This window comes from Myiozetetes cayanensis, unplaced genomic scaffold (assembly GCF_022539395.1).
Source record: "Myiozetetes cayanensis isolate MyiCay16 unplaced genomic scaffold, myiCay2020 scf12, whole genome shotgun sequence".
NCBI lineage: Eukaryota > Metazoa > Chordata > Aves > Passeriformes > Tyrannidae > Myiozetetes > Myiozetetes cayanensis.
The window spans coordinates 13,044,036-14,182,752 of NW_026086826.1; the positions used below are offsets into that span (position 1 = coordinate 13,044,036).

General features: G+C 44.5%; 19 protein-coding genes, 2 long non-coding RNA genes and 2 other non-coding genes across 40 annotated transcripts; 13 read left to right on the plus strand and 10 right to left on the minus strand.

Moving 5' to 3' along the window:
- The first annotated feature begins 2,198 nt into the window (after positions 1-2,198).
- LRRC7 (leucine rich repeat containing 7) lies at positions 2,199-197,959 on the plus strand. Of its 7 annotated transcripts, XM_050306385.1 has the most exons (26): positions 81,041-82,667; positions 133,930-134,132; positions 137,846-137,963; positions 138,799-138,877; positions 139,638-139,727; positions 141,137-141,193; positions 151,987-152,050; positions 154,882-154,956; positions 155,635-155,779; positions 156,718-156,790; positions 159,340-159,469; positions 159,841-159,956; positions 166,205-166,274; positions 167,882-167,981; positions 168,647-168,771; positions 170,861-171,061; positions 174,472-174,594; positions 176,442-176,553; positions 176,786-176,966; positions 178,485-180,162; positions 181,751-181,900; positions 185,530-185,649; positions 188,573-188,791; positions 189,752-189,844; positions 192,313-192,387; positions 193,461-197,959. In XM_050306385.1, exons 1-26 carry the CDS (start codon positions 82,505-82,507, stop codon positions 193,566-193,568), a joined length of 4,668 nt encoding a protein of 1,555 aa, XP_050162342.1. In that variant the 5' UTR covers positions 81,041-82,504; the 3' UTR covers positions 193,569-197,959. The 7 variants fall into 7 exon arrangements, 6 of the variants coding, with proteins under 6 accessions (XP_050162340.1, XP_050162341.1, XP_050162338.1 ...); XM_050306383.1 differs by lacking the exons at positions 81,041-82,667; positions 174,472-174,594; positions 181,751-181,900 and adding an exon at positions 2,199-2,220; XM_050306384.1 differs by lacking the exons at positions 81,041-82,667; positions 174,472-174,594; positions 181,751-181,900 and adding an exon at positions 19,690-19,711.
- A 1,373-nt stretch (positions 197,960-199,332) lies between these two features.
- LRRC40 (leucine rich repeat containing 40) lies at positions 199,333-210,773 on the minus strand. Its single transcript, XM_050306386.1, has 15 exons — positions 210,620-210,773; positions 209,900-210,081; positions 208,909-208,982; positions 208,363-208,492; positions 207,866-207,989; positions 207,461-207,603; positions 206,270-206,442; positions 205,430-205,520; positions 205,062-205,107; positions 204,190-204,298; positions 203,114-203,221; positions 201,826-201,936; positions 200,951-201,028; positions 200,572-200,757; positions 199,333-199,915 (listed from the first exon to the last, which is right to left on the minus strand). The coding sequence occupies exons 1-15, from the start codon at positions 210,771-210,773 to the stop codon at positions 199,810-199,812; spliced, it is 1,815 nt and encodes a 604-aa protein (XP_050162343.1). The 3' UTR covers positions 199,333-199,809.
- A 1,912-nt stretch (positions 210,774-212,685) lies between these two features.
- SRSF11 (serine and arginine rich splicing factor 11) lies at positions 212,686-230,308 on the plus strand. Of its 5 annotated transcripts, XM_050306390.1 has the most exons (13): positions 212,686-212,742; positions 212,873-213,025; positions 217,600-217,733; positions 221,595-221,704; positions 223,136-223,228; positions 224,411-224,460; positions 225,046-225,173; positions 226,122-226,203; positions 226,532-226,663; positions 227,624-227,713; positions 228,241-228,336; positions 228,962-229,100; positions 229,203-230,308. In XM_050306390.1, exons 2-13 carry the CDS (start codon positions 212,898-212,900, stop codon positions 229,398-229,400), a joined length of 1,380 nt encoding a protein of 459 aa, XP_050162347.1. In that variant the 5' UTR covers positions 212,686-212,742; positions 212,873-212,897; the 3' UTR covers positions 229,401-230,308. The 5 variants fall into 5 exon arrangements, with proteins under 5 accessions (XP_050162347.1, XP_050162346.1, XP_050162349.1 ...); XM_050306389.1 differs by lacking the exon at positions 212,686-212,742 and having other exon boundaries at positions 212,857-213,025; XM_050306392.1 differs by lacking the exon at positions 212,686-212,742 and having other exon boundaries at positions 212,858-213,025; positions 229,206-230,308.
- A 1,187-nt stretch (positions 230,309-231,495) lies between these two features.
- ANKRD13C (ankyrin repeat domain 13C) lies at positions 231,496-252,863 on the minus strand. The gene is given in 14 exon segments (XM_050306388.1): positions 231,496-235,684; positions 236,521-236,621; positions 237,227-237,325; positions 238,889-238,968; positions 239,658-239,819; positions 240,570-240,701; positions 241,358-241,502; positions 242,736-242,802; positions 244,030-244,075; positions 245,098-245,183; positions 246,228-246,332; positions 248,340-248,381; positions 252,476-252,641; positions 252,644-252,863. Coding segments are annotated over 14 exon segments (1,500 nt in total). The 5' UTR covers positions 252,782-252,863; the 3' UTR covers positions 231,496-235,553.
- A 5,314-nt stretch (positions 252,864-258,177) lies between these two features.
- Positions 258,178-270,875, plus strand: CTH (cystathionine gamma-lyase). Its single transcript, XM_050306395.1, has 12 exons — positions 258,178-258,385; positions 260,057-260,138; positions 260,661-260,756; positions 262,433-262,542; positions 263,119-263,250; positions 265,019-265,076; positions 265,725-265,802; positions 266,461-266,613; positions 266,800-266,921; positions 268,332-268,384; positions 269,486-269,624; positions 270,276-270,875. The coding sequence occupies exons 1-12, from the start codon at positions 258,236-258,238 to the stop codon at positions 270,282-270,284; spliced, it is 1,182 nt and encodes a 393-aa protein (XP_050162352.1). The 5' UTR covers positions 258,178-258,235; the 3' UTR covers positions 270,285-270,875.
- A 9,617-nt stretch (positions 270,876-280,492) lies between these two features.
- Positions 280,493-280,574, plus strand: TRNAL-AAG (transfer RNA leucine (anticodon AAG)). Its single transcript has one exon. It is a non-coding gene; the product is annotated as a tRNA-Leu (tRNA).
- A 26,553-nt stretch (positions 280,575-307,127) lies between these two features.
- PTGER3 (prostaglandin E receptor 3) lies at positions 307,128-315,362 on the minus strand. Its single transcript, XM_050306396.1, has 2 exons — positions 314,529-315,362; positions 307,128-309,961 (listed from the first exon to the last, which is right to left on the minus strand). The coding sequence occupies exons 1-2, from the start codon at positions 315,360-315,362 to the stop codon at positions 309,677-309,679; spliced, it is 1,119 nt and encodes a 372-aa protein (XP_050162353.1). The 3' UTR covers positions 307,128-309,676.
- Positions 315,363-316,606: 1,244 nt separating this feature from the next.
- On the minus strand, positions 316,607-327,529 carry ZRANB2 (zinc finger RANBP2-type containing 2). Its single transcript, XM_050306398.1, has 10 exons — positions 327,416-327,529; positions 326,686-326,738; positions 326,480-326,588; positions 325,026-325,108; positions 323,594-323,670; positions 323,125-323,262; positions 322,482-322,654; positions 320,577-320,663; positions 318,801-318,965; positions 316,607-318,283 (listed from the first exon to the last, which is right to left on the minus strand). The coding sequence occupies exons 1-10, from the start codon at positions 327,469-327,471 to the stop codon at positions 318,220-318,222; spliced, it is 1,005 nt and encodes a 334-aa protein (XP_050162355.1). The 5' UTR covers positions 327,472-327,529; the 3' UTR covers positions 316,607-318,219.
- A 26,068-nt stretch (positions 327,530-353,597) lies between these two features.
- On the minus strand, positions 353,598-586,159 carry NEGR1 (neuronal growth regulator 1). The gene is made up of 7 exons (XM_050306397.1): positions 585,854-586,159; positions 487,153-487,385; positions 463,730-463,855; positions 449,244-449,375; positions 427,456-427,576; positions 422,189-422,340; positions 353,598-376,453 (listed from the first exon to the last, which is right to left on the minus strand). Exons 1-7 carry the CDS (start codon positions 586,021-586,023, stop codon positions 376,329-376,331), a joined length of 1,059 nt encoding a protein of 352 aa, XP_050162354.1. The 5' UTR covers positions 586,024-586,159; the 3' UTR covers positions 353,598-376,328.
- On the minus strand, positions 353,598-848,260 carry LOC126635329 (uncharacterized). The gene is made up of 2 exons (XR_007627670.1): positions 848,227-848,260; positions 353,598-366,223 (listed from the first exon to the last, which is right to left on the minus strand). It is a non-coding gene; the product is annotated as an uncharacterized LOC126635329 (long non-coding RNA).
- On the minus strand, positions 697,812-709,233 carry LOC126635330 (uncharacterized). The gene is made up of 3 exons (XR_007627671.1): positions 708,791-709,233; positions 705,154-705,231; positions 697,812-703,470 (listed from the first exon to the last, which is right to left on the minus strand). It is a non-coding gene; the product is annotated as an uncharacterized LOC126635330 (long non-coding RNA).
- On the plus strand, positions 841,707-845,788 carry FPGT (fucose-1-phosphate guanylyltransferase). The gene is given in 5 exon segments (XM_050306387.1): positions 841,707-841,810; positions 841,973-842,140; positions 843,220-843,312; positions 844,132-844,523; positions 844,526-845,788. Coding segments are annotated over 5 exon segments (1,779 nt in total). The 5' UTR covers positions 841,707-841,740; the 3' UTR covers positions 845,582-845,788.
- A 760-nt stretch (positions 848,261-849,020) lies between the features above and the next one.
- On the plus strand, positions 849,021-884,861 carry TNNI3K (TNNI3 interacting kinase). Its single transcript, XM_050307083.1, has 25 exons — positions 849,021-849,069; positions 852,092-852,230; positions 854,214-854,299; positions 855,776-855,873; positions 856,370-856,480; positions 862,196-862,294; positions 863,752-863,890; positions 868,110-868,254; positions 868,343-868,447; positions 869,088-869,182; positions 869,797-869,946; positions 870,612-870,698; positions 871,698-871,754; positions 872,749-872,841; positions 872,932-872,989; positions 873,114-873,308; positions 873,654-873,758; positions 878,327-878,379; positions 878,547-878,599; positions 879,927-880,059; positions 880,768-880,877; positions 882,320-882,379; positions 882,595-882,764; positions 883,336-883,415; positions 883,544-884,861. The coding sequence occupies exons 1-25, from the start codon at positions 849,021-849,023 to the stop codon at positions 883,618-883,620; spliced, it is 2,547 nt and encodes an 848-aa protein (XP_050163040.1). The 3' UTR covers positions 883,621-884,861.
- A 2,792-nt stretch (positions 884,862-887,653) lies between these two features.
- Positions 887,654-909,735, minus strand: ERICH3 (glutamate rich 3). Its single transcript, XM_050307139.1, is given in 17 exon segments — positions 887,654-889,030; positions 889,487-891,360; positions 891,363-891,626; positions 892,451-892,597; positions 892,883-893,344; positions 894,586-894,807; positions 896,440-896,735; positions 898,260-898,446; positions 899,204-899,378; positions 899,989-900,207; positions 901,527-901,676; positions 902,513-902,596; positions 903,193-903,321; positions 905,056-905,127; positions 905,736-905,861; positions 906,482-906,575; positions 909,643-909,735. Coding segments are annotated over 17 exon segments (4,593 nt in total). The 5' UTR covers positions 909,663-909,735; the 3' UTR covers positions 887,654-888,958.
- Positions 909,736-913,088: 3,353 nt separating this feature from the next.
- On the minus strand, positions 913,089-918,979 carry CRYZ (crystallin zeta). Its single transcript, XM_050307011.1, has 9 exons — positions 918,867-918,979; positions 918,152-918,276; positions 917,660-917,812; positions 916,646-916,809; positions 915,933-915,984; positions 914,581-914,730; positions 914,098-914,199; positions 913,859-913,954; positions 913,089-913,597 (listed from the first exon to the last, which is right to left on the minus strand). The coding sequence occupies exons 2-9, from the start codon at positions 918,260-918,262 to the stop codon at positions 913,436-913,438; spliced, it is 990 nt and encodes a 329-aa protein (XP_050162968.1). The 5' UTR covers positions 918,263-918,276; positions 918,867-918,979; the 3' UTR covers positions 913,089-913,435.
- An 11-nt stretch (positions 918,980-918,990) lies between these two features.
- Positions 918,991-926,489, plus strand: TYW3 (tRNA-yW synthesizing protein 3 homolog). 4 transcript variants are annotated; one of them, XM_050307012.1, is made up of 6 exons: positions 918,991-919,151; positions 920,284-920,364; positions 921,374-921,472; positions 922,248-922,319; positions 922,586-922,719; positions 922,903-926,489. In XM_050307012.1, exons 1-6 carry the CDS (start codon positions 918,993-918,995, stop codon positions 923,105-923,107), a joined length of 750 nt encoding a protein of 249 aa, XP_050162969.1. In that variant the 5' UTR covers positions 918,991-918,992; the 3' UTR covers positions 923,108-926,489. The 4 variants fall into 4 exon arrangements, with proteins under 4 accessions (XP_050162969.1, XP_050162970.1, XP_050162972.1 ...); XM_050307015.1 differs by lacking the exon at positions 918,991-919,151 and adding an exon at positions 919,831-919,857; XM_050307014.1 differs by lacking the exon at positions 918,991-919,151 and adding an exon at positions 919,867-919,943.
- Positions 926,490-985,067: 58,578 nt separating this feature from the next.
- On the plus strand, positions 985,068-997,596 carry LHX8 (LIM homeobox 8). Its single transcript, XM_050307523.1, has 9 exons — positions 985,068-985,423; positions 987,248-987,409; positions 987,575-987,733; positions 990,491-990,612; positions 992,002-992,222; positions 992,678-992,781; positions 995,278-995,373; positions 996,057-996,240; positions 996,995-997,596. Exons 2-9 carry the CDS (start codon positions 987,329-987,331, stop codon positions 997,069-997,071), a joined length of 1,044 nt encoding a protein of 347 aa, XP_050163480.1. The 5' UTR covers positions 985,068-985,423; positions 987,248-987,328; the 3' UTR covers positions 997,072-997,596.
- Positions 997,597-1,003,937: 6,341 nt separating this feature from the next.
- SLC44A5 (solute carrier family 44 member 5) lies at positions 1,003,938-1,074,628 on the minus strand. Of its 2 annotated transcripts, none has more exons than XM_050307522.1 (22): positions 1,074,595-1,074,628; positions 1,041,957-1,042,005; positions 1,037,470-1,037,543; positions 1,037,206-1,037,290; positions 1,034,436-1,034,520; positions 1,031,594-1,031,722; positions 1,030,775-1,030,835; positions 1,029,047-1,029,170; positions 1,028,095-1,028,178; positions 1,025,435-1,025,547; positions 1,024,909-1,025,040; positions 1,022,015-1,022,114; positions 1,019,866-1,019,958; positions 1,018,851-1,018,938; positions 1,016,970-1,017,232; positions 1,015,799-1,015,893; positions 1,015,313-1,015,416; positions 1,014,019-1,014,092; positions 1,012,660-1,012,730; positions 1,011,499-1,011,587; positions 1,010,761-1,010,845; positions 1,003,938-1,008,845 (listed from the first exon to the last, which is right to left on the minus strand). In XM_050307522.1, exons 1-22 carry the CDS (start codon positions 1,074,611-1,074,613, stop codon positions 1,008,733-1,008,735), a joined length of 2,130 nt encoding a protein of 709 aa, XP_050163479.1. In that variant the 5' UTR covers positions 1,074,614-1,074,628; the 3' UTR covers positions 1,003,938-1,008,732. The 2 variants fall into 2 exon arrangements, with proteins under 2 accessions (XP_050163479.1, XP_050163478.1); XM_050307521.1 differs by lacking the exon at positions 1,074,595-1,074,628 and adding an exon at positions 1,074,199-1,074,385.
- Positions 1,074,629-1,079,774: 5,146 nt separating this feature from the next.
- On the plus strand, positions 1,079,775-1,092,386 carry ACADM (acyl-CoA dehydrogenase medium chain). Its single transcript, XM_050307524.1, has 12 exons — positions 1,079,775-1,080,017; positions 1,082,146-1,082,245; positions 1,083,032-1,083,129; positions 1,083,248-1,083,317; positions 1,085,259-1,085,359; positions 1,085,447-1,085,527; positions 1,086,341-1,086,471; positions 1,087,531-1,087,639; positions 1,088,490-1,088,630; positions 1,088,721-1,088,816; positions 1,089,506-1,089,754; positions 1,091,967-1,092,386. Exons 1-12 carry the CDS (start codon positions 1,079,994-1,079,996, stop codon positions 1,092,036-1,092,038), a joined length of 1,272 nt encoding a protein of 423 aa, XP_050163481.1. The 5' UTR covers positions 1,079,775-1,079,993; the 3' UTR covers positions 1,092,039-1,092,386.
- A 361-nt stretch (positions 1,092,387-1,092,747) lies between these two features.
- On the plus strand, positions 1,092,748-1,107,191 carry RABGGTB (Rab geranylgeranyltransferase subunit beta). 3 transcript variants are annotated; one of them, XR_007627814.1, is made up of 11 exons: positions 1,092,748-1,092,799; positions 1,093,294-1,093,401; positions 1,094,481-1,094,678; positions 1,095,262-1,095,367; positions 1,096,706-1,096,758; positions 1,096,877-1,096,987; positions 1,098,854-1,098,979; positions 1,099,584-1,099,733; positions 1,101,586-1,101,744; positions 1,103,159-1,103,224; positions 1,107,110-1,107,191. XR_007627814.1 is itself a non-coding variant. In XM_050307526.1 (10 exons), exons 1-9 carry the CDS (start codon positions 1,092,797-1,092,799, stop codon positions 1,101,724-1,101,726), a joined length of 996 nt encoding a protein of 331 aa, XP_050163483.1. In that variant the 5' UTR covers positions 1,092,748-1,092,796; the 3' UTR covers positions 1,101,727-1,101,744; positions 1,103,159-1,103,309. The 3 variants fall into 3 exon arrangements, 2 of the variants coding, with proteins under 2 accessions (XP_050163483.1, XP_050163482.1); XM_050307526.1 differs by lacking the exon at positions 1,107,110-1,107,191 and having other exon boundaries at positions 1,103,159-1,103,309; XM_050307525.1 differs by lacking the exons at positions 1,103,159-1,103,224; positions 1,107,110-1,107,191 and having other exon boundaries at positions 1,101,586-1,102,579.
- On the plus strand, positions 1,093,564-1,093,646 carry LOC126635905 (small nucleolar RNA SNORD45). The gene has a single exon (XR_007627834.1). It is a non-coding gene; the product is annotated as a small nucleolar RNA SNORD45 (small nucleolar RNA).
- Positions 1,104,411-1,127,557, plus strand: MSH4 (mutS homolog 4). The gene is made up of 20 exons (XM_050307527.1): positions 1,104,411-1,104,992; positions 1,107,110-1,107,274; positions 1,108,065-1,108,228; positions 1,109,448-1,109,558; positions 1,110,311-1,110,426; positions 1,111,051-1,111,224; positions 1,112,627-1,112,799; positions 1,113,553-1,113,620; positions 1,115,755-1,115,829; positions 1,116,256-1,116,320; positions 1,117,365-1,117,534; positions 1,118,360-1,118,496; positions 1,118,943-1,119,046; positions 1,119,875-1,119,999; positions 1,121,253-1,121,453; positions 1,122,656-1,122,774; positions 1,123,288-1,123,416; positions 1,124,850-1,125,024; positions 1,126,305-1,126,393; positions 1,126,738-1,127,557. The coding sequence occupies exons 1-20, from the start codon at positions 1,104,728-1,104,730 to the stop codon at positions 1,126,921-1,126,923; spliced, it is 2,811 nt and encodes a 936-aa protein (XP_050163484.1). The 5' UTR covers positions 1,104,411-1,104,727; the 3' UTR covers positions 1,126,924-1,127,557.
- Positions 1,127,558-1,128,294: 737 nt separating this feature from the next.
- On the plus strand, positions 1,128,295-1,132,795 carry NAA20 (N-alpha-acetyltransferase 20, NatB catalytic subunit). Of its 2 annotated transcripts, XM_050307044.1 has the most exons (6): positions 1,128,295-1,128,422; positions 1,128,566-1,128,590; positions 1,128,679-1,128,769; positions 1,129,942-1,130,077; positions 1,131,057-1,131,202; positions 1,132,469-1,132,795. In XM_050307044.1, exons 1-6 carry the CDS (start codon positions 1,128,370-1,128,372, stop codon positions 1,132,552-1,132,554), a joined length of 537 nt encoding a protein of 178 aa, XP_050163001.1. In that variant the 5' UTR covers positions 1,128,295-1,128,369; the 3' UTR covers positions 1,132,555-1,132,795. The 2 variants fall into 2 exon arrangements, with proteins under 2 accessions (XP_050163001.1, XP_050163002.1); XM_050307045.1 differs by lacking the exons at positions 1,128,295-1,128,422; positions 1,128,566-1,128,590; positions 1,128,679-1,128,769 and adding an exon at positions 1,128,798-1,129,074.
- The last annotated feature ends 5,922 nt before the right edge of the window (positions 1,132,796-1,138,717 follow it).

Sequence of the window (1,138,717 nt, forward strand, 5' to 3'; positions counted from 1 at the left end):
GCTGCATTGGATTTTACTGTAAGTAGGCTCTGAATTCATTGTGTGGAGTTAAACTTTCTCCAGGTTTTGTACTTAATTTTTTTGTAGGCTATGGACAAAAATGTCAGTAACTTTAATACTTTTCTAGGTCACCATACACTATTATCAGCTGATCTCCTTTCTATCAGATTACAACAATTCAGTTTCTAGCCAACAGTTTTTAAAAATAAATATTCACCGAGTGAGAAAGGGATGATATTCTAAAATTGTTAGAGTTTGTTGCTAAAAATGATCTTTGTGCAGTAGTAGGTTATTTTATTTAAATAGAAGGCTTAAAAATAAGTTCTTCATTTCAGCAGAACAGATTTTGAGAGACTTGAGAAAATTTTTTGACCACTAACTGAGCTGCTGAGCTTGGGAACAGGAAGGAATTCCAGGACTGCTCCCAGGTTTGGTGCCAGTTGTTGGGGCAAGCCAAGAAGGAGGCAAAGGGCTTGGTCCTTTCTGTATGAATAATTGGGTTGGGGAGAATCTTGTGAATAACCAGAGAGCCAGGGAAGGATGGAAGAAGGAGAGATCAAAGTGACCAAAATGATGGAACTGGGAACTGTTCCAAAGAACAAGAGAACTCGTAGTCTTGTGTTGGACCACATTTGATGGTGTTTCCTAATACCAACCTTTGTGTCCATCTCTGAAGTCTGACTCCTCTTACCTTAGACATGTGCCATGAGTGCATCTTTTCCCTTCACAGTTCTGTTGTTCAACCTCTGTGTTCATCCAGGCTGAGAGATTCATGCCCTGGCTTCTTTTCAGCTTCTGTTTCTGGCCTGATGAATATTTATGAGCAGTAAAACATCCTGTCCAGAATAGTTAGTAGCAGAGGGATCATGGTAGAGGGAGGTCGTGTCCTCGCTCCACCCAGGAGCTCTCAGCCATCTCATCCAAGTGCCTGAACTCCAGGTTAAATGCTGCTTCAAGAAAGTGAAGCTTTTTTTCCCCTCTGGGCTTGTATTTAAGAGTTATAGGCAATCTCTTTTCTACCTGTAGTAGAAAGGGAACAGTAATGAAATACCAAAGGTTTTCTCCTGAGAGACTCCTCCAAAAGTGCCAGTGCTGAGCAATCTCACCAGCAGGAAATCCAACCAGCCCTATCTGTAATTAGCTTGGCATCCATTCTTTTCAGCCAGCTTCCCTCCCTCTCCCCTCAATACCACACTTCCAACACCTCTAATTTTAGTCTGGGTCTGTGTATGCAGATTGAGGAGTGCCAAGAGTGTAGTAATGTGCTGAGGACTGATTTGATGGGAACGTGACTGATGCTGATGGAAACATGCCCAACTACCCACACTTGGAGAGCCACAGAGAAATCTGGGGGAGTGGTGGGTTGGCATTGCCAGTTAGGTGGATTTTCATCCCTGATGTCTGTCACACGTGTCCAGGGGCTGTTCACCACACTGAGCTCTGCTTTCACCCAAAGGGACCAGTTCTCAATTTGCACGGCAGTTTGGTCACGTTTTGGGTGGGAATGTTGGTCTGCTAGAGGGCAGAAAGCTCTGCAGGCTGGATCCATGGGCTGAGACCAACAGAGTGAGGGTCAGCAAGGCCTGGGTCTTGCACCTTGGTCACAACGACCCCATGGGATGCTCCAGGCTAGAGTGGAGGGGCTGGAAAAGGCCCTGGGAATGCTGGTGACAGTGGCTGAATGTGAGCCCCGGGGGGCAAGAAGCCAATGGCACTTGGCTTGAATCAGCCATAGTGTGGGCACAGGCCCAGGGCAGTGCCTGTCCCTGTGCTGGGCACTGGTGAGGCCACACCTTGAATGCTGGTGGCAGCTCCGGGCCCCTCATGACAAAGAACACATTGAGGGGCTGGAGTGTGTCCAGAGAAGGAGCAGAGCTGGGGAAGGGTCTGGAGCACCAAGAGAGGCTGAAGGAGCCTGGGGGGGCTCGGCCTGGAGAAAAGGAGGCTCAGGGGGGACCTTCTCCCTCTTTGCAACTCTCTGATGGGAGGGTGGAGCCAGGTGGGGGTCGGGCTCTGCTCCCAGGAAACGAGGGACTGGATGAGAGGAAATGGCCTCAAGCTGTGCCAGGGGAGGTTTGAATTTGATATTGGGGAAAATTCCTTTCTGGAGGAGGTGCTCAGGCATTGGAAGGGGCTGTCCAGGAAGGTGGTGGAGACACCCCTGGAGGTGTCCAAGGAACAACTGGACGTGGCACTCAGTGCTCTGGGCTGGGTGACAAGGTGGGGATCGGGCATAGGTTGGACTTGATGGGCTGGGAGTGAATTTCCAACATCAATGCTTCTGGAATTCGGTGATTAAGGTGCTTGTTTGCAGGACAGTAACTTTGCTGTGAATGGGGGCTGTGTGAAGCAGCTGCCAAAAATGCTCCTTAAATCCATAATCTGAATTCAGGCTGGAGAGAAGCTCTGTGGAGTGTTAAGCACTTCCTGACTTGAGATCAGACAAAGCCACCCAGAATTTACAGTAATCCTGCACTCTCAGAGCACGTGCAGGGCTTTGGCTTCAGTTCCTCTTGATCTCAGTGCGAGTTAAACTCTGGGCAACACTTCAAAGTTTTCTTCTTAGAAATTTGGGTGCTTCAGCTTCTAAAACCTTCAGATCATACAGATGAAATATATAGCCCAAGGTGGACTCCCCATCCCTGCAAGTCTCCAAGGCTGGGTTGGACAGGGTTTGGAGCAACCTGGTCTAGTGGAAGGTGTTCGTGCCCATGGCAGGGGGTAGGATGAGATGAGCTTTAAGGTTCTTCGCATCTGAAACCAGTCTGGGATTCTATAATTTTTTTAAAAATGGAAGCTATTCCATAAAGGCTTCCCCCCAGTGGAGTGGCAGTTCCTAAATAGGTGTTACCTACAATCCTGTAAACTCTGGATAAATGAGTATAGTTTAATGTTGGAACTTGCTTCTTTGGCTGATAAAAAGCTTTTCTGGTTGGTCTATTTATGAAAAAATCCCTCTTCCCTTGGCAGGTGAGCACTTTAAAGGTAGTTCATTGTGGTTTAAAATAGAGGTAACGATAGTCTGCTTTTCCTGAAGGCTTTGTTTAGATCCTGTCCCTCTGTGGCAGCAGGGGAGTCCAGCTCAAACCTGAGTTTTGAACACTGGAAACCTGAGCTCCTGAGTAGATCCAGGTTTTACTGCTGCCTATTTAAAAATGGGCACAGAGACAAAATTGAGTCTAAACTCAAATACTGTCTTGGAATTTTACAGGATTTCAGAAATGCCTCAGTTCCAACTTGGTATTAGGCTTAAATCCACCTCATTTAAAAAAAAATGAACCCAAAAAGTTTCACTGGAAGTTTCAGATGATGATAATCATAAATGGAATTAATGTAACTCGGTTTCTTGTATAAGGACTCCTTGAGAATTCTGGCAGAGACTGAAGCAAGTGGGTTCATGACCAAATGATCTCCCAGCTCTCCAACCTGCTTCTTTATCATCTGTGCTATTTCTCTTCTCTGGGCAGGGTGAATAAGAAAAATCTGTGGATCCCTGCCAGACTTACCTGTCTGTCAGCTATAGACAGAGTTCAGTTTCTCCATATGTTCTCTAATTAAAATCAGGGAACTATTTTGACAGTATTTTAGTGATGTTTAAAGTGCCCAGAAAACTTTAGAGGAGCTGTAGGTACAGATTAGATTCAGAGTATGGATTTAAGCTGGTGTTTAATCTGGGGCTAAGACTCAGCTACAGCTTTGGGTATCTAACACTTAATTCTCTACTCTTACAAAATGGGAAAAAACTTTGTGCAGTTCAGTGAAATTTGTGACATGATTTCTGATTTCTCGAGGAACAGGTATAATCTGCATCCCATAATCACTTAGAGTAGGGTGAATCATGCAGCACAAACCTGGCTTAAAAAAAGGCATTCTGCAAACCTGCTTCATTATCTAATAATGCTCAGGGATTTCTAGGGCCCTGTCCTACAAGATATTGAACAATTTTAACTTGATAAATACAGAAAGATGATTTATAATGAGCAGCCTGTATTTGCTGACAGCTTAGGATAACAGTGCTCAAACACTCTTTACTTGACAATTCTAAAGCCAAGGGGTGGTTATTTAGAGAATTAAACTTGCCATAAAAGTACAAATTAAATTAAAAGAAACACTTCATTTGACTTTTGATCACTCAAGTGTTGTTTTTTTTTTATTTATTTTCTTTCTTGAGTCCCTAGATTCTCCCTAGGTTTAAAGGGTTCCTCTTGTGAATTGTAGTTGTGGTAATTTATACTACCTGTCACACAGATACATTACCTCCTGACATTAAAACCATCTGAAATTAAAATGGACAAGGGCAGATGTTGCCAGGTTTAAAAATAAAATTAAAACAACAGCAGCAGTGCAGCAGCTCATCCGAATTCCTCAGGACTCAGGGCTTAATTCCATGGTACTGTACTGGTATCTGTCAACCATTCATGCAATTAAGAGAAAATATCTCCCAAGGTTTCCATGGTGCTGAAGCACTCCAGGAGAACAGCCAGCCCACACGGGCCCCAGGAGCCATGAAATATTAATTCAGTACAAGCACATGTTCAATAATCTCAACATTTAATACAGGCTCTAGTAACTCAGTCCCAGCAAATTATTCAGTTAAACAGAGCAGAGCCAGATAGGATCTTACTTGGCAATGACTTTATTTGCAAAAAAGGGCCTATTTATTGGGGAATTAGGGTGGAGATGTGAAAGTAGAGGTTTTATGTGAGCAGTGCAGATACTGTGGATGCCGTGGCATGACCCAGGCTGAGCAGCTTCAGCCCAGGTGAGCATGGAAAGCTCAGGTTTCAAGGTTAGTTAGGGTTGGAAGGGACCGCTGGAGATCATCTGCCCACATGGCAGTAGCTGACAGTTCCCCAAACCCCACAGGAATGTTAAGTCCATATTAGAAAACATTACTACCAAGCCTAACTTGGAGATGAAGCCCAGAAGGAAAGGGAGTTTGAAATGCTGCATCAAACAGGGAATGATGAATTTACTCCATGGCTCTGAGATGATGGAATGGTAGAAATTGTGGAAGGGTTTGGGTTGGAAGGGACCTCAAAGCCCATCCAGTTCCACCCTCTGCCATGGGCAGGGACACCTTCCACTGTCCCAGGTTGCTCCAAGTCCCATTCAACCTGACCTTTGAACGCTTCTGGAGTGGGGCAGCTTCAACTTCTCTGGGAATTCCATCCCAGTCCCACACCACCCTCACAGGGAGGAATTCCTCCCCAGTATCCCATCTAATGCTGTCCTCTGGCAGTGGGGAGCCATTGCCACTTATCCTGGCACTGAAGCTGGAAGGAGGGCAGGTAGATCTCGAGTGGAAATGGTCTCTGTGCCTGTTGCAAGGAACTGTGTGTTGCAGAATGGATTGTGGGGGAAGCTGTGCCTCCTCCATCAGCACCAGTGCTAGTCCCATGCAGCACAATCCTCTCCACTTGCCTGAGTGCTGGACTTGTGCTTAAAGTTAAAAGAAACATCTCCTGATGCTTGGGAATGCCAATGGACTTTACTAAGGGCACAGAGAGAGGTTATGTTTGGTAGCAGTGTCTTCTACGTATGGACTTGACGCTCCTATGTAGGGTTTGGGGGCCTGCCAGCTGTTCCCATGTGGACAGATGATTTCCAAACCTAACTGCTCCATGATTCTGTGATGCAAAGTTGTTGTGAAATAATGGTTTCAGATTTCTGTGGGATACAGCCAGGGATGAGCCCTGGAGAGCTGAGTCCAGAGCTAGGGGATGGGGTGGGCTCCAGCCAGGCTTTTGCTTTCTCATTTCTGGGTGGGTCCTGCCTGCCCAGTTGTCACTTTGCCATTTCCTTCCTGCAGGCAGCACGATGTGCAGGAATAGCTGGGATAAACCTGGATTAGCTGGAGTTAGTTACACCAGAGCAGCATCTTCTCTCTCAAAGTAAATCCCGTCCTGACTTAAGCTTTTCAGAAGAAAACTTTCTCTGAAGATCTTCAAGGGTGATGCAACTTCTTCCTAACTCCAGCCTAAAGTATGTCCAGGTCTCTGCTGCTTGCACTTGTTTCCAGCCTGGAGCTGCTATGGAGGCTTTGGGAGGAATCAGTATTTTTTGTCCTAGAGATATTTTTAAGACCTGAAGATGAAAGGGCTGTGCCAGCCCCTCTGTCTTCCTTTCATCTCTTTATAACACGATGCTGGGTTTTGTTGTTCATGATGTTATTGGGAAGGGAGAAGGGCTGGAAGTTGTGAAGGGACAGTCGCATAATGAGTTTTTAGGATCCAGTTGTCCAATTAGCTGAATAACTTGTTATCAGTTGCCTTGCACTAGAAAGGACAGATCACAGCCTGAAATGCTGTCAGTCCAAGGTGGTTTTCCAAGAGCTGATGAGATGCTTCCAACACAAGCAAAGGGTTGTGGGATGGATGTTTATCCTGACAAATCATAGGAAAATTGAGAATTATAGTCTCTTACTCAATTTCCATATATCCTAAATAGGGCTCTGTTTGCCCCCTTAAGTTAGACCAGGTAATGGATTAGATATTGGCAACTGGAAAAAGGCTTTAAGGGGCTGATCTGTATTTATTTTAAACTTCTTAGGTGTCTGATCTACAAAAACCTGAGAAAATACGTGCAGATAAAGTTTCAAGAAGAAAGGGAGAGAAAACTCTGCTTGAAAGGGAAAAGTTGAGAGGGAAATATCAAGGTTTTCTGCTTTTTGCTTTTTTTCCTAATTTTTCCACTTTAGATGCTAATTAACATTTCAGAGAAAGGAAGTCTTTGCTAAAAATCCAACATCTTTTCTTAAGGCTTACCTTAAAAGGAATTCAAGAATAGTCTCAAAAAACAGGCTAATATTGGCATTCCAAATATTTTAAGACAAACCAAAGAACAAATCAAACAAAGCCATTCTAGACAGCCTTTCAACCCCACATAAAGAAATTCAGGCAAAAGTGTTTTTAAAATACTTGGCAGCTCATCTTTAATTTCAGTCCTTTTCCCTTATTTTTCTGAATGATGTGTCCTGGGTAGTTGGTCCATTCAGATATTTGTGGAGTCAGTTCCCCCACTGCTGATCACACAAGTTACTGCACACAGCAGTGGCAGCTCAAAATCGTGAATTTTTTAACATACTAACTATATATGTTGAATTCCAGTGTATTGCCTCTGAACCCCCAGTTTGTCCCTTTGCAATGAGCTGGTGACTATGAAAACCAGGAACTGGTGGGTGCAGGTCTGGAGGCAGAAGAGGAAATTAAATTGGTCAGGCTCAGAGCAGAACCTGGGTCTTGGATCTGGGAATGGCTGAGGACAATCCCCCATCTCCAGGTCTGGCTTAGGAAAAGAAACCTTTCAAGCTTTCTGGTGCTTGAGCCTGTCCAACCTGGCCTTGTGACACTTCCAGGGATGGGGCAGTCACAGCTTCTCTGGGCAAGCTGTGCCAGGGCCTCATCCCTCTCACAGCCAGCAATTCCCTCCCAATATCCCAATGACCCTGCCCTCTGGCAGTGGGAAGCCATTCCCTGTACCTTGTCTCTCCAGGCCCTTGTCCCAAGTCCCTCTCCAGCCTCTCCTGGAGCCCCTTTAGGCACTGGAAAGGGGTTCTAAGATCTCTTCTTGAGGTGACAACCCCAGCTCTCAGAACGTGTCTCCAGAGCAGAGGGGCTGCAGCCCTTGGAGCATTTTCATGGACCTAAAATGCTTTTCAGCTGAAAAATCAGCTACTCTGTTGTTGTCCAGATCACTTTTGCTAGATTTAATAATCAGTAAAAATCTCACCAGACAGTTTATCAGCCTTTATTTCATTCTGGTATGACACAGAAATAGAAGTAGTTATGTTGTTTAATGACTAAAGGAATTGTCTTGAACAAGATTAACTAATGGTGTTCCCATTTTCCTTGTTTTAGTGAGAACATTTATTTTTTGTTCTGTTGGGCACTTTAATCTTCCCAAGAGTTATTTTTTGCATCGCGTCTCGCTGCTAAAACAAAACAAATCTCCAATGAAAATCCTGCAGAAGACAAATCCCACATCCATTGGCATCCTCTGATGTGAGACCGACAGCACTGCTGAAAAATTACCACTTGAACCTTATTTATGTGAAACTTTTCAGAAACCATTTATCACCACTTATCTGCAGAATGTTTTTCCCTTTGTAGCCAATAAGATATTTCACCCTTAAGACCTTTCAAACCTTCAGTCATATGTTAATGTGGCAGCTGAGAGTGAACTTCTAACGTGACACTAAATTAATTTTGCTTGTGACAGCACAGAGATCCATGAGCGTGTTCTGGATTTCCATCTTCTGGGCATGTTTTTTTGCCTCTTATTTTATCTCCTGATGTTTTTCCAGATGGGGTTTGAAAAGTATTTTGCTGCTGAAACAAAATGGATTTTTCCATTTATTGAGGGAAAAATTCGGTTTGCTAGTTGTCTGAATATGATTTTTAGCCCTCTATTTGTGGCTTCCAGCTTTCTTTACAGACACTTTCATTTTGCCCTCTCTTTCTGCCAAGGGCAAACCTGTTTTTGGCTCCTGCCTAGCTCTGTGCTGCTTGGCTGGGGTCTGGGAGTGCACAGAGGAAAACCTGGCTCTGGAGGAGCCTCTGTCTTGGCCAAGTTCTTGGAGGCCATGGTAGAGCTGGAATACCAAGATGAGGATTACTTGTGGCTGTGATGCTGAAATCACTGACTGATAAAGGACTTTAAATATAAAGCTAAGTATGCTGGCTTAGCCACAGGAACTCACCCATGGCTTTGAGTTTTGTTTTCCTCACCAATCCACTCCTAAGGAAAGAGCAGAATTGAGCATCTGTTTTTGTGGAGTTCAAGTGAACTCCTGAAAGCAGTGCTGAGTCTGGGATCACTCCCGATATCCTGACCCCACTTAACCCAAATACTCCCTGGATTTCAACCATTCAGCCCTTTCTGTGCTACTTTTCTGCTTTGCTTCTCTCTCCTCGCTCCATCTGTCTCCTTTTGCTGCCTCATCAGGGAGAAACCAGGGGTCACATCCAAAGGCCACCTGCTTGTGTGAGGCTCCCACAGTGTCTCTCAGTTAACAGGGTTGGTATAGGAAGCCTGTATTTAACATTTATATGTTGCTTCTTGTTATCTGTGGAGCCTCTCCTGCTCATTGCATTGAAGTTAGGGTGAACCTCACCTGCTTATATTGTGGGGGTGGGAGTGTTTTGTCTCCATGCATTTGTACTGAGCAGAATCTGTTTTAAACGTCCTCCCCAGCAGCTTTTAGCACAAATCTGCCCCTGACTTCTTTTCTGTTAATAAATAATTTCTGATTGATCACACCAGTGCTCCCTGCAATGGGGTGTGTGTGAAGGAAAGGAGCTCCTGCAGGACAGAGTCTGGCTGTGCCCACCAGCCCTTGCCCTGGAAGAGGTGGCTGCTCTCTGGGATTTTCACATTTGTAGCTATGGTTTTCCTTCCCTCTATGCTTCTTGTCAGGCATGGAATGGAGCTATAACTCTTGAACAAGAGCTGGAAGCCTTCAAACCCATCATGAGCTCTTAGGGAGAGTTTTAAAGACAATTTTGGAGTACGTTGATGCATCAGGATAAGAGAAACTGACCTCAAGCTGTGCCAGGTTGGACATCAGGAAGAATTTCTTCCTGGAAAGGGTGGTCAGGCATTGGAAGGGGGTGCCAGGGGTTGGGGGGTGGAGTCCCCATCCCTGAAGGTGTCCAAGGAATGACTGGATGTGGCACTCAGTGCTATGGGCTGGGTGACAAGGTGGGGATTGGGCACAGGTTGGACTTGATGGTCTGGGAGGGCTTTTCTAATCTCAGTGATTCTGTGATCTTTAAAGATGTTTGTAATATGTGGAATCAGATTATATAAAGTATCCTCCTCTTGTTCTTGCTGCCCACTGACAGTCCTGACCTGGGAGCGTCTCCAGCCCATGGGTTCCTTCCCTGAATTTCTCAAGTGCTGAGGGGTGGTGGGAATGAGCAGCCACATCCTGTGTCCTTTGCAATTCCCACCAGACCTCTTGCATCTTGTATTTTTCTGGGTTTATTTTCACTGTTTCTGTTGTGCCCAGGCTCATCCATTAACATACTATCCTGACTTCTAGTTAGGTATGTTAATCCTGTATTTACAGAATTACTTACTCAAATGTTTAAGTTCAATTCATAGTCCTTAACAGAATTTGAATAAAGAAAAGGCTGTTTAAAGAGTAGGTATTCCTTTTTCCTGCTGACCTAGGGTGTATTTTTGCCTGTATATGCAGGGCAGTGTAATATGATATTGAATAGAACATAAAAGAGGTTAGGGAAACAATCTGAATTGCCATGTATTGTGATGTAAATACAACACAGGTGATACTTTACAGATGAAACGGAGCAGAGACTGCCCTGCTGGCTGAGGGGCCCAGCCCACCTCACTGATTAATTGAGGAAAATGGGCTATTAAGCCCTTTCTTCTCCCATCCCTCCCAGTTTGGACCTAAATCTGTCATACTTTTTATCCCTCTAGGGTTAGACCTCCATCCTCTGTGGGTTTGGATGCTCTTCCCCTGAATCCTTGCATCCAAACCTCCACCCTCCTAGCAAACCAGCCCTATAAAAAATTAACTCTTTAAACTCTTTTGCTTCAGCAAAATCCAACCCTTCATTCTCTTTGACCTTAGCTCTGTGGGGATTTCCAGTGGGAATGTGGCAAATGGCCCAGACAGAGGGTCTCCTGTGGGAAGAGCCCCACCACAGCCTTGGTGCTCCCTGCCCACCTTTGTCCTGCCCCTGGCCATCCTTTTCTGTAGCTCCTGAATGTGTTGGAGGAACTCCTGCAGCTTCTCCCTGTGCACAAACAGAGGAAAAGTGGGACCAAGTTATATTTCTCCCGAATTTGAGGACTTTAGATTCCAAACTGTGTAACCCTGAGACAGGAGCAAAACTTAAACTGTTCTCTGTGTGGCTCTTGCATCTGCTGGGTCAGAAGGGGTGGGTTTGGTAGTTCGGTAGGAATCCCCTCACCTAATCTGTGCCTTATGTTCTAGTTTGAAAAGCTCAAACTGTGAGAAGAGAAAACAAACTGGGCTTGAGTTCCCCCCAGTTTTACAGGCAGAATGTCAATGTTGTGTTTCAGGCAGTGCCTGTGCCATGAAGGTACTGAGAGAAGCACAAACTCTGATTTCCCTGCCTGGCAACTCTGATGCTCTTGGTTTCTATAAATCTCTTTGTTCTCCAATCTGTGGTTGGGAAAGGCCACCTTGCTAATGAGAAAAGCCCCAGTAGGAGACACCAATAATGGGTGCTTAGTGTCCAGCTTTATCTAAAGCTCTTTTGTGTGTGGATTTAAAAAAACAAGCTGCTTTTATTATTTTTGTGAGTTTTATCTCTTTAGCTGGCCTGGAGACAGTGTATTAGTCAGATGTGGGGGTTGTGAATTCCCCATGATGTCAAACTCTGTGTTTTAATTAAAAATCCATGCTTTTGACATATTAAGCATCCATTAAAAGCCCCGTGGTTTGTCTGGGGAGGCACGGAGAGCTGGCTTGGAGAGAGCAAGACTGGGCAGATTAAATGGAAAGAATTGAATTGTTGCTTTGGATTATCATTATTTTGTTTATCTTTCATGGAATAGATCTGGAAGGCTTGGCTGGCTGGAGGAGAACAACCAGGTGAAATAAGACCATTTTTCACTGGTAAAATGATGTGTGTTTATTTGATTAACATGGTTGGGTGTTGGTCAGTGTCTCCTAAAGGCTGCTGGGCTTTCAGGGAGATTATAAATTGTATTTTTTAAACTTTGTGACACTGCTAAAAGGAGCCAGATTTGTTTCCTCCAAGATGTATTGGCAGGTGTTTGGATGTGTTTGCAGGGCTGTGGTGTTTACTTAGAACTGAAAGGCTTCATTTATTTAAGAAGTAGGTATTAAGCACACCTGAATCACGCAAAATACGTCAAGATGTTGTTTATCAGCACAAAAAGAAAAGATCTTGGTCCAGAAGCACTGTGTGCACCTGAAAGTCTGTCTTGGGTGGCTGGTTCCTGAACCAGAGGAATTTGCATCCTGGAGGCATGTCTCTCTGCTTTACTCCTGGATTTCAAGATACTTAGTTTCTTTCCTCGATGGAAGTGCTACAGCTGTGGTTCAGGGCCCCCTGAACACCCCAGGGTTTGTGTGCTGGGTCCCCACTCCTCCTCTCCCCAGCAGGTATGGTGTGTGCAGCGTGTGCTCTTGGAGGCTGGATTGACCAGGACATCTGGGCTTCTATAACGGAGGTGTGGGTTTATTTACTTATTTTTCAGAGAAAAATCATGGAGTAAAAGGAAATCTTTAAAATAAAACCCAGAACAAAAAGAGACACTGAATTGTAATTGCCCAGGAAAGGGTTGTCTTGTTCTCCATCAATCAAACCCCAGCACTAACCACCTCTGTTCAAAGCAGGTTTCCCAGAGAAGCTGTGACTGCCCCATCCCTGGAAGTTCAGAGTTCACAGAATATTCTGAATTGGAAGGGACCAAGACCAGGTTGGATGGGGCTTGGAGCAACCTGGTCTTGTGGAAGGTGTCCCTGCCCACGGCAGAGGGTGGAATGGGATGAACTTTAAGGTCCTTCCCAAGCCAAACCATTCTAGGACGCTCAGTTATACCAAGGAAAATAGTAATGCTGGGAAAGCAGATAAGCTACAAAGGGGCTGTTACTCTGCTGTATGGCTGCATTTTCCTTGGGATCACTGTGGGCAACTATAGATTTCTTTAATTTTGAAGCCAAATAGAAAGCAGGCAAAAAATTGTGTGAATATGGGTAAATCTGAGTGGTCTGTGACTTTTCCTTTAAACCTGATTTTAGTTTTGATGGGAAGTTGAGTCCTGAGTGTTTCCCCAGCTCTGAGGAAGAGCACAGAGCTGTACATTGGTATGCAGGAGCTGCAGGGCTGCATTCCTGCCAGGCTATTTAAAACCTGCAGAAGGAGCCTCCTGAAACAAGGTTATGCTCTTCATTTGCCATTCAGGTACTGACAAACTGGATCTGCCACCCCCTGAAAGGAAACAAACCTTACCACACTTGGAGTTTGTTCATAATGATTCTGAAGCAAGATTGTTTAATTTGGATGCTGCCTTTCAATGGATGTGTTGATAAAATATCAAGACTTAAGGTGTAACTGATTTAATTCAAAATGGACTGTGATTATCCACTGAAATGCAGTGTTGTATAGATGAGGCTGTGTTTTATAGTTAATATATCTAGAGTGAATTTGAGGAAGAGATGCTTTTTGAATTGCAAAACTTTGTATCACTTGAATTGGCATATTTGTATGTGGGAGCTCTGGAAATTTAGTTTCATCTCTGGCTGAATATATTAAAATTAGATGGCTTTTTGTAGTTTTAAAAGCAAGAATACCAGCACAGTTAAGGGGCCAGTAACGCTCTAGTAGTATGTTGGATGTGGGGGGGGAGCCTGATGTGCCATGTTGTAGTCTTGGATTTTACAGAAAGCTCTCAAAAATAGCATTAAAGTAGTGTAACTTGTTGCCTTCCCTGCTCCATCCTGCTCTTCCCAGATTTCTTCCCTCCCATACAGGCAGGTGCTGCTGGCTGTGGTGCACGTGACAGGCAGCTTTGTGTCTGAACAGGCTCTGGGAGGGATTTGGGAGGCTGCATGTGCTGGGCAGGGGAGCCTGGCTTTGGGAGCCACAGGGATGCTCTGAAGGCCAAAGACAGGGACAGCCAAGTCCTGTTGTCTCCTCCCTGTAACCAGATCAGATAATGAGTTTTTGCAGAATTTCCAATAACTTTTAGTAACACCCACCTGGCTGAGGAATCCCTGGAGGAACAGTCTTGGGAAGGGAGGTTTCCTTGCTGGCTGTGGAAGAACATGAGGTTCTCTGTAGCCTTTCAGATTTCTCTGTATTTTTAAGGCTCAGGTTTCTTTCAGCTCTGAGTCATTTACTCACAGAATGATGTAGTATCCTGAACTGGGAGGGACCCACAAGAATCATCAAGTCCAACTCCTTGCCCTGCACAGGACACCCCAACAATCCCACCCTGTCCCTGAGAGTGTTGTCTGAACGCTTCTTGAGCTCAGACTTTGTACTGCGGCCACTTCCCTGGAAAGACTTGGGTAACTGGACCCTCAAGACTTGGATCTCAAGCATTTTCACCAGGTCCTCAGCATCTGGAAGCTCCCCATGAAGGTGAAGCCAGAGGTGGTGACCCCTTCTTCTATGTCAGCAAAATATTTCCTGTTGTGTTTGTGCAGAAAGGCTGCACCTGTCTGTGCTTGACCCTGAGTTTTGTGTAACCTAGCCTACTATTAATGCTGTAAATGCATAAACCTCTTGATAGTGTGAATCAGAGCAGTCTCTGAAGTTTGTAATTGGGAAAGTTATTTTTTTGTCTTACACCCCACATTATTACATTGGTCTTATTTTGGATGCTTTGCAAACTATTTTGGCATTATGATTGTAATGAGGACTAGATGAAAATGAAAGACAATTGAGAAGGTAAGAATATGTAAGAAGATAAAAATAATTGGGAGGACCAAAAAGGAAAGTCTCAAGAAGAAACACTCGCTGGTATAAGATTTAGGGCAGTGCCATAAAAAAAGGCATCGTACCATAAATAGTCATGATTTTGTCTTAAAGACAAACCGTGAGAAGAAAAAGTATGGAATGGTCAATAATGTGTACTTTTACCTAATTACCTCATGTATCTTATAATTCTGAAATGAATAACCTTTGAAGTGCAGAGTGAGCTAGTTCTGGGTTAGGGGAATGTTGGGAATTCACTGTGTGTAAGTTGTATTTTTTAAATGGAGTGGGGCTTGAGGTGATGTGTCGGTGTCTTTCAGCAGGAATGTTTTCCTTACTGCTATCCCTGGGAATACCCCCTGAGCTCTGGGAGCAAACTCCAGCTCAAGCCATTAATAAAACCTGTGACACTGTTTCATGTCAGCAGCAGTGGCTTTGTGGTGACCTCTAGGCAGAGCAGACCTTTCAGCCTTGACTCTGTGAAAACCACAGAGTTTGAGGAAATAAAACTCAGTGGAACTTATTTTTGTCACTGGTGTCAGCAGAGAGCACTTTGAAGGTGTGCAGGGAGCAGACCTGCTGAGTCAGGTATAGCCTTTTGTATAAAATCACTTCTCAGAGGAAAAAGTGTGTTTTGAGAAGATATAAGAGTTCATGAACATCCAAAACTTCAGGGTGAAATTCAACCAGAAGAAAATAAGCAGTAGAAAGACAGAAGTGAAATGTGAAGGAACTCCTAGCATGAGAAGAGGCAAAAATGCAAGAGCCAGAATGACCTTGGAAGCTGTTTGAGTGCATGGGAGAGCTGCTGCCTCCTAAACTGCTGCACTCCTTGCGAAAGGTCCCTGTGGTGTGAGGAGGTGCACACCACTGGAAGGTTTGGTGTTGGAGAAGAGAAGCTTTGGGGTGACCTAATTGTGGCCTTCCAAGGGCCTGAAGGGACAGGACAAGGGGGAATGGCTTCCCACTGCCAGAGGGCAGGGTTGGATGGGATATTTGGGGAGGAACTGTTGGCTGTGAGGGTGGTGAGGCCCTGGCACAGGTTGCCCAGAGAAGCTGTGGCTGCCCCTGGATCCCTGCAAGTGCCCAAGGCCAGATTGGACAGGGCTTTGAGCAACCAGGGATAGTGGAAGGTGTCCCTGCCCATGGTAGGAGATGGGACAGGATGGGCTTTTAGGTCCCTCCCAACCCAAACCATTCTGGGATTCCGTGATCCCTTTTCCTACAGTTGAATTTAGAGTGTAATGAGTGAGGAGGACAGACACTGATGAGGAAATGAAGTGTTGGAAGTCTGACTCAAGCACTGCAGACACTTTTGCCAGCACAGGAAAATGAGGCTGTGAAGCACTTGGGTGAGTGGACTGTGGGTCATCTGGACTGAAATGGTTCTAGGTTCAGCATCAAAAGAGAATTTGAGAGCAGATTCAGATAAAAAGCAGTGAAGGGGAGCAGCATCAAAGGGCTTTCCACATCCAATCTGTCAACAGCTCTGCAGGAATGTGGAAGCTCTCTGGAAGGGCACAGGGCATTGAGGGGGCCTGGCTGGTGTTTGACATGGCAGGTGATGCTGTGTGTCATCCTTGGGGTTTTCTTGAGTCTAGGGCTGTTGCTGCAGAGTGCTGGGCTTGGGGCACTCCTGGCCCTTCCCTGCTTGTTCCTGTGCTTCCCTGGTCCCAAACCAGTGGACACAACGGATGGATTTGGCTAAACAAACAACCATCCACCCCTACCCCTAAAGAATCCAAACAATGCCATGAGGATTTCAGCTCCAGGGGGTCCCCTGAGAGGAACTCCACAGTGAGGTGGTGGGTCAGGAAATAGTGGAAGAAGAAAAACAGGGAGCTGGATCTGCAGGAGTAAACGTGCACCCTTTCAAGGAGGCAGCCCAGGGAATGGAGAAGGGAAGTGCTGCCAGCACTTGTAGCATCATTGTGGCTGTGAGAGACAGGGTTGCTTAGCAATGAGCAGCAGAATAAATAACGTTCTCATAGCGACAACCTTCACCGCTTCCCTTCTCAGAGGTTTTAGCTCCATCTGAAGGCACCACATTGCTCTGGGAATTGAAGGGCCATCCTGAAGGACTCGGTGCTGTTGGATACAGCAGAGCTCAGGAAGCACCTGAGGGGACCCTGCCTGTGGCACCTTCTCAGACCCCTGTGCTCACCCCCACAGCCATCAAGTGGGGTCTGGTGGGAGCTTCTCCTGCCCAGAGAAGCTGTGGCTGCCCCATCCCTGGAAGTGTTCAAGGCCAGGTTGGATGGTGCTTGGAGCAACCTGGGATAGTGGAAGGTGTCCCTGCTTATTGCAGTGAGGCTGGACTAGATGAACCTTAAAAGGTCCCTTCAAACTCAGACTGTTCTATGATTCCCTTGAGGCACCCATGGGCACCAGAGCACCCTGGAAGGGCCCATTTCCATCTCTTCCAGGTGTTTGGTGTTTTGTTTCCCTGGTGTCTGCAGGAAGAATTTCTCCATGGGAAGGGAGTCCCCTTCCCTGGAGGTGTCCAAGGAACAACTTGACGTGGCACTCAGTGCTCTGGGCTGGGTGACACGGTGGGGATCAGGCACAGGCTGGACTCAATGGTCTGGGAGGGCTTTTCCAGCCTCAAGGATTCTGTGATGCCTGTTTTTTTCACTGAATAAATCTCAGACATCAGCAGCACCCATTTGAAATGTCCTTTAAATACCTGTGTAATGAAAAGCCAGTGCCTGTGTGCTCGTACAGTCTGGCACTTCCATGAAGTTTTGGAGCATCTGGAGTTGGGGCAATTTAGGATTGCCAATATCCCTTCCTGCTTAACGGCCCATTTCTCCAGTGTATCACACAGACTGTGGATGGTGTTTGGGTGAATTGCTGTTTGTAAGCTGTTACACTTACATTATTGAGAGGTAAGTATGAAACTGCAACCTTTGTTTTTCTTGTGTTGTAGCAGAGATAGTAATGGCCCCCCAGTGTCCTTGGAGCTGTAGAAAATCTAATTAAAGGAAAAATACTCTGCTGTGCCTGTTCAAGGATCTCAGCTTAATGTCTCACTGTTTGGATTTTGCTTTTCTGGTGCTTGGCAGAGCCTGAGCCCCTGGAGAGACCCTTTTCCACCCCAGGGCAGGGTGAGCTGCAAGAGCCCCTTTATCAAAGAGCTGTTGCTGCTGCTTTCATACCTAATCCTGATGAACTTCCTTGGGAGTGGTTCTTTGTGTGCTGCAGCAGAATATTTAGAAAGATCTAATTAAAAACCTCTGGACTGATGATATGCTTAAACCGAAGCGTATCATCCCCGGCACCACCTTCTCCTGGAGATGATGGGAGGATTGGGGGTTATCAGAGGCTGCCTGGGCTTGGAGGAGGAACTTAGGGGTGGCAGAAAATCATTTAAATCCCCCAAACCTGGAGGTTATGAGAAAATATAAAGGGAAGCCCAGAGATGGTGGAGTAGGGGCAGAGAGTAAGCTGGGAGAAGAGTTTTTGGCTGAATGTGAGTTGAGCCTGAGAAATGATGTGTCCAGGGGAAACATTTGGGAATTGATGATGCCATCAGAGCTGGGTCTGGACAGGGAAGCACTTTCCTGTCTTACAGTGAGGACTGAAACAAGCAGATTTTGGTGTACAAATGTATCTTGAGGATGTTGTTCAGATGTAATCAGCATCTTGACAGAATATATTGAATGCACATCAGGTACACTGATGGTGTGCTGGGTGTGCTGTCACCTTGACTGAGATTGTGTGATGTGACCAGATCATCTTCCTCTCGGGTATCCAGGAGAAGGGCCAAGTTTTCTGCAGGGACAGCTGTGCAAAGCCAGTGGCTCCCAAATCCCAGGGAAACAGATGGTTGGTCTTGGAAAGAGGTCTGGTAGTGTCCAAGGAGTGTTACTGGTGTCAGTGGGAAGATGTGGAGGAGAACACCTGAACATTGGCCACTCCTGATGAGGGAAGCTCAGAAAAAGAGAAAAGGATAAACATTCCCTGATCCTAAAAATTGAATGCTGTTTGTTTGAATGAACTATTAAATCCTTATCTTTTCTTCTTGGAAATGCCCATGGAATTTTTCCCCTGTTTTAGGGTTGTTTAGTAAAAAGATAAGCAAAATTTGGATCTGTGAAGTTTGTACTTGTGGTTTAACCTGCTGGATTGCATAGCTAATTAAGGTTATTAATATTGACAAATGAGCAGTGGGGAAGCTGGATCCAATCCCAGTCCCAGACTTTGTCAGTGATTTATATGTAAAGGATGATACAGGTATGATTTAACCTTTTATACAGCTTTGTCCTGCAAGATTAAGGATAGCAAACCAGATATACCTAAAGAAATACATGATTTATTGTGATCATGATTAGACAAAAAGATCTAAGTCATTTATTACACAGTATAAGAGCTATAACAACTATTATAATATAGTGCACTAGGAAGCAATTTTGAAGCAACTGTATTAAAGTAATTGTATTAAAGCAATTGTATTAAAGCAAAACCAATTATTAAGTAGAGATTGATGTCACTTACCCAGACCAATGACTGTGGGCAAATCCCTTTGGCTCAGCCTTGAGGACTGACCTTGAGGGGTGCCCCTGCTCCAGGGACAAATCTCTGAATCTCCCCCCTACCCCAAGAAGAGATCTCTCAGAAGATCCTGCTCTTAAAATTTGGCACTGGTCTTTTATGGTAGAAAGTGCTGGACTGTCACTCAGGGGTGTCCAGGCTATGCCAGCTCAGCAGCTTTGGAGAAGTTCTCAGTGGTGCCGCTTGTCTGTTCCTTTATTGAGTCTTTTCCCAGGTCTGCCCCATCTTCTTTTCCCTCTTGGGATGTTTCACTTTGGGATTGATGAGTCAGGCTGGTTCCAACTTTGTTCAAATCCAAAAGCAACAGGACCCCCCTTTATTTACCACTGATAACTTTGTGAATAGGGCATTGTTGGAGTTGTTTTCCACATTCCAGGCAGAGCATCCTGTGGCAAGAGCCCACACTACCACTCTGAGACTGGGGACATCATCCCAGGGACACCCCTGGCATCAGCCCTGGTGTTTCAGGCTCACTTTGGGACTCAGTGTCAGTAAAACAACTGAATGTTCCCAGTGACTCTCAATTAACAGATTGGAAGAAGGAAACCTTTGTTTCATCTTCACATATCATAGAATATGAAGAATTTCTTCCTGGAAAGGGTGTTCAGGCATTGGAAGGGGCTGCCCACGGAGGTGGTGGAATCCCCATCCCTGGAGGTGTCCAAGGAATGAATGGACATGACACTCAGTGCTCTGGGCTGGGTGACAAGGTGGGGATCGGGCACAGGTTGGACTAACTGGGCTGGGAGGGCTTTTCCAACCTCAGTGATTCTGGGATTCTGTAATCTTTAAAACACACACAATGGATGATTGCAGGGAAACAAAGAACTGGAGTGAGGGTGGCTCTGGGAAGAGCTGTGCCACACACAGGGTTGGGAAAGGAGCTAAATTTAAGAATGAAGTGTGAAGCTGAACTTCTGCTTGTGTGGTGCCTTGAGGAGCTGTCAAGCCCTGAGTAGTACAATGGCTCTGGAAAATGGATTTGGCCATTTCCTTGCTGTAAGTAGAATTCTTGCTGCAATTCAGTTTTTTGCTGTACAGAATATATCTTCCCTAATTCCTTTCCTTCCAAGATGGCACTATTTTTAAATGAGGCTTTTAATTTCCTAATTAACCATGTAATCATTGCCTTTCTGTTTCTCAGTTGTGTTGGTACATTTGAAGGCATCTCATTTACGTTTTGTTTCTCCTCTGGCTTTCCTGCAGCTTCCAGAATTCCAGCCAACATTTCACAGCTGATGTAGCTTTACTGCTGAAGTTTTCTCCTTGAAAAATAAGTCAGTTAAAATTTACCTGTGCATTTGTATGGAATACAACTGGCATGTCTGATGGCTCCTGGGTTGGCTGATCAGGGCTTGGAGCAATCTGCTCTAGTGGAAGGTGGATGGAATGAGATGGCCTTTAAGGTTGTTCCCCCCTGCCCTGGCCCAAACCACTCTGAGATCCTATGATGGAAAAATAGAACCAGGAGGAATGGTGGTGTGGGGGTCCTTGCTGGTGGTACTGGATAGAATTAACTGTGGGCAGCTTTTCCCCACCTTGGCTTGCTTGTGGGGGCCACTTGGGGTTGTCCTGTCCTCTGGACCTGGGACTTTGGGAAGTGACATCAAGCAGGAACACAGTGCTGTTATGTCTGATGGGCTGGTCTCCCTAGTGGTGTAAAGTGGCTGTTTATCTCCTTGTTGTCAGATGGCTTGGCATTTTGAGAAGAAATTGCACTTCCCTTTGGCAGGAAGGGGTGTATATCTGGAGGAGAAGTCTATGAAAGCTTCAGTATTTTAAATTTGAAGTACCAAACACAAGAAACCCCTCACAGACACTGTGGTGCTGCTGTTCAGACATGGTGAGATCAGCCCCCGCACAAGGATGAGTAAAGTGGTGGGATACATCATCTGTGGGATGGAATTGCTCCTTGGATCTTGGGGGAACAACCTTGGACAGCACAGTGAGAGATGTGACAACATGGAAACAGGAGGTCATGACACTTGTTGAACAAGGTGATCTCCAGGATCTGGTCCTTGGTGTGCTTTGCCAGTGCACTGAGGAGGAGCTGGGACTACCAAAAGTAACCTGAATCCAGAAAGGTGTTTTAAGTTTCCAGAGCAGCTGGGCAACAAGAAGTACCCAGTCCAGCCCAGGCTTCAGCTGTTTGTTTGGTGCTCCAACCAGAACTGGCTTCGTTAGTCCAAGTGAGCTCCTGTAGGCGTTTAATACCAAAGCCACCAGGGATCCTGAGCAAAATGGCAGCACGAGGCAGACACAGCAGTGTGGGAGCTGCTGTTGCCATGCCAACCCCTTAATTTAAAGCTACTTCAGAGCAGATGCCATTACATCATAAATAGAGGTTTACCTTGTAGTAATGATACTGTTCTAGACGTTGAGTTTGTGTGGAGGAATGTTTGGGACCCGAATAAACCAGAGGACTGTGATTAGCTGTGTTTATCTTCCGTGATCTAGCAATGAGGCTTCCTCAGACTTGTTGATTTGCTTGGGAAATAGCAGATTTTAGGGTTTTATCAAGAACATACCTTTGCCTGTTGCTCAGCAGTGCAGCCCCTCCTGCAGCAGCGTGGTCTGTGCCACCCACCGCTGCCCGTCACTCACTCGGCTCCTTGGTGGCATCACTTGCATGTTTTTTGTTGTTTGACAGGTTTTCTGTAAGTCAGGCTGACAGCCTGTGTATGAGGTGTGTTTGTGAGGCAGAGCTGCAAATAGACACCCTGACTGTGAGAGGGAGAGCGTGGGACAAGCTCAGAGCTCCTGCTGCCAGGGCCTGGGGAGCTCCAGACAAGCCCTGGGAAAATTGCTTATTATTCTGACTTCACTTTAATTGTTTCTTGGCCTGAGATGGCGTTTTGGATGTGAAAAGGCACTTGAGATTTTAAAGAAGTGAATCAAATTCTCTGTTCTGAGAGGAATGGCCGTGACTGGGAGGTCTGAGAAGGACATCATATTCCTTTTATTCCTTTTGGAGTTGCTTTTGCAGTTCACAGATGGAGTTATGCATAAAAACATTGTGGAAAAAAGTTGCCCAACTGCAAAAAAAAAAATAAATTTTGGAGGAGGTCCAAAAGGTCTTTTTTAGGAAAAAGTGATGAAAGTGTCAATTTGTACATTTAATGTGTAAGCAGCAGCAGGGATCAGGGGATGGGATGTGCTCTGGGAATGCTCTGTCACAATCCAGCCCTTCAGAAGTTCTTTATTAGTAATTCATTGTTTCTTAATAATTTGCAAACTCTACGCACCCTGGAAGCCCAGAGCCCTCCTCTGGGACCCTTTCTCACTAATGACTGTTGGAAATCAGCTATTTTATCCAGAAATATTCAGTTTTGTCAGGAAATTTGTCTCTCACTGTGAGATACTCCAGATTCTTGGCATTGCTGGTATTTATAAGCTGTAGTTGAAAAATTATGGGGAATATTAAAGTACCAAAAGGTATTTAAGAAAATGATTCTGCTTCCCAGTTGTGTTGAGGTACCAGCTCATTTACAGCAGCTCCAACCACTACTCATCCCAAACCAGGCCAAATGTGGTTTGTTTCCAACACTATTGCAAAAGTATATATTTATCGTGCTGCCTCATTTAATTTTGCCAGCTTTTAAAAAAATACATGATTAAAAAGTCCTCTCAGCCAGCACAGATAAGGGAGGGAGGAGTGCTGAAAAATTCAGCTTGTTTGGAGTAATTCTTAATTTCTCTCCCTAATTATTTAATCACTGAAAGAGTGCTGAGGATGTGTCATAAATAATGCTCCGTTTCTCCTTCCCTGGTGAGCTGCTTTCTTGGCTGAGGCACAATACAGGGAGGCAGAGCTCCTTCATCTTTTATTCTGATTGATCTGAGTTCACATTACCCAGTAACACCAAAGCAACGTGGAAGGCAAACCAAAGGTACCGTTATAATTTCACTTGCTTTAACAAACAACGTTCTAGTGAGTCACGGCCACGTGGGCTTTCACCTGGCTGTGTACAAATGCCTTGGATCCCCTTGTTATCGTAGAATTCATGCTGTAAATGAAGAATTTGTCAATAAATGAAGCAGAGTCACACCGGGGTGTGATGAATGAGGTGGAAATGTGCTGTTTGTTGAGCAGCACATGGGTAGGTGGGGGCGAGATGCTCCCTTATAGCACTTTTGTTATTGCCTGGGTTCCTCCCCGTGCCCTTGGAAGAGGGATGAGCTGTGTCTTCCAAGTTGAGCCAGATGTGGTTATAGGGAATAGTAAATATGGGCAGTTCTGGAGAATGAGCCCAAGTGAGGAATTCTCCAGCTCTGGGATCACTCTCACAACACAGAGCAGTGTCTGCATCCCTGGGAGATGCCAAAACCCCTCCTAAGCTGGTCTCCAGGGGAGCTGGTGGGAGGTCACAGGAACTTCGAGCAGGAATGGGGTCCAGTGGCTCCCTGGTGCATCCCAGGTGGGTCTTGTGTTGCAAATCCTCTGGCTGGGGCTGAGCCTGAACCCATACTTGGTGCAAGTGGGCTTGAACAAACCAAGCTGAACCCAAGAGCCCAAGGCTGGGATTTGCTCAGGGCTTGAGGACAAAAATAAAAAGGAAAAGGAAATTTGGGCATATGGTAACTTTCAGGATCCTCCCATGGGTGTCCTGCAGAGATCCAGGCTGCGTGTGTGAGCTGTGCTGTCCCACTGCCCCTTCACTATAGGTGGACTCCTGCCCGGCATTGCTCTTTACTCTGAGGCCCTTCTGCAACCACTGGGGCACTGTCAGACTTTTATTTATGTATCTTATATATTTATTTTCTGTCTCCATATATATCTTTATGTGCTTTGTATGGAGCATGTGAAAAGCACTGACGACATTAATTCCAGGACCATAAGTAATTGCCTGATGCAATTCTCTCAGGGATATCTGGGGAGAGGTGGGTAGAAAGCCAAATTCTTTTACAGGATCAATGCTCTAACACTGGGTTTGTGACCTTCTCTGCCAGTGAATTCAACAGCAAAGATGATCCATGGAAAGGGAACGAGGGCACAGAGTTGGGATCTGTCTGTTGAACCCAGAAGGATATAAGCTGTATCTCTAGTTATTCCAGAGACATTTTTGGTGCAGAAAACCTAATTTCCCCCCTTTTAAACTTTGTATGGTGTGTGTTTGCAGTGTTGGCACAAGGCAGACATGGTTACAGTGGGAGCTCTGGGCAAAGATAAAGCGACAACACGTGCAGTTGCACTGCCAGGATTTAATCTTTCTCAGAGCTATTCATGAACACTTTAAATTTTACATGAAGGGCTCAGGCATCAATAGAATCTTCATCCAATTTTTTCTCTGCATTTCTCTGTGAGATGTACAGGCTCTGGATGCTGAAATCCAGGTTAAATTTGTGTCCAGCATCATAACCTGGAGTAGGAGAAAACTGCCAGAGAAACAGAGGGTGTGGGGAGTGTTGTCCAACATCTCAGTGCAGGGTCAAGGGAAGGAGCTGCAAAGTATTGGGATTTAGAAGTACTTCCTCATTCTGGGTAGCAGGCTGCTGGAAAGGGCAGCTCCCAAGAACCCATGTGCAGGTGCCCCATGGCCATGTCCCAGTGCAGGATCAGGGATGGATGGCAGGAAAAGGGTGCATGCTTTCCCCTGCCTGGCTCCTGGCGAGGAACCAGACAACAATAATTTTCTCTCAGAGCTGCTTTGCCACCCAGGTCTGTGCTTTCCAGGAATGCAATTGAAACCAGGGCAAGGCAAGTGTGTCAGATTAATGGGAAGAGTGCATGGCACAGGTCCAATCTTTTTTTATAGGAGCCATAATTCCCTTATCAAACGCAGTGGCCATCCTGTGTTAAGGATGCTCATCATTTTGTCACTGCAAGCTGGGCTGGACTTTGGGTGTATAGGGGTGGGATTTATGGCATAGCTTGGATTTGCCTCTGGAGACCAGGGAGAGAGGAAAAAGAAAAGGCTGCTGTGAGGAACTGCCCTGCCAAAGAGGGAAACTCTGTTGTTCTTTATTAATCATTCCTGAAAATCAATTAGCTGGCACAGGCAGCCCAGCAAGTCCCTGTAGCTATGGAGACAGACCAGGGAGAAAAGTACAGTTTATTCAGGAAAAGTCCAAAATTCGTGCTCTGGTATTTTTAACCTTTCAGAGACAATTATAAATATTTTAATTAGCAATGTTTATGACCTGCTGGAGAACACTGCTGGCTGGACAGAAGGAATTGTTGATACCTTTCTTGACCCCCTCCCTAGACTCTCACTCATTCTACTTGGAGTTGCATATGGAATGTGCTGAGCTACTTTCAGTTGCTATTAAAATAATAAGTTTTTACAGGAAGCCAAATGAGCAAAGCTGATTATTTAAGCAAGGAGTGCAATAATTAATGCCAAGCTTGTATGGTGTTTGGTGAGGACCCTTTGCATTCCCAGAGTCTGGCACCAGCTCCAGGTGTTTGCTAGGCAGGGTTTGCAGGCAGCACTGCCTTTGCTTCAGGTTAACTGATTCTTCCCATTTTCCAGCTGCTGGGCTGGGAATAAAGGTCTGCACTGTGCTGGTGCCTTGACCTAGGGGATGGTTTGTTCAGGCTGTCTAGAAGAAACGTGGATGTAACATTCCCCAGTGTGGTGCTGGGCTGTTTTTGGAGTGGAGAAGTGGCACAAAGACAGAATTGTACCTCAGTTATACCCCAAATGTACCCCTGCTGTGGGCACACAATTGGCAATATTAAAGAGGGTGTGGAATGTGCTTCTTGAGGTGGGACATGGAGGATTCCTCAGGGTGCCTTGCCTGGCATCAACCCCAGCACTAAAGGGTCCATGTCTGCTGTCTCCACAACTTTCCTGTAACCTCCTGGCCAGAAGAGATCACAGCTCCTTCAGCCAGGGCCTGCATCTCATTTTTTCTAGCACTTCCCAAAAGGAGGAAATCTGGGACATTTTGTTTCAACATGGCAAAAGAGTCTTTACAAAATCTTCCATGCAAAAGGAATTTGAAAGGAAGCTGCTTCACTTTGAAAACTCTCCTGTAGGGAACTTCAGAATTTTGCCTTTAAAGGTCTGGATTTTATTCTCTTTGATACTTTGGTTGGAATGCAGTGCATGGCAATAGAGCTGGGATCCATCTGAACCATGTGAACCTCATTCCCAGCATCCATGGGGACAGAGGGATGTGTGGAATGCTTGGGAGAAGATGGGGAGGGGTGGTTGGCCCTGGTCCAGGGGACCAGAAGGTGTCATTTTTTGGAAGGTATCAATGGGTTTGTTCTTGAAAATACCCTTGGAATGAGTGATTGTGGACCTGGCTGCTGGAAGGGATGTTTGGATTGCAGGCTCTGCTGGGTGTTGGGGTGTAAATCCATATGGGAGGATGCCCTGGACTGTCCCCATGGCTCAAAGCCCAACTGCAGCAGAGCCCAAACCAGCAGCAGATCCACATGTAAAGATGTGTGTTTGAATTCTCCCCACTCCCCTGTGCAATCATCACCCTCTGTGCAGTGGTGGGGATGGAGTGGAGGTGACCCCCCCTCCAGGGTCCTGGTCCCTGTGTGGGTGGGGTGGCACATCAGATGGAGCCCCTGCCTGCAAGAGTAAAAAACTCAGTTTACATCCAGAAACATCATGGCATTCAAACTGAAGCCAGAGCAGAGTGGTGGTAGAGGTGACATCTTGGAGTCCTGGAATTATTCATCCCGTGATTTCCACATCCCATCCCACTGATTTGAAAGGCAGAGCATGTTTTTCTAGCAGCTCTCTCTCTGTTTGAACCTGGCCATAAAAAAACAAGATATCACACTTCCACCTCTTCACCAGCCGCATCCCTGGTAGGAGCTGGAGCACGTGACAGTTTTGTTGCAAATGTAGGGAAGCCCCAGCATGGAGTTCACTGTGCAGATCCAGGTCCTGGAGCTATTTGTGGCTGCAGAGCAGTGTCAATCAGGAATAACAGCCTCAGGCAGTGAGTGCAGCCCCCAGGGAGTTTTTTCACAGTGAGCAAGGTCAAAGCTTAAACCCATATTTGTTTCTGTGGAGCTGAAAGTTTTCCCCTTGTGTAAAGGACTGATCCAGCTCCCTGGGAAGCAGCTACATGTGTGTGTCTGAGAGCCTGGTTTTCATCAGGTAATTGCCCAAATTGACTCCTGAAGACCTCCTTAAAAATTATCTGAACTAGCACGTGCTGCAATGGGTTGTCATAGGGAATGGTCACTTTAATCAGGATGAAATAAAAAAAGGGGGAAAAACCCACTTCCCTCCCAGTTTGTAGAGTGCCCCTGTCCCAGCTGCCCCATGAGAGCTTTGGGCTGTTTGGAGGAAAACTTGGATTGCTTGGCTCCAGAATATCACAGGTACATGGTGTTCAGAGAAAATTCTGATTGTGTTTATTTCCCCACCCAGTTTTGATCAGTTTGTTTTGCTATTTCTGTAGTGCCTGCTGCCAAATCTGGGACAAGGGCCTGGAGTGACAGGACAAGGGGGAATGGCTTCCCAGTATTCCATCTAACCCAGCCCTCTGGCAGTCATTCCCCTTGGGAATGACTGCCAGAGGGCTGGGTTAGATGGAATACTGGGAAGGAATCCTTCCCTGTGAGAGTGGAATGAGATGGTCTTTGAGGTCCCTTCCAACCCAAACCATTCCAGGATTCTATGATGAAAAGACCTTACAGCAAGTCTGGTTTGCCAGTTTAAAACCATTGTCCCTTGTCCTATGGCTACAAAATTCTCTCTAGATACTTTGTGGGTTGCCCTTAGGACTAGAAGTTCCCCTGTACTGTGATGGGCAGGAGATGCTCATCTGGCCCAAAACACAAACCCTGCTCTGCTTGGAGAGTGCTCAGAGCTGCAGTAAAGCACAACTTACCGCTTTTCCAGGCTATCAGCCACAGGGACGTTGGTTTACAACACTAAAAACTGGGTTATTTTGTAACTGGAGTTGGAACTCAATAAAAATATCTCTAGAAAGCAGCTCAACAGTAGCAAAGCAAGGACTAATCAAAATGAGCCTTTCTCCATTCCTTCCTAAGAGGATCTGATGACTTTTTTTAATCTGAAGTGACGAGGCCACTCTGTCTCTGTCAGCACATTCTGTATCACACCACACTCTGGGTGTGATGCCAAAGGGGAGTGGTGGCTGATGCTGGGATATGTCCAGGATTCCATGAATGCTGTGGTCTGTTTCCCAAAATATTTTGAGTGGAGGTAGTCTGGACAGTTATTCCTCCTCACATCTCCACCTGCAGAGAGCAGGTGCCTAAGAAACCCTGAAGATGAGTATAGTGGATAATTAAGCGCCTTTTATACAGCATTAGGCTCTGGAAGGTGGAAAAAAAGGAACCACTACCTCTTGATCCATCATCCCACAGCTTTTTTTTGCCTTCAGCCCCATTTGTAGCTGCTGTTCCATCATATGGTGTTTAATTTGCAGGGCCCACCCAGTATTTAGGTGCTCAGGGACTTATCTGAGTGTGAAGATTTGGACCTGAATTCATGGCAGAAGAACCCCCCCAGCTCATCCCAGAGCCCTGCTAATAGTCCTCATTTTGCCTGGGCTTGCTGGAAAATATGGGTAGGATTTTCATAAAAGGCAATCAAAGATTTAGGATAAAGTTATTTCCTTTTAAAAGCAGACTTTGAGTCTTGGAGAAGTACAGAGGAGAAAGGAGCATCCCAGGAGAGTGACTTTGGGCACATCCCTGAGGCAAGTCTGACCCACTGCTGGGTTAGTGAGATCATCTCTCCCAAAATCCCTGAAATTCCTGCCCATGCTTCACAGTTCTGGGAGTAAACTGCAGTGGGCTCACAGCAGCCTCAGGGAGGGAGAAAGAATAGAAGGGAAAAAAAAAAACCCAAAACTTCTCAGGTGTAATTACTTTCCACTAAAAGCAATTAAATGCTGATTTTGTCCCAGAAAACTGAATCCTTGTGGGACAAATGCTTCACATTTCAGTCTGGCAGCTCCTGCCTGGTCTCACTCCACATCCCAGCCTTGTTCTGCCTGACAGATCTCTCCAAGTTAAATACAGGTCATGCATGAGACCATTTATTAAGTGAAAAGAGGGTGAGTTGGAACCATCTTCCTACCTTTGTAAAGAATAGGATTTTCTACAAAGCCCTGAATTGTCAGACTGTGGTTTTGCTCATATATCCACTATTGTGTGAGCCTTTCTAGCCTTGCTATCTTATTTCTTTTTCTTCCAGCTCAAGGAAAATTCCATTTTTCTCTACCTGTCTATTAATGTTCTCTTGCAGTATGGCAGCAAAGGGCTGTTGGGCAGGTACAGGGCTGATGATTGCTTAAAACCCAAAAAACCCACAAAAACCAAAACACAAAACAAAACAAAAAACCAAACAAAAAAACAAAACAAAAAAAGCCTTTTTCCCATCTTTGGAGCAAGCTGGGGATGCAGTTTGTTGTGGGGAAGAAAGAGGGGGCTTAGACAAATAAAGATGAAAATCTTCATCTCAGTGGCAAAATTGGTCTTGTTCTTGCCAAGATGAAAAGTTGGTAAGAAAAGAAACTGAAGGTGTTGTTTATGTTCTCTGATTGGTGATAAATATTGGAGTCAGGGCACATGTGTTTTGTATCTGCAGTTTCCCCCCTTGCACCTGATCCTCCATCTCTTATCCTTTCCAGGCTTCAACTTGAGCTCTTTTTTGGGATCTTTCTTCCAGCTGTGTTATTTTATATTTATCTACATTGGATTTCATCTCATGTTTTGCTTGTAACAGTCTGGGCACAAGAGACTCCAAATAAGATGCCTATAAAACTGTTTGGAACCACAAGGTGTTTTCCCAGCTGTTTCAGTGGCTTTCCTTGGAACAAAAAGCTGTGGAGCTGAACTTCTCGGGTTTTCACACACAGCCACTGATCTCAGAATGAGCTTTTCCTTTTCCCCTCTATCAAGCAATGTCATCTCTGCAGCATTTCCAGTGCTCCATAGAAACCCCATGTCTGCACATGGCAGCTGGAGAAGGTGCTCTCCAACATGTGCTTCATTCTAATGCTTTCCAGATCTCCAAACTGTTCTGTCTGCCCTCAGCGTAATAGTCCTTGTGTCGCAAGTGAATCCTGAGAGCTGGTTTTTCAAGGCTGCAGATAATAAGCAGAAATTGCTTGATCATTCCCTTCAGAGATGGTGCTCAGTCTGCAAAGCATCTCAGAACTGCCTGCATGGTGAATCCCTGGAAACACTCAGGCATGGGTTTTAATCCCAAGGGAGAGCATTTGATTGTAGCTTTGGGCTGAAGGGAAGCATCACCTGGATTTAAAATTTCTTCCAGCTGTCCCAAGGCTTTCATTTCCCCTCCAGGTATATAAAATAAAAAGGATGTGGGGTTCTGTCTCACTGGCAGTAATTATCCACTCCTGGTCCTTTTCCACAGCAGGTCCATGCAGGAAGCACCACCTTCCCTTCCAGTGGCTCATGGTGGTGGAGGCAGAGCACATTTGTGTGCATGGGGTGGTTTCACTTGAATGTGAAAATTCTATTTTCTCTGTTTGCTTTTAATCCCATGAGTCAAAGTAATTCCTATGCAAATTTAGGATCAGGCTCTGACCTTGTAGAAAATGGCATAATCTCTTGTGTTTGACTTCCACGTTAACTTAATGCTCAGCAAGATGTTTCATGAGAAATATGTATGTATGCATATCTATAGCCTGTCTGTGTCTCACCACTGAGGGAAATTAAAAGGCAAGGAGTGAGGATGAGGATTTCTGACTCCATGCTCAGACTTCATCCAGGGCTTTCCTGGGACACTGTACTCAGACTCTGCTCCACCAGGGCTTTTCTGGGATGCCATACCCAAACCCGCATCTCCATGCAAGCACAGTGCTGTGTTGTATTCCCATCTCTTCCCAGGATGGTGAAGGAACACCGTGAACCAGTGGAGTTCATCCACTCGGTTTCGTTTCAGAGGCAGGAGAAGTTGGGGAGCATCTTCAAACCTTCTGGCTGACCTATTTTGTAACTCCATCACATCATACATTTATGAGCAACTAGGATTTTACTTTCAGGACCTCCAAGCAGAGAGGATGTGACAGTATCACAGACAATACTTGCCCTAACCCCTGTAGTCCTGCAATGTTAATGCTGAGGGAATACCAAGGAGAGCTCCCTGTTATACTATGGACAGCACTGGTAATCTCAGCCCACATGGAACCCCTCGTGGGTGTTGCTGGAGAATTTGGAAAATTTTGGGGAAATTTCCTTCCTCGAGCAGCCCCTGTAGTGTTGCCCTTGAAGCAGAGCCAGGTGTGGCCTGTGCCACTGCAAGGGAGAGTGGTGGGATGAGATTTTATCCCATTGGGTCAATGTCTCTCCCTTCCAGTTCCTGCTAGTGTTTTGCAGAACAGAACTGGCCCTGTCTGCTCTTCTGCTTGGGTTATCCTCAGCAGATTCACCATGGGCACCCAGCAGGAAAAATGAGTGGATCTGATCCTACCTCTAAGAACCTTCTTGTTGCCAAACAGACAGGGAAAAACAAACAGAAATGTTTCAGTCTTAGCTCTACCAAAGTTGGGGTTGTTTTCAGTTTTGGTTTTGTTTTGTTTTGTTTTGGTTTTTGTTTGTTTTTTGGTTTTTGTTTGTTTGTGGTTTTTGGGGGGCAGGAAATGTTTTTATTTACACTCTGTGACTGTGGTGCTGTTTTCTTGTCTTCATCCCACACCTTGTTCTTGCTTAGCTCTAATGATGACTGGTGCTGTTTACTTGTGTCCTTCACCTTGAGCTCTGAGGATGGTGCTGGATTGGTATCAGACTCCTGTGGCAGACAGAGGTGGAAATGCTGCTCATCTGGGTTTAGCCTTTGACTGGGGTACGAAATTCCTGGGCAGTAGGTGTGTGGGAGCCTTGTGTACCCCCAGGACACTGCTTAGGGCAGGAACTCTGCTCACCCCATCCCTTGCATTCATGGAACTCGCCACTGGTAGCTGAGTTGGGCTGTACTTGGAGCTCCTGAGTGGAAATCCAGGGGAAAAGTGGAGGAAGCATTATTTGTATCCAGGGGGTCTGTCCTTTATCCAGATGCAGATAAATCTGCTCTTTACCAAGGACCCAGATTTGCAGAGAGGCTGGGAGTCCCTCCATGCCTTAAGCCGAGCTGCTGCGGCGGCTTTTGTGGCCTCCTCCTCTACCAACAGCTCTGCACCAAAGAGGCTTCGAGGTACTTGGAGAGATTAAAAGGATGATTAAAAAGGAAGAAAAAAAAAACAGATCTAGCAGTCTTTTAAAAGGGGATTTATTTGTAATCACAGAGAGAGGAAAATGAGGTCCTGACCTGCTGCATCCAAAGTGGGAGAGTCGTGTTAAGGTCTTGAGCTGGATCCTGTTTCACTTATGATTTTCTGTAGCTGTAATTAAATATAAGTTTATCTGGACAGGATGTATCTGCTTATTCCACTCGGAAAAATAAAACTGAAGGATCTTTGCTTGATTCTTTCTGGGGTTTGTGTAACTTCCCAACTGTATGAGGCGCTGCAGGAACACAGCACAGCAGGAGATTCCTGGGGCTGTTCCAGCGTCACTGAACTCCCTGGATAAGGTCATGTTTTGGGATAAGCCCTGTGCAATGGCAATCATGTGAAAGATTTGCTTTTTTTAAAAAAAAAAAGTTTTCCATCAAAAATTTGACCTACCTTAGTAAAAATGGTAGAAAAGAAAGGAAATCTTCTGTTAGGAACATGGAAATATCCTTGTCCCTCTACCATGACTGTCTCATATTTGTCCTTCTTGCCTTTGAACACAAGGAACACATTTTAATTCTGTTTTTGGTGTTTTGGTAGAAAAAAAATGTCTAAAGGGAATCATAATCATGTAACACATCTCCTGTTTTCCTCACAAACCTTTGAAGCAAATGAAGGCAGAATATTTTTTGCTTCTGAAGGTGGTGTGGTCCTGATTGAAGCCTGCCCAGTCCCTGCCCCTCAGGGGAGTGCTGGAGGCCTCTACTTGCAATTAATTTTATTTAGAAGATTTCTTTAAACAGGTGTAATTACTGTGCACAGGTCAATACTTCGGTCTGTAGTGCCCAAATTATGAGGAGGTTCTTGCAGCCCTTCATGAGCTCAGATGTTGTCCCAAATTTTGACGTGTGCTGCTGCAATAAGGGGCCCATGCAGCCATAGCCCTCCAGGAGCTCTTGGCAGGGTCTGGGCTCGGATTTACCAGGCCTGGTTTTATCTGCAGCAGTTGACAGTCATAAATTCTGTTCAGTCTATTAAATAATTTCTCATTAGGAATAATTTATTGATGGTATTGGGGAGGATCGTCAGGCGTGAAGGAGAGGTGCAGCACAGCAAGGCAGAGCCACAGAGTATTTGTGTGTGCTGCTGCAGGAGGGATGTGGCTCCTGCCCCCTCCTTGTGCTGCCTCTCCATAACCACACGAATCACTGCTAATGGAGGCCTGGAAGGACAGTCGAGTATGTAATTCCCAATTATTGCAACTGCTGAGAAAATATAAACTTGTGTTGATGTCAGAGGTGCACAAAAGTGAGGTGTAGCATCATGTTCAGGTGGTGAGAGAGCCAAGGGTGTCCTGGCTTGGACCAGCCATGGTGTGACCACAGGCCCAGGGCAGTGCCTGTTCCCTGTGCTGGGCACCACCAGTCCTGGGGTCAGTTCTGGGCACCTCAGGACAAGGAAGACATTGAGGGGCTGGAGCGTGTCCAGAGAAGGGAACAGAGCTGGGAAAGGGTCTGGAGCACCAGGAGTGGCTGTGGGAGATAAGGGGCACAGCCTGGAGAAAAGGAGGCTCGGGGGGACCTTCTGGCTCTCTGCAACTCCCTGACAGGAGAGTAGTTTGTGGCCTCCCCAGGAGGTGTCCAACTCACTTTGGACTTTCCAGACCCTTCTGACACATGTGAGGATAGAAGGAAACTTCCTGAAAACACAAATAGGGGATACAGGATTGAAGAGAAGCCAGTGGGTGCTGGCAGTCCCCAGAGTGCCCATCTGTGGATCATGTGGAGCTTGGAGCTATGTGAGAGTCATTACTGCTTCCCAAGCTTGTGGGGGGTTATTTTTTCTGTCAAATCTATTTCTGGATGATCTCTCGTATCTCTGAGAGAGGAAGACATTTCTATGCTGGGCAGAGTACAAATGTCTTCTCAGAGCAACACCTGCCTGAGGTGGGGCTGGGGTTGGACCAGGGGATGGATGCCAGGACAGGACAGGCTGTGGAAAACAAAACTCCCAAAATCAGCAAAGCGCAAAGAACCTGGCACAAGTTTTTCCCACCCAACTTAATTAAACATCTTTGAGCTGGGACTTTGTCAAACTTGCTGTGTTTTCAAGGCAGTTTTGGTCTCTAATTGGAGTATTTGGGGAATAGCATTTGGAATATCCAAACCCCTCTCTGTTTCATGATGGTGTCACACCGTCCTCTACTCTTTCTCACTCGCATTTCTGCACAAATATGTTCCAGGTCCAGAATGTTACTTTTGGTTTTATTTCTTTTGTTTTGGGGGATGCTGGAATTGGACTTTCATCCTTGTGGATCCCTTCCAGCTTAGGATATTCTATGATTCTGTGCTCTGGGGTCAATCCACAGGATGGAGAGAGCAGCCTTTTCCCTGGAAAACAGATCATTGGGTCTGCAGAGATCAGCTGTGAGTGGCAGGTTGGATGAGAGTAAATCACTTAACAGACCCTTGCTAATATTCATAAATCATGTGGAGAGTCCAGGAATTTCACTGAGCTCATCTATTGGAGCTTGTCACAGATGCTGTAATACATCATTGCAATGTCTGAACAGCATAAAATAACTCAATGAGGAACCAAAGGCCACATCTGGCATGTCTAGACTCGGAAAATAGGTTATGTTTGGAAATGTGAGCTCTTCCCCAGAGTCACTCACCACCAGTTAACATATTTTTGACAGTATTTAATTGCATTTGCACCAGGAGCAAGATCATGTTTAAATTGCTATTAACTAAGACATTTTCAAGTGTGGCCTATTTTTGCTCCTCGAGAAGTGGCTGTTTTGAGCAGAGCTGTCACTAACGTGAGAGGGTACATGTGATGTGTGAGGATGTAGGAAAAGTTAAGGGAGAATTTTTTATTATCCCCAATATTTGATTTGAGTTTATTTCAGCTTTTGGCTGCAGTTTTCTGTAACTGATTTTCTGCAACTAGTTTGTGCCTCTGGGAAAGGAAGGGGGGAGTGGGTTGGGGAATGGGGGGTTCCTGGGTAGGTGCATCTCTTACTCATCTCACAGAGCTGTTAAGCTGAGGAAGTCTCTGGTGTTGAGTCTCTCTGTCCTCCTCTGTTCTTATGAGAAGCTTTTTGTATTGTTTTGCTGGAAAACATGCAAGGTGGGAATTACTAAGCCTCTTTTCCTATCTGTCCATTGTCTCAATGTCTTTGAGATGTTCATCCTCATTGTGCCCAGCTGGGGTCTTTTTTTCTGTTGTTTTCCACAAGAATTACTTTTCCAATAATCACTTCTCTGTTAATTACTCACATCAGACTAACAATTTCTATGTCTAAGGTGGTCAGAGGTTCAGTGCAGAGCCCATCAACACATGCTCCTGCACTACTGCTCACGTGCAGCCACTGCCCTCAGAGCAGACTATCCACAATCTGCTGAGGGAATGTGAGCTCCACAAGGAGCCTCCAAGTCAGAAATCAAAGGGCAGAGATTCTCCAGACAAGGGCTCGGTCACACGTGCTGGCACACATGTTATTCTCTGCTGAGAGTGGAAAGTCCAGGCAGGGTAGGCAGCAGTGCCTACCTCCCAGCAGGGATGTCCTTGGGAATCATCCAAGGAATGAATGGACCAGTGCTCTGGTGTGGTTGACAAGGTGGGGATTGGTCACAGGTTGGATTTGATGATCTTGGAGATCTTTTCCAATCTAAACAATTCTGTGATTCTGTTGTATGATTCTATGATCAGCCTTGTAGTGTCATGGATGTGATTTCCTTTCCAGTGTCTCTCTTTTCAACCTGCATATCATGCTCAGGAGTTGTCCAAGGCATTAATTTTGCTGTAGAAAGTAGAGGTGGGAAATCTTAGAAGAGCCCAACCTGAACTGGCAGTGAAGAGTTCAGCAGCTCAATTTGACCTCATCAGACAAAGGATAAAAACCCTTTCAGTCACCTTAACAGGAACTGAGAGCTGTCAGAGGATGAAGGATTGCAGGCCTGGTGTGCTGTCCATGGCTCAAATCAACTGAGCAAACTCATCCCATCCAGGGGCTGAAGCTGCCCTGGCCCCTGCAGAGGATGTACATGTCCTGCAGAGCAACCACAGGGCACCACAGCTCTGCTGCCTGGGGGACCCTGCATGTTAAATAACCCTATTCTCATTCCTCTGTTTCAAAATCAGGGTGAAAATTAGTTAGGAATGGATCCTCGAGCTTTAGTTAATCTTGGTCTATCCAGTTCTCTTTAAGCAACACCTATTTTTAGCTGCTGCTCATGGTGATAATTTGGTGTGTTTATTAATAGTTGGAGGGAATTTTTGTGCTTCATCATTTGGGACTGGAAAATTAAATGTGGGGAAATTTGGGAACAAGGGTGTGCAGCAGAGCTGGGGATCCCTCCTTGGCAGGAGTTTGACCAAAGCTGTCCCCAGGAGAGCTGTGGGACTTCTGTGGTTTGATGTTGGTGGGGTCAGTGCTTGGTGCCATTGTCAGACCAGGGCCTTCTGGAATGTCTGTGCTAATGGTGCTGAGGGCAGTGTGGCTCAAGACTCCAGACATTGGTTGGATTATTTTAATTGTGATTTTTCCTTTTACAAGCAAAGGGTTTGAGCAGCCTTGGACAAGAGGGGGTTGTGCCCCAAAAGCAGGGGGTGACCTGCTTCCCCATGCTTTGCCTCTGGAAGAGGCTCAGTGCTGCTTCTGCTGCTCTGCTCAAACCCTGCAGCTGGTTTTGTACTTCAAAATCCACTGCACGGGGATATTGGCAGCCAGAGACATCCATGCCCTAGTTAAGGAAGGATTTAGATAGTGTTGAAAATCTTGAGGAGATCAATAGATGTGTTTAACGATCTCCTGATGAAGGATGGCTGGAGCTACAACAACTATTGACCGGGCTGGAGCACCAATAAAGAAATGAGAACTGACATCCCGGGCACCTCCTGCAGCTCTGCTTGGAGGTGTCATGGGAACAACTCGCTGTTACTCACAGGTTCCTACACATCCACTACCCTGAGCTGGGTGCAGGCACCTGGATGTGGTTGCTGGCCTCCAGCAAGGCTTTGAGGAATTTTATCTCCAGCTCTGGTCATGGCTAGGGTGGTGGTTGCCGGGCTGATGTGTGGGATCATGCAGGATACAGCTCCTGGGCACACCAAGGAAAGTCTGTGCTCTGTGTTTTGCACAAACATCAGCAAATTCGGTTGGACTTGATGGTTTTACAGGTCTTTCCCAGCCTTGAGGATGCTGTGATTCTATGAAACCTCAGCCTGGGATGTACCTGTGGAATGCTGCAGTCGGTGGGACAGGGTGGAGGTAGTGTCCTGGTGGAGGAGCGATTGATCTGGCCGTCCCAAAGTTCCCCTGTCCTCTCATTGTGAGGGAAATCACACAGAAGCACAATTCTCCAGGGAAATCTCACAGAAACATCTCTGTGTGTCCAGATTTGCAAACCTCTGGCTGCAGTAGGATGTCAAGTTTGCAAAATCCAATGACTATGGATTTCATCCCTCCTCTCTGAAATACCACTTTCCCAGATTCCAGATAGTCGATTAAGTTTAATTTTATTTGATTATTTTTGTTATTGATTCAATTCTTTTGAATCGATAGTCCAAGAAAGAAATAAATATTTTTGCAAGATTAATATGAACTCGTTAAGCAAACTGGGAGTGAAGTCATCCACAGCTCCTTTTTTAGCTCTTTTATTCCCTGCTCCATGTTGTGACAGAGCTGTTCCTTCCGCTCAGCTAAGAATAGCCAAAGTCTCTCAGGAGCAGGCTCAGCCATGTGCTTCCTGGGGCTTCATAGGAAGAGTCAACTTTGCAGGAGTGTGTGAGGGAAAAACCACCCCCAGCACGTTGGCTTTGTGTCTTTACTGGTCAGGACTGTTTTTTGTCTGCTGTAGGGGATAGCTGGAATAGAACAGTAGAATCCAGCTGCAGTTAGGGGAGGAATTAAATTGAATAAATGAATTAAATGCAGCTGCAGTTGGGCAATGAATTAAGGCTGAATCCAAACCTTTCTGTACCTGATGTAGAGACCTGCTGTATCAGTCTGGGTGGCTTTTAATACAGGAGAGATTTTCCTTGCATTCCCTTCTCTGTGCAGACTCCCTGGGAGCAGAGGGGCAGGGGAAGGCAGGTTCCTGTGCCTGGCTGAGACCCCCTTTCCCACAGGGCTGGGGCTGGGATTGCCTGCAGGCTCCAACCGTGTAGGAAGCAGTTGTTGTATCAAGGAATAGTCATGGATTCATGGCAAAGTCTGTAGCTGATGGTAGGGAAAGCAGTGGCACAGAGAGAATAGATGGGAATGTTTGTGCAAAATCACAGTGTCACAGATTCATTATGATTGGAAAAGCCCTCCCAGACCATCGAGTCCAACCTGTGCCCAATCCTCACCGTGTCACCCAGCCCAGAGCACTGAGTGCCATGTCCAGTCCTTTCTTGGACACCTCCAGGGATGGGGATTCCACCACCTCCCTGGGCAGCCCCTTCCAATGCCTGAACACCCTTTCCATGGAGAAATGAGTCCTGAGACACGTCCCAGACATGAAGATTACCTCTGCACTTTGTCCCATCCAGGAGCTGAGTCCCACTAACTCATCACATCCCAGGGGAGGTGTCCTGACCAAGCAAACTGTCTTGGCCACCATGTCTTTGTAAGCATCTGGAGCTCATACAGGGGTTTGGAACCCCTTGAGCTGTTCACTATCACCATCACACCACATAACCCCAGACTGCCTTGATCAGAAAATTGCTCTTATCTATTCTTTTATTTGCATTCAACCCGCATTTGCTGCAGTAGGACAAGGAGTGGGCTGTTTGTCAGAGCTCCTCGTGAGGACTTCACCACAATCAGCAATGTTTCCACCCCACACGTTCCAGAGAGATTGGAAAAGCAGCAATTTCATTACAGGAAATTCAACTCATTCTTGACACAGCCATTATATTGATTAGCTGAAATCATTTTGCGTAAGTGTGGTGGCAGCAAATGGCAACTTATGCAAGAGAGGTTAAAATAACAGAATAGGCTTTTTCCCACCAGTATATATTTGACTGAATTTACAAAGATGGCACCTTTGTGACCAAGCTGCTTGGTGCCTGTGCTTATGGGATGCCACCATTTGGGAATTAATTAACCCTGAGTGCACAGCCAAGGGAAACAATAGATAACGGCAGCTCCAAAACTGCTTTTACGCCTTCGTGAGTATTTGTGAAGCAAAGAGGGGAAAAATCATTAATACCTATTTTCTGCCAGCTTTTAGAGCTTAGAATTATCTCATTTAGTGCTGAAGAAGAGATGAGCTCACAGTAAGAAATCTCGTCTCTAAACCTGCAAATAATTGCTGCAACCAAGGTGAATATTCCTGATGTTTTCTAAGGGCAGGATGCGGTTCCAAAGAAATGTTTCCCCTGAACTGTTTCTATTGTAACTTGCCCTGTCTCAGGTTTTTGTTCTTTTTTTTTTTTTTAGAATATCAGGTTTTGTTGGTGGTGGAGGTGGGCTGGGACTCAGTGTTGCCAAGTTAGCATCTACCAGAGGAGGTTCAGGTTGTATATTAGGTACAATTTCTTCACTGAAAGAGTGATTAAGCTTGAAGGGGCTGCCCCAGGGATGTGGTGGAGTCACCTCTCCTGGGGGTGTTCAAAAAAACAACTAGATGTGGCACTTCATGTTATGGTTTAGTGGGTATGGGGGTGTGCAATCAATGGCTGGACTTGATGATCTTGAAGATCTTTTCCGACCTTAATGATTCCACAATTCTCTGAAAGTAAACCATCCAAATTGGAAAGAAACTTGCAATGTGTTAATTGTTAATGAGCAGTCGGTCTGGAAAGCTCATGTTTTGGAAATGCTGTTTCCTTGTATTAATCCTGACACAGCTGCTTGAAGGTTATCTTGGAAAGGGGATCAGTGATTTTCCTGAGCTCAGGCTTTGTGGTTCATCATTTCTTTAGAGCATGTTATTGCAATTACCATTTACCTAATGAACTCTTCAAATTTAATTAGCATAATGGGGGCCAATTTTGTGAAGGAACATTCATCCTGCTGTAATAAAAGTTTAGCTAAAATTCGCCCATCCCCTGAAAATGCCTCCTGGGGATGCTCCCAGCAGGACCAAGGGCTGGTGCTGGACAGTTTTTTTCCTTCCCATCACCAGTGGTTTGCTGGGACAGCAGCCCGGGCCTGGTGGTGCTTGAGCCGCCCCAGACAAGCAGTCCAGCCGAGCTGAGCCCAGCCTTAAGCATCACATTGTGCTGATGTGGCCACTGGCCCTGAAAATATGAATGAGTTTGAAACATAACTATCTGTGTGGAGAGGGGCCTGTTCTGGTGACACAGTGGTTGTCTGAGGGCACATGTCCATCTCTGTTTGACAGTTGTGGAGAGGGGACGGGTTCTGGTGCTGCTCTGAGTCAGTCTATGCTGGAGTCAAGCACGAAATGCAAAACTCTTGCCTCCATCCATGTCCTGACCACAGGATTCCTCTTCCATTCAGCCACCTGGAGAATTTACAGTAATTTGAGTTCTGAGTCCTTTCCTCCCCAAAAGGTGATGTGATATCATAGAATCATTGAGATTTGAAAAGATCTCCAAGATTATCAAGTCCAACCTTCAAACACCCTCACACCCACTAAACCATATCACAAAGTGCCATGCCCAAGTTGTTTTTTAAACACTTCCAGGAATGCTGACTCCAGCACATCCCTGGGCAGCCCCTTCCAGTGCTTAACCACACTCTCAGTGAAGGAATTTTTCCTGATGTCCAACCAATATCTACTCATAAAAATAAGTCTTGGAGGTTCTGGCCAACATACAGAGAGAGAAATTAAATGTATGACAAACATCCTTTACATCTGGTGTATAAGAGCTGACAAGTATTTCCAGCTGGATTTGACATAAAAGATGTAAAAGCTGCTGGGTGAGGGGTTGCTCAGCAGGATCAGTGACAGCAACAAATCAGGTTTTCATAGAATCCCAGACTGGTCTTGGGTTGGGAGGGACCTCAAAGCTCATTCCACCCTCTGCCATAGGCAGAGACACCTTCCACTAGACCAGGTTGCTGGGCTTTTCCAGCAGGAGATTGGGATGCAGAGGCTGCCCCATTGCAGTCCTGCCCTGCTCCTCACAGCTGATCTGGAGGACCCAAAATAGATTTACCAACTTTTTTTTCCCTTCAGAAGTCTCCCATAGCTGAAGGACAGTTTTGCTGGAGCAGATGCCCAAACACAGCCACTTTCTGTGATCCTGCTTTAATAAGAAAAGCTGTTCTACAGCCAGAGCCTCACGTCAAAGCACCACAATTCTGAATATTTTTCTTAACTGATTTTGACTTTTTAAATTCACTAATACAATACAAAGCAGGGGAACATATGTTGCAGCAAAACAAGCTGTGTCCCCGAGGGCCCCTGTTGGGGCTCATTCCACGTGCGTTCCTCACAGTGCAGGAGCCTCCTTCTCCTTTGAATAATTCCTCCTTGGAATTTGCTTCAGCTGTCACAAATATGACACCGCTTGCTGAAGGAGTCATTCATTTAAAAGAAATGTTGAGGGCTTGGCTTTGGCATCTCAGGAGAAATGTGGGAGATGATGCAGAGTCAGATCATACTCATTTACACCCAGGGAACAGTGATGCTCAGTGGATGTGGGCCAGGGCTGTTTGTCCTCTCTCTTCCTAACTAGAGGGATGGCTGGAGTCTGTTTTAAAATTGGAATTAAATTTAAAAATTAGGCTTTACTAGTCATAGCTTTCACATCTGCTGTTATTCAAGAAGTCAGTCCTGAGCTGTTTTATCTCTTCTCAGCCTCTTTGCACAAGTGGCAAATTTATATGAAACAAAGCAGAAAAATGTGAGATTTCAGATTGGTTAATCCAGCATGAGGAGGGTGGTGGGTCCATGGGTGACACCTTCACAGCTGTTCCAGCAGCTGGGAATGCATCAGCACGTTCCTCTCTTCCTAAGTCCTGCAGGGTTCAAACATGCCCTGAAGGAGCGTCATTGTCCTTGTCCCAAGGTGCTCCAGCCAGTGGTTTGTTAAAATTAGTTTTCTGTGGCCTCTCTGCATGGAATTAAAAACAAACAAGCCCTTTGTGCTGTAGGGTATAAACCAGAGGCTTGTAGCTTCCAAAATTGTTAGTAAAACTTAGTATTCCAGGAATGTAGAAGATCTGTGGATGGAAATCAATATTCCATGATCTTCCCTCAGGGTACACGTGTGCAGTGATGCTGTTCAGGGCAGGAGCCTGGTCCTGTTCCTGCCTTTTCCTCTGCCGTGTTCCCACCCCAGCACCAGGACTCTCTTGCTGGATTTTGAGGAGAGCCTTCTCTCCCCCTCCCCTCTGTTCATCTTTCCTTAGACAAATTGGAAATAAGAGAAATGAAACCCACTTAAAAATAAAATATGGTGACAAGTGTGGCCAGAGCAGAGCGTGGAAAAAGAGATTGTCTCCACTCTGTACTAAATTAAATTCGTAGTGGAAGTGATTAGCAATACTGCTAACCATTTACTGAATTTCAATACAGCAGGAGGCTCCAGAAGTATTTCCTGAATAAATTAAAGCCCAAGGGCTCATTCTCCTGTCTCTGAAAGGATTTCACTCTGTCCCTCCCCAGCAGTGCCATCCCTTTCTCATTGCCAGGGTCCTGTGGGACTCTGTCCCTTCTCCTTGGTGACCATAGGGTGTTTTTCCAGGGAGAAGAGCTCCTTTGTTGCCAGCACATGTGGTTTTCCCAAATTCTTTGGCATCCTGGGATGCTGCAACTCTGTGTGGATCGAGGGGAAATATCCAAATCTCCTTGGAGTTGCATATCTTGGTCTGTGTGGTCCCAGCACAGGAGCTGCTACTGCTCATCTTCATGGGGTTGATACATATGTGTGGAAATAAAAGTGAAACAAGAGAGCTGAAGTGTTAAAATTGGAATTAGTGAGATGCTGACACCAGCTGCAGCCCACAGGTATCAGCCTTTTTTAGCCCAGAGATGTTAGAAGCTGCAATCTCTGCATTTAAGCACACAGGAAGAACATTTAAGTCTTTTTTTATAGTGTAGGTAACATTTAATTCCACCCTCTTCACCTCCCTGTTTTGATTGATATGAATCTCTTTGTGTTTATTGATACAAAAGGGAAGGTAGGTTGCTTTTGGGCCAGCTCAAGTCTCTCAGCAGAGCTACCTGAGGTCGTGCCTGGGCTTGGGAGAATCCCACCTCCAGCCCCTGCCAGCACTTTCAGTTTCTGTGGAAACAGCATGTCTCCACGGCTTCCTCTTCAGTATGCAAAACCAGTTATTAATAACACTGGAATTTCTTCCATGTGAGTCCTCATTGGAGGTTTGGAGTTAAACTGGCCGTGTGGTTTTTCTTGCCCTGAATCCAAGCTGGTGTCAGTGTTGGATGAAGTTGGTGATGAGGAACTGGGATCCAGGGGCAGCTCCTGGGCTTTGTGACCAGGTCAAGGGGACCTTCCCTTCCTCTGATTCCTGATATTAGGAATTGCATCAGTGAATCACCTGGCCCGTGCAGGTCTGCTGCTCTTCATGCAGATACTTGTGGGGTTTTGGGGTTCTACTTTGTGTACTGTCTGCAGAGTCCAGTTCTGCCAGTGCCAACCTCGGGATCCTGCTCTCCATGGTCCCAAGTTTGAACCAATATTACAGAAAAGCAATAAAAGTGGTTCATCTGTCCCAATACCCCTTTACTGTGCTGGTTGGATTCAACCAGAAAAGCTGCATTTTCTTCTGTGATCCGATTTTTCTGTTATTTGTTTTATTTCTGCTGTAAGTGGTTTATAATTGGTAATGGGCAGCTTTGCTTTGCCCAACATGTGTGGAGGGGGAGTTTCTTTGCAGCCCCTGGGGTGCATTTGCTGTCCAAGTCGCTTCACTGCTCTCATTTTAAAGAGAAAATCCATCTCTGGAGCAAGGAATTCTGCAGGCAGGGGCCAGCTGGAAAGGACATCCATGGGAACATACCCAGTGTGTCAGCTGGGCCTCCCCCAGCTCTGCACAGCCACTCCAGGAGGGTGAAGATATTTATTGGTCCTTGAGGACAAACTCTGAGAAGCTTCACTGCTCAAGCAGGGTGAGGCTGACAGGGTGTTTGGGCATGGGGAGGAGGAGGAGGATGGAGCTGCCACTGCCCAACTGGGAGATGGGCTGAATTAAGTTATGGGGGAAGGGAGGGAGGGTTTTTTTTCCTGAGCAATAATTTCTTTAAGGTTCCCTTAGTGTTTCCTTGCAGCAGTGACACAGAATGTGTCTCTGTGTCCCCTGGCTATGGATCTGCTCCTTTACTCTTGGTCTCAGGGCTGCAAAAGGCCCAAGAGGTTCAGTGACCTTGAATACACCCTGTACATCAGGTGGGTTCAGGCTGGACCTGGGTTCTTTGCTTCCAGCAAGAATTCCAGATTTTAGAGATGATGCTGGTTTTTGCATCCACAGCAGGATGAGGTTTTCTATCAACTTGTTCAGTTTAGGTCAGTACTGAATTTCAAGATATCCCAGTATAATTTTTAAGGAATAAAGTAATTTTCAGGATGACTCTGTAATGGCTTAAACTTGTATGGATTAATCCAGTGGATTTCAAGTGAAACCCACATAATTTCATTTCTGCTTAATGAAGTTAAAAAGTGTTATTGCAAATTAGTAACAAATCTGTTTATTCTGCTTTGGAGGTTGCTATAAGGAAGCATCTGCAGTGGAAGGGGAAAGCAGGGTAGATTTTAGGTTATCAGGCAGAACTGTCAGGGTATCTGGGGGGGGCCAGTGGGGAGCTGTGATCCTGCCCCAGAAGGATCCATGTGGGAGCAAAGAAGGGAGGAAGAACATTTCCATGGTATGTTGTGCTGGGAACCACCAGCTCCAACAGCACTGGGACTTCTCTGTCCCGGCATAAAGCAAAAGAAACCCACCCTGAGGGATGTTTATAAATACAGGTATAATTAGTATACAATACATATGCAAGAAATCCATGGAAATGCAGTGAGTCTATGCCTTATCCACCAGCTCAGGGAGGTGGAAAACCCGTGTACATCAATAAATGAGTTGAGTGTTATCTGTGATACTCTAAATATATCCCCTAACATCAAATGCTCCTTTAAACCCTCCTCAGCAGCGCAGCCACAGGTGCCTCTGGTGCTCCCTGTATTTCTGTGCACTTTGGGGTCCCTTTTGGCCACAGGGACCCATCAAATGTGGCCCTGGGGCCCTTCCCTGTGCACTGTTTCACCCTGAATATTCAGGATTTCTCTCAGGACAAAGCGCTGAGGAGGAGCCATGGGTGGGGGTGGGTGTCCAGGAGGACAATTCCCATCCCAGCAGGGAGTATCTGAGGAGCCTTAATGGCTTAACTGGAAAAGCCTCTGGTATGGTGATAACAACAGCCCAGACAACCCAAAAAATGCAGTGCAGGGGTTTGTCTGTGCTGCTGGTGCAAGGTCAGACCAGGCTGGGGATATTCACCTTGTTCTGGGCATCCCACACCAGGACACTGCCTCCCACAGCAGAGGTGATCTGTTTTAAAGTGAAAATTACTTGAATTCTATTGTCTCAGCCTTACAGGTTGAAAAATCTACTTTGAAATGCAACAGGTGTATTCTCATCCTTTTTCTTTTTAAGAAAAATATTGTTTGATAGCTCAAAGTTCATGTATTCTACTGTTAAAAAATCTGTCTAAAATAAGGAGTAGACCTGGCTGCTGCACAGCAGTGGCCTTTAGAAGATGCCAAATTTGCTGAGGAGAGAAAGGCAGCATTATTTACCCCCTGAAGTTATATACTGGCTTCTTGGGACACTCATATATCCCGATTAAGGGAGAGAGGCTGAAGTCTGTCTATATAAATGTCATCCAAAGGCTGCTTAATGGAATTAGCAGGAGTAAGGCAGTGGAACTTCACTGAATTCAATTGAGTTGCTCCCACTTAATTGGTGAATTTGTCATCAAATTCTTAATTTGCTTGATGAGGGATGGAAAGATGCCATATATTCTGTATGCTGAAACAGCCACCATGTTGGTCTTTCATCCTTAATAAAACTCAAACAAGGAATTGTGTGCAGCCTGCAAATAGCAAAGATAGTTAATAAGTATTATTAATAAAGATAGTTAATAATTAATTGGTGATGAAATTTTGTTTTGGTGGAGGCTGGAGACCCAGTGGTCATTCATTCCTTCTGCTTGCTTGGGTTTCTTCCTTTATTTATTTGGATTTGTACTTTTACTCTTGTAAACAACAGTATTGTGAACAAACTGGAGAGCCAATTTAGTGCCTTAATGCTGAGGTTGCTCTTTCTTATTGCAGATTCAGTTCTGAAGAACGGAGGGATCAGCAACATGGACGTCAGGCTGAGGTGGTGGAGGGGCCCACATGAACACCTGTGGAAAGCAGCAGGTGTGAGAGACCTTCTGATGTTTCGTGTAAAAAGCACCTTTTACTGATACAGCCAGGAAAGAAAATAGAGTTTGAGACAGAGAGGCCAAGGGATAACAAAGCTGGAGGATCTGAGGAGCGTTCCCATCGCAATGTCGGTCATGGGAGAACTGCTGCCCTGTGCCCCTCTGTGAGCCCCACACTGCTGAGAGCACCCAAACACTCCCAGTGAAGAGGCTCTTTGGGGCAGAGAAAATCAGGGTAAAAAAACGGAGACATAATTAAAAATTAGAAGCTGGTCTTCAGAAAAGAAGATTAAGGTATTAGACTGAGGCAAAAGCTGCAGAGGCTACATGACAGCACTTAATTTTCCTCCCCAGGACAGACTGAATGCCTGAGTTCCAGCCATTTGGTGATGGTTTGGAGGTTACTGTGTGGGTACAAAGCTTTGCCCACTTCCCCCTGCTCATCTTGGTACCGTCATCCCTCAGTAAACACATTTCATCAACTAGGACAGAATAAATATGTGCCTTTTTTTTATTTTTTTCCTGTAAGCATCAATATTTCCACAGGGTTAAATTGGCATTGCCCTTATTCTGTAGCATGAACGTGGATGTTTCCAAGCCTGACTTGTCACCCTTCCCCTTGGCTGGGTAATAAGAGACTTATTGATTATTCTTTAGAAAAGTGGAGTGAAAGAACTTTGTCTTTCTATGGAAAGCTGGAATTTGACCTGTTGGGTTGTGAGAAGAAGACTCTGCTTAGCAAATACATGTGAGGCATCCAATGGATGGGCTGAGCCTGGAGGGCACAGTGCTTCTCTAGGCTGGATGCTGGAGGTCTCCATCCAGGAGGGACTTGAGCAGCCTCTCACCTCCCAGACAAACATCTCGACTGCTGAGCAACTGCTGGTGAGTCATTGCTCTTAGTAGATCCCTGCAGTAGTTTTCAAGTGGTTTGAATTCTTTATAGTAAGAAACAACAAAAGAAATTCAGAATTCTGGTTTGTGGAGTTGTTTCTCAATGTGTTTTGAGTACCAGAGTGGGCTTTGCAGGGCAGCACTGGAGGACCACGTTCGTCCCCAAGAGCTGCTGCACATATTTGTTGTTTCATCAGTGAGGAAGGCATTTATTTTGAGCTGCCAGCTATGGAAACTCTTACTCCCTGGAAGAGGCTGGTGTGACTCATGCACTATGACAAGTGCAGAGGCACTGGAGCTGTGTCTTTCCTCTGTTTCCATGTCCTCACCACCAGCTCTGCTGGGGCTCTGCTGGCTGGGTAATTGGGGACAGCACGTGGAGCCCCTTGGAAAGGTGTGAACCACAACAGCTTTCCACCAACCCCAAAGCCAGTGCCAAGCACCATGTCCTCACACTGTGCACCAGGCAGTGATGTGGTTGGATGTTGGTTGATGGTTGGACTTGATAACCTTAAAGGTCTTTTCCAACCTTAGTGATTCTGTGATTCCCTGATTCTGTGTGTTCAGTGCAAAGCTATCACTTGTGCATTGTTTTTTCACCTGTGTTATAAGATACCAAGGCTACACAGTCAGGTGTGGTGACATGAGCAAGGGGAGCTGGATGGTTCTTGGGAGAACCCCTGGTGACCCCAGCACTTCTGGAAGTTCCAGCAGCTTATTTGCTACTTCTGCTCAGCAGGCCAAGAGCAGAAAGTGGGAAGAAACTTGTGCTGCTTTATCCTTTTTCTTTGTGTTCCTACTACTGAGATAAACACTGGCACTCTGAACATTTTCTGGTGTGTTTAGATCCTCTGTTAGATGGAATCGAGTCCTCTGCTAATGGGTTGTGTTCTAAATTGTATTAGAGGTTACTCACCACAAGCCAGTTCTACTGAGCAAACTGTGGGTTTGTTTGGTTTAGTTTGTTTATGGAATTGGGAAGAGGGTGTGACTTGGGCATCTGATGAGGAGCAGCTGGGGGGGCTCAGGCTGGAGAAAAGGAGGCTCAGGGGGAACCTTCTCCCTCTCTGCAAGTCCCCGATTGGAGGGTGGAGCCAGGTGGGGGTCGGGCTCTGCTCCAAGGGAACAAGGGACAAGATGAGAGGAAATGGCCTCAAGTTGTGCCAGGGCAGATATAGGTTGGATACTGGGAAAATTTCTTCTTGGAAAGGGCTGTCCAGCACTGACACAACCGCCCAGGGCAGTGGTAGAGTCCCCATCATTGGAGGGATTTCAAAGGCATGTGGATGTGGCACTTGGGGACATGGCAGTGCTGGGGAATGGTTGGAATCAATCCTTGAGCTGTTTCCCTCCAATTTTGAATGGTTTCCAACAGCAGAGATCTGTGATTTGGTGACCAGCAGTACTAAGGGGCAATAACAACTTTGGTTTGCAGCATCTGCCACTTCCCATTTGTTGAAACCTCTGCTTTCCACCAAATTAGCTACAAAGATTTCCAGGCAGATTTTCAGCCAGTGTGAATTGCTGCAACTTCTCTGAAGTCCGTGGAGGTTTGTGATCCCATGTCAGCCAATAATTTGGCCCCTACTCATCAAAAAAGAGTCAAGGCTTATGTCCATGATGGGGGAAAGTTATTAGTGAGTGAAAATTGCTTCTTTTGCTTTTTCTGCTTCTCCTCGTGACAGTAAATAACAGGAGAGCACTCACAGAGCTGTGAGAGCAGGAGCTGATAAAAGCAGAAAATAAACAGATAAAAATACAGCTGCAAGAAGGGAGAACCAGGGGGGATCAATATTTGACTTCTCACTGTCAGGGCACATGGCCCTGTGTGCTGAGGCTCGAGGGGCTGCAGAGGGGGGACTGACTCCTTGGGAAGGAATGTGATGGAAAAGGCCTAATGTTAAGGAAAGCACACCACCAGTGAATCCCCAAGATTTAGAGTTGTCCAAGATTTAGGTTCTCTATGTCCAGGTGCATGTCTATGTGTATCTCCCACACCCAAGGTCTGGGCGTGTCTGTGCAGGATTGTAGTCTGAAAGTGTGTAGGAGAGGCTGAATCGGCACTGGGACCAGAGATTTAACCCTGGAGGTTCTGTCTGAATATGAGAAAAAACTTCTTTACTATGAGGGTGGCAGAGCATTGGAACAGGCTGTAGAGAGACGGTGTGGAGAATCCTTCTCTATATACATTTAAAACCCATTTGGACACGATCCTGGACCACCTGCTCTGGGTGACCCTGCTTGAGTAGGATTGGATTGGACTGGATGATCTCTCTCAACCTCTTAAATTGACTGAAGGCAAGTTTAGATTAGATACTGGGAAGGAATTGTTCCCTGTGAGGGTGGGGAGACCCTGGCACAGGTTGCCCAGAGAAGCTGTGGTTACCCCATCCCTGGAAGTGTCCAAGGCCAGGTTGGACAGGGCTTGGAACAACCTGGGATAGTGGAAGGTGTCCCTGCCCATGGCAGGGAGTGGAATGAGATGAGCTTTAAGGTCCCTTCTGACCAAAACCATTCCATGATTCTATACCTAAAGCTGTGATTCTACAGGAAACCAAGGAAAACCTCTCCAGGTAGGTCTGATATAGTCAAAATGGATTGTTCCCAGGAAACATCAGGACAAAGAGCAGTGGTGTGGAGGGTGCCCTGACACCATCCCCCTGTCCCACCAGGCTCCAGGTTTGGTTCCAGGGACCAAACCAAGTACAGTTCTTCACAATTCCTGAGCTGAGGGGGAGTCAGAGCCGGCTCTCGCTGAAGGAGAGGAAAGGCTCTGTTTGACGTCAGTGAGAATTAAATCGAATCCCTGGAAAAGCTCCAGCATGAAAGGGAGGGAATATTTCACAACCAATAATCTATGCTTGAAATGTGGTTTCTTCTCCTGCTCGAGGCTTGCCTGTGAGATGGGAGAGATGACTTCAGCTGTGTTGTTGTTTGAGTTTGTTCAATTAAGCTGAGTGAGGCTTTGCAGCTCAGGTTTATTTTATGGAGTTTATGTATCTGATACTTAATTCTCAGACAGCCTCTCCTGCTTTGGTGAGGGATGAATTAGCTCAACTGTGCCACACTGCTGATCTTTGTGCTCTGATTGAATGAGTGTAATACTGGCAGGGCTTGACCCAAATCTCTTCTTCATCTCTTGCTTTGGGATTAAGCCCATGATGGAGAAGAGACTCAAAGAAATTCTTGTTATAGGTGCTTAAGTGGCTCAAGAAAAGGATGAGACAAAAACAACTGGGAGGTTTTAGTAAACAGTGAGCATTTTTTGCATCACTTCAGAGTCATGTGAAGCATCTGAGGTTTCTTTGGAATGAGGCTGCTATGACAGGTCCTGTAAAAATAGAGAAAGGGTCTTCTGGGGGTGGGGGGAGAGGATGTCCAGCCCTTTCTTGACTCAAGCATCCTTTCATAAAAGAAAGAAAACCAACCAACAAGAACCTCCAGGATTTAAAGCCAGCCTTGCACCTATGCTACAGTCTCATTAATTTGGGTAGGTAATAAGCAAAGGGTTGAGGCAGCTCAGCATCCTCAAACCGGGGCATGTGACACCCCCAAGGAACGATGAGTTGGTTTAAGCAGGCCACAAATAATTAGAGTTGGAAGACTTGAAACGACTTTAAAGAAATTATAATTATTCTTTATAAATTTTAATAAATGTTTTCTTTTTTAAAAAAGAGAGAACTCACTTGTAGTAATAAAAAAATTGCTTGTTTAGGGAGCAGCCTCGTTGCAAAAGGGCAGGGGAGAAGGAGGGAGCTTGGTCTGCTCGTGGTGACTCTCACCCTGAGTGGGGGCACCTACTGCTCCAACCAGAGCCATTGCAGTTGGTTTCATCTTCCCAGCCTCAAGGTTCGGAGTTGTTGTTAGTTTTAAATGATGAGTTTAAACGTTAAGTGATGAATTTAACCCCGAAGTACTTTTTCTAAGCAGGTCCACTAAATTAAAAACTAAAACTGCCTATCTCACACTAATGAATGGATGGAGAAGAGTGTTCCACTGATAGGAGTCACTTTTACAGAAATCTAAAAGTACATGCAACTCCCTGCCTACTCCAGCTGTTTAGGAACAGTTTCTGGCAACTTTAGAGCAAAGTTACTCCAGTAGAGAGGAAAGAAAGAGCTCAACTCTTCACATTAACCAGGTTTGTGAAGTAAACCCTGAAAAAGTGAATTTCAGTCCTTTTTCTGCCTTAACAAAAGCTCACTGGTAAAACAGTGAAAGTCAGCTAAGCAGAAACACAGTGGAGACTTCGTGGGATTTTAAAGGTGGGCAGGAGCCCCTGGTGGTCTAGTGGTAAAGGCGCGGCGCTATCACCGCCGGGTTCGATTCCCGGTCAGGGCCACTCCTGGGCAGGTGGAGCTCGTCAGCCCTTAAAGGCAAACCCACCTACGTCCTAAGGACCTCACTGCCACCGTCCAAGCTCGCTTGGCCCCGGCAGATGAACCTTAGGATTAAAGGGTGGGCTCAGTTCCGCGCACACTGTGTCTCACCTAAAAAATCCAATGCGCAGGCTGGAAGGTGTAAAGACCTTCCCTGGATCTTCGCTCGCGAAGACTGGCCATTATTATAAAGGTGGGCAAGGTTTCTGGGAGCTTTTCCTTCTTTTCCTTGTTCCTGAAGTTGCCCATCCCAGTACTGGTAACTGGGGCCTTACTGCCTGACCCCAACAAAGGCTGGCTGGAAGCAGCAGTTCCCAGTCTCGGAGTGCAGGGCATGGCAGAACAGGGAGGATCTCTCCTGTCTTTCCAAATACAGCATTCAGTGCTGCTTAAAGCAGGATTGCTTGATTTTTGTTTCTTATTTTAATCCTGAAGTGCATGATTTACCCTTAAAGGCATCTCAGTTCTCCCACCCTTGTGTTGATGCATCCTTCCCATGTTCAGCCATCCACTTGTGGCTGTGGAGACCATAAATGCCAGTGCTGAGTGAAAAGGGAGCCAAGACCTGAGCTCTTGGAGGAGCTCCTTTAGTGATCCCTCTGCCACCACTGTGGCTCTGCTACGGCGCTGCTTGTTGTGTCCTTGAAGTCCACATCCACCCACCAACCCTGGGTGAACAGTGGTGACTGTGGGGCTTGATTACATGTCATGGTTGTCCATTCTCTGCTCCAGCCTTGGACCTTTTCAGGCAATTCAGGGAGTGTTCATGCACCTTTATTTTTAGTGTGGTAGGTGATGTGAGATCTCACAGTGGGGCTGTTTATGCCGAGAGCTTACAGATGGGGCAGCAATCACTGGTGTTTCAGGAGGGGCTTCCCAATCCTGCCCCTGCAAATTGCCTCCTTATGCTCAGCTCTGAATCTTCAAAGTACTTTATCTTTCCCTTTTGTCAGGAAAATAAGTGTAATCACCAAGGTGCTGTTCTAAACTGTGCTGCTCCTTTTACGTAACGTCTTGCTTTAATTAACATTCATCCAGCAGGCAAAGGTGTGGTGGGGAGAATAATGGAGTTTTTATAATCAGCCCTCTGGGAAAAAGATATCATAATTCTGGCATGTGAATGCTGTTTTATCCATTGAAAAATATTCCCTTGTTCCCTCATCAAGCACAGAGTGAAAAGAGAAGAAGAAGGATGGTCAGATTACAGTTGTTTCTGATTCAAATGCAAAGACTCTTCACAGCACTGAGGGTTTTGAACAGAAAGTGGCTTCACCAGGATCTTCTTGTCTCCAGGGAATTTATCCCTTTGGTTTCGAATAGCTGGTGTTTCAGTGGCAGATTTAAAAACTCTCCACTGACAACATCTGTGGGTCCCTGACAAGTGATTCCCAGAAAAAGGAGAGTTTCATTAGGACATGCACATTTTTATGCTGAGTTATCAGTTTTGGTCCGTCCTGAAATGAATAAGGAGTTGATGTTTGGGGCACTGCTTGTAATTATACACCACTGAAAATTCTGCTGGAGTGGGAATGGACAGGAATAGACATCTAGACAGAAATAAACAACACTATACAAACCCACTGCTGATGCTCTCCATCCTCTGACACAGGACTTGTCCTGTAAATGCCTCACATCCCAGGAAAAGGCAATTTGAGGGAGATGTTGTGCAGCCTGGAAAGGACCAGACCTGCAGTTTGGGCTGCTGGGACCCTCCCTGCAGTCCCTGAGTCCTGGTGCATTACTGTGCAAGGAACAACAGGAGCAGGAGGAAAAGCCTCCAGTAGAAGGAGGTAGGAGCAGGAATAGAAGGGAAATCCTGGTGGGTGCTGAAGCAGTGCTTCTCCAGGGTCAGCAGGGAGCCAAGGGCAGCTGTGCAAGGGTTCTGGTGGAATCCACACTGGATGGAGCTGTCACATCCAGTTGGATGTGAGACCTGAGGACACCTGGTCCTGGGGCTCCTGGGACTGGAACAGAAACAATCTGAAGGACAAAGTGGCTCCCACTGTTATTTTTTCAACCTAGGTTTTTGTCTGCAAATTCAAAGTGAAAAAGGGAAAAATTTGTATCAGAGAGTGTTCCCTGGTAGTTTTTAAAATGCTAATGTTTGTGGAAGGTTCAATATTTCACAGAAATTAAAGAAAATACATCTTGTTCCCGAAATGCTCTGTAGCATCCTAAGAAGGGAAGTGGAGAAAAATATTGCCTAGTAAATGATAATATATCAAGGTTTCTCTGCTCATTATGAGCTTAAGAGACATAATATACATAAAATGTAGGTCAGAGCATCCCATTTAACACCGTATTTATCCATGGTGTGAGAGGCAACTGCAAAACAACACACGCTCTGATAAATTCCAATGGCAAAAAGTCTCCTATCTTTGAGATAAGCAAATGTGCTTCCTTACTCCACGTGTGCTTTTTGCAACCTGTCAGCTCCTCCTGCTCCATGCCTGGCTCCTGCAGCTGCAGGGAGAGTAAGAGGGAGTGAAATGTCCTGTTTGAAGAGTTTGGCCACCGGGGAGTGGAGGAGCTGAGGGAAACAAGGGTCATCTTCAGTGGCATGTGGGCAGGAGGAGGTGTCGGCCTTGGTGGGGGCAGAGCAGGGAGGAGAAGCAGGGACAGGAGACAGGAGTGTCCTCCCTGTGCTGGTGTGTGGGGCAGAGCAGAGCAATCACAGAGTCATCATGGGATCACAGAACAACTTGAGTTGGGAGGGACATTAAAGCTTGTTCAGTTTCCTCGCTGCCATGGACAGGGACACCTTCCACTATCCCAGGTTGCTCCAAGCCCCGTCCAATCTGGCCTTGAACACTGCCAGGGGTGGGGCAGCCACTGCTTCTCTGGGCAACCTGTGCCAGGGTCTCACCACCCTCACAGACAACAATTCCTTCCCAATATCCCATCTAACCCTGCCCTCTGGCAGTGGGAAGCCATTCCCCCTTGTCCTGTCACTCCAGGCCCTTATCCCAAGTCCCTCTCCAGCTCTCCTGGAGCCCCTTTAGGCACTGGAAGGGGCTCTAAGGTCTCCCTAGAGCCTTCTCTTCTCCAAGCTGAACACCCCCAGCTCTCCCAGCCTGTCTCCAGAGCAGAGGGGCTCCAGCTCTTGGAGCATCTCTGTGGCCTCCTCTGGACTCGCTCCAGCAGCCCCATGTCCTTCTGCTGTTGTTCCCCAGAGCTGGAGGCAGCACTGCAGGTGGGGTGTCACCTGAGGGGGGCAGAAGGGGACAATCCCCCCCTCACCTGCTGTGGGGTCAGCCTGGAGCACGGGGGGTTCTGAGGTGGGTCATGTCCAGCTTCTCACCCATCAACATCCCCAGTCCTTCTCCCCAGGGCTGTTCCCATCCATTCCCATGTGTTTGTGCGGGGATTGCCCCAGTCCATGTGCAGAACCTGCACTTGGCCCTGTTGGACTTATGAGGTTCACATGAACTCACCTCTCCAGCCTGTCTAGGTCTCCCTGCATGCCATCTCCCCCTTCCAGCCAGTCCTGGGCTTTTGGGAAACATTAATGGGAGAGAGAAACCCACCCAAAATGGCACATTCCGAAACGCCGGCTCAGCCCCAGCCGCTTCCAACTCAGGAATGCGAAAAGACCCAAAAATACAACTTATTGAGATGGGAGCAGCTCTGAGCTGGAGAAAAATGAGGACACTGAGTGTGTGTAGCCAATTTTCAGACATCTACGCACCAACTCCCCGTCCCTGCGTGGATCACAGAGATGTTTTTAGGCACAAGCTCATACAGGAAATATTCCTGTGGAAACTCGCTGGACTGCTCGTAAAATTAGAAATATATTCTCAGTTTTGCAACATAAAAGCTTCAGCCTCATGTTTTCACCTCTAGTTTCTGCATAATTATAGAAGCTGTTTTCCTCCAATTTTTTTCAGCTTAATTTAAGTTTTCTTGAATAGAGTAAAGAACGAGGCTCATTCCCTCTAATAGGGAATGTAGATCATGGAATGAGTTTGAAAGGGCTTTCCAGATGGAAAAGGGAGTATATATATATACACACACACATATATATAATAAAAATGCAAGTTATTATAAAAAGTTTGTTATGTGGGTGCCACAGTTTTAAAAATAAAGCCTGGAAAATAATTTAGTGTAAAAAAAATGGAGGAAAAAGTCAGAATATGTCAGTAAAAATTATCTCTGAAAGGGGGGGACTAAGGGGTGAGATATTATGTTTTCACAGTGACTCCATCCTGCTGGGGAACCCTTTCCCAATTGATGTTTGGGAATGATCCTGAGTAAAGACTTCTCTCCTTGCCAGTGGCATCTTCATTATTTCCAGCTCATTTTCCTCTGAAAATCTTGAAATCTTGCTATTCCAGTCAATTTTGTGGGGGAAGAAAGAGCCTGCAAGGCACTCTGAAAGCTCTGCAGTTCCAGAGTAACATACTCCTTCTGCCTAATAAAACCCTGGCTAACCATGGCTTATGCAGTTTGCTGCATTTTAGCTGATTTTTGACTACTTGACTGAATTTTCTTAGGTTTTTTTGCTCCTTTTCTCCAGCAGCCTGGGGGTCTGGGGAGGGCAGGGTCATGGTTCACCCTGCTTCCCTGGGCATTTCCTTATTTGATGTCTTAACCTACTTCCAAGAACTTCTAAAGTTCAGCCAAACCATCTGAAACATTCCTGACTCCTCTGGCCCATTTGCTCTCAGAGGCTGCAGGAACACCCTGAACTCAGCCCTGGGAGGGTCAGTGGCACCATGGCCTTTGCTCTCTTGCCTCATTCACAGGTTTTTATTCCTTTGTGTAGCTTTATGAGGGTATTTTTTAGCTCTACAGTCTCTATTTCTGTCCATAGCATCATGTTTTGATCCAGGGCACCCACTTTCCATTTCATACCATTAATATTTTTTGACTCCTGCCATTACTGCTGCTCCTTCCAAGGACGGATTTTTTTCATCAGCTCATCTTGCATATTAGGAATAATGCAGATTAGCTTCTTTGGAATGCCTGAAATTACCTTTATGTTCATTTTACACATTGATTCAAAGCAATGACTTGTGGTTTCCCAGTTTCCAGCCATGCCCCAGCCACAAGCATTCCAGTTGGGATGCTGAGGGAGGGATGCTGAGGCACTGGAACAGGTTGCCTAGAGAAGCTGGAAGGTGTCCTGCCCATAGCATGGGGGTTGGAACAAGATGAGCTTAAAGGTTCCTTCCAACCCAAACCATTCCATGGTTTTATGATGCTGTGGATGTGACTCCCCCACAGGGTGCCTGGCCTCGGCACCACCAGCAGTCAGGACACCAGTAAGCCCAGTTCTGACAGGCTCAGGCCATCACCCCATGGCCTGATGCTCCCCTTGCTTTTAAGCTTCTTGTTGTTTGTTACTGGGATGTGTGAGGGGGTGTTACGCAAGTCCAATCCTCCCTGCCTGCTACAGCCAGTATTTTAGGCTATTCCTGGCTTCTGATGTAATATTAATCTTCATCCATATTGTACCAACTCCTCCCACCTCGTGTCTCCTCTATGGGCTCCAGCCCAGCACTTGGTCTCTCACTCATCATCATGATTTAGACACATTTCAGCTGCTCCATGATCCATGTCTGTGCTCCTGACATCCCATGGGGCTGAGGAGGATGAGCAGCACCTTCTCTTCTTATTATTCAGTCTTTCCTACTCTGTTTCCTCCTCCTTCCCCACCCTCCCATTTACCAATTTATCATTTCTGGTCAGGCTTCACCTGCAGCACTTTCTGATTATCGATCAACATCTCCTGCCCCCTCCTGTGCTGCTCTTCATTGCTTAATTATTTTGGAGACGCTTAAGTGGCAGCTCTTGGTTCTAATTTTCTCATTCCTATGCAGAAGGCCCTGCAGTTGATCCCAGAAATGCTAAGGGAACAGGCTGGACACTAATTGATTCTTTTTGCTTGTGCTCCTGATTGCTCTGTTCTTCAGTAAGTCATTCACAATATCCACTCCCAAAAGGTCTCAAATCATGGGTGTTTCTTCAGCTCTCTGACAGGAGGGTGGAGCCAGGTGGGGCTCTGCTCACAGGGAACTAGGGACAGGATGAGAGGGAGTGGCCCAAGTTGCACCAGGGGAGGTTTAGACTGAATCTTTGGGAAAAGATAAAGTTTCCTTTATCAACATCCCGTTCTTTTATCAACTGTGTCAACAGTTCTTTTTCCCCAATTGCAGTCCCTAGCATGGTGCCTGGAGTCTTGAATGTCCCTGGCTGTCTCCTGTGTCTCCTTCCATCACTAAAATTGCTGTAACTGCAGCTGTTTGGGTTTTGCTGGTGGGAAAAGCAGGCTCCAGGGAGAGCTTAGAGTCCCTTGCAGTACCTAAAGGGGCTCCAAAAGAGCTGGACAAGGCCTGGAGTGACAGGACAAGGGGCAATGGCTTCCCACTGCCAGAGGGCAGGGTAAGATGGGATATTAGGAAGAAATTCTTCCCTGTGAATTCAATCTGGTCTAGAGGAAGGTGTCCCTGCCCATGGCAGGGCATGGAACACGGTGGTCTTCAAGGTCTCTTTCAAACCAAACCATTCCAGAACTCTCTGATAACAGCATCATTTGTCCCTGCAGCCCCACTGGAGCAGGGATTTACAGGAGCTGTACATGAGGGAACACAGCTCTGTAGCAAGTCCGTAGTGAACTCTGTTCACTGATGGCTTGATTTCCATGCTTTTTTCCTAATAGGCTGCAGGAAAGTAAACAAATGTGCTAATATGAAAAATCAAGTTTGCTTTTAATGAAATGTTTATTCATAGTAAGTTTAATATTAATGTTAAATTGATCTATGGCATTTTTTTCCATCAAGAACTAATGGGTTGCAGTCTTTGCTTCTGTGCACCGAATGCATCTTCCAATTAATTGGGAGATAACCACTGTAAATCCAACACCACCACTCAGACAGGCCCAGGCCATTAGTTTTTTTAAGTGCACAGCCACTGAATGAATAATTAATAATGATTTATAGTGGTATTAAGCTATTACTGGTGTATCAGTATTGCAGAGCAGGTGACAATTTGGTATTTATAGCTGGGAAACAATGAAAATTAGGAATGAATATATAGACTAGTTACTGCACATCTTGTGGCTGCATTAAAATCTGACTTCACACCTACATGGTGAGATACAGGAGCTACATTGTGCTTTGTAGGAGCCCCAAACCTTGGCAGAGATCTGAACAAACTCTTCCCAACTTGGTCTAAAAATGAACCCAGGGGCTTCTCTGCACAAGCTCAGGGGCTGATGAAGGGCTGTCCCTGGTCCTTGCAGTGTGTGAGAAAAATTAATTTGGGGTTTAGAATTGACTTACTCTGCAACTGAGGGAAAAAAGGAGCTCTTCCCATGGCAACTAAGGCAAGGAAAAGCCCCACACATCTTCCAGCCCACGGCAGGTTCCAAGCGGAGCTGCCTTCCCTGGAGAACAGGTCCATGCTCTGCTGCTTTGCACAAGGCAGGAACGTGCATGGGTTGCCAACATTTATATTGATTAAAGAGGTTTATGACTAAGCATGAGGAGGAAGCAAAATCCTATGCAGAGCTCCGAATAATTTCCAGGGCTTATTTTTAGGCCAGCGTGAGATAATTGATTTACGCTGAGCCCTCTAAGGGTGACAGAGCCAAGGGCTGGGCACTTCTTCCTATTCCTGGCCTTTAACAGCTTCAGGGTGCAAAGCAGACCTGGACCACACTCCCTGGAGCTTCACCTTTCCTGTTATAGGAAGAAACAAGGAGACCTTGTATCCACTCCAGTGCTCCTTTCTCAAGGCTTTCTGCCTCATCAGCACCTTTTGAAACTGTAATGAAACTAGATAGGCTGAAAAGTAAAACTAGTAAATGCAATTTAACAGGAAAAACCTCTCCAAAACCTTCTTTCCATATGTTTGTTTGCTAAGCCATGGCTTTTTTTTAGATGTTCACACAGAACGAACCAGCTGAAATTAAAGAATCCTTCAAGTATTCAATGTGGAATATGTGAAACATTCCAACCTTCAAAATAATTACCTTGGGAAGTTGCAAGAAACTTGAAATGAGGCTTAGAGTGAAAGTGTAATAATAATAATGGTAATAACAAAACAACAACAATAATAGTAATAATAATAATAATGTCTAAGCCAGAAAAGCAACAAGGATGCAAGGCAAGGCAAGCAGGAAGATGTCCAGGAGGGCTCGAGTTTGCACAGTTGGGATCACAGACCAGACTGATTTGGGTTGGGAGGGACCTTAAAGCTCATCCAGTCCCACTCCCTGATGTGGGAAGGTGCACCTTCCACTAGACCAAGTTGTTCCAAGCCCTATCCAACCTGGCCTTGGACACTCCCAGGGATGTGGAGTTGGAGGCCCCTGTGCCAGAGCCAACCCACGTAACCAAGGTCAGGGACACGTCTTTATCCCTGTTTTTCTGTGCATTGTGGTCCTTTCCACCGTGGACCATCCCATCCATCTCATCCATGGTCTCTTGAAGGAAATTAGTGCTGCAGTTCATTCCGTGGGTTTGGAGCCCAACCTGTGCACTTGGCCTCTCCTCACACTGAGCACCTTCCAGAAGGGAAGGAATTCCCTCAGCCATCTACCTTTAATGGGACCTATAAAGGGAACATACAGGAATTCACACCTTACTCCTGTTGCTGTGATATTTATTGTGAGGGATGTTTGGGATTTGTCCTGTCCCTGTCCTGCCCTGTTAAAGGGCAGCAGTCTCTCCTGCAGGAGAGCCCCCTCTGTGCTGCTGGGAGCCGTTTGATTCAGCGGCAGGGAGGTTTTCCAGACCAAATTGTCTCCCTCAGTTGTCAGGGAGGATGGGCTGAGCTGAATTTTAACAAACCCACTTTCCTGCCAGCTCCTTCAGCACCAGTGGCAAAAAATAAACAGAGAGTTTCAGTCTGAAAACGAATCACACTCCACTGCCCAGAGTCATGACAGTGCGGCTGGTGCTGTGGATCTCCAGCTCTTCAACTACCCACAGAGATCATCTGGGGGTCAAACGAGGGGACAACTCCTGCTCTCTCAATGCAAAAAAAAAAAAAAAAGGGGTATAAAAGGCATTTTTTGCACTTTCATGTGTTTGGAAACACTCCCCCTCCCATCCAAATGTGTCCTGGATCCCTTTGCTTTGGGGGTTTTTTGTTCTTTGGGAACCTTGAAGGTCTAACTGCTTTGGGAAGGCAGTGGCTACCATCCAGCAACCTAAGAGGGAACCAAGTAAGATTTAACAAAAAAAAACCCAATTAGAGAGGTTCAAATGCAATTAGAAGTCAGCCCCTGTGGTTTCCCGAGGTAGGGAGCAAGTTTTGGAAGATACTGTTATCTCTCTAGCTGTGGGGTTTCTGAGGAATACATTCACCTGAGCTCACATCTCTCATTTTTCAGCAATGACAAAGTGAAGAGCTGGTTTTTGAGGCAGAAGCCACATTTGTGGTGAATAGGTTGACTTGTCCCCATAGGCCATGAATTCTGCTCTTGGACCTCATTAAAGCTCCAAATGCAAGTCAGTCAGCACATCCTGGCAGTTCTGTCTCTGCTCAGAGATGCTGTTGGGTGCTGGTTCATGTTTCCAGCCTTGGTTTGTCATGTTTGTCATGTCTGTCATGTCCAGTTGCTTTCCTCCCTGCCAGTCTTTCCCATTCCCTTGGGGACTTCAGGGCATTGCCTCTCTGCCAGCCAAAAGCTGGGAGGGTGTAGGATCCCAGGAAGTTCAGAAGGTGACTACAGAGGATTTAGGCTTTGCATGTCCATCCCTCTGTGCCTCCCTGTCCATCCTGTTGTATCCATGTGTCCATCCCACTATGCAGGACTATGGTATCTTCCCACCTGGTATTTTGCTGAGAGAGTGATGAGCCTTTGGAGCAGGGAAGGGCAGTTCCTGGAGTGTCAGCAGAGGACTGGGCAGCAGTAAAACAAAGCCTGGCATCAAAACCCGCTGTGTTCCCATGGTCACGTTCTCTGGAGCAACTGGGACAGCATAACCCACCACCACCCAGTCTGTGGCACAGGGATCCCCCAAGCCCCCACCCCAGCCATCCCACTGGCCCCGTCATTCCCAGGGTGTGCCTCCTTGGTGTGAGCCCAGGTGATGGGCACCTGGTGTGGGGCACTGGGGTAGGTGAGAGGGGCAAAACACCCTTTGAGTCCTGGGGGTTATGTCCATTTGGCAATCCTGTAGGAGCAGGAATGTGTCACCACTGGCACAGAGGCAAAGCAACCACGGGAGTGTGTGAAGGCTGTCAATAGAGGGATAAACGCAGTAAATGGAGAGAGCGCTTCCCTTTGTTCTGCACTTTTGATGTTGTGTTTAAATCAAGCATGAGCTCGATGTCTGCTCGATTTTACTTTTGAACTGTAATTAAGGGAGACCAGAGATCTCTGGAGTGTTGTCAGCTGCTTACTTTTGTATGCTGGCTCATGTCGAGATCTGTCGTGTGTTCCCGGTGGAGGGCAGGGGATACAGAGCTGGGTTCTCACAGCCCCATCGAAGCTGTTTGTGAACCACAACCATTTCCAGGCAGCTCTTTCAAGCTGTGCTCAGTTCTGGGCATCTGGAGGAGTTTGTCTGTCCCAGGGGCTCCTTGCAAAGCTCTCCTGTTAGGAGAGCAGGTGTTTGGGGCTTCTCCTCAGGGAGGAAGAGATACTCTTTCTGCCCATGGTAAGCCAGACAGTGTCAGCGTGCCTTGAAGGATACAAGGGGTTTGGGGAGCCCTGGTTTTGCTGCAGCACTTGGTGGGACGTGTGAGGGGACAGAGGTGTGATTGCTGACACCAGCCTTAGGGAATGGGGTGAGGGAGCAGCTCCTCACCCTGGTTTGGTACTTCAGGTGCAGGACTGGGGGGGGCGGCTGTGTGTTTTTTGTACCCCCAAAAGGGGGGCAACAGGTCATGAGAGATGCTGGCAGGAGCTCTGTCTGCAAACCCTGCAAAGCCCTCCTGTCTGGGGTGTATGTAGGGCCTTTACTGTGTGAGTTTTTGGGGTTTGGGTTTTGGGTTGTCTTGTTTTGTTGGGACATTGTGCTTTTCACATGATCTGAGGCTGTTGGGAGCTGCCCAGGGAGCCTGGGATGGCATGTCAATGACATGGCACACTGAGCTGGGAAGAGGCACTGCACCTGCTCCCCCTGAAATTGGGATTTGCTTTAATTTCAGTTCAGGAGTTGCAGCTCGGAACAGCATTGGACTCCCCAGAGGCCAGAATGCAAAGCCAGGAACAGACAGATTGAGGTCCCTGATATGTATAAGCAGAGAATTTTCAAGGTCTCCTTTCCTTGATCAGAAATATAAGGAGTTGGTGGGAGCTCAGCTTTTAAAACAGCCCAAAGATTAGTCCAGGTGCTCCAGGACCCTTGTGTCGGTGGATGAGAGGAACAGTTCCTGAGCCCCCTCAGTTGAGAGCAGAGGTTCCCCAGGGCAGTGGTCACAGCACCAAGGCTGCCAGAGCTCAAGGAGTGTTTGGATGATCCTCTGGGGCACCTGGTGTGACTCTTGGGGATGGGCCTGTGCAGGGCTGAGGGTTGGAATGGATGATCCTTGTCAGTCCCTTCCAACTCAGCATATTCTGGGATTCTGTGATAACTCCAGTCATGTCTGTATGGAATTGCCTTCAGGCTGTTTCAGTGTGAAACAAGACTGGTGTTGCTTCCTCGTACTCTGGCTGTACTTTGCATTTTTTGATTAATTGAATGCTTTTGCTTAAAGGACTGAACTCCCTATTCAGCCCCTGGCTATCTGAGGTTCAGGAGCTGTGGAACCCCCTGGGATGCTGGGGCTGGTCACAGGTGGGCTGCAGCTCAGCTCCATTCCTGTCTTCATCATGAACTTCCCCATCCTGTGACTTGCTTTGTTATTTCACTGCTGCCAACCTGGCTATTTTGCAATATTAACTACACCAAATACCAAATACCACAAGTCCAGTCCTATACGATCCAGGATGATTTTGCTGCTGTTATTCTACATTGGTTATGGCTTTAACTTCAATTTTCATATTCTCATCTTATTGCTTCTGCCCTGCCACAGAATGCACAGTTTATCACTCACCTTTTGCTGAAAACCAGTACTAACTGGGATGGGCTTTAAGGTCCCTTCCAATATGAAATGTTCTATGACTTGGTGATAGATACTCACAGTGTGGTGAGTCCACAATGGCTTCACATTAGTTGTACAAAGAGGCTGCAGAGGTGACACTGATGTGTAGTGGCACTGTACAAACTAAGGACAAGTCCTGCACAGCTGGTGTGAGAGGGGAACTGATGCTGTGGTGCTTCAGCAAGAACAAAAACATATTTTAATGTGTTTAATGGGCATTGCTTTTCATAGTCTGGCCTCCTTGGCTGAGGTTTCTGTCCTGGTTGTGGTGAGGGGCAGCCCCCATAATCATCCCCCTCTCTGAGGGAGCCTCCTCTGATCCCTGGACACCAAAGTTTGCCTTTGCAGGAGCTTGGCTTAGCAAAGCTGTTTCAAGTCTGAGTATCAGAAAACATCTGGTTGTTCACTGCCATTCAAAGATTATGGAAAACACAAAACTCCCCTTGCCAGGCCACCAAAAGCTGTTCTCTGGGAAAAGAAAGGGGAGGAAAGGAGCCTGTCTGCTCTTGGTGATCCCTGGGGTTGGGAGTTCATCTCTGAAACCCAGTATGGGTTTTCCTCTCCAAGTATTCATGTGATGCCAAAACAAGTTGGGAATAGTTGAGTGGTCCTTCTGCTGTGTTTGATGCTGGCACAGGCACCTGCAGATCTGGGGATGTCCCAGTCTCACAGCCACAAGTGCACACACACCATGAAGATGGAGATAAAGAACAAGTGTCTTTGTCAAAAATGAAGGGGGAAAATTGAACTGGAAGATATCCAGGAATGGTTTTGGAGCTACAGATGTTACTTCTCTTGTCAAGGCTGACCAGAAGCAAAATCACCAAATCCAGTGTAATCAGGAGAGGTTCTAGAGATATTCCTTGTCCAAACTGCCCTGAACGTTCCTCCCACCTGAAGCGAAGGTGGCAGAGCATGTTCCCAGGAGCACCAAACACACTGTCTGCAGCCTGTCCTAACCTCCCTCCCAATCATCATGAAAGAGGGGGACAAGGCACAAGATTTTCCTCAAAAATGCTCCTTTTCTGACATTTATCTAACTGGCCTTCACCATCTGACTGGCAGAGAATGGGTATGGAGAAGAAAAATTCAGAAGGAAGGGAAATAAGCACAGGGAGAGCAGTTGTGCCCTCAAACAGACCTCAGACCTCTGCCAAGGACAGAACAGCGAAGGGATGCTCAGCACGAACATTAAGAGGACATGTGGCTTCTCACCTGCAGATGACACAGGATCTTACATCTGGAGGCACTGCTGATACCTCCCAGGCAGGACACGTGTCCGATGCACTGCCGAGCTGGGATCTCACGGCTCCAAAACACACCACAAAGCTCCCACCAGCTGCCTGGCCTGGGGGGACAGCGTGTGCTAGTTCTGCCTCCTGACATGGAGCTGTGTCTGGGAAAGCTGCAGAAGGGAGGAGGGACTGCAGCACCTGCACACCAACGATGCTGCACATTGCCCAGAGCAGCTGTGGCTGCCCCATCCCTGGAAGTGTCCAAGGCCAGGGGCCTGGAGCAACTGGGATAGTGGAAGGTGGCCCTGCCCATGGCAGTGGGTGGAATGCAATGAGCTTTAAGACCCCTCCAACCAAAACCATTCCATGATTCTATGATTCTACCTGTCACATCTAGGGTGGGAATGAAATTTTGAGAGCCCACCCTCACTGTTGTGAAGGTTATGCTCCACTCAGTGATGGAGTGGGAGGGCAGGAGAGCACAGGAGAAGTTGGGGGCAGGAAGGAGATGGAAAACTCAGTGCCTTTCAACTGAAAACTGTCGGTAGTGAGCACTGAAAACACTCTCGGTTACCCCAAGGTAACCGAGATCCTCCCTCCTTCCCAAGGCAGGATGGGGAGAGCCTTGCTGGGGTACCAGAGGATTTGGTCCCTTATTTAACAGAGGTTGCAGGATGGAACTATGTAAAGAAGGCTGTATAAACATCAAAGGAGATGAAAAGTGAGGCTTCACACTCTTTGCACTCCCCATCCACGTCCCTGCCTGGTCTTGGGTATGTGCACAGTGTGTCCCCTGTGGCAGGTTGGGAACACAGAGCAGCTAATGCAAGGCAAGATCTCTTCCCATACTCACTCGCTATTTTTTTCCTGAAGAAAATAAATTTTTTAAGTTTTTTTTGCAGTGTCTGTCCTAGAGCATAGACAAGAAAGGTTAGTTGTAAATAATGTAGGGTTGTGTCCTCTGTTGAGGGGAAGGAAAATACAGGGAGCCTGAGGAAGAGAAACAGAACAGCACCCTCAGTGGATGGGGATGAGCCAAGGGAGATGGGGATCCCACCAGGCCATGAAAGCCCTTCTCCTGACCATGGTGAGAGCTGCCTGTGGGTCTCTGGGCAGGCAGTGAACAGCCACATCTCCACAAGCCAACCCTAACCATCACAGCAGCTCTGAGGCTTTTCAGGGCAATGAAAAATTCAGCAAAGGCAGAATTACAGAACCACAGAATTATTTAGGTTGGAAAAGAACTCCAAGATCATGGAGTCCAACCATTAAAGCAGCATCTGAGCACAGAAACACTTGATTGGGCTGTGCTCTGGAAACTGCTGAGAGATGAGTCTGGAATATTGGGGCAGTTTGGGGCACCACAGTATAAGGAAGAGATGAAGCCATTAGAGAGTGTCCAAAGGAGGGCAGTGGAGATGGGGAAGGGCCCTGAGGGGAAGAAGCGGCTGTTCAGCTGGAGAAGAGGAGGCTGAGGGGAGACCTCATTGCAGTTACAGCTTCCTGGGGAGGGGAAGAAGAGGGGCAGGCACTGATCTCTGCTCTGTGGGGACCAGGGACAGGACCCCAGGGAATGGCCTGAAATTCTGCCAGGGCAGGGTTAGGTTGGATCTCAGGAAAAGGTTCTTCTCCCAGAGGGTGGTTGGGCACTGAACAGGCTCCCCAGGGCAGTGGTCACAGCACCAAGGCTGAAAGAGCTCAAGGAGTGTTTGGATGATCCTCTGGGGCACCTGGTGAGACTGTTGGGGATGGTCCTGTGCAGGGCTGAGGGTTGGACTGGATGATCCTTGTGAGTCCCTTCCAGCTCAGTATATCCTGTGATTTAGTGAGATCCCAATACCTCAATTTTCCAGAGTGCCAGAAATCCTACTGCTAAAAAAGAAAGGAGACCGAGGACTTATCAACTGCCAAAGAGCCACTGGGATGGCTGGAGCCACAATTCCACGCCACTGTGGCTGCATGTCAGGGAAAGCAAAGCTGTGACTTTCTGCTGCTGCATTTCTGATTATTTTGACACAAAAGAGCCCCAAGTACAGACAAATCTCTAATTCCTTTTGATAATCTGAATGTTATGACTGTCATTTTTAATATCTGGGCTTCTCCAGCTGCATCTTCCAATTTTTTATTACCATGAGCTGTACTTTCACACACCCCCCCTTTTCTCTGGCAGACCTATCAATTCTAAGCGGCTTTCTTCCTCTTGGTTAATTGAAAATGTCAGTTATTGTATTGATGATAATTTCTCCCCATTCTAACCCTGGCTGTGATAGTGATTGTTGTAAGAAGAGACTTTATCCTAAATCTAGTCATAAAGACACTGCAAAAATCTCTGCTGCCACAAATCAGTAAGGGATTCAGGAGAGCTACTCGGGCTAACAAGGATTTAAACCCCAGTTCTCACAGACCTAATACTTTGTCAGAAAAATACCTGTATTTTCCCAATTTCTTACTCTTGTTTTTAGTTTGATGTATTTTACATGTCTGCCAGAGCTGCTCTTGGTTTCTTACAGAGATATTGAGCCCCAGGAAGTTAAAGGAGCCTGAGGTAGCAGTACTTTCTCTTCTTGTAGCTGCTACATCAGAGCATTGAGTGCTGTGAGTCCACACTCAAATCGCTGATATGGAGCAGGTTTGGCTCCACTGTTTGCAGGAGCTGGAGTCAGGTAGGCTGCCCAAGCCCCCCCAGTCTGCCCTGTAAGGGAACAGGACCCCGGGAGACAAGACACACTTTGATTAGGTTGGGATGTGTTCCTTGGAGGTATTTGCTTCTCTATTGGAGGGGCAGTTTATTAAACATCTGCGTTCTAGATGGTGGAAGTTTGGGATGGTGAGTCACTTCCCAGCTTCCTAAAAAATCCAAATACAAGTCAAAGATGAAAAAACAGGTTTTGGGTTTTTTTTCATGTTACCTGCAAATTTTAGGAAAATGAGTTGAAGAGTGGATGAGGAAGCGAGAGAAAAAGAGGCTCAGGAGAGACCTTCTCACTTTCTGCAACTCCCTGAGAGGAGGGTGGAACAAGGGAGGGTCAGGCTCTGCTCCCAGGGAACAAGGGACAGGACAAGAGGAAACAGCCTCAAACCATGCCTGGGAGGTTCAGATTGGACATCAGGAGGAATTTCTTGCTGGAAAGGGTTGTGAAGCTCTGGTAGGGACAGCCTAGGGCAGTGCTGGAGTCCCCATCCCTGGAGGGATTTAAAAGCCCCATAGATGTGGCACTTGGGGACTTGGGTCAGTGGTGGCCTTGGCAGTGCTCCTACAGCAGAAGAAAATTAAGGCAGCAGGAAATGTGTGATTGGATTTGAGCAGGGACCTTCCTGGTCAGGTCCTCCTCAGAACCTTCAGGTCCTTCTCCTTCCTGGAAGAACCATGACCTTCCCATCATGATAGAAAGAAAAGTCCACCCATGATATTGGTTTTATTCTCCATCTGCAGAAATAACTCACTCTGCATCCTGTCCAAAACCCCCTCCCAATCATCATGAAAAAGGGTGACAAGGCACAAGATTATCCTCAAATATACTCTTTCTTGTGCATTTTTCTGAGTGGCCTTTGCCATCTGACTGGATGAGAATGCGTATGGAGATGCAAAATGAAGAAGCAAGGGAAATGAGCACAGGGAGAGCAATTCTGCCCTCCAACAGAAATTGTTATTCCCCTTTGGTTGTGGAATGGGAATCCTTCGTGTCTGAGCCCCTTTCAGTGCTGACCTGGGATATTTAATATTCTCTGAAGTACATTCCCACTGACATCCTTTTGGAGCTGATGCTTCTCTTTACTGACTGTACCACGAGTTTCCAAAAACACTTCAGTGCCTTAAACCCAGCCACTTCCCAGGAAATTTATGTGCTTATGGTGCATCAAAAATGCCACCCACTGTAGTGCCATGTCTCTCCCACGCAGAGCTGCCTGTCTGGGGGTGCCAGGGGACCATGGGGCAGATGTGGGTGGCACGTGGCAGCTGTGGGAGTTTGCAGCAAGTGCAGTGGTTTATGGCTTATAAAAACTGACACTATTAAATGGAGTGAGACCGTGATTTTATGGGGTATGAAAGGCTGCTGACATACTGCAGCCTTCAGTGGAGATGATCATTAAGCAGTCGTTTGCACAAGGAGCTTGGTGGCCACTGAATATTTACCCCAGTCTGGGGAAATTCCAGACCTGTGAAGAGAGAACTGCTGAAACAGCAAAGGGATCCAACTCCTATGTGTCACTGGAGAAGAAAGGTATCCTCATGTCTGCCCAGGCTTCTCCAGCAGATTTGCACGGGCTTGGAGAAGCTCTGTGATTATATTCAATACATAATTTCAGACTGCTTGGGCTGGGAGGAACCTTAAAGCCCACCCAGTCCCACGCCCTACCCTGGGCAGGGATACCTTCCACTATTCCAGGTAGCTCCAAACCCTATTCAAGCTGGCCTTGGACACTTCCAGGGATGGGGCAGCCACATCTGGGCAACCTGTGCCAGGGCCTCCCCACCCTCACAGGGAAGAATTTCTTCGCAATATCCCATCCAAACTCTGTCCCAGCAGGATTCTTCCTTGGCTCTGCCAAAGGGTTGATTCGGGCCAAGCACACTGATCCCGAGATTTTGCAGGGCAAAGGCTGGTTTTCTCTCCATCAATTTTCACTTGAGTTGTTTAGAAATTCACAGTCATGTGAAATATATGATTAAATCCCAACAGTGACCAGGTCACCACACCAGTGTGAAAGAATCACAGGATATGCTGAGCTGGAAGGGACTCACAAGGATCATCCAGTCCAACCCTCAGCCCTGCACAGGCCCATCCCCAACAGTCTCACCAGGTGCCCCAGAGGATCATCCAAACACTCCCTGGAGCTCTTTCAGCCTTGGTGCTGTGACCACTGCCTTGGGGAGCCTGTTCAGTGCCCAACCACCCTCTGGGGGAAGAACCTTTTCTGAGATCCAACCTAACCCTGCCCTGACAGAACTTCAGGTCATTCCCTGGGGTCCTGTCCCTGGTCCCCACAGAGCAGAGATCAGTGCCTGTCCCTCCTCTTCCCCTCATGAGGATGTTGTAGACTAAAAACTTTATTTTACTATAAAAATAACCCCTGGGCAGGTGTCCAAGGATCCAGCATGTCCTGGTCACACCCAGCCTGAGGCAGCTCCAGGTGCACTCCTGAGCACTGGGTGTCTTTGTCATACTAATCCATACATGGCACCTCACAGTGACAGGATCCACAGAGCCAATAACAGTTTTTGGTAACAATAATGCAATTGCTGAGCCTGAGTCTTTTACCAGCACAGCTCAGTGGGGAAACATTGACTGCAGATGTGTTGTGCTGCTTCAGCTCCTAATAGTCAAAATACTGAATATTGATTTCTTCTTGTTTAAAAAAAAGAAAAAAAAAAAAAAGAATTAGTCATGGCATACTGCTTCCTGACAATTAATGTCTTTAATATATGAAAACACAGCATTGCATTGTTCAGGTTTGACACTTAACCAAAGTAATTAGTGGATGTAATAATGAATCTTATAATTTTTCCCTGCTGGAAGAAATAAAATAACTGTAAATCATTTGTTAAAATTGGACATCTCACCAAGGTGCTGATGCTTTGTTCAGTATGGAATGAAATCCAGTTCTGCCCTGTCCTGCTGCTGGTCCCAGCCCTGCATCCCAGCTGGAGCCTTCCTGCCCTCCAAAACTGGCTAACATCACTGTGCAGGTGACACAGGATCTAAAGGACATGTAGATGTGGCATTTGGGGACATGGATTAGTGGTGGCCTTGGCAGTGCTGGGGAGAAGTTGAACTCGATGGTCTGTGAAGGCTTTTCCAACCTGCATGTTTCCATGATATCAGACTTCCCTTCACCTGAGCCCAACAAAAACATCTGCCAAGGGTGAGGAATCTCCAACACATTGGGAAACTTCAGCCCCGAAGAACTGCCCTGAGTTAGAGTGTCCAACTGAAGGAGCCCTGCTGAGAGCAGTAAGGAGAATTTTGGTCTCCATAAATAAAGCTGAGAACAGAATCTGTCCTCAGAAAACACATCCCAACCACATCCCACCAGGGCAGAGCATCTCTGTGCCCACTTTTGGCTCCAGCACACACTGTGGTGCCCATGGCCACCTGCCATGTCCAAGAGTGGACCCAGGGTCACCAACCTTCTCATGGAAACAATTCTGAAACAAATACAATCCCTTGAGACAAATAATACGAGGTGATGATGTAAATAATCTTATGGAGGAAAAAGAGCAGATCAGACAGGGCTCGGAGCAACCTGGTCTATGGAACGTGTCCTTGCCCATGGCAGGTGGTAGAACAAGACAATCTTTAGGGTCTCTCCCAACCCAAACCATTCCAGGATTCTGTGATTCTGGGAAAATGCAGTTTTCACTCTAAGGTTACTTTGGGATCTATGTGGGACAGTAAGTGCTGCAAAGGCGCAGCCTGAGCACTGCTCAGCATCTTTTCCACCCTCTCCTGGATATCCCCACCCATCTCATATCCTCAAAGCAGGAACAGCACAGGCAGCTCAACAAAGAGATGAAAGAGCAATGGGAAGTGCTAAGCTGAGCCTGTGAACTCTTGGAATAGTGGACTCATGACCTGACTTCTCTCCCTGCCCTTCTGCTGTCACTGGGTTTGTCATCAGCCCATGTCCTCTGCCCCTGGTGAGCTCATCCTGGGAACTGGGATGCTCCCTCTTCTCCTCAACCCTTAACCTCAATGCAGACTCTAAAATTCCTGTACAATGCCAAATCTAGCTGCAGTCACTTCCCCGCTCCTCCCTGCCTCCATCTAAGAGGGTTTCCATCCCAGAGAATGAGGTGGGGCTGCACATGCACACTGGGACAGACAGCACAGAGGGTTCAAACCTGAGGTCCATGGATGCTTCTCCAGCTCTTGCCCCCCATGGTTACACCACTACCTGGTGATATCATCCTACTTTTTTCCAAGATGTTAAAATGTGTGGAAAAGCTTAAAATCTGACCCACAAACCATGATGTTCAAAGCCATAGTGAAAATAAACAGCTCCTGATGTTGCTACTGTTGTTCTCAGGGAAAATGGGAGAGTGGAGCTTGGGAAGGGGGAGGGCTCTGATTCATAATTTCTCAGCCCACAATGTTTACAGCACTTGGGCTGGGAAAAATACCTGTTCACAAAATGATCCTCAATAGGCTTCGTTTTCTCCTTACTGCCATTGCTTAGTAACAGCTCTATTTTTAAATGCTAAGAGGGTAATAGACCAAAAAAACCAGGAGTTTACTCAGTCTCTGATCTAAGAGGCATTAAACTCAATGGAATGTGGTCCTTGGGATGGGGGGCTGGGATGGGTGTGGGAGAACTCTGGGCATGGTGAGCCCTGGGCTGGTGCACCAGAGGCTGTTGGTAGCAGGAGCTGCCTCCACCAACCTTCAACTTTTCCAGTTGGTTTGAAAAAAAAAATCAATAAAATCTGTGCAGTCCTGAGTGCTGTCAGTCTGTGGTGACCTACTGGAGTAGGCAGGTAAAACCTGTCCATGTGAGTGATGGGGCTTCCCTGGAGCAGCTACAGGTGGGCTGGTCAAGAAGGAGAGTGTGGGTGCAGGAAGCTGAACTTGGAAAGCAGGAGCAGGAAGGACATCACCCTCCTTCCTTGGGTGATCTGCCTCCACTCCAGTTGGTGTGACTCTTGGGGATGGGCCTGGCAGGCCTGAGCATTGGACTTCATGGTCCTTGTGGGTCCCTTCCAACTCACATGTTCTGTGATTCTGTGAAGTATTTGCTCTTGCATGTTTCTGTACCTCATGGCCACCTCACCATTGAACTCTCCTTTGTAGCATTTTTTTCAGTGCAGCTTTTCTGGCTCCTCCTTAAACACATGTGCTGTTTCACACACCAGCATGTGGCTGAGCATCATAGAATCCCAGAATGGGTTGAGCTGGGAGGGACCTTAAAGCTGCTCTAGTTCCTTAAAGACCCGTCTAATCCATCACCAGGTCCTGGCTTGTGCGTGGCACAAACCCCCAACATTCTCGGGAAGAGCACGGCCCTGTCTCCCCTGCCATGGCCACATCAGTCCGTACCTGGCACAGGATTATCATTTATCTCTAGTTTTCCCTGCACCTTTGGGTTGGCAGCACTCCATGACAGGGAGCCTGTCTATGGTGGGGCAGCAGCTGCCGGAGGTCTCAGCCCTCCCCCCCTCATCTCCACGGCCTGTATTTTAATTTTAGAGGTAGAAAGAATTCAAGTATCTTAAATGTCAGAGAGATATGAAACAGGGAACAAACACAGCCTGTTTCTGGGAGGATATAATGGAGCACATGGAGAGTATTTGTTCGTGCTGCAGTGCCTGCAATGTATTTTTGACACACGTTGCTGCAGAGTGCAGCCCACTGCAGCAAAGGAGGGAAGGCGAATTTCCTTCCCTCTGCGCTCGGTGGAGAGCGCCGTGTGTGTGCTTTGATGAGAGGGACTGCAAAAATGTAATAGCCAACAACTTTGCCAGCACTGACAGAAAACACTGGTGGGGAGCCTCTGTATCAAAGCAATTCTAATTTCCCCACGCCAGCAGCGGAGTTAGGAATGACCTTCATCTGCTCTTCATCCGGGCGGCTCTGACAGGGAAAGTCATGCATGAATTGTGGTGAATTCAGATGAAATTATGTGTTTGAGAGACAGCTGGGATTGGGTTCGAAGCAGATATTTAAATACTTCTTTTGCTGGATAGACCTAGAGAGCTCAGCTTCTCCAGGGAGGAATTTAAATAGGAGAGGAGGCTTTTGTGCACCACCTGAACATCAGATTTTGTGAGCGGGAAACATGGCTGGGAGGAAATAAAATGGAAGGCAGAGGATTAGGGATTCATCTGTCAATGGTCCTGACCTCTGGGGCCAGCACTGAACATCCCAGTGGCCTTCACATATTACATGTGGTATTCATAGAATCATGGAATCCCAGACTGGTTTGGGTTGGAAAGGACATTAAAGCCCATCCCATTCCACCCCCTGCCATGGGCAGTGACACCTTCTGCTATCCCAGCTTGCTCCAAGTGCTGTGCAACCTGGCCTTGGACACTTCCAGGGATGGGGCAGCCACAGCCTCTCTGTGGCTGGGCCTCACCGCCTTCACAGGGAAGGATTTATTCCCAAGATCTCGTTTAAACCAGCATATGGAATCCTGGAATGGTTTGGGTTTAAAATGACCTCAAAGCTCATCTTGTTCCACCCCCTTGCCATGGGCAGGGACACGTTCCACTAGACCAGGCTACATCCTGGAAGAGGAGATCAGGCTTGTCCCAGCTCCTCTCCTGGCTTCATTTGTCTTTCTGATGAGCAAGGCAAGAGTGAGCAGTTTAAGGTCCCTGGTGGTTATATTTTATAACAGGTTTTTAAAGTGCTTGCAGATGATATAGATTAAATAATTTCACTATTAAGTAGCAGAAATGAGTTGTTCCGTTTTGAAGAAGGGTTATAACTTTTGATGCCCATGTCAGACATTCCAGAAAAATTAACTTTTTCCCAACTTACTTTCCATTCTTTGACCCACTACAGGCCCCAAGGATGCAAATATCCCAAGTTATTCCAGTGAGTTCTCCAGCCCCTCAGTGCTGATCATCCTGTGTTCCTTCTCCATTTTTAACATCAGCCCTTGCCAAAGTCTCCTGTAAACCATGAGCTTCTGCAACTCTCAGAGCTCACTGTGAGGAAAGAAAGGTGTGGGCACATCCTCTGATGGAAGAGCCCTTCATGTCTTCTGATGGAAGAGCTCCAGCAGTACCTCATCGATAATGACAATTATCAATCAGCCACACATTGGAGATGAGGAGGGAAGGTGGTACTAAGGACTTTTTGGGTTTTCATGAAGATTTTTCTTCCTTCCAATCCTAGTTTTTCACCTCTCTTCATGGTCTCCTAAATTCTGCCACAATCAGGAGGGTGGAAAGGACAATTCAGGGTGAAATGACTGGCTGCTTCTCCTGACTATCACTGCACTATTGCTGCACTATCACAGTTTTTTCATGGACAGAGACCTCAGAGCCTTTTCCTTCAAAATGCTGAACATTGGGAAGGCCAGGAGCAGGGGTGGCAGTGGTGATGGCAGTGGCAGGGCAGTGATGTGCTGACTCTTGACTTGGGCAGGGATGTTCCTACCCTTTCCATTCCATAGAGTCCTTGAAGAGTTTGTGTAGGAAGGGACCTTAAAGATCATCTAGTTACAATCTGGGGCCCATCCCTACCCTCCCAGTTTTGCTTTTTGCCCCCAACACTCCCAAGAAGAAGGCCCATTATTGGTTGTTCACGTTGTTTCCAAAGTCATTGACCTTCTTGCCCTGGACTGACAGGTTCCCTCATGCCCCACATGGAGCCACCATCACCCTCTCCCAGCACCCAACTGGACGCTCAGTTACCATCCCCTGTGCCCTATTTAGAGGATGACCTAAAAATCAGCCTCTGTCTATAACACCACAGCCATGACTCATCTGCTCTTCTCAATCTTACAATTAAAACCTCCAGAAATGGGGATCGTCATTGTCTGGGAATATATCAAGTGGCACTTGAGAAGACTTAGTAAAACCAGAGGGAAAAAAAAATATATTGGGAATCCTACAGGGAACATTTTCAAAGATGTGTAGCTTCACCATTTATTAAATAGAAGGAGCTGTGTCCTTAAAACTGTTCCCTCTCTCTATATTCCAGTCTTTTAAAATAAAAATAACTTTTTTCAGGGTTATCAGTCTGAAGCATGTGATGCTTGGATTTACCCCATGATCTTCCCAGCTGGTGTGAGTCCCACAGGCACTTTTGAGCCCAAATCTGCAGAACTCCCTTAGGGAACACGTTCAGCTTTTCTATGAAATTTGCTGAGGGAATTTCATGATTTTGAAACTTTCCTTAGCCAGGCCTACAAATGGATAGAACGGTGAAGCCCAGGTTAAGGACTTGTTCAACTGGTCAGCTTGAGTTTTGCATTGAGCAGCTTTCAGGGATGTGCCTGGGATCCACATTTATTCAGGGAGTGAGTATTCTGGCCTGCCCTTTGTTTGCCTTGATTTTCCTGTCTCCACTGGAGCCAGTGAAACCACTATGAAACTGGTGTAAGACAAAGGGAACTGGGGTTTTAAGTTCTCTGTGTCTCAGCCTTCCCCTTCCCAGGCCCGAGCCTGGGGGTTTTTGTCCCACAAGAAGGTTCCCACCTACCCCGTCTTTCTGCAGCTCCCCCATGGCACAGGTCTGGTTTTTTCCCACTCCACACTTTCCCATGGAGAAAGGTCTGCCTGTATTTTGTATGTAAGGATTTGACTCATCCAGGGTTTTTCAAGTTGCAAGTCTTAGTGCCCTGCAAAATCTTGCAGATGTTTATCTGGAACATACAGGAGGGGAGAAGAACTCCCTGTGACAAAAAATGCATACTTTGTGTTACAGTGGATCTCCTGGGAGGCAAATTTCCATCTACTGCCTCCCAGAAGCTGTCCCTGCCATGCCAGTGCTCCTCTGCCAGTGGAATTTCCCATCTCCAATGGGCACAGCCCCCGACACGAACTTTCCTTGGGCAGCACCAGTTCTATGTGCAACTGGCTGCAACAGCAAAGACTTCTCCTTGCTTTTGATGTTTCTACTGAAAGAATATTTGATGTCCTGGTCACTCCCTGCTGGAGGCCCTAAGGGTGCCACAGGTGGGTGCTGTGCTGGGAGCAGGGGGCTGTGAGTGCTGCTGGTCACAGTGCTGGACAGGGAGAGGCTGACATTGGACATCCCTCCATGTCATGCCTGGAATTACAGAATCCCAGACTGGTTTGGGTTGGGAGAGACCTTAAAGCTCATCCAGTCCCACCCCCTGCTATGGGCAGGGACACCTTCCACTAGATCAGGTTGCGTCAAACCCTGTCCAACCTGACCTTGGACACTTCCAGGCATGGGGCAGACACAGCTTCTCTGGGCAACATCAAAATATAGATCTTCAACCACTTCAAGCACAACAGAAATGTTGGTAAAACAAAACTTGCCTGGGCCAAATTTCCGTTCCCACTTGGAGATGGTGAGAGTGTGAGAGTCTAGGAGCATCCCCAGCACTGGTGTTCCTGCACCAATGATGGGGAGAGGTCACATCTTTGCTCAGGGATTAGCCATGTGGAACAGGGCTGGAGAACTCACTGCTGGCATAAACCCGCCTGTGATCCTCTTCCAGCTCCTACTAAATGCTTTTTGTCTCTGCTGCCAGGCAGATTCCACAGTGCTGGAAGAGTGAGGTGATGACCTTACTCAGCACAGAGCTGTAAAGCCACCGTGTCACAGAGGAAATCACATGGCATTGGCACGGTCTGCCCAGGGCTGCGTGTGGCAGCAGCTCCCCCAGCCAGCCCAGCTCTGCACGGGGCAGGGGTGAACAGTGAACGGGACACGGAGGGGCTGTGGCTCAGGGATTGCTGTGTTTGGAGACAAAGAGTGGGAACCGAGGAACTGAGCAGCACCAGCACCTGCTGCTGCTGCAGCAGCTGCTCTGTACAACACCAGAAGAAGCTGCAGGAACCCGGCATTGTGGGAAGTGATCTAGTGGAAGGTGTCCCTGCCCATGGCAGGGGGTAGAACGAGATGAGCTTTAAGGTCCCTTTCCAAACCATTGTGTGTTTCTGTGAAGCCCCAGCAGGTCATCAGCATTACCTCTAGGTCACACACCAGCGCCGAGTGGGGCCGGACAGCCCCGCATGTGTCCTGCTCTCTCCCGCAGTGGGTGATGGAGGGAGGCAGGACAGCCTCACCCACGAGCAGGATGCCCTGCGAGGTGTTCCTCATCGCCCACGCGGTTTTAGCCTGTGGTCTGCGACACCTCAGGCCCTCGGGGGGACGCTGAGCTGTCACCGTCGCTTTCCCGCTCCCGGGAGGCTGCGAGCCCTTTCCCGCTGCCCGGCTCCGCACTTCGACCAAAGTGCGGGCAATGGCTCTTGCCTGGGGAAAAAGGGGAGACACGGCGTGCGGGGGCTGTCAGACAGCGGGGCTTCGGGGGGCTCCCCCTCCTCGCAACGCGGGGATGCCGCGGCCCCGCCGAGGATGCTCCGGCCGCGGGGCGCCCCGTCGCGGGGGAACGGGCGGGGCTGGGCGGCACCGCGTGCGCGCATCGCCCCGCACCGCTCCGCACCGCTCCGCACGGCATCGCCCCGCACCGCTCCGCACAGCACCGCACAGCACCGCTCCGCACGGCATCGCCCCGCACCGCCCGCGGGGGGGTCGCGTCCGCGTCCCGCCCCCCGCACCGCCCCTGCGCCGCCGCGGAGCGCAGCGCGGGCGCGCAGCGGGACCGGACCCGCCCCGCCGCCGCCGCCGCCGCTTTGTGTCTGGGCGCCGCCCGCGGAGGCGGAGGCGGGCCCGGCCCTGGGCTCCGCGGCGCGGCGGGGCGGGCGCGGCGGACGGCCGCGGGCAGCCCCCGGCGGCGCCCCCGCAGCGCCCGCGCCCCGCGCACCGCGGCTCGGCCGCGCATGGACGCGCGCTCCCGCCTGCACCGTGAGTACCGCGGGGCTGGGGGGGCCCGGGGTCCCCCCCCAGGGATGCCCGTGGCAGGGATGCCCGTGGCAAGGATGCCCGTGCCGCACACCCACCGGGGCGCGGGGCTGGCGGGGAGCGAGGGGCGCGGGGCGGGAGCGCCGGGCGCGGCGGAGCCAGCGCCGAGGACAAAGGAGCGGCAGGAGCGGGAGCGGGGGCGGTGCGGGGCTCCCGGGGCTCCCCCGGCGCGCTCTGGGCACGGACCGCGCTGTGCCGCCGCCTCCGCGCAGCCCCCGCACCCCGGGGATGTTTCGGGCGCGTCTCCGCGGGCGTTCCCGTTAATCTGCCTGGAACGGGGATCGGGCTCAGCACAGCTCCTGGAAAATTCTGCGCCCGTTCCAGCGCCGGTGCCACCCTCCCGAGGCACCGGCGGTGCTGGAGGTGCCTCCGAGCAGGGACAGCGCTGCCTTCCGCGGTCCCGCGTGGCTTCGGTGCCGTGTCCTTCTGCCAGCACCATCCCACAGCCTGGCCGCTTCGGAGAAGGCCAGCGGATGCTGAAGTTGGTCGGCACTGGGGCCATGGGGACCAGCGCATCCCTGTTCTGGGGGATTTGGGATAACCTGGGCAGGGGGCTGGGCCGTGGGGGCTCAGGGCCTGCATCCCCCCCGGACTTATCTCCTTGTCTCTGCCGAGGGGACCGAGGAACCAGCTGGGTTTCCTCGTTATTACTGTGGGGCTGTACCAGGAACGGTCATGGCTATGAGAGCCCTGGTGAAAGTTCCTTGATTTTTGGAAAACAGAAACGATCCATATGGATCTTTTTGCTGTTTCTGCCACTCCAGTGAAATCCCTTCATTTTGCTCTCGTACATCTGTGATTTTCAGCCAGAAACTCCAGCCACGTGTCATTCATGGTTTTAACCTGGGGTGTTCTGAGTGATCATAATTCTTAGGAACAGGTGAAATACAAAGCGTTTTCCTTATCATTCCATGACAAGAGAAGTGACTTAATGTGTTGGATTTTGCTGTTCCGCATCTGCTCACTCAGCTCCTCTTGGAGGATGGATCCTTGCCATGGCAACCTCCACGGCACAGATTGCAGCCACTTTGGGAAGTAGTAGGACTTGGTAAAGAAATAGGAACAGCTGATCTCAGAACCCAGAGAATTAGGGATAAATTGTGCATCTTGGAAAGTGTGGCCTCTTTTTGGGAATATTCACATTGCTTCAGTTCATAGGTGTGGGGGAAGGGAATCGGCCTTCGAGGAGGTCATGGATCTTTCTTTTCATGCAGCTGCAGGGAAAGGAGGGTTCTTCATTTTCCAAACATTATTAATGACTGTGGTTTGTGTCAAAGCCATATTAATCTAATGATCTTATAATGAAATAGCTTGATGTGTCGTGTCAGCTTGGTGTCCCTGTGAACTTCATCCTTTGCCTGGATTTGATCTGTAAAACTTTTCCTTTGATAAACCCGCATTTTTTAATTTTTTAATTATCTCACAGAGGAGGGGCTTTCCTGTGTCTTCAGTTACACAAATCCTGTGAAATGCTTAAAAAACCGGTTTTACATTACACCAGTTTTGGCAGTCGCTGGAGTGACAGGAGCCATTCCTGAGTGCCTGGTAGATTGGAGTAGGCTCAGGGAGCTGCAGCTCGGAAGCAAACACTGGGCTGGAGGCAGCTGGTCGGCCACGGCTCCACTGGTGGGAGTCCCTGGGAAGGAGGAGCAGTGCCTGGCCAGCAGCAAATTCCCCATCTTTGGGCCTGCAGTAATTTGTAAATGCTTCTTAAAAATTCATTAAAAATTTCTAGAAGTTGTAGCTGCTTACAAATAGGATTTTAAAAGGGAGGTTGCCCATTGTCTCTGGAATATTTCAAGGAAACAGCATGTGCACTGTTAAAGCCACCAAACTTCATATTAAAGAGGAATTAATTGTCCCTGAGGTACTTGCAGCTGTACAAGGCTTTACTGTTAGCATTGATTTTAAAGCAGAGATGCCAGGGATGCAAAATACAGCAGAGCTTTGGGATTCATCTCAGAGCCAGGGAACAGGGATTGACCCACCTCAGAGCTGCTGCCGAGGCAGGGCAGGCTGTGACTGTGTGGTGGCAGCTTCAGAGCTCCCCAAAGTCCCCTTGAGCACCCCAGAGCCCCATGGCCACTGAGTCACCTCTGGCACCATCCCCTGTGCCATCACCCAGCCACCATGGTGCTATCGGGGTCTCAGCACATGCCAGGAGAGGCCAGGGGTCAGGGGTAGGAAAGGGGATTGATGTGCAGCAAGGATTTCCTAATGCTTCAGAAAAGGTGAATTTTACCCTCCTGGACATTCAGCTCCCACCCCCCCTCCCCTGACCTGCTGCAGGGTGATGGGGAGTGAAGGCTTCATCTCTGGAGCTGCAGGAGCTCCATCTGTGTCTGGGACAGCCAGTCCTGGGTGCCTCCCTTGGGCAGGGTTGGTGACCTGGGAGTGAAACCTTCTGGAAGTGGGTGTAGGAGAAACCTCTCCCCTTTGGCAAAGGGGTGTGAATCCATCAGACTGATCACCAACACTTTGAGAATCTGCTGGGACATCAGCTCGGTGTGTGGGAACCCACACCCACCACCCTGCAAAGAGTCCCAGAAACAGCCAATGCCTCTCTCTAATCCAAATTAATGATCTTGGTGGATCTAAGCCGAGCACCTCGATGCTGTACCAAACCCTATGTAAAGATTTGTAAGAGCCACCATGTGTCCTTGGTTTTCATCTCAGCTCTCTCTAATTTTAGCGTGGTTTCTGGAGGCTTTAATTTACCGGCACGGCAGATTGCATCAAATCCTGGGACAAGCCTTGCAGAACTGAGCTTTTTCTCAGAGCTTTTTTTTTTTTTTTCCTTGGGAATGCAGCAATTTGTTGATGGCAGAGAAATCCTTCATGTGTTACTGGGCAGAGCCACCCCTTTTGGTGTGACCTACGGAGAAGTTATAGAAGAGCGGAAGGTGGAGGGATGTGATGGACAGGAGGAGGGATGGCTGGAAGGAGCTGAGAATCAGGCTGGAGAGGTCTGACAGCCCAGGGGAGAGGCTGCTGCTGGCAGGACTGTGGCTAAGTGAGAAATTAGGGAAGTAAAGGAGTGTTAAATCCCAGTGCTCTGGGAAGGGGGAGCAAATACCATGTTAATGGATCAAGTTATGGTGAATAAAGAAGAAAGGAAGCTGTAAGCTCAAGAAGGCTTTTTTTCTTATAAGGAGGAGAACACTCTTCATCCTTTAGTTCACTTGTATCCAGAGTGAATGACTTTATAGCTACAGGAGTTTAAGCTTATTGGAGGAAAATGCCTTTTTTTGCCTTTTTTTTTCCCAACTATTTTGCTGGGGAAAGGATTTGCAAATGAGAGTTGGAGCAAAGAAAATCTGCGGAGAGCAAGTTTAACCTTTTCTGAGCATAGGAGCTGGTGGCCAGTGGGCAGAACTGCTTTGAATCTGTCCAGGAGAGCAGCACCTTTTGTCCAGATGCAGCAGTCGGGATGCGGGAACAAACCGGTGGGACTGTGAGTGCGGTGCATGTTCCCATGGATGGGAAACCAGTACTTGGCTTTGTGGGATGTCAGTTGTCAGTCACTGCTCTGCTTTCAAGGGTGTTTGAGATGTAAAGACATCCTTGTGAGATCTTTGCTGCTTGGTGTGTCGATGGAGTTGGGTGCCTGGGAGCTCTGGCACGGACTATAAATAGAGCAATGGATGGAGCAATGTGGCAGGTATAAAATACGGAATTAAGGAGCATTGTGACAAACACGCACCCGGGTGAGCTCGGGAGCTGACGCTGTGTGAGGGGCCGGGCAGAGCATCCCATCTGCTCCCTGCCACCGGAGTCACGGAGCTGCTGCTCTGCATCCTGCAGAGAGCTGCCCTGGAGTGGAATTTAAAGCTTTGCTTGCCTTGGATTGGTTTGGACTTGGATTGGTTTTCACTTGCCAACTTTAAAGTCCCATTTCGTCGGTGACATTTTTTTGCACTTTTTCAATTTTTGCTGCGGTCGCCGCAGGGAAGCTCGTGGAAGGAAAGGATGGCTGTGTGGTACCACAAAGGTGGCATTCCAGAGGCTGCTCTGAGAGGACCCCGCTGCCGAAATGGATTTACCCCCACGCTGGGTTACGGCAGGAGCTCTGTGCCGGGCCGGCGGCGGCGCTGCCTGGCCCTGCTGCGGCGCGTGACCCGCATCTGCAGAGGTGCTGGACTGGGCTGGGTGGGAGGGGAACAAACCTGGTGGGAGCTGAGCTGTGGGGCTGAGGAGCTGTTGGCAGGGAGACCTTGGTGGCTTTGGTGGCTGAGGAGCCAAGCTGTGGCTGGCAGAGCTCCTCTCTGGCAGGCTCAGGAGCTCTGTCTCCATCTCTTCTCCGGTCAAACCCCACCAGTCCCTCCCACTCTCTGCTTCTTTTGCATCACTTTATTCTCCAATATGTAAAAATCAACTCCATTCAGATACCATATGTTCTGTTTTTAATGTCACATTCCATGTTCTCTTTGCTGTTGCCCTTCTCAGTGTTGACCTTTGAAGAGTTTTTGGGGCAGAGGCAGTTTGATGGGCTGGACAGGAGGGAATGGTTACGGAGCGATGGCTGGAGGCTGTGGGTGGAAGGGATGAGGCTGAGGAGGGGGACGCGTCGCCCCAGTGGAAGGTGCTCTGGGTACCTGGTGGGCAGCTTGGCTTCATAATTATCATAAAATCCACTAATAGAGGTGTTGGGATGGGGTTGGAATCTCATTGCCCCTTGTGTTTGGCTCTGCCCCAGGTATCTGATCCCCTGCTCACACCAGTGTATGTGTGCGGCGTCCCCACCTCGAGGCAACGCTGAAGCTCTTGCTGTTGTTACAATAAATATTCTTACATTTTCAAGCCTGAGCACTAAATTGGTGGCTTTCAGCAGTTCTCTAATTATGTGAGACATTTTTTGTACTTAACAAATGGTTCTTATTCTTGCCAGCACTTCAGCCCGGTGTTCTAGGACTGTGGGTGTCAGGGAACAGAACATATTTCTGTGTCTGTGAATATGATCCCACACGTTGTCTTAAGTGGGAAAATGTTCACAGCCCTTATATGGCGAGGGATTTTTTTCCCCTAAATCCATCAGAGCTCTGTCCTGCAGTAATATCACAGTTTGATCTTCCTGGTGCTCTGTGGGATGAGGATGGATTAGGAACCAGAAATATGAAATGGGCTTTCTTCTTTCCCTGGCAAAAGTATCCTGTGGTATGACCTGCTCTGCCTCATAAACCATTCAGGAACTGGTTCTAAAAATGGTTGATGATTTTCAACATCTAGTCAGTGTAGAGCTGCCAAGCTGACAGGTTCCTGAGAGCAGCCAGGGTGCTGTTTCTCCTGGTGTTGAGCATCTTTTCTTCATCTTCCCTGTGAGTTCCCACACTCCTTGTTGTGCTCAGCTGTGTCGGCAGCAGCGTTGCAGTCTCCTGGCCCTGCAGGCAGCCAAGGACTGCAGAAGAAGCTGAGATGTCTGTGTGTCATGGCACAGTGACGTGTGCCACAGTGATGTGCTGTGCTCTCCTGTGCCAGAGGTATCTTGGTGTGTCACACAGTGAGATTTGGGGAATACATGATTTAGAGGATGTCCAAAGGAGGGACATGAAGATGGTGAAGGGCCTTGAGGGAAAGCCGTGTGAGGAACAGCTGAGGGCACTTGGACTGTTCAGCTGGAGAAGGGGAGACTGAGGGGAGACCTCATTACAGTTACAACTTCCTTGGGAGGGGAAGAAGAGGGGCAGGCACTGATCTCTGCTCTGTGGGGACCATGGACAGGACCACAGGGAAGTTGTGTCAGGGCAGGTTTAGGTTGGATCTCAGGAAAAGGTTTTTCTCCCAGAGGGTGGTTGGGCACTGAACAGGCTCCCCAAGGCAGTGGTCACAGCACCAAGGCTGCCAGAGCTCAAGGAGCATTGGGATGATCTCCTGGGGCACTTGGTGTGACTTTTGGGGATGATCCAGTGCAGGGCTGAAGGTTTGACTCCATGATCCATGTGGGTCCCTTCCACCTCAGCAGATTCTGTGATTCTATCATGGCACAGTGACATGTCCCCCAGTACTGTGCTGTGCTCTCCAGTCCTGTGCCAGAAGTATCTTTCCATGTCATGCAGTGAAATTTGGGGAATACATGAGTTACCCGAGCACCTTGTGATGTCCTGAAGGAATGTTGGTGAGAGACTCGTTAGAGACTCATGAACATTTGAAGCAAAGGGTGAAGAGCTCTTTTTACCCTCCAGTGGGTTTTGTTTCATACTCATTTTTGCATTAGATACTCTTGTGCAGTGGCATAACACCCCCAAACCCTCTTGGTTTGTAACTTCCAAACCTCCTTGGATTGGAAGGCTTTGGTCATATATGAGAGGAGGAGGAGGAGGAGGTGTGAGGCTCTGTCCATGGTGGTTGCTGGGAAAGCTGGAGGCAGAGGGGAGGATGGACAGACTGGAGGGGAGGATGGACAGGCTGCAGTGGGGCTGCTGTGGTCACCCAGTACGTGCCCTGGTGCAGTCAGCATTGGGAGGCCCCTGGGTGGAGGGACATGTCAGTGCCTAGCCTGTGGGGTCACCCGGCCTGGAGAGCCACCACCTCATGGGAAAGGCACTCAGCTGAGGGGACAGTAATGACCATGGATGCTGTTATCCATGGGTGACCAGAGTGACAGAAGTACAGAATGGTTGGGGTTGGAAGGGACCTCTGGAGATCATCCAGTCTACTCTCCCCTGCTAAAGGAAGTTCACCCAGAGCAGGTTGCACAGGAACTCACCCAAGTGGGATTTGAATATCTCCGGAGAAGGAGACTCCATGGCCTCCCTGGGCAGCCTGTTCAGTGCTCTGCCACCCTCACACTAAAGAAGTTCTTCCTTATATTCATGTAGAACTTCCTGTGTTCCAGTTTGTACCCGTTGTCTCTTGTCCCATTGCTGGGCACCCCCAAGCAGAGCCTTGTCATCCTCTGACCCCTCCCTGCAGACACTGACAGAGGTTGGAGAGTGTCTCCTCTTGAGGCTGAACAGCCCCAGCTCCCTCAGCCTTTCCTCGTAAGGGAGATGCTCCAGTCCCTTCATCATCTCCGCAGCCTCCTCTGGATCTGCTCCAGGAGCTCCATGTTCCCCCTGTCCTGAGGAGCCCAGAACTGGACACAGCACTCCAGATGTGCCTCACAGGGCTGAGCAGCGGGGCAGGATCCCCTCCCTGACCAGCTGGCAATGCTCTTCCTAATGCACTCCCGGATCCCATTGTCCTCCTTGCCCCCCAGGATACACTGCTGGTCATGGATAGCTTGTTGTCTTCCCAGGTCTTCCTCCACTAGGGATTCCTTCCTAATGTGCCATTTTGGGGAGCAATGGTCTGCATGAATCTTGAGAACAAACCCCATTACTACACATGTATTTGTAGGAATTTTTATTGGGGCCATAAAATGCAGTTTTCTTTATTTGTTATTCCATGGTTGCAGATGCTGCAGTGTTTTTCTAAGGTTTTTATTTTTCCTACTAAAGCCATTTTTCAGGATTCCAGCAGAAGTATCCATGAAAGAGGCCGCACTAAAAACTGTCACTGAGATGTTTGCCTGTGTGAGCACATCAGCTCTCCAACCTGGACATGGAAACTCCTTAAAGCCAGGATTTCTGGGCATTTTCCAAGGCTGTCTGTGCCTTCATCCTGCCAGGGAAAGACACTCTTTTAATGGGATGTCATTACCACTGCTCACTGATCATTTCCATTCTTAACAGCAACAATATGGTAACTTGGACAAGCTAAAAATTGAGCTCCAGGACCTGCCAGTCAGAGGTCTTTAATCAGAGCTGCTATTTTTGGGGAGACAGATTTAGCATAAATAGGTGTGATGCGATGTGTCGGACTCTATTTAGTCCTCGTCCAAGACATCTTCCTTTTGGAATGGTGACTTTATATAAAATTCATCACCAAGGTCACTCTGTATCCATGGGGAGGGCTGGGAAAAAACCAGACACAGCTGAATAATTTGTTTCCTTCCTCAGTTTTTCTTTAATATAAGTCATTTTGTGTGAAATACAACAAAGAAAATATTTTCCAGGATGGTGAAGTGCTGAACCTGCTTGTGGGAGGTATTTTTGGTGCAGTAACTTAAAGAGTTGTTAATTGGTGGCAGATTCCAGCACGCGGAATTCAGTAGGATTCCCTGGGCTGTTGATGGGTTTGGAGCTCGTCCACCATTGTCTGTAGAAACACTGAGCTCCACAGCCCTATTCTGAGTACGGTACTTTAACTCACTCCCGAGGTTTCTTCATTCCCTCACACAGTGTTTGGGTTTGCTGGTGGTTTTCCCACCTTCCAACGTGACATATTGTGTCTCCGCAGAAAGACTCCTCTGTTGTCGTCTTTGTTCTCCACCCTGATGTCCCTCAGCCCCTCCACCTCCTCAGGCACTGCCAGGAACCAAACTAAGACAGGGATAAGGAGAGTGGTATTCCAGGCAGGTGGAGGAGTCCCTATCCCTGGAGGTGCCCAAGGAACAACTGGACGTAGCACTCAGTGCTCTGGGCTGGGTGACAAGGTGGGGATTGGGTGCAGGTTGGACTTGATGGTCTGGGAGGGCTTTTCTAACCTCAAGGATTCTGTGGTTCTGTGATTCTGTTTCTCAAGACTTGCATCTCCTCTCTGCAGCTCCTACAGCTGGGAAATCATGCACAGAGTTGGTGAAAGCAGAAGGAACTCCATCAGTGTGAGCTGTCAGATTAGCCTGGGATTGGGTAAATCTTAATTACTCCTGCTAGATTTGACTCTGACTGGTCATCCTAAACTCCTTGTAAGTTATGCGGTCAATTAGAGAAACGCAGAGGTGGGATTGGTGCCTGGTGCCATCAGGAGCCGCTCTCTGATCCCAGCTCCATTTGGAGCTCTTGTTTTTGCCCCAGAGGTGGTAACAAGCAGCTCCCAATCCATCTTTTCCATGCCACCTAGGGATGGGTAGATATCAGTTCTGTTTCCCATAGCTCATCCCTTTTATAAACTGACCTACTTAGTGACTTTCACAGAGAAGTCCATCCCTTTGCCTGTCCTTTCATCCTATTTTGAGCATTTTCCATACCCAGTGTGTCCTTCCCTTTTATTTCAATGAGGGAATGGGGTTCTATAGCTTTAGAATAGCTCTGAGAAACCTTATAGCAAAGAAATGGTGTCCTTTCTGCAATAGTTGGCATTTTTCTAGTCTATTAGTCACTGACTTTGGCAGCATGGAGTGAACAGCATGAAAAACATACCTGCTTTTAACAGGAATATAAGATTAACAGAATACAATGAGTTTGTTCTTAATAAATGCACACCTAAAATTCAACAGCTTTTTAAAGGAATGTTCATAGTTGACAGCAGAGAAAAACGAGTGATCATTTTGTCTCTAATGAACTGATATGTCTGAATATTAAATCATCTACAGAAAGGACCTCTTAATTTTTTCCATCCTCTTCCTCCTTTACAACACAGCACTTGGCTGTTTCTTTCCTTGGGGTTTAGAAAAAGCTCTTTAGGATTAAGTATAAAATGTATTATTGACCCTAAACACACAGTTTGTGTTGTCATGTACAAATAAATATCTATAATATGTGCATGTATATATATATATAAATATAGATTTATAAGAATATATGCATAAAATTTTGAATTGATCCTAAAGATTGTTCCATCCTCACAAGAGGAGATAACCTGGAAACCTTCAGCAAGTAAAACACAAACCATTAAGGAGTTTGATGACTTTTCCAAACCTTCAGCATGTGGAACTCTGGGGCTTTGCTTTTACCTCCTGGGGCTTCTCAGTTCCCTCTGAAGGGTGAGAAGCAGGATAATTCCTGCTGAAATGAGTTGGACTGGAAGTGGGACAAGCAGGGAGGGTGTCAGGGGATGTGTGTGTGTTTAGTAATGGTCAGGATACTCAGCTGTTCTCTAAGATGAGCTGCAGAGGTGGATCTTGGCTCTTTGGGAAGCTCAGGGCTGGGCATTTTTCTTTTCAAGTTTACCCAGAATTTCTGAAACAACTACATAAAAAAGTAGGCTTTTTCATGCACGCAAGGATTTTTCCAGACCTGCTCTGTGCTTCTTCAGTCTCAATGAAAAGCTGGCACATCAGATTTTAGGTCTTGAACTGACTTTTTCCAGTTTATAATTGCTTGCCTGATAAGTATTTTCATAGAATAGTTTGAGTTGGAAGGGACCTTTAGGATCATCTTATTCCACCCTTGTCTTGGGCAGGGACACCTTCCACTATCCCAGGTTGCCCCAAGCCACTGTCCAACCTGGCCTTGGACACTTCCAGGGATGGGGCAGCCACAGCTTCTCTGGGCAACCTGTGCCAGGGCCTCACCACACTCATTGTCAAAAACTTCATTAGATCTATTTTCTTCCCAAGACTGTTAAATCTAAAGTGGGAAACCCCAAATACTCCTCCTGGGATGATAACTTTGGATATCTTTCACTCTGAAATGTTCTCAGCCTTTTAGAAGAGCCCCCTTGGGTTTGGGGTGGGGTGGCCCCAAAGTGTGGACCTTTTTTACACCATCTGGGAATCCCAGCCTTTGGAAGATGCAGCGCATCCTGTAGTGGGGAGTGCCCATGGATTTCAGGAGCCACATCACTCTGGAAGAGTGGGCTGCTCAGCATGAGCTGCTCTGTGTATGAGTTGGAAGGGACCCACAAGGATCATCAGGTCCAACCTTCAGCCCTGCACAGGACCATCCCCAAGAGTCACACCAGGTGCCCCAGAGGATCATCCAAACACTCCCTGAGCTCTGCCAGCCTTGGTGCTGTGACCACTGCCCTGGGGAGCCTGTTGAGTGCCCAACCACCCTCTGGGGGAAGAACCTTTTCTGAGACCTAACCCTGCCCTGGCACAACTTCAGGTCATTCCCTGGGGTCCTGTCTGTGGTCCCCACAGAGCAGAGATCAGTGCCTGCCCCTCTTCTTTCCCTCACGAGGAGTTGTAAGGAACGTTTTTGGGAGGGGAACAAGGGCTGGCACAGCAGCTCCCGAGGAGGGTTTGTGGCAGCTGTGCCAAGACACCCGGAGTCAGAGGGAGAGTCCTTCTGGTTCTGAGGCTTTAAATAGTGTTCAGTACATGAAACTGCTCTTGGAGGAAGGATGAGGGAAGCAGGATAAGAATAGCTATGCACAAGGTGCCTCCCTGTGAGCACCGAACAGCTGGCGGGGAGGAATTAGCGCAGAGGGCTGGTTAAAGGTGATGTCAGGAGGACTCACAGCAGAGCTGCCCTGGTGCAGAGGAGCCTTCATTCCACGCTGCTGGAAAGCTCAGCTTGCCATTTTCATCCTGTAACACAGGCTTGTCAGTGTGGAAATGGGGAATGTGAGCATTGTTTTTTTCGTATATAGAGTCTGTTGCTGTCTTTTGAAACACATATTGCATTTCTGTAACACATTTAATGCCTCATGTATTTCCTTTTAGTTTAATCTGCTAATTGGGTATTAATGAGCAAATCAGGCTTGTTGTAAGGTCTTTTCATCATAAAATCCTGGATTGGTTTGGGTTGGAAGGGATCTCAAAGCTCATCCAGTCCCACACCCTGGCATGGGCAGGGACACCTTCCACTATCCCAGGTTGCTCTAAGCCCCATCCAACCTGGCCTTGGACACTTGCAGAGATGGGGCATCCACAGCTTCTCTGGGCAACCTGTGCCAGGGCCTCACCATCCTCCCAGGGAAGAATTCCTTCCCAATATCCCACCTAACCCTGCCCTCTGGCAGTGGGAAGCCATTCTCCCTTTTCCTGTCACTCCACTCTTTGTCCAAAGCCTCTCTCCAGCTTTCAAGTTCTTGCCAGGCCACAGAGAAAGGGACCAACTCCCAACTCTGTTACCATCCCAGGTAGAGGACTGTGTTGCAGAAGGTTTTGTGGGTGAACTGAATACCAGAATGTGCTGAGGTTCCCCTAAGTGTCCAGAGGTTGAGCAGTTTTCCATGTGCTGCTGTGGGAAGGGGGTTGTTTTAACACACCGTGATCCAGAGAGGAACACAGAGAGTGCTAGGAAATTGTGTGCTGGAAAAAGTGATTAATATTAAGGCACTTTCTCTTGTTTTCAGCTGTGAACTGTAATTAACTATGATTATTTGTTTCCTAATAAATATTGTGGAGCTCATCTCAACATCAAAACATATTAAGCGTTTTGCTCTGATGTCTCGTACTCAGGCTAATTTAATTCATCTCTGGGAAGGAATTTGTGACCAGGTGCATGAGATTTGACTCTGAGATATCACACAGCTTGTTTTGTCTCTTTAGATATACCCAGGAGGTCAAATTTCACTCCCTTATATCTTTATAATTTAATTGGAGTCAAGAGAGCTACCTGGGTAGAAATGAGTGCACTCATTGCACCCCATTGTGGGATGGGAGGTGCTAAACTTCAGGTAAAGGTGGGAGCATTTGAGTGAGTCAAATTCTCTGTGAGAAAGTCATCAGTGTTTGTCTTTAAAAAGCTTCCAACATTTCAGCTGGAGCAGCTACAACTCAACTAATGGAATTAAAACTGGAGTTTTAAATTGAAATAGAAATCAAATACAAAGTAGTGACTACTGCTGCCATTTAATTGCAGATATAACATGAATGCTTATTATTAATTAGGGAGCGAAAAAAGCTAATTAGCAAGTTACATTGTGGCTTTGTTCTGGAGATGAGTGGTTTGTTATTAAAATTGCTTTGAAAGCAAAGATAGTCAGTCCACAGCTAAACATGATTTAGGGTCATTCTCCCACATTTCGTGTCTCTAGTTTTCTGCTCTGTTTGTTTATCTTTCCAAATTGTGGTGGGACAAATTCTGCTCTGAATTAAAGTTTATGTGTGCAGAGGGAGGCTGGTCCTGTGCCAGGGCCCAGCTCTTTATGGGGGCCCTGGATGCACCTTATCCAGCCTCCTGTGCCAAACCCTCCGTGCTCGTGTCACTGCTGCTTTACCAGGAAAACCAGACCTGTTCTGAATCTACTTTCCTTTTACAAGTTGTTCTTGTGTGTTTTGTGTGGATATTTCAGTCTTTCTTATTCAGCATAATGGAGTAGATTAGGTTGGAAAAGCCCTCTGAGTCCATCAAGTCCAACCATTCCCCCAGCACTGCCAAGGCCACCACTTACCCATGTCCTCAAGTACCACATCCAAATGCCTTTGAAATCCCTCCAGGGATGGGGACTCCACCACTGCCCTGGGCAGCTGTGCCAGTGACTGACCACTCCTTCCAGAAAGGAATTTTTCCCATATCCAACCTAACCCTCCTCTGGCACAACTTTAGGCTGTTTCCTCTCATCCTGTCCCTTGTTCCCTGGGAGCAGAGCCTGATCCTCACCTGGCTCCACCCTCCTGTCAGGGAGTTGCAGAGAGCAAGAAGCTCCCCCTGAGCCTCCTTTTCTCCAGGCTGAGCCCTCCCATCTCCCTCAGCTGCTCCTGGTGCTCCAGACCCTTCCTCAGCTCCATTCCCTTCCCTGGACATGCTCCAGTCCCTCAGTGTCTTTTCTGTCATGAGGGGCCAGAGCTGGACTCAGGACCTGAGGTGCCTTGGCAGTGCCAGCACAGGGGGACATCACTGCCCTGGTCCTGTGGCCCCACCAGGACTGGTACAGGCCAGGTGCCCTTGGCCACCTGGGCACAATCCTTTGACTTGTTGTCATTGGAAATGTCTGTTATCCCCTAGTTTTCGCTGCCTTCTGCCTGCCCTGGCCCAGCAGCACTCGAGGAGTCATTTTGGATGGTTTAACACCAACCCTCCAGAAACACCCCATGTCAGAATTTGTGTCTACTCTGCTCAGGGAAGAAAACAGACCCAAAGGGTCTGTGCTGCCTCCTCAGAGGTTCTCTTCCACATGCTCAGGGCGGAGCAGGCATCAGTGGTTACAATATTATTAAATCATTTGTAAACATCAATCCTGAAAGAAAAGCATTCCAGGAAAAATCCAGGTCTTCTGCAGCATCTGTAGTGATTTGGTCATTGATTTTCTGGAGCAGAACTTTTAATTTGATGATATTTCAATATCCTGTATATTTTTGATTTATTTGACAACAAGATGAGCAAAAGGCAGATTTATTTGTAATAGTTCTAAGGAATCTGTAACGATGTTTATTTGATGAAGTGAAATGGATATAAAGGAACTTCAGCCATGGTTTACAATGCACAGAATTAATGGAATTATGGATAGAAGTAGATGAGCTTTGAGGCCCATGAATGAGCTGTGGGTTGGAACTAGATGGAACTCATAGAACCATAAAATATGCTGAGCTGGAAGGGACCCATCAGGATCGTTGAGTTCAACTTCTGGCCCTGTGCAGAACAACCCAAGAAATCTACATGGGAATCCAGGTGTAGAAAAAAAGGGGACCCCCCGCCCTCAAAAGCTCTGGAGTCCAAGTCAAACCCTTCTGTGATTCTGTGCTTCTGAGAAAATGTCTGGCAAAGATGTAAAAGACCCTATTTTTAAACATTCATACTCATACAATTTAGTTATAATCTCATAATTTTAGTGTATGGCATCTATAGAAGCTGGAAGTTAAAAGCATCCTTTTACATAGAAATCCTTGGATTAGACAGCATTCATAAGATCAGGGATCAGCTGTGATAGTCCTTGTTTGGAGCAGTCTCTGACAATAAGACCGTGCCCCCTCTTCCTCTGGAGTGACAAATGTAGATCCTGGGTATGAGGTGGCAAATGTTTATGGCCTGTCTGCATGAGGGACCTGTCTCCTCCTTTTGACTGCCCTTTTAATACTGATTAGGAGACAGATTGTTCACAGGCTACTCGAGCCAGGTCCCTCTTGGGGTGAGAGGATGGCTCAGACCCAACCAAGGTTCCTGCTGCTTGAATTTGCAGCTTCATTTCACCTGGGACAGTGCCTGGATGAGCCCAGAGGGGTTCCTGGAGCAGCAGAGCGTTATGGATGAGATAATAAGCAACTTCTGAAAGTGATTAAATAAAGGTGGCATAGCTAGGCCAGGCAAGCCAGCATCATGATGTGATCGTTCTTTACCCTTTGCCAGTCTTTGATAGATTATTTTAGTGGTTTTAGAAGGCTTTCCATACTGGAAACAGCAGGCAGATCGTAAAGCCCAGGAATTCCAGAACCTGTGGAAGGTCAGCACTGCCTTTGCCAGCTGCAGGGTGTGATACTCTCAGGCACATGGTGGGACTCTTGGGGATGGTCCTGTGGAGGGCCCTTGTGGGTCCCTTCCAGCTCACCACATTCTGTGACTGTGACAGTTGTCACCGTGCCCACTCCAAGCGCATTCATATCCATTCCCTGACCTTTTATCTCCAGCAGGGAAGTGCTGTGAGCCATGAGGAACCTGGCAGCCGTGGAAAACCCTTGAAGCTTTGCCAATAAATTTTAATAGATGGGAGTTAAAGCTTTTCAGTGTTTCAAATGTTGTTTTCACTCCTTGATTAGCAATTCAGCCCTGCTCCTCATCCTGGTGCGTGCTCGTTTGCATAACCCGGCCTAGGCTGGCACTTCTGTCTGTCTCGGCTGAGGTGCTGGAGCAGCACTAAGACACACATTTCCAAAGCTCATCTTAAGCTCTCACAGAAGTCAGAGCTTATTTCAGATCTGGGAGTGGAAGCACTGAATATTTTAGAAATGGGAGCCCGTGTGCCTTCAGCAGCTGGTTTTTGGGTTTGGAGTTTGGTGGGGTTTTTTTAAATGTTCATTGGCATCATCAGGCTTTTTCCTATAAAATTATTTTGGATTCTGCCCACTGATTGAAGCCTTTCCAGTTTGGTCAGAATGACCTTTGTTTGTTGTAAGTTGAATATAAGTTGCTTTGTGCTTGGTAGTTGAGTGAGAGTTTTATTAGTCCTGTGAAGTGGATGATGCAGTAGGGTTAAGATTAAACCTAAGGCTGGTTATTTTGTATATTCTGAGACCTTTCACCCTACAATGGTGGCTGTACCTTCTGTCTTCTAGTTTTAGCCTGGAGAAAAGGAGGTTCAGAGGGGACCTTCTGGCTCTCTGCAACTCCCTGATAGGATGGTGGAGCCAGGTGAGGGGATCAGGCTCTGCTCCCAGGGGACAAGGGACAGAATGAGAAGGAACTGTCTCAAGTTGTGCCAGAGGAGGATTAGGCTGAATATTAGGAAATATTTCTTCATGGAAAGGGTTGTTTGGATTGGAAGGGGCAGCCCAGGGCAGTGTTGGAGTCCCCATCCCTGGAGGGATTTCAAGGGTATGTGGATGTGGCACTTGAGGACATGGGTCAGTGGTGGCCTTGGCAGTGCTCAGGGAATGGCTGGACTCACTGATCTGAGAGGACTTTTCCAACCTAAACCGTTCTATGATTCTCTCCTGCAACTCAGCAATCAGGAGAGAGGGGGGAGGAGTGATCCAAAATTATCAATGTGATATTTAAGCCCCCTGAAAATGCCAATTTGTGGACTGATACAATTCACCAATGGAATAAAGGTATCTGTAACATTCTTCATAGTGGACTTGTGATGAACTCAAACATTTGTTAATGTAAGAATTTAAATGACCTCAAAACTAATCCTCAGCCTTTAACAGTTCCCAAAAGCCTTTGTTCATTGTGATGATTTCAAACATTGCTTCCAGTTTCACAGGTTTTAAAAATACACTTCCCAGTTTTGGAAGGAGGAAGTTTTCTTGTAGGACAAGTGAAATCACCATAAAAGGCTTGTTATCAAGTCTTATGGGTTCAGTGTTTTTAATTTAACTTGTTACATCACAGGAGTGTGAATTAATTAAACTTCCTATTCATATATATAGGATCTATTTTAGCTGATGAATCTCTGAGACAAAGGTTGGAGATGCGTCAGCATCTCCTCTGCCTCTCTGAGAGGAAAATAAATGCAGTTAAAAAGAGCTGCATGGAAGGGAAGACATCAATGACTCTGCCCTTCATCCTCCTGGACAAAGAGCTCCCTGAAAGGAGACTCTTCATCAGGGGATGCACTGTGATCATCAGCCTGGGGGGACACTGAAGCTCCTTTGAATATTCTAATTCCCTCTCCAGCTCAGTGAATGTGTCTTATCCTCCGTAGAGTCACAATTAATGAGAAACCTGCAGCCCTGGTCAGCACTTCTGAGCATCTTGCAGTGCTTTTAATTGACTTATCCAGCATCTGGTGGGACTTGATGGCCCTGGCTCGCTGTCCTTTTGTCTCTGCCCTCTGATTGCTTTTTTTCCTGCTAACAGCTCACATTTGAGGTTCAATCTCTTGCAGATTCATTAGGAAGAAATTAACTTCTGCAGGAACTGAGTGGTGGAAAATGTATCTTTGGATCTTCTCCTGGTGCAGGAGGACCTTCTGTCAAGGCTGGTGCTTCCAAGTGCTGGTCTCATTAATCCCCTGCACAGCAGGTCAGGAGAGGAGCTGCTTCCTGCAGATGTGTCACTGCAGTGACTGCACACAGAGCAGCTTCTGGCTTGGCTCTTCATTTCATATTCTATTTTTATTCCAAACTTTGTAATACCCCAAACAAATATTGCTGCCTGCTCTCCAGAATCCCTCTGCAGCACAGTGGTCCAGGTAGCAGCTGGACCACTCCAGGGACTCCTGCCTAATGTTCTTAACTTAACTTTAAATTTTGTCTTGGTTGGGAGGGACCTCAAAGCCCATCCAGTCCCACCCTCTGTCCTGGGCAGGGACACCTTCCACTATCCCAGGTTGCTCCAAGCCCCATCCAACCTGGCCTTGGACACTCCCAGGGATGGCTCATCCACAGCTTCTCTGGGCAACCTGTGCCAGGGCCTCACCACCCTCACAACCAAGAATTCCTTCCCAATATCCCATCCAACCCTGCCCTCTCACAGTGGGAAGTCATTCTCCATTGTCCTGTCCCTCCAGGCCCGTGTCCAACTCTCCAGCTCTCTTGGAGCCCCTTTAGGCACTGAAGGTTTTATAAGGACCTTTGCCTGTGCTATGAGGTCTCCCTGGCTCTGTATCAGCCCTTCCCACTGCTTCCCACCCTGGAGTCCCTTACTGGACCAGGTCAAGGTGGATACTGGGATTCTTTGCCCTCCAGGCGGACACTTTGGCCATGCAGGGATTTCAAGCACCCTCAGCTCTCAGTCAGAGCTGGGCAGTGGTAAATCCAGTGCCTGCTGAATGTGTTGCTGTCCCAGTGATTCTGTTCCCCGCAATCCCACTAATCCCATCAGAAGGAATGTGTCAGCCCAGTTTGACGCTGCAGTTTTTGAGACACACATGTGCTGGCATTAATTTGATTAAGCTGCTGTAATTCTCTCTCAATAATGTTGTGTTTTGCTGATTCCATTGCCCTGTGCAGGATCAGTGTCAAGCTGACAGGCCTGGAACTATTCTGATTATCCCATTTACTCCAATTAATTTGGAGCAGCAGCTGCCTGGTCCCCTCTAATTCCCGTTACCAAGAATGTGCAACATGTCACAAAAGTGTTGTTGTGGTTCTACCTGTGGCCAACTTACTGATGGCCTTAGAACACAAGGCCAAGCTCAAGATAGATCCAAATAAAATCTTGAAGACTGTTTTTTTTGGAAAAGAAGGCAGGATAGAAAGTGGAGATGTGGAGGGAAGGTTGGCCTGGTGGTTCTTGCTGAAATAAACCCCCATAAATCCCTATAAGTTCTCATTAATCCAATGCTAGAACCATCTACAGGGCATCAATATATTCGCTGCTCCAAGAAGTGATCAGTTAATTTTACTTCTTGATTTCTTCCTAATATACTGGCAGTGAGCAGCCAAACGACCATTTGGCCTAAGCTCTTCTGAATCCTATGCGGAAAGCAAGGTAATTCCTGCAGAATGGGGAAAACTCTGCTTATCTGGAGTATAATCAGAGCTAGAATGGCTTTTTTGTGCTGGAGACCACCCCAGGCTCCCCTGTCTGCTCACCTGCTGCACAGCCTGGAACTCACTTTTCCTGGGATGATTTAACACACCACAAATCTCTTTCAGGATTCACCCAGGAGTAATGAAAGGGACAATATTTCATGGGAACATGTAAAAAAAAGTAACATTATTTACAAATTTTGACAGGCAGTGTTTGCTTATTTACAGAGTCCTATTTACTTATTTACAGAAATAATTCCTCAAAACTCAGCAGTAAAAGAAGGGGCAGCAGCTCCTGAGCTGCCATTTGAATCTAGAATTTTTTGGTTGGTAATTTAGTTGTCAGGGAAATTTTACTGTAAAATATAATTTTTCTGTATATGAGGGACTATGAAATAAAGTGGCTTTTGGGGCCGATTGTCTACGCTGGCCTTGCACTGTGGGGAATTCATATTTCCTCAGCTGTTGGTGGCTCTTTCTTATCTCCTGAGCCACTGCCAGATCTGCAAAGCAAGGAAATCTATTTTAAGAAAGGAAGAGAAATCCCCAGTGCTGTTCAGACTATGGAAATATCTCCCAGTGAACATGGACTGTGCTGAGGTGTTCCTGCTAAATTTGTATTTAATAATGTAATGTGGAAATGAATTTCCTCACTCTGGAGATCCTGGGAGGTCGCACCAGGCAGAGGGTGATTTGGAGCTGCAGAACTGTCCCTGTGCCAGCTGCCCCAGGCCACTGGCAGTCCCTCTGTGCCAGCTCAGTGCTGGCAGGACACAGGCAGTGTGTTCTCCCGGGCTTGAGTGGGAACCTGAGTTGAGCTCTTTCGAGGAAATCCTGGTTCTTGGATTGACTGAGAACAACCAGCCCCGAGCTGGGCACCCATCCCTTCCTCCAGCTCTGTTTCATGCCCCCACCTCCACTTCCAGAACCAGAAACACCTTTTACATACCCACTGAGTGTTTCACCAGTGCTGTGAGGGGGAAATGGCATTAGGAGAGAGTAAAGTAATTCTCCTTTTGCATCTGACATGGTGCCTGTGATCTACGTAAGGACTATGTCAGTAGGTTGGAGTGAAATCTCTTGTGACAGGTCCACGTGCACATCCACAGCCTTGGCCTGTTTCCAGTCACAGAGGGCTCTAAAGCAGCCTTGAGCTGCTGCCTCTCCACTGCCTGTAATGGAAGCAAAATGGACCATTAATATTTAACATGGAGCTCCATCTTTTCTTGACTGGCTGTTGGAATTGAAAAGGAAAGTTTTGTTGGGTTCTTTTTGTTGGCGAATATTGGCCAGTGCATTTGGAACAAACAGTTTCTCGGGTTTGTGATCTGTTGCTGGGATGGAAGGAAAAGGAGAAGCCAAAGATGAGCACGTAGAGAAGGAACTGCCATTATTCCGTGTCGGAGGAGCTGCTGAATGGAGCTGCTGAGCGGATGTGGGGATGCAGACACACAGAGCCTTAGGCAGGGACTAATGTTCAGTTGGTGTTTCGCATCAGTGACTAGAAATGGGCTGTGCAGGATTGATATAATAGTCAGTAATTTCCCTTAGAAATTGGAAGTCTTTCAGGGTACACTGGGAATGTGTGATGGATGTATTGGGGGTTGGACAACCAGGGACATGGTGGGATTTTGGGATGTCCTGTCCAGGGTGGGAGTTGCACTCAATGATCCTGTCGGTCCTTCCAACTCAGGACATTCTGTGGTTCTGCGATTCTCTGACCCAAGGGAATGGCCTGAAGTTGTGTCAGGTTTAAGGTGAATATCAGGCAAACGGTTCTTCCCCCAGAGGGTGGTTGGGCACTGAACAGGCTCCCCAGGGCAGTGGTCACAGCACCAAGGCTGGCAGAGCTCAAGGAGTGTTTGGATGATCCTCTGGGGCACCTGGTGTGACTCTTGGGGATGGTTCTGTGCAGGGCTGAGGGTTGGACTGGATGATCCTTGTGGGTCCCTGCCAGGTCAACAAATCATTTTGATTTGTTCCGTTGGGTGACTTGATCCCACTGGACACCCCACTCCTAAAGCAGCTCCCTGGGATCAGCCAGCCTGGAGCAGAGGCAGTGAGACCTGATGGGGAGCTGAGGCTGTGCTGCCACATCTCTGAGATCAAATCCCTCCTGGTGCCTGTTGGTCCTGACATCCATTTTTAGTACAATTTCAATAGATGACAAGCAAATTTCATCTTGAATTGGCCTCGTTTTTATCCCGTTAAAATATCCTTGACTACCATAACAACCAGAAGGTTGTCAGTTTGTCTTACCAGAATGTTCCCAACATTTCTATGGGCTAATAAGATTCTCAGTACTGTGAAAGTAGACAGGAAAAAAGACAGTTGTTTTTGGGACAGCTTTTCTGTCCCTGCATGATATGAGAGCCGTTACCTTCAGGTATCACCAGGGGCTAAAAACACCAAATAAACCAAAAGGTTTGACAGCTAAAAGGTTTTTTCTGTTCTTTAAAAAGGGTTCATATAATTCCCACTACTATTAGTATGGAGTAAAGTATGGAGGATGAACAGGAAAGAAATTGCAGAGCTTCAAAATAACATCTTTAATATGAAAATTAATATAAAGTTATCCATGTCTTTTAATTCTTAAGGGATGTAGTTATAAAATTATTTTTTGTTCTTTCCAATTTTTCTCTGGTTACAGTGTGAATTTCTTTAAATATTTGTACCTAAATAAGTAAATATAATTATGTAATATATAGGTATATAAATATAAAGAGACATTTGTAAGTACCTCATATACAAGTATATAAATACAAATATAGAAATTCATAAATATAAATATAGAAATATAAATATAGAAACATGCAAACATGCAAAAATTGATAAATTTAAATATGTAAACATGCAAGCACATGCAAATATATAAAAATATAAACTGAGATATTTAAATATGTAAACAAGCAGCTATCTAAAAGGATTGCTGTTGTGTCATTGTGCCACAGATGTAAAGGGCCAGAAGAGAATTCTGTAAATTAAAAATACATAAAAAAAGGAACAAGAAATCAGGCTGGCTGTATGACTAGGAGGCTTATTCTGCTACAAAGTGATGTACTGGTGATGAAAATGAAAGTGTGGACAGATCAATGAAGTAATTTTATAGCAGAAGTTTAATCAGACAGCTGTGGACTACGAAGTAACTATCTTTTCCTTATCTGGGATATCTGACATGATCATTCCAGCTCTGAGGGATTCAGGGTGACCTCCCTGGCATTTGGAAGGTGGAACTGGAAGGCAGATGGGATGCTCTGTTGTAGAAGGTCCTCTGTTGCTGTTCCCAGCTGCTGGAGAGGCTCTTCTGGTCCCACCAAGGTTGTGAGGGAAGTGTGTGGTCAGATTCTGTGGAATCTCAGCCAGTCTGGTACCAGAGAGCCCATAAACACAAGGCTGCTGTTGTTGACACTTGGGGGGTTGTTGCATTTACTGGGGATGCAATGTAGGGACAGGGCATTGGTGGCCAAGAAAATAATGGAATCAAAGTCAAATGGGCAAACCTGGAAGAATAAATCTGTCCTTGGTTTGCTTCCAGCACAGATACTCCCTGGGATTTTTGAATGTGTAATGACTCCTGGAGTGTGTCTGTGTTTCTTCTAAGTTTCTGCTGTATTTTGAGGAGAGAAGGAGCATCAGAAGGACAGTGGAGCTGTAGAGCTGGAGGCTGAGTGAAGTCCCTGGATGTGTCACTGGATTGTTCCTCCTTTGGTTGGGAACCCTGATCTGGACCCAGACAGGGCTGAAGGACAGCCCTGGAATAAAAGCACAAACAGATTCCAGAGCTTTTCACTGGGAAGTCACAAGAAATAGCTTCCCCAGGGACAGGATGGTTTATTCTTTGAGTTTTTTTCCTGGTCATTAGCAGTGATATTTAGGGTTAAAATGGGGCTCCAGTGATTTCATGCACCCAAAGCATGGTCAGTTTGTAATTTGCATTCAGGTTAATTCCCCTCGTTTTTGGAGTGCATGAGAAAGGCAGATTTTATTTAATATAGTTTTCTCGGGCTTTTTCTCTCTATGCTTTTTTAACAACTGTAAGTTTTAGCTCCATAAACAAAGTGCCACCACGCTTCATTAGCCCATGGGAGGGTTTGGTGGCAGAAACAAGGGAGCACTGTCAGACTTGGAGTGAGGATTCCATGATATATCTCCTGTGTCAGTGGGAACATCTGTACAGTGGGGAAAAAAATGCCTGTGCTTTGGAAATGGGAGCAATGAAGTGGAATTACCGAGATGGAACAGTGATTCCAGGGGAAGCCACATCCATCTCTGCAGTGACAAATGTCTCCCTTAACCACAGGTTGGACACACTCACTGGACAGCTGCACTGGGATGATGAACAAAAGGAGCTGGTCAGAGTAGAGGGGTTTTTCTTGCTTTCTAGGAAGAAAGAAGAAAAAAAAAATTAAAAAGAGAGCAGAAAAAAAAGAGAAAAGGACTGTCTAGTAATGGCTCGAGGTCTGTATTTTCCCCTTTCCTTCAGTGAGATTTGGTTTTCCACAGACAGTTGTACTTTGCAGGTTTTTAATTAGGTTACTTAACACAGAATAAGCCCCTGAGAGTATCTTGAGGTGAAGACAGAGAGAAATGTAACTGGTGGTGATGCACCATTAGAAAATGTTCAGTGAAATAGATGAAATACAGATCCTACAATGACTGGGATTCCTCCCCAAAGCAGTGAGCATGGGCACTTGAGTTCAGCCTTGGATTTCTAAGTTGATCATGAAAGGTAAATATTGTTAGTGCAGCAGAATTCCCTGAGAATTCCTTTGGACCTCTTTCCTGCTAATCCGTGGTAGACAGAATTCCTGCCCTGGAAGTGTCCAAGACCAGGTTGGACGGTGCTTGGAGCAACCTTGGATAGTGGAAGGTGTCCTGCTCTTGGCATGGATGGGCTTTAAGGTCCCTTCCAACCCAAACCATTCCATGATTCCATTATATCACTTCATGTTGCAGCAGCATCCTCTGACAGTAAATTCTGTGGAATGAACTAACACTAAAATGCCTTTTTAAAATTCCTTTTAGAGCGACGCCTCAATTTCATTAGAATTTTATAGAGAACAATTGCATTTGCACTTGCTGCAATGGGACATTAAAGCTGGTTTAATTTTGATTTGCACAGTGCACAGAAAGGTGCCTCTCCCAGTAGCAGAGACCCTGGTTTTCCCCACGGCTGAGCCTGTGAAGGCTGTGGAATTCTGCACTCTGACTGTGCTGGGTTTACTGGCAAATCCAGAGGCCTGATGCACCTCACTGAGTATCCAGAGGGAATCCCTGATGTTATTTAAGTGTGTATATGCACTTTCTCCAGTTTTTAGCAGCTTGGCAGCTACTGAATAGACACCAAGGGACGTATTTTCAACCTGGTCTTTAACCTCTATCTATAAAACCCACAGTTACTTCTCCTGAAAGACATTTTTACATGCAAGTTGGGTAATTAGGAATTTAATCACCCTTTCTCCAGTGAAAAGAATGTTTTCTGCACAGAAAAATAGCAAGTTGAAAGGGTTCATCCTAGAGAACAATTTGCAAGGCTTCGTTCTAGAGAGCAATTTGCAAGATTGATAGAGAGTCTGAAAAGACTTGTTTGCCTTAAAAATAACTGGATGGGAAATCCATTGAAAGGAATTTTTGCCAGGTGTTCAGGAGAAAGGAGCCAAGCCAGGGCAAGGCAGTGAACTGCAGAAATGCCCCTGTTTCACCCACATCACACACATCTGTCTCAGATTTCATAGGCCTGTCCCAGCTAACCCAGAGCTGTGCAAAAAGCTTTCAGAATTAGAATTGAATTATGTTAGTTGCTGGAACTCTCACTGACATAAAGTCTGTATTTTCTGATCTTTTAAATGAAAGATACTCAGAGATTTGGAGTGAAAGATATTGATTGCAGCACTTATTTCCAGATAGAGAAGATCCAGAATCCTTGATTCCAGGATAATGGACTTGTGTGTTTTCTGGGAGCACCTGAGTTTCTCATGGCAATATTAATGAGCTGGACATGCAGATGAATTGTGTTAGAGAGGAGCTGGGTTAACTCCTTGTTGTAGTGCTTCAAAGCAACTGTGGGACTTTCAAAGATGTTGAAAGTTTTGCCTAAATGTGGCAGCGTTGTTTTGTTTATGGGACTGTGCACAAAATTCATACTGACCTGATATTTGAACAAGATTATTCTAAGTAAAAGCAACTTCACCTTAGTTATTTCAGAAATATGGCCAATGCATAAATCCAGATTTACTAACTTCAGAATGGGAGGTTCCCACATTGAACTGTCCCTCACATTCCCTTCCCACAGAGATATCTGTGGCAAGATAAAACAGTGAGAAAAGCTTCATTTCATTCTTGAATATATTTCAACCCTTGCACATAATCTATATATTTATAATCTCTGGTTAATCTATATATTTATAGTCTGGTTTCTGTGCTGTTGGCAGTTTCCTGTCCTTAAATGTATCACTGCATTCAATCAAATGGTGGTTTTATGTTGAGCTGCCCTTAAAGCCAGTGACTGGTGTTTAGGGAAATCTTTATTCCTTTCTGTACCACCATGAGAGTGCTGGGAGCCAGCTGGAAAAAAAACAGAATGTGGACTGTGAAGGGTGAATTGTGGCATGTTTTCCTACTGAAGAGATTTGGGATTGTTCAGTCTGGAGAAGAGAAACTTAGGGGTGATGTAATTGTGGTCTTCCAGGACCTGAAGGAACAGGAAAGACAGAAAGAGACTATTTACAAGGTGGTGAGGCCCTGGCACAGGTTGCCCAGAGCAGCTGTGGCTGCCCCATCCCTGGGAGTGTTCAAGGCCAGGTTGGACAGGGCTTGGAGCAACCTGGGATAGTGGAAGATGTCCCTGCCCATGGCAGAGGGTGGAACTGGCTGATCCTAAAGGTCCCTTTCAACCCAAACCAGTCTGGGATTGTATGAAACAATTCTATTGCATGATAAAATCTACTGAAAACGTGACATGGGTCAGGTGTGTAACTGCTGGAAAGTAACTCTTGCTGCTTCAGTGAGACACTGAGAGAACTTTACAGAAGGTCCCATCCCAGTTCCCTTCTCATGGAACTTAAACCTCTCCTAAGAGTGCATGAGAGTGGCTGGAATTGCTGCCTCCCAGCCCTTTTTTAGGGATGTACAAGCCTTGCTTACATTTGCTGGAAATAAACCCACAGTATGATTCATATGGAATATGAATAATCTATATTTAGGTTACTTACCATGATTCTCATTTCCCAGTGTGAACCTGGTAGGGCCATAAAGAAGTTTTAGGAAGATGATCTCGGGAACATCCAGATTGTGGTAAAAATACCTGAGGTTTTTGAAATGCACTTCCAGACATGGAACTTGTGCTTGTGTGAGTTTTCAAATGGTTTCTGGTTTTGCAAACTTTTCTGAACTTTTAAGTACCTTGAATTAATATATCAGTCAAAAGAGCCTGGAGCCCCAAAGCAAACAGGCTTTGGAAATATCCCAAATATCTCCACTGCAGAATAAGCCTCAGTTGGCCAGAAGGAAATGTAACAAAAAGCAAATACCCAAAGGAAATCGGGCTTTGCTATTACTAAGAATTGTGGAATTAGTTATTTTTCCAAGTCTGAACCCTGTGAAGAATGGGGCTCATTGACAGGAAACTCAGTTTCACTCAATCGTGTTAAACTTTGTCTTTTCTTTAGTTACATCTTCCATTTGAAATTTTAGGTAATAATCACCACTAAGTCTTTCTTTAAAAATTATTATTATTTAATGTGGCAAAGCAAGCTGTTCATGTGAAACAGTGGAATTGGTTCTGCTGCTGTGGCGCATTGATTGTTTGCAGATAAATTCCATTTCTGCATCTGACATAATGAGTCTCCAAACTCATTGTGTGGAAATGGCAGTGAAACTTCTGGTAATGGAGGAAATTTGGGAATCACTTTCTGATTTTCAGGGATAAACTAAGTATTGTTCCACAGGCTGGAATCCTCTCTCAAATACTCTTTATAGATGCATCTGTTTTTCATCTTTGAGAATAAATGATATATGAAACAAATATCACCTCTTGGGTACAGGATGGTGTTGGGTTCACTCTGTATTTGTTGTTTCCAGCAACATCTGAGATTGCAGTGCCTTGCTATGGTTTGAATCATGGAATTGTTTAAATTGAAAAAGTACTCCCAAGACCATCAAATCCAACCTTTCCCTCTGCACTGCCAAGGCCACCACTAACACAAATCCCCACGTGCCCTAAATTCTTCACATTTCCTCCAAATTTTGAGTGTTCCTGTTGGAACTGAAGTGTGACATATCCACTTTGAGAATGGCTTTCCAGCAGTTTGTGTTTGATTTGCTGGGAAATCCATTTTGTTACATTATACAGAGTTTTCTGTCTCCTTTTGGAAAGTCACGATACCTAAAATAGAACATTCATCCCATTGATGCTTAGAGGAAATAATATCCTGTTCCAATAATGAGATTGACTCTCTTGGATACAAAGTTTCTTGCCTAAAATAGCAGTGAAATAATGAAATATGGGTTTATACTTTGTAAACATTCAACCTGGCAATTGCTGGAGTGCTTTGATAAATGTTACCCATTGGTTCTACAGGGAAGTTGTCAGAAAGTTGGTTTTCTAGGATGGGGGGCAGCATGGGGAAAAAGAGAAGGACTGAGAGCTAAGAGAAAAAACCTTCAGGAATAAGGAATGGGAACATTCCAAACTGGATATGTGGCAGTCAGACCCTCACCTGGTGTAAGAAAGACAATATGTGAGTGGTGAGCTGCAGTATCTAGAGCAGAAATGCAAATCCAGACTCTTCTCCAGTTTGGAATGTTTTGACAGTTTTATTGATAATTAGAAATAATCACTCTACTTCACAGTGTAGGTGTGAGTTCCTGGCAGGGCTGTTCTGTGGGAATTTAGGCAGCAATATCCTTTTTCCTGAAGCTGCTTGTCCATTCCATGCATGTTCACTCCAAAAGGTGGTTTTAGCTGGAGGTTTTGCAGTTGGGCTGTTCAGTGGTGAGAGCCATTCGTGGAACCATCCCAGGAGGGTCAGATCCACAGCACTGGGGGCTGTCCTTGGATTCCTTCCTGCACTCCAGCTCTGGGGGAGAAATGATTTGTAAGGTGTGAGTAAGACTATGAAGAAGTGAGAGAAAAGGAGTTTCACTATTATTAGTCCTGCAGTTATGTAAGAAGTGCTTGGTTACGAAAGAACGAGACCCTGCCACGCTTCTAAATCTGCAGCAATTCCTGATGCTCTCGAGTGAACCCCATTTGTACTTCTCACTTCATCCATAGGAGACGGGTTTGCAAGGAAAAAAAAACATTTTGGAAGTGTTTTGGAAGTCACCAGGAAGGGGCACCCAGAGCCAGCCCTGCCACAGCCTGCAAGGGAAGGGCTTGGCATCGTGGGGAAACGATTCCTGTCCTGCTCAGTCTGGCATGTCTGACTGAGGCTCTAAGTCAAACTTAGACCTTAAAAAGCAAACAGTTTATTCTGGAGGAGAAATGTTTGCAAGTGGCTGAAGACTTCAGCCCTTTGGAATATCTTTTCTAACAAAATTCATTTTCCCTGTTAGTAACTAGTGGTGCCGTGCCATGTTTTCAGATTGTACATCCCTCCAGGTGTTTTATGTTCTGAGGAAGAGACTTGTTTATGATGCCACTGGAATTATTTTCTCCAAATATGCATTTGTGATATCCAGAGGGTGGATTTTACCTAAATAATGGTGGCCTTAATGAGTTTTCAAGTGGAAACAAGTGAAGCCCTCATGGGTTGGCGAGGTACAGGCTGAACTGGGTAAGAGGGGTAGAAACTCTGTCTTTGGGAAGCAATATCAATATCTTAGACCATGTTCAGACATTTTTAGAGCTAAAAATAGCTAGAAATCAGGTTTTTATATTTAAATACAGCTGCTACTTGGAGAAAGAGGCCCTATATCATTTATCCCACTATCCCAGTTTTAGCAGACAAAATGATTGGACTGGTTTCTTGTTCCTTGTTTTATCCCTTCCTAAAACCTTAAAGAAAAGCTAAATTCCAAAGAGATCTGCTTTGCTGTCACACTGAACTGGTGGTTACTTGTCTGGGGCTGAATTTCTAATGCTGCATCTGTTCCTCCCTGCTTTATAGACAGAGCAGCATCAATATCCATAATTAAGCTGAATAATTTCCAGGACATCCACACACTTTGAGTTGTTTATAAATTGTCTGGGTGAAGCAATTGATTGATTTATTTTTTTTCCAGGCTTCTGGATAATTTGTTTTGCTCTTGATTTGTGTGTTTGGTTTTTTGTTTTTGTTTTTGTTTTTTATTTCAAGTTTTAATACATCCCAGAGCATCTCTTGAAGACCAAAGACAAAATCACTTTTGTTCTCACGTGTTGTTGGAGGAGTTTTGAACATTGTGGTGCAGAACGGGGAGGTTTGGCAGTGAGTAATTCTGATGTTGAATTGTTCCTCTTCCCACATTTCTGAGGAAGAATTCTTAATTGTGTGATGCACAGATCTCTGTGTACTTGGTGGACTTTATTACTCTTTCACCTTGAGTTTCAGAGCGCTCCTGACTCAGAGAGACCACACCAAAGTGGTAATTAAAGACTGGGTCACACCATGGTCATAAAAATGGGTAAAATTGAGGTTGTGAGGTTCGCTTATTTTAGGCAGTTCTTAACTTTGAAGTGCTTGATTTTTCAGCTCCTTTTGTGGCAGTTTTTGGGGGGATGTTGTGGGAGCACAATATGTGCTGTGCTCAGTGGGAACAGAGCGAAGGGGAGCAGCCCAGGGCTCTGAGGCTGATTTTCAAATGCTTTCAGATATTATTGTTCCTGGCCCTAGAACTGTTATTTAAAAGTCTTTATGAAAGCAGTTTTTCCCTGGGGGTGCTGTCCAAAGCAATGGTGTTCTCTGGAGTATAATGTAGACAGCCCTAATACAAGGCTTTTAGATAACATTGCTTTCCTTGCTGTCTTTATTCTAAAAATACTGAATAAACGCATTTCTGACGTGCTTTTTGCCCCTTTCTGAGAGGTTTCCTTGTCCTGGGTCACATCTGACTGGGGCTCTGGGTGGCTGGTACTGACTTGTGTCTCGTGCAGCTGCCAAGTGATGAGATGCAATCATGCAAGACAATAAATGAACAGGACTTGTTGTTTAGTGCAAAGCTTCGTTTGGGGAGATTTCTATCTCTTTCTTTCAGTTCCATCTTTTTCAGAGTCACAGTTGTCCCCACTGTGTTTGTGGCAGCACAAGACACCTTGTTGTTCCCATATCCTTCTTTTTCCTCCAAAAGATTGTGGGTATTCCTCAGGGGTACAGCTAAATATTCTGTATTTAATAAAATATTTAATAATAAATGTAATATTGAATAGAAATGCAATATTTAATAATAAAATATTTAGCAACATAGCTAAATACTCTGCATTTCTCTGGGGAAGGTGCATTCAAGCCACAGCCTTCCATCCAGTTGGAGGACAGATTTGGTTGCCTGGAAACTATGTCTGGGCAAATGGGAATTTCAGATCCGAAGGAAATTCTGGGGTTTCTTTCTTTTTCTCCTTCTTTTCGATTGGAGCAAAACTGCAGAATTTCTTACAAACTGACTCAAAAAGTGCTCAATTGAGACATTTCACTGCTGTCTAATGCAGGTGCTTAATTCAGAGTCTGGTGGAGGATGCAGAACATTTGCATGAAGAGGTTTTTTTGGTATTTTGTTCTTGAAAGGTTAAAATGCCTTTTCTTGAGTTTATTGAAAACTTTCACACCTCCAGGTTAGGAAACAGAGCTCTTGCAGGAGAATGTTTGTATGGCAAGTTGCATTTTTGGCAAAATATTGTTCTCAATGGATAAAATGTTTAGCTGAGATTTTTTAGGGAGTTCTATTTGTTTCTCTAAGCCCAGCTTTTGGCTTTCTGTTCACGCTTAAGCCGGTCCAGTGACTGTTTTTAATCCTTTCCTGTTATTTTTTCAGCTGGTGAGCATTGCCTCTTTCTTCCCTTGTTTTTAGTGTCTAAAATTTGAGATCTGCTCTGTCCTGACAGCTGCCATGTAGAGAACAGGAGAACAAGTATTTAAGCTGCAGTGGCTGGGAGGGCTTCTCTCCCTCTGCCTTCATTGGAGTGCTCCAGGGTATGTGGGACACTTGGAGGTGCTGGGCTATGGCAGGGAGCTTCCAGGGCTGTCACCACCCAGGGACACCAATAATGTGTTGTGGCAGGAAGCAGATTTCCCACTTGGCTCAGGAAATCTTGCAGTGGTGTTGTGGATATGCTTCCCCTACTCTCAGGGCTGCTGCAGAGGGGATGTTCTCATCAGGGCTGGGGCTGGTACAGCCATGGATGGGTGTATTTGGTAGGAATTACAGAATCATAGAATCACAGGATATGCTGGGTTGGAAGGGACTCACATGGATCATCGGAGTCCAACCCTCAGCCCTGCACAGGACCATCCCCAAGAGTCACATCAGGTGCCCCAGAGGATCATCCAAACACTCCTGAGCTCTGGCAGCCTTGGTGCTGTGACCACTGCCCTGGGGAGCCTGTTCAGTGCCCAACCACCCTCTGGGGGACGAACCTTTCCTGAGATCCAACCTAACCCTCCCTGACACAACTTGAGGCCATTCCCTGGGGTCCTGTCCCTGGTCCCCACAGAGCAGAGATCAGTGCCTGCCCCTCTTCTTCCCCTCCCCAGGAAGTTTGCAATGAGGTCTCCCCTCAGTCTCCTCTTCTCCAGCTGAACAGCCCAAGTGCTCTCAGCTGCTCCTCACACGGCTTCCCCTCAAGGCCCTTCACCATCTTCATGTCCCTCCTTTGGACACTCTCTAATAACTTCATATCCTTCCTATATTGTGGTGCCCCAAACTGCCCCAATATTCCAGGTGAGGTCACCCCAGTGCAGAGCAGAGTGGGACAATCCCCTCCCTGGCCCAGCTGGTGATGCTTTGCCTGATGCCCCCAGGACACGGTTGGTCCTCCTGGCTGCCAGGGCACTGCTGACTCATGGCCAGCTGGCTACTGACCAGGACCCCCAGGGCTCTTTCCTATCACTGCTTTCCAGCATCACATTCCCAGTCTGTCCATACATCCCGTGTTTCCCCATCTCAGGTGCAGAAACTGGCACTTTCCCATGTTGAACTTTGATGGATGATTGCCCAGTGCTCTGATCTGTCGAGGTCAAACCCCCACAAGTTGGGCTCTGTTTGCCTCATGGACCTGAGGCAAAGGATTTTTTTTTTATATCTTGAGCTTCATGATGTGCTTTTTCATACCTGCTCACAAGCTGAGTGAAGGGGATGGAGATTGATGCTTGGCATTGCTTTGACATTGTGCTGTGCTAATATTAAATTGTGATGGAGAGTATATAGAGAGTTTCTAAATATAAATTACTGGAGAACTTCTCCTAAGATGCAGAATGACTCCTTCCCCCTCTCTCTCTGGCATTTTGTTTCACCCTAGTTAGTTGTATTGACAAATTTATGTATGGCAGGTTTTTTCTTTCTATATTTCTGTTACTCCACTAAAAGGAAATCAATGAAATTTATCTTTCGGTCTCAAGTGGACAAGGGGGAATGGCTTCTAAATGGGAGAGAGCAGGGTTAGATGGGATACTGGGGACAAATTGTTCCCTGTGAGGGTGGTGAGGATTGCCCAGAGATTGCCCACAGGTTGCCCAGAGAAGCTGTGCCTGTCCCATCCCTGGAGGTGTCCAAGGCCAAAGCTGGATGGGGCTTGGAGCAACCTGGGATAGTAGAATGTGTTCCTGCCCTTGGCAAGGGGTGGAATTAGATGATCTTTAAGGTCCCTCTGAACTCAAACCAAAGTGGGATTCTGTGATACAATTGTATAAAATATTTGTTTTAATAACTTCTCCCTGTTGTGTTTGTGGTGCCAAGACAGCAGAACTGGCCTGCTGGAAAGATAAACTTTATTTTTTTTTTCAATTTTAAGTTATTTTCTTTGGCTTCTTGCATTTTCAAATGAACTGCTTAGGCTGGGCCTGTGCTGAGGGTAGAAAGTGCAATGAAAAGTTCCCCAGCTCCAAGCTCAAGCATTGCTGCAGTGACTTCATTCAAAGCAGGCTTTTCAAAGCAGGTGCTGACCTACTTGCTTTAAATTGGGTCCTTTTTAACTGTAGTTAATTAAAATTTATTCCTTTTTTTTTTTTTTTTTTTTTTAAGTAACCCACTACATGAAAGACCTTTGTGAATGAGAAGGGTCACTACCTGCAAATCTGAGCTACAGGAATAACGGCCAAGTCCATGCTCCACTTTTTCCTCAATAAATTTTTATATTCTTGTATTCAGAGCTGTTTAGTACTTGTGATCCTGAAAGGGTGCTCAGCAGCATTCACTGATTTTCATTCCGAACAAAAAGGAACAAAAAGGAGGAAACCTTTGAGAATGATTTGAATGAATTAACTGCCAGTGCAGCCCTTAGTACTGAACAGAACACCTGGAAAGTGCTAAATTCCAAGTATTTTTAAGACTTCCACATTCAAAACAAATGTCACTCTCAGTTATGTCAAATGAGATGAGCTAGAATAAATTCTTACAGATTTACACGAGTGCAGCTGAGAGAAGGGCCCAGCCACCCAATAATTCCCATTTAATAGCTCAGCGATCCTGAGGCACCCTCAGGTGATGAGAGGGAAATCCCAAGGTCTCTGAGGTCATCCAAGTCCTGGATCAGCTAATGAAAACTTGCTGTTCATTGAATTATTCCATCTCAAAATGGAAGGGTTTGTCTTGTTTAATAGGCTTTAAATCTCCTTGAAAAGGTTGTATTGCAGTTAATTAAAATGCAGGCAAACAATGAGCAGCATCTGCATCTGTCGCAGGGCTGTTATTGTTGTGGCATTTGGAAGGGAAGCAGATGAGTTTGTTTGCAAAGCAGGCGTTCAAAAGCAAATTAGGAAGGTACAAAATGAGCACTCAGCAGCAGGTAGCAGTGCTGGAACAACCTTTCAAGAGCCTCAGGTGCTTGGAAGAAACTTTGTTCTTTAAAAATATAATCTATCTGCTGGTGGGGTTGTAACAGTAGGAAGTCAGTGTTTTCTTTGAGCTTTTTTGAGCTTTGTTTTGAAAGATTTTGTTTTTCCTCATCACAGATTTATGGAATGGTTTGGGTTGGAAGGGACCTTAAAGATTATGCGGTTCCACCCCCTGCCATTGGCAGAGAAACTCTTCCACTATCCAGGTTGCTCCAAGCCCCGTCCAACCTGGCCTTGGACACTTCCAGGGATGGGGCAGCCACAGCTTCTCTGGGCAACCTGTGCCAGGGCCTCACCACCACACTCTCAGGGAACAATTTCTTCTCAATATCCCATCTAACCCTACTGTCTGGCATTTTGAAGCCATTCCCCCTTGTCCTGTGACTCCAGACCCTTGGAAATAGTCTCTCTTCCTGTTTCTTGACAACTCCTTCAGGTATTGGAAGGCCATGGTTAGGTCACTCCAAAGTTTCTCCAGGCTGAACAATCCCAGTTCCCTCAGCCTTTCCTCACAGCAGAGGGGCTCCATCTCTCTGATCACCTTGGTGGCTCCATGTTTAAGATTTGTGAAACAGCCCAGATGATTTTGGTGAATGTCTGTGGGGCAGGTCCGTGAATTGCTTGGCATAGGGAGCGATGTGAGAAAATCCACTTGGATTTTGGTTTAAACACTTGATAAAGGGAAAGAACCAGCAACAGATGTCAAAATGTGCCATGGGGAGTACAGAGGGAGGAGCACTTGGAACACCCTGAACTTGTGTCTGTGCTTTGCCATGTGGGCAATGGATGGATGGAAATACCAGAGCAAAATGTGGGCTGGGAATCACTGGTTTACCTCACTTTGCTCATTGGGAGGATATAATTTTCTTTTTTAACTGTTCTTCAAGATTCAAAATCTGTTTTCTGCTGATCATTTACTATTTTTCACTGTTTGGGGGTTTAGCATAGGCTTCTAACCATATATATATGAAAGAACAGAGTAGATTCTCTCAAGGTGGAAACTGTTACCTCACCTTCGGTTAAGAAATTTTTGCTGTGGCAGAAAAGAGAAAACTCATGTTATGCTCAAAAACTTGAGCTAAACTGTGTAATCCTTGCAGAATGAGGCATTTGCTGGAATATTTGAGAGTAAAACAGTTCTTAGACTGCTCTATGGCAGGATTTTTTTTTTCTTGGATCATGCTGAGGAAGCAGATTTTTGCACTAAAGAGGATGGAATATAAAAACCTCCTTTTCAGAGAGAGCATCTGTTGCATTAATGCAGTTTTCCCTGTGTCCTGCTTCCAGGACAGTGAGGGGGTTTCCCATCTGTTCCACCTTGAGGTCTCCATGACCCTCATCCTTGGGCAATGCAGTGATGAAACAGGTTGAGAGTTGTCTGTGGTGAGGCAGAGGGGATGTAAAACCCTTCCAGCTCTTGTGCTTCCTCTGTGTCGTTTTCTCACAGGGAAAAAGTGAATAACACAAAAAATTCAAAGCTGTTCAAACCAACATAATATCCCTTTGTTTCACAGCCACAGAGCCTGGTACAATAATCTACCTGTATGTGCTTTATCCAGTGATGTAATTAAGTTTGGATATCTGTCACATGGATCTTGTCAGAGTTTAGGTATGAACTTATTCTCTGATTTATATAGTCAATTAGAATTATGTGTTGTAATTGAAAACAAAATCATATTGCAATAATACATCCAATACTGAACTATATATCTGTGACTACTTTTAACAGTACAGAATAAATTTAATTTGATGGCTTGAGTCTATAATTTGGAGAACAGAAAGGGCCTCACCACCCTTGCAGGGAGGAATTCCTTCCCAGTATCCCATCTAACCCTGCCCTCTTCGATCAGCAACTCATCTTCTGCTCTCTTGTGTTTAATTTCATGACACCACCTTGCAAAGTAGATGCTGCTTTGGCTTCCAACTCCTTTATTCCTGATACTGTAGAGATGCAAAATATATCTTCCTAGAACAAGAAAGTTTTGACAGGACAGAAATGGATGTGCAGATGCTCAGGATTACGAAAGCTGTCAGTCAGGGCTGCTTAGAAATGCTCATCCCTGTTTCTGGGAAGTGTTATGTGATTTCAGATCTGTGTCTTTACATCAAGAGTCACAAAATCCATTAAAAAGAGCATTTCCACCATAGGAAAGGGACCTAATCAAACCCACCTTTAATGTCTCACAGTCAGTAGGATTTGGGTCCCTTCCTGACCATAGTCTCTTTGTTTTAGAGAGGTAGAATTGCCTCAAACTTCTGAGGAAAATGCTGAAGTTCTCCGAATTCAAGGTTCACACCTAATTCTGAAAGGAAGATTTAGTATTAGGAAATATCACGATTTAATTTATTTTTCTGTAAATATATTGATTTTTGTCTCAATTAGTTCATTACTTGTCACTGGAAGTTCATAATAACATCTGATGTCAGATGAGAGTATCTGACATGACATATGGATGTCATTGATAGGAAAGTCAAAATATTATCTTTATTTCAAACCATTTCATTTTTAAACAGCACAAATTACTACATTTTGCCTTATTTTTCCCCATCAACATTTCTGCTATTTTGTTATAATGAAACATCTTGACAGTTTGAATTGGAAAATATGAGACACCTTGGGAGTCAATGGGAGGAAGAGCTGTTTTCATTAGGCCAGAAATGTTATCTCAGTCTCACACATGGGTGTTAAAAACATCTGCTGCTCTAATTAGTTCACTGAGTATTTCATTTTTCTACATGACTTGGGCCGATCAGACACATCGCGCTGGGCTCTTTTACAACTGAAACACTGGCAATCACAGAAAATGCTTTTAGACAAAGCCTGGATGCTGACACTGCTCTGGAAACTGCTTTGAAACAGGAATTGTGAGTTTCAGCAGCCTCAAACAATGTGCTCACAGCGTTCAAACAAGGAGGTTTGAAAGGGGAGAAGTTTAATGTTCTGTGTGGTGACTTGCATGGAACTTGAAGGCATCTGAGGTATAATTAATGCTTAATATGGGTTTATTTTTGTGCACAGTGTTATGTTCCTGACATTTAATTATTTATTATAATTATATTATGTATTTTTATATTACACATGTGTATATAATATTTTAATCAGTGGATATATAACCATATGTGATAAATATAGAAAATTAATATATAAATAAATACATAAACGGTATGTAATTAATGTATATTATATAATTATGTAATATAAAAATATGATATATATGTTATAAATATATACTATAGTTAATATTTTATATAAAATAATACATATTCTAGAATAGACATTATAGATTAAAATATATAGAGATATTCCATTGTTGGAATATTAGTTCAGAGTAGATGATGGGAAGTTTTACTTCCCTTTTTCCCTGATAATAAATGACCAATTGCCTGTCACCTGACACTGAACCTTCAGTGATGAGTGGCTTTGTCTTAGATCCTTCTTTCCTTTTAGTCATGACAAAAAGTTTTGGGTAACTTCTCACTTCTGCTTCTTTGAAGATGAGAGAGCGGCTGCTTCTCTAGATGTTGGACATTCCCTGTATAACACGTTTGAAAGAGAAAAAAATGCTAGGATTGTGAAATTCCCAACAAATTGGGGTTGGCAGGACCTCTTGAGGTCATGGAGTCCAACCCCTTCTGAAGCAGAGTCACCTGGTTGTGCAGGACCATCTCCAGTTGGGTCAGAGTTTCTCCAGGGATTGAGTCTCCTGGTTCTCCTGGTTGTGGAGACAAAGTCCAACTAACAGAGTGTTTTCCAGGGTTCAGGTGACGTTTCGTCTGTGGTGAGGATCCAATCCCTTGGTCACCTCGCTGGCTCTGCACTGAGTCGGCTCCAGTAAATCCATGTCTGTCTTGTACTGGGAACCTGGAACTGGGCCCAGCACTCCAGATGTGCCTCCCTGGTCCTGAGGGGAGACACCACCTCCTGTGTCACGGGAAAAAGCTGTGATGTACCAATTACACAAATAAGGAGATCGAATCAAACATGACCAAATATGAGGGGGGAGATTATTTGGAAAGCTTGTATTTGGGTATTTATGGTTACATATGACTAGGTTAAACTGTTGGAAGTATGTGTTTATGTGCTTCTGGAAGGAAATGTTTACCTGCCAAACGCCAGCCTTGGTTTCATTGGAGTATTCAGAACTAGGGTTTTGGTTGTGAGTCATCTTTAGTCAGAGCAGAGCCTGACATTTCTATCTGAAAGGGCAAACACTGTGCACTGAGGTGGGGGATTTGGACCCATTTAGATTTTTTATCGACTGATGGAGTGTCTCAGAAGTGGAGGAGAGCAGGGAGTGAATATATTCTGTTTGCCTCCTCCCTGAGCTCTGTTTGATAGCCCAGTCTCATGAGGTAACGTGTGCCAGGTTGGTGTGGTTGTTCTAGAAATAAAAGCCAGGCTGGACTTTTTCAGAGGTGCATCAACATCCCTTAGAAAGCGTTGGAGCAGCTCCTCGTGGCTTGAAAATTATAAAGCTGTGGGTTACAATTTGGCTGCTGCCCATGTACATGAACCAGGGAAAATATTTGGTGCCCTTTACTTTGTGAAAATGCAAGGGAGCCACAGTAGAATTGTAAAATCATGGAATCCCAGACTGATTTGGGTTGGGAGGGACCTTAAAGCTCATCTCATTCCACACCCTGCCAAGGGCAGAGAACGCTCCTCTAGACCAGGTTGCTCCAAGCCCTGTCCAACCTGGCTTTAAGTACATTTTTAAGCCTCACTGCAGACTTTGTTTCCAGGTTTCAGACCTGTGTCTGTAAACTGACGGTTTTTCTTAAGAAAAATTCCCTGAAAGAGAAGTAACTCAAGAAAATGCCAAGAACAAACTTGTTCTAAACCAGGAGGAACTTCTTTCTCCAGAAGACTGACATCTGTTATAATCATCTCCTAATTCCAGAAGACAGGTTCTTTGTCATCTAAATAATACCCTTTTTTTTTCTATCACAGAAAGTGACAAAGTGAAATCCTTTCCTTATAATTCTGTGTTCCAAACTGATGCTCACGAATCTCCCAGCACTGGCTCAGCAGCTTCCACCCTCATCTCTAGACACTGTCAAACTTAACAAGCTTCTCTCTCGGTGCATGTTGATGTTCCTGACTCAGCTTGCTGCTCAACTGAACCCTAAGTAAAGATTTAATAGCCCTGATTTGCCCCTGGGTAGCTCCAGTTCCAATACTAAGAAACTTTGATCTGCTCTGTTGATCTGAGGTGGCACTGAAGGAAAGGTTGAAGTTCAAGTAGGTTGAATGGGTCTTGGAGCAACCTGGTCTAGTGGAAGGTGTCTGCCCATGGCAAGGGTGGGGGGGAACAAGATGAGCTTTAAGGTCCTTCCATCCCAAACCATTCCATGATTCTATGAGAGCTGTCAGGTTCCTCTCACTCCCGAGCACAAGGTTTCCTTCAGCCTGGTGAATAAATAGGGACAAACGCTGCTTAAAATACTTTGGGCAAGGAACTTGTGTGGGATTTCATTTTCCAGGGTCCATTCCTCACTTTTCACTTAAATATTTCCCTCCATCCTTCCAGACCAACTCTTTCCACAGGGTAATTGCTGCACATGGTTTTTAAAATGGTTGTTTTTTCCCAAATCCCTTCCCATCTACTGTATTCCCAGTGAGCGGCCAACTTGTCCAGTTTAAATAATTAAGGCAGGTTTTTTCAGGCCTTTAAAGTGTTTGTTAAAGCCAGGAAGGGGTCAGAGTTGGAGCTGCTGAACGTTTTTGCCAGTGGAAACGTATCCCAGTGTGTTCCTGGGATATCTTATTCCTACCAAGTTTTGCCTCTCTGTGTCTGGGCTATGAAATGGGGTTACAGAACTTTGGGAATGGAATTTGATGGAGACCTCTTGAGGGTTACCAGGAGCACAGGGCAGTCCTAACAGGGAAGCCTTGCTGGAATGCTTGTCTGGTTCCTGAATTTTTAAACATCAGGATATAGAGTTAGGGAAGAAAACAACTTGTCTCCATGTTTATCAGGAACTGCTGGCACAGCTGTGAGGTTTCTCGTGTTATTTTTATATAACACGAGGTTTTTCACGTTATTTTATTTACTGCTTTTCTGCAGCAAACAAATAAGGGGAAAAAAACTTAAATTATTTTTTATTCTAAGTAAAATTTTACAAGCAGAAATGTCTGTTTTGTAGAACATGGCAAAGGTTTTCAGAATATTAGAATTAACATCCTTATATTTGCTTTTTCCATAATGCCAGTGTGAGCCTGAGGAGCTTCATTGGCATCATTCCTGGTTTATAGGGAACATTCAGAGCTGGATTAGGGCAGAGAGGTGATAAAGGGACAGATATGTTGAGTTTCACTGTCGTTTCATCCCAGTAGAGAATTTCAACCTGAAGAAGGACCAATACATGGGTGATGTCTGATTTGAGGGGCTTGAGCCAGGAGAGATGTGCTGGAGATCGTGTTGAACAAAAAGAATTGAAGTAAAACATTGTCTCATTTTGAATTTTATTTGACTTTTGTTTAATAGTTTTCATCAAAATATGATGGAGAGATGGTTTTACTGAGAACAGCGCTGGAAGTACAATTGAAGGCATTATTATATTTAGGATAAATGATATTTGCTTAAAGCATTTCATGAAATGAAACATCCTTGAATATATTGAAGATTCAGAGTCACTTATAAATACATAATGAAATTTTTTTGACTGTATGGTATCATCATCATTCTTACAAGATATTTCCATTTTTTATAAGTTTTCTCAAATTTTAGAAGTTTTAAAGTAAAAGTAGTTCCAGCCTGATTTTGACAGCTGTCTGTAATCAACAGTTTGAACCTCAAAGTGTTTTCTTTAAAAAATTTAACTGTCAGATGAGCAGAATGAATCTTGAGAGCATCAACCACAGAGCAGGTCCAATTTTGTAAGCAGTGGAATTAAATTTCATAACCATAGGACTAAATTTCACAGCTAGGGAGGAAATAATTGTAAAATGGGTGCAGAGTTGTGATTTTTTTTTTCTTTCTTTGTTTCAAACTTTAATTTGGTGACTAAAGAGAGTAACTACAGAATGTGTTGTAAATATCTATCTACAAATAGGGTTTAAACCAACCAAACATTCAAGATCTGAAGGAAAAAGTTGTCAGGTTTCTGACAGCGAGTAGGGAACAAGCTCGTTAAAATACTGTTTATATACATATATTTAATATATACAAAGAAATATATATTTAATGTTCTAAAAGACACCATAACATGGTTGCTAATGGCTTTCTATTCTCGTTCTGCTGAGCACAGTGATGTAGATATTGTTTACACCTTTTGGAAAAGGTGGAATATGTTTTTACTCCAAGAACACTTTTCCTGTGCTGTGGTACAAGTGACATCTGATGGAAAGAAGAGCTTAACATGAGCTTTTCTGGTCTTAGATCACATTTCAGTGTATGAACTGAACTTCTAAGAGAAAATCTGTGAATAAATAAAATCCTAGGACTTTATGGAAGTTGGGAAGTAGGGGGTTGTGGCCAAGCTCTTGCTCAAAACCAGCTTTGATGTTCCCTCAGCTGCTCGTCTCCCCAAGTATCTCCGGGTGAAGCTTCCTCAGACTCTCTGGTTCTGTTCTAGTGGTTGAGTCACTGTGGAGACTTTTTTTCTTCTATTTAGTCAGAATTCCCTGTGCTAGTGATTTTCTTGTTTCCTTGGCCCTTTCCTGTGCACTGCTGAGAAGGGGTGAGGTCTGGCCTCTCCACAACCCCTCATACGGAGTTGAGCAGTTAAATCACTTTGTGCCTTTTCTGACCCTACCCTGTCTGGCTTGGGGGAACCCAACAGTGCTTCATGTGATCACATTTTGCTGATGGAGAAACCATTTCATGCATCACTTCATTGCTGTATTTCCCTTTTAATTAGAGTGAAAGAAACAAAATTTAAAATATCAGTATTTTAGAACATTTGTTTTGCTTGTACCTTATGTAGCCAGACAAGGTCAGGAAAGATTCTACAAGGATAAACCTGGTTTTGATGACTTTGTAACAGTTTTTGGTGCTTCTTCTTAGTTTCCATGTTCTGTTGGACTTGTCTCTGTTCCCTCCAGTTCATACCTATAAATGTTGGCAGAGGAGTAAGGAGGTATAAATAGCCTCTGAATTAATTTAGGCCAGTTATTAATAGTAGCCTGAAACTCCAAAAAAAAAGTGAAGTCCTGCAAGAACATTCCAGGAGGAGCAGCCAGGAGCAGGAAACCATCTGCCTGGAGATGGGGTAGGGAGGGTTTGGCAAGAGGTGACGTGGTTGAAGTCGTTATAGGGCGTCATAACTCACCAGAAAAGTTCCTCCCCATCCTCTTCTCCTCTGCCTCTGCTTTTATCCTCTCAGAACAGTAGCATTAGGATGTTGTTCATCTCTCTGATACCATCTGTTTTCCTTGGTGGGAGGGAGAAATGGGATTCACTCCAAGCCGTTCCAAATGTTTTTCCCTTGTTGGGGCTGAGATTCAGATGTTCATGTTCAGCTCCTCGTGCGGTTCAGTGGCACTTGGAGTCCTGCACCCGGGGCATCCTGATCCAGATGGCACCTGACCCAGGGAAGCTGGGGCAAGCTTTTCTGAAAAGGGTCAAGCTTTTCACTTTTTCTAAAAGGTGAAAAATCTCTACATTATTATGCTCATATATTTAAATTATATATGCTTACATAATAATGTCATATCTACATTGTAATGTTCCCAGAAATGGAACAGAAAGACTTTAACAACCAGAGTTAGGGTGTCTTTTAGAATATTAAATATATTAAATGTATATAATCACCTCTTTAAAAAGGGCTGAGGGGGTCACTGTGATATCAGAGGGCACTGGTTCATCGTGGAGCTGTCATTGCCTCCCTCTACTGCATTTACACTTTCTTCTCTCTTGGGTATTGACTAAATGCTTCCCCCTAAGCTTCTGTCCAGCTTTTATTCCATCCCTGTCCTACCTCCATCTACTCTTACATGTCTCTGTGATCATCTTGAAAACTGCTGATTTTTCATGTGTTTCTGGATTCTTTCATGTTCCACTCCACATTCTCTTTGTTTTCTCTCCATTCCAATAGTGGCCAGTTGTCCTGCTCTCCTCTTGGCTGTCCTCAATTTTTAGCCCTGCATTTTTATTCAACAGGCAGCTGACATGCTGAGCACAATGCTGTTCTTTTTTTATTTGCTTTTTTCAGTTTGTATTTAGATGCCTTTAAACCAGTGAATCTCACCAAAAAGCTGAGGCTGAGAAACTGGGAAGAGCTTCTTGGGACTTTTTCCTGGCTTTTGCAGCATCTCCTGCAGAAGAGTTTTCTGCAAGTGCCTCTTTTGCCTGACAACACTGTGGAAAGCTGTCAAAACCAACTGGAAATTCTGGGGATTGAAATCCTGTCAGATCAGTCCCCAAATCCGAGAAAGTTCTGGGTTGGAAAGGACCTTAAAGCCCATCTCATCCCACCCCCTGCCATGGGCAGGGACACCTTCCACAGGCCAGGTTAGAGCAACCTGGCCGTGAACACTTCCAGAACTGATGCATCCACAACTTCTCTCATTGGTTCCTATTTCCCAGGCAATAGATAGCATTATTATATTTTTTAATGTAAATTCCTTTCTTTCCTTTAAATTAAGTCCTGGTAGGGTGGGGTTTATCTTTTTTAGGCCACGGAGGGGTTGAATTTTTATTTTACCTTCATGAAACTCGAAGGAATGATGTGTGTATTGAGATATTGGCAGATGCATCTCCAAGTTACAAGAGCTGTGGTAAATTAATAAATGCAGTGTTGTTTGATAGTCATCCAAACTGAAAACTTTAATGTGTATCATTCAGTGTATTTTTTATGTGGGGTTTTTAATTGGGTTTTTTTTGAGGGGAACATCCATATTCCTACAGGAACCCTTTAATTGCCTTCTCTGGGTCTCACAAAGAGAATCCACATAGGCTGAAAAGTGACAAAGGACCTTTCACCTGTTAAATTACAAATCTGTTGTAAATATTTCAATATAAATGAGCATAAAAGCGTTTTGATGAGTCAGAGAAAATTGTCAAATACCAAAGAGCACTGGAATATTGGGGACCATGTGGGAACATTTATCAACTAGTGGTTTTCAGCGTTATCAGTAGAAATGGTGCTGGAATAATTAGAATGGAAATAAACTGATGAAATCATAAACTATCTGGATAAAATGGTAAAAGCATAAGGAAAACCCTTGATTCTTTTGCTTACACTGAAAAACAGGGATTATTAAGTTTGGTTGTGGAAAAAGGTGTATGAAATACTGGATTGATGCAGTTCAGAAAAATGAGCATAAAATGCACCTGCTTGGGTGTTGTACTCTGAAACAGGTGGAATTATAATATTGGCAATTAACTTGAGCATTTTAAATTGGGATTTGGAGTATATTAGAACACCTTTCCAAGCATAGGTACAAATATTGTGGCCTAGTTATAATCCAGGGAGATCTGGGTGTAATTTCTCGGTTTTACTTCTGTTAGTGTAGTACCTCCTGCAGTGGTGGGTCTGGTTTGTTTTGTAGTTGTCTAAATAATTTGATATGTTCAAACATTTGATACCTGGTATGGAAAGTGGGTCCATTTAAATACCATTGTTTTGCTAATTCAGTCCAGGACTGGAAATTCCGTATTTCTCTTCCCTAAGCTCATAACTCTGTGTGGGCCCGGTATGGGCTCCTTTTCACATTTCTGGTCACCAGAGAAGATTGTACAATGGAAATCTTGTGTTTATTTATAAGTTGCTGCCAGAAAAATCAAAGCCAGAGGGCTCCTCCTGCCCATGTCCAGGTAGGACTTAATTCAGCAGGTGGGTGGATGCTCAAATTTTGTCTACTTCTATGTCCATGGTTTTTAATCTTGCTCCAGGCTGTGACACTGGACATTTAGCTTTCCTTGTGCTTGCTCTGGGGATGTTTTAGCCCTTGGAGTGTCTGCTAAACTAAATGAGCTGGGACAAGGCAAGTCCTTATGTTTTATAAGAGTGAATGTTTAGGATAAACAAGGGAAATACTAAAAAAAAACCCCAAAGCAAATAGTTGTTGCTGAATGAAAAGAATGTGGCAAAATGTTTGAATCTTCTAGAACTGTTGTACCCACACCTGCAATTCCCAATTATCTGCTAAACCCTTCCATTAAGAATCAAGCCCTTGTATTTCTGGAGAGGAACAATTTGGTGCAGTTCTGGCTGATGAGCCCCGTTTACAATGAAAGTGATAAAATTCTCTTCAGAAAGTCATTGCTAAGATTGCATAATTGGGCATTAAAGTTCTGATTATACTTTACAAACTCTGGGACTTTGTTAAAAACCTGCCATTCCAATATACCGAATTTCAGTGTTTGACAGCTCAGCTGTGAGAGGGTTTTTAGAGAACATTTGTACCATAAGAACAGCATGTTAATTGACTAAAAAAAACTGGGACAGATTAATCATGGGAGAGAACAGGATACTTAAGAGAATGGAGTTATAGAGCCCTCTGCTGATGAATTCCTTCCTGGAAAGGGTGGTCAGGCACTGGAAGGGGCTGCCCGGGGAGGTGGTGGAGTCCCCATCCCTGGAGGTGTCCAAGGAATGACTGGATGTGGCACTCAGTGCTCTGGGCTGGGTGACAAGGTGGGGATCGGGCACAGGTTGGACTCGATGGTCTGGGAGGGCTTTTCCAACCTCAGTGGTTCTGGGATTCTGTGAGTTAGAAAATTAACCTACAGAGAATATTTACTAACCATCAAGCCTCCTCTCTTGGTTTGGTTTCCGACATTGTTGATCGAACGTGAGCCCCTTCCAGCGCATGTCAGTGCCAGGACTGATGTCAGAGGCTTTGGAGGAGGATGGAGCAAACTAAGCAGAAACCTTTATTTTCTATGATGCCCTTAAACATACTTGTTCTTATACCTACTGTGTAATAAACCTGAGTTTTGAGGTGTTCCAGTCGCTAAAACGTAGAGTGATGTTGTCTGCAGCACTCTGAGAGTGACTGACCTAAGACGATAATCTGGACCTTGATAATGAGTTTACATCCTCAAACTGGTGAATATTTATTTATTCATTTTTAATGTATTAAAGGGAAGCAGGGTTTGTGTCAGCCAATCCTGGAATCAGAGAATATCCTGAGTTGGAAGGGACCCACAAGGATCATTGCAGTCCAACTCCTGCCCCTGTGCAGAGCTTGTTTGTTGTTCTTTGAGGACAGAGCTCTGGTAGGGCTTTCGATTTTTTCCCGGATTTAGAAAGCCAAGGCTTCCTGGCACAGTCATTTCCTTGGAAGAGAGAGGAGCTGTCCTGAAGGTGCCCTTAAATCTGCTGTTTTCTTGTACAAGGGCTGACACTGATGGCACTGTGGGCTGGGCTGGTGGCACTGGTGCTGCTGCAGATTGGGAGCTTGGTGTTTGCAGGGAAAGGCCCCCCCTCCGCCCCCGTTCCCCAAGGAAGGAGATGATTTAATTTCAGACAGCGAGGCTGCTCTGAATTCATCTTGAGATGATTGGGGGAACCAGCACTGGCAAAACATGTTTAAACCACAAACAGAGAATGCATTTAAGTGTTAAAAACTGGGCTTCTGAGAGAAAGTGAGAATGTGCCGCCCACAGATTTCCTTAGGGAAAAGAAATCAAATTTTAAGAAATCACTTGCCAGTACTACATTATATCATTCTTGTGATCTCTGATGGCTGTGTAGGCAATCAGAATCATGGAATCATGGAATAATTCCATAATTCTATGATATACATTGAAATTCTCAGGTATTCATGGGCAATGAGGTATTTATAGAGATCAATGTCTGCTTTAATATCGAATTGTGTTCTCATATTCAGCAACCAATTTTCATGGCTACTTTTGGGAATTAAGCCTTTGAGATTTCACTTGTGCTGACATTTTGCTCTCCAGACATAGAATAGGCTTTTGCATTCCCATAATCCGATTAATGGACAGATATGGAAGCATCTTCCAGCACAGCATTAATGGGGACAGTGGAAAAATGGGGAACCCTGGAAAAATCTTGTAGCCACAGCCAGGAAGGGGCACAGAATAACAGAAGAAAGAGGAACTCATGGACACAAAAGAGTTTTGTTTTGTTGGTTTTTTTTTTTTTTTTTGTCAAAATATAGAATATGGAATAAAGGGAGGTAAGTTTTTAGTAGCGATGAACAGTGGTAAGAACGAAATTACGTGTTTGTGCAGTTCAGAGGGAAAACTTGGATGTTTATGTAAGGACTCAGAGAAGATGGGGATGGTTATATAGTAAAGAGAGGCAGCCTGACTTTTGGAAACAACTGTAGTGGTGCATAACTTAAAAACCAGATGTGGATGTGTTGGGGAGCTGAAGGGTGGAGGGGTTTGGATGGAAAACCTGTGCTTGGGGTGTGAAGGGGTGGAATCAACAAGTGTTAGGACGGGGAAGGAAGGAGAGGATGGGGCAGATGAGAAGTTATTGCTGGTGAATATCTGGAAAACCAGAAAAGACTAAAGAATAAGATACCCACCCAGATAACTGCTGGGAAATACGAGGGATATACACAGGAGTGGTGACTTATGGGATAGAAGCTACTGGTAGAGTTGGAGTGGTGGAGAAGGTTGGCAGAAATCCTGGCATGGCATCAGAACTGCATGTTGTAATGATTAAAAAAAATATCCCATTTTTTTCAGAGAGGAAAAGATTTTTCAGAAAGTTTTGTTGTTGGATGTGAACATTTCCATGGGGGAGCAAGCAACTCACATTTTCTAGGCAGTTTGTTGTATGATTTCAGATGTTTCAGAATTACAGATGACTAAGCAAGTAAGTGTTATGTGTTGAAAATGGACTTAATCTTCTGGTTTGGACTTCAGTCATATAGTGCCTGTCCCATCCACACCTGAGCGAGGCAGCAGTAACAGGGAGGAGGAGAAAGGTCCTTTGTCCCTCGTGATGAGACGCTGAGGGGCTGGAGCGTGTCCAGGGAAGGGAAAAATGCTGAGGAAGGGTCTGGAGCACCAGGAGTGGCTGAGGGAGCTGGGAGGGCTCAGCCTGGAGAAAAGGAGGCTCAGGGGGGACCTTCTGGCTCTCTGCAGCTCCCTGACAGGAGGGTGGAGCCAGGTGGGGGTCGGGCTCTGCTCCCAGGGAACAAGGACAGGATGAGAGGAAATGGCCTCCAGCTGTGCCAGGGGAGGGTCAGGTTGGATATTGGGAAAATTCCTTCCTGGGAAGGGCTGTCCTGCCCTGTCACAGGAGCGGAGTCTTCATACCTGGAGTTCAGAAAATCTGTGGATGTGGCTCTTGATGACATGGTGTAATGGTTGGTGCTGGTTGACAGTTGATGATTTTAAGATCTTTTCCAACCTTAACGATTCCATGATTCCACATCTGTGCCTGGCTTCTGCCAGAGAATCAACTTTCATTGGGAGTTACAGTTGTCACTTTTAATTAAAACTTTCTTTTTCAGCAGCAGTTTGTAGCTGCACATCATCATCCCTGGAACTCTTGTTCTGCCAGCTCAGCACAATAACCCCAGTTTTCCTGCAATAAGCTGCTGCTAAGCTGATTAATATGTCAGGAATAATGCAGATGGATTGGGATGTAAAGTGCTGAAAAGTAATTGGGTGTTCTGTAGGATCCTGGCCCTCTCTGAGGAAGAAACCCAGACTTAATGAAAGTTGTATTGCTCCTATTTAAATACCAGTTTGTTTAGTTGATGCATTTAGCAGGTAAATGATGTTTTCTCTGCTATTCCTTTGCAGAGCAGTTCCAGCCATTGCACCATAAAACAAGAAATAAAGCATATTTCAGTCTAAATTTCATACCAGCTAATCTTTTAAACTAAAGGATTACTTCAAATCAAAGCTGAAACACATCAAAGATCCAAGTTGAGATTTAAATTCCCTGCTTTCCAGACAGCACACTCTCCAAAGAAATTTCTCACATTTATTGGGATTCTCTCCTGCTTAAAATGTCTGCAGGGTGAGCTGTCAAACTGGTTGTAATTTCTAGCAATTAAGAGCATAATGATTAATTTTCAACATGTGCCACTAATATGCAACAAATTACTGAAACTCTGCTGGTTCAATTAAAAATCTGCACAAAACTGGGGTTTTCCTTGAGGTTATGCAAAAACTGTCTTTAGGGAGAACAGGATACAGGTTTTTAATAATAAAACCAACCATAGCAACTGTTTTTACTGTCATTAAAATGTCTTTGTTCTTGGTATTATCATCTATGATTAAGATTGTCTGAAAATCATTTAGTCAGAAAATTTCTGTCTAGAAATTTCAAGGCAAGGCCAGTAGTAAAGCTTGGAATTAATGGATATCTTATCAGAAAAGATAAAGATTTGGTCTTACATCGCAAAGAGGGGTGTAAGGTTTGGTAATTCTGGTAAGAACTGATACTTTGTAGAAATATTTCTGTCTTAAATTTTACTCTTTTTGCAAAAGTCCCAGATCTCAAGGTGCTTGTAGCAAAGAGAGTGAAACTTTCCATCATTAATATTCTTGGGAGACAAAAGGTAAAGCTGAAATCTGATTATTCATGCTTCGTTATTTTATTTTATTTTAGGATTAGCAAAATCTGAAGATGAACCTGAATGCAGACTATTGTAATGGGAATATAATGAAGGGAATTCAATTATCCTGCATTAAATGGCATTTCTGGGTGAGATATGCTGGTTATCTGTGCAAGAAAACAATTCAGAGAATATTTCACACTCCTCTTTTTGATAAGCCCAATTCCCTTTTGGAAGCTTCCTAATGATTCTCTTATTGTGACTTCAGAACCATAGTTTCTTAATCTTTTCAGGAAGATTAATGAAAACTATTACAAATGGCTTATACATGTGGAATATCTAAATTCCTGATTTTGGAACGTGACAGTGAACTGCCTGATTCCCTCATCTGGCTCTGGGGGGAGGGGGGAGTTTTGGGCAAATACCCTTTCTTCTAAGCAGAGTATGGAAAATTATAAATTAAAGAAAATATATATTGGTTTCTAGTGGAGAATCACAGAATCTTGTCTACCCTAAGGAAGGCACTGGGAGTTTTCCAGTTTGTTCCATAGGCCAGAATTTATGTTATATTTTCTTTGAAAAGAGAGTTAATAACAAGGACTACACATATGAAATGGAGCAAAGCTGAGAAATGGAGCAAAGCTGGAATTAAAGAAAGAAACATGAAACAACCCTTACATTTCCTTCAGCCCAAAGTCTTTTCCTCACTGATACTCTCCTGGCATTGGCCAGACATCCACTTTTCTTCCCTTCTAATTAATTATGTGTGCTGCTTAGATGATTTACATAGTGTCCATTTCCAGTCTGGGTCACTGAAATAATGAGAGAACTTCAAAGCTCTCAGAGTCATCTTAATTTCCAGCCCCACATTTCAATTAGCAACACAGCCCTATTAATAATTTAGAGATTTAAAAAAAAAACAGAGGAAGATTCTCTCTGCAGATCTGAGCAGAGGGAATCTTTCTCCATCTCTTCTACCTCTTCATCCACCTTTTAGTTTTTAAATGTGGTGCTCACCCTTCTGTGATCTGCACCTTTGTGGGCACCATCTTAGGGCTGTTTTGTGTGAAACTCTGAGTTTGTACTAATTTGTTTCTTTGCTCAGTCAGCTGTGTAACTTTAACACCTCTACTTTGTATTCTTTATTCTAGCCAAGGCTTTTGTCTATAGCCATAACACTGTCCTTGTGACAGGAGAGCTGCGCTTATATAACTCTTACATCAGTCCTCCCTGCTAGTTTGCATTTTATTACCATTTTCCCATTCAAAATGTTCTGATGACATGTAATCTGCTTATTCTTTGTCTGAAAAGCAGCAGCCCTTCCTTCAAGATTTTCTTTTTTTCCACTGAAGATATCTGGGTGGGAAGGTGCATTGATGCAGCAGAGATTGCAATCCTGCTTTCTGCCCCTCTGCCAGCTCAGGTGACACCCCACCTGCAGTGCTGCTTCCAGCTCTGGGGTCCCCAGCACAGGAAGGATGTGGAGCTGCTGGAGTGAGTCCAGAGGAGGCCTCGGAGCTGCTCCAAGGGCTGGAGCCCCTCTGCTCTGGAGCCAGGCTGGGAGAGCTGGGGGTGTTCACCTGGAGAAGAGAAGGCTCCAGGGACAACTTAGAGCCCTTCCAGTGCCTAAAGGGGCTCCAAGAGAGCTGGAGAGGGACTTTGGACAAGAGCCTGGAGGGACAGGACACAGCAGAATGACTTCCCACTGTCAGAGGTCAGGGTTAGATGGGATATTGGGAAGGAATTGTCTGTGAGGGTGGTGAGATCCTGGCACAGGTTGCCCAGAGAGGCTGTGGCTGCCCCATCCCTGAAAGAGTTCAAGGCCAGGTTGGATGGGGCTTGGAGCAACCTGGGATAGCAGAAGGTGTCCCTGCCCAGGGCAGGGGGTGGAAGTGGATGACCTTTAAGGTCTCTTCCAACCCAAACCATTCCATGGTTCTGTGATATCAGGAAACGAAAGAGCTCAGGAGTTTGGGTTTCAGCCTCCTCTCGTGTCAGTAACTGGTGCTGTGTCCATGTCCAGTCTGGCTCTGAGCTCTGGGAGTGCCGAATCCACTGGGAGTTGTCAGGGATGAGTGGCCTTGGCTGGGATCAGTTGGGGGTCTCCACTTTGGAGACTTCAAGTGGGATGGGTTTTGGGAGTGCTCTGGCTCTAAAGAAGCCACTATGCACTTCTACCTCTTCTTGAATGGTAAAACACCTCTGGGAGAACCATAAGGAGATGATGGAAAGTGGTATTAATTCAGTGATTGATATATTTGTGATTTCCAAGCTGGATCATGTAACTTGCTGCAAAGAGCCAACTTACTTGCATACAAATTTTGTTGATTGTGCTGATAATAAGAGAAAGAAAGAAGGAACAGAAAAATCATCACTTATCTGTGATGTAGCACAAAGGAACCACTGAAACGACTTCTCTGCTGCTTTGAATATAATTAATATTTTCTGAACCCTCTGGCAAATTTGCCATTATGGCTCAGTTCAGCCTTGCAATGCTCCCATTCTCACTTCCAAGTTCTTTATTTTCTCAGTAATTCTCAATTCTTTAATTTCTCAGGTTTTCTCAGTAACTTTCTAGCACTACCAGCTCACTGAAATGGTGATTTCTTGGAATTTTCTGAAGGGAATTTCAAGAGCATGAAGGATTTTATGTTTGATACCCTGTCACATAGCACAGGCTGGTCCCACAGTAGCTGCTGGGTTTTGTCCTCTTTGAATTTTTGTTCAGGTTATTCAGTGCAACAGGAAGCCAAGACCTCCCTGACATGAGAACAATTAAATGAAGTGTTACATGGAAAACTTGTTTGGTAGAAAAATTAAATCCATAATTAATCTTTCCTGAAAAACAGAAAATTAACAATTGATTTATCCTACCAATTATATATTGGCAAATTCTGTGGGTTTTTTGCAGTAGCATTTTAACTTCCTCTGTTTTTCAGATCCCTGCTGACTCTTTAGAAGAACGTCATGGAATTCCAAGGTGGTTTGGGTTGGAAGGGACCTTAAAGTCCATCCAGTCCCACACCCTTTCATGAGCAGGGACACCTTCCACTATCCCAGGTTGCTCCAAGCCCTGTCCAACCTGGCCTTGGACACTTCCAGGGATGGGGCAGCCACAGCTTCTTTGGGCAACCTGTGCCAGGGCCTCACCACCCTCACAGCCAACAATTCCTTCCCAATATCCCAGTCTAACCCTGCCCTCTGGGTACCTCTCATCATGTGTAGGCCCCATTGCAGAGGAAAAAACTTCTGAGATGAAAAAAGAAATTCTTCTATCTTGTGTTCTGAAAAAAACCTGCTGCTTTCCTGTTCTTGCAAGATTTCTTGGAGGTTTGGAGTTTGTCAGGCTGTTTCATCCCATCTTTAAATCAGTTTTGTGAACATGCTGTCTTTGCAGCAGGGAAGGAATGTCTTCTCTTGTGCTTCCTTAGAAACAGGGATTAGTGGCTTTGCCTCACAAAAGATCCATTAATTCAGAAGAGATGATATTTTGTTGTAATTAATTTACATAAAACTCCTGTTTTGCTTAGATTAAGGATTTTCTTTAGAAGAGAACAAACTGCAGATGCTGATAATGAGATACTTGCTTGAAGCTGATAAGTAACAGGTTATATTTGTGCTTCTTTCATAGTTTCTTTATCTCATTCAAGAAATAATATGATTTTTGAGTTCTCTTGGAGTGAATAATCTCAGTGTGTCGTGTGTGACGTGTTGAGCAATGACCTCTAATCCCCACCAGGAAGAATTACAGTTCTTTCACTGGTTTAAGTGGGGAAAAGCACTGAGCACTGGTGTTTCCATGAGGAGGTGGGAAGCCTTGCAGGAATTAAGGAATTTGATGAAGCATTGATGTGACTCAGCTCCGGCAGTCGGGGGGTGGCTCTTTGCTGACTCTGTTGGGCTGATCCCTTTCCTCAGGAAAGAAAAGCTCTGAAAATTAGGATAGAACAAAATGTAGGTAAGAAAAGTGTAATTACGAAGGCTGAAATTAGTTCAGGGTGAGAATTAATAATACTGAAATTATTAAAAGTTTTAATTACCCCAAGTCCACAGGGCATGAAATGTTACTCTTTTCAAGCACGGGCTCTTCAATTCCATTGTGGTACAAAGAACAACAGAACTCCGAGGGGATTTTTTAATAGATTTTTCAGCATTTCTGTGTGTTTTCTTTTTATTTACCAAGGGTAAATAATGAAGCAAATTACAGACATGTGCAAACCCACTTCTTATCAAAATATATTGAAGTGCAGCCTTTCCTGTAGCCATTCCTGCAGCAAATAGTCCCTCAGGAGCACTTTCTGTAGGGGAGTCACCTCACACTCATTTTCTCACAGGACCTTAGCAATGCACCACAATTCAGGTTCAAGTTCCTTTGCTATTCAAGTATTAATCTCTTTTTATATCCAGCTTGTTCATCTCTTTGACTCACATCTGGAATTGGGTTGGTTTGTGTCTCCTGAAGAGGACATTTCCAGTAGATAATCCAAATAATCCACAAACCTATTTTATCATCACAGTCAGGCCTTACCAAAGCTTTCGAGGAAGGCAGAGTAATTAACTCACTTTTGTTTATCTGCTTCATTTTTTCCCTCTAACTTTTAAAACAACTTTCTCTTAAAGAAGAAATTACGGTTATTTTTATGAACTGCAATAATAGAAATGCTTTTGTTTGCATAAGCAAAAGAAAAAAAAAACCTTTAAAAATTGGTTTGGCTGCTGTAATTGCTATTTTTAGTGTGGTTCTAACACTTGGCTATTTGTAAACTTTCTGGCTGTTTTTTTATCCTGGTTTTGTTGTGGGGTTTTATTATACTGGTGTGTTTGATGCCTGTGCCCACAGCAGAGGAGAATAAAGCCCAGCAAAGTGCTTTGTAATTCCTGTGGGAAGAAGGGTTTGCCAGGGAGTTTTTGAAGTCTGTGTCACTGTTCAGTTGTTCATTATCTTCCAATGGTTTGAAAAGCTACAAATAATTTGTTATGCCAAGGGCATTTATTTTTACTGTGTCAGGGTTTGAATTATATTGCTTCCTGGTGTGAATCCCAAGAGGTTGGGCAGCTCCAGAGGTGGCTCTGGTTGGGAATTACGTGTTGTGGGACAAGTGCTCTGTCAGTTTTCATCTGTTTTGGTCTTGCGCAGTTGACTGAATGATTTGTGAAGATTTCTGGAACTAAAGATGCAGTGCAGGTATCAGTGGGGACAGACTGGGGTTGAGGGAATGGCGAGCCTTATTTTGCTTTACTCGGACTAATTCAATGCATTTTTTTCCCTAAACATAACTCAAAGCCTTGTAAGTGGTTTAGAAAATGGCAGTTGAATGTTTAGCCCTTCTTGCCTTTGTGATAACATGTTCCAGGACAGACTGATTTATCTATAATGTTAAAATGACTTCTCAAGAGGACAATATCTATTCCAGATTTAGGGACTGCCTGACATTATAAAATCTACTTATTGACTACTCTCTCCATTCCGCAGTGGTGAGTTAAAATGTTTTGTTCCAGTGACAAGTAATAAGACCCAGTTTTGTAAACTCGCTTGAGGGAGTTAGAGGTACTCACAGAAACTGAGGGAGGGTCTGCAGCACTTGGCATTGAGGATGGGAGAAGTTTGGGAACGGGGAATCTTCCCAGACGTCTATTTTACTGCAGAAAAAGGCCCTTCTGTGAGTTTTCAGCAGCCCAAGGTGGTACAAGAGGAGCAGGAATGGCTGGCGACCCAACCACCTGCTCTGGGGTTGTGTTTGTTCTGGCTCTGTAAGCAGGGAAATTTGTGTTCTTTATTCCTCTGGTTGAGGACTCAGTGGAAATGCCTCAGCAGTGACTGTGGGAAGCTGAGGAACTCTGCTGGTGTCAGAGGAACCACGTATAACACTAATTTCTGAGAGAGAATCAGAACCTGTGCCTGATTCACCACCATGACTCACGATCCAGGGACTGACACATCCCTCTGTGCTTTGATGAACATGATTGTACTTCTAACTCTACACAGTTATTTTCACTGTTAAACCAAGCAATGGTTGTGGCTGGGCTTGGAGTGTGTCCTTCTGTCCTGGTGTAGGGAAAAGCTGTTGGGTTGAGGTTGTGTTTTGTGATTCCACTGGCAAGTCACACTTCTCCATGTTCTGGAGAAAGGTAGAACAAGAACTGCAAAATACAGAGATTCTCAGGAAAACTGTATTCATGGACTGCAGACTTGATGATAAATCTAAAGAAAGGGTCCCCAAAATGCTGTTGGTTTCAGTAACCTGTGTTTTCTCCCCTTTTCCTTCAGTATGCTGCTTGGAGATGACAACCAAAAGGAAGATCATCGGCCGCCTGGTGCCGTGCCGGTGTTTCCGAGGGGAGGAAGAGATTGTGTCCGTGTTGGATTACTCTCACTGTGGCCTGCAGCAGGTGCCAAAGGAGGTTTTCAATTTTGAGAGGACCTTGGAGGAGCTTTATCTTGATGCCAACCAGATTGAAGAGCTACCCAAGGTAATCCATGTTCTGCTGGAAGACAAAGTTGAGTCCTTAAATGTGTGTTGAACAGGGTTGGCTCCTTCAGCTTGGAGAAGAGGAGACTGAAGGGAGACCTCATTGCAGTTACAACTTCCTGGGGAGGGGAAGAGGAGGGGCGGGCACTGATCTCTGCTCTGTGGGGACCAGGGACAGGACCCAAGGGAATGGCCTCAAGTTGTGTCAGGGCAGGGTTAGGTTGGATCTCAGGAAAAGGTTCTTCCCCCAGAGGGTGGTTGGGCACTGAACAGGCTCCCCAGGGCAGTGGTCACAGCACCAAGGCTGCCAGAGCTCAAGGAGTGTTTGGATGATCCTCTGGGGCACCTGGTGAGGCTCTTGAGGATGGGCCTGTGCAGGGCTGAGGGTGGGACTCAATGATCCTTGTGAGTCCCTTCCAGCTCAGCATATTCTGCAATTCTGGGTCCTGCTGCTGGCAGAGGAAGGGCTGGTAGTTCGGGGGGTTCAAGGACAACTTTGCACAGTTTCCTTCTTGAAAAACAGGAGAAACTGTGCCAAAGCAGCCAAACCCTTGTTCTTGCACTCCATGCTGAATGGGGTGGAGCAGGACACAGAGGACTCCTTCCCAGCACAGGAACATGGCCAGTGGAACCTTACACTGGGAAATGAACAACTGTCCAAAAGAAATGGTTCTGCATGAGTAATTCCTGTGGCATTTGGTACCTTGATGAGGAGCCACTATATTTGGATCCTCTTTATCCCTGCTTTTCAAAGCAAAGTCTCTGTCAGGATGAGCCTTTTATCCTTCTGGGATACCAGTGGGACCCTTCCGACTCAGAATATTCTGTGATTCTGTTGGGAAGTGCCAGTGCTGAGTAGGAGTTTCACAACTGCAATGAGATCACCTAAGTTATCCTTCCTGAGCAAAACTCCTCTTACAGAATCTTTCAATCTGTTCTTCCTGCTGATTAATATTTACTAGGAGGAATTAGAAGTTACTGTAACTTAAGTATTCTGGAAAGAAAAGAGAGCAAGGTGGTGGAAAAACCAATTAATGGCAGGTGCTGGCTACATAATGAAGCATGAAGGGATGTAATCCAGCCCTTAATTGAATTTCTCTCCACAATAATGAAAGATGCTTACAAGTCTTTAATTAAACACTGTCCCCTGTAATCCACTCTCCATCATCTCACAGCACATTTCTCAGTTAGGCTGCACAGAGACTTCCTAGAAATTCTATTTCCAAATGTAGAAAACGTGCTTTTCCTGTTCCATGGAGTTGCTTTACTGGGATGTGATGGGTCACTGCTTGAGGTTATTCACTCCATCCCTAGTTCTGCACAGATGGGAAGGCAGGGAAGCTCCAGGAGCTTTAGTTCATGGAAAAAATGGCTGTGAATTTTTTTGAAATTCCTTATCATCTTCAACTTGATCATGTTTAAAAATGTAATGATAAAATTATAAAAAATATAAAATTGTTATAAAACCACTGCTAAAAACTCGAAGTCCTGATTTACCCTGATTGCTTTCACTGATACTTCACTCTAGAACCCAATAAATTATTTTGCATTAAGCTGATGCATTCAACTCATTCTGCCTGCTTTTATTTTTTTTTACTTTTACCTTACATTTGATGCATCTTAATTATGATTTTTCTGTTACTTCATTAGAAATTAGTTTTTAGTTTGTAATTTTTATATTTCTTTTTTCTTTGAGGAATTTGCAGGATTGTTATATAATTCTTACCCTATTTTCCCCTAAATCTTGCCAAGTCTTTATTTTCTTTGCCTTTGACTTCATCATCGTAAACTGCTGCTGCACAAATGACCCTTATTTGGGTGAGTCAAATGAATGGATGACTAATAAAAAATAATATTGATCTCGATGAAGGTGGAGTGACTGGAAATCAGCATCCAGAAAAACAGGAGTGGGATGAAAATTCTCCCCAGGAGCCTTTGGAGCAGCCAAAGCCTCTCTGACTTGAGATATTCAGAATAAAAACCCGTAGTTATAATTAAATCTCAGTGAGCACCACTTGGGTTTTACTCTGAAAGGAATTAAAGTCATATATGAATATCCAGAGTAATGGTTCCAACAAAATCAGGATGGCAAAACCAGGAAGCTCCAGAAACTCAGAAAAACACCTTTGGAACATCCAGTGGGGGGAAAAAGTGGGCAATTTTAAGCCTACGTTCCTGCATCCCCACCCTTATCTTCTTTCTGATACAACAGTACATCGTTCAAATCACTCCAGAGGTCTCTTCCTTCAGCAGTTCCAAAGCCTTGGATGTGTTCAGACAGTGTCAGAACTTTGAGTTCCAAACCTTCCTTGGCTTCTAAAATAAGAATTCTCCAGGGAATGGCTGGGAATGTGCACTGGGCATTTCATTTTCCGTACAGTATTTTGTTTGTGGAGTTTAACTCATGAAATTTTCTGCCCAAACCTTGACCTGGTTTGCATTTGTATCAAAATCCTGCAGGTTCCTCTTGCTGAACATCCCCAGGGTCTGGAGCTGCTTTTGTGTAGAACAAGGGGCACCTCCAGAGCCTCTTACTTATGGTGCTTTCCAGACTCGTCCCAAATGATGTGCTTGCTTAAAAGAGGAAAAGCAGGTGTTGTTGGAAAGAATTCCTTGTTCTCGAGAGAGAGATTTCCTGTGGATGGGGTGGGAAGTGCCTGCATGGAATGGGTTCTCCTGTCCCTCTTGGATTGTGCTTCTCATCCTGAGCATTCATTATTCACATGATTGCCTCCCTTTTTCTGAGAATTGGTCATTTTGAAGGAAAAGCAGAATTTTTCTACAGGATTATCATGGAAAGTTGCCTCAGAAATGTTTAAAGTTGTTCTAAAATTTACTTGAAGTGAAGCAACAAGTTGGCATTTCACACCTTCTTGGTGTTAGTTTTCTCCTCCCTGGATACTTGGCTGAGTTCTCTATTTAGGAAATTAAATTATTTTGCATTCCCAAATAGGCTGTGGGTGAGTTTATGGACTTTATTCTCACAGATAAGTCTGTGAGAAAGACTAAATCTGGCGAGAGCTGCACTGATACTGGAAGGACCCTTGTGATGTGCTTGCAAAGAGCAGTTGTTTTCCAGAACTCAGTGAATTTTCTGGTGAAAACTGGGGACCTGCTTTTGTAAAATTAGAATTTGAATGAAAAGTAAGAATCAAGTCCTGAATTTTGAGAGGGAATAGAAAGAATGTATCATTGTGTTAATGCCAGAGCATTTTCATAACTTGAAGATGATTAATTTAATCTGCGTGCAGTCAAAATATAATTAAAATATGTAATGAAATTATAAAATAAAATATTTTTTTCCACAAGACACAAAATTTTTTCAATTGATATGACATATGTGAAGCATATCAATAATATATAATTATTATATAAGATGTAATAATATAAATACTTACAGAACATTGATTGCAATAAATATGCAGTTTTGGACAGAAAGCTCTCCTTGACCATTGCTGCTGCTAATTTCAGTTATTCCTATCAACTGTAAGAATGTACTCTTGAAAAAATATGTTTTGAGGATTGAATTCTTCTGGAGCAAGTGGAGTTTTGTGGTATTTCACAGAATCAGAGTTGGAAGTGACCCACAAAGATCATTGAGTCAAACTCCTAGTCCTGCCCAGGACCATTCTGTATATAAATAATGATCCCAAACTGTTTTTTTTTTTTTCCCATGACACTCTGTAAATTGTCTTTTTGTTGTTGTTGTTGCAGCAACTGTTCAACTGTCAGGCTTTACGGAAGCTGAGCATCCCTGACAACGACCTGTCCAGCCTCCCCACCACCATCGCCAGCCTCGTGAACCTCAGAGAGCTTGACATCAGTAAAAATGGTGAGAGACCCAAAGTATCTTAAGGAAGTGTGGTGAATATGAGCAATAATGAAGTTTTAATTCCTAATGGTTAAGAACCTTGTGGTCTGGGTCTAGATTATGGTTTCCTGCCTGGCACTTGGGAGAAGGTTCCATAAAGATCTACATTGTTTATTTTTCTTTTAAAAATTAGACTTTGGCTTAGAATCACATGACTTGTGCCCAAAAAAATTGGAAAGAGGAGTGTGAGGCCACTTTTCGGTGCACTTATGAACTGTTCCACTTCCCAAAGTGGCTTAGAACTCATGGGGCTCTTGTGTGAAGGATTTAAGCAGGTGAGGCTGTGGGTAAACAATTCCAAGGACTTATATAGATCAGTTTGGTGATGTGCATCCCCAGTTATGCATTTACACATTTAGGTACCTAAAAACCTTTGCAAACCTGAACTCAAGTGTCTTTGTTTTAAAAATGAGGCTTTGGCAGTCCTGGAAATGTTGGGAAATTTCTTATCAGTGGAGGCCTTGAGACTCTCAGGCTTCTGTGTGTTCTCCAAAGAGACAAAGAGAAGCAGTTTGGGAAGAAGTGAAAGGCACAAATATCAGTACAGATGATGTCACTATTTGGCTCTAGAAGATTATATAAATCAAGCATTAGCATAATAGTTGTAGTACAAGGCATAGGATCTGTTCTGATGTGTTTATTTAGGGCTTAAGTACTTTTAGACTGTAATACTGAATATGTGTATCCTTCCTGTTGGAGCTGAAGTCTGATCTGAAAATACCAAATGAACTCACTTATGAACAAAACAAATAAACAGGTTTTTGTGTAAATAATAATTATTTCCTTGGTTTTTTAGGAATTCAAGATTTTCCAGAAAATATCAAGTGTTGTAAATGTTTAACAATTATCGAAGCCAGTGTGAACCCCGTGTCCAAGTGAGTATCAGCAGCTGGGTTTGCATTCTGTAGGTGCAGAAAATGAGCTCAAAGTTAAATGAATTGTGTCAAGGTTATTTGCAGGATCAATCTAAATTTCTTTCTAGTTGTTTCAAATGCAGAGGGGATGAATCTGTTTTAAGATCCGAGTCCTCTGTTAATGAATGTGGGGTCTTTCCACTTAGCAGAGAAAGGGTTGGCAAAGCACAGGGGCTGAGGTTTCGTGTGTTTGGCCACTGAAAACCTCTTGGTTGGGGCTTTGGCAACACTTTTTCCTTCCAAAAAGTTGCAGTAAAAAAATCTGGGTTGTAAAGCAGGATTTATAAAATGGAGTGAAGGAGGTGAAAGGATGAATTTTTACTACTTCAGTTTTTTTAAACAGAGAGAAAGAGAGAGAGAAAGAATGAGAGAAAAAGAGGGGGAGAGAGACAGAGACACAAGAAGAAAGAGAAAGGGAGAGAGAAAGAAAGGTAAAGAAAAAGAAACAAACAAACAAAGAAAGAAAGAAAAAGAAAGAGAAAGAAAAAGACATTTTGGCTTAAACCCTCACCTAGGAAGGAGGAAAAGGCTATTTCATGTGGTTATTGCAATGTAGAGAAGATGAGAATGAGCAAAAACGTCTGTAATGAGTAAGTTCTTCTGGAGAATTTGGATAGAAAATGAAGGTGAGAGGGAAAGTCACCTTTCTCCTTCTAAATATACATTGTTTTATTTCCATGGCAACGCTGAGGTGAGCATTAAGGGTTTCACTGTTTTTTAGGCTGCCAGATGGCTTCACACAACTTCTAAATCTGACCCAGCTCTATCTAAATGATGCCTTTTTGGAGTTTCTTCCAGCTAACTTTGGAAGGTAAGGATGAGTCATCAAAGCACAGTGATGGTGCATTTGAACCCGGCTTAGGCTCTAAGGAACTGGTTTAAATCTGCCTTCTCTTGAAAAACTAAACAAAAACCAGAGATTTTGGCTTTTCAGCAGAATTTGTTGAATGATTGTTGTAGAGGAAATGTTGTGTCAGCAGTAATTTGGTGATGAAGTGCTGCAGTTTGGCAGTTGAGGGAAAAAGTGAGAAGAAATAGAACTTGAAGGTACCTGTCCTTCATCAAATGTGTGGCTCAGCTGTGGCAAGGGCAGAAAACAGCAGTGTGGGCTCTGCCATTGAAAAATGGGCTGAGAGATAAAGGTTGTGAGTCAGAAAGGAAGAAAGAAAGGACTAAAAGACAACATGTGAAACCAGAACAAGAGAGAAGATTCAAAAGACGGTGGAGCAGAAGGGCTGGAGAATGAGGGTAAAAATAAATGCAGCAGAAACAGAGCCAAAAAATGTTAAATAAGGACAAAGCAGAGGTGGTGGAATTCAAAGTTGACCCAATTTGCCATAAAAGGGTGCAGGAGGACCTGGTGGATCCCTATCCTGCTCAACTCTGGCAGAAATGGGGAGTTTATTCCACTTGATGAAGGTGATGGTTGACCTTTCTGCCCCTGGACTGTCCACCTGTGCAAAGACCTCAGAAGACAAAATATGAACAGAAAAAATATTTAGCATTGTTACAGAATTCACCTAATACCAGTTTTATACTGGTCCATCCTGTATGTTTCATGGTTCAAGTGGGAACACCAACCCAGCACTCTAAAACTAATCCTGAGGTGAGCCGGTTGTGTTGGCAGTGACATTGGTCTGCTCAGGCCTGGGGAAATCAAGTGCTGCTTGGCCCTGACCCAGAGCTGAGCCTGGCTGGAATATATCAGCTTTTCACAGTAATTCTAAACTATTTTATTAATGACTTGAGCAAAGTAAATGGAGTAAAATTTCATTTCTCTCAAGTATTTCCAGATTTGCTGAAGGATAAAAAGCAATTGCTCTTCAGTTCACAACTTCCTTTGAAATTTTCTGTAAATTCTACTACCCCTCGCAGGTCTCCTTTTAATTTACAGTAATTTTAGCAGAAGTAGGACACGTGCTGAGTGTTGGTGTGAATTAGAACCTACACACAACATCCCTTCCAAACTCCATTGTGTATTAGGTGAATTCTGTCAAAGCTTTTCAGAAGGGTTCTGCTGAGGACACACATGTCCTGTCTGAGTGTGTCTGCCCTTACAGGAAATCATTTGGTTCTGAACACATTTGGTACCTGAGAAGAACTGGACATTGGACTGTAGGGCATGAAACAGACCCTTAGAAATAAGTAATTTTAAATGATTCTTGTGGATACCTGAGCTAATTCACTGAATGAACTCATTATTTTCATTGCTATTTCTAGACTTGTCAAATTGCGAATTTTGGAGTTAAGAGAAAACCACTTGAAAACTCTACCAAAGTAAGTGATGGAATATTTACATTTATTCACGTGGAATTGCCGAAAGTGCAAAATATTTGTATTTACAGGGATGCAGTGGTGTAATTTCTGTTAAGAGTGTAATTTTTTTGCATGATTTAAAGAAATTTTACTTAAGGGTTTTAGCAAAAGGAAAGATCTGTGTTTCTGTGACATGGTGGAAGACGAATCCTGGTACATTAACTGAGTGGCCAAAATCTACAATGTGACACTTTAAGATAAGTAACCAAAATTGAAAAGTAGCAGATGAGAGGACCCTGGTCAGTGGTGATGTGACAGTTTGTTTTCCTCACCAAGAATTAATCTGTTGAAAACACCGTCTGTGTAACCTAATGGAACACTGGTTTGAACAGAATTTAAATGTTTTTGGTGCTTTTCAGAACAATTAAAAAGTCTGTATCAGCAGAATACGGAGGAAGTATCAATTTGCTGGTGTTTTTTGGTGCTGTTTACAAAAAAAAAAAAAAGGAAGTTTCTATAATTTGTTGCTGGAATTTGACCAGGATTTCAATGGTTTTGAAAAGGAAATGGTAAAGAACTGAACAATAAATCTCTACCCCTCCCATGCTGCACTGCATAAAACAGGGAATTTGCTTTTCTATCCAGACTAGAATTATGTAATTGTTTTCTGGAAGAGGGATCCTCACCAATGGAAAAATATCCACGGATTGGGGCTTGTTAGAAAGGAGTTTAATGCCTCAGTTTGGAACTCCAATGCACTTCTGGATGTTCCTATTTTCTACCAGCACCACTTTCTCTGCTTAAAATACTTTTGGGTGTGCGGTTTTAACCCACTGAAAATATTTATATGTTCAGCCTCTAGATCTTCCCAATACTCTTCTATAAAAACAGTAATTTATTTCCCCTCTATGTGGTTTGACCAAAGATTATCCTGATGCCAGTTTCCAGGATCTTCTGAACAGTTAGAAATGCTTGGAAACCTCTGGGCAATATTGCAAATAATTGATAGTATTTTAGTAAAGCTTTAATTTGTGCAACAGAATTAGAATTAATTTTTTCCCTCTTGAAATCTCCAGAGCATTTGGGAGATTCTGACCAAGTTATTTGCTTGATGACTCTCACTCTGCTGGTAGCAGAGCCTGTCCTTGGAGAAGTGCACTCTGGTTTTCTGCTCCTAAAACCCAACCTAGTCCAGAATTAACCCAACCCCAGACTAAAATTACCAGTTTTCCCAATTTTTGTGGACAAACATTCCTGAACACTCCATACCCAAAGCTCAGAGCTGTTCCCTCCTAACGAGCATTGTTGTCCCTGTTGGCATGACGAGGGTCTGTGGTTTTGTCAATGGTTACAGTAATTTGAACTAAATTCCTAATTATTCAACAAAATCTAGGAGCTAAATTTACATCTTAGTTGGAAAAAGAAAGTTCTAAGAACTTTTCCGACAGAAGTTTTTAATTTATCCAACTGTTGTGTTTAAGCCTGGCCTGGTTCCAGGCTTAATTTGCTTGAATTTTGTATTTTCTGAGAACAGACTCTGTCATAAATATTCATTACTCTTCACATCAGGAGGTGTCAGCAGACCTGCCACTCCCAAACTGAATGTTTTGGGACATTGTTGAACTCCTGAGAGCAATCAAGAGTGTTTCATATCTCAGGAAAAACCCAGAAACTCCCGGTGCAGTTGGTTGTTCCAGGTCTAGAGTGTTTCAAAGATCTTTGAGCATATCACAGCACTTGGATATTGGCTCTGAGAGCTGTTTGGGCAGAGGAAAACACCTTTGCAGGGTTCTGGGGAGTTTCTTTCAGTAGACATCTGGAAAATTGAAAAATTGTAGGGACCTCATTTGTTGCCGGTGAGTCACCAGTGTCTTAGAGCCTGAAGGGGCTGTAATAGTGAGAAAATACCTGTATTTGCTGGGTGAGTCACTGGTGCCCAACTGGAGTTGTGGCTTCTCAGCTCCTCTCTGGTTTGGACAGTAGGAATTTCAGCTCTGTTTTTTTCTGCATGTTAGGAAATGATGTCCAATGGAGACATTACCAAAGGTGTGAGTCCCTGGCACCTGATGTCAGGGAAAATCAAGATTTGTCTTGGTCTTCAGCTATTGGTCAGAATTAATTTGCTTTGTGAGGAGTAAAAATTGAATATCTCAAGGACAGCCTCTAAAATTGGCAGAATTAAGTAATTTTGAAGGTGAAAGCATTTAAAAAGTGGGTGAAATTTAATAGCACAGTTAGAAGGTCATGTCCTGAGAGATTAGCAGAGATTTTTGATACATGAGGAGTTCTTCAGTCAGGAATCAGACTGGGCAGAAAAGATGTGGATGTAAAATGTCTGAGTCATTGATCTGAGAGAGCCCCTATAAAGCCAAATGCTCTTTATCAGAGTGTTTTCACTGGAGACAAAGAAACCTTTGGGACGTGGGAGGAAAAAAAGGGAGATGTCATTTGGGAAAGATCCAGATGGAATAGAGATGGGGAATAGTTAAACAGGTCCTAATCTGATAGGAAAAATAATGGATGTGCAGTATTATATGGAATATATTAATATATATATTTAATAAATTTTATTTAAAACAGTGTGTTACTTAAGCTGAAGTCAAGGGGAGATATGTCAGTGTTTATCTCTGAACACACTGACCATGAATCAGATTATGGAGTAAACTGGGGTTTGGGTAAAATGGTTAGTGGATAAACTGGTTATTGGGGAAAAGGATTAGTTGGAAAACTGGTTTTTGGATAAAAGGGTTATTGGATGAACAAGTTATCAGGTAAATTGATTATCAGGTAAATGGGCTGAAATAATTCAGAAATGTTTTTATCAGAAATTATATAATTACATTGTGAGGTTCTTTGTGTGGCTCAGCACTTTGACATTCCTTTGCAGACATTTGCATGTGTCATTCTGTTCTTGTTGGTTTAAACAAGCATTTTCCTGAAATATTCTGATTTTGCAGTTATCTGGGTCCCCTCAGTTTGCTTTGTCTTGGTGCAATCTTCCTGCACTCCAAAATATTTCATAGCTGTTGTTTTACCCCTAGTTTGAGTCAGGAAGAAAAGGACTTTATGAATAAGATTATGATAATAATGATGATGATGATAAAGGTGGAGGGTTTTGTTCCTTTTGTTAAAATTAGCCATTTTATCTTGATCTGGTTTCAGACGTAAAATATAAACCAAAGTTTTTAATTCTTGATCGCACATTTTTAGGTTCTGATTGTAACAAAACCGTGTGGAAACAGAGGTTCCGTTTTAGCCACACGGTTTTATTTCTGAGACTTTCTGCTTATTATTTTTGCTGTCCAAATGCAGACTCTACTTGGACAATCATTATTTGGTCTTACCTGTTGCAGGCAATAAAATATCACATCAGTGTTTTCTACTTTGCCTTTTTCTCCAAACACCTCCAGTTGTGAGGAATCTCTGAGCTTTTGCTGCCACTGTTTATGTTACAACAGGATTTCTGTGCGTTCAAGTGCCACAAAGTCTGTGAAAAATAAATGTTCCTATTTTCTATAATATTTTATTGTCAGTGCTCAAATATCTTCCTTGAGAAAGGACATTAGATGAGTTTTCTTCTAATAATTCCAAAGCACAGAAGGTCAGTCTCATTTAAAGTTTGCCATTAAAATTGTTTGAAAGAGAGATGGACACAAGAAGGATCCCCTTCATTAAGTTTTTCCTTCTGGATAATGAATTAAAGTATGAAAACAATATTTCTGTGCAGATAAAGTATCTGTTTTGGCTTCACAATTCTATATTGCAAAAAAAGCTTGGGGGGAAACCACATTTTTCACCCAGAAGAATTTACTCTTACTAAATGTCATGAAATGGGACTTTTTCTATCCTTTGAATTCCAAGTGCACCTTTATTTTTTTCTGTAACTATAATGTGAAAAAAATGACATTTTTCTCTGACATTCTTCCATTTCTTTTTTCCATGTCTTCCCACTTCTCTCAATTTCTTTTAGTCCCCCAAAATTTACAAATATAAATGTAGAAAGTAAATGCTGGTGGAGAGGATACAGGTTCCTTTCTTTCCTCTGGATAATTTCTTTATTTCTTTACTTATTATTTTCTAAACTGGTTAAATCAAAATTTTTATGAGTTATGGGTTGTTGTTTCTTTTATTCCCTGTTCAATCCCCCAGCAATGCTGTAACTCTTTCACACCTGAAATTAAATGCTGCTCTGGGAATACCAGACTTTTCATTATCCCACTACCAGATTTGCACCAAATTAATGTGCCAGGTACCCACTAGCACAGAACATTTAGCAAAGCAATAAGATGGGAACAAGGCAAAGTGGGAGTAGTTTCCTGTTCTTGATGTAATGATCATAAATCTAGATTTATTGAAATTATTTGTAACTCTTAGTTATGTGGATTATTTTTTAAAAGTGGTGAGAATGTGGATGAGACTCAATGTATGAAGATTTCTAAGCAGTAGCATAAAACCTGTATAAAAAGGACATAGTGATTTGGTTTTAAAACAATATAAAGTGAAGTAGACCAGATTCTTCCTTGGTAGAATAAATCTCAAATAATAGTGGGTGTTTTGCAGAGGTTAAATTTGTGAATTGGAAGGTTAAATTTGCAAATTGGAGGTATTTAAACCTATAGAGTTACAATTCTTATGCCATTTTGTGGCTTAGACTTTACTCCAAAGTGACAAAATAAACAGAATCATACAGAAATTCCAAAAAGATATTCAGAGATCAAACATATCCAAACCCATTACCTTCCTCCAGATGGGAAATTTGCTGGAGAAAAGTGATTATTATTTCCACTAACCTCAAAATCGAGTGGTAAAAAGCTTTCTTGTGACTTACAAACATTAGTGCCATAACATTTCTATCCTCACATCCTTCCCACTCCCCAAATCCCATTTTAGGAAGTAGATTTGCAAAAATCACAGGTTGTCTGAAGTGTGTTGAAGTCAGTGGAACAGGGAATTTAGATCAGCTCAGAACATGTCCAGGGGATCTAAATGTGGGGGAAAGCTTCACTTTCTCCTGCTATTTTTTGAGCTGCTGTTCCACTTTCTTCCAAGTTTATGATCACAATGGAAACTGTTTGCCACACTTTGACTTTACAAATGTTTGTGTCATTCCCGGTGACCTGTTTTCTTCAAATAGCAGCTCTGGCTGAGTTTAATAACTCCTACTCCAGGAGGCTTTACTACCTTGGCATGACGTTATTAAAATATTGGCAATATTCTAGTAACTGACTACTACTATGAATTTTCCCTTTAGGCTTTTTAAAATAAATATATTTGCTGCATAGAGAAGAGGCTGAAAGATGTGTTATATTGCTTTCCTATTGTAAAAGTGCTTTTCCAACTTATATAAGGGTGTCTGAAAGATTACCTTAATTATTCTTCATGGAATCACAGATTGGTTTAGGTTGGAAGAAACCTTAAAGCTCATCTTCCTCAGAGCAACCTGGTGTAGTAGAAGGTGTCCCTACCCTTGGCAGGGGGTGGAACAAGATGAACTTTAAGGTCCCTTCCAACCCAAACTAGTCTGGGATTCTGGGATTCTATGATTTCTTTTTTCGGAAGAGTCTAGATCTGATCAGTGGCACTAAATTTCAGATAAACACTTCGTGTCACAAAGGGGTGGGAGGGGAGAACATTTATAACCGTGGAGAATCATCATAGCCCACCTTCCACTCATTTTGTTCTTAATTATCCCAGAACCTTGAGTTCCTCCCAGAACAACCGGGAGCTAAAAACACAGAGAGTTCCCTCTTCCTGTTACTAATGAGATTGGATTTGGTCATGCTTAGACTCTGTGCTCTGCTTTCTCGGCAATGTTTGGTTTATGGTGTGCAAGGAAATGGCTTGTTATACTCAAAACACCTTAAGTGTATAATTTCCATTGTATTTGAGTAAACCCAAATCTACAGAGTAAAAGCACCTTCACACAATTCCAGCTGCAGGAGGAGTCAATAGAGAGAAGGTGGCTGAGGGGAGCCATTTGGAACAGGGTGGATTTACCTATGGATTTACCTTCTTTTTGTCCCGGCTGGTGTCTGTGTGCCCTGTGTCCCTCTGTGGTGGGAGATTGAGGGGAGACCTCATTGCAGTCACAACTTCCTGGGGAGGGGGAGAGGAGGGGCAGGCACTGATCTCTGCTCTGTGGGGACCAGGGACAGGACTCCGGGGAATGGCCTCAAGTTGTGTCAGGGCAGGTTTAGGTTGGATCTTAGAAAAAGGCTCTTCCCCACAGGGTGGTTGGGCACTGAACAGGCTCCCCAGGGCAGTGGTCACAGCACCAAGGCTGGCAGAGCTCAAGGAGTGTTTGGATGATCCTCTGGGGCACCTGGTGAGACTCTTGGTCCTGTGCAGGACTAAGGGTTGGACTCGATGATCCATGTGACTCCCTTCCAACTCAGCAGATCCTGTGACTGTGATGCTGTGAAGTTCTTGCAGGGTGCCCCTCAGAAGGTCCCTAAAGTCAGCGAGCAGAGAGCCCTAAACCGGTGATGGGCTCCGTGGGGTGCAGCAGGTCACCTTGTTCTGCCCTTTCCCTTGAGCCATGAAAAATTGCCTACTACACTGGAAGGCTTTTATTGATGTCGTCAGGAAAATAAAAACAATCATGCAAAACTTGATGACTCTCAACTGCCTTTATTCTTCCACATCCAAACCCTGCTGGATGATTGCTTCTGAAAAACTGAGTGTTACGTGTGTCTGAGTAAATGCCAGTGATCATTAGTTCCTCATCACAATTGCATTTTCCTACTCAGTGAGTTCTTTTATGAACCAGTAATCTTTGCTTTTCCTATTGAAATACATGGGTAGATTATATTCACTAGTTATTTTCAGCATTTATGCTTTGTTGCCATATTTTAGACCTTTACCATGTTTGTCCCATTTCCGTCCCATTAAAGCTCACAAGCTCCATGTTGATGTTCCTTCCTGGTGTTGGGTTGTGAAACAAGTCTTGCCCGTATTTGTGATATTTCCTAATTCATCATCATCCCCCTGCCTGCCTGGAACAGGTCTCTGATCAGAAGATCACACTGTGGCCCTGCAGTTGTTTGTTTTTTCTCTTCCCAAGCCACGTCTCCAATAGAAGTCATGGAATCCTTGTTGATGGTGTGGTAGAGCAGTTCTCCTGGATAACCTGTCCCTGATGATCCTCCACATCTTGTAATCTGAACTTCTCCTGAAGAAGAAATCAGCCATCCTTGTGCAGATATTTCTGCTCTGTCACTCTGAAGTGCTCTTTGCCATCTCCGACCACTCCCATCGCACTTCCTCAATTAAGATGCAGATAGTTACTGAGTCAGGACATTTTTCATCTCAGATTCCTCCTTGTCTTTTCTAACACATCCCCATTTATCTCTCTGGCTTTTTCTTTAGAAATAACCCTGGGTGTGATGTATGTTCACACTGCCTTCAGGCCATGTTTCAGCAGAAAGAGGAATCAAAAGGACTGTGAAATAAGGAACCTGTGCTGAGAGGAGAATTCTTTAACTCTTGTTTTTTTGGCTTGGCTGTTTCAGTCAACTTTTAATCATCAGATATTCCTTAACACTGTTTCAGCTTGGCTTATCCCTGTTAATTATTCAGCACCTTAAATTAGATCTTCTTCCTGCTCTCTGGCAAAGAAAATGGGAAAACAGGGCTAAAACTGCATTTTCAGTCTCCCTTTATGTTTGTTCATTCCATGCAAGACGAGCCCATAAGAGCGTAAAGCATGTGTGGAATTCCTTAGAAATATTAATTATATATTGTATATCCTGATGAAACATCAATTATTTTTAGTCTGCTTTTAGAATGGGCACCTTGGGCTGCTTTTTCTCAGTCTTCAGGACAGTGGGGACACAGATACCAAGTCCTGTAAAATGACCCAAGTCGTTTTATATTGATTTAATAACCTGATGGAGTCCCCGTCCCTGGAAGGATTCAAAACATGGATGGATGTGGCACTTGAGGACATGGTTAGTGATGAACATGGTAGTGGGGCTGCTTGATGGTTAGACTTGATGATCTTAAAGGTCTTTTCCAACTTTAACTATTTCATGATTTTATTATTTTAGATATTTTCTCTCTTGGGTATTTTAGTCTATGCTCTTGTATCCTCAAAATCAGCTTTTAAATTCACTCTGTTATTTTGAAGGCTGGATAATAGATTCAATACTTCATGACAGATTAATTTATACCCTTGGTCCTTAGCTTTATACCATACTTGCTTTATATTCTATAAATTATATAAATTGAGATTCACTGAAAACTGAGAGTTTTTTTGATCTGTTGCATGATGTATAAACAGCTCTTTGTGATCATGTGATGCTTTAGCCCTAGCTAAGATTTAACTCCTCTGCAACAGGTAAATTATTAATTTTACAAAGTATTTCCAAACCAATTCATTGATGAATTTAAAGTTACATTGCAAGGTTTAAAATACTACAACTAAGAGGCTCTTCTATTCCAGCCACTTGGGAATAAAGGTTTTTGTGGACAACAAAAATGTGATAAAATATTATTTCAGGTGAGCACAGCAGTTAATCCAGCACTGGCAATGGATTTGCCTCGTTTACTTTTTATTTCTTCAGAAAATAATGTCATAAACTGGAATAGAAAAGGAATTCTGTGAGTTGCTGCCCAAGGAAATAATCTGTGTGACCCTTAGAACCTCCTCAGTCCCAGCTCTGTAGCAGAAACTCCTGCTTGATGTTGCCTCTTCCATTGTATAAATGACATTTTTTGCTGTGTAAATCCAATCATGTCTCTGACTCATGAAGTTTTACCTATTAGGAGTCCTTTGGTCGGTTTTGAATACTTTTCTTCACACATGGAAGTAACTTGAATGTGATCAGAAATTTGTAGTTTAAGGTTTCCAGTGAGGAATGACCAGGATTTTGAGGAGAATCCCACGATTCCATTAAAATAAGTTCTTTGTTTTGCCAGAAAGTCTAAACTGAGACATTTTCCTGAATATTTAAAGTGTTTAAAATGTGTAAATAAGTATTTTCTAAATGAGGCAGCAAAACCAAACATGCAAGAAAGTTAAATTAGGCAATTTAGGTGATTACCGAGAATTGTAATTAATACCCCTGAATTGTATCATAGGAGTTATAGTTTATGGTTTAGAACTATTGTGAGCAATGATAATTTTTCACTAAGTATACTTAGTTTCTGTGCTGGTTTTCCATGCCTTTGTGGTTTTTTAACACACTCCAATATTGTGTTTAAAAATAATTTAAATATTCACCTTATTCTGAACCTAATGGGACTTCCATCCTAAGAGCCAGAAATAAGATCTTCTCTATATGAGTCCTGAGTGGAGCTACTTATGAATGGAAAAATAGCTACAAATGTGATACCGGTAAAGATTTATGGGAAATCTTTGGTCAGTTTTATCAGCACATTAATTCCATTCCATTACATCATTTAAATCATGAATATTTAACTGAGCATTACTCATAATTGCTCCTTTCCTTATCCACCTTTATAAAATGACCCCACATAAAAAATATAATGAAGCTTTCCCTAAGAAAAATAAAAGTAATTACATGGAAGACCTAAAAATAGCAGCAGCTGACGGAAAATCTCAGCTAATAGTCCATTGGAGACCTTGGCAGTGCTTCATCTTTTGATGGAACCCCAACTAATGGAAATTAATCTGCCCCCACATCAATGTTAGTTTATGCATTGATCAAACAGGTTGGGAAATACATTGGAAAAGAGTGGGAGAGGAAAAAGAAAAATTAAACCATCAGTGAACTGAGTGTGGAACAGGGGAAGTATCAGCATTAAGCAGCAAATTAATGTGTGTCAGGGTGGGTGTTGGGGCAGAAAGATGAAAGGGTGCTGAAATAAAACTGGGCCTGTTTCTGGATGTTTCCAAACCACCCAGTGATCAGCAAAAATTCCATATTTGTTGTGTTTCAAAGACTTGCTTCCCTCTCCTCCTGCAGACTGGCCTTTCCATTTCTGTGGAGTTTATTTCCCTGTTTTAACATACTAAAAATGAAGCTTCCTTGCCATAGATATGCAGCAGAGCTCCTGTGCAGCCCCAGCACAGCCTCATTTTGCCATCATTTAAATGCTAAAACCGGGCTCTGGTTTCCAGTCCCAGCATCTTTGATCATCATTTTTACCTCTGGTGCAAATTGCAGAGATGAAATGGTTGATATTTTAGAGCACAGCAATTCAGACTATGCTAATTTTTTGATTAGGAGCTGATTACCTTAGAAGGCCCCTGAACTGCCTGTTGCAGTTAATGCTAAATGACTTAATTAATTATTTTTATCCTCTATTTTTACCAAACCCAGTGTGAGGTTTAGACCACTTTGGTCCACCAGGGCTTAAAAGAGAAATTCTGCTCTAGTGGTAAAACCCTGTCCCAGTTTTGTCCATGGAAACAAAGGCAGTGATTGATTTATTTTCTTTGAACTCCATTAAATTTGAACCTCAGAGCAGTTGAGGGCCTAGCTTAGGCCATGAAGAGCCAAACCACTCTTTAGTTATAAAGAAGTTGATCACAGATGTATACATCTGCCTCAAAAAGCCACTTTTTATATTGTAGTTCATTTAAATCAGTTATAAATTTAACATGGGTCATTTTCCTTGAAAAGCTATATAAAATTCTACCAAGATTCTATTTATTTTTGCACTGAAATAACTGTTGCTTTTTAGTTCAATGATGGAAATATTATTCAAATTTTCATCAGCAGCATCACATTGGTGTAATTCTTTTTACCAGAACAGTATCATTGCAGCTTTATTTTTATCCAAACAAGATTTGACTGACCTTTTGCAAGTTAAAATCTTTATTTTAGGTGTTTCCTAATCTCTTACAGGTCAATGCACAAACTGACTCAGCTGGAGAGACTTGATCTGGGCAATAATGAATTCTCTGAACTGGTAAGAAACAGCATTTTTGAAGAGAAAACCTGTGGGGTTTGGATGCTCTGTGGGTGGGGCATTGAACTTTCACTGGAAAGGCTTTGATGGATTGTGGCCACGGGCAAGGGACACGTTTCCTTGTGGAACAGAAGGTTCCTGAGGTGAATGTTGATGTCAGAATATGCTTCATTTCCATCAGGCTTCTGCAGTTCAGGTCAAGGTCACAGAGGATTCTCCCTCCGAGCAGATTGTTACTCCTGGGAAACTTCACTGGGGCATGAATTGAAGATCTCTACACAAATTATTGCATCAATTATGTATTAATTTCTTAATATCTATCATTGTATCTTATTGATATCTTATATCAAACAATAGAAATAGCTGTTACCAATTATTAGAAATTGCTATTAGCAGTTTTTAGAGAAGCTGTGGCTGCCCCATCCCTGGAAGTGTCCAAGGCCAGGTTGGACAGGGCTTGGAGCAACCTGAGGTGGTGGAAGGTGTCCCTGCCCATGGCAGGGGGTGGGACAGGATGATCATTAAGGTCCCTCCCTGCACAAACCACTCTGTAGTTCTGTGATCTCACCGTGGCAGGAATGCCATAGGAAAAGTCATACTACTTTAAATCAAACCTGTGAACAAAAGGATAAAAAGGTCCTGTTTTCATGGATTCTGAAAATCTGATTTGGGTTTCAATAGAAACTTCAATTTTTTTCGAGAAAAGTGTTCCCTGGAGCTGTGGTGGTGTGGGAGAGATTAGTTTATTTGGCATCTTGGGACTGTTTTGCCCTGGAAGAACCTGAGCAGCCAAACTGTAGCCACAGGCACAGGGTTAACTTCAAAACTGAAGTAATTCTGTTCATTCATTTTGCTGGAAACAAGATGACACAAATCATGGGGTTCCTGGAATAGAAACTGTCACTTCCTAAAGAGCAGCTGTATCCAGGTGACTTCATGTAATCAAGGGAGGAAGAGGCAACTCATGTCCTGGGGCTCTGGGAGCTGTAAATCCCAAGGAATGGGACATGGGTTTGACATCTCAGGGGGGTTTTGACCCTTTTTTTGACATTTGAAGGGTCAAAAACTGGCACCAGGCAGATGATGAGCAGCAATGACAGCTGGAAAGGAAACAGGGAAAGGTAGGGAGAAAAGGAAAATGTAAGAGGGAAAAATGTAATATATTTTTAATTGAAGATTAATGTCAGTCTTTAATTCAGACTTGATCCTGGGAAGCATTTCTCTACCAAGAGAGTGGTCAGAGCGTGTAACAGGATTCCTGGAGAGGGGGTTGAGTGCCCCAAGCCTGGCAGGGATTAAGGGGCATTTGGAGGATTTCCTTATTAAAGTTTTGGTCAGACTGAATTGGTCAGGACTGGATGGTCATTCCAGCTGATTTTATTAAGGCCCTTCCATTCCATTCCTATTCCCACTCTCCTCTACTCTATTCCAGTTGTGGCAATCTATATTGAAAATGAAAATATTCTGCAAAAAGACATCAACTGAAGCATTTCTAACAGAGACAAATAAGTTTTTAATATCCAAACATCAGTGAGATCTCATCTGGGTCCTGGTGAACCATAAAGTGCCATAATCCAGGGCATACCATAAATTCCATAATAATGGTAAATTATAATCCATACTCAAGGAATTTCACCTCAAACTGTGCTGTGTCCAGCACAGGAATAGGCTGTTCCCTCTGAGAAAGGTGTCTGTTAATGAGAGGAATTTAAAAGCAAATATAAGTTGAGAGGGGAAATTATGATTATCCATAATGACCTGAGTTAGTGAACACTCAGGAGGAATAAAGAAACATTAATCAGCACAGGAACAAATAGTATAAAAAAACCATTAATCAGTTTAGCCTGGAAATGAGAAATGGGTTTAATCATAGAAGCACAACAGAATTTCAATAGAATTAGCAGAGGCAAAATAAATAATCTTTAAGGTGTTAACTAATAGTTTTTTAATGGAAACACATCATGTGGCAACATGGAAAACCAAGGGATTGAGCTCTGCTGCTGAGCAGGTTTATTGTTACCTGATGAGGCATCAGGCACTTGTCCTGCCTGGAAAAGTGAAAAATCACATTTCTTATGGGAATGACAACACTCCAAAACACTCAGACCACGTGGGATAATTAGAGGTCTCTCTTAAGGTCTGGTGTGCTGGGCAGAGGTATTTGTTCTGGCTGTGTTGGGTTAATTCCAGGGCAGTTGTACCACAGGCCTTTAAAATGCTTGAACCTGCTTTAGTCAGGACAAAATGGAATATTTAATACCAGTTTCTGGTCTTAAAAAAATCTCTACACCTTAACAAGGGAAAGCAAGTTGCAAGTCCTGCTTTGCTGTGATAAGTGTTTCATTGGAAAGGAAGACACTGCTTAGGCTGAAAGCTGGGAGTATTTGGGAACTGGTAATTCCTGATTTTCCCAGCTCTAAAGAGTCAGAAATGATCTTGGGAATTGCCTGTTTCAGCTTCTCTCACTAAGATCTTGTAGTTTTGAAAAGAGTAAAACAGATTAAATTTAATATTGCGATTTTAAGGCACACCATGACTGTAACTCCTGAGTGTGACAGCTGCAGACATCAACTCTTCCAGCAAGTTCCCCTTGGATTCAGTTCTTTTCCAAAGCATTCTTGTATTTTACAAGTTTTGCAAAAGAGCACCAGTGGTTAAATTAAATGGAGTGAGCTGTTCCTGTCATTAAATATCTGAAAGGCTGATATGGGTTATAAAAAATAAAGGAAGGTGAAGAGAGAATCTTTTTTTTTTACACCAAATATTGATTTATTTTTAACTAAAAGCCACTGCTATATGTAACTGTCCTTAATTATATATTTTTCCCTCAGCCTGAGGTTCTTGAACAAATTCAGAATCTAAAGGAACTGTGGATGGACAATAATTCTTTGCAAGTGCTACCTGGGGTATGGACATCTATTCTTTGTAATTGAATTATTGTGTTATGTAGTGACTTATTTACCTGGCAGTAAATGTGCATTTTCTTGCATGGGGGCACAGTCTTCCTTCACAGAGTCATTAATTATAACCCAGAAATAAAAGTTACCTGATACTGTGTAAATATTGAACACAGAAAATCTTCATCTCTTTGGGGGGGGCTGCAAATGAGATGAGCATTTTGAGTGAATATCCTTTGGTGCCCAAATGGAGAAATAATACAACTGTATCACCAGGAACTCCGTTTTTCAGCAGATCTAATGAATCTGAAGCACATTAATTAGAAATAAAAGTTATGTGATTATGTCTAAATGTTCAACATGGAAAAGCTTGACTTCCTTGGTGGGGCTTCCATCAGATGGGAATTTTGAGTGAATATCCCTTGGATCCGTGTCCAGATGGAGAAATAATACAACTGTATGATCAGGAACTCAAATATGCATCATATTTAATGAATCTGGAGCACCTTCATTAGTTTGGGGTGTTTAGTTTGGTGCAGCTCCCGAAGGGGAGGCTGAGCCCACCTTGGTCCTGCCTTGTAAAAGCTGAGATGATTAAACAGAACCTGTATCACTCTCGTTTGTCTCTAATTAAATTAGCAACTGGTGTGTGTCTGCCCAAGTAACTCTTTCTCACATGCTATTAAGTCTATAGGGAAGTTAAAACAGCTCGTGTACCTGGATGTGTCCAAAAACAGGATAGAAACGGTGGATTTGGACATCTCGGGATGTGAAGGGCTTGAGGATCTCCTGTTGTCATCCAACATGCTGCAGCAGCTGCCAGACTCCATCGGTGAGAAAAGCTCAGGGATTCTTGGAACCTTTTCCAGCTGAAAATTTGATTTGATATGTATTTTTTTTGGTAATTATAAGACTTCATAATCATGGCCCAAGAACTGACATTAAATCCCAAAGGAGGCACAAGCATCTGTGTGGGGAGAGTCCCTAAAGACCATTTGGTAAAGTCAGGAATAAAAATCCCTGGCTAGAAAGTATTGATTATTCTGGTTTGCTATTTTAAGGAAAATAAGCGAAGAAGGCTGTAAGTGATCTGAATTTGAAAGTAAGTATGAGAGTGATGGGGGGGAAATTGCTGCTCTGAGTTACAGCAGTAAAAAGGAAATAAAAAGGAAATAGTTCAAACTACTAATTTTCTTTTTTTGACTATTTTTAATGCATAGAACTTCAGATTTTTTTAGGATATATAGAAATTCTGGAAGCTGAGTGCTTGTAGGCACATCTGGATCTTTCATTTCAGTCTTGATCCCTCATATTTTCTTTTCAGCTTCCCTTTGAACTGTTAAACAGTTCAATCAGCATTTGATTAAGTAATAAAGAAAAAAATCATTAATAAAGAAAATTATCTGTTAATACATTAATAGATAATTAGAAATCTACTCTTACTGCATAGATAAGACACTATCATTTTTATTGCTTTTTATTTTTATGAAGATATTATTCTTTATTAATATTAATATTTATATTATTATCTATTTTTACAGTATTTTTCAAGGCCACAGAAATACACTTAATATTTCTCTTGCAGTTCAGTCAACATTTAATCAGGACTTTATTTTGATTAAAAGAACATATCCTATACACAGATATTCTCTAAAATCCAGACCTGAGTTACTCAGTGTTAGAAATCCTTGGATTTTTAGCACACGGGAGATTATAGAAAATATTAATGTCAAATATTTTTCTATTATTTCTTCCCCATCTGCTCTCTAGGGCTGTTGAAGAGACTGACAACTCTGAAAGTAGATGACAACCAGCTCACAATTCTGCCCAATGCCATTGGAAAGTGAGTATGAGATTATTGTGATTTTCAACATTATGTAAAATGTGTTTTTCCCTTCTGCTTTTTTCCCTTCTTTTTTTTTTAATATAAAATAAGACAAAGATATCCTTAATTATAAAATAATTCAAATTTTATAAATAAATTATCAAATAATTTTAAAATGCTGCCTAACACCCAGTTTAAAACATTGAAATTTGGAGTACCACTATTACTTCTGTGAGTTTATACTAGTGTGAGAGATAAAAAAGCAAAATATATTGAATTTTCCAAGAAAAAAGCTACTTTTTTGTGTGAATCGCTCACAATTTAGATGATTAGAGCAGCAAAAGTAGAAAAAATGGGAATATTTGGGGGAAAATATGTCTGTTCCCATGGCAACGGCCTGAGCCTGGTGTGGGAAGGAGACGCTGCAACCCTTGTTCATGTGGAGATTTCTTAAAATATTCCAGTGGTCCCAATGGAACAGCCATGAAAATTTCATGGGAATGGGGCAGGATCCAAGTATTTCCTGGGAATGGGGCAGGATCCCATCGTTAATTGATTAGGAGAAGCACTAATGGTTCCCTTTGGCTCTCGTGGGGTTGGGTAGGACACGATCCCTGGCTTATTCTGCTGAGGGTCTGGAGCTCTTTGCCCACCAAAATCTGCCATTTATTGTCAAATTTGGGGTGATGCCTGTGTTCCTAAGGATGGAATCAGGGGATCCTTTGTATAGGTTCCCACTGCATGTTCCTTCCAGCAGAACATATCTTTAGCATTGGCATTTTTGTAGGGTGCCTCCTCCTCTACATATTTTACTTCTGAAATTCTATATAAACTGGCATTTGGAAAAAAAATCAGAGTTCCTTGTCCATGGCTGCCTTCTGCAGGTGTGGCACCAGAGTCTCCATCCTCCCCAGGGCACCAGTGTTGATGCAGCAGAGACAGAGCTGTGCTGAGGGAGGTTCAGGTTGGACATCAGGAGGCCAACTGTGCTGCACACCTTCTGTAGGAGCCAGTTCATAGAATCCCAGGCTGGTTTGGGTTGGAGGGACCTTAAAGCTCATCCAGTTCCACCCTCTGTCATGGGCAGGGACACCTTCCACCAGACCAGTTTTCTCGAAGCCCCATCCAACCTGGCTATTTCAGTAATAACTGTTGTGCCATTTGGGAAAAATAATCCAAATTTGTGAACTATTTCAGCTGCAGCCACTGACAGCCCAGGTTGGCTCACTCTTCTGTAGTTTTTGTAATGTCTCCAGATTTATGGGATAATGAAGAGTATTAAAAATTGGTGATGTGAATCACTAAAGGACAAATCTTTGCTGCTCAAGTCATTGTGTGGCAGTAAATTCTGATGAGCAGTGAAAGCTCATAAGGCTCAAAGCTCTACTGGATGCTGCAGAAAGGTTGATCTACTATTCAGCTTTAGCAGTTTTGGGGGTCAGTTTCTGAAACCTTCTAAAACTTTTCTTTTTGCTGAATTGCTCAAATTGAAGGAACCCCCATTTTTTAACCTAATGTCTGTTCAGTATTGTTTGTCTTGGAACCTTAATTATTTTTTTAAATAATAAGCAGCAACTGCTGCTCTGAGGTGGGAATGCAGAGCAGAGGCTGATCATCGGATATTATGTGTTATTTTAGAGTGACTGGTTATGCTTTTTCAATGAAGTGCTCCCTCTCTAACGAGGACGGTGTCTCCCACATCAAAATGAACTTGGCTTTCTGTGACTCATCCCTTTGGATAGTTTTCTACTGAGTCTCTTTCTCCTAAATACTGGTGGCAGTACCTACCACAGAGCCTGTTACTGTCACACAGGGATTAACAATGTGGAGGAGGGAATGATCCCTCAAGGGACCAATTTCTCCATGAGACAGAGAACATTTCACCTTTGGTGCTGGTGGGGAACCACCACCCTCATCTTTGGAGCTCTTGTTCAAAGGACAAGTCTGTGGTGGCATTCAGAGTGTGGCCCTGCACAGTAGATCCATCTTAATAAAACAATCCACACAAAATCAGTGATTCCCACTGATTAAATCACTAAATTAGAGCCAAAGGCTGGAGATGTTCTCTGCAGCACCTGAGGGAATGACCTATGTGGGTGGGAAGGTGCCAGGAGGGAAGTCAGCACGGAGGGGTGCAATGTGTTCTGTTAGAGGAGAGTTTTGTGTCCAGTCTGTGCCACATCTGTCTGTACCAGATGCTGCAAATGACAAATTAAAACTTGTATTCCCAGCATTTACAAGGGAATGGAGTGGTAGAACATGGCAGAATGGCTTCCCACTGGCAGAGGGCAGGGTTAGATGGGATAATGGGGAGAAATTCTTCCCTGTGAGGGTGGTGAGGCCCTGGCACAGGTTGCCCAGAGAAGCTGTGGCTGCCCCATCCCTGGAAGTGTCCAAGGCCAGGTTGGATGGGGTTTGGAGCAACCTGGGATAGTGGAGGAAATCGGCTCTAAAATTTCTTCCCAAGGCTGTGTCTGTAGTTATGTAGAACTCCCAGAGGTTGTAGGTTGTTAACTGTGGTTCTCCACCCCTTGCATGGCTGCTAACGAGTGTATTTACAATTCCAGTTTGTCTTTGTTAGAAGAATTTGACTGCAGCTGCAATGAGTTGGAGTCCCTGCCCTCCACCATCGGGTACCTCCACAACCTGAGGACCTTGGCTGTGGATGAGAATTTCCTCCCGGAGCTGCCCAGAGAAGTGAGAGGCTTTGGAATTATAGACTGAAATGTTTTGTGGGAGCCCAAGATTTCATCCTTGCCCAGAAAAATTATCTGTTAAAGCAATTGTTTGTGGGATGAAGTGGGAGACCAAACCTTTCTTATGTACTCAGTAGTAAAACTGAGCAGTAAATTAATAAATTCCTGTTAAATTTGGAATATCCATGTGAAGAGCAGAGTGAGTAACCCCAGGAACCCTGAGGGTGTTACTTTCTGATTAAATTCTGTATTTTCTGCTCTTTGTCACTTCCAGCAAAAACCCAATTCAGCCACCTCCTGCCATGAAAAGTGAGTGATAATAAATGTTACCAGAGGCAGGATTCCATCACCTTTGGCTTTTTCATTCCCCAGATTGGAAGCTGTAAAAACGTTACGGTGATGTCTCTGCGCTCCAACAAGCTGGAATTTCTTCCCGATGAAATTGGGCAGATGCAGAAGCTGAGAGTGTTAAACCTGAGCGATAACAGGTACGGTTCACATCATTTCCTTAACCAATTTAAGCATTTATAAAAAAAAAAAAATTAAACTCCAATTTTCAAGTATTTTTAAAAAATACATTTATATAAAAGATATATTATAAAACAATCTATTTAGAATTATATTAAAAATAATATGGTTATTATTTATTTTATTTAAAATATAAGGAAAGACTCTTGTTGGTTTTTTTTTTTTATCTTTATGGTTTGGTCTTACTTCTACTGATACCAAAGAAGACGTTGATTGGGGCCAAGATCTGGGTCTTGGTGTGTTTTAATAGGTTAAAACCCATTTGCTTCCTTTATGCCCTGCTGTTTCCATGCACAAAATGGGATATTTGGCTTATATAGGTTTGTAATATTTAATGATGAAAAAGCTGATCTATAGGGAACGTGAAGTGCAAGCACAGGAGTTTGTTATCCTGCCTTCACTGAAATCCAAGGAACATTTTTCATTTCCTTCAGTAGACTTTTTTTTTTGTCAATAAACCCAGATTCTTGTGTTCTTATGCACATGACTGTGCTTAGATGAGAAACAAAATGCTTAAACTGAGCCTTTCTTGATACCTGTGCTGTCAAAGACTGAATTTCCTTGAGCTTTATCCATGTGGGTGTGCCAAGAATGTGGTAATTTTCAGGTTTGCTGGATAGTGCCACCTATGGGGGGGTGAATTCCATTTTCTCTCCAATAATTACCCTCCACACTCAGTAAAAATTAGGAGAAGGACTTCCCACCCCTGTGTCTGATTTGCTGTCAGCAGTTTCATTGTTGAGATTAAAGCTGAACATAAAATATAAACCATAAAATGAAGTAATGTAGAACCCCTTTAATATGTTTGTTTAAAAGTACTTGTTTAATTCAGTTTGATTCTTTTCTGCATTGCAATTTAGGTCATAAAATCTATCATGGCTGGACCAGAATGGGAAGTTAAACTTGAGCCTAGTTTATGTTGTGACTGTCCAAATCCCAGAATCAGGAAATGCTTTCAGGTGGCACCAGGGGAGGTTTAGGTTGGATATTAGGGAAAATTCCTTGTGGAGGAGGTTGTTGGGCCCTGGCACTGGTGGAGTCCCCATCCATGGAGGAATTTAAAAGCTGTGTGGATGTGGCACTTGGGGACGTGAGTTAGTGGTGGCCTTGACAGTGCTGGGGAATGGTTGGACTTGATGGTCTCAGAGGGCTTTTCCAACTTAAACAGTTCCATGAATCTATAACTCTATGATCAAATGGTGGGTCTCTTGATTTTGAGTTCCAGACTCCAGTGCTTTCCTGGGGACAGGGGTGCTCCCCCATCAGTATATTGGTGGCAGCAGTGTGTGTTTGTGCCTTTATCTGTACAGACAGAGTCTGAAACAACATTTCCAAACCACTCCAGCTGCCATTCCTGCCACAAAGGCAGGCTGGCTTCCCATCCTGTCCCTGCACCCACGTGCCCTGTCCTGTCCTGCTGTGGTTTTGTCCAAATATCTGTGATCCTGGATCCATAAGTGATACAGGTGAATGCAGCCCATCTCAAATACAGGGAATTTTCAGATGGACCTTTCCATGTCTGGTTCCTGCCCAGCAGCTGTGGTGGCACCTGGGAGGGGGCATAGGTGGACACAGGAGTGGGGAGACAAGAGGACAACCCTAGTCCAGGGCACTTGGGAATTCAGGGTACAGAAGCCTTCCGTGGCACATGAAACCATTCTGAGCTGGGTCACTGCCCCTTTTCCAACCTGTGACTGTGCCGTGAGTCTGAGGTGAGGGGCAGGAAACCAGTGGGGTTTATTTGGGTTTTGTTTTCCATTTTTTTCCCCAGTGACTTTTCAGCCAAGTCATCTGCTGGTTTCAGTCCCACCACTTCAGTGTGGTGAGGGACTGTGAGTGCTGAGGTGAGACAGGGAAGGGCAGTTCATGGCTGGGAGGGGGTGGGAGCAGACAGGGCTTCCCAGCTAGGCTGACCCAGCAGCTGGATCCCACCAAACAGCTGTCCTGACCCAATTCCTTTTCCCCAGCTGCCCAGCTGGGAGACTATTGGGATTTCCACTGGGAAGGAAGGTAATTATGGGACCAGCATCCCAGTGATGGGATGTCCCTTGGGATGGGACGTGCTGCTGTCCTTCCCACTCTCCTGCAGGGGGATGTGGTGGTGGTAAGCTATTTTCTCCAGTCCTCCTGGAAAGCTGTGCAGTGAGCTGTGAGCATTGTGGGACCACTGGGAGAGTGGGGTCTGGACTGGGAGAGGTGGGAACTGACCCTAACCAGAGACCTTCAACCTTTAAACTCAGCTGAATTTTCTTTAAACCTGGTTGAATTGTCTCATGTAATTTTCTGGAGTGGTTTGGGCAGTAAATCTTTCCTCCTTCCTTGCTGTAAGCTCTGGCTGAGGTTCAGTGTTGCTCTGCTGAGATGTGATAATTCTTGTGCCATGGAACTTTCCACTGCAATGAAACTTTTTTAAAAACTTTCCACATTTTGGCACCAAAGAGCTTGGACAAAGTTCAGATTCCTTCTTAATGCTGGAGTTTTTAATGATATATTTAACTTTCCTGTTGTCCCATTTTCATTAACATCCATGGAATGTCTGTTCTTTCTTTGAATGGGTCCACATGTACCTGCTTAAGAGAAGGGTGCCTAGGCTCTGCTTCCTTCTGGGAGCCTTCCCATGTTCCCACAGCAGTTTTGCCTCTCTGCTCTTCCCAGATCTCACAGGAGGTAGAGCACACCAGCTCTTTTCCTGGGTACCCCTTCAAGCCATTGGAAGAAGAGACAGAGACACACACAGGCAGAGCAGATGGGTGATTCTGGAGCCTCCTGAGCTTCATCCTGTTGCGATGGGCTCCTGGATCCTGGGATGTGCATCAGCCTCTTCCCTCTCAGCCTGTTATGGGGCCTTCTGAACCCTGGGCCCCTCTAAGAGGGACCCTTCACCCAACCACTGCTGATGCATAAATCTTGTGAGGAGAAGCTGTCACTCCCTGTGGTTTATAACAAGCAAGGATAGATTGTACATATTCCATGAGAATTAACTGGTCAGCCCTTTGTGACTTTCTCTCCTGACACCAGAGGTGTTCCACGTCCATCCTGGCAATGTCCCGTTGCTCGTGCATCCTAGCACGTTGCTTCCTTGCTAAGGGAACAGACTGTCCCTGTGACTGTTAGTTCATATGATGGATCCATCACCATGGAGGTGGAGTTTTACAGATGGAACAGCAACTTCCACTGGGGATCTGCCTACTGCAAGTTCATCCCAGGGAGTGATATGTCAGGGCCATCTCCTTGTCCTTTGCCACATGCCAAATTTCACGTTTGGTGCTTACAGTGGTGACTGTAAATGGGGCACTTATGTATCCATTAACCTCTGACATCACTGCCTTTATCCCATTGACTCTGGTGGGAACTGGGCTACTCACATGCTTATAGAGATGCCCTTTTGCCATGAAAAATGTTCCTTCTGGCCACCATATTCCTCATGGCATGGGGGTGCAGTCTGCCTTGAGGGGTGTAGATACAGGATGCCAGAGTGCATGGAAGATCTGCAGTCTGCTCCTGGAATGGCCATGCACACATGGAGCCATGGATAGAGGAGCTTTCCCTCCCTTGTGTCCCTGGAGCTTGTCTGGGTGTGATAGTCCGGAACATTTTAGATCTGGTCTAAAATCCTGATTGGATGTCTTTGAGGAAGGAGGCAAACCTGAAACAGATCTTTTTGCCCCCCAGGCTAATGGGAACCTCACATTTCTTGCAAGGTGACACATTTTGCACACAGAAGGGTCAGTGTTTGGTTCTGTGGTTTCAGGTACTGCAGACTTTCACTCTGTTTTGTGTCTTCTCCTCAGCGCTGTAAGATGGACCTTGCTCATCTTAAGTGACCAGAAGCTGTTTTAGTTTCAGAACTTCCTTCAAATATGCATATTAGAATTCCCCTTTCACTAGGGAAATAGGCTCCAGCTTTCCTTTCCCATGCCAGTGATATCCAAACTTCTCATCTCCATAGCTGGGAGTCCTCTCTCCTTTTATCTTTACAGGTCCAAACCTTTCCAACCTCCCACAGGCTCTGGAAAGTGCAGGATTCGGTTGGCTCTGATGGGCCATGATGGGTTGGACCCTGATTGCTGAGGTGGAGTCTCAGGAGGGCTGGAGTACAGCTGGCCAGCTCAGATGGCTTCACACTCTGTGGTCAGTCAGGACAGGTTTGAGTCCAGACTCTTTGGGATCCATCCTTGCCTTTGCCAGGCACACTCTAGTCCAGGAGAACTGAGAAGTTTGACGAAGTGGTTGTGCAGGTGCTGCTGGTGTGAAAGCTCCAGCAGTGCTGAGTCCCTGGGAGGCTCAGGGTACCCGTGGGATTCATGCAGAGAAAAGAGCTGTGTGACTTACCAGTAACCGGTGTTCTCACCATGTGTAGTCCACATACACACCTGTCTTCCATCTGCTTCTCCTCTCTCCTCAGAGTCCTTCCAGGTCTGAGCCCTGTGATTGAGAGGTAGAATTGTTAGAATGTACATTTGGGCTACACTTCTCAAAGACATCGGTTACTGGTAAGTAACCTTTCTTTTAGTTCTAGATTGTTCTTGAAAGAGCTGAAAGAACCCTCCCCTTTCTGTGTGTGCACTGCTTCTGTCCTGGGCTCAGAACTCACCCACACAAGTTAGAAAAGCTCCTCAGATTAAACAGTCCATTTATTTTATGATAAGACAGCAATGAAAACTAAGGTTCAGGTAGGTCAGGCTCTCCTTACTTTCTCCTGTGGTGTTAATTCCAGGTTTAAACGTGTGCACACATGGAAATCTGCTCTAATCTCCAGAGGTATTTAACTGGAGTTTTAACTGCGTGTGCAAACATTCATTTTTATAGAAAACTGATTTCTAGTCTAATATATCCTTATGAAAACAATTCCAGTGCCTTACGGACATGCTGCTGTCTCAAAAAGCCCCAGTATTAATGGGAATGAGCTTGTGGCAAAAACACATCCAAATTCCATAAGGGAGATGCTTCCAAAGCTTTGCTGCATGGTGACAATGGTACAAATGCTTGTTAAGGGGCTCATCTCCCAGAAATATAAATTTTTTGTGTGAAGGAGACTGTAGGAATGTTGCTGGTACAGGGACAGAGGGTTTTCCCACTGATGCAGCACCTGACAGTGGCTTACCTGGTTTTACTGAGCTTGGAGCCAATATGTCTGTGAGAGCCTTTGTTTCCCCAGAGTGGGTTGTCTGACTCTCAGAAAACGGCTTTTCCACTTTTCTTTTTGCCAAATCACATTTAGGTTTTGTCTTTGTCAAAGGTCCTTTGGTCGATACATCCCTTCCCACTGTCCTCCAGCTCCTTAAACTCTGGACAAAAGCTGAGAGAACATCAGTCCATGGCTGGAACAGGCCATGTGTTGGTACAGAGCAGGTTTAGGTGGGATACTGGGAGAAAATTCTTGGCTGTGAGGGTGGTGAGGCCCTGGCAGAGGTTGCCCAGAGCAGCTGTGGCTGCCCCACCCCTGGGGATGTCCAAGGCCAGGTTGGACGGGGCTTGGAGCAACCTGGGCTAGTGGAAGGTGACCCTGCCCATGGCAGGGGGTGGAACTGGCTCATCGTTAAAGTCCCTCCCAGCCAAAACCAGTCTGGGACTCCATGATGACTGAGGAGTGAAAATTCATGTTCATAATGAGTTAGTGGGAAAAACATGAATGAATTTCTGCAAACATCGTGTCATCATTTCCCATTCCCTCATGCAGATCACTTTTAGGAGATGTGTTTAAATGTCTAATTAAAATGCTAATTTTTTGCTGCTTCGTTTAATTTTGTCATTTAGGTTCACTATGAATATTTATATTATTTTAATCCTTTGTCTGACATTTCAACAAAAATGAGTTTTCCATGATCTCAGTGATTCTGTTACGAAACTCCAATGTCCAATAAAAAGAGCTCTGGAAGGTACAGTGAGGTCTTTCCTGTAAGTCTTCCTGGGATGAAGATTTTTCTGTTTTCTGTGTTATGAGCGTAATTTTGGTTACATTTTGCCAAGGCAAAATATCAGTAACTCCTCAGTACCTTAGGGTGTGATGCCAGCATTTTAGATTTCAATCTCTCTCTTAACATGGAATGCCCTTAATAAAATATTGTATTTTAGTAAAAAATGAGGAAAAAAGCTATGAAATTACCGCTGTTTCAGTATGATCAAGACAAACATCTTGCAGACAAATCTTTAAACAAACTGTTGTGGAAATGAAGGATTCACGTTGTTCCAATATTATCATTTACAGACTGAAGAATTTACCCTTCACTTTTACTAAACTCAAAGAACTTGCAGCTTTGTGGCTTTCTGACAACCAGGTAATGCCTTTCAATATTCGTATTTTTCTTATTTAAGGGGTCATTGGAAGGGCTGTAAATGAAACCTGTCATTTAATCTATGGTTGTATCAAAATTTTGGAAGTGTTTTCTCCCAGCACAGCTTTATACTTTGATATCGAGGTGTAGATCCTTCTGGCTGTCCTTTAGAAACTTGGAAAAAAGCTGCTTTGCAGGATTTATTTCACCTGGACAAGCTTCTCTGTCCTTACAAAAGTAGTAAATAAAGGGCAAAAGTAGCAAGAGAGTAGTTTTTAAAAATAAATTCAATATATAAGACTTTGCTACCAACCTTGTTAGTGGTTTGTCCCATCATTTGCTCCATCTACACCTCTATTTTTGTCTTTCTTTTCCCTTTTCCTGTCCATTCTTCCCTTCCTGCATATTTTAAATTTCATTGTACTCAGGGGCAGTCTAACCGTGTCAAAGATGCACAAGAACTCTGAGTCTTGGTTTGGAGAAAACTCATTTATGTTCCTCTTAAATCTGAGTGTGCCCTTCTTTGTCTGAGGGCTTTGGTTTGGGGTTCTATTTTAAAGCAAATTATGTAACACGAACACTAAGAAATGCAACAGTTCAACCAGCAGCTGAGCACTAAAATGTCTTAAATGTACATTTACTTTTATAGCTGAGCCAAAAATGGGAAAGCTGAAGGGAGGGGTAATAGAAAATTATGATTAAATTTTAATGTGTTAAATTGGGATTCTTGGGTTTTTTCACTCTAATTTCCATTTAAAAAATTAACGTTGCATGGCTGAGCAGCCCAGGCACAGAACAGCCTCTTCCTTTTAAAATATATGTGGTTTTCCAGCATTTTGACTTTCCTTTGGTGTAGGATGAAATAGTTTCCATTCTGTGGACTATGACAGTCACTCCTGGTGTTACATTAGAATAAATCAATAATAAAATTGCATCAGTTGAAGTGATACACAACATCTGAACACTCAGAGTGGCTCCATGTAAGTTCTCCAGTATGTTGCAGCAGGTTTACTCTCAGAACAGGCAACTACTGTGAATCTACTCCTCCATCATTCATTAACTCCTTATTAGCTCTGGCTTAAACTAGATCACAGCCCTGGTAGGAGTGTTTTACATAAAATGTTTAAAAAAAAAAAAAAAAAAAAAGAAAAATATATAAAGTCATCTGAGGAGATTTAAATCATATTTTAAATTTAAAATTAACAGTACTCTCTATTTAACATTCCATTTAAATCTTCCTGAAAATTCTTGATTTTTCTTTTCAATATTTTTCCCAACTGGGAATTTTTCTCTGGCTCCTGTAACTGGAGACATTGGGTTCTGCTGTGGATTAACCGTGCAGTGACAGCTCTGTGCTCTGACCTTTTTCCTTCCTCAGCCCAGAACACCTGCAGTATTCCTGATGTTCTGCCCATCCTGGTGGGAATTGCAGGAATTGCAGAAGGGAGGAGTGGGAGAGGAGGTATTGCCACCAGCTTAACACTTGTTTTAGTCCACAGGGAGTTTCTTTTCACATGGAATTGTAGATTCCTTTGTATTCCCTATTTATCAGAAGCTGAATCCCATCTCAGCTCACACTCTGAGGTAACTGCTCTGGTTTTCCTCTCCAGTCCAAGGCTCTCATCCCGCTGCAGACGGAGGCACATCCTGAAACCAAGCAGCGAGTGCTTACCAACTACATGTTCCCCCAACAGCCCCGCAGTGATGAAGGTAAAACAGCAGCAAAGCAGAAATGGGGTTTGTTTAGAGTCTGGAGGAAATCCAGAGGGATGAGGAGATCCAGAGAGAGGAGAAAATCCAGAGGGAGGGTTCCAACGTGGCTCCGTATGTGTCTCCTCATGCCAAGCCAATGGGACACACAGGCATCACTATTTTGGCACACGCAGAGGAATCCTGTCATTCTCAGGCCAGTCAGATTTACATTTTGTAAAGCACTTTAACTTCCAGAATGGCTTTGTAAAAGCAGTTTGGATCTGGATCTGAGTGTGCATGGGAAGGAATTGTGGCCTCTGCCTGTTGGCCAGAGACTGGCCCCGTCTGTAGCTGGGGGTGTCCAGCACACAGGGAGGCGAGTTCAGGGGTCCCAGCCTGCCTAATTCAGGGTTTGGCTCCTTACACAGCAGCATTAAATTAGAGTTTTCATACTCCCCCTGTGCTCCAGGTGTGCCCCAAAACCCTGTTGCTTCCCATCCCCCTCACCACAGTTTTTATAAGAACTCTGTCATGGTTTCTCAGTTCCCACTGTCATTGCCCCCTCATGTTTTCAAACCATATCCCAAGATTGTGCGATCAACCAAGAAAAGCCTTTTTAGGCCCTTTCCATCCTCTGGGTGCACCAACTGCTGGTTCCTGTGCTCTTTTCCCTTTCTCTGCAGATTTCCAGTCGGACAGTGACAGTTTTAACCCCACGCTGTGGGAGGAGCAGAGGCAGCAGCGCATGACTGTGGCCTTTGAGTTTGAAGACAAAAAGGAAGAGGAAGAAAACCCAGGGAAAGTTAAAGTACGTTCCGTTTGGTTTATTCTGGTATTAACATATTATGGACAGGGTCCAGTATACAGGTCTTGAATTTAACTATTTTTGTGTTCTAAATACCCATAAACCCATTCCTGTTCAGGTTCCTGCTGTGCCGGGGGTCTTGTCACAAAACCAGAATTAACACAAAGTGTTGGGAGGCTTTGAATTATTGTCCTAGTTCTGTAGAAGATTAGGAAGCAGCAGAGCATGACGAAGAGTTTGACACTAAAATATATCCAGGTCCAGGTTGAACAGGGCTTGGAGAAACCTGAGCTAGTGGAGGGGGTCCCTGCCCATGGCAGAGGGTGGGATGAGATGGGATTTGTTTAGATGCCCACACAGGAGCTAAAAGCTCATTGCTACAACCTTTTAAGAACTTCAGGTGAGTCCCTCCAGCCATGGGTTGCAATAGTTCATGGGGAGGTTTCAACTTGTACATTTTTATCAGTTTCACCAGACCTTTAAGGGAGAAATTTGCAGGTTAATTTAAATTCTCAACAGGCAGTAACCACCAACACTGCAGCATTTATAGCAGCATAGATTATACAGAGATTTCACTTTTTATCTTTCAGAGTTAAAACTGAACTCTCAGCCAAACATATGTTAAGATAGATTTGGTAATTGGAATTGTTCAATAACTTTTTCCATTGAGAATTTTGAACTTTGAGAATTCTCTCTTCGGGGTTAGGCTACTTTTGATGTATCATTAAACCCACAGGAATAGTACTGTCAGGGAATACAGATTTCCTCTCTGATGATAACTCTGGATCAGTGAGGAAAATATCTGCATTCTAGTGCTCTCACCCTCCACAGCTGCCAGGAGTTCTGCTGTTTAATATTAATACTCACAGTGATGGCAAACTCTGATGAAATCCCTGTCTAGGATTTGTCTCTCTCATCCAAGTCTTCCATTTAATTTTCCCTGACTAGTTTTTACTGAGGATTTGCTGGCTCTTGGCCGTGTCTGTCTCAGACCTTCCCCTTAAACCATGGTCTGAGTTCTAGGAGAAACCAACTGCCTAATTAGGCCAGCTCTAAATATGATTTCTTTCAACTGTAAATCACCCAGGACTTTATTGCTGCTTTCCAGCCTCAATTTATCTTTTCTGTTGGAATTCTTTATTAACATATGACATCCCAGTCATACATTTGGACGTTTTCTGTTCAAGTCATGTCAGAACCTACTCCCTGTAGTGTTTATTCCCTTGTGGTTCAGAACTCTATGCCAGAATTTCATACAGGGTTTTTTTTCTGAACCAATCATTCTTTTGCCTCTGAAATATTCGTATTGACAGACCATTTTCATTGGAATCCAGAATTACATTTTTCCCACTGTAACAGCGAGCTGTTAAAACATGCTCCTTTTCTTACGTCACTTCCACGATGAGGTAAAATCTGCTTTGTGGTAAATGATTCCAAATACTTGTGGTAAATGTGTTTCACAGTTATCCTGACACGCACAGATCTCTCTGGAAAACTTAGAAATTCAAAATATGGGGTCTTCTAGAAAATCTGTGGGTCTGTCAGTCAGTTAAAGCACCATTCAGGCCTTGTGGGGAACCTGTCTGTGGTGGTTTGAGTCTGTTCTCCTGTGTGAGAGAAGACTAGGATGCACTTCAGTGCCAGTAGGAACATTATCCATCTCCAGGAGCAAATGGCTCCCAGGGGACCAGCTCCTGCTCTCAGCTGCCATCCATAATTCAGATTAATTGAGTACATAGAAAGTAGCTAAATTAATTCTGCATTTACACCAGCATCGTTTGGGAAAGTGGGATGGAATATGTCAGCACTCTCAAGCAAAGTGCAGGATTAACATACAACAGTCTCCCAGGGTAATAGATTGTAGGGAGCCATTCCCATCCGTTATTTTATGTCCCTGGAATTCCATTAAAGGTTGACATAGAGTAACTGAGCACATTTCAGTCCCAAACCTCGTGCAGATATCTCTGTGTAACACCTCAAGTGATCCCAAATGCGAGGGATGTGCCCTGAGCCCCAGTACTGTAACCACGGGTTAGTTTGCATGCTGTTTGCATTTTGTGTTTGTGCTTTAATTCTTTTTGTGAATGTTCAGGTTGAAATAAATCTAAAACGTTACCCCACTCCCTACCCGGAGGATTTAAAGAATATGGTCAAATCAGTCCAAAACCTGGTGGGCAAACCCAGCCATGGAGTGCGGCCCGAGAACTCTGCACCCGCTGCCAACAGTGACCAAGGGGTGAAAGACAAGTATGAGCACAAATGGCCCATGGCACCCAAGGAGATTTCAGTGGAGGTAATGTAAAGGCTCCTTGTTCCTCTCCAGAGTCCCAGGTTTGAACACTACTCCTCCAAATGATAATTCTGCATCTGCTGTGACCTCATACCTGAGAGTTTCTATTTTCACCTCTAAAGTTCATTCGGGTGTATATTGAGTTGCTGTTTTTCCCAATACTGCTGAATTTTTGAGTTGAAGTCTACCTAGATCTGAATTTTGCTGTTGATTTAGACAATTTTAATGATATGAGACTTGCACAGGAGCAGGAGGAAGGACCCAGCTTGTTTCCATCTCAGCCTTCAGTGCGTGCATTCCTGCCTCTGATTCGTCAATGACCAACCATTTGGTTGTGTCTGACCCTACTGTGCCATGAAGTTCTTCTCCCTCAGTTCCTGTTCCTAGGAGATACCCAATTAACCTTGTCCAAAGTTAATGAAGGCAGCAGGAGAACTTTTCCCACTGCAGGGAGCTTTGGATCAGGAATCCCTGAACAGAGACTTGCAGTGAGTTGCAGAATCCAGCTCTGCAGTGGATCAGCAAAAACAGGGACAAAGTTCTATTCCAAGGCAAATATAGTCATTTAGGAAGCAAAATTCTTAAATCCTACTGTTCCAAATAGCAGGAACTTGATCTCATCTACCCATGGACACCCTGACTGTGTGCAGGCACTGTTCAGAAATAGGGAATTCTCTTCCCCTGATGGTTTATAACCTTGGATAGGTCTACAGGAATACCAGCATTCCTGAAAATCTTTACAAAGCCTTAATGTTGAAAAGAAATAAGTGAGGAAAAATATTCTCACATTCTTTTTTTACTCCTTTGTTGTCTAAACATTAGGAGAAACTCATTGTCCTTGAAATATCATTGTCTCTGGCTTGTTGTGTGTGCAGGAATTGTTCTTCCTAAATTTTCCATATCTGTAATGCAAACGGGCTGTTTTTACAATGCTCAGCTGTAGCTGCTCTGTCAGGGCTATTTGCAGTTAATCATTTTCATTTCTTACCAAAATAACCAACGAAAGTTTTCCCTTTAAGATGCTTCAGAAGACTTCCTTCGAATCTAGGCACAGTTTCAATTAGCACTAAAATATTTCAGTTAAATATTTCAGTTAAACTAAGATATTTAAGTTAAATCACTCATGTTTTCATCTAAATCTGAAATCATAAATTCCACCATTATTCTTTTTTGTTTATTAAGTTCTTACTGTGTAAATCTGAGCTTTAAACAACTTGGGCCAGGAGTCTTTACATGTTCTTCTCTTGATGCTGAAGATATAGAATTTATTTTGTATTATCTATCTTTTGAACTTGAATATTCCTAACAACTTTCTGTGGGTTTTAATTATCCCTAAGAATTGTCTATCAGGAACTTGATCCATAGGGCCTGACAGAGACTTTAGGTAGTTGGTCCCATGGCTGTGGTTGGTGATGCAGCCTCCAGAAGTCATTGCTGGTTTGTTAACACTTGTTCAATTAAATGTGAAGTTTTTAAATGAAAATCCCAGTGAGCTGAACCCCACAGGGTCCTGTGAGCAGGCAGAGCCCAGGGATCCTACATTAGGGAGGTGTAAGGAAGGAGTAAGTGGCAGTGACACCATAAAATATGAGTTGCTCTGGTTTTGTGTGGAGCTACACGAGTGTCAGTGGCACAAGTCTCACAAAAAGCATTCTGCAAAACCAGCTGAATTGCTGCAGACAGACCCCGTGGTATTCCTGAAGTGCAATTAAATAATGGGAGTGCAATTTCCTCCTTAATTGTCTCCCACAAGCAACTGCTGCGAGTGCACCGCTGTTCCCATGGATCACTGGAGAGGGGTTTTCATCTTCTGTTATTACAATAGTGAGGAGAGAGGACTTTTTCACATTTTAATTTCCTTGGTACATAGTCAAGACTAGTAACCCAACCATTTCATCAGGTAAGGAAAAGAAAAGGAGTGTTCTTGTCCCTCCACCCAGTGCTGACACTGGGAAGTTGTTTTGGCTCCAAGCAGGGAGTTGTAAATACATTTTTCTCTCTTTGGCTTCCTGCAGGAGGATAAAGACATGGGGGAAACTGTAGAAAAAGTGTGAATGATTTTGTGAACAATATTGGCCTGATTTCAGTTGTAACACATTAAATAAAACATAATTAAGCTCCGTTTGCTTTTCAGATAATTAGGAGACACGATCTCGAGCCTCAAGTTAAAAGACAGTTTGAAATTGCAGGTGTGTTCTCATAGAGCTAAAGACTGAAGGCAGTTTCTAATACCAAGGTAATTTAATTTCAGGTGCAATGCTCACTTCTCATCCTCAGAGACCAGATAAGATGGTTTCTGTTCTGATCTCGTTTGGGTTTTCTTGCAATTAATTTACACGTCTCTTCACAAAGTGTTTCTAAATAATTAAAGGGATCATCTGAAATGAGTAAGAAGCTGCATTTCAAATCCCCTGCACCATCCTCCACCTTCACTTACAATAAGCAAACAATGTCTTGATTAGTCAGCAATTATAGCAAACCTCTTCATTGTTCTAGGTCATTTTGAAACCTGTGAGTTTTGGGCAAATAGGAGGCTGGGATAATTTTGTGTCACCTTTTCATGAGAAACAGTGAAGAATCCCACAAATGAGCAATTCAGGTCTTTATAGTCCATATCAAGAATATTCTAAGAATATCCAACTTCTCAAGTGTCCCAGAGAAGCTGTGGCTGCTCCATCCCTGGAAGTGACCAAGGCCAGGTTGGATGGGGCTTGGAGCAAGCTGGGATAGTGGAAGGTCCCTGCCCATGTCAGGGGTGGAACTGGATGGGCTTTAAGGTCTCTCCCAACCCAAACCATTCTGGGATTCTATGGAAGGGGAAATTGCATCTCTCCAGATTATAATTTAATGTTCTTGTGTTCTCAGCCTGAATTCTCATTGATATTTCTCTTCCTCAGTTGTTTTAATGGTCTTTCCCATGTGTTTTCTCTTGGGAAACAGCTTACTACAGTTGTCTGTCCTTTCCCTGTATCCTTCTCCAGTTAGTCCTGAGGAATAAGTTGACCCAACACAATTTGATTTATCTCTTCCCTTTCTTCTTACAATTGCTCCTATTCACTATACTTTTTTTCCCTATTAGTGACCTTTTTGTTCTTGAGCTTGTAAGAAAAGGTCCTCTTAAAGAGAGTGGAATTAAATGGAATATGATTAGGGGTTTTACCACATCTTTCACGTTCATGGCATGTTCACAAATGCCAGACTGGTTCTTTCAAACGTGCATCAATTTTTGTTGGAATAACTGGGTTAGGGCTTAAAAGAAAATGCTATAAGGTAGAAAAGTTCCTAAAATCATGCATCTGAAATAAAACCCTGTGTTCATCATCGTGTCAAAAATGGAACTGCTGGTTCTTACAGCAAGGGGGGTTATAACTTATAACTCTTGAAAGGTTCATGGCATAATGTTGGGATTCCAGGTTCAAGATAAAGAAAGTAAAGAATTTCCAAAGAATCCCCTGTCTGAGACAGAGAACACTCAGGAATCACCTCTGGAAGCCTCAGACAGGGAGGAGAAAGCCGAGGGCACCAAGAGTTCAGAGGTACAACCAGACCCCTGACAGGCACCATGGGTGTCATAAGGGGAGAATTTCACACTCTGCAGCACTGGGCACTCTTTATTTCTCAAAAAAATAACTGGTTTTGCACAGGTTGGTCACACTTACACTGGCAACCGGTTGTGCTGCACTGGGGAAAGGCTTTTGCACTGTTGTTGAGTTGTGTGGATATCACTGTGTCACCTACAGAACACCACAGACATCCTGGGATCTCTGCATGGGGAAGGAAAGTCTTGGCTGTATCACACCATGTAACTATTCCCTTAAATGTTAGTCCTGAGGGGTTTAATTAAGTTGGGGATGCCTGTTTTTTGCTGTTTTAGGAAGGTCTTGCCTCCAGTAGAACACCTAGTACAGAAGGATTAAAATAACTGTTGTGTAAATATAATTATATTCTTCGAGGATAAATTGCATGGCAAAGGGTTCTACAAATCTCTGTTTCCACTGTTACTACAAAAATCAGGGAATGGAGAGGAAACCTATGAAAGTTTGCTCCTGATGAGTAAAAGCAAAAAAAATTTATATTGGAGCATTTTACATTTTAACAATGGCTCAAATCCTCATCTTCTCCCACACCTCCTTCCACACAAATACATTAATAACTCAGTGAGTGTGTTTGGTTTGGGTACTCCACTTTAAATTGTTTAATTATTACATCTCTCCTTATTAACTTCACTCTTCGAACTCACTGGAGAACCTTTCCCAGCAATGTGTCAGGGCACGGAGACCCTCATGGTGTCCCATTAGTGTAAGCTCCCTCCTAAATACATTTCTCCTGTTTCTCTCCTCATTTATACTATTAATTATGGATTTTACCCTAATATCCCTCCAAAATTTCCTCTATTTTAGTACATACTCTCCTTCTCCAGCCTCCATCCTCCTTACAGAATGACAGCTCCTCCTCTCACAAGGATCCTGGTGGCATTGGCTCAGCTTTCCATCTCCACCAGTTCCCTTTCCATGATATTTTCCTGAGTTGGGCACCACCCATAAAGTGGGTTTCCCAGATTGCCCATCCTTCAGGCTCCCTTTCCTCCAGTCTCCTCCTGAGGGCAGGGTACCAGTGGCATCCCTGTAGTACATGTCACACCCCTCCCTGTCTCCCCAGGACACCCACCCTCAGCTCTGAACATTCTCTCCAAAATTCCTCCTTCTGACTTCACTGCCTTCTAACTATACTGTGAGCCTAAATGTCCTAATGTAAAATACCTCTTTCTAAGAGTACATCCCACTTCCCTTCAACATTTTTCCATTTTATTTTCTGTATATATCCTTTGAAGGTCAAGATGTGCTGAACTCTCAGTGAGAAGTTTATTAAATCTGAATAATTTTAATTTAACCACAAACCCTTTATAGACAAAGCCATTTTAATTAAATATAGCTACAGGGAGAGCTGAATCTATAGAGGGACTTGTGCCATGAATAACTGAACGAGGAACGTTTCCTCCTGAAATAACAATTGTTTACTCCCAATTTGTGGTTTTTTCTGCTGGCAGCTTGTTTTTGTGACCTTGACTTCATCCAAAATGTTTACATGGCCTTGATATATCTCACAAGTTCCATCTGTTTTGTCCACATTTCCAGAACGAGCACATCACCACTAATTTTTAGGAGTATTTCTGGAGGACTAATTAGAACTTTCAGCTGACAAATCAGCATGATTAGACGCTGCCCGTATGGTGGGGTTGGTGTGTTGTGAGGAGAAGGCCGGGAAATGTTTGTGCCTTGCAGTTTGAAGTGGATTCTGTCTCCTGTGTTTACTCTTTGTTATTATGTTCGCCAGGATGCCTGGGGACATCCATGTGTTTATTCTTCGTTTTTATATTCCTCAGGATGCCTATGGACATCCTGCCAGTGAGATGAGGATAGGGGAGCTCCGTCCTTCCATTCCTGAGACTCCGTTGTACCCCCCCAAACTCGTTCTGCTGGGTAAAGACAAGAAAGGTACTGATTTGGTTTAGAACAACCTTTGAGATGAAAACGTGTGTGATATGCAAGGAGAGACGTTCCTTGAGATGTTCTACCCTTCACTGTGATTTTAAAACAAATCCTATGCGTATTTGTACACGCACACACACATATATATATGTTCATAGTTCCAGTTTAGAAATGTATTTTTCTGGAGTTTAATTCTCAAATGCCACACTCTGAAAGCGTTTGCTGTGTTTTGTTTCAGAGTCGACAGATGAGTCTGAAGCAGATAAGATCCATTGTCTGAATAACAGCGTTTCCTCAGGCACTTACTCAGACTATTCCCCTTCCCAGGCTTCCTCAGGGTCCTCCAATGCGCATGTTAAAATGGGCTCCTTGCAGACAACGGCTAAAGAAGCAGTGAATAACTCTCTGTGGGGGAACAGGTGTGACAATCTTTCTTAGCACCTCTTCTGGTGGCATTTTGTCTTTTCATATGCACTCAAAGTGACTGTATCTTCCCCCAGAGGGTGGTTGGGCACTGAACAGGCTCTCCAGGGCGGTGGTCACAGCACCAAGGCTACCAGAGCTTTGGATGATATTCTGGGGCACCTGGTGAGGCTCTTGGGGATGGGCCTGTGCAGGGCTGAGGGTTGGATTTGATGATCCTGGTGGGTCCCTTCCAACTCAGCATATTCTGTAATTCTTTGTTGATCTGTTTAGGCATTTTGTTTAAAAATTCCACATTTTTTCCCATTTGTGTGTGGCCAATCACAGCCCAGGCTGTGCAGAGCTGGCCATATATCCATACTCCATAAACACCAGTAATTCCATAGCTGGTGGATCAACTCTGGGCTATAACCAGGCATTAAAGCTCCTGGAATCTGGCTGCAGTCTGCGTCCCATTATTGCGTCCTGGCCTCCCTCTGCCCTGGATTCCAAGAACATGGAAAGTTCTTGGAAAGCTCTAATGAGCCATCAGCAGCCTGAGAACACCCTTGTACCACACCAGGAACACCCTGCCCTGTCTGTCCCTGCCATAAATCACCTCACGTGGTTCCATCCACAGGCTCTATCCTGTTAAAGAGAGGCTGGAGCCTTCTCAGTGGAGATGCATAAAATCTTGGTGGTGAGAACACACACAAACTGCATCTGGTATCTTTGTTTAAAAATAAAGTAATGTAAGTGTGAAAAACCTTCTGTTGCACTCACAGATTATTTTTACAGCAGGTAAATATGTTCAGCTGGATTTCTGTGAACACAGCATGGAGCCAGCCAGGCCTGTCACTGACTTCTTAGTTTCTCCATGTGTGTACTGACACAGTCTGTGCTCCAGGGCAAAAACCTGCTGCCACCTTTGTGCCAAGCCAGTGGCATGAGGTTCATGTCTCATAGCACAATCTCAAAGCCAGAGCATAGATGGGAGAGTGCTAAATTGCTTTAAGCTCATAGAGAGTGTCCAAACAAGTGCAATGGAGATGGGGAAGGTCCTTCAGGGAAAGCCGTGTGAGGAGAGGCTGAGGGCTGGAGAAGAGGGGAGACCCCATTGAAGTTGCAACTTCCTCGTGAGGAGAAGAAGGGCAGGCATTGATCCCTGCTCTGTGGGCATGAGGTGCAGGACCCAAGGGAATGACCTGAAGTTGTGTCAGGGCAGGGTTAGTTTGGATCTTAGAAAAAGGTTCTTCCCCAGAGGGTGGTTGGGCACTGAACAGGCTCCCCAGGGCAGTGGTCACAGCACCAAGGCTGGCAGAGCTCAGGGAGCATTTGGATGATCCTCTGGGGCACCTGGTGAGACTCTTGGGGATGGGCCTGTGCAGGGCTAAGGGATGGACTTGATGATCCTGATGAATCCCTTCCAGCTCAGCAGATTCTGTGACTCTGTGATTCTGCTGTCGTTCTGGTGATGGTTTATGTGCTGGGATAGAGGGCATTTTATCTTGCTCCCTTCTCTCTTGTCTTTGCAGGCTGGCACAGTCATTCCCACAGCCCCTGGAGACCAAGCCATTGCTGAGCCAGCGGGAATCAGCTCCAGCTGGGAACCTGCCGGCACGGCCGGAACGGCGCCCGCTGAGCGACACGTTCGCCGAGGGCTGGACCGATGGCTCCCACTACGACAACACGGGGTTCGTGGCCGAGGAGAGCGCGGTGGAGAACCCAAACGCCAACCCCCTGCTCACCACCAAATCGAGGAGCTCATCCGCACATGGGCGCAGGCCGCTGATCCGACAGGACAGGATAGTTGGCATCCCCTTGGAGCTGGAGCAGCCGACGCTCAGAAACACACACGAATCTGAAGTGCCTCCTCCCAATCCTTGGCAAAATTGGACCAGAACCCCCAGTCCCTTTGAAGACAGGACAGCTTTTCCTTCCAAACTGGAAAGCACCCCCACCACCAGCCCTTTGCCTGAGAGGAAAGATCATGTCAAAGAGTCTCCTGAAATGACAAGTACTTTCCCTCCAGGAATAGCATGGGAATATCACGACTCAAACGCTAACAGAAGCCTCACAAATGTCTTTTCCCATATCCACTGTCGCCCAGATCCTTCCAAAAACGTCATTTCCATCAGCAAGAGCACGGAGCGGCTTTCCCCAATGATGAGGGATTTAAAAACGAACAAGTTTAAGAAGTCTCAGAGTATTGATGAGATAGACATTGGTACATACAAGGTGTACAACATCCCCCTAGAAAACTATGCATCCGGGAATGATACTGTAGGGCCTCACGAGAGGGTGGACAAGCTGCTGGGCCCAGAGCACGGCATGCTGAGCATGTCCCGCAGCCAGTCCGTGCCCATGCTGGACGACGAGCTGCTGACCTACGGCAGTGTCAAGGTGCAGCCGCAGCAGAAATCGTCCGTCACCAAGAAAGTCTACCAGTTCGACCAAAGCTTCAACCCCCAGGGTGCCGTGGAGGTCACGGCCGACAAGAGGCTCCTGCCGCCCTTCCAGCTCAACCCCGAGTACATCCCCCAGCCACCCAAAAACCTGCCCCAGGAGCTGGTGAGCCCGCGGGGGTACCGCGGGTATGCGCCCGTGGATCCCGTGTTCTCCTTCTCGCAGCCCTCGGTGAGCGAGGAGCCCATGGGGCCCCCCTTCGGCAGCCAGAGCGCACGGCCGGGCTTCCTGCGCAGGGCGGATTCCCTGGTCAGCTCCACCGAGATGTCCATGTTCCGCAGGGTCAGTGAGCCCCAGGAGCTGCCCCCGGGCGACAGGTACGGCCGGGCCCCGTTCCGCGGGGCGGCCGATCGCCAGAGCGGCATGGCCGTGCCCGAGGCACAGTTCCTCAAGCGCAACGGGCGCTACGAAGACGAGCTCCCTTCCTACCAGGAGGTGAAAGCCCAGACTGGGAGCTTCCCAGTTAAAAACCTCACGCAAAGGAGGCCCTTGTCTGCACGAAGCTACAGTACAGAGAGCTACGGCACATCCCAAACCCGGCCCGTCTCAGCGAGGCCGACAATGGCAGCGCTGCTGGAAAAGATTCCGTCAGACTATAACTTGGGTAACTATGGCGACAAGCCTTCCGATAACAGTGATATAAAGCCAAGGCCTCCCCCTGGGAAGGGAAATGAGAGCTGTGCTAAAATGCCCGCTGACTGGAGACAACAGCTACTTAGACATATAGAAGCTAGAAGGTTAGACAGGGTATGTTTGGCATTTCTCTGCAATTAATGCCTTTAGTTGTGTGTTTCGGTATGTCAAACTATTTGCACGTGCAGTGGTGACCACCAGAATTCCCAGTAATGCAATTCCTGCCTCGTTGTCAGAGGAGCTGGCCCACAAAGGGCCCTAGGGGTGCTCAGCTGGAGTGAAGGGTCCCAGATAAACTCAGAGGCTCCACTCTGGTCACTGAGGTGGTGGCTCCTGCAGCAGTACCCAAAATGATGAAAGCCCATGAGATTCTGTCCTGCTCATAGATGTGGATGTGCTGCTGGAGCCCACCACGTCAGGCACAACTGGGAGCTCTGGGCACATCTTGGCAGTAAAAGTGAACAAAGAAAACCACCACCGAGAATAAGTAAAATAATGTATTTTAGCTTTCGTATCACTGTTAGAGGGGGTTTAAAGGTGTCTCTTGACTGAGAAATAGCACTGGGTACCCACTGCCACTGTTTTGATCGAGGAATGTGATCATTATTCCTTTTAGCTGTAGGAAGTTGTGCTGATTTGCCTTCTATCCGAAGAATACAAGTCCTTTAGTGCATGATTTCAGTCATTACCTATTTAATGACCTACTTCATGAATTGCATTTACTTCATGATCTGAAGTGGTTGTGGAAAATTACTGTCATGAAATGCATAAGAAGGTAGTTGCCAAACGTGTCCATTTACGTACTTTATGCCAGAGCCTCCTGAGTTTGGTGTTACTGCACTCCTCACCTCCCAGTTGCTCGGATGTGATACTTATTAAAATATCATTAGAGCCCAATGGGTTAAGTTTAAAAATGGGCTCAAAGGCTGAAGTGTTTCCTCCCTTCAGCTCTTTTCCTTGTGCTGTGTAAAACCAATTGGAAAATTCTCCCCAGGGAAACCAGTGCACCCTGAGCAGAGCCATTTCTGGTGGAAATAAACACTTCCCAGATGCTGTTTGTTTAAGAAATATCTTCATGCTTAGCTTACAGTGTGTATCAAGGAATACCTGAACTCATGAAAACTGACACTGGTGGTTCTGCTGAGTTGGCAGCAATCCCTGTGAGCTGGTTACTGCTGGTTGCAAATCTCTCAGGAGTTGAGCTGCCTGGTGGAGGCTTTGCTGGTGTGAAGCCCTGGGCATTCCCATGGAGCAGCTGCTCCAGGAAAAGCCGCTGCCGGTCGGGCCTGTGCAGGACCGTGGCGGTGGGCAAGGAGCAGGTGCTCCTGGGATGGAGCAGAGCCTTCTCCCCCAGGGTTTGCTCCTTGGTGCCAGACACATCCCAGGCCTATCTGTGGTTGCGCAGCCAAGCCTAAATTTGGCCATATTTGCAAAATAAAGACTTGTACCATGTGATACAACTCCAGATACCAACACACCTCATCTGCTGTCAGCGTGGAAGTCGTTTCTGGTATCCATTTTATGTACAACGAGCAATGTACTTGCTTTGTGTGACCCAGTGCATGCCCCGGGGAGCTATTGATCTCTTGGGACTGTTTGTTTGCTTAAACTAAAACTTTGTGAACTTAACCATATATGTGTGATACTTAATTCGATGAGCATGTGTGTTCATATCTGTCACGTGGTTGTTTCCTCTACTCAGACCGCTGCTTACAAACACCACACAGTTAGCCTTGGCATGCTGCACTCTGGAGGGGTTTCAGCAATGCATGCCGGCCGAAGCATGACTTTAAACTTGCAGACTAAATCTAAATTTGAAAACCAAATGCTTCAAGAGCTACCTCTACCGAAAGTAAGTATGGGCTAGCCAGCACCACCAGCATTCCCAATAAATTAACTTCTTGCTTCCTCCTGGTTTAGCTTTTGCCTACTACTCATGCTTATACAGACCCAATGCAAAAAGCAAGGATGGCAGTGGTACAGTTTTCCTCCCTTGCTTTTTGGATTCTGGGTTTCCCGTGGCTGTCATTCCTGCTTCCTGCTCTCCTCCTCCAGACCGGTGCCATCATTTTCTCAATCTGTGCAGAGAAATGGGGAACGTGCTTTGCTCTGAGACTGAGCTTAAAAAAAGGACTGTAGAAATGTTGAATATGCATTTAAATAGGCCCCAGGAGACAGGGATTTTAATATTTGAGCATTAACTGGCTCTGCTGTAGTAGCTGATGAGCTTTGAGCACACTTACCACACCCAAACCCATTTTAAACTTTGGTTGAGTAACACATGTAGAAAGAGAATAACCTCATTTTTTACTATTTTACATCTGTTCTTGGTATATTGCTGACAAGTACAGACATACAAGATCATCCTAAACAAATGTTTGAAGGGAAAAGCACACAGGACAAGCCAGAGAGGGACATTGCTGCAGGATTTGCAGTGTCAAAGAGGAGATCCTGAGACCACCTGTGCATCCATGTGGCCACACTCACATGCCCAGGGTGAGGGCGATGTAGGAGGGACAAGCCTCACTTGGCCTCTCCCTGCTTTGGCAGCAGGAGCTGTTGGGACACATTAGCAGCATCTCTAATTAAAGGGCAGCAGAGCACAGATCCAGGCGCTGCCATGGGATCAGCTGTGCTGGTAATTGCCAGGCTGGCCTCCAGCACCGCTGGCACCTGCCCAGGCAGGACCAGCCCTGGCCAGAGATTCCCACAGGAGGCTTCCAAGGCCCTGTTTCAGAGCTTACATCCAAGGCTGGTGAGAAGAATAGGGTGATTTCATGGCAGCAGCATGAGCAGGTTGTGTGGGTTGGACAGACCTCGGCCCTGCTCAGCTCCCTGATGCAGCACGAATTCCGTGCTGGAGTTCTGGGCAGAGCTGGGACAAGATAGCAGCACACATAGATCAGTGTCAGGCTTTTCCTGCTGGGACTGACTCTCCATACACTGTCACCTCCATCCCACCTGCCGTCAGCTGTCCCTGGGTTCCCTCCCTCGCTCTCTGTGCTTCTCTGTTGTTGGGTGGGTGGCACCGAGAAGCCCCCCAGGGGTGTGTGTTGGCCACGGGTGACATTCCAGTGTTGTCTCTGCTTCCAAAGAACCTGTTTGTCTCCTCGGGTACATGCCAGGTCTTGTCACGAGTCCTTGAAAAAATCCATTTGCCATCAACCCCAAATAACAGTGCTGGTTTGCTACACACATCAGGAACACGGTGTTTTATAGCACTTCCAGGATTTGAGGCTGTAAATGAATATGGATATTAATGGATGGATGTCTGAGGAATTAATGAATCTGTTCAGAGTGATATATTTTGGGGTGTGCTCTGATGTGGATTATTCTGCTTTCTCTTCCACCAGCATTTCACTGCTCCATACCCATATAAACTGTGATGCTGAAGTGCATTAAGGGGGTTATTCTATTATTGTACTGTTTGGGAAGCAGGGGAAAATTACTGTTGAATGAATGTCGTGTATATTTGGTATTGTTTTATTCTATTCCTTCATATGTTCTAAAGGATTTGCATTTCTTGATGAATCCAGGCCACAGCAGTTTAATTTTTGTCTCCTTCTCCTCCCTCCTTCCTGTGGCCTGGATTCAAGAGAGTAATGAGTGAGGTCTGGTTGTCCAGTGGATGGTCAGGAAATCAAGTTTACCAATAACTTATTTTCAGAATGTTTATTGCATTGATTCTGCTCACTGTAGAAAATGCTTGAACTGCTGCTTTTCATTGTTTACCCAGATTTAATGGATGTGGGTTTGCTTTCAGTCTGTCCGAGCTCAGAAAATGAGCAATATTACAAGGGGTCAAATTCATTTTGCTGCAGAAAATGAAACCACAGAATTTACCTGTTTATTGAGAAAGCAGAAAACACCCTCTGTATTTTTTCTTTTGCCCTCTCGAGTGCAAACTCCCTCCTGCAGATCAGTCAGTGGGGAAAACAACCCAGAACTTTTCCATTTTTGGGATCCATCTCCTAGGTGGTTTAAAAGATTGTGGTTTGGTGGAATCCATTCCCAGAAGTGTCTGTTGCCACCTCCCTTGGGAATAATAGTCAGTCAGGAGGAAAGGAGAGGTTCCCTTTGGAATGAGCCTCTCTACCCCCTCTCTGCATGGGGAGGGCATCCAGAGAGGCCCAGAAGCTGATCCCTCAGGATGTGAGAGGATTCTCAGGACAGCTCTGGAAGGGATGGCTTTATTTTCCATTTTAATGGTGTAAAGAAAGCTCCACAAGGAGGTCTTTCAACAGTGGAAATGTTTTTCTAGTGGTTTTTAATAGAAGGAAAATAGCAACTTCCATGATTTTTCTGGAAGACTTGAATGATGAAAGAATTATAATGAAAATCTTCTTTCATTTGAAATAATCGGAGTTGAAATATTGTTTATTTATAAATCACTGAGATGTGTGATTTAATCACAATTTACTTCTTACTTTTAAACTTCTGTTAAAAAATAGTTTTTAATTGACAAGTTCCCAGCTTTCATGTTTCAAAGCAAATGCAATTCTTCAGCCATCTAAATAAGTGTATCCTGATTTTCTGTAATCTAAACTGGAGAAGTATTTGCTTGAATGACAGAGGGGAAAAATAGATATTTTTGTTTCTTTGTAGATTTTCATTAATCAGAACTCAGTAAGCACCACATCATTCAGGTACTGTCAGTGGTAGCACAATGCTGGAATTTTGGAAAGTCTGACCTCCATGTTATTAAAATTTCCAGTGATGGTAGAGAAACAGAGGGACAGATAACAGAAGATCAAGATGGGACAGAAGAAGCACAAAGACCCTCCAAAGTCCTGAAAACAGGAGTAAAATAACCAGGGGGAAAAAGGACAAGGAAGAAATATTTATAACAGGAGAGAAAAGGGAAAGATAATAATATTTAGGAAACTTTAAATGTGTGTTATGGCCATTTAAATTCAGAAAAAAAATTTAATTACAAGTTAATATTGTACATGTAATAATCTGTTGGTTTAACACAAGACAGGCCTAGCCTAGAGAGGTCTGGGAGCCTCAGATGGAGCTGAGTGAGGGGGACAAGGAGTCACAACTTCACCTTTGCCATCAGGGAATGTTTTCTGCAGAAAATAAAAGCATCAAATTTGTCTTTGTGGCAAATACTTCATTAAAAAAGTCTTTGCTGCTTGAACGAGCAGCAAGAAAGTTCTAACTCACTGTTAAGGGCAGACTGCACATTGAAATGTGGGATTTCAACCAAATTTGTTTCTCTGAGTCATGTAAAATGAATTTTCTCTTTTCTCTCATCATTCATTATTCTCATTATTTCTCTCCTATGCCTTTCAAGCCTTCCTGCTTGCAGAGGGTCCCTGAGCAATGTGGTCACGTGTTAATGAAATACTGGGGGAATTAGGAGGATTTCTGTTGTAGCAATAGCACGGTGTGGTTTATTTAACTGGGTTGGTGACTGAAGTGAAGCTGAGGAGGGGTTGTTTGGTGACTAAAAGCTGCCCTACATTTGTGCAACAGACCCCGTCGCAGCAGAGCAGCATCCTGGACAACGGGCAGGACGAGGTGTCCGTGGGCAGCCAGTGGAACCCGTACCCGCTGGGGCGGCGGGACGTGCCCCCCGACACCGTCACCAAGAAGGTAAGGAAGGGATCCCAGAGTGGATCCTGCTCCCAGCACCTCTCCAAGGAGGAGAGAGAGTGTATGAGGACACACCTGGTTTTGTTTCAAGGCTTAAAGCAATAATTGTTGGGAATTCAAGGCATGTTTTGCCAGTGTTTGTGTGGTTTGTGTGGTTCCATCTCTGGTGTATGCAGTGGGCACAGGGGGTTGGGCAGGTGTCTTCCTGTCCCTTGGCCTGCAGAGTCTCATCAGATGTTTCATTTCAATGACAATTATAACAAATGAAACGTTGGGATGGTGCCAACCCAGCTCTGAACAGGCAAAGCTGTTTCATTGATAAACTCACCAGAAATGGGTCTAATTTCTGGTACCTTGTGGCGGATGTTGAATTCCAGTGCTTGGAGCTGGGCTGCTCATCTGCAAATATTGGCTGTTCCCTCCCAGCCCCAGCTTGGCTCATCCACTCAGGAACTGCTGGGTTTGGCTGCTCTAATCGCAAAGCTGGAGAATGGAGGGTCCTGACAAACTCAGCTGTGTTTGGAGTCGATGCTGGGAGGTGGAGCTGCACATTTGAGCTGGGATAATTACAGTGGTCATTGCCTACATGGAGATCCAACCAGCTCATCCCTGGAGTAAAGTCCTAGGGGTGAATAACACCAGTGAAAGTCATGGTGTGCACACTGATAACTGCTGTGTGAATAACCCTCAGCTGATGAGGAAGGACCTCCCTGATGCCTTCACAGCTTTTATCCAAGGCAGTGGCAGAAGCAGCAACCCTTGGCTTCACAGAGAGGTGCATCCGCAGGTCCATGAGTACAGGAGGATTGCTGGAAGATGGGAGATGGAAATTGCACCTCCCTCTGGAAATTGCCCAGAGGGAGGAGGAAGAAGGAGGAGGAGGAGGAGGAGGAGGAGGAGGAGGGTGCCGTGACAGGGTGTGGTGGAGTTGGCTCTGACAGTCAAGTTATTTATCATCTGATATGCAAGAAATGAGGATGAGAAATGTAAGAAAAGTAATTTCTTGCCTTCACTGGCATTTTGGGATAAAACCTGTGTTGGTCCATTCCCTGTTGGACACTGTTGCTGTCTTGCATTTGTGGACCATCAGTGCACAGTCAGTGCTGTAACAGTTCACCATCAACAGAGCACCATCAGGATTGTAATAAATTCAACTGCAGACTTTCTCTTGTTCTGAATATTTCCGTATCTGGCTGCTCCCATGGGATAAGTACAAACATTGCTTCACTCAGCAAATCTATCATTACACCCACTGCCAGCTACTCCAACTGTACTGTAAATATTGGACACCGAGCTGAAAATAATTAACTTTTGTACTGGATGATAAGTAAAGAATACAGATGAAATTGGGGAAGCAGTCTGCATAATAGAGATTTTTTCTGCAGAAGAAATAATTCCCATTTCCATGAGAAGCAGCTTATCCCCCTCCAGAAGAGCCACGGTGTGAATCCACAAGCAGGAGTGATACAATCTCCTCAAAGTCTATTAACAGCAGAGAGAAAATGAATTCTGAGAGATGTTTACTCACCTTCCTCAGGGGTTTGTAATGTGCTGGTGTGACAACACTCATCTCTCCAAGCAAAGTCACCTCCAATGTCTTGGTTTTCCAGAATCTGGGGATTAAAATCCAGCAACTATTTGAAGTCATTCAGAAACTCTTCTGTAGAACTGAAGTTCAACATAGCAAACAATTAAATGTGTGAATATAAATTGTAATATGTTTTGGTTTTCCACTAACTGGGCTCCTGCAGAGCGGAGTCACTGTGGGGTAGAGACTTGGGAAATCATGGTAAGAAGAGTTGAGAGTTGTTTTTCCAAGGGGAGGGGTGTTTATGGCAGAGGGATGGACTGTGTATTCAGGCTGATATAGAATCGTGGGATCATTTAGCTTGGAAAAGATCTCCAAGATCATCGAGTCCAGCCATTAACTGATATCTGTCTAACTGTATATAGACATTAATACACATTCCCAAATTTCCCACACACAGAACTACTCTGTGTATAGTGATGGCTCGCACTGTCAGTGAGCTGAGAATGCTGCACAGGCATCACTACTTCATTATCTGGGTTGGAGGATGGTTGAAGGATGGTTGTTTCCATCCTTCTTGCTGTTCATAATGCAGATTAAATGCTCATTTTACCTCAAGTCCATAATTTATGGGCTATTTCCCCTATGGCAAAATTGGATATTTTAATCTCCCAATTGAATAATCCACTGATTTATTAAAAGACTATTAAAAGCCTGCAGTATTTAGGCTTCCTGGAAAATGACTTTTACTGTTGTGTCCACAAGACAGAAACACAAGACAGGAGCCATCCTTCCTTGGCTGGTATTAGCAAAAGACCAGGTTGATATAAATGCAGTATTTAACTTGTATTTACCAAATATTGGAGCTTCAAACCAGCAGATGTTGTGACAGAAATATTATCACAGAAATTTGGTTGGTTACGTTTGGTAAAAGCCACGTTTGGTCACAGGACAAGGCATAGGATTTAACTGTTGGTGCTTTCCATACCCAGAGCATAATCCTGGTCAGTTTCTGTCTGTGTTATAGATCTTACTCCAAATTATCCTCAGAAAAAACAAACATTCCAGTATCTTCATAGTGGATGTGATAAATTATTCACCCTCCTTTGATTTATTAAATGTTTTCAGTTCACAAAACGCCCTGAGCGGAAGTGTAGACGTGACATGAGGAGAAAAATACCTAATGTTTATCAAATGGCTGATTCTCCCCAAACTTCCCAGGTCCCCAATGCCATGGGCGTGTCCCTACTGGTTTTAATCCTGTTTTTTTCAGCTGTGCTCCAAAAGCAAACCTCTGCTGGCTCTCAGGTTTTCTTGGGCCCGACTCTGTGAGTTTAATAATCACTTCTTTTCAGCCTCCTGCCTTTGTGGTCTAACAGATTGCGTTGCCCACAGGCAGGTAGCCACATCCAGACCCTCATGGGATCCCAGAGCCTGCAGCACCGGAGCCGGGAGCAGCCCTACGAGGGGAGCATGAACAAGGTCACCATCCAGCAGTACCAGCCGCCGCTGCCCATCCAGATCCCAGCGGCCCAGAGCTCCCGAGCCCCCCAGACCGGGCGGTGCCTCATCCAGACCAAGGGCCAGCGGAGCACCGACGCCTACCAGGAGCAGGTGAGAGGGTCTGCATTGCAACTTCGGGGCAGAGATGTCCCTGTGTTTTCCAAAGTGTCCATGGTACAAGGGAGCCTCGGGCAGGAATGGGGCAGCTGAGCTGGGCAGCCCAAGGAGCTCTGGATGGACTAGGGGCAGGCTGGTCCATCCCATTTCCCAGCACCAGCCATCAATACCCATTTTCTCTTGGACTGATCAAGTGACACCATTTGCCCTTGAAGTCCCTGAGCAGAACTGGCATCACAGGGTCACACCGAATTAATTTGCACCTTCTGCCTCTTCCCCAGCAACCCAGTTAAGTGTCAACAGGGCAGGTTATTTTATAACACACTAATCTGCTCAGATCTGCCCAGTGAAAGGCCATCTGCAGCCCCAGTGCCCCCAGCACTGGGGAGTTCCTTCATTAATGGTTCTGTCCTCATTATATTTGGCCTTAATGACTGAAATACCTGTTTGGGGCCCCTGACTTTGCTGAATGAGGTGCTCAGTGCAGGTTGTGGGCCTGTGCCCTGACCTGGCAATGCTCTGAAGATCCCTGAGCTTTGAGTATTTATCCCTTGCTTTGTCCCAGGGATGCTGCACATGTGACTCCTTCTGGAAAAATAAAATTTCACAGATTAAGCCTCACTGACAGGTTTATCCTAACGTTTATGAGAAAAAATTTGGCCAATGTGAACATCTCATGAGTCTAACGGGTTTTTTTCCTCCTTGAAAACGAAACTTTAAAATCCGTGCAAAAAATCTGTGAATGACAGGGAATATTATGGTATCACTGTGTGCTAAAATCATGCCAGTACTTCCAGTTTATAGCAATATTCCACTGACTTTCTCCACACTGTGCAGTGCAGGGCTCAGCTCGTCCCCCTGATGGTGAACGGGATGTGTGGGAAGAAGGATGCTGTGGTTTAGGAAGGGTTTAATGTTGGCATCCACTTACCCCGCCCTGTCTTTCTAATCTAGTTTTGTGTGAGGATAGAGAAGAATCCTGGCCTGGGGTTTAGTATCAGTGGTGGAATAAGTGGACAAGGAAATCCATTCAAACCTTCCGATAAGGTACGTTGGGAATTTCTCTCTACCTGGTCCTTATTTTAGAGTGGAGACGTGGAGAACATGAGCGAGATGTTTATGGAGATGTGGAGAACATGAGCGAGATGTTTATGCCCTTCTGTTGTGATTATTGAAATACTTTTCCCCATACTTGTCTTTTTTGTTTGGTTGGTTGGTTTGGGGGTTTTTTTGGTGGTGTTTGCTTTCTTTTCCCAGTTAATGAAAATGAGAGAATCAAACATCAATCCCATGGGTGTCTGCCCCATATTCCACGTCTAAGATAATTTGTGAGGCTGTTTTCTGGAGAATTTTCTCTCTCACTTTTAAGAGTCACTTTTAGCCCTGATTTAAGCTTTAAGTAAATTAATTAGAGGGGACACTAAACCAGCAGTACTGGTAGATGGAATGCCAGGGTTTGTAGCTGCTGTGTCACATAGAACCAGCCTGGCCTGTAAACTGGAGATCACTGGATCCTTACAGACCCCATGGCACCAGTTACCTTCTGTGCTGGAAATTAAGAATGTCCCCATGAGATACACAGTGGTCAGGGAGACTCAGGATTCATTCTGGGAATTGCAAGTCTAAGATAAATCTCTATGTGATAAAAGGAAGCCTAGAAAAACTCCACCATCTGGTGATTCCCAGCTCCCGGGGCTGTAGGATTAGGAAATGCACTCTTAGACCTTTAAATTTGTCTGTTTGATGCAATAAAACTGAGTGGAGTTTGTTGGAAAATGAGCACTTTGGGCACCTCTCTGTTGAACACATTCCTAGAGCTGATGTCCTTTGCTAATCCAGGATTCAGTTTGCAGAGACTGTCAGAACTTCCGTTAAGTATGGAGAAAGTTTGGCAAGTGATGAAATTTTTTTAAAATTCTTTTTTCATCTCTTTTCAAAACTTTGAGATCTACCTGCAAATTAAAGAAATCAATTCCCCACCTCCCTAAATTACAACAGAAAACTGACTGGGAATGTAAAATAGGCTTGGAAATACCAACCTGACACAGTCTGAATTCCTGGTCTAAGGAAGGTGTCCTTGCCCATTGCAGGGGGTGGAACAAGATGGGCTTTAAGGTCCTTCCCAATCCAAACCAGTCTGGGATTCTGGGATTCAGTTTTCTTATTGATAATCCCTGTTTTGACCTTCCAGAGTAGTTCCATGTAATGTACATAAACCCCAGGAATTTTAACTATTATCCTTCAAAATGTTCTCATTTTTGGTGTCCTTGGAGACTTCACACTGGAATTATACTTTATAACATCGGGGCCTGGTTTTGCCCAGTTGAAGGTGGGATGATAGAATTAAGCTGGACTTTTCCTGGCTGTCACTTGGCTGAAGTGACTGAAGGAGAGTCCCTGTTCCACTCTGAATGTGTCTGGAGCAAGGCAGGAACAGCTGGAGATAGAACTGGTTTTCCCACTCACAGGAACACAACTCAGGGAGTGATGGGAGGGGAATTAATAGTTAAAGGGTTTTTCTATATTGTTACTCTGAACCATCACTTCCCACACAGTGACACCAGATTTGCCATATTTTAAATGAAATGCTGATATCAGTGGAATGAGAGGACAGGAGAAGCCATGGAGAAGCCACCATTCCTTTGGAACAGCAGACCCCTGCCACAAGTTCATGGCACAGGGATGAGCCTTCAGCAGCCCATGTACAGCTCTGTCCCAGTTTTATGCTGGGTTTTACACTGGCAATACTGGGCAGGGCCTTGCTCACAAGACTGTCAAATCCCTCAAGGATGCACATGATGGTGATGCCAAGCAGGGATTTCCCTGGTGTGCCTGGGAGCAATGGGAATGTTCACATTTAGCCTTGGATTCCCCTTGGAGCAGGGAGAGCACAGCACAGACACTGAGGGGCCAGAACTGATGAGCTGTGTGGGAGTTTAATGTGCTCATCAGCTGGAACCAACCTTTGATTTGTGAGTTTATTAACATATTTTACTGAAATTCTGAAAACAAATCTATAACTATCCTTTACTCTTAATAGCTTTCCTCTTTCAAAGCCTTTCACTGCTCAGACACTGGATTTAAGGTCTGTCCCACAGCACTGAAGATCTCAAGGGCTGAATAATCAACTGCTTTCTAGACGTCTTTTAAACTTTTTTGTTTCCTAGAGGAATCAAACAAAGATTACTGTGTAGATTATGGTAGAGATTATTCTAATAAATTAATGCTTCCTCCATTTTACTTACCCTCCTGATAAGCCCTTTCACTCTATTCATATTGGACAGTATTTTGTGAGGTGGAAGCTTAGTTAAAAATGACCCACAATTATATTTATTGGGTGAAGCAGCTGAAGCTGCTACAAACCCAACCTAGTGTTTGATTACAAACAGATTAAAATGGAGTTTGGTGTTCAGCCCAAGTCTATAAAGTCCCCAGACCCCAGTTAGGGACTCACCTGTATTTTGGGCTGTAGGTCTCGGAGATGGCATCCTAACCTGTGTTACTTTGACTTATAGGGTATCTTTGTTACTAGGGTTCAGCCTGACGGCCCCGCGTCCAGCCTGCTCCAGCCTGGGGACAAGATCCTGCAGGTACAGGGGGAGGGACTGCTGGGGGGCTGAGGGCAGCTCAGAAATGAAGTGGTGGTGATGCAGGCCTGAAGTTGTGTCAGGGCAGGGTTAGGTTGGATCTCAGGAAAAGGTTCTTCCCCAGAGGGTGGTTGGGCACTGAACAGGCTCCCCAGGGCAGTGGTCACAGCACCGAGGCTGGCAGAGCTTAAGGAATGTTTGGATGATCCTCTGGGGCACCTGGTGTGACTCTTGGGGATGGTCCTGTGCAGGGCTAAGGGTTGGACTCGATGATCCTCATGGTACCTGGTTTGTATCAAAAATAGTGTGGCCACAGCCCCAAGGCAGTGATGTGCCCCTGTGCTGGGCACTGCTGAGATACCTACAGTGCTGGGGTCGGTTCGGGGCCCCTCAGACAAGAGAGACATTGAGGGATGGGGGCATGTCCAGAGAAGGGAATGGAGATGGGGAAGGGTCTGGAGCACCAGGAGCAGCTGAGGGAGCTGGCAGGGCTCAGCTTGGAGAAGAGGAGGTTCAGGGGGGACCTGGAGCAGGTGTGGCCATGGAGCCTGATTCCCTTCCTGGGCTGTGTCCATTTTCCTGGAGAATGGTGGATCTTCTACTTGGGCCTATTGAGCACAGTCAGTGAACTGTGGGTAATGATGTTTATTAACATTTGATTTTTGAAATAGTGTTGAAACAGACAAGAGAGAGATTATTATAGAGAGATTTAATTGACAGAACAGCTTATAAATACTTCCCTCTTTATTTCTGTATCCAAATGGAGCCCATTCTGCCCATACATGCAGCACAGCACCTGGAATATGGAAACCTTCCATCCCAGAGTTATGCTTCCTCAGAAAACACACAAACTATCCCAGAGTCACAGGATCTTTTCAGTGGGAATGAAGTATTCCCTGGAGACTCCAGTTCAGCCCCTGCTCGAAGCCAATGGAGGGCGAGAATAACGTGTGCTCAGTGTTTGTGGGATCCTTATGTGTCCATTATTTATTTTAGCTTTTTATTTCCATCCACCCCTTTGTTCCACCAAAATGAAGCCACTATAGAGCTTTCTCCTGTGTTTGTCCCTGTTGCAGGCCAATGGACACAGCTTTGTACATATGGAACACGAGAAGGCTGTGCTTCTACTGAAGAGTTTCCAGAACACAGTAGACCTTGTTATTCAACGTGAGCTTACTGTCTAAATATTTTTTTATAAATAGTAAATATGTCTAGCCAGATCTAATGTTCAAACAGATTTATACATAGGAAACCAATTTTTTGCCAATTGCTGGACCAATGGCAAACAGTAGTGCCAAATGTATAATACTCTATGTTAGTACCAATCATCGGGAAAAAATATATTAACTATATAAATATATTGTTCATGTGGCTCCGTATTAGTTTTACTTGTCAGCCTCTGGCTGTGCATTGGTGCGTTTTTTTAATCAAGTTACTTCTTAAAGTCGATTTCATATGATTTCAGAACACAGAAGCACATACAAATCCTTTAGGAATTCTGCTGTCCATCAGAAACACTGCCTCAGAGTTGTATATGCCTTTATAAAGATGAACTATATTAACCTGTACTTCCCATGAAATATTTCTATCATGTCGCATACAAAAGTATAGAGAAAAAAATATTTTCATAAACACCTCAAAGAAAGTATATATTAAATTAAATTTAATAATGTTCATTTATTTTCAATGCAAAGATATTCTATGCCTTATGAAAATACCTGTACATATGCCGTGTGTATAGTTGGCTCCGTAGGGATCAGGAACAATTCATATACAGGGTGAGAGACTTCTGAAATTGGAACTCTGGGACCTCGGTACAAAAACCCACATGGAAATGGGTGAACTTCCTTTGGAATGGGCCAGGTTGGATGGGCCTTGGAGCAACCTGGTCTAGTGGAAGGTATCCCTGCCCATGGCAGGGGATGGAATGGGATGAGCTCTAAGGTCCCTTCCAACCCAAACCATTCTATGGTTCTGTGATTCTGAATTCCTTTGGAATGGGTTAACTCCCTCTGGAATGGGTTAACACCTTTGGTTTGGCACTTCCCATGGATTCCATGTGCACACTCTACAGGAGAACTCCGAGGACAGGCAGGTTTGGCTCACGGATGGAGGAAGGTTGTGATGGTGGCAGTAAAACTTCTTTTGTTGCTGCTAATTTTATTATTTCACTTTTTTAATTTCCAATTCGAGGCCCTTTACTCACATCCCCCATTCCCATGGACATTGTTGTGTATCTTCACTGGCTCCAGGCCGGGCCGGGCCCAGCTTGGGATATTCCCATCGGGGAGGCTTTATGTGATCCTTGATTTGATCAGGAGTCCTTTACAGGGAATGGGAGCAGGTTTAGAGCTGCCACACCCCAGGGAGCAGCAGGTGACACTGAGTGACATCAAGCCAGCCTGGAAGGAGCATTCCCAGCTCAGGGCACAGTGTGACAACCCCTCAGGTCCAAGTCCTGGTGCTGCTCCCAACAGAGTCCTGACAGCTGCTGGTGGTTCAGGGCTCCAGCGTGGTTATACCTGGCAGCAAGATGGAAAAAGACAGGGAAACCTCCCACCAGGTGTTTTCAGAGGATCCCATTTCCCTGAGGAAGGGATGAGGGAGAGCTGGCACCAGGCTCGTCTGTGCCCAGGCTCATTCCCACCCAAAAATCCCACATCCAAGGGTGCAGCCACAGCCCACAGACACAGCTGGGGATATTCCACTTCGCTGCCTCCAAGAGCCACTAGGAATTCCTAACCCTTCCCTCCCTGGCTGTGGGACCTTTTGGAGATTTGCCAGGAGCGGAGGGACAGAGCTGAGCCCCGGAGAGCTGAGGGGTCCCCCCTACACAGGGGGTCCTGCACAGGGCGATGGTGGGGGAGGAAAAAGAAAGCAAAAAAGCTGCTTTCAAAATGCTTTTTTAAAATTTTTTGAGGAAAAAGCTCAGCCCAGACCGCAGGAAGCCTCCAGGACCCCCTTTTCCCAGTGCCAGCTCACAGTTCGTATCCAGGTGATGACAAACTAGGGGAGTTATCAGCCAGGTGTTCCAACAGCAACAATTTAACATCTTCAAATCTTGCTTTCTGAGATATTTTATAACACATCGACATCTGCATCTGTGTTTGGTAGCAGTGCCAGCCCCTGTGAGGGGACAGGAGATGCCAGCCAGGGTGGCCATGCCCAGCCAGTGGCTCCAAGCAGGGCCCAGGCAGGACAATACTGGGGGTGAATGGGGCAGCTGAGAGCAGAGTCAAGGAAATCCAAGGAAAATCCAAGGAAAAAAGGAGTATGGAATGTCTGGGTGTTGGTTTGCTGCTGTTAGTGAGCACTTGGAGTGTAAAGATGTTGGTTAAAGCCCCTTCCAGTGCCTAAAGGGGCTCCAAGAGAGCTGGAAAGGGACTTCGGACAAGAGCCTGGAGGGACAGGACAAGGGGGAATGGCTTCCCACTGCCAAAGGGCAGAGTTAGATGAGATACTGGGGAGAAATTTCTGGCTGTGAGGGTGGGGAGGCCCTGGCACAGGTTGCCCAGAGAAGCTGTGGCTGCCCCATCCCTGGGGGTGTCCAAGGCCAGGTTGGACAGGGCTTGGAATAACCTGGGATAGTGGAAGGTGTCCCTGCCCATGGCAGGGGGTGGAACTGGATGAGCTTTAAGGTCTCTTCCAACTCAAACCAATCTGGGATTCTATGAAACCTCTCTGCTGTAATATAGCATTAATTACCTTATGCAATCAAAAATGCTTATTTATAGATGTGTATATATCTGAAAGGGAGATTTGCAACAGGAAATGCAAACCCTATATTAAATTACAAAGGCACATTTGGATCAGCTGAGACAGGCCACGGTGTCAGACCCAGGTCTGTACAGGGTCAGTGGGGATCAGGGTGGTTATTCCTGGGAATTGTCTGTGGCAGGAGAAGGGTCGAAGCCAGGGCTGTGCTGCCCAGTCCAGCTCAGGACACGGCGGGGTGTATTTCCCCCCAGCCAGGCAGACCCTGTCCAACAGGATCAGGGTTGGACATGGGGCACACACAGGCACAGGAGGTGACAAAGCTGTGGAGTCACCACCCACCTTGGCAGAATTTGGCCATAAACTAAAACACAAGAACTTCCACCTCAACATGAGGTAGAACTTCTTTCCATGGAGGGTGGTAGAGCCTGGAATAGCTGCCCAGGAAGGGCATGGAGTCAGTCTCCTTAGCTGGAGACATCCCAAATCCACCTGGACAAATTCCTTTGTCACCTGTTCCAGGTGACCCTGCATGGGCAGGGAGTTGGACTGGGTGATCTCCAGAGGTCCCTTCCAACGCCAGCTATCCTGTGATCCTGTGAACTGGTTGGATTTCACAGTTAGAAATCCCACACTGGGGAAGTTGGGAATTCTCTCTGCAGTCTGAGCTCCCTGCCCATGGCTGGCATGGCCCCTCCCTTCTCTCCCTTTCAGATTCCATAATTCCCTCTTGAAGCGCACAAAGCCGTCTGGCCTCATCCCCTTATTCCCAGGCACTCAGGTCCTGGGTCATTCCCTATGGCCGTGCCAATACAACTTTCCGGGCAGTAGTTTGATGGGATACGGATCCACTGGGGGTTTGGGTGCTGTGGGAACGAGGCTGTTGGCGCTGTGGGCCACTCCGGGAGCCTGCAGGGCCACTGCTGACCCAATCCCAAAAGGGACCGTTTGCAAATCGTGGAATTGAAAAAAAAAAAAAAACAAACCTAAAAAAACTTTTTGCCAATCCCCTTCCTGGATGATTCCAGCCGATTTTGTGGAAGTGACTGAATGACACCATTGCATTGTGTGAGGACCCCTGGCCCTGGCACTCAGGGCCTTTGTCTCTGGGCTGCCTCGGTGGCTCATGTCCCTCCCTCGTGTCCCCCCTTCGTGTCCCCTCCCCGGGCAGGGCACTCGCTCATCACTTCGGTTTTCTACCTGTGAGTACTGTATCCGGTTCAGAACCAACAGCTTCCTTTATTAAAGATTTTACCATTTTATAAAAGACATGTTTAATTATGATGGAGATGGCTGTATTGTAATTAATATTTTGAGATAATTGTGATTTTGAGCTTAAATTATATACAGAAATGGTCATTTTTGTATGTGTTCAAAGATTGCTATATTCCAGATGACTGTACTTTTCAGTTGAATTCCAGTATTCCTGTAAATAAAGCTGAATGAGGAAATATTTACTACTTTATTAACATAGATTGTGAATGTACTTCATGTTTTTTGCAGTATAAAGACTTAACTGAACTTGAAAGCTGCTTCATTTTCTGTGCAAAAAGGTACTTCAAAAATTCTATTTTAAATCTATTGATTGAGTGCAATCAACTCTCGTCCCTTGGCACATGCAGGTTGTCCCCTCCCCGTGCCCTGTGGGGCCCCGGCCCGTGCGTGTGGTGTTGATGCATTTTGCAGATGCTTCTGTCCATAGGGAGCCCAGGGACTGAACCGCCGCTGTGCAGTATTAGCAGAGCCATTTTCGGCTTTGGTGTACCCGAATTTTTCAGTATTTCAAAAAAAAAAAAATGTTTTGAATAACATAAAAAAGTCTCTTTATTGTATAAATAATAAAAATGTCACCTTATTGTAATTCTTTTGGGTCATTTCTTTGCTGTCAGGAAGGATGGAAGGTTTGGGAGGGAGAGGAAGGGGTGGTTGTTCCCCACATCCCTCCAGAAGTGGGCCTGGAAAACTGGGCAATTCTCCTTGCTACTGTGGGACATCAGATAAGGAATGGGAGCGATGCAGCTGGTGAAGAAAACTCTCTGTTTACTGCTTTTTGGGTTCAAATGGTGTATGAAAGGACAAATGTATGGAAACGAGAGGGCTGGGGTTGAGAGCAGCAGCAACTCCATCATCCAGGGAACTGGATCCACCATCCATCATCCAGAGCTGCCCATGGACATGCTGGAGCTCTACCAAGACCTCTTGGAGCTTAGAACTACACACAGATACCATCAGGTATTTCCCACAGGAAACATCCTGTCCTTTCCTTTTCTGCTCCCCTCCCAGTCCATCTTTCCACACAGGTTAATACTCTGAATTTCCCCACCAGCCTGGGCAGTTCTGGTCCCTTCCACCAGGACCATGGGGAAGTGCAGCTGGGGCTGAGGTCCCTCAGCCATCCCTGCTCTGGCTGAAAGGCACTTCCTAAACCTGGAGACCTGAGCAGTTTAGTGTATTTTATGTTCATTCTGGACACATTCAGAACCTGGAAAGTTTAGTGTTGAACTGTATTAAATTTTGCTGTGATCCAGAACCTCGAGTGCTGTGTCCTGTTCTGGGCCCTCATGACCAGGACATCGAGGGGCTGGAGCATGTCCAGGGAAGGGAACAGAGCTGGGGAAGGGTCTGGAGCACCAGGAGCAGCTGAGGGAGCTGGGGGGGGCTCAACCTGGAGAAAAGGAGGCTCAGAGGGGACCTTCTGGCTCTCTGCAACTCCCTGACAGGACAGTGGAGCCAGGTGGGGGTCAGGCTCTGGTCCCAGGGAACAAGGGATGGGACAAGAGGAATGGGAACAAGCCCATACTCCCAGGGAACAAGGAGATGGGACACGCCTCAAGCTGTGCTAGGGGAGATTCAGGTTGGACCTCAGGAGAAATTCCTTCCTGGAAAGGGTGTTCAGGCATTGGAAGGGGCTGCCCAGGGAGGCAGTGGAGTCCTTATCCGTGGAGGTGTCCAAGGAACAACTGGATGTGGCACTCAGTGCTCTGGGCTGGGTGACAAGGTGGGGATTACGCTCAGGTTGGACTTGATGGGCTGGGAGGGCTTTTCCAATGGAAGTGAATCTGTGATTCTGTGGTTCTGTATATTATTAATACCCACACTGCAGCACCATGATCATTAAAGGCATCACCTTCAGGACATGGAAGTGTGATACAACTGAGATACAAGAAAAGTATCTCAGTGTTACTGTCTAGAAAACTTAATTACAGCACATGCTTAAAGAACCCAAAACAGACATCCAAGGGGACAGATTTATTGTCTTAGTGCAGCTGCCAACAACGGCCACTTTCTTGCCCTCAGGTGAGCCATGCACAAAGCGGGGGGTACCTCTCACTCCTGGTCACCCCCTCACAGCTCCAGCATTTACCACACAGACCAGGAATCAATTTTGGGGGAGCAGTGAAAAGAGACCAAAAAAGGGATACAAAAATCAAGTGTTCCCTTTTGCCCAAAGGCTTTGATTTGACAACTGTCTTGAAAGCTCAGCTGGCCTGCAGAGAGCACCATGGCTCCTTTATCACAAACAGTGTAAACAGAGCGTGGGATGCTGAGATCCCCATTGGAACATGCATCCAGGGAATGTTTTACAGGTCAGTTCTTTCTTAACACACAAACAGCCTCATGGATGCTTTGGACCGGGCAGGAGGAGGAGGAGGAGAGAGGCAGTGGAGCCCCCTGTCGTGTGATCCCTGCTGGCCCAGGGCAGGAGCTGGCTCAGGTGGGAATGCGGCTCCGCAGGTATTCCAGCACTGCAGCCGTTCCCTTGGCCAGGATCGCAGCCCGGGGGGTGCGGAATGGGTTCCCTTCCAACAGCAGGGTCCTGGAAAACAGGGATCTGCACTTAGATAAAGACTTCTTGTACCCACACACTCATCCACTGCATACAGACTGCTGAATCTTTTGGAATTTGTAAGTAATCCCTCTTCTGTTCTAAAAGTTTTAATTCCTGCTTTCCTGCTTCACACCAGCTTGGCTTTAGAGACATGTGAATTTTAATTTATGCTAATAAATCAGTGGGGGTGTATGACTGCAGCACATACCCCAATTCTGCAGCAAGCCTCTGCCAGCAGGAGTGAGAAAAGAACTCCTGGAATACAGAAACATAATTCCAGGATGGTTCAGGCTGGAAGGGACCACAGTGGGCTCACCTGGTCCAACCTCCCTGCTAAGCCTGGCCTGTCTGTGCTGCATCACAGTGTGACTGGACAGGCAACATAACCAAGGCTGTGCCAGAAGCTTCATACAAATGAACAGACCCTGAAATGATGAAACAACTCCTCCAACTCTTTACAATAGTGAGAAAATATGGAAGAAACTGCCTTGTTTTACAGATAATCAGGACGATCCTTTTGGGGCACTGCGACTCCACAAACAATATCCTGCCAAGGAGCACTTCTTCCTCTGACAGTCAAACACTGCCTGAAGAACTCAGACAGAATACAATTGTATAAACAGATCCCCAGTGAAACCACACACCTCAGGTTTTCACAGTTCCCCAGTTCTGGGGGCACGTGGAGGAGGTCATTGTTCTGCAGGTCCAGCGTTCCCAGCATGTCCATCCCCTTCAGCTGCAGCGGGTCAATGGACCCCACCTGGTTGTTGCTGAGCAGGATGGTCTCCAGGGCTGGGAGGTGATAGAGGACACTGGGAAAGGCCTTAAATCTTCAGGAAGAGAAAGGAGGCAAAGCAGGGAAAGTCAGAAACAGGGCAATACAAACACAAGCACTTCATGGGTTTCAAGCCCACAACTTGTCGGCCCAGTGTCTCCTCGTTCTTATATCACAGGAAAATCATAGAAAATTCAGCCCAGTTCTTTTGATTATTATTTTATTAAAAAATCTAGAGAGTTGCTCACCTGTTAAAAGCAAGATTGATTATCTGCAGTCTTGTCAGTGCCTCCATTTCCTTGGGTAAAGATGTCAAAACGTTGTTTCTGTGTACCAAAGGAAGACAAACAATAATCATTCACTTGCTCAAGGTTTTAGTTGAGAATCCCCAGGACAGAACATACTGATCACATCCACACTGTCTGTGGCCAGTTCATTGCCTCAGAAATTGGGCAAGACCATGCCCAGGTACAGCTGCTGGCTTGGATTGACCTGCCAGCCACGCTGGATTCCCATTTCTACCAGGAGGAGACTCAAAGCCTGTCCTCTAAAGATTCCCAAGTATTCCCAAGCATCCAAAAACTCCATAATGAATTTCCTGCCAGGAAATTCAGCTCCTTGGATTCCAGAGGATAGTTTAGGAAACTGCCCAGATCCTGGAGCCAAAGTAAATCAGTCAGGTAGCTACACCTCTCCAAAATCCATGGTTTGAGCTAATCCTGATGCTGAACAATGCAAGGAGCATTTCTCAGGAGTCAGGGGAGGTAAGATAACATAAGTAACATCTTTTGCCATTTAATGCTTCTGTTTCCAGCAACATCACAAGATCTGAACTTTCACTGTCCTAATTCCCAAGACTTTTTGGTGTGTGTGTCTTTTGGAGGGTGATGGAAGTGTTTTTAAATAGCAACATGTCTCTCCTCACAGCAAGTCTCAGAGCTGGTCCACTTGTTTTTTGGGTTTTCTTTTACCAAGACCCAAATTTAGGCTATTTCAGCTCTGCCATGGAGGCATTTGGGAATGAAAACTGATCCCAGTGCTGCAATCCCACTGGAACAGATGGCTGGTTTAGGGAGGCAGGAAAATAAGTTCCCAGGGAAGGAACCCAACACACGTCACCAACCTGAGATCCAAATGTGTCAATTTATGGAGCCTGCACAGCTCCAGGGAAATGGAGGAGATTTTGTTGAAGCCGAGGTTGACATCACAAACTGAGTCTTTCAGCTCCACAATCCTGAAACCCGAAAAGGAAATACTGTAATTATGGAAGCTCATGCTTGCATTCTAAGTTATTTAAAAACTGCTTTCTTCTACAAATCAAGGACACATTTTGTTTCTTGACAATCCAGAAGAAATTTTGTGAAGATAATGAGATGTCACCTGTGAGAGCTGCTGCTCCTCAAACCTTACACTTGGGTGAAGGCAAAGCTCAAATTACTGATCTACAGTGATTAGATCACATTTTCTCTCTCTGATTAGGAGAGTAAATTTTACTACAAAAACCTCCTCAGTAAATGCAGCCAAGAGCTACGTCAGAGACCAGAGCACAGGTGACCATCACTGCCATCTCCTGACCTGGAGACATTTTAATACTGACTCTTATCCACCTTCTTCTGCAGCCAAACAAACTGAAAGAAATTCCTATTTTTTCCCATCTTTTGTTTCTGCTCCATTGTTACAAATTCCTGCTGCTGCTTGTAAAAGGCTGTTACATTGAGATGCTCTGGTGTAAATTATTTAGCCGCTCAAGAAGTTCACTGTAAAACCCCCCAAATAGAACCTCTGGTTTAGCCCTAAAACCAAAATGCTATTAAATGAGAAAACACTTTTCTCTCCTGTCTGGATTGGCATGGAATTCTGAGGCAGCTGCACACCCACCCACACCTATCCCAGGGAATGCAACAGCCTCTGATACAGTGACAAAGCACAGGAGGCACAAACACCAGCTCACAAAATCCAGTCTCTAGAGATTGTACCTGAAAATGGACTTTTTTTTTCCCCTGAGATTGCACCTCTTCAAGCTCTATGTTCTAAAGGTGAAACATTCAGCACACTTGGGTCTGAGAATGGGCATAGATCAATTCCACAATGTGGTAGTGTCCTTAAAAATCAGTGTTGGTGGTTTTCTTGGGCTCCCAGAGATCCAGCAAACCTTCCTTGTAACACAAAAAGACTAATCAGTGCCATCAGTGCCAGAGATTTTCCATGACTGTGGATGACACAAGTGACTCCAGGTCCCATGTGCACGCTCCTGTACAAGACACACAAGTTGTGTCACTGTATCTCACTGTACTTTGATTTGTGTGCACAGACACAGCAACAAAGTGCAAACGGCTTCAGGGAGGACACAAGATGCTGAGAACAAAGGCAGAAAAGCAAGTCACAGATGAGGAATGACCTTCACAAAGTACCTTGGGGGCACCTCTCTCAGCTGGTTCTTGCTGAAGTTGACAGTGGCCACAGGGTTGGTGCCCACGGCATCGAACATCTCCTCAGGGATCTCTGCTGCCTGCTTCTCACTGAGGGGAGAAAGAGGGGCTGAGCAATACCAGTTCATCCTTTCTGGTGATTAACAAGGCATTTTCACCTTCTTTTAGAGAAGATGAGCAGGTACAATTTGAAATGCATGGGTCTGTTGATCAAAAAGCTCCAACCACTGCCCTGTCACCAAGTATCAGAGAATCCTGGAATCCTGGAATAGTTAGGGATGGGAGGGACCTTAAAGCTCATCTGTTCCATTCCCTGCCATGGGCAGGGACACCTTCCACTATCCCAGGTTGCTCCAAGACCCCGTCGAACCTGGACTTGGACACTGCCAGGGATGGGGCAGCCACAGCTTCTCTGGGCAACCTGTGCCAGGGCCTGACCACCCTCACAGCCAAGAATTCCTTCCCAATATCCCATCTAACCCAGTCCTCTGGCAGTGGGAAGCCATTCTCCCTTGTCCTGTCTCTCCATGTCCTTGTCCAAAGTCCCTCTCCAGCATCGCTTGGAGTCCCTTTAGGCACAAGAAGGGGCTCCAAGTTGCCCCTGAAGCCTCCTCTTCTCCAGGATGAACATTCCCAGTTCTCCCAGCCTGTCTCAGCTTCTCATCCATCAACACCCCCAAGTCCTTCATGGTTTTCTTTCCCATTCCCAGCTTAACAAGGTACAGTTAAAAAATAATTGAGGAGACACTCACCTACTACAAGATGTTCTGAGACTTACTGAAAACTGTAAAGAGCTTAAAAGGTACCAAAAGCACCTGAAGGTTTTCAGCACTTCAGTTGAGTTACTGTGAAATATTTGATATTACAAATGAATAATTAAACCCCTGCAATCCAAATCTGCCTATTCCTGAGTACAGGAATTAAAGGGGAAAATGCCCAAATACAGTAGGATTTGTGGACAGCTTGGTATGTAATAAAGGCAGGAGGGGGAAACACAACCAAAAAATAGGGGAGTGTTTTTGCAGCTTTAGGAACAGGTAGTATTTCCAAGCACATACCTGTACTCCAGTAATTTCAGTGAGGTTATGGCATGCATGTTCACCCTTGCCTGGCTGGGAAGGGTCATGGCTGTCACAGGAGGCTCTTCACTGGGGCCAGGTCCATCATCTACAGACAACAGAGGGGTCCAGTCACAGTTCTGAGGGATCCAGGAGTGCATCCCAGGCACCTCCACCACCCCCTTTACTCCTGGTTCAACTGAAGGTCACCTAATTCAGATTATTCCAATAATTTTCTGGCAAAAGGGTCAGAAATAAGCTAAAAAAGGAGGCTTTTCCCAATTTAAACCTCTACAGAAACAGGACTGCCACTGGTTTAGCTCCATAAGAGGTAGAGTAAAACCGTAAGTACTGCTGTACATGCAAGACATGAGCTAATTGTGTTATCACAATTATATTATCTGTTAGACTGAGCTTGTACTCCAGCATTCCATTAAGTTTTGTGGAGTTAACATGTCAGATTTGCATGGAAGCTGACATTTGGAAGGAATTTTTTCTGCTGCAGAAGCCTAATTAATGCTGCCATCCTCTGGCAAGTGGGGACAACCACTGGAAAAGGAACAGTCATACAGCACTGGTAAGAAAAGCTGATGCATCTATAATCAAGGTCCCTTTTAAGAACAAAGATTAGGCATATTGAGATTATTTTAGAAATTATAATCCTCAATAAGAGCATGTTTGTTATTCAGTATTATCTAACAGAATAAGGAAAAGAAACAGAAATATCAGAGCAAACTGTTGAGTAAAGAAATCTCTATTATTGCAGGATAACTGGAAAGGTCCGGATTTAAACAACCACCCTCCCTAGGTTCTGATTTATTTTCATTTCTTAGAATCTCTTTAAATGCAATAAATGGAATAAAGCAACACACCTTGGATTTTGCTTCTCAGATATTTCAGAAGTTCCTGGGTGCCTTTCTTTTAAAAAGAAACAAAAAAACAGTCACTAAGTGGGGTTTATGCAGTTGGTGAAACAATGCAGAGGGACAATTCCAGTCACAGAGGTGGAGCCAACAACACTGCTGAATAAAAATTTCACCTGAAATCCCACAGGGAAGCCCTCCTCACAGCATCTTAGGAACTTGTTTAGTTATAATTTCATCTATTCCAATTGAAAATTTCTGATCCTGAATCACAACCTCGGGCTCCGCATTTTTAGCTTTTCATGTTTCTCCTGTTGCCCACACTGTGGGGACACAGCAAATGTTCACCTGCAACATAACCAAACTCCAGTGCTTACTTCCAGCAGGTCTCTCCGGATGGTTCTCAAAGGATTTCCCTCCAGTGCCAGGAATTTCAGCTGAGGAAGGTTCCCCAATGTATAAGGCAACCTGCAGATGGAAACAACTCATTTCAAAGCAGCTCCAAACCAATTGCTAAGGAATCTGCAATGGTTTGTCAGATGGGATTCTGAAGCTCAGGTTCAAAGAAAAAGATGCAGAATCCCACCATCATTTACGTTGGAAAAGCCCTCCCAGCCCATCGAGTCCAGCCCGAGCCTGATCCCCACCTTGTCACCCAGCCCAGAGCACTGAGTGCCACATCCAGTCCTTCCTTGGACACCTCCAGGGATAAGGACTCCACCACCTCCCTGGGCAGCCCCTTCCAATGCCTGAACACCCTTTCCGTGAGGAAATTCCTCCTGATGTCCAACCAGACCCTCCCCTGGCACAACTTGAGGCCGTTTCTTCTTGTCCTGTCCCTATTCCCTGGGAGCAGAGCCTGACCCTCACCTGGCTGCACCCTCCTGTCAGGGAGCTGCAAAGAGTGAGAAGGTCCCCCTGACCCTCTTCTTCTCAGGCTGAGCCCCTACAGCTCTCTCAACCACTCCTGGTGCTCCAGCCCCTTCCCCAGCTCCCTCAGACCCTCCCCAAAGCACTTACAATCAAACATAAGTCACAAGCAGAACACAGAATGTTTAAGAAAGGCCCAGTTTGATCAGAGCAATCACACAATACAGAGGGTTCCCTCATTTTATGATTAAGTCCTTTCTTAATTGCACCTCCCTAGTGTGATCCACCAGGAATGAGCTGCCACCAGCCATGTCCCCCCCCAGACCCAGCCCAGCTTTCTCTATTACCTACTGATGTCATTGTTGGCCAGGTCGAGCCGCTCCAGCTTCTGCAGCAGAGTGATCTCCTCAGGGACTGATTTGATCTTGTTGTCTCTGAGTTCCAGCACAGACAGGGAATTCAGGTGTTTCAGATTCTCTGCATTGAGGATTTCAATCTGATTCTCACCAGCATGTAATTCCTATGGGAACAAAGAGCACCTACCACTATGGTAGTCTGGTAAAATTGCTTTATAACTCATCCCCTAAATCGTGACATCAGCAGAAACATATGATGATGTGGAGAAAAAAATAGATCTTGACTCCCTTTCTTCTGCCTATGAAATATCAAAGCCTCCAAAGATCCAGAGATATAGGACTGACTCAGCTTTTTTGAACCCACCACAGAACCCTCAGCTCCAAGTCCCATTTCCCAGCCAGGAATAAACTTGTTCCACTTTTGCCAAGAACTTGTCAATGACTCCTTTGCTCAAGAAGCTTCTGAAATTCAAAGTCAGAGGAAGTTGAGAGGCAGCTTTCATCTCCCTGATGGAAATGTTTAATTTATAAAGGAAAAAATGAATGATTCCTTAGCCTAAGAGCATGTGCTAGATTCACTACGACACTGAACTCCACAAACCAATAGGAATTTTGATAGAAAATGAGGAAATAGCTTGGAATTTACACTGCTGACTTCAGAGCTGGTCAATGGAAACACTACAGCAATAGCGACATTCCCTTGGCCCAACCATTTCCCTATCAGTTGAGTAACAAATTTCTGATGTTCTGAGACAGGTGATTGTCAACTTTAAATATATCAGAAATTAATGCTACAAAATACCAGGAATCCCTGATTATGCCAAAAGGAAAACCAGTATATTTTTTCTGTAATTACAAAGAAAATATTATAATGAATAATGTTAGTTTAACCAGAAAATGTTCCCACTGAGAAAAAATAGGCAACACTAGATCCAGTTTTAAGTCATTCCTCTTCTAAATATTTATTTTGCAAATCTGAAAGTTCTGCTGCGCATTTGTCTTCCAAATGACCTTAAGGTTGAATACTGAGGACAGCAAGAGAAATTGCAAAGGGGGGTGTACTAAATAAGAGTTCTAAACACACAACCATTAATTTTTGATCACAGCACCTCACAAAAACTTGTGTTTAAAGTAACTGTCATTATTTAACAGTTTACCGCATTGCAGCCATTTCAAGCTCACCTTCAGTAATTTGCAGGAGGGAAACTCTGGCAAGGAACGCAGTTTATTTTTCCTCAGGTAAAGCTGCTCCAGCGATGCCATAGTTGCTAATTTAGAAGGTACAGTTTCCAGGTAGTTTTTGGTACAATCCAGCTGTCTCAAGCCTGTGAAAGTAAATGTGCAATGACAAACAGAAACAGGAGAAAATAAAAATAGCTTTCCACAGAAGCATAATTATCCTGGGTTTTAAAATAAATGCAACGACATTTTGCCAAACAGAATTTAGAACTAATAATTCTGACCTGATTCTCTTGGGAGTGCATTAACTTTAGGGATATATTTTAAAACCTGACTAACATGCACTAATATGAACATAAACACAGAACTAGCTGTTTGGCATTTAATGGTGTGAGGAAAGTGAGTTACTTTTCATGGCACTGAGATCTTCAGGCAGGTCCTTGAGCTGATTACAGGCCAAATTGAGCCGCACCAAGTTAACGAGCAAAGCAAAACTTGTTGGAATGTCTGTGAGGTGGTTGTTGGACACATCCTGCGGATTGAAAAAAAAGTGAGAGAGATTAAGACAGAGATGTTTAAACTATCCCATGGGTGCTGCTAGTGCAAAGTTAATTACTGGTAGAACATTAAAATTAGCTAGCTGACATATTTAGGATCTCCCTGGCAGAAGTGTGACAGAAGAAACAAGTCTCCCATGACTGACAGATCACAAGGGATTTGAGTTTTCCTAAAATATTTGTCAAACCAAGAACAACCAAAAAACCCACCATGTAATAACTGACTTTAGAATGCTCACTGGAATATGTGAGTATTCTGCCATCGAAGCCAGCAATTTTTAATTAGCTGTAGCAAAACATGGATAAATCTTTCTGCACAAAGAAATATGGTTGGAAAAGCTGATTTACCAATTCCTCCAAGCTGAGGAGCTGCCCCAGACCCTCGGGGAGGTGGCTCAGCTCGTTGTGCTGCAGCAGGAGGCTCCTCAGCCGGGGCAGCTGCAGCAGCTCCTCAGGGAGGCTCTGCAGCTTGTTGTGGCTGGTGGGAAAACATGGGACACAAAGAGAAAAACAATCACTAAGGAGTTTTCAGGAATAGGATGCACACAGAACACTCGTGTCCACAGCCTATACACATCTTGCTGGTCAGGACACGGCCACCTGTAAGGAAACCTGTCTCAGGCCTCTACAACAGATTCGTTTCCTGAGAAAAATTAATTCTCTTCATTTATTTGTTCAAGAATAGTTTTAATCCTAATCTGAATTTACAGTATTCCATCTGGATATGAATTGTTTTGTTTATGCAGTTCACACAGTGGCAGCATAACCTCTCCTGGAGCACAAATTTACAAAATTACCCCAGTGAACACAAGATTCTGAACTTTCCAGCATCTCTCATTCACACATGAAAGTCAGTGCAATATTCCTCTTGTTTGTTGTGTAACACATCCTTACCTGACATCAAGTTTCTGGAGATTTTCTAGTTGTCCTAAAGCAGAAGGAAGTGATGTCAGTTGATTATCATGCACCTAGAAAACAGAGGTTTTAGAATACAGTTACTAATTTGTGCCTTGTAGGGTTTTTTCCCAGAAAAAAGCCAATCTGATCCACACAGAAATTCTGTACACATGGAACTGCAAAATTCTCCTTAACTGCCATCAATGCCCGGAGACTAGAGATGAAGGGGAGTGCAGTAAAGGGGGTTGCACCCCCAGTAACAGCTCTTCCTAAAGTGTCCATAACAGAAGTTCCCAGATCTTTCCACAGGACCCTGGAGCTGGACTTGATCCGTGTGGGTCCCTTCCAGCTCAGGACATTCATGATTCTATGATTACACTCTACAAGTGTATGAACTGAGACATTATCAGAGTGACCTGTAACAGTTTTTTCTTTATCCTGAGAATCAAAGAATTACAAAATAATATATAATATAAGCAATAAATAAATGTATTTTTTAAAGGCAGTGGGTTCATGGACACCCAGTCAGAGGCAGCTCTGCTAGCACTGTGCTGGTTCAGGAGCTGGTACTGTGCTCACCTGTATTCCAAACATCATGGAGCCCAAAATTGGTTTGGGTTGGAAAGGATCGTAAAGCCCATCCCGTTCCACCCCCTGCCCTGGCAGGGACACCTTCCACTAGCCCAGGTTGCTCCAAGCCCCGTCCAACTTGGCCTTGGACACTTCCAGGGATGGGACAGCCACAGCTTCTCTGGGCAACCTGTGCCAGAGCCACTCCACCATCACAGGGAAGGATTTCTTCCCAATATCTCATCTAACCCTGCCCTCATTCAGCATAAGGCCATTCCCCTTTGTCCTATCCCTACCTGCCTGTGAAAAGAACACACCAGCTCCACTCCTGCAGGGAAATGGAAACCAAAAGTCTAAGACAACATTTTCCCACTTCCTCCATGGAAGTAGTGTCTGACCAAGGCCTCCTTGTACTCACATCCAGCACGGTGAGGGCAGGCAGCAGCTGCACATCCTCCGAGAGGCTCTGCAGCTTGTTGGAGGCAAGGATGAGCTTGGTGAGGTCGGTCTGCTCCCACCAGCGATCTGCAGCTCCAAAGGACAGGTTCTGCTGGGCCTCCTCCGGAGTGTCCACGTTGATCCGCCACACATGTGGAGGCACTGCCACACAAACATACGCAAGTCAGCTGGATTGTTCAGGGAATTATTCTCAAAATCCTCCTATATAGAATCATAGAGTGGTTTGGGTTGGAAGGGACCTTAATGGTCATCCAGTTCCAATCCTCCTATCATAGGGTACGATATATATAGAGACGGATATGTTTGTATGTATATACACAACTAGATACAGAGACAGATACATGTATACATAGAAATACATACACATAGATATACAGATGTACATGTGTGGATATATACACACACATAGATGGATGGATAGTTAGACAGATAGCGATGTATATACACATCTGTATAGTCAGTGGTGTTCTAGAGACATGTTCCCAGAGGAGACAACAACATGCTGATGGAAATGTGCCAGAAAGAGACAAAAGTGAGTTCCTTGCAGACAGATGGCAGAACACCGGTCGCTGCCGTTCCCCGTGTGCCGCCCCCGCCCTGCCGCTCTCGGCGGTGCTGGGGCTCCCCGGCAGCCCCTCCGGTGGTGCGGGGGTCGGACGGCGCGGCCCGGCTCACACACCGTCGCGGAGGCCGCGTCCCGCCAGGTTGAGCTGCCCGCTTCGCCGCGCCGCCCGCAGCAGCCCCTGCGGCACCGGGGGCTCCGGCTCGGCCGCCCGCCCGAACCCCGGCCCCGCGCGGGGCCCTCCGGGCCGCGCCCGCCGCGCCGCCGCCATCGCCCAGAGCCCCGCGCGGGGCCAGAGCGGGGCTGGGTCCGCCCGCCGCGCAGGCGGGGCCGAGCGGGCCCCTCGGGCGGGCCCGGCCCAGCCCCAGCCCAGCCCCAGCTCCGCCGCCATTTCCCGCCCCGCGGAGCTGAAATGGAGCCCCGGCACGGCCGCGGGAGGGCACGGCTGTGAACCGGACCGGTAACCCGGGGCGATCGACACGGACACATGGGAACAGCAGAGGCGCTTTGACACCCAAACGCGATAGAATCCCAGCATGGATTGGGTTCGAAAGGATCTCGAAGCCCATCCCGTTCCACCCCCTGCCGTAGGCTGGGACACCTTCCACCAGCCCACGTTGCTCCAAGCCCTGTCCAACTGTGATACATAAAAATGTTCCAGATGACAAACACTGAGCACCAGTACATGAGATTAACACTCCCTGTGTTATGTGTGACTCCCTGTGTCATGTAAACATGAGAACAAACACTCCCCTCTTTGAAAAATGCTGCCATGAGTGGTTCCATTGAAATTAAAAGTAATTAGTTAGGGTTTAAATGCGTTTGTTAAGTATGTGAATCAGGAAACTCACACTTCAGGCATTTGCTCTCAACCAAGGATCTCGGCCTCATTAATTTTTACCAATGTTCTTTAATTCCCCCCCTTTTTTTTTTTCTGCTCTTTCAGTGGAGCAACTGAGTATTGAAAAAAAAAAGCGGTGGTGCTTAAAAATGGCTTTTGTACGTATATACACAACTAGATACAGACAGATACATGTATATATAGAAATATATACACATAGATATACAGATGTACATGTGTGGATATATACACTTCAGAGGGCCATAGCTCTGTCCCTCAGGGCCCCTGATAAAAAGTGTGGGTTGGTCTCCTCTCATTTAAGTTTCATTGTGCTCTTGGAAATTAGTGTAAATTCAACATAGGATATTGCTGACAAATTAAAATTTGAAGTACATTTGTGGCAATTCAGTACGGGATATTGCATCTGTGGTATTTCATAAGTGGAAATGTAGTTATCTGGTAAGGGAGGACAGTGAATGTCTTCTGTGTTATGAATCAGATGTGGTAGAATTTCAGCTTCATTAATAAATAAGGCTTGTTTTAAGTTGTTTACATGCAGTAACTTTATGGGGAAACACATTTACAGAAAAGCAGCAAAGTCATCAGGAAATAGCATGCTTTGTACTGTACTACCTGCAAGTAGTTTTTTTCCTAATATTAAAGAAAAATTCCCACCCCAACCTCACACTGCTTTGACAGTAAATTTTGTGAGTTTAGTTTATGAAATGAGAAGGAGGAAATAACGACCCCCCATAATCCCTCGGAGCCCCTCATGGTCCGGCATGGTCCTTCAGAACCCTCACAGTCCCACCGACGCTGGACAGCCCCTCAGACCCTTCACGGCTGCCTCATGTCTCTTCAGGGCTCCTCAGAGCCCTCACAGGCCCTGATGGCTCCTCATGATCCCTTCAACCCCTCACAGTCCCTTAGGGCCCTCATGGCTCCCTCACATCCCTCACGGGCCCCTCAGCTGCTTCACAGCCCCCCAGACCCCTCGCAACCCACCAGAACCCTCACGGTTCCCCACAACCCCTGACAGCCTCTCAGATCCCTCACAGCCCCCTCAGTACCCCCAGAGCCCTCACGGTTCCCCCTAAGCCCTCACCGCCCCCTCACGGCCCTTCCCACGCGGTTTCCCGCGCGCGGGGCCGCTGGTGCCCCTCCCCCACGCCCTCCCCACGCCACCGCGCGCACGCGCAGCTCGTTCCCCACGCGCGCGCTCGGGGCGGGCGGCAGCCTGTGGGGGGGGGAGCGCCAATTCTGCGCACGCGCCGCCCCCGCGCGCGCGGGTGTGTGCGCGCGTCGGTGTCGGCGCGGCGCAGGCGCGGGGCCGCGTGCGGTGTGGTGGCGCGCAGGCGCGGCGCGGTGCACTGTGGGACACTGCGGGCCGGGCAGGCTGGTGAGGGAGCGGGGCCGGGCCGGGCCGGCAGCGGGAGCGGGGGGAGCGGGACGGGCCGCGGGCTGAGGGGGCCGCGCCGGGGGAACGGGAGTCTGCGCCGCGCCTCACCCGCCCCGCCGTGTCCCCGCAGCACCGGCGGAGCGGGCGGCGGCGCGATGGCCTCCAGCAGCGGCACCGACGTGATCCAGGTCACCAACGTCTCGCCCAGCGCCAGCTCGGAGCAGATGCGGACCCTCTTCGGCTTCCTGGGCAAGATCGAGGAGCTGCGCCTCTTTCCCCCCGAGTGAGTGCGGCCCGGGCCCTCTGTCCCCCCCCCCGCGCCCTCCCCGCGGCCCAGCGCCGCCTCCGCCCGCCTGCGCCGCCCAGCCCGGCCCGGGCCGCCCCCGCTCCCGGCGGATCCCGGGGAAGCTCGGGCCGGGTCGCCACCGCTCCCGCCTCTGGGCATCCCGGGGGATCCCTGCTCGGGCCGTCGCCGCTCCCGAGGGATCCCGGCGGATCCCCGCCCGCCTCCCCCGCGGATCCCGGCCCAGGCCGCCCCCACGGCCTCCGGGGGTCCCGCCCAGCCGCGTGCGGGAGCGCTCGGGGGGCTCTGTGACCCCACCCCGGGGTTCTCAGGCGCACCCCAAAGAGTTTGAGTTCTTAGCAGGAATTGCGGGGAGTCGGTGGTAATTTTGGGCGTGTGGTTACACGTGTGATCCTCCCGGGAAATGCCCATTTGTCCCGGGGTTGTGCCTAAGGAACGTCTCCTGTCTAGATCACCTTGAGAACTGTGGCAGTTTGTGGATTATGGCCATAAAACTCGAATTTATATACACATTTATGCATTCCTTGCAGAGATTTCTGTGCAAAATGGCCAGGTAACCACTGATATACAAATAATACACATTAATCACGTGTATATAATCTGAAGACTAAGTTTCAGCAATGTGAAGTATCCACAAACAAAAAAACTAGGTTAGTTTTTATGTCTTTGCTTGCAATTAAATTCTGCTGAGCCTAAGGCTTTCGGGATCCTTTCTGATGCAATACAGAGCTTGAGTGTTAACATTGGTGATGGTTGTGTCAGTTTGATTGGATTTATAGACCCGATGTCATTGTTGTTGCTGTTTTGTATGTTCATTATGTAACATAATGAGTTTGGTTTTGCCATGATGAAAAAGGATTGGAGAATAATCAAACAAGAACTCAGTCAATTATTTGTGATGCCCAAAGGTACTTGGAATTTTTATTTAGAGGGGAAAAAAGCTATCACATTATTTTGTTTGTTTGTTTGTTGTTTTTGTTGGGTTTTTGTCTCGCTGAGTCTTCAATCCTTGCTAGGGCAAACCAAGGGAAACCCAGCCATCCTGACGGCTGGATGTGCACATTCAGAAAGAGGATTATTGGTGTTCTCGCAGTGTCTTTGGGTGGGATTTTGGCTGTTTCAGGTTGGAATTGGAATGTAACTGTACCCAAAATCCTGGGGCAGTTCCAGCTGTGAGTTTTTCTCGTTCCCAGCTGGGATAACTTTAGTGGGATGGGAGAGAAACTCTGGGCTTTAACACTTTGCCTCGTTTTTCAGGAAGATTGTTAGAGATAAATGGTGAAACTTTGTGGCTTTAGATACTCATTAACTAATCTGTTAAGAGATTCCTTGTATGGTTTGGTGTCCTTCCCTTTGTGTACCAAGGGCTCTGGCACCTCTGGACCCCCTGGGGTGCTCCCGCAGATCCCCCAGGGATCTGCTCTTGAGGTGCTTCAGAGACCCCAATTCCATTTCACCCATTTTCTAATAGTGACAGGTTCTTTTGCTGTTCCTTTTCCTTTTTTTGTCCCTTCTCCTTTAAATTCCAGGTCCTGACTTTTCCCTGCTCATGGTGTTCATCCATTTTTGGGGGGGGGGACAGGATACAAGTTATAGTCTGAGAGTTCTCTCCCTGAGAACTCCCTCATCTGAATCCCTTTGTGTCCTGGATCCTGCTGGGATTCTTTCTTGCCTGTAGCATTTCTGAGTAACCAATCCCACTTCCCTTGCTCCACCTCCTTGTTTGATCTGTGTCACTCCGACTCTGCTGTCTTCTCTAGAACTTCCTTATTCTCCTGGGCTACCAGATCAGACATAACTTCCCAAGCTTCACTACATTTCTCTTTCTCTCCCCTATCCATCCTCTTATTCCAGTTTATTAATCATCTATTTCACATTTATCTTTAATCCACAACCAGCTTTGTGACTTCTATTCTTCCTCTCCAAACTCTACTTCCCTCCTCCTCCTGCTTTCCCCCAGCTCTACTGCATGGTTCTCTTCTTTACTGTATTCCATAAAGCTTCATCCAAACTGGAAAGTGGAGGGGATGGATTCCTGAGTCTCCTGTACTCCAGGCCCATTGTTCAGCCCCAGGAAATCCTCGTGTATCCAGGCTGAGAGACAATTACTGAGTGTTTCAATCTCTGCTGAATTACAATAATGATGGATGGTGGCTTTTTTTGGAACTGTTGAGAACATTCAGTTCTTGATGGATTTCATTCATCTTGGATTTGAGAGTGAGTGGAAATGCCATTTTTAAAAGTGCAGCACACAGATGTATAGGAAATGTCAGGCTGCAGAGGCATTGCCCAACACTGTCAGCTACATTAGATTCATTATTTTAGGAAAAACTCAGCTATCCCAAAGCATTCCTTGTGGTGCTCCTGGCTGTAAACAGGATCTACTAAAGACTCAGTAGAGTCTACCCTGTATCCTTGATAACGTTCCCTTGTTATCACAGACATTTTAAGAATGCCTGAAAATGTTGTACTGCTTTTATGTAATGAGTTGTGTAATTTTTTTACAACTTAGAGGAGTAAATCCTTCAACTGTGCCGTCACTCCTTGATTTACTTTTCTTTACAATTTTACTGCTGAGATTTTGTTAAACACCTGCTTCTTTGGTTTTACATTTTTATTAATTATTTGGAGGGGGTTATTATTAATTATGTTTATTTTTATTTCCTAGTTATTTGTTCTTATTATTAATTATTAATAATAATTATGTTTTTACTTATTATTATGGGTTAAAAAGGCACAATTTCAGCTGTGGATTCCTGGGTCCAAAAGGGCTCAGAGTTCCAATATTTCTATCTCTGGGCCGCTTATCACTGCAGTTCCTTCCCAATTTATTCAATCTGCAAGCTGTTTGAGCAAGTGGCTGTTTCTAATTTTAATGCTTTAAAAGCTGCAGTGTGCTGGCTCCTGTCTAGTCTCTCAACTGAGGTTAAATTTAAAGTTATTAAAGTGTGATCTGAGGGACATTGTGGGCAGTAGTTGAGCTGTGCACATTGGGCTGAGGTGGGGGTGAAGGTGAGAGAGGGTTTGGCATTTGCGGAGACCAAAATAGATCCTGGATTTCTGTCTGGGTGTGCCGGAGTCGCTCCCCTGAATTTTGACAACTCCCAGTGCTGAAAGGCTTGATCAGCCTCCAGCAACCCAGATAAAGCTGTGCTGGTGGGGGGATGCACTGGAAAAGCTTGTCTTTGAATTGTCTGGGAATTCAGTAAGGAAAGGTAGATCCTTGTCAGCTATTCGTGAATGTTTTCTGAGCTCTTCAGGCTGATCTGTGCCCCTGATAGTTGAGGGCAGAACAAACAGCAACTGTGCCCTGGCCTGGGGTAGGAACACGGGCTTCAGGACATGCTGCTGCTTCCTGTGCCTTCTGGAGGAAGCTTTTAACTCATCTGTTGCACAGCTCTGTCTGCAGAATAATTTTACTTTCTGTCCTTTACTTTTACATGCAATTAAAGAAAAATCTGCACCACTTTCAGGACATAGGGACTTTTTTAATCCATTCTGGACTTAGATTACTGAGTTGACTCTGCATCTGGTTTTTGGGAGTTTGGTTTTGTTTTATTTTAGGGAAGGCACACTTGTAGTTGTACAATTCTTTCTGGTTGTTGTAGGAAGTAGATGTTTCTGTGGTTTGTTTGTTTGTTTTTCAAGTGACTCAGTGTCTAGATTCTTGTTTGGATTTTCTATGTCTGGGATTTTTTTTTTTAGGTAGGCTAGTTCTGAGCTGAGGAGTAGGTACAGACCTCCCTTGTAGAGAGGTCTGTGTTTTGGAGCTTTTTACTCAATAGAGTGAACTGTAGCAGTCTGGCTGAGTTTCTTGAACTTGTGTTTTATTGTTCACTACTGAAGGACAGACACAAGCTCAGCACTGTGCATCCCTCAGGATGAACATGGCATTGCTGTGTGTGGGAGAAGCAGGATGGTGAAGTTTGGTCTAGAAGCTTGTATGAAATTGGGTTGATGAATAAAACAGAATCACTGAATGGTGGCCCATCCAGTTGCATCCCTTGCCATGGGCAGGGACACCTTCCATTATTCCAGGTTGCTCCAAGTCCTGTCCAACCCAGCCTTGGACACTTCCAGGGATGGGTCATCCACAGCTTCTCTGGGCAACCTGTGCCAGGGCCTCACTACCCTCACAGGCAAGGACTCCTTCCCAGTATCCCCTCTGACCCTGCTCTCTGGCAGCTTAAAGCCGTCACCCCGTGTCCTGTCCCCACATTACCCTTGTCACAAGTCACAGTGATCTTTTAATCATCACCCTCTTCATGTCATAATTTACCTTAATAAGCAATTTGGGGCCTAGGTTGGAAAGTGTAAAACCCCATGGTTTAACTGATACAGGGTTGGTAACTTTTTATCTTCCTCAGAAACATTTTCCTTCACCTCCTTCCTTTCTCCCAGACAAAAATTAAATTGCATTTAGGCGCCTGCTCATGGATATATTGAGCCTGACAACTATTGCCCAGTTCAAGTGAGGCAATAAAGGCTATTTGTGCAATTTTGGCTGGGTGTGGTGTAACCCCTGGTGACTGTTCCCCGTCTCTCTCCCGCAGTGACTCCCCCTTGCCGGTGTCGTCGCGCGTGTGCTTTGTGAAGTTCCACGACCCCGACTCGGCGGTGGTGGCGCAGCACCTGACAAACACTGTGTTCGTGGACAGAGCCCTCATAGTCGTGCCCTATGCAGAAGGTTTGTGACTTGTTTAATGGCCCACGGAGCCACCTTTGGTGGGGTTTCATTCCTGCCTAGTGCACAAAACCCAGCATTAGTCCAAGCACTCAGATATCTCCATCCTGAAACCCTTGGTATGTTGCATTTGGCCCCTGGGCTCAATGATTTAATTCACCTCATGAAAGTGGGAAGTTTTGTGTGTCTTGAAGTTTAGAATAATAACATTTTAGGCAGAATTGTTTGCAAATTTTGCTCTATATCTGTCTCAATGAGACATTTCCCAAACATACTTAAATGCAAACAGGTCAATATTTTAAGCAACTTTTGCCTTAATAATTAAGCATTTACTACTTTCACTCTCTTCATGAGAATGGTTTGTCCCTCCCTAGAGTGCATGGGAGAGGAACTAGCATTCCTCTGGGATATGCTGCCACTGCATTTATTTGGGAACCCCCCAGAAAGGCCCTCACTCTCCTTGTGGAGTCCAATATACCAAGGGTTTGAATAATTATGCTTTAATTCAAAAGTGAGATCTTCCAAGAGGTGCCACATGGGCACTGGTCCTAGTTTTTTAATCCAAGTTTTCTTGTTCATCCTTGATATATTTAATAGAATTTCGCTAAATAATAAACTCTTCTCTCTGTTATTTGTGTGTGTGATTTTTGTAGTGGAGAAGGCAAATGCAAAACCCTTCCAGATGACTGAAAAACAGTGGGTCCTCTGCAGCTACAGGGGATTCTAGCCATTAACTAAAGGCCAGCAAGCACTCAAGTCCCCAAGTGTTTTCCTGGTGTAACCACTTGTTAACTACATTTTCTCTTCTTCTTTTTATTTTTACATTTTAGGGTGTTACAGTAATTTGAAAGGCAATGAGCAGGGTTTTTGGAACTTACCTTAAAAGCAAAGTGCTGAGAAGACACCTCTTCTTACAGAAGTCTTATTAAACTCTTCTAGACTTGCTTTAGAAGTAACTGATTTCCATTGTACTTGTACTTTTCTTGATTTACTTCTGGGAAAGCTTGAATTTAATAAAATCTTGCAGATTAAGTTTGGTACGTGGCCTGGGGTCAGACCTATAATCAAGACACTGTAATGCTGTAGCTGTCTCTTGAGGCCTGGGGATCTGTCTTATCTTATCTTTGTATTCCTGACGCTTAAAAGATACGAAACTTAACAGATGAAACTTAATCCCTGGAGTGTAGGAATGTGCAGTGTGGCCTTTGAGCTGTGCTGCTCTCTGAGGGTACAGACCCCCCCTGCAATGGAGTTACTGCTCCTGCTGCCACTAGTTGAGGTGTAATAGCAGAGCTGAAAGGCATCTTGTCCTTGTCTGTGTGTTAAATACAGCACCAGTCCAGCTGAGTTGGTGCTGGAATATTCTCCAAGGCCCATGTGAATAATGTCAGTGTTTAACTCTTCCTACAAGGATAAAACCGCTTTTCTCTTTGTCAGTCTCAGTTTGTCCACTGTGGATAAATCTGGCACACAGAGAAACCTGCCCAGTAGTTTTGCTTGAGATTGTGTAAAGAAAATCAAATTATTAAAGCAGAATATTGTAATGGGCCTGTTAAATCAAGGAGTTCCTCGTGGGCCGTACCTTGTGGTGTTTGAGCAGTTCAGAATTTGATGATTTTGGCATATCACAAGAGATATGTTCAGCCAATAACATATTGCCCCTGATTTGGTAATCCCATGGTTCTGTCCCTGTACTGGAGAACAGTTTTCCCTTAAAATTCAGACTGCAGGGGTCCCAATTGAACAAACTGAGCACCAAACAGCAAGTTTAAAAACCCCAGTGACACTGCTCATGTGCTTAAAGCCAGGCATGTGCTGAACTACTGTGAACGGGGCCCTCCTCTCTCTGGTTTCTACTGTGCTGATTAATTCTGTGTCAATATTGCCTGTCACTAAAGCAAATGTTTATTATCTGTTCAGTGCAATAATTCCCCCCCTATCCCAAGTTTTAGCTCACACAGACACTTTGGTGGTGGCTGTTGCTTTGTGTTATAGAACTATACACAAAGGCTACGGTAAGGTTTAGTATTTGTCATTTTCTCTGGGCTATTCCTGGATTTGGAAGGAACTCTTAAGGTTAAAGATGGCTGGGGGGGGTGTTTAGGTTCTTTGGTTAATGTTTGTTTCTTTTGTCTGTTTCTTTTTCTTTCATTTCTACACATTCATGCAGTATTTCATGGTTCTAACAAAGCAGCAGTAAAAAAAGCTCTTGAAGCATGAAAATTAACTGGTGAGGGGCCTCATTGCTTTTTTTCAATTGTAGTTTATTTAAATACTTTTAAAAGAAACGATTAGAGGATCAGATGCATGATTTTTTTTTAATGGATGCAGATCTTCTATGAGGTGTCTCGAGCTAAGTCTGAGGATTTGTATTTAGATGCCAGAAATGTTGTAGTTGCGCTAATTTGAAATGTTTAACTATAATTGATAAATATCCTCTGAGACATAATTTTGCATGCAAAATGACCCCATAATCTCTCTGTAGGTATGTTGATATATTTATGCATTACTGCCCTTTGCCTCCATGACCTTTTTCCCCCTGTCCCTCCATAACTTTGGGTATCTAAATTGCTGCCAGCTCAGTGCCACGGGCCAGATAACAGTGCTGTGTATTGTACGTTTGTGTAGATTATCGGCACTTCTCAGTATAGGTGGGAGGAACCATTACCTTTATTTAACAGTGGTTTTTCTTTTTTGTTGTTGTGTTTTACAGTTCTTTTCCCTGGTTCAGCCTGAACTATATACCAGGCCCTGCTGAAAATACCACCCAACAGTTTTCTTCTGCAGCTTATCCAGTTTCTCTTAAGTGCCCTGTACATATTGTATGTTTTATGATGAGATGCAGTTTCTTAATGTGTATTACAGAAACACTACTGGTATTTGCAAATATATAGTAAAATTGTTTTATTGAACTCTCATTTTGGGGGCTTGGGCACATTAACAAATTAATCCATCTGTATAGGGCTTTTGCTGTTGGATAGAGTAAAAATACCTACACCATTGTTTCCTAGTAGGGCCCTTAAAATTCCCTGTGCAGAGCAGGCAGAGAAATAAGACACTTGTCTTAGTTGGCTGCAAGATTTTGGGCCAGAAGTCCCCTCTGCCATGGCAGTTTGTAGCAGCATTCTTGGTACACTAAGCGTGGCACATATTGGAACAAATGCATTTTACTGCACAGGTAAGGAATGTGCCACCATTCCCTGTATCCACCAGCCACCCCCAGACACACACACAGCCTTCTTGGAGACCTGCAGGGACTTGCATTTCCATATAACACGTCAGCAAAAGCCCTACGCTTGATTCAACCCCAAATATCCATCCCTTCTCTTTAAGTTTGACAAAATTTGTATGGTAGGTGTAAAAGAAAACAATAGTGAACTGTACCATATTATTAACCCCTAAATCAAACTTTTTTTGTCTTGTGTATCTTGATTTTTCTGTGTGCTTTGTAGTGAAGCAGCCGACACGAGTCGTTGTTCATAAAACAGCTTTTGAAAGTTGAGAGCACACCCCTGGAGAACCGACTGTGCTTGCTTACGTTTGGTTCATGACTTAAAAATCGAGTACAGGTGATGAAACCTTGGCAGTGTTAACAAAAAAGTAGTGTGTATTGTGCTATTTTTTTGCTCTAGAAACTTAACCTTTTGTAGAGAAAAAGGAACAGTCAAATTTTCACCCATTGAAGTTGCATTCTGACAAAAAAGTTAATGCTAAATATTAATAGCCATCAAGCTTTGTATTTTAGCCAACATAAGTACTTTCAACAAACTCAGGTGGTGTATCAGGGAGACTTTGCTGGGTGTATTTGTGTATTTTCTGCCTCTGGGATGGGATGTACTCTAATGCCAGGCTGTTTCTCTGCAGGAGTCATTCCTGATGAGACTAAGGCTTTGTCTCTCTTGGCACCAGCTAATGCAGTGGCTGGGCTGCTGCCCGGAGGTGGACTGCTGCCCACTCCCAACCCACTCTCTCAGGTAGGATCCCACCTGGGCTGGGCCAGGGGAGACCATTGGGTGTGTTCTGCTGTGTTCTCACTTCATTCCTGCTCTTTTTTTCAGGCCTGAGGTGCTAATTGCAATTCCTAGAATAGTTCCAAACCCTGATGGTTTGTTACAGCTCTGATAGAACTGGGGCAAAACAGTGATTAGTTGCTACATGGGACATTCTTATTTCCCTGAAACGATGCTTCTGGTGTCTCAGGGCCCTGTTTGTTTCTGTCTCCCATCCTTTTTTATCCGTTGTACTTACAGATTTGCCAGCAGTAGAGATCTCATAGGTTTTAAATTCATGGAGTCCAAGGAGCTGCCATGCTGGGAGATTCCTTTCATTAATGCTCCAGCTGAGGGGAAAATTGGAGCCTCGTTATCTGAACCCACAAGAATTCGTGTGGAAGATGAACAGTGAGAGTAATACATTGTGGGAACACACATCTCTTACCAGGGAACAGAGAATCAAAGTCAAGAGGCAAATGAATAATAATAGAGCTTCATTAATTCTGCAGTTCTCAAACCCACTTCAGCTTAGCTGAAGGGTCCCCTTGCCTTGGAACTGCTTGGAAGATATTTAACCCAATGTAGAGGGAAAAGCCTAAATTTAAACGAGGAAAGGATTGGAAAAATCAAATACAGCCTGAAAGATTCCATTCACTAAGAACTGTGTATATAAATTCCTGAAAATGGTGATTGAGCCACCTTAATTTTAGCTGTCACTGAATCCCAACCTGGTCCCAGTTCACTTAATGGTGGAATGAATTTGACACATCCATGTGATGGGAATTCAGTGAGGTCAGTTTTCAAACACATCTTCAAAGTGTGTTTGGTTTCAGTGTCTGTTGATCATCTCACTTCAAATGGCCAAACATGAGCTGCTTTAATGAGGCTTCTGGAAGAATTTAAGGAATTCAGACCTATGTCATTATCCTACTTCCTCTTCCAGTAACTTTTTTAACCCATTTGCCAGTTTTAACTAGATCTGAGAAATCTGCAAAGATGTGATACTGTTACATTGCCTTTTAACATTTCAGTCCTAGATTGATTTAGAAATGAGGTGGTTACCTGAGAAACTTATAAGGAATTTTCATTTTAGCACTGGGAATATCATTTCATTTTAAACTATTCCTTGAAATTTGTGGAATTCTATGCTTTTTTGTCTTTTTTTCCCCCCCTACCTGTCAGGATGCAGAGGAAGCACGATTCCATCCACTTTCATACATAGTAAGCCTTGGAATCCCTGAATAAGGAATCCTGGAACACTCTCTCTGACCTTTGTATAATGTTTCCTGTAGCTGGAAGCTGAAGTAAAGCCCAGCTCAGGTTTCCACGTCTCATGTGTGGGAATGTTGATTTTCTCCTTGCTAACCCAGGTTTTTATTAATGACTGTTCTCTAATTGCTGTCTCTGTCCCAGATTGGTGCTGTCCCTTTAGCTGCTTTAGGAGCTCCTGCTCTTGATCCTGCCCTTGCTGCGCTCGGGCTTCCTGGAGCAAACCTAAACTCTCAGGTATGGCCCAAAATACCCTTCATTGTTCCCTCTCTTTTCTATTTTAAAAGTAATTTTCGTATATTTACTGTCTGGAAACTCCAGTGATTGGTTTCTGTGAGAACCTGCTTGGAATAAAGAGTATCTGCTTCAATATCAAATTAAATGCTGGAAAGGCCTGATAAATAATTTGGGAATAGTAATGAAATATTTTAAATGTATCATTATCAGGCCATGAACCTGTCTTGTAATTAGAGTAAAAAAATTAGTTTGACTTTTTAATCTTTTAGGTGTAGAAAACAGATAGGAGAGTTTGTTAGGCTGTTAAAGCTAGATAACAAGATATTAAGTACTAAGTAATAGTAGAATATTGAATATATTTTTATAAATATACAAACTATATTAACATACTGAGCATATTTATATATTTACAAATAGAATTTTTAAGATATAAGAACCAAATACTGTACAGTAGCAATAATTAAATGCACTGCTGACAAACCCAGCAGTTAGCATTGTCTTTATGCATTCAGTGTGGAAGAAAAGCAAATCATGGTGAAAATGAAATGACAAATGGAAAAAATAAATATTTTAAAATAGAAAAATCTAAAGTTGGTGTGATGGGGAATCGTCTCCTGTGCATTAAACCAGCTGAATGTAACAAACTGTTACATACATGTAAAAGAAAATGAGTGAGGACTAAACATTTTGTTGTTCCTGTTGGTACAGGAAGTGACTAATCCTAATAACACCTGGATTTTCCTAAGAGCTTTAGAATACATTTTTCCATGGAATTTTTAGATGTTTACTGTTCATAAATAGGCATTGAGGCCTTTAGTGGACAGGAAGCTTTGTTCTCTGAGGACTCTGTTCTCCTGAATTAATAGAGAAATAACCTAGGCACCAGGTTATTATTTATTATTTATTATTTATTATTTATTTACTTACTTACCAGCAGTGTATTTTTATATATTTCTGTTTTCATGCCCTGATTCTGTCCAAGGCAGGGCCTGTGTTTGGCTGCTGTGGAAAATAAAGCCCCTGAGCACCACTGCAGTGTGATGTTCACACCCTCCCACCATCCCCCAGACAAACGAGATCAGTGTGCCTTTTCCTCTTTGTCTGGGGGTGTTCTGGTCTGGTGTTTCCATCTGTGAAGAATTCCTGCCCTGACTTGTTGTTTTTTTTTTTTTTCCCCCTCAGTCTCTTGCAGCAGATCAGCTCCTAAAACTGATGAGCACAGTGGATCCAAAGTAAGCATCAGCGTTCATTAATACTTGCATTACACTGCATGGGATCTGGGGAATATCTGTGGGAATTCAGTGTTCAATCCTTGTCCTGTGGGAGGCAACTGGCAGTTTGGGTAGCTTTTGGGGCACCCTGATCTGGTAGAAGGTGTCCCTGCCCATGGCAAGGGGGGAATGAGAATCAGAATCAGCTGGGCTGGAAAAGACCTCTGAGATCATCAAGTCCAACCCTTGATCCAACACTGCTGTGGTTACTAGACTGGCACTCAGTGCCACATCCAGTGTCATCTTAAAAACCTCCATGGATGGAGAATCCACCACCTCCCTGAGCAACCTATTCCAATGCCTGATTACCCTCTCTGTAAAGAATTTCTTCCTAATATCTAATCTAGACCTCCCCTGGCAGAGCTTAAGATCATGCCCTCTTGACTTACTGATGGTTGCCTGGGAGGTTTAAACCTGAGATGAGGTTTAAGTTCCCTCCCAACCCAAACCATTCCAGGATTCCCTGATTCTAAGAACAGGCTCAAACAGTGGAGACCTGTATCTCTTGGATTCATCCATATGAATTTCTGGAACTCTGTTCCCCAGGTTGAACCATGTGGCTGCAGGTCTTGTCTCCCCGAGTCTGAAATCAGATACCTCCAGTAAAGAAATCGAGGAAGCGATGAAGAGGGTCCGAGAAGCACAGTCCTTAATCTCTGCTGCTATAGAGCCAGGTAATTCCAGACCCTGGGATGAGCCATTCCCTTCAGCATGCACTTTGATGTAGTACATGATAAAAGCTGGGCTGCAGAATATTGGTTTAATGCCTTGGCTTTGTACTGGCTGCATTTACAGGTGGCAGGGTTTGAATTGACCTGCAGTGGATGCTCCATGTGTGCTGCAGGATGGGGCAGGGATTAAGCTCTTGTTTTTTCCAAAATTCACTTATTTGAAGATCGCAAAATGCCCAGTTCATGTTGCCGTCTCTGAGATTTTATGGGAACAGCAGTGGCCTCACCACCTGACATGCCAGTGATGCTTGTTCTCAGGGATGGTTTCTTTTATCTCAGATCCTAATCTGTGGAGGTTTGTAAATAATTCTCTCTTTTGTAGCTTTTTTTGCAGCAGATTTTATTTTAGAACAAGCTGCAGCCGTTCTCCCACAAATGTCAGAAACACCAAATCTGAGAGGCAGTGGTTTGAAACACTGAAAATACAATTTTGCAGCTTCTTGATGATTTTCAGGAAAGAACAGAAGTCTTGTTCTTGTCTTATATCAGAAAAAAATGCACTGGTTGCTTTTGCTTTTTTGTGGGAAATTCAAAACAATCACTTGAGAGATTCTTTAGCCTCTCACAAAATGGCAGATTGTGGAATTGCACAAGACTTTCCATAGCTCTGCAGCTACCAGCTTTTAACTGACTTTAATTAAGTCTTTTCTAAATTTTTACTTCTTCAGTTTTGCATAAAACTCTATTATTTTATGTCACTTAGATGTCTCTGTCTTGTGTTCATTCTTTCTGTCCTCTTGTGAAGAAAATGGTAAAATAAGCCCTAATTTCAGATGTCAAAATGAGATTTTCTTTATCTATTTATATGTACTACATGAAGCTCCAGGTACTTTCCTTTATAAAATCCTTTTAAATACTAAAATAGTGCTTGGTTTTGTTTTCCTTTTTCAGACAAAAAAGATGAAAAACGAAGACATTCGAGGTCGAGGTCACGCTCGAGGAGGAGGAGGACACCTTCTTCATCTAGACACAGGTAAAGGTACCTCATGGGCTTTAAAAAATTCTCCCAGAGCTGAAAGAATTCCTTCAAAAATACTTCTTGAAAGGGCCTCTTTCATTTGGTTTACTGTTCTGAAGATTGATTTCCATTTGAACATGACTTCCCAGAGTTCCTCTGCAATAGGACTGATAATTCCTTACAGTGGGTTAGTAAGGGCTGATTGATTGAGTCTTTTTGTTGTGTTCTGTATAATTCTCTGCATTTCTATCCGGTTGTGCCTCGCTCTTACCACTGATTCCCTGATGGTGACAGATCTCTCAGAATGTTGTGTGTCTGACCCTGTGTTGTGTGTTCCTGACAGACGGTCCAGAAGCAGATCAAGGAGAAGGTCCCATTCCAAATCCAGAAGCAGGAGGCGATCCAAAAGCCCCAGGCGAAGGAGATCTCATTCCAGAGAGAGAAGCAGGAGGTCCAGGAGCACATCCAAAACCAGGTAATGGCTTCAGGAAATCACCCTGACCAGGGCAGTGCCCATCTCTGTGTGCTGGGCACGGCTGAGGCGACTCCAGTGTGGGGGCAGTTCCGGGCCTTTCAGTTCAGCCCTTCGGCTCAGCCTTCTCTGGGCTGGAGCGTGTCCAGAGAAGGGAGCAGAGCTGGGGAAGGGTCTGGAGCACCAGGAGCAGCTGAGGGAGCTGGGGGGACTCAGCCTGGAGAAAAGGAGGCTCAGGGGAGACCTCACTCTGCAACTCCCTGACAGGAGGGTGCAGCCAGGTGAGGGTCGGGCTCTACTCCCACGGAACAAGGGACAGGACAAGAAGAAACAGCCTCAAGTTGTGCCGGGGAGGGTCAGGTTGGACATCAGGAGGAATTTCCTCATGGAAAGGGTGTTCAGGCATTGGAAGGGGCTGCCCAGGGAGGTGCTGGAGTCCTTATCCCTGGAGGTGTCCAAGGAACGACTGGACTCAGTGCTCTGGGCTGGGTGACAAGGTGGGGATCAGGCTCGGGCTGGACTTGATGGTCTGGGAGGGCTTTTCCAATCTAAATGATTCTATGACTCTGTGATAGACTATTTGCTAGAAATTAAATTACCACATTTTGGTGCTTGATTTAAACAAAAAAATGAACCCAGGACACAATGAAGTAGTGGCTCTTTTTAAAGTAACTGTTTCTTGTAACATCACTCAGTAGTTGCCTTGGAAAGCAGAAAATGTGAGCACCTGGAGTTGCAGATTTGGGGCTGTTGGTACAGAGAAACTGTAACAGTTGTGCTTTTATTTTTTCTTCAGATAGTTTATTTCCATTATTATAATGTGCCTGGCCTCAGAAATCCTGACCAGATTGTGCCACCCTGTCATTACCAGCTCTGCTTTCTTTTCCCTATATAGAAAATCAGGAACTACTGCTTAAATGGTTTGAAAATTACTTAATCTGGCAATCTCTCTTTTACTAAAAGGGATAAAAAGAAGGAAGAGAAAGAAAAGAAACGTTCTAAAACTCCCCCCAAAAGCTACAGCACAACCAGACGATCCAGAAGCACAAGCAGGTATGTGAACAGGGGATTTTCCTTGGTCTCTGTTTCCAGCATGATTTTGATCCACTTTAATATTAAATAGGAAGAATGTTTTTGTAGTTGAGCAACAGGTCTAGTGGAAGGTGTCCCTGCCCATGGCAGAGGGTGGAATGAGATGGGCTTTGAGGTCCTTCCCAAGCCAAAGTACTCCAGGATTCCATTGAGTGATGATTCTTCTATGGATATAACTGGTACAGGCACAAAAGCACCTGGACTCTATTCTTCCCCTGAAACTGTTATTTTTGAGGTAAATGCTTTGGGCTTTAACAGTTTCTCCTTGCTTTTTATCAGAGGGTGACACTGAGGTCACTGCCAAACTCCTCCTGATTTAGGGAATAAATATATGCAAAAGGTGTGTTACTGTTTCAAAAATCCTCCAAGTTTAACTTGCAATTTCAGCAACTATTTAATACCCTTTGAGCTCAGCTGGGTTTGGACAAGGACATGTATTTGTAGCTTTAATAATAAATTATTAAAAAGCATCTGTGTCTTTGCTACAGAGAAAGACGGCGCAGGAGGAGCCGGAGTGGAACACGGTCACCCAAAAAGCCCAGGTCTCCCAAACGGAAAATGTCCCGGTCCCCATCTCCAAGAAGGTCAGGGAGTAGCTAAAAAAAATGACTCTAGATGGAAAATTCCCAAAATGTGACCTATAGGGAAAATCCTGGTGTGTCTTGTTGAGGATGGAGTGTGTTTGGGTGGATCTCTGCTGCCTCTTACCCCTTTTAGCATCATTTGACCAGCTCCAAGCTGGAGCTGCTGTTTTGTTGCCTGGGAATGCCAAGGGTGAGCTGTTCCAGGGGTGGTGGGAGTAGGAGACGGAAAAAATCCCATTCCCTTTGACTCATTACAGTAGGAATCAACTGATTTGGGGTGGCCCTGGGTGTTTGTGACCCTCTCCCAGAATGGGGAACTCACGATGCTCCTTTGTAAAATGCTGGCACATTGCTATTCTTACTCTCCAGGAGTTGGACTCCATGATCCTTGTGGGTCCTTTCCAACTCGGGATGTTCCATGTTCTTAGCCTTAGCTTTGTGGTTGTTGTGCTGCATCTGGAGCTAAGAAGTTGGGATTCTGGGGAGTTTTCTGAATGTGCAGGGTGTTCCCGAAGTTGCTTGCTGCCATTTTCCCTTGGGTTTGTAGCGAGCTGTTGGTGACACTCTGGATGTGTTCCAGTCCTGGGGTGAGAGTGGGTTTCATCCTTCTGCTGTGTCATCACAGGCATAAAAAGGAAAAGAAGAAGGATAAGGACAAGGAGAGGAGCAGAGATGAGAGGGAGCGGTCAACAAGCAAGAAAAAGAAAAGCAAAGACAAGGAGAAGGATCGAGACCGGAAATCCGAGAGCGACAAGGATGTGAAAGTATGTTTAATAAACCCCTGGAGCTCCCCCTGCCCACACCCCTCATGTGCCCCCACTCCGGCACCCCAGGGCTGTGCTAACGTGTCCCTTTCCCTGGCAAAGCAGGTCACAAGGGACTACGATGAGGAGGAGCAGGGCTATGACAGCGAGAAGGACAAGAAGGAGGAGAAGAAACTGGCAGAGGCCTCTTCCCCTAAGGGGAAGGAGCCCGGGGCCGAGAAGGGCAGTGGGGACCTGGGCAGGGAATCCAAAGTGAACGGGGACGACCACCACGAGGAGGACATGGACATGAGCGACTGAGCCCCCTGGCCACCCGTGTGATTCTTTTATCTGTACTTGTTAATCCTCAATCCTAGATGTATCCAGCTCCGAGCTCTCCATGGTCTGTCCATCCTGTACTAACTCACACCCAAAGCTTGATAGAGGGACCCCCGTGCTCCGGGCGGGGGGGACTCGCTGGGGCCGAGGCTGCATGACCCCCCCGCAGCATGGGCTGTGTGTGACCCCCCTGTAGTGTCCCGGGAGCAGGGCAGGGATGCTCCGGCTGCTTGGGGAGTGTGGCACCAACACACACCTGGGGCAGCCCCTGAGCCTGACACCTGACCTCACACCAGGGTCAGCCTTTGATCCCACCAGCTTTTTGTCCTCTTGGGTTTAGTTTTATTTTTAAGCCACGTGCTGGGGTTGGTTTGGTTTTCCTGGTGGGGTTTGTTGGCTTGGCCAGAGTTAAAATGCACTGACCTTCCTGAGGGCTCCCAGTCTGTTCAGTTCCATCTGGGGCGAGCTGGGATGGATCTCCCCTCAGGAAGGGAATCCCTGCCCCATGCCCAGTGATGGAGGGTTGGTGGAAGTTCATCCCAGGTGTGGTTGCTCAGGAGCTCACCCTCTGCAGCAGGGAGTGCATTTTAAACTGACCTTGGTTTGCTTTTAAAGCAAGTCCACCTGATAATGTACTTTTTACTTGATCTCAAGTTGTATAAACTAATGAGTTTGTGTTCCTGTCCCGCAGTGTCCCGTCCCTCCCGCACACAATGACCCCATGGAATATGCAGAGTAGTTAGCCAAGCTGTTCCTTAGTTCCAGCAGCTCCAGAGCTTTTACTTTTGTGCAGGTAAAGAGACAAAAGTAGGCGACAGTCTGTGCCATGTCGATGTACAGTTTCGGAAATTGTTTTACAAAACTTTGATAATAAAACCCTGAAACTTAAACTCCTGTTCTTAGAAAACTCCTGGTATTTATTTCTGCCACCAAACTTTACCTCATTTCTTAGAGGGGACTTTTATTCCATCTACCTCTTTTAAAAGGACCTGACAATTTATTCTCTTTAAAACCTGGTTGAATATGTTACACTGAAGAATGAGTTTTTATTCTTTGGGGGAAATGGCTTTAAATAAGGATCCGGAGGTTTTATGGGACTGCAGAGAAGGACATGGTGGGGGAGGGGGCTGTGGGGGAGAGGCTGGATGTGACCCAGCCCCAAACTCCCCGTGCCCTGGGCAGATGCCACAGCCTGGGCAGCAGGAGAGGGGGGGGATTCTGCCCCCTCAGGTGAGACCCCCCACGCAGAGCTGCCTGAAGCCCCGGGGAACAACAGCAGAAGGATGTGGAACTGCTGGAGCGAGTCCAGAGGAGGCCAGGGAGATGCTCCCACAGCTGGAGCCCCCCTACCATGGAGTCAGGCTGGGATAGCTGGGGGGGTTCACCTGGAGAAGGCTCCAGGGAGACCTTAGTGCCCTTCCAGTGCCAAAAGGGGCTCCAAGAGAGTTGGAGAGGGACTTGGGGCAAGGGCCTGCAAGGACAGGACAATGGGGGATGGCTTCCCACTGCCAGAAGGCAGGGTTAGGTTTAGGGTAGGGAATTGTGGAAGTTTGGGATTCTGTAAGTATTTTTAAAAGAAAAGTATTTGCAAAACTGGTTTATATTTCCATGCAACCATGACCACTCACCTCTGAGGAAGGTTGGAAGCCACAAGTGCTTTGTGCAGGTAATGGCAACCCAAAATTTAGTAGCCTCAAGTTCCAGCTGTCACTCAGATCACCAATGATTCCAGCAAACCCCCCAAAAAAACCAAATAAACCCTCCCAAAACAACCAAAAAAACCCACCCCAAAACCACACAACCTTCTGGAAGATAAAAACCTCTATAGACACTCCAGGTTTTGCTCTCCAAGTCAGAGCAGAGCCCAGCTTGTGATCGAAGTGAGCCCATTGCTGGATTTGGGAGGTAAAACCTCTGTACTTACTGAACACAGTTCAGCAAACTCGGGTCTCCTTCCCCCCCTTTCCAGGCAGCTGCTCCCAACCTTGGATCTGTCAGCTCCAGGCAAGTGCCAGAAGCTGCTCTTTGTTTCCTTCTCCCCCCAAAACTTAGGATTCACAGAGGGCCAAGCACAGGCTGTAATGAAAATGCAGGATTTTATTTAAAAAATGACCAAGAAAATGCCCTTGCAGGACTCAGCAGCGTGAGCTTGTCCCTCCCCTCCAATCCTGCTCCCAGACACAGCCACAGCAGAGCTGTCCCGGAGAGAGAAGCCTGGATTGCACAGGTGGAGCAGTTTCAGAATCAAACAGCATATTTTGGTCTTTATTCTAACAAATGATACAACCAAAACTGACTATTAGTGAAGGGAAGATAAAAACAGGGACCAGACGACAGTAAAACGCAAGAGAAGTGACTTGTTTCCATGGGAGTTACAAACTGTCAGGAAAATAAAGAGTGAAACTGCAGCATTACAGGAATTGGTTAATCCGGATTAAATAACGCAGTTCTCTTGGCGGGAATTACAACTCAGAAATAGACATGAAAAGAACAGAGGGTGGGTGGGAATATCAACATAACATGGTGGGATTCCAGCACAAACACGCCTGGAGGTTTGTGTAACAATGGAATCGCAGGGAGGTGAGTGCAGTGGCTGGACAGCAGCTCCTGGAGGGAAAAACCAACACCTTCCCTGTGCCACAGGTGAGAGCAGGAGGTTGGAAGACCAGTGGAATAGTTGGGTTCAGAAACAACCCATGGGATTCTCCCGCAACCATTTCTGAATTTGGTTTAGCAAAATTTGTTGTTGTCTTTTAGTAACCATGAAAACCTCAGGAAAGCTGTGGTGGGATGGGAGCACAGCCCCGGGCAGGCTCCAGGCTGTTTGTCCTCCCCACCTGCCCCTGCAGTGTCCGAGTGCAGCAGGACACAGCCATTCCCACCCAGGCCGTGCCCACTCCCTTTTCCATCCCACCTGGACACCCACCGCCAGCTGGCAGGTCCAGGGGGTGTTCCTGGTCCCCCAGCCATATCCAAGCCATGGGGGCTCTGCAGGGAGGTCCCTCCTGCCCCAGGGATGAGCTTGAGCTGCCACAGACACAACTCTGTACAAGGATGGTGAATCTGTGCTCGCTCCACAGAGCACAGCATTGGTCCCAGGGACCAAACCTTCCCAACACCTGGCCTGGCCTCGAGGAAAAGGGGAAAAGCCAAGCTGAAGGATCAATCCTGCCAGAAAAATGAATTTCCCAGAGACATGGGACCAGGAAATAGGAAGGGGGAGGGACCCTATGCCCACCCCCGCCTGGGGCTGAGGTTCCCTCTGGACGGGAAACACCTCCCCAGGCACTGCTGGAGCTCCTGGGAGACATTCCCAGCCCACAAACACACCGAGTGTCTGTGCAACATAATCCCAGTGAGAAAAACCAACTTCAGGGAAGAAAACAGGTATCAGGGTGGATAATTCCTGGGGAACCACAGTGGCACAGCCACTGCCTGTCCCCAGGAGGGGCTCAGCCCAATGTCCCTCTCACTGAGGATTCCTGCAGTGTATCCATTGGGAAATTGTGCCCCAGGTGTCCCTAAGTGTGAGAACTCATCCCTAGGAATGTTTCAGACAGCAAACACAGCCCCAAGGGCCAGGGGAAAATGTACCAAGAGCAGCTCTGGGAGCCCCCAGAACTGGAGCTGAAGGGCCAACCCAGGGGGAGTCCCATCCCTCAGCTCCACAGGGAGGGAGGGGAGGGAGGAGGAGCAGCCAAGTGTGTTCATTGGGATAATACAGAACAAGGGCAGCCACTCAAAGCTGTTCCCACAATCCAACTCAGAACAAGCCTCAACAGCAACTCGCTGCAAAACCTTCCTGCAAACCCCACCGGTGTCCAGGGGAGCAGCTGTGTCCCCAGGGGGTTCAATCCCGCAAACCTGCAGCCAGAGCCCACAGGAACCATAGGAAACACCCCCAGACCTGCCGGGGGCTTTGAGCAGAGACCTGGTGGCCAGTCATCACCAGGGGCTGTTCCAGGGGCAGATGGAGCCACAGGACCCTCAGTCTCACATTAGGCCACATAAACCCCTTTTTCTGTTTTTCTCCCAGCCCAGCCCCCATCCCTGGCAGTGGCTGCAATGCCCAAGACCCACAGCCCCAGTGATGCACCTTCCATGGAGCCATGGAAGAATTTGGGATAACCAGAAAAGCAAAGTAATACAAACCTGTGGATCCCTCCCTCTAATGCTGAGGAAAGGGACTTCTAACATTCACCTTCAGGGAAACTTCCTGCCTGTGCTGGAATTCCCAAGGGGACTGTTTGGCACCTGCTTCAGCTCCTGGCACAGGTCCTGCAGCTGCACAAAACATTCTGCCCTGAACGGGCACTGCGAGGGGCCAGGGCAGCCAGGCCCCACCAACACTCATCCCAGGATCCTGGCTGGCCCTGAGGAGCAGCAGGAGGTGGGTGAGGTGTGAAACACTTCAGGAATTCATCATTACTTTGGAGATCAAGTTCCATCATTCCCAGTGGATGTTCCACACCTGCCCTACACAGCACTGCAGGAGCCATGTCCCTTTGCTTGTTTCCCTACAGTTTTATTTGGGATTTGAATCTGAATTAACAACTCCAGTGTATCTATGCCAGGCTGCAAAGCTGCACTTCTCCCCTGCCCCAGTGCTCCCTGTTCCCTGCAGGTCTACAGCAGAGCTGGGAGAGGACCAACCCCACCCTCCCACTCCAGTGCACATGGGCTTTGCTGACAGTGATTCCCTGGGACTCCTCCCTGTTCTTCCCCAGAGCAGCCTCTTTGGGATGGATCAGATTCCAACAGTTTGGAATCACAGGTGTGCCTGACACCTTGCCTCGTGCTGAGCCCCTCCCTTGATCCCTCGTGGGCAGCACAGCTGTTCACTCCACTAAGCATCGATGATCCTCTTCATTATAAACTTTGATCCTTAACTCTATGGAATTCCAGAAAAAGTTTTACCTACAGTGCACAAAGAATATAATTTGGAAAATATTTACATTTTTGTACAATGACACCACAGCACTTGAATCTAAGTTTCTTCATACAAACAAATAGCACCATCAGCCTTTTGCACAAATCCTGCCTAACAAACCCCAAGAAGCTGGATTATTGTCAGATGAGGAGACTGGAACCACTGGGAATGGGAATAAGCTTGAGGAGCTGGAGTACTGAAACACCCACGATGAGGGTTGGACAAGATGAGCTTTAAGATCCCTCCCAACACAAACCAGTCTGGGAATCTCTGTGATTAAAATACGAAGAGGCAGGAAATTAATATGGAAATGCCCCAAACCAAAGCTCCCCATGAGCACCACGATAACCCCACTGCAGGGAACCTCCTCCTGCAGGAAGGTTTTAATGCCTGAGCTTGTCCTGGTGCCTCTGTGCTTCCCAGGCTTCCAGGGGCTGCTCAGGGCACACCCAAGCTGACCTGGTGATGCTTGGCCATTCTGGGGCAACTCTCCCAAGTGAAGGGCAAAATAAGGATTAAAAGGTGCCAATCCTGGCCAGTCAAGCCTGGAGTGCTCCCACACCCTCAGGGACCCCCTGCCAGAAAGCACAGCAGTGAGAGAAGGGACAGCTGGGAGCAGGAACAAAGGGATCAGACAGGGATAGCACCAGGCTGGGCCTCCCTCCCTGCAGGGCACAGCTGGCTCTGCCCTGGATTGCAGGAAATCCAAGTGTCCAGTGGTGCCCTTTGGTTCATTCATCTACAGCCAAGGCATTCCTTGAGGATACCTCCCACAACATTCCATGGCTGAGCTGTGCAGCTCAGGGAGCAGGGCTGGGAAGGGCTCCTGGGATGGACAGGTGGGTCAGGGCTCACATCCTGCCACGGCCCAGCTCCGGTGCCGACGGTCCAGCAGGGCCTTGTGTGTCACCAACAGCGTAAAAAATTTAAAAAGGAGCGCAGGTCCTCCTGTCAGGGCTGGAGCTGCCCCTGCCAGGGCTGGCTGTGCCACAGGGAACAGCAGCAGGACACGGCTGGGATCGGGAGTGGAGGAGATGCCCACTGTAGTGTCAGTACATCAGCCATTGATGCCCGTTCCCTTTTCTCCGGGGTTATGGAGTTTATCCCTTCCTGTGTGCCCCACGTTTTTATCCCTAGTGTGGGTGCATCCATTCCCTTTCCCTGGGGATGCCGGTGTGGATATTCACCAGGAGCCTTCCAGTTTACTAGAGGTCCGGGAAGCGGCTGGGGTCCTCCTTGTAGTCATCAGGAATCGTGAAGATGGAGTCGTCAAACTCGTCGTAACGGAACTCCTGGAACGTCACAGTGGCTGTGATGGTGGGAAACACAGGGATATCTGGAGAGGGAGGAAAAGAGGACAATGAAGGGCAAAGAAATGCCAATAGCGATACCAATCCCCATCCCTGGAAGTGTCCAAGGCCAGGTTGGGCGAGGCTTGGAGCAACCTGGTCCAGTGAAAGGTGTCCCTGCCCATGGCAGGAGGTGGAGTGGGATGACCTGGAGGTCCCTCCCAACCCAAACCAGTGTGGGATTCCATGACCAGAGCTGTGCACAGCCTGTCCTGGACTGTCAGGCTCACACACCTCACCACAATGCCAGACATCCTTAGGATGTCTATCCCTTAGGAAAGGTGTTATTCCTTATGGGCAGCCTTATCCCGTAAGTTGATTTATCCATTTCCATCTGTTACAGATGCAACAGCTTTCTATGTATTTGTAAATGGAACACGTCACCAGTAATCCTCGAGGAAAAGGAAATCGAAGATTTCTACAAAATACTTCACTCCTGACTGAGATCATCCTCTAATGCAAGAATAATCTGGCATATTCCACTGCTCTTGGAGCAAGGCTCCAGTATTTATGTTCTCCTGAAACTACAGCAACACACTTCAAGGTGAGTTCTATTGCAGGAATAAGTGTACATGTTTAGATCTGGAGAGAATATAAGGGAAAATTTCTTCCCTGGAAGGTTTGTCCAGCCCTGGCACAGCTGCCCAGGGCAATGGTGGAGTCCCCATCCCTGGAGGGATTTAAAAGCCATGTAGATGTGGCACTTGGGGACATGGGTGGTGGCCCTGGCAGTGCTGGGGAATGGCTGGACTCAGTATTTTCCAACCCAAATGGTTCTGTGGTTTTTGGATACACAAAGCCACAGGAGTTGCTATGTTCTTACCTAATTTGACAGGAAAGCCTGGTGGAAGCTTCATTTGAACAAATTCTCTAAGTTTGTTAAAGTGCTTGAAGGGTGCAATTACTTCTAAGACATTCAACAATCTGCAAAGGAAAGCAAAGCTCATTACAAATTCTTGTTCCACAGGCTGTCCCTCTAGAACAGGAGAAAAATGACCCAAAAGGCAAGTGAAGAAAAGAGGAGGTGAACAGTGACATCATCCTTCTCCATCCATCTCCTCAGAGCTTGTGTCACCCTCACATCCAGCTCTCAGTGATCCATAATTACCACAAGCAACAAAACAATATCAGGATATTCATTTCTTGTCCTCATTTTCCACAGGAGACTGAGGGATGTGGTTACCACCCCCCTTCTCCACGGACACAAGGAACTGGCCTGGGTTTGCATTGGTTTCCAAGACACAATTTTGTGCTATAACTTGTTATGGGTAAAAACATTTCAGAATTCTGCAGGATCAGGTGCATCAGGGAACAAAACTCTGCTCTTACCAAGTCAGAGCCTCACTCCTCCAACATCAACCACACCAGCTCCCACATTCCCAGTTTTGTTGCTTTACTGCCTGACTTCACCCCCAGGTTTTACACTGCCACCTCCCACCCCTGAGGATATGGAGGATTCTGCAGTTCATAAACAGAGTAAAACATTCCCTACACACAAATAATATCCATGGGCAGTAACTTGGACTCACGATTCAATTCCTAAGGGGAATTCCTGGCTCATGGCTATCGTGGCTTTGAAGGTTTTCTTGCTCTCCTTGCAGACCAGTTCCCTGCCCAGGTGAGGAGCTCTGTGAGGGAGAGGGGAGAGGTAAAGTCAGCGTTTCCCAGGGAAACCCTGGTTATAAAGGAAGGAAACCAGACTTGAGTCTGAAAACACCAGTAAAGAATCCCTACTTTCAAAGTATTTGCTTTAGTGCAAAAACTGTGCACAGTAAATGTGAAAAAAACATCTTAGTTTAAGATTGATCTCAGTTCTGCTAAACCAGGAGACAAGACAAAAACAGGGAAAATACTTCAGAGAAAATCTTCAAACAATTCCCCATAACCACTGTATTAGTAAGCACTACAGGAAGTGTTTATTAACAACTCCCCAGAATATGTCCATCTGATTTCAGATGTTAATTAAAAAAGTCTGTATGTGAATGGAGTATTAAGTTAAACTAGAAAAAGGTTCATTTTTTTCAGTTCCTCAGCTATCCCTGGAAGGTAACACTGGAAAGCCCAGGTTAGCAAATTCTGTTACAGGGAAGGAATGGGCAGGTAACAAATAATGTAAAGTTTCTTCCTCTTCTACTTTTATTTTTGCTGGAAACCTGGATTTCCCATTGAACTCCCTTCAGTGAATCAGATTATTAAACAAAGCAAAACCTTATATACACACATATTTCTGTCCTACTTATTCTGCTTGAACAGACAAAACTATTTACTCTGCTTGAATATTCATTCTCTCTCAAATACATTAAAAATTAAATGGGTTAAAAGAACCCAGAGAGATCCACGCGCCCTTTTAATAACCTTGTGCTGTAGTATTTTCATATCACCTGGTGCCTCATTGCATCACACACTTTTATTTTAAACATAGTGAATGGGAATGCTTATTACTATCATCAGTTAAATGAATTACAGGAATGAATTTGTTAGAAAACCTTCCCTAAAAATAAAAAGCACTACTCTAAATGTGTATATTTTAAAAATATTTCTATTTCAAGCCAAGGAGTCAGGCAGATGCTCATCCAGTATTTTATCACTACAATTTTCTCTTCTCTCAGCCTGGAGAAGGCTCCACAGACAACTTAGAGCCCCTTCCAGTGCCTAAAGGGGCTCCAGGAGAGCTGGAGAGGGACTTGGGACAAGGGCCTGGAGGGACAGGACAAGGGGAAATGGCTTCCCACTGTGTGGGGGCAGGGTTAGATGGGATATTGGGAAGGAATCCTTGGCTGTGAGGGTGGTGAGGCCCTGGCACAGGTTGCCCGGAGAAACTGTGGCTGCCCCATTCCAGAGAGCGTTGAAGGCCAGGTTGGACAGGGCTTGGAGCAACCTGGGATAGTGGAAGGTGTCCCTGCCCATGGCAGAGGGTGGAATGAGATGACCTTCAAGGTCCTTTCCAACCCAAACCATTCCAAGATTCTGGAATTCTACTTAAACGCACTAATACTGTTCCCACACACAGGTATCACCTTCCCAGCCCACTGAAGAACATCAAACACCTGAGACACCAAACCCAACCTTCCTATGCCCCCCCCAAAAAAAACATAAACAAGAAGCACCAACTACAGAATACAAAAAAACCCAACCAAAGGCCTCACACTCCCAACCCAACCACGTAAAGGTGTCCGTGAGGCAGCACTTACTTCCCACTCTCAGCAGAGATGTACTCCTCCCACGTGATGGTGTTCGGGGACGGCGGGGTCAGGGACTGCCGGCGCACGGGCTGTGCAGGGAAACACATCTCCTTATCCATCCTCACATTCCCTTACATTTGCCACTCAAATCCTACACTGTCCTTCAGCTCTGAGAACACCAACAGTCTTCCCTGGGCTTTTCCATCTCCTGCTCTCAGTCTCCTCTGAGGTATTTGGCCTCCAAGTGCACTTTCTATAGAATTAGGCTGTTTTACTCCATCAGTAATCAGTTAATTCAAGTGTCTGACTGCCAAGTCACAAGCACCAGCTAACACAGAAATCAATTAATCACTTTAAATGCTCTATGTGTGTTTCCAGCTGATGTCTGGCTCCTTCTGAAGAGCTCTTGATTTCCTGTGCTAATAACAGGCTTTGCTCCATGGTAATGAAACTGAAGAGAAACACGATTGCCTTTCTAGTTTTCCTTTCATTCCAGACAATAAAGATTTTGTCTGAAAGAAGTCAAAGTGATTTGCCACAGCCAAACCCATCATCTCTTTTAAGAGACAAATTAAGCCTGAAATACCCGAAATAACCACAGAAATCCCTCAGTGTTGCACTAATCAGGATAATTCACCGCCATTATACTTGTAGGTTGTGTTTATCATTTTAAAATTAAGACAAAATAAAGACATTATAGATTTTGCACAATGACTGGTGTGAAAGATTATTCTCCTATGCAAAAATTCACACACTGTGAAGGGTTTATCAATTATACCTCAAAATTTTGCTCCATTAAGTTGCCCCCTTTGCTCAGGCTCTCCATGATCGCTTTATTCCGAAGGATGTCCTCCTCACTAAGGTGTTCCCTTCTTTTCCTTGATTCCAATACAAGTCCATTCACCAGGTAGAAATCTGCCAGAAAGTTTCCTACTCTTTCCTGTGTGAAAGGAATAAGATAAAATATTATATTATACATTTTGATTCTTGTGTATCCAAATAATTGCAATAAGGGCAACTGGGGATTGAAATGGAATTCACCCAACCACCCACATGAGCTGTCAGGGGGCAATCCCAGAACTCCACCTGGAACAGGTACTTCTATGAATGGAAACTTTAAGAATTTAGGAGTGGTCAAGGGAAATCTGGTTGAATTTCCCTTCCACAGCACTCCCATCCCTGCATTTCTCCAACAGGATCGCACACTTTGGAATCAGTCTGCAGAAACCACAGACTCCAACAATAAAGTATTCTTCAGTACAATGTGTTCTCCCCCTGCCCAACAGCTACAGTTTTGTCATGTTTCTTCCTATTTTTTCCTTATGAAGGCAGCCCAGCAGATTCCACATGGTCCAACCAATTGTCACATGGTGACAATTGTGGGGATATGGGGAGACACATTTCACCTTCACTCTGAACACCTTACTCTTTTAGAATCCCAGACTGGTTTGGGACCTTAGAGCTCATCCAGTCCCCCCCCTGCCATGGGCAGGGACACCTTCCACTCTCCCAGGTTGCTCCAAGCCGCGTCCAACCTGGCCTTGGACACTTCCAGGGATGGGGCAGCCACAGCTGCTCTGGGCAAGCTGTTCCAATGCTTTTCCCAGTGTTTTTTCATCCTCCTTCCTCCCCTGCCACAGCACCACCAGGCTCTGAACTGTTTTCCCTGTGCAGTTCCCTCTTCACTCACAGTTTTGTCCTCCCGGAAGAGCCACCCGGTCTGGGCCCGTGTGAAGGTGATGGATTTGGTGGATAACGTTGCAGAGTAAATGTCACTACTCATCAAAATGTCAACTTCCTCTTCTGTTTCCATCTCAGATTCCTGGGAGAAAAATCCCAAAATACTTAACAGAACTTAAAAAATAATGATCACTTCTTCTAAAAATAAACAAATAAATACAAATCCATAAGCCTTTGGAACTTTTCCCAGAATCAGCATTTCCTGAATTTTCAAACTGTTTATAAAACCTCTGGCCAAATGGTTTCCAAATAGTTTAATCTTTAATATTAATGTGAATAAAGCATCCCAATAGGATTTATCCAGCAACTCAGCTGCCACACCCTTTCCACAGGCAATAATCCATCTGCTTAAGTGATTGGGGGATAAAGCTGTAATTAAAGACTTGACTAATTACAAGGGGTCCAGTGAGTCAGACCTTCACACTGTTATCAACCAAACGGCCATAGAGTGACTAAAAGAGAGAGGCAACAAGTCTCAAAACTCACCTGAGGATGCTTAAATTAAGGTCACTGGAAAGACTAGAAGCACATGTTATAATTTAACCATATTTTTTCAAAATATTCCCAAGCACTGGTTTTCATCACAAAACTTGATGTTCCCTACACGCCTCAAGTTGTACCCAACTGAGCAAAAAAATTCTTTGCTTTGCAGTTCTTTGGGTGTTTTTGAGGCACATTTTGTTTAACACAGTAAGTGAGACTTCCAAAAACAATCCCACCCCTCTCCCCCAGCTTTACCTCGTGGTGTATTCGCTGGTAAACTTTTTGCTCATTGTCTAAAACTACAAAAGATTCAGAGGGTGCGGCGTCACCGTTAAAAATGAAGCTCAAATCCCCTCGTTGGCACTTCATGTCAGTAAAGTCTATCAGAGTTGTGTCCAGCCTGTGAAAACACATCCACTCTTAAAAAACACTCAAACACACAAGTAAAATGAGTTTTCAAGCAGAAATTTTTTAATCGTAGCCAAACACGTAAAGGGCTGAGGGTTCAGTGAATATTTCAGAGTGACGCCTGGATGCAGAAACGACCACAAAAATTGCTATAAAGTTTTCTTCAGAAAATTGTATTGAAAAGTGCCAGCATGAGGAGGTGCAGAATTTACACAGTTAGGATGTGCTGCACACTGAGAACTCCTCAGCACATTATTCCACACGTGGCAGCCTCTGATTTGAGCAACAGTACTAGGACATGACCCAAATTCTGAACAGGACTAAGAAACAGACTTTTTTTTTTTTTTTTTTTGGACTTATTTTCATTGCTATTTCTATTTTTCCCCCTCACCAACACAAAGGAAGTGCTTCTGCTGCTCTGGATAACTGGAAGAAGATGGAGCCGAGGACAATTCATATCCATCATTGCTGGAACATTTATTCCTTAAACAAAAGTGCTTAAAGGACCTCAACTGGGTACCCTTCCAGCACTAAATGGTGAAGGCTTAAATACTCCTTCATATATTGGCCTCTGATTTCAAGAAAGAATCTGGATTTATCTATTTCCCCTCAGTTCAAGTCTCATACAGGCAGAGCTCTTAGAAATGAGAAGGAAAATAATGGCCCCAGACTCAAATTTCACCTAAAAAGTCACCTTACACACCTAAGCTACACTTTTATTAGAACAAAACTTCCTACAGATTGAATCTTAGGAACCATATTCATGCCTTTTTGTTTGTTTCAAACTTTGGAACCTACAGAAAAAGAAAAGAATTCAAACCATCAAACTAACCCAGTTAAAGAGCTGAGCTTGGAAAGACTACTGAAAACACTGAGTTTGTGAATCTGTCACAATAAACACCTTAAAAAGAGAAGATACATGACTTTTTTTCAAACTACAGACTGGAGCAGCAACACTTCTCCACAAAACCCTGGAATTTAATAAAATTATTTGAAACTGTGTTAAAAATATCCAACCCCTGTTTTTCACTGGCTTGTCAGGTAGATAAAGCCTTATCAGCTGAACTGCTTTTGCTTTATATTTACTTTAGACTCAGAAGAGAGAAAACCAGCCAGCTTGAAGTCCCCAGCACATGCACAGCCACACTGTGTGTCACAGACACGTGCAGACTCCTCAGGGAATTCTGTGGACATACAGCTATTTGGGTGCAAACCCAGCACTCACCTGATATTTATACCTTGTTTGTGTATTTTACATGCATCAGAAGGCAGAATTCGGGAAAGTAAAGGCACTAAAGAGGGGAGAGAGAAGGAAATTAGGATCTTGAGGTCCCTCTGCAAACTATTTCTATTAAAACCAGACCATTAGTTTGAGTATATTTTAATGTAATTACTGCATTTTCCATCATCTCAATCAAATACAACTGACTAATACCAGAGTTATTTCTATTTGGTAATTGGAAAATTGATTTGTAATTGTAAAATTGATTTGTAATTGCACCCACTGCTTTCAACATCAGGACATCATTTATATCTCGGTCACAGTTAAATCATTTATAGTTCTCCTAAGTTGTCTTCAAGCTGCTCACAATTTTAATTCTGACTTCTTTGCGTTGGAAGGCACCTCAAAGCCCATCCAGTCCCATCCTCTGCCACAGGCAGGGACACCTTCCACTCTCCCAGGTTGCTCCAAGCCCCATCCATCCTGGCCTTGGACACTTCCAGGGATGGGGCAGCCACAGCTTCTCTGGGCAACCTGTGCCAGGGCCTTACCACCCTCACAGAAAGGATTTCTTCCTTATATATTAGTATAAAGTATTATAAATTACTAACCTCAACGTCAACCAGTAGCAGAAGGTATAGAATGAATGCAGGAAGGATTGGAGGGACTTTAGAGCTCATCCATTTCTAACACCCTGCCATGGGCAGTATCACTCCCAATATTTTGATATGATTCAGACATCTTGATCATTGTTAATGCATTTTTTCTCATTTATTTACATTTTTCTTCTTCAGGTAAGAGAAGTGGAAATGGAGGCACCACTGGAGGTGACACAAGCACAGCAGAGCAGCTCTGAGGTGCAGCCAGGTATGAAGCACCTCCCAAAGAGCTGCACTGAATTCACAAGTCACCACTCAGCACGGGCTGAAACTGGGGAAATTATGTGCCCTGAGTCCAGTTGCTCAACTAAATTGTTCAAATCACTGCTCTACAGTAACAGCAATGGGCCAATAGGGTCCTCTTAATATTTTACTTTTCTAATCATCAGGTTCTTGAAGCAAACAGCTTGTTCCCCCCTTATTGTGTCACTGGATTAAAACAGAATTCAGCTCGAAAAACGAATATGCAAAAATAATTCTGGAAAAGCTGTCTGTCCTTTCTTTATGACTCAGATCTTGAGAACTGGACTGTGATCTTCCCAACACACACAGCAGGAGAGAACTGAAGCTTGAGAGCACGAGTGTGCTGAAGGCTGATTCCATTATCTCCCTGTGGAAGGAATATGCAAGCCACTCACCCCAACTTTGAAAATCCCAGTGAAGCTCTAGATAGAAGTCACCTAGCTGAGAAGAAAACACGAATATATTACCAAGCTTTTAATGCTAAATAACCATAAAATTTGCAGAAAGACAGGTAGAAGTCTGTCTTTCAAGCAAGAAAACTTTCTCTAATATTGTATTGAATTTATACTGAACTTAAAACATTCCTGAGGCTTTAACTGTAGTAGAGTCAATGCTAATAAAATCAAGTATTTCATCTGACTCTCATTTTAAATTACTTTCAAAAAATTAAAGTTCACACAGCAATTAAGCCGCAGATTGCAAAAGATTTATTGTAAATATGTGTTTAAAAAAGCAAACCTTTGGAATTCTATGATTGCTTTGATTGATCACATGCAACCGCATGGAATTATAATTAATTATATAATAATTAATGAGTCAGGTTTCAGCTCAGAGTATTGCAGACACAAAATTCAGCTGGCCTTCTGGCCTCTGCCTCCACCAACACGTGTCAGGCAACTCCACCATGAGGGTGTCCAGGGTGGATCACCTCTACTTCCAGAAGGATAACTTAATTAACTTTAGCTAAATAGCTGATTTGCCATGAACTGCTTTCCCTAAACTGAGGATTACTTCACTGTGCCCAAGAGGAATTCATTCTGCATGGAGATGGAGAATTAAACCAAAAATCTCTTTCATTACTAAGCAAGAAAAGCAAGTGTCATTTGTGACTGGTGACTCAACAAACTAGTAAATTATTCATCAAAACAAAAGATTCAAGAAAGCCTTAAAAATGTAATGAAATAAATACAGATTCTTTAACTTTTAGATTGCAAAGATGACAAGCAGGGTTGTCTTACATAAACCTTTTATTAGAATTTCTAGAAGTGGAGAAGGAAGTAGTGTCTTAAAATAAACATAATTCTGTGACCCCTCAAAATGGAACTTGTCAGCCAAGATTGCTCTTCAGAGCAGAAGAGATTTGTAAAGACATGTAAAAAACTTTATTACAGTTTACTAGATTGTCTATTCTTAGAAAATCAGTCACTACTTTCCATCCCATTGGTTTTGACAGCACAACTTACCTCTTTCAGGGCTTTTAATAATCGAGGTCGCTTTTCTTCAACACTTTCCCTGGACTGCTGCTTGAGCTTCCTAAGGAGTGCTGAAACTGAAAAGGAATGAACTCTAAGGTCAATCTATTTGTTTGGTAATATATCTGTTTGTTAATTACAGGTGTCTTATTTAACATCTTAAAAAAAACAACAATGCAATGTAATATTTCATCAGACTACAGAGAAATTAATTTTGAGTTACAGTAATTAAACATCAGCCTGCTCTGATCACACCAGCAAGAAAAGCCCAATAATTTTATTAACTTACTGCTTATAAAATTATTGTTTATAAAACAAAGCATATAGTCAAGAGGGTTTTTTACACAGTTAATAGTAAATATGTGGGTACAAATGTATGTTATTGAACATGGTCTACAGACTGTGTGACATCTACTCCCTCTGAGAAAAGTAGTAGTGAGGAGCTGTCATAAAAATATTGTTGGAATATTATAAATCAGAGCATTAATATATTAATAATACATTTATATATAATACATAGTGAGTTTTCTGCTATAGGAATGCACCACTACACATGGCAATACCCAATATTATTGACAACCACTAGTGAGTGGCAGTAGAATGACTTCCCCTTTACTACTCCACATCTCAGGAGAATAAACAATATTTGGATAATATATATTATAATATATAAATAAAATACTTAAATATACAAACAAAAAAATAACATTTCCCCACTGACCTGTTAAGATGCAAACTAAAAGCCGTACCCCAATGCCAACTGATGTATCAAACATCCCTGTGACCACAGGGAGCAGCTCCAATTAGATGATCCCACGCAGCTAAAATCCATCCTGCCCCTGTCACTCCCATTCCAAACACAGAAGGCTCATGGAGAGCTTTCACAATCATTAAATGCTGAGCAGGGGGAAGATTTTGCTTATGTAACCTAATGTAATTTCTTATCAAGGAAATGGACGTGCCTGATCACGTTGAGATACAAAAAAGTTCAGCTGATGAAGAGAAACTAAAAGAGGGGGAAGATAAAATAACAGAGCTTGAAGAGCTTTGTTTTCCTGTTCTGAATGAGGCCCTGATTTTGGATTAATGGGGCAAATTTGGGTTAATGAAGAGGTGCTTACTCATCTGTCTGTCTCCATAGCTGATGGCTTCGGCCAGAGGGCTCCATCCCTGAGCGTTTTTCACCTTTACTGGAGCATTATGGGCTAAAAGCAGGTGGGCACATTCTGGAACGAAATATTCATGTTATTAACAGTAAACAGCCAGGACACAGCAGTGTCAGTCATAATAAAGGAAATTATAATAAAGCCAAAGTTGTAGATATTAATATCAGATAATTAACAGATTATCAAAATACATATCTGGATTCTGACTCACTTTAACAAACAAGCCCATTTATGTAAGTACTTACAGCACTTCCTTCTTCAATATTAGCACTAAAAATAATTGGTGATCAACCACCAATTACATAACACTAAAGACATGGCCCTTCTGCTTCTTAGAATTTGCTTTTTATAAAGCTGCATTTCTGCATGTTCTGTAAACACACAACTACATAGGAAATATTTTTAATGTATTACATCAGCTCTCTGTTTCGCACCCAAACTCCTGTACAAAGAGACATCTCATGGCCTTCCCCTCTCTCTTCATCTCCCTTTGCCCAAGGGTCCAACTGATCATGAGGACACAGATTTTGGGCTGTAACATCCATTTAAACATGGAATTTAAGGAGGGCAAACAGGCACCTCCGACCAAGGAAAGCCTGTACACCTCAGCTCCACTTGCATTCTCTGTCCATGGGTAAAAGGTGATGGGGGATGAAAAAAGAGTCCTTAAAATCAAGGGGAGAAGGAAGTTCTCAGCGTTTCCATGCGGTCTTTGGAAATGGTTCTTCAGTTTCCAACCACAGAAAGTTTCCCGACCAGATATCACTAAAACCATCTGATCCGTCTGCAGGGGATAGAGCAGGACCCAGCTGGAGCTGAGGCTCAGGGAATGTCTCATCACGAAGGATGGGCCTAAGAGAGGGACTTCCTGGGTTATTTTCCTACCACAGGTGTTACAGGAAACTGCACTAGTCATTCCAGATGCAACACCCCTGAGTCACTACAAGCACGGGGACTGGGGAGGAAGAGATACTTCCCTGGTGAATAAACCGTCTCCTGTGGTACAAAAACAAAAGCCCTGACTAATCCAGCAAAGACACTGAAGTATTTTTATGGTTCCTTAAATACAGTGCCCAAGACAAGAACATCACTCCGCAGTGGGCAGGAAAATAAGCCTGGAATTACCAGCCAGATTCCATTTCCACTTAAACAGGCCAGGAGAGCTGGGGTGTTCATCTGGAGGAAAAACGGGAGATCTTAGAGACACTTCCAGGGCCTAAAGGGGCTCCAAGAGAGCTGGAGAGGGACTTGGGACAAGGGCCTGGAGAGACAGGACAAGGGGAAATGGCTTCCCACTGCCAGAGGGCAGAGTTAGGTGGGATATTGGAAAGAACTGTTCCTTGGGAGTGTGGTGAGGCCCTGGCACAGGCTGCCCAGAGAAGTTGTGGCTGCCCCATCCCTGGAAGTGTCCAAGGCCAGGTTGGACAGGGCTTGGAGCAACCTGGGATAGTGGAAGGGGTGCCTGTCCATGGCAGGGGTGGATTGGGATGAGCTTTAAGGTCCCTTCCAATCCAGGCCATTCTATGACATAACTCTGTCTTGCACAAATAACCTTTCTCTAGGCAAGCTGGACAAAGGCTCACCAGGAGCATCCCAAAGGATTTAGGGCTTTACACCTGACACATGACTGAGTGGAAAGAAGGCTAAAGGTGAACTGCGAACTGAAATCTAAACCAGTGCCATCCAACCTGGTCTTGGACACTTCCAGGGATGGGGCAGCCACAGCTTCTCTGAGCAACCTGTGTCAGGGCCTCTCTCCTGGTTTCCTTCTACCTCTACAAAAAGAGGGGAGCTGAGTCCTCCCTCTGCTCTTGTTCTGGCATCACAGAGTCCAACTGCTACAACTCTCCCACCCCCAGCTCCCTGGTTTTGGTCTGGAGAACAGCTCGGATTTCTTTTCTCACTTTTCTCTTCAAAATCTGTATGGTATCCTCTTTCCAGGAAACCTCAACTTGGAACTAGCTTAGAACACAAGATCATCTTCAGGAAAATGGAAAAATCTTTTTCCTCTTGCCTCCAAATCTTCAGGATCATTTAAGAGGTAACAAAACAGGTGGATTTACCTACCTTTATGTCCCAACATCACAGCAAGATGTAAAGGAGTGTTTCCTAAAATAAACCACAGAAATAAAAGATATTTTATTTATTTATTTTATTGAGATTCAAGGTACCAAAATCCATGGCAATTTCTCCTCAGGAAACTTCAGTTTCTGGTCTAACCAAGGAACACTCCAAACCCCACCAGAACAGAGATATTTTTCCAAGTAACCACTTACATTATACCTGTCAAAATAAATATATCTGAGATACATTTCATGGGCCAAGAGAGGTTCTTTTAATGATATCTTCAAACCTACCCCAGTCAAAGACGTCCAGTTGTGTCTTCAAGAAAGACACAACCCAAACCTCTCTGCTCCACATGGTCTGAAGTGTCTGATCCCTTCCCAGACTGACAGATCTGGGTTAAAAGCTACTCAGAGATATGATACTGATTAAAAATTTAAGAGCTTACTTTATGAATTTTTCAAAGATTGAGTACACATTTTTTACTACTCCAGCACTGGATAGATTGAGAAGCAACAGCAACTTCTCTACAAAGCTGCCTTTTGGTTATTTTAATGCCTTGTTTCCAAAGAAAGCTGTGGAGATTATCAACAGACACTCAAGCCTGATCCCATTTTCTTGGTGATGCTCACGATACAGGTGGGATTTCTGTTGTCAAATATTCCTTGTGAGGCCCCCAGAGCTGTTTTTCTGGATTAATGCTGCTACCAGGCTCATACTATATTTTATTTATGGAGCTTAGGGATGCAAAGTTCTCCAATTTAACTCTATTTTACATGTTTAAACATTTTCGTAGTGGAGTTAAGAGAACAAAATGCAGGAAACCAAATTTCTTTGGCAATTATAATGAACACACTTGGTTTAGCGTTATTTTACAGGGCCGTGTCAGCAGGAAGAACCTGCTCTGTGCAGAGGATGTGCTGCACATGTGAGAGAGGCAACCACAGAAATGCCAGCACGTGGAATCTTGCATGGACAAGGAAACTCTGCCCTGTATGTCCAAGTAAGCTGCTCTCCATGTCCTGCAAATCATCCTTCAGGTCACTGGCAGCATCCAGGCAGGCACATCCCAGCTCATTATGCTCATTAGGACTTGCTAACCTCCCTGTTTCTATTAATAGCTGCTCCAACATCTGTGAGCCAATGCATCCCCGGGAATCCTGGATGCAGCCAGCCTTTGTGAGGTGCTGCAAATAACGTTCCTGAGGATCTGAGGATGAGCCACAGTGTGTGCTCAGGGAATGCAAATTATGAGAGCCAGGGGTAAACACTTTCATAAGATCACAGAATCACTGAGGCTGGAAAAGCCCTCCCAGACCATCGAGACCAACCTGTGTCTGATCTCCACCTTGTCACCCAGCCCAGAGCACTGAGTGCCACGGCCAGTCGTTCCTTGGACACCTCCAGGGATGGGGACTCCACCACCTCCCTGGGCAGCCCCTTCCAATGCCTGAACACCCTTTCCATGAGGAAATTCCTCCTGATGTCCAACCTGACCCTCCCTGGCACAACTTGAGGCTGTTTCCTCTTGTCCTGTCCTTATTCCCTGGGAGCAGAGCCTGACCCCCACCTGGCTCCACCCTCCTGTCAGGGAGTTGCAGAGAAGAGAGAAGGTCCCCCCGAGCCTTCTTTTCTCCAGGCTGAGTCCCCCCCCAGCTCCCTCAGCCACTTCTGGTGCTCCAGACCCTTCCCCAGCTCCATTCCCTTCTCTGGACACGCTCCAGCCCCTCAATTTCTTCCTTGTCATGAAGGGCCAGAACTGGACACTCTCAAGGTGAGGCTTCACCAGTGCCCAGCACAGACACTTTTATTCCAAGAAATCAGGGCTCCACCAGCTCCTGGGATCCTGCACTGCACATCCAGGCAGGCAAACAAGGACTGTTTGCACAAAAACACACACAAAACACAGCACTTGCCCTCAAACATGCACAGCCTTTAACCTCTGGTGAAGCACCTGCAACACCCATGAAGGAGCCAGGGCAGTTTTCCAGCAGTAATTCAGCAAGAGGATTTATCCACTCCACAATTTAAGCTCTTAAATGCATGTTATAACAGACATATAAGTAATTCAATAGGTGTATATATAGGTTTCTCCCAAGAAACTCATTGTTTTGGGAATGAGGGCACTGTCCTTCCACTGGGTAATGACTTGGAGGTTGATTTAGGGAGCCCAACAGGTTGCACTCAATAAACATTCAAATTGCTTTAGTAGAACACCAGGAGTATTCCACTGTATGGGATTTGGCTTTCCTGCACTGATCCACCACCAAAACTGGGCCTGGACTATAGACAATAACTGTTCCTAGTTCTCTCTCCCCTCTGTCCCTTCCTTATCACATCCTAGGATTCCTCTGAACAAACCACAAGCTCAGTTTCTCTCCCACAAATAATTCCCAATACAACTATGCAAACGAATGACAGATGGATTCAGGCAGGAAGAAAACAATAACACAGAAATCTTAGTCAGACCTTTGGAATGTCAAGACATCAAGAGGTTTGTTGTGGGGTTTTTTGAACAGTCCAAGTAAAAACTTGGAGGAAGATGATGAGCCAGAGATCCCCAAAGTATCCAAACTGTAAACAGAGCTGAGAAAGCAGAGGGACTTTAATGGGAAATTTGTGTAAAATATATATGGATTAAAAAAGGATGAATCAATGACATGCATCTGGATGGTCAGGAAGGGCCTCAAAGTAAAGATTTTGAGCTGCTACTGAGTTACGTAAAGAGGAACTAGAGAAGGAGCAGAGGAAAAGCAGCAGGAATACACTGAGTGGGAAAAATCCTCCCCGAGTCTGCTGCTTTCATCCCACCAGGATTTGCTGCAGGGTTTGGAATGAAGGTGGCAGGACAAACATATCTGCAGCTCTATTTGTAACAACGTCCTGAGGAAAATGTGGAGCCAGTTGTAAGGAACACTCCTGCCCTCCTGGCTGGGAGCTGGGCCCTGGGTTACTCTGCACCTCCAGCTGTGTTTCCATGTCCAGTGTTACCAAGGACGTGTCTTTAATTCCCAATTCCATTATTCCTGTCATTGTGCCAGTCCCAAGACTGCTCTACCTTCATGTTCCTTTTGATTTCACAGCCACAATTGAGCAAAAGCAAGGGAATATTTCTCTCTTGATCAGAAACAGAACACAAGTGTCCCCTTTGCCATGACAGCTCCAACACCACACGCGTGTAACTTGGAATTCTCCAGCAGAAAGGGACTATGTTACTCTTAAGTAGGTAAAATAGAGATTAAAATAACCATGAAGCTTAAGCTGACCTGCCAGGCTGATTTCTTTTTTAACAACATAAAATATAAAATATTCCCCAAATTAAACACTTTTTAAAACGTCCTGGCAAGACATTAAATATTTAGGCATTACAGAGCAGCATGAGTATCAGATTCCCACCTCTGCCACTGTCACTTCTGTGGACAGAACAAGTTTGCAGAAGAGCAGGGAACATGATTTTGGATCTCCCAAACCGCAGAATTAAAGCATTTAAAAAGAAAGGGGAAAAAAGGGTTTGTTTTTGTAGCCTGGGGAAATATCAAAGATTGCTCTGCCAACACCCAAAGGAACCGCTCATCATCTCCCAGAGCAAACAGGTGACAGCTCGGACACTTTAAAAAAGAATGTATTTTTTAAATGTTATGGTGGTTTGGACATAGAGCAACACATAGGTCAAGAGGCAGCTCTGCCAGCACTGGGAGGCGCAGGAGCTGACACTGTGCTCAGTCAAATTACAAATATCATGGAATCATGGAATACTTCGGGTTGAAGGGACCTCAAAGCTCATCTGATTCCACCCTGGTGTCCACAGACAGGGACACCTTTCACTATCCCAGGTTGCTCCAAGCCCTGTCCAATCTGGCCTTGGACACTTCCAGGGATGGGGCAGCCACTGCTTCTCTGGGCAACCTGTGCCAGGGCCTCGCCACCCTCACAGCCAAGGATTCCTTCCCAATATCACATCTAACCCTGCCCTCTGGCAGGGGAAGCCATTCCTCTTGCCCTGTCCCTCCAGGCCATTATCAGAAGTCCCTTCTAAAAGGGACTTACACACCTCTGAAAAGCTCCCCGGGGTTCCCCATCCCCATCCCCTCTCCCCCCCGCGGTGCCCCGGCCGCGCAGCCCCGGCGGGTCCCGCTCACCGTGACTGTCCTTCTGGGCGATGCCCTGGGTGCGGATGAGCGCCGAGAGCCGCCGCACGTCCCCCTTGAACACGCACTCGTGCACGGGGAAGGGGCCGCGCTCGGGCCCGGCGGGCGCGGCGCGGGCGGGCGGGCGGTGCCGGTGATTGCCGGGCCCGCGGTGTCCCCAGCCCGCCCGCCCTTCCCGCCCGTGAACGCGCCGCCGGGCGCCGCGGCCGCCTCGTCCTCGCCGGCCGCCAGCAGGTCCCCGTCCTCCTTGCTGGGCTTGTGGTCCCTGCGCAGCGAGCGGAGCTTCTCGCCGGTCATGGCCGGCGGTACCGCCCGAGCCGCCGGGGCCGGCACCGCCCGGAGCCCCCGGAGCGGCCGCAGCTCCGCCCGCGCCTCACGGGCCGCGGCTCCGCGCCGCCATCTTGGGCCGCCGCTCTCGCGAGACTGCGCGGGGGGGCGCGAGCGCGGGACGGAGTCAGGGAATGGGGCGGGAGGGGCGGGACGAGGCGGGAGCGGGGAACGCCCACAGGAGGAAACCAACAGCCCGGGATGGGGGGACCGCCCACAGGAGGAAACCAACAGCCCGGGATGGGGGGACCGCCCACAGGAGGAAACCGACAGCCCGGGATGGGGGGACCGCCCACAGCCGGGAACCGACAGCCCGGGATGGGGGGACCGCCCACAGCCGGGAACCGACAGCCCGGGATGGGGGGACCGCCCACAGCCGGGAACCGACAGCCCGGGATGGGGGGACCGCCCACAGGAGGAAACCGACAGCCCGGGATGGGGGGGAACGCCCACAGGAGGAAACCGACAGCCCGGGATGGGGGAACCGCCCACAGGAGGAAACCGACAGCCCGGGATGGGGGGACCGCCCACAGGAGGAAACCAACAGCCCGGGATGGGGGGACCGCCCACAGGAGGAAACCGACAGCCCGGCATGGGGGGACCGCCCACAGCCGGGAACCGACAGCCCGGGATGGGGGGACCGCCCACAGGAGGAACCGACAGCCCGGGATGGGGGACCGCCCACAGCCGGGAACCGACAGCCCTGTGCGGACAGCCCAGGGTGGGGGACTCGCCCACAGCCTCTTACAGACACCTCCGATCAGAAAGGCCGGGATGGGGACTCTCCCCTGACAGCCCTGTGTACAGACACCCCTGTACAGACCCGCCGGGATCGGAGATCCTCCCGAGGCCCGCCCACAGTCCCTCCATGAGCCTCACGGCCCTGTCCAAACGCTCCTGGAGCTCTGTCAGCCTCGGTGCTGTGACCACTGCCTTGGTGTAGCCTGTTCAGTGCCCAACCACCCTCTGGGGGAAGAACCTTTTTCTAAGATCCAGCATAAACCTGCCCTGACACAGCTCCAGCCATTCCTTTGGGTCCTGTCAGTGGTCTGGGGAGCAGAGAAAGGATCTGCCCCTCGGGAGGAAACTGCAGACCCCTGGGGTCTTCCCCAGTCTCCTCCAGGCTGAAACAAACCAAGTGTCTTCAGCCCCTCCTCATGTGGCCCCTCCAGACCCTTCACCGTCCCCGTGTCCCTCCTTCGGACATTCTCCAACAGCTTTAGATCTTTTTTTATGTTGAGGTGCCCAATTGCATCCCCAGGACTCAAGGTGAGGCCATCCCCAGCCCAGAGCAGAGCAGGACAATCCCCTCCATCAGTGCTGTTTTCCAGCCTGGCATCCCTCAGTCTGCCTCTACGTCCAGGGCTGCCCCGTCCCAGGGGCAGAATCCAGCACTTGCCTGTGTTAAACAAAGCTGGAGATGTATCAGGCATTTCTAAATGGGAACAACAGCTCCTGACACTGCACTGATACAGCTGCTGTCTCGTGGGTACCAGGAGACACCGTGGGCCAGGCAACTCTCCCTGCTTCCTGAGGGACTGCCCTTCCCAGAGGGATGTGCCTGCCTGTGTCCATCTCCTTGGAGCAGCGCTACTGCTCCAGCACAGCCTCTGGCCCTCAGGAACTGCTCCCACCCATCTCAGAGAGGAAGAAGCACCGTCCCTGATGCTTCATGAGGGAAGAGCCCAGGTCCTCAGCCCACTGCCAAAATCTGCTGTGATGACTCCTCCGGATTCCTCTGGGATGTGTAAAGTGCCAGGGTGGATCAGGAGCGTGTTGGTCTGAAGTGTAGTGATGCAATGGAGAGATGATCCCATGTATCTACGCACTGCATTTACATAGAGGTGTAAACAAACCACACACAAATGAGCCAAATCCCAGAAAGAACAGGACCTCAGGGATATTTCCTGGGTCATGGAGGGCTCTCCTTCCATGAATCCCTTTGGGAGCAAAGGAAAAGCAATAGGCTCCTGATGCTCCTCTGAACAAAACATCACCCAGACCCCTCATTTTGGTGCCTGTTTCCTTCCCTGAGGGACAGGGGAATAGAAGGAAAAGCCCCAGTGTGATACATGTCTGTGAAACAAGTTCCCTGGGGAACAACGGGACCTGGACAAGTTGTCTTCCTCAAAACGATGTGCAGGGAAAGGGAAAGATGGGACAGTCACCCTGTCCTGGTGTCAGTCCTTGAAGGTGCATTGTCAGCTTAGAAAGTACCTGTTCAGGTCAGAGCTTCCTGATTTCTTATAGCAGCTCCTGCTCCAGTGCCACTTCTGCAAGGTTCTGATTCCAGTAGTGGCATGAATAATTAAAAAAGCGATGATGTGTCAAATTCCAGGTACACTGGATATTTTACTAATGCTTCCAGGGGAAAATACCTCCAGGTTGTCAGGAAGATCAGACCTGCTGTGGTACAGAACTGCCTGCCAGGGTGATCTCTGTCTTTCCCCAGTTGGCATCATCTCCACTCAGGATAAGTGGCCAAGAACAGTTGTAGGGAGATTTAGGAACTATGAAATACGATTTCTGTGACAGACCAGCCTCTTCCCACACAGCTTTTTGCAGTCCTAATACAGAATTTTAAATAATTCCAGGGAAAACAAAATCCCAAAGTTGCTTTTGTTCTGTATTCCATTGGTCTTTCCAACAAGACTTTCTGTCTCTTCTTGTTTTTAGGGAAAATTAAAACCCATTTATAAGGAGGATGTGAGAGGTTGGCACTGTCAGCAGGTCTGATATCTCCTCTCCGTTCTCTGGTGCTGTGCTGGAAACACACATGGAGCACAGCTGGTCTTGTGGAATAGGTGGATTAGCTCAGGCTTTAGCTGATGTTGGAAGCTTCATGTTACATTTTTAATTACTGACAGCCTGAAGTCACTGTTTACCAGCTTATTATGGAGTCCTTTTTCAATGTAACTAAGACATTACTCATGGGAAGGGCTCTGGGAAAAACTGGTGTTTGTAGTGAATCCCAACTGTGTAATTATTATGGATCTAAAAATTCTTGAGAACTGGCGTTATTTTGACCATTTAACAACAGAACTTTGCATTGTTTATATTCTCCGTTTTCTTAAATGACTGAAATTTCTCCCTCCCAAGAGTAATTGGGATAAAAGTAGCAGGAATGCGCCAGAACTCCATTTCCTACAGTTCCTGGGCTGTGGCTCTGTGGAAACTTCACTTAAGGAATTCCTCCAGCAGGAAATAAATGATCTCTCATGGGTGCATTCCTCCAGGAAGGATTTAAGGAAATAAAACCTAACAAGAAAAAGCTGGTAAGGAACTTCAAGACATCAGGTGGAAGTGTTGATTCTCTTTGCAGTTCATGCTGTCCCAAAACACTTCAGGAATTTTTATATCTCCTTATTACACTGGAAAAACCACAAGCTCTTCACTTGGGCTGATCCATGGGACTAAAATAATTTTTGTCCTGGCTCAGTGAAGTGGTTCAGCAGGAGGTTTTGGGGATATTTGGGTGAGATCTGTGTCCATGAAAGGAGCAGGAACATCAAGGGACAGGCCCAGCCTCCTCCAGGAACCTGCAGAGATGACCAATGGGAAAAAGGAGGAAGGAATTTTGTATGTCAAGGAAATAATTCCATTTTCCTTTTGCCTCTGCTTGACTATCCTGGATTTCCTAATAAAAATTGCTATAAAAAGGAGACAGACCGGTTATCGGATTTGGTGGTACCTGAAACGCTGTAACCCGGCAGGACGGTGGGTCCACAGCAAAGCTTCGCCCCTGAGCTTTGTGTGGACATTTTCCACAGGATCCGTTTCCCACGGGAAGCTGATTTGTCACCACAGGATGAAATACCTCCCTCATAAATCTCAGGTTCCTGCTGTGTGCCCAGGCTGAGACCCTGCCCTGTGCACACCCAGGGGTTTTGCTCTGCTTAGATCCAGTTTTGCTCATATTTTATTTGTATTTTTGTTGTAAAGAAAATGTTTCTTTTAAAAATATAATATAAACCCTCTTTGTACGTATCCTTCAGCACACTGAACCCACCCCTGTGTGCCCTTTACCCTCAGAATGCAAACTGGTGTTCCGTGGATGTCAATCCATGTGGAATAACCTTGGCAGGGAGACACAATGAATTAATTTTTAATCCCAGAATGTGTCAGGCTGAAAGGAACCACAGTGGCTCACTTGGTCCCACCTCCCTGCTCCAGCAGGGTCATCCCAGAGCATACAGGACAGGATTGTGTCCAGAGGGTTCTGAAATATCTCCAGTGAGGAGACTCCATCCACTCTGGGCAATCTGTCCCAGTGCTCGGTCGCTACACAGGAAGGAAGTTCTTCCTCATGTTCAGGTGGAACTTCCTGGACATCAGTTCCTGCCTGTTCCTCTTGTCCCAGTGCTGGGCATCCTGGAGCAGAGGCTGGTCCATCCTCTGTCACCCCTCCTTTAGATATTTATACACATTAATAAGATATTTCACGGAATCCCAGAATTGCTGGGGTTGGAAGGGACCTCTGGAGATCATCCAGTTCAACCTTCCTTGTCAGAGCAGGCTCACCTGGAGCAAGTGGGTTTGGAATGTCTCCAGAGAGGGAGACTCTATACCTTCCCTGGGCAACTGTTCCAGTGCTCTGCCACCTCCATGGAAAGAAGTTCTTCCTCATGTTGAGGAGGAGTTCCTCATGAGTTTTTCCGCATTCTTGTGTTTTAGTTTATTGTCATTGCTTCTTGTCCTGTTGCTGGGCACCACTGCACAGAGTCTGGGACCATCCTCTGACACCCCTTGGAAATATTTGTATGGACTGAGGGGATCCCCTCTCAGTGTCCCTTCCCAAGGCTGACCAGGCCCAGCTCCCACAGTTCTCCTCAGAGATGCTCCAGGCTCCAAATCATCTTTGCGGCCTCTGCTGGTCCCTCTCCAGGAGCTCCACATCCCTCGTGTCCTGAGGAGCCCAGAACTGGACACAGCACTCCAGATGTGACTCCTCAGGGCTGAGCAGAGGGGCAGGATCCCCTCCCTGACCTGCTGGCAATGCTCTTCCTGATGCACCCCCGGATCCCATTGTCCCTCCCGGCTCCAGGACACACGGCTGGCTCAGGGACAGCTCGGACTCCCAGATCCTTCTCCGCAGCGCTGCTTTCGCAGATCACTCCAGGGTGTGCTGGTGCTGGGGTTACCTCTTTCCCGGATGCTGAGGTGATCCAGGCAGCGCTGCTCCCTTTTCCCTTCCCAGGGAAGGCGCTCTCTTTCTGGGCAATCCCGCAGGATCGGGACGATCCCGGCTCGCGGGCTCCCCCCGGCGGGCGGGCGCTGCCGCTGCGGGGCTGGCCCCGCCCCCGCGGCGCCGCAGCCAATGAGGGGCCGCGCCGAGGCCCCGCCCCCGTCGCGCCCCCGGTGCGGCGGCGGCCCCGGCAGTTCCCGGGACACGCGGGACGGGCGGCACAGGCGGCACAGGCAGACATGGAGCGCGGCTTCCTGCCGCCCTTCCCGCACTTCGCCACCCGCGCCATCCACGCCGGCCAGGACCCCGAGCAGTGGCGCTCCGGGGCCGTGGTGCCGCCCATCTCTCTCTCCACCACCTTCAAGCAGCGGGCGCCCGGCGAGCATGCGGTGAGTGTGGCCGCCACCGCGGCATCGGGTCACCCCCGGGGCACCGAGACCCCCACGGGGGTACCGAGCCATCCTCGGGGGTACCGAGACACCCAGGTGGTACCGAGACACCCACGGGGGCACCGAGCCACTGGGCACACGGGGGGAGACCCCCGAAGGCCCCGCTTTGGGAGGTCCGGGAAGCGGCTGCCCCTGGGAATGGGAGGGAGCTCCCGGTGGAAATGTTTTCCCACGTGGCAGCTTCTGCACAAACCGAGCATCTTTTCCCCGCTGGTAGCGGTGGTTTTGCCCAGGGAGGATGTGGAGTCTCCGTCACTGGAGATATTCTAGACCTGTGTGGACACAATCCTGTGCCATGTGTTCCGGGATGACTCTGCTGAAGCAGGGAGGTGGGACCAGGTGAGCTACTGTGGTCCCTTCCAGCCTGATCCAGACTGTGATTGTGTTTTTCTGGGAACTGAGAGAGATTGGGATGATTTCCACGTGAAACGGAGAGGAAGAGATGCTGCTTCCCAGCTCCATGGGCTGCACAGAGCCAGGACTCTGGGAAGCTTTACCTGCCCATTTTCCAGATGCAGGGCCCAGGCAGAATCTGTGTTCTCCTTCGCACACATTGTGTGAGAGGCTGCTTTAGTTTTCCTTCCAAACAGAAGGAAATATTTCATAAGGATTTTGTGGCTGCCCCACAGAAAGTACTAGGAAGGTTTCAGTGATCTGTCCTGAAGTTTCTGATGGGCCATGGCACAAACCTGCCCCTCCTAAACCAGGGTCTGCTCCAAAGCCACAGGCTGAACTGGGCCGGCTGGGCAGAAGGGATGTGCCTTGGGATCCCTGATTCCACACAGAATTCATCTGGGAATGCCTGGGAGCAGGAGAAGCCCTCAGAAGGAGTCAGCTGCTGTATCCACAATCCTGATGTCAGGCTGTTCGTGTTCCTGCTAGGAGCTTTGCCGGAGCAATCCTCAGGATTCCAGAACACGAGGAAGTTGTCATTAAACAAGAATTCTTAAAGAATGCAAATACCAGGGTGCTCAGCAGGTTTTCTGTAACAACTACATCCAGCATGCATGAGTGGTTTTCCCCATTAAATCTTCTCAGAATTCCCATAAAAGCTGGAGCAGTGAGTTGTGGAAGTTGCCAGGGACACGTCTGGGTTTTCAGGAAGTGACAGGCACAGTTGGCCCTGTGCCATCTCTGAGGCTGAGTGTGGTGGAGATGGGAAAATTTTCCCTGATAATTCCCTCCAGAGAGGTTGTGGAGTCTCCTTCCCCGGAAATATTCAGGAACCCTCTGGACACAGTCCTGTGCCATGTGCTCTGGGATGGCCCTGCTTGAGCAGGGAGGTTGGAGCAAATGTCTCACTGTGATCCCTTCCAACCTGACCCATTTTGAGATCTGAGAGTGAGTGGACTGTGTCAGCCCAAGACCTTTTCTCCAACACTGACCACAGACGGATGTTTAGGAAAAAGTAGGAGAATGTGGGTGCTTCCCCAGTGTACCCCTAGACAGCTTTTGCCGATGGGAATGCCCTGTTGTTGTGCCAGGAAGCCCTCCTGCCATTCTGGGAGGAGCTGGATGCCCCCAGCAAGGGCTCTTGGAGGCATCTGGAAGTAGTATTGTCTAAAGCTTTCCCAGTGCTCTCTCTTACATTGTCTCTCCCTCCTATTCCAGGGATATGAGTACAGCCGGTCTGGGAACCCGACCCGAGATTGCCTGGAAAAGGCTGCGGCTGCCCTCGATGGAGCCAAATACGGTGAGTAATTCATGGCTTGGGGAGGGCTCAGGGCAACCTGGACTAGTGGGAGGTGTCCCATGGCAGGGGGTGGGACGGGGTGAGCTTTAAGTCCCTTCCAACCCAAACCATGCCATGACTCCACGATCACAGCTCTGACTGCAAGAGCGGCTTCAGGGTGTCAGAGTCCAGCAGTTATTGTTGGAAAGTCCAGCTCAGTCCCTGGGCTTTCTGTCGTGCTTCTTTCACTGTGTTTGATGCCTGAGATAAGCTGAATCCATCCCTGTGCAGCAGCACTGGATGCAGTGGGAGGGGGAGCAGGCAGCCCCTGGTCCCAATATGTTTCCAGTCTGGCACCAGTGTCCATCCTGGTCCTAAGCTGTGTAAATCAAACTGCTGCTTTAACTGGCTGCACTCACCAAGTGAGGGAGAGTGAGAGTGACAGTTCCTTTGAGAGGCAAAGTGAGGGAGGTGAAGGCAGGTCTGACCAAGTTGTATCACATCAAACACAGCCTGTCTGCCACTTACTCTGTTCTGTTCCAGGTTTAGCTTATTCTTCGGGCTTAGCAGCTCTTCTGAACATCTGTCACCTGTTGAAGACAGGGGACACAGTTATCTGCATGGATGATGTCTATGGAGGTATGTACAGCACCACGGGGGCTTTGATCTTCACCGTGCAAAGGATCAAATGGACCTGAACTCTCTGAAATTCCCCTTTTCTCTGAAGCTTTTTCACCTTGTGAGAACACACATCACTCCTGTCTGATTCAGGTGTTAGAATTTCAGGCACTGAAATATTCCATTGGCACAACGTGGAGGTTTAAAAATATGTAACAACAAATGTGTGTTTGAGTGAGGGGAAACACCAACATCTTAGTGCTGCACTTACCTTTGTTTGCAGGGCAGAACCCTCTTTTCAGTGGCTGGTATTTCTCTGATCCCTTCCCTAGGTTTAACCCTTTACCAACAGGGACTATCTGGACTGTTCCAGACAACTATTCCATCATCTCCCCCCAAAGCACAGCTTCCCTCTGTTGTCCCCGTGCTTTCTGAACACTTCAGAGATGCCACAGCCCACTCTTAGGTATTGATCTTGCATCATATTTATCAACAACTCCCAGTCCCAGAGGGCATCTACCAAGCCAAGTCCTTCAGAAGGTCACCCAGAATTCCTGAGGAGGAACATGCTGGCAGGACGTGGTATGACAGTTCCTCGGTGTGTGACTTCTGTTCCATTGGTCAGCAGGGCTGGTGTCTCCAAGGCCTTGGCACAGAGAGATCCAACCTGCTTTGTTATCAAGGGAAGGTTAGAGGCAGGTTTCCCAATCAGTAGCTGGAAAACCTGGAAATCAACTTTCCTTTTCCTTAGACGTGCTGAGTGTTTGCCAGTCAGTTCTCTGTGCTTGTGCACATCAAATCTAAACACACACATACTTGCTTTGCACACTGAAGTGCTGTCATGCCAGAGAGTATTCTCCAACTGCAGCTGGAGACAGCAGGAATCTCTGCTCCTTTAACTCACAGCTCTCTCACCACAACTCAAATCAATCATTTAACCAGAGCACATGGGCAGTTCCTCACTTCTGAAGGGCTCAGGGGGTATTTTTCAAGCAAAACTTGCTCACCTGCTCATTAAAGCCTCGACCTGGGGTGGCTTTTGCAAAGATAATTTAATTGTTTTTCCCCTGATTTTTTTTTCCATACTTTTGTTATAAAAAAAGCATTTCCTTAAACCCCCAAACCACTGAGCTGTGCCTTCAGTGCACAGAGTCTCCATGTTCCATCCCTTCATGCTTTGATGGCAAACTGCTGTTGGACAGAAGGGAGTCCATGTGGGAGAACCTTGGCAGAGACACCCAATAAGTTAATTTTTAATCCAGGTGGTGTTTCCAGGTAGTGTGTTGCTCATCTATTGATCAACTGTTTGCTGCTGGATTCTTCTTTTAATTTTCTCAATGAAAGGTTCCAAAGACAGACAGGAAGGAAAGAATCACTTTTAATGGAATGATAATAAACACAGTACTGGAGTCTTCCCCTTGATGCTTCTCTGTTTAATTTTCTGATCAAAAAACCCCACTGATATCAAATACTTCATAAATCACTCTGATCTCATATTCCCATTACTACATTTTCATGATAATTAAAACTACAACAATTTTTAAACATTTTTAGAAATAAAACAATACTGATTTGTCATTTACATGCAGCACAAAGCAGTGCCCTCCTGACTTTCCCTGGATGATACAAAAGACTGGACAGCAATGAAGGGAAGTCCAAGGAACTTGTTTCATTATGTGATTTTGGGTTTTTTTTAGGCACAAACAGATACTTCAGGAAAATCGCCTCAGAAATTGGTTTGAAGGTAGTTTTTGTTGACTGCACAAAACCAAAATGCCTGGAAGCTGCAATTACACCACAGACCAAGGTAGGGGAGAGGGAAATGAATGTTGTTAAATAGTTTTATTCTTGCCTGCGTTGAATTTGGTGTCTGTGTCGATCTGAGGGGCTGCAGGGGTTGGGGCACAGCTGGTCCTACCAGGGCATGTGGTCATGTTTGTGCTGCCTCATGGAAAATGTTTTAAGAAGATAAAAAAAACACCCTGGAGAGAGAGAGGAGGAGGGAAAAGGTAAGAAAGAGCAGAGGGAACACTGACCTCAGAGTTGGAGGTGCTCCATGGCACTGGAATGGATAATCCCCTGATCCAGGGAAGTGATTCAGACCTTTGGGTGTAAACACTTTGTTCTTGCTCCATCAGGCCTTCTCCAGGTGGGATGAACCTGGATTTGCAAAAGCTTTGCTGGCTTCCCATGTTGAGTTTGTGGGGAATCACCTCAATCACCTCTCCTAAGCAATCTTCCCTTGCTCCAGCAGGGAAGCCTTGTTTCCCCTCTGGGAAGCTGGCACTCAATAAATTAGCACTGAAAGCACTTCTCACTTACCCAAGGGGCATCAGCAGCACTGCAAATCTCTGACCTGGTGGTTTCTGTTGGATTTGTGCAGCTGGTTTGGATCGAGACCCCCACCAACCCCATGCTGAAGGTCATCGACATCCGTGCCTGTGCTGATGTGGTACATAAACATGGGGATGTTCTCCTGGCAGTGGACAACAGCTTCATGTCTTCCTATTTCCAGGTGTGTTCACCATTATCCCATTATTCAGTGTAGTTGAAGGGACATTTTTGAAAAGGGAAGCACCAAGGAACTGTAGTTTTGATCTTTGCATTGTAAAATCACCTGCTCTGTTTCTACCTGCAGGTTAATGCTGCTGGTTGCATCCGTGGAGGTGTATCTGTCATTCAAAAATCATGGATTTTGGTTCTTACTGATGAATATCACAGCAGGCCTGTTAAAAAGTGTCCTGTTTCCTGACTTTGGCGTTTTTATAGCAATTCTTTTGTATGTGCTGTTTAAGCACTGCTCTGAACCACTTGGTAGTCTAGAAAAAGTAGTGAAAGAAAAAGTTAAAACGAGCAAACTTTGTTCAATCTTCCTTTGAGACATTCAATATTTCTTCAATATTTTGGTATGTGGCTTAGAAGTTCAAAACTTTGTCTATAACAACTGACATAACTTTTTTATATGGATAACACGAAGTGAAGAGATTTTCTTAAGTTCTGAAAGTGTTTCAGAATAATAAACTTCCAAGTTTTGTTGATCTTCATATGGAATGGAAATATGCATATAAATTTCCCAGGAGACCAAGCCAATCCCTTGTGTTTTAGATCTAAAGTCACCCTTTTTGCAAAGTGCAAAGGGAAAGTGTCTGGTTTTGTTCAGGGTACTGAGATCTTCATGAATTTAGGGAGTTCTGCACAAAGTGTTAATGCTTAGCTCCAGCAGCACTGCAGTTGGTCTGGGAGATTCCAGAACCTTGGTGATTCCCCCCCTGCAATGTGTTACTCAGTTCAAAATTCACAATTTACTTCAGAAATGGGGGTGTGAAAGGCACAAAGTGAACTGGGCTGGTTAATGAGTCTGGGTCAGCCTGGTGCCAGTGCTAATGATTAATTTTGGTGAGGGGAGTAGGTAGTGTTGTTAAACCCCTCCAGACGTCAGCTGGTGCTAAGCAAATGAGAATTTCAGAGTGATTTGTATGTAAATATTGAGCGTAAAAGGCATTTTTCCATGGTGGTTCTGGCTGTGCATGGGGAGTGAGTGTTATCCATGTTCCTTGGATGGATGTCCATGTTCAGTCTGGCTCAGCAGCCTTTAGACCTGCTTGCTTTGTTACCTTTTAACACCCTGATGCTCTTGGCTCTTTGGAATATGTTTATATTACGTGCAACATCACTCAGTGATTAATTAAAAGGATCACATTGTTCACGACCTCTTGCCCATCAACCTCTTGCTTCATCTCACCTTCAAAAGGCTTCTGGGAACAAAGCTGGGAGGTGAGGGAAAACAGCTGGCAAAGAAAACCTCCTTTCCTCCTGTTTTCAGTTCTTTCAGTGCAGTATCACCAATACCTGGAAAGCAATTTTTTTGCTTTTCAGACTGTGTTGAAGTCTTAATTTTCTAAGGAAATCCACTTTGGAGAGTAAATACCATTATTTTTCTTGCCTCAACTAAGCAATAGAACTATTTTTTCCAAATATGAACTATATGTTAGATGGATTCAACCACTTCTCTCCCTGAAGCCAGTGGGAATTGGACCAGTGCTGTTAAATCACATTCGACTGTGCTTATCTTGAATTCAGTGTCTCCCTGTGCTTTTGGTTTTATCACATATTCAGTCATCATTCTCAGGTTTTTGTGTTTAAGGTGTTAAATTTTTGTGGGTTTTTCATTAGTTTCTCCACTTATTTTTTGCTGTGTAAGCTCCCAGCCTTTTTGGATAGCTGAAAGTGAACCTGGCTGCACACAGGCTTTAATCAGAACTGTGAATTTAATTTTGTTTCAGCGTCCTCTGTCCCTGGGGGCTGATATTTGTATGAGTTCTGCGACCAAATACATGAACGGTGAGTGTGGGAGTTCAACACCTACTTATTGCAGGATTGGATGGAATTTTGGGAAGAAATCCTTCCTGTGAGGGTGGTGAGGTCCTGGCACAGGTTGCCCAGAGAAGCTGTGGCTGCCTCATACTTGGAAGTGTCCAAGGCCGGGTTGGATGGGGCTTGGAGTAACCTGGGGTAGTGGAAGGTGTCCCTGCCCATGGCAGGGGGTGGGATGAGATATTTAAGGTTCCTTCCAACTCAAACCAGTCTGGAATTCTTTGATAGTATGAATTATTATTATTATAAAGCCATGCTGGTTTTAATTTGGCTACAACAAAGCAGGTGCCTTCAGGAGGAGGTGGGTTGGGAGCTACTCTCCCTGAACCAGGAGTTGCTCACGAGGACATTCCTGGTTCCTGCAGTGTCCTGGCAGGTGGCAGAGGTGTCCTGGGAAGTGCCAGTGCAGGAGACAGTGCTGAGCAGAGCTTTAGAAACAGCCCAAATCTGCCTTATGATTTCTGCCTGCACGGGAAGAAGGGCTAGAGCTTCAGGAACAACCCAAGGCCTTGCAGAACTGGGGTTTTAGTAACACCAGAATGGAGAAACTGGGAGGTTGAGGCAGAACTCTGGAGCAGATGGAATGGCTGATCCTCTTCTTGTCTTCATTTGTAGGGCACAGTGATGTGGTAATGGGGCTGGTCTCAGTGAACCGGGATGATCTCTATGAGAGGCTCAAATTCCTGCAGAACTGTGAGTACTGATACAGGAAATACCTGGAAATGAATCCTGGTCACAAACCAGCTCCTACTGGGGAGCGTGGGAATGCACACAAGTGGGAATTCTGCCTAGCTCAAATGGGCAGAAATGGGAATAATAAAATAAATTTTTATTTTAATAAATTTCAATACAATTAAAATAATGTTTAAATTAATAAAATAAACTTAATAAAATTAATGACACTGGTCTTCACTTCCTAACTGCTCCTAGAGAGCTGATGAGGCACATCCTGGAAGCATCAAGGTCTGTCTGCCTCATGCACACCTGCAGTTAAAGGGGTTTTTTAAACTCACGCATCAGAATTTTCTTATATATGTTGATTTCAAGCATTTTACTGCCTCTTAATTGTCAGCAATAAATTTCTGTATGGGATTGTGCCTGCCCTCTGCCTACAGCAGAGACAATAAAGGTATATTATGTCTAATAAATAGAACCCTTGAGGCTTCAGCTTGTTAATTCACCTCATTAATTGGCTCCCCACATGTGTGAGATGAGGAGGGCAGATTGCAGCAGGTGTCTTCCCACTTTGTCTCGTTCCAGCTTTAGAAATGTTGGAGATTAGGTCTATATCAATTGTACTAAAACCCAGACCCACCCCTTTTTTCTGAGGAATTTTGTCTCCCTTCCCCAGCTCTCGGGGCCGTCCCGTCTGCCTTTGACTGCTACCTGTGCAACCGGGGGCTGAAGACGCTGCACATCCGCATGAAGCAGCACTTCCACAACGCCATGGCCGTCGCCCGGTTCCTCGAGTCACATTCCTGCGTGGAGAAGGTCATTTTCCCAGGTGGGTTGGCAGGACCTCTGAGCAGGAAGTGTCCCAGAGGGTGGGTTTGGGTGCTGTGATGCTCCGTGTCACAGTCACCTTCGTGTGGTGACTCAGGCTGGGTGTCCACCTTGGCAGAGGCTGAGGGGGAAGCTGCTCCTCCTTGGAAGAAGGGTCATTCACTCCAAGTGACTCCCTAAATTCCAGGGCTGCCTTCCCACCCTCAGCATGAGCTGACGAAGCGCCAGTGCACGGGCTGTCCTGGCATGATCACCTTCTACATCAAAGGGAACCTCAAACATGCTACTGCCTTCCTCAAGAGCCTAAAGGTAAATGGCAATAAAACACCTCCTCGGAGGGACGAGGGACTGTCCTGCTGAGGGGGATGGTAGAAGTGGCTTTTCTTGGTGAGGGGAGAGTCTTTGTCTGTACTTGCAAAGCTCCTCAAGTCTTTTGGGTGTGACCCTCTCTAAATAATAGATAATTTGTAACTGTAAGGCTGATGAGGGGAAACAAAAGATGCCTGAGCTCCTTGGAAGGGTTTGTTTGCACAGCAGGTGAGGTGTGTCCAGGTTAGCCCAGGAAATGCTGCTGACAAAGGGCCTTTTGCCAAAATACGTGCAGGAGCTGGAAGCAGAGGAGATGTGGCTGGTGTAATACTGCTGGAATATTTCAAAGTGCTCATCAGGAAAATGAAACATTGAGGAGATCTGAATCATGAAGCACAGAGGGAGTCCCTCAGTTTAGGGAATGGTTAGTTGTTTAGTTGACCCAAATAACAGGTTTTTGCTGTTTTGCCATGTGTTCATTCTGCCTGTGCCCTTTGATGTGTTTCTAGTCTTGATCTCTGGTTAATTTGCATCCTGCTCTGGTGGTTTTGCTGGTTTGTTCTTGGAAAAAACAGTAAGAACTGGCAGAGGTGAATTAGAACTTCCTGCTGCCCCCTCTCTAACTTGCCAGCTGATGTCACCCACTGAAAATGAATTTACTAAAAATATGATTTGCCCACAAAATATCCTTTAACCTGAGAGAAAGGACTGAATCCTGGCACAGGAGATCTGCCAGCTTTGACTAGAAATATCAGGGAATGTGTCCCAGGAGAAGTAGTTCCTTACAGTTATCCAAGGCCTTTGACTTGGATGACCATCAGTTTGTCACTAGGCTTGTCCGAAAGTAAAGTCATTCCAGAGAATCATAGAATCCCACACTGGTTTGGGTTGGAAGGGACCTTAAAGCCCATCTTCTTTCACCCCCTGCCACGGTCAGGGACACCTTCCACTATACTAGGTTGCTCCAAGTCCCATCCAACCTGGCCTTGGACACTTCCAAGAATGGGGCAGAATGAGTCTGTTTTAAATCTTAGTAGCTCTTACTTGCTAAATGTACACTTTATTCCTGAATTACACTAATACCATTTATAAAATAAAAGTTATTATAGAAAAACAGAGGGAAAAAAAACCCTAATCATTCTTTTTCCTTAATGTCCTTGAAGTGGTCACTGCCCCAAGGCTGCCAGAGCTCAAGGAGCATATGGACAACGCTCTCAGGGACAGGGTGGGATTGTTGGGGTGTCTGCAGGGCCAGGAGTTGGACTCATGATTCTTGTGGGTCCCTTCCAGCTCAGGATATTCCATGATTCTTTGACATCTCTTTCCATGCATCCATGGAAACTTGGATTAACTTCTGTCTTTCACACTTCCCTTTCACCCTTGTTAACTTGTGTTCCATCTTTCTCGTAGGTGTTCGCCCTGGCTGAGAGTCTGGGGGGCTACGAGAGCCTGGCAGAGCACCCGTAAGTCATTCTTCTATCTTCAATAAGTCCAAAAAGGCTGCAGAGTCCCCAAAATATTAGTGGGAGTTCTACAGTTTTCCAGTCCCCAAGGCCAAGCTGTTTTCCATGTAATGAAAAGAATGGTGTGTTGTGTAGCACAAACCTAGCGGAGCGAGTGAATTCTGTGAATGTGAGAGTGCAGCGATGGAGGAATTTTGACTGGAAGACTGGGATTTAGGAATTTGTTGCTCTGAAAACAATACAAGGACTCAGTGCTTGTTGAAATTGTGGAGCAGATGGGATGGAGGGAAGAGCTGTGCCATGCTCCCTGCTCACACAAGAGGGCGTGGTCAGTACGTGCACCCAACTGCCTTGTTCTCCCTGTCAGGATTTTTTGCGGGAATCTTAGTAACACTTGGCCACTCCTGTTAAGGTTAAAAGGCTAAAAAGAGGATTTATATGGAATTAGATTCTTTTACTCAAAGCCAATTTGCTTTTCAAAAAGATACGTGGGAATTTATGGCTTTTTGTGTGCTAAAGCATTTCAGGTATTCATTTTAGAGTAACAGCAGATCTTAAACCACTCCAGCAGCTGGAAGAAATTGTGAGTTGGTTGGTGGACCACAGGGGGAAATACCCTCTTGCCCATATCCTCCAAACCTGCAGAGAGTAAACCCTTCAGTGCAATTTGGTACGGTTTGACAAGAAGAAACCAGAAGTTAATAGAAAACAGAAGATTTTATACTGGAGGTTATTCACTGCAGCTGCTTCTCCACATGCAGAGCACAGCTTTTAGAGCAAAAAAAAAACCCTAAAAAACTCTGGAAGGAAGAGGAATGGGATTTTCTCCTTTTTTAGCCCCAGATTTTTAAGTATCCACTTCTTATTAATAATTTGTAGCTTGGAAATGCTTTCCTGAAACTCTAAAGTCCCTGACTTCACATCATTTACAGTCACTGCCACCCACGAGCTCTTTCCATCTGTGGGTTCAGCAGCGAGTGGCACAAGAAAGGTGTAAAACCTCATGAAACTTTGGGGGTGCTGGCAGAAAACCAACTGATTTGGGCTTTACTGAAGAAAGTGCAAAGTTCTTAGGAAACAGGCTGGTTTTTGTCCCTGCAGGGCCATCATGACCCATGCCTCAGTGCCCCAGGAGGACAGGGAAGCTCTTGGCATCACTGACACGTTGATTCGCCTCTCTGTGGGTTTGGAGGATGAGGAGGATTTACTGGCTGACCTGGACCAGGCCCTGAAGGCTGCGGTGAGTGTGTTCTTACCCCCTAAAAATCATTCCATGTCTCCCTGACTGACACCTGGGAATTCTTACCTCATTTACATTTTAAGCCTCTCTTAATCAGACCTTGGATTTAAAGCTCTCCCTGTCAGGATTCCCTGTACAAGGTTTGTGTCCTGGTCAATCACAGTCTCAACTGACACGGATTCAGGTACAACAGATGTTGGAGTCATGGGAATATCCCTGCTAAAGTCAGGCTCAGGGAGACTCTCACATGGGCCTAGAAAGGCTCAGTGTTTGTTTCAGATTTTTCCTGGCACGGTTGAAATATATTAAGGAGCTTTAAGAGCTTCTCTCAAACAGTAAGTCCAACATTCAAGTACTGCTGTTTCAGTCCTGATGCTCCTCTCCCACGGGTCTGGATTTCAGACAATGGATTTTTTGTGTGTGTAGGGTTGGTTTTTAATGGTTTTTGTCTGGTTTTTTTTCAGGTTTTTTTGTTTGCTTTTTTTAATGATAGGAAAAGTTATCATCATTAACTACACATATTTCTATTTGCCAGCACAGCATGAAAATAATCTAATACCAAAATGTGTCTTATTTATGAAAAGACGAAGAAAAGTTTGTGGTTAATGAGGGGCAGAACATAATTATCTCTCTTCTCCCTTCTCCTTGCAGTTTGCATAAGCCTTGAGACTTAAAGAAGGAACTTGGAATTGGATGTTGCAAAGACTATGGAAGAGAACATGGAAAACCAAATTGCTCCTTTGATTTGCCTTTAGAATTTCAGTCTGGATTCCTGGGGAGTCTCCCAGGTGCTGTTAGGTTGGTTCTGCTGCTGCCTGGCTGTGCATGGACCGTGTGTGGCACAGCCTGGGCTCTCTTGTGGGTCAAGGTCTGTTGTCGGGAAATCCGTTGGGATTTCTGGAGTCAGTAATTGTGTGTGAGAGCAGCCATGGGCTCACTCAGGAATGTTATCCCAGAGGTCAGTGTTTACTCTGGTGGTTTGAGGTCACAGGGGGGTGGTTCCTGATGCTGCTGGTGGGATGCACAGTTCATTCTTTTCTACTCTTTCAACCCAACAGCCCAGCTTAAAAACCTGATTGGCCTTAGATTTATTTTAATTAGGTTGGAAATGTGCTTTAAAGCTTTTGTCCTCTGGATTTTTTAATGCAGAATTGAAAATGAAGCTTCGGAAATGGTAAATAATAGCTTTCTAATAGCTGTTAGCTATGGGAATGATTGGGACAATTTTAATTAAAATATGCTTTGAATTTCCTTGATGTCTTCCTTATTCTTCCATTTCCATGTGCTACTTGTGTTCAAAATCAAGTGATGGAATTACCCTCACACTGTTTAAATTTTCCTATGGGAAGAATATGTCATTGATGGTGTTACTTCTGTCAAGAAAAAGAGATGTAAATTTGGATATAGAACAACTTCTCCTGCAAATTGCAGTGTTCGGGCAGGGAATGCTCAGAGGGGCTGGGTGGGACAAGGCGTCCCTTCCCACGTCCCCCCAGGTGACTCTGCTGAGGAGCCACCAAAGAGGCACAAGTGCTGCAGGTTTTTGTTACAAGACTGACTGCACAGATCCTTCTTGGGGAGAACGTTTGGCTTTCCTAAACTAAGTAGAAATTGGACTTTCTGGGGTGTCTTTTTGCTTTGTGTCTCAGATTGAGAGCTGACACGGAATGGGAGTTGGGTGATGGTCACTCACCAGCTGATTCCAGGCTGCCTTAGATGTGGTCTGGGACAGCCCAGCTCATGAGCAGGAGAGGAAAGAGGGCTGGAGCTGAGGCAGGAAGGGTGTTTGTGTATCACCACACAAACAGAAATAGCCTTCACTATCTACAGTGATGATAGCCTGAGAAAACTGAGGTGAAAGTATTCACACACCTAACCACCTCATTTCACACTGATTTGGGTTGGAAGGGACCTTAAAGCTCATCCAGTCCCACCCCCTGCCATGGGCAGGGAACCTTCCACTATCCCAGGTTGCTCCAAACCCTGTCCAACCTGGCCTTGGGCACTTCCAGGGATGGAACAGCCACAGCTTCTCTGGGCAACCTGTGCCAGGGCCTGACCACCCTCACAGGGCAGAATTTCTTCCCAATATCCCATCTAATCCTGTCATCTGGCAGTGGGAAGCCATTCCCCCTTTTCCCTTGCCCCCTCCCAAGGGTGGGTCACTGGTTATACCAGGTCAGCAGCTCATAAAGCCCATCCACAGGAAGTCCTTATTCAGATCCATGTGTTTTTCTGGGAAGTGCAGCCCCTGTGCAGTGCCATGAGCCTGCTGGTTGGTCTTTGGCTGCTCCTGAAGGGCAGCAGTGTCTGGTTTCTGTCAGGAGAATCTCTCATCTCCCATGAAATGAAAAGCTTGTCCTGCTGCTGACGGGAATTTCCCTTATCCCATTTGTTTGGGGAAAGATAAAACTGCCAGCAGTGAAATTCTCAATGAATTGTCCCATGATTTTCTTGACACATAGAATATTGACCTGAAGCTGCCTCTGAGGTTGGACCTGCTGGGAACTGGTCCCTTCATGGGGAGGTTACAGTGGTAGGAGATGCACCCAGCTGATCATACACTGATTATTCACATTTTATATCATGGCCCCAACCTGTCAGAGCTCAAGAAGCATTTGGACAACACTTTCAGGGATAGGGTGGGATTTTGGGGTGTCCTATGCAGGGCCAGGAGTTGGACTTGATGATTGCTCCCTTCCAACTCAGGAGACTGTAGGATTCTATACATCTGAGCAGGAGATAATTCTTTGGGATCTCTCTCTGTATCTCTGTTCATGACTTTCCTGGATCCATTCCCTCTGACCCCAGCTTTGGGTTGTATTTCCCATATTCCATCTTTGTGAAGATAAAAGGGCACATTTCATCCTCGGGGTGATGTTGCAGCTGTGGATTCTGCGCTTGCAGGGGAATTTCTTTTTATGTTGAGGCCCAGATCGCTTGTATTGGCTAAAGATACATTTTTTCCTGGAAAATAGTGGAGCAGCACTAAGCCTGGAGATAAGACCAGTTAAAACAGAGGCAGAGCTGGCTTCCAGCCCCACCGTTAGAGTGGCAGCAGTGCTGGGGTCAACTTGCACTCCCAGCCTCAGATTCCCTGGATTTGAGCTTTTTTTGGCATTTCTCGCAGTCACAGCCTTTTGATGAAGGGCTCTGTGTTTTCCAGCCAAGAGCTGAACCACATTAGTCAGAAGAGTTCTTAGAAACTTCAGCTTTCACTTACAGGAAAGTTGCTGTAATTGAGGTCCTCTCTTTGTCAGCAGTGGATAAACTTGTCTACCCAAAAACTGTTGGGTGATCCCGCACAAAATTCCTGTTCCTGGAGCCAGCCACACACTTTGGCAGCTTTGCTGCTGCCCCTCGATGGACACATCATGAAGATGCTCCATCTCACTCTGCTTCTGCAAGGTCCGTGTCCGAGCACAAGCTGGGAATGACAGCTCATATCCTGCATATTTATGGATTTAGTGGGCTCAAAGGCATTAACTCCAGCCAGCAGATGCCCTTTGGTACTGGAACAGCTTCCCAAGCCCTGCACTCGCGTCTCCATGAATCACCAAAATGAGCTTGAGCCTCATAAGTGCTCTGTAATTCTTTTATCTCTGTTATGTGCAGGAGCTGACTTACAAATGCAATTTTTATTCCTCCCTTTTATCATCTCCCATCAGGAAAATATTGACTCTCTCGTGTCTTGCTGAAGAGCCGGATGTTGGGAAATGGAGTTGGAGATGCAGCTCTCACTCTGCCAATCTCAGAGAATCACGGAAGGGACGGACCCACAGGGATCATCCAGTCCAGCTCCTGGCCCTGCACAGGACACCCCAACAATCCCACCCTGTCCCTGAGAGTGCTGTCCAAACACTCCCTGAGCTCTGTTGGGCTCAGGGATATGACTTCACCATGGCCAAACCCAGCTCTGGGCCCACAGAGCTTCCCTTCCCTGGCACCCACAAAGGTGAAGGCATCTCAGTCTCTGAACACCCCCCAGGTCACTGCAGGCAGTCCCCATCCCACCAACTGGGCCCTGGAATGTCAGAGCAGGGTGGGAGGTTGGAAATGTTTTCCTCCCCAGGTTTTCAGCCATCATTTCTAGCTCTTTAGCGTGACTGAGAATTTATTTCCCCCCTCTTGCAAATCACATTTTTCACCTCTTTTGTCATATTCCTGCTTTATTAAACCCAAACTCTGAGTCTTCAACCAATCTGTGGGTCAACACCTGCCACCGGAGCAGGGCCAGTCCACATCTACACACACCTCTCACCCTGACAGACCTTTATCAAGACCAGCTGCAGAATTTGGGTAGGAAAATTTAACAGTTAAGGTTATTTTTTTCCAATATATCCACGTCTGCCTGTGTTTCCAAGATGCTTGTTGAGTTCTCACCATGGCGCAATTATTGACACTGTAATTAATGACTTTAAAAGGCTTCATGTGTTTCACAAGAGCAGTGTGAGATCTGCAGGAACGGAGCAGAATTCCATTTCAGTTGGGAATATTTCCCAAGAGAATGTGTCACAAAGGCTGTAAGAATGAAGAAATTATATTTAGATTATGTTAATAATTTATCTCTTCTCCTCTTCGAGGCTTTCATGAGGACAGATGAACGTAAAAGGAATTCTCTCACTTGGACACATGGGGAAGAGCAGAAACAGAGCAGTTCCAGCCCCAAGTCGCGTTTTCTGTTCCCAGGCTCTGTGTCAAATCAGTGCTGCTGCTTTTGGGGAGGGATTCCATCCAAACAGCCAGTTCTCAACTTGTTTCTACAGCATTTTGGATGAGGAGATGGGAAGTTTGGGTTTAAAATTTAGGAACAAGACATAATACAGCAAATATTTGTCTGAAGAGAGAAGCATCCCAGGACATCATATTTAGATGCTTCTGCCTGTGGCCAGAGCAGAAAAGAGAATGAACATGGAAGGAAGCAAAAGCAGAGAAAAAGTAAAAGCAAAAGCAATCAGATAACACAAAAAAGAAAAAAGTCCCCATTCATTGAACTTGATTTGATCTTGTTGCTTTTCAGATGGGATGTGGTCTCCTAGGTCTCATTTTGTGTTTCCCACAGGGGCGTGTCCTGCCCGGCAGCCCGAGGTCTGTGGTGGCTGTGGTTGGTGAGAACACGCTCTGTCCTTCACCACTTCCCTGGAATAACAGTAATAACAGGGAACCTCAAAACCCATCCAGTTCTATCCCGTGCCATGGGCAGGGACACCTTCCACTATCCCAGGTTCCTCCAAGCCCTGTCCAGCCTGCCCTTGGACACTTCCAGGAATGGGACAGCCACAGCTTCTCCCCTTCCCTCTGTGCCTTTCTCCCAGGAATGTCTGAACTCGGAGCAGGCCTCCTTCCCAAGCAGGCTTTTGTCACTGCTCTTGCTGTTTTCAAAGACTTATTTTGGAATCACTTTAGTTCCCAACACCAAATCTTTTGTGAGGGCTTTGACACGGACAGTAACTCACAGAAGCTTTAGCTGAAGTGCTGCCTTTGCCAACAGCCACAGATCTGTTCCCAGAACTGCTGACCATGTCCAACAGCTCCTCCTGAAACTCTTCCCAGGAGTTCTAGGCACGTTTCTGGCAGGAGCCCTTGTGTTTCCCATCATACTGGTGCCCTGCCCTCACACCTCCAGTCCTTGCTGGAGCAAACCAGAAGGTGAACATGGAGCACTCGGTGGGACTCAGTTTGACCTCAGTACTGCTTGGGAGAAAAGAGAAATCTGGGAAAGGGGCTCTTCTTCCCCAGGCTCTGGGCTGAGCTGGAGGGGAGCTCCAGGACATCTGGCAGGAGGAAGGCTTCTGCACCTTGTTGGGTTTTGGGGACTTGGAGGACCATGAGCAGGAGTGGATTGAGTCTGGTCCATGCAGGAACAGCCCGTCCCTATCTGAGCTTGGTCCCACCTCAGGTCTCTGCAGGAGCTTTCTAAGTTACCTAAAATTTTCGGAGACCCCTTCAGGTGACAAAACCCATTGTGATCCCTAATCCTGAAGTAAGTTACTTTTTTCTATTGTACATGAAGCTCCCCTGCTTCTTTTCCCTTGGAAACAAATTTCTTTCCAACTTGGCCATCGGGCCCAGAATAATTAATGAAAACTCCCCTGAGACTCCAAGAAACAAATGCCTCCATTTACAGCAAAGGTTAAACTCAATTTACTCTGTATTAAACCCATTCTTCAAAGAAAAATCCAAACAAATGCCCTGCAGGACTTTCAGCACAGGCAGCTGGTGCTGTGCATGTCACCTGTCCCCATCCACAGGGTCAGGACAGGGACATCTGCTGCCATCCCAGCTGAGGTGGGTGTTTGTCCAGCTTGTATCTAATAATCTAATCTCAGTCTGTGCCAGGGGAGGTTCAGGTTGGACATCTGGAGGAATTTCCTCATGGAAAGAGTGTTCAGGCATTGGAAGGGGCTGTGCAGGGAGGTGGTGGAATCCCCATCCCTGAAGGTGTCCAAGGAAGGACTGGAAGTGGCACTCAGTGCTCTGGGCTGGGTGACAAGGTGGGGATTGGGCACAGGTTGGACTCGATGGTCTGGGAGGGCTTTTCCAACCTCAGTGGTTCTGGGATTTTGTGATTCCGTGATCCTATGGCAGGGAATGTTTCCTGGCTGCTGGGAGCAGAACCATCCACTCTGTTCTGTGGATGTGCCTGTGATGGGAGACCCATAATGAGCTCGGAGGGGACGTGCAGGAGGACAAGAGCTGATCCCAACAATTCCCTGCACTGCTGTAAGTAGATAGAAACCTTCAGTTCATTACCTGGTGAGAAATGAGCCTATTATCCCGGGAATAAAGGAGATAGGGTTCCTATTCAGTGGCAGATAACGAGGCATCAGCTCTCCACTCTCGGCTATTCACAGTTACATCGCTTTTTACCTCCTCATTCCTTTCTGACACCAAATTTGCCCCTTCAGAAAAGACACAAATTCCATTTGCTCCAGCCTCAGCTCCTGCACACTCTGTGCTCTCCTTTCCCTCACCACTGCAGAGGCTTTCTGCCTTTGAGGCTTCAACCAGAGCCCCTTAATTTGACGATCACTGTGGGAGTTGATGAGGCTAGAGCCAAGATTTAGTCTTCCAGGGCTCTGGCAGCAGCTGAGCTCGTGTGGAAGTGAGGGTCCTTTGGCAGCAGTGTTTTGGAGCTGCTGAAAGTGCAGGGTGGGCAGCCAGGCAGGGGGTGAAAGGGTTTCATGTCTGCTGTGATCCCTCAGCTGTTCTTCTCCTGAAAGTTGAATTTCTGGGATGCAGCCCTTGCAGATCCCCTGTGCCTGCTCCAGTTTTCCTGGTGGTGTTTCCATCCAGCAATAGTAGCTCCTGCTTAAGGGACCCCTGATCCTTAGACCACCTTCCTGCTGTCAGCAGTGGCCAGGCCATCCGTGGGGTGGCCCTGTGGGATGACATAGGCTGCAGGGGTTACCCTGACCCAAGCAGAGACACCTCTACTTGATCGTATTCTGCTCATCCTGGGTCTGCAGGAGCAGGTGGCTCTTGACTGCTGACGGAGGATGGATGAGGGATGCTGGATGCTAGATGATGGATGATGCATGATGGATGGTGGAGGATGCATGGGCTGTGCTCCCAGTGATGGCTCAGGACAGCAACAGCAAGGGCCTCTCCAACATTAAACTGCTAATGAGGAGGAGTGCAAAGTTCCTCCCAAATGTGGAAGGACTTTTTGCAAACAGGATCCCAAGCATTCCCCCTTGGCTCATGGATTCCTTGTGGAACTTCTGTATGTATCCATGGAGTGCATCCATAAGGCTCCATGAGGTGGATGAGGCTTTGCTGGAAGTGATGCCTCTGCACATCCCTCTGCAGCTGGAAAATCCCAGCCTGACAAACACACTGTTGATGCTCTGGATCAAGCGTGTTTTCCAGGGAAATGTAGGAAAGCTGGTGGCTGATGGCAGAGCCTTGTTTGGGATCCTGTTTGCAAACAGTCCCTCCACATTTGGGAAGGTATGTGCAGCCCTGGCTCAAACCAGGGCTGTTAAAAAGAGAAGTAGCTGCTAAAAGATGAATATTTAATATTTTGTTATGTTCATATGCTTTTTATTGAACATGGTTTTTATTATTTCTTTATCAAACACGCATTTTGGGAAGCTTTGCTCAGCTGATGGGTGAAAAGTTCTTCAGCCCCTGGGTGCCACAGAGCCCCCTGCAAACCAGCTCCTGTGCCAGGAGAGAGACTTTTACTTGAGAATGGTTTTGAACTGAAAGAGGAGAGATTTAGATTAGAGGTTAGGAAGAAATCTTTCCCTGTGAGGGTGATGAAGCCCTGGCACAGGTTTCCCAGAGAAGCTGTGGCTGCCCCATCCCTGAAGTGTTCAAGGCCAGGTTGGATGGGACTTGGAACAACCTAGGAATGAGATGGTCTTTAATGTGCCTGCAAACCCAAACCAGTCTGGGATTCTGTGACTCCTCTGAGGTGCCCTGATGCTCCTCTGAACCCCAAAGGACCTTCCATGCTCACAAACCAGCCCAGAAAACTTGATCCAATCCTGATGCTCATGGGGACCCAGCTTTTCCCAGTGCCTGCAGCATCCCTACCCGGGGTGTATAAATATTCATGAGATGGGGAGAAATCCTTATCCCAGCATCTTTTACATAAAACCTCTCACTTGTACTTGCCCAGCTCCCCCCTGTTTGAGTGAGAGCACTGAGAGTGAGGCACAGGCTCACAGGAACCCGACTTATCTTCCTCCCTCACTGCCACTTTCCAACTTGGAGATATGATTCTCAGTCCTCCCATTTCCTTTGTTCTGAATCCCAGTTTATGTTTTCTCTAAGAGGTTATGCTAACACCAATCAAAAGCCCCACAAGTCAGTTTGCAAATTTTGCTGCCAGCCTTTAATGACCTGCTAAAAATAACAGGAATGATTCATCTGCTAATCTATGGAAACGGTGGTTATTTGCTCTTGGCAGCTCTCTTGGGCTTGGGCTTGGCTGCTGGAGATGACAAGTGTGAGCAGATGAAGGAATATTGAAGGGATTTTTCTTCTTTGTGCTACAGGGGAATGAAAACATTTTCTACAAACCCAGGTAGGGTTTTTTTTTGGCCGTGGGGAATCCCTTGGGGGAGGTCTCAGGGCTTTTCAAACCTGTGGTCCCAAATTTGGGCACAGATATCTAATGTTACTAATGTAATTTTTAGACAGAAGTATTTAAACAGAAATCATTTTAACCAGAGATACTCCAAACAGTGTGTTTGGGAAGCCCTACAAAGGCTCAATATTTTCTAATCTTTTAATAGGGGCTATTTAAATGCCCTAATAAGAAAATAAGCGCTGTTGTAATCACTTCTTTTTAATTGAAATAATCTCATTGGATTTGTTAAAATAATTTAATTTTTAATTCCAAACCTCCTCAGCCCTGCAGCACATTTACTGTGGAGGTTTCCCAACTCCAGCCCTTTCCTGACCCCTGCCACACAACAAGATACAAAATGCCTTAAATCCTGTTCCTTTCCAGCTCTCCTAGGCTGGATTAATATTAGATTTGATCAGAGCAGCTCCCAGTGCCACTGGATACATATGATCCCACCTGACCCAAATGGAGCTTCAAAACCTATATGGGCTGAAATTTGTTTGCAAATTATTTGGCAGCTGCTGGTTAAAAATAAATAGACTTTCAGAAATCTGTGGCGGCTTGTGAATGTCCCCTTAATGAAAAAACAGTCTATTTCCTCAAATAACCAATTTACTCTCTGTAATTCAATCACCTCTGTTGATGTCAAGGCTCTTTGCCCAAGGCAGGACATGCTGCAGCAGGCGGTCTGGGGGATCCTTGGGATCTGTCCTAGGATTTGGGTCTAGGCACTCCTAGGATTTGAGCAATGTGGACCAAAAAGCCATGGAACAAGAAATTAATCTTTTTGCTTTTTTATCAATGGTTATTTTTATGGTTTGAATCACAAAGTGACTCAGAATGGAAGGGTTTGAAAGCACATGTCATGTTTCCTGATGTAGCTCAGGGAGCTGGGGGGTCTCACTGCAGTTCTTATGGCCAGGATCTATTCCAATGAATGAAAAAGGTGCAAAACATGCCAAATCCAAACATCCCTTTGAAACCCTGTTTATTTAAATGTGCTTTTATCGCCATGCTGAGGAAGGAGAAAGTGCTTGTGTTTAGCTGTGGAAGAAAAATATTTACGTAACTCCAAAACTTCCACCGCTTCCCTGTGTCTGGCTCCCAAAGCTTGTCAGGAGGTTTCCTTCAGATTTTGGCATCTTCCCTGAGCCCAAAGTGGGCATGAGCTGCTGCTGGCTGCACACCCCCTGCAAGGCCACTTCCCTTGTCACCTCGACCAAGAGATCCGTGACCTCATCCCCTTGGATCTCCCACTCCAAGCATCTCTCTGAGTCACTGGGGGCATAGGGACAGGGGGCATAGGGACAGAGGGCAAAGGGACAAATCAGGAAAATTGGGTCCTGGGTCTTAATTCCCATCAGGATGGCAGGGTTGCCCTCAGTCATTGAGAAAACAGTCACAGGGATGGGTGTGAAGTGGGTGTGGAAAGATCTGGTGGATCTGGTGGTCTCCCTGTTGGAGTTCAGAGACTCCCTGTGGATTTAATCGAGGCTGCCATGGGAAGGGAATGAGAGCAGAGGACATGTCAGAACAGGTACATTCAGCAGTGGGAAGGGCAGCAGAGTGTGTGTGTGTGTGTGTGTGTGTGTGTGTGTGTGTGTGTGTGCACGCTGCGGGCAGGGCTTGTTTCTCCTCTGGGCTTTCATGAAGAAAATGAGAATAAAAGAGGATTTGCATGAGGTGAGGACAGTCAGGATGGTCCAGTGGTCCAAGGCACTGTGCCCAGGTCAGTGTTTCCCTGGATCCCAGGTTCCAATACCACTCCTGGTGTTCCCTTTCCCAGGGTAGCGTGGCCGAGCGGTCTAAGGCGCTGGATTAAGGCTCCAGTCTCTGCGGGGGCGTGGGTTCGAATCCCACCGCTGCCAGTACTGTTTTAACACCTGGAGGCCATCCAGAGGGATCTGGACAATCTCCAGGAGTGAGTTTTAACCAGACTAAGCGCAGGTGCTGCAGCTGGGTGGAGGCAACTCCTGGGATCAATCCAGGCTGGGGATGAACAGGTTGAGAGCAGCCCTGGGGGGTGCTGGTGGGTGAGAGGCTGGACATGATCCAGCCCAGAACCCGCTGCGTGCTGTGCTGATCCCACAGCCTGGACAGCACAGGAGGGGGGGATTCTGCCCCACTCAGCTGTGATCCCAACAGCAGACCTGCCGTCCCGCTGTAGGGTCCAACATCCAAAGGATGTGGAGCTGCTGGAGCGAGTCCAGAGGAGGCCATGGAGATGTTCCAAAGGCTGAAACCTCTCTGCTCTGGAGCTAGGCTGGGAAAGTTGGGGATGTTCACCTGGAGAAGAGGAGGCTGCACGGAGACCTCCCAGTGCCTAGAGCGGCTCTAAGAGAGATAGAGAGGGACTTTGGACAAAGGCCTGATGGGACAGAACAAGGGAGATTACCTTCCCACTGCCAGAGGGAAAGTATTGGGAAGGAATTCTCCCCTGTGAGGTTTTGCAGAGCTGAGCTGGGGGCAGGGCAGGGATGAGGTGAGAGCTGCTCCTGCTTCTGCAAGAGCTGCCACTGCTGATAGAGCTGCTTCCAGAGAACAAACTGTGCTGTCCCTGGGCACCAACCAGGATGTGGTTGGGTACCCACAGGGGTCAGAGGAGTCTGGCCTAAAACCATGAAATCATGTCCAGAAAAGATTAATTCTGTGATGTGGGAGGAAGAATACACCTTACATTGAGTGCTGGGGGCTGGTAACAGTGTAGTTCCATTGCATCATCTCTACAGGCTCTGGACAGGACATGAGATTATTTATAGAATCACAGAATGGTTTGACTTGGAAAGAACCTTAAAGCTCCTCATGATCTTAGAGATCACGATGAGCTTTAAGGTCCCCTCCAACCCAAACCACTCTATGATTGGGTCCACATTATTTGCTGCTGGGTCCAAAACAAAAAGAGAATTATGTTCTGGATAACATGGATCCTGTATCCCTTGCTACAATTTCTACAGCCAAAATCTGGTGTGATTCTCCTCTAAACACTTTCCCTGACCAGAACATAATCTCTAATTTGAGATTCTGCTCTAAAGAGCTTTCCCTAACCTCTGGCAGCTGCTCCTCCACATAACAAGGGAGTGATTCCTCCTGCCCAGCTAAGCTGGGGTGTCAGAGCTCAGTGGGTTTATCCCTCTTAAGTCCAGTTTGATGTGTGGACCGTGGCTCTGTGGCAGCAATCAAGGGTGAAACTCCTTTTATAGCTCCTGCTGAGCCATTTGTGATCCCCATGACAGCTGCCTGGAGAAATCCTGGATTTATTTTATTTACTTCTACATGACCTCTGTGCAGGAATTCATGTGGACCCTGCAGTCCAGCAACCAGCTGACACTAACAAAGCTAAATCCCATGGATTTGGGGTTGTTATTGAGCCATCCTGTCTGGATCTGGAGGAGGGACATGTTGGGTTTCCTCATCGGTCTCTCCAGTTGGCTTTTCCTGTCGTGTTCCTTGATGTCTGGGAATGCCACGAGGAGGAGGAGGAGGAGGTACTTTATCAAGATAGTTCCTTGTAGAGGTTCCTTGGCTGAGGGAGCTGGGGGAGCTCAGCCTGGAGAAAGAAAGTCCCCCAGGGGGACTTTCTGTCTCTCTGCAATTCCCTGACAGGAGGGTGGAGCCACATGGGGGTCAGGCTCTGCTCCCAGGGAACAAGGGACAGGACAAGAGGAAATGGCCTTGAGCTGTGCCAGGGAAGGTTCAGGTTTGATACTGGGCAAATTTCTTCCTGCAAAGGGCTGTCCAGCCCTGGCACAGCTGCCCAGGGCAGTGGAGTCCCCATCTCTGGAGGGATTTAAAAGTCGTGTGGATGTGGCACTGGGGACGTGGGTCAGTGGTGGTCTTGGCAGTGATGGGGGATGGTTGGATTGGTTTGAGAGGGCTTTTCCAACCTAAACCATTCTACATTTGTATGATTCTATTTGTGTGTGTGGAGCTGGGGGTGTCGCCTCCCCTCCACCCCCAGCCTTTCCAAGAACACGCTCCTGTCCTGCCTGGGCAGCCAATCCCTCCCAGCTCCTGGAGCACTGGGACACAGAGGAGCCACTACAGCCAGCACTTACCACCCCAGGCCGTTTCTTATTCCCATTCCAAATGGGTTCTCGAACTGGAAGAAAATGCTGTTTCTTCTTTCCGGACTCAATGAAAAGCAAGAAGCTCATTTTCAGCACAACTTGCAGAAAATATATTAAATATCAACACTAATGAGATCAGCCTGGCTCAGGGCAATATTAATATTAATTGGATTAGGTCGAGTTTAAGAGGAAACCATGTTTAACTTAATGCCTGTAATAAATGAGGAGGAAGGTAGTGAAGCTTTTCCTCCTCCATTAAAGCAAGCCAGATCAGAACATAAATAACTATTACTTTTATTTTAGGCTCTGAAGGGAGAGATGCCATTGCAGGGGGATGTGACTTCAGGTGCAGGGCACATGACCTGTTGTTGATTCTGAAGGGACTCAGAGCGCAGAGCAGAGCCACCCACCCACAGTGCTCCCAGAGGGATTAAGGAAGATAAAAAGGAACATCAGGGGAGAATGGGAGTAAGGCCAGTGGCTCCATGCACAGCCCAACCCTACCTGGCCCCAAGCCCTGTGGCTGCACATCCATCAGCCCTGTCCAGCTCTGGGGCCAGGGTGAGCTCAGGCTGAGGGCACTGTCAGACCTTCTGGCGTCTTGATTTATCCTCCCTGACAGTTGTTTTTCTCCTCCTTTTGGCTCCAATCCTTCCTCCTGGTGCAGGTCCAGCAGACAGAGCAGGCGGGTTCGGGGAAGCCTGGGGAGCACCCGCCTGGCAGGATGTGAGCAGGGGGTGATGGCACCTCTGCCAGGAACAGCCCAGCATCCCACACAAACCCTTCTGCGTGGGGCCAAGGAAGGTTTGGGGAATGCTCAGAGTGTTTCTTTTGGGGATACACCACTGGTGGGACCTCCTTCACGAGGGGATCTATCTCCAGATGCTCCTGATATTCATCCACCAGTCCTGGTCCTGTGGAAGCTGTCCCTGCCCATGGCAGGGGTTTGGACTAGATGACCTTTAAAAGGTCCTTTCCAACCCAAACCATTCCATGATTGTACAATAATCCTCCCCATATCTGGCCAGGAACAAAGTGCCATTATGTTCCAGACATCTCCACTGTGCTACACCTGAGATCCTGGCAGGAATTGGGCTTATTTGGTTATCAGTGGATTTTATTGACTCTTTGGCACTTAGAAGGCAAACTTCTTAATTTTGGTGGAGAAAACTGTCCTTTGGGTTTTTGAGACTCACTCAAGTCTGTGGTTTGAATAGAGATATTTAATCCCACAAATGTGTAGGACCATAACTAATGAGGCCATAATTGCATCCTGTTTAATAACATTATTATCTCATAATAGTGAAAGCAGGATATTCCTGCTGCCCTGGGCAGATTTTCTACATGAGTATAATTTAACTCCACTTTTCTGCATCTTTGCTTCATCAAAAAACTCCAGGGTAATTAATACAGATACTATTGGAGCAACCTGGTCTGTGAAGTCTCCCTGCCCATGGCAGGGGGTGGGACTGGATGGGCTTTAAGGTCCTTCCAACCCAAACCATTCCATGATTCCATGATTAATCTTCTCCTTCAGGTCAAATACAACAGAGTTTGTTCTTTGCTTTGTGCGTGAGTAAAGTTTTTAGTGCACCAAGAGTGGGGCTTTTCCTTTGCTCCTCCAGCTTTTTAAAATTGACTCCTATGGATATGAAGGAAAATACCAAGATCATCCCTGGATTCCAGCAGCAATACTGGTCTTGTAGTGCCCAATACTCCTGTTCTCTCTGCTTTTATAAGCAGAGATAAAGGCTGATTAATTAGCTGCTCATTAAGATGGTGGGACACTGCCATGGCTCAATAAATTAGCATGTCCTGTAAACATCCCTGTCTTGCAGACAGACAATGAACTAGTTAATTTATTACTAATTCTTTATGGATTTGCTGATTGATCTGAGTACTGAAGACTAGCAATGATTTTTAACAGACAAGGCTCAGAGTCAAATCCTTATTTTGCTGACATTTTCCTGGGGTTTTCACTGCTGAATGGAGCAGGGAGTTACAGCTGTGATGCCATAACCTGCTCCATGTGAGTGCCAAACCACGCGGTGCCTGCTCTGCTGCACGTCCCAGAGGCAGCTGAGGGTCCCCTCAGGGCAAGTTGGGGGTTTCAGTATCTCAGTGTTGCTTTGCAGCTGGAGAACCCTCCTGTGTGAGGTCAGGGTGGGAATCAGCTCTTGTGCCATCACTGGATGTTCCTGCACTTGTGTGACACGGTGCCACCTCACCGTCACCTGGGGGGATGCCCTGAGCTGGGACAGGGGGGTTTTGTAACCCCTCTCCCAGGATTCCTTAGCTGAAAAGTCTAAATATGATGAGGTTATGGATACCACAATCTGCTTGTGCCAGACTTTGTTTGGAAACAAGATCTTGGCACGATGGCCCCGATAGCTGGAATCCATAGGAATTCAACTGTCTGGACAGTCCTACATGTTCAATTTCCACGGAGCAGCATGTTTATCCTATACCTTTTCTTGTTGCTGTGTTGGAAATTCTTTTTGTTTCTAACACAAGCTCCTATTTCCAAAGGATATTAGAGAACAGAAGGAAAAAAATACATGGAACGAAGGGAGAGACATTCTGGACATGCACAAAAGAATTCCTTCAGGCCTCAGATGGGTGGTGCTGCCTCCTGCTAAAGGCCACGTGTGTATTCCTCCATAAATGTATCTGTTCCATGGAGCAATAACGGATATTTACTGCCTGCCTCCTTGTTTTCACGTATTCCAGCTAAAATGACGTCATTAAACGTGGGACAGAATGTGCACCAAAACTGGTGGGAAATGCTGAAGAATTCAGGGCTCCTGTGGTTGGTGAAGCAAAACAATTCATTAAAACACACATTTGAAAGGCCTGGTTTGAGTGGAAATGATCAGAAAATGAGATTTTCAGCTATTATCCTGCTCTGGATCTTCCAGATCTAGGCCTCATCATGTAATTACATTATAATGCAAGAGTTTCCCTGCTACAGTCCTTCTGAAATCCTAGGAATCACCCTCTGTACCCTAATCATGCAGCAGTGAGTCCCTGGCACCCCAGGGCACCCCAGGTGGGAGGTACATGGGGCTGGGTTTGGTGCTGAGCAGTTTGGAGGGTGGGGTTGCACTGATGGGTGCTGTGGCTTGGGCTGTATTTTGTTACAAAATCACAGAATCTTCTGAGCTGGGAGGGAGCCACAGGGATCCTTGAGTGCAACTCCTGCCTCTGCACAGGATACCCCAACCATCCTACCCAGTCCCTGAGAGTGTTTTCTGTTGTGTTTTTCCCTGCCTGTGTTACAGCCCTGACTGCACCTCCCCTTCACAGGAATTTGCCCTGCTATTAATTCCTGCTGTTCCGCTCCTCCGAGGGGCTGTTACTCATCAAATTCCCTGCGTTTGAAGAGCTGTTTCACTCTTTAATTTATATAATTTCCATTCCCCTGCAAACTACTCCCTTACAGCTCATCCAGTCTCACTCCCTGCCATGGGCAGGGACACCTTCCACTATCCCAGGTTGCTCCAAGCCCTGTCCAACCTGGCCTTGGACACTTCCAGGGATGGGGCAGCCACAGCTGCTCTGGGCAACCTGTGCCAGGGCCTCACCACCCTCACAGGCAAGGATTCCTTCCCAATATCCCATCTAACCCTGACCTCTGGCAGTGGGAAGCCATTCTCCTTTGTCTTGTCCCTCCAGGCCCTTGTCCAAAGTCCCTCTCCAGCTCTCTTGGAGTCCCTATAGGCACTGGAAGTGTCTCTAAGGTCTCCCTGGAGCCTTCTCTTCTCCAGGCTGAACACCCTCATCTCTCCCAGCCTGTTTCCAGAGCAGAGAGGCTCCAGCCTCCTCTGGACTGGCTTTTATTTTTTTTTCATTAAAACATGCCCATATAACAATTGCATTAATGGACTTTTCGCTTTAGAGCATTTATTTTATCAATATTGAGCAAATATTGGCACTCCCTCAGCTGGATTTGTTTAACAACCTGAATGAGCCTTGTTGGCCGTGACTCATGATCCTCATTAAAGGTAGTACTTGATTGTCCTAATGAGGAACACATGGGAATGGGGTTTGGTGGTGCTGGGGCAGAGGGGAAGTGGTTTCCTGAGCCCACAGCCCAGGGCTGAGGAGAGGTTCTGAGAGTCTTGGGGAGTGTGGTCTGTGCAGGGCTGCCCCTGTCTCTCCTGTGGCCATCGACCGAGAGAGTCAGGAATGTCTGCTGATCCATCACTCTCTTCCCTCTAACAGCTCCCTCTCTGCCAAACCAAAGCAAGGCCCTGCAATTTGTCTTCTCCTCTGGTTTGGTCTTTAAAACAAAAAAAAAATCCAGACTTAGTCATTACAGATGCAATTTAATAACCTGCACTTTCAGGCCATGGCTCGTGGTGAGAGGCACAGATGTTTTTCCAGGCTTTGGAGGAGCAGAAGCTGCTGGGCTGCACTGGGACTGGGGCTGAACTGGGCACAGGGTCACAGCTCCTGTGGGTGCCCAGAGCAGGACAAACCCTCCTGTGCCAGACCATCCCTCAATCCTATGGTGGGACTTTTGGAGTGTCCTGTGCAGGGCCAGGAGTTGGACTCAGTGATCCTGATGAATCCCTTCCAACTCAGCATATCCTATGATTCCAAGTTTCCAGGGAAATCCAAGCAGACACAATAAATCAGAGCTCCACTGTGTTTTCAGAGCTGTTTTTCAGTAAGTCCCTTTGTGCTCCTTGGTTTGTGGGCCAGGTTGGCCCAGGCAGCCCTGCTCAGCTCTGAGCGATAAACTGGAAATAATTTGGCCTTTGTGGGCTGGGAACAGCAGGGCACACTGCCAGGGAAAACCCACTCCCATCCCACCCAGTGTGCCAGGACAGTGTGATGTTTGGGGTGAGCACAGGGGATGCTGTGGGGTGCCAGGGTGCCCAGCTGGGCATGGCCAAAGTTTTGGGAAGCCAGGGATGTGGCAGAGCTGGGAGGTGGGTAATGGGCACAGAGAACCTGGGCTGGAGACAGGGTGGGAGGACAACCTGAGGGTCTCTGTGACACCCCAGGTCACTCCCTCAGGTGGGTGTAGGTGGCTGACAGTGGACTGGGGGCTATGGGACAGACTGGGGGGACCCTGTGACACCCTGGGTCACTTCCTCAGGTGGGTTTTGGGGGACTGACAGGAGGCAGGAGGCCAGAGCTGGCTGTGGGGCTCTGCTCCTGCTGCATCCCAGTGTTCCAGCCATGGGAGCTTTGCCTCCAGCTGGGGCCAGCTCAGGTTCTCCTGCATGTTAAAAGGTACAGGGGGGCAGGGACACAGCTCCTTGTTTACCCACTGTGCCAGCTGCTTGCTCCCTCCCAGGCTGGCACATTCCCTTCCTCCTCCTGTTTGCTGCTAAAGAACATTTTCCTTCCATTGTTATTATGGATGGAATTGCTTTTCTCCCAAACCTGGCAGGGATCTGATGTGACTGGAAATAATTTTGCATAGGTGACAGTAAAAATGCTCCTCATTTGTAACAAAATGGGCTTGTTGCTGCTAATGGGCAGAAATGAAATTTGGAATTCCCAAAAGATATCCAGTTTGTAGAGTCATGAGGAATTTACTCACTGATGGTGGTCTGGGGGGACCCAAGAAAATGGAATTGCTGCTAGAAATAAATGTATATAACAACAACAAAATTTATATATATATAAAAGAAATATGGATATAATGAAAACAGAGACTCTGATTGTAACTTAAAAAGGAGAGAATAACATTGTCCTGAAATGTATTTACTTACTGTACATCTGACACACAGCTGAATCCAGAAAAAACAGGTTTGGGAGGAGGGACACAAACACTGACAGCAGCAGGAGCCCTGTGCCCCAGCCCTGTGCTGGGGATTTTTGTTCCTGGTGCCCTTTGAAGGGCAAAAATAATTCACCTTAAGAATGGGGTGCGGAAGGATGTGGCACAGAGCTGTTTGGATGGACCAGAGCAGCAGAGCTGGAGCTTCCTCCTGGGTTTGGCACGAAATGAGAAAGGACTGGCTGTGGGCTTGGTTAATGTGCTGTTTAAGTGAAATAAATGAGTACTTTTGTAGCCCTGTGCAGAGACTTTCCTGATGCCCAGCAGGATGTTTTTTCTTTGGGAAGGAGCCAGGTCCCCACTCCAAATTGGAGAATACATTTCCCACTGCGGGAATCGAGCTTGGGATCTGGGTGGTGGAAGACAGAGTGCCTGGGAAAAGGGCTGGAGCTCTGGGAACACCTCTGCTTTTAAAAGTCAACCCCAAAGCCACTGTCTGAAGCACCCCTGGGATTACAGAGTGAGCAGGAGAAAGAGCTCGTGCAAAACTGATGGGAAGAAGAATTTTTGAAAGTACAGCAGAGAAGCAATGGCAGGGAATTCTCTGATATCCCAGCTCGAGGCTGCAGCCCAGCTCCACGCTCCATCACCACAGGGAATGTTTTCTCCAAGCAGAGCTGTTGGAGGAAACAGGATCAGCACAGGCTGTGGGATTTATGGGATTTTCCAGGGACCAGGTCTCAGCCTGGAGTTCACACTGTTTGACACTGGAGCTGATGCTGAAACCTCTTGGAGATGTTACAACACCAGCAAGGCTTCGGTGGCTCGAGTGGGGCTGGAACAGGGCTGCAGCACTCCCTGCATCCTGAAGGGATGAGAACATGGGATTTGTGCCTTTGGGGCCCCTCAGTAGCCTGCTGGAGAGGGTGGGGTGTTCACAGCCATGTGTGGGGAAATGGCAGCACATGGGCAGGGGTCAGATGGTGTAAGAGAGTTCCAGGCTGGACATAAGGAAAACCTTGTTCCTTGGGCAGTAGCACAGATTGCCCAGAGATGATGTGCGGTGTCCATCCTTGGAGGCTGTCAAGACCAGACCAGGAAAGTCCTGAGCATCAAAGAGCTCCCAACTCTGAGTGGGTGGTTGGACTGCAGACCCCCTGAGGTCCTTTCCAACATGAAATGGCCTAAACACCCAGAATTTTAATTTTCCCTGAGTGTATAAAACAATTGTTTCAAATCAATCCTCAGTTTTTGGATCCCAAAGTCATCTTCTGAAGGATTTATACTTCTGAGGATGTGGACTCAGACTGGAGGTTGGAACAGCTGATTCATTTAAAAAAACTTATTTAAAAAAAAGTTCTTTACATGTGTTCTCTAATAAAAGTCAAAGTTGTTTTGAAAATTTTCCTCTGTGAAATACAACCACAGAGAGAAGTGACACATGTTAGCAAATCCTGGGCTTTTTTATCTGGAAAACTTGTGCACATGGAAATTTTTTCTCCAAATGGGGAGGTGTTTTTTCCTTACTGCTCCATTGTAAAGCAAGGGAATTAATCTCTGGGATTGTCCAGCTTGTAGAGCTGTGGAGAGGGGTGTGGATGAGCTCACTGTTGGCTGATAATGTCACCTCAGCTGGGGAGCACTGGGGGGATGCTGGGGCATGTCCATCCCTGTCCACCTGGCCTTGGACACTTCCAGGGACGGGGCAGCTTCTCTGGGCACGCTGTGCCAGGGCTGTTCCAGTGCTCTCCAGGTTCTCCAGGTCCCATAAAACAGCTCCACAGAGACCTGCTCTGCTGCAGGAACTGTGTGTATGTCCATCACTACTGGGGACCTTTTTTTTTGCTGATAATGAATTTTCCAAGCAGATTCAGCTTCCCCTTCCTGCTGTGCCTCAGGAAAGCCTCTGGCAAGGGCGAGCCAGGACTACTGGCACCAGTGCTTGGTGGCCCTGGGCAGCATCACCCCCTCAGCAAACCTCTTGACTGGTTCAGGTAAACAAGCTCAGCAAAACACATCTTTCTTCAGTCAAATTACTTTGGAGGCCTTTTCCAACCTTATTCTATAATTCTATATTCTATAAAACCTCCTGTTCAGAGCAGTTTGTTTGGGAGAGCTTTGCATTATCTTTCTAACATATTCAACTTTAACCTCTTGGGTCTGATGTACTGAACCCTCAGTAAAGAGCTGGGAATGGAAAATTTCCTGGAAAATCTGAGCCTTACAGAGGAAAATTGGCATGCAGACTCCAGAATATTGAATGCTAAATAAACTGAATAATTTAAATAAACTGAAATCAACCAGGAGGGCTTAACTGGCTCTGCTACTGCTTCTGGCAAGTAAACACTTGGTGAATCTTCAACTCCTCTCTGTCCTCTTCCTGGGGGAGCAAGGGCTTGAACTTGGAGTCAGAGAGGAGCAGAGCTGGTTTGCACAAGGATGTCTCAGGAACAGGGGGTGGCTTCCCTTCCAAACACGCTGTGCTGGTGCTGCTCCAGCTCTGCTGCTCCTTCTGGGTGAGGACCAGACCTGTGTGGGGACATTGGCTCTCCTGACCTCCCCTCTTGTGCCGCTGGAATGTGCAGGAGCCCCAGGTCCTGGCAGACACTTCTCCTGCTGGGCCCAGTTCCCCCATGGCTGTCCCAGTCCCAGCCAGTGCTCAGCTGGGGAGAAGCAGGAGCAGAACAGCCCCTTCTGCACAGGGCAGTGGCCCTGGGACTGCCCTTTCAGGACCCTCAGCTGCACCTGGGGCTTTTCTGGCATCTGAGCTTCCAATGTGCCAGGGAGACCCATCAGATCTCAGGGGCTGAGACCCATCACAACACCCACATCAGTCCTCGTGATTCTGCACTGCTGGGTCTTCTGAATTTCTGCAAGCTGAGACTGTCACATATTGTGTATCTTGGCAGGATATTTAGGAGAACATAACCTGGCTTTCTACCAGTGTGAAAAACCTGTATTTTCTTTTTTTTTTTTATTTATTTTAAACAACTTTCTTCACTGCTTTCCATCCCCAGTACTGTACACAGATCCTCCTGAACCAAATAGTCTATTGTTGATTTATAAGGACAAAAACAATCTCCTAGTGCTTAAAAAATACTTGAATCTCCCCAGAACCAGCTCTGGAATATCTTTTAAACTATTCCCATGTCAACAGACTCTCCACATCGCCTCCTCCATCCTGCATCTTGTAAAATTAGAAGCACCGACCTTTCAGCCTGTAGAGAAATAAACTACAGGATATCTCAAGTTACTGAGTCTAAATTAGACCTTTCTTAGAGGTTTGAGGTGAAAAGGCATAAGGGATTCTTCCAGGAGACACTGTTGTTGGAGACCACTGTTGATGTAATTACTCACTGATGGTTTTCAGGCTCTGGTGTTGGGGAAGGAAGGAAAGCAAGATATCTGCCATCTCAGCATCTTCCTGTGGCTGACAGTTCTTGAAAGATAATCTTACACTGAAAAAATGCCCTGTGCCAACCCCAGGGACATGATGATGGAGTCACATCTGAGAAATGGTTTCAGTGTCATGAGGAAGTGGAAAGGAATTGGGAGTAAAGGAAACACTGGCACAGGTTGCCCAGAGAAGCTGTGGCTGCCCCATCCCTGGAAGTGTCCAAGGCCAAGTTGGATGGGGCTTGGAGCAACCTGGGATAGTGAAAGGTTTCCCTGCCCATGGCAGGGAGTGGGACTGGATGAGTTTTAAGGTCTCTCCCAGCCCAAAGCATTCTGCGATTCCATGATTCCAAGTTAAGTTGGGAACAACAGCACAGCTGCATCCATTGGTAGCAATTTATTTTTTGATCTATTAATCTATTTATTGAGTTTCCAGCCCCCTTCTCTGTGATCCAGACCCTGCTCAGGTTCATCAGACATTCTGCTTTGAGCAGCAGCCGAGGCAAACACAGGCTGAGCTCAGTGGCTGGAGCTGTGGAGCTGCCTTGATCCTCACCAGACACTGTCATTAGTGTCTCAGCTGATGAACTCTGAGCTCTGGATGTGCTCAAAGCTCTGGATGCATGTGCTGATGGGCACTGGGCATTCATGTCCCAAATTCACCTTCTGCCCTCCTCCCTCCAGCTCCTATGCCTCTGGTGGTGTTCTCAAATGCTTGGTCTTCTGCTCCTGGGACTCTAGAGATGGTCTTCCACCTGTTTTCTTCTTTGTCTTGACCTCCCTGATCACCAGGACATGGCACTGCACCGGCCAGCTCCTTCAGCCCAGTTTGGCCTCACACACTGGGTGGGGCTTTGAGATTTCAGAAGAAAAACATGTGCTGTGATACATCTTTCTGACTTGAACCAGAGGCATAATGTTTCACGTCCTCATTTTTGGGGAACTTTCCATTCTGTGACCCTTCCCCACCAGCAGCCCTGGCTCTCCCTGGCTCCTCAGGATGGGCTGGGCTGTGCAAAGTCCAGTGGATGGAGCACCAGGCAGATCACTCATGCTCTAATTAATGCTTTTAGTCCCTTTTATTGCTTTATTAGTTTTAAATTAGAAGCAGTCTCCTTCCATCTTGACACCACAGGGTGCAGCACCTCAGTTCAGCTGGCAGTGTTTTAACCTGTGGAACACCATTTTCCCCACCCCTAGAAGTGTCCAAGGCCAGGTTGCACAGGGCTTGGAGCAACCTGGTCTATGGAAGGTGTCCCTGCCTATGGCAGGGGGTGGAATGAGATAAGCATGAAGGTCTCTCCAACCCAAACAAGTCTGGGATTCTATGATTCCACAATTTCTGGGTAATTTACTCTTTTTGAAAGTAATGCTGCTTCAGCTCCACTTCCCACACCCATTCCCTTGCCTTCCCTCCCAAATCCCTTGCTGTTCTTAGCGGGATCAGGGGCTTGGCTGGAAGCTTGAAGGGATCTCCTGGCTCTGCGTCCTGTCACAGCCAGAGGTGCCAGGGATACAGCCCATGGGATGGCCACACATCTGTCCATGGACCAGCAGGAGCCAAATGGAAATAAAGGTGGCTTAAAAAGGTAAATTTTGAATAGAAAGCAAAGAATGTCCTCTGGAGAGAAGATGGAGGAGAAACTGGCTGAGATTATCTGGATGGAAAATCTTGATCTCCTCCACCATAATTGGTATTTATGAACCACGGGAGAGGGCCCTGGCTTGCCCATGGCTCAGGGATGTTTGGTGCCATGGCAACTGCTGGCTGCAAATAATCAATATCATGCATGTAAATAGAGGCAGAGACACGGTAGAGGGGGACTAGAGCCTGCTCTCTCTAGGTTAAAGTGCTGTTGTGCAAAGAGGAAAATAAACTGCTTTAAACCAAACATGCAGTGTAGTTGTGGCAGAGAATTGGTTAAATCTGCTCTTATTTTCATGCCTGTGGAAGCTGCAAGGGTGGATGTTTGGCTGATACAGCCCCACAACTGCTCTTGACAGCTGATTTTGAGAGTCTTTGATATTTTAAATTCTGAGTGCACACTCCAAGTGCCTGGAGCTTCAGGTGTGACCACAAATGCTGGTGTTTTGGGAGAAGTGGGGGGAATGCACTGGGATAACTCATCACAGTCATGAGAATCATTTTAAACAGTGATGGTCGGGGTCTGCAGCAATAACACAGGGCTAAAGCAGCTGAGCTCTTGGGGGAAAAAAATCATAGCTACTTCCTAGAAGTTCTTTAAAATGTATCATAAAATGGTGTTAAATTCTATTAATCACTTTGGATATTGGAATGAAAAGTGAGAAGATGGTTGTCCCAGTCCTGGAAGTGTCCAAGGCCAGGTTGTATGGGGCTTGGAGCAACCTGGGATAGTGGCAGATGTCCCTGCCCATGGCAGGGGATGGGACTGAATAAGCTTTGAGATCCCTCCCACCCCAAAGCAGTCTGGAATTCTATGAAATCAGAGTCCAAGTAACACTGCCCCCTCCCTCCCCAGTGCCCGGACCATCCCTGGCTGCTCCAGGTTTTTTTTCAGCAGCTGCAGCTCAGGCTCTGCCTGGTAGTGGAGTGACCTCTCTCCTCTTTTATTTGGCTGATTTAACAGGAATGTTGACAGGAATGTTCCAACCTTCTGTGAAGCTCTTTCCAGAGGAGCTGTGGGCTCCCTGCCTGAGCAGGCCATGGAATCCTATGAGGGTTTGGATTGGAAATGTGCCACTGCAGGGGGACCACAGCCTGGGGCCGGGGGGATCACTGGGGCTGGCGGGGGAGGTGGGAGGGCACCAGACCCTGCCCTGGCAGCCCTCCGGGTTTCCCAGGATCCAGCACCCCCTGCCAGGTGTCCAGGGACAGCCAGGGGTTTTGAGGGTCACAGGCAGAAGCAGGAGCAGGGGCAGGATTCCAGAACATTCCTGTAAGCAACACAAGTGCTGCCTGACACAACTGTTCCAACAGGGAAAGGAAGTGGTTTGGCAATTGGTTTTTTTCAAAGAACAGTGGCTATTTTGAACAGAGGAAGTTTTCAAGGTACTTCCTGTTCAAGAACACTGTGAATCAGTGCTTTTTCATAGGAAGAAAAGTAGTTTAAAGAATAAGTGTCCATTTCTGTCAATGACAAGTCACGTGTATCTGCTGGAGAAATGAAACCAATCTGCAACCTATTTTGACTGATTTTGAGGATTGGATCAGATGACCCTCAAAGGTCCCTTTCAACCCAAACTGTTCTATGATTCTGTGATCCTATAGAAGTTTGAAGGAAAAGATTAAATTATTTTAAGGATGCTTTTGTTTAATAATCCAACATAGAAGAAAACAGCACAACTGGAACAAAGGAAAATCATAGAATCTCAGAATCTCCTGAGCTGAGAGGGACCCCCAAGTGTCATTGAGTCCATCTCTGATATTTCACTGGTAGGTGTGTAAATGTTCATAGATGTGGGTACAAGTAAAGTCTAAAAATCAAATAGAACAAGAATGGGTCACTGGATGTGGCACTCAGTGCTCTGGGCTGGTTGACAAGGTGGGGATCTGTCACATCACAAGACTTGATGGTCTTGGAGGGCTTTTCCAGCCTTAGTGATTCTGTGAATTAGCAGGTTCTTTCTTTCTTATTGCTTCCTCTAAAAATGATTTCTCCCCTATTCCTCACACACCCACCGCACTGGAGTTTGGGAGGATGCATTACACCTTCAGGCAGCCACAGGAGTTGAATTTCTCCTGAGAGTTCCAAAAGTCATCCCAAAGGTTCAAGGCCAGGCTCATTTCCTCTTTTACTACTTGCACAGCTTTAGCTGAGGAACCAAATGCAGAAGCAGCAACAGGCTTGGCCCAGTGTGGCTCTGGGTTACAGAGAACAAGCCTGACTGTGCTGAGATCATCTGGTAGCTCTTCCTGTGTGAAGTGTGTGGGCTCCCACCAGCCCAGCTCCTGCCCTGTGCTGGCCGTGTGACAATGCAGTTCTTAGAGCAGTGATGGATCCAGACACCTCACCTTGGAATTTAGCTAATTTTCCTGCAGTCTGAGGGATCCTGCTGGAGCAAACATGGTGTTTGCAAACAGCAGCAGCTCTGCTGAGGCCGTGGCTGAGGCCCAGCAGCCCTTGGGGAGCCCCTCAGCCACCAGCAGGGGCTCATGGCCAGGGTGGGAACAAAAGGAGCTTTGAGGTCCCTCCCAACCCAAACCATTTGTGATTCTGTGGTTCTGTGACATGGTGGTTGTTGAAGCTGATGGTGCTTGTGGGGTTGGTTGCCCACATGGGACTGAGCCCAAGGAGCAAGGGGAGCAGCTCAGGGCCCCTTCATGTCTAGAGAGACTTAGAACACAGGTCCCAGCCCCTCAGCCCCTAATGTCAGGTGCGAGTCAGCCAGGGAATGAGGTTTTGAGAAAGGCAGGAGAGAAACTCTGGGGCAATGCCAAGTGCTGATGGGGTTAGTGTGGACCTGGTGGCTTCTGAGCTCATATGAGGCCCCACACGGTGCTGCTCAACTGCTCTTAGTTCAGTGTTCCATTAAGGGCATTAAAAGCTCTTTTAAAGGCCCTTCCTTTCTGCCCTCATAGGAAATGAATAGATGTGTTTGGTAAAATACACTCCAGTTAATATTTAATGCAATGTTTGAAAGTGAAAACCAAAAGAAAACTATTAATTTATCTTTCCTTGGTGCTTATAACAGCGATTTAATTTCACTCTGCAAACACTTAGAATAAAAGAAACACCTTTCAGATTCCTGCCTTTGGAATTATTAATGGCTTTATAGGGCTCAATGTACTATTTGTGTTCTCCCAGGCTGTAAAAATCAGCCCAATGGAATAATTCAGCTGAGCAGTGGCTGGATTTCCCTGCCCTTCCTGACTGGAAGCATGGAAGTGTAACAGCTGACCTCTTTCCCTCCCATGGGTCAGCCTGCCCTCTCTCTACCAAGGGCTGTGAGGTTGCGAGGAGCAGGGCAGGGTCCCACTGGATCATCCCAGTGTCCATCCCACCACAGGTGGTCCCGGGGGGGTGACCCTGGGATGGAGGGCCAGAGGCTCTGCCCACTCTGAGCACTGCCCTTAGGGAGAAGCCAGCAGCTTTTCCCAGGCCCTCCAGTTCAGCTCTCCCTGGAGAAAAGTCTTTGAAGAAAGATCAGAAAAACAATAGACAGCCATAAAATGTCAGCAACTGCAGAATCCGGGGGCGCTCAGATGAGGGGCACGGAACCAAACTCAACCCAGGTGTGTGGGAAGAAGTGCCTGAGGTGGAACCCACATTCCATGTGGACTGGTGGTGAAGGCAAAGGATGGAGTGGCCTTTCTCAGAAATCCTTATGACACCTAGAGGGTGGTTGGGCACTGAACAGGCTCCCCAGGGCAGTGGTCACAGCACCAAGGCTGGCAGAGCTCAAGGAGTGTTTGGATGATCCTCTGGGGCACCTGGTGTGACTCTTGGGGATGGGCCTGTGCAGGGCTGAGGGTTGGACTCGATGATCCTTGTGGGTCCCTTCATCATATTTTGTGATTCTGTGATTGTGAATCACCATCTGTCATGGAATGGCTGGTTCCTCGCTCGTGTTTCCTGGAAAACATCCCACCAAGGCTCACCATTTCTTCTTCTCTGATGACTTGGTGGATGTAAACCAAAAGTAGTCTAGGAAGTTAGACAATGCTGCAAAATAAGTGGACTTTCTGCTTTTTTATATCTTATTTTCAGGTTTTTTCTCCTTTTTTAGTTTGTGCTCATCCTTCCTCTTCCCAAACCAGTCCCAGCTGGATTCTGCAGCCTCTCAAGGTATTCTGACACGAGGAGCAAGTGCTGAACGATTTAGTGCCTCTGAGCTGCAGCCAGATAATGCTGTTCCCAGGTACTTAAACTTCCCTAATCAGCCTCTTGAGTTGTTTTATTTCCTGAGTGTGAGTTCGTATAACACTGTGGAAGGGAGAAACCTTCTGCTGCTCCTCTCCACCACCAGCAGCTTTCAGCTTCCAGCAATGACATGGGTAAGGAGCTCACACAGCCCTTAACAGACATGTGAGTCTGACAAAGAAAAAAGGAAAAAAGAAGGTGCGACTGGGGAAAAAATTACTTTCTTCACATGTTTTTTCAGCACAGCCACACGATGTCAGACAACAGCGATTTGTGACCATGAATTGCACTGGGAACTACTGGCCTGCTCTGCCTTGGAGATCTTAAGAAAATTAAATGTACTTGATTATCAAGTGACATTAGAAAACTTAATTAACCCCCCGCATAAATAGTGAACAATGTACAAAAAAAATCTCTGCTGACCTGGGCTCAGCCTTGGCGGGTTGGGTTCCCCTCTGCCTTTTGGAGGGGGAGGATTTGAAGTGGAGATGTTTTGAAGGAGACAAAAAAGCTTCCCAAAAAAGGAATAAATTGTTGCACTCTTGCTTAATTTACGGTGCTCAGTGATCCTTCTGGGAAATCCAAGGTGCAGCCCCTGCTCAGCTTCTCCCAGGCTGCGACAGCCCCATCCATGTCAGTGCCAAACGAAGCAAGAGGAGCTTCCAAGACATCCAGCGTGTTGCAATACAGTGAATGGCACTGGATTTTAGAGCAGAAAATGGGAATTGCTGTTTCAGTTGTACATTAGAGACAAAATGCAATAGGGACAGGTTAAGTCCCTTGTTAAGTCCCACCCAGCAAATTCCCACATGCCATTTCTGGGGTGTCAGGTGTCTCTGGAGCTCTGGGTGGGGGTCAGGGCCAAGTGAGACCATGCAGGGGAGGCTCCTGGGTGTCTGATGGCCAAGTCTTGCCCTACTGAACCTGTGCATGAACCTGCACCACCCTTGGTGATCCCGAGAGATCCTTAATGTCCTCAATACTCAAAGAACATCATAAACCTCAAGCTCAGTAGCCAGCAGAGCCCTGCACACAGCCTGTGTCCACCCAGAGGACACTATCTGTGGTGGGGATGTGTGTAACCTTAGGAATGAGCTATTAAATTAAAAGGTGGAAGATCATGGAATCACCAAATATTTTGGACTGGAAGGGACCTTAAAACTCAGCCCATCCCATTCCGTGCCATGGGCAGGGACACCTTCCATTAGACCAGGTTGCTCCAAACCCTGTCCAACCTGGCCTTGAACACTTCCAGGGATATGGCAGCCACAGTTTCTCTTCCGTGGGTCTGTGGATGAGTGAGGGGCTCTGTAGCTGAGTGACTGAGAGCTGGTGTGTGCATGGACAAAGCCAAACCCTGTCTTTTACCATTCCTGCTGTTCCCTGTCTTCCCAGTGCCTGCTGAGCAGGGCCAGGAGCCTGCAGCAGTGCTGGGGTGGGAAGGGTCTGCATCACCCCACAATGAGAGCTCAGCTCTGCCGCTCCAGCTCCATCCCCTCCGGCTCAGCCCTCCCTTATCCACCAGGAAAAGTTGGCAAGAGCCAGTTCTTGCTCTAGGGTTGTGGCCATCATCATTGCTTGCTGTTTGCCTGTCAAGAGTGCTCCCTTTACACTCAGCTTTGATTTTTGCCTCTCCGGCTCTTCCCGCTGCTCCTGCAGCCCTGGCTCCCTTTGGTTCTTATCCATGGACCCAACAGGTGGGGTCCTGCCCTGGTCACAGCCATGCAGGGCTGTATCCCTGCAGGAAGGGCAGGAAACGCCTTTTGAACCCTGGCCAGGGGCTCTGCTTCTGCTCAAGCTCTCTGTGTTTGCAGGCAAAGGCACTGCCCCGCCATCCACACAGTACTCCATCAGGACGGAGCCGGCAGCTGGCCGTCCTCACCGGGGAGAGCCAGGACAGGCTGCTTGGGGTTTAGTTTGAGCCCTGGAAGAACAGAACCTCTGGAGCTGGCTCAACAACAAGCTGAACCGGTTCCTCCTAATTGCAAAATCTATTGCCAAAAGGGAAAAAAGCCCCTCAAATCCTGCAAACACAATGCTGAGCTCTCACAGAGGGAGTAAGAAAGGAGCAGGGATGGAAAGTGGGAGCAGTGCTGCCCTGGGAAGTGCCTGTGCTGATGCCTTTGCTGTGGTCTTTGGGTCACAGCACCAAGGCTGCCAGAGCTCAAGGAGCATTTGGATGATCCTCTGGGGCACATGGTGTGACTCTTGGGGACAGGCCCGTGGAGGGCTGAGAGTTGGACTCAGTGATCCTTGCGGGTCCCTTCCAACTCAGCAGATTCCATGATTTTGTGATCCTGTGATTCTGTTATTTTGTGACTCTGACAAGGGTGGTGGGTTTTGGTGGGAAGCAGTGGCAGGTGGAGGGCGTGGTCCAGCAGCTCCCTCAGCTCAGCACAGTGAGCTCAGCCACAACCCCCTGGGGTTCTCAGCATCTTTTATCTGACCTCAGGACAGGCTGGGAAGAGAGGGGAGGAAAATTAATTAGACCTTCAGGAACTTCGAATCCTGGAATCTCAGACTGGTTTGGGTTCAAAGGGACCTTAAAGCTCATCCTGTTCCAACCCCTATGGGCAGGGACATCTCCCCAGACAAGGTGGTGTCTGGAGGAGCTAAGCTGTGCCCTCCCCTCTGACGGAGGAGGTAATTAATGCTCACCCTTGTGGAGGTAATTAGTGCTCACCCTCGTCATTGCACAACCCGAGGCTGCCAGAGCCTGCCAGGCTCTTGGGAAACGTCTCCAGTATTTCAGCACAGATCCCTCTGCCAAAGTAACACTGTGTCCTGAAGGAAGGGGACTGCTGACAAACAGCTGAAATCAAACCCAAGCTATGCCAGTGCCCAGCAAACATCAATGAAAGCTCCACAGGGTTATTCCTCCAGCTGGGCTTTGCCCAGCCCTGCTGACATGCCCAAATCTCCTCTCCTGTGTCACCTCCAGCAGGTAAATCACCACCAAACTCCTGCTGGCAGCAAACAGCAGGACAAATGAAGTTGACTCCCAAAGCAGTGAATTACAATGCTTGAAGCACATCCTGAATGGATTCAGGAGGGATCAGACGGTGCTATGGGGCTTTGGCTGAAGGCCTGTGACTGCCAGACACAGAAAGAGGAGAAAATTGGTGGGAAGGCAACACCTGCCATTGCAACACTGACATTTCCAGGGGGCTGGTTGTCTGGAACAGAGTCACAACCAGGTTCAGCTTCTGCTGGATAAACCAAAGTGCTTTGGGAATAAAACTCCTGGTGGCTGTCCTACAGCAGGGCAGTTACAGTGACAGCCACGAGGTCCAGCGTGGGAACTCCTGTGCTGGGGGCTTGGGAAACCCACTATTGGCCATGGCACACCAGCCTTTGGGAACACCATTCCTTGGGCACACCAGCCCTTGGCACACCAGCCCTTGCACTCTACCCACTCTTTCCCAACTGTGGCAGCTCCCAGTCTGGGAAAGGTCATGCCTGATGTGAATCCAGAGTGAGTCTCCAGAGATGCAGTGCCGGGAAGCAGACTGGGAATATCCAATGGGGAGCCTGAGCAGCTTCACCCCGTGTCTGTCACCGCTGTGAAATCTCAAGGTTGCACTTGCACAAACCCCTCTGATGTGGGACAACAGCTTTTATTTCCTGGGCTATTGCTCGCCCCAGTTATTTTGGGAAGGAAAAGGACATCAGGGTGCCGGGGTATTGCTAAATGTTTATTTTGTTAGTGGGGAGCAGTTGTTTTTCCAAAGGCTGTGTAGCTCCCACTGTGTTTTTACACAAAACCCACCAGAGCTCTGAGTTTATAGCAGGACACCAGAGCTGAGGAACTTCTCTGGCTGTAACGCTCAGATCTGCTGGCAGGAAAGAAGTCTGGATGCAGGTAGGGAATTGTCCACAGTGTGCAGTGCTTGCCTGGACACTCCTGGATGCAGGGAGGGGGGAGAGGAACCAGGAGGTCTCCTGGGTTTATCTTACCCTACCTTCACGGGAGATGCCGGGCTGAGGAATGGTGAAAAGGCATTGCAAATGCAGGCAGAGCCAGATGACAAGGTGATACTAAGATGTTTATTTTAATATGCTAATTGAAATGATTTGTTACTGTACTGTGTAAAAATGAGGGGAATTTGGCCCCTGGATGTTTATAAATAGGACTGGAGAAGATCATAGAATCCCAGACTGGTTTGAGTTGGAAGGGACCTTAAAGCCCATCTCATTCCACCCCTGCCATGGGCAGGCACATCTTCCACTATCCCAGGTTGCTCCAAGCCCTGTCCAACATGGCCTTGGCCACTTCCAGGGATGGGACAGCCACAGCTTCTCTGGGCAACCTGTGCCAGGGCCTCCCAACCCTCACAGGGAAGGATTTCTTCCCTAAGAAGTGTCACCTGAAGCCCCTCAATGACCCACTCACAGCCCAAAGTGCATCACAACTCCTTGGGGGCTCATTCAAAACCTCTTATAGTCACTAAATCACTAAAAATCTTCATTATTCTCAGGGGCATCAGAGCTGCCTTTCCTTATTTTTTTATCAGGTTTGCTGGGAGCTCCTGTGCTTTCCCCACCCTTCTGCTGTGGGGTGTGAGGCCACTTGCGCAAATGGCTTTTAATTCTAGGAGCTGAGGATCAGCTGGCATGAGCCACGTCAGTGATTTCATTTCAGAACTGCACTGCAAAGTGGCACAAATCAAGGATAACCGATGCCCAGGTGGGTCAGGAGCCTTTGGATCAAGTGGGAGACTCGAATTAAAAAGCCCTCATGGCAAAGGAAACCTGTTTGGGTGAGCCCAGTGCCCCTGGTGAAGCCCAGATCAGGGCCCAGTGCAGTACAGAGGGAACACGTGGGGACACAGACCCTTCCCAGGGTGACACCTTCCACCCAGCTCCAGACAGGGCCACTCGGAAACTTCTGTCAATCATTAACCAGCATTTCCCAAGGCACTGCACAGGTCTCTGTGATCACATGTACCTTGCCTTGGCCTTGCTCTCCAGAGCATTTCAAAACATCAGATCAACCACACTGGGTGGTTGTAGTTACTATAAAGTTACTATAAAGTGCCAGTGCTGGAGCCAAGAGAGGCTTTACAGTCATCTACTATTTTTTTTTCTCATTTGGCATGAAAAATGCAAAGAAAAAGACATCTTAGTGTCCCACATCAGCCACTCTGCACCTGCCCTTGGGGAACAGCCCTGTATCCGCTCCCATCCCAGCAGGATGGCTGGGGACACTGGGGTCACTGGGGACACTGTGGCCAGGCCTGCCCAACCACAGTGACCCTAACACTGTGTCCTTTGTTTTGGGATGTTTGGTGTAAATGGGTCATGGAGTGACTAAAACAAACCCCCTCACCAGGGGCAGTGCCCGTGTGGTCGGGTGAAACATTGGCTGAATGATTAACTCTGCTATTGTTACTGTAATCACACGATTTATTGATAGAGCTGCTCCAACCCCTCATTTCCCACAACTTGGACAATTCTGCTGTGTCAACATGTCTGGGAGAGAGGGGAAAGGGGCCAAATCCAGAAGAGGGGGTGTATCTGTGTTTTCAAAGTGAGGGAGGGGATGGGGAGAAGACAAACAGTGACGTTGGGCACTTGGCACCCAGGGCCTGTTTGGTTTGGGTTTTCCACATGTGGATAAACTGATAGGAGCCGTTGGGTGTCTGAGTGTCTGATAGAGGGGTTGCACAGGACTCAGCCATGAATTCAGGCTGGGAGGTGTTGGAGTTCTCAGGGTGGCAGGGACAGGCTCCAACCTTCCCCCAAGGTCAGGATGGGACAAAACCTTGCCCAAATGTGGGCAAAGGGTTTCCAGGCATGTTTTTGGTCTTTGTCCTTTGAGGTCTGTTCACATTCAGAGCCAGCAAATTGCAAACACATCAGGCAAAATCCAACTGACTCCAACCTGTCACATAAACCACAAAGTGTTGGGAACTGCATCTTCCCACTGTAAAGTCACTCCAAATTGGGATGTGCACTTCCTTTCATCTCCAAGCCCCAGAGCCTTTAGAAATGCTGAATGTATTCTCCCTAATGGATGCATGTAAGAACTGTGGCTCCTCAGAGCAAACAGTCTGTGTGGGGAGGGGGGGCAAGGTCTGTCAAACCAGCATGTTTACAAAAAGTCATAATAACTGGGGCTTCTATCCCTGGCCACAATGTGTTATTAAAACAAAGCAGCCCAACATGTAAATACATTGTCTTTAAAAAAATGCATTTGGGCATATTTGACATATTTCATATTCAGAGCAGCTCTTTCATGTTGTGCTGTGGAGTGAAGGGGGGGTTCAGTTCCTGCATCCCCTGTCAGTGTTGAGGCCACTCAGGCTGCTCTGTGCTTTATGACAAGCCCGGCTGAGCACAGGATTAATTCTCCTTTTGACATCATCCCTGAAACATCTGAACTGCTCCGAGGGAAGGCAGAGCTGGTGGGAGCCGGCCTGAGGATGCCAGGGGCTGGGTCAGCCAGGGCTTGGAGCCACAGGGAGCTGCACGTGGCCAGCCCAAAGTCCTGCTCCGTGGCTACTCAGACATGCCCAGGACAGGATGCCAGTGCTCCATACTTTCAGAAGTAATGCTTGGGCTCGTTCTCTCCACTGTGTTGGCCTGAGGCCCTGGCACCCAGAGGGGACATGCCTAAAGCCCCACAAGCAGCTGAATGGAAAACTTCTCCTGTACTTTCCAGGAGGATGGAAATGCAGAGACAAATGGAGCATGGGGTCGTGGCAAAGGACACCCAGTGTGAGTTCAGCAGCTGGATGAGCACCCAGCACAGGCTCCATGGGGATGGCAGTGGGGATGGGAAGGGCCGAGCTGGCCCCTGAGGAAGCACCCACAGTGCTTGGGATGCAGTTGCTGGGATGCTGCTGCAGCCAGGACCAGCTGAGACTCTTTCCAGCACACCCTGGCCAGTGCCCACCACAGTGCCCATGCTTCCAGCCAGGAACACTGGGACCATAAGAGCAGCAGCCAGTTAATTTATAACCTCTGTTCTCCACTGAAGTGTGGATTAATGATGCACAGGAAGGAGCTGGGGGTCAGCTGCCATTTCGGAGCAGGAATCTCTGGAGCATTAATGCCAGGCAGCTGCTTGGTGATTCCTGCCCCCCTAAACTGGTGGGGGATCTGGCCCCATTGTCCTTACCAGCAGTTTTTGGAAAAGACCTCCCAGTCCCAAGGGTGCTGGACCCCAGCAACCAGGGGAGTAATTGAAGGGTAGGTAAAAACTGCCCTGAGCAGGGTGTGAGCCTGTAAAATACACTTTGTATAACACAGGGTTAGATGGGATATTGGGAAGGAATTCTCGGCTGTGAGGGTGGTGATGCCCTGGCACAGATTGTCCAAAGAAGCTATGGCTGCCCCATCCCTGGAAGTGTTCAAGGACAGGTTGGATGGGGCTTGGAGCAACCTGGAAGGTGTCCCTGCCCATGGCAGGGGGAAAACTGGATGAACTTTAAGGTCTCTTCCAACCTAAACCAGTCTGGGATTCTGTGATATCCCACCAAAGCTCCAGAAACTCTGGGCAGAGACTTGTGCAGCTTGAAGGAGCTGTTTATCGTGACAGAGAACAATTCTGGGGAGCTTTCTGCTGTCTCTGGGCAACCAGACCTATCAGTTTTTGCTCTTCCTGCTGCTGTTCAAGATCAGAAAGATCTGCTGTTTGTGGTTCCATCTCTGTTTCACAGCCTTCACCACTCTCTTGCAATCTGCTTTTTTGAAACATAGTTTCTGTATTGCCTTTTTTTTTTTTTTTAACTGAGATCAAATTAGTTGATAAAGGGAAGCTCAAATCCAGACTCCAAACCTCACTAGGGATTTTGTCTTTTTCTTTTGGGTAGGTGGCCTTTTAAATTCCAAACATCTTTCAAGACAGGAAAACCATTTCCCTTTCACTTTAAGAAGAAACCCTGAGATTAACCCAGCTGGTTGGAGCCTGGTGCTGAAAACACCAAGGTTGTGGGTTTGATCCCTGTATAGGCCATTCACTTAAGAGCTGGACTTGATGACCCTTGTGGGTTGCTTCTAACCCAGAATATTCTGTGAATTCCTGCTGTACCTCTGAGCACTGTTCACCTCCCTTATCCTCCCCCTGCAGCAAACACAGCCAGTCCTCACTTACGTGCAAGATTTGGCCTCCTTTACAGGCTTGTTTGGCAAATAAACATCTTGGGCCAAGCCTTTAGTGCAGCAGGTGCTTGGTGTGGAGGTGAAGGGTGGCCCCTGAAAGGAGGAAGCTGAAGACAAGGGACAAGGGCAGCAGACACCCCAGGGGACATCCCAGGGGACCCCCCAGTTCCAGCTCTGGTGGTGGCAGGACCCACCTTGGCAGGGCTCGGGGAGCACTGGGGCAGCTGGGCCAGTGCTGGGCACCGACTGCTGGGCATTGAAATGAGGGGAAACTGCATCCAGTCACCTGCTGTTCTTCCTCCCAAGGTCATTTAAGAAAGGGCAATGTAAGAAAGATATGAAGCGATTAGAGAATGTCCAAAGGAGGGCAATGGAGATGGGGAAAGGCCCTGAGGGGAAGCCGTGTGAGGAACAGCTGAGGGCACTTGGTGCTGTTCAGCTGGAGGAGACTGAGGGGAGACCTCACTGCAGTTGCAGCTTCCTTGGGAGGGGAAGAGGAGGGGCAGGCACTGATCTCTGCTCTGTGGGGACCAGGGACAGGACCCCAGGGAAAGGCCTCAAGTTGTGTCAGGGGAGATTTAGGTTGGATATCAGGAAAAGGTTCTTCCCCCAGAGGGTGGTTGGGCACTGAACAGGCTCCCCAGGGCAGTGGTCACAGCACCAAGGCTGGCAGAGCTCAAGGAGTGTTTGGATGATCCTCTGGGGCATCTGGTGTGACTCTTGGGGATGGGCCTGTGCAGGGCTGAGGGTTGGACTTGATGATCCTCATGGGTCCAACTCAGCATATTCTATGACTGTAATTTAACTGGGAGAAATACCCAGTGACCTTTCCCTGGCTGGACCAGCCCCAGTTCTGCTGGGCTGGGCTGGGTTTGCCCATCCCAACGATGCTACAGAGTCACTGCTCTCCTGTGTAAATCTGCTCAAAAAGTTTGTGTTAAAGCTACAAAATGTAAAAGAAAAAAAAGGAAAATAACATGAATAATGCAATAATAATGTGGGAACAGCCCTGGCCAGAGAGGCTGCAGAGGGACTGTGGGTCTGGGTTTGGGATTTGCAGATGCAGGGTCCCGATCCCGAGTCTACTCCCAGCATTTGGGATACCTGAGCTGGGAACTGCCTTCAGCAGTATCAGCCTTCCCTGGCAGCACAGCGGGTTCCACCAGGCACTGCCTGGAAGAGTGGGCAGATAAAATCTGTTCCGGGCACACTCCATCAGCAGGTGCTGCTCCTGCAGAAACCCAGGAAACCAGGAGATTATTCAGATTTTTTATTCTGACTGATACAACACACACAGATTTGGTACACAAACAAGTGGGTTGAAGGCAAACCATGACCTCCAAGTGGCTTTTCCGTGCCCTCCAGGTCTCATAACACCTTTGACAGAGGTACAACACATCAACACCAGGTGGGAAAGGCATTGCTAGAGAAATGAGACACAAACACCTTCCCACTCCAAGCACATGGGAATAAAAGCTTCCACTTACAATCTGGCTCTTCAAATCCATTTTTGAAAGTGCATTTCTCCTGCCACATCCCATCAGGCAGCTGTGGCTGGAGAAAGAGTGCTCCCACTCCTCCCCCTCTGTAAACGAATGGAAAGCAGACATTCCTTCCCATTTTGATATTTAAAGTAGCTTCTTCATATGACTGCACTCACAGATGGACAGAAAGGCCTTTCTCCAAATGTATTGTGAATATTTTACTAAAAAAAGCATAATTTTAAGTGACCTGAAGTGAAACCACCCCTGACTTTAGGAACCAGCAGCTGTAAAACTGGTGGAGGGCCCTTCTCAGTGTCACATTAGAGCTGCTCTCCCAGTGCCCCATACAGGATCAACGGTGTTCAGGAGACACATCACCTCGTGGTCTTAAAAGGAGCTGAGAAATGGGGATGGATTCCCTCATCCTTGCAGCACTTCTCCCTCTGTATCCCACACGTGATCCCAGATAATCTGTACGCTCTGGAAGTGCTGCTGTTCTGAGCCAGCCCAGCCTGATCCAGGCAGTTGAGGTCATCCCGACATACCTCCCAAGTGACCGGCTGTGTTTATTTCTTTCCCAAAGCTAATGTACACAGAGGGAACAATACAGATCCTCTGCACAGAGCAGGCTTTTTACAGTCCCAAGTAATTAAAAACCCAAAGGCTCTGAAAAGGCACTTCTTCAAGGAGAATTTTATCCACCATGTTCCCCAAAGCACCAACCAAGGTGGAGGTATCTGTAGTTGTTACACTCAGGAATAGCTCAGCACAGAGCAGGGTCCCATGGGTCAACTCATACTGAAAAAGGCATTTATTCCATTCAGTTTAGGCTGGTTCTTGAATTAAAGCTAGACCTTAGCTTTTAGCTGCACTCAGATGTCACCTGGATAAAAGGAGATTTGTGTGGACAAGGAATCAGACCATGTGGCAGCAGAACAAAAATGAGTGGACAGATTCTTTTTTGAGGAGTTGCATTTCTAAACAAAGGAGGAAAAGTAAAAATAAAGTTTCTGTGCAAGAAATCCTCCCAGATGCAGTACTACATCTGCCTGGAAGGCCCCTGAATTCCATAGTACCTGGCACATGATATAACATATTTTATTGTATTTGCATTTAATATCATCCAAAGACCAGGAGACAGGAGACATTAGAGACTGTAAGCTACAAAAGGGTGAAGAAAATAAGTTAAAAATCTAGCTTATTTAAAAACAAGCATCAGATGTGATCCCAAATGGACTAGAGCTGAGTTTTTAAATAAAACCTGAAAAGTTACTTTGGGGACAGACCTGACTAATTCACACACTCCTAGTGTGCTTGTGTTTAAAAATTCCCAAAGCTGCCACAGCTCTCAAATTTATCTCTTTGGGGGAAAGAAGAAATAAACCATTTGAGGTGCTGGTTTGGCCCCTTTGAAGTACATTTCAGGAATGAAGGAGCTTTTCAGCAGCATCCCTGTTACTTCCAAACCATTTGCTGCTCATTTTACTCCTGACCGTGTGCATTCCCCAATAAAGCAGCTCATATGGAAACAGTGGTTTTGGCTCTGAGAACCTTTGCCATTAATCTACCGGGAGAAGGGCATGGACTGTTTTTACAGCCTGTTTATCACCCTCTCCCATCTGCTCCCAGCAGCTTAACGTTGTGCTGTGCAAACAGCAATTCCCACTGGCCCTGGGTATTTACAGGCTGCTAATAAAAAAAAATCAGGGATTTCTCCCTACATCCTCCTCGGCAGATGAGCTCCCTTCAGCTTCCACATGGGTGAGTATTTATCAGGACGAATCCATGTGTCAGAAGACTCGTGTTACCTTCAGTTCTCAGAAGAGATGGATGTACCATCACTGGCATAACACAACCTGCTCAGTTCTAAGCCACTGAAATCCAATCAAGTCTCCTAATTTTGTTTTCCTTTATTTCCCATGTTTTTGGCCTTTTTCCCTTGTCCCTCCAGAAAAAAAGGAGGAAGAAGGACTCTCTGAAGTAGATAATTTCAGTATTAAAATATACACAGGAGTGTGTCCCTTCAGTAATTCCATCTGTTGAATCTGTTCTCTGACAGAAAATACATTTTTTCTACCTTAATGACAGAAAATTCCCTTCAGGCTCTGTTTTAGGCACACAAAACACCATGTTCTGCAGCTCAGCTGTGAGTGGCAATAAGGACAGGCTGTCCTGCTGTGTCTGAGCAGTTTTGGCACACTGGATAAATAATTTGGCACTGAAGTCCACCAGTAACACCAATTTCAGCCATTCAGGGGATGAGAACATGGAACAGATGCTCCGATTCACAGTAAGGTTTCCAAGTACCCACTGGAACAACAGTTCCCAAGTGCTTCCTCAGGCTGTTGTCCGTCGGATCTCCTCCGACAAGGTGATTGACCTCTCCTTGCACTCGGTGTTGGAGCACTTGGATACGGCGTTGGCTGCCTGGCAGAACTTCTGGAGGAGGATCTTCCTGAGCAGCAGGTACACCCAGGGGTCCAGGATCTGGTTGAGCGAGGCCAGGCGTACGGCCGTCAGGAAGAAATTGCATTCCCGGTGCAGTTCAGAGCCCGGGGCCTCCCCGGGGACGCCCTTGCAGTGCTCAAATGTGCGGCCCCAGATCATCTTCAGCATTGTGATCTGAGGGAAGTGAGGAGGGAAAAGGGATAGATGGTGAGGGAATGTTGTCTGTGTACCACCAAATCTTATGGTGCCCAGAGAGGTTGTGGACTCTCCATACCTGGAAGTGTTCAAGACCAGGCTGGGTGGGACTGGGAGCAACCTGGTCTAGTGGAAGGTGTCCCTGCCCATGGCAAGGGGTGGGATGCGCTTTAAGGTCCCTCCCAACCCAAACCAGTCTCTGATTCTATGATAGGGATACTGAACACTCCACTTTTCCTGGCAGATCCTTTTGTTGGTTGCAAGTCTTTCCTGGGTATGGCTTGGAGACCTGAACCCTGAGTGTGCTGCCTGAAACCCTGTGGATGGACAGGCAGCAGCTCTGCCCATGGTGCTGTGTCTGCTTGGCATTCCAAGCAGATGGACACTCCCAGCATGGCCCTGAGACACTGTCTGGGCAGAGCTCAGCACTCCCATCCTCTGAATGAACTGGCCAGTCCTGAAAAACCCCGGAACAGCCCGGGGACAGACTCACAGGCCATCACTCACAGCCCTGTCCAACTCCTTGGCTTCAGTCTTTGGAAAGAACCAAGACAATCTGAAGCAGTGGCAACACAAGGGGAGTGATCCCACCATGTCTTTCCCACAGAAAGCCTCTTGGGAGCAGTGTCAGCACAAAGGTCACATCTGGGCTGCTGCTGTCCCCACAAACTGGGACAGCCATAGCCAGAGTGACCAGGAACAAAGGCTACAGGGGAGGATTTTTCCATTCAGCAGGATATTCTGGGTGCCAGATCAATAACCATGTGTTGACCTTGGAAAGACTTGGATGAGTCCGGAAGGCAGGGCAGCATGGACAGCAAAGGAGAACTGTTTCTCTTTCTTTAAATAGAAGCGGTTGAGGATTCCATTCACTACATTTCATTTACTTAAGAAACCACGGATAGAGCTTTGCAAAAACTTGGATAGATCCAGACCCAGACCACATCAAGCAGCCACTTGTGCACCACACCTATACAGCCACAACTCCACCACTTCCTCGGCCACCTCCAGATATTCAGGACACTGTCCCTGTTCCTGTCACAGCATCTGCCTCCCGTGCCCACCCATCCAGCACATCCCAGCTCCTGCAGCATTCCCATGCTGTAATGAGCAGCAGTGTGATGGAAACATGCTGTGCCCACGTCACAGCCAAAGGGAACCACCCCACACTTGGCATTCCCAGGATTCACATTACTTTCTCTCAGATCAGCTCGTCCTCTGGGAACCCTGCAAGGACCCTTGTTCTGCAGACCATGTTGTCTTTTCTTTGGTTGGTGAACCCAAGGAGCTACAAAAACATCAGGCTATAAAATACATTTCCCAAGCAGACAACCACTGCTTATTTTTGGGGCTATTACATAATATTCCTTTACTGGAATATTTGTTGGACCAACAATTGCTCCTCTGGAAATTTTATTTGTTTGATATCATTAGAGGTTGTTTATTTTATCAGGGCCTGTATTAGTCTTCCAAATGAATTAAAAGAAGGACTGCACAAGGCAGAGGAACAACACCAGGTGGAATAAAGGGAGTGGAACTATGTAATTTATGCCAATAAAAAAATTGGTTCAAAATGCATATAGTAATATAGTTGATAATTGTACTTATTCAACTAGAGTACCTCAACTTTACTGTTACCATGACTGTGGTTTTATATGTCTTTAATTTCTGTCTGCCAGGAAGCTTAAGGAGTAGAAGTATTTTGACAGGAAATGCAGCAGAATTCCTGAGCATTTTGGCTTTAAATGACCTTGAAACAATTCTGGGAGTGAACAATTTTGTAGCCTGGAGCTCCAAAAGAGTTATGAGAATTGCAGTTTGTGCTGCACAGGCGTTTCTGTGTAATCATGGAACAGCTTCCTCTGCTTCCCCTTAAGAGTTATTTGCCTGCTGCCAATCCAGCTCAGCAGTTATCCCAGAATCCCAGACCGGGATGGGTTGGGAGGCACCGCAAAGCTCCTCTTGTTCTACCCCCTACCATGGGCAGGGACACCTTCTGCTATCCCAGGATGCTCCAAGCCCCGTCCAACCTGGCCTTGGACACTTCCAGGGATGGGGCAGCCACAGCTTCTCTGGGCAACCTGTGCCAGGACCTCACCAACCTCACAGGGAAGGATTTCTTCCCAATATCCCATCTAACCCTGCCCTTTGGCAGTGGGAAGCTATTCCCTTGTCCTGACAGTACATGCTCCAAAATAAGCAGAAGATCAGTGTGAACTGGAAACCATTTAGGATAAAAGCAAGATCTTAGTCGAGTGGGGTGTTTTTCCAGGTTCTCGATGCTGAATTCACCCAGCTCGTGTGAGTGCACAGAAAAAGGAGGCAATGCCTGCACTGTCTGTCTCCTCCCTTCTGCCCAAGCCAGCACAGAGCCAGAATGGGCTCCATGGAGCCCTTCAGAGCACAGCCACGACTGCCATAATTTTCACTCTGCAGCTAAATCACATTTGAGTTTGTTGTTTACACCAACAGATCAAGTCTAAAAATACTGTCTGTGTATAAGGGCATTGTTTTCCTAACAGCAACAGCTGTCAGAATCTGTTAGTTCTCAGTTACAAAACTCAGATGTCTTAAAAAAAAAAAAATCACAGAGAACTCTGTAAATCCCTGGTTTTCTATTTCAACTCAATTTCTTACAACTGCTGAGTGATGCAGCTACATGGTAAATGATTTCTATAATCTGGCTTTCACTGAAAATGCACTTGTATTCTCCATGGTCAGTTCTCCAAAAATGTGGCATCTAATTCCTAACTCTTACTCTCTGATTGTACAGAACAGTCGAGGTGTATGTATAAAAATGGAGGAGTATGTACAAACATGGAGGTGTATGTACAAACATGCTCCTGCACTCATGACTCTGGATATTGAGAATATGAACACCTGAGAACACACTGACCAGGCAGAGAAGTTTGCAGAACTCCACAGAACAAGTTTCGCGCTTCCAAGTGTTGCTTCCCCGGAGGGAAGGGAACTGCTGACGAATTCCCTCAGGGTTCTGGGTTGACTTCTGCTGTTAAACCCACAGAAATGCCCTGGGAACCAAACCACCAAGAGGAATCCCTGCCTCCTCGCTGATTTATCTGAGAACTCTGCTTATGAAGGAGGAGAAAGAGTTCCTTCATCTCGGACCTTCTCTTGATGCTGCAAGGCTGGTTAAACCCTCAGGAGCAACAGCTCCGTGCCCCGGGCTGGCTGAGGGCGCAGGATGGGTCCCACTGCCTCAGAGGGCAGGGCAGGACCTGTCCCAAAAGCAAGGGTTGAGGGGGAAACAGGCTTCTTCCATCAGGGCAACACTTCTGGAAAATGAAGAAATCCCAGTGTCTCCCTCGGGACGAAACACCAGCAAGATGGACCCCAGGGAGGTCAGGGTGTGCAGGACTGCAGATAACCACCTCATGGACACAGAGCCAGAGACAGGCTCCTGCCTTCATTGACCAAATCTGCCATTCCATGGGGTTTGAGGAACAGAACATTATCCTCTGCTTCCAAGTTCTCACTAACCTTCAGGGTGGTTTCATGTTTTACTTCCGTCACTGTTAATGATCTCTAGAAAGTTAACTTAAACTCCTGACTAATTTTGGGGCGGTGTTATTTTGAGGATTTGATGGAATTTTAATTCATTTACAAGGATAAAATTACTAAATTGAATTGTTTTCTCTTGTCACCTTATCACCACCGGCCGTCAGCTTTGTCAGCCATTCCTCTTGTCACAGCCCTGCTCACGAGGGCTCAAGGACAAGAAGGAAGAAAAATCCTTCTCCAGCCATAAAGAACCTTTCACGTAACCTCAGCGATTCCACAGCCAGTTTCATCCTGGTCCCGCTCAGAGATACCAAGTACAAACTTTCTATTCTCTGACAGCAGAGTAAACCAGCCTTTGGGGATGGGTTCTGGACCCCCGGGTGTGCCCTTGTTCTGCATGGCAGAGAAACGTGGATTCTGCCTCCTCCCCTCCTACATTATCAGCAGGGGTTCATAAGTAAGGAATAACAAAGCAGTGGAAAGAAATGCAAAGGTCCTTAAAAAACAGAGATGAAAAGCCAAGGAGGCTGCTGTAAATCAGGCACAGGGAACAGATGGCTGCAAGCCCAAAAGTGCTTGCAGAGCTGAGGGCACATTTTCTTATAAAACACTAAGTTTTGCTACAAGGTGGAAGGAAATAAAAAATCCTACATGACAGCCAACTGCAGTATCCTGCTCCCCGGTCCACTCCTCACGTCCTGCTTGCCTCCTCTGTACAAGACCCTCGTTTTCCTTCTTTTGACTCTAGTTCCTTCATCTTTTTTTTCCCAACAGGCTGCATTTTTGCTGTCCTCTTGGACCCCTCCCAGCTTCTCTCCTACTAGCTTCCCACCGCAATACCCCCTGGGCTCTGTCCCTGTCCCTGCTTTCCTTCCAAGAGGCTGTTCATGGACACACTGTCCACAAGGAACAGGAATTCCAAGTGCCTCCCACCCTGCCCAAGCTGGCGGCCATGCATTGCCCTTCCCAAAGGAAGGAGGGAGGAGGACTGGGGTCACCACACGGCAGTGGCACAGGGACCTACCAGCAGCGGTGACCAGCAGGCCGAGAGGACACACATGATGCCAAGGAGCTGGATCAGCGTCTCCATGGTGATCCGTCCCCACTGCTTGCTGGAGTGCGCCTCGGTGGCCTTGGTGCGGCAGCGGGACACCAGTGCCTCGATGGTGGCCAGGTTACAGGCCACGGTCACCACGAGGGACAGCAGCCCCAGCACGGCAAAGGTGGCGGCGAAGACGGTGCTGCCCCCGGGGCGGCCATCGCCGGTGCTGATGAAGCACCATGTGCCGGGCCACTGCAGCGTGTACTGTCCGAGCCCGGCCACGGGCAGCAGGGCAAAGGCAACCACAGCAGCCCAGATGGCGAGCAGGCCGCCCTTGGTGAGCCGCGGGTTCATGTGGCTGGCGTACCAGTGCGGCGCCCGGATGGCCAGTGCCCGCTCCACGGCCATGGCGCTGGCGATGAGCAGCGGGCAGAGCCCGAACACCGTCATGCTGAAGCCGAAGAAGACGCAAAGGTGCCCCGAGGGGTCCACGGCCTCCCAGGTGCGGTTGGCCAGGTAGACGGAGATGACGATGGGGCTGGTGAGCAGCTGGCCCAGCATGTCGGTAAGCGCCAGGGAGCCGATGCACAGCAGGAACGATCTCTTCCTGCGGCTGCCCTTGGCGCGGTAGCTGCGGGACACGAGCAGCATGGCCAGGGCATTGCCCACCATGCCCGTGATCATCATGGTCAGCGGGATGGCCACGGACACGGTGCCGCAGCCCTCAGCCGCCCGCCCCATCCCGCTGCCTCGCTGCCCCACGGCGCCGGGCTCGGTGGCGTTGGGAACGGGCTCGCACTGCTGCCAGGGGCTCATCCCGGCGCCGAGGAGCCGAAGCACCGGGCATAGAGCCTGGCAGGGAGCCGGGGAGAAAAGCGGGCGGACACGATATAAGCGGAGGCGGCTCGACCCGCCCTGAGGCGGCTCCGCTCGGTCCCGACCCGCCCCTCCGAGCGAGCCGTCTCAGCCCCGGGCGGGAAGGAGTCACACCACAAACCGCTCACTGACGGGCTGGAGCGTGTCCAGAGAAGGGAACAGAGCTAGGGAACGGTCTGGAGCACCAGGAGCTGCTGAGGAAGCTGGAAAGGCTCAGCCTGGAGAGAAGGAGGCTCGGGGAGACCTTCTCTCTTCTCTGCAACTCCCTGACAGGAGGGTGCAGCCAGTTGTGGGTCAGGCTCTGCTCCCAGGGAACAAGGGACTAGGACAAGGGGAAACGGCCTCGACCTGTGCCAGGGGAAGTTCAGGTTGGATAGTGGGGAAGCTGAAGCAAGACGCTTAGGGAGAATGGGACTTCCATCCCCTCCCCTGACAGCCCAGAGAGTCCAGGCAATGCCGGAGTCCATCAAACAGTGCTTGGATTTTCAACATTTACTTTTTAAGAAGGCTTTACTGATACCTGAACGAAAGACACCAGGTATCCAAGAATCCCAGACTGGTTAGGGTTGGGAAGGACCTTAACACACAGCCTGTTCTGCTCCCTGCCATGGGCAGGGACACCTTCCACTAGGCCAGGTTGCTCCAAGCCCCATCCAACTTGGCCTTGAACACTTTCAGGGATGGGGTAGCAGTGACTTGGAGGATTCTTACAGGCAAGGGACAGACTGAACCTTACTCTGGCATTTTATCCATTTAGGCTGGATATCAGGAAAAGGTTCTTCCCCCAGCAGGGGGTCAGACACTGAACAGGCTCCCCAGAGCAGTGGTCACAGCACCAAGGCTACCAGAGCACAAGGAGTGTTCGGACAACGCTCTCAGGGACAGGGTAGGATTGCTAGGGTGTCTGAAGCAGGGCCAGAAGTTGGACTGGATGATCCTTGTGGGTCCCTCCCAACTCAAGATATTCCATGTTTCTACGGAAACACCTTGAAGCTTTGTAAAATCTCAGTTTGAACACGCTGCTGTTGAAATCCAAAGGTATTTTCAGTACTTAAAAGAACCGAACCGATCTGAAAACATGCAATCCATTGGCCAGCTAAGTGGGACTCCAGCCATGGAGTCCCTGCCAGTGCAGGTGACAAGCAGTGTGTGTGTGTCTCCAAGACAAAGCACTCGCCGCACAGTTGACTCACAGGTTTTATTTACACTTGTCTACAGCATCATTTTGCCTTACACATTCTCTAACCCAAGTGAACCCATTGTTCTCCTTTGCCTGTGGCCTATGAGTTGCTAACTTTAAAACCCCTCATCTGTTAAGTACAGCAACAATTGGAATACAAAGCACAAGAAAACCCCAATGCTAACAACAGAGCGTCTACTTGATCTGGGTTGTACACTTTAGTAGTTGGACGTTGAAGTCAGAGGCACAGTTACAGACTAATCTGCTCTTGTGCAACCTACGCACATTTAGCATCAAAATTAGAGAGAAAAGAAAGCATTAAAGAAACTGCATTTTTTTTCTGCAAAAAGATTATCAAAATACTTCTACACCAAAAACATTTTGCTTCTACACCAGTCCAAAAACATGTCTCCAAAAAAAAAAAGGAAAAAAAGGAGCAGAATGGAGTTTTTAAATGTTGCTCCGTTTGTTTCTGTGGAGTTTACTGAAAAAAGCAGTAAATCTGGGTTTGGAAGTTTTACTACTGAAATAAATGCAGATATATAGCTCTTTGTTTGCTTTATAAGAATTTTCCTCACCATACTTACCTTGTGATGGCACTGAAGACTTAAACCTTTCTTAACCAAACGGAGCCCAAGAGAGAGCAAGTTTTATACTAAAATGGATTCCACAAAGCATTTTAAGCCATAAATTATGTTGCAGGAAAAAAGAATGATTGATGAAGAACACATTTAAGATGCCAGAACTTTCTACACAGTTTATTCATTCTCATTTTTTGAAAGAAAAATAAAATTGAGATACCTTGAAAATTTTAGTCAGCCCCAAAGGGAATTTTACAGGCGGCCTGCGGAAGCTTCCCTTGATTCCAAGGAGCTAGTTCCAAACTCCTCCATGGCAGGAGCAGATCCTAAATGATCCGTTTGTAAAAGGATCATGGAGTCCAGGGTCAGGAAACCACCACAGCCAACAGGCCCTTTGCTGGCTGCAGCAAAAAAACATCTATCTCCAACATCCTCGCTTCCCAGGAATGAAGGCTAATTCCCTCTATGGAATCATGATGGACTGGGGGGGTCTAAGAGCTGCTTTGCACTGAGCATTGCTAGAGAGGGGTGTCCATCTACACTGGTACTTTAACATGGAACAAGAACAAATCTTAGCCCTAAGCCCTCATACTGACCCCAGGTGACTCCAGCCCTACCCTATGCTGTGGTCCCATGGGAGCTCCATCACACGCTCCGGAGGCGGCTGCACAAAGCTCAGGGTGTCCTCCTCACACGGCTTTAGTCCAGGAGCAGAGCGGGACCAGGACATTCCCAACCTGCTCCTACATCTGAGGGAGCCAGAAATGGAGGAACTGATCTTTAAAAATAATAACCTCCCCCCACTCACACCACAGAACCTCCCGCCTCCGCCGGGGAAGTTTATGGCTTAAAATGCTACCTCACATTTTGGGTCATGGATGAACAAAGCTGCAGTTTGCCAGAAAGCAAGGACAGACATGCACCTCTACTAGCAGATTTAGCACTTCTGACCAAGTAAGACACCAACTTCTTAAAAATGTCTCATGCACTGACTGGAATTTTGGTGGGTTTTTTTGTAAATGTGAGCTTTAATACATTATTTCTTTTTAGAACTTGTACGGGAACCAGAATGGGAGGATCCGGAGGATGATCTGCGGCGTCTGCAAGATACAAATGGAGAAAGCATGCAAAGAAATAAGTGGAAATGAATTTTGGCATCTACTCTGAGCAGTCTGTATCCTACAATAGCTGGAAGCCAAGTATATCTGATAGGGGCCTTATCAAGTAACTTTAAGCCACTAATTTAATACTAGAAGTCTAAGTTTAATACTGAGAGTAGAATACAATTTCTAAATGCAGTATTTACTTATGAAAATAATTCAATAATATACACAGTAACACTTTCACACACTGAAAGAAGGGTGAGCCAAGTCTTTCTATGGCACATGCTCCTACCAGGAGGAATTTCATTGGAGGAGGGGGAATAATAATAATAAAAAAACCAATTACAGAGGGTTTAACAGGAAGTAAGAGTAGGGGAAGTGAGAAAACTACTTTTACTATCAGAGTAACTGATCAGATTCAATTCCTTCCCAGTGAATCTCAGTCCTTCAGAATAAATAAAATAAAAAATCACACATTTCAATACACCCATTCTTATTCTACATAAACCCAAACCTTTCGGGTGACCGTGATCTCGATCGTCTTTTTTTGCGATCACCAGATGAAGAGGATCTAGAGCGGCTTCTCTTCTTGCCTCTCTCGGGGGAGGATGAGGAGCGAGAGCTTGAGTAAGATCTTTTCCTTGGGGTGGAAGACCCCCTGTAGGACCTGGAGCTGGATCTTTATTGATTAAGAAATAAATCAGATTTAATTCTGGTATCACAGAGAAAGCACAAAGAAAGAACAGACAGAGACAGTTTTCGTGAACATTCACTACTCTACATCAGTGCTCTGTAAAGCAAGTGGGTGGGGTTTCCATACTTACTCCTGAGTTCTGCCAATAAAACTTCTTCTGCCAGGTGGTTTTCTGAATAAATTTTGCTAAAGAGTGTTTCTTGATAAATGGGCCACCAATGATTTGGAAAGCTTTTCTCAGCATTCACCAAAATGACCCATTTTGACAAAAAAGCATTGGGAGGCTGGGCCAGGAAATTGCCTCTGTGAGGACCCTCCTCAGCAGTTAAATTCACAAAGCAAAAAGAAACCTCCAGAGATCTAAAGCTCATTTAATCCCATTTAATTTCATATCTTAATGGATATTTCACACTGGAGATTTGACTAAAGCAGTAAAAAAATCAGAAAGTATATTTACAAATCTCAGAATAAATCTGTGTAGAGATTCAAATCTTCCTCCACCAAAATAATGTAAAAAGCCTTTTAAAATATAGTCAAAATATTTAAAAAAATCTCTCAGAATACAGTAATTTTGACATAAAAAAAAATAAAATGAACCATCTTCACTTACTGCACTCAAAAATCACTTTGGTTTTCTAAAAAAAGAAAAAAACAAGAAAAAAACACTTGTGGAGAAAAGAAGAGCTAAAGAGTCCAGAACTGTCCTTTCAAAATGACATAAAATGCCTACAATGCCAAGCTAATGTGCTGGGGACACTCTATAAATGACCATGTGGCACCTCAAACAATCCAGCTCAGCTGGGGAGCCCCTTCAGCCTCTAGTCAGGGCACAAGGACCCTTTTCCTCTTCCCGTAAGAATGGATTCCATCCTGTGCTGGCCCTCATGTGACAATCCACAGCACGGTCCTGCCACCAAAGGGTGGAGGTACCATTTGTGATCCTTCTTCCCAACTCAAGCTTCCTTATTTATAGTGTTTTAGGATTCTCTGCATGCATGGAAAAGGGACAGCTCTTCATCCATCACACAGAGAACGTTCTGCCAATGTGCAAGGACACCTCCAGTGTGCTGTTGTTACTCTGCCCTGCACAGCTCAGTGACAGCTCTACAGAACTCAGCTCTAACTGCTCTCAGGTCTTCACAGCATTTGCCATCAACCCTTTTACACATCCCCCAAGTTTATAAGGATAACAGCTGCAGTGCCTTGTGGAAGGTATGGAATTAGAACTAAACAACACCACAAGTACAGTGCAATTTCTAACTGTCTTCCACACCAAGCAGCCAAAGTGGAAACAATAAAAGCACCCAAAATGCCTGGAGCAGGACCAGACACTCAAATCCTTCTTCCTCCACACTGCAGATCTGTGGCATCCGCTCGGCTGGCTTAGGCTAGACTTAAACTCTTCCACCAAAACCTCGCCTTCTCCACAAACACATCTGTGGTGGCAACAGCCTCGTGCAGAGACCCCAGGGATTCTGACTTCCAAGATAAAAACAAGTTAATGTTTCTCTGACCAGCACAACTTTACGATGAACTCAACAAGGTTGGTCCTTCTGCCCTTTTCTCTCTGCAAGGACAGAGTGGTACCTCATTCACCTGGATTTTGACCCACGAGATCTAGACTGTTCTCTGGAACTGGAACGAGATCTTGATCTGGAACTGGAAGAACTCCTTGAATGGGACCTGCAACAACATGGAAGATTTTTTTCCAGTGTCTGACTTGCATTTAGCAGAGTAACTGCTCTGTGAGCAGAGATATGATGCAGCAACACAGTTTGAGTCACTAAGGTGACAATTTCCTTCAGCCCCCCCATACCACCCACAGCACATTTTAAACCAGACACCTTAACATAGTAAGATGATGCATTAAATATTTATAAAGTCAGCTTTAGATTGTGTTTCCTAAAACAAAGCACAACAATTAGACAGGATCCCAGTTACTTGGAAAGAAGAAATAACTGCTTATCTATTCATTATTTCATTACGTCAATGCCTTAAATTGTGCTTTAACTGGAAAACCATCAGTTTCTTTGAAAAGCAGAGCAGATAAGAGCATTAGGAAAGGCCAGCTCAATTTTTCCCCCCCATCAGCTCTCACAAGCATTTTGTAATCAGCTTCTAATTTACATAAAGATTTTCCCCTGCATTAAAAACTAAGTAGTTAATTTGGGGTTAAAACACAGACAGATCTAACATGACTTGTAACTGACCAAAACTACGTTCCAATCTTTCACTGATGGATTTTTGTTAAAGCACAAACCACAAGAGATATGCAACAATGGCAGAGGACTCACAGCAATCATTGTAAAAGGAGGCTTTGCAATCAAATTCTAATAGCATTTGCAGCAAAAACATATTCTACTTGTTGTTAATCTCTCAGTTTATACTGTTACCATGACTTTCTCACTTTACTGGGCAGGACACCAGCAGTGTGAACACATGCTAACTAGAAAATACATTAAAACCCTTTTAAAATCACAGAGAAGTATCCACACATGGCCACTGATATTTCCATTATCTGCAGCCAAAAGCAGAATATTCAACAGGAAGTTGAAATCTTAGGACAAGCTACTTTTTACTTCACTTTTGCAGTGAGAGCAGAGAGGGGCAGTTAAAAAACTGGGAAGATTAGAAGAAACTTGAACTTTTATATATATATATATATGAATTTTATGTATAACCCTGTGAGCTAGTACATATTTTAGGCCTTAAACCTATCAATTTCTCCTTGTATTAGTTATAGGGCAGCTCAAAAGCTACACCATGATTTCCATCATAAGTTTACAGAGCACTGATCAAACTGTTCATTTATTACTGAATTGAAAGAGTAATGACAGAACTTAAGTCTGCCTGAAGCAGATCTTTGTGTGATTCCAATAAACCTTCAGTGTTATCAGAGAATCCTGGACTGGTTTGGGTTGGGAGGGAACTCAGAGCTCATCCCATCCCACTCCCTGCCATAGGCAAGGACACCTTCTATTGAACCAGGGTGCTCCACGCCCTGTCCAACCTGGCCTGGAACAATTCCAGGATGGGGAGGTTCTGACATTGCCACTGTACTTCAAGCTTTGTCACTTGCCATCAAACTAAGTTCAAGTTTCTTGTCTTTATTCCCAGGAATTCTGTCCTTTCACTGAATCTGCCTGGACTGCACCGTCACTGCCTCTTCTGCCACCTCCTCCCACTCCAGCAGTGCCACCCTCTGTTCAACAAATGAACCACACACGGCCAACAAGCCTGAAAAACTTGAAAATAAGTTCTATTTTTAAACTTATTTGGAGGATTTCATCAAACATCAACTTAAATTCACTAAAACAAGCACCAAGACCCACAAAGCCTCCCCACAGGACAGAGAGAGCATTTTCGCCCCTCTGTAAATCCCATACACAGAATCATTCACATCATTAACTACAACTGTAAGGCAATGAAGAAAAACAAGTAAAGAAGGAAGTTAGATACTGACATTTTGCCTGGCGTTACCCTGGACCTGTACCCGTTTACCTGGACCTGGACCTTGAGCTCGAGTGAGAGGATGAGCGCGAGGAGGAGCGGGAGTGGGACGAGCGGGACTTGGAGCGGCTGCGCCGGGCGGGCTTCTTCTTCTTGTTGTTGTCCTCCTCCTCACTGGCATCCAGGTTGTACTTGGACAGGTCAGCATCGTCCTCATCCTCATCCTGGGAAAGGTACAGACAAGAAACACCTCAGGAATGGCTTTATTTTTCCTTCACTTATTGGTTTGTACTTATTCTATGGTTTATTCGTGTTTTTTCCAACCTCTGAAAATCAAATTGAATTTAATAAGATCGCCAAATCATAAGGAGGGACTGAAAATTTGTGTTTCAAAGCAAAAAAACCCTGCAAAACCCTCACATGAAATCACGTTTTTTGTTATTTAATGAAGTTAATGAAAAAACCTTTTTACCACTTTAAGTGAGTGCCTGGAAGAGTTTTCAGACTCAAAATCCATAACCAAAGATTTATATATATACTTTTATTTCTGTATCTATATCTATGTGCATATTTTATATGTATATATTCCTATTTTATATTTATACATGCTCTAAAGGCAGCTAAAACTACAGACCAGACTTTCCCCACTATAATAATGATTAAAAAGTAATTAATTAAAAAACAACCATCCTACCTCATCCAATTTATATTTGGAGAGATCTTCATCCTCATCCTCCTCATCCTCCCCTTCAGATTCCTTATCTTCCACTTCCTTCAGGATGGACGCAGGACCCACTGGTTTCCCTCGGTACTTTTTCTTTTTGCGTCCAAACTATAACATTTTAATGCCATAAGAATATGATTTAGTAAAAAAATAATCACCAACTGCATTTTATGATAAAACTTTGATGAGAAAAAAAATGCATAAATTTAAAATAACATCTTGAACAAAGGGAAAGGGGAGGATCATGAAACATCAATTAGCAACAAGAAACTTTTTAGAAAGAGAGATGCTTGTCTTGGGGACAATTAGAATCCACAGAGAAGATGAATGGAAATCTGAACATTTTATATATTAATTTTATGGAATATCCTTAGAAAACAATGCTGAACATCTGGCACAACACATGTCTCTCCAGAGTAATCCCTGCACCTTCTCTTACCTCATCATACTCCCCATCGGATTCTTCCCGTTCTATATATTCCACATTCTCCCGTTCATTAAATCCTCCTCCGTAGCCTTTAAAAAGGTATAAAACAGGACAATCTCTTGAGCTGCACCAAATTCAGCTGCATCAAATCCATAAACTTCCACAGAGGCCCTTGAAGCCTTCATGGAATTATAAATATGCCACAAGGACGTAATAGGATCTCAGGAGGAACATGAATTGTTCCCACACACATTTATTAAATACAGTTCCTCGGAAACCTAATTGACAAAATGGGTTAAGACACACAACCAGCACAGCAGTAACAACGTTTAAAGGAATGGAAAAAGAATAAAAACTATTTCAGGATAACAACTGTGATGAGCAACCAGCTTCCCAAAGGGCTCTGCAGTGTCTCCAAGGGCTGGGAATAAAGGGCACCATCCTCAAAAACCAAAATCCCACCTCAAAGCAGCCAACTTGGGAAAGCAGTGAGGGGAACACAAGGGGTGTGTGTGTACATATATATATATGTATATATATGTATATGTAGCTGCTCAGAGTTGTACAGCTGCCAAAATTTGCCTTAAGAATATTTCTATTCCTTTCCTGTTCCTTTTCACAATGGAATGGAAAATTCCAAGGGCTCATTGTCATTTCAGCTGACTTTGTAATTTACTGCTAGAGTGTGTAACGTGCTGGATGTCCTGCATGTGTCTGCAAATGTCCTCTGCAGGACAGCAGAACTCCAATAATTCATTAAATACTAAGTATCAGGGAATCCCAGACTAGTTTGGGCTGGGAGGGACCAAAGCCCTTCTCATTCCTTCCCCCTGCCCTGGGCAGGGACAACTTCCACTGGAAATATTTTATTAACTTAATTAAGTATTAAACACTTCAATAAATTATTTAATAAATACTTTAATAAATTGCACATCACAATAATTATATGAAATACGATTAAATTATATTTTTTAATATTTACCCTTTTAACAAAAATAAATAAGAATATTCAAACATTGTTTTTCCTTTTGAATAATATGCTTTGTGCTCTTCTCCAGGCTTCTATTTTTTTCTATGCATTTGTGTTCCACTCTGTGCATTGAATCCCCTGCCTGATTCCACATACAGAAGGAACAGCATCAGAGAGCTGTAAGGAGATCCTGTTCGTTACCTCTGGGCTCATGTTCGTGCAGAAGGAGCTGTAACTGAGTCCTGGTGTGACCAGCCCTCCTGGGGAGATAACAGCCTTATCTGCAGAGCCTCAAACCTGCCCTGGGACAGCCCAGCCCTCTGCACGTGGACACCATACACACCCCAGGCCTTTGGGACTGGAATAAAACTTACCATGGCAAAGAACCTAGCTGTGGAATTACTTAATTTCTGTTCTGATTTACAAAGCTATTTTCTGACAGTAATTTCAGGATTTAAGCCACACAGATCTCACCTGTCCTCTCCTCTAGCTTGGCGTACTTTGGGGTGTTGCACATGTTACACTCTGATCTCCTGGCCCAGTTCACATTGCCACACCTTCAGGGGAAAAAGCACAAAAACAGGAGTAAGAAACATTTTGTTTCAGATTGGAAATAAAAAGGTGAAGTGATGAGACACTTTGGAAGGTGACTGTACTGGACAAACCAGGGGAAAGATGTGCAATCACCAGGCAGGAGGGCAGCCACATGAACAGAGGCAAGACTACACAAAAAGCATTAATATTCCTCATTATTTCTTAACTAATGCATCCACACTTCAGGTGAGTTAACAAAAATGCTACCATAGGAATAACAGTCATAGAATGACAGAACAGTTCGGGTTAGAAAATCCCTCCAAGCCCATTGTGTCCAACCATTCCCCAGCACTGCCAAGGCCACCACTGACCCATGTCCCCAAGTGCCACATCCACATGGCTTTTAAATCCCTCCAGAGATGGGGACTCCACTGCCCTGGGTAGCTGTGCCAGGGCTGGAGAGCCCTTTCCAGGAAGAAAGTTTCCCAATATCCAACCTGAACCTCCCCTGGCACAGCTTGAAGCCATTTCCTCTCATCCTGTCCCTTGTTCTCTGGGAGCAGAGCCTGACCCCCACCTGGCTCCACCCTCCTGTCAGGGAGTTGCAGAGAGCGAGAAGGTCCCCCTGAGCCTCCTTTTCTCTGAATGCCCCCCAGCTCCCTCAGCTGCTCCTGGTGCTCCAGACCCTTCCCTAGCTCTGTTCCCTTCTCTGGACACACTCCATGGTCATGGCCCAGTGCATAGCTGCAGTTCTCTGCTTCCACCTCTGCATTTCCATCTTGTAGCACCCAGAAAGCACCTTTCAAATAACCACAATGTTTGACTGTCATTCTCTAACACAGACCTTAATTTTTTTTTATTGATGACTTAGAGAAACACCCAGGCCTTTACCTGTGTGATAAACTCTGCTCATCAGATATTTAGGGAACTTCAGGGAATCGCAGACTGGGTTGGGTTGGAGGGGACATTAAAGCTCATCCAGACCCAACCCCTGCCATGGGCAGTGACACCTTCCACTACCTCAGTTTGCTCCAAGCCCTGTCCAACCCAGCCTTGGACACTTCCAGGGACAGGGCAGCCACAGCTTCTCTGGTGTACCAGGGCCTCCCCACTCTCATGGGGAAGGCAGCTCCTTGCCCTGCAATGGGGGTGTTACTCCGATCTCCACGTTCCCTCCAAACCTGGGAAGTGCCTCAGCTTATCAAGGTCAAACTTGCCGTGTTACCTGTGCAGTCCCGACATTTACACCCTTTTGCTCCCACGTTACTGCAGTGCTGGGCAGCCAGCGAGAGGCACCCCCACAGCTCCCCCCGCCGTGGGTCTGCTCTCTGCTGTCAGCAGCACCAGGACTCGCAGCCCCCCGGGGGTATTTGGTGCCTGGCTCTGGGCCGTACGTTTTGCACTGCCAGTCGTTGGCACTGAACAGCCCCCGGCTCTTCTCCGCCAGCGTCTTCCCGATCTCCGTCCCCCCCGCCTTCATCATCTTTGCCTCTGTCGTCTTCTCTGGGGAGGGAAGGGAACAAAGGGTTAAAGGGGCAGGTGTAGCGCTGTTCTGGGGGGCAGCAGTGCAGGGGGAGAAGGGCTCTGTCCCGGCACTCACCCCTCCCGCATCTGTTACAGCTGGTCCTCCTGGCGAAGTTCACGTTCCCGCACCTGGGACGGGACAGACCACGAGGGAGAGGATTAGTAACGCTGGGAACGGCTCACGGGGAGCTCGGACCCCTGGGACCGAACCCGAATGGGGTCCAACTTAACCCACTTTGTCCCGAGCCCAACGCGACACTGCTCAGTCCGTACTGGGCCGGGGCTGGGACACCCCCGAGCCGACGGCTCCCCCTGCCCCGATCCCGTCCTCTGCCCCATTCCCGGTGGGTCGGTCGGTCCCGTTTCCGTCCCGGTTGCCGGTCCTGTTTCCGTTCCCCGTCCCCCTCACTTCTTGTCGGTACAGAGCCAGTCCCCATTACCCTCTCCCATCCCCGTTCCCGTTCCCATTCTCATTCACATTCCCGTTCCCTCACTTTTTGTCGGGACAGATCCGGTCCCCGTTCCCATTCTCCATTCCCCGTTCCCTCACTTCTTGTCGGGACAGGTCCAGTCCCCGTTCCCATTCCCATTCCCCGTTCCCATTCCCCATTCCCCGTTCCCATTCCCCATTCCCCGTTCCCATTCCCCATTCTCCGTTCCCTCACTTCTTGTCGGGACAGATCCAGTCCCCGCTCCCATTCCCCGTTCCTCGTTCCCGTTCCCCGTTCCCGCTCCCCGTTCCCGCTCCCCGCTCCCGTTCCCGTTCCCCGCTTCCCGCTCCCCGTTCCCGTTCCCCGCTCCCTCACTTCTTGTCGGGACAGATCCAGTCCCCGTCGCTCACGCGGAAGTTTTTCGCCGCCATCTCGGGCCGAGCGGGGCCGGGCCGAGCGAAGGACCCGGGCCCTGCACCGCCGGGCTGCCCTCGGCGCGCCTGCACCCGCGCCGCGCCCACACCGCGCGCGTTTTCGTCAGGCAGCGCGGAGGACGCCTCGGCCCCGGGAGGAGGGAGGTGGGAGCGCGAGCGCCCCCTGGCGGAGGGAGAAAGGGGGGAAGCAAAGGGACTCCAAGGGAGAGTTGGGAACAGGGATCGGGAACACCGGGAAGGGCTCCCACTGCCCGGGGATTAGATGGGATACCGGCGAGAAGAGGGTGGCGAGGCCCTGGCACAGGTTACCCAGAGAAGCTGTGGCTGCCCCATCCCTGGAAGTGTCCAAGGGCAGGTTGGACGGGGCTTGGAGGGGAGACCTCACTGCAGTTACAGCTTCCTGGGGGGGGGAGAGGAGGGGCAGGCACTGATCTCTGCTCTGTGGGGACCAGGGACAGGACCCCAGGGAATGGCCTGATGTTGTGTCAGGGCAGGGTTAGGCTGGATTTTAGAAAAAAGTTCTTCCCCCAGAGAACACATGAGGTTGGGGCTGATTTCCCTCTGTGGTGGCCCCAGTGAAATCCCCATGGGAACAGACAGAGCATTCCAAATATCACAGAATCATGGAACATCCTGAGGTGAAAGGGACCCACAAGGATCAATGACTCCCACCCTCAGCCCTGCACAGGCCCATCCCCAAGAGTCACACCAGGTGCCCCAGAGGATCATCCAAACACTCCCTGAGCTCTGGCAGCCTTGGTGCTGTGACCACTGCCCTGGGGAGCCTGTTCAGTGCCCAACCACCCTCTGGGGAAGAAGCTTTCCCAATATTTGTATGACACACTGGGATGACTATTGATGATAGAGTGTCCAAGGAAATTCATTATTTAAATAAATATTATTTTATTTTGACCCATCCCATGGTTTGGTGGTGGGTTTGTGTCAGTGGTGGGACACCATTCCTTGTTCCCTGTGTGTGCCTGGAGTGGGCACTGTGCTCTCTTGGCAGCTCCTTCCAAATCACCTCTGATCCCTCTTCCCTGCTTTTTTTTGGACTGGGAATGACCTGCTAAAATCTGCTGTGTTCCGGTGGACCAACATTACCTAATTACATCCATGCAAAATGTTCATTTATAGCAAATGCTACTTTCCTGGCAGTTTTTATTCTCTCTCCTTCTTGTAGCCACATCCTATGGAAAAATTACCTGGATTCTGGGTATGGAGCTGGTTTTTATCACATCATGAGGCAAGGTGACAGTGTTATTGCTGGTTATTTATAGAAGTATAAACCAGTGTGGAAAAATGTGCTGGGGCATCTGCTGTGCCACAGGGGCTGTGAACAAATTCCCACTTAGGGAATGTCCATAATAGTCAGGAAGGACAGAACCTGTGCTTCCCTGCTGCCGGAGAAGTGCTGGAGTTTGGAACAAGGCTATGAAATCCTGGAAGAGTTCACTGCTGCCATGTCCTGCTTCAGTCAGTACAGCAGGTGGCACTTGAGGAATGTGCATTTTCCATGCTTTTCCATGGAATTCAGGGGAGATGTTTTAAATCCATGTATTGGTAAGTCTAATAAAAAATATCCTCAGTGTGCCCATGTGTGGCTGGCACTGGGAACTGAGCACAAGATTGTTTTGGGCTGTAGATGGCACAGGACATGGAGCTGTTGGGATGCACCAGGACCATGCAGGACGTGTCTCTGATCAGGATTTTCCCAGTATTCCCAGCCCGTTCCTGACAAACAGGCACCACCCAGCTGCTCCTGTGGTTTCCTGGGGGAGGCTCTGCTGATGTCAGGAGGACTGGAGGGAGGGAACAGTTCTGACATTGGCCCTGAGAGTTAATTCATTCTTTTGTGCCTTCAGGGAAGAGCCTGTCACAAAAACGGGAATATCTGTCATAAAGTGTAATATCAGGGACACATAACTGTCTGGTCTTAGAGAGTCAATTAATGAGTGATGGAAGGGCTGCTTCTGTGATGTTCTTCTGTATAGCAAAAAAGCTGAAATGTTGGAGGAAAAACTGGGACCTGCTGACTTTTACTGAGAGTTGAATTGAACTTTGGTGTGCTTGAAATCATGGAATCATAGAATCATAGACTTGTGGAATGACAGAATCCTGGAATTATAGAATTGTGGAATCATAGAATCAAGGAATCATAGAATCATGGAGTCATAGAATTTTTAAGGTTGGAAAAGACCTTGAAGACCATCAAGTCTGAGAAATGAACCAGAACAGACCTTGTTTAAAACCAAGCACAGCCAAAGCTGCCTTTCACCCAGCAATAATTTCAGGTTTAAATATTATAAAAGTTACCACAATATAATAAGAAGAATATTTAGTGGTGTTTGTTTTCTGCTGGGGGAGTTGCCCAGGAGGGCTCTGGCCGGGCATACTTGGTGATTTTGATGTGTTTCCCCATGTGTGCCGAGAGAGTGGTTCTGTAATCTCTATTTGTTCAATTTATTTCCAAACCAGAAATATTCATAGAATCTTGGAATAGTTTGGGTTGAGAGGGACCTTAATCTTGCCCCACCCCTTGCCTTGGGCAGGGACACCTTCTACTAGACCAGGTTGCTCCAAGCCCTGTCCAACCTGGCCTTGGACACTTCCAGAGATGAGGCAGCCACAGCTTCTATTGAAAGCTGAAAAGCCAACAAGGAACTGAAAAAATAACCAAAACCTTGTAATTTATGACTAAAGCAAGGCCTAAGTGGACAAGGTGGGGACCTGGAGTCCCTCAGTGTGGAGGGACACTGTGGCCAGACACAGTCTGCTGTTCAAGCTTTACCCTAGATTTTTGTTGTGCTGCTCTTCTTTTTCCACATTTCTTATCCAAAGCTCTGTTTCAGTGTCTGCTCCCCTGTTTCCCAATAGCTTGTGAACACTTTTATTGGATTCCTGTTTCTATCACAGTACATTTGGCCTTCAAACGAGGGTAAGGAATTGATAATAACCCAGTAAATGAGAAATACATCAGCCATCATTTTAACGTAATGAAACTGAGCAGCTGAGAATGAATCAATGTGCAGAAAACTGGTTAATTGGCCCAGCTCTAGACAGCCAATTCCTCCCAACAAGCCCTGAAAATCAGTTTCCTGAAGAAAAACTAAACGGTACAAAGGGCAGGAAGATCAAAGCCAGGTAATTAAACAGAGTTTCTGCTCCTCCATCCCTTCCCATCCCTTCCTGTGTGCTGTGTTCATACCACGCTCTTTACTCGGCAGCTCGGGGCTCCCAGGTTTTTAAGCATCACTTTAAAGCACTTAATACATTGTTGATGCTTTCCAAGACACACTAATAATAATAATTCGAGCTCTCGGAGCTAAAGGAGTGCATTGTGTTTCCATCAGGTGCAGTGTGACTATTGTGAGACCCCGTTTGTGTTGCTGTAATTTCACAGGCACTGAACAACATGGAACAGGTGGGGCTCGCCTGGATTTCAACATCACAACATGACAGGTCCTTGGTTAAATAAGGAATGTGGAAGATGTGGTGCCAGTGTTGGGAAGTGCAGGTGTATAAATCACCCAGGACACTCCTGGCCTTGGGGTTTTCCATGAAATCCAAGGAATGCTGTGCTGGAAAGTTTTAGGATGCACCAGGGCAGCTGGAGAGTTGGTCTTCCACGGTTTGTTTCACTTTTCAGGTGTGACAGATGTTTGATCATCGAGTTTTTGAAGCAAGTGATGAGGTTTAGAGTTAGATCAGATATTGGGAAGAAATTCTTGGCTGTGAGGGTGGTGAGGCCCTGGCACAGGTTGTCCAGAGAAGCTGTGGCTGCCCCATCCCTGGAAGTGTCCAAGGGCAGGTTGGACTGGGCTTGGAGCATCCTGGGATAGTGGAAGGTGCCCCTGCCCATGGCAGGGTATGGAACTAGATGGGCTTTTAGGCCTTTCCCAACCCCAACCAGCCTGGGATTCTGTGATGTTTCCATGTCACTCAAGCTGATTGTGGTTTTGGAGGAAAGATTTCCTTCAACATGTGACCTTTCCAAAAGTTAGACACTACATGTCATTTGGTGATTTAATAATTAAAGGATGATTCAAGCTTGCTGAGAGGACATAATGTCACAAAATAAATGTTAAAAATAATCACTGAAATATTTATTTAGAGTAGAGTTGGCAAATAGCCACTAAATCCCTTAAGCCTGGGGCTAGAAGGGCCTTGTGGAGGTGTTTAAATCTCTGCTTGTGTTCGGGGTAGGCTCAGGTGAAGGAACCAGCCACAACAACCACTGGTTTAACCCCCACCAGGCCCTCCCTGTGAGCCCTGACTCAGCCTGGGTTGAATTCCCTCTAACTCCTGTCACATATGTGTCACACAGCCCAGGCCACAGGCATTTCCAAAGTGGAGGTGGATCATTCCTGGCTGTTTCCCTCCTCCTGCTGAAGATGCTGAAAGGAGTGAAAGGAGGTTGAACAGAATCATAGAACCCGTTACCTTGGATCTGCAAGTCTTGATTTTACATAAACCTTCTATTTTTGGCTACTAACTATGTTATTTTCTGTTCTGCCAGATATTCAATATTTTGCATGTCATTGGTAAGGCAGTAACAGGAAATACTTTGCCTGAGCAGTGTGTGAAACCACCTCAGCTTTGAGAAGGAGAAGCCTTGACACCTTGCCCACGTGCTCTGCTCTGAGCCTTCACATCCACCAGCAGCCTGTGATAGAGGGATAACAGGAAATTTCAGTAGTCAAATGTGCAGGGATGATGGGAATGGATCAAATTTCATCATTAAATGTTTACTCCCAAACAATACAACACGTTCTCCAACGATTGTTGACAACAGCCTTTCCTGCAATCACAATTTGATACAGATGTGTTATTGTCTCCAGCAAATTTTACCTGTCAGGCAGTTTTTTAGTACTCCTCCTCAGGAATAAATCAGGCCTCATGATACACTTCACTCCTCTGACAGGAAGATCCAAACACATATTTGCCCATGATTTACTTGACATTGGCAGCTCAGGGGAGGAATTTCTTTTAGAGCCACAGGAGGTCTGGTTTCTATTTTAAAACTTAGTCTTCGGAGCAGATGTGGAATAAAGTCTTGTTTTCTTCATTGTTCAGGAGAAGTAACCAAGCTTTGAGGGCCCTCCCAACCCAACCCAGTCTGATCCCATGGTTATCTGAGGAACTGCTCTGTGGTTGCTCGTTGCTGTTTTTCTTTCAGTTTTTCCTCCGTTACCTCCTCTTTTTTCTGACCCACCGGGACGTCTTTCAGGAAAGGACTGCAGGGTTCCTCTCTGGAATCACAGTAGTCTGTCAGACAAATAAAAAGCCCCTAAGACTTGTTATTTGTTCTTTTTCCAGCAAGTTTCTGGTGCACCATGATCTCTGCAGGTCATTGTGTGAGCACACGGAACCTCCTTCCTCTGGTACCTTTGGAAAACACAAAAGGCATTTGCAGTGTTCCCACCTGACAGCGCAGGGGAGCAGGGACTGCTTCAAAAGATGACACGTGTGTGATGTTGGAGAGGGAGGAGCATCATCCCTTTCCCTGTGCTCTCCTGGCACTGAAGGAATGAGACTCTCATCAGGAAAAGTAGGAAATGCTCTCCAAACCTGCTGCCCAAAGGATGGTGATGTGTTTGAGAAAAACATACATAAATAAGCCAATATTTATCATTTTCAAAGCTGTATTTGGACACTGTGTAGGTGAGATGCAGAATAAATCATGCCCCCATTGACATTAATTACTGTGGTTCAGAGAAGCTTCTTTTGAATACAAATTTCTGGGAGCAAAAGCATTTAATGGGCATTCATATTTAATGTAGGAATAAGGGTGAGGAATGTAAAATTATCTAACATATATATATATTTAAAGCCATGTTGGAAAAGATTCATCATTTCAGGCTTTGCAGATCAGGTTACTCTTACAGATTTCAAGTTTACTCCTTGAAATTTGGTGTTAAGTAAGTGTAACTTGGTCCCAGAAATATTTAACCCCTTCATATCAGTCAATTTTAATTTTGTACTCTGTACACGTAAATGAAATGTATTTGCCAAAGTATCTTTTCCTTTGGCAATCTGCCTCTTTGAACAAGTGATATGGTCTGTTCACACAGATCCCAATCGATGGAAATGTGCCAGCTGTACATTTAAAGGATAAGGAACAATTCCAAAAGAAACTGTACTGACACATTTTTGTACTAATTTTAACTAGAGTATTACTCTTCTGAGCCATGTTCTTGTTAAAGGCCATGGAATTGCACCTGTTTAGGACTCTGAAGTCAGCGTTTGGCTCCTCTGGTTGCTGAACTGTCTCCTTCCCCCTGGAGTTCACTTTTGCATCTCACTGATATGGAATATTTTGCTTCTTCTCCAATTGTTTTTTTAACAAAATGAAACAAAAAAATAAATTTAAGATGTTGGTTTAGGTAAGGAGCTGAACAACCACAAAGAGTGAACAGTCTGGAGGGTCCTCCGTGGTTTGGTGGGTCACTTCCTAAAGGTGCATCCCTGTGTCCTTAACCTCAGGATGTCCAAGGAGAACCAGGAGTTTTCTCACCAACCAGGATGCAAAAGAAATTTCCTGTCCTCATTTTTACAGACAATTCTCCTCCAGATCTGCCCATTTCAGTGCAGTCTCTCTTTTTCCAGGATGCCCTTGTGAGGGTGCCCTATTTCCAGGGAAATGAATGGCCAGTGAGGAGAAGAATCTGCTTTTTTTCCCCTTTGCTTTCTTTTAGTGTAGAAGAAAACTCCCGAGTAAACTTTGTTTTCCTTAAGTTAGAATTATAAATAGAAGAAGGAGTTCCAAATGCAATTTCAGTTCACATCAGGCTCAAATCAAATTAAAGGGAGTCAAATTAATCCAGTCTTGGAGCTCACTCCAGAGAGGGATTAAGTCTCCTGCTCAGGAGGTGGAGGGATTTTGGTGAGCTCACAGCTCGGCACCTCCACAAGACAGAACTTTTTTCCCCAAAAACCTTCTGAGGCGTATTAATCACACTTTTCCATGAGATTGGATCAGATCTTGAGCTCAACACAAACTCCTGGCAGTGTACAGTGCAGACACTGATTGAAGCAGAGGTGTGAATTTATATCTGTGGGCAGGAGGGGTTTCTGGAAGGTCTCCACCCGAAGCAGGTCTATGAAATCAGACCAGCTGTGGCTTTTCTGACTCCAAACCCTACAGTAGAGTCCAGTACATCTCCATCCCCACAGAAATAGAACCTCGCTGGTCTCCAAGGTCCCTCCCAACCAAACAAGTCTGTGATTCTGATTCCTTATTGTGTTACAGCTCTGCTTTTTGTTAACAACAGGAATTCTGAGTGCTGTGCAAACTCTCCACGTTGCTATGGTTACAGCACAGCCATTCCGAGAGTCTCCCTCGAAATGCCAGAAATCCAAGGGACACTATGGAAGCAATCCCAGCAGCATGGGGGTTTCAGATGTTCCTCTTGCTGTCAGTGGGATTGGAGGTGGCAAAGCAAGGGAGTGTCATTGCTGGGATCTGGGGAATTAAAATCCACTGACAGCTGGAAACTTTTCAATTTAAATTACTTCCCAGGAGGTGTCCAACTCAACACTTGAGGGCTCATTTCTACAACCTTGTGCAGCTTTCTGCCATCAAAGTGAAAGGTATCCATGTGTCATGGAATCACAGAATCACAGAATGGTTTGAGATGGAAGGCATCTTAAAGCCCTTCCAGTTTGACCCCCTGCCATGGGCAGGGATACTTTCCACTAGACCAGGTTGCTCTAAGCTATGTCCAGCCTGGCCTGTGTATTCTCTTACCTCCCCTATCTCCTTCACCTCTGTGTTCACGCTCTCCTCTCTCTCTGCTGAACCCCAGCAAAAGAAATGATCCCCATGTTGAAAATAATATAACTTTCCTGATTTTTTAATGGGTTTAATTAACCTTTTAATTAATTATTTTAATTCATCATAAGTGTTGTGTTGGGCCTTAAATCACTTTTAGCCAGTGTTTAGCAAAAGGTTGTCATAAGCTACTCCTGTGAGAACACAGTTTGGGAAAAATACTGAAACCGTAAGTACACTCAAGGAGCTTTTGGATGATACTCCGGGGCACATGGTGAGACTCTTGGGCATGGTCCTGGGCAGGGCTATGGGTTGGACTCGATGATCCTTGGGGGTCCCTTCTAACTCAGCATATTCTCTGACTCTGTGATATCTAATACTGAAAAGGAGATGTTGGAGAGTTTTATTTATCCCGATTTTGGAGTATTTGGCAACACTAACCCTGTGAGCTGGGCTGGGAAGTGGCTCCCGTGGTCCATCGGGCTGCACCCACACCCCCCATGCTCCTTCTCCCCGTGGGGCACCCAAGGGTGCCCAGTCCAGGCCCTGTGCTGGGTAATTGCTGTGCCAGGTAATGGAGACTGACAGTTTCATCTTTAAGCCGTTTATCAGCTGTGCTCGGCACATCAGGTGTCACAGGAACATGACAACTCTTGTCAGGGAAACAAGGGAGGCCTGTGACAGGCTCTCAATTGAATCCCTTCACCCAGCACTTCCAGCATTAACACTCCCTTAAAACAACTCCATTCATTATTCAAAAAAGGAAAAAAACCCAGTGAAATCCTGACAAAATATATAACTTTGTTTGAATCCTAGAAATCCACCTGATTTTGCTTCTTCAGCGCCTTCAGAATAACCTGTCTGGGTTCATTAAGAGCTGTTTTATTTGTTGCCAGTGAAGAAGCCAAGTGTGGGTCATTCTGCCAACGAGTGGGAGTCACTTGGTGGCCATGAATGATTCATAACTCTGGCTGCTTTTTAATAAAATGCTCATGTTAAAATTCTACATATGCTGAGAAGGAAGACATAAAAATTCCTCTCTCTATTTTCATTAGAATTTGTAATAAATTACAACCCGGAGATTTATTCTCGTGTCTGAGTGGCTTTTCAGCAGCTGCACCATGTGTGTAGAGAGGCTTCACTTGGCTGCCCACCATCCCTAAAACCACTCTGCTCCCATACAAACATTGCAGGGAGACAGTTAACTCAGATTTTATCTCATATTAAAAGAAAAGAGAAATAGAAGAAGAAAAACCAAAAGCTGCAGGAAGTGGCATTCATAGAATCATCAAATCACAGACCAGTTTGGGTTGGCAGGGACCTCAAAGCTCATCTTGTTTCATGGTCAGGGACACCTTCCACTATCCCAGGTTGCTCCAAGCCCCATCCAACCTGGCCTTGGACACTTGCAGGGATGGGGCAGCCACAGCTGCTCTGGGCAACCTGTGCCAGGGCCTCCCCACCCTCACAACCAACAATTCCTTCCCCTACCCCATCTAGCCCTGCCTTCTGGCAGTGGGAAGCCATTTCCCTGGTCTCCTGTCTGACCAGGTCTTGTCCCAAGCCATTTCAATGTTATATTTTTATTTAGCAGTGCATGCTGTCAGATATATTTTTTAATTACTGTGTCTTTATTCTGCTTGTTGGATCCAAACATCTCAGAAAACCAATTTCTGTTCCCCAAGACCCTGTGGGTCCCTTTGATTTATGTGGAAAGGTGCAGCAATGTCAGTAAAATTAGACTCAAGAGTGCTTTTGAGATTTAATACCCAGCCTAAGGACTCGTCTGTCTCCCCATCTCCAATAGCCTTGCGGAGGAGAAGGGACTGCAAGGGGAAGGTCAAGATGGTGGAGTTGGGCTGTTTATCAGGGAAATAAATAGGATGTGGGCAGGTGGGTGTGGGGTCAGTCAAACTCATCTGGATAACTCAATGGAGTGAATTGGAGGGAGGTTTTGTGCTGCCTCTCCAAGTTGCACAGCAACAAACTCCAGATAAAAATAAACTGCCCAGATGGCTTTGAAAATCTGATTTATTTCTGAGGTAAAATGCAGGGTTTTTTTCTTTCTTGAAGGTTCAAGTCTCCTGATTAAAATGAGTAAGTCCAGTGATAGCGGTAAAAATGGCCAGATTTTGAATTTTTCAAGGATTCCTCTGTGTATATTCACTCCCATTCCCACTGCTCTTGGCTAGTTCCTTCTCAGTTTCAACCGATCTTGACCATTCCCTAGAGATGTTCAAAGAATGAGAGATGTGCACTTTGTGTTATGGTTTAGTGGGCATGGTGGTACTCAGTCCAAGGTTGGACTTGGTGACCTTGGAGATCTTTTCCAACCTTAATGATTCCATGACTCTCTTTCCTTTTTTAAGCTGTTCTTCCAACTCCTGGGTTTTTTTTAAACTTGTTTTTGAAATCCTGAATTGTTTTGATTGATGAAGAACAATTCCCCAAGTCATTCCTGTGGAGTGGGAGTCTCAGGGCACTGTTTGTGCCTTGCAGACTCTGCTGATCTCACACTCCCCAGACAAAGCCAGGTTTGTTCCTGCAGCCTCCAAAGGGATGGAGGGGTGCCTCTGGTGTCTCCCTGGGCATGGAAATGCCTTCTTATTGCAAACAAGAGGCTTTAAGCTATTAAATTGAGGGTTTGCACTTCTGTCCTCAGCTTCCAGCCTTGGAAGAGCAGGGAAAAGCACAGGGTTTGAGTGGATCTGTGGGAGGACCTTGTGTGTCCTTTGTACAATGTCAGTGTGGCTCTAATTACTTGGGATGTGAGTACAGAAAGACCTATTGAAATGGTTATAAGGACCTGCATCACATCTTGATGGTATCATGGAATCCTGGAATGGTTTGGGTTGGACAGAAACTCAAAACTCTCATTCCATCCCTGCCATGGGCAGGGACACCTTCCACTAGCCCAGGTTGCTCCAAGCCCTGTCCAACCTGGCCTTGAGCACTTCCAGGGATGGGGCAGCCACAGCTTCTCTGGGCAACCTGTGCCAGGGCCTCACAGAGAGGAATTCCCTCCTGGTGCTGCTATCCCGTGTACCTGTGCAGGTGGGATGCAGTTGTTGCTGGCAGGATGTGGTGGGGCCTGGGGGCTGGCGACCCCTTCCAGAAGGTTGCATTCCTGTACTGTGATGGTCCCATCCAGCCCTGCCTGTGCTGCCTTGGGGATGGACCATAAATATTCAGACATGTAAAACAGCAGGTGCACCAAGTCTCTGGTGAGGATGTGCTTAGTGGGTGAAGGACTCAAACAACTGCATACAAAACCTCCATCTGTAGCTTTTTATGTGATGTTGAGGGTTTTTAAATTTAAAAGCACAGTTTATTTTAAAAAGTACAGATACTCTTGTAAAAGATGGTTTTATACAATTAAAAGGCAAAATGTATTAAAGCCATTGATAAAAATGTAAAGATTTGAGTAGTTTTAGGTTTCATGTGAGTACGTTCAGAACAAAAAAATCTTGTCCTGTGCAGTTCTTCATGTTCCATTTCCAATGAGAAAATTCTTGCCTGCAATTACTCTCCTTCTTTGGGCCTATTCTTCCTTTGTTTCAATTTCCCCTCTTCTTCTCCCCTGGCTCCTACAGCTCTTTCTGCTTCAACAGCAGCTCTTCATGTTACAGGGATGTGCTGTCAAACCTCAACATGAGCCAAGTACCTCACCAGCTCCCAGGTTAGAGACTGAGCTTCCAGCAGTAGAGTTTACGGAAAGCAATGCCTGGTATTTCCATTTATCTCCCTGTAATGCCTTTAGAACAGTCCCTGTCCCCACCTCACCCCCATCCTTCATGCTCATCTTATCTCTCACTGGTTACTGTTCATAGGAATGTTGACATTTATATTCCAATATTCAGATTAGGAGACAAGAGACAGGAGAGAGGGAATGGTGGCCTCAGGCTGTGTCAGGTTGGATATTGGGAAAATTTCTTCCTGGAAAGGGCTGTCCAGCCCTGGCACAGCTGCCCAGGGCAGTGGTGGAGTCCCCATCCCTGGAGGGATTTAAAAGCCGTGTGGATGTGGCATTTGGGGATGTGGGTCAGCCTTTGCAGTGCTGGGGAACGGTTGGACTCAGTGGTCTGAGAGGGCTTTTCCAACCTAAATGATTCCATGATTCCATGATTCTGTAAAGACCACCTGACTGTAATAGCCAAGTGCTGTGTGGCCGAAGTGTCTCCCAGAACTGAAGTTTTACCCCATATACACGATAATTTCCTGTTATAATGTGCACTAACACTGATAATTACTCTCTGAAATGAGCTGATCATCAAGGCCTTGATTTAAAACCACATCTATTTCTCTGTATGTTCTCTATGACCTCTGATATCCCAAAGCATGAAAATGTTGCTGTTCCAGTAATTAGCTGTTCCTGCATTGCTAATCCATTAACTCCTCGATTCTGGTCAGGACCATGATGGGCTGAGTCAGGGCTGAGAACAGGAAAATATATCCAATGTGCTAAAACAGAAGGGTTGGACTCTGGCTGCTCCCCAGCATTTGCAGTTGCTACTGGTGCTGTGAACATTGGGAAATGTTATATTGCTGAGAAATTATTGAAAAATGAAAATAAATGTTGTTTCCGGAAGATCCAAAGCATCACTGGTGGGAATTGATAAATAAATTTTGGAGTTTATGAGCTGTTAGGCTGATAAAGGCTGTGTGGGATGAGCTTCAGCACCGTGTGTGTGTGGGAATGCACAGGGCAGGAGGGACCTGCTCTGCTCCTGCACGGTCAAGGCTTCCTCATTTCCCAAAGCATGGCAAACTCATAATTTCCAGCCCTACCTCAAACACAGCAGCAGAGAATCCACTTCCTTTGTGGCAGCTGCTTCCACCAAGCCGCTCTGACTTGATTGTGTTCTGGGTTAGCCTCAAATACAGGCAAATTGCAGTTGTACAGGGAAAGGGGTTTAGTGATTAATTAAAAACAGTCCCAGGATGTGTTGAAAGGAGGCAAAATGAATAATGAATCTTTTTTTAATTCATGCGTTGAAATTTATCATAAACTGCGTGCATTCAAATACAGGAGTGAGAAATACGTGAAGAAACTTCTTAGGAAGGAATTCATCCCTGTGAGGGTGGCAAGGCCCTGGCACAGAGCACCTGTGGCTTCCCCATAGCTGGAGATGTCCAAGGCCAGGTTGGAAAGGGCTTGGAACAACCTGACCTAGTGAAAGGTGTCCCTGCCCATGGAATGAGATGAGCTTTGAGGTCCCTCCCTACCCAAACCGGTCTGGGATTCTGTGATCTCACCGGATAAAACACCTCTGAAGCAAATAATCAGCCCTAAATACACTTCTCAGACTAAACCTGCTGCTTTGGACTTCTGAAAATGTTGATTAATTCTCATTGCACGTATTATATTCTTGTTGTTTCATTTGATCTGTATTTTCCCATTAAAATGTACATCATCTGCATCCCTTTATTCCAGGATTAGCTCTTTTTGTTTCATTTGCCCACAGGATGAACTGTCAGTTCTGTTTGAACGGCTTCAACCACGGCTGGATTTTCCACACAGCTGCCTGGGCATCTGTGGGGGAGAAATATGAATGTTTTCCATCAAAACCCAAAGATTTCTGCTAGGGGTGGCAGTTATCTGTAAGAATAGTTTTTTGGGAAGTGTTTCATGTTTTCAAATGTAGCCAGACAAAGTATTGAAGTTCAAAATCATTTATCCTCAAGAAACTGTAGATATTTTTCTTTGGGTCTTAGTTAAAATAATATAAATCCTGCCTTTAAGGCATCTTTGGATTTCAAGCTTCATTCTCACCAACATCAGGAGATATGAATCTGAAAATTGGAGATCTTTAGGAAACAAAATTCCTGCTCAAAGGCAGGACACCTAACACCTTACATGGCTCTGAGCTGGGGAGAAAAGGGATGGAGGAGGAGGGAAAAAGGATTATTTTCAGTGTGTTTTGATTTTAGCCACTTATGATTCACTGCTCTGTGTATTAAAGGCAGATACCTGGAGGTGATAAACTCTGTGTGGAGACTCCTGGAGATTAATATCCACATTTGACTAGTGTAGGCAAAGTGAAGTGATTTCTTTTTACCTGGCAGAGATGGAGATTGGGTATAAATCTCGTGGAAAACAGCACATAATCCTTTTCTAAAAGACACACTAATGGGGATTAAAAGTCCTGCAGACCCAGGGGAGTTGAGTGACAAACGGTGTCTCTGGAGGTGCAGCATCACCCAGGCCCCAGGCAAGGACCCCAGTGTCCTCAGGCTGTGCCAGGGCAGGTTTAGCTTGGATATTGGGAAAATCTCTTCCTGGGAAGTGCAGTCCAGTCCTGGCACAGCTGCCCAGGTCAGTAGTGGAGTCCCCATGCCTGGGGGGATTTAAAGGCCTGTGGATGTGGCACCTGGGGACATGGGTTAGTGGTGGCCTTGGCAGTGCTGGGGAACAGTTGGATTTGATAATCTTAGATGGCTTTTCCAAACCAAACCATTCTGGGATTGTGTGTTTCTATGATTCAGTGTGATGATTTACAACAGAAAAAAATTGAAAACGTTTACAGCGTTGTACTTCACCACCCTGACACTCACACAGCCTTTCTGAAGTCATTCTGTGCACGGCACAACAGAGATGCCTCCGTCCCTGGGGCTGGATCCAGAGCAGGATGTGTTTGAAGATCCCAGGTAGACAATTCCAAATAAGAACATGTGAGGTTTAATGCCAAATGGGTTCAGTGATGTGCTAATCCTGCATCCTTGCATTGTTCCTACTGGGAGCCTCTGGATCTGCTGATCTTCTGCATCATAGGATGGTTTGGGTCACAACAAACTGGGATCTGGCAACTCTGAATTCAAATAGATTTTAACCTATGAAACATATTTTCAACCAGGCAAGATCTTTGGAAAAGAGTTGGAATAAACGCAGTGTTTGTGTGTTGCCAAGGCTTCAAATCTGAGCATGGAAAAGAAAAGTAATTTTGAGCTCAGCAGCTCCCAAAATATTCCCAGCCAAGTGGGAAGGCACATGTTTCTCATAGATACAAGGACAAATACCTCAGTTTAATAAGCATTCCTACCCACCCCAAGACAGGCAGAACCATCTCTCCCCTTCTCTGGCTGAGTGAGGGCTGGTCTTTGCCCTGCCTCTCCTGGCATCCTCTTCCACCTGCATGCCTTGGAGCCCATGGAGCTACAGACCTGGGAGCATCAGACTTGGCATTTAAAATAAAAATACCACTCTCCCTCTTTTTTTTTTTTCTTTTTTTTTCTCTTCTCTCCAAGGAGAGCCTCCACTCCATCACAGCAGCAACAGTCACTAAACATGTTCAGAATTTAATTGATCATGTTTAAATCAACATGGTACTGGTGGCTGGGTGAAGGACGTGACAGAGGTCCTTAACAATGCCCAGTGAAGAGAGAAGGCATTTCCCAGGTGTGTCCCTCATTCTGGGGCTGGCAGTGCTGCCCAGTCCCTGTCCCAGTCACTTGCTCCCTCATGGAAGCAGAGCTTGATCTGCACTCAGGCTGCAGTGTCAGAGCTGGTGCAGAAGGACAGGGGACACAGAGCCCCCCCAGGCTCGGGTCTGACCCTGCAGGGAGGCCATGCCTGGGCACAGCTGGGCACGAGGGGCCCTGTGCAGCCCCATCCGGTCAGACACTGCAGGCACTACATGCTCATTACACAGCACTTCACAGGGGCTTTATCTCCTGCAGGGAAGGGAACACAAGACTCAGAGAAACGGTTTGTTACAATCAGCAGAGAATTATTATTCTAGTGCTGTGCCAATACATTGTCATAGAGGAGCCAAGGCTGCCTGATAAGGTTCCTCTGTTCAAGGCTCCTCTTCTGTCTTGAGATATTTGGGCTGCATTGTTATTCTTAAATAATTTCTTTCATAATACATAGAGTGAGTCGAAATTGAAGACAATCTCATGCCATTTCCCCCTGGCCCCCCTTCTGTTCAGTTCTAACTATTCAAGGCCATTTCCAAATATTTTATTAATTAATTTAGCCTGAAGAGTTGGTATTTTTCAGCAACCAAATCCAATTGTTTGGTGGATTTCAGTAAATCATCCCTGAAAGCTTTTTTTTCTACTTAGATGCTGGTTTTGCACAGCATCAATCATTCTGCTCGTTGACAGGAAAAAATGTTTTCTAAATCTGGCTTGCTTTATTGTTCTCCATTACATAAACCAAATGATTTATGGAGGGAGAGAAGGAAAGGAAGAGAAGGAAACATTGTCTGATCTTTTTAGCACTATTTTTTCTTCATCTTGAGTTTTATGGTTTTTTTTTCTCCCAGGCTCGTGTTGGTGTTGGAAAAGAATTTCAACTTCTCGGTGACCTCTGCAGTGTCTCTTTTGCACTGTGCCCTGGATATGAGGAGACTCTCAGACTGCTCCTCAGTTTGGGTAAGATCACGGAGGTGTGAAGAGCTCCATGAGCCTGACTGTGCTGTGCTTCTCTGGAACCAGCTGGGCTGGTTCTGAGCCATCAGCCACACTGATGGCTCTGTGTCAGGTCAGCTGGTGCTGTGGGGCTGCAGGAACTCTTCTTTAGGCTTTGCCTCAGCTCTTTGCAGCAACAGCTGAGTCAAAGGTACTCAGAGAAGAAAACTAATGCCTGTAGACAACTCCAGGTGTAAATCTTTGCTCCTGTGAAGAGAGTATGAGAGCTGAGCCCTCCGGGGCTGCTCCAGGAGATGTTGATGTAGTTTAACTGTGTTCTGGCCCCTCACAATAAGACACTGAGGGACCAGAGTGTGTCCAGAGAAGGGAACAGAGCTAGGGAAAGGTCTGGAGCACCAGGAGCAGCTGAGGCAGGTGAGGGGCACTCAGAGAAAAGGAGGCTCAGGGGGGACCTTCTCACGCTCTGCAACTCCCTGACAGGAGGGTGGAGCCAGTGGGGGTCAGGCTCTGCTCCCAGGGAACAAGGGACAGGATGAGAGGAAATGGCTTCAAGCTGTGCCAGGGGAGGGTCAGGTTGGATATTGGGAAACTTTCTTCCTGGAAAGGGCTGTCCAGCCCTGGCACAGCTGCCCAGGGCAGTGGAGTCCCCATCTCTGGAGGGATTTAAAAGCTGTGTGGATGTGGCACTTGGGGACATGGATCAGTGGTGGCCTTGGCAGTGCTGGGGAATGGTTGGACACAATGGGCTCAGAGGGCTTTTCCAACCTAAACAATTTTGTGATTCCATGTTCACTATTGGATTTAATGGATTGCTGAATACCCCTGAGCTGTAACAATTGTGCTGGACAGGTGTGAGTGTCTTCCTCCTGTGAAATTCCTCACATCTCGTCCGTCACATGTCAGTGCCTGGCACCAACACTGGGCCTGAGGGCAGAGATGTCACCCAAGTGTAGCAACCACAGCTATGCTGCATTTCCATCCTGCATTTTGATTGAAGAACCTTAAAATAGGGGCACCACCTTAGCACAGATACCTTGCAGTGCACACAGCACGTGGAGCAACTTGACCAGCCATGTCTTCGTGGAGCTCTGCTTTAGAGCAAGATCTGGGTAAGAAAAATCTTAGATGTAACTTAACAGCCTTTGGTACATTTTTCTGGGGCAGACAATACCAGGGAAGGATCATTTGTCATAAATACATTCTTCTAATATTCAGAGAAACAATTTTTCAGCTCTCTGTTATCTGGTATTGCTCCTTTTATGCTCTTGTACCTTACTAGGAGTTTCTGTTTGAGAGAAAAAAATAAGTCTATTTGAGAGTGACTGGAGTCCTACACACAGTTCTTGTGTGATATATTCAATATTTTATGATTCCTTTCTTCTTAAGCATTTCTAAGCAGCAGAACGTCGCAGGCAGGCGAAGAGAAATCGGATTTGTTTGTACTGAACATAAGTATCCTTAGAAAAGGAGATGGAGCTATACAGGTGTGGGATAAGCTTAAAGGTTGCACTGTTCCATCTCCAAAGGAGCACAGAAGGCTGCTGGAAATAAGAGCTGTGGCTTCTGACCTTTATGTCATCCCAGTTTTGAAACAGAATCCAGGATTAGAAGCCAGAGGTAAATTTTTGTTCAAACCGCGTCATTGCCCTGAGGTGACCTGTGTTCCCTGGCAGCAGCTTAAGTGTTCTCCCCTCCAAGGGGAGCAGCCATGGTGAGAGGATGGACCCCTAGTCCCTGTCTGTCTGTCACAGAGAGAATCCCAGAGTCACTGAGGTTGGAAAAGCCCTCCCAGACGATCGAGTCCACCCTGTGACCAATCCCCACCTTGTCACCCAGCCCAGAGCACTGAGTGTCACATCCAGTCATTCCTTGGACAGCTCCAGGGATGGGGATTCCACCACCTCCCTGGGCAGCCCCTTCCAACGCCTGACCACCCTTTCCAGGAAGAAATTCCTTCTGGTGTCCAACCTGGTGCAGCTTGAGGCTGTTTCCTCTCATCCTGTCTGTCCCTCGCTCCCTAGGAGCAGAGCCCGACCTCCCCCCAGCTCCACCCTCCTGTCAGGGAGTTGCAGAGCTTGAGAAGTTCCCCCTGGAGCCTCCTTTTCTCCAGGCTGATCCCTCCCAGCTCCCTCAGCTGCTCCTGGTGCTCCAGGCCCTTTCCCAGCATTGTTCCTTTCTTTGGACACTCTCCATCCCCTCAGCATATTTCTGTAGTTAGTGAATGACAGTAGGTGACACCATGGCACATCTCCCCTGCCTGAGGCACCCCCAGGTGGTTCTTCTCACCCCTCCTGAATCAGAGGATGTGGTTTGAAGACCAAGGTTATGGCTTCCACTTCACCTGTAACCCTCTGACACATGGAATCTCCAGTAAACAATCACTAATGGAAATCCCCAGATGGGTGACTGAAATCAAATGAGATACAGAACAAAAAAAAAAAATCAGAAATTTTATTAGCTCTGAACATGGACAATAATAAGGGGGAAAAAGTGCCAGCTGGGAACTGGGCACTTGAGATAAATGTCACACAGCCAGTATGGGAATTAATTTGCTGCATAGATTGTCCTGACATGTCACATTCTGGATGAAATGTGCCTTCCGTGGCATTTCCGAGCTTGAGCCTGAGCCTGGGAATCCTCGTAGCGTGTTCTGGCTCTTAAGAGATTTTTGACTTGAAGCTGCATTTGTTTGGCTTTAAGCACTGTGCAGGTCTCTGCAATTTACATTTCAAACTTGGCAGGGGGAGAAGAATAAAAATACATAAGGCAAATTTTACCATTATCTCTGATTTTCTGTGGGTTTATCAGTTTCACTCAGAATCCTGCACAGTCTCAGAAAGGCTGTTTTTGAAAGATAAAAATAGGAATTTCAGATTGCTAAAGCAAAAGATATTGATAAAAGAAGAAAGAAAAAAAATCATTTGAGGAAGGGCATATACCCATGGATTGAAAGGATGCTCCAAAGTGAAGAACGAGGTGAAACATATGCATTCTTAATTGTGGGAGACATTTCCTGAGGAGATTCAGTCACAGCCTTGATCAGCCAAGGCTTTGCTCTCCCCCTGGGCTGGGGGTGAGCGTCCTCCTGATCACAGGAATCTCTGCTCTTCCCACAAACAGCTTGAAGATGGTTTTAATCACTGGCAGTGGCTTACAGATGTGTGTGAGCTCTGAATCCAGCTTTTGTCTCCTGAAATTCTCTCCAGTGACAATGAACTTCCTTTTTGACTCCACAGACAACCTTTAACCATGTAACTGCCAGAGTGCAGGGTTAGATGGGATATTGGGAAGAAATTGTTCCCTGTGAGGGTGGGGAGGCCCTAGCACAGGTTGCCCAGAGAAGCTGTGGCTGCCCCATCCCTGGAAGTGTCCAAGGCCAGGTTGGACAGTCCCCAGTGGTGGAAACAGTTGTCCTGTTATTCTGATTTTGACAGTTTGAAGAGTTTCCAGATTTGAATGCTGCATTTTTGAGCTCCTGAACTGCTTGGAGTTTGGGGCAGGTCCTGCAGACCCTGCCCAGTCTGGCCCAGCCCCGTGCTCTCACATGTTGTGAGCACAAAATCTGCTTCTAGAAATCCTAAATTTTGCGTGCAATGAACAGTTCCCTAAAACATTTTCTGAAATGTGATGGTTTCCTGAAAATACATACCAGTATCATGTATACCAGCACATGATACACTATATTCTAGATCATATTTAGTCTTAGACTAGCAAAGCAGGATTGAGGGGAGTAAACACAAGGATGTGATCTCTGTGATGATCAGGAGGTGTTACTGCATTTGTCCCAAGTTAATGCAGAGACATTCCCAGGCCTGTGCTTCACTGGGTAGCCCATTTAACTGGAGAAGGGTTTGTTTGAGGGAGGCACAGCTCGGTGCAGCAGGGGGAACTGTTCACCTACACATTGCATAGCCTGCAATGGCAGGTTTGGAAGGCTTTTCCAGGGTGCTGATCCTCGTGGATCCCTTCCAACTCAGGATATTCCATGATTCAGCTACCATTCAGGAAAAAGTCAGTGGCTGCTAAGGATTCCTCAGCTGGTCAGCAATGCCCAGAGGGGTTTGATTTTATCTGGTTTAGGCAACAGCAGTTGTGTCCCTCCTTTGCTCCTGTGTGATGCAGAACAATCCTGGGACGGGAGCTCTGGGTTTTGCTCTTCCCATCCTGCAGCAGGTTCAGGCACTGAGGGAGCACTTGGGCTATGGAAAACCTGAGTAAAGGGCACAGGGGTTGGAGCAGTTGGTACTGACTGACCTGGGACCTGGATTAGGCTGAAATCGGAAGAGTCCTAATTCTACTGGTCTGAACTGGCCAGGGGTGGCTTCACTCGCATGAAGGAGAGCAGAAGAAAATTTTCCCAAATTATTACCAAATAAATTGACTTAATGCTTTAAAAAGGGTAACTGTGAAGGCTGCCCTTAGGAAGTTCCTGCATTAGGGGAATCATACTATCCTAGAAGGGTTTGGGTTGGAAGGGACCTCAAAACTTATCCAGTTCCACCTCCTGCCATGGGCAGGGACACCTTCCATTAGACCAGGATGCTCCAAGCCCTGTCCAACCTGGCCTTGGACACTGCCAGGGATGGGGCAGCCACAGCTTCTCTGGGCAACCTGTGCCAGGGCCTCCCCACCCTCACTGCACACACACTGACATTCACAGAAACAGCAGAATCATTCCCATTCTCTTTGCTGCTCCTGTGGATTAATTGCTTTTATATTATTTCCCAGAGATACATCCTGTATTATTTATTGTTGTAATCAGTAAGATCCCAGTGCTGTAAATAACTTTGCCTGCACAATGCACGACTTTGTTTTATGGATCCCCATTAATGGATTAAATTAGATTTTCCTGGAGATGGGTTTTACTGCGGCGTGTCCAGAGAACACCCTCATAAAGAGGGAGTTGCTTGGGTGACCTTGGCCTTGAACTTTGGGGTTTTGGCAAAAAGGTTTTATAAAAAGCAAGAAAGAGCATAAAGTAAGTTCAGGGAGAATACAAGATAATTGAAGTCAGCATGAGGATGCATTTTCTTCTTCCATATGTTGATAGAGTCATGGAATGGTTGAGGTTGGAAGAGACCCTAAAGCTCATCTCAGTCCAAACTCCTGCCATGGGCAGTCCTACCAGGACTGTCTGCCCTGCAGGATGGGCTCACCACTTTCCTCCAGAGTTTTATTCCTCCCTTGTGTTCTCAGGAATGTTGTAAATGAACTAAAAAAAAATTCACAATCTTTGCAAAAGAGCCCAGAAGCCCATTTTGCAGTGAATAAAAACTTTCATCCTTCTCATCTTTGTCCTATAAACCTGCTCTGGGAGCTCACGTTGTTCAGAACACTCCTGTGACAGGAAGGGGAAGAGGCAGGTTGTTGTTGTTGGGGTGGAAGTGGTTCAGAGATGTGGATTTGCCCTCTGGAGCTTTCCTGGAGTGTGTCAGTCCATAAAACCACGGAGCACTAGAGAAAGAAATCTGCTTTCAAGAGGTGATCTCTGACGTTGGGAGGGAGACAGGAGCCATCAGTAACTTCCACCCTGCAGCATGTGAGGAGCTTTAATGATCCACGGGCACCACAAAGCAGCATTTTGTGCCTATTGTGCTGATAGCAGGTTCTGGGCCACACCACCATTACAAACTGTTACTGTCATTAGGGTGTCTTAAGAAAAGAGTCAGCAAATAAAAACAAAGGGGGTTTTGTGTTGTTTTTTGTTCCTTTTTTAAAAGCATAGAAAATAATATCCGTTCAGCTCCCATATCTTGGAAAAAATGAGCCTTTCTGACAACAAAGGGAAGATGGGGGGAGCATAAGCCATCAGCAGCTCTTTCTTTTTTGGAAGAAAGAACAAGCAAACAGCGTAGCAGCAAGATTTGTGCTTATTAAAGACAGCACCAGGGCTCTAGGCAACATTTATTAGACACAGTCACAAAAGTCTAGTGTGGGATTTACCACTGCCTATCACTGGGAAAAAATAACAACTAATGAACCCTGCATTTGTTCAAGCAAGTCAAATATCCCATTAAAATTCCTGGTTGGCATTTGCAGGTAGGAAAAGCAAGACAATACATTTTCCACAGGGGTTGTTTCTTAGAAAAAAAGGTGTGAGCAACAGGTCTCTGTCTGTCCCCAGCTGGTCCAGGAGGACCAGGGGTCTGGTCCCTGCCCATCCCACATGATCTCTCTCCCTGTTCTGTTCCATGACAACAATCAGTGAGGTGGAGCACTATTCCTGACTGCTAGCAGGTACCCAGACCAGCATTCCCAGTGTGGGAAGCAGCAGGAAGAGCTGCTGACTCCAGGCCATGTGCTCATTGGAATTGCCACATGCAAGAAGCAAAAATACCTAAAAGTATCTTGCAGCAAAATTCTTCGTATATTTTGGGGCATGTTATCCACATTTAACTCACTGCAGACCAAACTACTTGAGCTGCTCTATTTTAGTTATCACCACTAACACTTCAGAGCATCCAAACCCATCTGCCTACAATTTTAATCCATTTTCAAATACCTTTGGTGAGAGAAATTGAATAATAAATTTAATTTTTAGTAAGGAGAATCATTACAGAGGATCCTCTAGTAAAAGATGATGATTAAAGTATTCTTGTGCATTTTTCACTCTGCAGAATTTAATGTGCGAGTTTTCTTTTTCTCAGGGTTCTCGAGCTCAGAGGTAAAGCATCTGTGAGGGACACAGAGAGCTAAATGTGTGTGGGATACAAAAATGAACAAACAAATAAGTAATTGCAAGGTATTCTTTAATCTGATGGTAACCTCTTTTTAAGGCAGCATTCTTTGCTCTCCATGTATTAATTAAAGCATAACCCAGCTGCTGAGCTTATCTTTACAGAGTCAGAACTATTAATATTCTTCTTTTTTGTGCTCCTTTTATTGGCTTTTCAGCCAAGGCACAGAAGCGACGGCTGAACCAATTAGGTGGCCAAGTACAAGGTTTATTACACATGCTCTGAAATTAAATTCTTGAACATCCAGTAATGAGGCCCCTTAAAATGCAAGAGGGTGGGCAGGTGCAATCAATCATAATGAATCCATCGGTGATCGTCTCTTTAAGGTTTTATTGGTAACTATAAAGCCAAAGGAGACCAGCAGTGATCAGAATAGAAACCTTCTGATTAAAATTCAGTTTGTTTCCCCTTTCTGTAGTGGAGAAGGCTCCACTCAGCAGGTAAGGGTGACTCTGGGAAAACCAAAGGGATTTAAATGAAGCCATCATCCCAATTGAGCCTGGAAAAACTCTTTCCTCTCCCTGAAATAAGCAGCCTGACTTTACCCATTGGCATTATAAAGAGTTAAATAAACCTAACAATTGGAAAGATCGTGTGCTTTAGATAAATATTGTTGTTGTTGCTGCCTGAGATTATATTTTTCTTTGTTTTCAACTCATTAACTTGCAGACAGGAAGAAATGACTCCCTGGGAAGGCTGTAATGTTACTGAGTGTTTCAGGTTGGGTACTCCATGAAATCCATCTCCCCGAGACTGAGGAGCAGCACTCACACATCTGTGTGTAGGACTCACAAATTCAGGGTGGTGCTGTGGTGCCCAGGAGGGTTTTGTCCTGTGGGACACTGTCCTTTGCAGAGTGTCCCACTCAGACCCCCTGGCACCGGGACGGGCCCTTGGTCCCTGGGAGCAGCATGGCCAAGGGGTTTGGAGATGTTCCAGGTTGCAGGCTCTGAAGTGCCAGCAGCAGCTCAGCCCTTCAGGGGCTTTCTCCTGTGCCTTGAATGTGTGTCCTGGCTTTTTTTTTTTTTTTTTTTCCAATCCTTTTCTAAACTTATTTCTCCTTGTGGAAGTGGCCATGCTCAGCAGGGGTGGAATGACCTCTTGCTTCTCCAGTAGGAATTCCAAGAAGGTCAGTAGGAGGCCAGTGGGTACCTGAATTGTAGGGTAATACCAATCCTTGGATGTTGCACATGACCTAAACTCAGACACCTCTAACCTTGTCACTTTGGGCAGAAACCAGGTCGTTTGTTACCTCTTTGATAAAGAGAAGATTCTTTTGGCAGATGAAGAAAATTATAAGGAAACCCCCACTGACATCTCCTTGATTAGTATCTCACCCATCTTTGTTTTTTGGTAAGACGGTAGGAGAGGCATCTGCTGCTGCAGATGATGCAGGAACCCCCCAGCTCCACTGGGCAGAGACCACAGGGAGTGATGCTCTCAGGTTTTGTGTAGCACTGCCTGGGCATAATTAATGCTGTGATATATTGTGAGGGCTATCAAAGGGGCAGCTGCTCAGGAATGTGTGGCATCAGGCTGTGGTGCTCATTCCTCAGATTTTTTATCCTCAGCCTGCCTCAACTCCCTCTGAACTATCAATTTATCCAGGCAGGCTCATTTAGGATGCAGCTGCTCCACATCTCCTGGGGTCTTACAGATCTCAGCATGCAGCCATGTTCCCCCATCCCTGCCACTAGCTCTGCTCCAGCAGCACACAATCATGGGGATATTCTTCATCCCACCTCCCGAGCTGCCTCCGTGTGTTCCTCCCTGCTCCCAGTGTTCCACCCCACAGGAGCTGCAGTTCAGCGTCAGGTGAAGTGATTCTGGAGTGTGTAAATGTTTCTGAGATGTTTTTAGACCCTTTGGAAATGGAAGTGGCTTTATGAGACCCATTATTATATTATTATTCTCCTTGCACAGAAACATTTAAAGCGGGAGCATTGTCTTGGCAGGGTTGCCTTGGAAACGTGGTTGATGTAGTTGATGCTTTAAAAAGGTATCTTTGTGTTGGGTGATTGCAGTTCTGTGTTTGGTGGGTACAGAGGAGACACTTCATCAGCTCGATTTCCTTTAGAAAAAGCAGCTGCTTTTTCCTGGGGTGCTGCCTCTGTCCCTCCTCCGCCTCCTAGAGCTGTCTTGTGCTGATTTATGGATCAGGAAACCTCCAGGGAAATGGTTTTCTTCTGAGATTTTATTAGTCATGTTTGCCATCTGACCAGCCTGTACCAGCAAAATGCTTGGCTTGGGAGTGTCACAGGATCCCAGACTGGGTTGGGTTGAAAGGGACCTTATATTTCATCTCATTCCACTCCGTCCCATGCACAGGGACACCTTCCACTATCCCAGGATGGTCCAAGTCCTGTTCAGCCTGACCTTGGACACTCCCAGGGATGGGGCATCCACAGCTTCTCTGGGCAACCTGTGCCAGGGCCTCACCATCCTCATAGGGAAGAATTCCTTCCCAATATCCCGTCTAACCCTGCCCTCTGGCAGTGGGAAGCCATTCCTCCTTGTCCTGTCCCTCCAGGCCCTTGTCCCAAGTCCCTCTCCAGCTCTCTTGGAGCCCCTTTAGGCCCTGGAAGGGGCTCTAAGGTCTCTCTGGAGCCTTCTCTTCCCCAAGCTGAACACCCCCAGCTCTCCCAGCCTGTCTCCAGAGCAGAGGGGCTCCAGCCCTTGGAGCATCTCCATAGCCCTATGTACTAATACTATATATATACAAATATAAATCTCTTCACACCATACACACTAAAAAGATAATAATACTAACGAGATAATGGTACTATGTCTATTTTTTACTTCTTTTCCCTGGCATAGCCATTTTCACAGCTTTAGCTTTGGATGCAGCTACCTTGTGCTGCCTGGACTTCTAGTTGAGTCTTTTTCATTTATATTTTCCCTTAAAGAATAAAAAGTAATAGAAAAAGGCACAAATGCCACCATCCCCCAAGATATCACAGCTCAGCCAAGCCCTCTCTCTGCAGGGTTTCCCTCATGGAGCCCTCAAGGACTCTCATCAATAGCTCTGCCTGAGCTGAAGAATTGTTTCTTCCTTACCAATAAACAGCAAGGGGCGGAAAAATCAATTTAGAAATTCATTTTAGGGGTTGCAATACAAGAGGGACATTCACTCGGGGCAACTATGGAAAATTTGGTCATTCCTTTTTTTTTTTTTCCCTGAATAAAGTAAATTATTGTGGAATAAATACACTTTCCCCTTTAGAAAGAAAAGGTAAGAGTTAGGAACAATACAGCCAAAATGTTTTATTTGGGCAATACAAATACAATCAAATCAAAAATATCACAGATTTTCATACATTAGTAAGAAGTTACTGTACACTTGAACAGTTGCCATTTTTTACAGCTAAACAAAGCTTTACCTTTATTAAAATGTATTTTCCTCTCACATAAAATATACACTTTGCACTGACGTATTTTACATCGTACACCTCTCTGGGATAAGAAACAGCTCACGAACAACGCACGACAGAGGCCATCTTCTCTAACCCATACAAGAGTACATCGAAGCGAGGGACACGGGGACATCCTACTGGGCTGCAGCCCCCAAATGGCAGATCTGTGGCTACTAAAGATACTACATGCATCCTAAAATGCTGTACATTGGAGAAAGTTGGTATTGAATCCTGGTTCCAGAGGGTACTTTGTGGTGAGTGTTAAACATGATGACACACCAACCCTTCCTTGGGTTCACATCTCCAATGAAACCCCTTTCAAGGATGTTCCCAATGCCAGAGCAGAGGGTTTGGGAATATAACACCACAGTGGGTGGTTTGGGAGTTTGTCCCCGGAGCCACAAGGTCTGCTCTGTCTGACAGCGTAACAAACAGCTCACGGAATTCTGGATCCACTGGAGTCAATGGAAGTCTTGCCATGGACTCCTGCAGAACAGATTTGAACCCTGCAGTGGTGTTATATTCCCCTTGCAATTAGTAGAACATAAAAGGAGAGGAAACAGTTGTGTGAGGAATGATCCTGGCAGATCGCTGGGATGGAATGTTCCAGAAGAGCTTCCCCGGGCACTACCAAGAACCCTTCGTTCATAATAATTTTCTGAGTTAATTTGGGGAACAGATGCGGAAATAAATACACTCGTCCCTACAGGCTGTAGCTGAGATCTGGGAAGAATTAGGGACTCTGTCAACTTTAGGTTAAGCTAATCAAACAAATGTAAAAAAAGGAAGTGTCGCTGTGTTTTAATCCTGGGAAAAGTTCTGCTGTTACCCTAGGGAATGAATTCTGGAAAAGTGGGCTTGTCCCTGCCTATTGTACAGCAGTGAGGGGATAGGGAAGTCAATGAGTGACTTTGGAAAAAATATCCATGTGTTTCAAAGAGGTTTTATATTTAATTGCAAGTAGGACGATCTGTGTGGGCATGGAGGCAGATATTCCATGTACTGTAGAATTCTGCTTGGAATTGTCTTTCTTGGCTTGAGACCCCCCGAAAAGGCACCAGCCACTTCCTGAGGGTTAGGAGGGGTCAGGCTAACACTCAGGTCTGGGAATGCCAACCCAAGCCTGGGATCTCAAGGCTCCTTTCAAACATCAACTTCTTTTGCAGAGATTGGTCCTGTCCCAGTGCCATGTTGGCTTTACACAGAAACACCCTCCCCACCTCAGCTCATCTCCTGCTGGGATTCCTGCAGGGACCTTGCGATAGGGGCTTGTTTCTTTTCAAAAAAATCCTGCAATCCTCAGAAATAAGGCATCTGTTTAATTTAGTTACTGTAAACCACTTTTTAAAACCTAAAATCCTCACCATACCCTGGCATCTGAGATGATTTATTTAGAAATGAATAAAACCCAGTAAAATATATATAGATAGATATATAAATAAGTATCCTTTGCTACTTGTGACACAATGTACAATCTGCAACCTGATTCTGTAATCAAATACAATCCTCAAGAGGAGCAATGGGAACGTAGGGAAAAGTGACTCAACCATTGTGCATTTACTGTGTTAAATGGCTTTGTCCTCTCGGTGGCTCTGGGTCCCGCAAGGAGGGGTTCTGCACACCCCACCTCCCCCTGTGGAGCCACACCACTGCCACGGGACCAGATCCTTCCTGGCAGTGAGGATCAGATCCCTCCTGGCAGTAAGGATCAGATCCTCCCTGGGAGAGAGCACCACATGGTGGATTGTCAGGCTAAGAGAAGAATGGCTGCACAAGGAATGCGCCCTCAGCCTTGGCTGGATAGGTGAGGAATGCCCAGCCCTGGCTGCCCCTGGAGCCAAGGTGGGGACCTGGCTATGCTCCATCACCCCCCGAGGAGCTTTGGAAATGTGCTTTCTGCACGGCTGCTGCTGATTGATGGAGTTTAAGTGGAATTTGATGCAGTTGGAGTTGCACCAGTCACGGGAATAGATTCCTGCAGCAGTGCAAGGGTGACCAGGGACTGCCACGGGTTTGATTTCCTTGGATTCGCTTGGCTTGTTCTGTTCTCAGTTCTAAACAAGCCAGAAAACAAACACATACAATATGTGATCTTTCCACACAGGTACTGAACGTTGGGCTGGAGGCAGGAATTTTGGCAGAGAAAGGGGGGACGGGTATTGCCCAGAAAGGAGTGAAATTATGGCTCCAAAATTGTGTGAATTGCACATTCTACAGAAACACTTCCAAGTTGGCTGCCCAGAGAAGCTGTGGCTGCTCCATTCCTGGAAGTGTCCAAGGCCAGGCTGGACGGGGCTTGGAGCAACCTGGAATAGTGGAAAGTGTCCCTGCCCATGGCAGGGGTGGAACTGGGTGGGCTTTAAGGCCCCTTCCAACCCAAACCTGGGATTATTCTTGGATTTACTATGAATTCAGGAAACAATTCACCTGTGAGAAAATTGCCCATGCTCAAACAGGAGCAGGAGTTGGCTTTGCTTTTATCTGGATGCTACATAATTTGTCCTGGAATAAAATACAACATTATTTGGGATATTTGCCAATACCTCAAGCTAAATGTTTACAGTCCTGAAATTCATTATAAGTCAGATGTTAAGTTTCCTCTCGTGGTTGAGTTTTTTTCAGTCTGACAATTAATAAAATTAGAATAAATTTACTTAACTAAACTGAGGGAAATTATATAAAAATTATATATATACTTTGGGAAGGTATATAAAAATTATTTCTTTTACATTTAAGGTGTGTGTATGGGATATTCTTCATACAAATGAGCATATTTGTAGTTGTTTATATTCATGCCATGCCTCCCTCCTTGCTTTGGTTCGCCAGTGTGTCACAGTAAGCACAACTGGTGGAAACACTTTGTAATTACTCAGTATTAACTTGCCTATTTTACTGTGCCCTTGGACACCAGTCAAATACCTCCATTTGTAGGTTGATTTTTATTCTTTCACATATTTTAATGTAACTGTTCCAGCTCACTTTCCATATGAAATGAGAAGGGAAGTCCAATATTTACTGTGAATGAATATGGAGATTCATAAGCAAACACCCTGGGCCAACCCTCTCTTTCTGTGGTACAAATCCTGGCAGGGATTGCTTTGTTTAAGCCACTGAGGGCACTTGGCTGTGTTTCATTAAACCTCTCTGATTTTGTATTTATTTTAATAAGACCATTTTATTATTGTGGGTTGTTAGTTCTTACATCACACATATCAAACCTGGCAGGTGCCATTTAGAACATTCTTTTGGAAAAAACTGTTTTATACTTGAGGATTCACCTCAGTCATTTACTCTGCAACAAAAAGAAGACTGGTCTTCTGCAAAAGGTTTATTTTTTAACATTTAAGAGATTAAAATGAATGGAAAATATTTATTTTCATTCATCAACCTTATGTAAAATGAGCCCCCTTTTAGAATTTCCAAGGCAGTATGATGGAATGGTTGGACTTGATCTTGGATGCCTTTTCCAATCGTAATGATTCTGTTATTCTTAATGATTCTGTGATTCTTAATGATTCTATGAATGGGGTCCCAGGAAAAAAAAGGGGGTCAGATTCCTGCTGAGTCCTTCCTGTTTGGTTTTTCTCTCTTTTGAGGCTCATTTTAATAAACAGTTTCAATTTACTCAGGCTCTTCCTCCTGGGAATCTCACTGGTTGTGCTGCACTAACTGGGAAGTGACTCTTCCCTCCGTCAGTGTGCTGGGGACCGGCACCATGGGCTGTCAAATGGTATCTCCAGGACACTCTGGGATTTGCCTGCAGGGGATCAGAGGGGCACAGGGGACCCCAGAGCCTGCACAGCACTGAGCAGGGAAGCAGTGAGACCACTGGAACACAAAGGAAGTGCTGCTCGGGCAGGTGCTCATCCCATGCATCCCAGCCATCCCCTCATCCCTCGTTACACCCCAGCACTAATTCCCCAGCGCTGATTGGATTTCCATGGGTGAAGGGCTGTACAAATGTTTGCTTTCAGCACCAGCCCTGCCATGGAAGCTTTGTGTTCCGAGCGGGTGGGTATTGCCAGGCTCCCCTTCGTGCCTCTTTAATGCCTCCCTGACCCTGTTTGCCCGTAAGTAGCTTTGCCATCAGCACTGTAATTCTGCTGAGTGATTTCGAAAGGGCCCTGCTGGGTGATCCCTGCCCGGCTCCCAGCAGGCAGCCCCTGTTACAGGGAGCGCTGGCTACGGAGCGATTCCATTGCACAGCCCAGCTCCCCCAGCTTGTAATTAAACAGCAAACCCCTGCCGAGGAAAGGTCACCCGCATCAAACCTGCCAAAACGAAGGGACTGGGGAGATGGAACACCAAGCCCACTGTACATTCAATATCCATTCATTACCTTAGGAATTAGCACTTGCCACAGAAGAAAACAGTTTGCAGTGATGCGCTGTGTGGGAGCTCCTGGAGCTTACACGGGCTCTGCCTCTGTGACCTGTGTCGGTGCCACGCTCAGGTGCATTTTTTGAAAGGGAGGCATTAACAGTGCAGTGACTTCGCTCATACACGTGCTTTGATCGGGTGTTTTGAGCCGTGTAATCGGGAGCTGCTGCGTGATTGCTCAGATTGGGGTTTATCTCTCAAGCTTTTCAAGCTTTCAGAGGCTGACAGGGAGATTAAGTCGGGAATATCAGCTCCATATCCTCACCCCTCATGCAAATAAGTTTAACAGATGCAAGAATGCTCCTCTTCCTGGGTGTAGTACAAAATATACCACATTCTTATGTGTCCAAAGCAGCTGTGGCTGCCTGATCCTTGGAAGTGTCCAAGGCTAGGTTAGATGGGGCTTGAAGCAACCTGGGATAGTGGAAGATTGTTCCTGCCCATAGCAAGGGGTGGGACTGGATGGGCTTTAAGGTCCCTTCCAATCCAAAACAATCTGGAATTATATGATTCTATATTAGACCTGATTGGTAGAAAAATATAATCAGAGGGTTGTAGCTGCTTTACTGTGTTCATACACATTCATAATAAATTTTTCCTGTCCTAGAAATGAGCTTTACTCTGCCTCTCACAGAACTCATCCTGTCATCTACTGTTTCTTTTGCATGGGTAGCAATAATTAAGACCTTTTTGAATAATTTGCTCCTTCAGTTTTAACTGGAAACATCTGGGCTGGTCCTTGTCCTGTCCCCTTCTGATGCCATTTGACTGTGGTTCACAGAGGGCAGATGGAGCTGCAGCACCTGCAGTGACACATTTAAATCTGTTTTTTCACAGAATGAATGGGCTGCCCAGGGAGGTGGTGGAGTCCCCAGCTCTGGAGATGTCCAAGGAACGACTGGCCATGGCACTCACTGAGCTGGGTGACAAGGTGGGGATTGGTCACAGGTTGGACTCAAATGATCCTGGAGGGTTTTTCCAACTTTAACAATTCTCTGATTCTGTGATTCTGTGCTTGAGATGCTGGAGATCCTCAAAAATACTGGATTTTGTTATTGAAAAAATTGAGGAACAACTATTTGGCAAAACCCTCTTTGATGATGCTTTGACATAGTTTTTCATGATCTGCACAGGACTGAATTAACCAAAATACCCTTCCTGGTCCCTCTGCAGCATAACTGTGAGCTTTGGTGCTGAATGCTATCCATATTTATCACAGAAATTATATAGGAGTGGAGCAACAACGTTATTGGAATCACTGGCATTATGAAGAAATCTAAACCTGATAACTGCTGAGTAACTGTTAATATTCAACATTGTCTGTTGGTGATGGGAAGAGAGCAGGGCTCATTAGGAAGAAAAAAAGAAATCAAATCCCTGGGAAAGCTGTTTTCCCTCTTGCAGTAATGGCAAACACTGTTAACAGGATTTCTAATGCATGCTTTATTCTCTTTCCTAAAAGTCTGCTGCTTATAAAAGTCCCTTGTCATAGTTGATGTATTTATTGGTAGCTGTGTGTGCTCCCACATGTCACTGAGCGCTGGGACCTGGGGAGCTGCCGCACAAAGAACACTGATGGGAATTGGCAAACCAGACAATGAGGATTCAAAAGTTTTGGGCTCAGAGCAGAGAAAAGGCAAGGAAAGGGAATTTTGGAACAGAGGTGCAATTCAGAGCCAGCCTGGTGACATGGCTCTCTCAGTGTATGTGCCCCACAGAGCCTTGGGGTGGGGACAGGATCTCTGAACCAGGCTCTCCGCTTCCAAATTCACCCTGAAACCCTCAGAGCTGGAGACTGGCATTTCCTTCATTTTCCTGGCCAAGAGGTACTGGAAAGACTATCACTGAGCGTGGCATGGTCAGCAAGTGAAGCAAAAGCTGTTCAAGATTGGGTGGAGCTTGGAGCAACCTGATCTAGTGGAAGGTGTCCCTGTCCATGGCAGGGGATGGGACTGGATGAACTTTGAGGTCCCTCCCAACTCAAACCTTTCTGTGACTCTGATTCTAAAATGAGAGTGAGCACTTTTGAAATATCGAATGGCCATTGGCCATGTGATGTGTGGAATTCCACCAGCACATTGAAATGGATCTTGGGCAGAGAGGGGGTTTTGTTTGTTTAATTTAATGTAATTGAATTTAATGTAATTGTAGATTTTTATTTTATATATGATTTCATTTAATTTCCTGTATTCTGTTTTATTTCAAACCCACAAGCCAGGCCCTGCCATTGCCCCCTGTGAGCTCCATGGAGAGCTGCTGAAGCTCCAGGTCGCCAATGTTCCCCTTGGCTCTCTGTGGTGTTCCAGGCAGGGATCAGCTCGAATGGGCAAGGTGGAACTGGCTCTTAATTCCCCTCATTGTGGAAACCGTGTCTATTTTCCCTGGCAGAACATTCTGAGAATACCTTCCAAAGGTGTCTTCCCCAGCACTGCCATGGTACCCCCAGCAATGCCATGGCCTCGTTTATCCCTCTCCAACCCAGAGCGGCTAAGTCCTGCCCTGGAGGAGTGGAATTACCTCCTGGAGCAGACCCTGGCACTTTCCTCCCCATTCCCATGAGCAGGGTCAGTGTCTCTACCTTCACTCATTTCTCTTTCTAGTTAGATAAAGATTTTACACAGAATCTCTCCTTTAAGTCATGGTCCTCACTTGGCAACCAGGAAGAGTGTGATACATATGGGGAGTTTAGAGCAAGTTATTAACACAGCAAGATTATTTTGTTTATTCCAATTTCACTGTTCACAGCTCAGCACAAAGCCAGGACTGCTTCATAATTCCTAATAAATCACCTTGAAAACACACTTTTATTACTTGTCTGCAAGTATTTTTGGTGTTCTAAGCTATTTTTAGCTCTAATCTCTGCTGCATCACTCAGGTGTTATTGTCATGTTGGCTGCTTAATGCTGAGCTTATTTATTCTTTTAAATTGTCTTATCATATGCAAATGTGCTAAGCCTTGTGGTCTGCATCACCAACGAAAGATATTTTGTGGAATGAAGAACATATGGCTCCAAACCAAGGTGTTATTCAGGGCACTGCTTTGCAAAATCCTCCCTGTATTAGTGGAGTAATTAAAATATAAGCAAGATGCACCAGAACCTGAGGTGTTTTTGCTCAGGGCTCAATATGCTGTTGTATCCTCAGCTTCCTGATTGCTGCTGTGTAAAACAGGAGAGAAAAATCCAAAGTCCATCAGGGCAGAGGAATAATCAATAGTTACAATCTCTCAAAGACAGGCAGTGCTTGTTAAACCTAAGGGGAATGCTCTGTCCTGCGCTACAGGAGCCCAGACCTGGCCTTTAGCTGAAGGAGGGGAGATTTAGATGGGATATTGGGAAGGAATTGTTCACTGGGAGGGTGCCCTGGCACAGGTTGCCCAGAGAAGCTGTGGCTGCCCCATTCCTGGAAGTGTCCAAGGCCAGGTTGGACAGGGCTTGGAGCAACCTGGGATAGTGGAAGGTGTCCCTGCCCATGGCAGGGGTGGAAAGGGATGGTCTTTGAGGTCCCTTCCAATCCAACCCAATCTGGTATTCTGAGATGATTTTATGTTTTGTCTTTCACATAATTTTTCAGCAGAAGCCAGGCTGTAATGTGTCCCGTGGTTCTGGCTCCAACAGCAAAGCCCATTTATAAGAGAACATCCTGTTCACAAATGAGGGTTGATGCCACTGTACCATTTTTGGGCAGCAGTGGTGAGACCCTGGATGTTTCTTTCATTCAGATCATTTCATGCCAATAGGAAGACAGACTCTCCAGAAAAAACCCAGTCCTAACCTCACACCCACCAGATTATTTCAATATATCATTAATATCACCTTTTTATTCTACTGCCTTTTAAAAATTTGTTTATGGCAAAGTGCTCCTGGAATATATTAGCATTTGCCTGGAATAGGATATTTAATTTCACATGCAGGAACTGACAATGCAGCATGGATGGTGCCTCCCACACAGCATTTACTGTCATTACAGTCGCCTACATCTATTAACTTATTTTGTTGATGACTGGGGATGAATATTAGAGAAAGAACTTGGTGCAAAATAAAACCACAGCTGCCCACCACCTGAGAATGAAGGAAAAATGGTATAAACATGGCCTGCAAACTCTAAACTCACTGTTTTGAAACTATCATAGGAAAATTAAGGATTAAATTCAGTTACTTGTTGCAGTGTGGCATGAACCTGGTGTCCAGGAGTTGGACTTTGATGATCCTTGTGGGTTCCTTCCAACTCAGGATATTCTGTGATTCTATTCTATGATGCCTTCAAGGTTTTTCTCTGCTCTGTTTTCTGCCCCTGACCCTTTCCAAAGGCAGCACTGTGAGCACTGAGCAGGGCTGAGGAGGGAAGGAAGACAGAGGCTGCATTTTCCAGTCTGGCAAAAGATCTCAGAATTCTTTAGTGCCGCTGCCTTTATCAGGCAAACTGATTTATTGCTGCCATGGTAAGTCCTGCGTGAACGATGAATTAATTCCCCTTGAGATATAAATCAGAGTCACTGCTGTCCCTCGTGCTGTGCTGTCCCTGCCAGGGCCCTGCCCTGTTCTGTAACACTCCCACAATATCACTGCACTGGAGCCAAGGCTCCCATGATGGCACTGGGGACAAACAGGAATGACCCTGCTGGGACCCTGGTTTATTCTGTCTTCTGATAATGGCTTTTAGCTGAGGGAGGGCAGGGTTAGATATTGGCATATTAGGAAGAAATCCTTCCCTGTGAGGGGGGTGGGACCCTGGCACAGGTTGCCCAGGGAAGCTGTGGTTGCCCCATCGCCTGAAAGTGTCCAAGGCCAGGTTGGACAGGGCTTGGACCAGCCTGGGACACTGGAATGTGTCCCTGCCCATGGCAGGGGGTGGAACTGGACGGGTTTTAAGGTGCCTCACAAACCAACCCATTCCATGATTCCATGCTTTCCTAAGGAAGTCACAAGACATTTTATGAGAAAAGTGCATTAGAGAAGGTTCTGGAGAAATAACTAAAATTGTCTCACGTCCTCAAGGTACTGTTGGAGCAGTGGCCCCACGGTGGGCAGAGGTGTTCCCCTGTTCCCAGGCGTCCCCTGAGCTGATCTCCTCCACAGATGGCTTCAAGCCCCAGTAGCCTGCTTTGTAACTTCTGAAGGTTGGTAATTATTTTGTATCACCACTGACTAAGTTCACTAAGTTCTTTCCCTTTTCCACAATAATTCAATGACTTCGACATGTTCCTATGAAAGGGTGTGTTTACTTTGATTAGATGAACTGTGAATATTAAATTACAGTCTGTACCATTGAATCTGCTCTTTATCTTTTGCCCATTGTCATAGACCAATATTCTCCTTTGGGAAGGCATTTAAGCCTCTTCACAGTGTTTGAAGGCAATGACTTACTTCTCATATTCTATTTACACTGATCTCTACTAGATTTCCACAGGTATAAGAACTTTCAATAGCAGGATCCCCCTTATCTGCAAACGTGGGCAGAGCAGAGGCAGCAAATGGTGCTGGTGATCCCAGGAACTGGCTTCTTTGAGAGTATTGCTAATTATGTATGGTTAATTATGCAGTTTTAAACAGTAGCTCAGGCTTAGTCCACAGCCTTAACATGCACAGACTGTCAGCTGGCTACCTAGGACAGCACCCAGGGCCTTCTGGTTTGGTACAAGCTGTGCTGTACATCACTGGCTTTATTTGCTGCACTCACATTCTCCAAGAGAGGTAAAAATTTGGCACAGCATTGGTTTATAGCAACTTTCCTTTTACAAAAAGGCACATGGGTTGGAGCCTTTAGAGTAACAAATTTAATTCTTATATAATGAATTCAAAGAAGTGCATTATAAACAGGGTTGTTTCACAGCCCCAAGAACTCGGGTGAAGGGAGGAAGAGATGCCCTTACGCTGCTGCTGCTGCTGCGTTGATTTAGAGCTGGTTACTATCTTTTTGCATCTTCTCAGACCATTTTAATATGCATTAATTTCCCAAGCTCAGACAGACACCCACATTGAAATTGTTATATTATCTGTTGGGGTATTTTTAGCTGCTTTCCCATGCTGACACTGAAATATTGGGCCAGCTCTCTCCCAAAGCTTTCTGTGCAGACAGGAGCAGATGTTATCAGTGCTAGCTGTAAACAATCTGATGCTGGTGGGAAACTGAGAGTGGTCCAGCTGGAAGATCTTTGGAGGACACTAATGGGCAATTGCTCCTTGGATGTCAGCCTGTCCTTCTGAATAATGGAAGAAATCCTGCTTACAGAGGCTACAAACCCTGTCCTGATTTGAGTTGTTTTGCTCCTCCTCCTTAGTAAATCTAGGAGTTTTTCACAGGACATTCAAAGTTAAAGGAGCCATAAATAACATCTCCTTGTTGTCTCATTAAATCTGAAGTTGGTGAACTGCTCTGGTGAGTCCTGGCCCCTTTGGTTCCACACACAAGTCTGTTTATTGCATGAGGGATGGGACACTTGGGATGCTCTGGGGGTTTTCCAGCCTGGAGAAGACAAAGGGCTGGCAAGGCTTCCTTGGGAAGCCATAGAGATGTCACAGAGCCCAAGAAACATAAATTCTTCAGTGGATGGAGAGCAGCCCTCTGGAAGGTCGCTGGGATGGTCACATTTTACTAGGTAGCTCCTCACTTTCTTCATATGAGAGATTTCTGAAGTAAGTTAATTACAAAATCTTTACCATGAAATATTCAGGGACACTTATTTTTGAATACCTCAGGTTTAATTTAGGTTCCTTGAAATTTTAATATCTGGCTTTAATATTTAATGCTGCCCTGACAGGAGTATAGAAATTTAAAGTCTATCCTTTGAATGAAACGAATCCTGGATTTCTTTGTGGAAAAGGCTGAGATGGAGAGTTGAGGAAAGGGTCTGTCTTAAAAGGGTCCAGCTCTTTCTTCATTTATCCTACATATATCTATTATATGTATATGAATATACTGAACTTGCTCTGCTCTAATTAAAGCCTCTCATTTATTAAAGTATCTTTAACATGTTTACAACATGGTACCTAAAAATGAGAAGCATTATGATATTTTTTGGGTTGTTTTTTAATTTTTTTTTCTGGGAGAGGGATTAGCAGCCCAATTAACAGACACCATTAATTCATGAACTGCATTTGAGGTGAAATGGGTAACACAGGCTTTGTGAAATTTGCTCAGAATCTCCATTAGAGTCAAGATGTATAAAAGCATTTGGAAAAATATCATGAGCTGATGGGGTTTAGTGTTTAAGAGATGCAGGTAAACCTGTAGCTGGGTGAAAACTGGGTGAAGAAAGGGTTCTTGTTAAAGACAGTGTGAGACTTGCCTGGAGGATTTTGCCACTGCCTCATTCGGAAGGCACAGAAGAAATATCCACTACAGGTTATGGAGCCAAGCTGCTAGGTGGTGAGTGTCAAAGAGCAGGAAAATATACATGAACATGTAAAACAGCCCCAAAGAACTGTGCTCACAAAGGCTCTTTGTGAGAGAGACCAGGGGATGGATAATGGAGCTGATTGGAAAAAGCAGTTTAGGCCAGTTCTACGCCTGCAATTTCCTGAGCTCATAATGCCAGAGTGCCTTTATGGCCACGTTTTATGCACTTAGATGATCACCTTCCCAGCTTTTACTGCCAATCAGTCAGATTTCCATGGGGCTGCTCTCATGTGCCATTATTCTCACAGGATAAGAGCCTGCACAGTCTCTCCCCAAGTCAGCCAAGCTTTCTGTGCAGGTACAGCAGGAGCACGATGTCCCCAGGGATCCCTAAACCTCTGCCTGAGCTGAGTAATTATTTGAGACAACAAGATCAGATACGAGAACAGAAAATCCCTAAAGTCATTTAAAATCCCTGGTAAATGTCTGCACACACCACTCAGTGGGTGCTTGTGGCTCCTTGGAGGGTGGAGCCAGGTGGGGGTCAGGCTCTGCTCCCAGGGAACCAGGGGCAGCAGAAGAGGAGATGGCCTCAAGCCATGCCAGGGAAGGTTTAGTTTGGAGGAGGGAAAATTTCATCATGGAAAGGGTGTTCAGGCATTGGAAGGGGCTGCCCAGGGCAGGGGTGGAATCCCCATCCCTGGAGGGATTTAAAAGCTGTGTGGATGTGGCACCTGGGGACATGGGTTAGTGGTGGCCTTGGCAGTGGTGGAGAACAGTTGGACTCGATGGTCTGAGAGGGCTTTTCCAACCTAAACAATTCCACAATTCTGTCTGACCTAGCTTATTCATCACAATGGAGATAAGGGGCCACGGATCAGCTCTAAGGGCAGTGTTGGCTTTTAACATCCTGTACTTGGAGTAAATTGTTGTAGGGTCCCTTCCAACTGCAATATTCTATTCTATTCTATTCTATTCTATTCTATTCTATTCTATTCTATTCTATTCTATTCTATTCTATTCTATTCTATTCTATTCTATTCTATTCTATTCTATTCTATTCTATTCTATTCCATGGTTTCCAGGGGCTGTGGTGCAGCAGGATGTTCTTGTACAGACAGGTCTGAGGTGGGACAAGGGTGAGCTTGGCTTTTAAAGTATGATGGAACAGGAGACAAACTCTGTCCTTACTCCTGTGGCAAATTTGCTAAAGTGATCTTGAGTGGGGATTTGTCCCTATGAGAAGATACAGAAAGGGAAGTCAGGGGAGTGAGGAGCAATTCAAGGCTTGAAGAAGTTGAAAAAAATGAAAGAGTGCTGAGGCCTGATGAAGGAAATTCATTAGCTCCCGGCTGAATAAGGAACTGTGAATCTCTTTTAATGGAAGAGCTCTGCCAGCTTGCAAAGGAGCAGATGTGCACACAAGATGGATAGTTGTAAATAGTCAAAATACTGTTTTTTGGGGGTTTTCTGCTTTAGTGATTATCTTTTTTCATCTAAAATAAATCCAGATTGTGCATAGTCTGGAAAACAAAATAACAATATTTGGAGAGTGGGAGTGTTTATTTAACAGGTGGCTTATTTAGAAAATGGTTTACTCTTACAAAAATAATATTCCTGGAGTATCCTGCAGCGGTGGTTCAGAACATATGAGAGCAGGGAGGCATTTTGGGGTTATTGCTTCATGTGGGCTCGGGCTGGGCTGGTTTAATTAAGAACATCTGCGGGAGCGCTTTGCTAAGTGCATTTGCATAAATTATTGATAAGAGTTGGGTGCTGTGTCTTTGAGAGCATCACCCTCCTCTGGGGGAGGTGGGACACGGCAGGGGCTGTTTGCAGAGACATCAGGATGGGTTTGCAGGGACACTGGGACGTGTTTACAAGGACACTGGGATGGGTTTGCAGGGACACTGGGATGGGTTTTCTCTGCTGCCACAGAGCCCTGCATGGGCAAGAAGGTGGGTGGGCTCCACCATCACTGAGGGACACTTCAGCAGGTCTATTTCCAGCCTCCAGTGGCATGGGATATACATCCTTGAATGTGAATTTGACATTTGGATGTTATTTCCTGCTCCAGATGTTATGCCTTTACAGGATGTTCCCTCCAACAGGATGCTATTTCTGTTATTTCCCAGGAATTTATCCTGGAGCAGGGAAAAAAGGGGAAGATGCCCCCATGGAAAAGGTGGAGGACAGGAGCTGAGGGCAATCCTAATGCTTCCCAGCATATTCCCTAAGTCTCATTTTTGATGCGAGTTGCTCTTTGTCCCTTAGTCACCAAGTCAAACCTTGGGGTTTGAGGTTTGTAGGCAGTTTAGAGAGATTTTAAGGGTTTGAGGGATTTGGGATTGCAGGATGCCTGGTGCTAGGAGAGCAGCCATTACCATACTGGGAGTGCAAACACATCCTGCTATAGAGTAAATGTATATTCTTTACATGTCTCTACACTGGGTGTGATCACTGCACTAGAATTGGAGCTGAGAGTTGTTTTAATAACAATATTTTGAATTTTCAAGGGATAATTGCACACAGACTTGGCTCGCTCCCTCCAAGCCTTGGCTTTTGTCTTCAGACGGTGTCTCTCGACATTTAACAAATGACAAATGTGTTTTTTTTTCCCAATATGCGTTTTATTAACCCTTCGAAGGGCACTGGTGCCATCATCACTAGGATGATCTTTGAGGTCCCTTCCCACCCAAACCAGTCTATAATTCCATGATGAAGTCGCTGGCCTGGTACTGAGCTGTACCTGCATCACGACCCACTGGGTTAAGTTTTGATTTTGCTTTTCTGCCTCAGCCTGTAGAAAGGATTTCTTCACACAATATTTGTAATCTATTGATGTATTAAAGCACTTGTCACAACTCCCAGGTTTTGCTAAAAGCATGAGCATTAAATACAGGTAAAACACCTCTGATGACACAGATTATGAACACAATAAGTGATTATTAAATTATAGTGGCCTTAATTCTTGCCATTCCTGTGAGGACTCACCCAAGTATTTACCATTATGATTTGTCATTTACAGCAGTGGTGCCATGATTTTTGGGTGGGAGAAGAATTAGAAATTGAGAAAGTTTGCAGATGGGGGAGGAAGGTTGGGTTGTTTTTTGTCTGAATTGGCCAAATCAACACTCATAAAGCAGATCCTTGCTAAAGGGGTTGAGATGCCAAGTCTGAGAGGAAGAGCCCATCAGCAATTATTGCACCTTTCACCATATGGCAAAATAATTACTTTGCACGAGCATCAGCTTCATGAGGAAGCAAAGAAATGAATTGTAATTCAAGATCAGTTTGTCAGGAAAATGAAGATATTCTGAATGCCCAGAACAAGGTCTCGTGTTCTCCGTGGGGGTCTCAGCTGAGAACCAAGACAAGTCTCCCATGGGCAAGACCTGCAGTGAAACCCTGTCCCTTCCCATCCTCTGGAAGGAAATCCTCCTCCTCCTTTTCCCTTTCCCCTCTCTGAGAAGGCTGCCTCTCTGGTGGCCATGGGGGACAAGGGGAGCAGTTCCTTCAGCCACAGACCTGCCCAGAGACCTGCACGTGTTTAAACCCATTTCAGGAGTATTTCAGTGCAAATTTCCCTACTCCCTTCTGTTCATTAACCTTTCCCGGAGTGCTAATTCTGCATTCAAACAGAAGGTCAAAGCCCTTAGCTGATTTTTTTCAGGAGAATTAAGTGTCTTATCTGCAATCTTCTGGAGAGAAATACCACGCCAGGAGACTCCTCAGAGCCTCTTGACTGCACTGCCGCCGTCGCGCTTCCTGAGGAGCCACAGCTGCCAGGGGAGCGGCTGTGCCGGAGCCGAGTCGCTGAGCATGATTAACTTTGGGAAATTAATTTCTTAAATGTACCCTCTTATATCGTAGCCTTTTGCAAAAAGGTGCTTAAGGCATTGAAACAGAGACCGAGACACTTATTGAAGCTCCCACGACAAAAATGGATAGACTGGAAAAACTCAGGTGTCTTTTCCACACCGTGTCTCTTCAGCCATCCCTGCCCTGTTGCAGCTGAGGGAAGGGCACTGTCCCCACACCCCACCCTCGAGGGTGGCAGAGTGCATGTGTCCAGCTTGGGTAGGGAAGTTTGGCTAAGTCAGAAGGACGCCACAGAACTTTTGGGTTTGTTTGAGTTGAACTCAGAGCACTTCTTGTTAGAGACGGTGGGAGCTCAGATCTCAGTGCACAAGGAAGGACACCCTGTTGTCTTTGGTGGATGTTTGCCTGATGCCTGGTCCTGGCTTTAAGGTCCATGTTATGGGTTGGGAGCTCAGTCTGAGAACTGCAGCCTCCTCCTCCCACTCCCCTGCCTTCCCCTTCTCTGTGGCTGGGGAGAGAAGGGCACCAGGTGATGGAGACCAAGAGACAGGGATCAAGATATGAGGACCAAAAGATGGAGACCAAGAGACATGAACCATGAGATGAGCATCAAGACAAGCACCAAGACACAGGGACCAAAAAATGGGGACCAAGAAAGGGGGGCTAAGAGAAGGGAAACAAGAGATGAGGATCAAGACACAGGGACCAAGGCTTTGGGAGCAGCACAGGGGAAGGCGTCTTGCCCCATCACACCATTTGTCTTTCTGCTACTCATAACACAAATGTGGGGAGCATTTGTGCACCTGTCTTGCTAAAAGCCATGTAGAAATGAGTCACAGGGATTTATGATCTGTAATTTTTGGCAAGCAGACATTAAATCCTCTTTATATAGAATATAGTGGCAAATTAGACCCATTGCTCCCCTGGCCCAGCCTCCCAGGCTCTCTGTTTTTAAAAGGTTGGGGGGAGGTGAATTTGCAGTAGTTTCCTCCAAAGTTAACTTGGTTTTTCTTACGGTAATACATGTAAAAAGGTCAAGGATAATGAAGGAAACAGTGAATTCGAAGTTCTGTGGAAGAACAACTCAGTGCTTTCAGCAATTCACTTAAATGGGAGAGGAGAACCAGTTCCTTGAAGGTTTTAAAGCTTTCACAGCCTAATGAACTGATCTGCCTCCCACAGTTTCTGCTGAGCCCAAATTCCTGCCAGGAACTGTCTCATTAGGCTCAAGTGGTACAGCCAGCCTGTCCTGCAGCTCCCACTGCCTTTCGCTCTCCCGCCTGTGCCACGGCTCCACCTGGACTGACATATCCAAAATATCAAACACATCTGAACGGCTGCACCTCCCAGCCAGAATTAACCACCCCGAAGGAGAGGAAAGCCTGTTTTATATAAAAAACCTGGATACATATATACAGAATGGAGGGAGGGAAGTCTGGCCCTGCCATCTCACCCTCAGCCACCCACCAGAAAACAAGGCTGCTGCTGTTCCAGCTCATCTTGGAGGGTTATTCTCACTTGTGGTTCACATTTAAGTCGCTGTCGTGGAGGTTAATGGGAGTGATGTGCTTCTGACTCTAATGGGGATGAGAAGTGGGAAAATGATGTTATTGCACATAAATCGTGGTGTGTAATGTGCGAATTGTGTTTTGGTTTGGGCTGAAAAATAATAAAGAGAGGGATGAATGAGCATTAGGAGAGAACAGATTTCCCCCTCTAGATACTGAGGAGAATATTCATCATCATTACAGGCAGTTTGTTATCTGGCAGCATAGAAGAAGAGGGTAGGAATAATGAGGACTCTAATATTTGGCTGATAAGAGGGGAAAGTCCTGTGGCTGTCGGGGCTGGAGCAGCACTCTGCTGTCCCCTCCTCCCTGTCCTTAAATTCTGGCTGCTGAAGAAGTGTAATTTATTCTGCTACTGGGGACCAAGGTGTACCTGCCTCCCACTGCCTGGGGCTGAGGCGCTGAGGGATTGCAAGGAAATCCCTGTTAACTGTGCTGGTTTTCACGGGTGTTTGTGGGTGCTTCAAAGTTCACTGTGTGGAAGAACCCAGTGCTGTGCAGGGAGGGAGCCAAGGAGAAAGTCCTTCCTGCATTTCTCCCATCACCGGGATGGCTCTCGGCATAAATTGACTCCAAACCTCGGATAACTCTGGCAGTCAGGAGTTGTGGAGCCAGCACTGTGCCATGGCTGCAGAGTGGCTGGGGACTAAAGTGCACCCATTGTAGCTCCCCCTCAGAGACCCCACAGCCTCGCTGAGCTCCTTCCCAGACAAAGACAGAGCAGCCAGAGTGGGTGGGAATCACCCCCTAATCCCCATCCTGTAATGCAGATTTTCATCCTACCCAGTGATGGGGAAGCTTAATACACCCTGAAATATGAATGACTGAAAACTAAGCTTATGAGAAGTGGCAAATGTGCTGATCTCCGCATTTTTTAACATGAGAATTTTCTAATAAAAAGGAACCTTGGAGCTCTTCATGAATTAGGCATAAGGGGATAGGAACAAACAGGTACGTGCTCAGCGCTGAAGGTGCCCCTGTAAAACCTCCTGTGCCCTTGCTCAGACAGAACTCTTGGAGCAGGATTTACTGAGAATCCCTCACAAACCATCCCCAGACTCTGTGCCAGTGCCTTGGCCTGGCTGTTTCCAGTTAGATTATGGACTTTGCCAATTACAGCATAAATCCCCTCCCTTGCCCTCAAAGCTCAACAGAGGAATACAAATAAGGAGCAAACACAGGCCTGCCCCTGCCATGGTCGTGCTCATGGCTGGTCAAATTCAAAGCAAATTCTTCCCTCCCACACCAATACTGACTTCTCTGCTCTCCATATTAAGGCTGAGTGGAGAATTTTTAATTCCTGGTTTTTTTTTTTTTTTAAATTCTATTTTTTTGTAACATATTCTTGTTTTAAAGGATTTTGTGTTGCCAGCAGTAGCATGGAGTGGGGAGGTGGCCCCATCCCTGCAGGATTGGGGGGGCACCCAGGCCCCTCACTCTGCCCCAGCTCAGGGCCACCTGAGGGAGTTGAGTGTACAAGGGGACATCAAAGGGGATGTGCCAGGTTTTGGGTGGCACCACAGCCCCCACAGCAAACCCTGCATTGCCAGTGCTGAAGTGTCAGGCTAAACTCCATACTTTTTCTAAACTTCCTCACATATATCAGTTTATGCAAGAATTTAAAAGTTATTTAAGATTCTTATAAAAGAAATGCTTTTTCTCCCCCCTTTTTTCTCCAAAGAAACAAAGCCTTCCATGGCAGCTGTGAAATATGGATTATTTACCTCCAGACTGGGCACAAATCTGACCCAGTCTTAGAAGTAAATGCATATTTAGTCTTTAAGGCATATTGTTTATCCATGTAAATACATATTTTGGTATACACATTCTTCATAACACAGTTCTGTGGACTCAGTGGAGGTTTTGGTAACAGAACATTTGCCATTGTCTATCTAGAACACTTTCTCAGAAAATGTGCAAAAAAGCAGCTGTCACTGCGATGGGTTTTAACACTCCTGTGTCTTAAAAACAGCAACGATTCGGAAAAAAAAATAAATCTATTGAACAGTTTAAAAAAAAGCTATCTAGCTCTGATGGATCCTGCCAAGTTCTAAACCCTTGAGGAACAAACTGCATTTGTTGCAGAAGTTGTTGAGACATCCTTTCATTGAGTATTAGGATCACATTCCCGACCAGCAACGCCACTGCTCTGCCCCGGAGCCTTGGGGGTGGCAGCCCCGAGTTACTGCACAAGAAGGAACTTCCAGACTTTGGGGGTTCCAATGTGGACAACAACCTCGATATAAACATTCAGCTAAGCCATTTATTTTTTGCATTTGAAAGGTGGGAATAAATATAATAAGATTTCCCCGACAGATATGAACATTATGGGTCAGAATTTTGAAGAACATACACTCAAACAGTTGGCTAAAGTGCACCCCACAAATTACAGGGTTGGAACGAGATGGGCTTTAAGGCTCCTTCCAACCCAGAACATTCTCTCATTCTACAGTTCCTAAAATGTGGAATGTTGTGTTCAATTTGCATCCCAGCCCATTTTGAGAGAACACTCTGGTAAGTCCCAGCCTGTACAATCACCAGGTATTCACCAAGCATCCAGCACGGACGGATTCAACAAGAACCAAGCGTCTTTATTTGATCCACTCTGCCTCCAGCTCCAATCCAGCCATAATTGAGGTTGCAGAGTCTCAGAGCACCTTCAGGAGACTAAACTCTACAGACCCTAAGGACACCCATCCCAGCAGCCTCATCCACCCACCCCCTCAGCTCCCTCAGACAGCAACCCCTGTGTCACCTAAGGAATGCCATTGGCACCTAAAGATATTTGGGAATTTGGCTGGATTTTTTTTTTCTTCTTTTTGACCTGACAATAATTATGTCCCCCCCAAAGTGAAAATTCAAACATAGGACTAAAAACCTTGTACCTGTCATCCAGTGGTTCTACCTGGGCCGAATGCAAACAGTCAACACTTAACTATGTATTATGTTTCCATATTTAATAAAGCTGCTGTTCATTCTGTTCTGTTGCTGGAAAGATCAGGTTCCAGATATCAGGGATCCCTGGAATGCAATATATCACCAAAATGCAGGATCTGATCCAGCCACAGCATAGAACCACCTCTCAATTCCACAAGAGATGAGGCATATGGGTTGAGTTATCCCTATCCTTGTTTTTTTCTTTATCAAACTGTACTGCCACGAATCTTCCTGCAGCACCACTGTTTCTAGTGAATGGATTCTAAAATAGAGCACTTTAAAGCTGCAATACAATAGAGATCAGAGTATCAGGGTTGTGTACAATATAATTTGAGTTGAATTTGTACTCTTTCCTTACAGAATGGATTTTGTCATGTTATTCCAGGTTTTAAAAAATGCCACATTTCTGAAAATAGTGACTGCTTAGCACACAGCTGCAAATAATGCGAGACATAGTTTGGTCTGTCACTGAACCTGCAAAGTGACCCAGGACATCTCTTTGGAGTCAACACACCTCTGTTTATGCCCTTTACCAGCAACTACAACAGATTCACTGCATATTCTGGCTGCACATTGGGACAGCAGATATTGAGTGTAGCAAAACTCAGAGTCCTCCTTGATGAAAAAATGGGATATCTGTGCTGAATTTGGGACTGTTGAGTACACCCAGGGCTCAGCTGGTGCTGCTCTCTGCCAAAACCTGCTGTGAGGAGAATTAATGTTGTACTGTAATGTTTGTGTCTGCTACTGGAGCTCATACACAGAACATGGGAATGATCATGGTGAGAAGTGGGGGCTGCCCCACCCCTGGTAGTGTCCAAGGCCATGTTGGACAGGGCTTAGAACAACCTGGTCTAGTGGAAAGTGTCTCTGCCCATGGTAGGGGGTGGGACTGGATGAGCTTTAAGGTCCCTCCCAGCCCAACCCAGTCTGGGATTCTGGGATAATGGTTTTGTTATTCGTGTCATGAACAGTTGTTTGAGAGCAAGTCAAGACCTCTTGGGGTCACCAGGGCATCTGGGACTCAAGGACTGTTGGCCACAGTCATGCCCCAGCAAGCCCCACAGATGGCAGTTTGAAATCAGATGTAAACTGTGAGCACATTTCATGTTAACACTGTCCAGGGGTTTTAAAAAATAAAAGCAATGTTATGCACTGTTTTGAAACTTGATCTTCATGGGCTGCAGGACTAGGAAATGGTGTGGGGGGACTGCCCTGCTGGGGGAGGGACCTGCACAGTGTGAGCACAAGTCCTGCCTGGAAGGATGATCCTACCGTGGACGGCAACATGCACTTCAGTACCATTACTGGAGCAACCTCCTTTTAATAGATATATGTATATATATATAAAATTCTGTTTGATACTTTGTGTATTTTCAGATATCTAAGATTTAAAAGCATCCTTTATCATTGCTAAATTAGCCAAACCAGTACAAAATTAAGTGCAAGAAAAATACCAATTCCCATCAGTTTTGCCAGTAATACAAAAGGGGACAATTCAGCTTCTGCTGTTTACAGTCATGTAGGAATTTGGATTTAGGATGAGTACAGGAAACCTTCCTACATTCAAAAGATGCCTCAAAATAATTTGTGTTCTGTTTTGTAATGAGAAAACTAATTTTTACAGAGATCACCTACTGGTTAGTGGTGGTGGAGGTAAAAACAAAAAGGACTTGGTGCTACCCTTGACCTAAACCCTGCGTCTGGAGCAGCTCGTGGACCTCCTGGAGATGGGAGAGGAGGTTTTCCTTGTAGCCTGTAGCACCTTCATCCTCAGCTAGAGATTTCTTATGCTCAAAAGGATGCTTTAGCATTTCCCAAAACACATTCCAGATTTGTTGGAGAGGAAGAGGAAAGTCGTGTTTCATGAAGGCACAACCATGCTGAATTTGCAGGAAAAAGGGAAGAGAACAAAAGCAGTACTGCACAATGCAGTTATAATACAAGGCTCATTCTTGAAACCTGAATATCATGCTAGAAGAAAATCTAGATATGTGTAATATTTTGAAGAAGTACTTTGAAGGCAATATTATTTGATTTTTTTTTTTTTACTCAAAAAAGAACAAATGCTTCTGTGTAAATGTGGAGAGAATGGTGGTCAAGAAGGGAACTGAATGTTTGTATTGCAGCCTTAAAGAAGCACATTTTTACTGCAATATCCTTTTTTCTTTTGTAAACTACAGTCTGCAACTCAGCAGACCATGACTGAATGCTTTTGAAAACTTGTCGATTACAAACATGAAATCACAATTAATATCCTCTAAAAGTAATTTCAGAGTTCTCACGTCTTAAAAAAGGACAATGTGTACTGCTTCACAAGGTAATGCAGCTAATCAAAAAAAAAGGAGGGGAATTAAAGTATTTACATAATGAGCAATTCTACAGAAGGCGATCATCCCCATGTAAGCACGGCTGATTATATCCCACGCTGCTTTTAACAAACTCTACCAGATTGGAGCCAGTCATCAGCACTCTCAGGGAATCCTTAAAAGCCTTTTATGGGTCTTTACATTTAGTGCAGAATGATGTTCTTCAGGTAGAATATGCTACTGAGGGAGGACAGTGTCAAGACAAGGTACCAGCAGGAGAAGAGGACTTCGGCATCACCGGTGATCCCATACTGGGCTGTACTGGGAGCTGCAGAGAGAAGGAAAAGGGGTTCAGTGAAAATTCCCACCAAATTCTTAGCTTTCATTAATTCTTCTAAGATAATACTTAGGGCAACAGAAATATTCTCCTGAAAACAGAGAAAACACTGGAAAAGCAGCCCAACCCTCCTGTCACCCTGCTCAGGGAATATTCCTGTTTGTTTAAAGAGGATAAATTGTTTTTAAGGCAAGCATTTAAAACTGGCAGTACTTAGTGTCAGATGAGTGTTTCATTTTTAACCATCAGAATAACTGATCTGTTTCGAAGTTACTGAGCATTAAGATCTACAGTGAAAGCAATGAGAGGGGACTAGATTTAATTCTGCTGGAAAGCAACTCATTTCCTGCCTAAGTCTAAAAGCCAAAGTTTGACAATTTTGCTCAACCAAAGACATTCCTATGTATTTCCAGTCTCTTTGATGAAATTTTACTTATTTGTTTACCACAAAGTCTTTCTCAAATTCCTGAGTAAATAAAAACTAACATGCAAAGAAAGGGAAAATACAAGAAAAATATAATCCTGAATTTCAAGTCTTGTTAAGTCCAAACACTGGAACAGAAACGTCCCTTTTCTGTCTGTACAGAGCTCAGTGCTATGAGCTCTGTTTTTAATGTATGACATTAATGTAAGTGATACAACCAAAACCCATTTGGTTTCCCCCCATGCAGAAAGGTTCAGGTAATAAAACCAAAACAAAACAAGATTAAACCTGATTTTGCAGCTTAGTTTAGTGACTGATAACCATGACTAACTGCAGGACAGGGCACTCTCCTCCTCACATTAAAAAGGGGCTTTCTGGGCGAAGTCAGTGTGACAAATCAACCTTTAATTTATTACCAGACCCAGGCGAGGCTGCTGGAGCAAAGCACAGGTGCTGTTTCATTTTATGGTATTAAAAGAGTTTCCTCAACTTAAAGATAATTTGAACTATGGTAGCTATAAAAGCCAGCGGAAAATTATGTAAATCTGATTTCCTGCATATGAACCAGCACTGTCTTTCTAAGGCTTATTAAATCATACCTGGATTGTTTCAGCACAAAGGTACGAGGTGAGTTAATGAGGGAAAAAGACACTGACTTGGGCAGATAATAGAGAAGAGTTATGGTTCCCAGAGCTGCCTAACCCGGGGAATTTGATGGGAGAGAAACCTGAAGGAGAAGCAAATCTGGAGAAGTTTAATTATCAATTATGATGTCACAGTAAGCCTACTGCATGACATACAGCTTAAAATATTGTGCTTGGCTCTTAAAAGGTCTTAAAAATTAATAAGCTTCTGCAGTCCTTTTCCACCTCAGAGTATTGAATCACTTTTCCTATGGCTCCCTGAATTCTTTGCTGTTCCTAACTTAACAAAATTCCAGAGATTTTTTTTTGGTGGTGTTTCACAAACTTGAAAAAGTAAACAAGCTTTTACAATTTACGAATTTAAAGGTTCTTAGCGTGGTCTGCTCAGCCCTTCATCTACAAGGAGTAATTATTTTGGTAAGTAATAAGCAGCCCTTGCTTCCATGAGCATTTGCATGTGCAAGGGCACTTTGTTCTTGGATTGCTAATTTTCATGGTGTTTTTGATGGTTCCCTGTGTCAGACTAAGCCCTTATTTTAGGAATAAATGAAAAGGTTTAAACATTTGAAAATAGCATAAAACAGCTGCTTTCCCCCCCTTTGAAATCTTACCATGTCATTGTTTCACATACACACACAGTCACAGTCTTAATATTCATGGAGGAAGATAATGGTGCAGGTATGTGTGATTAGGCATTAAATAAAGCTGGAATTATTTGAGTCTGTGATTACATCTGCAGCTATCCTGGGTTTTTACATAATCCCTGTCACCACCATTACAACGGAGCATGACATTTAAAACTGATTTTACAGCCTGTGAAGCTTTTGGTGCACAGAGAGGGGAAGGAGCAGTGGTTGGGCTCCAGAGAGTTAAAGATCCTCCTCCAGAACAACATCTTGGTGACTGTAATAGAAACCAAGGTCAAACGGTCTGGTTCCCCTCGTGCTAACCCTTGTGAAGGGTCTGGAGCACCACAAGTGGCTGAGGGAGCTCAGCCTGGAGAAAAGGAGGCTCAGGGGGACCTTCTGGCTCTCTGCAACTCCCTGACAGGAGGGTGGAGCCAGGTGGGGGTCGGGCTCTGCTTCCAGGGAACAAGGGACAGGGAGATTGGAAATTGACCTCAAGCTGTGCCAGGGAGGCTCAGGTTTGACATCAGGTGGAATTTCTTCCTGGAAAGGTCCATGCAGCCCTGGCACAGCTGCCCAGGGCAGTGGTGGAGTCCCCATTCCTGGAGGGATTTAGAAGCCATGTGGATGTGGCACTTGGGGACATGGGGCAGTGGTGGCCTCAGCAGTGCTGGGGAATGGTTGGACTCGATGATCTGGAAGGGCTTTTCCAACCTCAGTGATTCTGTGATTTTATGAGCTGGTGATGCAAATTCAGCTGAGTCCTGGTAGTGATACTTTAAAACACCTTAAAAGACAGTGAATTTCCACCTAGAAGAAGATTAAAATGAGCTTGATGAAAAGTCTGATGTCTGAAATATAAAATGACCCAGGATTTAGAAGACCTAGTAAGTTTAAAATGTCAGCTTCAGTCATGGAGGGGCAGTAATTTTCTTTCCTGCTAATGGGTAAGTCATTAAATGTTCCTCAGAGCCTGAGCAGCTGCATCCCTTTGGGTGAGGGAGTAACATCCAGCTGAGCCACACACACAGCAGCACCACTGAAGAGCTGGGAAGAGATCATGGATTCACAGGCTGGTTTGGGTTAGAAGGGACCTGAAATGCCATCTCATCATTTACATGCAGGGTCAGCCCTGTGGAAGGAAAAATCCTATGACCGATCCCAAAGTCCCAGGTGCACATCTAGGATGGCCACGTGCTCTTATCAAGCTCTCTTTTCTTCTAATTTAGTGATTATTCTACATAATCCTAATGTTTTATACCAGCTAGCAGTTGTGAAAATATTTAAGACACCCTTAGCACAGATAGGATTATATTCAGACATCTCTCCTGGTGCTGAATAGAAAGGAACAAAGTACTATTATATCAGTATCTCTAATTAATACAAGAGATTAGGAGAAGTGCTGTGCTGGAACACACAAACCAGCATTTCCTAACACCAAGGGCTGCATTAACCAGAAATAATTATAAGCTTTAATGCTGATGCCGTGTAGACAAAAGCACGGACCCCTTTAGGTTGTCTGAATAAGCAAGACTAATTCTGTTAAATGGATTATGCAGGGAGATGTTAATAAGCATTTCATTTAACTATATTCAGGTTAATCATTTACTATAGGAAAAGCTTAATAAATTGGATTTTTTCATGCAACATTTAAAATATCCAGCAAAGGAAGGAATAAACTAACTCAAGGTCAAAGCAGGAAGAAAAAAAAAGATGAAAACGACTGGGCTGTCAAAAATGTTCTTTTAAAAGAGAAGATTGTGAGATAATGGGCCTCGGAAGGCTCAGCCGAGTCCTGGGATAACATCTCTACATATTGTTACACTTGAAGTTAGTTGAGGATTTATGGCTGTGCAGGAGAAGGTCGACAGTCTCTAAAAGATCTGTTGGAAGGGAGTGGGTGATAGAGGAGATAATCAGCATGGAGAGCTCCAGAACAGGCTTCAGAGGGCTCCAACCAAAGGGGAGCTTGTCAAGATGAGAAACATCCCCCTGTGCCTCAGAGGCCAAGGAGGGTTGGAGAAAGCTTGACCTTGGGAGAACAAAACCTTAAAGTCTTGTCTAAAAATGACTCAGTGAAGACACCGATTTGTTTAGTCTTATGCAAATGCAATCATCCTCCAGGCTGAGAGACAGGAAATTCACTGTGATGGAAAATTCACTAGTGAAGTTAAAGAGATAAATCTGAAGGAGGAGGCCCTTTTGAAGTGTGTGCCAGATGGAGGCTGTGATTAAACAGGGCTTTGACCATGATAATAACACTGGAAAACGCTGAGGATTTTAGTAATGTTGAAATGCAGTTGGACCGTGGCTGTGGTGGCTGTGGTGGCTGACAGGTGCATGTGGAGACTGAGAAGGTCCTCTCCAGTCTCATGTCCCTTTGTTACTGGCATGGGTTTTTTTTCAACAAAAAATTCCCCCTTTTGAGGTCACACCTTGAATCCTGGGGTCAAATTTCAGCTGCTCAGGACAAGAAAGACATTGAGGGGATGGAATGTGTCCAGAGAAGGGAACGAAGCTGGGGAAGGGTCTGGTGCACCAGGAGTAGTTGAGGGAGCTGGGGGGGCTCAGCCTGGAGAAAAGGAGGCTCAGGGGGGACCTTCTTACTCTCTACAACTCCCTGACAGGAGAGTGGAGCCAGGTGGGGTCAGGCTCTGCTCCCAGGGAACAAGGGACAAGATGAGAGGAAATGGCCTCAAGTTGTGCCAGGGGAGGTTCAGGTTGGACATCAGGAAGAATTTCTTCCTGGAAAGGGCTGTCCAGCCTTGGCACAGCTGCCCAGGGCAGTGTTGGACTCCCCATCCCTGGAGGGATCGAAAAGCCATGTGGATGTGGCACCTGGGGACGTGGGTTAGCAGTGTTCTTGGCAGTACTGGGGGAATTTACTGGTCGCACTTGATCTCAGAGAGCTTTTCCAACCTGAACAATTCTGTGATTCTGTGAATCCCTGAAATTGTGCAGGGATCCCTGAAAGTGTGCAGCACTGCCCAGGCCAACCTCCCCAGAGCACCTGTGAAATGCACAATGATTCTATATTTTAAATAAATGTATAGGTTTGTCAGAGATTATTTTATAAGGGATCTACAGTCAAACTGTTTCTGTATCACAGCAGAGAAAGTCGATTGAGGAAACCAGTGCTTCCCAAAAAGTGAAACATGTATGTGATGGTTCATGGGGCACTGGAAAACTTTCTCACTGAGTATAAGGAACTGCTGGATGAGGATGCTCAACACACTGGGCATGAGCCACAGCATGAGCTACATCAAATATTTCAGTCCAGGGAACATCCAAATTTGGCTCAGTTATTGCCTGGGTAGCCATCCCCTGTGTTGCGTGGATGTAATTTTGGGTAGAATCTTGCTTTGGTTTATTTTCCATCCGGAAGAGCTCATCAGTCCTGAGAAAAATCCATCTGAAAATCCTTGAAAAAGGACACAGGAAATATTGCAGAAGTTGTCCAAAAACAACTCTGCCTCATGGATAAGCCAGAGCTGGAGAGGATAAAACTGAGAAGTGCCAGGTTCTTAACAGAGTGGCTTTATCCTTTTCTGAGATGTGAGTGCTGGCAGGAAGAGCCCCAGGAGACTGATGTTACTGATAAGAGAAGGGTATTGTCAGGCCCTGCTCTTTGGTGTCCACACAGGGCTGCTCTCAGAGGCAGGAATTGTAAAATGAGATGCTGATTTGTCCTTATTTCTAATTTAAAGGAATAAAATGGCATTTTATGACTCTTAACATAGGAAAACAGAGAATAAAAAATTATTGCTAGAACTGCAGAAGCAAAAATCTACAATTTGTTATGCTAAAATACTAAAGCTTAGTAGTTTAAACACTTGAGACATGTCACCAGCAATGTTTTAAAGTGAAATATTATCCCAGTGTGTGTAGTTCTGTATACACACAGAAAATAAGACAGAAGCATTTCTCATGAAGACCTGAGTTGGGACATGCCCTGTATCTAATTTAAAACTGGTTCTTGATACTGATTTTGACTGAGTTAAAACAAAAAGTAAGGTATTTACAGGATGAAATCAAAAGTCAAGTAATTAAACCATGGTGACCATAGCCACCAGCTCTGTAATTTCCTAATTGTGGGGATCTCTGCCTGGGAATTGGGGTTCCCTGGCTGTGGAAATACTTGAGTGAGGAGGCAGCAGGAGACACACATTTCCCTCCCTGCCTTCCACAATAGTTGGAGTCACCCTTCCCATTCCTCCCACCGGCAGAAAACTCCAGTTAAATATTGTAAACAGCAACAAACTCATTTAAAATCAGCTTAAAATACACCCAGCAATGTAAATTACAAAGTCAGATGATTTTTGTTGGGTTCTGGGTGTGATGGGACCTGCCAGACGCATCCTGCAGTTGTTCCAGCCAGACCTACTTAATGAACATTTAACAGCTGTGTTTCCTTAGGCTTGGAGAGACAGTGGAGCCGAAACTGATGGCACTGAGAACTACAGGGAAAAGAGTTTAAGTGTCTTAATTCCTGTTCTCAAATAACTCTCTGGAACAAAGCATTTCCAAAGTCATCAACCTCTCAAAATGTAAGTGGGGGCACCTCAGTATCTACAGATGGAAACGAAGCAGCTCCGACCCCCTTGGGCAGAGTCACCAGCAACATGTTTCTCGCAGCTGGAATTCTCCCTGTTCCAAGGGGACCATCCCTTGCTCAGGACGGAGAGGGAAGCAGTTCCAGATCTAGACAACACTTTGGAAACATGATCCTGGGGGCTGGGAGGACATTGGAGGGCAGCAGCAAGCAGCAGCCCCGGTCCAAGGGTGGTGGTGGTGCCAAGAGGACATTGGGTCAGGTCACCTGTTGGATTTTACTGCCTCCTGTTTCCTTTTCACACATTTCACTGCCTTGAGACCTGCCTGGGACAACCAACCCTCAGCAGCCTCTCCCTTACTTTCAAAAACTACGCTAATAAATGGAACCCTGAAATTGTAGGGATTTTTTTTCCCCAGAAGTTCATTCCTCCTTTCTGCCAGCTTCCAAAGTCTCATTTATTTTCCATATAAATTTGACTTTTGTAATACAAATCCAGGTTTAAATCTGGTTGTTATTGTTCACAGCCAAACATTTAATTGGAAAAAACTAGGTGTGTCATTTTAGAGAAGCAAACATGTCTAATCCTTCAAACTTATAAATGGTTGAGTAAAAAAACCTTACAAATGGTGAATAAATTTTGCATCTAATTTATACTTTAAAAAATCATGATAATGTGATGATATGTAAAGTTACAGACTGATTGGCAAAATCTGGGTAGAAATTGAAAAAGGGCAATATAACCTTTTAATTCTAATTAAAGGGATGCTCTTGTTGAAGAGTATTTAAGATACTGGAAAAAAAGGAGGCACATGGGATAGTTTATAATGAGGCACAAGATGTGACAACTCACAAACACTGACTGTTCTGTTCAAACAGAACAGTCTCACAAACATTTTCTGTTCACATGGCAAAGGAATTGCTGTGTTTCTCAGCATCAGTGTGTGCTTTTTCAAGGAGTTCGGCATGGAATTATTAGTGATCCCATAGTTACAGACCTACAGGAGTTATTCCCATTTGCTATTCAGTGTAGTGCACCCTTGAGCTGTTACAAACCTGCTGCTGCTGCACTGGAATACATTCCAAAATGCACTTTATATTGCCACTGTTTTCACAATGAAGGGGGATTAGTGTAACTTTATTATCCAACTGTGATTTGTTTCTGAACTCACATTTTGAATTTTAATGTATAGCTACCTAAAAAAAAGTCCCCATTTATGGGGAATTATTCATTCAGTGGTACCTAAAACTCCCTGCAGGTTCTGGTCCCTCTGACTGTACGGCCTCGCTGTTGTACCTGCTCAGTGATGGAGAAAAGAAACCTTCAAGGAGACCTCGGAGCTCCTTCCAGAGCCTAAAAGCAGCTCCAAGAGAGCTGGAGAGGGACTTGGGACAAGGGATGGAGGGACACGACAAGGAGGAATGACTTCCTATTGCCAGAGGGCAGGGTTAGATGGGATATTGGGAAAGAATTCCTCTCTGTGAGGGGAGGCCCTGGCACAGGTTGCCTGGAGAAGCTGTGGCTGCCCCATCCCTGGAAGTGTCCAAGGCCAGGATGGGGCTTGGAGCAACCTGGGACAGTGGAAAGTATCCCTGCCCATGACAGGGGTTGGAACAAGATGACCTTTAGGGTCCCTTCCAATCCAACTGAGTCCAGGATTCTATGAAATGTCTCTGGGTACCACTGACTCAGAGCTCTGGGGTTGCTCAGAAAAAACTGCCTCACTCCAGTCAATTCCACACCGTATGACATTAGTCACAGCCCCAAAACCAAACCTAATTTTAAACCCTTACACATTACTCTATGGTGTATCTTTAATAGAATTTCATTCAGACAGAGATAAACTCTATCATAGCAAATAAAAACCCCTTCCATGAAATACTGCAAAGGAAAAGAATCCTTCTCAGGCACTGATGGGATAAATGAAGCAGGTACTGAACACAAGGTGTCTCGGTGTTTAAGAGGATGAAATAGTACAGCCTTGATGGACTTGGTTCCTGCTGCAAGGAATATTTCATAATCCAGAGAAGTATTTATGAGGAAAAGTACTGTGAGGGAACAGAATAAAATCTGACTTTATATATCATCCTTTTTACTCAAGTTATGTTCCATTTCTTTGTGTGGTTGACACTCTCAGTTACGCTGGGAAAACGAAACATGTTTTGGGAACTCTGGAGTGATGGGTGTGAACCAGCCTTGGAGGAATGGGATGACTTTTAACAGACAGACAAGATGCCAGCCCCAGTCCTGGGATGAACCTGTGCTTAACTGGATCATGACCTGATCCAGTTTAACCGAAGGTGACAGGAGAAATCAGCCAAGCTGGAATCACTGGCTCTGAGCAGCCTGAACACAGCTCTCTGGAGCAGACACAGCCTGCACCTGGTCACCCACAGCCCCAGATCATCTCCCCAAGTCCTCTACCACTGACCAACAACACAGGGACTGTCCCAAGGTGACCTGAGCTGGGATTTAATGAAGAACCTCAAAGCTGAATGTGCCACAATGGGAAGGAGCTGCATGAATTCCAGGGGACGGAGGAAAATTCAAACTGAACTTAGTGGCTAAGGAAAAAGAAAAGAAAGTTCTGGCTGGAAAAGAAATAATTCAATTCAATAAGGCATAGGTTGCCCAGAAAAGCTGTGGCTAACCCATCCCTAGAAGTGTCCAAGGCCAGGTCAGATGTGGCTTGAAGCAACCTGGGATAGTGGAAGGTGTCCCTGCCCATGGCAGGGGGTGGGACAAGATGGACTTTAAGGTGCTACCCAAACAAAATCAGTCTGGGATTCTGTGATATTTCCCAAGATATCAGTATAAAGGTGTCCTAGTTCTGAGAAATACATGGACTCAGAGACAAGTTTTGAATAAATACAGACTTTGAGCTATTAATTTGGAGATATTTTAAGCTGTAATTCACAAGAGAAATGTACAACTCCCAAACTGCTTTTCTTGCCCCAGATTTGGTGAGAAAACCATTTTTTTCTGAGTTTATGTATGGAAAAACTCAAAATTTGTCACAAGGAGGAAAGAAACTCTTTCTTTAGAATGAACCCTGAAATCAATTTTAGAGACTTTTCTAAACGATGTAGCAATTGAAACTTCCATTTCTTTAAAATGCTGCTTTATAACTGATATCAAACCTAATTGCTATTATTCATGGGAAATCTCAGCCTAGCAGGCAGTTAGGCTGCCTCACCCTGGGGCTACACTATGGTGACTAAATATGGGCATCACAATCATTTTCCAAGCTTTGCTTCAGAAAGGTGACTTTTGGAGTATCTGCAGAGTGATGAACACACTGATTCTGGAGCACACATATGGACTCTTTTGTTGATGTGGTTGACAGGCTTTCTGTTTGAAGGTTTCAATTTCTTTAACCTAATTTAGATTTGAAAACCTGTGTTAAGATGTTGTAAATACATAGTTTTCATTAGTCAAAGGTAAAAAGATTCTTGCTTATTTTGCAGAAGTTCTTGGCAGGCAGATGTGCTTGTTAATGTGACGAGTACCACATTCCTATGCCCTAGGAGACACACCAGAGCTTCCTACAACAGGTCTTACCAGCATATCTGAGAACCATGGAATATCCTGAGTTGGAGGAGCCCACAGGGATCACCCAGTCCAACTCCTGGCCCTGCACAGACACCCCAACAATACCACCCTGTTTCTGAGAGCATTCTCCAAACGCTCCTTGAGCTCTGGCAGCCTTGGGGTCATGACCACTGCCCTGGAGAGCCTGTTCAGTGTCCAACTACACTCTGCAGGAAGAACCTTTTCCTGATATCCAGCCTAAATGGATGGGATGCCAGAGTAAGGTTCAACCTGTCCCTCACCCTGTAAGAATCCTCCAAGTCACTGCTTTTGGAACAGTCAGGACAAAGGAAATCACAAATCCAGCTTGGGTTTATGAGTCTAAACCCTTTTGTCTGGAAGATGTGGAATAGCAACAACTGTTGAGGTGGATAACAATTAGAAGGGACCATTTGAAAGGAAACTTGTACGCTCATCACAAATAAATAATATATTATTTCCTGCTACTGTGCAGTTTTCTGATCACGTGACTGGTTTTGGATGTGATTTGTTCAAAGCTGGGACCACCTCTTTATCCACATATCTATGATACTCCTCTGGCCCCAATTTTGTGGTCATCTGCAGCAATCAGCAAATCCAACCTTGATTAGCTGAAAATGAAACAGAAAACAAGCCTGACGCTGGTTCTGCATGGAAGTCCAAAATTAAACAGGAGAAAGGATCATGATCTGGACGTGGTAAACACAGATTTGGTTATGAGGACACTGAGAATAAGACTAGAAAAGTACCAGAAAAAGCACTGGGAGAAGCAAGAGCTGCCCATTCCCACTCCCATATCCCTGGGCTGTGGTGTGTAGCCCAGTTCTCAAGTGTATTCCAGACCAGGGGGGCTGGAAAAGTTCTTCAGTGAAGGAGAACCAAGAAGAGCCAAGGCCTAAGGCTCTCCATGAGAGATATTCCCACACCAAGTGGTACAGAAACTTCTGAGTCACCTGAAAAGGTCCAAGCTGGATAAATTTCTCCACTTCAGAAGTTTGATGCTGCAGCAAAACTATGGAGTGATAAAATCTCTTGCTGAGAATCACAGGTTGTTTTGAAAGTGAAGTGTTCTCAGGCCCTTACGCACCTAATTTTGGCAGCCTACAATAACTGCTTCCCTGACAATGTGGCCCTCATTTGTAAGTGTCACATTGGAGAAAATGAAAAGCATTTAAATGTGACAGAAAAATTCAACTTGGGAGCTAATTACTTTCATTTGAGAGAATTTTTGGCTCATCTGCAGAGTTGACAATTATTTACAACTTCCATTGATAATTAGAGGTTGGGTCTCATGCAGAAATATTGCAAATGGCTTTGAAGACATTTGCTGATCCTTCTAACTTTTAGAGGAAATGAATTTATTAGTAGTTAATATGTAAAATATTTGTACTTCTGACCTTTTGTTAAACATTCTTCCTATATTTTAAATGATTGGTTGTCAGAACCATTTTTCTCCAAGTGACGTGTGACATTGTAAATAAGCTCTAGAATTAAGCAGCACATTAAATCTCTGTGTTCAGTGGCAACCTTTGATAGTTCTCATATATCATGAGGACTCTGTTGGTTCTGCTACGTTGAGGCAATGTCATATGCACTGTGAATGATAATTTTTTATACTGAACTTTCCAGTTTCTGTATGGTTTCAACATCATTCTTCTGCTCTTGACAAAGGATGTTGAGTTAAGCAAGTTAGGACATGATTTCTCACAGTTTCTGGTGACTGTGTATGAGGAAGGAACTTTTTTGCTGAAGGAGCTGACACCTTTAAACAAATCTTCCACTGCCTGTCACATGATTTCTATGACGTGGGGTTTATTCAGCTCTTCTGCTGATTTTCTTAAGCATTTCTTAGAGGTTTCTCTTGGTCATATTTCTGCATAGTGTATATATTGTTCTTGTTTTATAGATAAATTAAAAACCCCATAATCCATGCAAGTTTACTGCTGAACCTTGCTAAGAGCCAAGGAATTAATCATCAATAGTGCTTTGATTACAATAAGGTGATGGATGAAATAAATAACAAAAAGTCCAACTGTTTACTGATTTCAAAAGGTTTAGTGGCACCTTGAATCATAACACCCCTCAAGCTGTGCCAGGGAAGATTCAGGTTGGACATCAGGAGCAATTTCTTCCTGGAAAGGGTGATCAGGGAGGTGGTGGAATCCCCATCCCTGGAGCTGTCCAAGGAATGACTGGACGTGGCACTCAGTGCTCTGGGCTGGGTGACAAGGTGGGGATCAGTCACAGGTTGGACTCGATGATCCTGGAGGGCTTTTTCAACCTCAGTACCACTGTGATTCAGTGATTTTGTGATTGATTCTGTGATCCTGTGAGCTGACAAGGCTGGTGTTATCTCTTGGGTTTGTCTTGTCTGTCAATAATGCTCAATCCTGTCCTTTTTCATGGGGTGCATCTTACATTGAAGGACACAGGGTGAGTCATCTACATGAAAGCAATGCACATCTTGCTGGCACGTGAAATCCCTCTAAAACACATTTTTACAGAACTACCAGCACATTTTGTGCTCAACAGCATCAATAAAAGAGCAGGTTGCCTGGCAGTTTTACATTTCCTACATTAGTTAGTAAATCCAGTGGCCACCCTTCCTCTCCTATAGTAAAACTTGCTGAGCCTTTTCATGAAGGATTATTGCAATTTCCACCGGGCTGTGTATGCAAGGAAAAAACATAAGTCATCAAAAGCTGAGTTATTTGCTCTTAAGATACAAGAGCGTTTTTCTTGAACACTTGACGTGACATTAACTATTCATGAAACTCAAGAGTGTTCAAACACTGCCTAAGTAAAATTGTTACTACTTTTCAACTTGATTGAGATCTTCTCTGAGCTACCCTCTCCAGCAGCCAGCAATGTGCTCCCCACACATGAGGAATGCAGAGAGTGTGCAGGTAGTGCAGCTGTGAACTATCGATTCGCTGAGAGTTGAGTTCCTCCTCCCACACTGATTCATGATCATGGCCTCCATTTGGGTCACACAGTATTTAACCACTTGTAAATTTTAATTAAATGATTTGTCACTTTGAGCATATAGTTTGTCATCCTGAAGCCAAGTGATGTGTCTCTCTTGGGGACTGACTCAAGGGACGGCATCCATCTCTCCTGTCACCTGCCTGCCATTAGGGGGATGTAACTATGGCACAGCAGGAGGGTCTGTGTGACAGGAGCCACTTCCATGAGTGAGTCCAGCCCGCTAATTATAAAAGCACAATTTCCTCTTTCATCATTAACATGCATTTAACTTTTTGCTGGAAAGCAGTGCCAGGAAAAGGCCCTGGAGGTCCTGTTGGTGGCCAGTTGGCCATGAGTCAGCAGTGCCCTGGCAGCCAGGAGGGCCAACCGTGTCCTGGGGGCATCAGGCCCATCACTGCTGGATGGGCCAGAGAGGGGATTGTCCCACTCTGCTCTGCACTGGAGTGGCCTCACCTGGAATACTGGGGCAGTTTGGGACACCACAATATAGGAAAGATATGAAGCAATTAGAGAATGTCCAAAGGAGGGTAACAGAGATGGGGAAGGGCCTTGAGGGAAAGCCATGTGAGGAACAGCTGAGGGCACTTGGGCTGTTCAGCTGAGAAGAGGAGACTGAGGGGAGACCTCATTGCAGTTCCAGCTTCCTTGGGAGGGGGAGAGGAGGGGCAGGCACTGATCTCTGCTCTGTGGGGACCAGGGACAGGACCCCAGGGAATGGCCTGAAGGTGTGTCAGGGCAGGGTTAGGTTGGATCTCAGAAAAAGATTCTTCCCCAGAGGGTGGTTGGGCACTGAACAGGCTCCCCAGGGCAGTGGTCACAGCACCAAGGCTGCCAGAGCTCAAGGAGTGTTTGGATGATCCTCTGGGGCACCTGGTGTGACTGTTGGGGATGGGCCTGTGCAGGGCTAAGGGTTGGACTCAATGATTCCAAGGGATTGTGAGTCCCTTCCAACTCACATATTCTGTGATTCTGAGTGCACCAACCCCTTTTCCCTGCAGCACTTGGCCAAATATTGTTTTCCTTTCAATAACTTACTTTCTCTTCTTCCTGTGCAAATCCCACCTATAGCTGCCCAAGTGTCTTATCCCTGCCAGCCTTGAGACAGTTGTAGCTTTGGGAACTGCTAAGCCAGAAGTGGTATCTCACAGAATTTCTTTTTTTTTTTTTTAAAGTCACTTCTGGAACTCATTTAGCTTTGGGAATCCACAACAACCTACATTTCTTTGTTTCATTTAAAGTACTCTTCGTCTGATTGGAAGAGATAATGAATAATGATTTCCTTAACCAGTTTGTACTGCCCAAGGTTCTCTTTCTCTGCCTAAAGTTGTCCTTCTATGCAAGATGTTGATTCTGGGAGAAAGTGAAGCTTATAAACCATATATAGCTGTTGTCTGACTCTACTTTCTTTTAATTGTTTTTTGTGACTGTGTAGCTCTTTCCCTTCTCTGTGCCAGCTCTGGAGTCCTCATTTCAATGAATTTAAATAGCTGCATGTTATACAGCACCGAGGTGAGCACATGGATTCCAGAGACATCCTCCTCTGGCTGCAACAAGGGTTAATCCTTCGAGGCAAAGGGCCTCTTGCTTGTGTAGGGACAGGAGCTGCTGCTTTAAAAGTGTTGCTTCAGTTGTGGGGTGTCACCATTTGTGAGCTCAAGGAGCTTAACAAACATCATAGAAAGTCCAGCTGCAAAATACACAGAAAACGTGTATAATGGAGTCAAGTATTCTGTATTTTTCATGACCGTGCAGATTTTCTTTTTCCCAAAGTACTTTCAGATTTCCACACTTTAACCAGGGCTATAACGTCAAAGAGTTGAGGCCCTGGCACAGGATGTCCAGAGAAGCTGTGGCTGCCCCATCCTTGGAAGTGTCCAAGGCCAGGTTGGATGGGGCTTGGAGCAACCTGGGATAGTGGAAGGTGTCCCTGCCCATGGCAGGGGGTGGGACTGGATGAGCTTTAAGGTCCCTTCCAACCCAACCCAGCCTATGATTCTGTGATTCTGTGATTCCATGATTCCATTTATCCTTATTCACTGTTCCCTCTGATGAATGACTTGGGATTGCAGCAGGAGCTGACATGTCCATTGGGAGGATTCTGAGTTTTTGGAGCTGCTTGTGAGAGGGGGGATGAAACCCCTCACCTCTGGAGCCACTTTGGGTTGTCTTTCTTCTGGATGTCCCTGAGCTGTGGGAGTCCCTTTCCAGAGCCCCTCACCCCTCCTGGCCGATGCTGCTTCTCCTCTGCAGCTTTTACTGCCACTGAAGGATTTTGCATTGGAGGCCTTTCGTGCACCAGCCTTTCCCCACCTGCTTTTCAGCTTAATCCAGAGGATTTTGGAGACATTATGGCTCAGCTTTGCATATGTTATTACATAGAGGAGAGGAAAAAAAAACCCAATAGTTGAGATTTTTCAAAGCTGACTGGGAGCTTTAGGCATGAAGATTCTGTGTCATGGCTTTGAAAATCTCTATCAGTTAGTACAATATTTTGGTGGAAAGGAAAAAAAAACCCAGCATTGGTGCCCCTGTGGGAGGCTCCTTCCTAATTAATCATAGAACCACAGAATTGTTTAAGTTGGAAAAGACCTTTAAGTTCATCAAGTCGAACAGTCAGCCCACAACTAGCTCCATGTTAACACTAAACCATGTCCCCAGGTGCCATCTACGGATTTTTTGATACTTCCAGGGATGGAGACTCCACCACTGCTCTGGGCAGCCGGTGCCAGGGCTCGACAACCCTTTCCATGAAGAACTTTTTCCTAATATCCAATTTAACCCTCCCCTAATGGAAGTGCCCTTTGAAAGGGAAAACAAAAAGCACCAAAAAAGGTTCTTTTGTATTATCAGCGATCACCTTGTAGGTGATCTGTGTCTCAGCTCTTCTTGGGGTGCAGTCAGATGAACCTGACATGGTGCATGTCCCTCTGCTCCGGAGGGACACACGGACTCCCAGGAAGGTTTCCCAGCCAGGCAGTGGGCAATTTCTTTCTGCCGTTGATTTTGGCTCAAAATAAGGATTTAGAAAGACAAGACAGAAAACAGCACGTGGTGCTTGGCAGGAATGTGAGCAGCTCTTGGAGTAGTTATGGATGGCGTATTCTTGAAAAAATACAAACAGAAGGGGAAATGAGATATATTCTATAATAAAGTAGGTAGATCTCACACTTGATGCTGAAAGCCGTTCACCTTTCCTTTTTTCCATCCTCTCTGGGAATTAAGGGAGCTTTCTTTTGAGTCTGTATCCCAGGCCACACCTGCCTTAAGTGCTCTTGGGAAGACAGGGATGGACTTTTGGATGCCTTCAAACCAACTCTGATAGTCTTGGTGACACAGCAGAGAAAGACACATTTTGCCTCAAAAACAATTAACTTTTTTCCTAGTTTGTACCATGTATAACCCTTAAGTACTAAAATCTTTCAAGTTTCTATGAAAGGAACTTTTTGCATGACTGATTTGGACTTGGATAGTGAAAACCTGCATTTAGCAAGTGGGATTTCCACCTCTTTGTAAAACACAGATCCTCATTCATTTAGGAGTTGGACATGATGATCCTTGTGGGTCCCTTCCAACTCAGGATATTCCATATGAGAACTGAACACTAAATGTGACTCTGCAATGTGGGAGGGTAAGACATAGTATGCTCTGGTCTGGAATCCTTACAAACAGCGATGCAGACATTGCTTACTCCTGACACATCTCGATAACCAGAGTACTTTGCTTTGACAATTTACTGCAGATTATTCAAACGACTCCCTGTTTTCCCATCACAAAATCCATACCCTGTTTGTTCAAGTGAACATGCTCTTGAGATTTCAAGACCGAGTTGTTTCCTGAATTGCCTCGGTTTGGCAGCAAACTCATTCAGAGTGGTTTGATACACAACGCTGTTGAATGAGGAGCTGAATGGTTGGCAATCATTCGTCTGCAATCAGGGGTATTAAGGAGGGTAAATTCTATCAATCCTTTGAGATGCAGCCCTGCCATTGTGGAAGATGATAGAGGGAGAAATGCAAAGCTGAGTCATGTACCTTGACAGTGAGAGGGATGTACAAAAGACGTCAAGGTCAATCACTCTGTCATCACTGAATGTCACAGTGTCATCCAACATCACTATACGGAGGTGGGTGGGTAGGAGGGGACAGGTTGCCACTCATCCATTGAGTTAAACTTCCTCTCCTTGATGCCAACATCTTTTTCTTACGGAAATGTCTGACTAAGCAGTTGAAAATGGTCATATATTTTGCAAAACTTCCATCTTGATGAAAAATGCCTTTAAAATTTTAACCAGATGGCCCCACAGTGTTTTGTGGATTCAGAAGCTCAGTTAAACTGTGGACTTGATGAAAATGATGCCCAGGAACAGGTGCCAAAGCACAAGAACAAAGTGAATTTTCCTTGTCAACCTTACTGGACTGATGGAGCAACACACACTAAACTGAGCCTGAGCCCTCAACATGTTTCCTTCCACCTCCACAGTGTGCCCTGGGTGGGTGTGAGGTTCCTATGAACACCTGCTGATCAGAGGAACAAACCTCTGGGCCTGCCACACCCACTTTGGGGATCACCTGCATCCTTGTTTATTTTTGAATTTTGGTACTCAGGTCATAATTCCTCATCAGCAGCTGGACCTAGAGGAAAGCAAAGGTCATGGTGTAACAGGAAGTTACACACACACAAGGTAGGCTCAAGCCTGTAACACAAAGTGCATGGCCTAGACTTGAGCTCTTCTCCAGTTCACTGCAAACCATCTCTGTTTTACTCAGCACTCTCAGCTCCACCAGCAAACAACCTCAGTCTGCTCATAGTCCAAGTCCATTTGAGCCCTGTTGGATGTTCAGGGACTTCTGCACTGCCCTCACCAGAGTATTTGTGCCTTCACAAGCACTTCCCATTCTGAGGAAGGTCTGTCTCTCATAACTGCAGAGTCCTAAACAAAAGCAGGTAAAACCAAGACAGCACCACTCCTGGGATTGGTGACAACTCATGACAAAGAAATGTTTAATTGTTCAGAGTTGGTGTTATTCCTACACACTTGGAAGGATGCTGGCTTGGTTCAACCATCATGTTTTTACTTACAAATTTTGGTGCTGTTTTCTTTAACCCAGAAGAGATTATTGGAAAATAATCCACATCCTACGGTGTTTCTTGGGTTGCCTGAGAGCTCATCTGAAAAGTTTAAGAAGGGCCAAAACCAGCTTAAAAGCCAGTTTGGTAGACTGAGCCTTACAACTAGTTTGCAGTAAGGAGAAGGTAAAGATGGAGCGATACAGCTTTAAAGATTCAGGGTAAGGAAATGGATTCTGGATCATCTCAGGATGTTGTTTTTCATCCCTGGCTGGAAATATTGTTGGCAACTGCATCAAAGTGTCCATGTTGCATAGATACTCTAAATGCAGCTGGCATGGAATGGAGATTTCCATGTGGTGCGAAATTCAGACAGGGAAAAGACAAAAAAAGCAGAAGTGTTGCCTGCAATGAGATGGGTAGCCTGGCAAGAAGCCAATTTTTTTTCCCCTCAAAACTCAACAGGCCTTTATTTGAATTTCTTTAAAACTGACATATTCAGGGAGATTTCAAATAGGCTTTTTCTGACAAGTCTCCTAATCCCCCAAGCCTTCCCTCCCTCAACAACCCAAGTTTGTCAGCTCCTTCCCAGCCAGCTGTAGCTGGAGGCTCTTTTATATTCCACACAGAGTTGAGACCCTCCCTGAAGTTACAGATACCCAGTTCTATATACATTGTAAATCTCTGCACATGGCCACACATCTCATCGAGATGGATATATGCATATTTATTCCTGTACGAATTACTGTAGTCAGCCAATTCTGGCTGATAAAACACTCATATAAAACATTCCCTTCTGTGATAAATAAAAACAAGGACTGCTCTCTTCCTGCTGCTGAATCACATTCTGGAATCTCCTGCTTCTCCTTTTTCAATCAGAACGGAAGGTGTCTCAATCTAGTGGAAGGTGTCCCTGCCCATGGAGGGGGGTGTGTGGAACAAGATGGGCTTTAAGGTCACTTCCAACTGAATTATTCTGGGATTTTATGTGCTGGTTTAGATGGGATATTGGGAAAGAAATCTTTCCTGTGAGGGTGGTGAGGCCCTGACACAGGTTGCCCAGAGAGGCTGTGGCTGCCCCATCCCTGGAAGTGTCCAAGGCCAGGCTAGACAGAGCTTGGAGCAACCTGGGCTAGTGGAAGATGTCCCTGCCCATGGCAGGGTATGGAATGAGATGAAATTTAAGGTCCCTTCCAACCCAAACCATTGTAGGATTCAATACTCTATGATTTCATGATTCTATGGTTCTACGAACATGGCCCTCTAGGGACAGTCTTTCAGAGTTCCTGTGCCATGTCTTGCAGTGTTGCAGGCTAGAAGATTTTTCTTCCTTTGTGGAACTGTTGCAGGACCATGGACAAAGCATAGGAACAAATGACTTTGGACCACCCAGCTCAGCCTCTGCAGATTCACTGTGTCATGACCTAAATGTGCAAACACCCAACTTTCCGGCATAGTTTGGGAGCATGGGCCTAAATTATGGCTGTGGATGAAAACCAAAATTTAATTATATGGATCTCTGCCCCCAGCCTGCCTTCAGAGTAGATGTTTCCAGCCCATCTGAGGGAGTCCATGCCCTGCCAAGCTTCCCCCACAGCCTGAACAGCAGAGGGTACCACTGTCTCACTGAGATGGGGAGATGTCTCGAGGGTGTGGACTGAGGAGGTCATGGTTATATCTATAGTAAGAATAAATAAACTGATGTCACACCTATAAAGAAAGAGTGAATGGTATGAAGTTGTGTCAGGGGAGGTTTAGGCTGAATCTCAGGAAAAGGTTCTTCCCCCAGAGGGTGGCTGGGCACTGAACAGGCTCCCCAGGGCAGTGGTCACAGCACCAAGGCTGCCAGAGCTCAAGGAGTGTTTGGATAATGCTCTCAGGGACAGCGTGGGATTGCTGGGGTGTCCTGGGCAGGGCCAGGAATTGGACTCACAATCCTTGTGGGTCCCTTCCAGCTCAGGATATTCTATGATTCTGTGATATCGATGTTTTAAAAACCCATTAAATGTGTGAAGTGAGTGCTGTGCTGGAAAGAGACTCCCCTGTGCCCTCAGCGTGTGCTGGTTCCCATGCTGGGGCTCCTACACTGAGTGCACTTATATATGCAAATGCTGATCCCATTTACAATAACATAAATGAATTTGCATAATGACAAACAACTAACACCAAGGACACTGATCTCTGGGAGCTGAGAACTTCCATAGAGGGGTGAGCATCGCTCAGAGATGTGGAGGAACATGGGGCTCATGAGATGTGGCTCATCCCTCAGCACTGAAAACACAGACAGGAGAAAGGGCCAACACTGAAGCAGCAACAGTAAGTTGAGCACCTCCCCACGTTCCACATCCTGTGCCCTTCTCCCAGACTACAGAAGCCATTTCACACGTGTCCCTCCTCTGCTCTCCTGGCATTTCTCAAAAGCACTTCTTGGTTAAAATGTGACATTTCAGCAAACTGGTCAATGTGTTATATTCTAAAATATTCAGCAGCTTCTTCTCCTAAGTGGGCTTCTCATATTTGTGGGAAAACTCATTAACATTGAAATCCCCCATGACAGAAGGCTTGTAGGCAACACAGTATCAGGAAAAAACATTCTTGTATTTTACATTCTGGTTTAGAGAGTAGGAATCAATGGACTAAAAATGACCTAGTTCTAATCCCATTTTTCAGCTGATAGAAAGTAGCTCTTTTGATATTAAATAATGTATCTCTTCAGCAAGCAGTGAATAATATGATTTACTATGTTCAAACAGGTTGGTGAAATGATGCAGTCTCTAACCACTGCAGAATGTCACTGAGCACACCCTGTGAGCTGTCTGAGACGCGCATTCTGCTTAAACAGAAACATTTATCTGATTCCATAGATTCTGCTTTGAGGATGGAGCCTTCACAGAGTGATTTAAAAACACGAAGTTCACCTGTTTGTAACAGCAGATGTATGTAATGCTTTAAAGACAGCTATTTCCCAGAGCACAGGCAGTGTATAATTCCCAGTGTTCTTGGGTTAAGCGCCGTACTCCCACAGGAAAACGTTACCACTGAATTCACTGGGCAGGTGCACTGAGCTGGGGGAATACAAAACAATTTCTTTCTGGCAGAGACAACTATGCTGGAATTTCACACCTGCCTGGAGTTCTGAAGTGCAACAGCAATGCCCATGAATGTAAAGCTTTCATCTAATTAACAAGTTTAATATATTGGTATTTGTTCTTTAGAGACTCTTCTCCTGTTTGATACTTGGTATCTCTATATCTGCTTTTATATTCATTATATTTGACAAAAAAACCTCTGGTGTGGTTCTCTGGGGTGCTGGAGGATGATTCACCCATCAGCTGCATACACAGAGACATGGGACAGCCTGGGAGACTCTTCTTCCCTTCCCAGGGTGGGATCATTTGGGAGGCAGTGAAGTGGCCACCAAGCTATCAAAAGCTCTTTGAACAAACAGACATCTGCTCCTAACATGATTTAGAAGTTAAATTTACAACGATCCAGGATCTGTTACCCTAAATGTGGATCATCTATTCATACTTGTTTAGTATTTTGGAAGGAATTCCACAAACTGGGAAAGAAAGAACAGTTTGAGTGTTGGCTGCCGAAGCACAACCGGCTGTGACTCACAGCTGGTCACCCTCTCCTGCCTCAGGGCTTGTCCCCAGTCCAGGGTTTGCTGCACCAATGGCTCTCCTGCCCATGTGCAAAGATCTCCATTTGAAGGTAGAAAGACAAAATTAATGGCAGCCAAGAACACCACAAATTCTGAGAGTCCAGCCCTGTAGATTTTCCGTGCACAAATCATTTATTGATTAAAATGGGATTTGCAACTGCATAAGAAGAGAAAAAAGAGAGGGTTTGAAAGCTTCCCATGAGACAAACAGAGCCTGCTTGAAATTAGGTGTGATTTGGTATTCTGGCCTATTAAATATATTAGATATGCAGAAAGGCAGATCAGGGACAAGCCACTGAAGTTCAAGGAGTTGTCCAACCTGCCCGAGTGCTCATTTAAAGACACGCTTTTGTTCCTGAGAAAATTAAATAACTTAAGGTCGGTCCTTCTCTCTCCAACTCCAATTTTTATAAAAGGGCCTCATCAGATGTGAAATCATTAATTAAAGAAGATTCCTCAATTATTCTCTCTGACCTGTCACAGTTACTTGTTTAGTCAGCATTAAGAATTCAGCAGCATCTTCAAAGGCTTTTCAAGACACCACCTGTGAACTAATTACACTGAAGGAGGAGAGGTTTGTAAGTACCTCCAGCTCCTGGTGCTGCCTGACAAAAGAGATACCAAACCTGGTCTCAATTTTTTTAAATTTTTGCAGCTAATTCTACATGTTTTACAAGTTGTCACTTCAAATTAGGAAACTAAATCCCCAAATGTAAAAAAAGGGCTCCAGCAGAGAAATGCACAAGTGTATCAACGGGCCCTCAAACACTGGGTGGGTTTGCAAATTATGTCTGAGATGGTTTGGGTCCTATTTGGAACTGTGAGGGATCCTTAAAGATCTTCGGGATTCCTACAGATTCCTCAGTTTGTACTAAAAGTAACTTCCCAGTTTGGGCTTTGAGAAAGATACTGGAAAACTCAACCAGTGATGTTGAACAGCCTGTCAGTTGTTTACTTTGATTTCTGGAAGATCCTTGACCTGCAACTCTCCATCCTCTACCTGCAGTTAAATGTTGACTCAGGTTTGGGTGTTTTCAAAACCTTTGGGTCCATATTGAAACCCTACAAAGGATCTGTATCTTTCCAGCAGCAAAACCTTCTCCAGGAAAAACATCCAGTGGAGCTGCACTGAAGTGGTAAAAGGATGGTGGTAATTAAACAATTAGCAGCAAAGCCTTGATTAAGCAGGAGGGAGGCTGATGCTCTGTGTTCTGACTAATGCAAGACACAAGACAAAAATGATTTTCTACAGTTTAGTCATATTTTGTGTTCCTGCAGGAGGGAAGCAGGACAGATACACATTGATCCAATGAGCTCTGTGGCTAAAACCTCCTGGGATGACTCAAACAAAGCCAGAAATTTTGTTGGAACAAGATGATCTTTAAGGTCCCTTCTAACACAAACCAGTCTAGGACTCTAAGATAAATCTTGTTTTACTGTCAATAAAATATTACTGTTGAAAGCAGCAACAGATGAACAACTGGGATTTTCTGCCCCCATCTCCCACCCCAACCTCCTGCCTGATGCTGCAGCACACAAGGGACTCTGTTTCTGACACTCTGGGAACTTCTGAGTTGCCTCTGCAGCTGTAGAACTTGGTAGCAATACTGATGGTATTACCCAGCTATTTACCAGCTAAAAGTTAGACAAGTAGAAGGACTATGACAGAGTCATTTAATTATGTAATGCCAACAAAACAGTTCAGTGGTAATGTCACTGCTGATACCAGGGCTAAGTTTCAGGAAGAAGAACTCAATCCTAAATTTTCAACCATTTGGAGAACTTTCTTTGAAAAATCCCACCCTCTCTGTTGTCTTTCAGTGGAACAGACGTCTTTCAACTGCAAACTGACCTCAGAGTCCTTTCCTTGGTCAGTTAAAGCTGGACTAGCTCGTGTAACTTCAGAACTATTACAACTTTAACAGCTTCCAAATTTTCCCTCTGTTGCATTCAAACATTTTCATATTTTCAATTTTATACTGCATTTGGCACAAGGCCTCTGTATTTAGCACTGTGTTTCAGAATTGACAGGGATCATTATAAAAGGATGTTATTAATTTCCATTCCCCCATGTCTACCCTGCTCCCAAAAATACATATGATTTTGCTCATTCATCAAAAATTTCTGCAGTAGCAAGAATTCAAACACATCTCAAAGCTGTGTTACTTTAGCGTCATTTTTTTTAAGTGAGAAACACTGTGCTCTTTGTTGCAGTGCTCACTTATGGAGATGAAACCCCAAAATGTTACTAGAGGCCATTCCCCCCACAGCCATACAGCATAAACCATCACTCTCTGAACAAAGCCTGGAATAAGATCAGGCTAAGGGGACTTTTTAAGGAATTACAAACCCCAGTGTTAACGCACAGACTGAGGTCTCCTATCACCACTTTGCACGATCGACATATCAGTGACTCTTTTCTTGTTCTCAGCTTCTGTTAACTCTAAAAATAATTCCTTAGCTTATTTTCAACTGCACGGGAGTCCAAAGCAAACCGTGGAAAATCACAAGGAAAGGGGCTTTTATTGCAAGCACTATCAGCTTTTTGCAGTGAAGTCCATCCCTCCCCTCCTGCTGCTGGGTTAGCAATGGGGGTGGTCCTACATTGCTCAGGATTCCGCTGCTGTTTGTACTCAGTCACAGGAGATTCCCTGCACATAAAGGACACGGGGCTTTGGGGAGCTCAGTGCTGTTCAGGGCACCAGGGAAGGCAGAGAGGAAGCACCTCTGTGCCCTGAGCATCCCCACTAAGGACACCAGGGGTTGCCCTTCCTAAGCCTTTAATTAAAAGCTCCAAAGATTTATTCAGTTGTCTTGCTACTCCTGTAAGTCTGAAGCTATTGGAACCTCCTGCTGCCTGCAACTCTTGGTTTAATCTGCATTTTATAACTGGGGAGTGGATCACCTCAGTTGTTGTGGCTTTCTGGTGCAATCTCAATTTAGAAATAAAATTACACTTCAGGTGAAAGTTTTGCCAGAGGAAAATTCTCATGTTTCTCCCAGATAATCCTGATCTTGTTTCCCAGACTCCTACTTGGAGGAGACCTGAGCACTGCACATCTTACTACATCATGCACATGGAAATAATATCAGCCTGCTGGGTCTGACACTGTAACTGCACCATGGGGTGCAGTTACACCACGGTATGTAAGACTCCTGCCTTTCCCTTCCAAACCCTTTTGGGAAGCATGTGGGAATCTTGTTACAGGCTGACCTGACCTGACAATATCTTTTAACCAGCTCTGGGCAGGGCAGCTCCTGTTCAACAGCCTGAGTGAGGCTGACTGAGTCCAGAAGAGGCCACAAAGATGATCTGAGGGTTGGAGCCTCCCTGCTCTGGAGACAGGCTGAGAGAGCTGGGGATGTTCACCTGGAGAAGGCTCCAGGGAGACCTTAGCACCTCTTCCAGTGCCTAAAGGGGCTCCAAGAGAGCTGGAGAGAGACTTTGGATAAGGGCCAAGAAAGACAGGACAACGGGGAATGGCTTCCCACTGTCAGAGGTCAGGGTTAGATGGGATATTGGGAAGAAATTCTTCCCTGTGAGGGTGGTGAGGCCCTGGCACAGGTTGCCCAGAGAAGCTGTGGCTGCCCCATCCCTGGAAGTGTCCAAGGCCAGGTTGGACAGGGCTTGGAGCAACCTGGGCTAGTGGAAGGTGTCCCTGCCCATGGCAGGGGGTGGGACTGGATGGGCTTTGAGGCCCCTCCCAGTCCAAACCGGTCTGTGATTCTGTGACAAGCTCCACTGAGGGTGCCCTGTTGGGGAGCAGCAACAGGAAATCCCCAAGGAAATGGGGACGTACCACGAACAGTCAAAACTTCTCACCACCTGCCAAGCACAAAGGCAGGTGTTTCAGCTCTCCACTAACACCTTCTGGCACTGTAAATGGGAAGGAGCTCACAAGAGGCCCTTGGATCCATCCTACAAATCACTCAGTGATGAGACAGCAAGAAATTTGTCAGCCTCAACCCAACATTTATGTTTACAGCATCACCAGGGGAGAGTCAGGAGGAGCCAGGTCATCACAAGAGCACAGAATCGCCCGCGCGGCGTTAGCCAGGAGAGACCGAATGGCAGGAACAGAGATGCGGGAGAGGTCTGCTCAGAACGGGAGAGAAGAGGACAAGACATGAAGCCTGGAGGGAAGACACACCAATGACAGCACAAAGACAGAAGGAGACAGTCCAACACTACCACAACAAGCTGCCCGTAACCAGCTCCGGTCACTGACACGGCAATGCATTGGGATGAGTCCCTCAGGAGTACCCAACATCCTGTGGGAATGTGTGTGGATACTGACCTGGGCTTGAGACAGCACTAGAGGTAGTAGGCTCAATAATTTCTACAAAAAGGGAAAAGGAAAAAAAAAAAAAGAGAACATTTGGGAGTTAATCACACATGGAAGACAAATACAGAATGAGACAGCAAACAGTCATGCAACAGACAGCACAGTTTTATTTCCAGGTTGGGCTGGGCACCACTGGCCCCTGACAAACCTGCAGGCGACCAGACTCCTGTGCCTATGAACTACAGCAGGGCTGCTCTTTGCCCAGCTATCTTGTGTGAACAGCACCAGGACCATCACACTCCCAATATGCAAATATTTTTGCCCTTGGAGTTCTCGAGTTCCAAACCATTTCTCCTGGGAGGTCCTAAAACCCGGCTGGAAAAAAACGGTTTGCTCACTTCATCAAAGGCAATTTCCTCCCATGAATATAAGTCAAGGTAACAATTTTGAACAAAGAATGTTTTAAAGTAATAGTTTTGTGCTTCAGTGAACTTTTAAGAAGGCACATCTTTTTAATTATTGAAGTCTTTCCAGAAGAAAACATTTCTCAGAAACATCAAACCCATTTAGAAGTTGTTTACTTCCCCTGGGGCAACCAATGCAAACAACAGACAAAGTTAAGAGAAGACACAGTTCTCCTGCATCCAGCCTAATGAAACAATCACCTGTGGCTTTTCATTATAATTTGACTTTAGAATTCATTATTCTGGGCCTTTTTATTAGCTTTGAATAGTGCTATGCAAAATGAAATACCAGTCCCAATTAATCTTGCACAGAAGCAAACTCCCATCTCAATGCAGCAATTCAATACTCTTCATAAAAAAGGTTTAACAAAATTACCAAGCTCAAAAGATCATTGACCATATCTTGGCTATAACAAGAAACTAATGAAAAAAAATGTGAACAAGTTGACTCCAGGGCTGTGCAGGGAATAGCTGAGCACACACACCGCTCTTGGCCAAATGTGAGGGTTTTGTTCCCTCCCCTTACAATTACTTTTCAGGTTAATATGATGCAAAAATGAGTCCAAGTGAAATAACAGATAAATATTTTCCCAAATCAAAAGTTGTGACTATGACTTTTTATAAAGGCAAAAGTTCTCTGGTTGCAGAATAACACCATTCTTTCCAACAATCAAGTAAATTAACATATTCACTAAGTACAGTATTTCATTAAAAAGCAAAATACCATCCCCAAACCAGCAGGGATTGTACTATGATCGTGCCTCTTTGGATCTAGACTTAATTATAGGTGCTTAAGGTGGCATAAAGTCACAGATTCATGGCATTGAGGCTGGAAGTGAAGGTGGTAATATCCATGTATTATTCTTGCAAAAAAATCTCATTTTTAAATACATTATTAGATCAAGGAATTGGTGAGACGGATCTATTTCTAGTTTCAAGTTCTAAAACTCTTTGCAAATCTTTATTCATGAAAATGTTCAGGTCTGTAGAGAGAAAACAAAACCAGCTGGTTTTCTATAAGCACGGTCGGCTGGTTCATTAAAATGAAAATATATTAATGACTTCTTAGCAACACTGGGAGGCAGGGATGTGTGGGGAAGAGTGGGACTGGCTGTGTACTTCATTTTCCTGGGACCCCAGTCCTACAGTATCAGCACTGCTCAGATTTCCAAGGGTGCTTGTGGAAAAAAAATCTGCAAGTATAATGGAATACCATGATATTCTGTGCCACTTTTGTGACTCCAGTGGAGAATTCTCCTTGAGCTGAACTTCTGGGATTTGTTTTATAAAGCAGAGGAACAGCAGTGTGTTCACAGCAGCTCCTGGTTTGTCCTTGACAGACTTGGGGCTGTCTGTGTGCAGGACCTTTGTTATCTCCAGAGCTGTCTATTCTGGGGAGGCAGGTGTGAGCCAAAATCATCTTCTCAGTTTAAAGCAGAGCTTTAATTCAGGCTGGGACCAAAGAGATAGCAACAAGAACGTCCTGGGCATAGGGATACTGGTATAGCATTCCTGGCTGCTACACATACAAGGAAAACTGGGGATTTCTGTCCATATCTGACCTGAATTTTTTCCAGTGAAGAAATTTAGTGAAGAAATTTTCCCTAGTATCTAATGTAAACCTGCCCTGGTGCAACAGAGAAATGCACTGACAGACCCTGGTATAATCCCGTTCCCAGGAGAAATGTGTGCAGGAATCTCCACCCCACTGTCATGGGAAAAAGCAAAACATCATGTTCTCTTTAAATTCAGTTTTGGTCGGTGGTGGTGAGTGTGTGCTGGATCTGAGTGCTGGAAATGAGCTGAGAATCAGCGGCTGAGTGAGTTTAAATGAAGTGGAAGAATAACCCCCCTAGATTTGTAACTGCAGCTCTAATCTTCAAAAGGGAAACCTTTGGAGAATATAAGCTCCTAAAGACACCTGGGCAGGGGAGGTGAGGTTTGATGTCAAGGACATTTAATGCTGTCTTTCACCAAAGGGAAGAGATGGTATCTAGAAATTCCTTTCTGATCCCAGACAGAAAATAGCTGTCAGAGAAAGGCTCTTAACAAAATGGGAAACCACCCCATAAAAGGCTCCACAGCACAAGCAGGTAAATTGTAGGGAGTGAAAGGACTTGGCTGGAAAGAAGCAATGCCTGGGAAAACCAGAACAGCACCTTCGAAAGGAAACCACAGCATACATTCCCTGACCCCAGAGATCATGGAATATTTGAGGCTGGAAAGGACCTCCAAGATCATCCTGAATGCCACCATTCCCACTAAACCGTAATATGAAGGGATGAGATACCTCAGAGAAACAGGAGCCCCTCCGCTCACAAAGAAATTACGCAGGACCTAAAAATATTTTTGTCTCAGTTCTAGCACAAGCTTAAAGGCTGAAGTTCTGCATAACAACATGGAAATGGAAAATGCCAGGGCAGAGTTAAAGCAAAATTCAATCAGCTCAGGAGGCTGAGGTCAGAGGGATTTAAATATGTTTGCACATAAAATTGTCAAAACAACAGTAAATTCACGGGGAGGGGAGGACAGCAGGGGCAGCAGGAATGAGAATTACAGACGTGTTCCAGGAGGGCAAGACCCACAGCTATAGCTTCATGGCATCCAGGGCCTCAGAAAATACGAGCTATTAAAGGATATAGGCAGGTAAAAATAAACAGGTAAATAAAACTGGCTATCAGTTTACTAGAGGCCAATTACCTGTAATTATTTGCCTAGAAAATGTCCCTGTATATGATTAAGGAACAGAGAAATTCATGAGCCCGTCTGCATGAACAGAGGGTACAAACTGAGGGTGGATGAGTTCAGAAATGCAGTGTGGGGCTGCAGCTTTCCAGCCTTGCTGTCCTCACACTGCTCCTCACTAGACCTCAGGAAAGGAAAACCAACTCCTTCAGGAGAAAATCCACCAACTGAGGGAAGGGATTCCACAGGGAGCAGCCTGCAGTGTGACAGGATTAGATCCAATGCCCAGGTGTCCTCCCAGGTCCAGCCTCTTCAGAGCAAAATGAGCCTTTTTATCCCCAAGAGACTACAGAAAACTCAGCAACAGTAAACAACCCTTTATTTCAGGCTAAGATTGAACAAACCAGCCAGAAGAGCATCTGACTCCCAGATAAAAACCATCCAACCCCCAGCTCCCTCCTCTCCCAGCTCCCAGCCCACAGCACCCAGCACAGACACAGAGCTGCCCCTGGCATGCACACTGGAGAGTTCTCATGCCTTTTAATTTCAAAGCCCAATGGAGACGATGATCTTTTTCAGTTCTCTGGAGCCCCACCCAGCAAGAGCTCAGTGCCAGCCCCTTGCTGGGACCCTGACAGAACAAGGCAGGAGTTAAAGCCACGAACACAATTTTTTGTTACAATGGTACCTTATTTTATCACCCTGCAGCTGGTCCAAAATGAAACTGTTGTGTTTGGTGCAATTAATACTGTTAGGGGGACAGAGGTTTTTAAAAATGAAAAAGTATGCTTTATTGTGAGTAAAGCCATGTGCCACACTCCAGTTCTGGTCTGGGGAATAAAAAGCAATGCCATACACAGTTGAGATTTAATGTAATACTGAATTTCTTCACTATTTTGGTGACAGAAAGTCCAACCTGTTTTACAATAAGGATGAGAATACAGAAACTCTGAAATGATTTAACTGTTTTTTGCAGCCCTTGTGCCATTAGTTCCTGTCATTCTTCAGAGATGTGTCAGGGTAGATTTTGGTTGGATGTCAGGAAAGGGTTCTTCCCCCAGAGGGTGGTTGGGCACTGAAGAGGCTCCCAAGGGCAGTCAGTGGTCGCAGCACCAAGGCTGCCAGAGCTCAGGGAGCATTTGGACAACAAGGAGCACTGGTGGGATTGTTGAGACTGTCAAAAGGAGAATATTTCCCAACAGGAGAATACAAAAAGCTTCTTTCATTCCAGCCTGGACCAGTAAAATTGTTTAACTTTGATATTTTGCCTTCTCATGTATTGGAGGAATCAATAACTCGTCCAACACACAACTGGCAGTTAAATACCAACTCATTAGTTAATTAAAAAAACTCTTTCCATGTATGACCTTTGATAATTAACAGGGCTTATTTAAGCTTATCTCCCCCAGGCTTCATCAGCTTTGTTAAAGATTAATGATTTATTGTGAAATACAGGTCTTTAAGCCCAGTGAAGCCAGAGCCTGTTTGAGAACCATGGCAAATGGAAAAACATATTTAATAAAAAATCTTTAGGGTGCAAACTAAGTGGATTGGCCAGAGACGTGACCTTAATTTATTCTGTGTCTTTCCCTCACCCTTAATATTTTGCAATTACAATTAGGGCTTTTCTACAGGTTTATTACACCTTAATTGCCTGGTAATGGTTTATTTTATTTAAATGGTTTATTTTTTTACTACAGGATGATAAATATTTAATAGCTCAATGCCTGTGAGATATTAAAAAACAGTAATTCCTAGCTTGAAGTTTGAGGTCTGAAATTGCCAGGGAGTTTCCTCCCTGCTTGGGCAATCCTCCCTCTCCACCTGCAGCTGTTTTCTTTTGCTTGACAGCAGTTTTTCAATCAATATTCAAATATATTTTTAGCCTGTAGAAAACCACATTATTGACACCTTTTTTGTCCTCTTGTGAAAGAAGTCCAATGGAATTTTTAAGAGCCCTCACTAAAAGTTAGTTCTGTGGAGTCCAGACCTGAGCATGTACTTAAATTCTAGCGAAATTTGATTTTCCTATGAAAAAGCAAAGAAATATGAAACATATTGTTCCAACTCCGCAGTCTATTAAAGACTGATTTAATTATTTATTTTTAATAAGTTCCAGGATAAACCATCATGTTTTATGTAGGATGAACTATTTTATAGTGTGAAAAAAACTGGCTTTAATTTAATTTAATTTAAATATGGGGGTTGGTGGTGGTCTGTGTGTGTGTGAACCACCAACAGGCAAATCTATATTTCCATTTAAAATATTCAAAATAATATTTAATTAAAGGTCACACATTTGATTTTCTTGGCAGGAAGAGTTTGCAGTTTCCATCCCCACTCTCCCAACAATTTCCCATCTCTAAGACATTGATATATGCTCAAGGCTTTACCTTTCACAGGACTGCCTGTATTTTGAATAAATCAGGGAATTTTTTCCTCATCAAAGGGATTTTGGCAAAAGTACCCATTCATTTGCAGGCTACTTTTTGAGTACCACAAAAACATCCACTAATTTAAGATCTCATCTTTGCACTTGTATTTACAAACACTCCACTATTAAAAAATGAGACAGTGCAACAAATTCCAGAAAACATTTAATAAATTAATAATGAATTTTTCCAGATTTGAAAAATAAACATGACCAGTGAAATCTTTACAGTTTTCAGATAGACCCTCAGCACTTGCAGCCTCCTGCCACCCCACACAACATGTGCTTGAAGAAACTCCTGCCAAGCAATTACAGGAGGAGAATGTAAATCCAGCCATGTGAAGGGTCACTTGTGTCAGGAGAGCAAAAAGAATTAATTCATCAATTGCAAAGAAACAATGAGCTCAGGTAGTTTGGACACATGAAGGTGACATGTGGTAGCAGTGAGCAGCTCTGCATTTCCTCCAGAGCACCACACACATCCAAAGGGTCCAGGGACACAGCTTCACAGAATATCCCGAGTTGGGAGGGATCCACAAGGATCAAGTCCAATCCTTGTCCCTGCATGGACACCCCAAAAGTCCCACCCTCTCCCTGAGAGTATCATCCAAATGCTCCTCAAGCTCTGTCAGCCCTGGTGCTGTGACCACTGCCCTGGGGAGCCTGTTCAGTGCCCAACCACCCTCTGAGGGAAGAACCTTTTTCCTGAGATCCAACCTAACCCTGCCCTGACACAGCTCCAGCCCTTCCCTTGGTTCGTCACTGCTCACAGCGAGCAGAGGTCAGAGCTGCCCCTCATGAAGAACCTGCTTATTCTACATAAAGCCACATAAGAATTATTTTTACCAAAGAAATTGAGGCCCTTTCAGATGCAGATTTCTAATATCCTCAGTTTCCTTCTTAGGGACACTTGTTGCGGTTTAGGAAATGTAACAATATAACAATAACTTCCACAAACAAAGACAACCTCAACACTTTTGCATTCTGAGAAGAAACATCAAATGGGCTTGTTTGAAGTCAAATCCAAAAGCATTTGTCCCCATGCTGTGTTTCCAGTTACAAGACACTGTCAAGTATTATCAAAAATAAAAGATAATAAAAGGCACAACCAATTTGCAGCCTCTGTCAGGACCTGTGTCTATGAAACATTCCACCTGGTTTACAATATTTTTCCTATAATGAGCATCAGAGAAGTCAGAAAAAAGTCAGAAAAATTGAGGATGTGATTTATGACATTCTCTTCCTCTGCATACCTGAAGCATCTCAATTCCTCAATGACTGGCTGCAGCCAGATCCTGGGTGGACTGTCTGCCCAAAACCAAAGGCAATCCATTGTTTTAACCACCATCAGTTCAGGGAAATCTTTTGAGAGCTTCCTGTTGTCCCCTAAGCTGTCCCTGTGTTACCTGACCACCCACTGCAGCTTGTGTGTCCCCTCTACCTAACTCCCAAGCTCTCTGCAGAGCAAAGAGCACCCCAATGTCCAGGGATGATCCAGCTACACAGAGGAACCAACGATGGAGACTCTTGAAAAAGAAAAAGCCTGTAGTTGCAGCTGCTCCATCCCTGGAAGTCTCCAAGGGCAGGTTAGACAGGGCTTGGAGCAACCTGATCTAGTGGAAGGTGTCCCTGCCCATGGCAGGGGGTGGAACTGGATGAGCTTTGAGGTCCCTCCCAACACAAACCACTCTGAGATTAAAATAAATTGCATGTTTTAAATTAAAATGCATATAGAGAAGAAATGTTTCATGGAAGAGAAAAAAGAAAATTTTAGGGGTTTTCTGAAAGTCACCTCTAAAGGCTTGATCAACCCTTCCCAGCCTGCTGCTCTTCTACACCAAGTTTACACATCAGAGCTGCATAACCAAATAGCATAATGGACAAAGGAACAGCTAGGACAGACCACCAGCTCCCAGGGCTGGACACAACCTTCCTTGGGCAAAGGTCTGAGCAGGCTGGTCCTGACTCTGCCCCTTTCCTGGTACCATGTCACCCATGGGCTCTCTGCCTTGGGCAACAAAACCATGGGAAGCAAGTTGAGAAACTCATTGAATTTCTGTTTTCAATCAACATTTGAAGTATGTCTACATCTTCTAAGCTCCTACATCTTTCAATCAAAGTGACATGAAAGACAATGTTTTCACTTAGTTCAAGTTATTATAGTATATATATATATATAGTATTATAAAGCATATACAATATTTGCTCACTGGTCCTTATTCCCTATTTCAGATTTTTTCAGAGAAAACTGCTGCTTTAATGATTTTTACAGCTGTTGAGACCATAACACAATGAAGAAAAGTGACAAAGTCGTCTGTGTCTTTTGAGCTTGGTCTTTCATTCATATGTATAAATAGGAAGCTCATGAATAATGCAGCTCTGGAAATCTCTGAGCATTTCTGCTGCTCAGGAACATATGATTAGCATTGCTCTGACTCCCAGTAATTATATTCTTGTTCTCAGAGGTCACTCTTTAAATCTGCACAACTGTCGCTGTATTTCTGGAAGTAAATAAGGCAGAATATCCTTTAGAGATGCAATATGGAGACGGTGCAAGTCCTGTAAAGGTGCAAGTCCTGGTACACAAGAGACAAGTTTCTGCCTGGCCCCCTCACAACTCAGAGAAGGGACGTGGGGTTAGGAGTCTCACATCCCATGGGATACAGGAAAAGTCACAACAGAAGCAGGGACAGGCAACTCAGAGAATCCCAGACTGATTTGGGCTGGGAGGGACCTTAAAGATCATCCAGTCCCACCCCTTGCCATGGGCAGGGACACCTTCCACTATCCCAGGTTGTTCCCTGTCCCACCTGGCCTTGAACACTTACAGGTATGGGGCAGCCACAGCTTCTCTGAGTAACCTGTGCCAAGGCCTCCCCACCCTCACAGCCAAGAATTCCTTCCAATATCCCAACTAACCCTCCTCTCTAACCACTGATAGGTGGGAAGCCATCACCTCACTTATCAGAAAACAGTGGAGTCTGCCTGAGTTTCAAAGGAGGAAGAAACTGAACACAGGGAGAGGTCCGGGAATAGTTCAGACTATCTCCAGGTACCAAACTGGTAACATCTGTAGTGGATTTATAGCCCAACAGATGGTACCTGTGCTGCTGGGTCCATTACACCTTGGGCAGCTCATGAAGATGCTTCCCCTGACTTAGAGAACCTGGGTTCCTGACCCAACCTTAACCAGGTTAAGCTCCTATAGGGTGAAAGCCTTCTCCTGCTGCTTGCAGCTCTGGGAATACAGGCATAGGATAAAAGTGTCATTCTCATTTACAGACTTTAGTACCTGATCTATGCATTACCACCATTTTTAGGGAAAGCAGTCCATCCCTGCATCCTTGTACCTATAGAACATATTCCCAGAGGAACTGGATGCTCTTCAACTGCTCTGATATTTGCTTTCACTGACACAGCAATTTGTGAGTAAGTTATTTAATAATTACTGTGTAATTACAGCTCTGCTGATCCCTGACGAACCAAAATCCACAGACAATACCTATCAAATGAATCATTACAAGCCTCTAGAAATTACATGGTGAGATGTGCCCATGTCACAGTGAAGTGCATAAAATGTCTACAATTCCTGTAAAAGGAGATTAATTAAAATGGAGTTAGAGTTTAAGAAGGACCACATTATCCCACCCTCTGCTCAGCCCTGTGAGGCACATCCAGAGTGCTGTGTCCGATTCTGGGCTCCTCAGGACAGGAGGGACATGGAGCTCCTGGAGCTCCAGCTTTGCAGTAAGGTGTTCTCTGCAACAGCAGAAAGTAAATTTTACATGAGAGCTACTTCTTCTTTTGAAACCTTTTTTTTCGTATGGAGCAGACCTGTGACTTTTGGTCCACCTCTGTAACACTGAAGACAAATCTCTTCAATAAACTCACCAAGTTTAATTGCCAAAATAATTTTGACTGGTTGTCCCTGTGCCAAGGTCTCAACAGCCTCACAGGAAGAATTCCTTCCCACTATCCCATCTAACCTGCCTTCTGGCAGTGGGAAGCCATTCGTCCTTGTCCTGTCCCTCCATCCCTAGTCCAAAGTCCCTCTCCAGCTCCCTTGGAGCCCCTTTAGGCAACAGAAGGGCCTCTGAGATCTTCCCAGAGCCTTCTGTTCTCCAGGTTGAATACCTCAAACTCTCCCAGCCTGTCACCATAACAGAGGTGCAGATGTGCTAAGAGGAAGTATTTGTATGTCCAAGAAAAGTCCCTGGCAAAAATTTCATGTTAATTGGGCAGCGATAGTTTCAGTCCCTGACCCGAGAATTGTATTTAAAGCAGTGCAAGCTTTCAGGGTATTTTTTATAGCAGTTGTTGACAAAGACTATGAGGAGCTGAACCACCTTCTCACTCACAGTGACACGGTGTGTTCTGACCACAGTGATCTGCTCAGGCTGCAGAGCCAGCGAGGGAACAATATTTACAGAGCCCAGGAGCAGCTTCAGCAAGTGCTGGTTGAGAGTAAACACTGAAAGGTCAAGAATCAGCCTTTAATTTACGAACAGAAATGGTCTGGCTGCCAAATTTCTTGAGCAGGAGAACCAATGCATGCTGGATGTGTGACACACTGCAGTTCTGACAGGACTGGGACAAGCAGTGCAGGGCAACTTTCATCCTTCTTTTCACATGGCATCCTAATTTAGAAATCTGCATCCAGGGAAAGCATTTTGTTATTTTATGAAACCATAGTTGGATCCTGACTCCAGACCTGGTTTTTCCCTTCTGACAGACCTTTTCCCATGTTCTTGCAGCACTCTGGACAGCTCAGCAACAGCATCAGCAAAAAAAAGGGGTTGGTACCGATGGACATTTTATTGACTGAATTAAAGCTCCTACATAAGGATGTGCCTTGGCCTATGCTGCAGTTACTCCATGAGATTTGCTCCTTTTATTCTCCTCACATCCTCAGTAATTTAAATATTTTCTTCTTGGAATCTAATTTTAAGTGAATAAATTAACGGGATTTAAATGACCCAGTTCTCAGGTTTGTGTTTTATTCTTGAATAAAATTAGTAAATCTAAATGTACAATATTAATACCTTTTTACAGGTCAATCTATAAGAAAAGATCTACACACTAACAGCCCCACAGTAAAATTTAGGGTATTGCTGTAGGTGCTTCACAGCAGAAAGTTTAAAAGTCAAGAAATCAGATTTGATACTTGTGATAAAATTTCCTGAGTGAGGGAAAAAGTAAGTTTCTGAAAAATTCATCATAGGCCTTTCTCTCTGAATAGTTCTGATATCACGAGAAATATTTGATGGTAACTCTTTTCACTGAAGGTTTCGAAGAGCCCACAGAAGAAGAAGATTTTATCCTCAATTTATTATTACAAATCCAGCCAAAATCTCAACATATAAACCTGGAGGTGGAATTAAGGATAACGTTAAATGAGCTCTTGATTTTAGAGGCTTGTTGAGATACCTCAGCATTATGTTACTCATGTGGTTCAGTACAGAGGTTAATTAGTGCTTATGGTGTAGGCTCACTGGAAAAGCTCTTGTTTTTAAACCTCTGAGGGTATTTTTAGCTTTCTTGCAGCCAAAAAGGAGTTATTCTTTTCCCTTCCTCTTTTTCTTCAGCTCACAGACCGTCCAGACCTCATACTGTCCAGACTAGGAACACGTAGCAGCTCTGAGGAAAATGCAATGGGAGCTGTGGGGACCACCTGCATCGTTTTTTTGTGTATCTCTATATTAGAAGGCACTTGACTCAACAGGAGCACACAGACTTTACAGATAAAGGTTTGGCTTCAAACAAGTGCTTTTGCTAACTAATCTAGAATTTCTCTGATAAATTCTCGCAGTTGTGGCATTTTCCAACCTGCTGGAATATTTGCTTAAATGCTGAAGTCTTGGGTGTAAAACCTATTCTCTGATCTTGCTGGAAACTCTGAATGTCCTTGATCAATAGCTCACTCCTTTGTAAAGCCCCGTGAGCTTTTGTCTAACAACTTGTTATGAAAAAAGTTCTACACTTAATAATCTTTCAATGAAGAAGTGCTTTGCATTAACTTTAAAACTTGCCACTGACTAGTGTAAGTGAATCTCTCCTGGGTTTGTTTTATGAGAAAACTTTCTAATACACCTTCTCTAGACTCGACAGTATTTCAATAACCTCTTTTCCTACAGAAGATAGACAGTAATCATCTTTAATCTTTTGACTTGGGAATTTCTTCATCCTTTGTTTCTAAACACACCTTTAGGAACCTCTGCCCTCCATTCTGCAAAAGTTTTGAAGCCAAGGCAGAAGTCTGTGTTCTAGCCTGAGCTGTAAAATATATTTGTATTGTTATTTATAGTGCTATTTATAGCACTTCTGGTTTCCCTCCCATTTGTTACAAATGGTATTCTTTGCATTTTCAGTTTTGCTAAGAAGTTAACTTACTTCAAAGTTTTCTCCCCTGTGAAAAGAAAGTCAAGTTCAAGAGAGCTCTGACCACTGGTGCTCCTCCTCCTTCTGGGGACAGGGGCAGGGAATTAAATTTCATGGATGACCTTGAAAGTTTTAATCATTGTCTGGACAGTGCTCTGAGGGACAGGGTGGGATTGTTGGGGTGTCCTGTGTAGGGGCAGCAGAGGGATGATACAGGGTCCCTTCCAACTCAGGATGTTCTATGATCATATGATGACTGACTGATACTTGAGATGAAACTTTGGACATGCTTCAACCTCTCTGATTTATCCAGTTTAGTAAGAATATGTGCCTAAACCTTGTTGGCTGTTGTTATAATCGCAAAATTCGAGAGTAAAACCACAAACATAACAAAATAGAATATTAGGCAACTTCAGTAAGTATCCAGAGCAAAGATCCCAGGGGTTTTTGTTTGATTTTCCAGCCCCCAAACACAGATACCCTCTCAGATCTTTAAATGTTCTGCTAAATGTCAAGGAGAAGCAGGTTACTGGCCTCACTCAAATGGGTTATTTCTACCTCATCCCATCTCAGTCACTTATTGTCATATAATTCATAATAAAGCTCAAGCTGCAAAATGGATTTAGAGAAAATTCCTTCATAACTCTCCATAATTGTTACCTGGAGCAGCCATTGGCATCCATATGGAAGGATCTCAAACCCAGCATTTAACAGAATTATTACGACTTACATGAATGGAGGATTTGACCATTTATCTTATTCTGTGTGAAAATATGAATTTAAGGTGCTGCGTTTTTAACTCTGTTGGGCTCCTTGTCTCAGCAATATGTTATGAAATTAGTCCCTCAGGTGCACTTGTGATGTGAGGAAAGCTCCCTGCTTTGGCTGAGCTGCTCAGCTGCATCGTATGCCTTTGTTCCACTGTGTGAGAACAGAGAGAGAAAAAAGGTTTTCACTCTGTCTGTGAATCCTACTGGGGACAGTTGAAAGTTTTCAGAGTTGTTTTCCATTGGGAACATGATCATCCAATTAAAATGCCCTGGATGAATACACCTTGATTTTTGAGAAGGGTCCCCAAAGAACCAACTCCCAGATTTATAACCCAGCTCTTCTAATGCCCTGGATTTCAACACACTGCTCAGGAGCTGGGTGTCCACCTCCAGGACAGGTCCTTTCCATGATGGATCACCTATCCTGCAGCAGCTGGTCCTATTAGTCCAACTTGGATGTGGAAAGCAAAGCTAAGGACTAAGACCAGAAACACCACCAGTGAAGACAGAGCCCACAAAGAGGGAAGGAAGCAGAAAATCCCCTTCAAATTGTAAGGGAAGAGGTAAACCAGGGATCTCCTGAGCTTCCAGATGCGACAATGCACCAGGCAAAGATTTGGCTTGGCTTTATGAAGGGTGTACAAGGAACCCCGCAGGTGTGTCCTGGGTGTCCCATGACACTGATCAGAATCCAGAAGAAAGCACGACGGCTCTGATGTGTGACCACCCCTTCACAAAGCACTTGGAATTTCCTAGAATGGATTTCACATCCATTCCCTGTCCATCATCCCTCCTGAGATGTGAGCTCACCAGGAGCTGAATGAGATCAGGACAATGACTTCACCTCTGAGGGCAGGAATGAAAGGGATACAAAGACAAATTAGGTCCATGGCCCCAGTTCTCTGCAGTGATGTCTATGGGAGACTTTGGGCTTGATCCAGACCTTATTAAATCAATAACTGTCTTTTGGGTGATTGCAGTAGGCTTTGAATGGGCTCCTAATAAGCATAGGAATTTTCATTTAAATGTTTATGTGTGTATATATATTTTTTTTTTTAAAGTAATTTTTTTGATGCAGACCAGCCTGCCTGGCTGAGACAGAACTATGCAAACTGAAGTTTGATTTGCTTTGCAGGCTGGTACTTGAGAGACAAAATAGCAAAATCTTTCTTAGGTAATTGGACAACAGCTGAAACTGTGGACACAAAAGGAATTCCCCTGGAGAGAATATTTCTTCTAGAAATGTCAGATTTGGTGGGTGAAGCAAAGTTATTGAGCTAAACCTGAGCAGAAACCTGTCATGTATCCAAATACACTAAAACCTGATTTCTCAGTCAATAAGATGAAACTGCTGATGCTGAGTTTAATGATGATACTGAAATATATGAACAGAGACAACTCAAGCACTGTAATTAAATCTATACAAATTACTGATAAACCTGCCCACACACACAGCCTGGATAACACTGAAAAACTCCCACAGGAGTCCAGAGGTCAGTGCTGGGAGAGGGCAGCATGGACAGGGATGGAGTCCAAACCCAGTCTGCATCAGGAGACTTATTCCAGGTAGAATCAAAGAATCACAGAATTTGCCGAGTTGGAAGGGACCCATGAGGATCGAGTCGGAAAATGTTTGGTTTAAATATAAAGAAAAAGATACCAAAGGAGGGAAAAAGCTTGTTTATAATATGACTGCAATAGTGGAGGGTCGCTATGGATCATAGGAAGAAAGTCCAGCAACTGCCAGGAGTGAGGAGCAGCATCATGACTGTGCCCTTTTTCAGACAGAATCATTAAGGCTGGAAAAGACCTCTAAGATAATTGTGTCCATGACTGAGGAGATCTCTGAAGTCCCCTTAAGTCCAGTCTGTCACTGATTGTCAGGACCGGGCACAGCAGGAGCCACTGCTGGAAATCACCCATGGGAAATGGTTTTCTGTCCCCTTATTTAGGACATGTGTCATTGCAAGGCCATGACACCCCTTTGCAGAGCCCCTCAATCCCTCTGCATCGCTGATGTAGACAGAAGACACAGCCAATGCCATACCAACTGTTCACAGCGCCACGGAGGAACGTGCATACTATTACAAGTCGTGTGCAATTCCTAATGAGTTCATTTAAATTTCTGGAAGAATATTAATTTTATTTACATTTCCAGTACAAAAACCGATGTATTAAAAATACGAATCCAGCAGTTTAATTAGGAATCTCCGTGTAGGAACCAGTACACAAGGCAACCAGCAGGTAAACTGAGGGTATGGTCTGGTGCTCCCGGCATGTAGGAATGTTGGAAACAAGATTACAAGTGCGTTGCACCAACCATGAGCTCACAGTTGGATGCTTCCTCAGTAAAGCAGTTGTGTTCAGCTGCAGTGATTAAATTGGTACAGGAGACACCACCACATCTCTTGCATACCTTGCCAGGTTCCTTCTCCTTCCAAATGTCCCTCCTGACCTTTTGGGCAGCTATTCCCCATTATTTAAATTTTTTGCATAATTACTAGCAATATTTCTCAGATTCCTGTATAAACCTGGACATCAGTAACACCTTCACATTTTACAACTAGCCACGGAAAGAAGTAATTCCTTTGCAGTTATTAGTAGTGGACACAGATGTTTCCTCTGGATTGCAAGTTTTCTTGGGAAATGTGCCCCTTAGCAGTCAAATTATTTCTAGGATTTCTAAAAATATTAGGGAAGGTGCTCTTTAGAACATAAAAATAATACCTTTACTTAAGAATATACACACACACATCTAATAGAGGAGTGATGATTATTTTAATCTACTGCAAGGTGAACCCAGACTTGTGGGTAATGTGTCTTCAGGGGACACACAGAGATCACACATCGCAGTGAATTTAAGGCCCCCATGAAGTCTCCAAAGTAGGTTTATGGTTTCTATAGATATAAAGATTGAATCTACAGATTCAATGCCCTCCATCCACCAGGCCTGCAGAGGTGTGGGGGGGGCACTGCACCCTTGACAGAACCAGGATACCAATCTGCTGTACCCTAGAACCTCGAACAGACTGGAGCTCCAGTGCCGTAGAGCTGAGCTGAACCCTGTGCCATGCCTGGTCTGGCATCTCCACCATTCACCAAGTCCTGCTTGTGGTGGCAGCATCTCACCCCACATCCCACTGTGGGGAGCAGGGGCTGAGCTCCACCTTCATCCTCATCAAAGAAAGGGAGGAAATACCTTCTGCCACAACTCAGCTGTGGTAAGAGAAAGGAAATCCACTACCAGCTGTGGCCTCCAGTCAGGAGAGCACGAGGACAGGAGATGCCTGGGGAAGGACGTGGCTGCTTTAGCACAAATAGACCCATCTCAGTTTTGGCTGCTTGGGAAAAATGCCTGAATAAACCTCCTTTGGTTGCCAATGTTTAATGACAATTCCTCTCCTCACAACGGCCTTACAAATCTGTCTGTAGGAAAATGCCTTTTGTCTCGAGTTAAGATTGCACTAATTTAAAAGGCAAATGCACTTAATTAAACAGGGCTATTCCATCACTCCCCACTGCCTCCTCGCCCCCGGAGAGGGAACCTCTTGCCCCGGGTCTGCGTCGTAAAGCCTCATCTCCTGGGTTTAATGAATCAGCAAATTCAAACTTTATTTACAGGAAAGGACTATATTTTTCTTCTTCTTAAGTACCAGAAATTCTGGGAACAGCCAGCATAGGCAGTGCTAAATATCTGATCAATTAGGCCCAGAGATGCCAGTGTGGGACTGTCCAAACATGCCTCCTGTGGCTGTTCCAGGGGGATCATGAACTTCAAACGCTTCCTCACAAAACCCAGTGCAGTTGGATGATCCAGAGGACTCAGCCATGAATAATTAGCAAATTGCCATTCATTATTCACTTTTTGGAACCACTGCTTCTCTGCATTTTTCCCGCAAGGCTCCAACTTTCTCTTTTACAGCTGCTGCATTTATTATTAATAGCTGGATCTTAGACATGGCCAACAACTCCTCAGTTAGGGAGACGATAAATTCCAGTATGTTCTTGGGATCTGGGATATTCATAACTCCCCAGACACGAGAGTGTCTTCTGCAAACTGATCTGGCTGCCTGTCCCCAGGACAGAAACAGCTCTAAGTGTCCCTGCTGTGTGTCTTCTGGCCCTGGGGACCAGCCAAATTCCAGATACATTCTCCTACTGCCTCATCACCCCACGGGCATCTTCTGGGACAGCTCCATTAATGTCCCATCTCCTTGGCTCAGTTCATGTCCCAGCCACACAAAGTCAGCTTGTACCTTGTCCTGACACCCCCTGACCTCCTTCATGACTTTCTGGTAGCTCAAGGTTGCCTTGATGGATCACAGAAACCTAGAGCCTCTCCATAACAGATGAAATAATCCTCATTCTGGTATCCTGGAGTTTTATATCTGCATTGAATTCAGACACCAGTAATGGAGAAGGGGCTTAGCCCTGTCCCTGAGAAAGGTTCCCAGCTGTGCACAGTTTCTGTGTTATTTATGTATTATAGGGGGATGTGCAAAGAAAAATACACAGCTTTTCTAATTCTGTGCTACACACATTATTATTAAAAACCTCAACCTAAGAGCAGAAAGAAGCAGCCAAATGGCAACTTCCCAGCGATGCTGGACAAGGTGATGACACCAGACCTTGCTGATACCCTGATACCAGGGGGCTGCTCTGTGCTCAGGGTCAAAGCTCAGGTATCCAGACTCAAGGGTTCAAGTGCTCCAGCTGTAGGGTTGTGACAACCTCTCCCATGTCTTTGCACACTTGTAGTGGTTTCCCATGGGATGGCAGTGAGATGTGTGGTGGGGGTCCCAAATCACTGCACCACTGATGTTATTCCAACCATTTCACATAAAATCACAGAACCACAGAATATGTGAGGTGAAAGGGACTCACAAGGATCATGAAGTCCAACCCTCAGCCCTGCACAGGACCATCCCCAAGAGTCACACCAGGTGCCCCAGAGGATCATTCAAACACTGCTTGAGCTCTGCCAGCCTTGGTGCTGTGACCACTGCCCTGGGGAGCCTGTTCAGTGCCCAACCACCCTCTGAGGGAAGAACCTTTTCTGAGATTCAATCTAACCCTGCCCTGACACAACTTCAGGCCATTCTCTTGGGCTCTGCCACTGGTCCCCACAGAGCAGAGATCAGTGCCTGCCCCTCCTCTTCCCCCCCCAAGGAAGTTGTAACTGCAATGAGGTCTCCCCTCAGTCTCCTCCAGCTGAACAGCCCAAGTGCCCTCAGCTGTTCCTCACACGGCTTCCCCTCAGGGCCCTTCCCTATCTTTGTTGCCTTCCTTTGGACACTCTCTAATGGCTTCCTTATATTGTGGTGCCCAAAACTGCACCTCAAACTATATCTTTCCAATGCAATTACAGACGAAAACACACACTGAAATAAGTCATAAACTCTAATTTTTAACGCTTCTTTCAAGTAACATGATGATCAAATTACACTTAACCCTACATTTGACCACTGAATGTTGCAACCAGCCAGGAACTGCTCCCAGTTCCCTCACACATACCTGAACCAGAACATATGTTCTGCTATCATTGCCAAAAAAATTAAATGTAAGTAGAGCTTCACAAGACAAAATCCTCTCTGAAGGATTAAGGAATCCACATTTAACAAGTTGCCACCCTGTGATTTTTTTTTGTAGTTAAAATATTCCTAGATATGTTTAATGCAAATTATCAGCAACAAAAAAACTCCACCAAATGATTTTCATGTCCAACCAAAATCTAGATCACCACCTTTAGAAATCTCTCTGTTTTTTGACTATAATAAAAAAAATCATAGTATAAAATAAGACATTTCATCTTGGTCTTTCAGTCAAACCTCTGAGCCAACATCATCCCCCATTTCCTTCTTGAGGTCAGGATCAGACCCAGATTTCAGCATTTTCTCTCAGACCATTCTGCTTCACATGTCCCATCTCTTTCATGATGGAGAACATCTATTTTTTTGATTTGTAAGAAGGTACTTGGTACTTACATGACATTTTCAACCTCTGCATCCCAGAGTGCTTTTTAAGGATGGCCCCTCACAATACAAGACTGACAATATCCTGGTAGCAGCTCAGAGACAGATTCAGCTCTGCTTTGTTCAGATGAAGCCAGACCTTCATTTTCCCTTCTCTGAATTGCAAATTTACCAAATTCCATCTCCTTCTGGCATAATATTCCTTTGTTTTCACTTGCATTTTCTATTTAAAATAAGTGCAATATCGTTCCCCCTTTGTTAACGATTCCTCAAATATTAAATATATGGCAGCCAAGGTTCTGTGCTGTTTTCTGCCTATTACAGCTCTTCTGCAGAACTTTGGAATAACCTGACAATACACATCATACAGGGAATATGTTTAGAAGGAAGTTTCATGGCTAGAAGGCAATAACTGTAGGATTTAAGCAACTGAAAATGTACATTTTTGCTCAGTAAGGAGTATCTTTATGTAGAGAAAACCATGTAGGATATATTCTGAATTTTGTCTTTCATTTTATTCACTATCAGAACAGACAGTTCAGCACCAGAGTTCAACTCTGAACATCTTTGCATGCCATTAGCAGAAGGCTAAATATTCAACAAAGGTGAAATGCTACCAATTCACAGATAAAAATACCTACCAAACAGGACATCTGAGACCCATTTTAGGCAACCTCCACGCTGAAAATCCTGATGCTTTGCCTCTTACAATGCTTACTGTCTTTTCCAAAGGATTTCACCTCAAGTCTTCTCTTCTACCAGAGGCCCACGACCAACAAACCGAGGTGTGAGCAGAGCTCCAGCACACCCCAGTTCTTCAGCTCAGGATATTCCTTGTTGGAATACCTTGTGGAAAGTTCTAATCTTTGTTTACAGTGGTCCCTTAGGGATCTGTCATTGCTCTTCTGAGCAGAAAGATGTTGCTGTGACAATTCTGCCTCTACCCCACAACGGCGGGTTAGGTTTAGCTGTGAGTTCTTTGACAGACCCGTAACTCATCCATACCCCCAAAACGTGCCAACACCTTCAGAGCAGAAACCCTCCTGCAGCATGGGATAATCAACCAGGTGCATCATTTCCAGTACTGAGGAACGCAATGGTATTTAGAGGGGAGAAAAGCACACGACTACTTTTTGGCTTTTGAATCCATGTCTGTGTAACAAACACCCATGAACATCGGCCACATGTCCACATTACTTACGGTTGAGAGGCAGGCTGGCATTGGTCGTCCCTAGCTTGTTGGTAGCGACACAAGTATAGTTGCCAAAGTGCTCTTCTGTCACATTGGTAACAGTAAGAAGTGATCTTGTACTATAATTTTTAATAGTGATTCCTTGTTGACCATTGATCAGTCTAGAAGGCAAAAAGAAAATGTCTATAACTCATATACCATAACCAAGATTTTCTTTTTTTTTAATATCTCTTTATTTTTCTTGTTTTACAGACACCACCGGCAGCACCACCAGCTCTTTGCAAGCTGCCAGTGTCATCTGCTGAGCAAAACTCCCACAGCGGAGAGGTCACATGCAATGCTAGAGCTGGGAGTATTGAGGGGAAGAGTTGCCACTCCCTGTGTGTCCTATAGTTGAAAGAAAATAAAGACCCACATCCCCTCCTGCCTTGCCAGAGTGTGGGATAGAAGCTCTCAGATGGAGAGCTTAGGTTGTGAATGGGGCAAATCCAACTGAAAATGTAATACCCTCTTTAGGGCAGAGAAGTATTATGGTAAGTCTTTCAAAGAGTGTTTTTCAGACTCGGGAGTTTGTTGTCTCCTTTCCCACCACCAGCTGATGGAAGGTGAGGATTAGAAGCCAGAAATATGACTGTGGGATTCCAACCACGGTTTGTTTTACAGGGCTGCAAATTAGACTTGCAATTAGGAACATGTGCTGAGTCAGCAACCTGGGTAGGAATGAGGGAACCAAGTGCAGGAAGAAGCCAAATCAGGGCTCTTTTCACTCGGCTTTGAGCTCCCTACCCCAAATTTCACAGGAACTGTGCAGGTGTTTTGGTATTGCTCCCAAAGCCATGTCAGAATCATTGCTGGTGCACCGGGATGACCAACTTAAATGGTGTTGCTGCAGGCAAACCACGTCTGATCAAACAAGGAGATGAAAAGGGTAACCATGTTATTAAAAAACTCACTATGGTTATTACTCTTAATTCCTTATATTTCCCATCAGGAGCAGAGTTTCAGATTAAGAATACAATTTTTGCCTGCTATATTGGCAGATATAATGGTATATCCTGGGAATTAATACAGTCTTCTACATTTCTGTCTAAAAATCTTCAAAAATCTGTCATTAATTGCAATTCTGCATGTTGTGAACTGAACACTCCTCATCGTTACGTGAGTGCCTCTCTTCCCACTGGATCACTACAGGCTGCTCACTCATGGGGACTTCTCTTCCCTTTGCTGCTTGTGTTGGTGTAGAGGACTCTGCTCCTTCAGCCCATGGTTGGGGAGAGGACACGGCAAATCCCATGGACACACAAGATTTTGCATGAAATGTAAAAGAAATGGGATTGAAGTGCCTGGTTTGGGGTGAGTACTGCAGCTGGAAGATTCATCTCTTCCTGTGCAAGGCAGAGGTTTGTCCATTCAGCCTATGCACGAGGATGTTCCTCTAAACCCACCAATGTCCCTTCGCTTCCTCCCTCTCGTGCAGACAATCCTAAGAGCCTCCTTCACTCCCAGACCCACCCATCACACTGTGGTTCACACCCACTGACACTGGGAGGGCAGGAGCTGCAGTCATGGCCACCATCCCTTCTCACTGCCTTCCAGGGTTTGATCCCTGCCCCTCTCCCAGGGAAACTTGGGGTACTGGAATCACAGCTCCTTGTCCACCTATGGCTTGTTCTTTTTTGGGAGGGTGGTGAGGCCCTGGCACAGGCTGCCCAGAGAAGCTGTGGCTGCCCCACTTCTGGAAGTGTCCAAGGCCAGGTTGGACAGAGCTTGGAGCAACCTGGGACAGTGGAATGTGTCCCTGCCCATGGCAGAGGGTAAGATGAAATGAGTTTTGAGGTCCCTTCCAACCCAAGCCAGTCCGGGATTCCATGGTTCCTGCCTGCTCTTTCCAAGCCACCTCCACCCCTTTGGCCCATAACCACAATTTGAACTACAGCATCTCTATTTTACAGTTGTAAGGTTTAACTCATTTTTTTTGGTCTGGAAGACATTGTGGGGGGTGGAAATTTTGCTGTCCCCATGCCCTGTAAGGGGTGACATTTGCCTCAAAAATAACTGTCTGCTTATTGTGACCTGCTGCCTTCCCAGGCTGCTGAGAGGATGAGGTCTGTGGATGCCAGCTCACAGCCCTTTTCCTCTTAGTCCTGCCCCTCCTTCCTCTCCCACTTCTCCCACATCACCATCCCTCCATGTCCCTGCTGGAAGTGGCTGATGCTGGCGGCCAGGACTGGAGGTTCTGGAGTAAATGGAACTGGGTAGATGTGCATATCAATAAGCCAGGCAATTAATGGAGTGAGGAGCTGGCATTAGTTTGCATAAACTCAGCAGTTCCAAGGGTTTCCATTTGCAGTTGTGAGAAGCAGATGCTTTTACTTTTAAATTAATTGCTCCCGTGAGCTGCTCGGCTTCGTTTATTGACTGAACACACATTTATCACTTGTCTGGGTTTCACTGAGCTCTTTCCCAGCCTGGAACAGCATTTTAAGTTGTGCGCAGCTGCCCCACGTGTTCCTTCACCTTTCTGCTTTGCGCCAGTTAGAAAGGGAAGAGCGATCTCCTTTTTATTCTAGAGATTACTCCTACACATCCAGAGCTCATGCATCAGTGCCAGCCCCCGGGGGGAGCCTGCCTTTGGTATCAAATTTGAATACCTTCACCTTATTATAATATATTAAGCCATTATAATGAGTTTTGTTATTTCAAATGTGTGTCTTGTTTGCTTTGAGAAGAAAAAGGGAATTAATATTTTAATATTTTATTTAGGTGACTTTTGGGCTTCTTCCCTGTGGCTGTTTAATGTCTGAGATCTAATTTCTGTGTAACCCTAAACATAACACACTGAACAGACGTGGATTTTGGAGATGGCACAGTGAAGTCATTCTCCTCTCCACCGGGAATCCTGCTACAATTTTAGAAGCCGCACACATTTATAAAGCCCCATCCCTGGAGGTGCCCCATTCCTGGAAGTGTTCAAGGCCAGGCTGGACAGGGCTTGGAGCAACCTGGGATAGTGGAAAGCGTCCCTGCCCATGGCAGGGGTGGGACTAAATGGGTTTAAGATCCCTTCCAGCCCAAACCATTTGATGTTTCTGTGATAATTTTAAGAGGCTTTTACTAACTTCTCCCCCAAATTTTCTGTCTCTTCCCAGCTCACCCCACCCTGGGCACCAGCATCTGTAGAGAGTTATCGAATAGCAGCCCTCGGAAACTCAGTGATTAGGCAGAATTAGCCTCTCTGCCTCAAAGACTAATATTTTTAACTTAATGCAGTCTGTTACAGCCTTTATGCTTAGCTTTAATGACTATTTTGTGATAAGATGATCCCTTGAGTCTGGAAATGGTGGGTTTGGATTTCCATTAATCTAAGTAACAACAATACAGTTTACAGGCCCAAAAGGCTTGTTTCAGACACTGAACATACATTTAGGGTTTCAGATGTCCAAAAATACAAGTCCCAGTCCAAGAATATCTGAAGCAAATGGGATTCTCTCTATTCTGTTAACAGAAAATACAGCAGGGTGTGCACTCCCAGGGATAAATGTAGTCCTGAAGTACAGCTGCAAATTATCTGCCTGATAATGTAGATGCTACTCTGAGCTACCTCTGAGAACTTTGCATTAAACCAATGACTGAGCTGCCCAAGGCTCATCTTGTGCTGGCTGCCCATTATCCAGAGGGAAAGGGGATATACTGAAGGAAAAAACAGAGAGTATGGATTTCCTTCCTTCCTGCAAGTGAAGGGGTTTCAGAGATCCCCAGCACATTTGTAGTCATCTGCCAACAACAGTTCATAAAATATCCTGAGTTGGAAGGGACCCACTAGAATCATCAAAGTCCAACTCCTAAAAAGGATGGAGCGTTAGATTTAACACAACATTTGAGCAGCAAGACCCAAAAGGACAGTACAGTTCTTGCTGAGGTGAAACACCAACTGAAACTGAGACAGAAGCACAACTCTGGTGTCCTGAAATGCTCTGCTTCGTCTTTCCTGCTGCTGCCTTGGCAGTGAGTGCACTCACGGGAAAGGAATTTGGTCAGTGTTATAAATAGAAAGGTGATTAGCACGCTGGAAAGGGCTGATTGAATCTGGAGTGCTAAAAATGCGCTGAAATATTTCCTACACAAAATATATTCCTGCTGCAACTCTCCCCAGGATGGGCACAACACAACGGGCATCTGTGCAAACAGGATGCAGCTGAATTTTGCCAACAGAGGAAAACCAGTTACTGTCACATAAAGGTCAGGGTTTAGAGAATGTTTTAGGATAGGGTGAAGTGCAAAGCTGCGACTGCTCAGCAAAGTGAAGGGGGAGGAGGAGCGGCTCCTGCTGAGGGAGGGGAGCAGCTGAGACATGAGCTGACAGATGGCTCTCCGTGAAAAAGGGTCATTAATATTCTCCTGTCAGCATCCCAGGTTTAGAGGGATGTTTGAGCTGAGAAACCCAACACTTGGAAGCTGGGAAGTTCCAAAAGCTTGACACTCAGTTACAAGGGACAACATCCACTTGCTTTTGCACAGATATGAGAACCTACCAGAAATAAGCTCTTAGACAACCCAAGAGCTGAAAAACCCAATGTCCTACTAAAAATGGAAACTATCTACCTGTTTAATGAGCCGGTTTTAAAATAAAGCTGACTCTACAGAGATGCCTGTTACCATTCCGTAACACTAATGACCTGGAAGTGAAGCTGGCTGCAAACAACCCCAAAGCACAGAATCAATTTTTAGGGCTTAAGCAAGGAGCACTCCCTGGACCCACTCTTGAATGCAGTGACCTGCAGAGCTCTGTGGAATACAGACCCACGGTCTAGACCACCAGTGGCACAACTGGTTGAAAATCCATACACAGGAAGATTTGGTTGAAAGTCTTGCTCATGAAACAACCTTTCCACCCCAAAACCCACAGCAGGAAACCTGGGAAGATGAATTTAAAAAAAAAAAAATCCTTTTAGTAGCTTTTTCAGTGCCTTTTTTTTTTTAATTATACTTAAGAGGCTGTAATTACTAAAGCACATTTGAATGTTAGGCTTGTTATGGCAATTACCACTCTCAGAGCCCAGCACAGCCTGTGTCCAGAGCAGGAAATACAACCACGAGGATACTGAGCTGCTCCCCCAGTACTGCACAGCCAATGCCTCCAGGTACCCACTGCTGGAGCTCGGCATTGATTGCACGCCAGGCTGCTGGACTTGTCACCATGGGGACAACCCCAGCCTGGTGGCTCCTCTCTCTTCCACCCTGGTCCCCGCGGGCAGGCAGCAGCACCGGCTACTTACTTCCTCTCTCCTTTGTACCACTCAAAGATCGGGGCAGGAACTCCTGCACCTTCGCACCGTATCAGGCCGTTCCCTCCAAGCACCACACCGCTGGATTTAAGTTCCTGAATTGTGGGGGCAACTGAAAGAAAAGAATTGTAAAATGGATGTTGGCATCTGGACACGCAGATCATTCAGCGCCACTGCTCCTCGGTGCGCTCGGCCTGGCGTGAGTGGTCTCCAGCTTGGTTCACATTCAACCAAATTTGCTTCCAGCAAAGTCAAAATTACCCCACACCACAGGTTCTGAGATCTGTCCTATGTGTTTGGTGTAAAAACACAGCTGAGACGTGGAGAGAGATTAATCCAATTCTGAAAAAAAGCTGGTTGTCCAACAGTTACTCAGTGTAAGCCACAATTATAAGCATTAGTGTCATACAAGATGTATGTAAATCCTGGGAACTGGAAAGAAGCACATGGAACCCCAAGAATGGTGCACTCAGAGGCTCCCACTGGGCTCAGCTGAGGAATCCCTGGCATTGGGAGGGTACAGCAGTGCCCAGGCCATAAGGTCCCCAGTTTCAGCACCTCTTACCTCCTGCATCATGGCACCTGTAAACAGCACACAAACCCCGGAGCTCAGGTGGCCTCTGAGTCCCTGTTTTGCATATTTAAAAAATAAACCTTCAGGATGGTGAGCCACCCATCAATCTCACAGAACGGTGACTCTCCCAGCATTGCACTGGATATAACGTTGCTTTAGTAAATGTATTTTGTATTTTTAAATAGTAAACATTGTAAACAGTAATGAACATTTTGAGCTTAGAACCACAGATACAAATAAAGATAAAAAGCCATTGTCAGGTTTTCCAGTTGCCAGCAAAAGGCAACAGTGAGCTGAAAATAAAACACAGCAAATTCCTCAGGAAAGAGATTATCAAAGGGAACAACTGCCTCCCCCCTGGAATTTCTTTTATGTTTTCTAGTTTGATACAATAATTTATGTGCATCATCAAAACACTATAAAAACCAAACCACAGAACTTATAAATAAAAATCTGTTTACTTTTTCCCAAGCAGTTTTCCAGATGTTGCTTCAAGGTGTTTATGTTCATGTAGAGCTCTGACTGCCTCACGTCTGCTTCCTGCACCATCTCACCCACTGTTTATCGTCTATGTGGTCGTGGTGCATCCCCACCCCATCTTCAGACCTGATCTCAGAAGTTCCTGATAAACCTTGACCAAACCATCTGAGTGCTGAAACCTGCCTTGACTGTCCCAGTGGAGCCTGAGACACTCCCTGATCCCACCAGGAGCTCGTGCATGGTACGGGTGGGAACATTCAGAATCAAGAGGGGAATTTTCAATAGGTGCCTTTACACACCTGGAAACAGGAGCACACAGGGCTTTACCCCCATGCATGGGAACTGATTCTGGGATGAATGTTCCTGTCCCAAATCCAGAGTTAAGGCATTTTTATAACTACAGCAAACCTATTGAATCGCTTTGTAAATGTTAAAGTGCTCAGTGATTCAGTGCTGTTAAACCCTTTGGCAGCGTTATCTTTGCAGCCATACCCTTTGCACTCCCGTTTGCATTCCCAGCTTCTGTGTAAGTCATTCCAAATGGCTTCTGATCTGATCTTCCTGTGTGTGCTTTAACCTGGGCAGTAACAGAGCAACTCCTGACACCCAACTCTGTAAAGTCCCGTTTTCACAAATTCAAATTAAACCTACTTTTGCCAATACCTTTGATGGTGTTTCTTTAAAAAGCCAAACCCTTTATTTCTGACACAATTTATGAGATCTGAATATTTTACACAAACCTGCCACTAAAGAAGCATCAGGTCTATGACAAAACAGGTTCCCTCATCACACACCTGATGATTACAACAAACCAACCCAGAAACTCATTAATTTTCAACTGTTAACATTCAAATTTCCAGGAGATAGTAAGTGTCCCAGCAATTTGCAGGACTACTTCTGCATAATGTGCATAGGAAAAAATACAGATTTGTTTTGTTACTCCATAAAAATAACAGAGACATGTAATGCATTCCCACTCCTTCACTCAAGTTGTATGAGAGATGTGACCACTGAAAGAGCAAATAAGAGATAAGCAAAGGCCTGAGTCACATACAAAGGACTTTTTTCTAAAATGTACCACCTTCATGCTACCTCTGGATCTACTCACCTTTTGCTTGTTTGTTCTGTGTGTTTCTTAGTTTTTTGGTTTTTTTTTGCTTTGGATGGTCGGATGTTTTTTACATAATGAAGAACATCACTGACAATATGTTTTAAAATGAAATGATGCATAAAAATGTACAGCTTGCTGCTCCTTCTTCAGGCAGGAGCCCCAGGCCCCGTGCTCCCAGTGCAGCTGGGAAGGGATTCCAGCTGCATCCCAGCTACAAGCAATGATTCCAGGCTTTGCTATCTGGTGAGGATTCTGCTTGGAAACTACTGGAAAATTTCTAAAGAGGGAGTTTTCTTACATCTTGCTTTCAGAAAGATTTTGGATTCTGTTTCTTCAGAATAAGAATTAAAACCAATGTTCCCTGCCCCAGGAAATCCCTGGTTAATACGGGTATGGAAACATAATCGGGGATTGCTTGGAGCCACCCTCCTCTTGGATTTATCACTGTCAGGTTATTTTATTGTTCTGAGCCTGATACAGGTGTGTTCCTGCAGCACCGATTAGAAATGAGCTGAGCCAAAAATCCACCAGACGCACCTGCTGCCATGAGGGTGGAAGGCTGAGATACTCCAACTGAAATCACACAACCAAAACCTGCTGCTCTCACTGCCAAGGTCTGCTTTGGAAAAGGAAGAGACAAACTCCTGGGAGAGATTCTTAGGTCATCGCTATTATATATTTATATATTTTAATGTATTTTTTTATGCAATCAAAAAGACTCATATTTGAGGAGATATTTGGGAGCTGATTTTATTGCTGTCAGTCAAGTTGCAGCTGTTGGCATCCCCTGAGGTGTGGAACAGGTGAAGCTCCAGCTCCAGCCTCCCCTCAAACACCTACACCTAAAGCCTTCACTGGGTTTCCGCTCCACAAGTTCTGTGGGAAGAGATTCCCGCTGTGTTGCAGACACAGCCTTGTGTCTGAGTACTTCAGTATTAATACTAACAAACAAGCCAGCAAGAAAGTAACACCTTGTCTCAAAGGTACAGAGCATCAGGAGAGAGGAAAACCTCCTTCTGGTAGAGGCCGCAGGAGGAGGGAAGGGGGTGAAGCCCCCCTCGAGTTCCCAAGGTGGGGATTATCCCAGACAAGTCAGGGGGCTGACAGAGACCCTGCAGTCAAATCTAACAGTGATGTTACGAAGAAAACCTTGTGCAAGACTAATAATTTTAAACATATTTGTCATTTTTATATCTCCTAAATAATGGTTATATAAAATAATGGAGAAAAGAATACGATTACTATAAATCTGTCAGCAGCACTGGGCTTCTGTGGCTCATGTTTGAAGGTTTAGCCTCCCTGAGTGGATCCTCGTTTAATCCTCTCCCATGGTTCAACCCTGCAGAGAAAGGTTCTTAAAACAAATGCCTAATTTCTGAGTTGGAAATACATCACTGGAATTTATTTAATATCAATTTCTCAAATCTCTGTGAGTGCTTTGCTGGGAAAGGTTCTTTGGAGAGGGTGTCAGAGTCGTGGCTGCACTGGAGCTTCACCAACACCCTTCACGTCTGTCCCTGTGTGAGATGGCTCAGGAGGGAAGGCTGGGCTTGAGCCAAAATACATATTTATTATTCCCTAGAAATGCATATTTATGTATCCTCACATGAGGGATCTGTCAGGAGAAGTGTATGAGTGAGAAGAGTTGGACCCAACAGGCACTGGAGGCGATGCCAGATGTCACCAGGCTCACCAGGGGTTTGGTGTCATCGCGTGGGGCCCACGCAGGTCACCCTACAAAGCCCTGTGTGCAAGACCAGGCTGGACAGGGCTTGGAGCAACCTAGTCTAGTGGAAGGTGTCCCTGCCCATGGCAGGGGGTGAAACAAGATGAGTTTAAAGGTCCCTCCCAACCCAAACCTTTCTATGATTCTGATTCTGCACATCTTTGTTCCCCAACACCTTTGTGTGACTCAGGAGTTTGTGCTAGAAAACCAAATTTTACAACTTAAGTTCCATCCAAAAATTACTCAAAGTCCTGCTGAATCTGGTCCCCTCCCAGGTAGTTTCATTTTGCTTTTAAATGCCTAAGGCAACATTTAAAACAATCCCTGTCATTCACAGGCACAGGGAACACGCTAAAACTCCAGCTAGAGCAGGTTTCCCCTTTTTACATTTTAATGAGCATTGGGACTTTTATGCACATTAGTTATGTTGCCCTAATTACTCATTATAATTCTAATGTGCATTTTATATTTAATTACAATGCTTATAAAGATTTGGTATGGACAGTAAATTATTATAACTAGCATGTGCATAATGATTACGAGCTGAATTTATTAACTTTTACGTGAGCATTCAGGGCTGGCAACTTCCAATTTCACCTTTGTAAGCACCCATATTGTCTGATTAAACTAACATTTTTGTGGCATTAATTGTAAATGTCAAAAAAAAAAAGAAAGTCTTTTATTTTCCTAGTTTTCATCAGCTTTTAATTTGGTATCCTAATGTCAGCTTTTGTTAGTGAAATTGCTTTCCAGGATGTTAAGATAAAAACTTAGGTAAGAAAATGGGTTTTGAGATCTGTTTTGCTGCTCAGAAAACCAGATATCAGCAATATTCAAATATATTCATTTAGATATATGTACACATACAGTGTTTTACCAATACAGTAACAAGTCTTTACAAGTGAAACAGTATTAGTTGTGCTTTAGATAATTAAGATGGGCTTTTGACAATCTAGATTGTTTAATTTTGCTAATTTATTCTGAGCATCAGTCCTACCTATTCCCAAAATAATGGAATGGTTTAATAAATGGTTCTTCACATAAAAAACTTCTGTGCTGTGCAGAAACATTTGAGAGACATGCCTGTAACAACCACTGGGCTCAGCAACTAACAAGCTTATTTATTCCATCTTTTCTTGACGACTTATCAAAACACACAGATTCAGTGGGATCTTGACTTGTACATGCACATAAATTTTATATGCCAATGTACGAGATATTGGTAAGAATGTGGTTCTGTATGTAACCCAGCATCTCTATGTGCTTTTCCTGGAATGGTTTGGGTTGGAAGGGACCTTAAAGCTCATCCAGTTCCACCTCTTGCCATGGGCAGGGACACCTTCCACTATCCCAAGTTGCTCCAAGCCCTGTCCAACCTGGCCTTGGACACTTCCAGGAATCGGGCAGCAACAGCTTCACTGGGCAACCTGTGCCAGGGCCCCACCACCCTCACAGGGAAGAATTTCTTCCCAATCCGAGATCCAAATCTCTCTCTTTCTTCAGCTTTCCCTTTCCCATTTAGGATTTACCTTTACAAACACTATACTTTAGATGTTGGTTAAACAATTGTGTAAATACCTTGCACTGTTGGGAGTCAAGTGGATTCTCCAGCACTCTCTGTGTGGGATCTGCCTTGTCACATTGCACATGAATTTCCCCAAACACATCCCTCCCTCACCTCCATCTAATGGATTGCATTATAACCATCCAAATCCCTGGCTGCTGTGCAATTTATGGGTTGGAATATAAAACCTCCTGGTGTTGAGAGAAAACTTAAAATCCACAAGTAATTGTTATGTGGGAGGAAAACATAAAAATCAGCAACACAAAATAATACTTAATAAATAGTAGTCTGGCAGACAGGAAATCTTAACAACATGTTTTACAGGTATTTAAGGGATAAAAAAAGAAGAGGAAGAAACCTAATGAAACCTCCCAAAACCAGCAAAGCAAACAAAGACCTCGAGGGAGCTGGGAAAGAAAGGCGAGCTAGAAGAACTGCTTTGTTTCTCTGTCCATTGGGTTTTATCTCACTGCTTCATCTACTTAATCCTTCTGTTTTCCAACAAAGCATTTTTCTCCTTATATTCCCTTGAATGCAGCTCTGTAAATGTATTTTTATCCCCTATTAAAGGAGTTGCTCTAGCGTGGGAACACAAACCCTTCCCTTGAGCAGCATCCAAGGATGGGTGAGCAGCTCCAGCCATGACCTGGCACATTCCTCAGGTGACCTGGGATCCCTGTGTGCACTACATGGACAAATATTTGTGTGTGAGCATTGACCCACTGAACCCTTTGGCTACACACCTGTCTGGAAGCAGCCCTGGCCCCTGTGGGGGGGATGCTCCCCTGCTCCCTTCAGCTGTGTCAGGGGAGGGTGAGTGGTAATGCCAGCGTGTGTGTGGGGACTAAAGGGGAAAAATGAGAATCCGCATCCTGGAGCGGTACTGAGGAGCGAGGAGGAGGGAGGGGGATGCTGTCATACAGCTGGTGTCAATCCAGAAGGAAGAGCTGGCCGGGAGCCTGGGTGTGAACAAATACGAGCGCTTTTGCTTTGCTGTTTCTCTCCCTCTAAGGAAGATAAAAGCAATGGACTTCAACAAATTCCAGGAATTACTAAGTAGATCTTTTGGCAGTAAAGCTGAGGGGAAAATGAATTAAAGGAAGCTGGTAGTTTTCCAAGGAAAGAAAGTTTGGAACAAAAATGCAAAATCTCTCACAGTAGCTCAGAAATGCAGGCAGGGACCCGCTCTGGTCCCAGCAGACCACGGACAGGAGCCAAAGCACAAGAGTAGGTGAGGCAGGATGGAGACACCAAAGGGAGGGAGAAATCACTCCATAGACACCTTCCCAGAATGAAGGAAAAGTGGCCCTGTGCTCGGTTCCGCCTGACTGGTGCTCAGACCCCTAAATGTGCACAGTGGTGCCTTTTCTGTGCCACCAACTTGCAGCTTGGCCCCGCCAGGTCACCAGTCACTCACCTGAGCACTGGACCCAGCTCTGGGGACCCACGGCTCTGACAAGAAGGCTTTGGGGGACAACTTTCTAACTAATTTAACATCTTCCCCTTGGACATTTTTTCTCATCCATGTTTCTCCAACTCGCACCTGTAAGCACCACACCCCAAAAACTTGTGACATGTGACATCTTCTGCCTTCCCCTGTGATAAATGGGAATTAGTGAGACAACGTGAAGTGCTGTTGATGAACCCACGATGGCTGTTACCTTCCTCAGGGTCTCCCCCAGGTACAACCACATCTTGCTAGAGCTCTCACACATGTCTGGGGACGTGTGAGCAGACTGCCAGTCAGTCCCCTCTGAGCTTCAGACACCAGGGGCTCAGCGTTAGGACCCTGCCCAGCCTTTCTAAGGTTTCAAAAATAACAGCTTCCTCTTCATTTGCTTCATGTAGATATTTGATGAAGTTTATTGTCCTCACCTGATGACTTCAGATGACAATTAGCCCAGAAATGCACAAGAGATGTGTTATCTAGAACAAACCACTGCTTTATGGCCAGGCACTACTGTGGGTTCAACTGGAGTGCCAAAAGTTCAGGAAAACAGAAGGAACTGGGATTAGTAGAGCTGGAAAAGGTGATTTACTAGGGATATATTGCAGCACTAAGTGTGCAAGACAGGAGGAAAAAGGGATCAGCTCTTCTTTTCTCCTTATGGGCCAGGCAAGCACTGAAGCAAGATTTAAGGCTGGTAAGATACAGCAGGAAGAAGTTGCTTAAGGAGACTGTCAAGGTGCTCTTTCCCTTTTTATTTTAGAAGAAAAGGTTGACAACTTGCATACTGGATCTGGATGGACAGCAGCACTAGCCTGACTCCTCAGTTCCTTCTCTAGGTGGAATTTTTGTAGGTTCTGAGATCCTGGAATAATTAAGCATCAGAACCAATTCCTTTCCTCATTTCTGTGGATCCTGGTGTTGTCTTTAAGGTTATAAGCCAGTTTTCAACACAAGAGGGAAAATAATAAATGTTAATCTTCTTATGTTACAACAGTAATGAAATCTCCAGGTTGATGCTTAACTACAAAAATTGAGGTAAGGACTGGAAATGGAATTAAAAAAATAACTGAAAAGACAGAAGTGGAACTTTTTTGCAGCGAACTTATCCCATCCACCTGGGCTCTGATTTGCTATATCCACATCCATACCAGAGGAGCCAGGTGAGCTCCCCAAAATGCTGTTTCCAAGGCCAGAACTCATTACTGCTGTATAATAAATGGAAGCATAAGTCAGAGTTAGCACTGAACAGATTGTTTGGGGTTGCAAAGACAGCAGCTGTCACAGCTTGACAGCTTTCTTGTTAGTGAATCAGCTTTCCTGACAGGCTTTTTGATTGAAAACCCCTGTTCGCTGACAGTGTGTTGGAGCTCATGTACATATGTAGCTCATGAAGAATGAGAACGAGCCATGAAAGGTCTCCAAGCTATTGCTACGGATTAAAAAGAAGTGAAGTTTACATAAAGGGAGGGTTTGGTTCCCCCCTCCTCAGCAATAGTGGCAGATGTGAGCTGATGGAAACAGGACCACGGACACCGCGAGGTGACAAAGACTAGTCACGTCCACAGGGGGTTCTGACTAAAAGCAATAAGGCCCCAGAAATCCTGACTGCTTTCAAATGCTCTCAGAAAAGTTCATGTCATTGAAAACAAGTTTTAGAATTAAAATCATAAAACTCCAACTCAGTATAACTCTGACAGGGGCTTCCCAGACCTCCTGAAAGCCCAAAGGGAAGAGTAGATACAGCCATATTAATTTAAAAAGGAACTTGTTTACTCTGAGTGACATTTACTTTTCTCTTAAAGGCTCCATCTGTGTCCATAGTTTTAGTTGGCAGCTCCATGGGACAGGGAGAGGTGCCTTCTGCATCCTGCAGCACACCCAAAATACCTGTGCAAACCCTCCATCACTGCATGACCAAGGACCACATGGGACTTCCTTGGGCATCTTCACTCAAACAAAGCCACCTGCTTTGGACTTCTCCCTAAACACACAACCTGCACCCTTGTGGCACCAAAAAGCCAGCTGGCTGTGGGAAAAGCATTTTATTGACACAAATGCATCTCCAGGGTCTATCCTTCTCCCCCTCTCTCCAATCTGTATTCATTTATAAAATTATCCATATAAAGTAATTTCTTGCTCCTGTTTTGTGGTATTGAAACAGGTAAAAGCCAATGGATGGTGTACAATGGAGGCACTGAGGTCACCTTCTATTCTGAGATTAGGGCTTAAAACAAAGCATGCACATGATGCTGAGCTGGGAGAAAGCAGAGCCAAAATTTGAGAGCCACTGTTGAACACCAGCAACATCCAGGACTTCCCAGTTTGTCCCAGTAGATTGTTTAATGTTCTTATGACAACTGATTTCCAAAGAATATCACGCATTCCTCAGAAAGGGACAATAGATCCCAAGTCAACATTCAGATGCAGATGCTTTACATGGGAAACCTGGAATACTGGGAGTTCCTCATTTAAGGAAACTGTTGCTTTGAAAAGTAATTCCTAATTTGTCCTCTTTCTCCAGACTTTTTTTTTGCCATCAGTCCCACCAGGTGCAGAAGCAGCTGAGCACCTGGATTTTGACACATCCGATATTACACAGAATCTTTTCCAAACACGTTGGAGGTAGTGCATTTTAAGGGAGTTTTTCCAACTTTGTGAACTGAATTCTTTAGTCTAGCACTATTGTGATCTTTGTGCAACAGGTGCCAAACCAACACAGTTCATGATGTTCCCTGTATCTGGAAGTGTCTCAGAGTCTGGCTGTGCCTGCGAGGCATGAACTTCCATCACAAAACCTTGTGTTTGCTCTGCAGCTCTAAGGTCCAGAAAAGGTCACTTCAGCCTCAAAACAGTTTGTTTTTGTTTGAGAAGAGGCAGAAAACATGAAGAGAACCAGCTTTATGAATTATAAAGCCTGAAAAGGGATGTTGGTAATTTTTCCTTTCTTTGTGTCAACAGCACTGCTTTGTTTGAAACTAGAAAAGCAAAGCAGAGCTTCTCAAGCTGCCTTAGCTCCGACCTGCTGCCTCTGCCACACACTTGCTAACACCAGCCAATGGTCCCTGGAGATATCAAATCTCATTTAGCCATGTCAGCAGGGAAAACCAGGTTGCACCAACACCCTTACAGCCTTAGCAGGGTCTGAGTGTCCTGCTGGATGCCAAATGTAGCTGGGGTAGGAGCCAGCAGGGACCGTCCCACGTGGGGTCACACTGTGCCCACACGCTCACAAGTTGTGCAAAGCACATTCCTTTTGCACAACCATTTCAAACTGCAATTACTGGTCAAAAAAATATTAAAAAATAATCAAGGGATGGAGAGCTTCACAAGACTGACCCACTGTTCAGACTTGTCTTCCCATGATCCCACTTGGTGTCACCAGCACTCTCAAAATCCCTTTGACTGTCACCTCAAAGATACTGCAAGGGACAAGGAAGACTCAGTCTTGGCCCAAGCGATAAGGAATAATATAATTACTAGGAGAAATATTGCTTTACAGTGTGTTGACTATTAGGAGAAATACTTTAAGTAATTGTTTTTGCTGAAGAGTGATCTGGGCAAGTGAACACTCATGGAAGCTGGAGAGCTCTCCATTAATTTTGGCTTCTACCTGCAGTCTCACACAGCCTGCAGTCTCACACAGCCTGCTGAACACTCCAAATTGCTCCTTGAAACACAGGAGCTCTTTAGAGATGACTCATCTTCTATTAAAGCTTCAATTTTCCCAAACTGTATTTTAGCTGGTATTCAGAGTGGGATCACCTGGAGAAGCTGGCAGTGGGAGAAAGCATCCACCCCAGGCAGGATCAGCTTCCCAGGAGGGCTTTTCCTCAGCCACTCCCTGGCTTAGCATTCCATCAGGTTGGGGGGTTAACACCCACCTGCAGGTGTGAAATTCCAGCACCTCTGAAGATGACAGGACCTGCATGTTGACCCTTTGGGGAGCCATACCCAAGGAGAGGAGCATGTTCCTGCTCCTGCTGGCGCCAGGAGAAGGAGCTGCAAGAAAGGCAGCTTCACCAGACATGGATACACAGGGGTGTCCACAATCTTACTGTAATCTTATTTTGGCCTTAACGTGACATCAAGAGTAGAAAAGTAGATTAAAACTATTAAAAAAACATTTCATTAATTTTTTTGTCCACTTATTCATGAGCTGGTCCCACCCTTTCACCAACAATGGTCTGAAAGCTTCACACCAGTGTCTTCATAAAAACCATCAATATATTTGATCACAATATTTTTCACTGATTTTAGAAAGCGTGTCATGAGTGCTTCATTATTTCACAGAATCACAGAATCTGTGAGATTGAAAAAGACCTCCAGGATCATCAAGTCCAACCTGTGCCCGATCCCCACCTTGTCACCCAGCCCAGAGCACTGAGTGCCACGTCCAGTCGTTCCTTGGACACCTCCAGGGATGGGGACTCCACCACCTCCCTGGGCAGCCCCTTCCAATGCCTGACCACCCTTTCCAGGAAGAAATTGCTTCCTGATGTCCAACCTGAACCTCCTCTGGCACAGTTTGAGCTCTTCTTACTGTGGTTCAGAGGTCAGTTGTGGAGACACTCTAACATAGCAAAGGGAGAAACTGAGGTGTTTTTTGTGGCTTAAACTCTTAATTTGCCTTTGCAGCAGCAATGCTAGTGTACACTAGAGTACCATCTCCTGTCCCTCAGAAGGACTGAAGCTGCCTCCCTGTCCTGCAGCTTCAGCTGCCCTTGGCCAACCTGAGGTGCTGCTGGAGAGCAGAAGCCACTCCCTTGCCTGGCTGCAGTCCCAGCAACCTGCCCTGCACCACGGCAAGCACGGGATGTGCAGCCCCACCACCCCCTCACAATTCAAATCACTTGGCAGAGCTAAGCAGAGAATTTCTCTGAGAAGTTGAAAAACATCCTCCTTATCTGTTGGAGAGAGATCTTGAGTACTAATGCTCCAACTCCTTCAAACACCAGCCCTCGTTCTGTGCTGCCAAAGCCCCTGATGATCTGCTGTGTTGGCACAAATGCCACCGATGTGGAGGAGCAGTATAATCAATTCTGTCATGCTTCAATATGAGCAGCATTTTTCAGAAATATGCGGTAACCACACAGCAGTTTTCGGAACCTCAGCATAAACCATCAACCCCCCAAAGAAATCAATATTAATTTAGGAGCCCAATTGCACTCGAGTCACAAACTTTAACTATATTGTTTTAATCTGACTTCTGAAACGTTAATAAAAAATACACGAAGGATATAGCATGACAAACATCACAATTTACAAGAAGCTTCTCTCCCCACCAGCAAAGGGAAATATTTTCTTCAAACCAACTACATCCTTTCCCCACCCAACCAACTAAGGTGGCTTTAATTATAAGACCAGTTTTTATTGAATTTCTGTAAGTTGTTTTTCATTAAGTGTTACCATGAGATAGCACATCATGACTCCTTCAAGTGGTCTCAGTGATGAGAATGCCCTGCAAATTAAGTAAATAAGAATTCAATCCTAATGTTGACCAAAAATAATAACACCCTCCAAAGTAAACCCTGATTAATTACTTTGTGCATGAGCAATAACTCTATTTTACAGGATAGCAGAAATTCTACAAAAGTTCTTTATCTCATGCAAAACCTCTGTTGTTATTTGTTTGCTTTTACCTCAAATATTTGTTTGGCAGCCCCTGGACTGGATGACTGGACCCAAACCCAGCTCTGCTGTTACTGGCTTAAATCATGATCAAAGTTCTCATACAGGGTGTGCAAACACCTCATTTCCTTCAGCTGAGTAAGTTCTGTGTTCTCATACACTCAACCCACCAACACAGAAACTAACTCCAGTGTTATTTCTTCCCTCCCAGCTGTGTGATGTGCTGCAGGAAAAATGGCCCCTCCATCATTCCCTGGCAGCCTTCCTACAAGATTTTAATTGCAGTAGTATCTCAAATGGAAAACTGCTGAGCCTGAACATCTGTACAACAGAGAATCCCATTGTTAGAATTAGGTTAATATTGAACAATAACAGGAAAAACCACTCAAGAGATGGTCTTGCTGGGCTGATACAGAAACCTCCACACCCCCCTCCTTCCTGATCTGCCTGTGTTGCAGGCTGTCAGTGCATCCTTCGAGAAGTCAGGCCAGAGTTCCCCAACAGCACACTGGGGAACAGGGCTATTCCCCCTTTCAAAATCACAGAATATTCTGAGTTGGAAGGGACCCACACAACTCTGAGTTTGATCTTTTGCAACAGGTTTCAGATCAAAAGGAGTAAAGGCAGGACACTATCCCTTCCCCAGGTTTGCAGCAGCTAGACCTGGGGAATGGAAACCCAAACTGAAAGGGGACCAATCCTCATAGCACCTTCCCACAGAAAACCAGGAAATTTGTAGCAAACAGAGCAGGCTGAAGTCATGTCTTGGGTACAGCTTAGACAGGCCAGGTCACCTCTTGCACCTGAAGCTTCTGCCCCAGGATGCAAGTCCTTGGTGTGCACCAGCATCTCCTCACCCACATGTCCCAGACCAAGGCAGCTCACACAGAGCAGGACCACATTCTGGAGAGCTCACACTGCAGTAAACCCCACTGACCCAGTAACAGAACCAAATAGGAACCAGGACTCAGATTTATAGGAGTCCCTAATGTGACTTGGAAGCCAAAAATTCCATTTTTGAAAGGTAACCTGAGAAAAACATAACCTTTAGGAAAACATATTTCCCCAAAGGCAGTGAAACCAGATGCAGGAGGACTTTTAGCTTTTCAAAGGGTGATTTTGGCACTTCAAAAGGCCACTGCCAAGTTCAGTCTTCCTGTACTCCACATGGACCTCTTCAAACAGCCAGTGGGAATTGTGGCTGCTCAGTCAGTACCTGCAAATTGCCCTCTGTACTTACAATATTGGGAAATATGTCTTGATTAAAGAGAGACCAACCTACATGATGCTGTTTTCCCACCAAGATAAAATATTTGGGATTAAATTTCAGGTCCTCTGAGGTTGTGAGATGCATGCCAGCCACAGTCATGACTGGGAACTTCTGGTGGAGCAGCCAACGTGGTCCATGTTCTTCCCAGACCGGTTAACAATCAACATGGCAAAAACAAGGAGCCACAGAAACACCTACAACTGTTCCATACATTGTCCATGTTGTTTTTAGAAAAAAAGGTGTTGCACTTATGAACAAAAATAAATTTATGTAGATTCACTGATTTCTTAATAAAAATTACTCCTGGGCTCCCAAAGCCAATGCTGACCATAACCCCCCAGTCCCAAATTTAGTCAGGAATATAAATATGGAGCTGCACATCTGTGGCTATTAAAAATTGAAAGAATCAGAGTTATTGATTTAGGCTTCAAGAGAAGCTTCCTCCCCTCTTTATATTAGAAGAAAGTGGAAATTAAATCTAAATTGCTCTGAGCAATTTTAGACTTGGTGCCAAAGCAGAGGAGGACAGAGACTTTCAGAAAATATGTGGGCATCGCCTTTATATGTAATAGTTTAATAATTTAACAGAGGCAATTTTCTTTCTTGAATCCAAACCCAAAACCTTGCCAAGAAAATGTTTTTCCTAGGTCAGGAACAGTTCATAGCAAGACACTTACTGGGAAAACAAAGTCACAGCAACGTGTCCAGATCTGAGGAGCCCCAACAAACACTGAAATCCAAGAATGGTTCTCCCTAGTAGGTTTAAAGTTACAGATCTAACGAGGACAGAGGGGCTTGTAGAGTATGTGTGATTTCAAAGTAAAATCAGAGCATTACACATAATGTTATGCCAAGTGCCATAGCAACAGGAAGGCGACTTCTAAGAAATGTTAATGAGCTGAGCTGTTCTGCACAGCCCCAACCTGGCCAAGTGAAAACAAACACAGCACTTCAAATTCACTACAAGAAACTCACACATTCCTGCTAGAAAAATTCCCCAGTATAAAATACCTAATCAAACCATCACAGCAGGAAGGGGCTCAGGATCTGTACAGGAGACACCTCCGGAACAGCTTCACTGCTCCCTAAAAACCCAGTCCCACAGGACTGACACTGCCCTGGCTGAAAACCAGTGGCAGAACAGGGATGTTCAGGGTCCCTGTGCTCTGGACTTGAGCAGAACCCACAACAACCCAGGGGATGAGGGACCCTCTCTAAGCACACAGACACAAGGTCCAGAGGCAAACTTGATGAAATAAGGAAAAAAGCCCCCAGACCCCAAATTTAGATGACTTACTAAAGAACACAAAACACATGACACAAAAAGGAAAGGGTAAATGAGACAGAATCGTTCCAAACACAAAATGTGACCAATCAAATGACCACAATTCACAGGTTTATATTTCAGGTTAAGACAAGGAAAGAATAATGCAGCAAGTACTTGAATAAATCAAACTGATACACACCCAATTGGCTTAATGAGGTTCAGAAACTTATCCAAAAGCTCGATTAAGCAAATGCAGGGCTGCAATGTCATTCCTGAGGCGTGGGGTGAGCACCTAACACCGCCTCGGTGAACCTTTATGAGGCAAGGAGAGCACACCAGGAGCCAGAGACTTGCACTCCAGCCCATTTCTCTCCAATGCCCATAAAAATGCTCGTCAAGCAATCGAAGGTGTGAGAGCACCTGGAAGATAACAAGGAGATGAGCAATTGCCAACTGGCTGGTTAAGAATAGATTGTGTCAGGTCAGCAGATCCTGCCTGGAGCAGGGAACGGAAGCAGATGCTGTTTGACCACATCTCCCACGCACAAACAAGCTGGGCTTGGCTGAAAGCTGCCTTAGGTGAGGACCCTTTGTCTGTAAAACTGTGCTCAGGGCCCTGCTGCCCCATCTGCTCAGCTGGGCACCAGTCCTGGGCCTGCTGCTGGAGGAGGCGGTGGGTTTGTTAACATCATCATTAACAGAGATGAGAACCCTGAAATAATCCAGATAAATTGAACAAGTGGACAAAAACTCTGAAAACTCGACAAAACCAAACAGGAACGAGTTAAACACCCGTGAATCCAGTGAGGTGGTGAGATGGACATTCTGCAGGGGGTGACTGGTGCTGCTGGGGGTAAACCCCTTCCCCCCCCAAGGGTCCTGCTGTCACAGGGAAGACAAGTGCCTAGGGCCAAGTGTATGGAATCACAGAATCACTGAGGTTGGAAAAGCCCTCCCAGACCATCGAGTCCAACCTATGCCCAATCCCCACTTTGTCACCCAGCCCAGAACACTGACTGCCACATCCAGTCATTCCTTGGACACCTGCAGGGATGGGGACACTCCCACCTCCCCAGGCAGCCCCTTCCAACTCCTGACCAGCCCTTCCAGGAAGAAATTCCTCCTGAGGTCCAACCTGAACCTCCCCTGGCACAGCTTGAGGCCATGCAAACAGGCAGCAAAAATAATTCTTCCCCATCCTTGGCAACACAACACCTTACCTGGTGTGTTAGTTCAAGATTTAAAGACGTGGTGAACACAGGAAGGTGAACAAGGGGGGTACAGATTCACTGTCTGAGAATAGACTGAAGGAGAGACTGATCTCCGTTCCCCAGGGGACAGGTAAGGAATGGGGCTGTGATTCTGCGAGACAGAGTCACATTAGATAGTGTGACAAATGTCCAGTTAAGGACTGTGATTGAGGAGAGTTTGCTGCCATTGCTGGAGGTGTCTTATGGAGGGACTGGGCAAATACCTACTGGGACTGTGGATTCAGCAGCACAGCTCACAAGGTTAATACAGGCTATCATACCATATATCCACTTCCAATTCCTTTTCTCAATATTTTCAAGGCCTAATGGAAAATACCCATGCAAAGAGATGCTGCTGCAAGCAGACAAAGCTCAGTATCTGGAACATTTTGAGTTTTCTTTGTATTCTTTGTACTTACTGCCTGCAAAATGTTTCACATGAGTGTTCTCTTCATGGCACACTGGAGGCAGGAGAACTGCTGCATGTTGAACCCAGGCTGCAGGAGACTTTATTTCCTTCAAAGCAACTCATGGCAAAAAACTGCTTGGGAATTCTGCCCCCAAAATGAAGACCTGCCAGGAACACCCCAAGGGATCCAAACCAACAGACCCAACAGGTCCAGAGCTCTCAGGTGTTCCCAGCACCAGCTGGGCTCCCTCAACACAAGAACTCTAATGAAAGATGCAGCTCTAACAGAGCTGTCTAAAGAAGAACTACAGGAAAGTCAACCCTTAGCATAAATTATCTTAAAAGAAAGGGAATCCTGCAATACCACTCCACTTTAAAACCCACATTTGCTATTTATTTAGATAGCTGAGAGTTTTAAATGGATTAAAATAAATGCCAGTTTCCTGATGCACACATTCCATCCTTCAGTCTCTCAGCATGGCCTCAGTTCTTCTGGAAATTCCAGGATTTAGCAGCTGCCTTCAATATTTTTAAGCATGACACTAATAGAGCAGAAGAGAATCAGTGGAGTGACAGTAGCACATGGAGAATTTCAGACCAGTTTTCAGATGACATATTAAATCCAGGCACTGGTTCATTCAAAGCAGGGTTCAATATTATAATCTATAAATCAGTATTTGCCTTACAAAATGTAATGGAAAATGCTAATAGGATTTACTGGAGCAATGAAATTGGATCACATCTTATCTATTTGAACTTGATTTGGTACCATATTCCTTCGTCATCAGCCAGCAGCTTCAATGGCTTTTCTCCTCTCCTTCCCGCCCCGTCCTCTCAGAATTCAGGCATAACCTCAGGCCACCGTTTCTCAAAGGGAAATTAGGGGGGACAGACATAAATCAAGTAGAGAATGTAGATTATGCAATATGAAGCAGTATAATGAAAAACTCCTGTAAAGTCATTAGAGCTATAACATGTGTGCCTGAGCTCGTTGTTTATGTAGGGTGGGAAGCTGCCCAGCCAAGGAACTTGAATTTCAGAGAGTAATTTAAACCTGGTAATTTTCTTGTCCACGCTCGGGTGACTGAACACCCGCTGTATCGATGAATATCCGTGTTCGGAATTACGCTTCTATCCACGGGAACCACTCTGTGCTCATTGATACATTCTATTAACTGGGCACAATAAAGTCTTGATTTATTCCCAGTTATCAGGTCTACGGGAGAGAATCTTCCCTTTATCAACAGGGAGATGTATGGAAAGTTGTCAGAGGCATTTAAGTGACAATGTTCACACAAACCTGGCTCTGTGTGCTGGGGGGTAGGAGGGAGGTGTAGCAGGACATGGCACGAGACACGGTGGGGGAACACAGAGATGGAACAGGGATCACCCACACTCTGAGATGAAGTGATGCTTCTGCAGAACACGACTGTCCAGACCCCATCACGTCATTCAGGTTGCAAAAGCAGGAATCATGGAATCCCAGACTGGTTTGGGTTGGAATGGACCATCCTGTCCCACACTGTGCCTTGGGCAGGGACACTTCCACTAGACCAGGCTGCTCCAGCCTGTTCTGATTTGGAGCATAAGCCACACATGTTACTTCCAAGAGTATTTTCTATCATAAGCACTCCAGGTGGGGACTTTTGTGAAATTCCAGGATCCCTGCGAGACTAAAGGAGGAGAGTTCGGTGTGTTGGTCACAGTTTAAGTGTTGCCCACCAAGGAACTGAGTCATGAGTAAATGGAATTCAAAGCACATGGACCTGGAAGATGGGCAGAACATCCCTGCACCAGGAACACAATCATGGAATGACACTGGAGTGGGTAAGAGCAGCAGCAGAGAAAAATCAGAGTAGTTTAGATTGGAAAAGCTCTCTAAGAGCATCGAGTCGAACCGTCCCTCAGCAGTGCCAAGGCCACCATTAATCCATGTCCCCCAATTTCTCAAGGAAAAGAATGGAATTTTTGGGGGGATGTGGAGGGAGAAAGTAGTGCTCTTCTCAGTTTGTCAGAGAAATGAACAGTTGCCTTTAAAGAAGAAACAGGATGGAAGGACACTTGACAAAGGAAACTGCCCAGCCAGGACAATCAGAGGTGCTAAAGGCTTCCTCTCTTTTATATTTCTTTTTTTAAGAACTTTGCAGATTTAAACCTGAAAATAAATTTGATATAAATTTCTTACAAATAGTTACCAGTAGGCAAAGCACAACTCTCCTAAACAAAACATCTGGCTTTCATAGATGTCCTGCCAGGCCAGCTCAGTAGCAAAAGAGCGTCATTCCACTGGTTTGGTGGCAGGCACAGCATTCCCACTGAACAGGGCTGCCCACCCAGGCTGTCCTGGGCAGAGAAAGTCATCCCCTCATGTCCCACCTGCCTGGAACAATGTGCCCATGGGGCTGATCATGGCACATGAGCTCTGACAGCACCCCTATGCCTGGTGCAACCCTTTCCCAGCTGCAAAAAGCTGTTTTTCTGCCTGGTCGGGATGGATGAGAATCAGCAGCAAGGAGCACATGTTGGAAGAGCTCCTGCACTGGGCTCAGCTGGCTGGGGGAAACTAAAACCCAGCCAGGGTTATGTCAGCAATCAGCTGATCACTCAGGTGTACAAACTGCTTCATGCTGTAGCCACATCCTATTTCTACATGTCTTCCACTTTATCCCTGTTTCTTCCTTCCCTAGTGTAATGGGTTGACCCTGGCTGGATGCCAGGTACCCACTAAAGCCACTTTCTCACTCTCCTCTGCAACTGGACAGAGGAGAGAAAAAAAACAGCAAAGGATTCATGAGTTGAGATAAGAGCTGGGAGAGGTCAGTTACTGATTACCTTCATGGGCAAAACAGACTCAAAGTGGGGATATTCCTTAAATTTATTACTAACAGGATAAGAGCCAAAGAGTGAGAAATAAAAAAAGTCTTAAAAACACCTTCCCCCCCACCCCTCCTTCCTTCCATGTTCTCCCCTCCCTCCCTGCAGTGGTGCAGGGGGATGGGGAATGGGGTTATGGTCAGTTGTTGTTTCTGCTGCTGCTCAGGGAGAGGAGTCCTTCCCCTGCTACCTGGGGTTCCTCCAGGAGACAGTCCTTGATGGACCTCTCCAGTGTGAGTTCAGGGAGAGCAAATCACATCCCATCTGCACCCCTGGACACAGTCATCGCTCCCCAGAGAGACCTTGGGTGGCTGGTGCAGGAATGAGCCACCACTGCTCAGCTTTACTTTCGTGGCACTGTCAGAATGAATTTTTCTCATCACAAAGCCAACTGGAAGACTCAAAGCCCCTGTTAAGGAAACAGTGATGTCAGGTCAGGAATAGTTCCAGCTCTGGCACGATTTGGGGCACAGGGCACACACCAACCAGGGCATTGGTTGTGTGTTGCACTGAAACAGCAGTTTTGGCTTTGGTCAGCTAAGCTGATGCTTTCATCCAAACTAGGACTCATGTATGTCTAGATCTTGACTTGGAATGTAAGAAAAATTCAGGAGTTTATCACATCCACTGTGATCTTCTTACTTAAAAAACCCCAAATACCAAAGCAAGCAGGTTTAGCAGCTTCTCCCGTTCTCTGAACAGGAGACAGTTGGTCTCACCTTAATTGAAATCCCCATGATATGAAATAACACAGATGCAATATTTGTTTTGCTAAAACCAGGCTGAGCTCACCATCTTTTTGCTCCCTACTGTGAGTTATGGCCAAAAGCCATTTTGGGGAGCAGTTTGTTGGAGGTGTCACCCATAACACCCAGGGCGAGCCTGAGCAAATGTTTGCACAGGTTCTCTTATTGAGAGTCTTCCAGTAGTAACTCACTGCACAGAATGTAAAGGCCATTTGTTCCATCAGACACTATCCATTGGTGGTTTACCCTCCCACAGAGCCCATTCTTTAGAGCACTGCCTGTTTTTGGAAATGCAGCAAAGCTGAGAGAGGTGGAAACACATCAGTGAGGGCAAAGAAACAAACAGTGACAACACCGATGGACTCTGAGAGAGACTCCTCAAGCTGCTCTGCAGTTCAAGTCTGTCCTTGTGACTGATGATCACATCCCTACACCTGAGCCTCAGGACCTGCAGGCAGTGTCACCAGCCAGCACAGAACTCAGGGCAGTGTCACCCAGCATCCTAGTACACCATCAAGCTCTTCTGTAAGTGCCTTGATCCACCATGTCCCTGGACAGCATGAACTACAAGAGCGCTGGTCATGAATGAACACCCCCTGAATTCCCTGATGTCACAACTGGCCCCAGCAGTGACCAGAGGACAAGGGGCTTTGCTGCCCGTATCAACAAGGACAGTGTCTGTGGGGGAGACACAATGCTGACATTTGTGACCAATAAAGCTGCCACAGCAATTCTAAAGCCAGAAACTGTTACAAATGACAAGCTGGATAACTGAACTTAATCAAACAATATTAACTGTTAGAATGAACAAGAGAAATTATGCACACTTTCTTTCCTCTATTTTTTTTATATGTTGGAGGGAAAAAGAACGTTTCACATCATACCAAGTGCTAAACCAAATTCAGCTCCAAGCTGAGAACACCTTGGTGGGGAAGTCCCAGGTGGTCCAACCTGACAGGCTGCAGGGACAGGTACCAGGTGGCCTTGGGGGTTCCTGGTGTCCCCCACCACCCCCAGGATTCCCCCAGCAGAGCCACGCACCAGTAAACTTCTTCCTTCAGAAGGCAACCACATGAACAGCCTGCTGTCTCTACTGAGAATGTTTCAAATTTCCTTAGAGACCGATCCTCATCCAATCACCCAAACAGAGTTTCTCATCTCCTTGCATTGTACTGCACATCACGGCAAGTTAAACCAGGAAATTTCAGCCCAACAACATCATCAGCCACCAGAACCTACTCAGATAATGACTCAAAACGGAGGGTTTGCACCTCAACCTCCTTAGTGACACCAACCCAGCCATGACACAGCATAGCTCCCTTTGCCACCGTGACACAAAGCCCAACACTACAGTTGCACCACTTGCACCAGACTTTCCTTTGCCGCCGCTTCTCCACCAGATTTATGGAATAAGAAGCAACATGACTTACAGCTTACTGTGACTTTTACTTTTTTCACATCTGGGACTGAGACGTCATTTTCTGCGCTGCATTCGTATTCCCCCGCCTGGTCTCTTGTAATTCCATAGATGTCCAAGTACTGCCCGCTCTCAAAGGGCTTTGCTGAAATGAAACAATCAGAGAAAGAAATTACTGGAAGCTGAGCACAAAACACAGGAAGCTTCAACACCTGACCAGCATTCAGAGGATTTAACACACATGCAAGGGGAGCCGGGAGCTGCTGCAGCCTTCACCCAGAAACGCCACTCCAGGAGCTTGAGGTGAACTGAAAACCCCCTCAGGCTCCTGCAGTTGAACAAAGGTTCTCTCCCATCCCTGCCCCACAGTGATGCTCAGACACATTTATATACACGTGAGTAATTTGCACCTGATGGGCTTCACAGAACAGAGAAGCTGTGGCTGCCTTGCCCCAGGAAGTGTTCAAGACCAGGTTGGGCAGGGCCACCTTCCACCTGACCAGGTTGCTCCAGGCCCTGCCCATGGGAGTTCATGGAATTAGGTGTGCTTTAAATCCCTGTCTTAAAAGCTTCAGCATCCATTAGGGTTGATGGTTTGCACCTGTGCAGAGCCCAACCCCTGAAGGGACCATGGGCAATTCCTGGAGCAGCTAATCTGTCCTTGCTGCCCATTACAGCTGCCTTCACTGGCCAGGGACCATTTGTCCTTGTTACATCACCCAGCAGAGCATGAAGCTGGATGGTGAACCCCCTAGGGCTGCCAGAGCCAGGCATGTCCCGGAGGGAACCAGTGGTTGATCCCCTCTGATGGGGGGCAGTAGGTGTAAAATGGGTCATCACACCTCCTACCTCCAGAGAAAAAGCTCTTCCAGGCTTGCTCACCACCCACTCAGTGCTTACGTGTTGTGCCCTAATAAAAATCTCATCATATTAGTAAAAAACTAATGAAGAGCTCTCCTTTCCCAAAGGAGCCAAATCCAGGAAAGGGGATCCTCAGTGTTTGCCTTGTTACACAGAAATAAGGACAGTGTGAGTGAGCATTTCTGAGCACAGGCCAAGGTCTGTCTGCTGGGAAACAACAGGAAATCAAAGGGAATGTTTGTGTCTGTAAAACCTCAGTGCCCTGCAACGCACACATAGATTGTTTCAGAGACCAGTGCCAATGACACCACTCAAGAGCTCCTTTAACTCCACTTGACACAGCAGATACAGGCATTTCTGGAGCTCCAGAAATCCCAGTACCTCCCAGTGTTTCCCTGCTGTGGTTCCCACGTTGCAGGGAATGCTCAGATATCCCTCAGATGAAAACTGCTCCCTGCTTTCAAGTTCATCTCTCCATGTCTTTTAAGCAGAGCTCCCGATGTGATGGCCAAGTAATTGGTTTAGATTCCTCACAAGGCACCCACCACATAATAAATAAAAAAACGTTAAATATAATTATTATTTTAACACAGTATATCACAGCAGCCACGACCACAGACGCTGGAGATTATAGGTCTAAAGGTTTAAAAGACTTGCTGGAAGTGTTTTCCCACCCAGACAAGCCTTTAATTGACTGTTAATAACTGTGTGGCTTGTGGAGCACTGAAAAAAACCCAGAGTGGGCAGTGAGGACCAAGCAGGAGCTTGGTTATGTCATGTCCATCATGGTGGTGAATTAATTTGCTTATCTGCTCATGAATTAATGTTTTAAAGTGTGCAAGGTTCAGAACATCAATTATCACATCGTTCAGCACGGCAGCTCATTAACACGCACATGACACTGTGTCTGTCACGGGGAGGAGCCCAAGTGAGCACTGGTGGTGGGAAGTAGAAAGATAAGACTGAAATAGGAAAATTATTGTGAATTGAAGTGAATATTCATAACAGGTAGTGAAACAGTTTGTGGGACATGAGGAATTGCATAAGGATTTTTAATTGCATGATTTTTTTTTTCTCCTCCATGTTCATAGGAATAAATGATAAAAAAACCCTTCCCCAAACAAAGCAGGTGTTGCTGTTCCCAGTGTGGTCCCATCCTGCTCTGCTTCAGCCAGTTGAAGCAATTCCCAGGAAAACTGTATTTCCTCTTGCTTTGAACAGCAGAGAAGGATGCAAAGGCCCCCCTGAACAGGAGCATTGGCCCACAGAGAGGATAAAGACCTTCCAGCAATTCTGCTTTGGTTCAAACGCCAAGAAAATTATATAAAATGCAAAATTCTCTCTTGTGTCAGGTTAAAAATAACTAAAAATGATGCGATTGTAATGCTCTCCAATGTCAGTGCTTCCCTGGATATATGTTAGGCATCAAAACATTGTACAGCATCCCAGAATCACGGAGATTGGAAAAGCCCTCCCAGACCATTGAGTCCAACCTGTGCCCAATCCCCACATTATCACCCAGCCCAGAGCACTGAGGGCCACGTCCAGTTGTTCCCTGGACACCTCCAGGGAATGGGACTCTACTACCTGCTTGGGCAGCCCAGTGCACTGAATCCTGAGATAAACTTATGATGCATCCCATCCCAATTCTCAATATAAATTTGGAGAAAAAGAATACAAAATACATCTCCAACTACTTGGAATTTTATTAGAAGTTCATAGTGTTTTGGGGGTGAGGTAAAACCAAACATTCTCTGCTCTAAACTTCTGGTTAAATGTCAACACACCACAGAATGGCCTGAGTTGGAAGGGACCTTAAAGATCATCCAGTTCCAATCCCCCATGGGCAGGGACACCTTCCACTAGACCAGGTTGCCCAGAGCTCCAGCCAACCTGGCCCTGGACACTTCCAGGGATGGGGCAGCCACAGCTTCTCTGGGCAACCTGTGCCAGGGCCTCCCCACTCTCACAGGGAGGAATCCCATCTAATCCTGCCCTCCGGCAGTTTAAAGCCTTTCTCCCTGTTCTGCCACTCCAGGCCCTTGTAAATAGTCTCTCTCCATCTTTGTTGTAACTCCTTCAGGTCCTGGAAGGCCCCACTTAGGTCACCCTGAAGCCTTCTGTTCTCCAGACTGAACAATCCCAATTCTCTCAACCTTCACTCACAGCAGAGCTGCTCCATCCCTCTGATCATCTTGATACCTCCTCTGGACCCGTTCCAACAGCTCAGTGTCCCTCCTGTGCTGGGACCCCTGAGTTGGAGGCAGCTCTGCAAGTGGGTCCCACCTGAGTGGGCAGAGGGGCAGAATCCCCTCCCTGCATCTGCCAGCCAGTTCATTGGTTTAGATTCCTCACAAGCCACTCACCACTTAAATCATCATTCCTGTTAGAATGATTCCCAAAACTGCACATCAGCCCTTTCCATGACCCTTGTATTTATACAGATTTATGCTGAGCTCTGACTGTCATTTATGCTGCAAATGCTCCTGTGTTTTGATAGTGCTGGGCAGATCTGGGATTTTATGCAACTCACACACACATTCCAGATCTTCAAATTAAGGCAATTTAAAACCCTCATGTCCCCCAAAATGTTATATCCAGCTCACCTAAGTAAACTCTTAGTAAATATGAGAGATGAAACTCTTAGGAATACACTGATACCCCATTTAATTTCCCCAATTCGCCTGCCCTGCGATGTCCCTTCCTCAGCCTGTTCTTAGTTCCAGAGATCTCCCATGGCTGTGTGGGAGCACGTGGATCATGTGAGAGCACGTGCATTGAGCTGTGGGAGGGATCTGTGCATCAGTATATGTAAGTGTGTTTATGCTGCATCATGTGAGCATCCAGCTGAGGCAAGGAGATCCATAAGCAGCAGGAGAATAAACTGTGGATGAAGACACTGGGGAAAGAAGATGAGTTTCAGGAGATAACTCAGTTTTCTCACTGTTTTTTCCTATGATCTCTCACAGTCCTGGATAACCAACCCTTACTCTGTTCTTCTGCAGCCCACAAGCATTTTATAGACTCATCAAGAGACTGGAAATATTTCTGGCTGCCTTTTCTGGCCATCAAGCCAAAATACTCCTCAGGCTTTGTATCTGAGAAAAGGAAATCTGAAGGTTCATTAGCAGCAGTCCCTCAGCCTGAGGTCGTGTCAGCCAAGAACTTTGATCAAAGATAAGAAAAAAACATTGGTTGAAGTAAAAGGAACATAAACATGAGGGTGCCTCACATCCAAGGCCATTCCTGATGGGATTTTCAGAAGATCTCTTAACTAGATTATTGATGCATATACAGATACCTAAGTAAACAGGTCTGGACAGCACAGGTGAGGAGACCAGACTTCTCCAGGAAGGGAAACGGCTGTGAAACTAAGCTTGAATGTCTATTTTCTGCCACTGACGTGTGATCTGACGTCTGATAAATCCTCAACGCTTTTATTCCTCAGGAGAGCACACGATTTTCTCACCACACCTGTGGGTTCTGGCACAGGTGCAGCACACACACGCATGGCCATATGGACCCATTCTCACAGGCTTGGATGGAGGAGTTCTGCAAGGGCAGCACTTGCCTCCCCTGTGTTAAATATGAGTCAGCCCAAAGAAAAATCTGGTGCAAGTCCAGAGAAGCTCCAAAAATGGCTGAGGACTTCAGCTGAACCAAGGGGAATTTATTTTTATTTTTTCCTTATTCACTAGGATATTATATAACTACAATATAGTTCCAGTTTATGAACTGTAAAACAGGTGGAGCAATTTTGTAAGGAGATAAAAGACAAGACATGGGCACACAGAATGACAAAGTTGAAAGTTCCAGGGGTTGAAGGGGGTTCAGAGGCTGCTGTTTGGAGAGCAGTGTGTTCTCCCAGTGTGGGCAATGTAAATCTCAGCCAGTTATCCAGAGATGTGGTGTGGAAAAGGTAGAACTGCTCCTACAAGAGGAATCATCTCAGTTTTCCCCATTCTCTACAGTTACACCAGATTCTGTCCCTGTACAGAGCCACTGCCAGGCTGCCCTGGAGTCTGAAATCATGGACTTAGTATGGCTTGGAGCAAGTTTAATTCCTTTCTTTGCTGACTTCATGCCAAGGAACACATGGTTGGCTCATACTCCACAACATGGACTGACCTTTCCCTCTCAGCAGCTGAGAATTAATGTAAAGGAGAACCAGCTCCATTTTAATACCTGATGCTGCCCAGAGAGGCTGTGGCTGTGCCATGCCTGGAAGAGTTCAAGGCCAGGTAGGACAGGGTTTGGAGCCCTGGGATAGTGGAAGGTGTCCCTTCCCATGGCAAGGGGTGGAACTGGATGGGCTTTGAGGTCCCTTCCAACCCAAAGCAGCCTGGGATTCTGTGAATTTAAGATCCAGTAAACCAGATGTTACTTTGGAAGAAAAAAGTAACCCCTCCTGAGATAGGTTTGACCTGCATGTCATATATGGATATTGATGTTCCTGTATATCAGACCTCACTCTGATCTTTGCAGATCTGTTCAAAACCCTGTGATGACCACAGAAAATTAAAAAAGAGTAAATTAAAACTGTGTAAGGAAGAACTGGGCAATGATCTTTTTAATAAGAAAGCTACATGATTAAATCTCACCTGAGCTATTTATAATTCATAGGAGTTAATATGGGTATTTGGCTCTTGGGAAGGGGCTAATTATTCCCAATAAAGGCAATGCCTACAGTGGCTTTTGGAAGAGCCTTGGTCTGTCAGTCAGCTGGAGGCTAAGGGCACTCTGGGAATGGGGAGCAGGAGGGATGGGGCAGGAGGGAGTCTTGATAGGACCACATGGATGTTCATCCTGGGGTAAAGGACTGTGGTCTCAGGTGGTCTGACAGTTTTATAACATACCTTCCTCCTCTTTCTATATCAAAATTATATTCTGCAAATGATGACCTACTATTTAGGTACTGATTATCTGGCTCAAATACATTTGTTGACCCCTCCCATTTGACACAACTCTTCTGTTGGCAGTTTGCTGAAACTGAAAGCATAACTAAAGCTAAATGAATCACTAATAACTTTTTTTCCCATATTGTTTCGTATCCCTCAAAAGCTACACCATTTTTTTTTTGTAAAATGTACATTTAAAAAAGCATTATTAGTATGTTTAAAATATATTTTATTAATAAAAATGCCCAGAAGAAATTATTATGGGAATTAAAGCAGGAGGAACTGCAGGTATGGTTGGGATGACCACGGCAAACACTTGTGGTACCAAGTGATAGCACAAGAAGCAACGGGCAGAAACTGATGCCCAGAAAATTCCAGTTGAACACAAAGGAGGAGGTGATGTTCCCAGAGTGAAAACAGGAGCATCTTGATGCGTTTTAAAGATTATCTGTTACGTTTCTCTAAAAGCTTTATGCAAGCCCCAGATTTGGCACACTTGGTTCAAAAGACCAGGATCTCCCAAAAACAAGGGATGTTGTACAAAGGAAGTAAAAAGCGGGTGAAAAGTTGGTTTGGTTCTGAACACTAAAGACTTTGTTTCACTGAAATATCTCCTGAGAGTCACACACTACTCACTCAAAAGCGAAGTGTTTCTCACATAAAAATGAACTAATATCTGTGGGAATAAGCTCGGCCTGTATTAAAATTCTCATTCTCACTGCATTTTATGAGTTATTAATGAGTTCATCTACTTTTATTGAAAAGTAAAAAATACTTTCCATTTGTTATAAAATTGTCAAGAAAATAATCATACTTTTTTCTGTGCAATGATTTTTGACAGTTTTAGTTTGTATTTCAACAAATTGTGATCTTGCTCTTCTTTCTCAGTTCCTTCACAAATCCCTAATTATTTGACCATCTAAAATTGAGTATTCTTCTAACAACTGCATTTTATCGAGAATATTTTTTTAAAGATTTTAAGAAGATCTGAGGATTCCTGGGAATACCCTTAATTGTTCTTGCAGGGATGCTCAAACTTCTGAAACAGTCCTGATTAAAATGACATTTTTCTGAGTCTTCCTCAGAAACGCCCTGACCACAGTGCAATGCCACCTCACCCCAGAGTAATGGCTTGTGGTACTAAATGTCACTTAACTGGATCCTAATGCTAAATCTCCCAAGAATGGTACTTACAAGTCTCGTTAAAAAGAAAAGGCCAAAATTCCCATAACCTAAAACCAGAAGACACTGTCTTTTTTAAGGGAGACCTGTGATTTTGGAAGTCACTACTGCTTGTCCAAAGGCAAAGGGAAGAAACCCACCCAGCAGTTTATCCTGGGTGCTGTATTTGCTGTGCTGTCTTTAAACTGTTAATTAATCCCTCATTACTCTGTGCAGAGCTCCACACTGTTCCGCTGCAGCTCTTGGGAAGCTGCCAGCCCTGTGTTTGATATGAGGGAACCATCGATTTACTGACATGCCAAGCCTTTATCAACTGAGAAATGGCCCTCCAGGATCATGAGCCAGGCCATTAAATGCCTATAAAATATTAATCACAAATCTTTAAGTCCCTGAGGGGTTGTAGGATGGCCCGAGCCCCCCTGCAACTCCCATGTGCCCATCACTGGCATGTTCAGCTGCCCCATGCACATCATGCTCCTCTTGTAAGGCCTGATAGAACACCCTGAGTGCCCCCTGAGCATGAGTCCCAGGGGACACAGGTTTTAGGTGTTTTCCAGGATTATGCTCATCCATGCCCAGGATGAAACCAAGAAAGCACTTGGGCAAGGGAGAGTGGTGGGAGGTGCTGCCCCAGCCCAGGCCCTGGTGCTGTGCCTTTGGTGTTAACAGGGCACTGTGCCAAGTCTCCAGGCTGGGGATTCCCTGACACCTGGGGGTCCTGTGCAGCACTGATGGCTGGGAGAGGCAGGAATCCCTGTTCATAGTAAAAATCCAAAGCTATGGTTTTGTGTAAAGCACCCATCATGGAGTAGTAAATCTCAAGCTACTTCCACAAAGGGCACGGAATGAGGAGTTTACAACAAGGCAGGAAAAGGAGGGATATTCCCTATAAAGTCATCCAGGGGCAGACACAAAGGCTTGGTAAAGCCCCAAGGAATCTGAGCTCTAAATTAACCTGATCTTTGTCAGGGGAATGTGCTGGCATTGAGGCATTCCTGTGAAACCAGTGATACCATTGAGGCATTCCTGCAGGAACCTGGGACAGGACAAGCGGGAATGGCTTCCCACTGCCAGAGGGCAGTGTTAGATGGGATATTGGGACGGAATTCTTGGCTGTGAGGGTGGTGAGGCCCTGGCACAGGTTGTAGCAGAGAAGCTGTGGCTGGAATGAGATGGGCTTTCAGGCTTCTCCCAACCCAGGCTGGAAGGTCCAGGTTGTCTGAAACTACCTGGTGCCAACATATACAACACACAGCCAAGAGGCCACATACAGGTTTCTCTGGAGAGCACATCCCTGTCCTTCCTCCCTCCCAAAGTCGTCCTGGAGAACGCTGGCAGATTCCAGGGGTGCGTGAGTGGCAGCAGAGCTGACGGCTCTGGGCAGGCTTCTCCTGCCTGGCCCCTCTCCCATGGCACAGGTAAACCCTCCCTGGTCTGGGACAGTCTTAAGCCCTTTGCTGATCCTCCCTGCCTTGGTCTGTCACTGAAGATTCCCTGGCTCATCTCCAAACACTTACAGCTCAGTTGCGGGAACAGATGTTTCTGCTCAGGCCGGTAATGCTTCACCTGACCTGGGAGCACTGCGCCAGCGCCGGGATGGAGCTGTTCCCTGCGAGATGAGTAATGATGGCACGAGGGAGGCGTAGCTCTGTCAGTGCTCATCAGGTCAAATCACTGAATCATTTCACATTCTGCTGTTCAGGCACCTAAAGGGAACCAGCTTTGCTTTGGACTTAATGCAGCAATAAATCTCCTCCCTTTAGGAAGGTGACTGGGTGGCACTTTCTCCAGTGGGGCAGGATCCCACTTTATCCCCCGGCCTGGGAGCCCTTCAGCTCCAGCCCCAAAGGATCATCTCCCGCAGGATGTCACCTCGATGAAAGGAAAGTTCCATGTTAGAAAGCCCCTCACAGCCTTTAGGCTGTTCCCAAGCAGCTGACACAGTGACTGGGAACAGCAGGGTTGGAATAAGATAATCTTTCAGGTCCTTTTCAACTTGAACCATTCTATTTACAAGAGCCTGGAGTGACAGGACAAGGAATGGCTTCAAACTGGCAGAGACTAGGTTTAGATTGGATATGAGGAAGAAATTCTTCCCACTGAAGGTGGGGCCCTGGCACAGGTTGCCCAGAGAAGCTGTGGTTGCCCCATCCCTGGAAGTGTCCAAGGCCAGGTTGGACAGGGCTTGGAGCAACCTGGGATAGTGGAAGGTGACCCTGCCCATGGCATGGGGGTTTGGAAGGAGATGAGCTTTAAGGTTCCCTCCAACCCAAATCATTCCAGGATTTGGTGAACCAGGAGAAAATAATCACTAGGTTTGAGCTATCTGGGACAAAGCAGCTTGAGGAAAGAGGTCCTTCCAGCCAGCAGGATTGCCAGGCTGTTTGACACACTGCTACTTGAACTTGGAATTGCAAAATTGGGAAATGCGGTTTGACAGCAAAATCCTTCACATGACATGGTTGGTGCTGAGAGCAGCTTCAGTGTGCACAAACCCTCCTTTTCTAAGTGGTGAGCACCAAGGGGGAGCACTGGAACATGGCACTCAGTGCTCTGCTCTGGGTGACAAAGTGGGGATTGGTCAAGCAGCCAAGGGGACGCTGGAGGAGACCAGCTTCTCATTGATCACAAATTACACAATGCACAGTTACACTGGCATGAGAGGAAACTGGTGTGAAATGACCTCACCAGCAATATCTGCTCCATGTTTAGAATTTAGTAAGAAAAAAGAAACAAGAAAAAAAGAAAAAGAAAAGAAACAAGATAGAAACTCACATTTCTAAAACTTTCACTTTTAAACCTATTTTTAAGTGAGAGATGGAGCATTTTAAAAGATTTCACCATTTGTACACACACAAAGCCCTTGGAATCTGATCATAATCCATGTCAGTTAAGTATTTTCAGGCTGAAAATCCAAGTTTGAAGTACTTGCACTTGAACAAAGCACTTCTCATTTCTATCACGTGTGGACACATCTGAGAGGTGGCGGCTCTGCAGCAGAAGGGCAAGTGGAGCAGAATCTTTGACATTGGCTGGCTCAGGTCAAGCTTTGTTTGTTTCCCAGCATTTAGGGAGAGTTTTTAAAAACCCTCTTTGCCTCTCCCTCAGAGAAGGACCTGAGTGTTGTTCAGCAGTGTTATTGGGGAAGGGTCCTGCTGCCCAGGGACTGGCAGTGCCTTTTGTCCACAATGGAATTGGCTCCCAGGCTCCTTCCCCACCAGCCCAACGTGGTAATTGCAGAGCTCTGAAGATGAATTGCACTAATACATGGTCAGGCTCTGATGATACATTAATGCAATATATCTCCACAGCTTTAGGGCTGTCCAGGAGCAGCGGGAGAGGCATTAGAGTACCTTCAGTCCTATCACATCCTGCACACGCAGCAAATGGAAGAGGGAGGAGAGGGAGAGGACGGAGAGGAGCCATCATGTGAATGTGTTCAAATCTAAACTCAGCCTAATTTCTGTGAGCACTACCACTGTCTTCCTCAGTGCTGGTGAAAAATCTGTTATTTTGCTCATGCTAAACTATTCTTACAGGGTTTTGGGGGTTTGTTGGGTTATATTGGAAATGTTTCTGTGTCATGATTCCCTGGAACCAGGACGGAATGAACAATGGGTGTCCTTCTGCTGGGATCTGCCTTCCACTCAACATGGGAAGATCTCTGTTTATTCAGCTAAATTCACAATTTCTGAGAATCTGTTCTTCCAAATGCATCCCGGCATCCAGTTCATCATCCTGTTTGGGAAAATAACTGAAAGGTGGACTGGGAACAATGGAGATATAAGTGTGAGAAAAGAAGCAAGAGAGCAGGGAAGAACTGGAAAATATGGAACTGAGAGTAACCAGGGATCATAGAATCCCAGACTGGTTTGGGTTGGAAGGGACCCTACAGCCCACCTTGTTCCACGCCCTGCCATGGGCAGGGACACCTTCCACTATCCCAGGTTGCTCCAAGACCCATCCAACACGGCTACGGACACTTCCAGGGATGGGGCAGCTACAGCTTCTCTGGGCAACCTGTGCCAGGGCCTCACCACCCTCACAACCAAGAATTTCTTCCCAATATCCCCTCCAAACCTCCCCTCCTTCAGCCTAAAGCTGTTCCCCTTGTCCTTTCACTGCACTCTCTAAGCATCTCAATCCCTCTGTGGCTGGGGAAACTTTTGTCATAACCAAAGTGGAAAAGAATTTTGACATAACAGCACCTGAATTTTGGAATGCAGAAGCATTTTATCAAAAGTCTTCCAAATGCCTTTTGCTGGTTTTGCTGCCGACAGCTTTGCCAAACCCTCAGTGTAAACCCCCCACACACATTGGACATACAAGTGCTAAAGCTGGAGTAGTGTCAGACCTGAATTCTTTAACATTCTGGTTTCATTCTTAAACTATCGATGATGCACTTTGCTCTGAAATGTCAGAACAAAATAAGTAATACCTGCAATTTATTCGGGTGACATTTCAACAATACAGATTTCCAGATTACAAACTGCAGCCTGAGCGTTCCGCTGAGTGTGGAGATTTGCTGCATTTACATAATGGGGCTGTGTAATGAATATTTATATAATGAAAGCATTTACATAATGACTGCAAGTTAAACATGCACAATAAAGATTCCAGGCCAGTGATTTACAGACTGAGCTTAAAAATCACCTCAAAATGTATTTTATTTTTATTCCTACGAAAGGTTCAATTTATCTCGTGTTCCAAAAAATTGAATCCGACCTCCTGCAAGTCAAGGCTGCGTTGATGTAAATCATGATCATGCCCTGGAATTAGTCTACATTGAGTCATTTGTATTCAGAGATTTCAGTTCCTTATCTTTTAGCAGCAGCTTTGACAAACAATTTGAGAATATTCTAAATATGCTTGGTTAATATAATTTAGTGCTGGATTTGAGATACAACGCTTCCCTGTGAGCCTCATTAGTGCCACTGGGAATTACAGGGGAAAACTGGGAGAAATTAGAAAGTGCAGATGAAGCTGATGTTTAGAGAGAGGTGAGGAGCTGCAGACAGAATATAAACCATTACAGAGATCTGGTGTTTGCAACTCTCCTGCATTTTCTTTTCTAATAAATCCAGGCTTTATATTTGCCAGGCTGATGTTCCCTGGGCTGTGAGAGCCATTTGTAACTGTCTGCACATGGAACATGCACCTGAGCACAGGAGTGTTACTGGAATGGAAAAAGTCTTCTTTATTTGTTGCACTAGCAGAACATGTGCTGGAAATTGTACCTTTGCTTCCATCATGTTTTACAAGATTTTTGAGCAAGAAGTAATTTGGATCCTGTGTTCTCCCATTCCAGACCAAGCTGTGTCCGTTAATCAAGCAGGGGACACCCAAGGCACGTCCCAAGGCACAGATTCCCAGAATCCCAGAGGCTGGAAAAGAGCTCCAAGGCCATCAAGTCCAACATGTGGCCAATCCCCACTTTGTCACCCAGAGCAGAGCACTGAGTGCCATGTCCCAGTGCTCTCCCTTGGTGCCCACCACTTGGAAAAGGAGGGTTTGTGGGGATGCAGGTCTGTGACATGGCATCTGCAATGAATTTGCCAGACCTCAGCACTGAGGCTCATCAGGGCATCCCTGCCTGGCCTGTCCTGCCATGCTGTGTCAACCCAGGAGCTCTCCCTCCCATCAGAGACGTCCATGCCTAGTCTGTGGTAATTTTGCCTCTTTTTTTATCTCCCATGGGCACTATAAACTAAGAGGAGGGATTTAGATTAGAGATTGGGAATAATTTCTTGGCTGTGAGGGTGGGGAGGCCCTGGTACAGGTTGCCCAGAGAAGGTGTGGCTGCTCCATCCCTGGAAGTGTCCAAGGCCAGGTTGGATGGGGCTTGGAGCAACCTGGGATAGTGGAAGGTGTTCCTGCCCATGGCAAGGGTGGGACTGGATGAGCTTTAAGGTCCCTTTCAACCCAAATCAGTCTGAGATTCTGGGATTCTATTCATATCCACTTCCAAGAAGGGGTGAGAAGGCAAAGTGAAGCAAGAATTTGACACCTAAAAGGGAAACCAAAGAGAGGTTATACCTGCCTGCCCTTGGACCTTAAGTGGTGGGAACAGCTCCAGTTTGCTCTACTGGGCACTTGGTAGGAGCACTCTGAGCACCCCTGTTGTCTCTTCTCATTCCACAAGATCTTCCAAGAATGTCTGCCTCAAATTCCATTTTCAGTTTTCACTGTGGTAATGGATGAGCACACCTTTCATCATTCCCAGTCCTTTGGTTAAGGTACAGAGCCAGGGGCTCACTGGAAGCTCTTTGATTATCTGCATTAATTTTCATGGAGTCACTGAGGTTGAAAAACCCTGTCAGCTCATTGAGTCCAACCATTTCCCCAGCACTGCCAAGGCCACCACTCACCCATGTCCCCAGGTACCACATCTTTTTTTTCCCTGAATTCAAGATGAGGAAACTCTGCCTATTCCTCAGCCCCTTCTGCAGCCCGAGTGCACTAATTCTTCTTTTCTGCTTTATCCCTCTCCAGGAACATTATAAGAGCTCCTTTCTGCAGCCACTCAATGCTTTAAGCTATTACTCTAAAGTATCACCACGGTTTCTAATAAAATTTTATTTGACATTTAGTTAAAATCCATTTTCTGCTACAACTGAATTTTTCCTCGGGTCCCTTGATGGACACTTCAAGCCAAATTCATTGTCATTGTCTTAAAGGTCAAAAGTGAGGGTTTTTTTTCCAGATCTTGCTTTGTAAAGCAAACTGTTCCTCAGGATTATGAGAGGCTGTGACAGTCCATGAAAGCCTCCTTCCCTGCAATTACATGGATTTTATAAAAGTTGTGGGAGCAAAGAAAGCCTTTCATTGTAAAATCAATCATGACTGTAGAGTCCCTGTAAAAGAACCAGTGCAATGCCAGTCAAGCCAGCTGGGAGTAGGGAGCAGCTCCTCCCAGGAACACCAAATCCATCCTAATTTCCAGAGACAGGAAAAAGTATAAATCTGATATTTCCATTTATACTTTTAATTCCTCATAACATATTTTGTTTGCAATTATTCCTAAGTATAATTTACTTCATTCATTAAAACCATTCTAATAAGCTGTGCTGCATCAAGGAGTAATGACTCAATGGTATAGAATCCTAGAATATCCTGAATTGGAAGGGACCACTGAGTCCAACTCCAGGCTCTGCACAGGACACCCCAAAAAGCCCACCCTGCATCTGTAGTTATAGTAAAATAAATGACAGTAAATTAAACCTATTGTATGATGTGTTCATGTGTTTAACTTTCATGCCCATTTCTAGAGAGTCCTGTGTCTTCCTGATTATGTCCTTGCTTGGATTTTAATTGGAATTGTATGATCCATGTCTGCAGCCTGTTAAAACATACTTACTCATATTTAAGGTGCCCTGATGTCTTCATTTGTGTGTTAAAGTAGTATCCCAGTTTTCCCTGATCTCACCCAAAATCTGAAGAAGCTTATTTTCTAAAGGTCCCATTAGACACGCACTTTTCAAGGCAAAAATGCTGCCACTCGTCCCACTTCTGACCCCCCAAAATGCCAACCCTGTTGGGGTGGTAGCTCCACACTCACCAGACGGGGAGATGTGCCTCCAGGAGATGGAAGGCTCTGGTTTCCCTGTGGCCAGACACACCAGGGTCACGTTGCTGCCCTCGTTCACATTGATGTCACTGGAGATGCGGAATATCTTGGGAGACACTGGAATGAAACAAGGAGAAAGGAGTCATGGAAAGCTGCTGACTTGGTACAATCCCAGCAGAGCACGGAAAGCTGGGAGAGCTGGGATACCTGGATTTGCTGGGAGAGCTGGGATAGCTGGATTGCCTTTGGGATAAAATTACAGGTAGGTGTTGAAATGCAACTGTGCAAACCCTCAGTGAGGTGTGAGCACAACTATTTCCATCAGGTTTGCAGAGCTCAGCCCTGGATCCCAAATGCTACAACTGAGAAAGCAGCACTTCCCTGTGTTTTGTGCAAAGCAGGGGTTGCCCTCGATTTCCCAGGAAACATGGATGCTCTTGTTGAAAGGCTGAGCTTGCTCGTGACAGTGTGTAAAGAAGAGAAAATGAAATTGTTCTTGTACTTTTAAAAATTCAGATGCCTGTTACATCCTGCCTGTGTGTTCTTGGAGAGTTGTATCTCCTCCTGCAGAAGACTAAAATACATTTATTTCTGTTGCCTCATATTGCTCTGAGGCCCCAGCAGCACCAGGGCTAGGAAAAAAAATAAGCTGGATGTTTTTTTTCTTTGATTTCATCAGCAGAATTCTTCACTAACCTCATTTTCTGTACTACTTATACACCTGGGCATCAGAGAACAGAGTTCCACAGGGATGGAAAGTGACGGAAAGCATTAAATGGCCTGTCCTTAAGGGAATACTTTACTTGTAATGTTACAAAGGGAGAAAGGGAACTCAGGGTACCAGCAATGAAGGCAAGAATTCTGGCTTTCAGTGTGAATCTCTCTAAAGAAAAAACCCTCTCCAGACTTTCCTGAAGCCAGGAAGGTCTGATCCAGCAGAAATGTGCAGGCTTTTGTTTGGGTTTGAGGCTTATCCTCAGGAATTTTACAGTCTTTCTAAGCGAAGATTGGACCCATGACATGGTGGAAGGTGGAGAGTTTTCCAGACTTACAGAATGCAGATTAAGTGATTTTCTCTTAAGCATGTGCTTTGTTCTTTCCCTAATTGACTGGGCTCCTCTTTAATCTTGGTTTTACAGCAAGGAAATGAAATAAAACCTAGTAGTGTCATTACAATGACACTGAGCAGGTCACATCATTCATTCATTTCCAAAATAGAATTAGAAAAGAAATGAATAAGAGATGTACATCAATTAAAATAACACACAAATAAGCACAAACATGTAGTCCTGCTGTATAATGCAATTCTGTAAATTATATAAATGACACAATATGATCCAGTACTCATGGAGAATTGTTGATGTTATTATTATCAATTATTTCCCAGGAAGATCTTTTTTCCCATGATAGAAATTGGCTTTCACAGTATTTCTGGAACCGCACAGTGTGAGACAAATCAGGATTTCTGGTATATCAGTATGCTGCTAATTTTTCTGCTATTTACTGACTGATAGGGATCATTACATTCAGATCACTCAAATCTGTGGAATTTAGTAATTATGACTTAAATATATATGCATAAACACAATGGAATGTTAATATTTATTAAGAATTAAAAATGTTTATTTTGCATACATATTTCTTCTGATAACTCTAAAGAGACTGATATATGAGCAGATTTAGCATTTCATATCTGCTCTGCTGAGCTCGAGTGCAGATTAAACCCATCACAGAGCTCCTCTACATTTCAACAACTACAGCCTTCCACCCATCTCACGTGGCAGCTTGAGAAGGTCAGAAAAAATTAAATATAGCAGCGAATAAACATTTATTCAGTAAATGGATTAACGAGAGGCAGAAGAAATGAGATAATAAACAAGGTTGAAAAGAGGAATTAAACTCCTGAGTAAATTTTGTGCAGGGGTCCAATATGAAAAGTACTTTGCAGTAACCTGACTTCTCTTTTTAATGCTTTTAAATGAGAACCTCTCAATTTCAGACAAGGTGTGTGACCAAAGGCCTGGGAAGCTGCTGTGGGAGGGAAGGCTGAGAGGTCATTTAACCATAAGAAAAGAAGGTTTAAGAGAGACCTTGTCACCTTGTCATAGTATTGCAATGGTGGCTGAGGGAAATGTGGAGACTCCCTTCTTACAGGAGTCACATGGAAAAGGTGAGAGGTAACAAGAACACAAGAGGAAAACGTGTCACAGTAGAAACCATCAGCCACAGAATCATTAGGGTGGGAAAAGCCCTCCAGGATCATCACCTCCAATCTTTGGCCAAATATCCCCATGCCCACTAAGCCACATAAGCCCCTTCCAACCTGGCCTTGGACACTTCCAGGGATGGGGCAGCCACAGCTTCTCTAACCTGTGCCAGGGCCTCAGTACCCCCCCAGTAACAACTACAGGAGCTGAACATAAAGGCAACGTGGGCAGGGTGCCCTCAGTGAAAAGTGGTGGAGACACCACAGTTCTCCTCTCACCACACACAAAGCCCACCCCTGGGTGCTCTGTTTTAAGGACTCGTGACCATCTCCTGATCTCTGAAGACCTTCTCCAGATAGTCTTTGGATGTATGATTTTTTTCCACGTATACACAGGTTTTGTAATATTTTCTATACATCTGCCTTTTCAAATTTCAAAACCAAATCTCATTTAAATACATCTAAATATAGCTGTGAAAATGCAAAATATGCTGTTGGCGGGGCTTTTTTGAGATGTTTATCAGAGCTGTGACTCATCAGGTCTCGACCTGGGCTAACAATCTCCAGTAATTCATCCCACAAGCAGACGGAACAGGTCCCTGCTCAGTCCCCACTCTCTCCTGGGTGTGGCAGTGATGGGGGCATGGGACAGACATGCTGGTACAAGAAATGGTTTCTCTGAGGTGGCCAAGGTAGTCAGGGCCAGTGGTACAGCCCTAAAAGTCTTCTCACGCCCTGGCAATGGACAGCCTGCCCACAGCACACAGGGAAGCTGCATTTCCCAGGGTGAGATCACCACCTGCATCTTGACCCCACCTTGCTGTAATGACACATTAGGGACCTTCATGGCCTGAGCCCTCTGCTGCAAAGACTGAAAAAATCAGGTGAAACATTGATTTCTCTCTGCAGACACAATAATGCATCATTTTGCTTTTCTAATATGCAGATTGATTTCACTAACTTGTGGAATATCTTGAAATCACTGACATGACACAGGAAATAGAATCCTATTCTTCTTTTTATGGCTTGGACATAATAATTAGTTTTTATGACAAATACATAGAAAAATTAGAATGTGCTTATGAGGGTTATTAAAAGCAGGTCTGAACTCCATTTGCCACTAATTGAGAATCTCTATGACTCCTCAGTTTGCAATCACCACATCCCCTGGCCTCTGGGGAACCTTCCTGTTACAAATGAGCCTGTTTTCCCAAAGTTTTCATGAATTTTAGTGCTGCACTGGCATGAAGATTTCTTGTAAGACACCCTTAAATTCCGGTTCTTTCCTTCTCCTATTCTTCACATTTTAGTCAGGACGACGAAACAACTTGTGGCTGAATAACCAGACACAGCCAGAACACTCAAATCATAGAATTATGGAATCGTTAAGGTTGGAAAAGACCTCTAAGATCATCAACTCCAACCATCAATATGGGGGGAAAAGAGAAAAACAAGACAGTTAACCAAAGGAAAGATTTAAAGAAAAAAACCAACCCAAGCCAGGTTGAAATGTGATTATTAGGAATAATTATTATGCCTGAATCGTTTGGGAATGAGAAGAGAAGGAAGCATTGACAGCTACAGGGTCTGCAAGGGGCCACAGGACCATCTGCAGAGCTCATCAAGAACCATCTCCAAGCCCCACCGAGGTGTGAACGCTGCCAAACACAGCACTCGAGTTGTGTTCATCCCCAAAAACAGATGTCACTTATTTCCAGGAGATTTCACTGGCTGCTGTCCCACACAGCAGTGAGAGCTGCTAATCCAGCCCCCCACTAATGAGCCAGGGAGGTGTGTCTGCATGGGCAGCTCCACCACCTGCTCCTGACCCAGCCCAGCTGCAGATCCAGTCCTAGTCTTGCTTCCGTGTGGTTTGGGAGAAGATTCCATCCAGCCTGCGGCTTTATGTAGGGCATGCCAAATCTTGCTCACCCCAAACTAAAAATGGCAGGATTGCAGACCCCCCAAAAGCCTGGAATCTGCAGGGATTGCCATCAGTGCAGAGGTTAGCGACACGAAGTCACAGTGCAGACAGCAAATTCATAAGTTGTCATAAATCAGCTCCTTTGAATACTCTCAGAAACAAGGAACTGTTTGAAAACAGTATCAATTCTGTCAAGATTTTAAAATTATTTATATCATAGAATCTTAGAATCAGGGAATAGTTTGTGTTGGAATGGACACCAAAGCTCATTCAGCCTCACCCCTGCCATGGACAGGGGACACCTTCCACTATCCCAGGTTGCTCCAAGCCCTGCCCAACCTGGCCTTGGACACTTCCAGGGATGGGGCAGCCACAGCTTCTCTGGGCAACCTGTGCCAGGGCCTCCCAACCCTCACAGGACGATTCCTTCCAAATATTTCATCTAACCCTGTCCTCTGGCAGTGGGAAGCCATTCCTTCTTGTCCTATTACTCCAGGCCCTCATAAAATAAATCCTCCACCTCCTTGGCAAAGATGTGCACTGTTTTCCTCCTCAGCCCTGTAAGCAATATGAATCCCTTAAACACCGCATACCATGACTAAAATCCCTTATTTTAAAATAAACCAACTCTCAACATCACCAAAAATAATTTCCAACAAAATCATTAGTTGAACATAGCACACCATTGATCATAAAAAAGATAACTGTGCTTTTTAGAGCAGTAAGAACATTTATCAACTTTTTTATTTTAAAAAAATGCTTAATTTTTATACTTTTTATAGTATTATTTTGTTTCATAACTGAACATTTACTGAGTTGTAAAATACCCCCAAATCACACATGATTTTTACAGTATAGTTAATACAGGTTTTAAATCAGGGGAGCAAATAAAATAAAGTAGAACCACCAGCCTGTGCAAGCGTGGCACAAATCTTCATTTACGTGACAATCAGTCTCCAACTGCGAAAACCAAGAATCTTTTGTATTTTGCATTTTCCTGATTAGTTCCTTGGTGCAGTTTGATTGAGGAGCGTTGCCTAAAGGTCCCACCCCCTCCTTATTAAACATACTTTGTCAGCTTTGGCAAAGTGGGGCTGAAAAAATAAATTATGGGTGGGCTGGGAAGATAAATGGTTGGGCCTTGAGTCTTCATTTATTTCCAATTCCTGTCAACACTAAAGCCTGACAAAAACCTCATAAAAGCAGTGTTCATGTAAGGGTTTTGATTAATCTCTTCCTCTTCCTTCTTTCATATGAGTAGCAGTATAACCATAATCTGTATAAATTAAAGTAATATAATTTATGTTTTCACTAGAACTTTATTTTCACCTGTTATCTGTGATCAGGGATCAGTTTATTTTAGACCAACTTGAATATTAAATTTTAGAAAAAAGACCCACATTGCCACAGGAATGTGATAATACAAAACTGGAATTAAAAATTGAATTAAAAATGTGTAAGCAAGTATTTTACCTGTTGCAACTACTGAATTTGTATCACCAGTGTCCTAAAGTCACAGGAGAGGAAGGTTTTCTGCAAGTGGACACTGGCTGGATAAAGGCTCACACACCTGGAATCCCTTCTAGAAGATTTTTCCTAAGTCATTCACCATTCCTAAATCAATCCTAAACCATTCTAACCTTCCTAAATCATTATCATTTCTAAATCTTCCTTATTTAATCTTTCTAAATCTTCCTAAATCACTGTCATTCCTGAATCAAATCCTGAAGGACATCAAAACCAACCTGAAGTGAGCCTGAATATGGGAATTGAATAAAAAGTTTCTTTATACTTGAGACAATCAGAATCCCTGGGAATGACTTTCCACTTAAGGAAAAAAGATGGAAAGCCTTAAAAACAATGTTGCTTGATTTTTGGTTCAGTGAGGCTGTTCTGATTTGCAGCTCCATCTTTGCAAATCAATTAACAGACATGGCAATTTTATTTTCGACATTTCTTCTGCCTTCCAAAGCATCAGGGAGATGCTGAGAACAAACCCACCACGAGACTAAGAATTCAGCTTTGCTATGGCTGTGTTTCCTCAGTGACAAATTGAGTATACTAATATAAAAATGCAGGAGAGTGATGAAAGTGCTGCAGAGAGAGCAAGGGCTTGTCCTTCCCCTTCTCCCTGCATTTAGCAAGTGAACAGTAGGAGGCACAGAAAAGAGGGAGAATCTATGGCATCAGGAACTGAGCAGTGATTATGTGCAGAGTCTGTTGCTGCCTGACAAAATAACTGGGGGTAAGAGATGCAGATCTTTGGAATTTCCTGGGGAAAGACAAATGTCCTCCCAGAGAACTTCGAGCATCCCAAGGAATATGCCCATCAGTCTTCACTTGAAGCCCCCCCCTTCTGCCCCATAGAGCAGGAGTTGTAGGGAGGTGAAGCTTTTGGCTCCGTCCTCCTCCCTCCCAACATAACTTTGGGCTTCAGGCCAACCACAAAACCCCATCCTGCTCTTGGACCTGAGGGATGAGCCCTGTCTGAGCTGGGGGAGATGAGCAGAGGTACCAGCTCCATCCCCCAGCATTACAGAAGCAGCAGCTTCTCCTCTTCTCCCAAGGACTGGTGGAATGGCACAGCCCATGTGAGGCTGATTTTGGCTGACTACACTTTCCAGTAACACGACTACATTTGTGCTTTTTAACCCCAGTTTGAGCTGTACTCAGCATGTTTGGGGTAAGTCAGTGCTTTTCATATTAGCTGTCTAATTATTCTTTTTAACATTTTAAAGCACCATTGAATTTGGTTAAAATGAAAAGCAAATGTGCTTTTTCAAGGCCACGTTGGACAGGTCTTGGAGCAGGACTGGTCTAGTGGAAGGTGTCCCTGCCCATGGCAGAGGGTGGAACTGGGTGGGCTTTAAGGTCCCTTCCAACCCAAACCATGCTGGGATTCTGTGAAAACACATAATTTACAAAAAAGCCCCTTCCTGATTCCTGATATTAATAGCACTGTAACGGGATGATGGGATGTGGTGTCTTTTTGGTATGAAAAACTGAAATAAGAGGAAATAAGAAGAAGTTTCTATAAACCACAAATTCCTCAAAGCCATCATGTCCCCTAAACCCAGGTCCAGGTGTTCCCCTATGCAGGTGGGAATGGGACAATTCACAGCTTCAGGGAGAATGCCCCATCCAAAATAAAGATTATCAGGATATGGATAGAAAAAGAAAGATTCTATTTGGAAATTATTCCTGTGCAATTAGGGGTGAGATCTGTGGGCTCTCAGACATTCCATGAGCCACTTTCAGTGAGCAGAGCTCTGCAATCAACCTGCTGCTAATGGTTTAATCATGGAAATGGAGACAAAAAGTTATAATGGGAAAAAATACTAAAGAAGAACAATAACCTGCTGGCTAAACCCAAAGCTGTCCCAGCTGGGCTCTGATTGCTGGCTGAGCATGAGGCCTGAGCCCAGACAAGCTCTGCTTTAGTCACCTTGTTCAACTAATTAACACACACTGATAGGGAAGGGCTCACGAAAATCAGGCATTCTTTTCCATGTATCTGTCAGATCATTAAATATCTGATTTATTTAATTATTTCCTAGGCCCTGGCACAGGCTACCCAGAACATCTGTGGCTGCCCCATCCCTGGAAGTGTCCAGGGCCAGGCTGGATGGGGCTTGGAGCAATCTGGCCTTTTGGAAGGTGTCCCTGCCCATGGTAGGGGTGGGACAAGATGGACTTTAATATCCCTTTCAACCCAAACCATTCTTTGATTCTGTCACTCTATGGAATTATATCAAATTTACTTTTCATTGTGATTCTACAAGGGATTCTTCTCTGCCTCAGATCTCAACAACCTCAACCCTCAGTCTGACACTGGAGACTTGTGTCATGGTTATGAACTGCTTCTGTGCAAGAGCTAAATATAATCTGAGGAGGGATTCTGGGAAGCATTAGCTCAGATAATCAATGCCAAAGTCTTACATGCAGCAGCAGTGATATTGTTTGATTAAGGAAGTCATTCTAATTCATTAAAATTATAAATATAAAAAATACACAGAGGTTATTCTTGAAAAATCCTTTTCAGTTTAGTGAATTTAAACATTTAGTATATCCCTAACTGGAACATAATGTGGTTTTAATGGTATGTTGTTATGGAAAATAGGTACTCCCAGAAAGGTGATTGATTAAGAATATGAAAATAGCCAAAGGTTAAAATAATACATTTTATATAATTAAAAAAATATTCCCCCCTGCATTAATTTTTATGCCAGCAGAGTGATCGCTAAGAAAAGACAAGATGAAAATAGTTTACACAGGGTAAGAAAGGAGCACCTGGGTGGAACAGGATAAACATTCGTCAGTTAAAACACAGCCTGAATAAATCTACATAAACCAGTCAGAACATCTCAAAACCCTCGTGGTCCCCAGGAAATGTCTGCAGATCTCGGTGATTAAGCAGACACAGACTGGAAGAGGACAATAAAATCCAAGCAAAACTGTATAAATAACCCTGCAGACAAATCTCTTCCATCTGTGAGGCACTAGCAAACACCCCCACCTTCCCCAATCTGCCAGAAATATCCCAAACTCCTTCTTTCCTCCTGTACCGTCAGCCCTGGGCTACACCGTCCCTGTTCCTCCAGAAGATGTCAATAAGCTGCTGGTTATTATATAAGGACACACAGATATTATTCCTTCAAACCCCACTCTTCCTTTTTCCAGACCACAAGTTCAATCGTACAAGGTTTGATTTAAACCAACAGAGAGAAAACCATTGTTTGCTCCAGCCAGAGAAGCAATATAATGTAATAATTCAAAGTAAACTTCGATATCCCTTTCTATATCCTTCCAAGAGCCCACCCTGGGTGTGGATGCTTCTGAAGGAGCTGGAGACACTTAGAATAATAAAATCACAGAATCATGGAATATCCTGATCTGGGAGGGACCCACAAGGATCATCAGTCCAACTCCTGACCCTGCCCAGGACACCCTAACGATCCCACACTATCCCTGAGAGCATTGTCCAAACACTTCTTGAGCCCTGGCAGCCTTTGGGCTATGACCACTGCCCTGGGGAGCCTGTTCAGTGCCCAACCAGGAGAAGAACCTTTTGCTGAGATCCAACCTAAACCTCCCCTGACACAGCTCCAGCCATTCCCTCAGGTCACGTCCCTGCTCACAGGGAGCAGAGATCAGAGCTGCCCCTCAGGAGGAGGTTGTACACACATATATGTGTGGACACTTTCTCAAGACAAATTCAAACTTAGGTGGCCAAGGGCTTTTTACTGCAGTATTTATGCAACTCAGAAGTACCAAGAAAAAAAAATCTAGATGAGAAAATTAGAGGTAAAACCTCATCACTGGTTCTTCCAGGCAAAATGAGAATATTAAAGGGTTCTGACAGATAAACACTAATATTCCTGTTGCTACTCTTGCTGTCACAGGAGCTAAATAAAAGATCTGTAATGATTCAAGGTGCTTTCTTGTAACTCTGCATTTTTCCTTTTGGAGAATTCTACAGGTTCAGTCTCTCTCCAGTGAGGATGAATGACAGATTTACATCGTATTCCCAATATAGTTATTAAAATCATTTCCCTTGACAGTTCTCTGGCTGCATCACTCCCCCTTCTCTGTATCCCAACCATATGTCTCTGCTTACTTTGCATTTTAAGCATCTTGCTCTGATCTGAAAAGCAATTCCTCATCCTTTATTCCTCAGGACATGTCTGGTCCCACCCGTTACAACCTAAACACCACTGAACTGATCCCAGGCCTGGAGCCCACCTGCCATGAAGGTGGGCTGGAAGAGCTGAGAATGTCTGGCCCGGAGAAGAGAAGGCTCCAGAGAGACCTTAGAATCCCTTCCAGTGCTTAAACGGACTCTAAGAGAGCTGGAGATGGACGTGGGACAAGAGCCTGGAGTGACAGGATAAGGGGGAATGGCTTCCCCCTTAGATGGGATATTGGGAAGGAATTCTTCCCTGTGAAAGTAGTGAGGCCCTGGCATAGGTTGCCCAAAGAAGCTGTGGCTGCCCCATCCCTGGGAGTGTCCAAGGCCAGGCTGGACAGGGCTGGGAGCAACCTGGGCTAGTGGAAGGTGTCCCTGCCCATGGCAGGGGGTGGAACTGGATGGGCTTTAAGGCCCATTCCAACCCAAACCAGTCTGGGATTTTATGATCACGTGGTTCAATTGTATCCACAACTACCTCCTTGGATCTCATCATGTTCCCTATTCCTTCATCCCCACCTCCCTCCACACCGGAGAGTCCCCAGGGAAAGGACCCTTCCCATGACTCCTGGGCTCCTGATGTAATTTCCATACTGTAGCAGTTGCTTTACCTATGAGAATTCCCTGTCTACGTGGATGAAACCTTCCACTGTCTTGTTGGGCAGGACGGGAGAGGGCAGAAAGGTACAAATCGTTTCCAAACTGGGCATTGCATTACCAGATGCCAGCTGTCCTTTTCCTGCAGGATTTGTTCTGGTGTCCTGGATTTAATCCCTGGCCACTCTTCCTCTCCTGAAGTGCTGCTGCCTGGGTAGTTTTCACTCATTTGTGTATTTGATTTCTCCCTGAGACTCGTGTCTTGTTCTGTCCTTATTGAATTTCATCTTATTGATTCCACAGTGCTTCTGAAATCCATCATTCGGAGTTCGAAGCCTGTTGTCACAAGCACTTGCATTTTGATGTCACTGGCAAATTATATAGATGTATTCTCTAGTTTATCACCTCATTCATCTATTGAAATCCCTCTGAAATCCTTTTGGAATCACGACAGACCCATCCAACACCTCCTTCCCTCTGGACAGCGAATCACTGACAGTCACTCCTTCAGTAATATTTTGAACAAGCTATGGACCCCCCTCACAGCAATTTGGTCTAGGCTGCCTGTCCTTGATTTTTGGAAAAGAGATCCAGGACAGAAGTGTGAGCATCAGTCTAACATTCTCTTGTTAATCCCATCCTATACTATTTTACTCAAGAAAATTGTTCTCTTGTTACACTGAACACAAATATATACTGAGCAAATTTCAAATGAATTGACTCAATCCAAAGGCTCATTCCCTGAATTAAGTCAGTTGGTAGGAATTTATTCACTATTTATTCAGTATTTATTTCTGTTCTCACTACGTAGCCCAGAAATTAGTAATGATTATCTAACATTTAAACTTGGAATTGCTTTCCACATAATTAATTTCTTCTCTCAAGCTCCTGCAGAACTGCCCCCATCGCCCGGAAATGTGATTTAATCTTCATGAGGTTCCAATGACATGAGAAGTGTTTGTATTAATGGGGATTAATGGGGTTATTAATATTCATATTTTACAGACAGTTAACACCAAATTAAAATCAAACTTCTACCTGCCCAACAGTTTTAGATACCTGAGCAGAGACAGTGCAACATCTTCTGCCAGAATCCAGTTCTACCCTTTGCTGCATCGTCACCCAACCAGGGGATTTCTTAGGAGAAAAATGCAGAGGGTTTTTAGCTTTTTCAGCCTTGAGACACTGCCGGGATCACTCTGTGCCTTTTTATTAACAGAAACAGCACTTTGAACAGAGCATTGTCCTAATAATGGGATTTCTAACGTGTTAAAGCCCTTCAGTGATGCCTCAAGCACAGTCTCCAGGCCAGTGAGGGTTTGAGCACTGACTGAGCACCAATTCCCTCTTAGGGCACTTCATTTGACTAAGAAAGGTCCAAGAGAAAATTTTACCATAATTTCAGCCTTGGAATCACAGGAATAAATTCAATTTGTGCTCCCGCTGTTACAGTGACAGATACACTCTGTTACAAGGCACGATTCCCACCTGGAATGGCTCTGTGGCTCTGCTCACAGAAATCAATGGGAATGAGAAATGGATACAGGTTCTATGCACTTGTCCCTATAAATTACACTGATTATTAAAGACTGCCATAACAAGGAATAAATCAAATCTGTGGTGCTGTGCAGAAAGATCACATCCAGCCAGAGCAGGCCCTCTCTGCAATGCAATAGGCTGGAGCTGAGAGCTCACACCCTGCTTAATTAGCATTTAAACGCCCAGCTGATGACTCTGCTTTGATACTGCAGAGCATCCCTTGCCATCTGAGGGGAGAATTACAGCACTGGCTCCTCTGTGCTGGGTAACAACGGGCCTCACCATCATAAATAAATACCTAGTTCTCAGTGGAAATGAGCATCTGAATTAATATATAGGACTTGAAGTTAAAAAAGACTGAGCATGTTCTGTTGGTGCAGCCAGTGATGAGGGCAAGGATTACCTTTGGGACAAGGCACAGGGGCAGAATGGTAGAAGCATCAGCAGACATTGTGAAATTCCATGGATGTCCTTTGTTACCCTATTTGGTCTGTAATTCCATCAAGGCATCAGTGTGTTTCCACAAGGAGAGAGACAAAAAATAGCCCTGAGAGCCATCTGGGATGGGAATACTCATCTGCTGCATCACACATCTCCCTAGAAGTCCCAGAGTCATGGAATCTCACACTGGTTTGGGTTGGGAGGGACCTTTAAGACCATCTCATTCCATGTCTTGCCATGGACAGGAACACCTTCCACTACACCAGGTTGCTTCAAGCCCTGTCCAGCCTGGCCTTGGACACTTCCAGAGATGGGGCAACTGCAGCTTCTCTGGGCAACCTGTGCCAGGGCCTCACCACCCTCACAGGGAATTCATGTCACATCACATTATTCACAAAAGATCCCCCCAAACAATAAAGCAAATCAAAGTACATCTATGAAGAAACTAATATCTTGCAGCACATAAATAATCCTTTCCACAAGATCTCATGGAGTACAGGATGACTATTGCTGGATGTTTCCCATCATAAAGTAACAGCTCTTTTACATAAATTATTGGAAACTTTGAACAAGAAAAGACTTCTTGTCCCTGACAGACTCTGCCTGTTCTAAGTAGAGTTCTGAAGGAAATAATTCCCCACAGCTCATGAACTATGGGCTGGGATTGAAAGGAGCCTGGAAAATGAAGCACTAAAGCTCAGCGTGTTCCTGGGGTTGCTCCAGGAGTGTTCAAACACAGGTGAAATGCAGCATGTGCAGGGCACAGACCTCCTGGGGCACCTGCATTGCTGTAAGAGATGGAAATTAAACAGGAAGAGCGGGACGAGAGGAACTGAACAGATGCATTTCAGGGAGATGATCAGAAATGGGGCAACTCCTCTGGCAAAGAGGCCAAACCCCCACCAAGCACAAAGCAGAGGCCTTTAATACCTGCACACCTGGAAACGCCTTGGGAAGAATGATCCCAGAAATTCTGGTACAAAATTAAAGAATTTTGCATCTGCTTGCTAGAAACCAGAGGGGAGTCCAAAGGCAGAGCCATCATTTAATGGGAAGTCTATATTTTAGTGGCCCAGAAGTGTCTGTGCAGCGAATGCTGTGATTAAAGAGAGGTTGTCATCTGAGGGGAGATGCAGGAGGAAACTCAGGGCAAAGACTTTGAAATTCCCAAACCTGGGGCGAGGAATGCTACACTGAGAGATTGCTGTTATCACAGAAAGAGATTTGGGAATATTTATGGGCAAAATATTTCAGCATGTTAACTACATCTAATTCACTGTGAAAACACAACAGTGTCTTTGCTTTGAAGTGTTTCTAACAGAAAGATTTTTTTTTTATTAAACAACCCTTTTATTGTGTAATGGAACGGTTGCGTTAATTATAATTTCTTTTGCCAAGGATCTATTTTACATAACAAAGCTAATCTGCCAACTATTAAGGAAATTTTCCTATTTTCTCCTAAAGATGGTAGAAAGGGAAATAATATCATATTTTAAATGCAAAGTGGAGGATGATTAAAATTTCAGTCTAAATAAAATAAGAACATTTCTGAATCCTAAAGACAACAAAACGAGTAATCCACTGGGGTCAATAGAATAACTCTCACACTTCTATACTTGAGCTTTCAGTATTATAAAGCTTTAAAAGTAAGCAGAAATTCAGCTATTTATTTTGTCTGGAATGTCTTCAGTTCCTCTGGCCTTGAGGCAGCTCTGATAGGCTTAGGAAGGTGCTGGTTTTATCCAGCTCCTGAAGTGCCTTTTTATCCATTCAAATCTGGGCACTCACATTCAAGTTCACGTCTCTCTTGTGAGAGTTTTATTTAATCTTTACCTTATAAATGAACATATTCACCTGAAGGGATAAATATTTAAAACACCATGTAAAAAAAAAAAAAAAAAAAAAAAAAAAAGTCAAAAACTGCAGTAAAAGAACAGATTTTGTGTGTGCATCTCCTTGAGCACAGCAATCAAAATTTACCCATGGGGCTGTGCTGTTCTGTTTGCAAAAACTCCTGAGCTTTTATCTGAATAGCTGGGATAAAAGACCTGTGATAAGTAGGTATAATAGAAGTTAGAGTCATATTACAGGATTGCATTAAGAATCCGTACTATAAGGTTTCATTTTGCTGTAGTTTTCTCGTATGGAGCTAAAGATCTTGTACCATTTATTATCCTTGTTACTGCTTCGTAAGTTATAATATGCCAGAACTACAGCCCCAGTAATTTCAGTCACAGAGTTTTCATTGTGTGGTTCCTGCAAGGAAACTCCTCAGAACATTTCTGTGCAAGATCTGCTCCTATAAATGAACAGTAAGTGTTACATGACTTGGGCTTTAAAGGAAACAACATCTCCCCTAGTTAGAAGAGAAAATCATGAAATCACAGAACAGCTGAGGTTGGAAAAGCCCACTTAGACTATTGAGTCCAACTATTCTGAGCACTGCCAAGGCCACCACTGAGCCATGTCACCAAGTGACACATCCACATGGCTTTTAAATCCTTCCAGGAATGGGGACTCCAGCACTGCCCTGGGCAGCTGTGCCAGGGCTGAACAGCCCTTTTCAGGAAGAAATTTTCCCCGTGTCCAACCTGAACCTTCCCTGGCACAACTGGAGGCTGTTCCCTCTTATTGGGTCCCTTGTTCCCTGAGAGCAGAGCCCGACCCCCATCTGGCTCCACCCTCCTGTCAGGGAGCTGCAGAGAGCCAGAAGGTCCCCCCTGAGCCTCCTTTTCTCCAGGCTGAGCCCCCTCAGCTCCTTCAGCTGCTCCTGGTGCTCCAGCATATTGAGTCTTGAGCACTGTCTGATACAAACATAAATGTGAAGACCAGCTTTTAAAAATCAGTGAATTCTACTGAAGTGCTGATGGACAGACACATGACCATAATTAAGGAAAAGACACAGAATTTTTGCTTTGCAACCAGGAATTCTGCTGGATACTTTATTGTAAGTAAGTACCACAAATATACTTCTGATCTGAATGAAATCCCTGGTTTTATCCTTCTGCCTTTCCCCCCTTATTCCCTTCAGGCACTTCCTCCCCACATCCCAGGGTAACTTCCACTTGTCATCATCACTGTCCACTGGAGCAAGCTGGAATTCTAAAAGCTGCAAATATGACTCCCCCAGAACTGGGGGTGATCTTAATAATTCCCATTCATCACTGCTGTTACTGAAAATATTCTAGAAGAGGTGGGATGAACATTCCCAGAAAAACCCACAGCACCACCACCTCCAAGAACTCATTGTTGATATTCAACTCTGCTGCCTTTTGAACAAACTGGAAGACACAGAACAAAGTTGTCAAATGAAGCATTTGAAAACCTGTTGCTGAATGCTGTTTTCATGCCTTCAAAAGAGAGCTCTGCTTTGCTAATTGCCTCAAGGAGGGCCTTGATTTGCTGTTTGCTACAAACATGGCTCTAATTTAGTTTCTTTGTGAGTCTGCAGCTGTGTTCCAGTGTGAGGATGTTTGGGGCTCATGGAGTTGCTCTCAAATTTGTTCATTCATTTCCTTTGTAAGGTGGGGTATGTTTTTGTAGACTGGACTCCATACCTGGCACCAGGTGAAGGTTTAGATATACTGACCTTTGGCATAACCACGCCTCCTGATGGAAAACCCACATATATTGTCGTAGTTAAAGTACCTAAAATCTGAATCATCGCTGCAGTCATCACATAGAAAAAAGAGGTTTAGGTTGGACACCAGGAAGATGTCCTCATGGAAACTTCCTCATGGAAAGGGTGGTCAGGCATTGGAAGGGGCTTCCCAGGGAGGTGGTGCAGTCCCCATCCCTGGATGTGGCATTCAGTGCCCTGGGCTGGGTGACAAGATGGGGATCAGGCACAGGTTGGACTCGGTGCTCTGGGAGTGCTTTCCCAACCTCAGGGGTTGTGGGATTCTGTGAAGGTACTTGAGATGCCAAAAGAGGGATCAGCAGCATTGTTTCCCAATAGATGATGTGCCCCTGCATCCCTACCAGATGTCTAAGGTTTGGGAACCTCAGTATTTGCTGCCCTGGAATCTTTCGATAGACAACTGAAAATTTTCCGTTACATCTTTAGAAAAGCTGTAAAATCAAAGATGAACTTCTTCAAATGGAGATTTTCCAGGCAGGAAACATTCAATCCATACCCTTTAGAGCTTCCTTTCAAATTCCTTACAATTCAATGCTACCGTAAAAATCTGCTCTTTACTTCTCACTTGTTTTTTCAGTCCTTTCCAGAAATTTTCCTAAATTAGCTCCACAAGTTCTTTTTAAAGACAGGCATTTGGTTTTGCTCTTTCCAACTGGTGGATTTGGCTGCTTGCAAATATCAGATATTGTCATCATCCTCTCTTTACCCTTTCTTAAGCTATAAAATCAAAATTAAACTGTAGAGTTTTAAAAATAAAGAAGGAGCTGCACAACATGTGAGTATATGCAGAGCATGAGAATGTACTACATGTACTATTTACATGTAGTACAGGAGAAGGAGCTGCTTTAACAGCTCCATTCCCCTCCTTGTTCACTCTTGGTGTTTCTCCCATAACCATGAACCCAACACAGCTCATAATACAAAATATTTTTCTTTTGCACGTTCCCAGCTCATAAAGACAAGACAAGATGTACCACCAAGTAAATTCCAACAGGAGAATCCCACCTCCATACACTGGAGGTGGGGATTAAAGAGATAACACACTGTTATTATTTTAAATTTAATTAAATCACCTTTGCAATGCCGATGAAGTTTGCCATAGCTCAACAGTAGATATACCAACAGGAGACAGTCCTCAGCCACAGAAAAATCCTTAAGGAATCATGGAATCATTAAGATGGGAAAAGACCTTTAAGAACATCAACTCCAACCATCAAGCCTGGACCTCCACCATGTTCATCACTAACTCATGTTCTTAAGTGCAACATCCATACACCTTTTCAACACTTCCAAGAATTGTGACTCCACCACCTCCCTTGGCAGACGTGCCAGGGCTGGACAACACTTTCCAGGAAGAAATTTTCCCAGTATTCAACCTGAACCTCCCCAGGCACAGCTTGAGGCTGTTTTCTCTTGTCCTGTCCCTTGTTCCCTGAGAGCAGAGCCCTGGCTCCACCCTCCTGTCAGGGAGTTGCAGAGAGCCAGAAGGTCCCTCCTGAGCCTCCTTTTCTCCAGGCTGATACCCCCAGATCCCTCAGCCACTCCTGGTGCTGCAGACCTTTCCCCAGCTCTGTTCCCTTCCCTGGACATGCTCCAGCCCCTGTTTATTAATTGATAAACTATAGAAGAGACTGGACTGGGAGCCCTGTACATTTCCAGAACACTGCTGTATGTTTTCCAGTACAACCTCTGGCTGCTTCCAAGTCATATGGAAGAGATCAAATATTCAGTTTCTCTAACAAACTCTCCAATTGTTGAAGTCCTTCGGGTTTGTGCATTTTTCCTCTTTGATCGGCTTTTCCTAATAAGATCTTTCCACCCCAATCCTGTTTGGGATTTTATTGATGGGTTGCTCACTGGAGGTGGATATTCCTGCCTATGTACAATTCAGTTCTAGGAAGGGCTCTGGCCTGCCAGGAGGTCGTGCAGCAGCTTTTGCTAAAGTAGAGTTGGCTACAAAGGCTATAAAGCACTGCTCTGGGTGATGGTTCCATCTCTCAGGGCTGACAGGAATTTAAAAGCAGGCATGCACAAGCTCCCTTCACAATCCCCTCAGAGCAGCCTGCATGGGGAAGCACAGCAGCAATGCACATTGTAGATCCCAGGGTTCTGCATCACAGAAGGAAATAAAAGACAAAACAAACTCTCTGTGCAATCAGCTTCTCCAGCATTAAATATGGAAATGGAGCATGAAGCGTGGAGCTCCTTTTATTGCAAATATTCTATCAAAGTCCTCCCAAGTTTTTACTACTTACTCTGCTTGGAACTCAAACTTCCTTCCTACGTGTGCTTGGCCTACTTTCACTCCTACCACTGGTGCTTCTTCAAAGAGAAAAAGAAGCGTGGGAAGAGACTGACACAGAAAAATTAATAGCAAAGCATTAAAACCAAATCCCCCCAAAATACTGCTCTGTATTGTTGTCATTTTGTATTTCATTATTATGGAATCATAGACTCATGGAATGGTTAGAGTTGGGAGGGACCTGAAAAATCAACCAGTTCCACCCCCTGCCATGGGCAGGGACACCTTCCACTAGACCAGGTTGCTCCAAGGCCCATCCATGTAACCGAAGAAGTTGCTGAAAGACACTTTGGACTGTGCTGAAGGCACCTTTCGCAAGATTCTCACAGGTCACAGAACATCTCATTCCACTTAATTCAAATGTAACAGAACTAATACACTTGAGAGCTGAGAGGAAACGATCATTTTGTGTAGATTATCCTTTGCCTGCAGATTTCAGAATATGGAAATTTCAGGCTCATAATGGAAATTCAGTTGCAGCCATGACTAAAGCACCTCCAACATGGCAGAAATATGAGTTTCAGATGAGTACAGCCCTGCTGTAGTTCAGATAAAATATCCCTGATTTACATCCCTGGAAATGAGCTCACCTACTAACGCAAACATTTCCCATGGTTTGAGCTGTTACGGAGGGGGAAAAGCCATTCATCCATATTTCAGAGCCAGAGATCCCCCGCAGCTCATCTGAATGCCACAAGAGGTACAGATGTGGGAGGAATTTAATGAATGGATAAAAACTACAAATCCTGGAGCAAACACTGGAATCAGTCATTAATGACGTGTTAATGACTGTGGGTGCAGCCCTGGGGAATGGCAGCTCCAAGGATGCTCCTTGCTGGAGAGGGTGGTTCTTTGGGGGCCTCTCCCAGGGAGCAAACCTCCCATGGCTGCCTCTCTCTCTCGAACTATTTTTTCAAGTGTTTTTCTTCCCGTGCTGCGCAGGGACAAGATGATAACAGTGGCTGGCACCAGTAAGTTAATTTTATAAAGAACTGACACCCTACTCGAGTGCCAACGATTTAAAAGAGTAATGGATTGTCACTTTTAGCTGGAAAGTGGTTGTTAGATGATTTTAGAAGTCTTTTGCATATTTATTTTGTCCCACTTTAAATAAATTTGGGGAAGATTTATCTCGTTAGCTCCAAACGCAAGTCCCTCCTGGCCTGGCTGAGGAAACAAATTAGACTTCGCAAACATTGCAAAGACTAAATCAATACATTAATATTTAGGGGACATTAAGGGGGTTTATTAAACAGAAAGAGGGCCTTGAGTATTACTTTGGGAACGTGTTTAAATAAAATCCCGAGGTTGTGGTTTCTGACTGAATCTATAAATGGCATTTCCACAGATAACCGAACTCTTTACAGGCACGAGTCGAGCACTGATCTTGTACAGAAACAAGACAATGCAGGGAGGGAGGACACACACACACAGGGTCTGTCCCCAACAGTGTCCCATGTGAACAGCATGGGCTGGATTAAAATAAAAACTAAGATGGTAAGTAACTGATGGAAGAAAGGTTTTGTCTCGCTGATACAGTTTGCCTATGGCAGCAGGTGGAACAGGATGATTTTTAAGGTCCCTTCCATCCCAAACCAGTCTGGGATTCTGTGACAGTCTTGTAGAAGTGCTCTTTTAGCTGGTGTTTGTTCTTCCTCCCTGGGATACACACAAGTGCACTATTAAAGCAGAACAAAATCCTCCCCGAGCCCTTATTTCACTGCGTTCAAGAGAACAATCTCTTTCAGAGGGGTTCTTTACTTTCCTAATCACCCTGGCAACCCTCCCTTGGTGACTGAGGTACCTTTGACACCCTACTGTGGTATCTGTGTCCCTGGAGTCCCAAACACAACTCCTGACCTGCCCTTTGCCCCCACAGTCCAAGAGCATCCTCACCATGTCCTGCCTCAGGGAAAAAGGGGCCCTGGGGCTGGGACCACTTGCTCTGCCCCAGGGATCAATTCATTCTCAAGGACAGTGGTAAACATGTCTTAATATTTTTGCCAATTGAAAGAAAAACGCAGCTTGGAGGATGCAATTTAGACTTTGGTAGAATAAATGTCAGATTAGAAATGGCAGAAATTGCAACCTTTTGGAGAAAAATTATGAGCAATTGAGCGTGGAAAGAGGGATTTCATTTTTCTCTTTTACTGTGACAAACAGCTGATGTTTAAATCATCTGAAGCTCATGACTTTGCAGATCAAGCATCTGCCACTGAGGTAGACTGAGTTGATTACAAGCTCCTATCATCTAAACTTTTAATTAATTACTTAATAATTCTCACTTCTTTTTAATAAGGTCACTGAAATGAAGTTAACTGGATTTTGTTGCTCTCTTTCATGTGGTTTTTCTTTCACAGACGAAAATGTGGCCTAAAGACACATTTTCTGTTTTCTTTGTTATTAACTATCTTCATTGATTTCCTTGGTACAAAAAGGAGTAACTGTAACAAGAAACAGTGATCAAGACTTGACCTGGTGGTCTCCTTAAGGTATTTGAGCAGGGATTTGGGAGACTGAAACTCAACCTCCATCTCTGCCAGATGTTCCTGATGGGAATGGAGAGGCTGCTTCTTCCATTGTTCATTGACCATGGTGCTTGTCTGTGTCTTACTCACAGAAATTAAGGCATCTTTAACCTATTAAAATGTATTTATTTACTTCCATGAACATGAAATTGTCAGCCCAAAAAGCAGAGAAGAGGATATTCAACATGACAGGTTCTGGCTCTCTGTGTGTAGAAAGACTGACACACACACCCCAAGACAAAGGAAAACAAGAGGGAGTCAGGTTTGCACAGCTTGTAACATGGAGCTTCACAGCAAATAATTTTTATGTCTGGAGTCTGAAGCTATTTGGGAGCTTATAATCCAACATAAGCCTTTCCTCATCTCATTTGTGACACAAATGTGTGACACACGTACCCCTGGCTCCTCCAGCTCCACTGTTTCCAGCAGGAGAGAATCTTCTTCCACTGTTCCTCCACAGAACACAGCCTGGAGGGTACAGGGGTGTGAAGGGACTGAGACTCTGCTCTCAAACGGTTCTTTTCTGCTGTGATTTCCTGTGCTGCTCTGGGTCTGTGCTGAGCTTTATTGACAATGCTAAAGGAGGCCCAGCCCTTTGACAGAACAGTTTTGCTTTGGCATTTCTCCCCAATAGCAGAAATTGTTTCTAATCTCAAAATAAAAAGTCATGAAGGATATTACAGGGAAACACAAAGGTGTTCCCATGAAATCTGATTATATCATCCCCACAAACCCTATAGGGCAGGAAAGGCTGTTTCAGCTCCTCACATCAATCAGCACTTTGCAGTTTTCTTTACAATTTCAGGTATTTTCAGACAAGTCAGTCTGCATCTCAAAGGAGGTCTGAATGTGGTGTCCTCACCTACAGTCTGAGCACACGGAAGATGAAGAGATGAGCATGAGTCCAGGTGTGCCCAGGTGGCCAGAAAGGCCAATGGCACCTGGCTTGTGTCAAAAATAGTGTGACCAGAAGGATTTAGGGAAGTGATTTTCCCTCTGTACTGGGCACTGCTGAGGCCTCACCTCAACTCCCATGTACAGTTCTGGATCCCTCACGACAAGAAAGATACTGAGGTGCTGGAGCATGTCCAGGGAAGGGAACGGAGCTGGGGAAGGGTGAGGGTGAAGGTGACCTAAGATCAAGCAAAGCCCTTCCAGACCATCAAGTCCAACCTGTGCCCGATCCCCACCTTGCCACCCAGCCCAGAGCACTGAGTGCCACGTCCAGTCCTGCATTGGACACCTCCAGGGATGGGGACTCCACCACCTCCCTGGGCAGCCCCTTCCAGTGCCTGAGCACCCTTTCCATGAGGAAATTCCTCCTGATGTCCAACTTGAACCTCCCCTGGCACAGCCTGAGGCCATTTCCTCTTTTCCTGTCCCTTGTTCCCTGGGAGCAGAGCCTGATCCCGACCTGGCTCCACCCTCCTGACAAGGTGGAGTGAGAAGATTCCCCCTGAGCCTCCTTTTCTTCAGGCTGAGCCCCCCCCGCTACTTCAGCTGCTCCTGGTGTTCCAGGCCCTTCCCCAGCTCTGTTCCCTTCTCCAGACATGGAAAATACAAACACTTTTGCAATCCCTGAACATCCCCTGCATAAATCACATGGTGACACATCTTGACACCTCCATGGAAGGTCATAGAAATGACTCAGTGGTGGTTTTTTGACCATACTGATAAAATAATGTTCTTTAAGCAATAACTACACTTCGCTCGGAGCTCGAGCCCAACATTCCTACAAACCATTGGGTTCTAAAGGTCCCATGGATAGGGATAATTAGTTTGGGAAGTGTTTCACACTCATTCTTTGTAAGGGACTTCTGTGTGCCATATGGATTAATAGGGATTGCCATTTCAATCCTTCTCTTTTATATTCACTGCCTTATTACTCATAAAAATGCAAAAGAAAATGTTAATGATGATTGCACCAAAGACTAATAAGTTAAAGCCTTAGGTTATACTTTGCATTTCTGAAGATATAAATGCAATTGCTTAATAATTATGCATATTTTTAACTATTGAGTTATTATTTCTCTATATGCTTGTAGTTAGCCTAATTAATTTTAAGCTCCTGTTGATATATTTTATACATGCAATTAATTTCCGACTTGGTTTTTTAGCCCTTGCATGAGGGCATTAATTATTACGAAGACAATCAAAGCCAAAAATTGTTCACCCTGGAACAACACAATAAATACTAAACCCATGTGTGTAAAACTGACACTGCTGTTCTGAAGTCCTTCTAGCAGAGAACTGCCACTGAAATAAATAGACTGTTCTTATCAGGAATACTGGGATCTGAGTGTTTATGTGGGAAAAGTGCTCTGGAAGAAACAAGAAGAAAGAATGGGAGAGGGAGAGAGAGGAAGAAAGAAAGAGAGAGCAGGGAAAAAAAGAAAGAAAAAGAGAAAAAGAAAGAAAAAGAGAAAAAGAAAGAGAAAGGGAGAGGGGAAGGGGAGAAAAAAAAAAAGAAAAGATGATGGTTCCCATCCATAAACCAGACCTTTTTCTCCTCCACCTCCCACAAGGATGTGGAATTGGCTCACACACATACCTTGCACAGTTAGGTGCACCTGCATGGTCCTGGGAGTGTGCTGGGTCTGCACAGAGCAAGTGTAGGGCCCATCGTCGGTCACATCCACGTCCTGGATCTGCAGGCTGTACTCCCTCCTGTTGGCTGTGGCGATGGAAACCCGGGGATCCACTGACCACTTGTCACTGCCAGCAAAGATAATGCTTGACCGGTTCAGCCAGGCACCTTTGGAGGCTCCATCTTCCAAGTAACACCTGGGAAAAAAGTGAAACCATCAGGATGAAAATATAGGAGCTGTTAAGTCACATGCTCTGCTGATGATTTTTAGACTGAACACAACTATAATATATCAGAGTTGAACCTCAAACCATGGGTTATTTGTAAATTCAAAATCATCCTTAACCCAAAAGCCCACATTACAACACAACATACACACATGTATTTTTTCTGTTCTCTTCTTTCTTTCTGGTTTTCCTACTGGGAAAGGCTGGTGGAGCAGTAGGAAGGAAGTCTCAGTTATTTCTGACTGGGCTGGATCAGCCCTTTCTCCTCCAGCCCTGGCCTGTGAAGATCAGGAGCACCATGTGCTCCCATGAAAAATTACTGAGCTGTTCCTAAGGCACAGACACCTCCTGCTTGCTTAGTGAAGGAACAAAGAGACTTCTTCCATCAAAATATATAAGGACACTGTAGAATCCAAACCAAATTTTTTTATCTTTTCAGAGAGTTTATGAAATCACAGAATCAGGGAATGGTTTGGGTTGAAGGAATCTTAAAGCTCATCCAGTTCCCTCCCTGCCATGGGCAGGGACACCTTCCACTACACCAGGTTGCTCCAAGCCCAGTCCAACCTGGCCTTGAACATTCCAGGGATGTGGAACTGTTGTCCCTCCCAACCCAAACCAGTCTGGGATATGATTCTCTGAAAACCAGTAAAGGCCAGCAGTGGCTGGAAAGGGAGGGGATAAAAGGACAGGGAGAACATGCAGAAAGAGCTTTATTTCCTGAGCTGATGGAGAGACTGAGCTAGTTTGCAGTGAGGCTAAGGATATTTAATGGGAGATCAACACCCACTACACACTCCAGCTTTCCATGAAGAAGGTGACATCCAGCATATGAGAAAAGGCAGAGATGGAGTAATGGCAGAGCAAAACTTTGATGTACTCAGGTTTGAGAGCAGGAAACTGCAAATCCAGGAGTAATCTGAGAGTGATGCTGTAGGACTGGGAAATCTGCATTTCTTTCCATAAATTTAAGGAACTGTGGAGAATGAATGAGGCAGATTTTAGGCTCACCACCATGCCCACCTTGGGAATGCAGGCTTTAAAATTACTTTAAAGGCTGAAGGAATAAGGAAGGTAATACAAAGTGCAACAGACTAATGGGACATTTTTATTTGATAAAGAGGTTTTCACATAAAGGAAATCCAGCAGAAGAAGGGAATGCAATGGAGCTCATCTCTTTGATGAAACATTAAAATAGCACAACTATAGAAACTAGGAGGGAGAAAATGGTGATTTTGTGGCTTAAGCATCTGGCAGTATTGTTTAAGGGGAAAATGACATTCCTTTTAGGAATAAGAAACTAGAAACATGAGGCTGAAATTCTTCAGAAATGAATCATAAGAATAACCATTCATTTAATTAATGATCTCAACATTAAATCTGAAAGAGTTCTGAGAGAAGATACAACATGGAATAAAAAAGTCCCCATTTGTATAGCAGAGAATTGGGATGTCACTGGTGAGTGTCACTTTGAGGCTGAAGAGCACAGCAGACACCAGTGAATCTCTGCAGGAGGAGTTTTGTAGGGTCTGGTCCCACCCAGAGAAGGCAAGGAGCCACTTTCAAAGTCTTATGAACATTTTCTATTCTATTCTAATGAACAGCCGAGTGGGGAGAAGCAGAGAAAGCTCTAATTCTCTGATGTTTTTCTACACCATATTTCTTTTCTGCTGCTGTCTCTGCAGAGCTGGATCCAGTCAATTATAGCAAATCTGAGAACCTGGGCTGGTGGAAGGTGTCCCTGCCCATGGCAGGGGGTGGAATGGGATGACCTGTAAGGTCCTTTCCAATCCAGGCCTTTTTATGATTCTGTGATTGTCCAGACCCTGACGAAGCACATTGTGGTATGTGAGAACACCTGTTTCAAACTAAACATTAGCTCCAAATAAGGTGCTTTGCAAACAGATTAAATATTTCACCTCAGACAGGCTCTTTCAACAGCCCAAAGCTCTCCTCTCTCCACTTACTCAAGACCCATTCGTGTTCCCTCAGGCTGTGGGAGTGAAGTGATTTGGAAATGCTGCAGAATTTGGCTGGAATGCTTTGCACAGGATGGCTTTCAGAGCCAGCAGCAGCCAATGTACTGTATTTTCCCATCATGCACGTGGGATGTGATGGATAAAGTGCATATTTACTCCATGGAAGCAGCAATCAAATGATTCATCTCGGAAATGTTTTCTAATCTAACGAATTTAATCCCTTGCTGTTTGCAAATCACTTTTCAGTTCTGAAAACACAGTTATTCCCTAAAACTCTTCCACAGGCAACTCGGAGCCCACATTCCCCCAAGTGAATCCCTGGCCAGCAGAGGCCACGCTGTAGTTACTGTAGGGGAACAGAAACAAGAACAATTAAGGATTTGCCCCTTTTAAATGATGGCTTGGCTCTTCCCCACATCCGTTTACAATCTTCTATGAAAGAGCAGCCATTCATATATGGTTGGTGTGACATAACCAAATGATTGCACGTGGATGAACATTATAACACTGAGATCAATAAAAACACCAACCCCAGGCAATCCCATGATATCTGAGCAGCACACATGGACTCTGTGACACCCAAGCCACCCTCATACGTAGGCTCTGACAATCTCTGTGCTCCTCATTGCTCAGAGGGTTCCCCACTGGATGAACGGCTTCATTTTAACAAAGAACACCGGGTTTTACACTATTTTTTAAGCTGCAGATAAGAAATGACAACTATGTATTATTTTCTGTGTACCAACATGAATATGGCATGGAGCTGTGTCAGGAGAGGTCTAGGCTGGATATCAGGAAGAGGTTCTTCCCCCAGAGGGTGGTTGGGCACTGAACAGGCTCCCCAGGGAGCCAGTGGTCACAGCCCAAAGGCTGTCAGAGCTCAAAGAGTGTTTGGACAGTGCTCTCAGGGACAGGGTAGGATTGTTGGGGTGTCCTAGGCAGGATCAGGAGCTGGACTGGATGATCCCTGTGGGTCCCTTCCAAGTCAGGATGTTCCATAATTCTATGATATCTGGAAACACATTGGCTATTTTGACTGAAACCATGCAATGATGCAGCTCCTTCAAGAAGATGGGGCTTGGAGCAACCTGGTCTGGTGGAATGTGTCCCTGCCCATGGAGATGAGATTTAAGGTCCCTTCTGACCCAAACCATTATGGGATTCTATGAACTTCCCGCTATACACATACATCATCCCGGACTGGAGGATCGGAGCACACTTGGTGACAACCTCCTCATGAGTGAGGACTGGGGAGGAAAGACAGCTGTGAAGAGGCAAGTACCCTTCAGAGCAACCCAGTGAGCAGTTCAGGGCCCCTAGCTGTGCAGATCCTGACTACACCTTGCTGTGCAGCCTGGGCAGTGAGATGCCCACACTCAGTGCCTGGAGTGCAGGTCACAGGGCTGCCCAAAGTCCTCCCTGAGAACCTCTAGTTCCTTAAGGAAGCAGCAGGAAAGCTGAGCAAAATGTGTTAAAAACCCTAAAACAGGAATGGCCAAGTGAATATTTAATAAAACCCTCAAATTTGAGCTTACGTTCTGGAACGATTTGCCTGTTTGATTTTCCAAACCCCTCAGGGAGCTCAAACACGAGTTTTCAGCCAACAGGAGACATGAGGCTGAGCAGCGCTTCGATTTCATGGGAAGCTCCGAGGAGCTGGCAGCCTTCCAACGCAATCCTCCGGGATGAGGCTGAGCCTCAAGCCAAGAGTCCAACTCCTCTTCACCTCCTGGTTGTGAGTGCCATAAATACATTAATAATGACCCAGACCAAGGCACACACAAAGCCTGTGGGATCCCAACACTGAAGGCCCACAGTGACAGGACCAAGACTGTGGGACCTGGGGTCCATCACTGCCTGTCACTGGGGGACAACTCAAGCCAAAGAATGCTGAGGTTTAATAAAGTCCAAGATTAAAACATTTCCTACAGTAATCTATGGGAACTCATTTATTGAAAAGCAAATATCAGCGGCCTTCCCTCTTTTTTCCCTTTCTCTCTCTTCTCCCTTTCCCTCTCTTCCCCCTTTCCTCTCTTTCCTTGAATTGTTGGTTTTTAAACTCATGACAGCATTTCCTGCAAAGCAATTTCTAAAATCTATGCATAAGACTAATTATTTTTAGAAGTTAATAATTACACTGTAGCACAATTAAAGTAAGCATAACAATCATAAAATGAAAGTAACTTTTACTCTTTTTACCTTTACATGGCTTGGAAAACTATTGATGAAACCAGAGCTGAACTCAGAAGAGAATTCTTCTATTTTTAAACTTGGAAGATTGGAAAAAAATACAATTTATTTTTTAACTGATGATTGTAATCAGAAATTCCTTACTCAACAAGCATAAAAAATAGATTTTAATGTTAACTGTCATACATGGCTGAGGGTACTTTATTATTTTTCCAATCATTATTAATGGGGATGATCTTCTGTAATTTGTAAGTACAGAAAAATTGTGTCTCACCCAGCTTCCCTCAAGTTTTTAATCCTCTTTTTTTTACACCTCCCCCTTTCCCAGCTCTGTAGTCTATTATTTCCCCATAATTAAAACAGAGACCTATTAATCTTTGTAAAAAACAGTTCTTCGCAGTTGCTTAATTAAAGCAGCACACAGACTCTGTCTCTAGGAGCCCACGCAGTGCACCAGGGCTGGGGCTCCCTGCTGGCTGCCCCTGAAGGACAATGCATGGGAATGCACGTGGAGCCTTCCCACATTCCATAGAACACAGGAATGTGGGACACTTGTCCATCTCCAAATAGCCTTTGATTCCCTCTGGTTTAAGGACAATACTTCTGGATAGTGCTTGGGCAGTGTTTAACAAGAAAATAATCTAAGAATCACAGATTGGTTTGGGTTGGGAAAGACCTTAAAGCTCATCCAGTCCCACCCCCTTCCACTAGACCAGGTTGCTCCAAGACCCATCCAACCTGGCCTTGGACACTTCCAGGGATGGGGCAGCCACAACTTCTCTGGGCAACCTGTGCCAGGGCCTCCCCACCCTCACAGGGAAGGACTTCTCCCCAGTATCTCACTTAACCTTGCCCTCTAGCAATGGGAAGCCATTCCCCCTTGTCCTGTCCCTCCAGGTCCTTGTAAATCCTTCACTCAGTTGGACCAAACGCTGCCATTATCCTCACCCATTATCCTCACCCATTTTATTCACTCCTTGTGCAATTCCTTACTTGACCTGGATTGCCAAGCTAAAAGGATAAGTAAGTTAAAAACTGTCTCATAAATCTGCAGGTAAATTCAACTCACACAACCCTCTCATTGCACCCACCAGCCCCTGGGGCCTCCATTTGGTGGTCCCTTCCCAGGTGGGACGTGGGAGCACCAGGAGCTGTGGGAAATGGCCAGGAAATGCCACTCAGGAGCCACTGCACTGCCCAGCTGCAGAATCCTTCAAAATACCTCTCTGGCTTAAAGGACACACCAGTGACATTCTGTGAGATGCCTCCTCCATAAATCACATCCCCTCAATGGCAGGACACATATTCCAGGTGGGAACACGACTCATTTCTGTGCAGGCTGCATCTCTAAAACCAGCAGTGCTGTTGCAGTTCAGGTTAAAAGTTCCATCTCATTTACACAAATCCAAGAATTCTTTCTTCTCCCTGGAAGCCTGGAAGAAATTGACTTGAAAACGCGTCTGTTTTTATGTAATGGGTGTTCTGGGTGCTGGAGGAGCTGCCTGACGCCCACGAGGGATGGCAGCTGCCCCTTTCATCACCCTGTGGTGGGCGAGTGTTCACCAAAGCAGATGTGAAGCGTTTTTATTGCTTACTACAGCAGCTTTTTTTTTTTTCCCCAGCAAAATTGGATTTGGCATTGACTTATAGCTGCTTCCCTCAGAACATGGAAAACCTCTGTGAAAAATAGTGTTGCTGAATTTCTTCTGCTTTAAAGGAGACTGGCTTTGAGCTGAGCAGTGAGAGGGAAACACGAGGGTCGGGGCCAGCCTAGAAAAACATCTCCAAGCTCAGAACACAAAATGAGACATCCAAGCTCCAGAACCAGAAAATCACACCAGAAATCTGCTAAGAACCTTTGCAAAGTCCTTTTACAGATCATCCATTTTAGAAGTTTGTTTTGTCAAAGAAATTTCTCTAAATTTTAAAAATAACTCAGGTGTGATTATAGTTGATCACAGAATCCTGGAATGGTTTGGGTTGGGAAAGACCTTAAAGCTCATCTGGTCCCTCTGCCATGGGCAGGGACACCTTCCACTAGACCAGGTTTTTCCAAGCCCTGTCCAACCTGGCCTTGAACACTTCCAGGAATGAGGCAGCCACAGCTTCTCTGGGCAACCTGTGCCAGGGCCTCACCACTCTCACAGGGAAGGATTTGTCCCTAATCTCCAATCTTACCCTGCCCTCCTTCAGCTTAAAGACGCTTGTCTTTTGGACCCTTTTACTTTTGTGATCAAAACCAGCTTTTCTGTGTCTGCTGTAGCTGTAGCTCAAAGCCTGGCATTCTTCAAACCTGCACAGCTGCTCATTATCAACACAGTTTTTAACTTTATTTACAGAGTCCATCAGGGAGCTGATACATCAATGGCCGAGGTCGGGACTGGTGCCCTTTGAGCCTCAGCTGCATCAGCACCCCAAGCTCGAGGAGCCCCCAGCACAGCTACACCCCCAGCTCAGGGTATCCAGAGTGTAAAGATACTGCAGCTCCAATCTCACATTTTCCTCAGGTAACTTAACTCTTCACTGCCAGGCCTGAAGGAGTAGACACATGGACTGGAAGATCGCTTGGGGAGGAGACCTGCTGGGCTGCAGCCGCTGGCACAAAGTGATCCCCTGAAGTGAGGAAGTATTGAACATGGCAGAGGAGTCACTCCAGGAAGGAGGAAAGGTGAGAGACTGGGTACTAAAGAGTTTAAAAATCTTGGTCTTAGGAAGATGGGTTTTTTCCTCCCCAAGAAGTAACACTATTTATTGCTGAAATGCAAATATCACATTTTCCTGCAGAGGGACAGAGGGAGACCATAGGGAGTCCTGAGTCAGACTGAAATCCAAATCCACACAGGCACCCTCTGGAAAGGCTGGAAAAAGGAGTTATGTAAAATGGGTAATACAAGCTGATGTTCTAAAGCAGAGTTTAAAAGCAGAACCCCAAGCTCTGTCTCATAGCAGCCAAAACAGACCAAAAGTCAACAATTAACTTTGCTTTGCCTGAAATTCCCACTGTATGCCCAGGTCCTCAGATCTCCCTTTAAAATGTCTTCTGCTCAGAGGACGGTGGCAGCACTTGACTGGGATGGGGAGAGGTTTCTTTACATGAGTATGCACTTTTCCAGCTCCACATGCTCTCTGCCACTCCCAGAAAAACCAAACCCATTGGGAATTCTGCTCTTCTGCATGTCTGAAATGGCACCAGGCAAGTGGGGATTAGGAGGAGGCACTAATGGATCCAATATGGATTTCAGACCTGTCTGTTCGTGCAGCCACTGGCTGACAACAAATATCCCTAAACTTTGAAGCATTTCCTGTAGGTCCTGCAAACACCACAGGCTCTGCTTTGGCCCCCTCTGAGCCCCCCTGTCCTGCCACCTCTGCGCCTGTCCTAGTCCCACCACCTCACCATGTCCACCCCAGTACCTGCTCCCACCACCCCTTCACCTGCCTGGCACCAAAACCTTTCTCCTTCCTCCCACCCTGGTCCCAGTTTTCCTTCTTGCAAGATCCAATGTCTCTGTTATTCTCTGTCTTTCCCTGTCAGTGGTGGGCAGAGCTCTGATCAAACACTGAGGTGTTCCTAGCACAGATGAGCCTGGTTCCTTTGTTCTCTGCTCCATGTCCTTCTGCTTTTTAAGCACCAAGAACCATAATTGGTACCAAATCTCTTTTTAGAGTAAGTTTTCTCATCAGGTTCAAAAAATGCAGCATCTCCCCTATGGAGGATGGCAAGGCTTCAAAGCCTGTCTCCTGCCAAGCATCAGGACAAAGATCATAGAAACATGCAATCATTAAGGTTGGAGAACATTTCCAAGGTCATCAAGATGCCACAGTTCCCTGTGCTTCTGTTGTGGCATTGGAAAGCCACCCAGGGAGGATTCCTCCAGGAGAACCTTCTTTGCTCTTACCAACACCTTGTGAGAGCACGACCAGGCTTCCAGCCTTGCCTTGTCCCTTGGAGCCTCTGCTCCAAGGCATCTTCAGGAAAAGAGCAATCTATTCACAGAATCATTACATCTGGAAAAAACCTCAAGGATCATCAAGTACAACCATCAATCCAGCACCACAACTATGTTCACCACTAACCCATGTTCTCAAGTGCCACAGACACACGTTTTTTTTGAACATTTCCAGGGATGGTGACTCCACCACTGCCCTGGGCAGCCTGTGCCAGGGCTGGAGAACCCTTTCTGGGGAGAAATTTTCCTTAATATCCAACCTAAACCTTCCCTGGCTCTGAGAGCCAAGGGGCTAAGGATGCAACAGGACCTCCTTCCCTTCCAAACTGAACAGACAGGACGTGCTTGGAACATCTTGTTCAGTGTTTCCATCAAAGAACTCATTTAACACCATAACTCATTTAATACCATATCAATGCACTTATTCGTAATTCCCTCCTCTAAATAAAGACATTCCTCCACACTCACTACCCTCGATTCCCTGAAACCCTCAGCTGCCCATTACACTCCTTTGTGAAACAGCAGCTCAGAATTGGAGAACTGCAAGTTTAGGGAAAACCCAGGCTAATTTTACAAATATTTGCTGATCCATGGACTTTTCCAAAAGGAGCAGACAACAGGCTGAGCTTTTTATCTGGCAAACTGCCTGAAACAAATGGGGCAACGTGCTACCTGAGTTTCCATGAGTAATTAGCATAATTAACCTCCCTGCTATGCTCCTCTACCACCTCTACCCCTCTGGAGAATTGGTGTAGAGTTCATTAACCAGCAGAACTCCTCAGATTTCCTGCTCCGTAGCTGCCAGGGACCCACCCGGCTGTGGATGAGACACAGGACATGGTGGAAAGAAACCAGGACAAAACACTGGGAGAGAAAGCACCTTCACCTCCCCCTTCTCCAGGCAGAGCAGTGACAGAAGCTGCTGATGCCTGGCCTCCAGGGATTTCTCAGTATTCCTGCTCTTTCACATTTTTTCCCTGAAAAGGCTTTTTTCCCCTAACAAAGCTTAATGAAAAAAAAACCTTTCCAAGGGAAAACAGGTTGTGGTTTACAATTTCCTCATAATAATATCTACACTGTGAGCGGGGAGGACACAGGGTGGGAGATAACTGCATGCTGCGCCATGTCCTTTATGGGATCAGCACTGACCTGGGACTCTTCCCCAAGCAGGTAATACCAACCCTGCCCCCCAGGTTGGTTTAAGTAAAATAATAGAGTTAATGACAGAAGCAGAACTACCTGGAGAGGTGTAATTCATCACCGAGTGTTCCATGCCATTATCTTAAAAACATACAGTGTAGTAATCACTTGAAGTAGTGATAACACATAATTGTATGCTTCTCATAAATTATAGGTGAATGGGAGTTGCAGCTAATGAGAGCCAAATAGCAGCTCAGGAGCTGCAGTGATTACAGCAGATGTGGTGATGAATGCATTTATTATTGGGCTATTGCAAAGCTTTTTATAGCAGAGACAGCTCGTTTATAAATAAATAATGGGCCACAGAGGTACCCACATGTCTGACCAACACAACCCCATCCTAAGCCTGCAGCTTCACCAGTCTCTGGTGCAGAAGGGCTTCAAAGCTGGGAAAAACAAACCAAAAGAGTCAAAACCCACCAAAACTCCTGCATCCATGGGTCACACACTGGTGTGCCACAACTTGCAAAGGATGTGCTGCTGGAGACTTCTCAACAGAAATCCAAACTTCTGCATGGTTTCTCATGGAAAAGCACCCCAGCAGGTCTAGCCCAGGCTGTCCAGCCCTGCCATGACCCTGCCATTGGCAGTGCTGGGCAAGGGCTATGCTCGATTTGGGGCAAACCCAGCAAAACTCTGTTCAAATTGTAATTTTAAATCCTGTCATTCTCTGCAACACCCACCATCAGAAAATGCTTTTATTTGCCAACAAAACCCAGCAATATCCCCCTGGGACTTCTCCTTCCTCCCCAGGGTGGGAGGACTGATGGCAGAGGAGTGAAGGTGGCACTGTCAGCACTGCGGGAGCTCCATGATCCCCTTTTTGGGGGGGCTCCTCTCCTCCCACAGCCACCCAGCACAAATCAGTAACCACTGGGAATGACAGCACCGATGGAGAAAGGCCAGACCTGCCCTTGCTGGTGTGATGAGTGTTCTCAGTGATGGCACCAGAGGCCATGCAGGTGTAGCCTCCTGCTCCCTGTAGAAGAGTTCCATGAAAAGCGATTGCTCTGAGCCCCAGATGTTGAACAAGTGAAAATGAAACAAAAATGATTCTTGACTGGGGAGCACAAAGCACACACTGCCCAGTCAAGGGGCAGCAAGGGCAGGCTCAGCCTCCCCTGGACCCCCTCTGCCCTGGGACACTTTTGTCACCGGGGTCACTGAGAGCTCTGCACAGGCTGATGTCAGTGTGATTTGCCTTCAGTCACAGAATCATGGGATATCCTGACTTGGAAGGGACCCACAAGGATTATCCAGTCCAACTCCTGGCCCTGCCCAGGAAACCCCAACAATCCCACCCTATTCCTGAGAGCATTGTCCAAACACTCCTTGAGCTCTGGCAGCCTTGGTGCTGTGACCACTGCCCTGGGGAGCCTGTTCAGTGCCCAACCACCCTCTGGGGGAATATCTAGTCCTGGAGCTGCTCACTTGGACCCACCAGGGCAGCAGGTCAGTGCCATGGGTTGCAGTGCCACTGCTGAATTTGAAAGCATTTGAGTACTCTCTTGCTTTTTTAAACTGAGAAAATGTGTTAAAACTTATAAAAAAAAGCCAAATGAAAACATTCTGGAATCCTTTTACCCATGTTGGTGTTTTTACAAATAACGCATTTCCTTGCAGCAGTTCCTCAGCCCAGCAGTGTGAGGTGTGTGACCAGCTCTGCTGTTTTTCCAACACAATGAAAACGAGCCAAAAGGCAGATCAGGAGAAGCATCCCATTTCCATGAAGTTTCTGCCATTACCTCAGACCCAGACTTAGTTCCCGCTCAAAACCCAGAATGATCTATGACAGATCTTTGCTCTTTGTCAGGCAGAACAGATTCCACAGAAGTGTCCCCCAAAGCAGGTAGTATATTATAATGTATTTCAGAAAGTGCTGCTGGCAGATAAGGCCATTTCAACAATTCCATTTTTGTCAAAATATTTCAGAAACAATTTTCATCCCTCTGTGGAATGAAAACAAAATTTCAACATACCACAGGCTTCTAGGAAATAGAATTCTCCGCCCAACCTAGTGACTAAATGACTCAATTTGTCTCACTTCTACCAGGGCTGATTCATTTATCATGTGTTTATCTCCTGGAACATTTACTTTGTTGATACACCACTATTTGGAATATTAGGGATAAATAATAAAAGAAGGCAAATTTAATTGTGCTGCAGTCCTTTGCTATAATGAATCTTTCAGCAGAATCACAATGATCTCTTGATTTACAGGATGAAGAGCTGGTTGTGGATGGATGATGTAAATACAGGGACTTGGCACAGATGGCTCAGGTTGTGTTCGCCAGCACCAGCCAGATTTTTGGATGAACCCCACAGCTGTTTGCTCCATACTAATACATTATTAATAATACTATTGCACATCTCCCTGGGGGGAGATCTCGGTGTGAAGCAGCCCCTTGGGGCACTCCACCAGTGCAGCACTGCAGAGGGGTCACGGGAGGCTGGTGCCATCCTTCCCCTGCCAGAACTTCCCCTCATGCTGCTTTGACAGGGCTGGTGCAGCCAGAAAACGAGCAGTGCCTTAGGAGAAGAGTGCACAGCTCAGGGAATACTTCAGCAAGACAGAATCTCACCCCAGATAACCCACAATAACCTTGGCTACAGAGAGTGAAACCTCATCTGAGCATTCAGTGCCCACTGCTGACATGCAGGGTCAGGTCCTGGGGTCAGTGGTGCCTGTGGCTTACAGCACAGTCCTGGACCAGCTTAAATCATTTCATAAACCACCCAACAGCCCACGCTGGCAGGAACCTCTAGAGGTCACCTGGTCCAGTCTTTTGTGGAAAAGGGAACTTAGATGGGGAATTTCAGTTCCCTCTGGAATTAAATGTATCTATTGCTGGGTGACAAAAATGGTATTTCTCAGCACAGGGTCTTTGGGAGAAACCAGCTGAGAGGAAGGACAAACAACCCACCCAAACAAACATTCCCTGACTATCCAAACAAACACTGACTGGTTGCTTTCCTATGCTTCCCTGACTGCCTAAACAAACTTTCACTGATTGACCAAACTTTCACTGATTGCCTTCACAGTCAGTCAGTGACTGACCACATACACAAACTCTCACTGAGCACCTACACAAATCCTCTCTGACCTCCCAACAAACACCCACTGACTGCTCAATAAGCACTCACTGACTGCCCAACACTCACTGACTGCCCAAACAAACTTCCATTGAACTGCCTGTGTGTAACTATTTTTATAATTCCTGGGAAATCCATCTGAGCCTCTTGAGTCTCCTCCCAGAGATTTCCCTTCCTCGACTGCTCCAAGGCACAGTTTGATGTAACCTGACAACATTTGCATAAGCCATGTGCACCAGGGAACTGCTCTGCAGACATTTCCTTTAACACATTACCTATAAACAGCATTTTAATAGTAATAACTAGTGGGAATTCTTTTTTCTTTTCCCTTTATGTTTTCCCTTTGAAGGAAACGTACCAATCCTCCTTATTTGTGTTCAAAATATGTTGGCTGTTCATTTTACTTGTAAAAGAAAACAGAAGATGGAAGCACACCTTTGAAAGTTAACGATTTCCCATCAGAACAAATAGACTTTTATAAACTCTATCAATTATTGATTACCTCTGTATGAGGTGTATTAAGAAGCTGAGTGTGATAACAGGTGGAAATAATGCACTGGAATCACACTGGAAAACACACAACATACATTAAAATTCATACTTAGGGAGAACATCTGCAACTTTGTATGATTTTAGATTAAATCACAGAATGGTTTGGATTGGGAGGGACCTTAAAGCTCATCTCATTTCATCCCCTGCCATGGACAGGGACACCTTCCACTATCCCAGGTTGCTCCAAGCCCTGCCCAGCTTGGCCTTGGCCACTTCCAGGGATGGGGCATCCACAGCTTCTCTGGGCAACCTGTGCCAGTAACAATGTTTCATTCTGCAGTTTTGACAAACAAAATAATTGTTGGCCAGAGAACGAATGAGCACATATTTATTGTATAAATAGCTAAATGAATAGTATTGGAAGTATTTATAATCCCACTGGGAATTTTTCTCCCATGGAGAATGAGAGCTGGTCCCTCCCAGGTGACAGCATTTGTATTCCCCAGTACTGGGAGGTGCTTGGATTGTACAGGGAAAATCCACAATAAATAATCTGAATGGATGGATGGATAATTGCACCTCTGGTTCTACCCACTCCACTCCAGGCAGCGTGATGCCAAACACCACAAAATGATCTGCTGTACTTTGCTGTGTCACTGCTTTATAAACCCCAATCATTATGGGGGGGGGGTGGTGGTGTATAAAGTGATAACTAACCCTGCAACTCTGTCACTGTGTGTTCTGTACATCCATCACTATAAAATCATTATATAGAAACAGGGTGACTCATACCCCTGCCCAGAAAGGTGTTTAAATTAAGGCTAAAATCAAGTACAGCCGAGCACAGGAATATCTTGTGGAAGCTGGGGAAGCACCTTCTGAACACTCACAAGGGTAGTGACTGGATGTGTTTGATGCCCTGGGCTGTGCCTTCCCTGCCCACCACCAGCATCACTCACTGCTTCCCCTAGGGAAATCCCATGGGGAATTATCGCCCTGCTCCAGCCTTGCAGCCCTGAGCGGCTCAGCAGCCACACGCTGTGGAGTGCACACCGACTGTCAGCGAGGGAGCAGCCCACAAAACCAGGTCAGGCTGCAAGGCAAGGCAAGGGAAGGGAAGGCAGCTGGTAATCGGGATTTTGTGTTTGCAAAGCCTGCTGGCCTCTAACCCCCCACCCTGCTCTGTCCCTGCTGTTCTCTGACCCCTGTTCTTGCTGGCCTCTCACCCCCTCCTCCTTCTGGCCTCTAATTCCCCACCATGCTCTATGCCTGCTCTCCTCTTACCCCCTGTTCCTGCTGTACTCCAGCCCCCAACCTGCTCTGTTCCTGCTGAGCTGGAACATCTCGGAGGAGAAATGGGAATACTGCTCTGAAAAGAACTGTACAGCAACACCATCTTGTTTAATTATTCATCCCACAAGTCCAGACCCAGCTATTTATCAGTGTTTATTTAAATTAATGGAAAAATATGCTTCCCTCTCCAATTCCCTTAGCAGGCAGAGCTGGGCTTCACCCTCAGTTTTGCTCAGTGCCAGGGTGTTCCAGCCCTGCCAAGCACAGAACCAGCTCCTGTTCCCTTTAGTAAATGGAACTGGAAGAATTCCACTGATTCGCAGAGGGAGGCTGAATCCAGGGTGCTGGGAGAGAGGAGAAATCAAACAAACCAACCCCAAACCTGACCATGTTTTAAGCAGAAATAATTGAAACTGCAGGTGGAACCTCGCCGTGACATTTGCAAAGAGTGACTTCATTAAAACCTACTCCGTTCCCCACGATTGCTAATCCACCTTTCCTGCTCCCTCCCAGACAAATACTCCAAATGCTCTTGCCAGGAGCTTAGCGATGTTCCAGCTGCTCACCCGCTTTGAGCCGTTTTTAGATTTCTGGGTCTCCTTCTTTTTCTTGGTTTCATTCAGGCAGACCCGGGAGAGATGAGACAGGAGCACTGAGACAGAGCCATTGAGGAATTTGTGTCCTGGGGCACACATGGTTGTGGAAGAAGCACCAACATTATTCCCACATCACAATTCGACCTCTACCAGCCTTGGATAAGCTCATGATTTTGCTTTGACTGGAAATGAATAGGAACAAAGATTTAACCTTATTATAAGCAATATATTATCACAGAATCATGGGATGGTTTGGGCTGAGCTTAAAGCTCCTTCCATTCCCCTGTCATGGGCAGTGATACCTTCCACTTGAACAGGTTGCTCCAAGAACTATTCAACCTGGCCTTGGACACTTCCAGGGATGGGGCAGCCACAGCTTCTTTGGGCAAGCTGTGCCAGTAACAATGCTTTACTTTTCTATAAGAAGGAGGTCAAAGACCTTACACTGACCATGGAATAAAAAAACAGGGAAAACAGATGGATCTCTGCCGGCAATAGCACATCTCCCTGTGCCCTTGCACTGTGAGTGGAACTGCTGCTGAGAGCACCAGCAATCAATAACCGGTTTTAAGCAATTATTCCAAGAACAGGTGGAATATAGTCAATCCAGGAGCTGGGCTGGGCTAACTAGGAAACATTTGCTCTACATCTTTCAGTATTTAAAAAACCCCAAACATTTGAACCTCCTCGTAAATAGCACGAATCAGAGTGAGGTTATTAATCTGTGAGAGCCACTGAGATTAATCAGCTTGTCCTCCTAAGCAGTGTCTGCAATTCCAGAATAAAAACCATTCCCAGAGAGAACACACACAATCAGTAACTGCTTTTCCCTATCTTTAATCTCCTCTTCATCACACATTGCAAAATACAGCTTCCTTTTCAAGCCAAAGAGGCAAGATCAGTCATTTACTCTAATTTATAGCATGGGAGGGATAATTAGCTGGAATTTACTGGCTTAGCAGGAGTGAAGGATCAGAGTAGTGAGTGGGGAGAGGTCTCTGTCACTGCCTCAGAGCTGAGGGGTGTCAGGACATCCCGGAAGGTGTAAACCAGGACAGAGGCTGTGCTCCCCATTCCCTGGGGAAAATCATCCCTTTTTTTCACAAACAGGGTGAGTTTGCCTGTGCTGAGCTCCAAGCTCCCCCAGCCCACCTGCCAACTCTGTTTAAAAAGCTGAAGCTTTAAAAGTGCCACAGTTATGTTCAAACTCCTGCAGGACTGACAAATCCAGGCAGTCAAACCCAAAATGTGGAACATTTCATTCCTAAAAGGATAAGAAAATACCAAGGATAAGAAAATGGACCAAACCCACTTATTTCTACCATATACAAAATCTATTTTCCCACTGTCCCTATTGGCCCAACAACTCCTCCAAACCCATGTGCTGGAAGGGAGGGAGCTGTGAGTGTTGGTGGGACACTGACACTAAACTGACACATTGTTGGACGTCAGTGGCCAGGGCTGATCAGGCAGAGTTCCATTCTCAATTTCAAGGGATGGAATCACTCGTGGAAAGAGAGAGCATTGGATCCACATCATTTTTAACAGTAAGAGTGTCTGCCCTTTGTTGGTTTTGATCATAGAAGATCCAGAATTTATGCACATAATTGCCCATAAATTACATATTTGCAGAGCACGGTAAAAAATGATGGCCCAGCTTTTCAGTGCTGCACACACTCAGCTCCAATTAACTCCTGTGATGGCTCTGAGTTTGTGTGCAGAGAAAAATCTGACTAATATAATGTGTATCTTTAACACAGATTCTGTTGGGGTGTTGATGGCCATCCATGCACTGCAGAGTGATGGAAACACAACTTCCTGTACCGCCACAGATGCCTGATTGCACATTTATCCAGAATGGACATCTCAGGGAAATGACCTGATAATTTTGCTGCACGGACTTACTGCAATATCACATGTTAATTGCCGGAGAGAGCTGAAAATAGATCTTAAAACAGGATGTAGGTAGAGAGCCCTGGGGAGAAGAGCAATGAAAGATTCAGTCCGTGATCTGGCTGTGTTCAAGGGAAAAAAGCAGCAGATGAGTTGGAGGTACAAGTAGCAGACGGGAAAGAAGAAAGCTGGAGTTACATGGGAGTACATCTCCCATCCATCTGATCAGTGCTGGCTGCTGCTTAAGGGCTGAGTACCATTCCACCTGTGTCCACCTGGGAACACCTGCATGGAGGGGTGGGGAATGCCCACACCCAGCATGGCTGCTGAGGGGACTAATGCAGAAAATGATAGTTAATAAAGAACATATTGCAGTGCTGAGAGAGTGTCACGAGGAACAGAGACTAGAATGGCTGCAGCTGGAGAACCTTATCCCACCACAGTCCCTCAGGGCCCTGCAGGGCTGCAGTGCCAGGGGGAGGGACAACGGGCACTGGGACATGGCCTGACACACACAGAGCTGCCAGACCTGCCAGAGAGGTGGGCAGCCCCAAACAGCTGCAGGATTTACAACAGTCATGTTTATAGGAGTTGTATTTTTGACCAAAAAATGTTCTTTCTCATTGAAAGCAGCCAATAAAAAAATCCAGCCCTTCCACAACCCACTCACAAGCACTTGTCTCTCTGCTCTCCCATCCCAGTTAACACCAGCTGCATTATTGCCACTACTGGAATCTGCACTGGGGGCTCTGAACCAGCACAACAAAGACCCCTCCAAAATAACTGGAGAAGAAAAGCTTTGGAGTGACCTAATTGTGGCCTTCTAGGACCTGAAGGGAGCCTATAGGAAAGGTGGAGAGGTACTTTGGACAAGTGTCTGGAGGGACAGGACAAGGGGGAATGGCTTCCCACTGCCAGGGCAGGTTTAGATGGGATACTGGGAAAAAACTTCTTCTTGTGAGGGTGGTGAGGCCCTGGCACAGGTTGCCCAGAGAAGCTGTGGCTGCCCCATCCCTGGAAGTGACCAAGTTGGATGGGGCTTGGAGCAACCTGGAATAGTGGAATGTGTTCCTGCTCATGGCAGAGTGTGGGACTGGATAAGCTTTAAGGTCCCTTCCAACCCAAACCAGTCTGTGACTCTGTGAAAATGGCACAAAATCAGCTGTTGAGCTCCCAGCCCAAGTATTCCATCACTAATATTCCCTACATTTGCTCAAGTAACCTTGGCTTAATTATGTTCATATTTTCTGTCCAGAAATTTAATTTCTTGCAGTTCTTTAGTCATGTGTCAACATCTCTAAAATTCCTACAGTATTTATTCTCCTTCTCTGGATAACCTTGTCAATCTTAATTATAGCTTAGGGTAGGCAAACAGAATTGGCTGCGTGGCTCCAGATGAGCTGTCCCATTGTTCAATATATTGCTGGAATATATTCCATCCTTCCAATGCTCCAAAGCACTTTAAGTGCTGTTGCACACTGTGCAGAGTCATTTCAGCTCTCAGCCCCATTTATTTATTTCAGTTGCAACCTATAAAACATAAGATAACACATTTCCAAGATTCTGGCTGCCCTTGACAAATAATTAAAAATGCAATTCCCCAAATTCTCAAGGAGCACCAGCACATCAAAAACTTTCCTCTGCATAAAACCTCACAAATGTCAAAGTCCTTCACCTGAGCTGTCACACAACTTTACTCCCTCCTGTCTCTCATTTCCACTAAAGCAACTCTTACTGCCTTGCTCACAAATTAAATGCCCTATCAAGGCAAAGGGGGTAATGGATTCTCCACTTCCAGGAGTTTTCTGTGGAGAGCTCTGCCAGTTCACAATTTAAACTGGTTTTGAAAGCAAGTCCCTGGGCCCACCAGGTTTGGCAGGTCCTTGGCTGAGACCCACCCAACCCCTCAGGCAGCTGCTCCCAGTGCTCCAAACAAAACCCCCTGTGCTGAGTGGGAGTTCATCCCACTCTGGCCTTTCACACCCTGGCATTTACAGATGGAGTTGGTGGTTCCTGCAGCACTTCCAAGCTCACCAGACCCTGCTGTCACCACTTCCTTTTGGAAGTCTGGCTAAGGAAAGCACAAATCTTGCTTTGAAGCACCAAACCCGCTGCTCCTTGACAGCAACCTTGCCCTGCTGAGTGCACCCCTCGGGTACAGAAAAATTAATCAGAATGTAGACATCCAAGGTCCTTCAGGGTTTAAAAATCCCAGTTGTGGAGGCTCCCTAGGGAATACGGAAGCACACACTAGTGAATATTTAACAGGTGTTGAAGTGCTTTGAGTTTGCAGCAAGTATTTTACAGCCGCAAACAAATTTCATAGAGACTAATCAAGGGAATTAGGAGAATATCTGAGAGGCTCCTGCACTGACAAGATCCAACCACCAGGTGATGGTGTGGCTGGAAAAGCCAAGTGCTAAAAAAGTTTCTATTACTTTAAAGACTTGAAAGACTTGATTCCTAAGGGAATGGTTCTATATAAATCATATTTGCATAATGCAGGCTGGGAAGTGTGGCTGGAGCACTTTCATCTCATTTTCATGAAGTAACTCAGATGAGCAAGAAGCTCCTATCCCTGAATAGAGATATTTCACAAAAATTAAGGAAAAAATGATGTCTTAGTTCAAGCTTCCCTAAGGCAGCTTCAAGCGCAGAAATACGGACTTATTTAGCAAAATTATGAAGGTTGAATTTTACACATACTGTGGTACTCGTAATTATTGAGGATTTGCTCAGAGCCCAGGCTCTCGCTCCCCCTTTAAATTCTAGGATATGAATGGGGAAAAAAGCCTGTTTCCCCAGTAATTAATCTTTTCCCATAGTGATGAAAAATTGATGAATCGTTGTCCACGTAAATTCTCAGCTCCTGTCCTAAAGCCTTTTGTTAAAACACAGTGGAGAAATCCCCATCTCTGCAGTCAGGAACAGGTTTATAGAACTCCTGCTGCTGGGACTCTGAGCTCACCCACTGCTGGTGTCCTGTGTGAACACCAGACATCTGATATCCCAGAATCACAAAATCCCAGAATGGTTTGGGCTGGGAAGGACCTTAAAAGTCCATCTCATTCCATGGGCAGGGACACCTTCCATGGACTTCCATTCCACTGCTCCAAGACCCAGAGTCCCTCTTCATTGTCCTGGAGGCCCTCTGAGCACCGGAAGGCTGCAATAAGGTCAGCTCAGAGCCTTCTCTTCTCCAGGTTGAACAATCCCAATTCTCTCAGCCTTCCTGTGATTTCAAAGGAATATACACTGGGGAATTTGAACGGAAGGTACCGTTCTCCCATGCTCACTCATGAGCCTGAAATGATGCTGACAGACTGGGTTATTTTCATAATAAATGTATCTTTTCACAAGCAACACAAGAAATGGCATCGTTCTACCCCAGTGCTCTCAGACCAAACTCGTAACCACTTCTCCCAGTTTCCTGGAGCCCTCTCCGTGGTGGAGTCTGACAGGACCGGATCACACACAGCAGCTGTTCTGCTCTGCCTCCTGTAATATCGATTTTTACAACAAGCTATCTGTAAATATCAATATTTTTGTACTTGGAGGAGACGAGAAGCAGCCAGTGAAATGTACCCTGCCAGCCAAACATGGGTCAGGCTGCAGAGAGCCAAGACAAGCTTAATGAGAAAGTAGAACAGACAAGAAAAAAAAAGGGCTTGGGAAGAGAAAATCAGACATGAAGGAGAGGGGAGCTTGAGTGAAATGGAGGAAAGGTGGGCAGAGAAGCTGCAAACACACGCTGGGGACATGCCAAGCCTGGGAGAGAAATAGATAGGGAAAGCAGAGAATGGCAGGGAGAGCCACTAGGACTGGAGCAGACTGTTGAGTTTTCTCACTTTTTGGTTATTTTCACTAAATTTGCCTGTCCACGACAAAGTGCCTACGTTGGTCTCACTAAGTAACATTTTGTGATTCTGTAGGGTTAAAAATTCCCACAGAATTGAAGAAATTGGTGTCGTGTGGGATTTATTTAGTGGTTGCCCTTTATTCCACTGGACATGGAGGAGTCATCTTCATAGACCCATAGAATCTCCTGAGTTGGGAGGGACCCACAAGGATCATCCAAGTCTATCCAAACCTGGCCCAGATGTGGCTCAAGTGCAAGTCAACTGGCCAATGTCTCACTGTACAAAGTGAGAATTAATGAGGAGGGGTCAGGACAAGGAGCCCACAGTGACCCTGCCCTGCAGTGGAGGGGGTTGGCCAAGTACTTCTCAGGGAGGTTCCAGAAGTCCCAGGACCTCCTGAACCCCTGATAGGCAGGAAGGTGCTGCACCATCCCCACTCCAGTCTTGAAATGTGTCCCTACAGCCCACACTGGTCATACACATGGATGACTTCTCCCTTGATCAGGGATCAGGAAACTAGAGAACAATCCTCCTGGTTCAGGAGAGGTAGCTCAGGTAAGGAGGCAAAGTTCAGATCTATAAATATTATTAGTATTTCCTTTCACGTTTCTTCTTAGCTGTATTTTCAATAATTCCTTTCCAAAATGGCTATAACAGAGAGCTATAGGCAAAACTACATTTTATTATTATTTTCTCATGCCAAACATCATCAAAATTAGCAACTATTGTACAGCTGATGGGAGGGAGGTTTGAGGCACAATTATTCCCTGCGTGCTTTTAATTTGGTCTGTGTTTTTAGGTATGTTGTTCATTAAACTTTTCATGAACTGGCAATTCAGATGGAAAAAGCTGTGGAATGCCAAATTCTGAAGATTTCCTGTAATTTTTATTCAACCACAGAATTAAACAGATTTGATCCGAGGAACTATTCTTTCCTCAGAGAAACTAAGTCCAAGAACAGAAAAAAACCTGCCTGTTGAAGCCCTACAGCCTTTCTGAGACTCCAGTTTTACAACTTGTAGGAAGAAAGCTGCCAAAAATGGGAATTCTCCTGTTTTCCAAAGTATCACAAGTTGCTGAAATCCAACCCATGAAACAGAGTTTATTAAAGAAAGACTAAGAGTGTTGCAGTTAAACTCTTCTTTATGTGTTCTTGGCACAACAGTCCACATCAACCTGCTCCAGACTCACTCTTTGAGCATTCTTTCACCTGACTCTGTATCTTTCCTAGTTTTCTTTAAGAATAATTTTTACATGCCAAAAATTATGTGACTTAAGAGCTCTTAAATAAAAATACAATAGTATTCCAAAGTGAACTGATAAAAGCTCCTTTTTTAGAAGAAAGCATACCTCAACCAGGTGTGCCATTATTAGATCTGCCATTAATTATGCCATTTTTAGAATTTAAAACTTTTTCCAGCTACCTCACACATATTTGAAATAAAATATTCAAATACATTCAGTGTCTAATAAAAGGGTAAATTCAGCTGTGGAACAGATTTCCATTTTCCTAATGCTTTTTGGCACTTGCTGCTGTCCAGTTACATTAATCTGTAAAAATGTTTCTACACTTATCAGCCCCCAAGTCTATGCCAAACCAAATGTGAATTTATAATTCTGAGTAAATAAGTCCTATACATAAACCCCCTCAAGAACTAATAATATGTAATAGAAAGTTTATACATTTTAAATGCTTATTATCACAACACTGTGCTCAAAATGTGATATATCAGGAAAAAAAGGAGTTTTTAAGGTAAATTCTTGACAAGACTAATAGCTTATGTTTTTTTCCTGTGCTACACATGATTTTGACACAGAAAAGTCGAGGACATTTCAGACACATTATGCATTTTGACACTAAGTAACTAGCAATTAGCTGAAGTGCATAATTGCATCTTAATGCAGCAAAGCAGAAAATAACAAAAAAGGCTGGGGGAAAGGGTGATAGAGCTGGGGCTTGATGAGAGTGAAATCCACTAAAACAACCCACCAAGTGCCACTTCTACTTGTCCTTTGAACACTTCCAGGGATGGCGACTCCACCACTGCCCTGGCAGCCCCTTCCAATGCCTGACCACGCTTTCAGGGAAGAAATTTTCCCTGATGTCCAACCTGAACCTCCCTTGGCACAACTTGTTCCATTTCCCTTGGTCCTATCCAGCCAGTGCAGGAGTAAAATTCTTCCTCTGCTTGTGAACAAAGGAAAAACATGGAAACGTGACCTGTCTTAGAAAAGGATTCTCCAGTGTGGTTCACTTTGGCAGCAAAGGTGAGATTTGGCCATACCCAGTGTGTTGGTTTGATGAGTCTGAGTACAACCGGTCTGGTCGTACCCAGTCTGCTCTGCAGTGGCCAGGCCACCCATCACTGCTGGCCAGGTAACACCTCAGCTGGCTGGGACACATCCCCAGGGAGGAATAAGAATAAATATGGAAATGCTTATGTATGACTAGTCTGGTCTAGTGGAACGTGTCCCTGCCCATGGCAGGGAGTGGAATGGGATGAGCTCTGAGGTTCTTTCCAACTAAAACCATTGTGGGGTTCTATGATTCTAAGAAATTATGTACTAAAGTGCAGTGATGAAAGTGTTACTAAGATAGACCCATGGAATAAAACATCTTGTAAAGTTGTTGTGGCTTTGAGAAATGAAAGATTCAGTGGAAATGTAAGAAAACAAGAAACATCCTCAGTAGTGTAAATCCTTCAGTGGAGTCAGTGCTGCTCCTCCATGCTCAGCTGGGACCTGTAGAACATTTCCAGCTGGGCTTTGTGGGCACTGATAGCCAAAATCGGTACAAACCAATCCTTTACAAACCCTACAAGGTTGGTATTAACATGAGAAAAGCTCTGCCCTTTAGGCTGCAAATATGATGCAAATATGTGCCAGCATCTCGCCTCTAATTTCTGGCATAATTATTCCATATTAGGAAAGATGCTAATTTGAATGTCCATTTCGAGCACTGATCAGATTGATGCCACTGTTGGAATTCAATTATCTTCTTAGGCTTTCAGCAACCCAAGGCAGTGTGTGCGTCTAACGCGGCATCAACATTTGTTTGGATGCCGAGATCATCAGAGGAGACAATAAAATTAATCTTTTTCAAAAAAGCACTGCCTTAAAACAGTTCTGCTTGCTCTGTTTTACCAGGGACATTGGAGAACCATGCACCCCTTTGCCTCAGTTTCCCATCACCAAGGTACCATCCACTGAGCCCTCATCCTGGGCTCTGCAGCCAGACACAGTCCAGGGAGAGCCATTGCTGGCCCAGCAATGCCCAGATTGGTGCCTTCAGCACAGCCAGCAGTGGAGTGAGGATCGGGAGGTTTTACACATCATGAGAGACATTGAGATTACTCAGGTTTACTCCCAACCTGTCCATACAGAAGCTCAACCCAGACTATCAAAAACACATCAGTGGTAGAGGAAAGGGCAAGGGAAGATCTGCCAGGGGACAGGTCATGCTGGCTGGGTGGAGTGGGGGGAGTTATATCCCCAGGCAGGGATTGGGGTCCCTGTTCCACACGGAATCCTGGGGGGATGAGGAACCCACTGGAGAGGCTCTCCTGTGGAGCTGCCAGAACCCTAGAGAGCGGGATCTGCCAGGGAAGGGGCACAGCCCAGACCCAGATGAGAAACTCATCTTCCTTGTCTCTCCAATACAGGGACACAAGTGCCCAAGCCTTGATTGTGCTTCTAATGGCAAGTCCAAGCAGCAATGCCTCAAATCTTGCGCTCTCCATGCCAGTCCTCCCCAGCAGTGAGAACCCTCCCATGGCACTGACCATGACCTGCTCTTTCACTTGGAAGCTCCCACTCCACACCCCCTCCATAGAACTGGCACACAGAGGCAGTCCCAAATAGAATTTGGGGGCATAAATTGTGTTCTGGAGTTCGTATTTCCTTTATTTTCCAAAGACATCAACCAGTCTTTCTGTCTTGGCATAAATGATCCACTGGGAGCACATTTTGCACGTGTACAAAGATTTTATACACCCTCCAGACAAACTAAATAACTGGGTTGTTTTCCTTGTTTCTTTGAACCTGAAATTCTGAATTAAACCCAGAATATTTTCATCTGGCCTCAAGGCCTTCTGTGTTTAAATTTACCTATAAATTCTGGGATTTGTTTCTTACAGCATAAGACTTGCATGTCTTTCCTTTCTTTTCTACTTAATTTTCCAAATTCTGGTTGCTGCACAGATTTGCCTTGGTGGGAGGCCGTTAGTTGGCCACTGGCAATACCACCAGATGCTGAAATATTATAACTCTCATTTCAGTGGTAATTGTGCTTAATACTCACAGCTTGCTCCTTACACATCATTTGTTAAAAACACATTAATAATGCAAATAGAGTTGCAGTCAGGACTTGAGCAGCTGTAGAGCCACCCCAAAGAGGGCAGAGCTTCCTGGGAATGTACCCAGTTCAAGGATAGTCTGGAAAAAAGCAGATTTTTAAAATAATCCTCTAAATAATTTATTTGCTTGAAAAATCTGCAACCCTCCCTTTGTGCCCCATGTGCCCACTGACAGCTTTGTTACTGTACCACGGCTTGTGGGAAGAGGAGAATTGGGAAGGTCAGGGATGCTGCCTGCCAGAAAGAGACTCTTCTGCTGGGTCACTGACAACTCTGGAAGCAGGAATTAGGGTGCAAGGAGGAAAAAGAAATGTTGAGATAGGGTTTTTCTGTGCCTTTTTAGTGTTTCTTGGAGAGGCAGCTGCTGTTTGTTATTGAGATACAAACTACAGTAACATTTTTAATTGTAAAAGTGATAAAGACAATGAATTATAAACGCTTTTAAAGGAATATATTAATGAATGTGGTGTAAGATATGAAATTTAATTAGAATTTTAAGCCTTTAAGGATAAAGTGAATTAACTAAAAGGCTTTATAATGAACTAGTATAATACATGAGCTGGAACTGAAATAGATTTTGAAGGTATTTCAGGTAGTTCTTGAATGGAAAAACAGCCATACGTTTAACCAAATTTTAATTGGTTTTGAACATTGGGAACGAACAGTTGCTGGCTTCATTTTATCTGAACATTATTTGTTATTTATGTGTATTTGTAGTGCAATCAGAATAACAGAAATTAGGTAGTTATCCAAACAACTTGATTAGATTAGGTGAGCTGGAAGGGACTGCCAAGGAACATGGAATGCAATTCCTGGCCCTGCACAGGACACCTCAACAGTCTCAGCACATGGTAACCAAATTCATCTCCTCCAGTGGTGGGAGTTTTGTCCCAAGAGTACTCGGTGTCCTCAAGTCTCTGCTTCCAGCTCTGCAGGAAACTTCTCTGGGAATAGAAGTGACCTCCATGGAACCATCAACTCTGAATGAAGCCCAACACACACAGACTCCCTGCCTGCTCTCTGTGCTCCCCTCACCCTCTACATTGTACAGCCCCCTCCGTTACAGATTCTGTCCCTCAGGGAGCCCAAAACAACTTTGGGAAGAGCTCACCCAACACATCCACAAAAGACCCACTGGGTTTTCATAGAATGATGGAATGGTTTGGACTGAGAGAGACCTTAAAGCTCATCTTGTCCCATCCCCTGCCATGGGCAGGGACATCTTCCACTAGACTTGGTTGCTCCAAGCCCCGTCCAGCATGGCCTTGAACACTTCTAGGGATGGGGCAGCCACAGCTTCTGGACAGCTGGACACAGCTGGACAGGCTGTGCCAGTCAGGCATTCAGCGGTCCAAGACTCCCACTCAGGACTGTCAACACACCAGGATAGGTACTTTTAATTTTGTTTTGTTTCAGGCTAAATATGAAGTCAAAGAACTTTAGATCTTCCAGCTTATTATTAATAAAGTTTTGTTCTAGCTAAACTTTTCTTCATTAATCCCTGTTTTTTCTTTCTTTTCAAGTGCACAGGTAAGAATATCTTGACAGCACACAGAGTTATTGGGTGTATTTGGATAGACTACTAAGCTGAGGTAACATCACACTGATAAGAGCGCTCCTACCATCCCCCATCTCAAAGGGAGATGTCAGATTCTACCCAATCTGACATGAGAATGAGTTGATACAACTTGACCTACTCATTTGAGGAAAATATTTCTGAAAGGAGATGACTCTTCAAAGTACCCAAACAGATAGAGATCCAGTGCCTGACATTTCAAAACAGATCCAGTTTAAATTAACACTGCAAGAGGTCATCCTGGGTTTCCTGTGGCACCTGTGGGTCTTCAGATAAAGACGGGTTTCTTTTCTAAGAGGTGTGTTTTAGCTGAGAAAGAAACTGTGACTCGATACAATAATTACACAGTCAGAGCACATCAGAAATGACGATCATTACTGCCTTCTTCAAGGCTGAAAATCTATAAATCAATTCCATGACAATAGTTTGTGGTACATTTTACATTAGATGTCTAGCTTGGATCAGGTGTGAACTCCAGAGAATCTCCTGGAAACTGCCTCTTTATCACCTCTTGGTTCACACCAAAAGAGGTCACGGAGCATCACGGCTGCTTCCAGAAGACACTAAGCTGGGCCAGGTAGGACTTGATGATTTTGGAGGTTGGACTTGATGGTCTTGGAGGTTGGACTTGATGGTCTTGGAGGTCTTTTCCAAACTCAATGATTTGAAGATGCTTGAAGACGGCCTGCACCTCCCTGCACCAGCCAGTGGGCACGAGCATGTGGGACTGACCACAGCCACCCAAAGCAGCAGCTGGAAGATGTGCTATGGATACCAGGTCCTTTGGACAAGCTTCTCTGCTCCCAGCCCCTCTCTTACATGTCCCAGGATTTGCTAAGGCAGCCAAGGACCTCAATAACCCCAGTGAGCCCCAAGAGCAGGATGGGGTGGGGTGGCACAAGCTCTAGCAGCTGATGTGGGCAGGAGAGCAGCAGGGCCCAGAAAGACAAGAACACAGAGAATATCCTGAAATGCACCAGGGAGCTACTGCAATAATTATGTCAGAAATGCAGTCTTAATGTTTGGCTGACATGTCAGCTATGAAAAATTCATTAATGAAGACTACAGGATCTGACAGCTCTGGCCAGAGCCACCATGTTCTCCTGCTCTAACACACGCTTCAGGATTGGGAAGGTGTCAGATACAGGATGATCAGTCTTTGTTAAACATTCTCATCTTCAGAAAATGTCTACATGTACCTCGTTCAGAATCTGTTGTTGTTCCTAAATTATGCTGCACTGCAAAGAAATAAACACTTCATGTGTAGAGCCACGAGCCAACAGGAGTTGGGAGCCCAGAAATCTCCAGGGAGATTACTCCTTAACAGCTTTTAAGTGCAGTTGCTGGAGACTAAAAGCCATTTTAAAAGTCTTCTACAGAGAAACAATAATCTGAGTGAAGTGAGGCCACAGTAGGACAACAGCCTGGGTAAGAAAGGGGACTGCAGCTAAGCCAAAGGGAATTTTGTTTCCTAGAGAAAAATAAAAGATGAAATGAGAGAAGTAGAGAAAATTAGAGAATGCACACATAAAGCTTTTTAAGCTTCCCAGGGTACTAAGCATCACCCTGTGAGCTCTGAGGGTAACAAGGGGCAAAACATTGAGGCCTCCTGACATTTCCTCTGAGAGACAAATCTCCAACAAGGGGCCACGGCAGTGCCTGCAGAACCACAGCCACAGGTCTCCATCTACAGGAAATTTGGTGTTTCCTTCAGCAAGAGGGAAAGAAAACATGCTCCACTGAGATGACTGTGGTCAGCCTGAGGAAGGGCAGCGGTGTGGTGGCTGATGAAGGTCACAGCTTGGGTGACCTTTTGCTTGTCCCAGCACTGCAGGAGTTGCCGCTCAGTGATGTGTTCACTGTGCTGTGAAGAGTCCAAACATAAGATTTTGGCAAATGTGCTCTCCTGGCCCTTAGCAAGCTGAGCTGAGCTGCTACAAACCCATGGCAGGCTCTGCTTGTCTTACAGAATCTGATGGGATGAAGTTCCTCTGCCTGTATAGAAAATAATGGCTCACCTGTCTCCTCGGTGCTTTTAAACCTTCTCCTGAATGGTTGAAAAGGCTTATTCAGTTTGTTTGTCTAAATTCTGCCAGACAAATGTGTACTGTGTTCCTCCTCCCACTCCCCAGCCCATACCATAAACAGGCTTTCCTGGGATATGATTGTATGTAAACAGCTGAGGACAACATAAAAGACAATTTTACTGTGACTTGATCTTAAATATAGGAGGGAAGAGGCTGCAATGGTTTTCTTCTCTGCGATAGCAAAGCTAAATAAAGTTATTCTCAAACAACCAGAAGAGCTTTTCTGGTTGTAAAAATACTCATTAAATGGGAAAATGGCAATTCCGTGAGCACAGAGGAATGTAAGATGAAGAGCAGATACCATTCCTATGAAAGCTGTGATGGCATTGATGCCCAGGAGTGTGGAACTGCACAGGCACCTGGAGCTGATCTGCACCCAGAGCACAAGGCTTGCTGCTTGTTCTGCCCTGACAGAGAGAATTTTCAGGCACTGATGCCTAAAAATGTACCATTTAAATCAATGGGACTTTTTGAAAATGGTGTTCTTCCCTTCTGGGTGCTTCTGCTCACCTTTCAGTCCTGGGTCAAACCCACCTACTTGAATTTTAAGCCACTTTAATCACTGAAGAGCAGTTTTTGACCATCACCCTGTCCAAGCCACACTCCTGCCCTCCCTTGTCTTTGGTACTCAAGGCTTGCAACTAGTTGTGCAACATTACTGAAGGTCACCACACCTCCACACACCATCTCATTGTCCTGAAAAATTACACTGGACCTCTAAATACCCCAGTGAGGGTGGAAATCCATTTTGGTAACAACCTCTGAAAATGCTGCTCCGCCTCCGTCACAGACCAAACAGCTCTTGGAGTGACACTGGGCTACAAAAGGTCTGTGGGGTTTGTTAATGGGTTTATGTTGGGTTTACACTGATGTAAACAAGATGATATCCAGGCATTATCCGAATCTCCTGGCAAATATATTTATCCCTGTTGAAAAGGAAGCTCCTCCTCTTGTGAAATGGCACGAGAATGAAACCATGGTTACAGAACTTGCCTTGTGTGTTAAACAGTGCAATACTGCAACATTTAAATCTCTAATCTCATTAGGATCAAAGTGGAGCAAAGGATCAAAGCAGAGATTAAGAACAGTGCAGAAGGAAACCTTATCCCTCTGCAGGTATAGAGTGGAAAGGTCTTAATATTGATTAGGATATAGAATAATAATTATTTTTTACTGTGTGAGCCTTAACAATCTCAATGTCCTTCTGAAACTGCAGATTTCAAGGCAAAGACTTGGAAATGACCTGTACATCTGCCACCTGCTCTGTACCAGCGTGAGGAGAGAGAATGGGAAGAAAGGATGGGAAGCACTATCACCTTGTTCTGCCTCCTTTTCTCTTTCAAATTCTGCTATATCAGGTTTGACTCCAATGAAAAGAACTATGAAAAAATGAAAAAAGAGAGCAAATGAAACCAAAGTAGGTTTTGGCAGGGGTGCAAGGTCAGAAATGACTCAGAGGCTCCAGCCATCAGCACTCACCATGTGCTGTATGTCCTGAGACTAGCTGGGTAACTACTAGTTACCAAAGGACAGCTGAAGGATGAACAGGTAAAACCAAGATTTCAGCTGTACCATCTCCCTGAGCCCCACAGGCTGTATCCACCCTGACACTAAAACTTTATCACATTTGGATGCAAAACACAATTATCCTCTAACTCAGCCTCTAATCTTTCCAAGGTAAGCCCACGTACTGCTGCCTGCCTGGGAACACTTAATGAGAGATTTGCATTATTTACAGTCAGTTTTAATAAACTTTTTATTTACAGTTGCCTAGTCAGGAACAAGAGTGAGTCCAGTTAACTCTTTGCCCTCCAGAACTGGGTCACCTGTGGTTATGCTGTGAAACTGAGACACTCTCCAGCTCAGGAAATAATTAAAAAATGGGATAAAGGGAGCTGTGCACAACCCTCACACCTCGAGGAGCTCCTGGGTGCAGCATTGAGTTGATGCTCAAAGGACCAGGAGGAAAAAGGCAGGTGGAGGACTTGCACCCAGGGACAGACACTGTCCCCTTCTACCCCACTTCTCTTTCCATTCAAAGCAAAACCAGGAAACCTAAAGATCTGCATGGTTTCTTTCCACTTCAGTGGAACCTGTAAAAGATATAATAGATCATAAAATCATAGAATCATCCAAGCTGGAAAAGTCCTCCCAGCCCATCGAGTGCAGCCTGTGCCTGATCCCCACCTTGTCACCCAGCCCAGAGCACTGAGTGCCATGTCCAGTCATTCCTCGGACACCTCCAGGGATGAGGACTCCACCACCTCCCTGGGCAGCCCCTTCCAGTGCCTGACCACCCTTTCCAGGAAGAAATTCCTCCTGATGTCCAATCTGAACCTCCCCTGGCACAGCTTGAGGCCATTTCTTCTTGTCCTATCCCTTGTTCCCTGGGAGCAGAGCCTGACCCCCACCTGGCTCCACCCTCCTGTCAGGGAGTTGCAGAGAGTGAGAAGGTCCCCCCTGAGCCTCCTTTTCTCCAGATTAAACAATCCCACTACTCAGCTGGGTAAGAGAAAACAGGGATAGAGGAAAACCAGCTTGAGTTAAACAGCACTTTCTATGGTTTTCTGGGATGATCACATCCCTCTTGCTGAGTAATTAAACTGGTGAGACTTTTCAACCAAATTCACCATAATCATTATGAGGAAGTCCATAATATTAAAAAGGGAATTTGTTTCCAGCATATAAGGAAATGTTGACATTTCCTGAAAAATATAAAGAAATACTCTAAAGTCTGCTGTGCTGAAGCATTTTAACTGGATGCAGAGTGTCAAAGCCCACACTTTGAGACTCCAGGGTTCCTTCCCCATCCTTTAGACCTATGAACCAGGATGTACAAAGCACTTTTTGCCTCAGCAGTGACAGGAAAGAATAAAACTGCCAATTATTTCATTATGAATTTCATTACAATAATTTCAATACTTATCAGCTGTAAGAGGCATCTCTTACCTCTGAGCACTCACTGCCTAAGAGCCCCAAGCTGACCCTGTCTCTGAACAAGGACAATCCCCTGCAAGTAAAGGGCTTTGGTAGGAATCCCATTGATTTAGGTGACCTGAGCCTAATTTCTTAGTCATCTGAAAGGATTAATTCCTGTTACAGCTTTCACATGACTTCTGTTTCTTACAGTAGACAGCTATTATTTCATCTGTCTGGGCATCTCTGTGTGTACAGATACGACAGAGCCAGGGTTTGTTCTGTGATCACTCTCATCATCTGTTTCCCTGGGATACAAGGTGATGCTTTCTGCAAACAAACATGAGAGTTTCCCTTCCCTGCTGAAGAGCCCTGTAACTGAAGGGTTGGGATCTCATCCAGCAGAGGTGGCTTTTGGAGTCAAGAGTTTGCATATCTGGCATCCTGTCTCAAAACAGGTCTGAGAGACCTACAAAAGGTATGAAAAATGTGACAAGAATGATGGATAGAATCCTGGAATCCCTGACTGGTTTGGGTTCGGAAGGACCTTAAAGCTCACCCAGTTCCACCCCTGCCATGGGCAGGGACACCTTCCACTAGATCAGGTTGCTCCAAGCCCTGTTCCAACCTGGCCTTGGACACTTCCAGGGATGGGGCAGCCACAGTTTCTCTGGGCAACCTGTGCCAGGGCCTCACCACCCTCACAGGGCAGAAGGCTGAGGTTCTATTCCAATGAAGATTAAACCCAGCACTACCCAGTTTAGGGAAGAGCCAGTGGAGCAGACCCAAGAAAATCCAAATGGCAGCAAAAGCACAAAATGGCAAACAATTATTTGTTGTTACTCAAAATGTAAGAACAAAAGACTGTCAGGAAATAATGAGAGAGTAGGTGCAAAATAATGAAAATAAAGTAATTTTTCACATAGTGCATAATTAAAGTGTGGAACTCATTACCACAGAATGCCGTGGGAGCCAGACACATAAATGGATTTAAAAAGCAATTAGACAAATTAATGAAAGAAAAGTCCATCAAAGCCTATTAAACACAAAGACATGGATAGGACTATTGACACAACCCACAGCATCAGCCAGGCAGCACTTCTTTCTTACTGTGGTTACATTTAAAATGGCATTTCCCAGCACCTCCTCTGCTCCTGCAGCCCAGCATGGGGAATGGGGGTCCCCTTCCAAACTACTACAAAGACACCTGGAGCTGGTGGATAGTCAGGTTTTACCACAAGAAACCCTCTCTGAAGCACAAAGTACTTCTAAATTAATGAGGCACATTCATAAAAAATACTGGAAGTACCTGCTTGGAAAACATCAATACTGGGAAAAAAATGAAAACTTTGATGACTGTTAAGAACTTCAGTTGAGTGACAGAATCATAGAGTACTTCAGGTTGGAAAAGCCCTCTCAGACCATTGAGTCCAACAGTCCCCCAGCACTGCCAAGGCCACCACTAACCCATGTTCCCAAATGCCACATCCACATGGCTTTTAAATCCATGACAGGGCTGGACAGCCCTTTTGATGAATAAATTTTCCACAGTATCCAACCTGAACCTCCCCTAGATCAACTTGAGGCTGCTTCCTCTTCTCCTGTAGCTTGTTCCTTGGGAGAAGAAGCCAACATCCACCTGGCTCCAATTTCCTTTCAGGCAGGTGTAGAACTGCTTATAGTTCAGGCTGGCTCCCAGGAAAGTCTATCCCAGCAGCTGGAGGCTGCCAAGGAGATATATCCATCTGTATTACACTGGGAGGTATAACCCGAGGGCTGCTGATTGGTATTTTAACGTGGTAACAATAAATGCTTTTTCTATTTCATATTGAACAAGGGAATTTCTGCATGGCATCATAATGGGAAGACAATGTAGAATTAGTACTTTCAGCAGCCATAAGATCTTCTGGGTTTATAGAAAACACAAATGCAAAACCAAGCCAAACAACTTTATCCTCTAAGACTTACTGACAATTTCAACTGAACAAAAGTTTATGTTGCTGATTAGGTTTTTTGTTCTCACTATTCTGTATCTGATTTTCTAAAGAGTTACATTGATTTTTTATTACATACAAATATAATTTAATGTTGGAAAGTGAAAATTAATTTTTATAGATCTAGAATGTAAAAATTTTTGATAGATTTTTTTTTTTTACCTAACATCAATGCAGTGTTGATTAGAGATAAATAAAAAGTACGCTCACTACATTCCATGTACATGGGGCTATGCCACCCTTCCCTAGCAAGGTCAAACACTTCCTAAGCTGAGAGGGAATTCATTTAATCAGTTTGTTGGTCTTAAGTAATATCTATTCTACTAAAAAGTTGCCTAATTATGGACACTGTCTGTTTGAATTGAAAATATTACTGATTTGAAAACATAAAAGGTACAAACCACAAACTGCATAAGACCCAGATCTGAGTAACTTCTGCACAGTTTGGATAAACCTAGTTAAAATCAAGTGATTTGCAAAGAGATCACTGAAAAAAACACAGGAAGGAGGAATGGCCTCCTCTCAGGAGGAACCAGGGCAGCCAGAACCAGAGGTTCCTTATGGTAATACTTGGGAAAACTGGGACCCAGCATCAAATTATTCAGGGTCTGGGGCTGCAGAGAGAACTGCAGCTTTCCATGCTTCATGAAGAATTGATGAAGATGATTCAGGAGGAATTTCTTCCTGGAAAGGGTATTCAGGTATTGAAAGGGGCTGCTCAGGGAGGTGCTGGGGTCCCTATCCCTGGAGGTGTCCAAGGAATGACTGGACATGGCACTCAGTGCTCTGGGCTGGGTGACAAGGTAGGGATTGGGCACAGGTTGGACTCGATGGTCTGGGAGGGCTTTTCCAGTCTTAATGATTCTGTGATACAAAGGCCTCAAAATCAAAGCCAGCCCTTCCTGCTTTTTTTCAAGATATGCTCTCCACCTTCAGCCTGTGGTATGGTGAGAATTCACCTTTGTGTCATTACAAAACAGACATAAAACCTGGTCAACCTTATTAGTTTGGCTTAGATGGCCTTTAAAGGTCCCTTCCAACCCAAACCACCCCATGATGTCCAAAGGGGAGATCCTCCCACTCTTCTGGACTGACCTCCGCCACCCTCCTGGATGTGTCCCACACTCCCCCCAAAAACCACTTTACTCAAACACAAAGAAGCTGCTAAGTTTGCTCAAGGACCACTTTGGGATTTATAGCCTGAAGAGGAATGTGAGAAGAACGTGCAGCATTAAAGCTACAGAGCTTCTGTCCACAGACTTCAAAACTTTCCATCTTCGCTCCTCTAATTAGGAGAGTCTCTGAAAGGCTGTACAGAAAAAACTCTGACAGAAAACTAACACACACTGACTGCTCACTGTGCAGCTGAGCAACAGTGGGTTTAATTCTTGGCTTCAACAGCCCATTTGATTTTTTTTTTTTTTATTAATCTGCAGTTGGGTCATCTCCTGGTTAGAAGCAGAGGAACTTGGGTGCATAACACATAAAAATGCAAGTTTTGTAGAATTTTAACTTCTGGGATGGATATGAGAAAATTATAATTACATCCAGCATTCAAAATAGGTACAATCCAGATTTGTGCCCCCCCGAAATGCACTGTAACATTTGCTGCCTGGCTGATGGAAGGAAAGCTACATTAATTAAATTGAATTGGAGCCTCGTGGAGTTTTCCAATAACTTTTTAATTATAGCTTAATGCTGCTTTCCAGCCCTGACAAAATTGAAATTTCTTCTGTAATGGCTGTATTTCAAATTCCACCTTTCCTTTTTTCCCAAGACACCCACAGAAGGCCATGAAGCTGCAGCCCATCAGCTGTGACTCAAGCAGAAAAGGTTTGGGGCAATACAACATTTTCCTGATTTCTTTCCAAAGTGGTGCTCTGCTAAGAAAATGTTCTTGTAACCTCTTAGACACCTGCAGTTGTGTGCCCAAGCTGGAGGCCAGTCTTTGTTAATCAGTGGAAAAGGGAATTTTCTGGAGAGCCAAAGCAGTTTCCCAGGCTCCTGCTTTTCCTGCAGAGGTGGCTGTACTCATTTCACTGTCTGTGCCCTCTCCCTTGGGGCCAGAAACAGTTCTGGGAGCTCGGAATAGCTGGAAGAGTTAGTGAGGTCCAAACTGCTCTAATAAACAACAGAGGGTGGGAGGAGGAGGATGGATGCTGTGCTGGGAAATGGCACTGGAACTGAGCATTGGGACCTGCCCTGAGAGGACAAGGAGGAGTGGCATTAAACTAAACAAGGATTGATTTAGATTAAAGATTAAGAAGAAATTCTTCCCTGTGAGGGTGGAGAGGCATTGGAATGGATTTCCCAGAGAAGCTGTGGCTGCCCCACCCCTGGAAGTGTCCAAGGCCAGGTGGACAGGGCTTGGAGCAACCTGATCTAGTGGAAGGTGTCCCTGCCCATGGCAGAGAGCAGAATGGGATTTCTAAGGTCCCTCCCAATCCAAACCATTCTGGGGTTCTGTGGTTCTATGACTTCCTCATCCTGGCACTGTAGATGTCCTTCCTCCTTCTACGTCCCTCCCGGACTCTCCTGGAGCAGATTGGCACTGCTGTGTCCATTCTACCACTCCCAAATCAATAATTTAGAATTCCCACAAGGCACAGTATCTGCTCTCAGACTGAATGAATTAATCTTGGTTATAATTACCATGAACATCAAATGAAATATTAATATGCTGGCGTTTTCAGGCCCATTTCCATTCGACTCCAATCCAGCCAGAGTGCACAAAGGGTGACATTTAGGGAAGACAATATACAATATTCCATGGCACAATTCTGAGGTGCAGAAACTTTCTTGGTCTGAAGGGTTGTACTGGCTGTAAGACGACCTCACAAAATAGGGCTTTAAGAGATATAAAAGATGACATTTCATTTTTGTTCTCTGGAACATTTCTGTTTGAATGGAATTCTTTCCTAAAGAAAGTATCAAAAAAAGAGTTCAGAATGACATTTCTAGCACTGTGAAGCTTTGATTTCAAATGCACAGATTCCAGCCCATGAGCTTTAGAGCCTGGGCCTGACAGGACAATTCCCTGTCAGACCTGGGAGAGACTAGGTAAATTATCACCACCTTTGGAAATTATCTTGGTGCAATTTAATCTGGTCATGCCATCAGCAACCAGTAGGTGGGGAGAAATTATCAAAGCATTTTAAAAGACAGGCAAAAGTCTTTCCAAATTATTAGCAGAAGTTTCAGAAAATCAAGAAAAGGTGACATACTTCTCAGAGGCAGAAATGTGACACCTAAACCTGAATCCTTGTTCCAAGAGAGTCCCTGAAAGAAACCCTGTGAGTTCTGCTCTGAAGCAGAGCATGAATGCAATGACAGAATTCCATGCCTGACTGTGGCAGGAATGACGACAGCCTGGATTGATCCTGCCGTTCTGAAACAAGGTAGTTTGTATTTCCAATGCTCCTGGTGGATTGTTCAGTGTCATGGTGAGTTTAACCAAGGGTTTAGGAAGCAGTTCTCCCCCAGAGGGTGGCTGGGCACTGAACAGGCTCCCCAAGGCAGTGGTCCAGCACCAAGGCTGCCAGAGCTCAAGGAACATTTGGACAACGCTCTCAGAAATAGGGTGGGATTGTTGGGGTGTCCCGAGCAGGGCCAGGAGCTGGACCAATAATCCTTGTGGGTCCCTTCCAACTAAGGAGATTCCATGATTCTGTGATTAACAAGACTCAGTAGTGGCCATGTGACGATCTGGTCGATGTCAACCAAGTTGGTTCTCAGGGCAGGGGAGTGGAAGAAGCTGATGCAGCCTGTGGAGCCCAATTAGATACAATGAGACACAATGGTCTTCCTTCTTCAGCAGACTCCATAATTCAAGGTGTCTGAGGACTAAGTTCTAAGCACGCTTTAACAATGGGCTCTGTAAGGCGGTGCTGCATTCTCACATGGTCCATCAGGCACTTCATGGAATAGGATAGAATTACAGAGGCTGCTGGAACGGGGAACCCAGCCCTGAGCTATTTCTCTCTGGCTGATGGTCTGAAGTAATTGGTCCATTGTCTGTGCATTTCTGCAATTACAATTATTAGCAAAAAAAATATATAATCCTAATAACCCAAACAATGCAGCAGGGGTGTACTTTGTGTTCATCAGCCTGGAACTAACAAAGCGCCAGTCCGGGGAGGATAGCACTGACATTCCTGCCCACTAACTGGCTGTTCCTCACTCCCGAGATCAAAAATAAAGCCTAATTTATTATCTTTATCTAAAATACTACCCAAATTTACCAGCTGTAATGTTGCTAAGAGCTGTTGGTGTGCAGACCCTGCAGCACGAGTGAGGGGTAAGCACTGCACACAGCACACACACATTTTAATTCCCCAATTCCCAAAAACTGAGGAACGCACCACTGTTTTTCCAAACTTTTCACTCTGCACAGTGGACACTAAACTTTCCTGTCATGGCAGAGTAAAGCCCCTCATGTGCCTTCTCACATTGTGCTGCAGGGCCAGAGCAGCAAATTAATCATCTCATTTACAGCAGGGAATCGATAGGAATGAATAAATGCTGACTGGGGAAGGAACATTAATTTTGTATCATGAGGCAACTCACAGAAAACACCGAAATACAACCCAATAAACATCTTTATACACAACACGACCACAGTGGGGGTGTGTGCATGTACCTTATCCTCTCCCAGTTAATTAGAAAGACAATTCCTACACCGAAAAGACACATTCTGCTTGGTCTAGAGCAAACTGTTTCCAGTTGCCAGATGCTGAGCACAGGGGTCCTGCTCATTTCTGGTACTGCTTTAATGCTCCTCAGCTAAAGAAAGGTGGGAACTTGACTTTGGCAGCAAGAGGAAAAGAAAAGAAAGCAGAATATCTCCTGGTTAGGCAAAGGCCAGGCTGCAAGTGACTGAGCCTCTGGGAATGAACAAACTCCTTACAAGGCTCTCAGGTAACTTAAATCTACAAACTCCATGCTCTGACCCCAAGACCTTGTGTTCTCAAAACTCTGGATACTGGATCCATTCTAACTTTGCAGTCCACGGTCATCCCCAGTTTCACCTGCCACAGCCTTGGGGGCCCAGACTCGGAGCATGGGGGTTCAGGGCTGGGTTTCACAGAACCCAGGTCAGAAGTACCCACTTCACTATGGAAGTGTGGACACACCACTGCCCAGCTGGAGCTCAGCAGCTCTGCAGTTACTCACAGAACCCGATCTACTTCAGCACTGAGAGCAGAGGCAGGGCAAGGCATTTGTGCAAAATTTTATGTCCCTCCAATTATCCTAGAGTTCATGGGAAGGTGGCACTGACTCATTCCTGACAGAATCCAGGATCCCAAAGGGACCCAAATGAATCCTCCCACAAGGCTAATTTGCCTTGGCAGCAAAACGATGAAGACAGAATCAAATCTAAGCTTGAGTGTAATCTTATGGTCAATAATACATTATTTATGTTTTAAATTAGTTTCTCACGTATGTCATTAGCATAATTGCCCTGCTTTGGGCCAGGTCCAAGCATGTTTGATTATGGAAATGAAACCAAAGCAATCACACTAAATTTACCTGGCTGGTGATGAATTATACCCCGGTGTTCCCAGGATTTGGGGGTTTGAAACAGCACATTGCAGGGCTGGAAAAAATAATGGCACAGGCCCCACAAAAACATATACAAATCTGGGGGACCAGGTCTCTTATTGCACCTATTCCTAGTCCTCTCACTGGTTTGGGGTTGATTTTCTCTTTGGTTTTGTGTTTTTCTGGTTTTTGTTTTTTTGGTTTTGTGTTTGTTTTTTTGTTTGTTTTTTTTTTGGGTTTTTTGGTTTGGTTTGGTTTGTGTGGGGGTTTTTGTTTGTTTGGTTTGTTTTGGTGTTGTTTTTTTTTCCCCTGGAAAGAACAAGTCACCTAATAATATTTAACCTCTCTTTTCCAGCTGGCTTGCCTCTAAGCCTCTTCCAGTCTCTCATAGGATTCCTCTGCCAGGAGCTGAGCTATTGCATGTCCATTACTTTTCATTTAAATCTTGGACTCTCACCATCCCATGGATTTCTGCCCATCTACCAACAATCCCTCTGCGTGTTTCCACCTTTGAGACTAAAGACATGTTTGGTGCAAAATCACACCAGGCATCTGCTTTTGCAAAGGGACCTGTGCAAGTCCATGATAAACTCATTTTTTCATCTCCCTTCTCCTTTTTTTGAGGATTACTTCCCAAATTGAGACATGTATGCCATTGGCTACACCTCTGCAAGGTGGGAATGACAGTTCTAAAGGATCAGCTGAGGACATAAAAACCTAAAAGCCTTGTGCCTTTGGAAGAAAGAAATTTCAGCTATTTTTGAACCATCAGATCTCTCTAAATGCAGTTCAAAGACAAGAGGAAAGAATTTGGACACACTTTGAGAAGGACATAAAGATGAATTTCTTAAGCATCTGTTGTCTCTCTGAAGGGCTGACATAGAGTGATCTACCCCCAGCATCAGTAACTCTCCTCATCAAAGGCAGCCACCGTTTAATTGCCAGGCTGGTTGGACACTAGGATGCTTTTGTTCTCTGGGGGATAACAGAATACCAGAACCAAGAATTCCAGAAGGAAGGGCTTTGATGACTCTAAACTTTGCTCCCCATTAGCCAGACTCACACAGTTTCTTGTTGTTTTAGCGCAACACACAGAAAAGGCACATTTTCAATCAAGAGTAAGTAATTTAAAAATGAGGATTTTGAAGCACTTAACGCAGCATTTGACCCCATGAAATGCCATGAAAAGCCATTTAGCCAATTATACTGAAAACTAGCCTGCAAAATAAATGTCAGTTTTCATATTTGGATTAGATCTTTAATTCTTCCATGTGATTTAATCTGAAATACCAAACTGGAGTCTCTCTGTGGCTATCCAGGAAATGTTTCACAGCAGAGAATGGTTCCACAATTATTCTGTGGTTATGAATGATCCAGAAGCAGGTTGTAATGTTTAAAAGGCTGCAATCTTCTCAGGTCTTTGGCACAGTGATTTAACCCCATGGACTGCAGATGGACTTTTCCATGTGAAGTATTAATCACTAGTCATATGTGTCCAAGGAATGACTGGACATGGCACTCAGTGCTCTGGGCTGGGTAACAAGGTGGAATAAGTCACGGGTTGGACTTGCTGGTTCTGGGAGATCTTTTCCAACCTCAACAATTCTGTGATTTCACATCAGGTTTTACTTGGCCAGGCCTGGGTGGTCTAATGCAAACACATCACCAAAATATCTATGGAAATCATGCTATGATTTATAGAAGGATGTTTTTGCACTCATACAATACTTTTCTTCCAGTTTAGAAACAACGACAAAAGTACTGACAATGTTTTGGTCCTACTCCCAAACACTCAGTTACCCAGAAAAGCAGAGTGAGACCAAATTCCCACTGGTCCTTTCCATGTCCTCATTCCAGCCTCAATAATCACTTGTGCCTTAATTAGTTCCTGAAATTCCTGCTGCTCCAGACCCCTCCTGCTCACGGTGTCACCCAGCTCCATGCCACAGGGCTGGGCCAGGAGCTGAGCACGGGAAGGTGCTGCGCCAGGCCATGCCAGAGGCTGTGCCAGAGGCTGTGCCAGGCTGTGCTGGGATGTGCCAGGCTGTGCCAGAGGCTGTGCCAGGTTGTGCCATGGGCTGTGCCAGGCTGAGCCAGGCCATGCCAGAGGCTGTGCCAGAGGCTGTGCCAGGCTGTGCTGGGATGTGCCAGGCTGTGCCAGCCCAGTGCCCGCTGTCTCCAGGCTGATGGTCCCACTGGCACCAGCTCGAGGTGGCTGAGATGCTTCTTTCTCCACTTAATAAATCCCATCTCCTTCTCTAGGCCGTGACACGGTTTTATGGTTGATGCAGAAACTTGGGAGAGAGGTCAGTGAAAGCCATCTACCTCCTCTGCGGGGAGCAGTGGGAGCAGCAGGAGTAGCTGACACAGTGAGAACAGAACTGCTCCTCCCAGGAGCACACAGGAGCCACAGACCTGTGCTGCAGCAGGACATGATGGATTTTGTGGCCATGGTGGCCTCTGTGGAAGGGCATGGACCCAAACCAGCCAACAGTCATTTCCATGGGAATTAAAATATCCCTGACAGCAGTCCTTTGCCTGCATCTCTGAGAGTACACCCTGTTCCCATCAATCCACGTCCAGGTCCATCACATCCAGGTCCATCATGTCCAGGTCCATCACAGCCAGTACACCCTATGCTTGTGTTACAGAAGTGTCACTTGCAGTGGTGGTGTCCCAGACCTTTCAGCATCCACTTTTTATTTCATGGCTGCCCTCACCTAAATGAATCAAATACTTCACTCCTTTATAAGGACACTGCTTGGCTTCCTTCCAGAACCTTTAAATGTTTTTTCGATACAAGATGAACTGCCTTTTTTATTATAAACACTGTCAAACGTTTGAATTGCTGCTCTGCATCCTATCATTTATCATCTCCCCAAATCCACACTGATCACTGAGCTTGCAGCACTGCTGTCGTGTTCATTCTCTTCCTACACAACAACTTCATCCTATAACAACTTCTCTTTGTAATGGAATAATTCAAAAGAAAAATTCCAGCAACACACATTTCTCATTACTAACAAATCAGCAACTTGCCAAAACGGTCCCAAACAGATACTCCAGTAATTTCAATTCACTGGATAAATATAATTAGTAACCTCACATCGTTTTCAAAAGGCGTTGGCATCACTTTGCAATTCATTCCAGGGACCAAAGACAATCTGTCTGAGAAATCCTCTATCAGTAAACGAATCTGAAGAGCAGTAATTACAGCAATTGGTGTAGGTTAACAGAACATCTAGGCTTCTGAGAGTGTCACTGCTTCTTATTCAGGTGAGAATCCTATTTTTCCTTGTTTTAAGGAATAAAAGTGGAAGGCCCTATGGCTTGGCTTTGGACAGAAGCCAAGTCTACTGTGACCTGGCACAAATTCCACTGAGTACAAAGGTGGACCAAGGAAGAGCATGATCCTGCAGTAGAAGAGTTTGCAACACAAGAGCTTTCTGAATCCTGAAGGAGAAATGCTGCAACTATCCCAGCTTCCACGGAAACTGATTTATTTTCAGTGTTGACATAAACTGTACCAATCCTTTCACCTCCCTTCCTGCCAACCCAGGCGCAGGTCACTGCTGTACCCTCCTGCCTGGCCCTCTTGGCTACCTGTGAGCCCACTGGCCCATTTGCATCAAATCCACCAGAAGGATGGGAAGTGCAATGAATAAAACTCCATGGAAAGGAGAAAAGAGACCGTTTCAATGCTTCCGAACTGCAAAAGACAGGAGCCACTCAGCCTTTGGCATCTCCTGCAGACAGAGGGTGTCCAGCTGCCAACACAGTCAGGTGTTCTGAAAACACAGAGCAGGTGGGCAGCTCCAGCTTGGTCCCAGCACCTCCTGGTCCCAGCAGCTCCAGATCCTGCATCTCCGGATCCCATCGCCTTCTGGTTCCAGCTTCTCTTGACCCCAGCACCTTCTGAGGCCAGTATCTTATGGTTCCAGCATCTCCTGGTCCCAGCACTCCTGACCCCAGCATCTCCTCACCTCAGCATCTCCCCACAGTGGGAAAGTTTCATGGAAATGGGGGTGAGGACAACCACAAAGAAACTGAGAGAGTGTTTCAATGGGTGGGAAAAAGAGGAGCAGAGGACACAGGACCCACTTTGCATGAAATCAGCTCCAGGTGGTAAAATGTATCCCTGAAATGCGTAAGAGGTGGGAAAGTCCCATTTGCTGCTGACTACAAATTTAGTATCAGAAAATGAGCTCCTCACACATCCACTGTCAGCTCAAACCCAGTGATGTCAATCACAGCAGAAACACAGCTCTGCAGTGGAGAGGCGCCCCACGTGTTGGAAGGATGACTCTCCAAGCTCTGAAGGCTTCCAGCAAAATTCCCAGAAAGGTGTCAAGCTCCATGTAGCCAATTTACACCACGAGCCAGCTACGATGGATCCTGCAAGGTTTGCACCTGTTTGTTGTTTTCTAAAATGCCACGAAAATTGGCAACAACATCCAGTGAATGTGCTGAAATTTTTCCTTAATAGGAGTGAAGTGAGAATTAAAACAAAAATAACACAAATATTGTGTTTGCAGCTGAGAGAACAAAGTGTGCATGCTTCCAAGTTGATATTTGCATGTTCCTGTTTATCCAGTGGTAGTTTAATACCTATTCCAAAGGGAAAAAACCCAGCAATGGAGGCAGCATGGTTTGATTTAATAGAAAACAGGTTAAGACGACCAAAGATAAAAGAGAAAAAGAAAATCCTCTCTGAAGGAACCCTTCAGTGTGAGGGTGACCTTGAGTGTAACCCACCTCCAAGATATAAAACTCAAAAAACAAGGTGCAAAGGTAGTGTATCAGTCACTTTTAGAACAAAACAACCCTGGAAAACACTAGAAGTGGATCAGACCTGGCTGTGGGATCTGTGAGTCCCTGACATGAGAGAGCTCCAGACCCCAGCCAGAGCAGGGATGTAATTACTGTTTACATCCCAGGTTCAACCCACAGTGCAGGGGAAGATAAATCACAGCCTGACATTCAGAGCAAAATCTCCATGACCTTGGCAGGAACAGCCTCGTTACTAACCCGAGCTCCAGCCCTGCAATTGGATGTGCACTTTGTGGAAGGGAAGACTCCAGCAGGGACCCAGTGCTTTACCTCATTATGTCCTTCTGTGGTTTATGGTGATCCCTTATTTCTACCCTCTGCTTTTTCAAAACTCATTATACTTCTCTTAACACTATTATTCAGAGCACTTACACTGATTTTACTGTTTCCTTCTTTAAAAAACCTATTGTTGCTGATCAAAAGCTTAGAAGTGAATTGAGTATTTCAAAGAAAAAAATTAAAACTGCTGAGGTTAATGGGGTCCAACCACACGAATCATGGGACAATCTAGTGCTAGACACCTGTGTCCCCTTCCTAACTTTTCTCTCAGATTTCATATAAAATTTTAGCCCTTTGGGTAAGTTCTGCTTTTATCCATAACCTGAATATATCACAAGAAATAGCAAAACCAGAAGTCATTTTAATAATTTTGCTGATCAATTCCATCATTACACAGACCCTCCTCTAACATCAAAGTCCCTGGTAACACTTGACCGTTACCTCGTGTTCCTCTCTTCCTACTGGTGCAAGATATTGGTTTCCTCCTTCTCTTCCATCAACCCTACGAGTTGCTCATCTCTAAAATGGAATCACAGAACCACAGAAAGGTTTGGGTTGGGAAGGACCTTAAAGCTCACCCAGTTCCACTCTCTGCCATGGGCAGGGACACCTTCCACTATCCCAGGTTGCTCCAAGCCCTGTTCAGCCTGGCCTTGGACACTTCCAGGGATGGGGCAGCCACAGCTTCTCTGGGCAACCTGTGCCAGGGCCTCAGCCCCTCACAGGGAAGAAATTTTTTCTAATATCCCATCTAACCCTTTCCTCTAGCAGTGGGAAGCCATTCCCCTTGTTCTGGCACTCTGGGCCCTTGTCCAAAGTCCCTCTCCAGCTCTCTTGAAACACCTTTAGATATCAGAAGGCTGCAGTTAGGTCACCTCAAAGCTTCTCTTCTCCAAGATGAACAATCCCAACTCTCTCAGCCTTTCCTCGCAGCAGAGCTGCTCCACCTCTCTGATCATCTTGGTGCCTCCTCTGGACTTGCTCCAACAACTCCATGTCCTTCCTGTGCTGGGGATCCTAGACAGTCTCTACAAAGCACAGTGCTCAGAAGGGTCACCTGAGGTTGAGTTTATTTCAAGTCCTTCCCTCCCCAACACAGCCTACTTTTAATACAAATTTTCTTCTTTTTCTGCCATAAACATTTGTGACATAACACTTATTCTGGGACAGCACCTTCAGCACTGGGCCATCACTCCACTCCCAACTGCTCCTGTGGCCAGTTCAGAACAGAGCCAAGGCTGTTCCTCAGTAAATATCCACACCCAGATAGCTCAGCTCCAATAACGTTTGATGAGAGAAAGCCAGAGAGGATTACATGGAACAGCCGACTGGACATATGGCATTTCATCAGAACTGACAGTCATCCAAACTGTTCCTGCGTCTTTATTGGGGACTGTTTTATCTACATTTGTTTGGCACTTTGAAAAAAAAATTCTATAAAAACAGAGAATGAATAAACCACCACTATCCACTGTTAGAAAAACCCTTGTTCAATACTTAATTAGTTCCAACTATTAAAATATTTCACTGTGCTTTACAACCAAATGCCACATATTCATAGAGCTTCACAGAGCTCTACAGAAACACCAGACGGGAAATTTATAGGCTAAAATCAGTGTCTAAATCACAATGCAAAACAACAGAGACAGACTATACAAGAAAGGATGAAAATACAATTTGTGTATCTATTATATATGTACATACACATGCACAATTTCCACAACCTATTGATGGAGTTTATAATCAAATCCTTTTATGAAAACCTTATGAGAAAATATGTAATTTAGATTGACTCTAGTTCTAAACCTTCTCTCTGACTCTCCTCACCATTGGCTTCTACACTGAACTCACTGGGCTCCAACCATTGATTTGTCTGAAGACCTTTAAAAATTGACATTTTATCAAATATTTTATCTTTTTTTCCTTTTGTCTCCTGTAAAAATAATTGTTTTAACATTTGATGTAAAGCCTTTTGTTGTGGATTAGGCTTTTTCTGGATGTTTTCTGAAGCTGGGATGAGATGTGACATTTGAGCTCATTCTTTGTTGAGTAGCCCATGTTCTTCTTTACAAGATCCTGTAGTGACAGGACAAGGGGGAATGACTTCAAACTGAAGGAGATCAGGGTTAGATGGGATACTAGAAAAAAATTCTCCCTGTGAAGGTGGGGAGGCCATGACACAGGTTGCACAGAGAAGTTGTGGCTGCCCCATCCCTGGAAGTGTCCAAGGCCAGGATGGATGGGGCTTGAAACAACCTGGTCTAGTAGAAGGTGTCCCTGCCCATGGCAGGGGGTGGAATAAGAGGAGCTGTGAGGTTCTTCCAACCCAAACCAGTCTGGGATCCTATAATTCTTCTATTACAATATTTCACCAATTTATATCTTTAATAAAAACTTTTCAAATCATTATTAGGCAGTGGTTGCCAGTTCAATTCTCTTTGCTTTCAGGTTTCATGAGGATTCAAATCAGTCATAAAACTTGATTTCTCTCTCCCATGGCCAAATCTACATAACCCTTGAGATTTAAGAGTTGCTTTGCACGCAGAAGCTGTTGGCAATGCCCAGGTTGTAGTGCAAGGATGGTCATTCACGTTCCTCTGCACACAAACAATGAGCCAAGGCAGCAGATGACCTGACAGGACATGTCAACCTAAAGGACTTCCCAACCTGCCCCCAGAAGGACTGGGACTGTCTCCAACAGCACTTTGATAAGTGAAGTAGCTCAGAGGGGAAGAGTCCCCATGACATTGCAATTATGCAAAGGTGACATATAAATAAAACTTCAAGGCAAGAGGAGCTGCCTTTTCATATTAAGATTGAAATAATTCTATGATCAGGACTGTATTTCTGTGAGCACTGTCACAGCAATTAGAGGGTTTAAGGAAACCCAAGTCATAGATAATGTATTGAACATAATAAAGTGACATTTTGATATGCAAGCAGCGGACATTAAGGAAATGACAACTGACTCAAAAATGTCCAGAAAGATATTTAAATCAGTAATGCTGAATAAATTAAATGAGCAATTACTGGTATGTTTGACAAAGCATGATACAACAATACATTAAGCGTATATTAGCTCAGCCTTTACTCACTGATCTTTATCTGCTTTTAATTAATGAATTTAATTGACTAGAAGGGAGATTTAAGAATGGTTTGTTACAAGTCAAGAAGGAAAATCATTTGATATTTGGGAGAGGAGAAGCAAAGAGAGTCTGGAGTGAGAAACCCTGGGGTGGAGCCACTATTGGTCTGTATCTGGTGTTGATGTAGGAGAGCCATTAATAATTGTGATTTTCACAGAGAACCCAATTCCTGCTGTCTAGAAAATAAACCCAGCCCTGGCTGAGCTCCACCTGCAGCCTCTGGGCTGGATCAGCCTTGGCCCAGGGGAGTCTCTGCTGCATCTTCCCAAGAGACAACCTGCACACAGGTATGATGGAAAACACTCCTCTGTGCTTAAATAGGCTCAGATTATTTCCTTTTAAAACCTGTATTTTATATATATTCATATATGTGTGTGTGTTTCTATATGCTCTCCTATGTACTTACCTGTTCATTGTGCATGGCTATGTTATACCAAGACATGTCTGTATTATCCCCTAAAACCCAATAATATTAGGTCAGAAGATAAGAGCAAACATTCTAAAAATGGAAATTTATTTTGCTACTATGCACATAATCCCTACAAAGAGTGAACATTATTATTATTCTTTCATCTTTATTTTCAATTGCATTTTAAATAACAGCTGTTTGTAGTTTTTTTCTCTTTTCCACACCTGGGGAATTAAACTGGATGCTTAAACTACTTGAAATTGTTTCTATTTTCCATATCTGGGTAACAAAATGTAGGCTTAAACTGTTTGGAATTAGTTAAGCCTGGGAATGTCAGATGGAGATGAGTCCTGGAGTTTCTCATAGTAAATGATATTTAAATGGCTCATAGCTTTGCTAATTCCAGGCTGTAGCAGCATGAGGATCAACAGCACTTGAGAGAACAAATCCCACCAGCTCTAAATTAATGGGGCAAAATAACACTGCTGAGAAAGACTGGGAGAGATCCATGACAGTCTTGGCATGGGTGAGAAATGTATCTTTTATACAATGATAGCAAGTCTGAAGCCTTTGATATCCCATTTTTCCCAAAGTTGTGCTCTGTCACTGCAAATAGCAGAATGTGCTCAGCCACTCCAACTGGAGTGAGCAGTGATGCAGCCACATCCAATGCCTTTGATAAAAAAGAACAGAATATTCCCATCTTTATTTACAACAACAGCTAAACACCTCTTGTCAAAAGGCCAAACTTTTCAAAGAATGGCTGAGGATGGAACTTTGGGAAGCAGGAACTTCACGCACCTGGTTGTGTCCACCCGGCTTTGCTCACAGACAGCTCCATCAGTAACCAGCCAAACAACAACATATCAAGCATTTTAATAATGCCATTAGCTGGGCAGCTCCTTAGCAGCACACCAGAGGGGCCAGCACAACAAGCTGATATAAAAACTCTGGTTATATTAAATATTAAAATAGTCTTAAATATTAAAACAAAACTTCTAAAAGATAAAAGCCAAGCAAAAGTCACCACCCATTCTAATATTTCACTTGGTTCTGCCTCAAAGTATTTTGTAACAGAAATGGCCTGGGCACTTGGGAAAAATCAAAGGATAAGAACAGCACTTAATTAGAGCATTAACCATTGAGTTCCTGGTGACTGAGGAGAACACAGAACCCAATAATTCATATTTGCTTGACAAATTCATCTTCCTTTTCTCCGTTGGCTGACTATAACATGCTCAGGACAATCAAGAAAGTTCACCAAAGAGAGCAGCTCCTTTGAAATCCTGCCACTAACCTGCTCCATACAATGAATTCTTTTTTTTCTCTTTCAGGGGAAAAAGCTCTATTTATTTCTGTACGTGTAGTGACCCTGATCAAAGCCATGTCTACTAAACGAGGGTGCAAGACAAGAGAAGGTTAAATTTCTTTGAAGCCTTTGCCCAAAATGAAGGCTCTTCGTTCAATGGCAACAAATACGTAGGTCACCCAGGAGAGCTTTTATGGATTATTGAATCCTACAAACCTCTTTCATTACAGCCAGGAGCACCCAGGAGCTGGGAGTCTGCTCTCCACAAGGAGCACTGGGCAGGTGGCTGCAGACTGTAACAGTACAGGGAAGGGGCAGGAGAAGGGAGAGAGAACAGGAAGGGAGAGGCAGACAAAAGAGAGGAGAAATACCAGGCTGCCAGTTATCACTGAGCTGGAGGTGTGAGGAGCAGAAATGCCACTTGTTCCAGCAGAAGACAATGTAAGTCTATATGGAAGAGCTGGACACAAAAAAGGAGACCTGAAAACATACAAGAACTGGTGCTGAGGGCCGAGAAACCTCAGAATAATTTGAGAAAGTGTTCAAGAAAAAAAACCAGAATGACAAAATTGTATATGTTGGAAAAGCTCGCTCAGATCACAGAGTCCAACCGTTCCCCCAGCACTGCCAAGCCCACCACTAACCCCTGTTCCTATTTTTCTGTGTATTAAGGTATGCATACGTTTTTCCTCTCAAGCAGCCATTATTCACCCATTCATCTCCCAGCCAAACCCTCTAAAAGTTCCCCTACCACTGAAATACCCAATGTTTTTGGGGAACCAAGAGACCAATAAGAGAATAAAGACTGTGACACCAGATCAGAACCTGTGTCCTCCTGGGTTTGGTAGAACACACGGGATGAAAGCAGAAGAGCTTTCCCTCAGACCTGGAGCAAGGAGCACATGGGTTTCCCCTGGGACACCGCATCAGCCACCAACACCCCCTCCCACTCTGCCCAGGCCAGCCGTGAGCTCTGTAATTACAGACACTGAGCTCTAAAATTGGATAAATACACCTAATTGGTTCTTTGTTTGTTTGCAAAGATGGGGAGAAAGCACATTTGAAGGATGGCGAGACTGAAGAGCAAACAGGATCTCCAGCACCTCTCAGAATAATTGTCCCTTCATTCATGGCCCGGGGTAACCATGGCAAAGAGCTGCTCTGTGCTCAGCACGAGGTGCCCATGTTCGTCATCCCTGGTGCTGAATTACCTCTTCACAGACAACCCGTTTGTGAACAATTAAACTATCGTGAAAATGAGATTTTTTTTTTCTCCCCTGAAAGCTCAGGGATGTGCACTGATGACATTTTTTAAAGTTTCCCAGGAATTTTTGCTTGTGCAGCAAAAACCAGCAGGCATCGCTATTCACACGAACTTGTATTTTATTAAAATTACATCCATTAAGAGTAGGAAAAACAATGCCAGATACAAGAAGGGGTGATTTTCAAACTGGCAGAAAGTAGGTTTAGATTAGATATTAGAAAGAAATTCTTTCCTGGGAGGAAGGTGAGGCACCAGCTCAGGTTGCCCAGAGAAGCTGCATAGCAGCGCCATGTGGGCCTGCTCAGGGTCATCTGCAAATCCAGGGGATTAACAGAGAGGAATCATTTTACCTCAAATATTGGAATTTAATTCATTTATTTTACAGATGTAAGTACTGTTTTTAACTGGAATGATTTGGGAAGCTTGTCCTTTTTTGGAGGTTTATTGGCATGAAGGTACTGCTGCTCCTCTGAGCTTTCTCTCTCAGCCCTTGCTCATCTTGGCTGCACAACAACTGAATATTAACCTGAATATTCAAATATTTATGGACAACAACATCTGCAAGACATGTATTTCTGGTAATTTCTTTTCTTTCCCTTCATGTCTCACCCATTTTAACCTCTCTCAGTGCAGACCAGTTGTAACCTGATCATTTACTGGCCAGTCCACTGAGGTTTGGTAAATTTGGTTATAAACTGGGCATGATAACCATTATAAAGATGGATATAAATTGCACTGCACATTTTGGTGTGAGCTGGAGACAGTTCCTCTCCTCCTTTGCCAGCGGGGAGCAGCTGTCCCACCCCACGGGGCTCGGCAGTGCTGGACCATGCCCCATTCCTGTTATTTTGCAGAGTCCTGACCTGAATTCCAATGGGAAAGGGAAGCGCTGGCTCCCAGTGCTTCCCGGCATTGCCCTTCAGCTCAGTGCCAGTGCCTGCTGGGCTCAGCTGTCCCAGGAAATACCTATTCAGGTCACACATGTCTCACAGAACCCCACATCCCTATTTTACAGTCTTACTGTGTCTTTTGAAAATCAAGGATACATTGAATTCAACAGTGTTTATTTCTTAAGCCTGAAAATATGAATTTACCTGGAATTTCCCCGTACAAGTAATATTTCATTCATTCACTGCAGCTCCTTTCCCTGCTGCACATGGAGCCCTTTGCCTCCCAAACTGCCACAAGCCCAAGAGATCCACCCCCGAGACAACAGTTCACCTACAGTTCAATCCAATTTTGCTTCCCAATTCCCCATGGTATCCTCTAAATGATGTACCATGTGCTGTTTGAGAGACTTCTCAGAACACTATAATACTGTGAAATAAGGATTCAGCTGATCCTAATTTAAATTAACACGGCCCATCCCATGGCAGAGCCTTGGTGGAGAGAAGCCATAGGAAGGCAGAATCGCTGGCAGAAGGGGACTGCATCCCCCTCCCCCTGACAACACACCAGGAAGCCTTTTTCTCTCTCTCTCTCTCTCTCTCCCTCCCTTTATTTTTTCTTTGTTTGGTTTGATATTGTTTGGGGTTTTTTTCCTCTGTTTGTTGATTTTTGCTGAGTTTTTTTTCTGTGTTTGTGTTCTTTGTTGTATTTGGTTTTTTTGTAATAACAATAACATGTTTTTTCTCACTGTGAACTACTCATGTTCTATAGACCTACATTTTTGGAGACACTGCCACCTCCAAACAGTCCTAGCATGGGGAAGTGGAGAATGTTATAATTACAGAAATTTAATGTCATCTCTCCCAAAATAGCGAGTGGCTGCTTGTTGTGCTCACAGGTGCAGTTCCTTTGGGGACTTCCTGCAGCTGCTTCACACCCCCGGAAAAGCCTTTCAAAATTCAACTTTGATGAGTTCCTGCAAAGCAAGAACACATTTACTGAGCTCTCTTCAGAATCCCAAGAACGGGTAAGGCTGGAAGGGATCGCAGTGGGTCACCTGGTCCCACCTCCCTGCTCCAGCAGGGTCAACCCAGAGCATACGGCACAGGATTGTGTCCAGAGGGTTCTGGAATATCTCTAGCGAGGAGGCTCCACACCCTCTCTGGGCAGCCTGTTCAGTGCTCAGTCACTGCACAGCAAAGAAGTTCTTCCTCATGTCCAGGTGGAACTTCCTGGGCATCAGCTCCTGCCCATTCCTCTTGTCCCAGTGCTGGGCACCCCCAAGCACAGCCTGGTCCATCCTCTGACTCATCCCTGCAGACACTGACAGACATAGATAAGATCCCCTCTCAGAGTCTCCTCTTGAGGCTGAACAGCCCCAGCTCCCTCAGCCTTTCCTCATAGGGGAGATGCTCCAGTCCCTTCATCATCTCCGCAGCCTCCTCTGGATCTGCTCCAGGAGCTCCATGTTCCCCCTGTCCTGAGGAGCCCAGGACTGGACACAGCACTCCAGATGTGCCTCACAGGGCTGAGCAGCGGGGCAGGATCCCCTCCCTGACCAGCTGCTAATCCTCTTCCTAATGCACTCCAGGATCCCTCTGACCTTCTTGGCCCCCAGGATACACTGCTGGCTCAGGGACAGTTTGTCATCCACCAGGACCACCTGGTCCTTCTCTACAGAGCTGCTCCAGCAGGTCACCCCCAGTGTGTGCTGGTTGTTCCTCCCCAGGTGCAGGACTCTGCATTTGCCTTGGCTGAACTTTTTTTTTCCCAGACAATTCTCCTCTTCAACCTCAGGAAGAAAGGGGTAACTAAAGCAGGATTCCTCCCTGCACATATTTGCCACCCACCCTCTGAGAACATGTTGAGTTCAGCTGTTCCCAGACAAGAGGAACCCCCAGCTCTGGGCTGTTCTCATCCATAACACAGTGCTCTCATAGCACTGGAAAATAGGACTTCCCAGTGCTGGAGAACGTACAGATCCCTCGCTCTCCAGGTAAGCACCCCTAGGAACCCTGTTTTTAAGGACTGGCCTTTGCATGCACACACAGAACCCATGGCTTGAGCAGAGGCTGTGGATCCCAGGCCCAGCCCTCGGAGCAAACTTCATGCTTATTCACAAAAAAAGCCTTTGTAGAGCTGGTTTAACAAAGGGAATGGCTGTGTTTCCACTGCCAGGGATAATCCCTGCTCAATTACTTCCGATTTACTGGAATAGCAATCCAGTCCCTGCACCCAACACAAAGTGACAGCACTGCGGCCGCACCGGCTTTGTGAAATTAAAGCCCCAAAACGGCTCCTCTTATAAGTTTAATACACGAGTCAGTTCCAATCTGGTACAACAAGATTGTTTCCACATGATATTTTTCTCTTCTCCTTTGAGACAAAGAAAAAATCTCCATCTTAGGAAATTTTGGGCAGTACCCTGAGCTGTTATTAAGTATTGCATGACCAAAGTAATTAATTAAATCAGAATTAAATTTGGCTCACCTGAGGCCAAACTTAAATTGACCAAAGTAATACATTACTATTTTATTTACAGAATATTATTTACGTTACTGTATTACAACTTTAAAATATATTTATATATACACTATATATAAAATAATAAATAATATTTCAGTAATATAATTTCTATTACTAAGAGATAAGGAGAGGTATGAAGAAATCACAGATAAGGAAGGGGACTGTCCTCTATTTTTTTCAAATTTACTGGAAATCTTAGTATATATTGGAAGCCTTCACACTTACATCACGTTCCAACTACCCCATGCATCCTGGTTTCTCCCTGCTATTGCTATTCTTCAGAGTTTCTGTCTTTAAAAGAGATACAGATCTAAACATATTCCACCGGGAACGCCTTTGCATGCTAATACGAATGTAATTAACGCCATCCCTAATTGCCTGCAAGCAGAGGGAGCTCTGACTCTTCCTAGAGCAGCCTCGGTGGCTCAGATCCTCAGGCAGTGCCAGATGAGATTCATCCGTGTTTTCCCCCAAAATCCACCCCAGCAGGGCAGCACTCACCCCGCTTGCTCCCCCCGCGCTGGCCTTACCGGGAATTCCTTTTCACACTCGTTGTAGAAATAAAACCTGGTGATAGTAACAATTCTGAAGAAAACATCTGAAAAGAACGATAGAACTTCACCCAACTCCTGCAGGAGACGCCTTTGTTAAACAAAAAGTACTCTGTGTGACACACAAAAAGGGACCTGATCGCATTTACTGCCAGGTGGAAAATGTAATTTTTTATGTGCAAATTTTGAGCAGAAATGGGCATAAAATTTGCATTTGAGCCCATTTCCCAAATGTAAGTGAAGCCACTATAGCTGCCTGAAGGTTAACTGAGAAGGGCTTAGGCTCAGCTCATCTCGTATCTCTCTTCACCAAGCCCATGTCCAGGGTAGGATCCCAAAAAATATGAGCCCTCAAAGCTGCAGCAGCTCCTGCCTGGTCAGGCACTGCTGCAGCCCCACTGCTGCACAACAGGATACGAAACCTTCTGGGAAACCTCTCTTTGTTTGTTTAAAAATTGTGTGGTTGAAAATAATTAACATCACTGTTATGAAATTGTGACGATGAAGAGAGAACTTTGCATAAATCACAGATAGAAAGAAGGAAGGAATTGGAAGGAAGGATGGAATTGGAAGGGAACCTAAAGACCATCTTGTTCCAATCCTTTAATTCTCCAGGCACTCATGTAACCCAAATACTAAAATCATTACAGCTACTGCAACTTCGGATGTTCAAGAATCCTCATTGCAAAAGATTCTTTTGTTGCATAAAGTCACCCCCCTGTCCTGAATACACCCCACCACAACTTCATACGGACAAATAACAGAAAGCCCCTGGAGAAAACTAAATCAGCTCTTTGGCAGAAAACCTGACATGTGCCATTAGTTTGATGCAATGTTTTCACTGAAGGCACAAATTAGGTAGGGTTTGGCTGTATATGAAATAATGTAATCAAAATTATGAAACACTTTGAGAGGGGGAAAATACCCTTCCTCTTACAGGAAAACTTCCTTAACCCTATCACAGGTTGAATTAGGATGAACAACTAAATATACAATCCAGTTTTAAAATTATACCCCAAATTAAGTCAATGTACTTAAATAAACATATCGTGCTTGTAGCTGTCAACATGTCTTTAAACAGCTGCTGTTAACCCTCTATAGGCATCAGTGCTCTGTATAACGTCATCCTCCCATGATGGATGTAATGTTATGGCTGCCCCATCCCTGGAAGTGTCCAAGGCCAGGTTGGATGGGGCTTGGAGCAAACTGGTCTAGTGGAAGATGTCCCTGCCCATGGCAGGGGATGGAACAAGATGAGCTTTAAAGTCCCTCCCAACCCAAACCATCCTATGATTCTATAACGCCACTGCTCACTGTTTACTACCCACTTAAGTACTGATTGTTTTGACCTCTGAGCTACCTGTACTTAAATTAGAGCTTTCTTTGATGTTCCAACTAAGTAGAGGAAGAAACATTTACATTTTGCTGGAGGTTACACACACATCCAGAACATAAGAGAAGAGCAAAGAGATTACCAGTAATGATTACAGTGCACCACATAATCGCCTGGGATTACGGAGATGAATTGCATTAGAGCTTTTACAGCACAGCTAAAACCTTCAGAAAGTAAGACACATGCTAAAATAACAGCTGGGGAACAGGTGGATGCTCGAGACAAAAAGTATGGAAGCACAGTAATAAATCATGAAACCTGCCCGTCTGACACCCTGACTCGATCAGGCAAAATGAATTGCTGAGCACAAGGTGTAATAAAGAGAGATGCCAAGAAATAGTCATGTCTGCCAGTAATAATTTGAAGTTGAAATATAATCACACACAATATATATGATAAATAACACCAGACAAGGTCTCCAGCGACAAAGGTAAATAATAAATTTCTGTGGAAGTAAGGATTTACACTGAAGCTGTGAAATGAAACTAGAGAGATACTGTAAATATTGTCCTTTTCAGCTGATGACTAATTTCTCGGACAAATAACTTCTAAGGTTTCCCATGGATTTTCTGGACCTGGAACCAACAAATTTTCTATCTCTGAAGTTTAAAAACAATATCTGTGGTTCCAGCCAGTGGCCATCACTCTTTTGAAGGGAACAGTGCATTTACAATGAAATGTTGAGTTAAAATTTAATTATGAAAACTATTTAAAATAGGACAGCTTATTCCCATGGCAGACCTTGGATAAGAAAACAAGGGGAAAGGGGAAGCCCTGCATACAAGCAGCTTTAGGGAGGAACCCCAGGCTGACATACTTAAAACTAAACTGCTACACATCAAATTTCACCCAGGATTTCAACCACTGCCAACAGAGAATTGCACAGACAGAAAGTATCACTCTGATAAATCTTACTTTTCAAGTTTAGTTCAAGACAGGTAAATTTATCTCTGCCACAGGGCTATGATTTTTTCCAGCTTAATTATTATTATTCACACTTGAGTTTTATTGGTTCCATTACAAATATTTAAAGGAGGTTTTGTTAAATGTGGAAAAGTGTCTCTGTACAGAGCATGGATGTGCCTGCACTGAAACTGCTGCACTTGTCAAACATTCAGCTCTGACACTCGCTCTGCTGCCAGAAATAATCAGGGTTGTTTTGGTCCTTAAAAGTCAAGACAAAATTAAATATAACATGAAAACGTGGACTGAGCCATGAGCCAGAGCACCAAAAATGACACACAGGGAGGGGAAAGGGTGTGCTTTGGGCAGGAGGTGATGTGCCCGGGGAGGCAGCCAGTACTCCCTGGGGCACCACAGCAGTGCCAGGTGCACTCTGGGGGCTGGGATGTGGCACCAGCCTGGGTGTAGGTGACCCACAGTGACGGAAAAATAAACTAAGAGGTCAGTGAGGTACAGCACAAGAGGTAAAGCCCTTTCCATGCTGATGCAGGGGTCTTACCAGCAGTGGTTGGTCAGGTGTCCCCTTTGCTGCAGGGGCAGAGGCAGTTAATGGAGATAATCCCTCGAGCTGGGCAGATTATCCGTCTCAATATTACATTAAGGGTTTTACACTGGGCCCAAACCAAATGACCTTACTCAGGAGCCCGAGACAATCCAGGCATGGTTGGGCCCAGGAACTGGAGCAGAGATAGGCATGGCTGGGCCCAGAAACTGCAGCTCTGCTCCAACCCCCAGCCAGGGATGTGGAGCTGCAGAAGGGGAACACCATGTCCCTTGAAATTGGTTTTGTCAGCTTGGTCACCTCCTGCACAGCCAGAGTCATCCCACAGTTCCTGCTGCAGAAGCCCATGTGGCCTGAGGTGCTACAGATCTCCATCACCAGCCAAGGTGCCTCTCAGAGCTCACCACAGGCTCTTGTAGAGCCAGGGCTCACACTGGGAGCTGCAGCTCTGGGAGTGCTCTGGGTATCCAGAGGCCAAATAAGTATCTGTCATGGACAATCTCCATCTAATAACCACCTTCCCCTTGCTTCGAATGCCACTGGAGGGTCTGACCTCCCATGCCAAGACTCCCCTGCCTTGGACAAGAAGCAGGACCCTTTGGATGGCAAATAAAGCCCAACAGAGAACAAAGAGTGGTACAAAGCATTGGAGCAGCTCTCCCAAGGAGGGAACAGACCATCTGTGTCTGAGCCACTGCAGCTCTGAAGCCCTTATTAAACCTGGGGGCTGGAGCTCGGCTGATTGAGATCTGACTAATTGGGTCTATGGGTAAACAGGGAGAGGCGAGAGAGAGAAAATATTTAGGGTAAGCAAGTGGCCTAGATAAAGCATAGCTCTAGTGAAAAATGAACTGTGGTACAAGTGCCAGAAAATGTTCTTTTGTCCACATTTGGAAAGGAACCGGACAGTTTGGGGTTGATGTGATGTTGCACAAGCATCTGGGGAGCCCAGAGAGTGGACATCCTACTGGTGCAGGAGAAACTTCTGGGGGTATTTGCATTTCAATTTGTTTGTTGTGCAGACTCACACACCTTTAAATATTTGATAGCATTTTGCTGTAATGCAATAGAATATAACCCAAAATATGTGGGTTTTATTCTCCTATGCAGACAGGCTGAGAGAGCTGAGGGTGTTCAGGTTGGAGAAGAGAAGGCTCCAGTGCCTAAAAGGGCTCCAAGAGAGATGGAGAGGGACTTTGGACAAGGGCCTTGAGGGACAGGACAAGGGGGAATGTCCAGTGCCACAGGATAGGGTTAGGTGGGATACTGGGGAGAAATTCTTCCCTGTGAGGGTGGTGAGGCCCTGGCACAGGTTGCCCAGAGAAGCTGTGGCTGGCCCATCCCTGGAAGTGTCCAAGGCCAAGTTGGACAGGGCTTGGGGCAACCTGGTCTAGTGGAAGGTGTCCCTGCCCATAGCAGGGGGTGGGACTGGATGAGCTGTAAGGTCCCTTCCAATCCAAACATTCCATGATTCTATGAAATATAACCCCCAGCAGTCAGGGAGCTCTGCTGGTCCTCCCACTCACTGAATGGGGTTTCTTGGCATGTTTGATGGTGGGACTAAAGGTCTTGGCCATGATCAAGGGGCCAGAATCCATCAGCTGCTGAGCTGCAGCTCTGCCTTCAGAAAGGAAATCGTGACTAATCCTGGTATTTAAAATAAAGGGTTGTTCTCCAACACTGGGGAGGGAACAAAGTCAGGAGGAGCTTTGCAGGGATCTGAATGACAGCGCTGGCCTGGGGGGTGGGGAGAGTGACCCCATACTGGCAGATTAGACCTTTACTCTTTCCTTTTATCCAATCAATTTTTTCCTTCCTTTTTATTTTTTATACTAAGTAGGAGTAAAAGGGAAGATCTCTTTTGAACAAAAATTGCTGGTACACACATGGCAAATAATTTCTGCTCCTCAGGAATTTAGAAACCAGGAGCATCAATGGCTGGTGATCCATTCTTCCTACATCGTTCCTAAAAGACAGAACTTTCCCCTCCCCATGCTACTGTTTATACTTCATTATATTGAAGGGACTTATTATATTTAACGGATTATCTCTGCTTGCCTTGCACGGTTCAAAGCAAAAAATGGCTGCCAAGTTTGTTTAATGGCCAAGAGGAACCTTAGGCATTTAATCAATTTCAAAGCTTTTTTTATTGCAAATATTCTACCAAGAGCTTATTCCTATTTTAAAAGAAACTATGGAGCGAAAATAAAGAGAACTCTTCTTCCCTCCCACGGGAAATTGCAATCTAACACAGCCCTGGACTTCCAATGGATGGAATTTTTCTCTCCTCTCAAGGCACACACAGATTTGTAAGGGAAAAAATGTATTAAAATAAATGACTGAGAGGCGTGTGTGGAAAAACATGAACATTTAACACCTGAGGTACATTTGCAGGATTACCCGTGCAAAAATGTGCTGCAATGGCACACTACCAAATAATGACCTGATCTGCATATGTAATGAAGTCTGAGGTCGTCCCTTTCCCGAAAGATTTCAGCGGAAGGGAATGACCGCCAGGCTCTCAGCTTCTCAAGGTTTATCAGGAATCCAGCGCTCAGGAAAGGGCCCAAGAGAAAGGGAGACTAGACATTTTTGGAAGCCTGGACAGGACTGTGATGGGCTCACTGTCCTGCTTGGGATTATGGGATAAAAACCAGTTCACTGCTGAAGAAACATGGCTTATAAAATAAAATACCCCAATCTCTCACCTGTCACGATCCAGATCTCAAGATTTTTAAACTGGGTGTGTTTAATACATAAGGATGAGAGGACAATTCATTTGTGTGCCAGGAGGTATCATAAAGAGGCAGAGCAAAGATGTTTAGTGGGGATGGGTCTACCTGATCAAAGGTTGGGCTTGATGATCTTGGAGGTCTTTTCCAGCCTTAATGATTCTGTGCCTTTTGGAAAATTCCTGAGCCATATCTCTGCTTGCATCAAATACACATTTCAGACCACACTTCCACACACCTGGAAGTACTCTGAACACATCCCAAACATAACCCACACCAACCCAAGCAGAAAAATGAACCACAGAATCATGGAATCACTAAGGCTGGAAAAGACCTTAATCCAATCAAGTCCGACCTTCAACTGAATACCACCATGGCCACTAAACCAGATAATGAACTGCCACATCCACACATCTTTTGAATACTTCCAGGGATAGTGACTACCCCACTGCCCTGAGCAGCCCGTTCCAACAGATGTAGCAATAATTGTTACTTTTATTTATATCTTAACACTAGGGATTACCCATGCACATATTTCTATTGAACTTCCAAGGAAACAAAGCACTCCCCTCGGGGAGGTCTGATTTTGCTTTCTATTAGATTTCACTTTATTTAATTTTGTTCCCACTAAACAGATAAGTTTGACAAACACATGCAGAAACTGTATTCCGGCAGATTGTTTTTTCTCTGTTATAATTTGTTATAATGAAAGATCATCAGCAATGAGAAGGGGTTGTTGACCAGAAACAATTCCAAAGTTACACCACTAAAAACATATCAGGAAAAACTAAACAGAACACTACTGGAATCCTGTGGAAAACTGACTTCTTGAAAATTGATCATTTTTTGAGAATAGAAGGAGAAATTTATGCCCTAATCTAATAACCTGCTTGCCAGTCCCACAGGGCTGCACTGTGACAGGGGCTCATGTGTGGGAAGAGTATGAGAATAGCCCTGGGCAGGGACCTTTCCCATTATTTATTATTTAATATTTCTTGGTCTCTCCCACATAGTGTGAGTTAAATGAAACACCTCAGGTGTGCTAACTATGCATCTGTGGATTTGCCAGGTGCCCAGGGCTGTCAATTACATAAATCTCTCCACTGTTTCAGGTTTCCATCCACAACATTTCCTTGTTAAAAGACAGGAAAATGCCTGCCCAAGGAAGATCTGTGCTTTAATCGATCCAGACTAAGATGTCAATAAATTTATTTGCTGTAAGCAAGAGCAGTGCTGTCCCCACAATGCAAGCTGAGATGACAAAGCTCTGTATCTCGGACTGATTCCAGTATAAATGATGGATGAGGTCCGTAAACCTTCAGCCCCATCTGCAGCTGCACTCACGTGTGCATTTATTGATTCCCAAAAATTACTCAATCTACATTTTCCTGTGCTGTTCTACAATCCTGAATTTTATAGCAGTAAAGCACCACAGAAGTAAATCTTTATAACCAATACTCAGACAACTGCAGCTTTTCCCAGTGACACTGGGGTAATAATTAAACATTCACAACAGAAAAAAAAAGAAGGGTGAATGGGACCATAAAAAAGCTGATGTCTCATAAAGAAAAGATGAATTGACATAAAGACTCTGCAACAACTGCGTCTGTGAGTGGGTTTGGACAGACATCTTTGTAAGAGGCACAGAGCCCTCTTTTAGAGCACCTCTGCATTTAAGGAGCCACAGAACCAGACTTTACTTGAGGCTGAGCAGGCCCAGCTCCCACAGCATGTCTGCTCCTGGATCAGAGGGAGATCTTGAATCACTTCCCTTATTTCCCTGCATGACACCCCATACAGAAACCTGGAGCCCTATGGTTCTGCTCCCCTGATCCAGGTACACAGGTACCACATACACAGGGATGGCTCCTGCTCTCACACACCTTGGAAAGATATTTCAGAAAATATAAACAAGAGCTCAGCAATTCAGGGTGTGCCATAACAGCCAGCAACGATACAAAGGAGAGCTTTCCTCTGTCTCACACCTATTCTCACACACAGAATCCCAGAATCACTGAGGTTGGAAAAGCTCTCCCAGACCATCGAGTCCAACCTGTGCCCAATCCCCACCTTGTCTCCCAGCCCAGAGCACTGAGTGCCACGTCCAGTCATTCCTCGGACACCTCCAGGGATGGGGACTGGGCAGCCCCTTCCAGTGCCTGACCACTTTTTCCAGGAGGAAATTCTTCCGGAAAGTCCAACCTGAACCTCCCCCCTGGTGCTTGAGGCTGCATCCTCTCCTCAAACAGGAGAGGTCCATGTTTGTAAAATAATTTAGCTGTGGAGAGTAACAAGTAATAACTGAATAATAATGACTGAAATTTTACTTCTTACACTGATCTACCCAAGTCCCACTTGTGTCTGGAAGCTGTTTGTTTGTCCAGGTGGCACCTAAAATGCTTTGCTCTGTCTTCTCTGAGCCTGTCAGCTGCATCTGCTCGTTCCCTTCACATATCAACACTCTGAATCCTCCAGTAATTTGCCTACTTGCAATTCATATTTTGTAGGCATTAAAAGTCTGAAACTGAGTGTCTTAGGCTGAGAAGATTTTCAAGATTTCCTCTGTCATTCATTTGTTGTCCTTTAATATTAATTTGCATCACCAGTGAACCTGACAGCTGTCAGGAAGAACAAGCCTTTCAACCTGGAAAGATCCCATGAATTTGGAACTGACACACTTGGACTTGGGAAGAAAAAGCTATTTAGCTGTGGGTTTGGGTTTTTTTTTTTTTTAAGGAATGCATAATGAATAAACATTTCCGGCTGAGCTTTCTCCGTTAATGCTGCTGGGTAAGTGATTGGAATAGGAAATCTTTACACTAACCATGTTTATGGTAATTGCAGACAAAAGGAGCTTGAGTAAAAGGACAGAATTTCCGGAGACCATACGAGGCAAATTTTAGGTCACATTTGAGTGAGTTTCTTGGTCACTGCAAATTTCCCAGTCCAGAATTTCTTTTTCTGATGTCAAGCGTAATACTTCAAAGAATATACACTGTATTTTAGTCTTCCATGAGAAGTTCAGTGCACTTTTGGGAAGTACCTAAGTACTGAGCAGTTCCAAATTTTTTCTAGGTTGTTTTGTTGCTGTTGGGTTTTTTTTGTTTGGTTGGGGTTTTTTGTTTGTTTTGGTTTGGTATTTTTGTTGTTGTTGGTTTTGTTTTTGTTTTTGTTTGGGGTTTTTTGTTTGTTTGTTTTTTGTTTTTTCAGAGCAGCTGTAAATAAGAACAGCAAACAACTTTGGTCAAGACGTAAAGTAAAAATTGGCTTTGAGACAACCTGGTTCCATTCAGCCCATGTCCTGCAAGGTGTCTGAAGTGTCATTAAGCACTGACATACAATCAACATCAGAATTCAACTTCCTCAGGAAGCTGAGGTTTTAAAAAATACAGTCTGGAAACATTAAAAAGTTACTTTGCATGAAACATATGGCCTAGCAAGAAACTCATTGCTGTTTTAAAAATCCTTTAAATCTTCTACATTAAAGGACTAGACCATATTTTAACTGTTATAATCTTAGTGCCATAATCAAACTTATACAGGGCCAAACCCTCAAATGCAGCACATCAGCAACTCCACTAAAAATAGTTACAGACCATGAAGAGCCAATAAAGTGATTCCCCTCAACACAGCACAATAGTTTTAACTCTCTGCATGCCGGCACTGTGACCCGTGTTGTGGCACTGCGACATCATTTCTGAATTGCAGTCTGTCTCTGAGTGAGCAGCTCCATGTCTTTTTCCCAGGTAAAACACAGGGAGCTGGAGCAGGTTACTCACGTTTTGCAGAGCCAAGGACAGTATCGAGTGTAGCAAGAACAGACAAAGCTCAAGTGCCTTAGACAAGCAGAGGATATAAACTGAAAGGGGATAACATTCTATATTAAGACAAATCTAAGCCCTGAATGCAGTTTGAAGAGGATCCAGAAGCCACCTTGTAGCTCTCCAGGTTTAGCACCACATTCTGTTTCCACTTTCATACAGGCAATATCTTAATTCAATCTCCAGTGCTTGGCACATTGAGTCGTTGCACCTGATGATCTCTTCCACACCTCAGGCACCTCCCTGTGCCAAAGAGCATTTCTTCATTCCTTTTATTATCAGCCTAAGAAATCTTACTCCTCCCTGTCAAACTTCTCTTTCCCTTCCACAGATTCCTAAAGGAAGATGCTCTCAAGGGCTCATTTTCTCTGTATGTTCTCTGTTTCTCTCAAATTTCTAACAACTTAATTCTTAATGACCTTAATTGCAAAATACCAATGACCAAAATTCAAAATGACTGGAATTCCAAAATACCAAGTCTAGGATTTGTGGAGGATACCTGAAGGACATGCAGCAATGAGCTTTTTCGTTTTTTTCTTCAATGCCACGTACTACTAAAATATTGATTAATACATACATTGGGTATTCACAGCAGAAAATCCTGCTCTCAGATTTAATTCAGTGAACAATATCTTAAATACCAAGAATGGTTCATTGCAAATTCTGCTGTTTAAATGATGACGGAAGATTAAAAATACCTTTCAATAAAGGACAATATTTTATTGAGTACACCCAACCCATCATTTATTTAAAGGACATTGCTTCAAGAGCAACAAGATCAGTACTTGGTGGCTCAGCCAATAATCCAAAGACAGTTATATTACATTTTTAATACTTAACACTTGATAAATACTCTAGCTTTTAAAATGTGTATTTTATTCTGAATTAGGCAAACCGCCAAGACTGTCTCATCCAGAAATACACCTTTCTGAATGACCCCCACTGCTGATCCCCACCACTAACCCCTCTGGCCAACCCTGCCATTGGCCCCCACTGCTGACACCCCCACCACCCCCAAACTTACTCTTCCCCTGTCCCTCAGTCCCTGGAAAGCAGAGCCCAACCCCACTCCCCGTGGCTCCAGGCTCCTGTCAGGGAGTTGCGGAGAGCCAGAAGGTTCCCCCTGAGCCTCCTTTTCTCCAGGCTGAGCCCCCCCAGCTCCCTCAGCTGCTCCTGGTGCTCCAGCACCCTTCCCCAGCTCCATTCCCTTCTCTGGACACGCTCCAGCCCCTCCAAGTCTTTCTGGTCCCGAGGGGCCCAGAACTGGACACAGGACTTGAGGTGCCTCAGCAGTGCAAAAAGCTTTGTCACAACAACAACAAAAAAATAATCACAGCCTTTGTCAGCAAGCTACATTTGATTCCTTGCTATACACAGGAAATTATGACACTCTACCAAATACCACCACTTATTTTGTTCATCCCCCCATCCCAGTACTGGAGAATAAGTGAGCAAATGCAGAAACAAAGGAAAATCCGTAACGGGGCTGTGGCAGGAGCCACTAACTCAACCCCATGTCTCATTCACTAAACTCGTCTGTAAAAACAGCTCAGACGGTCTCAACTCTAAGTAGAGTTCCCTGATCAATAGAGCCTCCAAGGAATACTAAACACTTTTCAGAGAGAGAGGAGAATTTAGATTAAGATTAAAAATCAGACACTGCCAGCAATGGGCGGTGTAATCCCAGTTCCTCTGCAGCATTTCAACAAATATTTTCCCTTTTGCTATAGGTACTTAGATTGCTCTAATAAGACCAACTTGCTCCTTACAGCAGAACTCATCCATACTTATTATTTTTCCAATAAAATAGGAAGTTTTTTCAACAGTGTGCAATCACAGACAATTCCTCACACCTTATTTTTCAAAATAACATTTAGCTTGCAACAGTGTTTTATTTTTTAATGGAGTAGGAATAAAACAACTGATTCTTCTCAAAGCAAGCTATAAAAACTGGGATGAAAAGCAACAGAGAAGGAATGAGCCATCACCCTAATGAGGAAAAATCACTTTGGTTACATTTGTGTATATCAAACTCTTTCAGAATAAATTTGAGGGGTTTTAGGAGAGAAAACAAAGCTACAGAGCCGTTCAGGGGAGTGTTTAACTGCACTTTGGTGGCAACAACTGCACTCGGTTAAGTACAGGGATGGAATGGGTTTGGAATGGCATTGCAGCTCAGGGATCTGAGCACATAATACATCTCATGTGGAGCAGGAAGGCAAAACTCCCAGCTGCCTGTGCAGCCCCCATGTGGGTCCTCTGTGACAGTCACAGAATGAGGGAATCCCAGGCTGGTTTGGGAGGGATCTTAAAGCTCATCCAGTTCCACCTTGTGCCATGGGCAGGGACACCTTCCACTAGCCCAGGTTGCTCCAAGCCCTGTCCAACCTGGCCTTGGACACTGCCAGGGGTGGGGCAGCCACAGCTTCTCTAGGAAACCTGTGCCAGGGCCTCACCACCCTCTCAGGGAAGAATTCCTTCCAAATATTCCATCTAAACCCACCCTCTGACAGTGGAAAGCCATTCTCCTTTTCTTGTCCCTCCAGCCCTTGTCCAAAATCCCTTTGCAGCTCTCTTGGAGCCCCTTTAGGCCCTGGAAGGGGCTCTAAGGTCCCCTGGAGCCTTCTCTCTCCAGGTGAATACCCCCAGCTCTCCCAGCCTGTCTCCAGAGCAGAGGGGCTCCAGCTCTTGGAGCAGTTCTGTGGCCTCCTCTGGACTCGCTTCAGCAGCTCCACATCCTTCCTATGCTGGGGACCCCAGAGCTGGAGGCAGCACTGCAGGTGGGTTCTCACCAGAGGGGAGCAGAGGGCAACAATCCCATTCCTGGTCCTTCTCTCCATGCTGTGGGATGAACCCAGGACACAAGATCATCTCACTGCAGCTTCACAGTTCATTCCTTTCAGAGAACTTTTACACTGAATTATTTACACAAAAATCAGCTTTCTTTTCTCTTTCTAAGCAAAAGCAGCTCACAGCCCTCCTAAAGACTCTCCATCCCATCTCTGGAAGGTCCCCAGCACTTGGAGCTGCCCTCGGGGCCGAGGAGCCGACGTTGGCTGTGCTGGGGCAACGCGCAACCATACGGGGTGTGAAATCATCAGGGTTTCATTTCTGTGCTCAACTCAAACAGCTGCTCCCACGGCTGCAAGGGCAGGTGCTTGATGCAGGAATGAGATTGCTTCTAAAAGAACAGGCCATTTGCTGATAACTTTGCTCACTATAAAGCCATATCAAAAATACTTTTAAATTTCCAAAAGTGTTCAGCTGGGAAAGGAAGTTAAACAAAAAAAACCTGTATTTTGAGAAGAAGAGGAGGGAAAGAAATCTTTTTCTTGCTTGCCTTCCCTCCATGATGGTGTTTGGAGAGCTGTAATTAATCTGAGGGGTGTGTAGAGCAAGGTAACCGTGTGACTTGAGGCCAAGGCTGGATGGCAGCAGCACAGCCCTTCCCCTGTGCGGGTTAGGACTGAGAAACCATGTCCCCAAGGTGTAAAGCACAAGTGGTAGTAGTTGCAGCATTCTCATGGGCTTCGGTCCCCAGGGCACAATGGATATGTTTGGAACTGGGCTCTGTAACATCAGCACGTCCAAGAGCAAATTGGGCTCGATGGTTCTTCACTGTGTTTTTGTAAGAGATTTGTAAATACTTTTGGAACTGAGATGGAGAGTGGTGAGGACTTAAAAATGAGGCTGGGACAGCAGCAGTGCAGCACCTCTTGGTCACAGTCAAATACTGGATTTGTGGAAGAAAACAATCATATGGAAAAGCTCAGGGACATATTTAGCTTCCAGACAACTGGGAGTTCATTTACCGGATATCTCTGATCTTGCTTGTACAGCCTTTATCCGATAAAGGCCTCCCTGCTGTGTGTATCTAAGGGCAAATACACCAACCAAACACCTCCTGCTCATCCCCAGAGTGGCCCTGGCTGTCAATGGCTCAGCAGCTGTGCCAGTATCTCTGCTCTGGTGCCCAAGGGATTTACACAGACACTTCTCACTGGTGGTTTTAGACCATTATTCAGACTCCATCAAATCTGGCTCCCAAAGCAGAACCCAGTCCTAAGCACTGAAACACACCTGACCTTACCCAGGTTAACTGCAAACCCCAGCTGCCCTGGTAGGTCTCCAGTCTGGCTGGGGAGGTTCAACCTTGACTGAAGTTTTTCACTGGGTAAAGCTGGTAACCAGACCAAATCCAACTGCACCAGGAGTGGTAGGAGCAGGTTTTGCCTAGAAATGATAATGTCTAGTGATGAACAGCAAACACAGGATGGTGAAGGCAATGAGCATCCACTTGGGAGCTTCTCTTTGTGGGCAGCAAGACAAGAGGGGAGGGAGGGAAGGATCCAGAAAGCCCTAAAGAAACACATTGGCCTTTCCCAACTGTCCTGTGGCTGTTCCCCGTCTTCCCTCACACATCCAGGACAAAACCATAATTCCTGCTATTAGAAACAGAACAGGTCATTTTATCCCCAACATCAGCACTGCATGTGGGATAACTTGATTTTTAACAACTGCAATAGGAAAGAGAATGACAAACTCTCTTTCCCTGGTCCATTTCTGAAGCCTGACATCCACCCCAGGTATCAAACACCCTAAGAGCCCTACAGAGACCAAAGATTTGTGTAGCACTGGGATAGTCATAGGATTTCAGCTCCTACAGTTCCTCCATAAAATACTGCATGGGATTTGTTTTGTTTCTTCCTTGATTTCTTTCTTTTATTTATAGTGGAACAGTTAGAGAAAGTTGCTCACATTCCTTATGAAGGAGGATACCGGTTAAATATGCACAAAAATGAGGAGCTTTGCTTTCCCAGATAATAAAAGCTCAAATACATCTTTTTTATATGCCTTTAAAAAAGAAAAAAGAAAAAAGACAGGAAAATTACTTTCCTTTTTTAAAAAACCATGCTTCAAGCAAAGGAGAAAATAAAAAAATACAGAGAAAAAATAAGTTTCAGTTTAGTTGAGGAAAAAAGGTCCTGAACACTGATCTATCAGTGTTTTGTAATCCCAAATTTCAATGCATTAAAACTCATCAAATACAACAAATCCCTGCAGCCAGGGAGCTGCAGACCTCCTTGCCGGGCCAGTAACTTTGAAGAATAAGGTTTATTTAAGAGTGTGCTGGAAACAAAACAACAGCTACTAATGCTGGAACCCTTGTGGTGTTTTGGATCTACTGACAGGAAAACAGCTGATCCCAGGGTAACTATGGAAAGGGTCAAAGAAACTGCTGGGTACATATTCCCTTTCCCACCGCGGATCTGGTGCAGCACCATCCCAGAGCAATGTGGGTTGTCTTTATTCACCAGATGTTCCTCACTCAGTTGTGTCAGGGCAGGTTCAGGTTGGATACTAGAAAAAGGCTCTTCTCACAGAAGGCATTTAGGCACTGAACAGGCTCCCCAGGGCAGTGGTCACAGCACCAAGGCTACCAGAGCTCAAGGAGCATTTGGATGATCATCTGGGGCACCTGGTGTTACTTTTGGGGATGGTCCTGTGCAGGGCTGAGGGTGGGACTCGATGACCCTTGTGGGTCCCTTCCAACTCACATATTCCATAACTCTGTGATCTCCTTAGAGCAAGAGGGATCTCTGGGGAATGTTTATGTGCCTCTAAGAGCTCCCACCTGAAATAACAGCCAGGCACCGTCCCAAGGTAAGGGGGTCCCCACGAGCTCGCCGTGGGTGGCCAGAGGTGCCCCCGGGCTGGAGTTAATGGAGCTGCCGCCCGCTACCCAAACACCATTAATATGTCTCAGCTCAAGTTCTCGGGATCAGAAGTCACCGTCTCCCATGGAAACAGGAGCTGGCAGGAGTGAGAGGAGCCGAGGCATCTCCGAGGCAATTAGAGGCGATCCAGCAGCATGCAGGATGTGAGCGCTGCTGAAGTGCAACGCACATACAAACTTTCCCCCGCTGCCCCCAACACAAGAGAGATTTATTTACGCTGTGGAGAGCAAATAATGTCCTTGCTCCTGCCTTCCCCACTGATCCCACTCCTGGAAGCAGATGGAAATTGCAGCTAAATACACAGATTTGTACATAACCAGTGTCCCTGTGCCACGGCTACCGGTGTTGGGAGAGGAGGTTTTTGCTGCATCCGAACCCTGGGGAGGCAAATTCCCAGGAATTTGCCCACTGTGCTCTCATTGAATGAGCAGCTCAGGAGCTCTGCATCGCGCCAACCGAGCAGCGTGACAACCACAGAGCAGGGAATCCAAGCCCTGAGACAACCATCTGCAGTCCAACTCAGCCCCTTGGAAATGTTCTCTCCCCACTGCTGCTGTGGGCAGCACACACCCCCCACCCACCCCCAGTGCTGCTCCCCCACACCCATGGCCATGTGCAGGATTGCTCAGGGCTTCTCCTTCCCATTGCTGATCACAGTGAACAATGACTTCACCCCCGGGGCCACCCCTTCCCCCCCTCCCCTCTGCTCTATCCCTGTTTTCTCTTTCACTGAATCACAGATTCACTTCCATTGGAAAAGCCCTCCCAGCCCATCGAGTCCAACCTGTGCCCGATCCCCACCTTGTCACCCAGCCCAGAGCACTGAGTGCAACATCCACTTGCTTCTCGGACACCTTCAGGGATGGGGACTCCACCACCTCCCTGGGCAGTCCCTTCCAATGCCTGACTACCCCTTCCAGGAAGAAATTCCTCCTGATGTCCAACCTAAACCTCTTAAAATGCTGTCCTCTCATCCTGTCCCCTGTCACCTGGGAGCAGAATTTGACCCCCCACCTGGCTCACCCCTCCCATCAGGGAGTGTACAGAGAGTGAGAAGCTCCTCCCTGAGCTTCCTTTTCTCCAGCTTGAGGCCCCCCAGCTCCCTCAGCCTCTCCGGGTGCTCCAGACCCACTCCCAGCTCTGTTCCCTTTTCTGGACACGCTCCAGCCCCTCTAAGTTCTTCTTTGTGCTGAAAACCTTCTAGAACAGGGACTCTGTCTTAGATTCATTTAGATTTCTTCTGGGACAAGGAGCCCACTTCTCAGTGGTTATTCTGCCTGCTCTTAGGTCACCACCATCTGCATCCCTCACCCCATCCAGCAGCCTTAGTTCCACCATTCCTTATGGAAGGTCACAGTCCCAGAGCAGTACTGGATGTTGATAGAAGAGGATTCAACTTCAGGGGATTTTAAAGCATGCTAGCAATATTGACATATTCTGAGATCTTGAATTTCTGCCTTTCACCTGGATTCCAGAAGTGATGCCATAGAATCACAGAATATCCTGAGCTGGAAGGGCCTCACAGGGACCATGGAGTCCAACTCCTGGCCCTACACAGGATGCCCCAGCAATCCCATCATATGCCTGAGAGCATTGTCCCAGGAGGAAGCAGCCAGCTTTGGTATCCAAAGGTTCCTAACAGAAAACATCACCAGTTCAACTGGGACACATCTAGAAATGCCCAGTAACTGCTGAGTAAATGTTGTTAAAGGAAGAAAAGTTCTCACATAAAGGAAAGATTCCCAATTACAAACTTATCTTACGTTTTATATAATGCTTCAAAGCTAAAGAGAGTTCACGCTGAGAGCAGAAAGATAACACCTGATATTTTTGTTGTCATCCCTTAATCTTGATTAGGCAATGAGGGAAAACCTGGATCAAAGTAAGAGGTAGGAAAAATAATACTGACAATCAGAAACGGAAAAACAATCCAAACCATGTTGATAATCTGAAAGGCTCTGGGAAATCTCCTAATCATGCTCACAAAGAAAAGAAAAAGGTGTAATGATACAGTGGAAAAAGCACTGTGCCAGCCAGAAACCTGATGCCAGGGTGCCCGTCCTGCCTGCCCACGCACAATGCTCCCACTGGCACTCCCTGCTAATAGGCATCCCTACAAATCCATAGGAATCAGATGGGGGAAGGTCTGCAAGCACAAAAAGGAGCTGAAACGCTTGCTCTGAAGCTAAATAAATCGCTGTGGAGCACGTTCCTGTTCCAGCCAGCTGCAAAAGACAAGGACTGGGGCTGGCTCACAGCATGTTCCACCGCCTGAACTCACACCCCCTGCAAACATTGTGTGAAGGGAAAACACGGAAGTTGCAAGAAGCAGAGAGCAAAGATGGAGAAAAAACAGGATTTCCTACAATCAGAAACACCATTCAGAGAATCACAGAATGGCCTGGGCTGGAAAGGACCTTAAAGGTCATTTCATTTCAGCCCCCTGAAATGGCAGGGATTCATTAATGCTCCGAGATTCCCACTGCACACCTTCTACATGGATATTTCTCACTGCATTTATTTCTTTTGAATTCTGATATGGATGTATTTGGTGCAGACTCTCAGATTTCCACACAGGTGAAGGATGCTTTGCCCTGGTGTAACACAGAATCCATGTCTTTGTGCTTTGGATAAACAAAGTCCAGCTACATAAGCAAAATTGTGTCTTCTAACCTCCTGTAGCTTCACTGGCTGCAATGTAAGTGAAGACAGACATTTTTGGGGCTCTTTTGTTTTCCTCATTGGAGATGATGCTCCAGCCCCTTCAGCATCTTGGTGCCTTTCACTGGGCTCTCTCCAGTATGACTCTTTTGCACTGGGTAGCCCAGCACTGACCCAGCACTCCCAGTGTGGCTTTGCCAATGCTGGGTGGAGGGGAAGAATCTCCATGGTGGCAACAACCACATCCCTGTGTTCCCAGTGAAGCCACAACCCTGCACCTACACAGACTTCCAGCTGCTCCTGTGCTGTGTAGGGGAGGGACACCCAATGTGCCAACCCTCCAGACAGGCCAAGGGACCCTCCCCAGGGCCTCCCACCACCCTTCCTCAGGCAGGTGTGAGGTGGCTCCCCCTCAGCCCTGCCTTGTTGGCACCCACGACCCCTCTGCTCTGTTTCCATACTTTCCTGACAGAGTTACAGAAACAAATCTGTTTCCTCATTAACAGTCTCGTTGTCACCTGCTCTCCCCCCTTTCCTCATCATAAGTGTTTGTGATTGAGGGGGGAAAAACTGAAGAAGAAAAAAAAAAAAGCAAAATCTCCCAAAATCCTTGGAGGAAGCCTCCACTACAGAAAATCCAGTGCTCAGGCACTCACTGAGGGATTTGTTTCCCTGGTGTGTTCACGAGGCCGTACGAGTGCAGCTCCTCACCCAAAATTAACAGTTACTCCTCAGTTCTGAGCTGTTTTGTAAATGCCAGTCAATGCAGCCTTTGTGCTGCAGCAAAACATGACATTTTCCTTTCCTGATCAGATTCTATCCAGGAAGGAGTTGAATTTGACTGCAGGAATGCTCCATGTGAGTCATGATAGAGAGTCCTTGCAGCATCTACCCCAGGAGATGTGCCCATGGGAGAGGCTGCTCCAAGAGGGAGGGTGGGCAGGACCTCAAGAGAATTTGGGCATTTTCACGTGGTTTAGAGTTACAGGAAAAGGCCCACAGTTCCTCAGTGCTTTGTGTTAGCTGATAAATTTAGAAGAACCTAAACTATTAAAAGCAAAAGTTCTTCTCTAGATTCAGCTGAGAAGCAGATAAAGATGATAAAAACACCTGGCGGTGCTTGACTGATAAATTTCACAATTATGCACAAAAGGAAGAAATTCTTCCCTGTGAGGGTGGTGAGGCCCTGGTACAGGTTGCCCAGAAAACCTGTGGCTGCCCCATCCCTGGAAGTGTCCAAGGCCAGGTTGGATGGGGCTTGGAACAACCTGACCTAGTGGAAGGTGTCCCTGCCCATGGCAGGGGGTGGAACTGGACAGGCTTTAAGGCCCCTCCCAACCCAAACCAGTCTGTATTATTAACTGGCAATAATAAAATTGTCTTTCCTCAGACTCGAGAACACCTCTGAGGACTCTTCATCTCAGCCACAACCCAGGCATTTATATGCAGATAACACAGTTTAAAATGTGACAAATTCAAACGGTAGTATTAAAAAACACATTATACAAAAATAAAATGAGTGTGTAGGTGGTGAATTTGGGATGCCAGACCCCCGAGCTGCAATGCACATCTATCTCTTCCTCCAGCTTGTCCCACGCTGACAGCAGAGCCTGAGTGATGAGCATCTCTGCTCTGCACACCAAATTCCCTCACTCCATCTCAGGCACCTTCTCCTCCCATCCACTCACTGAAAGGCCAAGGACCTGATTATTTCTGGTTGAGTTGCTCAGGAACTGGCACACACAAGTTTTACCTTGCAATGCTCAACACGTGGGCATCTGACTGAGCTGTGGTTCCACAACGAGGCAGGATCTTCCTGAATGGAAATTATATTGACTGACTTTTGCGGGTGCCTCCATATCACTATTTTACATTTTGGATTTATGGTCCCCTCTAAACCACTGAAACTGCCCTTGTTTCATTGACATAGGTGAAGCTTTAGTAAGCTCCCTCAGAGTCTTTCTCTTCATATTTATTCACTCACTGTTCCTCACTCAGTGCAATCACCAGACTGAGCAAGGGCTTTGCTGAGTGTTTATGGGCATGTCAGAAGCTCCTACCTTAAATAAAACCCATTAGACTTCCAAATGTTGCTTGTGAAATTAATCCAAGCAAATGTAAGTCAGATGTGCTGATTCACTGATGCCAGGCAATACAGGGTCTGCTTTTGGGCTCAGATGACAAGAATCAGCTGAATCTGCTCTCTTTAATTCTGATACAAGTCAAAACTTCCACTTAAATTACCAAAATTCACTCTCATTTGTATGGTGGAAATGGAAAACTCAGGTGGCAAAGAAAACAAGGACAAATGTCAGTGAGAGCCAGGGCTTAAACAAATGTAGCTCAAGAGCTGTAAAATCACTCTAAATTTATAGAAGGCCACTCATAACACAGGGTGTTCACCATGTCTTGTTTTCCTATTAGTGCATAGAATGAGTGAGAACTCATCAGAAAAATGCAAAAGGGAAAACTCAGATCTGTTTTCCCATTCAAGATCAAATCCACCCATAAAGCATCCTGGAAAGGTGGGCTAGCTCTCTGCAGTCCTCCATGACTGAACTTCCACAGTCTCCTCAATAATTTATTGCATTGTTTTGACCGTGGTTATAAAACAAGTTTTCCTTCCTGCTCTTGACACGATTCATATTTCCACTGACAGTAACTGAGAGAAGTGACCCTGGCTCTGCCGGCACCAGCTGGAGCAATCCCACTGCCCAGGGCAAGGTCTGGCCCTTTCCAGGGAGGCAGAGCACACACAACACTTCTGGACATTTCTTGGAAAAAAGCACAATGAGTTTTAACACTTAACCAAGGGCAGCAACAACATTCAGTCTCAACTGATAAAACATGGTGCAGCTGCTGTGACTGGCCCTGAGCAGGCCTGGACATCACACTCTAGTGGAAGGTGTCCCTGCCCATAGCAGGGGTGGAACGAGATGAGATTTAAGGCCCCTTCCAACCCAAACCAGCCCAGGATTCTGTGACATCAGCATGAAAACAGGCAATGAATTCACACCTCTTACACCTTGATAAGTATCTGCTGCATGAAAAAGAAATTCAATAGTTTGCTGGAAAAGAAAGCCATATGGATTAGGATCACTGAATAATTCAGGTTGGAAGGGACCTCAGAAAGCCATGGAGTCCATCCTCCCCTTGACATCGACTAAATCAAAGCCCAGAACAATTAGAATCACAGAACTGTTCAGGTTGGAAAAGCTCTCTGAGTTCATCAACTCCAACCATTCCCCAGCACTGCCAAGGCCACCACTAACCCATGTCCCGTAGTGCCACATCCACATGGCTTTTAAATCTGATGGGGACTCCACCCTTGCCCTGGGCAGCTGTGCCAGGGCTGGACTGCCCTTTCCAGGAAGAACTCTTCCCAGTATCCAAGCTAAACCTCCTCTGGCATAACTTGAGGCTGTTTCCTCTTGTCCTTTTTTGGTGTGAAAGTGAAGGTAGGAAGGAGGATGGAGGACACTACTGGGCATCCGCCACCACCTGTGAAGGACAGAGGAGTTGAAGAGCCCTAAAAAGCCAGAGTTATGTCTCAGGCCCTGGTTACAGACACATGAGGAGACACCTGAGCATGTCCTGCCCACCATGGAGGCAAGAGGAGTGCCACCAAACTCCTAGAGAGCTGTCCTAGAACTGCAGCCATCACCTGGCACGACACAGTGTCATCACTGCCCATGTTCCTGTCCTGAGCATTAGAGCAGGGAAAGCTGCTGAGGCAGGAATTTCAGGTGGCCAAAACAAACATACTGTTCTCTCATTTGTAAGGAAAATTATGACTCTGCATTAATGTTGTATCCCTTTATTTTTATTTTTTCTTGGAGAAAGCAGGAAGAGGTTTGATGATTCTTGTGGGTCCTGTCCAACTCAGGAGTTTCTGTGATTCTGTGATTCTAAATTTGGTATTTTTTGTTGTATACTGCACATACATTATATACAGCTCCTGGGCATTCATGGATGACATGCAGGAGGGAAAAGCTTCCATTTTTCTTTTTCTTTGAAGACTGAAAGCCCATGAGTTTCTAATCTGAGTAAAAAAGACTTCTACAGCTTATAAAATCTGAAAACAGAATCCTGTGCCCTCTGATTTCTATGGCATCAAGATTTCACTATCTCAAACTTCAGAAAAGGAGAAGACTTTGATTATGAAACACTGATTTTATATCACTGTCATAAGCCTGTGATAGAAATTAATTCATGAATACAAACATGTATCCGATTTAAACAAGAGAATCATTTAAGGATAACTAAAAGAAGCATCTTCCAATGGCTCAGTTACCTATAAAATTTTAAATTCTGAATGGAAAAAATAAGTTTCCTTAATATGTAAAATACAAATATTGTAAAAGCAAAAGCATCATAGTGGCATTTCCTCCTTTGGAAGTGAAAGTCAAAACTCTCTACATTTTCAAAGTCCTATTTGATTAAAAATACATGACAGTTTTTGGACTATAATGAGCAAACAGCCTTGCAGCCACAGTACCAGCTCCTGCCCTGGATTGCTCCCAGATTTTTCAGCCTTAGTTCCTTTTCCTTGGGTTGGAAACAGGGATTTCTGCAGCAGCACCATCATGTTCACTTGCCCACATACAGGATATGCCTGCTGTGTCCTGGGGAGAAGAGACAGCTCAAAAGAGCTGAAAATTCCCTTTTTTGCAGTGATGGAAGTTCAGTGCCTCGGCTCTGGGACATCTAGAACACCACCTACACTCACTTTTCTTTCTAACAACAACTAGGGAAGATATTTTTTTACAATGACAAAAGTTCTGCCACCAAGTGGATTTCTCCCGCTGTCAAGAAGCCCAGGTATCTCCCAGAGCTTTATGATTAAGGTTAGGAAATTATTTTCCAATTCACTAAACAGGAAAATATCTCAGTTACTCAGAATCCTTAGAGGAACAACCTCAAACAAGCAAGAAAGGCTTTCAAAATAGGCAAGAAAAGACAAATTACGCAGGGATGCTTTGAAGATGAATTATATTTAGTGTGTCTTTAATTACTCACACCCATCATCTCTTTTAATCAAGGGTCAGATGCTTTGTCAAGAATTGTGGTTTAAATAGTTTTCAATGCAAGATGCAATAATTGCATTTTCTGCTAATGAGTCCTTGTGCATATTATTTGTCATTGGGTTTAATGAGGAAGCTCTAAATACAAATTTTTGTTAAAATGTTGCAAAAACTAAACGAGCTGCTGTAGTAGGATGGTTTCCACCAGCTCTCCTGGCACAATGCCACACACAGGGAGCCCAGGGAGGGATGGGGGGAAATCTAGGCCAGGTTTGTACCCAGGCAGGTGGGGCCAGCCTGCTCCAGAGTGGCATCACAGACATGTGTGTGACCTCCAGACTAAAGCTGGGAATGACAAAGGATGGGATTGTGCCACAACTGGTCACCCAGGGGAATCTCCCAGTGACATCCCAGCAGGGGTGGGTGACTCAGGACCAAAGGAGTTGGTTTTATCTTTTAAATTAGCTTTGCTTAGTAAGGGGAGAGGTTTAGGTTCAAGGAGTTACCTTTTTTCCTGGTTATACAACTAGGAATTGTAGGAAGCTTTAAATTTCACCTTTGATCACAGAATGGCCTGGGTTGGGAGGGACTTAAAGTTCATCTCCTTCCACCCCTGCCATGGGCAGGGAAACCTTCCACTATCCCAGGTTGCTCCAAGCCCCTTCCAAATTGGCCTTGAACACTTCCAGGGATGGGGCCGCCACAGTTTCTCTGGGCAACCTGTGCCAGTGCCTTGCCACCATCACAGGGAAAAATTTCTTCGTCTAACCCTGCCCTCTGGCAGTGGGAAGCCATTGCCCCTTATCTTGTCACTCCAGGCCCTTGTAAATAGTCTCTCTCCATCTTTCCCATTGGCTCCTTCAAGTACTGGAAGGGACAGTAAGGTCACCCTGAAGCTTCTTCTCCAGGCCGAACATTCCCAGCTCTCTCAGCTTTTCCCCGTAGGAGAGGAGTTCTATCCCTCTGGTCACCTTGGTGGTCTCCTCCGGAACTTAATGACAGCAGTGGCTGCTACAAAGTAATATGCATTTTTCGGTATATGCACCAGTGTTCCAGCTCTGTTTGCCCCCGGAGCATCCACATGATGCAGAGCAGCTTTGGACCTGGCTCTGGCTCCAGTTCGTTTTCTAGAACTATCAGAGCGCACCATAACTTTCCCTCCGGACTCCAGAACATGTCAGTCAGTACAAGGAACACTGAGTAATTTCTGTGTGCAGTTTAAAGCTTGGTCCCTGAATAAACAGAAAATCCCAACTGCCTGTGTGCATTCTCAATGTTCATCTGGCTGGATGAGCAAACAACTCTCAGTTCTAATTGTTGTGCTTTGGGTAATTCTTGGTTTTCACCGTTTGCTGGAAATGATCAGAACAGAGAACAAAAATTCTTCCCAACCCACTTCCAAGTCTAGAGCAAAATAGTTGATTAATGCTTTAAAAGGAACAACTAAAGAATTTGGCTTCAAGGAGCCACAGCAAACCCTTCGAATGCGGATTTACACTTCAGACACATCCATTCTCTTAGGAAGTACAGAAGACACCATTTATATTCATTCTGTGGCACTGGCAGTGCTGATTGATGTAAACCTATTCATATTTAGATAACCTATGAATCAACAAAATTAAAATCCTAGGATTAGGAAGAAGAATAGACGAAAGAGGAGACGGTACTGACTTGATCTTTTCAAAGCCATCAGCAGCACCTACAGACGGGAAGCTGTTTCCCAGCCTTCCTTTCGCACGGACACTGCACCCTGTGTGTCCCTGCCCATGTCACCTCCTTGGCAGAAGGAGCACAGCCCCAAGTGCTCAGTCCAGGAGAGGGGTCTCAGTGTCACCCTCAGCATGGGGGTGACTTGCTCTGAGGAGCAGGATGTTCTGCAGCCCCTGGACCAGGTGCTGGTGCCATGGAGCATCCTGCCCCTCACAGGCAAAACCAGACAGAATCTACCACATCCATGCACTGACCTAGAGAAAAAAGCAAAATTCCCAGAATCAGGAGGCAGGGTCAGCACAGGGCTCGATGGAGCTCACAGTAACAGGGAAGTAACAAAATCCAGAAGGGTGTGACTGAATAAGAATGTGATATAAAATATTTACCAAGGGTTGAGTTTTGTACAGGTACTGGATAGAGACATGTTTTGCATTGTAGGTTGGATTTAGTCCCTCCTTCCGGGGCAGTGGATTTCAGAGCCCTGAGGAGAGGTTTCAGTTCAGATCAACCCCAAGTAAAGTTGCCATCATAGATTGTTGCTGAAAACACCTTGTGTAGCTCTGGAGACATAAAACCAAACGTGCTCTGGCAGCTGCTCCACAGCCCGTCTGGTCCCTCTGGCAGAGCTGCCACCTGGCCCCCCCTGGATACCACTGTCTCCCTGGATACCACTCCCTCCCTCTGCTCTGCCCCATCCCAGCCGAGGCTGCCACCTGAGGAGCTTGCTCTTCTCCTGCCCTGGACTGCCCTCCCATTGACAGCTCCAACTATTGACTTTTTTATTCTTTAATACACTGCTGGGAAGCTGCAGCAGCCGAGAATGGATCACCGAGGTCAGGAGAGGCTGAAAGCTGTGGGGGAGGCAGAGCTGGAAGTCCAGCCCGCCCACAACCAGATGGATCTGCTGAGCATGCTGCTGGAGCATAGTCACTGCTGGGCTGAGCCCTGGAAAACCCTCATCCCCAAACTGGAATTGAGAGCAAAGGCAAAGCATGGGGTTTGCTTTGGCTTTCCTGGTCTTAAGGCTTTTTCAAAGCTGTACTTGGTTCAAATTGGTAGCATTATCTCCCACTCATGGATTTAACCAGAGTGCCATAAACATTACTGCAGACACCACCAGGCTGTGACTGGCAGAGGTCAGTGTGTCACGACTGGAGGAATTTTCCTCCCAGGATTAATTTGCATTATCATTTTGAAACCTTTTTATAGACCTTGTATTGATTTGCTGCGTTGAGCTGCTTGCATTTTAAATCACAACTGTGTGTGTTTCATTTCCATCTCAATATACTTTATTATAAAGTTACAGTGTTAATATTTCCCCATTTTCACAGGAAATCAGCTATGATCTTAGAGTTTGTCGCCTCAAGCCCTGTCTGCAGGGAGACAAGCAGGGTTTGAACTAGTGAGTTAGAACTGCAAAAGCACAGGATGGTTTGAGTTGGAAGAGACCTTGAAGCCCATCTGGTCTCATACCCTGACATGAGTAGGGACACCTTCCACTATCCCAGGTTGCTCCAAGCCCTGTTCAACTTGGCCTTGGACGCTCCCAGGGATGGGGCAGCCACAGCTGCTCTTGGCAACCTGTGCCAGGGCCTCACCACCCTTACAGGGAAGAATTTCTCCCTAATATCTAACCTAGCCCTGCCTTCTGGCAGTTTAAGGCTATTCCCCCCTGCCAGGCTCTTTCTAAACTGGTTGTTTCTCTAATTCCCTGTTCAGCCCTCCAGCAGTGACGGGCTCACAGTGGAGCAAGAGTGCAAGTTGAAGCCAGGGAGTTTGTGCAAAGGCAGGATCGTGTTCAGGTGCTGCCATGGCTGAGGCTGGATTTCCAAACACCATGTCCATTTATAAGGATCAAAGAGTAAAATGCTGGGAGAGCAGTGCAGAAAGTGTTTGCTGGTCCTCCCAAACCAGCAGCTCCCAGTTCACACCACCACAGGCTGTACAAGCAGTAGAAGGGACCGGGGTCACCTCTGGTAGGTTTTGCTGTCAGAGACATTGTCTCATAGGGTTAAAATCCAGGTGCCACCCAGTACCAGGCTCTGCAGTGCCTAAAACCAGCTGGTGCAGAGGGTCCCCGACCCCCTGCCCCAGAGCCACTGCTCTGCCCAGACAACAACCAAGATCAGGAACCAAGTCTAACTCACCATATTCATTTTCCCATTACACCAGACCCTCCACACACCCACTTTTCCCATGTTCAGTGAAGATCTGCTGTGCAGGTTTCCCTACAAGACATTTGCCTTAATAAGATAAAATGCTTTAACTTGTCTGATTTTGTCTGAGTAGCATGTTGCAATTTGTACACTGAAAATAATCATTAAAAGTGTATTTTTATCCTCCTCCATATCCCCATCCAGATCTCAACCCATCTCATTCCTCAGCAGCAGAAAACATATTTAAATGTGTGGCAACATCAAACATTTCTGTAGTGAATAAGCCAGGCCATGAACCCCACAAACAACACAGAGGCAACAACTCTGCAACAACATTCATTTGCTAAATTTCACACTGAAGAAGAAAACACAAGAAATATTCATTTCTACCATCCAAAACTGTATCTATAGTTTTCATTCTGTAAAATGAAAATCACTAGCCTGGTCCACCTGACAGCATGGCACACCCAGATCATCACATGGGTAAGAAGACTGTGCTAGGACCTACAAGATATGACCTGCAACATAGGGCATACTTTAGCAATATATTTATCCATAAAACTGTCTGATAAAATCCACATAGATTTATTATTTATCTTTTTTAGTATATTTAAGGTAAATGTGAAATATTGATTAATTTTTCATCTCAGAATGTCAGATAATCCCTAAGGACCCATCTTGGTGCTGCAGGTACCTCCTGTGCAAAGAATACCAGAATCCTTGAGGTTGGAAAAGCCCTCCCAGACCACTGAGTCCAGCCTGTGCCCAATCCCCACCTTGTCACCCAGCCCAAGATACTGAGTGCCATGTCCAGTCATTCTTGGACATCTCCAGGGATGAGGACTCCACCACCTCCCTGGGCAGCCCCTTCCAACACCTGACCACCCTTTCCAGGAAGAAATTTCTCCTGATGTCCAACCTGAACCTCCCCCAGCACAGCTTGAGGCCGTTTCCTCTTGTCCTGTCCCTTGTTCCCTGGAAGCAGAGTGAACCTGTCAGGGAGTCCTAGAGCAGGAGAAGATCCATCACCCAACCTGGCATCCACAGTCCTACCACCTCTAATCACTGGCTGTAACAAGTGTAAATTCCTCAGCATTTCCTTACCGTCGTGTAAAAACCAACAATAAAACTTAATGTGCCAACAACTACCTCTGTATTGTTGGAGGACTTGTCTCACATCTCATTAGTAGCTTCCCTTCATCTTGCAACTTTAATTAGCAGCTCCAGTGTGGGATTTACCTACGACTGCCATGGGTGAGGAGTGCAAGCTAATGAATTATTCAAAGTAAATTAAGAGACTGAGGGAGTTCTCTACCTGTCTCACACTAACACACACTTCATTAGCAAATATTTTCACCTGTGACAGTCACAGGTACCTCACAGGCTGAGTTTTTGTGCTTACCTGAAATGGATTCTGTCTGTGTCCATGGGAATGTCAAATGTGGAGTTTTACTTCTAGAGATTTCATTACCAGTGACAGTCAGTAAATTGGATCCCTGAGATTATGGGAGTCTTCATTAAACCTGGGCCATGCTAGGAATGGTTACACAGGCAGATTCCCATCACCCCAGAAATACCCCAGTGGGGCCTGTCAGGACCCCACACTGTTCTGTCACTCCCCCAGATCTCCTCATGTATTGCCTGAAACTTTCTGAAGACTTTTAGCAACATTTTTAACTCTGAAAATATGGAGAAATCTTCAAGCCTATTTTCCCTGACTTGAACCATGATGAGCAGGGTGAGAATGTGCTCTCCAGCACTTCATCGTCCTAGCAGCCAGTCAGGAAACCCTTCTCCACCAGCATGTTCACTCAACAGGAATTGTAGTGATAGGACAAAGAGGAATGGCTTCCACTGCCAGAAGGCAAGGTGAGAGGGGATACTGGGGAGAAATCCTTCCCTGTAAAGGTGGTGACCCCCTGGCACAGGTTGCCCAGAGAAGCTGTGGCTGCTCCATCCCTGGATGTGTCCAAGGCCAGGCTGGATGGGGTTTGGAGCAACCGGGTCTAGTGGAAGGTGTCCCTCCCTGCCTGTGGCAGAGGGTGGAATGAGATGGGCTTTAATGTTCCTTCCAAGCCAAACCATTCCATGATTCTATGATTTTATTGTAACACCAGCAGATCAGTAAAAGCAGAATTTCATACACCTCTGCCAGTCCCAGGGGTTGTGACTCCAGCACAGTGGAGTCAGCAGAGCCCTGTGTTCCTGCAGTCTCTGTCTGAGGACACCTTCCACTTTTCCAGATTGCTCCAGGCCCCATCCAGCCTGGCCTTGGATACTTTTAGGGATGGGGCACCCACAGCTTCTCTGGGACTCTTGATACTTGAATCTTTAATGAAGTTTATTGCATGAACTGTACCTGTTTTCTATTCAGATATTTCTACTTCTAGTATTTATTGTATGAGCTGACACTCAAGAGTTATATAAGTTAAAGCAAATTAATTCCCACTAGCAGTGGCTGCATCCCAATCTCTGTGAGACACAGCCCTGCTCTGGCACGGATTCCCAAAGGACAGTAAGTCGGCTCTCAAGGATATCGATCTGCTCCACTGTTCTCCCTCCTAATTGCCACCAGTGCAGTCCCCTCCAATTAGCAGGGACCTGGTCACGCTGCTAGGTTTGCTGGAATGAGGCAGGAACCATCATCTGGGAGTAGAAAGGTATCATTTTTTTGTTGTTGACAGAAATCACTGGTTCTCAGAAGCACTGACTTTCACAATGCACAGATAAAACTGACTATTAAATTGAACTGTTTACTTATAGCACAGATTTATGGGTTTATAAGCAGAGGACACAGGAGTAAATTGTTTGCTAAATAATTGGGGAGGGGAAAGGCACGGAAATGCTTTGAGTTAGCTAGTTTGGCTCCACAAGTAGCTCAAGTCAGCACCACTGCCCTTTGTGATCACAACAAGGCAAAGGTGAAGCATTTCTTAAACATGTTTTGTACTTTTTTTCAAACCTCCATCCTACATTAAAAATTCTCAGTGACATTCCTACACACAACTGATTTCATTTAGGTCATTAAAAGAATCACGATTTTTGACATTAAAATTAAAAAATAATTTAATATAACTTAAAGAACAGAGTTAATTTCACAGAAACACTCAGTAATACACTGAAAAAAGGTTTAGATACAGGAGACCTTCAAATGAGCAAATGGTCGTTCTCTGCTCTGACACCGTGGTGCTGGGTGGGGGGAGCTGGGGCTCAGTAGAGCCCTGCACACCCTTTGGCCTGGGTAAAAGGAAATTTCTGCCAGAACTGTGTCAAAGAACCACCTTCCTGACATTATTCTGCTCAACAAAGGGCCTAAATGTATCTTGTGGAGAGGCGACCAGCCACAGGAGATAACCAGTCCTGCACTTCTTTGATAGCTGATTCCAGCAGTTAATTGCCTCTAAAACACTCGCTTCACATTTATGTTGAAATTGCTCACTTTCAGCTTTTAGTCATTAGTTTGCATTATGGGTTTTTTGCCAAGATTGGATTTTCTGAGTTTTTTGACATTAAAACGTTCTCCAGCACAATGAGGTTGCCTGTTGCTATTCTGCTAAACTAATTAGCCAGAGTTCCTCAAGCTTCCCCCTGTAAATATTTTTATTTCCCAGACAATATTTTTCTCTCCTCTGCCCCTTCCTGCTCTGTCAGCAGCTTTGAGAAAACATGCCCCAGAACTACCCATCATGTTTCCTTGCTCGTATCAGCAAAGCATTTGTATTCCTGTTCATACCCAGCTGTACACACCTCTGGATCCTGGCCCTGGGGGCTTTGCCACAGTGCTATATTAGGGTCCAACTTAAACTATTTTTAGAATGGATCCAGGCCCCTTTGAGCAGCTTTTCCCCCTTCATTATCTCCTATTCCACTCATCCCTATGTCAGGAAGAATTTCTTCCTGGAAAGGGTGCTCAGGCATTGGAAGGGGCTGCCCAGAGAGGTGGTGGAGTCCCCATCCCTGGAGGTGTCCAAGGAATAACTGGGCGTGGCACTCAGTGCTCTGGGCTGGGTCACAAGGTGGGGATCGGGCACAGGTTGGACTCGATGGGCTGAGAGGGCTTTTCCCACCTCAGTGATTCTGCAATTTTCAAGTGTCATCCATAATTTTACATCCAATTTCAACATATTCTTGCAAACGCCAGAGTTGCCCTCCCCCCTTGCTCTGTGCTGAAGAACCCTCCTGAAATACTCTTTTCACCCACACTCGGTGTTGATTCCACATTGTTGATATTTCTTAGGTCTGTCAGAATCATAGACTCACAGATTGGTTCTGCTACATAAAGATCAAATGAGAAACCTTATTACATACGCCAGGAAAATGAGCTTTCCAGTGGCATGTGACATGACCTTCACCTGCCAGGACTCCTGGCAGAGCCTGCACTCAGCCAGTCATACATATATTCATACATTTGGAAATCATAAATTACATTACGGGATGGATTCAGCCCTATTGAATGCTGCATCCTTTCACTTATGCACATCTATCAAAAATAAATATTTACCAGCACACACAGAGTGCATTCTTCAACACTCACTCACCTCCTGATGAAATGCAGGCAAGGTTCATCCATTAACTACTATTTAAATTCAAAAATAAAGTGATTTGGGAAATAGATTATGATTTAGAAATATATTCAGAGTCACATTTCTTGGTCCTCTCAGTCAAATGTAAAACCTTCTCCTCTCTGTCTTCATTGTTTTCCATCCCATGATGCCAAACTTTGCAGCTGGAGCTGCAAACAAGGAGCTGGAGTGTTCCAGCCCAGCCCAGACAATGAGCTGCCTTTGTCACTGTCACATCAGGGCAGTGGCCAAATTAAAGACATTCATTTTCATGGCTGGTTATTACTACCTGATAACCTGCATGGTAAGACAAATGCATTATTCCTAATGAGCTGGAGAAGCTGGAAGCAGAGGATACTCTGAAGTAGGACAAAAAAGAGGATGGGCTGAAAAAACATTTGTCACCAAGGTCCAAAGAAATGTCACAAAGCAAGGTGGTGTTTTTTGAAATCAGAAGAAAAAAAAGTTCATTGATCAAGATTAAAAAGCCTAATTAGGAATTTTCATAGAATCACAGAATCACTTATGTTGAAAAAGCCTCTGAGCCCATCGAGTCCAACTGATCCCCAGCACTGCCAAGGCCACCACTGTTCCAAGTCCCCAGGTGCCACATCCACATGGCTTTTAAATCCCTCCAGGGATGAGGACTCCACCACTGCCCTTGGAAGCCTGTGCCACAGCTGGACAGCCCTTTCCAAGAAGGAATTTTCATTTCACAGGGATATTAAACGGGAAGAATCAGCAAGGTTTGGAATGAGGATGGACAGAAGAACCAGGAGAGGAGACCAGGCTGCCAGGTGACAGCAGGATGGTGAGTGGAAAAGGCATTTACTGGAGACAGGCAGAACTGAGAGATATGAGGGGTTTTTTAATTTTTTTTTAATAGTGTAATATAATTTAAATTTAATTTTAAATGCTCCTTGGTAGGTACCTACAAGGAGATTTAAGAAGATAAAATGGTTTCAGTTTGCAAATCCAGGATGAAAATCTGAAATGGAAACACGTCTGTGCGTCACCTTCACGAAGCTCCCAAGTTAAATGTGCAAGAGCAGAGAGATAAGAAATGACTGAGTAACTGAGGGGATCCAGAGCCTGCTTTCACAGCAAAAGTGTGGAATAATAGGACTTTTCAAAAGGAAAAAAAAAAATAATTTTTAAAAGACAGAAATTCTATAAGCTTTACCTAAGAAATGCATTCACAGCCATATTCATGAAGCTATCCTTTGGGAACAGATGGTCAATAACCTAAATAAATTATTAGGTCCAGCTTTCCAAGAAATCTGAAATATTCTGTTAACTGCTGAAAAAGTCTTGCCCTCGAAAGAGAAGCTGATTAAATGAGCGTAGAAATAAATTTTAAAAGATCTTGCCTGGCCCCTTTTCTGCAGGACTTGGCACAAATATGGTTCATTCCAGCTCCAGCATCATGGAAAGAAAAGAGCTGTGGCTCAGTTCCCTAGCAGATTCACTGCCAAAGGGAAGTACCTCTGAAAGAGCATCTGAGACCCTATTTTGCTAAAGAGATCACTTCCTGTTGGAAAATGGAGCACCTGTGTAAAATCACCCTTAAATATTACCTTTCTAGGTTCATTTCTCCCCAAATCCACATACTCGGGAATTTATCTTGCAATGTGGAGCCAAATTTACAGCCCAACAGCTGCTGAAGTAAAAAATGATCATTAAACCACCTAATTCTTCATTTCCTTCTGCATCACACCACCAGGTCCAACAGATCTTGATGTGGTGCAAACCCTTTTGTTATTTATAACCACTTTCAGAGGATTTTACAGTATGGATTTGAGCTTACACAAATGAAGATGATGAAATTACCTCACTTCTTAAATAATCAAGCTAGTCTACTAATTTAGAATTAATGGGATGGAATGAAAATGTTGGGCAGTTTCAAAATAAATTAAGTGTGGAAACAGGTTACATTTAATCAAGCTGTCATGCAAATTAGCAGCTACACTCGGTGAGTGCTATTTAAAGAACTCTTTGCTAGTGAAAATGGTTTTGGAACCATTACAGGAACAGTCTCTGTTTTGTTAAGGCTGAGGAATTCTAAAAAGCACAGCTCCCCCAAACCAGGGTCAGAATGTCAATACTGCAAAGCTTTGCCAGAGAAGGAAAGGCCACATGGGGCTGAAGGGGCAGGGGAGACTGAGTCAATATTCTCAACACTCACTGTTAATCTGTGATGTTACAAACAGCTGCCAGAACAAAACAAACAGCCAAAAAAAGAGAAAAAGAATGAAAGAAAGGAAAAAGCAAAGAAACAAACAAACAAACAAAAAACCGCCAACAAACCCCAAAGCAAACAAAAAAATTATATAAACACAGGTTTCTTACAGGAAAAGTATCACAGGATCATTTAGGTTGGAAGGGACCTTTAAGCCCATCTCATTTCACACTCCGTGCCACGGGCACGTTGGACACCTTCTACTAGACCAGGCTGCTCCAAGCCCCATCTAACCTGGCCTTGGACACTTCCAGGGATGGGGCAGACACAGCTTCTCTGAGCAACCTGTGCCAGGGCCCCACCGTCCTCACAGCCAAGAATTTCTCTTCCTCACTCGCACTCTTTAGTAGAAGATGTGCTTTAGGTCTTGTAATATATCTGCTTCTAATTTATGACTAATATGTCAAGTGCTCTCCAAACACAAAAAAATTTTGCACAGAAACTGCATTCCAGGTGACACAATCTTTGATCAAGAGCAAACACTGCACAGTGTTTGCTACTACAGAAATAATGTGACTTTGTCCCATTACAGTGTCTGATCTTCCATCTGAGAATTCAAAAGGTTTGCAAACAATGGTAAGACTTTAAGCTTATTCTGCTTCCCCACAAAAGTCACAGGAATTGAGAGCCTTTGGACAAGGTCTGGAGTGCCAGGACAAGGGGGATGGCTTCCCACTGCCAGAGGGCACGGTTAGATGGAATTTTGGGAAGGAATTGTTCCCTGTGAGGGTGGTGAGGCCCTGGCACAGGTTGCCCAGAGCAACTGTGGCTGCCCCATCCCTGGAAGTATCCAAGGCCAGGTTGGACAGGGCTTGGAACAACCTAGGATAGTGGAAGGTGTCTGTGTCCACAATAGGGGATGGAACGAGATGGATTTTAAAGTTCCCTCCCAACTCAAACCAGTCTGGGACTCTGTGATTCCAGGAAGAGGAGGTGAGGCATCACAAGCACCCTGGAGTCCTTACCTGAGTGTGAAATGCCAAAAAATGTTCAAAATTTAAAAATATAATTGGAGAACAGGTGTGGAGTGATGATCCAGGAGTCTTTAGCACAGATATACTAGTTGAATTTTGAGATTTCTTTCATTTAGAGCTGCATGTTCTCATCAGGAGATTAGAGAATGTGCAGCTTTCCTGAGAGCGTGGCCAGAGTTGGGCTTGGAAGGACCGAGTGGGGCAACGTGGCACAGCCCAGCCCTGTGTGAGTGATGTCCAGTGACCTGGGGTACCCCCTGGTGCTGCAGCATTCCCTACAGACTGGAAACATGTCTTGGTTTGGGTGGTGTAAAAGCTCTTCCTGTGCTGTTCACCCCACTGACTGCAGTAGTTTTGCATGAATGTTCCCAGTTCCTGCGTGTGCTTTGATAACACCAATACTCCTTAAGTGGTAATATAAATAATTGATATCTCAGGATGCCTGGTCTCTCTAAATATAGGTCCAAGGGATGCTGGAGGAGCTTCACTACCTGCAGGTTGTTTTTCCCCGTACCTCTGGCTTTCTCTCCCCAGCAGTTCACCTTTCCGCCCTCACATCTCTCTCAGCATTAACATTTACTGCAGTGAAGCAATTCCTGCCCAGGGAACACATCATTCTGCTGGGGAAAACAGCAATAACCCTGAACACTGTGTGTGTGCTTGGGACTTTAATTTAAACAACTCTTGAAACATCCCATTTCCAATGGACTGTGCTGCTTCCTGCTCTCTTTTATACTACCCAGGCAAAGGGAACAGGGAAGGAAAAGATTTGCTGTAACAAAAATCATTTTTAATTCCAGGGTAATACTTCTGGGCTGACTTGAAAAGCTTGATTTCTGTGAATTTCATTAATTCTTTGACTCTGTGATTTTTCATATTTTATACACATCCAAATCTATTTTCCTTTTACAAGATTAACCAAGTGAAGGATCAGAAGGAATTTGTTTTGAAGTATTAGTAAAAATAAAAAAAATGGAAGAGAATGTTAAGGATGAGTCAGTGCATTTATCTCTGTGCTTGAGGTTGTGGTAACTCATGAAAGAGCCAGGTCAGTCCAGGAGCCAAGACTCCAGTACTGACTGTGGGGAGGAGTCACTCACACAGCTGTCCATGGAGCCCTAACAGTATTTTGATGGCAAATGTATAATTAGTTGATCCTCTCAGTACAGCTAAAATAAATCAAGAGGAGAATCCACCACCACAGTAAGTTATAGCTCAGGATAAATATTTTGGAGATGCGATGCTTAAGAATTGTTAAGTGCAGAATCCCAACCCAACCACGAAACAAAACACCTGTATAAAGTGCAGAAGGTCACTAAATGCAAGTACATTTGAAATCCAGAGAATCACACAACGCTTTGGTTTGAAGAATTTCTTCCTAAATATCTCATCTACATCCACCATCCTTCAGATTAAAGCCATTCCCCCTATTCCTGTAGGACACAGGATGTCCTATGATCCCATCTTCCTCCACCCCTGTCCCTTCATGCCCTCACACCCACTGCAGGCAGCACTGATCATTCTGCCTTTTACTGGGGAGAACAGACCAAACTTCTCCCCCTTTTGCCTTGTGCTAATCCACCATCTCCTCTTGTAGCTGGGCTGGAAGAGGCATTTTCAGCGACAGCTCCTTGCAATGTCCCAGGAAGGCTCAGCCCAACATGTTCCCCCAGCCCAGGGCTGCCACGAGCTGCAGTCACCTGAGATGACCCTGGGATTCACACTGAATTTGCAGGCTGTGGTTTATCTTTAGCCCATGCACCTGTACACTACCAGAAACGTAACATGAAGAAGGTTTATACAGATTAAAAAAAAAAGTCACAAATTAAATAAAATTAATTAATTTTAAACTGATTTCAGGCAATGTGCAGGACTCAATACTAAAATAAAATAAAAATAAAGAGCTGTGACAAAAGCTATATTTGTTCTCTCTTCTCTTGCTCTTTAATAGTCTCTGAATGAAAAGTCTAGTACAATTTTCTAGTCCACTTGTTCCAGCCAGGGGAAAAACTGCTCGTCGTAATTAGGCCACTTTCATAACAGATTTCCTCCTCCCCCAACCTCCTGTGGTTGTGATCAAGGCTCCACACCTGGGAACTGGTGATCTATTCCCTGCCCACTGGTGGTTTCCCTATCATCTTCCCTCCTCTCCAGATTTTGATCCCCTGTGCTCATGGTCACAGGTCAGGGACGGAGCAGCAAAAGTTAATAAACTGCAAGGAAAATCTATCAGAAGATATTTGGGTTCATGACCATGGAACCTGTAAATTTTCTGGAGGAGCTTCCCTGGGTGACCAGGGATGGTGCCCTGTGTCCAGGTGGGAAGCCCCAGGACACACCCATGCTTCAGGGTGGGGCAAAGCTTGGTGAGGAGAAGAAATAAAACCATAAATATCCAGACCAAAGTGTCTCCTCATGAACACTGCAGAGAGTAAACAGAACACTCCAATCCCAGGGAGTCTCTCAGATGATCCTTTTGTGATTCCCTGTGAGGGTGGGGAGGCCCTGGCACAGGTTGCCCAGAGAAGCAGTGGCTGCCCCATCCCTGGAAGTGTCCAAGGCCAGGTTGGACGGGGCTGGGAGCAGCCTGGAATAGTAGAAGGTGACCCTGCCCATGGCACGGAGTGGAACTGGATGGGCTTTAAGGTCCTTTCCAACCCAAACCATTCCATGGTTCTATAAGATTGGAAACAACCCAGCAGTTCTTTAGCCACAAGGTTTTATGCATCACAAAAACACCTGAAAGAGAATCTCAGACTTGTCAGTTTTTTCCCCCACTGTTTATATTAGCACTTCAATGACATTTTCAATATTTAATTTGAGATTTACTTAATAACTGTCTGACCAAGAATTGTAAGAGAACTCCACTGTTTGAGTGGGAGTGTGATCAGGAATTAGGAGGGGCCTGGTGAGTCCAATCACCAAAGCCGTGTCTGAAGTGCTGAGATGCAATTTAACTTATATCCACATGACCTAAAGCAGCAGCTGGACAGTGAAACACTTTAACACTTCTCTGTGTACAACACATTTAAGGGACATGATTTCGCCAGTTTCCTGATTTAATACCTATCATTAATTCAAGATAATTATGACATAACATATCGAGAAAAATGCATTCTTATTTTAATGACTTAACAGAAAACTGTAAATATTATATTACATCACCATATTGAATTTATAAACAAAAGTATTTAGCATGATTATACAGATAAATGTTTTAATTATTGAATTATTATGTATTATTTTATTCCCTAAGCAACATAATACCTCCAGAACTCCTGTATCTGTAACTCCCACTGGTATGAGATTTTTCATCACATCTGTTAGAATACACAACCAACTCAGTACTTCATAAGCACAGATCCCAAAATACGCCAATTTAATAATGTAAGTCCTTTCTGAGACCTTCATATCCAGTTGTGCTCATTTTTTAACTAATTTAGTTTGTCTGATCCAAATCCCCCATTAAAACCTCCTGTGTTATGATGGGTAGGAAAAGAGTAGCAGAAATGTTGCTGAGTTACATATTGAAACCCGCTCAATAACAGTGGGTTCATCTATTTACTCGTTGCTACCAAGAGCTTTCGGAAGAGCAAGAGATGAACAAAACTCATTTCAGCATCATTTTAGCATTCAGCAAACGTTCTAGTGGAAGGTGCCCATGGCAGGGGATTGGAATAAGATGATCTTTAAGGTTCCCTGCAACCCAAAGCAGTCTGGGATTCTATGATCAGAAGATGTACAGACCAGAGCTGCCCAGCAGGGTCCAAGTGGGACCTTCCTGCCCTCACAGTCAGCCCCCCGAGGCATCGGCTACGCTCAGCTCTTGCACATGGTGAAAAGAAGAAAGTCATTTAAGTCTCTGTTTTCTCCTCAGCAGAACAGCCCTTTGGAACAAATCCGGGTTTTCATTCCTTACTGACTCCTTGTTTTGTTAGCTCCTCTACATAACAGCTGAAACATGCACCATCACTTAAAATGATAAATTATTTTAATTTACGCTGAATTTATTTATTATTGTTGCACAGACAAGAGGCAAGTACCATAATGTGCTGTTTAATAATTGGCAAGGAGTGGGAAAGGGAAAGCCTTAAGCAAACAACTTCATTTTCCAGGGGGTGTGCACACAAATCTGCACATACCAGATCACGTTTCAGGAATGAAACTTCACATAGACAAAGAATTTGTGACCTTAAATTGCACCACAGTACCAAGAGTATGGGCCTTAGGAACCGAACCTTTTAAAACCATAAAGGAAAGAAGAAAACATTTATATTTATTACACTCTCCATAAACACATCTGCAGGTATTCACAGCTGCACCCAGCACTCGACATGCACTGGTGGGACTGGGATTCTGGGATGCATACAGTATCTCAAAATTACAGTATGTTGTATAAACTTGTTATCCACCTGCTCTTCCTACTGCAAAACTTCCTTTCCAAATGTCCACTTCTCAGTAACAGGGATGGCAATGGATGGGGAGTATTTGGCAGGTGTGCCACCAGTTTTCCATGACACTGTCACTTCCTGGGCAAAGACTCTTCAGAAATAAAGGGTAGCTCTTTTCAATGAGAAGGCAAAACTGGTAAGTCCCAATCCCCAAAAGTCACTGTCACCCCAGCAATTTAAATATTAATTAGGCACCACAGGGCACCCCCACCATCACAGTCGGGAAGTTCTGTCCCTCCCGAGGGGGGCAGAATTCCCACTCACTGCATTTGGGGCAATAGCACTCCCAGACACCAACAAGCACAGAGAGCTTCTCCTCCCATTCCCTAGATGGTAACTGCTTCCACCAGCAGAAAACCTTATGGAAAAGAACAAGTTGAGAAGCTCTAAGAGTAGCCAGCAAAAGAGACAAATAGTTTCAGATCAGCTGCTAATAACATGCCCAAACCTTTCAACACCAGTGAAAAAACCGCAATGAAACACATCCCTGGGCAGAGCTCATCTGCAGGCACAGCCCATCCTGCCTTGCCAGGGGCTTACCCAGAGTGTTTGGGGACTGCCACAGGTCCTCTCAGCAAGGGAGAGTGCAACTGCACACAACACAGACCTAAAACTCTCCAAGGTGTGGTGAGAATCAGCCAGGCTGCACACAAAGAATTTCCAATTCAGCAAACAAACTAAAAAGCCCCAAACCTCCTGAGCTGTGACCAAAAAAAGACATTCTCTATAATCACCCTCCTCAGGTGACCATCAACTGCCCAAATCTTTGACAACATTCACGGGATGGCTAAAAGGGACAACTGTGGGCAAACATGTGGATCAGTTCATTGACCTGCTCACATGGCTGGCGTAGAAGTGATCCCTGGATTTCCCAGCCAGGTTTGACAAGAACACACGTCTGCTCTGTGATCACAGCTGGACACAGATGCTTTCCAGCTCCTCCTGCCAGCCTTTGGGAACATCAGTCCCACAGATCCCAGCTCAAAGTTTAACTCTTTGAAGTGAATAATTCACAATACTCTACAGACTGCAGAGCCCATGTTACCCTAAATTCCTCTATAATCATATACCAGTAAAAAGATCTTTTGCTTTTTTAAAAACCATGACAACTTCTGAAGCTCAATTTGCTGCGATGACAGAATGTAAAGGTACTATAAAGATGCTACCAGGTAGAGTTGCCTTCATTATCCATGAGATTTGAGAAAAACAAAATGCAGGAAAAAAACATTTGCTTGCTAGAAAAAGCCCTTTTGATCATCTTCAGCACATTTTGCACATTCTGATATCCAAGAGGACTCGGGCTCCAAATGGCAGATGAGGTACATGGGGACTGCTAAGACAACATCCCCGCTTCCTGGGTTATCTAAAGCCACGGGGCCATACACACACATTGGCCATAAACAGGATCAGCATCACTACAGGAAGGCAGAGAGGAATTCTTTTATTTCCCACAGAAGCAAAAATACCTCTTGCTGCCATCCCGACATGAGCTCTCCACTGTCCTCCCCACATCACCAGGAAGGGGATGAAGTCCTTCTCAAGTGGAAGTGTCTCATACCCCCTGGGCATCCAGCCCTGGAATGCCAGCCCTGCCCCCAACTCTGCCTGTGCCTGCTTCCTGTCAAGTCCTCTGCATTTGTCACCTCTCCTAAAACACTCCCCTCCTGAAATCTCCACTTCTATTGTCAGTGAGATGGATATGCTGGAACACACAGCGATCCCACTCCTTACGGGAGGTCTTGGAAAGGGTCACGGGAGAAACCCAGCTCTGAATATACAGCTTGTTCCCTGCATTTCTAGCAGTCCACAGTGGAGCAATTTATTCTTTTAATAAAATCATAGGTTTGTAAGTTGCTCCCTCCTTCCTCATGTGTTCTCATGAAATCTTTAGGGGCTGCCTGGGAAGAACACAGGATGGAATAATACTGCTGAAAATGGGCGGCTTCCCAACATTATTCTGCCGTGCAAAACAACCGCATTACTGACATGATTTCTTATAACTTAAATAAACACAAACAATGTTGGGACTGCAGGGATCAATCACGAATTGAAACCAAACAAAAGGGACCTGGATTTAATTACTGAGGCTACAGAAATAACTGATCACAGACAGAACTCCTCGACTAATAAGGGCTTTTCTGTAAAATCCCCTTGCTGAGGGTGTTTCTGTACCAAAGCAGGTGTCCAGTGACATTCTTGGCAAACCTTCTCTTCTGTCAGTCCTCCATGAAAGGCCACGTGGGTAATGTGTCTCTGCCAGAATTGGGAACTGCTGGCCAGGGAGGCCATGGGAGAATCCCAGCATCCCAGTGCCACCTGGGCACAGCAAAGCAGGACCCAGCCCCACAATGGTCCTGGCAATGGGGCTGGAGAGGGCACCCACGCCAGGAGTGCTGTGAGGGTGAGGAGGGTCTGGATGAGCAAGAGTAGCAGACAGGAGCGATGTTCCCAGAGCACCAGGCGGGGAGAGGTGATGCACTGGGCAGAGAGGGATGCTCCAAGAGCACCAGGACAGGGGGTGATACTCACAGTGCTGCTTCTGCAGCACTAAATAAATGCTGTGTGTGTTTGATGCTAAATTGACTAATTACACTGTTACATGAATTAACTATTTAAAAATGAGGGAGCCAAACTTATTTATTTTACTCAGTGTTAAGACACAAAGGCTTTTGCTGGAAAACCTCAGCAGTTCCAGGAGCCTTTACTGCTCAGCCTCAGCAAAGACAGTGAAAACTTCATGTGAGAACTGGGTCTGGCACCTGGCCCACCCACCCCATACTCATTGAAACAGGCTACGTGCTTCCCTCTCTCATATATCAGCTCAAAATGAGACTTGTGAGTAAAAGTTTCTCCTCAGTTCAACATGGGTAGCCCCATTTATTCACTCTCCTGGGAAGCTCAGAACATGGGGTGATGTGTAATCCAGCTGTCCAAGGTCCTCAGCCCCACGCAGGGTGTGCGCCCGAGCAAGGGCACCCGCAACGTCCCTTGCTGGGGGCTGGCTCCACCTCAACACGCATCCCATAAATCACCCTCATCTTCTGACAGCCATGAAAATGCTGACTCAAAGCCATGGGAGTGCCGCCCATACTCCAGCTTTAATTATTAAAGCAGGATGCTCTCGGCATGGTGCTGCCTCGGTACCAAGGGGAGGAGGCAACGCTTGAAGCCCTCTCAAGACTGCTTAAGCAGAGAACGTGGTGCTGAGGGGGGAATCAACACGTGCTGGCCACAGGGAGCCCATGGCCATCTTGCTACAAGAGGCTGGGAACTCCAGAGTGCAGCCAATTTTGGACGCTGCGAGGCACAGTCACTGAGGAGGGCTGAATTCAGATGGCTACAGAGCTGGCAGGAACAAACTCCTTTTCCAGCACCCAAATGGCTTTATCCAGCTTGCTGGAATTTGTATTTAAGTAAAGAGCCAGTTTCCAATACTTAGGATATCAATAGCAATTATTTTACTGTGTAGTGAAATACGTTTACAATACACATATCCAGTGAGGAACATTCCCAGAGGAGCTGAGACACTGGGCAGTGGGAGACTCGGGATAACGGGCTCTGCCTGGCTGCTGCACATTCTTCTCAAAGTGTTTGCTCGCACAGTGATCCTGCATCCAATCGCCTTCCAAGTTACAACACTAGCCTAAAACAAAATAAGCCCTGGTTTAAAGCAAGCCTGCTGAAGGCACAGGAAATGAGAGAAGTTAATCACAGGGCATAAAGAACGAAATCCAGATGTAACACTCAAAACTCCAGCACCTCATCCCTGTGTGCCAGAGCTCAGCAGCGAGGTGAACGTTTCCTGTGGCAGCATCTCTGTACAAAACACACACTCACCCTCCCTAGTGAGACCAAAGTGATGTTTGCAGCCTAAAGCTTCCATTTCATTTATGTAACCTATCCAGCTGCACCAAACCGTGTTCCAAACACAACCTTAGGCCTGGAAAGCTGGACGTGTTTCAGCAGAACCCCACCAGTAGGTAACATTGGGAGCAATCACACCTGTATTTGATGCTGTAGTTTTAAACACATTTATGTCCTACTAGCATTTAGGACTGGCTGAGTATCTGTCTTAACTGCTTGTGAACCCACCAAGTTACCTTCTCTGCAACCTGTGAGCCTGAAGCAGTATAAATAAACCACTTTTAAAAATTGTTATTTCCTTTGATCCTCCAATTGCGCTGACAGAAAGCACAAGGACCTGAGCACGTCTCAAAATAGAGAGTATAATTGAGGTACACATAAAAACCACTTGTCAGCTGCCCTACATAGACATCTACTGTATTTTCAGGAGCTACTACACCAGGAGCAGCCTGAAAACGCTTCCAAATCTCTACTGAAAATGCCTCATGCAGCATTTTACAGCAGACTGTAGGATCATTGAAAATGCTTATGGATAAAATATGTTGTAACCTGGAGATTTCAGTGACAGCCCAACAAAAATAATACAGCCAGACTTCATAGCTGAGAAGTGCTGCTAATTAAATCAGAGATTTATCACCAGGGAGGAGATTCAACCCACTGCAACCATACTCCAGAGAAGGAGAAAATGTGGGGTTTTGGAACTACAGAAAGATCACAGCAAAAGTATAACGCATGAATAAAAAGTTAGAGTCTGGAGGGTTGGGGGAATGATCAAGTCAAGCAGAGGATTAATGAGCACAAACCAATACGACAGACTCGAGTAGATTAACTATGGTGTCCGACTGCTGGTAAACAAATTTTGCTCCAGTCAACTAACAAGGAGATACGGGAGCATAAGGTCCATTAGGAGAAGCAGAAACACAACCTCCTCATGGCATAAAGCATGGCATTTCTTGTTGAGAAATACAGAAACATATCTCAAAATAAATAATAATACCAATGCTAATGCTTCTAGCAGGGTATAATCGTACTCTCCCTGCCACAGTCCAGAGCTGCTCACTCTGCAGAGCCTCTAAACTGCCGCCAGAAGCCAAACCCGCATCATTTCACCTCAACAACCCGTTTCCAAACTTCTAGCAACAGACTGCGCTTCCTAAACAGAGTTAAAAAAGGAGAAGTGGCGGAACGAAACCACCCCAGGACCGAGCGAGCAGCCCGGAGCTGTGGGGATGTGGGTACCCGGTGGTGGCGGGGATAACTTCCCGCAACACCGGGGCACCACATCAGCATCCCTGGGGGAAATCCGCGCCGCCGCATCGTCCCCGAGAGGGGTCGGAGGCTCCCGCCGGAGCCTTGGGCATCTCAGGGACGCGGCGGCGGCGGCGGGGATGCTCCGTCCCCGCATCCCTCCCGCCCGCGATCGCCTCCTACCTAAGCACCGCCGTGTCCCCTTTCCTGACCACCAGATTGTCCACGGCAGCCCCGGGGAAGTCTCCGCCCGGCGCAGCGAGTCTCCCGGAAGCAAGGAACCAGGAAAGGCCGAGGAAAGCGATCGCCAGCCACTGGTGGGAGCCCCCGGCGCTCCGCACCAGCGGCACCATCTCCGCGCCGCGCTGGTCCCGGCAGCAGAGACCGAGGGCTGCTGCTCCCGGCGAGCTCGGCCCCTGGTCGGCACCGGCGGTGGGGGACCGGGAGCGGAGCGCGGCTGCTCCCGGGCGGCCGCCGCAGCATCCAGCGAGGAGGGCAGCGCGCCCGCTCTGCGCGGCGGCTCCGCGGCGGCGGCGGGCGGTCCCCGCTGCCAGCCCGTTGCCACGCAGCCGTCGCCTTGGCAACCGGCCCGGCGGCGGAGGGATGCTCGGCCCCCTTATCCTGGGCTTCCCGCTCCGCCCTCCTCGGCATCCCGGCTCGTGGGCCCCCGCTCCCCGCCTCTTCCCACGGGCACCACGGACCCCCCCACCCCCGCTTTCCCAGCCTACTGCTGTGCCACATCCCACCCGGCCCGCTCCTCCGGCCCTCTCCACACAGAACATTTCAGAAAAATTGGCCACTTTGCCAAAAGACAGCGAGTCACAGCCTGTGCTGAGACGGCAGTGCTGGAAACGGCACCCGCGGCTCCGCCGTGAGAGTCCCCCGGGACCTGCTGGAATTTCCAAACAAACAATCCAGACCTTTCTGGAAAAAGGGTAGGTCACTGATACTTCCCAAATTTCCTATAATTCTATCTAGAAAAATTATTTCATATAGAGACCTTCTCCAGATAGCACAAAACCACTGACAAACTAGTTCCCAGAATTCTACCTACCAGGATATCTAGAGATCTTCAGCCAAAAGCAAAAATCCACTCACAGATTATATCCTAAAATTCTACCAGGACATTTAAAGATCATCTCCAAGGGACAAAATCTCCTGACAGATTATTTCCCAAAATTCTACCAGGAAAGCTGAAAACCTTCACCAAGGAGAAAAAAAAAATCACCATCGGATGATTTCCTAAAATTCTACCAGGACATACATTTAGAGATCTTCACTGAGGAGCTAAAAACCACTGACTTATTATTTCTCAAAATTCTACCAGGGCATCTGGAGACGCTTCACTAACAAGCAAAAATTCACTGACAGATTATTTCCCTGAATTCTGCCAGGATATCTAGAGGCCTTCACCAAGGATTTCCTGGAATTCTACTGGAAACCCTTAATAAGGAGCAAAAAAATTCCCTACAGAGTGATTCCCTGTAGACACCCAGGAACGAGGAACTTCTTTCCTCCTGTGGTCTTCTCCAACACACACACGTACATATGTCATTCCCAGCCTCTGGCAAACACACTGAGCAGGGAGTTGTGGTTGCTCCATTTGTTTACCAAACACCCACTTTCCAGGTTTATTCAGCACCAGAGCCCAGGCTGCACCTCGCTGGAATCAGCCTAATCCCTACAGGAATGACTCCCCTCTGCTGATCGAGAGAAGTTGCGTAAGCACCACGCTGCTCTGGCACAGGAATTGCATGAGTGCTCAGTTCGGGCCGTTCTGAGCATTCCCACACTAATTCATGCACATCTGGCCCACACAATATCAGGACTGTTCCTCACACCAGCTCTGCCACCCCACGTGTGCCATTTCCCCACGGTTCTCTCCCTTTCATCTGCTGCCAGGGTACAGATTTTTCTGGTGCACCATTTTCCCCTACCCACAATTTGCATCAGAAGGATTTGGGAGTAGAATGCTCCAAGTAAAAAAAAAAATCTTTAATAGTCACGATGCTTCCACTGCGTGCTCTGTCGGTAAAGCCGGATCCCCATTCCTTTAAGCTCTACCCTTCGTTACTGCATTCCATTAGATCTACCCAGCTGCCAGAAGAAATTCTAGTGTACACAAAAGGGAATTCTTCCTCTTCTTCTGCGGCACACGATACTACAGAGTTTCCTTGAAAAGGAAAGAGAGAAGGGAAGAGAGGGATTGGCTCTCACATGGTGGCTGGGGAGGCCTTGCCAGCGTCATTATCGCCGGAACACAGTGATGCCTTTTTCATGTTAAACACAACTGCACAGTGACACAATTCCTGTGTCACACACACGCAGCTGCTGCAGCCCATAGTGCCCAGCCAGCGACCATGGCAGCAGGAGCCTCCTGCATGCACAGCTGGAACACGCAGTATCCAACACATTGTTAGGAATGCTTCTGAGGCAGGACCGTGCCCTTGGGAATGGGCTGGGTACAGGCACAACAACTAACAGGGTGTTGTTAGTGGCAGGTGGAGCTGTCCCACACGCATGCTGCCACCTCCCCATGTTCACAGATGTGCAATAACCTCCCACAGGGCCTTTCCAGCTCCTTGAGTCAGCAACCAAAGCACAGCCCACACCAAACACCTGGAAATGTAAATGTCCAGTCCCTAAAAAAGACTGGAGAGGGTCTCTTGTCTTGGCATCAAGAGGAAGGCAACACAGAACCACATGCAAGTCAGTTTTCACATGCGAAAAACTTCACAGGGCTGTTGTGGGTCAGAGGCCCTTTGAATGTTCTGGTACATTCAGTGCTCAGATCATCCACAGAGGGATGAGATATAATAGTCAAGATCTAATTTTAGGGAGAGCTCTATAACCTTTAATGAGTTGCATGATGTTGCTTTTCCTTGACCTTAACAAACAATCAAATAATTTGCTCCTCTTTGAACAAGAAGAACACAAGATATGTCCCCAGCACCATTTTATTCATTTTGCAAAAGATCATATAAATCTCAATCAACAAGAGCTAAGATGAAGCTTTTTATTTTGTTTTGTTCATTTTTAGATTCATATCCCTGCCTTTCATGCTATTTGCAGATCAATGGAAAAACAAGCAGGTCAAAAGTCAATAGCAGTTATGGCAGTCAAGGTTGCTCCAGGGACTTAATCCTTTCATCTGGATCTCCCCTACCTGCCAAGTCCAGTAAGCTCTCAAGGAGACAATGAGTTGAGCACCCCCAGCTCCCCTCAGTCACTCATGCTGCTCCAGACCCTTCCCTAGACATTCTCCAGCCCCCTCAATATCTTTCTCGTTGTGAGGGGCCCAAAACTGGACACAGGACTTGAGGTGTGGCCTCACCAGTGCCCGGTACAGGGGGACAGTCACTACCTTGGTCCTGCTACAGGCCACGATGTCATTGCCCTTCTTGGCCACCTGGGCACACACTAGTGAGTGCACACTTTCCATGGAGAGAAGACAAATTTTCTTGTCTTGACAAGAATTTGACAGAAATCTTCTTGAAATCCTTGTGATTCAGCTGCATATTTTTGTTTAGAACCATTTCAAAAAGCTAAATTTAGTTGTTGTTTGCAAGTATTCCTTCAACAGTTTGCACAAATACTCAAGACTGATTCCCAGACTTCACACTTGGCTTTTTGCTTCGTTTCCTTCTGTGCATTTAACTCTCCTGCACCCGTTCCTTCCCTCTAGTGACAAAAGATGGAAACTGAATGACTAAAATAATCTCCAAGGGAATTGATGCTTTTGGTCTGCATCACAGAATCAGAATTCCACATGGAAAGAGGTCACAGGCAATGGAAGCAGGGTATCCATGGGTTGGTAGACACCTGCAGGCAGAGCACTGGGGCAGAGTGCCCTTCCTGCCTGTATCCAGGCACAGGATGCCAGTGGAATAATCTGCTCAAGGAAACCCCTCTCCGTAACATAGTGGTTGGTGTCAATTGCTGGTTTTCACTGAACCCTTCAGTTTTTGCCACATTCCTTTTAATTCCTTGTCCCATTGATTTCCAGTAGCTTCTTTCAGGTTTTTTTTATGGTTGGACTCAGTGACTTTAGAGGTCTTTTCCAACCTAGATGATTCCTTAGATTTTTCTGCGTACTCTGGACAGCCACCTCGTCCTTACATCAGAGTTGGTCAAGGAATGGGCTCCATTTCTACATGTTTTAACATCTGCAGCCATTGTGCATGTCCTAGTTTGCATTCCCAAAATCCAGGACAGTCACATTCTCAAGGTATATTGGAGCAAGTCCAGAGGAGATGCTTCAAGGGCTGGCACTCCTCTGCTCTGGAGGCAGGCTGGGAGAGCTGGGGGTGTTCACCTGGAGAAGAGAAGGCTCCAGGGAGACCTTAGAGCCCCTTCCAGTGCCTAAAGGGGCTCCAAGAGAGCTGGAGAGGGACTTGGGACAAGGGCCTGGAGGGACAGGACAAGAGGGAATGACTTCCCACTACTAGAAGATAGGGTTACATGGGATTTTGGGAAGAAATTTTTCCCTCTGAGGGTGGTGAGGCACTGGCACAGGTTGCCCAGAGAAGCTGTGGCAGCCCCATCCCTCGGAGTGTCCAAGGTCAGGGTGGACAGGGTTTGGAGCAACCTGGGCTAGTGGAAGGTGTCCCTGCCCATGGTAGGGGGTGGAAGGAGATGAGTTTTAAGGTTCCTCCCAACCCAAACATTTCTGGGATTCTATGTCTCATCCTTGAACTCAATTCCACTGTGGGGACAGACAACATCCTGCCCTGGTGTTTTGGTAATGGCTCTAATTAAAATCTTTTCTCAGAGCTCTGAGAATGAAACAGGCAATTTCCACAGATGTAATAGTTTGCTTATGAGATACATATTTCTGAAAGTGTTCCAGAATTTCCATCTAGTTGCCAAATCACTTTGGTTGGCATCACCCATGGGATCTGAAGGGCAATCTGAGGTTTGGCATGAGACTGTCCCTGAGAATAAGACTGGGGGAAACAACACACATGACACATAAGACAACAGGACAAGGATAGGACACAACAATAAAAGAACAAAAAAAACCCCACCACAACACACAGAATGTTTTCACACAGTCATGTTTTATGTTCAAAATCATAAAAAGTGCTATTTTTAAGCACTTTTACTCTGGCCAAAAAATGGTAGAATCATAGATGTAATGAATACAGTACTCCCAGAGATAAAACTAGATTTTAGATTTTAATACCTTTAAGAAGGAAAAAATAATAATTCCTCTTAGCTTAGGAATTCTCAGGTAATAATCTCTCTTATGGAAGAAAAAAAAAATCACAAAAACAATGGCAACACTTTTTTCCTGTGCTGTAGCACAAACCCTTCCAAGGAGCATCCAGCCATTGCTCAGTGTTCTTAAACAGTGTCTCAAGTTGCCTAAAATTTGAACAAATAACCCAATGCACCCAAATCATTTGTCAGCTTTAGTTTTCAAAGAGCAATTTCTGATGGTTCTGCAGAAATTATGTAAATGAGCTCATCCAGATCAAAATCCCACTGGATCATCAGTTACAGAGTGAAAAGGCTTTGTAAAAGGCATTCCCTGAAAATTTCACTTGGAAAAGGGGTTGAGGTGCAGAGAAGTCAAGGGATAAATCTCAGGAAACACAGACCCAGCACTCTGACATTTTAGAACAGATGTTTTTCTCAGTCTCCTTTCCAACACCTGCTTTTTATTATTTAAATCTCTCACACATGAAAAATGAAAATAGTGATTTTGTCGAGCATCAGAATGAACAGAAATTTCCTTTTAACTGAGTGTCTCTGTCCCAGATGACTCCAGAATTCCTGACATGAAGGTGGAGTTTCTTTTTGTTAATAGGTTTAAAAACAAATGCCAGAATCTCCATAAAACACATTTTCCTCTTTCTGCATAGTCTATGGCATGACTATGTAGAGAATTGTGCAGTAAAATACGAAATCATTTCCCATACTTCAAAACCTGGGAGAATCCTGGTGCAATACCATTTAAGCTAGCACCTACCACCTGCAAGCCAGAAATTCTCTTAGCACACGGATGAAATCCTGATTTCCACAGGTTTGAGTTGTCATTGGATTTGAGGTTTTGAATTGACAGAACAAGGTTGCAGAACACGCTCAGCCCATATCAGAGAGTGGAAAACACAGATAACAAGGAATCCTCAAAGGAGGAGCAAATCCAGAGGTGCCTATTTATAAAACACAGGCTCTAATTATACCATTCCCAGACATGAGACACTCAGGACATCACTGCACTGGATTCTCTCCTGTTCGAGAAGACTTGATTTAACATCTCCACCACAGTGGGAACAGGGACGTGCTGCAGGAGCAGTGGTGCACGCTGAAAACCCTGAGGCAGGAGACATTTCCATCGTATGCCACTCATTCACAAAACCATTCTAGTTGGAAAAGCCCTCTCAGACCATCAAGTCCACCCGTTCCCAGCACTGCCAAGGCCACCACTGACCCATGTTCCCAAGAGCCACATCCACATGGCTTTTAAATCCCTCCAGGGATAGGGACTCCACCACTGCCCTGGTAGCCAGTTCCATTTGAGCAGTGCAGAAAAAAAAATAAATCACAGAATCACTGAAGTTGGGAAAGACCTCCAAGACCATCAAACCCAACCTGTGAGCAATCCCCACCTTGTCACCCAGCCCAGAGCACTGAGTGCCACATCCAATTGTCCCTTGAACACCTCCAGGGATGGGGACTCCACCACCTCCTTGGACAGCCTGTTCTAACGTTTAACAATCCCTTCCATGAAGAAATAACAAAGTAGTGGAACAATTCCTTCTTTATCATCTACAAAGGCATGAGGGAGAGCAATGCTGTCCCAACCTTTCATAAACAAGCCTTTTTAACCCAGGAGCAGTATGGAAATGCTGTGCTTATACAATATTTTTTTTCTAAAATCCAACCCTTCTGCCCAACAGAAGTGCTTGCATGTCTTTGGGGTCATGGTGTGCTTAACCAGCCCTCAGAGGGAGAGAACTGCACACAGCATGAGGTTCTCAGTAAAACTTGAGTTGTATGTGGGTGAATGAAAACATTTTCTTCACCATATGGCACACGATGAAAATAATTGCCAAGCGGCAGCAGTTCGCTAATATTGGTGCCAAATCCACAGACAATGCTGTCAGCCCAGCCCACTGCACCCTATTTTAGGACGTGAGTGAGTGCAGTTTGAAAACATCCACCAGAAGCTTCAGGCTGAAGAGCTCTACAGACACAGATTCCCCACATGCACGGAAAGTGTTGAGGTTTTCAATTGTTCACAACTCTCTGATTCACAAAAGGGTAGAATTTGCTGTACAAAGAATCACAGAGTCATTTAGGTTGGAAAAGCCCTTCTGGACTGTAGAGTCCTACCTGTGCCAAATCCCCACCTTGTCACTCAGCCCGGAGCACTGAGTGCCATGTCCAGTTGCCTCACCAGGGCCCAGCACAGAGGGACAACTGCTGCTCTGGTCAAGAGTTGGCTTTAAACAAATCCCAGGGCAAAAAAGGAATAGGTGACAACACACAGGCATCTAGAAATAACATCATCTTGTCACTACTGTTCTGTAATGAAGAAACATCCTCCTTGTTGGGTCTGAGAGAAGAGCAGAGGAAGGAAATCTGGAATTCACAGTCCAACAATTTACAACTTTCCACACTCAAGCCAAGTCAAAACACTTCCTTTGATAGCGTGGTGTAACACTTATAAACAAAATGCTTTTTGAGCATTAAGGAAATGCACAAACACCTCTCCAAGGATTCTTGCAGCACATATAAGGCCATTCCAGAGCCTAGGGATTAAAGACGTAGGGTATCTCCAACTTACAAAACAAACCACAGTTGTTCCTTTGGTATTTTTCAGCCTGGAGATATGCAGAAAAGTCACTACAAAAGTGATGGATTTGAAATTGTTTCCTGACAGACATTCCTGCTTTACACTGGCTTGGATGGGGTCCCTCACTGCAGTCGGAGTTTACAACTCAGACCAGACAGAATGCATTGTGTCAAAACTTAACAAGTGTAGACAATGTGTGACTGCACTCAGCGGCCCTGATCATTCCTCTGCTCCAGGATTTCATTTATCCATCAGGGAGCAATTTGTCTCAACAAACTCCGACATCTCATGCAAACATTCCGGCCTTGGGAGAAAAGCCCCATGTGCTCCTGTGCCTGGAGGATGGAAGGGCCCAGAATGCCCATGCGAAGGGTGAGGGATCAGAAAAGCCAGGACAAGCTTCTGCCATGTCTTAATGTGGAACTGATAACTGTGGAAAAAAGCCTCCCTTGCTATCACAAAAATAAACCTTACCCTTATTATTGCCATGAGGGGACCCAACCTGCTATTTTATGACCAACAAAACAAATGAAGGAGGGAAAGAAAGAAAAGGTGTTTTGTGTCCCAGGGTGAGTCACACATGTTCCTTTGGGACAGTCATCTCCAGTATAACCTTATGGGATCTCTGGTTTTTTTTCTTTTTAAAGCTCTCTAAAGAGTACATGAGTTGTCTGGAAATTGGAGACCTTGTCACATTCAAGTCACAGAATCCCAGAATGGGTGAAGCTGGAAGAGATCACGATGGCTTATCCAGTCCCACCTCCCTGCTCATGCAAGATCATCCCAGAGCACAGGATCACATCCAGACAGTTCTGGAATATCCCCAGTGAGGAATATCAGTACCCTCTCTGGGCAGCCTGTTCAGTGCTCAGTCACTGCACAGCAAAAGTTCTTCCTCATGTTCACGTGGAACTTCCTGGGTATCAGTTTCTGTCCCTTTCCTTTTGTCCCATTGCTGGGCAACCCCGAGCAGAGCCTGGTCCATCCCCTGATCATTCCCTGCAGACACTGTCAGACATGGATGAGGTCCCCTCTCAGAGTCTTTGAGCCTGAACAGCCCCAGCTCCCTCAGCTTGTAGAAACTGCTCATCTAAGAGCTTTCTTCTTTAGGCCAATCAAAACAAATTCCTCATCTATACTCACCACACCAATCACCCTTGTTGATGTCTTCTGGACCATCTCTGGCTCTTGGCAGAGCTCATTGTCCCTGAGAGCCTGGGCTCCCTGGGTATGTCTTACTGTACCATTGATGCCACTCCAAGCCTTGAGTAACCTGGTCCAACTCCAGATCCATCTAGTGGTACCAGATACCCTGGAAAGGGTCCTGTGAGTCAAGGGAGGTTTAGGTTGGATATTACAGAAAATACCTTCATAGAAAGTGTTGTCCAGTCCTGGCATGACTACCTAGGTGGAGTCCCCATCCCTGGAGGAGTTTAAAAGATGATACAACATAAAATGAGTTTTTAAAGGGGGAAAGAAGGTTTTTTACTCTTCATTTTTGGTATGCAGAGCAGGATGGAGGATGTGAAGATCGCTGATCACAGCACATCAAATAAACCAACCTGATAAATTGATTAATGTGCTGACTTCATGTTATCCTACTCTGTTTTCTGTTTGATTTACATGTATAATTTACTTACTCATTTAATCTCATTAATAAAATATCAGATTGGGAGGCTGTGTGGACTGCATGTTTTCTCCTAGGGTGTTAAGATTAAAAACCTGAGGAATCTCTAGATAGTGCCTTTGTAAATCTCTGAGCAATGGTACAAAGCCATGCCTTATAGCGCTTCCATAATTGATGCTGGAATCACAGCACCACTGGAGTCTATGGAAAACAGTATTTGCATATCAGTCATTTCTTTTGACTAACAACAGGGGTTCGGAAGCTGCAAGGGGTGGATAGAAAGCAACCATCAGAAATGTTGATCACTGTTCCTAAAAATCAATCTCTGCTTCACACAGGGCTGGGAAGGGAAAAGGCACCTGCTCCACTTGAACTCAATAACAAGAATGGAGTTAGAACCACAGAATCCCAGAATCACTGAGGTTGGAAAATCCCACCCAGACCACTGAGTCCAACCTGTGACCAATCCCCACCTTGTCACCCAGCCCAGAGCACTGAGTGCCACGGCCAGTTGTTCCTTGGACACCTCCAGGGATGGGGAGTCCGCCACCTCCCTGGGCAGCCCCTTCCAATGCCTGAACACCCTTTCTGTAAAGAAATTATTGTTGACCTAGGACATTATTAGTGAAAACACATGAATAAATGAAAATAAAGTCAACTTTGGCGATGCTAGTGGTCAAGAACAGAAATGGACTTTTGTGGTCACATCAGAGACCAATTATCCTTCTAAATACAGAAGAGTTTGTGTGAGAGGAGGTGTAAGAGCAGAACAAACAGCCTCAAACTAACCACCAGGAAACACACTTTATCTCCCCAATCTCAGGCCAGCATTACAGCTCAGGGTTTGAATATTTGCACTCCATCCTCAGAGTGGCATTTGAAAAAGAGACTGTATCTGTCAGAGAAATTGAATAACAGCAAGAAACAAACCACAATCTGCTGGGAGATGATAGACTTACAAAATAAGCTTAATTCATCAAAAAAGTACACCTTGCCCTGCACACACTCCTGATTTCTCAGACATGAATTATCTGCACACACAGGCCTGCAAATACATTCCACTGCACACAGGGAGATTCAAAAGACACAATCTTAACAAATTTCCTTCCAATTCAACAGAGACCATGACTGAAGGTGGCAGAGATGAAGTGATCTGCTTCAAAGGCTACATTTTGAAGAGAAACTTTTCAACATCAATTTAAAATAATTTTTAGGTATTCCAAAGCCCCATCAAAGATCAGCTCTGTAACACCCATCAATAAAACAACTAATTTGCACATTTTTAAATAGTAAATCTAAATTCCAAACCAGAGGAACTTTAAATGAGTCAGTCAGATATTACTGGCCCAGAAGTGAATGTCTGTTGAATTATTTAAAATTTTTTAAATTACTAATATTTCAAACTGAATATCAATAAAATAACCTGATTGCAGCACCACATAACGTTTTACATCAAGCATAAACCTATTTATTAGGTTTCAGCATATTTTTATCCCTTTTTTTTTTCCTTTAAGCAAAGGAGGCTGATGTCCCCAGACCCATTTGTATTTGTGTGCCCACCCACCGTGACGAGCTTTGCAACTGGTTGAGTGATTTCAATCATGTTTGTCACAAAGACAAAGGTCTAAACAATATAACGCTCCTACCAACATTATAAAATTAAGTAACCAGAGATGCTCTATTAGTGCCCCACTGGGGAGAAATCTTGCAACACGAGCTTGTCGTTTTATTAGCCCCAAGAACTCCATCCTATAATGCTGAGTCACAGGACAGGGGACTTGCCAACACAGAAATTAAATCTGGATTTAAAATAGATTTAAAACCTGTTATGTCTGAGAACCTTCAATGTCCCTGGGTAGGTCACTTATATAGGAAAAGTCAAACATTTCCAGAATTTTCTGAGATGTCTTTACTGCTGCTGGCTGTCTCCTGGCAGGCCTTTCCATAAGGAATCATGATGCCTGCAGAAATCTTGCCAGGTAGGTCCTGGTGGGCAATAATCAGCTCTTCACCTCTAACCTTGTTTTTTGCAAAGGCATGGTTTTCAGACCTTGAACCACATAACCCCATCCCATGGCCTAGCACTCAGAACTGTTCCAACCATCACAGCACTGCTGCATCACCTCTGGGTGCTTCATGTTTCCCACCTGGACATTCAAAGAATGGCTGCCTTCATGTACCAAAACAGCAACAACCTGCTTTTCTTTCAGAGATTTATGGATTTAAATTAGAAAGGATGTTCAAACTCAGCATTCACTTCACCTGTTTGGTTCTAAGGAAAAGTTATTAGCCTTCACAGCGAGTGTTTTTGGGAAGCATCACAATAGGATCTTATAGCACAAAGAGTAAATTCTAATATGCAGATGAATTAAGTCAAGAATCTAGTATAAATTAAGTCTAGTCAAGAATCTAGTATAAATTAAGTCTAGTCAAGAATAAAACACAAGCAATTATGATAATGGTAAACTCTAAGCAGAAATGTAATTTTTGGGTCTATAGGCAAAGACATTCTACTTGTGTGTACGTGCACAAAGTTGAAATGTTTGTGTCTGACGTCAGCAAGGAAAGAACCATTTTAAAGAATGCAAAAAATATTATTTTAAATAATCTGGGACATGATTTCCATCCTCAATTGGAACCCCAGGACTGATTGTGGAAAGGTAGAAGAATGAGCAACTACAACAATTGCCAGTGGCATCTGACCCCCTCCAGGAAACAAACCACAGAAGAGTGATGAAAAGTGGGTTTGCCTAGAGCAAAGACTGGGAATTGATGTTCAAATTCTCATCATTTGTTGGTAATTAGTCATAGCTGTTTGAAACAACACGTCTTGTACAAGAGTAATGATGTGTCACTCATACACTTCCCAGAGGTTCCACAAGTACAGGAATCCTGATGTGCTGGTAGGAAATTAGGGATATTTATTAGTGAAATTGCAATAGACAGCACCATATTACTGAGAAAAAACAAACTGTTGTGCTGATGGAGAAATTAAGGCACATGGCAAGGAAAACCACGGAAGCCAGAGGAGATGATTGGTCCAGACCTGGCTCCTACATGGCTGAAGGCTTTACTAACACTCTGAAGCTCAGCAGGGACAGCCAGAGAAACAGTCCCAAATTACTCTATCTTCCATCAGAGCACTCATTTCCACTTAATAAAATGCTAGATCAAATGAAGTCAGTGCAACAAAACCAAACCCAGGACTGCAGAAAATTTGCAGATTGAAAGAGTGCAGCCATGTTAATGAAATAATTGACTCAGCAGCTAGAAAAAAAAATTACTCCTCTTACAGATGAAAACTTTCATAGTAATGCATAATCAGAACATCCAGAGGTAAAATACTTGGGTGCACCAGCTAGAGGACAGAGGACATGAAGGAAATGAGGTACAAAACCTTGGGGGACATTGAAGAATATTCAAATAGGAGTGTTAGATACTAGAATAAATATGCCATGTTACTAAATAATGCTACCAAAAAGATTTAATTCACAAAACCCAGGAAATAACTACTTTCAGCAATGGAAATGCCCAAAGAAGTTCACGGATCCTGTCGATAAAACCCAGAGATTGCAATCCCCAGCCTCAACACACAGCAATGCAAAATAGGGACACAAAAGATTTCCCTTCATCAAAGAACCACAATAATGCACAAACTGTTGCATGTTACAAGCTCTCACAAACACACCAGGTTTGAACGTGAGTGCAGCCAAAGAACCCGTGCCTGGAATTTCCCACCACACCTATGTTTCAATTAAAACACGGAAACCTTCCTGCAAATTCAAAAGAAAAAAACCCTAACCATAAAAATCTCATTCATTCCTACTATGAAAGTACACCAGTTCTCTGCATATTTGGACTTTTTTAAAAGCTGAGTGAAGTTTTCCCTCAGTTTTTAAAAGATTAAAAAAGAATAAATTTTGTGATTGTCTTAAAAGATAAATTTCATTTTTCTATACAAAAGGCCTCTCATGTAACCACACCATCACCCTTCCAGTCGTGTAAAGGGACTGTTTATTTTGCATGACACGTTATCCAAGTGCTCCATTCCATGTGACTATCAAGGAGCAATACGACCTCTCCACAGGGTGTATTTTCAGTAGACTAGCAAAGGGTGGAGCAGCTCCTGACCATCCCGGGAGAGCAGTGCATGGAACACAGCACTGGTCTGCACCAGGGGTCAGTGTGAAACCACTGCACCACAGCCTGGGCTGGGCTGGAGCTCCCCAGAGCTGTGGCTTCAGCAGAGCCCAGAGAGGCTCAATGACACATGGATGCTTTACAGCAGCCACACAGCCCTGAGAGGTTTTCCCATGAGTAGAACACAGACAGAAAAGCGTTTCCTGAAAGCACCAGCAGTGCCAAACTCAACAAGGCTCCTGCTGTGTGTGGTCAAGCATTTCTAAAATATTGAGTCAATAAGAAAGTAAATCAGGTTCCTTACCTCAAGGCCAGGCACAGCGATCATGGTCTCCTCTCAGATGGTGGGAGAAGCAAAGCAGAGGATAGCAGCCTTCCTGGAGACAGGAACTGATCCTTCCCTCTTTGCTGGAAGATTGGTTGTTTTTTGACATTATACATCCCATTCAGCAGCCTTCCCAATACAGCTGTGGCCAGTCTAGAATGGTCCCGGGCAGCAGATTTGGTATTTCCATATAATCAGCCAGAGCAGCACCATCACACACCACATGGGCCAGGAGGCACCAGCTCCCTCCTCGTTTTCCTCCTCATTGTCTGTGCAAGAAACACCAATGCACTCCAGGGCACTCTCCAGCCTTGTGTCAGACTGTCAGAGAGACAGGATGGGAAGTCTTGGTCCATTGGCTCCTTCCATGATGATGCACAGGCACAGAGCACCAGGCCTTTCCAGGAACAGAACCTCGCAGTTGCACAAGTTTGCTTCTGCCCAGAGCTGCTTTCCATCAATAACCTCTCCAACTACGGGTCACGAGGAGCACCCCACGTGCCCTGAGAATGAGGGTCCCTCTTTGGAGCCAGGTGTTGAAAGACATCGCTTGAACACTTCCTGGAATCTGAACACGGTTTGGGTTGGGAGGGACCCTCAAAGTCCATCTTGTTCTGCACCCCCTGCCACAGGCAGGAACACCTTCCACTAGATCAGGTTGCTCCAAGCCCCATCCAACCTAGCCTTGGACACTTCCAGGAACGGGATAGCCACAGCTTTTCTGGGCAACCTGTTTCTTTGCTCAATAGTAGGGTCACATTTATATCCCCCACTGTCCATTATCCTCAAGGGCAGGCAGACAAACCAGGAAAGGAATATAGAAGCACTTTCCAATTTAAAATACGGTGGGACACCTAGGAAAGGAAATAAAGCCTGTTAGCTTATGCATGATATGTGGATTCCTGTATGACTGTATCTTTAGTGTTTAATGACATGAAAATTCAAAAGAAAAAAAACCCTGCATTTTCATAGAAAATCAGCTTGAGAAAATTAATTCAGACACACATAGTCACTAATATAGAGAAGTTTCACTATACAGCAGTTTTCAGCATATATTTATGGTTTTTCTTTCAGCTGTTAAGGAAGTTTTATTGCCTGATTACATTTTTCTTTCCTCCTCTGTGGCATGCATTTACCTTGGCTTCTGTTTTCATATGTATTTCAAGAAGACAACACTCCTTTAATTTCTACTGTCTTAGTTAGATAAGTAATATTGAGTGGGAAACATTCACAGTGTGTGTGGAAATCAGGAAGAGATCAAGGAAGCTCTAATCCAGAGCTCCTTCCAAAGCCTTTGCCACTAGAGCTGGGTCTACGAAGGCACATCTCAGGAGAAGAGAACAGACTCAAACAGCCCCAAGTCCAAAATACACGTTTGCAGTAATTTAATTGTATGCTGCTTCAAGAAAAAATTATTTTTACCCCCTCAAACTCAATTCCAATTACTTCTGAAACCTAAAATAGAATTAATTTGGGAAAACAAACAAACCAGAGAGAGGAATGTCCCTGTAGTTGCACAGTCAGTGTATTTTCTTAAATCAAACTGCTAAGACTTTGCCCAGTCAGTGCTTTAAACCTCCCAGTGAGTAAACACATGGAAGGGGTGTTTCATCTTCACAGAGAGTTTAAACAGCACAGGTAAAAATAGCTCTGGTTTGGCATATAGCTGAGAGCTGAGCAGGGAGACGAATCCAGGTTAATATTCCAGCATTCTCCAACTAGTCAGCAGCCATCAGTCAAGCAAGGACTGAAAACCAATCCAATAGAAATTTCTGCTCACTTAGTCCTAGAACAAATTCACGTTTGGATCTAAGGGAGAGTCTCAGTTCTGCTTGTTGAGGGACAGGGGATGCCAAGAGAAAAGCTCCTCCCTCGCTGGCACTAATCCCACTGCGAGTAAGGACACTGGGAGCCGGGCTGTGTAAGGAACACAGAGGAATCAGGCAAGTGAAGCACACGCCCCCCAAATGAAGCTGACATCAGTCAGTACAAAGAACACACAGAGTGTTAACTCCAGAAGCAGCATCCTGCCTGCACATGGTTCTCCAGGGCTGGGAATCACTATACTGTTACTGATTTCAGTTATAAAGACATGGAATTGTTAAGGCTGGAAAAGACAAATGACATGAACAAGTCCAACATTCAACCCAGCACAACCATGTTCACCACTAAACCACGTCCTCAAGTGCCACATCTACATGTTTTTTTGAAACGCTTCCAGGGATGGAGACTCCACCACTGCCCTGGGCAGCTATGCCAGGGTGGGACAGCCCTTTTTGGGAAGAAAATCTCCCTAGTACCCAACCTAAATCTGTCTTGGCACAGCCTGAGTCTATTTTCTTTCATCCTGTCACTCATTACCTCAGAGAAGAGAGTCCAAACAGTCTGAAGCAGAGAAGTCCTGACTTTATACACACTAGTGTTTATGTTCTTGTTAAAGAAATCCAAGGCATCACTTACTAACTGAGCAGTTTTGGTCAAGGAGTTATTTCTTCTTGCCAAGTGCTTGAGTTGCTTTTGTTGGAAGAGACACATTATTCAAAAAACTCTTTAGTGCAAAAAACATTTCATAAGAAATTTTAAACCAGATTTAAGCCCTATCACCTATAGTGACAGCTTTCAGCATCCTGGTTTTTTTTCCTGGAAACACAACCCCTTTGGTCTTGGAAGCTGCATGACCCTTCCCACTGCAGCAGCTCCGCACCTCAGTGTACATCTTCGGTGAGAAACAATCATCCTGCCCTGAATTATTGAGAAAGGCACATGTTTCATTCTTGTGTTTGTGACAGTAGAAGAAAGATCAAACAGAGCTCCAAAATTTCTTCCAAGGCTTTTGAAAGCCTCTGACAACACAAAAAGTCTTGACAGTTTAGTTACTTAATTTTTTATGAACTAGTTCATTTATTAGAAGAAACGATGCCTAAAACTTCAGTGTTAGCTGCCCTGCTCCCAGGAGAGGACAAAGCCGATGTCACAAACATTATCTTACATGTGGAATCAGATGGATAAGGAGTGACATTCCATTGGAGTGAACTGAGCATTCAAATCAACCTCAAAACCAAAGCTCATCCTTGTGACTCTGCCACACAACCACTACACGCATTTCATGCAGAATTTTAAAGTAGATATGAGCAAAGCTTAAAAAAAAAAAAAAAAACAAACAAGGTTCAGTCCTTCTCCTGACTGTTCAACATTTTGAAAAAGAACATGAAGAGAAGCTCTAGGGATGTGGCACAGCTGGGCACAGAATTACATTGCAATTCTTCTCTGAAGGGTCGTTTCTCCTTCTGCCAAAGCACTGTCCTTGTCCTCAGTGATCACGTTCCTCTACAGGGGGCCGCTCTGCTGATAAACCCCATCCAACAAACTTAGGAGCTTCTGAGCCAATTTGGGCAGGCAGTATGAATTTCGAGAAAGGCAGGAGTTAAACACATTTGAGTGACACTCAGACAGCTGAAACTGGGAGACAGTCACTGACCATTTTTGTGGCTTTAGCTGTTTGGGGCTGTTGGCCCTTGCTGTGTAGCTCCTCTGGGGGTACAGGACTCCAGACTAGGTTAAGCTTATGATTCAGAAAGCAGCAAGATGCTTCCAGATCCTGCCAGAGGACCAATGTGACCAACACTCCAGGTGGTCCTTCCCTCTGGTTTGCATCTTCCAGTGTTTTTAGGAAAGCAACAAATTCCCACCGCCCAATTTCCATAGCAGTATCTATGAGGCCAGCTGAATTCCGCTCCTAAGAACCGGAATGCTCAGAAACTCTCCAGGATGAGGAGGTTTCTAGGAACACCACCTCTGTACTGGGCACTGGTGAGACACCTCAAGTCCTGGTTCCAGTTCTGGAACTGCAAGGAGGACATTGAGGGGCCGGAGTGAGTCCAGAGAAGAGAACAGAGCTGGGGAAGGGTCTGGAGCACCAGGAGCAGCTGAGGGAGCTGGTTGGGGGGGCCTCAGCCTGGAGAAAAGGAGGTTCAGGGGCGACCTTCTGGCTCTCTACAACTCCCTGACAGCAGGGGAGAGCCAGGTGGGGGTCAGGCTCTGCTCCCAGGGACCAAGGGACAAGAAAAGGGGAAATGGCCTCAAGCTGTGCCAGGGGAGGGTCAGGTTGGACATTAGGAGGAATTTCTTCCTGGAAGGGGTGGTTAGATGTTGGAAAGGGTTGCCCACGAAGGTGGTAGAGTGTCCATCCCTGGAAGTGTCCAAGGAACAACTGGACATGGCACTCAGTGCTCTGGGCTGGGTGACAAGGTGGGGATCAGGTACAGGTTGGACTCGATGGTCTGGGAGGGCTTTTCCCACCTCAAGCATTCTCTGATTCTCACCAGTGATATTTTTGGCATTGCTGCAGGACAACCCCATCTTGGTTTTCCCCTGCAGGAACCTGTTGGATGCTCCAGAAATGGAGCATCTCCCTTCCCTGACTCTACTCACAACTGGTAAATACAAAGCAAGAATAATATTTTTTGCCTTTTACATTCTGGTAACGACTCACTCAAAATAAGCAGATCAATCACATATAATTAAGTTGTCAACCCTTAATATAGGGTGTTGAACTACTTTAAAAAAAGCAAATATAAATACCAAAGCAAAGCAACAGGAAACAAAAAGAGAGGTCAAACTGATTTTTATAGCCAGCAAAAACCCAGGCCTCTGATTTTTCCCATTATTCCAGTTAAAAGCTGAAATTTAGATGTTTAATATTTCAACTGGATAAATCTCAACCATATTTAAGACATATAAATCTGCCATTTGTGGATATGTAGCTGACCCTTAGCACAGTATAATCCCTACAATATATTTATGAAATATAAAACCACCCATGACAACCAGCATCCATGGTCACAGATATCCAGGAAATAAAATCTCTCTTCCAAGAAGCAAAGAGGTAAATCAATAGGAATTATTTACATGAGCAAAAGGCAGCTCCAACATAAAATAGAGGTGCCTTGCCCTTTTATGGAAAATGACTTAACAAAAATTGACATTTTGATGAAGATTGTTCCAAATTTTAGTGGCACGTACAGAAAAATTATTACAATTCTGTAAAAAACCATCTTGAGCAGTTGCTCTAAAGGCTGATTGTGCCCTGTATGGGCAAGACCACCTTGTCCATGTGTCACACTCCGGGGACATGGCCCCAGCTGTGGATGGAACTTCACCTTGTTTAATGCATTGTGATTTCTGTTGACCAATTTAATTTGCTGCAGGTTAGCAGGTTCCAGCATAAATGCTGGTTATTTATTTAATTTTATTCAGGTCCTGAATGGTATTTCTTGGGTTGCAATCTCATTTATTATGAACCTGTGAATGGGGTTTTCTTCCATACAGCAACATTAGCTTCTTGGCTTTACACTCCCTCAGCTGTATTTCTGCTTGTGCATGAGGTGTCTAAACAGAAAAAAACCACACTATTTTTTATTTTTTAAAATGTCTTGCTCAAATTGTCTTCTCACTTTGATTAGTTTGGCATTGACAGCAAGAAAACATTTTACTGTTCCAGGACAGGTGAAATGTGTTTCCTATCTGAAGCATAACAATAATCCTTTGGAATATCCCTTTGGGCATCAAGATTGTGATACAGTATACCTAGAAGAAATTCCACAGCTCAAAATCCAGAAGGATTGATCCCCCACTGTCTCTGGGAGTCAGCAGAGGTTGTTCCTGCCTCTCCCAGGTGCCATTTAGGTTAAAATCAAATTAAAATTCATAAGTCTGAGATCCCACAAGGTAGGAATGTCTGACAGGTGAATTTCAAAATGGATTTCCCTCCCCCTCAAATTCCAGAAAGATTTTGATCTTTGGCATCAATATCTATTTCAAACTTATTCTAAAAACCCATCATTTATTAAGCTAAGTGACAAGTTATTTCCTTTCTTTTGATGGAAAACCATTCTACAAAAAAGACAGAAAATCTGATTCAGTAATTTTGGTTATTTCTAGAAAAGCCATGAAAGATCTAGAGTGACTTTTCAGTATAGCAATGAACCACCTCATTTAGGAAGTATCCCAGTGAGAGAAAATTGAAACCAGGGGAATTAAGCCAAATACTATATTCAGTTCAGCACTTTGATGATATTTTCACTGCAGGACATCCGAGAAATAAAGCGAAAGGAGTTAGAATTATATCACTTTTTTGTAATTGCAGCTGAATTATGGACCTGTAATTATATCTTTATTTTTTGTTTTGAAAGAATCACTTTTGTGAAGATGAGTATGCCTTTGCAGGTGGCCACATCCTCTGCTCAGCACCAGGTACACATTACATCCCTCCTGGAACAGGTGGAAGCCAGGCCAAAATTCCCAAAGTCTCCTCACAACTGTGGGAATGTAACCATGGCCAAGAGTGTCTGATTGGGATGGATTAGGTCCTGCCTGCTGCGTCCTCTTCCAGGCTGGTCTGCTAGAAAAGCAGCAGAACCAATCCTGGGATGAAGCACAGGATGGACAGGAGGCATTTGAGCATCTTGTCCTATCAGGCAGCTCTGGCACAGCCCCAAACAGTCCCAGAAGGAAAAGGCAACCCCTGGATTCCCAGTACAAGGTACTGCACTTCTAACTGCAGAAATAAATACTATGGGTTAGAGATCCCTCAGTGGTTACATTCCAACACTAGTCTTGGCTGCCTTGAGCAAATCACCTTGTTGTGTTTTGACATTTTCAGGGATTAAAGGAGAGCCCTTCCAAAGAACACTGCAGTGATCACAATTGAGGACTATAGAAAGAATCTTTGAAGAATCCATGCAAAGCAATAAATTCTGCAGCTGCACCAGGGAAAACAATGTAGAAAAGAGAGTAAAAAGAACCATTAATAACATATAGATAAGTAAGATAAGATCAGAACACTGTCACAAGACTGTTTTCCACAGAAGCAGCTTGGATGGAGTTGAACAGTCAAGCTGGGACCTGATCTGGTAGCACAGTTAATAGCAGCTGTTGGAAATTATTTCCATAAAATTCAAGTCTGGTTTGTTGGCTTTCATTGATCAACAAGTTTGTGTCAGGTGGAGCATTTCACAACACACTTCCTTGTCAGCAATACCATCTTTCAGAAGGCAACAAGGCAAAAAACATCTCATCTGTACTGGAGGCACTGGGGGAAAGAGATGATCTCTTGGCAAGGGACTGCCTACACATAAACAGCCAGATTTGTACAGGCAGAAGTGTCTGTAAATTGTAACTAATGATGGTTTAACTGTTTTGTTTACTGGGAAGAAAGGTTGTTAGTAAAGGATCATAGAAACATACCTGGTGACACTACATCATGTCAGTATTTCAACATTCAGATCAGAGAACCATGGAATGGTTTGGGCTGGAAGGAATCTTAAAGCTCACCTTGTTCCACTCCCTGCCATGGGCAGGTCCCTTCCAACCCAAACCATTCAGAGTCTGGGACAGGCTCAGCCCTCAGGCACAGGTATATTTATTAAAGATTTTTCTATGAAAATCTTCCAGCCCTCAACAGGAGCAGCATTTTTCCCAAGCCCATTCTGCAAGTGGCAAAATGAGGCAAAATGCAACAAAATGCTTACCTGGACTAAATTCCCATGCAGATACTGGGTAAGCTGAAACTAAAACTCTTTACAAACCGTAGCTCTGAGTCATCAAATCTGTCACCTTATTAAAAATATATTCAATTGGGGTATTTCTATGCAAGCAGGTGCATGGACTGGAATTCTTTTTAGCAAGCAGGTTTGATTTTTTTTTTATTAGAGATCACACTGTAAGCCTCTTATTTTTGCTATAGGCATCACTTCTTTAATTTGTCTGCATGCCTGTTAATGACTGGCAGGTGACTTTTACTTTAAATTATTTTGCTACAAGTCTGCTGTGAATAATTGATTAGTTGTAGCCAGATTGACTTGCAGCCTCATTCTGCAGTACCTGCTTAAAGTGTTACATACCCTAGAAACATTTACCTGCCAGAGGCAAGGCAATATGTGCAGATTCCACTTTGCCTACAGCCACAACACTGGATCTAGACAGTTAAAAGACATAGTTTAGGGGGAAAAAAACCTCCTAACAAAGAGCTGTGTTTCTATGTTCAACATTTGAATGATTTTGCTTGTATCACCAAAAATCATCCCTGTTTTGTTTTTCCTTTAGCATTGACAAAAAGTTGTGATGCAACATCAAGAGTTGACAACAGGTTTTTCAAAAGAGCCTTTGATCATTTAAAGCCCTGAGTGTCATCACACTTCTGTGACACTGATCTTTTAACTGTTTCTTGTTGGGTGAACTCTGACCACTAAGAGACTTTTGGGACTAAAACATGTCCTTTTGCAAGCAGCCTTTACCCATTATTCATCTCAAATAGTTTTGTAAAATTTGATTTACTTATTCCCATGTGTGTAAGTTGCCCAGAGAAGCTGTGGTTGCCCCACCCTGGAAGTACTCAAGGCCTGGCTGGACAGGGCTTGGAGCAACCTGGTCTAAGCAGAAGGTGTGGGGTGGGACTGGATGAGCTTTAAGGACCCTTCAAACCCAAATGACTTCAAGATTCTCTAATTCATAAGTGAAGAGGTGGGGGAAATCAAATACTGACTCCTTTTCTCAACCAAACACTGGCAAAGGTCATCAGAGCTCCACCAATAACGCTTTAAATTCATCTTGGATAAAGGTGCTCAAAGCACAACAGAAAGTTGCAGGAGAGGTGCAGGATGTATGTGAAATAACCGTCCAAAAACTTGAGTTTCTGGGTTCTGGGAAGCAAACAAGCCACAGTAACACCATGCCAGAGTTTTATCCAGGAGGAACAGCCAATCAACCAGGGAGGTTAAAACCTAAAATTGTCTATTTTGAGGCTTCCTGCAAAGAACTTGGACAGAGTACATGGAAAATTTTCTCTGTCTCTAACCCTGACTCCATCATTTAAGCTATTCTTAATCTTGGTAGGCTTGCTGTGAGTCCTCAATTCCTTCTGAACCTTCAGCAGGCACTTCAGATTCATCTCAAAACACAATGTGAGTCCTGAAAAATCCCTGCTCCAGGAGACAAAAAAGCCCCATGCCTGCATTTATGTCCATAGTTCTTTCTCCTTTATCCCCAATTTCCATCCTGAAAGGCAGTCATGCATACAGGGAGATGATGATACATCTCAAAGGATGAGCTGGCTCTCAGCACTGCTCACAGCACAGGAGGGGAACTCTGAAGGAAAACAGTCAGGAAGCTCAGAAGGAGACACTGACAAAAACTGATGGGGGCAAGGAAGCTTTGAAGAACAAATCAGCCTTAGAAAAAATGAGCACTTAGAGACTTCTGGGCTGGCATGCTCATATATTTAGAATCACACGATGATTAAGGTTAGAAAAACCCTCTAAGACCATTCTGTCCAACCATTAACCCAATACCATGTTCACCCTAAAACCATATCCCTAAGTGCCACATCCACATGTTTTTTGAATGTTTCCAGGGATAGGGACTTCACCAGTGCCCTGGACAGACACCTCCAGTGTCTGACCACAATTTTCAGCAAAAAAATTTGCCTAATATCCCATCTAAACCTTGCATTTACCTATGAACCTCTCAGACTCAGACAGTGGCAAGGTCTTGATTTTCTACAGAAGGAAAATTTGTAGTAGTGTGGAAACTGTGTGAGCACACGGAGACCAAGCCTCTAAGGAGAGAAAATAGACACTATTCCTTGGCACACAGCTGGAGTTGAAAACATCTGTATGCTCAAAAACATTTGAATGTAAAACTTAAAATGACATTTATAACTACATTTATGAATTACTGAATATAGCTCAGACACAAATGGAAAAGGTAAGAAGTACATGGGTTCTACACATGGGGCAGGCGTTATATGGTGAGCACTGAAAATATCACCTATATCTGCATTTACTATCATGGCACTCCTTTTGCTCAGCAGCTTCTTGGTGTGCACAACCAGACACCACACACTGAAATTCAGGAGCCAGGTCTGCTCATGCTGCGCAAGGTGGAAATAAATGTGATAATCCCAATAAATCAGGTAATGAGATGTAACAAAGACTCAGATGAAGTCTTGTAATTAAATACCATTTAATTACTTTAATTAGGGGAAAAAGAAAACCAAATCTCTTTGAAAAGAAATTGCTCTGTCCCTTCCTTGTGCCTGAAGCACCTGCAGAGCTGCTGCTGAGCTCAGCAGGTTTGGTCACACTGTGGCTGCTGCAGCAGCTCTGCCTTGATGGGAGCCTTTGGGGGTGGCTTCACATAAATCCTAATGTTTAATACTTTAACAAATAATCACAAAGGCCACCAGGGAGCCCTGGCACAGATATGACAACCCACCTTACAGTATATATTTAAAAAAAACCCAAAGAGGTCAGTACTGACAGACCCCAAGAGCAGTTACTGAACCAAAATGGGCAAGGAATAGCCCAAAGATTCATCATAAACTTGTCTTTGGCCACAGAAAATTAACATGCTAGATAAACAAAAACATTTAAATATATGTAAGTTTGAATATTATTCAGTTGAGGACAGTCTGCTTTCCTCCAATGCCTGAGTACAACTGTGCTCTGTAATTCACATCATCCACCTATTCATATTTGAGGTCTAAATGCTGCCCTACAAAATCTTTGGGAGAGGAGAGGTTAAAATAGATAAGCATGATTTTATACAAAACCTTTAGAAGAAAGAGACCAAGAATGACTCAATGACTTGCAGGAGAAAACAGAGTGAGTTTTTCACAGGTGTGCTTTCAGGGGTTAAAATAAAGCCCAGTAAGTGATATAGAGCAGAGAAACTTGCATTTTTAAACAGCAGGAAGGGAAATCTTGGACTTAAAATACAAGCCTACAAATGACTTTCCTCTGTGGTCCCCTCCCCCCCCAAGTCTGGATTTTGAGCAGCAGACATCGTATACTGCTACCATTACTTTTGCTCATCAAAAGCAAAGATTAAAAACCATTTTTAATAAAACCTATTTTAAGAGGAGTAAATGAAGGATTTACTCCCTGATTTATTGTTCAGCGTTCCTGTTGTCTTATTTTTTCCCACATGGATGAAGAACAACACATTTGTAATGACCTACATTCATCTGGGCAGGTACAAACCTGCTTTTGTTTTCTCCTGATCCTACAGAGGCTTGCTCAATGACTAATACACATCTTTAAAAGGAATCACACGCTCCCTCTGATTTCCTACACCCAGGATTCTTCCACAGCAGGGTTTGGAAACACCCCTCAAGGCTATTTTTGGACAGGACTTGTAGAAAGGCACAAGCAGAGTGTGGGAGACAGGTGATGTCCCCACTTCATACAGACCTTTGTCTGTTTAGCCAGGAGACAAGACTGAGGGGAGACCTCATTGCAGTTACCACTTCCTCAGGAGGGGAAGAGGGGCAGGCACTGATCTCTGCTCTGTGGGGACCAGAGACAGGACCCCAGGGAATGGCCTGAAGTTGTGTCAGGGCAGGGTTAGGTTGGATCTCAGAAGTTGTTTCTTCCCCCAGAGGGTGGTTGGGCACTGAACAGGCTCCCCAGGGCAGTGGTCACAGCACCAAGACTGACAGAGCTCAAGGAGCATTTGGATGATCCTCTGGGGCACCTGGTGGGACTCTTGGGAATTGGCTTGTGCAGTGTTAAGGGCTGGACTCAATGATCCTTTTGGGTCCCTGGTCCCCACAGAGCCTGACCCTCCTCTTCCCCTCCCAAGGAAGTTGTAACTGCAACAAGGTCTCCCCTCAGTCTTCTGTGGACTGGATTGAGCTGTGGCAAAAAGCAATACAAGTGCCCAGAAAACCCAATTTAAATCCGATGTGTTTTACATCGCCCCCAAACCATGGACAATACACACCCAGAGAACACAGCCCTGGCTGCCACCAAGCACCTAAAGAACAGCTCGAGGCAGCACAGGGATGTGGAGCAAGAGGTGCCCTCAGAACACACTAAACCAGTGATGGACACAGCACTGCTCAGAGCCCTGGAAACGTGGATGGAGCTGGATGTATTTTACCAAATGCAGAACAGATTTAGTGCTGTGACAGCTCTGCCAGATTTACCATCACCTCATCCTCTGATAAACGAGGCTGTACCCACAGAGCTGAGCACAAACTGTGCTACACCCAGACCATGAGCACTGCATCAGGCCTGGATCTGCTCCACTAATCGGCAGTACCCCCATCACAGATGTGGAGAAAGGAGGCACTTCAGTGCCAGTTGTGGTTTGTTTACACAGAGTGCAGGAACAGTTTGTACCTGCTCAGTTCAGCTTCAGGGGAAATTATACATTTGGGTTTCAGTTTGCAGAGCAGGGCTGGCAGAGGGCAACCCAGAATGGGACACCTGCACCCTCATCCTCCAGGAACCTGCTCAAGGCTTTTAGCAGGGTAGGGGGGAAACCCCCAGCACATTGGAGCACCTCGTGCTAAAGGGATAACCCAGATCCTCCAGGTTTAACCTCATGGTTTGGAATCAAAGCAGTTGAAAAGAACCAATTCTTCAAACACAAGCAGTTATTTCTTCTACTGTTTTGGGGAGTTGCATATTATATTTCAGTAAAATACAACATAATCTCATAAACAGGGTAATGGCAAATAGAGGTAACTTCATTTTCACTTCTGTAACACTAAGTGAGCTTTTAAAACGAGTGTTTAACATCAGCAGAATCAGCTGAGCATCCTCCAGAATTTTCAGGGAAATACATCTAAAAGCAGCAAACTGGCAAGTTTCCATAAAAAAAAAAATACCTCACAATAAATATTATTTCTCAAAATTGGTTTAAAGAGAAAAAAAGACTTAAACTGGTTCACCAAGTGCAATTTAGCTTTAGACAGCTAAATTAGGCTTTTAGTTCACATCAGCTTTGGAGGGAAAAAACTTTTCCTCCAGCATCCTGAAATAGATTTGAGGAAGAAACACATGAATGATGAACACAGGAAAAAGTGATAGCAATTATCATTCAAGAGATCAAACGAAGATACTCCAGAAGATACAGAATAACATGCAATCAGGGAAATACAGTAAAATTATCCTGCCACTGTAAGGAAACAATTTCAATCCTGGCACATTTCCATAAATTGTTAGAACAAGATGATGTAACAGCCATCAGTGCAGAGGAGAATCTACAGATTAAAGAACAAATTTAGGGAAAACTGTAACACTTTCCACTACACTTTTGTTTTTCCTTAAAGTCAGAAATGCCTTTTTTTTTTTCAATGTGTGAAGGCACACGATTAGCATAGGTAGGGGTTACCCCATGGGAAAAACAACTGGAATTTTATTAGCTGGGAAGATGAAATGAAGATCACTGATACAAATCCTTTCACCCACTGTAGGCAAACCCAGCACTTCAGTAAACACTGGAGAGCAGCATCCTGGCCTGGGAATGTTTATTTCCATGTAGGAAGAGGACTCCAGGGTTGAAATCCAGTGGGATTTTTGAGAATTTCTGATTAACTGAGGAAATCCAGACAGGTACTGTCCAGCCCAGGTGCGTTCGCAACAGAGGGAGGACCAGAGGGAACACATTATCCCTGTACTCTCTCCTGCTGCAGACATGTAAGGAGCTTTTTTAAGACATTGATATTTGTCGGTTCCTGTTTCAGACTCAAAGGATTTTTGCTGTAAGTTGGGAGCACAAACTGAGCTGCCTGAATTACACAACTGCAGGTGAGAATGCAAAGCGCAGTTCAAGCTCTCAAGGGACTTCAAAGAAACGAGGCCTTTCGGGATTCTTGCTGAATTCGTGATCTAAATTCCATAAACTATCTATTAAAGAGTCCTGTTCAAATAATAGATGATGTTGTCACACCTTCATGTAAATGTGGCATGGGAAAATTGCTCAGGACATTCCTATTGCTACAGCTCAGTCCTCCTGCTCCAATGTTACTCCTAAAGCTGTAAGACAACATCTCATCATGGAGTAAATGCACCCACTCAGACTGTAACACTTGTTTGAGTCTTGCTTGTCAATCCCATTCCAATAAGCTTCAGAATCCACAGCCCACTCTGGCAGGATTTAAAGGCCAGAAATACAAAGTCATCACACAATTTCATAATCAAAAAAAGAATTATTTATCAAAGCATCACAGAACACGAAAGAGCCGTTTAAAAGCACTCTGTGAGCAGAGTTATCCTTCATGCAGTGACTTCTCATCAGAGCAGGGCAACCCAGGCAAGTTTCTGTGTGTTGTGTTATCAGCTGCAGGAAAGCTTGGGCAGCTCTGTAGTAGCATCCAAGATATTCCAGGCTGATTTCCCCAACTGGCTTTGTCCCATCACCATGAGGGTCCTCCCCAAGGAGGGAGGAAGGCAGCACACAAGTCATGCTCATGTGATTTTCCCCATCCAGGTTTATGAGTTTTAGCCCCGTTGCACAAGCTCAGACCATGAGCCCAAAATTGCACCTTACCAAGCAACTGGTGTCCCCTGTGAGTGCAGGAGTCAAGGCCACTCTGCTCTCTCCTGACTTTTATTTCCAGGTAACTCTTTGAATTAAAAGTAAAAACATAACCAGTATTTTCCCATAATGAAGCCAACTCTTTACCTGCCACAAGCACAGTCACTTGTAAGAAGAGTTTGAATAACTTTCATCAGTTCAAAGGGGTGTTTAAGTTCCACTACTATCACTTATTCGTCTGGAAGTGAGTAAATAATTAACCGTTAAATACTTGCTCATTAATTGCTTAATACAAAGCCACTTGGACCTCTTGGCTGAGCTGGATGGGGGTTCTTTTTATGAAAACACAAAGTAGTTTTGCTAGTGAAGATACAAAGCATTTGATCAATCAGCCCACACAAGTTCTAGAGGTTTTTATATAGTTCTTTCACTAAGCTCCCAACGTGCCTCTGTTAACATCATTAACAGAGATACATTCCTATAATATTTCAAGTTACTGACTATATATATTAAGATGTGTATATCTACTTCTAACCACCAGCTTCTGCTCTGGAGCCCAGCAGAAGTCCAAACCTCCTGCCTCAAAATACTCGCTGGGAATAGGCCTATGTAAACAAATCTCAATTTGAAAGCCTTCTATAAAATAAACACATCAGTTTTCTCCTCAAAGCTCTTATTTGTGTCCCATCTTCATAAAATCTTTAATGCTTCAAATTTGTAGGTGTCACACGAGGAAGTCAATCATTGCCAAGACTTAGGTACTACTGTGTATTTTCTACCCCAGGATATTTTTCCAGTAAAATAACCACGTTAGTGCTACTTGATGCCTCTTCACAACAGCAGGGTATGTAAGCAGCACCACCCCCTGAGGGGGTGCCTGCAAAGGGAAGCACATTACCTCCTACTGAGCTCCAGGTAATTGAAGCTGGTTTGTTTCTGGTGTCTAAAATCACTTACTTTGGAACTGTGAACATCTTAGAAAAGCAAAATGTAGGTCTACTCCTTCCTGCAATATGGCTCAGAGAGGGTTAAAGCAACCTGTACTTTTTAAACATAATTCTTCATAAAAGAATTATGGACCATGACCAGGTGCATAATGCAAATCATTTACTCGCAGAGGTCCAGCCTAGATTTGGGAAATGAAGTTTGAAACACACTTAGCATGCCTGGGAGTCTGAAGACATTCACTCAGGTTCACAAAGTAGACAAACAACTGCAGAGGACAAGGAAGGTCACAAAGGACTGAAAGACAAAAATATCTGTGATTGAGGGGTGGAGAAAGGGGACCCTGGAAAGCTGGAGACAGGTCAGAGCAGCACTCAGCACTGAAAGGAGGCCCGGAGTTAATCAGCTGGTTTGGAAACCCCCCGCTGATTCCTGATGAACACCACCAGGGAGTCCTCACAAAATGAGTCAATACTGCTGCGCTTGTCTCTAAACCCAGCCCTCCCATGGAAACGGGGATGGGAAGTCAAGAAGGGCTTGTTACTGCCTATTTCTCCAAGGTTTGTCAGATTGGGTCAGACTAAACTCATTTAAATGTAACTTTTCATTTCATTAAGGTATTGTTTCACAGAAAAGAAACCTGTATCTCCTACATCCAAGTTCATTGAGTAGCCTTGACCAGCCAGTGTGGAACCACCATCCCTGAAAGTGTTCAAAAATCTTATAGACAGGGCACTTGGGGACAGGGGTTAGCAGTGGCCTTAGCAGCGCTTGGGGAGCAGTTGGACTCCAGGGTCTGAGAGGGCTTTTCCAACCTTAATAACTCTGTGATTCTATTGGATCCTCTCATATCTGTTTTGGGGGCAACATTGTCCTCATGATGCTCAAGACAGGTCGATAAAAAAACAGAAGAACCTGGAAACAAGGCTCAAAACTTAAATTTGTTTGGGTTGTTGATTTAATCCAATGAAGTATTAAAAAATGCAAAATGGAAAGCACATTTCAGGCTTTCTTCTCTCCCATTCCCTAGGTTTTTTTTTTGTTGTTGTTGTTATTATGGGGTTTTTTTTTGTCTAATGGTTATGTCCACAGCCAACAAAGCTGCACAGTCAAAGATCCTGAAAATTAGAGTTGTGCCTGACAGAGCCTTGCACCCCAACAGCGACTGGAAAGGATGAAACCAGCAACAGTGTTTCGATCACAGATGCTGTGGAATATTTTTACAATTACAGCTGATTTAATGCAAGATAAATAAGGCTTTAGAGACACATCTATAGGTTCATATGAAAAGGAGCGAACATAAAAAGATTTATTTAATTGCCTTTGCATTTTAAAAGTGTAGGTTAGAGCAATTAATCACCAAGTGCAGACATGAAAGTGTCCCAGTGACACAGAGTGTGTCAGCACCATCCTCACATTGGGACAGCTCAAAGCAAGGTCAGCGTGGAGTCTCACGTTCACACTTAAACATTGGAAATTAGGTACCATGTCATTGTCATGGGAGGGTTAAGTGCCATCCTTGAGGAGCACAAGACACACACACACACCAGTGAGGAAAACCAGCCACTGCCAGAGGTCAAGCTCAGCATCTACCACACACCACAACTGTCCCACCATCCCCCTGCAGACAAATCCCCACCCAGACCTCAAAGCCTCAGAGCCTTCCAGCAAATTCAGCAGGTGTTTGAGATAAACCAATTCCATGAGCAGCTTCCTCCTTGAGAGCTTCCCCAACAAGGTCTAACACCCACCTGGCACCTCTGGTCCCCTCCATTTTTTATTTCTACTTTTTAATCATCCATCATTACTAAATGCACAAACCACACTGAAGCCCTGTCCCACCTGGGGTTGAGTCACTCACCTGTTCTGGTGCAGCCCTTTGTACAATGGGGGTGGTGCTCAAGGCCAGGTTGGACAGGGCTTGGAGCAACCTGGTCTAGTGGAAGGTGTCCCAGACCATGGCAGGGGGTGGGATGAGATGAGCTTTAAAGGCCTTTCCCACCCCAACCTTTCTTGGATTTTATGAAAGCAGAGTTTCATAAGTTAGAACACTCTGATTCAAGAGAGAGGAGTCCTGCAGCATTTGTTTTTATTATCCCATTTTTCATTATGATTTCCAACTGAACAGTAAACTAACCCACAGAAAAGGTTTCTTTTTTGTAAACCCCTCCTGTTTTGCCACCAGTGAAAAGGCAAGGCAGCAGTCCCTCCAAACACGTTCCAAGTACTCAAATGGGTAACAAAGAGTGACCCCACCCTGCGCTCATTCTCAGACAACGCTGCTCTTGCATGCACAGAAAGACACCCCACAAAACACCACCATCTCCTGCCAACACTGCAGGGAATCTTCTCCAGCCCTTCAGGGGAGGTGGGGTCCACACCACCTGCACCAGAGCCCTGTCCCACCCAGCACATGCTGCCTCCTGATGCCATGTGGCTGCAGCTCATCTGACCTCACTCCAATGGAAACAACTCCCTGGGTACTGTTTCAAAGGGTTGGCAAGTACTGATAACTATAACTAATTGCAAAAGTACACTCCTTGCAGTTCATTAATAAGCATGAGTAATTGCAGGGCATTTTTAAGTGTCATAACAATGTCACATTTATGCAATTTATTGCTTCACGGCCCCATTTTAACACACGGTGTTGGTTACAACAAACATTTTATCTTGCCAGAGGATAGATAACCCATTCCTGAAACCATCCCAAATTACAGGTCTGCTCTGGCAGAAAGTTAGTCTCAGGAAACCACAGAAGGTGCAATAGCAGTGAGGATTTTATCCCCCAGGGAAATTCAGCACACCACAAGTTACCCCAGACAAAGCCCTGCTTTAGGGAAGTCTCTGAGCTAGCCCCATGGAATGGCTGAGAGAGTTGGGCTTGTTCAGGCTGGAGAAGAGAAAGCTTGGGGTGACCTAACTGTGGTCTTCCAGTACCTGAAGGGATCAGACAAGAAAGATGAAGAGAGACTATTTAAAAGGACCAGAAGTGACAGGACAAGGGGAAATAATTGCTTCCCACTGCCAGGGGGTAAGCTTAGATGGAATACTGGGGAGAAATTCTTGGCTGTGAGGGTGATGGAGCCCTGGCATGTGTTGCCCAGAGAAGCTGTGGCTGCCCAATCCCTGACAGTGTCCAAGGCCAGGTTGGACAGGGCTTGAAGCAATCCGGGGTAGTGGAAGGTATCCCTGCCCAAGGCAGGGGGTGAAACCAGATGAACTTTAAAGCTCTCTTCCAAACCAAACCAGTCCAGGATTCTACCAAATTTGGTCCCTGACAAGTGTGATCCTGCCAAACGCAGACAATATCTGGCTCATTGAAATCACAACCCAACCTGCAGCTGGAGGACCAGAAGACAGGTTCTGCCTGCAGCAGAAAGGGGGCCCACAGACACTTCAAGTACACAACTTTTAATATATCCTGTCTTTAAAAATAAAGTTCTCCGGTTTCACTTCTCTATGCCAAATATGCAAATTATCCTGATTACTACTAAGTCATTAAATCTAAGATATGTAAAACATTGCTACATCAATTAAATGATAACAAGAAGATGGATGAACAAGCTAATACTCTCCAAGTTACACAGATTTACCACACAGAGCAGCGGCTGTTTCCGAAAACACGAGGGGCACACTGTGAAATGCATCCAGCTGCTATTTCTGTTTTTGCAGTACTGTACAAAACCTTAATTATTATTTTAGGTCTCAGCTGCTATGCTTGACCTTCAGGAGCAAGCACAGCCTTATCATTTAACAAATTAGATTTAAAATAAACATATAACAAAAGATGTGGAACTGCAGGTATTTTGCACAACTTCTACCTGTAAATTGAATGTTAACCTGAGCACAGATTTCAGCTGCTTGCTGTGCTCGACCTCACACCATTCTCCCAACAGGTGGAAAAGAGTTAGATTTAAGTCAAAGTCAGTGCATGAGTGCAAAAGTGAGGATGTAACAAGAGAAATGAGGGGTTTGCCTATTTAATGATTTGATGGATTTTTGTCATACTCAAATTTCAGATGAAGCAGCTCCACCATTGAAAAATAAATCAAAAACCAAACTATGGTTCTTTTCCCCACCTTTGGCATCACTTTTCAGCTCAGAAGAGAGTTGAGTCTTTCATATGTGTTTTTTTTCAGACATCTAGAACAGCTTTAATGAAGGAAGCAAATGCCTTCCCATCAATAATGTTCAGATAACAAAAAACTATTCCCCCTTTCCCCAATTAATTTTTTAAAAACACTTTGTTTCATCTCCCCTCCACTGAGCAAACCCTTCAGATACAGGATGAAGGAGGGGGCAAGACCACTAAAGTTCTTTTTACATGTATTCAAGTACTATGCAGAGTAAAAAGCTTTCCCACAGAAATTGTACTAAAATGCTGACAAGAACAGAAGTGCTTTTATCACATAAGTGTTGTAATCACAGAGGTGTTTTGTTCCTTTTCCCATTTTTTTCCCAGTCTAGTAGAAGTGAACTAAAATTAGCATCACTGCCATCCCTGGTTGCTGCTGGGAGCAGCCCTGGGGGCACTGTGCTTCAGGGGTCCAAGTTCATCAGGCACAGCTCCTGCTGAGCCAGAGAGGGGATTGACTCCTACAAATTAGAAGTTTGTTTTCATGTTCCACCTCATCTGCTCCATCAATAAAAATAGACCAAACCTTTCTGGCACAATTCATTCCTCACTCTCAAGTGGGCTCCAAACACAAGCAGCAACACCTGCCCGATTAATCACAGTGCTGAGGATCCCCAGTACCTGGGGAGATGCAAACCCACCACTACAGCAAAGTTTAATTTAAACACTTGAGATAAATTAAGGAGTACTTGAAAAACCAGTGGCAGTTGTCCAGTGACAGGTAACAACTCATCTCCTGGCTTTTCCTTTGTTTTTCTTTACAGTTTCTGATAAGAGAAGTCTGTCAGCTCCTGTAAGGCTTTGAGTTCTGCTGATGCTCCCCCTTATTGAGGAGGAAAATGAAAGGAGAATAAAACCCACTGGTAAACATTCAAGTCCCAAATTATTTTGATTTACACCCCAGTGACACAACCAGGTTTTCACATATGGTGTCAACATGTTCCCTGAGTTCTCTCCACCTTCTCCTGTTCAAGCACAATGCCAACTCAGCAGTCCTACGGCAAAACAGCTGAATGTGACACACCACGTTCATGCTGCACTTTGGGAATTGTCATATTGCATCTGTGGGATTCAATTTTTTAAGGAGTTGTCAGGTTTAATTGGAGAGTTCACACAGTCCCAGCTCTGGTGCTATGATTTATCCAGCAAGTGTTTCTCTTTTATCACTTTGCACTAAGTCATGGAGCTAAATAAAGCCATCTGTGAACAGAGACAGAGGAATTCGGCAAACAGCTCTGAGTGCATCGGTTTTCCCAAGGTTTTGGTCCATATGTTTTGTTGTTTGATAGGTGTTTAGTTGTGTTTTAACCTTTACTGCAGGGTCAGTGTTTGGTGATCCAGATGGAGGTTGCTCCAGCCAAGGGGAACCTACCAACCACAGCTGGGGTGCTCCAGAGTGCCACCACACATCAGGCTCTTTTTGGGCCGCATTCCCAAATTTTCTGCAGTCCTGGACATTAGAAACATGTCCTAATGCAGGAGTGATGCACCTGAAGGAAGAGCAGCATTGTCCACCCACATCCTTCTTCCCAGGCTGCACAAGCTCTCTGGGGAATGCGCAGTATTGTTCTCCCTCTCTCCCAGCACTGCCCTCTCCCTCCCCAGCTGCTGCAGTCACAGCCCTTGTCTGCCCCTGGAGCCCTTCACAGCCTGAAAAGATTGTGTAAAAGCATATACACACACTAATTTGTATATAAAGTTTCTGCTTAGAGTAACATTTGATTAATTTCAAGCTTGGGAGCTGAGGAACAGGTGTGCAAGCTGAGATCCGTACCAGGAGTTTTAGTTAAAAGGCTAAAAAGTACTTTAACACCTCTCAGGAAAAGGAGCTGATATTACATTAGTTCTCTGTCCAGTGGTTGAAGATTACTGCAGCCTAAACTAACCAAAAGTGGGGTTTTATGAAGTTAAATAGGCCATGGCAAAAGTGACAGGGCACATCAGGGCTGAAAAGGTAGATGCACAGTGTACCACCATAAACTCACCTCTTATTCCTTGTTATGGGGCAGGACACAGGGTATTAGTAAGTTTGATGGACTTTGCATCCCCCACGCTGAGCATCCTGCTCAGTGGCACTGCTGGAGATTAAGGATGGGGGTCATGGAGCACCAGCCCCAGATAACCAGTCCCTCTTTGGAGGAGTGGGCGCTGTTTATTCAGTACCCCTTTGACTGGTATGTGCAAGAGCCTTTTCTGCCTGGCTAAAGACCAAGAGAACTAAAACTAAGTATCTGTACGTGCCAAAGCTCCACCTTACAACATAAGAAATTATTACTGATGCAATTATTCCCTGGAACTGATTTGAATAAGTTTCTGTTATCACCAGATGCAACAAAACTGATAGAAAATATCTTTTCATAGAACACCCTTAGTTGAAGGGACCCAAAAGGATCATCAGTTCAACTCAGCCCTTCCCAGGATACCACAACCATCCCACTCTGTCCCTGAAAGCATTGTCCAAATGCTCCTTGAGCTGCCAGCCTTGGTGCTGTGACCACTGCCCTGGGGAGGCTGTTCAGTGCCCAACCACCCTCTGGGGGAAGAACCTTTTCCTAATATCCAACCTAATCCTCCTCTGTCACAGCTCCAGCCGTTCCCTCAGGTCCTGTCAATGCTCACACAGAGCAGAGATCAGATCTGCCACCCCAAAGAGCTCTGCCCTCAGTCTCTGCTCCAGCTGAACAAGCCAAGTGCCCTCAGCTGCTCTTTGTACAGCTCCTCCAGACCCTTCCCCATTTTAAATTCACCTAGAAGAGGGGAATTACTCAGAAATATCCCTCATTTCATCCCTCAGGAGCAGATGAGCTCCCAGGGTCGGGGTGTGGGGCTGTGCTGGGTTCAGGGCAGTGCTTAGGGGCTTTCAAGTTCAGAGAGTGGTTTGGGATCTGCTCCCTCTCACCTGCCCTAATGCAGCTCCTGTTTGTTTTGCCTCCAGCACTTACTACCTGGAGCCTGTAAACTAATATAAAGTGCACGATGAGGTTGCTGAACCAGGGATTGAGTCATAAAAGCCTTTTGCAGCACTTTACCTTGGAAAAAACCCCAAATGTATCCTAAGTGAGCTCCCAGACACATTATGCAGCAGCATCCAGGGGTGTTAACCCTTGTCTTCCTCTGCCACGAAGAGAGTCAGGAAGTAGGATGATACAGCCTCAAAATGCATTTACAGAGAGAAACTACTCTTAGAGAGCAAAGTCAGATATTTCAGCCTTTCAAGCATTTAGAACTTTCATCTGTACATATTTATTCTACTTCCATAAAAACATATGGGTGGAAAGCCATATACCAATCCATAAACATAAAAATGGGAATTGAAAGCCTCCACTTTCTGCAGCACTGGTGGGAATTACCCCAGCAGAGATGAATAGCATATATAGATTTATAGAAAATACTGATAATGGGTACAAGTTAAGTGTTTTATACCAAAGAAATATTTACAAAAACAGCCCTGGAAGTACATAAAAATGTCTAATCTTATACTTGCCTCTGCAAAGTCCCCTTAAAAAGCATAAACTGCAAGGATCAGGAGAACTGAAGGATTTTGTACAGTGTCTGGAGACTTTTAAAGAGACATCACTCCACAACAGCTTCATTATATCTGATCATGCCTTAGGGCAAAACTAGATGACTCCAGGCTCATTTTTAGTGCTTATTATGTAAAGCTTATGCAATCCAATAATATTGTCTCATTAACATGAGCAGAAATTTAGAGGACCTGACCCACTCATGGTCAAGTGCTCAGTTTGCAAGGAGACACACACACATTTTATAAAGAGAATAAACTCCATTACAGCTTAAGACAACTGGCAAACTTCCATCTGAAATCACAAGTTTTAGCCTAGAGAAGCAGAGATTACTCAGCCCAGCTTCACCTTCCCAGTTTTCCCTTACTGCTCAGTGTAGTGCCTCAGACAGGGATCAGAGCCCATGGGAAATAAAGTCCTTGTTCTCAGAAGTCCACGGTCCAGCTAAGAATGTACAAACAGCTTGGGCATCACAGCACTTAGCAGGTACAAAGCTAAACCACGTCCTGTTCTCATGGTGGAATTGCCTGAATTGGAGGAAGCTCTCCCAGTCAGAGCTCCCAGGCAATCCTGCTCCTTTCCCTGGATGCTGTCCTTTAGCACAGACAGTATTTGCAAAGGCACAACAGGTTCTCCTAGCAGTTTCTGCGGTTTGGGTGTAGAACAGCAGCACAAACAAAAGAATTTCAGGTGTGTCCTGCCTGAGCAGGCAAATCAAGTTCCCAGAGTCCCACTCAAAGCTGCACCTCCTTCTCCAGGCCAAGGCAGAGGCTCAGCCAGTCCTACAGGATCAATATACAGGTGAGCTGGTGCTGCTTTCCCCAACCTCCCTCCTGCCTCTCAGCTTCCAGCTTTGCTCCAAAGGGTACCACCTCTGTTATGGACTGAGTGGATGCAGGCTGGCACAGGTTGCCCGAGGCCAGGTTGGACAGGGCTTGGAGCAACCTGGTCTAATGGAAGGTGTCCTTGCCCACAGCAGAGGGGTGGAGCTGGATACACTTTAAAGCCCCTTCCAGCCCAAGCCATTCTATGAACTTCCACTCGACCAGCACACCAATCACCCAAATGTGACATCCCCATGTAGATGCTTTCCCATGGCACAGACTCAAGTGTAGGATGAGGAGCTGGTCACCACCCAGGCACAAACACAGCTGTCCCGGTACCTGCCGTGGGCCAACACGTGCTCCCTGCCAGGACAGCCGCCAGCCAGAAGCACAAGTGGTCACTGACACACCAAAGATGAGCAACTCTAAACTTCTCAGTCAATTCATACAATGGTTTGAGTTAGGAGGGACCACAAAACTCATTCCACCACCCCCCCACCATGGGCAGGGTCACCTTCCATAAGACTTTCTCCTTTCTGTGCTTCACAGCAGTGTCCAAACACTTTAAAAAAAAGTTAAAGCTCCTCTGAAGATAAATTCTCTCAATTTTAAGAAACTCTTCCCTAGATTCCCTTCTAATTTAAAAACCAATTGACTAGACAGGAAGAAAACAATCATCGTACCAAGGAATAAAAATCTCATCATCCAGGAACCATCAAACTCCCTTGACCTCAATAATTATGACCATATGGAACCAAGAGAAGAATCCACAGCTGACCACAGGCTCAGCTTGAGCCATTTAACTCCTAACACAATGCTTTCATGCCTTCCTTCCTGCAGCAGGGAATTGCACTGGATGAAACCAGCATCCCAGCCTCACATCCAGGTTTTTGTTATCAGCTTCAACCTTAAACCTTCTCCTTTTTTTCCTTATGGTAAGGCTTTAAGGAATCATTTTCTTAGCCTAAATGATGACTTAGAAGATACACACTTTATTTAAAACATGTACAAGAGCTCTTTTCCTGTGACACATTCTCATTTCTCAACATAATTGACACTTTTATTCCTGAGTGTAACAGTCTGAAAACGTAGATGTGAAGCAGAGCTATAGTTAGCACATAATTTGCTCTAAACTTCCTGTTCTAAAATAATGAGATACAGAGAAGAGAAAAACTGCTGGACTGAGAGAGGGGATAGCAAAGAGCTCCTGAATAACCTTGGTCAGGCTACTGGCTGTAGAGCAAGTCTCCTCCAGCACTTGTGGACTAGGAATTTGGGAGGCTCACAGCATCGGTTTCCACCACAGGGGCCTGGAATGGCATGGTTTAAACCTGCATCGACCAGCAGCCCACAGCAGACTCCTGGGCTGTTCCAAAGTGGAGAGATGGAAGTGGAGCTGCTCATGCATTACCAGTCAATATAATCTCCTTAAAGATAGGGGGGATCCACAGCTCTAGCAGCCCATTACATTTGTTTCGTCAGGAATTATTATACCTTTATATATTCCACATTAGTTATGCTAATGACAGTGGCCTCTGAAGTTAACCAGGTGACAGCCCAGAGAGCAGAGGGCATGGGGTCCTCTGCAGAGGCTAAGCTCCACCTCCCTGTGCTGAGGCACACACAGCCTAAAGCAGATCAGTTTGGGCACTTTGGGAGCTGCTGTAAAGCCTTCTTACAGCTTGGCCGCGTTTAAAAGCACTCTGTGCTGGATAATGGCCTGTTGAAATCCCCAGGTTTTTGACTCAGACCAATTGTTTACATCTAAATTACTTTTCCTCACTAAGCTCAAACTTTAATTCCCAATATATTAAATTTATGTTGTTGAAAACAATGACAAGTTCTTCTTCATTGGCTTTGCTCTGCAATTGTTAGATTAAGGATGTCATTACAAACTTGTCAGTACTTTCTGTAGCTATATTTTGGTAGTTATAAGCCAACCAGATTTTCATATCAATTTGGAGAGCAAAAAAACCCACTCTGCATTTGATGGCCCTGTAGCAGCCCATTGCATCTTATTAAAAATGCTGTTATAGGGATGGAGGGGACTCAGGGGAAAAGCAGCACTGAGTCTGGTGACTCACTGGGGTTTGGGCTCTGTTCTCCCTCCCCATTCCTTAGCACAGGGTGTAGAGCAGCAAATTCAAGGGAAAAGCCTTGCTGTCTCCTCTGCTCACAGCCAGATTGCTATTGCTTTTGCTTCTGCTGAGCATTAAGGTGAACACGGGACCTGTTTGCCATCAAATGAGCAATCCCATCTTCTCCAAAAGGGTTTTCCTTGTATAGAATCCTAGACTGGGTTATGTTGGAAGGGGCCTTAGAGCTCATCTCATTCCACCCCTCCCATGGGCAGGGACACCCTTCCACTATCCCAGGTTGCTCCAAACCCCATCCAACCTGGCTTTGGACACTTCCAGGGATGGGGAAGCCACAGCTTCTCCTGGGCAACCTGTACCAGGCCTCACTACGCTCACAGTCAAGAATTTCTTCCCAATATCCTATTTTATCCTGCCCTCTGGCAATTTGAAGCTATTTCCCCTTGTCCAATCACTCAGTACTCTTGTAAATAGCCTCTCTCCATCTTTCAAAACGGTTTTCCAGAGCTATATATGCAAAACAATACTCAATAGCTCATATAAAATAAAATAACAGTGCATGTAAGGCAGGATGCAGCAGGAACCATCTTATGTTTTATTTTTAAGTGGAGAAATTCCTGATAAATATTTATATTGAAATTCCCAAGTGCCTGAAAAGCTTCAGGGCCATGATTTTAATCCACACAACACATGAGATGTATATTATATATACACAGTTGCAGATTTTTTCAAGTCAAGTGCTGCAGAGATAACATCTGTAAAAGAAATCTTTAGGTGCTATATTAGATCCACCCCTCAGAACCTCTCCCAGGCATGGCAGGAAAAAAACACGAACAGGAGAGGAAAACATACACCCCAAATCCAGGGGCCAGAGAAGTTCCCTTCCTCTCAAAGTGCTCCTTAAGGTTTTCCAACATCTCTCGCACATCGGAACAGACACCGCAGCAGGTTCTTTCCGGCAAGTGAAAGTTTATAGACAAACTCACCTGAAAGCAACACATTGAGCCAACAATTCCCTTTCCCCTCTCCATGGATTCAGCAGCTCAGAGGTCAGCTACTGCCCGGAGCTTAGGGAATGGCTGGTGTGGCCCCTCCCGAGAGCCGGGGCGGGGGAATCCAATGACACCCCTTCAAGCCACAAGGAAACCTTTTCCCTGAAACAGCCAGCTGCAAGAGGCAGGTACCGCCCAGAACCGGCCAATAGGCCGGGAATTGTCAGTGCATCGCTCCCAGCCCAAGTGAAAGCACTTTAGGGAGAAGAATGAGCTAATTAGAGCGTTCAACAGACCGCTGGGAGCCTCCTGAGATGCAGATCCTATCTCCCAGGTGGAAACGCATCCCTCATTTGAGGAGCCACTGTCTGAGGAACAGGATTCTGACTGGTTTTCCTCATAATTTTTATAGGCATGGGGTTTATTTTAAACTTTAGATTTTATATTTTCAGGTGGAGGGTTGCTGCCTCCCCCTGCAGTGCCCTTCCAAATGCTTGGCAGAGCAGGATGCGATCGCAGCCCTGCCCTGTCCCGCTCATCTGAGCCACGGCAGCTCTTCCCGCACCTCCCGAGTCTCCCAGCACGAAGCTCTGACCCATTTGAAGAGTCAAGCAGGGAGGATTTGAGAAAAGCCTCTTTGCAGCAGAGGCTGCAAAGCCCAAGTTGGATGGAAAGTGCGGGGCAGAGCCGGAGCCGCGCTCCCTCCGTTCCCTTGGTGGAATATCGACCCATCCATCCCAACGGGATGGCAGTCGGAGGCTGCAAATGCTACTGCCAGCAGACCGCCCCAGGCACCAATAACTCGTTAATAGCCAAAAGATTGTTCCCTGGCTTCACCCACGGCTTAATGGGACAGTTCCCTGCCCCTGGTGGGGGTTGCAGCTGCCCCGGGGTGTGAGAGCACCCCAGCACCACCTCACTATCACGTGGCAATCCTTCAGGAGAGTCGCCTGCATTTTACTTGTATCCATAAACATTTAAATTTTTATTTTTATTAAAGAACATAAAACATAATTTGTAGCAATGGAGGCATAAGCACAAGATCGCCCCTTGGCCGCAGTTTTAATTCCAACCCCGCGGTCCCGCCCTGTTTTGCCCTGAGATCCATTAGCAACTGCAAATAAAAGGTCGGAGGATCATTTCTGCACTCACCGCCCAGGGCATCTGCTCGGTGCTGGTTATTCATTCTTTGGGACAGGTTCCTAGTAAGGACTAAACTGAGATTATAGCACACATGTATGCGATTCCCTGGCTATGCATCACCTAAATTCCAACCAACACATCTCTCACCCGGTTAAAGCAGAAGGGGGCACAGCAAGTGTTTTATAAACTTCCCAGCCGAGGCGAACGACGTCTCAGCTAGCACACACCTCCCCCACACATTCCTGTAATACAGCTATATTCTAAAACAGCCTCAGACCTACTCTTCTTTATAAAAGATGATAGTTTCTCTTTACTGACATCTCTCATGCATGCACAGCGACAAAGGCTTCTTTTTTAGGCAAGGAAAAGGCAATTTGAACATTATTCATTAGTTAGAATCCATCCGAGACCCCAGACTAATCCAGCAAAAATAAATTAAAAAAAAACAAAACAACCAACTAAAAACCAAACAACAAAAAACCACACAGCACTCACCCTTCAGAAGTCCAGAACAAGCCCCACACTCTTCACTTCTACCGTAACCATTCACTCTAGCCCCCTACCCCCAATTTATTGCACTTTTAATCAGTGTTAATGACCCGCAGCTGATTCCCACTGAGGGTAAAGAGCTGAAGGAACAGAACAAAGCTCTAGGGAGGGGCTGACCTCCTGCTGATGCACAGCAGCTGGGGGTGGGGTGAGGGCTTTCATCGGGAGTGTGGGGCTTCACCTGAACCTGCAGGGCTTCCCCTGGGTTGGCTCTTAGCCCTGGGGCAGTCCCTCCTGCTCGCTGAACTGGGCCTAAAAGCAGAGCGTGGGGCAGGGTGGCCTGACTGCCTGCTGGCTGTGGTCAGGAGAGGACATGTCACAGCCCATGTCCACATTCTGCTGGCCATGGCCAGGACAGGGCATGTGACAGCCCATGTCCACGTTGTACTGCCCTTTCCAGCCATTCCTGGGCCAGCCCCCGCAGGGGGCCACAGAGAGAACCCAGGAGTGATGGTGAGGTGAAGCCATGACCAAGTGCAGGAGCCAGAGCATGGTGTGGGGGCTCCGGGTCAGCAGCTTTGCTGTTGGGAAGAGGAGGAGGAGGAAGAGGAGGAAGGGCAAAGATCTGTCCAGGCACCAGCTCAGCACATCTTTGGAGAGCAGGGTGGGAACAGGAGTCAATCTGGACGAGAGTAATGCTGGAAGAGTTAATCAGCAGCTGCTAGTCCAATATGTACCCTGGGAAAATAATTGTTATTTTGGTACTGAAGGTGCAGGGTGGTGACATAACACTTCTGTCTTATCCCTCGTTAGCTGATGGAAATGTTACACAGGTGTATATCTGGAATTAATTGGACTGATCCCGTTCTTTCAGCTGCTTGTGCAGTTTAAATAAGTCTCACGGTAACTCAGCTGCTTCCTTATCCTGGTATTGGAGTTGTAAATGCTGTTACTCCTACACAGCATGGACTGCACTGCGAGTGGCTCCCTGGCCACATCAATACCAATATTAATTATCAATAATGCGATTTAAGCCCTCACGTGTGCAGCTCCCATACCCTGACAGTCAATTTGAAAGGCTTAGGTTACTTGAAAAATAATTCAGTCAACAGAGGAAGAGGAATCATTTCCAACAGCGAAATGCAGCTTCGGAGCAGTTGGAGTCCCCTCTGTGGGATGCTGGTGCTGTCCCCTTCCTGAAGTACCCGCTCATCTACTGTGAGTTCCAGCAGCAAGGGCCCATCAAAGGGTGTGAATATCCCATTAAATAGAGATGGCAGGTAAATAAAATGCTTAATCTGCTGCCAACCCCCCTGTTTATTCCAAAAGGCTGTAATTTAAACTGGACCCTAACAGCTGGATAATGAAAGGAGCAAATAGCAGGTCTGAAAAACTGATGACTTGTACGGAATTGAGCTCTGCATGGTACAAGGTATAAAATACATTGTTGTTGTGTGTCTACCAGGAAAAGAAAATACTAATTTAAAAACCTTCCATGGGCCAGTGACTTCCCAGGCAATGGAAAATGATGATGCCTGGTGTCTCTCCCAAGGATGTCCATGTTCCTCAGGCACAAGGGGGATGTAGGTGTGGAAGAAGTAGATGATGACCTACAGATCTGATGATCTACAGAAGAAGTAGATGAATAAAAGCTGCTGTTCCTTGCGTGAAATGTAGCAGGAGGTTTTCCAGGCTTTTCACCCGCTTACACACCTTTTCCATCTGCTCAGTGGCAGCAGATGAGCGCTTGTTGTGGAATGAGCGCTTGTTCCATTCAGCTCTCTGGCACAGTTCAATTCCCAGGAGGGCAGTGCCCACCACCAGGACCCCGTGTGTGCCCCAGGCAGGTGTCCCTGTGGCAGGGAGCAGCCCCAGTTTAGGGCAGGCAGGCGCTTCAGGGATGCTTGCACGGCATCGCCCCCCCCCAGTTCCTCTTTGACAGTTTTCTTGGGAGCACTTTCCAGCCAAATCAAGAGATTGTTCTCCAAAGACAGGCAGCTGGGTAAATGTCAAGAGCTCAAAAAGTAAATTATAGTGCAAACAGGTTTGATATTTCTATGAAATGAAAGTTAAGCACATTTCTTTTTAAAATACAGAATTTTATTTAAAGCAAGAGAAAACCTTCCATTGTGACCTTTATGAGATCCCAAACAGTGACAAATTTGGTCATTACAAATAACCTTTTCCTAGCAAGTGCCTCACCAATGGGGACTTCTTTGCAGTAATAGATGTAAATTAATTTCCAACTTACAAAACAATAAATAAGAATCTTTTAAGATACCAATTCTACAGTAAAGTATAAATCACAAAAAATGAAGCCAAAGGCACCTCGATGGTAGGTTTTATTTTGTACGCAGCATTCTGGGAAGACGACTCTGTCTCTCCTCCGCTACTCCGGCAGTGAATAAATATTCCAGGATTTGCCTTGCCATTTGTCTGTATGATTAACCCAACAGTGAGAATGAGATCATTAACCTGCGATTACTTGTGTACTTAGAGCTCTCATCACACCCGTGGTGCCTTGTTAGCCAAACTAAAAATACCCCCAATTTTTCATTTTTCTTTTAACTTTACACTGACAAACATTATTCTATAGATGTAAATGAGAAAGAAAAATCAATGGTCACTGAATGAAACCTGAGATGCTAAGTAATTAACCCACAGAGCACTAAACCGTATCCCATGATGCACTATCAAACTAATGAGGGGCTTTTGGAGACAAAATGTTCTTTTAGCAATGGGCACTTAAATTTGTTGGTGTTTTTCAAAGCATGAGCCTCACAGTCCCATTCTTCTGTGAACATATAGAGACAGTGAAGCAGAGGCAGCTTTGCCGCTGGATCTGAGGCCACATCGTCTGTTCCTTATCAGGCACACGGCCTGCACAGCAGGGAAGGGTTATTTTCCTTATCGGAGTGGCCGTGGCAGCCCCTGCACTTCAGAGGAGAGCTCGGTGTAAGCCAGGGCTGAGCTGCTGCTCGCAGGTGGTAAATACACAGGATTTACTCTGTTGGCTTTATCCCATAAGAAATGTGCCACAACCCTGTGCTCCCACAAAAAAGGTACCACAACCCCCTGTTCCCACTCTGAAACTGCTTCTTTCAAGCAGTCACACAGAAGCAAAAGTCACTTTGGAATAAGCAGCGTGGGGAGGAAAATTGAGCCAAGGGTGAGCACTGGCCACCCCCCATCTCCCACTGCCCCATCCATGGGGATGCCCCTCTGTGCAGCATCCTCGGTGTGCCCAGTCCAGAGCTGTCCTGTGCCCTGGGGATGTCACATGAAAATATGGCTGGAGATGACGGATGCAGACCCTAGGTGTTCCTGAGCCTCAGGAAGCTGGGAGCCCCGTCAACCCTGGCATGTGTGGGAAGTGCCACAGCGTGCAGGAGGAGCTGGGCCTTTGCTTGAATGGGACTCCGGACCCCTCAGCATGTCTCAGCCATGAGGGAATGGGCAGAGGAGAAAAGAGGGAAAACAAACTGATTCTTCTTTGTTGGGGTCCCTATAGTTCGAGTATCGTGTTGTCTCTGTTGCCTTTTTGCCGGAACTTGAAACTATTTTCAATATTTAGGATTGAAAAAATTGTCTAAATGTGACAGTGCATTTAAAAATATTGATAATAAATTATTTCATCTTTCACACTGTGTCATAAGTCCAGCCTCTGCTTCATGTTCCCTAACAAGGTGTAGCATTTGCTATTTATTTAATTATATCTAAAATAGAAAATGCAATATCTGCTCCACTATTGACAAACCCAGGATATAACAAGGAGTAACGTGTTAAAACATTTCTGTGATAATTACAGGGAAGGTCCCCCTCTCCATTCCCACCCTGGACCCAAGGAGGTGTCCTGTGGCACTGGGAGGACACTGTGGGACAGAAGCAGGGGCATGTGGTGGCTGCTGGAGATAAAAGCCCTGCACAGTTTGCCAGCCCTGCAGCTCCCTCCTGTAAACAAGAGCTCCTTAAACAAACAAGATGAAAGTACTAATCAGCATATAAATCTCCTCACACCAAGACATTAGAGGCAAAATATTTATTGAAGAGTCATATAGTTTTCTAGTTGGAGATGATGCATGAAGCACAGAGACACCGCTGGAATAAACACCACGGCGGCATCTGTGAGAGCCACACCATCATCATCCGTCTGCATTTCAGGGCATGAGTGATGACTCTGGCCAGGTGCTCTTGCTAATCACAAACCCCTCTGGGGAACACTGAGCTTAAAAATAAACATTGGGACATTTACATCCATGTGTTTCCATCAGAAAGAATCCCAGAATCCCAGAATAGTTTGGGTTGGAAGGGACCTTAAAGCTCATCTCATTCCACCCCTCCCATGGGCAGGGTTACATTTCCACTATCCCAGGTTGCTCCAAGCCCCATCCAACCTGACCTTGGAACACTCCCAGGGATGGGGCAGCCACAGCTTCTCTGGGCAACCTGTGCCAGGGCCTCCCCACCCTCACTTGGAAGAATTCCCTCCCAATATCCCATCTAACCCTACCCTCTGTCCATGGGAAGCCATTCCCCCTTGTTTTGTCACTCCAAGCCCTCATCCAAAGTCCCTCTCCAGCTGTTTCCACCCCTTCCAGGTGAATCAGAAATAAATAAGAGTGGGCAGAGGATCAGTATCAGCAAGTGGTGAAAACTTCTGCTGGAAACACTCTAGGGGCTGTCGGGATGCTGCTGAGCCCTGCACACAGAGCTCTTGGGAGCAGCATTAGTGATGCATAAAATACAAATTGAGAATGGGTAAGGAAATAAGAACCTCTGTAAACACAAAACCATTGCTCCAGAGAGACATTCCCATGGATGGCAAAGGCCTCCTGACCCCAGGCACAGCACTCCTGACAGCCAGGGAGCACACACAGCCAAGCTGCCACTGTGGAGCTTCTCCAGAGAGCAGGATGAGACCTGTGGGAAATAAAAAGAGAAGCTAAGCAAAGGCATCCACCTCTGTGTGGCTGTGCTCTTCCTGGAGCACGGATGGGAAATGGGTTTGATACAAACTGCCTGGAGATGTTGAAATCAAAGGATGGTGAAGAATTTGGGGGGTGCGAGCCTGGTCCCCACCCCAAGGAGGCCCTGAGCCCATGTGTGGGGCTCTGCAGAGGAGCTCACTGGGCACTGGGGAAGGTGCAGTTTGCCCTGTGGGTGCAATTACAGCCTTTCTCCTTTGCTCCAGAATGCCAGGACCTGCAAATCCCTCCAATGCACTGACAACGTCACACGCTGACAGTGGTGGTGCAACAGGAACTGAAACTTTCAGACATTTGTGTCCAGTCTGTGGACCCATAAAATCAACAAACTGTAAGGCAAGCCCCCCTGTTTCAGGTGCCACGTGCCCTCCTCACCCCATTACCTGCATTTTGACCCCCCTGAAATAAAGCTCTGCAATAGCTCTTCACCTTTCCACATCAGCTGTTGCAAAGCTACCGAGGCAGTGTCTTATTTCAGTATATTTTTACAGCTGAGCTGAAAAGAAATGTCCCAAAATCAATGTAAAAATCCCTACTTTTCCTTTTGCAGTTTAACCATCAGGTGAGAAAAAGTTCAGAGCAGAGAAGCCTGAGAGTAATAGGAGCTGAAGTCACGTTCAGGAAAAAAGGAAAAAAAATAAAATCTGTTTAAATAGCATAATTCCTTCCTCTTGGGGTTGAAAAATTTATCTCCGATGGCCGGAGCCTCCCTCAGTTTGCTGCTGTGATCACTGCAGCCCCTGTCCAGCACCCCCTCCTCAGAACTCTGGCTGGAGCCCACCCTGAGGGAGGCTGGAAGAAACGATCATTATTTAGATACAGTTCTCTGGTTTTTGTCCTTGAAGCTGCTCAAAACCAATAAAGGAAATCTTTGCCGTGAACTCTGTGACTCAATAAACTGATGCACAGAGTTGTTCATTACTGAGGCGAGGAGGAGGATTAGAGTTGGTTTCCTTTCCTTGCATCACGATGTTATTGTTCCCGTCTCTGTTTCAGTTTGTGTGAAGATTAGTGGAGAGAAGGTCTTGGAGAATGAGGAATTCCCCAGTTGCCTGGCTTTGGGCATTGCTCAGCTGGTTTTATTTCGTCTTTGTCATTCTCCAAAAATATTTTTATTAGCCTCCTAATAACTCTTGGAGATGCATCTCCTCCACCCCTCTTTCTTCTCCATTCCTTCTTCTGTTTCTCCCTTAATGTTTTCTCCCTCTGTTTATCGTCATCGTGACAAATAGAGTTTTACAGATTAAATTGCTTTCTTGCTGTAACTCCACTACCACAAGAATGTTAATTAGGGTTGCTTATGTCTCAGAAGCTATTTAAAATGTACTATAAGATCATCCCCTATTCTTCACCTCAATACGTGACTCCCACTGTTGCTGGTAAAGAAATAGTTCTGAAGACTTGAAGACTGGAGTTTTTTGTTTTACTTTTTCTTTTTTTCTTTTACTGTGAGTAGTGTAAAGAAACAAAGTTCAGTTCTCCAACTTAGGGTCTGTCAAAGAGCCTCTGAAAGTCACAAGCACAAAAAAACCATCTTTTCCCACAGCTCTGCTGGAAATTTCCATCCCTGACTTCTCCACAGGAGCTCGTTGTCTCCAAAGGCTTTGTGGATAAAGGCAGTGGCTGCTCTGCAATTGCAGCGTGCCAAAATGTGGATTATTTTCTGGGAAGGAAGGGATTGACTTTTGGAAATATCCTCACTCCATGAAAATGTCCCACACCAAAATAAACCCCCTGATGGTATTTGAGGCAAAGGGAATGTTTCATGGTTGTTTTGGGGGGTGTGAGAGTTACAAGAGACTTTTTCCCAGGCCAGGGAGTGTCTGTCTCTGGGTGCTGGGGATGGAGGGACCTCTGCCCTGGCAGGTGGGGCCAGTCCTGCTCCCGCCTGGGGAGTGCAGCCTCACTGCTCCCAGGGATGGATGCTGCTCCCAGGGAATGATGCTGCTCCCAGGGATGGATGTCTCTGCCATGCCCTCATGGGATATAAAATGCTGTCCATGACCTTGCTATGAGGGGTTTAACGTGTCATGCTGAGCCAACGGGGGTTGACATTGTAGGAAATGGTCTTAGGGGTGATAGTGCTCTTCCTTGGCTTGACCAAACCATTCCTGAGGGTTGGTGTGTGGTACAAGCAGCCAGAGCAGAGAGAGGGAAGTGGTGAATTGTAAACAAACAAGCAGAAAAGATATAATGGCAAAAAATGAATTGAAATGACACCTGGCTGTTTCTGTGAAATGGAGTGAGCGCTCCATGGGATCCATGTGGCGCTTGGGAGCAGGGGAGCATTTGCTGTCATTACTCCTGAGAGCTGAGCAGGAGAAGCCAGTCTCTCCCCTCCCATGGCAGTGCTGTGACAGCTGCCAGCACTACAGCAGCTCTCCTCACTTCACCTAAAATTAAAACACTGGCTTGGGGGAATCTCCCGGGGATTGTTCCCATCAAGTGGGAGAGAAGGAAGAAACACTCACCTGGTTTTCTCTTTCTTTTTTTTCCCTTCCTTTTGTTTTTGTGAGAGAACACAGAGTAATGTTCTATGGAGAGGATGTTACTGTGACACTGCTGAGATGTGCTGAAAAAAAGGACAGATTCATATAAATTATTTATGATTAATGTATTATACTTCACCAGAGCAATTTAAATAGAGAGATTTCAGTATTTCTTAGCATTATGATAGAGATGTAAAAAAAGCATTAGCAGCAAATACCTGCTGCTAATAAGCAGGTGGAACAGGCAGAGGAGTCTGTTTGGGTGAGAAAAGGAGGAGAGTAGGAAACCCTAGGGATGTGTTTGCAGCATCCCACTTGTGGCACATCCAGGGCTGCTCTGTCATCCAGGGACCTGCCAAAATCCTGTATACCCTCCTGGTCTGAACCTGTCCTTGTAGAAATACATGCACCTCACAGCAACTGAAAAGGTTGATAGGGTTAACCATTATAATGAACTTTTTTTTTTTTTAAGAGAAGAGTAATTAACTACCTGTATATGTGTGTGTGTATATCTATATCTCTATATATATCTATGACTGTATTATATACTTACCTACCTACAGGTAGTTGCCTCCTTCCAGGACCTGAAGGGAGCCTACAGGAAAGATGGAGAGAGACTCTTTACAAGGGTTTGGGGTGACAGGACAAGGGGAATGGCTTGCCATGGACAGGGGGCAGGGTCAGATGGGATATTGGGAAGAAATTCTTGGCTGTGAGGATGGTGAGGTCCTGACACAGGTTGCCCAGGAGAAGCTGTGCTGCCCCATCCCTGGAAGTGTCCAAGGCCAGGTTGGATGGGGCTTGGAGCAACCTGGGATAGTGGAAGCTGTCCTTCCCCATGGCAAAGGCTTGGAACTCGCTGATCATTAAAGTGCATTCCAACCCAAACCATCCCAGGATTCTGTGATTATTTCAGGCATTTTCTCTTTGTTCACAAACACAGGGCATTGCAGCAGAATGATCACGTTCTCCCTGCTCACTTAATTTCTTACTTTGCCCTGGATCTATGGCACGGCACATATCTGAGTTTACAGTAAAACAAGGGGTAAATGAGTAGGAAGAAGTGCCAGGAAGGAGCACTATCTGTGCTTTCCACAGCTCAAGAGTAGTCCTGGAGGGCAGGGGGTACAGGCACAGCAGGGGCAAGATGTGGTGCATAATGAGCAGCTTGACCTCCAGCTCAGTAAAATACACTGAAAAATAAAATGAAAAGGCCATAAAAGTACTAAAATTTGTATTAAATCTACTTTGGAAAACTGTGACCCACTTGGAAACACTCACAACATCCCTGCCAGCTGACACCAGTCACATTCTTAATTTTTACTGTCCTGGTTGTGACGATTTAATAATGAGCATTGTCAAACTCCATATTTAAATTTTAATTGCTAAAAATTCATCTTTGAAGGATATGTTTCAGTATCAAGAATGTAAATAGCAATAGGGCCTACCAGGAATAATATGAATAATTCAGCCTTACAATATGCAAGTTTTATACTTGGAAATGAGTGATTCACTCCTCCTGTATATGCAGTCATCACAGAGTGCAGAGACTAAAATATGGGAAAAAAATGGGAATAAGCCATAATTATTTGATGGCGTTGTAACATTAGAAATTTTTAGATTGTATTTTAATTATTACATACCTTAGAGTGCAAATTTTATGTCCTGAGTTCATAAACAAGCCAGTTTGCTTCAGAACAGGCAGTGCCTGCTGCCAGCTCACCCCGAGGGAGCTTTGCCACTGCCTGAATTGGGTCACAGCTCTCTTGGGGACCGTGATGGATTCCCTGGTGCCAGGCAAGGCTGGGCAGCATGGGCAGTGCAGGTGTTCCCTGGAGTCCTGAAGGACCAAGATCTCCTGGCTCCAGGTTCTCCATGCACACTCAGCTCCAGCAGCACTGGAGGGTTTTTGGGGGCCCCACCCTGCTGGCACTGACATGGGGTCAGGAGCCAGGGGAGACACTGCTGCCCTGCTCCCACCATTCCCACACCTCCTCCAGGGAAGGAAAAGAGTGGGAACAGTTCTTCTCTTGCCCATTGGCCCAGTCTGATCCTGCAACCAAACATTTGAGAGATTCCAGCATTTTCTAATTTGGTGAAATTCCTTTTTCTTCCGTAACTTTAGAATATCTCCTTTTGTCCTGTAATGAAAATATCTGCCTTCCAGTTGGTGCTGGGGTGGGCCCAGAGGCAACACCCTGAGGGTGACCCTCAAGAGACAGTCCTTGAATCCTCAGGTTTTTACTTACAAATTCTCTCTGTAAACAAACAAAAATACAGATAGAGGTGAGATACACCCTGTGCTGGTTCAGAGCAGGTGAGGTGGTGCTGGCCCCATGCCCACTCCAGCAGAAAGAAGACAAATCCATGGACACCTTGGCCCACCCAGTGGATTTGGGATTTTCTGAGCACAGAAAGAATCCATCGTGTTCCACATTGCACCTACAATTTTACACCTCAGTGACTTTAATATTGTGAATAACAGAGAGCAGCTCCGAAGGTGGCTGCGGGGCCGCCTGGGACTCCAGCTCCTCGCTGCCACTCATCTCACACCTTAGATGGCAAACCTGTCGGAATCCTCATGTTCTTTAGTCCCAAAGTTCTCTCTAAACACAGAAATATGGACCCAGGTGAGCTGTGCTGAGACATTTATGTGGAGTCAGCTTTAGCTTGATGAGCTGCATAAGTTATTTCACCACCCTCCCAATACAGACTTTCTCCCTCATCTCTAAGCTGAATCACTTCTGTTCCTGTGAACCCCCTGCACTGTCCAGGCAGAGCTGGGGGGTCCCAGTCCCACTGTCCTGCCCACTCCTGGCTGCAGCCACGCACTCTGGGGCAGCCAAGGCAGCCATTGTGAGTATCTGTGTGAGTACCTCCCACCGTGCACTTGGCCAGGTGTGCTGGATACCTGAGCAAAACCTCCTGGTAAAAGCTAATCAAGAGCCTATCGGATATTAATTGTTCCCCTCTTTGATAAAAAATATATAAAGAATTGCTGCTGATGCTCCCACAGGGTCCCATGGCACACGTAAGAGAGCAGGGACAGGACAGGCAGGTGTCTGAGGGCAAGTTGACAATAAATATTCATAGGCAGAGTTAATACTAAAACATTTTCTTTACTACTTCCACTTTACTTATTTGTAGCTGCTGGAGAAACAGGCATATTAGAATATTAATTTTCCGCTTTACTGGAATGATTTCAGAGTCAAGTGCTGTTGAATCGCCGGATGCAAATGGGAGCAGAGAGGGTGGGACTCACACTAATTCACTTCACAGCCTTGGAAAGAAAGGTCTGTTTATTTGCATTCTCCTTTTCGGAGCCCTCTTCAGATGTTTCAGAACTGCATTAGAGAAGGTTGAAGGCACATATGTAGATCTGCAGCACAGAATCTGCTACCTGTCCTGATCCTCAGCTGTGTCTGCTCTGGGAGCAGAGACCTCCCCATGGAAGGGATCAGTGGTGGTGTGTGTGCCCATGGAAGGGATCAGCAGGGATCTGCCCATGGAAGGGGTCATGGGCTCAGGGAAAGAACCTGAGGTTGAAGGTTAAACTCAGCATTTTCTGCTGAATTTGCACACCACTCCTTGCAAATTGCCAGCTTTACACTCTCATTGAAATATGGATATTATGCTTATTTGTTCACTTAAATTCTTCTCCCTGGGATGAGGTATCAGAGGAAACAGCATTTTGTGGCTTTTCAAGGAATTCCAGCTAATTCCCTGGGAAGAGACCCCATCCCTGGAGGAGGCACAATGAGAAAGTCAAGGTCAAGGCAGCAGCAGCCGAGGCCTTGTCAGGGCTCAGCTGCAACATGATTACTTAATATCAAATAGTAAATTGGGTGGTTTTTTGCTCAAGAAAAAATGAGCTGTCGCCTGAGCAGGGTGGAGAGAAATGTACCAAGAAGACCTTCCTCACAATGGCAGCAATGCTATGTGGGTAGCAATAATGTTTAATTTTAATTGGTTGCTAATATTTTGTGAGGGCAGTTGGGGTTTTGTACACAGTGATATTGGCAGTTTGCTCATTTTGTGGAATTTAATATCGGATCAATTGGTTTAGGCATCTGGAGAGAAGGGTCTTGGTACTGTTTGAGATAAAAAATGCTGTCTCTTTCTTCAATAAATCCAATCCAATCATTATTAAATCTTTTGGTAAATATCTTGGAGAAATTAGGTCTCCTAATGTTTGTGCTCACAGATTAAGGAGAGAAAGATGGAGTCAGATGTTTTCCAGGTAAGCAAACAGGGAGAGTTTGTTATTTCAGGTCGTGGATAGAGTGCTACCTACAGACAAATAAACCAATATCAGCAGAAGACACGGACACAGGGATTATTCCCAGGTACCACACAAAGCAAGAAGGGCTCCAGGTGCTCCTGGAGCTGTGCAGGAACCAACAGAAGCACCTTGTGCACAGTGTGAAAACACCTGGAGATTTATCATCAGCCTGTGCAAAGGTGATGGATCAGAGTCACGGCACGGTGGGGAGGGAGCCCTTACTGGGAACAGCACCATCACCCTCTTCACTGTGACATGGGGGGTCAGCACCATCACCCTCCTCACTGAGGCACAGAGGGACAGACAGCGCTGTCAACCTCCTTCACTGGGGCACTGACTCCCAGAGCAATCCCTGTGCCTGGACAGGGGTGCTCCTTGTGCCACATGGGCGGGCTGGCAGTGGACATGGGATCTGGGCACAGGCATAGGGAGCTGAGGCATGCACACAGGATCTGGCCATGAGGCATTTTAAATCCTATGAGTTCTTCCCTCAAATCCACAGGATCCCCAAGGATGAGATTTAACAGGATCTCATGGATGGAGTCCTCAGAGACCTTTGACAACAACCTCGGTCCTCCCAGCCCACCTCTCAGATCACAGCTGCTGTGTTGTCATTGTTCTCTCCAAGGGCAGAAGCAAATGTGCAGAGTTTGTAATTCCAAGTGATTTGTTGCCTGCACCTTTAAAGGGCTGAGAAAGGCATTAATTATCCCTCTTGGCATTAGCTCCTGCAATCGTGTTCCTCGATGTCTTCCTTGAGCCAACAGTGCAGCTGCTGCTCAGTCCAGAGACGGACAAAGCATTTCTGAATTGATACAGCAGTGTCCGAGTATTCCGCAGTTCCCCGGCACCTGTCACAGGCGTCTCCGGGAGAAATCTGCTGCTATTATAAGATCACATTTAAAATTTTGATATCTGCTTTAAAAGGGCAAACCCTGCCAGCTGACAAATAATAAGTGGCCCTTTTGTATTCCATTCCATTCTTATCCATTTTTCATGCCTTAGCAAGGTGAAGCTTTCCAATCAAGGAACAGCAGCGTGGGCAAGTAGAGATAATATATTTTGATGGAGGTCTGTAATGAATATGGTATTTATGAAGATGCAAGTCATTAAAAGAAGCCTTCCATGGTTGTTGCACATTATTTTATTGATTTTTCTAAATGCATGGATCAAGGCGAGGATCATACTTTACAAGAAATATTTCAATTTCTAATCTTTAATTTGATAAAGCATCACAGTATTTGTTGATTTTTGCCATTGAAAGGGTTGGTGGGTTCACTGCCTGTACACACACCATGAATTCTAAATTCAGGATGTTCTCTGGGTAAAGAGGACTTGAACAGTGGAGAGTAATGGGGAAATTTTGGAGAATAGATGGAGGTCATCTCTCCTCTTTTCAACCCTTTGTTCTGTGAGCAGGTGTGGGGTGAGCTGACTCCCCCGAAGAAAATTCTAACACTGCTTGTTATTGTGGCCCTGAGGAAGGAAGCTCCTTGTAGACATGACAGATGTCCAAGGAAAGTCCTGGGGGATGAGGAATCATCTTTATCAACAGAATAAACACAGTCTGGGCATCAGCACTGAGAAATCCCTCCAAACTCTTGCCAATCTGTGTTGGTCAGTATGTATTGACCATCGATGGTGTTCACGTGTCAGGATGAAAGCTTGGGTGGGGACGGTGCACCTGAACAGCACCCAGCTGGGGCTGTCTCCAGCTGCTGCACAGCTGGGCAAACCCACTGCTCTGAGAACCTCCACTCCTGGAGATTGGCCTCGTTTATTGCGAAATCAGATGATGCTGGTGCTTATCAACATCAATCACTACACTTTTGGGGGGGCATTTAACTTAGTGATTGATTTTACTTGACAGCTCCAGTGTAGCCCCTTGATATTTTGTGTTCCTTTATATAAATAATTTTTTTTTTTTTACTGATTTCATATAATACTCAAATCTTTGCTCACAAAGCCTAGCCATGATGATGAGTCATATAACAGAATCTGCCAATTTTTTTTATTTAAGAGGATAGGAAAAAATAAACCTACCTGTGAACATTGTGAGGTGGGGAGATGCACACACAGCTTTGGCAAACATCCTTACTTCTTACATGAGTTCTTACTCTTGAGAGGAAAACACAACTACCTTTGAAAGGCTGATTTTGTCCCCTGTTGCTCACTGGTACCGTGTCCCAGTGGGGACATTAGAAAGGGCGAGTGACTCTTTTCTGGGTGACACAGAGTGGGAGACACAGGGTTGGAGAAAGGGGGGACACTAAACCCAGGACCAAGGCCACATAGGCCAGTCCTGCTGCTTTCCCAGCCCTGCGGTGAGGGAAGGGACTGCTGCCAATCCCAGTGGTCACCAGTGCTGGTGTGTGATAGCAGTGCTGCCTGCCTTGTGCTTTAAGTACACAGATGGTGTTTGGATTTCTGTTAAGGTAGGCAAAAAGCCAGTGGTTAGGCAGAATCTGCAAATAGCAATCCAGATGAATAGATTAATAACAGATTATTGTTTTCTGTATCTGATCAGCAAAGTCGGGTATAAACAGGTCTTTGGTGAAGAAATGCAGGGGAAAAAACAACAAAAAAGAAGGAGTAGTCCTGAATCCCTTATCTCAGTGCAGGATAACCTCCATCCTGATGGGGATGTGATGGGGATGAATTGCAGTTTAATGTGTGTCTGCAGGCTTTGTCTGGGGCTCCTTCCTGCAAAGAAAGGGAAGCTCTTCACCTCTGCTTTTGAGCGGGGCCCAGCAAGGGCTAAGATGAAAGGAGGTGGGGAGTGATTTGAAAGGACGTTGACCCCCACTGTACTTTCACAGAGCCCTGAACGCTGGGAAGATTTTTCTTCTCTCTTTGCAGTACCAAGTGATGGATGGCAGCTCCACGGGCAGGGCTGTAGAACACCGGGAGTGCCTGCAGCTCAGGAGGATGGGAAGCCTGTGGGTCACAGTAAACACGGGGCAGGCAGAGCACAGTGAGCAGCAGCCATGAACCACAGGAGGGAGGCGAGGGAAGGCTCCATTCTCCAGACTCTGGAGCTCCTGAGGGGCTCCCTCCTGTTGTCCTGAAAATACAGCAAATCAAACACTCTGGGTATTTTAAAAATTAAACTCATTGGTCTATGAAATGAGTTGAACATTTGTATGCTATTTTTCCATAGTGATTTATTAATATTGATTATCTGCTCTCTGAGTCTTCCTACTGTCACCCCCCACTAGCAACTGCAAGTCCCTGGGGCACACTGGTGTGGGTGTTTGTCAGGATGGTGTTGGGAAAGGCACCCAGACTCCATTGTGTATGGATCAAAGTGCTGTTTATTTTGAGCTAATGCTGTTAGGGAAGAGCAGGAGGCATGAGAATCCTCTGTCCCCTTAGCTGCTGGGTTCCCAGCTGTCCTACTGGCACATCTGAGGAGAAGCACCTTGGCAGTTTAGTCTGCAGAGCTCTTAGGGGATTTTCCTAGGAGCAAACAGCCCTATCAATCCTCCCTACTGCCAAACAACAGGATGTCCACAAGAGACCATGTATCCTCCTTGTCAGGCAAGCAGTGTAGGTGCTGGTGGCAATGGGAGGTGCTGCAGGCTCCTCCATTGGGATCAGTCCATCCCTCAGTCATCAGGATGCTCAGCACTGCTCCAGCCCACGTGGGGCTATTCCTGGTCACTGATTCCTCCATGGGCCGTGGTCATTTGGACAGGACCATTAGCAAGGTACAGATCGAGACTTTAGCAAATGGGATCCATATGGATGAGGCAGTGCATCTACTCCTGCTGGATGCTGTTGCCTTCCCAGCAGCACTAATGTAATTTCCAATGAATTTTCATGAGACAGAAACCTTTCCTACTCCCTGTCACACTCAAGCAAAATTCCTTCGGGTCTGCAATGTCTGCATTAAACACCAGGTGACTGCCTGACTCCCGCGAGTGTTTTATGATAAATAAAATACTCCTTTTGTCTTGGGAGCCATTATCCCCTCGCTGCATAAGAGAGGTCTGTGATTTGGTTTGTGCTGCTGACATCCTGCTTTCCAAGAACAATGTAGATTATTATCCTTAAGTGGAGGAATAACAGTGCTTAATGGAAACCCAGATGTCTTACTGAACCTGAGATTTGTTGTCCCAAATTTCTAGTTTCCAGATTTTCACTCCATTAATTTCCTATCCAACACTGGTTTTCTGAAGCAGCTCCTGCTCTCAGCTGTGCTGCTATCTTGAACACCTTCATTCAGCAGCTCTTGTTTCATCATTGGAATAAATATTCACTTTTGTGGTTTATAATTTTTTAAATTGTTATTCCTTTGTTGTGCTCACTTTACCGACTATGGAATTCTCCATGTTACACTGCCAGGACTGGATGTGTGACCTCACCAGTGCTGAGTACTGATGGAGAAAGAGGGATGTGCAGAGCTGGGATGAGTTGCCCAGGGGTGGGGTACCTGCACAGCAGTAGGATGCTCTGTCAGGAGGGAACTGGTGACAACTGGAGCAGGTAGTGAGTGGGATCTCCACAGGGAAGTGTGAGAGCATTGCGGGGAATCAAGAAGATGCCTGAGGGGGATCCTGCTCCAGGATCTGGGAATGCCTTGTGAAACTGCCCCCTGCTGAACAAAACCCAGTGGGTGAAGGGCTGAGTACCTGAAGAAGTGTCCCAATTGCACCTGGAGCCCCAGGGACATCTCAGAGCAGATCTTCCAATTTTAATGGTTCCACTATGCAAGAAAGCATGAGGAGGAATATGCCAAAACTGCCTCTCATTGGGGCACAGGAAAAAGTATTAAGGGCACACCTGGAAACAGGCCCTGCCCCAGTGTGCTGTCTGTCATCCTGAGCCAGAGAGAATTAGATGGAATTTGTGACCAAAAGGCGAGAAATTATATTGTCAAGGTAGCAAATGCCTCAGTGGGATTTTCAATTGCACCTGATGGAATTGCAGACTTTGCTGGGAGACAGCAAGTACCTCCAGGAGAGGGGCTGGCTGGGCTGCAGTGTGTGAGTGCTCATGGGCACAGGAAGTTCTTGAACTTTGTGCTGGGCTTTGCTCTCTGTGTACAGCCAGTAAAACCCTAAGGAGTGCTTTGGAGTTTGGGCTTGACCTTGCCAGATTAGTTAGTCAAGGATATGACTATTGCTGAAGGCTCAAGGACAGTAGAAGGAGTGAGTGTTGCTAACAGAAGTACCCTGAAGCAATGGTGGGTGCTGCTCCCTGCCTGGGTTAACCTGGTTATTCATGGGGAGTGGAGAGAGAGGGAGTCTGAGACACAACCAGAGGCATCAGTGAGACCATTTGGGGCACTGGGGGACTCCCTTCCTTGCTTCCTTGCTTCCTTGCTTACACCCTCCCTCCCTCCATCCCTCTCTTCCTCCCTCCTTCCCCAATGCTCTGGGAAGTTGTCCCAGCCCCACTGTGTCAGCACTCTGTCACTGTCACTGACATCTCAGCATCCTTCAGCAGCACCGTGACCTCTGCCTTGACAGCAGTGATGGCAAGAAAAGGACCTTTATATTTGCTCTTGTAGGTTGCAAATGCCTTGACCTTTATAATTAGTTTGATCAGGTGACAAAGTTCTGCTGGAAGTTTGAACACTGAATCAAAGATTTTGTTTTTTTTTAAACTAAGTTGATTTGGCCAAGACAGGGAGCCACCTCACTGCTCCCTGCTCCATGTTTCTCTGCTTTGCTTTCTTTGTGCTGTGAAGTTGAGCTTCACCCATCAACTTGGAGGTGCCTCTTCCTCAGCTCCTTCAGGCTGGATTCCTCGGAGGGGAACCAGGTGCCACTGACTGGTACAGAGGGCAAGAGCCTTCCTCCACCTCCACTTCCTCCTCCTCCTCTCTTCTTCCAGAATAAACAGTAGTTGAGAGCATTTATTTTTTGGCCAAAGCCTATAGACAGGGACAGTCTTCCCTGACTTGAGAAAACTAAGCAACAGTTCTGTGAGAAAGAGCAGGAGGGTATGATTTGGATGTGGGACGAAGAGACCTCCAGTCCTATGAGGAATTGGTTGAATGCAGGCTGAGGACTGTGTGCTGGCTCCCAGAGTCTGATGCTCTGTGTAACCACACTGATCAATCACCTCCTTGTTCAACCTTTTTGCACTCTGACATATAAATGCACCTGAAGCAGCAGACCTGCTCTGGAGTGCAAGTAACACAACAGTTACAGCATTCTGAGGAGGGTGGTACAGTGGGGTGGGATTGATGCTGTCACCCATCCCATCCTGGCTCCCCTGACTGCAGATGCTGAGCCTGCCTTTCCAGTAGCACACATTCCTGTCCACAAAGGGGTGAGGAAGAGAGTCTGGTCACTGCAAGACCTGACTACAAACTGATCTTGTTTTGTCTCTGCTTACATCAAGTAGAGCGAGGGAGGTGTTATAAAGCTTGAAAGAAACTGTTAAAACTAATATTCATTATGCTGGGTGGATTAGCATAAGATTTCCAACTGCATTTTAAGGAGGTTGTAGAGTGGGAGAAGTAGCCTAGAGGCAGGAAAGAAATCTAATCAAGGGACACAATAGAAAAGTTAATTAAGGTGCCCTGGACCCAGTGGCCTTCTAAGGTGGAATGACTCCATCAGTGGACAAGGGAAGGGCTACAGATGTTATCTGTCTGAACTTCTGTGGGGCCTTTAGCACAGTCATCCAGAACATCCTTCTCTCTAAACTGGAGAGATGGATTTGATGGGGAGGCTATTTGGTGGATAAGGAATTGGCTGGATGGTCACATTCAGAGAATCAGAGTCCCAGTGGACTGATGTGACTAGTGGTGTCTCTCAGGGGTCTATATTGGGGCTGGTGTTATTCAATTTTTTCATCCATGACACAGACAGAGGGATCAAGGGCACCCTCAGAATGTTTGCAGATGACACCAACCCAAGTGATGCAGTGACACACCTGAAGGACGGGGCCATCCAGAGGGACCTGGGAAGTTTGAAAAGTACAAGCTTGGAGGTGAACAGATCGAGAGAAGACCTGATGAGAAGGACTTGGGAGTGACAGTGAATGAAGAGTAACAAGGCAGGGTCCTCATGGCTTAATATTTCCTAATTGCACATTCTGTTGCCATTTGACCTTGCTCCATCACTGAACCCCCAATGCACAAACATTGCATCTCCTTTGCTGGGACAATGAAGGGCTTTCTCTGCTCCCCCAGCTTCGGCTGTTCTCCATTCAGCTGAACCAAAACTGGCAAAAAAATGGTGCAGTGCTGGAAACTGGTTTCTCATTGATCTGATTTTGACAATTTACTCGTCTGTTGCTTTTTTTTTTTTTTTAACAGACGCCCTTGAAACCAGCCTCACCATAGCAACCCACTTCATTAAAGCACATTGTAAATCAACCTAATCTGGCAAAAGTGAATACATCGAGCTGGTCCTTAAACTGCAACAGGAATTCACTCGGGTTCATCTCCCAAAACCACAGTGAAATCAGCAGGATTTTAGATATGCTCATCAAGAGAAGGCAGAGAGGGAGGAATGCAGATGCTGCAGCTGCCTGGCTGCTCGTTCAGGGTGTGCAGTGCTCACAGAGGAGGTTCAGGGACAGGGCTGGCCTCTGGCCTCTGTTACTCAGCCCATGCTTTCCTCCCTCATCTCCCAGAGCCACTGCCTCTGGCCCCACAGGGGAAGTTTTGGTGATTCCACCAGACCAGGCCCATGTGAAGCCCACTGGACTCCTGCTCCTCATCCCATGGCCAGAGCAGCTCCCATGGCCAGAGCACCTTGCACCAGACAACTGTTCCTCCTCCCTTCAGTTTTCCATCTGTGCTCGCAGCCCACAGCTGTGTGCTCAGGGAGTGTGAAGTTCCATAAGAGCCTGAGAAACTGTTTCTGCATTATTTAAGATTCATCCTGGGCAAACAGACATTTACCTCTAAGAGCCTCTTCTAAGTATCAACATCCTTTCCTGCATTTGAATGTGATATTTTGGGGAATTCTTTGTGAATTATTCAAAAAACTGAAGCAGAGAGATGCCCTGAAAGCCACAGGCCCGTGCATGAGGTGGGAAAGACACCACTTTTCAGGTGAGCAGTTCAGAATGCAGGCGATGTCAGAGGAGCCCAACTGCAATCACAGATGGGGTCTGGTCAAACTGCAATTAAAACTGACCACATCAGGGGAGCAGCCTGATTTTCCCTCTGAGCTGAGACTCCACAGACCTGGCAGCAGGCTCTGCCCCTTCACTTCAGGTTCCCATGGTCAAAGGGTTTGGTCACTGACAGTTTTAAACTTTCTATTTCCAAATAGAACTCCAAAATCACTCCTAAACCCACCTAATAAAAGTAGCACATCCTGACATGCTCACAAAGATTAATTTACAAAGATTAATTTATCTCCTTGGTGTATTTTCCCTAATAGATTCTGGGATTTCCAAAGTCATTTTACAGGCATTTTCACAGCTAATTTTATGGTTTTTCTTCACAAGTCTTTCTCTGCTTTGAAGAACAAATAAAACATCTTTATTTTTAATTTATATGGATCAAATCTCCCAATCTGAATGCAAACCCAAGGGTGGCACAGTGCTTGACTTTCTGTATCTCTTCCCTCTCACAACCTCTCCTGTTCTACAACAGCTCAGCTGTGAGCAGCTCCACTGTCCTTTGCTGTTAGTTGGTAAAACAGAGCAGGCAATAAATAAGCTGCAGGAACCCAAACACAGCAAATAATGATCATATCACATCATAGCTCAGGGCAGCTAATGAGAGCTGATTTGTGGAAAAGGTCATGAGGAGAAGAAAGACGTTTCACAGGAACAATGTACATGATGATCATCTTTGCAATTAGGAAAGCGACTGCTCAGGAATAAAATTGTGGTGATGGGGTTTGTGGCTCTCGCTCCTCAGCAGCATCTCCAGGTTCTGCCCTGACACAGCTGCCCAGGGCAGGGGTGGAGTCCAATTCCTGGGGGTATTTAAAAGCTGTGTGGATGTGGCACTTGAGGACTTGATGGCTTTGGCAGTGCTGGAGGAACTGTTGGACTCAGTGACCTTAAAGGTCTTTTCCAAGTTAACGATTCTGTGATTCTCTGGTATTTTATGGCCCCTCTTTGCGAAGCTGAGGAGCTTTAGGATTTGTATTTAAAGGGCTGGAAATTGCATTTTGTTCCTTTGGCCTTTTCTCCTGTCTTTCATGAGTTGACATGATTAATCTTTAGCTGAGAATTGAACTTTTACTTCAGAGATCCTCCAAATAAAGGGTTAAAATGTCATGTTGTAGATTTTCAACGGAATATCTATCCATGGAAGTGTTAAGTGAAAAATGGTAAGAATAGAAAATCTTAAGCATCTTTAATTTGCATGTACTTCAGAAATAAAGAATTATTTACTACCAGGCAGTGCCCAAAACCACATTTCCACCTGACATTTTGCTAAAACTAGACTTTTTGGGACCTTATGGTATCATATTTTGTAACTGAGACTTGAAGGAATTTTATGCATTTTTCTTCCAGGTTTAGAGGCATTTTTAGAGGATTTTCTGAACTTTATTTTCCTCCTAATTTATTCCTGACATTTGTGCACACCATAGCAGTGTAATAGAAGGGTTAACTTTGTTCATAAAATCTTATGTGTATGAGGGAGTCAGAAACTTTTTGTTGTAATTAAACAAGAGGAGTTTCACAGACAGCTTGCTAATCAAGCAAGTGTCAATAAACAACTGATAAGAACTGCACCTTTTCATCTCTGACAAATACCAGACGACCACTTACCCAGCCACCGAACTCAAGCAACAAACAAATTTACATCCGAAAAGCCAATGCCAGACACCACTTAACATGTACTTAAGAACCACGAACGTGTATAAAAAGAGACACTGAGTTCATTTCGGTGTGTGCCTCGGCAGGGCACTTGCCCTCCAGGCCACCCAGCGCTGTTTTGCTTTATTATCGCTTGCTTAATAAATTTATCAATGTTTAATTGGAATTGAGTTGTCTAAATTCTTATACTAACTTATAACAGCAGGACATCACCTTCAAAAGATATGCTGTCCCAAAATAATTGAAACATTTAAGGAAAGGTTCTGTTGTCATAGGAATGAGTGCTCTAAACAGGGACACCTCTGAAACAGTTGGATCAAATTGTTGTGTTAATAGGATTTTTTAAAGTAATTAGATCACAAAGCTGCTTTTGTCTTTCCTCATTCAGAGCGTGGTGTGACACCACCAAACAAATTATTGTGAAAATAATAACTTGTTTATTTTAATCAGATATTGTCACCGGAATACTTTATCAGTTATCGTACAATTTTCAGTTGGATTCACACTGCAGAATTGTCTCACTTGATTCTTATCAACACTGATTAATCTAATTTTCTGGGCATTTCACTTCAAGCTTCTTCCTTGCCTTCTGATCAGCTGAAATTGTGAGTTTGCTTTGATACAAGAGCTCAAGAGAAAGCCAAGCTTTGAAGGGGATCCTCTCTTAGATTAAAATGCGAATTTCTGAGAAAGTCCCATTTGAACCTCCTCAAAAGAAATCCAACTTCTTTTTGACAGTTGCCTTTTCTTCTCATGTCAGTTCTATGTCTCCAAAAGACTTTCTGTTGCTGTGAAAATTTCTGGTGCTTCTGCTGGTGACGTGCTCGAGCATCTCGTGAGGCTCTCGCTGGAGCCATGCGTCTGTTTGCATGATCAGGAGGTCACCAGCGGATTGTCCGTGTCTGGGTTGCCTGGGGAGGCTCTGCCTGGGCAAACACACCAGATGGGAGTGCTGAGTGTAGGACTGCTACCCGGAAGAAGAAAAGGAGTCACTTACTCGTGAACTAGTGTAAATGTGTCCCGGAGAAGCAACTTTCTGTCTCCATATTTCCTTTAGGATGGTTGGGTTGCCTGGGAGATGTGTAGGGTGCTACAGAGACCGCCTTTAACAGAGGTGGGAAACAGAAATAGATTTAAAAGAGTTTGGGGCAAACAGTAGTTTTTATCAGCTGTGTACCAAATGAGAAAACCTGAGTTAGGTTGAAGTGAAATAGATCTGCTTCACTTTGGATGAATTCAGAAGAGTTTGTATTATTTACGGTTTAACTAAATCATTTTCTCTTGCTTTATTTCACAGCAAAAAGTCAGCAAAGAACTTCAGTGATGAGAAAGAAAGATTCCCTTGTAAGACCAGCCCTGGTAGGTGACCTGATTGCAGGAAAATCTCCTGCTGCTGCAGTTGAGAGCTCCCTTGCATGGGAGGAATATTTCATAGAATCCTGGAATGGTTTGGATTGATAGGGACATCAAAGCCCATCTTGTTTCACCTCCTGCCATGGACGGGGACATCTCTCATTAGCCCATGTTGCTCTATGCTCTGTCCAAACTAGCCTGGGACACTTGGAGAGATGGGGCAGCCACAGCTTCTCTGGGCAACCTGTGACAGTGTTGTAGAAACCCTCTGTCCATCCCAGGGCTGATGGGACTCACTGCAGCAGGCAGCAAAGGGCAGTGCCCGGTGTCTGCAGGGCACAGAGTCAAGGATAAGGACCTTTTCTCCGTGAGTAACACAACCAAAAGAGCTGACACATGAATAAATCACCAAGTGGCCACCTGTGAGATGCAAACTGTGAGCGATTTGCTTTGTGTGACAGAAGCTGGCAAACTGTTGGAGGCTGTTTTAAAGGTATAAATCAGTGTCTGAAGGGAGGGTCTGCTGCCACGTGGTGTCAAAGCCTTGTGCTGCTGTCATGGGAGATGGCTCCGCAGCAGAGACATCTGCTACTTACTCCCCTTGCTGGGGCTACCCACAGGGCCACAGCCAGAGCTGTGACACATTCAGGGGAGCACGGGAAAGCAATTGGGCATAACAATAATTCTGTGGAGTTTTGCCTCTGAGACCATGGAACTCTCCCTAAATGCACAGGAATGCATGTGCTTGATGTATGTGGGATTAGACTCACATCCAGCACTGACATGAGTCTGAATGAGAGAGGACCTGTAGAAAGTTGTTGTTGTTATTACTAGTATTATTATTAATATTGTTATTATTTGAAGAGTCCTGATGTCTTGGCAATGGTGCAGTTAGTGTTTGGGTGCACCTTCTGCAGTTGCACACTAAAATGTGTTGACCAGATAATGATGAGGGAGAGGAGAAGGAGGAGGAGAAGGAGGAGGAGAAGGAGGAGGAGAATGGCTTTTCCATATCCTCTGTGTGATGACAGGAAGTTTGCACACAAGTCTTTTGTATTTCACATGCACAGAAATACTTGGATAATAACCCAGTCCTTCCCAAGCTCAGAGGAGCCCTTGGAATTACTGTGTGTGGTACATTTCCAGTCTCAGCTTTATTAGCCCTGTGAGATTTATGGAGAGCCTGAAACTGCCATCATGAGCTGTGACGCTCTGATGGCAGCATTAAGACTATATTGTAAAACTGCTGTACAGTATAAACTGTGGGTTGTTATCACACAATCACTATAAATCTGCTCATTTTGCAAATAGGTTTAAAGAGCTGGTGATTTCCTGTTCCACTGGAGAAAACCTGTTTTCTGCTGGAGTATCTCCATGTAAATCTGACTTGCTGCTTTCTGCTCAGCATCTTGAGAACAAACAGCCTCATAAATCTACTGAGAGGAGGGGCTGTTTGTTTTAATTTACCATGTGAATGTAGAGATTTCTGAGGTGAGTTGGCAGAAAGCAAGGTGGGGGTTGTCCCTTCTGGAGACCAGCCTCACTGACCTGCACAGAGCAGCAGCCAGAGCCCTCAGCACATGCTGAGCACAGTGGCCAACAGGCAGAGAAGGGTCTTTGGAGCAGGAGGATGAAGGACGGGAACAGACAGAGCCCGACCTTCGGCCTTTAGCCAAGCACGTGCTCCAAGGGATTGCCATCCCACACTGTGCCCTGATTTGGAGGGGAGGGAAGGGGAAGGGAGGGGAGGGACACCCCTTTGTTGGTACCCTTCTCCCAGGACAGTTGGGGCACCCAGGGCTAGGTGTGCCCATGCCACAGAGCCACTGCCTGTGCTGCAGCACCAGAGCTTAAAGTAAGGCTCGCAAGAGCTGGGCAATTACTCAGTTTTAAATGACAAGCCCCATACTTTCTGTCATTTTCCTTTGGCTGCAGAAGAAAGGCAGATGGTCACATTGTCTGTCTTACCCAGAGCAAGGCGCCTGTTTATACAAACCTTTGAAGATTTGGCAATGTGCAAATCCCAGGCTGGGGCGGCCGAAACTGTGGTTGTGCAAAAGGCTCTGTGAAACCAAACAAAATAGTACAAGCTGTGGGCATTTACTGTCAACATGGAAACAAACCCCCAACCCTTGGCACATATGCTGGGGATTTTTGAAGATGGGGTGAGTGAGATTTGAAGGAAAAAACTGCATCCACCCCAAGATCCTCCAGCCTGTCCAATTAATATTTTTTCTCATTAAAACTGCCATTAACCTGCTTGTTAAATTACCATGTTTATTAATAAAAAACCTAAAACACACACATACCCTGTAATGACAGAGCATCAAACAAGGAAAAAAAAAATGCTAATTTCAAGTGAAGGCGCGAAGAGGTCAGCAGTATTTTATCCTGTTATTACTGCCTCCTCCATATGGTTCTATTTTCCATTTTGTTTTTTCTGTGACAAGAGGTGAAGACCTAGGAATGCATGAACATGATTAATTATTTGCAGAAAAATAACTTCTCAAACTTTTGCATTTTAAATGGAAAGAGGAAAAAACCACTTAGTTTGAGAAGCCCTGGAGAGTGGGCAGGGAAACAAAAGAGGTGAGAACACACATTACAGGAACGGTGAAGTTTATTCTTTCCTACCTGCCAGTCACTTCACTTGGTGACAATACAGAGAAAAAGCTGAGGAAAAGTTACACCCCCACAGAATCACAGAATCATGGAATATCCTGAGTTGGAAGGACCCACAAGATTCATAAAGTCCAGCTCCTGGCCCTGCACAGAACACTCCAGCAATCCCACCACGTGCCAAGGCAAAGGTTAAGGGTTTAGTCTCCAAAAATGAACGCTCTAAGATTGCCCAGTCTCTCCCATTTTCATAAGCTCTCCCCTTTCCATGTTTAGAAGATGCCAGTTGAGTTCTGTCCCCAGTGGGTGGGGACATACCTGCTCTCGGCACTTGCTCTCGTGCTGCTTTTCTTCAGCTGAATTTAAGTTTTTTAGATGTTATTAGGTGTTTGAATCTCCTGTCATTTGTTAAGACTTTTCTCATTATAGCCAAAATCCCAGAGATGATTTTTTCATCTCACCATCCAAACTGCAAGTTCCAGCTCTATGGGGAAAATTCCATTTTCCAGAAGGTATAAACCTCTGTCCATTTCCAGAGTGTCTCTGTCCGAGCCGTGACCTCCAAAGGGCCATTCATGGCTGCTGAGTATGTGGGGCTGCACATGGCTCAGGGGCAATAATGGGGCAGACAGAACACAACTGCATCCACTGCCAATACGGAAGATATTAATATTTTAATTAGGAGTATAATTAACTAATTTGCTGTCGTCAGGTAGGAAAGGCCAGTGCTGTGATTGCAAGATATTAATCACACAGATCGGGTGAACACCACCAACACGAACTGGGTGTGAGTGGAATGTATTAAAAATGAAAGCAGTGGCTTCTTCTAAAGGGTGCTCCCTTCCCAAATGCTGCACAGTGCAGGGCTCTGGGATGGTGTCATCCTTCCTGCCTGCAATCAACAGGCTCGGACTTCCAAGATGGGAGCAGCCTCACCTGAAAAGGCACCAAGAGGAGTGACTGATGTAAGGCAGATGGAGGAGCATCCTGACAGTTTTCACCTGATTGGAAAGACTCAGAAGGACTTTCCTTCCCTCCAGGCTCATACCTTGCCAGCAGGGCTGGACAGTGCTCATCCTCATGGGTGGCTGGACATCATCTGATGCTCCAGTGCTGCTCAGACCCTTGGTTCTCTCTGGTCACAACTGGATGTGGCAGCACCTCAAGCAGATGTGTGTGGTGAGCCCTGTCAGTGACCACAGCTGATCCATGCCAGGAGCCCCAGCAGGACCCCACAGGCCTCTGGCATTGCTCAGGACCATTCTTTACCTTTAGACATGAGGAACAGTGTCAGTCACAGTTGTCCACCTTTGGATACTATCCTCCTGATGAATTCCAAGTGCATGTCACAGTGTCCTCTACCCTGAGACATTTGGACTTGTTTTTATCAATAGCCTGTAATTACTATTGACTGCAGCAGTTTTATTTCCGTAGTATAAAATATCCATCACACTGGAGGATTTGTTAGAGTGCTTTGGACTAGCTTACATAATTTTTCCTACAAAAGCTGTCATAAGGAGTTTGGTAACAACAATAAAAATATATTTTATTCTCTTCAGCAATATGCAGCAAATATAATGCAGCACATGTGTTTCTGTGTAGCAACTTGTCATTTCTTTTCTAAAAGGCAGAATTTTCATCCACATCATAATTTATATATGTTGCATTTCCTGTAAGAATTTGATCCCACCCACCTCAGTAAAACTTGTGTCACATTGTAATGATATTTAATAATAATGCTGAGAATAAAAATCTGGTTACATGTGCTGAGGCGAGCACTAACAGAGATGTGGGAACCTTTGGGGAATGCAACCCAAAAAGTGGAGCCTTGCTGGCAACAATGTCAATGGAAAAAGAAATAACAGTGTGTTTGTGTAAAAGAGTTAATCTGCTCTATAAATGAGGCAACATAAACACGTACAGGAAATGCCATTATTCCCCTCAACACTGAGGTAAAATAAGTACTTGATGGGCAGTTCTCAAAGGCATCTGTGTACAGGAGAGATACTTATCACAGTGCATGAAGTTAGGGATGGTAATAGAATTAAAATGAATTAAAACTCAGCTGTTATCTGTGTGCAGAGGGAAAAAGCCCAAGATATTAAAGCAAAGAGGATCAATTTATGCCTTCGTAATTGGAAATTCTAAGTATGAGTGAAATTATGCAAAAATCACTGTCCTTTAATTTTCTTTGGTTTTCAGTGCTGTGAAGATCCAAGAAGATCAAGTCAAATGTAATTTCAGCTGAGAGAGCCAGGCAGGAAAATTGCTACTGAGCAAAAAAAGAACAAAACCCCAACCCCTGAGCCTGTCTCTGGATGATCATTTTCAATCCCTGTTCAAGGCTGTGGGCAAACAAATTCTCACACTCAGTGATTAATTACCAGCAAAGGTCAGAAAGGAGCTCTTCCCTCCTCTCAGGCCTTGTTTCCACAGCTGACAAGGGAGGAAAGGCATGGTGATTAATATCCAAATCCTTCCCTCAGCAGGGAGAATAAGAGAGGACCCAAAACCTCCTTGCAGTCAGTGTTTCTGTCCACTCCAAGGAACTCTGGATCCAGACTTGTGCTCCAGATCCTTCCCCAGCTCCATTCCATTCTCTGGACAAACTTCAGCCCTTCAATGTCCTTCTTGCTGTGAGGGGCCCAAACCTGCCCCCAGGAGGGAGGTGCCTCAGCAGTGCCCAGCACATGGGATGGGCACTGCCCTGGTCCTGCTGCCACCCTACTGCTGGTACAGGCCAGGTGCCACTGGCCTCTTGCCCACCTGGCTCATGTTCAGCCCCTGTTGACCTGCACCCCCAGGGCCTTTTCCAGCTTTCCAGCTGCTCTTCCCCAGGCTTGGAATGTTCCACAGTCTTTGGTGACCCAAAAGCAGTACCTGGAAGTTGGTCCTGTTGAACCTCACACCACTGAACCTCAGACCATTGATCCAGCCTGTCCCGAGCCAGTTGTAGGGTTAGTCCTTGTGCAGACAGTGAATGTTGTTAGGCTTACTATAGATTCCATAGTAAGTATTCTTGTTTTTAAATAGTAGAATAAAAACTGGAGCCAGGGTCTCTTTAAAATGAAAATTAGATCCACCTCCTGCCTGGCAGAGTTGAATTAAGAACTTTTTATCCTGACTTTATCATACTTTTTTTATCATACTCTTTTATCACTTTCCTCCTTTTTATCATACTTTCACTTTTATCCAGAGCTTTACTTTTCCCTTAGATAGGTAATTTATTTATTCTGAGAGGGCTGGACATGACACTTTTAGTTGGGCAGGTTATCACTGGCTGCTCAGGACATTTTGGGTAGACAAGGAGTCTAGTACTGTCAGAAAAGTGCACCAGGGCTTTCTCAAGAAACAGTGCTATAGGTTAGTTTCTCATTTAATTAAGTGTAGCAGTTGATTTTTCAAAATTGAGCAGACAGACATCTCCTGCAGCTGGGCTGCAGTTAACAGTGTGAGTTAATAGGAATATTTGGATTAGCACTGAAACCACCTAGCAGGATTCCCAGCAGGATTCCAGCATGTGCACTGCAGCCAGTACCAGCTGTGGGACATGGTGGGGGTACTGTTCGGCTGACACTTCATGGAACTGGGTGTCTCACACCGTCTTGGTGACTTGGGCTTGAGCCAAATTTTGCTTTCCCAGGAAAGCAATCAGAGAACACATCACTGTGGGCACATTTGTTCCTGAGTAAGCTGCACAATTTGCTGTTCTGCTGGATTTTTCCACTGGAGATAAACACATACCTGTGCCCATATGTGTGTAGGGAGATCTAAGGAGATAGTCTGCACCAGGGTAACGACAGTGATCTCAACCTCAGGAGGAAAACAGAGTGAATATATCAATTACGAGCATAATAATGTCATGGGGAGACACTCTGTGATGTTTGTGGTCATTCTTAATCCAATAAAATCACCTGGGGTTTTATCTATGAATTTAGAATATGATAAAAAAATGACTTCAGGAAAGGAAGATGAAAGGGTTCTTTTTTTAGCCTCTCTCAGAGCTGCATATCAAATTGTTCAGGGTGGGAAGCAGAAGATGTTTACTTCTGCCAGTCTTGCAGATTCAGGTCAAGCTGTGAAAGACCAAGTTATCTTTTTACTGGCTGAATGATGAAAGGTAAGATAAAAGCAGAGCAGGGAGGGAGCTGAAAGCTGCCCTGTGCGTGTGTTAGGGCACAGCTCTGCTGAATCCCCCCCCAGTGCCATGTACTCTCAGAGCAACGCTGGCTGGACCTGTGACCTGGCCCAAGCCCCTCACCCCTCGAGGGCAGGCCCCTGGTGGCTGTCACCTGCTTTGGCCCAGAACTGGGTCTTAAGTGTGAGAAGCTTTTCTGTTTCCCAAAGAACCCTGGCTTCCAAACTGCTCCCATGTGTGCCTGGACTGGTATCCTCTCTCTGCTGCTGGAAGCTCTCAATGTTTTCTCATCACAATGAGCAGCCAAACTTGCAAAGAAACATTTTGGTTTAGAATTTTAATTTACTGTCTCTAACCCTTACTGAATATATATTTATCCCTGTATGTGAGAAAAGGGAAACAACAAGATTTTTTACGCTGGTGTTTGTGTTGCTCCAGCTACTGAGGATGATGTTTTGGCTTGCAAAACATGAAATATCAAAGGACATGTTTGGAAGGCTGACACTGTCTTTCCTGTGACCCTCACTGGAGATCACTAGAAACACAAGATTAACCATTCACCATCAGCCTCTCTCTTCTGCTGTTGATTCAAAATCCAGACCAGCCTCACTGACCTAATGGCAGCTCCTCCTCTCAGGCTCTCTCAGTTCACATTACCCAGTCCAAAGCCATTGCTCCCCACATACCCCCAGCACCAACAGAAAGCTGGGATTGCTGTCTTCCATGGCCTCCAAATACCTGATTTTTTGATTTACATTTGTTCTGTGCAGAGGGTAAAACCAAGAACATTTATGCTTATGTTCTATTTCTCTTTTTGACATTTTTATTAGAAGAAAAGCAATGAGAAATGGATGTGCTCCAAAAGGACTGAGAAGCAGGATTCAGTCTCCAACAGCAGTGTGGATACAGGCTGACAGAAACAGCTTGTGAAATGGTGCTATCTGCTCAGCAGCTCCAGAAAGTTGAAATTCAATGAAACTTCTCACCTTTTTGATTTTTAAATGAAAGTAAAATAAGAAAAGAAGAATCTATGTCATTTAAGTTTCCTTTCCACCTATAGAATATAACATGGAAACAAAAGCCACGACTCTAATGGGAATCTCTTTGGGATCTGCAGCTGATCACCTGTACTGTCCCCACATCATTAGTCAGCTAGTCACAACTAATGAAGCAAACAATGCTCCTGCAGCCTGTCCTCTTCCCATTGCAGCCTCTTATTCCCAGTAAACCTCTGCATCCCCATGCTCCTGCAGCCTGGGCCAGCTCAAGGTATAAGTGATGCTGGTCCTCGAGGGCACCAAGAGCCTGGCAAGGCTGGTCTGCTTCCCTTCTCCTGTGTGCTCAGGCCCCAGTGTGCATTCCTGCCTTCCCTACTGTGAGGTTTCACCCCAGTTAAGTTGTCCAGTGCTTATGGTCATCCTGTTAATCCTGTGCAGTGGTCCATCCTCCCCCTGCATTGATAAGATCTCTCCACTTCGCATTGTCAGCAAATTTCCCTCTTTCGCTGCCCAAGTCATTAATCAAAATTTTAAGGAAATCTCATTAAAGAGCCCTGAGGAAGGTCCCTGGTAGCTTTTCACAGCCTGGCACACATCCTCCCTCATTAACAGTGGTCCCAGCTCCATCCTCCCCATCCTGCCCAGCCCTTTCCTTGTGTATCCACCTGCACAGCTACGCACAACAAATGCAAACTCCACACTCCTTTCGGGCACTAAATGACACAAAGTGTGGAGATAGTCTCAAAATCACAGAGCAAAGGTTTTATTCTCTTTGTCCCTTCTCCCTCCTGTCGCCCTGCAGTGGGGGAAACCTCCCAGAAACATAGGAGGTGGAAATCAAACCCTTATTCCTGCCTGTTGTGAGAGCCACTGGACTGAGCTCACCTACCTGAAGGGAGGCAAATGTTTGTTTATTAAACAACATTTAGAAACTACAATAAATAAAATAATCCCCTGAGGTAGGACTCTAATGATATTTAAATGAATCATGACACCTTGCAATAAATTGTTACACTTCTGGTGTTAAATCCATTTTATTACTGTAAAGGAGCTCAAGTATTTTTAATTCTTAGAAGCTCATGTATCCTAATATTTGGTTTTTATGATTAAAAAGGGTAGAAACTTGTGGCGGTCACCTACTTTACCTTCTATTGCACACGTTATAGCAATGAAATGAAATCAAACCACGCTCTTCCATGATTTGCTGGATTATTAATAGTGCTGCCAAGCTCATTATAATATAATTTAAAGACATATCTAGCAAAGAGACATGTGAAGGATGGTCTGAGTTCAGGCCCTACAGCAAATTGCTTGAATCTTGATCTAATTACCCCAGGATAGCCACTGTTACCAGCGGTTCATATTTGGCAGGAAACTTATGAAAATTAGCCTGATTGGTGTCAAAAATAGGATGGGAAGGGAGACATTTGGGTGTTAGCACTGTGGGGGTGAGATGAATGAACAGTGAGTGGTCTGGGACCCCCCCAGGTGCCTCACTTGCTCATGCCCAGGTTTTTGGCAGCTAGGTGCTGGGATGTGCCTGCTGAATGCAATGCCAATGGCATCCAAGGGCCGTTGGCCGAGCAGCACAGCCGGGATTTTTCATGCCTAAAGTTCAGCTACATTTTAAAGCAGCAATTGAACTGTTTGACCTCCACCAAATGCTTTGCCTGACTGCAAACTGCAAACCAGAGGATAAATCCATGAGTTCTAGTAGGCATTTGAGTCATAATCACTCCAGGACCCAATACATAACCGAATATTGCTCTTAATTAATGAGACAATTAGACTTTGATTATGGCACTACAGTGCCCATTATCATTTTTATCTATCATGACCCTCTCGTACAAAGCATCCACTTTTCCTTATATGCTGCTGTATTTTTCTCTGGCATAATATTGGATAATAATTTATATAACGGCACCGACTAGTTGAGTATTCAAATCATCTGTGTTACGATCTGGGAATGAGCAGCCGCAACAGCCCAGAACTGAGTTATGGGCTCACCGATCACCAGGGAAGGACATCCAGCCGGGGCACAAAGGTCCCTTTAGCATTGCCAGTGCTTTACATAGTGCCAAGGTGGTCACTGTGCCCTGTGCTGTGGCCTCCCACCTTCCTGGAACCCTGGAGTGCTCAGGAATGCTGTGCTCTGCCACATACTCTGGACACACATTTTCATCTTCCTCTTTCACCTCGACCCACTTTCATCTTGGCCTTGGCCAACCTCCTTCCACTGCCCCACCATTTGGTGTTTCACCTCTCAGTTTGGTGTTTGATCTCTTGGCTTTCCAGGCAGGGGAGGATTGCACCGAGGAGTTCCCTTCCTGCTCTGGGGCCAGCAGTGCCCCAAGACCCCCAGCACAACTCATCCAGACCTCTCCCTTTGTTTTGTTACATAAGTCATGTTCAAGGCTTTATGTGAAGGCTCTTCTGTAATTTGGCAATAAGGGAAATAGAGATAAATAAATGCCAATGTGTATTGCCTAATGCCATATCGTTGTGAATGAGGTGTCAGCTAGTGATGTGTACAACACACAAAATGCTCTACCTGCAGCTTTTGGGAAGAAAGGGAAGTTTCCTCTAACATGTAGATTTATTGTTCTGTGGTGAACTCAAACATTTGCTATTTAAATTTTTTGCCTCAGCACCCAGAGAAAACAAAGGCGACAATTCAAAGTGCCTCTATATTAATATTTCTTGGTTTTCCAAATGCTTATGGAGATCAAATCCACTACTACTGTGCCAGCTTTCCTTTCATATGAGGTTTCCTGTCAAATCTGATTTTTGTTCAACAAGTCAAGCGAAGTGCACTCAGTGGCACGTCCTGAGACACTGAAAAAATCAGCGGGACTGGGAAGGTAAAAACCCAGCTGGCTGGAGCATCCATCCTCCATTTGTTACTCCAGATGTTCAGGTACCATGTATAAATCTCCCTCTGATGGCACACAAGATCTAAAACATTACACACCCTGCCAAACCTACTCATGATGTTTTCCATAGTGCTGTGCTATTGTGCACCTCTGCAAACACCTGCTTGATGGGAAAGCCCTTCAGATGTTCATCAGCTCAAGAAAACCTCTGATTGTCACAAAGATGCCATTTTCAGTTGCTGTTTAACAAAACCCAGAGAATTGTGGACCGTTCCCCTTCAGCTAACAGCCAGTGCTGCAAGAAAACTCAACTCCCCCCTCCAACGAGGGGTCTGGAGTTGATGACCACACTATGACCACTGCTATTTTCACCAATGTCCTGCCAGGACTTCAGAGAGAAATAATCAAAATTTTCACAGATTTTATTCAAGGCAGGAATTATTTCAGTTCTGACTTATCATGCCTCCAGAGTGCTATTCCCACAGACACATAAAAGTAACCTAGGAAGATTAAAATCCTTTCATACATTATGGAAACCTCTAGAGAACTCCAGGATGGGCCATTCAGTGCAACAGACAAATTGCAGGCAATGCCTTTGATGGACAGCTGTCAGTCATCCCTCCCTGCCAGCACTCACATCGATGGGGGTGAGAATGAAAATGCGTGGTGGCAGGTTGCTGGATTTGGATGGAAGATATGGAATGGAAATTATTGACATAAATTTAACACCAAGTAATTGATGACAGCTGAATGATATTAATTACCAAGTGACAGAGGCTGGATACCACAGTGCCTGTGGACAGTCTCTCATTGTCTCCAAAGAGGGGGGTTCTGTTCTGGATCTTGATTGCAAATGAATATTCATTATTCTGATGGCTTATCCTTCCCCTTTGCTCAGGTTAAACACACTATCCTCCAGCAGCACTTGGCACTACCAGTGCAATTGCCAGCCCTGCACCGGAGAGCTGAGGAAGCTGAACCACGGTGTGGTTCCATCTCCCTGAGGACACAGGAAGCCTCCTGGCCCCTGCCCATGGCCTGCCATGTCCATGGGAGCATGGGGAGCTCTACTGCTGCTACTAAACCCATACACAGCATAAATCTGTAGGAGCTGAAAAAGTGGTCAGGAAATAGAACTTTCAAAGGCAATGAAGTTCAAGGGAAAGAAAATCAGAAGAAAGAAAATCAGTGCATGGCAAAGGTCCCTCATGCAGGCTGATGACCAGGCAGAGCACAAGGGGGTGTGGTGGGTGTGTGAGAGCTACCAGAACACCAAGCTGTGGCATCAAGAAACGTGTGACAGCATGAGGATGTCTTGTGGCACTGTGTGAGCCTTGTTAGCTGGAGAGGAAATCTGCGTCTGCACAAACCCTGCCCAGGGAGAGATTTTGAAATCAGAGAGCAGCTGGCAGCCCTCGAGGGGTGGGAGCCTCTCTCTTCTCCAGCAAGGGATGGCCCATCCCTGGAAGTGTTCAATGTCAGGTTGGATGGGGCTTGGAGCAACCTGGGCTAGTGGAAAGTGTCCCTGCCTATGGCAATGAAATGAGTTTTGAGGTCCCTTCCAACCCAAACCAGCCTGGGATTCTGTGATAACACGGGGAGAAATCTGACTTCAGCAGCCTCCAGCTGGATATGTCTCATACAGCCTGTTTCATCACCTCTGTCCACCTTGCTGTGTTCTTTTGCTCCATTTTTGGGGTGCTGTCTGTGCAGCTCTGTTCAGACACTGAATGGTGCCATTTAACTGATATCCTTTGATTGAGCTGCAGGGACTGAAACTCAGGCTGCACCGTGCCCTGGAGACACCCTGAGTGCTGCACAGACTGGTTGGCTGCTCTCTGGTCAATAGTGGTGCTCAGAGATCCAGCTGGTGAGAACAAACCACACCGCCCGGAGAAGACCAAACGAAAAAGGTGGATAATAATATTCTGAGGGCTGCATTATTTCCACAGAGTGATGAATATTCCATAAAACACTTTGAGAAGCAGTTTATCTGGGCATAAGCAGCAGCACTTTATGGCTCTGTGAATGCTGTGTCTGTCAGAAAGTGTTATTAGAGATGTACCTGAAAATTGTGGTGTTAATATGCTCCTCACAGTGCTGGGATTTGATCTACTAATGATGATCACCTGGGACTCACAGGCTCTGCGTGTGGCAGGGCTGACTTCTGCTAGAAATAATAATAACCAGGCAAAACTCATGCACGCTCACATTTCTGGAGTAACTAACAGGATTGTGCTAAGCAATTTGTAGATATGAGCTACACAGCAATAGGCAAATCACACTCCTCACATTTTCTCATTTCCTTTCTTTTATTTTTCATTATGTTTTGGGCTAAAAAACTGTTTGGATAAAGACTGTGGCAGTGGTTTCCCGTGATACTTTATGAGTTTAGGAATACAAATGCTTTGAAAATTCTTTTTTCAAGTCAACTTTCAAAATGCCTGTGTCCTTCTGCACCTCAGGGAGGTATCACATTCATGATCCCAAACAAACAACAAGAATCTCATATCTGAACCTGTAGATTTGAGGGGATTTTGATAGGATCACTCTCCAAAGGGCAGGGGCTGGGAGGGAGGACTTGTGGAGCTGGTCCCACCACAGTGTGTACCCCAAATCACGGTTCATGAGAGCTCTGCCTACCAGCCTCACGTGAACTGCGGACAGACTATTCCCTGTGTACATGTTCAGAACCAGATTTTAGGACAGCTGCCAAGATCTGACAAGCTTGCTTTGTTTCTGGCATTGACCCTTCTTATATGGCCTTGGTTAAGTCCTTGGTTCAGTATGCAGATGCTGACAGGGAGGTCCTGCCTGTGTGGTGGGTAGAGAAAAAGCCCATCCTCTCAGCAAGGGTGGAGTCATTGCCGTGGGAACGAGGGTGCACATACTTATGGCAGACTTCATGTCTGAACACACACTCATGGTTTAAGCCCATGAAATACTGTCCCACCTAGGGCCCACCTCTGTATTGATACATTCTTCACTGAGAACTAAAGAATATATGTAAATGTGTTCAAACTATCCCTTGCTGGTGATCTTGAGGTGTGGGAAGCAATGCTATTTTTCATTTGTCAGGGATTTCAGCTACACTCACTGTCAGGGTGAGATACAGCTGAGATCTCTGCTTCAAAGTTCCCCAGTTATGGTCCACATGTCCAACCACTTGCAAAGAAATTCATTTCATCCACCACAGCGTCAATATCATCATTACCGTGCTGCGCTGCTGTGCTGTTTCCTTCTTGCTCTTTTCTGCTTTTTTAATATCAAATTGCCTTTGGAATCTGCAGACTATCATGGAAGATTAGTGGTTGGTCAGTGAGGTGATGTCAGAGGGCAAAACAGAGAAGAGACTGTGGGTGGTTATACATCAGTGTGCCCCAGGGCTGTGCCAGTGCTGTCAGTAACGTATCCCAGAGGGATAGGGGCAGAACCCTCTGGGAACTCCCCAGTGAAGAGACACTCAGCCCGTGGTCAGTCCCCATGCCTTACTGCCAAGCTGGTAAACTCAAGGGGTAACCTGAGCTTTGTAATTCCTGCTGGCACCAAGACCTATGAAGTTCTTGAGTCTTTTGGATAATGCACATACACAACATCTAAATTATTCTCCCAGCACTTTTCCTATGAAAGTCCCCCTGGCATTCAGGGTAGATCTAAAGTCACTGCAGGATTCTGTTGTGACAGGTTTTGTCCAGAAAGTGAGCGAGCAAATTCAATGAGAAAAATTGTATTTGGAAGCACAGACATCCTGGGAAGGATAGACCTTTCTCCTGAGTTTCAGTTATGGAATCATAGAACCATGGAATGGTTTGCATTGGAAGGAACCTCAAAGTTCATCTTGTTCCATTCCCTGCCATGGGCAGGGACACCTTCCACTATCCCATGTTGCTCCAAGCCCCATCCAACCCGGCCTTGGACACTTTCAGGGATGGGGCAGTCACAGCTTCTCTGGGCAACCTGTGCCAGGGCCTCCCCACCTTTACAGGGAAGGTTTTCTTCTTTTTATCAGCTACAGGCTAATGCCTGACAATGTGGAAGGTCTCAGCTTGTCCCTGCAATCACCAATGGATTTCACGGGTGTTAGAACATTTCTGAGCCTGCCAACAGCTCTTCTAAAGCAAACATAAATTTATAAGTGAATCAGCAACAATGTATTTCTATGACATTTTAACATTTCTGTCAAGCACACATTTAAATTAAAAATTAACAAGAAACTGAAATAAGAGATGGGGTGAATCGGAACAGATCAAAGCAAAATGCTCAATCCTTAAGGCACTGCTCCATTGCTAAATCCCTGTCCTGTGACAAACACTCCAGTGTTGATTAAAATCCTTCAAGATCTCTTCGTATTTCCAAGAAGAACAAGTTACTAGTCTTAGATGCAGAATTTCTTTGCTATTTGCAGTTTTGGTCAAATTTTTTCATAGTTTTTTAGGGTATTTTTTGTGATATTCATGAAAGAAAATCCACAATCATTATACAGTGGGATTCTGGGATTTATTTTTCAATAATGGGGCAAGTTGCTGTAAGAAGCAATAACACAGCAATAAAGGTGCTGCCATTGTCTTTGAGTGCATCTTAAGTACAGTCATTACAAATTGGATGTGTGCAATTCCACCTTTATGACTGGCTGTTTCATCTTTCCCCTCCCTCATTTGACAAGAGTGTTCCTGAGCTAAGTGAGTCTTTCCTGAAAGTGAAAGGCATGAGAGCTGGAAAAAGATTAGAAAGAACATGAGGAGAGACTGGGAATTGGGAAAATGAGAGATGTTGAAACACAGGAACATGTCCTTGACTGAACTGCATTTTCCCTACCTGGCTGAGCCCAAGAGCTGTGGAACATGTACATGCACAGGAGGGAGAGTCTCAGTTTTAAAAATAACTTAGTGAAACTTCTCTCGGAATAATATAGACTTGAATAGGTAATTTTGGCAGTGCTGGGTTAATGATTGGACTCGAAGAGCTCAGAGGTCCTTTCCAACCTAAATGATTCTATGATCACAGAATCACAAATGGTTTAGGAAAATTGAATTGAATTTCCTCTGTAAATTCTAACCAGTTCAACTGAGGGGGTGGAGGGACCTGAGGGGGTGGACATAGCCCTGGTTCACTGGCCTGCTCAGTGTGGTTTAGTGATTAAAGTCCTATCAGCCCCCTTCAAGGAAGCTGGAGTGAAGTTTATCTGACATTCTTCAGCCCAATACTGCAGCTCCCTGCCTCCACATAAAAGTTTTTTGGTATGATTCCCAAATATCAATATGTCCTGTATTGTTACATCATAGGGTATGGAACATTTCCACCCCTTCTGTAAACATTCGCCAGCCCCATTTAAGAACTTTTTCATAATTTCACATCTAATAGTTTCTTGCAGTTAAAGAATAATTTATGAGTTTATTCAGCACCATAAATACGTGTTTGTGTCTGTAATGGCCAGTCTTCACGAGTGAAGATCCGGGGAAGGTCTTTACACCTTCCAGCCTGCGCATTGGATTTTTTAGGTGAGACACAGTGTGCGCGGAACTGAGCCCACCCTTTAATCCTAAGGTTCATCTGCCGGGGCCAAGCGAGCTTGGACAGTGGCAGCGAGGTCCTTAGGACGTAGGTGGGTTGCCTTTAAGGGCTAACGAGCTCCACCTGCCCGGGAGTGGCCCTGACCGGGAATCGAACCCAGGTCTCGGCGGTGATAGCGCCGCGCCTTTACCACTGGACCACCAGGGGCTCTGTGTCTGTACACAGAGTCAAAGCTCCCGGTTGCGTGGAAGGAAATAAGTGTATTTCAATTGATCTTCACTGTACAGCTCTGATTTTTATTCCTTCAGCGTCTTCTCTCTGGAGTAAAACCCACTTGCTCTATTCAACCTGAGTTTGCTCCTGAGCAGGAAGCGGAGGCTGGTCGGATTCCCCTGGTCGGGCTCTGTGTCTGACGTCACGTGTTGTCTCCCCACGTTTTAATGTTAAACTGCTGCAGGTTTAGGGAAGCAAGTCATTTGTTAGGATTGATTTCTTGTTGTCAGCGTGCAGTGCCATAGTAACTGATGGTCGGGCTCCATCCAGACAGACACGTGCTGTTAAACTCCAGCTCAGCTGGGATTTCACCCTTCTGCTGCAAATTACATATATTAATTAAAACAACATACTAATTAAAATAAAGCTTTTTTAAAACAAGAGCTTGTGACTCTTTCACTGAAAGAATGGTCAAGCATCGGGTAATAGTGGAGTCACTGTCCCTGAAGTGTTCCAAAAACAAGTAGATGTTGCACTTTGTGATATGGTTTACTGGGCATGGGAGTATTTGGTCACAGATTAGACTTGAAGACCTTGGAGGTCTTTTCCAACCGTAATGATTCCATGATTCTGTGACATTTAGTAGTGGCATGTTCTAGAGGTGTCAAAGGACAAGGACAAGTGACCACGGTGGTTTCAGTGCCCTGACCATGCCAGTGTGAGGGGCTGGCCCTGCACCTCTGGTGGCCCAGCGATGGCACCAGGAATAAGTGTTCCTACCCAATAGCTGTAGGAGAGTTTTGTGCTCAGTCTGAAGGTCCTACATAGGCCCAACCACACATACTCCCAACCCACAGGTCTCCTTGCTGAAAAACAGAAAGCAATTTCTTCTCGGCATTCCAGCCTATCAGTATGGATTGCGCATATCAAAAACTAAGATGCACTTTGTTGTTTAAATAAAATATGACATTCCAGGAGCCAAACTGCATTTCAGTTCCTAAAGAGACTCCTGGGGTTGCTGGAACACTCTATGGAAAACTGGGGCAAGCCAAGAACTGCCTATGGCAAGGATGTTGGAACAAGATGATCGTTAAGGTCCCTTCCAACCCAACCCAGCCACTCTATGATTCTGTGATAAGAGTAAATGACTATTCTAACACAAGACCCCTCAGTTCATGTATATTGAAGTACAGCATATGCCAGACTGCCCTCCTGACTCATCAGCTTCAGGCCCAGGCCATCACCAGAAACACCTCAGGTTATTTGCTGAGGGTCATCAGGCAGTGTCCCCTCCACAGCCAGAAGGACCATTGCTGAGGGAAGCTTGTTCCAGATACTGAAGTCACCAGCACCATTTGCGCCCATAGAAAAATATTTCTTCTTTTCACTGGGTGCTGTTTGAAGATGTTGGCTGCTATAAAAAGAAAAATAAAGCTTCTCATTGAATAAAACTCAAAGTAGTAAATTACAGCTGAAAAAGGAGGAGGAAAGACTCACATTTAGGACATTGCATTGTTTAGCCTCAGACTGAGGCTAAACCCATAATGATGCAAATGACCCAGATCTGGGTCCAGGAGTTGGACTTGATGGTCCATGTGGGTCCCTTTCAACTTGGAATATTCTCTGATTCTACAGTGACTGGACCCTCTTTAGCAGAGGGGTACAACAGCATCTGGGGTAAGTTGAAGACTGTACTTAAGGATGGAGTGGCGTCTTCCCTATGAAAAGTGGGGAGGTTGACCTCACTGTCCTGGCCATATTCACACTTGAATGATTAATCTCTGGCCCTGGGGATACATTTTCCCCTTATTCTTAGTTGTCTCCTGAAAAACTTGCAGTAAAGAATGTTTTCCAAGCAGTGTGGAGGATATATTCCATTTCAAAGGTGAGGTGACTAACCCTCTCACTGTGTTAAGCACTTTGAGATCATCCCATATAAAAATCACTATAAACATTTAATATTCTCATAGAAGTGGTGTCAATGCTGCCTGTCTGGGAACCTGTCCCAGGAGAAAAGGGCAGAGATCAAGGAAAGTATTCAAAAGGATAATTAAATATTTAATAAAAGCCGTTAAATAGTGTGGGCCAGAATTGCAGGTGGCATAAATCACGGTGACTCTCTTAGTGGGTCTGTGCTGCTTTATATTAAAAGAAGCTGCTTTGGGTGGCTTCTAAAAGCCTTTAACATTCACTTGTGTCATTGCAATATCTTCTATACTAGGGCAGTGTCAGGACTGCTGTTTTTCAGCAGACCTAATGAAGAAATCAGGGTGAAAGTACAGTATTAGAAATAAAATGTTTTTACGTGGAGAATTTATTTAAAAATGAAATATCGTGGAGTGTTGCTGTGTGTCTGATGTTGCTGGCAGACACTGAATTTATTCTTTTTGTAGTCAAAGAGACTGAAACTGTTCTGCTGTCAGTTTGTGAGAGTAGATTGACATGGGATACATTAAAGCATCACAGCCCCGGAGAGCTCTGAGGGTTCAGTACCAGTTACTGAGCACTGACTACATCCTGCCTAGTGTAGGTTTGGAACTGCTACCAGCTGAAGACAAGAGGCTTGGCAGATGTGTCCCTCCGTGCTGAACATCCCGACTCTGTCTCTCAGCTCATGGTGGAGTTTGTGGTGTCATTCCCCTCATTTAAAATCAGCGCAGCAGCCCAGGCTCTGAACTTGGCACCAGCAGCGGTGCTTAACGACAGCAAGAGCTTTCCCAGATTCCCTATATCTGGCCCTTTTCCTCCAAACACCCTCCACCAGGCCATATGTCATCCTTAATTTGTCAGCACACACAGGAATAATTGGAATTATTCTTTTACTATCTCAGCTTGCATTGTAAAACAAAGAGCCAAACGCAAAGGGGACGTGTAAGAGGAATAAGTGGGTTTAATTGAGGTCAAATTTATGTGACATGTCTAGGAGCTAAATGAGGCTTTAAGTTAAAGTGGGAGATGGCTCAGGTTAACTCACACACCCCTTGAAGTTGTTTTTCTTCCTGCTTCTTTTCTTTCCAGCCCCTTAATTTTATCAAATTAGTCTGGTTTAGATTCAACAGGTTCAATTTAAAGACTAATACATAGGGAGCGCCTGGGAAAATGAGTTTGTGACAAAATGTTGCAGCTTGAGAAGTGAACGTAAGATCAGAACAGGTCCTGCCCCAAAACTGAGGGTCTAACCTGCCTTGTGGCTGAGCAGTGCATTTCTTTTTTCATGTAAAAGGGAAAAATTATGAAAACTCTAGGAGGCCTTTGGGAGTGGGGAGCAGCCACACAGACTCTGGGGCTTGTCAGCGTTGGTTGCACTGGCTGGGGGAGAGGAAGCAACTGGGATGTGACGTAAATCCATTTTGTGTGGCCTGGGAAGAGCAACCGTGCTCTTCAGAGCATGTCAGCAACCAGACAAACCAGCATCTCCAAAGGATATTTATGGCACTCTCCATATAAATATGCACATGGGATATAGGCGAGAATATCACTTTTCATATCCTCACCACAAGTGCTGGTGCCATTAATCTGTCACAGTCATCCTTTAGGTGCAGTTTCAAGTTTGATGTAGTAAAGATATGTGAATTTGAAATTATATTTCAGTGCTATTCATGTGAGTACATAAAAAAGAAGAGAGTAAAGGAACTGTTTGTGTGTGAGCTTTTGTAGCGTATGCATTCAACATGTGATTCCAGAAAACCTGGAATGCATGTAGTTGCTAATGATACATTTCAGAAATGCTGAAATATTCTAAAATTTTATTTATCCTTTTAGTGAGAAATGTGAGAAATCACATTCCTGTCACGTACCACAAATTCAGGTTTTTGGCCGTTTCCTGGCTGCACATTTAATTTTTGTTCAAAGTTCTTTGTTCTGCCAAAGGGGTTGACTAGCTCACAAATTAACCTTGTGCCCTGATCCCTCAGACCCCTTTTGCTTTGCTCTGTACTTCTCTTTCCAAACGGAACAAATGTCCCCACCCCTATAAAACAACCTGAGAAAAAAAATTCTGTTTCCATGACATCCAGAATTTGCACCGATTCTTCCATAACTGAAGGGTTTGTGCAGGTGGCTCTCAATATTCCTGAGCAGGGTTTCATTTTGGTCCATGACTTAAGTGCATTAATAATTTAAGGTAATGCTCAGTGTCCAGTGATGTCAATGAGACTTAAGCTCATGAAAAATAAGTTTGCTGAATTAGGGTGAAAATAGAATTATGTTGGTCCACCCTGCAGCCACGAGTGAGCTGGTTGATAGGGGATGAGTTCATTCGATGTGCACAGGAAATTAAAATTGACCTTGGGATCACTGATTTTTGGAGGAAAAAAAAAATAGTAAAGCTCTAGAAATGGAGCCTTTGACTGTTAGAAAGGTGTGAGATCTATTTTTAGCAACACATCCCATTTTTGTACAGTGTTCAGAGTTATTTAAAGTCAATGACAAGGTGTCTGCTTTTCTGAGGGAGCAGTTTCTTGCAGGTGAGGTCAGTCCAACCACACTGATGGGAAAAATATGCAAAAATCCTGGGCAATTAACAGAAACAGAGTGCAGAATTGGGAGTTCTCCCCAGGCAGAGCACTGCTTGGTTCTCTTAATTCTGGTTTTCTTCCTCTCTCCCTTACTTTCAGTTTAGCAGCAGTTCTGCGTGGAGGAGACTTCAACCTGCCCCTTGGGTGTGCGAACCCCAACATCTGCGGGAGCTGCTGTTTGAGTGGAAAATGGGAGCTCGTTCTGGGAACTTGGGTTGTGAAACTGTTTAAAATGAAAACACTTTTCTTCCAATCATACTGTGCTTTCATGTGTGAAGATGGTGCTGGGAGGCGGCTGGTTCTAAATATAGAGCAGCCGCTCCTCTGGAGCTGCTGAATGAGAGGCAGAGGACAGAGGTGCACTTGGAATAACAGGTGAGGGGGGAATGGAATAATGCTCTGTAATAGGAGATTGATAGATCACTAAACACCACCTTGCCATGTCAGGGAGACATGGACAGGGGGTTATTTGGGAATTCCTCCTGCCTCCTCCAGCTCATTGGGAAGCTGAGCGGCAGCAGAATGTTCAACTGAACCTGGAAATGGGACGGCTCTGAAGCAACATTTTCATCACAAGATGTTTATTGGGGTCACACATGAGTCTGCCCAGCTTTGGCCTCTCTCCAGAAGCATTATCGCTGTCGCTGGAATGTGTAGGATTTTCCATTTATCTCCAGATCAGATTTTATCTGGGGTAGGCAATTGACATTCGCCAGCCACTGCATTTCCCCGGGAATGAAAAGCGCTGCTAAGCCAGACATCACAAAAATCTCTCCTTTCACATGTGAGCACCTCTCCCTACCCTTTTTATTTGTTTGTTGTCTAAATATAGGTTCCCCGTCTGTGCTTTTTGATACAACAATCTGCCTGGTTTCCATTTTATTCTTTACAGCCCAAAGAGAGCGTTGACACCAACAGAAATGCGCTCCCACAAGGAGCCAAGGTTTGAAAGGCAAGTCTAGACTCTGTGAGACAGGGCACCCCAGGAGGGTCTAAGCACAGACTGGGGTGTCCTTGTCTCATCTGCCAGGTGAGGGGAGCACCGGGACCTCACTCCCCCTTGCCACACTCTCGGTATCAGGTGCAGGAAGTTGCCAACCAGTTTTGAACTCAAAGAACATGTTTTATATCAACGTTTTTTCATGATAAACCCATTACTGAGCAGACCAAACACCACTTTTGGTTGCAGTTATTTGCTGTCAGGCTGGCAGGGAGGGAGGATGGAGGGGTGGCAGGTGGATGTGTGCCAGAGCCAACCACATCAGCAATGCTTTAAGGGATTCCAAACTTTGTTGTCAATTATTTCTTTAATTACTTTCAATATTTCAAGTAGAAGCCCTTGTACACTTTTCCTCCTAGAAAGGCATTTCTTCTTAAAAAGTAATCAATAATTACTTATTAACAAGAAATAAGTCATTACTTATTTGTCCTTATCTGTTTCCCCAGCAACAGCATCATGACCTCCCTTTCTGCAAGTGTGTGGCAGAAACTGTGGTTTATCCTGACTCTGGTTCACCCTCATCCCCATAGCTGTGGCTGAATTGGGAATATTTGAGGTTCTGATAGAGAAAAATAACTTAGTGGTCATGAATGGTCATGAACTTGCTCTGACCTTTCTGAATTTTGACAATAGGAAATTATAAAATCAGACTGAAACTTCAAAACTTTTTTCAAAACTCTGAATTTTCAGAGTCCCCAATGAAACATTTGTGTTTTCCAAGTTTCGTGGAATGGTTGGGTTGGAAAGGATCTTAAAGCTCGTCTCGTTCCACTCCCTGCCATGGGCAGGGACACCTTCCACTAGACCAGGTTGCTTCAAGCCCTGTCTAACCTGGCCTTGGACACTTCCAGGGATGGGGTGTTCAAAATTTTAATAATTGCGAAAATTGTACAAAGAATTAATAATTTCATTTATAGAAATATTTAGTTTATTTAAATATATATTTTAATTAAATATTTATTATTAATAAATAATTTCAGCATATATTTTCATTATTTTTATCAAGAAATGTTTTTAATACATCTTCTTGTTTTAAGGGTAAATGCTTAAGGACTTCTTAAAACTGCAAGATTTATAAAAAAGTATCAAAGGGTTAAATGAACCATTTCATTTGACCTGAAATGACTTCTGGGTTTCTTGGAACTACCAGAACATTGAGAAGTCATTTAGTTGCACAGTCTTAATTAAGCAACTGCCTCCAGTTATGATTTACTCTGTCATTCAGAAAATTAGACCTTCACACTGTTCCTAGTTTTTACCAGAGTCCTTAAGGACAGCGTTTACCAAGATCAGCTGTAGTTTGGGGTGTTCCAGCTTTTAGATGCCAAGCTTGGAATGCTGCCAGATTTCCAGAAACATCTCCGCAGATCAGCCACCATAAAGGAGCTTCAAGCTGGGCACTCAAACACTGAGGTGAAATTACTGCTTGTCTCTTAGAAATCCCGGGCTGATTATTTTCATTGCATCAAAAGACTGTAAATTGCATTTTGGTGCTAAGGGCAGGTGTTTTACAGGCCATGAATGTCCCAGTTTCATACCCACTTTTTACAACATCACGTTAAGCGACAGCACTTTTATTTCATACATGGAATCACAGAATGTCCTGATTTGGAAGGGGCCCACAAGGGTCATCCAGTCAAACCCCTGGCCCTGCACAGGACATCCCAATAATCCCACCCTGTCCCTGAGAGTGCTGTCCGAACGCTCCTTGAGCTCTGTCAGCCTTTGGGCTGTGACCACTGCCCTGGGGAGCCTGTTCAGTGCCCGACCACACTTTGAGGGAAGAACCTTTTCCTAACATCCAATGTAAACTTCCCCTGGCACAGCTCCAGCCATTCCCTCGGATCCTGTCACTGGTCACACAGAGCAGAGATCGGAGTTTTCCCTCATGACAAAGCTGCAGACCTCAATGGGTGTCCCCTCAGTCTCATCATCCCCAGCTGAACAAGTTGAGTGCCCTCAGCCTTGAAGACCCAAGTCTTCCCCTCAAGACCCTTCACCATTCTTGTGGCCTCCTTTGGACATTCTTTAATAGCTTTGTACCCTTTTTTATATTGTGGTGCCCAAGCTGCCCCAGGACTCAAGGTGAGGCTGCCCCAGCGCAGAGCAGAGACGGACAATCCCCTCCCTCACATATCCCTGTCTGTTTAATACATTGCATTGGGTGGAGACAAAAGAGGTTGTTGTGCCCTAAATTTTATTGCTCATGTATTTCTCTGGAAGTCTGCAGGGCTGCTCCAGCACCACACTGACAGCAGTGCTTGTGTGCAGGGCTCTACGTGTATTTACACTCGTGTGTGTGTGTTAAAAAACCCTTCAGAACAGGAGAGACAAAAGGCTGAGGTCTGTTTAGTGGACTGCCATAATCATAGATTATGAATCATACTCATCATCTGAAAACAGCCAGCCAGAAGATGAAATAACTTTACATCCATCAACCACTAAATGAATATGTTATTAAGAGTATTGTAGACTACCAAAATCACCATGTGAGCACTGTCTGCATTTAATGCCTTCCACGGGCAGAGCAGTGCTGTGAGATGAGGGTCACTGCCTGCAACAAAACAACAAAACAAAACAAAACAAAAAAAGAAGAGAAAAATTTGCCACACCATGTTTCACACACATTCCTCTCTTGTTTTCTCTTTATATTCTACACTAGATTTTTCTTCTGAGGAAAAGAATATGACATGCCTTTCCCTGCCTTTCTCAGCATGCAGCAGAACCTGAGCTTTGCTCAGCACTGATTTCCATCTCACACTTCCAAAGTAAGCTGAGGGCTACAACCATCAGGGCAGCCAAGCTGGAATCTCTCGGTTTGCCAGGGATGTTCTGGTGCCCAGCAATGATCTCATCATTGTGTTGTACAAAGCTGCCCATCCCAAACCTACAGCACTGGGCTCCAAACCAATACTAACACACCTGCCCCAGCTGCCCTCCCTCCCTGAAGGCCCCACGAAGAGTTCTGCAGGATGGAGGAGGAGATGGAAGCTCCTGACCAAAGAGGAAATCACATATATCAGAGAGCACTGAGATGCTGAACACTGAGATGCTGAAGACTCCAGTCTGCAGGAGTTCAGAGAAAAACCATACAGGTGTCAGGATAGGTGGTAAACACCAAGATCAAAGAAAACACAGAGTAATCGTGCTGGGGGCAGATCAGAAAAACAGTGCCAGAGTGCAATGCTGTCATTCTCTGTCCTGATGTAGCCGTCTCCTCCCGGGATCCCATTTCCACACCACCATCCCATGGTCCAGAGGTCCAGTTTGTATGACTGTGACATGGAATAATCTTCAACGCAAAGATTTAAGGAATAAAAGAGTGGATCCTTTGCTGTTAAAATCAACAGGGCATAAACATCACAAATGCAGTTTAAACAACCAGAAGCAGAAAGCACACACTGCTTTGAAAAAGAAAAAAAAAAAAAAGGAAGAAAGAAAGGAAAAGCTCTGTACAATAATGGCATCTGAGGTGGTGAGAGCACAGTACAGCATTTCTCCAAGTGTCTGGAGTTTAAAAACACTGTCCAAATGCTGTGACACAGGGAGCAGAAGGCTGGAAAGGACCATATGCAGCAGCTAATGTGACCTGCTGTACCAACTCAGCCGGAGCGTCTGGAGTGAGTCTGTTTGGGGCTCCCACAGCCACGGCGAGAGCCAACCACGGGCTCGTTGTTAATGCTCGGCCTGTTTATTATCTGCACTTTGTGTTGTTCTGCTTTCTTAATTAAAATGTGATATGGTACTATTCAGATGCTGTACAGACACCCATTACCACAACACTATTACCTTTATCCACCAAGCTCATCGTCTCATTAAAAGAAGATGTCAATTTGGCTTGACAGGATCTATTTCTAATACAGCCTCCCTGACTGGCATTATTTACATTATCCTTCCTCAGTTTATTAATTGAGTCCCTTATCAGCTGTCCCATTGTTTTCCCAGCACTGTCTGGCAGCCCCCTGTTGCCAGTGCCGGATCATGTACCCTTTGTGTGCTGACATGACTCGAGCTATGCCAGTGCCGAGGGAACACTTGGGGTCCAGAGAGCCCCGAGGTCAAACCTTTTAAAATATCATAGAATCATAGAATCATAGGATCATTTGAATGGTTTGTATCAGGAAGGACACTAAAGCCCATCTTGTTCCACCCCTTGCTATGGCCAGGGCCTCCTTCCACCAGACTAGGTTGCTCAAAGCACTGCCCAATTCCACCACTGGAATTATTTTTATTCATTAGAAAAGTAGTTTTTACTGGTCTGACTTTTCTTCTGTTCTTCATTTTCTTTAATACTATTCTGAGTTTCTACCCTTCATGCATATTCATTGCTGTTCATTTTTCTACATCCCGTTTGCTTTCCATACAAATCTCTGCAGCTTTCCTGTAGGTCAGTTGAAGATTCTTTGGCTGGTATTTTTTACGAGGTATCACTTCCTTTCCTGATCATACCATAGAGTGAATGACTTTTGCAGGACTTCAGGATGTTTTCATAAAATGGATTATAACTGTTTTCACAATTTTAATGATTTGTTTACATTATGAAGCCTGGACTTCAACTTAACAACATCTGTTATCACAAGCAGGCTGTGATAGCCTGAATCTAAGCTACCACCCAGTTCTGGTGGTGTTATAAATTTCTCTTTATTTGATAAGTGAAGCCTGATACAAACTGGCCCTGTATTACTTGGAAAACTCCCTCCTCTGCTTGGAGGAGTTTGCATTGCCCAAAATTGTGCCAGCACTGGGAGTTCCAACCCGTCCATCTGAATGCATTTACTGGCCAATGGACCCGATGCACCCACAGACTGTGGACTATTAATTTTATAAAACTTACCTCATTTTAGGGGGACATGTCAGTTCGGTTTTGGTTTCCTGCTAGTGTAGTGTTTAACATGTCAAATTGTAAGTAGGAATAACAATACCCTAATTCAGGTGTAAATATAATAAATAGAATTTATTAATAATAAAATATAGTAAATAGAATAAATAAATGTGATTATCCTTTAAGTCTTATCAGAAATAATAAAGCACAGAAAACAGCAAAGGTGTCTTTTCTCCTGTCCCTCCAAAGGATCTGGGCAGTTTCACCTTGGATATTTGACCTTGTTTTTGGGTTTAAAATGTGACATTACACTAAAGCTGCCCTTCCTGGAGTAGTTGTTGCAGGGGATAAATACGGCAACAAACTCTGAGGTAGTGAATGGGTAAAAGCAACACAAATCCTTTCATGTCAGTTTATATCATGTTTGAAATGAGATAATAGATCTGATTTCATATCATTTAGGAGCACAAAAGGGGGTTTTGCTGCTTGAATTAACACATGAGATGGTATTAAAGCTTTTCAATTACACTGATAGTGAAATAGGTATCAAGAAAACTCTACTTTTATTTGTGATGCTGTGCACAAAATTATCCAGGCATCACATGGAAGGACTATGAAATCAGCCCAAAGTTTCCTCCATGAATTGATATCTCTTCCTTCTCATAGTGTGCAGTTGTTTAACAGTGACATTTAATAATGTATAAGAATAATTGCTGGAGTTTACTGCTCATTACTTCTTTAAAAACCCAGGAAAAGAGTACTAGCTCTTTGATTTTTTTTTTTTAAATATGAAAATAATTTTCACTGTGAAGTTGAAGCAAAACACGTGCTCTTTACTTATCATTTGATAATGTCGTTGCTGTTTCTCTGCTGTATTTAAATTCTTAAAATTATCATTTCAATTGCAGTTGTGCAGGCTTTAGAAAGAGGACTTAAAAGGCAAGTTATTAATTTTTCTAAACAAAGTGTTTTAGGACAATCCCTGACAATCCCCACTGCAGCAGCTGCAGATCTGCTCAGACAGACGTTGCCCAACCTGCACTTCAACCCCATCAGGGAAGTTTTTAAGGCTCCCCCCAGGAGCTGAGACCCCATTTTGAGCCTTTTGGGTGTTTGTTGAGGGTGCAGTGTTGGGGTGAAGTGACAAAATTCATGAATTCCTAACACCTTATGGGCAGCCATGTGCCTGGGGCTGCTGAGCAAAACAGAACCAGCTCAGTTTGAGTCCAGCTGATTGCTGGGAGCACCGCGGTGGTCCTGGGCACAGCACACACCAGTGACATGTGTTTGTCCTGACCCATGTGGCTTTGTCCCAGCCCACATGTGTTTGTCCTGACCCACACAGGTTTGTCCTGCCCTTGTGGGTTTGTCCTGCCCCTTCCCTGGGTTCTCCAGCCCACGATATGCCCCTTCCTGCCACAGTTCCCACTGCTGCCTCTTTCTTGCTGAGTGTTCCCAATCAGCCAAGTGAATTTGGATGAGCAACAATCATTCCTTTAACCATCACCTGGGCATCTCCAGGCTCTGGAGACAGATTCCAGCAGGGAACACCAAATGGAGGAATTAATAGCAATTCTGTATTTGATGGGTTTTCCTTAATTTGCAATTAATCAAATGATGGTACAAAACCAGTTGGTTCTGTATTTATGTGTTGGCTTTGCAGAGAAAGCTAGAGAGCTTGTTTTGGACCAGAGCTAAGATTTTATATGAAAACACATTTTAATTGTAATTATCCAAATAATTGGCTATTTGATTTTTAATGAGCTTCTTCACTTATTACCTTATCTGTAAGTGGATTTAAATGAAAGGGGGTTGTTGTCTTATTAATATTAATATTTTTCTTATTGTTTGGAAATGTATTTTTTAACTTCTCTGTATGTTGGCCCAGACTCGGATTAGCTGCTAATTTGCCTAGGAAGTTGTGCTCCAGTCCTTGGCACACTCTTTTTTTCTGATGGGAACCACCTGGTCACAGCTGTTTCAGACTCTGGGGGCTGGACAAGATACTTCAGGATGCTGGGTTACACTCCTGGAGGTGGATACACAGGTTGTTTGTTCACATGGTGCACCTACTTCACTGTTTGTGAAGTGTCCCCGCTCTTTTGCTTTTGGAAAATTGTTCAAGCCCAGATCATGATCTATTTTTGAATCAGCCTTGCAAATCTGACCTTCAGTAGGGAGACACTCTGAAGAGCTGTGTAGGCTCATCTTCCAGAAGGTCCACTAAGTAAATAGTCACAAATTCTCACAAGAACTCTCAGTCTCACCATGACAAACAGTACTTTTTAATTATTTCCATTTTAAGCACCAAGTGGAAGCACTGAGTTGGCTTCAGATGGAATGACCTCATCCAGCCTCCTGCTCCACCCTCCTTGGAATGCACAGCCATAACACACCTGAGCTCTAGGTCTCCAATTATGAACTCTGCAGGATTACAAAGATTCTTCAGCAAATTAAGGACAAGGCACAGTTATGAATCTTATTGTTAAAAGCAGTCTCTGATCTACATCATGTGCTGGAAACCAAGGTGCTAATGCAACAGTTCTTCAGAGGAAAGTCCTCCCCTGGAAGAGCCTCCCTTCCTGACACTGTTACCACCAATAAAAAAATGTTTTCAGAAAATCAAATTCATATCCCTGCAATGCACTGCCTGGTCACCTGATGTATATTGACGTAGTGCTCTGCAGTGAAGTGCAGCTTTACTGGTTTTCAACCTCTGGAGAGAAAATTATTGTGCTCATCTAACATTAATTAGTTTTAAAATAGCAAATAGCCTTCTCTGCAACATACAGAGGTGCTGGAGCGTGTCCAGGGAAGGGAACAGAGCTGGGGAAGGGTCTGGAGCAGCAGGAGCAGGTGAGGGAGCTGGGGGGGCTCAGCCTGGAGAAAAGGAGGCTCAGGGGGGACCTTCTGGCTCTCTGCAACTCCCTGACAGGACAGTGGAGCCAGGTGGGGGTCGGGCTCTGCTCCCAAGGAACAAGGGACAGGACAAGGGGAAACAGCCTCAAGCTGTGCCAGAGGGGATTCAGGTTGGACATGAGGAAGAATTTCTTCCTGGAAAGGGTGTTCAGGCATTGGAAGGGGCTGCCCAGGGAGGTGGTGGAGTCCCCATCCCCGGAGGTGTCCAAGGAACAACTGGACGTGGCACTCAGTGCTCTGGGCTGGGTGACAAGGTGGGGATCAGGCACAGGCTGCACTCGATGGGCTGGGAGGGCTTTTCCAACCTCAATGGTTCCATGATTCTGTGATTCCTCTGTGAGTACTTTTCAAGAAATAAAAGTCAGATCCTTCACCAGCTTCATTACTCTGCTCTGGACACAAGGAGCAGAGCTCTGGCTGTAAGAGCAGGTTTGTGTAAGCAGGTTTGTCTTTTGGACATGTATCCACTTGTGTGCAGGAAAGAGGCTCTCACCACAAATATTATTCACTTCTAAATTCTCTTTAAGCTTAAAGTTGTTCAGCAATGAAAGGAGAGAGAACTCTAATCAGAGAAATACTTGCTATGTTGCGAAGAGAGAACAGTCTCACAATTCACAGATTCAATCATTCTCCAGTCACAATTAAAGTCATGTTAGCTAAGGAACAATGAGTGAAAAATAAAGGGATGGGCACTGTAAGAAAAGGAAATACAATGAAGGCTGAAGTGCTGCTCATTTCCAAAGCTCCTGAGCTCAGATTACTGTATAATCAAAATCCTCCTCTTTGAAAATTGAAGAAACTGGATAGATAACCCCACAGAGAAGCTGTGACTGCCCCATCCCTGGAATTGTTTAAGGCCAGATTGGATAGGGCTTGGAGCAACCTGGTCTAGTGGAAGGTGCCCCTGTCCATGCCCTACTGCCTTCCTGCCTGCCTTCCCTCCCTGCCTCACTCCCTCTTTCCCTTTCTCTGACTTTCTTGGAGTCAGAGGTGGTTGCAGACACAGAGCTGTGACCAATGGAAGGGGGACTCTGTGCTATGCTGGCCGAGTGTCCTTCTGTCACAGTCTGACCTTCTGCAGGTGACTCTTTGGTGAAGACCCAGAGTTCACACCTGGGCACAGGCAATGCCCTAAAACAGGAAGGACCTTTCCTACAATCATTTATTCAAATCCAAAAAATATCCTTTCCTGCTCCCACTTGATGCCCATTTGGTTCCCATTTGCCATCAGGCTAGTGATTTTAGTAATATTGTAATTGAAATTATTTGGGTAGAGCTGCTCTAGATCCCCAGGTTTTACTCTAATTAATGCCAATATTTTGAATCATCCCTAACTTTCAAGCTAAATTTGGGTTGGGCTTAACAAATGATAATTCCAATGTATCTGTGAGGGATCTGCGTTTTTTTGTTTCAATGCATTGATTTTCCATCTTCAAATTGGGATTGAAAGAAATCAAAATTTCTAACGCATTTTAAAGTCATTTTGAATTAGTAAAAATATTTTGCATTACTGAAATTGAAATGTTGTCACAATGGTAATCTTCACAAGTCTTAATTTTTGTAAGTGTAAGCACTAATGGCTTCATTTGGACAAGCTCTTTGGAAACAGAAGATCAAAAACATTCCCTTTAAACTGTTAAAACGAAATGTGTCACTTGGCTGAAATACTTGATTTCAGTGGTTTAAAACCAAAATTTATTGAACTTTATTTGATGTTTTAAAACTAACCTGATTTAAATGACAATAGAATTTTTCATTGGAAAATTATTTGACTTTCAAATGTAACTAACATGGAGAAAATAATAACAGAGAGCTCTGAAGTACCCAAATCCTCAGAATTAGCTGTAGTTGGGGCACAAACAGAGTCTGGAATCTGTCAGCACTTTAGAGGACTCCTGGCTACACAGAGCAAAATAAGTGACACCTATTCAAGGTCTTCAAGGTCTTCTCATCACAGGCAAAAGGAGTGAGGAAGAATTACTGTTCTGATTGAACTCCTGTCCTTGCCATCAGTGCAGAAACTTCAACCCTCCTCTTTGGAACACTCCAGGATTTGCTTTTTCCCAGTACTGGGGGAAGGCAGTTCTGCAGAAGAGTTGCCTTGAGTACCTGCAAAGGAGAATAAAATTCTCCATGAAATCCTGTGCATACTCAAAGTTGCTCTTGTAACATGTTTGAACACTTTTTAGATCTGAAATCTCTTAATTAGTCCCATTATATAGTAACAGCATGTTCTGCAAAGAATTCAGTCATCCCTAAAATTATTTGCTAAAATAAATGAGTAGAAAAATGACATTATTTTTTAGAACTCTATCTAAAACTGGGCCTTGACATAAGGAGAACTGAGATACAGGTTTTTTAACATAACAGCTCCTGGCATGTACATCATAGCTGAGTGTGAACAGCAAAACCCTCCTGACAACATATGTGTGTGTGCATTAAATGTTTGTACTGCTGTCACTTTAAAGAAACCCAACATTATTTGGGAAAGGCGTTCCATGTAGTGTTTTTTCCATGTGGGATGCCTCAGTTCCACTCAGTTTTGCTCTCCCACAGAGGTGTGTGTGTGTGTAGGAATAATCCGTGTGTGTCCTGACCCAGCCCTCCTGCATTGCCAATGTTTAAGGTTCAGGTAACAGCTGTAATGAAGGGTTGGGAAGAGAACCATCACACAGGGCTGGGGAGTTCAACATCACAGCTGGCTGCAGGGTTTACAGCTCACCAATGTTTGCTCCAAGAGACATTGAGAAACAACCTCTCTGTGGGGCCAGGGCTGTGGGGCCTTCATTTGGCACTTCTATCTGAGCATAATCTTATGACTACAGAATCATGAAGGTTGGACAAGCCTTCTGAGCTCATTAAGTCCAACCATCAACCCAGCACCACCACCATGGTCATCAATAAACTATGTCCCCAACTGCCATATCCACATGTCTTTTGAACCTTTCCCAGGATAGTGACTCCAGCACAGCCAGTGCCAATGTCATGCTGTAGATAAGTGGGACCAGATGCTTCTTTCCAGCTGCAGGAGTGGCCAAATGCACCTTTGAGGCCAGATCGTGCCCCACCTCTGAGTTAATGATGTGTATCCAGGGGGTCCTGCTCTGGGGTAGGCAGACCTCTAAAAGAGAGGAAAACCATTGTTTTCTTGTATGTACTTTGATGTGCTGCTTGTGTGTGCTGGCACAAGCCCCTCATTAGTGACAGAATGTGACTAGAGCATGGGCAAACCCACTCTGTGTTTGCTTTACCTGCAAAACAATAACAACTTTCATCAACAAAGGGCCAACAGCCTCCTTGCGTGAGACAGACTTTTTATTAGGTCTGAGACTGAGAGTGGCTCTTCTTAAGAAATACTGGTTTATTGCAGCAGGCTGGGAGATAAGAGTGAAATACCAAACATACACCCACAAAAAGAATGTGTGTAAAATTGGAATGATAAGGGTTTTGGAGCAGGTTCCTTCTCAGGTGCTTGAGGTGCAGCACTACCTCATATTTGCTGGAGAAGTTGAGGGAAATTGCAGTAATATCAATTATAACTGGGGCCGCTGTGCCTGTTCAGAGCTGTCTCAAAGCAAAATAAAATAAATACATTTCTTCTTTACCTTTTTGTCAAGGTTATGTGACTTTGCAAACAGAGAATGCAGCTACAGAAAACATTCCAGTGTCAGCAGCGAGGAGTGGACAGCATGAGACATCTTCCTGAGGATTAACCTTCCCTGAGGATCAGAAGGAGAGGATTCTGCCTGGTAGGGAGAGGATTTGCTCCCCAAGAGCAATTCCCCACCACAAAAAATGTGCTTGGGGACATGAGTTAGTGGTGGACTTGGCAGCTCTGGGGGAACAGTTGGACTTGGTGGTCTGAGGGGGCTTTCCCAACCTCAATGATTCTGTGATATTTCAGAGAATCAGGATAAGTGCACATTCTCTGTTGGAATGTATCCTCTCTGCTCTTACTCCAGGCGTGCCACAGTAGTCAGTACCAAGCTCAGTGGTGATAACTAGCCAACAATTACCATAACTCCAGCTTCATTCCTTTCCTCTTTCCTTCTTGTGTGAAGGAAATGAAGGATAATGGCTGATCCTGCCCTCTTATGATCCCACAGCAGCATAGCTCCTTGCTTTGGAGCAAGACCTGTGCTAGGGGTTGAAGGCCATTGGCTTGGTCCTTGCTGGTCTAGCAGTGCTCCCCACACAGCCCTGGAGTCACATGCTGGTTTCCAAGTGGACATTTCTAGTTCTCAGATGTCTCCTTGGAGCTACAACCCTTGAGCCAGGAAGAGCTGCCCATCTGTCATTTTTTGGCTTTATGGTATCTAACATTTCCAGCTGAACTCCCTGCAGCATCCAAGATGGACTTGCTCCTTCACTGACAATCCACCCCAAGATAAATGATGGAATGATGATTACAAAATTAAAAATAAAGAAAAAAAGGGCTGAGAAAAATACGAGTTTTTGAATCAAACATGTAGAGAGGAAAAAAATTACTTAAAAGGGCAAGAGTGTCAATACTGTTCATCCCTGGACTATTCAGAGCTGTTACTATAGAAAACAGTTGACATTTATTTTTGTCAGTATAGTCAGGTCAATATGAGGAGAAACTGTTGCCTTTAGATTCTCTCTTGCTGCATTTCTCAGTCTCTGTTTCCATCCAAACTCTCAAGTTTCCATCTTATGCTTTTATCTTGTCTTGGCAATTGCACTGAATATTGATAAGTAACTAAATGTAGACAGTTTCCCAGGTGACTTCTCCTCATACTGAAAACCCAAATTTGCACTTTTTTTGGGTGCCATATGGGTCCAATTACCCATTAACTCACAAGGAGGGCAGTTAAATCCAATATTGCATTAAGGTGTGCAATATGTGGGCTGAGATTGTTTTCCTGCTGGCATTTGCTTGCAAGCATTTAAATTTCCTGTCAATCACAAGGCAAGCAAGTTATTTTCACTGTGCCATTGAGACCCAACTGTCACAAAGAAAACATCACAAAAAGCACAAAAATGGCACCTTTTTGATGGTACAACATGATTATCCTGATCTTATATTTTGTTGTGGTTTCTATAGATTATTTTTCTGCCTTTATTTTTTTCAGAACAAAGTTCTTGCTTTGATGCTTCCCTTTGATAAAGTTACAAAGCTGTGCCAAAGATTTGAAATCTGTCATGGGACTTCTCTCTTCTCAGGAACGAGTTGCAAATGATGTCCCCCATAGTTTTTAAAAAGCTGCCTGCCTCTCAATCAGCAAATATTCTTCCGTGACACTGTGAATCTCTCATTTTTTCATGTCTGCTTTTGTCTGAATCCTACTGAAATATTAACGGGGTTCCTTAGAGCTGACATGAGATCCACAGTCTGCTCAGCACATCACTGTTGATGCTGATTCCAAGTGACTCCAGGGAACAGCCACCACCCACCCAGAGGACACTGGAGGCACCAACCCTTCCCTGGCATTGGGAGGCTTTCCAAAACAGCCATCCCGTCCTCATCTCACTTTAATTACTGTTGCACTGGGAGAAAATATCACAGAAGTTTCTCTCTTGTGAATCAAGAGATTCAAGAGTTCTACTGCATATGTAAAACTCGCTCCTCAGGGAACAGCAGCACAACGATCCCTGAGCCTTTGCTTGGAGGCTGTTTCCTGCTGAGCCTCTTTTCACCTTTTTTTCCCCAGTCATGTGATCTACTTGACCTTTTCCCAGGGGGAGAGCTCCCCACAGCCAGGGCTCTGCATGGCAAAGCAAATAACACTATGTGCTACATGAGCATAGGTCCCTCTCTCGAGCACCACAGCCACCCAGCTCCACACAGTGGCCCTCTGCAAAGGTGTCCTTCAAAGCATTTGTTTGAATCATCCTCAAAGAGATAAACACCCGGAACATTCTCCCCAGAACCATCTCTGCCTCTTCTTGTGTTGTAACAAAGCTGAAGATGAAGACTAAATCTTAAATGTAGTTGGAAAAAACCTGAACTAAATCAAAACAGGTTTAAAAATGTATTTCTGTTTCATTTGGACATTAACAGGAGGGAGGGCAACATGGTCAGAGGCAACAGTAGAACTTGCAGCCACAGAGCATGAAGGAGACCAGCAGACTGTGTGAACTCCAGGAGCAATGACACCACTTGGAGAAAAGGAATTAGATGTGTTTGACAAAGGAGATACAAGGCCTTGGTGCTACGGGCTCTTCATGCATGGGGAGTTCATGCCAAGGCAGCACAGCCACCTCTGCAGGTCCCAAGCCAGAGGAGCTTGGTAGGAACCACTATGGATATTCCCATGCTTATGGTTTGGGTTTCCTTTGCATCTGCTTTTGTCTTCATAATGCCACTGAGGATGATGCTCTTCCTCACTTAAAAACCCTTCAGAAAAGAGGAAGAACCTCATGAAGAGCAAAGGAAATTAAAGAGTTCTTTTTTTCACCTGATATCCAATGTCTGAGTGAGGAGGAAAAGGAGCAAACAGGCTGTGGAATGTTTCACAGGGCACTAAACAGTGAGGCCAAAGCCAAGGGCCCTGTCTGGGGTTCCACTGGGAATAAAAATTGATAGTGAAGTCAGGTATTTCTTAATGTAATTTTTGTTTCCATGAACACAGGGGAAACCAAATAACAAGAGAACATTTATTTGCTTGCAGCTCCAGCCCTCTTTCAGCCAGCACTCACCTTGGAGAGCACAGAGACCTCAGAGGTTTCCATCAAGGCTGCATTTGCAGCCTTTGTTCATTTTTCTGTCTGATGATCAGCATGTCTTGTCTTTTCCCAGTTTCCTTGCAATACTCCAAATTTATTTCACATGCTCAGCAATGACTTGGCTTCCATTTGAGCTTGATGTGGGTGGGGCTGTGTTTTTCCATCCCTATACTCCCAACTTCTTACAGAAATTGAGAGGTAAAAAGGTCTCTTGCATAGTAAAGGTGAAGTATCTCATTTCCTAGCAGAGGTGGGGGGATGTTTGCCATGTCAGGATTGTTTGTACAGGCTTCCCTGGATGTATCTCCCAGTCTGGAGGAGATCAGAGTGTGATGGTGCAGGACACCATGGCTCTAGGGCTAGAGTTTTCTGCTCTTACACCTCTCTCCCCTGCCCTCAGCACGAAAGCTGAAGTAGCCATGACCTGCAGATGGGATAATGCCACATACAGTTAGACCTGGAGGCAGGAGAGAGACAAGGAGTGCTGGCTGACCCTGATGGTCAGGACCCCTCTGCTGGGTCAGCAGCCTCATTAAACCCCAAACAACATCCTCACGAATACAAGGAAGAAAGTTTTTGTTACTGTTGGAAAATCAAGCCCTGACAAAGTCAGTCCTGAGAACCCCTCCTCTCCTTCCCTCCACTAGACCATATCACTTGTGTGCAGAGGCCTGGGTTGGTGGGACTGTTGCTGATGTAACCCCAGACCCTCTGAATTCCACATGGACTTGAGTGCTGCAAAGAGCAGTTTGTGCCACACTTAATTCCTGCAGTGTTGAAACTCATGACAGCTCTCACGGGCTGCTCTGCTCCTCAGACAGGACTGCCTGGTGTCTGCAGCCATCAGCACAGTGCAGGTGGGATAAGAGCTCTGGAGTGCACTGCTCTGAAAAGGAACAGGAGAAAAACCCTTCACTTGGACTTCAATTTTCAGCCCAAATATTGATGGCAAAAGCACCACTCTGTGTCTACCAGAAGCCACATCAGTTGCATGAGGATTTATGCTGTGTGTATCAATCTTGCTCGCAGGGAAGGATTATTAATGTTGTGTTTTTAACCATCTGCATGTCCCTCTTCAAATATAAAAAAGTGAACCTTGAAGTTGCCAGATGAAGACAGCATTTATCATCTTCAGCATGAGTGCCACTGAAATACTTGAGCTCTCAAGCTCTCTCATCTGTCAAACTGGGGATCAGAGGGAGCAGCCAGTCGGTATTCCAGGATTCACATAAAACCCAGCACTTGTCCAGCTGAAATTCCGCATTTTCATGGAGAGACTATTTATGAGACCATGTAGTGACAAGACAAGGGAGAATGGCTTCCCACTGCCAGGGGCAGGTTAGATGGGATATTAGGAAGAAAGTCTTCCCTGTGAGGGTGGTAAGGCCCTAGCACAAATTGCCCAGAGAAGCTGTGTCTGCCCCATCCCTGGAAGTGTTCAAGGCCAGGTTGGACAGGGCTTGGAGCAACCTGGTCTAGTGCAAGGTGTCCCTGCCTATGGCAAGAGGTGGAACAGGATGAGCTTTAAAGTCCCTTCCATCCAAAAGCAGTCTGGAATTTCTTGATTACAGGAGGCCGTGGTGCCCCTGATGCCAGTACTGGGGCCCGGGCAGAGCAGGGTCAGTGGGGACAGCCCAGACATCAGGATGCTCTCTAGCAATGCAATTGTATTTTCCCTTCTGGCTTCAAGTTCCTCCTGTGATCACTTTTGCCTCCACAAGTGATGCACACAAATTAACAATGCTGAACATTTGAAACTCGATTTCTCACTTCTTTGTGAATTATGTTAAAATTCCTGTACTCCCTCACTTTCAATGAGCAGGTGGGAAATCACTGCAGAGGCAGTGGAGGAGTAAAACATGGAGTTGTAATAATTCAGTTGTAAACATTGGCACTGTGTATGTGGGCACTAGAGCCTTTCCTAAAAATAATACAGATAAACCACCATTTGCAGCTCTGTAAATCCAGCACCCTCCTGGGACACAGGGAGAAGAATTCTGTAGTGCCACCAAAGCCAGGTGATTAATAATTAGCTTTAAACTTCCTCATCATTTTTCCATCTGCTGACAGTGCCTTTCGCATATTATAATTGTGTCTCTCTCAATGAATTACAGCTTTTTTTTAGTAGGTTCTTAAAAATATGCTTTTGTTAAGCTGCAGCTCAAAAACAATTTTTAAAATCTTGTAACTTGATCAGTTTTCCAAATCTGCACAATCAAATCTACCGGAAAAAAAAAAAAGATTGAAAGCAACTGTCACTTCTGTTTTCAGGAGTGAAACTGGGGGGAGGGCATTTCCAGGGCTTGGGAATGATGCACAATGCAGACAATAAACCAGCAAATTGCGCCGTCCCACCTGTTCCCATTCAGGTATTGATAAGAATATTATCAGCCTTTGGAGACACTGATTCATTGTGTTGTGGAGTAGATAGGAAAAAAATAAATTCTTAGTGGAAGCTGTTAATATGAATTCCCTCCCTGTTACGCGTATTAAAGGAATTTCAGCCCATCAGGAACTAATCACATTTCATTTTCTCCTGTTTTTTTTCTCATGGTCAACACATACCGGCACAGCCGAGGTGTACGATAATCAAAGCCTTCTTCATGGTTGAATAAATTTAATACTCTTGCTTCATCAGTGCAGCGTATTAAAAGTCCCTTGACATATTTAGCTTGATTGTTTAAGGCATCACTCCGGAGCCACGGCATTAAAGATTTCACCTGCAATATGGGGGGCCTTGGCTTTCATTTATCTGTAACATGACATAAGGAATTGGATTGAAATAAGTTTCTTTGAAAAACAAAGCCAATTGATGAAGTCATAATACATTCTCCACAACCTAAGTGGAAAAATAAATGAACATTAATTCGGTGTTTGCAATAGCAGGCAGCACAAATAGTACAGGTATTTGGAGTTGTAGATAAGTAATTCAACAATGTAATGTCATATAAAATAGATATTTGTTTTACAAACAAATTACAAACAGTTCCACTATGTTTAAAATATTAACTTGCTTTTCTATGGCATAATTTTGTTACTAAAATGCATCGTCAGCTCCTTTAATTCCTGTGTGATTCCAGTTTGAACCAAGCCTTTCTCCTCCTCTAGCTGGTGGGAACACCAGGTGCTGGAGGAGCCCAGGGCTGAGCAGAGCAGGAGCTGGTGCCGATGTGGGGTGAGGATCCATCCCAGCTCCAGGGCCTGGAGGGCGGGAGAGGGAGTCCTGCATCAGGTATTGAACAGCCAGCTCAACCCACTGAGCTGCTGGATCACTTGAACCACTTCAAGCAAAAAATGTCAGACTTCTGGTCCATGATGGACACGGGTTTAGCTAAATTAGAAAACACCAAAGCAAAACTGCTGATTTTCTAGTTAAGGTTTCTGCATTCAAAGCCAGAATGCAATTGGGGAAAAGTGTTTTCAGCAGCACTGGAGACGAAATCCAAGAGCCTAAAGCCGATGCTCGGATCAGTGATAAATTCAAATGAAGCCTCTCTGTTAAAGGCCAGGTTGCAACTTACATGAAATTCAATTAAAGATAAAATATCTATTTTCCTGGCCTTACTAATAGAGCGACTGGTAATGACCCTGCCAATAACTCCAAACTTGCTTTAGGATATATCCAAGGGCGCAGACTTTCCTGTCATTAATAAATCGCTTTGTATGCCACTGCACCACCAGAATTGTCTTGGTACACCTAGGATAGGAAATAGGAGGATACAATGCTGGAATGTCTCTTAATACTGTTTTTCCAAGAGCAGATTCCCTCTAGGATAGGATCAGGGATTTGTAATCCAGCTGTCTTTTCTCCATCAATGCCTCAGCAGCAAGACAGTGTCCCCTCCCCTGGGTATGGGTGGGACCCCCAGTGACAGAGCAGCACCAGAGGTCCTCAACACATGAAACACTTTGAAATGATGAAAGGGAGAGAAACAAATAGACCTCACCCTCTCCCCACACCTCAGCAGTGCTTCTGTCCTCCCTCTCCTTTCAATGCAGGAGTGCAGAGCCACGGGGCAGTTCGGGGACTCCACCAGGATCTGGTGTCCAGATCCCTGGAAAACAGCATCAATTGGAAATGAGAAATGCAAGTCTCCAGAGCAGCCTGTCCTATGCTCTGAGGGCTCTGTTAGGAAGATGGGGAGGGCATGTACTGGTCTTGAATGGTTCAAAGCCTACCCAAATCTATCCACCACAGCCCTTTTCCCCTGGAGGAAAACCAAACCTGGTGCAAAAAAACCCCACAAAATTGTGCTTCATGCCCTGGTATTTTCAGGTCCCTTGGGTAGTGCAGAGTTCGGGGTCATTCCAGAAGAGATTTCTCATAGACAGTCTTGAGATATGATTTTTGTGTTTATACAGAAATGTATTCACAGAATCACAGACTGGTTTGGGTTGGGAAGGACCTTAGAGCTCATCTGGTTCCAACTCCCGTGCCATGGGCAGGGGCACCTTCCACTAGACCAGGTTGCTCCAAGCCCCATCCATCCTGGCCTTGAATGTATTCACAAGGTCTTGCTCCTGGAGACAGGGAAGAAGGCTGGATGGGGTTTCTCCCTACAGGTACAGGTATATCTGTGTGTCGTCATTCCCCAGGTGAACAGCAGACAGTATGTGGGGAGGGCAGCCCCCCCAGCCTATTCTGGGCTGCCTTGCCTCCCTGTCCTCCCTGGGCCTCAGCACACACCACTCGCCAGAAAACACAGAAATGGCCAAAAATCACCAGTGTGGCCCCACATCTGTGCCTGGCCCTATGAGCACCTGCAAAAGAAAGGATTCACACCAGAGCCAATGCAGGAAGCAGCTCCCAGTGAGAGGCAGCACAGTGTGTGTCAGCTGAGGGTGGCACAAACCTTCAGCTGCAAGTTAAAAGGGCTATTAAGTAAAACACTGAGCTGATAAAAAGATATTTACTGTTAGTATGGAGTCTATTACTATGTCATTAGTAATAATAACACCCAGATAATGAATTGAGCCTCTCTCCTAATGACTTGGGGTGTGGAATCATTCTTTCTAACTTCCGTTCTTCAGAAGAACACTCACTAGGCAATTAATATTGTCACTAGCATACCGAAGATCCTAACCCCACTGTGATTAGAGCAAATGAATAATTTGCCATTCAGATGCATCGAGAATAAAACTAGGATATGACTGAGAACAAAATTCCTGAGTTGCAAGCTGTAATAATTAACACCCAGCAGAGAAGCAGGGGAACAGTTTAGAAAGACCTGATCTGAAGTCTCCTCAAGAGGCTAGGAAGACTCTCCCCTACCCTCCTCTCTCTTTCTTTCCTTTCCCCTCCCCTCCTGTCTTTGGAACACCCAAAATACAAGGACGACATGTCTGCTCGGCAGAATTCCCATAGAAGGGGAGTCAGGGCAGAGGATCAGTGGGGCCTCACCAGTGCCGGGGTCCTGGCAGGTCATTGCCAGCTCACATGTCCTGGGCTTCGGTGTCACTGCTGACAACAACCCTTATTTTGGTAAGACAGAGCTGGACTGCAACAGTTCATGGAGGTTTTGCTGATAATTAAGGTAAGAGTTGGCACCACAGCCCAGGTGTCCCTTTCAGATTGGGTTCCTACACCTGAGGTCCCACAGCCACACCCTGCAGAGGTGATGGCACTTCCCACTCCTGCTATACCCACTGTGAATTCTACTTCAAAACCAAGTGAGTTGTGAGAAGCTTGAACCAATCTGCCATAATTCAGATTCCTTCCAGTATCTGAAGGGGACCTACAAGGAAGCCAGAGGGAGATGAAGAAAGGGACTCTTCATCAGGAACTAGTGACAGGACAAGGGGGAATGGCTTTCCACTGGTAGAGGACAAGGTTAGATGGCATACTGGGAAGAAAGTCTTCCCTGCAAGGGTCGTGAGGCCCTGGCAGAGGTTGCCCTGTGGCTGCCCCATCCCTGGAAGTGTCCAGGGCCAGGTTGGATGGGGCTTGGAGCAACCTGGTCTAGTGGAAGGTGTCCCTGCTCATGGCAGGGGGTGCAATGAGATGAGCTCTAAGGTCCCTTCCCACCCAAACCATTCTATGATTCTACAATTATCTGGCAGAAAGTTAGGAAGATGGTTCCCCAGGGACAGCCAATCCCCCTTGTGCCTGGGGCTGTGCGAGACCAGGAGCCCCAGCCATGCTCTGGCAGCCCTCCAGGTAGACCCCAGGGCAGCCCCCCCATTCTGCAACCACCTGGTTCCCTCCTCCCAGACTGAGAGGGAGAGGGAGGAGGGAGAGGGATCTGAGAGCCAGGGATACCTGGCTTTTCTTATTCCCTCCACTTGCTTAAAGCTCTTGAACTGATCCATGCTCCCAGGGGAGGTGAATAGTTAAAAAATAAATAGGCAACCAGAAATACATGGGAGAGAAAAAAACCCCACATGTAACATTTATTGTGAAGAAAATAAGTATTAAAATAATTTTGACAGGAAATTAAGGATGAGTCAATAATGGAATTGTGTTTTTGAAAGAACAATGGTATGTTAACACCAATTCCGAGTCTGGAAAACAGGATTGAAACAGATCAAGGGGCACCTGGGACAGTAAAAGATCTTTAAGGAATAAATGGAGATCCTCCTAACTCAGCATGTGCCTTACGTTCTGCTGTCAGAGACAGAGGGGAGGAGCTGGTTGTGTTACACACTATAGGGAGAGGGACACTCAGCTCCTATATATAAACAATTTTGGGTGTAAACCTTTCTGGTTTATACTCTCAAGACTTGTTTCAGACCCCCGGGCCATTACCCTCCCAGGCTGGCTCTGCCTCGAGGGGGGGCTCCTCGCTCAGCCTGGCAGAGAGCAGGACGTGCATTTCCTGAACATTAGTTTGCAAATGGAGCCTGAAGTGTTGGTTCTGCCCCATAAACCCCAAATAGCCCAAAGAGATTAAGGTGAGGAGCTTTTCCCAGCTCAGCCCCATGGGGAGGGCACACAGGGTGCCTCCTGCATCCCCCTCAGGAGAAAGGCAGCAGCAGGTGATGAGCCAAGTTCCTCTGTCAATCATTATTTTATTGCTTTGGGGATTTTATGGTACTTGCCAATACTCTGCTGGGAAACCATGGCCCCTGGTCAGTGTATTTCATAAAAAAGCACCTGAACTGATCCAATGTGGGCTGTAACAGCAAGAAGTGCCTCTCTCCCCACACTGTTCCACAGTCCCAGCAGGCAGGACACGTATGTCCCATCCCAAATATTTTACATGTGAGTGAAGGCAGGTACAGGCTGTTTCATATCTGGTTTTGGCTTTTTCTAATTATCTCTCTGGAGCTCTACTAGTTTAAAACCATGACCAAGAGCACTTCGAGTCCCATTCTCTTGGCATCCAAACTGGTGGGAGAGATAAAGGCTAGAGCCCAGTGTTCACCCGTTGCTGATGCCATTCCATGATTCTATGACTCAGACTCTGAATACTTTTGCCTGTCAGCCATACAGCCCCATTCCCTGGGGTTTGTACAGGCTGCAGGGACACAGCCTGAACTTTGCAGCAAGGACAGACTCACTGAACACCACACTCCCATCCGTTCTGGAAATGGATTTGTGTTGTGACATTTTCTCTCCTTGCTACAATTTTTGTCACTGTAAGGAGGTATCTGGGATTGTATTGTCTCATTTTCACATTGCCATGCCATACTCTGTTGACCTTTTTAATATTCAGTATTTTGAATGGTTGACCATTGCACTCCTCCTCTTCCCATTAAAGGGAAGCCCAACCTGTTGCAAAAGACTGGGGTGACCAGGCAATTGAAATGAAAAATTCTGAAAAGGTCAGATGAGTGCAACACTTCATATATTTCACAAAATGTAGGAGCTATTGAAATTTGTGTGCCTTCTTTCTGTGACAAAGGCTGTTCCAGCAGCAAAAATAAAAATAGGTACAACATCAATCCAGTGTTCTGCTAACAGCAGTGCTGGAAAAACCGTGGGGCTGTATAATTTCTCCCATTGTTATTATGGTTTTTAGCTTCTTCTCCTCTTTGAATAGATTATTGCAGAAATGTAGCAGAAAGCTTAATTTCCATTTGATTCAGGAATCTGTTTGTGGTGCTGCTCAGGCTCCTGGCATTTCAGAGAGACTCCTCAGCCATCTCTTGATAAAAAGGTAAAACTCATTCAAATAAGAAACATACATTTTTTTCCTGCTTCTTCAGCAACTTTAGAAACATTTTCAACCCCATGTCTGCATCCACATTACCATTATCAATGGGCATCTGCTGCTCATTGTCCCCTGCATAAACAGCCCATTAAAGCCCAGTTTGGTACTCCCAGCCCTGTTGCTGGCTGAAAGAAGAGAGGGAAGGCTGGGAGCAACAGAGATTCTAAAAATGCTATTTGGAATTTAATATTGAAATTGTACTTGGCACATTTCCCCCCAGTGATCAAACATTAATCTCCATCTTTTGTTTGGGTTTTGTTTTCAATTGCTTTATTTATTATTATTTAGTGGCATATCAAGACTATTACTATTCTGAACTCAGGAATTTAAAAGTAAAATATAAAATCATAGAATCATAAGGTTGTAAGGCATCTTAAGGATCATCTGCATTATCAAAAGACCTTGAACATCATCTAAATTATCAATCCAAAGCTAATTCCAAGTGTGCTGTCCCATGTTCTGTGGCATGACCCACCAGCCCCAGAGAGGTCCTGGTAAGTGGCTGAACCAGGTCACATCATTTTTCCCAGATTGGCCCAAAGACAAGTTACACCCCTGCAGTGACAGGTGCTTTAGAAATCAGAACAGAAGGAATAAAGATTGTTACCATTTGAATTTGTCGGTTTATCAATACTATTGATAAACCTCCCACCAGGGGAGGTTCAGGTTGGACATTAGGAGGAATTTCTTCCTGGAAAGGATGGTCAAGCATTAGAAGGGGCTGCCTGAGGAGGTGGTGGAGTCCTCATCCCTGGAGGTGTCCAAGGAAGGACTGGATGTGGCACTCAGTGCTCTGGGCTGGGTGACAAGGTGGGGATCGGGCACAGGATGGACTCGATGGTCTTGGAGGGCTTTTCCAACCTCAGTGATTCTGAGGTTCTATTTTGTTCCTCAAAATGTCTGATGCTCCCCAAAGTAAATGACCATCAACAAAATTCTCCTTTTTACAAGGCACACAATCAGCTTTGCTCCAAATAGCAGAAATATTGCAGACAAGTTTCCAAAACTCCTAATTCCTCTCCTACCTTTTTCTCCCAAGACTTTTACTGGAAAGCAAGAGGAATTATGCACCATGAGAAGCCATAATAAACCCCACAAGTCACAGCTGTACCCAGCACAACAACCACGATGTGCTTCCACTCTCCCTTAGATCCACACTGTAAAGATTTACCTCATGTCTATTTGTATTTTCCTAATGAAACTATTTTCCTAATGAAATAAGTCTCAGGCAGATTTCCTAGTGGGAATGGACTTAATAAAATCTTCAAAGCCCAGAGTGCAGAAGTGCCATGGTGGCAGTGCTGCCAGACACAGAGGGGATGGTCCCTGGGGAATGTCATGCCCATGCCAGAGCAGGGACAGTCCTGCCACAGGGATTACAGTGCCATCAGCACCTATGGCATGCGTAGGAGCATCCAAACCAACTGGGAATGATACACCTGAGTTTGTGGCTTGAGGAACTGCTGCTGTCTCTGGCCATCAATGAAACCCAATTTGAATTACTTTGCAGTTTTTCTACACCAGCTCAGCACTTCTGTACAGCCCTAGCTGGAAAAACCTGCATATTTATCACCTTTACTGCCAAAATCACAGAACTGACCTGAGCTAAAAAACAATGGGGATAAAAAAAACACCGGAGCATGTTAATCAGTGAAAATGCTCTGTGCTACAAGAAGCAACACACAGTGTCTGCACCTGAGTGATTCAGTACACAAACGTCCAAGACACATTTTTAACCTTCATTTTCATTTTACTATTTAAGTGCCTTTAGCTTTTCTACTTAGTCACCCTTTACCATATTAGAAGAAAATTACTTTTCTCCTTTTAAACACATCGATGTGTGGTCTCTTTCTTCAACAGAGATGATCTCAGAAGTCAGTTTTATCCTCCCTTCCCAGGATGTAAGTTGAAGAGAAGCTTTGCCCCTGGCAAAGAGTCTGCCTGCTATGGAAAATGGACACTTTGGCTTATTTCTGCAGCACAGCATCAGTTACTGTGATGATTCCTGAAGCTCTCTGCACCCTCAGCTCCTGTAATTCATAGCAAATGGGACATCTCTACCAATGGGCAAAGACAATGTGTTATTCCCTGCTCAGAATGAGATGCTGATGGCCACACTGCCCCAAGTCTCATCCTAGCCTGCCAAGAGGAGAAGTGCTGGGCTCCCTACTCTGGGCAGGACAGCCCCAGCACACAGTGATGCTCATCAGCAGTTACTGCTGCAGGCAGAAGACACAGCACCTTGAAATGGTTAATTCCCTTTCCATAATCATAGTTGCCATCACATGAGCCTGATTAGCATAAGGAAACAGAGGAGAAATCAAAACACGGAGAAGAATTTTCTAAGAAACAGATTTTCTCTTCCCTTAGGAATTAAAGAACAATAAAAGAACCCACGACAGCAGCTCTGCACTCACCCCTGCACACAGTTACTGTGTGCTATCAGTGCTCGCAGGAGTCGGTGAGACATTTCATCTCTTTCCTTGGCATGGGCAAATTTCTTAATAGGATGTGAGCTCAAGTCCCAATAACAGACAAAACACACTAAGCATTTTTTCCTTTGACATTCTTTCCAATTATATTTTTAAATCTTCTTTGGATTCATTACGTTCTGTAATCTTGCCAATTTGCATCATTTACTGCCATGCCTTTCCTTTGGAGGCAACTCTCCTTACACACTCACCGCTGTCAAAGGTACAGAAGGCAGAAACATTCAGGTCATCTCTCCAAAATGGTTTCCAAGGCATTTACTACTCCAGTTTATTTTGCTTGCACTCAGTGAAGAGTTATCAGGAAGAAACATCAATAAAATGCTACTGTACAAAAGCATCTCCAAGCAGTTGTAGCTATTACTGTCTGGGCTCCATTGCACTCACACCCCACTCCATTATGGGAAATTACTTCTGCTTTGATGTACACACTCAGTAAATGAAGGGCAGGAAATCAGAACCCGAGGAGGACACAGGCTGTGCCCCTCATGGCACAGGGCAGTTAATAAGGATCACTCAGTCCTAACTGCAGAAGACGTCTCGCAGCTCCGTAACCCACTGCTTTGGACACGCTCCCTGGGAGATGGTCAGATCAGGGGTTTACTTTGTCGAGGCACTGTTACCACTCAGCCATGGCAATTAATGCCTGTAAACAACTGTATTAATTTAGTGTTGATGGCTACTACCAGCTCTAACTGTTTAAGGTTAAAATGAAATTAAACACCTTTAATAGATTGCAAAGAAAAAAATAAAATGCTATTGACAACCCGCGAGTTCTCCAATGCCAAACACAAATTATGGGCACGACCTCTTTCTCTTTTTATTAATTGAATGCTGAGCTTAAAGCACAGTCCTGGTAAACATTTCCAAAGTCACTCCAACACCAACGCTGGGCGGGCTGTGCAAGGTAAGAGCCGAGAAAGCAAATGCACTGCACCTCTCGGGGTCCATGTGGTTCATGCCAACCCCATGTTTGATGCTCAACTATACTGAGGTCACGTTTCATACATTTATTAATGTACCCGATAAACTGCTGGAGTGTGGCAGACGATCACAAACAAGATGAAATATTTACTGTTCTCTTTAGAGATTGGAGATGGGAAAGAAAACACTTTATTTCACTCTTGTGGTTCCTCCCCATCATTTCCATCCAAAAATCACTATGTTTTTCTGGACGGTCCTTATACAAAGAAGGCTGGATTTCTACCCTGTGCAAAAGACACCACCACCTCTGTCTCCAGCACTGGCCAAACCTCTGGATTTTGAGGAAAAGCTTTCAAGTAGATGGGAATTCTCATTTCCCGCAATAACTTTCTAGGACAAGGGTTTTGTAGAAGCAAGGATTTAGATTAACTTCTAATTGCCTCAAAAAGTCATTAAAAAATTACAATACATCCTTGTGCTTGTTTTCACTTGCTGATTGATTTCTGCCTTTTAAGATGACAAATCTTGACATTTCTAAGAGCATACTCCTAAGAGTTAAGATAATGAATCACAGCATCACAAAAGCTGAATTTTATTGTTGTAAAATACCTGTGTGAGGGCAACACTCACCTATAACCATTGAAAGAACATTTAGAATTCCAGAGTGGTATGGGTTGGAAGGGACCTTAAAGCCTATATTTTTCTACCCCCTGCCATGGCAGGGACACCTTTCACAAGTTGCTCCAAGCCCCATCCAACCTGGCCCTGGACACTTCCAGGGACAGGGGTGGATGACAGGATGTTCTAACATACCCCTCCTAGAAGTGTGCATGGAGATTCGTCCCTGGAGTGGTGACACCGCTCAAGGTCACATCTCAGGGCTGAGCCTGCAGACATTGGTGTAACTTCAATCTCTACTTGATAATTAGTAAGATGGCTTTGAAATTATTGACTTAATAAGTAATGTACTATAATTGTACTTAGGACTACCGATGTTGTGTAGCAGATAATTCTGATTAAGATGCTTTATTCTAATCATTCTAATCATCAATTGAAGAGAGTAATTAATTTTGTATACATTTGGTTTGCCATCCTTAATTCTGTGGGACAAAGTTGTAGAGGGGCTCATTTACACTTCTATAATCTTTTAGACATTCTAGTCTAAAGTCTAATTTTTAGACATTCCAGTCCTAGACCAAATCTGGGACTAGAATTGGATCCAGCCACACACAAATTCCTCTCTGAGAAGGGGTTTGGGAAGCCAGGGGGTCCTTTTTGCACCTCATGGCTCAACTGGAGGGCATCTCTGAAAAATTTTGGATGAAACTTCCATTCTTCCCATGACAGAGCTGCTTGACTCTGGCACCAAGGACCTCTCAGTCCCAGCTTTGCCCCCTCACACTGAGTGGTGAATGGTAGGAACAGCTCCCATCCTGGCTGCATCCCTCCCTCCTGTGACCTAAAAGCCTGGCTACTCCTGTTTTTAGAAAAGAAATAGCCCTAAAGAAAAAAACTACATTTCTGATTAGAACTAAGAGAGCCATGGTGGTTATTTCTGTCACAAAATGAAGGCAAAATCTGAGCTTGTGTTCCTCCTCTCAGGGCAGCAAAAGGTCCGAAGTCTGCACAGGCTGGTGAGTTGCAGCCAACACAGAGACTTCAGTCTATGCAGGTTAAACAGGGTTCCCAAAAGTACCTGCTGTGCCCTGGAGCAGTGAGCCTCAGGATAGTGCAGGCTGTCCACGAGCATCACTGTTTCCTCCCTGCAGCTGGAGTTTATCACAGACTGTTTGTGGAAAACTGATACAGGCTGTGTTTCTAAAGGCACAGGGTGCCAAGGACACAGGTGGCTGAGGCCACTGTTACTCTGCTGTGTGTGTGCATTAACGTAGGATCAGCTTTGTCTGTGAGCATCCCAGGGGATGTCACTGTTTTCCCAGTCCTCACCAGGACCATCATTCCTCATGCACCAGTCCTCAGTGTCCCAGCCCAGGACCCCACTGTGTTGTACCCTCCACATGCTGATGGAAAGATGGACCATAACCACCTCCTCGGGACAGGGATAGACCATAACCAGCTCCCTGGGACAGGGACAGAGCACAAACTGAGATAGAGCAGATGGGTGACCAGCAGACAAGATTATCACAACCAGCCCAGTCAGTCAATAAAACCACCCAATCCCTCTAAATTGAAGAACAGCCACAGAAGCGGGGCCTCAGGGACACCTCACTTTGGACTCAGATGAATTCCTTCTCCTCTCTCCCTTTCCTCCAGCCACATCCAATTCTGTCAGTCAGGCACTTCTCCTGCTGCTTTGGGAAGGCACTGTTGCCAAGAGCACACAAGGCCCTTTCCTCATCCTCCCTGAGTAGGGGACTGGAAATGGAGATAATTATAGGAAAAGGTTTTCAAACACACGGTTTGTAACTGACACATGCTCAGCTCTTGATGTGTTCCGTGCCTGTTCTCATTAAATTTTATACACAGCAAACCTGAACAAAAAGCTTGTGCAGTGTTAGGGAACAATGATTCCTTTTTGCCAGTAAAGAGGAGATTTATGGGGAAAATCACTTGAATCTGACAGTCACTGACATCAGTTCTTAGTTCATGAAAAGTGAGTGGGACCTGATGGATCCTCTTCTTTTCATCAGAAAGCTGCTGTTTTTCTTGTCTTGGCTGAGAGTGGGAAGTGAATAATGAGCATATTGCTGATTAAAAAAACCCTTACCTTCAACTTTAGCCAAAATTCTTTGCACTTATGACATGAACCATTAAAAAAATTCTGATTACGCACCCAGAAGCATTTCATTAGAAACATTTTTTCAAGCACCTTTCCTGAAAAAAAAAAATAATTAGAAATCCCTTCTGTGAGTGCAGCAGTCACAGTAGGGAGGCACAAAAGAGGCTGATTTTGAAAAGGTGTCCCCCATTGTGCTCGAGTGAGGTGAAACCTCCACCCCAGTGTATCCCCATCCCACAGACAGAGCCCAGCACCAGAGCATTTGCCCAAAGAGCCACTTGCTGGTGTTTAACACCTGTGCAGGATTCTCCCTCCTTCCCTTAACAAAACCTCTCTTGGTGTGCTGCAGAAGAAGCTTGAGGGACAGGGCTCTGAGCAAGGAAGAAAAGGGCTCTGAGGAAATTGCCTCTAACAAACCTCCTCCTGTGGAGCAGAGCACCTGAGGATAGCATTCCTCATTCCACCCTGGTGAGCAGCACCGTGTAGCTTCCTGGGAGCAAGAGAGCTTTATTTCACCTCCTTCTGAAGCTTCTCTGAGAGCCCTGACAGGAGCAGGCAACTGCTTCAGCAGACCACAGTTCTACTCCCTGGACCACCCTCTTCTCACAAATAGGTGGGGGAACAAACACAGGGACCTGCTGCTTTGTAGTGATCCTTCCAGACTTGTCCCAATTAAATAAAGGTCAGCTCCCGAGGCCAGACAGCTGGTGGTAGGGTGAGAAGACAAATCAAAGCACACTGTTGTCAGCACACCAATTCCTCCCCATTTATTTCTGGCTGGTTTCCGAGCAATTTACTTGGGGCATGGACAGAAAGACAGCCACATCCAAATGGAGCTGTTGGAACAGCTGCTGGGTTGTGCTTTCTGACTTCATTCCTAGAAATGGCTTTTGCAGGAGGAGCTCCACTTCTTTCCAATTATACTGACAATATGTGCCAAATGAGCTGGATTTTTGTTAAACTACATTGTATCAAAAACAAATTTCTCCACTGTATTCCTGCATAGATTTGGTAGAAACTCAAAACACCAACCCAGTTTTATAGGTGAAAACCACCTAAAACTCCACTTTGTAAAGGCTTTGTTCAGGGTGGAGAGTCCAAGCTGAGCACTGCACACTTCCAGAGCCACACAGAGTGTGAGCATTACCTTGAAAAGTCAACTCCATACCCCACCCAGAGAGAAGAGAGCAAGGTGGAAGGAAGGTGTTACTTACAGTCCTGAACCTACCTTTCTGAATTCATCTTTAGAGACAGAAATTAATTCCTGAAGCTCCTGGTCCTCATTCACACATCAGAATCATCATTTCACCCCCTTTCTACACCAGACACTACCAGATCCTTCCTGTCATTGCTCTAGTGGCCATAATCTCTTGGACTAAGTTCTCCTGCAGTATTTGGGGACTTTTCTGAGGCTAAAGGGAGATTCTGGGATGTCCCTGGAAGAACTCTTTGACAGTGATAGGAGCTGTAATGAAAGACTGCAATCCACAGGAGCACCCTTTGCCCTCTGTCCAGGGGATGTGTTGGCAGGGATGTGGCTGCTGTGCTCCAGCTGGCCTCAGGACATCCCAAAACACTCCAACAGGAGCTGCAGGGAGGAGCACCTCCTGGCAGGCTTGGGCATTTCTTTACATTTTAAATAGTTGCACTTTAATGCAGCAGGAAAAAAAATCAGAAGAACTGATCTCATAGAAGATTTGAACTTCTCTGGTTTGATGCCTTGATTTCAGAGTCACTGGAATTCTTTAAGTCTCCAAGGGAGGTAAACAGCCCCTTTGGTCACAGTGCATTCCAAGCAGCAAGGCTACCAGAGCTCAAGAAGCGTTTGGGTGATACTCTCAGGCACCTGGTGTGACTCTTGGGGATGGTCCTGTGCAGGGCCAGGAGCTGGACTTGATGATCCTTGTGGGTCCCTTCCAACTGGGCATATTCTGTAACTCTGTGAAATGACTTTGTCTTGAACTCACACCTGCTTGGGGCAAACACACAATTTGTCAGTTTGCAGCTTGCAAAAAGTACATATGCTTTATATACACATAAAGACATGGGCATGAAAAAAGTGTATGTGTAGTGGCCCTTCTGCAGGAAGAGCCTTAACACACCTGTGACCTGTGACTGACCACTGATTGTTGGAAATAGGAGGGGTTTGGGATTCAGTAACAGCCTTCTGCACCTCAGCAGCCCTCATGGTACCATCTTGGGAGCCCTGCTTGGCCCAGACCACCCCACTGCCCCAGGAGGACACAGCTCCCCGGGCTCCTGCCTGTGTGTGGCTGTGCCAAGGGGATGGACTGGGCAGACCTGCACCTACAGCATCCCCCAAGAGGTGGAAGATCTCCTCCTGTGCCTCTGGACTGCCTAAGGACAGGCCCATCTGCCGAGGAACAGCTCACGTGTGTCCCATTACCACAAGAGCAGAACACTCAGCTCCAGCCCCCTCCACCCGCCGCCAGGAACACGGCGATAATTGGTATTTTCCTTCGGTTTTACATGAAAAGCTTTTCAATAATTTTGTGCAATATTTCAGCTCAACCAGGAGAGGGAATGTATAATTTATTTTGTTACTTGATAGAATTAGTTGTTCTTAGCTTGCTGTGGCAGTATAAACTGTGAATGCAATATTTTCTAGTGTCCCTTTTCCATGAGATTAGTAAATTTAATTTGAAATTCTGTATTCACAAGTAGTGCACTGGCTGAAGGCAAGCTGTAGAACAGATGACAAAGGTTATTACATTTTTTAAATTATATTTTAAAGATGTTTAATAGCTGTGGAGAAAAGACTTCTATGGAAACGGAAATTGGCAGATTAAAGAATAAGTTTCATGAAGTTATTTTAAAAACACATGAACTTACTTTTCCTCTTACCCCTTAAAGGGCCAAGGTCTGGTTCTCCAGACCAAAATCCTAATTTAGACCAGGATTTTTCTGAATTTCCAATTGTATTCTATAAATTGATTACAAATGCAGATATAAAGTAAACAGTGGTTAGTGATGGTCAGCAATTCTCAAATACAGCTTTAAGAGTTCTTTTTCTTGTTACCAACATTAAAATTTAAGTTGGGTTCAGAACACATGTGATGTTTTTCTGCTTCTGTTCAACCCAAAATTTACGCTTCTGAGAGCTAAATTCTGCCTTGGTCTCGAGACAGTGATGTAAACAGGGGCAAAAGCCACTCCCACACTGGGAATTTACAGCCTTATCATCTAGTCCTCAAATGAGTGGGAGTTTTCTGCGAGTGTGAATTAGAGTAAGACTGAACCTGGGGGGTTGCTGTACACAAAATAGAGCCCACCCACTCCTCCATAGGCTTCTGCTGCTCCTGAAAAGAACAAATTCAAGTAAAAGCCGATGTTTTCTGCTGAAGTCAGCGGGTGCAGCTGAAAACACAAAGGAACAGAACGAGCTTCAGGAGGCGACTTGCTGGTTTTCACCTTATTTTCCAAAAGCTTCGCTCTCACATTTGAGAATAAATGATAACAGTGAATAAACGATCAGAGGAGCTTTCAGCTTCCCACGTGGAGGTAAATCCAATAACTCACACCCAGGCCGGGATCCCGTCCAGCTCCTCATCCCTGGGACAAGCACCAGCACAACCAGCACCCACCCCAGCCCTTCCCTGCAGGTCTGAGCCTGCCACCAGCCTCCCGGTACCTGTGCCCTCAGAGGGTGCTTTGTTCTTCATCACTGTCGGTCTGATATCCAAAATTATAGGGGACATCAGCTGAGAGCCTGCAAGAGAAGAAATGTGCCTTTTGGGGCAGAGCATATTGGGAACCCTGCCTGTTAAGAACTGCTCTGGCTTCTGTCAAGGCTCCTAGTGTTTAATTATGCGAATGACTCAAATAATAATAATACATTTTGTAGCATATCAATAACTGCTCAACACCCCAGCCCCTCAGAGCAAGATGACTATTAGGAAATACAAGATGAAGTGGGGACCTGTGGGACTTCTGTCCTGGCCACTACATGTTCACAAAGCACCCCAGGGAGCATGTCCCCTCTTCTTGGTGTAAGCAGTGGAAGAAGTGGGAAGTTTCAATCAAATCACAAGCAACTGGTTTTACCCTCTTCACATTGAAAAGCTTTTAAATTTTCAGAGGATGGTATCCAAAGGAAAGTACTTTTTTAGTTTGGAAAGCTGCCCTAACTAGCTGAACCTAAAGAACAGTCACAAACATGTGCATCCCACGTAGCCACTAACCTTACAAATTGACTGCTGGAATTTACATAAATTTCCATTTTCTTCGTCAACTTTATAGTACATGTTAAGCTTAAATTATAGTTTCTCTTCTAGCATTGTCTGAGCCAAATACTGCTATCAATTGATTCTATAATTACCCCTTTCCTCTCTAATTATTTGTGGGAGTAAGGTACAGCAGGAAGGGGACTTTCAAGTGATAATGCAAAACATTTCCTACTCGTCTACACCTAATTCATAAAAAGGTCATACAAAGGTTTTACAACTAAACTCAATTAAGGATTAAAATTCACACAAATAGCTCTTCTAAGCGAATCCACTGATGTTTTCATCTGTAACACCCAGAAATCTGTTTGCACCAGGTTGGAGACAGCTCTGCTGCCTTAGGGCTGAAGGAGAAGGTGTCTCCTCATTCTCAGTCCAACAATGGCCAAGGCCAGAGCCTGGCCCCCCTTGCAGGGAACCCTCCTCCCCACACACAGGTAGGCACTGGGGGTCCCATCATCCTGCCTGAAAATCAAGTTCAGAGGCAGAGATGCTGAGCTGGTCCTAATAGCTAGAATTTCAAACCTTTAAAGGCCTGGTGAGAAAAGCCAAAAAAGAAGTATTTTTTTATATGTTTTAAAATACCAGGCAGATGTCTGTGGTGCAATAGCCCCAGATTCAAATCAGCATTTCAGGTGGTCCAGCCAAATGAGTCAAATCTGTTGGCATCAAACTTGGACAGTGAGCGCAATGCGGCTACATAATTAAATTCAAAGTGCTAAAAACGTAAAGATACACTTAATGCTGATCAGCACCACTTTTGAGGTTAAACAGCCCTGATTACATTTGATATTCTATGTCTGGATAGAAAACCCCACAAAACTGGCATATACTTCATTTTATTATGAAATTACTTTGGATGAAGATCTTTATAGATGAGATCGCCCCAAAAAATTGGTTTTGGCAGTGAATATGATTGAGGGAGGGGAAGGTTATTTCAAGGTTCCCAGGTGACCCTGGTTTGATGCTATTTGAAGTTTCCATTAACAGCCTGAGAGTGGAAACAGTCACTGGCAGAAGTCCCTGGGAGCAGCCTGGCACCAAGGGGACAGAGCTATCCACCATGACCCCAGATCTCTGTGTTTGGCCATGACACTGTGACAGCTCTGCTTCCTCAGGTTGTCTCAACAAGCCTCAAGGCAAAGAGCCTCCTTGCCAGGAGTGGAGACAAAGCAAAGACAACTGCAGAAATAACCTGAGAGGTGGAGAAAATGCAGTACAGCCATGGACCTGAAGAACTGGGTGGGCTCTGGGCCTCCAATTAGAGAAGCAACCAAATTACAGCATTCATAACTTTCAAGAAAAAGCAGTGGGTACTGCAGCACCTCTTAGTCTACCTGTGAAAAGCATGGCAAAAGAAATTGCTGTAGAGAAAGGCCGCGAAAAACTAGCAGTTGTTCCCTATCCAGCAGTGGGAAATGATTGGAACAAAGTATTGGAGGAACCGCTGAGTCCCCTCAGCCTCCTGAAATCCACGTGAAGCAAGAGGTGAGGATGAGCACTGGTGGTGGTACATGAAGAGGCTGCGTGGAGCTTAATGATCCTGGACAGAGGTTGGAGAGGATTTGGTCTCCTCTGATCTTACAGAGACTAACTCTGAAATTCAGACACTATATCCCAGTCCTTGTTAGAGAGAAGGAAGTTGGTATCACAGGTTTGGGTTGGAAGGGACCTTACAGACCATCTTGTTCCACCCCCCTGCCATAGGCAGAGACACCTTCCATCAGACCAAGTTAAACAACTTGCTCAGTTCTCTTGCTGAGAATCAACCCAGGGCAGTGCCGGCTGGCATAGTCTGCAAGCCCTCCCTTCCAGGAGGAAGCTTTCTGTGCCTGTTTCAGACTAGGTCCTGAGCACAGACATGAAAAGCCATCCCCAGCTGAAAATACTCAAGTGTTCATCAGAAGAGGGCAATTGCTCTGTTGGAAGTCAAATATTCCCCTTCCCAACCCAATAATTTTTTTTTAAGCATCATTTCCTTGTCCCTAAATCCTGGTTGCTTTCCTCATTGAGGCCCATCTCTACACTCAGCCTTTTCCCAAAGCCATGTTGTTTGTTCTGATTAAAGTATTTCCCCCTTCCCAGCCTCAGAACACAATCATTGAAAACTTGCCCAGAAACCAGAGGAAACGAGAAAACCAAAGAGCCAGCATGGGGGATCCAGCCCCAGAGAGGCACCTTCCCACAGGTCAGGCGAGCACCAAACCCTCCTCATATGGTGGTGACCTCCCATCACCGTTGCGCCATGGGCTGCCACACCACCACTGCTCACAGCATGTTTTTGTTGATGTTCCAGCAGCAGCTGGAATTGTACATGGCTGTTTTCCCTGGACAACAGTTGTTATTTGATTCCCACAACTGGTTTGCTTTTTGCATTAGCCAGTCAAGGGTAGGCATGGTGGAGATATACTGCAGCTGAAGATAATGCTTTTCTGCTTGGATCACCTTCAAAAGTTGATGTTATTTAAAAAAAAAAAAAAGGCAACAAAAAACCATCCCCACAACCTTGGATTTGAATTCACATTTATTCATCTCATTTTTTAATATGAATATTTTTCTCCGGTGTATTACAAAAGGCCTCCTTACACATATCTCATTTCACAGTCCCCTAAAAATTCCCACACATCCTGAACAGAAGTTCTGACTTGCTTTAATCCTTCAAAATAAAACAGAATTTAAGATGGTCTGAAATGCTTAGCCAAGTTTGCTGAAAAGGATAACACGATGTTTCTGTGAGATCTTATGAGAGCATCGACACAAATGGCAGACGTTTCTTGCTGCTGGCTTTCTCTCAAGTACCAGTGGACTCCTGAGCCAACCAATAAGAAGATATATCCAATGTTGTATGTTTTCTTTAGTCTGTCTACCAACGAAAAGGGTTCTTTTAGTCAAGTATCCAGCTCTTTTTAGCACTGACAAGTTATTTCCATCAGTCCCTGTTTTCTGACTCCCGTAAAGCCCGAAAATGCAGATCTTTGACAAACATTGCCAAAACACACTGAGGTCTGAGAACCCCTGATGTTTTGGAGTGAACTTACATCTCACCTTCACACGGATCCTGGAGTGGGCTGGTTACTGAGGAGTGTGGGTCACGGGTCTTCAGTGCTCAGCAGACTGAACAGGTTGTCTCCTCTGTCTGTTGTTAACTTCATGGAGGTCAAACACAACAAACCTCCTAATATCCTCCAGGACACCTCGGCTGGCTATTCTTGATCACCCCCTGCCTACCTCATCTTCCATTAATCAGCAGGAGGAGGAGGTGGTCACAGTCTGACCACGCTTGGTCTGTGCAGTGCTCCTCAAGTGATAAATTATTGCTGAGCCAATACTCGACACATCCAAGTTGCAGAAGGTGGATTCAGACATTGTACTTCCATTAATGACACAGTTTGTTCCATCCAGGACTCATCATATGCAGCTTCTCACTCTGATATTTCATCAGGTATCAGCTTTTCATTTCCTCCAGAATCACTCCTAGTTAGTATGGTTCAGTCTCAGGAAACACAAGAAGTGTGCAATTAAATTCTCATTCGTGGCCTTGTTCCAACTCTTGCCTCTAATTTATTACCACCCCAGAGTCCTGTGCAGGCTTTGCTCTCCGGACGCCCACCTTCTGTCTGTCCCTCCGGTTTACAGGGGAGCAGCAGCTGCCCAAAGCCTCCCCTATTGCTCTGCCATCTGCTCAGAAAGATTTGGTCTGCAAACATGGGAATACCACTCCATGCCTTTGTTTCAAGCTGTAGGAAAACAATCAGCTTCTTTCAAATCCTAAATAATGGACTTGGTTTTAGGTCTGATATAGAGGCAGGGTTGGCCAGATCTCATGAAGGGTTGAAGCTTCTCTACTCCAGTAGATCAGTCCCCTGATCACATCTCATGGCATTGGAGACAGGATGAGACCCTGGTGCCATGTCCCAGAATGGGATGAGCACCCAGTGGGAAATACAGAAAGCAGGTTTTTCCTTGCTCATGCATGACCAATTTATTATCCATGAGGGAAGAGCCATCCCAGCCTCCTTTGAAAGCAATCTCCAAAAAAGGGCTCTGAAATCACCATGAAACCACAAGTCCACGGAGATGGGTTTTAGCCCCCATGAATACAATGAGCAAAATGGACACAGTCAGAGCCTGTAGGCACAGCAGCTTCACTGAAATTCAACAAGACACTATGGGATGGCATCCACAGAGCTGCAACTACAGTGACCACACACAGAGTGATAATCTCAGTACCTATCCAGGTGTTTGTGCCCCAGAACAGCAGGCTTGTATAGAGGTCAGGCCATTCCAGGGAACAAAGGACAACCTGGGTGTTGGTAAGAAGGGTTTGTGTGACCTAACTCAGCCATATCCCAAACAAACAAGGCCCTTGACATTTTAGCTTCATTTCAGACAGCACAGTATATCCAATCCAGGAGTAATAAATTCGAGTTTTAAACTTTCCCAAAATCAAAAGTTACCATCTTCAGAATCTGACTGCAGTTCCCTTCTTTCCCATCATTTCTCAGTTAGAGGTGGCATTAAGCTGCTTTAGTATTTTCGTCTCTTGGACCAGCGCTGCAGAAGCAGCTTCACTAGTGGACACCTCCACCCCCATCCCACCAGCTCTGGCTCAGAGATGAAGAGAAAGTTCAACACATGCTCCAGCTGGTTCAAAGCCTGACTACACACCTAAGTCATACAAGCTGCAATGCTGGAAATTCATATTATCACTAGTAGAATGCTGTCAGCCTTGTTAGAGGACTAACTCCTTCCCAAGCCCAAACGGCCTTTTAATACCCTACACCCCACCCTAACTCCTCCAGCACCATATTAATCTCATAAATCAATTCCACAGCTCAGATTTCTGAGTGCATAGAAACATTTCTATCATCCCATTTTGCTGACCTCCCCCATTATTCCTGTAACACCCAGTCCCAAGAACTGTCTCCTTCCAGCATTACATGGGAGCACTCAGAGCACGCCATGAAATATTAAAGGAGAATACCAGGACGATTTCAGGGATCTAGAAAGCCCCATCAGTAATGAGACGGCATCAGAGCTGCTTTCTCAGCTGAGCTCCCATCTCGGCTCTCACGGAGAAGCTGTACAGAGTGAGTCAGCTTTTCCTGGTAATTACTGGGAGGTTTTGTGTTCCAGTAAGCAAAGCTGATCTCTGCAGGAATACGCACTCTCTACTGGGAAGGACACTGGGGAACTGTTATTGTTGTTCCACCAAACAATAGATCCTTCAAGAAGCAAACCGACATTTTCTATTTACACATCTGTACAAGTTGCTGCTTGGAGAGGGAACTGCTGATGTGCCCGAGGCACGGCAGAGTTGGCTTGTGCCCTCACTGACCCAAACTGTGCATCATCAGGGAGTAGTTTGTGTTACAAGGGAAAATGCAGCTCTTGGCCCTTCCTCAGAGCAGGGGCTGGAGCCATCTTTGTTCTTGATACAGACTCCTCCAGCAGCCCTGCTGACCTGCTCCAGACCTTTGTGCTCCTGGTTTTATTACAGCTTTCTGGGAGCACAGAAGCTGCGTACTCCACAAACAAAGCTTGTGAAAGACAAGGGCTGAGCGCTGCGTGGGAGCAGATGGATCCAAGCAGTGGAAAGACCAATGCAGGACACCTTGCTGCCAGTGAGGAGGGGCTGCCCAAGGCGCTGCAAGGAAGAGAGGGATGACACTTCCACTAAAGGTCACCCAACACGGCCCAGAAGGACAGGCCAACCTTGGTGATAAACCATTTTTGTGCCACTGCAGACCAAGCAAGTGACCGGAGTGCTGCTCTGTGATAATTCCATGCTCCCTGCAGAGAGCTGCTCTTTCTCCTTCCCGTATCCTGCTAGGAACATCTCCAGCTCCTCCATTACAGAGCTCTCTGGAAGCTGAAGCTCTGCTGCAGCTCTAGCAGAGAGCTCTTCTAGTGCTACATAGGTCATGGCATCAGCTTCAATGCACAACAGATGGGCTCAGGACAAGCAGCAGCAGCAAGAAGAAACACAGTGAGAACCTTCCTGGGTGAACTGAAAATATCCTCACAGTAGCTAAAGCACATTTTGAAGGAGAAAGAAGAATAGCTTAATTCAAGTTGAACTGTGGCCGTGCACCTACCAGAGTCGCATGTCCCCCTGTGTCGACTTCATGACCCCAAAGGGCACCCACAGCACTCACTGCCCAGCACCTCCTGCCCACATCCCTTTTACAGCCTCCTGGAGGAAACAGGCTGATTCCCCACAGCTGGCCCAAGCCAGGCTGCCCCACTCAGCTTTGCTCTTGGGAGAAGTTCCTTTCCTTGCTCGAAGCCCCCTCTGTGACAGGCTGAGGCACCACTGCTTCCCCTCAGCAGAGCCTGTGGGTGATGTTTGCCTGGGTCCCATGATGATTTTCAAGCACATTGTTCCTTATCCACCCCTGGGCAGGTACAGTGTCTGTGTCCTCACAGCACAAGTAAGATCTCCTCTTGGAGAAAGCACCTTTTGCCTGAAGGCCTTGCCTCTCCACTGCAGATAATGAGGCAAAGCATTCTGTGCCTGTGTTCTATTTTAATTCCACTTTAATTCAGTTTTTATAAAGCACTATTTAAACACAGAGTTGCATTATTTATTTCTGAGATGTTAGGAAGTGCTTCCTTCAGTCCTTTCATGAAAGGGAACTTACATAATCTTCCAGATTTCCATGTTTCTGTCCAACTGCAAGAGACAGAGGTAATGCTGCTTATGAGGGTGCTTCTCTGCCAGCTCCAAGTTACTGCTGCCTCATTCCCATTCTCCTCCAGCTGTGCCATTCATAAAGGTGCAGATATGACATTATTTCACAGAAATTCATTGGGTAACTGAACAGTACCAGAGCATTGCAAATAAAGGTGTGTATTTGACTTTCAAAACCTGTTCCAAATGCACTGTGTTCCTATACAGCCTATCTTCCTTTTTCATATTGATGTCTTTCCTTTTGCATTTCCCGTTTGAATTATTATTGTGTCTGAGACATGATTTACATTTAGTATAGCTCAGAACAACAAAATGTAACATTATGTTATACAAGGCTAATCCTTCCTTATACAAACCTAATTCCAAAGAGTAGTGTGCACTCACTGATCCAATATGATCTAGGAAGGCAGGCTGTTAGATTTAAACAAGTCCCAGCCGGAAATTTGTTACAGGTGACAGTCCCTGGGCTGCTAAACACACACTTGAAACACGCTTCTAATGACAGCATTATGATCATGAAACGATGGTTAAGGAGTAGCTGACATTCTGTGACTGGGCTTTATGTTCCCTGGAATAGCAAGACTTTAATCATAGGGAAAAACCAGAAAGAATTTCACTGACTTACCTGTTGCTTGTGCTGCCATATGCTGAAAATAGAGATACAAAAAGATATGATGTTACATAAGTAAAGTTAAACTGGGGAAATCATAGAGTGGGGTAACAGGATCATACTGATATGCTCTTCTGAGAAGGATTGCCCTCATCTGAGGGACAGGGGAAGGGAGCTCAGCACATCAGCAGCACCTTAATGTCTTCTGCAAGGAGAGCAGCAGAATTCCCTCCTTACTCCCATCCAGGGCCTTTGAGGCTCATACCATACCCATGGTCAGAGGGACATGTCAGGCCAGGCTGGAATGCTGGAGGGCCATTTCTGTCTCAAACCCTGCGGGTGCTGCTCTGCAGCCTCCTTGGATGGGGTTCTATGATATGGCAGGTTTTGAACTAAACAAGAATTTTGTCTTCTTGTAGGAAAGCTGGAAAACCAGTAAAACTTCTGCCAGGTTTTCCTTACTCAGGTCTTCTTTTCCCATGCTCAGCCATTTCACTGAGAATGGAAAGTGGAGGTAAATTGCCTTTGTTTACAGAAAGAGCTAGTTACCCAGTCTGGTGGGTTTCTCAGCATTAAATTAACCACTCGCATCAGACTATCCTTTGCTATTGCTGCCCTGCCATCGTGAGGGAGCGGGGAGGGGATGCCCTGGACCTCTGCTCCCAACCCTGCAAGCTGTGTGCCCTCAAAATCTCCCCCAGGGTCTGGTATCCGTAGGACTTTCCCATCATCTATTCCAAAATTGCAGTGTTGAGATGACAAAGCACCGGCAGTGGAGAGCCAGGCCATGGCTCGCTTGCCCTTCAGAATTAAAATGGATGAAATGAAAGTCAATTTTTCAGCTTCCAAACAGTCTGTTGTAGGGGAAAACATCTCCACTCTACTTGACTCTTCTTATCTCCTTTTCATTCCCAGCATGGCTGGAGGATTTAACGTCTCTTGCTGTCTCTGGGAGCTCACAGAGAAGCAGCTGGTGGTGCAGCACTGGTGGAGTGTGTGGCACAGCATGTGACATGATGGGGAGCATCCTCCAGCCCCAGGACCTCCACTATGGTGGCCTCTCCACTATGGTGCTGCTCTCTGTGATGGGGAAAGAAGGCAGACACTCACTTATTCTGACAACTTCTGCCTAAACACCCCATGTGCAATGGTCACTGCTCAGAGTCAGAGCTCCCCATGGCCCATGGATTTACTCTGGTGATGGTACCCATTTGCACTGAATTCACCATAATCAGGGAGGGCAGGGCAAGGCTGCTCAAATATTTCACAGAATGCTGGAATGACATAGTTGTTAAGATTGGAAAAGCCCTCTGAGATCACTGAGCCCTACCATACCAGCAACACCACCATGTTCACCAATAAATCATATCTTCAACTGCCACATCCACATGTTTTTGAACCCTTTGAGGAATGGTGACTCCAGCACTGCCCTGGGCAGCCTGCTCCAATTCTTTACAACCCTTTCCATAAAAAGATATTTCCTAATATCTAATCTAAACCTTTCTTGGTATAACTTGAGGGTGTTTGGTGAGACCTCTGTCTTCAAGGGTTAACAGCCCAAAAGGTTTCTGCCCTGCCTGGCATGAGGGTGGCCTCTGCAGGGACTCTGGGCACCTCTCCAGGTGGAGCTGAGTGATTTTTGATAGATTGTTTTGAAATAATTATGGCTGGCTGGAAAACTGTTACAAAAAAAAATAAAAAAAGGAAGAACTTCATGCCTTAAGGCATTTTCAGCAATGTATGAAAAAAAAATATTAAAGCATAAGGAAGAAAACAAAAATGCAGTTACATACAGAAGCAGATACAAGTGTTTCTGTAAGTAAAATGAAAAATAAGGCAGGTGGTAGCTGAGGGACACAGAATAAGTGGCACAGGTGCAGAGCAGAGCATCACCTCTGCTGCCAAAGACATCTCTTGGTTGCCAAAGCTGACAGAAATCTTTGTTCTTCTCTCAACAAACCTTTTTCTCACTGAGGGGCCTTTGTCCCCAAACCCCCAACACATGCAGGCTCTTCTGCTGTCCCAAGGAGCAGCCAGAATTCACTTCAGACACACTTCTAAATGCTGTAGGATTCACCATCCCAGGGCAGTGCAGACCAACATGACCCTGGCAGGGCTGGGGGCAGGGGAACTTCCAGATGGAAAAAAATGGTGATGCCAGAGGCAGCTTTTGGTAAACAACATAAAGTGGGTGCCTGATCAATACCGTGCTGTGCTGACATCCCAGCTCCATCACATGCATCCCTGAAATATATCCATCACTATGGATCCCCCAAATATTAGGGGAAAAGTAATAGGTGACTTGAAAACCCTTTGAAATATGGTCAAAGTACCGGCAATGCATGACTGGTGATTATGTGCTCAGTCTGTGTAGTTGTGTGGTACTCATGATCTCTGGAAACCCAAAAAGCTCAACTGGAAGCTTCCCAGGCAGGTTTGTTTCACCTCATTGACTTAAACTCAACCTGATGCCTTTGCTTTGCATTCTCTCTGCAGACCTGTGTTGTGGGCAGCAATGACAGAAAACGTGGGACCAGCTACATCTCGTGTTAAAAATGGGTGGGAGACTCGTGTGTGCTCTCAGCTGCCACAATATACTCTTTGATGGGCTCTGTGCATGCCTTGGGAAAGCACTGATGCCAAGGTGCCCTGATGGGGAGGTGTTAGGGCCCAACAACCTTGCACTGGGTCATCCACTGGGAAGACCAGTGGCTCCGTTTCTCCTTTTCCTTTGTTTTTGGAGTCGCTTTGGATTTGTTCCATCATCAGACCTTTGCTAGGTTTGGTTAATGATTTCACGCTACAATGCCATCAAGTTGGAAATGTTTTGGCATCAAGCAATTGTCTTTCAAGGCCTTACTTTTACTGAAAATGAGTTCGTTAGAGCTGCAGAGCAGTCCAGTACACGCCCATTTGAAAGCAGAGGTGAGAAGGTTCTGGGTCGTGGTTTGCCAGGCAAACTCTCAGAGTTAAGGGCAAAAGTCCCAGCAGTAAAGGGAGTCATGACAGATGGCACCCACTGGGGTCTGCCACAGTGACTCCTTTGAAGGGTGTGACCAAATTGTAGTGATGCTGAGAACCAGTCATAGAATATGCTGAGGTGGAAGGCACCCACGAGGATCATCAAGTCCAACTCCAATGTTTGTGTCACACAGTTGTAATCATTAATTTAGTTGTATTTTTAAAAATTCTGTTATTTCTGATGGATTTCAAATGAATGAATAAGCAGGGAAAACCTAAAATGTTTAATGCTGTGGATTAATTAATTTTTTTTATCAAAGACATTTTTTGTTCATGCAGTTTAATAAAATGTTGTGGCAAATTGATACATATTAACAAACTCAAATATTTCAGATAATACATTCTTGTTCATACCAAAAGCCTTTTGTTCATTGAAAAAGCACATAATGGAAATATTTTAATCAGAGTTTTAAAATATCAAATGTCTTCAATGAAAGGTCAGGCCTCTGGAGCAAAGCAGGGAGCAAACAGCTCAGGAGGGTTAATTAGCAACAAAAGACTAAACAAAAGGAGTTTGGAAGATGTCTCTAAAGGAGAGAAGGCACTCTAGGATACATTAAGTGTCTGTGAGGACTTTGAAAAGCACGATGGGCTTTTTCCATAATAAAATCCCTGGTGCACCAAGATGAAACTCCAGCTCATGCTGTACTGCACATTCTTTAATGTAAATATGGGGTTGTGCTTATTGGGTCACTTATGCTTTTTAGCAGGTTCCTTGGAGAGCCACCTGAGCTGTCCCTGGATGGCTTGGCAAGGTGGGTACCCTATGTCCCATCTCACTGGGCAGTGGGAAACAATGCTGGATGGTGGGATGTGGTGCCGGGCAGTAGGAAGTGGTACTGGGAGATGAGATGCAGTGCTGGGCACAGGGAAGTGATGCTGGGTGGTGGGATGCAGCTGGGTGGTGGGATGTAATGCTGGGTGGTGGGATGCAGCTGGGTGGTGGGATGTAATACTGGGTGGTGGGATGCAGCTGGGTGGTGGGATGTAATGCTGGGTGGTGGGATGCCATGCTGAGTGGTGGGATGTGTTGGGCAGCAGGGGCACAAGGAGCCTCTCACAGTCACGGTGCAGGCACTGCCCAACCACAGAGCACTGGCCCTACCGTGGGTGCTTCCTGCTCTTGGAGTCCCGGAGGAAGAGGAGGCAATCCTGGGAAGCTGCCATGGCTTCACAGCACGAGGTGCTCTGTGGTGGAGGGGTGTGCTTTGATCCCCACCAAGGCAAGAGTTTGGCAGCACGGCTGGAAAGGAACCGTCATCCCCTGGTAGAGCTGGGAAGGGACCGTCACCCCTCTTGGTACATCTGACCCCTCTGACTCAGAGCTCACTAGCCCTTGGCACAGCTGTTCTTGTAGTGGTCTTGTAGGGAAATAATTAAAGACGAGAATTCCCTCAGATCCCTGCCCACCGTAGAAATCAGTAGGTCGCAGGAGTGCTGAATTTATTAAATTGTCTGTGAACTTTTTCAAAGATCGCAAGTGATGTGAGGAACGCGCACACCCGGCAGTGTCCATGAAAACAGGTACCGGAGCTGCCGGCAGCATCTGAGCGGTGTGTGTGGGAAAGGGGGTGGGATATCCGACTTTCAAGCGAGAACAAACCTGCCATAGATGCCTCACGTTCCTGATCCTTTCATGCCGTACATCCAATTAACCTTTCCTTGCCAAGGAGCGAGGACACTCTCCTTTGATTGGCAGTGCTTGTCCTGGTGCCGGTGGCTGGAGTTCAGAAACGCGGCTGGAAAATCAGGCTTTATTAATACACCATTTAGCACTTGAAATGGATTCCAGTGGTGTATGTCTAAGGCAGGAGATAATGCAGCATTTGTTACTTACTGACAGAATACAGAATTGGAATATATAGTGCAAGTCTTAATGTCAAAAAACCTAATGTGCCAGCAATTGAATTCCAGTGTCATTTTGTAGCCTCCCATCAGCTGCTCTTTTAGCGGGAGGAGCGGGAATGCTGCACCGATGCTCCTCTGAACACTGTAATGCACTTACACTGTGGAGGCAAAGCTGAGTAGAGACAGAGCAGCAATTTGATGTATTTGTGATGTGTGTGATGAGCGTTTGGTCCCCACCAGCATTAACTGACTGGCATCCTTTGGAGGAGAAACATATTGTCGGTGTCACTTTTTCTTTAATGAGTGCTCAGGCTTTTCCAGCCTAACTCAGCATCTCCAGCACCCAGTGAATTTTATCTGTATCTATATCCCTACTTAATTGAAGTAGCACAAAGATGGGGGTACACCACATGATGGACAAGAAGAACTGGCCTCAAATTGTGCCAGAGGAGGTTTAGATTGGATATTAGGAGCAACACCTTCCCTGAACAGGTTTTCAGACCCTGGATCAGGCTGCCCAGGTCAGTGGAAATCGAGCAGCAGGTTGTTATGTGGGGGCAGTGACTGATCACCAGGGATCACGAGAAAACTGCTGGGACAAGTGATTCCATCTTTTCAAAAATTTAAACACTTGTGCCCCAGCTTCTAGAAGAATCCATCCTCTCTCCAGGTGCCCCCAGGATCTGTAGATGCTGGCAGGTGGCGTGGTCGGGTACACTTGGATGTTCAGCTTCAGCACAGCCCCACTTAGAGCACAGAAAGCTTGGCCAGAGTCAGGCTCACACAGAGATTCATCCCAGGGTTTATGGCAGAAGCTTTAACTCTGAGTGGGCCACAGCTGTGCACTGGGTACTGGAAGGTCTAATATGAGCTTTACCCAGGGGAGATAATTAGTTGGGATACCCCCAATTGCCTGATGAATTTACATGTTTTCCAAATCTGTTCCCCATCCCCAAGCCATCAACCCTGTGGATGGTCCTTCCTGCCCTCCTGGAAGAGCTCTGTGTTTGGGGAATCTAATCCTTATTCAGCTGTTTTGAGAACAAAGGCTCAGTGAGCAGAATTATCTCAATGGCTTCAGAGCCCACATTAGCTCATGGAAAATCAGGAGTTCCTTTCTTCCCTCTCTTATAGAGAGGACTCCACTGGATTATCTGAAGAATGAGCAAAACAAACTTGGATAACAGGATGCGGAGGAGGAGGAGTGTGAAATGAGCAATGGAAAGCCCATCAGATAGCTGAGGCAAGGCAGTGAGCACTGGAGATAAAGGGGGAAGCACCTATTTAGGTGTGTACAATGATTTCCTCACCTCAGGAACAGGCCGGATCTATTTATCTGCAAAAGCGATTCATAGGCAACTCATTGTTACAGCAACTCTGTCAGAGGAGAGAAAATAATTGCAGGAGATAATTCCTTGCCTTGCAGCAGGATTCAGCAATGTGCTGGGCCCATAGGACAGGATGCTGAGGAAGGGAAGGCAGAAGGAAAAGCCCCAAGAAAGGCTGAGGATTCCACAGGTTTTGCCCCACCATGTTGAGCTACAGTGGGAGACTGGGGGGCTCCAGGGTGGTGTCCCAAGGGAGATGTTTGCCATGTGTGCAGCCCAAATGGTGCCAGAGGGATTGCAGGGGTTAAGGTAAAGGATAGAACTGATGGGGAAGGAAGAGATGAACCACAATGGGAACAGGAGAAAAACACAATGTGTACCAAGATGCATGGAAGCAGTGGTGAGAACATTGCTTTAATTAGGCAAGGCTTCAGCGCCCCACGCCTTTGCCAGGCTGGAGCTGCAGGGAACTGCGTGTGAACAGGAGTCCCTGAGTAATTAGGAACAAGAACAAAAGCTGACACCTCAAGGGAACTGAACAAGCCTGTGATTGGGCTCTCATTTACAAAGACAAACCAGCCCTGGCAGTGCTCTAGGGGCGAAACCCCTTTGGCAGGATGGGATGGGTGAGGCACAGGAGCCTGGCACAGCCACTGTGGCCAGTCCACACCAGCAACTCCACAGACACCAGCATCCGCACCAACACCAGCATCCACACTGACACCAGCACTCACACCTACACCAGCATCCACACCGACACCAGCATTCACATCTACACCAGCATCCACACCTACGCCAGCATCCACACCTACACCAGCATCCACACTGACACCAGCATCCACACTGACACCAGCATTCACATCTACACCAGCATCTACACCCACACCAGCATTCCCACCCACACCAGGACTCCTGTTCCCACCAGCACTCCTGTCCACAGCAGCACTCTTGCCCATACCAGTATCCCCTGTTCACACCAGCACCCCTCCCCCACCAGCAGCCAGACGGTGTCTGGTGAGCTGCCAGGGTAGGGCAGTGGAAAGGCTGTGGAAACTCCCAGAGGCATCGCAGGAAATCGTGTTTCCTGTGAATGGTGACAGCTTCTGCCTGTGTCCAGGTTTTCCCTCCTTTCCCGCCCACTGATCCTTCAGGAAGGATACCACTGGGCTGGAGCATTGTTCCCATCTCAGCATGTCAATACTGCCCAGGGAGTGAGGGGACACAGGGCAGTGTGGGAGCATTTCTCTGCCAGTGGCTGTATCCCTGCCATTGATGGCACTGCCTGTGGCTGCCTGACTCTGGCTGCCATGGGTGCACACCATCCCAAAGTCCCATCCCTGTTGAGACCCTGGACCAGGGCGCTTCCCTGCTCCTGCACCATGACAGTGGCACTGCTAGGGCTGACCCCCACCTCTTGCTGTGAGCAGTTGGGCCCTGCCAGACACATCAGCACTGGCTGATCTCCCCTCACTGCAAAGAGACAGTCACCCACTCTGGCAGGTTCTCACCACCAACTTTGGGATTTTCTAGAGCAGCCTCATTTCATTTCAAACAGACTCACTACATTGCCCTGTCATTACTGCCAGTGACAAGTGGATCCAGATGAGCTCAGGGTGACACTGCAGCCCTGGCCCCGTGCAGGCAGATGCAGAGATAATACACTACCACAGGTCCTCCAAAGAAGCAGCACTCCAAAGGGGATTTCTTTTCTCCTGAAAAACATCAACATTCCTGCACTGAAATGCAACCACAAGCTCGTGGCATGTTTTCCTGTATAGTGTGCCCTCAAAATGAGCTGCAAGAGGACAGGGCTGAGCATGTGCTTTGTTTCTAGACAGCTGCATTGTTCCAGTCGTGTGTGGAGCAGCAATTACACTTTCTTGTATCTCAGTCATTAGTCCCTCTCTTCCTCTTCTTAATTTATCAACTGAAGTTTTGGGTAGCTTATCTAGGCTCTCTGCTTGGACTTTTAGGGGAGTGCTGGGCATAACAGCCACTCCACTCATTCGTCAGGGATGTCAGGGATGGATACATACTCTGGTACAGAGTACAGATGGAAACCACAGTGTCAGGGACAACAGCATCAACCAGGGAGAGAACCAGGGGTCCTGCCACCCCTTCACCTGCTGGGCGTTCTCTCCTTTTCAGATGGTCCAACCTCCATTGGTGAACCTCTCTGGGATGGGAACAAGCCCGTGCTGGGGCTGAGCAAAGGTGGGTCTGGATGCACAGGGGACTGATACAGTACAGACAACCAACAACCCTTGCTGGGCCGTGGCACAGCCCGTGCATGGACACAGCAGGGAAGATGCATTTGGCCATGATCAGCTCAGCTGGGCTGTCTTCCTCCTCCTCCTCATCCCCTCAGTGAGAATATGTCCTGTCTGTGCACTAAGGAGGAGGGTACAGGTATCAATATTCATGTCCTGGTTTAATTTTAAACCCCAGGAAGGCTACAGAAAGTGTTGGCAATGTAATTCGAGGTAGGAAATGGGTATGAGTAGGAACACACACTCCCTTGGGACTTTTCTAATCTCCTCAAGCAAATAAACAGATGAACTCTACATGCAGAAAAAAATAAAAATCCTGCATTAAAAATAAAGCCCTTGAGGTGCAGCTGGAGAGACTGCACTGGGGAAAGTAAAATATCCTGTGGTGTTGATAATGGGGGCTGTTCCCATGGGAAGGGCTGCAAAGGGATGCCTCACCCCTGGAAGAGTTCAAGACCAGGTTGGACAGGGCTTGGAGCAACCTGATGTTGTGGAAGGTGTCCCTGCCAATGGCAGGGGAGTGGAACAAGGTGAACTTCAAGGTCCTTTACAACTCAAACCATTCTGTAATTCCATGAAATCAGAGAGGCAGTGAAAGGTCTCCCCAGTCACACATGCCAGGGAGGTGCTGTGAGCCAGTCCTCCTGCAGGGTGCCCCAGGAATCTCATGTGCTGCTGGTTCCATCACTGTACCTGGGCTGACCTGGCACCTCCGATCCTGCCCCTGCACCAGCCCCCTGGCCCCTGGGGTTCCCCACCATGGCACCACCTCTAGTAAACCCTGGTGCAGAGGGTTTGTGCTGAGCATTCCCTGGCAGGAGCAGTCCTGGCAACTGCCAGGAAAATGGAGCATTTCCCTGATGTGCAAGTGAAGGTGGAAAACATCTCGATTACCTGGCTGCCCATCCAGCGGGGGATCAGAGCGGGAGGCGCTTGATGGCTGCAATCTGCACCAGTGCCACAGCGCAGTGTCACAGGCGGCTCTGTCACCTGTGGGGTCCCTGATGTGCAGCTCAGATATGGCACATGCAGTGAGCTGCTCCCAGCCTTGCAGTGAACATGCTGATCAACATGACAGGGGCACCGTGAGGAAGACAGAACTGACTCTGAAGGGATGCAGTGGCAGTGAAAGGCAGCCCTTCCCTTTTATCTGCCTGCTCCTGACTTGTCCTTCTCTTTAGTCTCTCTCATTACAGTGCAGATGAGACCCAGCGTTGGGCTGAGCACTGATGAGCACAAGGCAATCACGACTTAGGAGAATTATAACAATAAGATGGGTATTTTTCTCTTCTGGTGCTGGAAGTTGCCTATGTCTGACTTTGCCTCATAATGAGTAACTGGGCTCCCTTCCCCCAAGCAATGACCAAGAAGCTCCAATCCTGCCTGTACTCCTTCCTCCTTCACATTTATGCTCACCTCCCACGAGACACAAATGCTTGTTATAACAGTGGTGACTCAGATGTGTCCAAACCTGTCCTTTGCCTTCAGATTCCTTGTCATTCATTAGTGGTGTCTGCAGATTTGCCTTTGGAGTCCTCTACTCCTCTTTTATTCTTCTTATTTAATGAGGCGCAAAGAATTGTGCAATAAAGGCTCATCAAAGCTGTCATTTATCTATGTTTTACTGTCTTTGTTATATATTAGCAATAAATGTCCTAAGGCTTCCTGTATATGGAGACATTTCTCCTAATTATTTTGTGTTGTTTTCTCCAGAATTCATTCACATGATCTTTTTTTCCAGTCCTCCTCCTCTGGTCTCTGACTGGGAGAGGGAATGTGGGAGCTCTGCAGTGTCTTGAGAAGGGACCCACAGCTTCATCCAACCCTTCCTTGAGGGTTTAGCATGGACAGGAAGCTGTGATTTCCCTGTGCCCCAACCTTTCTGCAGCCCTTCAACCAGGACAAAAGGACAGAGTGGGTTGAGCTGGAGCACCCTCTCTCTCCTTGCCTGAGGAGCAGGTCACAGCGGCCATGCCGTGTCCCAGCCTGTGTTCCCACAGGCAGTGGGGCTGGGAGTGTCCCTCCTCCCAACATCCCTGCTCCCATGTCAGGAACAGCTGCGATTTGCTGTGGGAGCAGCATCAGCAGGGATGGAGATAAGGAGGAAAGCCAGAGAGTTGCTTTTTCTTTGTTATCTCCTTTATCAAGGCAATGTCCAGTTTTCTGGTGCAGAGGGAGAAAAAAATCCATTAGAAGCTGTGTGGGATAGATAACTCCAGGGAGACTTTTCTGCAGAGCTGGAAGGGACCAGCACATTCTATAAGGAAATGTCTCCTGCCCTGGTCAGGGAAGGTGCCCACTGGAAGAAAATCATAGAATCACAGAACGGTTTGGGATGGAAAGGACCTTAAAGCAGTGCTCCATGTCCTGTCCAGCCTGTCCTTGAACACTTCCAGGGATGGGACAGCCACAGCTTCTCAGGGCAACCTGTGCCAGTGTTCAGTGTGTTTATTTTTATCCCAAATAAAGGAGGATCCACATAATTTCATAGAGCTGTCAGGGTAACAGCTGACTGGAAGCAGGACTGGGCCCTCCTGTGGCTCCAGCCAAAGACTCACCGGGGTCAGGAGCCACAAGCAGACCTGATGTGCTGGGAGCAAGAGCTGTGGCTGTGGCTGGGGCCACGCAGTGTCTCCAGTGGCAGGACAGGACTCTCAAAAGAGAAAGTGTGGGTGTGCCAAGCCCTCCCCACCAGACACCTCAAGATGGAGACACCAACACTTCTGAAGAGTTTCTCTTCAAGTTTAGGAGAATAATAAAAATGCATAAGTAAGCAGGAAACATAAACAGAGCAAATAATTAGCTAATTACAACCTGCTTTAGCAGAACATTTTTAATTATTAAAATAATTAGCGACATTAAATTCAAAACAAAACCTCCATAAACTCAACCTGAACTTGTCCTTGAAGCTCTCAAGTGCCTGAGCTGAATGCATTTACCTGGTGGTACTTATATTAGCACAACAGAATTAATAAAAACTTTTTTTTTCAACCCTCCATTTTACTTCATTTGATATTTCTGGATATTTTTAGCATTTGTGTCTCAGACTGGATATTTGAGAATACCTCTGTGGCATTCTGAACAAAAAAATTATTTAACTGACTTTTTTTTTTTTTTTTCTGGTAACCTCTTCTATTTGTTTGCTATATTTTGCATAGAAATCACTTCTGCCAGAGCACCCGATTTATTTCCAGTTTCCCAACTGTGGTTCTTGAGAAGGGCTTTTAAAAAACATTTCATCAGTCTGGGTCATTCATCTCGATCAGCATTATGTCTCTGTTAGTGTCCCAAATCCCTCAGAAATTACTGTTCCCCACTGCCGTGCTGGCGATGTCTGACATTAAAATGCAGGACACTGTAAATAATCTAATCACTGGCTTTCCAAGCACTTATTCCCTTCCAGGACCTGGCTGCTGTGTTCATTTTGTGTGGACATGGTGCGCACATGGAGACACAGACATGCCCATGAGAAGAGTGGAGAGGAGAGGTGGGGATGAGTGGGATCATTCAGGTTGGAAGAGCCCACTCAGACCATTGAGTCCAACCTTTCCCCAGCACTGCCAAGGTCACCACTGACCCATGCCTCTAAGTGCCACATCCACATTCTCCCTGGGGATGGGGACTCCACCACCTTCAGCAGCCTGTGCCCTTTCTATATCCAACCTAAACCTCCCCAGGCACAACACGAGGCTGTCTCCTCTTGTCCTGTTCTTGTTCCCTGGGAACAGAGCCCGATTCCCACCTGGTTCCACTCTCCTGTTGGGGAGTTTAGCTGTTTGTCAGTGCTGATGTAATTGTTGCTACAACCTTTTTTCACCAGAGAATGAAATTTCCAATAGAATTCCCTGCTAAGTCTGACACTGGAGCTGGACCTCTCCCCCAGGACCATGATAAAGGATCAAGTCCTGGCAATTGTCTTCCCTCTTGTTAACCTTTAGCAGTTTTCCCCTAAAGAAAGTTTCTAGCATGCCCAGCATTTTCTTAAATCCTTTTAATTGAGACTCCATGGTAATTACCAAGTTTCTGACCATCCAGGTTCTCAGAAATGTGCTAGCAGGAATAAACCAAAAATGTCTGGTGAAAGTAGAAGAGGGTTTGTTTCATGCCATGGCAAAATGCAAATCTGGAGTCAGAAAACAGTAGGTGGGCAGGTGAGTGGAGGGGGCTGACCTGTATCTCTGCTGTCGGTCCCTCAAGGGCAGGAATGCTGGGGTCAGTCCTGCCCACACCCTCCTCCACTGCCATCCAGGCTCCCTCCTCCCTCCAGCCTGGATGGGCACTGGGCCTGCTCCACATCGGCCATGCTGATGAACAAGCTGCAATCTGTTTAAAACTCCATTACCAGGACAGGAGAGGGGACCAAACAATAAATAAAAATGTGATGATATCTCACCCATTCACGTCCCTTCATTTATTACTGCATGAGACAGAGGCTGATAACACCGGTGTGCTTGATACTCAACCATCAGTCACTTCCTTGTGCGCCCTCATACATCTGAGATTAATTGACAAGATATTTATCACTTGGACTTTTATGAATAAATATAATTCCCAAATATTGAGGTTTGTTCTGGAGTGTTCCTTTTCGATTCAAAGCTAATTGAAGATAGAAGAATTCAGAACTGCTTCAGGAATTTGGAGATCAGGCCAGCACAGAGCATGTTTCCTCTTTTTCCCCTTAGGAGTTTCAGACCTATTTATCTACAAACTGCCTCTATTGTTATGTAACTCTTATCACTTTCCAAGTTTTCAGAGCCCATTAGGAATAGAAAAATGAGGATGATGGTAAGAGACTTATCCCTCTCTGGTGCTGGCAATAACCTGTGGCACCAAAGCCCTTGTTTGGGATCATTCTGCTGGCGAGAACCTCCTCCCCATTCTGGTGCTGGTTTGCAAGAGACCTCAGTGCAATTCTTGTCTTAAAATTAATCCTACAACTATGTTTCTGTGCTGCTGATTTAAAACCAAAATGGCAAATCCACGAGGGACAAAGAATTTACCTCAGCCCTTCCAGCTTGAGTGCTGTGCTGGAAATGAGTTCTACAGAATAATTCCATTATTGTAATTTCTTGGTTAAATTTGACCAGCAAAGTCTCAGTTGAGGCAGAAGGACATGGGCAGAGGAGTGTGTGAGGTGCATGTCTGAGAGGAGGATGTTTCAGCATTCAGGATTCAAAAAGGAATTTGAACAGATGGTTGGTCTGTGCAACCATCACCCTTCCTCCTTCTCACCTCTTGTGCTCTGGACGTCATTGCCCATCAGCCTCTCCATACATTGTGTTAGACTGAATTATGGTTAAATTAATCCTCTGCACATTTAAAATTCGGATGGAGGTTAATCTTGCTCTCAGATGACAGGCGAAAGTAAGTTTGGGCAAAGCCTTTCCCCCGAGGCCATGGGAGAGCCTTGGTGAGCCACAGTGGGAGCAGTCACCCAGTACCTGTTCTCCTGCCACCACCCTCTGCCTTGCACCAGCTCCCGATGCTGGGGCTGGTTAATTGGGTACATAATGAGTCTGATCTTATTCTTAGTGGAGTCAATAGTAGGTCTGGGACCATCATGTCACGCTGCTTTTCCTGTTTTAATTTACATTGATACTTTGCTTCATTTAAAGGCGGCTCCTTACTTCAAATGACTCTTGATCTAAGGGTGAGTCATCTGCGCTGGTGCAGCTGCATACCCAAACAGGCCCATATTTCTTCATTATCTGCCCTGGGAAGCTCCTTGCATGGAGATCTCTCTGTCAGTGGACTGAGCTGAGCTTTTCTCACCACTCCTAAGGAGTTTCATCTCAGCCAGACAGAGACCTGTAAGTGCCTGTTGCAGGAAAAGAAGTTACAATATTAAAATCTGTCACTACTGTAAATTTAGCAAAGATGAATAAGAAGTGGCAATATTAAAAAGTGTCAGTTCTGTAAATAGAGCAAAGATGGATAATTGGAATGAGTTCCAGTCCCAGTGCAGATACTATATGTTACACACAAATACTTATCAGTTGGTGGTCACACCAACCATCAATAATTCCAGGTCATTGGGAGTCTGGGATGTCTGTGAAGGTAGGAGAGAAAATATGATATGATGAATGTGCTCCTAATGCTTTTACAGTCTTATCAATTTAAAGAACCTTGAGATGGAAAGTTCCTGATTCCAGGTCAGACCCTGCACAGTATTGGGTCTTTGTCAGGGGCAGGTGGGAGATTGATGTGCTTCAGAATCAGCTTTCTGTTCAAATTGTCTTTGCATGCTCATGGAGGTGTTTTTTCTTCCTCCTATATCAAAAACCATCTCGTCTTAGATGGAGAACACAGGTAGGCTGAAAAAAGTAGCACAGTGCAGTTTGAAGCCAATGATGAAACCACATTAGTACCTGCACGGTGTGTGCACACATTTGCAGAGCAGAGAGAGAAGCAGAAAGAAAGGCAGGGAAAAGCAAAACCTGTGAAAATGAGCTGACAGCTTGGATTTCAAATGGAACTTGAATTTCAAATGGAGAGTTTGTGTCATCCTCAGGAAGTAAGGAGTGAGCCTCCATCTCTGGTGTCTGCATCCAAGGCAGCCTTGACCTGGCAGAAGGGTGGCACAGCTGCCTTGAATGAAAAACACCTTTTTTTTTTTTTTTTCAAACAGGTATAAAATGGAGCAGAAACAACCCAAACTAAAAACAGGAAAAGAAAAACTCAGGATATTAGAGCAATGTGTTCAAAATGTTGATTGTCTGTCATGGCTTTCTCATTTCCGCTTGGAAAGCTCCACATGTCACCGTCCCATGTGTAGCCTGGGTAGGATAGTCTGGCACTGTCCTCCAAGGGGCACTGTACACTGATCCACAGATGGATGTGTTTCCTGGGCCATTGGGAATGTTTGCCTGCTGCAGCAAACTGAAAGAGGGCCACTAGAAGGCCTAAAAGACCAGGAGAAGTTAAACAAGGAGCAAAAACCTGGAGTCACTGACAGAATTAAACAGACCCCAGGTGAGGGGTGCACAAGTCTGACCCCAAGTTTCAGCTGCTCAGATTTTGTGAAGACCCACCTCAAGCAGGTGGGTGACTCACATCTGTGAATACCTCTTGTCTCCAAGGACGATTGACACCAGCTGCTTTGGGGCACACAGATGGGTACAGCAGATGTCCCTCCATGCCCAGTGCAGGATCCCCATTAACATGGGTTCCCTGTGGTCCTCTCACGTCTTCTAAAGCAAGAAAGGGATGAGTCAGAAACCATTGCAAGAGCAGTTTATTATCCAAGAAATTAAATCTGTTGACTCACACAACTAAACCCTCAATTTACCAAACATGACATGATTTCCATATTACCCGAGAAGTTGTGCCACATCCCAAATAATTAGATAGCGGCATAACAGGAATCCACAGACATTCCTCAGAGTTCTTTCAAGGCTTTTAGCATGAAATTAAGCAAACAAACAAACAGAACCCAACAAAACTGGTTGTGTTACAGGCAGGATGTCACAGGAAATGCCAGATCTTTGGGCTGCAGTGGAACAGGCAATGAGCTGCCTCGAGATGAAAGGTGTCGGCTCTGTAAAAGCATCAGTTCTGGATGCACGCTCTGATTTCTCACAGTGTTGCATAAAATGAACCTTCCTCCTCTGCAGGTAGCCAACTTCTCAGAGATAAGCTTCCACCTGTCAGAAAGCAGAGCCCATGACGATGCCTGAGCAGATGTGCTATGGGCTCTCCCAGCACAAGCTCATCCCTAACAAGACATGCTCGAGTGCATTTTGGAACATTCTTGTCCCTGCTGGTTGCCAGCCTGTGACTCCTAATGTTGGGAATAGGGAAATGCTGTCCATAAATCAACCTGCAGTACCCAAATGCAGTCCTAGTGCTCCAGCTGTGGGGTATGCCAGGGGGAGGCTGCTTGAGGGGACACCACATGATGGACACTAAGCAACAGCTGGCACAGATCCTCAACTACAGATAGAGCCCTACCCAAGCTAAACCTCCCCTGGTGCAGTTTGAGGCCATTTCCTCTTGCCCTGTCCCTTACTCCCTGGGAGCAGAGCCCAACTCCCACCTGGCTCCACCCTCCTGTCAGAGAGTTGCAGAGAGTCAGAAGGTGTCCCCATAGCCTCCTTTTCTCCAGACTGAACCCCCTCCAGCCCCCTCAGCCAAGCAGAAACCTCCCACCCTGGGCAGTTAAGTTTTTGTGTGCAGTAGAAGCAGCCTTGAAAAATGTTTTCCAGCGCATGTTCTGCTGCCTGGCATAGGAGTGTCAAAGATTAAGATCAAGAGAAAATCACATCATGAATAATTTAGTCCCTAAATTTAGCAACTTACTCTGGTGGAGGCTATTGGGAAGGAAGGATGCATTCCCTGGTATTTATCCCATGCACAGATGCACTGGAAAAATCTTCTCAAAATACTCAGCCATCAGCTTGATTATGAATTGTCACAATTACACTGGTCAGAGCTCACCTGCTCTGCTGCCTTCTCTGGGTGCTGTGTGAGGGCATTGCTCATACACTTGGTTTGGAAAGAAAGTCTAGGAAATGACTCTCAGCAGGTCCAACCTCACTAAGGTGACACATGGATGAGCAGCTGGGGGAGGAAAACGTGGACCTGCAGCTCTTTCCCTTGTTCCCTCTCTACTCATGGGAGCATCACTGAGGCAAAGAAAGCAGTGCAGACGTTCACTCCCATTCCAGGATCCCGGGGGATGAGGAATGGGGAGTACCTGCTGCATTCAATTGGAAGGGGGGAATGACAAACAGGGAGGGACCCACTGAGGGAAGCAGCAGCTGAGGGTGCTGGGAATGGGGTGACAGAACATCCTCAAACCACTGTATGGGAGAGGAACTGGGGGAGTGTGTGTGTTTTACAGTGTGGCTGTGGCTGGGATCCTGCTGCAGAGGGTGCTGGAAAAGGATTCACCACAACATCCATCCAAGATCTGAAAAAGGAGAAACAACTGCTGGAGCATGGAGTGGTTTGGTTTAGAATGACTTTGTGGGCTCAGAGGCCACATGTGAACTGACTGAAAAGGAACAGAAGTTCGTTCATCTATCTACGAAGGACGGAGATGCGATACCAACTTACAGCAATGCTTGCCCAGACCCCAGTAATGTCTGCTGGCCCCCAGCAATGCCTGCAGGCCCCCAGTAATACCAGCTGAGCTCCCAGTAATGTGTATTAGGACCCCAGTAGCACCTGCTGGCCTCCAGTAACACCTGCTCAGCTCCCAGTAGCGTGTAATCAGACCCCAGTAACTCATGAACAGACCCCATTAGTACATGCTTAGACTCCAGTAAGACATGCCCAGACCCCAGCTGGGCATTCCTGAGGACAGGAGTGTGGGGTCAGGACCACTGAAGACATTTTGGTGTGCTCTGGTTTGCCCAGGCTGCCCTGTGGCTGTGCTGGTCAGGGGGTGTGTGAGGGTTTAACATCTCATCACCTCATCATATGTCCCCTGTCATGACCACAAATAGCCCTCCCAGTCAGTGGGGCTGCATGGACCAGCTCCTGCCCTCATAGTGACCTTCTGGAATTGCAATCTGCTTGTTTGTATAAAAACAACAAAATGCTAACAAAGTTCTGCAAAATCATCATGAAATTGATTAAACAGTGTAAGCAACTCAGTGTTTGGGAATATTAGAAAAATATTAGAAAGAAAATTAAAGCATTACAGGATTAGGTCCTCTCTGAGTTGAAGTTCGCTCTAATTCAATTAAAATTCACACTTTCGCACTGATTAGAGGCATCCTTGTTCATCTTGCCTTGCTTTTGTTTTTCTAAGTGCAGCTGCAAAGTGTTGACAATGAGGTTTGGCTTTGTCATGGGGCTGCTGACAAAGGCTCCAGCTTTATATGTCAGGAGGTCGCCCTCCATTTGCAGGGGTCTCTCTCCTTCATCCTCTTCTGATGTGTCTCCAAAGAAGCTTTTCTCTCACAGTCTCATTTTTGTTACTCTGAATTCCAAACCATCATTCTATTTGTCTTACACAGAGCACAGGAGTCTTTGTTGCACTTTATTGAAGATGAAGTGTTTGCTGTTTGGTTTTATTATTGTTATGTATTGATAGTTTGTCTGCACTGAAAAAAAAAAAAGAGAAAAATCCAATCCATGGCAGTAAAAATACATTAGGGTTATAAAGAACATTAAATTACAATGTTGAGTGCAAGGGGGATGGTACCTTGGGAATTTTATTTTAAGACCCAATTGGTCTGTGTTTGTGTGATGGTTTGTTCACACACACTCTGGTTGTGCACTGAGAGCCTTGAGCACCCCTTGCAGTGGAGGGGGGCACTGGATGGGCTGTTTGTGGGGCCCATTCTCCTTATGCTGGTTCCCTACATTGAGACACATCTGGCAGTGCTGGTGGAGGCTGGGGGCTCTCCTGGCCAGGGGGAGCTGGGGGGACCCTGCCTCAGGACTGCTGCTGCTAAAATAAACTCAGATAAAACCAGATCAGGGTATTAATGCTGGTGTGTTAACAGTGGCATTTCTGAGCCCTGAAGAAGATGGTGAATCAAAGCCTCCATGGGAAAGGCCCTGTTGCTGTTACACAGTACTTGGCAGCAATGGACCACTGGGAGGTCACAGGAAAAGAAAATGTAATAAAATTTCAGGGCTATCTGAGTCAGACTGTAACCTGGCTTGAGTGGATACTAGCAAGTCTTAGTGCCCACAACAATGTATTTTTGGGAAGTGAAAATATAGCTGATATTTCCACCATTCCTTTATTCATTTGAATCCGTATTCTCACAGACTTTTTCACAGTGTGTGTTAATAAAGTTGAAAAGGTTTATCTTGAAAGGTGACAGAAGTGCCATGTTTCCTGGTGAAAGCCCTGGGGAGGACGTGGGCAGCAGGGCAGGTGGGCAGGGGTCAGCCCAGCGATGGGCATGGTGCCCCACCACACATCCCACCCCAGCCGTGGGGCAGCTCCCGCCAGGACCCACAGCCCGCCCTGCTCCAACCCAGTACCCAAACTACTTCTTTCTCCTCATGGTGCAGGAGTCACATCTGCTCACACAAATATGTTCCAGCAGCAGTGACAATCAGTGGTTACATATATAGATATATATAAATAAAACTTTCATTCTGATTTGTTGTTCCACAAAGATGGGGCATACCGCACCTTGTTTTAACAGGGGACATTATGTTTTGGTACAAATGACAGGAATTCTGACTTTCACAAAATTATTTCAAAGAGAGAGACAGCAGCTGTGATAAAATCATGCTTGGTGAATGAATTTCATTTCTCTTACGTCTAACTTTTTTCCTTAGTGAAAGGTCTGAGCCACGTGATTTGTCAGTTTTGAAGGTAAACTAACCAGAGCTGCAGTGAAGAGGCTGGAACAGGTCCTTGTGGCCTGGTTCCTGCTCATCCCCAATGATGGGGCCAAAAGGCATGGCAGGAGTGTATGGAGCTCACCTGGGCTGTGACAGGAGCAGTGGCAGCCGGCTGCATGCCCAGCTCACCTGGGCTGGGGCAGGAGTGGTGCCCAGCTCACCTGGGCTGGGGCAGGAGCAATGGTAGTCAGCTGCATAGTGCTGTGCCCCTCACCTGCATAGGGCTGTGCCCATACCAGGTGGACCCGTCCATCCCGTTGCCAGGATGCCCAAGTTCTCCAGCACCTCAGACTAAAGGTATGGTGAACTCTGTAAAAATGCCTTTTCCTTCATCTAATTTATGTATTCAGCTCAGAATTCCATAGCAAAAGGCTACAGTAAGCCAACTGTAACATTTAATTAATATTTCCCATCTGCTTTTTAGCACCACTTTAATTTTAAATGGTTAATTTAGTCACGGGGTAAGTTGATCACAGCCAGGAAGAGACCAGAGCTTGCACAGCTGAAAAGCCATGCTGGGGTCTCCACCCACAATGAGGCTCCTCTGCCTGCAGGTCTCACCTGTACTCTCTGCAGCAGTACTTTGCACCAGGGTTCTAGGGCAGGATGTGACACCTGAAAAAGCCATTTGAGATAAAATGAGCCTCCCCAGGCCCTCAGGAAGACTTGTGGGAAATCCAGGCAGGGTTTGCACAACTCCTGCTAAATGTCCATGCCCACCGAGAGCTGCTCCAGCTGCAAGGCTGGTGGAGCGGTAGATGCTCCAGGCTGAGCTGTCTCCAGCTCATCCCCCAGCAAATCAGCTGCAAAAACTGACTTAAGTTTAACTGAAATTCAAAAGCTGTTTACAGCTCCAGCATCCTTGGTTTTTTGCTTCCTTCTCACTCCCTCTGAAATATTTCCTTTTGATATTTTAATTTCTCTTGGGCTGACTTTAAGCAAGAACGTTGGGTTGAAACAGATGGTTGTCAGCAAACCAATGCCTGCGAAGCACAATTGAGAATTAGCTACAAAAACCCAAAACTTGGCACCAGCAGAATCCTCTTGATATAATTGTCAAAAGAAATCTGGCTTGGAAAAATTTTTGGAATAATATTTTCAAAATTCAAATGACTGAAACTTTAAACAAACAAAATACACTTTATTTGAGTGTGTGTGAGTGTCAATGAAAAACCTCTGAAGGTCATTTCCAGAAGGCCGGGTGTAACCTACGAAAATTCTTCCTGAGGCTCTTTCACCCTGGAGTAGCTGGGTCAGCCACTGAATAACAGGAGTTGTTGGCCGAGGAGCTGCCTTCAGCAGGAGAATATTAATGAGTAACCTCCATCTTTCAGTTTTTCCATGGCTGTGGTCAGCCCACTTCATCGGCACCAGCAGAGCAGTGCCACCGGGATCAGGCTGCCTGCCCTGGAGACATCAAATCGGCCGGGACAGATGCAGTCTGAGCAATCCCCCTCCAGCCTTCAACACAAAAGTGTTCATTGGTAGCTTTTATTAAAAGTTTCTTTTCTGTTTGTTTTTTTCAGAGAGAATTTGTTTACTTTGGCAGGAATCTCCTCTGTGGCCCTGTTAGACAGGTTTGTTGAGACCAGAAGTCTGTAAATTGCCATGTGGTCAGAGAGAACTGGGCCTTCTTAGTGACAGTGTATCCCAGGCTGAACCTTTTGCTCTTCTGATCCTCAGCCATTATTGCTTTCTTTGTAGCTGAGGAGGCTGTTTCATATGACGACAGTGTCAATTTATTCCAGGGTGAGAAAATAATTACAGATGAAAAGTGTCAGTGAGCACAGAAAAAAGAAAAGGAAAGAGAAGTTTCTCTTCTGGTTTCCCTTTCCCTTTAGAGTAGGATCTTTTATTTTATAAAAAAAAATTAAAAAATTAAAAAAAAAAAAGGAGAAGAAAAAAATAATCAGACAGCAAAATTATTGGTCCCAGAAGAGAGCTGGGAGGGAGTGAGAAATGGGCCCAACATCGCTGATGAATGTGCCAAAGGTGGTGTGGAGGGACATCAGGTCTGGACTTTGTGGGAGAGGCGAGATGCTGGGAGCAGAAAGGAAGGGCACTGTTTCTGTCCCTCAGTCCTGCTACCCAACACTGTCAGAGAACACTGAGTGACCGATAACAAACTGCACTCAGCAGACCAGATGTAGATGACTTCTTGAAAGATTCGTGCAATGTATCAGTGATGCCTCCATTACCGTTATTGTTGGGTAAATAACTCTAAATTGTCAGAGCTCCCTGTGCTTGACAGCACTCCTAATTTGGTGCTCAGAAGGAAATGAATGCCCTGCATTGTTCCTGTTGCCTAATTAGCAGACAGAGGCCATTCATCATACGGTGACTGGGAGTGTGACAAGGTCAGGGTAATCTATCACTGCTCAGCTCCTCAGCAGGGACTTCCACCATGCAGGCGGACGCGGGTCAGCTCTGGAGCTGAAGTTCCCAAGGTGGGGTTCGTGGAGTGGTGAAGACTGACCCAGGTTTGCAGAGGCACAGTGGGCACACACCAGGATCCCTCTGCCCTCAGCCATGTCGTGGTACCCAGACCCCTCCCCGTGGGGCACCTCCAGCGTTGGCTCTGGCCTTGGTGGCCAGCACGTCCCCAGGCTGCCGTGCCATCGCCTGCCCTGCCAGCCTGCCTTTACCAACACCTCTGCAATACATGGCCAGTGCTCACTGCTTTTGGCTTTCTCTCACCAACCTTGCATAAAGCACGTTGTTCATTTTGGTATCTTCTCCCAGATGACATCATCTAAACACTGGCTATGTAACCATGAAATGAAATCTAACCTTCAGGATGATGTTTATAATTTCCTTTGGTAATAATCATTAATCCACAGGGTTGGGGTTGAGCATTTTAATCATCAAAGATAACATTTATTGCAACTGGAAGAACCTTGTGAAAATAAACGCAGTATGACAGCCAGAATATAAAAGAATAATTTAGTGACAGCAAAGGATACTCCTCTGCAGAGCCAGATCAGAGAATTATCACAGAACTCCAGGCTGGTTTGGCTTGGAAGGGACCTTAAAGCTCATATTATTCCAATGCCCCTGCCATGGGCAGGGATACCTTCCACTACACCAGGTTGCTCTAAGCCCAAAGCAACTCCCAGTTTAATGTAAATAACAACCATTGAGGCAGTGCCTGGGTGCTGTTTTTGGCCAGGGCTCAGGGTGCTAAGCGGAGTAGGAGTGTACAGCACACGGGGTACAAGATGGATCCCATTCTATCACCCCCACAATTGGCTTGATGCAGCTGGAGAGCAGCACAGGATCTTATCTGACACCACAGAGGCTGCCTCCACCTCCACCATCTTCACCCTCCTCATACAGGGAATTTTTCTTTCCTTCTGGAACCTCAGACATGAGGGAGAAGAGATGCAGCCCTTCACTCAGCCGTAGCCACAGGATGAGCAGGATGGGGCCCTCTGCCTGGGGCTGAAGTCAGTGAGGCTCTGCTCGTGTCCTTTGGCACAGAGCTGCCTTGTGTCAAGTGCAAAAGATGGTGAATATTAATCAAATTGGATGAATCTGTTATTTTTAATAAAGGAATAAACCCCACATATTCTTTCATTAAATTCATACCCAGAAGGGACCATTAGGATAATGCAAATGTGATCTGCACTTCCTCTACTAATTTCTTCACAACACATGACTACCTGTTACAGCTTCAGCACTGCTTCCAGACAATTCCCTGGATATTATTTGGAGAAGTGCTGTTCCCAGGTCCCAGGGTTAGCTCTTCTGACCACTAATTGCTTTGAGTAATCAGAATATTCTTCTTCCTGCTATGAATTTGTTGCTCTTGGCTTTTAGCACTGTTGCTGCCCTGCTGCCCCTCCCTCCCTGAAGAACTTCCCTGTGCCTAATGACTGCATAGCCCCTTAGACATCATTCAGCAACACCCAGTGCTCTTCTGGAGTAGCACTTTTTCCACTGTATTCTCAGGTGCTGGGGTCAGACTCACAGTTTTTAAGTTTCTGGGTCTTCCTTATGCCCTTCTTGTAAATTCTCAATCCTGCTGCATTCCTGGACATTGCTTCCTTACTACTGGAACATTCCTCATCATTCCCACATACCATGGGATGAGCTCCACACAATTCCCTCCATGGCTAATGCCTGTGGCTGAGCCGTGGCCACTCCAACTATTAGCACTCGCTGATGTATGTCCTCTGCAAGGCAGGATTGTGTTATGGAGAGATCCCTATGGCAACTTGCTCGGAACATGCCCAAGAATGATGGCTCCCTAAGTTTGATTACATTTTTTGATCATTTAACTGGTTTTAATTCATTTAATTTCTGAGGCATTACTGGTTATAAGGCAATTTTTCAAAGTTCCTATGGCAGTGAATCAAATTATTTTAGGAGATCTGTTTTGTGGGAGTTACCTTCAGTCAGCAAAGTTATCATCTCCCATGGCAAATATCTATAAGGCTTATGCACCATAAAACCACTTTGCTTGTCATTAATTGCACTATGGAACTAAAGAATTCGTTACTGAAGATTTCTCACACAATTTTTTTGCATTATTGTTTCTGGGCCCGACAACTGCCCATTGGTTACAAGAATTTCTTAAGCACAGACAGTAATGCAATCTCTCCTCCTTAGGAATTGACCCATAGTTGCAGGGTTTGTTAAAAATTATTATTAATGGCTTGGAGTATTCAACTCAGTTAATTTAATTCCCCTACGTAGGAGCCACCCGATCATGTCACTGTGAGTGCTTCTGAGCGCCACTGTCCCTAAGCAGAGATGACAGGACTTTGATTGTTACTGAGACATGCAGATAATTTCTTCCTTTGTTCTTAATTTTACCAATTGGCATCTTCAGTATCTTTAGTTCCCACACTCTTCTCCATTCCCTAAGGGCCCATCAGCATTGCTTGCTTTCCATCTTGCTGTCTGTACCCTCACTGATGTCTCTGTTGGGCACAAGGACAGCATTTCCAGGCCTTTCCTCCTGGTTTCTTGTGGATCAGCACATGGTGCCAAGTGCCCTCCTGTCTTGCCCTCTGTTGCCACATCTCTCCTTGTTTTCCCAAACCTTTTCTCATTTCAGTAAGGCAGAAGCCATGGTTTTTGTAGTGCAGTTGCTGAAGCTTTCTTGCTATTTCCGAAAGCACAGAATTGTTGTCTGTGTTGTGAGGCTCTTCCTCTTCTTATGTGTCTTGAAGCCTTAATTCTCCATGCTCAGCTGTGTTGTGTCTCAGCCATGACTGAGCATATGCGCTGTGTTTACCCCTCCGCATCTCTGCTTTTCCCAGCAGGAGAGGGGCTGGAGCAGCACTATGACTCGGTGCCTTGGCAGTGCCTTTTGCTGGAAAGGTGATTAAGTATATCTGTAAATAATATCTCAGAAAGCAAACAAAAACTCAGAAGAAAGAAAAACAATTTTCTCTGGAAAACAATATGAATTTTTCATTAAAAGCTGCACTCTGGCTGCTTGCTGAGTGCCACAAGGTTATCCCAGCTGGAAAACACCCAGGTGCTGCCTGTGAATTTCTTCTGTCTCCTTTGACATCTTCAACTTAAAAACTTCTTTGTTATTTTCCAGCAGTTTTTCTTCAGCATCACCTTTTCTGGCAGTCAGACTAGAGGCCAGGTAATGAATTGGCAACTTTCCAGGTGTGATTCTCATCAGTCCCTCTCTGTCAGACTCTAAGGTGGAGATGGCAGCATAACATAGAGCAAGATCCTGGGCAATCCTACACTCCACATCCCACCATAATGCTTACGTGGTTTGAGTTATTCCTCACCTACTAGTCATTGCAAAACAGATCAGAGCTGGATTAGGCTGGCAAATGGAAGAGGGAACAGAAAAGTCATGGCAAATGGAAGAGGGAACAGAGAAGTCATGGTACTGACTTGTCCCCTGACATGGCAGTTGTGTACATGGCTTGGGATGGAAGGGACTTTAAAGCTCATCTCACTCCACTCCCTGCCATGGGCAGGGACACCTTCCACCATCCCAGGTTGCTCCAAGTCCCACCCAATCTGGCCTTGAACACTTCCAGGGGTGGGGCAGCCACAGCTTCTCTGAGCAACCTGTGCCAGGGCCTCACCACCCTCGCAGGGAAAAATTTCTTCCCAATAGGCCATCTAACCCTGCCCTCTGGCAGCAGGAAGCCATTCCCCCTTGTCCTGGCACTCCAGGCCCTTCAGCCCAACAGCACAACCATTCCCCTTGCAGAGAAGGAGGGAACAGGGAGAAAACATGGCCAGCAGTACACAACCTACCAACTGATACCCTATACGTAAATATAACATTAGAGGTTATATCACATACTGATAATCAGGAAAATCAGAAATTTCCATGGTTATTTTGGCTTGATTTTCCAAGAATCAGCTGATCCAGAGAGCAGCACTTGCCTGCTGCACACGAACATACTCCTGTCACTAAACTGCACTCACAGTGGGCTGAATCTTCAGCAATGGTGTCATTCAAACATCCTTTATCTTTTGCTATAAATTCAAAATTCTTTAAATTAAGGTCCATAAAATCTCTAGAAATGAGTTGTTGTTCTCACTGAAAGAAATATGTGATTTTGTGAAGAAAACCTGTGAGAAGGGCAGTCTGCGGGACAGCTGATGACAGAGATGTCTGAACCGACTGTGATTAAATTTGGCCTTGAGAAAGTGACGGAGTTCAGTCCTGAATCTCCAGAACAATGGGAGGGGACAGGCTGGTGGTGATCAAAAGCCGGAGCAAATCTTGTCACAGCCCCTGTGAAGTGCAACCAATGAGTTTTACACAGCAGTGCTTAAGGGCTTTTATGTGTGTAAAATCTCAGATACAACATGGCCCTGATGTCTTCCTTTTCTTCATTTAGTTTTCATGGTTCTCTTTTGGAAATATAGATTGAAATAAAAGCAAATCCAAGCACAAGCAATAGTAAAATATGAGCCAGGAGGCCAGAAATCCCCCACGTGTAAATCATGAGTCAGTATTTCCTTCTGCACCCAAAGAAAAAGTCTTTGCTGGTCCATCCCTGCCACCCCACTGGGTCTCCAGCTCTGCCTTTTCCCAAGGAAAATTAGGAGAAGGAGGAATGACCCTGACAGACTTTCAGGCTTAAAGATTTAATTCTTGAAAATACAGCAAATCAAATATATTTTAAGAAATAAGAAAAAAAAATACTTGAAGAAAAATTATCATACCCCCATGCATTAATATTAATACTGGAACTTCAAATGGAAGATCCTCCTCAAGACCTACAACACGAAGCTCCTACAGCCCTGCAGCTGCTCAGGAGAGGCTAAAGCTGGTGTAAACAGCTAGAGCAATAATCTCAGCTGGATTTCATTTTAACCTATTTCTTATCATATGAGGAACATCTGAAAACAGTTATAATCACAGCTAAGTTTTACTCACAGCTAAAGAAGCTGTAGATAGATAGATAGATAGATAGATAGATAGAATGATTGATTGATTGATTGATGAGTGTTTAACCCCCTGATTGAAGTCCAATGGCCAACACCATGGGTCCATGTGGGTGCAGTGGGATGGTGGGAACAAGAAATGGAGCTGATCCACTCCAGTCCTACTGCTTCTATTAAAGGCTTTTATGGCTTGGTGCAGCCCAACTATTCTTTATTCTATATCATATATAGAATCAGAATCCCAGACTGGTTTGGGTTGGAAGGGACCTTAAAGCTCATCTCGCTCCACCCTCTGCCATGGGCAGAGATACCTTCCACTATCCCAGGTTGCTTCAAGCCTTGCCCAACCTGTCCTTGAACACTTCCAGGGCTGGGGCAGCCACAGCTTCTCTGGACAACCTGAGCCAGGGCCTCCCTACCCTCGGAAAAATTTCCTCCCAATTTTCCGTCTAACCCTGCCTTCTAGCAGCAGGAAGCCATTCCCCCTTGTCCTGGCACTCCAGGCCTTTGTCCAAAGTCCCTATCCAGCTCTCTTGGAGCCCCTTTAGGCACTGCAAGGGACTCTAAGGTCTCCCTAGAGCCTTCTCTTCTCCAAGTTGAACATCCCCACCTCTCCCAGCCTGGGTGGGAAACAGGCAGTTGAAGTGGTGTTTTGACTGAAAAGTTCCTTATTGCCCTCTGAAGTAGCAATGAAGGCACATTTTTGTGCATTATTCCTTCTGGTGTGGACTCTGGTTCTGTGGAATGTTGTCAGCAGCAGAGAAGGTTCTAATTTGGGCAAGGTTTTAATTTCACTATTAATTTAATCTAACCTCATCATTTCCTTCCCACAGACAGCTTTTGGTTAGGGGTTTGGTGCATGCAGGATACTCTGTTCCTCTCAACTGAAAACATAACTGTGGCTGAGTTACAGCTAGCAGCCTGCAGGGCTGTTCAGAGTTCAGTGTATACCAGAAAATGGGAGGACAGAGTAGGGAAGGAGAGGATCAGCCTTCCAGCCCTCAATCCTGGTGGGTGTCTCCAGGCAGGTTCTCTCAGTCTCTCTGCCTGGAAGTCCTGTAAGATCTGCTTGGAGCGAGGTTTTCCAGCTTACCCTCCTTGCAGTTGTCCTTCCCCCTTCCAAAATTAGTGGCAGATTGCAAACACTCTGCTCTAATCTACTCTAAATGCAGCGTTATAAACTGAAAGATAACGTCAAAACTCCAGCTTTCATTGGCTTTGTGAAGGGAAAGGGCACCACCCACAAAATTCACTCCCTCCTCTCTGTATGTCCCTTCTCCCTCTCAGTCAAGGACACCCCTGTGCCCTGCTGATGGTGGTTCTTATCCCACCTGGAGGCAGGAGCAGCCCTGGCCCCTCTGGGGAGAGGTAAGCTCAATGACCCTTCCCAGCTTCCCAGCTCATGTGGGACCCAGCCCAAGGCATGGATGTCCTTGCAACAGGCACTCATGGGGGATGGAGCTTGAAGGGACTTGCTCTCCTCAGCCCAAAATGCTCAGGAATGCCGGGGCCTGGCTGTGGGTGAGGGTCAGAAGTCACTCAGGGGTGCTGAGGACGAAGGTGGCAGGAGGTACCCGAGGGGCACAGGTACCATCCCAAGGGCCAGCGCAGGTGCTTTGCTTCCACAGCTCTCTAACCCCTTCTCCCAGTCACAGAACATTTGTTAAAACATCAATATCAGCCTGTGAACACACATCAAATAAATATTCCGGTGTGTTTGTGCCATCAGATGGATAACCCGGCGGTGTTTGGGTTGGGCTTTAAAAGTCAATGACACCCTCTGCATTCCCTTGGCAACGGAGGCGCCGCAGAGAAACTCCTTTTACATTTAACAACTTTAAATGTGTTGACACATATCAAATCCAGATCTGGGGTAGGTTTAAGTGACACATGTCATCTGACTGGAGGGTTTCTGTGTTTGCCAGTGCGAACACAAAAAGGCTCAGCATGTCTGGGGAGAAGCAGAAATCAGATCTGTGACAACAAAATTTGCTCGCAGATAATTAATCACATTTGTAAATAAGTGAGGCCATATTTGCATCCCTTTTGTTTCTTCTTCTTATGATCTACAGGTCAACTCTTGCTGTGAAAATATTAACAGCAAGCAGATTTGCCAGTCACACACCCCAGCACCGACTGGAGATGTATTTCAGTTCTTCGACAGACGTGTTTGTGCTAGAAGGGCTCCCAGCCCAGGCAGTGGGGGCTCCTGTGGAGCAAAGCAGGGACAAGGTTCACCCATGAGGGTCACACTGCATAGCCAGAGCTGTAAATAACCAGAGCAAGCCGTTTGCTGCACTGGGGAAGGAACCAAGCTCTTTGAATTAATAATTAGGAACTGAATGAAACCTTCATGGCCTTAAGCTGAAGGAGGGTATATTTAAGTAAGATATTAGGAAGAAGTTCTTGGCTGTGAGGGTGGTGAGGCCCTGGCACAGGTTGCCCAGAGAAGCTGAGGCTGCCCCATCCCTGGCAGTGTCCAAGGCCAGGTTGGGAGGGGCTTGGAGTAACCTGGGATAGTGGAAGTGTCCCTGCCAATGGCAGGGCTGGAGCAAAATGAGCTTTAAGGTCCCTCCCAACCCAAACCAGTCTGGGATTCTGTGGTTCATATATACCAATAAATTTGTCTCTGGTTTCCCACTATGATGTTACATCTTCCCGACAGCACTTACCTTGCTGTTTGCAGAATGTCATCTCTGAAGCTGTGGCTGAAGTATGAGGCAGCAAACACTGATCTGGAAAAAATCTGAGCACTGGAAGTGTCCTGGGAATTAATGTTCTCAGCATGTGCATGTGCGGAAACCTATTGCCACATTCTTGAAGCAATTTCTGAATCAGGGAGGTGGGATCCTGCATCTTCTCTGTGTGAGCTCTTTACACCAAGGATACAACCTCTTTCTTGAGTCCAGCTAATGAACTGTGGACTAAAAAGCCAATATATATTTTCCCCAGCACTATTGATTGCAACTTGAGTATAATTCTTCCATATAGCTCCATGTTAAAAAAAAAAAAAAAGCTATTCAAGTGCCTATCAACAAAAAATGCAAGTTTAGTTAAGTCTCTTCAGGGCTCTTAAATATGTTGCCATTATTAGAGAGAGGAAAGAATTACAGACAGGTAAGGACACTCAAATCTGTCCTCTCACGCATTACACAGTGAGGGTTTTTCTCACTTAAAAAGCATCCAGGAAATGCTGGGATTCAATTGCTCAGGAATGCCCAGATGCAGACACACAAATACACCCCGTTAACCTCCTTCCCAGTGCATCTAATTGAGTTTCAAGAGGAAGCAGCAAACCACTGTCATGCACAACTCTTCAGGGAAGCTAAGGGATCAGGCATCCGTTATTTGCACGTGCTCTAGAGAAGATCCCAGTCCGTGTATTGCCTACACGGATGCAGATCATGGAATGTACAGAGAGATGCAAATCAATGCTCTTGTAGCTTTTAACATTCATAACACACCAACTTTTCAATAAACCTGATGAGAGCACACTGAAATTTCATTCTCCCAGTACTTGTTTGAAAACAGATTTGATACTTATTACACATTTTTCTGCACTTCCAAAGGCACAGAAGGCGATCTGCAGCCAGGGGGTTGTGTACACCAATGTTTATGCAGTTGATTAATGAGATGAATTTCCTATGTGTTATGCTTTCAGGAGCATTTGCACAGGGCGGTGTAATTCTCTCGGTTGTGAAGCTGCTGCAAGCAGCAGGAGGGAGCTGAGGAGGAGGAGGGGGCTGTGGGAGCTCTGGAAGAGAGAGGTGATCAGAGCAGCTCTCCAGACCAAGACCCCATCCAGGTCTCAGAGAAGCAATTTCCTACAGCAGATTCAGAGACACTGAGATCACCCAAACAAGGCTGTGCTGCTTTAGGGTGTTTTAGGTCTGTATGGACAAGCCCCTTGTGTGCCCCACTGGGCCTTGAGGTCCAGCAGCCCCTGCTGCCTGCTGCCTTCAGCACAAGTGAGAACAGCATTTCACTTGGCTTCCAAGGCTTCTCCATGGAAAAAACCTGGGCCCGACCCCCCTCAGGCCTCTCCTCCAGCCCCAGTGCCTGCTCCAACCATGGCACTGCTGGCAGGGCACAGTGGGCATTCAGCACTCAAACCTCCCCTCTCCCACCTCCTCACAGTGTCCAATATGACCACTGTTCCCTGGCCTCATGTCCATGGTGGACACAGCAGGCAGAGGGGCAGGACATGATCCCCAGGGAAGCCTCTGGCCGCTCTCCTGCTCCTGTGGGACACATTGACAGAGTCTGCAGGGAACAAAGAGCTTTCTGAAATTCTAGTATTTAGGTTTATTCAAACTGAAAGCAAGATGGAAATTGAAATACAGCCTGAATTTGACCTTGGATTTTCTGGGATTTGCATTAAAATGCTCCCCCTGCCCCTATCCTCGGACTGGATTCCCAGGCTGCTCCAGGCACATGCTGCGCTATAACAAAGCAGCAGAGTTTTTAACTTGTTTTTTGTTGCCTGTTTTGCAGAAATGTGTTTCTGCTGGATTCAGTTCACAAGCCCAACTTTGCCAAGACCGTTCTTACATTTCTTTCACATCTCCATGGATCTGAAGTAAATATTTCTGACTTTCTTGACTCTTAATCTAGTGTTTTGTAAGAGAAGCCATTTGGCCTCATCAGCTTTTGAGTCTCAGAATGATGGGAAGTAGAAAATTACGGAAAATTTCCCTTCATACTCACTGTGACCATCAGTCAGCAAGAGCAGGAGGTGAGATGTTAAGACACCCTGACTCAGGCTGAGATTTAATTGCCCTCTTGTACTTTCCTTGGGAAAGCAGTCTTGCACAGGCACAAAGGGTCACCAGAAGAGCCACAACCTGTGGGAACTCAGCTCCAGTTTACAGGAAAATACAAAAATAAACAAGTGAACAAACTGTACTTCCTCACAAGGAAACAAAGGAAAAAAATAAGTCAACATCAATTTGTAAGACATTTAATGTCAATTCACTTTCATGTTTTTCTGAGGCACGGTGAGAGACCTTGTGGGGAGGAGTAGCTGTGCCTTGAGGAAGATGTTCTTGTATCTGAGCCAGGCAAACACTGCCCAGGTGATACTATTGTGCCAGGGCTGGGAAAGTCCTCAGAGATCTGTCTTGGAGCATCCAAACAGGAGAACAGACAGTCAGAGCCTTGAAGCCATGCACCTACTTCAGTGTCATGAGTGGTTTCATTTAAAATCTGCAGACTGTGGGATAATATGTGGAAAGCACCTCACCCACAGCAGGTGGGGCCTTTCTGGGAAGCGTTACCCAGCGTGGAGTTGCCTAGAGCTGATTAATCCTTACTGGAACACAAGAACCGGTACCTGCATGAAGGATGGGGAAAAGGGCTCTTTATCAAATTAAAAGGATTGGATTATATTTTAAATTGATTGTAAGCTTTAAAGATTTTTGTTCCAGTAAAAGTATTGATCAGTGGGGGATTTGCATATTCCTCTTTCACTGTATGGGGCGGTTCTGCTACCAGCAGCTATTGCAGTGCTGGTTAAGTAAAACAGGAAAAGATGAAAAGCTGCAGTTGAGCCAGGAACATTTTTTTCACACTGCCAAAAAAGAAAAAGTATTTTTTTCTAAGATAAAGCTAAAACTATTTAATATACACTTTATTTTTCAATAGATTCAACTAGCAATAGATACTGCTTTTGCTGCAACATCCTGTTACCTTTAATGGCTTGCCAGATTTTCAGCATTAACATGAGAAGGAAAATAATGGAACAGCTTCAGTCTGATTTTTAGCTCCTTTTAAGTACTTCTCAGTTACAAGAGCTCTAGCAGGAATGCCATTTTTAATTACCAGAGCTGTGCTGTATCCACGTCTGAAAGCACAGTCCTGAGCCTGGAGGTGGGAGAAAAGGCTTCCTAATGTCACTGGAAGAAAGCAGAGTCAATATTTAGACATTTCAGGTGGCTTTTAGTTTTAATTCCAATAACTAAGACTGGCCTCCCATTGCTAATTACCTTTTGCCTCAGTAAAGGTATAACATGTTCTCAGGCGCTGGTGATTCAGTGTAAATGCAGAGGTGTGTTGGTGAGCTGTGGTCACACAAGGGCCGGATGTCATGGGGAGCAGCACCCTGGGGGCAGGGGCCAGTGGGGTTCCTTGGGAACCCCAAGATGCTCCTGTGGGAGCACTGACGCCACACTATTTCCCCTCACTCCCTCCTGTCTCTTCCTGATGCACGGCAGCCCCAGCACCCAGTCCCAGCCATGGTGCTCCTCACCCAGGTCCTGCCCGAGCCCATTGGCACATGAAATAGTGCCTGGAAGATGAGGTTCTCCCTCATCCCTGTGAGCCTCTCCCAGGAGGGGAAAGGCCGTGAACTGCAGCAAAGAGCCATCCCAGCAGCATCAATCCCCCCAGTTCAGCAAAGAAATGGACCCACCAACTATTTGCTGATTTCTGCCCCAAGCTGGAAGAGTACCTGGGGATTTTGGGATGCTCCCACAGTGTGGAGAGCATCAGGAGGGACTCCAGCACAGCTGAGGAATTCCCTCCCTGGCCTTCTGTATATTTGTTTTCAACCTACAGATGTCCATGACCTGTAAGGCAGTACCCAGCAGGCCATAGGGTGCACAGAGAGGGCTGAAGGAGGGGATGCAGGTCAGGGTCACCTCCCATCCCTGGCCACACAGTTCTTGGATTTTCCACTGTAAGAGAGTCAAGCCACGCTGCCCACTACCACAACTGGGTAAGGAACCCTTCAGAAAAACTTTGTTTTTTCCAGGGCAGGAACACAGCAATTATTAAAAATAAGCAAAAAGTCAAAATACACCCTCATCCCACTCAACCTCACAACACAGGCTTTAAGGCAAGACCCAAGAAGGGAAACTGTGAGCTTCAAGCCAGACACCGAGTGCCTGGAATCAAAACTATGTAAGTGATGGGCATTTCCCCTTCCCCCCAGGTGTAGATGTGCATTCAGGAAGCAGAAGCACTTTCATGCTTCACAGCCATGACAGGAACAAAGGCAGCACAGTCCCGCAGTCCCCAGCCGTGATCGGGGCCACGCACCGTGCTGGTGCCCAGGGAGGCCCAGCACGGCTGCGACAGAGACCAAAGAGGCAGTGAATCCTCTCGTGCCCGGAGATCAAGCAAGAGAAGTTCACAACAGAATTCTGGGCATGTAGAGCGATGCTCGCAGTCATGATAGTGCCGCTAGGAAAATTTGATGTGGCAGATGGGACATCTTTTGCCGGGAAATAGAATCTGATCTTTAGCAGAGGAGTTCGTGGTACAAGTCCTCAGGAGCATCGCAAGGATGAGACACTGCAGCTCCTACTGCCTCCCTGGCTCAGGAGGGATCGTTCTGAAAACACTTCAATCGTGAATGGCTTCTTTTTTGTCTGTACAAGCTCTCCAGCAGGACTAATTCTGTACTTATATCTGTAAGGACAAGCAGAATCCTTTTCCTTTACACTTACCATACACAGAATTTCTCAGCCAGGGATCTGGGAACTGCTGTGATTCCAGGTACTCACACAGGATCCTTCAAGGAAAATTTGCTTCATGGTCTTCCCTTCCCCCTGAACATCCTCTCTGTTGGCCTGTGGTCAACATCCCCACAAGGGGACACAAGTTACACCCCCTCAAAATAATTTACCTTGAAGTGAAATTCTGATTCTGCTCATCTTTAAAAGCCTTTCCTCACATGTTAAAAGCCTTTCCTCACACTTCGGAAAACAATCTGCTCCAGCACTGGGATTTCAGGTTCAGACCTTCCCTCACGTGTCAGACACTTCAGAAACAATCTGCTCCAGCACTGGGATTTCAGGTTCAGCTCAGGAGAATTCAGTTTTGTTAGAGATATGTTGACTTGCTGCTGTTTACGTTTTTTGCCAAGCTTAGATAAGGTCCCAAGTTTGCAGCGAGGCTGTGATATAAAATCAGAGCACAGCATTATTACATGGCTACACTTCAAAGGTGAACTTCAAACCAGTTCCTGTGAAACACCTGCACAAGGTGCAGTACGGTGTCAGGGCTGCCTGTACCTCACACAGCAAATGTTCCAGCACTGGGTCCAGAGGAAGGGGACAGGGCTTGCAGCAAGGACCTTAGCAAATGCATGGAGTGGGCACACCAGGTGACAGGCATGCAGTGGCACTGAGGAGACATCCCTGGGGTAGCTGCTGGCCCACCAGCACCACCACAGCTCTGGGGCACAGCGGCACCAGCACCCTGTCCCTGCCCCAGCAGGCTGAAAGCAGGACCACGAGGATGCTGAGTGCTCATGTGACCGCTAAAGCCACAAGCAGTGCTGATGTCAGTAAGAGACCAACCCGGGTCTGCACTCCTAGAGAGAGGTTGAAAAAGTCCTCCAAGATGATCAAGTCCAACCTGTGCCCAATCCCCACCTTGTCACCCAGCCCAGAGCACTGAGTGCCATGTCCAGTCATTCCTTGGACACCTCCAGGGATGGGCACTCCACCACCTCCCTGGGCAGCCCCTTGCAATGCCTGACCACCCTTTCCAGGAGGAAATTCCTCCTGATGTCCAACCTGAACCTCCCTGGCCATGTCCTCTCAGCTCCCTCAGCTGCTCCTCATCAGACTTGTGCTCCAGTCACTGCCCCAGCACTGTTCCCTTCTCTGGACACGCTCCAGCCCCTCAGTGTCTTTCTGCCCAAAACTGACCTCAGGATTTGAAGTGCCTCAGCAGTGCCCAGCACAGGGGCACAATCACTTCGCCAGCCCTGCTGGCCCCACTATTTTTGATACTATTTGTACTTCGGCAAAGTCACTTTGAAGGGTACAGACACCAGAGCTGCTTTTCCTGGTCTGTCTTGAAGAGTTTTTGAAGACAACAATAAATAAAGTCATAGACTTGAAATGCACATTAGTAATTGATAATTTTAAAACAATACATTGAAAAGGCACATTTCCTACTGGAATGTTTTTTTAAATTCCGTTTGCAATTGTAAATAATAGACCTGCAGTCTGGGAGTACAGACATTACAGGTGCACTGCAATACTGGATACTTCATAACAGAAAATACTTTTGGGTATATATTTTGTATCATTCTTCGAATATTTTGTTTTGAACATGAATAGTTCATAAGTGCACATTAAATCCACAGTGTATCTTTGTATACCATCACCTCCTCACCAGTAACTGAGTCCCTGAGTACATGGTGGGATTTTTGTCAGGTAACTATGGTGATATGTAAGGGTGGGATTTTTTTGTGGGTTTTTGAGATTTTTGTGGGGTTGGGGGTGGGGATTTAGGCTAGACACTGTCTTTTTTATCTATGTGGGAGTCCTTGTCAATATACAAATATTTTTCGCTAAGAAGATAGAACTAAAAAGATAAAGATAGCAGTTATTAGACACAGTATCAAAGCCAGATCAGCCTGACAAACAGCTGCAGTACACTGTATTTATCTTCATGTATATGCATTTGTCTTTACAAAAGTATTTCTGTGCGACTTGCCACCACCAAGGTCAAAATTTGGAACCCAAAAATAACATGCATGAATATAGACCAGAATGAGGTCAGAGTGGATCTGCCAAAGCAGCTCTTGAACATGAATATTTAAGCCCCATCCCTGAGAGCAAGGTGTTCTCCTGCTGCTCTCCTGTGCTTTGCAGTTTAGCTTTGCACAAGAACACAAATTTTAGATAAATGTTCTCCAACACACCCATCTTGCAGGGCTGAGTGGCTGACTTTTTGTGCAGCCTTTGGGGATTGTATGGGCTGCACTGCTGGAAATGAGACGTCCCTCTGATAACAGTGATCACTGTCCTGAGTGACGCCTCCTCCCGCTACAAGCCCTGGCGGGGAGAGCAGCCCAGGCAGGAGGGAAACAGCACCATGTTCCCACAATTTCCTAAATGTAGGTATGATGTGCCTTAACATCATTACGAGATGGGACCGGGTAAAGAGGTCATTGCTGAGCCGCTTTATTGAACACGTCTGTCATGGTCAGGAACTCACTACAAGGACCTGGCCCTCTTCCCTCCCACCCACACCCCACCCCAGCAGGATGAGTGAGCGCCCAGACACCTGGGTGGTCGAACAGAGACAGTAATGTGCAATCAGCAAAATAAACAGCAACAACGAAGCTGCTGTGAGGGCTTGTAATGCAACAACTACTGACACGTGATATCCAGTTACCTGGTGCACATACACAGTGCCTCCAAGGTGAGTATCTCTGCTGATACCACCCTTGGCTTTTGTTTCCTTCCCTCTAACATCCCATGGCTCAGCTCTCTGCAGCCCAACACCTGCTCAAGGACACTGTGGACTGTCTCAGATGAGGGCACCAGCCCTGTTTCAGAACACTGCACACCCAGATGCTCACAGAAATAGCAACAGAGATTCAAACAGCATTTAGCCAAGCAGAAAGGTCAGGCCAGCACCAAGTAAAAGGATTTTTTTTTTTAATTAAATATGTATCAGACAAGTTTTTAAAAGTCTTACAGAGTTTCCTTTCTCCACAGTACATTGTAACTAATATCCAACAGTTTTGTTTAGCCCTTACTGCTCTGGTAATACACAAAACTAAATTGATTGCAACTGATCTAGTGAAGGGGATGTGCCACATACTTTGAACTTCCAGCTGTCCCAGGCATGGGTGACAACATCAGGGGAAAGGAAACTGGTGAAAAAAACTTTTATAGCCCAAAATCCAGGAACTTCTCTCAGCTGGAAATAGGGAAGCACCCAAATACCTGCCCTGGGTGGGGCTGAACATGCTCCAGGTGGACTGAGTTCAGGTTGGGCTGATCTAGTAGAAATGACTCAGGACAAGGTCGATGTTGAGCAGAGTTGATCCCAGGGTGCCCTAGGAGCTCCCCCACTACCTCTGGTGCATGTTGGGGTAACTGGGTCTGTCAGAGGTAGGTGCTGGGGCTGGAGCAGAGGCTGGGGCTGAGGTTGAGGTTGGAGCAGAGTCTGAGGCTGGGACTGGGGCTGGAAGAGGGAATGCCTCAGGGAGCAGTGGGGTCCTACAGAGCTCCATGGGGCTGCAGACACGGCAAACATGGAGGAAAGGAAAGGCCTGTGATCACAAGAATAATTGCTGAGGAATATCAGAAGGGGTTTGTTTGCAGAGTGTTCTCCGAGTCTCACAATAAAAAGACATAAAAAGGACAGTAATTGGCCACTAGGGATGGAGCTAATGGTAAATACTCTAATAACAAAAACCCAGGCTGAGCTGCAAGTAGATCACTTATCACAGAGTTTCTCCAATAGAAAGACTTTCCCCCACACCTCTGCACTTTTACGCTTGATTTGCCAGTGACTTCTGCAATTACAGCTTCTAAACAAACCAGGAAAGAGCCTTTTGTTGGTCTGAATTAGAAAATGAGTCTGTCTAGGTGGAGAACTGCCATCCTTTTAAATTGCCTTCTCTGGAACTTGACATTCCGGGCTTTAGGGCTGGGGGCACACTTGGCTTGGATTGTTATTTTATATTTTGACTCAGCTGAACACTGAAATATGTGCCTGGGAACTGTGGGGTCTAACGTGACAATATTCAATAGGATTTTATTAAATTGCAGTAATACTGCCACAGGAATTTAAAGGAAAAAGAAGTCTGTGTTTTTTACCGTGGTGGATTCCTACATCTGCCAGTCTGAGGCAGAGCAGGGGCAGGGATAGTTTTTCTGCACCTGGCAGGATGCCAATCCCGTGGAGCGCTGAGACCTGGGGAGGCCAAATTCTGCTCTGGTTGGAAACACACCAGCATTATGGGAAAACCTGTGTGCTGGAGCATCAGCTCCTCTGACTCCAGGGGTTTAATGTTTGGGCAACCAAATGGAATGAGCTGCAGGGCTGCCCCTGCCCTTGGGTTCAGTCAAAGGGAGTTGTTGCAAGGGTTTTAATGGAAAGAAGTCTCTGCTGTGGTCTCGCAGCCAACAGAGCAATATTGCTCCCAGTGAGTGTTTAGAGGTTTGAGGGTTTTGTTTTGCTTTGTTTTTTTAACTGAGTTTGGTTTAATTTTTTTGTATGCTGGGAGAGACAGTGAATGGAGCAGCACAGACAGGTGCCCACTTACTCTCACTTTTGAAGCAGCAACAAGATGATGCAGAAAAGCAGGTAATATCCCAAACTAGTGTTGGCCTCATTTGAAGTTTCACAATCAAGTCCAGTACCTAAGTAAATTTACATTGCTCAATTTGTTTGCTTCAAGCAAAGTTTAGAAAACTTGGTTTTCTAAGTGGAGTTCTGTGCTCCTGCAGTCCCCTTCAGATGTCATTTGGAGTAACTACCTGTTCAACAGCAAACGTGTGTGAGAAATCCACGCAAAAGAAAATCAGCACAAGGCCTGCACATTAATATAATAAGGACTAGCACTGAAAATCACCCTCATGATTCTGTGTCTGGAGAACCTGCAGGGCTCTATCAAACATCCAGCACTGGGTGTCAGATCACATGTAAAACATTACACATCCAAACCATGTGTGGAAGTGTCCTGGCTGAAACTCCATGGACTGTGACAAGGAAAAGCAGATGCAAAGCTGTTATCGTCCTCTTTAAGTCTTAAATTGGATAAAAGCTGTCATTTCTTTTAGCACAGGGTATGTGTGGATAATCCACAATGAGTCATATAATCAATGACTTCAACCTCTTTTTGCTTTATATATCGTCTAGGGTCGCATCTCTTGAACACAATGATCCTTTGGAAATCATTTTCTGAATCATTTGGCTCCTTTTTTCATTTTTCAAATGAAATGTAATAGTTATTCTCTACCTGGGAGGTTGATGTTCACAGTTTGCAGATATAAAACTGCATTGGATCTCCACTCCATTTGACTGGTGTGGTAAGAGCTCTTTCAGTTGGATTTCTGGTGCAAGTACAGCTCTCATATTAGAGATGTTTGCTGTTTATCTTTTTTCATCTCAAGAGATCCTACTGTATCTTCCATAGTAAATAAAATCAACCATCTATTCACTTTTCAGATACAGGATCATAAATCCAGATTAACTCCATTGAAAATAACAGATCTTTGGATCAAGACAAGAGTCTGCAGATTAGAGTAATGAGGATCCATGCACTGGAGAACCAATTGGACAGAGGAGATGAGAAATGGTTAGTGCTAATCGGTGCAAATCTTAATACAGGGTGATTAAGATACCCACTTGCTCACTGCCCTTTGCTAGAGGGTGGATAATGATAATTTTTTTGGGTGGTCGTGGTTTTCTTTTCCATATTTATGTTATTATCTGTGGCCTATTTTCAAAACTACGATCCTTTATGTGTCATGGAAACTGAAACCACTGTACATGATCCTGGTCCTGTTCTGGTGAAATAAGCCATGAATACACTCTATTTAAAAAGCTATGATCTGTTATCATTTTGGTTTGTCCTCTTGAAGGAAAATCAGCAAAAACTTCTCTGTACTTCAACAGTCTCTGCCAAAAAAAAAAGAGAGCATCTCTAATTTACTTACATGTTTTACCACCAATACATCATTATGCAGAAAAATGCCAAAAGCAATCACTGCCTGTTGCTGTCACAGTTCAAAGGAGCCTGACAAGGCCACTGTGCTGCCCCGCTATTTTCAGGCCAGATTCGCTCAGGCTCTGGCCTGTGCCCTTTCCATGTTTTTTTCTCCCTGCCAGCATTCCCACTTACAGCTATTGACATTTATTTTTGTCTGAATAAATGCAATTTATTGGAAAGAGCTCCCCTATCAAATCAATAAGACATATGCTACCCATCTAAGTACAAATAAAGTTCCATTTATGATTATTTCTCTCAGGTTTCCTCTACCTTAAGAAATGGGAGCTACAAGGAAGGCCTAGTGGCCATGATGCTGTACTAAGGCAGAAAATTGGGTCTGTCACCCTGAACTGACATGGGTCGGCTGTGTCCCACAGCACTTATGCCTTATTCTTTCCTCCTTTGACATAAGCAGCTTCTTCTGGGCTGGAGAAGTCCTTCCTTGCAGGTAACCAGAACGTCTCCTTGACCAACCACATGTCCACCGTCCACGGCCCCAGAGCTGGAGGCTGTGCAGGCACACTGACAGCAGAGCTCAGGTGGGACAGGGTGTCTGAGGGTCCCCAGCCCAGCCTCCACTCAGGGGGGTCCTGCCAGACCTGGGCCTGGGGGCTGCCTCTGGGGGGGTGGTTGTACAGCAGTGCTGTGCAGCACCACTAAGCAACGTGGTCCTGCTCTGCATTAGAGCACCAGAGTGGAGGAAAGAGGTAATTCTGCTATGTTAAAATAAAAATGGTTGAAGTGTCAACACTGTGTAGCTGCTGGGGACATTCTCCACCAGGCTGGCCCCTATGCAGAGGCAAGCAGGGTCACCTATGACCCCTGGCAATGCCTTGCAGGACGGACCCCTCGAGGTGTCAGGTCTGTAGGGGTGTGATCACACAGGGGAGGGAGCAGTGAGGGGCAGTGCCTGTTCTCATGCTCTTAGAAGGAAAAATCAAGTGTTCTTAATGTTTTTGATTCTCAGAGAGAGGAAGGAGAAATGCATTTTACACTGCTTTGACCTGGATTTGCAGCCACTTCCAGTCTCATAGATAATGTCAAGGTTAAGAAAAATTATCTGCAGCCCCAAGGACCACAACACTGACCTCATTCAAGCAGAGCTCACATTAGTGATTCTTGATAATTAATGAGCATGGAGCAAAAGGACACAGTGCTATGTCCTAATTGTACATTCAGTCTTAGGATAGCTTAGGAGGGTGGAATGAGATAGTCTTTAAGGTCCCTTCCAACCCTAACCATTCTGATTCCGTTATTTTCATCTCGTGGTACCTTGGCAGTAAAGTCCAATAAATGGACTTAATTCTACTCTTTCTTCATAAACAGATATTTTCATAGATCTGAAATTATAGACATAAAGCCTTTTTAAAAATCCTTATTAGTTAAAATTTCAATTAATTAGTTAAAATTTTAATGAACACTGCATAGGAAAATTCATTGTCCAAATGCGTGCAATTAACCTCAGGATTTGGCTGTGAGATTTCTCCATTTCTGCCTTAAGAACCAAGGGCCAAGTGCACTTTCAAGCTACAGCAGAAGGAATTCAAAGAGATACCTGGGCTGGTAAACACCACCCAGCTGCTCACACAGCTCGAGCTGAGCACGTGTGTAGTGTCCATGCACATTGTGGACAGTCATGGAATCAGTAGTTTGTCTGAAGGCATTTCTTGAACCAAAAGAAGGTAAAGCCATAGAAGCAATCCCATGGTCAAAGAGGCAATCACAGTGGCAATCCCTCCTTTAGGTCCCCTTCCTGCTGGACACTTCCCACTTAGCTCTCCAGCAGGCCAAGTCCAAAAGTCTGCATAGAAATTAAAATTATTTTGCTTGTTAAATAATCCTTGTCTAAATACCAAAGTCTACTAAATCCATTTCTTTGTTAAAATTACATAAAAACAAGCTATTCACTGCACACCAGTAAATTCCTAAGTTAGTGTGGAATTGTAGCACCTACTTGTCTTGCAGAAGAATGAATTTTGGAGATGGGGAGAGGATTTGTTCATACACATGTGGCTGCACGTGACCTTGGCCACCTGCTCTGCTGCTGGTCGCTCACATCTCTGCAGCAAGGCAGTAAGAACCTGTGTCAAAACAGGGAGATAGAGGATCAATAAATATTTAAATTAAATGAGATGTTAATCAAAGGCAGGAAGGCTTGTGACATTTACCCAGGCAAACCTGGGGAACTTGGGGAAGCAATCACTTACGTTCCTGATTATCTTCAAGAGCTCCCGCGTGTCCCAGCGGACTGGGAAAGGAACAGGAGTATTTATTTTTAAAAAGTGGGGCTAGGGGAATAGCAAAACAGTCAATCCACATTCTGTGCCTACAAAGATAGTGAATCAAGGCATCAAGCAGGTGATTTGTTAACAGCCAGTGGTAATAAATAGAGCTGGCTACAGTGATTCTCAGTTTCACACAGATTTGGGGGCTTTACTGCTGGTGTCAGTCTGGAGTGATGGGTAGGCTTACCTAGGAGAATGAGAGAGAGCAATAACATAAATATTGGCAAGTGCCTCTTTGCCACAGGCACTGCGCTTACCAGAGCTGACTGAAGCATTATTGCAGTCAGATCTTCATTTCTTTGGGACTTTCATAAGTTCGGCACATTTGGGTGATTTTTATAATCTTCTGTGTTTTTTCATCATAGTATCAATCTGTTTTCTAAGTGCCTTTTGGGGAAATGTGCTCTGTACAAGCATTTTGTATTAAGTATCCCAAAGGAGAAAGGGAATTTTCTATTAGATTTCCATGCTGGTCACCCACATTTGTTGTGGCTCACTGACAGACTGAAAAAACCCTCTATTAGCCCAAGTCTAATCTGAGACCTCATCAAGTGTTAGGAAGCCCCAGAGCTATTAGAGTTGGGTCACTGTCCGTGCCCAAGCCCAGTGCTGCTGGATGCTCCTTCCACTTGTGGTGGAGCCTTGCCCAGCCCTTCTGTTGGGGAGCAGAATGCTCCTTGGACTGGGCTGGAAAGAGGGGCTGTGCTGGGTGGCTGCAGCAGCACTGAGTCTGGGCTATGAGACTGTGGGAGTTTTCCATCCCAAGGCAGGGCTCTCTCAGACTGGTATCTGGAGGAGTGTCAGGCCCCCAGGCTTTCCCCATGCTGTCTGTGGCCAGTTCGTGTCAGATTGAAGGCAGTTTGTATCTCTAGTAAGCCACTTGCATCAAGCCATGCACGTTCAATACTCAGAACATTCCATTGGTCTCTCTGATGTGCTCTCTTCAAAGGCTTTTCCCTTTGTACCTTCATCTGTATATAAAGATGTCCACATTCCATCTGGCATGGAAAGGAAGGAATGAGCTGACTTTGGGTTTGACTCCTTAAACACCAAAATTCATTTTTCTGATTATGCTGCACTCAGAGTGGTACCTGTTGTCTCTTGAACCTCTCTTTGGAGCTGGCAGGGAGAATAAAATACCTCAGTCTGGTGTAGCCAAAATTGTTAAAAAGTCATATTTTAAGTTTTCTTGTTCTGAAAACATCAGCATATCAGTGATTGACTGAAAAACTCTGGAAATTTAAATAGACCACAAAAATAACTTTCAACGTACTTTAAGTTCCTCAAAGAGTGTCTTGGGTTTTCTCAAACCTCAGTTTTTCCCCTCCCCTCTCCCTTGCAGCGCTCTTTCTTACCACTATACACTTCCAGGGGAGGAAGTATGATTTCATTTTTTCAGAGTTAAATTATTCAGTGAGAGCTGAAGATCTACTGCTGTCATGTCATCTGACTCCTTGGCATGTCACAGCTCGAGCACCAAGCATCGCGCCCAAGGAGCTGTAAGTAGGTCACGGCAGAACCCACCCAGCGTCACGTCCCGCATCCTCCCGGCGGCACCACCGCGCTCCTGTCCTGCCAGGGCACATCTTTCGCTCCCATGAGATGCCTCGATCTCAGCCTGAAAATTTTATTATAGACCTTCCCAACAAAATTATTGTTAAAGGCCTTGATCAGAGCTCCTGGGACAGAGGAGCTCAGGTAACATTGCACTGCCCTTTTACTCCAGCATCATGTTGTCACACCTGCACTCATCTTCAGGCAAGGGGAGCAAAAGTAGCCAAGGAGAAAAAGTAAAAATATTAACAAAGTAAAAACTTGTTTTGAAACTTCTCATATAGAAAAATACAGAGTTATAAATAAACTGCATTTATAAACCTTGAAGTGATACAAAGGAGGATGCTTGGAACACATCCCTTTGAAGCATGCCCACCTCATGCAGGATCAGTCTTCTCATGGTCCTGAAGCAGCTCAGAACCTAGTGCAAACCTATAGCCCCTTTGGATCTGCTCAGACAGGAGGTTCCTTGCTTTTAGTTAAAATACAATTAATTTTTATTTCTTTTTTCTAAATTATTTTTTGAGCATCTGGAGTGGTATATTTTGCTGTGAACCTAACCAGGATTTCCCTGAATAAAACTGGAGGAAATAAGAATTTGCATTTAATAAAGAAGGTCCAGCTTCAGCAAGCCAAACTTCAGGCACCTGGAAGATTCACACAAGTAAACTTAAATGTTTGGAGTTGTACTCGGGTCTTGTAAAAGCTCATTAATTACAGAGGCTGACCAGGCTCATCTGTGACAACTCCTCACAGATTTTGAGCAGAAAGGGTTTCTGCAGGAGTCTGGCAGGTCCCTGGGGAAGGAGAGTCTGACAGATCTAGCGCTGTGGACTCTCTCCTCCCCCTCCCCACAGCTGGGACCCTCCATGCCCCTTGGGGACTCCTGTCCCCATCCCCAGTCAGGGAGCAGCCCCTATCCTGCCACTTTTGGGTCCCTCCCTGGTCCAGCCCAGCTCTCGCCCTCCTCCTTTCCCAGTGTTTAAGCAATGTCTGCCAGTCCATTTCACTAATGAGGCAGGATTTGTAGCGCTCGGGAAGCAATATTTTAAGAATCAACAGGTTGCATTTTCCATCCTGCTTATATACACAGGTTGCATAAAATGATGACTAAAAATGAGCTAAAAAGTTCCCCATGCATTACTAACAAGTGCACGTCCTACAGAAGACGTTCTACCACATGATTCCAGTTATTTTTTAGTAAGCAAGGATCTCAGCCGGAAAACAGACAGCGCTGTGCAACACTGGTACCGAGGGACTTTGCATAATAAGAATGTGAATTAATTCTGCAAGGCAACACATTTTGGAGAAGAGGATGGCTGGTGGATCCACACGATGAGATTATCTGTGCGGAAACAGTCGTGGTTGCTCGTTATTTTGACTGCAGAAGCTTCGTTGCTGCGGGTGGAGGGGCCTCGGTGTAATAACAGTTATTGATGGGCAGGGTACAAGCTCTCAGCACAGTGTGAGCACTGTCAGAGCACAGAGCACAGAGCCACAGCACCGCGATCCTCTCATGGTGGCAGTTTGCAAGCACAACATCTGTCACTGTGCTAAATGTTTCCCTGTGTATCACTTTGTTCCTCCAATAAATGGGATTCATCCTCGTTGTTTCCCATGAGTCAAGCTGGACTGTGCCCAGAACAGAGGGACGGGAGGGATTAAAGGCAACCCCAAGCCATACACTGTGGTCTATTTAATGCTGTCCCTTTACATCATTTTAATATGTATTTTATATATGGTTATCCAAAAGTACATGTATTACGACACTGAAAGCTCTTTATTTTAAGCAATTGTGTAATTACTGGCTGTTTTCAAATTGCACTGCTCTCCTCTAATCTTGTTTTCATAATGAAATTTATTTAAGTCTAATATAGGCATAATGTAGAGTAATGTATCTTCTGCACCTCAGAATGGATGTTGGAAGTGTAAATTCATTACTTCTCCTTCAGCAGATCTCCTTTTTATCTCTCTTCTATAGACATTACAGTCATATTTTCTTCCTGAATACACTGATGAGGATCCAAAACTAATTTTCACCAAAATGAGAACTCCTTAAAAACATGCTCTTATCATATTGTGCAGGCTCTCTCAGCTCTACCAGTGTTCTTCGCTTTCACCTCAGCTTTCATTTTTAAGTGGATTTTTTTTCCCCCAGCATTCCTCTCCATCTTCAGGGCCAAGTATTCTTCCTCCCATGTGCCCAGCCCCTCCAGGGGGTGTATTCCTTCAGTGAGCAGTGGAGGCTTCATTTGCATAGTCCGTCCTGGGGCAAAGGGAAGGACACAAATGCATTAGCCCAGGAAAAATCTGGCAACTCAGCAGTTTGCCCCTGACTTCAGGTCCCTCCCTGCTCCTGATCCTGCTTCAAGACAAAGTAGAATCAAATGTGTAAAGTCAATTTCTACTGCTTGGGCAGGCAGATAACGTCATTCCCTACTCACTGGTACACACCCATTCGTCACATCAGTCACCAGAGCTGACAGAACCTTTGACGTCAGGTCTGCAGTTGATAATTGGACTAAATCATATGCAAAGACACCTTTTCAGGCATCAGAAAGTCTGTATTCTGAAAGAGAACCACCAAAACCTCCAAAACCCTGGCCCAAAAACAACTGCCATTTCAATAGAGATTGCTGTAACGGTGTTCTTGCCTACCCAGCTTCTTTTTGCATTGCTGTATGGAAAAATAAAGAAAGATGAATTTCAATCACACAGTTACGCTGAAAGCTATTATCACAAGATTGATTAACTGATACTTCTTTGCTTGAACAATAGGTTGTGGAGAGAGAAAAAATACATTTTCCCTCAGTCTTAATCTATGAAACAGTGATTAGACGTTTATTTCTCAATTGGCATGGTAGAAATCAATATGTGTTTTCCAAAGATGTGCACAATTTGCTTTAAGAACTTGTCCTTGCGTGGTCTTCAGTACTACAAGTCGTTTGGTAATTATTTGTTTTAAGTTTTGATGGATTCTCCATTCTTGTCCATGACTTCACATTGCTGGAACTTTTGCTGACGTGCTGAGCGGTTCCTGATTTACAACGCTGGATGGTTAAAGGAAAGTGAAGATGCCCCTTCATTCATCAGATGGTTTGGGCTTCAGTAGGAAGAGGGAATATGTGTGCACTGTAACAACTCTAACCTACTACCATATCCAGCTGTAGGTAGCAAGGCTGGGCATGTGTCAGGCTTTAGCAGAAAGAGTTGCATCTTTCTTGCAGATGATGCGCTGAGGTCCTGCTCCTCTACTCAGCCTTTTGCTGCTGCAGTTGTTAGTGTTAATATTGCAGAGGGACATGGTTTGCCTATGGAACCAAGGCTGTACTGTGCCCCCTCTGCAGCCTGACCCTCTCCCACCAATCCTTCAGGGTGTGGTTTCTTTTCGGTCAATCCTTTGCAGCAAGAAACATCTTCTCTTGAACATCAGGAGAGAGATTAGTAAGGAAAACTAAACAAATCAGCTACTGCGGGGCACAGATATTGCATGGGAGCATAGGGCAGAAGGGGTGAAATTAAAGACCTTTCCCTATGTATCTCCTTTCCCTACACAAATATCCTCAGGGTTGTTCTGAAAATTCTCTTCTTTTGAATTTCTGTTCCAGTTTTTTCTAGTAAGTTCAAAAGTGCCCTGAGACCACCTGCTATATCCATCCGTAACCAATTTGATACCATGAATCATTGAATCACATAATATAATGTAATAATGAGCAGGTTGGACGGCAGCTTTATGAGCTGATGCTCTCTTAAATAAGTTCATGCTGAAACAGAATCCTTCAGCCAATTTTTTCCACTTCCCCTGCTGTTCAGGGGCAAACTAGGAAAACTAAGGAAAAAATCAGAGCTAAGAGCGACATCGCTCCGTGTCTGAAACCTGCTCGGCCATCTGAAGAGATATTAAAGGAATACAGATATCTGAGCACATTTCACTGAAGAAGGCAGCCTTAATTTTAGCTGGCTGGCAGATGGGGTTTCTCATTAGCCTGTCTTTTCATCTTATTTCATGCAATTAAGTAGGCTCGGGAGGGACCTACAGGACTGGCCATCTTCCAAAGGCTTGCACAGCCCGGGCTGCACAGCTTCACACTCCACAGCCGGATGCCCTGTCCTGTGGAGCTGTTTTCCTTGTCATACAGAGCCAAACCAAGGGCTTTTCTGCGTGAATCAGGTGTGCAGAACTCCAGTACTGCATGGGGCATCCAGCAGGTCCCATGATGGCACTGTCCCCCAGACACTGAGACAGACAACATGCCTGGCAGGGCTGGTGGTGGAGAGCTGGTGGTGGAGAGCCAAGATGAACTGAATGTGTCCTACCCTTCTTCAGCTCTTTCTAGAGCATCAGAGTACCTGCCAAGAAGAGAGGGGGCCTCCATCAGGTTCTCACCAGTAGGGGCAGAAACAGCTTGATCCAGTAGCAACATGTCAGTAGATCCATATTTCCTCTACATAGCTACAGTTTATAAATGGTATGTTCAACATCCTCCCTCTGACTTTGCTCATAGAGCCCAGGGAGGTGCTCTAATGGTGCCACCACCCTGGGCAGTGGCACCCCAGCCTTCCACAGCACCCAGCCCCAGGACAAGAGAGGGAATGAGAACAGCCCTAGGGACATGGGTTAGTAGTGGGCTTGGCAGTGCTCGGTTAGTGGTTGGACTTGCTGACATTGGAGGACTTTTCCAACCCAAATGATTCTGTGATTCTATGACCCATCCCGAGGTGCATCATGGCAGAGCCCTTTCTGCTCCCAGTGTAACCCTAGGAGGGAGCAACAAGAGGTGGCCCTGCACCCCAGGGAGGCACATGGTCAGGGAACACTCCCTGGCTACCAGCATCCTGCCCTGGCACTCCATCCACCTCAGCATCTCCTCCCTCTCCCATGCATGCACAGCTCAGAGACATCAGGCACAGCCACAGTGTCACTCTCTCATGCTGGGGCCTGTCCTGAAAGCCTTTACCTATAGGAGATGTTTCAGTGTTCAGAGGGACCGTTGGGATAAGTAAAACCTGCTCCCTAGGATTTATGGGACAGGCCCCATATTTTGCAGTCCATTAATTCAGCATTATTCTTTGTTCCTGTAGAAATGGGGGAGGAGGAGAGGGGCTTTAAGTAGTAGTCTGGAGCTAAAATCATAAAACTAAACCCAAACAAAAACCTGGCAAACCTCTGTACATATGTGTGTTGGGGGAATAAAATGAAATTCTTGACTCCTTTTTCTGCATTCTGTAAAGCTTCATAATTTAGTTGGGAAAAAAAACCCAAACCCTTGCATGGATGTGATCCTTCTGTACTGTTTGCCTTTTTTCTGAGGCAATTTCAGCAAAATGCTTAGCAACACATACAGAAGAAAGCTGCTAAATCTTTGTATTAATTCTAAACCCCCCATTTCTTATTAAGTCACAAGAGATAGCTTTTACTTTGTTTCCAGTAAAAGGTAATTTGGACTTTATTTTATTTAGAATGTTGCTCACCGTGCTGGAGAGGCGAGATTTCTTAATTGCTTTGTTGCAAAAACAATTTATGTGGGGGATTTTAATGAGTTTAATTTTCTTTAAAGTTTTCCATGTATAAATGTGGCAGCATTTTGAAATCAAATAAATTATCTACCTACCTGCCTCACTGCTCTCGTCATTACACTGAACACTTGAAGCTGCTCCATGGGGCTTATTGTATAGAAATTATCTGTACAGAGAGGAGATGGAGTTGGCGGTTAAAAAGACTCAACAATAAGCCAGAGAGAAAAGGAGGGAGATTATTACCTGCATCCTTGAAGCTGTCCTCCTACTACAGAGCTGGAGCTGAGTCCAAATGTAGGGGGGGCTGCAACATGGAGATGAGGTTTTGAGAGGATGGCAAAATGTCTGATCATGAAGTCAGAGAGTTCTCTCATTGAGTCAACAAACACCCCAAGACTTCACGAAGCTGAATTCTTTTCCGCACCTCCCAACAGCCTCACACCTGGGCGCTCAGCAGGCTGTGTCTTGGAGAAGTACTTGCCTGAACAGGCAATTTATTAATTTCATCGAACCCTGTGATGAACACAGCAGGTACCTGCACATCCACCTCAAGAAGGGAGCCAAATAGAGGGCAGTTTTGCCAGTTCTTGTGGGTTTTACCATTTAAAAATTTTGCTTGTCAGCATATGTAGGTGTTTCTGACTTTCTAATATCCTACAGACCTGATGCTGTAAGTGCACACAGCATTCCATGTGCCATATTTCAGTGAGGAAATGGTTTATAACGTGCGCTTCTGCATGAACAGTCAACTCTCCAAGCAGCTCAGGGACCAGCCAGAGGTCCTGCCAACCTCAGATAGTCTGGGATGCTGTGATGGGTCGCCCCATTCTGTACCCCAAAATCTCAGGACCCCAAAAGCACAGCAAATAGACCATAATGGCCCCAATTCACCTCCATGCCTCCCCCGTCCAGAGCCTAGGAGCCCCCTTCAACCCAGGATAGGGGTCTCGGTTCTGCCTGATCTCCATCCAATATTCCAGCTCAACCTGGGACCTGCCCTGTCACCTTCCCAGCCATTCCAGCACTCAGAACCATCTGGTTCACAGAAGAAACTGCAGCACAGAGTCTGAGCAAGTCACAGATGGATGAAATTCCAGAGAAGCTTCAGGAGGAACAAGTGATCGAAATTGAAACTGCAAAAAGTGTCTAAATTTCCTCACCTGGCTGTTGCTTACAGACTCTCAGAGGTGTGAGAACTGGCCATGAAATCCTGCACCAGTCTCATTAGTAAGCTGCCGCCACTCGTAGTTAATTTACATGATATATAAGATTTAGCGATAAAGAATTCATGAAGCAGAAGTTGAATCCCTCTACTGTCGAGCAAATGGGAACATTTCCACCACTGCAGGCTGATGATTAATTTATGCCCAGGTACCGGGACAGCAGACAGAAAGTCCCGTTTATTGTCTAGACAGGAGATGGTTCCACCTTTCTTGCCCTGAAGAGCATTGCCTTTTCTGAAACTTGAGGGAGACCCAACACTAATTTTTCAGAAAGAGCATTAAAATGAACCTGTCAGGTCAGTTATACGAGATGGAGAGATAGAGGTGTAGGATATGTAATCATATATTTATCTCACAGCTTGAGGCATAAGTTCACAGTGACCCTTTCACAATCCCAAAATAGGAAAATCCTAATAGCTGTACTGAGACACAACAGAGGAAATATGCAGAGCCGTGGTTAAAACAATGTTTGGAAAAAAATCCAGGATATTTCTCATTGCAAAGGGACAGGGAAAGGAGAATGAAAATTGTGTTTATTATACCAAGAGCCACAATTTCTGCCCAGTCTCCTCCTGAGTCCTCCACAGACAGACAAGGAGGATGCCAGCGATGCCACATTCTGTGCCTCACACCAGTCAGCAGCCACCCATCACTCATCCCTTAGCCAGACTTAGACATCCATGGAGCACACATGGTGTTTGGACTTGTGACTCACACTGGATGGAATGGCCCTACGCATGATGGTGGAGGAGTAGGTGCTCTAGGGAGGAAAGCAGCTAGAAGATAACAAGCACACAGCTTCTCATCTCTCCAGTGCAGCCCAACATTTCAGTGGTAAACCAGCAGAAACAAGGTGTTCCTCTTGTGCCTCTTCAGGTGCTCCTGCAGAACAGCACCAACCCAGACCTCCCTGAGAAAAAGGGAGCTCTGACTGCTTACTCCTCACATCCTCCTGGATGTGCCACCTCCACGAGATGACAGCTCAAGAGTAATGTGACAGTGACAGCTAATTAGTGTTGTATGACACCATGACAGTGTCATCCCTGAAAGTGCCACTGTCCAAAATGATGGATTAACATGGTGGCTCTTGTATGGAAAATGCCTAGACAGCGACAGCTCAGTAGTTGAGCAGGTCACCCCAGTTAGACGCACTGGTGCTCATTATGTTCAGCAGTACCTCACTGTTCAGGAACAGTCAGGCTCATTTTTTCATCCATAATAAATAAAGTTCAAAAGCCGATGAGTTCATGGGCAGCCAGGACAGCCACGGGCATTGCCAGGCGTTTAACTTGTCAGGCTGTTGCCCTCAGAGTGTGATTTCTGCATAGCAATGTTACAGCCTGAGAAATGCTGCTTCCTGCGTGTCTGTTTCCAGATGAGATGTTATTACTTATTTATATGACTACAACAAGTGCCTGGAAATTAAGAGATATTCACAAAAGTGAGATCTCTCATGACCGTCAACTGCGTGATGCTGCCAGAGCATCTTCCTTGTGTTATGTTTGCTCTTAGTGTGAACAGTAAATACGATTTGGATTTATTTCTTGCAAGCTTTTTTGTGATTCATCTGAATTTCCCTTCAGTCCCAATAATTGGGCTCCTGAGCGAGCACCAAGTGATTGAGAGGGACTCTGCCTGGCAGCGAGACCTGGTTTTGTCCACACATCAAAGCCACACAGGATCAAAGTTCAAAGCCACACAGGTTCAAGGTTCATCCACCTCTGCACACTTCAGGAATGTTTTACTCTTCTGCCTCTCCCCACCACGGGGCTCAACCAGCATGGTGGTAGTGGAGCCACCAAGGCCTTCCCTCAGTGTCCTCTCCACAGCTGCCTGAGGAACATCACAGCCCATTTCCAGACCTCTGGCCTCTGCCAAGCAAAAGGTTTTTGGAATCAAACTGCAAATGCAGACCAACTGATAATTTCATTTCCAGTCGAGCAGCATGTCAGGCCACAGCCAGTGGCAGGTTTGGTGCCACAAGGGCTCGCTCAGTAGGGACCAAGGAAAGGAAGAATATCAAGGCAGCCCAGGTTCCACATGCTACTCCCCTTCCCTAGCCTGGATGAGCAGGGAAGGATGGTGAGGAAGGGTTGTGGCACAGCCTGGAGTATCCCCACTGCCAAGGCAGCCATGTCCTGGCAGGCAGTGGGTATCATTGCCCCCAGCCCCTCCAGCTGACAGCACAGCACTGCCAGTCCCATCACTCTCCTGAAGAGCAAAGCCTTTTTTATCTCTTCCTCTGTGAGCTAATAATGTTTTTTTAATTGAAACATGCTCAGCTTCTCCTTCTTTCTTCTTGTTTCAAGTGATTTCTGCCTCTGCCAGCAAAATAAGAGCCTGTGTTGCTGTGTTGTTTTTTTTTTCCTTCAGAAAATGCAAGGGTTTTTTCTTCCTCTTTTTTTTTTTTTTTTTCAAGATTTCAACTCTTTGACTTTGGAAGAGAAATCATTGTGGAGAAAGTATTTCTTGAAATGATGACAGAAGCAAAATTATATTCCTTTGTAGAAAACAGGGACATTTGAAGACAGGCTTTACATCTTTGTTCTTTGTTCTGGGAAGTGCGAATTCACAGGGTCCTGGACCATTAATCCTTCCCCATTCTTGGTTTCTGAAGATGAACATTGCAGAGAATGAGGCATTGTGCTTGAAAGGTCTTTTCAGAAAATACCTTTTCCTTACACAATATGTTCCAGTTCTCTGATAATTTGCAGAATAACTTGGCAATTTGTGGCTTTTCCTCATAAATATTTATTTTCCCAGGACACCCCAGTGTAATTGGGCTCCCAAGGTGGCTGCTATGAGCACCCTGCCCCCACACTCCCAGCAGAGCAGGTTTGGCAGCGGCTCCGAGCACCGGCATCTGCTGGACTCTTTCCCAAACATGTTGCTGTACCAGAGGATGCTCAAGCCAAAACCATTGTCAGCCTGGAGACCATGGCACCAAGGGTGTACTGCTCCCTCTATGTGTCCAGTCTGCTGAGGGTGAAACCAGTTCCCATCTGCTTGGGTTTGGATGTTATTTCATAGAATCGCAGAATCCCAGGCTGGTTTGGGTTGGAAGGAACATTAAAGCCCATCTTTTTCAAACCCCTGCCATGGACAGGGACACCTTTCACTAGACCCAGTTTCTCCAAGCCCTGTCCAACCTCATCTTGGACACTTCCAGGGATGGGGCAGCCACAGCTGCTCTGGGCAACCTGTGCCAGGGCCTCAGCACTCTCACAGGGAACAATTTCTTCTTACTATCTAATGAAAATCTACCCTCCTTCAGCTTCAGGAAAAAAGGAAGAAAGGGAGGAAAGAAGGAGGGAAGGAAGAAGCTTGAGCCCCACATACACCAGACTAAAGGGCTGGTAACATGGGTGCTGTAGTTGAGGCAGAGCACTGCCAGCTTTCACTCTGTCATTACAAATAGCCTCATCCCTGTCAGTAAGGTGAGAATCCCAAAGCAAGCAAACAGCATGGCCAGCACGGGGAAAACTGGCATGTTGTGTTGCCCAGCCAATGCTCTCCCATGTTTTGTGTTATTGCTCAAAGTACATTAACACCAGACTGTGACACATGTGGAGGTGTGAATCTGAGGACCACTCGGTGCTGTGAAGTTTCCCACTTTATCAGTTACAGAAGCAGCTCTGCCAACTTGGGGCTGTGAAAACTCAATGCTCAATATGCTTACAACTTCTCAACTTTTAAATGGTGTGGGGCAGTCACAGAGAGGGGGTGGGAGAAGGTCCACTGGGTTCTTCATGCTGCCTGGGTCTGCATGTGTGTGGGGGTGTGCGTATGTGTGTATCAAAGAGTCAGAATGGCCTGGGTTGGGAGGGACCTTAAAGCTCATCCAGTTCCATCCCTTCCATTAGACCAGGTTGCTCCAAGCCCCGCCCAAAGTGGTCTTGGACAATTCCAGGGATGGGGCAGCCACAGCTTCTCTGAACAACCTGTTCCATTGTCTCACCACCCTCACAGAGAAGAACTTTTTCCTAATATGTAATCTAAATATACTTTCTATCAGTGTGGATTATGCCAACAGTGGCTTAACTCAGCTCTGGGTTATCCCAGCAGTGGGTTATCCTAGCCCAGGATTATCCCAACCCTGGATTATCCCAGACACTGCTGCACCCTGCAGCCCCCAGCACATGCCCCGGTGCCTTCGGCACAGCTGCAGGGAGGTGAGCCTTCTCCAGGGCTTCCCTGGGAACAGGCTCCCTGGGGCTCCCCAGGGCTCCAGTGCTGGGACAGGACTGGCACAGCAAAGCCCAGCACATGCCAAGGTGGGTTTGGTTGCAGACCATACCCTGCAGGGAAGTCACTGCCCTGGTGCAGCCATGGGGCTGCTCACCCTCGATCTGCTCTGATCGTACTTCTCTGCAGGTCAGAGGCTTCTAGAGCCACATTCTGGTCTGCAGTGTCGCACTGCGGTGGTTGTCACTCGACCTTCTTTCTCTACACTTCTGAAAGAAAAAAGAACCAAACTCGAGCACTTCTCTATCCATCAGATTGTGCCCAGTGCTCACCCACCGCTCTGGCTGTGGTGATCCTGACCAGTGGCTCCAGCAGCACCACACCAGCGGGCAGGTGGAGATAACAGGGATGGGGGGCTCACTGTAGGGGATCTGCTCACCCTCAGCATGGACATGCTTCCCAAGGTGTCTGAGGCTGCTGGTACTGGGGCACTTTCCATTCCTGTGTGCAGCCAGTGCTGGTGGGAGTCCCCAAGCTCCCAGAGGCTGGGGACCACCAGGAAGCTGCAGGAGGGAAGGATCATACCCAATATTGTAATGAGAGAGGGCTTCAGCTCTCAGGGAGACCTCCCCCTTGGGCTCCTCTGGAAGCCTTGAAAAAATCTGAAAAAAAAGTCAGTGCAGCTGAATTGTCACCCAAACCTGACTTCAATCCAGAAGCAAAAACTACCCTAAATTTGCAAGAGTTGAAGTGAAAATAGTTATAAACAACAGCAGACCTCCAGATATTTGGAGTATGACGCCCTGTGGGAACTGCTGAGGTGGCTGTGTCTGCATAAAGATTATTTTACGATAACGCCACAAGGTCAGGGAGCTCAGCACGACTCCCAGCTCTGGTTGAGCACTGATAATTCCAGCAGAAAAGCTCCCAGTCTCATCACGCAGCCGCTGTGATCGTTGAGCCCTGAGAAGAGGCGTCAGGTAGAGCGCGGGCTGGAGCAGGGACAGGTGGGATGCAAAGGACTGCCACAAACCAGGACCCTCTAGTTTTTCTCCCCTCTCCAATTCCCAGGACAGAGGGGAAATATGTAAAGTCAGAACTTCAATATTCCAACTGGAATTAACATGTTTATTTTTAACATTCTAGACTTTTAATTTTAGCATCTTATTTTGATATACTTGAATTAGGGTGTGGGATGTGAAACCAACATTGCAGCATGTTTTAAAGTCCCAGGGGGAAAATATGATCATCTGGTGAGTGCTGGGGATGGCACCCCTTTTGCCTGACAATCACCCTGGGACTGTGGAGGAGGAAGCACCCACAGAAGCCCCCTCAGAGGTGCTTTGCAAGGCACAGTCACATATGTGATTGTGAACAGCACGTGCAGCTGTGTCCTGGTAGCGGCACATTGTAGTTATGGGCTCATTACACCCTGATGTTAAATCCCCCCAGCAACCAAGGCAGAGCATGCACCACCTTTCACTCCCCCGATGTGAAAACAGCCCATGCTGTTTTCCTAAGGCAGTTGGTGTCTCTGACCTCCCAAACCTGAAATCCAGCCACAGGCTGATGTGGGTGTGCTCTGCAGCTCATCACTCAGCTCCTTTCCAGCATTGCCATGCTCCTCCATCTGAAGAGCAGATGTCAAAAGCCTTTTGAACCAGCTGATAGCTATAGCAAGTGCTTGTGCATGTGTGCAGAAACACAGATAGTGGCTCACAGCAGTGTCTGCTCCCGCCCTTTGCTTTGGGATCAGTGGAAAATTGTGTGAAACAGCTACTTTTACATAAACAAACCAATAAAAGTGACCAGAAATAAATAAACAAAGGTGACTGTTTTCCCCCATGTATGGGGCCCTCAGTCCACCATTAGATATGCAATCTTTTATTACCATATTGCTCATAACATCATTTTACTCATTACTTTCACACTCGATCACACCTAACATTAGTAACACTGGCACTGTGCAAATACAGAAAATATTAAATGCTGGAGATTCTAAGCCTCTTGCTTTCAGGGCTGAACATGTTACATCCAAGCTGATCTGCTCCTTACCTGCCGGGGTGCATTTTTCTGGAAGAACAAAAGGCCACAGTGCTTTGTTTATGGAACGTAAAAGGAACTACAACATTGGGAAAAGGAAAATGAACCATAAAATGTGACTTGCTTTGCCCATCCTTTTTTTCCTTCTCAGGGTAACTAAGAATTCTTAATGTTTATTGTGTGCATCATATCATAATGTGTTTATCATAAAGGGGAGGCACTACATGTGCCCTTCTTCTGGAGCTCCTTCCCCACAAAGGCTGGGCTGTGCCACAGACTCAGCCACTGGCTGTGAGTGCCCTGTGAGTCCCCAGACACACGTGGTACCTCACTGCAAGGCTGTATTTATTGGAACAAGACGCTCCCTACACCCACACCAAATAATTTGCACCCTGCTCCTGTTCTTGGCTTTGTGTTCTTCGTATGAGCTGGGATTCCAGGTTTCTTACAAAGAGTTTCTGAAATGTCCCTTGATCTCCACATGAAGGACCCAGCACAGCTCATGCAACACCCACTAAAAGCCGAATTGCAGAGGAGGAGAGAGCCTTCCACACTACAACAGCCTGTAAAAGTGAAGAATGAGGTGACAGAAGTGGCAGCAAAAATTTTATCACACTCAGCCAGTATGGGCCCAGGGAAGTTTAGAGAATAAGGTTAATAAAAATAGGATGGAAAATAAATAGTGTGAGGAAAGAGAGGTACAAATTAGCATTTATTAATTTATTTCTGTTGAGTGCCTCATTCGCCACTGACCTGCAAAAGACATATCCAAGGAAATACCAACACCTTGCAGAGCTCTGATGACAACCTCGCAGGCATCTGGGAAGCACCAGTTACAGAGGCCCAGCTGAGGTCAGGGGATCCTCTGTCCAGGTTTTACAACCAGCTGGGGAAACCAACCCCAGCTAAATGCTCGCATTTTCCATGTCCTCAAAAATTGCCTTTGCAAATCCCGTTCTTATCAAATCTGATTCTCCCCATTAATGGCTTTGCTTGGCAGTTTCAGATGACTAATGAGCTCACTAACAATGTTCTCCTGCCATCTTTTTGCTCAGAATGTTTAAATGATCTGCCAGTAAAACCCATGGTCATTACCCTGCACTCGTGGTTATTGCTACTTTCTCTAAATGCATTGTCAAGGTCCCTGAGCCTGTGTGTCTTCAAGGTGACCACAAATTAGCAACTATTTTGGCTTACTCTTCCAGAAAAGTCTGAGTACAACGGTGCTACATGCTGTAAATCCACTCTTGAAATGTATGCACACATGTACAAATATTTCTCCCCACTGGCAGCACACCCTGGTGCATGTCCTCCAGGAAAGGTCACCTTAGCCAGCACCTGCCTTTCAAACCCCAGGAGGGTGTAATGTGGTGGGACTGGCTCAAGAACAAGGATGAAAGCAAGAAAGTAAGAGACTCCCCTTCAGATTCTTCCAGAAACTCATTTCTGTTATTTAATGGAAAAGCTTCCAAGAATTAAAGGAGGAAATACATCCCAGTTGTGCCAAAATAAAGATGACTCTTAAACACCAGCATCTCAGGTCAGAAAAATTACCATTCAGATAAAGCAGTGCACAAGGTTGCTCTGGACAAGGCATTGCTCCAACAATCTCTGCGCAACTTGGTCTAGTGGGAGGGATCCCTGCTTATTGCAGGGATGTTGGAGTAGATGACCCTTAAAGGTCCTTTCCAACCCAAACCATTCTATTATTCTATGATCATCGTGAGCCAAGACAACAAAGCAAGAGTCAACAGCTTCCCACAGGGTGCCTACTCTAACTAAGTTTTCTGTACTCTGATGGAAGCAAAAAGCAAACCACTTTAACAAATGAGACCTTTGCCTGAGTTACCAGCAGCCTGTAACTGCACCAAGCCCAAACAGAGCCATCCTCCTCCCTGTACAGCTGCTGTAGGAAGTGGACACTGAGCTCATCATGTTTTCATTCGCTGACCATAGAACCACTGCTACAATCATGACTTCAGAGTGCTTAGGACCGATACTCAGTTTCTCCCTCACTGACCCCACACTCATGATCCAACTTCTCCCTCACAATGAGCTCCCCCTGCTCCCTGAGACCTGATGTCATTTCTGCCATTTCTTATCTACTCCTTGCCGCAGCTCAGCTCCATCATTTCCAGCTCTGAGCAGCCACCCACTGACTGTGGGGTCACAAGCAGTAATCACCCAGAGCTCACAAATATTCCAGGCATCAAAAATACAGAGTTCAATTCATATCTATTCTATGTTGCTGAAATATGAAACAATCCCAGCGATTTTAGCTGTTGCCCCAGTTCACTTCCAGTGTGGTGATCAGTCAACTTGTCACTGATTTAGCCTAATTGCATGTTCAGTATATATGTGTGCACCTCTTTACAAAGATTTGTCTGTTTCTAGTGAAATGCAGAAAATGTTTAGTACAAGGTGGAGACTGAGAATATTTCAAACTGAACATTTAAAAGAGAAACTGAACAAATTCAAAGAGACAAGTTAGAGGCAATTTGCTGAGTTCAGCGGTGGGAGCCACTGGATGCACGTACAGGAGAACTAGATGCCGAAGAAAATGAAGATTTTAGCTGCATTTTGGCCTTATTCACTGTGCTAAAGTCCACAGAAGGTCTGGGTAGAGGCTATTAACAAGGTTCAGCACCTAATTTCCCCATGAGAACTAACATGCTGGGAGCTGCTTCAGGACAAACCCAAGAGAACCTCAGGGCTTTTTTCCGCAGAAGACACCACCTGCACACATGGCTGCAAGCCTGAGGAGTGCAGACAACTGATGCCCCTGTGTGCTGGCTTTGCTTTGAGTTGATAACTAAATGATTAATTGTTAAAGCATGAATGTTGATGTCTAATGCTTTTTCATGTCTAGGCATGGCTGCTCGTAAGATCAGCGGGTATGTTTAAATTTAAAGGAATCAGCTTGTTGGTGATTAGGAAGAGACAGTACCTGGAGATAATTGCTTCAAGACATAGCACTAATTTTGTTTTCCCATCCTATGTAGAGAATAAAGACTTAGTCTGATTTGTATGTTTTACAAAGCTGTGAAGTCTAAGGCTGCAATCCTCATGGTGTTTTGCTATGGACCATTAGGACAAAAGCAGAACTTACATCTGCAAATGCAATAAACCAGCCCAAACACATCTTACTCATCTATGTCTTTTGAAATTATATTTAATTTTGGAATATGAACAACAAAAAGAGCAGAACAGCATGAAAATAGAAAGGAATATGCATACAGTGTGACGCCTTTAGTATTCCAGGGTGCAACAGCAGCGAACATTTTACCATGTGCCCTTTCATTCGAAAGGCCACCTGCCAACTCATTCCCATTTTCCCTCTGCTGGGTTATCAGATGCATATAAATTAAAGTATTCCTGGGATATGCAGGATATCCGTTCATGGATGAGCCTGGTTGTGAAGGAGCACAGTCCCTGCAAGGCAGAACTTCTCACACAGACCGGCTGCATACTCCAGATTGAACAGTCAGTGAATTAAAAAACTCTTTCTGTTCTGAGTCACCTCAGTCCAGATGTCTCAGCCGCTTTTGATACAGTCTTGAGTCTGACTCCTGAGCTGCCTTAGGTAGCCAGGGAGGCTCTTACTGCTCTGCCAGCATGTGGAGTGAGGCACAGCGAGGAGAGGGCTTCGCTCTGCTCAGTGTCAGCCAAACAGGCGCTGCAGTTTTGGCACAGGAGCCTTCATCCCCCTGCCAGTCAGGGGTTCAGCAGAGGGGCTGCTTCTCCCCCAGATTCTTGCTGGCTAATTTGCAAAAGAGCCTTTTGTTTCCTGTCACACCACAAATAGCCAGAAATTGGGTTATTAATCATTGGCAATTCAGCTCAGAACAGGCAATAGATTTGTTCCTGGCACAGGAATACCGTAGGGCTGAGGGAAATCCTACTGAAGCCACTGAGTCCCGCTAACACACACGTGGACACACATGTGCACACAAACACTCACATGCACACAGTCATGATGCCCATCCATTGATACAGAAAGGCTTTGGAAGGGTCTTCAGGTGAACATCCCACCCATCTATCTCTGTCTTCCTGACCATTTTCCTTCTCTAGTTTTGGGAAGGAGACCTGACAGGTGCATTCCCATTTTTGATGATGTGAAGTTACAGCACTTCTTCTCTTGGGAAAAGTATCCTCTTTACACCCCCAAGCCTCATTTTTGCAATCTACATGTGTTATCCTGCAAGACAGTCCTGAAAACCTTCAGGAAGTATTTGAGGAGAAGCAACCAGAGGTAAATGGTCTTGATTCTATGATTCTATGATTCATACAATTATTATGTTTTACTTTGTGTGCTTGTTCTTTCTCTTCTGTTGTTTCCTCTTGCTCTCCAATCCCTTTATTTCCTTAGTAAACAAGTGATTAATTGTGTTGGGCAACAGCTGACCATATCATAAATGGTATTGAAATGTTGGCTTTATTAAACATGGTTTTAATGTTACCAGACCCACTTAGCAGTGTCTAGTGATGGATGATATCACACAGAACACAAAATGGATCATTTATAATTGTTGACTTAGCTGCTCTCCACACAAAGGCATGAAGTTTCATCCCAGGAAGCTGCAGTTCTGACGGGCTGGCACTGATGACTGGCCACAAAAGCCCTTCAAACTGGACAAAGAAACTGTTAAAAAGGGCACTAGATATCTTTCATGCAGAATTCCTCAAAGATCACCAAACCTCCCTAAAGTTTATTTACCTTAAATTTCATATAAAGAAAATTAGAAAGCTGTATACTTTACTTCCATGGATTCACAGTCTATCCTCAGTGGAAGGAAGTACCATAGAAATAGAAATGCTAAATGGATTCTTGTATTAGCACCATCACAGTGATTACCAAATAAATTTATAATTATGATACACTTACAGTATTATGAGGAATAAAAGATCAAACACACCTCTTTATCAGGGAATAGGAGTTGAAACTACAGACTATATCAACATGCCGTGCTGAGAGATAAAGATCATGTTACCATTGAAATTTTTATATCCTCCAAAGGTCAAAATCACTTCACCATAAAATTTTCAGTGTCACAAAACTCAGAAGTCGTAAATGTGTTTTTGTTCTAGTCTAGTCATGCACACGAATTATTGGAACCTTTAAATTGCTAGAACATCAAATAAAAAAATCAGGACGTGAGAGTTCTCATCATGACATTAGAGTGAATATTTCTGAATATCTAATCCATTGGAGATGGTCATAATTACTGTAAAATTGCTTCTGAAACTAATTTGCTCATGCACACGCAAATGAAAGAGAATTACATTTCCTTTTTCTCTTTTTCTTTTTTTTTTTTTTTTTTTTTTTTTTTGGTACAAAGGAAAGAGGAGACACCGGCCTCCTTTGAGTATCAGGGTTTTGCTCAGGTTTTGATCCTCTTTGAAATTTGCTCATCAAGGGCCTTGTTAAGGCAGCAGAGTCCAAACTTGATGCCTTATGGAGGTACAGCCCAGGCACTGGTTCAGCTGGAGGTCCGGAGGTGCCCACAGAGGTGCCCTGAGCTCACACCCGCACACCCTGGTGTGGGCAGTGAACAGGCAGGTACGCCCTGAGCTCACGCCTGCACAACTCCACTGTGGACAGCAGGCAGGAGTGTCTGCTCAGCCATGAGACACTGAAGAGTTGTTGGTGGCTTGGAAGAATGAGCTGCTATAATTACCCACACCACACCTGATCAGCACCTTGCCAGTGAGCAGAGTTGACACCTGCTGTTCTCTAAGAATAACTTTGTATGTCCTGTTGGTTCCTGCACTGGCCGGGCTGATCCAGAGCTCTCGTGTGCAGCAGAGGCCCGTGGGATGAGGCTCCAAGGAGTGCTGGGGGTGTGAGTAAGTAAAGATTGATTATTGGCTTCTTTGCTCTTCCCTTGCTCCACGTGGAAGCCCAGACTGAGTTATTTCTGCATTTTGTGTACTTTACATCTGCCAAGAACTGTAAGGGTCAGCTCTTGCTCAGTCTGCAAGTCACGGTGCAAAGCCAAGCCAATCAATTCCTCCAAAAGCCAATACAATGTATTGAGAGAGACCCACTGGTGTCTCCTAATCTGAGCACTGTTTGCCTACAGCAGGCAGGCTTTGGCAGTGGGGGAACCTGCGTCTTTCCTGCCCTTCATTCCCACAGTGACCATCCAAGGAGCCAGGGGCTCAGCGACTTGGGCAGAGGGCAGCCATGAGCATGGGCAGTCATGGGCAGGGGGTAGCCGTGGGCTGACACTCAAGTTTTCTGGACAGATTTCTTGCTTTTGGAAACTTCATTATTTCCAGTCTTCTGATAGTTTGCAAAGTTGGTATTTCTGCCACCTTGGAAGAGAAAATAAAATTACAAATTCTCACTATCCAGAGAGATTTGTAAATTGCCCCTCATTTTATCTGGTCTTCTTCAGGAACTAACCCCTGGTTACCAAGCTTCTCTGGTCATCCCCTGTTGTTTAAGACTCTCTAGTTTCATGTTTTGGGCCATGGCTTTACTCCAACTATTTGCCAGAGGACAAGAAGCACACTCAGTATCTCAGCCTCGGGTGCAATTTAAAAGCAAATCTGAAGCATATAACGAGCCACTGTTCCAAGGTAAATGTTTTCTCTCAGAGGCAGGGGTCTGTGCCTGTATGTCTCAAATGTTTACCCCATGTTTATTTGATATACTTCCAACTTCACAAACTGCAGATAAGGGAGTCGACTCTATTGCAATTTTGTTCTTTAATCATGACAAATTTTACTTCTTTACTAACAATATTATCATTCCCTTGTCATTATTTCAGGATCTTCTTTGTCTGCCGTTGATAAATGAAACTTAATTGAATTTAATGCTGTACACCATAGGCACAAGCCCATTACCCAGCCTGAGCTACTTGAGTTGTACTCATTGGTGTAAAGTCACTAGGCAGACAACAAGGGAGTGCACACTTAGTTGCTGACTGAGCAGACAGAGACTAAGATCTCTTCTTGTTTATTTTACCAGCTCCAGACCCAGGATATGAAGTCTTCAACTCTGGCATATTATTTATGGCATTAATGAAGCCTTGTCACTGCAACACACAATGAACACTTTCCAGACTCATTGTTAATGAGATCTTTCGCTTCATTTTGTCAAACCTAAAGGTGCCACGAAGGTTACTGTGGACTAATGAATAGGTATTGAGGCAAAAAGGACAAGTTTGGATTTTCTGCGATTGCTGGGACTTTAAACTTATATTTCATGTGCACAACACCTTCGGGTGTAATACCAGGTTTTCCGGAGGGGAGAGATGGGAAACCTGCTTCCAAGACTTCCCCACAGTGCCTGTAGCCTGCAGTATTCTCATTGCTCCACTAAAAAGATTAAGCAGATGCAGCACAGAAATCTGCTGATTTTTTTTTTTTCAGACTGGGAGTATCTTTTGAAACATTATCTTGAAAGGAATCAGCTCATGCTTGAAAATCAGGCTGGTGACTCCTTTCCCTGCCTGTGGGTGGGTTGGGAATGGTTAGCACATGGAGGGGTCCTTCGTAGTAAAATGCTGCAGAAAGAACACACTTTCTTGCAAGTCATGCTCTGTCTCGACGAGAATAGCATCAGGCAGGGTGTTTGGATTGGAAATCTCAAGGGTGAAAAAAAGGTGTTAAAATACTGAGTTGGAGTGTGTTCAGTCTTCCAGCATAAATTACACAGTTGCTTAATATTATTTACTAGTGTAAAAATGAGCTTAGGACATTCAGGCAAATCTAGCAAACATCCAAATGCACATTTTTGATAGATCTCTGAAAGAAAACAAGGTATGTACTGGTATCCATGACAACAAAGTCACTGCGATCCGTGGGTATGTGAGCAAGACACTGCTTAGCATTATGGAAATTTCAAAAAGCCTGATACTGTTGAGGGCAGAGCTTTTCATGCGTATTTTCACACATATTAGGTTTATTACCTATTCCCAATTAGCTGTATTGGTGTTTGGTGTGTTTTGGAATTTGTTAGGAGGCAGGAGCCCCTGGCTCGCTGCAGAGGGGGCAGCCCTGGCCCCCCAGCATCATGGGCAGCCCGGGACAGTTGGTTGGCAGCTGGACCCACCTGTGGGGGTGGCAGTGTGGCTCCACATCCCCAGTACCCACAGCAGGGGGAGGGAACAGTGGAGGTGGTGCTACACTGGCCTTGTGCTGTCCAGTGAGTCAGGCCTGCAGGAAGCAGCACAAGGGTCTGACCAGTACCTGAAGTCAGGTCTGGTCCCAAATGACCTGCCAGTCCTTCCTGTGTCCCCTCTGAGAGTGTCCTGCCCATGGAGGACACTGACAGCTCCTGTGGGTGTTTCTCCCCTTTTCCTGTGCCAGCCCCATGCAGGGGCAGCACCAGCTCAAGTACAGCCGAAATTATGTGGCAGAGGCACCTGCCAGACCCCAGGTGAACAGGGGACAGGGGTGCTTCTTGGCACAGATCCAGGCTGGCAAGGTGATATCTCTGGTGGGAAATAAACCCTGTGATGTGCTGAGAATGGGATCAACGGAAAACCAAACCCCTCTTAGTCCTGTTCTCCTGCCTTGCTTCCAGTGTCATCCTTCTGATTCATGGAAATCTGCCACATCAATCAACACCAGTTCAGAACTGCCTTAAATTGATGGCAAAGGAAAGAACAACTGGAAAATTCAGGGTAGCCCCCCACAAGATCCACTGCTCTCCAAGCAGCATGGAAAGGGGGAAGGTTCCCTTTGAGGTTGGTGTTGACCAGTCCCATGAGCGAGGGCTGGCTCTCCCTTGATGGTTCTCACCAAACTCAGCTCCTTCCCATCCCATTGGTGCTTGCCAACAACAAAATAAGTTAGTCACCTCTGGATTAATGCAGCCATGGCAGCCCCTCAGCAATCCTTCAAATTTAGATCCCATAAACCTGAGAGCTCACATGGAGCTTTACTACAGGAATCAGAGAGAAGGAACAAAGACCCCTGAAACATGGCCCCATGTTGCTTTCCTGGGGTTTGCTCTGTGGTTCCACTGACCTTTTCCACTTCTAATGTGTTCATACTCATGAGTGCTAAGGGACCTTTTCAGGTATAACTACAATGATACAACCTTTTGCGTGACACTGGAAGTTATAATTTCTCCAGGGAAGTCTCCCCTTTCAGACTGTTATTCACATGAGAAACTTTACATCCTGCCATTTATTTTTAGGATAAATGCTTCATTCCATTGCCTCAGTTTCATGACTCTACTTCAGACATAGCAAATTCTCAACAGAAAAAGTCAGTAGGAAATGGATGACTTTGGGACAGAAATGATGATGTTCTTTGAAACGAGGGTCACTGGATAATGCATGAGTCCAGTTTCTCTCTGAAATGTTTTCTGGGTTTTGGTGGGGTTATTTTCCCACAAATAGCTTTTTTATTTCCTGAGAAAAAGGCTGTGTGAACCCAGAGTGCCCGTTGGAAAAATCTGTTGTTGTGTTTATGAACTGTACAATGGGCTGGAGCTTGTGACATGAATAACAATTTAGCAAAGGGACAGAAACAAACTGTCCGTGCCTGGGTGGAACCACATCTGCAAAGTGTCAGCTCAGGGCAACTTTTTACAGAGAAAATACAGTAATTATAAACGAGAACATGTTCATAATGGAGTCATTGGCACAACCTTAACTGCAGTGATAGGAAGAAGCCATTAGGTGTTTACTCGGATGGATTAAGGACAGAAGGGTCTGTGCTGGCTCTCCAGAGTCAAAGGGACAAGGATATTAACACCAGCTGCCTGTCAACAGCTGGAGGAGTGGAAGAGCCAGTGCTCGGAGTGTGGGGACCATGCTCCAGGGGCAGGGCTGGGCTGGGACCCCCACAGCCCCAACCTGGGGAGGGGAGCAACCCAACTGCAGCCCCATGGGATGGGTGCTCCCACAGGGAAGAGGGAAGGCAAGGACATGGCTGTTTGCTTGGACCATGGGCAGGGAGCCGCAGCTCAGTTCTCCTCCTCTTCCTCCTCACAGATATTTTCCTGTCTCCACACTGCAGGCTGGATATGGGGACCTTGGGCTGGAAGGATGTCCCAGTACCTGCACACTCCCCTCTACCACAGGATGGGTGAAGATTTACTGAGTGCCCACAGCCACCTTCCCGACTGAAGTGATTGCCAGTGGGATTTTCCTCCTGGCTCCTGCGCAGTAGCACAATAAACACCAGCTCCAACATGGCCCCAGTCAAACCCACTGGTATGCAGGATGGGACACTTTGGGTTGCTCCCAGCTGCCCCAGTGTGATCCCAAGCCCTGACCCCACTCCATCCCAGCATCTCCTCTCCCATACACTTCCTTGCTCAGCCCTCCACGGCAGGAGGGACACTCTGGCTCGGTGGCTGTGCTGCCTGACTGGCACTTCCTGTCCTTTCGGATCCAGCGGGGCTGAACATTTCCAGCACGGCATAAATTAATTTAGCCTGTGGCAGTAAAGTGCATTACAGAGGTGATTATGTTCTGTACTAGAGTGAATGCACCTTAATAAACCCCAGTCAAATGCATATAGAAAAGGTAATGTTGCAGATTTATCTTTTTTTTCTGTATTCTTTTATAGCCTCCATTTGCTTTTGTTCTCTTTTTTTATCCTTTTGGCTTTTATGTTTGCAAGTGATAAATTTTCCCATGTTTTACATTTTATATGTAGTTTATCTCTTTATTTTGTACTTATTTTGCATTGAAAATGGAATGAGTCTTTAGAATAATACAGCTGATATTGAATTTTTTAAATTGCTATTGGGTATATACTGCATAAGGTGGTTATCTGATCTCCAACTTAATCATGGGAAAATATTGCTATGGGGAAAGCTGGCTGGGTAACAATGAGACCCCTATGCTTTCACAAAATTTACTTAACTATAAACCTATTATAAAGCATTAATACAGAATTCTCTTACTTTCTGTCACATTCAGGTCAGATTTATTGTACACCATTACTGAATTCACACCAAAACTGAATTAAATGTGCAGTCTCTATAGAGGATGCTATTTAAGCTTATCGAGACATGCTCCTACTCTCAGGATTTCCTGGCTGCCAAAGTCAGTAAATATAAACAAAATTATGGTTTTGTTGTAGTTCAAAAGTGGAGATTCAGGACAAGATGGAACACCATGGTTTTGTCCTACTAGAAATAACAGTTGTCCAAAGGGGAAGGACAGCCAGTAAAGCCTGAAACATTCCCAGTACCTTGGACAACCACCTCTCACTATGAGCCAACAGAGCTGGAAAAAAGCCTGGCACTTTTTTGCAGTGGTCACCTCTCCCCTCTTCACTACCAGCACTGCTCTAATGCTTTGTGTAAGTGCTGGGTTTACGTTCTTTCACGGCAGCTCTGCAGCGCCAACGTGACCCCACGGTGCAGCGAGCAGCCAGCCCAGGGGTGGAAACCCCCCACTCCGTGTCAGCCCAGTTGGTTCAGCCACAGCACAGGGAAAGGGGGACTCCACATCTACTGACTGCTCTTCTGCCAGCAGCCCTTGTTCCTGCCCCAGCGCAGCAAACCGTGCTCTGTGCTGGCATTGAAATCCAAGTGCACCACAGTTTTGTAAGGTGTGTTAATCCGGAGTCACTCTGCTGGCGGGGACACCTCCATCTCTGCTCCCACCAGGATGACCAGGCACAGAATGCTGCCCCACGGTCTGGACTCGGCATCCCTGAAATTGTGTCACCTCAAAGCAGAAATGGCTTCTCTGGACACAGCAAAAGCATGTGGGAAGGATGGGTCCTGCAAGGTGAGTGAGTGACTGCCCAGTCCCAGTGGAGCTGGAGCCGTGTCAGAGCCGTGTCAGAGCCGTGTCAGAGCCGTGCTGCATGGTGCCAACAGCAGCTCAGGCACGAGGCATCACTCCTGTGCAGGGCACCCACTGCCTGTCCAGACAGGCTGCTGCTGAACAAGGTCTCCTTCTGGACACGGACTTGGGGTTACCTGTAGAGCATTCAGCCTGCAGGACATTTTGATATGGATGAGGAGGCACATTGCACTCTCTTAGTGCCTGCAGGCCTGGGTGCCATCTTGTAAAGTTTCTTGTGTCACTGCTGTTTCTTTATTGCTACTTTAACCCAGCCTGTTAAGGGATTTCAAATGAAATTATTTATTCTGGAATGTTTACTCAGTGCAGTGCTGGTCACAACACGGAACAATCACAAGTGTTATATTGTAATCTACACCTACACTGACCCTCAGATTGTACCCTCTGTGCAGGATCCTGCCAAAATCAGGCAATTTGGGCCTGACCTCACACTGTGGAAGCAGAGGAAAGGTGAGAGCTTCCACTGGTGAGCGACCAGATGGACAGATTCAAATATATATGGACACAGGGGAAAGGAGTTAGAAAGCAAACTGTCCCTTTTGAAATATTTTAATGGTGATTTCTCCTCATGTTGCTCTCTGGGAGATATTTACCTCAAGGATGATATATATGAAGTTAGAGAATTACATGTAAATAATGTGAATCTATACAGTGCATTTTCCCATCCATAACTCACCCTAAAATGAATTTTGAAGGTATTTATATCAGACTGTAGAAAAAGTGGGGATTCTCTATTTCATGTGTAACCTAGCACTTTGTTTTTCACAAGTTTATCTCTACAGGACCATCCAAATTTCCATGCTTTATAGGCAAAACCAATGCATCTGCTCCAGCACTTGTTTCCTGAAGTGTCCAACATTAGAGGCAGTATGGAAAGGGATAAACCCCCTCAGCTGACAGTTAAGATATCAAAAATGCACAATAAAGCTACTGTCATGACTGATAATTTATGCTCTGAAGCGTCTATCTAATAATTTTAAATATTATTAAATATTTTCCATATTTTCCACAGCTATTTCAAAAACCTTAGTATTTATTATGAATGTTGAAGGCTTGATAATGGCCCAGATGACAGTTTTGAGGAGTGAATTCAATAGATATTCATTCTTGACATAAAGTAGTTTTAAGTGAGTTGCCACCACTTTTATGAGAGATAAACTTGTGCCCCACCCTCTCTGGATCTTTGCATTTATTACTCCACCAAAAGAAAGGTGAATACTTCCCTTCCTTTTGATTTCAAGGGTCATTCCGATTACCAGGAGAAGTTGTTAAATCTCTGAAACCAAAGTCAGCCCCAGCATAAATCAATGGAAGGATCTGGTCCATTAGCTTCTTTATGTATCAAGGGGAAGTAGAATCATAGAATAATTAGGTCAGAAAAGACTTCTAAGATCCTTGAGTCCCACTGTCAAATCAACACTAGCTCATGTTCAGCTGCTGTAGACCAGCACTCCCAGGTCCTTCTCCACCAGGAACCTTCCATCCTCTCTGCCCCAAACCTGGAGTGCTGCCTGGGGTTGTTGTGAACCAAGTGCAGATCCCTGGATTCTCCTTCTGACCCTTCTTGCAGATGGGTGTCACATTTCTGAACTCCAGTCAAGTGGGACCTCCCTGGTAAGGGGAGTGGTGACCATGTTTGCTTTTTTGTTTGTTTGTTTTTAATTATTTCTCAGGTAGCAACCAAGGTAACAGAGTGGAGCACTTGTGCACCTGGATGTACCATCCCTTTCCCCAGATAGGGTACAGCTATTTCAGCAGAGCGGAAAGAATTACAGAGGCTGAAGCAAGAAAGGTGAACACTTGCACAAATAAAGAGCAAGTGTAACAGAAGACTTTGAATGTTAAATTTCTTTTGAGTATAATTTTTCTTACAATATGGAAACAGTTTGTATAAAAGCAGTTTTTTCTCCAGACGTTTTTGCTTGAGTGAGTTGCATATCCCAACAGAGCAGAGTGATCACACAGTTGATGAGAGCCCTGCCCAGAGCCTGCTCCTCTGACTCTGCAGTTCTGGTGTACACCAGGATTTTCTGCATCTCATCTTCCTGTGCATGGTGAGATCCAGAGCTAACATTACCTCCCAGATTCCTAGCTGGAAGTGGGCTGATTTGAGTGATTTATACTGATTACAGCTGGTACAGCCAGCCAGATTTTGAAATATACTAGATCTGAAATCTTACACATTCAGCTCTCCCCAGTGAAGCTGATTTCCCTCACCACCATGCAGTGAGGATTTGGCCCTTCACATTAATTCTAATTTGGTCATTCCCAGATGAGTCCACAGCACCACCATGTCTTTCTGAAAGGGTACAGTGATGTGAAGTCCCAAACCTCACAAGCAGGACTCTTACCATCAGAGCTGCAGGAAGACTGCCCAACCCCTTGCATATCTGACCACTCAAATAATGCACATTTTGACTGGTTAAAATTTCAAGCAGTGAGCAGAATTAACCATCTAATCAAATTATAGGACACTTAACAAGAGGTAACTTTAATATCACCCATCAGAAGAGAACATAATTCCTCAAAATCCAAACATTTCTTTCAGGATTGCTCAGTAGCAGGGCTGAGCAAAGGCTGCAGCTGCTCTGGGAAACTCCCTCGACAAGTGCCTTCAGGAGGCAGGAGCAGATGGCCCACTCCCAGATTTCCTCTCAAATGACCAGGGCACACGTGGCCCAGTGTCTGTGAGGAGAACAGGGGCTGCCTACATCAGCTCTGGAGCAGTGCTGGGTTTGCTGGCCTGCCTTATGTGCAAAAGTATGATCCCTAAACAACCAAGACTTCTACAGTTTAGAGCCTTAAAGTGCTGCCCCATTGAAGCATCCATCCTTTCCCAGCCTAGTCAATCTTCTAAGGACAAAGAAAAATGAAATTACATAGAGGCAGTAATGCTATTGAAGTTAATGATCTCATATAACAGCTTGTTTGTAACAAAGCTCATCTCTTCCTCCCGAACACTGCTCAGCTGTGGAATCAGGATCAATTTCTGGAATAGGAAAGAACATGTTCCTGTTTGTTTCATTTGAATTTCACTTTTAATGTGTTGGTAATATCTGCAATGCCCACTGCTGATGTAATATAGATCTAATTCTCAGCTCATTTAGCTGCTGCCTCAATAGAAACACAATGCCTTGTGGGAGTGATGATTAGAGAGCAACAGCAGAGATATAAAACAGAGACAAATGAAATAAATTCCAGAAAAGTTACTAACAACATAATCTGTGGCCACATCAGTCAGCTGCTGGTCTAATGCACTAAATTGCTGCTTTGTTTTGTTGAGTTTTAAATGATAGCCACATTCTAATACAGCAAGGAGGGGGAAAGCCAGCAAGAATGCATAACCCACCCTCTGCTCCCGACCCCAATGTCATGGAAGCATCAAGTGTGGAGGAGACAGAGCCATAAAAGTGAATGGCACAGCACATGCCTGTCAAGCTGTTATCTGTTATCTATAAAGAATTAAAATGAGCTCATTATTTCACATGTGCCAGAAAAATGGGTTCATCAGTGTTGTGCTGAAATGCATTATGACTTACTGATTCCTGATTTCATGGCTGTTGTACTTATTTGAAAACATATTTATAAGCTCTGTATCAACTGCCAGCCATTGAATTTTTATTGTATATTACAGAGAAAAGTCTTATGTCTCAATTTGCATCTCGTAGAAACATAGAGTCATAGAATACATAATTCTGGTCTTGTGTCATTTACTTGGGAAACATCCGATCAAGGCTCTGAGAACATCCCTCCCTAACACGCCCAAGTGAGTTCTGTTAGTTCCCATCACACTGCCTGGTTGTGCAGGCCAAGGGAGTTCCAGCCTCTCTCCACAGCCAAGAGTACAGTGTTAGAAACAGATTTTCACATGGCCTGACAAAAAGCTACACATTGAACAAACAGCAACAGGAAAGATCCAGGCCACAGCTGAAGGGGCCAAAATACATCTCAGAGCTTATCCAATTCCATCCCTTGCCATTTATGGACACCTTCCACTATCCCAGGTTGCTCCAAGCCCTGTCTAACCTGGCCTTGGACACTTCCAGGGATGGGGCAGCCACAGCTTCTCTGGACAACCTGTGCTAGGGCCTTACCACCCTCACAAGGAAGAATTTCTCCCCAGTACCCCATCTAACCCTGCCCTCTGACAGTGGGAAGCCATTCCCCTTGTCCTGTCACTCCATGCCCTTGTCCAAAGTCCCTTTCCAGCTCTCTTGGAACCCCTTTAGGCACTGGAAGGTGCTCTAAGAATGAATATATATTAAAAAAAAATGTGTGAGACAGTGGAAGTAAGACACTTAAGAGTCGTCCTTACACATGAGCATTGATTGCTCTGGGACAAAGGCACCCTGTAATGGTGTTGAGATTGATCTCTTGTAATGCCAAGACTGTTCCTACAACTGTGTATGGTGGTAGAGAGGCAAATGCCTCTGCTGCAGCATTTATGGTTGTTCACCCAAATTTGGCACAGGCTTGTGGAAAAAAAAAAAGAAAAATCATACTTTGCCTTGGTGGTATTTTGGTGAGTCATGATATACTCCCCTCTCCCCATCTCTTACTCAAGATTTTGAGATAATCTGAATATTCCTGCAAATGTTTTCAAATCCAGCAATTAGGAGCTGAGAAAAAAAAAAAACAGCAAAACCTTTTGGTTAATGTCGACCATCATTCTTCTGCTTCAGAGGTTTCAGTCGTTCCATCAGAGCAGAAATAAAATCATCTGACCAACTGCTGGCTGAAATGATAGAGCAGCTCATTCCCAGCAGATCCACTGCCTAAAAGTTAGGCAAATAAATGTACACTTACCTGTGTATTTTCAGTAAATTTTCTCTTTCCTCTTTTCCCTGTACCATTCCCCTCACATTTTCCTACCTCTCCCCATCCACCAGCTATCCTTGTCTCAGAGAGAAGGGGTCAGGGCTCCTGCTCCACTGGAGCCTCACCATCTCTTGCCCTGCCTGTCAGAGCCTGCTTCAGTTCTCCTTCCACCACACAGCTTCCTTTTCAAGCTCCAACAGATGGAACTTCTAAAGTGGCAGGTTGCTCCTGGGCTGCTCCCAGGGATGATCTCCCTTTTGCAGTGAACAAGAAGCTGAGGGCTGAGGAGGGGTGACACACTGCTGGAGGTCTCTTCCCCCAGTAGAAGCAGGACAACTTGTCCACAGTGACCTCTGGAATCAGCTCCTGCCACCCTCCCCTGTCCCTTTGATGCACAAGCTGGTTTCCTTCATCTTGCCATTGCCAGCTGAACACGTGCCCGTGTTCCATTACTGTAATTCTGGAAATCTGTAAAGGCTGCGAACCAAAATCTCTGCAAATATTTGCGTTTATGTTTAATGAATTTGCTTCAGCTGTGTTTACCCTACTTCTGTACTCCTGTCCTCCAAACACTCGTGCATGAAAGCCTCACAAATATGACTCAAGGCTGAAGCAGTGTTCAAAACCAGGATCTCCTCCCCAGTTTCATGCACAGCAGTGTCCCAGCAGTGTCCCATCATTGCCCCAGCATTGTATCAATGGTGCCCCAGCACTGTCTCAGCACTGTCCCAGCAGTTCCCCAGCACTGCCCCAGCAGTGTCCCAGCACTATTTCAGTGGTGCCCCAGCAGTGCCCCAGAAGTTACCAGCACGGTCAAAGCACCGTCCCAGCGCTGTCCCAGCAGTGCTGACCCCTCCAGTCACAGAAAAGATTCACTATTCAGACTTCAGAGGAGTGACCAAGCTCAAGACCAGGTTGGACAGGACTTGTAGAAGGTGTCCCTCCCCACAGCAGGGGGGTGGAATGAGATGAGCTTTAAGGTTTTGGGTTAGGGTCAGTCCACCACATCTCAGGCAACCTGGGCAGGAACCACATGACATCTCACAACGCACATCTTGCTGAGGGGTTGTGGGAATAATTAGTGTTTTCTGAGCACTTTGGCAAAGGTAAATTCCTCTACATTGTTGGTATCCTCCACTGGATCAAACCAGGCAGATGTGAGAGACTTCACCTCCCCCTTGGGCTAGGCTCATCTGTTCTCCTCATTAAGGGTCACAACATCTTCCCAACACGGCTAACCCATGAGGGCACTTCATTATATAGATAACATAGTTTGTGTCACAACTAATCAGACTCCATGTTACACAAGAATCTCTTCTGAAGTGAGAGGTTAAATGCATTGTTGGTGTGAATGACAATGTGTGCGGCTACAGGGAGAAAAATCATCAGGAGTGGGTATTGAACACACTCCAGAAATCTGGTTTTCAAGGAGAGAATTAAGCTGAACCACTGACATTCTCTACTCTAGAAATGAAAGAATACATATTTTTTTGTGGATTTGTAAGTAGGGACAAAATAAATCCACTGAACTTTAGTATATATAGTGGCTAAAATCCATATTGTGTCACAAGTTTTCCAGCAAGAGGTGACTGGAATGCCACTATTGTGTTCTGACAGAGGTGGGGGACACTGCATATTGTTTTTAGTCACAGTGACTTCCACCTCACCCCACTGTAACCAATGTTAAAATTCAGATCAATGGGACTATTTATATGCCTTAAGTTGGGTTCATGCATGAAGGTCACCCAGGAATCAGGTTCTAACAGTGCAATAAAGCTCCAAAAATCACATAAAGCATAACCACCTGACCTAAACCTGCTTTTTAAGGTGAAAACATGGAGAAACCAAACAGAAAGGCTGTCCATAGCAGGGTATTGGTTCCCATTTACTGTGCAGTGGGACCAAGATAAAATACCAAGATAAAAAAAGTTGGTTGCTGTAGGAGGAACACGTGCCTGGCATTCCCCTGCCCTTTTGTTCTTCCTGCTCCCATTTTTTGTACTCTAGAGGATACTAAAAAGTTTGATCCGTGCTTTGCTGTAGATTTCATACATCATTTCCTTTCATAGAGGAAATAAAACATGAGTGGGATTTGTGTCTTAAGACAGATTCATTGTCAAGTTAACATTAGATGTTATTTTAAAAACTCATAGAATTGATAAGTGGTGTGCCTGGATAAGTCTCAATAAAGACATTTTGTTTGCTCTGAACAGCAGGCAGAACTGATGGTTATGTCTTTGGACTTAAAGCAGCAAATAGGTTTGATATGTCTCATTATTTGTATAAAGGGGAGAGCAACAATATGTGGTGAGGCCTGCCTGGAGATGGCAGTGGGAACGAGCCATTCAGCACAGGTCTGGCCATGTCAGTGAGTCATTCTTAGGAACAGGTGTGAGGGAAAACACTGGGAAAAAGAGAAAAAGGTTAAACTCTTTTGAGACAGACTTACTGATGCTGAATAAAAATTAAAAAAACCCCACAATTAGAAGTACAATGGTGCCTGGGAAAACTCTCTGCTGCTGGGCTCTGAGTGTGTCAACGCTTTATTTAACCCAGGGGAAAAAGCAAGCAGGATAAGAGTGGCAACATAAAAATGTCATGTTCCCTGTGACTGCGTTCACCTGGGCTGTCCAGGTGAAATGTCATCGGTTCCAGAAACTGACTTTTTTCTCTGACCACATCACAAGATCAGAAGATTTGCCTTACAGCTGTTTGTGAACCACAGGCAGAGAAGTTAATGGAATAACCACAGAGAGAAGGGCAAACCTGTGGGACCAGAGCACCAGCATACTCTGACTTGCTGCCCTTCCAAGAGCTTCATCTCCTGGAGTCCTGTGGTTCCCACAGTCAATCCATATTCAGTGTTTGGGGACCTTCCCCCCACGGGCTCCTCACGGAGATGTTGCTCCCACAGACGCTGCTGATTCTTGAGTCCTTGTGCTTCCCCAAACACGTCCCAGTGCCTCTCACGCAGCATTGTTGGACATGTGAGCAGGATTTCATATCCTAAAGGTTCAGTTTCACTGCTAACACTCAGGAGAATGCTCTGTTTCATGAAAGGAGAGAGTTGAAGAAGCAATGCTGACACAGGAGTCATCGAAGCTGTGGCAAGAAACATCCATTTCAAAATATTCATATTTCTTTTCAAACTAGGACCACGCATAACAGGCATTACCTGGGGTTTTGGAATGGGCATGAGCTCAGGTCTCTGTGCTCTTACAGACATATTCAGAAGCAGGCAAATGGGGCAGAACAAGTTTTCATCAAACTTCTTTTGTGTGTGAAGAACCCACCCAACTACACCGTTTGGTTGGTGCTGGGCTTCCCCCACACATGTCCTGCATGGCCAGGAACTGGCTTTTCTGCCTGTTTGTGGGGAAAGAAAGGACTTATCTCTGACTTAGTGGTCCCAGTAAAAGCCTGTCCCCAATATAGGATTCTGCAGGCTCAGATCAGAGGCTCCTGGCTAAATGTGGCCTCCTGACTTGCATTTGTTCTGTTCCCATACGAGGAGATAATTTTTCAAAACACACATTAAATTTGCACCTCTATAGTTGTAAAAACAGTATTATAATAAATCCTCAGCTTAGTTTGCTTCTGGAGTAGGAACTTTACCACTCTGAGTAAAAAGCATCCAGTGTTGCCCACAGAGGCTGATGTCGGGCAAGCTCAGGGCCAAGTGGTGGAGCTCAGCTCTCTGACTATGATGGCATCACCAGCTCTGCTTGTGGCAGGAGCCCTCACAGCCCCCAGCGAATGGGAGAACCACCTTGGCCCCTTTCCCAAGTTCTCTTTGGGGAAGGGGCCCTGGGCACCAGGATCCCAAGGACCCCTCTCCACAGACTGGGGTCACAGTCTGCTTTCCAGCCAAACACATCACAGTCTTCCTCCTAATGTTATCTCCAACTTTAATTGTGCAAAGCCATGCTGCTAAGCTCATATTTTTCAGATTAATTTCAGCAACATCAGCATATTGGCAATTCAATTAACTAATTATTGAATGTGTTTGTTTTCCTTTAAAATGTCCCCAGTAATAATTGTTGGCTCTCATTATAAAAGATGCCAGAATTTATTTCAATTATTATTACTTTTAAAGCACAAATGACATTTTTAATATCCTCCTAGGTGCTTATTACCATAGGAAATTGTCACGGGACTCCAGTATCATCCCTTTCTGTAACTGATATTCAGATTTTTTGTGTTTGTCTCCTGGCCACACCAAGCTCTCCCTGAGCAGCAATCTCACCTGACTGGGGACATCATCCTGTTTCATTTTACTGAGCTCCAAGGCCATGACAAGAGCAAGACTTTTCTGCATGACAAAATTTCTGACCAACTGTAAGAAATATTAGAAATAAACTTTAATGTCCCTTCAAACCCAAACCATGTTAAGATTTTATGATTCTACAATTCTTCACTCTCTCAGTGCAATGTTGAATGCAAGTTTTGGTGATTTGGCCAAAATGCCATTTTACCTTACTGACATTTCATAGGAAAGCCGTGCCAACAATATGTGAAACATGAAGCTATTGATGTCCTCAGTAAAGCACGTGTCCTCTCCTCAAGTAAGTTCTACCACCAAAGAGAGGCTGGTGTTGGTATGGATGGGCTCAAGGAATGTGCTTGGCTTCAGCCAATGCCTCTTCCAGCTGTGATGAGTTTGTCCAGCCAGGAATGTGGTGTTCAGCCCCAGTGTCCATCAGAAGGGGGAATGATGCTCTACAGAGTGGCCAGTGCTTTCTCCATGAATGCTGAGCTCCAGAAATAAATACTGAAAGGAAGAAAGGAACTAGGATCCTACTGTCACAAGGGCCTTTCACGAAGTTGCTGAGACAAATCAGTGTTGCTCCAAGGAAATGTGGCTGTTTTCCTTCTCCCAGCAAATACAAGACTAGGTCACCAGAGTAGAAACGCCCTTCTAAATCACATTAAAATTTGTGTTTAGCAGATGTTGATACAGTCAGAGCACAGCAACTAAAAACTGGAAACTGCAACAAAATTAAGAATAAATGTACAAAAATAACACACTAGAGAGATGCACTGAAAAGACCCATTTACAAACACACCTTTTGGTGCCTGCATCTGCCTCAGCAGCACAAGGGAGCTCAGCTGCTCGACTCTCGGATTGGAATTTTGTCTGTGAACTGAAGTGAAGAGTGAAGCTCAAAGCTTGTGTTATTGATACGCTGGTCATCCCAAATTTCTCACCTCACTGCCCAAATTGCTTTCTAAGGACCTGATCCAAAGCCTATGGAAATAGTTTTTCCATTATGTGCAGCAGACTTTGGATGGAGCCCGGCCTCTTGCAGGGCCTGTCACTGAAAGCCGTTGCTGCATAGGAATTGAGTTCTGATTTTATGAACTGGGTATTTTATGAATAATGTTCTCAGGTTGAGCCCCCAAAGCGCAAAAGAGATTGGTTTTATACAGTTATAATCGTAAAACTCTGTGTCTATAGTCAGAGAAATACATTCTACTTCCCCCACGCTGAGATATCCAGCACATCTCCTCACTGTAGCACAAACTCTTTCCAGCCTCCATTTTCTGGGCCTGCTCCTGATTTATGGGTTCCTCACTGCCTGGGATACTTTTGCAGTGCACTGTCCACAGGCTGCGAGAGAGATCTGTGAGGATAAGTGCTGACATTCCTAAATGGCAGCTCCTTATCCAGGACTTTTGCAAGTTGCTCCAGCCATCTCCAGCAGCGTATGGATAGCTGTGTACACAGCATTGCTCTTATTGTCAATGGAAAGAACAGATGTTTTATCCATTTTCCACCAGGATTTTCCTTAGCCTGATTCTCCAGCATAGCCCAGCTTGCAGAGTCCACGTCTGGCGGAGTCTTCAAAGAGACTCACACCATTGTGAGTTGAGTTCAATAATTAAACATGAGATGGCATCAAAGAGAAGGACTTTAAGTGCAGCTGGCCAAGATTCATCATCAGGATATCAGTTTAAAGCACAAGACAAAATCCTGTGTCCTACATGGCCTAGCAGCTATCAAGATGCATCTCTGAGCTCCTGCTGAGGGGATCAGTTTTCTACTTAAACTTTGTCACATCCTCCGCTCAGGAGATCTGCTTTGAACCTGGCAATGTCTCCAACTCTGCAACTCACTGCAGCTGCACATGTAATAGAACACTTGCAGTGCCAGACCAGGGCAGTTTGAAGGAGCTGCATCAATGCTCACAAACAGCCCCTCTGCTCCCCATGGGAGCATCTGATTTTTGAAGTTAATTATACAGATAAAAAGGTCCCAGGACTCTGTCTGTTCCTGGGATGGATTGGCAGATTTTGTATCATGTAATCAGCTTTACAGGCTGCAATCTGAGCTCCTCTCCTTCCTCCCCGCCCCTCCGACAAAACCAGGCTTGCACAGCACTTGTTGGGAGTAACATCTGTCTGAATCCCAGAGTTACACACATACAAAATGAAATGCACTGCTCCCAGGTGAACTGGCTTTAATGATGCTTTTTGTTGACATTACTAATATTGCATCTGCCTGCAGTACCTGCAGTACTTCAGCTGCTTCCAAAGGAGAAAGAGCTAGTGCTGGAGCCCAGGGATGTATTCTTATCGACCGCTCTAAGGGCAGGGGGAGGAGCAAAAGGAACATCGCTGTGTCCCATTCCCTCCACTCCACAAAATCTTTAATTTTCTGATTTGTCCCCTCTCCTTTCCCCAGAGACTACTCATGGATGCTACCTTCTCCATTCCTGTAATTATTCCCATCCACAGGACAGTTTCCATTGTGCATTCTTTCCTGACTCTGGAGCTCAGAGCAGGGGCGTTTTCATACAGTGCAACTTCCAGCAAAATATGGCACATTCTCAGCATCCCTAGGTCACATCCTTGCCTGTTATTCCCTCATCAAGCCTGGACACTGTCAGTACACAGCAAACAGATCTTCCCTTCTGTGCCATCCTCTTGCAGAACACCCCTCATCAGAACACCACTTTTACCCCTTAAATTACAGTTGTAATAGACTCCTTGAAGCACAGAATTGTTAAGGTTGGAAAAGACCTCCAAGATCATCAAGTCCTACCATAACATTTCCTTGTGAGAGAGTGGCTGTGACAGCCTTTGGCTCATCCTGTCACTGCTTCAGACCGGAGTTCATTTCTGCTCCCCTCCAAGAGTGGGCAGGGAGCAGGCAAACACACCACCCTCAGTGGGTGGTTCGAGTGCGTTTATTCCAGCTATAACTGCTCCAGTTTATGCCTCATGAATCCTCTTGTTCTGGTTCATCTCCTCGGAAGACAGCTCCAGGCACTGGAGACACAGGCGAAACTGATGCTGCTGCAGCTGATGCTCTGCCCCACAGGACAGCAGGCAACCCCCCTCCCTCCACCCCCCCCCAGACACCTGCTCCAGGGCCTTTCTCAATATTCAGAGGCTTTGAAAGCTCCCCAAAAAAAAGTACATCACTTCATCTCTCTCCTAAAACTGCAGCCCACTGGTAAATAGCACCTGTCCTGACAGGATCTGCCTCACCTCGGCCTTCTCTTGTGAGGTGGCACCTGTGACGTAGCAGTGTTGTGGTGGTAAATTGATTGGAAGATCATTAAATTAATTGGCAAATTAATTGGAAGATCAGCTCAGCCTCCCAACACCTCCTGGGTCTCCTACAAGAGCTGCCCCATGCTCTGGGCTGGGCATGGGCACATGTGAGCAGTGCAGAGCCCAAGCCTTCTCTTGGGGAGACAGGGGTACCCACGCTGCTCCCCAGCTGTCCAGGCATCTCTGACTTCCTCTTAGCGAGAGGCTTCTTTTCATACTTACACATAACACTGGCTGAAGTAATCTGATATCATAACGTTAATGATGAAAGATGCTTCTAATTCAAAAGACTTCCAAAGCCCTGAAAACTGTGAGAGTTAATTTGTAGCCATGTCTGTGCAAGAGGCGACAAAACAGTTAAGTGAGAAAATAATAAAGATATTACCGTCCTCTCTCGAGGATCTTCTGTCCCTAATTTAATAGTTTTGAGCTTTTTAAAGCATTTGCCAGAACAGTTTTCTCACTTCAGCTGGGCACAGCTTGTGACCTCCATCTGAGTAGTGTCAAATCACAACGCAATATGCTCGTGAGTGTACAAATAAAAACCTGTTTCCTTCCTCTCAGCTTTCTGGACACCACTTGCCAAAGCAGCCTTGGCACAGGGACCAGTCTGGAGAGAGTGGGGGGAACCCTGCAAGTGCAGCTGACCTAGCATTTCCAACCCAAATCCCATCCAGGGTGGAATAGGGGTTGGAAGCACCAAGAGGAAGAGGCTGTCATGGCTGAGGGGTGATCTCCCCCAAGACTGCAGGGGTCACATAGCCCCTGCAGCCAAGCTCCCCATGCCTGGCTCCCTGCAGGCTCCCCATGGCAACACCCACGCCTTGGGCAGGGAGGAGCTTCGCCCGCATTTGAAAATAATCCTGTTGGCTAGGAACAACATAGGCATGATCTATCCCAGGGTGGTTTATCCACAGACATAGAGAAAAACTAACTAAATGTAAAAAGGACAAGGTAAAAAAAATCAAGAAGGCTTTGAAGAGAAATCTCACCCACAAAAAAATGAAGTAAACTACAAGAGCATCAATAAATCCCAGATTATTCCTATTGAAACAGGAGCTGGACCCCTTGCTGCAGGCTGATCACACTGGCTGAGATCAGAGACATGGACAAGGAGACAGAAAAAAGCTTTTTTTACATCTTTACCTTTATTGGGCAAGAAAAATAACTCCAAATGTAGGTTTCCATCTAAGGGACTGCTGTGCTGAACTGTGACATTTTTCTCCTCGTGTTGTTCTGCCTTGACACAGCATTTTGAGTAACTCCAGTATTTTACCCTCAAGTGGGAACTTGATGGGAGAGGCACCAGCACTTCTGCACATGCCTGAGAAAAACCTTACATGTTTGGTTGGGGGTTTGTCCCTACAAGGGCTGAAGGAGAGGAAACTTCTGAGATATGCACTTCTGATTCCCCTCCCTTGGATAAAGTTGTAGAAGCATCATCCCATTTCCAGAGCTCCCAATAAACTCTGTGCAGGGAGCCAACCCTCAGCACACCCCGGAGGAATTAGAGAGGGGTCCAGTGAATATGGGGAACAGGATTCCAGCATTCTTCATGCTTACAGTGTCTCAAATTCTACATTGTCCTGGCAGAGAGACTGGGACAACCAAAATCCATGAGAAGCCCTTAATTGTCCCTTTCCCAGAAAACGGATGTTTGTGTGCACGAGTCAGAGCCATCACCATCCATTACCACGTTCTTGTGTTGCTAACTGTGAATAAGCAGCAGTGCTTTGATAAACTTTGTAAAAGCATAATTAGTCCTACAGGCACAATATTTTCCAATTTCAAATGCTGCTTCCCCAGCTGTACGTTTCAGATTTATGATTTCAAAAGCAGCTGATCTCAGCCTCTACTGCAGCTCAAGATTTGGGGTGTTTGGGCTTAATGACATTCACAATCTTATCAAAATACAGGCACAGAGAGATGCAGTACATGTTCCTCTATTTTCTTTGTTGTGTGCATCTGTCACCATCTGAAGATGTGAGAAAAAAAAAAAAAGAAATCTAATTCGAACATTGCCTTTATCAGGAATTCTGCTGGGATTCCATAGCATGTAATCTTTTTTCATGCACTCCTTTATTTCTGTAATGAACTAAAACACACTCAAGTAAGTGAGCTGCTTTTTGAGCACCACTGAGGAGGAAATATTGCAGTGAAGGACGACAAGAGGAGAGGAGAGAACCATGATAGTGCAGCTCACTGCACGGGCCTGGCTGCAGGGAAGTTGAGGAGAGCTCTCACCCAGTGCTCATGGACGTGGGGACATGAGTGCTGACACGGTTCAGTGCCACGAGGATGGAAACTCCCTGAAAGACAGAGCTCTTGTGGCTGTAAGGCCCGTGATGTCAGTTATAATTAACCTCCTCTTGCAGAAACAGACTGCCACAGTGGGCTCGTTTTCAAACAGATCCAATATTTTGCTGCTTAGCTTGACTTTTAGATTTATTTCCCAGTTGACTCACCCGTAACAGCTTCCCCTGTACTCGGTGACTGGTATTCCTGAGCTTCAGGAGCCGTGCAGTCTCTGATCAGGCAGTGTTGAAACAGTGAGTAAGTTTTTATTTATTTTACTCCCTTAAAATGTCAGGGTGTAATACGGCTTCAGCCTTACTCAGCTGCTGCAGTGCAAGAGCTCCAATGCTGTTTTCCAAAGCCAGACTTTTTGACAGCCCTGGCCTAAATCGCACCTTGGAGAATCTTCCCCCAGCCAGGGAAAATTCTCCCAGCTCAGGGGTGCTGGTGTCCCCTTAGGGTCCAAATGAGCTTGTTTTAGAGCATTTTTCCAAGAGCGGTAGGATGGAGTTGATGTTGATCCAACTCCTAATGAGCAGAATTGGAAGCTCCTTCTTTTTAATTTTACATCAGGTTTATAGTTTCTTACCTCGCTTGCATCCAAACAGACATTTCTGTGTAGATTCAGCAGCTTCTTTCTACACAGTTACTGCAGTCTGTTTTATAGTTATTCCCTGTGTTTCATATTGGGAATTCTCTGTATGTTCCAGACAGCAAGCACTGGGCTTGGTTGTGCCCACTGGTTATTTTAATGCAGCCAAAGACCAATGACCCTGGCTCATCTCTGAGCCTCACAAATGCCATTTTCCAGATCAAATGCTGGAATGTGTTCCTTGCTGTTCTGACCAGATTTATTTCCTGTGCCAGCTGATGGAAATAACAATTTCTTTTGAGAATCAAATTTATATTTGCATTTGAAACCTATGGCTGTTTCTTTGTCCCACCTGCAGCACAGCCCCTGGCCAGGCAGTGCCCCTGCCCCAGCTCAGCCCCAGTTCAGCAGGGGTTCAGCCCCAGCGCCTGCATCACAGACAGGGAAAGCTGTGATTAGGAAAGGGATGAACAGCAGAGAGGGAAGAGACAGAGTGGAGGAGTGTTCAAACCTGTGGAAGCTTGGAGAAAGCAGAAACCTGGACAGATGTTACCCTAAACCAGCACACAGTGGCTCCTGGTGCAGACAATCCATGCTCCTCTGCTCCAGATTGGAGCCATCTGTAATCTAAAATCTGCAATGATAAAATAAAAAAAATAAATAAAACCAAGCATTGGGATGGCTCCACAAGTATCACATTAATGTGCTCACATGCTGCTGAGGGTTTTACTCATCATTGCTCTGGGGTTTTATAGGTCAAAGCCAACATCTATCACCATTCCTATGTTATAAATCCAAATATTTTGGGAGCAGTTTAGCCAGCTGCAGAAGGAACAGAGTGAACAAATGGCTGGGATCATAAGAGCCTTAACCAGCCTCATAGACTTTCCGAGCAGGCTGTGTTGGAGGTCATTTGTGCTCCTCATTCGCTACAGCAACAGCCCCCCAGTGATGTGAGGGTGCTACACCAGCTACTGCTTTGGGGTTTTTTTGGGGGGGTTTTTTGTGTTGTTTGTTCGTTTGTTTGTTTGGTGGTTTTTGTTTTGTTTTTGGTTGGGTTTGTTTGTTTGTTTGTTTGTTTCCTTTTTTTTTCCCTCTGTGACCTCTGGGATGGCCTGGAAGTCTGGAAGGATCTCTAACACACTCTTTACAGATTCTTTCCTCAGGCAAAACAAAGGAACGGGCTTTCTCCGGGTGATTGAAAAGCTATTAGCGATTGGCAATTCGGGAGAAAGTGAGGAAACGTCCTGCTCTGGTCTGTTCATTGAACTAAGGGAGGAGAGTCTGGTGCTGCTTTCTGTAGATCAAACACTTCAAAAAGTAAAATAACTGAACATTCCAAAAGCAAAATAACCAAACTCATCAAAAAGCAAAAATAACCAATAACAAAAATAACAAACATTTCAAGTAGGAAAAATAACCAAACATTTCCAGGAGCAAATAGAACCAAACATTGATTGTAGCAGAAATGTGGCAGAGAAAGGAAAGATCACCAAAATGAAGTTTTTGTTTCCATTGCAGAGGGCTGTTTGGTTTGGGTTCATTTCCTCACCTGGACCCTCGGTGGGCTCTCTGCCCACCCTGTTCCCAGTGAGGGAAGGGGACACACTGCTGGTCCTGCATGTGCCTGCCCAGGCAGCAGCATCCAGGCATCCATTGGGAGCTGCTTTCCCCAAATCCCATGTTTTGGCCCTTTCCTGAAGCAGGTCTCATGATAAGGGACATGGGCTTGCTGGTTCTGCCCCGTCCTATTGCAGAGCAGTAGTAACCTGAGCAGGACTGGTCAGTTCCTGATACTGGAAACAGGGATTGGGTGATGGGAAGGCTGCCGAGCCCCAGGGGCTGTGCTGGCCTCTGCCTTGTACACCATGTGTGTGGAAGTTGATAAGTGCAAAGGATCTGGCTGTTAATTTTTATGAAAATGACTTTGTAAATGGCAGCTTATTGAGATATTCATTGGCAGTAATTATTCAAATGAAGGAACAAAGCCAGTAAATTTTGTTCTTGGGGAAATTAATGCTGATTTGCAGCACAAATAAATACAAATATCAAGTCTTCTCCTATGCTCAGCAACGACACAGAAACAATCTTGCCTGTCCCCACCACCAGCAAGGCTGGTCCAGCAGGGACACCAGGGGCTACCACAGACCACTCCTGGGAATGATTCACACCTCAATAATAAACAGTGTGAGAAGGATCTGACCTCTTTGGTTTCACAGGCACATAAGGAGCTTAGAGGAAATTAAAGCATATTATAGATATATGAATTATAAAGAATGAATACTAACAGATCTTTCGTTCATTATGTTCCACAATTACTTTAATTCCTCTCCAAAGGCAAGAGGCTTAGCATGATCCCAGCAAATCACTGTGGAGTGTTTATAACGGGGCACCAAACTGCGGCCAGGGCCGAGCCCTCAGAAACCAAACCCCAGCCTGGTGTGGTTCCACTGCCCTTGGGCTGGCGGCTGAGCCAGAACGGGAGGAGGAAGAGAGTGAGGAAGGGATAGATGGAGAGATGGAGGGATGGAGGGATGGAGGGATGGATGGTTCACTGTCACTGGTTCAGCACCTGCCCACCTGGGACCCCAGCACCACAAACAAAAACCTCACACAAGTGAGAGCCTCTTTTCTAAATCCACAAAACCGCTGTGAGGAAAGGCCCGAAATTCAAGGTGCTCCTCCTCTTCCTCCTCCTCCTCAATTTCATGGCCTCTCATTTCCTACATGTTTAAGGTCACTTTCTTTTATGCACACAAGAGAAATGCAACATCTATAAGCACAGAGTTGAAGAGAAACAGATGCATAAGGGTAGGTCTTGAATCTATTAATTGCATATCAATATGGTCTAAAATATAAATATTTATTTTGAAAAGAACAGACACCAAGGTTTCTAGGCAGGAGAATATATGCTATAGGAGTGACTGTATGTTGTAGGAGTATCTTATCAAGCAGCTTGATAAAAATGAAAGGCACTGAGCCCAGTGGGGACTGGGATTGCTCCCTGAGCACCCACAGGATTTGGGATGCTCCCAGCCTCAGCAGGCACTGAGCACCCCAGGCCCAGGCGTGGGCTGCACCACAGTGTGAAGCAAAGCATTGCCTCGTGTGACTAATGGGAGCAGTAAGTCCTCACTGTAAATTTCCAGTTGGAAATTTATTCCTGTGTAAATGGCATGTAAAAATTTTGACTTTGGACTCATCAGTCTGTGATGATCAGCAGCCTTAATCATGAAGATAAATTCCTGAGCACGTCAAAACATTTATGGAGAAGAGTCAAAGAATTAAAGAATGCTCAGTGATTCCTTAGGCACTCAGACTGAAGTCCGAGCCACTATCCCAGCTGTAAGATTTAGTTTCATTTCAATTTCAATTATAAGACTTTATTCTTGCTATTAATTCCCACTGTCATCTGAAATCTAAAGATTTGACATAGTAAGACTCAATTGTGGTGGGAAATAGAATCTTCTCTACCATCTTCTGTGTTCATTAAAGGACATGTTTTTAGTATTAAACAGTCGAAATATTCGCAAATATTATACAAAGATTACTAGAAATTGTAGAAATATGGTTTTATATAAAAAAATTAATGATCTTGCATTAAATTAACTTCCACTCCCATTGCTGACTATTTTTACTTTTTTCTCTCATTTTCAAATCTCTTTTTTTTTGCTGGCATAGATTTGCCCCTGCTGAGATGCCAGGTTTGTGCCCACCCCATCATGCTGCTCCTCTCCCCTCCATCGTGCCTGGTGTGGGGCTACAGTCTCTGCTCTGCGGATGTCCTGGTCACTCACAGGTGTCTGGGTTTTGTGCTTCCTTCCCTGAAGAGCTGTAAAGCCTCTCCCACAGATGGAATTCCCTGCCAGCAGTGGCCCCTCTGGCCAGTCTGAGGGCAAGGATTGCATAGAGCAAGAGGCACCCAAGGGAGCACCCAATGATCTCTCTGTCTCCACTTGCTCACCCACTGCTCAGGCTCCTGGAGTCACTGTCAATGCAGAGCTCAAGGAAAACAGAATCCTTAGAAGCTAAAAAATGAAAACAGAAATTAGAGGGCAGAGCTGTTTTCAAATGCAGACATAAAGGAACGATGACTCCAGCCCCAGCTCTCTGCAGGACACCAGCAGTTAAGATCTACCTTTCCCTCTGCTCCCCCAGACCAGCACCAAAACATACACTGCATTCTTCAGGTCACCTCCAGCCAGCATGTGGGGTCAGCCTCTGGATAATGCCTTACAAAAGTAAATCCATGCAAGAGAGAGAGAGAGAGAGAGGGAGGGAAAGACGAGCACCAGGATGAAGATGCTCTATTGGGGTGGAAACACCAGACCGTGGACACATCCGTGCGTCAGGCTGGGCTGACACCTTCCCTCACTCACACCAGCACCATGCTGGGAGCCCTTTGCCTGCCTTGCAGAGTTGCTGATGCCCAAGCAATGGTGACCCACCCTGGAACTCTGACTGTACCCATGATGCTCAGCACAGGACCTGCTCCCCCCTACCCCACAAATCATGTTCACAGGTGCAGAAATTATTGTTTATACCCTGAAAGGCAGCATGAATAGATGGGTCCTATTTCATTCTTGGGTGTCAATTCACAGGGGAGCTCTGGAATGCTGGCATGCAGGGCCCAGCCATGGAACAGGAATCCCAGCTCAAAGAAAGGCCAGCAGTGGGGACAGCCCAGCAGCAGACACTGGCTCCAATGTGGATTATAACAAAGTCATCAGTTTTGTGTCTAAGCCACTGAAGATGTGATCCTGACAACAGCACAGATAAATTGGGTCTCTGATACAAAAACAATCCTGAAAATTTTATTTTACATGGCAACGAGCTTATTATATTTACATGAACATCTGTTGCAGGTTCACTAAAACCTTTAAAACAGATGGACACGAAGAAAGAGATGGTAATTAACAAAGCTATATGTTGATTAAATCAGCATGTGGTTAATTTTAATGATTACTGATCTTTATTGGGGTCCATAAGACTTCTCAAAATCAAATCCACTTTAGCTGATGTGTTGATGAGCTGCAGAGCTGCAGGAGCCGGTGCCACGATGGCTGGTGACACTCTGCACCTCTCTGCAGGGTCAGGGCCTCATCCTGCTTCCAGTAAAACTAACTGGAGTGAGTAATCGTGGGTTCATAGCCAGGACGGGCTGCTGTGAGCATCCTTTGTGGCTTGGACAAAACACTTTTCAGGATTAGTTCCTTTCCAAGTAGAGCACCCTTTCGGAAACCCCAAACTGAGCTCCATTGAGACACTTTGGAGATGAGGAGCCAACCAGCAGCTCCAGTGGCATGCTCCAGCTCCCAAATGACCCTCACCACATCCAAAATGTGCACTTAGCACAGATTTCAGTTTTAGATCTCCTTATATCCCTGTCCACTTAGTTGAACAGCTCTCTGCTGGCAAACTTCTGCTACCTGTGCTTATACCCACAGACCAAACCACCCTTGCCCATCCCATTCCCAAGCTCAGCAGACTGACCCCTCAGAGCCTCCTGATGCCACAAACACCACACAGACAGCTGGTGCATCAATACTCTCCTCATCCACTCCATTTGTCATCTCATTAAAAAAAAAGTCAGTCTTACGTACCGGTCCTGTTCTCCATACCTGCAAGTTGATTGACACTAATGAGAATGCATTCTAATTAATTACTCATTAATCAAGTCTCATATTATCTCCTCTGCTGTTGTACCCAGGATCAGTGATGTGCTCCCAGCCCTGGACGTGCCCCTGTCGTGCTGATCACTCCTCCAGCACTGGCACAAAACTTGTTCCTCCCTCTCCTGCCCATCCAGGGCCCAGCACTCAGAACCCAGGCCAGCAGGACACAGCTGCAGCCTCAGCTAGCACTTTTCTGCTATTTTCTGGCCAGTTCTACTAGTGAGGAGAAAACAAGATGTTAATTTTAGAAGAACTGTGGATTTGTCTGATTCAAAACTAGAATCATAGATACACAGAATATCCTCAGTTGGAAGGGGCCCACAAGGATCACTGAATTCAACTACTATTGGACTCCTGAACTACTCTGGCTGATATACAGATGAAGGTACCAGTATAAGCTCATGGTGTCCACCAGAAAAAAGTGGTCCCAGGTAATGATCCAAAGCAAAGCACTAGACAGTGATTTTGTATTTGGTTCATCCCTTAAAAACCACAGTAACCAAAACAGCTGGGGTTGGCCCCAGCTGCTTATGGAGGAGGGGAGAATGTGACTGTCTGTGTGGACCACATCCAAGATAAAAGAGGTGGCTCAGCTATTCTGAGTTATATTTCCTGTAAAAATTAAGGAATTAGTGAACACAAGCAATATAATTTCTGGTGATGTCCAGAAAAAAAATTAAATTTAACAGGAAACCAGGACCAGGAGTTGCAACCTAACTCCCCTCCTTGTGCAATCTGACTGGGATTTCAAAGGAACAAACTGCCAAAAGGGGTGGCCAGCATCCAATGGTTAATTTACATCTCAGCAATTATATTTCTATGGACAACAAACTGAAATACCACCCCCAGGCAGTCAGGATCTTCTCCAGGGCAGCAATCTGCTTTACCCCAGTGAATTTGCCAATAGGTCTGTGCATCAAGTCACACTCACAGGACACCCAGTGAGCACAGGTTTCTTTTTATAACTGAAGAAAAAGCCTTGAACAGCCATATAAGCATTTGGGCTAAAACATGGAAGAAAATTGAGGCAGTTTCTGCCACACAGTGTCTCAAATAGTGTTGTGGGGCTCTCTGCGCATCCCGGAGAGGAGATGCAGGATAAAACTGGTCCAGCCCTGGGAAAAAGTGGTATTAAAAACATGCAGACTTAGTATCTGCTTTGCAATGAAAAATAAATAATAAAATTTGTGACTGTTTTTTTTGCAGCCAACACAACTACCCCAGAACCAGGACAATGGGAAGCAAAGCCATGGGTCTGCAGGTGTAGCACAACATGTCACAACAGCCCCCATGCAGATCTCCAATACAGCACCATGTACCACACCATGGGCTGCTGGGCTCAGGGCAGAATCACTGTCAGCAGGGCCAGGACAATCATCAGCTCGGAGGCCGAGGGCTCTGTCTCGGGTTCTGTGTGGGATAGGGCCAGCCCTTGGGGCAGGAGTCAAAGGGACAAACAGGACTGGGATGCCAGGGATGAGTTTCAGTAGATATCTGGAAGAACAGGTGAAATAACCCAAACAGAATCAATGTGTGTATTGCAGGTGATTTAAAGTTTGATAGACATGAAGTAGAACAGCTTAAACAGACTCATGGATCCAGCCCAGTGTTACGCTAATTACTCTAAACCAATTAATCAAACTGCAAACTACTGAACCTGTACCACAAAAATCTCCTGTAAAAAACAGTCACAGGAATCCAAATGCTTCAGCTTATCCACGAAAGGCAGAATCATCACTGCAGCTCCCACCTCACTGGCAGTGAGTAACCACTGACACAGTACCATTGCTGGTGTAACCACCGAGGGGCTGAAACCACAGCGGTGCCACTGCTGGGAGCAGTCCTGGATCGATCCAGCCAGGTACTTAAAGAGCATTGTCTTCTCTGCAAACATTTAAAAATAAACATCAACTTTTAATAGTTCAAAACAAGCCTGTGCACCCCAGCATTCTGCATCTCATTGCAGCAACAACCAGTGATTTCGTGTGTGAAGTTTGCTCCTGTAAACAACAGGATTTCACAGAACATTAAATCCCATAGTTTTATCAAAGAGGAAACACACAAAACCGGCCTAATCTCTAAGCAAGTACACAACTCTGATTAAAAGAAAAAGGACTTTAAAAAAAACCTCTAAAATGCTAAACTGAGCCATCACAGATAAGAAATCCTGCCATATGCTGCCACATCGCTTCATTGGCATTCGGCAGTCACAGGGATCAACAAAACATTGTCAGGAATTATTTCAGTTAGCACGGATGATACTGCAGAGATTAGATTAATTAAACTGGTAAATCCCAAGCATGGATCAAAAGCACCCAAGACAGAGAAAGAAAGCGAGTGGGAGCTGGGAAGTGCTGCCAGGAAGATTTGCAAAGGCCACAGCAGCCCAGCAAGGCTGACAAGGCTCGAAGGCTGAAACAAGGAAACAAATAGATGGAACAGGGAAAGTGCCAGGTAACTCTGGCTGTGTGGTCTGACTCTGGCATGAACCCCCAATGCTTCTCCCCCCAGCCCAGTCCACCCTCCTGCATGCTGTGCTGGCTGAATGGGTCAGTGGTGCCAGGGACCCCATCCTAGGTCCTGCCCCCCCAGGAAGGAGCCACTAGAGGTCCATGTCCTTTACAATATACTTTAAAATACATTTTAAAATATACTTTATACAAATACACTTTAAAATCCAAGGGAGGATGTGCATTGCAGTTCATATTGGACAGCATCCTCCTGGCACACGAAAGGAAGTGACACCACATGAATGACAATCACAAGTGACACCACTTTGGGAAATTAGCAAAGCGGATAAATCATACCAGTATCATCAGAGGAAACACCAATGTGGGCACAGAAAAACAAAAAATTTCCAGAATAAACCTGTGGAACTTACTGCTAATGGATATTGCTGAGAACAAACATTTAACAGGATTCAAAAAATCATGGATATGTAGATCGGTGCCAAAGAGAAACACTTGTTTCAGCTGGGTTTGATGGTGCAGATTTTCTCTGCAATAGCACAGAAAGATACCAAGGATTTTTCCTATGGACAAAGATTTCCATGATGATCCATTTCTATGTATTTTTGTGCCTTCTGAAGCATATAAGCCTACTAAGTTATGGAATAAAGAATAACAAAAGGGATGGATCGTCAGTCTGATCTCCTGTATCACTCCCTAAACTTTTGAGTAATAAGATGAGACTTAACTGGGAAAAAATGAAACCTATTAAGCAAGGGGGAAAAGCACATATTGGATAGGAAAAGAAAACAGGAACCCAGAAAAGCAGTGAAGCTGGAGACCTTGGGGCTGGGTTGGACAGTAAATTAGAAATGAAAATGCAATAGAATTTGGCAGCCCAAAAGGTCAACGCAATTTGGAACTGTATGTGCCAAGACTCCCGTCACCAAGCGGGGGGATAGAGCCTATTACCCAGTTTTAGATTTAAGCTGCTTGAATAAGTTTCAAATAAATATCCAAACATTTGGAAGCTTAACCAAATCAAGCCTCAAAATCCTTTTGGATTTTCACTTTGATTTCTAACATCTTTATGTTTGGCCTCTTTTCTGAGAATTCAATCTGTTGTTAAAGTGAATCTTTCAAGATAAGCATCTGCAGTTGCCAAGAGACTGTTGTGTTAAGCCCGAGGACGATTTAGCATCTTGCAAACTGGGATTTTGGAATTAGGAAAAATTGCTTTGCTCTTAGCAGCAGATACATTTCACTGCCTGAGAAACGGCTGTGGCTTCTCAGAACTTCTGATACAGTTATTCCCCTCCCCAAACCACTGCTATTTTCCTTAAACAACACTTTTTTCTGAGGCTCATTACCCGGCCTCTGGGTAACACACACTAATAAATAAAGAGAAGTCTCTAAACAGACACAAAGTAGTCCTTTCATTTCCAAACGCCCTGCAGCGACCTCCCTGTTGCTGAAGTTCCATTTACTGCCACTTACAGCTCCGGAACGCAGTGACAGCTCTGCTGGAGCGAACAGTTTCCTGCACTGTTCTTCCTTGGGAACTCAAAGATCTGACAGACTGAGTGGGAGCTAAGTTTCAGAACCATCAGCTGACTCTAGAAATAAGTCTTAGTAATATTTAATACATAAATATTTAAATATTATGGTGCAGCAAAGAGTAAGAATTATTCTGTCTTTGAATGTGTACTTGCTGCACCCCTTTTATAACCAAAATTACATCTTTCAACTGCTCATTGTTGTTTGATGTAACTAAATCTTTCCTAGCAGGGAAGTTAAAATCACTTCACTCACAATCTTCTTTGCAGAAGGTAGAAATTTATTCAGCCTGACCTAATAATTGAACTGAGCAGATTTATCCAAGCCACCTGCCAAGCTCGCTGTGTTTATTTTGGGTGCTCTGAAGTTGCATTAGAAATGTTCCTTGTAAGTACCAACAGCTCAGGAAGCTTTTGGAATGACCTTGTGTTGTTGAGATAAATCCAGGGCTAAAACCTGTGTGGTTTTCTGAGAGCAGCCTCAATCTGGGAGGGAAGGACTTGCCACCATTTCCCTGGAAGGCTGCAGAAGCACAATTTTCCAGGCATTTCACTTCCTACCTAAGCAGCTGACACAGTCATTCAGAGGACGGGATCATCTCTAAACAGCATATTTTCTAACTGGAGGGGGAAACATTAAGAGTAAAATGTATCGAAGGCATCATTCAGAATATCCAAGTCAGATGTGGACAGTAATTGGAAAATGCAGTTGGAAATACGGAGCCTGAACAAGCACAGGCAGGGCAGCAGGGCAAAGGCGTGCAGTGCTGGTGGGCTGCCCTGCACCTCCTCCTCAGCACAGCAGCAGCAGGGGTTGGGGGTGCTCACTGAGACCACTGCCCAGCAGCAGGGACATGTCTCCCTGAAATTTCCCAGACTCAGCGCCTCTCCCAACATTTCCTAGGTGGCATAAACGATGTAGGGTTTTCCCCAATGACCCGGCAGATCTGAAAGTGTGAGGGTTACAGTTTCCAAAGTCTCTTAAAGCCTCCACTCTAATGCTAGAGCCACAGCTCTTGCTTCCTTTTATCCATGTGAAAAGAAACAATTATTTCTCTCTGGTCAAACTCTTTTAATTTTCCTGTTGTTCCTTTTGACCTAAACTGCAGGTTAACCAAGACACAAGTTATGTCTGTTGGATTCAGCAAAGCACATACCAAGTAGCATTAAAAAAGAATGATTTTTTTTAAAGATCAAAAAGGCTCTATGTTGCCAGTCATCCTAAGTCTTTAATTCTTGGCCATTACACCAGTAAATTATAGGTTTACAAAAACATACTCTTCTCTGGGTTCTTGGAAGACAGAAACAAAACCCTGAGAAATGGATTTTCCTGCTCAGTACAATAAATGGAAATTCGCATTTGGCATCAAACTCCTGGAAAAGAAAATGATGTTAAAGGAATTCCTGCTCATAGTTGCCCCAAAGTGTTCACTTCACTCCACATCAGCTAACTGGTGCTGGTGCTAGAAGGGTCTGCTCACTACAGAACACTCTGAGGAACCTTAGGTTGTTCCAAACAGCAACAGTTGTGCTATGATCTGGGCAGAAAGGTCAGAAATAATGGAATTTCCCACTAAGGCATTTTCAATAACACAGAGTAAAGAGGGGCAGCCCCTTCTGCTCCTGGGGAGCCCGCTATTCCACACTCGTAATGAGTGCAGAGGCTCTGGCTCCCTGTGTGGTGTGCAGAAGACTCCAAATCCTGCTGCTGCAAAATTCATCTGAGAGGTCTCCCATCAGAAATTTCAAAAGTCACAATATTCACTGGAGTGCGAAGCGTTTTTAAGGGAGTGGCAACAATTTTTTCTCAGTGGCTTTCCATGGCAGTGTCCCTTTGCTAAATCCCAGCTCTGCTTTGCGGCAGTAGTGCTTGCTCTTTTCTTCTACTTCGTCCTCCAGCCATGCCAATCACATCCTCCTGATCATATTCAAGCGATTCCTGAGATACATTGCACATATTATTTTCTCTCCAAGAGTCCTGATGGCTTTGCAAGTTAATTAAAATAGAACTTCAAAGGTTTTTTGTAATAGATTATAATACCTTTGGTTTCATGACATCTGTTAAAATTTACAACTAAGGATGTCATTTTTGGTGAAAAACATGTTCTTTTACACCCAGACCATTTATTTGTGTATTTATTTAGTGACAGAGCACCTCATTTATAAGAAACATGGAAAAGCAATCATTAATCATACTTTTGTCACAAAACAGCTTCCCCAGCAGTTCACTGAAAGCCCACAGACAAGCTGTTTGGTGTGGGTGTTCCGAGGACAGGCAAGGAGCCTTGCCAAGGAAGCTGATGGAGGATCCTCTTTGTTTCAAAGTCTAGCAGGGAGGAAATAAAGAGGAAAACAAAGAATTGGCAAATTAGACAGTGGAATTATCTGGGAAGGACGCAGCACCATGGATGGTAAAGAAAAGTAAATCTGAGGCAGCCAGTGTGACCAGGATTCTCAGTGTATCAGAACCCTTTCAGGATAAGTTCGTCAGTGTTTTTCTATCGCTACACAGCTCACAGGCTGTAGCACAGCAGCACCTCGATGCACTCCTACTCAAGAGGGAAACAAGTGATGCAGCCACAGTCAGCCCCATCTGACAGTGTCCCTGTGCACAAGGCCATGTTTATTTTAGTACACAGGTATTGTCCATGCTCTCCTGCCCATCAGAGCCCCTGCCTGGAGCCCTGGGCATGCCCATGGTACTGCTGTGCCTTCCGTGGGTCACCTGGGACACAGCCATGACAGAGCCTTTTGGGCACAATGACAGGTCAGCATTTTGTAAAGTTTCCCTTGTTTCTCCCTGCCATTCCTGGCTCACCGTGGGACCTTCACTGACAACAGCAGCCCTTGACACAGGGTGGCTGATCCTGTGTTCACTTGGGGATGTGCACTGGTATCACCCCACCACAGCATCATGGCAGGGGAAAAGGAGAAGGAAGCTCACTAAAAAAGGGAGAGGAGGCAGAAGGTTGTGTCAAACATTAAGATTTGATCTCACTCCAAGAGACAAAGTCCAGCAGGGGATCAAATTGCTGTTTAACATTAAGTGCTGAATCTCTGAGGTCACGTGGATGCTGGTTTCAGCACCTATGACGGGCCACAGTCTCTTCTTCACAAGGTCCCATGGCATCAGAAGCCACCCCCTGCTGTAGCAGTGGAGGATGAGGGAACCACAAAGTTACCTCAGGTGAAACATCCTCTAAGGGCTGTTTGTCCCATTTTCACAGACAGTCTTTGCACTTGGTTATCTCAACAGCTGCAGAAAAGACTTCAAACTTTTGCACATTACTCCTTTTAAAGGAATGTGGTCTGCCTTGTTCTATGTTGTAACCACAGCTTTAAAATGCTGGCACAATCACTGAAACACAACATGCCTGCTCATTTGATTTCCAATTGCCTTAATGATCATTCCTAGCTGCTGGAAAGGACTCTGGACAGAGAACAGCCTATGAAGATCCGTTCTGAGCAATCTGTACACGATTAATTTCAGTACATCAAAATGCCAGACTCCTCTCTGTGAACCAGTGTTTTAAAGAACAACATTCCCTCCTCCAGTTGGTGCTCATTGCTGCATTACCCCACAGCACCCCCAGCTCCCGCAGCGAGGGCAGGGCCAGTGTGGGCAGGGATGGACACGGATGGTGGTTGGAGGCTGCCCTCTCCCAGCACCCACCTGCTGGGGTCTGCTGAGACTGGCCCCACTTCCACAGCTCTTTGCTTCTGGTCCTCCTCTACATTCTGGGATGCTCTCTGCTCACCCATCCCATTCCTCATAGGCACTGTTCCTCCTGTGCCCACCTTCAGAGAGCCCGTGTCCACTTCTCACCCAGGCTGGGAACAAACACGCTTTGGTGTCACCACACTGGCTGCCATGGCCGGCCCCTGCCAGAGGCAGGCATGAAGGTCATTATACGAGCGAGTGATTAATGGACTAATGTCTTTCCTGAGCTCTCCTCTATGCTTTAATGAATGTACTCGGTGTGCAGCACGAACCAGAGGGTTTGCAGCTCAGCTTATGAAACCCATCTTCAAAAATCAATGAAAGATGAAAAGCCCAGTGTCCATTACCAGAAGGGTGAGATGCAGTGTCATCTTTGCAGCAACAGCAGTACGACTCCATAACGTACCATCCTATGTGTGCAGGCTGCTTTTATTAAACATTAATGAGCAGCACAGAACAGCTCTGTGTGTTCACTGTGCTGCAAACTAGAAATTGTCCCTGTCAGTCATTGATTTCAAGGTAAAAGAGCACAACTATACCCAAACTCTGCATTATTGTGATTTTTTTCTTAAATACTGCCTCTGCATTTTGGAGACTATAGACCTCAAGACACAAAACTTGGCTGACTTACAGAGCCATGCAGAGGTCTGGATGTCCAATAAGCAGAATACACAGAGCAGGGCAGCTCCACCAGATCCTGCTTCTAAACCATGTGGCCACAGCAGCAACTGCTCCCAACTCTCTTGGGACTGTGAGCGAACACCCCAGTGTGGGGGGCAGCAAACCAAACCTTAATTGTGGGTGGATGTGTCAGGTGACAGCCTTTATCTCCAGGTAAGGAATTCTTGGTCTGTGCAGGAGAAGAATCCAGAGAAGGTTGGAAAAAAACATTATTCCTAGTGGGTTTTGTGGCAAACTGTGCAGCAGGATTGCCTAAGGAATTGGTGCCAGAGGACAGTAGCAAAGTCACATGGGAGAGGCCTGGGCTGCAGCAAGGCACCAATGGAGAATGTCAGACCTTGACCAAGGCTGTCCAAGGCCTGGACAGAGGAAAGGGAGCTCCAGCCATCTTCCTGCCCAGGTCTGACACTGCCCTCAGCCATGGAACACAGGTCACATTGTGTGTGGTTGCAATTGTCACTATTTTCCATAAAAAGCTAAAAATATCAATGGTGTTACAAGTGAACCTCCAAAAGGCAGTAAAGACTCATGATAGTGCTGTGAACATGTGCTTTTTAATTATGTAGCAGTGAGAAAACAGCAAAGGCTATCTTAAAAAAAAGGTTTAAAGATGAAAATCAGTTGGATCTCTGCAAATATAGACAGTGCCAGATTGCCTCGACTACCTACACCACCTCCATGCATTACAAAGCTCAGATGGCCTCAAACTAGCCAGATCTAGTTGAAAAACATTATAAAAGCATAACTCTGCTTTAGCTATTCTTTGCTAAACTGGAAGGGATGTTCACAGCCTCAAACCCTTTGAGCTCACTGTAGATAAGGGACTTTGTGCATGAGAACACAGGGTCATTTGATCAGGAACTTCCCTTGACTATCTCTCCACACTCAGCACAACACTGCAAATGCCAGATCTGCCCAGGAGCACACAGCTGTAGCAGTGCTCTGGAATCTCTCTAGTACACTCCTGTGAAGTGAATTGCAACACCTTTTATTCCCTCTTGCAGGAATAAAGCAAGCTCCTAAAGAAGCAGGATGGGGGCACTGCATTACTTCAGGGGGCCACATGTTTATGAGACATCAGCATGGGTAAGAAACCAACATCTCAACATCTGGAAGCGTGTTGGGAACAAACACTGCTATATGTGGCAGAGGATCGTTGTCACACTACAACTATAACACAGTCATTGAGTCACCATGATCTCAAACATGTCAATACTCTCGTGGGGGTGTGAGTATCCCAACTCTCCATTGTCCATTGCACAAGGATGATCAAAGAGCAACCTTTTGTGCAATTCTTACAAAACTCTGTCCCATTTGAGCTGTCAAGTGGCACTTGGGGATATGGTTTAGGGGTGATTATGGTGGTTCTGGGTTGTCAGTTGGACTAGATGATCTTGAAGGTCTTTTCCAACACTGATGATTTTGTAATTCCCCAAGACCCACCACGCACAAAGGCCAGAGAAATAATCATGGTCATGATCAGTGACCACTACCAGTGGCTTGCTTCTGTCTCATGTACTTTGTATTCTTCATGCAATACATAACTTCAGACATCCTGTGACCTTCACTTGTTACCAGAGTAAGGATGTAAGTGGGGCTCCAACTTTTGAGAAGGTCTTTGCTACTTCCTCCCTCATCTGCAACACCCAGAGCCGGCATTCCTCCCCAGAGGACTGCTTACAGTTTTCCCAAAGCACCTCAGATGCGAACAAACCAACTCTTAGAAGAATTATAATCTCCTGGAAGGGGCCAACACCCTTTCTAAGGCACTGCTAGAGAATGTTGAAATCACTAGAGCCTCTTGCTGCTTACCCAAATGTGGGTAATTTTGTTTTACAGTTTGCCCCTAAACATCCAACATGAAAAAAAATTGCTTCAAATTAAGGGCTTTCATTCAGTCATCTTGTAGGATTCTACTTTATCACACCTACCTGAAGTGGTTCATGCGACTGTAAATGCAGGAATGGGTCATTGAGGTGAGATGTCTTAGCGGAAAGTTAGTCATTAAATGCAGGTAGCAGATCCACTGACCCACAAATGCCACGGAGCGAGGCCTGTGGGACACTCTTACCCTCACCTTCCTTGGGCATGGTGCCTCTGTAGGCTGGGAGCCACTCATGCCACGATGTTCTTTAGAGTCAGATCGGTATTTTGGCTGTCTAGGGCAAAATACATCTGAATCAAAGGGCATCTGCAGCAACAATGTCAAAGATGACAAGGCAGGCAGGAACCGGGTCTAATAGCTGAGGACTTCCTGACTTTTTAAGCTGTTCAATTGAACATTTAAAAGGTTTAGTCCCCTCTCAGGTCTTGAAAGCACCCCAGGGCAGGCTTAAGTAACTGTGCCATTAGGCAGCAAGCTGTAAATTGCCTATTAAGTCTGACTGAAACTGTAAAATTGCTTTTCACAATGCAAATTAATGTAAATAAGAACAATTGGTTACACATATCACAGACTATCAGATTGACGACAGATGATGCACACTGGTTTTTCCCCCTGAATTAGCATTGCTTTAAAGTTGAATTTGGTTCATGTTTAAGAGGTCTGGATATTCCTAGGATAAATTCCACCACTGTATTACAAACACACATGCATCGGGATGTATAGCCTCTATTACATGAAATATAAACCTCTTCTTAGGTCAGGCGCTGATACTTGCTTTCAAGCCTAGTAGAAACACCATGAAGCAAAGCCATTTGCTCAGCAGCACAGCTGGCCACATCTCAACCTCACTCAGAAGAGTGAGGTCATGAATCAGTTATGAAGCCATTAGGACAGAGGGAGAAAATCTGTGCATTTCAGAACCATCGACAGATGATCAAAGCCCCATCCAGAGCCCTCGGGCCCCAGTCCATCACTGGTGGGAGAAGCCATGTGCCACAGATCCCACCATCACTGCTGGGAGCATGGCCTAGGCATCACATTTTTAGATTTGCTTTCCCAGAGGTGCAACAGAATGATTATCAAAAAGGTAAATCAGAAAGGCCTCTTGTTTGCCTCATCCCAGGATAAACAGAGTCACCACACACAGGCACAACCAACTCAACTGCTTGGGAAGAATAAGGTCTGTGACAAGACAGACACTTTCTGTCTCAATAGCTTACTTCTATCTCACAAATTTATCCTTCAGGGAAGTTCTAACAGTGTGGGGCAGTGGCACCACAGCAGGCAGAGTAGAGCAGAGTTTTTTCTCTCTGGTAGGGGTTGTTCTTATCAGAGGCTTTGCTTATCATTATTAACATATGTTATCTGAAAATTTACATTCCCATTAGCTACAGAAATAACTGTTGCCAGTTTGTTACAGACTCTTGCATAAATCAGATATCCTGATAGCTCCCTGAGGATTACAGCTCACCTCGGGGAGGGATAGAGAGCTCTGAATGAGACAGGGGCAACCACAGCACTTGGTACCAGCCCCCCGTGCCTGCAGACCACGCTGGGGTCCCATGGCCGTGGCTGACTGCCCTGGAAAACTGCACACAGGCACCTCCTTTAGCTACACACTTCCAGGTTTGGCTTCTCAGGATGGAAACAGCAGATGTCATGAGACCCATGAGGAGAATCAACAAGGCTGGAAACTCAGCCCAGGTCTCGCAGGGCCATGGCAATGAGCAATGAACACTTCGATGCAGACGGCTGTGATTTCAGGCCGTGTTCATCCCTTCCCTGCTCGCTGAGCTGCTGCATTTCCAGCAGCTTTTTCTTCTCTTTTTCTGACATTTTAATTGCTGTTTTAAAGCACAGTGTTTGGAAAGAGAGTCTGGTACAAGGTGCACAGGTCAAATAAACATCACGTTTGCTTATCTTCCAGAGTAATAAATTTTAAGGAAAAAAATAATTAGCCACAAAGTGAAAGTGTTTTCTTTCAGCCTCGGGGACCTTTCAGCACCAGTCAGTTTTCTGCCTCTCCCTCTCATTAACATATTGGTAGATATAGATTAATTAGGCAAAAAGAAGTTAAACTGAATTTGAAAACACTGACCTATATTTTAGATTGGCTGTCTTGGAGTCCTCAGGGGGTTGTTCAGGCCTTGCTGTGTTGGGCTGTGCTGAATGCATTAGAATCTTTTTGTATCGCATTGCTCACTATTTGGGACACAACATTTAAAGATCATAATCCCTGGGTCAGCCAACCCTCTCCTTGCAGGGTCACCTCGTTCTCCCCCATGGAAAATCAATAGCTCAGAAACTAACAAATGCCTGAATCTGTAGGGTTACTGTAGCCCCAGGTCTCAGCTGTGATACCCTTCAGTCAGGCAACAATTCGATGGAAGCTGCTGTGCTTGGTACTTGAATGTATTTCTTTGATAACAGTACTCAGCACATGCACCTGGTCTAAAAATCTGTATTTCCCAACAACAAGGTATAAAATGAAACTCAAAACCCACCAAATCTGAATGTTAAAAGGTTGTTCCATAGGCATCATTGCATTCCTGTAAATCACTAGTGCTGAAGTGCAGGACTTTACAACACTGTTACTGCAGACACCAATATTTATTGGGGTTTGAGACACTGGAAACAGGATTCCTGTGCACATAAAATCACAGTGATTTATTTTAATGCTTTTTGTAAGTAAATTCTTAACAGATGGATGGAGCACCAGAAGGGTGACACAAGGGAGTCAGCAGGTGGACAGAGAAGCCAAGAATGGACTGGCACTGATCAGATTATCCACTCCAAATACCTTGAGACAAGCACAAGCTGCCCACACAATAGGCTGCCACTGACCAGATAAACAACCAAAAATAGCAGGGAGCTGCAGCACTCCCCAGCATCCTGTTCCAGACCTGGTTCCTTCACGGGGGTGACGCTGTGCAGAGATCCCTGACAGCCCATCCCCACACACTCAGGGCTGGCAGGGCTTCACAGGGGGACACGAGGGCTGGGGACCCCCAGAACCCACACTAGTACCTGCTGCCTTGCAGGCAGCTTGAGCACAGGCCCAACTCTTGGCATGAGTCTGTACACAAACACATACACATACGTGGTTTAAGGGCTGCCCATCACTAATGTGTCCTCACGAAGGCTCCTGCCAGAGCAAATCCAAACAGAATGATCAGGTTGCTGTTCAATTGTTACAAATAATCCTTGTAATTTTGCCCAAATTTAAAAAATGGGTTTTTAGAGCAATTGGAAAGCTGGTGACCAGATGTGCTGGCATCTCCTTCTGCTTTCTGATGTTACCTGTCCTGTTCAGTCTTGCGCTGAATCCTCCAACCACCCATGCCTGACACGCAGCTCATATCCAGGTCTGGATGCCCCTCCAGAGGTGGGGCTTCACCTCAGTCCATACCAGTACCACCAGGGGAAGGGTGGTCTGGAGGGCTAGCCAGGATTCAGGTCTGTACCCCTGAAAAGCTGACTGGTTTGACGTATATTCCTGACCTTCAGCCTCCCCTCAGAAAAACCAGCCATGGCATGGTTAGATCAGGTTATTCCACGGCACAGCATGATTCATATCAGGTCCCATTCACAGCTTTTATTGCCTTATCATCCCATTTCCCTACCCAAAAAAATTAACTTCTACCTTCCCTGTAACATTATTTTTAAAAACTGAAGGAACACTACATGTGGCTCCAGACCAGCAGAGCCCCTTGTTCCCACTCATAGCCCTTGTCATGGATAATGGACTCAGGGAGGAACTCAGAGTGTGTGAGGCACAGCAATGGCCTGATCGAAGAGACAGAAAGACAGAAAACTCACAGTGCTAACTGCTCAAAATAAAGAGACTCAAAACCTGCAGAAGAAATCAATCCTCTGGGTCTCTCTTTCGCTGTAACAATCGTAGGTGTTGATGTAAAAATTACAAATAAAATTTCTCCATCAAAAACCCATACTGTAGCAGTGGTGCCTTTTAACGAGATCAGCCTGAGGGACAGCCCCTGTGTGCTACTCGTTACCTCATGTCTTCACAGATGTCTCTTGACAGGCCCTTCTATAGTTGAACAGATTGTGATATTCTAGAGGAAGAGGAAGTTTGACTGGTGAAACCAAAATCCTAACCCGAACTGAAGGTTTGGTTTCTCCTCTCATCCTTGAAAATAATAATTTACTCAAAACACATTTCCACAGATTATTATGTCCATGTTGCAGGTCTGCAAAAACTCAAGGAGTTTTGCTCACCAACAGAGAGGGAAGAGCTTCATGCATTAAAATGCAACTGAAATGAAGTTTGGCTATCCTATAAACATTTCCTGGATTAAATCTAGTCTGCTCCCATGCTGTTCTGAAGGCAGTGGCACAGTTTAATAACACTCTGTCAGGTTATTAGGTGGAATCACTGTCACTCCATGTTTGCAGTACCAAGGGCTGCAGAGCTGAACACCACAGCTCGGACCATCCCAGAGCAGGACTGCCAAAGACCCTCCCCTCACCTCAACACAGCTTTCCTCTAGAGTTTTCCAGGCTGAAAGAGGCTTGGGAAAGTGAATTTTTAGCTACACACTAAAATCATTAACATCTCATCTTGCAGACAGATGAGAACCATTAAACACCAGCAAAGTCAGGTACAGACTGAGTGCCTTGTCTCATCCAGGTTAAACTACTGCTCTCTATCAATCTTCAACGAGATGATTTGGTCAGTGCACTTTACTCTTCTGTTTTGTAGATTTCCTGCCTTCTCCCAGATTTTCTTTCCTCTGTTTGCTTTCTTTTTCTTTCTTTAGCAGAAAAACTAGCCCCAGATGCCTAAAGTGCAATTTGCAGCCACAAATTGTTCATTACTTTCAAAGTGATTGTGGTAACGTTCTCTGAGTGACAATAGAAATAAATAAATAAATAACACCTTTCCACCGTGCTGTAAGGACTGATTTTTCCCCTTTGCTGAGTTTTCTACATTCATTCATTGACAGTTCTCAGTGACCGAAGCACACACTGGCTTCAGGACACAGCACTGAGATGTGGAAGCTGAGCGGAGCCAAACAAGGGTCAAAATGGGCCAAAATACTGCTGTCCAAGATTTCCAGAATTGACTGGCTGCTTTGTGTGGTCAGCTTGCAACTTTTTCAGCATGTCATTTCTCAGTATGTGTTTGGTTTGTTTGTTTGTTTGTTTGTTTGTTTTGCAATGGTGGCCATCAAAATAATTATTTCTTTCCAAAACATTTGGCTGCCTCTTTGTGCAAGCAGCATTTCCACGAAATATGAAACATGAGCAAGTGTTTAACATAAGCCTTAACATAAACCGAAGGACAGCCTCAGGTACAGTCGAGGTGAGAGAACCAGCAGGCTCTTCAGCATCCAGGCTCCAGTGAAAGAGCCCAGTCACTGCCACCAGTGCTGGTGTGGCAGTCTCACTGGCAGAATGATGCACAAGGAGGACAGATATGCAGGGAGGAGTAATGAATTTCAGTAAGCCAAGGAATAATTGGCTTCTGGTATACCTGGAAAAAAATACATACAGCTCTTACCTGAGTACTGAGACAAGAGTTGTATATGTTCCTTGTTGTCACCACTGAGAACTGAGATAAGAGTTGTATATGTTCCTTGTTGTCACCACTTAGGGAAGAATTCGCCTGCCTGGCCTTTCACAGGGGATGGAGAGGATCACTGTGTCTGGGTGTGGAGGCACCATGCTCACAACACTCCTGTCCCAGGGACCACGGGATCAAGGTGTTCCAAAACACACTCTGGACGTGCAAGGAAAAGCTGTGCCCAAGAGTGCAGGCAGGAAGGAGTAAGGGCAACGTGAGCTCTTGCACCTGATTAAATCAAAATCACCCCCCAGCAGTTTGTGACTGGGCGAAATGCAGCACTAACCCAGTGTTTGACTCCACTGACTTTTGAGTTCACAGCAGTTACACTAAGTGTGCAGTGAGTGTTGGCCAGACCAGCCCTTCCCAGTCGGATCCCTCTATGGCTCTAAGCCTGCAGCCAGGTAACACAGGTAAAACAGCCCCCTCAGCCTGGGCTCAGAATGGTGGCAGAGAACAGCCTTCAGCTGGTGTGTGGCGCGGGGGAGCAAGATGGCACAGAGGGAAAAGTCAAGCAGCTGTGCTGCCAAAGATAAGCTGCCAGGAGAGAAGTTCATCCTGGCACCTGCACTGTGCATGCAGGGAAGCAGGGAACGCTTGTGGGAGGCTGGAATATGCACCTTTGAGATGACAAGCCTTTCACTGCTTCCAGCCTTGGAGATGTGTCTGCTGGGAATGCAGCCAGGGATGCCATTAATGGATTAGAGTTGAGCATGTTAATAGTGGACACACCTTGCCAAAAAAAAAAAAAAAAAAAAAGGAGAGAGAGAGAAAATGAAAAGGAAGAAACCTCTGTTACCACTGTGATGGGCCAAAACCCATCACATCCAGCAGGACAACATGCGCTGCCCCTGCACTTTGCAACACAGCTTAAAAGGTCAAATAAAGAGAGTTTGTTCACAATGTGAAAGTCAGTGCCTGGAGATCACACTGCACAGTGACCTACAGCATGGAGTCCCACTCTGCTGGTAGTGCCACTGGCACGCTGGGCAGCCCTGGGTGGGCAGCGTGTGCTGAGCAGGGGCTGTAGTCAGGGACTGAGGGGTTGCAACAAAGACCTGGCAAGTTCCAACACAGCTAGCAGGGAGACAGACAAGGAGCAAATTCCCAATACTCATACAGCTGCAGTGTGTTCCAGCTTTTACGTAATGTCTAAATCCCAGCTCCCAGGATTCAGCATCCTGTATCAGCAGTAATGACTAAAACTATTGAAAGTCATTAAAGAACTTGCTAATCAGTCTCTTAATTGAGGCTATCTGTTTCCCTTTACTCAGAGACAAATTAAGCAGGTTAAAGAAGCTCCCAGCAAACATCTGTTGAAGCAACTCAGAACTAATGACAAATACAACTGAGTTCCCTTTGTGGTTGATTTTTCTCCCAACTGTACCTATAAACATGCTGTCATGAATGTCAATCCAGAACAACTTTGCAGCACATTCACGTCCCCTCACACCATCTTGAAATCATAGAATGATTTAGGTTGGGAAAAGCCCTCTGAGCCCATTGAGTCCAACTGCCAGCCTAGCACTGCCAATGTCCCCACAGTTTTTAAATCCCCGCAGGGATGGGGACTCCACCACCTCCCTGGGTAGGCTGTGCCAGGGTTGGACAAACCTTTCAGGGAAGAAATTTTCCCCAACATCCAACTTAAACCTCCACTGGCACAGCCTTAGGCCGTTTCCTCTCATCCCATCCCTTGTTCCTGGGGAGCAGAGCACAATCCACCCCTGGGTCCACCCTCCTGTCAGGGAGTTGTCAAGAGAGAGAAGGTCCCACCAGAGCCTACTTTTTTCCAGGCTGAGCACCCCCAGCTCCCTCAGCTGCTCCTCATCAGACTTATGAAACCAGACCCTTCCCTGGCCCCATTGCCCTTTTCTGGACATATTCCAGTCCCTCAGAACACAATCATTGGATCATGTTCAACCTTTGAGTCCACATTCCCGACAGCCCTTTGATCAAAGGTGGCCATAGCTCTTCTCCCCACCTGAACACGTTCACTTGAGCACTTTCAGACACCAAACACCTTCTTTGACTGGCACTGCCTGTCATCTCTGAGCAGGTCTGTGGTGCAGCACCAGCACATGGCCCTCCCATGTCAGAACCAGAGAAAGATGTCAGGGAGTGGAGCCCTAAACCACAGCGGGTGGGGAGCTGTGTCCCAGTGCCACCAGTGCCGTGCTCCTTTTCTCCAGGGAAGCCTTCTCTCTCCACCCCAGTGCTGCTGTGCTTCAGATGGCCTGGGAGCCCCAGGCTGCTCCTCACTCAGGCAGCAGCAGCCAGGCAGGTGCTGCAGTTGACAATTGTCAGCTGGCCAGCAGCAGCCAATGATTTTTTTGAAGGAAAGCAGCAAAATCCCAATACCAAACCCAGTAAGAAAGCAGAAGGCACCATCAGCACTGCTCAAGTGCTAATTGGTACCTCAGAGAGCTGGCTGCAGCTCACCATCTGGGCAGACCTCGGAGGCATCTCGAGCAAGGTACGTTCAGCACCACACGTACCAGGCAAGGTTCTTCCCCAGCCTCAGCACTACCATCCTGCTCTGTGTGCTGGCTGGTGCCCCGGCACATCACCACAGACCTCCTTCCCTTGGAGGCAGCTATCTCCAGATGTCAGTGAATTAGAGTCTCCTTGACACTGATAGACAAGTTGTCACAGAACTGTTCCTCTTTCTAAAGGAGCTGCAGGAGAGCTCTGCCCACAGAGGTGGCTCATGACAAATAGCCTGGGGTGTTCATTTGTTTGCTCACTGATTACTTTGCACAGTAATACCTTTGCTCCCCGTACCTGCACTGCTGTGGCTGTGCAGCACCGGGTCCAACACGCCTCAGGGCAACAGCTATTCTAACAGTAAGAAACTCAAACATGCACCAAGATCAGAGACCTTCTGCAAGAGATTCTCTGTTCAGCAGACAGCAATATGAACAATGTTTCCCAGCCCAGGAGGAACTTCTGCAGCCCCCACCAAGCTCCAGACCCCCAGCAGCTCTCCTTCCCCAGGCAGCAGCACTGCCTCTCTCCCAGCTCCAAACATGGTGTGCAGAGCCAGCTCAGGCAGCCAGCCAGGGCCAAGCCTCCACTGGGGGATGACAATCCACCTGGGAACTCACCACTGTCATCCTTCACAGCTGCATGTAAAAGCCTGGCTTCTGAGTGGGTTGAAGTGTAACCCTTGCCCATAACCCCTCAGATTTTTGAACTAGATAGATGCCCAGCTTAAAAGAAAGTGGATGAAAATGCTGATATTGATAAGAATTACACATACTTCCAGAAAAAGTAAGCCTTGAGAATATCCCAGTGGGCACCTGGCTGCCCTTCAGGAGGCTGTCACCTTTTACATCATGTCTCTCAGTGACAAGAACCATCTGCCTCTTCTTGAAACACTGATACAAAAGCCCAGATAAAATTCCACAGAAGATGGCCAGAGAAAATCCGCACTCAAAGCTGAGTGGTTTTAGTGAATATCAGCCAATGAACCTGGAAGATCACTGAGACCACCTGGCCTGCAGTCCAGTCCAGAGCAGTGGGAGTGAGCAGCTCAGGCTCTGAGTGCAGAGTGACCCAGAAATCCAGCCAGAGCTCTCCTCTGCCAAATGGGATGAACTTATCATACTCACAGACTGGTAAACCGGGAATCATATGTTTGGTTATTGCTGAAATGAGGTCATTTGAATCTCCCATCCATTACAGAACTCTGGCATTTACATTGTAATAACAGTTTTCCTCTCCCTTCCATGTTTTACGTGTGCAGATGGATCTGACACATGCTACTAAACACTTTTCTGTAGATGTAGGTTTTTGGTGGGTTTTGGGTTTTTTTTTTTCCTTTTCAAGCAAGAAAGCTGCTCTATGAAATCTAATGCATGAGTTGTCTGTCCTCCAACTTCATGGGTGCCAAGTTCCCAAGCAAAAGCCATCAGGAAGCTTTCAACCCTATATGCTCAAAACAGAGCTTTTACATATGAAATGAAACAGAAATCCCAGCGCTGCCCCAGCCCAGCAGGGAGAGGGGAGGCTGCGGGCATGGCTTGCAGTGCTGGCACAGCACCACCTCTTAAGAAGAGCTGTGGGGAAGAGCAGGTGCCCGAAGCCTGAGCTGCAGCTGTGCAGCAGGACAGCAGCAAGGTGGGGAGAGCTGTCCTGAGGGGAGCGTGATCAGAGCTCCCTCTCATTGCACATCCTGGAGTTAACCAGGAGCAGAGACACTGGTCACAGTGGATGGCACAGGCCCACCCCAGTGCTGCTTCTCAGACTAGGTATTTCTCATCAGAGACCTCCCAATGGAAGGAACTGCTTCTAGCACCCTCAAATCTGAGCCCAGAAAGTACTGTCTTCAGTTACTGTATTTGCTCAACAATGTTGAGTCTGGAGAGTTTTGTATTATCATATGTATAGAATATTGGATAAAGGGGAAAACAGGAGAAATAGTGAGGAAAATGAGAATAACCTCAGAAAAAACAGAAAAGCAGATTAATGATTAGAAAACTGAGCCAACTAGATTTAAAATTTAAGTTTGGTTTAATTTCTCCTGTTCTCCAGACTCACAGATCACAGTCAGGGTCTCTGATTATTTGAAATACTTGATTACCAAGTTTTGCAGAAAAAAGATGAAAAAAACTTAGCTCCACACTTACCCAAGACATATTCTTTTGCCTCCACAGTGAAAATGCACAAGATGGAAATCACCTGATTCAGCTCCAGCACAACACAGCAGCCATTCCACCTCCCACAGAATGGTAAAAGTGATTTTGGCTCCCTGAGCCATCCCATTGGAATGATGGGGTAGACATTCTGTGTCCATATCCAGTACTTTTGATGACTAGAAAAAGTTAATTAGAACTTCTGAAACAATGAGACATCCAATTTTTCAAATATGATTCATCCTGCATCTGCACTACTCTCCCAAGGGTCATTTTCATAGTAAATTAATCTCTCTAATGTCAGACTGAAGTTATTGGCAGTGACACTGTGACCACAGTGGTGGCAGCAGCAGTGGCCGTGCTGCAGAGGCATGGGGGTGGCACTGATGATATTGAGTCTGACAATACAAAAAATTAGCTTAAAATTAAAATAACTCAAATGACACCAAATGCAACAGAGGTTCTTCCAGCCCCTGGCTGTGTCTCTGTTCCTTCATCCTGGAACAGACGGGGATGACATCGCTGGACTGCCCTGCACCACTCCAGAGGTGCTGCTGGAAAGTGCTGGAGATGGACAAAATCCCCTGTTCCTGCTTCTCCCAGCTACAGAGACAGGAGCTGTGATAACTATTCCTGGGACCTCCTAGGTAGGGAGGGGAGCAGAGGGGACACGAGCAGCCGACACATCCCCGCTGGACATGTGCTGACCATGCTGCCTTCCTGTGGCTCAGCCACAGAGGCCCTGACACTGCTGAGTTAAACACGATTTTCTTTAGCTTGCCTTTAAGTGCCAAGTATTGCAGCCAGAGCTCCTGACCAGTGTTCAGCTGGGGCATTTCAGCAGTCACAGCATGCACTGCGAGCTGGGAAAATAAAATATAGCAAGTAGCTGTTCTAAGTCCTCGACATCCTTCACCTCGGAAACCACCATTCTTTTATGGAGCTCTAAGCCATTCCCTGAATACATCCTGGAAGTAATTTCATCTGCTGCCTGCTTGCAAGCAAGTTTGATAATATTTCATATTTTTCTTGGCAAGATGAACTTCAGGACTGGGTTCTAACAAATATACTGTGGGATCTACACCCTCATTTCATATGCCATCAAAATTCTACATTTGACCAAATTTTTCTTTTTTTCAGCAAGCACTCCTGCCAGGAAATTCATTAGCCAGGATTTGCAAAACTGAAGGAAAAAATCAATATTAGCACAGGAGAGCAAATTAATTTGCTGATTAATGCAGGGATTGGTGGTATTTTCTTTACCTCCAGTTATTACTGGCCATGCACAGAATGTGGCAGCTGCTGAACCTCAAAGGAGGCATTTTGCTGAAGAATCCAATATTAACACTCATTTAAAAAATGTGACAGTTACTAAGAAGGCATGCAACTTTTTTCCACCTGCATTTCCTGTTTGACTGGCAGGCTGGATCCCCTTCTCCCTGGTTCCTGCCTCTCCCTAGCGAGTGGCATTGGATCCCTCCGACTCTCTCATGGTCTGCCTTGGTCAGAGAGGTAGGACCGCCCTGGGCAGCTCCGTGTGACCCTGAGCTTAAGTTTCACCTGCTCAGTTACTTGTCTCCCACTATGGATACAGAGCCTGCAGCCCTGGGGTGGGCACTGCATCCTGGCAGGGGTGGAGGGTGTGTCTGTCTGTGTGGTGTTATGAACCCAGCAAGTCAGTGAGTAGACAAGGGTGTTGGGAGGTCCAACCAGTTCCCCTTGCAAGAGTTTATTTAACAGGCACCTGCTGGCAAGGTTGGCAGTACCACATCAGAGACTCCATCCTCCATTCCCCACCTGGTCTGAAAGGGCAATGCCAGGAAGGGAGAAGAGCACCAGCACCACGATCAGACACGCAGAGATATTTCCAACAGCCACATACAGTGCTGGAAACTTCCTGGCAGCAAATGCCCTGTGGGCAAAACACAAGCAAACTCAACAGGGTTGCCAAAACATGAGCAACCCCACTCCTCCCTGCACCAACATGCTCATCCTCAATGTGGTGCTCAGCAAAAACTGATGTAAATGAACGTGAGTTGTGAACCTACAGGAGATTACTGAGACATTGCTGTGTCTATGTGCGGACACTCCTATTCAGAGGTAAAATTCCCATTTGCTTTAAACTTACTTCTCTTATGAATTGTATTACAGTAAAGTGGCAGCTTGCAGCCTTCTTAGTATTTGGGGGCACCCAAGATCTGTTGGGGTGATGGAGCCAAGCGCTGCAGAGCTGCACAGTGCTGTGGGCAACCGGCTTCTCTTGGATTTGCTTTCTGAGCAAACCCGAGGACTCCTGAAACAGAGCCTGGAAAAGGGGTGTCTGGGACAGAGAAAAGCCACATTAGTGCTTTTGCCTAGGGAAGTTTTTGCATTAAGAAATCTATGTTAACTGCTACTTTGGACATTTCCCCTCAGTGTCCCACCCCACTGGGGGATCAGTACCCCAAGGCTAGTTGGCTTTTGGTGGGAAGGCAGTAGACCTACAGATCAGTATTTTGCACACTTCAGAAAAGCTCAGGAATTTACATTTTACTATTTTGGAACCCCTCCAGCCATGCACACCCCCTCCCTCCCACTGCACTCATAGATCTTACACACAATGAAGACATCTACATCTGTCTGTAGATGAGAAGTGGATTCACAATTCGTAGTGCTGGTGTGTCACATCACACTGCCTCAGCAGCACTGCAAACCATGTCGGAAGGAAATTCTGCCCCATCCACGCTGCTGGAAAGGTCCCGGCTGCACTGACAATTTAAAAACCAGTTTAAATCCTTGAGGCTGAGTGAGTTCTGCACTTGGTGGGTGGGGAATTCACCTGAAGCAGCACAGAATGAAGCAGCATGTCCAGTCCTCCTTCCAACCAGTGGTCAAGGCCAGGGTGAACAGGGCTTGGAGCAACCTGCTCTAGTAGAAGGTGTCTCTGCCCGTGTCAGGGGGATGGAGCAAAATGGCATTTAATGTCCCTTCCAATCCAAACCAGTCTCTGATTCTATGATTCTGTACAACAGAGACATCCAAGCAGCTGTGCCAGCCATCCTCCAAGGGTGACCAAGCACTCAGCACCATGTTCGAATCATTCTCTGTTCCTGAGACAGACACCAACCCACCGGAGCCCGAGAGCAGCCCTGCCATCCACCACCGCCCTCCTCCCGTAATTACAAAACAAACTATGCAACAAAATAAATGAGGTTGGTAATTTGTTATCTTTTTGCTGCTCCGGCAGCATGCTGAGGGTTGTAAATTGGGTGCTGTATTAAAAATGACAGAAACACTTAGGGTCCTGCGCTGAGAGAGGGATTTCACTGAGGTGTTTGTGCATCTCAGCACCTGCACAGAGTAACAAGGTGGAAGGAAACAGCAACACAGAGACACTGGGAAGCCACAATGCTGCTCAATAATCCCCAGGAACAGAAATCAGAGGGAAATGATTATGTGGTTGCAGTGTGTGTTGGAGCAGGGTCCTGACAGTGGCAGCAGAGCAGGAAGACAAGGTGAGGTGGCACTGGGTCCCTGGGCAGTGGGCAGCAGGTAGCAAATAGACAACAGAGGGTAGCAGGCAATGGGCATCCTGAGGAAGCCACATTCCCATGGGAATCCATCCTGAGCTCCACTGCTGCTCTTGGAGGAGCAGCTCTGAGCCATCCTCAAACTGCTGCATCACCTCACTGAATGCACTGTGTCACCCTGGACCAAGGGGCACAAGGAGCTCATAAACAGAGGTGGTCAGAATCATCACCTGCACAGCATCTTGGGGCCAGGGAGTAGAGCACTCAGTGCTTGCCAAGAGTAGCAGGAGCATAGGAAAAGGGAACATAAGGACAAAATCCTGGTAGGCCAGAAGGATGTTGGGACTGCAAAGCAATACAGCCGTAATGATCCGATGAGCCCAGAAAGCAATAACTGAGGAGCTGCCTGTCTGAAACACACAGAGCAGCAGCTCAGACACTGCTTGTTTATGAAGGTTTGCACTTCCCAAAGGGCTTTACTCGGGGTGACCCCACGCTCTAAGGCAGGATTACCCTCCCTCCCTTCATTCTGCTGAGCACACAGCCCTGGATGAATTATTGAACTCCTCATTTGCTGCGCTCTGGGTAATAGCAATCTGTGTGCTGAGAGGACAACCTGCCGATTCCTCAATTTCTGTGTGCGTTATTAACATGGCACATCAAGTACACACACATCAACAGCCCACGGAAAACCCTGTTTGCTGTAGACTCACACATTATGCAAAGCAAAGAAATTATTACAAAGAGGGCTTCCCCCCATTTGTTATCAGGTTCAATTACTGGGCCACTTAACCTATTTTACTGTTCATCTCCTTCTTGCTCCACATGAAAGCTTTATTGCCAGCACTACAATCATATAAATATAAGCTAAAGCCTGAGACTGCTGAAGAGTTTTGGTTTCAGAGCTGAAGTAGAAGAGCACAGCAAGAGTTACTGAATGGGAAGGAAGCCAGCGTGCACTGTGCTGCTGGTGGATATATCTCCAATGCCATTGCAGGGGACAAATTAAACCCCAGATTTATTTAAAGGTGAAAATTTTGATATAGCTTTTCTCATGCCAGCACAACACAGAGAGGCTCAGCAAGCCCCGTATCCCCCAGCACTGCACAGGCACCTCAGTCAGAGGGTCTATTATTTTTTGTATTTGCCTCTATCAGTCATACATAGCCAAATGGCTGATACAAAATACGGCCACATCTAATTTCTTTCCAGGAATGCAAAAGAAATTTTCAGGTACTCAGCAAGAAGCAAGACTGCATTGAAGGCACCTTCTTCCCCTGCCTGCAGCACATGTCATATGACAGCATATGACACCACACCCCCAGGTACTGGGCTGCTCACCACATGCCCCATGACAGCCACTACAGGGGGCCCACACAGATGGGTCAGCCCCAGGCTGGTTTTGTTATTGCATAGGTTGGCAATTAAACATATCAGACATCAGCAGCTCTTTAATAGTACTAGTTAGGAATGGTTACTATGGCTTGGTCCTACATAAAAGGAATCTGTGGAAAAACTTCAGGAAACTCATCAAAGTAGTACCAAAATTTCCATCTGAGTTTGTGACTTACGTGCTGCTCCTTGATTCTCTTACAGACTTTATTCTTCCAAAGATTTAAACAGACATTTAATAAAGTGCATTCAAGGGAAGCAGTCAGGAGGAGACTGAGAGACAAGACTAATTTTGGATGCGCAAAACACAGCTGACACACCTGGGATTGCTCACGTATGTCATGTCAGTCCCACGTGCAGGAATCCTGCTGGATCAGAGCAACACAGTAGGTCCCAGCTGTTCAGATCAGTCCTGCTCCTAAGGATGCTCTGACCAAGGATGTGCTGCAGGAGCTACTCAGCCTAACAAGGTACCATGGGCTCAGCTGAGACATGGACCACACAAAATGTATGAAAACTTTTTCCTAAATTTGAAGGGGAAATTTAATGAGATAGAGATGTCATAAGGAATTAGTAAAACTATTATATAAAATCAAGTTTTTCAGTATGCTTACTTAATCACACTCTGTCTTTACGTAGGTAGAAGAGAAAGGTCTACTTATTTGTTTGACACTTCACTTTTCAAAGAGTAACATAATAAGTGAATTGATAAGTACTGAAAGCATTAACTGTCATGTAAAGATTATGACTCTGGTGCTCAGTCGCACAATTAAATTTAACTTTGTTTCTCTGTCTCTGTGAATAATGATAAGATTTCCCTCATGAATACCTAATCAGTGACTGATAACATGAGGACAACCACTCTGGGTGGCCAATGCAATTCATTGCTAGCCATGTCATTAAAACTAAACTTTGCAATTACCTTAAGTGACCTCAAGTGCTAAGCAAGAAGGTAATGTTTAAGTGTGATTAAATAAACATGCATAAAACTATCCCCAAACCAGGTCACCCACAGGAAAAAAAAAAAAAAAAAAAAAAAGTCAGAACTCATGAATAATACTGAAATGTAAAGCTGCATTCATTTTTTCTTGTGTATTCTGTGATGGGCTGTAATAAAGGTGTGATTACATCCAGAGATATGAATTTATAGTTTTCATTTCTCAATAAAACATCCAGGAAGGCACTAATAACAACTGAGGATCAATCAAAACCAGGAATGCTTTCTGAAAAAGGGATAATTGAGAAACAGAAAACTTGACGCCTACAACAAATGATTCTTAAGGGAGAGACATTATTTCTAAAATATGTTGACTGTTACCTAATTAAATAGAGGAAATCATCCCAGTGGCTGGACTCCCAGAACCCATCGCAGTTGTTGTTCAGAAGTGCTCATTAGCAAGAGGAGCCGTGTTGTGTTAGAGCAGCGTGTGTGCCGTTCCAGAGGAGCTCAGTGGGACTCAGTAACATTCACCCTTTGGGAGATAAAGAGTGTCTCCAAAGGGAGCAAAATTTGGAGACTTCGGGCTGCCTAACTGGATGAATGGAATCGTTTAACTGGGATTGTTTCTCTCACTCATGTTGGAATGTTCGGAATGTCTGTGGAATATATAACTCACTATTTTTATCAGTTACTTAAGGGTCCTCTGTGTTGTCTTAGATGTCCCCTGGTCTGCCAGGCAATGTTCCACCAGTCCACACAGCAATCCCTGACAGACCTGGCTGCAGCTGGGGCTAATGAGAAATTAGGGTGGCCCTGACAACGGGAAGAAGCTGATCAGATTTAAGTCAGGTCATCTGTAATTGGACTGAGTTAATCACCAGGCTTCTCCCAGCAAAGCTGGGGTTCTGTTGTGCTCCCTGTGTCTGGCTCTGTGCCTTGCACAGGCAGGGCTGCTGCCACATCCCACAGGAACCAGGCTCTGGTGTAATGCTATTCCCACCTGGTTTTCCAGTCCAAACTTCTCATTTTCCTTTCCATTCTTTTTCAGCATCACATCCCTATTTAGCCTGGCCTTACAGCAGAAAACCACCATTCCAAACATAGCTTAGCACTGCCATGCCTGTTGAATCCATGGAACACTTCCTTGATCACCTGAATTCTTTGGGATCCAAACTTATTTAATGTCCCTGTGAGATTCAATTAGTCAAGGTGGTACAATATGAGATCTACAGTATGTGACTGATGTTAAATTGACTACAAGATAATTAGATGCTAATGTCACCATTGTGTCAGGATTACAAGAATGTCACCCTCTGCCACATCTGTGTAATTTCTGAGTGACTGAGGTGTCACTTTGGAGGTTGTTTAAGACACCCTAATGACATGATTGCAGGGTTGTCTGTGCAGGGTGGGCTGTTTGGGTGCAGGCAGACTGTATGATCACTGCATCACCTACCGTGTCACAAAGACAACAGCCAAGGGTGAAGATATGAATTCTGGCCTAAAAAATGTTAATTAAGGTCCCCCTGAAGAATGAGGGCACAACCTGGGATATTCTCCTACAGAGCCTATTTAGAAGCCAAACAAACATAGAACCCCAGAATTCCAGATGGTTTGGGTTGAAAGGCGCCTTAAAGCTCATCTTGTTCTACCTCCTACCATGGGCAGGGACACCTTCCACTATCCCAGGTTGCTCCAAGCCCCATTCAACCTGGCCTTGAACACTTCCAGGGATGGGGCAGCCACAGCTTCTCTGGGCAACCTGTGCCAGGGCCTCACCACCCTCACAGGGAAGAATTTCTATCCTCAATACACCACCTAACCCTGCCCTCTGGCAATGGGAATCCTTCCCACTTGTCCTGTCACTCCAGGCCTTCTGAGCTCTCTTCCAGGCCAGATACCTAACCATGTTCCAAGATGGATTTAGGTGACAGCTCCTTGCCCTGGAATCCTCCTCTGGGGAACCCTCTCTCCTCACACCCGTAGGTCTCCCCACTGGCTACAGCCACAGAACCCCAACACCAGTCCCAGCCAGGGGGTTGCCCAGACAGCAGCAAACACCTGGTGTGACAAGGCTCTTCACTTCATGTGGGTAATTCCATCTCTGACTCCTCAGAGAAACAGCCCAGCATTGCAAGGCTGCAATAAAAGCCTTCAATGGCCTCTGCAGCATCTGGACCAAGACCAGCTCTCATTTCAGGTGATGTAATGAGAGGGTAAATGAGAGTTCAGCACCCACCACGCATCCATCCCTTTTGCTTTTATGAGATCCGATATGTAAAAACTGGTCTCTTCTCTACCACAAACCCAAAGTCATTTTAATCTCAGCTGGATCTTATCAGCCATGCTGTACCTATCAGCTCTTTGACACAGAATCAAAGAAAATACTCAAAATAAAAGTAGACAGACATACTATGAGAGAGGAAGAGGTTATCTATAAAATATTATGAACTTTAAAAGCACAAATATAATCCAGAATCCCCTTTCTTTTTTAAAATAAAAGGTTGTTGCAGAGAGAAGTCCAGTTCAGAAAAAAGATCATCAGGAGAAGCCCCGTGGCCTACCACAAACCCATTCCTACCTCTCCTGGCCTTGAACTTAATTGGGGAGTCAATACTGGTCTTGGTATTTTAATTATACTTTGAAAAGTTTCTTAAGTAGGGACATTTAGAAGGGATATTGGCACTTAGAAGTGTCAGGGGTGTTTAGAAGTGTTAACAATCTCTGTCTTAAAAGAAACGTTTTCCTATGGTTTGTGAGATCTGGGCATGTACACCTGATGTTTCAATGCCTTATGCTGGGAATGCTACAGACAACCCAACACTGGAAACAAAGCTTGTAAAGCATCAAATTGTTGAATTCTGACCAGCAGAGGTCAAGAAAATTAACTTTTTTCTTTCTGCAGCTGTGTCAGGAGTTAACTCTGAGTGTGAGTTCGGCACTGCCCTCCCCAGCACACACCAGTGCAGGCACAGGGCCAGAGTGTCACCTGCCAGCTCCTGTCCAACACATCCAGCTCCCAGGGACGCAGCCTGTGCCTGCAAACCCCATTTATCCACACAAGTGACCGGTTAGGTACATAACTGCCACTTTATATTCATTCTCAGCTGGAGCTTTTGAGTGCTGGGCATGTTCAGAGGCTTGACACTAAAACGTGCAGAGCAGTGCATTAAGGCATCAAAAAGGGTAACTTAAAAGTCATTGCCATGGCTACATGACAACTTATTTTGCAGTATAATATATTCTATGAAATATGTATGATCTTATTTAATATATACCATTTGTTTTTAGCATTTCATTTCTGATAATAGCCTTTCAATGATAATCATGGTCTTTTAATGATTTTAATAATTAGACTCTTTTAAATCAGCATGTTTTATGTTAAATATGATGAAATCCTTCAAAAATATTTATTTTTCTCTGCTATTTAAAAGGTGCTTTGGTCTTTTGCACTGTCTGGAATCTCTTTAGAGCCACATTAAAATCCTTCCTGAAACCTCATTTCCTTCCCTGGCTGCCAAGGGCTCCTCATGCCTCTTTCTTCTTCCCTTAAGGATGTGATAAAGAGGAAAAATCAAGTATCCATTGTTTGCATCTAAAATGTAATTGATCACATTCTTCATCTTTTTATTAACCAGCCAACCATTATGGGACTAAATCTTGGCGATGAACTTGTAAACAAGGGGCTCAGAACAGCAACACAACACTGAAGCTGTTTCATACCCCGTCAGCTCCTGGCCTTGTCAGCTCCCAGGTGTCCATAAACCAACAATAACTTTTTGTAGGCTTTGCTTTTTTTCTTCCAGAGACAATATTAGGCAGCTTTTTAGCCTACAACTTCTCATTCTTCGAAAAACACACATCCTTTAGTCTTTCTTGATAGAAAATATTGACAGCGTTTGGTAAGGTCATATATTCACTAATGAAACTTCATCATTCATTCAAACTTGCAGTGCCCTGGATTACACAAGGAGGTTTAATCTAACCTCTAGCATCTAACACTTATTCACCCATTTCAACACAGTTTCATTAGACTTTTATTAAGGACAGGACTGTGAAAAGAGAGAATTATTCATAATTCTTTTTAGTTTTTCCTGATTTTAAAGGGAAAAGTAGATGCCATTACAGTATTTCCACCTGTCTGCCCACCAGCAGGACCCACCAGGACCTGACCCATCTCCTCTGTTGGTCACACAAAAGTAAGATTCCTTTTTTTTTTTTTTCATATAAATAGGAGATTCAACAAAAAGTTTGAAACGGGTGGCTCTGTGCCTCGTGCCTCCCTCCTGCCTGCACCCCTGGAGCCTGGCCTGCACACCCTCTACAGCAGGATGACCAGGAGACAGAAGGAGCCTCTCAGCCTGTCCTGAAAATGCCACATTTGGTCTATTTCTGAACACATTATCATGCATTCATAGATATTTTAACATTTTCAATTAAGAAAAACTCAGTTTAAGCAATAATTATAGCAGGTCCCCTCTCTACAGTAACAATGGAAGGAGAACATTATCACCACTGCTTATGGCAACAACTTGAACAAAAATGGGTTAGAGGGGAAAAAACATAATTAGGATGAGACATGCATGCCTGACTCTGAAAGAAAGATTGTTTATGCCTAATGCATTAGGGAAATTGCTCGAGAAGGGCTCAGTGAGCCCCGGGCTTATCTGTCCCATTCAGGATGTCACACATGGTCCCTGCCGGCTGAAGGAGCCCCACAGCTATGGACCAACAGCAGGAGCCGTGGCAGCACCAGACTGACATCCCCTCTAAGCAGACATGAAATACATCTCACCTTATTCATGAGGGATTCTTGGGAAAACAGAGCTGGGGAAGAGCACAAGCATCACCTGGCACTCAGGCTGCCCCGAGTTTGCTCCAAACCACTCCCTGTGTAAACAGCAAGAAGGGGCAGCAGTTGGCTCCCTGGGTGACTGGGAGCACCAAAGAGCCCCAAAAGCAGAAGAAAAACTCTCTTCTTTCCCTGTTACCTTCCCTGTCTTTGAAGGAAAAAATTCCCCAAAGGCATTTGTGCAACCAGTAGACAATAATACATTTATAACAAATAAGTGTAACAGAAACAAAAGCGGAGTATTAAAGAAAAGAAGTGCAGTATTGAAAAGGGAAAGTGCTGGCAATGAACAGAAAATAAGAATATTGAAACTGCTGCCAAGAGCAGTACAAAATAATCATTCCTGTCTTCCTGCATCATCATCACTGTTCAGGGAGCACACCTGGAGAATGCAAAGCACACCAGCTTTTGCTACAAATCTCTTGTTTCCATACAAGTACAAAGCTACAAGGTCAGGCCTTAGTGGGTGCCAGGAGTCAGTGTCAGGGTCCCTCCAGGTCAGGGCCAAGGTAAGCCCTGGGGCTGAGCCACAGCCTGAATCCCCTGCACTCAGCACAGTGACCCAAGGGGGGAATCCTCAGGTGGCTTTAAATAGCCACTCAAAAAATCTCAAACATTTTAAAAAAACAAACAAAGAAAAAAAACAAACAACAACAAACCGCCCCAAAAAACCCCAAACATTTCTCAGATGCATTTGCTTCCAAGGAACTTGGATCCAATCCTATCTGTATCCTCACTTTTAAAGTAAATCCTGGGTCACAGGCCTTCATGTTCCTGTGGGAACAAACTGGCCCCACACGCCTATCTTGCCCTTTTGTGTTTCAGGCCCAAAAAACACACTAGAGTGAGAAACAGAGATTTTCTCCCACTCACTGCACAATCCACTGGAGTCTTTCTACTGAACTCCTCCATTCTGGTTCTCACCAGCCATTTCTTGAAGGACTGACTAACATAAGGACTAACAGTTATCAAATATTTGGTGCTTATTAAAAAAATAGAAACAAGCTACACAGCCTTTTAAGGATCATACACTGGTCTTCTGCAAGCATTTCTTTAATACTTTCTGAAGATTTTACTTAGGTTGGAGTTTGGTTGGGCTTTTTAATAAAGACTGAATGTATGGTGCCATCTCCTGGACAGTATAACTTAATCCACCAACAGTTAAGTGTTTTTCCCAAAGAAACTGGAGAGGGGATTGACTTTACTTCCTTACAGTTCATAGAATCCCAGACTAGGCTGGGTTGGAAGAGACCTTAAAGCCCATCTCGTTCCACCCCTGCCATGGGCAAGGACACCTTCCACTATCCCAGGTTGCTCCAAGCCCTGTCCATCCTGGCCTTGGACACTTCCAGGGATGGGGCAGCTACACCTTCTCTGGGCAACCTGTGCCAGGGCCTCACCATCCTCACAAGGAAGAATTTTTTCCTAATATTCCATCTAAATTACTTCCCTTTCAGTTTAAAAACGATTTCCCCTTGTCCTATCACTATTTGAAAATCTAGAAAGTCACTCTCCTTCTCTTTTATAATTCTCTTTAGGCACTGAAGGAGCTCTAAGGTGCCCCCAGAGCTTTCTCTTCTCCAGGCTTAAGACCCCCAGTTGTCCCAGCCTGCCTCCAGAGCAGAGGTGTTCGAACCCTTGGAGCATCTCCATGGCCTCCTCTGGACTTGCTGTAGCAGCTCCACGTCCTTCCTGTGCTGCAGATCCCAGACTTGGGCGCGGTGCTCCAGCAGCCCTGCAGTGCCAGAAGGGTGCCCAAGCCTAGAGCACCCACCCAGCCTTTCCAATTAAAAGAATGCAGCTTTTTCACACTGGAAAAAACCCCTCTGTTTACTACAACTAGAGACCACATGGAGTACATGAGAGATGTGGCAACAGGGTCTAGAACTGACCAGCACTAACAAAAGCATGAGGTTTGATGTAGTAAAAAGTGCTTATAGAAAGCAGAGCTGCCTACAGCTGCCTCTGCAAGCTCAACATGTCTGAAAGGACAGCGCTGGGAAAGAAATACTCCTCTCTGTCATAGAAATTTAGGAAGGAAACAATAGAGGATGAGGCACAAAGATGGAAAAGTACAAAGGGAAGTAAAAGGAATCCTTCACTGGAATATTCATTGCTGGCAACCACAACCACAACCAGGTGGTTACAAAGAGAATTCAGGTCAAAGTATCTGTGAAAGATTTGCTTTGAGGAATCTGGGAATGTTCAGTGTCCAGCCCAGCATGACAGCAGAAGGGGCACCAAGAGACCAATATATGGCAAAGTAATGGCGATGCCCAGCAGGAAGAATGCCAAGGGGGTCTCACTATGAGGTGCACAGTGGGAAAGCACCACCCTGTTCAATTCCACATGCAGAGTGGGACCAGAAGCAAGGGAATTCCAAAGCAAGCTTTAGGAACAAATCCTCCTATGCTGCAGAAGAGCAACATGCAGAGAGACAATATGGACTGATGAGAACAAGGTCTGGACAAACATTTGGCCGAACACTCTCTAAAAAGGGAATTATCTCTGGAGCACTGGACAACTGGGACACACTAGACATAATTTAGCCTTAAAATATCATTACCAAGTAACTTGATTTACACTGAAGATGAAGACAAAACTCTTGTCTGGACAATTCAAAGAAAAATATGACGAAGAAAACCATCATGAGCAAGTAGCTATTAACAGGCAAAGTACTGAGATTGATTACCTCTGAGCATGAAGGGTTCTGGAGAGCTCAGCCCTCAGCAAGCTGTGCTGTCCCAGCCCTGCACTGTCAATGGGAAAGACAACACAAATCTTCTCGTGAATCCATGAGAGTGCTGCCCTGAAGGACCACCCCTTGCTGCCCAAACCTCCCCTCCCAGGGGAGCACAGTCTCCAGCTGTTCCGACGGAACCGTGGCACTCACCAGAATCGCCATCTCTCGCCTGCTGTGCCAGCAGCACCCTAGGTTTGTCACCACCCTGTGTTTGTCACCCTCGGAAAGGACTGGCCACAAGATGCCAAGAGGCCAGATGCAGGATGCACAGGGAAAGGATTCAGTGGCTGACACGATCAAACTGTAGGAGTTAAAAAGCCAACTTACAGTTATGACTGTTTCTCACTGAAAATTAACTGAACCTGTCCTTCAGGAAGCTGTGTGTGTGTCACTTCAGTAAGTGATTTTGTACTCACAGATACAGCTGTTCAGGGGGATTCCATTCCATTCCAGTTCCCACAAGCAGCAGGTCAGGCTGGGGACTTAGGGGGACGGAGGTAGTGGAGGTGCTGCATGCCTGCCCCTCCAAAAGCCACAAAATCCCCTAAGAGCTGGTGCTCCACTCTCTGAAGCCCACCAGACAGACCCACCACAGCCCCCAGCCAGCTTCACTCCCCAAACCCCACCAGACTGACCCCCTGACCAGCTCACCTGCCCCGAAGAAGGGGAAAGGCAGCCCGACACCCAACCTATGATAAAATATCTCAGCTTATCTTCAGACTGTTTTATATAAATAAATAAGTATATATATACACTTTTTTTCTGGGCTTATTTTATTTATTTCTAGCAGGTATCAATGTCTGTTTAATTCAAACATACTGCCCCCTGGGACTCATTAGTAGTTTAACAAACTGCCTGGGTATCAACACATGGCAGATAAAAAGACAGAATTTTAAAATATTGTATGTATGCCTACAAAAATAATCCGGGTGAATGATGAAAGGTGTCAGGGAAGTGCTCGACCACATCAAACAATGAAAACATTCCTGAGATGGGCTGTTTAAATATTAAATAAATACTCAGAACTTCTGTAAATGTCGAACTGGAGAAATGATGGAATGCTATTTTTCCTAATCTGTTTCCACTGTAATTATGGACTCTATACTCCAGCTAAAAAGATCATTTATCTTGTGCTGAACATTTCAATTGCTTTATCTCCAATAAATTGCAGATATTACCTTCCACGGGTAACTAAGCCCAGCGCAGGAGCTCCAGGCACAGCTGATGTGCCTGGAAAACACTTAACATTTGTCTTAATTTTTTTATTTTCTTTTATAAAATGTTTTATCTCTATTTTTGTGAAAGCTTTTTTACCAAATTACGTATTGCAAAAAAAAAAAATTAATTTATTCCATTCAGAAAGACTCATTTTGGGTGGGCAGGAAGGCTGTTTACAGGCAAATATTCTGAACTGTATTCCCTTTTTTTATAATACCACTTGTACAACAATATATATACCAATATCTAGTACTATACTAATAACAACACATGTAAGTAATTTTTCCATGAGCTGACCTGGGGCATGGAAGAGGGTTCCTGTGTCCTTGCCACCAGCATGCAGCAGAGACATTTCCACAATGACACAGATACACAGATAATTTATGCAAAATACACCCAAAGCATGTGTGAGAACCGGGAAACTAATTAAGTAGAGACGGCGCTAATGAGGGCTGGCAGCCAGGAACAACGGCTGTGCCAGGCGTGGGGACAGAGGGGAGGGAAGAACACATCCGTGGGAATGGAATAGGGCTGGGCACTGCCAATCCTGGGCACAGAATCCCAGAATCCTAGAATCATTTAAGTTGGAAAAGTTCTCCAGGACTGTTGAGTCCTACCTTTGACCCATCACCACCTTGTCAACCAGACCAAAGCACTGAGTGCCACTTCCAGTCATTCTTTGAACACCTCCAGGAATGGGGACTCCACCACCTCCCTGGGCAGCCCCATCTAGTGCTTGATAACTCCTTCCATGAAGAAATTCTTCCTGCATGGCACAGCCCAGAACAACACTTGTTCATATTTTGCAACCTGAACCATATAGTCATTTCCTCCCACTTTTAGTAAGCATTTAAAATCCAGTTCTAAGAAAAAGGACCAGTAAGGGCACAGATTTGCAGTACTTATCAACGCATTTGATTCATCCTGAAATACCAGATATTTACCGGTCTGTGTGGGATTACAGAAAATCTGAGCTAAACCAGAGACTACACTACAGTAATTGGTTTTTGTTGCTGTTTTAGCCAGGCAAAGCTGAGCAGCAGGCCTGGTGTTACAGGTCCATTGCTGCTAAGAAAAAGTGGTTTCTCACTGCTCCTCTGTGAGAGCTCAGTTCAGATTACAAAGGTGACATCAAATCTCAGCACTTCCATAAATATTCAGAGCCTGAGCATTCTCCATCTGAGGCGCTGGGACTCAGGCTCTCCACTGGCAGAAAAGGTCACTGCTGCTCATACTGCAGGTGTGGGAAACCTCTTCCTGAGAGAGACACACAATTTGATGGGATTTGGTGGAATAAGTGTGCTCAGAAACAAATGCCTGTGCTTGTTTTATTACTGCATTACTCTAGTAATGCAGGGAGTGAAGGGATACCTGCTTAGGGATTAATCTAGCTCAGATTGTGTCCCGTGTGACCACAACAGTGAGGCGCCAGAGCTGTGGGGGCTGTGTCAGGAGCAGCACTGACAGTAGCGGGGGGGAGCCCTGGGGGTGCTGGGTCCATCTCCCCAGTAAAGAGAGAGAGGGACTTATTGCACAACCCAGCGAGGGGCCCCGAAGATGAAGGGACTGGAGTATCTCTCCTCCAAGGAGAGTCTGAGAGAGCCAGGACTGCTGTGCTGGAGCAGAGCAGGCTCAGGGGATCTCACCAACATATACAGGATCGAGCCAAGGAGATGCAGCCAGGCTCTTCCAGTGGTGCCCAGGGCCAGCACCAGAGGCCACAAGCACACACTGGCACGCAGGAGGGTCTCCTTTGACACCAGGAGACACGTTTTTACTGTGAGGTGACCGAGTACCACAGGGAGGTGGTGGAGTCTCCACTCTCAGAGATACTCAAAACCCACCTGGACATAGCTAGGGGTTGCTGGTCCAGGTGACCTCCAGCAGTTCCCTCCAACCTCAACCAGTCTGTGCCTCTGTAACAATCTCCTACATGTAGTCTCTGTTTTTATCAGACTTTCCCAGAATTCTCAGAAGGGTTCTTTCCTCTGCTCACAGAGTTCATTTTTCTTAGAAAGGAATGTTCTGCCTGGTGCACTCCCTGGTTCCAGCCGAGTGGTACTCCCCCTCGGTGTCCTGTGCTGGTTTAACAGTGTGTCACAAGGAGTTTTTCCTATCACAGACTGGAGCTGTGCTTTGACTGTTAATTCCTTTATCCTCATCTCTGACATAACATCTTCACATTCAGATAAAGGAATTCTACTGTAACCACTGCCCCTGTGACTACTGCACAGGATAACAGAAGAAGCAGTGCTCAGAATAATAATGGAGTTAAATCTTTTGTTGCAGCTATAACTAAGTGAACCACCATGTGCAAATATTTAACATTACTGAAATATCTAGTCTGAAATTTTAGAAAAATTAAGAAATCCCTAATTAAACCCTTCAATGCTTATTTAACATATCTCAGATGCTGTCAGCAATGAAAACTCAGTGCAAAAGAACAGAGGTGTAGTTCCAACAGAAGAGATAGATCATGGTCCTTACTGGAGTGAGTCAAGAGTGCAAATAAGGATAAAACAGATCTTTGTGGTGTGCATTGCTCTGATTAGGGCTGTTATCACTTGCATCGCAGCAAAGTCTCACACCTAGAAAGCACAGTGAAGCTTTCAGCTTTTTTTCTTAATCTTCTCTGTCAGCAGTTTACAATCATGAAAAACTATGGATTTGTTGAAACTTTTTTTCTAACTTCATAAACTCTTTTTTCCCCCCAGTAGCTCCTATAGTGCTTCTACAGCTACTTTTTATTGTAAGATTTCTGTGTAATGAGATCTTATCCAGGCAAACCCTCCTGTCATTCCCATTTATTTGTATTTGGTATCTGTAGTCACAGCAAACTCTGAATTCAGATGGAATCCGCAGATAAAAACCACAATATCCACGGCAAGGAACCGCAGGCGGAAAAACCCTCAGCTGTGTGACTCCTGCCAGTTGCTAACAGATAAAGCACACGCTGACGCCTGCGATGAGTCCGGGTGAGGTCCGCTTACCAAACCGCAGCCCTGCTCCGCGCTCACCAGCGCGCCCCAGGTGCTCCAGGTGCGGCCGAGGCGGCACCAACCGGCAGGTGCGGGCAGGGCTGAGTTAAGCGGGCGAGTTCGTGCGCGATTAGGATTCTGTTCCTAACTGGACTAACAACCCGGGCATCCACCTCCTCCTGCTTCCCCGAGAGCGCTCGGAGCGCTCCCGCGGCCGCAGCGCCACAATCCCCGCCCGGAGCGCGGCGGAGCCGCTTCTCCCCGCCCGGCCGGGCGGGCCCGAGGGCTCCGCACCGCCCCCGCCCCGCCGGCGCATCCGGGTCGCGTTCTGCGGCGGCGGCAGCGCAGGTTCCCGGCCCGGCCGTGCCGGCGATGGGCGGGCGCAGCGCGGCGCGGCGGGAGCACACGGGCCGGCGGCTGGCGCGGTTCGCGGCGCTGCGAGGTGGGATGAGGTGGGATGAGGTGGGATGGGGTGGGATGGGGTGGGATGGGGTGGGATGGGCGGGCGGGCGGGGGCGGCGGGGCCGGCCCGCGGGGCTGCCGAGCGCTCGGGGCCGGGGCGCAGCCGTGCCCCGGCAATGTCTGAGCGCAGCCGCTCCCGCAGGCGCGGCCGCCCGGCCCGGCGAGCTCTGGGACGTGGTGGTGCTGACGGCGGCGGACGCGGCGCAGGCGGGCGCGTTCCGGGAGCAGCTGGCGGAGAAGCTGCGGCGGGGGGAGCTGCCGAGGGGCGTCCGGTACCACGTGTGCGCCGACCCGCCGGGGCCCAGGATCGGTGCGTGCGGCTGGCCCGGGGCCGGGGCTGCGGGGGGCGAGGGCTCCGAGCGCCGGCCGCGCCGCTCCTCGTCTCCCCGCGGCTCCGCCTCGGCGGGGGCGGGCAGGGCAGGGGGTCGGGTCCGGGAAGAGCTCGGGGACTGGGTCCGGGAAGAGCTCGGGGATTGGGTCCGGGAAGAGCTCGGGGATTGGGTCCGGGAAGAGCTCGGGGATTGGGTCCGGGAAGAGCTCGGGGGGTCCGTGCAGGGCTCAGTGCGGCCGTAACGGGCAGGATGGGCGGTGGCAGGAGCCCACCTGGGGCTCCATCGTGGTGCTAGTGAATGGGCGTGTTGGTGATCCTGTACAGCTCCTCAGAGTGTGTCCTACGGATACAGAATAGCACTGGCTCGTGTGTTTTAGAAATTCATACTTAACCTGATTGCTTAAACAGTTTGATTATATTTTAATATATTACCTAGTGGGCAGCAAAACTCTAGGAAGAAACTAGCCTGACCGCCCATAATACCATCCTGTAATTCTTAATTGCTGTTCCCTTTGATGTACAAAGTAACTAATATCGGTATTATTTGCAGTGTAGAGTAATAGGCAGAGATTAATTCTCAGAAATCTGGCAGCTTTAACTTGTAGGTGCATAAAAAATATCCCAGACCATTTCCTTGTATCGTAAAGCTTCCTCTTTTCCATACTGTAAATTTCAGAAGTACTTTTGAACACTGCCTTGAAGCCACTAGTGAGTTTTTGTGTGACCTGTTTCCTACAGGAGCTGGTCTTTATGGCTGGGTTATGGCCTGTTCAATTGATTAAATGTTTCAAATGTTTGGCCTGTGCAGAGGTGACTGGGAGAGAAAAACAGTTTTCCCAAGAGCTGTCTGCTAAGGATGCTCTGCCCTAGGAGAGCACAGGCTTCCAGAGAAACTATCCATCAGCTTCTCTGCATGATCTTATCAACCACAATAGGGTAGAAAATCTGTCCCATCAGCACTGCTGTGGGAGGTTTCAGCTGGACACCAGTACACCTCACCTGTCAGAGCAGGTGTTATTGGAGCTCTTCTCACAGATACTAAAATACTTCTCCTTTAGGAAATGGTGGATCAACTCTTCATGTTCTTCAGTACTTGGAAGATCTGTATGGTGATCAGTGGGCTTCCTTCACTGTGCTGCTAATCCATTCTGGTAAATTCGATTTTACGTTTCTCACTCTAAAACTGTACCCATTTTTTCCCCTTCCTTAAAATGACAGAGGAGTCAGAGTTCCAAAATATAGTTCCCTCAGAAAAGTCACCCCAATGTGTGTGATCATTTGAAATTAGGTTGGTGCTTAGAGGATGTTACTGTCACTTCAGCATTTTTTCTCAGCACTCAAGTTGTTCAATCAAGCAGTGAGAAAGAGATGTATTTCAGAGTGTCTGATTGAGTTCCTGCCTTGAAATACCCATTTAAGAAATATGACCCTCTCACAGTGGAGGGGACCTCGAGCTCCTTATACCTCTGGGCAGGCTGAGTACTTGCCTTCTTATCCAGTTAGTCAGGACACTTCCAGACGTGGAAGAACGTCAGTTCTGTAAAGAAACCAGGTGATAAGTTTCTGACCAAACCTCTGCTTATTTGACTCATCTCTGGATTAAAATTCCCATCAGAAGTGTGGGGGTCCTCCTCTTTTCCGAGCAAAAAGTAGGTGTCATTTGCTTTCAACACTTCAGCAACAGGCAGCTCTGAAACAAACTAAAGATAACAAAATCAACCACAATTTTAATATGAGCTATTTAAGGCAGGGTGTGTTTTGGACATAAGGTCAAATCTGCTTTGGGAAATGTTTGAAGAAGAATGATTGATTTCTTCACATCTGTCATTCTTCAAGGAATACTTGGTATGTGACCAAGCGGAGGGGTTTTTAATGCCTGTGTGCACCTGTGAAATAGCTGTATAGGTTTAGTTTTTTCCTTTACTTACATACAGTGTCTCTGTGTAACTAAATTTCTCTTACTTTTCCAGGTGGTTACAGCCAGCGTTTACCAAGTGCAAGTGCCCTGGGGAAGATCTTCACGGCCCTGCCATTTGGAGATCCCCTTTACCAGATGCTGGAGCTGAAGATGGCCATGTACATCGACTTTCCCCGTCACATGAAACCAGGAATCCTCGTCACGTGTTCGGATGACATAGAGCTGTACAGCACTGAAGTGACAGAAACCATCGCGTTGGATAAACCTGGATTTACCGCCTTGGCTCACCCCTCAGATTTGGCAGTCGGGACCACTCACGGGGTGTTTGTCTTAGATCCGTCCAGTTTTTCAGGAAAAGGAGGACTGGAATATGCATCTTGCCATCGTTTCCTGCACAAGCCTGACGTGGGGATGATGCGGCAGAGTGGTGCAGTGTGTGTGAGGGGCATTGCTCCTCTGGGAACCACGGCGACTCAGGAATGGCCTCGGAGTGTGTGTACACAGACAGCATATTCTACATGGATCACCTCACTGCAAAGCAGCTACTGATGTTCTATAAGCGGATGGGCACACTTTGCTATGAAATAGATGCATATGGTGACTTCCTCCAGGCCCTGGGGCCCGGAGCCACTCCAGATTATACCAAAAAAATGAGTAATGTCACCAAGGAGGACTTGGGGTTGGTGGAAGTTCGGCAGCAGTTATACTCCCTCCTGCGAGGAACTGCCCTCAATGTCATAGTCCTCAACAACTCCCAGTTCTACCACATTGGAACTACTCAGGAGTATTTGTTTCATTTTACAGCTGAGAGCAAACTGAGATTTGAGCTTGACTTGCTGCCTGTGGCTTTCAGTATCTTTCCTGACACAGCCGAGACCTCAGATCAGTCAAGCGTCATCCAGAGCATCCTTGAGCCCAGATGTGTGATAGGGCCTGGCTCTGTCATTGAATACTCCAGAATTGGGCCTGAGGTCTCGGTAGGGAAGAGCAGCATTGTTAGTGGGTCCTGCATAAATTTCAGTGTAGAGATACCCTCACACTGCTTTCTGAGTTCAGTAACTGTGAAAATTAATGACCAAGTTGAGTATGTCACCATGGTGTTTGGTGTAGGAGACGACTTGAAGAAGACTGTGACTTTGCTGTCAGATGTACACTCGCTCCAGTTTTTTGGAGCCAGCTTAGCAGAATGCCTGGGCCTCTGGAGTATAGAGGCTTCAGACCAGCTCTTCTCCAGTGGGAACAAACATCTGGGACTGTGGACTGCCAGGATTTTTCCTGTTTGTTCTACTCTAGGTGAATCCGTTAGGATGTCGCTGAAGATGTTGAATTCTGTGCAGCACATGTCACCTTTCAAACTAAGTGGCTTTCGGCTCATGTCTGTTGAAGAAATGCTCGCCTACAAGGATGTAGAAGACATGCTGAAGTTTAGGAAGCAAATTTATGATGAAGTCTGTCTACAAAGACAAAAAGAGAAGTCTGATTGTAGAACGAACTGTACTTGAACAAATCTGTTTTCATTTGTGGGTAATTGATTACTTCATAGCTTATAAGAATGCTGAGGAAAAAGTACACAGATCTTTTCTCTGATCTCATTGAAGTAATAATAAAGAAATTGCATTAACAGTGTTGTTGTAGCATAACATTAATAATACAGCAAATGTGATAAACTGTTCTTTTGATGAAAGTAGTAAAATATTTCAGATCTGAAAGCACTAATTGGTGACTTTCGTGGAGTGCATGTTATTATGTCTTGTAGTTTTTGTCAGTAAGAATATGACACGGAACAAATTAATTAGAAATTTGACTGAAAATTTCTTTAAAAGCTTTTAAAGAGTAGAATATTAGCTCCAGCAACATGGAATAATACAACAATAACTTATGTTTCTCTCCTTTCATGCTGCCTTTTTGCAGTACAATTTCAATTAGGTAGAGGTAAAAATTATTAAAAATACTTTTAATTCAAGACATCTTGTCGTAAGTATTAATATTTTTTTTCCTCTTTTATTTTGTAAGTTGTTTTATTCCTGCCTGTTTTTCATCAGAGGAAAAAGATTGGCATGAGAGATCATTCTTTCCCTTGTGACTCATGTTACTGGGTCAGCACCTGTCATCAAGACATACGGATTTATTTTTTTGTACTGATAGTTGTTTGGATGCTTGCAGTGGGGTTGGACAGCTGCCAGCTTTTTGTTGTCCACAGATTGACTGATGTGTGCCACGTGAAAACCTGCATTTTGTATTTCTCCAAACTGAACTGCTGGAGGCCTTAGAGTGAGGGTTCACCCTCCTGCAGGGCAGTGGAGCAGACATGGGCCATGTTCACATTTGTGAGCATTGTGTCCTCAGAACAGTGTCTGTTCCCTCTTCCCCTTCTCCACTCTCATATTTTATTTAATGTGTCATGATGACAGTGTTTATCTCCCTACTGACTAAATTCCCAAATGGCACCTTCCTTATGCCACCCATAAGGCAGCAGTGTTAACATCCCCTGAGCATTACCCACCCTGCTTTAACCTGCACCAGGTTTCCTCCTCATTGATAAAGAAACCTCCCAAGAGACACAGTATTTTTCCTGAGGATTTCTTCTGGGCAAGAAGAAACACAAAGGAGCTAGATGTGGAGGTTGGGAACTGCTGGGGTAGACTTAAAGAAATAAGGAGAATTTCTGAGCAAACAGAGGTTCTAAAAGTCAATAGTTTAACAATGGAAACGACATTAGGCTTGAGAATACTTGGGTCTAAGATATATGCATAAAGTCACAAAGTAAAAATAGTCATAGAGCATGGAATTGTGGCTTGCCTGTCATCTGTTTGCATGATGTATTTGTCTATTGTTACACAAAACATTTTAGGAGAAACAAGTGTTTGACACAGACATTGCACCTTGAGCTGGAGAACAAACTTTGCTCTGCACGGCCTTCCCTGAGGGTTACTGTGCTGCCAGGAGAGCTCTCTGGGTTTTCAGTAACAGCAAAATGCATCCTTTTAATGCGATTATGCACTTTAACTGTTACAGCTGCATTTGTTCTGAATTCCCTAAGCACCGTGCATTGATTTCATTAGTGAAAGCAATCTGGATATAAATAGGAAAGGGATTTGCTTCTGGCACATAAGTATTGGGAAAAGCGAATGAGGAAAAGCACAGTGACTGAACAGCTTTTGGAAAAGGTTGGGGTAGGCTGGGCCAGCAGCAGCTGCTGTGGTTTAGGGAGCAGTGTGCATTCCAAGACAAACCCACAGCTGGCCCTGGGGCCAGTGGGTGTCCCAGGCTCTGCCAGCCCACAGAGAGGACGGGAGAGGTGCTGCCCGGGATGTTTCAGGTCTCCTCTCCTGGTGAGCTGAGTTTTTTATGCAAAGCTGTGAAGCAAGTGATGTCCAGCCCCAAGAACAGCTCAGAGCAGGGTATCAGGAATCACCTACTGGGAAACGAAACATTCAGATCTCGAGGCAAAGTTTTTAATGAAAAAAAATCTGTTGCAATGAAATAAGCAGAAAAAGATTTACTAGGTAAGAAACATTGCACTGCTTTAAGTCTTTATGCCACCTCATGCTTTCCTCTTACACTGAACATTTTTGTCTTAAATTTAGAAGGCGCATTTTGGTCAATATTAGACCTGAATAATGTCAGAACGCTTAATGGATTTACTCCACAGGTATTGAAATATCTGGATTTGTACCATTACTCATTTTTAAACTGCAATTATGAAAAACATTACAAATTATATTTCATTTATATAAAGCTATATTGATTATTTTCCCATGTGTTTTTGTCTCACATAGAGCTCTGTCTGTGCTTATTCACAGACATTCTTGGACTCCACACTTGGCAATAAACATTTTTACATATATCAGCTTCCACTAATTTCTACTAAGCCACAGGTAGTGTGTATTTGCCCATTAAATTTCTAATGCATCTGTCATCTGTGGGGTCTTTCTTACTCTCAAAAAAACGATCATTGTGGAGTTGGAGGTTAGAAAGTTTATGGAACTATTTGGAGGAAATGCTACAGAGAGCAGCTGGTTCTTTGAGTTTCCTGTATCAGCCTCAGACCAAACTCCGAGAGCCTGAATGAATCCCCCACTTAATGGAACTCTTTCCTGTATGTCTCCATTCCTGGAGGGATTTAAAAGCCATTTGGATGTGACACTTGGGGACATGGGTTAGTGGTGGCCTTGGCAGTGCTGGGGGAACAGTTGAACTCGTTGGTCTCAGAGGGCTTTTCCAGCCCAAGTGATTCTGTGATCCTGCAATTCTCTGTAGCTCTCTATGAAGTGTGTATGTTTTTAGCTATAACAATATGCAGTACCTACAGCAAAGACTGTGTTATAGTGTGATCAGAGTCTTATTAAAATCAAAAAAGCCTGAAGACCAGACCCTTCCTGACAATAATAACCTGTGTCTGACATACTCTATCTGTGTATGTATTTTATCCATATTGTATTTACAACTTGAGGTATTCCACAGTCTGCTGTTTATGTAGATGACAACAATTTTCTCATGCAACCAGCTGGGATAAACACATCCCAAGGTTTGTGCAAGGCCACCAAATAAACCTTGACAGCAAGATCATAGTAATTCTGGGTTGCTGTTTTCCAGTACTGGGTTCTGAAAACAAGACCACCACAGCATCCTGGCCCATGATTTTCCTCCAGTCTGAGTATTGAAGGATGCAGTGCTGACAGTGCCAGGCAGGCAGGACATTCTGAGGGCAGGATTCATCTACTGAAACCTGGAGCTTGATTTTGGTTAAGCCTCATTGAGTTTCCCAGATGGGTGCAGTGTTGTTACATCCTCTAGATCATTGCCTGGCTCCATCTATCCCGAAATACAACTCGGCCTGGTACAGTCTCAAACAAAAAGATAAGTGTTTAAATGATTTCATTCATGTCAGCTTTCTGTATTTAATTAGATTTTCTATGTAGTGCAATAATAGGGCTCATAATGAACAACGTTGCAATAATTTCCCTGAATGCTTTGAGCACGTGGCATGGTGAGCAGAGGTTTGGCCCTGCTGTCTGAAATCTGTAGGGTTATTTCAGTGACCTTTTGGGGCAGGAAACTGAAATCTGAGAAACTGGGCACTTAAAAAAGAGCACAAGGGAAGGCAGCTGAAATAAAAATGAACAGCTGAGAGGAATCTCTGCCAGAAGGATTTGGGGAGCTGACAAAAGGAGGTAAGCTCCAAGGATCATCTGGATCTGCAGACAATGTTCATGCCTTGTCAGGGTGTTTGTGCTGGAGTTCAGCGCTTCCAGCCTCTTCTTGTTCCTGTATCTCGAATGCAAGAGCTTCATTTTCTGCTCTCTGCACATGTGGAACATGAGTCCCCGTGCAAAGGCCTCTGTGGTGTCGTGAGAGCAAAAATAGCAGCGCTATTCTGCTGTACACTGTGTTCATCTGCTGCCATGGAGGAGCCACTGCAAACACCTGCTCCCTTACAAGGGCTACAGAGTTCCTTCATAATGGAAATATGAGTTATAAATATGTATTTTCTTTTAGTGCCCTTTTCATTTCCTGTGATGTATCTGAGCGTCCCCAGTATGGCACTGAAATTTATAGGAGCAACGTACAGCCTCTCCAAGTAAAGGATAGATAGGGATATGTTCTAATTGTGGATATGTTCTAATTGATTTGAAATAGTTTCAAAAGACTTGCTGCTGTAAAGCCTCCGTGGGAAGGATATTTAAAACCAGAAACAAGAATTATTTACACATTTCTGCTGTAAGATTGGCCATGACACCTACACATTCCAAGCATGAAACTGCAGCAAAACTTACAAAAATTATTCAGATAAAGTTGTACAGCTCAGTATTCTGTAAATATCACATCTGAAGAATTTACTTGCTTACAAACATTACTCATGATGTTTTAATGCTACTTGTGGAGATGTTTATTCAAGCTGGCCTCACAAACAGCACAGTTTCTCAATCTTCTCTGTTTGCAAACAGGCTCTGCAATTATTATTCTTTTTTATCTTTCCCCCTGCCCCCAGTTTCAATTATTCTGCAGCTGCTTCATGCAGCCGAGGATGTGAATACTCCAGGAATTCACCTGCTGCCGGTGTGAGCAAAGCTGCTGTGTTGGCAGGGCCAGCTGACAGGATCAGCTCCAGAGCTGCCCTTTCAGGGTCCTTCCCTGAGTGTTCCCACAAATGAATCTTCACCCACACAAAGGTTTGCGGAGAGTGAGTAAAAATACGGTATGGAAGCTGATGACTGCTTTTTGGTATATTTTCATAAATGAGGTGGTAGAAGAATACAAGTACTATGCAAGGTATTTACTTCTTGTAAAAAAAAAAATCATTTCATCTGTCTCTTTATGGAAATCTCACACTTTACTTTATAAAATTGTTGTACTAAACTGCTTTTTCTGTGCAGAATGAACAGAGCATTTCTAGGGCTCTGGGGTCTGTCCTGTTCCTGTCACAGTTGGCTTGGTCTGGATGGGAGAAAAGTCCTTCAGGAGACGGGTCTCAGGGAAGAAACTATCCCATGGCAGAGGGAACACCATGGGAAAGGGGACACCCTGAGAGCCTGGGAGCATATCCCCTGCAGTCCCAGTTGTTTGGCAACTGGATGTGGGGATCAGTTGCCAGGCTGGTGGCTTTCTGCAACTATTTGGTCAAATGTCACAGAGCACATTGTCACAGCAGTTCAGACTCCTCTGAAATAGATCCTTGGATTCATGTGTAAATTTGTGCAAGTAAAGGGATGAGCTGGTAGTGCCAGGAGCTGTTGAGGTTGTTCCAGTGGGATGCAGCACACAGGAGGTTTTATAGATGTGTGTTCTCTTAACATACCTGCATGCCTGAAATCCTTCAGAGAAAGCTGAAAACTCACACATAGAACTGCTGCCAAAGTCAGTCAACACACTTTAAATGTGTGTGTATATATATATCTAAATATACATTAAAATATATATATAGGTGTGTATATTTACCTTTCACTTTGTATTATATATTGCATTCATTGTGAGCTGAGTTCATCCCTGGCCTCTCTGAGCTGGGGACCCCCAGCACTCCTTGGGTATCCTCACAGCCCACCTGGGATTCAGCTGCCTAAATTCCCTTTTCTCCACAAAATGAGTAACAAGCTGCAAAATTACCACTTCCCACCAGTTTTAACTGTTAACTTCACCCATTCAACAAGTGAAGGCAGGTGTTTGTGTGGGAATAGATGAGATTTTTAAGCAAGCCGAGTAGGTGTTTCTATTATTTTAGCCCAGTGGACAGCACGGGTTGTATCGCCCTGTGCCATTGTTGCATGACATTCCTCTTGGCACAGGGTTTATTTTTAGCCAGAGACTATCACAAGTATTTTTCAGCAGGACTGTCACTGCCCCTGAACAAGGAATCATATTACTGCAAGAACTTTGCTGAAACAAAGAAGATATATTGGACAAATGGGAAATTATAAATCTAGACCAACTCAGACTTGCACTGGTAACTAATGTCACTTTTTTACAGGCAATGTGCCACCCATCCCTCGGCATGGAGCAAATGGTATTTCAGGAGATAACTCATTGCTGCTTTGCTCTTGAGTTCAAGGCTCAGGTATTGTTCTTGATTTAACTCAGATACAGGCTGTGAAAGAAGGCAAAAAGCTACTAAACTAAATTTCTTTGAGGAATTATATAAGATCATATTAATTTAGATTATTATGTTGGTTTAACTCATGCTTCATTAGGAAAACCTTTACATTTCCAATGTAATTCCGTTTTCTGCTCTGTGTCTGTTTAGGAAATAAAGGTTAACAAATGCAACCTGAGCTTTAAATTTTCTCTTAAGTATTACTTAATATTAAAATATTTCTGGTAAGGATTCATACATATGAACTGTCTCTGAAAACTGTTTATATGTGTCTGCATTGGCTCAGCAAGAACAGTTTGATAACTGTAATATTTTAAATTTAATAGATATATATACGAAACTGTGCAACTGGATGCTTAAAAATCAAGTGGTTTGGTTACTGGGACATTATGATTTGAGTTTCTGGGTTTTGTGTGTTTTGAAGTGTTTTATCAATCAGGAGCTTTTGTTGTAGATGAATGGAAGAAGAAAGTCAGTGAATCCTATGCCACAGTCACAGAGCGGTTGGAGGATGACCTGCAAATCAAGGAAAAGGAGTTGGCAGAGTTGAAGCATGTTTTTAGGTAAAATATTCTGAGAACCTGTTTATTAATTTCTTTCAAATAAGTATTTGCTATCAAACAGCATTTTCAGTTTCAGGTATTTCTTATGGACCGAGTTTCTCATGTATGGAATGCATGCTCTTTATGTCTATTTTTGGGAATACATCATCACAATGCTGGGCAGAGCCCCACAGCAGAGTACCAAAATTAGTGGCTACTGATTGTTAGTGCCAATGTTTTACAACAAACACCTATATGCTTTTGTAAATTAATCGGCTTTAGTGGGATTTCTGATTTTGCTGTGCACTTTTCAGTTTTGCTGCTGTGTTTTTTCAGACAGGAATATTGCTGAAGTTTCGCTCTTCAAATACAAATACAAAAACAAATACAAAAGCAGTGGATTCAAATTCAGAACTGGAATGGTTTTCTCAGGAGAGCATGTGCTCACAACTAGGTTCACCCAACCAAGTAACACACTGGTATGTTCATTATCTGCAAAGCTCCAGTGCAGCAAACATTCAGCAAACATTCAGCTCACGGACTGGGAATAAGTTGAGAAAATGATCAGACAAATCATTTCAGACATCAAAACCACTTGAGAAAACAGGAGATTCTAATCAGAAATAAATCATAAGCTCAAAAAAGCCAGTCTAGCAACATAAATTATTCCTTGTGCTCAGTTTCAGCTGCCACAGCTATCACAATTTGAGCCACTGGGCTTTCTCTGCAGTGTGCTGACCACTATGGCTATGCTCCAGTTAAGTAGTTGCCTTGTTTTAACTCTGTTTAGTAGTAAAAGTGATCATTTTAATAAATTGGAACCAGAGTACTCTTTATTTTAGATAAGCAAGACAAGGTAGTATATTGTGGAAGTGCTAAATATCTGAATTAGGCATATGATTAAATTAAAAACTCCTTTCAAGGTTAGGAGAGCTCTGGTAGCTCAGCTCAGTCAGGCGCAGGTAAGTCTCAGTGTCAGCCAAACTCTTCTCCTTAGCTACAGAGCCCTGCTCCTCTCACCAAAGGAGTGAGAATTAATTATCCTAGTGACACTGCAGTGGAAGAGTTTTTCTTTTTAAGTCAGGCTTGAGGAACCAGTTAGTGATTTCATTTCCAAAAGCTGCCCTCACCCATGGGGAATGAGTTCAGTCTGATCTACCGAGTATCTAAAATCCAAATATGGCCTCTTGTGTAATAGGAAAAACTCTTCTGCAGCAGCAGTGGTTGATTTTGGAAAACTTCTCGTTAATCCTTATATTTAAAAAATTCAGGACTCAGAAACTGGATGGTTGCTGGGAGATGAGTCAAGGAAGGTCATTTCCCTGATAGAAATGAAACAAGTAGCTGGTAAAGTCCCTGCTCTGAAGGTTTGGGTTATAAAAGTGGCAAAGCCTGGCAGAAGAACAAGTTGTCAGTTTCCCATTTATACTCAGGGGACACATGTGCAGGTCACAGGGAATTGTCCAGTGCCACAGAAATAAAACAACAGTTCAAATAGTGAAGAGTCAACATATCAGGAGCGTGGCACTGGCACTCGTTGGGTAAAAGGTGTCCCTACTCTGTGCCTGTGTCTCACAGCTGTTTGTGCAATAGTTCACTAAGGCCACCCTAATAATAAACTGTCAGAATTTCTTTTCCGTAAAACCCAGTGAAGTTTAAAGGAAGGAGTTAGGAGGAGGCCTGGGTAAAGCTGGGCCTTCATAACGGTCATTCAAGCTAGTTCTTATTTTCAACATAGGCCTTTTAATTGCAGCTTTTATTATATAAAACTTTCCTTGCAATATTTTGCCACAAAAACATGAGAATGTTGCCAGTTTATAAGAGTTCTAATGATTAAAGTTGAATATCATTAAGAAAACAAACTGAAACAACTGTAAACTGGGTATAAATTCAGGCTTGTGTCTCAAAAAAATTATTTTGAGATCCTCTTTTAAATGTTTCCCAAATGCAAAAAGCTGTGCTGAAGGATGAGAGCAGTAATCATCTGTAAAATCCCTTTTTCAGCTCTGATGAAGCCTTCTGCAAAGTCAATTTAAATTACCGCACTGAGAACGGGCTCTCGCTGCTCCACCTGTGCTGTGGATGTGGGGGTAGGTATCTGAAACAGGATGGTTAAACACTTTATTTGGATGATTACTGATTTTTTATGGATGATGGCTATCAGGAGGAGTGTATTTTATGGGAATTTCTCAGCTGGAAGAGCATCTCTCAGCATCACTCTGAGCTGCATTGCCAGGGGTTGAACTGAGTTACACTGAGCCCTATTACAGCTGATTCTTCAGTCCAAGGAAAGTTCTGGTTGATGATGCAGCATGTTTTGCTACAGGTGTTCACCTCAGTCAAAATTGATTCTAAATGTGTTCATTAATCCACACCCATCACAGAGCATGGCTCCACCCTTCTGGGTTCTGTGCATGGCACAAACTCAAGACCAGGGACCTCATTGTAGCAACACTTACATACTTACACCACCAATTTTTCTAGTGTAATGAAAATATCTGTATTTAATTTCACAAAGATTAAAAGAAGTATAGCTCAAATGCTTTAGTGACAAATATCAGCTTATAGGGCTTTGGCAGATAGCAGATCAGAGTACACAAGAGAAGAGGGCAAGATTTCTTCTGGGATGTTCCATAAAAACACACTAATGGTAGGATTTTCCACTCAGATCCACACAGCTGCTCTGTTATCCACAGCAGTCATTAGTTCATGCACACACTTTACTCCTGTTATACCATTTTTAGCAGAAATTGTCTGAGAGAGGCAAAGAGAATTTAACCCTGAGGTTTCAGTGCTGCAAAGTACTGCCTAGCGACATGCATAAATAATTTGCTCAATCTTGGTTAGATGTTACCATGAGGATAAACCTGATCCTGCACCACTGAAAATTGAGTGGATCTTTACTCATCATTTCAGAGTGCAAGATCCTGTCCAAGTATGATATCAGTTGGTGGGGTTGCTGCGAGGAAGTTTAGGAAAACACTTAATTAGTTATGTGAACACTTGGAGGAGGGCGAGTAGCTACTAGATTCAACACAGTCTTTGGTTACTACCTCAAGAATTCAGAAAGCAGTTGCATTTATTGAAATGATCACTGTGCATCCAAAAGGTCAGAGCAAAGCTACTTGCTGTGCTGACCCAAAATGACTGTCACTGTAAGGATGGTGTGTAGGGACAACAGTGCTCCAATTCTGGGAGGGCAAAGGAGCTCAGTGGCTGAGGAACTAGAGATTCTGGAAGCACCTCCTGGTCCATGGAGCTCTTTGAAGCATGGTCTAGACATTAAAGGAGGAGCTGTTTCTCTAGAAGTTCAACTACCCTTACCAAATCCTTGTTAAAGTGTGAACAAGCAGCCACTACATGGCCAGACCCACAGCTGTGTTGGACGACAGGGAGGTGTTTCCATCAATCTGATTTCAAGGATTCACAGGATATATTTTATGCCTTGCCTCAGGTCAACAGTCAAGCTACCTGATTCTCTGTTTTCAAACTCACACAGGAGCTTCTTACCTCATCTGCACTTTCTTTCCTGTAACTGACTTTGTTTTCCACTTTTCTCTCTAAAGGCAACAAATCACATATCAGAACCCTGATGCTGAAAGGGCTGCGCCCATCCAGGCTAACAAGAAATGGATTTACAGCTCTGCACTTGGCAGCTTATAAGGTAAATTATTTTTAATCAAACTGATGACAGGGAATCAGAACTGAGCAGCTGATTTGTCTGAACTGTCTGAGATCTGTAGTTGTTACTTCTGGTGAAATATAAATTTTATATTTATAGTGCATAGGAAAATACCCTATAAAGAGCCCGTGCACAGGAATTAGTATGGCCTTTTGCAATGTCATCCATGGGGTGGGATACTGCTTTGGAATTACTGATTCAGTCATGCAATGCAACTCAGGGTAGAGGAGTTGTCCAATGCCACCATAAAATCAGGATCAAGGTGTTTTTAAGACATAGGTTAGTATAGCAAGAGAGATGTCTGGTGGTGGGACAAACCTTCTCCCCTCTCCATGCTCCCCGAGCCCCTGGGCCATGGCCAGTCCCTCTCCATCAAGGCCAGCAGTGTCACAGCTGGGGAGGCCAAGGCTGGTCCTGCTCAATTCAACTGTGAGAGCTGTGTGCCAGAAATGATGTGGGTTAAATCTGTGGCATTTAGGACAATGTGGAGCTGCTCACAGCGCTGTTGCACGGCGGGGCTGACATCCAGCAGGTCGGGTACGGAGCGCTCACGGCCCTGCACGTTGCCACCATCGCCGGCCACCACAAGGTACGTCTCTCTTTGCTGTACAGCACTTATATAGGTGAGTGCTAATATTATCAGGTCATTCTATTTTACACTGATGCCTTTCAAAACAAAACTCAGAACTGTTTAAGTACAGACGGATTTTGTTTAACATTTTCCTGCACTTTGGGAAAACAACATCTGTGTATATTGTTGCACTGAACAAACATGCACAAAGAACACAGATCTGTTTGTACATCTCTTACCTTTCCATAAATGTCTTTAAAGTCTTGGGACTAGATAGTGTTGTTTTCTAAATATCAGAAGTGTTAACCAAGAAATGTGTGGTGAAACACTCACTCATACATGTCAGGGATTCAGAACTTGGATATGGAGAGAGTCTTCCAAATACTGTCTTTCCGACTGTGAAAGAATCAGAGTAAAAGAGTTTACTCCCTCTTCCCTCTACTTCTTAGCTCTGTGATTGTCCCTTCAGAAAGGGACTGAGGTTCTTGTTTTAGATCTATTTTATACTTCAAATTAGTGCAGAGAAAGCTGTTGCCAGGGTGAGTATGGCATGAATCTTAGATATCCATATTGATAAGTCTTCTATGGGTTGGAAACTTCTCACTATGGGGAGCAGAGAAAGGAAGAGAGGATGAGGTTCCTGAGGTGCCTGTAATCAGGCCCTTCCCTTTCTAGACATGCTGTCAGTCATGTATCTGTTCTCTTATCATTTACCACCTCAGTTCAGGCATTTCACACACCCTCTCATTTCTGTCACCCTGGCAACAGCTCCCTCAGCATAAAATATTTATTTTTTTTTAATAAATACTGAGAATTTATTTTTAAATAAGTACTGGAGCTGAGGATACTGGTGAATTTGGCTTAACTTTGCAACCTTCACAGCAGTTCCAAAATTATTTAAATCCAGTAGGTGTTTTTGCGCTTCCCAGCTCACAGGGGTGAGCACAGTCACGGTCAGTGATGGCCCTGGTTACCCAGAAGTCTGTGTGTCTGAGGAAGGTCAAGCTGAAGGAAAGACGGGACAATTTATGGGTGGTCATGGCAAGGAACTCCATTAAAAAGCCAATAACTTTCAGTGCTCCAGTCAGCAGCTCCGACATGGATCGGACAGATCAATCCGTAGCATCAGTTCAGCTGGTGCATGAGGGAATGTGCTGGCCAGGCAGGCTTAGCACTTGTGTTGGGAAGGTCAGCTCCCCAGGCACAGGAAGGAAGCTAATGGCATGTCTGCCAACCAGCGAGGCTGGGGAGTGAGTAGAACGGTGGGGTTGTACTATAGCATCACACCCTGAGCTCATGGATATCCCGCCATTCCCTTCCAGCGCACACAGCTCTTATTGGCCTAACGCACACCCTTCCTTGTGTGTCCCCTTACTAAAACACAGGTGAGGAACCTCCATGTCTACCACATCAAAGGCTGGACTTGATGATCTTGGAGGTCTTTTCAACCTTTATGATTCTTTGATTCTAATAGTTCTGTGCAGAATGATGGTGGAGCTGTTAACTCTGGGATGGTCTTGTTCACAAGTATTTACTGTCTCCTCTGTGGGCAGTACAAAGCGCTCTTCTCTGATCCAGGGTTTCAAGTAATTTTTAAAATGTTTGGGCCTTTTCCTGCAAATGCCAAAAGCAAGTCTGCTATTGATCCCATGTCCTGAGTTCCTGCTGAGGCTATGGACAAATAACGGTACTCAAAACCTGACAAGGATAAGCTCATTAACTTCATAAGAAATATAGTATGAGTGGTTTTCAAAGGTCCCTTATTTCTTCCTTGGGAATGATCAGGTCTGTATCAGAAGCATCTCCATAAATGGAGTGGGACTCCGTATAACTCATTTTATTCATCTGCTGCTCTGGGGACCGAGGATTTATGGTCCAAGTGCAAGCTCTTGCTTTCCTTCTTTATATAGCTGTGAAATTTTCAGTCAGCTTAGAAGCTCATCTGCTAGATTAAGTAGCTTGTTTTGTTCACAATTTCATTAATATTCATGGTAATATGGAATAACTTTTTCAACCCCCCTAATAACTAGAATAAGTTTAAGAAAGAGGAAATCAATTTTTGGTTGTCTTCCTAATTCAAATAAGGTAAGTAATTATTTATACCATTAAATAAATAGCAGAGGTATACGCCCCAATCCATACAACATAAATTTTTACTACAGGAGATGGCTGACTTATATTTAGGACAAAGACAGAGAAAACTGAGTGAAAAACTTTTTTTCCCACTTCCATGAAGAGTCAGTCTATAGGTTCTGCTCCATCACCAGACCTGAAACCACTGAAGTGATCAGTTCTCTGGGATGAGGCAATCAGTGTCACTGGGATGCTGCATCTCAGTGTGGTGTATTGAATATTTCATGTTCTTTATGATTTAGGACTGTATTTTACTTCATCAAAAATAAGTTGTCTGTTGATTTTACCTGTTAATGAAAATTGCAGTTCTTAATGGGAAGAATTAAAAATAATTGAAAAATTAGAAAATAAGTGGGTGACCATATTAGAAACATCAGCAAATAAGTTCCATAAATCTCTCATTAAGTCTGTTATTTTGAAAATATTAAATATTTCAAACCCAGTGAGATCATTGCTAAATAAATAATGCATGCGCCTCATCCACATTTATGTGTTGTCCAATGTTAGCACCTTGGAAAGCCAGAGCCAATGCCTCTTTCATGTTGTAAATTAAAGTTGTCACTCTGAGACTGCAAGACCTGTGGATGCAGGATCTGAACGGAGGGTCACAGGCAGTGCCACTCAATTTCTGTATCTGTACACCTGAGGACCTGGGCTGTGAGCGTGTGTGTGTGCCAAGGACCTGCTGGGAAAAGAGTGAATCCCTTCTCAGGGTTTCTGTAGATATTTCAGTGTACGGCTGTACAGAGGCTGGCACTGTGCAAAGGCCTTAATTGCTGAAATTGTCTTCTAAAAAGTCAGTCATCACTGTCCTTGTTTTCTTAGAGGAGTTCTTATCCCTTGCCCTTGTCCAAAACACAGAGTCCTTATATCTGTCTCATGTTTTAATTTGTTGACTCCTTCTAACCTTCAGAGTGGCTTAATTAATTGTCTTTGAAGTGACCATCGTTGACTTGAATGTTCAAAAAGCCTCTGAATAAACTTTTCATAAGAGAACTTTAAGAAAAATTGCAAAGTAAAAGTCGAAGTATCTTTTGAATTAAAGATTAGTTGTGCAAGCAAAAGGGGAGCGCTTGTTCCCCTGGTTCTTTGGCCTCTGCCACAGTGAATCCAACCAGGACACTGCCAGCTGCCTTCATCCAGCTTCTTTCTATGCAGCTTGGAAATGTCCCCTGAGTTAGGACTGTCTCCTGAGGAGAAATTTTTTTTTTTTTTTTTTTTTTACATCAGAAATTTTCCCCTTAGTTTCTGAAGTATTTCTATCCTTGCACATCCCCCCAGCATCCCTCCCGCCTGTGATGCCTATGACAGCTTTCAGTGCTTTCTAAGACTCCTTTTTTCTTTCCTAGAAAGATATCTTGTCTGAGAGACTATCAAGCCTGTCTCTGTACCCCTCTCATCATTTACACTTGAGTGGAGTTTGCTTAATGCAGCACACAAAATTCCATTTCTCAGGAGATCACAAAGCAGCAAGCACGGCTGCCATTGCTACAGCCTGGAAAATGTGTCAAAATTCATCTGGTTTTATGTTCATCATCAGAGGTGGATTCACATCGCTCAACACAGTTTTTTTCATCTTGAAGATCCACTTTTAAGCTTGTAGAGGAATCTAAATTTTGAATTCCAAAGAGAATAAGGAGAACTGGAGTTGTGGTCACATCCCTATGTGTGTTACAGCCTCGCAGATCATGGCTACATTAAAACCAAACTCATCCAAAGAAGTTTCAGCCATATTCATGTAAAAGCTACAGGTCCAAACATCTCTTTTCAGAGTCAACAGCTACAACTTCAGTTTTAGAGTGTTAGTTTGCTGGAAAATGTCTAAAATTAATCACTTGAAAGCCACTAAACCATTAAATTCCAGGCTAACTGGGTCTGTGTTCCCACCTCTGGCCCTCCAAGCTACCAGGATATTGAAAATTGACTGCCCATGGGAAGCCCAGTAGGGGAAGTCAGTTGTGTTAACCGACTGCTCGTGTTAACCAAAGAACTGAGTGTGTTCTTTATTTACTGCCTGAACACATTCACACCCATCCGGTGAGTGCCTGTGCTGAGCTGTCCTTCAGCTGAGAGAAGGGCCAACAGCTTCTCCAAAGATCTCGGGAGATCTTTCATAGGGCTTTTATTATGCAGTCACACTCTTCTTTGAGATCCACAGAAAAAGGAGTTACAGCAAAAGGATGTCAATGCACGTAAGATTTAGCAAGGGAAATTCTGACTGTATATAAAAGGGGCAAGGGGATCACAATGAGAGTGGTGCAACACTGAGAGCATTCCAGAGAGGATGCAGAACCTCCATCCTTGGGAATAGTCTGACCTGGCCTTGCAGTGCTGCCTCCAGGGAAGGTTACAGCTGATGCCATAGAGAGATGGTTAAAACTAATGGGAAATGGACATACTTAAATATGTTGGGGAACAGACCTTACGCGGAAAATGTATTCAGGCAGAAAATGTATTCACATGGAAAAAATTATTTTGATTTAAATTGTGTAAAGGAACAATCCCTGTACACTGATGTTGCTTGGAAACAGTACTTGGGAATGACATGGATTGAAATGACTGGCCCTGTTGTTGCACGTGTGACATGACTTGGGGGTTTCAGAGAGAGAGAGCAGGTGGCAGACTTGTGCATCACCACAGCTGGCATTGGTGGGCATCCTCAGGGGGGGTCTCTGTGGACAGGTGCAGGTACACACAACATGACACAGGAGTTGGCCGCTTCCCCAGCCTTGTCAGTCCTTCCCACCAGGGCAGAGGTGGATCCCAGTTCCTCACTGTACTGTGAGTGACTCGTGGTCTGGTATTTTTCACAATCATTGGACTCAAAAATTAGCATTCTTCAAAATGATATGTAGAACTTCTGAAATAATCCCTGGCACAAGCCCTTCGTGTGCCCAAAGACCCCCTCATGCTTCATTAAAACGAGCAGTCCTCAGGCTCTGGTGAAGAACCCAAAATGGTTTCACTCAGGCTTCTACTTTGGCAGCTATGCAGCAAGGCAATGCTTGAGAGTTCATAGATGTCCAGGAAAACATGGGCCTCCTGAAGGACCAGAAAGGGAGAAATTTGAAAGAAAACACTTAGGGTTATTTACTGAAGCCAAAGAGCTATTATTTTCTAAAATACTGAGAAATCTTTACATGCTTAGGGAATTATGTTTGAGGATTTACCTTCACACATTTAAATTTAAAAGGGTATTTCATTTTGTGGGACATTTTCACATCTAAAAACTCTGATGTGTTTAGGGCTCTTTGTTCATAATGGTTAAAAGAAAATTAAACTTTGAAAATCCAGACAGTCATTTCTGTGTCTCTTACTTCATAAATCAGTATTTTTACTGGCACACCGATTTTCAGGCTTATTTATAAAGCGTCAGTGACATTCAGTGTTCAGGTAAAGTACTGTAAGTTGATCGCTTTTACATGCAGTATGCAGCTCTGCACCTTTATATATGCTTGTTTGGGGCTTTTTGACTTTTTTTAAACTGGTGACATGAGGTTTCAAAGTCCTGTTTTACCAGCTGACCACACATATGGGTGTGTGTATATATATATAGTATATCGTGGTTCTAATTGGAATCTTCTGTTGGTCTCCTTGCAGGCTGTGGATATTCTCCTGCAGCACGGGGCCTATGTGAACGTGCAGGATGCTGTGTTCTTCACCCCCCTGCACATTGCTGCTTATTATGGCCATGAGCAGGTAACTGAGGGGGGATTCGGATGCCTGAGCAGGGGATCACCAAGGCATCCATAGGTTTAGTGTCAGATGTTTCTACTTTACATTCCAGAGGGTCCTACCACACAAAGGCCTCATACACTGAAGTTGCACTCTGCATAACTACACATCTCTGGTTGCCCTACAAGTCTGAATATCAACAAGAAATTTCTACACCTCCATCCTCTGTACTGGACCCCAGCAAAAACTGGTGTTTTGCCCCTGAGACCTCTTGAAACAAAGGGTTCTCTAGCAAGCTTTGATGGGTAGTCTTGGGCCCAGAGGCACTTTTCATTCACTTTTCATTCACTTTTCATTCACTTTTCATTCACTTCTCATTCACTGTTCATTCACCCCATGTATCAGAGATTGCTTAAGGAATGTGAGTGTGCTTTCTGAACCTCTCCAAGGAAGTGAATATCACTTCCCTGAAATAACTAAATGGTAATTCTATCAGTTTTCCTTGAAACTCACAAACTGTTCAATTAGTGGCAAAAAAATGATCATTCAGAGAGCATGATTTTTCCTGAGGTGCTGTGCACACAATCAGTGCAGCTGAGTTTGCTCCATTCACACAGATGACAAACTTACTGAAACACAGCCTAGAGTTCTGACCAAAGCTGGCATTGCCACCCTCAGCTCTCTTTCTTCTGTATGTTTGGGCAGTACAATAGACACAGGGCTGATCCATGACCCAGAACAGCTTTTTCATGTGATCTGTGGTAATGGATCTGTTTATCTTATGCAAGTCATTCCCTGTGCCTTGCTTTGGCTAAAAGCCTTGTGTTCTGAGGTGTTCTAAAGTTTCAAAGAATGACCTCTAGGCTGAATCTTTTCCATTCCAGTGAGGTGTTACTTTGAGTGCCTTGAGGAAAAGCTTTAGGAAGCAGAGGGTTCAAATGCACGCTGATTGGAACGCTCTGCTCTGCGGTGGGTGAGACGGGGTGTGAGTGAGCCAGGGGCTTGTCCCCAAGGTGCTGCTTTCATATCTGTGCACCTCATGATGCAGAAGAAACTCCTCCTGTATGTGCTGCGATTAGTTTGCTCATTTTCCACAAGCCACTGCAGAACAGTCACAGTCCTGGGAGATGATCCTGAAAGCTTAAGGGACTCTGGGATAAGAGACTGATCAGGCAGGAGCCATGGCTCTAACCTTTGGGGACTTTGAGGGCATTTCCTTTATTATGCTGACTAGTCATTCAAACAAACATGTCCATTCACCATAGAGAACATTTTAGAGAATGAATGAGCGCTTGCTTTTGAGAATTTTAATATTTTTATAGATGTGTAACTTAAAAATTAATTTTCTATTGAATTTCCTCTCCTTGTTTTAACTTTACAGAGATGCCCACATGCAGTATTACCCAATGCAATACTGTATCTAATTTTCTCAAAGTTTTATTTTCATGTGATATTTTAAGTAACCTTAATCAAATATTTAGGTAACCCACCTCTTACTAAAGTTCGGAGCTGATGTGAATGCAAGTGGTGAAGTTGGGGACAGACCTCTCCATCTGGCTGCTGCCAAAGGCTTTCTCAACATCACAAAGCTCTTGATGGAAGAGGGAAGTAAAGCTGATGGTAAGAAAAGATATTTAAAAATCAGCTCTAACATTGTGTTTTATAGACAGAGTCTTTGTTTCCTAACACATACTCTATGTGTGTGTGTATCATCTTTGGGCAACTGAAACAAAAAAACAATAGTTAAGAGTTTTTCTCATTTAATTTTGCTTGTTTTTCATTTCACATGTACTCTGTTTCTGGTAATAAGTTAGAGGTGAAAAACAGGATCAGGAAAAAAAATTAAGATTAATATACAGAGATGGCTCACTCTTGAGACAATCGTCAAGCAGGGAACACGTGGCAGTGCAGTGGGGATCTGCAGTCGAAGTGACTTCAGTGCATAGGGAACTAGTGAATAAAGTACAGGTGAAGGGTTTTAAGTCAAAATCATGCAGCAAGTAATTTAAAATAATTCATATGGAAGTTGAAATCCCACAGAAAATGGGATCTTTTTATGCTGCACAAATTTCATACTCTTCGCTGTGGGATATTTGCTGTCAGAGAAAGTGCCTGTGGGGAGATGTGATGGGCTGGACAGATACAAAAGTCTTTCAGCATACTTTGGGTGTTCTGTGAGTCAGGAGTCTGCATATTCTTTGTCCAGGTGGCCTCACAGTGATGTCAGTCAGGTTGTGACACTACATGTCATTGCTGTATATTTTCCTGTGTTGCAATTTGAAATATTTTCACTTGTGACTGATGTCAGTGTGCAGCTGGTACCCTCTGCTTTTGCTATTTCAGTAGCATTGAAGGCACAAAATGTGCCACACTTCAGTCTTACTCTTCCACTACTCTGACACCTGTGTCACACACAGTGGTGACACATCCTACAAAGGCATATAAATGTTAAAATTTAGAGGTTGTACTTTATGCATATTATGATTATTACTGCAGAATTTCTGATCTGTACCTGAAGGGAGCCTACAAAAAGGATGGAGAGAGACTCTTTACAAGGGCCTGGAGTGATAGAACAAGGAGGAATGGCTTCAACCTGACAGAGAGTAGGTTTAGATTGGATATTAGGAAAAAATATCCTGTAATATGTGATGATGGTGAAGATGGTGAGGCCCTGGCACAGGTTGCCCAGAGAAGCTGTGGATGCCCCATCCCTAGAAGTATTCAAGGCCAGGATGGATGAAGCTCTGAGCAGCCTGGTTGAATGGAATGTGTCCTTGCCCATGGCGTGGCATTGGAACTGGATGATCTTTATGGTCCTTTCCAACCCAGGCCATTCTGTGATTCTATGAAATACTGACCAATATTAAAAATATTTGGAAATTATTTTCTTATCCTCAGAGTAAGAGGCAGAAACGGTTTTTGGAAAGGAACATTACATTACTTGGATAAGTACTGCTCTATAGTACATCAGTTTACCGTGTTTTCTGTGCGTCCTGCCTGCAGTCACACATCCTCCTCATGCAGTGAAAAAGCATGGAGGGAAGCAGCACAGTCAGGTCTGTACAAGCTGTTGTCAGTAACAAGCTCAGAGTGTTGCAGCCTCGATGTGTGTGCACTGAGCTGATAAAATTACAAAAAAGAGGGGAAAGAAAAGACGTTCGCTCACCGTAACAAGGCAGTGGGAGGTTTGCTCTCTGTTAGAGAGTTTATTCCAAAAGAAAAGAATCTGGGGCACCATTTCAGGTCCTTTTCTTTAAAATCAGAATCTTCAGCCCAGTAAAAAGAAAAGGGAGACTGGAAGCGGGAAGTCTTTTGCTCTCAAAGCAGCACACCTTGAAACGTGCTATAAATGCAGCAGCGGAGGAACAAGTCTTCAATGCTCAGGAATGAAAGGAACTGGGGAAAGAACCTGAATAAATTTGGCAGTGTTCAGTGCAGACCAGTAATTGGGGTCACAAACCTGAACTATTTCTTTTAACATAACCTGACTCGTTAGTCAGCTCCAAAATTACGGTGACTGAAGACAAGCATTGACCACCAAATCAGGCTGAAAAGGTCAGAATGCTGCTGAAATAAAGAATATTTGCAGCCTAACAATGGCCAAAGTTCTTCTTCAAAACAAGCACAAATTAGGAGAAAAAAATATAAAAGAAAAGTGCTGCCTATGTGTATCATGGCTAATTTCCATGTTTTACATGTGGCCCATCTATAAACCCAATGTTACAAGTGCTGCCAGTTCTCCTTGTGCCAATCCCATCATTTGTTTTGGCATAAACAAAGGAAGGACTAAGAAACTCTGTATTTTCAGAAATCCCATAAGCTCTTTCAAGCACATTTCTTGCACTGTCTTTTTTTCATCCTTTCACTTACGGTCATGGTTTCACCTCTTACTACCAATGTCATGTCTCAGTGCTAAGAATAATTTCTACAGAATTCCTTTTTTTTTCACAGTCAAGAACTTAGCAGTTGCTCAATTTTACTGTTTACTTGTAAAGCAACCTCAGTTTTCAGTCCCTGACTGCCACGACAGTTATACATATATACTCAATTTAATATAAATGTGCTTTAAAAATCTCAATTTGAAGAACTCTCCTATACTCTTCTTTAGTAATTTCTGAATCAATATGGTGTACTTTTTCTCCATAATACTCTTCAAAGGTGTTTTTGATCAATTATCTTTTGTTTTGAATGTAAACTTCTCCTTCTTTTAAAGACAATATTCCAGTGTACTTAGTGTGCTTCATTTAGAAATCAAAAAACAATCAATTGAAACAAAACATGTTATAATTACAGATCCTTCTAGAGCCAAAGGAAATGGTTTTGCAGGCATTTGACATCAGTTCCAACTGGATATATAGAGGAGATTTCCTTCCTTGCTCCACCTTGCACCTTGTTGTATTGTAGACCGAGGCCCCTGATGTCCTTCAGGACATTCTGTGGGGACATACCAGAATGCCTGGTACCACATCATAATAAAAAATAAAGGGCAACATGTCATATGAATCTATAAAGTGAAGAATTATTTTAGAATGGAGAAGAAAAAGAGTTTGCTTTTCCTTACTTCTTATATACAGGACTGTTAGGAAGGTTAGCAGGAGCAGTTAATGATGTTTGTGAGCCACAAGATTAATTAAAGTTACAGGAAGTACTTTTTCTTTTTTTTTTGGCCTGAAACAGAATCCAGCATTTCAAAGGGCTGTATGTTTCTGTGAGCATTCATCATTATTACAGAAAGGTTTTAAAACAGGGATTTATTTTAATTTTTGTTGCTCTTTATGCTCAGAGAAAATCAAAGAGAAGACAAACTCTCAGAATGTGGTTGGTTTCATCTCTGTCCTGAGGAGGCTTAGCTGCAGGAAAGATATTCCTGAGGGATGTTTGTCACAGTTGTGTGTAAAAGCCTGGGAATACAGGTTTGGACACCTCTAAAGGACAGATATTCCCATGTAGTCTCTTCATTTCTTGTAAACTGCCTAAAAGACCTGGTGCCTTTGGTGCAAAGGCTGAACTGGGAGCTAAATGTCACACAAAGTAGACTGGGTTTGTCATTTCTATCAGTTACAAAATCAACCTGTTATGGTGGTTCTGTCTTTAGACACAGGAAGAAATACACTGAGAATCACAGAAATACGTGCTGTCTTTCAAACTGACTAAAGACCTTTTTTGCATAATGAAAACAGTATTTGTAGGTGTCTGTACCAATGGAGAACTCTGCCTAGAGCCTTGTCCAGTCTCTTCTTCACTCCCTACACGACAGATGAAGGAAGAGCCATGTAAGGTACCTCCATACCCATTTCTGGTGCTAGAATGCAATTGCTCACCCCATAAACAATCAGAAGGCTCCCTGGCATGGACGTAGTCCAGGAGAGCTGGAAGTCTCGCCAAGTTCCCACCTGCAGATCAAGGATCCTCCAGGGACACTCCACACAAGCACAGAATAGGTCACTACTACTGGCAGATGCCAGTGGTTCTGTGCTGCCTGGAGTCATGTTGATGTTGTTACTTCCTTTTGCTTTACAATTTCTTTTTTTAAGGGTCATTTATAACTCGTGATTTATTCATGGAAAACTTCATCAAAACATTCAAGAAATCTGCTGCTGGAAGAAAGCAATTATGCCTCAAGGCCAGAAGATTGCCTTGACACTGCACTGCAGATGGCACAGAGCAGTATGGGTTTGATATATGAAAGATCACAGAAATTTCAATTTTAAACAAATAGGTCCATAAATATTTTAGCAGGGGCTTTCAAAATGTATACGGGCAACACATAAAGCTTTACTAAATATACTGTGTTAAGTATAAAATCCTTTCTGTGGTCTCTTTCTGTGTCAACTGGCAGTGAATGCTCAGGACAACGAAGATCATGTTCCTCTGCACTTCTGCTCTCGATTTGGGCACCATGAAATTGTGAAGTTTTTACTGCAGAGCAGCTTCGAAGTGCAGCCCCACGTGGTGAATATCTATGGAGACACACCCTTACACCTGTGAGTGCCCTGGAGCAGCTGTTGGGCAGGTTTGGGGCTCGTAGGAAGGCTGGTGTTGCTAACAACTCTGTACTGGCTTCCTCTTCAGTGCCTGTTACAATGGGAAGTTTGAAGTTGTCAAGGAAATAATTCAGCTCTCAGGAACAGAAAGTCTCACTAAAGAAAATATATTCAGTGAAACAGCTTTTCACAGGTGAGGTGTTCAAATGCCATTGTCAATAGAGCTCCACTAACACACACCTGCAACACAGCATCCAAAATTACCAATGTCTCACCAGCTGCCAGGTGAGGGACAGAGCAAGCAGAGAGCTCGATGGGGAGGGTGAGTTTCCATCATGAGATAAAGGAGAGGGCATGAAGCAAGAGGCAGAACCAGAATGAGGAGAAAACAACTGAGGGCAAGGAAGGTAGGAAAGGCACCAGGTTCACCAACACCTGGATGGACAGTGGTCCCTCTCCTTGTCAAGTCTGGTAACTGAGCCCAGCCCCTGTTCCACCTGTGTGCCTGCTGGAGCCAAGTACTCTGAATGAGAAACCAGGTGGCAGAGCATGGTTTGGTCAGGATGATGGAAGTTTGTAAAGGGCTATTTAAGAGGCACTTTGTAACACAGACTGTTTGCACAACTGTGCAAAACAATTTATTCAGCAATAATTAGAATGTTTCTGAAACAATAAAAAGGAACTTGCTTTGGTGGATTAATAGTGCATTTGCACATTTCTAAAGATCCTTTATTACTGCATTTTTATCTCTCTGTTATTGTTTGTAAATTTTTGGCTACCCAAAGCACTTCTTTTACAGGCTATAGCATTCACCACTCCCTTTACTTCTGCAGCGCCTGCACCTTTGGGAAGAACATAGAACTTGTCAAGTTTCTTCTTGACCAGAATGTTGTAAGCATCAACCACCAGGGAAGAGATGGGCACACAGGTAACATCACCGTCCTGATTGTGTATGAGGGCATATACCAGCACTAAAGTATCAGGAAGCCATACACTGTCAGGATTTCCAGGGTAATTCCAAGGTAACTGGATGACCAGCATCCAAGCACCTTTCAGACAGAGCACAACTTTTTTAAAAATATTTTTACAGGCAGGCATAAAAGTGATAAGACTTCAGTGAGGATGTGTTGGGCTTGTTAGCATTAGTAACAAAACCTGGTCTGAACTGTTCATCCCCTAGTGAGGCTTCTAAGTAGTGTTAGGAATTACTCTGCAAGAAGCTAGGCTTCTGGGATATAGTGTCTGAAGGGCTGCACACCTCCCTGTCCCTACTACAAAGAGCTGCCTTTGTTTCTATTTGCTTTTCCCATGTGCAGAGTCATTAAATGTGGTTTGCAGGTGGCAGAGGAAATGCTGACACATCGTGCAGAGGCAATAGGTTGGTTCTTGTAGCCTTAATGTTTAATTTCTACCTCTTGTCTCAGGTATTTTTTGACAATATATTCCTTTATTGAGGAAATCAGTCTGTACTTTACAGTTATTGCTGCAGTCATATTGCCACGTTGTGAGAGTTGTGCTCCCCACACTTCTCTGGTGTTCCAGGATTGCACTGCGCTTGCTACCATGGCCACATTCGCCTTGTGCAGTTCCTGCTGGATAACGGAGCTGATATGAATCTGGTAGCTTGTGATCCCAGCAGGTCCAGTGGAGAAAAGGATGAGCAGACCTGTTTGATGTGGGCTTACGAGAAAGGTATTTCAGTTTTCTAGTTTCTGCTACAAAATCCGTAGGAGCCGTGCAGCAAGGAGAGGGCAGCATGGGAAGGAGATAACCCTGCAGAATAACCCTTCAGTGCCTGCAGACAGAGTTCTCACCACCTGCTCTCCAGGTGCTGCCACCTTATAAACCTCAGCCCTTCGATTTTTCTCAGATCTCTGTTAAATGTCAGCTTAATCTAGCACAAACTTCAGGAGAGATGTGTTTCTGTGCTGCTAAAACAGTTGTTTGCAGCAATAAGTGACAAATTTGTCCAGGTTAGGATTCCAAAACAAATTTTTCAAGCACTGGTTTGCCTTGTCAGGGCTGCTGAAGACTAATGTCAGCTTCCATTGCAGGATTTCTGCAGCAGGTTTTTCCTTCGCCGTATCTCACATTTTAGGAGTGGACTCATGAAAATAACATGCTTGTTTTTATTGGCAGGAATTTCCCACATTTCTGCAGTTAAGAATCACAGTAGGTTTCAGATTAGCACCACCATGTCTTTGTTTGCATATTTTATAGGCATGCTGTACATTTTTTTTTTTTGTAAAATCCCTTGCTTTTGTATAAATCAATTAAAAACAAACAAACAAACAAACAAAGAAAGAAAAGAATATTGAGTTACCTGCAAGTCCTTTTATTTCCTCTTTCTTTCCTAGGTCATGATGCCATTGTGACCCTCTTGAAGCATTACAAGAGACCCCAGGATGAATCCCCCTGCAATGAATACTCCCAGCCTGGAGGAGGTATGGGCTGAGCAATCACTTTATTCTCTAACCAAAGGCCTGCACCAGAGAATTATGAAGTCTCTGGAAATAATCCACCCATGTCAGATAGCTTTGAGTCAGTTCTGTGTGGCACAAATGAAATCAGTGTTATGGAACTCTCCATTTTCCGGGTACCTTTATGTCAAAAGTCTTCTGTTCTGTAAATTGGAGTTGTCAGCTCATGTTACTCCTGAAAACAGGAGCCCAAAGCTGTGAGCTGAAGATCAGTCCCTGTCAACCATTGCTCACACCTTTCCTCATCCTGAATGCCTTGTGTAGCTGTTCTCTTTGTGTTGTTTAGTCCTGACGTTTCTTTGATTGTTGACTTTTTTTTTTCTGTACTCAGACCCCCTCATACTTTTTAATATCTTTGGATATCTAATTCGCCCTTGGGAAGAATTAATTACCCTTTTTGCTACAAAAAGACTCATTTGCATTGGTGACTAAATGACAAAAGCCAGGAAGAGGAATTAAACAAAACCTGTGACCATGTGTTGGAGCACTGCCTCAGAGAAGATGAGAGGGGGGCTTATCTGGGTCATGTAGTGCTCCAGGTATGGAAACAAGAGGAACCTACAGCCAGCAGCAGCATCAACCTGCTCCCTGCATCGTTTGGCCTGTTCCAGGTTTAGGTGTAGTATAGCTGAAGTGTATGTAAATCTTTAGTGCACTAAGGTTATGTGTGCATTGGAAATTATTTTGGCAAGCAATAAGCACACCCAGGGAGATTTTCTAATGCTGATTATTAAAAGGACAACAACAAAGCAATACAACACCTGGATCTGCTGTGCCCCTCACTGTGGAGAAAATTAACTGTATCTCAGCCCAAACCATCTCAATCAGATGTGTTTGTGTGTTTATGTGAATTCTCACCCTTTATTATTCATTCTTTCAGCCATCATTGCCTCATTAACTTATCAGCACAGACACTTATGTTGTTGTTGAGTTCCATAAATTTCACTCTGTTCTTTATTTCAGATGGTTCCTACGTGTCAGTGCCATCTCCTCTGGGGAAGATTAAAAGCATGACAAAAGGTATTGGCAATGGCGAGGGAAAACTTGAACTTTTGTGGTCTTTTTACCCACCATGTTTGCGAGCCTGAACATCCTGCACAAGATTCATTATTCCTGAAATGTTCATTGTTCATTGGTCCATTTCCCTGGGATAATTTTATGAAGTAGTATACTTAGCTTTGTTGCTCAGAATAATGACAACTCCTGTGTTTATGTTATTTTCATTTATTTTAAAGAATGTATTTTTAATTCTTTGAGAAAAAGCTGTGATGTGAATTAGCACTAATGAAATACCCACTAATCCATGAATGCTAAAAAATACCATATTGAATCCCACCATAAAAATCCTGGATTATCTTTACAAGAAAAATTCTGCTCAAAAATATCTCATTTTACTCTGAAACAAACACAGATAAAATAGTCAGATAAATACTTGTAATTTTAAATATTTCCTGCTTTTTTTTTTTTTTTTTGTGGTGCTTTCAATTTTCCTCTTTAAATGTTCGCTCTGGATATATTCAAATCCTTACATCCTGTACACAGCACCATCAAAATGTTCCATTTAGAAATATTATGATAAACTTTAGAGTAATAAACCAAAAAAGTCAACAAAATAGAGACATTTGACAACTAAGTTTAGTTGCAAAATTTAGATTCCTCATATCACTAGGAGTCAGCTCTGGAATAGCATTCCCCAGCAATAAGCACCAGATGCACATTAAAAAAGAAACTGATTCTCCATGTGAGGAATTCTGTGCAACCATCCCATGGCACAGGCAGAGTTTGGGGATGAGGGAAAGTGCACATGGCTGATGTGGTGCTAAAGCCAGGAATGCCAAGGCAGCCGTGGCATTGCAAGTATTTATCTGTCACTGGGGTTTGCTGTGTGAAAGAAAGAGAACAGGACTAGCAGAAAATCATCTTTGTCAGTGCGAGGGTTCTGAAGTTCAGTGCTTTTATGTTCTGTCCTCCCCTGACCCATGTTTTATAAACAGGATGACTGTTTCTGTTGCAGAGAAGGCTGACGTTCTCCTCCTCCGTGCTGGTTTGCCGTCGCACTTCCACCTTCAGCTCTCCGAGATAGAGTTCCATGAGATTATCGGCTCAGGTACCAGAAAAGAAAGTGAAAAGAATCCTCCTGAAATGTGTGATGTTCACAACAAACATCTCTGTTCTTATTTATTTTTTATCATTTTAGGTTCTTTTGGAAAAGTCTACAAGGGACGATGCAGAAATAAAATTGTAGCAATCAAACGGTACGCTTGTCAGGCTTTTCTGTCCTGTTTGGTCAATGGACTAGTTTGAAGTATTAAAAAGCCCATATTTTATAGTATTTTGTAATATTTTTGCCTTTCTATTTTCTCTCCTTTCAATCCTAAGCTATCGAGCCAACACCTACTGCTCCAAGTCTGACGTGGACATGTTCTGCCGGGAGGTTTCCATTCTCTGCCGACTGAACCATCCGTGTGTCATCCAGTTTGTGGGAGCATGCCTGGATGACCCCAGCCAGTTTGCCATCGTCACCCAGTACATCTCTGGGGGATCGCTCTTTTCCCTGCTCCATGAGCAGAAGAGGTATTCCCCTCGTCCTCCACTCAGGCTTCCTGCATAGAATTTGGAAGAGTAGGGAATCCAGGCTGATGTAAATATGCATTTCAGTGTAAGACAACAGAGAATGGAAAAACTAGAAAATGTTGAGCTTTGGTTCGGTTAATTTGGTGTACGAGGGAAACTGATGAGTAACCACAAAATTGTTATTGTCATTATTTTACAATATATAGATTTACATTACATAGATTATATAACTTTATTTTGTATGTAAAACAATTTTTAAGGTTGCATGATTTACATTTAAGAATAAGTTACAGACAATTTTTGACTGTTTATTAACTTTGAGTAATTTTTTTTTCCAAAATACAGAACTCTTGATCTGCAGTCTAAATTAATCATTGCTGTAGATGTGGCCAAAGGCATGGAGTACCTCCACAATCTCACACAGCCCATCATACATCGGGATTTAAACAGGTCAGTTTCTGTCTTTAACCTAAATATTCAGAGAACATGAAGGCTCAAAGACACAGAGACCTCCACAGACTGCTGTAACCAATGTCTTGTCTCATTAGCACTAAACTGAAAATAATCTGAGATTATTATGAGGTTTTACACAAAGCTCTACAAGTCACAATTGCCGAACTGTCATTGTCCTTGAAGGCGGCACTCACTGAAAATGAATGTTTTCCTGCATCTGTTTGTTTGGGTTATTCTGAATTTCCATTTCTGAATACTCCATGTATTTTAGCCCAGCACCTGCTGTCAAAGAGCACTTTGTCGCTTTCCCTCGTCACTTCATCTCCTTCTTTTGTTTTGTCTCTTTTACTCCAAGTATTTCCCCGTAGTCACAAGTTCATGTGTTTCTTGATTTGCTTGGCTGCTTTGTTACAGCTAAAAGCAGCTTTAACTGCTCTCCTCTGAGAGCTGAGGTCTCACACAGGACCAGGCACTCATCCCTCTCTTTGGCAGTATCCGAGTAGGAACACTGAGCCCTCGGTGTCTGCAGGGAGAAGCCCGTTCTTGCTGTCCTAGCTATGAGAACAGTCTTGTGATGTGTATGTTTCAGCAACAGGGGGGGAAATACCTAAACTGCATCGACTGCAAGATTAGAGATGAAAATGGTCCTTTTGCTAAGGCAAAACATGGTCCTTAGCTCTGTCAGCCCTTGAGAACAATAGGCACACTGGGGTGGCATCCCCCACTTTCCCTCTGAGCCTCCTTCACATCCCTGCATCACTGCACAGGTTCCTTTCAGGCCACAACCCATGGTCTCCCAGGAAGACAAGGCTCTTGCCTCAGCTGTGATGCAAGCCAAGAGCCTTGTGCCTGCCCACTGCAGCCTGTGGGACTGCTCTGGGGCAGCCAAGGCTCAGACTAGGGCAGCCAAAACTCAGGTCAGCTCCATGGTTCAGACGTCACAGCTCAGCTCCGGGCTGTGGTGGCTCTTAGAAGAACAGTTCTGCACTGAAGGATTTTAAATAATATTTTCCGCAAAAGAAAACCCAAACCAGTATCTTCCTAGAGAGCTGGAAAGCGTGTAATTGCCCCACAGAATTTTTACAGATCATATTTGTGAGGGTCAGAAGATAATTTGCCGTAGGGACACTGCTGTCATTGATGTGTGCCGATGAGAGCAGCTCAACTTCAGTGCAAAAGCAGGAGTTGTGTTTGCAGCATGAGTCCCAGCCAGCCCACAGGCACAATTACCAGATGAAAATCTTTGCAACAACTTAAGAGAAAGACCAAGAGTGAAACTGTGTTAAGTTTTGCCAGTGGCTTCACAGCAGTCTCATATTTTTTACCTTAAATTTTCACATAACTCGTAACCCCCTTTGTGAGTTCTGAAATCTAATGCACCACACATAATGCATTAAATAAATCTGCAATATGGCTTGACAGAATAGAGAAGGAAATGAATCTTTCATGTACTCTACCCTGGAAAAGGGGTTATCCTTCCATTTGGAGAATAATTGGGAGTTTTATTTTGCTTTTCACTTCTGACAGCTATCCTCAATGGTGACACATATCATCTTATTACTACTTACACCGTGGTGAGGGATGACAGCCACAATGATTATAGCACTTTAATAAAAAAGAGACCATTTTAGTATCAATTTAATTTAAGCCATAACAGCTGAACATGGCTGGAGCAAGCCTTTGAGCGACTGACCTGCATTTGATGGCTCTAACTATCCGTGAACACTTCTGAGAGCTGCTTGGTGAGGGAGATGAAAGAGAGGATGGCAGCCTGGTGGTAATGGGAATAGAGTCTGTGACTCCTCTTTGTTCAAACATCCCTTGTGAAATCTTAAAATAGCTGTTGCTTTTCATTAAATCCACATAGTGTTAAAGGGAGAAAGATCTTTTTGTGGCCCTGATCTCTGGGAAAGGGACATGCTGTGCCTGTCACTTGCCATGGGAGGGAGAAGCCTCCGTGGCTGGCAGATCCAAGAACCACATCCTTTCACAAAGGCAGAATGATTGCACATTACTCATTCTTCTCTCATTTTCTTCCTTCCATGTTTTCATGAAAAGAATGATGCTTGCTTTCACCATTGCAATCCCTGTGTGATCTTAACAGAGGACGGTTAATTTCTGATTCTGCTGAACTCATTATTAACCTTCTGCCCGCTCAGCTCATCTCAGTTTTTCTTCTATATTTCTCAAAACAGAGGCTTAAGAGTTTCTTTCTCGTCCAAGATTTTCAAATTTGCAAGTGTCATTGAGGCAATAACAGCATTTTTGAGCTGTACCTTCCAAGCCCTGTTTCTGTGGGCTGTATTTTTTACTGTAGAAAAGAAAAATCAGTAACCATAGCATTCACTGGAGGTACCAGACTGACAAAACCCTCCAGAGCCTGTGTCCTGCCCTCAGATATGGCCATCCATGTGCTCAACACCAAAACAAGCCTTTCAGCATTGTTTGTCAGATTCTGGGCCAAGGGAAGTTCAGGTTGGATATCAGGGAGAATTTCTTCATGGAAATACCTGTCAGTTACTGGAATGGGCTGCCTGAGGAGGTGATGGAGTCCTCATCCCTGAAGGTGTTCAAGGAATGACTGGACATGGCACTCCATGCTCTGGTCTGGTTGACAAGGTAGTGGTGGGTCACAGGTTGGACTCGATGATCCTGGACATCTTTTCCAGCCTTAATGATTCTATGAGTCTATGAAAGGCTGTTGCATGCCATGGAGAGAAAGGACCTGTCGATTGATTTCTCAGCTTCTCAATAAAAACTGCCAATCCAGGTCTTGATTATGCCTTGACTTGTCAAGTCTGATTTATTCAAGGTCTACACAATCCTGGAGAAGACTGAAGTTGAAGGTAGGGCTCAATGCAGTTTATTAACATTGAGACTTGGGGATATTTTTTGTCCCTACTGACAGAGGCTAAATTTGAGTGAAGACCACAGCAAAGTCTGTAGCTTTGTATGACTTGTGTACGTACACTCAGCCCAGGGTGCAGCCTTCAGAAGTCTCTCTAGTTCAGCTTTGTGTTTGATTCATATTTTCCTTTGGCATCTGGTGGGGATCTAAAAACAATTCTCCATGTCATACTCAAATCACTTCAATATTTTGACAGAGACTACATATGGGAGCTAAAATCAGGTTGAATATAAATCAAAAGAGTCATGATTGCATTTTTATGATTAAATTTATCATCCCAAGTGTTGATTTTAGGTGAAGCTAGAAATCTTAAAGACAGTGATTTATAGAAGTCCTGCTTGGGAGAGCTTAAATTTTTTCTGTCCTAAAACTGTTCTCTGGTGAAATTTGTGTTCCTCGCTTGACTGTTCTTGTTTCTATCTGCAACTCTAATGTGCGTAAGTTGTGCTTTTTGTTGAGACCATCAATATCATTTACATTTTTTTTCTCCCCATATAAACCCTGGCCAAATTTTTCATTTCTTTTTTACATACACTTTTCACTCTTCTGAATTTTCTTGTATTAGTCAGCATTTGATAAATATCCTGTCAGCACCACTGTGTCCACATTCCTGCACTTTTATGTTGTGATTTGCTCAGCCCTTCCAAAGCAGATTTACAGAATCATATAATATGCCAAGTTGGAAGGGACCCACAAGGATCATCGAGTCCAGCTGCTGGGCCTGCACAGGACCATCCCCAAGAGTCACACCAGGTGCCTGAGAGTATCATCCAAATGCTTCTTGAACTGTCAGGCTTGGTGCTGTGACCACTGCCCTGGGCCATGAAGGTGTAGTGACTGGGGTAGGGAAACCTTCACCCCAAGAGGTACTGGAAGCTTGTGACCTAGCTAAGGCATCCTGTGAGTCTTTCCCCATGTTCCCACTTTGTTTGAAAACCTGTGTTTGTGTTGCTGATTTATAAAAGCCTTGGTCAAAAGCTGGATTATCGGTTAAAGGTTTGACTCTGTGATCTTGGAGGTCTTTTCCAACCTTAATGATTCTGTTATTCTATGGTTTTATGAAATGGCCTTTTTTATACTTCCTCTTGTGTGTTCTTTGCTGAAAATTAAATGAGTTCAATAGATTCTATATTCGCTTTCCCTGCTAAATTACGCTTTGTAATAGGCAGAAAATATTTTGTGTGCATGATCCATTCTATATGGACTCTTCAGATCTGCTTCTTCCCTTCTATACACCATCATAAATTAGGGATTACTACCATGAATTTACATCTACCTAAACCTTAGAAGAGAAAATAATCAGTCCACGCAGTTTTATTTGAAGGCCATCACTGTGCTTATATTCAAATATCATCTTTGTCATTTCATCACTGAGATTAACTGCACTTACTTAATAAAACTATTAGACTTGGTCTATAACTAATTACAGAAGCTGTTCTGCTCTGGTATTGATTAAAAGCTGACCTTGTGAAGCTTTGGGTTTGCCTCTCAGAATTAACATGCACTTTCTAACAATATATGCAAGATGCAACTATGGACATTTAATTAACTATGCAGGTAATTTGAACTCCTCAAGAGTGTAACTATGACCCAAAAACTATAACATTTTCACCATATTTAAGACACTATCAAACAATTACCTGTATTTTTTCCCCAGTCACAATATTCTCCTGTATGAGGATGGTCATGCTGTAGTTGCTGATTTTGGAGGTAAGGAGTTTTTGTGAAACATTTATAAATTAACCCCAAATTCTCTAAAACTAAACATGTACTGGCTGAGACAATCCTGTAGGATTGCACTGAATACAGGGCTTTTGTATAACAAGGTGTGTGTCTGTATTGGCTTGACAGTAATTATTTTTGTTGTTCTGTTTCAGAATCTCGATTTCTGCAATCCCTGGATGAAGACAACATGACAAAACAACCTGGGGTTTGTTTCTTGTTTTGTTCCAAGTAATTAATATCAAATATACAGGCAAACCCAGTTTAGGAGAAACTGATATTGGAAATATGTTTATTGGAAAAGATGGACTGCTGTAGTGTTTCATCTTTCTCAATGTTTCTCTGTTTTGGCTTTATTTTTTTCCTTTAAGTGCCTTTAATAGCAGAGATGAGGGAATATATAACATCTTCAACAGGAAACAATGTTTTATAAGGTTGTCTTGGGAGCTCTATTGCCCCAATTCCTTTCTAAAGAGTGACTTTTAATCCACCCTTCTCAACTCTCACACACATTTGTTGGCAGGTGATTCATTTTTCTAACAGGGGATCAGTTCTTCAACATTGATTCCCTTATTTCACAGTTCTTTCTCCACAACAGCCAGTTGCTCAGAGTCAGATTTACAAGACAGTTGTTACTGTTGTCTTTATGGGTTTGAGTCCAGATGTGTCCCATGTGTCACTCCGTGGCCAGGAATGTTCACATCATCCTAACTCCTAATGTGAGGTGTGATGGGCAATGCCAAAGGATGGGTAATACTACAGCAGGGCTTGCAATCAGCACTTTACACCCTGTAGTAGCACTTGCTGTGTGAGGAGCAAGGGTTGCTCCTCAGACCCAGGTCCTGCCAGGCCTTAGTGACATCCCACTGAGAAGATCTGTCTTAAGAAGGGCTGTCCCGAGAAGGGCTGTCCTAAGAAAGGCTGACCTGAGGAGGACTGTCCTGTCCTGTAAAGGATGCAGAGTAAAGGAACCAAGGCACAAGAAATCTGAAAATCACCCCAACCCCATTGCCCCAGGGAGAGGCTGGTTCCTTGTGAAGCAGCCTCAGAATTAGGGGTCTGCCAGGAGGGGCAAAACCCCAAGACAGCAAAGCCCCAGCCCAATACAGCTGTGATCAGCTTTTGCTTCTCCAAGCTGAAGCAGTTAATTCCTACTGTATGGAATTTATTCATATGTATACATATATGTATATATGTATATTTATCTCTCAGACCTTATGATGTGGTCTGCAGGCCTGGAGGCTGGGGTTCTTTTATTCTCACCCTACTCTCATGTTTGAAGTCTGCTCAGCCTGGCTGTACAGGGCTGAGACAGCACCAAGCTAATGCAGTTACATATCATGTGCAGTAACACACACTGACTAGATTTTGCAAGCCAGGTAAAAATTCTTCCTGGGAAATTACCAGTTATTTTATGGAGCAGCGGAGGCAGGAAACAAGAAAACAAAGGAAAATAAATATCCAAAGAGAGGAATAGATGCATGTGTGAGGAGGCAAACACTGCTAACGTGTGACTGCTGTTTCCTGGTGCACAGAACCTGCGGTGGATGGCCCCCGAGGTGTTCACCCAGTGCACGAGGTACACCATCAAAGCTGATGTCTTCAGCTATGCTCTGTGCCTCTGGGAGCTGTTAACGGGGGAAATTCCATTTGCTCACCTGAAACCAGGTAAGATGCCCCATGAATTAGTTTTTAAATTTCTTCAAACTAGAGAAGTAGCTACACAGTGTAAGTTTAACCAATAGTTTACTGAAGTGTGTTATTAAGTGCTAAGATACAGCATTTGGTGAAAAGCACAGAAATATCCCATTATAATCATGTATATTACTCACTGCAGATCTACATAACCTACAATTCTTTATCCAGGTCTAGTATTAGGAACAAGTCACTCTGACTGCAGGTTTTTTAATCTCTCACATGGGTGTTGGGATTGCAAAGCCATTCCTTGGTACTCTTCCTCATATACCTCAAGAGAGCACCCAAAAACTGTTGGGGGGTACAACAGCAGAGTGACCTTTCCAGAGCTGCACTTGGCACTCCTGACATTCTGACCACTGGATGTCTGAAAGGAAGTATTAGAGGTCAAGAGTGCTGCAGGATGTGGTCAGAGCCTGCACAGGTAAGGAGGGAGGGCTCAGACCCCTCTGCCAATGAGACCCCCACTGCTGTCTGTCGTGTGACTAGAGGTGGACCCAAGGCCATGGGGATGGGCAGCTCACTCTGCTCTCAGTCTGACTGGAAAAGCCATGCCTTTATCTGCAGGTTGGATGGCTCAGTGTTCCTGTGCCTGCCAGGTGTCGTAGCAGTGAGCAGGTGTGTTCCCAGGATCTGTGTGAGTGCAGGCACTAACAGGTCTCTGTGGGCTGTCCCTTGCAGCGGCAGCAGCAGCAGACATGGCCTATCACCACATCCGCCCACCCATCGGCTACTCCATCCCCAAGCCCATCTCTGCCCTGCTGATGAGGGGCTGGAACGCCTGTCCCGAGGTGAGTGCTCCTGGCTGTGGGAAAACAGGCATGTCTGCTCTGGCTGACCCTCCCCAGAATCCCAGCTTCCATTGGAAGGTTGCCTGCAGAAAGTGCCCAGACACAGAGGTGTGTCAGGAAATACAGGAGAGGTGGTGAATTGAAGAGGAAAGTAAACTGACATTTAGCCATTTAATGAAACCTAAGTAATCATGTGACTTTGATTATGACTTGAGTTATAGTGTGAGTAGAAAACTCCTTGATACTCTCAGACTTTCGTATATAACTGCTAATGACAGCATGTAACACACATTCAGTTTAAATTTATTAATAAGATGTCATATTCAAGCAGCCACAGGGATAGATGCAGTCCCTGTGTCTTGTCAGCATTCCCACAGCCCACTTAGCCCCAAAACCATCTTTTCAGAGTCCCTGTGCACTTTGTTACCCATCAGTGACACTCCAACATTGCTTTATCTTGCCAATGTTTTAGATTTTCATGAAAGAATTATAAAGAAAATTGATAGCACAGTCACCCATGGATGGCCACTACTTTGCACAAGATGTGAGCAAGAAGTTGTGAAAATTACCTTAATTAAAAGTGTTTTGCTTTTGTTCTTTATTGAACTTTCCTTCATAGATGGCAGAGCTGATGTTGCCCCTGGGCTGGAGGGCTGCTGGGAGGACTGCAGGACTTTGGGCCAAAGCCCTTAAACAGAGCCTACCTCTTGCAAGTGGTTCTGTTGAGGACAAGGTGGTGATGGGAATGAGTAGCTTATTTAGCAGTTACCTCACTAAAGTATTCCCAGCCCTCCACTGTCAAACAGCGCTCTAGGTACTGCTTCAGTCACACCTGAGCTTCCCGGGAAGGCTGAGCTGTGAGCTGGGACAGAACACGGATAGGCAGTAATGGAGGACTACTTGTCATTCCCCTCACTTGCCTGATCCTGTCCTGAGTGTGGCCTCCACAAACCTCTGTGCCACTTGAAGCACACAAAGATGGACACACTTGTCCAGGAATGGGCTGGGCAGGCAGTGGGGAGCAGCTGTGGCGGGGTGCAGGTACACGGGTGAGGGGAGGACGGTCACACAGGCAGCTTGTCTGCTGCTCTTCTCTGCTGTTGCTGTGTCCATAGTCCTGTTCATAGGCAAAGCGGAAGCCAACCTAAAGAGCAGAGCAAAGAATGTATTAATAGCATTTTTGTAATCTTATGATCTAGGTATTATTAGCTCAAATGTAATTGTTACAGAAAAAGAGATGAATTGCAGTTAAAGTTGTTATACACACACCTCTTCATTTTGTAGCTCAGCACTGAACTTGCACTTCTCATCAGATTCCCAAGCAGACTGACAGCAATGCCATGAAATTCAGAGAAATTCTGTCCTTGTGTGTCAGTCTATTCACAGCAGATCTGCCCCTTTCCATTTTTGATCTAGCTCTGCTTTTTCTTTTGTGTTCCCAGGGGAGACCAGAGTTCTCAGAAGTTGTCACAAAGTTAGAGGAGTGTCTGTGCAATATTGAGGTAAGGATCTGGTTCCCAGCATGGGGAATCTGTACGTGTACAAGCAGATGGGAGTACGAGTGGAGACAGGGTCAGTGCCAGCAGCTGAGGACACCATTGGCTTTGTAGCTGCTGGAAAAGTCCAAGGAAAAGTGGGGGACAGCTTATGAGAGAGAGATGAGGAAGGACATGGAAATATGCAATAACAGTACCTTTTTTTTTTTTCTTTAATCCAGTTAATGTCTCCAGCCTCCAGCAACAGCAGCGGGTCCCTGTCACCCTCCTCGTCCTCGGACTGCCTCGTGGCCCGTGGAGGTCCCGGCCGCAGCCACGTCGCTGCGCTGCGCAGTCGGTTCGAGTTGGAATATGCCCTGAACGCTCGAGCCTACGCTGTCTGGTCAGAGGGGTGTGTATGAGCCGCCTGGGGAGGGAGAGAGGCTCTGAAAGGTTCAGACTGAGGTGACTGAAGGAAGGAGGCCGTGCTGCTGCAAGGTGTTGAGGCAGGACCAGGACAGAGCTCTCCCAGACCTGTGCCGTCACCTGTGCCCATTACAGAGATCAGGGATAAACTACCTGTCAGCAGGACAGTGGGTTTGGTTCATGACTAGAAAATAATTCCACAATAATTCACCAGAGAAACTTGTTTGCAGGACCCTTTCAGCAGTGACACACAAAATACATGGCAATGACCCTGGATAGATGCCTGGAATTTCTTCTGTGATGACAATCCAGAGATAGTTGTGAAGCCCCAAACAGGGTATTCGAGGGCAGTTACTCTGAGAAGGGTAACTGAGTGCCAGTGTGCCTGTGGGTCCTAGTCTTGCTTCATGACTTTTTCTTCCTTTTTGTTTACTGAACTGCTGTGATCAGGCCCCACACTGATGTCTCATGGTAGTCTTTTCCTCCCAGTCTGGAGAAAAAGCTCCTGTAGCCTTCATCAGTCTTACCTAAACTGCCACCTCTTGTTTAATTTGCAGCACTGGGCAACCCCTCTCTCAGGGCCTGTCTCTGGATGACATGAGAAGGAACTTCCAGTACCCCCCAGTCGACAAAAACGGTGAGTTAATACAGAGGGGTCCTCTGCCACAACAAGTTGTTCTGCTGCCATCAGCACTGCATGGAGCGGGGACAGGAGCACCACTGTTGTGCTGAGCTGCAGTTTGACCCTCTCTCTGCACCTTGCAGGGTACGTGTCGGACCCCTTGAGCACCATGAGGTTCCACTCGTGCGGCAGCAGCGGCAGCTTGGAGGAGAGCAGCTGAGGGAGGGACGATTCGCCTGCCGCCAGCCCGGCCATCAACCTGCAGCCCTCGCTGCTCCACCAAACCCCGAGTGTCACACCGAGATCCCTGAACAGCTTTAGTGTTGATGGCAAATATCCCAATCCTGCATTCTGCTTTAGCATCTCCCTCTGCTGGCCTGCCCGAGGGCTGGGTTTTGGTGGTGTGCTGCTGTTCTGTAACACAGGAATACACACAAGGAATGCTGCACTTTCATCTTGGGCACTGGTAACACGATGAGATGAAAGTAAACATCAGTTATATTCCAGAGCTCTGAGGTAGATTGCTCTCAGCTTGGACAGCCCTGAGTCAGGGGGGAATTTCCAGCTCCATCCCCATCAAGACAAGGAGCAGCCTGTTGCCCTCACCTTCATCCACCCACCATGGGAGCTAGGTTATTCCTGCTCCCAGCTGCTGAACCAGACCTGGTTTGGAGTTCTCTACAGCCCTAGACACATCCTGTGTCCCATTCCCTGCTCCATGGGTTGGCCCAGCTCCTCAGCACAGCAGCCCTGACTGCAGTTTGTCAGGGCTCTGACCCTTGGGTGCTCTCCTGCACGCTGTCCACAACATGGACATATCTGGGTGCCCATCTTCCATCAACTTCTCCAGGCATCCATGTTTTCTTATCCACTTGGTTTGGTTTGAGGGATTGTTTTTCCCCAAAGAGCGTAAGCTTTCCTTCAGTTGTTTGCTTACAAAAAGCAACACAGGAGCTCCAAAACAAACTTCAAATGAGAAGGAAGTTGTGTAAAATTGTGTCACAAACATGATAACATTAACACAGTGCAAAGTGGCATTTTTGACTTGAAGCAAATCTGTGTCAGGGTGCCATTGCAATGGGCACTCAAGTGCCACAAAAAGGCCCTTTAGTAGTGACTGAGCACGAGGAATTAAAAAAGAGAATAGAGGCAGGGCAGGAGAAATGAAACTATTTCTCTATAACCAATTACAGAGTTAACTGTGCTGTTATTTTCTGGAGTCTTTTTTAAAATTAGCAAAGTGTATCTGTATGTATGCTAAGGCAGACTTGGAGTCAGCATTCACCATTGCTGGGCAGAGCTCTGTGGGTGTTATTGAGGATGTTGTGTTCCTGATCCCTGAAGCAGGTCTGCGATGAGGCTTCGAGCAGTGCGACAGACGTGAGCTGTGACTGCGTGGTGGGCTCTGCCAATGCTCTGCTGCCATGCCTGCCATTAACTCCACAGTTCTGAAGCAATAAAACTGGGGAAGATTTCACTTAGCAAGCCTTAGAGGTGGTTTTTCATTTGTTGTGCTTCACTTGCTGAAAAGTTGAATTGGGGGAGAAGGAAAACCAAGCTCTAAGTGCAGCTCTGTTACAGCTCTCCCACCACTGGCCCCTGGTACCAGCCAGTGGTTACCTCTGCTCTGCTGGGCTCATGTCCCAGGTGCAGTTCCATTTACACCAGCAGCTGCTGAGATAATGAAGTGTCAGGATAAACACACAGCAAAGCCTGGAATGGGGCTCACAAGGGGACCTGCTGGACCCTGTCTGCAATCTTCCCGGCCCCCATAAGTTGGGATATTTCCATGAAGGGGGTTGGAACAAGAGGAGCTTTAAAGGTCCCTCCCATCAAACAATAAAACAACATCCAGATTTGTCTGCAGCTGGAGGAAATCTGCTGTATTCTTTCTAGAAGTACAAGCAGAGTAAGCAGCTGGCTTTCTGTGAGGGAAGAGGTGCAGAGCAGAAGGGAGTAGGTGCATCTGAGATGCTGATAAAAATTCCCTACCTGAACCTAACTGGCCAGATGTTCCATATGGTAGAGCCACAGAAGTACAAGCTGATGAGGGAGGGTGAACAGAGATAAGGTCTCATTCCTTGGTGTTCACACTGGCCAGAAACACCAACAGGGCAGAAAGGATCCATTTCATATCTGAAATCTCAGTTCAAGCTCTAAGTTTCTTTTTCTGAGGGAATTTTTTTCTTACAAATATCTCTGCACTCTGTCTTTCTCCCTTGCCTAAAGCAAGCAAGCAGTGACTCTGCATTTAGTGACTCAGCAACTGGGCCAGAAAATCAGAAACTAAACTGTGTTAGAGAACTGAAAATGGAGCAAGGGAGCAGACTTCTTGTTCACTAATACCTCAGTGTACTCACAGATACCTGAGCTGCTGTGTCATCTGTGAGCACCTCCTCAGAATGTGTCACATGGAAACAACAAAAAAACTATAGAAAGCAAAAGTTCTATAGTTTAAAAAGCTCTTTACAAAGCCATCTGCTTGCAAACAATTTTACTAGTAATTAAAATCACTGGTTCCTTGAAGAAAACAATGTCGTAGATAATTGGTCTCTATAGAAGAAACATCAGACTTAGGGGAAAACATGTTTTATAGGAATGATCAGTTAGTAATACAAACAAAAACTCTGAAAAATGTAAATTAATGAGTAGAACATGCTCCAAAGCTGTTTGTGGGAGTGCAAGTAGTCTGTGCTGTTCCTCAGAGAAGCCTGAGGACCCCAGCACATCAAAATATTTACCAAGAATGAGACAGTCCGAGGATTCTTGCGCTGCTTTGGAGACCTGCCAGTGCCTGGCAACTGTAGTGATATTTTAAATTAACATACCAGCAATAGCTTATCTGGATTATCAGCAATAGATTAAAATAGATGATCTAGATTAAAATAATTAAAATAATTAAAATAATATGGAGTCCAACCAGACAAGGGCTTAGACTGCAGGCAGGAGTGAACCTGGCATTCCTGCAGCACATGTCCACCAGCACAGCACAGCACAGCACAGCACAGCACAGGGCAGCCAGCACAGCATGGCCAGCTGCCTCGGAAGCTGGGCTGGCATAGCCTTACCAGACAGGCTGAGGGCTTGGTCATGGCTGGTTTGCACAACTGAACCCCAAAACCCTTAGGCAATTCCCAGCCAGGAAAGTCACCTTGCAGCCCTTGTTTCAGACAGAGAGATGCACTGCTCATATGGTGCTGCCCACCAGGTGCTGCCCACTATCAGCATCCCAGACAGTGTCTGTGAGCCACCATCCCACATCCCTGCCAGCAATGCCAGGGCTCGGTGCCCAGTTCCAGGAGCATGACTTCAAACCTTCCCACGCTGTGTCCACATTGCACAGCTGGCGTGGGTTTGAACTGGTGAAATGCATCTCTTCAGCCTGCGGGATGTCACCAGGTTCCAGCTGTGCGAGACACATCTGAGGCACAACCATCAGCAGCCAGTGACAGGCAATTGAGAACACCTGGCAGCTCAGGGAGTTCCAAAAGCCTTCCTGATGAGCCAAGAATGAGTTATACCAGTGGCAACACTGTTTGATAGTTTGCTTTGCTCACATATGTTCACTTTAATAATTAGTCAGGGGCTTTTTTCTGCTGCACATCTTGTTTTTCCCCAAGTGCCACCTACTTTTCACTTTGAAGTTAATTACTAATTAGCACCAGATAGGAGAACAGAAAGGACCAAGGGAAACACTTCCAAACCTATACAATTATCCTTTTCCACAGTTTTGCTTATTACCAAATTTCTGCCTGCTCAGATGACAGGGACACTAATTTTGAAAGTCCACATACATGTTCTTAACCACAGGATTCCTTCCCCCAGTTGTTACAACCACATGCACAAGTGCCATTTTGAAGTATTTCAAGAATGTTAAATAATGAACTGTCAGTATTCCAGTTCCTTACAATCACACTGCCCTGTTCATCAGGGCCTTTTTGGATGACCTGGGTCTCCTGCAGTCCTGTAGGGGCTCCCAGGAATCCTCCCTAAGGCAAATCCCTGCATCCCCATTTGCCTTTGCTCACCTTGAATTGCCACCCATGTGTCCAAACGCTCAGGTGCAGCCATGCCACAGCCCTAGGCATGAGCTTTGTGTGGGTACCTGCCTGGGGCAGCTTTAGCAGCACACTCAGCCCAACATCAGTCAGTCCTTTGGCAAATTGAGACACACACCACAGCCCAGGCCCTGCTGCACAGGCAGGGGTTATTCCTACAGTTAAACCATTGGCAAAAATTGAAGGAGCTGCACAGACTGGTACAGGTGTTTAATAGACCCAAGTGAACATGCAGGTCTGGGTATGTACACAGAAAACACAACCTCCTGAGATGGTCCTTATCAGGAATGTGCATAGACTGCACGTACAAATGCAACTGCCTCTAGTACAGGAGGGAACACAGCAACCACTTGATCACATTTGAGTTTCCAGTCCCAGGCATACTGATCTGAAGTGACTCACAGAACCAAGCCACTCAAAATCCTACTCATTTCAGCCTCATTTTCCTACCTGAAATGCAATTACAGTCCCTACTGTGTGGGGCTGAGAGTCCTGCACCCACCAAGCATTGCCTAGAGGCTGCTGCACACCCAGCCCCAGGAGCCTGGCTCAGGTGGGCCCATGGAGGTGCAGGAGAGCTGAGAGGAGCCTCAGGCAGCAGAGATGGGAAGCCACTGCCAGGCTGAGACAGCTCCACACTGACCAGCCTCTTGCAGCCTCAGCCCAGGCTCCATGGCCCAGGAAGTCACTCCTGACTGACATCAGCAGAGGCAAAAAGCCAGGCTTTATGCATTTACAAATACTTGTTAGAATTGTTCTGATTTAACAACTTTCAGCATTTCAAAGTGCCAAAAATACCCTGAAGTGTGGCCAACAGCAAGCATGGATCCCTGAGAGAGAAGCCCCCCATGCCTCCCAGCACACAGGGCACTGTGCATGCAGGAGAGCTACCCTCCCCTCACCTGGAGTGGGGAAGTCCCCAAGCTAAAACCCTCATGTGAGGCCTCCTTCGCCCCTGATCCTGCCATTGTGTCTCTGCTGAACACCCCTGGATGATCTTACCAGAATCAGAGCAATGGTATGCACAAGTGCCCCATGCACAGCAGCGAGGACACAGCCTGAATGACAAATGGCTGCAGCTCAGAAAGGCAAAGACACCCCAAAAAATGACAGATACACTCAGATATGGGCACCCTGTACAGACAAACATATACAGCACATCCTCCTGCCCGCCTGCAGGAGCAGGTGATGCACTGGGGAGGAGGAGAAGTTCAGCCAGTCCAGTATTCCTCTGCTTTTTGGGAAAAACAAGCACGACAGCTATGGAACAATCCTGGTGATTACTGTCTTCATCATTCTGAAGCAGCACTGTTTCCTGGGCTGGCAAACACAGGTTTGTTTCAGGTGTCTCCTGCACACTGAGGAGCTGCTACGGTGAAATGTGACAGGTGGTTGTGGTACTCGTGGAGTAAACAGAGGAGTGACATCCCAGCTGGCACAAACCCACAGCCAGTTGCGTGGATGTTGCAGGACACAGCACTGAGGAGCTGCTGAAAAAGCTCAGAGCAGAGTTTCTTCCCCATCCTGGGCCTGTTCTGCGGATACGATGTTTGGGTCTGGGTTTGCGCGGTCCTACGGAACAACGAGCAAATGTTACAGGAAACGTTCTGAACTTGGAGCTGCTGAGGTATTTGCTGTGACATCTCCTACAAGCAGAGGCCAGAGTAACAGCAAAGCCAAGTGCTGATGCTGACCTGGTGCTCCAGAGCCCACAGGTGCTGCCAGGGCTCACCCAGTGCCACCAGAGTCTTTGGCAAGCTGGGTAGGGGTAGCTGCTCTGCACAGCCAGAGGGGAGAGAGGGCAGAGGGGCTGCCACAGCAGAATTAATGCCACAGCAAAGGGATTTGCACAGGATTTTGGGGACAGGAAAGAACGCAGGTAGCAGCCACCCAAAAGGATTTATCACCCATTCTCCCAGCTACCAGCAGCAGACACTTAAGCAACAGATAAGGAATGGGATAGGGGTGCATCCTCTGCCTCTGACAGGGATCAGCCTGGGGGCAGTGACGGACCCACACAGGACTCACCTGATGGGGCCTGTGGCTCCTCTTGCCCACGTCAGCAGCTCCTGGACTCCCTCCAACGGGACTGTCCTCCCTCTGTTGCCTGGCACCAGCAGAGCTCCCTGCACTTGCCGAGACATCCACTACCTCGCACTCTCTCGTGTTTTCTTGGGGGCCCTGCTGTTCTTCCTCTGTTTTCACTCCTGCCTGCTCCATCTCCTCCTGCCGCCCGTCCTTGCCCTCCACTGCCCCTGTCCCGGGAGCTGCCAGCTGTGGCTGGGTGCCCAGGCACAGCCCTTCACCTCCTGCAGATCCTCTTTCCATCGACTCCATTTCCCCATTCCCATGGGCAAGGGTGCCTAGGGAGGTTTCTGCAGTCGGCTGCTCCCCAGGGGACATCGCTCTACAGGCTTCTCCATGCCCTGGGGACACAATACTCACTGTGCCCCACTCCCACTCCACCTCTCCCTGGCCCTCGGCCCAAAGTGGCTCTGGTCCACTTGGCTTACACCCCAGTGCTGCCTCCTGGTTCACCCCTTGCCCATCAGCCACAACTCCATCTGCCACCCCTACCATGTCCCTCCCAGACTCCCTGGCTGCCCCCCTTCCCTTGGCTGACATCCCCTCTGCCACTGCCACCCCTGTCCCACTCTGTGCCCCCAGCACTGCTCCTATGACCCTCTCCTGTGCCACTGTCCCTGTGCCCACCCTGTCACCCCCAGCCACTGCCACCCCCTCGGCCAGTGCCGGCTCCCCAGCCAGTCCCTCAGTCAGAGCCCCTCGCCCAGCCTGGCCGCCCACCACGGCGATGGCCACCAGCCCGGGCTCCCCTGCCCGGCTCACACCAAACCCCAGGGCCGGCTCCGCTGCCTCACCCATCGCCCCCTCCCCAGAAGGCCTCCCCTTCCCTCTCTCTTTTTCATACTTCAGCCACCCCTCCATCCCAGTTGCTGGCTCCTTTGGACCTGCTGCTCCTCCTGTGGCCTCCTCTCCACCTCCCGACCCCTGGGTGGCCGCCTCTGCAGACCCTCCCACCATCCCTCCATCAGGTTTTCCCTCCATAGCTCTCTCTGTCTCTGCCTCGCTGCCCACAGATGGGTTTCCACTCCAAAGTGCTTCCACTGCACCCTCCTCCTCCTGCACTGCTGGGGTCTCCTCCATCTGAGATAACCCTTCACTGATGGGATCATCCCCAGCAACCCCCAGTGCCCCTAACCCAGGCGCCACTTCCAGCACAGTACCCTTGCCAGGCTCCACTGGCACTTCCATCATGTCCTCTGCTTTTGGGAGGGCATTCCCTCCCACCCTCCATACCTGGTCATGTTCAGATGCTGCTGTTCCTGTGGTAGCCTTCCCCATCTCCACCCACTCTTCCCTTAACACTTTTAGCTGGGAAAACTCATTTGACTTTACAAACCCTTCCCCTCCAGGCATTGCCCCAGGCTTCCCCACAGCCTCCTCCCCTTCAGAACTGTCTTCCTCAACAGCCTCTTCTCCTTCAGGGCCAACAACTCCAGCAATATCTTCTCCTGCCAGGTCAGCATCCTCCACAGCCTCCTCTCCATCCACCACAACATCCACCACAGCACCCTTCCCTGCGGACCCTCCCTCCTGCAGGGACTCCCCTGCCTCCGACACTGCCTCACCTACCTCCTCCTCTGCCTGCAGCCCTGCCGCTCCATCAGGGCCTTTCTCCACAGCCTCCTCCTCCTCAGTGACCCCCCCAGGTCCCTCCTGCCCCTCAGACACAGCTCTGTCTGTCTCCTGGCCCAGCAGTGCTCCAGTTGGCCCCTCTCCTCCAGGTGCCGGCTCTCCTAGTGCTGCCTTGCTCTCCATCCCCTCCACCAGCACCTCCTGCTCCCCAGGTGACACCTCTGTGCTCAAATCCACTCTCTCTGTGTCCCCTTCCCTTCCTCTGCCACGGTGCCTTCCTCAGGTGTGGATTCCTCTGGCGCAGACCCTCTCTCTTCCTGGGGCAGTAAATCCTTCTCCCGTACCCCTTCTCCTCCGGCCTCTTCGCTGCCAGCATCTCCTCCCACAGCAGCACCATCCTGCCCCAGGGCTTGTCTCTGGCCTTCCTCCTGCCCTTCTTGTACTTCTTGTCCTGCTGCCTCCTGCACATCAAGGCTTCTCCTCCCTTCTGCCAAGAAACTTCCATCTGGTGCTGTTAGGGAATAATCAAACATTGGTTTTACTCAGCACTGTCAGTGTTATATGTTTGACAGGGTTAGTGTTAAAGGTCCCATCTCTGCCCAGTAATGAGGGACACCAGCATGGGGAGCAGAAGAAAACTTGCAGTGCACTCTTCTCATCACACCGCTGGGCTCTGACTATGTCTCTAGTGCTGCTGTCCTGGCATCTGGCATAATGAACTTAAGAAAAAATGTTGATGCAAGGCCAGCTTTCATCTTTGCCAGTCTTGTTTGCCATGCCTGCTCTGCCTCCCTCCCTTCCTGCCTGCAGGGAACTCAGGTGTGTGTGTGAAACACCTGTAACCTTGACAGTGACACTCAGAAAGTCGGAAATAGGTGGCAAATTGCTCACGTAAAATATGTACACACAGGAGGAAGAACACTCAGCTGTTCATATAAAATGTGTAATTGCTTCCTGTGGATTCTTTAATTACACTGGGGAATAACACAGGGTTGATTCCTGCTCCTGGGAACCAAAGCGTTTCCCAAGGAGGCCCCATGCTACCTGGAAGCACAGAGAACCTCACTATGTTTCTGCTTTCCATGGCTATTTTCCTAACTCACAGCCAGTTTATCATGGCCTGGGTTCTCTGCCTAGAACCATTTAATTGCCAAACAATCATTAATTATGCATGACTATGGTAATCAGCTAGTCATCACCCAATTCTATACAAGTTAGGAAAGAAAGAAGCAACAAGGAGGGTAAATAGCCAAAGGAAAGTGAAAGGACAAACACTTCTGCATAAAAACTTCAGACTAATAAGATTTAATCCTTCTCCCTGATTGACAGCCTCACCTTCACTGGCATCATGCTCTGTACTTGCTGCGTTCTCTGCTTCCTCATCAGCATGGGAATCACCAGGTTCAGGGGCAGAATTCACAGGATGATCATTTCCAGTTGCCTTTGCCATTTCCTCCTGGTCTGGTTTGCAATCTTCAAAAACTATCACAAAGAAAACATGAAGCAAGAAAGAGAAACTATTAATGAGCAAAAGGGGAGTAGAAGCCATCCAGCCACCTCAGCTTGGCTTAGAATGGTTTAAATGGTGGAAACACTAGCAGAGAAACACCAAGCCAAGATTATGTTCTGAGTGGTTATTGGGCTTACAGCAGCACAGAGTGTTCCAGCAGCCTGAAAACAGTCCAGTGACTCCCCGTGCTGCATCATGACTGAGAACATGGTGACATGCACCAGTCACTCAGAGCTATGCAGAGGGGCTGTACTCACCTCCTCCTCCCTCACTCTGAGGAGACTCTCCATTGTCATCCTCCATGTTCAGCATCCTGGTTTCCCAAGGCACTGGAAGACGTTCATCCTCATCATTCATGCTACTTTCTCCTGACACAGCCTGTTTGAGTTCCTCATTAACTTCAGGACTTTGATGCTGCATTGCCATTATATTTTCATGAAAAATTCCAGTATCTTCCCTTGCTGCTAGATCTTCTGGTTTTGCCTTTCCTGCTTCATCTATTCTTTTCTTTTCCGGTGCAGAAGTCTCCTGATTCTCCTCCCATCTGAGCAGTTTATTCTCCCCATTCCCATTTCCATACTGTGCATGTGCTGTGCTATCAGATGCCCTTTTGATATCACACTCCTCTTTGCCATTGTCCGTCACTGTTTCAGCATGAGAGTCACCCTCAGTGCTGCACCGAGTGCTGATGGATGAGAGAGAGTCTGCAGGTCTCCTCTCTGGAAACAGCAAAGAGCACTTTGGTTTAGTATTTGTCACTAAACATCTGCATTCACTGGGCACTCACAAAGGACAGAATTTCATGCAATAGCAATCTCTGAATTACACCACCTGAGGATATCATAACAAAATTCCAGTAAGTGTAAACAGAAGTACTGATGTATCAATGATTAAATCCATTTAATGTTTTTGGGGAGGTTTCCTGGTAATGGAAATTAACCTCTAATGGAAATTAACCTTCTGATAATGGAAATTAACCTCTATCAATCACACAGAAACACACCCCCAAAAGCACCTCTAAGTGTCACTCAGACCGGGTTTATCACAGATTCTTGAGCTCTGTTTGATAAAAGACTTCAACCATAGCAACAATACTTCAGTGCACTCCTGTTAACTCAATGAATATTAGAAAGTTCTCCAAAACCATGTGTAAACCATGGAGATGAAGTTCACTGTCTTCTCTAAAAGAACATGGAGACATCATCATTTAAATTCAAAAATGGAAAGTTTGAGGGGAAAAGAAGCAGTAATCCTTCATCTAACCCTGAGCTGACAGCAGAGCTGACTGCTGCTCAGCCTTGCTGCTGCCCATAGTCCACACAGGTTCAAGAAGGGATTGGTGAAACTCAAGGCAGAAAAATCCAGGCAGGCTGAATAAGTAAAAGTGCCAGAACTGTCATCCATAAACAACTGCATGTTCAGAAAAACATGTTGTACCATGAAACCTTACAGCCACAGTTTAAAGACTCCCACTCAGAGTACCACTCCTCCACCATGTGAAAATTCAAGGGAGTTCCTCTCCAGACCTGTCCCCTCAGACAATCTAATCGTTTCTGGATCTCTGGCACAGACAGATACATTAGGGCCATATTAAGGGCCACTAAAGACAGCACTTCTAAAACCCAGGGTGGTCTCTCAGGTTTCTCGGGACCCTTCAGAAGGTGAAATGCGTCACAGCTTCTCGAGGTGTGAGTCCTGCTGACATGGAGGACTGCCCTGCCAACATGCTGCCTGCCTCCATCTCCATTTCAGCACCTAAACAGCTCAGCAAAAAGCCCACGCTCCCACTGCCAGGGGCCTGCAGTTGTAGAATTAATAACAAATAAAACAGCTGTCTTTTAGCCTATCAGTAGGAATGGCATGGGTTTCTCCATGCAGACTCACCATATATACTGGACACACACACTGTAAAACATGCATCAGGTCACCTTCTCTAAGCCTCATTACGAACAAAACTAACCTTGTTGATCATTCTCAGAGTCCCTGTCAGAATACCCATCACTTTCATCCTTCTCGCTGTCAGAGGTCTGCAGTGCCTTCTGCGATGAGGTTCCGCTCTCCTTTCCATGGTCTAAATTATGGGTTTTACCATCTGAGGATGACTCTAACATTCCATTTGTTTGATCAGCAGTCTGTCCCTCTTCATTAACTTCTTCATCTGCTTCAAAATCTTCATCATACCCTAAAATAGAAGAATTGCACTGTGAGACAGAAAACAGAATTCACAACTAATGTAGTTCTTTTTAAGCCGACAGAGGTTAACTTCATTAACCTCCTTTTGCCCTTAGATTCTCTCATGACTTTAAAAAGACTGAGCAAATATAAGACCACAGATAGGAATCATAAGAGCACATTATCATAAAAAAGCATCATGTTCTTCATAGAGTTACCAAGTATCATTAATGCACTAAAACAAAACCAAACAAAATCATTAGACATGGAAAGGACTAGAAAAATTAAAACCTGGGCAAACTCAGAAATTAAATGCAAGAATCTGTTATTACAGGAGAAAAACTGGTTGTGATTAAAAAAAAAGTACAAGCCATAAAGAAACCTGGGTGTGGATTGAGATCAATAAATGTGGATTGAGATGGCTAAATAGCAAAGAAGTGTCTTATAAACTCAATCAATCTAATTAAACCCAGCCAAAGGGCACTGCAGAGGCACGCTTTTATAACACTGCTCTGAAGTGCTCGTTCAGGCCCAGGGGAAATCCCAGTACAAATGAAGATTGCACAGAATTACCACTCTTATATCCACACGTCTGGATTTCAGCCAGGCACTCGCCTGACAAGCTGTGACATCTGATAGATAACTTTGCTGGGATCTGTAGGTAGAGAAGCATTAAAGAACGCTCCCCTTCCATGTCAAAGCTGCACTGTGCACATCTCAGGCACCAGCACAAGAGATGTCAGTGATTCCCACCTAAAATCCAGTCATTTTGCTCTATCAGGGGCTCCCTGCACCCACAGCAGCAAGGGAAGACACCTGCCCTGTGCAGGCGACTGTCACTGTTGCCACACCAGCTGTCCCTCAGTGGCCATCATTCCTCACCTCCTTTCTTTCCATCAGGGCTTTTAATATGCTGAAGGGACAGAATGCCAAGGGCATGAAATGAAATGAAGAGTTCCTAATGCAGAACCAATTAGGCAAACAAACAATTACCCAGACAATGACAACTAAGGGAATAAGGAGATTTATTTTTCTATATTAAAAATCAATTGAGATTCCAACTGCAGTGTTGGCAGAGAGGACTCCTTATGTAACTCTCAGAAGGGAAGCTCCTCCTGAAGGAAAAAGGCCTGATTAATCCCAAACACACATCTGGAGGGACTAACAAGGCAGCTGAGCAGTCACATCGCAGAACTGTGAAAGCAAAAATAGGAATAGGAAGTAGAAGTTAAAATCTCTCTCTAAATGTGACTGCCTCTGAAAAAGACTACAATAAAGAAGTGAAGGGAGAGGCTGAGCTGAATGCCTCCTCCATGGAAGAGAACATCTTCCACTATCCCAGGTTGCCCCAAGACCCCTCCAACCTGGCCTTAGACACTTCCGGGGATGGGGCAGCCACAGCTTCTCTGGGTAACCTGTGCCAGGGCCTCACCACCCTTCCTTACTCACTTTCTTGGCTCTTGCAAACCATCTCATCCTGTTGCATGGCTGAAAGGTGCCCCACTAATTCTATTGCCCAGCCACATTTCTTTCACCATATTTCTTAAGCCCCAGGAAAAGTCAGAGGCCCATAACCACATACCTTCTCCAGAATCATCCTCCACCATTTCTCATCCCCCACTCATGTTTGGGAATACTGTACCATTTTTACTGATGTCTTCCTGACTATCTTCACTCTCACGATCAGATTGGTTTGTCATTTCTTCTTCTCTGTACTCCTCTCCAGTGTCCAGTTTTTCCTCAGTAGTTTCCACACTTGCTTCATGAGATGGTAAGATGACTAACACTGAATTTTTCACTGATTTCTGCTCAACACTGCTGATACTTGGCTCACTGTGCAGAGTATATTCCCAGGAACGCACATGCTTCTCCACACGGCACTCCACCTTCCTCTTGGGAGGGGATAGCTTTCTGTCCAGGCCCATCGCAATAATGCACCTATAAAGTAACACAGATTGGGAAGTATCACATTTTTCTTCCTGGAACAATGGAAGGCAGCAGACATAGTGAGTTCAGCTCATCAGCAGTGAAACCAGGTACCCATTTGCCTCTGCATGTCACAGTGATTCACATGGAGAAGCACCCCAAAATCCCAGAGAGCTCCCCTAACACAGATGCAGTTCTTCCTGAAGAAGAGTAATCCTGTCTGCACTTACAGGTGACAACTGACACATAAACAAATTAAAACCAAAATTATTACAAGTGACTCTTCATTTGAACCTTCCCAACCTACTTATGTTGGGAACCAGAGAAGGTATTCGATGCGTGTCACAGAGCAGGAAAATAAAACAATTGCACCTGACTTGAAGGATGTGAAACTAGCTGTCATTTATGGGGAAAATCAGGTCAACAGAGATGGAGTTTAAGTCACCAGATAAGGTCAGCTGGACTGACAAGAGGCAGGAAAACAGAAATCACTAAGAATGAGAAGGGAAGGGGGACAGAAAGGGGACTGATTCAGGAAGGAATTAACCAATTTTTGAATACCATATTAAATTCAGAAAAATCACTTCAAATCTTTCTAGAAATCACACGAAGCTGAGATTTGAGCTTTTCCTAAATTCTATAGCCACTGTATCCATTTTGAATTCAGAAGCTATTCACTTGTTTGAACATGCTAGATAACGCATTTACATGAATCATGTTCATTGTTAGACTGGAGTAAAAAATTGTGGTACAATATTTCTTAGAATTCACTCCTTATCTGAAGGAACAGGGTACAGCTTTGTGGACAGTCTCTTGTTCCAACTGCTTCCTGCTCTTTTAAAAATTATTTATTAAAAGAACATGAAAGTTTTTTAATTGTCCACATGTCCAGAAGTTTACTTGTTTGGCCAGAATTAACAGTCACAGAAAAGGAAGGTTTTATGACAAGTAAATGACAATTTATGACAATTTATGACAAATTTATGACAATTCTTGGCAAAACCACAGCTGTTGGTCAGAGCATTGACTTTCACCCAAATCTGCGACCCTTCTGCACAGATTTGCTTTCTGAACCATGTTCAGTGCTGCCTTATTCTGCAGCTGGGGGGAGGTATCACAGCAGAATCTCACCTCAGAGGCAGAGCTGTTTAAAAATAAATTATGCACAAAAAAGCCTCTGAAAAACACAGCTTGATATTTGTTTCACTGCCATTTGGGCCAGAGACACGCAGGTGGCACATGAACCATACCCCACAGCCACTGCCCCATGCTCAGCCACCTCCAACACTCCGACAGAGCCAGCACCAGCACTGTCCATGCCATGCACACAACACAGGGAGACTGAGCAGGCACAGGAAAAGGACTGTGCTGGCATCCTTGGGGGTGAGACTCTGACAGGTAACCGCAGTCCAAGGGCCGCTGTGAAACAGAGAAGGTTCCACAGAGCTGTGGGGAGCCAGAGAGATGAAACAGGAACTTTTAGAGAAACTCTCTAAAAACCAAGTCCCTGTGAGCAAAGTGTCCTCGTCTCCATACCTGTAGCAAGGAGATGCTCCCTCCACATCGAGAAACCTGAAGTATCTGTGTCTGCTTCGTAGCCGGGAACGCCTCTGATGTTTGTACTCACAGCAACAGCTTAGCCTGTGGACTTGCATCCCGTTGAGAAAAAAGGTGAGGCTGAACGGGAAACCACGGTGCCTCTTGGAGATGAACTGGAAGGTCTCTGCAATCATAGAAAGAAAAGGTTCAAAGAAAAACATTACACTTCACTGTCAGCCTGGGGCAATTGCTGTATCTCACCTGCATCAGTACAGCACCCTGCCCTCTGCGGCCACCCACTGGAGTTCTCAGCTCTGTTCATCAGTTGATCACACTCTACCCCTCCACACACATAGCCCTGGCTCTCCCCAGCCCCAGGACCCAAGGTGGGCACAGCTAGGACAGGTAAGCACCCTGTCAGTTTGGTCACTCACTGCTACAGCAGAAGAGAGGCAGGAGCCTCCCAGCCCTTTCCTGTGCCCAGTTTCCCAGAACACAGGTCACCTTTTACTGGTGTGATGGAATTTCACTCACATAAAAGAGATGAGAACTAGGCTCCCACTATGTACTTTTCCTTCTGGAATAATAAGCAACATGTACTGATGTATTTTAGCAACTCAGGTAAATCCTATTTAAGTACAGCTTACTCCTACAACTACTCCATTAAACATACATCTCTACAGAAAATTAATCTAAGCTACAGTATTTTGTTAAATTAGCTCTCTAAATTCCTTCTACTATAATTTGCAGAAATAATTGTAACTTCACTTGCAATCATGGAACAGTAGATCCAGATTTAATGTGGAGGCAGATGGTATAAAAATCCCTGGATCCAGGCATCTTGACTGAGTTTAGCTGAAATCATTTTGGCATCACAGCAAAGTTTTAACCAAAAAAAGATGTTGCCAGAATCAATATGAACTCTTTGACTCTATCCTTACCTCCTTCCAACAGCTTGCCACTGTAGACACAAAGGTTTTCTCCTCCACAGTGCTGCTGATAGACTTTGATTTCATCCCTGTAATCATCGTGAGACAAATGCAAACTCTTTCCTAGGTAGGCCATGGTGACAACAGCATTGCTGCATAACGGGGACTTGGGGAACCCTCCAGAATTCTGCAGCAGGAAACACACAGAGAAATGCCCTCAGCTTCCAGCTCCAACAGGAGGGGAACAAAAAGCTCATGGCTGTGCAGCACACGCTTGAGGCTTCCAGGCTTTTACAACAGGTTCTGGGCTGATCAAATTAGGAAGTGTTTATAACATGCAGGGGGACAGGGAAATACTTCAAACTGAAAATCCATTTCATTGAATAGCACCAAATTGCAGGGACCATGTCTCATGACCCATATTGTCCCTCCCATTCCTGGGTTCCTACAATTTTATTTACAGGAGTCAAAACTGGCTGGAGACAGAGTATAACCCCTGCAGTGTTCATACACTTCAGGCATTCCAAAAATCCCTGGGGCTCTGGTGCCAGCTATGGTTGGACACAGGATCAGATTGACTGAAGTGGAAGGTCCTATGGGTTTTTGTTCTGCACCTTTTTTCTACCCAACTGATGAAAAACATCAAATGCTTTAGTTTACAGAGGCATGCACAGCAGTTATGTATTTTAATATTTATACATTTTCTTTATGCAAAGTAGGTATATACACCTTTCAGCATTAGGCAAACACACCAGTGAGGAAGGTAATACAACTGTACACAGACAGAGATAACTCACCTTTGTTAGAAGTTGCTCTCTGTCATTCGATGCAGTGGTGGGGCGAAACCGTCTCCCTGCGGGCACCCCACTTCTCCCTGCAGGGACACTCCTGTCCCCTCTGTGCCGGCGAGGCGGTGGCACTGGCACCATGCAAGGGTTAATGACAGGCAGCTGATATGGGGATACACCAGTCACGTACTCCACGGAATTCAGAAGCCTTAACTCACTTCTCTCCCCCTGCAAAAACATTTTAAGCAGGTGACATAGGTTGTGCGGAACCAGCTCCTGAGCATATGGAACTGGCTGCGGTCTGACTGCTCAGTACATTTAGCAGCACACATCCTTCTGGAACAGCTCCTTAACTTGGGGCCTGCATTTGTTTGCATTTCTGTGCTAAATGCCTTTCTTTTAATTGGCAAGACAACATGAAGATTGCTTGAAAATGTCACCCTCAGAGATACAGACAGCACTGCAAACCAAGCCCTGCCTGCAGCCCCGCAGAGCTCTGATCTCAGACAGAACTCTGCAAAGTCCTACAGCAGTGCTGCTCTCACAGCTGGAAAACACATCCCTGAGCAGCCAGAGTCATCCAGTAGGAACATCACTTGGTATCTGTTACACAAAATGGGGTTTAAAATGCTGCCTCCCCATCTGAGTGGAGGTTTAGTCCTCTTTCAGAATGAAGTGCAAACAGAGGATCAGGGTCTCAAAGAGCAAGACATTGCCAGAGACCAAGTCCTGTAAACGCTGCATGCTCTGGCTCTGAGCTCTGCCTCACATTCTCATAATTGACACCTGACTTAGCTGTTTTGTCAGTTGAGAGCATTAAAGAAACCATTAAATCACCCATAATTTTAGTATACATAAATAATACCAGCAAATTCTTGGACAAAGGATTGTGATCATTCCAACACAGAGCAAATGCAGAGCAGAAGGGAGCTATTCATACAGTGTCTGCCAGCCAGTGGTAGCAGGTCACAGTCCCACTCCAAAATCTTCCACCCCATGGAACTCATATCACAAAACCAATACATTATGTTTTTCTAGAACAGAAGACAAGTCCAAATATCACTTGAAAGTGATAGTAAACATATCGAGATCATGTTTGACTCTCATTTTCTGAACCCACTAGTGTGACTTAGTAGGAGGAATGGCTAAAAAAAAGTTTTTTGCTACTTTGTAGCTGTAGATGAAGATGAAAAGTTGTAAGACTTGTAAGTGAAAATATTCCACTGGTCCTCACCAGGTGTTTGCTTCCTTCTCTGCATAGCAGAAAATTTACACAGAGGGAGGAAATTTTGTATGCAGAGAGATTTTATACTATAAAATATAAGTCACCACATTTTTCCTCACTGTGATCAAGAACTGGGCATTAGACCAATAAGAACATGTCTTGAAAGCTAAGGGGAAGTGAAAAAGGAGAGTTCAAATAAAAGCTAATGCCATTTGTAAGGCATTGTCCCTGCAGTACACAGTTCTGGGAACTACAGTCCTAAAGCAGTGTTATAAAACTGTCCCTAAAATGCTATTATTTTCAGAATGAAATGCAGCCTCACCCCACGGGCAAACTGCTGATTCCATTCCAGAACATGGCATTTCTGTTGGGAAGGCTTTGGTAGTAACCCTGGTGCAGCCCGGCCGCGAAGGGGCTGGAGGCGAAACGGTTGCTGCACATTTCCTGGAGCTGTATTTGGTCGCCAGGAACTCTACAAAAGGAAAAAGAAAACAGTAACAAAATCTCAGTGTCTAACTTCCAGTGCAGAGCAGCACCATAAAGGAAAAAAAATATAATAATAATATAATAATATAATGGCCAGTCTTCGCGAGCGAAGATCCGGGGAAGGTCTTTACACCTTCCAGCCTGCGCATTGGATTTTTTAGGTGAGACACAGTGTGCGCGGAACTGAGCCCACCCTTTAATCCTAAGGTTCATCTGCCGGGGCCAAGCGAGCTTGGACGGTGGCAGCGAGGTCCTTAGGACGTAGGTGGGTTGCCTTTAAGGGCTAACGAGCTCCACCTGCCCGGGAGTGTCCCTGACCGGGAATCGAACACGGGTCTCCGCGGTGATAGCGCGGCGCCTTTACCCCTAGACCACCAGGGGCTCCTTAAAGGAGAAAAAAAAAAAAAAAAAAAAAAAAAAATAGCACTGATGAATATATCTGAAAGCAATGAGTGATTTCAGGTACTTCCAGGACAGGACATTTTCTAGTTCTCCAAAGAGCCAGACCCCTTCAGGCATCTTTAACTGACCATGCAAAACTCCATCATCCAAGAAAACTCTTGGCCATAAATACAGGTTTTTGCTACTGTCTCTTCACCGTGCAGCCTTGAAGCAAACATCATGAACTCATAGGAGTTGTAGCAGTGTGCTATGGACTTCAGTACATGGACACTAAGAGAATGCACAATAAAAATATGCCTATTTTTCTTCAGTACTCAGCTTTTTCCTGACTTTCTTATTTCATCTTGTCCTTGTATGCCCTTTAGAATACCAAGTTAAAAAGTTACAGCCAAACAGCACTATTTAACTGAGGTAACTCACCACCTCAGAGGGTGCAGGCTCCTTGGGTCGGTGCTGATGAGAAGAATGTCCACCACCATAATCAACTACAAGTCCAGGTGCCCTCTGTATGGGGAGAAGGTCATTCAGGACTTGAAAGTCTCTCTTCAATCTGCACCAATTATCATTATTGATATGGGGAACTAGTTAAAACTGAATTATATATTTGGCCTTTGACCTTAGGCTTTAGTATCATTATATTTCCAGAGTATATTAACATTGTTTCTTTGCTGTTAACAGACAGTAAGAGCCAGAGCTCCAGACCTCATTTCAGAGCTCTTTCAACTCTGTTTTCTAAAAGACCTCCAAATGCTTTCAGGACCTCCCAACATGTGTAACCCCTTCTAGAGCTCTGGTATTTACTGACAGTGATACCAACTCATCTTATGAGGCAGCTAAAGGGAAAAAGATTGAAGCAGATTTATCAGAGAGCAAAAGTTTTGTTTGTTTTTTTTTTCTAAGTTCTGATGTGCCATTGCTGCAACACTGCCTTCTGAAGATTCCTCTTTAATGATACAACCCTGCAAACAGGATGAGGCCCTAATCCAGAATGATCCAGGCAGTCAATGCTCTGTCCTGAGTACAGATGTCACAGGTCCATGTGCACACTTGCACCTACCCATGATTCCATGACAGGCAGTGGAGAAGTTGTTGAAACTCACCCATTGTGAGCGACCAGCTCGATCTCCAGTCACTAAAGGATGAAGCCCACTTTGGTTCCTTGGACCAAGCGGGGGATGTGGAGAATGCATGGGGATGGCATCTTCCACCGATCTTCTGAATTGTTCCTCCTGAAAAAACAGAAATATATGTCTCTGAGGCACTAAATATTCTAATGGTGATGTCTGAGCCTCATTACATCTCTCTTTCACTGGACAGTTGTGATGATCAGCTCACCTGGACCTGATAGAACACCTAGTTAAGGAAGGAAAGGAAATCATGGGAAAATGTGAAAAGCCAAGTGAAAAGACTTGTCCCCAGCTCTAATCTCCAGCTGATGATCACCCCAGATTCAATTCATCTGCCTACTTCTGTGTATCTCCCAATTCTTGGTTTTTTCAAGGTCTCTTTAAATTTGAGTATACCTGCTTCTTCCCTGCTCTGACTGCGGCCCATCTCCCCTTTCTCTCCTCACCAACCCCCCACTGGGGATAGCTATCCCACTGGAAAGAGATAGCTCTGTGTCTCAGCCTCCCTCGCTCAGCCATCTGCCTTCCTCCTTTCCTTTCAGATGAGCAACTTGGCTGAATTCACATGAGGAGAGAATCAAATTACACCACGGGCTCCAGCCAAGCTCCTGCAACCCAGCACGGCAACACAGCACATACAGATCAGGTATCTGCAGGCATCTCACTGAAGGAAGCAGTTCTGGTTTATGTTCCAAAATTACCCAAGCTCAGGATCCCTCAACAGGGTGCTGGAGTTGCTGCTTCCACAGGGTGACTTCCTACCACAGGAGTTTCGTCAGCAAACGATGCCTCTTCAATTCCCATAGTGACCAGTATCTTTTAGGAAAATCTTCTTTCTTTACCTGAAGAGCTTCCTATAGATGTATTATTTACAGTTTAACAGACCTGACATTGTTCCCAGGCTGCTCAAAGCAGCAGCCAGCTTATCAAGGCACTCTTCTCAAAGCATTCTGGCTCCTAATACAGAAAAAAAAAAAAAAGGCAGAGCAAGATTCTGCCAAAATGAGAACAACTCTTTCTACCTGAATCCAAGTGACTTCATGGGGAGAACCACTGACTTCTGTGGGATTTCTATGACTCTAACTACAGAATCAAGCTCAATCTACATGACAGCAAAGTGAAGGCTCCTGAAACCTCTTTTCATTGCTCACATGCCAGTTCTGCCCAAATCCTGTGGAGAGGCAAACGACTGAACACATGAGCTCAGCGCTCAGCAGCAGTCAAAAGCACAGAGGGTCTAGAATTACCGTGAGGAGAACATATCTTGAATTATTCATTCTGTTCTGGTTCCCCATTTCAAAACAGAAATAGTAGAACTAGAAAAGGTAAAAAAATAGCAACAGTGGTGAGAACCCTGGAATGGCTCAGCTAAGAAAGATTCAGACTGAAGTCTTCAGCTTGGAAAACAGAGAAGGAATATGAAGAAGATGTGTAAAACTAGAGATGCTTTGGGAAAAGAGAACAGTTATTAACTTTTTCATACCGAGAAAAATGGACCATCAGAGATATCAGATACATTAATTACTGTGCCAAAATACAAGGAAGTACCATATCACACAACTCATTATTAAATGCCCCCCATGAAGAATACTGCAGAACCAGAAGAATAACTAGATTCAGAAGGAATTAGATGCATGAGTGGAAGTTTCAGAACTTCTAGACAGAGGAAGAAGGAGATGTAACCTGGGGCAGGATCATCCTCTACTTGCCTCTTTCTTGTCTTTTCCATAAACAGAGTACTTGGCTCAGTGAATCTCTGGCCAGGCTTGTGGCTGTTACTCAACCCCAGGCAAAGCTGCCAGGAGCCATCAGCACCCAGCAACACTCAAGCCTTACCTTGATTTTCTGCACCCTCTCCTTCTTTGCAGAATATTCAAGTTGCCGTTTTATTTCCAGCTGATGATGACGCTACCAATGTAAGAGGAAGAGAAATCCCATTAATGGGCATTATGAGATGTCAGTGAATGCAATAACACTTGCTTCTTTCCTGCTTGTCCTGTGCCTTCTCCCTGGCCATTACCTCACTGAGCCCTGTAATAAAACTACTATGGACTGAATCCATTTTCATTTCACCTGTGTATATACACACAGCCAAGGGAACAACTGAGCACTGGTAAATCTGGTAAAGTTTGTAGGAACCACCTCTACTCTTGCTATGCCACAGAAATGTGCCCAAATTTTGTCTTCAGATGATAAATATAAATGTGTTCAAATAGTTTTGGTTTTATTAGGATTTTTTTAAGCAAACTAGTCTTGTGAATATCATCCCATAATCTGAGGGCTGCCAAAGAGCAATGTGGGAGCCAAGGGTTTGACAGCAGGGTTTGACAACAAAAGGCCCATGTAAGGAACTCTGTAGAGAATGTCAAGCAGAGACTGTCCTTTTTCCCAACAGAAGAGAGCCTTCCAGGGTAGCACAAGGGCACATATGGAAAAAAGTTCAGTACAAGTTAACAGCCCTTGTCTGTCAGCAGGGAAGCACCTGAGAAGGCTCACACACCCCCATAAGGGCATACCTCCATGTCAAGGACCTTATGAAATATGGCACGAGCCAGGCACTCCTGGACGTATCTCTGCTGGTCCTTCCTCATGGCATTGAGCCGGTATTCTTTCTCAGGTATTATTCTTCCACTTCTTGAGATCTGCCATACACAAATACAATGCTACTGAAGAGGAGAAGATGGAATAAAGTACATTTCGAAACAGTGCAATTTCCCAGCAAGACCACTTTCTCCTCCTGCTTAGCTACCACCTCTGCCCTTGCCATGGTGCTGCAACTCAGCTTCCAGCATAGGACTGTCTTTGACCCCATAGGCCCCAGCAGCCAAATGGAGGGAGCAGCAGCCGCATTTCTAACAGCCAAGGGCTCAGCATTACTCCTCACAGGCCACTGCCCAAGGGGTACAGGGAGTTAAACACCTGCCTTCCAACTGCTGAAGGCTGCACCCACCTTTCTGTGCGAAACTGAGTCTCACCTAGGAGTGCATTCGTGTTTTTTAAAATGTTCAGCACATTCATTTTTAGCAAATCCTTCAGTTTTCTATTAAACACTTGTGAAAGCTAACACTGAAGCTATTTAAACAACCAGTCAAGTCAAAGATATTTCAGTGTGAAAACCCTGAGTGAATCAATATGATGCTGTATTTTTGCAAACTGAAAGACTTGGCAGAGGGAAACTCCAATGAGCAAAAATAAATATGGAACAAAAGCATTAAAACATTCTGAATTAAATGTTGGATTCAGGAAAAATTTTCAGTCTCACCAGTCCTGATCTCTGAAGGTGTTGTCTTATCCTAGCATTGCTGAAATATCCAACCAGGTGTTTGTCTGTAAGGCTGTTGTAGGTTGAAAGAAATCTGTAATAAAATCAATACAGATGTTTATAATCCCCACAACTGACAAATTATTACAGTTTAAGTTAAACAGAACTAGCCAATAATTTGCTGCACAAAATCCTGCCTTGGTGAATTATGCCCTGTTTGGTCAGATAAATGCCCATTAGTTTATGTAAAAGCAACATCTTTTGGTCTCCACAAAATTCGTATCAGAAACAAAAGAGTTGTACGGCCGAGCAGCTCAGTGTGGAATCACTGACAGGCTGACAGGCCCAGCCCAGACAGCCTCCACCACCCCCAGCTGCACAGCAGCCCGCTGGGATGATACACCCTGACCTTGGGCGTGGCAGTCCCACACAATACCTGGAGCTGGATTCCAGCTGCACAGACCCAGCTCCCCAGTCACTCTGCCTGGGGCCGTGTTGGTGGCACAGACACTTTCCATATACCAGGTTGCTCCAAGCTCCATCCAACCTGGCCTTGGACACTTCCAGGGATGGAGCAGCCACAGCTTCTCTGGGCAACCTGTGGCAGGCCCTCACCACAATCATCACAGCTACCAAAGATCAAACCTTCCAAAAACTGAGCCTCAGATGTGAGAGCTGAACACAGAAACTGAAGCATCCATAATGAACAGATATATTTTTAAACAATTCTTAGCACAACTGTATCTTACTTCCCACTCTGTAAAACAGGACAAATAACGAAGTCAGTGACAGTAGGCTGCAGTTTGTAATACTCTAAATCCATTTACATTTGTACAATTTACACACTCAGGTGCATCTTGCATAATACATTCAGCCTGACCTTTGGGCTCTCTGGGCAGGTTGTGCTTTGGTTACACAACAAGAGACCGATCTCTTTTGTTTTCTTTGGCTGTAGATTTAAATGCCACTGTACCTCTATGATATCCCTTTCAGTTGGATAATTCAGTCAAATGTCTATTGCCAGGCTAAGCCACGACACACAAAAACATACTCAAGGAAAGAATGAACAATTTTTTTTGTAAAAAGAGATCATGCATTTACAGGAACTTTATGTGGGGTTTCACAATAACCTCACAGGTAGCTGCCAACAATAAATTAAACTTTAAACAAACAAGCAATGTAGCTTATCCTGTTAGGCCTGTTGATTAAGCACTGGTACTATAGCAACTGTTCTATGTTACTTTTTTAATCCAGAGTTTGCATTTGAAACCACTAGATTCCACCGACTGTGATAAGCACCGATTTACGTATCACCCGGCAACTGCATATTGAGGCAGAAGAGAAACTCAGTCCAATTTTTCATTGACTGCCTTGCATCTAAGATTTCCTGAACCATATAATTAGTTAAAATGTAGCTCCCACCTGAGCACAGTGATGCGGCAACTTCTGTTGCACAGATGTCTCAGTACAGGTATTTTCTCACTGGAGTTATAAACAGGTTGGTCCTTGAAAATGCTGAATTAAATTCAGAGTTCAAAAGGGGCATTGGAGGTAATAAGGAAATGTGTTGGGCCTGAACCTAAGCCCATTAAAGCACTGGAAAGAATGCAAGTGGATCCACTAGGGTTTGGCCATGCCATGCTACCTGGAGGAGCCCTTGCACCAGCCCCAGAACCCTCTGTGGCCACAAACACCATCACAGACAGTGCCTCGGGAACAGGCAGGAACACTCCAGCAAAGCAAACATTGGTCCCCTTTGGTCCCTGCTCCTGCATGTGGTATCAGCAAAAGGGGAACAGAAGTTCTTGTCTGAGCAGTTTTGTCCCACATGCCAATATTTAAGAAGCACACACAAACATCACTTCTAAAACCTCCAACAGGCAGAAGTGCAGAACTGACAAAATCCATTTTAAGAAAGCACATGGCAAAGGGAAAGCACGAGCCTTAGCCAGCTCTATACAGCCTGTGTCACAGCCATCACATCCCTTTTCTGGGTACTCCTGAAACTCCTTTTCCTCTGCCCATTTTTCCAGTTCATTCTTCTCTCCAAAAATGCTGGGTTTTTATTAGAATTACAGGCAATTGTCCTGGCACAGAACCTAGACTGACTAATCTGTAATTTCCAGGAGTAGGTCTGAAGCTCTTCTCAAGATGAGTGTCACGTTTGTTTCTCTGGCATCACAGCCACTGACAAAATGTCACTGTTAGGTCAGTAATTTTATATTTACAGCTATTTAGAATTCTATGATGCTATGATCAGTGCCATTATTATTATTAACAGTATCTTTGTTCTCAGCTGGCATCTTACTCACAGCACTATGCTCAGAGCCAGCACTGTGTCTCTCGATGATTTTTAAGACCACTACTACTTGGTTGGAAGGATAACAAGACAAAGCACAGCAGGCATCCTACATATTTGCAAAGCAAATCTTCACAGTTAGTATTTCACAGTGCAATTAAATCACCAAATAAATGAGCTCAGAGAGGATCAAGGCATCAGTTATTGATTGGCAGAGTCACAGGGGTTTGTGGTTCCTGTGCTCTCTACCTGGCACCTGTCTGCCATTCCCTCCCTAACGAAGCCTTCAGCCACACAACCAGACACGGAACTCAGAGCCAAAGACACATGTTTCGCTACTGATTTCTTGTGTGGACATAAGCAAGTTCTATCATTGCTTCTTTACTCAGAGCATCACCCATTACACCAGGATGTGCCAAATTTTGTCACGGAGACCTGCAGAGATTCTCCATTTCTCACTATATGTCCTTGATATCATATCAGCTTGGGGAAGTCTGGATTCTCCGAACTCGCGACCTGCAGGTCCGGAGCCGGCCAACACGGGAATGACCTGCAGCCCCCGGCGCCGCTACCCGCGGTTCCATCACCCCTGCGCTGGGGGCGGCGTTACCTGGACGGTAGAGTCGGGGGTTCGAGCGCTCGCTTTGGAACGCCGGGGTGTGTGGAGGCAGGTCGGGGCATCCACATCCCCTCACCCCATCCCACGGCCGGCAAGGGTTGCAAGGAGGCGCCGCTGGTGGCCCCGGCCCTGTCACCATCCCCGCAGAGCCGACCGGCCGAGAGCGACTGCGGGCGCGCCCGGAGCTGCCCGGGCAGCGGGACCGCACGGACCCCCGGACCCCCGCGCCCCCGGCCCACTCACCGGGGCTGCGGGGCGCTCATGGCGAGCGGCCCGGCGCTGCCGCCGCGTCCCGGGCGTCGCCAGGAGACGGCGGGAGGGAGGGGCGGGAGGGAGACAGGGAGAAGGAGGGAGATAGGGAGAAGGAGGGAGGGAGGGAGCCGGCGCTCCGCCCGCCACCCCCGCTGCCCCGCGGCGTCACAGAATGACAGAATAGTTGGGGCTGGAAGGGACCTCTGGAGATCACCCAGTCCAAGCCCCTGCCTAGGAAGGGTCACCTGGAGCAGGTAACACAGGAACGCGTCTAGGGGGATTTGGAATGTCTCCAGAGAGGGAGACTCCACACCCACCCTGAGCAGCTCTTCCAGGTTCAGCAACCTCCATGGAAAAAAGTTCTTCCTCGTGTTGAGGTGGAACTTCTTGTGTTTTGTTTTATGGCCATTGCTCCTCCGTGTCCTGTTGCTGAAAAGAGTCTGGCACCATCCTCTTGGCACCTGCCTTGGAGGTATTTGTAGGGATTGATGAAATCCCTTCTCAGCCTTCCCAGACCCAGCTCTCGCAGTCTCTCCTCTTCAGAGATGCTCCAGACACCTCATCATCTTTGTGGCCTCTGCTGGACCCCCTCCAATAACCCTTGTCTTTCTTGCCCTGAGGAACCCAGAAATGGACACAGGACTCAAGATGTGGCCAATGTGCCACTCCGTCACCGCCTGTGGGACACAGGCCAGCAAGGGGGCTGTGGGACACCGGTGCTGCTGCAGTGCCGGGCTGCCAGGGGAGGGGAAGAGGAAAGGGGAAAAGGGGTGAAGTGGAAAAGAAAAAGGGAAAAAAAAAAGAAGGAAAGAAAAGAAATAAAGGAAAAGAAAAAAAGGAAAGGTATGGCAAAGGCATTTTCATACAACGCAGACTCATGAACTTAAAAATACCACACGAGGTGACTGCATGCATTTCCAATATCAATCCTGATTTCCATCTCTCAGTACAGATGACAGGAAGCTCCAAAGTGTGCGTGGCAAAGACCACCTGATTTACTGAAATAAAGAAGGTATGATCACCCTTCCATGCTCCAGTTTTTCCCTTCTTCCTGCAGTTCTCGTGAGTCCCAGTTGAAGCACAAACTCACAGGTGATGTTTCCAGGGACCACAGAGCAACTGATATGAGTGGAGATCCCCATGATGAGGAAGAGCAGGGATAACCTTCCCCTATGATGCACCTGCTCCAAAATGTTAAAGGACTTCACTGCCCTCAGGCCTTCTGTGGCATGATCCACCCACACTCAATATTGATCTGCCTTCTGTAAAGGGAGCAACTATTAAGAACATCAATATTCTCTTGATATTTTATCTTTCCAGCCCTGTAATTAAAGTCTCATTAATTTATTGTACCATCCTGCAGCACATGAAGAAGTCAGGAATAGATACAAGGGAAAATTACAAGGGAGAGGGGATGGCATTTTTAATGACTAGAAAGCGTAGGCAGCATTTATTTTGGGCACAATGAGATTAACCAAGAGCAGATGCTTTTCAGAACAATTCCACTCTTTTCTGTTTCAGAAACACATAGAACAAAAGTTTCCAGACTCTGGCATTGTACACAACTCCTTGCTTTGAATCCCACATCTCTCCTGTAGATGCCAAGGCCAGCACAAACACAGGAGCTGTGCAACCTTTCCAACCACCCACAGCAGCACCGAGCAGCCTGCCACTGGAAACCACTGCCTCTGAAATCCATCCAATCAAATCAGGAGAAGCTACTCAACAACCTGACCGAATTATTCTGCCGAATTCAATTGTCTGAGATCCCCATCCTCTTCCTCCATCCTTTTCTGCACTGCTAAGGGGCAGCATGTCCCAAAAAGAGAGCCAAACCAAGCACTCTCCAGCCTGACATTCTCTAGTTGGGTAGCTTGCACTGATCAGACACACCTGAGTCCTACATCATTAGTTCTATTCACACTACTTTTTCCAAAATTAGAACCACCCCTTCCATTGGTACAATACATTGCAAATGTACAGAAGAATAAATGTTACATGACATTCCTTCACAAGTCAGTCTCAGTCCTGCTGTGCCATTCTGCCAGATCACCTGGCAGAGAGCAGCTGCAATGTGATAACACAGAACTGCTCTGACACCTTCTGGTGACAAACCCCATGACAAACATGGCCCTTGGAGACAGCAGCAATGAGGACAGACCAGAGAACTGTTCTGAATTTCACTTCTAAACATCAGCGCAATGCAGAAGCAGCACTGAGAAAGGAGACACTGCAAACCATTGCTTCCCGTTTATGTAATACCCCCTGACTAAATTAAAAGGCTGAATCAAAAGTAATATTTAAACAAACACATAGAGGGCATAAGGAAAATGTATACTTTTACAAGCATATCATCTCCATGGTCAATCATTGTTAACCAATGGTTAACCATTACTTTTAACCTCTATTTAGTACTTCGATATTAAAAGATGTTTTACTTTCTCTAACAGCATTATTAAGAGGAATAGCAGGTTCCCAACACACCATCACTGCTCAGGCTGCATCCTGCCCCAGCGAACAGGAACAGTCAGCACCTTTCACCTGCATAAGCAGCTGAGAAACTACCTACTCACATCACTTACATCAGGTGAATCACTTAAACCTTCACATGGAAACGCAGCTCCCTACTCCTGTGAGGAAGCGCAACAAACAAGGAAACTAACTCTGTTCCCCTGGGATGGCCTGGAGGAAGGAAGGATCCCACTGCAGACAGGCAGACAGGGAGGCAGAGACCACATCACTGCCTTCCCACAGTGGAGCCAGCCTCATCCTTCTCCTCCCAGCAGCTCTCCAAAAGTGCCCACTAAAACACCAGATCGAAATCATTACCTCTAGAAACATTCCATCTTCTTCCTTGGCAAAACCACCTGCTGTGCAATGGATTTAAGGTTTGTGAGAGCAAGAGACAATGAAATGACTCAGTGTAACAGCACAGTTACCCCACATTGACACCTGCACAGGAGCCCCAGTGGTAAGGCAGTGGCCTGCCCACTCCAGAGAATGGGGCTCAGAAATTTCACAGGAAGTCTCCATGCCACAAGAGCCATGGAGCCCTGCTCTCCATGCAGCCAGGGACCCAGGAGACTTTAATAAAGGTCACAGCAAGAACTGAAATCCTCACGACCAGCCATTTACCATCCAGGAGTTACTATCATCAGTTCCAGAGAGGAATACGAACATGGATCTCCAGAGTGACAGTCCCTGTGGATGAGCCAGGAACTGTCACCTCAGACCCTGAGGCAGGCGCAGCCAAGTGGAAGTACCTCTGCTCCAAACAGTTCATGTTTGAGAGATTCTGTACATCTTTTGACTTGGAAAGTGAACTATTTTGTCAGTAAAAGCTTTTATTTCAAGTAAATTGTGTGACAAAATTTGAGTTAAGACAGATTTTGTGGCTAAAAGAATTTACAGTTCTAATTAACACACACAGCAAGTTATTTAATTTTGTGTATCTGTAAAAAGCAGCTTCATTCTGCACTACCTACAGTGGCCTAACTCTGCCTTCACACAGAACACAATACCAAACTCTACCTTCCCCTGCAGCACCATGCCACACCAGCAGGGAAAATTTATTATTTACACATTCGTCAAAAAAGCTACCAAAATTACTTTACAGTAAATTAAATTCTGCTCATTACAAAAAGAAGCATCTTGTTAATTAATTCATGTAAGTGAGCATTTTCTACCGTCAAACCTGATCAAAAGTATGCTTATACATTCAGTGAACCATGTAAGCAAAGGTGCAGTTAAAGCAGCTACAAAATAAATGAAAGAAGGTGCTCCTTTACAGAAGGAGCACCATCTTCCCACGGGCACCACTGCTACAAATAATGTCTTCATGAGCCTTGGCTACTTTCTCCAGGGTATATTCCGAGCCCACAATGGGTTTCAGCCACCCAGCTTCTATGCCATCAAGGAGTGCCGTGGCACATTCATGCCTCTCCTCCTGCATGTAACAAACACAGTGTTTACAACAAGGTCTTTGCATTTTAGAACTGCATTGACAATTCATGCAAGTGTTAAACCAAATTCCACATCCCAAAAATATTTTACTATGTTCTGAGATTGAATCAAAACATAAAGGAATGAACAAACAAGTTAGTTACAGTGAAATTATGCTTTCAACCCTACAAAGGATTTTAACTTGAAATAGACAAGTGCTGGAACAAGCCAACAAGGCATACTTTAAAACAGAAATGTTTCTCACCTCAGTTGCAAGAAACAGACTCACTCCAATTATGCTTGACTCCTTGCTCATGGTGTCTCTTGGGTTTATCTCGATGCGTCCTCTGCAGCCCACAACCTGCCCAAACAAGTCCAAAGTAGGAGCTGTACGACTGTGATGGGGAATGCACAGACTAAGGTAATGATTCCAGCACCCACCATCACCTCCCTGCTCAGGGACACAAGCACTCACCATCATCCTCTGGGCAAGGACACACTCACCATCACCCTCCCCGCATGGGCCAGCAGCTGCAAGTCAGCATCCAGGTTGACATTGGAGAGCATTTCTATGATGATATCCACTCCCCCCGGTCCTGTACTCTCCTGTACAAGACACAGGATGTTATTTTAGTGCTCGGGTACCACCATTTATTTCAACACTACAGGAAACATCCATTTTACAGGCTATTGTTTAAATTTTCAATGCAGCCTCTGCACTACAGCTGACAGCTAATGAGCTGAATTGTAGCACATTTTGCTGTGCTGACTTATGGTTCGCTCCCACACTGGAATTTGCTGAATGTAAGTTCCAAATGACACTGCCCGTGAGGAAACCTCTGCTTTCCAAACATGGGTAAATTTATCTCGTGTAGAAATTAAAAAGGCAGTACACTATTGCTCCTAGATAAATTCCCTTTACAATCTTCAGCAAACAGTTGCTTGTTTGTTAGTACCTGCATCCTCTAGCCCTGACATCATGCCTACCTTAATTCTCTCAATGTAATTAGGGTCTCTGTGATTAAAGGCTTGGTGAGCGCCGTTTCTCAGGATCACACTCATGCCCTCCTCAGTTCCTGCTGTACCCAAAACCTTCAAACCACAAGCTCTGGCAATCTGACATGCTGCTAGTCCCACCTGAGGGGAGAAAAAAAACAAAAGAGGAAAACAAACAAACAAAAAGAAAAAAAGAAAACTATTTTACCTATTTAGCATTTTAAATTTTAATTATTCTACCAGCAACTTGGAACTTCCCCATTTAAAAAGTTGGTCTGGTAACATGTGTTTTAGCCATAATTAGTAATTTGGATCCTAAAGACAAAAAAGTAGTCTTTTAAAAAGAACAAAAATTTACAGAAGCATGGAAGTTTTGATCAGCATTTTATATAAATCGATGTAGAATGTTGTCTATCTGTCAAAGCCGGGCCATACATTTTTAATACAAAGCCAGGAAAATTCTCCTCTTCACAGAATCACCTGATACCAGCATTATACATTGCAAAGAAAACCTGCAGGCACAAATTTTATTAACATCACTCCTGCACCTTTCACAAACAGATTAAATGATCTCTTTCTAAAGCAAATTCTCAGTGTCTCCTACCAGCTTTGCACTCCAGTAAGAATAGAAGCACTACATTTAGTTCATGAAAATAAAAAGAAGGAATGATGCTGAATGCCATTCTAGTATCTCAGAATAAGATCTGAATTCATCTTTCTGTTGTCTAACAAATAATTAAAGAAACTTTGCCTGTTCTTAGCAGATGTTTGGTGCATCAGCAGAAATTGAGCAAGAAAGGGCAGAGTGTGGGAGATAAACTAGAATGTTATGTGAGAGAGATCTAAAATTAGCTTGTCAGGTAAAACCAAAGAAAATCAGAAGTGCAATTTCACACAGTATTCAGTCACAGCTTTATCCATTCCAGTGCCTCTCCCTGTGCAGTTGGCTGTCAGCTCATGGGTAAAAACATCCCAGAAATGCACAGTTGCCCTGCACTGATGATTCCTTCTCAGAGGACTGAGAACAGCTTGCACATATAGGAAAATTACAGCTTTCTGCTATCAGTTTTGCCTGAGTTTGACTACTACAAAGCTTCCAGACCAACTTCCACCTGTTCAGTGTGTGACCCTCTGACTGGGGATCTCACACCTGCACTTGTGCAGTCTCACAGTTATTGCGAGTAACAGAGTTAGCTCTAAGCAAGTGTATCCCAGAGTATCTGAAATAAAAACCTAATTTGCTAATGCCTTTATTGATCTAAATGTGACCGTAACTCATACCCCAGGCAGACACAAGGACAGAGAGCAGCATTCCATATCACCTGCCTCCTTGGAACACTTACCCCGCCACTGGCACCATGCACCAGCACACTTTCCCCAGCTTTGGCACAGCCTCTGGGTGAAGAACACAGGAAATATTGGTGTTGTGATTGCAGTACACACAACTGAGTACCAGGGTGCAGATTCTGACCAATGCAGATACCGAGAAAATCTCATCGTTCACACAGCATTTCCAATTTATGTTCCAATTAACGTTCCAAACTATGCTCTCCAAGTTATGGCTAAACAGGTATCATAAGCCTTTTTGGGAGAACAAGAAGGCGAAATAAACCCTGTGTTTGATGGCGTGAAGTAACAGGCAGCCAGCAGACAGTGACAGCCTGGTACTGAGCCTCAGCTTGGGACCCTCCTCTGTCCCAGGAAAGCAGTAGTTCTGCTCCACAGCACCTGGCTGCTTAATTAGGAAATGAGAACTATTCCTGCTTTTCTTCTTGGGCTAAAATACCAGTGAGTACTGAAAAGCAGCCACATGTTTTATTACATGAAGCCTTTCCAGGTCTGTTCTCTCACGAAGAAACACAGGAAAACACAGTCACAGGCTTCTAGGTCACAATTATCTGACAATTCCATCAGCATAACAAGTTCAAGTGTCTCGAACATTTCCCACTCATCGATCTCCCCATTTTACAGGACAATGAAAAATATGAATTTTGGGGGGGGGTTGTATTTTAAATATTAAAAATTAAAGTGCACAAAGTTGGATTTGGTGCCTTACTTCTGGAAGAGGGCCCGGTAGGCAGTGAAGTAGGGCACTCCGAGCGCTGCTCCCTGCCTAAAGTCCAGCTTGTCTGGCAAAGGAAAGACTCTGTTGGCTGCAGCAACTGCATACTCTGCATATCCTCCAGAGACCGTTTCAAGGGTGAAAACCCTGTCCCCTTTCTAGAACAGAGGGAGAGAACATAGAGAAATTAATAATTTCCCTTTCTTTTTCCTTAATAAGCATTAAGAACCAATTCACAGAGGTTTAGGCTATTGCTAACAGCTCTCCTATTAAAAATAACCAGTTATATTTGTCATAGAAATTTTTATAAATGCTGATACATACCACCAATGCAACACAAACCATACAATTCCATATACTTAAGTGTCATTATTATAACCCTGCTCTGCAGTGTAACACACAAACCTACTGCCTCATTCATATGAACCTTAGTGAACTTGGTCAACTTGAACAGATTTGAAAACTATATAAATGCCATAGATATCTTTTAGCAAACTGATATTTGCCTTCTCCTGCCACAAGACTTTCCCCCTGAGAAATACAAGTAAAATTACTAGATTGGATCAATGCAGTATTTGAACAGTTTTAACAACAAATACATAATGGGGCTTTTCAAGTAAGCAACTTCCATTTCCCAAAAAACTTTACAGAAAATTTTTCAGTTCTGCATGAAATTATTATCCCCAGCTGGAAGCATCCAATCTCAAATACTTCTGCAATGCAGAAACCCCACTTATGTACACCTGATGTCACCACTTTAAGGAGGCAGACACCAGGTGTGCCTCTTCTGAGACCTTTGAGCTCCCAGAGGTCACAGTATTCCTCAAAGTCCCAGCTGCAGACTGGCTTGCCATTGGTATCCCATTTTCTGTTTTTACAAGTCTGTGAAGGGGATTCCTCCCCTTGAAGAGATTACATGATTATAAACAGAATCAGCTACAGTAGCACAGCAATCACCCAAAAAGGATACAATAAACAACAGTGAATTGAAGCTCAATGTGTAAATACCTTGAACGCAGTCACGTGTTCCCCAACACCCTCGATCACCCCAGACACATCCGAGCCTGGGGTGTAGGGCAAAGCCGGTTTCCTGGCGTAAGTCCCAGAACGAATATACGTCTCAACAGGATTTACCCCGCAGGCATGGACTTTAATTAACACCTACGAAAAAAAGGTGCTTCTTAAGCACTAAGTAAAAATATTTAGCTGTTTAATTCACAGCACAGTATCATGGCATTTTGACTGAATTCTCAAACAGCCTCTGCGACAACCCAGTGTGGAACTAGAGCTACTTTCAGGAAACCCTTGATGTGGAATATGTAGCCCACAGAACAGTAAAGAGCCAACATTTGTCAAGCATGATGTCCCAGGGAGTATGAACACAGTGATCAAACCCCATCTACTCCAGATGAAGAGTTCTGGGTTGTGTCCCTCATTGTGTCCTGCAGGCACCTGTTACCATTCATTACTGCTATTTCCCTTCACAGAGCTCACAGATACCTGGTTTTCTTTTGGAATAGGAACTAACACATCCGACTGGAGTTTAAGTACTTCAGGGCCACCAAATTCAAACACTCTGACCGCTCTCATCACTCTGCTGGTGGCTGCCATGGCGACCAGAGGATCTGGGGAAAAACACGACAGTAACACCCCTGGTTCGTGCTCAGGTCAGGGAGAGCCTGAGCCCCCAGGACGTGCCCTGCGGACACCGCCCGGGACACGGCACAGCCCGCGGGGTCGAAGGGCGGCTCGGCCTCGTGATAATGAACCGATCCAGAGGGAGGGGAGGGGAGGGTGCGGGGGGTGCCCGAGGTGCTCAGGGTCTCCCGCTCAGAGCAGCTCCCGGGAGCCGGGCATGGGGCGGACGGGAAGCACAGCACAGGGCTCGGCCCCGGGCCCGGCCTGACCCGTCCCTGCCGGCATCACGGCCCGACACGGCCCCGACACGGCCCCGACACGGCCTGACACGGTACGACATGGTACGACACGGCCCGACACGCCCCCTGACGTGCCCCGCCCCTGACGCGCCTCTCGCCCTCAGGCCCCGCCCCCCGCGCCCTGTCGCGGTCAGGCCCCGCCCCCCTGAGCGCCGCTCGGGGCCCGGGCGTGGCCGCCGCGGCTGCGGAGCCTAGCACGGGCAGCGCGGGGCCGCCGTGGCCCCGTCTCGTCCCCGCGGGGAGCACCGGGGAGCTCCGCGCCCCCGCCCCCCGCCTACCTGCGGAGCGCCGCCGCCCCCGGGCCGGAGCGTGGGACAGGGCGGAGGGCGGGGCCACCCCGCGCCCCTCCCCGGTGCCCGGCCGCGCGCGGAGTTTGTCCCCCGCGGGCCGCCGTCCCCGGCGCGATGGCGGCGTTCGCGCGGCGCAAGGCGCAGCGGCTCGCGCGGCCCGACGCCAGCCGGAAGCGCTCGCTGGACGCGCGCGCCGCGGGGCTCGCGCGGCTCCTGAACGCGCGCGAGCGGTTCTGTACGGCCAGCTCGTGCGACGGCAGGGTCCTGGTGGCGGTGAGAGACACCGGGATACACACCGGGATACACACACACCGGGATACACACACCGGGATACACACACACCGGGATACACACACACCGGGATACACACCGGGATACACACCCACCGGGATACACACACACCGGGATACACACACACCGGGATACACACACACCGGGATACACACCGGGATACACACCGGGATACACACCGGGATACACACCGGGATACACACCGGGATACACACCACCGGGATACACACACACCGGGATACACACACACCGGGATACACACCGCCGGGATACACACCACCGGGATACACACCGGGATACACACACACCGGGATACACACCGGGATACACACCGGGATACACACCGGATACACACACCGGGATACACACACACAGGGATACACACCGGATACACACCGGATCACAGGGATACACACACCGGGATACACACCGGGATACACACACACCGGGATACACACACACCGGGATACAGGGACACACACCGGGATACACACCGGGACACACACCGGGATACAGGGACACACACTGGGACACCACCGGGACACAGGGACACACACCGGGATACAGGGACACCGAGACACACGGGATACGCGGACACCGACCGGGATACAGGAACACACCGGGATACAGGGACACCACCGGGATACAGGACCGAGACACCGGGATAGAGGCCGGGATGGCGGAATGGGTACCGGGATGGGTACCAGGACACCGTTATACTGGGACACCGGCATGCGGACCGGGATACCGGGATGGCTACCAGGATGGGTACCGGTATGGGGGCCGGGATGGTTGCCGGGACACCGGAGTACCGGGATACTGGGATGGGTACCGGGATGGTGGGCCGGAATGGGTACCGGGATACCTGGGTACCGGGACACCAGGATGGGTACCGGGATGGCAGGGCGCGGTCGGCATGCCGAGACGGGGGTCCCGCTGTTGCCGGTGCTTCCCTGTCCGAGTGCCGGTGGCCGGGACACACAAACCCGCGGGTGCCGGGCCGAGCGGTGCCCCTGGGAATGGTCTCCGCGGGCAGAGCGACGCTCCTGGCTCGGAAGGGCTGGATCAAACATCACCGACCCGCAAAGCCCATTCCCTGCTTTCTGTCCATCAGGACACGGACGGCAGCGGGATCCAGAAGAAGAACTGCAGATGGCTCCTGGTAACACACGACCCGTGTGCCAAAGGCGATGTGGTAAGAGCAGAGTTTTGATACAGGTTTTGTATTTATTCATTGCAGTGCTCCTGGTGTCATGGAAAATGTGTCACTTGAGAGGGTTTTTATTCCTGCCGCTGAGATGGATTGCCACTCTTTCAAAATTAAATTTTCTTTGGGGGTGTTGCTCAGTAAATTCTTCAGACCCGTTTTGAAGAGAATGCTTTTAAGCTCAGTGTGTCTCAAAGTGACTTTTCTGAATAGAAGAAAGTATTCCCAGCCCTTAAGGTTTCTCTGCACGAAGACAGCACAAAAAAGAAGATAAACTGTCTTTGTGAGCTGTGCAGGATATCAGAGAGCTGTCTGCACACTCACAGGTCCAGGAAAAACTGCCACTAGCATCTCTGTCTTCTGGCAGAACTGAGGGGTCTGAAGGGGATTTCTTCAATTTTATAATTATAAAGTAACTCTTTTTTCCTCTTATCTTGTGGGTTTATGCCTCTAATTTCAACCTCTAAATTTGTCTTTATAACTCTCATATGGTATTTGAGCAAGAATTAAAGTCTGGTATGTTAGGCCATGGATTTAATCTGCTGAAGCCCAGAAAGTTTTCTGAAGTTGAGGGATGTACTTCAGCAACTAAATGTCTTTGATTCTAAAGAACAGTTTAAAAAAAAATCCCTGCTCAATCACCTGATTGCAGCAGAACAGTTATTGTCCTTTGCTCGACTGATGGTGTCTATGTTTGGATGTACAAAGGAAAAACAAAACGGATGAAACACAGTTTTAAATGTCTGTCTTGCCATGAATTTCTGTCAAACCTGATCAGTTTAGCAAACAGAATCAGGGAAATCCATGGAGTTTCTGTGTATTGTGAGCAATAAAAACTTAAAAGCAGCTGATCAAACCTGACTGCTTGGGACTCATTTGCTGCATTTTTGATGCTTGTTTCACACACAGACTAGCTTTTTCTCTTTTGCATTTTTTTTTCTGGCAATAATAGTATACACTTGCAGTGTTAATATAAATGTTTTGGTGTATTTTCCAGATGACAGCACTAGAGAAGGCCACTGGAGATGTTGTGTTCAAGTTTGAACCATTTGTTCTTCACGTGCTGTGTCGGGAGCTGCAGGATGCACAGCTGCTGGTAAAACCACGTCAAGCACAATGTGACATCGTTGTTCTGTTACATTCCTGCCCGTAAAAGTAAGAGGATTGGCTCCTGGTTAAGCTGTAGCGCTTAGGAGCAGTCACAGATGTGCTATGTGTTCAAGAACTAGGATAGTAAAGTAAGCTGATGAGGAAAACACAGCTTTCAACTTGGCTGAGATTTTGCTGTACGTAGAAAGCAAAATTACTCACCTTTGAGCTGAAGTGGGCTGCCCATAAAACATTTCTCGGGGAGCCTGGGCTGCTCTCACTGGCTGAAAGGGATGGATTTTAGACATTACTTTGCTACCATCCGGGCCATTTGTCTCCATTTTCAATGAATTGAGTGGCATCTTTGTGTTCTGCTTTTCCATCATGACGGAAGAGCAGCGTGTGCCATGCCAGGCTTGTTCCCTCATTAGCACGGGAGAGCTGATGAGCTCCATATACAGTCCTGCTGCTCTCACAGCTATGGACGTGTGTGCTTCCAGCTCACTGGGATAAAGCAGCTCAGCGCTCAGAGACACGTTGTGTCCCATCTGCACTGATGGATTCAGACAATCAGGATCCACCATGGATCTGAAAACCACCCCTAGTCCGTGGGCTTGATCTTAAAGACATTTTAATTTAACTACTTTTGTATCAGTCTGTGGAAATGGCTTTGAGTAAGTTTTTTGCAAAACCAAGATTGCAAGTTGCATTGCAACCCATCCATAATTATTTTTTGCTGTGAAAGTGTACGAGACCTGTTTAAGCCCTTGTTTGTTCTGCAGCATTCAGTGGCTGTTGATTCTGGATTCAGGAACTCTGGTATTACGGTTGGCAGAGGAGGAAAAATTACGATGGTAAGGACTCTGCTGCTGTAAGGGATGTAACAAAGTCGTATCATTATGTTAACCTTGACTTTTTACCAGCCGAGATCTGGCTTGTGCTAAACAGCTGTCACAGGGCATGCTGTAGCAAAGAAATAGCTTTCTGCTTTAGGTGAGAGCAAACTTACCAATTGTTTGGATAAGCAGGTTTTTTCCTGTAATGAACTCCCTATATTATTTAAATAACCTTCATAAAATAAAAAAACTTCGTTCCAGATAAATTCTGTGTGCTTTTTCAGGCTGTCCGGAGTACTCACTGCTTAGAAGTTCCATTGAGCCACAAGGGGAGATTGTTGGTCTCTGAAGAATATATTGAATTTCTGGTCCAAGTAGCCAATCAGAAAATGGAAGAAAACATAAGGAGGATTGAGAGGTTTGTAAGATTACACCATGTAATGATGTAATGTTCATGACGTTGAATTTTTCTTTAGTATTAGCTAAAACCACTTTCTTCTCCTTGCATGGTTTGATTGCGTTCCAAAACCATTAGTTTCTCAGAGGAGTTTTGAAGCAAGCCTACAAAAAAGTAAATACAATTTTTTTTTTTTTTTTCTAGATTCCAGAAAGGCTTGGAGTTGGCTCTGGAGGCTGCTGTCCCTACAGACACCTTGGCTCCTGAGGGGCCGGAGAAGAGTCACTCTGTGTATGTGCACAGGAGAAAGAGACGGACCACTCGGGAACAGGCCGATCCCAGTGGAGAGCTGGAGCCCCAGGATGATACCGAGAGCAGTCTGGATCTGTTTGCCGAAATCATGATATAGACTAAGGCATTTGAAAGCAAATGGCAAACTGATTGTAATGCTCTTTGTAAGAGGTTTATATACATTTGTGCTCTTAAGTTGTCACACTCCCATGGACATTGACCAGAAAAAAGGTAATTAACAGAATGGTGAGCGGGTGTAATGCTACCGGGCACAGACAACAAAGCCTTAGAATGTTTTGGGAGTTTTGTACTGTACAGTTTTTCAACTGTACTGTTGAATTAGCAAGCTTTTACTCCATCTTCCAGTTATCTCAGAAATAACAGGTTTGCTGCAGCCTTTGGCCATGTTCTCTGGGGAAACATTTCACTTCCAACTTTCTTGGTTTTGCAGAGCAGAGAAACTAAAAACTGGGTTGTTTTCCCTGCAGGCACGGCTGGCCCTTCCCAGAGCACAGGGCCAGCTGTTAGTCACCTGCAGAGCATACCTGGGGCAGAGGTTAGGACAGAAAAGCAGGAGCTGGGTACTACTCTGTGCCAGCGTCAGCAGGGTGCATCCATATCTCTCCTGGCCACTGCACCAGCAGCTGCTGTTTCCCTGCTCTTTGTGGTGTCTTGGGCTCTGGCCCCACTGTGTGTGCTCCAATTCCTGTGGCCACTGGCCACTCAGTACCATTTTTCCTTGCCCTTTTAGCCAGCTCTGTATGCTGATGGCCCCTTCCCCTCACAGAGCTCCTGTGCTCTGCAACCAGTGCCCGGCCAAAGTCACCCCAAGGGCTGGGTTGGGCTGTGAACCACTGACTGCAGGAACTGTATACTGAACTGTATCCAAACAGTGCAGTACTGTGTGCATTCCTTGTTGTGCCACTGGCAAAGGCACTCCATGCTCGTGTACTTTTCAGAAAAATACTGAATTTGTAAACCTTCCAAGCTGTCTTTTGTGATTTGAGGGATAGCTTACACTGCAGAGCCAGACCCTGACTGAAGGAGATGGTTTATTTGTGCAGGAGCTCCCAGGCCATGCAGAGAGGTGTGTCACTGTTTCCATTACATGAGCCTGTGTCTTGGGGGCATTTTAATTCCACTGTAAAAATTGAACATACTCCATGGCAGCCACAGGGAAGAGTAATTGGGGCATTGAGTAGATTCTGAAAGGCCCACTAGGCTGTTTTCAGTCATAGGTGCAACCAGAAGAAAGGAACTGGAGCCTCTTGTGTTGTGTGTTAGTGTTGCTGACTTTGAGCTCAAATGTTCTCCTTCTGGGAGCTTGAAACACCTCAGCATGTGGCTGGGGTATGGGAAGGGGAGAGGCCAGTGCCTTTCTGTCCTTGTAAGTTTGCAGCCACGTGCAGCTGAGGTGCTGGGTGGCTGCCAGCACAAACAGCGTGTCACAGAACACACTGGTGCTGCTGGTTTCAGGGAAGGAGAGAGGTGCTGGAGACAAATACTGAAGACTATTGGCTCGTGAGACGGCCAATATGTGAGGTGGAAATTTGACAGAAACCTTCCAAAGCAGCACTGTGTGCACTGGTCTCAGACTTCATGCACATTTGGGAGAACTAACCATGGTTCCATTCTGACTGAACACGGGGGGATCATTTCTAACACTGCAGAGCCGCTGGCCAGGAGGTGGGTGAGCAAAGCCCAAGTCCCTTGGCCTGTGGGGCAGCAGCCAGGTGGTGGGAGCAGCCAGGGGTCCCACAGCAGGGCAGGAGACAGCAGCTCCTCAGGTGTGGGGACACAGCTTCTGCCACAGACGTTGCTGGAGCAGTGTTGGGACGGGGGCTTGTGTCAGACCTTTGCAGTCACCACATTCTACAGACCTTCCTCTCTCTGTTCTGAGGGTCAGCTGCCTGTGTGGGCTGAACTGAAACCCCAGGGCTTCTATCAGCAAACAGCAATATCTGCCTCTGTGCAGAGAAGCCTTCCCAGCCTGCTGCCCCAGCCAGGTACTGCACAGCTACAGGCTGTCCCTGTCCCCATCTCCACTGCTAGGGGTCTCACCATTCTGGCAGGTCCCTCCTCACTGCCTGGGGAGCAGCTGCTGTGCACAAAGGAGGCAGTTGTTGCTTGTGGATTTCAAGGAGTTTGTTCAGAACAGTCTGAACCCTTCTCTGCATGTGACATTTCCTAAAAGTCTGGGTCTGGTCTGTTGGATGTGGCTCAAGGGACTGATGGCACCAGCACCAACCACAAGCAGTGCCCACAGACCTTGCTGTGCTGTCAGGTCTCATCACACATGGGAAGGGAAAATTCAGGACTGAAAAAGCAGAGATACGAAGAAACCATATCAGGCTTCAAGCCCAGCCTGCAGAACCCATATTCCTGGGATAGAGGAGGCCTGTTCCCGAATCCAGAGCAGTTTAATTCCTGGTGTGTACAGTCACCTGTGCAAGGTGGGAGAAGGATCACAGATACTAATGGTGTGTGCAAATCAGGACCTCAATGTGCTTTTGAAGGCAGAGTAGGGTTGTGTATTGGCAGGAAAGAGCATTCAGTGCAAGTAAATTTTTGGGAAGCTCCTTTTTAATGTTACCTTTTTCTTCTTATTTTTATTTCAGTGGAATCAAACACCACAATAACGGCCTAAACGCTTGCACTGTGTAATAGCAGTACAGGATTTACATTCTTAGAAATACAGTTTGTCAGAAACTGACATGTGATACAATCCCACATTCCTCTGAAAAATGATACAAAATTCATTAATATTTTTTTGGCAGTCTTAACCTAGAAATGTTACCCTAACTGTTGACATCTTGTTACTTTATTCCCATCATCTCCAATGGTTGAAGACTGTTGGGGACGTCATACAAAAAATCCAAAACAAGACCCTACAACAAGAAAAATAAACAGTCTCATGATTGTCAGGGAAAGATCAGGGAATTTTGTTACTTCAGTGCCTAAAATGTAGAACAGTTTTTACAAGGTTTGTCTGATTTTTTTTACACCACATCCAACATTGCAGAGGGCAATGCTGAGGTGGTTTCAACACCCTGCAGCCGCTCCAGGAAGGAGCACAGCCCCAGCGCCACCTCCTCCGTTCAACACTGCCCTTACCTGCCCGTACACTGGGGATCACCACACTTCACCCCAGGCTCACCCAAGTTACACCTGTTCTTTTTGAGGTTAATTTTGCCAAGTTGTGTTTCATTTCCAGCTGCTCTGAGCAATTCTGTTGGGCTGTAAATGCCATCTGCAGCTGCAGAGTGCAGGCAGCCAGTGGGCAGAGCAGCCACAGGCAGTGGGAGGCAGCACCACTGAAAATGGCGACTCTGGGGGTCATGGCCAAAGGAAAATCCACTGATAAGCAACAAGACTCCTAAAACTGGCAAATCTTTACCATTTGTAAGTGTGCTTAGCCACTTAATTAACCTAAAAGGTATTTTCATCTCAATTTTCATATTTGCTCTTGCTGTGTTAAATTTTTTAAAATTACAATTTCATTCCCTGTGCACTCAGTTGTTTCAGGGGAGGCAGATGGGTTCATTCACTCCAGCAACTGCTAGTCTTTTCTCATCCATAGCATTTTGCATCCACACCAGGAAACCACTCAAATCAGAGCCACAGTGTTCCCAGCTGGTTGTTCCGCAGGTTCCAAGCCGGTTGTGCTCCCCAGCACATCCAGGCACTTGGACACAAAGTCACTTGACTGATTCACCAGGATAATTCTGTACATGCAAATCACAGATGTCATACGCACAAGTATTTTCTTGAAATAGCTTCTTCCTCTGAAACTCAAGTACTTAAATCAGTTTACAAGAGCATGACAGTAAAAGCCACAGAGTGCACTGAAATCAGTGTTTTCACGTGGGGTTAAACCTCTGTGGACAGGATAGCTTCTCAGCTCTCATCCTCCATTCCTGCCAGGGCTCGACCTGAATTTGCCAGAGTCCACACACTTAACAACAACATACAATTGTATGAAATGCAGTCTCAAGGTTTTAAAATTATTGTATTAAATGTACCATGTACTGGAGGCCTAGCAGCTCTTTGGTACTTTTGATTACTGAAAATACACAACTACTTTGCAACACGCTGTCAATTAGATTTTACATAATGGGATATTAGGGGAAATGTTTCAATTCTGCTCTACCCATAGTTGAAATTGCCCCGGTGCAGCGTGCTGGGGGTTTTTTGAAAGAGCCTTTGAAAAAAATTTGAGCCTTTAAAAAAATTAGATAATCACATGCCTAAATTTCCCGAGCTGCCCACTTAATTTCTTCATATCAAGAGAAAGTAAAGCCTGTAAAAACTGCTGTCAAACATGCCAGCTGTGGTGTGGCACCAGGCAGCTACCCAGTATCAAGGTCAGAGAATCCTCAGCTCTTTTTTTTAAATCAGAGAACAGCACACAAATTACAAGAAAGCTTTTATTTTGCTTTTTGGGTGCAGTTTATTTATGGTAGCTGACCAGATACACTACTTTGCTCAATTTTATACTGGTAGGGAAAAAATCTTATTTGTTTTTATTTTCTGCAGGATCCCGTGAAAAGAGGAATATTTTTTTTTTTCTCAAAACCAAGTTTTATAGTTACTGTAATTGGGTTTTTTGCAAAGGCATTCTGGCAGCTCAGAGCCCGGTGGTTGGACGCTCGGCCCCGGCGCAGGAGCGGATCCCGCTCGGTCCCGGCGGCACCGCCGGGCTCTCCCGCAGCCGCCCCGGGCGGCGGGCGCAGCGCTGCTCGCTACATCCCCTCGGTGCGCAGGTGACATCCCGGCTGTCTCGGGGGTTCGGGCAGGGGTGGAAGGTGTCGGTACAACCCGCGCTGACGGCGGGCGACAATTCATACTTCATACAGGCACCGGAGTTCGCTCCGTGTGTAACAGAGTAGGATTTTTCGTTTCTTCAAATAAGCACCTAATGAATTCCGTTTTACCATATTTGAACACCGGGCAGGGACTGCAGTTTTCCGCGCCTGACCCGGCCCGGGGGTCCCTCCGGTGGGTGCCAGGCAGCGGCGGGACCCGGAGCGGGGAACGGGGCCAGCGATGGAACCGAGCGATGGAACCGAGCGAGCGGCGGAGCCCCCGCGACCGCCAGTCCCGATCCCCGTCCCCGTGCGCTCGGGGCTGGTGAGCTCAGCCCGCGGTCCGGGCGAGAGATCAGCACTTGCGGCTCTCCGCACTCACGCTCGGGTTGGCAGCAGGAGCCATTTAACCTCCTGAAATATCAAACATCTGGCAAGCAAAAACCCGTTTCCCTTGGGATGACCAGCAATTCCCCGCTAATGCCCGTCCCCGATCGATTCCGCGTCGATGTTACACGGGCAGCACTGTTCTTTTATAATCTGCTCATTTAAATATTTTTGCATAACATTGCTGACAAAAATCAAGGAATATTTAGAAGTGACATGCACACAGAGTTTATGCATATAATCCACGTTTTTCCATTACTTTGCATTTGTAGATGCAAATTATTTCAGAATTTTCTTCGATTGCACAGAACCTGAGCCTGGTTTTGTTTTCTCTCACTGCACTCACTCACCTCAGAAATTCTGCAGAGACAGTCACGGGAAAGTAAAATCCAGGAGGATTTTTTGCAGAGCTCTGTGCAGGGTTTACTTGTTTATCCTGTAACATCTTTACCTCGTAGAGACAGACAGGACCCAGGGACATACTGCTTTTGGAAAACATGCAGGAATGCCACGGGTAGTTCTATATGGGATCAGAATTTGGCCCAAAATGTGTAATATTAGAAATTACCATTTACTCCTTGTTCCTATTACCTAGATATGAAAGTTCAAATTCAAGAATGTGTTTTCACATCCACAGCACTCTGGGGTAATATTAAATGAACTCTGTTTAATAAAACACATTCCAAGTTGCTATTTTGATTGAAGCATTATACTTCTTGTCTTGCAATAAGTAGTTCAGATTTCACTGGGTCATTGAAAATTTTTGAATCAGTCTCTTTTCAAATCATATTTAAAATACAGATGTAAATAACTGTGGCACAGATCCCTTCACAGCACAAAGCAGGAGTAAGGGTCACAGTGCTGCATTACAGTCAGTGCTGCCATTACCTCCGGAGGCAGAGAAGGAAATTTTGTCATCCTCCAAACAGAGTGATCGTCCCTTTCATAAAACATCTCACATTCATCCAGGGAGACAATGGCATCCCATTTTGTCCTTGAATCACTGAAATAAGAGGTATTTTGATCACTAATATCTGCTATTATCAAAACACCATCAAGATTCCCACAGGATTAGATAACCCAGGTGAAGCTGTACACAGGTCCCCCCAGTACAGGTTCCCCCCCGGCTCTTTTGCTCTGTGTCATATTGCATCTGTTTCTAAATGCTCTGTCGCTGAGAACAGTGGCACCAGACAAAGCCCCGGGTTCTGCCCAGGGCAGCTGTGGCCCTCTCAGGTCACGGCTGGAAGGCATATTGTCTGAGTCCTTTTCTTTCAGTTTTCTCAGTAGAAAATCCTAGAATCATAGAATCATTTTGGTTGGAAAGACCTCTAAGGTCGACTGTGATGTGTGTGTGAAAATCACAACAAACCTACAGAAGATGTTGGAATAAATATTCACATAAACACTGAAATATTCACAGATGCTTGAACCAGGAAAGCAAGGGCAATAAACACAGCTCAGCTACGAGGGTTCTGGACTAATACACTTGGCACTTCCCATCAGGATAACCTATGGGTTAAATGGTTAATGTTTCTCTGCCTATCCCAGGCAGTCCAGGCAGGATTTGGACAGCAGAGTACCAGTTCATTCCATTGGCTGGGTGGCCCCTGACCAGGGGAGGCCAAGGGCCATAGTGGCTCCGCTGCGGGTCTGGGTGGGCAGCAGCCCTTCACTGCACCAGCATCCCAACATCACCCATCCACCTGCATGCGTGCTCCTTGCCCTTTCCTTTGGGAAGTTCCTAAAGCAGAAGGTTTCCCACTCCAGGGAGAGCTCATGCAGAAGCCCTTGGGCTGGGAACAGTGTCCCTGCTCAGCACAGCTGCTGATCCCAGCATGAAGCTCTGGGCACTCTACAGTAGCAAAGGAAGAGCCATTTAATCGCTCTGTGCTTCATGTAATCTTCTACACACCATAGCACCGCGGTTAGAGGATCCCTCTGGACTTTTCTTTCTTACATATTTTCACCATATATCACTTCCCTTCCAATACGAGATCAGGGAAAAAAGGGATGGTGAAAAGTGGGAGAGCAGCAGCAGGAAAAAAATACCTGACAAACAGCAACAGCCTCCCAACACCCCTTTAAAATAATGACGATTTACCAAATGGTTGGGAAGTTGTTATAATTCCTTTTCCAAATTATTACTCGCCCTTTAGATTAGAAATGAGGCCAGGGTTAGCAATCAGCCTTAAATGGTAGGATTTCTGAAGTAGAAGCACTTGTCTGATTGTGAAGTGGAGGCCATTATTGCCTTGATTGAGTCTTTTTTTTTTTCTCTTTTTTTTTTTTTTAAGCTTGCTTGATTTGCGGCTGAGAGCACACATTCACCGCAGTACTGGGAGCAATCAGAGCTTTCCCTGCTCTTTTTTGCTCAGCGATTTAGGGTCCACTACTTTGGCACAGCTGCCACCTTTTAGCCTCCATCAAGCAGAGATATTTTTAAGTGAACTGCATTTTGTGTTTGTCTTTTCTCCTCCCACGCCTTTCCTTCTTCATGATTTTTCTTTCTTTTTTTTTCTCCTTTTTTTTTTTTTTTTTCTTTCAGAGTTGGGGGATGAATGTCTGTGAAAATATTGTGTGAACTTTAGTTCCAAGTATGAAGTTGAAAGAAGACAGCTGAAGCTGGCAGGTCATCATCTGGTTCCACACACATATCAGATCTGTAGTTACATGAGAAACAGGGATGAAGTGACTTGTTCAAAGGGCTGAAGTCAGACAGAAGCACTGACAGGTTTCTGGGTGGTGGAGTTTATAGAGTTTTGTTTGCCTGAAAACCAGATTGAAGCCAAGAACTTGTATTTATATAATTTCTTTCCAGAACTCATCTGTTTAGCTGGCATATTCTACTTTAGAGCTCCTCCCAGACTGGCTCTAGAAGTGTTCAGCACAGCTGAGGGCCTGGTGCCTGACAGACCATGGGGCTCACCCCAGCCCCCAGCCCACACCCAGGAGCGGCCAGTGAGGCCAGCACAGAAGAGGTAACAGAGCCACAGCAGGGCCACCCCGCTCCAGCCCAACCACAGAACCTGCCAGCACCTCAGGGTCAGGAGCACGTCAGCACATCTGCAGGAAGCCACAGACATCAATCTCATTCCTTTTTAATCACTTCTGCTCTGAAATAGCTGAGTTTTGCCTCATAATCCATCTGCAGGCAGGAACTCTGTGTCAGCTAATCCAACAAAACACACCTCCATGGGCCACTGGAACATCCCTAAAAACATGGTGAATGGAAATGCACCAAATGCCCAACTGCAGTGGTGTGACAGGCCTTGGGAGCGCAGGGACCGAGTTGTGCCATGTAATGCCACGTAAAGTGCTGTAAGGTGATGGGATGTTGTGTGATGTGATGCTGCATTAGAATAATAATGCTGGCAACTGTGTGCAAAAGCAGGAAGTGTAAAAATAACAGAACTAATATTTCCTGGTGCTGGAGACTGCAAATGCAGCAGAACAGGTATTTAGTGCAGGTCTGTAACTCACCTGTTCTGCAGCCATTTGTTTTTCGAAGAATCAGTTTGGAGGGTCTAGTACATCAAGAACATCAGCCATATCATCAGCTCATCTTCCAGGCCAATTAGCAAGCTAGTGTGAAGGAGGGATTAGAAGACTCTCAAAGAGAAATTACTTCAGAAAAGGGAAGAATCTGTTTCAGCATTAACCAGAAAAACCCCACTTTAGGCAGGCTCATAGAGAATGAACAGCAAAGCCAAAATGTATATTATTTGCAGATATTATTTGCTTTCTTAAACCTGTATTTGTGGTATGTTCTTGAAGAGCACCTACATGCACTGTCCTCTGAAGGCAGCACCAGGACACACTGCTACAAGCCCTCAAGAACAAATGGGAGAACCAGCTTTGCAAAAGGCACCTGGGAGTGTGACCTACCAGTGATGATAAAAGGAATATTTCTGCTAGGATTAAAAAAAAAAAAAAAGATTAAAAAACCAGCCCTAAACCCAAAACACAGACTCAGAAAGCTGTGCTGCACTGTATTTGCCTTTTCAATATGCACAAAGAGTCCAAAGGAACTGCACGGGGCTGTTGTGCAATGCTGAAGTGGGACAAAGACAGAAGAGATGCTTTGACTTTAATTCATCACTTATGCTGGATATTACAAGCATCACTTTTCAGCTGAGAACCATTTTATTCCCATTGATCCCAGGGTTGAGAACCAAACCCATCCACCCATTTTCCTTGTACTTACACAAATGTGCCTTGTTGCGCTTGCCCATCCGAGCAGCTCGACTCATCTGTTATGGGAGCACTGCATAATTAATTACATCTATTCTGAGGTGCACTGGTTTCTAGGGAGGATGAAGAGAGGAGTTTGACTCCATCCTCATGCCCACACTTACCAGTGAGGTATTTGTACCCACAAAGCTGGCAGAGCAGCTGAGCGCTACAGAAGCTCTAGAAATGGAGAACCAGACCCCATGCAGCTCATCACCTGCATGGTTGAGGGCTCAGGAAACCAGTAATGAGCTCTGACCACTTATTACCAGCTTTGTAAGTTGTGCTAATGCATCTATTACAATCAGGCCAATGGAACTGCAGAAGACAAAAAGACGCAAAATTATGCAAAACGTGACCCAGCAGAGTTGTCCTTGTCCATCTCTCCTGTCTGAGGTAAGGAAAAGTACAAGCAAGCTTGGTGTGACAAAAGTCTCACAAGAGCAGTCAAAATATTGAAATGTAGCCAGCAACAACCCTTCTGTCTGCACCATCCCCCCACTCTCCTGTACTGTCTCCCACTCCCATGTCCCATGCCCTGTGCCCATCTCCCTGCCATGCCCCTTTGCCTCCCCAGCCACTATGGGATCAGCACTCAGAGCTTCACCCACACGTGTATTTTCTCTCTCCCCATGTATCCCAGTTCCTCAGCTGATCTGGCTCAGATCCAGCAGGTCTCTGGTGGAATTAGCTGGTTTATTTGCATATAAATCCTAAAGTTCTTAATTATTTTGGTCATCCTATGACCCTGCAAAGGTTGCTTGCTGTAGAAAACTTACTTCAGGACAGCTTAGACTTACAAAGCTTTACTGCAGCAAGCTTTCTTATCCATGTTTCCTGAGGCAAGATGAGATCCAAGGAGTCAGAAAAAGAAAAAAAAAAAAAAAGACTAACACTTTAGAGATTTAATCATGTGTGATATTGTAAGGGTCCCTGGTGAGAAGTAGAGTGAAATTCTCTTCTTCCACAAAACACAGTTTTCACTTATCTGCCTTTTTCCCGTGGTGAAAGGCCAGCAAGGGGATGAGAAAACATTTGGGAAGAGGCATGTTCCTTCCAGCATGCACTGGAGCCTGGCACACGGCTGGAATTTTCCCTTGCTGACTCCATCCAAGGGCAGCTTTAGAGGAATGAGTTCTGGGTGGGACATGGAAGAAACTCCTCCAGCAGGCTGTGGCTCTTTCAAAGAACATTCGTTTGGAGCCACAGGGGGCACAGGTGTCAAAACCAGTCCCGAGGGGAAACTGGGGGCAGAAAACAGCGATGGTCACAGCCTGAGCCCACCCCTGCCTTTGCCACATTCCTACAGGGTGTATGCGTTCATCTGACAAGAACCTTCCATCAACTGAAAAACTGGTACATCTCTAATGTTACATTACTAATCCTCAGGTAACATTTCAGCTCAAATGAAATCTCGGGGCAGAAGCAGTGGTTATTTGGCTGGTACAACTACCTAGTATTTTTCTAGGGAATTTTTTTCTAAATTCATATTTCACGAGAGGTTTTGTTAAAAACAAGCACTGAAAATGGTTGGCTAGTTGCCATCACACATGAGCCCACTCAGAACTCTCTCTGGGTGTATTTTGTCAGCTCTGAGCAGTTTGCCAACTGGGTGACTTGCTGGATCCACACGCCTCATGCACTGTCCAGTTTTATGAATTGAAGGGTGTTGCTCTGCAAGGACTATGGAAGGGAAAGGAATTGATCCATTTTTCACGTGTACCCCTTTTCTGTGACTACACCCCTCCTCTTCCTTCCATCAAGGCGCTGTGGTTCCAGTCACCGCAGCAAGCTGGCCGGCGGAGGACAGGTAAAATTTCCTTGGTCAGCCACAGGTCCAGCAGCAGGGAGGAATGCGTGTCTCCTTTCTCCCTGCAGCCTAAAGCTGAGCACGTTGGACTGTAGTGGTTCAGAGCTGTCACTTAACATTATCAGCTACATCTTCTGCAGCCCCGGCCGCCCCCAGAGCAGGGAGGTGTGCTGCAGGGTGGTAGCCTGTCACCGGTGCTTCGAGGGAGAGGGATAACCATCTTGGTACAAACTTGACATCTATAAATTGATTACATAAGTGGGCAGTGGTGGTCCTTTCAACTATGCTCCTTTTGTTTCAGCTTTACAGTAAAATTACCAGCAGCAGTTTACAATTAAGGGAAATAATAATAACTGCATATGCTTTCATCTACACATACAATTACAATAAACTGCATGCTTTAATAGGATTGTGAAAAATCTGTGTTTGACCTCTACAAAAAAGTAAACATTCTTGTTCTGGATACTATATCATTATCACAACAAAGGGAAACTCCTGAAATCTGATGATTTAAACATCTGGAGAATGTTAATCACTTCAAAATGACGGATGTTTTTTATTTTAGCTTTTGACAGACAAACTCCTTTCATAGATAGATGATTATTTACATAAATTACATCACCAACATGGAAAAAAAATCCAAAATAACTTCAAAGGATAAAGAGCTTAATTAAAAGGAGACTTTTATATTTCTTCTGTTGTAGAACACAGAATAAATAGAAGAATTTGCAGAGGGAAAAGGTAACTCCATCATTTTAAACATGATGCAGTTGGGCTTTAGGTTTTTCTCCTCGTGCACAGGCCATGGGGGTGCACTTTGCACAGGGCTGAGGTGCAGCAACATCACTGTAACAGTGGCCCAGGCTGCCCCTGCCACAGGGGATGGGCTATGGTGTGAGATGGGCACAGTGCCGAGGGGCAGCTCAGCTTTCCAAGCTCTTCTGCAAAGGCTCTGCAAAGGTTCTGGTGCCACTCTGATGGGTGCCTGTAGCCCCCACTGCTCTCTTGTCACCAGTTCCATAAAATATAAAGCCAGTGACTTCAGCAGAACTATTCCCCAGCAACTCAGATTTGCTTGGCTTCACGTATATGAGTAATAGTGTTACCTATGTAATAAATACATAATGCGTTCTGTATAACATAACACAATTGTTCTATGGAACATAGAGATGTACACAGAAAGGGCCAAGGTCATCAGGAGCAGTATTACGGGATCTTACAGGTCCTTCAGTCCTGTGCCCCAATGTTACACATCAGGATGCAAATTCAGCATCCACCCCCGCCACTGCGGATGATGAGAACAGGCCCAGCTGCAAGGTTTCATCTCCCAGCTACTTGTAAGACAACAATTTCAAAGAAGGTCACAGGAGTGAGTGAGAGAAAGGTGCAGTAATATCACACTGTGTGGCATCTGCAGAGACCTGTGAGCGCTTTGTATATGGCCAGGTAATGCTGGGTTTAACACAAGGAGTCTGGAGGGCCACTGCACACGTTGGTGTTAGGCCAAAAGAATCACTCTGCTGATCTAATTCGTTGTCACTGTGCCAGCTGAATTCCTCAGACTCTGGAATGGCTGGAATTGGCCACACTACAGCATGACCCTGGTGCAGAGCCCACGGTGCCGGCGCAGGCCAGCGCTGCCCGGTGCTGCCCCAGACCCACCGCAATTTAACTGATCCACTACAATTTCCTCCTGCACACTGAGCTGATCCGCGCGCTGACCTCAGCCAATTTGTCTTCTTTCTGGCAGAAATGTCATCCAAGAGGAAGTTATTAAGTCAAGAAGGTAATTCTGCAAGAGCAGTCCACTGTATAAACAGAACTTGACCCAGGGTAATTTATTTCTAGTCCTGCACAAAGGGACTCAAGAGCTATGATCGATACATTTCAGGATCTAAATACGCCAGCAAAGGCTAGAACGTAAGAATTTTAGACAACATTTGTGAGGAATTTTCTTTAATACTAGAAACTGGGAAACAAGTGTAAAACAGCCTTTAAAATCTCAAGAGATTTGGTGTCCGCATTTAAGAAGATAAACATGTGCAGATAGTGGAACTTGATCTAAAGTTTTTTTAACCAACTGTTATTTAATTCTCTCCCAAATGTGTTAAACTATGCTGATGTCCCCGAAACTTAACAGCATTAAAGGAGACCATTTACTGCCTTGATTCTTTACCAACTTTAAAGGCTGCTTAAAACTGTAAACAATTTTCAAAAGGAGGCAAAACAGTGAAAAAAAATGAATTCCTGTTTTACAGTGTAGAAAAAAAATAATTTGGAGTGCAGTAGGAGGTCTATTCTCCCTTATTAGTACTGAATTAATGTTTTGCTTAGTCTGAATCAATTTCCTTGCCCACGACCAGTTCTCAACACATCCATGAACACAAACCATCACCTTTTCTTACACCGGGTGCACACACAGACACCCAACAGCTGGTGGAAACAGGCTGTTCCCAGCCCCCACAGTGGCCAGGACCCCTCCACCCTGGGCAGGAGGGCAGCTGCAGTTCTGCTCCAACATGGCATGGGCTGGACACCCTTTAGGTTGGTTCTACCAGAGGGCCCAGAGTTGTGAAGTCAGGAAAATCACCAAGATGAGTCCTGCAAAGAGCAGTTGGGAACAGCCTCCAAACTGTGTGTGGGAGGGCCTGTTTTGCAGTCAGAGGACAGCTCAGGGCAGTTTTTGGTAAAACTACAGGCAGGCAATGTTGTCACAGTTTCTTGTTTCAGCAGAGTATAGAGGGATAATGTCACAGGTTCTACATCATTAGAACTCTCTTCTGGTGTGCAAAGGTATGAAATGGTTAATTGTATTTATATTGAGAAAGCACATGACTTCTTAGGCTATAAAAAGCATTTCTCTTTCTTGCCTGCTATTTACACTTGCATTAAATAACTCACTTCTTAGAAGTACCAGCATTTGAAGTTTAAGGAACTCGGCAATATCAGATGTTTCCTTGCTGGCTGCACCTGGACCCAGATGAGCTCATTGTATACACCTACAGCCCCTTTCAAAGGCACTGCCTGCTCTGCTTGTTTTCACCAGTGAAACGTGGATGTATGGGTCTGACAAACACAGAATCTGCTTTTTGTTCTTGCTCTTGTCACCCAAAAGGGATTTTATAATATACTGTATATTATCAACTTACTTGAAAATGACTCATACTAATGAGAATAAAAAGACAACTTAGTTTATTCACTTTTGACCAGCACATTGCTTTTGGGTCCCCCACCACCAGCTGGAAAGATTTCTTCACATTCTGTGCCAAAGAAGTGAGTCTGTTTCTTGGCAATATTCATACATTCTTCCCTTCTTCCACATTTTCCACTTGAAATTTCAAATTCTTTTCACGAGGGGTTCACTTTGTGTACTGAAGCCAATAAAAACCCGTTTCCTGTCCAAACTGTTACTGACACAATGCAACAAGCTGTTGATCGTTTGGGGTCTGTTTCTGGTGGGATGACTCACATCACACAGACGTTTTACAGCCTGGCACAGAGTACAAACCTCTATTTAATGCACAGTACACTGTTAACACTCTGTGCTGGACACAGCCCAGGTAAGGACAGAGCAGGTCCTGCAAACTCTAACTTCAGGGAAAACCCCACAGCTTTGTTTCAAGAAAACTGCTACAGGAGCAGCATGGGACACTGGGAACAGATCCCTAGACAGCTTTCTGCTCCCAAAGGAGATGCCCAGAAAGGTGCCCAGCAGGGATTCTGTTTGCATCAATCCAGCTCAGAGGAGGGGGAAAAGAAGGGTTACCCCAAAATCACTCTATTAAAAGTATTATTTATATATTATCTGATCTTTATCATTGTTTCCCATGGTTTAAGTGAAGCTGTGGGATTTAAAGACCTGACTGCAACAAGAATCACAGAATATGTCCATTTGGAAGGGACCCACAAGGATCATCGAGTCCAATCCTTAGCACAGGCCCATCCCCAAGAGTCACACCAGGTGCCTCAGAAGATCATCCAAACACTCCTTGAGCTCTGTCAGCCTTGGTGCTGTGACCACTGCCCTGGGGAGCCTGTTCAGTGCCCAACCACCCTCTGGGGGAAGAACTTCTTTTTAATATCCAACCTAAACCTCCCCTGACAGAACAGGTCCCACTCCTTCAGGACCTGTCCCTGGTCCCCACAGAGCAGAGATCAGTGCCTGCCCCTCCTCTGCCCCTCCCAAAAAGCTGTATCCGCAATGTGTCTCTCCTCAGTCTCCTCCAGGCTGAACAGACCAAGTGATGCCAGCTACTCCTCATACCAGAGCATCACCTCCAGCCCCCCAGAGAATCAGCACAGTGGTCCTCTCTTGGTTTGTCCTTGAGCTGTTTTCAACCAGTCTTAAACAAGAACAGAGTTTAGTCCCATATTTTGTACCACTGAACATATTGGTCATTTCTAGTTTCTATTAATAAGCAAGATGTGGAAACAGCCCAGAGTGTGTTTCCCTTTGATGTGAAATCTTGACTTTGGCACTGCCCAGAGCTGGCAAAGCATGAGACTGTTGGCATGTGCCTTCAAATACTCCAACTCTTCTGGTAGCATCCACAACTCCTGTTGGAAAACAGGTCTGCAAATAGTCAGCAAAGCATCAAGCCAGTAAAGAGGTGACAGTAAAAGAACAGGCAGCAACTAAGACTGAAAACTCCTTGTCATGGTCACAGATTACTTTGACATCAAACCTTTACAATGCTAACTAAAGCCATCTACCAAAACCACTGCCTGAGTGCCCCTACAGCCTACTTAGGGCTGAGAAAGTAATACAGTAAAGGAATATGTATTCCCAGGCCAGCCTTGTGACATCAGTGATCAGTCCCAGGGGTCTACAACTGCATGTCATTTTATTGTTCACCTGGCTTCCTACAGACATGGGGATTTACCAGTATCACTAAAAGCCCACTGCTAAAATTCCAGTAAAATTAGTGGAACAGGAGACATGGAGGCACGTTGCTAGAAAAACGGACCATGCACAGGTGTCCTGTAGTTCATTATCATCCAGTTTAATGTAAAGATTTGCTACAGTGGCAGGTAGCTTGTTCCAAGTTTGTGCTCTGACAGAAGAGCACAGACATGGATGAGAAGTGAGTTCTCAGGACCTGTGACTGCCAGGAAAGCTGCTCGGATGCTGCCAAGGACTTGGAGAACCACTGTGAATAACTTGCTTGGATACTCACTCCGAAGGACCGAATCCCGAGCCGTTATCAGGTAACACTCTGTCAGGGTGGGAGCAGGGACCTGATGCCCGAGCAGCATGACAGAACAAGGCACCTTGAGCAACCCTCACTGGTCCCGACACTCCATTCACACAAGTTATTCCTGGGAGTGACACACCAGCTTTAATTGCTGACTTCACAGGGAACATTGTGTCATTGGCAACCACACAATTTGGTTGTTTCCTTTGAGTTGTTGATGCCTAATCATAAACATTTCTAGCTTCACATTTTCCTTTGCACTATATTGACATGGTTGTGACAAAACCTCTGTGATTTTACCAGTGTTCCCAGGAAACGTGGCCCAATTCTTTAATCACACAGCACTCACAGCATACAGTAATGAACCTCATTCAATAATTCTGGATTTACTACTCCAGGTCACTCCCCTTAAATCTGTGATTTACTGTTGCATTGCCTTTCTTTTCCCAGTTTGGTTAATTTTCAAGGGTCTGCAACGTATCATTGTGGAGTTCTCCAACCTCTGCAGAATCAAATAGAAAACATTATTCATGCACAGTTGTTCAGCAATAGGATGTATAACTACTCCATATCAAGAATGGCTTGCGCTATTTTAGAGCTGGAACCAATAAAAAATTCAGGGTAGAAATTTCAAACAGCCTAAAGTGCCAAACATGTTCTTATATATCTTTATAAATCTCTCAGCTAAGGTTATAATTCACTGAAGCCAAACAGCACAGCTTCTTTGAATAAGTCTGTCAATAGAAGGCTCATGGCAGCCTGATTTCCTACACATCTTCCCTCATCCCTCCCTTCATTTTAATCTAATTAGAGGGTTACATAGCACAGGCATTGGGAGATTCTGGGATTTCTACACCATCCAATTGTTCATTGCCATTTAATTTAACTATTCTGGGAGAGGAGATGAAGGTTTCAGCTCCCTGGCTCTGGAGTTACCTTCTGTCACTGACTGATGGGGATCCAGGTCTGCTGATCCTCAGAGCACATGGTAAAACCTGCTTCCTCAGCCACTTTCCAAGAAGAAATCTTTGGACTGAGCTTGACCTTTCTGTCATGCACAATTTCTAGCACATGTTTTTATCATGGTCAGAAAGTGGTTAAGCTGAAAAGTTTTTTAAAAAACATAGAGGCAAACAATAAACTTAAATCAGTCACAGTGGCATGTGAAGACATAAAACCTGTCTCCAAAACTGAGCTAAAGAAGAGCAAACACTGCAGCTGCGCCTGAAACGTGCCAGGCAGCTCTGCCACTGCACAGCAAAGTGGTCTCAGTGCCATCCACAAAATTCTTAATATTGACAGAAATAAATGGTTGGAAAGAAAGAAAACCAGCTTGATGATTATAATTCTCTGTCTCTGCTGTCTGCAGCTAACTCACTGGATTTAATTAATAACTGAAGCAGTTCTGTAGATCCCCCAACTACACAGTTTTGTCCACAGTAGCTGCAGAAAGATCCTAAAGAAACATGGAAAGGACAAGCAAATTGATTTTCAAGGAAGGCCATACAGGACAGATCTGAGCAAAAGCAGAGTCAGAAGGAGTGATTTGGGTCCTGGTAACTGCAGCTCATTCCAGAGAAGTGAAACAGCCAAGGTTGTTGACATTGTAATTCAGATATTCGAGTCACTGTGCACTCTGAGAGTGCTTTTGATAGTTTTCAACAAAAAAAGTGCAGTATTATTAACACTGGGTAGAAATGATGTCAAGGAAATCAGTGACCCTGGCAGCAGCAGTGAATCTGGGGAGTGTAACTATTCCACATTAAAAAAAAATGAGAAAGGAGAGGCAGAGACTGAGAGCTTCCCAGGGCTGGAAGCACTGCTCCCAACCCCACAGTGCTTCTCCTGTGCTCGGAACAGTAGAATGAGATACAGGAATGGGCAGGAAAACTGTCATGATGAACTGATGTTCAGCCCTGTTGGGGAGAAAACAATAATTAAAAAAAAAAAAAAAAAATCACTGTCCCCAAAGCTTGGAGTGAATGAAAAATAACAACTGAGCATCCCCAGGTGGACTCAGGCCCCTCCTTGGACCCTTCCCTCCACTGGCAGCACAGTCTGGAGGAACACTCAAATGAAAAGTTGGTCTCCTGCAGAGTCCAATAAGCAAAAAACAAGTAGCAAAGATGAAAATTAATTTAGGAAATTAATTTTTCACAAGGTAAATATAAAAGGAGGTGTATGAAATTTAAAAATTACAAGAAATTGAACATAGGTTCTTACTCAAATACCTGAATACCCAAGTCACCATTTGGTTATCATGTAAAGTCATGTTATTTTCAGTGAGTTTCCTATCAGACATGCCTCAGATTCTTCCTACAACTGATAGTACCCATCAACTTTTAATTTTTATAACCACTGCTTGGAATTGTCATTACTTGTTTGTTTGCAGAGAATAGAAAATAAAAGTAGCACACAAATAAACTGGAAAAATGCATTTTAAAAGACCAGAAGTCAAATCTAAAGTGACAAGCACAACAACATTACCTCTCTGTGAAAAACATGCAGATCTTCTTCACAGCTATGGATGAGACACTCCAGAAGTGTTTGTTCATCAGTTGGCATTTTAATACAATTTTAAAATATTAAAATTGGAGCTGGGTGAAAAATGCTCAGACAAATAATTTCAGTTCTCTCCATTTCAGAGCACAAGCCCTTCTGTTCCCTTCCTGCTCCCCCAGTGTCAGCCCCAGCCAAGGTGACAGTGGTGTCACCCAGTGAAGGCCCAGGGCATCCCAGGGACATCACATCAGTCTGCACCTGTGGCACAGGAGAGCTCCCACTGATGCAAAGTGGCTGCTGAGCAGTCTCAGGAGCCTCAGACCTCCCAGCACTGGCTGATGTCACCCCTGGATCTGGCTCAGAGAAAGGATTAAGGACAAAACCAAAGGAGAAAATTTCACAAATATTTCTTTTGTTCCCAAACCTCAGTGACCTTTTGTCTGACAGTAACAAGGATGGCTCTGAATTCTTCCACCACATTAGCAGCTTAAACGTGTACACCACAATGAACACACAACCATCACACAGCATACTTGCCCTGTTTGCAGAGTTGCAGTCCTAAATCCAGAGTGAGGTACATTTGCATGATTCAGAAGAGTACGGCATGAAAACACTCCTGTTTAGGTCAGTCTTTGAGCAAACTGAGGATAGACTGTGGTTTTCAGTGGGACACCAAGATTTAGTTATTTGGTGGAGAATGTACAACTGGAGCAAGCAAAAGTAAACTGCAAGAAGAGTTTCCTGGATATAAAAATAAACACAAGTGGTTTTATTATGGCAAGTGCAGCAGGCAATGGGCCATTGCACTGTCTCATTCTTGCTAACGGGAGCACTGCGACCTTTAGGGATTTAACGAAATCAGCTCCTGATGATGGTACAAGTAAATGAAAGTAAAACAGTTTTGTGATTGTACTTGAGGCCCCAGACTTGGGAGAATTAGTTTCTATCTTTCGATTTCCTGTAGATTGTCTGTGTGACTTAAATATATACCCCAGTTTTGGGTGCTGTTATTTTGCCCATCTTTCAACCAGTAAACCACAATTGCCTTTTTGACATGAGCTTTAACCTCAGAGGGTGACTGTGATATGCCCAAAGCAGCAGGTAAAGCACCTGCTGATAGCTAACAGCACCAGACACCTTTGCCTCACCAGTTTTTTCAATGCCCAATGCTCTGTGAAGGTGAAGTCAGAGCAGAGCCTCAAGTGGCTGCTCTGCAAGCACCAGCCACTGAAGCTTCTCAAGAGGGTCTTTGAGGAAGGCTGAGCTCTTCCAAAGCCTGTCCAAATTACAGTCTTGTCTAGGGATGGCTCACCCTGTGCTGTGGGTCCCTGGGTGCCAGTGGTGTGATGGAGCCCCATAGGTGCCAGCTGGGAGCCCTTGGACACAGATCAGTGCATCTGTGGACAGAACCAACCCCAAGAAACTCCCAGACAGACACTTGTGAACGCTGGGGTTTGAGCTGCAAAGGCAGCTGATACTCAAACCAAACACTGCAATCCATTATTATAGCAACTCACTGCAAATGGAAACAGTGTGAGCTTATACTTCTCACATCGCATTTTGACTCAGTACCTGCCAAAGACTAGAGCCAAAATTCTGTCAAGACTCTGTTCTTTTTGGTTTTGATTCCTTGAGAAAGAATTTGAGGGGGAAACATGACTAGGACTCCTTTAACCAAATTAAAAACTTATGCCCTCCCACAAATGAATGGAAGAGATACAGACAGTGAAAGGAAATGTCATCAAAATCCCAGGATTCCAACAGTCACAGGGATGTGAGCAATCCTCTGGTAACCCTATAGCTGCATCAAAAGCAACCAGTGAGCCCCAGGCAGTATTGCTGAGATGATTGCCCAGTTCCTCTTGGAAGTTTACATCCAGCTCATGTCTTACGTGCCCCACGCTCCATGTTCTGCAACAGGTAAAAGGAAACTCAGCCATGTGTTCCCATTTTAATTACAAACCCAGTCCTTTCAACTCACTCCTGGATGACTTAATCATGCTGGGAGACTGAGCAAAGCTGACAGATGAATGTGAGCATAAGGAATATACAGTTGGTAACCTGAACCTTTCCTTTGCGCTGAGGGACCGTGGACTCCCACCATGATCAGCAGAAGTGGAACACTCAAGGAATCCAGGGAGACCTCATGTGGTTCCAGGACTCAGGCAGAAGTTGCTGAACTCCCCACCTCTGGTATGTTTTTCCTTGTGAAACCCCTAAGAAATGTGGTTGTGCACCATTCTGCAGAAGATGAATTGAGGCATAGCAAGTGACTGAACAACTGACCTGAGTGCACACGGATGTCATGCCACAGCAGGAGGCCAAACTTTGATGTCCAGGGTCTTTGGCTTCTTTGCCAAACACAAGCACTCTCTCCGTGCCCAATTCATGCCTAAGGGCAAGTGCTGTCCAGGAAGAAATAGCAGAAAAGCAGAGGCATAGGATGTTTTAAGTCCCGCTCCAGCTGTAACCACCCGTAGCCCAGCTCAGACTGCCCTGGTGCCCAGCATGATGGTGTCAGGGCCAGTGAACAGAGCTCCCTCTGAAGTGGGACTGTGGCAAGAAAAACAAAGGGAGGTTTGACCTTATTCAGGATTTTCCCTCCACTATCTATTACCACATAGACCATGACCCTCAATATCAAATTGAGATCTCCCAGCAGCCTGACAGTGGAGTGTCCCAGGCCCTTCTCATCCCTTGGAATGATTGCAGATGGCTCTCTACTTCACCACTCAGATGAAAGCCCATGGGTTCAGAGGTACTTCATCTCTCTGCAGCATGTCTGAGATTTTTCTTTACCAATGATGACTATTCAATAAAAGTTTGTAACTGCAACTTCATATCCACAAAATAAATCAGTTTTAACTGCACAGTGTAAGTATGTGAGTGTTCTGGCAACCAATTGAAAACAGATAGGTTCCTGCTCACAGCTCCACGGCAGTGAAAACCATGACAAGCTAAGGAAGGTATGTTCAGAAAGGAAAATCTCACACCAGCGCTCATATGGAAATGATTTTTTCAAAACACTGTGGTATTGCAAACCCAGCCCAATAAACAGCAAGGTCACAATAGCATTGTTCATCATGGCATCTCCTGTAAAATTCAATTTATTCAGCATTTTTGACTACCAAGCCACTATTTGTTTTTTACTATTAAAAGTCAATGCTAACAGCTGAACAAAACAGTTACCCTTCTCACCACTACTTATAGAGGTTCTAGCACCCTGGACTTAGGCTATACACTCCTGAATGCTGCAACCTCACCTATAACATAGTTGCCTAAATACCAACATGGAACACTGTATGCTTGCTACTTACAGTAAAAAAAGGGAACAATTTTATTAGTTGGCCCCAAGCCTGACAGTAGTTAATAATCTTGGACAATGCTCTTAGATATATGGTTTAACTTTCCAGTTGTCCTGTATGGAGTCAAGAGTTGGACACAAGGGTCCTCACAGGTCCCTTCCAGCTCAGGATATTCCATGATTCTATGCATATTGTTGGGTAAAGACAAAAGTACCTACGGCAATATGTTTCAAAATCATGCAAACGTGTTAGTTTAGAGGGACATACAGGGTCTTGAGAACCTGTGGGGGCTGCACTGGGTATTTCTATGGCTGGAGACAAAGCCATGACCAAACACATATTTTTAACTTAAGAGGTAGGAACAATTATACAAAAAAAAATCCTGACTGAAGGCTAGGTTTGGTCCACTTGTATATTACATAAATACAATGTAGTGATGACCAAAGAGACCAAAAAGATGTCTCTACCCATTACCCAGCCCTGAGCAAGGTGTGAAGGCTGACCACCTTTGAGTGGCTGGGAGGATCCAGAGGCTGGCTGGGCCTCCTGGCAGCCATCAGATAGACAGACAAGGGGGACAAACATTCCTCTGCTCACTGTACTCTGCCTTCTTGCACCAGGGAAATCTTCCAGCCGTTGCCATGCCAACCATCCTTTTGTCTTGCACACCCTTACACAAGACACTTTATCTGTTTTCAATGGTTCCTAATCCAGGAAACGACTTAAGAATGTGCTTAACCTTAAACACATACTAAATAAAGCCCCATAGCAAAGAGAGGAGCTTAGGAATCAGTGCCAAAGCAAGGAGAATGACTTCAGTGGTTTGGGAAACAATGTTGTGGTTTTGCTTTTCCCTCCCTTGCACAGAGACAAGAGCACTGGCTGACTCCCCAGAAGGGAAAGGAACATGCTCCAAGCTCTGTGTTCTCATCCCAGGAGCCCCAGAGGTAGTACCTGGCCACCCTCTGGGACAGCAAGGGTGTGTGCCACTGCCAGCGTAAAGTGGGGGCTAAAACCTACCTCACTGTCCTTTGGGAGCAGCACCACTGGCATCACTTCAGGGCCTCACTGCTGTTATTGTGCTTTTATCAATGCATCAGCCCAGGAAGCCTTGGGTGGAGCTCAAAAATGCCCAGGGACAAGGACCACATGCTGCTTGAAGACTGGGAACATATTCCCAGTGAACTTAACCTGCAAGAACCATTGACAGGATGAGGGGAAATGACCTCAAATTGTACCAGAGGATGTTTAGAGATACTGGGGAAAAGTTCCTCATGGAGAGGGTTGTAAAGCCCTGGCACAGGATGCCCAGGGCACTGGTGGAGTCACCATTCCTGGAAGGGTCCAAAAAGCATGTGGATGTGGCACTTGGGGATATAGTTCAGTGGTGAACATGAAGGTAGTGATGAGTTGATTGTTGGACTTGGTGATTTTCTAGAGGTCTTTTTCAACCTTAACAACTCTATATTCCTAGGATTGGAGTTTCTTCTCTGTTAATTGTAAAAACTATGTTTTTACTGTATTTTTCACTCAGGGAGCTCATTACTGAGCAGAGTGATGGTGCCACACAAAAAGGGGCAAAAGGCAGTCCCAGGAGCCTGAGGGGCCAGCTGTGTCCAGTGAGCAGGAGACAACAGCTTTGTCTGTAGCAGAAAGAGGTAAAGTATTGTTGCTGCCAAACAAATCCCAGGTGTGACTGAGCTGGGCTCTCTGAGAGGTCTGGGAGTCTATAGAAGTGGTTGCAATGACAGGCAGGTCTCACACCAGTGTTTCAGAGAAATACTTGCACATCACAGGCACAACTAGCAGAATTCAGCTCATTACTGCTCTGCTGGTCCTGGTTGGGCATTTTTTCCTCAAATATACCTCTGCCATCTAACTGATTAGCAAATAATTAGACTAAATTTTGGTAGGTCTTCAAGTGGTTGCAGCTTTCTGCAGTGAGCAGGAGTTTCCAACATTGCTGTCCTCTCACTGACATGTGTAATGAAAAATGGGTGAGGACAGGGAACAAACCAGGGACCTACAGCAGTGGGGTGGGCCAGGGCTGAGCACCCCCCGGAGACAAATCCACCCACCTCTGCAGACACTCAGGGATCAATCAGTTCTTCCCCATACATTGTGGTAAGACTTACACACCCGATGAGGGGCCCTGTTCACTGATAAACACCAGATTGCCTCAATATGGCTGTTCTGGGGCTTAAATTTCTTGGAAAATGCAGCTTTTATTAAAGATAATTAAGCACTGTTTTCTTTGGGGTGAGTCACTGAGCTGCATCATGTTCTGCCTTTGCATTTTGGAGATCAGTATGATGATACCAAGGATATATAACAATTTTGATTACCACAGCAAGAGCAAGGGCAGAAAATTCTGATCTTAAATTTCACAATGCACATCTATTATTAATCCCATATTAACAAAGCAAAGCCCTGAATATGTTCATTTGTTACCCCAGGCTCCTTGGGAATATTGGAATAGCTATTGTTCCATCCCACTTGCTAGATACTACAGTTCTGCAGTTCACCAGCTCACGCCAAATTCATACTGACTTCAGGAAACTATTAGGATATTTCAGCCAATTTTCCTCTAGCAAGAAGTAATCCCTTGTGAACAGCAAGGATTAAACTCCATCTTCAATGGGGTCTAAGCGTCTTTTTAGGCACTTTTTCAGGAACATCATGTTGGAGAAGCCAAGATTCATAAGCAGTGTTGTAAAAGAAGTGTTTGCATCACCAGTAAAAGCCTATTGGAAGTGAACAAAGACTTTGCTGCCATTTAGTTAATGGAGCCAAATCTTCATCACTTTTGCAGCAGCAAGGGCAGGATTCACCTCCAGCTATTCGAGGAGAGCAGACACTGTGAATTTAGGGCACATCCACCTCAGACACTAAGGCAGTGCTCCAGGGTTCTAGTTCACATCAGAAATGCTTCTGGCACAGTGATATGGAGGTGCTATGGCACAGCTGATGCATAAATAATTTGGCTTTCATTTCTGTTAAGATTGCTGGCTAATTCCCAGGCACATGTGGTTACTCTGGGCTGTAGGTACACTAAAGTTCATCTCCCTCAGCTCAAGATCTGCCCCAGAATCAATGACATAAGCTAATTACCAGCATCTGGCCCTCCCTTTACATTTCTGTCTTTAGGTTTACTTGGTTGAATTTGTCTTAATTTCAAGATCTTGTGCCTATTGCAAAGGCAAGAATCTGCCTATTAAGGGTAGACCAATGTCTACCAGTGTCGACCAATTTCCCTTTGGAAATTATCAAGCAGTCCATCAGCACTTTACAGAGACTCTACTGGAGTATTTTCTTGTGATTCATTAACAAATATTTCCTTCCCTGAGAAGAAAGTCTCTCACTTTGGTGGCTAAATATAGCTCAGACATATAAAACCTGTACAAAATATGCTAAGTCCAAAATAATAAAGCAGTAGATCTGACTCCACTTCCATTCAGATTTTCTGAAATTTCCATGATCTGACCTCCAGCTAATAAAAAAGGACCACGATATCTGTGTGAGAAGAAGCTGCTCCATAACAGGAAAATCAGCTATGGCTAAGAAGAGAATGAACCTCAGGACTGTAATTCTTTTTTGCAGCACAGGTAGCAGCTCACAGCTCACAGCAGTACAAGACTTGTGAGAATCACTGTTCCCAGCTGAGGCAACTATTAGAGGATTGTCATGGGAAGCCTCAGACTTGGTTCCTTTTTCTTGAGTGTTTAGATTTCAGAGGGCTTCAGGGCTTAACCAGTCCTTGAAATAACTGGCCAGTTGTTTTTTTCTTTCTTTCTTTGTTGCAGCTAGAAAATGGAGACTGGAAGGGGAAATAATCTTCTAGAAAACATAATAATAATTGTTCTTACTGATTATTCAAAGTATGAAGACATACAGAAGAGTTAGATTTCTTGTGGAAAATTATTAATTCCCACTAAAATTTAATCACTTACAAAATACATCCGTGTTTGTGGCAAAGCTTTCCAAAGGAGTCCGATTAGTTTCCACAAGATGAAATCAAAAGAATTTCTCAAGGGGTTGGTTTCTAAAGCTCATTTTTATTCCTAATACCTGCAATAAATATTTTTTACCACTTTCTGTGGCCCAAGCTGCCACAAACTATCCAAGCCACACTAGTGGACTAAAATACTTCATAGTTTATCTTTCCTAAGAAGTATTTTGATTATTTTATTTAACTAAGCTTAAAGAGAAAAAAAAAATCACAAGGAAAATTCTTGTGTGCTTTAAAGGCACATTCACCTGGTTTCAGCTCTTGTCTTTGTCTTGAGTTAAAGCTATACGCATTAACCGAAACCCCACAGTAAACACTAGGATGTCCTTCTGGGATGGAGAAAAGTGCAAAAAGAAAGGATAAATGGGTCATGAATTGCTAAATGCTGGATTTTCTCAAGATGTGTGACTATGAAAAGGCCAGCTGTCAGTAAGAGGGACTTTGCAAAAGCACCCTTCTCACTACCATCTTGTTTGAGTATGAACTTTGTAGGTCTACAGAGTATAGTCCACAGCCTCTGCCTCGGGAGAAAATGAGTCCTTCTTACTTACTTGATGTTCTGGACACCACTTTGCCTTCCCAGTCCCTAAACCACAAGCCAAGGTTACATTCCTGGCTCAGTGATGCCTGGTGTTATCTTGGTCATGCACAGGTCACTGTGGTAGAAGTATTCATTAACAGTTACCACACAGCAGTGTCCAAAACAGTGCCACAGTCCGCCAAACTTAAAGCAGGAAACTATTTTTGAAGTGTTGTGGCATCTCACAAGAGCAATTCAGTGTTGTCAGCAATGGATATTCTATTTGGTTCTCCAAACCTTGAAAATAGCTCAAATAGTTTCAGTCTGATAGCAGATAAATGTAATTTAGACACTGTTAGCTGATCGCACATCATTTGTGAAAGAACTGGAGATTAAGTGATAGGGCACTCCTTGCTAAATGACAGCCAACTCCTGCCAATAATCATAAAATACGATTGTGCCAGTGTTTAGCGCAGATCCAAACAGCTGAAGGAGAAAAACCAGCAAGGGCCAGAATCCCCCAGAGGCACAGACACAGCAACTCCTGTGCCAGCATTGGACCAGGGTCACAGCACCCAACACCTGAACCTGCACACACAAAGGTCTTACTCCAAAGTGCTCATTTCAGTTTTTGTTGACATGGCAAAAAACCCACAATATCACGCACGCAACACAGTAAGGCAGCCAAAACAAGTATCTACAGAAAATATTTGCAAAATAATTTTCACTCATGGCAAAACTGAAGAAAATCCCAACTCCCACGGTGCACATAGAGAGTGACTAGGTCCAGAAATAAATTTCTATCCCTGTGTGCATGCTCTCTATACTTATATTGCCTGCCAATTCTTTTCATAGAAATGTTTATATAAAAAAAAGTGCCGATTCATCAACAGTGATTTTATATGTAGGGAAAAAGGTCAATTATGAGAAACTGCCACTTTCAATATCCAATTCAAAATCCAGCTTCAATACTCTAAATTAAAAGTTCCAACTTTTTATTCAAAGTCAGGTTTTTACTAAAAAAAAAAGTGATCACTTTTTCATAAATTAAAAAAAACATGAAGCAAAAAAATTAAATTCAGAAAAAATATTTTAAAATATTCTAAGCAAGAAGTTACAACTGACTGCCTTAATTTTTTTTATTTTCAGTTCTGCCTCACATCCTAACAGTACATCTAATAATATGGATAGTGGTCCTAAGTCTTTTCCTCATTATTTTTTCCCTACAGCATCCCTCTGAGTGCTGTCCATGGCTGCCAGAGCTTCCTACCAACATAATTCAAACCGGTGCAGAGGGCTCAGTCGAGCCCAACACACCGAGCCAGCCACAGCCCTGTGAGTAACAGGCTGAGGACCTGCACTGACACACATTTCCCATTAAAACTCTCCTTGACTCATCCTGTGCTAATGGTCCATCACAGCGTGGCACACAGGCCTCTGCAACCTCCCTGGGATCTTAAAAGGAGTGTATTTTACCTCCCTCAAGCACTCACTTTGTTCACTCAGTAGCAGCCTCGTGCCAACCCTCATTAATGAGCACCGTCTCCATTCTTGCTCTCCTCTGTCCTTTCTCCCCTTCATGCAGGGAGCGCAGAGGGCCAGCCGGGCTTCCCAGGAAACCTGTCCCTCCTGGGGTGGCCCCTGCAGTGGCTGTGGCCACTGGGAGCCGGCGGCAGGGCTGGGAGGGGGCACCGCGGTGCTCCCCGGGGCGAGGGCAGCGGCACCGGCACCCGTCAGCACAGAGCCCTTCTGGGCTCAGCAGCGGGGAAACAGGCACCTCCCGGACACTCCTCACGGAGCCGATCGCACAGAGTCATTATAGCTTCATCGGATTACGCTGAGCTATCGAACACTGCGTGGTGTGTGTTGTCCCAAGCCAGCAGCAGCAGCAGCAGCCCAAGTACAGAAGCCTAGACTATACTGTCATTTACTTCTAAATTTTAATCAAGAAGTAAGTCCTAACCAGACTTTCTTGTAACTCCCCACTAAAACAGCACCATGGAGGGTCTGACAGCATTCATGAAAGTTTCTTTCTACAATTTGATTTCAAATAAAACAAAACAAGCAAACAAAGTACCAAACCAAAACAAAAAATCCAAACAAGTGAAGGATGCATGGGATACACGTCGCAGGTCCAGGTTTTCAAGACAATTAAACTCCTTCTGCATTAAAATCCCCAGGTTTCTTTGCTCAGCAGAGCAGGAAAAATCTCTCTGTTCGTGGGGAAAATGACAAATGGGATTTACTTATTTGTTCTCAGGGTCTGTGAGGCACCCCACTGCCAGAGCACTCCTCCCACCCCAACCACGCACCTGGGGAGGGCTCTCCCATACTCCACATGCTGAAACACACCCTTGGCTTCCCACAACCATCAGTAAAAGATGTTAGAAAAAAACATGTGAACGAAGTAAATTAGACAAAGGCAGCACTATAGAAAGGATTCCCAGTCCAGAAGATATAGTTCCACGCTCTAACAAACATTTTACTTCCAAAGGACAGCAATCTGGAAAGCCAAGAATATTATGTAAGGGACATTGCCAACAGAAAGATCATAAAAGTTAAAAAGTCACTCTTAATCAATGACAAATTTAGTACTTGTTGCTACAATTACAAAGATAATAGTTCCTTTATGTCAGTGCCTTTGGTTTTGCAGCTGTAAAATAGCTTTGAAATTCAGCATTTCAAGTAACAGAAATTAATAGGAGGTCATTTCTACCAGAGAAATTTTAGGGGCCCATCCTCTCTAATCATCATTAAAAACTAAATCCACAGGAGAAGAGGCACTTTACTGATTGTCAAGTGGAAGCTATTATTCATTTGATGAAGCTCTTGGCACAGTGCCATTTATTCTGCTGTAGAGCCTGCTGGTTGCTCTACTTCATCTCATGCAATCAAGGTTGTTTCTGCCTGCCAAGAGTTATTTATAGAGTGGGGAAAAAAATGCAATATGTTCTCTTGCTTCAAAAACAAGTTTTAAACTTTCTAACTGAACAACTGCCTCCCTGCTCCCCAATGACATTGTTTTGTTTTGAGCCCCACTTGCACAAAAACAAAACCACCAAAACACGTTCCTAGATTTCTTCTTTTTTAAAACATGAAAACAATTCTCATGCCATGGACATTTTCATTGAGAAATCATCTGATTTTCTCCCGTTATGATTCTGCATAGCCACATAGCTCTGGCAGCAGGCAGCCAGCCTCCCCGTGTGCCAGCCCTCTCATCCAGTGCCTGCCACACCAGTCCCAAGAAGGATGTGCAGAAGGACCTTCTTTGAGGGTCACCTTCACTGGTGCAACTCACCTGTGCCTGCAGGGTAAGGAAATTCTGTTGATGAATGAGACACTCTTCCTGTCCTCACTAAGCTGTCAGGATGAGGACATGGACAAAGCATTCAGGATGAAAGAGGATGAATTTCTATGTCAAAGCTTGATTCTCCAGGTCTAGACCATGCACAACCCTTACACCCATGCAGAGTGTGCTGCTGTGCTGTGAAGGGCTTTACGTCCCTTCAGTGCACAAATCACATGAATTCCTAAGCAAAAGTTTAAAGCCTTTGACCTCAAGGCTAGTTTAAATCAGGAATCCTGATGTTCTTGAACTGAAATATATAAAATCAGGTCTTTACAATGAATGTAGTAAAATACCAGTAGGGTTGAGTTTGTGTATGAACCCAGAGCCACCCTTCCAGGGTTTCAGCAGATTTTAAAAGCAATCCCAAAGAAAGCTCAGACTAAATATCTGAAAAGGAGGGAAAGTGAACTTCCTGCATGGTAAGAGTAGAAGTCTCACAAATGCTCAGGAAGAGAACTATCAATGTGCAATTGAGTAATTTTCAATTCTGGTTTATTCAGCTCTGTGAAACAGAAAACAAATCATGGTTATCTTCACTCCAGAAAATATTGTTAGTCCTCCATTTCCAGAGCTATTAACCAGTTTCTCTTTAGGTTATTTCAAGTTTACTCATTGCAATTCTGATACCTCTGCTCACACAAAATAGAGCTTTATTCCATGGGTGTTTTCCCCAGTATCACACAATTATTCTCTGAACTAACTATCCATCACTCATATGCCCTTCCCACTTTACCTTAGGACTTCAAATATAATAAACAAAGCACAACCACTGCACCAGCCTTCTTCATCCCTAGACCAAACTCCAACTATTACCTAATAAAATCAGTAATAAAGTCTCTCTGGTATCTGATTTATAGATGTGGCTGGATAACAGAGCAAAGGTAGGGGTAGAGGATGTGTGTAGCAGCTTTGCAAGTAATCACAGAATCATTTGGGTTGGGAAAGCCCTCTAAGACCGAGTCCAGCCATTCTCCCAGCACTGCCAAGGCTGCCACTAATCCGTGTCCCCAAGTGCCACATCCACATGGCTTTTAAATCCCTCCAGGGCTGAGGACTCCACCACTGCTGTGGGCTGACAAATTTCTTGTTTGGTTTGCAGACTTTGTCTAGAGACTAACAAAGATGATTAAATTGGCCCTGTTTCTAAACTTTTTTATTATTTTTATCTTTTAATGAACTTCATAGATGAAAAAAGCAGAGATTTGATTCCAGATCATAATTTCCTAAATAAAATGCCAACCAAATCTAGAAATGCTGTTTTCTAACGGGTTCTATTCCCTTCCTTTTGACTAATATAAAATTTTATATAGTTTAGAGGATCATTAGTTAAACAGAATTCATAAGACCTATGAAGAGCTACTAATAACCAACTGTTATTGAGAGACTGCTAGGAAATCCCTTCAGTAAAGAAAATGTTGGGCAATTGTTAGCCAATTTTCTAGGGATTTTATACATAATAAGCAAAGTACATTAGGAGCTCTTGATTTAACAAAAAACACTGAATTATGCATTTGTATAAGGACAAGTGCTGTAGGCAACATTTATACAAGTATGCAAATTTCATGTAAAATATAGTTTGCATATGGTGCAATACCCATCCCCCACATAATTCCAGGGAAGAATTTTCAGCACACTAAGCACTGCACAGCTTGATCGAGAAAACACAGGTTTCTAAAATAACCAGTAAAACTATTGTTCTAACTGTTATGTGAAAAAAGATGTATAAATCACTGGAAAATCATGTGTGCTTTGAGGATTATGTCTCTGAGCTGGTTTTCCCATTGGATGACATGCCAAACTCCAGACACCAAAATGGGTTATGCTGAAGAGCAAATACCAGTCATTAACTTTCCTGTGGTTTAATAATTACACCTCTTCCTGGGGATGTGATTAAACCACACACAGCATTAGAAAACAGAGGGAATTAAGTCAATATGCCTCAGAGCTGAGGAGTAAGTGAATGCGTAGAGTCAAGCAAAAGCCGGATCAGATGGCTGGCTGTGTTTCCAAGGTCGGTACAGCAGTGCAACACACGAATGCAATAAGAATAACATCATTACCAGATGTAGCAGCTTTCCCCCCTCCGCAGGGGAAATGCAGCATTGCATTACAGATCAGCATGAGGGGCACCATGGCCAGCAGAGATGTGGCCCCCCACCAAGAGCCCTGGCCCTCCCAAGGGGAAAACATTGCCAAAATATTTTGGTCCGCTATTTGCTTCAGCACTGGTGTTGTGGGTTTGTATTCCTTCCTGGAACACAGGGAAAAAGCACCTGAAATGCCTGGCAGGGAATTGCAGCCCTTAAATCCTAAATACAATTAAACTGAAGCCTATGGAAAGAAGCATTAGGCCGAAGGACAAATCCCCACACCCCACACATGCTTGGCCACACTGAATGTCCAGCCATTCATGTTCTCTTCCACTCCACTATGATTTTAGCAGTGCAGTGCTAGAAACATTCCTAGCCAATGTAGTGATACACCATTGCACCACGATCCATGTGGCACTGTGAGGTTACACAAGCCAGAGGAAATGTAATTTCTGAAGAACTGTGTTAAACACACTCTTTCATGTCTCAAATTTTTTTAGCTGAAGTAACTCCAGGAAATTCTCTTGACTTACTTCTTGGTGGGAAGTAAGAAAGGGGGGGGGAAACAGTTTCTGTGTACCTGCCCTAGCATGTGAGACAGCATAGCATGCTGTCCGTGGGACACTGGCACTTAGCAAAGCATCTACAAGTAAATACAAAATCAAAGTGTGATACTGGCTGAGAGAGTTTCCAGCCCCTCTGACATGTGCCTCACCCTCCCTACATTTTTCTCAGCCCACTTGCTTTCCAGCACACGACCTCACCTTTGAGGCTGAAGACCAACATAGCAGCAGGGGAGGCTGGAGGTGGGAGGGCCACACATTCTCCAGCAGCCCTTGGCTCACACTGGGCAGCTCCACCACATTCTCCAGGGATGGCAGCTGGGGGTTACTGACTTGCTCTGGATCTGAACCAGTGACTGCGAGAGAAGGGACCTTGTCAGGCTGTTGTCTGCTAAGTCAAACTTGTGCTTCTTAAGTTTTCTTAAGGTTTGTGGACCTCAGTGAGTGTGATAATTAGTTTTTTACTTTGCATTATTTTACATTGTCCAGAGAAGAGAGCATTCATAACAGGTGGTAGAATTTGATGCAAGCAATAAATAGCAAAACCTAAAAACCTTCCAGCTTTATCAGACCACTGTGAAAACATAATACAAAATATATTCAGGTCAAGTGCAAATCTGTAGGCATGGACAGCTCTTTTCCTAATAACATGCCTTTGCCCACTGACCATGCTCTCTGACCGTGGATGGGAAGAGAACTTGTTTTAAAACCATTTGCAACCAACAGGAACAAGCCAAAGAGGTTTGGCAAAGTTTAGGAGAACACTGGCTCAGGAGGCCAAAGTAATTGGCTTTGATGGAGTAACATCAGGGAGGAATTTAGGACTAAAGCATTTCAGTTGTAAGTCATTTCAGCTCCAGTGCCACATCTGGTTTTGGACAATTTGGACAATGTGCTGTTCAAGGCTGTGCTCCCAGGAAGAGCTGGCAACTTTGTGCCAGAGCAGGGTCCAATGGTTACCCAGGGGCTGTTTGCAGCCCCGGGAGATGGGGGGAGGAAATGACAAAAGTGACAATGTTTTCATTGTTTTCAAACATTTTTCTTCAATAGTTTTAGGATTTTCTTTTAAATACCCAAGCTTAAAAGACACTCCATTTTCCAACCATTTGAGAAATCATTTTCCACTCAGTGATAACATCCCCAGAACTTAATTGTGGCTGTTCCCTGTGCAAACTTGCAATTCAGCAGGGAAAAAATAGGAAGAAAGATATTTCCAAAAAAAAAAAAAAAATAATAATTTGATCTCTCTCCACTTCCAAATCAGGCTCTGAGGCTGTGAGTGTCTACAGTAGATGCTTGGCACTACCCCATGGAAGCCCCTTGTACCATCCTTTCCCCAAATGATTTTGGCTCAGATTAGCCCTGGTTTCTGTCCACATGAGCCCTCGTGGCCAGCCCATTTGTGTGCAGCCTGCCCCCACAAGCACATGCACACACACTCCCCAGGATGAGAACCTGCTACCACATTACCCCACACCAACAGCTCCTGCATTCATCTGCTGCTCTCCTGACCACCTGAAACCACTGACTCTGAGACCACGGTCCAGGAGAGAACACAAGGAATGGAAGAATGAGAGGGTCCCACGCCCAAGCTGGTACCTTCCACCAGCTGGCACTGCAATCTCAGCCATGGAATCTCAGCTGTGGAAAACACTCAAGGGCCCTGTATACTGGACCTGTGAGCAGGGCTGGGATCTCTTCAGTGTTTAGCAGAGGGTTTCTGCCTGGGTCATCTCTCTTTACGAAGTTCCCCTATTAAGGAAATATTCTGCTGTGTTTTGACACGTGCAGACAGGAGCCATGAAAGAATTATAACATGGAAATGGAAGAAAATGCTGACAGCGAAAGCACTGGAGATATGCATTGGCAGCAAATATAAATATTTTGGACCAGATGCATTCATTGTATAATTTATTTAAATTGTAGGGATTGCATCAGGAGTGAAATGCGTCACATCCCCAGCATCACTGATGTATATCTTACACCGCAAGAAGACCCAAAGGCACACTTATCTATTTGACAGACTGGTCTATTACAATTAAGTTATAAATATCATATAAATAAATAAATAAAGATTATATAATTTCTGAACTAATATATGCCTCTTTGATAAAAAAGTAATAAATACATACTTTTTAATGAAGCTGCATGCATTTGAGGTTCCTCTGACCACACTGAAGCAGAAATGCAATTTATCTCATCTTGAGACTCTAACCAGGATATTTAAAAAACCCCAACTATTTCACAGAATACAAGAGTCATTTCACAGCCCTTATTATCTAAATCATATGGACTTACAGCATAAGGAACAGAAGCCCAGGAAGGGTATGGAGCTCAGACGCTTTGACTATGAGTGAGCTGATTCTGTGTTGTCTTAATGTGAAAGAGACTGAAGAATTAAACTGAAGGCACATTTCATGTTCTAAGCTTCATGCAGGAATCAAACTCTTCTAAAATTCAGTTGCCCTCTCTACTGCCAGTATCTCCTCTACCTGGACTGCCCTCAGTGTCGCTTTAATACCCTCTTGCCATAGTAAATGAGACCACTCCAGTAACCACAATTTTTTAGAGGATGTCATCTTTAACCAGTCATCAGGCCACACCATAACTTCTATGCCCTGTAATTTACTCTGCCAAATGGCAAGATTAAGTAGCAATCACTACTTAGAGAGGCATACACAATTACTCATGGAAAAGCCACCCAGCACAGGACCCACACCAACCGGACACATCCTCCCATACTCTGCTTTCCCTGTCAAAAACCTGTGCTCTTCAGGCAGGGTCCTGCTGACAGGAGACACCCCAAGAGTTCACTGTGCTCCTGTGACCAGAGGCTGCTGTGCCTCAGGCAGAGCCACAACAAGGGCCCTGCTGGTGCTCAGACCCCGCACCTCGGAACCCAGAGCTCCATAGACAGCGGAGATCAGACTGGACTTCAAAGTGTAGATGTCTGAAATAAGAAAAACACTTGCATGGCACACATTTCAGTAATGTGAAGAGTTTCTAATTGTTCTTTTGCAGCAATGCCAAGCAAAACCATTGATTCTGCCTCTTTGTGTCCCAGAGTAAAACATATAAAAATCCGTATTTTGTAAAACAATTTTATGGGCTACTTCCACAGTTACAGTTAACCACATGTACTGCACATACTCATTTTCTCCTGAGCTTTAAGGAACTATGCAGTGTGTGTGCATGGATACTCTCATTTTGAGCAAAGCCACGCTATTTATACAGACACACAAATGCTAAGCTTAAATGTTGACTTTCACCAAGTTCTTCTATGAACCCTATTTAAACAAAACAGATTTACAATATATGCTCTACAGAAAGGGATTTTTCTGGCAAATTCTGGGATTAGCCTGAAGGAAGTGTGAGACAATAGATTCTAACATTTTAATAAACATATGAATTCCCTGGGGAAATTAAAAATTAAAAAAGAGAGGAGTCATTGCGATCTGCATGCCAGATTGTTTCTGTACTTCTGCCCTGTTCCTCCACCTCACCGTTCCCACAGTGTTTACTCAGATAAACCTGCAGCTCCTCTGCACCTCTGTGCAGCTGCAGGGCCATGGCTCCAGTGGCATCAGCAGCTCCCACAGAGGCAGCAGCACAGGGTAACACGGGGAGAAGGCTGGGTGCTGCTCAGCAGCCGTGCCCCACGGGTGCCCCATGGGGTGCCCCACACCTGGCCAGCACAGCCAAGGGCACACAGAGGAGCAGGAGCCCCAGCCCTCCCACCCAGGACCGTGCCCTGACATGGCTTGGTGGGGCAGTGGGTCAGGGTGGGCTCTGACTCAGCAGCCCCTCCACACCGGGCAGGGTCTGATAACTGCAGGAACAGCCACCACAGCCAGGGCACTCAAGCCCTCCACCCTCACGGCTTCTCCTCAGCTGCTCTCCCTGCTCAGCTTCATCCTGAGCTGCCTCTTGGTGCAAGGGCACATGAGCTGGTGTCCTTGGAATCAGGTAGAGGCTTAAGAATTCTTTTTCTTCTCTGCAATTTCACCCGCAGCTACCTGGGGAATTAGGTTGTATAAATATTGACAGAGAAAGATACCCAACAAAAATATTTGTCATTTTTGTTTCCCTCAGCACTGGGATTTTGCTTCAGGGCATGAGGTGCCTGTTTCAGTGAATCTGCTCATTAGTAGACAAAACAAACAGGATTAGAAGATATGTTTTTAAACAGGATCTGTGATGCATGCCCTGATTTAGAAACTGTCCCTGCATCACGCTGTCACCCAGGCATAAGGATTTTCTGAGCAGAGAATCCTCAACCCCTGCTCAGGGGGAAGTGGAGGCAGTGCCTGGCTCCCTGTTCCCAGCACCAATGGTGCCCTGCTCAGGAAGACCGAAGGAACCTTGGCAAGAGCTTATTGAGGCAGGTGCAGGGCAATAAATGCATTTCTAAGTATCTTATTCTGACTATGTTTAAGCAAAAAGTAATTTTTTCTTGGCCTGTCCTTCCTAGGGAATTGCACACAGACTGGAGTTCGAGTAAATATTGAAAACACACACTGGGATTCTCAATTTAACACCACAGCAGCATCATTTCCAATTCCAGTCAGAGGAGTTCCACTGCTAACACAGCACAACATATGGAAGCACCACGATGCCCAAGTCTGAGTAACTGGAGCCCTAAACAAGATGTTGGTCTCAGCCCAGTAAGAGGCTGTAGCCAGAACGAGAGCAAGTACAGCAGAAGAGCTGTGACCTGCAGTACCTGCTGCTCCATCCCTGTCAGATGCCATTCCACATAACCAGCAACCCAGTGAACAGAGCTGGGAGCAGACTGAGGTCCCTGTTCCTGAGAACCTCAAACAGCAGCGTTGTTTACTGAGCCAGTTTTGTATCATCTGCCATAAGAAAAAAAAGGGGAGACATGTTGTATTTGTATGAGTGGCTCAATTCCTATATCATCCAGGCAAAACAGGAGCCTATGTTATTTCTGTCATTAGTTATAATTAGAGAACCCTAATCAACCCCCTGCCTGCCTCAGTACTCAAAAGTGTTTGAATCTGCAATTTTACTTGTGTTCTTCATTAAAGAAGAGGGAAAAAGGAAAAGAAATTCATTCATGAAATTCCCATCCGTATCAAGGATTTTTATTTTAGGATTTACTTGCAACTTATGTTTCTTTAGATCTTTTAAATAGGAATACAGTTCTCCTCCTCTACCTTTCTCTCTATGCATAAATTCAGGTAATGTCTATTAAAGAGCAGACAATTCTCAGTCCTCTGTAGCAATAATTCTAGTACTTTGGTGTAGAGATGGAGAAGAAATATTAAGAGAGAACATAAAGATCTTTAGGACAACAGGAGGTATTCATTGCACACACTTTGTGATGCAGAAGGGCAAAATTACATAAAACTCTTCAGTATCTTGAGTCTCAGCTATTTCCAACAGATGGAGCTGATGACATAATTACCAATGATTAAATTTTAACATTTATTAGTGAAGGATTTTTAAAGGCACAGGTAAGCAGCATCACGTCCAGACTGAGATCTTCACTGGGAGTGTCCAGATGCCATGACACTGAATTTCACCTCCACCCACTCCACTGCTTTGACACCAAGTGTCAGAGATTTCATAGGATGCTGGATTTAAGAGGTTCATAGAGATCAGAGTGATGAATAATTATACTTTTACTCCATCATATCACTGCCCAAAAATATACTGTCTGTGTGTGCTATAACATCAACCAAGATTTCATTTAAGCCACGTGTTTCTCTCTTGTTTCACAACTGGAACCACACGCTACTAACAGAAGAACAAGGATACCGAGCTACCTATGCCTGACACTTCAACACTGGCAGCACATCAATACAAGAGACTTACACAGCAGATTTCAGACACCAAGCTGCATATCAAGTGATGTAAAAGAAGGCAAAAAATTGCAAAAAATATTCTGCTTTGGGGAAGACCAGTGATCTGATGACTATGAGAGTCACGAGTCTGCATCAAGGGTTGGACTTGATGATCTCGGAGGTCTTTTACAACCCAGTTGATTCTGTGATTCTACAGCTGACGAGGGTATCCTGCACAGCTGCATGGACCTGCTTGCACTGCTGTCACACAGCAAACACACTCACTCTGGCTCTATCAACATCTTCTGGGAGCTGTGTTCAGCACTGACAGCACAGCTAATTTGGACACGGTGCTGCACACCTCCAGGGTCTCAAACATCCCACCCAGAAAGGACAGCTGCACACAGAGATTCTCTCAGCATGCCAGGTCAAAGACACCAGTTTCCCTGAACTCTTGGTTATCTACCTCAGTATCCCTTTTTTCTCCACTGATACCTCACACCAGCAAAAACCTCACCCTCAGAGTTTGCTGGGTTCACATCTAGCCCAGGTCTGCGTTTCCCTTACATCAAGTTGCATGTTTTTGCTTAGCTACAGCCAGAAATCTGATTCTCCCTCCAGACCACCAAAAGCCTGTTCCATTTTGTGGGGAAGTCTCTTGGGTACCAAGCAGGTACAAAAGGATGATATGTTTTTTTAAAAGCACCTGGCATAGAGACACCAGGCATAGAGAAATCTTTTTAGCATTGGTCATCTCTCCTGAATTTCTCCCACACCAGGAAATGGAAAATGTTCTCTCTGCAAAGTTACTCAGGAAAAAACTGACCCAGAATTCAGCTCTGTTTTCTAACAAATCAGGATTGACATCTGGGAAATTAAAATCACCCTTAAGGACAAGGGCAGTTTTAAACAGTATTTATATTTGTCAGAAATACTGAAAGTCTTAAGGGTAGACATTTCATTTTATTCACCCTGAAACAAAGAGATGACAAGAAGTATCACCCGAGGCAGGAATAAACACAGGTACACAAGGTCAGGATCATCCAAGAATTTTAAGGATGTAGATGGAGGTTGTAGAAAGTCCATTTCAGAGATTAAATTTTAAACTTCTACTAACTGCAAAAAAATGTTTGGTGATAGTTTTCAAATTAAAATGAATGGGTGCACACTGAGGTTTATGATGATGCAATGGTAGATTAGAAAAAAAGATTAATGAGGAATTATCTAATTACAAATGTAAGTAATGTAAAAAATACATCAGAAGAAAACAGGGAACTATTTCAGTCTGTGACACACTTTAATTTAAAAATAGCTGATTCCAAACAAACTTAACCTGAGTCAATCACTTATGCAAGGGAAAAAGAAAAAGTTGATTTTTCAGGAAATACGTAGCATTACTGAATGACTGATATTTGAACAAAAACTCATTATGAGCTGTTTGTCTGAAGGAGATTTTGTAGTGGGAGATTGAGCAGAGCTCAAGCCTCAGTAGTCTGGTATTAAGACCAAAAGTCTGTCTTAAAATACTGTCACTGTCTTCAGTTTCTTAAAACTTGTGGAATTTATCATGGCCTTAGATCCAGCAATGGAAAGAACATTTTCCTGTGTAAACAGATTTGGACAGAGTTTGGAAAAATGCTGAACACAGGTTTTTCTGGGATTGGGCTTAAGGTTAAAGCCAAAGTCAAAAAAATACATAAAAGAACTTTCTTGTTTGATTCAAAACAGCCAAGACACATAAGAGTAGAATCCAAAAGTCCAAACAATATTAATGAAGTAAAGTTGTATATTTTAAGATAGTGGAAATATACACTGGAGGGAAAAATACATGTCACAATAGGAGCTGCTGCTTCCCTGAAACATTCCTTCAGAGAATTTCCCTTTGCTTTTCACGCAGTCTATTTCTCTCATCCAAGAAAGAGACAAGCTCACAAAGTGTCAGAGCAAGCAGTGCTGTTCTGCACACAGAGCATGGCCTGAGCAATCCAGTGTGGGACCACAGGGAATTTCAGGTCAGAAATGCTGCAGGGCAGTGTGGGGACTGCTGCCACGTGCTTTCCTTACAGTGTTCAAACTGCTCCCCAGCCTGCTACTTCCAACAGTTTCCCTAAGAAAACATTTTCTGTAGCAAGGAACCACCACTGACCATTACTCATTTAAGGGAAAATAATCTGCCTTTTTGTTGATAACCATAAAAATAAATGCAATGGGGAAAAGGGGGGAGGGAGCAGTCACATACCACGTCTGACACAGAGCCCTAATCTGTCACAGTCACCTGGGTTTGAGCTGTCTCCAAGCTCCAGCCACTCCTCACCATGGCATCTCAGCCTCCCAGAGGCAGCATCGGGAGCTGGTGCCTTTCCTCTGTGCACGGGTGCCAGGAGGTGCTCCGAGCTGGCCCCAGTGCCAGGAGGTGCTCCGAGAGGGACGGAGCCCCGGCTAAAGCCGGGACGTGCAGCCTGGCGGTGACACTGCCACCGCGGGACCCCGCTGACGCCCAGGGACACGCTGGGACAAGGGGAATTGCACCGCCCCATCCTCAGGGAGGAGCCCTGTGCACAGCAGGGTCAGGATCCCGCCCTGAACCGCCGGGTACCGCACCCTGACTGCGCCGGCTGCAGGCTCAGCCAGGTGAGAGGTGGGACGTGGCCATCGGAAAGGGACAGGGTGAAGTTTCAGTTTTGGAGTAGAGGAGCCCTTTGCCACCTCCGGGCAGCCCCGCGCTCCCAGTCGCTCCTGCGTTCGGGGCTGCCTGGCTGGTTGTGTCATGCGAGCAGCAGCCTGCACACATGTCAGATGTCATGCTCTATCTGATGAAGAGGTCTCTGCCTCGGGCTGTTTATATATGACCTACCAGAATTTCCTGCTGCATGATGAAATAATTAGGGGGCCCTCATGCAGGGAATAATGTTGCGAGTAGGTTGCAAAGGCATTACACATACAAAAAGAAAATCCTAAGCATTTTCCTTATCTGTGATACAATCTTCCAAGGCTCCTTATATACATTCAACTTGTTTGTATTATTTCTTTTAAAGTTCTTCATGCAAATGCTAAATGAAGGCTTCAGAAAGTTCAGCAGCGGACTTTCCTTTAAGCTCAGATTACATAGTGAGAATAGTGGCATAAGAAAACAGGAAAAAAGGGAGATTTATTTGTTTGTTTTAAATCAAGATTGCTTTTTGCATGTTAAGGCAGTGAACTCTAAACTGCAGATAGCTTAATAGAAGTTAATCCTGTCACCAGAAACAGCTTCATTTTTGTGGCTCTTTTTTTTTTCTGATCAGTTTTCATTTGCAACTGGTTTTATCCACAAAGAGATAACCCATATGTCCACAGATGCCCCATGTACTGATTGATCTCAGCCCACTCCCCTTCCAGCTCACTATAACAAGGGGATCATATCCTGGGCTGCATTCTGGAACAGCATCCCTGGGACTACCAAACTTAGAAATCTAAAGTTTCAAACCTCATGTGTGCTGAACACAACAAAGGCAGCTGAACTGGGCAATTCTGCTGGCTGGCAGCAGTGGAGAAACCAGCCCAGCTGGGAGCTTGGCAAAGAGCTCTGTCCAGAAATACCCCCAAAGTGGAGATCCCCCCTAGACACTTGCCCCTGCCTGCCAGGGCTGTGCCTAAGCCCCAGCTCCTGTCCTGCAGCTGGAGATCAGGTCACCAGGATAGCTGCTGGCAGTGGACATAGCCAGCTGGGCACAGTGGGCCTTCTAAAACTTTCCTGGGACCTCAGAAACCCAATTTCAATGAGGCTGACACATCTGAGGCAAAGCTGGAAGTCATCTTAGAGTAGAAAGTTTGTTGCATCTTCTGCATTGGGGTACATTGCCTGGAGAAGCCTGTGGAGATGCTCAGACCTCAGCCTGGTGTAGCTGACTCTGATCAGAGCCGGCTGTTTCTCAGTGAGAGTGGGCAGTCCAGATGTCCCTCCCAACCAGCTATCCTCTGACTCTGTGAAAATAGCAGCAAGATTGTTTATTAGTGTAAAAAAACCTCTGATATGCCTAGGAAGTCTTTCTGGGTTCCCATTTAATTTGCACTTATTCTTTTAACTACTTACAGTGCAGTGAAGAACATTATGCTATACACTCTCAATTTGGAGATAGACACACAGCTGTCACCCTGTCCCACTGTTCTTATGCTGGTGTTGTCTCATGTGCTGCTCTCAGACTCGAGACTGGCCTTCTCAGAGCGATTACCTGCTTGGATAGATATTTCGTTTAGAAATGTAAATATTTTCTTTCTGTTTTTCCTGTTTCCAAGGCATATTACCAGACTTGGAAATGGCATTATCATTGGTTTTGAGAAAACAAAAATATTAGAGAGAACCTGTGGTTCAGATTAATAAATGAATGGAAATCAATTTTCAGGTTGGGTGCATCACACATAGCCAGCTGCCTTGTGTGTATTTTGACTCACTCATCTGGAGGAAGCATGAGTTAGTGATAAGAATGTCATTAAATTTAATTTCCAGACAGTTTATCAAAAGGGGGTATTCTCAGAGAAATGCAGTAGGAAGCAAGGACATGCTGAAGAAATACCTAGACAGGATAAATTAATGTCAGATTTTTTTTTCTAAATTCCTCTTATCACAAATCACAAAATAATTTTGATTGAAAGGAACCAATCTGTGACATGTACTCAAAGCAGGGACACTTCAGAGTAGGTTTGAGTGTCTCCAAGGATGGCAGCAGCCACCACATCATTTACCTGCACTGCTCAATCCTTCTGACAAAGCTGCTGCCTGAACCTCTGTGATCCACATTTAAACAAAATGTCAGTAATAAACCAAACAAGAGGAAAATATACTTTCTCATTAACAACTAAAATCAGCTGCTGACCAGCCAGCCCCTGTGGGGACACACTGAGAACACCTCCAGTTCTCATAAAGGTGCAGACAGTGTTTCTGGACCTGACCACTACATATCTTTTCCTTCTGGTCTCTTGACTTCCTAGTAACTCTTCTTTTTACTTTGACCTGTGATGCATCATTGTACTGGTTTTGGATGGACTAGAGTTAGTTTTCTTCAGAGAAGCTTCTGCTGTCCTATATTTTGGATTTGTGACCAAGACAGTGCAGATAACACAGCCATGTTTCAGCTCCTGCTGAGCAGCACTTGCACAGCACCGAGGGCTGTTCTGCCCCTCACCCTGCCCTGCCAGTGAGCAGGCTGGGGATGTTCGAGGGGCTGGGAGGGGACATGGCCAGGATGGCTGACCCAAACTGACCCCAGGGTATCTCACATCATAAGGTGTTGTGCTCAGCAGTAAGAGCTGGCAGAAGGAGGAGGAAGAGGGAGATGTTTGGAGTTATGGAGTTTGTCTTCCCAAGTCACTGCTATGCATGATGAAGCCCTGCTGTCCTGGGGATGGCTGAATGCCAACCTGCCCATGGGAAATGGGGAATGAATTCCTTGGTTTGCTTGGCTTGTGCATGTGGCCTTCCTCTACCTATTAAACTGTCTTTATCTCAGCCCAATTAGCCATCAGCGTGCTTGTAGCAAGCGTGGGTAGAGCCCTTTCAAATCTTCGTTCGAAGCCTAGCCATGATGATGATGATGATGATGATGATGATGATGATGATCTCAGCCCAAGTGTTTTCACACCTTCACCCTTTGGATTCTCTCCCTCTCTGGGGGATGAGTGAGCAGCTATGAGGGCTTGGCTGTTACAGAGATTAAACCACAGCAATCATGATGGACTCTAGTGTAGAATAACCCAGGACAGGCCATATTAATTTTTTGCTTCTTATACAACCTCAGAAAATTCATTAAGACCTACCAAAATTCTTTTCAGAGACCAAAATCCATGTCTTCCAAATTGCTCAAACAGTTGCCACAAGTGTATCACATTTCCAGACTTCAGTTAATTCAAATTATCTCAAATGTTTGGAAATAGGATAACAGGTGACCAAAACATGTAAAAGAAGGATTTCCAGCGTGATGACCATCTATATTTTCATGGTTAGGAAAACTGGATCCATGCTTTTATTAGAAGACAGCATGAAAAAGAAATTCACATTTCCCAAATATCAAAAACTATGTATGTCACTATTCTACAGACACACAATACAAATCCATTTCTAAATTACCATTGCCTTCCTATGTCTATTTAGCATCTCAGCAGTCTTCCTTTATCCATCTCCTTCTCTAAATGGATCCTATCTTTCACTAAGCAACAGCTGAGGCACAATAAAGAGACATTTGTTTGAGTGTGCTGTCCCTACAGGTATCAGTTCACATTAACACTTCTGAAGTTAGGTTTGTACATAGCTCTGCTTACAGTACTACCAAGGAAACCCATCTGAAAGGTTGGAATAAAACAATATTTCCTTGATCTTAGTCCTCCACTAGGCTCAATATTTAATAGCTTCTTTAGCTCTGTCAAGGAGATAGAGCCTCGCCTGTTCAGCAGCATTGAAATCACACAAGTACTGAACATCAGCTGATGCTCTGGGTGGGAGCACATGGCAAACAGGGGTGCATCCCACATCGCATCAAGAGCAGCAGCATTCTGCCCTCTGAACCAGCCAGCCATGTATTCCAGTGTGCTGCTATCACAAAGAACACGCTGCCAGCTCAATTTAAGTTCCTTATTCTCAATGCACCTTCAAGAAAGAACAAAAAGACAACAAGAGAAGGAAATTTCTGCCGCTCATGTATTTGAAGACTACAACCATAACAGACATCAAGCCACCTATCATTAATGCCAGGACCCCCTCGACAGCAGCCATTTCTCTCTGCAAGGGAAAATCAGAAATGATACGTGATGATGGAAGGCATTGCCTTCCTCGAGGGCCAATTTAGCACAGCAGGGGAAAAGTAGCTCAGGCAATATGCATCTCAAAGCAGGAGAAAAATTAAAGGCAGGAAGAGCAAGAGTGGCTTTGGAAGGGAGAGTAACAGATGAAAGCAGCAGCAGTAACCACGGGAAGGATAACCATGACAAGGGCAGTGGATAAAGAGGAGCCGATTCAGTCCTTGCAGTTTGTTAGTGTACAGGATATCTGGACTGAGAAAACTGGGACATCACAAGTGGAGTTGGAGCCTGGAGAAGCGCAAGTTTACCAGAACAGCCCCTGATTTGTTCAACTGTTTTCTACCAAAAGGTGAAAAGCCTGTAAGAAACCAACACCTGCATGTCAAGTACCTTGCAGTAGGATTGCAGTGCTGCTGCTCTTACTGTGCACCAACTTCATCACCCAACTCTGAGTGCTGCATGAGTGGAAATAAACAGGAGCTGCTTCTGCCCCAGCATGCCTGTCGCTGAACCCAGCCCAGGTGAGGATGTCTTCCTGGCTGTCCCTCTGCCTCTCTGACCCATGCTTGGCACAGCCCCATCCACACAGTCCTACCCCTTATTAAATTAGGAGCATACTAAAAGTTGTGGGGAATTCCTTTCACAGCTGTCTGCTGCCAGAGCTGTGGAACTGTCTCTTAAAAAATTTATAAGATCTAGAAGTTTCTGTTATTTGGATAAAGTATTTGTTGAATGACCCCTATCTTTTGACCTTTTATTTTTTCCCAACATCAAGTTATAACTTGTGCCTAAATGTGCATATTAAATCAAAACCCAGGAATGAGCATGTAAAGGAATAAAACCTTATACAAATTAAATATCATCACTGAAAGTTGATGCATGTAACACTAATCTTTTACCTGTTGTGCTCTGTCGTTCAACCCAAAACTTTCATTAACTAAAACTCAGGACTCTTTCAAAGTGGTTATGGATTTAGGAAGTACATTTGTACACGAACTTCCACGTGTTCTGCAGGTGAGGGACACTAAATAGAGACATGCCTGTTTTCACAGGTTCACAGGAAATCTTGTTTTGGTGGTCCACTAGATCTCATATATCTGAGGGATAACAGTGAAATGTTCTTGGTGTGAAAGGATTCTAGTCTAGGAGAAACCTGAACTCCCTTGTTCCCTGCCCCTGTAATTTCCATGATTGATTATATATATCCTCATCTTAGTTTTAAGCTATTCTTAGTTTGTTTCACTTACAATATTTCTAAGCCCTTTCCTGATAATAATTTTACTCCCTCGTCTTCCTTTTATTTGGCAACAGCCAAGCTGGCACCAAGCCCAAAGCCTGGTAAATGACAAATCACTACCAGATGAAGCTGTGAATTTTACACAGAGCATTTTCTTCAGCCACTGAATACTTTGAGGCCCAACAATATTACCAAACTGACTGAGAATTACACCAGGAGCAAGCTTTACATGAAGGCCTCCCAGCTACAGAAAACCAGACTAATTCTCCAAGCAGTGAATCAAGTGACTGGGCTAATGAAACCCCAGAAGCAGCGATAGAAATGCAAACATGTAGCAGGGCCCCCAGGCAGTGTTTAACACTTGCTGCCTCACCTGGGAGAAGGAAAGGCCCTTTGCTCCCCAGGAGAGAGGGCAGCCACAGACAGAAAGGCTCCACAAGAAGCAGTAATCCCCCTTGCATCCTCCCCTGTCCCCTTTACAGCTCAGAAGATGTGCCAGGTTACCTCTCTGCAGAGGGGCTCAGAGGATGCGGTGCTTTCCCAACAAGGCACAGAAAGCTGCCCAGCAATCCAGCGTTTGGGGCAGAGAAGAAATCAGCAGCAGAACTTACTGCTGCTGACACCCTGATAAATCCTCTTCTGCAGAACCCATCCCCTCAGAGGGTGAGCAAAGTGGGGTGAAATTGAGATTGGGAAGAAGGTTGTTTCTCCTGAGTACCCTCCAAGCAGGCCAACAATGCCTTTTTCTTGTGAGTCCTCCCTTCAGACCCTATGAACCCAGCACTGAAGCCATGGGGTACAAAATGTGAATGCTTTCCTGAACCTTGTTTCACGCTCCCTAGGCTGATGCCACAGAACATCATTTTTTGTTACCCAGAATTATCAGACAAGAACTGAGGCATGCCAACTTGCGTAAAGCCTTCCCCATTTTTTGCTAGGTATTTTTGGTTTTAGTCAAGGCTGTGGCACTCACAGTACCCTGGAGGTTTATCACTTTCTCTAGTGGTACCAACAGAGGCCTGAATTTCTGTGTGTGGTAATTATATAGGAGATACAGAATGAGACAGTGGATGTAAACTAACACTATCCTGAGTCACACAGCATAGGCTGGACAGCACTTGGCTGTGGACATAGTCAAAAGATGTAAAGTGAAGCCATCAGAGTCCTGAACAAAGCAAACACTAGTGAGGTGCACCCTTCCCAGACTGTCAAGATGGAAAATACGTCCATGCAATGAGTATTGAAAAGTAACATCAGAAGGGAAGGAAAAGACTTGATAACAAAGTGGTGTTTGGCTGTAGTCCTGTGTGCCCAGATGTCACACAGCAACACAGACCCTCAGCAGTCTCTCTCCTGGGCTCCCACGGGGCAGGGGTCCCATAGGCACCACTGCACCCAGCTGCTAAAACCAGGGCAGCACCCACAGCCCCCAAGCACGTGGGACAGCACTGCCACGGCAGCAGCTGGGAGGTGGAGGTGAGGGAAGCTTCAAAGGGTTAAGTCCACACAATACTCTCCTGTCTTGGGGGTGGAACACAGTCTGGGAGAGGCCTGTCAGCCTTCATTGGCCACAGGTAATGGTACAGGGTAATTTCTTCCGATAATGTCACCGGAAGAGGAAATCCTGCAGACTAAACTCATTAAGGTCTGAGGGAACATGGTGAGGGGCTCTTTCTGAAGAACAGAGGTTGGGTAGGCTGGGTTTGTCTGAGTGGGGGAGCATCTCTCATAGCACACACATGGAAAGCTCTTGGGGATTTCAAATACCCCTCTTTGCCGTAGGTCAGCCTTAAAGCCTAGGTTTTCATTTTTGAGTGAAAACTCATCCCTCCTTCCAAAAAGCAGTCCCCCAAGGGAAAACAAACAGAACCAAAGGGAGGTGGCAGCTTGATGCTTGAGAGCCAGTAATTTAGAGGCATTTGAACAACTTTTCTTCACTGGCACTCTTGTGTCAAGCATGACCCTACATTTCTTTAAGTACTTGTTCCAGAGCCGTTAAGGCTTTGAATCCAGACTGATAATGCCTTGAAGCTGAGACTTAATGGCAGCATCATCTGCCAAAAACAAGCACTGAGGCACATCCCTGAGGCAACACAGATTTTAGCACCCAGCTCTCCCCACCTTCATGCATCCACAGGTCTGGAGTGAGTCCCTCGTGGCACAGGCAGGAGGGGGCACCATGACACAGGGCTGCTCATGGGATGAGCAGCCAGTGCCCACTGGGCACCTCTGGTATGGCCAGCCCTGCCAGCCCCAAAACCACCAGTTGTTTTGACCCCAATAAACTGCACATACCAAGTGTCCAACACTTTGGCTCACACCTGCTCTCTGAACTTGAGGGCACTGCACACTGGCAACAGATTGGGGAAAATGTGCAAGTTCCTCCTCTTCAGAGCCTTTAGCACAGCAGGACCGCTTACCTACCCAGTTTGACAAAAAAATGCGCTTGATTTCAGAAGCAAGGCAACCTGATCCCTGACCTTTTATAGAAAAATATTTTGACAGTATAACAGATGAAATTAGCTAAAGCTAGGATGACTGGCATTTAATCTGATAATCCTTTGAAATGCAATTAACTTGAAAATATCTGATAAAATTTGTTAAGTGTGTGTCTCCACTGTGACAATGCCCAGCTGGCCTGCAGCTCTGATCTGGGGACAGTGTCCTGGCCAAATCTCCTCTCCTGCATCAGCACAGCCAAACCACTCCTTCTTCCACACCACAGCTGGATCCCATACCTCCTGAGAGATGTGGAACCTGACACAGGCAAAATTCAGCTAACTGCTTAGAGAACTTTGGCTTCATCTCAAAACAAAAAACAATTATGACTTTACACCAGCACCAGTCAGAAAATTTCTGACGGTCACATACTTTAGGAAACATCAGCTTGTAAGAAGTGAAACAATCTGGGGAAAAATAGGTCACTTTTGAATAATGTTAGTTTTAAAATAAATATAAAGAGAAAGCATTCCCAATAAATCAAAGCTTTATATTTTTACCTTTTTTTCCACATTTTGAAACTAATATTCTCAAATAAATTGTAAAATACAAGATCAACATTTCAATAAAGTGTTTTGATTTTGTTAATCAGACTGTTCAGTAATTTATTTTTTTAGAATTTGAGATCACAGGAAATGTAGGAGAAAAAAAACTGTTCCAGAATGAAAGTCTGAAATCATAAACGTCACTAAAAATTAAAAGTCCCATACCCACACTGCTGCACTTTGAGGCATTTACCCATGTTTATAGAATCACAGAACCAGCTAGGTTGGGTTCTTTACCCCAGTTTGGTGGTCTAGAACAGACTCCCACCAGGATGGCAGCCTTGTTGGCCTTCCCCCTGATTCTTACCCATAGGCACTTAACTTTATTGTCATTAACCTCAAGTTCTACCTAGTCAAGAGACTTCCTGACATACAGAGCCACCACTCCACCTCTCCTACCTCACCTGTCTCTTCTGAGGAGCTTGTAGGCATCCACTGCAGCACCCCAGTCAAGCAAGTCCTGCCACCACAATCCATGATGGTGACTACATCATTGCTTTCCTGCTGCACAATGGCTTCCAGCTCCTGTTGTTTCTTATCCATACAGTGTGCATTAGTGTACATGCACTCCAGCTGGGCTGCTGATTTCTGGCTTGCCACCCTTAAGCTCATCTCCAGAGAGTCTGGTTTCATCCCCTTCCCCCTTCAAACCTAGTTTAAAGTCTTCTCAATCAGCCCCTCCAACTCATGGGCTAGAATCCCTTTGCCCTTGCTAGATAGATAAAGTCCATCTGACTCTAGCAGGCCTGTGTCATAAAAATTGCCCCATGATCAAAAAAAACCCAAAATTCTGCTGATGGCACTAGTCCTTAAGGCATTTATTGATAACGTGGATTTCGCTGTTCCTTTTATCATTCATCCATATTACTGAAGGAATTGAGCAGAACACCATCTGCTCTCCTGTCCCATCCTCCAATCGACCCAGAGCCTTGAAGTCTTTTTCAATTACCCTAGTACTCCTCTTATCAACCTCATCACTGCCAACCTGGACAACTAGCAATGGGTAATAATCAGCAGGATGAATTAGTTCAGGGAGTATCCTTGTAATAACCTTTATCCGAGACCCAGGGAAGCAGCAGACTTCCCAGTCGGGATGGGTCCAGTCCACATACAGAGCCCTCAGGTCCCCTCAGAAGGGATTCACCTACTACAACTACACTTCTTTTCTTTTAATACCTGAGGTTGTGATCCATCCGATAGACTGAATACAACTGGGAGTCCCTCTAGACAGATTTTTTTCTCTAGTGTCATCTGCCTGACCCTCTAGATGCAGGGCCTCATACTTATTCTGTAAGAGCTCCTGGGAAGGTGATGGGGGTCAGGAGGGGATTCTTTTACCTTCCTGAACAGGGACCTGTTTCCATTCCCCAGCCTCTACTAGGTCTCCTTCTGCCTGATGGCAAGAGGGGCAGGACTTCTCTCACTCCTTCCAAGCTTCTCTCCGGGCTGGAAGAGTATAACTCCACCAGTCTTATTTCTTTTTCGCTCTCCCTAATACCCCTTGGCCTGTCCATTTCTTCCTTAAGCTCTGCCACTAGACAGAGCAGAGCATTCATCTGTTCACACTGCATGCAGGTGTCTTTTACACTGTTCTCTGCTACTAACATGAGGCTCAGACACTCCCTGCAGCCAGTGACCTGGACAGTTTCGTGCTTCTTGGGGAGTTCTGTCTGGGTCACTGGGTCACCACTCTCCTGCTAACAGCAGCAGCAATGGCTTTTGAGCATTTGTAAACCATTGAGGACCTAGTCAAGATGGGGGAAAAAAAAGGCAACACAAAACACCACAGCCACACCTAACACATAACCCACCACCAGGAGCTGGGAGGGTGGCTGTGACCTCCCTGCTCAAACTGCTGTGCCATGCCCTTGTTTGTTGAGCTCTGGGTCGCTCACACTCCCTAGAGCCGTTTAAATCCCCCACAAATGGTCCTGGCAGCGCCCCTTGCTCGCCTGATTGGCTGCCAAGAGCTGCCGAGTCCAGGCTATGCTCTTATACTCTTTCACTCAGCATATCTAAAATGTCAGCATAACCATACCTTTGCAGACAAACATATGTATTTCATCTGAGTACATGCATACTTCCACGAGAAACCTGAAATCTGCAGAGAGAAACCCAATCCTACGGTCATTACTCAGGCTGAAGGCAGCGGGCACTTTGACAGAGTGAGGATCATGGGATTGTTACAGGAACAGGGCTGGAATCCGACTTTTAAACACAGACCTTCTACACTTGTCATCACTAAACACGCAAGTAGCTTTTGCATCCAAGACATCCAAAACGCATTATATCAACTAAACCATTTGTCTAAGAGGGCTTTCTCAGAAATGAAATTAAGAGGAGTCTGAACTATCTGAAAATGCAACAAATTGAATGACTGTGCCTCCAGTCTGGGAGGGATGGTTTTACCTGAAATTGGTCTGCTGTGTGCAGAGAAAGTCAAAAAGCCTCAAAGTATCCCAGAGGCCAAGTTCTGCACAGCCAACTAAACCAGTCATGCTTTCTCTGAAGAATAGGGCTAGCACACACTGAGGGCAGCAGCTGAGGTGTGACACTGTGACACTGTGCTGCAGTGTCACATCCCCCCTTCCTCTCCATGAATGGAGCCGCTCCCCCAGACTACGTGCTGGCTCTTGCTGCTCTGTGCACAGAAGTGGCCCCTGGGGGCCGGCACCCTCAGCTCCAGCCGCCCCCATGCGCCCTCCCACCCCGCCCTGTCCCAGCCTGCCATGGGCACAGGCGTGGATCTCACTGGCACACAGGCAGGATAGTGTGGAGCACTTCAGCCAGACTTCTGCAGCATGCCCCGGGTATGTGGAACAGCATATTGTGCTAGACCTCCCATCATCAAATACCCACCTACGAGGTGAGTGGCTGACACAGCAGAAACCTCCACTGGAAGCACCATGAGCTGCCCAAGCATAGATGATTCCTGTGCCAATGGCAGCAGGTCCAGCCCATCTCTGTCAAAGTCAATAGGCTCACTGTCTTCACCCTGAGCAAGACAAGCCAGATGTGGGTCTTGCAGGGGCTAGATTATTTTCTTTCAGATGCACAAGGCAGGTTGTTGAACTCTTGCACAAAGCATATGGACACTATTGCTGGACCCTGTGGTTTCAGATTGCAGGGCAGAGTCTAAATAGACAGTGAGAAATAGAGTGTCAAACATGCTCTTCCATTCACATGTCTTTATATCATCTATCCCCATGACTGTTTATTAGTATTGCAAACTGCATGCCTACAACCTTAAAATAACCCCTGCCTCCAGCATGCCATTTGCAGAGGAAGATATTACACCCCTAACCACATCCATTACTCTTCCAATACTTCCCTAAAATAACTGGGTTTATTTGGGGACTTGAATGGAACGAAGAATAGGTGTGTAGCCCAGAACATATTCACACCATCACTTCTGTGCACTGAGTTGGTCTAATTCTGTTTCCTTCTTCATTCCTGACCATGGACTTTCAAGCCCTTTGCATCAGATCCAGAGCATGGGCTTTTGCCCAGATATTACCTCACATCTAAAACAATAGCAAGAGGGTCATAAACAGACAAATCCTGCACCACTGTGAGACCCACAGGCCTCTCAGCACAGGAGGACAGTGCTTCAGGTAACCCTGGAAAAAGTGAGAGCTCTTCTGTCTGCTGGACCAAGCTAGAAGGAGCCTCCTGGCACACCTTAATGTGCACCTGGCTAAAGACTGGCACAAACCCTGATAAATACACTTTGTGGGAGCATCTGAGCTCAACTGACTTTCAGAATTATGAACCTTCTGTTGCCAGAAACTGTATAAGTATTCTCTGAAACTGGGGCAGAAGGAATCACTTGCCTCATGCCCTGTGACAAAGGGAGAGATGTTGTGGCCGATGAAACCGCAAAGACACACTTGCAGAGCAGGCTGCCCTACACTAACAACTCTTGGTGTCAAAATGCAGCTGGCATTTACACACAGTGGGTAAAAACAACTCCATTTGCCAAATCAAACTGGTAAAAACACACTTGGTTCCTAAGTTTCATTTACAGTAAAAATACAGTCTCTACAAACCCTGAGAAAAGACGGCAGAGCTAGAAAGAAGGGATGCTCCTGCTGCACTGAGCAGAACTTCTTTAGTGATATGAACTGCAGAGAAAGTAGGATCCAGAATAGATGTAATGTGATTTCTTAGACTGACCCTGAAAATAAATTCTATTTCTCTTACATACCTATGTTAAGACATAATTTTTCTACTCAAATAAAAGGGTTACTGGATTTCAGGTCTTAATTATATAATTAGAAACAACAACAAATTAAAATGAATTAATCCCGTTCTAATTTATTTTGCTTTCAGTGTTAAATAAGAAGTACACAAAACACAATTAAGTAATTTTAAGTCCTCTCTTTAAATCCTAATCATACATTGCTAAGTCTAGATAAAACCAAAACAAACAAACAAAAAGGGTTTGTTTGTTTGTTTGTTTGTTTTGTATGAGCTGAGAAAGGTGTAGAGTGCACAGTCCCCACAGATTCAAACGTAAATTCTTCCACTGCTTCTTAGGATTTCTGGCTAGGAACTTGCTCAGCAATTTCAGGACTGTGTAAAGATGATTACACAAGATATGCTACTTAAAATAATTAGTGCAAGGAAGCTTAAATTACAATGTACAATATACAGAAAGACATTAGTCTAAGGATGTGGAAGGTCTGACACTTCCTAAAAAGAGAGAAACACAGAAACGTTCTGGTGACCTGACACCTCCCTCCAGTTTGGTATTGACACTTCTGCAAGGCACCTCACCCCCAGGCAATCTTCTCTGCTCATTTTTAAGCACCCACATGGAACCCAGACTTATCTCTACCCGAGGCATTGCACATGCTCAGGCAACAACCAGACACGGGGCCCACAGACCCCATCTGAGGGTCAAAGCGCTCCCTGAGAAGACACCAGCCAAAGCCAGACGTGAGCGCTGCTGTGATCAGAGCAGCAGCTGTGCTGCGGGGCCGAGGCTGTGCCCAGCACAGTGGCAGCGAGGGGCTCTGGCCGTGCGGGGGGCCGGGACACACGGGAGGGACACACTGAGCTGCCCACAACGTGGCAGCACCGGAGGGCTGAGCTTTGGCACATTTCTTCCCATCGCACACCGTATCACGTGCATGTGACAGCCAGAGGTCCGGGAGTTATTAATCCATTTTAGGTCTTCCCAATTAGCCCACCTTCACACACACACAGACAGTGTAACTACCTGCCCACTGATTTATATGTTCCACCTATATCCATTAAGAGTCAGGACGTGAGTCCTGGTCTAAAAGTCCTAACCCTGCCTCAAAGCAGAAAATAAACATAACAGGAAGCCAGTGATTTGTTGGATGGTCTAGATGCTCTCCCACCACCCTAATGCAGTTCATGAGTCTCTCATCACATTTTTCTACAAGTGGTGTCCGGACTTCTCCCCTTACATGGGTGGACAAGCCTCTACCCCTGAGAAGGCAAATGTGAACCTGCACTGCCAGGCTGCTCCTGAGTTTGATAAGAAGCTGCATGCAGCACAAACAAGTCCAAGAAAGGGGATCTACCACATAGCTGTTGATCTTCAGCCAGCCTGAGCACCAGAGAGAAAGTGTTGCTCCCCTGGAATGCACCAAAGATACAACCTACGTTAGCCACAAATTCTCCCGATGGCAAACAACAGCATAAATGAAATATTCTATGGAGAGCTCTTGCCTCTTCCCATGGCAGCAGGCAGTGAGGAAGGTACCTTGTCTGTCAGTTTGGCAAGCATATCAGTGAACTACGTCCCCTCAAAAAGTGTTATCATGGAGCAGACCAGTCACCATCTTACTGCAGGGATAAGTCTAAGCTAATGCCTCTGCCTGCTCCAGAAGACCCATTTGTGGTTAGACAGGCACTGCACATTTGATAATTTCATGTCTCTGCTGCACCAATCAACATTCTGAACCTACATTTACTATTCATTTGATATAGTGTCCACAATATAGGAAGGAGTCCATTTTACCAACACCTTCTTTGGTCTTTAGATGTATTAGCTGTCTGGTCAGACTCCTTTTTTCTTGCATATCTTATCTAGTCATACGTGTGATAACTGAATAGCACATTCAAAGCTTCTAGCTCTGAATAGAATCCATATGTTCTCCTCTTGTCCCCCTGCAGAGATTTAGCTGTCTGAAATACCTGCTATGGGATTCTGTATATCCCATTTTACACCAACATTCGGACATAAAACAGCATCATGGGAACATGGGGTGTGATCAACCATCAGTATGAAAATCTCCCGAAACACTGGGTAAGAACTGCATATACACCAAGTGGAATGAAGTGAAGACAGGATAAACGAAATTTCCATTTCTGAACTCTCTGTGATTTTGTCTCACAAGAAAGTGTAGATTCCCAGAGTGGAAAATAACAAAAATTACTGCAGTGAATATAACCAGTAAATAAGGCAGAGAGGGGCCATGTCTCCCACTCTGCTTACAGCCACATAAAAGGCAAAACCAGACAGACTCTAATGACCTCACAGCTGCTGCTGTGGCAGGCACAAGGCAGGCAGGCATTCACAAAGTTGTCTTTCTGCTTGCCAAAATCCTGAGCTCCAGCCCAAGTGGGCTCCACACATTGTGAGCCTTTCAGTGAGCAGGGCAGGACAGTGCAAGGGCTGCAGTTTTGTGGTGCTCTGGCTCAGCAAGCCAAGCATGGGCCCACTGTATACTTTGTTTTGCAAACCTGCCTCTCAAAGCCATCAGGATGACTGATGAGGATGTGAATATTTGGATATTTATAACAAAGAGGTAGAATAGCACCAATATTATAGTCTGTATAACCCTGATGGCAAGTCAGTGCTTCACTGAATTCTAAGTTTTCTTTCATCCATCAGACCTTCTCTCCCAGAGAGAGAAATAATTCTTCTCCTGCTCAAGCACTGACATTCAGATGGTATGAAGGAAGAGCAAAACATGAAATGATGAAGTACTTCTTTATGTAAGGCTTTTTCCAGGTAATCAGCCAGAGCTGACTCATCTCTGGGTGTTTGTTTGTACATATTAAAATGAACAGTTGCCTTTAAAACCTCCAGTGATTCCCTCTGTCACTCTCTTCTTCTGCAGTCTCAACCTGAAGCAATGAACAGAATATTATCTTAGATCACCAGGAAAAAAATTTCATTTTCTGTCAGACTTTTGTTGTGAAGTACAAAAGGCACTGAGAGTTCATACTGAGAGCATGGCGGCACCTGGGCCCCACAAAGGGATGAGTAGTTTTGTGTAGAGCAGTGAGGTGAGCAAGATTGCTCCTATATGTGTAACCAGGAAATTTAATGTGCTCCTCAAGTAAGCAGCCTCTTCTTTTACTTTTTTATTTCTTTTTTTAACATGTGCCCTGTGAAACATTTCCTTGCTGTCCTTCAAAAGTGAAGACATGATAGCTGCTGACAGCAGCAACACTAGGACTGGATCCAGATGTCCAACAATTATAGCCAAGGTACCACAGAAAAATGATTTTTCCTAAAGCCACCATGTGCTCACAGATGCATTTTAAATCCTGACCAGTGTGTTTTCCTGTGTGAACAGGTTAGTTAAACTCAGAAAACAGCTCAAAACAAGTAAGTTAACAAAGGGAGTTGTGTTAAACTTAACATGACATTTCTCCCATCTTTCCCCTGCCCAGAAGCACTGGACTGCTTTCAAGCACTAAAAAAGAAAATAGTCTGGGCAGAAACACATGCTGTTCAGGCACTTCATTCTGCTCCAGAGTAACATCAATCTGACACCAGGTAAAATTCTCCCAGATAGTTTTGTGTCAGTCAAGAGTTAATGTAACCATATCACTGTAAAAATTATAAACACCAAGAGGAATAAGATTTCTTATTTCTACTTGAAACACTGCACTAAACACCTGCAGCCTCTGCACTTTCCAAAGAAATGTATTTTATTTCAGAGCATTACAGTAGCACTTTGTACACCCCAGTCATGAAACTGTAAATCTTGGTTTACTTGTAGACTCATGCAAACATTTCAGCAATTGTAACCTGTGGGCAGCAAACCAGGATCTTGTTTCTGGAGGCTCACTGTGTTTTTCAGACCTGGTATGAATGAATCACCTTTTTTCATGATCTCCTTTCCCAATTTGCCCACTTACTAAACAAAACATCTCTAGTTAGTTAGTCCCAAATGCACTCGGTTTTTAACAGACATTTTCATTTTAATACACACACTGAACACTGTACCAACAGAAAGTCATAAATTAGCTGGGGAAGACTTTGAAAGTTGAATCTGCCCTTGAACTCACATTGCCAAGAACAGTCAGTCAGTCATACTGATATGCCAGAAGAAGGTCCCACCACTGAGGGTGCAGTGAGGTGCTCATTGTAACATGCTCTGAGCAGTGTCACTGCCGTGAAACAACCAAAGCCATTCATATCGCTGTGTAACAGCCCAAATTTCCAACAAGTGGCCCGTGCTTAGGGAGACAGTAATATTCACGGGTATCAGACCACCTCGATTCCCCATTTTTACCAAGCTAAGCACTACTTGAGGAGAAGTCCCCTGAACTCGTCTGCAACTAGGCTCTGAAAAACTGAAATCCAGCGGCTTAGAAATCCCTGGATAAGTGTCAAGGAAAAGCAAAGCAGATTTAAAAGGCTGTGGTGCGCTCAGTGCATGGTGTCTTCGTGAGGGGAGAGGACGCAGGACTGCATCCTGCAACTGGCTTACCAGAGCATGGCCCTGGACCCGAGAAAGAGGCGGGATTGGATCCCGAGGTAGAAAATACGATTTTTCTCTGAAAACCATTTGCTGTTCTGTGTGGACGGGAGCTGTAGTTCCTCACAAGAGGTGACTGTGCCCCCACGGCGGGCTGTGCTCGGCCCTTGGAGCAGGGCTCACATCTGGGAGACTCCCGTGGAGCCCGAGGCAGCCTCTTCCGAGAGGACCCTCAGCCACCGGCGCTGCTCGGCTGCCACTCGCCTTTGCCCGATCCGGGGCAATCGCCAGTGCGGCCAGGAACAGGCTGCAGCGCCCGCTCTGCCCCCGCGGCCCCGCTCGGCCCGACCCAGGCGTCCATCGAGCCGCTCCCGGGGCCGCGGAGGGTCCCGGGCCGACCCGGCCCATCCAGCCCCGCCACCGCCCGCCGGTCCCTCTCTGTCGCGCCTCACCCGCCCCTCTTCCCTGCGTCCTTTCCCGCAACCTCCGTCCTTCCAGCGCCGCAGCCCCAGCGGCGATCGCGGCCCGCGGGGCCGGAGGGGGCTTGTACGAGAGCCGGGGCGTGGGCGGTGCGGGACCGGAGCGGGGCCCTGTGAGCCCCGTGGGCGTGGGCGGTGCGGGACCGGAGCGGGGCCCTGTGAGCCCCGTGGGCCCCGTGGGCGTGGGCGGCGTGGGCCGCTCACGGTGCCGGGAGGAACTCGCGCCCAGCCCCGTGGACACGGTGTCCGCGCCGCCCGACCCCGGACCCACTAGGAACGAGCTCCACGGGGAGTCGGGAGGGCAGAGGGTTCCCATAATATACCTGCCCGGGTCCCGGCGCAGCACCCCGCGCTAAGGGCCGCGCTGCGTCCTGCGGAGCGAGCTGCGGGGAACACCCGTGCGCCCGGCCGTCGGTGGCACCGACCCCAACCTGGTGGAGCAGTTGGACAGCCCACTGGGATCAGAGATCACTCCCGGGGAAGCCCTCCTGCTGCCGCAGCCCCTCGGGTGTTTGCGAAACCCGCCCGGGGCCGGGGTTCCTACAGTGTCCGCAACCCGCCCGCGGAGTCCCTTGTCCACATCGACGGCCGGCGAAGGAGCTGAAAACTTTCCGACCCTCCTGCGACCCCGCGGCCCCCCGCCTCTCCCGCACAGGCGGTCCCGGGTCTCCTGTCAGAAAGTGTTTATTCATCGCATAAACAGAAGCGAAAGGAATCAGGCGGGCAGATCCGATAGCTCGGGGAACCTTAAAACCTTAAGGGCCTTCCAGAATGGAGTTACCGTGCTCACCGAAATCAGGACATCCTTACAACGTTGTACCTGTGTATTTATAAACAACCCGCCATGATTTCCAGCTTGGCTTTGCCTTCCATTAAGGCGAATGCTCTTTTACATAATACGATTACTGTTCTAATCTCCTCTGTCCCCAGCACTTTCCCTGAGTGACAGCGTGACATAATTAGCAGACGCCTAAAAAGTCAACTTCTAGATGAAGTGTTCACCGTGATTTCAGGAACGCAGAGATGCAACACTTCATTTGAACACACACGGGTTTCATCCAGATAATATGTTCAGAGTGCAGCGACCAAAAGATGAAATAAGTAGATTTGAATAAATGAAGAAAAAAATATTGCTGTTACACACTGGGATGCCGAAATTATTTCCTGCGCTTTCCCCCACAGAGCTAGGGCCAGCGCTGTAAAAAGATGCAGAGCTGCATCCCACCAACTCTCTTCTTGCCTTCTGCCTCCCCATCCCAGCCCCTGGAAATAATCACCTCCCCCCAAACAAAAAACAAAACAAATAATTAAAAAAGAACAACAACAAAGACTAAAAAATAACCCAAAACAAAATAAAAAAATCTAAATTGCATCAGGTTCTGAATGTTGGTAGAGGAACCACTGGCTCGAGAATCCAGTTAAGAAATAGAAACTTTGCCCTTAGACTGATCAAAATTAAGCAACACAGAGCTCCACACTGGAAGGGCCGTGAACAAAAGCCGCGTGTCTGCAGTCCTGGAAGATCCTGGACCCACAAATCGGAGATCGACAGCCTAGCCCAAGGAAAATGCATTGCACTGATTTGGAAAACAAGTCAATGGTAAGAAGTGGGGTTCGTTTAGTTTTCGTTAAAACAGCCCAGGGCCAAGGATTCAAGGCTAGTCCAAACCCTGTAACTTTTCCCAATGGCTGAAGCCAGTGGGGATGCAAACTCAAGAGAGGGCAAGCCTGAGGGCACTGGCTCGGTTCCTTTTTCCCCAGCCCAAGACAACGGCGATCTTCAGATGGAAAATCTCTGGATACTTGCAGGTGTGCAAACACCCAAGTAGTGTAAGGAGGTGACTGAGACAAGACAGGAGGGCTTGCGGGGAAGTGAACCTTGTCCCGCACGGGTGTCGGGCTTCCCTCTCCGAGCTGTCCCTCCCTCCGAGCTCTCTCCTGCCAGCAGCTGGGAGGGCGGGGGAGAGGTGAGCGGGCGCGGGGCAGCGCTGCTGCGGGGATCGCACGTCCCCCCTGTCCCCACGGCCCTGCGACGTCCCGCAGCGCCGCTCCCGCCCCGCCGCGTCCCCCGGGCAGCGCGGAGGGACCCGCCGGGCGGATGCTGGGATGCGCCGCCCGAGCACCGACCGCGCCGTGCCCGGCGGGACCGGTCGGGGGTGGGCGCCCGGCTCACCCCGTCAGTGGTCTTGGTGCCCGTTTTTCCACAAGCTAACCACAGTGGCAGTATTAATGTCTCACAGGACTTGTTTTAACGGGAGAACAGACTCCAGAGAGAAGCATCCAGCCACATGCACTTGCGGTTAGGTGCAGTCTCTGATGAAGGAGTCCGTATGCCAACACCCTCTCGTTAAAACAGCCTTAATTCTCCGCGTTCAGTATTTTCGTCGTGCTGTGTGTACCGTCAAACATTTAAAAAATCTCCTATGTGTGAATGATGAGCGCTCCCACCCACACACATCCTGGCTTTACTCTTGAGAGAGAGGTATTGGAACCAGAAGCAGTTCCCGTCGGAGGGTCTCGCCAGAGTCCCTCGCTCTGCTCTCGGCGTCGGCAGGACCAGACCGGGGCCACTCTGCCCGTCCCTCGGCAAGTTCCTCTTCCCTCCCGTCTCTCCCTGCCGAGGCCGCGACGACCCGCCGCGGGGTCCTACCCAGCGCCCCAAAAGGGGGCACATCCCCCGATGTGCATGGAGACGGCAGCGGGAGAGCAAGGTTCGCAGAGTCAGGAATTCCCTAAAGACTGTGTGTCCGCCTGTTTACATCTCTTCAGAAAACGATGCAGGGAATATGCACTAAAACTTCGGAGAGATGGGTGATATAAGTGCACGGCCGATGCACGGGTGAATCCTGGATAACTAAGCCCATGCACTTTCCACGTCCACCCTGTACACGTTATCGCGTTTCTTCTCGGAAATAACGCCTCTCTTTAATTACCTCGGCAAAACCGCTCGCCTCTTGCGAAGCCCCTCCGGCCATAGCAATAACCCGGCTCTGCTGCCGGACTGTTCTCTGGACGCGTTTTCCTCCTGACTCCCCGCACCTCCCGGGGCTGCTGAGCCAGCCTGCGCAGCCCTTGGGGAGGCCCCAGGTGAGCCCCAACAAGCACCGCACCCCCGCAGCGCGTCCCACTGCCCCGCCTCCGCGGAGACCCTCGCACTGTGCGGGGCTGCCCCGGAGCCTGGGGGCGGGCGAGGAGACCGGGGTGGCCAGTGCAGCCGCGCCCGCTCCGCTCGTCTCCCGGGGGAATCGGCGCTGGACAGGGTAGGAAACACGGAGATTTCCCGCACGCTGCTTTTCCTCCAACACCGCAGTATGAATTACCGCTGCTCGTAATCTCAGGATCGCCGCAGGGAACAATGCGGAGACTGACTTTGTAGACTCCTACCGCAGTATTTTCAGAGAGAAAAGGTACACAGGAAGAGAGTTATTTCATAGAAATCTAACCCTCAGCCCTCCGCGGAGCACTCACCAACCTCATGAATTAACTCGTTGACGGCGCAGGAAAAGGACCGACAAGCAATAGCTTCGACTCTGCTCCCGGCCGCGCCTGTTCCACCGCACACGGGCTCACCACGGGTTCTCATCACGGTGGCCCAGCTCCTCCACGAGACATCCCTCGGAGCCCCCCGTCAGGTGCTCATTTTCTGTCGTGCCGTCTGCGACAGACGATAGCGGTCCTGTCGTGCCTCTCTCGTTCACGGACGGGGAGATCCGCACGGAGGGCAGGATAGGAGCCCGGGGGATCCGCGCTGGAGCGGCTCCGAGCCGAGTGCTCCGCCCCGCCGCGACCCGCAGGGCCGCCCGAGCACTCGGCCGGTGGTGCCCCGACCCGCCCCGGCGCGGATGGGGAGCAGAGCCCGAGCGGGAACCCCGCTGCGTGGGGGCCCCAGAACGCGCCGCGAGGGGCGGGTATCGGGCGCTCTGCGGGGCCACAGCGCGTCGCCTGCGGGGCGGGTGGTGGGTCCGGGCTGGGGGGCCGCGGTACCTGACCCCGTGAGTCCGCTCGACCGCGCCGGTCTTCGAGGAACAGGGTCCGACCTAAGGATTGCGCAAGCAGCCCCGGGTCCTTCGGAGAGACTCCCTAAAACCGGCTCCGGGCCAGCATGGGGCGGGCCGGGGCCGGGGCTCCCAGGGGCCGGCGGTGTCCGTATTCCGCCGCCGCCGCTCGAGGCTCTGGCCGCCGGGCCGAGCGTCGGTCGCGGTGCACTGAGCCACGTCGCGGCCAGAACAAACTCCAAAGCCCTGCTTGCCTCATTACGGCAGCGGTGTCGAGGACACCGGGAGTGGATATCTGTGAGATTCTGCTCGGTATTCGATCGGTTAAAAGCGCTGGACAAACGAGTGATTGACGGGACGTCCCAGCATTACCGTGACTCGGCACAGCTGCTCGTTCACTTATAGTCCTGCAGGATCGGGCCCGGGGATTTCAAACAACGATCATCTTTTTTAGAGGGATAAAAATAGGGGACTTCTCCTTTCACGCAGCTCCTCAAAAGGAGAATTCCCTTTTATCAAGCCCATCGTGTTTGTAAATGTATGGGCAATTCTCTCAGTTCGCTTTACCGAGACTCAACAACGCGTCCTTCATCCGTGGTCAGGCGGGGCTGAAACAAAGAGGTAAGGGGGAAGATGGAAACATAACGATAAGTTTAATTAAAAGCAGCTGGCTAGTTAAATACGTGCCGAGGAGCAGATACCCGGTTATTTACCTCAGTTGTGATGGACGAGCTGCTGCTTTATTCTCCTCTAATGCCCGAGAACTGCATCAGTGTTTGATGTGAGGGAATACTACGGACAAGATTTGTGATCGTGGAGAAGCGGTGCCGTAACCCACGGCCGCTCACGGAGAATCGCGGGTTGGTTCTGCGGGTAGTGGGGGCAGCGAGCCTCCGCACCCTCTGTTCGCGGTGCCACCGGGACTTTGGTGTTAATCAGCAACACCTGCGGGAGCTCAGAGCCGGAGAAACGCTTCGGCAGCTCAGGTGCTTCTATTTTAGCTTAATGAGAAAGGTTTTATCACGGGATCTTGGAGGCATTAGCAGGAGGAGAAGTAGCAAGGCGGGTGTAGGAGTTGGGTGTGTGAGCTAGAGGAATTCGCCTGGACTTTGCGATTTAGGAGTGTAGAAAAATCGTTCCTGTCATACGGACTGTCGCTTTCTGCCGTATTTATCTTCTTCGCTCATAGAGAAATGTAACTGGAACCTGTGTTTAGACTGGGGTGGAGGGGGGGAAACTGTGGTAAATGATGAAGACGAGTGGGGGGATTCTCTGTTTTTTTTTTTGTTGTTGCTGTTTTTTTGTTGTCGATGATGTTGGGGGGGTTCCCCCCCCGCACTAAACACGCGCGGGCTCGCTGGTGGTGATAACGGCCCGACGCGCTGGAAGGCGGGTTCTGCGCAGGAGGTGAGGCCAGCGGGGCAGGTCCACCCACTTGAAAACAAAACTTTTTTCCTGCAGGCGCTGAGAGCAGAGATCGGCGCGGGGTCCCCGGAGCCGGCTCGCCGCCCACCGGGGGCTGGTATGCGGTAGGGCAGGACCATGTATTGGAAGAGTGACCCGATGTTCGTCTGCAGGCTGGAGGACAAGGACCTGCCCGCGCTCGGCGGCCCCGTGGAGAAGGTGTGCGGGCGGGGGAGCGGCGCGGCGCGGTGCGGTTGGTGGGTCTGGCGGCCCCGGGCGCGGCGCTCCCGCCGGGCCCGGTGGACACGGCGGTGGCGGGGCCCGCAGGTGCCGGCGGGCCGGGCGGGGCCGGGCGCTGACCGAGGTCTCCCCGCGCTCCCGCAGGCCAGCCCCGCAGCGGCTGACGAGGACTCCTGCTCTTCCTCTGCCGCCCTGTCGCCCTCCTCCTCGCCGCGGTCCATGGCCTCGGGCTCGGGCTGCGCCCCCGGCAAGTGCGTGTGCAGCAGCTGCGGCCTGGAGATCGTGGACAAGTACCTGCTCAAGGTAAGGGCGCCCGGCCCGGAGCCCCCCGCAGCCGGCGCCTCTCTTCTCCCACAGGCCTGGCGCTCGGGTTGCTGGGGGGAGCCTGCCGCGGCCGCCAAGGGAAACCGGGCCCGTCGGGCTCCGAGGGTGCAGCTCCCCGCGCCGGGCCATCGCTGCGGCTCAGCCCTCCCCTCCCGGGACACGGGAGCGGCACCGCGGAGCCACAGCGCGCTTGTTCGCGGGGTTCGGGCCAGAGAGGGAGCCCGAGCTGCCGTCGGTGTTTCAGGTGACGCTCCCGGTGTTGAGGTGTGTTTCTCTGACGCGCCGGGAGAAGTGGGGACGGGAACGAGCGATCCCGGCGGCGGTGCGCTCTCGGTCAGACGGCAGTGGCGCGATCTGTGTGTCTACTAAAGTAGATCTGGGGGACGTTGTGAATCTCAAAGCTAAAAGTGCTCTTGAGAAATGTTATTCCTGTAGAAGGTGGTCAAATAGTATTTGGGAAGGAAGTGAGCTCCGTGCGTGCAAAGCAGCTCTCTTCTGTAGCAGTCAGGACCAAAAAATCTATTTAAAACCAAATAAAACTAAGTGAGTTTAAACATAAAGTGTTACTGGGGGGTGGGCGGGGGATGTTAGGGAGATGTGTGTGTGTCTGTGCTATTTGCCTTCTGTATTAGAGCTGTTAAAATGATTCTGGATCAGACTTTTGTCCTCTTTCCCTTCAAAAGGGAGATTATATGATCATAGCAGAGTCACTTGGTTCCATCAGCCTTAAACAAAGTCTTTGTATATTTGCCAAGTGACGGTTGGTGACACCTCTGGAAGCAACTCGATGGTGTTATTAGGTCACTTAAGTCTTGGTTGAGGTGGGGACGTCCGAGGAAGATGTGCGCTGTGCTGGTGTTCGTTTAAAGCAGGGTCAGTGCAGGAGCTGCCAGGCACTTGTGGTCTGAGTGATCTGGTCTCCTGTGCAGGAGCTTGGGCTGGTACAGAATGGGAGATCGGACAGATAGCAGAGCTGACTTGAACTCTGTTCCAGCCTGGTTCCCATTACCTCCTGTGATGCTTTGGCAGCTCATTTATTGTTTGCTGATCATCTTTGCCTCCTTTCTGAACAGTTGGGATAATTGGACTTGGAGCAAAAGGCCTCTAAATGATTTAGCCTTGAGTTTAAATTTGCTGTTACTGCTTCCTGTGTAGGCAGAGAGGAATCCATGCTGATGTGCTGCTGTGTACTGTCCAGCAGCAGCACAGCTTCCAACTTCAGCCCTGTCAATTAATAAGTATGAACACAGGCAAGCAACATCAATTGAGACAACTGCGGAAGCTGTTGGTGTCCTGCTCTGTGGAAGAGCGTTTGGCTCCAAAGAAGAGGCAGGGAGATGGGCTCTTTGAGGCTGGGTTGTCAGCTCAGGCTCTGCAGAGCTGCGCAGGCTCCTCTTGCCTGTGCCGAGGCTTAGCGTGCGTCAGGGGAGGCCTAGGGAGCCTTGGCATGGCAGAACTGGCTGTGGGGCAGGCTCAGTCTGGCCCAGCGCTGCCCCCCCTGCTCTGTGGTCCTTCTAAGAGATAGCTGGGAAAGTCAGTTTGGTGACAGCTGCTATCAGCAGTTTCATATTATATTGTGGTATAAATTTGTCAGCTTATGGGAAGGTGGCTGCCAACAAGGATAATAGTTGGGAAAGCATTGGGCAACTGCAAACCGCAATGTTACAGTCTGAAGAATGACTGAAATGGGTGATTCCAGCATGAGTGTTGGAGTTGATGCCTCGCTTTTTCTATGGTTTGTTTGGCAGTGCTCTGATGAAAGGCATATCCTGTATTATTTAAAATTTGCTTTGCCCTAAGTTGTATATGGGCTGTTTGGTATGAGATGAGAAATTGGCTTAGGAGAAAAATAATTATAAAATCTATAATCATTGTTTGGTTTACAGGATTTCTCCTATGCAACATGGGATTATCCAGAGGGTTATTACTTAATTTATATGGTCGCTGAGGATCTTGGATTGTCAAATTATTTATTTAGGTGATGTGGAATGTCTGTCCAACAAAGGGTTCCCTTTATAAGAAAGCAGAAATCAAAATAATTGTTCTCAATTTATTTGCCCCAAAATTGTATGTGGGTTTTCACAAATACTGATTTCTGCTGCATTCCACGAATGTGTCTAGTTTTGCTATGGATATATTAAAGATGTGTTGAATTTGCTATTAAAACAAGTGCTGCTGTTTTGAAATTCGCACTCCATTTATCAACTTTGTTTTAACAGAAATTTGGCAAATGAAGGTGTTGTTCATGGTGCGTTTCTATTTGATGGATTTTCTCTTCCCCCTTCAATATTCACATTTTAAAATTCCAGATCACTTTGCAAGGTTTGGTTTTTGTTAGGGAGGACGTTTCACAGACTGGGAAATAGAAGTATGTAACTTAGCTGCCTTTGCAAGTTCACGTAAGGCCAAAACTTGCTCTGTTACTCTAATGCTTTGAGAACAGAACTGGGCACAAAATATCTATGTGGAACTTGAATCTCTTGCTTCCTCTTCTGATGCTTTTAATTACAAAACCATGAAAGCTTATTCTGAAGATCTGCATCAAATTAGTTAACTCTTAATATGCATGCAGTTCTATAGGAAAAATGTTTTGCATTCAGGGTAATTTTTCTGTGAATCATGGTATGTATAACTTTTGACCTCATCTGGGGAAAAAAAAAAAAAGGGTTTGTAAATCTAAAATATAATATTGGAAGCACAAGCATTGAGGGGTATTTTTCTGTTGGGTTTTTGTAGGTAAACGACCTCTGCTGGCACGTACGCTGCCTCTCGTGCAGCGTTTGCAGAACGTCCCTGGGACGGCACACCAGCTGCTACATCAAAGATAAAGATATCTTCTGCAAACTGGATTATTTCAGGTATATCATTCTGGAACCTAAATTATCAGATAACTTGTTACACTTGCTTGTTACTCTTCACTTAAGCCACAACTGAAATGCACTTGAGGTTCTTTATTCTTTATTTGCTAGGTTTATTTTCGGTGGTTTAAAGTCTGATTTTTCTTGTGGAGGGACTTGAGGAGCCTCAAGTCTGTGTAATGTAACTGCCTGCTAAGTCTCCCCTCTGCTCCTCCACTCTTGTGCACAGCTGCTGCATTTATACCATCACTTCTGTATGCACAGAGGGAAAAAGGTTAAGAGTCCCTGCCACAGTGAGAGCATATCGTATGTGCAGGGAATCCTCCTTGGGTAATGCTGGCTGAGAATGCAAGGTAGAGTTGAGATGATCTATTTGGAGTAGTGCTTCTCTGGTGTGGGACTTAGGGCATCTCATGGAGCTGCAAAATCAAGCCAGGATAAATCCCGTGATCTTTAAAAGAATATTTCAGTAGTTATACCTTTCTGCGATCAATTTGATTTAGAATGTGAAGCATTAAGGGCCAATTCTGTAAGGAAGAATATTATTTACTTGGATTGTCAGTGTGAGTACTCAGGATGCAGTCTTTGGTACATAAAGTAGCAGAAATTGTTGCTGTTAATTTCAACGTGATTGCTAGAACTTCGCTAGTTTGATTGCTAGACCAAACTATTTATGGGATTCTCACCTGTGCCGTGAATAGATTACATCCAGCTAGTCAGGTTTGAAACTGAAAGAGAGGAAGGGGGCAGGCTGAATGTTGTGAACTTCTGGAAACACTAAGCTTCTATGGGACTTGAAAAAAGAACTTGAGTCTGCAAAGATTTTCAAGACAAATTCTTACCTAAATAATCAACATATCTGGGTGATTAGTTTCCTCTTCAAAGAGGAATATTCTACTCTAATAATGTAAATACTTACGGATATTTGACTTCATTTAAAAATCATAATGTGATGTTAATTGAGGAAATAACTATGAAAATACAGGTTTTCTCCCTTCTGCTGAAGGTGCTGAATGATTAGTGAAGGATGATGTAGCTAAATGTAATAGTTCAGACTATCCCTGGATTAATGTAAATATATCTGAATAACTGGGAGAACTTTGAACACGCTCAGCTGTTCCCCTCTCTCTCAGCAATTTTTAAGAATAATTATCTTTGTAAAAGGAAAGATGGAGAGCTATGACTTCACGTAGCAGTTAAAATGCTTCGGTTTTGCTTTTTGCCTTATGAAAATCCTAACCTCTGTATATCAGTAGTGGTCTCGGCCTTCAGCAGTCCCTTCATCCCCTGTTCTCTGCCACACCCCGGTCACCTCTACCCCTGCCGGGGCCCGGCTTTGCTGGGGGCGGTCGTGTCTGGCTTCACCCCCGGTCGGCGTTCTCGTTGCAGGCGCTACGGCACCCGCTGCTCCCGCTGCGGGAGGCACATCCACTCCACCGACTGGGTCCGGCGGGCCAAGGGAAACGTGTACCACCTGGCGTGCTTTGCCTGCTTCTCCTGCAAAAGGCAGCTTTCAACCGGAGAGGAGTTCGCTTTGGTTGAAGAGAAAGTCCTTTGCAGAGTACATTACGACTGCATGTTGGACAATCTGAAAAGAGAAGTTGAAAATGGTAACACTGTGCTTTTGTTAAGAACTGTGCTTGTGGTTCAGTTTTAATTAAAATTGTTGGGTTTTATTTCATCTTCCTTATTAAGGGGTAATTGCCTGGCTTTAGTAAGACTGGAAGCACAGGTTCTTGAATTAAAATAACGTGCAAATTATTTCACTTTCCGATTTTTTTTGTGTTTGTATAACTTGTTTTCTATCCTAAGGAAAAGAAGCAGCAGTATATCTTGTTGATAAAATGTCATGCTAGATTTATTTCTTCTTTCACTTGCAAGGGAGTCGTTTGGGGTATAATCTGTAATGGTGCCAGATCAATTTAACTTCAAATAGAATATGGCTTTTTAAAGCTGAAATTCAGCTGACCAAGTGCTGTCGGTTATTGTTGGAGAACAGTCTGACTTATGAATAACATCACTGTGAATGTGTAGCGGCAGTATTGTTTTCTTTTTAATGTTTCAGGTAATGGGATTAGTGTGGAAGGAGCATTACTAACAGAACAAGATGTTAATCATCCAAAACCAGCAAAAAGAGCTCGGACCAGCTTCACAGCAGATCAACTCCAGGTAGAGGCAGTGCTAAAAATTTGTGTAGCTCAGGTTTATGCAGGACATGGGTGCTGAACCAACAGGAAGTTGGATGCATAGAGAAAGAAAACAAAAAGCTTGCATGCTTTAAACTATTTCATAAACTATCAAGACGCAGCATGTTTCTGGAATTGTTTGTTAGCTTCAGCAGTTTAATATGAAATAGTACTCTTCAAGCTTTTTATTTCCCTGGGGGCAGACAGTAATTTTGCAGAGTGGAAACAAAAAGGTTGTTCTGTTTAGATTGCTCAATGAAATCTATTTAATCAGCAATTTACATCACTAAACATAATAAAGACAAAATATTTTTAGAATTATGTAATGTGAAAAGTTGTACTAAAGATTGGTACTGTATGTGACTTCAAAACATTAATGGGATGGAAGTTGCAATTTTGTTGTAATGGCTGCATCTGCTCTGCTTTCAAGGCTTCTTGTCTTGTTGCTGCCTTGTCAAGAGTTAGCTCTGGATTGTCTCAATAGGAATTATTTCGCCCTGTGGATCACACTTCACTTAAATTAGCTTTCTAGGGAGAAACACCAGGACTAGGGCCAGCTTCCAATGAAGGGGCTGACGGTGAGACCAGATTTAGGGATTTCAACCTGCAATGAGAAGGAAGCTGTGGCTTTCTGCCTAATCCTAGCTACACATCTCTGGTTTTAGTTTGTATCAGGTTTTTGAATTTCTGTTGACAGGGTGAGTTGTATTTTATTGTCCTACCCTCCTCTTTTTTTCTGGTGAAAACAGTTGAGGAAAAACTAATGTTGAGGTGTAATAACATGTGGGGTGTTAAAGCAGTACTGTCTAACAGGGCATGGAGCTGTTCAAAGCTTGGTTTTCTATTTCAGTAGTGACTAGAGACAGAAGGTGGTGATAACACAAAACAATTATTTTAGTAACAGTCCAACAGGTGCACAGGGCAAAGGGCTCTGTACCTTGGACTTGAACTTCTGCAAAAGGGAACTTTCTTTTCTGGCAGTAGCTGAAAGCGAGATAGGCCCAGCTGCCGGGGCAGGAACTGTATTCAGGGCTTCTTCCCACCTGCTGTCATTTAGGTAGATTGTAACATACTTCAGCAGGTGTTTGAGATCTTAGGGCTCCTGGTTCTTTAATGACACTTTATCTGCTTGTTGCACCTCTGTGCCTATCTTTGAGGCTGGTGTAAGAGTTCGAACAAGAGAAGCAGCATAGGGACAGGTGCCTGTCAGAATGGCAGCGTGCTACTACACACCTCACAAAGTACTTGTACAAAACAGTGTCCATGCATTTTGATGTTTGTGTTCTATAGCACATTCCACTATCTAAAGGAGCTCCAAGAGAGCTGGAGAGGCACTTTGGACAAGGGAATGGAGTGACAGGACAAGGGGCTTCCTGCTGCCAGAGGCAGAGTTAGATGGGGAGGAATTCTTCCCTGTGTGAGGGTGGTGAGGCCCTGGCACAAGCTGCCCAGAGCAGCTGTGGCTGCCCCATCCCTGGAAGTGTCCAAGGCCAGGTTGGATGGGGCTTGGAACAATCTGGGCTAGTAGAAGATGTCCCTGCCCATGGCACGGGGTGGAACTGGATAGTCCCTCCCAACCCAGCCCATTCTGTGATTCTATGAAACAGCAGAAAAGTAAATAGTCTCTGAATGGGGAAAGTAGAAGTCTGAATCTTCAAAGATGAAGCCATGCAAAATTTTCAGAGTCAAACTGAGGGTCAAAAATCCAAAAATGAGAAACTAATGCTTTTGAAATTGCTGAAGATACTCTGCAGAAATCCACAAAATCTTACTTCCATAAACAGGGCAAACCCTTAAAGCCTCTGAAAATGTTCAGGGTGCAGGGCAAGTTGACATCGACTTCCTCAAAAAAGTGCAATTCATATCCTAATGACAAGTGTTGACTTCAATTTTCTGTAAAAAGATGAGTGTAACCAAATCATTGCAAAGGGATGGTCAGCCAAGGTGGGGTCCCCTCTGTTCCTTGGTTGGTTAAAGGCAAAGAAAGCACAAAGTGCTTCCCAGCTCCTGCATCCTCCATGGAGATAAAAAGAAGGTCAAGTTGCTCCATCTAATACAAGGTGCAGATAGTGTGATTAACAAGTTCAGGGAGGTGGATCATGGCTTGTTCCCTCCTTATGCTCTGATCTGCTGCTATAGGCTTTTCTTTATTGAGCGTATTTGAATCACTTTGCAGTGAATTTTCTCGTACAGTTCTTCTAACGTTTTCTTACAGAGCACCTCCTCCAAGCATAAAAGCATAATCCATTTTTTTTTTCATTTCTGGTAAATCTCACAGCTTAGTTAAGCATACTAAGAGTTTGTATTTTGGCTTGGGGGTTTTTTTTTTTTTCTCTTAACATATTGGGGACTGTCTGGAGACTAGTTTAGGAAACAATAGTTTCCTAAAGACAGACAAGTAGTAGGACCATGGTCTGAGAAGAATCTAATGCTGCTTTCAACACAAATGATCCTGCAATCTCTTATCTTGCCTTTTCAGGTTATGCAAGCACAGTTTGCTCAGGACAACAATCCAGACGCACAAACGCTTCAGAAACTGGCAGAAAGAACAGGCTTGAGCAGGCGTGTTATACAGGTAACAGTGCAGAGTTACTTGACTGACAAAGTCTGGTACTCATCCACTGGAAATGCTTAATGGCAATTTTCTCCATGTAGTTTTTCTGGCATGGAAAAAGATCTAATCTGGCAATTTTATAACATCAGACAACATCCTTAGTCAGGAATAGGTCTAGAACAAGCATGGTAATTTGGAAAACTCGCTGTATTCCTCTTGTGCCTTGTGTGGAGCATTAACAGTCTTTCATGAAGAAATTTCTCAGCCTAAGTAGTACAGAAATTGTCCTAAGTTATTCCAAATACAAATTTCTGACTGTAATAGTCTGTTCTTAAAATCTACACTATTTTTGAAAATGTCTTGTGGCGTGACACGTTAGGAGCAAGTGAATATCTAGTCATCTGTTCTAGAGAGCAGAGTTAAAATATATACCCATGCCATCCAAAACTGAAACACAGACTTGGAATCTTTGCTTGAAGATGTCTCTTAGCAAACATTATATGGATGCTTTTTTATATAAATATGATTTTTAATAGACATTATATATATGTTAACATAAATAAAAACAAGTTTGGAGTTCCCTTGGCTCATTCTAGCCTTGAAGATTAACAGTGTTTCTACAGAAGTGAGGTGTCTGGCAGGTTGTTGTTATGCTAATGTTGAATGCAGTCTATCAACATGATGTACCTTTCCCTCCTTTTCAGGTGTGGTTTCAAAATTGCAGAGCACGCCATAAGAAACATGTTAGTCCTAATCATTCATCTACTGCTCCTGTCACCGCAGTTCAGCCCTCCAGGCTGTCTTCACCCATGTTAGAAGAAATGGCATACTCTGCATATGTACCCCAGGATGGGACTATGCTGACTGCTCTGCACAGCTACATGGATGGTAGGTATAACAGCTTTGCTGTTTTTCTCCTAGTAAAATCATTATCAGCTGTAGCAAGAATGGTTTACCAAGTACTGATTAAAGAAACCTAATGGATTTTTAATTTTTAGTATGCTCTGTAGGATATAGAAATACTGTACTTGCTATTTACACCTTATTGAGAAAGCAGTCTCTCTTCACTGTAAGAGCATGGCTGAAGATTTGGGTATGAAGACTACTGCTTGTATTCCTCCAGACTATTAAAACTATAATAAGAAATTAAACACTTATTTAAACATCCACGCCATGTATTTTAATATTAAGTAATTTTAATTAAAACTGTTTACCACTTGCTCCCCGTGGCTTTTGCCCCATGGACTGTAGAGATGCTCTAACAAGCAGCTTCTCTGAGAGCTTCATCTTCTCTCACAGTAACACACAATGCAGGGCGGAGAGAGCCTGGAGGTCAAAAGTGCTGTAGTCATTGTGTGTCTTATGACCCAGCAAGTCAACAGCTTTGGCTCCTATTTGTGGTTAGGAGGGACTGTGAAGATTTTGGGAGAATCAGTCTGAGCTCCACATGTGGCCTGAGCTGTTTTTCTCCAAAGCAGTGGTGTAAGGTGGGCTGTGGGTGGAGGAGTAAGGGTGCTGGGCTAGGGGAATCAGAGCACGCAACAGAGTTGGGACAGCGAGCTGTCACTACCCAGTGGGATTTAGTAGCTTATAATCTTTTTCTACCTCTGATGAAATTGACTGGTAATGTTTGTTTTTGTAGCTCATTCACCTACAGCTCTTGGACTCCAGCCTTTGCTACCCCATTCAATGACACAACTGCCACTAAGTCACACCTAATTCCTTTCTGTCAGGGATATAAGCTATTAAAGATGTAACCTTAAGTCATAGTGTATTGAAAATATCATTGGAAAGATGTTAATGTTAACTTTTATTTAACATCTAAAGCATTTTCAAGATAATTTTTGCTGCCCAGGTATGTAAGTATATTTAGCCTGCAAGACACTTTTATGGATTCTGCATAAATAACTATTACATTGTTTACAAGCCTTATTAAACACCTTTTTGTATTGTCTGGAAGTAGTCCACTCTAGTTATGTGTGTGTTAATTTATTTGTCATCAAAAGAGCACTTTGCCTAAAAGAAAGGACTGACAATTGTGCAAAATGTTTACAATTCTTTGTGAAATTGTAGTTTATCATTAGTTTGTATCTGTAAGTTATTGCTAAAAGTATTACCTGTATTTGAGTTGTACACAGCCTATATGTTAAAGCTTATTTCTGTGAGTTTACAAAAATAAATTTTGGTTGCAAATATTTTCAAAAAGAACTGAATAAAGTTTCTGCTGTAGCATGCCAAGCAAAAGTGTTGCTGTGTTTATGGCTGAACTGTGATCATTTGTCAAGTGTTTAACTCGAATCTTCAATTTTAAGAGAAGGCACCTGGTACACTTGAGGAACATTACACCAAGGTCCTTCAGGAGGGTTCTATTTCAACTGATAGTAGAAATGCTTTATTGGTCTTGAAACACCCCAAGTAGGTGGTACACAGGTGGGTATAGGCAAAGCAGTGCTGCTGCTGCTGAGGGTGCACACTTGTGGGGAAAGGGAAATGGGAGATGAATAGGACAGATTTTAAACTGTGACTTTAGCTGGCAAGTGGAAAACCTGAAATCACATCTGCTTTAACATTTTTAATCTCTCCTACTTCAGCTTCTGTTCAGTGGTTTTATCTTGTGATTTTGTTAAGCAGGAAGATAAATAAGATGCAATACTTAAACAGTCTGCTTTTTAAAAGTAAAACCTAGCTCAGCATTTTAACTCTCCTGCATATGAAGAGAGACTGGAATTCAGTCAAATGCACCACAGTCTGTTTTTAAAGCTGCTCCTGTGCTAAGACTTTGTTGCAGAGCATGTTTTGATTCACTGATTTGATGCACAAAGGCTACTATAAATTCAGCTGATTTTTGTCTTCACAGACCAGTTTCCTTCTAGGATTTAAGACAGGTAGATCCCATTTGCACATTTAAACTTTATTTGCATCAGAAGGAAATCATACTTTTGAAGCTGTGTGTATGTGTCCATATCCCTTTCTCTCCCAGCTATGCATGAGTGTCTACTCTGAAATTCCTTAACTGTGCTGGTCAAACCATTTCAATGTGGAAAACCTAGTGCTTTCTGATGATGACTTTTGAGAGCATAACTTTAATGGCAAGCTCTGAATTATTCAAATTCCTTAAATTAAAATCCTGACACTGTTTCAAGTGCTACTCACAGATGTCTGAGTTAATCGACGTAGCAGAAGCAATCTCCTTGCACTAGCAGAGTGATTTGTCAAGGCTTGTGTTATCCTGCCTTTCCTCCCCTCCCTTCTCCCCCTACTCCCCAAAAGACTCAAGACAGGGGCTGTGGTGGAGCTTGGCTGACTTGGCATTTTATCCTACCATATGTAACATTTTATTCTAGAGTATGTAACTTCTTAGTGAGAGACTCCACGTGGAATACTGAATTCAGGATGTTATTTCCAGTACCTAAGCTAGCTCCATAGATCACCATGCTACAAAACTGCATGCACAGCAGTAGATAAACTGGTTTGTGTTCATTTGTTGAGTCTGATATGCAAGTAGGACAACCTTACTGCTGAAGTTTTACCAGTTAAATGCTAAATAATGCTAATTTAGATGTTAACATAACTTGGTAATTTAAAATGCAACTTAGCTTGCATTGAGTTCCTTTAAGAAAAAGTCATTATTCACTCTAATTTGAAGAACTGAGTAGCTTCAGGTTGCCTGAAACAAAAGTAAGTCTAAGCTTATTTGTGAAACACCTTCTGTTCAGTTTCGAAGTCAGAACAGGATTAAAGTACATGGGAGCAATTTTCCTATTTCCCTATGAAAGTAGGAAGCAGGATAATTTGTCTTTTGCTACTGTTGAGTGCTTGTGCAGCTATTTATAAGAGTGGCTGGGAAAATGAAGAGTTGAAAATAGGAAGCTCTAGCAGAGAATCTGGGTGTTGTGTCCCCCTTTACCACTGCCAGAGCCGTTTGCAGCTGGTGTTGGGCTGACAGTCTATGGAAAACTGGGGACAGTTTTAGTCAGCTGTGTTCAACTGAGGCTGCTGCTGTAGCCTGACTTTGAACACTTGTTTGACGAGGTTGAATGTTTGTCTTTCTCTCCTGGTTGTGCACTGGCATTTGTGACTCTGCTTCTGCGTTCTTCTGACACTGGAGCCATCCTCTTTGCCTCCTGCTGTGTAAAAGAGTAACTTGGATAATGCTGTGATGAGGAAATTCATGGGCTCTCTTTGCAGAAAGGGAATGCTTCAAAAACATCATAATGATATACCTCTGTGTGTGTGTGTGCACAGGTGGGTTTTTTTCTGTTTTCATTTGGTTTGTGCTTTAAGGTGTACTTCATATATTACTTATTGCTGTGAAGCCCTTAAGTTAAAAAAAAAAAAAAAAAAGAATAATGAAGTAAGCATTTATTCTTCTACTTGAAACAGCTGAACAACTGAAGTTTGATGTAAGACATTTGAGCTTCGGTATTTATTCATTACCAGGATTAGCAGCACAGGTGGAGCAACCAAAGTCAGATGTTTGGCTCCTAGTCCATCGTTTGCATCTCCAACAGTGGTGGTCTTTTCTCTTCTACTCCTGCTAATTTCTTTTTTCCCCCACACAAATAAGCCTACAGAAAATCAACAGTACTCTTCGGAAAACACCTCACAACTTCGTTTTCTGCCTGCACATTGCACATTCCTCTGTTTACAAAGCGCTCCCTGGACTTCTTCCCCACCCCTCTCATGAAGAGCTTTTCCCTGTTGGGCACACTTGTGACAGTGCATCAGCTCTCTTCCAAATACTGCTGTCATATGGGTTGCTTTGTTTGGGGTGGGTTTTTTTAGGGTGGTTTGGATTTTTTTTAAAAACCCTGCCACAGCTCAACAGGAACCAATCCCCTGCCCTATATAAGAATGATACCTTTTAACACCTGCCATCACAAAGGGCAACAATATTCTCTCCCAAGTTGATCTTATGGGAGAAAGATGTTTCCTGCTCCAAGCCTCCTGAAACCAAAGGTTATTACTGAAATATGGGAAACTTAGAACATGTAACAGTACACTAGTATATAAAAAGTTACACATTTTCATATTTTAAAATTAAGTCATTGCATTTGAAAGATAGCTACTCCATTAAAAAAAAATCAGTCAAGGAAGCATTTTATTTTTGTTTAATGTAAGCTACCAGGTCATCCAAGAAACTTAATCATAAAAATATCATTTAAGTAGGATGCAGACTGTAGTATGCTGAATGCAGGAATCACTAGAAGCTACCTTTTTTTACCATTTTCAGAAATAATCAGCAGAAATAACTGGCATTCCTAGAATATGGATACAGGCATTTAGCCAACATACGATTTTAAGACCAAAAAAGTGTGTATCTATGTTGTGCATAGTTAAATCTATAAAAATGCTACCTTTCAACAGGCACTTTGATCTTTGGTGTCTCTGCAGGAATTTGTCCAGGTGTCGGGCTGGGATGCTCAGACACAATCCACGGATATGTTCAAACATGCCAGTGCAGGTTTCTTGTCATGACATCAGTTCAGAAAGAGCTGCCACCGCTGTAAGAAAGCCCCTAATATTAAACCCACAAAGAGTTTAACAACAAATTTTTCAAGCTCCAGGGAGCCAGAACCACTACAGCTGGGTATTATTCTAAGATTTGTTAAACTGCTTTGGAATGTTGTTAGTGTTCTCAACGAAACAACTTGTGAGCTTCAATATACCACTATGATGATGCTGTTCCAGTACTCTGTATTTCTGTAAGAAATTGGAACTTTGTAAACTAAAAAACACAAACCAGTTTTGTAGTTTGTGTGGGGTTTTTTACTTTTTTTTTTTTTTTTTTAAATTATTGTCATTTGGAGCAAATTAAGCACAGATCCTTCTCCAGGGATGACTTTGACTCTTTTCCAAACTTGGGCTCTTTAAAGTACATTACCTGCAGAGCCCAGCCAAATCAACAGAAATGAGAACCTAGGACCTAATGAAATTAAATTTGATTCAAGACAGGAAATTGAATTGGTCAGATGTGTTAAAAATGATGGCAACCAGAAACTACATTATGAAGCTCTGTATAAAACAATCCCTTCCTTTCCTTCTCCGAGCCATCTGTGTATGTGTGGCTTTGCAAAGGAGCATGCCAGCTCTTTGCAGAAAATGCACTAAAAGCAATGTTGTTCATCTGCAAAGTCAAGCTGCAAAGATGCGTGCAGGTGGTCTTCATCAGCCACTGCCTGAGACAAAAGCAGAAACATTTTCATCCTGTATTTATGACCAGGGTCTCTTTTATTGTAACGGGTCAGTTATGTTATTATTTCCTTCTTCAGCAGAAATGTCAGTCAGACCACACCACTGCTGCTCTGCTGCTCTACCCAGGATAATTGCAGCACAACAACAATTCATGGTGCCACAGCAGAGTGGAGAGGCCTTTCCACCCCTCTCCTTGTGCAGCCAATACTGATGCCAGCAAGGGCATCTCGCTGAGCAACGTGTGCAGAACAGAGGCGCTTCCCAAAATAAACCTATCGACTGCAGATGAGTAGCCAGGCTGCATCCCACCAAGTGCTGACATGGGTCACAGCCTAGGGCTGCATGGGAGACCCCTTGGCTAGCCAAAAAGAAAAACCCATACAGAAGCAGGATCCCTAGAAAAGACTGGAGATCACACTGCTGGTACATGAAAAAAACTCTGGGTAGGTTTTGAATCCTCTGAATGTAGATTAAAGTTTTGATGGCATGCAGCCAAGATTAGATTTAAATGGAATGGTAAGAAAACCATGCGAGATAAAAAACACATCAGTCTGAAAACACATTTAAGAGAAGGTAAGAAAGCAATTTTTTTAGTAAGTCTGACATTTTCTAAAGGAGGACAATGTAATAGCTGCAGTCAGTTCCAACAGACCATGTGTGTTAACAGAAGATACTGATGGAGTTTAAAAAATAAAAAAATCCAGATTTTAATTAAAATAATGACATACATATGAGACACATAGTAAAGGTCCCCTATGCTCCAAAATCCCCTTACAATAACTTTTATATTACAAATGTATCTTCCAGAGTCTGGAAGATTCTGGAGGGCTATACATGATTGGTTGAACTCAAACAATATACTTTAACAAACACAGTATTTTACTGTTATTGTTGCTTTCTGCCATGGTCAGAACCGAGTTTCACAGCAATGCTTTAAACAACAAATAGCATTCAGGTTTTGTTTGCCGAAGTTGCATCTGATCAAATGTTAAAAAAACCAAAACAAAACCAAAAAACCAAACAACAAAAAGAACAAAAGTAAATCTGCTCTCATGAAGATTTACTGTAGAATAGCGGTGGCTTTTATCAAGAGCTAAAGCAACTGTAGTGTACTAGGCCTGTACCTCTTCCCACACGGCATGGCCACAGTCAGCTAAGCCGCTAATGTGCACTCAGGGAACACCCGTAGAAGATCATTTTTGCAGTTCACCTTTCAATGTTTAGTTTGGACTGAAATGGTCTGCATCTAAACCTTCCAGGCTGAGAAATTCTCCTCTTTGCTTTGTCACAACTTTCCTTCTGCAGCAGCTGGCAGCCATCCCTCCAGACAGAGCTGAGCTGAACAAGTACTGCTGCTCACAGCCACTGACCGAGGGTGTGGCTGGCTGGACAGTACAAACCCACCAGCTTCCCACCAACACTGACAACATTTAACCCTCTCTAAGAAACAGTATCCTATGGCATAAGCCTCATATGTGATCATTTTCCCTTAAATAATACATGCTGCAACTATGAATTTAAAAGTTCTGTGAGTGCACTTATTCACTATTCAATCCCAAACATACATACTTCCAGCTTGTTTTGCTAATTCAGAAACTGTCTCAAGGTTTCATTGCAGTGACTGCTGAATGACAGAAGCTACTTCAGACAAGGCTTCCCACATATGGAATAACTTACAAGGCATACCTTAAACTCAAGTCCAAATTTTCCCTTTGTCCCAACTCCAAATAATTGCTCCAGTTCTACCTCTGATGAAATCCATCCCCATCTCTGAAAAGCTTTTGCAGAGGGTTTGGTGTTCTTGTTTTTATTTTCCCTGTCTGCCAGAAAAATGTATGTGATGGGCCACTGGCAAGATGGGGACTCACCTGCCACAGCTCAACTGCGAGTTCAGCACCTGCAGCAGCTCTGCTTGTGATGCTCTGCCAACCCACAGCACGCAATAAAGGTTTTCTTGACCTCACACAAAGGCAGGAGAAAAATCTGACTTTTAGTGAGTCTTATAAACTCCGGAAGAGATTTATACCGAGTTCCATGGTATCATTTTGGCCAATTTAAACTTCAATTCAGGTTTAGGTGAAAAAACCCATGGTTTATTATTATGGGGTTCAAAAACTTGAATAAATTTAAAAAGTAACAAACAATCCTCGAGCCATTACAAGTAAAGCCCAGAATTACCCTCCATGTCGTAGCAGTGATAGCGGCCCCACCCAGCACCTCCTCTGCTCCGCTCCTACACGGCAGCATCCGCCCCGCGGGTACCAAACCGCGCCCGCCCCGCTCCGCGCCCCGCGCAGCCCCCGCATCCCCCGCCCCGCTCCGCCCCCGCGTCCCGCCCCGCACAGCCCCGTCAACAGCGCTGCGAACAGCCCGGCGCGGTGCAGACGCACTCCGGTTTATATCGAAATCTTTATTAGAACAATCCCCAAGAACTGTAAAACGCCGAAGTAACAACAAAATTAAGCAACTTTCGTTATCAAAGATATTTAAACAATACCTATCTATTTCTGCATAGCAGAAGCAACAGGGTCTAGAGCTCGAACCCTCGTGCTCGTGTTAATTTGGTTTTGGCAAGATAATACAACCTTAAGAGTCACATTAACGAACAGTAACCTCCCTTTGTTAAACCTCGAAGAGCCATTTTTATGGTTTACTCATTATTTGGGACAAATACATGTGGACATAATGTAGCATAGAGTAACAGACAATTTTAATATTAGTAGCACTAGTGTTACTTGAACATGAAGAATTACCTTTCTAATTGTTTACAGTGCAGTACAAATTACATATTACCTCAAAAATCATTGCCTGTATCAAAAGTTTAAAAATTTAGAACAATTTATAAAACACTTCCATAATAGGAAATTATCAGTCTTGAAATGGAAAAGGAACTTTATGCTTATAAACACGCAAATGAACGTATTACAGTAATATATTTGTTAGCTTTATTCCTTCTGTTTTAAGTAGCAAGAGCCCAGTTCTCCCCCCAGTTACACAAGTACAACACACACGATCATTGTAACCAAAAGCAGAATAGGCCCTACTCAGAAGTCCACTATAACAGAAATTAAAGCTATTAAAAAAATCTACTATAAAAAAATGGAACAGTCTTGCATTGTTTTTATTTGATTATTTGCAACACCCAAATTGTCAGGTTTTCTCCCAGACCACACTGTCAACTTTCATGATCTGACAACAGCCACAGGGAAATTGTGTGTGCTGCATCATGCAGTCCAAACACATCTGACATCCTTCCTACAATTCATTTTCTGTGACTTAATTTGAAAAAAAGAGTGTTGGTTTTCCTACCTAGCATTTTCTGGTTTGTGGTCCACATGGTATGAATAAATTTAAAAATGTAACCCAGGTAAAGTAACAGCCAGTAAGGCACTTTTTCTGCAAGGACACAGCTGTCCAGGCTGAGCAAGTGGTCAAAGGGAGACATTCTAAGTTACTAAAAACCAGTCAGTTTATTCTTCATAGTCACTTCTCTGACAATCCATTTGTGGAAGAACACTTACTGACTATCCCAGAATCAGCCTGACATTGCATCTGCCAAAATATTTTTCCTGTTCTACAGCAGAACATGCAATAGTAAAATATTTCATTAAATACTAACATTTAAAAGAATATTCAGCATCCTTGTAACACCCAAGAATCAGCCGCTGAATACTATTTGGAAACACCCTCGCTCCTGCAGAAGAAATGATCCCATCTTCTTGTTTCTTTGTTTTGTTTCTGTGGTTACTTTTTTTTTTTTTAAAATTTTTTTTTTACAAAATTTGAAGGCTTGACATTAAAACTTTGGTATAAAACATGTAAATGAAAGCCATCCAGTAATGGGGTGTAGGGAGATACAATGAATCCAACCCAAACTAAACAAACACGAGTGTGTGGATGTCATGAGGGGGGTGTTTTCTACTGTCTCTTGGTTTCTACTTCTGCTTGTTTGTGATCTTGAGAAGGGTTCTTTCTACCCATGTAAAAGGGTCTTTCTGCAGAGCCACCTGCCTTCCCAAAGTTCCTCCCAGGAGAGAAAGAACCTGGCAGGACCCTGTCACTGTCGGTTCTGGATCCTCCCCTCCCTCCCCGCAGGCACGGAGCCACCACCGCTCAGTGGGGGCTGGCCTGGGCCCCTGCCCCGGGGGGACACTGTGGCAGCAGCCCCAGGGGACTCAGCAGCAAAGCTCACACCACATATTTGACCGTCTGCCACTCTCTAAACCAAAAAATGAAGTTCTGAATTTTATACTAAATCAAAAGTCAGTGCCCAAATCCATAAATGTCAATACCATTATCTCCTCTGTGGTGCACACCTGCAGACCCTGGCCCACAGGGTTAGTTAGGAACCATTCTAATAAGATAGTCTTAAAGTATCTCAGGTGATTCTTTCCTAAGTAAATACTTGCATTAATTTTGACTTAATAATTATTGGCATTTTATTTTTTAAAAGCCGATTTTAATATTAAATAATTATTATTTACTTACTGAATTTATTGATTACAAAATCTACATGGTATTGCTTTGTATTTTCACAGTTCACATAATTATTAAGAAAATGGCTTTTAAATTTTCTTCTCAGAAATGATGATCACTTACATTCTAAAGACTTTCACAAAATAGTGAGAAGAGCAAATTTATACATATATATTTTTTACTGTATATAAATAATAATACAATTTAAAACTTTCACTTTTAGAAATTCATTTAGTAAATGCATAGGTTTATTACAAAAGTCTTCTAATCAAATAACTGTATACTATTTCTATTATGTTTTATTCCTAGTAAATTCTATGGTTACATTCATATGATAAAAAAGCAAGCTGTATTCAGAAGCTTTTCCAGTTGAGCTCCCAGTAAGACACTCAAGTCCAGTAGAAATATAAATTACTTAATGGAGTTTCTTCATCATCAAATTAACAACATTTAAAAAAAATTAAAAAAAGCTTTAGAATGTGGACTGTAATCAGACCAGCAGCTTCTTTAATCACAGAATGGTGACACATACCCTCAAAAGTTATTGATTTAATTCTCAGAAAAAATTAAGATCATGGCAGGGGTGTGTATTCCATGCCATGCACATAATGAGAAAGGACTGACGATGATGATGATGATGATGAAAAACTTTATCCCTCAAGAGTCTGATTTTTTTTCCAAAGGCAGGGTTTTCAGTCCTTTCTGAAAGTCAGGTTTACTTTGGGGTATCTCAAGAGCGGTTACCAAAAACTGAAGGTGCCCATAATCAGTAGTTATTTTGAAATTGTACACCTTTATTTTACATTATTTGAACCCTAAACTGAACCCCTCACTTTTACTTCAGGGAAGAGCGCTGCAGCACCCACTGGACCACAGAGAATGCTCACAAGGACCCTCCCACCTGCACCTCAGATCACAGGATTTCAAGATCTGCCCATGGCCATGAGTGAGAGCGCCTGGGTGAAGGTCACTGTCACACCACCACAACCCCAGACCTGCTGCATAAAGGACAATGTTCCTGCACTCATAGCAATTACAGCCATCACAAACTGGAGCCATGAGTCAGAGAGCAAAATCCCACTAGGATGGGGATGGCCAGTACATTTTGACCAGAAACTTGCCTTCAAATCATCTAAAAAAGAATTTGCCTTTCTTTTTGTGACACCAATCGACTCCTAGGGCTAGAAAAGTATTTTCAAGTGCTGAACTCCTGTGATAGAACTGGCAATTGTATGGCACATGCCACTCCTGGAAAGTGGAATGTACAGGAATAACTTATTCAGTACAGTGGAATCCATGAAAACTAGGGGCAGGTCTCAGTATGGCTGGGTCCTTGGTCCCCCAGGAGATTAATAAATTAAAAGCTTTTCAGCTCAGCTCCTGGAAGTAACAGATTTGAGAAGCACTTCAGTGCTGGACCTTTTCCATCAGCAGAGCTGTTACTTAACCGCAGTGGGTCATAAACCACAAAGAATGTTAAATGCATTAATGACTTCGTACTTTGTACTAATGACTGGGCAAATTTAATAGTCAAAAAGCAAACTAAATCTTTCAGAGCATCTCTCAGTAGCCAAATAATTAATCCTGTATCATGAGAAGACTTGAGTTCAATGTCCTAATACCTTACTGTGTGAGCCACTGGGAGCCTGAAGACATGCAGAAAGTGCACCCTTGGCCCTCAGCACCAGCACAGTTGTTCCAATGGCTTGGTAAAGAGCCCTTCTGAGCTGGGCAGAGGCAATGGAACTCCTTGTGCACACACACACGGCAAAGACTTTCTTTCAAGGAAAAAAAGACTCTATTTGGTTTTCCTTTCAGTGAAGCTCAACTTCTTTGCAACATAGAACACATTCAGAGACTTGTCAGAGATAAGGGGATATTAATATTAACACATGTGCATCTCTCTTAGACATCAGCTAAAAATTATACATTCACCATCTTGTACCAGATGAAACCTCATTTGTGTGAACCACAAATCACTTCAAGTGCAGTGGGACCTTCTCTCAGTTACATCATCTTTTAAGCACAACTCACGGAAAACTTCACTTTAAGCCGTATCAACTAAAGTCTTTTCTGACTTCTTTCTTTGGGGACCTGCAGGGTACCATCATGTCTTAAAAGATGCGGTTGTGGATGTGATTAAAATATCACTACGTTTTTCAGTGTAGGGAATCATTAATGCATGTATAATCACAGTTTAAACAGCTGTGAACCAGCTTGTACCAAAAAATACAATCATAGCACCATATTTACAAATTTAGTACCATCTCCAGGTTAACTAGAGTCTTAAACTATCTTTTTTATGGCTAATTAGGTTATATGTTAGTGCTTGCAAAAAATTGCCTGAATTTCTTTTACAAATATACACTTATAAAAAGAAACATTATCAAAACTGCTGTCATCTAAGGCAGCAACTTGTATTACAAAAAATTATTAAAACATCATTATTGACTTATAAAAGCTTCAAATTTACATTTTCCTTTTCATAGGCACTCTATAAACTAAAACGTGGCCTTGTTTTCACAGCTGTTATTTTGAGCATTTAAACTAGTTAAATCTTACCGATGTTGCTCTTTTGTTTGAAATATAAGCAAAAGGAAAAAAGAATCACCCATTAACCAGAAGCATCATTTACAGTTTTTACTTTTGCCTACTTTATACACGTTTCGCTTAAAAGTGACACTTTTTGATCTCGAGGTTCAGTGCATGTTATCCCACTGCCTTCTTAGGGCTTAGTTTCTTCTTCCCTAGAATTCGGTGGAGGCTAGCTGACATGAAGTAGGGTTTTGCTGTAGATCCATCATTTCTTTCCAGGTCTTCACCTGAATTTACACAGCAAAAGCAGTCAAAAAAGCAAACAGCAATACAACCACACAAACACAGACAGAACTGAAGTAAGGAGACAGTAAAAGACCTAACATTAAGAAAAATCTCAATCAATGCAAATAAACTGTATTATTAATTATGCCCTTGATGAAGGATACTCTAAAGTTTCTATTTTCTCAAACCACAAGGGGTTTTACATGAAGCAGAGACACAAACATCTAGCTGTTTTTAAATGAAAGCAATATATCCTTTTTATTCTCCAGATCTTTGGTTTGGCAGTATAGGTGGAAATTTTCAGAAATTCTCATTCCTCCACTGAAGCCCGGCATTTTGGACATGTCTTGCTAGCAAATTTGTCACAAAGAGAGCTATGGATTTAAGACTGGACCCTTTTTCACTTCCTAAGATAAAGTTTATTTGAAAACCTGCTGCCACTATTGCACAATGTATTGTTCATTACTGAACAGAAGCAGGGGAAGCAGAACAGAATATGAATGTAAAAAAACGAGGCAGACTTATTATTTTTTTTCCTACAGAAGGTCATGACTAAGTCACTGGTTAGGATTCAGCCCAGTTGGTGTCAGGCAGCAGTCACAGAGCAATGACCAGTTACACATCGAAGGCAGTCGGGAGGGAGTGTGCAGTGAAGCAGAGTCACTGCAACTGCTACTCTGCAAAGGCTGGATCTGCAGAGCCAAAATGAGAGCTCCAATTCTGAGGAGTGGCTAAAGAGGTTAGAGAAGGCAAATCCTAATATATCTCCGTGGCAGCATACGCCCTGTGTCTTTGGAATAAACTAAAAGAAAATCTTTTAATTTTTGAGTGCACCAACTAATTTGCTAAATAATTCCATTTCTTTCTAAATAACAAAATAAATAAATAAATTTTAATACTGATTTGAATACTAATAAGACTAAGACAAATACTAATAACAATTTATTTATTTATGGTTTAGCTTATTTCTCAGAGAGTTATTAGTGCTATGTCTGCCTGTTTGTACAGAACCAAAGTTCATAACTTGAGATAAATAGGATATAACTCTCAATTTTCAGTTTTCTAATCGATTTTGTTCCTATGAGTCTTTGGCAACCCAGTTTTTCCAGAATCACTGCTATCCTCAGTTTTCAGGGAAGCACAGCTAAAGTGAGTGTTTAAAGAATCAGTATTACCATGCTTATCTCACGTCAGTAATCCACTGTGCACATATATGAAAGATCAAGCCTATGACTATTTCAGTATTCCCTTAGGATTATCAATTTGCCAATTGCAAGACCAATCACTGCCATGTAACTTCTACACTGACCTATCAGAAGGAATTTCATTACAGAAAAATCTAGCACATGGAAGGTATTATATACTAAGGACATCCACTTCTTATAATCATGTCCTAATTTGAGACCAACAGATTTCTTTTGTGATTTTAGTATTCTCTGTCCCTATGACAGTGCCCATGATTGCTTGCCATCAGGGGTCCAAGGGACAAATAGTTTCAAGTGGTATTTTACAGAATTCTTAAGGTGACTCAGCATAATACTTTGTTCAGGGTTATTATGCTGAAAACAAAGTACTGCCTATATATCAAAGAATATATTTGTTATTATCAAGAAGTTTAAGTGAATCAATACTGTACAGGGCTCTTCACAAAGCACCCTGAAGCAAACCTACTGAAATTTAAGGAACATCTGAAAGACAAAAGCCAGATACCCCCATGAAACATAAAGCTACCTTACATTTTTTAAACTAATTAACTTCGAATACTAAACTACTGAAGAATGCATCAAGGAGCCTATCTGAAAAGAAGAAGCTGCTAATTTTTCACAGTCTGCCAGTATGCCACCAGAATTCTGTAAGGAAGGGATAAGGTGGTTTTCTACTCCTCTTTCCATGACTGAAAGAAAAGGCAGTACTTACAGAAGCAGAGGAAAAGCGTGTCAACACACATTGCATAGACACTGAAGAACCCGTGTGCAACTAGGTAGGAGCCAATGATGACTGTCTGAAAAAAACCAAAACAACACAAGACACACAATAAACCCCCAAACTTCTTTTGGTGCCAATGTGGCACTATCGACACAAGTCAGAAGCCTAGTCTGCTAAGCAAATTTGGGAGAATTTAATGTCAGCTCTGTATTTCTACCAAAGGTTTCTAGTGCTGTGGACAGTGATCACAGGGTCAAGACACTGCATTCTAACATGCAGCAGCCACTCACTTTCCAGCTGCCAAAACAGAATTATTTCAACGTCCAAAGAGAATGTATGCCAAGAATATTCTGGACTCCTTCAAGAAACACTCATCCTGGAGATGTTCTGGAGTCTCGGGGTGCCCAATACAAAAGGATAAGGAGATGCATTGCACATCCCTTCCACTGGAAGCCACACTGCCATCAGTGCCTCACCACCAGCCTTTACTGTCTGCGAAGTCTGAGCAAAGCAGATGTGAAACCTAATTTTTCTGAAGGTGCAGAGTCACTGCACTGCCACTTCTGCCTGAAGGATCCCGAGGACTGCAGTGGAGCAGATCAGTCCTCACCTCAGTGGATACTATGCCACTGAGGGGCTGACCACAGAAGCTGTGATCAGACCATGCCCTGAGCAGTCTGAGCACCTCGAACTGTCCCCAGCGTTCAGAAGATGAGATGGTTGCCTTACCAACAACGGTACCCAGTAGTAATTTAACATTGGCACTTCCTTTGCAAAGACTGGTATTCTCTGTGTGAAGAAAAAGAATGCCAGGACACCTGCAAGAAACACAGGCAATTAGTGACTTCCGTGCTAGCCCTCATTTCCTAACATCTAAAGAATGGATGAGACAGATAACAGATCCAAGGTTGGTTTAAATGAAAGTTTGTAAACAATAAATTCCTCAATACTGATTATCTGACAGAAGAGATATGTAAATCAATTAATTACCATAAAGATATTCATGGACCCAGAAATATTTTAATTAATTGTTCTGTTTCATCATTCTACTAAATTTAATAGCAAAATTAATAAATTATGTAATTCTACAGTAATTACAAAATATTTTAGATGAGTTCTTGGTAGTAGTTTTCAATTTTTGATTAAAATATATTTAATTAGTTATCTTTTAAGGTTTACAGAATGCAAAATACAGTTATTGGTACACTATTTTTAAAACTGCTGTGACAATTAAAAAAGAAAAAAAAGAATAGTACCAACCTGAATTTCTGAAATTGTTTCGTTTAAAAAATAGGAAAACACTTTTCTGTCACAGAAAACTATGAGTAATCTCTTTTAATATTTAGTGATAACCAAGAAAACCCTATAAGAATGCTAGAAATATTCTATTTCTTTTACTATTGCTCATAGTTTTAATGGCCTAGAATACAGCAGAGCTTCCGGCCCATCTCCTGCAGACCTGAAACACCTCTTGTAGGCATGTTGTCTGCTACCAGGTGAATCTCATCTGTAATTTTGTTCAGTTCTCATGAAAGGAGAACTGACTGTGGCTGACTTATTGGGGTGTGAATTTGATTTGATCCAACTGTGATGCCATGGCTGCACAAGACCTTGCACCAGCCATACACACCAGAGCTGTAAAACCAATTAAGGAAAAGATGTTGTCAAGGCACATCAGGGCTTGGGTGCAGGGAGAAGGGGGGGAAAAAAAAAGAAAAAAAAAAGATTTTAGTTCAATCTTGTAAATTCTAGAAACACGGGAGCAGATTTCCAAATAGTCAGACTGATGAGAATCTCCAGCTGTTAACTAAGCATATATGATTACAGCAGCCATGCTTGTAGGTACTAGAAAATACAACACAGAACTCAGAAAAAAATCAGTTAGCTTACCTACACCACCAGCAACAAGGATTTTCCCCAGGAATAAAAGGAAGTCTGTAACTTTGTCCAGAACTGCAACCCTGTTCAGCAAAAGATAAATTATACATAATTCATCACAGAATAGACATTTGTATTCTTTCTCCTTAAATCTATGGATAATGGCAAAACATGACCAAAAGCTGTCTTCTGCTGATTTCACAGGCTGGCAGCACAGCAATACAGATAAGCTGAGATGAGCTTTGTATCATCAACCTCTTCAAACCACTGAGGTCTATGGATATGGTAATATACAGACAGCACTGACTACCGTGAAAAATAACCATTAAGAACTACTAGAGAGACAAATCACCATTAACATGTCAGAACTCAGATTTAGCAAAATCATCTTCATTTAAACATCAGAATTAGATGCCAGCAGTCTTACTGATTAAGAGCAAAATCACAAAGGACAGAGAGGTGATATTTTGTCAGGAAATGAAGGCAGCTTTTCTATTGCACGGTGTGGACATCACTGCCCCGATATTAGTGCAGGCTAACACAGTGAAAGTACTGTATTATCCCACCTCCAATCCTTTCCTCCTCTTCCTAAAGCATCATTTCCATCTTCCTCCTTCAGCTTCCCCCTCCATGTCTCTCCTCCTCCCAGTCCTTCACTTTATAATCTAAACCACCTAACCAGTTTTACTGTCTCTTGCTTGGTAATTCGACTGTCTGCTATTGCATCAACATGGCCTGCTCCTTAGTTATTCTCTCATTGTTTTTTGATCTCACAGTAGTAAAGGAACAGCCAGGCACAATGAAGGAAAGTACTGATGACAACAGGGAGTCTGGCAGCAGACTTGATAGTGGAGAAAAGGGCAGGAGAGTTCCCAGTACTAGGGGAGATCTGGTTATGGTAAAGATCCTCTTTTTGAAAGCAAAGTATGCCCTCTTCTTTACTTCCACTGTCTGACACCCCCTAAGCCTTCTGAATGAATCTTGAAGACTTCAGTCTTTCTGCTTTCCTCTTCCCAGACAGTAAGTTGACCAAAGCTCAAGAAATACACATATGGCAGATGATGAGCATCCCATTCCTGTGTATCCACAGATCTCCTCTCAGGGGCACACTGGTTTCTTGGAGACATTATAACAATCTACTGGGTACTTGTGAATTTAAAGCAGCAATCACAACAAACCTGTGAGATTTTATCAACTTTGCACAGGTTACTGTACAGGCTGGACAGCCTGCTGTTACACACTGAGTAATAGTGAGGACAGAACAGCTCACAGTAGCATTTGGAGGAGATGTATGAGAGGAAAGAAGTGTGTCCTCAGAGTGCAATAGCAGGAACTCCTGACATTTCCAAGGACTGGGAGATGGTCTCTTACCTCACCACATTCCGCATGAGCAAAAAGAATGCCTCCCTTGCTGAGGTGCAGAAGTTTTTACCGTATATGGCAATCTGCAAAATAATAGTAGCTATTAGGTATTTAAAGTAATTATAATACCTCCTTGTATGCCAGAATCTTCCTGCATGTAATGCATAGTTTTCTCTTCAAACTCAGATGAACATAAAGCACTTCCCCTCATCACCTTCTACTTCTCCATGCTTCCCACCAGGCTGGGACAGAGTATTATCCACCTTTCCCCTTCAAATCACCTGGTGATGAGCATGCCACCCCTTGTGATCTTGCAGACAGTAGACTCAGTACTCAGTTTGCCAAGGAGAGCAAAAAAGGTACTCGCTGAGGGATTCTTCTCCCTTTGCTAGTTACCTACATTACATTTATAGTCAGTGGAAGCAATAAGCACTTGTAGAGCTGAAGTGAGCTGACTCCTGTAGGTATCTCCTTGGACTTGATGCTGCTTTCACTGAAGAAATCAGCGTAAAGCAAGGCAGCTAAAGTTATCCAGAAAGAAACATTTCTTCCTGGAATAGTGCCCACAAGGGTAAGATACACTAGATACACTTAGCTCAGACAGTTTATCAACTGTAAAGACTGTCAAAACCATTATCTCCTCTTCAAGAGAGCTTTAATTTGAAACATCAGTTGCAGAACACAGGTTATAATGGATCCATTACAGCCACCTCCTTTGAGACAGGAAGTCTGTGACCATACCATTCAATCACTGAAATTGCTTCAAGTCAGAACATCCGAGGCTTAAATCTGTCTATGTTTATTTATGTGAAAATTTCAAACTTCTCTTATCTGGAAGCTAAGAAGGGTTATTTTAGAGAAATATCACTGCTGCTCCTAGTAGAATTTGTGTTTTTAACTTCCAGGTGGAAATACAGTTATCACATGCCTTCTGACGTCTCTATTCAAACACTGCCTCCAAACAGATGTGTCATCAACATGCAGTATGAGAAAAGGTAATACTCCTGTTGAAATCAGTATCTCAATTGCTGAATCAGAGGGGGAGTTAACCAGTTATGCTATCCCTTCCCACTTGCTTTGGGGTGGGGGTGATAGACAAAGACAGGCATAAAAAGCAGTTGAGATTAGAAGAAAAAAAAATCTTACTTTTTCATGGTAGAAACACATGCATGTCCTGAAAACTCCCATAAATCCCCCTATTTATTCAGCAGATTCAAGTACTGCTGACTGTTGACCAACTAGTAGTGGCTAGGGTATTTTAGTGTCTCAGATAGGGGAGACCACACGCAGACATGGCACATACCATGATGTAGGCATTTCTGTTTATAAATTTTAAGAATTTTTCCAAACACCAGAAACAGCACTTGAGGCAGCAGAGTAGAAATCTAGTGAAGGAGTTCTGAGTACCTAAAAAACTCAAGAGAGAATACATCATACATGGAATTCATGAATCATCTTCAGAATGTAGAAAGCTATTAAAAAAAAAATCTTAAATTGTGACAAAAGTATAAACATTATTTCTTTCCCTCTAAGTATGGACTCTCTTTTTCAACCAAATTTATCTCACTAGCTTTCAGTTAGATCAGATCCACATCTCACCTGAACTTTACATTACGTTCCAAAGAACATAAACTCGAGTATATTAGCATAAATTTACTGGTTTCAAATGAAACTACAATGGGTAATATGGAATTAATCTCTTTTCATTGCTAAGAAACCACTTGGGAAAGTAAAGAATTAATTTAGCAAAGGAGGTCTTACCAACCTACAGCAGATTCATAAACCTCACCTTTCAGTTTGTGATCCAAGTACTCCAGTATTACTCTAATAAGCTGGACAATTGCAAGAATTAAGGCGCCGAATGCCAGCGAACCTGTGTGGTATCTAAAACAAAATATATGACTGTTACATCATGCACGTGTGTATATGTACAATAATACATGTATGTCCATGTGTTTGTATATATAAATAAAATCATAAATGGAGGAAGATCCATTAGTGGGAATTCCATAAACTAATGGACCTTCATCCTGATCTGCCAAACAGGATGAAGCCACTGGTGCTGCTGGTGTTTTTGAGTGCTGTGTCTGTCTGTCAATCTGTGTATACATGTGCTATATACAAGTATTTGGGGTGTGTCTCTACTGGGAGTACCTGCTCAGCCTTAGGTTGAACCTAGAAACAGGGAGCTGCAGCAGCCTTGGGGCAGTACAGGATCCCGGGCTACAGCATTCAGCCTTTCCCTAACAAGTACATTTTCCTGATTGTACTGGTTTTGGACGGACTGGAGTTAGTTTTCTTCAGAGAAGCTTCTGCTGTCCTGTATTTTGGATTTGTGACCAAGACAGTGCAGAAAACACAGCCATGTTTCAGCTCCTGCTGAGCAGCACTTGCACAGCACTGAGGGCTGTTCTGCCCCTCACCCTGCCCTGCCAGTGAGCAGGCTGGGGATGTTCGAGGGGCTGGGAGGGGACACGGCCAGGATGGCTGACCCAAACTGACCCCCAGGGTATCTCACACCACAAGGTGTTGTGCTCAGCAGTAAGAGGTGGCAGAAGGAGGAGGAAGAGGGAGATGTTTGGAGTTATGGAGTTTGTCTTCCCAAGTCACTGCTATGCATGATGAAGCCCTGCTGTCCTGGGGATGGTTGAATGCCAACCTGCCCATGGGAAATGGGGAATGAATTCCTTGGTTTGCTTTGCTTGTGCACGTGGCCTTCCTCTACCTATTAAACTGTCTTTATCTCAGCCCAAGTGTTTTCACACCTTCACCCTGTGGATTCTCTCCCCCATCCCACTGTGAAGAAGTGAGCGAGAAGCTGCAGGAGCTTGGCTGCTACTGAGATTAAACCATGACGCTGACTAATCATTTTCATCTGATATTCTAAGACTGGCTTCCACAGATGTACAAACAGCACTTGTTGGATTCATGACCAGGCTCACATCCAGCTCCATTCTTACCGTATTGCTCGTCCAAATGAAGAGAAGAGCGGCCACAGTGGAATATCAGCTGGTTTTCGATAGGCCCAGTAATAAGAGGCAAAGGCACCAGCAAGAGTACACTGACCTAGTGCAATTGCAAAGTTCACCAGCCAGAGAAAGACAAAGGCATTGGCTAACTGGAAGATGAAGATGTACTTATGGTACAGGCTTTCTCCTCCATAAAAAGCAAAAGTACACTGAGCACCCGGGCACAACTTAGTCACATTGGTTGTGTTAAAAGTCTGAGTAGAAAGAAAAATAAACAACACAATCATAAGCAAGGCATACTGTATACACAGACTATGAAGTTTAGCAGGTTAATTTAAATGACATAATTCTCCTTGATGTAACCAATTTACATATTTAAGTATTCACATCAAAGACTTATGAGATGCTTAACTTTAAACTAGGTGTCAGCAAACAGAGTTGTTCACCAAATGCCTGATACACAAACAGAATTTGAATTTCAGAAATCTACTTTTAAGATACATAAACACTTCAGTTTCATTAAAGAAAATCTGCTCACATTAAAAAAATAATATTTATTTGAAAACTAGAGGCCAAATCTGACATTCAGGCAAATCACCACAGTTGAAAAAAAACCAACTAAGCTATGCCATTTCATAGAAATTGTGGATGTGTTCACAACTTTCCTCATGCATCTTTGAATTTGTAGTCTCTGAATTGAATTGAATTACTTTTCCCTATTTCTATTGTTCATTTCATGTATTGGCTTGGTTTGGGCATGAAATAAAACCAAACCAATTTTAATTATTTTCTTTTGCAGTGTTCAGACATCTACAGGGTGAGGAATTCTTTGGTATATACATAATCACAGCAGCATACTGAAATTTAATGCACCATTGCTGGGCACCCCCAAGCAGAGCCTGGTCCATCCTCTGAGCCCTCCCTGCAGATGCTGACAGACATGGGTGAGATTCCCTCTCAGTGTCTCCTCTCGAGGCTGAACAGCCCCAGCTCCCTCAGCCTTTCCTCATAAGGGAGATGCTCCAGTCCCTTCATCATCTCCGCAGCCTCCTCTGGATCCGCTCCAGGAGCTCCATGTTCCCCCTGTCCTGAGGAGCCCAGGACTGGACACCGCACTCCAGATGTGCCTCACAGGGCTGAGCAGCGGGGCAGGATCCCCTCCCTGACTTGCTGCCAATCCTCTTCCTAATGCACTCCAGGATCCCACTGGCCTTCTTGGCCCCCAGGAGACACTGCTGGCTCAGTCACAGTTTGTCATCCACCAGGACTACCAGGTCCTTCTCTACAGAGTTGCTCTCCAGCCTGTGCTGGCAAGTGGGGTTATCCTTCCCCAGGTGCATAACATTTGATAAATATTTCTAGTTTTACAAACATCCTTAAATTCAAACACTAGAGTCAAGTAAAAACTTTTGACTGAAGGCAAAATTTAGATTAAAAAAGGCAAACATTTCTGGAGCTTCCTAAAGGTAATTACTGTGCCAAAGGAAGCTAAGCTTCTGCTTCAAATCATGGCTAGTCCTTGGGCAAGTTTGAGGCACAGCTTTCAAACACTACCACTGCCTTTGGAGCACTACAAAAGAGACTTATCATGAATTCAAGAATACCAATTAACTCGTATTTCTGTGTCTTCCTTTCTCACCCTGTAAATTAGAATGGTTAATATTTACAGGACAATTTAGCAGAATAACTAGTTTATGTCTGTAAAATTCTTTGAACAAAGAAGCATTATCTGAACACTAGGTATATTTTCAGATTTAACAAGAGGAATCATTACTTGAAATATGCAGATCTTCTACTAGCACTGCCTTTAACAGTGATTAAGAAATGCAACTAGTAGAGCTGTCAGTATAGGTAAATATTTGTTACACTTACCTCTGGGTCACAAGTCAGGTTTGCATACTTGCACAGTGTTTGATTAGCCATGACTTTATACACAGGTTCTCCTGATGTGGCAAGAAAACTGAATGAAATATTTTAAGGAGGAATCACAGAACTGTAGGTTTTGAGCAACTAAGGATTCTGCAATGGGTATAGAGCTCTAAAAAACTTCTGCAGGTAACACAAGAACTTGTCTGGCTATGCAAAGAAGTATCTGAAGGGTTGACAGAGAAGACTGAATACTCTTTTTCCTTAGAGAACTAAGGCAAACTCCACTCCAGAGCTGTAATAACCCCTGACCAGAATGGGCAGAGGGTATAACCTTGAAAAGTTGTCTTTATCTCTCCTGCATATCTATCTTTGACAAGGCAGACTATGCAGTAGTTCTTTGACAGAGTTTGTATTTTGGTGGAAGTAGATACAGAGTGTAAGGATGAATTAACAATCAGTAGCAACTGACCCTCTTTGTGAATGAAAGAACAACAGGTTTTTAAATAGCAGTTTCCCCCTTTCTTAATCCTTACCAAACCCCTACTGTTTGGGAACAAACAATGGTTGCTGTCAGGCAATTCAGAGAAGACAGTGCACTGTATATTCTCTCTTTCCTTTCTCATACTTTTCTGAATAAAACACATACAGAGCCCACTCCACACCCAATTAACTAAGAGACCATTAACACCAGGCCTATAGAGCAGACAGCACATTAAAGACCATATTCACTCTGCTGAGGGCCCTTTTTAGTCCCTAAAGTCAACTTTTAGCAGTAAACAATGCCTTGTATGATCCCCCTGCCTTGGCATAAATTTTAGTCCAGTTCTTTTTGATTAGATTAAATGCACTGTCTAATTTGTAAATCACATGCAATTGTGTGGCAAGGAAGCCACATCAGTACATGACGTGCTAAGTGACCAAACAACCCTCTTAACACTGCTTTGATTAACATGAAATAGAGAATTATCTAGTCTTACAGACCGGAACACTTGCTCCAGAGAGGTATACAGAAGGATACACAGCTGTAACAGCCCAGTAGGAAATACAAATTGCAATGAGTATGAAGGTGACGATGGGGTAGAACAGCGTAGACATTATATAGCCAATAGCCCTATGAAGGAAACAAAACATATCAATAAGCTACAACAATTCTAGAAACAAGCTTTTTATCAGTCTTCTAGTAATTTTACTTTGAGATCCTAGTTAACAGTTGTAACAAAATCTAGCACTGGGATCTTTTATCAACAGTACTACTGTGAACCTTATCAATTTGCCATGTTCCAGCCTGCCTTCTCCTTTCTCCTTCTTCATGACTGCTTCACATATCCATCTCTTTACAGGCCACTGACCAATTTCCATGCCATTTCCTTGCTGACTGCTGCAGACGTTACCTTTTATGTCCTTATCCCACTCTGCTCATCCTGTGCTCTCCCTTCAGCTCCTACAGACCCTGAAATTACCTTGTTCTACTTTGTATCTGACAACTCTGTTCCCAGCTCCTTTCCTGCCTTAAGTGCTAGCTATTTTCAGGCAGAGACAGTCAACTTGTTTTTGCAATGCCAGGACATGCTTACAGCTTCGTGTGACTACATCACTTTCCTTGCATGTGCCATAGATGAGTGGCGCTCACCTTTGGCTACTGGCAGGCAAGAAGAATAATGGCCTTTCACTGCTGACAGCATAGAGGTCTTCCTTTAACATCAAGGCTTATGTTTTAGAGAGTGACATTCTTCTGCTAATTCCTTTGGCTAGCATGTGACTAGTGAGCAGGAACTTGAGAATGCCAGTTCCTACTCTGCCAGAGCTAACTTCTCTGTAAGAGGGAACTAATATATCCCCTCTTGGTAAACTGGCTGAAGCTATCTCAGAAGGGAACAACTCCAGCTGGGTATCTCACTGGATGTGAACTCAGAGAACATGTGCTTTGTTCACTGAAGCTTACAGTCATTAACAGTCTTTACACGCCTCTCATCTATGTCCTGCTACTCTAAATTTTCTTTCCTGTGACCCTGTAAGCCTATCAGAAGCCTTTTTGTCTAGTACTATTTCCTACAGCATTTCTCCAATGACTTATGACACTTTGGTATTATTTGTTTTATAGGATGCAGTTTCCAGAATGCAAAAGGAGAAAAATTTACTCAGTTTCTACAGGTGAAGTAGCAAATGCAGAGGGGAATGCAAGGAAACTGTCATGTGCAATCAGGAGGTTATGAGCAACAAAGCAATTGTTGCCTGAGCCCTGAGATGTAAAAGTCACACAGCCTTATGCTGTCTGAGAAATAATCACAACATATTAGCTGTGTTCAGCAGTCAATGGTAGGCCTCTTAGTTACCACTAAGACCATGGACAATTGTTTCAACAAACTGAGTAACAAGTTTTGTTTCTGACTATGGATTTCAAGTCAATTATTAGCATTATAATTGTAATGTTTTTGAAAAAATAGTAAAAAGGTACTGAAAACCATAATTTGACTTCCATGCATTAGCAGCTTATTTTTCATCTTCCTGAATACAGGGCATGGTCTATTAGGTTTACAGTAATTACATACAGTGTTTCATCTCATGCATTATGCACAAGAGTAAAAACCTGATCCTCAAGTGACCTTTCCATGCTGCTGAAAAACTACGGAATGTTATTACTTCTCAGCAAGAAGTTTATGAACTTTCTAAAATCCTTCCAAGGTTGTGAGCAAAGGTTTTGAAGAGTGTTAAAAGTGTTCCTGGATTTTAATGAAGAGGAATTAAAGAGTTTAATTTAGTGCTGCCAAAATTAATTGCTATACTCTAATTGCACAGCAGCATAAGACAGGAAACAGGTACCTGGCTGAATGCTGAACTTCAGTATTTCTTAATCCTATCACAAAAATCCCTATTCCTGATTCCTGGGAACAACAACGTCAATTGAGATGGTAGAAAACCACAAGGAAGTGCTTACAGAAAAGCTCAGAGCTAACTCCGTGCTCTAACAACACAGCTCTGCTTCCAAGGCCTATGAGACCATAGCCTATTTGCAGAAAAATTATATTACCTGTTCCATTCAACAAATCCAGTGTTGTCTTTTAACCCCTAAATTTCTGCCCTTGGTAGTACAAGATGGAGCTTGAGATGAGTGTCTTCTACAGATCATTTAATAGAATTCAAAATATATTAAAATTAGACAAACGTACCTACTACCTTCCTTCAGCAGTGCAATAGCAATCCGGATCCGATTTCTTAGGAAGATCAGCATCAGTATGATTATGACTTCAACACCACAAAGTATTATCACTGTAAGCAAACAAACAAAAAATTTAGATTTATCAAGAACCAAACCAATACGTTGCTTCTGTAATTTTTTTTCCTTGTATTTTACACTGCTGTTCATGAAGTCCATAAAATTCTCTACTTGAGCAGTTCTCTTTCTCCAACTGCACCTGTCAAACTTCAATCCCACTTCGCACGTTTGTAAGTTCCTCTGTAAGGAAGTTCTACATGCAGAGAGCTAGTCAGAACTTGTAGGATCCTGATGTTAGCGTTTGTATTTTTAAAGAAAAATGGAACATATAATTCTCAGACAAAGATAAAATTTTACTTTAATGCAACTGCAGTATCTAGCTGTAGATACAATTAATTCTTTACAAATTCTACTTTTCATAAACAAGGATTCTGCATGTTCATACGATAATGCTGCTCATTTGTAACAATAATAATAAAAAAAGAGATGAAGAGACAACTTTTTCATGAAGAGTGCTTTTGTTCTAAAATTTAGATGCACTAAAATCAATAGCTTTGTTTGAGTGCTAACCTGACATGAGCTCCTTTCACTTCAGTTGAGTTACAATTGAAAAAAAAGAAGAGACTACAATCAGACAATTTTAGACAAATTATTTTCCCCTTCTAGTTGTGCTGCTGGAATAATACACACTACACACTTGATCTGAGGTTAGACCTCTGAGAGCACCATGTTCCAGAACATTTCCTCTCTTCGTTATAAGCAATATTTGAATCATAACCCTCATCTGGGTAAAGGGTCGGCTTCTGTCTGATTTCTATTTGTGCTGATTCAAAACCTACTTCTGCAGTAGAAAGTAAGAAAATTCTGTGGGCTTCCATTTAGAGAAGACAATCTTTAATGCTTGAAGCACATCTCCTCTAACTGAGACATATCCATTAATTTTTTTGTCCTTCGGATCGTTAGATAACATTTAAACCAGCCCAGCAGGTTTGCACACAAGAAGTTCCGTGAAGGGAGAGGAAGACAGAAGGGACAGTATCCACAAGTATACTTAAAACTTGTCTGGAGATTTGCAAAGGAACACGAGACTTGGCTTTAGGTCCCACAGCTCAGACATAGTCTTAGAATATCAGACCCAGATACTCACAGATGATGCTAAATTGCAATCCCAACTATTATCACTACTCCTAGCAACAGAATTGCAGGTGGCAAGTGACTGCTGTGGTACTCAGAGCTACAGACCTTGTTCAGAACAAAGTTTTTGTTACACACGTTTCAAAATCATTTTCCCATGAAGAAATACAAGACCAGGTTTCTTTAAAGTTTGTCTCATTCCAATTCAGCTCTGTTAAGTTAAGGTACGTGTTCCAAACATTGTGAAAAAGGCAAACAATGTCAGTACATGATGAGTTCTAGACTAGGACTATGACAACACTTTCTTCAAGGATATTTAACTATTTATTTTGCTGGGTGATGTTGGAAAAGCAATTTAATTCCTGAGTACCTCTATTTACTCATCTGAAAGTGACACTGACTTCTTAATAAACTATACACTGGCTGCTAGGAATCAGGCAGGAAAAGAGCTTGAAGAGTTAGGAGAAAAAAACCATAATAAAGTCCCAATATTCTCTAGGGATAGCATAGTAAAAATCTCTGCCTCAACAGTTATAGAAGATGCCTCATGATCTCAATGATCCAAGATAGAGGTAAATGAAAACACAATGAAGAGAAAGCAGATTTAAGCAACATACTACTGCTCTATTAATTTATCTACCAATAGGGAGAGACGGTGTTTTAGGTCATGTCATCATCAGTTAAGTATCTGTCCCTTCTAATAGAACAGTATCAGAAATGCAATATTGGACAGGTATTTGTTCTCTCTTCTGTTCCTCCTTTCTCGGGGAGGAATATATGTGCTGCAGGCTGCCTTGTTCCAGGAAGATGTTGTTTTAAATATGCTGCCCTTGTAGAAAAAGGCAATGGAGCACTTTTTAAAAAGAAAGGTGATGAAATTTTCTATGGTTCATTCCACAGTCTTAGATCGGCCTCCAAGAAAATTCAGTGACATGAATGTAAATTGAGGGGAGACCTCATTAGGGTCTTCAACATCCTCATGAGGTGAAGCAGAGGAGCAGGTACAGACCTCTTCACTCTGTGAAGACCAGTGACCACTGAAAGGTCTTGAGGAAATGACTGAAGCTGAGTTGGGAGAGGGTTAGGTTGGATATCAGGAAAAGGTTCTTTCCCCAGAGGGTGGTTGGGCACTGAACAGGCTCCCCAGGGCAGTGGTCATGGCCCCAAAGCTGCCAGAGCTCAAGGAGCATTTGGACAATGCTCTTAAGCACATGGTGGGATTGCTGAGGTATCTGTGCAGGGCCAGGAGCTGGACTTTATGACCCTGATGGGTCCCTTCCAACTCAGCATATTCTGTGATTCTAAGATACCAAGATGCAGTTACTCATTAGTTATTAATCACAATTCTGGAGCCCTCAAAGAGGGAGAAAAAACAAACTGGGCGTGAAAAATGCCCCTCCTTATGCAACTTCATCAGGTATAACTTTATTATTGCCTTCTACTTCCCCATGATGAAGACTGAACACACAGGAAGCAGAACGTTAATAATACAAGGATTTTTCATTCGTATCACTACTGTGATTGCATTATCTCCCCTTACAAATATACTAAAAAATTTTTAAAAAGCACATTTTTACACAATACAAAGAAATGGAATTGTTTTCTTCTCTAAGCAACATGTCGGAGGAGATTTAACAGGGTGGAAACTGTAGCAAGACACTGATTGATTCTCCTGATATACATTAACAGATACCAAATTCAAAGGGCACTTACTAAATGCTAACCATGTTTGCCTCAGTTGCAGGTACACTTTGAAGTCTGTCTGGAATCCAATATCATAAACAGTGAGGTCAGATCCAGGGATTCCTTTAAGATGGTCATATTCCCAGTAACAATGCCAGATGCCTTTTAAAAAACAATCAACATAACATGAGTATTTCTGAAGAATGCAAAGACAAATTTTAAGAAAAATCTTTTACAAGCCAAGTGTTTTGTCTTCAGCCTATCAGGTAAGCAAAACACAAAAATGCATCACTATGAGCCTAGTCAATTATAATATCAGTGCAAGTGATGACAGTGTGTGTAGATGAGACATTTTACTACATCTGGTGCTACGTATCTGCACAGCTGGATTCTTCCTACATTTTGCTGCCATTTAAGTCCTTTTCACTTCACTTTGTCTCAAAGTGTGCATTAATTCACCCAACTGCACCATTTAATTGATGTAACTACTGATTTTCCTTGCCCAAACTTAAGCAATAAGGAAAGACAGCCTCAGAGTCTAGAAGATTACACCTACCATAGCCTATAATTCCAATCACACCAAAGATGAAAATCCAGAAGAGAACCCCAGCCGTGAACCTCAATAACACAAGGAAGAGCAGACTCAGCATCATTGCAATGAACAGCCCACTAGAAAGAGAAGAAACAAACAGAGGGAAAATGAGTGTGAGAATCTATTCACTTTCTTGTATGCCTGTTACTCCGAATGAGGGTCACTTCATCTCACACAAGAGAATCATTTGTAAAAATGTATTTCAAGATCTTCCTTGTGAAATACATTCTCATGGCTATTATCTGCTATTACAAACAAACAGCTTATTTATGACAATCTCACGGGGCAAAGCCTGAAGTGTTTGCAGGTACTAGGTTCTCAGACTGGCTGAATAGGACTAACACAAATGCCCTTTTTGTCACTTATACCAGTTGAACAACCTCCTGTCTTTTTCAGGCCACGATCTAATCTACAGTACAGAAAGTTAAATTGGAGGAATACCTATGTAAGGGGAAGTTGCTGATTTATGTCCTCTTTTGAAAATCCCTGCTTGTAAAAAACCAATGTTAGTAAATAACATTCTAGGAGCTTCCTAAAAAAAAAAAAATTAAATTTAGGAGGAAAAACCAGTGACTCTTTCTACTCATCAGAAGAGGAAATGATTAGGGCACTATGATGCATAAAAAGAATTGTTAAGAGCCATCTATGGACCCCCTAAGAAATACATCTACAGCGTCTTCTTCATCAAGTCTGGGGTAAGGAAGTATTTGATTTCATTTCACTCTCAGAAAGCAAATCCAAAAGGAAAATATTATAGCAAAAGGCCTTTTCACTCAGTGAGGCTTTCTAAATAATTGTGAATAAAGCAATATAAATATTAATCCCATCCAACAAACATGCAGATCAGATGCTTCACAGAACATCTCATGATTATCAGTAGGTGTTACATCAGAATTTTTATTAGTACAGACTCAAAAAAATTGAAAACCTCTTCTTGCTGTGTTCAGTAACTTTTCTTCTGAACATTCCCAGTTTACTCAGCCAACTACAGCTAAAAAATAGGGCAGTCTGATCATAAACAATCAAAACCAGATGTTTTGGGCAAACTAAGGCAGACAGGCAGAAGGACAAGATAAAAAAATAACACCAGATCGTTTAGTCAAACCTTTGTAAGTTCATCTTAAGTCCTAGCCCTTTAAAGTCTTCCTAGCTTCATGTATCTTCCCTTTCTGAATGCCTTACTGAAATTCAGAAGGTATATCTTCAAGAAAAGTCGATGTTTTGGAGCTTATGACTCTTTCTTGAAAGCAGTAAATTACCTTTATCTAAAGTCCTGTTACATACATGAGTCCTAGTAACACCAAAACTGAGTACACAATAACAGCTGTCTTCAACAGACTGATTCACTTAAACTGAGGTTTGAAAGCAGCAGTCCTTTGGGGGTATGCTAAAAAGACAACAGCAACTCCATATTTAATTTTTAATCCAACCTCCCTTCACTGTCAAGCCTTCATTGTCATTGCCCAAGCTCTGACACTTGAACATATTTTTCCAGAAATGGTTTGATATATGCTCTCATTTGGTGAAAAGGGTGAAGTAACTCCTATCCAACTACTTTAAAAGTAGTGACAATTCCCTACAAAAATGTCATATTTGAAACATGGAAACTTGCTTCAGTATTTAGAATTTCTGTTAAAAAAAGTTGTCCCTTCTCTCTCTGGTCTATGTGTTCATTGATATCTCCTTTGAGAGAATCCATACCATAACCCTGCTTTCAATAAGGGGTAGAGAACCAAGCTTGGTGAATATCTCTGAGTCTCCTGCCACTAACGACTGTGAGCATGGTATCAGACTATGAGAAAGCTGTCCTTCCACCAGTGACTGAACACCTTTAAAAGTTTAACTGATGTTTCTGAAGTAATTCTCCATATTATTATCTAAAGTATGTATTTATTGTCATGGATTTGTATTCAGGCTTGACTAATGCTTAACATGTGCATGTTACAGGCTCTCACCTGGCAATGGCTTCTGTTCCTGTTTAAACTGATCAACACTCTGGCCCATCAAAACCAATATTAATGGGTTAAGAATGCACAAATACTTATGTATTTGCTTCAGCAAAGTAGCTGCTTCTTTTGTTTTAATTAATTGATGATTAGTGAGTATTAAGTGCAAGATGAAGTTAATACTGTTCAATACTTTTTGTTCTTGATGTTGCTTTGCCTGCTGCATTGGAGTTATGGACTTATTTAACTATATATTGCTAATATGAATTTAGAAAATATGTGGGGTTTATATATATATATATACACACACACACACACACTAATGACACTTAGCAACTGCAACTAGTTTGAAAGTCACTTAATTCAGATCTTTGAGTTTTGCAATTGCCATGCAGACGGGTCCTGCAAGAGAACACAGCACCTTCTGATTTTCTGTCTGGTAGGACATTAAAAAGCTACCCCAGATCAACTGATGCTCTATGAATGTATGCTGTACTATCCTTATCTCATGCACAGAACCACAACAATTTTATCATCATGTGATGAAAGGAAATTACAGTTGCTCCTTGAGTTTTAAAGTAGGATTGGTACCAAACACATAAATGATGTTTTTTTTTTTATTTCCTGCATGCTCCAAAGTGAGTTCGGAAAAATTAAAAATACTCATAAAAATCTTACATTAAAATCCAATACCAAGAAATGGCATAGTCTTCAAAAATTTTCACTCCAATTGATCTTGCATCCAGGACATTATTGATGCCACTGAGAAAAGAAATCAAAGAAAAGGTTGCTTCAGGTAGAAAAGCAGATTTATTTAAACAACAAATAGGCTCAGTGGAAGAATTTGGAATATCTTTGCTAGTGATAAAAGTATATTACGATTTTTCAGTTCCAGTTCTGTCATCAAGCCAACATCAATCACAGTTACAGCAAAGAAAAAAACTGCATAAGGGTGTCTCTACAATTTGTGGGAAAAAAAATTATTAAGAAGGCTTTATTGCCAGAGTGTATACTATTCATATCTGCAATGCAACAATGGCCAAACAGGTGTGACTCTAGGACTGCTAATAGCATAGAAGCAGAAAGCAGCTCAGTGAAGAAAAGGGCTGACTTTATGGAACTGTTTTCCTACCCTGCAAAGTGCCTGCCCTATTTTTTTTCTAAGAATAGCCCAGTACATTGTTTTTTCCACAAGCAGGAGCACCATGATGAGGTGAGATGCCCAAAGGATAGCCCATGGTAGTCGAAAGGCCACCACAGAAGGGGATAGCCAAGGCCACCACTGGCTAGCCTGAATCCTGCAGCAGAAGGTTTGCATCTTGAACCTCATTGAACTTTCCTAGCAAAACTAATTTTTGTTAGGAAAAACAACAAGAAGAATGATTTAACCAAATGAAAACCAGTGAGACAATTAGACTAAAACTTTTTGCTCCTTTCTGCACACCACACTGCTGGATTTCCTTAATCGAACTCTGGAAGTGCTCAGGCACAAAGAGACCACTTACTACCAAGTCTTGTTTGGGTACCCCTTAGCCACTGGCTACAAGAGATTCTGATTATTTTTTAATTCCTAAATTATTGCACAATCTCAGAATCCAACAAATGAACACTGAAGAAGGGTAAAACCTACTTTGCAGCTTCCCTGAGATCAGTTACATTTCGTGTTTTTCCTCTTCCATCTTTGAATGTAGTCTGATTTGCCACGGTCAACACACCATTCTTTGTGGAGAAGTCTGGGAAGCATCTCTTAAGAACTGTTCAAAGTATCAAAACAAAGTATGCATATCACATTTCATGTCAAGCTCCACTTGTATCATTTTTATTTTGTGACACATTTAAATAATTTCAGATTTGCAGTCAACTTATTATCTAACAATATGCTGATTTGACATATCTTGGAAGAGCCATTAAATTCAAGATTATGATTTTTATGCTCTGGGGCTTTTTGTCCAAGCTCAGGCAGGGTGGGATCATAGATTTCAACTGCAGATTCTAGGTCCTACCAAACAACAACAGTAGTATATGTAAAAGTTTAAGAATTTGTAATAAATGTGGAACTTACTCTCTGTCAGTATCTGGGCAGCTTACAAAAACTGCAGCTTCTCAAATATGCCATTTCATGGTAATAATCAGACCAGCCCCCAGGGACAGACTCAACTTGACTGGTCACGAATGGCACTAGCACCCAAAACAATACATAACAGCAAGTGTCAGTTCCTCATATGCCAGATGAGTTCCAGTACCAGCCACTATCACTAGATATTCTTGGAGAGGAAGCAATGGAAAAAAGACAGAAACTATTGGTTAGACAGAGGGAGGAGGAGATTATAAAAAAGAGAGAAAAGGAGAGATGTTTGCACACTCATTTATGCTGCCCTGTTCTTTGCTGCAAAAAGTCCTGGGTTTTATTCCAAAGGGAAGAGCAGGTCAGTCCTCCTACACAGCTGTACTTTATATAACCATTCAGTGCTTTCCTCATCAGGTTCCAATAAATATTGATGCCAGGATTCAATATTCAGTCTGGTACATCTACCCCAGCAATTATTCTGACTAAATAATTAAGTAATATGTCTCTTTTCCTCCCTCTGTAATCCTTGCCCCTTGCTGTAGTCTAAAAGAACGTAATGGTTTCTTTGCATATTATTTTCTGTCTTTTGGATCAGTACATCAGTTTTAATACAAATTCTTAGTATGTTTTTAAAATTGAACCCATATTTTCTCTTTTTGATAACTGTCCCTGGTTTATATGATGACCATTTTAAAGCATGGCAAAAATAAAGAGCAATTTCTTATTTCCATAAGCTTCTAGGTCAGTATTACACTTCTGCAGCTGAGACGAGCTCTGAGATCTGTGGTTATCTACTCAGAAATGCCTGCTGACCATAGTGACAAAAACATTTTTGACCCCTTAATTTCTCTGTATGCCCTGCATAACCAGCACTGCAGCTGAAAAGAGAGTTGCACTCTAACTGGGCTGAAGTATCATGTGAACTTCAACAGCTGCCCATATGAGCCTTCCCACATTCGTAACATTTTCTTGATGCCAATGGGGTTGCTTCCTCACATATTTTGGAATGCACAATTTGAGTTGTAAAACTTTTGTTATCAGTGATGATTCAAGAGCAAGAAAGAGCTCAGCTTGACCTGATCCCATGCTGAATGTTTCCAGATGACAGTTAGAAGTATCAATAAATATTTATATTTTCAAACTCTTTAGAATTGAATGGATGTGACTGTCAGATAACAGACAGTTCATAGTGACCTTGCCACTGTGAAAAACACTTTTCAAACTGGAGTTGTGCTTTAATGTGAATGCTCACAATCTGATACGACGTGTGTAAGAAGTAGAACCACTCACAAGGCCTGCTTGGAATGATCATCGAAGGACAATCTTCATCACGTAGGACTTGAGCAACAGACTAAAAAGGGGAAAAATAGGAATGCTGAATACATAGCAGTATAACTACATGGTTTTTGTTTCTCATCCAGTCTGACAAAACGTCCCAGACTGGGCTTTGCAGCCTCCTCCTCAATCGTGGCTGGTGGAGCTGCAAGATACATTCATGATCTAAGTGAGAATCTGTCATTGTGATTTGGCAAAAGACTATTCTTCTTTTCTTTTCTAGTGACAAAAAAAGAAAAGACCTGTTCACTTTGGATCAGCATCTAACCCAGAATTGTTTCTTGCCTCCCCTTTACCTTTCCTCTTAAAGAAAAGTAAGAATGTAGCACAAGTAATATAGCTGAATTGCATGGTGTTTTAAAGACTGGAGAAATAACACAGTAAATTTGAGTGCAAAATCAATAACATGAAGAATAGATTTATTTTCCTAGCTAAATTTCTAAGTAGCTGTAGATGACTTCCAAGCCTTAAGAATTGAGACACTCTGTTCTACTGCTGTGGAGTACCTAGGTACTTACCACAGTACTGCAACTACATGGGTGGCTGCAGATATTCTTTTACGCAAACAGCAACCATTTAAAGAGTGGGGAATTTAGTGTGCACACAAGTCCTTCACCCTGCTTCAAAAAAACTGTCAAATCACATAAATGGGACATGTGTTTATGTGGTGACATCAGATAATTCAAGTCATTGATGCAGCTCAGTAAAATCATGCACATTACACTTCTCTTGAAGAAAAAATATATATTCCATCACCTACTGATAGATACACACCTTGCGAGGATTGTTAAAGCCAGGTTTGCAGAACTGCTTGAAGTAATTCCACTGATCTGGTCTATATCTGTAGGAAGCCTGAACATCAATGTATGTTGCAAACCTGTCTGGGCACTTTGAAACACAAAGCTGCAAGAAAAAAAAAAAAATGAGTAAAGACACACTGGTGGTAGAGAAGGGTGAGGAAAGTCAGTGCAATGCAAAAGCAAGAAAAAGGCCACTGCCTTCAGTATTGTTTACTGCCGGATTTAGAAAGTGACATATGTTGTCTTTTTGATTCCCTAGATGAATACTTCTAAAATTCTTTCATAGAACATACTTTCAAAGTCTCTCCTCATATCAGGCATATCAAGCCCCTCTCTACCTTCTCAGGTTTTACACACTCTGGTAGATAAACAGAGTTTTCAGTCTGTTGAAAAGAGCATCATTCATTTTTTTGAATAACAAGAAAAAATCTGTCAGGTCCTCGTCTACTTCTATCAGCAGCAGTGTATATGGATGAGGTGCTGTGGCAGCTATTTTCAGAGGATACGTGCAATTTCTTTCTATTACATGTATAAGGAGAACTTTATTTGAAAAAAGTCTCACTAAAATTAAAAGTCTCAGGTAATATTGTTTCACCCTTCTACATAGTCTCTTCGGTCAAATACATCTCTACAAATTTTTTCAAGTCAAGATAGGCGTATATCACTCAAAAGTGACTTTTAACTGCTGACCATGGCTGGATCTCCACTGCAAGGGGATGCACATGTCAGGAATGAAGTTCACACCACTCAAGGTACAGCCATTATAAACTGGATTTATGTGAGAAATCAAGTGATGACTGGGGTTTAATGAATGTATCCACTAAGAAGCTGTGATTTAGATTTAGGGCACGGAGAAGTGGCTGCACCAATACACAGACTCTGAAGGCTCTACTGGTCACTGGAATCACACAAGTGGACAGATGTTCTGACTCCTCAGTGTTAACACTGTGATATAAAGTCCATCTTTTCTAGAAGGCAGTTTGTTTCCAAAGCTATCTAAACACCCTTTGCAAAGCTCTGCTATCCAAGTACCAGAGAGATATCATGCACAAAACTGTTTTTCATGTCCAGGGCACTCTACCATATATGATTCACCTAAAGGAAATCTGGGAAAAGATTGTGTACTAATCCTTAGAACAGGCCAGGTGCAGCAAGAGGATCTTTCTAGATGAGTAGTTCTATCCTATGGACTACCCACAGGCCAAGAAACAAACAAGAGTTTTGTCCTCGCTGGGACAACGGGTGACTAACTAGAACACACTTTACTGTATCCTGCCTGCTGTCTTTGAAACAGGCAATGAAATGTGCTGCCTGTGGATCCAGTGGACTGTAACAACAGTTTGCAAATCCACAGGCTTGCTCAAAAACTGAAGCTCTTACCCCATGGCAGTTCTTGGGGTTTTTATTCCTGCTAGTTGATATGGATAGGACAGGAATGAAGGACCCTGTCTGCAGTTCGAAAGAGAAATTATCAAATAAACAACTCTTCAACATTTTCCCCAAAGACCAGAATTTAACCATCTGAGTAACGAACAGCATTCAAAAGCATTTTTAGTTTTGGAGATGCTGCATGTTTGAAAATGAAAAAAATAACTACTCCACTCCAACAAACTCTCCTGAAACAAGTATTTCACCTTACTTGATTCATGGTCATTGCCACCTTGACCACAGCACTAGTCAAATCCCACACAATGGCCTCAGTACTACTGAACAGACTGAATCATTCCAGTAAGAGAGGTAAAGACTACAGTGTTGGTGTCTGCATATGGACAGGTTCCCGAAGCAAAATCTGCTGCTGATAGAAAAAGGTTTTGTTCTGACAGCAACTGGCCAGTGTTAAGAGGGTTCTTGCTATTTCTTGCTGGAGATTTCCATGTCTTCAGCTGTGTCAAACCATCCATATTGTCACATTAACTGGTAAGTCAGAAATATCTATCAAGGATAGGGATCAAAGGGCAAGCAGGAATGGGAAACATTTTAAAATCATAGTCCAGTAAGTAGACAATTAACATTTGTAATGAGTAAACTGGTTACTGTGTGACAAACCTCATCCAAATTAACACTGGACTTCACTGAATGCTGTCAAGAGGAATGAGATCATGATCTGTCATCTGTAGTTTAACTGCACTTTACTTTGGCAGCAAAGCTGGATCAGAGCAGTCCTGCACCTAATTCCTCTACTTACCCTGTGCTGTAAGTTGTTGCCTCTTAAGATGAACTGACATAACTGGTTGTGCAATTATTCAATAAACCAGGTCAGTAAAGTGGTCTTGTAAAAACAATCAGGAGGATAATTTTAATCCCACAAGTTCAATTACTGGGTTTATTTCACAGTTTCATGAGGAGCTGCAGTACAAAGGGCTGGCACATGGCAAGAACAAGCTTTTAAAATCTTCACTTGTCAAACTGCCATAGGTTCGAACCACACCCAGATACTCCCGTCACTGGCAGTATGCACATTTTCTTGAACATGTCTAGCTTTGAAAACCATAGGTGTCAATCAATACTTTCTGCATACACTGAATACTACTGGATAGCTGCCTGTGATGAATTCATAAATCACAAACTGCTATATTCAACTCAACAGACTTTTTTGTCAACTCTTATCGAAAATAAACAATATTGTACACTTCTACTTAAGTTTTCTGACCATCACAGGCTACAGAGACTGTGTGCTACAAGTCATCTATAAAACAATCATGTTATATTTTGAAGGACATGAACAGCACTTTTTAAATCCAAACAAATGTATGCCTAGTTCTTAAGCACCGTGACTAAGACGCAGGAAAAATATTTTATCTCTACATTTCACTCACCTGTGTTGTAGGGCACTGTAGGTTTATTAACACTATGGGGCTGGCACATTTCAGAATGTTGAAGTAAAACAAAATGGTCTTGTTCCTATGGAAGTGGATATAATATAATTAATGTAATAAATATCAGTGCTTATACATCCTACCATTTCAAAATTTATAGCATACATTGATATTTAAATTCTATAACCATGAATGGCCATATTGAAAACACAAGGCAAAAAAAATCCCAAGCAAACCCTGGAAGTTCCACATCAAGACATCTCTGAAAACAGAAGTATTTGTTCTAAAGAATTCTGAGAAGTTTTTTCCACAGCCAAGTTTTAATCTGAAAGAATTCATGTGTCTGTAGTCCCACCTCGAAAGGCTGAGGTTTCTAAAGTAACCCTGGCAAAAGCACCGTGGTCTCTGTGCTTCCACTGAACATCCTATGAACACGCTGCATGCAAATTCACCACCAGAAAATGCTACACTGTAAAAGCTGTCTCATTTTTGTTGATCAGAAGGTGGCACCAAAACCAATCAGAAGTTTTTTATGGTTGGAAACCAAAAGCACTTGGTCAGAAAACAGAATGATAACAGCATCTACTAATAACACTGATAAACCCTCCCTGATATAAATAGGGGTCAGTCTGAGGGGTTTGCAGCCCAGAACCCAAACACTTGACAGCTATTAGAACTTGGGACCTTGAAGTAGCTGTCACTTCAGTTTGGATTTGGTGAAAACTGAGGACCCCAAGATCTCTTGATTTAAAAATCTGGGTTTTGAAGACAGCAAAATATGCTGTTAACCTTTGCTACGTCAGAAAATTATCAGATAGTTCTAGTGAAGATGATATGGCAGTAACACTGCCCTTTTTACACAAAACTTCAAAGCCAGCTAGTCATGCCAGGACCATGCAGTGTCCCTGTAAGAAAGAATGGTGCATCTGTCCTGCTATGGCCTATGAAGTTGATCAGAGGGATGAAGCACTTCTCTTAAGAGGAAAGGCTGAGAGAATGGGGATTTCTCAGCCTAGAGAAGAGAGAAGGCTCAGGGGTGACCTGAAAGATGGAAAGAGACTGTTTGCAAGAGCCTGGAGTGACAGGACAGGGGGGAATGGCTTCAAACTGAAGGAGGGAAGGCTTAGATGAGATATTGGAGAAGAATTCTTCCCTTTGAGGGTGGTCAGGCACCGGCACAGGTTGCCCAGAGAAGCTGTGGCTGCCCCACAGGGACTTTGGAAAACCATAGTTCTGAATCAGTCTTTCATGCTGCTTAGCTTTAGGGAATCTGAAAAACAACAGTACTGACGAAAGCCTGACAAGCACATCCCACACCTCCACTTTTGGGGACTATAGGTCCTCCTTCAGAAGGGTGTCCTGGCCTATTGCCATAAACACTCTTGCTTTTCCAGTAGGTTGTATTATGTGTCTTCTGGCTTATATTTTTATAAGAAACACCTCAATGTATGAAATTAGTGCCAAAACGCAGTCTCAGTAGCTGTATTATTCTCCAGCAATCATATCTATGAAGGGACATTTGTTAACACAAACCAGAAACCACACAGTAAGAAATAACTAAAGGGAACACTTGAGTAACACAGAGAAAGAGGGAATGGTAGTGAATTATAAGAATCAGAGAGAAGCATCTTGCACCACTTCACACAGTGTATGGAAGCCGTGTGTCTGAGACTCCCAAAGCCATTTGCTCGCTGCTTTCTACAGACCACAGAGGGGACAAGGACAAATTGGGGGCGAACCAGGGAACAGAAAAGGGGTGCAGTAAGGGGAACACATGCAACACTACAACTTTTTCTCCTTGTTTTTCCTCTTCAGGAAGTTGGACTCTACAACAATTGCTGTGAAGAATCTAATTCAGAGGGTGGAACACATCTTGTTACACTACCTAGTCTTTTTCCTCTGTGAAAAAAACCTGAGAGAATATATACTCCTGCTCCCCCTCCTTCTGAATTGCCCTTTGGACAGTGGCTTCCTCATTTTTTTCCACAGAAAACTAAATGGGGAAAGAAAGAAGCAGCAAAGAGTTGTTATCAAATGCCAGTATAGCATCCAGATACATATATAGATATCTATATCTATCCAGTGACAAGGGCATAAAGGGTGCCTAATATGTACTTTTTAAAAGGGAGAAGTGAGGGAAAAAGCAAACTGTTAAAAATTCTATTTCATAAACCATTTAGATTTTCAGAGAAAACGTTGATGCAACATCTTTCTTCCCTGAGTGGTTATTTTCATATAGAAGTACTCTGTTGATATCAACTAATTAATTTAACTCTTACAATTCAAAATTTAAGAAGACTGGACACAGACATGAGTAAATAGAGCCAAAGGGGCTTCTATTTACCCAAGGAGGGTGTGGGTACAGCTGCCAGTCTCCCAGACCACTCCATCTTCTCTCTACTGGCACTGGATAAGCACCAGAAAAAAACAAGACCTTTTCATTACAGTCTTTTCTGTTATTTGGTGCATGTTGAGAAAAATTCAAACTTTGGCAGAAGTTGTGCCAGCTAGTCATTTTGTATGCAGCTGCTGATGCAACCTCTAAGTTATATTGATGTTTTACCAAAAATATTCTCAGAATGATACAAAAAGCTGTATGACAGTAAAAATTTGGGTCTGGATTTGCACTGGGCAACTAATATATTTCTGAACTTTATTTGGAGCAAATACACTAAGAGTGTCATTGTCTCTTTGACAGAGGGATTTGAAACCTCACATCTTATTCACAGGGCACGAGTAATAAAGGCATGTGAACAGATTTAGTACTCACTCATTGGGGGTTTCTTTCTGACCACAGAACTGCCCATAGCTGTCAGTTGGATAAATCACTTTCCTGGGGTCACCGTGCACCCAAGCTGCAAAACATGCACATATCTCTTAACATTTGAGTCAAGTGTACACATTATCTGTGTACTTTCACTATCTGTGAATGACATTACTTATTGATGGGAAAGCTTTACATAAATATAAGCAAAAGGACATTTCAGTTAAAAATTCTAACATTCACAAAGCTAAGATACCTGTGTTTACTTACCCACAACTCCTAATGCGATGTAACCCAGAATGACAACTATGAAGATCACACAGCAAATAACGTCTGTACAGTGCCTGTAGGGGCAAAAACAAACACTTTCTAAAATTAGGTGTTTAATACAATCCTTCGAAAACACTGATGTCATAGGGTACTTTAACATCTGAATAAGCCGTCCACAGCAGCACTTAGCAGAAGTCTTACTCACTAAGTCACATTTGAGGTGTGAGGTCCTGTTTTTGCAGCAAGACCAGCAAATAAATGTGCATGCCTTTCTCATGGTTGACAGCAATAAGAACAGATTTAAGTATTGTTAAAACAAATAATACCTTACAACATTGAACCCATGAGATTACTCCTGGTTTAACCTACTACAGGACATCTGTCTCAAAACACACCAGTTGTGGCATCTGCCATTCTTGCTGTTTTCTAATCTATGTTTCCTCTTACAAAAAACCACTGTGTTTTAACATAAAGGAGATAAAAGGGCAGATTTTTTAAACAGTTGAAGAACTTGAAATGCATTTCAAGTGTGGACAGGAATGAAAAATCCTGTACACTTCTCTAGAGAGCCACAGCTTTATCATCTCACTGAAATAAACTTTTAGTGAGGCTGAAGGGGTACAGGACTGAAGGCCAATATGATAGTCACAAAAGAAAGGACAACTGCTCAAAGTACAGGGACTGATGCTAAAACAAATCCTTTTCCCATCCTCCATTCAGAAGCTGTTCTGACACTGCTCAAGCTTGGCTTTCATCCCACTGGAGCCATTTTTAAGGGTACAATGTTTAATTCAAGAGTCTCAGGAGAAATATGGCACCATAAATACTTTAATTACAACTCCTATATTCTCAAAAACGTCTTCCAGTTCAATTCTCACAGGTCTCATTTTATGATACCTAAATGCAATTAAAGGTTATACCCATTTGTGTTAACAGGTTCCTTTTAAAGTTTTGCAGGGCTATAAGTACCCAGAAACGCTTTACAGCGAATGCAGGATTTTATGTTCTTTGTAACACACAAATTTCTGTGCAATACCAAGTAGAACTCACTGCTGCCAAATACTATGGTTATATAACTATTAAGGAAAAAAGATGTACATACATATTTTTTGTGTGGCTTCAGAAAAATTTGAAACAGTTCATAAAGACTTATTGTTGTTTATACAAAATAACTGCTTATTTTACTAGATATTATGGGTGAAGCCCTGGCTCCATTTAACATGACTGTTAGCTCATGTAGCTCACTTCCAGTGAGATCATACTAGTAACTCACAAACACAAGGCTCCACAGGAGAGGAAAAAAGGAAAAGCTTCTTAAATGACTAAATTAAAATAAATTTGTAAAGACACATGTTTATAGAGTGAAGACTATAGGAGTTTCCAAAGTTGCAGGAACTGGTATGATGGGAATTGCCTCTTCCTTAACAGGAGATTTGAAAGCCCATGTTTATTACTGAAACCTAATCAGAAATTATCCAGCCTTTTTTGCCTTCCACCATCTCTCAGAAACAAACTGGTTTCTTGGCTTCTCTTGCTGTGTTACATGTGGCAGTGCATGCAAAGAATACCTTGTGCATGTGTAATGGCATCCTAGCAAATATAGGAATGCAAAGATAAAATCATCCACAGAGTATTAGTGCATAAAAGCCATTTATTCACTGACATCTCATGCACTTAATCATTAATGACTGACTAGAACCTCTCTTTGTTTGGCAGTTTCATGCCCAATCTGTCACAAGTACAACTGTGCTCAAGATGCTGCATAAGCCAGTAACTATGACATTTATTAGTTAAACAGCATTAGCACCTACAAATAGTCTTGAGCCCAGCACTGTGCAACCACACAGAGCACAAGGAGGCTCAATACGTTCACAGTGTGACTTTCAGGCTACCCCTTTCAACTCTGCTGACTAACATGAAGGTGACCACTGACGTCCTCATTTCTGAGTTCCTCCTTCCTGGTTAACTAACAACTCGTGTTTTGAGGCTTCCCTAAGTCATGTTGTGTCAAGGTGATGTTATACTATGCCATATAATGTCACGAATAGATCCCTTTCTTCACTGGGGCTGAAATGAGAATGGAGATAGGCTGTACAAGTGTTTAGTTATCAGCATTTATCTATGAGAAACTCTTACTGTAACCTAAGTAGCATCTTTAGTAGGCTATTTAGTTTAAAAAGCACGGATAATTTAAATGTCAAAACAATTCATTATTTCAATATAGGCCACATTATCAAATGATGTGCCATGTAGATATTTATTAGTAACACATTTTACACTTGTGAGAAAGGGAAATTTGTATTGCTAGTTGAGGTCAATATTTTCTATTAGATTTTTTTTCAAATTCTTAAATAAGGTAGCTAAATGGTTATGAAAATGTACTGATATTCAATTTACGTGAGAACCCATTAACTACATTTTTGAATCACAGAGGAAAAGATGATCTTTGTCTTAACAAGAATAGTGAATTTCTAGAAAGATGTTGAACAATTAAAGATAGTCCAGGAAGTGTCAGGATAAATAAAGCAGTAAGAGAAAACCTCTACAATATGTCTAACCAGCAAGAGGAAAATGAGAAAAACCCATTAAGACTTGGTTTTATGTTTTTCAGGGGTTTGGTGGTTTGGGGGATAGCTTGGTGAACAACCTCAATATCATTTCTACTCTACAGCACCTTCAAAACTGTGTAAGCTTCAGCAGTCATGATGATGGGATGTGATCTTTTCCAGCTGCCTCTGCACCTTTCAATGCCATTATGTACAATTAGCAGCCTATCCCCCTAGAAACCCAACCTCTCCATTTTTCCTTAATGAAGACAAACTTTTTCCCTGACCAATGAAAACTGACAAGAAATCAAGCACAAGACAAATTATTTTATCATCAAAAAGCAAAGACAGGTGTTTCCCCACCCACACTGTACACAGAGTTATGCCAGTTATGGTAAGGTGTACAAACAGTCATGTCCCCACTCACACATTGATTACTAGCCCTCATTTGTCTCGAAAAAAATGCATGCTGTAAGTTCCTAGAATATCTTCTCCTACAGGCAAGTGGGAAGCCCTAAAATCAGAAACAAATTCAGAGCTGATTCCCATTTTCCTCCTTTTGAACTCTCTTGAAGTATCTTCTTAGAAGGCATTTTGTTCATCAGAACGAGATAGTCTTTATTTGCTTGAGTGTGATCTCCTAATCATTTAATCTTAGTAATTGGAAAAAAATTAATTAAGAAAACTCCATTCATTGTATTTAAGAAAAGTCAATAATAATCTTAAACTACTTCAAGGCCATGTCTGTAGTGTACCACACAGTGCTGCACTGATCACCTTAGGAGGTCAGGCAGGTCTTTTGCGTGTCTTGCAGAACACAAGTCCACCTCATTGCATGTATGCTCAGTAAGCATCAATGTACCTACCACTTTCTTATGGTCTGCTGCACAACGAATCCACACTCTTAACACTTAGGGAACTGATCTTTTCTATATTGTTTCCAACAATACTACCTCACCAAAGCATTATAAAATGCACTGAACATGTGGTGGTATAGTGTTGCATTGTATTCATTTGGTTGGGTTTTTGAGCAGACACTGTGGAATGTAGAATTAGAACAGCACATAAATATACCTGGAACTGCAGAAGCTGTCACTGTACAGAAACAACTACACAGATGTAACAGCAACCACAGTGCAAACCCAGTTTTTACTGACTACAATACACAGTACCAGTACAAACAGGGAAGTTCCCTGCCATACCATCACCAGTTTCAGCACTCCTCGTGCACGTGAAAGGCACAGTAACAGACTGCTCAAAAAATACTACTGAATTGCAGTATTTCAGGTTCCAACTCTGCAGTTCACAGAACCCTAGGTAGTCTCACTCACTTCAGAGACACTCTTCATGCACACAAAAACTGGTCACTCAAGTAAAGGTTTCAGGGCTGAGTGGCAGCAGTGACAGCACAGTGACACATCACTGACAGCACTTCACTGCTGTCACTGCTCAATCACCACTGATTTCCTGCCAGGGATTTACCTGCTGGCCAGCCACAGTACAAATGTCATGGCACACAATCAGGCCATTCTCTGGAGAGAACTAAGTCCCCTGGTGAGGTGACTATGGGAGCAGGAAAACCAGCTGCAAAGGGAAGAATAGAGTGTAACAGTGTCCAGTCCTGTGCTGTCTGGAAACAAGATGGTCTGCATCACATGGCTATGGCACCCCAAAACATAACAGCACCTGAAATGGTCCTAATTATACCAGCACATGGTAAGACAGCAGGTACTAGTCAATGCAAGGCACAAAGAACTGAAAGAACTTTAGAGCACATAGTTTAATATTCCCCAGTAATCATGCATCCTCAAGGGGAGAAAAGATGGTCTCCCGGATTTAGAAGACCTGCAGAATCAAATTCAGAAGTTTTGTAAACAAAATTTTTTATCCACTGTTCACTGCAAACCAAAAGATTGTAATAAAATGAGCTACAATATTTACCTGTTATGAATAGGTCCTCTGAACTTCGGGTCAAATTTCCTTGGTTCACCTGCATTTAAAATAAAACAGTATAAAATCATGCCTTTATTTAAAAAAATAAATCTGTTCAGAGAGGGATGTTAACACCAGTCCTTTGAAAAACATCTTCCATATACTCCTATTTAATCAGGTTTTTTTTAATAATTTCATTTGTGCAGTAATTAACCGATATAATTACCAAGCTTTTGTGTATGAGATCAAAGATTTTTTTCTTCTATCTTAAAAATATCGAGGGCCTCACATTTACCACATGATAAATTACCTTTATTGTACCTCCTATGACTATATATTTGAGACAAGGATTATGTCTCACAGTCACATGCTAAGTGTGTTTGACAGTGAGTGAGTGAACCTACCTCTCTGGGATTACTGGCTAAGTCCTTCTGAATCTTCTCTAGAATCACAGAACATTAAGGGGTTGGAAGAGAACTCATAGATTATCTAGTCACTGCAGCCAAGACTGCCTTGGAGCACTACATTCCTCACCAGCAGAAGAACAGTCTGGAGTCAGGTCTGTACTTTAACGTTATACTTAAGAATCCTGCAGTTTTCTTACTTCCCACTGCTTTGGTTACAGGACCTCATAGACACAGAGATGCAGGTTTGCCTTTTTTGGATTGGGTTTATCAGATTACAAAGCATGGATGGAGACTGCAGAAACATCATGCTGATTTTGCTCTGCACTACCCTGTATGGGTGGTATAATTGCAGTAGCTTCTGCAAAGCCAGAGATGAGGCACAGTGCTGCAGAGCAGGCAGAAGAGCACGCCTTTCAAGCACTTTCTCTAACTCTCAGGTGGATGCGCCCACCACAAATCCCAGTGTACAAAGCAAAACAGGTTTTGACGTTGCTTATTCATACATCTCTGAGATTATTGTTACTTTCTACGAATCTCAGAATGACCAGAAGGTGAAGTCAGGTTCCTCCTACAAACAGGCAAGTAACACCTGGCCAGAACGTACAGATGGAAAGAGACACTTTTTTTTCACATGTCTATTCTGGCTAGCACAGTTTGAACTGGTTCACTCTGCACATAAGCAAACTATATTAAGAAACTCCCAAATACTAACCCACCAATTGGTGCTGCCAGTATGGACTTGAAAAAGACGAATTACAGTAAGATCTCATTTGGTAAAGAGTAACAAAAATTTATGGTTGAATTTAAATTTTCAAGTTTTGAGCTACTCTGTGAAAAGAAAGAAGCAGTTCTCCATTCGGCAGACCAGAATCTGGACTTTTCCTTTTGAAGGAAAAACATCAGTTTTTCAGTTTCAGTTCAGTTTTCATCAGCTATTCAGTTTTATGGGATTTTTTTTTAAGTTCGGTAATTACAGAGGTTTACTGAACCAAACTTCATGCAAGGAAAAATTACTTCTTTATTCAAATGTCAATGCTGCAATACAAATTACAGTTTCAGAGTGCTTTTTCACTGCTTTCTTAAGGATCTCCTCTTCTGAATACCTGGTATTAAAGGGTGTTACCAGCCTCACCCATAGAAAAATACTTATTTTCTAAGAGAAGAATTGAGCAGCTTCTCAAAGGCAGAATTTACTTATTAACCAAATGCCAGACCTTATTCTTGGTTTATATCAGAAAAACCTTATCAAAATCCACACAGACCAGTACAATAAACACAGCAAATAATAATTCTATTTGCCCTTCATCTGAGGTGTTCAGGTCCACCTTAAGAAACTCCTACAACAAATATATTTTAACACAGAAGAGACTGAGAAAACTAAAACTTTAGAGAAGTGATGTATGACAGCAGCCCTGGGGAGTGGAAGAAGTAATGCTGTGACACAGTTACTGAAATGGTCCAGGAAGCAAGTGTGCCATACACAATACATAGTGCTGGGTCAACACCCATATATTGAAAAACCTTTTTGAACAGGAATTTCTACCAAACAAACGTTTCTACAAATAATTTATCTCCAGAACAAATCAGAGTCTGTAACATCACTCCTGATGGACAGGTTCCAGCCTTAAGGCATACTGGAGTGAGCCTCTGTTCACTGCTCATACAGGACACCCAAGTTTAGCACATAAGAACAGTCACACCAGATCACCAAACCAAAAAAAAAAATCAATCCACCAAACCCATATTCTGTATCTTACAGGGCCATATCCGAGGAGAGCCATTGTGGTATTTCCCTAAAACTCAAGATTACAGAGATTTGCAACTTCACTTTTCTTAACTAAAGGTAGTGACTTTGTATTTAATAGCTGTCAGTGAATTTCTTTCTCATTTGTTTCATAAATCTCTATTTAACCTTCATATACTTTAACAATCTGCAATGCCCTATATCACAGAGTACTACAGGTTAATGAAGCATTTAAGTACTACCTCCTTTTCTCTGTTTTAAGCTTGCAATCAGTCATATTACAACTGTACTGTATAACGTGGTACCATGGCATGCTACCAACAATTTTACAAGTTGTTATATTCTTCTTTACTTGTCTATCTTCAAATGTCCCTATCTTACAGTCTACTTGCTTCTTAGGGCAAACATTTTCACTGAGTCATCCATTAAGACTCCAAGTTCTCACTCTGGAATATCAGTAGTTAGCTCAATCCCACTACTGGATCCTCCAAAGCTACTCAATGTTTTCCTCAAAAATTTGAACAAAGAAGTAGAATGAACACTTTGAAACTATGCAGGTGACAAGTGTTAAAATACTTCTGGAAACAGAATCAAGTGGATTTTGATAAACAACAATTCAAAGTAATTTTTTTAAACTAACAAGAGTTATAAAGACAAACTCCATTCAGAAATCAATATAGAATAATTGCTTTGAAAAACAGTGTTGAGAAGAATACTAAAGGATTACGGCATACTACAAACAGAGAATGAGTCAGTCAAGCTATGTCTGCAAAAAAGCACCATTTCTTCAAGAAGTGTGAGCATGACTCATGAAGTCACTGCTCCTTGTGCCTGGGGACACGTGAGGCCTCAGATGAACAACTATTTCTAGCTCATGGACCTAGAATGTCAGAAGACAAAAACAAACTGGAGAGAGTAGGGGGACTGCTTAAAGAGAAGAAACTAAGAGGTTTACAGAAAAGCAGTAAGTGCAAGCTTCGATGTCTGTGATTAAGTGAAAGAGCACAAAGTAACAGTCTCCAAACACCATACAAAATTGACAGTGATCAGTTGCTCTCACCATCCTCTATGAGACAGAGAAGCTAACTTCATTTACAGCAAAGATGGTTTAGATTAGGCATTATGGAATCTTTCAGCACAAAATTATACACTGAAATATACACTGGAATTTTCATAATCCTATGCTTTTAGGAATGAATTAGACAAATACCTCTTGGGAAGAGACTATGCCTCAGCACAGAGACAACCAAATGAATCTAATAGGTAGGAGGATAAATACAAAGCACTCCAGAAAGGGCAGTCTGATTAAAATGGAGACTTTCACCTCCAAAAAGCAAGAAGAGGGATGCTGTGAGATAATAACAGCCACAAACAGCTTGTAAAATCATTGCAGCACTGCAAACTTCTAATAACTGTTTCTCACACCAGTAGTCTGTATGCTCATGGTGGCATGGTGCAGTGCAACACAGCTCAAACTGCTTTCTTTGTCACTGAGTTCTTGGTATAAATCCATCACAGGATATGGGAGGAAAAGGTAACAACATTATAAATTAGAAATATACAAAAATTCATCGTCAGAAGTAGTAGATAGCGTCCCTGGAACATTAATTACCAAAACATGACACAGCTGATCGCAACTGTAATTATTTTCACAGAACAAGAGAAGAAAAATGCTGTTTGTTTCATCTCATGTTTCTAAATTAAATATCAAATTCCCTACTTATTTACTACTATTTTTAAAAAATTCAGAAAATTCTTTGGGTTGATGTGGAAATTATTTTATGCTACTAGTATCCATAGAGGTCCTGGTAAAAGCAAACCACTGCCCTTTCTACAAAAGCCCAAGTGTATTTAGAAAGCAAATTCCAAGCTTTAGGAGTTTGGTAGGCATAAGGAAGAGAGCAGTGGTTAGGAATGATTGACACTTTTTTTGCTAAGATTAAAAACTGAGATTGTATTCGTTCTTTGCAGTTGAGGCAGATCTATTTCACAGGCTGCTTTATAATAGGAAACTTCTGTGTGTTGAAGTATGTCATTACAAGAAATAGCTCACAAGATATTTCATTTAACAACTCCGACTCCAAACAGTATCTGAAGTTAATCTTTACACTTAATCGCTGTAGTAATTTGAAAAAGCAAGTCTAAATTACTCACCCAAAATAAAAATTTACTATATATACATGTAAAATTTACCTTTGATGTGCAATTTAAATAAACTAGCAAATGTCATACCAGAAAAAATTTGAATATTGCTAATAATTGAAGAAGTTGTAGAAAACCATTTGAGTCTGGGTCTAAGCCCATTAAAGTCAACTGAAATAACACAGTTGAAATACGTGAGATTTAGATCAGGCGCTTTGAATGGTCATAAGAAAGCAAGTAAGTTACCATGTTTTCCATAGTAGTTTTCTTCATCTCTATCCATGTCACTGTACCTGGATCACTTGAGCAAGTGTGAGATATTGACCATGGACTCCTGTGTCGCTAGCACAATTTCCCCAGAAAGCACAGATACACAACAATACTATTTAAATAGATTTAAAAATAAAGCTGATTGTCACGGACTTCTCCAATCACAACAGAAATTCACAAAGTAGGCAGGCCTTTCTGTGAATAGAAAGTTATCACTTAGTGCCTTTCCCACCTCCTGAAGCCAGTCTGATAGCCAGTCTGAACAGAGAGGAATGACTTATCAGCTTGTGTTACCCTACACTATTAACTTAATGTATAAGCAAAAAGGGAAACATCTGCACCTGAATACCATTTGTAAAATAAACGTATGGAAGCCAATACAACAAAAAAAAATCCTGATGATTTGCTGAGAATAAGGTATTCACACTGTTGGCTACATTTTTGTAGTATTATTTTCTTAATAAAATGTACTTTTTATACTTCTGCATAGCACAAAAGTGCAGAACAGAAGAGTCAGCACTAGAATGTCTCAGCACTGTTACTTTAGATACTGTAATGCCTATATAGTGAAATGAAGTACAAGGCATTATAGTCAGCATGTCAATACAAAAGCCTGAGGCAACCTCTGCTTTCAAGCCACACAGGAATAGAATGAAATTTCCATTCTCTGTGGAATATGATTAAAACACCAATTGTAGAGTTCTGTAATGAGAAACATGTACACTTGTATATACATTCCTACAATAATTTACAAGACAAGGCTGAACTACATGCTGGAACAACAAAAATAAAATTTTTAAATCAGCCCTATCACTGCACAGTACACACAGACATAGAAGAATAATCTCATAGTATAGTTCACCAATGATGCCTGTGGTAAGTGTGTCACAGCCCATTTTGTTATTACAGAACTTAGCAGCAATGTTCTAAAGTTTACTGAAAGAGCTATTTAGTATAACCTGTATCAGTAAATGAATGTAAAAGTAGTATGATGAGATGTAGACTGATCTCCTGCAAAATATTAACCACTGACTGAACTCTCATATTTAACTACCGCCCAAGACTTCCTGTCACTCTTAGGCAATTACATTAAAAAAAATTAAAAAAAAAAAAAAAAGATATGCAGAGAAGCCAAGTGACTGATTTACTGTGCTCCCACTCCAGTTTTCACCCCTGTCAAAGGCTGCTTTGGTAAAACTCAATACATAAAGTACAAAAACAGAAGACAGTGAATGAACGGTGCTAAACTGAGATTCTCACTAATATGCATTTGGTCACCATATACTACCCAACTCTAATAAAATGCTAATTCCAGTATGAGAACTATTAGTTTCTTCAAGTTTCTTCCTCGGTGTTTGGTCAACAATGACACATGCCTGTGACTACAAAAGGTGTGGCTTTTTAAGACAACAGAATTTTTATTAGCAAGGCACTGGAGCTGCAGTTGTATGCACTGCTCCCCTCTACTGGAGCACATCCGTAAGTTCAAGTAATTAAAAATATTCCTCTAACATTATTAACTAATATTATTAACTAATAGACCTCAGCAGCAGTAATGCCACCTCTAGGGCACCATACACAAGCTGCTAATTTAATGTTCAAACACACCAGTGCACAAGAAAACAAAGCAGGCTACTAAAAACACTCAGGTCTATTAGGATTGAAGGAGGTTCACTGCAGTTACATTTCTCTAAAAAAATCACATGAAGATTTTGATGCCTCTGCCTGTCTGTTTTGTGTAGGATTAGAAAAAAAAACAAAACAACACAAGTTCTTGCACAACTCATCTACCCCTTTCAGAAGCAGAAACTGCTTGAAAACATATAAATGCCTAATCTTTGCAAGTCTTAATTTTGCAAAGAACCCAAATAAATGTCTGAAATGTACTGCTGTTTAGCAGTAGTCAATTTAATTTTACTCTAAGTTTTTTTTAGGCAAACTTAAGCAACGTTGTAAGTCACATGTAACATTCCCTATGCAGCCTTCTGATCTTAGTAATATAAAATAATACATTATTACTGTAAGACACAAATGTGTTGAAGCAGTCTATTAAGGCAAAAGGTTTATATTAATAAAAAAACCTCTTCCAACAAGCCTTGTATCTGGTTTATAGTCATGTTTTTTTGTTTCTTCTTTGAAAAATTCAGGTGTAACTTGTTTGTTATGCTCACATACACTGCAATCATAATAAAAGCACACCTATGATTTCTCTTGTAATAAATCATACTAAATGATAGCTGCCTTTGAAATATCTTTTATCGTGACAGTATGAGTCTTTCTGTTTGTTGGTCCTTCAGCCAGAAAAGCTAGTGAGAGGATGAATACAACTCATATGGAGTTTTAAGCCACAAAACAAACTTTTCTGCCTTTTGGTTGTGGGGTTTTGTTGTGGTTTGTGTTTTTTTTTTTTTATTTCCTATTAGCCATTTATGCAGATTTTCAATTTTTTTAAGAACAACTAAATGTATTTAATTCTTAAAAGTTGAGCATAAAAGTCTCAGTTAATAGATTCCACACACTGAAATGTGAGTCAGCAATATCACCGCATTAAATAATTGTACTAGAGCTTTAATGGCATAATCCTGAATTAAAACACAGGCTAGATTATGTAAGTCACATTGAAATGTTCTGTGATCTACATTCTCTAATCACTCCCATACAAGTCTTCCAACTCATTTCCATGTCCACACATTCCTTCCCTCCAGTAGTTCTCCATCAGCTCTTCACAATATTCCCCTTTTTTTCTGGAAAGGCAAAAGCCTATGCAATGTGTGTTTTGGAATTACATTGTGATCACTGTTTGACCCTTCTGCTCAGGTTATTTGTCTCTGGTCTGCCACCACTCATAATGTTCAAGAGGTCAAATAGGGAGACACTGGTCATGTGGGGCACCCCCCTGAACTAGGCAGTGTTGAAACCCAACTGGAAAACTGAATCCAGTATGCCATTATACTACTGGTACTGGCTCATGATGTGCAAAAATATGGAAGGGTGAAGAGGAAAGAGGAGGTGGTAGATGAGACGAACAAGTCACCTCGTGTCCATTTCTTTACATAACTGCAAGTACACAGATTTCTACATGCAGATGAGTTTCCAAACACATTCAATCTAAGTTTCAAAAGTGACTGCCACTGCCCTGGAGCTGAGGGCATTCAGCACTGCTCACAACCCACACACCACCGCTACCAGTCTTACTAAAGGACAGAATAAAGGAAGAGGGGGAAAAAACACAAAACAGTGTTTTGTAAGGGTTTAAGATGGTTTCAAGAAGATCCAAGTACTATGTAGTTCTGCATCAGTTTTACCCATCATCCAGACTCCTTTGCTTCCCAAGCAGTCCAGGCCATGTACACTATGTAAAGAGAGTTGTTGGGGAACCTTGAGGTCAGTGACAGTTCAGTGAAGAAGGCTGACCATTTTACAATGTGCTAAAAAAACAAGCACTAAATCAGACTCTAAAAATTAAAAACTTCAAAATTAGTATCATTGCATTGTCCTAATTAGTCATATATCTGAAGAAAAATTATGTCCTCCATGTCATAGTCACAAGACAAAGTGAATGACAACACATCACACACCCAGCTGACTATCGGTTTGTCCAAAAATTGTGCAATTCTTTTTTCCTAGTGGTGACTGCACAATCAACATGTTGTCCATGTTCACTTAATATTAGACAAAACATCAGAATCTGTTTGACCAGCATGATATGACCAAATATCAAAGGTCCACACCTAACATTCTTCTGATATTAGTGGCAACTCGAGCTCTTGGGCAAACTACCTGCAGAAAGGGGACTGAAAACGTGTACAGTTAATGTACTACAACTGAATTACCACTGAACTGAAATTCTGCCACAGGATCAAGAACACTGATAGCTAGTGGAGGTTTTACAGTTCTCTAAACAACAACCAATAGGTTGCCGGCAGTTTGGGTCACAAATACATTCATTAAGGCTTCCATTTCAATGCCCCTATTAGCTGTTCCCCCAACTTCTTCTTCAGAGATGGAATTCTGTCTGTTCTTTTGTTTCCCAGCTTCCTTTTCTTATTCTTCTTCCTCGACTAATGTAAGTTTCATGAAATTTCCAAGGGATACCAAGATGCCTCTGGAATGGTACAAAGGGTGTGGTAAGAGCACTTCTCTGCAAACTCAACTATTCTGTGAGACATTTTTTTCAAAGTGAGGTTGGGCTCAGAAGACTGGGTGATCAAAGCAAGCTGTTATCACATAGTTATGTTTGATGTAACTGTTTTGTTGAATAGCTCTTTTTCCCAACATTTTTACATATTAATCCAGCTAGAAAGGGTTCTTGGTTTTGAAACACGCTCTCATGCCTTAGAAAAATAGCATCTAAAATGAAGTCTTTGATGATGCTTTAACTGGAAAAAGGAAATGTTTTGAAAAAGGAGATGCTTCCTACCCAAGATCAGAGAATGTCAGAGGTTTGTGTTTCTCGGCTGCTTTACTGCAGCTGATCTAGAATTACAGATGCTATCCAACAATTTTTTCTCCTAGCACTCTGTAACCCCAAATGCTTTATACCATATCATTGCAACTTAATTGTTTATTCTTACGCTGTAAAACGCTGCATGCAGATACCACACCAAGACCTTTTCTATAAATCATTAAAATAAGACTTTCATAACCTCAGAAGGAGAGTATTATCTTCAGCATCTACCATTAAAAATTAAATCACTGCACTGTTTCTATGGTGAAAGAAGTGCAATTATACACATTTTTCAGATACCAAAATACCAGGTGGAGGAAACAAAAGCTGGATTATTTTGGACTTTGTGTACATCATCTATCTGCCACTATTTTATTTGTACAAAAGCATTCAATTACTTTGAAAGCAAGAGAACAGTCCAACCCCCAACCTTATGAATAAACCAGTGTCTAATTCAAAAAACCACGTTGAAACTGCACTTATTAGAGCCTTAACAGCAATGCATAATTTTGAAGATCTGTCCTCCTCTGTATACCAGGCCTTTTCTAATGGCTGCTGATTTAAACTAAGAATGGCCAACAGCTGCCTGATTTTGGTTAGGTACATTTGTTTAATGAGCTAACATTCTCTGTGAAAGCTAGACATCAAAAATCCTAATGTAACATGTTGGTCAGATGTCCAACATAAAATGTACATTGCTATCATGTGTCTCATGATGCTACATAATTCCAAAATTTTTCAGTCACTATTACTTACCCAGTTCTCAGAAGGTAAACCCATAAGGTTCTATCCTTTCTTTCCCCTCCTCCACCTCGTTTTAATATTTAAAAATGCAGCTTGTGTCTTGAAGACAACATAACAGCTGCCCAAATTTTAAAGACAATTACCTCAGTGTTGTCTCCACTTATGGCTCTTCATGTCTCAGACTCTGTGCCTGGTGGGCACCACCCTGTTCCTGGTGTAGTACACATGTACAACCCTGCCCCTTCAGCAGCCCTCTGGCATCGTGTCTGCTGAGCACATCCAGCAACTGCTGAGTTCATTTTTACAGCCAGGACCCCACTTTCAAGAGGAACTGTATTCCTGCAGGTGAACACAGGAATTTGAAAATAATCTCATGGTTTTTCAGACAACAACAACAAAACCCTCATCACTATTACTACAAAATTAAATTAGTCTGACACTGAAATCAAAGGAAAGGCGTAAAATAAGACAACCTTCAGCTCTAGAAGAAGTTATGATTTATTGTTAAGGGGAAATTAAACTATTCATATCCTTCTACAACACATTTTTGGGACTAACAAAATTTATTCCACTAAATCTTTAGCACAAGGTTCATATTTCACAAAATATTTAAATCCAGTGGACTCTGACCTTTGATAATTACTATAATTTACTGTAAGATGGAAACTTGGTCCTATATGATTAATTACTTCAAAATGTATACAATTCACAGATTTTCACAGTTGTCTGTTAGGAACTAAGATCAAATAGTAATTTTAAGTTGTCTTTTATTTCCTATTAATTTTACACTAACAAGAATCCACTAGAGAACAACTATTATAGCCTATATAGAACCTTCCACTTAAAACCTACATAGCAAAGTCAAAATTTCTTTTAGATCAAATGGAGTACTGGAAGTGGCATCACAAATTATGTTTTCTGTTCTATCAAAGTAGAAGCATTTGAATAAAAACTCTGTAGTGTAGGTCAGTTCAAAACTGGAGAAATTACATGAGGGTATTCCCTAAAACAAGAATACTCATAAAGTTCCACTTTTTAGAATAACAGTAAGGAATTAGAAAAAAAATTTGAAAACTGCAAGCCAGGCGTCCCGATTGACTCAACAAACTACTGTCTCTCAACCTTTGCTTTTCAATAGAATATAAAAATATTCTATTGAATCACTATCTGTCACTAGCACTGTCCTTTATTCTGGGGGGAAAGGAGACACATCTGTAAAGTACCAAGTATCACAAAGTCTCTGGAAAAAGTGTCTCTACTAATTAAATGCACAGTTTTTGGAAACTCTTAGCCCTCCAGTCTGTGAGAATCTGGTGTGGAAACTGAACCCAGCTATGATGGTCGATTACATGAGAAAACAGAAAACCTGCATAGCTTGGGGAATTAGTAACATTAATCAGTTTCTTCAACAAGTCTTTGGATGTCATTATTGCATGACGAGCTGTTGCAACACGTTTTCCGTGGGTGTCATCGCCATCCTCCTTGAATTTCATATCTGAAAGAAAACCATTCTTCTTCCAGAGACTGAGGAACTGAAAGCAGAGCAACACGTTTTCTGCCCCGGCCCAGGCTCAGCACGGCCAGGGCCCATCCCCTCCGGGAGCGCTGGGCCCGCCTGGCCAACACCCCTGACCGAGGCCACCGAGCCACCTCGCTGGGTGCCACGGAACCGGCCCTGCCCTGCCAGACCCGGCCCAGCTCCCAAGGCAAACAGAGATCTGGCAGCAGGATGGTTACATAGAGTGACTAATTAATTTTTCTCAAAGAACGACATAACAGAAATTCAGGCATTATTAAAACGTTTTTCTCTTAGAAGAATACCCTCCACAGCAACCTGAAATGTTGTTTTACCCAAACACTGCTGAAATACCAATAGATCATATATGCAGAACAGTATCTGGCAAATTACAGTACATAAGGCTAGACAATTTAACAAATCACAAGTATGTTCATAGTTTAAAGCATTTCCAAAAGCTAGAAAATGTTTTATTTTCCCTCTACAAAGAGCACTGTTTGAACCACGCACCCACAGTTTCAGTGAAAGTCTAACTGCCCACATGCATGACCGAATTTTGCACTCGGTTACTGGTATGTGGTATCATACTTGAATACAAAAGTAACTGGTTATGTTTTAGAATGATTAGGCATATATGTTTGTCCACAAAATGAGTAACTCACAGATAAGATTAAAAAGCCATACCAACAGGCATTTGCTATTTCACTGGCTGTTCTCTGTACAGCTACACACCTTGTAGAGACATTATTCAGGGGAGAAAAGAATTATGTGAAGAAAACTATTCAGATGGGGATTTGGTGAGTCGTGACTATTGCTGCTTTAACAGAGGTCAAAATTTATGTCTATATAACAGTGTATACAAGATGCATTATTATGAATGCCTGCTGTTCTGTACAGTCTCTGTATAGCACACTGTATGGTATAATGAACAAAGCACCAGCTCTCCATGGTTGTTTTTAAACCATTGGATATGCAGTTACAAGTAGAGTTTGTTAGGCTATGTTAACTAGATCCATTATTTTATTAGGCAGACACATTTTCATTTATTTTGCCTTCATTTCTGAGACTTCTGTCACTTACTGTAGAATGTGTTCTGCAGTCTCAGCAGTGTTAACAATGGCTCTGTGTATCTGGAACAGTGAATATATTCACAAAACATTAACATGGGCAGATATAATTTAAGAATTTATTTGAGCAAATCAATCCCTTACAGTTGCTTCAAAATGGTCAGAAGTGACCCTTCGTTCCAAGTTTTTCCCACTTATTAATAAAAATAGACTTCCACTATATTCTCTATTTTGTTGTCATTTAAAAAGTCCTCTGCAATCAAAAATTTGACTTTATACAAAGCTGAATGTGTTCTTAGACAAAAGAAGGGGACTGTGATTACTGATGTTTTCTGTTTCTATAGACTTCTAAAAGCACAACATGTTATTCCAAGTTGGTCTTCATTCTTTGAGGCAGGTCCTATTCCTAGGTAATAAGACTGTTAGTAAATAAATAATCCAGTATTAGTTACAGGTTTTTATTCCTCAAAGGAACTTGTCAGCATTTCCAACGTACACAATAATGAGATGGTGTTACAGAAAACAGATTTTTGTTACAGAAAATAATGTCTCCGTATATCTTATTATTAGGTGCTATGACAAAAAAAAATATAATTTGAATGGTGATCTGAAAACTGAATAATTTTGGATGTAAGAGGACTTCACATTAGCTACATATCTGTAAAAACTGATACACAGTGAGTCTCAAACCTGTACACAGACTAACTTGCAGTGATACTATACAGAGCACTGTGCATTATAAGAAAAGTCTTTCTATGAAAAAATCTGTTTCTGCAGAAGCAGGCGTCAAGTTACTGTCTAAAGCACAGAAATGGCTCAGATTCCCCCTCCATTTAAATAGCAAAATCCATGTTACACTCCATGTATAAAATTAGGTTTATTTTAAATGGTTTGCAGATTTCCCAGTTTGTGATGTAATTCAGAACTTGTTTTCTATTACTGTTGGTGTATCAATTTAGAAGACAACAACTGAGGAGTATAATCCTGGATGTAAAATCACGGACACATTGGCATAAATAACAGTCCTGAATGCTCAGTCTAGACTGAAATGTTTATAGGAGTAAAACCCATAAAGATGAATTATTAGATGTGTATCAGCTATAAGGTATGTGGAATTAGTGAAGACAAGAGGCTCCCTGTAGGAAAACTTCTACAGTGCTTACAGACTTTGTAGCAACTCCAGAATACAACTCACACTTTATACATAATTGATACCAAAAGCACACTCCAGCTGCTGGAGGGAGTGGGAGGAAGGAAGGAGAAATCACAGTCCACTGTGGATGTGAACATTTAACGTGAACGTTTAACACGTGAATGTTTAGCAGACTGACAAGTAACTTGTGTAGAGGAAACATCTCAAAGACAAATCAAAACTAGACCAAAGGAGGAGACCAAATACGATCTGGGGGACTTGGGGAGATTGTCAGAAGAGATATTAATCTTGGCAACACTGAGAAAGTTTTTAGGAGAGTTGTGAAAAACTATAAGAAGATGGAAGCTGTATAAATAAGAATTTGGTTTACTCTGATGAAAGATCAGAAAATTCCTTCCCAATCTCAGAAGTAAACCAAGCCTCACCTCCTTACAAAAGTCACAAAAAAAGGAGTATTGTATAGTCCCAGACTCAGCTTTATGCACTGCAGATGTACCTTAAGAACAACAGTAAGCAGTGAAATCATAATGTAAATAAGGACTTGCTGACTGGAAGCTCTGGTACTCTCAGCTTGAAATGCTTGATATTAGGCCCAGATGCCTAAAAGTTAGTCTCTAGTTAAATCTTCAATTTATTCCTATAAATTGTATCTTATACTTGGTAAATATTAATAATCACATAGATTATAAGTGGAAACTAGAGTTTCTGCTCTTACATGTAACAAGGTTGTAATATCCTGTGAAAACTGAAATCCTAGGAATTGGAAGCAAAATAAATCCTGAAAATTGAACCTTTAGCATTACAGTTTTGTTGCTGAATCAGCTCCAATGCTTTTTTCTGTAAGGGGTATCTGGCACTGAAAAGTACAGACAAGAACTATTACACTAGTAATAAACAATAAATAATACATTGTTACTGTTGCTGCTGCTGTTGTTACATGTCCCCATTAAAATTATTTTTAAAGGGGCACACATTAATACCCAGGTTACTTTCCTCTGCCACGTGTGAAATCAGTTGCTAACACACAGATACTAAAGAGGGGGCTGAAAGCACGTAAGCCCAACATTTAGCCATAAAGGTGCTGTTGCTGTGCTCGGTTACACGGAAGTTTACAGCAATAAGGTTTCTGCGGCAAGTAACTCTTGTAACTGGTGCCATGAAGAATTCTGCTCTGCCTTTCCCAATCCTACACTCAGAGAATGCCCTCAGGACACATGTACTTGCAGCCAGGGCAGGTCCCAGCACTCTTTTTATGGCCCATAGATACTGTGCTTAAATTACGGCTGAGCCTACAGCCTGCATTACCGTAGTACACTAACCTAACCTCGTGAGACCTTGAGGGAATTGCACATCATCATAAATTTTATGGTCTGCAGTTTGAATTTGCCTTCTACAGAGAACCACACCACCATAATATTCATTCTGATGAGTCTCTGGTTTTGATGCAAACAAAGAAGTACTGCAAAACTGAAGTGCCAGTGTGCAAAGGGAAGATTTCACAGTGCATGTTTATACCCTACTTTTCCCTTACATTCTGTTAATCTACTCATCTTTATAAAAAAAGCAATGTAAGGAGAAAGACACTGTATCTGTACTATATTATGTATAAATGTGAAATACATTAATTTATTCAGCACTTGCTAAATATTCCAAATCTCTGGAGAAGCTAAACCCCCCCACTATTAACTGGCAATTTTGCAATTGTATCATATTGTGTTTTACCTACTATTTGTTTCTCTGTATGTCTGTAAGCATACACATACATGGATTTCAAATTGTAATTGGAAGTATTTTCTTTGCTCTTACTCTGAAATGGAAGATTTTAACACTCCAGGGGAACACGTGTCCATGTATTACTGCATTATAACATTTTTGGCACCTAGATTTAGGTAGCAGACTACATGCTTCCTTGAGCAGAAATGACTGTTAAGAGGTACAGGAAGACCAATCAAATAAAGGGACTACAGCATTCTATATTTGCCTATTATACCTTAGAATGCACAGCAGTAATTACATATCTCAGTAAGTAGTAGCATTAGCCTAGTCTCCTCTGAATTGGTGTTGTTTACACTGTACCATAGCCCATTAAAACAAAAGCAGCTCTTCATGTCTCCCAAAACATTTGGTCAGTCAAGAGACAATCTGTCTGGCAGCCTATCACAAAAAATAACTGCAAAGAGTGAAATCAACATTCAAACAATATTGTAAATTATGTAAGGTAACCACAAACTAATTTGAAAAGAGAGAGCTATTCTGTCAATCCTGTATTGGCCAAGAGATTAATCAAAGGATGTGTCCAAAAAAAAAAAAAAAAAAAAAAAAGGACTGTTATGTTATAGAAGTATTAATTTTTATATACATTCCTTTCCTGGGTACAATTCAGCATTATGAATTTGAAAGTTGAGATTCTAAATCTTGCAAATCTTTTTTATCTTGCTCACTTAAAAAGACAGGTATCTCTATGGGTTCCAGAGGAAAGGGTCCATGTTAGTCTTTCCTGTAATGTGAATGAGACTTGAACTAGTCTGAAATTATGGTTCAGAAATTCATCTCTCTCTACTGCTTCTAAATTCTATCTTCTGGTTTGGTTTGTGGGTTTTTCTTTTTAAGACAGATGGAGTTCTTAAAGAGCAACTTAAATTTGTGTAGCAATTACTACAGCAATTCCAAGAAAAGCTGCAAACATTTGCACTGAATATAGTAGAAAATCTTGAATTTCTCTCATGTTTTAAGTAGCAGACCTTATGCTAGAGAAACACACGCCAAAGATAAGTATCATAAGCTTCTTGACTGGCCTCTTATTATTTTCTGAAAGGTTTTCTGTACTGTAGTAACCAGTAGGCTGACCTAAGGTGAAAAGAGATCTATAAACTGAATTAGGGGTCTAAAATAAAGAAGCAGACTTGAGGGATCCTGTTACAAGCAGACCACACAGACAGCAATGGAAAAGTTGCACGATCACAATCAGTAAGCCAAGAGGAAAACTGGACTGGTTGACAGGTACTCTTGCCTGCTAGGAGAGGCTTGGTTTCCAGTCTCAGAATACTGAGTTTATACTAAACAGCTCTCAGCCAGGAAAAAAAAAAAAAAAGTAAATATTTTATTCAGGACTTTCCTTGGCCTACTAGCCAGAACATCCTCACATGGGAACCACCCTGTTGACATTTTACAGTGGTAAGCTCTTCTGAGATCTTTGCAGAACACCTTCATAATTAAGTCTCATAAATTCTGAACCATGACAGCACTGCAGACATACCATAGTTCTACAGTCAGGCAGCTATGAAGTGTCCAATGCTCACCAAGTTGTGTTGTTTTATTTCTCCTTCTCAGGAAAGTTTCTTGTTTCCCATTGTTCTATGCCTTTCCAAATACATTTCCCTACAGGAATATTTACTTATGCATTAGTGATAACAGCAAGACATTCAGTCTCTGAATAAGATTTAATACTCAATTTACCTAATTTTATTAGCAAGCAAGATGCAAGTGAATAGTTTTGACCATCAGAAAACATTCATTAATTGGCCAAGTATATTGTCCTAATTTAGGACTGTTAGAAGTACTGCTAAGACCAGTCTTTCATCACTAGAGGAGCACACAGAAAGTTGTTCCTATAAACTGTCAGACCCTGAGCAGCAACAGACAGAAGCAACACAAACAGAATCTGAGGGTCAGACTGATGCTATCTGCTCTAGGGAACCAACTTAACAATTTACAATGGTTGCAAACATTTACAGCTCGTCCCTCCAGGTTTAGATAACATCTCTGATGCCTCACCAAACTCTCAGGTTAATGAACACTTATTAGTGTTCAACACATATTAGGCTGACCTCACAGTTCAGAGAAATTACCTCAGTTTAAACGTGTTAGAAGTGCCAGTACAACCCATGTACCCTGCAACGTTCTTAGTTCTTTCAGGGGACAGATTACTTGAGGCTGCTGTTCATTACTTATACCGGCATTCAAAGTGCGTATCCATGGAAAGGAGGGGTAACAGAACAATCACTATCATGTTGCATTTTATATCTGAAATGAGGGGTTAATAGAGTCAACGGGAGCTGCAAGTCTTACCACAAATCTTAGTTGGAAAAAAAAAGGCATTTGCTCCAGAAGTATTAAAATAATAAATCACAACAGACACATGCAAGGCAAAATCTAACTTGAATTAAATCACCTGTTTGAAGACTATTGATAAGCTAAATTGTACAATCACAAAAATATCTTTTCAACTTTTAACAAACACATTTAAAAGCTGTCACTTGTTTGTTCCTCACAAGAGTAAGAGTTGAGCTGGTTAAAATGTTCTTGATATATATGCAATTGATAGTTTTCAATTTCTTGTACTTCTAAGTATATATTTTCATCTGTCCATCTTTCCATTCTTATGTATGTTCTGCCTAGAGGAAAGGAAACTGAGGTCAGATCTCATTGGGGTCTCCACCTCCCTAATGAGGGGCAACACAGATCTTTGTTCACTCAGGTCCTATCGCTGGTCACAGCATGAAGGTGTGTTGGGGGGTTAGATTGAGTATTAGGCAAAGGTTCTTCGCCTCTGAGGGTGGTTGGGCACTGAACATGCTCCCCAGGGCAGTGGTCCCAGCACCAAGGCTGACAGAGCTCAAGAAGTATTTGGACAACGCTCTCAGGGACATGTGGCATTCTTGGGGTGCCCTGTGCAGAGCCAGGTGTTGGATCCTCATATGTCCCTTCCAACTCAGCATATTCAAAACTTCTATGATCTTTTCTCTTTCAAGATTAATTCAAAATTAACTAAAGCATCTGTCTGGTCAGCTTAAGAACAGGCTGAAACTCAAGAGGTTGGTTTTATCCCCTGGCCATCCTCTCCTGTCTTCACCCTCCTGCCAACAGCAGCAGTTTTGCAGGTTTAGGGTAAGTAACAGTCCAGGTCTGACATGACCAAAAACTATCTCCAAGCAAAAACATTTGGCTTGCTTTCACTGCAAAGCCCTACAAAGGTCTGCTAGGACATATGTGAACATAGGAGCAAGAAAGCATGAATAACACCATCAGAGCTGAAGTATAACAGCCACGTAAGCAAGTTAGGAGATCAATGCATCAATTTTATGGGATGATTATGTCAGAGTTGCCAATGCCTTTCCATATTTGCCACTATGTGATCTGCCCTTGTGCTGGAGAGGAAGCCAACTCGGAAAGCCAAGCTGGCCAAAAACTAAACTCTATTTTGTCATCACGAGAGTTTTCAGGAGAGTTTTCAGCAATCTGAGCACAAGTTCCCACAGAAGAGAGAGGGAAGAACTGCACACAGTGGGTCTGAAAGGGACTGCAAAAGGTCTAGACGATACTCAGGATACTGTGAGACTGCACCCAAGGGGAAACATTACCCCATCAGATTTGTTAGGATCATAGGATCATTTCAGTTGGAAAAGACCTTTTAGATCACTGAGTCCAACCATACCAGCTATATCACTCACACTTACTGCTAAGCCACTCTATGAAAGCATTATTATCAAGAAAAATGCGATTCCAACTATTAATTTAAAAGAACGTTAATCTGCATAAATAAAGTAACATATTACAGCTATTTCAGATAAAAAGGTTATTGTTTTAATGTCCAGTTTAGGTCAATGCTGAATAGTAAATATTCCGGTTTAGAACATTACAAAACAAAAACTGGTAAGAACATTTAAAAATCTATAGAATTACAACTGCAAGAAAATTATTAATATTTTTGAATGTGGCTATGAAGGTTAACTAGGTTTTAAGCTTCTGTGATTTTTTTTTTTTTAACAGTAGACAACCTGAGGAGAATCCTTCTCATTTATAGTTACTGTAGATTTCAGGCTAATAGTAGCCTTTAAAAATGTGTGTTTTGAATTTACTTGTAAGAAAACCTGATGTCTGTAACTCAAGTAAGACTGCAATTTTTCTCAAGAATATGTCGCTTGCAGCAAATAACATGGGTTTAAACTCAGCCATTGAATAGAGGGTATTTTTTTCACTTATGGGATGTCACAATTCCATTAGTGTCAGAGTTTTCTACTCTCTGACTAGGTTACTTGAGATATTCCATACCTGGAGAGTTTAATGTTTAATATCAAGTTTATTTACTTGAATATATTTGCCATTCCATGGCTTTAGCAGAGTGATACAGACATGTACAGAAATCACAACACAAGCACTATACAGAAAATGCAATATACAACTGGATCACAATACAAACATGATTCCCATTACCTGTCCCTATGTGCTCCATCATCACAGTGCTGGGAAGAATGTATGAAGCTGGGCTTACGTTCAGGATTTCCGGATTGGAACACAGAGGGCAGAAGTATCCAGCTATAAGGCATCCAGAAATTTTGGACAATATTTGTGGCCCTCAAAGTCCACCTGAGCACAACTTTTATGCGCAAAATGAGGTTAAGCCTTAGGAAACTAGATTGTCAGCAGCCTTCAGGAAAGGTATAATTCATGTTGCCAGTAGTAAAATTTTACACTGTGAAACAATTACAAATGTTTGTTCATTCAGATTCCCCAGTCACCTAAACAAGACTAATGTTATTGCTAAGAAAATCTGTGGTCTGTGCAATAACCATATTGCTCTTTTCATGAGTGCTGCTCCCAGGATGGCAGGATTGTGTTTTTTTTTGGTTTGGTGCACATTTTTTGTTTGTTTCTAAAATCTTACTGCACTTAAAACAGGACTGATCAAATGTTCTAGAATTCTAATGTTTTCAGCTTTCCATACTTCCTTCCCTGTCAATGCAGCAATGGCAATGTTTGTTCTTTGGCTTAGAAGATACAATACCAAATCTTCATCTAAACTGCAATTAATGGAGTTTGATTAATGATTAAGCAGAACAAAAAATACTCTGGAGGGAGGGGAAAAGGAAGGAAAGAAAAAACCCAGATGAGTGAACTTCAGATCAAGTGGAAATGAAAACACCAAATCAGGTAGGCAAGGGAGACAGGAATGAGATGATGCAGCAGGATATGTCGAAGAAGAAACTGTAATTTAAGTGTAGGAGAGTTTACAAGCCCAATCAGGTGTGCAAGAACAGTACCAGATTTATTCATGTGTCCTTCACTAAAGACAACTCTACCACAAGTTATATTTAGTAGGTAACCGAAGGGCATTAAGTCAAAATTGGACTTCAGTTACCTTGACAGCTGAAAAACAGAATGAACTATTCAAAAAATCAATTTCTGAATCAAAATTCTTAATCTAAAGCACAGTAATTTTGTAATTAAGAACAGTATGAACTGAAAGAAGTTCAAAGCCAAAAATGTTTTCAAGATACAATTAATATTATGACTTACAAAGAATTATTTCTTGAATCTTAACCATCAGCAATAATTTCTTTTAATGCACCTAAACATTTTCTAACTGAACAGTATATTCCCACCAACTGAATCCAAATAAGTCAACCTATAACTCTAGTAAACTGTGTATAAATGATAATTTGATAGTTAATAACAATATGTTATTACTTGATTTTAATTTCTGGATAATATGCTAATGAAACGATTCCTGAATGCTTACAAAGACAGAACCATATAGATAAAGAGCATGTACTGACAAAATGCAGTTTAAGATGGTAGTACATATATATCCTGAATGCGTCAGGAAATGCACTAAGGAACTTGTCTGAAGGAAAAGAAAAAAATTACCTGAACCACAACCATGTATTTTCTTATTATTAACACACAAAGTGGAGGGTAATAAATGGTTTTCCTCTTAGAGCACTTTCTGTGAGAGATCTCAAACACTAAACCTAATCAAAGCTTTTATAAAAACTGGAAGGACTAATATAGATTAAATGAGACAAGTTGGGAGTACTACGGCACAGAGGACTGACTTTCTAAGGTCACGTGCCAGAATGCTGCAGTTACAAGTTACTATTCTATTTTAAGGATGGAAGTCAATGCCTTTCAATCCCAGGCTTCTTCAGACATACCAGTAACTATCCTCAGTCTCTCTTCCTGCTTCACTATAGACTAGAAAAAAAAAGTCAAAAACTGCTTGAGTGGTAGACTACTGCCCTCAGAAATCTGGAAATATGAAAATTAAATCAGTTTGCCAGTGACCTTTAGAGTCTTGCAAAACACTTGCAGCTATGTGTTTTGCTGATTATTTTGTGTCAAGACATGGTCCCCATTTCCCTGTCTGTGATTTGGATATCTACTCTGCTACACCCTAATTTAATTGTTATCCAACTTGTGCTGGAACACTGAAGCAATTATGTATTTTCACAACACATATAAAAACCATCACTCAGACTTAAATTAAAATTAAAAAAAAAAGAAAAAAGAAAAAAAAGAGATGGCACTGGATTCCAACCCCCCTTTAAATACTTCCCACTCACTAGAGAATTCAAGCAAAAATCTGTCCCACAGTGCACATTCCATCCTACTGGTAACAGCCAGTGTTAGAAGCATTTCAGTTGTTTGGCACAGTGCATCACCAGGAATAAATACATCAAGTCAAACAGAGCTTGTTCATTAGGTGTTAAGACCTATCATTTCTGGGATACTCAGACACTTTGTCAGAGTAGTATCCATACAATTACACTTAAAATTGCTTTGAGTGCTACAGGAAAATGGTCCTGAAGTATGAACAACTTCTCAAAGCTTCTAGGGTTTCCCATCTTGAGCAACACACAAGTCCTTAAAACCTAACTGACGAAAACAAGACACTTCCTTTACCACACAAATATTTCTTCATCTTTTTCTAATGTGATACTCCATGACAACAGTCCTCTTCTTCAGTACTTCCAGAGGAAGATTTTGTCATAGTCAAAATGTTTCTTTATTACAGATTCAGCATGTTAAGTCAGAGAAGATTTGCAAAAGATTTGCAAACAACTTTCAGCTGTATAGAAAATCTGCTGCAAAGTGCTTTCTACCTAGTTCTATGAAAGCTGCAGAACAAATGAACAACGACTTCTTGATCAACATTTATCACTACTAAGGCATTGCCAAAAGAAAACAGTACATTTCCTACAGGGGACCATCATGCATTACAGAGAATTCACAGCTGGAAGTCAAGTACAAATTCACCCTGATAGAAATCTTGTGTTCTAAATACAATTATATTTTGGCAATCTGCAATTACCTTAAAAAAAAAAAAAATCTGATGGTGAAAGACAATGCAAGTGCAACACAGAAGAAAGTGTCAAATTCCTTGCCCTTCACTCGTGTTTATTTTACTGTAGGTCATATCTGTAGAGCCGAAACCAATGCACTGAGTATGGGGAGGAAAATTCATAAAATTTCTCTAAAAAAGACGAAAACAATGAAGGAGTAATAAACTAAAATTGTACTTCCAACCAAAACTTATTTTGTAACAAAAAGACAGATCGATAGAACAGAGAGACAGACAATAATGAAAGACAAAGCAGACGCTCCAGATGCAGCAGTCACAGATGTCAAAATAGACGCCTGCAATGACAACAGCTATAGTACAAGGACTTGACATCTATACTAATAATGTGCATAAGCTTTCTTTATTCTTGCAGGAATCTCACAGTTATTTAGAAGTATCTAGACTAGTAACATCAGCAGCATTTGGTTGAGGGAGTGTGTCAACTGGTCAGGAGGAAACGTGAGTAACCACAATGTAACTTGCTGTAGCTTTTGTAGAGCAGCTAAAGCAGCAGAGAAAGACAATGTTATATGTAGTTGTCATCAAATGTAAACATAGCCCACAAAAACATAAGGACAAAATTTAACCTTCTAACCAAATATTTAGCTTTCATCCATCTTTGAAAAAGGAAAGGTGAGGACACAAGCGAAAAGCAAACCAACTCCAGCTGTAAGAGGAAGTCATACAGAAGACAGTATCCTGCAGTGACAAAGCAAGGGAGAGCAGTGACACATACGGCTTTGCCCTTTATTACATTAATCATGACTGATATCGAAACTCAAGTGCACTAACATCAGGAAAATATCTTTAAGACAGTGCCCAGACATCCTAAGGGTCTGCAGTGCTCATCAGGTCTGCGTGAGAGGATGAGCCGACAGGACAGCACAGTGCAAACATGTTTGAAAGGGCCAAAAAAGCACAGCTACATAGACTACAGTCCTGCTCTTCCAACAGTGCTCCAGAAAGGTTCTTGGGCTTGCACAGTGAGTACAGAACCCATTTCCTCTTCCAATTTCACTTATTATGCAGGCTAGGAGCAGAATTTCACCTGTAAACCAGAGAATCTTTAAAATACATGGCAGTCTGTATGAAAGACCACTGCCATTAGATTGCCCTTGTTTATTTGGACAACTTTGACTTATTATCTTACAGGCAGATTCAATACAGGCAAGTTCAACACCTTAAAGTAAATTCACTGCAAGGTGCCTTTTAAAGATGGTAAAGAAAAAGCTTTGGTACAGTCATATAACTATGATACTTTGCCCTTAAATATGACAGGCAATGGTTAGAGAAAACAGTTTAGTGCAAGCCCATTAGGACTAGTCAAATCTAATGATTTTTCATTCCCACATTGAGTGTAATATTATCACTAACTGATCCCACTAATTGAACCGACCCAACAGCTTAAAACAAGTCAAAAAACAGGTGAAAAAACCCACTATAATGGACCATCCACATCCCCCAGAAGTCACTCTGCAAGGAGAAAAGAAACATTTCCCCAGATTGCTCCTTTGTTGTGCTTTCCTTTATTATTATTATATTTTTCTTAGTCCTTTGAGTAAAACAGAGCATAAATAAACAACATTCACAGGTTTTCTCATATATCTTTTTCAGACACCGGTTACCGTAGTTACACATAACAGGGAAAAGAGCTCTTGGCAGCTGGGGGGGCGTTTATTTCCTTCTGCCACACTTCCAGGTGTGCTATACAACTTCATTAAGAGCTATTGGCTCAGAATTCTAGCAGGCTCGTGTTTACTCATTTACTATCCCCATTTATAGATTCACTGGATTTGGGGTTAGTTTCACTTTGTTAAGAAACTTTCATTGACTTCTCTCCCTATTCTGCTTGTCAGTATCCCAAACCACTCATTCACTACCTACAAATTTTTGATTTCCTCAGTTGAAAGGAAAATCTTTCATTATGAAGGGATCAGAAGAAAAAGTCAGCAGCTTCCAGTAGCTGAGCTCTTTTTATTATTTTCTCTACAATTCCAAAATAAGCTTCCAGACAGCTTCCAGACTGCTGAGATGGATGTTTTCCTTCAGGCTGGAGACCCACAAGAGTTGCTGGCCTCAAGCTTGTGGACTGGTGTGACAATGGCTCTTGCCACAATACTCGGTCATTTGTGGAGAGCCCATCAGCATAAATTAGCAAGGATCTGCTCTGCATGAACCACATAAACAGAAATACAGTGTAGGCACACATGATGTTACTTGCTTTGCAGATGAAATTATGTATTCCTAGTTATAATACTTCTGCTAGTGATACTTTTTCTAGATGTAGCAGGGACCTGGACAGATGCCAGAAAAAAGCTAACAAGGAAATATATTTGTACATATTATATACATATTTACCTAAACCCATATGCATGAAAGCACTTTATTATCTCACAAATCCTACTCAAACCTTTAAATTACTAATGCGAGTAAATACTACAAGAGTTCAAGAGTACTGGTCACAGGCACATCATTTCCCTGTTTACAGCAGTTGCCTAGATGCTAGCACAGACATTGCATTGTAGTGAAACCAACAAAAAGGGGTATTCACAGATGCAGCTCATTGCCTTTTGTCAAAGAAAGCAAAGCAACATTATAGAAACTATTTATTATTCTGCTGGGGGGAGGGATCTAAAAATAAATACTATATTTTGCTACACTTAGCTAGTTTTTAGCAACCTGATCGCATCCAAGAAATTCTAATTCTTGTAGAAAAATACAAGTGATGAAAAAAACCAGATAATTTTACTCTAACATCCAGTACAAATAATCTTATATAATAAGTACCAGAGGTATTATTCAGAATATTCATTTATTTCAACTTACACTGATTATGTGTAGAACAGGCACTATTCTACTACCAGATTTCATGGCACATCAGCTGGTACAAGTCTAGATGTTCTGCATGCAATAGATGCTCACTTTCTTCTATATATAATCAGTTGTGCAGAAGAGATAATTAAGTGGTATCCTGGCCCACCCATGTTAGACCTCCTCTTTCTGGGTGAAACATGCACAAAAGGCACAAATGAAGCACACACTAAATCATATATTTAACAGATTATCTACTGGTTAAAAACAGGTGCAACTATAGGACTTCCTGCTGGAGAAGTAACCCAGCAAACTATCTTTTGGGAACCTTAGTCAGTGGTCCTCCTTAGGGAGAGGATTCCTTTAGGCAAAAGTTCCTTGTCTTGGCAGCTGTCAGAGGTCAATCACTGGCATTGTTTCAGGTTTCACTAAAACAGAAGAGTTTTGACTTCAAGGTGACTGCTCAACAGAGCACTCTCAAGGAGTACAGTCACTTGCTGCAGCTTTCTTCAGCACAATCTAGGAGGGAAAGGATGATTTCACTTATATGGAATGAGCCTGGAAACCTGCAAGTATTCCTCAGTTGAAAGGAACAGTCAGATGTATTCCATCCCTCCCTGTGAAAAGTTCCTCATAATTTGTATGGGCACAGGGACAGTACTGAATTTCTACATCAGTAGTAGGCTCCAGGGGGTTATCCCACAAGTCGGAGAGATTTCCTTCTGGTTACTTTTATTTATGGGTTCTTACAGCAGCCCAGTGGCTTCCAAGTGCCACAGCAGATTACTGTGATAAGAAGAAAACTCCACCCTTTATGTTTCATACGGATTGCAGCTCTATTACTCAGAGTAAAATGTATAAAGGTATTTGTATCTATACCTGGAGAGAAGTGAATTCCAGAGACTAGAATTCCAGGACCATAAAAGCTTGGTACCAACAAACTTAGACTGAACAATTTGAAAAGACAAAAAAGCAGAAACACTGAGATAAAGTTTAAGATGCACAGGTCTTTTGTCAAAAATTATACTTAGTCACTGTTGCTTATGTCTCAGTCTTAGTTGCTTAAGAAAAATTATATACCTAAGACATCCATCTAACTCTAATGGCTGCCAGGCATTTATTTCCTTTCCTAGCAAAAATAAAAAAAGGTTTACAATAAACTTTTTTTTCCCAGTAATTATTTACTAGACCTGTCACCACTTTCCCACCACCTTCAGGGACTTTGAGTTCTCCATATCACACCACCTCCCAAGGAAACGCTCACAGAAAATAAAATTGGAAAGAACTTTGAAAGACTATTCTGTTAGCCTTTGTCCATGATTTCTTGGATACTTCTTCACTGCTTCCTCAAACTGACTGAAACACCTTCTTCAGAGTCCCGAAGAAACTAGTACAAGTTCAGCAGGAAAAGACCATATATGGAAATCTAAATGTCTAGATTCACATATATGTTGTAAAATGCACAGCCATCGCATTTTCCTCAGCTTCAATGTAACAAAACAAGATTGTTAACAAATCTGGGTGTGTGTTTATCTTCACTGTATTAAACAAATAAGTGTTGTATTTCACAAAACACACCTCGTTCCTAACCTCACAGGAAAGCTCTTATGTTTATGCGCTTTAACCGTCCTAAGTCAATGTAATTTACACCATCCTGTAGTATGCTCCTGTATTATTTTATTAGGCTAATAGACATTAATGAGACACTGTCTCCCTGACACAATACCCAGATGCTAGGGAATCACATCAGCAGATTTTGTAAATCTGACTGCCTCTGAGCCAGGCACTAGCAATAGGAAACACAAACAGTAAATACAGTTAAGCAACTGTGGATGCGATGTGCTTTTACATTTCAGGAGTGAATACAGAGTGAATTACTGAATTTACTAAATTATGTCCAAGTTTGTATGTGTTTTGATTCAACCATAACAGCAATTTTTCTTCTGACCAGGTGATTATGGCTAATTTATTTTTGCTTATCAGATAACAGTAACAACTAATTAGCCTGTGCAGAATGAGATACTTATGACTCTAACATAAGGACACAATGTAGAGAAATATGGGCCTGGTATGACAAGAGAGACTTTGAGAAGCGGAGATGAAAGACTGGATAATAATATACTGTACAAGCGTGGGATAGTAGTAGAATTCCCCCAACTATAGTATCCAGCTTGTTAAAACATATAACCAAGTTTAATTAGCCACCAAGAAGCCTGGCCTATTAAACAATTTCTTTCTAGGTAATGTTCAATGACAGTTATACCATTCAGCAACAAATAATCAACTCGATAGTGTATAACTATGTGTAACAGTTACATTAATCTCCTTATCTACAGATGCTCTGCTTGCGTCGTCCTTATTCACAGCTGAACAACACCTTACTCCCAAGAATGGCTTGGCTTAAGTCAATAAGCCAGAAGATGTACAACACTCAAGTGCTAAAGGATAACAAATTAGAGCCTGGATGCTTTCAGATACTCTAGATAATCTTAACTGGACCAGAAACTGGAATAATTACTTTGGCTCAAGAAATACAAATGAGCACTAGACCACCATGTGAGCAAAAATAGTATTGACTGAATCCTACCAGTTTTATTGCCTATTCACTTACTGACCAAACCATTTCTGGTATGTGGCACTTTTCATATTTTCGTAGAATCACAGAATGGCTTGGGTTGGAAGGGGCCTTAAAGTTCACCTCATTCCAACCCCCTGCCATGGACAGGCACACCTTCCACTATTCCAGGTTTCTCCAAGCCCCATCCAACCTGGCCTTGAACACTTAGAGGGACGGAGCAGCCACAGCTTCTCTGGGCAACCTGTGCCAGCATCTAATCACCCTCATGGTAAAAAAATTCTTCCTTATGTCCAAATTAAACTCTCTTTCACTTCAAAAACATTGCCCTTGTCTTGTCAATAGAAGCCTCGGTTAAAAAAAATAAATAAATCTCCACCTTTCCTATAAACCCCCCTTATATATTGAAAAGCTGCAGTAACGTCTCCATGGAGCCTTCTCTTCTCCAGGCTGAACAATCCCAAATCTTTCGGTCCTTCCTCATAGGAGGGGTGCTCCAGTCATCTAATCATCTTCATGGCCCCCCGCTGGACCTGCTCCAACAGATTCGTGTCTTTCTTGTGTTGGGAATGCTGGAAATAGATGCAGTACCTTCAGGTGGGGTCTCATCAGAGTGGAGTGAAGGGGCAGAATTACCTCCCTCAACATGCTGTCACAACTCTTTTGATGACCAGGACACAACTGGTTTTCTGGGCTTGAGTGCACGTTGCCAGGTCATGCCCAATTTTCATCCATCAGTAACCCCATGTCCTTCTTTGCAGGGCAGTTCTCAAACCATTCAGCCCCTACCTCGTGCTGGTAGTGGGGATTGCTCTGACCCAGGTGTAGGACCTTGCACTTGGCCTTGCTTGTCTTCAAGAAGCTTGAAGGTCCTCAAACCTGTCATGGCCCCCCTGTATGGCATCCCTTCCTTTTAGAGTACTGACTGCACCACTCACCTTGGTGTCATCTGCAAACTTGCTGAGGGTACACTTGATCCCTCTATTTTGTTGATACTAAGTAGCAGTGGTTTCAATACAAACACCACTCATTACTGGTTTCCACTGGGACACTGAACCATTGACTGTAACTCTTGAAACAAGGATGTTATGCAGGACATTATCACAGAACCAGGCAGAAGATGAAGTAGCATGCTAAGAGAGGAAGTTTTCACTCAAAGAGACCTATCTGCAATAAAAACCAACAGGGAACATACTACAAAGTGCTGCTTTTAAAATTCTCTCTCTGTTTTTGTCCCCAGGCCCGTACATTAATTCCACGGTGAATTGTTTTATGTAAAACTAGGATGTTAGCAAAATCTGGCATGGCTGAAGCTCTATACCTAGGTTCAGCAGATGTGCTTAAGGAGTAAATGATTTATCTCACCTAAAACATGCTCTGCAAAGCCTAAATAAAGTGGGCCAAATTTATGTCAGAGGAAGAAAGGTTTAAGCCACCTGAATGGGATGGTGAGTTTCACCTACTTCCAACACTTCTGAGTATATTAAAATATTATTAAAGTGATAAATTGAGTTTCATTTTTTATATGAACATACCCTACTGGTATGAAACCCGAACCTCAGAAGGCAAAATGAACTACATACCATGACACACAAGGATTTACCAGCAGGAGATAAGGAGGCTTTATCTGCAGTAGTGTCACAGGCTTCCAGACCATATGACACTGCTGTGGGTAAACAGCCCATTTTCCTTAGATTCAAGATGTCCTTCCTGCATGGTACATAAGTGTAACTGGAGAAAATTAAGAAAGTCAAATGCAGGCCAAATGACAAGAAATACCATCTTGATAGAAAGTTTCATAGTTCCTAAAAAGCTCTCCCAAGAGAAAGAGAAGAACTTCCCCAACTTGGCTTGGGGATAAACAGGTAGAATCCTTCTTAGGAGAAACTTGACATGATCACTTCATAGCAGTAACTAGGAATGCCAATTATAGACTCAAATTTTGATTGCACCCATTACTGGCAAAAGAAATCATAGGTAAGTAGTTCTTCCTGAAGAGTATCTAAACATGCAGATATAAACAGCTAAATGCATTTGAGTTCGGAGTAATAAAATTGGGCACTTCATATACTTATCAGTGTTTCTTAAAACAGTGATAAAAGTTTTTTTTTAAAGATGTCATCATCCACCTGGCCTTCTGCATTTGTAAGGTAACAACTGAACTGCTTATTGTACAATCACTGCTAAGAGTCTGATTCTGCGATGATGTAAAAAATAATTTTACCATAGATTTCAACGGTCACATGACAGCACTTAATACTGTGGTCACATGAAAGAAAAGTACTACTTTGGTTGAAAAATAAAGATCCCACCTGTCAACAATTTGACCCATCTATTGTAAAGAATCAGACTGATGACACAAGTTAAAAGACCAAAACTTTGAGAACAATTTGCCTTTGCCATTTATAAATGCTGAAACCCTGAGGAATCCTTGAGATTCCAAGAAGAGTAGTTTAGGATATCTATAGCTCTGAAAAATATACCTGCAGGCTAATAAATAAACTGTTACTGGTAAAGACAACAAAGTCAAGACAATGACTATTACAGCAATCTAATTTGAAAGGAAAATCATATTATATATGCTGCACTTTCCGTTTTGTAAATCCTTACATGATCTAATAGGGGAAAGAACTTTGCTTTCCAATGCAAGACTAGAGCAATTGCTCAAGACTTCTGCAAATGTAGTAACACGATACACACTACCACTAACAAAATCCACATGTGCAAATGAGATAAAAAAGAAGTAAACACACTCATGAAACAGCTCAAATAGCAAAAATTCCAGTCAGAATAATTCTTCAAAACATCACCCTCCTCCCTGAAGTTGAATAAAAAGAATCACCCTTTCTTACCCTTGGAACATGCTTTGAAAATGAAGTTTAAAAATTATTTTATTATGATAATACAACACTTGGTATCTCCTGTTGTGACTTTAACAGAGTGTTCTTGCTTACAAATGACAAGTAAGGAAGCATACATAGCTCTCACTGAACTCTATTCAAAAGGTATTTTCCCCTTCCTGAATACTGTGTTCCTGCTCTTCTTTCAGAATAATACTTCCACACCTTTTTCTACATCAGTGCTGAATATCTATGGTCCTAGGCCTACTCTGTCTCTGCAGTAGCCTGCAAAACCATTTGAATTCCACAGGAGTAGAAATAGGTTCTCTCATAAGTTAAATGATTTCAGACTCACCAATTTAGTTTCACCTCTGAAACACTTTCTCTGTGGCTTGTTTTCCCTCCCTAAAGGCTTTTTCCCCCCCCTTTTCTTTTTTTGAAGGAACACAAGCCATGGATTTTCCTTTAGCCAGATCAAGGTTCAGACCATGGCAGTGAATTAGAAAACAGGATTTTCAGAGGTGTAAATATGTCACACAGCACGCCTGTGGTAGCGAAGTAAAGGCTGCTTTACCAAGCCGTGTTTAGCCATTTGTGTAACTCGGCCCATTGCAGGAGGCCTTCGGGGCTCCCGGAGCTGCAGCCTCCTTTTAAGGGGGGGGTTGTTCATTCTGCACGTTTGTTTTGCCATGGAAATCTCGCGCACACTGGAAGAGGAAATCGATTTTGTAGCAACACCTTCAAACAGGCTAAGAGGCTTTGCAAACGCCGTGTCCCCTGTCGCAAATACATCACCTTCCAAGGAGCAGTTAAAGCAGAGCCCGACACCCAGACGAAGTTCTGCCCCCGGTGACCTTCCCGGGCGTCGGCTGGCAGGACCAGCCAGGGCGCTGCCCCGGGAGCTGCCGCTGCCCGCACCCCAAACACGAGCAGCCCGCAGGTACCACAGCCCCACGGGCTCCGCCTCCGGCCCGGCGGCCCCCGGATCCCCACATCGCCCCGCGCACCCCACGGCCCCCGGCCCCGCACATCGCCCCGCGGCCCGGCCCAGACCGCGCACCTGCCGCCCGGCCCCGGCTCCGCTCCGCCCCAGTACGCGGACAAAGCGGCCACAACGCACCTGCTCCCGCGGCTCCAGCCCTGCCCGCCCCCATCCCTACACCCACCGGCTCCCTCCCCGAACCGACCGTCCTGCCTGCTCCGGGCCGGGTGAGGTGCTCTGGCGTCCCGGGGGCTCCCTCCGGCACGGGGGACCCTGCGCCCCCCGCATTCGCCGAGGGAAGCAAACTCCGGCCGGCTCTGGCCGCCGCTGCCCGCCGGGCGGATCCGCGCTGTAAACAGGCCGGAGGGCGGCACAGGCGCCGGCCGCCCCCGCCCCAGCACCGGCGCTCGCCCCGCCGTGCCCCGCGCTCACCGTAGAGATAAGCGGAGGCTTCGCCCTTCCTCGCCATCGTCTCCCGGTGCCCTCCGCGCCGGCGCTGCCGGGGTACAGCCAGGGGCCCGGCGCCTCCGCCCGCCGCTCAGCGCGTTCTTTGTTGCCGTGAAGGCATGAGAGGCGGCGGCGGCCGGGCAGCCTCCCGCTCCACTCGGCTCCGCTCCGCCCCGCTCCGCCGCGGCCGCCCGCAGCACCGCCCGCACCCACCCACCCTCCCGTCCCGCCGGCCCCGCCGCGACGCCTGCGCCGACCCGCGGGGGCGGTGCCGGTGCCCGGGCCGCGGGGAGGGGGGCGGGCGAGGGGCGCCGGCACGGGCCGCGCCTCGACAACTTCGCCGGGGCCCGGAGGCAACTTCGGCATCCCGGGGGGCCGTACCTAGCGGGCCGGTGTCCATCCTCCCGCCCCAACCGCCGCTGTCCGCAGCTGGGTGCGCTGCCCGCCTGTGCCCCTGCCCTGCGCAGAGCCCGGAGGTATCGCCGCTGCTGGGAAGCGGCCGGCCGGCCCTGGGGCCGCTCGCCGCCCTCCCGGGCCCCGCCGGGAAGCGCCTCCCTTGGCGGAGCTGTCCGTGCCGCCCGTGCTGAGCGCCGGGCGGGCAGCGGCCTCGTGCCCGGGCGACCAGTTACACGGGCCCCCGGGGCCGGGGCAGGGAGAAGCGCTCGGGTGTGACCACCGACAGCCGCGCGTCTGTCTCCCGACGGGGAGAAACGTGTTGTTTCGAGGTGCGGACATTTTCATAACTCAGTCAGAAAACAGTTTCAGTCCTGACAAATACAGATTTCTGGTCATAAACTTTCCTTCAGTTGTCATCCACCTCCCTTTGTTTTATCTGAGTGGGGCAATAGCCACTTAGGAGCAATTAGTCTGATCGCTGAGTTTCTTTCACAGTTTTGACAGCACAAATCATTACTACAGCAAGGGACACTGTATTCAGATGTCACCTTGCCATTAGTCTGTTGTCACTAAGTAAAACACACAGAACATTTTGTATTAGAAAACATTCTGAAATGACAGAGGTGCACCTCAAGGCCATCATTTACATTTTCAGACATGAGCAGTTTGAGAAAAAGTTACTTTCCAAGGCTTGCAAATAAAGGTACCCTTTCAAAAGCTGGCTTAAGACCCTCAAAAACACATGATTCTTTTATTTATGAGTAAATTAATGTACATAGACCGTGGAGGTTGCAGCTATGCATGTATTGAAATGTAAACCAATCATATATGTGTTAGTAAGGGTATGTGCCTCCTACACAGTCAGTACATCATCAGGTCTTGCAGTGCTTGCTGCCTTGGCTAGTTTCAGAAAAACTAAATCAGGCACATGTAGCACTTTATCCATCCTCCCAGAGGTCTCAGTCCAGGCCAATTGCTCTAATAATTACTGAATTTCACATATGCAGTTTTATCTGCTAGTAGAGGAAGTACTGAGAGGAGGTATTACCCCCTCCCCCCTTAAATTGTGAGGAATTATACTTTGAAATACAATATTTTTGTTATATTTTAAAATTAGTACTTGCTTCTTCCAGTCATCCCACTTCATCAGAATATTACATGGGCAGAGATTACGATTCTGTGCAGTGCTGGTGGTTTGCAAATTTAATGAGAGGTTCTTTCTTAACCTACTCCCCCTATCCTCTTAAGCCACATACTTAGCCTAGCTACCCAAGATGCGTGTTTCCACCTCATGTGGAAAATGGATGACACTCTTTGCTATCTAAGAAGAAATCCTGATTTCATCTCAGTGATGATGATGAGGAGAACAATTCAGACAATCTCACCTATGGAAGAAAGAGCTTCTTGTGTTCTAAGACTGAGTCAAACGTGAGAAAAGCAGCATAGGACAGCTTTGTAAGAAGGAAGGAGGTGTGTTAATGCCTTCTGGCTCATTCAGATAAGACATAGCAACCTAAAGGCAGCAGGGCATGACCAGAGTTGCTACTCAGAGCTGATGTAGCATTCTCAGGGAAGTCTCAGTATTGTTCTACAGCTCAATGTTCTTCTGTTCCCCTTGTGCAGAGGGATGTATCTATATATAGCCTATGTTCAAGAATAAACATTGGAATCTCAACAGTAAAAAAAAATAGGTAATAATATAGCCTGTTCTAAAAATAAATGTATCAGATATCACAGGTATCACATACTAGATATACAAAATATACATTATATGTAATACACAGCATATACAATGACTATATTGTGTCTATATTATTGTGTATATATTATGTAGATTATATAATATAGTACCTATTTATTATATATTGTATTTAACATATGTAATATTTAACACATATCTCTCTCTATATATCATAGAGCATATGCTATATTTAACAGAAGATAGATTGAGACAGAGAGATAGAGAGAGATAGATAGAGAGATGTAGGGCTATGACTCACAAACAGAGATAAGGTTTTGCTTACACAGCACTGACAAAACACTTCCAAGTTCTGGCAACAAAAAAATACTCACATGCACTCTAGTGAAGGGGTTTTTTTATTTATTTCTTTTCATTAGACTTTATAGAATATAAAATTATTATTTTTATGATTTTTAAAATATTAAAATAATATATAACATTAGGAAGTTAATGTAGAATTCTCCAGGAGAAGAAGTAACTTGTGACTTGGTTCTGACTACCAGAACCAAGGAATAACTTAAAAATACACTAAAATAAAATAGAAAACTTGCTAAAAAGAATTCAGAGGGTTAGAATAGTGCTAAAAGATACAAGACAGTTATTCAAATGCATAGAAGGCTATGTAAGGAGACCACTTTGAGAGACAGCACATCATCTTTGCATATTCATGTTCACAATTTTTCTCTAGTAAAAGTGATCAGAGGAATACTAAATAAGAAATGTGACACAGTAGTAAGAGTTTGAGAAAATAAAGACAGATGCTGTATTTCTTGCTGCTGTGAGAAATGCCAAATAGTCTAAATACACCTTACAGAAACTTCTATCTATTGTCACTCCTTATGTAAATAATTTTGAACATCACAGTTCAACTGGATTAGGCTTTGACAGATAACCTTGCCATCTTTCATACCCCTCTCTTCCTAAAAACTTAGTAGACATGGACCACCTGGGCTTTGAAGTTTCCTCTCTGGACTGGCTTGGTAAAAATTATGTTGACAACACATTGCCAAAAAAGTTCTCATTCATTTATCCAAGGAGATATGAAGAGAGGCAAAACTACCTGAAAACAGTGAGAAGGAGTGGAGGAAGGTGAGCAAGGGTGTAGCTTCATAAGCACAAGCTATGTTAAACAGTGACCTTAATGAGCAGTTGGTTCTTGTACCTTACCCCAGTTGCTCCTGTAATTTAGCAGAGATGTCCTTGAATACCTTTGTCTTGGCTCCACGCACTCTTTCCTTCCTTTTTCTGGAACGTCTATTCTTTAACCTCTGTAACACTGCAAGAGATCACAGATAGTTTAGAGGCTTTTTAATACATAAGCTTGCTTCCAGAAAGTACACACATCCGTCTTCAGAGGCAAGTAGCAAACTTCATGTGCAAAAATGCTTCAAGTGTAAACTAAACCTGGAGAACAGCAAATCTTACCACCACGTATTCCTGACTCAATTTCCTCAGTTTGACAGTTTCAGGCAACAACCTTCCCAGACTCTGTCTACATGAGCACTTCAGGTCAGGTCAGGAGTGTAGTTTTGAGGTGAGTTTCCCAATTGTCCCCACTTAGTGTGCCTCATCGGATTCACAGAGAGATTTCAGAGCACATGTACTGATTTTTTTGGATTAAAATTACTGGAAGACATGATCTAGGAGGAGTGCATCCAACATGTTCCAACCACTTACTAGGGGGCACTCTGTCAAGCCTGAAGTAAAAACCCTTCAAAATGTTTATCAGGTCTATACAACCATTTCACTGTATAAACCCAACAGTATTTCATTACTTCCTAATGTCAGCATTCCCTCAGTGTACTGATTTATTTGGTCTCCCTGCCTTAGGGATGTCCTCAACTCCATTCCAAACTGTCTCTTCACCTCAGTGCAAAAAAGAGCTTATTTACCTTTTAAAGGGCTATGTATCCTAATCTCAAAGGCATACAGAAATAATATAATATCTAATTTCTGAGCACTGTAGTATTTGAATCACTTCCTGCAGCTAGTACATATGCTTAGTGTATAACATCCTTATCAGTCAGCTGGGATTGTTTGCTACCTCTGAGAGCAGATATTACCTATGACATCAGCTTTTTGTACAGATTCTCAGCCCATCTACCCATCTTTAGAATTCTGGGGTGTGTGACATCTCAGAATATGCACAGTAGAATCCATGCTGCATATCAAAAATTAAAGTTTTAAAAGCTTCAAATGAGATTAATATATTTCTTTATGTATCATCACAACAGATGTTGCAATGATAAATAAGCTGAGAAATACAGAGATATTACATATACACAAAACACATAAATAAATAATGTATAAACAGCAAATGGAGTGCTCAGCAATTAAATTCCCACACTATATTCAGAAACATGGCCTATGGAACAGAATCCTTCATAAAATGGAACACAAAATACAGACTTTGAATGCTGATATTTAAAAGCCCTATAGCTATATATTGCAAAGGTATGGTGCATGTTAAACAGGAAGAACATATAAAAGTCTTAAAGAATCTTCAAAAATATTTAAGTAACAAAGTTACAAATTATGGGTAGTTGAGTAAAAGGCATAAGCATAAAGTACAGGGAAAAAAATCCACTTATATTAGAGTGAGAAAATAGCAGCCTGTGCACTAAGTTAGAGCTGTTCACATACCTCCATTTGGGAAACACCTGCAGTCATGACAGTAGGAAGCCTATAAAACAATACAATCAGCTTGTTTTTAGTCAGTTAATAAATATGCCCCAAAATAACTTCTACATGGCTGGTTTCCTATCAAAGTGTTTCTTCAGTATTAACTACAAAATCAGTTCTCTCAACTGTCAGAAACAAAACAAGGAATTAAGAACCAAACATAACAAGGCAATAATGGTGCAAAAATATTTGAGACACCTTACTCTGTATTATTATGCAAAATAAAATGGTATCCAAAAACCAGCTTCCAGGAAGGTACTTTATGTTTTGTTAATTCTGTTAAAATGTCACACTAAAAAAAGTCGTTCATAGAACTCTCAAGGCAGCTATTTGTCCTGAAAGCTTTATTTTAATAAAACCCTAAATAACACTGCTGTACAACACTGAAACAAAAATATTCAAAACAGTGTATTTTACATACTGCAGGTAACTTATAAAATCATGACTTTAACATACAACGAGAATTGAGAGCACTTATAAGCACATTTTATGTAACTATTAACACAGTTCATAACAACTCCTGCGCACCAAGCCCAGTCACCCTATTCCTGATACACCTCCAAAACAGGAGTTTATGATTCCCTGAGGCGCAAATTACAGTACAACAGCTCACAGGCGCTCTTCTGCTAACAGGTGGATGATGTAGATGCCTGGAGCCAGCCCACGAGACTCTGCACACAGGCAGCAAAGCGGCCGAGCCTGGGGCCGCCTTCCTTTCGGCCTCAGAAAGTGAAACACAGACGCTGCCCGTGTTGGTGCGGGTGGGCCGCTCAACCCCTCCTCGCCCCCGAGCCGGGCCGGCCGCAGGACGGAGCTCTCCCGCCTGGGCTGGGCTCTCCCTGCCCGCGGCAGCGGGGCGGTCCGGCCCGGGCCCGGCCTCCCCCGGCTCAGCGGGCGGACCCCGCGGCACCGCCCCGGCCGCCCGAGCCCCGCCCCGCCGGAGCGCCGAAACCCCGCCGAGATGGCCGCGCTGAGGGCGACCCGGGTGAGTGGCCCGTCCGGGCGAGCGCTCACAGGACACGAGGTCAGGAGAGAAGAGAGGGCCGGGCCGGACCGGACCGAGGCGCTGCCGGCGCCGGCGGGCAGGGGGCCCGGGCGGCAGCGAAGGGCGCGGACCGAGGGAGGGCGAAGGGCGGAAGCGGCGGGGCCAGCCCGGGTTCCGCCGCCGGGACAGCTGCGGGCACAGGGGCAGCCCCCAAGGGCAGAACCGGCGGGGCTGCTACCCCTCTGCTGTGCTGCTTCTCCCGCCTCGCAGTATTATCGCAGAGTTTATGGCCGTAATCCTCACTGTCCCAGTGGGTGTTGCCATCGGCTGTTGTGAGCGGAGTTGCTGCACAGCCCTGGAGCTCCTCATGGGCCAAAGGCCGCGCCGTGCCCAGGCTTTGGAAAAGCACTGTGTTTGTCTGGCACCTCCCACGTACCGGCGGTGACGGCTTCAAAACACCGGGGTTATAGTTCGGCGTATTTTATCCTTTAGCATACTTAGCTGTACTGCCTATGCTATTTTTTAAAAATATGTGCAATGTATAATAGTTGGTTTTCTAAAGTACAAACTTTCTCCTATATTGAACCACCAATAATCTCACAGTTTAAAAGTAGAAAATAAAAAGTATTCAAAACTCACATATTACCTGACACGTTATCCCAGCAACAAACTACTCCTGATAACTCTTTCCATTTTTACCATGAGATATGTGAGGGAGGATCAAGGTTGGTGAGCCTTAGCTTGTCATTGTTCTGTCATTTTCTGTGATGTGCATCTTGTCAAACAGGTTCCATACTTCTTTGGGCATTAAGGTAATAAACATTGCATCACTTCCATGCATAGTCTTGTCATACCCTTTTCCTGATAGCACATTATTCCAGTCTCACCACATTGACAATCATATTTGTGATTCTGACAGTTTATGCAAAAGTGCAAGAAAATGCAGTAGGAATTGCATCTAAGCATCACTAGGAGTAGTTTGTCACTGAATCTAACGGTTCCTCAGAGTCAAGCAATAGGAAGGTTGACTAAGTAGACAGATAATCATACAAATTCTTACATGTAGGAAACCTTGATACTTTGTCACTTGATCAGTCTTGCAACTTCCAGGTACATATCCCTCCTATCCATATTTCAGGGGATTGCAGAGGTTTTCCAGAGTAACCTGCAGTTCTTGTCTTCTAGAGTTGCCAGTAAAATTTCTGTGGTATTCTTTTACATTACTACCATTAATTCATTTTTTTAAAATGTTATGAAATAAGTGACTGATCTGATCACACTTCTTAAAATTTTTTCTACATTTCCACATAAGAAGATCAAACCTTTTCTTAGTGTTTAGGCTAATTTGGTTTTGCAGTATTGATTTGGGTCTTCCTAAAAATTTATCCCATTACATATTTTTCATTAATTTCTAAAAATTTCAGAGATTTATAACTCTTGAAGAGAGTAAACCAGCCTTTTAAAATTAAATTCAGACATGTTTTTGTGCAGTATTAAGACATTTTGAAAGTAGCTGTAGCAACAATATTGGTGGGTACTAAACTTTAAAAAGCAAAGAAAATACTTACAGTGAAAAAGAATAAATTTGTGATAAGTATTAGGAAGGAAAATAAACGTCAGATAGTCTGCTGTGTTCTCTCCCATTTGGAGTATAGTAACAATAATGACCACATGTCCATGGCACCAGCTTATTAAAAGAAAGCAGAGATGAGTCTGGGACATTATCAAAATATTCTGATATATTGGTTAATAGGTAGGGTGTTTTTGCTAATGGGTAGATAGGATATTCAGTAGAGGGCCAGAAAATCAAGTTTGATGAGTATGTGTATAAATGAAAGAAATATATATTGCTGTGTCTCTGTGAACATAAATTTTAATCATGCTTATTTATTTATAAATAATCAAATGCACAATAGTTAAAAATGTATAGGGCAGCTCACCCACCCTCACTGCATTAAAGCCTCACAAGGTAGCCAATAATTCTTTTATCACTGTAGTAAATTATATTGCATCTGACTCTGTTCCTAGAAGAGGGATTCTACATTGAAAGTTGTGCTGCAGGCAAACAAGTAGCTTTAGGAGACTCGAGCTGTAAAGATCTTACACCTTATGTTCTTTTCTTCTTTAGCAAATGCTTCAAACCATTGCAGGGCATGGATGGAGGTCACATTCTAGTAAACCTGCTCAAAACTTACAAATAGGCAAACCCGGAGCTGGCTTTAGCTTTGGTAAGTAATACAGCAATTACGGAGAAATTGCAGAGTTAAAAAGAAATAACATCCTATATTGCACCATGAATTTAAAATGGTGTTTATCCTAAATAGATTTCTATTAATAAAAAGTTTGAAAACCAAAATTACTTTTGTCCTCAGCTCAGGCAAGGCAGGTATGTGTGTAGTGTTTTTAAGATTTTCTTTTTTGTTTTAAACTCACATCTGTCTTTTTTTTTATTGCCAAAGTGTCTTAGCTTTGAATAATTATTTCATATTGCTGTTTACAATGTTGAGGTACCTAAATGTAGTCATGGTTGAACTTGGTTATAAAGAAATGTAAAAAAGAAAATTCACCCTCATCTTGGCATATTATGTACCTAAAGAAAATTGAGTAGGTCAGAGCTAGATGTTTGAAACTGAAGAGTCAGGAGATCTTTGGATGACCTCTGCCTCTTTCTGCATTTAATTAACACAGCTATTCTTCTTGTTTCTTTTGGTAATACATCTTATGTTACACAGTCCTCTTTACTTCATTTTCAATTTGTGGATAATCAATTTTGTGGATAACTTCATCAGATGCAACCAAGTGCATTGTAGGTGTTGATGAGAGAACAATGAAGGTTTTCTCCCAGGACGAAGAGGAAACTGAGTTTTTTTGCTTCCTGGACAGCCCCAAAAAGTGGTGGTTTGGGTTGTCCTGGAAGAATGCTCTTGTTTTCTCTTTTATCGTAGTCCGACAACAGGTAAAATTAAAGACAGTAAAGAATTTGCAATTATTTTTCATTTCCTTTTTTAAAATAGAACTTACTGATGAACAGAAGGAGTTTCAAGCTACTGCTCGTAAATTTGCTGTGGAGGAAATTATTCCGGTTGCTGCACAATATGACAAAACTGGAGAGGTAAATCTACCATAGTGTAAGGGAAAAATTGGACAAAACCAGACTTTTATCTCAACCTTTAAAATTTAAAGTTTTGATTGTGGTGAATCAGAAGGTGATTTTTCCACGTCTATTTCAGTATCCTGTTCCACTTATAAAGCGGGCTTGGGAACTTGGTCTTATGAATTCACATATACCAGAAAGCTGTGGTAAGTAAACATTCTTTTTAATCTGTAAAATGAAACAAGATGACATTAGATGAGATTTATATCATCTAATGAGTATTATCATATGAGTAATTATGGATTCTGTATCAAATAAATAGTTGCATACTTGAATAATCTAAATTTAATCAGTAGGCAGATTTACACATGCAAGTGTTACTAGGTGTGGATGTAATCAGGAGACAAATTAGATAGATTATGGTTTAGCAATTTATGACCAGATTTTTGTACCGTGATTACAGCTGTCTAATGTTCCCCTGGTGCACTGTGTCAGCTGATGAGGCAGAGAAATTAGAAGGTCATGTTTTGTTCTAGTCTCTGATACAGGCTGGAGCAATTTAAGAGTTTATCCCAGAAGGACAGCTTTTCAGTTTAGGTTAGGTGCAGTACAGCAGAACTTTGGCAGTGCTTAAGTATATGAGTAACACAGACAAGCAAGATATGCTAGAGAAGGGTTTTAATTTAAGGAAGTAATGTCTCAAAAATCACTGGAGTTCTCTGAAGTAGCTAGGAAGTGTGAGAACAAGGGATCCCTGTTTGATAGAGAATGCTTGAATTTCCAAAATATGTTTTAAAAATCATCAGGTTTCATACTGGAAAGATTGGTAACACAGGCTTGCTGGGTCATGTGCTGTTTGGGATGTCTATAAATAAACACAACAAGGGGGGTCAACACAAAGGTGATAGAGTTACTCAGTGTAAAAAAGATGAGACTGGTGCAGAGAGCTGCAGGAGAAGACCATGAAACAGAGTGCCAGTTAAAATGGCAATGCCATTCCAGAAAGGAAAAGTCATGCATATGTGAAGGGAAAGAAGCAAGAAAAAATGTATCCTCTGCACTAGTTACTGCCTCTCAAAAAAGACATTTTGGGTTTTATCATAAATAGCTCTGTGAACATTAGCATAATGCTCAGAAGTGGTCAAAACTATAAAATTTAAAGTCAAAGGGATTCTTTTGGAAATTAAAAAAAATACAGAAGGCACAATTATGCTGCTGCCTGAATCCAAATTTTACATGCCTTTTTAATTAATTATATAGTCAAATCCTTCCACCTCAAAAGAGTATTGGGGAAATGAAAAAGGTTTCTAAAAGGATGACAAATATCATAAAAGTTGTATCTTCTCTGTGAGATGTAAATTCTATAGGAGAAATTAATAAAATGTCAGTGTCATGGAGAGTGTGAAAAGGGATTCATAGTTGACTGTCCCTTTCAATATAATTAGAAGGCATCAAATTATGTCATCAAATAGAAGTTTCAAAACAAATGAAAAATGATGGTTCTACATGCAATGTGTAATTAATTTGCAAAACTTACTGCCCCTGTAGGATATTGGTGGTAAAATTTATATAGATTCAAAAAGGCACTGGAAAAATTAATGTAGTGAGTACCTGTCAAGAGTTAGCCTAACAAAGATACCAAAGAGGTATCTTTGACTGAGGAAGTCACCTGAAGGCTCAGGAAAATACTTCTGAGGAAGTGTAATTGTTGCTGTATTTGTATGTACTTTCCATAGTGTTGGCTTCTGTCAGAAACAGATTACTGAGTTGCCTGTCTACTAATATGGACACTTCTTTAATTTTTTGTTCCCAAATGCTGTAGGCTCAGGAGCCCTTTCTCTACTTCTTAGGAACTCTTAATTCTCAAGTGTACAGTACTAAAAAAATTAAAGTGCTACATTCTTGCCACTTTGTGCACCTTGTCCCACATGAGTCAAACGATAACCCTTGATGCATAATTTTCAAATCACCTGTTACTCCTCTGACAAAGCTTTATTTAAAAAGCTGATGTTACGTCTAATCAAACACGGTACACAAGCAAATGTATGTGAGGGGAATACATTTCTGTTAATTATGTTGTGTAAATCACTAATATTGATATGTTATAATTTAAATGCACTTGAGTAAATGACATGTTTCACCTGTAGGTGGCCTTGGCCTTGGCACTTTTGAAGCTTGCCTTATTACAGAGGAGTTGGCCTATGGATGTACAGGGGTTCAAACTGCCATTGAAGCAAACTCCCTAGGGGTAAGCTCTGTATTTTCTTGCATCCCTTAAACTACAGTCTGTGCACTTGAAAAACCTGGATTAATGGTCTAAATGTTTTCTTTTCAGCAAATGCCAGTTATCATTGCAGGAAATGAGCATCAGCAGAAAAAATACTTAGGAAGAATGACAGAGGCACCACTCATGTGTGTGAGTATAACTGCTACACTGTAAAATGTTCCTAAACCTAATAATATTACTTCTTCCTTTTTTTCCCCCATTTTTTCCTTTTTTCCCCCCCTTACATGTACACACAACTTAGCCCTTTTTGATTTGTAAACAGTGACATTTACTGAAAGTCAGCTAATATCTAATGAGATACATCCAGTAAGCAAATAGAAGATATTACTTGGAAATCAACCCCAACCCAAGTCATTTACCAAAAATTAATACGTTTTATTTCCATTTCAAGAGGGGATGTAGGCATTTAAGACACTAAACTTGGATGGGAATGAAACTGGGAATTTATGGTCTTAAATATTACATATGCAGTACTTGTTACATAGAAAGAAGTAAAGAGTCATGTACAATGTATGTAAATCTGTACAACTAAGCCCCCTAAAATGAAGGACTGGGTAAACATAAAATGTTACTCAGTGCTCTTATTTTCAGATTTTAAAGATCTTAGGCTTTCATATCACAATTTTTGAAGCCTGAAGAAGTAATAACTTAAGGGTTACAGAATGTTTCTGTTTGATTAAAAGACAATTTTATGTATCATTATGGATTTATAAAGAAAATTAACCCTTATGTGTTTGAATTCTTGCTCAGACAGCTGTTTTGGGGGGTTTTTTTGTGTTGGGTTATTTTGGGGTTTTATTGGGGGTTTTGGTTCATGCAACATTTTGTGTTTTACCATGCAGTTCACTTAAACCTTTTACAGATAGTTTGATGCACATAATCTGCATTAATTTGTGGTTGACTAAAAATAGAACTTTTATTTCCCATTTTAATTTCTTTCAGGCTTACTGTGTAACAGAGCCTGGAGCAGGCTCTGATGTGGCTGGTATAAAAACAAAGGCCGAGAAGAAAGGAGATGAGTATGTTATTAATGGTCAAAAGATGTGGATCACAAATGGGGGGAAAGCAAACTGGTATGTTAACTATTAACTGGTGTCATAGTTTTTTGTTCTTATATAGTGGCTTTACCCTCCGCCCCCAGTTAAATTCTTAAAAGACTTGATATAAATCTGAATGTTCATTATATTTCAGCAGACTGTGTTTTAATCTCTGAGCAGTTTATCAGGATAGCAAATAAAAATGCAGTCTTGAGTGCTGTGCAAATACTAAAAAGGAAAATGAGTGATGACATGACAACTCCACATTCAAGAACGGCCTCTTGAATCTTGCTGCTATCAAAATTAAATATGATTCTACTAGAAACACCTCCTACTCCTAGTGAAGCTAGAAACACTGTTAGATCGTGGTGTTACTTTTTATTTTATGAAAACAAGACATTTTTCATCTGTCAAAGATTCCAGATATTGTTGTGTTTGTGGAGCATGCTTTTACAATATAAACCTCTTACATCATGTCTCATATCACACTGAAATTTTCCTTAATTCAAGTGGAAAAAACTTTATACATTTATCCAGAAGCTGAATTTTCTAGTCATTTACTTCCTCATTGAAGGCAGATCCATCAAAGACAATCTACCATATCTTTTGACATAACTGAATACCATTTAATATGATTTACAGCTGTTTAATTTCAAAGAGAAATACTTATTTACAATTTACACTTAGAAGAATAAAATCAAGATATTTTAAATCACATTATAACATTTTACATCCAAGAATTTATTTCCTAAGCATTAATTTTTATGTACATGCTGTGAATAGGTTTCTTTTATACTATTTGTGAAACTGGTAATATCATAAAGACTTGGAATACATGGAAAGGGTAGAGAATCTTTGCATGTTGATCTGAAGTAATTTTATTCAATGTTATTAAATCCTGAATCTTTGAAACTTCTACTGCCTTGCTCCCTCTCAGTTTATTTTTAGAATGGGCAAGGAAAGTAGGTTGTTAACTTACACTCAGAATTTATTATGTGGTATAAATGTGCATAAAAGCGTTCAAAATATTACCTAAATGTATCTGGTTGTTAATTGTGAGGATAAACTGCATCCATCTTCTTTGGTTTACACTAGGTATTTTTTGCTAGCACGCACCGATCCAGATCCAAAAGCTCCTGCAAGCAAAGCCTTCACTGGATTCATTGTGGAAGCAGATAGCCCTGGGATCCAAATTGGAAGAAAGGTGAAGACTGTGCTGCTTATTTGACAAGCAAGGAATTATTGTTCAGTTCTAAATCAGTAATGAAACAAATGCACCACTAAAGAGAAAAGAATGTTACACAACTGAACATTTTCATATGCTCGTTTACAACCATCTTTTCATTTTCAACATGCAGAAACTATTCCTAAAACACAATTTTAAAGTTATTAGTTCAGATAAAGAGTTGTTCAGAATGGTCTAAAGTAAGATGACTTTGAACAGCTGCAAAAGACTCTTCGAGAACTTTATATTGGCAAGTACCAATAAATGAGAAGTGTAATGCATTGAAAGGATAAAAAGCAAGTTGGACAATATCAACCATAAATACACAGGCAGTGAGCTTTAATTTTAGCTACTGCTGGTCAAAGAAGAGGCCTTAGAGATACTAGGACTAGTTCTCTCTTTAAAAGTAAATACTATTTAATAGTAGGTAAAACTTGATGAACATTAGGAAAGGAATCTAAAAACTTGAAAAGCTCATTTATTTATTAATTTATTTGTAGTATACCTGCACTGCCTGCATATTACATTGGTTTCTTTTTCCACTTTAATCTCAAAGGATATAGTTGAACTAGAGAAAGAGAAGAAGACTGCTTACAGAGACTGAACTGATTTGATATAAGGAGAAAGTAAACTGCCCAACTTAGACAAATGAGGGGCATGCTGGTCTGCAAGTACAAAACTAGTATTTGTTGTGTATATGGTAATTTTTAGATTAAGTGTTTTGGGGAAGAAAAAACATACTCTATGCTTTGAGTAAACTAAAGAATGAAAACATGTTGTACCTTTGAATAATCCAATTTAGTAACATCTCTGTAAATTTCCACTTCAGGAAATGAACATGGGTCAACGCTGCTCAGATACGAGAGGGATTGTCTTCGAAGATGTGAGAGTCCCAAAAGAAAATGTGTTGATAGCTGAGGGTGCTGGCTTTAAAATCGCAATGGGAGCTTTTGATAAGACCAGACCACCTGTAAGTATCAGAAATAACTCGGTTATAAAATACAGCAGAAAATACAGCAGGAATTTCTGATTTTTTTATCTGGTGCTGTATTCAATTCAGGTAGCAGCTGGTGCTGTTGGATTAGCAAAGAGAGCCCTTGATGAAGCTACCAGATATGCTTTGGAGAGAAAAACCTTTGGGAAACCAATTGTTGAAGTAAGTGTGGGAGCAGAGAGAGAGAATAAAATAAAAGTTTATGTTTTCACACCAGATGTACTGCTACTGATTTTTAAAGGTTATTCCTTGATTTTTATATTTCCTTAATTTTTATATATCTCTGCCATTTTGGAGTTTCCAAATATGTAGGTCAGCACCCTGTAACTAAACTTAGCTATGTGGTAACTTCCAGAATTTTTTATAATTTATCAATAATGGTGGTAGAAACAGAAAAAAACCACTCTGCCCAAAACCTCAAAACTTAAGTACTAGCTAAGATTATTTAAGTTCTCCAGTGCTAATAAAGAGGGATTTTCAGGAAAGAAAAAATGAGATACATGAAACAAGACACATAGTATTAACACTAACAGAATATATTGCCAATCATGCTGGTTATGAGTTTTAAAGAAATATGAATGAGCAGCAAGGTAAATACCAATCTCATAAATAGGAAAGAACAACTTCATAATTCAGCATTTAATCCCTATGACTAAATGGATTTCAGAATCAAAATCTTAAAAAATCTAATTCAACACGCAATTCTGAGAGCCTGATGCATGTTCTGTAGAACTCCTCTCATACAGCTTACTGAGTTTGTTGAAAAAAATCACTGTATTAGGAGATGATGTCTTTCTTGGATGTCCTAGAATTTTAAGTGGGCGATATTAACGTGGTTTATTCTGTCCTAGCACCAAGCAGTGTCTTTCTTGCTTGCTGAAATGGCCATGAAAATTGAACTTGCTAGGATGGCCTACCAGAGAGCTGCGTGGGAAGTTGATGCTGGTCGCAGGAATACCTACTATGCTTCCATTGCAAAGGCATTTGCTGGTGACATTGCAAACCAAGTAGCTGCAGATGCAGTACAGATTTTTGGAGGAAATGGATTTAATACTGAATATCCTGTAGAAAAACTAATGAGAGATGCTAAAATCTACCAGGTAAGTAAAAGAGGGAATGTGATAATACATAGATTTTATATAATATAAACTAATGGCTACTTACTTTAAATAATGATGTACACATATTAAAAAAAAAAAAGCTCTCAGGATGAAAAGAATAATCCCCAAATTTAAAGAGTGAGTCATTCAAATCAGGAAATTACTTGCATAGAAAAGTCATTCCACTGGACCAAACCTCAACCCACATAAGAGAAATACTATTTGTTTGTTTGTTTGTTTGATTGATTTTTTACCCCTCTAACGGTGGAATTCTGCAATTCTTGGACTCTCAATGTTAGTTAGCTATAATAGCTGTCATTCTTAAGATTGTATGTAGTCTTACAGCTGATTTCAAAATGAAAACTGTTATTACCACTAGCCAAGAGTTTATTTTTCTCAGTTTAAGGAAAGACAGCTGCTATGGTGGGATCTAAAGGTTCTTATAACTAACTGCACTCCTGTGAGTGAGGCAGTGAATGATTAATTGAATTTTATGATTGGGCTTTTTTTCCTGTCAGGTTGCATGCTTTTTTAGAGAATGATGGTGAGAGTTGAAACTGTATTTGAAAGCTGATATCAATTTTATAGGATCCCAGTTACTTAGGTTTTTCATTACAGTGATCCAAAAGCGTGGCCAAGATGATTTTTTTAATTGATCAGATTAATCAGATTTAGTATTAAAATTTTAGTATTAATATATGAATTAAAATTTCTGTTCTACTTCATCCCCAAAAGAATTCAGGAAAGGCTTTTATCTTGCAATTATTGTTCATGTCTCTTGATTATACCGTGCACTTCACTTTGCTTTACTGTATTACTGCCCAGTTCCAGATGGTATATACTTTTTGCCTTATGTTTCATGCACTTGATTTTCCAACTTTTCTTTGTATGTTTGATCTTTTTCAGTATTACACAATTCTCTCATTGTGTTTACTGGTAACATTTTTACATATCCTTACTCTGCTCTAGATTCGTCTGGCTACAGAACTAGGCGACTTTGGTAGAAACTCTTAGTTCTGGAAAAGTCTGAGATTATGAAGATTATGTGTTTTGACGTCTTTACACTTGAGTTCCATGGCTATCTTCAGCAGCAAGTAATTTAGCACAATAGGAGCGGTTCAGTAGATTGCAGGAAGAGCTGCTGAGGCCCTCACAGCCACACTCCAAGCAGTTTGGGCAGGCTGATTCCACAGCAAGCCTGTTTGGTCCCTTGTAATGTATGTCCCCGATAGGCATGTAATTGTAAGGGTCCAGTTGTAGGCTTGGATCGTTGAGGCTTTCCTAGGGATTGGTAAGTATTTGGTGTAGGAGAAAACAGAGCTTTCATTTCAGTTGGCTCCAGAAGGCACGTGGTATTCACAAAACACAGTCTGCACTATGAACTGGCTGAGCATGGGGTAAGCAGCAGCAGTCAGAGAATTCACTTTGGGAATGAACAGCTCTTCTGAACCAGAACTGATGTGAACACCAGTTATAGTGTCCTATTTTCAAAATGGTCTGTAAGGTTCTTGGGAAGATTATTCCTATCAGTAAATGATAACGTGAATTTACCTGATTTTAAGCAATTTGCCAAACCAAGTTCTGGCAGAACTGGGAGCTGAAACATTAAAACCTATAAAACCTATAAACTCCATTGCCTCAGGCCTTGCATTACATTGCAGTATGGCCTCCTTTTGCATTGCAGCATCATAGGTGCTCTTTTGTCTATCTTTGACTTTGCTGCCAGCAAACAAAAAGAACAGAGGGATGATGCAGGAGGTCTCTAGAAGAAAATGTTAGAATGAACAAAAACACAAACTAAACTGTATGGGAGAGAGTACTAGTTAACAACAGGCAATGGCAATAAATGGATCAAAGAGGACCTAGGGTATGACCTTGAAAGGCTGGTCAAAGAGAATACAACACTTAAGCACAAGTCACCCCTTCCATGCGTGGTTTCAAATCCTACTTTTTAAAATCTAAATTACATATTTTCTTCCTCAAATAAGAGGAATGTCATCATCTGTCAGTTTATTTTCATGAGAGCCCTACTGAGTTATATTTCACTTAGCTCACTGTAATTGCTCTGTCACACTGGAATTCTTCCTGCTTTTTCTGTCTTCCTGCACATCCTAGTCCACCCTGGATTAGTGCTGTGGAGATTTACAAGTATAGATCTGTTAAAACCTTTTAAAAAATCATCACTTAACATTATTGCAATTCTTCTTTTCAGATATATGAGGGAACTGCTCAAATTCAAAGGATGATCATAGCTCGTGAACATGTTGGCAAATTTAAGGCTTAAAGAAATGTACACAGTGTGCCTGGCGCTGCTGTTCTGTGTTCTCATGAAAAAGGATGTGTGTTTCTCAACAGAATTAAAAAGGGAGAAAAAAATTGCCTTCAATGTATTTTTATTCTATACATTATTAAGCACTGATTCTGTTCTCCCTGTCCAGTCTTTGACTTCATTGCTGACTAACAAAGCTGGTATTTTGTAAACATGCTGAATTCCACGATGATTTGTTGTTCCTATACAAATGGGCAAGAAATGAGAACCTCACAATGTGGTTTTCTCGCAATGAAATAAGATGATCAGAATGTAATTTCTGACAGTCACTGCTGCATTCTAATAAAATATTTTTTAAGAGAACTGTGGTTGCTTTGTATTCGTTTTGCTTGTCATATCATTTACACTGGACAGCTTGCCCACGACACAAGTTCTGAAGCACGTTAATAGCTGTACTTCAGTTTCTCCTGTGCCCAGCAAGCAGCCGAGCAGCCTTTCCAGCTGAGCAGCAGCGGGCCTGCTGGTGACGTTGCAAACCAAGCAGCTGCAGGTGCAGTACAGATTTTTGGAGGAAATGGATTTAATACCGAATATCCTGTAGAAAAACTAATGAGAGATGCTAAAAAAGACGCCCTGTGCTGAGGGTTCAGATACTGTGCCTCAGTGACGGTACCACCTAAAGAATACCCGGCCTGTGGCGCTCCCTTCGCTGCGCCGGGCGGAGCCTCCGCCCGCCCCGCCCCGCCCCGCCCCTTCCGGCGCGGGCGGCCAACATGGTGGGTACGGGGGCAGCGCGGGCGGCACCGGCCTCGCCCGCCGGACCGCGGGGCTCCGGGGGGAACGCGGCTGGCACCGCAGCCGCCCTGGAGGGACGCGGCTGGCACCGGAGCCGCTCGGGAGGGCGCGGGTGGCACTCGCTCCTCCGGCTCCGTGAGCGGCGGCAGGGCCCGGCCTGGCGGGGCGGAGGGCCAAGGGCGGCAGCGCCGGGCCGAGCGCTGCACGCCGGGCCCGGGAAGGGCTTCTGCGTCCGGTGCTTCAGGGTGTTCCTGGAGAGCTCGTGTTTTTTCTCCGCTTCGTGGCAGGGTTTCGTTCGCAGCCTGTCCCGGGAAAGGGTTTAGCCAGGCTGGAAAGTGACCTTCCCTGGGCTCAGAATTACCGGAGGGATGTTTGTTTCCAGAGTCGCAGTCACCGCTGTTGACTAAATTATACCAAGGTGCTAAAACGTCTTGACCTGACATTGCAACTGCCGTGTTGTTGGTGCTTTTTACAGGGGACACCGCAAAAGGATGTTACAATAAAACCCGATGCCCCGAGCACGTTACTTGCAGAGAAACATGCAGATTATATAGCTTCGTATGGAACAAAGAAGGATGATTATGTAGGTATCAGTTTGTTTCAGTACAGCTGTGGGTTTATTAAAAGTAATAATAACTTTTATTTATTGGCTTCCATTTAAGGGTGAGATGCATGCTGTCAAGCTAATAGTTTTTTGCCCTGCAATCCAAACTATAAAATAAAGATATTTTTGTTAGTTTCTCCAGGTCTGTGATGAGTTTTGGCATGTATTATCTGAGTATAAATTTGAAGATTATCCATTCAGCTCTAGAATTACTCTGAGACCTGAGAAACAAACTATTAGTTGCTTCTTCATCCACTAGAATGCACAAGTAGAGCTGCATTTGCACATTGCGCTTTTGATGGAACAACTTAATGCATCCCACCACAGCACTGCTTCATGCTTATTAGACTTCATAAACACTTTAAAATCAGTTTTATAGTCATACATGATTGATTGTAGCCCACAACAATAGGATTCTACTTCTAGCAGGTGAAAAATGTCAGTAACTGCTTATGTGAAGAAAAGTTGCAGTTGCCTTTACTGTTTTCAAAAGAATTCTTAAACGCTGTTACTTAGGATTGTTTTTTTCTTGTGCTTAAAAAGTACTGCATGTAGAAAATATGTGGTGTGGGTGAAGTAATCAATGTAAGAGAATTCAATATAAAGTTTCACTTTCTAATACAACTTTAGATTGTGAGAGTTGGGCACTTGAAATAAGTTTCATTAAATGTTAGACTTGTTGTGTTTTGAGACTAGTTGGGGTGGCAACTTAAGGGGTAGTTTGAATGCCAAGATAATAAGCAATGATCTGAAGTGAATTGGTGCCCAGCTACTCATATGTTCTCAATTTGACACAGGGCTTGATACTTTGGACTAGAAAAATACAGGGGAGGAAGGGAGTGTAGGATGTGTAGATCTATACGTGTGCATGTGCCTGTGTGTATATACACATGTGCAGGACGCACAGAATGTGTGTGAGTGGCTGACACAGAGTCTGTTGGTAAAGGGATGGAAGGTGGTTGGCTTACTAGAAACTACTTGTAAATGTTGACCAGTCAATTTTCATTGCTCTGTATTGATGGTGGTCTGAACAAGAACTAAAATAATGCACTACTTAGGAATACTGTATGTCGGAGTATTTGAGGATGAGTGGTATCTACTGGGGGCTGACAGCGATGGATCTCATGGGGCAGCTGCACCGAATGAACAAAGAGGAAATTCTGGCATTCATCAAATCGTGTCAGCATGAGTGTGGGGGAATAAGTGCCAGCATAGGTCATGATCCTCATCTTCTGTATACCCTCAGTGCTGTCCAGGTAAGTGTAGGAAGGTAATTTTAGAAAAAAGTGTTTGTGATTAATGATTTTTATGATTGCAGATTTATGAAGCAGTTGTTGTTGTAAAATCAATGGTAAAAATTACTCTAGTACCTTATTAAAAAAAAATCGAATGAACACAGCTTTAGGATTTAACTGTATCACTTCCTAAAAGTTGTCATATTCAGTATTGTTTTACTTTTAACAATCATTTAATGATTACTGCATACTCTTACCAATTTTGTAGCAGTGTAACAAACACTGTTAGACCTACCTACATATCCAAGATGTATAAAGCAATGTCATGTTTTCTTGTGATCACAGTTAATAGGAATTTGTTCAGATTTACTTTTTAGGGTGCATTGCCTGTATTTTCATTTGAGAATTACTTAGTTTTTAGACAGAGATAGATAAGCTAAGTACAGTGATTAACTACTAAAGTGAAAGAAAGTTTATTTTAATTAACCTTACGAGATAGCACTCACAGTCAAATAAAGTCTTTTATAAATCCAGGGGAAGTTTTTTGTTAGGAAATAAAGTTTTGCCTCTCTTTGATTGTTACTGTGTCTTTTTTTTTCCTTAGATTCTTATCTTATATGATAGTCTCCATGTTGTTGATGTAAATAAAATTGTTGAATATATACAGAGCTTGCAAAAAGAAGATGGATCATTTGCTGGAGATGAATGGGGTAAATTTTAAATCTTTAAAATATAGTGACTAGGTTGATGTGTAAGTCTGTAAATTTAAGTTTCCTTGGATGATCTTTTTGCATACGTATTGTATGTGAACACTTTTATTCTCCAAGTTATGAAAAAGAAGAGTTTGTGAAGGGTAGAGTTGTGTTTCATTCCTTTCATAAATATTCTAAACTTCAGTTCCATTCTTGTATTAGGAATAAATTGTCCCATTCCTTTTGGGCATTTTTAACTTAACAGTACTTTGAGTTACTGGATACACTCTTCCATAAGGAATGTTTTATACTTGCTGTTTAATGGCAGACAGCAATGATCTTTATCCATGCCAGCTGTGAAAGGATCTTTCAGTATATGGGAGTGAGAAAAACTGGGTTTGTACTCATGAACTTCTGTTAATACTGATTTTGTTTCTGCATATAAATTCTTCATGAACAAACATGGCATTTTCAAGCTCTAGCATAAGTACTTAGTCACTCTAAAAATACTAATCCCCATGGAAGACTTAATTTTCATAAAATCTATTGCATGTCCCTCATGTTCTTGTTCTGGTAAAGTTCAGACAAGGGAGATCTTAGCAGTATATGTATGTTACTGTAAAAGTAGATGATATACTGTGTGTTAAATTGGTTCATAGTTTGCTGCATCCTTTTTGTTGAAACATCAGGAGTGTACTGAATGCACAGTGGATTGACAATACTTCTGAAAGGCAGTTATAGTGCAGCTGAAGGAGTGTGATCAGTTCAATTTTAAATTGTGACTCTGAAGTGTTAATTGCTCAGGCTATATTGGTACAGACTTGCTGAGCAATCATTCTGTTTATGGGTGCAGTGGCTTTGGTTTGGCTGCCGGGTATAAATATGCAAAAGAAAACTTGCAGCTTTAATCAGTTTTCCTCTAAAACCAAAATTGGCTTCTACTTCTGTCTAGATTTAAGGCACAGCAAGAATTGTCTGATTACTACTGAATTATTTCCACTGCTCTGCAATTATCTTGTAGAACACTACAGGTAAACTGTAAAATCCTAGAGTTATTTGTAAATTACCACTAGTTGAATTGATTTGGATTTATATCTGTCTAGTTCTAAATGAGTTGTTGACTTTATGTGCAGTAAACATACAGGTCACTTGAATTGCCATGTAGGTTTTCTAAATTACTGAGGAAATAATTAATGAGCTGGAAACTGAAATGGTATAAGGGAAATTTTTAGCTGATTTTGTTGTTCAGTATAAAACCTAGTATTTTAACGTTTAGTTCCATACTTTCAGTGGTGATTTAAATGTATTTTTGTTTAAAAAACAATCTTATTTCATTTCCTACCCCCCACATTATAGGAGAAATAGATACAAGGTTCTCCTTCTGTGCTGCGGCAACTCTTGCACTTCTGGTAAGTCCTAAACCATCACTTGCACAAGTACAGAATCTTCTCTTTAGTACTGCTGAAGTTTGTGTAGGTAATGAGCTCAGTAGAATATCAAGTGCATTAGTTATTTTCTGACTTGCAGGGAAAGCTGGATGCTATTGACGTGGGGAAAGCAGTAGAATTCGTTTTGTCCTGTATGAACTTTGATGGAGGATTTGGTTGTAGACCAGGTTCCGAATCACATGCAGGACAGGTGAGTTTTTCTTTATATGGAAATGTTTTAAATTAGCAAGCATCACACACAGCCTATAAATGTTTCTTTACAACATCTATCAGTGATGGCAATTGATGTACCTTGCTTGTTTCTCAAAATGCCTTATTCAAGTACCTTGGTTAAAATAAATGAACAAATCTGAGAAGATGAGTCAAGACTCCAGAGGTTATAGTCTGAGTAGAAAAAAAAGATGGTAAGGGAAGGACTTTTAGGACTGTAATTCAGTCTTTACATAGAGATGTTGAAATAGTCAGCATGAGGATTTTTAGAGAATTTTAAATAGGTTTCAGTAGAGACAGTGGACAAGATTTATCACTGTGTCTGTCACAAATCAGAATGAGATGTAAAGGTCAATTGTATAATATGTTTGAGATTTATCAGCTCATGTACCCAAATGACAATGAGATACTCAAGCCTTGCCTAATTTTTGGAGGAAAGTCAATTTTAAGATAAGATAACCTAACTCAGTAATGGAAAAACTTACCAATTAGAGTTGCTAGTGTTATGCACTTTACAAGTGACACTGGATTCTGAAAAACGCTCAGTAAAATCTACTTGAGAATGCAGTAGTATAATTGGAACAAATTAAGGAATGTCCCAAGGAAGACAACCTCAGTAACTTCTTCCAGCAGAAAATTTGCATAAGACTACCTTTCCTATTTTTATTTCTTTTCATGGAAGAGTTTATTGCACTTAACCTGAATGTGAGGGGGGAAAAAAATCAATTTTTAATAAAATATTTAAATGGTGTTGCAGTTACCTGTTTATTTTGCAAAATTATGATGAGAAATGCCATAGCCAGGATTCACCTCATCATATGAAAATACGGAGGTATTTTGTTGAGAACCTCCTGAAGGGAGGTTGTAGTGAGGTGGGAGTTGGCCTCTTCTCCCAGACAACATGTGACAGGAGAAGGGGAAATGTCCTCAAGTTGTGCTATGGGAGATTCAGTTTGGATATTAGGAAAAATTTCTTAACAAAGTTAAGCTTTGGAACAGGCTCCCCAGGGAAGTGGTAGATTTCCCCATCCCTGGTAGTGTTCAAAAAATGAGTAGACATGGCACTTCATGGTAAGGGTTTAGTGTCATGGTGGTATTAGGTCTAAGATTGGACTTTCCAACCTTAATAATTCTATGATTCTTGACATTTGTGCTTCGCTGCTTTCTTAGTGACCACGTGAAACGTGACCACAGTATGCTGTTGCACTGTAAATGTTATTTCCTAGGAAAAAAATAGGAATTTTTAATTAATTATTAAAACTGGATTAATCAATGCAGATATATTACATGGCACTTTGAAAGTAAACCTGACATGACTGAATGTATGTGGAACTGCTGAGGTAGTTAATGATCAGGGTTAGCCTGTTTCTGCTATTTGGTCTGTTCCTTTGCTCTTTAGTTTGCTCTCCAGAAGCGTTAGGGTAAGAGGCAAGTACAGGAACAAACCATAGGCTGGATGCAAAATTTTGATAAAGGCCGTGTCCATCCAGCCTGAAGAAATCACTTTGAGTACTGTGGCCTGAGAATCTGTGTTTTTAAAATAAAACTGGATGACTCTGTCAGATCTTCTAGGATCACTTTCCAAGCCTTGTATTAGTGTCTTATATTAGTAAAATCTTACTGCTGTGTAATTGCATTGTGTTATTGGTACTTTTTTACAAAAGCAATTGTAAGCAACTGTAACAATAAGATACTTTTCTAATGGAAAACTAAAAGTTTAAATGTTTGTGTGCTTATTTTGCATTATTTACGTAACAGTATTGCTGCTTTGAGATCTTTCTTCATTTAGTCTGCTAAACTGTACTTAGGTTTTACATACACAAAAAATTTATGTCTGTAATTTTAGATCTATTGTTGCACAGGATTTCTGGCTATAACAGATCAGTTGCATCAAGTAAATGTTGACTTGCTGGGTTGGTGGCTTTGTGAACGTCAGTTGCCTTCTGGAGGTCTCAACGGGCGACCAGAAAAGGTATTGGGTGGTTTCTTTGTTCAAACTTCAATAGAGATGGCTTTTTCTAAAGCTGAAAATGCCATGACTTCTTTGAAAAGTTTACTAAATACTTCATATAAGTCAGACCTTTATTTTGACTCTTCATTTTGTCAATAACACTTGTTATGCAGTCCTTAGCTGTGCTAGTCTGAGTCCTCAGGGTAGGGAAGAACACATAGTGATGTCTTACTGACCACTTGAACCGTTATTCTGTTAAACTGGGTCAAATTCTCCCCCCTCCCTAAAATGCAACTAGTTGATATTAAGTTCTTTGTATTTGCTCCTGGAAAAAGTGCTGTGTTTTTTTTAGCCTCCCTCACAGGTGTAGTCTGCTTAAAATCACATTCTTGAGGACTTGTTTCTTGAAGAAGGGAAGATGTCTGAAAAAGAGACTTTCCCTTCCTGAAAAGGGAAGTCCTCTGAAAAGAAACTGCATCCAAAAATTCCCTTTTACTCCAGAGATACTCTTGTTATTTCTCTGCAACAGCCTTATGACAGCATGCCTGGTAATTTGCAAAATTACCAGTAAAATTTGCAAGGTTATGTTTAAAACAAAATATTAATCTACTTCTCTGCTTGCCAGTTACCTGATGTGTGTTATTCGTGGTGGGTGCTAGCATCTTTGAAGATGATTGGTAGGATACATTGGATTGACGGAGAGAAACTGCGCTGCTTTATTTTGGCTTGCCAGGATGAGGAGACTGGTGGATTTGCTGACAGACCAGGAGATATGGTAAATAATACTTTTTCTAAATGAAATATACATAATTGAAAATTTCAATGGGAAAAAGAAGGTTTCTTGTTTGCTTGTAACTCAACTCATGATCCAGGTGGGTTTTGCAGATGCTGCAATTTCCTTTGAAGGAAGAATAGGTTATAATTTCCTTTGAAGGCTTACTTGGGGAGCACATACTCTATATTTCACTTCTATCCCCCTCTGAAGTCAGTTGCCGTTTCCTACAATTTCTGGTTTGGTTCTCATAACACATACAACACAAATCGTTTCTCACAAGACCACTTGGAAGATCTATGTGAAAGCCAGTGTTTGGTGGTGGGTTTTTTGGGATGCGTGTGGGTTCTTGGGGTTTATCATTTTGTTTTGTGAAATGATATGCAAGCTAAAGTATGGTGGTTTTACCTGATCTAAATGAGTCATAAGTTTTTATTAAGAATCCTTATATGCTAACTTTTGTTTTGTGCCAGCCCAGCCACTGAATAAATTCTTTCACTGGCATTTGTCTAGGTGAGGGAGGAAGAAGCTTTTGTTATAGCGATATGAAGAGGCTGGTGGTATGGATTTTCTGCTTGTTTAAGAGAGCAGTTATGATTTAGCTGGTCTGTTCTTTCTGGTTTCAAGTGGAAGTAATTGAGATTGTCCAGGTAAACTGGCATATAAGGTTCCTATCTTTCAAGGGTGCTGGACAGATAAAGTAAAAAGTATTATGACACCTCATTGCAATTCCTATAGAGCACTTGGCTGCTTATTTATTAACAGTCTGGGGAAGTCTTAGCTGCTTTTAGTGCAGCTGCCCATGTCTGTTCCATTCTCCACAAATGTATTGGAAAAACAAGCTGCCTTCTTTTTCTTTGCAAGCTGATACTATATTCCCAGTTGGGAGAGAAATCTCTTTAGCCTATCATTGGAGAGTTGTTTTGTGGTCTTAAATTAGGAAGGATTTTTATTTCTAAGGAGCTCACAGAAGGACCTTTTCCCTTTTTAGAATTCTCCAAGAAAAGCCCAGCACTTCAAGTCTGAATGTTTTTCTGGCTTGGAGATTAAACTTGAGCTGTCGAAATATTTGTGTCTTCCTGGAAGAGCAACTTTGCAGAACCTTTTCCCTGTATCTAATACGAGCACCTTTGGGAGAGGCTTTTGCATGCTATATTAGCAGTAATTTCTTATTATTTTTACCTGTCCCTGTTGCTGAAGAGGGAACTCCCATGGAAATGTTGATACTTACAGGTTTTTGATTTGTTACTGCAGACACTCACTCCTAACAGACCCTCTTTTGGGGACTTTTGTGTTTAGGTTGTTTGTCAGGTTGGAGGTTCTGGGAGGGTGTCTTGTGATTTTGGGAGTGGAGGTTTGAAGGGGTTCTGTTTTATTTATAGAGGTTTTCTAGCAAAGTAGGTTGCTGCTTCCCTCTCAAGATTTTATAGCACAGCTCTGTATTTGGAGATAAAGAGCTTTATGATGTACCTGAAGAACAAATGAGGAATTTAGGGAAGTGGTACTTGTAGATGATCAGATTTACTTTTAACATATTAATTATCCTTGCTTCTGCCACCCTGTGATATTGCATGCCAGTGGACATACATATGAATGCTTTTTGTCTAACTCAGAGTTGAAAATTGTCTTAGCAGCAGATAATTAACAACATCTCTGAGTAAATCATAGTATTGTAAATGCACGCTGGTGAAATTGTCTCACCTGTCAACACATGTTAGCACAAATGCTTGTTCGGTTGCGTTGTCTTCCTCAGGCATGGAGATCTGCAGTTCTCTTGCAAACAAAAGCTTCATTTTGTACAAGTGAAAAAGTGATTGACCTTGGAAATGGACCCAAACTTTCTTTTTTCTCCCAGGTGGATCCATTTCACACCTTATTTGGAATTGCTGGACTATCTTTATTAGGAGAAGAACAAATTAAGGCTGTCAATCCTGTCTTTTGTATGCCAGAAGATGTCCTTCGAAGAATAAATGTACAGCCTGAGCTTGTGAGCTAAGCCTTGTAGAGACAAAAGGTTGATATGACCAGTTGCTTTGGTTTTACTAATTTATAATCTCATCTGTGAAACTGTCAGCATATTCTTCCCTTGAGATGTGTTTACATTATAGAAGTAAAGCAATAGCTTTGCTGTGGGCTTTGTCACTTTGTAAATTGTATCAGAACAGGCAGGTTCTCATAATCTAAGTGTAACATGTTCTTCGGTTATATTATAAGAGATGTAGAAACATTTCCAATCTGTATTTAAATGTATGGACCTTGGCTTTTTTTTTTTTTTTTTAATATTCAAATCAAAGCTTGATTGTGTGAATGCTTAATATTTGTGTTACTGTGCTATCAACCATGCTACACCGGTCTTTATATAGGCCTCTTTTGATGGTGGATCACACAGAGCACTTTAAAAGAAGATATAAAAAACCCCAACCAACCAACAAAATCTTACCTAAGCCATGCACTTGATGCCACACACTTGTGTATTTAATTTGTCCTGTTCATGTTTGCCATCAGTTTTCTATACTGAGAAACAAGCTGCTGCTTCTGATAGTAATTGATACCAGTAAAACCATAATTATGGTTCTTCTAAGTATGTAAATGTTTTTATTTATTGATGAGTCCTTAGACAAAATTCCACTAATATTTGAAATACAGCATACCTTGAGTATATAGAGTGAAAGTTGCTAACATTAAGCATTCTGGAGAAGGTCTGTACAGGACAGTGACTTGTACTTGAATATAGAGTTGATTCTAAATTTGTTGCTGGGTTGAAATCCTACTTTTGTAACTTTTACAACAATAATTGCCAACACTTGATTATGATGTAAAAAAAAAAATAAAACTAGCCATGGAAAATACTTGTTTACTGAAGGATGAAGTCCTCTTTGTCTTCACAGAAGTCCTAAATTTGCCTCTTAATTTACATTCCACACACCTTGGCTGAGACTAAATGGTAGTCCAGTTGCAATATACAGTAAAAGGTAATTGTGAAGGGGAGGAAGTGCTTGGTAATCTCTGTAATTATGCTTAACAAAGGCCTAAAGTTGTTTTCAACACAGTTTTAAAAGCCAGCTGATTAGTTTCATCCAGCCTGTCAGTGTTAGTAGAGAGTAAGCTAAACTCGACAAAGTCACTTTTTGATAGACTTTTACTTCAAGTGAATTTCAAAGACAGGAAGTGAATTCAAATGCTCAAGTATTTCTGGTGAATTTTTAAAGCCTTTCTGCAGGTTTCTTAGCTAAGGTAAAAGATTTTTGGTTGCCTAGTTGCTTGAATAATTCTTTGGTCAAAGCCTGGAATGAATTTATTTTTCAAGATTTGGAAAACTGTTACAGTAGGCTTAGTGTTGAGTGTAAGGGAATGAGACCCCAATCAGGTTTTATCTTAACTGTAAAGGTTAACATAAAATTTTAAAATAAGTGTTTTTTTCATTGCAGGTTACCTTTGCAAGTGCCACTTCTTTTCTTAAGAAGGTTCTTCCCTTCTTTACATCAGTTCTTTAGGTATTGTATTTCTAAAAAGAGAATCATCACAACTTTTCTTACACAAACAAAATCACATTTTTCATTAAATGTACTGTGAAAAACATTAATTGCCTAGTGTGTCTATGTTAAGATTTATGTCATTTTGGTGCAGTTAAGATCTACCTCTCTTTTGTTAAAAATACAGCTAAGATTTTTTTTTCTGAGTTTATCTAGTTAGAAAGTTGGCGGTAATTAATCTACTGTTCTCAGTCTTCAGTTACAGGTCCTTTATTAAAAACTTTTGGAAAATGTACTTTCAAAAATTTTTTTACATTGAAATCTTTATATGGAAAGATCTTAATCCTAAGTACTGTAGTGTAGCCAACATTCCCAGCAATAAATTTTGAAAGATTCTGAATGAGAATTTGTGAAAGAATAGTGACTAATTCAGGTACATAAAATTGTGTGTCTGAAGATATGTTAATTAAAAGAGAGTCTCTGTTTACATGTGGGGAAATCAACAGCCATTCTGTTACCTTCTACATGGTCAAGTCCATTTTTCCAAATGTGCTTCCTTTAGGTTTTGTTGAGACAGCTTGGTTAGGTGAATTCAGCTTTATGATTTGTGACTATGTAAAAGGAAAGAAAGGTGAAAGATGGACCTTCCTTTTGTTTCTGCTTTTCTTGCCATATATTTGGATTTCTGTCAGAGAAGAGGAGGTCTAACTCCAGCTGCAGGAGTCGGAATGCATATGGAAAGTTCAGCGTAGAACTTCAGGACAGTGGCAGTAACTGGAATTGTCACCTACTATCTTCCATACTTTGCTCTGCCGTGAGACTTTCTGATGTTGAAATTTTTAAAGTTGTCTGATGGCAATGCTCAGTGCTGAGGGACTGCATGCCTATTCTGAACGGGTAGGAGAAGGACAGTATCTTTCAGATGCCAACTGAGGAGCTGCAGCTGACGAGTTGCTGTTGTGAAGCTGAATAGTCATCAAACTACATTTGTCCACAAGGAGTTGTGGCTGGCTTCGGTTCGGAGTGTATTATAATGCAAGTGTATTAAATGCTAGAGACAAAACAGTGCCTAGTCAAAATGTTAATTGAAACAGTTTGAGTGGTGTATATTATATGCTAATGTACAAAGCAGTGTTAAGTGTTCTGAAACATGCCTGGCAGCACGTGTTTAAGACAATTGCACAGGTAATTATGGGGATCTTTTTGTACCAAAACTCATGAGCAGGAAGAAAACATCTGTGAAGCTCCCACTGAAACAGTTTGAATGATGAAAAATTAATGCAGGACAGATTACGTTTAAATGCAGTACTCCTGCTGTAAAGAGTATAGCAGGCACCTTCCTCTAGGTCCCTGCCTATTTATAATGGAACCCGTTGCACAGCCAGCAGCTCCGTTTACTGCTGTGTCATTTACAGCTGCACCTTGACAACTTTCTTTAAGCCGGCCGCTCGCCCCTCAGGAGCCGGCGGGCCGCGGTGCCGCCCTTCGGAGCGCGGGGCGGGGCCGGTGCTGAGGGGTCGCTCCATGGCGAGCTCGGGCAGGCGTGAGGCCACCTCGGCCACCTCGGAGTCCTTCCCGAGCCGCGACTCGTCCACCCCGTTCGCGGGCGGGCGGGCGGAGCGGACGCCCCGCTACACCCTGGGGCTGCTGCAGACGCCGCGCAGCTCGGGCAGCACGGGCGGCTCCTCAGGCGGCGGGGCCCGGCCCGGCAGCTCCAGCGGGGAAGGCCCCGCTCCCGGGCGCGCCGCCGGGGGCAGCGGGGCGAAGCCGGCAGTTTCCGACAGAGGAGGTGCGGTGCGGTCTCTGCACGGGTCTAGATCTCCTTCTTTGTCCTCCTGCCCTCTGTGCTCGGGTCGGGTTCCTCCAGGCGGTGCTTACTGAGAGGGGCCAGCAGCAACTCACCACCTTAGAGACCTTTTTTTTTTTCATTTAGCCTGCCAGAACAATGGAATTCGCTCCTTAGCACTTCTTTAAATAAATCTGTGTTACTTTCTTTGTATAGTAGTATCTGAGTTCGCTGATGGGACCAGTAAACTGGTTTGAATTGCTGCACAGTATTTGCTTTACAGGAGAGACTTGAACCACGTTCGGTTGGTGGGTTTTGGTTTTGCGTTTGGTTTGTTGGTTGTTTTGGCATTTTTGTTGGTGGGTTTTGGTTTTGTGTTGTTTTGGGGGGGGGTTTCCTGGCCTTTGAAGTATTTTTAAGTGCTTGTCATCCTTGATGTGTGGTAAGAACCTTGCGGTCTTACAATGCATCGCAGTTATTTGCCATACTTCACATAAAGCTGCTCCTAACACCAGTCTCCTGCTCCCCGAGGACGGGACAGCTCAACAACTGCATACGGAAGATCTGTGCATCACTAGGTCGTAGGACTTGGTGCCACAATCAAAGTCTGTATCTTGGCAGGCAGGAAAAAAGGTTGAATTTTTTTTTAGTGGAGACAAACTATGAAAATATTTGGAAATTATTTTGACATTTGCTGAAATGCATTCTGAAGTATGTATACCTCCATTATGCATAAATTGGAAAGTAGGAGAAATGCTTTGGGGTAATGTACATGATTACTGGGGAAGCCTGAAAAAAAAAAAAAACAAACCAAAACCCCCAAATTAGAATGCTAATTTGAATAGGGCATAACTTCAGTGCTGGTTTTAAGGAATATATGTGTGTGTACCTTGGTACATCTGGTGTTAAAATTACAGTTTTCCCCATGTTATGGGAGATTCAGTACCTTCTAACATCAGAGTGAAGTCTCTTCTACCAAACCTCTGGGAGAACTTATGTCAAAATCTTAAGTGAATGCTATTTTATCAAATCATCTGTATGCATTGCAATGCTGATTTGTCCACTTAAAAAAAACCCCAACCAGTCTGAACCAATATTTTTATCAACTGTCACAGTTTAAGATTAAAAAACAAACAAACAAAAAACCCCACTTTGCCCCTCAAAAAACCCAAACAAACCCCAGTACTGCAAATATTTTTGTACTAACTGACCATGATAAAGACTCATGCAGTTAAAGGGTCATCTGAGAATACTGAAGTATTTTGCCTTGCTTATCAGTTTTTAATGTAATATAAAGAACAGAGATATTTGGGTTTCCCTGTCTTTTAATACCTAGGATTTTGTAGGTTTTAAGTGGAACAGCTCTTTATATTCACTTTTTTTATGTTAAAAAGCAATTATCTAAACTCAACTAAGGATGTGATGTTTTCAGTCATCTTGAGAATTGAAAGCAAGTAAATGACTTAAATAATTTATAGAACCTCATGTTCTGAGACAGAGATATTTTGCAGGACTTAAAAACGTGGATAGATCTTAAATACATGTGTAAATGAAACTGCTGTTAAGAAATATATCCCAGATTATTGTATGATTTTTGAGGGTTGATCCCCATAGATTCAAAGGGAGATCATGCTTAAGTGATTCTTTGCTTTCTTTTATTGTCCTGTTTTTTAAAAGTAATGCTCAGCTTTTGAAAAAAAAGGTTTTCATAAACATGTGTGATTTTGGACAGTGGTTTTAAAGCTGATGGGCAAATGCGTCATAAAGCTGACCTACGGTATTCTTCTGTAAATCTAGAATTCATTAGAATACGAAGTTATCTATTGTAAAGTGACTTCTGTTGTATTATTTCACCCAAAAAACGTAAACTATTATTTTTTTATTGGCGTTGCAAGTAATACCATTGCAGAAAATGATCATATTAGTGCAAGCTTGTTTGCAAAACAGTCTGATTTTTTAATTTCATTTTGTACTCTGGAGAGCTTTTACAGAATGACATTTTGCTGGGATATTTCTACTGAGAAAAATGAAGTTTTGTAAGCTGCATATTTGTATGTTATTTTCTGAATAAAAACTTGTTGTGTCTTTTCTCATAACTCACTTCTTTCTCCCTCCCTCAGAATCATATTTTGGGGACAAAAGTTCTTGTGTAGAAAATGCTAACACATTGAATCTCACAAGTTCTTCTTCTGTGCGAGGCCTGAATAGCACGTGTGTAGGAAAAACACCCCTGTCCTCCAGTAGATCTGTTTGCAGAAGCCATACCCCTCTTATGGGATATTCTGGTAAGACTAACAGCTCTTACAGGAAATAATCCTACTTACATTTCTTATGTTATTTTGTTAAATACAGTTTAATTTTTTTTACGTGATAAGTTACTGAAATACATTCAAAACACAACACACGATGTGTTTTGTACTATAGAGGATGCTGGCAATCAACAATACAGCAGCAGGAAAATACTACTTTAGATACTGAGATGTTTTGGTATTGCATCCTCTTGTCACTTGCTTTGCATTCAGGTATAAATTATCAATGTAGTTATAATTCAGACTTTTTTCAAATTGTCCAAAATTTAATTATGTGTGTGGATATGTCAGTTTGTGCAGTCACTGAACTGAAGAGCCCAAATTCAGGCAAATCTTTAATTGGGGCATCTTTTTAGGCTTGTAGTGCATTGGACATCACATACAATATAATTCTCAAGTTTCTTGATGCAAGTTTTATGCATTTTATGTTGGCAGCTTCAGAGGTGTAGAGCACTAGTTCTTCAGAACACTTACACAGGAGCTCATTGGGGGTACATTTTGCAGTGCTTTTTATGAACTAAGTTGTGTTCCAGGATAACGATGCCTTGTGCCATGTTATGTGTATCTGTGTGCTGTGCAAAAGTCATGGGATTTAAAGTGAGTTCTTTCACAGTCTGACTAATCATTATGAGTTCAGTCTTGAGTGTTCCTAAAGCCTACCTGTGTCTGTATTTGTTGATCCTCACTCCACTGTTTGTGATGCTCCTTCATCAATCTTACATTGATCTGTATTGACTGTAACTGAATATATGCAACTGTTTTACAGTTACATCCTCATCTGCAGTCTCTGCTCATAGTGCTGCATCAGTTATTGTAGCTGTAGTAGAAGGAAGAGGCCTTGCCAGAGGTGAAGTCGGAATGGCCAGTATTGACTTAAAAAATCCTGAGATGATATTATCACAATTTGCAGACAATACAACTTATGCCAAGGTATTTTATAGTCTAATTATTGTGACTTACTTTCTTGAAAAAAGCTTGTGACTAAAGGGAAATTAAATTTCTGGCTTGTGGAAGAGATTTCTCAAAAATGAAGGAAACAATTTCTAGAAAATGTGCAGTGTTGAAAGGGCTGCTGTTTTCTTCACTGCGCCTCAGTTTTAGAGATTAAAGAATGTTTTTGCAAAATACACTTTATATGGGAGTGAGATGCCTTGCTTTGAAGAGCACTGGGCAATGTATGGTAGTGAACTTGAAAATATTTGTCATCAGGCAAAAGAACTCTGAAAACAGAACTGCATAAATGTGTGTGTGTGGTAATTGCAGGGCTGGCTTTGGTTGCATAAATATTCCTTCTCAGTTTGAAGTAAAATTCACTCAATTTACAGCCAAGTGTTCTGCTTACCAGCACTGCATATTGTACATTATTTTGGAGAGTAGTCTCTGTGGTTTATGCAGGAGCATTAATGAAACATCTTATATACTGTGTTTGTTGTAGTTGCACATGCTAGAAAGTAATGTGGTTTGTAGTATCTTTGCAATATTCAAAGAAACAAAAACTTACTTGGGAGAGTAAAAATGAAAAAAAAAAAAGCCAAACAAAAATTAGAGCTTATCCCCCCATTATTTAAACAGAGAATCATGTTTGCCAATGAAGCAAAAGATAAATATCCAAAAATATATTCCATGGCTATGATGGGAGGATGACTTATTTCAATGGATGGCAGCTTTCTGGGTTTGCAGCTGAAAGGTTAATGGTGCTCTGGAAGACGAAGCAATGCAACAGGTCTGAATACTATTACTCTTTTGATTGAGACTTGTTTTAGATTATGTTCTAACCTCCTCTTGTAACACTGGTATCAGTCTTAATATGGCTAAAAATGTGCATATTTAAACCAGCTTTATGTTAGACAAACACCTGTAGGAATTTAAAGTAGATTACGTGCTTCATTGGCAAACATGATTCTCTATTTAAATAATGGGGGGATAAGCTCTAATTTTTGTTTGTTTGGCTTTTTTTTTTTTTCATTTTTATGTATATACAGATACATATGAATTTGAGTCATTAGTGTCGAAATTAGCAAAAAATTTGATCTTTATTTACAAGACTGGAACTGATTTTAAAATAATAGGGTTCTGTAATTCATCATTGCTGGTTTTTTATTGTCTAAAATATTTTAAATTATGGGTTTTTATTTAATTTTTTGTTCAGGTTATTACTAAACTCAAGATTTTAACACCACTAGAAATAATAATGTCAAACACTGCTTGTGATGCAGGGAACACAACAAAACTGTTCAGTTTGATTACAGAGCATTTCAAGGTAAGATCTTAAATTTCATTCCATGTTTTAGGGGTTTTGTTGATCATTTTTAGGTGATTGTTGATTTGAGAGTTTTGCACAATTTTTAAAATGTTAAATGCAGACAGGTTGTGTTTTCTTTGATTTTTGGGTCTAAGTTTACCACGGCAAAGAATAATCAAAATGCAGCTCCCACACTGCTACTTCTAATCCTGACAGTTAAAGACGTAAAGATATTACTGATTAAAGCTGAAAGTTTTGAATTTATGGCATTGGGTAATTTGAGTAATACTGAACATAGGAAAGATTCAGAAATTAAAAAAAATTCAGCACTTTCTTTTGCTTCTCCCTTGTTCTCTCAACCTGATAAATCAATGGGGCTGACGTATCACAAAATTGGAGAAAGAGCACTGGCAGGGTAAAAGCCAGTGAGATAACCCTAGTATATGTAATTTATGAGTTTTAAAGCCTCAGAACCTTTAAAAAACTTTTAGGTAGTAATTACTACCTAAATTGCTTCATGCTTACAGAGCTGGTGGCCTCTTCATGAGTCCTCTTCTACTTCCTAAACTCTCTCCTCGTTTTTGCTCATAAATCACTGGTGCATCTGATTTGAGTTACACTGACCTGCCTCCATGAGTGTGCTCTAGTGAATATTTGTGTGAAGATAAAACCAGCTGATAGATCTCTTAGAAGCACATATCACTAGAAAAATAGAGAAGTCTGTCTTATGTAACTTTTGAAACTATTTGCTTTCATCCCCATCTTCACAGAATGTGACTTTTACAACTGTCCAAAGAAAATACTTCAATGAAACAAAGGGTTTGGAATACATAGAACAATTGTGTGCATCTGAATTTAGCACCGTTTTCATGGAGGTTCAGTCAAAGTATGTTTAAATAAGGAAAAGCTTACTGTGTCCAGATAAGTCTTTAACAACTTTTTACGTTCTCACTACATGAGCCTGTGTCTTGTTGCAAAAGTTAGAAAATCATAGCAGAGCTGTGCTTCTGTTTTGCCATCTGACATTTCTGATATATCTAGAAATTTTAATAGAAAACCTATTACAGAGTTGGGTGTTTTTTTGAATTTTCACAGCTTTCCACTTTGTCCTTTTCATTCTTCCCTTAAAGTTAAATTTGAAGAGCTATGATTGCCTTTCTTTCTGGCCTCAGCTAGTGTTTTCCTTGTATCAACAATTTTAGGTGGTGATACTTGGTGACCACGGTCTTCAAGTTACATATAATTACTGAAATATGTTATGTTCACAATACCAGCTATATAGCGTAGGGTGTCAAGTGTACAGAGGCTCAAACATTTGTGAATATTTGATTTGCAAGAATGTGTGTTCACTAGACATGTGTTAGTACATGTTCTAAATATACTGCTTTTTCAGTGCTAGTAATCCCAATAGTTGCCAGGCAGAAGTGTGAATGTTATTTCTGTTGTGCTCGGCTTTTGTGATATTTCAATAGCGCTATTCAACATTCATTAAAGATTGTTTCTTTCCTAGGTATTACTGTCTTGCAGCTGCTTCAGCTTTGCTAAAATATGTTGAATTTATTCAAAATTCCATTTATGCTCCTAAATCACTCAAGGTGCGTTTCCAGGGGAGTGAGAAAACAGCTATGATAGATTCATCTTCAGCACAAAATCTTGAACTAATAATCAATAACAGAGATTCTCGGTAAGAATATTTTTGCAAGTTATGCTTTTATGAAGTTGTATTTCACTAAGTTTCCTTTACATTTGTGTCAAAGAGCTGACCATTGTATTTATTTCTGTATGGAAGAATTTACATACCATTCAGAGCTTTCAAAAAAATATTTGGACAAAGAAATACATTAGCATAGGAAATCCTACAAATAATTTTTGCTGATCCAGTGGCAAGTGTGAATCAGCCACACACAGCTATTTCCATTCATAGATCTTACCGTGAAGCCTGGTGAGATATCTTTGTATCAGATATTCACAGGTAAAAGTTAATAGTACAGGCACACACTAAAAACACCTAAATGAAGTTTTTGTGCCAGCCTTAAATCTGGAGCTTGTCTCTCTTCATTAACTATACAGGAAATAAGTCCTCGGTTGCTTAAAGGTAGGCACTGTGGATACTATCTCAAATGTAGAGTTCCCTTTAAGTGTTTTCATGAATTGCATCTTATGGTAAATATGCCCTTAATAAAACTGGTTTTGAATTTCCTCTTTTTATTCTCTTGGCTATTGCTTTGTTCTTGTATGTCATGGTATTTCAGGAGTTTCTGCTTTATCTGTCTATCTATCTATCTACATGGTGTTTGTTTTGTAAATTTGTATCAGATTTCTTCCTGTTCAAGTTTTGGTTTAAATTAGTATGTTAATATTGCCCCAGTGTTTTCATTGACCTTCTTCCAGCCAACAGCATCGAAAGTTTCAGCTTTCTAAAACTGTTTGGCTGTGTACTAGCTGTAGATATTATGGGTGGCTTATTCTAGACAGATACAATCACCCTTAATTATGAAACCCTGGGATATGTAACATATAAAAGCCATAAACATGGAAATAATATTTCTAAATCATATACATGTTATTTAGCTCCTGTATTGACTGTAAATCAGTTCTTCAAAAAATAAAATCAAAGATTATTTATCTTTTGGACTTCTAAGTATTTTAAGTTATTTTCAGAAATGTATTTCAGTGAAAATATTCTGATAAGTATTTGATCTCTGATTGTAATTTGTCTCCTTTTGTAGGGTCGGTTCATTAATTTTTAATTAGTTTAGTTGGGAGGAAAAGTGTGAACTGCACCACTGCAGCAGCAATGGAATACTACTACAAAACATGTGGAAAATACTAAGTACAAATGTATTTCTACACTTTGGAAAATTATATAATTGAGGGCTAACAGTATATTAAATTACATTAAGTTGCCTGACTTGCTAAACTGCTGTAGTTCATGTGATATATGTGGTAAACAGGAAGATGCTAAGCATCCCAAAAACACGCCTCAAATTTGTACCTCAATTTTTTTTACCTGAAAATGTCACTTGACATTTACCATCTTTTTTTTTTTGGTGGATGTATTCTTCAAATCTATTTTATTTTCAAAGGAATGGTCACACACTTTTTGGCATCCTAAATTACACTAAAACTCCTGGTGGAAGTCGGAGACTTAGGTCCAATATCCTGGAACCTCTAGTTGATGCTGAAACAATTAACATGAGACTGGACTGTGTTCAGGAATTACTCCAGGATGAGGAGCTCTTTTTTGGTCTTCAAGCAGGTAGTAGTTTATTTTTGATACCTAATATTATATGTCTTGTTAAACATTTTTTCTAATATAGGGAAGTATGTAATGTGACTCAGTATGTTTGAAAAGTATTTTTTTAATGCTTTGTCAGGTGACATAGTGGACACTTAATTTTTGAAGTAATCTATAATATCACAGATGTGATACTTTTCTCAAGTATTTTGTGAAGAAAAGTGAATTTCTCTGATAAAGTGTGTAGAGGTCAATGAGCTTTTTCGAAGAATTGGAGTTTGTCTTAACCTTTATGGCTAGGTATGCCCTATGTTTGATGTATACAAGTAAGACATAATGTAGGCATTAAACAAACAAAGACACTGCTGAATACACTTGTATACATGTTTTTTTTTCCTGTTGCTTCATAAAATGTAGGGATCCAGAAAAATGTAAAATACAATGCCAGAGGATGAGTTAGTCCACCTGAAGCTGTATCATGTAATCTTAATCTGTGAAATATGATTCAATCTAAGAAAAATAATATTTCTGAATTGACAAATGTCTACTTATATTATGATCACTACATGCTTAGGTATAGTAAATGTAGTTACGACAAAATAATTTAGATAGCAGCTAATTTTAACCTAGATTTTACCCTGTAAATAATTTATGAAGATAGCATGTAAGAAAAAGATTAGCATTAGTACCATTAAATAATTACATGCATTAAAACAAAATAGATTTTATTACTATCTCAGTTCAATTTCTGATGTGTTTACTTTTGTTTTACAGTTGTCTCAAAATTCCTGGATACAGAACAGCTACTTTCAGTTTTGGTACAAATTCCAAAGCAGGATACAGTATGTTTCGAATTACACCTTAGACAATCAATTATCTGGTTATAACATGCAATATATAAATGTGATATTTATAAATATATATAATACATTAGAAAAAGGCTGTGTCTTAAAAAGACATGAAATAATGTTATCATAGATTGAGGTGGTTTCTTACTTTACAGCAGTAGATGATTCTCTTAGCAGAATGTTAGAAAAATTCAGGTTTGCATCAATATTACATTCATCTTAATTTATGCAAGTATACTTCCAAAAATGTTTACTTTTTCATCACTCCCCACCTTTATTCTTCATAAGTGTACATCCTGTTTGACAGTACTCAAATGAGACAGGTGAATTTTCTTCACATCAGCATCAATGGAAAAAGTGGATGGTAATTTACAGTCCTACTGACTGTTACTTTTCAGAACAAGATTATTTTTTTCATCAGACCTTGCCTTATATATCACTCTGTCAGGTAAAACACATATAATACAAATACCGAAACAGAGTAAGTATATGTAGCACACTGCTGGACCTTGGTTGAGACTAGACATGACAGTTAACCACACTGAGCTTGAGATAACTGAACCTCAACATTTTTTCTACTAAGCATATTGTAACCAGTTGCATTATAAGTTATGTTTGTCTACTGTACTTGAGTAGGATATTTCTACCAATGCTTTTGAGGCTTATGCTTCCTTATATTTATGCCTGTATGCCAGAATCATACATAGATACAACTCTCTCACCTCTCAGTGTCTTCTCACATGCTGACTTTCCTGCTTATATAGAGGACTTGTCTAATGCTAGTTAAAGAAATCAGGTACAGACTCCAACAGGACTGTAATAAATGCAGGTAAATCTCTTTAATGACATTTGCAAAAACCAGAATGTTTATTGCTCCCAACTTGCCTTGTAGACATCTGTAACGTGAAGGAGAGATCATTTGTATGACTAAAACAGACAGACTGAATGCCTTTATGTATGCACAGGGCCATGTTCACCAGACCTTTTACTGCAGTGTTTTCACTGTTGACTGGTACCAATATAGCAGAGCTCACTATCCACACAACAGATGTGTTCGTTCAAGTGCTACCTCAGTTGCTCTTATCAAATGCTAGGTTAACCCCTTCAGTGTGTTTCATTCCTACTCTCCATAAAAATTTTCATTGTAAACCTCCCACCAGTCAACAGATGAGGTGCACATCTGAAAAGCCTACAGTTTCAGTTACTAAAGTGTGAGTGGTCTGTTCAGCACGAGCATTCTCTCATCCTAAGGAGGACTGTCAGTTGACAGTTTCACTGAGATGTGTTACTTGAAAAACCACGTCACTGGTGAAATCAAATACTTCCTCTTACAAAGTTTATATATATATAAGCAAATTAAAGGTATCCAGACAAAATAAACCCAACACAGATTTCCTTAAAGACCCTCTTGTCTCCATCATGAAAGATCCTTAGAAGTTGGTTCAGCATCCAACTTTTGGTAGAAATGAGGACCACCTACTTTGGATTACTTGATTACCCATCTGAAGAACAAGTTCAGCAGATTTTGTGCCTGAGGAAGTTCCAGGTGTGTGACAGGTAGAATGTGTGAATGAAACATTTTTAAGAAAAGTCATTATTATAAGAAAAATTTTGAAATAAGTATTAGATTTTTTTTTGTTATTACATGGGCAGATGTTTAACCATGTGCATATATTAACAAAGGAGAAATCAACTAAACTGGATTATGTTGTGTTTGACAGCATTTATGGAAAAGGCTATGTGCTTCATTATAATGCATAATGTATTTGCTTTGAAAAAGTCTACAAGGTATGTAGAGCTTTACAGAGTTACAGAAGATTGAAAGAAGTTTTCACAGTGTGGGTTAGCAGAGTGAGTCAATCAGAGTAAGTCAATCATTGTCAGTGCAGACATATGAAAATCTTAGCTACTGATGGGCAAACTATCACAGTAGGCAATGTAAAATTTAGGTAAACATTTTTTTGTGCACTTACTAAGTTGTCAAAGTGAGCTTATGAAGCCTTTTAGGAATTTTCATCAAATGTATAAACCTGTTAAGAGTTAAGATATGAGTTCTACTAGTTCTTAAGTACTTTTTTAAACAGTCAGACATATGAATGCCTCAAATACTTGGAAAATTTTTCAACAGGTTAAAACTGCTGAATCAAAAATAACCAATTTAATCTACCTGAAGCATACTTTAGAACTTGTGGAACCTCTGAAAGTAAGCTTTGTCCTCTTCTTCGTTTGTTTTTTTTTTTTTTTAAGTAAAGTACAGACCATTTTGTCTTTATTTTTATAAAGTGCAGTTTGTTACATTACATAGAATATAGAATAGAATATCTTACGTTGGAAGGGACCGATAAAGTAAAAAAATATATATATTTTGCAGAACACAATACTTCCAACAGTCTGTTGATTCTTAAGCCGGTTGAAAATACACATTTGAGGCTGATACTCTGAAGAGCAGGCTTTCTACCATTACCTGAATAATTGATGTTATAACAAACATTTAACTGAAAGTCCTCCTCACATTCTGCAAAGTACTTAGCAACTGCTGATAAGCCTCAGTGAATCCAAGAATTTTCAGTCCTTTAAAAAGTCTACAAAAAGAAGTAACTGTTCATGTTCTTGCTTTAATCTTCAACAGGCTGCTTTAAGAAGCTGTAACACACAGCTGCTAAAGGCTTATTACAATTCTCTTGAAGATGCAAGGTATTTATTGTCATACTTGAGCTAGTATGTTAGAAATGCATCTCAGAAGTGCCTGTAAGGTTAAAGGTGTTGCATCTTTGCTTATCTATAGTTACAGGTACAGCTCAATTCTTTTGCCCAAAATCTTATTTTAATGGTCAGAAATCCCAATTTTCAACTAGCAAATACTGGGAAAAAAGCAAAGGAGCTAGTAGCTATGATACTGAAACCGCTGATCATAGAATCATAGAATCAGCCAGGTTGAAAAGGACCTCTGAGATCATCAGAGTCCAACCCTTGATCCAACACTGCTGCAGTTACTAGACTGTGGCACTCAGTGCCACATCCAGTCTCATTTTAAAAACCTCCAGCGATGGAGAATCCACCACCTCCCTGGGCAGGCCATTCCAATGCCTGATTACCCTCTCTGTAAAGAATTTCTTCCTAATATCCAACCTCAACCTCCCCTGACAGAGCTTAAGACCATGCTCTCTTGTCTTACTGATGGCTGGCTGGGAGAAGAGAACAATCCCCACCTGGCTACAACCTCCTTTCAGGGAGCTGTAGAGAGTGGTGAGGTCTCCCCTGAGCCTCCTCTTCTCCAGGCTAAACAACCCCAGCTCCCTCAACCTCTCCTCACAGGGCTTGTGTTCAAGTTCCTTCACTAGCCTGGATGCTCTTCTCTGGACCTGTTCCAGCACCTCAGTATCCTTCCTGAACTGACCTCCATTAGAAATAATTCTGAAAAGACAAGTATTGGTTTCCTAGAGTCGCCATAATAATGCAAAAATCAATTCTTGCCTGTATATTTGAGAAATAATTTATATCTCCAGAAGATTATATCTCCCAGAAATGTGAATAGTATCTTTGGTCAGACTTAATTTTAGTCACACCTCATACTGAGCTGAAAATAGAAATGAAATGTAGTGTTTTGTTTAATAGTAGATACTTAGCTTCACTTATGTTATACTATTATTTGCAATACTATTTGTAATTTGAGGATGATATTGCAAGTAAAAATCATGAAGTATTACCTATCTTATTGTGATACAACTAATATTGCAGATTTGGAATTATACTTGAAAAGATTACAACTGTAATTAATGATGATACAAGATACACAAAAGGATGTCTGAGTATGAGGACCCAGAAGTGCTATGCTGTTAAACCTAACATCAATGAATTTCTTGACATAGCTCGTAAAACATACACAGAAGTCGTTGATGACATAGCAGGTATTTAGAAAATAAAATTTTGGGGGTTTTTTGAGTTCAAAGTACCTTGCAGCTGGCATATAGAAGCTGTGTAATCAAATGTGCTATGACCCTTGCAGATGTAAAAAGTATTTAGTGTTAGTATAAATTGATTGTCATTGATAAGCAACTGAAGTTCTTTTGAGATACTTACTGAGGTGCTCCTTTTGTAGATAAAAACTCAATTGTATTTTAATGAAGTTGAACAATTATATTGTGATTCCTGTATTCAAAGCACTGTTGCCCCTTATCCTGTGAAAGTACAAAAAATTTGAATAATGTAACAGAATTACTCCACCTAAAGCATTCTGCATAAAACCTGTAAATCTTTGGTTTAGCTTCTTCATTTCAAATATCTGAGTTCTTGGTTCTTTATATTTTAAGAAGCCTTGATTTCTCTGTGGACTACCTTTTAGCTATGTTAAGAGTTGGAAAATAAAAATAAAAGGAATTTTAGCATGACATGTTATTTTGTTATAGTAACCTTCCTGTTTAAGTCAAAATAGAAGAAAAAAAATTGTCTTTTGAAATTGATTTCCTTTTTTTAATATAAAAGGTTGATTTCTAGCTAAAGGACCATCTTAGTTTAGTCTATAAGTGGAAACCTAAAGGAGCATCAGAAATTTCAGCACCTGTCATTTGTTGTGTACTTCCTGTTTCCTTCTAATCCTACATTCACAGACAGTGAAAAATACAGATGTTACTGTTTTTCACTTCTAAAACCTTCCATTAACAGCATCCGTCTTTGTACCAACACAAGTGTATGTACATGAAAGTATATAATTTTTGTTAAATCTTTCTTTGTAGGTATGATAACACAACTTGCAGAAAAGTACAACCTACCAATGAAAACAAGTTTCAGCTCTGCTCGTGGATTTTTTATCCAGATGAATGCTGATTGTTCAGCATTACCCAATGGCCAGCTTCCCCCAGAATTTACAAAGGTATCTGTAGAAGATATGTTTTTCCATAATATGTCTGTATACTTTATGTAAAATATATAATATATATTAATAAAGTACACACTATTCTGCAACAATCAAAATAATTTCAGTGAAGATATCTAGAAGTAAATGAAGGTTTAATTGGTATGTTTCTATAACTACCCTATTTCCAGTTATAGTTAATAGTCAGTTCCAGTTAGAGTCAGAAATGTACATGCAGTTATGTCATGTGTAAATACAAAGTTATAAATCTTGCTGATAATTGTTGTCTGAATGAACTTTTTAAAAAAATTTATGGTGAAAAAAATTTATATGGTAAAAATGAAACCAGATGTTGTTCTTCCTCCTTTTTTACCCCTCATACTGTTCCCAATTTGGTTTTTTAAAAACTGTTTTTCTCTCTGATAGTAAGGCAAGTTCTTACTGTTGGTTTCAATTCCCTGTAGATCACTAAAATGAAAAACACATATAGCTTCACTTCAGCGGATTTAATAAAAATGAACGAAAGATGTCAGGAGTCCCTTAGAGAAATATATCACATGACCTACTTGTAAGACCTGTTAAAACTATTTAATATTTGCTAACTACGTTTATTTTCTCCAATCAACAACTAATTACAGGGGTTTTTAAAGCTGTCTTTCTGTTATGTCTACTTACAGAAATAAGTCCAAAGCAGCACTGTTCAAGTGTACGGGCTGAGACAAAAAAAAAAACCATAAAGTGTGTATTGTATTAAACATGATTGCAAATATATAATCATTTATTAATAAGGTTGGTCATCGTATTAATTTTTATGGGTGAATTATCTACACAAAATGGCACAATTAATGCCTCAGTTTTGCATTAGTAATGCAGAATCATTATTTCCAATCAGTTCCTTGTATTTAGAGTGAAACTGTCTGTTTGTGTATCTTGTCCTGCTGCATGTCATATTGCTCTGCTGATTCAGAAGACTTACTAAAGTATAATGTTGCCTGTCAATTAAATGGAAATTCTTTCTAGCAGCCATGTAGGGGTTTTATTAATGTGAAGGTCTACAGGAATTAAGAGTCACATTTCACATGTTAATAAAACATGCCTGATTTCATAGCTGTATTTTTAGTTAATTCTCTTTGTGAAGCTTTCATATAAGCTGTTGATATTTGAGGTATGTGTCTTGTGTCTGGTAGCAGGATGGGATCTGAGATGATGATATAAGATCTTAATTTATTTCAAAGAAATTTACACACATGTTCCCATCTGGCAGATGTGATTGTATTTTATGAGTGACTTTCGGTCCTAATGTATGCAGTAGGAACATCATAACTCCCTTATTTCTCTAAGTTGGATAAAGTGACAGTATGTGCTGTGCAACAGCTAAATCAGTGTCTTATTTCAGAATAGTGTGTAAACTACTGAATGAGATCTATGAACACATTCATTGCCTGTACAAGCTGTCTGACATTGTGTCTATGCTGGATATGCTGCTTTCGTTTGCCCACGCCTGCACTCTTTCTGATTATGGTAAGTTCCTCCCATGATTCTGTTATGGGCCAGATAAAGAGCCTTATGTTGGAGGCTGGTTGGTCTGGTTCTGTTTCTTTTTGTGAATCTCAGTAGTCTTTAGGTGAGTGTCTCTGGTCTGTCCCCATTTTTTGCTGATGTTCTTTCTGTTTCTGTTCATTGAGATTAAATTCTGCCAGTTAGCTGCCATAAGCTTCACAGTCAGTCTTCTCAAGATAGCCAGTTTAAGTATATTTTGTTGAAAAACATTAAGTCTATGAACATTCTGAGTTTACACTTCTTTCTCTTTTAAAGGTAGCAAGATAATATGAGCAGGTCAACACTAAGTATATACCGTAAAACAAAATATATGTCTACCTTTGTTTCTCTCCTTCGATGTCTGTAACACTTTTAGACATTTTTGGAAGTAGAGTCTTCTGAGGATTCCAGGATTAAGTGCTCACCTGCATATTGTTCATCCTGCTTCCATAGTCTAGTTCTGCAATATATAAATGAACACATTGTCCTCTACAACTACTGGCTTGAGATACTTACCTACAGTACAAGATGGTGTAGATACTAAATCAGGTCTGGAAGCCATCTCAGGAGGTGTATTAGCTCAACTCACTCCCAACAAGTTGATGTCCTTCCTGTGCTGGGGACCCCAGAGCTGGTGGCAGCACTGCAGGTGGAGTCTCACTTGAACAGGACAGAGGGCAGAATCCTCACCGTCACCTGCTGCCCATGATGCTTTTGATGCAACCCAGAATACAGCTAACTTTCCGAGCTGCAAGTGCACGTTGTGGGTTCACGTCCAACCTCTCATCATCAAATGGATCTTTGTAATATGGTAACATAAAACTAGAGGAAATACTACCTTGTTTCCCTTGCATATATAAGATACATATGTAGGAGTAAGTCCACAACCCCTGTACTTTAGATACTCGCAGCAGTATAAAAATAACTGCTTTAGCTCTTTGTATTTTTTTTTTTTTTTTTAGAAATCAAGTTTTAGTTATAGGTTTCTTTTTGTAGTAATAAATCATGAAGACTTGCACGGCAATCAGAATGTATACCTGAAAGGGGTTGGTAATTCTTCCCAAGAGCTGCATGTTGGTCTTGCTCACTACAGGAAAGTGAAAACTGGGACATTAAAACCACAGAGTTTAAATTTGGCTCTGCAAGAATTAACTTTATTTCAAAACATAGTAGTTCAATAATGTAAAGGTTTCCATACTAACTCCACAGCGTTTTATATCTTTTTTCTCATTTAGTTCGTCCAGAATTTACGGATACTTTGGCAATCAAGCAGGGGTGGCATCCCATTCTTGAAAAGATAGCTATGGAAAAACCTGTGGCTAACAACACGTATCTGACAGAGGGCAACAATTTTGTCATTATTACAGGACCAAATATGAGTGGAAAATCAACATACCTAAAACAGATTGCACTCTGTCAAATTATGGCACAGATTGGTGAGTAAGAGTGTACAATCTTAGTAATCTTCTGCAGCTTTTTTTTGTTTTTTTATGGCTAAAATTTTTTATAAAGTTGAATGATTTGGCTTCTAGAATAACATTCTGTCTAAATAAAATAGTAACAGGTAATTTTTAGTCCGTTTGCTCCTTCCAGCTCTTGTGTTACTGACAGAGGAAACTGCAGGTTTTGCATCTGCCACTGGAAACTTACGGGGCCCCATCTGTGTATTTGGAAGGCTCCCCAGTCTGTCTTTAGAGAAGCACAGTTGTATGGTCTTAATTCTTTAGAGCACTGTAACTCAATCCATCACCTTACACTAGATTGATACTGAGTGTCCTTGAAGTATTCTGGTCAGACACACCTGCATTAGTCATCCAGAAGGAACAGATGACCTTGAGCATATCTCAGTTATGTAGAGAAAAGTATTTCCAGACAAGTATAATTAATAGATAAATAACTACTTCAAATAAAAGTAGTAATAAATACTGCACGGTTCTGTTACTAAAACTATAAAAGTAAACTGACTATTTGTAAAGTCTAACTGAGACTCATCCCTACATTCAGGAATTCCTCATGGCTTTTTTCCTAAAGCTCATTCTGGTAGCACAGAACTAAGACCTTAATAGGCTGATCCTAACTCTACTAGAATGAAACTACTTAGCAGTGGAGAAAAAGAGTTATCCATCATGTGTTTGTGTGTTCAGTCCCCAACAATTTCAAGTTCTTGAGGAATTCTCCTCAAAAACAGGAGTTTAATATGAGTAAAGGAGGCTGTAAAGTCTTCTGGCAGATTTCTTGTTCTTTTCTGTTTGGTAAAACTAAGAGACCCCAAAGTGTGATAAAGGCAATATAACCTTAGGTTTGAGAAACTAAGATTTCTTGTGATTAGTAAATCAGGGGTTACAGAAATGCAAATTAATCCTAGTATTTATTCTCACTTTTTCATCCCTTTAGACTGACACAAGCTTTAGGCATATGATTTCTTAAAGGTTTTTTTAATAAGCTTCTTTCATTACTGTATCTATATAATAATATTTTTCTTATAAAATCGTGATAGAACATAATCTTATGAAACTTTATCAGGTAAGATGTATTCTTTACTGTGCATAAAAACCAAGTGTGAAACTAATTTTTTTTTCCCACTGACATAATCAGCCAAATGTCACACTGATAAACTTACATTTTACTTGCTTTGTAGGTTCTTATGTCCCAGCAGAGTATTGTTCTTTTCGAATTGCAGAGCAGATTTTTACCAGAATAGGTATGGATGATGATATAGAAACAAATGCATCAACATTCATGAAGGAAATGAAAGAGGTATTGAACATAGCTAATCCAGGGGCCAAGGCTCATTTTTACTGTTAAGCTAATAGAAATCATACTAGTACATTTCTACTGAAATAGTGTACTTTGAAAAGTAGTCAGAAATCCAGCCTTCATCTCTTTGATAATAAACCACAGAAAACTAAGCATATCTTAAATAAAAAGATATTCCCATGAAAGTAAGAGTCAGTGCTCTGCTGGATAGCAGTTTCAACATTTTTGGTTTTGCTTAAATGATTATTTGTAGGGGCCTAAGTCCTCTCGATTCCCTCTCCCAAAATGATACAATTTTGAAGGAAAGTGGTACGTTCAATAGAAGAGAGAAAGAGTGCTGTAGTATCTGCTTGATTAGAATTGACAGCTGTTTGAAAGCTTTGAAAAGGTAAAAGTTGTGTATCTGACAAGATTTTTAAAAATTTCTGCATTGTTTCATTTGAATAACACAAAATTTTCCTATTTTTTAAAAATGCCTTTATGGGAATGATAACACATTGAATATTTTTCTAGATAACGTACATCATACAAAATGCTAATGATAAGTCACTCATCATAATTGATGAACTTGGCAGAGGTACCAGTGCTGAAGAAGGTATTGGCATTTGTTATGCTACCTGTGAATATCTGTTGAATTTAAAGGTAATTCTGTTTTGAAAGAAATTTAAACCTTAGAATTATTTTGTCATCCTGAAAGTAAATACAGTATTTTTTTGTAATTTAACATCAGTTTTGTAGAGATTTCTTGCCTAAATATGATTTTTCATAACAGGTGAATAATAAGAATTGTGATGATAGAGGGAAAATGCTGACATAAGCTGCACTTTTGTTCACTGGTTAGTGTGATTTAACCCCAGTAGGCAGTGAAACACAACCCAGCCGCTCGCTCAATCCCCTAGAGTGGAATGGGGGGAGATCAGAAGGGTAAAAGTGCAAAAACTTGTGGGCTGAGATAAAGACATTTCAATAGGTAAAGGAAAGCTACATGCACAAGTGAAATAAGAAACTCATGCAGTACTTCCTATTGGCAGGCAGGTGCTCAGCCATTTCCAGCAAAGCAGGGCTTCATTACACATGACTGTTACCATATCCCTGAATGTCCGTCCCTTCTCCTCCTCCTTTGCAGTTTATATTGCAGTGTTGGATGCTGTGAGATGGCCCTGGGGTCAGCTGGGCCATCCTGGCTGTGTCTCCTCCCAGCTCCGGCTCTCTGGCAGGGCAGGTGAGGAGCAGAACAGCCCTCAGTGCTGTGCAAGTGCTGCTCAGCAGGAGCTAAAACGTGGCTGTGTTACCAGCACTGTCTTGTTCCAAAACACAGCACAGCACAAGTTTCTATGAAGAAAACTAACACTAGTCCACCCAAAACCAGTACACTGTGTCACCATATCTTTCCATCTTGCTGGCAAGCTTGTATTTCTGTCAAGAAAGAGAATAACCCAGTCCCTTTGGTTTTGTTTAGTACAGCTTTTTACTTCAGTGTTAAAGGTGAACCTCTTTACCTGATGGTTACCTTTCAAAGTACTCAATTTCTGAATTGGTCACAGAGGTTAAAGGCTTTAGAAAAGGGGAATATGGTTTTAGATGCATTGAAAATTTCACCTCTGTTACTAGTTTAGTGATCCAGCTCAGGTTGTTGTTAGCTTTTTGAAGTAAGTGTGCAGGTGTTTGTTTCTCCCCAGAGTTTATTCAGAGTGCTTTTGTGGTTTTTTTGGTTTGAAAAGCTCAGATATTTTCTCTCACTTGTATTGTTGATAAAGCACTCCTTGAGAGTATTAAGCAACCATTCAAATTAACACTAGTCAGATTTTGTAAGCATAATGGATTTCTTTTTGCTTCTGATGTTTTTTCTCCTATTGAGAAAGGAGTGAGAGAATCCCCAGTCAGAAAAGATATACTTGCCAATGGTAGAACTCACCACTTAAAGATTTTAATTTGCTTTAATAATTTGAATACAGCTTTTCAGTGTTTTGGAGGAAGACCTGGACATCTGTGAGATAGTTTAATTTTTCTTATTTATTGTAATTTATTTCAGGATCATTTCCAAAATAAATTTTCTTTCTTGTTTCCTTATTTAGGCATTTACACTGTTTGCTACGCATTTCCTGGAACTGTGTCATATGGATGCTTTATATCCCAATGTGGAAAATTACCATTTTGAAGTGCAACATGTGAGAAGCAGTGCTGGGAATAAGGAGAAAATTGCTTACACTTACACACTTTCTAAAGGATACACAGAGGAAAAGAACTATGGTAATGGATTCTGCTGTGGAACACTGTTTCATTTATGTGGCATGGAAGAGTATTTTCCTGATGACAGTTTCTGCTGAGTTTGTATCTCTCTGTATCAAAGAGAGATACAGAGATGTGCAGATCTATAATGTGTTCCAAATACTTGTGTGTTCTAAGTAACTATGTAGTAAGAGAGTAGTTTTGGGAAGTATGAAGACTTTACAAATAACTTCATAGTGAAAAAAACATTTTACTAATGTCAGTAGCTACTTGATTCATGTCTGTTGGAATGAGTTGAGGCATTATTGGATTATGGGTCAGTAAAGGAATGAGTGACAGTAAGGAATAGCTACATGTTTTAAAGATTTACAGAAATCTGTATGTTTCCAAATACTAGATTCTGATGTGGAATCCTTGATTTAGGTAACATTTAATCAATAGGAAATTAGCTACACATGACTTTTGCAAGCTAGTGGTAACAGAAGACTAGTCATTATTGCAGTCATGCTTCAATTAGCTGGACTTAAACCATTTCTTAATTGTAATTTCAGAATAAGTTTGTTTACCTTTGGCAGCACAAGATCAATTTTAGATGCTACACCATCACTAACTCAGAAGAATTGTGTGTTTGGAGAGTATTCTCACAGGAGACCTTTAGAAGCTCTGTGTTGGTGTCTTGGCTTTACCTTACTTGAACAAAGTTGCATTCTAAGAAAGAGTGCAAGGGCTCTTCATGACCCTTTTTCGTTTTTAACCCTACAGTATTAAAGCACCCAACGAGCCACAGACCTTCCTCAGAACATCCAGGGGCACAGGCAAAGGAAAAAATTAAAAAACCATGTTAGGACACAAAAAAATACTTTACATCTCTTACCCTGAGTATCTGTAAGTTTGGCTATTGACGACAAAGTAAAAGTTGGAACATGCCATCCATATCCACTGGATGTCTGGATTTAATGGGGAAGGTGCATTTAGCACAACCTCAGTATCTTCTGGCCTGCCAAATTAAAAAACTAAACTGAGAAAGCTGTTAACACCACCGTGCCATTATTTTTCCTCTAAAATACTTCATGTAGACTTACAACAAAATAGATATTTTATTTTGTAGCTCTCAAAACCATATTGTTACTAACAACAACAGAAAAAAAGGATACTAAGAGAAAATGTACCAAAAATTATTTTAATCAAATTTATATCTTCACCCTTTAAAAAAATAGGCTAAGTTAATCCTGGAAGACATAATGTGGAAGGTAGGAATAAAAATTACATCAAAAATCCTGATTCATGTTTTATATGTTTAGGATTAAAAGCTGCAGAAGTTTCCTCCCTACCATCATCTGTAATTTTGGATGCAAAGGAAATCACGAGTCATATCGCAAAACAAATTTTGGTATGTAGTAGAAAATTACAATGCTGTAATTCACAGTTTTTATGAAACTCAAATATATTTTCAGTTTCTGAAAGGATGCAGGATAAGCACTGCCTACAGTTTAATGAAAATAGATTTCACTAAAATTTGTATTTCTGGAACCAGTTATAAAAGGTCATACTGAAGGTCACTGCTGGGTGACAGCAGATGACAGCCCTCAGGGTAAAGCTGTATTGGATGCAACGTTCATATGCAAACCAAGAATTGGGAGATCTAAAATAGGCTGGAAAATATTTAATATTAGTATTTGAATAATACAACATGATTTATTTCATATTTTAATGCATGTATATTTTTAAGAACAGCACAGGCAGAAGAGCACTCCTGAGATGATGAAACAGAGAGCTGTATACCATTTAGCAATGAGATTGGTTCAGACTGCCAGAAACTCTCGACTGGACCCTGACAGTTTGCGTATATATTTAAAAGGCCTGAAGAAAAAGTATGAAGCCAGTTGTCCTGCACCTGGAGAAAATGATGAGGAACAGTAATGTGTAACAAAGGCTGTTCCTCTAATTTTTACAACTGCAAGATGATTCTGTTTTTTCCCCCATAGTATTAGAAAACACTTCTTTTCACATGGTTTTAAATTTTTCATGCTTAGTCTAAGTTAAACTCACTAGTGGAAGACCATATCCTTTGTGAGTTTTTTCCCCAAACATATTTGGAATAAAAGTGTTTACTTCTATGAGGAGCACAGTTCTTTTTGACAGTAAATGATATCATTTTAGTTATTTTAGAGACAAAAAATGTTATATAATATGTAGTGTTTTGTAGGTGATATATCTGTTACTACAGTTTTTTCATCTGATACAAAAGGTCTCGCTTAAGAAAAAGCACTTTGAAACAGATGGTCTACTTGTCTTGCACAGGCAAGCTCTACTTGCACTGTGGAACATGCATCCAGAAATCCTGTTGTTCCCTAGTCAAGGAGGGTTCTAACTCTATGAGTCATTGTGTGTAATCTAACGTAATATAGGCAGTGCAGGTCTGCTACCCCTCCAGAATTGGGTAACCAGAGCATTTTTGTAACACAGTAACAGCAAATTACTGTGGTATTGACATTGTTGATCAGTTTTTGTTTAGAAAGTGAGTAACAGGAAATCAATAAAAAGTTGAATATCATTCTTCCTTGATTTTTTTTCTTAGCACTTCATTGTGTGACTATAACTATGTATTCCAGCTTGAAGGAGTTTATCTTTTCTCACTCCTTTCTAACCAACTTTGCCCAAGAGGTCTTACGTATTTCTGTGTGTGTGCGTATGTGTGTGTGTATACATAATTTATTATGCATATAACTATAAAGTGGGTAATAGAAAACAGTGCAATATCTAATTATTAACAAGAAATATATTTTTATTTATAGTTTTATTTCCTTTTTATGTATCTATCTTCGTAAACATACCAGTGCAACAGAATAATTTGTAGTAGGCACGATGTGGTTTTTTCACCTAAGAGGATTTTTTAATTGATTTAAGCTATTATTTACAATTCCCCTCCCTTCAGACCTTAAATGTTGCCAATTATATTACTCATACCCATCAGTAATACCATATTTGTTGTCTACCCCAGTGAGGATCATGGCAGAAAAAAGTACTTTTTTGTTCAGGTCTCTTTAACAAGAGGAACCAGTTGGCAAGCGATAAATGTTTCAGCCACAGAGTGCACGGGCTGCACGTCTCCTCGTTGGGATCAGCCAGCACAACACCAGAAAGAACAGTTCTGGGGGTTCATGCCCGAGTTGGGCCGGGAGCGGGGCCGTGCCGGGAGCGGGGCGGTTCTGCGGGGCGGGGCCGGGCGGTGGCGGGGCCGGGCCGGGAGCGGGGCGGTTCTGCGGGGCGGGGACACTCCCGCGGCCGCCTCTCGGTGGCGGAAGTGGCGCTGGGGCTCGGCAGAGGTTCCGGGGCAGCGGCAGCATCGTCGCTACGACCGCCACCATGACGACGCTCCGCGCCTTCACCTGCGACGATCTCTTCCGATTCAACAACATGTGAGCGCCGCCCGGCCCCGCTCTCCCTGTCCCTCCCCCGAGCCCCTGCGCGCTTCCCCTTCCCCCGACGTGCTCGGGGCTCCCCGACGGGCGGCCGGGCCCGGGCGGGGCCCGCGCTGAGCGCCGCTCTCTCTCCCCCGCAGCAACCTGGACCCGCTGACCGAGACCGTATCCTTCCCGCCGGGGCGGGGGCGCGGGGCCGGGCGCGGGCGGCGCAGCCGGGGCGGCCGCTGTTGCTCCTTAACCGAGCGCCCAGTACGGGATCCCCTTCTACCTGCAGTACCTCGCCCACTGGCCCGAGTACTTCATCGTCGCCGAGGCGCCCGGCGGGGAGCTGATGGGTTACAGTGAGTGCCGGGTGTTCCGGCGGTAACGTCTCCCTTCGTTGCCTATTTGGGGCATTTTAACGCGGGAGCTCTTCCTCCTCTTCGCGTTTTCCACCCACCAGGGAAGGAAGGTTGCGTTGAATCTTCCCGTCTCATAAACTTCTAAGTGTATTACGTAGGACTCAAGGCAGCAGCTTCCAGTTTGATGTTCCTAGTGCAGCGAGGAGCCTTGGCTGTGGTAACGTCCACCCGGGTTTGGGACAGGCAAATAGGTGTTTCTCTAATCCTGGAATCCAAGTCGCTGTGCTCAGCTCTGATCACACACCGTCAGTAAAAGCGATGGGCTTGGGTTTTGCATTGTCCTGTAAGGGAAAACTCTGGGTCTGGATGTCTTTGCTCATTTGCTGGGGAATATTTGTGTTTTTCAGAAATCATGCCAGAGAGAACTGCCAAGGGGGGATGGGACAGGGGGCAGGCCTTTGTAGGAACCCAGGAAATAAAGTATTTAACACAGTGAAGCTTAAAGTATGACCTGTACAGAACATTTCTCTGTACCCACCACTATGGTTGCTTATTAGCAGTGACTGATATCTGTAAGAGCATTGTGTGGAAGTGTTAATGTTCATTAATGAACTAACGCTGTTTTGGCCTTGTGTAGAAAGGAGAGAAACTAGAAAGAAGCACCCTAAAACAACATCCCTGCCTCCCCCTCCGCCCCGTTTTTTACCCTTACACATACTGTGTTTTCAGGGCCTTAGCTTTCTATTGACAGATTGGCAAAACTTCCTGAGCTTAATTTCCCCCCCCCATCTCCAAAAGCCTCAAATCGTTGCTGGGATGGTAGTTTTGAGCTTCTAGCCCTCTGTTCCTCTGTTACTTTAGTCAGATCCTAAATTCTGTTCAGTGAAAGACTCACGAGAATTGCTTAAAATTCGCATTTAGAAGTCACACCTCAAGCAAGGAATTTGCGAGGTTATTTTTATTTACACTGGTCAAGAAATTGCTGTAATACTTGTGCAAAATGACATTCTCCATAGTTGCTGAATCATAGAGTGATAAGGTAGACATCCCTGTTTGGGCCTTTACCACAGCCATTGCAATGTTTGTTTATACACGTCTTACTCCTCTTGTGAAGTTGTGTGGTTGCAGGCGGTGCGTTACTCCAAAGGTGCTGATGCTCTGTATGTTCACAGTCATGGGGAAAGCGGAGGGCTCTGTGGCTAGGGAAGAATGGCACGGACATGTCACCGCTCTCTCTGTTGCACCAGAATTTCGACGGCTGGGTTTGGCTGCTAAATTGATGGAGCTATTGGAAGAAATTTCAGAAAAGTGAGTAATATGCCTATCTTTAAACTTATCTTCAAAAGTAATATTTCTACAGACACCTGTGTCTGGTTCAGATTGATGTGCATGAAATGGACACAGAATTTTGCTGTAAGCAGTGTTCTGATTTTCTGAAATTCCTCATAGTTGGAGAACAAGAATTATGAAAGTTACTTAGAGGTTTACAATCTCATGATCTCTTTGAGCCAGAATGAGTAGGACATAGCCTGAACTCCATTAGAGATACTGTACAAAAGACTCTTTTCTTGACAGGAAAAGAGCTTTGTGAAACATCAGCAGTAGGGCCTCCAACATACTTGTTCAGTAACTGTGGGCTTTGTGCAATGCATTCAGGCACGATCTTGAACAAATTTTGTACCGCCAACAAAATTTTTTTGGCTTACTTTCCATCTTCTTGGTTACTTGGTACCTATGAAAAGTTAGTATATTGTCAAATGAACCCACAGTGAAATGTCCTTAACTCATTCTGGTAGGGTAACTCCACTTGGTAAAAACAGAAAATAGTACAATATTATGAAAAATCTGCCTTGTGAGGTAAAGGGCTATCCCCAATTAGGCAAGTGAATTTTTGTGACTTACTCCACCCCTCCTAATCCAATGCAATCTAAAATGTGGATTTTTTTTTTTTTTTAAATCATGTCACATGGATGTGAGGCTTGTGTGGGTGTTTAGCTTGTCCTCTTCTTTCTGTTCAGATTTCCGAATGCACTGGCTGGTGTAGAAGGGCTGTGTGACAAAAATAAAATTAAACCTGTGCCTATGCTTGAATTTTTCCTTGGTAAAGGAGTGCATCTGTTATTACAGTGTGAAAGATGTTTGATTAGTGTACTACATCAGACTTGCTTTGATATGATTACAGTTATTACTGTTATTACCCACAGGTTTTTACTTAGAAATACATTCACCTGCTGTTCCCTAATGTGTTTTTCCTTTTTTGTTTTTTCCTCCCCCCCGCCCCCAAAAGAAAGGGTGGATTTTTTGTTGATCTCTTTGTGAGAGTATCAAATCAGGTTGCTGTAAATATGTATAAGCAACTAGGCTACAGTGTGTACCGGACAGTGTTAGAGTACTACTCTGCCAGCAGTGGGGAGCCAGATGAAGATGCTTATGGTAAGTAGTATTTATTCTGCCTCAAACTGAATGGAATGATTCTTACGTGAGGGTTCCTGGGCTTGTTTGTAAGACTTTTTTTTTTTTTTTTGCATATGAAACAATTTCAGATAGTTGTTGATGAATGGGATTTTGTATCCTCCTTTAGATAACTTTTCCTGCTGAAAATTACATCAGTTACAAAACCTAATCTTGCAGTTTACACATTTTGTTGCATCTCTGGCAAAATAAACCACAAAATAAGAATAAAAAATGAAAAGGAATGGAAGTGCTTTCTTCCTTTCTTCCCATAACTGGAACTTGAAACTTGGTTTTTCTCAGATGTCTAACTACAAATTTACAAGTGTCAGTGGCCCACAGTGGCAGAGGATTGGGTGACGTTTTCAGTGTAAAAGGGAAGGAATATGGAAATTCAACTATGTTAGTGTTGATTCTGTTAACAAAAGTGCTTCCTCTTTCTAGATCTCTTTTTCTGTTAAGTATCCTCCCAAAGGGTTATGTGGCCATGCTGTGTATCATTTCTATTCTCACACTATTCATTCAATATGTAGGATCACTATGAAATGTAAAGGCTACTGACAGCCATCTACTGTTGTTGCAGGTGCCTTAAGTCACATATTTGTCCCTTTAGCCTGCCACTTCCTTTCCGTTCAGTCAAGTTTCATGCAGTGTTATATTTCAGTTGATAACGTTGCTGCTGAACAACATTAAGAATATTACATTATTAGAGTGTGTCTAGAGGAGAGCAGCCAAGATGGTGAAAGGTCTCAAGGGCAGGGCTTAGGAGGAGCAGCTAATGTCCATGGGTTTGTTCTGCTTGAAGAAGAAAAGGCTGGGGTGTGCCCCCCATCACAGTCTAAACCTTCCTCAACTGGGCACCACTCTCTCTGGTGACCAGCGATAGGGCATGAGGAGATGGAGCGAAGCTGAGTCAGGGAAGGTTCAGACTGGATGTCAGGAAAAGGCTCTTCACTGAGAGGGTGGTTGGTAACTATAACAGGCTCTCCAGGGAAATGGTCACAACACCAAGCCCATCAAAGTTCAGGAGGAGTCTGGACATTGCTCTTAACCGTATGGTTTAGTTCTAGGTAGTCCTGTGTGAAGCAGGGAGTTGGATCATTATGGGTGCCTTCCAACTTGACGTATTCTATGATTCTAGGAAATTTTCTTGATTAAAAATGATCTTATTTTAGTAGAGAATTCACTTCATATGGCTTTGTACAATGACCACTGTAACTATAACAGCATTTTTTCCTTTTGCCACAGATATGAGGAAGGCTCTTTCCAGAGATACAGAGAAGAAATCAGTTATACCTCTGCCTCATCCAGTGAGGCCAGAAGACATTGAGTAACTGTAAGCTGTGATTCTCAGGCAACTTACTAAGTGTCAGGTCTGTCCCCCCTAACCTCCAAGAACTTATGGATGAGAAATTTCAGGCTGAATGTTTTTCCCTTGAAATACCAAAAAGCAGTGTTGAGAAGCTGACTAACACTGCTTCTATAGGTAATGGCTGTATACTATCACACTTACTCTATTATTTTTCCTTTCAAATATTTGAAATTCAGAGACTATTAAAATGGAATTACCTTCTGTATGGTCGTTTTCTTGGTTTTCTTTCAAACCAAAATACCTGAGATCAGTCATAGTAAAAACTCTTTCAATGCATTTATTCATGAGCAGTGAAAATGCTGTACAATACCCAAGATACCTGGAAAAAAGTCTTTCCTCTCTTCATGGCACAGGATTGAACTGTTCACTGTTGAGTTGGAAAAGCCATACAAGCAAGGCAGTCAAGGGTTTTTCTCACTGAGGACCAAATCCAAGACAGTTCTGTGTCCTGGGTGCCCACATGTACCTTGGCTTGCTCTGTCTGCAAAGTAACCTGTGGTAAAAGTTTCTTGTTTTCTCATAGTCCCCTTGCTCAATTTCAAGGTCAATGCAGGTTTTCCGAAGAACCTCCTAAAGAGAAGTCTCTTATGTTCATATGTCCTGCTTCCAGCCAGGACATATGTTAGTGTTTGTAGTAGCCAGGAGGGGCATAGCCAGAACAGGGAAGGGATTCGGGGGTTCCTTATGGTTGGGTGAGGTCAGGCTCTTTGGTGAGCATTTACATGTGAACCATTCTCCTCTTTCTTGTTCACTTTTGTCATTAATATTGTTGCTGTTTGTTTTCTTATGTCACTGCTGTTTCCAGTAAATTGTTCTTAGCCCATGATCTTTACCTTTTGTGCCAGAGTGAGTGAGTGGGTGCATGGTTCTATTCCTAAACCACGACATTACAATGTCTTCAAACAACCCTATATCTAACACTAGATAATAGAGTTTATGTGTTTTTAGTGGAGGAGCATGGAAAAATGTGGAATTTGCAGAAATGAAATTCAGAGATCAGAGTATTAATTGACTGTACAAGCTTGGATTGAGACCCAGCAGTATCTTGTACAGATAATCCATTTAGCTTACTCCTGTAAGCATGTGTCTCCCTGCATGTTTTGTCATAGGTTTTATAGCCCTGCATACCCTGCCAAGAAGCAGCTGCTCAATTAATGAGTCACAGGCTAAGCCGTTTTGGTGAGCAGTTCTGTTCAAGCTGGTAGACTGTTTACATTTTATTTAGCCACATTATGTAATAAATACTGGAGTTTGTTCCTGTTTTTCTTTCATCCTTATAGCCTGTTTTCCATCCCTTTTTCCCCCTTCTCTGTTAGGTGTCTGTCTCTTTGTCTCGTGTCCCTTTCTTATTCTGTCTGCTCCCCATTCCATTCCGCATCATTCCTTTGCTCTCGGTTTTTTTTGGTTTGTTTTTTGTTTTGTTGTTGTTGTTGTTGTTGTTTTGGCTTTGAGGTTTTTTTTTTAAAATTCCCTGTACCTTTTCTTTCACTCACCCTTTCCTCTTTCTTGTGCCATGTCCCATTTTTGAAGCCACGGAAGTGACATCAAGAGTAACAGGTTATCAGAAGCAGCTCCTCCAGCTCATTGCTGTTTGTACCTTCTCCATCTTTGTCCCAATACCTTTCTGTCTCTGCTCATCAGTCCTTCTCCCATGTTCAACTTTTCTTTTTATAACCCTCTGTCTTGCTGCCCATCCCTCCCTTTTTCTATCCCTTTCTGCTCCTTGCCCCTGTCTTCCCCCACACTCTCCATCCACGGTGATTTTCTATGTGTTGTTTCCCTCTTTGTATCCCTCTGTCCTTCTTGTGTGTTCACCACCCTGTCTTGCTCCCTGCCCTTCTTTTTCTCATTCTGACCCAGTGTCCTGCTCTCTGATACTCTTTCCCTGTTGCTCTGTCCTTTTATCTGTCCTTCTCCGTGCCTCTTTCATTCCTCCTCTTCTTTTTTTATTCTCTCTTGCTCTGTCCTGCTCCCTGTGCCATTGTTTCTCATTGTATCCTTCTGTTCTTTTCCCTGCCCCTGTTATTTTTTAATCCCTCTCTGTCATGCTGCCCATCCCATTTCATTTTCATCCTGCACCCTATCCTTATTTTCCTATCTCTGTCCTGCTCCCACTCCATCTTTCTGCCTCTCCTCCTCTCCCTCCTGTGCTTCCAGGTACAATTCCCCAACGGGCAGGTGTTGGTGCCTTCAAGTGACATGGTTTAGTGGTGGACTTGGCAGTGCTGGCCTAAATGTTGGACTTTGATTATCTCCAAGTTCTTTTACAAGATGATTCTATAGTGCTGTATCTCTGTCCTGTTCTCTTTTTTTTTTGTCCCCTCTTGTTGTTTGTCTATCCTTTCTCTTGTCCCTGTCTTTTCTGTCTTTCCCTTGCTGTCTCATTCCCTGCCTTGTGCTTTCTCACTATCCCCGCATGGTCCAGCTGGCCGCCACTTTTCAGTTCTCTCATCCTGCCCCCTGTTCTGCACTTTTGACAGCCTCCACCTCTGCCCAGCAGCCCGTGGCCCAACCAGGGGCTGACCACCCAGCAGTTCCCTGCTGGACTGAGGAGCGACCTCCAGGAGTGACTGCCGAGGTGTCCCAGGGGCAGGGGCAGCACTGGGGGCACCAAGGGACAGAGCAGACTTGTGCAGGAACTGGTTACGTGTGTGACTGAAGAAACACTCACTGTTGCCTTTGCCCTCCCTTTGCACCTGGGAGCCCAGGGCAGGAAGGGATGATGCACTGCAGGGATTGAGCAATGCGCCCTGTTCCTGTGGGGCCTGGTGGCATCTCTGGTCCCATGCTCATGGTTCTTAAAGAGATTCTACTGTGCAGCATATAGTAATTGGAAAATCCTTGATTGATGACTTTAACTAATTTTCTGTTTACTGTTTTTCCATTAATGGAAGGAGTTTTTTTCCCTGAGTTTCTTATGCCTCAAAAAAAAAAAAAGGCAAGATACTTGTCAGGTTGCAAATACACAGCTGAACTGTGCTGCTTGCAGCATTGTTTTAAAAATATAAGTACTTTCTGTTAAAAGATGAATTCTCAGAGATGTCTTTGTTTATTGCTAATAGTTCACATCTATTTTCATGCTTTAAGAATCACAGTTCTTTATTTGTATAAATGGAATGAAGTACATGATAAATTCCTTCACTTGACTTCTTTCCTTTAAAGTTGTTGTGCAGCTATGTATTTTTTTAGACTTCTCTAGATGTTTTAAATTTTAACATAAAAGTTTTCCAAAAGCTGGGGCAACTGAAGCAGTTCTGTTGTAAAAGGCTTAAACAGGGATTTAATTTATTGATAGATTTCATAGTGGTTTCTTTGGAATGGCAACGTTTATAATCAGATACTTGAATGTGATGTTGGCATAGAGTGCAGAAAGCAAAATGTATGAAGAAACGTCGAGCAGAATCTCAGTGAAAATACCTTGCTAATGGTGTCCCTATCGTGCTCTAATGCCGTGACAGAGCAGGTGCACCCTCGCTCCGGCAGCGCAGTTCATGCCGTCACCCTCTCTGTTCGGAACCACCCGTGGTTCATGCAGGTCCCGGCGCAGTGCCAAGGCCCGGCAGGTTCGCGGAGGGGTCGCGGCCCTGCTCGGAGGGCTCAGCCGGCTCTGCCCCAGGAGCAGGGCCGCGCTGTCCCGGTGACCGAGCTGTGGAGCTGTGGGTGCCGCACAGCGGGGCTTGCCGCCCGGGAGGGAAGCTCTGCTGTCGGCCCGCTGCCTTCACGCACCGGCTGTGGCGGGCAGGGAGCCGCGGGAGGAGCGGGGCGCTGCCACGGCTGCAGCGAGGTTGGAGGGGAGCAGGGAAGGGGCAAGGGGTGCCTTTCCCGACAGATCCCCACGGCCCGCGGGCTCTGCCCCTTTAGCGCACCTGCCCCAGGTGTGAACAGTGACGGTGAGAAGGGGCCAGGGCAGCCCCAGGTGTGAACAGTGAGGATAAGGACAGGCGGGCCCTTCTGGGGGCAGATCTCGGGAGTCATCTGGGTGCACCTTTTGCACGGAGTTGCCGGAGGGGAGCGGCTGATGGGGCGATTCCAGGGCATCTCTCAAGAAACGATGGTGAGAGCATCTCACTGGGACTGGGGGAGCATCTGGATGCACCTGGAGATGGAGCCTTGCTCAGGGAAGGTGGAGCCCTGTATCGAGGGGCAGCGCAGGAGAGGGGAGCAACAATCAAGCAGGTGGGACAGTGTGGGGGCACAGGGAATCACATGGAATCTCACAGAATACACTGAGTTGGAAGAGACCTACAAGGATCATCGAGTCCAACTCTTAGCCCTGCGCAGGACCATCCCCAAGTCACACCACGTGCCTGAGAGTATCATCCAAATGCTTCTTGAACTCTATCAGGCTTGGGAAGTTGCAGCTGTGGCTGGAGGAAGAGCTTGGAGGTTTCTTTTATTTGGTATAAACATGCAAAGCAGAGTGAAGTGGGATATAAGAACTGCAGGTGTTCAGGCGGGTGATCCAGCACTGCACCCAGGGGAGGGGGTCACTTTGCTGAATACCTAAAGTTCTAATTGCCTCTCAGGAACAGTCACAAGAAGTTTCCAGTTTGGGGCTGGGCTCTGAAATGAAGGAATTTGCAACTGCTTCTTCTGATAAATCTGTTAAGTAAGGGAGGCTGTAGGAACCTCACTGCTGTGACCAGTCAGTAACTTCCATTGATAGCTGTAAAAACAATGGCTTTTATTTCTTTGGTACACAAAACATGATGGTATTTGTTAAACTCACTTGCTAAGTTGTGCATTCCTTGAGCAATGCTTGCCTCTTTCCCTTTTCCTAGAGGGATGATCTGTGTTGTTTTGGAAGCAAGAGAATGTGCTGGTATCTGGTGCTTTTATTAGCTTTTTTTCCCCCTGCTTATCTTGTGGTGATTCACTTCAACTGGGACATGCTCCCTTGGAGTCTTACCTAGTGCCTTGTGTGGTTATGATCAGCACTGGGGAAGAGGAAGGGAAAAGCTTGCCAGGGGAGGTTTAGGTTGGATATTAGGAACAAATTTTTTACAGAGAGAATAGTCAGACATTGGAAGGGGCTGTCCAGGGAGGTGGTGGATTCTCCGTCCCTGGAGGTTTTTAAGATGAGACTGGATGTGGCACTGAGTGCCAGGGTCTAGTAACCATGGTGGTGTTGGATCAAGGGTTGGACTTGATGATCTCGGAGGTCTTTTCCAAGATGGTTAATTCTATGATAATATTGGCCCATTTCCTCCTCTGTAAAAAAGGGTGTGTTTTTGGAAGTGTGATGTTGCCTAGTGACACCGGCAGAGCTCTCTGGGTGCTTAACCCCTCTTTTCCTTTCCTTCTTTCATGGCTGTAATAGTCACTTGGAAAATTCCAGAAGAGCTGTTAGGTTCATTGGCTTGTGTAAATGTGCTGGTAATACCAGGGAGGGAAATCCTTGAACCAGAAGCCAGTAACTTGTCTACAAGTAGAATTTCTAAAGGAAGAACAACAGTAAGGGGAAACAAATAGCAAGTTTCCAAGAATTTGTCTGTTTTGAACGCATCAAAGTTTTATTGCCATGTGTTGTTTGGCACAGTGTTCCAAATGGCTGGTTTTGGGAAACGCAGATTTTCAGGATGTTCAGGGTGGTGTGTGGCCAAGCTGCTGCATGAATCAGCAGGGCTGCTGTTCCCACTCTTGGCATTGCCAGGGCCATGCCATGATACTCAGACCTGACGGGTGGGCTGGGGGTGCTCGATGGCTCCCTGTCAGAACGGCGAGGGAGGGTGCCCATCCATAGGGTTATGCTGTGAGTCAGGAGCATTTTACACCGGCTGAAATTCCATGGTTTTGCTATTGGAAGATGGAATAGATTAAAATAAAAAATAAATTTTTATTTTTATTTCTTTACTTTTTTTTTTTATTTCTCCGTGTACCCTAATGTGCCCAATATATCCCATGCTCATTAACCTGATGTCTGCTATTTTTAGTATCTGCTTTAAGCTGTTTTCTATCATTGTTCTGTTTGAAATGGAGTGTGTAGAGCACAGCTTGCTTCATGGTTCTGAGATGTTTTTTAATTACTGAGTGGCCTAGCACTCAGATGATCAGAGCTATCTCTTAATAATAAACAGGTAACTGACTAGTATTAATTTCCATTGCATCTTTTATTTTGTTTTTAT

Coding starts and splice junctions, on each gene's coding strand:
- TNNI3K (XM_050307083.1), top strand. CDS start 849,021: ATGAACAACGTTGCAATAATTTCCCTGAATGCTTTGAGCACGTGGCAT. Junction 863,891..868,109: donor AGAGGGAAGTAAAGCTGATG/GTAAGAAAAGAT, acceptor GTCAACTGGCAG/TGAATGCTCAGGACAACGAA. Junction 873,309..873,653: donor CTGCTCCATGAGCAGAAGAG/GTATTCCCCTCG, acceptor TCCAAAATACAG/AACTCTTGATCTGCAGTCTA.
- ACADM (XM_050307524.1), top strand. CDS start 1,079,994: ATGGCCGCGCTGAGGGCGACCCGG. Junction 1,080,018..1,082,145: donor CCGCGCTGAGGGCGACCCGG/GTGAGTGGCCCG, acceptor TTTCTTCTTTAG/CAAATGCTTCAAACCATTGC. Junction 1,082,246..1,083,031: donor CGGAGCTGGCTTTAGCTTTG/GTAAGTAATACA, acceptor TTTTTAAAATAG/AACTTACTGATGAACAGAAG.
- NAA20 (XM_050307044.1), top strand. CDS start 1,128,370: ATGACGACGCTCCGCGCCTTCACCTGCGACGATCTCTTCCGATTCAAC. Junction 1,128,423..1,128,565: donor CTCTTCCGATTCAACAACAT/GTGAGCGCCGCC, acceptor TCTCCCCCGCAG/CAACCTGGACCCGCTGACCG. Junction 1,128,770..1,129,941: donor CGGGGAGCTGATGGGTTACA/GTGAGTGCCGGG, acceptor GTATGTTCACAG/TCATGGGGAAAGCGGAGGGC.
- LRRC40 (XM_050306386.1), bottom strand. CDS start 210,773: ATGGCGGCGGCGCGGCGGGCGCGGCCCGGAGGGCCCCGCGCGGGGCCG. Junction 201,029..201,825: donor TTGACACATTTGGATCTCAG/GTTGGTGACGTG, acceptor TTTGGTACACAG/AAACAACGTTTTGACATCTT. Junction 200,758..200,950: donor ATCAATCTTGCTTTTAACAG/GTGAGCAACTCT, acceptor CTCTTCCTGAAG/ATTTAAGGCCTTTCCCAGTG.
- CTH (XM_050306395.1), top strand. CDS start 258,236: ATGGAGCGCGGCTTCCTGCCGCCCTTCCCGCACTTCGCCACCCGCGCC. Junction 258,386..260,056: donor GGGCGCCCGGCGAGCATGCG/GTGAGTGTGGCC, acceptor CTCCTATTCCAG/GGATATGAGTACAGCCGGTC. Junction 263,251..265,018: donor TCATGTCTTCCTATTTCCAG/GTGTGTTCACCA, acceptor ATTTTGTTTCAG/CGTCCTCTGTCCCTGGGGGC.
- MSH4 (XM_050307527.1), top strand. CDS start 1,104,728: ATGGCGAGCTCGGGCAGGCGTGAGGCCACCTCGGCCACCTCGGAGTCC. Junction 1,118,497..1,118,942: donor TTCCCCCAGAATTTACAAAG/GTATCTGTAGAA, acceptor AATTCCCTGTAG/ATCACTAAAATGAAAAACAC. Junction 1,125,025..1,126,304: donor CACAGAGGAAAAGAACTATG/GTAATGGATTCT, acceptor TTATATGTTTAG/GATTAAAAGCTGCAGAAGTT.
- SRSF11 (XM_050306390.1), top strand. CDS start 212,898: ATGGCCTCCAGCAGCGGCACCGACGTGATCCAGGTCACCAACGTCTCG. Junction 224,461..225,045: donor ATGAGCACAGTGGATCCAAA/GTAAGCATCAGC, acceptor TCTGTTCCCCAG/GTTGAACCATGTGGCTGCAG. Junction 225,174..226,121: donor CTCTGCTGCTATAGAGCCAG/GTAATTCCAGAC, acceptor TTCCTTTTTCAG/ACAAAAAAGATGAAAAACGA.
- PTGER3 (XM_050306396.1), bottom strand. CDS start 315,362: ATGAGCCCCTGGCAGCAGTGCGAGCCCGTTCCCAACGCCACCGAGCCC. Junction 309,962..314,528: donor CCTGCTGGTCACCGCTGCTG/GTAGGTCCCTGT, acceptor CACTTCCCTCAG/ATCACAATGCTGAAGATGAT.
- ZRANB2 (XM_050306398.1), bottom strand. CDS start 327,471: ATGGCGGCGAAAAACTTCCGCGTGAGCGACGGGGACTGGATCTGTCCC. Junction 326,739..327,415: donor TGGATCTGTCCCGACAAGAA/GTGAGGGAGCGG, acceptor GTCCCGTCCCAG/GTGCGGGAACGTGAACTTCG. Junction 323,263..323,593: donor CCGATGGGGAGTATGATGAG/GTAAGAGAAGGT, acceptor AAAATGTTATAG/TTTGGACGCAAAAAGAAAAA.
- RABGGTB (XM_050307526.1), top strand. Junction 1,094,679..1,095,261: donor ATACCCTCAGTGCTGTCCAG/GTAAGTGTAGGA, acceptor TTTTTTCCTTAG/ATTCTTATCTTATATGATAG. Junction 1,098,980..1,099,583: donor TCAACGGGCGACCAGAAAAG/GTATTGGGTGGT, acceptor TCTGCTTGCCAG/TTACCTGATGTGTGTTATTC.
- SLC44A5 (XM_050307521.1), bottom strand. CDS start 1,074,235: ATGGCGAGGAAGGGCGAAGCCTCCGCTTATCTCTACG. Junction 1,029,171..1,030,774: donor GATCATTCCAAGCAGGCCTT/GTGAGTGGTTCT, acceptor TACTTTGAACAG/TTCTTAAGAGATGCTTCCCA. Junction 1,014,093..1,015,312: donor ACAGAAATGCCTACATCATG/GTATGTGCCATG, acceptor ATTATTTTGCAG/ATTGCCATATACGGTAAAAA.
- LHX8 (XM_050307523.1), top strand. CDS start 987,329: ATGTATTGGAAGAGTGACCCGATGTTCGTCTGCAGGCTGGAGGACAAG. Junction 990,613..992,001: donor TGCAAACTGGATTATTTCAG/GTATATCATTCT, acceptor TTCTCGTTGCAG/GCGCTACGGCACCCGCTGCT. Junction 995,374..996,056: donor TGAGCAGGCGTGTTATACAG/GTAACAGTGCAG, acceptor CCTCCTTTTCAG/GTGTGGTTTCAAAATTGCAG.
- NEGR1 (XM_050306397.1), bottom strand. CDS start 586,023: ATGGTGCCGCTGGTGCGGAGCGCCGGGGGCTCCCACCAGTGGCTGGCG. Junction 463,856..487,152: donor GGTGCACCTAACTGTGCAAG/GTATGTGTGTGA, acceptor GTTTCATTCCAG/TGTCTCCCAAGATATTCCGC. Junction 449,376..463,729: donor GAGGCACATCTCCCCGTCTG/GTGAGTGTGGAG, acceptor GTTTCATTTCAG/CAAAGCCCTTTGAGAGCGGG.
- CRYZ (XM_050307011.1), bottom strand. CDS start 918,262: ATGGCAGCCACCAGCAGAGTGATGAGAGCGGTCAGAGTGTTTGAATTT. Junction 914,731..915,932: donor TGCATGGTGCCAGTGGCGGG/GTAAGTGTTCCA, acceptor TTCTCCCCTCAG/GTGGGACTAGCAGCATGTCA. Junction 913,955..914,097: donor CCCATGCGGGGAGGGTGATG/GTGAGTGTGTCC, acceptor TTGTTTGGGCAG/GTTGTGGGCTGCAGAGGACG.
- TYW3 (XM_050307012.1), top strand. CDS start 918,993: ATGGCGGCGTTCGCGCGGCGCAAGGCGCAGCGGCTCGCGCGGCCCGAC. Junction 919,152..920,283: donor ACGGCAGGGTCCTGGTGGCG/GTGAGAGACACC, acceptor TCTGTCCATCAG/GACACGGACGGCAGCGGGAT. Junction 920,365..921,373: donor CGTGTGCCAAAGGCGATGTG/GTAAGAGCAGAG, acceptor TGTATTTTCCAG/ATGACAGCACTAGAGAAGGC.
- LRRC7 (XM_050306385.1), top strand. CDS start 82,505: ATGGCTGTGTGGTACCACAAAGGTGGCATTCCAGAGGCTGCTCTGAGA. Junction 134,133..137,845: donor AGATTGAAGAGCTACCCAAG/GTAATCCATGTT, acceptor TTGTTGTTGCAG/CAACTGTTCAACTGTCAGGC. Junction 171,062..174,471: donor CCAAGGAGATTTCAGTGGAG/GTAATGTAAAGG, acceptor TTGGGATTCCAG/GTTCAAGATAAAGAAAGTAA.